At 42.6% G+C, this 1,153,433-nt stretch overlaps 10 protein-coding genes and 3 long non-coding RNA genes across 39 annotated transcripts; 4 read left to right on the top strand and 9 right to left on the bottom strand.

Annotated features, from left to right (window-relative positions):
- Positions 1–10,099: 10,099 nt before the first annotated feature.
- SPACA1 (sperm acrosome associated 1) lies at positions 10,100–38,426 on the top strand. The gene is made up of 7 exons (XM_039530601.1): positions 10,100–10,298; positions 15,783–15,839; positions 20,099–20,200; positions 20,601–20,707; positions 22,134–22,269; positions 37,638–37,758; positions 38,063–38,426. Exons 1-7 carry the CDS (start codon positions 10,142–10,144, stop codon positions 38,349–38,351), a joined length of 969 nt encoding a protein of 322 aa, XP_039386535.1. The 5' UTR covers positions 10,100–10,141; the 3' UTR covers positions 38,352–38,426.
- On the bottom strand, positions 25,215–95,111 carry CNR1 (cannabinoid receptor 1). Of its 11 annotated transcripts, XR_005596257.1 has the most exons (10): positions 81,406–81,757; positions 80,410–80,467; positions 73,163–74,546; positions 67,219–67,360; positions 31,316–31,450; positions 28,799–28,865; positions 27,363–27,504; positions 27,208–27,257; positions 25,840–25,956; positions 25,215–25,386 (listed from the first exon to the last, which is right to left on the bottom strand). XR_005596257.1 is itself a non-coding variant. In XM_039530600.1 (4 exons), the coding sequence occupies exons 3-4, from the start codon at positions 74,481–74,483 to the stop codon at positions 67,442–67,444; spliced, it is 1,398 nt and encodes a 465-aa protein (XP_039386534.1). In that variant the 5' UTR covers positions 74,484–74,546; positions 80,410–80,467; positions 81,406–81,757; the 3' UTR covers positions 67,429–67,441. The 11 variants fall into 11 exon arrangements, 8 of the variants coding, with proteins under 8 accessions (XP_039386534.1, XP_039386533.1, XP_039386530.1 ...); XR_005596256.1 differs by lacking the exons at positions 27,363–27,504; positions 28,799–28,865 and having other exon boundaries at positions 25,217–25,386; XR_005596258.1 differs by lacking the exons at positions 25,215–25,386; positions 25,840–25,956; positions 27,208–27,257; ... (1 more) ...; positions 28,799–28,865; positions 31,316–31,450 and adding an exon at positions 62,839–62,930.
- Positions 95,112–305,694: 210,583 nt separating this feature from the next.
- RNGTT (RNA guanylyltransferase and 5'-phosphatase) lies at positions 305,695–744,061 on the bottom strand. 4 transcript variants are annotated; one of them, XR_005595781.1, is made up of 19 exons: positions 743,779–744,061; positions 733,986–734,095; positions 714,537–714,640; positions 714,336–714,424; positions 703,191–703,266; positions 691,907–692,165; positions 673,221–673,330; positions 672,116–672,217; positions 607,217–607,352; positions 583,984–584,055; positions 549,238–549,402; positions 517,106–517,174; positions 460,147–460,247; positions 416,922–416,988; positions 367,816–367,939; positions 340,222–340,299; positions 329,211–329,326; positions 326,631–326,691; positions 305,695–305,824 (listed from the first exon to the last, which is right to left on the bottom strand). XR_005595781.1 is itself a non-coding variant. In XM_039528842.1 (17 exons), the coding sequence occupies exons 1-17, from the start codon at positions 743,840–743,842 to the stop codon at positions 335,951–335,953; spliced, it is 1,740 nt and encodes a 579-aa protein (XP_039384776.1). In that variant the 5' UTR covers positions 743,843–744,060; the 3' UTR covers positions 335,936–335,950. The 4 variants fall into 4 exon arrangements, 3 of the variants coding, with proteins under 3 accessions (XP_039384776.1, XP_039384775.1, XP_039384777.1); XM_039528842.1 differs by lacking the exons at positions 305,695–305,824; positions 326,631–326,691; positions 329,211–329,326 and adding an exon at positions 335,936–335,964 and having other exon boundaries at positions 743,779–744,060; XM_039528841.1 differs by lacking the exons at positions 305,695–305,824; positions 326,631–326,691; positions 329,211–329,326; positions 340,222–340,299 and adding an exon at positions 361,805–364,694 and having other exon boundaries at positions 743,779–744,052.
- LOC120400380 lies at positions 342,878–360,962 on the bottom strand. Its single transcript, XR_005595783.1, has 3 exons — positions 360,558–360,962; positions 356,514–356,611; positions 342,878–342,935 (listed from the first exon to the last, which is right to left on the bottom strand). It is a non-coding gene; the product is annotated as an uncharacterized LOC120400380 (long non-coding RNA).
- On the top strand, positions 361,091–364,799 carry LOC120400379. Its single transcript, XR_005595782.1, has 2 exons — positions 361,091–361,234; positions 364,494–364,799. It is a non-coding gene; the product is annotated as an uncharacterized LOC120400379 (long non-coding RNA).
- On the bottom strand, positions 455,698–457,557 carry LOC120400381. Its single transcript, XR_005595784.1, has 3 exons — positions 457,344–457,557; positions 456,064–456,152; positions 455,698–455,814 (listed from the first exon to the last, which is right to left on the bottom strand). It is a non-coding gene; the product is annotated as an uncharacterized LOC120400381 (long non-coding RNA).
- A 30,048-nt stretch (positions 744,062–774,109) lies between the features above and the next one.
- On the bottom strand, positions 774,110–775,588 carry LOC120400378 (BLOC-1-related complex subunit 6-like). Its single transcript, XM_039528846.1, has one exon. The coding sequence runs from the start codon at positions 775,549–775,551 to the stop codon at positions 774,979–774,981; it is 573 nt and encodes a 190-aa protein (XP_039384780.1). The 5' UTR covers positions 775,552–775,588; the 3' UTR covers positions 774,110–774,978.
- A 530-nt stretch (positions 775,589–776,118) lies between these two features.
- Positions 776,119–778,201, top strand: PNRC1 (proline rich nuclear receptor coactivator 1). The gene is made up of 2 exons (XM_039528844.1): positions 776,119–776,558; positions 777,109–778,201. Exons 1-2 carry the CDS (start codon positions 776,148–776,150, stop codon positions 777,541–777,543), a joined length of 846 nt encoding a protein of 281 aa, XP_039384778.1. The 5' UTR covers positions 776,119–776,147; the 3' UTR covers positions 777,544–778,201.
- A 5,485-nt stretch (positions 778,202–783,686) lies between these two features.
- Positions 783,687–813,631, top strand: PM20D2 (peptidase M20 domain containing 2). 4 transcript variants are annotated; one of them, XM_039529233.1, is made up of 7 exons: positions 783,687–784,700; positions 785,358–785,506; positions 791,188–791,330; positions 793,780–793,934; positions 804,596–804,766; positions 808,418–808,525; positions 808,881–808,972. In XM_039529233.1, the coding sequence occupies exons 1-6, from the start codon at positions 784,239–784,241 to the stop codon at positions 808,493–808,495; spliced, it is 1,158 nt and encodes a 385-aa protein (XP_039385167.1). In that variant the 5' UTR covers positions 783,687–784,238; the 3' UTR covers positions 808,496–808,525; positions 808,881–808,972. The 4 variants fall into 4 exon arrangements, with proteins under 4 accessions (XP_039385167.1, XP_039385166.1, XP_039385165.1 ...); XM_039529232.1 differs by lacking the exon at positions 808,881–808,972 and adding an exon at positions 813,257–813,392 and having other exon boundaries at positions 783,691–784,700; XM_039529231.1 differs by having other exon boundaries at positions 783,692–784,700; positions 804,596–804,731; positions 808,881–808,968.
- A 20,044-nt stretch (positions 813,632–833,675) lies between these two features.
- Positions 833,676–917,536, bottom strand: LOC120399976 (gamma-aminobutyric acid receptor subunit rho-1). Of its 4 annotated transcripts, XM_039528261.1 has the most exons (11): positions 917,415–917,536; positions 886,993–887,046; positions 880,830–880,936; positions 874,634–874,701; positions 866,921–867,144; positions 852,193–852,275; positions 847,396–847,536; positions 843,365–843,517; positions 837,472–837,668; positions 835,611–835,828; positions 833,676–834,358 (listed from the first exon to the last, which is right to left on the bottom strand). In XM_039528261.1, exons 1-11 carry the CDS (start codon positions 917,534–917,536, stop codon positions 834,334–834,336), a joined length of 1,392 nt encoding a protein of 463 aa, XP_039384195.1. In that variant the 3' UTR covers positions 833,676–834,333. The 4 variants fall into 4 exon arrangements, with proteins under 4 accessions (XP_039384195.1, XP_039384194.1, XP_039384198.1 ...); XM_039528260.1 differs by lacking the exon at positions 833,676–834,358 and having other exon boundaries at positions 835,453–835,828; XM_039528264.1 differs by lacking the exons at positions 833,676–834,358; positions 917,415–917,536 and adding an exon at positions 890,037–890,340 and having other exon boundaries at positions 835,453–835,828.
- A 38,108-nt stretch (positions 917,537–955,644) lies between these two features.
- LOC120401313 (gamma-aminobutyric acid receptor subunit rho-2) lies at positions 955,645–1,031,943 on the bottom strand. Of its 6 annotated transcripts, none has more exons than XM_039531116.1 (10): positions 1,030,335–1,031,943; positions 1,017,555–1,017,605; positions 997,491–997,597; positions 977,616–977,683; positions 972,437–972,660; positions 964,424–964,506; positions 962,507–962,647; positions 962,010–962,162; positions 960,358–960,554; positions 955,645–955,953 (listed from the first exon to the last, which is right to left on the bottom strand). In XM_039531116.1, the coding sequence occupies exons 3-10, from the start codon at positions 997,570–997,572 to the stop codon at positions 955,645–955,647; spliced, it is 1,257 nt and encodes a 418-aa protein (XP_039387050.1). In that variant the 5' UTR covers positions 997,573–997,597; positions 1,017,555–1,017,605; positions 1,030,335–1,031,943. The 6 variants fall into 6 exon arrangements, with proteins under 6 accessions (XP_039387050.1, XP_039387051.1, XP_039387054.1 ...); XM_039531117.1 differs by having other exon boundaries at positions 1,030,350–1,031,943; XM_039531120.1 differs by lacking the exon at positions 962,010–962,162.
- An 894-nt stretch (positions 1,031,944–1,032,837) lies between these two features.
- UBE2J1 (ubiquitin conjugating enzyme E2 J1) lies at positions 1,032,838–1,082,894 on the bottom strand. 2 transcript variants are annotated; one of them, XM_039531121.1, is made up of 8 exons: positions 1,082,751–1,082,894; positions 1,067,742–1,067,815; positions 1,063,738–1,063,869; positions 1,061,164–1,061,248; positions 1,057,570–1,057,675; positions 1,050,187–1,050,316; positions 1,046,258–1,046,392; positions 1,032,838–1,033,175 (listed from the first exon to the last, which is right to left on the bottom strand). In XM_039531121.1, the coding sequence occupies exons 1-8, from the start codon at positions 1,082,779–1,082,781 to the stop codon at positions 1,032,906–1,032,908; spliced, it is 963 nt and encodes a 320-aa protein (XP_039387055.1). In that variant the 5' UTR covers positions 1,082,782–1,082,894; the 3' UTR covers positions 1,032,838–1,032,905. The 2 variants fall into 2 exon arrangements, with proteins under 2 accessions (XP_039387055.1, XP_039387056.1); XM_039531122.1 differs by lacking the exon at positions 1,082,751–1,082,894 and adding an exon at positions 1,081,450–1,081,471.
- A 14,650-nt stretch (positions 1,082,895–1,097,544) lies between these two features.
- On the bottom strand, positions 1,097,545–1,132,440 carry RRAGD (Ras related GTP binding D). Of its 2 annotated transcripts, none has more exons than XM_039532711.1 (7): positions 1,132,069–1,132,440; positions 1,118,093–1,118,388; positions 1,117,396–1,117,595; positions 1,116,494–1,116,608; positions 1,110,601–1,110,743; positions 1,107,550–1,107,698; positions 1,097,545–1,099,161 (listed from the first exon to the last, which is right to left on the bottom strand). In XM_039532711.1, the coding sequence occupies exons 1-7, from the start codon at positions 1,132,199–1,132,201 to the stop codon at positions 1,099,010–1,099,012; spliced, it is 1,188 nt and encodes a 395-aa protein (XP_039388645.1). In that variant the 5' UTR covers positions 1,132,202–1,132,440; the 3' UTR covers positions 1,097,545–1,099,009. The 2 variants fall into 2 exon arrangements, with proteins under 2 accessions (XP_039388645.1, XP_039388646.1); XM_039532712.1 differs by having other exon boundaries at positions 1,118,093–1,118,194; positions 1,132,069–1,132,208.
- Positions 1,132,441–1,153,433: the final 20,993 nt, after the last annotated feature.

Genomic DNA, 1,153,433 nt, shown 5'->3' with positions numbered 1-1,153,433 from the left:
AGGATATAGAGAACGGGGAAATGGAAAGAGAGGACCCAGGCTGAGGCTGGAGTGCTGTGGTGGGTTGTGGGAAAGGATTGGAGGGCAAACAACAATTGATTATTGGGTGGGAGCTTGACCAGTGTTCTCAGTTAGCAAAGAGCAAGGCAACCTGACTAGCAGTCTGCCCTAGACGTCCGAGTGAGATATCTGCCCCGTTATGTGTCATGACTAGAAAACAACTAGTGGGGACTTAATGTCTGAACGGGAGGGGGGGGGGGGGGAAGTTAACAGGAACATCTGAGAGTAACAGTGATAAAAGAGATTAACAGCAAGTTAATTGTCTAGTGAAGTCTGTGAGGCTGGAGGCAGAGTTTCCTTGTGGATTCCCAAGGCTCTGAGGTTTTGCAGGCACATGTTCTTTGCTTTCTCCAAGGATTTTTAAACCCCTCTCCTCTGAGGGGAACATGTGGAGGAAAATCTGCAAGGTGGCACAGAGTTTCCTGGGCTGTCTGTTCAATTGACAGCTTTTCCACAGGAGGGTACAAAATGGTTGACAGTTTGTCCGCTCATGAGAAACAAAGACAAACAGTTTCAGCTGCTTCCCCTGTGATGGTAATCAGAGAGATAAGAACTTTATAGAGATCATGAAAACACCCACAATTACATTAAAAAGACATATTTTAATAAGGGATATAAATCCTATTTGGGGCAGAGACCATCTGTCATTATGTGTGTGCACAGTGCCTAGCACAAAGTGAACCTGCTCTTGATTTGGTCCTCCAGGCAACTACTGCAATGAAAATTAATACTAATAAAAAAAATATTAGCGAAGCACTAACTGACCGAGTTAGGAAAATACTTTCCCTATGTGTGGATTATTCCATACTTGTCCATTATGGGGATTCTAACAGCTTCTTCCAAAATATGTTGTATTAGCCACTGTCAGACAGGACTGAGCTAGACGGGTTACTCATCTGATCCACTTAGGCAATTTCTAGATTCTTAAGTCCACCTTCTTATGCTTTGTCTGAGTGGCTGGGCTTCAATCAGAGGGAAAGTAATTTATTCCACTTACACTCAATGGCCTAGTGTGTGAACTGTTCCCAGGATGTACATGAGCCTTCTGTGTAGCTTTGGGATGCAGGATCCTCTGGAATTAATTTCCTCACTGCCTTTTCACATTCTGAAGGCCTGCTGGTGTTCTGTGTAAATAGAGTCTCCCTACATGTTCAGTTTACCAGTATTGATGGTAACATTATCAGAGTCAAAAGGTCAGACACTATCATATCCAAGAGGACACCCAACACATGCACATTTCTTGAACTGATCTGTTTTTCAAGATACTCCAGATGTTGTTCTGCCACAGGATTTCTCCTTTAACAGTATTTTAATTGAATGGGCCTGTTCTATTACGTATCCCTCAGCTGCTTAATAGATCATTTTTAGAGATATGCAGTCAATAGATTCTTGTTCTTGAAAAATTTTTTTACAGGCAAAGCTTGCCAAAAGAGTCTTGAGAGCCCAGTTGTCGTGAACTGTTATTGTGATGGTGGCTCTAGTATGACAAAACAACTAGAAAGCAAAAACTAGTCCAGAGATACACTTCTAGCACTGCTGCAAACACGATTTAAAGCTAGCAGACTAGGCGTTAACAAGTCATTTTGAACAGCTAGTATGTGCATCTTATATGCAACCATACATGCCAGGAAAAAAATGTATTTTAAGCCCATAACAGTCATGAAATGATTGAAAATCTGTGTATTTCCCCTCACATTCTGTAAAACCTGGCATTTCCTTCATAGATAGGGCCTCGTTTTCATAGGTGGTGAGTACCCACAGTTCCAGCTGAAAACTGCAGCTGCTCAGCACCTTTGAAGGCACATGACCTTGCTCCCACCGAAGTTAGCAACAAAACTCCCATTGACTTTTAAGTGAGCAGGATTAGATTATGGGGACCAAATTCAGCCCTCACTTACACCCCTGCAACCCTGTTGAGGATAAAAAGGCTGCACAAATGTGAGAGCAGAATTTGGCTCTGAGTTTATGAAGACATGCAGGCAGTTTTACTCATGAGTTCTCTCAGTTATAAATCTCTCATTCCTTATATGAAATAATGATCAACCTATTGCTAAACACTCTTTCCAAAGCCTGTGTTCAATGTACTGATAAATTTAAAATATGAAAGTCAGTGGAATATATGAAAAAGTCTGAAAGTATATATAGATAGGCTGATATTTTTGGCCTTTTTTTTAAACTATTGTTTTTGTTTTTAAAAGGATCATTTCAGGAAGCTACAAGTAGCTAGTAAATAATGCAAACAGATGTCGATAATCAAATGGTTTATTTTTGATTTTGATAATGCATGACTTACTGAGTTAACTACACTTCCACCCATGGAAAAAAATCTCGCTTGAAGTCCACTATCTTTCTATTCCAAAAGCCACCAAAGCAGGAAGTGACTTCTCTGCACCAGCAGTGAAGAAGGAGCTGTGGAAGATCAAGGATGGCTACTCTAGTAAGTAGGGCCAGTTCCAGGGGCAGGCGAGCAGGGTGGTTACCCTGGGCACCAACTTCCAGGGGACGCCATATTACTGTGCTGCTTGGCTCCCCCCACCCTGCTCCACTGATTGTCTGTCATGGTTGTTTTGTTTATTTGTCTACTGGAAGTGGGCAGGGGCCACCGAAAACATATTCCTCTCTGGCCAGAAAAATGGCTGTGGCTGCTCCTGGTAATGATAGTTGAAAACAGGGAGGGGAGAAAAGCAGCAGCTAAGAAAAACTGTATCCATCTGTGGAAGGTCAAGCAGGTAGCTGTCAGACTAGAGCAGGAGAGAAGACAGCACCTGACTTTTTCACATCAGATGAGGTGCTACATGCTGGTTTTAGTCACATGAATGGGGCTTTATTATTTGAAAAGTTTCCCTGAGTTTTGTCTACAGTGCTGATTATTGCTGTTCAGAAATAATGCATTTGTATTTTTGGTTTTGTGATGTCTGGGGCAGGCTATGATATTTTGTTCACCATTAAAGAATCATTGCTTACCAACAGTTACTATATGGTGGCAGGAGATACCATGTTTTCTTCCTGTTCTCACTACAGGGAAATAACTGTAGTATCTCATATACCACAGTGTACCGACTTCTGATTTTTTAAAATGACAACCACCATACATAAGACAAAAAAATGCACTGCAGGTCTGAGTATGTTAGGTTTTGAATGTAAATTGCAGAAGGAACAGAACTGCTCTCCCATGAGAGGGAATCTGAGCAGAATCTCAGATACTTTTTTCAGAAATGCTGCCAACAGTGTGTTCATTAACTACTTATGGATCTGTAAAATAAGTAGAGCAATTTCCAGCTGAGAAAAGCTTAGCTCGCGTTTCTAGTGGCTTGGGAGAGATTTCCATTTAGCTCTCTTGCTAGAGCCTACTGACCTGTCTGAGTCTCAGCTGTGGTAACATATGTAAAGAGAGGAAGTCCAATGACCAGTGGCCAATTCTTGCTCCCATTGAAGTCAACTGAAAAATTCCCATTGACTTGGGGATGGAACTAGGACTGTGTCCTGGGGTGTTCTGTGGTCGCTCAATGCTTACAGAGCATGCAAGAGCTCTGCTTTATTCGGTGTCCAGTTTCAGCTGGCTGTGCATAACAACAAGAGCATCAGGCAGTGCCTTGCCCAGACTCTATGTCTGGGAAGCTCAGTCCTTAAAGGCACAGGCCGCGCCATCGCATCTTTCTTTCCTAGCCAAAACTTATTAACAATAACACTTAAAGAACCAACATTAATATAACATGCATTTACAAATACTTATAATCTAATAACTAAACTTACTAATAACATTCAGTTAGTCATTGAAGCGCCCTGTATGCTCATTTGGACCTGCAGTGCTCCGTTGGGACCTCAGAACTACTGCTGTCAGAAGGTGGCAAATCCACTTAAAAAGATAAGAATGGCCCTACTGGGTCAGACCAAAGGTCCATCTAGCCCAGTATCCTATCTTCCGACAGTGGCCAGTGCCAGGTGCCCCAGAGGGAATGAACACAACAGGTAATCAAGTGATCCATCCCCTGTCGCTCCTTCCCAGCTTCTGGCAAACAGAGGCTAGGGACACCATCCCTGCCCATCCTGACTGATAACCATTGATGGACCTATCCTTCATAAATTTATCTAGTGTTTTTTTTTTTTAACCCTGTTATGGTCTTGACCTTCACAACATCATCTGGCAAGGAGTTCCACAGGTTGACAGTGTGTTGTGTGAAGAAATACTTCCTTTTATTTGTTTTAAACCTGCTGCCTATTAATTTCATTTGGTGACCCTTAGTGTTATGAGCAGTAGTAAACAATGCTTCCTTATCTACTTTCTCTACACCAGTCATGATTTTATAGACCTCAATCATATCTCCCCTTAGCCATCTCTTTTCGAAGCTGAAAAGTCCCAGTCTTATTAATCTCTCCTCATTTGGCTTGTTCCATACCCCTAATCATTTTTGCTGCCCTTTTCTGCCCTTTTGCCTCATTTCTTCTGGTTGTTTTATGTCCTAGTGCTCTGTTGTCTCAATCTGCTGTAGTTGTTGCCTGTTTGAGACTCTTTGGGCAAAAAGGCAGGTCCTGTGCCCGGTATCGTCCTCCTTTTTGGGATTTGGAGAAGATGTCACCATAGTATGTATCTACCTAAGGTGAAAATCTCATATGACTGCAGGGCAACTTATCTCTTGTGACCCCACTGTTGATTGCGACCATTGTTTCCCAACGTAGAGACACTCATCATCATTTTCATGAAGTGGTGGCAGCTGCCAGGACCTCAAATCATATTGATTTTTGTTTTGCCTTATCTGTCTCTATACAGCTGCAAGTCCCCAGAGACTGACATCAGTTTCTATCAGTGCAGATGTTCTTGTTTTTCGTTTTCTGTCCAACAAAATTTCAGCAGGTAACAACCCCTGCTTCATTGATGTTATTCTGTAACTTAACTGTGCTAAATACAGATCAGTCTGACTCCACAGCTTTTTTCAGTAGGTGCTTTATTATTTTGATACTGTTTCCTACCAACTCATTGGATTGGGGATAATGGAGACTAGTGGTTACATGTCTAAACCTGTACTTCACTACAAAATGCTTAAACTCATGCCCACTAAACTGTGCCCCATTGACTGATACTACTATGTCAGGTATACCATATACTAGCAAAAACAGATTTGATAGGCACAATCACCTATTTAGATGTAGTATCTTCTAGTAGGAGTATCTCAGGAAAGTGAGAATAATAGTTTAGGACAAATACATAGTTTTTTCTAGCCAACATAAACAAATCTATGCCTGCTTTGCTCCAGAGGGCCAATTTTTCCTGTGCCAACAGCGTGATCTCTTTCACTTTACTGGGCCTGTATTTTTAGCATATGTAACAAGCCTTAACAGCTTCCTCTATGTTACTGTTCATTTGAGTCCAATATAAAATGGCTCTGTCCAGTTTTAACTGGCTGTGTGTAACAACAAGAGTTTCACAGCACCCACCCACACTCTGGGAAGCTCAGTTCTTAAAGGCACAGTCGCCAATACCACAGGTCCCACATGAGATATCCCACTAATTCTCTTAGTTTAAGTTTATTCTAGTGTTTGGTTCCCTGTTGATAGATACTGAGGGCCAAATTCAGATGTTGGAGTAAGTAGATACAACTACTCAGACTTCAGCAGAATTGCATATGCTTATCCCAGGTCTGATTATGATCTAATATCTTTGTACGTTACTTTTTTCACATTACTGTAAAGTACTGAAATTTATTTGAAATAACTTATTTTACAGGAGAAAGTACAACTATGTCAAAGACATGATGGCAGATTTCCAAACAATAATATTAATAATAAAAAAAATCTGCTCTGCTATTGATCCAAATGAATGTTGAAAACATTACTATGGCAACAATTCTTACTTCCTGGAAGAAGCATGGCATTATCTATGCATAGGAATTAAATAGGAAGAGGTGTTTTTCAATGTGTTTCCCCCTACCCACCCACTACAGATGTGCTGACCTTCTGACATCAGCTCCTGCTGCAGGAAGTTTCTATTAAATAAAACTTAGGGAATTATTCATTGGCTCATGCCCAGTGAATCAAGAAATACCATTTACCTCAAACACTCTGTCACAGAAGACAACATGGCATGGAATTCACATTTTCTGAAAGAATCAAGCATCTTTCTTGCATTTAAAGCCACCAAGTTTATCATTGTGAATAAAACAGGCATGTTGACAGGTCCATTTTAGTGTTGTGTGTGTTTTGGTTATGTGCAGTTACAAAGCTATGAAAACACCAATTATTAGCTAAAGAAACTCTGTGAAACATCCATGTTTGTTGTACTCTTTATGTGAATGAGTGAGGATTTATGGTAAAAATACAAATTGTTTTTGTTCCCTCCTCTAATAGTGGCAGTAAGACTAATAAAATAAGCAAGAAACTACTTTGCATTATGTGGCTAAATAGGTCTATCAAATACAGCCTGAACGCTAACCAAGAGCACTAAGGAAGATAGGGATATTTATAACACTTCACAAGCCTTTTTCTTCCTGAAGGTGTCAACTTTACCTGGGGTGCATCTCTCCCCCTCAAGACCCATGTGGGCACCTGTAAGGAAAATACAACTCTGATCACTTGGATAACTGCTGCTCCTCTGATCCTGGGGTGGTGGTGACTGCTATGGGCCTAGGAAGACTACTTTCCCTCTTCCTATAACTGGCTGGGGAGAGAGAAAGTATTAAGTGAGGAATGGTGCCAGTGATAAGAGCAGAGCCTGGAAGAAAGCTTCCAAACACCATTCCACTGCAGAAATGCTTTTGTTACTGTCCTGGTGCTGGGGGAGACGTGAGGAAGCAGTTGCAATCTCTTTCAAAGATGTTCATTTGCCAGCCCCTTTCCTGTTGGGGCAGCCCAGGGTACAACCAGCCATGAGAGCAGGTGTAGGTGTGGCAAACCCACTACTTGGCAATCCACTATGCTCCTCCATGGAGTCACTAGCAGAGTGAGTAAGGGGAGTGAGGAGAGCAGATTCTTGCACACTAATCTTACTTAGGAGGGACACCCTCTATTTTTGAGCAAAATATTTAGCTTTTTTCTTGGTCCCTTCAAAAAGCTTTCCTAGGTCTGTATATTTCATTGGAGTTATGTGGTCTTATTTTAATTCCATTATGTCCTCATTTATAACTTTCAAATGGTGTCCCATCTGGAAGAGATGAAAAATAAGGAGGATTAGGAAAAGTGAGAGACAGCATGGGGAATAGTTAGACACAAGTTTATGGAGAGGATAGACACTCAATATTTGTGGGGGTGCAGTGCTGAAATGGAATAGACTTCCATACTAAAGAATAATATTGACATAAAGCATGCTAACTAGCCACCCACTAGTTCTCTGCAGTTTACTTTGTGTCCATTTAAAAAAAACCAGTTTTTTGGTAAGATCTTAAAAACAGAGCTCCTGATTACTCTGTGTGGACATTAAAAATCCACTTATGTGAGAGCAGTGGTTTTCATTGCCACCATCTCAAAACTGTCATTTGTTCTGTGCACCAGTTGTTTTCTGTCCTCCACACCAGAGGTGCATTGCATTGGCGCTATATTGTAAAGTGCTTTGAAAGGATGAAACATAACATAAGAACATAAGAGTTTTAAATGACCTATTAATTCATCTAATTCTTGTATTATGTGAATAAGTAAATAACTTTTCCTTATCCACTTTCTCAACATCACTCATGATTTTATATACCTCTATCATGTCCCCTTAGTCTTCTCTTTTCCAATCTGAAGAGTCCTAGCCTCTTTAAAAGTTCCTCTGGGACCTTCTCTAAACCCTAAATCATTTTAGTTGCTCTTTTCTGAACCTTTTTAGTGCTAGAATATTTTTTTTTTGAGGAGAGACACATCTGTACACAGTATTGAGATGTGTGGCGTACCATGGGATTTATATAAGGGCAATATATATTTCTCTCTCTATTCTCTATCCCCCTTTTTTGATGATTCCTGTTTTTTTTTTTTTTTTTTGCACCGCTGCTGCACTGCGTGCTTGAGAGAGAAGACTCCACGATAACTCCAAGATCTTTTTTCCTGACTAGCTAAATTAGCCCCCCCCCCCATCATGTTGTAGGTGGGACTTGAAGCTATAGAATATATCCTTATCATTCTGACAATATAAACTTTGTTTGCAGAGTTGTTGTAGCTGTGTTGGTCCCAGTATATTAGAAAGACAAGGTGGATGAGGTAATATCTTTTATTGCGCCAACTTCTATAGGTGAGAGAGACCGCTTCTGAGCCACTCGGAGCTCTTCTTCAGGTCTGGGAAAAGTAGTCAGAGCGTCACAGCTAAATGTAAGGTGGAACAGATTGTTTAGCATAAGTAGTTAGCGCATGTTCTAAGGGACCACTCTACTCTTTCCCCACCTGAAAAAGAACTCTCTGTGGCTCGAAAGCTTCTCTCTCTCCTCAACAGAAGTTGGTCCAATAAAATATGTTACCTACCCGCTTTATCTCTCTGATACAAACTTTGAAAGTCTTATGCATTTGATGGAATAGGCAACGCCTCTCCACCCATCAAATCAAAATATTGCAGTGCTCTAAACTCCCCAGAGTGAAGTTCCTGTCCCCATCACTATAGTAAATGAGAGTCTACCATGTATTTTTAAAAAGTAATAGCTCTCTTCCTTCCTTCCTTCCCAGCCCATAGGATAAATAGCTTCATTAGTTCACAGGAATTTTGTTTGTTTGCTTGTTTATGTTTGTGCGTGTGAGCGAGTGGGTGTTTTGTGTATCCATATGTGTGGGAAGAAATTATTGGGGGAAAGCTAAATTGAAATAAGATTTGCATTTAATTCTGAAAGGGATGTGATCTCTGCTCATTCTTATCTCTTGGAAGAGTTAATACTATAGTCTTGGTCCAGCTTCTTTGAGAGTTCTATCTCCTGCATTCACAAGCCTCCTATTCTTTGAGTTTCATCATTCCAGTGGAACACACATGTCAATGGAGGTCCTGGTTCCAGACAAGGTTTTGAGCATCAGGACAGAGACTTTGAGCTGGACTCTATTCAGTGTAAAGACCAGAGCACATGTTCATTGTGGCCTGTGATGTTAAGCTGCGTTGGGTAGTAGTTAGCCAAAATCCCCGTTCTCCTCCAGAACTATTGTTTTGCACACCTGCTATCTATATAGCTGTCATCTTTCTACCCCAGATGTGGCTGCATTTCAGCAGAGCTGCATGTATGTAGCTTGTAAAGAGCTTTGGGATACTTTGGGTTGACAGGTGCTATCGAAAGCTAAGATACTATTGTAAGTGTTTCTATTAGGAACAGGCCTGAAGCAGAACACTGAATCCAAACTCCCTTCTGAAGTTTGGGGAAGTGCTCTATGGGTTCAATTCCATATACAGATTGTGTTACTTAGGCCTATCTGTAATGAGTGTCCTCAACATTCAGGCAGCACAAAGTTTGTGGTCCACATTTTCAGAAAGTAGGGCTTTGAGGTCCATGCACACAAATACAGGATTGATGCCATAGATGTACATACAAATTAGTATATTTAGACATCATGGGCCAGAGTCTGCTCTCATTTGGACTAATTTAAATCCCCAGTGACTTCAGAGAAAGTTAGTCTGAATTTGTAAGTCTGAGTAGACCCTGCCCCCTACTGTTAGGGTGGAACTGAGAAGGAGGGCTGCTCCAGGTGCTGTGACAGTCCGATGGCTGGCAGATCTGGGCGGCTGCCTGGGGAGAAGGGGCAGCAAAGGTGGCATTGCCTGGGTGCTGTGAGATGGAAAAGAGATGTCTGTGGGTGAGGTGCAATGGAAAGGAGGCAGAGAAGGAGGTTCTGGTGGGGGGTGCCCAGCCAGCAGGGAGGGGCAGAGAAGGCTGGGGATGTTTTTGGAGTGCCAGGTGGAAAACAAGGGACGGGGAGGGGAGTCTGGAAAGAGGGTTGGGGGCGGGGGGAAGTCTCCTGGCACCATCATGCAGAGGCAGGCGCGCGGAGCCCCCCGCCCCCAGCGCCTGGCTTGCCGGCAGCTCCGAACGCTGAGCCGGCCCTTTGTGACGCCTCAGGCGTTGCCGGGCTGCGGCGGCGGGTTCCACCGGGGCGGCTCGGCGCTGGGCTGCGGTCGCGGGGGCGGCCACTCGGGGCGCGGCGGAGGATGGGGCTGCGGGCGGCCGGGGACGCGGGGCGCCTCGCCCTGCGCCTGGGGCTACTCCTGAGCCTGCTGGCCCAGCAGCCCGTGAGCGCCAAGAACGACAGCGGCTCTGCCCTCGAGCAAGCTGTGGTGGAGCCGATAGTGCAGCTGTTAGAGCCGGGTGAGGGGAGGGGCTGGACCGACGCGTTCCTGCAGGGTGGGGTGGGCAGCAGCGGGGTGCCAGGCAGGGTCAGGGGGGTGTCAGCGGGGTGCTAGACAGGGTGAGGTGGGTGTCAGTGGGGTGGCAGGCAGGGTGAGGGGGTGTCAGTGGGCTGGCAGGGAGGGTGAGGGGTGGCTGTGGGGTGCTAGACAGGGTGAGGTGGGTGTCAGTGGGGTGGCAGGCAGGGTGAGGGGGTGGCTGTGGGGTACTAGACAGGGTGAGGTGGGTGTCAGCGGGGTGCCAGGCAGGGTGAGGGGGTGTCTGTGGGGTGCTAGGCAGGGTGAGGTGGGTGTCAGTGGGGTGCCAGGGTGGGTGATGGGGTCTGTGGGGTGCCAGGGTGGGTGAGGGGCTGTCTGTGGGATGGCAGGGAGGGTGATGGGGTCGCTAGGGTGAGGGGGTGCCATGCAGCAGGGATGGTTCCTGGGTGCTGAGGACAAGCAGGATTTCCCTGAGCACGCTAGGAGTGGGGAAGTGCAGAAAAGCTCCCTGGCCCCATTTACTTCCACCGGGAAGGAGCCTGGCTCTCCTGGTGCATGGAGAGTAGGTCATATCATATGCCAACAATGGGAAGATGTCCTGTTCATTCATGATTTATCAAGTCACAGAGTTTCTAAGGGGCCCTCCTAAAGGGGGAGCAAGGGAAATCCTAGATTTACTTGTGATTCTTGTAGCTGAACAGTGTGGGGTAAAGGAATGTGTTGGGTACATGTAAATTCCCTCACAGTCTGTTAAGTTCATTGAGTAATGAGACACCTAAGTTCACACCTAGTGTGTCATTAGGCACAAGGACAGCTACATAATGAATTGTATTCCTTCCTTCCATCTGAAAGTGGACTTTTCCTTTTACAGAATTTCATCTGTCTCCTTGTCTTATTTTTTCCTACCACATCATTTTTCATACTGTGTTTATCCCATTTCCCTGCTCAGATGTAACCACTCTCAGTGTCATTACAGAAATTGCCTATCAGGGATCATGAGAGATCAATGTAGCCAGCTGCTTTGACTGCAAAACCTGAGTTCCAGCAGTCCTGGAACTAGGAATGAGAGTGTTAAAGTTATCCCCTGGATGCTCAGGCCTCATGTATAGCGTAGTGGAAAATATTGCTAATAAACCACAATGAGAGTAAAACATGTAAAACACGAATGAGTGACTTTCTCTATTAGTTCACTTCACAGGCATGACTTGGAACAACCTCTATTGACATTCTCAAACAGGATTTTTAAGTGTTTATCAAAATGTACTATGTGCATCCTGTGATGTGACCTGTAATGAAAAAAGAATAATGGAAACAGTTTCTGCTCTGCATGGTTTTTACCAGGATTCCAGATGTAGAGAAGAACCTGAGATGTCTTTGCTTTGCTGGTACTAATTGCAGCCCTATGACTGGAATGTAAATGTATATTATTTTAGCATAGTCTCATCTCATTTTGTGTGAGATTTACATATATAACTCCTATTAATGCTAGTGGAAGTTATATACATAAATTTCTTTGCATAGGGATGATGCTATATCTTTTTATCAGTGTCTGATGCAAAATGAAAAAGGCATATATAAATGGACGGATCAATAGGGTTTTTTTTTCTGGAGAGATTTCTCAAATTTTAGATTGGTTTAAAAAATCTAGGGAGGAAATGCAAGAAAAAAAGAGGTGAGATTGCATCATAACAATGATATGTACAGTATTATATATCATTACGTCTGCTTCTGTTCCTCTTAAAGATTTTGTTATTTGTTTTTGTTTTTCTTTGCTTTTTTTTTCTTTTCAAATTCACTGACAGCAGGATTGAGTCCATTTTCAATTATTTCTGATTGGCATGCTAATTTAGAGTCAATCCATTTTCAGTGTCTAAATATGTTTAAAAGTTTAGTTGAAATAGTATTTGAAAATAAAAAAAATCCTTTTTTTGATTTAGGATTATTCATCTCTTATGAACAAATCACCATTGTAAGTTTAAAAACATAAGAATGACCATTTCAAGTCAGACCAAAGGTTCATCTAGCCCAGTATCCTGTCTTCAGACAGTGGCCAGTGCCAGATGCTTCAGAGGGAATGAACAAAACATGGCAATTTTGAGAGATCCATCCCCAGTTGTCCAGTCCAAGCTTCTGGCAATTGAAGGTTAGGGATGCCCAGTGCATGGGATAGCATCCCTGACCATTTTGACTAATAGCTATTGATGAACCCATCCTCCATGAACTTATCTAATTCTTTTTTGAACGCAGGTATACATTTGGCCTTCACAACAGACAATGGCAACAAGTTCCACAGGTTGACTGTGTGTTGTGTGAAGATGTACTTCCTATTTTTGTTTTGAACCTTCTGCTTATTCATTTCATCGAATGACCCCTACTTCCTGTGTTATATGTTATGTGAAGGGGTAAATAACACTTCGCTATTCACTTTTCCACGCCATTCATGATTTTACAGACCTCTATTATATCCCCCTTAGTCACCTCTTTTCTGGACCGAACAATCCAAGTTTTTTAAATTTCTCCTTGTATGGAAGCTGTTTCATCCCCCTAATCCTTTTCATTGCCCTTCTGTGTATCTTCTCTGATTCTAATATATCTTTTTTGAGATGGGGTGACCAGAACTGCATGCAGTATTCAAGGTGTGGGTGTATCATGGATTTCTGTAGTGGCATTCTGGTATTTTCTGTTTTATTATCTATCCCTTTCCTAATGGTTCCTAACATTCTGTTAGCTTTTTTGACTGCTGCTGCGCATTCAGCAGATGTTTTCAGAAAACTGTCCACTATGACTCCAAGATCTTTCTTGAATGGTAATGGCTAATTTAGACCCCATCATTTTGTATGTATAATTGGGATTTTTTTCTAATGTGAATTACTTTGCATTTATCAGCATTGAATTTTGTCTGCCATTTTCTTGCACGGTCACCTGGTTTAGTGAGATCCCTTTGTAAATCTTCGCAGTCATCTTTGGACTTAACTATCTTGAGTAATTTTGTATCCATTGCAAATTTTGCCACATTTCTGTTCATTGCCTTTTCCAGATAATTTATGAATATGTTGAATAGTACTGGTCCCAGGACAGATCCTTAGGGGACCCCACTGTTTACCTCTCTCTGTTGTGAAAACTGACCATTTATTTCTACCCTTTGTTTCCTATCTTTTAACCCGTTACTGAGCCAAGAGAGGGACCTTCCCTCTTATCCCATGACTGCTTAGCTTGCTTAAGTTTGCGACAAAAGAGTCATGATATGTTTTATAATGATGCTGCGACCTTCAGGTTGATAGCAAAAAAATGGGCTATACCTGGAACCAGCTAGAGCGAATGGCCCAGGATAGAAGACTATGGAGATCTGCTGTTGGCGGCCCATACCCCGGTTGGGGTGACGGGCATGAATGAATGAATGAATGACTGGATTGTGGGAAGCCTCCTGAGAGGATAGCATAGTTGGTATCTGTCTCATAGTTAGAGGAAGCTTGCTTGCTTTGGGTAGTAAGGTTGCTCACCTTTTGTTAGTAATCTTTGAATCTGTTCGGTCCCTGGCTGCTCTTAAATCAAGTAGTAGCAGTGGCCAAAACCCATTTTTTCATTTGTATCTGGATGTGAAATTGCAACCTCTCCTTTCAGATGTGACCACACCTTGCCACAGTTGCCAGATCTGGTCATTTCTAGATTGGATGACTGTAATATGTAGACTCTGGGGTAGACACCTTGGGTAAAAAACCTGCAGCTGGCCCCAGTCAGCTGACTCTAGCTCACACTGTGGGTGAGGGTGGAGGGGCCCAGAGCTTGGGCTCCAGCCTGAGCCTGAACATCTACAGAGCATTTTTAGCCCCACAGACTAAGCCCTGCAAGCCTGAGTGAGCTGACCTGGCCAGCCATGAGTGTGCTGTGAGGGTGCCGCGAGTCTTTTACCCCTTGTGGCAGTTCCCCAGCTAGTATAAATTGTCATTGCTGCATTGAAATCAATAGAACTTTGACAATGTACACCAGCGAAGGATCTGCCCTCCAGTTTTCCCAGTTCTCTAACATGTTTTATTTCTGTCCCTATGAATGAGAATAAACCATTTTATAATATGGGTTGATCACAGCCACATTTAAACATGTTTACATTTGTATTATAGATGGGATCTTGGAAATCTCCTCTCCCTTTCTATTATGCTGTGGTGGTTGAGATTAGCCAAAGCTCTTGAGCTAATCCCACAGATTTAAATGAGGTGTGGGGGAGGGAAGGCACTGAAGGCATGGTGTCTTAAGTTATGGGCTGTCTCTCTGTTTTCACATGATTTTGCATGAGGTGATACTGACAGAATCTATTTTTTTTTAAATTCCTCCCTTTCTGGTTTGAGAGAGTTAATAATAATGAACTAAATTGTGAAATTATTCTTTAAATATTGCTGTATATGTACTAAAAGGATGATCTAGTTAGCACTGCTTATATATATAGTGACAGTTAGGAATAGCACAAGTGTAGAATTATGAAGTTTCATGAATAATGTTGGAAAAGAGGTTGTAAGAGTTTGATAATAGTTTATGCCTACTACCACTGTAGTGTTAATCCCTTACTGTAAAGTAAGGAAGGCTATTTTATATTTGTGTATCACTGACTACTAGTGGAAAGGACCCACTCATTTTTCCACCACAGAAATGTTATGTAAAGTTTTAACAGCTTAAAAGAAGAGAAATATAAACTTGCATTACTGAATTAACATAACATTTTGTGTAGAAGAGATTCCAAAACAAAAAAATGAGGAATAGAAAAAGTAAACTTTGCATTTATGGTATTTATTATCATAACAACATATTTGGAGTAGGATAGACTGATTATGTAGACTTGCAAAAACAGCCATAATAAATCGTCTTTGTCCCTTTGCATTTTAGAAGATTAAAAAGACTTATTGCCTGTTTAATGAATTGTTTTCAAAGACACTGCATAAAGTTGTTTAATTCCTCTATTGGTCAGTTACTTTTTCTTAGCATCCTTATAAACATTCAACTTGTATTAATAAATCCATATTTGAATCCCAGATGGAGATGTGAACCTTTTACTTCTGCATAATTTGCAAAACTCATTTCCTAGCCTGAGAAGTACCAGAAAAATGGAAGAAGCCAAATCATAGTGGTTAAAACCACAATAGTTAATTAAAAGACTGTACCTGGTTGATTCATTGCTTGTGCTAGCTGTCTAAAGCTGACCTTAAAGTGTGATGGGGAAAAAAATCATGTGGGAAGGCTTGCAGTAAACTAATTTAACATAGAAGATTGATTTATAAGGAAAATGCATAATATTTTCTCAAAAATGAGATTAAGATTTAAATATTAGTTATTTGCACTTGGTTTTCCGAAAAGGCTAGGGAAGACTTCAAGATGTGAATTTCCTGGTAAATGGGTATTCCTCCCCGCCCCCCCCCCACCCCGCACACCCTCCAAGAAGGTGTCATATTAGAAATGTAACTTCAGACTTTGTGTTTAGGTTTGAATGCTACAGTATCCAAGGAAGTAGAATTTGGAATATGCACAGTGACGTGCGGTAAGTAGCAAAGCAGATGAATAAAGCATATTGTAATTTGTTTTGGGGAAAAAAGTGCTAACTGTAGCAATTTAGCAGGTGTAATTTGCTTGCTCTCCTTCACCTCTCATTGATTTCAATTTCCAATAACTATAATTAACAAAAACAATCAAGCTGATTGTCATTAGAAGTTTAGGTCAGATCTGTTGTTTTATTAATTTCACAGCCTGCAAGCTCCTATTTTAAACCAGTTCCCTACATTTATTGGCACATGAGCTGCCTTCACCAAAGTAACAATTTTCTCTATTTGTGAACATCTGTGAGATGTTCAGAAGATGAAAGATCTTCTGATGCATCTCACAGATGTCTTCCCACATACAGTATTGCCAACTCTATCAAAAAATTGCTCATCTGCAGTAGTCTATTCTATATTCCACATTTATATAATTTATAAACTGTATAATGGAAAGAAGAGGTATCCTGGAGAAAGATAGGATGAAAATTCAGCACACAGAATCTCAGAATTTTTGCTTCACCCATCTGGTGAAAACTGGATATATTGCAAAGAAGACATCTGTGGTATTAGGGTGGTAATAGGGGCCGGAATGGAGTGGCACTGCATTGCTTAGAAAGCACCCATTTAGCAGAAGATTCAGAAATAGTACTGAATTTGTTTTGAACAGACTCTGTCTCTCATAGTATCATAGTACCTGGAAACAAGAAGGGAGGAGGGGAACCACCAACTTTCAGATCAATTAGTCTATTCCCCAGCCAATATGGTATTATTTCATACATTACATTCTCTAGTATTTTTTTCCTGACTAGTTCTGAATGTCGCAAATGATGGGGCTTCCACTACTGCCCTTGGGAAACTATTCCACACGCTAATAAATCTTGATCTCAAAAAGTCTTTTTTTCTGACACTCAGTTTAATTATTCCCTTTCTTAATTTTGTCATTTACTGCTGGTTATACACCTCACTTCCCCTCATTATGAGCCACCCTAAATAATCTCATTTTCTTTCATGCTTGCACCCTTAAGATATTTAGAGACTCTTATCATGGCCCACCTCTTCAGTGGACCTCTCAGATGTCCCTCCATTTGAGGGACTTAACTCATTTTAGTCCCAAAGTTACCTGTGTTCCCAACAAATGTGATGTCCTTTCACTTTTATTGGTGTCAATTATTTAAATCTTAAATAAATAATCATCAGTTAGAGGTTGGATGAAGGATTATTTACACTAAAGGCCATTCCCCATCATTTTGAATTTGGATATTATTTTGTTTCCCTCATTTTGGGTCTCGGTCACTCATTAGATCCAATAGTTGGGTGTTGGCAGGTTGAAAGGTATTCCCTCCAGTCCATCCAGCCAAACTATATACATTTAACTTTCTTAATCTTTATTTATAAACCCATCCCTACATCCCTCAGTAATTTTGGTTGCTGTTTGAATTGCCTCCAGTTTCTCAATATCTTTCTGTTAATGTTGTGGCCAGAATTCAGTATTCTTGACGTGGTTATACCACGGCTTATAGAGAGATCATAAAACCTTATTTCTTCATAATAATGATGCTCGTTAATATTTTGGTCAATTCTGCATTAGTCTTTTTTGCTGCCGTGTCCCAATAAATTGATGTCTAATTTTTCTGTCTACTATTACCTCTAGGTCTCTTTCACCATTTGTATTTTCCTTCCCATTGATATTTACTTTTTGTATTATTTTTCCCAGCTGTATTATTAACTTGCATTTTTTTCAAGTTCCATGTTTCTAATCTTTCTAGTTTAACATGACCATGCTTCCATCTGAGTTAATTTGAATAATTCTTTAAAATAAGACTTCATTTGACAGAGTATTGCAGTAGATTAACTTCTGCAGAGTTGGCAGCTGCTAATAGGGAGGGGAAAGGGGAAACAAGTTTTCTGGGAATAGAAGACAAAACTGGTCAAAATGGAGAGGCAGGGGAGTACTGAAATGCCCTATAGGTCTCTGGATGGGGTTCCTTTAGTCAACTCTTTGACTTTGATAGCGTGCCACAGTTTTAATATTCAGATAGTTAAAACAGGCATGTTTTTTCCTACTAAACGTGACCACAGTTAGCTCAGCATCCGGATTTTTTCAGACCAGCCATTTTGATGTTCAAAGGTTTTCTGCTCACCCCCCTCTGTTTTCCCAGACACCAGACAACAAAAAGACCTAGTTCTAAAGTAAGAGGAATGTCTTTAATAAAAGTGTCAGTTCATTGTCATTTACACCTCTGTCTCTGCATCCTTGAGATGAGACATTCTCAGCAGTGGAGAATGATCCCTGTTTTGTGACAGCTTCAGTAAGTGTTGTTGTCTCCCTCTGTCACTTGAAGTATTGTTTCATGAGCTATATCTCATCTGTGAAATATTCTAATATCTATCAGTGTGTACCATACATATTTAAAAGAAGCAGATACATCACAACAAATTATTCTTCACATCAGTGGGGTTAATTCAGCATTCCAATCAATTTCCCATTTATCATACTGCAGGAGGGTTTTAACTCCCCTTTTCCCATGCCCCTGCAGTTTAGTAAACAACATGCTGCTAGAATAATGGCAATTTCTTCAGTGTTTACTGGGCCTAAACATACTATTCCCTCCACCCCCACACCCTATGTCATTTCAGTGAACTGTGTACACATTGTTTGGCAAAAATAAATATAGCATTTGTTTTGAATTTGTAATGGTTAAAATGAGGCAGTGTTCCCATTGAAATACTGATGTGTGAGAGTAAATAAATTTTATTTAATTGAATTTTATACAGACATTTCTCTTCACCGTCAATATTTATGATTGCCTACTTCCCCTCCTTATCTTCAGTAGGACCCTCCATGTATTAGGTGGAGTTATGAGGGTCAAAATGAGGAGGTTCGAATGGGATCCACTTCAGAGCCTGTCAGTGTTGTTCCTTAGCCTGACAATACTGGTTACTGTTAAGTGATTCAAGGCTCTCCTTCTTCTCAGAGGATCCTATCCTATGAGGTGCTTAGCACACTCAATCCCTGTTGACATCAGTGGGAATTAAAGGTGCCCAGTACAGTGCAGGGTCAGGGTCAGAGTGGGAAGGCTATCTGTACCATGCTCTCAGCACCAGCTGACTTGGGCACTGAAAGACCATGTTCATGAATACTGCTAGTCAGCTTTGATGTTTGATTTGCTGTTTTGTTTTTTAGCAGTATACAGTATATTTCTGTTTATCCAAAAGCCTATTATCCAAACCTTTGCATTATCTGACTCCCTTCCTTGTCCCCCAGCATGAGACACAGGAAATACATGCCCTCTATAGCATGTGGGGAGGGATAGCTCAGTGGTTTGAGCCTTGGCCTGCTAAACCCGGCATTGTGAGTTCAGTCCTTGAGGGGGCCACTTAGAGATCTGGGGCAAAAACTGGTCCTGCTAGTGAAGGCAGGGAGCTGGACTTGATGACCTTTCAAGGTCCCTTCCAGTTCTAGGAGATTGGTATATCTCCAATTATTACCTTTTTTATTATATATCTTATGCAAGGGACAAGAAAGAGGTTCAGTAATGTGGAGGTTCATATAATGGAGTGGAGAGCCCAGCCAGGACTATTAGGAGGTGTAGTAGGACTAACTCCTGTCTACAGAGGAGGCCACTCTGCTGGTGAATGGCTCCTGTGGCAGCACAGGGAGTCCTCTGCAACCCCACTGTCATGAGAGTGAGTGAGTAGGGCTGTGACAGCAGTGCTGCAGAGAGAGGTCCCTTTGCTGCTGCAGGCCCAGTGATACCCAATCCCTGCAGGCACAAGGTGTGAGATGGGTGGGTGGGGAACAGAGACCCCCAGCCAAGACTGCAAAGAGAAGGAGGACGAGCCCTCAGTCTCAGGGGAGGCCATCCTGCTACTGGTGCCTGAAAAGCTCTCTATTATCCAAGCAAAATCCGTGTCCCAAGTGCTGTTTGGATAATCTGGAGTATAAAGTTTAATTGTATTTTGAATTCTTCTAAAAGGAGTATATTAAGAATGACTTTTTAGGAATGTGACATGGTGACTCTGAGGATCTGTGTGCTTTACAGGACCTTAGGTGATGAAAGTGGGCAGAATTAAGTGTTGTCAGCCAAATCTTAAGTACAAATATGGGATAGCCTTGGCAGAAGCTCTGAGAGGATCTGTTTCTCCGGATGTATGGTAGATAAATTAGTTTAGCATCCAATATAAAGAGAGAGAAGGCAAAAAATGTTGGAAGAAAAAGAAGAAATGGAAACTAAAATATATTTTTAAATTTTTTTTTGCAAAGGTATTGGCATTCGAGAAGTTATATTAACCAACGGGTGCCCTGGAAGCGAAACAAAATGTATTGTTCGTGTAGAGGAATGCAGAGGACCAGTAGATTGTGGATGTAAGTAGAATACTATGATATAGGAATTTAGAGTGAATGTGTTTATTCAAGGGAAACATCTTTATTCTGTGTGAGTGTGGTGGAAGTGGAAGGAAATGATTGCATTCCATTCTCCAATTACCCTATTAGGCAATCTAATAACATTTCAAAACTCATTTTTGTACTGATGTGTGTTTGATTTTAAGTCACTGTAAAGTACATTTTTCTGCACTTATTTTCTATTTTGTAGATATGTATGTATTTCTAAATATTAAGCCAAACTGCACATGTTTTAAATGGTTTTAATTGAAAGAACAATTTCAAAATAACATTCCTTGATTAGCTAAATTATGAAATGTATGGTACATACAGAGGTATTTTAGACAGTTTTTGATGTATCTATTAAAATTTTCTTCCACAGGGGGTAAACCAATTTCTGAAAGCCTTGCAACTGTGAAGATCCCATGTATTTTTATACCTCCAGAGAATCGATTTACATATCTTTGGAAAATGTTAATTCCAGACCAGGTGAGCAACTGAACCTCACCTTCTGCAGGAGAATGATGTATTCAGTACTTTTACGAGCTGCTTCAACAATCTCATACAAACTCCTGGTTTAATTTTTTTCTTTGCTATCATAATACAAATGAGATCTTTCAGTTTTTCTTTGACAGTCAGATGGCACAAGAGCTTGTGTGCCCCACTACTTTGTAGAGCTCCAATTTTCCTTTATTTATTTAAAGTAAGCAATACATTCTGTAATGTATTTTAGAAAGTAACCTTTTTTGTTCTTACTTGAGTAAATAAATGCAAAGTAATGCACATTAGAAAACATAATCCCAACTATACATACAAATGATAGGGTCTAAATTAGCTGCTTCCACTCAACAAAGAGATCGTGGAGTCATTGTGGATAGTGCTCTGAAAACATCTGCTCAATGTGCAGCAGCAGTCAAAAAAGTGAACAGAATGTGTGGAACCATTAGGAAAAGGATAGATAATAAAACAGAAAATATCATAGTGCAAGTATAGAAATCCATGATTCGCCCACAGCTTGTATACTGCGTGCAGTTCTGGGAACCCATCTCAAAAAAAATATTAGAATCAGAGAAGGTACAGAGAAGGGCAACAGAAATTATTAAGGGTATGGAACCACTTCCATATGAGGAGAGATTAAAAAGACTGGGACTTCTCATCTTGGAAAAGAAATGACTAAGAGGGGGTATCATAGAGGTCAATACAATCTCAACTGTTGTGGAGAAAGTGGATAAGGAAGTGTTATTTATGCCTTCACATAACATGAGAACCAGGAGTCACCCAATGAAATTAATAGGCAGCAGATTTAAAACAAACAAAAGGAAGTACCTCTTCACATAGCGCACAGTCAACCTGTGGAACTCATTGCCAGGGGGTATTGTAAAGATTAGAACTGTAATGGGGGTCAAAAAAGAACTAGATAAGTTCACGAAGGATAGATGCTTCAATAGCTAATACCCATGATCATCAGGGATGCAACCCCATGCTCTGTGTCCCTAGCCTCTGATTGCCAGAAGCTGGGAGTGGAGGACGGGATGGATCACTTGATAATTGTCCTGTTCTGTTCATTGGCATTGGCCACTGTCAGAAGACAGGTTATTGGTCTAGATTGGACTATTAGCCTGACCCAGTATGGCCATTCTTATGTTCTTAGAACTTGGGTTGTCAACCTGGAGGATGTGAACAAGTGTCAGTGGGACATAACCACATTGCCCTACTCCTTTGGTGAACAGGAGAGGTGTCCTGCCTAGATGTGATGGGGTTTTGGATAATGAGGGAGGGGACCCTGGTAAGGAACTGATTGAAAAATGCTCGAATAGAATAACCAGCTTTCGATGTGACTTTGATGTAGAGCATTTCCCCCTTATAAAGCTTTTTGAAAAAAAATCCATTTTGTCTTTTTTTTTAATATGGATAGCAATCACTGATTCTTCCTAATGATTCGGCTATTTTGGAGGTACACAGGGATACCCATCCAGTAGCTTTCCAGTGTGACACGAAAGAAAATAATGAGATAGTTGCCTCTGTAAAATATACAGTATATACAACAGCTGGTAAGTCCATAGTCGCTTTTAAACCTTTTACAAGATATTGCTTGTGTTTAATGAGTAGCTATAAGCCTTCATGGTACTGTCCCTCACCTTAGAATCAGAACAAGTGTTCACATACTATAATGAGTGCCATAGAAATGCTTATCAATAAAAGATGAATAGAAAAGAAAACACGGCTATGGAAACTATGAGGTTTTGATGGTAGCAATAAGTAATTTCTTAAATTTATAGGCTAAAATAAATTATTTCTCTTTGCCTTTAAATTTATCACTAGGGCTTGGTCAATCTGCACAGATCTCAGGTGTCTTCTCTCACTGCTAGCAAAAAAGCAGGAAAGGCAACCAGTAAAATGGAAGCAGCTCTACTCCAGTTAGTGGCATCTTGTTCTCTGCTTCTCAGCTCCCTTGTTAAATTCCCCAGTGCAGTGCAGAAGTAGGAAGGCAATCTTTTGAATTTTAACACATTTAACTGCCATCTTGAATTTTATCATGCATGCTGGATTTAGAAAAGCTTAAAATTAAAAAGAAGATTTCATAAAATGGTTCAACTGCAACAGCTTTCTTCCCTCTTCTGCTGCAGGTAATTTGCTTGCATTGTCAGGAGAGACAGCAGTGGTCCCGTTTGCCTTTCAGATTCTGAGAGGCCTGCTGGAGACTCCAGCCTTCCCAATCAGTAGAAAAGAGAAGGAACCTTATGTGGACAGAGTCCCTGCCTGAAAAAGTATGGATTCAGATGGACCTAGAGCCAGAGAGGACCATTTTATTGAGGAGAATGAAAAGAGTCTGTTTTAAAAGTGTGCTGCCAGCAAGATTGAATTATCCAAATAAACACTGTAGAGGAGAGGGCATGGGACTGGAAACCTCTCAAAGTCCCTTATTTTTCTACTCCCCCATGGTTTCATGTCCATCTGAAGCGACATTTAATTCAGGAAGGAACTCTGCTCACATAGGTAAGGTCTCTTCTCTTTTCTTCTGCAGAGTGCCCAGGAATTTGTTTTTGCATTCTTAAATCCATCTGGCTCCTGCAAAACTTCCAGAGCTCTGGCTTTATCAGGTTATATTCTATCTATCAGTATTCAAACTCTGAAATCTGTTTGTAGGAAGGAGTGGTTTCCTTTGACCCTGATCAACAAGCATTTAATCATGTGTTTAGGTTTAAGCACTCAAGTAGTCCCATTGAATTGGAGTCATGCTTGAACTTAAACATGTGATTAAGTTGTTTACTGAATGAGGGCTAGGCTGAGGTCCATCCAGCAGAATGTCTCACAAGGATTACAAGAATCTATTCAGAAATTATTGGTTTGGCTATGCAATTATAAGACTCTCAGCAAAGCGTGGCTCCAAGATCTACCACCTCTGTTCCTTGGAAAAAAAGAATCAAGTTCCACTCTTCGGAAGACAATGGAAAAAGCCTGTATCATGCTCAGTGCCAAACTGGTTTCCTCTAGATCGATACAGACTGCCAGTGGATTTTCAGACGAGTGGCTTACTTCCCCTAACATGCATGCAGACCTAAAAAAACTGAAGGTGGAAGAGATCATCAGTAAAATAATTGATTGTGAGTTATACAGTTCTACAGAGACCTTTTTGTTGTGTGTCCAGATCTGCTGTCTGTTGGCTTTCTGAGATCCAGCAAGATCAGGATTTCTTCATGTATCTCTCCAGGGGGATCAGAACTTTTGAAAGGTCCCTTTGGCTGTTAAAAGCTGTAGAGATATGCCACAGGATTCCGTGTTTAAATGCAGACATTCTTAGCTCTTCTCTGATAGTTTACAGAGCTCTGTTGCTCAGACTCTGGAGAGGGGGAACGTTACTTCACATCTTAGAATGCTAGCCCTCCCACTTCAAAGTTGAAAACATATTTTGCAGAGAGTTTAGGCATTACTTTACCAGATCTCTTGAACAAGAAGGTATCTCTGCCTATTCCAGAAAATCTAAACCTTTCTCCTCAGAGTGGATTCTTCCCTTTGCCATCTGTTAATCTCCAGTGAGGTAGAGCCTTAAAAGCAAATTTTTGGAGGGGATGGGGAATGAGGAGGTACAAGGGGCAGAATTGGTCATTTTTAAGGCCAATTACAAGGCCAAACCCTTCTTTTCAGCATCCATATTTAACTATAAGGATTTCAGACCAGAATGGAATTGGCACTAGGGGAAGGATCTCAGGCTGATTTTGTCTAAATGGATCAGTTTTACTTAGGATCACAATGGGCCTTATTCGGTATCTCCTAGAGTTACTTTCTATGATTTCTCACTTTCCCTTCGAGGCATTTGAATCCATAGAATTGAAGTTTCTATGTAGTCTTCCTTGCTGTGATAATGGCCACCAGTAGGGTGATTTCAATACCTTCTAGATTGTTACTTTATGTGCTGTTCCACAGATATAGGGTTCTTTGCACCTTCCCTAGTTTTCTCCCCACAATGCTTTTGCCTTTTCACATCATTCCAGATATTTTCTTGCCCAGTTTTTGTCAGCAATGTAGGACTAGGAAAAGGAACATTTGGCATACCCTATATCTACGGAGCACTCTTAAGGCTTGCGTTGAAAACAGAACCCTTTAGAAAGCTGACTTTCTTTGGGCCTGAGCCAATTCCCATTAAAATCAATGGGTGTCCTTGGTTCCCATAAATTTTAGAGGGCACTGGATTGGGCCCTTTGTTCTTTTCAAGGGCCCCAAGCAGGGACTGCCATTGCAAAGTAGATCAGGAATCATACAGAATACCAGAAGTGCCTTGTGTGGCTAGGATCAGAGCACATTCTACCCAGGTCATCACCTTTTTTCAGGTAGAGGGAGGTGAAGCCTAAGAAGATGATCTGTGTCATGTGGCTTTCTGGTGATCTTTGCACACTTATCAGAAGCATTGCCAACTGAAGGGTCTGGTTTTGACCCACACAACTTTGTTCAGAGGGTACTCAGAGTGGCTTTTCCCTGAGAGGATCCAGATGTGTTCTTGGAGAGAAGTGAATAGGATCGTAATGGGTGTTTTCCAATTCCTTCCACTTCCTCTAGAGAAATGGAGAATGAGCTGCAAGGCTGGGGAAGGGGAGTGGAAATGCTTCAGCTTGGTTGGTTGGGTTTCCTGCTTGTTGCTGCCAGGGAAAGGAGAATCTTGTGCTGGTCAACTGTTATAAAAAAACAAAACAAACAGGTAAGAGGAAAACTTGTTTGTTCTGGCCTCACTCCCTCACTTCACTCTCTTTTCCCTCTGTTTGACTTGTATGCTTGTGTAATTTGAACATTACAGCCAAATTCTCAGTTAGTGTAAATAAGCATAGCTCTATTGGAAGAAATAGAACACTGATTTACACCAGCTGAGAATTTGGCCCCCTACAGGTATAAGAATTTTCTTGTTTAAAACATGCTGCATGATCTTTTCCACTTCAAATTTTAGGATATGTCTTAGGAAGGTGGAAGAAGTACTGTATACATTTTGCAAAAGTGCAGGAAGAGACCTGTAGGAGCTGTTCACACACATATTCCAAGTGTCTATGTGGAAGAACCTGATGTAATGTAAAGCTGCCTATAGAAAGCCTTCATTTGCACTTACTCAGCAGATTACCATAGTTCTCACTGACCTTCTATTGAACAATAATAATGCTTTTTCACAATGAGCTGTCATCACAAATGGGCTTTTCTCCTTTATTTTCAACACAGTTCCAGACGGATTGGTTCTGTTCTTCTTTTGTAGCATCCTGGGGAAAGAAAACAATTACTTGTTTTTCCTTCAGTAAACATTATTATGGCCATTGCAAGAAAAAACCCACCCATTAGTAGCTGAATTTTCCATATGTCCCTCTTATCAAATCACTACCAGGAGATACAGTAAAGCATTTTGTTCATACTCCTTCCTGTTATGTTGTTAAGTTGCTTTTGAAGACTCTAGTGCCATAAGGCAGTTTATTCATGTTTTCTAATTATAGTTCTGTAGGGAGGGAGGATTTTGCGGAGGAAGGGGTGAAGATAGAGAATGATTCTCCTCATGGTGCCATGTGAAGGGAGCCAGTCTGCCAAGATCCAGACTGTGCCCCTTGTTCCATCACCCTAGTGAGTGTGTTTATTGGCACCAGCAGTGGAGGAGGTGGAGGCAGCAGCTTGTCAGGCATCAGAAATGGCACATCACCCACGTGGACAGTAGGTTGTGCTGAGGCACTTCTGTAGACCATTTCTCATGAGTTCAGTTCACTTCCTATTCAGGCAGAGGCTGCCTCTTTCTAACAGACTACTCTAAAAAGGACATATTATGGGTTTTTTTTTGCATTATACAGTAATAAAATAGGGAATCCCAGTGACCATATTTGGAATTCCTGGTCTTTGTGTGTAGAGAGAGAGAAAGAGAGTCTGTTTCCACATCTGGACATGCACATGCATTTTTAATATGTGAAGAGTCTTGCAGATGATCCACAAGGGGAACAAAGATATGTGCACCAGTAGTACATACGTACAAAAAAGTCTGACTAGGGAGTAAAAAGTGCATTCCTATCTAATGCAACTTTCTCAAAACAAACAATATATACTTAGTAAGCTGGGTCTGAAATTAAGTGAAAATAATGCATATATGCTGCTGAAGTGTGTGAACAAATGGTCAAGCATTCTGTTTATAGAGAGAATACTCTTATCATCTTCACCTACAACATCATGCTCTAGTAACAGCTCCAACTCAATGAAATAATTTTGGGGAAAAAAGGTACAGTGGCAGTTCTTAGAATGATGTTCCTATGGGTGCTCCACTCGTAAGTGTGGCAGCCCCTCCTGCACCTAGGATCAGAGATCATCATCAGCAGTGCCTGTTGGACTTCACATGTCCCTCCCACACTGTGAGTGGGACATATATATAGCGCTGTGCAGTCGAACCGCCCGCAGTTTCATCTCTATCGCCTTTGGTCTGGGATGGAATCTACAGCAGAGCCTGCTTCTCCTATTTCCCTCACTAGATAGTGCCTCACCTGTTTTTAGTGTACTGTAGTTAGTATTTTCTTCTTCTCCTTTCTTCTATCTAAAAAAAAATAATTTTTTGTTTTAAGTTTACCTTCACAGTTATTTCATAGTTTAGGTTTCCATTTCCTCACTTCCCGCCCTTTCCAACTGGGAAGCTTTTTACCTTCACCTTTGTGCCCAAATCCCCTGGGTTTAAGAGGTGCTTTTCTTGTGAGGCCACCTTCTCAGTAATGGATGGACATCTGCCGTACATTCGCTGTTTGGAAGAGGGACACATCCCACAAAAGTGTTCCCACTGCCTTGGCCTGAAAGCCGGAGCCAGAAAGACCGGGACATTAGATTAAAACTTCTCCTCATGGAGAAATTGCTGCAACTGGCATCAGACCCGGTCCCAGACTTTTCCCCGGAGAGGCCCTCACTCTCTGCCAGGTTGTTTGCCGATACTCACTTCCATGTCCCTTGAAAAAAAAGTCTTTTGTTTTTCACTCAGATTAAAAGAAATGGGCTCCCTCCTCACACCTTGAGGCACATCCTCCCCGACAAGGTTTGTTGCCTCAACATTGTTTGGCAGGGGACACAATTCCAGGGCCCATCTGAGTACCTCTGGTACTGATGCAAAGAAATGGTCTAAAGACCCTAACTGAGCAGACCTACAGCCCTTGGCACTATTTCCCAGCTCAGGGGAACGAGACAGGCCGACTTCAGGAGCTATAGCACCAACAATAATGATGGCACTGGCATCCTTTTGGACACCGACAAGACAGTCAATACTGAGCAAGCCCTTGGCATCATTGAAATCATCTGCACTGGTCAAGGCACCAGCCAAGTCACCAGCATCGGCCAAATCATTGGTGCCATCTATGGACACTTAAAGGGTATACACTATTTCTTTGGCATTGAGTCACGCTGGCACTAATGATGCTTTTTCCCCCTCCACAAGACTTTATATACCCTAAAGACTTGCTGGTATCTGACACTCCTGAGTCTCCACTCCTTTGACCTCCCCCCACTTCCACCCTCCTCTCTGGATTCACAACACTTCTACCTTTCTCTGCCAAGGATGGCACTTCCCTTCCGCCGTGATGAGGAGGAGGAAGAGGAGGGCTCAATTGCTCCCTTGTCTACCAGGCAAATCACACCTGCTCATCCTCGCTATCCACAATTCACATCTAGTCCACAATCTTGGCATGGACCACTGTGGATGCAGCCACATGTTCCACTCCCTCCATACTGGCCATACTGGGACTCTTGGGCCATGTGCAAGCCACAGTTTGGGAACCCTCCTAAAAAGCAAAGCCTGAGACCTACAGCTCTCCCTTCACTATCGGTCTCTTGCCCTCTGGAGGTTGAAACCATGCTGGTACCAACTGAAGCGGAAGAACAGGAGGAGGCCACACCAACACTACATTTTTCCTTGTCCTCTCCTGACGAGGTTATTATGCCTCAACCTTCTACATCTGCCAACAACTTCAGAATTTTTTCAGCACTTATTCCACAGGATTGCAGACTCCCTGGAGATCCCTTTGGAGGAAGTCAAGCTTCAGCAGCATAAGCTGCTTGATATGCTTCACACATCCTCTTTCTCCAAGATCGCACTACCGATCAATGAGGTTCTTCTCCACCCTGTGAAGATGCTCTAGCAGACCCTGGCGTCCATTCCTCCCACCTGCAAACACACCAACAAAAAATATTATGTTCTGGTGAAGGATGTGGAATTTCTATTCTCACACCCCACCCCAAATTCTTTGGTGGTCAGTGCTGTGCAAGAGAAAGGCTGTCAATACCAATCCCATTCTAGTCATCCAGACAGGGATTGGAAACACCTAAACTTATTTGGACTCAAAGCATATTTGTCAACCATGCTCCAATTTTGATTCTCTATCTATGAAGCTCTCATGGCTAAATACAATTACCTAAACTATGCTAAGGAAGAGCAATTCCAGTCCTTAATATCGGAAGGACACCTTCTAACCCGTACAACCCTACAAGCCTCTTTAGACTCTGCAGACACTGCTGCCTAATCCATTGCGACTGCTGTGGTAATGAGGCATGCGTCATGGCTTCACCTCTCAAGTTTTCCTAAGGAGGTACAAACCACAGTAGAGGGCTTACCTTTTGAGGGACCAGAAACTATTCTCAGAATGCATGGAGGATTCTCTGCCCTCCCTTAAAGACTCCCGAGCTACCCTCTGACCTCTCGGCATTTATACAACACCACCAAAGAGGCGCTCGGAGAAATATCATCTCCCCCCGCAATCCCAACCACGCAGTACACCCCTCAACAGCACTATGACACCTAGCACCGAAGACAAAGGCCTCCTACTAAACATAGACAGCCCACTCCTCAAGGGGCTACCTGTTACACACCTCCACCGAAGCAACAATTGTGAAGCTGTGTTTGAGGCCCCAAGAAGCCTGGCCCTCTTACAGTCATTCCCACAATCTTCAATATTCCACCAGTTTGGCAATCAACTAACTCAGTTTTTCCCATCTTGGAAATTAATCACATCGGACAAGTTGGTTCTAGAGGTAATCAAGGAAGGATACTCCATCCCTTTTCTATCCATCCTGCCCCACCACCCCATATGCTATCCCTCTTCAGGGACCCTTCTCATGATTCCATTCTGTGGGGGGAAATAAATCATCTGCAACGGGGACCCATAGAACTGGTCCCTTCCCAGCACATGGGACAGGGTTTCTACCCGCACTATTTCCTGATCCAGAAGAAATCTGGCAGCTGGTGACCCATCCTAGACCTTCACAATCTAAACAAGTTCATCAAACTGCAATGCTTCAAGATGGTTACCCTATCCACTATTATCCTAGCACAGGAACAGAGGAACTAGTTCTTGGCCCTCGACCTCCAAGACGTATACTTTCATATTAATATTTCATATTCACAGCATCTTGGGTGTTCTCCAAGGTCCTTGCAGTAGTTGCTACTTACTTAAGGAAACAAGGAAACATCTTTCCATACTTGGATGATTATCTCCTCAACGCCTCATCCGAGACTGACATTCTCTGAGCTGTACACGTAACTGTTGGCCTTTTCATGAAGCTAGGCCTCCTTGTGAACTTAGAAAAGTCCACTTTAATGCTGGTGCAATAACTGGAATTCATTGGCTCACAGTTGGGGATGCCGCACAAGCCAGAGCCTTCCTACCACCTCACAGATTCTTGGCTACTGTAGATCTGGTATCCAACGGATGGGTCTGCCCCCAGATCTCTGCCAGAACCTGCCTGCAACTTCTAGGCTACATAGCAGTGGCAAATTTCAGGGTCAGGCACGCAAGACTCCATGTGTGATCTCTTCGGGCATGGCTCCATACAGTATATCTCCCCCACAAACACAACCTCCAGAAGTTCTTATCCATGCCGATGAGAGACAAGGACTCACTACTTTGGTGGACACTGCCTAACAACATCTGTGTCAGAGTTTCTTTTCTCCAGCCACCACCAACCATGATCCTAACAACTGATGCCTCCCTAACTGGTTGGGGAGCGCATCTCCACAATCACGCAGTGCAGGGCAGATGGTCATTAACCAATCTACCCTACACATCAATCTCCTAGAGTAGTCTGCTAGGCCTGATGATATTTCCTCCCTCTACTCAATCAGCGTACCATCAGAGTCATGATGGACAACCTCGCCTGCATGTATTACATCGACAGGCAGGGAAAAGCAAGGTCCCACTCTTTATGCTCAGATGCACTCAAATCGTAGAATTGGTGTATTCAACACAATATCACCATGTCAGCAGCGTACTTCCTTGGACACCAGAACACCACCGCAGATGCACTGAGCAGGAGATTCTCACATGATCATGAGTGGGAACGGGATATGTGAACACTTCAGCCCATCTTTAACTGATGGAGATACCCCACCATAGAGCTCTTTGCCATACAACACAACTCCCGCTGTCCTCAATTTTGTTCCAGAGTGGGTCTGGGACATGGATCTCTGGGAGACACATTCCTCATAACATTGGATGCACATCTCCTTTATGCCTTCCTTCCCTTTCCCCTCTTATTCTGAGTACTTTGCAAGATGTAGGAGGACCAAGCTCATGTCATACTTACAGCTCCAACAGGGCCACGATAGGTCTGGATACTTACCTCCTCCACATGATGATATACCAGTTGATTTCTCTCCATCCAACGTGCCTGTCACAGGACACATCCTCCATCCCAATCCAAAGATGCCCCATCTCAAAGCCTGGCTCCTCCATGGTTCCGGGATTTGGAAGTAACCTGTTCAGAGGCAGTCAAACAAATACTTTTAAATAGTAGGCAGGACACAACTTGTCACATATATGTTCACCAAAGGACTAGATTTTAATGCTGGTGAGCCTCCCACAAGTCGACACAGCACATGCTCCCCTACCACTTATCCTGGAATACATGCCAGACGTTAAACAATCAGATCTATCCACCAGCTCCATTTAGGTACACTTGGTGACAATCATTACTTTTCACTGCCACATAGATGGTCATTCTGTCTTCATACATCTGCTCACCAAACACCTCTGAAGGTCTCTATAACTTTTATCCCCACATAGGAAACCCGACCCCTGCCTGGGATCTTGTCCTTGTCCTACCTTCTCTGACTAGACCCCCATATGAACCAGTGTCAACCTATTCTTATGTGTATCTATCAATGAAAATGAACTTCCTTGTCACCATCACGTCTGCCTGACAAGTTGGTGAAATTACGGCCCTTATGGCATGTCCACCTGTGGCAGGGCGATGACTCACCGCTGTGGCGCCCCCTTCTGGTTGTCCAGGGAATTAGCTCTCCAGCCTCCAGAGCACCCTCTGCAGGCTGGTGTCTTGCCTGCCACTGGCCCCATGTTCTTCCCAGACCCCGGTGCCCTTTGCCCAGGGGTTCTGCCCATCACAGTATCCCCTCACTCTGGGTCTCCCCTCCCAGGGGAACTCCCAACCCCCTATCCCCACCTTGCCTCAGTGGCTACTGCCAGTCATCATCTAGCCCCCAGCTCCCAGGCAGCCAGGTCCTTCTCTCTCAAAAGGCTAGAGAGAGAGTGTGTCTTCAGCCTCTGGCCCTCAGCCCTCTTCTAGGGCCAGCCATCGCCTGATTGGGGTGTGGCCCCAGCTGTGGCTGCTTCTCCAATCAGCCCAGCTTTTTCCAGCCACAGCCGACTCCAGGGCTGCTTTAACCCCTTCAGGGCTGGAGCGGGGTGACCACCCCACTACACCACCATACACACTATTCTACAAGGAGGAAGTTACACTACGCTCACACCTGAGATTTCTACCTAAGGTTCCAATATCTATCCATCTCAACCAACCTATACAGCTTCCTTGCTTCTTCCCGAAGCCTCACAGTAATCAACAGGAGGCAGCTCTACACAGACTAGATGTGAGATGAGCTTTAGTGTTTTACTTGGACAGGACTAAACCTTTCTGAAAATCACCATGATTATTCCTCTCCACCACCAAAAGAGCAAGAGGCACAGCCATATCTAAGCAGCGCCTTTCAAAATGGATTTCGCAGTGTATGCCTTTATCTTATGAACTCCACAATAGACAACATCCTACCACAATCAGAGCACATTCCACACATTCATTATCCACCTCGATAGCCTTTCTCAATAATGTCCCCATTGCTGAAATTTGCAAAGCAGCTACATGGGCATCAACAAACACTTTTGCCCATCACTATGCTATTACGCACGATGCCACAGCAGACATTTTCTAGGGTATGCAGTCCTATCATCAACAGTAAATGTTGCTCTGAAGCCCTAGCCTTCCTATTAGGGGCCCTGCTTTCTAGTCACTTATAAGTGGAACACCCACAGGGACATCACTCCAAGAAGAAGAGAAGGTTACTTAACCTGTGCAGTAACTGAGGTTCTTCGAAATGTGTGTCCTTGTAGGTGCTCCATTACTTGCCCTCCTCCTCTCTGCTTTGGAGCCAAAAAAAATACGCTCCATGGCAGAGAAGGAAGTGGGGGTGGTCAGACCGCACAGCACTATAAATATGTCCTGCTCATAGCATGAGGGGCTGTGTATGCGCATGTGCGGTCCGACGGGCACTGCTGATGAAGCTCTCCGAACCCAGGCACAGGGAATACTGCCACGCCTACAAGTGGAGCACTCATAGGGACACACATCTTGAAGAACCTCAGTTACTATACAGGGTGAGTAACATTCTCAGTTGATGGGTTTTCTATGGCTAGAAGTTGGAGTGGAAGAGCAAGTGCCCCAGGGTTGATGTATGTAATTCATGTAATTATTTTAATCTATTTTTTAAAAAGAAGTGACTGAATAAATTACATCATTTAAAAGTGTATGGATAAAACTTTATATCACTGATATTTTCTGGAGGGAAAAACTAGCAGTGACAACATATTTTTGGGTGTACACTATTTAATTTTTAATATATTAAGAGGCAGACTGTGCTATTAATGCACAGATGCACTTGGTGGGCAGTCCAGAGAAGCATCGTACTACTAGGAGCTGAGAGAGGCATTGTTCAGGTACTCCCAGAGCTCCTTAGTGCACAGTGTGAGTACACCCTCATGCCACACCTCAACAGGGTGCAGAGTGCACTCCCCTTTGTGGCTGTCTAGCTCTGATAGTTGGTATGAAGGGAGGATTGCGCCTCATGGAACAATAGAAGGATGGTTCCTGTCCTTCCCTCTCCCTACATATCTGTGCAGAGGCAAGCCATGCATGGTCTGTCTCCTAGATACCAGATTCCTCCTTTTCAATGGAATGATGGTTACACTAGTCTAACTAAGGGCCTAATCCAAATCCCTTTGAGGTGAATGGAAAGACTCCCATGGACTTCAATGAACTTTAAATCAGAGAAGTGTTTGGCCCTGAGTAGTCAGTTACTCATAATATGTTGCTCTTTCATATTGCAAATAAAATTAATGTGTTGGTTAATTTGTATAGAATCTGATTTTTACAGAAATTCCTAAAATATCTTCCAAAATGTTTGTATTGGTTTGGGGCTACTCTGACTTGTGCACAACTCACTTTCTTATTTAATACAAACAAACAAAACAAGAAGTTTCACTTAAATTTACCACACATTCCTCTTTCAGTCCAGAAAAGCATGATCAAAGAATCAACAGCTACACTGAAAACATGTGGCTGTGTAAAGGTTGGAGACATATGAAATATAAATTGACAGGAGTGGAGCTATTTGACACTGTCAGCTTCTAAGATGTTTTACTAGAGTATTGCTATTAGAGCATTTTAAAGAATATTCTCCTATCTCTACTTTTAATAAACAAATTAATTTTTTTCAGAATGACTGGAATAAATATTACACTGGCTGAATCCGTGGATCAAAGACATACTGAGCCATATCCTGCACGGCTCATTCTGGCAAAACTCTCACTGATTGTAATGGAAGTTTTGTCTGAGTGATTAGTACAGAATCAAGCCAATTGTATTGCTTTAAAATACTTTTAAAGTGCTTTTTGTGATGCCTGAATCAGTATTTCCTCAGAGTAAAATGCTTGATTGGACATTCACTTTTCTCTCTGCTCTGCTTTTATTTTAATCATATGTGATAGCCTTGAAGGCATCTCTGCTTGTTATAAGGTTGTCTCATAGACTACTCTAGTTCTGGATTATATGGATCTGCCATATGAAGCAAAGGTGAATGGATCAATACTGGATGAACTATGAGATACTTCCTACTTCTCATTAGCAGACTCCCCTGTTGCAGCCTGCAAATAGAGATATCCTTAGAGCATCATAATCACTTATTACTAAGCAGTAAAATAAAAAATCTAAATTAATTAAATAGCAAAATTGAAGTTATTTTTAATTAATATCCCCCCCCATATCATTCTAAAATGTCACAGTCCAACATTTAAAATGAAACTGCCTAAAAGCAGTTAGTTACTTTAACCTTATCTGACAATTCCTATATGCAGAGCAGTTAGTTTTGGAATTTTCAACCAGTCTAGTGATCATACCTGTCAACCCTGTATCATGCAGAAAGACCATGGGGATTATAAGAATGATCTATGATTTAGGAATAATGAAATCATTACTGCCGTGCTGCAAGAAAATGGACTGGAGAGCCCATTAATACTCAAGTGATGCTATGGATTTCCTGCATCACTGTGGGAATTTTGCATAGCAGTAAATGTCAGGATCACACCCTGTGCTTTTAACATATATGTTGCCAGATAGAAATCAATCTGAAATTAAAATTCGCTTGTATATGTAATTTTTAATTACATATTGTAATTGTAATTTTTTCCACCCATGAGCGGAATGAATTTTGTTATGTGTACCAATATCAAGGTAATGTGCGGATGTGCGCCACTAGTAGAAAGAAAAAAATCTAGATATATATTTTTTAAAAGTTACCATAGGGATAATTACTCCAGCCAGAACAGGTTAGGCATTTTAGAACTCACTACTCAAAGAATTAAATTTAAGCATAAGAGAGAAATAAAAATTATGAAATGCATAGGCTAATCAAAAAAATAAAATAGCACTCTGAAAGAATAAAATTACAGAAAATATATGTGCATTGCAGGAAGTATCAAGTAACGAAAACAACAATAATACAAGTATGTGTTGGGAGGTGAGTGTGAAAGACTGTGTGTATGTGTGTGAGACAGAAAAAGTGTGTGTGTGTGTGTGTGTGTGTGAGAGAGAGAGAGAGACACACACACACACACGTGCGCATCTCTCCCCTCTGCAGTCCTGGCCGGGGAAGACACGCCTGCCAAAGTCCAGGCCAGAGCTGGGGCCAGGGAAGAGAGGCGCCTCTTCCGTCCCCGCCGCAGCCCCGGCCGGGGGAGAGAGGCATCTCTCTCCCCTTTGCTCTGCACACCCCAAGCTCCCCCAACCCCCCATCACCTCTCCCCACTGTGCTCACCCTCCACATTCTCTCCACTCACTTGTGTGCACACCTGTGTCGCTGCTGCGTGGCCCTTGATGGCCTCATGTGCGGCTGCGCAGGTGCACACCTGAGAGGAAATACAGTATATGTAGATTGTTGAATCTGGAGTGATCAGAGGCGGGTGTATTACATTTCAGGAACTTGGATTGTTATTGGACACTTGTCAACATTTCTGATTAGAGCTGACCGTGTTTGTCCACCAAACATTTTTCTTCACAGTGTGACAATTGAATCTCATAAATTAGATGGAAAAGACTTACTAGGTCATCTTGCATGTCTTCTACCAATGTTGGATTGTTCCTTATACACCTCTACCCTGTTATAATGCCACCTGATATAACACAAATTCAGATATAACGCGGTAAAGCAGTGCGCCGGGGTGGTGGGGCTGCATGCTCCAGCTGATCAAGTCAAGTTCGATATAACACGGTTTCACCTATAACGTGGTAAGATTTTTTGGCTCCCGAGGACAGCGTTATATTGAGGTAGAGGTGTAGTTTGTTCTCACGTGTTTTGTCTGGTATCATGTAAAATGTCTCAGGTAGTAGGGTTGCCAATACTTCCCTTAGAAGATTGTTCTGGAGTTTAACCAACTACATTGTTAAGAAATATTTTCTGATCCTAAGTTTTCCCTTGCTCAGTTTCATCCTATTACGTGTAGTTATACCTCTTTGGTCAACCCAAAACAATTCCTCTCCATGCTTCATGCTTCAAATACAATATAGTTAACATCCTCTGTTTTATGATTGTTTAATTATTATTATTATTATTTATTTGTATGCTCCTAGGAGCCCCAGCCATGGATCAAGGCTCATTGTACTAGGAATTGCACAAACACAGAACAAAGAGACAATCTATGCCCTGAAGAATTTACAATCTTAGCAAATGATTTAATTTATTTATTTTTAAATTTTTTAAATTTATACAATATACCTACCTTTACCTTAATCTATTCAAATTTTATAAAAACAAATTCTAAAAAGCAAAATATTACTATTTTACTAATTCTTTTCATAACACCAGCTTTTTTCCTAATCTAAGGTTTTAATAACTTTAATAATTTGTGCTGCTCCTAATTCCCTCCAATTTGTTACCATCTTTCTGATACTGATGTGTGTGAAACTATGTGCAGTCTGACTAGGGCTGTATAGAGAAGGACTACCATATATCTAATCGGCTTGTGATGGGATGCCTCTTTGGATACAGCTCATAATTGATTTGGGTTCTGATTTCCTTCCACCGTATTGCATTGCAAGCTCTAATGTAATTTGCTGTCCCTTACTACTCCTAGGCTTTTTAAAGTCATTATGTGTCTGGTTTTCCATTGCCTTGCATCTTCTATGCTCACACCTGTGCAAAGTGGGTGTAAAATACTACTATTCTGATTTGGACTCATTTTTTCACAGGTCTAACTGGTTACACAAGGTTTAAGGCAATGGAGAATCAGGCCCTATTTCTTTTCATTTATTTTCCTTCCATTTAACATCCTGTTCAACAAGATGTTTGAGCAATAATGATCAAGGTATTTCTTCTCTTTAGAATTGGAAACAAGAAGATTAAGGAGACCAAACACAGATATAGTTCTGGTGTTTGTCCTGATAACTGGAGTTATTGTTTGTGTTGGTGTGATCTTTGCATTAATCTTCATAATTCTTCACTGGTAGGTGGACAGCGTACAAATGTGATTTTTGTATTCTTTGATCAGAATATAGTACTATTAACTGCAAACCTGACACTCAGATGAGATAATTTAATTTTTCTACACTGGGATATTTATGTTGCTATTGGTCAGTATATCTGACAGTGTCTCTTTTTACTAGAGTAGCTTCAAAAGAAGTAATCTGCAAAGCAGTACCATAGATTATTGATGGGAAGGGACATGATATAGCACATTCTGTGTAAGGGAATGGGAATGTAAATCTACTTAAATTTACATTTTTGTTCAATTATTATTTCCATATCAGGGCAGCTGTAAAAGCATTCTGGGCATCAAAAGTTGGTAAAAGCTCCAAAGAAGAACAATCAAGCTCTCAAGGTTCAATGAGAACCATAGAAGAAGCACCAGGATCAGGATCTGTATTGGCATCGGGATCAAGATTAGCATCAGGATCCGCATTAGCGTCAGGATCAAGATTAGCGTCAGGATCTGGATTAGCCTCAGCAACAATGTCAGTACCAACACCATCACATATAGATACTACTGGACAAGAAGAGCAGTCTTTCCATGAATGGAACAATGAAGAAGAGAATTAGAAAGAAAAATAAGACTAGACTATATTAAAAGATTATCTAAAAAGAGATTATAATAAAGCATGTTTAAAATACTCACATTACTAGTTTTAAGATTTTTTTTAACATACATTGGGTATATAGAGCTGAACCTTAAAGATGGTGTGGTAAAAATACTAGGCCCTGCTGCCCTGCACCAAAGGGCCATGCTATTGACTCTGGCCGCTAGGCCACACTGTCCTGTATTGAACGGCAGCACTATTAACTTTAGCCACTAGGCCACGCTGCCCTGGCCACCAGGGCTATTAACTTTTTGCTGGTCCTTAGATCCCTAGGTGGCGAGTTCAGAGACGGACAAGTGGACACGTACCCCCGCAATCCTCCTTTTGGGCCAGGATGTGCACACACCACCACAGGGGCCCTTTAAAAATTTGTCCCCAAAATAATTAAAATAAATGTTATGACCAAATTCCTTGGATAAGTGAAATCTCTGAAAAGGGGCCCTAGGAAATAACAGTTTTGGTATTTTACATCATAGTGACTTAAAAAAAAAGACTCATTTCAGATACTCAAGAATGGACAAAATTGGTTCTCAATAAACAAACAGTATATTGTTTAAAAACAGAAGCACAAGAAGAGTATATACAGAACATAGCATTTACAAACTACTGGACAAATCTGCATATATGAGCTACATAGCCATATAGGTGCAGATCCAGGAAATTTATACTCAACTGGTGAAGAGCTTGTATGTTGTGAAAAATGGTGATCTTTGGGTTTTATTCTTCTTCCTTAATTTTTGGCATTCTAAAACCCACAATATCTGCCATCCCGAGAAAATTAAATGCAAAAGTCCAACATTAAATATGAAACAGTACCTAGCTGCTCCATACTTAGGGTTGCAACTCACTTTCTGTTACAACTCTAAAGTTATGAGATCACAAGCACTCAAAAGTCAGGAAACTTCAAAAGTTAAGGTTGCTCCGGCAAAGTTCCTACATTCTGACAGCCTGTATTATTTTATCATCTTCTTTACCCTGCTAGATGTAAACCTTAATGTATTACTCTTTCTATTAGTCCACATTATAAAATACACAGGATGTGCAACATAGCCTTTTAAATATAGCCATAGCAACCTTTTAATTTTTTTAATTTCCTTACTTTTGATCCCACAACCTGAACATTGCATTACTTTTTTTTCACTATGGCAGATAAGCTGAAGGATATCCAGAAATAAAGTATCAGAGGGGTAGCCGTGTTAGTCTGGATCTGTAAAAGCAGCAAAGAATCCTGTGGCACCTTATAGACTAACAGACGTTTTGGAGCATGAGCTTTCGTGGGTGAATACCCACTTCATGGGTGAATACTCACTTGCATCCGACGAAGTGGGTATTCACCCATGAAAGCTCATGCTCCAAAACATCTGTTAGTCTATAAGGTGCCACAGGATTCTTTGCTGTTTTTACAGAAATAAAGGTTTGTCTTACTCTTTTTTAAAGGAGAAAATAATGTTTAAAGGTCAAAAATCTGATCAAACTCTTATTTCTAAGTTAGAGATATTCTCCCTCTCTCTCTTTCTAAATATGTCTTACAATGTCTGTTGTGTTTGAGTAATTTAAATCGTGCTGATACCTTTTTGTTGTTATCTTTTGATAGCTGAATTAATTCAAAGCAGCAAAGCAAAGTTTTGCTTTCTGCAGGATGTATGCACAATATTTGCATTTCCTCCTGTTAGCCATATGTAATGGAAATATTAATGTTAAATTCACAATGGCCTCAAGTGAGGAAAGCATCTATATTCAGGACCGCTTAAGCATGTAAGTCCCACTGAAGTCAATATGGGATTTAAGCATATTGAGTTCTTCTATGGGTATAATTCCCAGCTTTAGGAGACACACTTGCACAAGCTCCCATTGAGTGACCACACTAAAAATAGAGAGTAGACACAGCAGGATGAGCACTGGGAGGGTCTAGCCAGCCCAAGGGCATTCCCATCCGAGTATATACTCAGGACAGCTAGTTCCTCCAACCGCTCATGCTGCTGTGGCTACCTTGTATTTTTAGCATGCTAGCTTGATGAAAGCCAGCGTGACTCATACCCCCAGTTTGAAGTGTAGACATGCTCTGGCAGGAGAAGCACAGAACTCAGCCTTCCTGATTCTGAGCTCGGGGAGGGGGGGCAGAGCAGCTCTCAGAGTAGTTTAGACAGATCTGGACCTGTCTAAGGGTATGTCTACACTGCAAATGAAGAAGTCATTGCAGAACAGGCAGGTGTACCCACTCTAGCTTTAATCTAGCTAGTTTGGGTAATAGCAGAGAAGATGTGGTGGCATGGACCCTAGCATGGGCAGCCAGCCAACTATATCCCCAGGGTTCCTTGTGGGTTTGTTTTGGGGTGGCCAGCCCAGGCTGAAACCTATTCCATCATGTCCTCACTGCCAGTCAGTCGCATGAGGTGGTCCTCAGAGGACAGCCCTAGCTGTCAACCTCAGCTTCTGCATTGGGTGAATTCTCCCCTGGCTGGATCCAGGGCTTTTAGAGCCCCTTTACAATGCTGTTACCCAGCATAAAGGGGCAGGAACAGGGGTGAGAATCTCACCTACATTTAAAGTTAAACATCTACTGAAGTTCTGTGAAGTGATTTCCTGAATGGGGGCCAAATTGTTTATGTCATCTTCATTATCTCATTTACCTTGCATTATCTAGATTTGATTAATCACCTTGCTATTTTTGTTTTAATCTGACAGGATTTAAAATCTTTTTCTTTTCTTTTCTTTTCTTTTCTTTTCTTTTCTTTTCTTTTCAAGGATGATCCTTTTGGAATTCATAACTCGTCTGTATACGATCCACCATCTGTCTCAGAAAATTTAGGATACATTTATATAGTTATTTAGGTCTTGATGTATGTTTCATTTATGTCTGATCTAATACTATATATGATGGAAATCAGTTTTTCTTTGACAGCTTTACTGGTCCTTGTTGGAAATGAATTTTTTATGTTGAATCACAAAGATTTTCATTATATTTTATCACTTTATTTAGTCAAACACATTTAACAAAACACTAGGCACTCAAAGCTATTTCTCTGGTATTATGCATAGTGGATAACTTAGCAGCATAAATAAAGGTCATTTTTTAACCAGATGCTCCATAAAATGAAATTAAAAAAACATGAGTTGAAAACAGATTTAGTTCTCTATGATTAGCAGTGATATTTTCAGCAGTGTTCTGAAGGTACAGGAGGCAAATAATTTGATTTGTATATCAGCTAAATGTTAAGTCAAATACAAAGTAGTTTATGCTGGCTATGCAATTATTTTTTTAGAAACAGTAGAAAGCTTGAGTTCTGCAATTTACTTATTTATTTAAAATATATGGACTATTTTTCAGTGGTACTGAGCACCCTCAGCTTCCGCTCACTTCATTATGAGCATCTCTTTAAATTAGGCCAATTCTGTGCACTTGTGTTTCACTACTAAGTTTCACATTAGATGTCTAGAAATAATTTTGAGTGAATAACTGGATCAGAGTGCACAGACTGTAAAATTCCTTATAGTAGTTCAGCATAACGCTACTTTAACAGGAGATTGTGTTTATGTGCTGTGAAAAGATAGCTGGAAAAAAGCATGCCTGCCTGAAACAATTAGAATCAAAATTCAACACATTTGTGAGATACTGATTGATTATTGGATATTCTTAAGCATTATGTGTTTTGTACTGTCTCTACCCTAAAGATGTGGAACAGACCACAGCTCAAACTAGGCAATCTAATGACCATTTTGAAGAGAGTTGGACTGTAACCAATGAATTCTTAAGGGTACATTGCAAACTTTTTGCAGGAGTGACAGTGTCTTATTACATATTTGCACAAAGGGGCCCCGATCCAGACTGGGGCTTCTGGATGTTAAATATTAACATCTGCTTACTGTACACAAGAAACATTTAAGCCCTTGAGCTAAAACTACCCTGTTCTATACATGGAAAGTTAACAATCTTACTATATACAGTACTATATACTGGCTGCTGTTTAGAGTGCCCAACACTTTCCATTGTAAGCCCCTGCTTTCAGATTCTTATAACATTGCTAAACTTTGACTGTTTGAGCTGAAATTTTCTATGCTGGCTGTCTGCCTTGGCTGAATTTTTGGGAAAAATGTTAGCCAAATGGTTCAACCATTTCCGAGAATGAAGCTAGGAGAATGCCCACATTAAAAAATTATTGAGATCTTTTTGTTGAACAGCTGTAGCACCCCCATGCTTTGGGTCAGGAACTTGAAAGTAGGGCAGGTATGGCCTTTGTGAAAAGGATGTGTCTTTTGCCATTCTGATGAAAATCCCACTCAAATAAAATCATAGTTCACACATGCTCAGTAGAGATTTACTAGAATTTAGCTAAAATCTCTGAAGATTCTGTCCTCACTGAACATGCTTGAACCTCTCACAAATCTTAGTGCTCATCAGAGTGTACATGCCCCATTCCCACAGAACAACTGATCATGGTCCATGCCCCCACTGCTCCAAGTGCTGCTGACCAGGCTATGCATGCACTTTCCCCTTGTAGCTCCTATGTGCCTGGACTGAACATCTGCCATCTCAACTGCAACTGAGCATGCTCCAGTCCAGTGCTCTGGGGGCTCAGAAAAATTAAGGCTGAAGTCTCTGGACTGGGATGGGGCCAGGCACTGGAACTGAGAGAACAGAGCCTGTCTCTTTACTGATCCCCCCTGCTGACACCCAGGCAGTGTGGAGGAGGAAGCTGCCTGATTCAAATGCAGAGGGAACAAAAGCCAGATGAGGAGGAGGGAAAGAAGTAGATTGGGATGAGGAGTCTGATGAAACTGGGACTGGTGGGGGTAAGAGGAGAGACACTGTGACAGGGAGTTGAAGTGAGAGAGACTGGGAATGGTTGATCAAGGAGACTGGGACTGGGAGCGGGAGAGTGGGACTGGCTGGGCAAGAAAACGGGGAGTTGTGGCGGGGAGGGCAGTCTGAGACTAGTTGTATGGGAAGGCTCAGAGTGGGAGCCATGGGGTGGCAGAGGAGGCTGGGAATGTGAGGGACAGGAGGCTGGGACAGGGAGCTGGGACAGAGAGGAAAGGCTGGGAGTGATTGAGCAAGGAGACTGGATGGTGGATGGTGGCGATGAGATCGGGATCTCTGAGGGAAATAGGGGGAGTGACTGGGAAGGGGGAGGATCATTGTGATTGGATGAGGAGCTGGAGGGAGGGGGAAGACTAGGATTGGCTGGGAAAGGAAAAGACTAGGCACAAGTAGGGGAGGAGAGCGAGATCTGACAAGGATCTGGAGTACAGGGGGCAAACTGTGACTGGCTGAGCAAAGAGACTGGGGCAAGGAGACGGAACGGATGAGGAGCCCAGAAAGGTAGAGTGGAAGCTGGGATGGGGTTGGGGAGAGACAAGGAGGCACATGATGGAATTGCTGTTTTTTCAGTTTAAAAACCTGTTAAAAACCTAGGAAGTTACATATAAAACCTATGTTAAAATACCTTATGAAGGCAGAAAAGCCAAGCATTCAAAAGTTAGGAAATGCCAGACTTAAAGTTAACTGTGCAACCTTATTTCCGCCTCGTGCATATGCGCTATGTCACACTGGCTTATGGATTAGTTTGGAAGACTAATGGAAGACAGTCCCTGCAGAAAAGGCAGCAAAGAAGAAAGTTTGAAGGCTCTTATGAGAGAGGTGGATAAAAAAGCAATCAAATGTGATATGATTGACAAAGCAGAGGAAGCAGGGCAATGGAATGGGGTACGCAAGCAAATAAGTGGAGAAGGGCTTAAAAGGTAAAGACTCAGAACAAAAATCCTGGTGCCATTTAAGTCAATGGAATTTTGCCATTAGCTGCAGTGGGGTTAGTATTTCACCCTAAAATCTTGAATATGATGTTATGGAGAGAATACACAGAGACACATTTACTGATAGACAAGTGTATACTTCCTTGTAAATACCTATAAAACAACCTTTTTTAAGTTTTAAAACCTGCAAACTTTTACAATTACAAAAAATAAGGTAAATCCCCTTGTCTCATGAAATGTTCATTAGGCAAGTTATGTAGTTCTTTCAAAATGCCATCAGTCTTCCTGGTCCAAGTGATCCTCGCAGCAGTTCTCCAGCCAGTGCAAGTCAAAATGTCAGCTCTCTTTGAATATTCGAAAGGCAAGTCATATATAATTAAATCTCTTGTTTTTATTTTTTCAGTGTTGATTTATTTGTGTGTGTTTTATTCAGGCTGCCTGTGTTTTGCACAGACAGCACTTACTAGTCTCAGGGGAAGACATTTTTGATTTCCACAGAAAGCATGAAAAGTCAAAGTTCATGAAGTGTAAAGCCCAAAGAGATTATTAGATCATCTAATCTGACCTCCTGTATACCATAGACCATTAAATTTCATCCAGGTACCCCTATCCTGAGCCTAATAACCCGTGGCTGGCTAAAGCATATCTTCCAAAAAGGCATCCAGTCTTAATATGAAAACATCAAAGAGAGGGAGAATCCACCATTTCCCTTGGTAGTTTGTTCCAATGGTTAATCACCCTCATGCAGGTGCAGCTCTGTGTTTTTTGCTGCCCCAAGCATGGCAGTCAGGCGGCCTTCGGCGGCACACCTGCAGGCGGTCCACTGGTCACACAGATTCGGCGGTGGTTCTGCAGGTGATCTGCCGGTCCTGCGCCTTTGTCGTACCCGCCACTGAATTACCGCCGAAGCCGCGGGACTGGCGGACCTCCCGCAGAAACGCTGCTGAAGGTCCAGAATAAGTGAGAGTGGCTTGGGTGCCATTACAACAGCTCTGTGCCACCCAGACATTTCCTCTTACTAATGGAATCCTTCATCAGCCAGTTATGCAGCCGTGGCGAGGCTGAGGGTATGTCTACACTATGAAATTAGGTTGATTTTATAGAAGTTGATTTTTAGAAATCGATTTTATACAGTTGATTGTGTATGTCCACACTAAGCGTATTAAGTCGGTGGAGTGCGTCCTCACTACCATGGCTAGCATCGACTTACAGAGCGGTGCACTGTGGGTAGCTATCCCACAGTTCCCGCAGTCTCCGCCACCCATTGGAATTCTGGGTCAAGCTCCCAATGCCTGATGGGGCAAAAACATTGTTGCGGGTGGTTTTGGGTACATGTTGTCAGTCGCCCCTCCCTCTGTGAAAGCAATGTCAGACAATCGTTTTGCACCAGATACCAGGGTGATTAGAAGAGCACAGCAAGGTTTGCTGCGCATCAGAGAGGCTTTGAAAACCAGTTTCATGACTGGCCAGGCTTCGGTGTGACAGTTGTGTGTGTTTCTCCTTGATGCAAAACCACCCCCTTTGTTGATTTTAATTCCTTGTAAGCCAACCACCTTCCCCCCTTCGAAATAAAGTAACTATTGTTTTGAAACCATGCATTCTTTCTTTATTAATTAAAAAAAATGAGATAATGGACAAGGTAGCCCAGGTGGGGTGAGGGAGGAAGGAAGGACAAGGCTACTTTGCTTATTGTAGCCACACTAAAAATCAAACTGTCTGAATGACCAGCCTACTGTTGCTTGGGCCATCCTCTAGAGTGGAGTGGCTGGGTGCCCAGAACCTCTCCTCCACCTCCCCTGCCCCCCACCCCCCACCGTGATCTTGGGCGTCTGGGTGAGGAGGCTATGGAACATGGGGAGGAGGGTAGGCAGTTATACAGTGGATGCAGCAGGGGTCTGTGCTCTTGTTGGCTTTCCTGCAGCTCCAACAGACGATTCATCATGTCCATTTGCTCCCCTATTAGCCTCAGCATCGCGTCCTGCCTCTGCTTTTTGCGCTTACTTAATTCTTTCCTGGCTTCTGCCACTGAATGCCTCCATGCATTAAGCTGTGCCCTATCAGTGTAGAAGGGCTGCATGAGCTCGGAAAACATGTCATCATGAGTGCGTTTTTTTCGCCTTCTAATCTGCAATAACCTCAGGGACGGAGATGATAGGGGGAGCATAGAAACATTCTATGCTCTATGATTCTGGGGGGACTGCATGGTCACCTGTGCTGCTGAGTTTGCCACGCTGCCCAAACAGGAAATGAAATTCAAAAGTTCCTGGGGCTTTTCCTGTGTACCTGGTTAGTGCATCAGAGTTCAAAGTGCTGTCCGGAGCGGTCACAATGGAGCACTCAGGGATAGCTCCCAGAGGCCAATACCGTCGATTTCCATCTGCACTACCCCAAATTCGATCCAGCAAAGTCGATTTTAGCTCTACTCCCCTCGCCGGGGAGGAGTACAGAAGTCAATTTTAAGAACCCTTTAGGTTGATGGAACAGGGTTGGTTGTGTGGACGCATTCATTTTTTAATCAACCTAACGCTGCTAAATTCGACCTAACCCCGTAGTGTAGACCAGGCCTGAGGCTGTCTGTCTGAGTGTGTGTTGTGTACGTGCATAATAGCAGTGCTAGCAAGGCTTATACACTAGACCAGTGGGTCCCAAACTGGGGTTCGTGAAATGTTACACGGGGTTCTTGGGAAAAAATTCCCTAATGGCAGACAGAGCTGTCCCTAGGGTCCCCGGACAGCTTGGGACCAGCAGCCCTGAGCCCCTGGACTTCCAAGAGCTAAGCAGATCAAAGCAAGCATCTCTATCACACTGACGAGATTTAAACTTCAAGACTCCTTATAAGAAATGGAAAGGGAAGTGGATATTTTTTGCTGTTTTTAAAATTAAATAGGCAGCTAGTATTGATTTTAAAATTATTATGAAGAACAAGTTTAAGCTTTGTTGTAACGTGCATTGTTTGCCTGGACTGCTCAAGACCTGAATGCTTGTGTAGGAGGAATGCTTTGAGTTGGCTTCTTAAATCCCTTCCTGCTGTTTCACATCTGATACTCCTTGATGAAACGTTGGAGCCTTGTCTTATAACAGGCTTATTCAAAGTAGTACAAGCTATGAAAGTGAGATCTAGGAAGAGTGTTGCCATTTTCATAATGTAATAAAAATACTATAATGATCAATAATAATAAATAGTGTGTAATAAGCATGTCATAAAAACAAATTTTATATTTCCAAGATTACTGCTTTTATAATTTATACTCAGGTAAAGGAGAAAATCCCTGGAAATATTCATTTTTCTGACAGGGTTCGCAAGACTCGACATTTTGGTGAAAGTGGTTCACAGGTTGTTAAAGTCTGGGAACCACTGCATTAGAGAGGCGCATGCTTTGGTAGGCCAAGTTCATTGCTCACACCAGAGACTCTACATTTCTTCATGGTTCCCTACAAACTCTGTGTGCCATCCTCCCATCCCGCTCTATTTTAGGGACACCTTGCACCCCTCCCAGTCTCCCTATAGCAGGGGCTCTGCATATGCCCAAATCCCTCCTTCATCACATGCCAGTGTCTATGTGTGTCCCCCTTCCCCATACCATTGTCCCCATCCTCCTTCTCCATGCGAGGGACTATGTGTGCCCCCTCATTCTTCCCTTCTACCAGTTCCCCCTTTCCCACCATGGTACATGATCTACAGGGATTCTAGTTTTCCAGGATAAACCCCCACCCCGCCCCCCAAAAAATTCTCTGATAAAAAAATCTGTGTTTTTCTGTGATTAAAATGAAACGCTGAACTTTAGTTTCCCCAGCCACAATATTTATATATCAGTTGAACATAATGTTTTATTGATATAGTTACAATTTTTAAGCAAGTTCTAAGCCTACCAGTTCCATCAATCATTATAATAATATAAAATTAATAGAACTGCAATTTGTATTTCTTATATCTACCAGACCCTTCTATGTCTGTATTCTACATTTTTAGAAAATTGTTTTTTTTTTAAATGCACAAAACCACACAGTAAACACAGATCCTATAAGCTGGAATATGTTTGCATATAATATTTAAGCATTAAACATTAAGAAATTAATAATCAAAGAGTGTGTATAACCAACAGACAGAAAAAGCCAGCTTTATATCAGTGGGAAGGGAAAAAGCCTTCATACGGTTTAGCAATAGAAGAACAGTCTGTGAGACACCAATAATGATATTCTAAGGACAGTATGCCACATGAATAAAAGATTCTTACATAAGGCTTAAGTAGATTTAGGATAAACCTTACAAAAGTGCCTGAGTGACTTGGGAGCCTGGAAACATATTTCAGCCTACCAGTTAGAATATATAATTGTGTGCACTGTGTGCATTTGCTACTAGTTATTACCACTGTATAGGCTGATTGCTGACCAGCAGGGATTTTAGTTTTCCATGATAAAAAAACTAAACATATATAGGTATTAGTAGAACACAATGCTTTATTGATATATTTACGTTGTAAAATACTAGAATGATCTAGTCACAATGCATTGTTTCTTTGCTGTTATCGATGGCCCTGCTGTTTCAGCCTCTTGTTTTCGTTTCTTGTCATTCAGCTTATGTTTAGCACTTTCCATGTGTCCTACAATTGTCTGCCTTCGAACATAACCTACAGCCTTGCTGTATACCATACAGAACAGCACATTACCATCAATGTGAAGTTTGTCCTTGCCAAACTCAGTGACACGGTCTTTAGGGGTGATTTTTAGTTTTCGGCATCTTTTCATAACTTTAATTACTCATGTCTGGAGGCTGAAGTGAAATTTGAGATGCATTAAAACACGAACCCCTATACGCCATTGAGTAACCTCTCTACGCTGGAAGCAGTTTATTGGAGAATGTTTCACTACGCCCATTTACAGCACATTCAAAAACCAATCACAAGAAGGGGAGTTTGCGCGCATTGAATAAATAACACTGGTACTTTCAGTAAAATGTAGTTCACAGTTAATGTGTGTTTTTATTTTTTCACAAAATGTAAAAACTAAAGATTCTCAGTAAAAACGCAAATTCTATGTTTTGCTGTGTGTTTCTGTGGCAAACAGATTTCTAGGATCTGTGGTGATCTGTGTGCCCCCTATTTCCCCTCCACTACATGCTCTGTGGGCTCTTCCAATTTCCCCCCATGTCTCCATTCCAAGGTCCCCCTTCCTCGCACCGAGTGTTCTATGTGCCCCCATCTCAGGGGCTCTATGTGCCCCCCATTTCCTCCTCCAATCTTTCTCCCCTCCAGTATGGGAGAGAAATTATTCAGAGTGTCAACATTTTTAAACAGTATTGGGAGACTGGGCAGGACTGGGATGGCGTATTATTAGGCTGGAAGATGCTGTCGACTGGTTCTTTGAGCTATAGAATTTCAGAGCTGAATAAAACCGATGTGTGAGCTAGCAAGATGCCGGGGACTCTGAGCGCCTCCCCCCCATTTCCCTCTTCTAGTTTTCTGAATTTTATCAAAATCAATAGAGTTCTGACCATTCATGCCTAAAACATTTCTTGACTTTTTGGAATTGATTGGATGCGGCGTTCAAAGTTATCACATTACAACAATAAATGCTGTTGAGTTGAGTGTTAGGCCTTGCAAGCTCAGCCAATGATGTTAAAATGAGCCTCTATGCAAGACCGTGTAGACTTTGTCCGTCTATGATTGTTTCTGCCACTCTGCCAGTCTGATTCACTCCTAGATATACTAGGTATGTGCAAGTGAAAACTTTCTGCCCCAGTAGGCGCTGCTGTGCCCTGGAGGACACTCACAAGGAAAGAGAATAAACACAGTGGTTGGTACCTCTGCCCCCCAGCTGGGAGAAGGTACCTGTAGACCATGGGCGAGGTTTCATAGCAGCCAGCTGGCAGAAACTCCCAAAGGAATTAACTGAATTAACACATTCTCCACCCCTCTTACTCATGCTTCCTCCACAGCCAGTGCCACCAACTGCTTTGGCTGGCTGTGTGCTCCTCTAGCAAAGGGAAAGGAGATGTGTTGTGTTGTCACTACCTCCCCACCCCCCAGTGCCTGGGCAGATTTTCTTCTACTGGGGATTCTTCACCCTTGGTAACAAGAGCCGGCAGCTGAGTATCTCAAGGGATAGTGTAGCCCCCTTCTTTGTATCTGAATAAGTAGTCAGATACGAACGTAGCTTTGTTTGTTTTGTGGTGTTCTGGGTGAAGAACTGTTTGAGAAAAAAATCTTCAGTTTCAGATTCTTTTCAGTGCAGGGTTAGTAGCGGCTGTGATAATTGCCTGCTATTCTGAGAACCTCCCATTTGTCATATTATCTCCATGTGACCACTTCCTACAACTGGAGCCCAATCCTGGACTCTTTGTGTACCCAAAGATCCCATGAAAGTCAATGGGTGCTCAGCAGTTGCAGGAGCATGTGTCAAGCTGTTAAATATTTCTGTACTTCACCTAGTTAATGCAGTGGGTAAAAGCCTAACAAGTGAATGGGACTTTTATCTGAGTAAGAACTAAGAGCTACAGGATCTGGCCTCTAAAAAGAAAAATATTGGCCAAATAGGTTCACACTGACCGCTATGATGTGATCTTATAATAAAGAGACCCTTGCATAGGGCCTATGCTTTTGTTCAATCAATGGGAGTTTTACCCTAACTAGGATCAAGATTAGACCTATATCATATACACACAGAGGAGGGGAGTGGGGTGTCAAGTTAAGGTCTACATGAACCATGACTCTGAAAGTCATGACTTCTTGGGGCTTAAGATATTAATATTAGTGCATCGTAGTTTCATTGCACTTAATATATAAAAATAAATATTTCTTTATGTGTCAGTCCACAGATGTACAGCTGCAAAAAGCTAGGTTTAAATAGTGCCCAAATAGTGACATGTCAGGAAATGTAAAGTTAACTTGATACTTAAACATTAATTCATGAATCTGACTATGTTTGTTATTCTTCACAAAAGTCAGGAAATAAGATGAGTGTTAGACTTAATTCTGAATATCCTGGCCCTGGCCGTGTGGTGTCTCAGAGATAACATTCTCTAAACATTGTGTCTTTAAAAATTTAATTTCCTTCTTATTTCCATGTTCCTGTTGCTTTGACTGTGAAGCTTCTGTTATGTGTATTCTCTTGCATCTCAGGCTGCTTGCTATTCAGTCTCTCTCTCACCTACGTTCTCTGTTATTTACACTATGCGTTTACAATTCTTCCTTTTTAACTTTTGTTTCCAGTGAAAGGTTTCAATTCCTACACATATGGCTAGCTTGAACCACGTGTTTGAAAGCAGAGAAGTGAGGATATACTAGGTACCCTTGAAAAATCTGGATTTTTCCTTATGCCCTTCCTTATTCCCAGCAGGGGCGGCTCTAGGATTTGAGCCACCCCAAGCACGGCGGCACGCCACGGGGGGGGGTGTTCTGGCGGTCGCCAGTCCTGCGGCTCCGGTGGACCTCCTGCAGGCACGCCTGTGGGAGGTCCACCGGAGCCGCGGGACCAGCGGACCTTCTGCAGGCACGCCTGCGGGAGGTCCACCGGAGCCGCCTGCCGCCCTCCCGCGGGACGCCGCCCCAAGCGCGCGCTTGGCGCACTGGGGTCTGGAGCCGGCCCTGATTCCCAGCTTCCTGAAGATTTCCACTTCCCCAACAGGACATATCAGCATACCTCTGGCAGGAGCATCTCTGATTCCTCTGTCTAATACACCCTGAAACAGAGAAGAGAAGCCCTCTGCACAGAAGCAACAATTAAGACCTCTTTGCACAGTGTCATTACCCTCTCAGACCAACATGATTACCAACCTTGCCAAGATTACCGCTGAGGTTTTCAGCTCCTACTTTATCAAAGACTCCAGTTTTGCTGTTCCCCCTTCCTATGCACAAGAGTTAGGCCCCAATCTTGTGATGAGTTGTGTGACTGGAGAACTGTGTCCACAAGCAGTCTCACTAACGTCAATGGGGCTCTGCACCGGAGCATGGTTTGCCCGCACAGAACTCTTTGCAGGATCAAGAACTTAGTCCTTAAATAGTTAACATGTGGTGTCATGGATGACAATGCTGTTGTTGTCCTTGGGAGTTTGGCTCACACAACATGACAGAATGATATTCACACCATAGTTGTTTATTAGGTTGCTTCCTTGAACACTTTTTCAATGTAATCTGCATTGTTCTTCATTATTGGAGTTTTTTATGTACAAGCCCTTTTTAGTCATGCAAATATGACATCACCCGCTCTCCTCACATGGTCTACATAATCATATTCCTTATAGAATCAAATAAAATTGCATTTTACAACAAAAGTGCTTCTATAAATTTTCAACCATGTTTACTCCCTTCTGCTGAAATCAAAACCAAAATAAGGTAAGTGACTCAGTCTGTGTTGAAATTATTTTCTAATAATGGGTAGATATTCTTGTTTATTATTATGTGCATATAATTCAGAGAGGGCAATTAACATCTTAATGAAATCTTTACATAGAATAATAGCGGTTTTTATGAAAATGGGATTGTGAGCTGATTTGTTGCTTCTAGCAAACAAAACATAATCAGATTCTGTTTAACAATGTACAAACCTATTAACATATGAAGAATGCACTCAGATAACGTTAGCATTATAACACAAGATAAGAACAAGCTTAACTCAGTCCTTTTTCTCATGATGTTGCAGCACAGATGAGACCAAACTCCGCTGTCATTTACACCACTACAGTCTCATTGGTGAGGTACTCGGCAGTTTATTTGCTGAGGGTTAGTGATTTGTCAACCTTTATTTGGTTTTAGTCCCCATAGGTTTTCACCCCTCAATCTTACTTGCAAGTTTAGATTAAAAGAAACCTGAAACTTAACAAGGAATTAAGGCCTTGTCTACATTGGGGATTTGGCTGGATTATAGCCATTGGTGACAGCGATCAATGTAGATGCACTAGCACCAAATCCCAGTTTAGGCAAACAAAGCTGATATTTGCATTGGTGGAGAAGTAAATTGCAATCATGCAAATCATAGCTGGTAATGCCAGTCTACCTATACGAGGGGTTAGCCCAGGGCACCTATGCTGATGGCTGGAATTGGGGCGGATCCCCACTGTAGACAAGACCTAGAATTGAAACCAAAGGTTGGAGTTCGCTTGGTTTCCAATCCCTTCCTAAGAACACATGGGGAGGGAACAAAAGGTTTGCTTGAAACTTGGCCAAGGTTCACTTGCATCAGACATAGGTCAACTGGAACATGGCCCACACTCACTCTAGATGTACAGGAGCTGCGGCAGTCCTTTGAGGGTGTGTCCACACTGCAATTAAGTATTTTGTCTTCCACACCATACTAAATGTTTACACATAAGACCAAATCCAGCCTACTCAGTGCAATGGTTTGAAAATAATACAGTGAGGTGATGCCACTGCCAAAAGAATTCTGCTAGCCAAGGTAGCATCCCACTGGATGGGCTGGCTGTGGCACAAAAAGATCACTTCACTACTTCTTTGAGCAGGAGTATTGTGCACACTCTTGGTCTACTGGCTAGTGTGCGCCATTGGTGGCTGTATAAGTGCTAGTTGGTTGGGGGATCTGGACTCACCCCAAGCTGCAGAAGAAAACTCCCATAGGGCTACTGTCAGCAGGATGCCATATTAGCTGGACTCACCTAGTGCACTTCTGCTGCTTGTGTGAAAAGAGAAATCTTCCTCTGCAACCTTTGTGCAGCATGGCAGGAACTGAGCCAATTTCTATATAAATGGGTCTATCATATCAGCAGTGTCTCTTTCTTTCCTCCCCCAATATCTTTTCCTCCAGCAACTTACAATTACAGTATTATTTCCATTACCATTAAATTTAATATAATCCATCAAGTAGTCCCAAAGGGGATATCTTTCACTTTGGATTTATCTGCTAATAGACACATGGTAGCAGATGATGGCTCTATTTTCAGTAAGATTATTAATTAAAAAAGCACTTTTATCACACAAGTCTGACAGTCTCCAAACATACATTTATATTTCCCAATTCCATTTGAACATCTTCACTGTAAATTACTGCCTTATGGTCCCAGTTTCTACAGGCTTTTGGTCTTCCAATAGAATCTATGAGAAAACAAATGGATAATTTGATACATTTCTTCTTACTGACTAGCTTCTGACTCATCACTGGATCCAACTGTCTTCTGAACATTTACATACCAATTCTTTTCAGCTTTATAGAAGTTAAAATGGAGGCTGGATCTAGGTCTACCCTCTGTTACATATTCCCAGCTCCCATTTAGTTGAATAGATTCATAAGTTTAAGGCCAGAAGGAACCATTAGATCATCTAGACTTACCTCCTAATGCCAGAGGCCATTAAGTTTTACCCAGTTACCCCTATGATAAGCCTAATAATTTTGATTAACATGAGCATGGCATCGAGAAATACATCCAGTCTTGATGTGAAGCCATCAAGAGACAGAATCTACCATTTCCTTTGGTATTTTGTTCCAATGGTTAACTCACATGCGCTGTTAAAAATATGTGCCTTATTTCTAATTAGAATTTGTCTGACTTCAGATTCCAGCCATTGGTGCTTGTTATGCTTTTCTCTGCTAGATTAAAGAGCCTTTAATACTCAGTATTTTCTCCCTGTGAACGTACACATGCTTTAATCAAGTCACCTCTCGGTCTTCTTTTTGATAAGCTAAACATATGGCACTCTTAAGGAGGCATTTTCTCCACCTTCCAAATCATGATTGTAGTTCTTTTCTGCATCATGACTGTAGTTCTTTTCTGCATCCTATCCAATGTTTTACCAATGGGGTTCACGTGCATGCATCTGAGGGCAAGAGTCAATGCTTTATTGTTACATATATGGGGAAGCCGAACCTTGCAAATACCTAATCTTGATTTTTTTAAAAAAATACCTCCCTCCACCTTATCTGTTTATTAACTAGCCCAAATATCAGAGAAACCAGTATGCTTTCTACCAGTGTGCTTCATAATACCATGCTACGGGCTCAGCAGCTGCAGGATGATGAACACTGGGGCCCAATCCGGCAAAGCACTTAAGTCCCCAGTGGGCCTCATGAACTTAAAGGGAAGCCTTGTCTTGCTGGAATGGGCCACAGTGCTCAGAACCTTGCAGAATCAAGGCCCTATCTGCTGTCATTGTCCCATACATAGATGTCCCATTGAAGTAAATGGTAGTTTTTCATAAAAAGCAATGCTAGGATACGTTCCCATGTTTGACAGAACATGGCAGAATGGAAACTACATATCTAAGTTGTGAAAAAAGTTGCAGCACACATTCTGCATGACATGATATGTTCCAGTCCTTTGATACTTTCTTTCAGAAGCTAACTTCTTAGTGACACAAAACATGACTTGATAGAAAGGCCAGCCTATGAGCTGTATGGCCTTATTGTGAGATGGTGTATGTTGATGCTCCATCATGGATCCACCACTGAGAAACTGTTCTTTCCATAGAAAGATAACTGTACTTCAAATAATGTTATTTACAGAAACAAGGTTGGAGAGGGAGCTGATGCAATAGAAAATCCAGACTGATATTTGAAAGGACGAATAATGCCTATTGCATGGCAAGTGCTTTCAGGGAATCATGCAGGAGCAAAATCTAAGGCACCCAGGTACACATCCTATAGCGACAGCACAGCTGCATTGGGATGCATTGATGATTTGACCACTTGCAGAACCAGAGGTTGGAAGCATCTTGTTCTACCAGTGGGCTGTGCAATATGTTGGCCCTGATCCAGAGTCTTCGACAGCTTTTGCTGGGGCAGCACATAAAGGGAATGAGACTCCAGGCAGGTTTGCCCTGTGCACACACCTACTGGTCATGCCCCTATATGTACACCCTCCCTCCATGGTGCCTTGTGGAGTTCTGTTCTGCCATGAACTCAATTGCCATTCCTTTGGCAACCAACCCAGGGAAAATGCATTGAATCTGCTGTTTGAGCTTCATGCACCCATATAAGCAGGCTCAGCACACACAACCCCCAAAACACAGTATATTAAATTAAAACTTTCAGTTCATCTCTCTGCGAGATTGGATGCTGCAATGTGCACTGCCAGGAAATGCATTCTGAGACACTTGGAAACTGAAGATGCTGCAAAATAAGGCAGCTCCTTTGCTAATTAGAGCACCATTTTAGCAATATGCACTGGCTACTGGTGAATTTACAGATTGAATTCTAGGGAGTGGTTTTAACCTTTAGGCCCCTTAGCGGTTTGGGACCCAGTTACCTGCCTCTCTCTGCATGTCATCCTACTGCTGCTGAACTCAGTTGAGATGTTGGTGCAGCAACACCCTCACTCCAAATGGTAGGAAGCTGCTGGAAAGAGGATCTCCATGAAAGCGCTCATCTCTAGAGGCTGATTCCCACTGAGGTTGCCAGAATCTGGATTTGTTAGCCTTCTGGTCATGCTACACGATCACTTCACCCAGAAATGTTGAGCAGAGAGAGGCAAGGTAAGGGAAGAGCTTTATTTACTGTTGAAACATTGAGTGGGGAGAGAGGGTCAATTACTTTTGCTGGAATTAGCAGTCTGTTATTTGTTTTAGTTGTTACACTATTTGAGAGGGTTAATTTTAATTGGTCAGCTTGCCTAGGGTACAGGATGGGCTCCTGTTAGTTGGAGCAATATATTTTCTACAGCTTGAAAGAATAATATAAACAAAGTCAGTGCATCAACTGCACTGTAGTATGCTCCCCAGTGCAAAGGGCCTGTAGAATATATACCCTTTAGGCCTTAATAGGCCCCAATTAAATCCCTTGATAAGGGCTTAGCTGGCGAATAGGGCCTTGGGTGGTCCCTCAGCTCAGGGTTGAATTTCACACTAATGGAATATAGACTGTGACATGGGTTGACTCACAATACAAAGGAGACCCTGGAACTTATAGGCAGTGCTGGTGTTTCTCAGAAGAGCAGTTTGGGGAAGTTTGTTTATTTTTGTGTGTGACTACTAACCTCTTTTAGCAGCACTGCCAGATGCTCACAGCAATATGCACAGCAAGGCCACACATACAGTGATCTGAGAGGAAGACTATATGGGACCCAGTCAACTTTGGTCATAGCAAATGTCAGAGATCCACAAATGAGCTAGTGGTGTCTCCTGCTCCTGGTCTCTGGTTTGGTTCTGAGCATAGTTTACAGCATCTTAAGTCAACAAAGAAGTCTCCTATTGACTTTAAGGGGCTTTGGAGTAGTCCGTTACCACGAATACTATCCATCTGGGCTTCCCCACCATTGCCATCGGATGGAGAGGACTTTTAAAGAATGCCCCATCTTAAGGATTTATGGGTTAGATCTGAACAGATTTGCCAGAAGTGCATCTACAGGAAGGAACCACTGACCACAGCTTACTTCACAAAGGCGTCTCCAGGAAAGCCAGCCTACTCCTCAACCGCCCACCCCAGATGTGCTATAAAATTCTGCTGCTACAAGCCAAGAACATGGCTCAACATTTGTCACTTGTTGTTATTTTTCCCTTCAGAGGAAAAGAGCGGTACTTAAATAGGATTACAGGCCAAGTTAAATCTGTGCAGGAAACACGTTTGTCATTGATGCAATTAAAATGTGACTGGGTGGGCTGAGCTAGCTCATGAGTCTGCTCGTGAACGTGGTGGAGTTGTTTTAATTCACAAGAGCTTCCCTGTCAGATTTATTTACCAAGTCTGGTAACCAGGGAACATGGATTTTGATACATGACTAGATATGGAAGAAACATGTATTCTTTTTTTTTAACTATATGTGCCCCGAGTGCCTCCAAACATTTGTTTTAAAATCAGAGTTTTTGAAGAGTGCTCATTTTTCCAATTCTCATATTATTGGAGATAGGGATTTTAATAGGATTTGAGAAGATAAGAATCACTGAGGGCTTTTGGTACCTAGGACCCTTTGATGGCTGCTGTTTGACCATGGTGCCTGCAGGAATTTGGTATTCCTCTGGCTTTGCTGCTCTGATATCCCTATTGGCCATGCCAGTTCCTCCTCGAAAACACATCCAGTTCTGTCTGCAGTATGTGAAACCAGACCCTGTAAATCCCCAGAACTCTTGAGTCAGCTGTGGCAGTTCCAAAAAGGAACTGCTGCAGCCAGTGCAAAGGAATCTGGAGGTATGTCTAAACTGCAGTTACCTGTGGTTGCCAGTGCAGGTAGAGAGACCCGCTAGCTCTGCTTGAGCTATCATACTAAATATAGCAGCGTGGCTGTTGCACCATGGTGGCAGCTTGGGTGATTAGTCCAAGCCCGCTTGTAGTCCTGGGTCTGGGCTTAGGTAGCTAGACCATGTGGCTACCTGTGTCACAATATCCACACTACTGTATGAAGTGCATTAGCTCAGGCTGAGCTAACACCAATGTGTCTGCCCATACTAGGAATCACACCTCCCAGCTGCAGTGGATCTGTGACGCAGAGGTGTTGTCTGGACACAGTTGAGCAGAACCAGGGATGCCCTTTAGTAGGGCAATGAGGGGAGCAGATAGGAAAGAACTCCAAACGCGGAGACAAAGCGCAGTTTGTGGATACCGTCACCCTAGTTAAGGTCTGGTACCGAACACAGAATGTGATCATATTAACTGACCTACTGCAACACTCATTTCAACAAAGCCCCTGGGAGTGCCCAGCTTCAGTTCTTCCTAGGGTCTTGCCATCCGTTCCCCATGGTAAGTATTTACTATTTAATCATCCTCTCATATTCTGCTTTCTGAAATAGAGATGTTTGTTTCCTTTTTGGGACAACGTCCCAACAGTAGGGAATATACCGGGACAGAAAGGGTATTTCCAGTGACTTGGACCTATAATTTCACAGTCAGCAGGAAGGCTAAAGTTTTACGCAGAGGCCAGCTCATTTGTAGTCTAAGATTAGATATCACAAGCAACTACATAAAAACCTCTTGTAATCAGCAAGATAGGGCAGATTGGGAATTAGTAAGAACAACATATGAGTCTGCACTGAATGTGAAAGCTGATTCTGCCCTTTCTTATTATAATCAGAGGTTTTATCATGCATGGAATAAATAAGGAGACACTGTTACTCTGGTTCACAGGGAGAAGAAACTATAGCAGTATTTTACATGTGGTTAAGAACAAACAAAGGCCCAGTCTTGCCAAGTGCCAAGACCCTCAATTCAAGTCATGCCCCACCATCTTGAAGGATAGAACCCAAAAGGATTTACTGTGTAATGCATGAAGCAATTTAGGCACCTAAACTCCAGAGTTTGGAGCCTAAGCAGAGGTGGAGGTAGCCGCCTGATCCAATGGGAGCACTATACTAAACTTGACAGTTATGGAAGGGATTTCCCCGCCCCCCCCCCAATTCCAGGCTATCAAAGCTCACACCCATACAATCATGACAGGAAGCTGCACACATGCACACCTAACAATGAAGTCTCAAAAAAAAAAACCCCACCAGTTTCATGATTTCTGTCAGTGCTGGATTAAAGAATTTGCACTATGGAAACTGGGTGCCCCCCCCCCCTTTCTTAAACTAGACAGAGAGAGCTCAAGCCTGTGGGGTTGCTGCCCTCCTTGGGAATGGGGATGGAGGTCACAGGCTCCAGGCCTGTGGAATTGCTGCCTTCTGCTTAGGGATTAGGGTATTTGCCCTACATGTGGACAGGGCCTTGCTCTCAGTCCTGCTTCTCCCTGAGCGTCAGGCCCAGCTGCCAGTGGCAGTGATATCCCTGACACCCAACCCTACTCCTACTTCTGGGCTCTTGGCCTGGTGGGTCACCTCAGGCCTGGCATGCTGATGACTGCAGTGGCAATGGTATGTTCTGGGCCTAGTCAGGATGGGCAAGTTGCTACCCATAATATCAATGGCAGGTATCAAACCTGAATGGCACCAGGGTGCAATGCCACTCACTCAGATTTGGGCTGTTTGCCCAGCCCCCAACTCCCATCATGACTGGTCTACTGTGGATAAATACTTCAATAGTAATTGGGCCAGAGAGTGAGAGAATGATTCTGCAGCCCAATGCTTGGGAGACCCTCCAGGTCTAGTCTAGTCCCCCTACTCCAACTACTCTTTCATTATTTATCCATGGTGGAACAGGTTCAACAGGAAAGGTCCACATCAGACTAGCCCATAGCTCAGTGTCTGGAGCACTCTACTAACAGGTGGAAGAGCCTTTTTCAAATCCTTTCCCCCCCATTCTGGCAGAGAGTGGGAGATTGAACCTGGGTTTCCCACCTCCCAGGCAAGTGCTCAGACTAAAAGTGATAAGGTGGGTGGCAGTAGCAGCACCACCTCCTCCTTTGGCTGTTTTTGCTGGCGCAAGGCAGGCATCTAACTCATTCCCACAAACAGCAGCTGAGGTGCCTAAGGCACTTGACTCCAGGCAGCAAAGTCCCATTTGTGGATCACAAGCAGCAATAGGCACCTCACTGCAGCCCAGACTTTGGCGCTATCTCTGTGAGAGGGGCAAGGCTCAGAACACACACCCTCACCTCAGCATCTCCCATTGGCTAGTTTAGGCCCACCTTGCATGCTGGATTTTGTGGACTGCAGTCTAAGGTGTGTCTCTATCCCCTTTCACTATACTAGGAGTTCTAATATAAAAGCTGTCATACTGTCAGACCATGGTTCTGCTTACCCAGTATCCTGTCTCTGACAGTGGCCCATACCAGAGCTTCAGGGAGAAGCTACAGAACAAAGTAGTTATGGAGTGATCCACCCATTTTCTGCTTCTGATAGTCAGACGTTTAGGGTCACCCTGAGCATGGGTCTTTGTGAATCACAGTGCTGTTCCTGTGATTGGATCTTTTCTAAAAGATGTGCTTTAGGAGTAGGGTGACCAGATGTCCTGATTTTATAGGGACAGTCCCGATTTTTGCGTCTTATATAGGCTCCGATTACCCCCCACCCCCTGTCCCGATTTTTCACATTTGCTGTCTGGTCACCCTACTTAGGAGTTATTTGGGGGCAGTTCTATGGCCAGTGCTAGACAGGAAGTCAGTCTAGATGATCATGTTGGCCCCTTTTAGCCTTAGAATCTGTGAATCCAGGTGCTGTGATGCTCAGCATTGGAACACCTAAGTCCCTTCATGGGTCCCACCCTTTGTGTTTTTGTTTGTTTGTTTTATAAAGAAGGCACCTATAGGGCTCTGTGGCAGTAACTTATTGCCCCAGCATCAAGTGCAGTCACTGCCTCCATTTCCCTCTTCTTACTAGGGCAATTTAGCCCTCCAGCTAAACTAAAAGATTCCTCCCCTTCCCAGGGGCCAGGAAAGTAAAAAAAAACATTGCAAATCTTCCCTCCTCAGTCCTCCTTTCATAGAAATCATAGAATCATAGAACTGGAAGGGACCTTGAGAGGTCACCTAGTCCAGTCCCCCGCACTCAAAGCAGGACTAAGTATTATCTTGACCATCCCTGACAGGTGTTTGTCCAACTTGCTCTTAAAAATCCCCAGTGATGGAGACTCCACCACCTCCCTAGGCAATTTATTCCAGTGCTTAACCACTCAGACAGTTAGGAAGTTTTCCCTAATGTCCAACCTAAACCTCCCTTGCTGCAATTTAAGCCCATTGCTTCTTGCCCTATCCTCAGAGGTTAAGAACAATTTTTCTCCCTCCTCCTTGTAAAAACCTTTTATGTACTTGAAAACTGTTATCATGCCCCCCCCCCTCAGTCTTCTCTTCTCCAGACTAAACAAACTCAGTTTTTTTCAATCTTTCCTCATAGGTCATGTTTTCTAGATCTTTAATCATTTTTGTTACTCTTCTCTGGACTTTCTCCAATTTGTCCACATCCTTCCTGAAATGTGGCACCCAGAACTGGACACAATACTCCAGTTGAGGCCTAATCTCTCCTTTGGTCCAGGACTCACAAGCCATCCTTTTGCACTGGGACTCTTCCACAGCCTTTTGGCAGAGACTCTCTTCAGGTCTCCTCTAGGCTCTGGCCCAACCCACCCCCCTTTCCTCAGCCTCTTGGTTATTTCTCTAGGACTCTTCCAAAACTCCCGTTGAGATACCCAACACCAGTTTCTCACTGTTCTCAGGGAAAGCTGCTTCTGGTAACTAACTTTCCCAGCATACCTTGCTGTGTCTACAGTTCTCTTAAGGCCAGCACATGCTTCTATTATTGTAGCCTCTGATTGTGGCCACTGTCATTACAGGGCTTGAATTAGGGCCTTCGATAGTTCAGAGGATGAGTTGCTACAGCATGAGCTAAAGACCTAGGCTTGCAAGGTATAAATGACCTAGCTCCTCTGTATATCAGACACAGAGAGACAGATAACACACATCAAGGGGTGGATTACATGAGCACTACACAGTCCTGAATGTATTTAACCTCACACCATGTCTGTGAGGTAGGGAAATATTATGATCCCCAGATTATAGATGGGGAACTGAGGCATAGAGAGGCTAAGTGACTTGCCAAATGGTGCACAGAAAGTCTATGGCAGATGACCCCAGGTCTCCTGAGTCCTCGGCTAGTGCCCTAACCACAGGAGAATCCGTCCCATCTTGAATGTGCCTTCCAAGCAGAGTCAACCGACCGATGTCCACTCATCTCTTTCGCTTTCATCATTCAACTCCCTCTCTCTTTCACCCCAGACTTTTCATGTCTTTTTTACCACCCCCCCCCCCTTACCGCTCCATCGCTCCTTGACTCCTCCTCACTAGGGTGGGGACATTGTCTTCTGGCCAGCCTGCCTCCATCTGCTCACTACTTACAGAGGTGGATTTTCTGACTAGATGTCTTCTTCCTGCAGTGGAACTCCTCCCAGAGTCAAAATGTCCCAGACTTCCTTTCCCAAAATTGGCAATGAAGGCAGACACTAATCCAGCCTATGTCTTGGCTGTGCTTAGCTGAGAGGCAGCATAGTTGAACTGGAATGCAAATCAGGAGAGCCAATTTATTTTTTTCCAGCTCTATTACCGACCTGCTGTTTAAACTTGTGCCAGTCATTTCACTTGCATTTCTTAAAATGTGTTTGTGTGGGGTCTAGCACAATCAGGTCTTTGGTGAGGTCTCCCCAGGGCATGATAATAATAATCCTTCTTTGAAAAAAATAGTCATCCTCTTTCCCAGAGTCCTTTCCCACTCCCTGGGTTGAATTCTGTCAGCATCTTTTGAAAGCACTAAAATAATGCAAAATAATATGAAAAGAGGAGGATGCAGATCATTGTAATGCTCATAGGCTGTGTTACTCAAGCTACATATTAAAATTCTGGTTAAAGCTTTAAAGATTTAGAGAAAATGCCTCTATTATTAGTTTTTGCCTGATCAAACTGGATTTGTAGCAGGTAGGTGTTACGTATATAATGTGACAATTATGGCATGTTAGATTATGTGCTATGAGCTCTGGAGGCAATGACTGCATTGTTTCTTGGACTGATGGTGAGGCATTTTATAGGATCAGATTGTCAGTTTTATTCTTTGAGAAGGTTTGGTCTGGAAGAAGTATTTGCTGAGTAGATAACCCTGTATGATTCTCTGTGTGCCTCTGTTATTAATAATACACCCTAATCCTCATTCTTTAAGATAGAAAGCAGGACACATCAGGGATGTTCACAGGCTCCATTTTGCTTTGCTTTTTTAATTGCTATCCTTCGCTAATGTACTGAGAGACCACTGGGATTTTTCTGGAATTACACTGTGGTCTATTATTATTATCAAAACAGTATTATACAGAAACTGTCTGCTATGTTTTATATCTTAACCCAAGGCTCTGTCCCTTTAATAACTTTGATTCTATATTAATTTGCTTCTTTTCAGACAGAATTCAGTATTAATTTAGTAAAATCCCAGTGTTTACTTAATCCTTTCAGTTTTTCTACTAAGTGCTTCCTGGACTTTCCTATAGAAGGAGAGCAACAGGTTGTACCTACTGGAGATTTAGTTTATCCCCCTGTGCTTAGCGCTCCCATAAAGGTCTCCTTTAACCCCACTAACTGGAGAATATTGTGGGGTTGTTGGAGGTGGGCCATTTATTTTATGCTGTTATTTGTATGGTTTTCTGTGCAAAATAATCCCTTTGCCCAGATTTCTGTAAATTAAAGACTGCACGAGGTTGAGACTTTTGTTGCTATTTGCATAGTAGAAAGCCTAAAAACAAAGTGGGCTAACCTAAAAATAAAAAAGGTTGCACAGAGGATGGACTGGCATTTCCTGATTTGACTACATATAATACGGTGTGTGAGTTAATGCGTCCTTCTCTATATGTGTCTGATTAGACTGAATTGATACTCACTAACCCTATTCTGCTATGCATTTTTAGATAAAATTATGATTTTAAGCCCTTGCTAGTGCTTAATAGTTTGGAATTGTTCCATGGCATGAAAGTCATGTATAGTCTTACTCCAGTAATGCGCCAAAGGCTCGGTGTGTGTAAATTGGCACAGTTCCATTGATTTCAGTGACGGTGTCCTGATTTACACCAGCTAAGGATCTGGGTCAATATCTTTTATTGACAATCTTTTTTTCCCTCCCTATAAAGGTATGCTGGAAATGTGGTCTTAGAATGTTGGTCAGACAAGCAAATACACATTCCTTTGTCTAGGGCAGGCTAGGCTTTATGTGCTGTTTGCCAAATTTGATTGCAGAGGATAATGAAAAGTACAAAGCCATCAAGCTAGCAAGTAGAAGAGATGCCCACTTAACGATGGGGAATAAAGTCTGCATATTCCCCCTTCCCCATGGAAGCCTTCCTGGCTCCTGAAACAGCAACAATGAACTAAGAGACATTGTAGTCAACCATCACCCAGGGGACAAAGGAGTACAGCACCCTTTGAAAAGTGGATCCTCTTGATATGGGAGGCAAGAGTACCTGGAAACTGACTATAGGTGCAAAAGCTGCTCAGACAAAGATTGTAACTTGCTGAAATTATGTTTTAGTTGCTAGGACGCACTTTGTTTTGTTTTACTCGGCCATACCCATCTCTTTCATTTTTACTTATTCTCACTTAAGTCTCTGTTCTTTGTTAATAAACATATTTGTGTTTTATTACAAAATCATTTCAGTGCTGCATATTAGACTGGTGAGCGAGTCCTGAGCTAATCCAACAGGCTGTAGTGCACACTGTCTCTTTGGAGGCAGCAAACGTCGTAACTTCTGTGAGTGTCCAGTGAGAGGGACTGGATACTGCAGAGTGAGGTCTCTTAGGAATTGGGGTTCACTGATTGTTGCCTGGAAGGCAAGGTTTGGTCTGGCAGAGTCCTGTTGAGTTTGCTGACAAGGCAGAGAAGTTGATGTGACAGGAAGCTGACACATAGCTTAGCAGCAGCAAAACTCACACTTGCCAAGGCCGAGAGGGGTAATACAGTGGCTCACAGTTCTGGGTATCCCAAGAGAAGCATCATGATAAAAGATAATGAATTTATTCCAGATTAAGGTGGGTAAAATCCCATTAAAGAACAACCACCTATTGCCACACCCAGCTCTGCTGTTTTAAGTAGGGACCGAATGTCTAGGAAGCAGTTCTGCAGAAAAGGACCTAGGGGTTACAGTGGACGAGAAGCTGGATATGAGTCAAAAGTGTGCCCTTGTTGCCAAGAAGGCTAACGGTATTTTGGGCTGTATAAGTAGGGGCATTGCCAGCAGATCGAGGGACATGATCATTTCCCTCTATTCAACATTGGTGAGGCGTCATCTGGAGTACTGTGTCCAGTTTTGGGCCCCACACTACAAGAAGGATGTGGAAAAATTGGAAAGAGTCCAGCAGAGGGCAACAAAAATGATTAGGGGGCTGAAGCACATGACCTCTGAGGAGAGGCTGAGGGAACTGGGATTGTTTAGTCTGCAGAAGAGAAGAATGAGGGGGGATTTGATAGCTGCTTTCAACTACCTGAAAGGGGGTTCCAAAGAGGATGGATCTAGACTGTTCTCAGTGGTACCTGATGACAGAACAAGGAGTAATGGTCTCAAGTTGCAGTGGGGGACATTTAGGTTGGATATTAGGAAAAACTTTTTCACTAGGAGAGTGGTGGAGCACTGGAATGGGTTACCTAGGGAGGTGGTGGAATCTCATTCCTTAGACATTATTACGGTTAGGCTTGACAAAGCCCTGGCTGGGATGATTTACTTGGGAACTGGTCCTGCTTTGAGCAGGGAGGTGGACTAGATGACCTCCTTAGGTCCCTTCCAACCCTGATATTCTATGATTCTAAGTAGACCTTTTATGTCTATTTCTGAAAGAGGTTGAGGTATGCTAGCAATGTGGAGGTGGAAAGGTATTCCAACATCTGAAGGGAAAAATCCATTTTTTTTTTACTGGGCCAAGTCTTATTTAATTATGCTGGGAAAGATATTTTTTGTTTCGGCACTTATCGTTCTTTCATTGGGTATCAAGACTTCAGCACTTAATATGGTCACATTCTGTGTTTTCACTGGAGATGAAAAATATGTATTATTGTGAGTGGGATGATGCTGTGACTTGTTAAAAAGAACATCAGAAGAATAGGAATGATGATGGGTTTGATGTTAACTTGAATGGCCCAAATGATGATGGTATATCTGACTGCGTAGTTCCTGAATAAGAACAGTTTGGAAATACAGTTGCTTGGGTATTTGCCATTATTTCCTCTTGTTTTGTTAAAAACAGACATCAATTTGCTTATGTAGTACTTTCAAGAGGAAATGTTGTTGATTTGTGGCAGTATGGCTAGTATTTACCAATGAAACATTATATGGCATGCTAACAAAATATGAGTATTTTCCTAGTTGTCTTGATAGTGAGAGTTTTTTCCTGAGATGCTCAGATTTTGATCTTAATTTTTCTTTGCTTTCATCTTGTCAATTATTTCTCAATGATTAATGATCTAATATTTTCTAAAATATAAATAATTTGTCAAAGCAACAACAAGAAGTCCCTGTCCTCTGCTCAGTCCAGGGGTGACCTCAATATGAAGATCTTAGTAGCCTTGGAAAGAGAAAGTTGCTCAACTTCCTTGGATCTAAGATATACCACCAGTTCCTATAGAGACCTAATCCTAAGGTTACTGAAGGCAATGGGATTCTTTGGATCAGATCTTTGTGGAATTATAAACAGAGATTAGATTAGATAAACAAGACTTTGAATTGTCTTGTCTGGTAATGAAAAGGATGTAAGCATAAATGGAAGTTTATTTATCACTATGGAACCCATTTATTTGGTCAAATAATATATCAGCTCCTACCATGAACTTTCCCAATGTGACTGATTTCCCCCTTACAGAAGACACTGGACCAGGAGATCAGGGTTCTACTCTTGGCTCTGTCGTTGTCTTGCTGGGTGACTTTGGACAAGTCACTTTAACGCTCTGTGCCTCATTTCCCCATCTGTAAAATAGGGATAATCATACTGACCACCTTTGTAAAAGTGCTTAGTACCAAGTACTATTAATGGCTTTGTATCAAACTTTAGTCAAGTTTCACTCTACTGTGGCTGCACTTCTTCATTAAGATGCTTGGGTCCCACTGGTACTTTGGGTATTCAGCTGAAAAAGTGGAAAACATCTGTGAATAAATCTAGTCTAAACAAGTGGGATAGCTTTCAAGTTCTCATTGTAACCTTATAAAATGGCAACAATTTTACTTAAATTCCATTGAGAATATTTCTTCATGTAGGTTCCTACCCTGCACATTCTTAAATAGTCTCAATGGAGATAATGGGTTTACTCACGGGAGTGAGGGTGTGGGAGACTAGGCCTGCTACAGTGTGAATACCATAGTTAGTGGGTTAGGTCACCCTGAATGGTGCAGAGAGACACAAATTGCGTTTTTCTTGTGACAGTCAGCAATATTTCTCTTGTGCCCTAAGAGGAATTTCACCCTCATCAGGTGTTAGGTCAGGAGTTTTAGTTTTTGCTGGAAGCACTATAAAAAGCCCCACTACTAGTGTGTGATTTAAGATATTTTTTATCAGCATGTCGTCTAAACGTCCTGTCTATACTTCTTCACTGATAAGCACTAGCCACTTTTTGGGCTGCACTAGCTCCTGTGAGCCCTGAGCAGCAAATAGGTTGTCACAGCCTTGTACCACTACACCCTCTCCTTTTATAGACTTTCCTCCTCTAATGCCCTTTGTACTAGTTAATAGTGGCCAAACCTGGGGACAGTCTAACCCATCATGTTGAACTCACTGCTCTTATTATTTTAATACCTACCAGTAACTAGTTCAGGGGTTTGTTTTTTGATGCACTTGGAAGATGAGACATATTTATTCCCCTCTTCTGACCTTTTATTTATCTTTATTGTATGGTAGTTTCTTTCTTAATATGATTACATCTTCATGCATACATAAGCTTCTGACAGAGGCAAAAAATTAAAACTAATAATAGTGCAGTATTTCATAACTTCCTTGTGCTGGAGCTTGGCTGGCACCTAAATACTTGTGTGTGTGTGTGTGTGGGGGGGGAATCCTTAAAATAAAATCGTTCTTTTCAGAAAAGAACAAACATTAGTAAGGCTGGAAATTCTAAGTCAAAGTTACACTCAAAAGAAAACATAGGAAAATTAATTTGAAAATACAAAGCCTTCATCTGATTTGCAACACACTTTTCAGAAAAAGTCTGCCTCAGGCATAAGATAATGCTGGTGAAATTTCAAAAGTTTTGTGTTGGTATCAAAGTTGATTTTCATCTTTAACCTCATCTTAACAAATTTTCTTGTCTAAGAAGTTCCTTAGATTTGAAATAACTCTTGGCAATGCTGCATCTGATTTCCCTCAAACTTTCCAGAAAAACTCCACTTTGAGAGAGCCTTCTGAATATTGGCATTCCAGGTTCCTTAGTTATGCGTTTGCAGTTCGAGGAAGGGAAAAGTTTGGCTATATAATGACATAAGGGATTCAGTCTTATCCATGTCATCACACCTTTGTCTCCATAACAAGAGTATATATATCTACCCTCAAAGAAACGCAAATACAATGAAGACCCATGAAGCTTGATAACTGTTGTATATAAACCAGTTGTTTACACATTTGACAAGGGAAAAGACCCCTTATAAATAAAATCTACAGCCCCAGATTGTGGGATGAAGTGGCATCTTCTGGAATATACTCAGTAACTTTGACTTTTGGAAAACAAACATAATGGAATACTGTCTCTTTGAATAAATAACAGTTTAATTACATTATAGAAATAAAATATGGCATGGTAGTAATACATTGGAAATGTTACAGAAATACTATTCTGCTATAGGTAGTTAAATGGTCGAAGCTACTGTTAATGACAATCTTACCAGTACTTGTGTACAAAATATCATACAGGTTGCTAACAGAAAGATATTGCAGCAGTTGCAAGGATGTTACCAGCTCAAACAAACATCTAACAATACAATATTCTTCTAAGAGGAAGTAATAATGTTAGATTTTACAGACAATAAAGAGTTATGTTCTCCACTTTGAAACATTGGAAATAAAAGCTCTGGTAATCCAATTTCTCTATGTCATATTGTCACAAAGAAAGACTTTCCTTTCTCTATGACATTGCATCCCAAGAGGCCCTGTAAACAATTTATTCATAGGTAGCTTTTCAGATGTCACAGCAACTTCAATAATTGTCCTATCCTAAAATTACAGACTTTTTAGGCCACTGCTTGTACAGATGACTTTATTATATACATTCAGCCCAATAACAGCAGGTAAAATGTTCTGCTTATCTTACAAAAGGCATCTTAACATTTTCATCAGAAGGCCAGTGCAAAAAAATGTTGACAGTGATTGCACAGCATCGAGGAGATACAATATTATACAAATATACAATTAGATTGTTGAGAATCTAACTTTGCACATGATGCATATGGTCTCTTTTATAGATATACAACACTTAAAGTTGATAAATACACTGAACTGTAACGACAGAGTTATTCCTTTTATGAGAGTGGGGGTGGTTGTGGAATGCTATTTAGGTTAGTTGTGCCATCACAAAAGGAAGGTGGGCAATTGCAAAATAGGATTACCTCAAGCAGAAGTTTAAGTACAGCTAATCTAGGAACAGGAACTGATTTTCTAATTAAATATAATTATTTACTTTACATTTTGTAGGGACTTTTTTGCCACCTCAGTTGAGAAATGATGTTAAGATGAAATATAATCCACAAACCTTTAAAAAAAACTCATATGTAAATGAAGATCTTGATATATGAATATTTCACAGGATGCGATTTCTTATATCAATAAGCACCAAGTTTAGTGCCAAGACAGCCCCATTGTCCCATGATTTATCACATAAAATTTAGAACTTGAATCCACAACAACAACAAAAAAAATCTATAAAATTTGCATTGAATTCACAAGAAAACAGTTTCAAAAAAATGGCTCTTAAAATATCTTTTCATTTGACACTGTGTTCTTTCCTCCCAGACTGCTGCATGAAAAACAATGTATATTTGGAAAGGAAAGAAAGCTCTTTCATGGTTAGATTTCACCAGCAGTACAGCAATACTCTGAGAAACCTCATCCTTAACTCATCCCATGGGCCTACTCTTACAAGGTACAGTCTACCTCCTTGTAGGGTTCTAGGCACCCTGCCCTCCCACCCAGATAAGCATGAGTGGCAGGAACTCAGTATCTGTCAGGAATTACTCAGAACCTTGCAGGACTGGGCTCTTACAAAGCACCGTGCTATGACCAGTCTTTAGGCAATGGACCTGAATCTTCACTGCTTTGTATCTTGTGGAGTCATTTACACCAGTGCACAGTAGCAGTAAAATGCAACTGCTCTGATTTAGACTCAGATAGCACAGATGTAAATGACTAAACATGGAGCTAGATCCTCAGCTCCAGTCAAGTTCTGCTCAGCACAGTACCCTAGATAAGGTGGGGAGCAAAGATGACAATATGACACTCCTTTGCTTCCCTCACAATCCTGGGGCTGTCTGGTGTTTGGTGGTACTGGCTGCTCTGACTTGTGAGCAGCTACCACAGCGCCCAAGAGGTCATTCTAGCAGCCACGGATCATCAGTGATCCAGCCATGCTTCCTTTCCCTAAGCCACTCCCCATAGAGCATGAACAGATGGTGTAGAGTTGGCTACACAAGCCTTATGCCACTGAGGGATTCCCCTGTCTTGGGGGAATCCTTGGGTAGCTAGTTGGCTAGCTTGGCTTTGTAGCTGCTTTAGCATAAAGCAGCCAGAGCAGGGGACAGAATATAACCTAATGTACCAGGCAGTGGAGAATAAGGCTCAATGGCTCTTATTTAGAACGAGATTTAGAGAATATCCATGTCAGGAAGGTGATTTAATTACATTCTTTACTAACAAAATCCAAGGTTTAAAAAAATTCCATTATAAAATGGAATTGCACCTTTGGATCTAAAAACTCTTTTTGCCTTAATTATGATGGTTTCAGGTTTCTATTACCATTGATACCCTGTTTTTACAGTGAGACATCTGATTTCAAGCAAATAAATTTAATACTCAAGACTTTTTTTTCCTCAAAAAAGTCCTTATCGCCAACATTCTCAATTTTTTTTAACACTGTAAATACTGGTTTTCTGTTGTCTATTTTTGTTCACGGCATATTTTGCCTCCTGCCCTTTCCTCCTGATTTAGTTTTACTTTAGAACAAGGCAAAAAACAAAGATTAGTTTCTCTAATACATGGATAAGTCTCTCAGTGTGGATCTACAAATATGTTCTGAATCTTACAATTAGTATGTTCATCACGTCAGCTGGAAGAACTCAATTTTAGGAACAGAATTCATGTGCAAAGAGTGCAACAGGAAATAGTTTACATTTGGTCACAGTTTCCTATCCTAGTAATACTACTGTGACCCATGTTTACTTAGTATACGTACACACACGCAAGAGCACACACACACACACGCACGCGCGAGAGCGCACACAGACACTTATTTATATACACGCTCAAACATAAAAAATGTCTAATTTCGACAATACTTGCTCCTTGTTTAGTGAAGACTGGAGTTTGGCATCTCAGGCTTTAAATCTGTTTAATCCTGGGATATAGGAATGCAGCACAGTTCAAGTATATATCAACGCCACAGTGATAACGTTATACACTGAATCTGACACATGCTGTTTTCAGAAGTCCAGTGCTAGCAGTTGCCAGTTAAAGAAGCCAGTATCCAGTACCTTTTCTTTTTACTGTTCATATTTACATAATGCCCACCAGAAAGGCATAGTCCGTAAGACAATAAATGTCCTTATGTATAAACGCAGTGGTATTTAAAAGTCTGAACCAGTGCATTCCTTTCTGTGCAGTGCTAGTCTATATTCCCTTGTTGCTGTTATTCTTGTACACAGATAAAAGTTAAAATTAATGGGGATTTCAAATGTCAAATAATTTTAGTGGAAGAAATACAATGCCTTTCCTCTAAATCCACAGAAGCGTACTAAACATGTAAAATTTCCAAAATAGCTCATAGGAGTTCTTCAAATACAGAAGGTATTTTCAATGGGGTTTACATAACACATATTTAACATTATTTCCACACAAGTTTACATTATCACTTGGTTTAGTTAGACAAATATCAGTAACAAGTAATAAAACAGTATACATTTCACAGGACACAACACATTTACAGAACCTCTAAAACTCAGTACTGCCGCTTTTTGGAAAGAAATGAAAACTTCTATGACTTATAGACATTTAATACATTTCACAATGGAATGAACATTATGATTACAAGGCTTTCTTATTTGATGACATGGCTTTATGATGTTTTAGTTTTCAATTAGGTTTCACAAGTTTTCAGATTCCCCTCCACTCCATCCCCAGTAACTTCTGAAGGAATTGTTGCTAGTTTGACATTTTCTATACGTTCTGCCAGAATTTTATACTTTATTATTCAATGAGCACTTTCTTTAATTGAAAACGTTTCTTTTTTAAAGCAGTTTGAATCCCTAATTGTTAAACTTGGAGGATTGGCTGATGGCAATGATTCTTAAAACAATCGTATAGCTTATTATTACAAACTTAAAAATGTTACAGGTGAGGGAACAAAAGCTTTAGGTCATGTATTTTTTGTTTGTTTTAAACTAACTTCTATTCTCACAATGTTGAGAGGGCTTTGATTTACAATGCCTCTGCAGTTGTGTCTGTGGAAACAGACATGGTCACTTTGGCGATCTTGACTGTGCTCTTAATACAGCTTTCAGCTGCCCTGTGAACATTACCTGCATTGTTAGCATGTTTGTGCTGGCAGTCAGACTCCATACTGTTATCAAGAGGCTGCGTAGTCCCTTCACAGGTTGGAAACATGCTCCGGAAAGCATGTCTCAAGTCCTTGCTTCTTAGAGCATAGATGATGGGATTCACTGTTGAATTCATCAAACAGAGCATGCTACAGAATGCAAAGACAGTCTTGATGAGCTTGTTCATTTTCCCAAAGACATCATACACCATAATTGCAAGTAGAGGGCCCCAGCATATGATTAAAACCACCAGAATAAGGACCAAGGTTTTGGCTAACCTGATGTCCATACGAGTTTGATCAGGTCTAGTAATATGTACTTTACCATCCTCTGTGGTATGAATTATTATGCTTTTTTGAGTGCCACGCTGAATCATTCTAACAGCATGACTATGAGCTTTCCACAATATGTACATATAGGCATACACAATAAACAGCAGGAGTACAGTGGTGACCCCAATCCAGAACATTAGATAGGTCTCATCAATGAGAGGGAAGATGTCTGAACAAACAGAATTGAGTTTTTTGCAGTTCCAGCCGAGCAGAGGAAGAACAGCTATTACAATAGCTATGGTCCACATCACACAGAATGCTACGACAGCCTTTGGTCTGGTAACAATTCTTTTGTAAGCTAGTGGCCTGTGTATAGATATGTACCTGTCTATTGCAGTAAGGAAAAGGCTGCCTACTGAGGCAGTGAATGAGGCTGTAACTCCACCCAACTTGAACAGAAACACATTAGGACTGTCTTTCCGATGGAAAACATGGAAATCAACAAAACTGTAGACGAAAATTACACTGCCCAGGAGGTCAGCCACTGCCAAGCTGCCAATGAAATGGTAGGAGGGCCTGCATCGGAGGCTTCGAGAGTGCAGGATAACACACAGCACTAGAAGGTTCTCCAGAACGGTGAAGGTGCCCAGGGTAAGGGACAGCACTGCAATGGCCAGCTGCTGGGTGGGGTTTAGAATCATAAAGCACTCCATATCCATGAAGTTCTCCCCACACTGTAGATTCTCCTCATTATCCTTGAAAGTGGATAGGGACTTGTTGTAAAAATCTGTAATATTGATCTGATCCGATGGAATGATACTTAATAGGGGATCATCTCCTGCAGTCATTTTTTCTTGGAATGGATCACCCCTGAAGGAAGATAATGGGAATTTCTGTGGATAGTATCCTAGTTTTGAGGCCATGTCACTTTTAATATCTTCGTACTGGATATCGTTGGAACCCATGTAAAGAAGATCTGTTGTAATTGTTCGGAAAGTTGTGTCTGCGAGGCCATCTAGGATTGACTTCATAACCCCAGTCTTGTATTATGTAGGATTCAAAGAGACTTGGGAAAAAATACATGTGAGGAAATCCTGGGAAGGGGGAAAAAGATCAAACAATTAAGATAAATGGGGAAATAAAGTTTACAAACAACTTAGCTCAGTCATGTCAAATAACATTTCATCTTTCCTTGTACTGAACTATAGGTCTAGACTTTGTCACCTGCTATAGTCAGAAGAGTTGATCAATTATTTAGAAGCAAAACATCTGAAATACATTAAATGGCTACCCACAAGAAAGAAGCTGGAAAATGGGGAAAGATATTGCATAGAAAATTGTTTTCATTTTTCATCAAAATTTTCTAAGCAGTTCCACCAGAAAGATATTACAATTACCCTAGAATTGAACTGAGTTGTCTGATTTCGAAGAACCTTGTGGAACAACATTTTCTGACTTTTTCCATTTAGAAACAATTGCCAGTGCAGAGATTACTTTAAATTGAACAATCATTGTTTGTATTTTGAAAGGTATTGAGGGTGTTGTAAATTTAACTGCAAGGAAAGAACAATGAAGGAGCCTATCAACAGAGATTGATATACAAACATAGGTTTCACTCTTCACCCTGTCCATATTACTGTATGTGTGTCAAGCTCTGTGTTGCAGTAATCTGAGCTACATATCAAAGGCCTAGTACCAGGGTACTGGATATATAATAATTATTGAAAATTAATTATTAAAAATTGTTTTATATGCATTTGGAGGATAATGAGCATCATTATTCTGTTAATTACTTCTGTTAAGTGCACCAGGGAAATTGGTATAGCAGAATGCAAAGGAAAAGTGGTGGTATTCTACTCAAGCTGTGCCCACAATCCCAGAATGTTTCTGATAAAATAAACAGTAGTGAAATAGTCAATATTGACATTTTAATTTGGATCAATAAAACTTCAGAGTTAACACCCCATAGAGATGAATAGGGGCAGTTCATTTTTGCCCTAAACCTACCAGGCCTGATTCTCACTTGCACTAAGGCCTCTTTACACTACTCTGATAGTATAAAAGGACCTTAAATATATACCTTAAAGCCACTTCATATTGCCAGAATGGTGTAAAAGGGTCACAGTGCAAGTGAGAAGGAGACCCATTGTTTTTGTTTATATTAAGCCTTAATCAGACATTCAGAAGGTTATATCAGCAACTATAAGTGCTAGAAAATTATTTTGTTTTGTTTTGTGTGTGTTAAAATGGAAGCTTAAACTCTGGAGAAACTGATGGGGTCACCAGCAAAATTACTGTATATACTTGTTCATAAGCCGAAATTTTTTAGTAAAAAAAGGAAGCACCAGAGAAGGGCATCGGCTTATGAACAGGCATAGTGAGGGAGAGGTGGGACACAACCCCTTCCCCCAAAAGAGGGAGCAAGGAGAGGCAGCACAGCCAGAAGGGAAGAGGTTGGGCCAGAGTCTCTCCGCTTCTGGCCACACGGCTCTCCCCCCAGCCTATGAAGCAGCTGCAGCTCCGGGGCTGGCACGCTGCAGCCGTGCCGCTTGGCCTCGCCCCCCAGAGTAGGCTGTGGCTGTGCCGCCCGGATGCTGGAGCACACGGTCCAGCCTGCTGGAACATGCTGTAGCTGCACCGCCCAGTCTGGCCTGCCGGAGCAGGTTGCGGCAGCGCTGCCCAGCCTGCCGGAGCAACTCCAGCCAGGCCAGAGACATCTTCCCCAGATAAGGTGGGAAGGGATGGGATGGGGAGAGTGTGGAGGTTCCGGGCTAGGGGTGAGGTCATGTGGGGGCTGTTCACAGGGGTTACTCCCTGACCCCCAGCTTCTCCCCCCCCCCCCAAATTTCCCCACCAGTTTTTGTCCCAGCCCATCAGGGTAAGCAGCTGGCACGCCAGGACACTTTGTTTACTTAGGTTTACCTCCGTGCCTGGGGACGCTCGAGGTAAACAAACATCTCCGCCCACCAGCGGCTTATTCTGATGGCCCGGGAGCCAAAGTTTGCTTACCCCTGAATTATAGGGTGAGTTTATGAACAGGTCACAAAATTTTTCCATTTTTACTTATCCATCTTGGGGGGCGGTCGGCTTAAACGAACCGGCTTATGAGCGAATATATACAGTACTAGTATTGCATACAACCACATACTGACTTCACCTGATCAGTTGGTATAGCTGGCTATAAATGTTAGAGAGCACACAAATCCAGAGAACCTGACTGCCTCAATCCTTGGAGTAAAGAGGGGAGTTCCACATTTATAAGAAAATATATCTGCTCAGTATTACTGAATATAAAAAAATATATAGTAAAAAATATTAGTTTCTTATCTTATGACAACAGAAACATTTCAAAATGGAGGTTACCATTGGTATTTCCAGAAAGAAGCAGAGATCATCTAGCTAGATACTGATACTGCACTTATGCTTTGGTATCTGAGCACCTAAGCTCTTGTCCAAAATCCACTGATGTCCATCAGAGGCTTTCCCACTGACTTCAATGCATTTTGGATAAAGCCCCTAAACAGCTAGCGTTAAAGGTAGGATATAAAGCTATACCTCAAGAGGACACTGCAACATCAATGTTGTAAAAATGGTGAAAAAGTATATGTAATAACCGGAGATTCTAATATGTAACAGAATGGCTGTGTGAGTTTTGTCATTGTGTATAGGGTTCATAACTGGGCAAAGCAACAAAATCTTCATTATAAAACAGATAGGCAGTCTTAAAATGGATTAGGTAATTTAATTCTTACTGTCTGAATAGTGATGAAAGACAACTTTCCTGAAGAACATATTGAAAATGAATTATAAAAAAAAAAATCTTACATTTAATGCACCTTTCATCCAGAAGGTACTTTAGAAATGTTTATAGTGGATTTTATAGATTGTATATATTATAACAATGATTTTTCTGTCAACTGACTTGTAACCAACTCTAAGGTGAATTGGGCAACTTTCTAACAGAACACAGCTTATAACAGTATGTGAAAAACACTTCATTAATTTCAAACTACAAAAAAAATCAATTAACTATACACATATAAAGATGATGGTAGTATTTAAATATTCAATTGTCTTAGAATTTACTTCTGCCATAGGAAAGACAGCTGTTTTAATCATTAAAGCTATAACTCAATGTCAAGAAGATTGTATTTGAGTCAAGACCGCAAATTGTTATGCAACTGAGTACATCTACTAGAAAGACAAATTATTGGGAAGGAGATACTTATTGTGACTCTAGCAGAAACTATGTATTTTCTCAGAATGAAGTACATGCCCTGGTTCAAATCCAACCTTTGTTTAAAATACAAATGAAACACATGAATTTGTGTGTGCGCATTTAAGGTTTTAGAAGGCGTATGTTACAATACCACTATGTATGCAGACACTAAGCTAACAAGAGGGTTAATGGAAGCATGAGAGGCAAATCCTACTCTGCATTTCGATGATGTTTTTCTGTATTTCTACATTTAGATTATTATAGTGATTTGCACCTTATTGTCTTTGCATAGGAGTTTTCTTTGAAAGTTCATTAGTAATATAGTTTAGGCTTTTGGGGATACAGCTGACATTAATTTTGTTTTTGTTTGCTGCTGGGAATATCATAATTGGAAATCTCTGGCAGTATGTGTGGATGCACCTATTAAAGTAGCAGTTGATTTTTATTAAAGTTGCAGTAAAACAGCCATTCAAGTGACACTGAACTGTATTTTATTGGGGTTTAGCTTGTTTTAATATAGGTAATATGTTGTCTCTGTATAAACTATAGCATGGATATATATTTAACCAATTAGCAAACTTCCTCACTTCCAGCTAGTGAAAACAGAAGTCAGAGTTTATGGCTGCAGAGTTAGCAGACGACTGTGGGCCAGATCCTCAGCTGGTATAAACCAGCATAGCTCCTCTAAAGTCAAAGGAGCTACATTGATTTATATCAGCTGAGAATCTGGGCCTATATTTCACAAAGGCAGGCCTTCATTCATGGACTCGCTTGGTAAGATGTGTATGTCAGTATTGTGAGATTTCAGCTCTCAAATGTTCCATCTAGAAACAGTTTAGCACTATTATTGTACAAATGGAGAGATTGGTGACGTGTGAAAGTGCCAATGGCAGCTGGATATCTTAGGGGACTGGAAATGAACTATTTAGCCATCCTCTTCTAAGCAATTGGTTTAAATCCAGCCCAGATCAATAGTGATCATCTGATAACAGAAATAAATGGGTGGGCTCCACTGCCATTTCCTAGTGAACAAGAGTCCACATCATGAAAATCACCAACACACTTCTCCCCTTGTTGGCAATAGTGTCCAAAATCTTTCATCCCAGGAGTGGTCCCTCCAGTATTGTGTGGAGACATATTAATACAGCCGTTAGGACCTTGCATTGCTACTGCCTATGCTGTCTGTACATGTTCTGAGGCTAGAGGACTTCAGTCTCCAAAGCTCTTAGTCTGGCACCTGAAATGAGCTCTGTAGGCTGGCTTTTAAAAATGGCTTAAAAAGAATGAAAAAATTGATTAAAGGTGAATTAGAGGCACTGCTGGTGCCAACCCTCAAAGTTTTAGTGCAATTACATAACTACATGAATTAGTTCACAGTAAATAGTGAATTCTAACTACAGACAAAAGTTAATAGATTAAAATCTCCAGCTAAAGAACAAGGTCAATAGTCTTCCCTTTTACCTTAACCTCCTCGCCACCAAAAAACAAACAAACAAAACAAATGCACGCTACTTTAGGCCATGTCACTTCTTCCACAGAAGAAGTTTTCCACAAGCCTGTGGCTTTTTGATTCCCACTACCACAGAAAATGTACAAAGCGTCATCCATTAGCTAGGAGTAGTTTTTAAAGACATGTTGGCCAGCTTGTCTGTCAATGACATTACTTGGTTTGACTTTGGTTTATCAATTATCCTTCCAGTTTGCATTATTAGGGCCCTGCAAGGTACTGACCACCCACACCTTCTACTGAGAGTTGTGGGCACTTGGCACTTTGTAGGAGTGAACCTTAAACAGCTGAATTAATTAAAGCCAACAGGGCAAATTCTGCCTCTGCTCCCCATTGCATAGTTATGTAAAGCCTCTTCAGCGTTACATAGATGTTACTAGAATCCAGAAGCTGTATGCAGTAGTGATCATGGAAAGGCTGTTTAAATTCATGTTTGGATTACAGGAGGATCAACTCTCTCCTAAATCTTGTGTAGGTCCCCCATGCAAAGCTCATTTACTCAGGGCACAAGAATACTACAATAATATGAATAACAATTCTCTATTTTTTTTTGCAGTAGGCAGGTTGTTACAAGTATTGCCATTATCTACAAAAGCTGAATTTTTCTTCAAGGCAAAATGATTGACAGAGCAATTTTAATAACCTAATAAAAATAAATAGTAAAATTCTTCCTAAAAAAAGTAATATGACAGTGCTGCTAAAAACTGCAGATATGCTGAGAACAAGAAGTCAAAACAAACAATACTAAAATAATACAATGATAATAATCATGATTCACTAATTTCCATTTTGTAAAATATTTGGATTTCCATTTTACACAGTTCTTCCATGAGATTTACAGATAAATAAGAACTAGTCAAAGGGCAGCTTGTATAGTTGAAATATATTTTTTTAAATGCACTGAAATATGTACCATATATAAAATCATATATTTGGATCGTAATCCTCTCCCCAAGTCTTCAGATGTTGCTCACCATCTTAGGTTGTAAACTCTTTGGGTTAGGAATTGTATCCTATGTTTTTGTACAGTGCCAAGCAGAACGGGATTACAACCCGGACTGGTCCCATGGATCCTGCCCCAGTAGAAATAATAATAATAACAATAATAATAATAATAGACCATCATGAATAAGTAATCAAAAATGTTAGATAAATAAGCTCTACTATAGTAAATGATAGCCTAAATGAATTAGAACAGGCTTATACAATTAACATTTAGTTTAATAATTACCTTATTATAAATGGTGGTGAACAGTACAGCTGCCTAGACCAGAACTAGGTTTCCAAGCCTTAAAAAAGCAAACACAGAACACGAGAAGTGAGACTGAGTCTCACTGAAGTGATGCAAAAAGCTTGTTGCAAAAGAATGTGAAAATGTTTTTTACATCTTGAATACTGTTTATTTAACTTTTTTGGATTTAAATAACATTTTAAGTGTACAGACACTAGCTACTCAGGAAAACTCCCATTGAATTCAGTGGAAATTTTGCCTGTGTGAGGACTTCAGAGGGAAGATCATTAAAGATAATAGTAAGTGCTTTCAACAAATAAGATAGTTTCTAGATATGGTGAGCCAAAAATCAGGCCTGACATAAGCAAGTGTGATGTTTATGGAAGTCACCGGACTAAATTCAGTTTTGATATAATTTAGGGATGCAGGTTTTATATTATCAGAGGGGTAGCCGTGTTAGTCTGGATCTGTAAAAGCAGCAAAGAATCCTGTGGCACCCTATAGACTAACAAACGTTTTAGAGCATGAGCTTTCGTGGGTGAATACCCACTTCGTCGGATGCAAGTATTCACCCACGAAAGCTCATGCTCTAAAACGTCTGTTAGTCTATAAGGTGCCACAGGATTCTTTGCAAGTTTTAAATTGGCTGTAAACTGGTCAGAAACCAGTGGTAAGTGATTATTATTTGTTTGTTTTATTATTGTAGTGCTCAGAGGCCCCATCAGGATCAGGGTCTTATTGTTCTGGGTGCTGTACCCTGGCACAAAGAGTTTACAATCTAAATTAAGAGAAGATACAACATGTTGGCATCACAAACAAGCAGAGAGAGTGGGTGAGGGAGGATGAGGGTAACAGCGATGGGAAGGTATGGTTACAGAGACTGGTTATGCAAAAAACACCTATCAGGCCTCCTTTATCTATATAATAAGATTCTAGGAATGTCACTCTGAAGCCTAGAATGTGCATAGAGTGTGAAGCAATGGAAACAACTCCAACCATGGCTGAGACATTTTTGTTCAGAATATCTCTAGGTTCAACCATCACAGGGATTCATGGTCTGCTACCATCCACTTTTTAAGTTCTCAGCCATTTTGACTATACGAATTACACCCAGGCGACAGCAAGGCAGGTATCTATGCCACACCAAGAAACCTAGACCATTGTGATATCAGAGGTAAGTCAACCCATCACTATCCTTAATCTACTGCCAATTTGCATGCAACACTTTCATTGGTTGTATGAGGCAGATGGTGGATTACTTGGCCCAACAATCACAGTTCTTCAAATCACCCACACAACACCACAAATAGCACACACACCCCCCCCACAGGCACACATAGCCCCTCATTTGCAACCTGCACAAATCAACACATATTCCAGAACTGACACCAGACTGTGTCACTCTGAAGTCTAGAATGTCTGTTGCGTCAGTGTCAGACGATGGAAACAGGTGGCTAAGAGCTCTTTTTGTTTAGAAATATCACCAGGTTCAGTCGTCACTGGTCCTGTGAGAACCAGACGGAATGTTGGAGTCCAAAGGTTCTGTGGCGGTTGGAATGTGACAGTTGATCAGAGAAGGTGGGAATAAGGGCTACCTGAGGTAACAAAGAGGTGGTCATGCCTCCAGCACAACTCTGTGCACAAACAGCAACATGGTTCACTACAACACAGTGCATGCAAACAAGAACCCCCAGTTTTGGCTCTTTTACTCATGGCTTTATGAATTATACCCATGTGACAGGATAGACCTTCAGCTGCTAGAATATATATTTTAAAAAAGGCACAAGCTCAACATTTTAAAATTTTTCACGTGTCATTGTTAAGCAGTTTTTTTAAAAAACAAAAAACTGTTTTGGGAGACAATAAAGCAACTGGCAGGACAGGGGAACGTTCAGATTAAGAGCAGCAGTTGGAGAAGATTGATCTGGATTCAGGATAAATTCGGTTAAGGTGATACCAACTCAGAATAGATTTGGAAAAGAATAACATAAGAAAACTGGTTTGATATAGTTTTTCATAATTAAATTCTGCAAACTAATTTCAACTAATGTGCACTTAATGATAGTAGCTGTGCCCATTCTGAGCCCAACTGAAGTCAACAGGGTGAATACATAGATACAAAGATCCACCTACACAGAGCCCATTGCAGGATCTGAGACTAAATATGCACCAACAAACATAACGAAACATCTATTGCCCAGGCTCACAGCAAAATTTTCAAATGCTCATAACTTTTAAAAATCAACCTCCAGGGATTTTTTCCAACCCAGGAAAAGCCTCCGTGCCTATGCCAGCTTCCAAACTTCAGCCATTTTAGCTTTAGCCCTGGATAAAAAAATAGTGTGGTTAGATTTTAAACTGGTAGCATATTCCTTTTCCACTCTCACTAAACTCCAGAACAACTGAAGGGAGATTGAGTTACTACAGAGAATTCTTTCCTGGGTGCTAGCTGGTGAGTCTTGCCCACATGCTCAGGGTTTAACTGATCGCCATATTTGAGGTCAGGAAGGATTTTTCCTCCAGGGCAGATTGGCAGAGGCCCTGGAGGTTCTTTGCTTTCCTCTGCAGCGTGGGGCACGGGTCACTTGCTGGAGGATTCTCTGCACCTTGAAGTCTTTAAACCACGATTTGAGGACTTCAATAACTCAGACATAGGTTAGGGGTTTGTTACAGGAGTGGGTGGGTGAGATTCTCTGGCCTGCATTGTGCAGGAGGTCAGACTAGATGATCATAATGGTCCCTTCTGACCTTAAATATGAGTCTTTGAGTCTAAATATTCTAGGGAGAAAAAAACCTTGTTTGGACAGTGATTAAAAATGGACATTTTCAGCCAAAAAGGTGGATATTTTGGAAGGGTTATGACCAAGCGAATACATGAGTTTATACTGGAAACTGTTCTGCAATCAGTGTAAGGGGTATGTGCTCTAATCTCACTGTTTTGGATACTCTCTTTCGTGCAGACTCAAGTGCAAAAAGCTTTGCAGAGTTAGTACATTGGTCAAGCAGGAATAAAAAGTGAAACCAAAGGAGGAGGGAAATAGCAGGGAAGAAAAACATAGGTTCTCTTCTGAGATTTGAAAATTGGTGGATGGTTGTTGGGGGTTGGCGCGGATGGGAAGATTTGGTGGGGGCAGAGTTATCGGATGGCTCTACCTAACAACAGGAGCTGCCCAGGAAAAGGCTCACATACCAATAGCTTTAAGATTCATACAGTCATAGAAATGTAGGGCTGGAAGGGACCTTGAGCAGTCTCCTAGTTCAGCCCCTGTGCTCTGAGGCAGGACCAAGTATACCTAGACCATCCCTAACCTACTCTTAAAACCTGCAAACCAGAGATTCCAAAAGCTCCCTTGGAAGCTTATTCCAGAACATAACTATCATTATAGTTAGAAAGTTTTTTCTAATATCTAACCCAGGGGTCAGCAACCTTTCAGAAGTGATGTGCCGAGTCTTCATTTATTCACTCTAATTTAAGGTTTCGTGTGCCAGTAATACATTTTAACGTTTTTAGAAGGTCTCTTTCTATAACTAAATTATTGTTGTCTGTAAAGTAAATAAGGTTAAGATGTTTAAGAAGCTTCACTTAAAATTAAATTAAAACGCAGAGCCCCCCAGACTGGTGGCCAGGACCTGGGCAGTGTGAGTGCTGCTGAAAATCAGCTTGTGTGCCGCCTTTGGCACGCATGCCATAGGTTGCCTACCCCTGATCTAACCTAAATCTTCCTTGCTGCAAATTAAGTCAATTACTTCTTGTACTACCTTCAGTGGACAGGGAGAACAATTGATCATGGTCCTCTTTATAACAGCCCTTAACCTATTTGAAGACTTGTTATCAGGTCTCCTCTCAGCCATCTTTTCTCAAGACTAAACATGCTCAGTTTTTTTTAAACCATTCTCACAGGTCAGGTTTTCTAAGCCTTTTATCATTTTCATTGCTCCCCTTTAGATTCTCCCCAGTTTGTCCACATCTTTTGTGAAGTGTAGTGCTCAGAACTGGACATGGTACTACAGTTGAAACTTCACCAATGTCGAGCAGACCAGGACAATTACCTCCCGTGTCTTACATACGATACTCCTATTAACATGATATTAGTCTTTCACAACTACATCACATATTCAAATTTGTGATCCACTATAACCTCCAGATCCTTTTTATCAGTTATTTTCCATTTTGTATTTGATTTTTCATTCCTAAGTGTAGTACTTTGCACTTGTCTTTATTGACTGTCATCTTGTTAATTTCAGAAAAGTTCTCATTTATATTAAAGTCATTTTGAATTTGAATCTGTCCTCCAAAGTGCTTGCAACCCCTCCCAGCTTGGTGTTATCCATAAATTTTAATAAGTACACCATCCACTCCATTATCCAAGTCATTAAATGAAAATGTAGAATGGTACCAGACTCAGGACAGACCCCTGCGGCACTTCAATAGATACATCAGAGTTTGACACTGAACCATTGATAACTACTCTTTGAATTCAGTCTTTCAACCAGTTATGCACCTACCTTAAAGTAATTTAATATAGACCACATTTCCCTAGTTTGCTTATGAGAATGCAATTTGGGACTGTGTCAAAAGCCGTATTAACTTTTTTAGAGAAGACTGACCTCAGCATTCTTGATGTCATCCATTATTAGTTCTCTTTTCCTACTAAGTAATCCTGTGTCCATCTCTGGCTCTTCTATAGAACCTCTTATTGCCTTCTGTATCCTGCCAGCTGTAATTTGTTTTGTGCCTTAGCCTTTCTGATTTTGTTCCTACATGCTTGAGCTATTCTTTTTTACTCATCCTTAGCCATTTGTCCATGTTTCCACTTCCTGTAGGATTCCCTTCTGATTTTCAGGTCAGTAAAATGCTTCTGATGGAGCCATAGTGATCTCTTACTATTTTTCCTATCTCTCTTTTGCATCAGGATAGTTGTGCCTTTAATACTGTCTTTCTGAGAAACAGACAGCTCTCCTGAACTTTTTGCTCTTAGATTTTTCTTCTCATGGGATCTTACCTGCCAGTTCTCTGAGTTTGTTAAAGTCTGCTCTTTTGAAGTACACTGTCCTTAATCTGCTGCTTTCACTTCTTCATTTCTGTAGAATCATGAAATCTGTCATTTCATAATCACTTACGTTCAAATGACCTTTTACCTTCACATTTACAACCAATTCCACCCTGTTAGCCAGAATCAAGTCTAAAATGGTTGTCCCCCTTCCTCTGCTTTCTGAAACAAGAAGCTGTCCCCAACATATTCCAAGAATTTAATGGACATTTTGTGTTTTGCTGTATTACTTCTGATGTCTGGGTAGTTAATGCCCCCATTACTACCAGGTCTTGTATTTTGGATATTTCTGGTATTTGTTCCAGAAATGCCTCATTCATCTCCTCCTCCTGATTTGGTGGTCTATAGTAGACTTCTACCATGGTGTTGCCCCTGTTTTTTCTCCTTTTATCTTTTCCCAGAGGCTTTCAACAGGTCTGAAAGACCTCTTCCCTTTTTTCCCTGCCTGTCTTTTCGGAACAAGCTATACACTTCCATACCAATATTCCAGTCATGAGATTTATTGCACAAGTCTTATTTAGCTTATGTACTAATACTTCTAGTTTTTCCTATTTATTCCCCATACTCCTTGCATTGTAGATTGTGTGAAGGGTGAGAAGAAGCTACTGCTAGGTAAAAAGAGGGGCAGAGAGATCTTTTCTCTTCCTGTTTCCTATGAGTTCGTTTGAAGCAAGTCCAAGGAGGGTTTTAAAGGCAAGGCGGGGGGGTTTTGACCTATATCCTAACAATTAATATAAAGCCATCTGAGCTGTTCTGGGATAGCCTGATGTGATGAAGCTTCTTTGTGTATGTGAGAAATTGGGCAGCAGCATACTGTATATATGCCAGAGTCCAGAGAGCTAGTACTTGGGGAAGCTATCAAGAACAACATTTCAATTAAAGGTGAATATTACTATGTTCTAATTGTATGGTGCCAACAGTGTGCTAGACATTTTGATTAAGGATTTAGCAGAGGTGGAGTTGAGACAGTAGCGTGCATAGGAAATATTGCTGAGGCGGTGATAAGCAGATTTACAGACACAGGAGCTGTGGGAGGAGAAGGAGAGTTCAGAAACAAGAATGATACCAAGGTTGTGGACAGTGGAGGCAAGTGGGAGATCTGGGTCAATAGGGAAGATATAACTCTATTTAGAGATGTTTCCCCTTTGCCAAAAGAAGCACTTCTGTCTTTGAGACATTTAGCTGAAGAAAGCTGAGAAGTCGGAAACTCCCTTTGTCTACTGAAGGCAGAGAAAGTTGAAAGAAAACTCATTGAAGGTGTTGAAGAATGCTGGTCATTTTTTGAATTTTTGATGTTTCGACAAAAATTTTCTCAGAAGATTTTTGCTGTTTTTTGACGAACTTGGCTGGTCAAAAAAATTCAGAAATTCAAAATTTCAGCAACGAAAAAATGATGAAAAAGTATTTTTTCTTGCGTTTTTCAACCAGCTATAATCCTGAAAGATGCAGCTGCTCTGCACTGTTGAGTGTCACTCGATGTAAAAGCTACAAGTTGGGACAAGATGACCACGAGGGAGAAAGTAGACAGAAAAGAGCTGAGGCAGAGCACGGAATTATGTGGGACAGCACAGAGAATGGCTTGGCACAGAAAGGGATGATCACCAAGTACAGAGAGAAAGAGCAGGTTGATTTGAAGGTGCAGAATCATGAAGAGGGAACCAGAGACTACTGGATAACATTGGAGGTGATCTATGAAAGGATGGAACGGTCCACAGTGTGAAGTTAAGGGAAACAATCAGGAAGGAAAAACCTTAATTAACAGAAAGGAAGAAATAATTAACTACTCAGAGGAGGGCTGTTTCCATGTCATAGCAAAATTCAAAATAAAAAAGGTCATGGATATTGCGGTGGTAGACCGGATTGAAGGGAGGGAGGAAAATTACTGTACTTTGCTGAAAAAGGTTAGAAACAGAATGGTAGGAAAAAGTCAAGCACTAAGGAGATTTTAAGAAACTGGAGCTGGGCCCATGACTCTTTCCCCCCCCCCATTTGAAAACAACAATACACAATTAAATAATACGGAAGTGGACAGCAGCAGATTTTAAGTAAAGTGCCAGATGCAAAGTAAATATTGACAGTGGTGGTTATGTAGGAACAACTATAGGAGAAGGACGTGTGTGATTGGGGAATAGTGGGGAGCAAAAGAACAGGTGGTTTCTTAACAGATTATTATTGCTAACTGGGAAGGAACAGAAAAGTGTTTGAGAAAATGGAAGCACTGAGGCTGAGAAGAAAGAGAAGCGTCTCAAATGTAACTACAGAATGATCAATGCAGGGGATATAATAAACAGAATGTGGAAAGGAAAGGGGTATACTGGTGATAACAAAAGGTCAGTGCAAAGAGGGTCAAAGGGGGAACCAACCATGCAATATTCATCTACTTTAGTTCTCAGGAGTCCACTTCTCTTGGAAATTATTGTTAGACCATCATATAGTGGAATGCTCAGAATTTACGATAGCAAGGTTTTTAGTTAATTTGATGTCTCACTCCAGAACTCTTTGTAAGATGTACTCCAGTTAAAAAATGGAAAACATTCTTTGGATTTTAGACCTCTATCGAGTTTTATAAAATTGAAATAAGATCAGATAACTCTTCATATTTGCATTCAGATTATAATATTCTGATATACTGCCCTTATATACACAAGAAACTTGTGAAATTATTTGCCAGAATATTAAACCACTACACCAGATTGCTTGGCAATGGTGCATGTCTTTGAAATATGCAGATGCTTTTCTTAACAGAGATAAGAATTATAGTAGATTCTGATATCCGTTATATCAGAACAAAAAGCAGAAATACATCCAACCAGTATAATATTTCATTTGCAGAAATAATTTTTTAAAAAGACAAAATTCATTTCTCAGTTTGAAAGTTTAAAATATAGTATTAAATCTCTTTGGAGAAATGCAAAGTCTTAAAAGTGTTGCAATGGTGTTTAGCATCAATAAATCCAAATTCCTGATGCTAAACCTTAGCAGACAAATTAAAGAATAATAAGTAAATGTATAATACATGGCAGAGCTACTATATGTGAAATATCTGTTGGACATTGTTTTAATATATCCCTTACACAGCCTTTGTGAGGGGAAAAGCAAAAATCTAAAGTCAGTCTATCCACTGAGATCCTGTCAATGTATTTATTTTAAAACTCCAAACCCATTTTACATAATTTTCCAAGCACAGATGCAGTCTGCACTGTTAGAGAGACAGAGGTGGCTAAAAATAAAGATTCCTGATTATAGCAAGCACATTCAGATATTCACAAAGAGAAAGAAAAAACAAAAACAAACAAACAAAAATGTTGAAAGGGTTTCCTAAAATGCAGGTGTGAAAATTACACCAGCTGGATCTGAAATAGATTTTATAGTATTCCCTAATCAACTGCTTCTGTTCATCACTTTTTAGTGGGTAAACATGATTTTCTCAGAAAGAATAAATACATGATTGCCAGAGATAAGGGTTATACTGGATCAGGCAAAATCTAATAAAATTTAGCCCTGATCTGTACAATTAGGACAAAGCCTTAAATCTGTATGTCTAGTTATGCTAACAGAGCAACATAAACCTAAATAAACTATATTGTATTAAATAGTATAGTTGAGGGTAAATAGGGGTAAATTGAATAGTAATTCAATAGTGAATTAGTTATTTTATCTGCAATATGAATCTGGCTAATTTGATCAGAAAAGCCTACAATGGGAGAAGGATTGGGCCCAAGGGTTGGATATTCATAAAGCCCTTGCATAATACACAAACATGACCAAATGTTGTCCAACCTCATGTTGCTAATTGAACTATTTTTATGTGCATCAAAGGCAACTTCAGAAGTTCTCTCAATAAGAAACTGTTTTATAAGTAATTCTAACCATTCCATAGACAGCTCCAACCTGGCTTCTGTGATCAGTTACAAACACACATTTCCAGTAAGGTAGAATTACTATTGTTGAGATATGGACTTCCACCCAGAACCTATCTGCACCTTTTACATCAGTACAGTGCCAGTCTATGAATAGAACAGAAGTAGCGAACAATATTAACAAGATAGAGGGTTCGACCCTACTAAATCCTAACATGTTTTAACTTTATATTAATAACATAATGCTATTGCTGCCTGTCCTTGCACATTTGCACGATTGCTTTTGAGTACAAGGGCCTGGCATGCATTTCTACTATCAATAGGAAAACAAGAGCAGCCTTGTTATGATTAAAAGGGTCTATTTCCCTCAGCTTTCTGTCTTCTGTGTCCATCTGCACAGCTGCTTTGAACTTGGCCAAATACCAGGTTTAGGGTCACTTGCAAGTACACATTTTAAATTAGCAGCAAACTGTACAAATTCTCTGGCATAGAAAGGAAAATATCCAAGTTTTCACGTAGATGATTGATAAATGATTTTGTATGACATTCATCATTTCAGATAGTCTGAACTATTTGGGAAGCTGCAGCAAAACATCTTTATAGACATGTACTGCTTCATGAGGAGAATCAGATAAAGCCAATATAATCATGCACAAAGAAATGAAAAGAAATCACTGAGGACAAAAATGAATTCTGCAGATACATAGAAACCTCTGACTGAATTGCCAGAGAAAGGTCACAAAGTTTGTATTTAAAAAATACATTAATCTCTTTCTAAATATACAAAACTAAACCTAACTTTTTCTATAAGAAATTTGTGAAATGAGTGACAGCGAGTGGATGAAAAAGACCTGTAGAGTCAGGAATGAAGAGAAATTTGTAAAATTCTCAGGTAGTATTCAGAGAATATAAAGATTGGTCTGGTTTTCCACTTGCTTTTGAATATTATCACACAGCTCTATTCAATAAGAGGAGAAAGCAACCGAGTACTCAGTCTCTAGAATATAAACCTTTCAGCACTGAAATTTTCAGTTCAATTATAGTTTACAAGCATTTTTCATCAAGTCTAACTTATAGTCAAAAGGATAAAAGAAGGAAATAATTAAAAAAACCAAAACTATTTCATTCTTAAAATTTCAATAGCCAAATTAGAAAATTGTGAACACTGAAACAGAAAGAGAGACTTACATTGGTTGAGACATGCCATCCTTTTAGTAAGGCATGAAAGCTCTTAATGGTGTCCTTTATGCAATTGAGCCAACATAATTAACTAAAGAACAACGGCTAAGATCAAAGGCTTCAACCAGCTTACTCTCTTACTAATAAAATCCTGATTCCATAGCATGATGTAAAGTATTTTTAATTTCATGTTTTTGAGATGTTACTGGTTAGCTGATGAGATAGATTATTTCCTATGCATTTTTCTTTACCTAGCCAACTTCCCTTCCCCCCTCACCCCCCTCAGCAAGTAATCCCTGCTACAATCCCCAGTATTATGTTTGTTTTTGTCAATTCCATTTTAAAATGTTTTTATTCAAATTGTTCTGCCTTTTATTCCAAAGAATAATATATAATAAAGCAATGAGGTACCTGTATTTGGTAGTGGCTACAAAATTAATTTCAGCCTGAAGCAAATAAAAAATTAAACAGTCATCTTTTTAAGCTATTTAAAGGTGTTTCATGCATTTCTTTTACAGTTAATTTAATAAACTCTTTCTGCATAATAAATACCTCCAACACAATCAATGAGCCTTTTTCTTTCTTGAGAAGAAACGGGAAAACCTATGGCAAGCAGTTATTAAGTGTAATCTGCAAAGAATAATTAACTGCTCTCAACTAATTGTTATCATTTTAACAGTTTGAGTACTCTAACATTATTAAATTCCAAAAACACCACTCTGGTCCTGCACCTAAGTTTGCTAGATGGGAATATTAGTATCACCACTATACAGAGAACAACATGTTCCTTTAGGAAATGGTGAACAATAAAACTGAAAATAAGGGATGCAAATAAAAAGGATAAAAATCCAACACCCTACATATAAGACTTAAAAAAAAACCCCTCTAAACAAATAATTATATATTAAAGCATAGAAATACCTAAAAAGAAGAATTTTTCAGCTCTAGTTCACTGTCATACATTTCCCTAACTCTTCTGAAATATACTACCTATCATCAAAGCTGTGTAACATGTTCATGTAATCTCCTTTCATACAGGAAGTAACACTCATCGTAATTTTAGGAAAATGGGAAAAGCTATAGATTTCATCTTCTAACACCATTTTACTAATCTTAAACCAAAGTATCACAGTGAAACCTTTTCTCCTATCAAAGACTTAATACATACCTCATCCAGGGGTCTCCCCAATGTAGATTAGCTGATATCTTTGAAACAAAATAATGTTTACAACAAACCCAGTTGGCTACTTGTAATTGTAAATCTGAAGGTTTATTATGATACACGCAAGAAGTTTAAAAACACCTGACTGGGTTTTTTTTCTTTTTTTCCCAGTTCTTAGGTTTAAAAAAATCCAACAATACTGAATATTCAAATGATATTCAATGCTCAAGGTTTAGTGACATCCTCGCTGAACATCTTTGCATACCCAATTACAAGTTGACTTTTATTTCAGTTAAAATCTCAATAGCAGAGGGTTATCTTTTTTTGGGGGGGGAAGAGGTGGAGGGAGAAGTATAGAAAAAAAATCAATAAGAATGTTATCCATTTTAAATTATCAGTGAGTTAGGATTAGAGAAGAAATCCTCAATGTCAGATAAAGTCCTGTGGGAACCTAAGAGGTTGATTTCTCTGAGAGCTTCAGAATTACAGAAGAATAGAGCTATATTAACCATAAGACCACAAGTCCTTAGCACCTATAGGGCTCCTTCTTGTCAGGAACTGGATTTGTCCTTTTTATTCAATACACATCTATTAAGGGAAGTAATGAAACTGAGACAAAATTTTCCATCCAGTAAATGTTGTTCTATAACAAACTGTCCTTACCAATCTTAGGTTAGACTGCTGAGATAGTGTGAAAAACAGAAAAATAAGACAGACAGCCATGAGGAAATTACTGAGCATCATTCAAAACAGACAAAAGACCATAATTAATATACATGTGTAAAGAAAATAAACTACAATACTCAGAAGACTTTTGGTAGCCTTTTAACAAGCATGTAGCTTTCAGTAACATATTCATTTTACCAACATGCTATTCATGTATGTACACACAGTAAAACAACCATTACATACATACAGAACACACAGATTCACAGTGTTACCATTTAAACCTCAAATTCATGAAAATACACTAAAAATAAGTAAAGGTCATTGTTTTTGTGTGCAGGGAGGACTGTCTCTAATAATTATTTAATTAAATGGCAATTTATTGGGACAGTCTCCTGCATTTTATTATTCCTGTTTTGTTCAAGGCACATAATTTGTTCTGCTAATAAGGGGCATTACTACTGTAATTTACAAGCCACTGCAAAGAAAGTTTATTGGTTTAACAGGTATTGTTTGAAGAGGGTTCTAATGCATTCCTCTACATTTGATGAGGAGAAATTTTTTTCAACAGGATGCGTGTGTCCCTTTGTAATATGATTGTAAACTCCTTGGGACACGGACTGCATCTTCCCCTGTATTCTGTACAGCACCAAGAATGTGCTTAACAAATAATCCATAGTATATTATTATACAGATGATTACATGTATTACTTAAGTGTGTTAGTAGGGGGTACACAGAGATAGAAAGAGAGAGAGGGTCAGCAAGCTATTTGTAATAGACACACACACAGGCAGCCACACGCAGAGGGTCAGCAAGCTATTTTGATACACACACACACGGTCAGAAAGCTATTCGTAATAGTCAGACAGATACCTGAGCCCTAAAATACTAGAGGAACTGACCAGCGACACTGGGAGGAACACAGCCTCTTGACCAGCACCGCAAAGAAGTTGATCTGGCATTGACCGTAGGGTAGTAGCCGGGATCTCTCCCCCCACACTGAGATGCGCTTCCAGGGCTGCCCTCCCAGACACACACTCGGGAGGGGACGGCTAGGTCCGTGCTGAGCGCCCCTTCCGCTCTTCCTTACCCTTCACATCGGCCCGGCTCGGCTCCTGCTCCGGGGCGCTGCTCCTTCTCGCCTGCCTCGTGCTCTTGCCAAGTGGCGCGGCGGCTCCTCCGCCGGACTGAGCCGCGCTCCCACGCTTACTACAGCCACCCGCCCACCCCCCAGCGGGGAGCACGCGGGCCGCCCCGCCCCGCCCCGGCCGGGCCGGGCCAGGGGCGCCGGGGAGAGGGGGGAGGCGGCGCTGGGAGCTGGGGAAGGACGGCAGGCAGGCTCAGGCAGCGCGCCGGGCGCTGCTCTCCATGTGCTGCTCCTGCCCCTGGCTGGGAGGAAGCCGCCCCCAGTCCTCCTCCTCCGCCGCTCCTGCAGCTGCTGCGCGCCCGGCCCCGGCTGAGTGTATGTGTCCGCGCCTCTCCTCCCAGCCTGGCTCCTCGCGCCCCCCTCTTTCTCTCGGGTCCCATTTATGAAGCTCCGTCCCCATCACGTGTTAATGTGCCTTTGTCCTGGCCCTGGCAGCGGCAGAGACACGGCAACAGTAACTAGCGGGGAAGGGGGCAAAGCACAGCAGCAAACTTCATTCACACGCCTGGGGAGGGAAGGATGGTCACCGCCCTGGGGAAGCGGGGCTGGAGGGGGGCGGCTGCTCCGGGCATTGGGGTGCTGGAAGGAAGAGGGTGACCGGGGAGTGCTCTGTGCAGGGGGGTGCCGGAGGAAAGATGAGGCTGTTCTGTGCATGAGGGTGCAGGGGGAGGAGGGCGAACGGGGGCTGCTCTGTGCATTGGGGTGCTGGGGAAGGGGGGACTGTTCTGTGCATGGGACAGGAGGGGGACCGGGGACTGTTATGTGCATCGGGGTGTTGGAGGAGAAGGTGGAAGGTGAGGCTGTTCTGTGCATTGGAGTGCTGGGGGAGGAGAGGGAGGGGGTCTGTTCTGTGCATTGGGGTGCTGGGAGGAGAGGGAGGGGGTTCTGTTCTGTGCATTGGGGTGCTGGGGGAGGAGAGGGAAGGGGGTCTGTTCTGTGCATTGGGGAGCTGGGTTCTGTGTATTGGGGTGCTGGGTGGAGAGGAGCTGTTCTGTGCATTGGGGTGCTGGGGAGGCGGGGCTGCTCTGTGCGCTGAGATGCTGGGAGGGCAAGGGGGAAGTTGCGCTGCTCTGGGTATGAAAGCGTTAGATGGGGGAGATGATTAAGATCTCCGTTTCCAAGGACAACCTTGTCCCCACTTCCCCTCTCCTGAAGGGACCGTGTCCTGGACAAGACTCCCTCCCTGCCCCGCTGCCTTCTGCTCCTTTCCAGCAACCTAGCAACGTCTCCCCTGCCTTTGCACACAGCCTTCCCCATTCATCCCGTTATGGGCTTTAAATTATTAATGATTATTATCATCATCGTCTTGCTGTTGTCTTTTGCGGAATGACAGCAGCTGGGGAGGGACAGAAGGGCATGGTCTGGACCCACTGCCAGGTGGGGGTGGGAATAACGCCTTTCCCAACCCCCAGGGGCAGCAGATCTCTCCTTCCCCACAGAGGAAGGGGAGAAGTGTTGCCCTGCAATGTTGCTGCTGCCCTTTCTGCCCCCGATCAGGCGGGGCATTGCCCGGCACGGCGGCACCCAGTGTAATTCACACACGCACAAGCTCACCGGCGGGCCACGTCTCCGCAAGCTGTTCTCGCTTGGTCCGAACCGGGACGGCATCCGCCAAAGCCAGGTCACCCAGCCCTCCTCCGCCTTCTGTTATGTGACTGCAAAACCCACCGAGGAAGCATCCTGCCGGGCGCAGGCTGCTGTACCAGCGGGGGGAATTTAGGGGACATGCTAATTAGCTGGTTACAATAACAGCAGCCCTCTGCTTGCTTCCCATATGCACAGATCAAACCCTGATTGGGCTTTACATTTATCATGGTTATGGCTTAAAACGCATTCACACACGAGGCTGATGAGCAAGAGCTGAATGGTTTTTTTTTAACTTTGTCTCTTGGGCTGCACTTGTTCAACAACCATGGCCACAAACCTATCTGCATATCAAGTCTGCAACCTCTCCCTGTCCATTGGGAAGGCACTTGTCACTGTAGTATCTAGGCTCCCAAACTCTGGCCTAATACATGTGACTCCCCTCCCAACCCAATCATTTCTGTAGGTCAGGGATTGCACCTTCAACGTTTGCACAGAAACCAGCCCAATAAATAATAAATTACAGTAATCAAATAATAATGTCAGCTACAATTAAGGGAATCCCTGATCTCTGAGCACTAAAATGTCAGCCAGGACTCAAAGACAGGAGACAAGCCTGAAAAGTTGGAATTTATTTTAAATACAATTAACTGAAAAACAAATCTATATCCCACCCCCAGTACCTATCTCTATAGTAGTAGAAAGATGTGATTGTTCCCACATGTATGAATACAAATAATATAATTTACATAGTATCTTAAAATATCAACTGGTCAATCCAAAGAACACACCCGTGAAGAAGGTATTATTCTCCTCATTTTTCAGCTAGAGAAACTGAGGCAGAGAGGATAACACATGAATCTTCAAAAGTGACTAGAGATTTGCAGGAATCTAAGTTTTTGGCTGCTAAACTTGAGACACTTCAAAGTGGCCTGATTTTCAGAAAGTGCTGAGTACCTGCCTTCCGAAAACCAGCCCTCTTTAATGTGCCTCAAGTTGGGCACTCTGAGGTTCTCCAAATCACTAGTCACTTTTGAAAATGTGTGTCTGTCCAAGACCACAGAGCAAGTCAGTATCAGAATCAGAACCAGGATTAGCATTTAAGACCTTCTGGCTCCCAGTCCCATGCAAAGCCTGCTAAACCATGACTTACTGCGTCTATTTCTTGTCCATGGGGCTACTTCTGATTATAACTAATAATTAAATTCACAAGAAAGAGGCATAGTATTTTAAAAGTAGCATCGTTACTCTAAAGGAAAAAAGAGGAGGGAGAGCTAACTCATTTGTGCCCAACAAGGGTTTCTGAGGAAAGACAGTCTATTTGCTTATTCTGAAATGCTGGTGTGTGGAAAGGAATCTTGTTTAACACCCCAGTAAATCAGAGCAGGTTCCTCTGTGGCTTTACATTTCAGAAATTACTAACTTGTCTTTCTACGGGAATTTAACATTTTTATTTGATTCCTTTTCTAAGAGATATTTGTGGTTTAGGGTTTTAATTTAAACTGGTTGGGTTATACTGACCTTCCAAAAGCATTGAGGGCCATATCTCATCTCCTAAGGTAAATCACATTCATTGGATGTTAATAGACAAGAACCAGCCCACAGAGAGAGTATAAGGGCATATGTTATGTCAACTGCTTATTCCTCCTTCATGTTCACAGCATGTTAAAGACCCCCAACCTGAACTAGGACTTACTCCAACTGCAGGGTAATTCTTCTTTCTGTCATTTCTAAACTCTACTAACAAGAGGGAATGTTTCAGTTTAGAAATATGCTCTCATTGGCCATGTCTACACTAGGAATTATTTTCTTAAAATCTCTCAATGTGGCTACCACCAGCTTAGTTCATTAGTGGTACCAATGGCAACAACCATATAGTAGAACAGACATTGGTAGCCAATGTTAAGCACCATGCTGCATAAACCAGTAGTTCTCAACCTTTTCCATACTGAGACCTCCCATTATCCTTTCCCAGGACCCCCTTCTCATTAGTAACATGGTGAAAGCTGGGTGGTTACGACGCCATGACACCTGCTCCCAGTAGAACACTTCTTGGTCCCAATTAGAGAACCCATGGTGTAGACCTTCTCTGAGTAAGGTTAGATGACAAAGTGCTTAAAATGGTGGATACCTAGAGCCTTGTCTTAGCTAGCACTTTCCTCATTGCCATCATTGGTGTTAAAACCAATAGTATCAATGGTGGGACATTTTAGAGAAAAAAACCTAGTGTAGACACAGACATGGAAGGGAGTGGCAGTTACTTCGTCCCTCCAGATGTTTACGATGCATTCTTGGGGATAGTATCTCTCTCACACACTTGTTCCTAGTCCTAACACTGGGTCTCCAACTGGAATTTTATACATTTCTTCATGAATCAGGCCAATCTGCCCCCCGCACAGCACTTCTTACCTCAGGTGAGAACAAGCAAGCTGAGACTAAATTCTTTGTACATCACAAAACTCCACCAATAGTTTCTCTCACAATCATCATTTTTTCACTGAAATGTGGTATCTCTGGCTCCAGTTGAAAACTAGATTCCACCCATTTCTTTATGAATTTTGCTATCCCAAAGGTCAAGTGTTTATCTATTTAGATTGATTAGATGCATCTACCTAGTACTCTAGATGCCGTATTTAATAAAAACATATACAAGAATTAGGTTAGGTAAATCAGTAGTCACAAAGGGAATCTCCATCATAAATAAAATTCTGTCCCTGCATACTCTGAAGGTCAGCAGATATGAGATCCATAAGACTAAGAGGAGGAAGGAGTTCCAAAAATTAGACCCCCTACTCTCAAAATTCCTTGGGCTATCCCTTGCCTCCTAAACCAGACAACTGTTAGCCTGAGCACTTTGGCCATAGCAAAACACAGGAAGAGAGGCACTTTTAAGGTAACTAGAATCTTTGGATAGTCTATATTTTCTCAGCAATTGATCAAACAGACAAGGATGGTCTTGTGGTCTAGACACAAGACTGGGACTGACGCTATCTGAATTTGGTTCTGGGATTTGCCTCAGACTTCGTGTCTGACCTTGGGGAAGAAGTTATAGACTTATTTTCAGAGGTGTTGAGAACCCAGAATTCTCGCTGACTTCAAAGGGAGCTCCACATACTCAGCATCGCTGACAATCAGGCCATTAACCAATCTGTACCTCAGTTCCCCATCTGTAAAATGAGGATAATAATGCTTCCTTTCTGACATCCTTTGTTTGTGTTGTCTACTTAAACTGTAAGCTCCTCAGCAATGGAACTGTCTCTTACTAATAGTTTGCATAGCATATAACACAATGGGACAATCTTGCATAGGGCCTCCAGGCACTAAAACATAATAACAATAAAAACTCAATCAGAACTGTTATTGTCCAGCAGTAGCTTTACTGCTATCAAGTGAATAACACCTCCCCCCCTCGAAAGGACAGAATACTTGCATGTGGATTGGTTATCCAGAAACTCCCCTGATTATCTATCTGCACAATTTATCCAAATGTTTTTGAAATATTTATGGTAAAATTTTGTAGTGGCCACAAAAAACTGGTAAATAAAGGATCGTTAAATTGAACACGTAATGCTATTTTCTCCTTTCCTTTAACTGCTACATTAATTTAATCCCTGCGAATGATGCTGCATTGACAGCTCTGACAACTGATAGTTACTAGCCACCTAATTGGTATAGGCACTGAAAGTTCCCCCACATCACCCCAACCCATCAATATGCCTCAGTCCTGATCTGTGGGTGAGATAGCAGTTTAGTCTGCATATCTAGTCCATTCTTGGCCTCTCAACTCAGATGGCCAATAAGGATGCTAATTATGCTGGTGATTTTTATAATGTGAATATATGTCTACTAGGGCAAGACTGAGACCGCCAACTCATTTCACATAGGAGAACAAACAGCTCTCGTATGTTAATGACTTTCTGTAACTACTGACCTGAACCAAATTAAAACCAGTGATGCCAGCATTAAAGCCTCTATCCCATCATTAACTAACCCCTGAAGCTATCCAGTCTCCCCAAATGTCATTCTCTCCAGTTTCTTCCTGCTTTGTCCTTTTAGATTGGAGTTGAGTAATGATGAACCAATTTAGCCACTGTTCTATGCAATTTAGGTTATGCACTCTGAAAATAAGAAGATGAGAGAGCCATGGATCACAGTTACCACAGAATATTTTAAGAAAAATCTTAATATATTCCTGACAGGAGTGTTAATAACCATACTGGATGGAATGTATTTGAGATTAATCTTCTGCTTTATTGATGTTTTGACTGTTCTGCTGTGGGTGGTACTTCAGGGTGCTAACAAGGTTCGTCTTTGGCTCTGAGGGAGGTGATATTGTGCCTTGTCACCTTCCTTTCCCCCATCTCCCACCAAAGGCTGCAGAAAAGAGAAGAGCTGGCAGAGTGGTGAGAGGTTGGGATGGAGGAACCCCCACTTTTAAATTCAAAAGTTTGCCAAGGTTTTGGGACTAGGAATAGCTTAATTGAAGTCTTTCTTTGTCACAGGCTTGCTGATGCTTAGGGAAGACCTCTTAGACATGTTCTTGTGGGGCTCAGTCCACACTCCCCTCCCTCTTCCTTTCTGATTCTCTCTCTGATGCTCAAGTCTCAGCTCAAACACACTGGAAAAAAATACTGTGTTCAGTATGAAATGGTGACATAGTGATCCCATTCTGAGCTTTACCTTCTGGTTTCAGCAGCTCTAATTGGCTCTGGGCTTTGAACCGTTTTGCATTGTCTGCTTGCTGAATGTGCCTTGATATAGACTCATCACAAGTCTAAGGCCAGTAGTCTCATAAGCTAAAGCTCACCATTTTGGAGTAGCTTGTTCTCCAAGGTTTGAATCTTTGAGCAGACTACTTCAGTTCTAGCTATGAGTTCATGAGCTGCTCCATTAATGATGCATGCAGCTTAGAGCACTTCATGCAGCATTTTTGTATGTTCCTCGGGAGCTAAAGGTTGGTTAAGACAAACAAGGTTTCTTTTCACTCAACCATCAGAAAATTAAAGCCCCTGAAAAGCTGCTCCAGGTGGAAAATGCTGGTTACCATAGAGGGGAGTGAGTGTGCTTTGTTATAGAGGAGGCGCCTCTTTGACCTTGGGGATGCTGCTTTTGAACCTTATTTTTACATTTTTCTAACACAAAGGAAATCACTGCCGCTCCTAAGTGATCTTTCAATACAGAGGAACACCCTCATTAGTTTTTTTCACCTCCTCACCTTCTCTCATTAAATCATACTCTTTACAGTCCTAGCTTGAGCAGCAGGGAACATTATGAGCTGACTGAAAAGCATCTTCCTTTGTTAACATATTTTTTCATCATTGAGCACCAGAACAGTAATGAGGCTGTAGATCATCTTTTCATCATAAATATGCACAGCAAAGTATAAAAAAAAGGAGCTTCCAAAAATAAATAAACAAAAACAACTGTGTAGTGAAGGGAAGAGATGGAAAAACAGGATGACAAAGCTTTTTCCTGATTCTATAAACCATGCATAGTGTACAGAAGCATCAAAGTCAGGAATGTCTCCAAATGACTGTGGGTGCTGTGAATGTTTCATTTGCCGGAAATAGGCACACGATCGTATCTCAAACTTCAGCACAACATACATAGAGATCAATCGTCAGTATGGGGGAAAAGGGCTAACACTGCTAAGGCAGCCCTAAAGTAGATTGGTTCTGTTACAGAAATATACAGATTTGTTTTCTCTCTTGATTTTTGTTCACGTGTTCTTTGTTCCTATTATACACAAAACCAACCCTCCGTGTCAATTTTTGAACAGGAACAATATACATCTGTCTTTGCCGCGTACATATGCAGTGCCAACCAAGGAAAACAGTTATGGTTTTGAAAGAGAATGACATATTCTCATCTCAAGCCACCTAATATAGCCGTTTAGAGAAGGGACCTTCTCTTCAGATGTGTCTGTACAGCACCTGGCACAATAAGCCCTTAGCTGTGATCGTGACCTCTGAGGGCTACTGTAATATCAATAGTAAACAAGAACAATAATTATTATAAAATAAAAAACATATTACTTAAGTGCTAAGCCAGTTTGCCCAGAGTAAGGAACAGTGCTTTGTTGTGCTGCCCTGGGAGCAGCGTGTGAGGGAGACTGTGACTCCTCAAGTGGAAATCTGCCTCCCAGTCTCCCTGCTGCTCTGGGGAGGAAGTAAACTGTGACAGGTCTATTCCCACTGCAACATGCCCTTCTTGGTGCACTGGCATAGCTATGCCGCTCTGTGTATTGGGTGGGTGGCATCAAGGCTCTGCCGAGTTCCCACCTCCATCCATCCCTTCCCACCAGAGGGGCAGTGAGGGTGAGGGCATAGTGGCTTTGCAGAAACTGCTTCCTCCTGCGTGCAATAGGTGGTGCTGTGCACTGGCAAAAAGGAGTAAGGAGCACCTGCTGCCCCCCCTCCCTGCCCCATTGCCTTGTACCAGCACACAGACTGGACCACAATCTGGCCCTAAAGCTTCACAGTTGGGATATTTCTCTTACGTCAGCTAATGCTTCTCTGACATAGCTGCCTTTATTACAATTACAGGAGTTTACTTCACAGGTATGGTCAAAGCAGGCTAATGATTCCAGACATACATAACCATTTTCTCTCTTACCACATCCTCTGAACCCCGCACAATTATTTAGTTAATTACAGTTCCACTAGCTTCTACATGAAGGGCAGCTCCCTTTAACATTGTGTATAAGTTTTCATTTAATAAAATGCTTTGGTTATGAAGTCACTTTCTTTGCTTGAGTATTTATTATTGCACCTGCTTTGAAATGGAAATTGAATTGCACCTGCAGGCTTGAAAATTCATCTAGCTTTATAGCAGCTGAAAGCATAGTAGGTGCTTTGCAAAAGTATGTTAAAAAAATCTGTGTCCCTGTCACAAAGAGCTTACAGTTTAAGGTTCCATTCCGAAATGAGATCCATGGGGACAGACCCATCTACCTTTGCAGAGCTCCATTAATTTCCGTGGGGTTCTGCACAGGCACTGGAATACGCCCAAACAGGCCAGATGACAGGATTGGGACCTAACATCAGAATTACTGTAACGAGAGAATGACAGACAATAAATGGGGAAGGAGTTAGGATAATAAGATCACAAAGTGACTGTTTTGGCATGTGATCTTGAGATCGTGTATTTAGATGCCATTGTAAAATATTAAGTTTTGCTAAGTTGCTTTGTTTGTTTGACAAATTCACTTCATTTAGGGGACATTGCAAAATATGTATTTGAAAATGGATGTTATTTTCAATTAAGAAAAAACAACAAGAAACAACAAGATTAAAGTCTCCATGGGAGAGCACAGTGCTCTCAAGGCTCCTCTATAAGAGGCTAAAAACAACTCTGAGAAGAAAATGTCAGATAAACTGCACCTGCATGCAGGGAGAGTTCTTAGAAATCAAAGGCACAGTACACAGGAAAACAAACAAACATCATCATCTCATGTTGCCTGTACCACAATATTTAGATTTAGCAGTTATATTATATTATATTAAAAGTCAATTGAGTTACACCATGGATGAAGATGGGCCAAAATGTTTTAGTAAACACTTTAAAATGTCTTTCCCCCCTAAATCTGCTGCACCTTAAGGTACTTTCTACTCCTACCTCCTGGCTCTAGTTCACAGGGTTACATAACCTTCTCACTCAATAGCAGTTTCAGCAGTGAAAGCAGTAGCCATCTTGGATACATGGAATGTTGGTTTAAATTTGCCTCAGTTTTTACTCTCTTTCCTCCCCACAGTCACTTTTAAAAGCCATTTTTGCCAAATCTCTTGCTGCAGCTGGAATCTGTGCAATGAGCATGTTCTATTGAACAATAAAATAAGGAAGCAGAAGGTTTTTATTTACTTCAGTTTTTGCTTTAATTTCCTTCCACAATTCTTGTTTCTACAGTATAGCTGAGAAACCTAAGAAGCTGCAGAAAAGCCCCTAAATATTCTGCAGCATCAGAATTACTCTGTATTAGACTTCCCTGTTTTGTAAGACCCTGTCTGAGGAAGTTGCTAGTTGGTTAATCCTTGTTAGGACTCAAAAGGATTGACCATTAGGGTATTTCATAGTATTAAGGTATTTCATGACCCAGTCTCAGCTAATTTGACCATATATGGCAACAGATGGGTAAAATAAAAGACTATACGAGGAGGTGTGGTGGAACCAAACTTCTATTGCCACAAATTTGGGGTGACTTCTCCAGTTACAAGTGGTGGAGACATGCATGAATGAGACAGGTCCTCCTGAACAAGTGACGAAATAAACACTTGCTAGAACTCCCACACTATTATAATTTCTGTATACACTTTAGAGGCCTAGCCTGCTTTCCAGGATCAGGTGAGTCTTCCACTGAACTCAACAAAGGGGCAATGAGCTTAACAGGAGTATTGCTCTAGTAATGAGTGCAGAACAGACCCTCTCAGATTTGAGTTTTGTCCTTTGTGAACCTCTGCATTACCACCCTCTTTTAAAATATTTATTACTGTGGAAACAATTATGACATTGGTATGGGCAAACTGAGTAACATCCACAAGTTCCATATAAAGGTAGAAAATTGCAACAGTAAAGAGTCTGACTATCCATTCTCAGGCTCTCTCTCTCTCATGTAAGATCAGGTCCTTTCTGTAAAGGGTGATATATGACAGAGCTGAGTCCTGGTAGAAATTTATGGCCATGCAGCTAAAGCATAGAACTAGGGTTAAAAATATAGAGTCAATCCTTATCTCTTGTATAAGCTCTGTGTATCTTAGTTTCCTCATCTGTAAAATATGGATAATCCTTCTCTCCTTCACCGAGGTGCTGCAAAGATAAATTAATTTATGTTTATAAAGTACTTTGAGGTCCGTGGGTGGAAACTGCCACAGAAGCACAAGGTATTGTTATTTATCGTTATTGTGGTTTCCTTTCTGTAAGCCTCTTTTGCACTGTGAGGAATCCTAGTCAAGGCCAAATTCATTAAGAGCATGTTCTTTTAATACACACTTTTTGTAAGTAAAAGTAACTGGAAAACAAAGGCTTTAATTTAAAATTTTCTACATTCATTATACTAGAATAAAGACCTTCTATATTAATCTTCAATATTTGTCTACAATATTCACTTCCTGCTCTGTTCATTTTAGCTGCAATGGAGAGACAGTATGAGGTTTAGGATTAAATAGGAAACTCTACCTGTAGTGGCTGTGGCAAAATCAACTGCAGTAATCTGAGTTGTGCCATACAGATAGGTATATCATTTGGAGTCAGTGCCTTATGCAGAGATATTTTCAGAAAAACACTACTCTCCTGTATTATTGTGGGTTGTAAACTCTGGAAAACCTGGCTCAGGCTGGAGGCAAGGAGGCATTATTTTTCTGTAATGTGACATTTTAAAATAAGATTCCTCTCCCTAACAGCTCCAACTTCAAACAATCTGCCCATTGAGTTGGCACAGTATAGGCTGAAGCAGATGAAAGTCTCTACCAATTTGAGGGTTGTAAATTATCCAAAGCCCTATTCTGAATATATGGGCACTTAACATAAAAAAATACATGCAAAAATATCATAAAGATTTTTTGACTACTACATTTTTCCCTTTCATGTGCATATTTCAATGGGAGGTGGTGAAATGGTACATTAGTACCAGCTCATGGGGTCATGATAGGATATGTCCACCAATGGCATTAGCCTTGATTCCTCTTCCTTCTCTTATTCCCCTAAATCTCTCTGATGCCCAGTATGCTTCAAATGATCTTGCAAAAGCTATCCATCATGTGTCCACCCTTGCTTCATTCAAAAAAATCCCCCAAGCTCTTGCAGAATGGCTTACAGAAATATTAGTTTGATTATTACATATTACTTGTATTGCACCTGACAGTCCCAGCCCTATTGCGCTAGGCACTGAATACATTTATCACAAAAGACAGGCCTCAGGCTGAAGAGTTTATAGTGTAAAATGAGAGGCAACAAGTGGATTAAATAGATGGGGGGGGGGAGGGGAGCACAAAGTAACAATGAGATGATTATTGCAAGCATGATAAGCAGCTGTCACAGCACAGCAGCTGCCTAACGTTTAGTTTTACACTTAGAAAGAAAAGTTGAGCCACATAGACAAGCATATGTCTGACTGGAGTAACTGCGTCATATTTCTGTAACTTGTGTCCTTCTTCCTCCCTTCTCACTTCCTGGTGGACATCATGCCCTCAGGGCTGTCTGTCATCTCCATCATTTATGGCTAGATCATGCCTTTAAGGGACTGGTCTGTGCAGGGCATATTGCAAAGCTGCATTGACATGAGGAGAGGAATCAAGCTCTGGGACACAAGCTCTTCCCAGGTTCCATGGTACACATCAGGAGGTTGCACTATTTTTGGGGATGATGCAGCCTGCTTCCCTCATGACAGCGGGCCAGCTCTCTGGGCCAATGTCAAGCTGGGACAGGGCCACAGTCCTGTTGCCTTAGAGTGCTGTATGCCCTATGCACCCCCCAAACTGCAATGGTGGCTGTGCTTTACAGGGGCTGCACTGCATAAAGATGGAGAGGAAGAGTCATTGCTGCCTTCCTCCCCACTTACCCAAAGGCCTGTCACAATCTGCCCCTTAGACTGTAATCTCCCCAAGGCAAGTACTTTCCTCTATGGGTATGTCTACACAGCAAAGAAAAGTCCCCAGCTGGCCCGTGCTAGCCTCACTGGGCTCGTGGGCTCAGGCTTCAGGGCTGTTTCATTGTCATGTAGACTTCCGGGCTTGGGCTGGAGCCCAAACTCTGGGACTCTCCAACCTCACAGGATTCTAGAGCCAGGGCTCCAGCCTGAGTCTAGAAGTTTACACAGCAATGAAACAGTCCTGTGGCCCGAGCCCCACCAGCCTAAATTGGCTGGCACAGGCCAGCTGCAGGTTTTTATTTGCTGTGTGGAAGTGTTTTCTGTGAAGTGCTTAGTACTCTTGGTTGGGGGTGAGACTGTAAAGTCCTTTGGGACTTGCTGAGAGGACAGAAACTAATTAAAAACAATTAACAAAATCATACAAAGCACTGGATTTGGTGCTATGGGGGGAATTCAACTACTCAGACTTCTGTAGGGACAATAATACAGCAGGGCACAAATTATCCAAAGAGTTCTTGGAATGCATTGGGGACAACTTTTTATTACATAAGGTAGAGAAAGCAGCTGGCGGGGCGGCTGATCTAGATTTGATTCTGACAAACAGGGAGGAGTTGGTTGAGAATTGGAAGCTGGAAGCAGCTTTCATGAAAGTGATTATTAAATGGTAGAGTTCATGATTCTAAGGAATGGTAGGAGGGATAATAGCAAAATAAAGACAACAGACTTCAAGAAGGCAGACTTTAGCAAACTCAGAGAACTGGCAGGTGAGATCCCATAGAAAGCAAGTTAAGTTAAAAGAGTTCAGGAGAGTGGGCAGTTTTTAAAGAAAGATTATTAAGGGCACAAAAGCAAACTATCACAATGCATAAGAAAGATAGGTAGTATGATAAGAGAGCACACTGGCTTTACTAGGAGATTTTAAATTATCAGAAACTCAAAAAAAAAGTGTCATACAAAAAGCAGAAACTAGGTCAAATGACTAAGGCTAAATATACATATATAAAAAAATAATACACGCATGTAGGAACAAAATTAGAAAGGCCCTGGCAAAAAATGAGATTAAACTAGCTAGGGGCATAAAAGGTAACAAGAAAACAGTTTACAAATGCATTAGAAGCAAGAAGAGGACCAAGGACAGGGTATGCCCATTACTGAATGAGGAAGAAAAGACAATAACAATAACAGAAAACACAGTAGTGGACAAAGTGTTGAATGCCTTTTTTGTTTCAGTTTTCACCAAAAAGGTTAGCAGTAATTGGACAACTAACGTAGTGAACATCAGTGTAAATGCAGTAGGAGCTGAAATAGGAAAAAACAAGTTAAGAATTACTTAGACAAGTGAGGTGTCTTCAAATTGACAGGGCCTGATGAAATACATTCTGGAATACTTAAGGAAGTGGCTGAAAAGATCTCGGAGCCATTAGTAGTCTTTGAGAACTTGCAGAGGATGGGAGAAATTCCAGAGGACTGGTAAAGGGCAAATACAGTGCCTATCTATAAAATGGGGAATAAGGACAACCCAGGAAATTATAAACCAGTCAGCATAACTTCAGTACCCAGAAAGATAATGGAGCAAATAATTAAACAATCAATTTGTAAGCACCTAGAAGATAATAAGGTTATAATAACAGTCAAAATAGAGTTGAGAAAGAACAAATCATGTCAAACCAATCTAATATCCTTCTTTGACTGAGTAACAACCCTTGTGGATTGGGGGAAGCAGTAGATGTGATATATCTCAACTTTAGTAAGGCTTTTAATACTGTCTCACATCTTCTTAGCATATGCACAATGTGCCTTATGTGGCACATGACCAGGATTCATCACTGAATTTGGTCTGCTGGTTGACATTAGCTTCCCCAGCTTGGGCCAGGTACTGATGAGGAGTGTGACATGAATGCTAATCAGTACCCCCCCCCCCCAACGATGAATCACATGGCCTTCTCATAAGCAAACTAGGGAAATACAGCCTAGACAAAATAACTATGAAGCGGGTGCACAACAGGTTGGAAAACTTGTGTGCAGAGAGTAGTTTTCAATTGTTCACAGTCAAGTTGGAAGGGCATATCAAATGGGGTCTCACAGGAATCTGTCATGGGTCTGTTCTATTGGATATATTCATAAATGGTTTAGATTGGGGCTGTCGATTAATCACAGTTAAGTCACGTGATTAACTAAAAAATTAATTGCAATTACAAAAATTAATTGCGATTAATCGCAGGTTTAATCGCACTGTTAAACAACAGAATACCAGCTGAAATGTATTAAATATTTCGGATGTTTATCTACATTTTCATATATATTGTAGTCTGTGTTGTAATTGAAATCAAAGTGTGTATTATTTTAGATTACAAATATTTGCAGTGTAAAAATGATAAAAGAAATAGTATTTTTCAACTCACCTCATATAAGTACTGTAGTGCAATCTCTTTGTTGTGAAAGTGCAACTTAAAAATGTAGATTTTTTTTGTTGCATAACTGCACTGAAACACAAAACAATGTAAAACTTCAGAGCCTACAAGTCCACTCAGTCCTACTTCTTGTTCAGCCAATCACTAAGACAAACAAGTTTGTTTACATTTACAGGAGATAATGCTGTCCTCTTCTTATTTACAAAGTCACCAGAAAGTGAGAACCGGCATTTGCATGGCACTTTTGTAGCCGGCATTGCAATGTCTTTATGTGCCAGATATGCTAAACATTCGTATGCCCCTTCATGCTTTGGCCACCATTCCAGAGGACATGCTTCCATGCTGATGATGCTCATTAAAAAGGAAAAGTGTTAATTACATTTGTAACTGAACTCCTTGGGGGAGAATTGTATGTCCCCTGCTCTGTTTTACCTGTGTTCTACCACACAATTGATGTTATAGCAGTCTCAGATGATAGCCCAGCACATGTTGTTCATTTTAAGAACACTTTCACTGCAGACTTGACAAAACACAAAGAAGGCCCCAATGTGAGATTTCTAAAGATAGCTACAGCACTCGACCCAAGGTTTAAGAATCTGAAGTGCCTTCCAAAATCTGAGAGGGACGAGTTATGGAGCATGCTTTCAGAAGTCTTAAAAGAGCAACACTCCGATGCAGAAATTACAGAACCCAAACCACCAAAAAAGAAAATCAACCTTCTGCTGGTGGCATCTGACTCAGATAATGAAAATGAACATGCGTTGGCCCGCACTGCTTTGGATTGTTATGGAGCAGAACCCATCATCCACATGGGCACATGTCCCCTGGAATGGTGGTTGAAGCATGAAGGGACATATTAATCTCTAGCACATCTGGCACGTAAATATCTTGTGATGCCGGCTACAACAGTGCCATGAGAATGCCTGTTCTCACTTTCAGGTGACACTGTAAACAAGAAGCGGGCAGCATTATTTCTTGCAAATGCAAACAAGTTTGTTTACCTGAGCAATTGGCTGAACGAGAAGTAGGACTGAGTGGACTTGCAGGCTCTAAAATTTTACATTGCTTTATTTTTTAATGCAGTTTTTTGTACATAATTCCACAGCTGTGAGTTCAACTTTCATGATAAGAAACTGCACTACAGTACTTATATTAGGTGAATTGAAAAACACTATTTCTTTTGATTTTTTACAGCGCAAATACTTGCAATAAAAATAAACTGAGCATTGTACACTTTGTATTCTGTGTTGTAATTAAAATCAATATATTTGAAAATGTAGAAAACATCCAAAAATATTTAAATAAATGGTATTCTATTATTGTTTAACAGTGTGATTAATCAAAATTATTTTTTTTAAGCGCTTGACAGCCCTAGTTTAGATAATGGCATAGAGAGTACACATATAAAGTTTGTGGATGATACCAAGCCTGGAGGAGTTGCAAATGCTTCAGAGGACAGAATTAGAATTCAAAATGGTCTTGATAAACTGGATAAATGGTCCAAAATAAATGGAATGAAATTAAATAAAATGTTAGGTGCTATACTTAGGAAGAAATAATTAATTGCACAAATACAAAATGGGAAATGAGTGCCTAGGGAGCAGGACAGCAGAAAAGGATCTGGGGGTTATAGCTGATGACAAACTAAATATGAGTCAACAATATAATATTGTTGCAAAAAGAGCAAACACCATTCTGGGATGTATTAGCAGAAGTGTTGTAAGGAAGACATGAGAAGTAATTCTGCCACTCTACTCCATGCTGATTAGGCCTCAACTGAAGTATTGTGTCCAGTGCTGGGCACCACACTTTTGGAAAGATGTGGACAATTTGGAGAAAGTCCAGAGGAGAGCAATAAAAATGATTAAAGGTCTAGAAAACATGACTGTCATAGGTTTCTCCCCCACTTGGAGCTGTTGGGTTCACAAGATGGGGACCTGCATGGACTCCCCTAAACTAAAATCCTAGTTTAGATCTGGTTCTCGCTGCCACCAGTCAGTTTAAAGTGTCTGACACACTGCCTGTCCCCCAAGCTTCCCCTGGGGAACCCAGATTCAAACCCCTTGAATCTCACCAGAGAGAGAGAAACAGCCAGTTCCCCTCCCCACCCCCTTCCCTCTCTCTAGCCTGCTCCGGAGAGAGAGATACCTTGATTCAAACTCCTTGAATCTCTACACACAGGGAAGCAGCCCACTTCCCCCTCCCTCTCTCCTAGCCACTCTGGAGAGAGACACACCGATTTAACTCTGTGAATCACCCTCAGGAGGGATTCGGTTCCACCACCTGTGTCTGGGTCTCTGGTAACACAGACGGGGTCCTGGTGGATGGCTCAGGAACAGGGATGGGAGTGGAAGCTTGTTTGGCCTGACTGCGGGTGACCACTCCCCCCCTCTTGGCCAGCTCCACATGGTTGGCCAAGTCTTCCCCCAGTAGCATGGGGATGGAATAATTGTTATAGACAGCAAAAGTCCACTTTGCTGACCAGTCCTTGTACTGGTCTTCAGGGATGCTGTACCCATGGCAGGTCCTTTTAAATTTTTTTAAGAAGGCCTCAGTGTCCTCACCTGCCATGTAGGTGGGAAATTTCTTGGGATGGGGAACAGTGCCTGGAGAAGGATTGTTAGGGTTGGCTGGAACATTTGGGTTAGCTCTTGCTAATCCCAGGGCCTGCTGGTGGGCCTCCCTCTGGAGCTCCAACGCCCTCCTGTGGTCAGCCTTTCTGGCTTGTTGCTTCTCCACGTCTTTCTTGTGGTTAGCTGTTTGACTGGTACTCATGTCTTTGTGCTTTCTGGTGCTGGCCACACCCATCTGCAGGCAGTGAATTTTCTGTGTGGCTTGCTGGTGTTGCTTTCTGGTGCTGGCCACACCCCTCTGCAGCCAGTGAACTGTTTCCCCCAATTCCTACCCCTTTCTATTCCCGGAGAGACTGAATAGAAAAGAAACAAAACTTTTCATTTGCAAATGGTGTTTGCTTGCTGGCTCACAAGAAACTAGAAAAACTGGTTTGTCCTGTTTCTAGCAACTTGCTAAGTACCTCACAGTGGGGGTCCTTCTAACAAAGCCTGTTAGAAAAACCTACACCTCCTTTTCCTCAAGCTGCCTGTCCAAGCAACCAGAAAGAAAAACTGCCTCCAACAAAGCCTGTTGGAAAACTCCTTCTAACAATACCTTGTTAGAAGCTGAATACTTCTACCCGCCCCCCTCTTCTCAGGCTGCCTCCCTGCTCTAGAGGGAAAGAATAGCTCTCAATGGCTTCTGGTCCTTAATACATCCCAACCGCTGCCTACCATGTCATAAGTTTCTCTCCCACTTGGAGCTGTTGGGTTCACAAGATGGGGACCTGCATGGACTCCCCTAAACTAAAATCCTAGTTTAGATCTGGTTCTCGCTGCCACCAGTCAGTTTAAAGTGTCTGACACACTGCCTGTCCCCCAAGCTTCCCCTGGGGAACCCAGATTCAAACCCCTTGAATCTCACCAGAGAGAGAGAAACAGCCAGTTCCCCTCCCCCCTTCCCTCTCTCTAGCCTGCTCCCGAGAGAGAGATACCTTGATTCAAACTCCTTGAATCTCTACACACAGGGAAGCAGCCCACTTCCCCCCTCCCTCTCTCCTAGCCACTCTGGAGAGATACACACCGATTTAACTCTGTGAATCACCCTCAGGAGGAACTCACTCTTCCCCCCTCCCCTTCCCTTGAATCTCCACAAGAGAAGGAATTAACCAAGTTTTAAAAAGAAAGGATTTTATTAAAGAAAGAAAAAAAAGTACACTCTTTCTGTATTACCAGGATGCAAAAATACAGGGTCTAACTTATAAAAACTGGAGAGACTTCCCCTCCCTCCTCCTCAGCATAATTAAAGTAACAGCAACAGAAATAAAGAATTTCTCCAGCAAACACACAATTGCAAATGTAGAAATCAAATTATAAGACTAATCCGCCTTTCTAATTAATACTCACTACTGGATAGTAGGAACTACTCCAGGAGAACTTGGAGACATGTCTGGCCTCTCTTAGATCCAAAGAGAGAACACAGAGCAAACAAGAAACACAGACAAAGGCTTCCCTCCACAGAGATTTGAAATTATCCTGTTCCTTGATTGGTCCTCTGGTCAGGTGTTTCTCAGGTTACTGAGCTTGTTAACCCTTTCCAGGTAAAAGAGACCGTAACCCTGATCTGTTTATTTATGACAATGACCTATTAGGAAAGATTTAAAAAAATAGTTTTGTTTAGTCTGAAGAAAAGAAGATTGAGGGGAAACATGGTGCGAGTTTTCAAGTCCATAAAAGTTTGTTATAAAGAGAGTGGTGATAAATTGTTTTCCTTATACACTGAGGATAGGACAAGAAGCAATGCGCTCAAATTGCAGGAAAAGAGTTTTAGGCTGGACTTTAGGAAAACCTTCCTAACTCTCAGGGTGGTTAAGCATTGGTACAAATTATCTAGGGAGGTTGTAGAATCTCCATCACTGAAGATTTTTAAGAACAGGTTAGCCAAACCCCTGTCAAGGATGGTCTAGATAATACTTGGTCCTGCCTCAGTGCAGGGGACTGGACTAGATGACCTATGAAGGTCCCTTCCTGTCCTACATTTCTATGATTCTATGATACTTTGGGGAGCAACAAGGAGAGCTGTGTGCATTAAGATGGAAAATTCGGGTGCATTAAACCCTTGAAACAATATACAATCCCACAGGATCGTCACACACAGTGACTGGAATACCTTACTCTTAACAATATATATTGGGTGGACAGACTCCAGCCTTTTTTATAGTCATATGTAGTGCATAAAAAAATATGGCACTGTATAATTCCTGTTTGAAGAAACAGCATACTGATAGCAATCTTTTGACAGAGATTCCATGCACTGCCAGCTATGTAACTAAAATTAGACACGGTGCAGTCAAAACCTCCTGGGCCATGATCAGGAAGTTATTGCACTCTGTGGAAAGTGCAAAGGTTACTGTTATGCTAAACATCATACTTACTATTGGAAATGTGCACGTATGAAATCACTTCTAAAACAGAAAATGCTCTGTGGTTTCCATACAGTGCCTTCTCCAAATATGAGACTTGTAGCATACAAGTGGATTTCTGAAAAAAGAAGAGAAATAGAAAATGAGAAGTTAGTAATGGTAGCATCACTCTATCAATACTATTAGTGGTCAGCCATGGGGTGGTGTCTTCTTAAGGCTGTTAGAGAAAACTCTTGCTCCAAACATAACCCAGCTTCAAAAATTTGTACCAAAGGAACACAGCAGGAAAGATGAGAGATTGATGGTGCTCCAGGACAGAGTTTAGATTATTTAGGTGAATTCAACTGTGCAGTTGTGTGGGTTTTTTTGGAAAGTGGCAATTTAACATTGATTTTCCAGTCTCCTGAATGTTTATGGGTTTTGATGAGACTACAGTGTTCTCTTTTTCTTTTGGTACAAAGTGACTGATGGATTTCTTCAATGCTGATTACAGGTTAATAAGGTTTTTGCCTGGGAATAATATATGTACAGCACATTCCATATTGAACAACAGCAATACATTATGTTCATTTGATGTATCACAAAGTGTGCACATAACACATGATCAATCACACAGGGACATGGGTAAATATGGTTTCTCAGTACCCATCACAACAGGAAATAATGAAGATTCCAGACTGCAAGAACATTAATGATTAGCAAATGTCAGCCACAATTTATTTGTATTAACTACTTTCAAATCAGAAATAAATGGATTTTTGATTTGCTAAATTAAACAAGACATGTAAAAGGAATAAAAGGAGAGGGAAGGATTTGAAAATTTGAATTGCATATTACAAAATCCAGGTACTTTACATAAGGGTTTACAACTTATCTTGAACTTTCTGGCAAGGGGAGACAAAAGGTCTTGAATTGGTTTTGAAGCATTTCTAGAGTTTGAAAATAATTTAAGAAGGATAAAGTTTCTCTCAAAAATTGTGTTATAAATGCACCCTCATATTTCAATATCAGAGGAGCCTTTAAAAATTACTTTCCCAAACCACCTTCATCATTATTATTATTTGGAGTTTAGGAGACAAAACAAAAAGCCACCCAGACTTCAAGCCAGACTTCAGCCAAGAAGCCGACCTTTTCCGTTTGAAGACCAAGCACTCAAAGCTTCCATGTTTTAGTAACTGGGCATTTGTTGAGGATGTTTGCTATCAAATGAAAGCAATTTATCTAACAAAGCACAGGGATTTTTTATTTTGCCCTCTGGTTATCTGGAATGGATGCATTCGTGAACACTATATTCTTTTATAGAGTGTAGGCCTTTTACTCTGAAGCACAGTCTCTTTGTATTCAGTTCAACGGCTTTTCCTTGGCTACTCTTTTCCATTCCTTTTGTGCATATTTAAAATCTTCCTTCCCATGGCTGGAGAAGATCCCAACACTGGTTTGTACTCACAGTGATCACTAATGGTGAGTACTCTTCCTGGACAAGACCCATCATTTGAGGCATTTATAACAAGGCTGGACAGAGCACTAGAGAATGTTCTGTAGGGAACAATTCTGTACCAGCAGAGGGATGAACTGGATGATCTAACAAATCTTTTCTATCTTTCTATGTTTATCATAGAATAATGCAAAAATAATGAATCAGATATCCAAAAACTTGCCAACAAATCATTTTGGCCAGCTAGAATGTGTACTGATGTTGCAACTTTGTGCATCTGAAAAAAATAAAAAGACAGTATTTTTTTCCAAAGGATATAACAAGCGTGAAATGGTGTTTGACAATCTGTGTATCCATCCATGAAAATTTGTGCTATCAGTTATACAAGAAACCAGGTATTTTCTGCATTGCTAGTTTTCCAGGATATCATCAAAGACTGTGAAGTGAACAATTTTAGTCACACATCCCTTCAGATCTTCATTTCATTCTCTTTATATAGAAGTTATTAGCATATCTCTAAACTCCTATTCTTTTTTCTTTTCACTCTCCTCTCCCCAAATTGTATTAAAGTGAGTGTTCAGTGTATTGCAGTATTCAAGCTTAATACTCCCCCAAACAGAAAAACAATCAACATGTATATATAGTATTTAGGAAATACCTGTTTGGCAGGCTTAAATAGCCTCTTTTAGCTTGACTGTCTTCAAACAGCATTTAAATTACAAATAATAAAAATACTGCCCATTCTGGTGGGAGCTATGCAGGGACAGTTAATGATGCTGTCTGTGCATACATGATCTAGACAGATACTTAGACCTACTGTACGGGCACAGTAGAAGGGTGACAGAAAGGCTCTGTCCAGAGCACAGTTTGGATCCTGATTCAGCAAAGCGCTTAAGTAGAGCAGACCTCAAATTCCATGAGGAAAAGTCTTTCCTTTGGAAAATGCTAGTTCATCAGTTTTGAAATGTCCTGTGTCAACAGTTGATTTCAATGAAATTTTGTTTAAAACAACAACAAAATCAAAACAAGGCATTTCAGTAAGGTTTTTATAGGAACAGAGAGTTTTGATTTTTTGTTTCAAAATGAGTTTTTATTTCAAAAGATATTTTATATTAATATTTTATGCCAATTAGAATACCAATTATTAAACCAATTACAAAAACCCCCAGCTAGAATACCAATTACCAATGAAAAAAACAAGTACCAATTAGCATACCAATTTAAATAGTAATTACCAACTACCATTTAGAATCACCCCAATGACCATTTACAATACCAATTACCAATTACAATACCAATGACCCAAGTAATTACAAGTTATGTTACCAATCAACAATTATTTTATATTATAATTTAAAAATCATTATTAAACCCTAATTTTAAACTTTAAAATAAAATAAAATTTAAAAAACATAACATTTAACAGTATATAAGAAAGCCAAAATAGAAGTGAAACATTTCAATTGACACAAAACTTTCCTTCCCTAACCCACATAAATTTAATTTCTTGGCATTTTGAAATTTCCCATCCCTTTGTTCCATTTCAGAATGAAAAAAGAAATCACTATTTGGAATTCCCCCCAGCTCTACACATAAGTAGTAAGGCCCAGATACACAAAGGCATTTAGGCTCTCAGCATCCACTGATTTCTATCTGGGCCTAAGTGATGAGTAGGGCTGGGTTTAAGCTCGTGTTTTGTGCTTGGTTAATTGGGGCCTTCAGACTCCAAAATGAAATTTTTTGTTCAGATTTAAGGTCAGAATCCGGCACATTTACAATTAAGTAGCGTCTTAGTGTATGAGGCATCATTGTCATGAGATTGAGCTAGTTGCCATATTTATATGGGCACACTCTAGAGCTTCTTAAATTGATAGATTATCATGTCACACAAAACTCATGCATAACTTACTTCCATAGTTATATTATACCATTAGGAAAGCAATTATGGAAAATATTTCTCATTATATATAATCTATGAGTTGTTATAGTCAAACCATTAAGCATAATACATTATTTATCATTACAGCTACATTAGAATTACATGTGTTGGACTTATCAAATCATATTAGATGCTATTAGTTTGTGTGTCATATACTTATTTCAGAGGTCCAAAGTGTTACAACTAATGTTTTCTTATGTGTCCGACTGTTCCCTTAGGATATTCAGGACAGCACCTGAGCTTTGTAAGGAACCTACTCTTAATTCAAATCCCAAGAGGTCCCTTAGCAGATGTTACTATGAATTATTAGAGATATGCATGGCATAATTTATGAAATTACAGAAAATCTGGCTTTTCAGAGTCCTGGATTTTAGTTTTCTAAACGTGCCTCTAAGGAATATAACTCGCTAAGAGGCTCAGCACAGAACTCACAAGCCAGCCAGAGTTGAGGCAAAAGTGGCTTTAAACTACAGTGATACTTTCCTGATTCTGGGCTGTTTGAGAGGCTGGAGAGGCCTCCAGAGTTATTCAGATATGCTTGGTGGGGAGAGGGGTTGGCGAAGTTATAGCTGCCTCTCCAGGCTGTCCTATTGACCATAGCACTGCCCAGAACCCCACAGCCTTGCATGCTGCAGCCCCTCTGTGACACACTGCTCCTGTCCCCAGCCTCACCCTCTATGTCAGGACTTGTAATGGGGTCCTCAGGAGGCATATGAGATTTTTAGGACCCCTTTGTGCTACCTGGTAAAAAGAGTCTGGAGCAGAATGAGGATCTCACCTTAAGTGTCTCAGCATTCAACAGCCTATCAGAGACATGTATTTGACAGGAGAAATATTTACTTGCAATAGCAATCAATGTGTGACACAATGAAAAGAACAATCACTATTCTGCGGCAGCTCCGGATTCCCAACAACTAACCCTAACATTTCCCAGACAAGATTTAAATGATCTTTGCCTGATTCCAGAAACTTGTATTCTTTTCTGTAATTTCTCCTCCAAATCATGTGGTTTAGTTCTAACTCTTGGGTTTGCTGAAGTGAAGCAGAACATTGATGATTCTGATGCTAGTGACATGCATAGTCAAGAAGAAAGGAAGCAATATTGCAGCTAAACAACTGACTAGTAATATGAACACCACTTGTCACAGACATTCTTTAATGCCAATCTATTTACAGGTTTTGATGGACAGGTCTGGGTTCTTCTGGAACCCGCCACCCACTCAGCAGGGTGCATCTTCTTTATTTTTCCCTATGAATTTATTTGGCGGTGCCTCCACCCACCTCGCTCCTTCCTGGCAGGGTCACCAGGGCAACTTGGGAGGAAAATTCTAACCACTGGGTAACCCCCACTTACTTGCCAGATAGTTGGAGACTCCCAAGAAATAACACAAATACATACAATAGATTCAACACCATAATTATATTAAACAGGAGACAAATATAACATAACAGGGTAAAACACTATTCTTAGGGTCACCAGTGCCCACACTGATAATACCCGTGACTTTCCCCAGTCACATGACCTGATGTAGCAAATGTAGATCAGTGTCCCATTGGTAAACGTACTTTGTTGGGACCGTTGATGATCTATGACCACGAGATCTTCTCTGCAGTGGTTTAGCAGTGGGGCTGACTGGGTTCAGTACAGCCCAAAGGACTCACAAGTGGGAGAAAGTGGTAAGTCACTCCACCGGTTTAATATGCAGGAGGTTAAATCCCCAAACCCTGACTCCCTGGCTTGAGGACACAGTTCAGTGAGTAGGGGGTCCCCAAAACAATTTCTCTGACTAACTAAAAGATGGTGCACTCACAAACTCCATGAATGATTCTCAGGTTCAGAGATGGCTTTGGACTCCTCCATCACTGCAGAGGGGCTGATCTCTGCTGGCAGTGATCCTCTTCAGGCAGGACTCAGGCTGCTTCTGGTCCCAGGATTTCCCCTCATCACAGAGGGGTGCAGGGCTCAAGGTGCAGATTACACAACTGTACTAAAATCCAAACGGTCATCTCCTAGCCCAGCATCCAGACATACTCACAGCAGGCAGCAGCCCTGGACTAGCGGCCAGAGCAGAGCTGACCATGTGGTGACTGGTCTCACCTAGGGAGCTGGAGGGCTAACTCAACCTGGCTAGGGAAGTTTCCCAGCAAAACTCTACAGACTGGGAGTCATCAGTGCAGAAGGAAAAGCCCAGCTAAGAGATCTTGCTTTCAGGATCCTAGGGGCCAGTTCTCAGGGGGAACCCTGCATGCAGGCCTGGGACTCACCAGCTCCCAACACAGCCAGTCCTGCCTGGCTCCAGACTATCTCAAAAAATAATGGCTTCTCCCCTTTCCTGAGCTCCCTGGGAAGAGCATCTCATTCCCTATTGGTTGCCAGGCAGACTCTGGGTCTTCCTTGGCTTCCCCTCTCTAGCAGGGGCAGTGTGCCTCTCCCTGAGCTACCAGCAGAGCCCCAGGAATCTAGGTAATCTCCTTTGGGGTTACACACCTTTTAAGACTCTCAAACCACTTCACAAACATTAATAAATTTAGCCTCATAACGCCACCCTGAAGCAGATGTAACCCCGACTTGAAGTTTGCCCAGCTGCTGGAACTCTGGACTGAGTCTCTGGGGGGTCTTACCCTATGGATTATAACAAGGACTACCAGAACCTTCTGACACCATTTCCCAGCATGCTTGGAGTCAAGTGTGGGGACAGAATGGACTAGAAACTCCTGCAGATGCCAATGGGGAGGCTTCTGCACTGGGTGATCTGGACAAGCAGTTTGCTCAGGCCCTCAATGGAAAGGGACAGCAGAGACAGGGATTAGTTTTAGTTTCAGTTTTGAGCTTTGAGTTTAGAGGATTTGAAAAAGAGAGAAGCAGACCAGCTCAGGGATTCTCTGATTAACTCCACTTCCCTCCCCACTAAGGGAGCCTTTGAACAGCTGTGGAATTTAGTACATGGGCCAGGCAGCTCCAGCCTTGCAGAGGCCAGTTTCCAGAATGGCAGAACTCCAAATTGACACAGATTACTGAGAGCCAGAGGGGCTCTGGACCAGGGAGCCAGGAGAGGATCCCACAACACCCAGGGGTGAAGACACTAAGAGGATCCTTTTGTTTGCTTGTGTAAACTGCCTAATGTTCATAATGCTGCAGCACTTGTCACCAGACTCATCCTCAGTGTAGCATCCAACCGGGAAGGTGTCAAGGTTTTATAGTCCTGCCAGCAATGGTAGCATTATTCATTTTCCCAAGGGACAGCACCTTTTGTGTCTCAGACACGGTGAGGAGTCAAGCTGGGTGGGGGCACCAGGCATCTACAAAAACAAACAGTACCCAACCCATTCGAGGAGAGGGGAGAAACCACTCCAGTAGCAAGCCACAGGGAGGAAGTTTGAGCCATGCTTCAGGGAAGGGGGCTATGTAGGCATTTTTCTTTTACAGAAAAGGAAACAACAGAACAAAGGAGAAATGTCTTGACCAGTGTCACACAACAAGTCTGTGGCAGACTCAGGAATAGAACTTAAGCCTTCCTGAGCCCCGTTCTCTTACCTAAAAAGGCATTTTCTTCTCCTGAAGGAAGAATCCTACTCAGAGTCTGATTGTGCTTTCCTTGAAGGTACTGGGGGTGTTGGGAATGCAAGGAAAGCAGGTAAGTCTGTCTGCATTTGATATTCAGAAAAAATGCAGATCATGGGAATGAAAAATCATGAGCCAAAAGCCGTATCAAAGCAAAAGTGTGGGTGAAAACATGACCATATTTGCTATGACTAGCAAAATGCATGGAGAGAAAAAGTCCACCCACCCTCTGATTCCTCACTGTGGAGTATTGTTCAAAAAGTAATGATTAGAACTGGTATTTTTGGTTAAAACCCAAGCTGAAATGGCTTTTGTTTTCAAAATTCACTTTTTTTGTGTGTTTTTGATTTTTAAAAAACCCCTCACTTTTTCTTGGAAAAATACCATTTTCCAAACAGCTCTTGTACAATAGATTGGGCCAAAATTTTTGCTGTGTCAAGTATACTTTCAGCACAGACATAGTTGAAGCAGAAACAAAATCAGTTGCAGCTTCCTTTCTCTCTGGTTGATTCTGTGCTGACCCTGATATTGATCAGAGTAATTTCAGTGCTGCTGTAATCTAAGACTGCTATCTGTGGCCCCAAAGGGGCAGTTCTTCATGTGGGCATAGCCAGACTGCAGTGTTCTCTGGCATTATGCTCGCCTCACCCATCAAAGTTCCCCTACTGAGGACTACATAGATAGTGATGTAGAAGCAGGCTATGGCTCTAGCTGAGCTGGGGATTCCCCCACATCAGGGGCGAAATGAGGAAGATCCTGTAGCTTTCCAGTTCCTTTAGCACTGGGACTGGCTTGAAGAGGTGGCACAAGAAAAAGAATCTGGCCCTCTGTGTAAAATAAGTTATGGTGTCTGCTAAATCAGTGAAAAATTGCCCTCTTAAATGAGAAGATCATCAGAAGGACAGATTTGGTGCCTAAGAACAGTACTATGTATCCATTCTTCATAGAAACACAAGTCTCCCGCCTTATTTTTAAACATCAAGTGTCAAATTAATCCATAGTGCAACATCTCTGACGTCAGTGGAGTTACAGTAGGGATGGACTTGGCCCTGACTGTTTACATTGCAAAGCAGATTGTTATATTGTACAATGTTTGGAATTAACAGGGCAGTTTTCTCCAGCTGTTGGAGCTGGCCCTGATGCTTCATTCGCTAATGCCTCTATCTTATGACAGGTTAGTAACTGCAGAGCAGAGTGAGCTAGCTCTAGAAAGCATGATTCTGCAGAGAGTTTTTGGCCTTCCATTTGTTTGGTTCCACCATCAGCTCTTCTAGATATATTGAGGGAATTATGGACTCTGTTATTATCATCAGACTCTTAATGGTTGGATCCATTCTGGTCTGTTTTCTTATTACCTCATCTATGCAAGACTGAAGTTCTGTTTAAGCTCCTTCTGAGCTCCACGCCCAAGAGTCTTTCCTTGTGCCTGTGCTTAATGTTCAGTTGTGTTAATTGCTTCCAGAGCAACACACATTGTTGGAGAACAACAGAGTCAAGTTTCTTCATTTTCAGAAAGAGCTGTGGGTTGTTTTTTTTATGGCCACACAGCATCTTTCTCTATATCTCTATACTGACAATAAATTCCCCGATTGGTTATCTGATTTGTAAACTCTTTAAACAAGTGAATGTGTTCCTGTTTGTAGAGGTCATACAGTGTAGGAAGTGTGTGACCTAAGTGTGGTTTACTAATGTCAACATTCATGATATCATCTCGGTAGCTTTGGAGATGTGTTATTTAATTCAATAACTTGACTAGAACGAATGAAACTAATGCTAGAACCCTATTAACCTACTGTGATTGAGCCATCTCCCTACTCCATCCCCAATAGAGCACACAGCCCCTAAGTTAGTGGTCAGACTCATCCCAGTCCTGGAGTTTGGCTAACTAAAAAAACCCCACCCCAAAACAAAAAAACACCACAATGTCCAGCCAACCGTAAACTCCTCCCTGAGCATGGCTGTCCTTCAAGTTTCCCTCCAGGTACCCCTAGTCCTACCTCTTCTCTGATAGCCCGCTCCACTGCACTTACTTTCAGGCAGGATTTAATGAGCTGAACTCCCAATAGCTTTATGAAGGGTTCTAACCTGTGCTAAGAAGATGCATTGTCAGAAAAGCCTTGCCACCCTATTACACAGACTTTATTTCATTTTTTCCCCACAATGCATTAGGTAAAAAAAGAAGATGCAAGAAGCCTGCAAGGCAAGAGCATTAGCAATCTGTACTCCATATGGAATAAATAACCAGTCAGAGTTTACATGTGACTCAAAGGCAATGTTTTAGATGGGGAGAACACATAGGGCCTAATCATGTGAAGTGCTGAGCCCTCCCTGGAAAATGGGGAGAGCTCTCAACTCACCTCCCAGGAAGCGCTCAGGGTCAGGTGCAGGGTGCCTGGTGGGGAGTGGTGAAATAAGGGGATTGGCATCTGAATCCAGTTCATGACACTTTACAGCTCCTCTACTTCAGCTGCCATCAGTGGGTGTTGACGGCACTCAGCACCTCACTCAAGGCACTTAGGATTTCACATTAGCATGCTGCTTCTCTCCTACATTTTGGCTTCGCCTTCCTGGCTGAAGGCCTTTTAGAACAACAAATGTCATTAATTGTACTAATTTCTTACAGGGACTGTGCCAAGGTCAACAGGCCGAAAGATTTCACACGTGTCCTACCCTGAAAAATATAAATTTGTGCTGGATCTGTTTTCAAATGTCCCTAATACAAAGGGGAAAAAAATACCACTTCCAAACTGAGGGCCGCAGTAGTCTTAAAATCCCAGCTGGGTGACCTGCTCACAACCAATTTTGCAGATGCGGGCATGCTGATGACAGAGTTTTGCATACCAGCTGTGCCCTCCCTTGCCTCTTTGTGTCCGCTCTGTTACTGCGAGTTGGCAGAGAATATAAACTGGGAAGAATTCTTCACTAGCACATTTCAGAGTGCAAGATACTCATCTCTTTCAAACCTCTGCTGGCTCACAAGAATGGAACCATTCAAGGAAAGAAGGGGGACAGTGCAGCATACAGGGCCATCACACGTGTGGTCTCGTCATGTGCCTACACATGATACCAACAAACTCAATAGTCCACAGTTGTTATTTTTCACCAAACCCATGAGTTGGGTTTTTAAGACCATTGCTTCCCTCAGTCTGGAAGTGGATAGTTTTTCTTCTATTTCTCAAGAACATATTAAAAAAAATATTTCTTAAGGAGCATAAAATTTTGATCCTGTCAGCCTTGAAAGTGTTCCTTTAACATATTTCCACCTACACATGCTGTCTACACATACAAATAAGTAAATATAGTAGTACACACATACACACAGTCACACAAACACCACGCTTTGCCTCGTAAGCAAAACACTGAACTATAAAGGATCAGAAGAAGGATGTATAATCTACTGAAGTCCTTATAATCAAGGCAGGAGATATCAACCTTCTTTTCTTTATCTTAATCCAAAAAATCTTGTCAGAGACTGTGCCCCTGTATTCACTCCTTTTCCCAAAAAACTGGATGGTTACATGGAAGAATGGACACATAACAAACATTGACTAGCTGTAAAGTGAAGAGAAATAAAACATTGCCTCGGGGAAAAATTGTTCCTGAAATTGTCGTAGATTGCCTGAAGGAAAAGATTGAGGACAAAATATACAATCAGAAGGAACTATTTTTATCCAAAGGCAATTTCATTTCCTGCTGTTGCCTACAAAGACAATCAAGGTTTGTTTTATTCTGTGTCATGGTAGTGCTCAAAGGGCCCAGTCAGACTGGGGGATGCATCGTGCAAGTACAAAATGTGCTAATTCTGTTGATTTTCTTTTTACATATACTACCTACTAGAACAGTCTTGAGAGATGAGAGCAAGTCCTGAGGTGCTATCGTTTGACAGGGATAGCCTTCAAGGAGGGAAAGAAGAGCTGTCTCTACCCACATGCATCCAACTCTATTCTCTCACTGCTCCCTCACTTTCGTAAAGAATCTTTGAGGCTGCAAATTCTTCTTAGGAAGGACATGGAGATTGGCCATCCATTCTAGCTGAAATATATAGTGGACTCAGAATGGATAGCTCTGCTATTCCTGCTGCCTCTGCTCTGTGGCCACATCTGGAGAACATGAGGGGAGCTGGAAACAACAAGAAAAGTTTTCTTAGCCAGTCATACTAGCTCTTTCTGTTGCCAGTTCTGGTCTTCTCACAAAGCTGTACTTTGGAGACCCTGAGAGCTGGTATTTCTTAGCAGCAGCTTCTTGCTCCTGGCACCTGCATTTTAGATACTGAGTCAAACGTTCACATTATATTGGCATGTTCAGTATCACTCTAAGGCTAATAAAAATTGTTTGCACATGTTTGTTTGTAAATGGACTGAGTTCCCATCTCTCCTCAACAACGCACACATTTTGAGTTAGTGTCCAAACCCCAAACTTTCTGTGGTTTGGCTTTATTGGTAACTCACACATAATAACATCCTCCATAAACTTGGCATCCCTAGAATTTTCCTTCATAATCTCATCTAACCTAGCGCCCTAGTTCCTCTTCCCTGGAGTGCCACACCTACCCTTATATTCCAAATAGAGTTAACAAGCCATACTTGTAAAAAAGAGTCAGTAGAACTTCAGCAGCTGAAGGCAAGGTTCTAGCACATGATGTCAGGATGGGTCAAGAGAACAGCCCTGCCACGCTGCTACTGGGTGTGTGCAAAACACACACAATTAGTAGAGTCCTTGAATTTTATCTTTAATGTGAGTGATTAAAAGTCAATTGTAACAACTTATTTTCTCCTTTTTTTCCTAACCAGAGGGAAATAGACCATGCACAACATAGGCAGAATGTCCTTCCACCATATAGACACATACCCACACACCATATGTCATAATACTAAATAGTGACTTAGTCTATGATGTAGACTGGTGTTATTAGGTAATAGAAAAATAATATTATAGTACAGACTTAGGGCTCATCTATACTTACAGCTAAATTGGCACTGCTGTGATGGATGGCAGAGCATTCTCCCATCAACGTCTGTACTCCACGTCCCCAAGAGGCGGAAGGTAAGTCGAAGGGAGAGCATCTCCCGTCAACACAGCATGGTGTAGACACCACTGTAAGTCAGCCTAAGGTATGTTGACTTCAGTTATGTAACTTACATAACTGAAGTAGCGTAACTTAGGTTGACTTACTGCTTTAGTGTAGACCAGCCCTTAGGGACTGCAAAACATAGTGCTGAGTTGTTAGCAGACATCTGCAATTGGTCTCAGATACCACTGTGGTGAGCTTGGTATAAATACCTAGATTTGGGGCTAGTCTACACTACAGGGGGAGGAGGGGAAATCAAGATAAGTTACACAACTTCAGCTATGGGAATAACATAGCTGAAGTCAATGTACTTAGATCTACTTATCATGGTGTCTTCACTGTGGTGTGATTCCCCTTGCGCTTCTTGTTGAGGTGGAGTACCGGAGTCGACGCTAGAGCAAACGGTGGTTGATTTTTTTGCATCTATACTAGACACGATAAATCAACTCCTGCTGGATCGATGGCTGCCCGTTGACCCGGCCAGTAGTGTAGACAAGCCCAGAGATACAGACATCATTAAATCAAACACGGAATTATTAGTATGTGCATGCGCACACATTAACTGGATTATTTGATATATGAGAGTACTCTTGTGAAATTTAATTTCTATTATGTTCTTGTTACTTGTCCATCTTATCTCATGGAATAAGTACTTAGTGCAATCTGTGGTGTGTCAATCAATACCTGAATGTTGCACTTTAACATTTTGTAACCGTCTCTTTTTTTAAAGGATCACTGCTGGTTTTGGTTGTAACTGAACCCAATATTTTGAAATCTTATTTATTGCTTTTATCCATTTGTATTGCAGAGGTGCCCAGAGGCCCCAGTCAGGATCAGAGCTCCATTGTGTATGGTTTTATGCAAACGGAATATAAATTAACATAAGAATGGCCATACTGGGTCAGACCAAAGGTCCATCCAGCCCAGTATCCTGTCTACCCACAGTGGCCAATGCCAGGTGCCCCAGGGGGAGTGAACCTAACAGGTAATGATCAAGTGATCTCTCTCCTGCCATCCATCTCCACCTTCTGACAAACAGAGGTTAGGGACACCATTCCTTACCCATCCTTCCTAATAGCCATTAATGGACTTAACCTCCATGAATGTATCGAATTCTCTTTTAAACTCTGTTATAGTCCTAGCCTTCACAACCTCCTCAGACAAGGAGTTCCACAGGTTGACTTTGCACTGTGTGAAGAACTTTCTTTTATTTGTTTTAAACCTGCTGCCCATTAATTTAATTTGGTGGTCCCTAGTTCTTATATTATGGAAAGAAGTAAATAACTTTTCCTTATTCACTTTCTCCACACCACTCATGATTTTATATACCTCTATCATATCTCCCCTTAGTCTCCTCTTTTCCAAGCTGAAAAGTCCTAACCTTTTTAATCTCTCCTCATATGGGACCCGTTCCAAACCCCTAATCATTTTAGTTGCCCTTCTCTGAACCTTTTCTAATGCCAGTATATCTTTTTTTGAGATAGGACACCACATCTGTACGCAGTATTCAAGATGTGGGCGTACCATTGATTTATATAAGGGCAATAAAATATTCTCCGTCTTATTCTCTATCCCTTTTTGAATGATTGCTAACATCCTGTTTGCTTTTTTGACTGCCACTGCACACTGCGTGGATGTCTTCAAAGAACTCTTTATGATGACTCCAAAAATCTCTTTCCTGATTTGTTGTAGCTAAATTAGCCCCCATCATATTGCATGTATAGTTAGGGTTATTTTTTCCAATGTGCATTACTTTACATTTATCTACATTAAATTTCATTTGCCATTTTGTTGCCCAATCACTTAGCTTTGTGAGATCTTTTTGAAGTTCTTCAGTCTGCTTTGGTCTTAACTATCTTGAGCAATTTAGTATCATCTGCAAACATTGCCACCTCACTATTTACCCCTTTCTCCAGATCATTTATGAATAAGTTGAATAGGATTTGTCCTAGAACTGACCCTTGGGGAACACCACTAGTTACCCCTCTCCATTCTGAAAATTTACCATTTATTCCTACCCTTTGTTCCCTGTCTTTTAACCAGTTCTCAGTCCATGAAAGGATCTTCCCTCTTATCCCATGACAACTTAATTTACATAAGAGCCTTTGGTGAGGGACCATGTCAAAGACTTTCTGGAAAGCTAAGTACACTATGTCCACTGGATCCCCCTTTTCCACATGTTTGTTGACCCCTTCAAAGAATTCTAATAGATTAGTAAGACATGATTTCCCTTTAAAGAAACCATGTTGACTTTTGCCCAACAATTTATGTTCTTCTATGTTTTTGACAATGTTATTCTTTACTATTGTTTCAACTAATTTGCCTGGTACTGATGTTAGACTTACCGGTCTGTAATTGCCGGGCTCATCTCTAGAGCCCTTTTAAAATATTGGCGTTACATTAGCTTACTTCCAGTCATTGGGTACAGAAGCTGATTTAAAGGACAGGTTACTGGTCCCAGTGACTTGTCATTGTTAAGTTTATCAATTAATTCCAAAACCTCCTCTAGTGACACTTCAATCTGTGACAATTCCTCAGATTTGTCATCTACAAAGGATGGCTCAGCTTTGGGAATCTCCCTAACATCCTCAGCCGTGAAGACTGAAGCAAAGTTTTCATTTAGTTTCTCCACAATGACTTTATCGTCTTTAAGTGCTCCTTTTGCATCTCGATCGTCCAGGGGCCCCACTGGTTGTTTAACAGGCTTCCTGCTTCTGATGTACTTAAAAAACATTTTGTTATTACCTTTTGAGTTTTTGGCTAGCTGTTCTTCAAACTTCTTTTTGGCTTTTCTTATTATATTTTTACACTTAATATGGCAGTGTTTATTCTCCTTTCTATTTACCTCATTAGGATTTGACTTCCACTTTTTAAAAGATGCCTTTTTTATCTCTCACTGCTTCTTGTACATGGTTGTTAAGCCATGGTGGCTCCTTTTTAGTTCTTTTACTGTTTTTTTTAATTTGGGGTATACCTTTAAGTTGGGCCTTTATGATGGTGTCTTTGGGCTTGGCTACACTTACAAGTTGCAGCGCTGGTGGAGGCTTTCCAGCGCTGCAACAACACCCCATCCACACTTGCAGGGCACAACCAGCGCTGCAACTCCCTGGTTGCAGCGCTGGCTGAAAACCCATCCCGGCAGGGGTATAAGGAGTGCAGCGCTGGTGATCCAGCGCTGCTCAGCAGGTGTGGACACTCACCAGCGCTTTACCTGTCCTCCAGGGAATAAGGAGTTATCCCAGAATTCCTGTTCAGCCACTCTGCACATCAGTTTGCACTCTACTGCTCTTGCCTCAGGTGACCCGCCCTTTAAATGCCCCGGGAAATTTAAAAATCTCCTTCCTGTTTGCTGCAGCCAGGTGTGGAGTGCAATCAGTTAATCAGTTACAGGTGACCATGCCTCCACGCGGCAAACGAGCCCCAGCATGGAGCACTGGTGAATTGCAGGACCTCATCAGTGTTTGGGGTGAGGAATCTGTTCAGGCACAGCTGCGCTCCGGCCGTAGGAATTACGATATCTTTGAGCAGATATCAAGGGCCATGCTGGATCGGGGCCATGATCGGGACGCACTACAATGCAGGGTGAAAGTTAAAGAGCTGCGGAGTGCCTATTACAAAGCCCGCGAGGGCAATCGCCGATCCGGAGCTGCCCCCACGACCTGCCGTTTTTACAGGGAGATGGACAATATACTTGGGGGTGACCCCACTGCCAATCCCAGGATAACGATGGACACTTCTGAGCAGGCTGGGGGACAGGAGGAGGAGGCGGAGGAGGTGGCGGGGGGGGAAAGGAAACCGCGAGTGAAGCTCCTGGGATGGGGGAAGAAACCGCAGATTCCCTGGAGGCATGCAGCCAGGAGCTCTTCTCAAGCCAGGAGGAAAGTACCCAATCGCAGCAGCCAGCAGTTGCAGAAGGACAAGCAGAGGAGCGGGTTACCGGTAAGCGGCTTTTATTTTCTGGGTGGAAATGTTTCTGGAGAGGAAGGGGGGTTATGGCTGCATGCATGCCAGCCTCTAAATGTGGAATAGCCCGTTGATGTGGTCTATCACGTCGCGGTAATCTGCTTCAGTTATCTCAGCAAAAGCTTCATCCAGAGCGTGGGCAATATGCCTGCGCAGGTTTATAGGCAGAGCCACTGTGTCCCTTGTCCCAGTGATGGTGACGCGTCCGCACCACTCTGCTGCCAGTGTTGGGGGTACCATTTCTGAACACAGGCACGCCGCATAGGGTCCCGGGCAGAATCCACATTGCTCTAAAAGAGCCCCCCGCTGTTCCCTAGTGACTCGCAGTAGGGAAACATCTTCCAGGATTAAGTCCTGTGAAAAATGTTGGGAGACTCTTTAGTGAAGAGATAGGGAGATAAGATCACCCCTGCATCTGCATCTTCACTCAACCCCTCTAGCACTCCAGATTACCCGAAGCAACCAGCCCCCCTCTATCACTCAAGCCCCACTTCTCCCTATATAAGTAAGCACTCCTCACTCACCATTTCGTGGCTTCTGTTGTGTTATGCGTGTGTGGAAAAGAATGCTGAAGTGAGAACTCCCTCAGTGTAACAATTCATGTCTGGAGATAGTGGATACAATGCTGCCCGTGTTAAATGTTGTCATTTATGTTTCTACAGTGACCTTGACTACTGGACTGCCCAGATGTTCAACATCACAGAGGCTTCAAAATTTGAGAAAAAATCCCCGAAAGAGCAAAGAGGACATGCTGAAAGCTGTTCTTAATCACTCTGCTCGAGAGAGTAAAGAATTGAAGGAGTGGCGAGAGAAAGAAAGCAAGTTCCGCCAGAGGGAAAGCAGGAACCGGCATAGAAATGCAGTGGCCAAGAGGAAAAGCACGGAGCGGCTGCTAAGCATCCTGGAGCGCCAAGCGGAGTCTATAGAGTCACTCGTTGCCATGCAAGCAGAGCACCACCGTGCTACTCCCCCACCCGCCCCGTCCTTTGTGCCTTGTGCCCCAATGCCAGCTCAAACCACCTTTCCCCAGCATCCAGGTTCTTACCACCACCAGCTGCCTCCAACACCTGTACGTTCCCCAACCAGCCCTGATACCTACCACCACCCTTACCCTCTGCACTCAACCCCCATCACCATGCAGTATATGCACCCTGAAGTGCAGGATTCATTAAACAGCACTCCAGACAGGGCATATACAAACTTGTGACTGTAGAGTTCACCAACCCACACCCCTGCCCTCTTGTGTTCATGAAATGTTGTGTGTCTGTCTGTCTGTCAAGGAAGTTTTTTTCTTTTCAATAAAACAATTCTTGGCTTTGAAAACAGTCTTTATTATAGCAGATAGTGAAAGATACCTTAGCCCAGTAAAGAAAGAGGCACTGCAAATCATATTATTATTATGGATAATAGAATAACAGTGTAAGCAGTGCAATTCACTCCCATGCAAGGCAGCAAACATTACTGTTGGCTTTCAGCCTCAAATTCTTCCCTCAAGGCATCCCTAATCCTTGTAGCCCTGTGCTGGGCCTCTCTATTAGCCCTGCTCTCTGGCTGTGCATATTCAGCCTCCAGGACTTGAACCTCGGTGGTCCATGCCTCACTGAATGTTTCACCCTTCCCTTCACAAATATTATGGAGGGTACAGCAAGCGCTTATAACCGCGGGGATGCTGCTTTCCCCCAAGTCTAGCTTCCCATACAAACATCTCCAGCGAGCTTTTAAACGCCCAAAAGCACACTCCACAGTCATTCTGCACCGGCTCAGCCTGTAGTTGAACCGGTCCTTGCTCCTGTCAAGCTTCCCTGTATAGGGTTTCATGAGCCAAGGCAGTAACGGGTACGCAGGGTCTCCAAGGATCACAGTGGGCATTTCAACATCCCCTACTGTGATCTTCCTGTCTGGGAAAAAAGTCCCTGCCTGCATCTTCCTGAACAGGCCACTGTTCCGAAAGATGCGTGCATCATGCACCTTTCCAGGCCAGCCTGTGTAAATGTCAATGAAACGCCCGCGGTGATCCACAAGCGCCTGGAGAACCATAGAGAAATACCCCTTACGATTAACGTACTCTGATGCCAGGTGGGGGGGGCCAGAATAGGAATATGCGTCCCATCTATCGCCCCTCCACAGTTAGGGAAACCCATTTGTGCAAAGCCATCCACAATGTCCTGCACGCTTCCCAGAGTCACGGTCTTTCTTAGCAGGATGCGATTAATTGCCTTGCAAACTTGCATCAAAACGATTCCCACGGTCGACTTTCCCACACCAAACTGGTTCCCGACCGACCGGTAGCTGTCTGGATTTGCCAGCTTCCAGATTGCAATAGCCACCCGCTTTTCCACCGTCCGGGCAGCTCTCAATCTTGTGTCCTTGCGCTGCAAAGTGGGGGCGAGCTCAGCACACAGTCCCATGAAAGTGGCTTTTCTCATACGAAAGTTCTGCAGCCACTGCTCGTCATCCCAGACTTCCATGACGATGTGATCCCACCACTCAGTGCTTGTTTCCCGAGCCCAAAAGCGGTGTTCAACGGTGCTGAGCATTTCTGTGAATGCCACAAGCACTTTGGTGTCACACGCGGCAGGAGAATCGATATCGATATCATCGTCAGACTCCTCACTGTCACTTTGGAGCTGAAGGAATAGCTCGACTGCCAAACGTGTTGTGCTGGCAACACTCATCAGCACAGTCCTCAGCAGCTCGGGCTCCATTTGCCACAGAAATCGCGATTCACACAGAGAGTAAAACAGAAAGACACTCACAATGGCGCCAAACGCTGCCGGAAAGAAAGAGTGAATGCTGGGATGTGAAGCGATGCACCACGGGGCGCTGGCAAACAGGAAGCGGAATGACCCGCACACTTCCTTCCCCTTCCCACAATACTCAGCGCCAAAATGGGACGAGGTGCTCTGTGGGATAGCTGCCCACAATGCACCTCTCAATACAGCGCTGGAAAGTGCTGCAAGTGTGGCCACACTGCAGCGCTGGTAGCTGTCAGTGTGGCCACACTCCAGCGCTGGCCCTACACAGCTGCATGACCAGCGCTGTAACTCCCAGCGCTGCAAATTGTAAGTGTAGCCAAGCCCTTTGAAAAGTGTCCATGCAGCTTGCAGGGATTTCACTCTAGTCACTGTACCTTTTAATTTCTGTTTAACTAACCTCCTCATTTTTGCATAGTTCCCCTTTCTGAAATGAAATGACATAGTGTTGGGCTGTTGAGGTGTTCTTCCCCCCACAGGAATGTTAAATGTTATTATATTATGGTCACTATTTCCAAGTGGTCCAGTTATAGTTACCTCTTGGACCAGATCCTGTGCTCCACTCAGGACTAAATTGAGAATTGCCTCTCCCCCTGTGGGTTCCTGTACCTGCTGCTCCAAGAAGCAGTCATTTAAAGTATCGAGAAATTTTCTCTCTGCATTTCGTCCTGAGGTGACATATACCCAGTCAATATGGGGATAATTGAAATCCTCCACTATTATTGAGTTCTTAATTTTGATAGCCTCTCTAATTTCCCTTAGCATTTCATCGTCACTATCACTGTCCTGGTCAGGTGATCGATAATAGATCCCTACTGTTATATTCTTATTAGAGCATGGAATTACTATCCATAGAGATTCTATGGAACATGTGGATTCATTTAAGATTTGTATTTAATTTGATTCTACATTTTCTTTCACATATAGTGCCACTCCCCCCGCACCCCCAAGACCTGTTCTGTCCTTCCGATATATTTTGTACCCTGGAATGACTGTGTCCCATTGATTGTCCTCACTCCACCAGGTTTCTGTGATGCCTATTATATCAATATCCTCCTTTAACACGAGGCACTCTAGTTCACCCATCTTATTATTTAGACTTCTAGCATTTGTGTACAAGCACTTTAAAAATGTCACTGTTTATTTGTCTGCCCTTTTCTGGTGTCAGATTCTTTTTTATGTGAATGTTTCTCGTCCGATCTGGCCCATACTTTATCCTCTTCCATCCTCTCCTCTAAATTCTAAAAATCATCCCATTTTCATGTGCAGAGGCATTCTAATAAATGTTTGGATAAAAAATACAATTGTATGAAATAGCCAGAAATAAACAGGTACTATGCATGCACAGAACTTAGGATTCCTAAGAAATCTGAAAATGCATATTAATTTCATAGTACAAGAGGTAGCTTATACAAAGAAGTACTTTTTAAAATAGAAAAACACTTCATCAGATAAAGGGACCACAATAGCTTGCTATCTCACTGTTTTGAAAGAATGTCGAAGGTCTGATTTAAACCCACAAAAGCAGGGAAATTCAAAGTTAAGACTTCCACTCTCTGAATGTGTGCAATACATCACATACTGATCTGTAAACTGCCACAATACCCAGACACAACTGGGTGAGTTAAAGTCAATGTGGAAGATTTAATTCTTTTTTTTTTCTGCCCTGTGTTTATGTCAGAATCTTAGGTCCAAATTTTCAAAAGCAGAATCAGCAGTTGCTGTTACAGAAACATGGGCAACAACCAAGCCTATTTTCCATTCAGAAATCAGGTATTTACCTATACAAATAGATAGTTAGGCATGCAATAGCTTTATTTGTACCTCATGGTTAGTTTGGACCAGCACAATAGGTAAATGTGCACTTTGTGTATGTACTATTTGTACATGCATTTGAAATTTTTCCCTTTAATGTTCCTTAATTTTTTAATGCTTTTGGTCCCCTTGCTCCTCCATTCTAACCACTTTGCCTATTTTATGAAATGTGTTCACTAAGGATGTGACTTTATAGCACAAAAAACTACAGCTCACTTTTCTTCATATTATTGCTCTTGTTCAATATTCCAGTATGATAGTGTTACATTTCAAAGTTTGATTTAATTACAGATTAGTTAAAAAAAAACATGCGAGTAAAGGCTTGATTCTACTCTTGTTTAAGTCCATTGCAATAATCCTAATGAAGCGGATTGATCATAAATCTTGAAATTAGATGATTTAATATTTGTTAATCATTTTACTTCTGGAACAGATCCAGTAGTTAATGATTCTGAACTTTGCATTAAAATATTAGCTGATTTAACAAGAATAAAATTAGAGCCATATACTTAGAATTTGGTAAGTTGGCCACTTCACAAATATTAAAAGAAAACTGTGTGTAAGTGACTGTCCAAATAGTACTACATTGACAATTCTCATGATTATAGCTGAGAAAAATTCAGAATTTCCATTCCACTGAATATTCCAATATTTTGACATTTGTTTTCACCCTGAAATGGAACAAAAGTTACAAAAACTATATCTTGGAAGTGTTGAAAACATTTTGTTTCAGCATTCCTAAGTCAAAGTGTTTCATTATGGTGTGCTGAACCATAGAGAAACATTTTGTTTTGAGTCATTAAACAACATCTCCCTTAGATGCCTGCAGTACCTCCCATGAAGAGTCACAGGGTTCAGACAGAGAGGAGATTGTGGTGCATCATTGGAGGTGTAGTCCATCCAAGGAGCTTGACACATAGAAAGGAATAGGGGCATAAAGCACCTGAACTACAACTCTCACTAGGCACTACAACACCTCAGGCAAACACAGTTCAATGGTGTACTGACACAAAACTAAATGTTTCAGTTCAGTTCAACAAACTGATGTTCAAACTGATGTCAAAGCAACCCCAAATTAAATATTTTGTTTCAATTTTCCCAATGCAATATCAAAAAGTGTCAGCAAAATAACAGTTTTCCTATGGAAAATTTCAATTTTGTGGAAACTGCATTTTTCATCTAAAGTCATTTCAACAGAAGATTCCTAACCAGCTCTATTCATGACATTATTGCAAGTCTTGTGATTTAAGGTAGGGTTTTAAAAACTCATTCTTGAGCTCTTGAAAAGGGATTTTCTCATGATTTTCGCACTAACTAAAAATGTCCACCCAATATTCTCCCATTGTTTCCAGTAAGATTGAAGCTAAGGATGGGAGTTGGATTGGAATGCAAAAGGTGAACAAAGATTAGAAAAAACCATACTGGAGACTGAACAGGTGCTACTCCCTTCCTCCTCCAAACGAAATCTCTGCATGCTATATAAGGTCAAATGTGACCCCACCCTTCCTAGGATTTGGCTTTTTCAGTAACTCAAGCTATATCAAAACGCACACCTTAACCTCCTTCCCCCTCTCTCCCCTAAGACTGGCTATTCCTAGGATTTCCGACAGGATCCTCATCAGTTAGACAATTGATTTTTCCTGTCCACATAGAAATATAGATTAAATAGTTACCTGGGTATAAGTATATACACGATAGATATATGGATGGATAGATAGAAGACATATGCTCGTGCACGCGCACCCACACAGATGCATATGTATATAGGGTGACATCCTGACGTCACTGAAGTCTATGGCAAAACTCCTATTGACTTTAGTGGAGACAGGTTTTATGTCTTTTTATGCAAGTATAAGTGAAACCTTTGTTAACAGTAGAGCTGCTCAGAAAATTTCTAATGGAATGTTTTTCCATTGGAAAATGCAAATTTGTGAAAAGCAAAATATTCTGGAGAAATAGGTCAATTTCTATGAAAAAAAAGAAGCATTTTGATAAGGTCAAAACATTCCATTTTGACATTTTCAGAATGGAATTGTAACAGGGTCTAGACACACCACCGCTGGCGCCTCCTGCTGGTTGCTCCGGGAATTAGCTCTTGTCAGCTGTGGAGTGCCCTCTCCATGTAGTGTCTTGCCGGTTGTCTGCTCTGCTGATTTGGGAACTGCCTTGCTCCCCGCTTGGCGGTGTATGCTTCAGGACACTACCCTCCAGCAGCACCCACTACTCCATTCTCACCCCCTTCTGGAGGGCAAAAGATCAGAACAAACACAATAATTTGATCAAAAAGAATTGTTTCCATTGACTGAAACACAATTTTTTTCTGGAATTATGTTTTGTGGGAAATTTTTGTTGTTCCATTTCAGAGCAGAAAAATGTCCAAAACTGCAGAATTTCTTGCAAAATGGAAAATCTGGTTCCTGCAGAGTGTTAGTTAACAGCCACCCCAGGAGCAGCAAAAACAAGTTATCTAGGTGATGGAGGTCTTGCAGGAAGTCTTAGGAACAGGCAAGATTGTAGATAGATGATGACTGACTTCAGTGGGACTACAGACATAAGCATCTTCGGACTGGAACTGTGTTTCATCTGTGTCTTATAAAATATTGAACATAACAAATAGTAATACACAGATATACATATAAGAGAAAAATTACTTGAAATGCTTTTTTAAAATTGGAAAAATAAATCTCTGCATTTCCTTTTTGATACACTAGCAAATGCGAGACTATCCAAAAAGTTTGCTGTATTTTAGAAAACTTTTGGATTTTTTTAAAAATGTCATTTACTGCTAAATGTACTGCATGACAGTTTGTAACAGGTTTGCATTTGTAGCCGACTGAAAGAACAGTATGCCGCGAACCCCTCATTTTCATTTTGATATCTACATTTTCCATTTAAAAGTATATGGAAGATATATAGTATTCATAACACAATGGTATTGTTTTATTTCATTTTCTAACATTTTCATGGTGAAAAAAAATCATTATTGTTAAGTCCTCGGTTTCCCATTTCAGACCAGACAATTTTATTGTCGAGCTGATAGTTATAGCATTATGTCTTTTGCAGAGATGTTGCAAAAATTGTCACATTGTAGATGAATTTCAGACTCACTAGCACCAGCATTGCAAGGCCGAGAATATACTGTAAGTGAGGCTATTATCTACCACAAAATCAATCCTTTTGTTGAGAAAGATTCAGATCTGAGACAACTAAAACCACGACTCATATGTGGAAATTAAATAGTCACTGAAGACTCCACAAAGAAGCAGCTCAAATTATACTCCCAATTCTCAGGTAGAAAATGGCAAATTATACTCCTGATTCACAAAGAGGAAAAAAATCAATCTGCAGGAAATGTGCAGATTTACATAGCAGAAATAGTGGAAATTCAGGGAGAACACTTTTCAACATAAAAAGGCAGGCAGAGGACAAGGATTTGCACCAGGCAGATAATGGAGGAAGGATTTTGCAGACTGAAAGCTGAGATAAAGGAAAATGGCATTTAGAAGGATGATGCAGGCCACCAGCACTTTGTCTACATGACAGGCTGAGAGCTATCTCTAAGAAAGCTGCAGTCAGAAGGGTGGTTTAAAAATTCTTTTATGTTTGATAATGGCATCCAAAGTGGACTGCCACCTTCAAAGCCACTTCTTTCTGTCCAGAATCATATTTGCCAGATGGCGTAAATGTTGGGCCATTTTCAGTTCTCATAGTAGTTGGTATGGGCAGATTCTGAAAGGTTCTCTTTATTAATATTAGTGCCTTTGAACTGTGATGTTCCGCTATAATATTTCAACCTGTTCATTCCATTTCTTTTCTGTTTACAGTGTCTAGGGAATAGATAAATGGACATGCAACTGAAACAAACACCACAAGCAGTCAGGCTGATACAGTCTCTTACTGTGCTTCAGGTAGGCAATAAGTCTTAAATATCTCATGCTTGTTCTTCTACAAAAGATGCTAACATGATCCCAATCCTGCAGGGTGAGAAGTGCCTCTCACAAGATGCTGAGTGTCCTCATCTCTCACCAACCTCCCACCTATCTCATCTACATGGCCCAAAACAGGAGATCAGAACATTCAAGTAGGCATGTCATTGAAGCTGCAAAAATAATAAATGAAAAAATCGCCTAAACATTTTGGGCCTAATCCCACCACCCTTATACACAGTGGGCCTGATCCAAAGCTCACCAGAGTCAAAGAAAGACTCCCATTGGTTAAGGTCTTTTGAGTATCACGGTAACGTAGACTCAATCCTGCAAGGGGGAGGGCACTGTGGCCTCATCCACAAAGTCTTTAGGCATGTGCTTAACTTTAAGCACATGCATAAGACTCACTGAAGACAATGGGAATAAGCACATATTACGTGCTTTGCTTAAGTGGGGCCAGAGGGATCAGCACCTCACAGAATTGGGCTTGACTGAGAAGTCCCATTGATCAGAATGGGACTACAATGTAATAAGTAGGACTGTTGATTAATTGCAGTTAACGCATGCGATTAACTAAAAAAAAGTAACTGCAATTAAAAAAAATAATCGTTATTAATCACACTGTTAAACAATAGAATACCAATTGAAATTTATTAAAAATTTTTGGATGTTTTTCTACATTTTCAAATATATTGATTTCTATTACAACACAGAATACAAAGTGTACAGTGCTCACTTTACATTATTTTTCATTATAAATATTTGCACTGTAAAAATGATAAACAAAAGAAACAGTATTTTTCAATTCACCTCATACAAGTACTGTAGTGCAATCTCTATTGTGAAAGTGTAACTTACAAATGTAGTTTTTTTGTTACATAACTGCACTCAAAAACAAAACAATGTAAAACTTTGGAGCCTACAAGTCCACTCAGTCCTATTTCTTGTTCAGCCAATGGCTAAGACAAACAAGTATGTTTACATTTACGGGAGATAATGCTGCCTGCTTCTTATTTACAGTGTCACCTGAAAGTGAGAACAGATGTTCACATGGCACTTTTGTAGCCGGCATTTCAAGGTATTTATGTGCCAGATATGCTAAACATTCGTATGCCCCTTCATGCTTCAGCCACCATTCCAGAGGACATGCTTCCATGCTGATGATGTTCACTAAAAAATAGTGCATTAATTAAATTTCTGACTGAACTCCTGACGGAGAATTGTATGTCCCCTGCTCAGTTTTACCCTCGTTCTACCAAATATTTCATGTTATAGCAGTCCCGGATGATGACCCAGCACATGTTTGATTTACAAACACTGCCACTGCAGATCTGACAAAATGCAAAGAAGTTACCAATGTGAGATTTCTAAAATTAGTTACAGCTCTCAACCCAAGGTTTAAGAATCTGAAGTGCCTTCCAAAATCTGAGAGGGACGAGGTGTGGAACATGCTTTCAGAAGTCTTAAAAGAGCAACACTCAGATGTGGACTTGTGGACTCTAAAGACTTAGTGGACTTGTAGGTGCTAAAGTTTTATATTTTTTTATTTTTGAACGCAGTTTTTTTTGTACATAATTTGACATTTGTAAGTTCAACTTTCATGATAAAGAGATTGCACTACAGTACTTATATTAGGTGAATTGAAAATACTATTTCTTTTGTTTTTACAGTGCAAATATTTGTAATAAAAATAAATATAAAGTGAGCACTGTACAATTTGTATTCCGTGTTTTAATTGAAATCAATATATTTGAAAATGTAGAAAACATCCAAAATATTTAAATAATTGGTTTTCTATTGCTTTTTAACAGTGTGATTTATTTTTTTAATTATGTGGCAGCCCTAGTAATAAGGTATACTAAACTTTAGGAAGGCTGATAGAATTGGCCATTTATCTTTTGTATAGATGGCTGAGTGTTAGTCCTCAAACATTCTTATAGGTTAGAATGTTCAGGGCTCGAAGCTAGTGTGTGAGTAAATACACCGTATATAAATTCAAAGAGCTTCCTCCATATAATCCAGATTGGAGATAACAGGGGAAATTGGAAGGGAATCACTCTTATTAACATACTTTCTCTTTTAAATTTTTTTTAAAAAACTAGACGATGTTCCCAATGATTGTACATAAAGTGGGGGGAAGGGGAGGGAGAGAGGAAGATGAAATGGAGCACACAGACAAACCTATGAAAAGTCTTTGATGGGGGCACATCAGGGTATGGGGAGGCAATTGCCCCTCTTGCCCCATAGCAAATGATGCCCCTGCATACTTCGGGGCTGTTGTAGAAAGCTATTCCTACTCCTATAGAGAAAACTCAGTGATGCAGGCCCAATACAGCACATTTTAAACTCAAAGATGCAGTATAGACATGGCCTGAGATACCAATAACAGTACCAAACCAAACCTATTGTCTTACCAAGTGAAACAGAACTGAGCCTTCATAAGGCTGATCACAGTTCTTCGGGATTCCAGACCTCAGCCACAAATTCAATATTCGCATCACTGTAAGGAAACTAAAAATACATTTCCAGGAAAATAATACATTCTTTCTAATCTGAGTCAAACCTAAAGTTAATCAGCTATAATTATCAAACATTATTTAATTAAAACTATCTGCTCACCATCTGGTTATTTGTATAAATTTGAGAATCTACTATTTCATATTAAATTCCTCCATTTAACAAATTATGTTAAACAATATATTTCTCCAGTATAATGATTATGTAATTAATCTTTGTTCAAATTATATTTCCTGCCATTTGACAGAAATATGATTTGTATAATAACAAGACAGTTGACCAACTAATTTTTTCTTCAGAATTGGCATCTTTAATCAAAGTCTATTTAGATTTAAAATTAATGTTAACAGCATCAATAAAAAAGTTACTTAGCAGAAGTAGCTTTAACAAGGAAGGATCTTTAACCACATTTAACAAGCTGACCATTAAAAGTATAATTTAAAAATCCATTTGAAATGTAAATATATATATATATATATATATATATATATATATATATATATATATATATATATATATATATATATATATATATATATATATATATATATATATATATTAATATATATATATATATATATATATTTATATATAATGACCAATGAAGAATAAAAATTAATGACTTGAAAAGAGAGCTAACTGTGTGCTTCTATGATTCAACTCATTCATCTCTCTCAACAGATATAGAGATCATCTATACAACAATGTAGAATTGATGCTAAAATAGTAAAAAAGGATACCATGAAAAGGGTATGAACAGGGACATCAATATTATGAATGAATAAATGAGAGTCATGACTTTTATAGTTGTTTCTCAAAAAAACACCTCTGGTTTTTGAGAGAATAGAGCTTTGTATTAAAACCACTGTACAAACTTGATTGTTTTTAGGAAAACAGTGTACACAGTAGGACTGCACAGCAGGTGATTAGAAGGAAGGGAATCAGGAGCAGTAGTTCTGGGACAGCAGAAGTGTTATGGTGTAGAAGATAAGACATCAGACTAGGGCTATGTCTACATTTGAGGTGCAAGATGTGATTTCCAGCTCGTGTAGACATACCCACACTAGCTCTGCTTGAGCTAGCATGCTAAAATAGCAGTATAGCCGGGACAGCATAGGCAGTTGGCTTGGGCTAGCCACCTCAGTATGTACGCAGAGGGCCCGGGTGGGTTAATACTCAGATAGCTAGTCTGAGCCGCCACCTGTGCTACCCCAGCTACACGGCTATTTTTAGCATGCTATCTCTGCTCTAGCTAGTGTGGGTACATCTACATCAGCTGGTAATCACACCTCTCAGCTCAGATATAGACATACCCAAAGAGTCAGGAGACCTTAGTTCTGTTCCCAGCTTGACTGCTGACCTGCTCTATGAACTTGGGTAAGTCACTTCAGCTCTTTTTGCCCTCCCATGCTTTGTCTATTGAGACTGTAAGCCCTTCCGGGCAGGGACTGTCTTCCAGTCTATGTTTGTACAGCACCTAGCACAATGTAGTGCTGATCTTAGTTATGGCCTCTCAGCACTATTGTAATGCTAACAAATAATAATAATGGAACATAAAGGACTAATCTCATTGTTCAAACTGGGTGCAAGAGAGTGGAAGGGCAGTACAGGACAAGAAGGCAAAGGGAAAGAAGTGGTGGATATGTGACATTCTAAAACTTCAAAAGGCATATTTTCAAAAACATATTCCATCCACAATTTTGTGTGCACAATTACTTGTGGATGCAAATAATAGAATTTAGCCATCTAAGGCCTGAATTTGCAGCTACAAAGGTCTTACCAGTGAATTATTACAGTGCACTAGCTCAGATTCCAGAGATAAACTGAAGACTGCATTAAACTTTCAAGAGACAAATCCATCATCAAGCAACAGCCTCCTTAAAGCAAAGTATTTATTTAGAACAAAAGCCTTTCAGAGAAAACAGGCATTAAAACAATAAAACAGACTATCATAGAATCATAGAAATGTAGGGTTAGAAGGGACCTTAAAGGGTCACCTAGGCCTCCCTCACACTGAAGCAGACTGCAGAATACCTAGACCATCCCTGACGGGTGTTGATCTAGCCTGTTCTTAAAAACCTACAATGATGGAGATTCCACAGCCTCCTTTGGAAGCCTATTCCAGAGCTTAACTATCATTGTAGTGAGAAAGTTCTTCCTAATATCTAATTGAAATCTCCCTTGTTGCAGATTAGGTCCATTACTTCTTGCTCTACCTTCAGTAGACATGGAGAACAATTGATCACCATCCTCTTTATAACAGCCCTTAACATATTGAAAGACAGTTATCAGGTCTCCCCTTAGTCATCTTTTCTCAAGACTAAACATGCTCAGTTCTTTTTAAACCTTTCCTCATAGGGCAAGTTTTCAAAACCTTTTATCATTCTTGTCACTCTCCTCTCAACTCACTCCAATTTGTCCACATCTTTTTTAAAGTTCAGCACCCAGAATGGGATAGTACTCCAGCTGAGGCCTCACCAGTCCTGTTAGAGCAGGACAATTATCTCCTATATCTTACATGCAATACTCCTGTTAATACACTCCCCCAATCTCCCTGATCACCTCCTCCAACTTCTGAAACAAGACATTTTCCAAATACATTTCAAGAACATATTGGAGATTTTGTGTTTTGCCACATTACTTTTCCAACAGTTGTCTGGGTAGTTAACATCCCCCATTACTAACAGGTCTTCTGTTTTGGATATTTCTCTTATTTTTTCTAGAAATGCCTCCTTCATCTCCTCCTCCTGATCTGGTGGTCCATAGTAAACCTGCCATCACCACTGTTTTTTCCCCTTTTACCTGTTCATAGAATCATAGATGATTAGGGTTTGAAGGGACCTCAGAAGGTCATCTAGTCCAACCCCCTGCTCAAAGCAGGATCAATCCCCAGGCAGATTTTTACCCCAGTTCCTTAAATGGCCCCCTCAAGGATTGAACTCACAACCCTCAGTTTAGCAGGCCAATGCTCAAACCACTGAGCTATCCCTCCCCCCCCTGAAAAATATACCAATCTCCTAGAACTGGAAGGGACCTTGAAAGGTCATTAAGCCCAGCCCCCTGCATTCACTAGCAGGACCAAGAACTGATTTTTGCCCCAGATTCCTAAGTGGCCCCCTCAAGGATTGAACTCAGAACTCTGGGCTTAGCAGGCCAATACTCAAACCACTGAGCTATCCCTCCCCCTTGTCTACCACTCACCTCTTCTGGACCTCAAAACAAGTGTATGTATTCTTGATGTACAATGCAATACTTCCTCCCTTTCTTCCCTGCCTGTCCTTCCTGAGCTAGCTATACCAATACCCCTCTCTACCAATATTCCAATAATAAGATTTGTCCCATCAAGTCACAGTTTAGCTTATGTACTAAGACTTCTAGTACTCCTTGCATTTGTGTATAGACATCTAAGAGTTTGAACAGATTCCCCCACTTTTTCTCCCCCTCTTGTTGTTCCTATGATCCTACTGTAATTTTCCATCCCCACCCCGCCGCACTGCCAACTTCTAGCCCTCTGTTAAAATCATAGATTAATACACAGCAGCTTCTCATCTGTCACAACTGGTGCTTTAGCTATTTGGCAATAAATTGGATCAGTGAAGGCACAAGATTCATTGCTAGAATCCTGTTAGACTATGTTATGCAGAGAACGTAAAAACCACTGAGGGACTGCATGTGTAATTGAAGGTGCAGAATAGTGGAATATGCCAAAGTGATAGATTTCCAGATTTATGCATATAATACACAATGGTAAATGGCTAGATTTAGTTAAATTAGGGATGATAATAATAGCAGTTTAATTTGGGGTCTGACTCAGATTTTGATTTCATAGCGGCAAGATGACAGCCTGCAGAAGGTGCTTGCAAATGCCTGATTCACAGGATGATGATCAATGGTGTGATGCCTGTGCTAGTCTCTGCCTAGCTAGTACTATGTGTTTATGATAGCATTATTATACGGTGTCTGCTGCTGGTCTAACTCCACCCCCTGAGATGTGAGCAAGAGGTGGTAGTTTCACTGGACAGAAGGAGTGAATAAGTGGATGGAGAAAGGAGCAGACTAATCTAATGGGTACAAAATGGCAACCTGCCATCTTTGTAAAATCCTCTTTTTCCTAAAACCACCCATTGCACAATTTTATATTGTCTATTTGGCTGCATAAATCCAGACACTGATTACTAAAGCTGAACCAGATGTGGAACATTTTTCTCCCCCACATATTAATTTGAATATGTAAACAATCTCTATTTGACCAGGCAGGCACCTACAGCTGGGCAGGGAGAGTAATCCCCTTTCACAGAAGAGTTCCAGATTTCAACATTGGGTTTCATTTCAATTTGGAATGAAAACCAAAAACTTTGCAATTCTCCATGAAATGGAATTACTGTTCTTCATAGCAGGGGCGGCTCTATGTTTTTTGCTGCCCCAAGCATGGCAGGCGGGCGGCTTTCAGAGGCGCGCCTGCAAGTGGTCCCTGGTCACACAGATTCGGCAGCGCACCTGCAGAAGGTCCGCCGGTGCCGCACCATCGGCGTCCCCACCACTGAATTGCCGCCGAAGCTGCGGGACCAGCAGTCCTCTCGCAGGCGCGCCACTGAAAGCCGCCTGCCTGCCGCCCTCACAGCGACCAGCAGGCCGCCCCCCGTGGCTTGCTGCCCCAGGTACGCGCTTGCTGCACTGGTGCCTGGAGCCGGCTCTGCTTCATAGAACTCTGTTAGGAGCCCTGGATCCAGAGCCATTCTCCTGGAGGGCTGTCCCAAAGCCAGGGAGCCTGGGAGCCCTGAGAACCCTGACTCTAAGGTAGCCTTGGGAGTCCAGGCTGCTCAGAAGTCACAAATCTGGGAGCCAGGACTTGCAGGACTTCCAGGCACCCACTGAGGAGCTGGGCAGATGGGCTGGAAGGAAACCAGGTAGTTTGAAACCCTGCCTGGTTTCTGGTAGAAATTTCGTCCAAATCAAACCATCTTGCAATATGTTTTGATTTTAATGAATCAGCAAATTCAGACAAAAAAAGTTACATCCCAATTTTTCTGACCAGCTTTACTTGCAGCCTTTTCATTCCTGCTCTCCCCACTCAAGTGTTCAAGCTTTCCCCCCTGCATATACTCTGAAAAGCAAATGCTGAAACAATTATTTGAATATTTGAGCTAAAACTGTCTTCAAGTGATATATCTGATTTTTTACAGGTTGTGCTGTACCGGTTAAGTACAACCAGGGATCAAAAATAATATTGTGTGAATTATGTAACTAACCCAAGTCCTGACCCTATAAGCACGTATGTGTGTTCTTAACTTTACTCGCAATAGACCTATTGGCTTAACTGCCTGCCCACCATAGTCAAGGTAACTTAGTACATACAGAGATGCTTGCAGGAGCGGGGATCAAAGTGTGAATGGCAACTTATAAAAATTCATTATGAACTGTTTATGAATGATCTATAGACCAGGAATTAAACACTGAGAAATCTGTAGGTAATTTTCAACAGCAAATACATTTGAAAGTTTTGCAAACAGAAAAAAAGGCAAAATTACTCAGATAAACTGATTCTGAATTATTAACTCAGTTCTAATAATTACTATCACTAAGAGAATAATTTATTCAAGGAATTAGTTTTTGTCCATGGAATATCCATGAGAACATTGTGATTTCCTTGGATCTATTATTCATGTGTATTCAACATATATCTTGTCTAATCTTTAATTCTCTGTATTGAAAGCAAATATTCAAAATTCAAGCTGCATTGCTTAGCGGTTATTGGTCAGATAAGTCATACAGTATTGTTCTTGATTCATGACAGGAACACTGCACTAGAACCTCTAGTATGAATGCTTGCATGTGCAAGTTTACATTTTGGTTTTCATGACTACACATGCATGTGACTTTGAAAACCACTGTCCTCAAACTTTTTTTCAACTGATCACTCAAACATTCATAGAAAATAAACATAAAAGGAATGTAAATATGCCTGAAGCAAATTCATTTATGAATGTAGGCCTTGATGCTGCAAAGATGACTTATGCATAGGCTTAACTTTAAACAATGTGGGCTACTTCCATTAAACACAGCGATTCATGCACTTAAAGTTAAGCCTGTGCATAAGTCTTTGTAAGATCCGCACCTTATATAACATTTGCTAACAACGTTTTGCATTATTTATCCAGCTGTAATAACTACTGCTTGGACTCTACTTCTGGAAGGACTGTGCCTATCCTGACTTTGGTTGTTTTATTTCCTTCAAAAGCCTTTAGCGATGTTGTGCAGAGAAATATTATCAGGCATGTTCCCCCTCTATAAATACAAACCAAAGAAAACAGTGACCATTCATAAGACATATATACTCTGCAGGGGAAAACATGTAAAGAAAGGAGACTCTAGATCAGTGGTTTTCAAACTTTTTTTCTGGTGACCCAGTTGAAGCAAATTGTAGAAGCATGTGACCCAACAGAGCTGGGGATGAGGGGTTTAGGGTGTGGGAGGGGCTCAGTGCTGGGGCAGAGGGTTAGAGTGCAGGGGTGAGGGCTGTGGGGTGGGGCTGGGAATGAAGAGTTCAGGATGTGGGAGGGGGCTCTGGGCTGGGGCAGGGGTTGGGGTGTGGGAGGGGGGCCAGGGCTCTGGGGTGGGGGTGCAGGCTCTGGGCTGGGGCAGGGAATTGGGGCACGGGATTGGGGTGAGGGCTTACCTCCAGTGGCTCCCAGTCAGTGGTGCAGCCGGGGTGCAGAGGCAGGCTTCCCGCCTGTCCTGGGTCTGTGGACCGCACTGTGCCCCGGAAGCAGCCAGCAGCAGGTCCGGCTCCTAGGCAGAGGCACGTAAGCAGCTCCACACAGCTCTTGCCTGCGGGCACATCCCCCACCACAGCTCCCATTGGCTGGGACCCCCCGCCTAGGAGCTGGACCTGCTGCTGGCCGCTTCCGGGGCACAGCGTGGTGTTGGAACAGATAGGGACTAGCCTGCCTTAGCCAGGCAGCCCTGCTGACAGGACTTTTAACGGCCCAGTCGGCGGTGCTGACCAGAGCTGCCACGACCCAGTGCCTTACATTCCACAACCCAGTACTAGGTTGCAATCCACAGTTTGAAAACCACTGCTCTAGATCAATTTTTAGGCAGGACAAGGGCAGACATTCATGAGTTTTGGTATTTGTCATATTAATATGGATTATATCACTGATAAAAGCTGAAGCTGAAGAAGAATTTATGTTTCAAAATAGTTTTAACACTTTTTCATAAATAGTTAAAATTTCTCAAGAGCTCCCAACAGGTCTTCACTAAATCTCGACCTTTTTAAATTATGATCCATAGATGGGAGAATATATTTAGGATTGTATAATTCCCCCAGTCCATGCAGAATTTATGTTTATGTCAATGGGAAGTTTGCCCAAAGATTAAGTGTATAATCTGGCCTTTATGTAGTAACTGAACTTTTAAGTATTACCATTATTTCAGTAGCTTATTGTCACATTCAGCATCATCCATTGGAAAATATTCTCACATTTAAGACCACTGTTGTTGCTGCCCTTAGTATCTCTTACTTCCCCATGCTCCTTTCTCTGTTTCTCTCCCTCTTCCCTGTCTCAAGATGACATTGCTGCATCAGTTTACACGCGGTTCAAAATTCAAAGGTTTTCTTCACAACCATGGGGGCTAGAAATCTACTTCTAGGCTTCTCAGCTTTGCCTCTTCAGAATCTGAATGTGTCATACGGGCCACATAAATCCCTCATGTGAACAGGGTCAAGTCCTTGGGCTGCACATTAAACACTCTGAGGTAAGATATGGGTTCTGAAGCTGAGGAGAAGACATTCTCAAATTTATGGCAAAAATCAGAATATAGCACATCTCTCAAATCAAATTCTAAGAACTAGTCTACACACTAGGAATATGTGAACCCATAATTTCCCACTGGTAGAACTTCACCTGTGATAACAAGCGAAGGAAGTTACAAGGTAGACAGGGCATAGATATGGAGAATTACATGTCTGAATTTTCTCCCGTGTACATATATCTTGAATTGATACTTTTCACCCACTGTGCTGAAGTTTTTATATTGCTATAACTAGTACTGTGTCTGTTAGTTTGACTTCTTATGACAGCTTCAAAAAAACCATCCCTTTTCCATACTTGTGAATAGCAGCGATGAGCCTAAGTCTGCTCTCTTACACCTGTGTAAACCAAGAGTCATTTCCAGTCTGTGTGCCAGATTATGGCTCTCCAGCAGCTTACAGGACCTGTAAAAAAGCTGGAACAGCTCCCTTGGGAATTCCCCCACTGCAGAGACATCACAGGGTTGGGATATGATGCTCTTTGGAGGATCTCCTCAAAGTCCCCAGTGTGAGATGGGGAGGGGGGAGTTTGGGTGAGAGGGATTGTATCAGGGGCAGGAAGGAGAATGGCTGAAGTGGTAAAACTGCCTCCAGCACTTCTCTGACTGATGCCAGGGGCAAAATTGGCCCAGGAAGCAGACCTAAATCTGGGAATTGTAAAGGTGCCTTAAAGCCACCTTTGTCCCCCTCTCCTGCATCTTCCTCTCCACCTGGTCTGTGCCTTCTGTGAGGGACCATGCAGAATCTGCTCCAGTGAAGTTAGGTGTAAAACCAGCATAAGCATGATCAGAATCAAGCCGTGTAGTTGTAAATGTTTATTTCTTGCCAAAAATTATAAAATGACCCTTCTATCTTAAAATCCCATCAAGATAACAACACATGGGCTGCAGAACTTTCTCTCATGAATGCAGGTTCCCAGGGTCATCATGAGTTCATACAGTTCCCTTTGCAGAAGCAGATGACTTTGAGATAAACCTGTCCCAAACACGTCAATGGCATTATATCATTTATGCACTGCAAAAAACAAAACAAAACAAAACAGAAAACCTTGCCAAATGAACCAGATGTCATCCTAACTAGATAATTATCTTCTGTGGCCTCGCTCTTGGGGTCCTGTAATGCCATCCAAAGAAGAGGAGCAAAAGAAAGTAGAACATTATGGTAAGCTACAGTATACAAATATTTCAGAGATCTTCTAGACATGGTGAATATTTTATTCCCATGCCAAAGGGGGTCGTAGGATCAAACACCAGGCTCTCTTTTTAAACATGGTAGTAGGTCTTTTGAACAATGAAAGGTGTATTAGTATAACTCTGGCCATAGCTCTGCAAGAATATGAACACAAAAGCTATCAGTCAGTGGCAATGGACTGTATAGACTTTTAGGATCAAAATTTTCCCTAGAGATACATGAATGCAGCACTACAGTTTTCAGTGGAAGCTGAGTTTACACGTATAAAGACAGTATTTGAGCCCTACGCTATGGAGAGGTTTTCCATCTCATAATTCACTAGACTAAAAATTAATTGCCTTATCCTTACTTTTAAGACACTATATAATCCAGCCCACAACTATATCTCTGATTCCATTTCTTCCTGCTCTTTATTCTTGATTTACTACTCCATTTTTTCCCTGCTCTCAAACTGTGCCCACGTGCCTTCATAGAACATAAGAACGGTCATACTGGGTCAGACCAAAGATCCATCTAGCCCAGCATACTGTCTTCCAACAGTGGCCAATGCCAGGTGCCCCAGAGGGAATGAACAGAACAGGTAATCATCAAGTGATCCATCCCCTGTTGCCCATTCCCAGCTTCTGACAAACAGAGGCTAGGGACACCATCCCTCCCCGTCCTGGCTAATAGCCATTGATGGACCTATACTCCATGAACTTATCTAGTTCTTTTTTTAACCCCGTTATATCTTGGCCTTCGCAACATCATGTTATATCATGCTACTCTTTTTTCTTGGAGCAGTCTTCCTCTCTCTCTCCTTCCTATTTCTCCTTCAATCTTTTCTTCTCCTCCTTTTGTTCCTGTCCTGATCTGTTGTCCTGGGTCTTTTCCATCTAAGATTATAAACTCTTGTAACAGGGAGTGTCCCTTACTATAGGTGCATAAAGCACTGTGTACATTTACAATGCTATATGATTATTACCTAAAATAATAAGAATAACTAAGGGCTGGACTGCAACTTTATAAGCTGCCCCAAGGAAGGAGACATGCATAGCTGCACCACCCCAGGTGCAGACCAGAGAACTAACTGTGACTTCAAGTCACAATCCCTCCTGTATTCCACCACTTTTCATGGAGTAACCTACTCACCTGGCCAGCTGCTCTTCATAGATTCATAGAGTTTAAGGCCAGAAGGGACAATTAGATCATCTACTCTGACCACCTGTAACTCACAGGCCATTAAATTCCACCCAGTTACCTGTGTATTGAGCTCAATAACTAGTGTTTGGCTAAAGCATACCTTACAGAAAAGCATCCAGTCTTGATATGAAGACATCAAGAGATAGAGCATCCACCACTTCTCTTGGTAATTTTTTCCAATGGTTAATCACCCTCATTATTTAAAAAAAATGATGCCTTATTTCTAATTTGGATTTGTCTGACTTCAGTTTCCAGCCATTAGTTCTTGTTCTGCCTTTCTCCTCTAGGTTAAGGAGCCTGTTAACATCCAGAATGTTCTCCCTGCCACTATGCTTATACACTCCAAGCAAGTCATCTCTCAATGGAAGAAGATTGAGCTGGTGAGCTACAGGGCAGAGCCAGGCTCCTCCCACTTCTCACCCACTTGTTCACTGGAAGGGGTGTCAAAATAGCCTGAGTTGCAGTCCAACAGAGGAGCAAGGGGGGGGTGACATGGGGGGGTTGCCATTCTGAGCAGCAGAGTGAGGGCTGTGACAATCGAGTCCTAAGCTCTTACTTTTCCAATAAATAAGAACAATTTTATAATGTTGGCCAAATAGGAGCACAGTCCGCCTACTCATGGCTTACATGAGCTTTAAGGCAGCTGACAGGTTCTCACTCATTCTTTGGGGAACAGCTGGCTGCATTACACCAGCCGTGCACCTTTTAACAGGTCCACAAAGCAGCATTTACAGCAGCATTCTGGTACATTTTCTGGCCAGCACAACGAATAACATCACAACCCTTCCTTCCAGCTACATCGTACCTTTTATCCAAAGGATCCTAACAAGTTTATAGAGCATTATATGTAGGATCACATCAACCATCACAGAAATGCTGTCAGCACTGGGGTGGAATTGCAGCAGCCATTCTGTGGCAGCGCTGCTACTCAACAGCTTTCCTGGGGGGAAGTAATAAATAATAACGCTTTGCATGTATCCTAAATTCTGAAAACTCTTTACAACAATCAATTAATTAATCCTGTCAAGGCCTCTGTGAGTTGGGAATTATTATAGATACACTGATGAGTAAACTGAGGGACCACAAGGTTAAATGATTTGCCCAAGCCACAGTCAGTGTCAGAACCAAGCCCTGTTTAATAGTTGGTTGCTGCAGCACCAGGCCACTGAAATGAAGAGGAAATGTAGACAGCAGCATTTAATTTATTTAAATGGATTTTTTCCAGAATACTGGGATTAGGACACCCCCTTCATGCAAACAGTGCGCAGGATATATTTATGCAATATCACTAGGAATCCTTGCCCCTCAGGAGGAACTCCAAAGAAGGGCAGGGATTCACAGTGGGTATGTCTATACTGCAATAAAACACCCGCCACTGGCCCATGCCAGCTGACTTGGGCTTGTGGTGCTTGGGCTAAGGGGATATTTAATTGTGGTGCAGACTTTAAGGCTTGGGCTGGAGCCTGAGCTCTGTGACACCTCTGTCCTGGGGTCCCAGAACATCTTGAAGGATGCTGATAAATTCAGAGAAGAGCTACAAGAATGATTTAAGGACTAGAAAACATGCCTCATAGTGATAAATAGAGCAAGCTCTTTGAGTCTATTTTAGCAAAGAGAATGCTAAGAGAGAATGATTACGGTCTATAAGTATCTACCTAGGGAACAAATATTTAATAATGGGCTCTTCAATCTAACAGAGAAAGCTATAACACGGTCCAGTGACTGGAAGTTGAAGCTAGACAAATTCAGACTGTAAATAAGGTATAAATTTTTAACTGTGAGAGCAATTAACCATTGGAACAATTTCCCCAGGCTCGTGGTGGATTCTCCATCACTGACACTTTTAAAATGAAGATTGGATGTTTTTCTAAAGCTCTGCTCCAGGAATTATTTGGGGGAATGTCTATGGCCTGTGTTATACAGGAGGTCAGGCTAGGTGATCACAATGGTACCTTCTGTCCTCAGAATCTATCAATCAGGAGATAACATCTGCTGAAAAATCTAGAAGAGAAACCAATTGCTGTAGGATGGCTACCTTAAAATCTGCTATTGTGTGGCCAGGAAGGTTGAAGTGTTCTCCTACAGGTTTTTGTATATTGCCATTCCTAATATCTGACTTGTGTCCATTTATCCTTTTATGCAGGGACTGTCCAGTTTGGCCAATGTACATAGTAGAGGGGCATTGCTGGCACATGATGGCGTATATTACATTGGTGGACGTGCAGGTGAATGAACTGGTGATGTAGCTGATCTGGTTAGGTCCTGTGATGGTGTTGCTGGTGTAGATATGTGGACAGAGTTGGCATCGAGGTTTGTTGCATGGATTGGTTCCTGAGTTAGAGTTGCTATGGTGCGGTGTGTGATTGCTGGTGAGAATATGCTTTAAGGTTGGCGGGTTGTCTGTGGGCAAGGACTGGCCTGCCTCCCAAGGTCTGTGAAAGCAAGGGATCATTGTCCAGGATGGGTTGTAGATCACTGATGATGCATTGAAGAGGTTTAAGCTGAGGACTGTAGGTGATGGCCAGTGGAGTTCTGTTGGTTTCTTTCTTGGGCTTGTCTTGCAGCAGGAGGCTTCTGGGTACACATCTGGCTCTGTTGATTTGATTCCTTATTTCCGCGTGCGGGTATTGCAGTTTTGGGAATGCTTGGTGAAGATCTTGTAGGTGTTGGTCTCTGTCTGAGGGGTTGGAGCAAATGTGGTTGTACCTCAGTGTTTGGCTGTAGATGAAACTGAGGGTCTTATGGAAAGCTGCACTTTGGCATTTGCTTTTCCTCTCATTTTTATGCTGCTTCAAGATGAGCCAGCTTCTGACACTCTGCCACATGACAATGGTAAAGAATCTAAGAAAGACCCAATTTCTTCTAATACTGAACAAGGAATTTGACTAAATAAAACAAGATTATTTCTAAAGCTACTGTGCCTCTCCATTTGTTTCACCCTAGAACCATATCCACCCCCTTCTGTCTGTTTCCTGTTACGGTTTTACAGAAATTTTACCTATATCCTTACAGCCTCAGCTGTACATCTCTAAAAAAAATGGAGTAAGAAAATCTGCAGAAACCCTGGATGGAGATGACAGTATTGCAGATGTTGTAGGCTCTTTCAGCTGCAGCAAACCTGCATGTGGCAGCTGCCATTTGCACACTCCTAGACAATAACATCTGGAAAGGCTTTGCAGCTAATGGCAAACTCATGCAGGAAAGAAACATACGAATACTATGAGTACAAACAGCATGTGTTAAATTCAAGATGTCAAATTGCCATATTTTAGCTTGCCTTTTGTTATTAAAAAAAAGCCAAGAAAGTAATCAAGATGAAGATAAAAAAAGACATTTTCTTCTGCATAATACCATACCAGATGTAGCTCTATGGGACCTTTCCTGAGTTATGCTTTTCCTTTTACAACTAACCCAATGGGACAGATGATAGTGTATTTACAAATGCCTGATCCATTCTGAATCAACTCCTAGAAATGGCATAAAGGTACAGTGTAAGATGGAAGTTGCCAAGTTTCTAAAATAAAAATTGTTTTAAAAAGTCACACACTATTGTAATATATCAGAAAAACTATAATCTTTCAGGCATATTTCATCATCCAAAGAATGAGAAAGAATTAAGGCAACTTGTAAGAAATAAAGAAAAGTAGACATTTATATCATCACTAAAGAAATACAGTTTCTATGTTCATTTTCTTTGGTTTTTGATATATACTTAGCTATATTACATTCTAGGAGCATCTAATTTCCATATAAAGTATAGCTACTTTCCATTTTACTATGTAGTGTTCAGGAGAGACTTTGATTTGTGTGCCCTAGGGTATATCAGAGAAATGCATAATTTTCTTTAAGTCCCTTCTGTCATGCACCATCAGTAAATTCTTGTACAGAATACAACATGGATGTTTAGTCAGCGAGCCTGCCATCCCACAAAAAGGCGTGGGTGGAAATAATAAATGTGTGGACCAAAAACAAAAAAAGAGAGAGAAATTCCATTAAGGAAGGTTATTGAATCAAAGATGTCCTAGTCTGTTATGGACTGTAATTTGAGGATAACAGCAGAATTGGGACCATGGTGGAGGTGGATGCTATCAGTGTTTTTAATCTCCAGCATTCTGCAACACTGATTGAGCATCAATTCAATTTATCATCAGCAATAATGTAAGTTGTTTTTTTTCCCACTTAGAAATGTGCTTTTTTGGGGTAGAACTTTCAGACCTGCTTTCTTTTTCCCCTGTGAAGACAAGCTTATGAAGTTCATTTATACAAAGAACATAAATCCTATCTCCCGGTGTTTTTCCTCTGTAAGCTAACATGAAATATGGTTTATAGCTAAGCTAATTCCCAGCATTTAATATGGGCTGATGAAAGTAGTTCATCACTCTCTCTCTTTCGCTCTCTCTCAATCTCTCTTTGTTTAGATCAGCAAAGTTACTTGTAGCACTGTCATTGCTGATGATATGACACATGATGTCTCACATATGCCATAACAATCGAGTGTCTTCACACTTTCCTTTGGGGATCCATAGTATTCGAAAACAAGAACTTTCCATTATAAAGGAAAATCTCTCACTTTCTTGTCATTATTTCTCTCCACAGATTTATTTCCTCCTGTTAATGACTCCCTTTTTTCAATTTGTGTCTCTCCCTGACAGATAATAGTCTTTTCCCTGTTCTCCTGTCTTAGCCAGACATTCAGCTTGTTTGCTGCTCGTTATTTGGACTCTGGCAGAATGTAGATACAAGAACTTTCTCGTAATCAGTTCAATAATTCCATTTCAAACTTAGTAGTACTGCTGCCACATATAATCCTGACAACTCATTATCCACCTACCAGGTCCTGCTTATTAGCAGTCCTGTGAACCGATCCTCCTTCCTTTTCCTTCTACTCTTTTATTGACGGTTTAACTCCCTGTGCTGAATCTTGCCCTCATTTGCACTTGTGCAACCGAATGAAATCAGCATAGTTGCAGAGTTGTAACTGCAGGTGGACTCTGCCCCCCACCCTCATGTCTGTATTTCAGTGGGGATGAGTAGCAGAGATGCCAAATCCTACATAATTCCCTGAGTGACATTTTTTCACAGCTTGAACGAATGAAGTGAGCAAGCTTGTTGTGATTCTGCTTGTGTAGTATAACACCTTCTATCTAAACCTTAAGATGCATCTGCCTACCTGTGAGGTTGGCAAGTGTTTTTACCTCTATGTTACAGATGGAAAAACTGACGCACGGAGTGGTGAAATGACTTGCCAAAGGTAACACAGTGAGTGAGGATGCCCAGAACTGTACATTAGTCAAAAGACCATCCTTCCGTTATTTGTACCTATAAAGCTAGATCCTCATCGGCAGCTGAACAGGGCTTGGCATATCTAAAGAGGGAGGTGTAAAGGTTCCCTTTGAGACTCTATGACTGGATGTTCACCCCATACAAGGCACAGTAGGTTAACTTAGGGCATTTAACCTTATAGACTTCACCTGAAGGAGAGCCAGGGATAATGGAAGTGTAATGGAAGATGATGGGAAGGAGCAGGCTGGGCTTGTATAAAGGGATGAAGCAGAGGACAGACGGGGGCTGCAGGAGAAATAGACTGCAGTCACTCCCTAAGAAAAGGAAGGTTTGTTTTGGGCGATCGCATCTGACAAGAAGTCAGAGAGGGAAAGTAGTTCTCAGTCACTCTCTGGGAGGAGGGAGTTTGGGCTGGTAAACCCAGAGGTGGGGGGGCAGATGATAGAGAAGGGAAATAGGAAGGAGTCCAGGGAAATAGTGACAGGGGCTGGATGCAAGCAAACCGTAGTTGCTAGATGTAGGGATTCTGGACTGGAATCCGGAGTTGTGGGCAAGCCTGGGTTCCCCTACCAGCTGCTGAGAAAGTGGCACAGGACCTGGTCTTGGACTGGAAGACTGTCTGGAATGGCATGTGGACAGCTGATCCAGTGGGACTCTGATAACTCAGAAGGGGAGGTCTATATAGTGACCTGGCTGGTGAGCTGAGTCACAAGAAGAGGAACACAGCAAGCCCTGGTAAACGAAGGGGGATTGTGAGCAATCATCAGAAGAGGGGTGTCGGGCCGGAATGGAGCTAGTCCCCAAATGTGGTCACAAGTACATGCCCCAATGACGAGTGAACCCCATTACAGGCTTCCTCTGTCCTGGGGCCAACCAGCTGTTTGGCTAGGCTGTGGTGTAAATTAAAGCAGACCTAGCGCTACTATATTTTACACTGGCTACCCACGGCCTCAAAGGGCTGTTCTGGTTGCCAGGAATCAGCAGGGCACAGGGACACCCTGGCCATGCCCCCTGAACCAGTGGCCAGGAGTGGGGAGGTTTAGACACCACTACAGCAATGCTACGGCATCTGCAGATTCTCCTATGCAGGAATAATTTCCAGGTGGCTTGTAGGGCAACTTTGTGCTGCTGGGACAGTGCAAAGGAGCCCCAGCACATGGGAGAATCTAGCCTTCACTGTTTTCTCTCTTCCCTTTCACTATCTTTCCCATCCTTTTTTTCCTCCTCTTTCTCACTATTCTCTCTCTTTGTCCACACAACCTCATCTTTTTCTTTGCCTCCCCACTCCCTATTTTCTTACAATGGTCCAGTCTCATTTCCTCATTTCTCTCCTTCATCCTTTCCCTCCACTGCATTTCTTTGATACCACTCTGCTCTTGTCTCTCTCCTCAAAATTAGTCCAGCCCAGACCTTGCATCTCCCAGCATTGCTCCCTCATCAGCTATTTTAAACTCTACCTGTCCTTCCCCAGATACAACCATGCCACTCACACCAAGGCAGCCCAATGCTTGGCTGAAATCAGCTCTCGGATGAAGAACAGCTGGCTGAGCTGAGCCCAAGCAAGACAAGGATTTTTAATAGAAAGGATTTTTAATGAATCTGTAAACTCAGGAGGTCATACTCTATGATTGGAGAATTGCTAATATAGATCCTATTTTTAAGAAAGGGAAAAAAGTGATCCAGGAAACTACAGGCCTGTTAGTTTGACCTCAATTGTATTCAAGGTCTTGGAACAAATTTTGAAAGAGAAAGTAGTTAAGGACATAGAGGTAAATGATAATCGGGATAAAATGCAACATGGTTTTACAAAAAGTAGATCACGCCAGAGCAACCTAATCTCCCTCTGCAATGTGAAAGATGTTAGATTATTACAATGGTCCCTTATGACCTTAAAGTCTACAAGTATGGTGATGGTGAAGGAAAGTATTTTGAAGTGTTTGCTGTCACGGTGTAGTCTTTGATGGCTGAAAGTTCAAATCTGCAATTGGTCAATTTAGTCCATAGTAGTAGTCTTGGTTTCCTTGAGGACACTGAGCTCTCACATTGCAAAAGCCGCAAGTAGTGCTTTTTACCATCTCTGGTTGGCTAGGAGACTCCATCCCATCCTGATAGAAGAAGACCTGGGCCTCAGGTATTCATGCCTCAGTCACCTCTTGGCTGAACTATAGCAATGAGATATTCTGGGGCCTGAAACCTTCAGCAATGGCAAAACTCCAATTAGTACAAAATGCTGCAGCGCATCTCCTCAGCCACACAGGCTATTGGGAGCACATCACACCTGTTCTCCACTCTCTACACTGGCTTCCCCTAGAATTTTGAACAAAGTTCAAGGTCTCAGACCTTTTCTTCAAAGCCCTCCATGGCTTGGGCCCAGGATACCAAAAAGACCATACAAAGGTCTGGGATGAAGACAGTGGTCAATAACTTGCCCCTCTGGCACAGTGGAATTCTCAACAAGAGTGAAGCTTGTCTGCAGCGGAGGCAGAACATTCTCATGAGGAGGCTGAAAGTGTGGCATGTTCTCCCCCAGGAACAAAGGGCCACCACAAACCTCACCACTCTCCAATCCAAGTGCAAGAAGCATTTCTTTAATATTGCTGCCTCTATCATGCACACAGCAACAGGTATTTTTATCAAGCACAAACACAACAAGACACCCAGACAAGACACTCCCCTGCACATGCTTCTCCCTCTGAGGAGAGGATAAGAGAACAAACACCACGTGACTGACGTGTATTACCGTTGGTTAATGCACTACTGGAAGGTTCTCAGATACTACAGTGAGCACTATAGAATAAAATAGGTTCTGTCCCTTTACTATATATGCATGCACACACATCCACTCGTGATCTTTATGAATGGTGACAGGAAGTGGAAGATTGGTAAATGGTCAAACACAGAACATAAGAACGGCCATACTGGGTCAGACCAAAGGATAATCTAGCCTAGTATCCTGTCTTCCGACAGTGGCCAATGCCAGGTGCTTCAGAGGGAATGAACAGAACAAGTAATCATCAAGAGATCCATTCCCTATCACCCATCCCCAGCTTCTGGCAAACAGAGGCTAGGGACACCATCCTTGTCCATCCTGGCTAATAGCTATGGATGGACCTATAGGCTTGGCCTTCACGACGTTCTTGGGCAAGGAGTTCCACAGGTTGACTATGTGTTGTGTGAAGAAATACTTCCTTTTGTTTGTTTTAAACCTGCTGCTCATTAATTTCATTTGGTGGCCCCTAGTTCTTGTGTTCTGAGAAGGAGTAAATAACACTTCCTTATTTAGTTTTTCCACACCAATCATGATTTTATAGACCTCTATCATATCCCCCCCTTAGTTGTCTCTCTTCCAAGATGAAAACCCCCAGTCTTATTAATCTCTCCTCATATGGCAGTCATTCCATACCCCTAATCATTTTTGTTGCCCTTTTCTGAACCTTTTTGTATTCCAATGTATCTTTACTGAGATGGGGTGACCACATTTGCATGCAGTATTCAATATGTGGGCATACCATGGATTTATATAGAGGCAATATGGTATTTTCTGTCTTATTATCTATCCATTTTTTAATGGTTCCCAACATTCTGTTTTTTGACTGCCACTGCACATTGAGTGGATGTTTTCAGAGAACTATCCACAATGACTCCAAGATCTTGAGCTGTAACAGCTAATTTAGACCCCATCATTTTATATGTACAGTTGAGATTATGTTTTCCAGTGTACATTACTTTGCATTTATTAACACTGAATTTCATCTGCCATTTTGTTGCCCAGTCACCCAGTCACCCAGTTTTGTGAGATCATTTTGTAGCTCTTTGCAATCTGCCTGGGATTTAACTATCTTGAGTAGTTTTGTATCATCTGCAAATTTTGCCACCTCACTCTTTCCAGATCATTTATGACTATGTTGAATAGGACTGTTCCCAGTACAAACCCCTGGGGAACACCAGTATTTACCTCTCCCCATTCTGGAAACTGACCATTTATTCCTACCCTTTGTTTCCTATTTTTTAACCAGTTACCAGTCCATGAGAGGAATTTCCCTCTTATCCCATGACAGCTTACTTTGCTTAAGAGCCTTTGGTGAGGAACCTTGTCAAAGGCTTTCTGAAAATCTAAGTGCACTATATCCACTGAATCCCCCTTGTCCACATTCTTGTTGACCCCGTCAAAGAATTCTAGTAGATTGGTGAGGCATGATTTCCCTTTACTAAAACCATGTTGACTCTTCCCCAACAAATTATGTTCATTTGTGTGTCTGACAAGTTTATTTTTACTATCGTTTCAATCAGTTTGCATGGTACTGAAGTCAGGCTTACCGGCCTGTAATTGCTGGGATCATCTCTGGAGCCCTTTTAAAAAATTGGCATCACATTAGCTATCCTCCAGTCATTTGGTACAGAGGCTGATTTAAATGATAGGTTACAAACTGCAGTTAGTAGTTCTGCAATTTCACATTTGAGTTCCTTCAGAACTCTTGGGTGAATACCATCTGGTCCTGCTGACTTATTACTGTTTAATTTATCAGTTTGTTCCAAAACCTCCTCTAATGACACCTCAATCTGCAACAGTTCCTCAGATTTGTCACCTAAAAAGAATGGCTCAGGTTTGGGAATCTCCCTCATCTCCTCAGCCATGAAGACCGATGCAAAGAATTCATTTTAGTTCTCTGCAATGGCCTTATCATCCTTGAGTGCTCCTTTAACATCTCAATCATTCAGTGGTCTCAACGGTTGGTTGGCAGGCTTCCTGCTTCTGATGTACTTAAAAAAATTGCTATTACTTTTTGAGTCTTTGGCTAGCTGTTCTTAAAATTCTTTTTTGGCCTTCCTAATTATTTTATACTTCATTTGCCAGAGTTTATGCTCCTTTCTATTTTCCTCAGTAGGATTTAATTTCCAATTTTTAAAGGATGCCTTTTTGTCTCTCACTGCTTCTTTTACTTTGTTGTTTAGCCATGGTGGCACTTTTTTGGTTCTCTTACTATGTTTTATAATTTGGCGTATACATTTAAATTGAGCTTGTATTGTGATGTCTTAAAAAAGTTTCCATGCAGCTTGCAGGGATTTCACTTTTGGAACTGTACCTTTTCATTTCTGTTTAACTAACTTTCTCATTTTTGTGCAATCCCCCTTTCTGAAATTAAATGCTGCAGTGTTGGGCTACTGTGGTGTTTTCCCCACCACAGAGAGGTTAAATTTAATTATACTATTGTCATTATTACCAAGTGGTCCAGCTATATTCACCTCTTGGACCAGATCCTGTGCTCCGCTTAGGACTAAATCAAGAATTGCCTCTCCTCTTGTGTGTTCCAGGAAGGGCCGGCTGCAGGGGTTTTGCCGCCCAAAGCAGCCAAAAAAAAAAAAAAAGCCACGATCGTGATTGCGATCTGCGGCAATTCGGCGGGAGATCCTTTGCTCCGACCGGGAATGAAGGACCCTCCGCCGAATTGCCGCCGAAAAGCTGGACCTGCCGCCCCTCTCCAGAGTGGCCACCCCAAGCACCTGCTTGCTAAGCTGGTGCCTGGAGTCGGCCCTGGTTCCAGAACTAGCTGCTCCAAGAAGCAGTCATTTATGGTGTCAAGAAACTTTATCTCTCTGCATCCCATCCTGAGGTGACATGTACCCAGTCAATATGGGGATAGCTGAAATCCCTCATTATTATTGAGTTTTTTATTTTTATAGCCTCTCTTGCATTTCACAGTCACTATCACCATTCTGGTCAGGTGGTCAATAATATATCCTTACTGCTATATTCTTATTATTAATATCCATAGAGATTCTATGGTACAGTTTGGTTCATTTAAGATTTTTACTTCATTTGATTCTTGCTTTCTTTCACATACAGTGTCACTCCCCCACCAGCACGACCTGTTCTGTCCTTCCCATATATTTTGTATATAATACCCTGGTATACTGTGTGCCATTGATTATCCTCATTCCACAAAGTTTCTGTGATGCCTATTATATCAATATCCTCATTTAATATGAGGCACTCTGGTTCACCCATCTAATTATTTAGTCTTCTATCATTTGTAAATAAGCATTTTAAAAACTTGTTACTTTTTAGCTGTCTGCCATTACATGATGTAATTGAATGGGACTCTTTTTCATTTGACTATTTCTCATCAGATCCTACCTGTATTTTATCATCGTCCATCCTCGCCTCCTTACTAGGACATAGAGAATCTCCATTAATAGATCCTCCCCTAAGGGATGTCTCTGTCCAAACCATATGATCCTCCACACCTATTGGCTTTCCCCCAGCCCTTAGTTTAAAAATTGCTCTATGACCTTTTTAATTTTAAGTGCCAGAAATCTGGTTCCATTTTGGTTTAGGTGGTGCCCATCCTTCCTGTATAGACTCACCCTTTCCTAAAATTTTCCCAGTTCCTAATCCATCTAAACCCCTCCTCCCTACACCATCGTCTCATCCACGCTTGAGACCCTGTTGTTCTGCCTGTCTAACTGGACCTGCACATGGAACTGGAAGAGAATGCTACCATGGAGGTCCTGGACTTCCATCGCTTACCTAGCAGCCTAAATTTGGCCTCCCAGACATCTCTCCTATCCTTCCCTATGTCATTGGTACCTACATGTACCACGACCACCAACTCCTCTCCAGCACTACACATACGTTTCTGTCTAGATGTTTCGAGAGATCCACAACCTTCGCACCAGGCAGGCAAGTCACCATGTGGTTCTCCTATGTTTCTAATGATTGAATTCCACATAACTATTATCTGTCCCTTCCTAGTACCTGGAGTTCCCTCCCCCACAGAGGTATCCTCAGTGAGAGAGGACACCACAATATCATCTGAAAGGAAGGTTGCAATTATGGGATCATTTCCCTCTGCTACAGTTGGATGCTCTCCTTCCCTGAGACTTTCATCCTCCTTAACAGCACAGAGGATGTCGGACCAGGGGTGGGACCACTCTACTGTGTCCCAGAAAATATCATCTGTATACCTCTCTGTCTCCCTTAGTTCCTCCAGTTCAGCCACTCTGGGCTCCTAAACCCATCCACGGTCTCTGAGGGCCATGAGTTGCTTGCACTGAATGAACACATATGCCACCTGCCCGTAGCTCAGGTAATCATACATGCTGCATTGGGTGCAATAAACTGGATAGCCCCCACTCTGTTTCTGGACTTCTGCCTGCATTGTCTTCTTATTCCTGCAGCTGGTTCCTTTGTTGATATTTTGTTTTTATCAGGGGATGTTTTGGGCTTTAAGTTTAAAGAATGTTAAGTATGTCTAGCCCCACCCCCCTCACACTCCCTCTGTTAACTCCCGTTAGCTGCTCCTGTTCACTAGCTCCTCTGGTTGCTTAGGAGTGGGCTTTTTAAAGCTCTTTTGTTCCTGAGTACCCCACCCCCTGGTTAAGGGTTGATGGGTGCTAAAGGGCTAAGGGATCAAAGCCTCGTTAAGAAGCTCTCAGCCTTGTCTAGCAGGCTGCTAGGCTCAGCACACGGTCCCCCAAACAAACAGACCACATGGTATATTTCAGTTAAGCAGCAAGCACACCACAACACAAACACACACACTACAGACAACAAACTTTTACCCCAAGGGTCACATAATTGCTCCTCCTTCACCTGGAAAACTCCCTCCCAAAACTACCCTGTTAGCCGCTCCTGTTTGCTAGCTCAAACAGCAGCTCCCCAAACCTCCCTGGCCAGAGCCCTGGTTCTGAGACAATTCAATTAAATGAGACATGAATGGACTCTTTGCAAATAACACGGTGCACATATACATAGTTAATGGTCATGGTGAATGGTGAGTGACAGCATGATATGAAATGCAGGTACGGGGGTTTAGTCTATGCACTTTACAGGTTCATGATATAGTATATTCTCTCAATGGGATAATGGAACATGTTCTTTGGTCAGAGTCCTGCCATTCAGGCCTTTAACTGAGCCAAACAAGCACCTGGACACAAACTTCACAACTAAGCAGAGACCAACACACACAGTTATTATGTGAATATGAAAAGAGAAAATTGAATGTGAAGTCTACTAGACAGGGAATCAGTCTGTGTCATATCTTTTTCTCTCAGTCAGGAAAGAACAAGGCTATTTCTAAATATGGAGACCATGTAAGTAGCCAGATATAATGTTCCTTGTCCAAAAGAGGACAAGAAAAGTTTCACAGACCTGATTTGCTCAGGTTGGCTCTGATGGGACTTAAACATGTACTTACAGTTAAGCATGTACTCGTGCATTTTGCTGAACCAGGGCTTTAGCTCAAGCTGTAATTTGGCATGCTTTTAACTCTGGAGGTCCCTAGTGATGATTGTTCTTACATAAGCTGTTTGAGACAGTAGTTGTCATTTAGTATATATTTGTCCAGAACTAAATAGCACAATAGGGCCCAACCTGGGCTATCACTTTCTTCAGCATCTCATGACCCCAAGGTGATGTGATCTGCCAGTTAGAAGCATGGCCAGATTCCCTGTTTTTCAGCATGGATGTCATGGTGTGACGTTATTGATATAAATGGGGACCATATAGAACATGGGTTGCAACCAAGGTCCTGTAGTGGCACCAAATCTTAGGTAAAGGGGGTCATATAAGGTGTCTAAGACCAGGTTATGGGTTGCTGGTTATGATTATGCTGTCTGTGTGCATGTATCACTTTTAGTTGAAGTTATGTATATTGGCTGTATACTGTCTGTATTTCAAGTTGGTGATGTGCTTCTGGGTGATATCCCAGACAAGCTGGTGTTAGCTCTGCTTAGCCTGCTTGATGGCCCATTAAGGACCATCAGCTACACAATTGACCCATGGAGAGAAGGCAGACACGCCTTGTGACTCAGCATGGTATGCAGAGACTTGTCCATGTGACTGCAGACTCCATTTTGCTGTGATTTTCCACAGTAGGAACAAAGAGGTTCTTACACCTGGAAAAGCCTATATAAGGCTGATGCATCATCTCCATCTTGTCTTCAATCCTACTTCTTACCTCTGGAGGGACTTTGCTACAAACTGAAGCTCTGAACAAAGGACTGAACGACCCATCCCAGTGGGGGATGTACTCCAGAGACTTGATTTGAACCTGCAGTTACTCCAGCACTGCTGCAAGCCTGAACTAAGAACTTTGCCATTACTGTATGTAATTGATTCCATTTAACCAATTCTACCTCTCATCTCTACCTTTTTCCCTTTGTAAATAAACTTTTAGATTTTAGATTCTAAAGGATTGGCAACAGCGTGATTTGTGGGTAAGATCTGATGTGTATATTGATCTGGGTCTGGGGCTTGGTCCTTTGGGATCGAGAGAACCTTTTTCTTTTATTGGGGTGTTGGTTTTCATAACCATTTATCCCCAGGACGAGTGCACTGGTGGTGATACTGGGAGACTGGAGTGTCTAAGGAAATTGCTTGTGTGACTTGTGGTTAGCCAGTGGGGTGAAACCAAAGTCCTTTTTGTCTGGCTGGTTTGGTTTGCCTTAGAGGTGGAAAAACCCCAGCCTAGGGCTGTGACTGCCCTGTTTGAGCAATTGGTCCTGAATTGGCACTCTCAGTTGGGTCCCGCCAGCACCGCATCGTCACACATGGTCTTCAGCACAAAGTAGACTAATCCTTTTTTGAATGCCAGTTGGGTAAAATCCACTAGGTTTCCCCAACTCCAGACACCCTGAGATATCCTACCCTGTTCAGAAAGTCAACACTGGGCCCCACCATTTGAACAACATTACTCTACTATGCCCCTCACTCCCAACCAGCATAACTCTAGAAAGTAAAGGCAAAATTTAACCCATCATTCCCAAGGTGCCACCGATATCTACAACTGAGCTCTGAATGATGCAAGGCATAAATACTTTCAGTGCAATTAGAATCAGTGCAGCACAAGAGTTAGCCTTACCTGAGGGTGTGGCACACAATATTTGTAGGTTTCAGTACAAGCAATAGGTGCCATATAGCTCTGCAAACAAATAGGCTTCAACTAATATGTTTTAATGAGAAAGAAATACTGCACAAAGAACTCTGACTCAGCAGAATTCACACAGTGAACCAGTGCCCTCAATTACTCTCACACTTCTCCAAAACAGGCTTTGCAGCAATTTGTCCATTTACAATGCAGCTACTTCTTATTGTGCATCAGTGCAACCAATAGTTAAACTGTTACAGTTTTTCACCATCCCCTTTATAGGGCACAGAATCTAATAGAGTATTGACAACCATTTTGCTCCAGAGGTGATATTTGCACTGCAACTCTTTGTTGAAGGTCCAGCCAATGAAGCGCGGCTTTAAATTACAGCTGAAGCAGAATAGGAACACCGCTGAATGAAGCTGTCCAGGATTCACACTGAATCATTAATGCATTCTCTGGCTGCCTGGGCTATGTTCCTACCTCAGGGAATGCCATCCACCTTTGGGATGCTAAATCATAATCACCTATATCAGCTCAATATGAGCTCTCATTTTATTTAAAGATTTGGATTTCTTTAAGGAAGGAAGAAAAGTCCAGCCATGCCCCTTCCAAGCTTTGCTTTGAAGTCAGGGATTGATGTATTTGTGGAAGGGCCAGGAGGAAGCTGGGGAAACCTCTCCCCCACATACACTGTGTTCTCTAGCTTTAAACATTCAATAATTTCCCAACCAAGGAATGCATTTGTCTCCTCCTGCCTATATTTTCTGAGCGTGGTTTTCATGATTACTGCTGAATATATTACAATGTATGCTATTTGCCCTGGTTCACAACTCCCAGACATTGTGTAGAGTAGTTTTCTTCTTAAGGATTTCATCAATAACTCTGAGGTTAGGAACCTGGCCCTCAATGTTCCCTGATAAATAGACTTGGACTGATCAGTAATCTGCAGGAAAGAGTGGGAGATTGATTAAAGACATAGATGACACAAAACCTGGGAGGGAGTAGATAATAATGTAGAGGCTATGGCAATGATCTGGATGAATCAGAAGAACTGTCAGAAGAGAAATGAAATGTAACAAATGCAGTGTAGTCTGCACCAGTCACAAAGGCACAGATATAAGTACAAAATGGGAAACCAGTGATTGGACAGCAGCAATACAAGAGGAGACCTTGGAATAATCACTGATGAAAAATTAAATGTAAGTGTTTAATGTAATGCCATAATTAAAAAGGCAAATGTAGTCCTGGGATGTATAAAAAGGAGAATCACATGGAAAATGCCATGACTATGATCAGCTGAAATGCTCAAGCCAGCAGTCTGAGATTAGTACATTGGAAAGACGAGGCCAGGGAGTTCCCTGTTGAAAAGCCTTGACTAAGCTCACTCCCCTCCTCGGTCCAAAAAAGCCTGAGTTTAACCTTCAAGGTATGCTGAAAAGTGAATGTTTATTCAGGCTGGGCAGAGAAGGGAGGGAGTTTGCTTTCTTTTCTGGTTCAGGTGAGAGTTTTGTCACTTTTTATTATGTTTGTATCATTTTTTAATCTATTTGCCTTGGGGAGAGTGCACTGAGGCTTTCATCTTGCAGGCTTCTGTGAGTAGTTACTGCATCAGCTGAGGAAGCTCTTAGAAGGAAGGCAATATGGAAGGTGAGCGTTCAGCTGTTGTAACCTGCACAGGTTGTGCCATGTTTGTCTTTCTTCCACAGGACAGAAGCGACTTTATCTGTACAAAGTGCAAGCTGGTCTCCATATTGGAAGAGAAGGTTCGAGGTCTGGAGAAACAAGTATTGACCCTGCGTTGCATAAGAGAAAATGAAGATTTCCTGGACAGACGTCAGGATATGCTTTTATGTTTTGAAGAATCGGAGCAGGCTGCGCAGAGGGGACAGAGGGACGGTGAAGAAATTTGGCAGCATGTTACCTCCAAAAGAAGAAAGAGGAGCGTCCATTTACCAGCAATGGAAATACAGGTGAGCAACCGTTTTCATGTTCTCTCCACAGGTGCTAATGCAGAGAGTGGACTAGATGATACATCTGAGGGAAGGGAGCAGAAGGAAAATCCACCGATTGGAAGGCATGAGATACACTGTCCTAGAGATGGGGGTTCCACGACCACCACCCCCAAGAGGAGGAGGTGGGTGGTGGTGGTTGGGGACTCCCTCCTCAGGGGGACTGAGTCATTGATCTGCCGCCCCAACCGAGAAAACTGAGTCTCTGCTGCTTGCTAGGAGCTAGGATTCATAATGTGACGGAGAGACTGCCAAGACTCATCAAGCCCTCGGATCGCTACCCCTTCCTGCTTCTCCACGTAGGCACCAATGATACTGCCAAGAATGACCTTGAGTGGATCACTGCAGACTACGTGTCTCTGGGAAGAAGGATAAAGGAGTTTGAGGCGCAAGTGGTGTTCTCGTCCATCCTCCCTGTGCAGGGAAAAGGCCTGGGTAGAGACCATTGAATTGTGGAAGTCAACGAATGGCTATGCAGGTGGTGTCAGAGAGAAGGCTTTGGATTCTTCGACCACGGGATGGTGTTCCAAGAAGGGCTCCACCTAACGAAGAGAGAGAAGAGCATCTTCGCAAGCAGGTTGGCTAACCTAGTGAGGAGAGCTTTAAACTAGGTTCACTGGGAGAAGAAGACCAAAGCCCTGAAGTAAGTGGGGAAATGGGATACCGGGAGGAAGCACGAGCAGGAGAGTGCAAGAGGGGAGGACTCCTGTCTCAGACTGAGAAAGCGGGATAATCAGCAAGTTATCTTAAGTGCCTATACACAAATGCAAGAAGCCTGGGAAACAAGCAGAGAGAACTGGAAGTCCTGTCACAGTCAAGGAACTATGATGTGACTGGAATAACAGAGACTTGGTGGGATAACTCACATGACTGGAGCACTGTCATGGGCAGATATAAACTGTTCAGGAAGGACAGGCAGGGCAGAAAAGGTGGGGGAGTTGCACTGTATGTAAGAGAGGAGTATGACCACTCAGAGCTCCAGTATGAAACTGCAGAAAAACCTGAGAGTCTCTGGATTAAGTTTAGAAGTGTGAGCAACAAGGGTGATGTCGTGGTAGGAGTCTGCTATAGACCACCAGATCAGGGGGATGAGGTGGACGAGGTTTTCTTCCAGCAACCAGCAGAAGTTACTAGATTGCAGACCCTGGTTCTCATGGGAGACTTTAATCACCCTGATATCTGCTGGGAGAGCAATACAGCAGTGCATAGACAATCCAGGAAGTTTTTGGAAAGTGTAGGGGACAATTTCCTGGTGAAAGTGCTGGAGGAACCAACTAGGGGCAGAGCTCTTCTTGACCTGCTGCTCACAAACCGGGAAGAATTAGTAGGGGAAGCAAAAGTGGATGGGAACCTGGGAGGCAGTGATCATATGATGGTCGAGTTCAGGATCCTGACACAAGGAAGAAAAGAGAGCAGCAGAATACACACCCTGGACTTCAGAAAAGCAGACCTTGACTCCCTCAGGGAACTGATGGGCAGGATCCCCTGGGAGAATAACATGAGGGGGAAAGGAGTCCAGGAGAGCTGGGTGTATTTTAAAGAATCTTTATTGAGGTTGCAGGAACAAACCATCCCGATGTGTAGAAAGAATAGTAAATATGGCAGGTGACCAGCTTGGCTTAACAGTGAAATCCTTGCTGATCTTAAACGCAAAAAAGAAGCTTACAAGAAGTGGAAGATTGGACAAATGACCAGGGAGGAGTATAAATATATTGCTCAGGCATGCAGGAGTGAAATCAGGAAGGCCAAATCACACTTGGAGTTGCAGCTAGCAAGAGATGTTAAGAGTAACAAGAAGGGTTTCTTCAGGTATGTTAGCAACAAGAAGAAAGTCAAGGGAAGTGTGGGCCCCTTACTGAACGAGGGAGGCAACCTAGTGACAGAGGATGTGGAAAAAGCTAATGTACTCAATGCTTTTTTTGCCTCTGTCTTCACGAAGAAGGTCAGCTTCCAGACTGCTGCACTGGGCAGCACAGTATGGGGAGGAGGTGACCAGCCTTCTGTGGAGAAAGAAGTGGTTTGGGACTATTTAGAAAAACTGGATGAGCACAAGTCCATGAGGCCGGATGCACTGCATCCGAGGGTGCTAAACGAGTTGGCGGATTTATTGCAGAGCCATTAGCTATTATCTTTGAAAACACATGGCGATTGGGGGAGGTCCCAGATGACTGGAAAAAGGCTAATGTAGTGCCCATCTTTAAAAAAGGGAAGGAGGAGGATCCGGGGAACTACAGGCCAGTCAGCCTCACCTCAGTTTCTGGAAAAATCACGGAGCAGGTCCTCAAGAAATCAATTCTGAAGCACTTAGAGGAGAGGAAAGTGATCAGGAACAGTCAGCATGGATTCACCAAGGGCAAGTCATGCCTTACTAACCTAATTGCCTTCTATGAGGAGATAACTGGATCTGTGGATGAGCACCTAGAGAGATTGGCATATAGATACATTGAAAAAGCTGTAACACAAATGGATGTAAGGAAAGGGTGGGGATATTTCCCCTTTACAAAGTCCCATAGCAGAAGAACTGCAGACATTTCTTGGCACTACTATGGTAAGTGTAACACTGGCAGTACACATTGTAGTCAATGGTTCATGGGTTGGTTTGAAGTCTAGGGTCAGACTCCATTGTGACTCCTCTGATTAAAATTACAGAAGTGGCATGCCAAGTACTTTTGAGTTTTCGATGTGGTGCACCAGGACTCAAAATCCAGGAACCACTACATTATAGAAAGCATAAAGAGAGGCTGGAGTGAGAACAGCTAAAATGATAAACCATCTGAGGCAAAGGACTTTGAAGAGAGATTCAAGGAATCAAAGCTGGGATTTCCAAAAGAGCCTAAGGGATTTTAAGCACCCAACTACCACAGTCATTTGGAGCTGGGTGCCACTGCCTAACTCCCTTAGGCTCCTTTGGAAAACCTAGCATAAATCTGTACAGCCTGCCACAACCAATGCTATGGGGGAAAAATATGATTCTGGCATATATGTGCACAAAAGATACTCCAAAGGGGGGTAGAAGTTGTTTTCTCTAGTTAGCAACAATAAAAATAACAGATTTAATATGAAACAAGAATGATTTGGTTCAAGCCAAATTAGAAGCAATATTTTTAATGGGAAATTTCATTGGGACAATTTAGAAAAGTATCGTTGGCATCAAAATCACTGGACATGTCCAAGTCATGGTTAGATAAAGAACTATGGAAATAGGTCTAGAAATATTGTAAATATCAGATTACTAGAAAACGCAGGGTGTATTCTGCTGTTACTAAAATCAATGGCAAAACTCTGTTAGCTTTCAATGTGTGGTGGATCAAGCCCTGCTGCTTGTCCCTTCCAGCTCTAACAATTGTAAGATACTCATGTACTCTCTTCCTGATGCTGTAAAAATGATTTAAGAATCTGAAGTCACACTCCTAACCCAAAGCCTAGATTACTGAGATTCTGGGAACAGTACTTTGACCATTGATCCTTCATCTGCAGAGTAGCGGTGGGTGAATTTATACACACCAGTAGAGAAAGGGCAGGAGTATCTTTAACTGTGCTCACCAATAGAGCCCTCTGGGATAATTCTGCCCATTCCATCCTCTCCTATTATGCTCATGTTGTCAGTGGACCATCCTCTGAAGAGGCTGACAGATGATATATGGGGAGGCAGACTGAAATGAATGGAAAAATAGTAGCTGGTTAGAAGATGATGAAATAGATAAGGGATGCAACATGACCATCTACCCAGCTTCCTAAATACCATATTGGCAGCAGTTACTTTAAAAGTCAATATCCTGCCTGTTTCCTCTTTCACCTGTCTTTGTCGTCTGCTTTTGCTTCAATTCTTTAAAGTCACTAAGTGAAGAAAACAGAATATGAGTTGTCTTACTTCAGGAAAAATATCCATGCTGTTAACTGCCTGGCTTAGCCTTTGATATAAGGAAATGTGATTATGTAACTACCACTACAGTAAAACTGGATACTGCTGGGCCCAGTGTCCATCTTAATGGCTCAGTAATTCATTTTGCCCCCAGCAATGGAGAGCGTGCTATAAAAAATCCTTATAACTAATAGATGGGAGGTCATAGGCTGCACTTACAGTTACTGGCAAACTGCAATGGCTGAAGCTGTCATCATAATAGTACTTATTGCTTCTAGCTGCATGACTCCCTACGTGCATCCTAATATTTCGGGGGAACAAGTCAAGCAAATGCTTTTGTCCATAAAGCAGATATGATTAATTATTAATATGGCACCAGAAGAGTGAGTAAATGGCACTTTGGACATTTACCAAATGACAGCTCCCTTGCCCAAAAGAGGTTCCTTTCTAAGTTTAGACATCACAGGACAGGTAGTCACAACAAACAATGGAGGAATTGGTGGAAAGGGAGGCAAAGGTTATGAAAATAAGTAATTAATTACTTTGGTTTGTCACAAATCTTATGCATCCTGCATTATATTGGGGCCAAGAGCTTCGGGGGATTTAAAAAAGGGTTAGACAAAATTGTTATGCTGGAAGATGGGCAGTTCCCAGGAAGTGTATCTTAGCACTATGGACAGTCAAACCTAATCGAAGTGAGTGGGCATAATAGTTGCCTTCTATTAGGGTTAAATGACGGAGCAGTTAAATGCTCCTTTGTTTCATGAATACAATGGATACAGCTGAAACAATGGAGACACCACCCAAATCATGACCAGCATAGCAAGGCTGGAGCAGGAGCTGAGTTATGTGGTCCAAGGATTTTCCCTTGGAGTCTGAATGCAAACCCAGAGACTGGGTATTATTTGGTGGAGCTGCATGAGAAGCAGTCAGAACAGAAAGCCAACAAGAAAGTAAACAGAAAGCCAGGAGACAACAAGTGAAGTGAATCATCACTTGGCCTTGAGAGAAAAACCAATGAGAGAGAGAGCGCTTTTGGGGCAGAGTTCTGGCTGGAAATAGGCTTGAAATTATAAGCAAGGAAACTGTTTCTTATTGTTTGATTCCTCTTGTGTTCAGGGAAATAGAACTTTTTGTACAGAATTGCATTCAAGAAATACCTGACTATCATCAGTTTCTCCTCCTGATGGAAACAATCCACAAGGCCCCAAATATAGGCTAACCTCTCAGGCTAACACTATAAATAATGAGAATATCCACATTTACATTAGATAGGATAAATTCATATTAGAAGGGACTTCTGGGGCATATGTTAACCACTAACTGATGGGGTTAAGGAACAAACTTCCCCAGTGAGTGGATTGTTCAATAATTGTTGACGGCAGGCTTTATTACATTTCTTATACTGTCCTCTGAAGCAGCTGGGACTGGCCACTACCAGAGATAGGATACCATACTAGATTATCTGGTCCACTAAGGCAGTTCCTATGTTGCTTGTATTTTCGTGGTTCCATATTTAGCAGTTTTTTAAACACAACTTTAGATTTTGTTTGTGGTTGATGATGAGCTAATGGTGAAGTGTTTTCCTTGCCTCTTTCTCAGTCCCCTTCTTTTTTTTGTAGGCTAGCTCGTAGGAGAAGTGGTAGATGAAGAAGGGTATATGTATGCTGATGGGAGAGAGAGAGCAGATGAGGTCGACTAGCTGTAACAAATCCAGGATTCACAGACAATAAACACAGACACAGTAATGAATTAAGTTTAAATACTTATATGCATGATTTATCCAGCTGGGAAGCTGAGGCTAGAACCCTGGTTCTGCAGCTACACAACAGAGTCCTCTGCCACTTGAACTAAAGAACAACACTTTTAAGTGATGCTAGTAGGAGACATTCTATCCTAGCGGTAGGCCAGCCACTAGAGGCCAGTATGACTGAGCATTCATCACTCTAGTTTGCAAGGGTAGGAAGGAGAAGCCTGGAGGAAAGGAATGAGAGAGGTTAAAAGAAAACCTGGAGGGAGTGGGGCAAACAATATGATCAGTAAAGTTATCGTCAAAAGGAGATGGGACAACAGTAAGCAATTAGTACAATAAGTTTATGGCAATCAATCAATATGCAGTATGGGAAATGGTGCTGCTCAGTACTGTAGGGATGATGGATACCGTATAAAAACCTAAACAGATATATAGGGAGAGTGTGACCCAGGGACCTCTTGGTGCCAACAGGCAGCGGGCACAGGGGATGCATAGGGTTTTACAAGGATCCCCTGGTCAGATATATACATAATAGCTCACCAAAGGGTGGCATGTAAGATCACTACTGGGAGCTAGGACCCCTCTGGCCATGATAATGTACGGATAGTATTTAAGAAGTTACATATCCACACTGAATATTATGTTATGGTCTTGGAGTTAAGGCAGGTGATGTACCTCAGAAATATTCCTTAGGCTAACGGTAGTAGACACCTATCTCCATGTCTAGTCATTTGTGTACTGTATGCCTCACAATGTACCCCTCTTCATATTGAGCCACAAGAATAAACAAACAGGAGGTGGGTGTCCTGTTTATGAATAAAGATAAAGGATTGTTCCAGTATTCCTGGGTGTGCAGAGTGACATACTGGGAAGGCAAGAGGACAGCCTGTTTGTCTCATGTAAAGCAGGTCACAGCCAGCCTGACTATAAAGCTCTGTCAGGGTTTTGGGTGAACAATATTTTGTTAGACATGAGAGTACCTTCTTACCACAGTCTAGGCTGTAGAACGCTTGTTTTGATTTTATTTGCTATGCAATCACCTGTTTCTGATGCTTCTAGTTGCTATTATTTGAATCTCTGTGCTTTGTTAAATAAACTTATACTTGATTTCACCATAAACAGATATCGAAATGCTGTGTGTTAAGTGGGGCAGTGCTCTGAGGTGGAACAGGTAAGCTGGGGTGTGCTGTTTCTTTGGAAGCAGCTACTCAGGGAATGATGCGAATGTCCAGCGGACCAGAGGCTGTACACTCCAGGGGGCTGCTTAGAGGGCTCAAGGGTGGGGGCGTGCCAGTTGCTAGCCTGTAGAGTAACAGTGGGACCTGTGAGGCCTAGAGAGGAGTGCTTGTGTTGCTCGTGGCTGGTGGAGTTGGGGAGCTTCCCCATGGCAGACACAAAGCTTCCCCATGCTAAAGGCAGGTGGTAGTGAGGTGCCTCACAACCCTAGGTGTCCCTTGGAAGCACCGCAGAGAGTCAGTCAAGGAAAGAATGAATGTGGCAGCCCTGGCAATGAGAAATATCACAGCATTAACTACCATGCACATATTTGTTGGGTCCAAGGCTGCTCCTCCACCCTGCTACTTCCCATTGCTGGCAAGCACATACCAACCCCCAAGGTGCAGCGCCCAAACCTTGCAAATGGAAGCTGAGGCCTCCATAAGACCTGAGGCAGGGGAGACCATGCAGCGGAGATATTGTGCCTCTTCTCAGGCAATTCCTGCCTTGTGTGCGCACATTTTTCCTCCCTCTCCCCTATGATTTCTGCTGATACATACAACGGTATATTCTGCTTTCATTAAGCACAAAGCAGTTTTATTTTTAAAAAGTGCTTCTTGTTTATGGTGAACTTGAATGAAATTGCATTAGATAAATGTTGATTTAATTGCCCTTTCAAGCAGTGAAAAGGTAAAATTGACTGGTTTTGCCTCACATATGCTGTATTAAAGAGCATCATTAAATCTGTACAATTTATGCAAGCAAATTTCACTGCTGGAACAGTGGGAGTTAGTTGACATAATGTAATGTCAAACTGTTTGATGAATTACAGTATCAAAAAAGGATACGTTTTTTGTGCCTTGCAAAAACTTCTCAACAAACATAACTGATCCAAGTGCATTGTTTGATCAAGCAATAACAGCACTTTAAGCTACATTTTATACTTTCTTCAAAACAAGCAGTCCGAAAAGAATTGCCTCTCTTGTTAAAAGGCATCTTTAAAAAAAATACTTTTTTTAGTTACAAAGTTGTCTGGTACCTGGATTTTTTCTTACTATGAACATTTAGCAACAAGATTTTAACTGATTAAAAGCCATCCCCTAAAGGTCAGAGATCATAGATTGCAGGATGTGTTGCTTTGATGTCCTGTGGACACATCCTGCACAATGGGCTCTGTGCCAGCTCTTCCTGTCCTCAACAAAAATAAAATGAGAGCATCTGTGGCTTGAACCAATACCTACTGAAGTCAACAGGAGGCTCTCCATTGACTTCAGTGGGCTTTGGATCAGGCCTCTAGCGGACAGAGGAGTGAGGGCCTAATCCTGCCAAGTAAATTGCAGCATGTACACCCACTGACTTCAATTAGTGCTGAGAGCACTCAGCACCTCATGCAGGCACCCAGCACCTTGCAGGAACAGCCTCTTTGCATATGAAGAGAGACTGAAAAGACTGAGACCATGCTCTTCAGAGAAGAGACACAAAAGAGGTGACATGATCAAAGCATACAGCATAGAAAACTGTAGACCTGGCAAGCCTATTTCCTCTCACAAAAGGAGTGAGAGTTGAAGGACAGTAAATTTTAAATTGATACCAGGAAATACCACTTCACATAACACCTAATTAGCCGATAAGATATTGAGGCCAAGCATTTAGCAGGCTTCAGAAAAGATTGGACATTTATAGAGGTAATAAATAATAATGATCCTATGTTTCTTCTTTTTAAAAACAAATATTAAACTAAGTGGCACAGACAATGGACTGAGTCATCTGCTTGACCTGCGTGCTACTAATGTAGATTGATGAAACCCCAAACCACGGAGTACATTTCTCCCATACTTTGGCTTTTCCTTTTCATAATAATAGGTACCTGGCAATTTTCCCTATTCATTTACAAAGCTTGAATACATCAGGATAATATAACACTCAATTGTAGCAATATTTTAACTGAACCTCATCGGCTTCAGGAAGTCAATGGGAATTTTGCTTAACTAAGCAAGGCAGAATTGGCATATTCTCTTATAAAATGTTTTTCTTATGTAAATTTCTTTCTCTTTCCTGTATTCCACCAACAGCTTCAGAAACAGTGGCCTAACGTTACATGAGTAAAAGCTGAGGCTAGAAATTCAGGAAAAGTTAACAGAATAACTAGACTGTGAAATGGAGCACTGGAGGAAGTAATAGACATCCCAAAACTGCAAATATTCATGACCAGGTTAGAGGAGACATTGGTGGGAATATCTAATAAGGAATTCTGCAAATGCTGAAGGTCAAAGTGGCTGACCACGGTGATCTTTTCTGTCTGATTCTACAACAATGCCTAATGATACACACCTTTTAAACAAGATGGGAAGAAAAGATCTTTTGAGTTTGCCTAGTAGGCAGACATTACTTCAGCTGAGGCAAACACTCTGTAAATGTAACCGACAAACACAGTTATCTCAGGTGCTGAGTTTTTTTGCCTTTTATATTTAATGAACATTTGTGGCATCCAAACTTTGTCCAACAGAAGGTCACTTGGGAACAGAAACCAGCAAGACCCAGCCTCCTTCATATTTAATAAGGATGAGAGTTCTGCAAAGACTACAATCCCAGCATGCGGTGCTCAGTTGATCCATGTGGTCTAGAACAGGCTCAATGGGCCATGTCTTTGTATTAATATTGCAGAACTCCATGATTGAGGCTGCACGTTGGCCTACATTGCTCCAAAAGTTGTTCTCCCGTGAACAGTTATTCTTAAAAACCTGTCTCTACAAAATTCTCGGTCTTCTTACATCTGAATGCTTTATAACCTCCATCCATGTGGCAAATGAAAGGTCATGTTATTTAAATTGTTTATAGTTACACATTTTTATCACAGTGCATTTCTTAAATGACTGTGGGTGTTAAACTCTGGAAAGGCTGGAATGTATTGCACTTAATTTGAGAATGTCAGAAGAAAATTAACAAATAGACGTTAAAAAAAAGGTTCATTCACAGGATAAGCTGAGAAACTCATTTGTTTTGCACATGACATACTACAGTTGTGAATGGCAAGCATTTAGGAATTTATAAGGCCTATCATGCCACTGAATTTTTTAACTGTTCAGAAATATTATGAATGCTTCATAAGTCAAGTGAATGCTAAAAGCTTGATGATGAAAAACAACTATTTTGGATCAGAGAGAAAGATACTCTTATGGGTTGGGTAAAACCTTATTTAAACTTGGTGCAGGAGGGAGGGCATAACCTCCATCCTTCATTTAAGACAGTTGTAAGAATCCATTAATCTCCTTTATGGAGCCAGGTAGCACAGACAATAGGAACTTCCATGCAAAACACAAACATCTATGTCACTGCTCACCACAAGCTGACGGAAAGATAGGAAGAATGGTAAGAGGCCAATGTGGCTCCATCAGGAGCAATGTAGTGACCAGAAAATCAAAAAGTAATCCTACAAAAACTGGAAACATGGATGAATTGGTAAGGATGAGTACAAAAGAACAGCACAAGCATGGAGGGACAAAATCTGAAAGGCTAAGGCACAAAAATGAGGCAATAAGAAGCAGTTCTTTAAATACATTAAGAGCGAGAGAAAGATGAAGGAAAGTGTAGGTCCTCTATGTAGCAGGGAAGGAGAGCTAATTGCTGATCAACAGGCTGAGGTGTGTAATGCCTATTTGTAGCAGGCTTCACACAAATAGGTTAATTCTGACCAGAGACTCAGTACAATTAGTGTTAACAACAAAAGGGAAGGAACACAAGCCAAAATAGGGAAATAATAGGTTAAAGAATATTTAGATAACTTGATGCATTCAAGTCAGCAGGGCCTGTTGAAGTTCAACCTAGGGTACTTAAGAAGTTAGCTGAAGCAATCTCAGAACTGTTAGCAATTATCTTCAAGAACTGATGGAGGATAGATGAGTCAAGAGGACTGGAGAAGGACAATCATAGTACCTCTCATTAAAAAGGGGAGGGGGAGGGAAAGGTCCTGGAAATAATAGACCAGTCAGCCTAACTTCAATACCTGGAAAGATACTGGAACAAATTATTAAACAAGCAGTCTGTAAGCACCTAGAGGATAATAGGATTATAAGGAATAGCCAGTATGGATCTGTCAAGAACAAATCATTCCAAACTAATCTAATTTCCTTCCTTGACAGGGTTACTTGCCTAGGGGGGAAGGGGGGAAGAAGTAGATGGGACATATCTTGATATCAGCAAGGCTTTTGACACAGTCTCACATGATGGTCTCATATGCAAACTATGGAAATGTGATGAAATTACTATGAGGTGGGTGCACAACTGGTTGAAAGACTCAAAGTGTAGTTATCAGTGGCACACAGTCAAGTTGGGAGGGTGTATCTAGTGCGGTCCTGCAAGACTCAGTCCTGGGTCTGGTACTATTCAATATTTTCAATAATGACTTGGATGGTGGAGTGGAGACTATTTTATAATATTTATGGAGGACATTCAGCAGCAAGCACTTTGAAGATTCAAAAGATAAAATTCAATAAGACAAATGCAAAGGTCATCACTTAGCAAGGAAAAAAATAAAATGCTCAACCCCAAAATGAGGAATAGCTGGCTAGGTGGTAGTACGGCTGAAAAGGATCTCATTGAATGCGATGCAGATGTGAAAGAGGCTAATATTCTGAGGTATATTATATTCTGAGGTATATTAACAGGAGTATCATATGTAAGATATGGAGGTAATTTTCCTGCTCTACTTGGCACTGGTGAGGTCTCAGGTGGAGTACCATAACCAATTCTGGGTGCCACACATTACGGAAGAGGTGGACAAATTGGAAACAGTCCAAAGAAGAGGAATACAAATTATAAAAAGTATAGAAAACTAGACCTATGAGGAAAGGTTAATAAAAAAAACCTGGGCATGGCTAGTCTTGAGAAAAGAAGACTGAGAGGGGACTTGATAAAACTTCTATTATGTTAAGGCTGTTATAAAGAGGAGGATGATCATTTGTTCTCCATGTTTACTCAAGGTAGGACAAGAAGTAACTTGTTTAATCTGCAGCTAAGGAGATTTAGGTTGGATATTAGGAAAAACTTTCTAACTATAAGGGTAGTTAAACTTTGGAATAGACTTCCAAGGGAAGATTGTGAAATCTCTAGGAGTACTTGTGGCACCCTTAGAGACTAACAGATTTATTGTAGCATAAGCTTTCGTGGGCTACAGCTCACTTCATTTTCCACTACATGCATCCGATGAAGTGAGCTGTAGCCCACAAAAGCGTATGCTACAATAAATTTGTTAGTCTCTAAGGTGCCACAAGTACTCCTGTTCTTTTTGCAGATACAGACTAACACAGCTACTACTCTGGTACCTGTGAAATCTCTATAATTGGAGAATTTTAAGAAGAGGTTGGACAAACACTTGTCACAGATGGTCTGGGTTTACTTGGTCCTGCCTCAGTGCAAGGGGCTGTACTTGATGACTTTCTTCCAGCCCTACATTTCTTTGATTCTATAGACACCACAGAAATGGAACCATGTGGGCAGAGGGATTTTGCTAGGTACTTTTTGACAGAGATATCTGTGTGTGAGAGAACAGCAGACAAAATACGAGAGAAGCATCAGGAAACCAAGGACAAACTCAGAATAAGCTCTGGGAACACAGCCTTTTGGGGGGGGGGGTTTGGACAAAAAAGTTGGAAATGAACTTTTTTGTTTGTTTTACTTGGATTTTAAATTGTTTTGCTTTGGTTTTTGGGCTAAATATTGTCTGGAAATGGGCTTGGAATCACAAGCAAGGAATCTGTCTCCTCTTGTTTATTCCTGCTCTGTTTAGAGAAATAGGACTTGAACGTTCTTTGCAAAAGAACGGGATTGCATCAAAGAAATACCTGACTCCAATATCAATTTCTCCTCCTAAGGGAAACAACCTACTTGACCCTGAATTTTAGTTAACCGCTTGGGTCAAAGAAGGGAAACAATACTACTAAATAGAACTTTGTCTGATTGTGATGAATGATCACTTCAGATTGGAATGACAAAACTGTGTGAGAAGTGTAAACTTTTGTATGACATCATGGGTAAAATTAAGTCCCTGTCAGAGAATTCCATGACACATGACTCTGTGAGGGAATCTGTTTCCACACATTTGTGCAGGGACTGAATTTTCAGGGCTGGAGAATCCACTACAACCGTTGGCTAGTGGTTCCAATTGTTAACTACCCTCACTGTTAAAAATGTGTACCGTACCTTATTTCCCATCTTAATTGTCTAGTTTCAACTTCGAGCCATTGGATCTTGTTATACCATTGTCTGCCAGACTGAAGAGCCTATTATCAAATTTTTGTTCCTCATAAAGGTACTTGTAGACTATGATCAAGTCACCTTTTAATTGTCTCTCTATTAAGCTAAATAGAATTACCTCCTTAAGCCTATCACTATAGGCCATGTTTACTGAGTAAACTTCTCTCCATTTTGACTAGTGACCACTGAGAATGAGTCTCATCTCATCTGTCAGCAGCCACTCCAGAACAGCAACTGACCTGCTTTGAATTTCAGTGCCAGAAAGACTGCAGTCTGGATAAACTTCTGTACTGCTTTGGGGTTTTATACTGAAACACTAGGTGGTAGTATTTTGATTTGTGTTTCAGTTATATTATTAATTTATATTTTAAGACCCACCTTTCTTTAGAGACCTCTTTGAGTCAGTCCTTTGAGTGAGTGCTACAGTTTCACTACTTTTTCATTCAAAATTTTCCCTATTTCATTGTCTCTCCGGAGTGGACTGGAAACCCAATCACCTTCAGTTTCAAGTCATACTTTCAAATCCATGATGTTCACATAGAGTCTTTAAAATTAGACAAAAGGCATTTGCCCACCTCTTGCAATTTGAAATGATAAGTAAGGGACTTTTCTGATCTTCACCTGCTATTCTGAGGCCTACTTATAGCCTCAATGGAATCCTTCTATTAAGAAATGTGGTTTATATTTCATAGTCATTCTCTGTTTGCCAATAGTTTGGAGCTATGAATATTTCTCTACTGTGTGGAACATGGTCTTTGCTGTATCAGCCACCAGTCACTGAAATTCACAAGAGTTCTAAATAACCCACGCTTGCTTTCATTCTTATTCCAGTAGGACGGGACATCAGATCATATATAAGGGTAAGTTCCTTTAAAATAATGCCAATCAAGATGAGATTGGAGTTTTAAAATTTCAGACCCCAGCTCTAATGATGCAACACATATATCCTTGGAGTGGGGAATGGAGGCAGCAGTAGAGAGCTTTTAAATTTCAGTGGCTGCAGTCTAAGAGCTGCAACAGTCATTTTCCTAATAGCAACAACAGCCCGCTCAGTCTTGGCCAGGACCTTGGGAGACCCAGTACGGTGAGAGTCAGCTGTGCTAGTTAGTTCCTTAGAGCCAGGGAGAATGACAGGGTCTATCTGTTTCTGGTAGCAGAACTGAGGCCATATGATTTAAATGCTCACCCTGATAGCCAGGGTGGGTTTTGGTGGGGCCAGGAACAGTGAAGACAAGGGGCAGTGGGGGAGAGAGATCTCAACAGAGAACAGCTGAAGCAGTGTGCCACCTGCCCCCTCTCTTTCTTCCCCCCACCCTTGCCTTCAACATTTGGAGGCTGTTTATTCTCTCTTCCCCCTTCCCACTTCCTCGTGCTACAGGGAGTGGAGAGGAGAGGGTCACATGCTGCTTCTAGGCCCTGGTTTGGGGGACCTGTTACCCCCTCTGCTGCTGTGGGGGTGGTGCTGGACTGTGAGATTGGCTCCTGTTTGGTGGTGGTGAAGCATGAGGGGAGTTGAGCCAACTTACTGTCTGGGTGAGGGAGCTGTTGCGGTGTCCCTCTTTCAGATCCACTCTTCCCTCTCAATCTAGCTGCTGGCTCTCTGGTGATGCTGGGATCTAGGCTGGCCACTAGTTCTGTGGCCTGGGGGGCGGGATTTTTCCCATATAGCAAAATGCCAAACCGCTCTGTGGGCTTTTTCACCTTCCATTCAGCATCCAGGAGGTTTGGATTTGGGGTTTGTTAAAATTGCTGCAACATGGGTAAGTCCCGGTGAAACTGGCGAGTTAGAAAGGGTCTGACTGAGGTTGTGTAAACCCATTGGGCTGCCTGGGTATTAGTCCTGGGCACTGCAATGCACAGTGAGATAGGTACACCTCTACCTGGCTCCCCTCAACTCATCTCTCCCCTATCTCCAGCATGAAGCAGGGGAGTGGGTTAGGACTGTAGCTTCCAGTCAGAGCCCCTTTGCAGGCTTGAGGTTGTAGAGGGAGCACGGCCTTCAGACCCACCTTCAGGTTTATATGGTGCCCACTATGAACTGCACTGGAATGACTCTGCCGGGTACATTGGAGTGGTTACCCCAGTTAGGTAATAATTTATAAATAAAGTTCCAACCTCCACATTTAGCCTTATTATAGAGACTGTGTCTCATTGTTTCCATGTCCATATCAAAATGCTGGCCAAACAATTATCCACAGTTTAATACCACTGAACTGTCAGTAAACTTCAGTAAAACAAAGTTGTGACTGGTAGAGTCATATTTTTAGGGTCCTCTGCAATTGCAGAGACCTTGTTATTATCCTTAGACTTCACGCATCACATTTGAATTCCTCCACAGAGGTTTAGTGTCTTTGCTCTCCCATTGCTTCATCATATTAGATTATAGAATTGGAACAATACATAACTGCTTGTTTATATATCCAGTAACATCTAGGCAATATATCATCCAGGAAAACTGTTTTTCCAGTGATGAATCACCATCTTCACACCATTATACTCTAACCCTCTACGACATTCATTATCACACCATTTTCAAATGCCAGGCTTGTGGATGTGGTAAATAAGAAGGATTAATATAATAGGAAATGTGGTAGTTAAGAGTCTAAGTACAGTTGTTTTTCATGTCTACATGCCAGTGCACATAAAACATATATCTGTGTGCATACATAAACACACAGGCTCCAATCTCTGGTCCAGCCAAGCTCTGTTCTCCCCCATCCAAGGGAGCATTATGTTGTCTACTGAAGTCAACCAGTGTGCTGGCCAGACCCTGCTCCGCAGAATGTCCCCTACATGGAAGAGGGCCAGGAGGAGGTGGAGAAGAACAGTCTGGGTCTACGCCAGCCAGTAATTCCCCCTCAACAGGTTAATGGTCCTTTTGCATTGCCATACGTGTGCAAAGGGAATTGAGCATGGGCCAAGATGTGGCCTAGTACACATAATGCATAAAAATATATTACGTGCAAAAGCCTCAGTCTGTGGTTAAGACAATACTAAGGAAGCAAGAAATTTTAACACATCAGGAAATGCAAATCATTTGATTCCAATAGCAATATTCACTCAGTGAATAGAGTAGGTTAGATAAATGTCTATCAGGGATGGTCTAGACAGTATTTGGTCCTGCCATGAAGGCAGGGGACTGGACTCAATGACTTCTCGAGGTCCCTTCCAGCCCTAGAATCTATGAATCTATGAATATCTATTTATCTGTTTTAGGGTTTTATACTGCCACTCATCACCATAGTGTCTGAAAATCAATAGTATGGAAAATCAGTGGCAATAGTAAAGTCCCTAGTGGACTGCCTGGAGACTCTGGCACTTCTCCCTTTCCTTTTGGGGTCAAAACACTGCTTGGGGAAGGGTTTTGTTTAAGTTTGTTAGTTTGTTTAGCGGGATATTGGTAGGGAGTTGGCAATAGTCGAGGGGGTTTGTATTGTGAGCATCATATATGGTGGGAAGTTTCTCTCAAAGTCCAAGGTTTTGCATTATTTTGTTAAGATGATCAGATTCTGGCTTTGCCTGACGTCCACCCTGGAAGATGTTCCTTAGCTAGACCCCCTTGACAGAGATACTTTGTCCCTAGCTCTAACTTGCTTTGTGATCTGCATTGTTTCAGAGGAGCCCAGCCATTATGGTGGTTCAGAGATCAAAATTCAGTCTTTGGTGTAGCTGGGGCTTGATCCATTAATTTATGTGCTCATAGTAGCCTAAGACATGAAGAAGGTGAGCCACTGCATTCTGTACCAGCTGGAGCCCATGCATCATCTTCACATTCAGATTCAGATCCAATGAGCTGCAGTTATCCACCCTGGAGCTGACAAATACATGGATTACTGTGGTCAGTTCATTGTCCAGGAGAAAAGGACAATTTTTCCTAACAAGCTGGAGGTGAAACAAGGCATTTTTGGAAACTGATGCTAGCTGATCATTCAAGCTTAGTAAGGCGTCAAACAGGAGTCCAAGGTTTGCACCACTTTGACAAATGGGGACTTCAGTGGTAGGTAGAGACAAACTGAGACAATGTTTTGTCCAGGTCTTTGAAGCATTTCCCTTTTCTGACCAGCATCACTTCTGTCTTGCCACAGTTCAGTTTAAACCAGCTGCTCTACTTCCAAGAGTTAATTTCTTGTAGGCATTCTGACATTTTAATAGTGTTGGTGGGTGCATTAGTTGGGAATGAGATATACAGCTGAGTACCATTGGCATACTGTTGGCAGGTAAGCCCATAATGTCTCACTACTTCTCCAAGTGGCCTCATGTAGATATTCATGAGAAGCAGAGAGACTATAGATCCTTGTGGGACCTCGTAGGTGAAGCCCCTTGGGGAGGATGAGCAGTTACCTATCACCACTCTCTGAGCATTGCTAGTTTCTTATTATGGTTTCAGAAAAATTCCCACTGACTTCACTGGGCATTTTGACTACCATAGAACTGCAGGATTAGACACAATGCATATTAAAGTAATATATTTTGTAGTAAAAAAAATGGGCCAAACCTGTAGCTGTCATGCATTGCTATCAGAACCTGAAATTTGTATTTTCTCATTCTTTTGTTTAAATTTGCAACTTGGCTGTATCAATTTTTTTCTCAAAACAGAAAAGAAAAATATGAATTTGCAGTGTTATAAATACGTTTTGCATAACTCCTTGGGCTAAAGCCATCCCTGCTGTGTCCTCATTGACTTAAATCGTATACATTTTGCCCCGTATATTTCAGCTGCAGCAGTCTATAGATATAATAACTCCAGGCAGCAGGATGATATGGCAAGAATGATGTGAGAAACTGATCCTTGATCTTTAATCCAGTTAAAATCCCTGTCTCATCCCCTACAAACTCAGAGCACGATCTGAGTACAGTACAGTAAAATGATGTACTTGGCATCTATCTTGGACCACGCAACAGAAGTAGAAGATGAATGAGTAAAACGGGAAATGGCTCATAGCTAATTTGCAAGGCATACAATGCTGCATGTTATGCCAGAATAACAAATGTGGCTGGCAGGTTGGCATGTGTCTTTGCAGTGACCTGAGTTATGTGAGAGCCGAGGGTTTTTTCCTCTGGGCTAATGGTGAGTGAGCAGCACACTGTGGCTGCGCTCCTTATGGAGCTGGAAGGCAGGTTCAGCAGGCCATTTCTACCATCCAGAGGCAGCCCGCACTGGGTGAAAGAAAGAACAGAGTGGATTTGAGACAGCAGACAAACTTTGCAAAGGCGCCCCAAAAGCAGCCAAGATGTTTTAAAAAATTTTATTCCTAATACCCACTATGATCCTCCATGACTCAAAACTTCATTACCTGGAACCACTGTTTGGAGGTAGCTTCATTCCCCAGCCTGGGCCACTTTTACCAAAGTGATGAAGACAAGATGCAAGCTTCTGAATGACTAAGGGCCCTGAACATTCTAAAGTGTCTGATTCTGCTTTCAGTCACATCAGCAAAAATCTGAAATAGCACACCGAAGTCAGGTGAGTTTGAAGCCAGTGTAAGTGAGATCAGAACTGGGCCCCAAGTTGTTAATAGTAAAACATCAGGGATATGAATGTGGATTGTTGGGTTGAATCCAAGATGCAAACAGGGATTGAGGAGAGCTGTGGTGTGCACATGACATCTCAATTCAGATCTGAGCAAGTTCCTTCCTGAGATTTTTCCCAACAGTCTTATTGGTTTAAAATAAGTCTAAAGGTTTGAGAATAGATAGTTTTAAAATGGCTTGATATTATTTGTACTCCTCTGGTGTCTAAAGGCCATAGCAGAAATCAGGGCCTCATTGTAATAGGTGCTGTAAAAACGTATAGTAAGAGACACTTGTTGGCCCAAAGAGTTGAGATAATCTAGACAGACAAAACAGCAAAGAGTCCTGTGGCACCTTATAGACTAACAGACGTTTTGCAGCATGAGCTTTCGTGGGTGAATACCCACTTCGTCGGATGCAAGTGGTGGAAATTTCCAGGGGCAGGTAAATATAAGCAAGCAAGAAGCAAGCTAGAGATAACAAGGTTAGATCAATCAGGGAGGATGAGGCCCTGTTCTAGCAGTTGAGGTGTGAAAACCAAGGGAGGAGAAACTGGTTCTGTAATTGGCAAGCCATTCACAGTCTTTGTTTAATCCTGAGCTGATGGTGTCAAATTTGCAAATCTGCTTTTACAGAACCAGACTAACACGGCTACCTCTCTGATACTAGACAGACAAAGTGTGTGAAGGGAAACAGAGGCACAGAATGGTGAAGTGATTTGCCCAAAAGTCACACAGCAGGTCAGTAGCCTCCTGAATCTCAATCCAGTGCTCTATCCTCTGGACCATACTTCCTGGCCATGTTAGAAATTAGTAAATCAGGGTAACAAATAAGATGCAACACAAATCAAGTTCTGACTCTGGCTGACAGTTCTAGTCATCTGCAGCAGCTCAGGGACTTGTTTTACATGGTTATAGGGAAAGGATGGATATGCCGAACAGCATCATGAGTTCTTTATTGTTCCCACTGAAACCAGCTGTCTGGGGTGGGCACACTTGCCATGCAGGGAAAAGAAACTGCTATTGCATAAAACTATTTTAATGGCACTAATATATTTTTTTTAATGTTTGAAAAAAGTCACTATTAAACCAGAATGATCAAATTAGTCTATTGTAACTTTAACCCACTATGAAACAGAATATAAAAAAGATAAAGGGACCAAAAGCCTTTCCTTGTGACACAAGGGAGTATGTATGAGAGAGACAAAGAGAGACAGCGTGAAAGAGAGAAGAGAAGAGGGGATAAAGATACTTGAAAAGCTTTTCCTCATGCCTTTTGTTTAAAAGGGAACTGCATGTTTGCATGTGGTTAATTTCTGTCTCTTTGGAGGGGCTTTAAAAGGATTTGTTATTTAAAGTCCCATTGTCAGTTTTTATTGGAAACGCTCTAATTTTGTTATGTGCCAGGATATCATTTGAAAACCCTTTCAACGCTCTTTTGCAAATGTCAATCAAGCTTTAGATTTCTTTCCAGCATCAAGGCCTTCTACAAATAGTCCCCTCCATGGAAGCACTCTGGGGCCAGGAATGAAAGTCTTTGATTCCTAGAAGCTGATACATGGACTGATGGGATAGAGACAGAAATGAGCCTGATGGCAACCTTGTTGCAAGAAGAGACTGTGAATTTTACCCTGGAAATTAGGTTGTACGAGGCAAACCCCTAACATCAAACCAGTTTTGCTTATGCCTTTTACTGCACTTGTTAATGAAGGTCTTATGAGGACAAATAGTTGCCAGCTCATCTTGAAAAAGCAAAGTCTGAGTCATTATAGGACTGGTGTGGACAGTTGCACAATCTTTACCAATATCAGGGTCACAGAACTGCAGCTGTTCTGCTATACAGGCAGAAAAATCTTCGGTGTCATTTTCTGGTGTTTAACCTCAAGTGTGAAATAGCTACTACACTCCAGGGACTGTCCCTTAGGGGTTATGCTGAATTCCTCTGTGATGCAGAGAAATTGAAGATTAATGTGTTGATAAAATTAGAGCAGTGCAGAGGGCAGAAATTCCATTTCATGAAGGATTTCAGGATTTCAGGATTTGTCTTTGTTCCAATTAGCAATTAAACCTGTACATTTTTAAATTCTCCACAACAAGGAAATCATTCTGGGTTGATGGAAACACTTTGTTTTGACAAAACTGTTTAGTTTCCATTTTGTTTTTTATTTTACATGACAATATAAAATACAAAATGAGCAAAAACAGATTTGAGACAGACATTTCAAAACACAAATTGAAATTCTTCATTTCGAAAATGCCAAAATGGGATGCTTTGACATTGTCAGAACTCTGTGTAACCCCCATGTGGAGGTTGCCAGCTCCTGGAACTCCACACTGAACTTGTAGGGGGCCCTACAACTATAATGGCCACCAGAGCCCTCCAATGTCATTTCCTAGGATGTTTAGGGATGGGAACAAAAGGAACTCGAACTCCCACCCCACCCCAGCAAGGGGACAGCCTAACTTTAAGCAGAGAAGGTTTACTTTCAGATTTTCATTTGGAAGCTGAGAAAGAAACAGCACGGTTCAGGGAGTCCCTGCCAAACTCCCACTCCCCCCTAAAGGAGTTTTGCACAGCTGAAAGATCGAGCTGCATAGATCAGGCAGTTCCAGCACTGCCGTGACCAGCATTCAGCCTAGAGACCCCCAATCTGGCAATGGCTACCAAGAGCCAGCCAAAACCCCAGGAGGATCTCAGACCAGGGACCCGTAAGCCTGGTTGGAGTCAGGAGAACACCCTCCCCCATAGAGGGTGAAGAGAAAGTAAAGGGACTTTTATTTAAGTCAGCCAATGCCAGAGTGCTATGACACTTCACTTGAAACCTCAACCTATCAAATATCTTGGGGAGTTGGGGGTTGGAGGGTTGTTGAGTGTTAAGAAGTGGAGAACTAGATTATTTATAAATGTATTAGTTAACCTTAACCCTTCACTTACCCAGAGCCTATTTTCCTGTTCCCTGAAAAGTCACCCCCTTTGTTACAGTATTATTTTAGTTGTGTCATGCCTTTGTTGGGAGTTATTTACTCTACTGTTCCTGTATACGGGGCTTTATGCCCCTTGTCAGCTAGTAATATTAATTTTCTCAAGGGACAGCACCCCTGTGTATATGGCACAGGAAGGATATGCCAGGGCTGGAGGCACCAGGCACCAGAAAAGAACCCAAGTCCCAACCCACATGAGAAGAAGGGAGAAGCCTTTCCAAATACTGGTGATAGCAAGCACCCCGGAGAGAGAAGGGAGGAGACTTAAGCCACAGCTCAGGGGAGGGGCCATATTCAAAATGAAATTTTGGAAAAATCAACATGATTTTGCAACGCATTTTGATATCAATGGCACTGCATTCTCCAATGGAAAATGGTTTCACTGAAGTTTTTCTGACCAGCTCTAGCTGATAGCTATTGATATGTAACTAATTAACATTAGTATTTTTCCTTGTTTTACAACCAAATTAATCAAATAATTACCCTTAATTATTTAATCTGAACAGGCTGCAATCTTCCAAGAAGGTCTTCAAGGCAATTGTTCCTGAGCTGCTGGATGCTGATGTCTGTGGTCTAGAGGCAAATACTCTAGAAGAGATAAAATTGATTACGGACAGATTCGCAGAGTCTGCAGAACAGTATGGGCTGACAATCAATCTGAAAAAGACAGAGGTCAGGGAAACCCTACATGAAAGCAAAACTCAACATCAGCAAGATACAGCTGAATGCTGTTCAGATGTCTGCTAGCTTGGTAATATGTCACTGAGTGATGTTACTATAGACAAGGAGCTGACAAGTCATATCAACAAAGCTAGTTCATCATTTGGCAGACTATCAGGCAGAGTCTGGCAGTGACATGGTATTAAGCTTCAAACCAAGTTAAAAGTCTATAAAGCAATTGTGAGTGTATGAGTGTGAGACCTGGACCTGCTACAGGCATCATGTTAAGCTTCTAGGTATGTTCCATTTACGACATCTGCATTCCATATTCTGTATCAAATGGCCTGATAAAGTTACCAATAATGCGATTCTGGAACGTAGGGGACTGAAGCCATACTTATTGCATCACAGTTATGCAGGGCTGGTCACATGTTGATGTTTGCCATACAGCAACTGCATTGGCATTCTCAAACTGAAAGTGGGCAACCACTCACAAGGCAGCCAGAAGAAACATTTCAAGGACACACTGAAGCATAATGTGAAACAGTGCAACATTGATGTTGACAGCTCAGAGGCATCAGCAACAGATAGATCCCGCTAGCAAGCAGTAGTCAATAATGGGGTCACCTTGTTTGAGATTAACTGTCCGATGGATCTTGAGGCACAGAGGATGAGTCATAAACAATGGCAGATGCAGCAGGCACAGACTGTAATCCCTTCCTCTGCACTGAGCCACCTATGCACTTCCTGCAGAAAGGACTGCCACTTCCACATCGGTCTTTTTAGCCACAACCGTATTCACAAGACATAAAACCATCATCACAAAGGACAACCACAACAATTTGATGTGTCTCAGAATCATCAGTGGGTAGCTGAATCAGGAACAGCTGCAGTCTGAAGCAGGGCTTGGCTAGCATGGAAACGGGGACAGGCTAGAGTAGGAGTAGGCCAAATCTGGAGAGGAAGCAGGAGCAAGGGTCAGCTGGAGCAGGAGTGGAGGCAGCCTGTCAGAACTACTAGGTAATATGAATTCCCCTCAGCCTGGTAGTGACATTGAGCAGACTGGAGACACTGCTTCCCATGTATGCCAGTGGTGTGTGATCTATGTATGCATTGCATGCCCAACTGGCTTTGTGTTGTCCAGTTGGGTCCAGTCTGGAAGACAAGTCCATCTGGCTAGAGATAACCCGTACCTGCTGATAGTGGGGGGGGGGGGGCAGAGTGAGGGAAGTGGCTTCAGCAAATGTTACTGAACGTGTTCAGTCTGTGTGAGCATGCTCAGTACAAGCCAAGCAGCAACTCGGGGTGGGGTGGGTGAACACATGACCCTGTGTGCCCTTCCATGTTGCCTGTACATCTGGCCCCTTAATGTGCATGAGGAACAAAATGATATCCTCCGCCCAGTGGGACCTTGCATGCGCCATACGTGTGAGGTCACACTGCATGGAGGACACCATTTTATAGAACAAAATGATGTCTCCTACACCACATCTCAGGATAAAAGAAAATCTAAACCAGAAATATGGACAGGGGAAGGGTTAGGCAACCAAACAAGAATATTCAGAGTTGGCTGCAGGCAGTGGTCTCAGTGTGAGGACCACTTTGATTTAATGTCTTCACTAATGACCTGCAAGAGGAAATAAGCAGCCCATGAATGACACGGATGATTCTAAATTGGGAGGAGGTGCAACCATAAATCAGGATACCGAAATAATACAAAATTACCTACTGAGATTAGTAACATTGACAGAAAAACAACAAAATGTGTTTCCACTTGGAAATATGCAAATATACCTAAGGAAAAATAATCCAAGTCCCATGTACTCAATGAGAAACTGCTAGTAGAAATTATTGAGAAAGACTTAATGGTAACAGTGGACTGCAAATTATATGGATGTGTAATACAATATAACTAAGAACGCTAATGCAATTTTAGGATATGGTCACTTTGACATGACTCAGAAGAGGCAAGTCTACCCACTATGTAGTTCCAGAACAAACATAGCTGGAATATTACATTCAGTTCTAGTCTGCTACAACAAACTGGAAAAAAGTTCTGAGAAGAGCAACAAAAATGATTAGGTATCTGGAGGGACTGATTTATAAGGGAAGCTTTAAAAAGCTCAATATATATATATAACAAAACTCATGGCAGTACATGCTACAGTGTGTTTATATACTTGAAAGGTGTAGACTCCAAGAAGGAAGAGGCATAATTTAGAGTGATACATGGAGGTATAACTACCAAGTAGGACAAATGGACCCATATTACAAATGTGAAAATGTAGGCTGAATATCAGGAAAAACTTTCAAGAGGTGTTTAGCTGTAGAACAGTCTCCCAAGGGAAATGGAGGGAGTCCAATCACTTATGATTTTTAAAACTTGACTGGGCAAAACACTAGAAAATGTACCAGAGGGAACAATACCACACTGGCAGAGAGATGGAATGGATGATCTAATAGGTCTTTTCCATCTCTAACCTCTATAATTCTGTGGTTTCTCAGTGTACAGCACTGTTACAAAAGGAGTTAAAAAAAATTGAAGGAAAAGTATTAGATGAGTAAAAGCCCACAGAAAACGGTGTTTTGACCTGTCTCTCTTTGTGTCGTAAAAAGGTTGCTTTCACTGCACTGTTTCCTATTAAGAGAGATTTTATCCCCACACCCTTAAAATTTGTCTAACTAGTTTACCTGTTTCCATTTATAAAAGCAGAAAATAGCCACTCAGGAGTAGTGGGGCTTCAGAGAAGGATGCAGCTCTCATGATTTTAAGCAGCACCAAACCGTGGGTCATTCAGAAGAAGAAAACCTTATTACTGGTTGTTGGAGTGGATTTCTTTTTAATAACAATAAAAAATCAGGAAAAGAAAAAGACAGGTGCATACGTATGTGCATATACTTATCGACTGTGCTCTCTTTTCGCATGCCCTGCTTCACTAATGACACAAGCCTCAACATCTGTTTGTCTACATATCCCATAAATATGTCTATGCTCCATATCGCTCCTTATAGGTGGAATACCTCCTCCTGAGCTGGGCTGCAAGTCCACACCCTTCTCTGCATTCAAGTACCTGTTGAAGACATACTTCTACTACGTTGTCTACAGAAGATTAACTAGTTGATACAAGGGCAGCTCTATCTTTACATAAAAATAAAAATATGGTAAAAGTAATACAATCATTCTGAATGATCAGATCGTGACCAATCATCCCCTGAGCACTTTACTTTTATGTTGTAACCATTTCCTCTGCTCTGTCTGTTTGCATTTTTAGTTTAAGTTCTTCAAGGCAGGGACTGTGCCTTCTTTTGTGTTTGTACAGTGCATAGCACATTATGAGGTCTCCTGGAAACAAATAATAATAACATGCATCTGATGAAGTGGGTATTCACCCACGAAAGCTTATGCTTCAATACATCTGTTAATCTTTAAGATGTCACGTGACTCTTTGTTGCCAATAACATAGTGTGTGTGTGTGTGTGTGTGTGAGAGGGCTGGCTCCAGCTTTTTTGCCACCCTAAGTGGTGAAGAAAACAAACAAACCAATTGAGCTGCCACCGAAGTGCCGCCAAAGATGAAGCGAGCGAGTGAAGGACCCGCCGCCGAAGACCGAACCAGAGCAATTGACCTGCCGCCGAAGTCTGAAGTGGAGCGACTGACCTGCCGCCGAAGTGCCGCCAAGACTGAAGTGGAGCAATTGAGTTGCCACCGCTGAAGTGCCGTCGCAGACCCAGACGTGCTGCCCCAACAATGGATGGACGTCCTGCCCCTTTGCTTCCTTCGCTGGTGCCTGGAGCCGGCCCTGGTGTGTGTGTGTGTGTGTACACACACATATGGTACGTCTGATTTTCAGAGAAGCAGAGCACTCACAGGTCCAACTGATTTCAGTGAGACTCGTAAGTGCTCAGCACTGCTGTAAATCGAGCACAGCCATTAAGATTTTCAACTCCCCTGCCCCCAGGGGATTTGGATGACTGATTCCAATTCATCTTTACTGCGAAATGGATGGCTAAACCCCTTAGAGGCTTTGACAGTCTCAGTCAACATATGCATACTGATGGCAGACAGACTGCTATGTTATCCAAGGGAACAGGAAAGCATCATTACTTTTAAAAGCTGTAATAGAAACAGATTTCACATGCAAACGTGTAATACAAGAAGCTAGCATTAACTTCCATCCCATCATGAACTGTCTGTCTTATGATTTTATATTGCTGCCAATCACCGTAGTATCTGAGTGTCCCTAGTGGTTTTCATGGAGTTTCTGGCATTTGTCCTTGTTTGGGAACAAAACTGTGGTTGGGGTAATAATAATTGGAGATATACCAACCTCCTAGAACTGGAAAGGACCTTGAAAGGTCATCAAGTCCAGCCCCCCCTGTCTTCACTAGCAGGACCAAATGCTGATTTTTGCCCCAGACCCCTAAGTGGCCCCCTCAAGGATTGAACTCACAACCCTGGGTTTAAGCAGGCCAATGCTCAAACCACTGAGCCATCTCTCCCCCCTTAGGACCTTCTATCTATTTTTAATTTTGATGTTTTGTATTATTTTATTTGTTGGCTGGAGGGAACAAGGAGTGGTTAGAAAGTTGGGAGTGGAGGGGTTTTTCATATTGTGAGCAACACTTAGGGTGGAAAGACTTCCTCAAAGAGGAAGGTTTTGCAACATTTCCTACCGAGGGTCAGGCTCACAACGCTATCATTCCAGGCTCCGATTTTAAACTACTGTATGTATTTATGACAGTGCCCAAGGGCTTATGTTGGGAGGGCCTTTCAATTAGACATAGATGAAAGTTCTTTACAAACTTTACTAACTGCATAGACTTCAGATATGCAAGAATAGCTTTGCCCATCATTGCAATTCAGCCAGCCCTGCCATGAGAGGCTGCAACTGTTTAACTGTGTACAGCTACACTTCACAGCAATGAATGCCATATCCAGTGGAAACTGATGGGGATAGATAGAATGTAGTTATTCAAGTTAGAACAATGGCCAGGATGCTTTGGCTAATGCCCTAAACCTATAGAAGTGCCTGGGAATATTTAACTCGTAGGAAACTGGCCAGTGCTTAAGGGGATGTCCTCTAAAGCATGGATAATTTCCAGGGCTGAATCAAAACTAACAAGGGATGCACTGTCAAAGAGCAGGAAACTTCTGTGGCTGCTGAGAGGAGGGTAAGGGCACCTGAGGTTGATTTGAGCCCTGATTTGCTCCACTTCTCCTTTGCCAGGGATCAATCCCTCTTGACCTGGCTAGCTCCTTTAGTGGACAGCTGCCTCCTGCAAATGCCAGCTCCTCACCCGAGTTCAGGAAACAGCAGGGGATGGTTGGCAAGCACCTGCAGCAGTATGCACAGGAAGGGATTTCCCAGAAGAGAGCAAGGTGGCCCTTGTGTTGCCTGTGGAAGAGCAGACAGCACATTGTGGGAAGAGTGACGCCCTTTAGATGTCAACAGTGGTGGTGAAGAAAGGACTAGAGAGGAAGGAAGGAAGGAGGAGGAAGGAACTGTACAATAGGGAATCGCTACTAGTGCTGGGGGACAAGGGTCCCAATTTACCTCAGAAATTTACTAAGAAAAAGTAAGATGTGTCTCATGGTCCATGTGGTGAATGACCATAAGGGGTCACCAGGACTTTGGTTGTATGTCTTATCTGAAATTTAGCACCCTCTAGCACCCAGTGCTCCTAAAAAACTGGGTCACTATTGACTCGGGGGGAAGAGAGACACCTACTGACTAAACAACACTACTTCCTGCAGCACCAAGGCTTTTCCCTCCAATGTGTCCCATCTAAATTCTGACTCAGCCCAACTCCGTTCAGCTTGTGAGATCGAACAGCTTCACAGTCTGAGGTAGCCAAAGTGTAGCTTTAAAAGTACGTAGACTGCTTTACATATCCATGTTGCTGATTTTGGTTTTTTTTAACTGTGCCACAACACACATTCAAAAATCAAAGCTTGAACATTTGGTGGGAATGTCATAATTCCTTAGCTCTTTTGATCCATGAAATGATGGTGATGCTCTACGTCAGTTTTGAGCGTGGCTTTGCTAATACAGTTTAAGAGTCTGCTCTTGGGCTCAGAGCTGTAGCCTCAGCTACAGTATAAATGGTGAAGTAAAGGACATGGTAGAAGAGAAAACAATGATAAAGCTGGAATTTTCAGCAACAAAAGAACTACAAAAGACCTTCACTATAGGTTAAGATATCATAGGGACATCTGATCTTTTTTTTTCTTTGTCTAGGAAAGCCAACACACACCCATATACCTATATAGATTAGTCAATGGGAAGTTAAAAATACATTCAAATTTCAATGGCCAGGAAGTTTTAAATATTTACATGCAACCACCTTTCCAATTCAACTGGAAAAGGAAATACACTGATGCCCACATGACCTTTAACATCCTCTTGTTTCCTCTAGTGAGTTGTTGGCCAGTGCACATAAGACTTCCATCCCATTAAGGGGCCATTTTGCAAACAAAACTATAAATCTGAATATACCCTAGTTCCAGGGCCACCCAGAGGATTCAGGGGGCCTGGGGCAAAGCAATTTTGGGGACTCCTTCCATAAAAAAAAAGTTGCAATATTATAGAATACTATATTCTCGTTGGGGCCCCTGTGGGGCCCAGGGCCTGGGGCAAATTGCCCCACTTGCTTCCCTCTCTGGGCGGCCCTGCCTAGTTCTGAATTCAAGAACGCTATGTTTGTGGTTAGTCTGGGTTGGAGTAAGACTCTAGTGTATAATTACCTAGCCCTGGAGTTTTTACTGCTCTTTCTTAACATACTCATTGTTCAACCCCCTTTTCATTTGCTGCTGATTGTTATTGTTCTGCAAAATATCCTGTAGTCAGATTTGTGCTGCTTGACTTTTGGATTCCTGAAATCCCTCCTGTAAAACACAAGAAAAAGAAATCTTGCAAGATCTGAAAGAACAAAAGTAACGAGCTGGTGATTCTGTATTCTGTATACAGTCCTATTGCTTTTATTGACTTCAAGGATATGTTCTCTTTCAGAGAGCAGGACTGTGGTCTTTAAATTAGGATTTCAAGGAACACTGCTCTTATAAATTAATAAAATGTATGAGTCATCGCAATGTTGTGTTTGAGCCAAGATGCAGCTATCAGCCTAGCATAACATTTCAGTATCCGTCCAAAATACAACATTAGCACACTAGTCCTGGGAGGTAAACCATCTGAAGGTTACAACAGGTGCTTCTGTTATAACAGGGGTGATTCTGGTGTTTTATTGATGCCCAGTATGTACAGTGTGTTAGCCTTAGAACAGAGAGAGAGAGAGAGAGCTATAGAACAAAGAGCTTTACAAAGAATATTGGAGTACAGCTGATCAAATACTGTTCAATTAATATAGTCAATGAAGTTCAGAATTTTTTCAAATCAATTATTTAATAACTAAAATCAAACTATTCATCCAGCTACAGAACTGGGCTTCTTGTCTACAAATATGTCTGCAGATAATTTATTCAATGATTTTTTCATGATATTGTTCAATCCCATTTTTTGACAAATATTTTATTTTTCATTCCAGGCCCAGCTTCCCTATGATTTCGTAGAGATTAGCACTATAGTCACTTGAGAGAGAGAGAGAGAGAGAACACTTTAACCTAGTCATTTGTATGCTCAGGAATAGGACTGACGTTTGAAACAATCTGGCGTTTTTGCAACACAATGAACCTGATTGGTAAGTCAAGAGTAAAGGAGGGAAATTAAGTGCGACTGCAGAACTTGATGAAAGATATACAAATATGGGTGCTGTTCACGAGTCGAGAATTACTGTGGGTGTCAATTAACCCCACAGATCACAGGGTTTATTAGGCTGAATTATTTATCCTGAAGATAAAACACTGGAAGAAAGAAAGAAAGATAATTAAACAGCACAGGCTTGCACAGATTTTAGGCAGCAAACCAAGTTTCCGAACAATTTAATTTATTAGGGGCCTAAATTGTACTAGATTATCAAATCAAGTGGAATAGTGGAAGGCAGTGCATTTTACGTTCAGTGCCTAGAATGTAATAAGTGTGTTATTTCATTCATGCCATGTCACAGCTTGAGTTATAAAGAGAAGGGTATGTTTCCTCTGAAGGATAATTTTCCATTTTTTATCCATTTTCAAAGGCTGTCAAACAGCTGTCATGAGCAAAATGTTGCCAGTTTATCACTGAAGCTTGAAACCTGTTAAATGTGAGCATAAAGTGGTGCACTACTTATAGACCCAATACAATGGGAGGAGGCTTAGCTGTTTGAAGTCTGTCTTTGTGGAGATTATAGCTGGGCAGAGAGGGACAACGAGAGAGTTTCTCTTGGGAGAAGACTGACAGATCTGTGTGTTTTCGTGAAATCAGGAGCACGTCTTACACGATGGGCATCAATTAAAAAACACAAGAATTTGGGGAAACTCCCCAAAGAGCATAAATCCTTCCCGAGAGGGGGGGGGGGGTTGGTGTTTTCAAGAGTTTCCATGAAAAATTCATGCAGTGGCTCCATTTGTACAAAAAAGTGTATAATAAATAAATAATCATATTAATCTCACTGCCTCATAAAACAATAGAATATCCATTTTGGCCACTTAGTTTGAAAAGCAGGTCCTGAGTCTGAACACGTGTGAAATTACATCATCCGGAATGAAAAGAAGACAAAAGGTTGCACTGTCTCACTAAAAGAAGCAGCTCACACAGTAGAATCGCTCACAATGTCTGGGAAGTAAGAGGCTGCCATACATATACAGCCAAGAAACTGTACAGAGATGAACACAAAGAGGCAGACGAAACACAGTATGAAAATGGGTGATAAGCAGAGGTTTGCAGCCATCAGGAAGGGGAGAAGAGGAGGCAGCTGCAAAGACAGGAGGCCGGAAAAAATAGACGAATTGGGCTGGAAATATATACAGTAATGATACCGACTGTGAAAGGATTACATGGAACTGCAATTAGCTAGCCATGCTCCACTGCTATTCACTTGTGCCTTTCCCCATTCCCCTCCCCCCTTTTCAAATATTTTCTGTGCAAGAAGAAAGCTAGCTTATTGGTGAAGAGTTATGTATATGGTGCTCAGGTTGAAACAATAGATGAGCTGGTATGGTCTGCTCTTCCCCTCTCCATCATGTGGTCAGACCCAGAGCCCCTTCCCCCAGGGCTGCAGACAGGCCATCCTCCACCATTCAGCTCCCCCCTTTTTTCAGTTGGGAAAACAAAATGGAGATACATGAATAAATGTAACATTTACTAACCTTCAGGGTCAGAATGTTTTTTCTTGTCTGTGGAATTTCTTTATTCCCTTTTTATCTCCTCCCCCTCTCTTTCCCTATATCCCCACACTTTACATGTCTTTTTTCTCCCCCATATTTATTTTCGCACCTCTTTGTTTCCTCTTCCCATCCCCTCTCTCAATTACCTTCCCGTCTCTGCCTGCCCCCCCAACGCCCCTCTCCGATCCCCTGCTAGCTGCTGCACAGCTCGCTTTCCTTACCTCATCTGCCTATCCCTGCCAACCAAGTCTCCTTCACTCTACTCTCTTGCCTCCTCTAGTGCTTTAGGGAAGGCTCCCTGTCATGGGCTTTGGAAGCCAGCCACCCTCCTCCTGAACTGCCCATATGCCAAGGTGGCATCCTGGGGACAGGCCCTTCCATCAGTCAGCCCCATTCCTTGCGGTCTGTGATCCAGCTCCCAGGCACATTGCATATAGGGCCTCTTTCTATCAGCCTGGTAGGTTGCTCTGTTACTGAAAGAGCTAGAACCTAATGGAAGAGCAGCAGTGCTCTCTAGGGAGGCAGATACAGACCATCAATGCCAGTATGTGGCTGCATGAGGGCACAGCTGGAAGTGCCAGTCTGACACACAACCTGTCCAGCGTGAGCTCTAAACTGCAGCCATATCAAAGCATGGTAGAAATATTCATTTTGAAAAAGCAATTAAAAATGAAGGGCTGATGGTTGTTGTTAGCAATATGACACATGTACACAGCGCTTTTCTGCGCCAGTCCTTTACAGGCTATCCCCGATGCACACTGGAATCACTTCACTGCTCCAATGCAGCTACATCTGGGGAGAAGATTGGCAGGCAGGAGCACAAGATGCTGCGTGACAGTGATGGGACTGTTTTACCCAAGGGCACTGGGGCAAGCAGTCACTTTTTATGTAAAATGCTTTGAGGTCTTCAAGTTCCATGTACAGGAGGCAGAACTGCAGTGCACAATTCAGCCCAGATTAGGAGAGTGAAACTCCCATGAATTTGGTCCCTCCTTGGTTTTGAAAGTCTTGTCCAAAAGACCCAAATACAGTAAACTTGATTTATCTATCTCAAAAGGATGAGTCACTCCTGCTAGGATGTGAACCCATCACTCCAGGGAGTCTAATTATCACAAATGTGTACTTAGACCACTAAGCCATTCCCTCCTGCTTTAAATCAACTCTAAAGGAGTCAGTTTTGATCCTAGATGGTTACACAGCACCTATGATAAAGGCAAAGTATTTAACAAAGTCTCTGTAAGTGCAGTGGCTCATTATTCATATTACAGAAGGTTTAAAAGAGTGGACAGTTAAGGAGGTGCACATTGTGTTGTAACAAAGATTACAGTAGCAGCACCGTGAATTGCTTCTCAGCTCCTGTCTCGATTTTCCTTCAGCTACACAAAAGAATAATGGAGCAAAAGGAGGTTAAACAAAATTGTACTTGTTCCAGGCATGTCTCATTCTCAACTGGATGTTTACTTGAAGGAGATTTCATTTCATATAGTTCTAACCCAGGTTAATGGATTACACAGCTGAAGGATCATGACTGTACTGAGATCATCCTGTTCTGTATCTACAGCACGCGTCCCTGAGCCGTGAGGCAGCCTCCCCCAATTTCAGTGTGCGTGTATGTGGTGCTGCCTATACGTGTGTGTGCGTGCACACAGAAAAGGGTGGGGATCCTTAGCTGTCCAGCTGCAGCATATAAGATGAAAGGTTTCTTTGAGAGAGATGGTGCCTGTGCAGCGCATTCTAATGACAGCAGAGAGGGTTTTTTCCACAGCATTTGGTAAACTTATGATGTGTCTGACATTTTTGCACAGTTCAGAAGACACTGTCTCTCATTTGGATTAGAGAAAGTGGAGGGGTAGCCCTAGCCTCATTATAACAAGGCTCCTGGTTGGGAGAAGGCATTTTTCACCCTGTAGAAAGGGTGAGCTGCAAAGAAATTGCATGCTGAATCTTTTCTCAGAGATACCATTGCAATTGATAGACAATACCCTGCCTTTATTTCTCTGGAAGAAAAGAGATTATTTCCCCCATTACCTGAAGGGGACGCAGGCCTCTTACTAACACACACCTCTTAAATGTTAATGGACTGGCCGTGTTTGCAATTTTCTGCTGGAAGGCTGGTTGGCAGGATACCGGCCTGCAGTCATTGAATCATTCCACTGAATCACAGCCATGTTGGCAGGAGCACATTCTGAGGAAGTTTGCAGTACTGTCAAACACCTGCTGTTGCCATTGAACGATATTATGCAAGATCCGAAATTCTATTTATTTAGACCCTCATTTGATTTTTTTTATCCTCTTAAGACACTGAAGCCTCAAGTGACAACAACAATAAAACCCGCTCCCAAGAGCATTATACAATACTTGGCCCAATGCCAATGAGCTTGTTCTTAGAGGATTGTAGCGAGGTGGTGGGATACCCCACGGCCCCGCCAAGGGACGGACCTCCCCTAACACCAACGTGGGCGGAGTCACTGGGTCCTGCGCCCGCCCCTCAGAGGTCACAGCGCAGACCCAGAAGTATAAAAGCTCACCGGCAGAGCTCAGTTGGGAACCAGCTGCCGGAGAGGCCAGATGTCTGCGACCGAGCTCCCTCTGGGGAGATAGAAGGCTGCGGCCGGCCTGAAGTCGCACCAGGCTGGCTGAGCCTACCCCTCGCTCATTACCCCGGGGAGGACTGGCCGAGCCTACCCCTTGCACGTTACCCCAGGGAGGACTGGCCGAGACTACCCCGCTCCAGCTACCCCGAGGAGGAGCCGAGCCTACCATCTGCTACTTACCCAGAGGAACCGATGGTGTTCGAGACCGCCGGCGACGCTACCACGACTCAGGTACCCTACGAGGGGGAGTGTGGAAGTAGCCCGGGGGCAGCCGACCCCAGTTGAGCTGCAACACTGCCAGAGCCTGCGTCCCCCCTACCACACACTCCTTGGGTGGCAGACTCCCCCTTTTCCCTGGCCGGGAGAGGCTAGGACCTCCTGATGTTGAACTGCTGACTCAGTCCCTGCGTAAAGGCCTGAGTCCTAGACTGGTTGTTTGCTGTCCCGCCCTGACCTAGGGCCTGGGCTATTGTTGAACTACTGACTCAGCCCCTGCCTGAGGGCCTGAGTTTCTGACTATTTGCTTGCTGCCCCGCCCTGACCTAGGGCCTGGGCTGCTAACTCACTGCTGACTCTGCCCCTGCCTAAGGGCCTGAGTCCTTGACTGTTTGGGTGCGGCCCGCCCTGACTTAGGGCCTGGGCTGCTCTAGAACTCTTGGCTCAGCCCCAGCTTAAAGGGCCTGAGCCCCTAACCGTGTGTTTGCAGTCCCCCACTAGTGCTGAGCCCCGACTGACAGTGAGCTAGAAGAGGCGGTGGGATACCCCACGGCCCCGCCGAGGGACGGATCTCAGCCGGACACTTCTACACGGATGAAATTCTGCTCTCCTTACTGTGCAAAGATGCCAAGGTGATAGGTGCCATAAAGTACCAAGACAGGCAAGTACTCATGCAAGCGGTGCTACTGAATTCTTAAGGTTACAGGTGCAAGTAAGGCAAGCAGCATTTGGCCAACAGACATTTCATTAATCCCTCTCACTTTTTCTTCTGAAAGTTTTTGTATGTACAAGCGTATGGGAAGATAGGAGAGGAAGCTACCAAATCCATAGAGAGAGGCTGTCACATATCCTGTGATGGACAGTTTTAATCCCTGGTCTGCTAGGACAGTGACTGTTTCACAATGAGCTATCTCATGGACTACCAAAATCAGAAGCCAACCCTATCTGCACCATAGCAGCAGAACATCCCAGCTTTCCAACAATGTATAGCAAGTTTATTCCATTCCTGACAGTTCATGAGATCCTATTAAAATTTATATTTAAATGTATATTTTTTTATGATTATGCTCAGTATGCTTATGTCTCCCATCCCCTAATACATTAAGTTCCACCCTGATTTTAGTGTTCATGATCTCAAAAACTGTTACAGCAAGAACAAATATTGTATACCTATTTAAGGTATTTATGTGGTCCCCCTTACCACAGTACCTGAGTGCCTCACAATCTTGAATGCATTCAACCACCCTTTTAAGGTAGGACAATGCTATTATCCCCATTTTACAAAAGGGGAACTGAGGCACTAAGTGATTTGCCCAAGGTCATAGTGGAAGTCTATGGGAGAGCAGGGAATCAAACCGGTGTCTCGCAAGCTAGCATACTAATCATTGGACTATCCATCACCTGCAAGCTTGCCGCCCCCTTTTTGTGGTGGTATAAAGCAAGGACTTTGAGAGAAATGGCTTTTAAAATTGAGTTGGAATTCAATGGGAAGCGAAGCAAGATGGTAAATCAGAATGAACTCGGAGTCACCCCAATTACTAAATTGTATTGTAAATGTTTTGTTATTGAAGATTAATTATGTAAAACTTTGCAGGAATTTCACACAACTGAAAGAAATGCTAATATTTGTACCTCAGCCATGATTCCTTATCTCAGCAACTTCTGAAAGACTTTTTGAGTCCCAAGCTGCTGGTTTCCTTGTTTCTATGACCACGAGTAGCTACAACTTTCCCAATTGGAGAAAATATTAGACTTAGAAAAATCAAAGATAATGACGCTTATTTAAAGCCATTGGGTCATTGACACTTTTCTTTGTTATGGAAAATGGAAGAAACCGAGAGGATTTGTGTGTGATGTCAGCATGGAATTCAAACGGCTGCTCAGTTTCTGCTGGGAGAGGGAACCAGCTGGAGAACAGGTATGAACTTTGCTGTAAGTTTTGAGAAGCTTTTGAAGTGTTATGTAATTATATTCAACACTTTCAAACCTATTGAAAAAAAGTACGTATTACACTAGGTGACACCTATGCTTTAAGGTTCATTCTTTCATGTCTTTCCAGGAGAGGGTTAGTAAAAATGCTTTCAGGAGAGTAAATGTTTCTATGCACTTGTCCCGGAATAATAATCAGTACAAAAATATTTGATCCCCTAAATCCCACCCGCATCATCACCCAAAAGTCCCAGCACCACCCACCAGGATTTCCTGCTGGCACTCAGGATCAGCACTTACCGTGAACGCATTTGGATGGTGGAGGAGTCATAGCTGTCTTTCTGCATGTCAGGTGGTTGTCTTTCTGTATACTGGAGGAGGGAAGGGAAACAGGCAGAAGTGGAAGCATTTTCATTGCAGGGAGAAGGAGAGCAGTTATGCACTAGAGAGGAGTTATGTCTGCCATGGCTTATTCCTGTAGCTTAGTATCCTGATCATGCCTCAGTAGTCTGCCCTTACAAAGTTATGATTAGTTGGCAACAGAAATAGTTGTATTGTATCCATGGACTATCAGAACTCCAGTGAGCTCAATGACCATAGTTCTCATGTTTACACCTGCCTCCCAGATGAAGCTTCACTGAGAGGAATGTCAATAAAAAGTGAAAAACTTTTAAAGGGTCTGGCTGGTTTGGGACCATTGGTAATGCTCCATGCTGCTGTGTTAGAAACCCAGGTTCAGTTCTTGTCATTAGTGTCTCACACTCTCTGAGCTGGCAGAGGCTTGGAAATATGGAATCCTCCCCAACAGATAATGTAGCTGCTATGGAAATCCTGCCACTTCAAATCATTGGTGAACAGATACAGGATAATACAGCATCTCAGTTTAAATCCTGGATTTAAAGCTGAGCTCCGCTCATTACCAATATTAGGAGCAATATGACATGCAAAGTTTGGATCTGGCACCAAATCAACTTTCCCCAAAGTCTGAGGGCAGTGGGTCAGGGAAATTGGCTCGGATTTAGGATTTCCCTTTTATACACATGTATTCCACAACCCCAGCATGCACTGGGAAATCCAATCCTTGCTGCAGAATTGTGCTCCAAAGCTAAGCTGTCAGTTAGAAATAATATTGTAGCCCTCCTGGTTCTGAAGATAGTCTTGAACACTTGAAATGAATGTAAACGGATGCAGCGTTCTCATCTTAAGACCAGCCCAAGTTGTGAGAGTTGGGAACAGCCTCGTACTCCTCATTGTGTTGTTCACTCTGAAACCAGAGAACCTATAAATGTCACTATTCACTAGAGATCAGTTTGGCAGAAAAATCCAGCTAATAGGTTGATTCCAGAATCCCAAACTGAGTCTCTCGGCTCCACAGGTGCCAAAAACACAGGTTGTATTCCCCCGCCCAACTCCTCCCAGGCAATCTGTATGATACAGTTATATGTTTTCAGTACTAAAATCTACACAAACTGAAAAATGAGAATATTTTTAAAAGTATTAAAATGTCAAATTTAACTTCCAAATAAACAACAGGGGTCACAGTACTGATTGTGTTTTCATTCTGTGTGTCATTCATTTAAAAACCCCAAATCTTCAATTGAAGCTGCCGAGGAATCTACATTCTGTCACAGAGCGCTGCTCAATCAAAGAACCCTGCTGCAATATTTCAGTCCAGCTTGCCAGTGAGTACACAAGGCTTGGTTCTAGAGATGGCCCTGACCTCTGACATTCAGATCCAGATCTCCCCTAAGTCAAAGCTTGTTCCAACCCAAGGCTGTGGTCTGGGTGCATCTCTAATCAGAACCTGCTTTAGTTTTCCCAGGGTCAGCTGCAATGCTTGGCATAGCCCTCCTGGATATTTAGATGACAACTAATGAAGATTTTTATTAGAGTTGAGTCTCGGCTGACTAGGAGGGGGAGAGCTGTTTAGCATCAGATGGGAGAGGCAGTTGCCTCTGGAATAATTTTCAGTGCAGAGCTAAGAGAAAGTTAGTGAGGACACTGTCAGTGTAGGTGCTAATAAGGCCTGCCTGGGGCACAGTGCACAGCTGCACTGGTGCATCCCTTTAAAGGTGACCTTGGCCATTAACATTAACATTTTAGCAGACATTTGACATATTCGATTGTTTTTGTATCGAAAGACACTGCTCTGGGAGATACTTATGCTCAAATCAATGTCTTCAATGCCACTGTCTTCTTGTCCTGCAGTCCCTTGATGTTTGATATTTAAGAAACACATACTACAGGAGCACAAGGTAATGCACTTTCTTATTTAAAGCATGTAATCAATCAGATCACTATGTGTATATACAAACTAATTCAAGGTACAGAGTGCTCACTGTGCAAATTAAAGTGTCTGCCAAAAAAAATAAAATAAAGGCCTTCAGAATAAATCTGAAAAGTACTTATTATTAAATGAATCAACCCGCCGACCATTACTATAATTCACTAGTGCCTTTTATGCTATTTATCATCTTCTGATGTGTAGAACTCACTACAGTTGCCCGCTGCATGGATATCAGCCAAGCTCCTGAGAAGTGCCTAGCACCTGCAATTGCTGTCAACTTCAGTACCTCTCAAGATCAGGACCACAGACAGAGAATATGAGATGGTGTGAGGTGCTATGAGGTTTCTATTGCCACTTGTTTGGGAATTCCTGTAGAACTGCTGCATGCTGCTATCTTATGGTGTATAATGGCTGATCAGGGCTGCAGTTCTCCCCAAATAAGTGGATATAAAATCTTTATAGCAACCCCTATGTGCAGATTTTGTTTATGCCAGACATTTGTCTTATTTTATTTGCTTTGGGACTTTTTAAAAAAAAAGTCTCGCTGTTTCCCCGCTTTGAAGTTCATCAGTTACCATGGAAATAGTGATGTCACTTGTATTGGTGTACAGTAATAATAGGAGAACACACTTACATTTATATAATGTTTTATTAAGCATAAGTGTTTACGTAATAGCTATGGCCACAGATTTGGTATAAATATTATCTTTACATATACATTGCATCTAGTAAACAATTCAACTACACATGGACAGAGGAAATGCAGTTGAGGAGTTTGTACTGTATGCTTCAGGTGCACATATTGTTACAAAGACATTTAACTTTTGCTGTCATGCTAAACATATTTTTATATACCTGCCATCACACTTTCTACCATACCAAGCTGGCTAGGAGACTAGATGACTTGGCCTCAGTAATCCACACTTTGTCACCACCCATCTGGACTGCAGAAACACAATACACCTGAGCATGAAGCCTTCGGTGGGTATGAAACTCTAACTAGTACAGAAGGCCACAGCAAGTCTCCTCAGCAACACAGACTATCAGGAGTATATCAGACCTGTCCTCTACTCTCTAAACTGGCTTCCCATAAAATATCTAGTGAAGTTCAAAGTCTCAGCCCTTATCTTCAACATGCTCCATGGTCTGAGACCAGGATACCTAAAACACTGCCTGAAGCTGAGATGAGGACTGTGATTGACAACTTTGTTCCTCTGGCACAATGGAACACTATGATAAGAGTAAAGCGCATCTGCGCAGGTGACAGAACCTTCTCATGGGCCAATCCAACACTGTGGAATGAACTGCACCAGGAACTCAGGACCAATCCAAACCTCACCGCCTTCTGCTCAAAGTGCAAGGTGCATTTCTTTGCCTTCTCTAATGTAAACACACACACACACAAATGTATAAACTACTAACTCAAAAACACTCCATCATATACACTTCTGTCCTCAGGGAGTGGATGATAAGATGACACATAGGTGCCGACTCTGTGGGTGCTCCGGGGCTGGAGCATCCATGGAAAAAAATGGTGGGTTCTGAGCACCCACCAGCAGCCCCACCAGAACTCTCTCTTCCCCCAGCGCCTCCTGCCTGCCAGCAACTCTGACGATCAGCACCTCCCCCTCCCTCCCAGCGCCTACTGCCTGCCACAGATCAGCTGTTTCACAGTGTCTGGAGGTTCTGGGGGGGGAGGAGCGAGGGCACAGCATGCAAGGGGGAGGGGCGGAGCAGGTGTGGGAAGAAGCAAGCAGGGGTGGAGCCTTAGAGGAAGGGGTGGAGTGGGGGCAGGCTGTGGGCAGAGCCGGGGAAAGCACCCCTGGAAGATTAGAAACTTGGCACCTATAACATGACAGATGTTAGTTATGGCACTTAATGCACTACTGGAAGGTGCTCAGATATTATGGTGATGAGCATGGCATAAGAACCTAGATATAAAATAGAATACCAAATTTCTTACCTGTGTTACTAATAATGCATTAACTTTGAAATAAATTTTAAAATCCCCATTTAGGTGATTTGTGTACTCTTTGCACCTCACTTAACTGAATGATGAAACTAGACTAGTCAGTTTCATTTTGTCTCTGGTACAGTTCACCCTACACCAGCACTGAAGTACTGAAATATTTGGGTTACAGTATTTCAGTATCTCCTCCAATCCCCAGTTCCACTCCACCAGCTATGCCAGCCATGACCTCCAATTTTTCAGCTTCTCACACAACCACTTTATGCTTTCTTCCGCACCACCCTCCTGAATGGCCACTAACCTCTCTTTCAAATCCGTCCTCAACACTTACGTCTGCCATGATGCCTACAAGAAATTATGGGAAAAATGGCTCAGGCAAATGGCAGTTGGGGATAGTTGACACATACACACACACACACACACCCCTATAATCTTGATTCAATATTGTATTCCTTGACACAACCCTTAGGGATGTGGTGTCTCTTTGCAAATTATAAGCTCCGAGGAGGAGGGTCAGTGCCTGCCTGTATGTATGGACAGTGCTCTGGGTGCTAGCATAATAAAACAATCAACCATAATACAAATAATCTAACACTAATAAACAAAAGTCCATTTTCACTGCATTTTTTTTAATGTTATCAAAAAGAATTTCTCTAAATATTAAGGACCAGTTTCTTGACCCCACTACAGCAAAGCAACCAGAAAGCCAACGAAGCCAGCTATCCAGAGAATACTACTTCTGGATGGCCTAGAGTTAGAATGCTATGCCTATTTCTCCCCTTTCCTCTTTCCCCTGATGAAGAGGGTATATCTGGGATTGAAGAGTTGTGGTTGGGAAGTGCCTACATCCACGATTGAGGCTTTAACCAGCACTGCAGAACCAGATTAGTGCTTGGCAATCCCAGGATCAGGGAGCCATGAAAGCAAGTGCACTAGTGTATGAAGGATGATCTAGAAAATAGAGCACTGGATTGAGATTCAGAGAACGCTGGTTAATTTCCTGTCTTAGCCACAGACTTCCTGTGTGACCTTGGGCACGTCACTTAATCTATCCTGTGCCTCAATTCCCCATTCCCCTCCCGATTTCACAGGGGTGTTGTAAGCAGAAAATTAATTTATGAGTGTGAGGTGCTCAGATGCAGTGATGGGGGCCGTATAAATACATAGACAGAACTACCCACCGCTGAAAGGTCATGCGTGTAGAAACAACCCAAAGATCTGATGTTAGGTTTCATAAAAGCTTTTTAGTGAAGGACCTACATTTTGGGTCTAAATAACTGTCGATAGGATTCATATTTTAGAAAAAAAAATCTTATGTTAAAAAATCCTACATGTAATGTTTGAAAAATGTGTCAATTTTCAAAATATTTGCATACATTATGACTGTTAAGTTTCTGGCTTATTCTTAAACACGGGATCTGTTAATTTGATTGCTTTTTGTCAATACACCTAGAGATGATGAATGGCAAGGTACTATTAGAGCGTGGTGAGGCCTGTGAAGTATTTTTCAACATAGTATGAATAAATACCTTTGATTTATTTGACAAGTACTTTCATTTGCATGGCACGCAACTCATATCTTAAAATAGCTTTTTTTATACACCTGAGCAATCAGGCTTCCTGCTGAGAACTAGGCAGAGAGTGAGGGGGCAGAATCCAACCCCACAGCCTGGTGCCAGGTCAGAGGATGGGACAGGTCTGGAACACTGCTATGGCCACTATTTTCCAGCCTGCAACACACTCTTATTGTTGATGCCAGACAAGACAATCTGTTAAAGTTTGCAGCTTGTGCCATAACTAGTATTCCCTGAAAGAGGCTATGGCTGGCCATGCCTCTGGTATTTCACCTTTGTCAACTAGTGCAGCCTCAATCTCTCAAAGTATCGGATCCACAGCCTGAGCTTCCCACTGTCAGGAACCAGACCAACTAGGAACAGCTGCTGGCCAGCTCTGACTAACTGTGCCGCTAGGCAACCAATGAGCCCAGCGGCACTTCCTTAGAACTCACCGAGTGTCCATAGTGGCTTCTGGTTTAGCAATCCTGCTTATAAGTCTGGCCCTCGCTGCAGATCAGTGGCTGCTCAAAGCATCCCATGCCCTCAGCCCCTTCCTGTTTCCTCAGACCATGTCAGCTATTTTTGGTGACCCGCACCACACCTGGATCATTGAAGCTATGCTACAAATGCTACAGCAAGGGCATCAGTTGGCACCCAATACAGAGCTGAATTCCCTTGCCTCTCCACGGACACTGAATGAATGAAATGAGGCCATGCAGCACCATCAGTTTCAGAGTAGGCTAAACAAGGATATAAAGCAGCATTTCTCAAACGGGGATCTGCGGACCCCTGGGGGTCTGCAAGGGCACTCCAGGGGGTTCGTGGGCCCTGCTGATCAACTCCTCCCCCTCCTTCCCTCTCCCCCTCCCAGCAGGGGCCCGGGGCTAAGGCAGGCTTCCTACCTGTCCTGGTTCCGCACGGCTCCCGGAAGCAGCTGCCAGCTCCCTGCAGCCCCTAGGCCCATGGGGGGTCAGGGAGGCTCTGCGCACTGCCCTGACCCGAGTGCCGTCTCCGCAGTTCCCATTGGCTGGGAACTGCAACCAATGGGAGCTGTGGGGGCGGTGCCTGAGATTGCAGGGGCAGTACGCGGAGCCTCACTGGCCACCTATGTGCCTAGGGGCTACAGGGACCTGGCAGACGCTTCCTGGGAGCCAAAGTAAGCGCCTCCGTGACTCCGCACCCCAACCCCCTACCCCAGCCCAGAGTCCCCTCCCACACCCAGACTCCCTCCCGGAGCCCACATCCTGCAATCCCCATCACACCCCAACCCCCTGCCCCAGCCCTAAGCCTGTTCCTGCACCTCAACCTCCTGCTCCAGCCTGGTGAATGTAAGTGAGGGTAAGGAAGAGCGAGCAACAGCGGGAAGGGCTTGGAGCAAGCGGAGGCAGGGCCTCTGAGATGGGGCATGGCCTCGTGAAGGTGCAGAGAAGGGGGTCCCTTAAAAATTAAGTCAAAATGGGGGTCCTCAGGGTGCTAAAGTTTGAGAACTGCTGATATAAAGGATGAACTGACATGTGTCGAGTCCCCGGCCCATCTCAATGACCTGATCACCCCATATATCAGAATTGACAACCACCTTGCTGAGCAGCGCCATGAACATGGTGCAGCCCCTTGAGCCCTGACAACACCCTCGCCTCCCACCCCTCAACAACATACCCTGCTCAAGGACCTGGAACCCATGAATGTCGACCAGGCCCACCCATGCCTGTCGGAGGCTGAGAACAACTGATGCTGAGCTTCGGGCCTGTGTTTGTAGTGTGGGGCAGTGGACAGTTCACCTTGAGATGCCCTGCAAAGATCAGACAAGCTTTGGGGTTCGGAAATGCTAAGCCCCAACCCCAGTAAGGGGGTCCAGGATGGGCCGATGTGTCTCTGTCAGGAACACAGAAACCACCCTTGATGCATCTCCACCTGCCATTGCAGCTCCTACTTCGAATGAGTCCAGTAGTTCACCTGGAGGCTCTGGTCAACCCGAGAGCCTTAGGTAACTTCATGGACCAGCATGTGGCTAACGCCCATAGGATCTCTGCCATGTGTAAGATTCCCTGGATCTGATGGAAACCTTGATGCATCGCTTCTGGCCTCAGGGCTGGTGACTCACCAGGCCACCCCCTTAGGGATCCGGTCCTTACCCTTCAGGGGCATGGGACACTCTTCAGTTCATGTTGATTCAGGCTTTCCACTCTCCAGTCATTCTGGGAACACCCTGGCTCAGTGCCCATGACCCCTGTATCCATTGACCAAAAAGGACACTTTTGCTTCCCGTGCTGCCAATGATTGTGGCTTCCCAAGAGAGAACTGCTATCTTCTGCCACATATGTCATCATTTGGGGAATCCCTGCTGTGAAGGAATGGGCGCATGGAAGTTGGGCACACCCCCAACTGTCTTGCCTGCCACTGCCAAAATACCTCACAAGTACCATAAATTTGCAGATGTATCTGACAAAGGAAATATGGACACCCTGTCCCCACACTGCAAATACACTTGCCCAATTGACCTTCAGCCAAGTATCAAAAGTTCCTTCAGCCACACATACACCCTTTCCAAACCAGAGCACCAGGTCTTTGTGGCTATGTGCAGGAATACCTGCAGAAAGAGTTTATCCAGTAGTCCACCTCTCCAGCAGCAGCCCCAATCTTTGTTAAAAGAAGGATGGCTCCCTGAGGCCCTGTTTTGACTACTGGACCCTCAATAAGGGGCTGGTTCAGAACTGTTACCCGCTTCCCCTCATTCACGAACTCCTAGACCGATTACACTCTACTCAAATTTTTACAAAGTTAGACCTCTGTGGGGCCTATAACCTCCAGATGCGAGAAGGAGATGAATAGAAAAACACCTTCACACCCAGTATGGACATTTTGATTATGTAGTTGTGCCATTCGGGCTATGGAATGCTCCCGTGACCTTCAAGCACTCTATCGATGATATTTCTAGGACATGCTGGATCAGTTCATTATTATTTATCTCTGTGACATTGGTATTTTTTCCGATGAGCAAGTAAAGCATGACCAGCACATACAGAGGGTCTTAGAAAGGTTTTGCCAATGCCACCTGTATGCCAAACCAGAGACATGCCTGTTTGACCAGGATACAGTAGCGGTTCTCAGCTACAGCATCTCTCCTGAAGGGCTGGCCATGGACCCACACAAGGGGACAACCATTATCAACTGGGTGGTATCCTGGGACACCCAGGGATTCCAATGCTTTTTGAGCTTTGCCAATTTGTGTAGATGGTTCATTAAGGGTTTCTCAGGGATGGTCACCCCAGCCACAGCCCTTCTGTGCAAGGAAGCCCATTTTTCTTGGTCCCCAAAGGCACAAGCAGCTTTTGAGTGCCTAACACAGAAATTCATCACAGGCCCCATTTTGGTTCACTCCAATCTGGGCTAGCCATTTATGGCAGAAGTGGATGCCTCAAACTTCATGCTGGGAGCAGTCCTCTCCCAAATGGCAGCCTCCGATGGTCAGCTTCACCCTTGCACTTTTTACCTATGCAAGTTCACCCCAGAGGAGCAAACCTATGACATCCTTGATAAAGAGTTACTGGCCATCCAAGCAGCCTCTCCGGGAGGGTACCAGATTCCTAATTCATGTCCTCACTGACCACAAAATTCTGGAATTCCTGAAGATGGCTTGGTACCTAAATCAGTGACAGGCCCATTGGTCCCACTTCTACACACGATTTGACTTTGTGGTGACCAACTGCCCTGCGACCAGGAATGGGAAGGAAGATGCCAAAAGGGGATTATTGCAAACTTAACCAAGAGACACCATTCAAGATCCTGAAATCACTGTCCATGACCTGCTTCCCAGTGATCCCTTTGCAGTTAAGATCCACCAAGCTCTAGACCAGGGGTGGCCAAACTACGGCCCGCGGGCCACATCCGGCCCGCGGGACTGTCCTGCCCGGCCCCCGAGCTCCTGACCCAGGAGGCTCACCCTTGGCCCCTCCCTTGCTATCCCCCATCCCCCGCAGCCTCAGCTCGCTCGCTCCGCCGCTGGCGCAATGCTCTGGGCAGCGGGGCTGCGAGCTCCTGGGGCAGCGAGCTGTGGAGCCCGGCCTGACCCAGTCTCTGTGCTGCACGGTGGCGGCGGCTGCGTGGCTGTAGCGCCGCCAGCCAGCGGTGCTCCAGGCAGTGTGGTAAGGGGGCAGGGGACAGGGGGGGTTGGATAGAGGGCAGAGGAGTTTGGGGTGGTGGTCAGAGGGTGGTCAGAGGGCGGGGGTGTGGATAGAGCAGAGGTGGGCAAATTACAGACCGCGAGCCACATCTGGCCTGCGGGGCCATCCTGCCCAGCCCCTGAGCTCCCACCTGGCCCCGGCCCCTCCCCGGCTGTCCTTCCTCCCCCGCAGCCTCAGCTTGCTGTGCTGGCAGCGCGGCATCCTGGCTGGCTCCGGGGCTGGGCGGCGCGGTGCAGGGGCAGATTTACAAGTGAACACAGGGTGCCCTGGCAAAGGCCCCCCAACAACAGGGGGACCCAGGGCCGGGCACTCGGGCAACTCAACACTGGCTGCACTGAAATCATATGCAGGCGGGCGGTGCAGATGGCGGGAGCGCAGGGAACGCAGGCGGAGGACTCAGGGGGAGCACTGGGAGGCCACGCAGCCGGCCAGAGAGAAGCGGCCCTTTGAAGGGGAAACCGCCGCTTCTCTCTGGCTGTGCGGCTGCCCCTGCTCCTGTTGAGTCCTCCGCCCATGTTTGCGGGGCCACATTCCGAAAGGGGCTGGGGGGGGAAGATGGATAAGGGGTAGGGTCCTGGAAGGGGGCGGTCTGGGGCAGGGGGTCCTGGAAGGGGTGGTCAGGGGGTGGATGGAGGGGGGTCGGTTGGGGACAAGGAGCAGAGGGGTTGGATGGATTTGGAGGTTCTTAGGGGGGCAGTCAGGGGGCAGGAAGTGGGAGGGGGTGGATAAGGGGTGGGGGGCAGGCTGTTTGGGAGGGGGCACAGTCTTCCCTACCTGGCCCTCCATACTGTTTTGCAACCCCAATGTGGCCCTTGGGCCAAAAAGTTTGCCCACCCCTGCTCTAGGCCATATCCCTCCCAGTCGGTGTTCGTGGGAACCTGAGGAACACATCCATGCCCTAGACCGCCTACATGTCTTCCACCAGGTCTACCCCGAGAAACCTGGCCCAAGGTCTTCTGGGAGGCCACTCTGAAAGCAGGGAGTGCTGTCAGGGACTTAACTGTACTGCTAGGCAACCAAAAACCTTGCTGTACAGCCTTAGAACTCACCGAGTGGCCACAGCCCCTGAGTGGCTGCTGGTTTAGCAGTCCTGTTTAAAAGTCTGGCCCCGACAGCAGATCAACGGCTGCTCAACGCATCCCATGCCCTCAGCTTGCTGACTCTAGTTCCTGTCCCTGCTCCTGCTTGCTCCAGTCCCCGCTCCCCTCTGGCTTCAGACTTCTGGCTTTGACCACCCAGCTCTGCCTCTCGCTTACAACTGTCTGGTTGACTCCCTGGTTCTGGCATTTCTTTCTCTCTCTCCAGTACTGATCCCTAGCTGCACCTCTGGCTCAGAACTCTGGTTCACCCCCTACCAGCTCTGTTATTTGGCTTCTGCCCCTCCGGTACTGCCCCTCTGCTCATTTCCTGGACTTCACCCACCCTGGACCCAGCTCTAACCAGTAGACCGAAATCTCGCTTTCGTCACTAAGGGTACGTCTACACTACGGGATTATTCCGAATTTACATAAACCGGTTTAGCAAAACAGATTATATAAAATCGATTGCGCGTGGCCACACTAAACACATTAAATCGGTGGTGTGCGTCCACGGTCCGAGGCTAGCGTCGATTTCTGGAGCGTTGCACTGTGGGTAGCTATCCCGTAGCTATCCCATAGTTCCCGCAGCCTCCCCCACCCGTTGGAATTTCCAGGTTGAGATCCCAGTGCCAGATGGGGCAAAAATCATTGTCGCGGGTGGTTCTGGGTACAGCCTCACCCCTCCCTCCCTGAAAGTAGCAGACAACCGTTTCGCGCCTTTTTTGCTTGGTGAACTGTGCAGACGCCATAGCACAGCAAGCATGGACCCTGCTCAGCTCAATACCGCAATCGTGGATGTTTTAAACACCTCACGCACTCTCGTGCAGTGTATGGTGAACCAGGACCTTCAAACCGAGGCGAGGAGTAGGCGGATACGGCAGCGCGGCGATGACACTGATGAGGATGTAGACACAGAATTCTCTCAAACCGCGGGCCCCTGCGCTTTGGAGATCCTGATGGTAATGGGGCAGATTCTATCCATTGAACGCCGATTTTGGGCCCGGGAAACAAGCACTGACTGGTGGGACCGCATTGTGTTGCAGGTGTGGGACGATTCCCAGTGGCTGCGAAACTTTCGCATGCGTAAGGGCACTTTCATGGAACTTTGTGACTTGCTTGCCCCTGCCCTGAAACGCCATAATACCAAGATGAGAGCAGCCCTCACAGTAGAGAAGCGAGTGGCGATAGCTTGCAACGCCAGACAGCTACCGGTCAGTCGGGAATCAATTTGGAGTTGGAAAATCTACTGTGGGGGCTGCTGTGATGCAAGTAGCCAAAGCAATCACTAAGCTGCTGCTACGAAAGGTTGTGACTCTGGGAAACGTGCAGGCCTTAGTGGATGGCTTTGCTGCACTGGGATTCCCTAACTGTGGGGGGGCGATAGATGGAACTCATATCCCTATCTTGGCACCAGAGTGCCAGGGCACCCAGTACATAAACCGGAAGGGGTATTTTTCAATGGTGCTGCAAGCACTGGTGGATCACAAGGGATGTTTCACAAACATCCACATGGGATGGCCAGGGAGGGTTCATGACACTCGCGTATTCAGAAGCACTACTCTGTTTAAACGGCTGCAGCAAGGGAATTACTTCCCAGACCAGAAAATAACAGTTGGGGATGTTGAAATGCCTGTCGTTATCCTGGGGGACCCAGCCTACCCCTTGATGCCATGGCTCATGAAGCCATACACAGGCAGCCTGGACAGTGGTCAGGATCTGTTCAATTACAGGCTGAGCAAGTGCAGAATGGTGGTGGAATGTGCATTTGGCCATTTAAAGGCGCGCTGGCGCACATTACTGACTCGCTCAGACCTCAGCCAAACCAATGTCCCCTATGTTATTGCTGCTTGCTGTATTCTCCACAATCTCTGTGAGAGTAAGGGGGAGACCTTTATGGTGGAGTGGGAGGCTGAGGCAAATCACCTGGCCGCTGATTACGCGCAGCCAGACACAGGGAGATTAGAAGAGCACAGCAGGAAGCGGTGCGCATCAGAGAAGCTTTGAAAACGAGCTTCATCAATGGCCAGGGTACAGTGTGACTGCTGTGTTTATTGATGAACACCCAACCCCCTTGATTGACTCATTCCCTGTAAGCAACTCACCCTCCCCCTTCGAGTACAGCTTACTTATGCAAATAAAGTCACTCATTTAAAAATCATGAATTCTTTATTAATTCATTTTAAAAAGAGGGAGAGAAGTAAGGGTGTGGTTTGGGAGGAGGATAGGAGGGATGGAGAAGGCCATTAAAAAAATTTCACAGTAACGACAGCCTTCTGGTTGGGCTGTCCACGGGGGTGGAGTGGGCGGGTGCACGGAGCCTCCCCCCACACGTTCTTACACGTCTGGGTGAGGAGGATGTGGAACATGGTGAGGGTTGAGGGTGGTTATACAGGGGCTGCAGCGGCACTCTGTGATCCTGCTACCGTTCCTGAAGCTCCACCAGACGCCGGAGCATGTCAGTTTGATCACGCAGCAGCCCCAGAGTTGCATCCCGCCACCGCTGATCTTCCTGCCGCCACCGCTGATTTTCCTGCCGGTCTTCCTGCCGCCACCTCTCATCTCGGGTGTCCCTCCTGTCCTCACGTTCACTGGCATCTTTCCTGTAATTTGATACCACATCCTTCCACTCATTCAGATGAGCTCTTTCATTGCGTGTAACTTCCATAATATCCGAGAACATTTCATCTCGCGTCTTCTTTTTCCTCTGCCTTATCTGTGCTAGCCTTTGGGATGGAGGAAGGAGGCTTGAAAAATTTGCAGCTGCATGAGGGAGAGAAATATTTAAAAAGATACATTTTACAGAACAATGGTTATACTCTTTCACAGAGAACAGCATTATTCACCTTACATAGCACATGTGATTTCCCTACAAGGTCGCATTTTTCATCTTAATACTGAGTGCCTGCAGCTCTGGAGTTACAGATCTCACAGACACAGGTCCGGGCATCAGAATTCAGCTTGCATGCGGCCATGGTAAGCCACTGTCTTTCGGCTTCTGTAGTGATTTATCCCTCCCCCCAATGCATGGCTAATACCATGCTAGCTCCCTGCTAATCAACACCCTTCCCACCCCCCCACCCACTGCGTGGCTGGTAGCTTGGGGAAGATCCCCGCTGACCAAACACAAAAAAGATCATCGGCATTTCACTCCTCCCCTCCCCCCTCTTGGCTACGTGCAGGAAAAGATATTTTTTAAGCTGCTGCAGTCCACGAACCCAGTAGGAAAATGGCCATCCTCCTTACTTAAATTCCTGGTTTTTAACCAGGTTATCCTGAACGATATCACTTTGCTGAGGATAACACAGCGAGATAAAGAACGGATGCTTCTTGAATGCCAGCAATCACCGGGACCATACGCTGCTATGCTTTGCCATGCAATGATACCTGATTACTTGCTACATGCATGGCGTGGTAATGTCCTACCATGGTGGGCGGAACAAGGCTGCCTTGCCCAGAAACCTTCTGCAAAGGCTTCTGGAGTACCTACAGGAGCGCTTCATCGAGATGTCCCTGGAGGATTTCCTCTCAATCCCCGGACATGTTAACAAACTTTTCGACGTAACTATACTGTCTGCGAATGCATCCCAAGTCCTCAGGGCAAATCAATCATTAAAAAACGCTTGCTTAAAAAACAATGTTTGCTATTTGCAAAGGTACACTCACCAGAGGTCCCTTCCATGGCGTCATTGTCTGGGATAGTTGCTTGGGAGGGCTGGGAGGAGGGTAATTCCGTCAGGGTGAGAAAAAGCTCCTGGCTGCTGGGGCTCACGGAGTGCTGTGTGCTCTCTGCTAGGTCGTCCTCCTCTTCTTCATCTTCATCTTCCCCGTCTGCATAATCCTCAGACATGGCAGAGATTACAACCCCCACCTCGGAATCCACGGTCAGGGGTGGGGTACTTGTGGCGCAGCCCCCTAAAATTGCATGCAGCTCAGCATAGAAGCGGCATGTTTTTCGACCTGCCCCGGACCTTCCGTTTGCTTCTTTGGTTTTCTGGTAGGCTTGTCTGAGCTCCCTAACTTTCACTCTGCACTGCACTGAGTCCCTGCTGTGGCCTTTATCCGTCATAGCCTTAGAAATTCTTTCAAAGACTTTTTCATTTTGTGTTTTGGAATGCAGTTCTGTTAGCACTGAATCCTCTCCCCATATAGCGATCAGATCCAGTACCTCCCATGCAGTCCATGCTGGGGCTCTTTTTCGATTCTCAGGAGACTGCATTGTTACCTGTGCAGATGAGCTGTGCGTGGTCACCTGTGCTGATGAGCTCTCCACGCTGGGGAAGCAGGAAATGAATTTCAAAAGTTCGCGGGGCTTTTCCTGTCTACCTGGCCAGTGCATCAGAGTTCAGAATGCTGTCCAGAGCGGTCACAGTGGTGCACTGTGGGATACCGCCCGGAGGCCAATACCGTCGATTTGTGGCCACACTAACCCTATTCCAATATGTTAATCCCGATATTAGCGCTACTCCTCTCGTTGGGGAGGAGTACAGAAACCGATTTAAAGAGCCATTAAAATCGATATAAGGTGCCTCCTAGTGTGGACGGGTGTGGCATTAAATCGGTTTTACGCTCCTAAAACCGGTTTAAACACCTAGTGTAGACCAGGCTTAAGCCTGACTGCCCACACCTTGGTCGGCAACACCCATAATGCTGCAGCCAACAGTCCAGCCTCAATTCTGACAGCTGCTCGTAAAAGCTCTCAGGCTTCAGGGCAGAAGTCCATTACTAACTGCCTTGTCTTAGGAAGAAACTTCCCAAAGGGACAGTTTATCCCAAGCTTTTCCATTACAGAGTTTCTTGCACCTTCCTCTGAATCATGGTCTGCTGTATGGCAATTCTGATGTTCCTATGAATGTATACAGCAGGTGGAGATGATATGACAGTTTCAGCTTCTGGTCCACGAGTTACAGAAGAAATCACATAATTCACAAGCAAAATTTAGGATTTTATCCTTAATTCAGTGTGAGAATAAAAGTAGTAGGTCACTACCACCCATTTCATATAGTGCTCATTCTGCAGTGTTTTTAAGGGCCAGATTATGGGCTAGGGTGTGCAGTCATACAGGGGCTTAAGAGGGAGTGGGAATCCTGTCTCTGCATCCCTATGCAGTCTCCCTGGACCTTGACTCTGTATGGTCAGCAGGCACTTGTGCACCCATTATTGTCCACACTCAAGCAGGTAGGCAAGGAGTGGGCAGAGCTCCCTTACCCAGAGTGGAGGTGGGGTTGTACGGGTGGAGGTGGGGTTATACTCTGCTGCTGGTAAAGGCCAGTAACAGATTTTTACACACAATGCAAGGAGGGAAAGGGAACGCATTGCCTTTCTGACCACAATTCTCACAATCCCCAATTCCCTTGTGCCTCTCCTGAACCACTCTTTACACAGGGCTGATTGGAAAACCACAATCTAGCCCTACGCGAATGTCCTTCTCATAATTTTTAACTAATTCCAACATGGAAATTCTGCAGCTAAAAAAGATATTCCTCTCACTGGGAGGGCAGCGAGTTACCAGGAAATCTTTCTAGGCTGGAATTTCATGGCCTGTGTTGTCAGATTGACTGCTAGAGGCATGGTTGAGTTTCAAGAGGCAGACATGCATGTGTGTGATGCCCTCAACAAAGAACACGTTTGACAATCAAAATGTTTTTGGTTTTGAGACAAAGAAAGAGCAGGCACTTCGGAAGGGTAATATTTTTGACAAGCATGCTGGGTCGTGAATGATGAGCTCGTGGGTTAGTGTACTGTAGTGCTCTGACTGCATAGAGAAGGGATTCATAGACTCTGTGGGTATGAATATATTTAGACCACAAATCTGGAAAATAACAGCACTTATCAAGTGAATTTATTTTCAACTACTATAGAACTGGAATATAAACAGATATATATGCATTTTTGCAGTATATTATCTATGGTGCTAGATGCTATGGTGATAGACAAAGACAGATAGCACGAGGACATTGTGTAGCGTGGTATAAAGTTTTACCAGCATGAATGCACCTGAATGAGTGCAGATGAAACCTATATATCACACCATTATGTACACTGTACAGGTACAATTCAGCAAAGCATTCAAGCAGGTGCCTAAGTCCATCCCTATTCAGCAAAGCACATAAGCACCTGCTTAACTTTAAGCATTGAAGTCAGTGGTACTTACGTGTATGCCTAAAGTAAAGGGGCAGGCTATTAACTCAGACTATATGCTACATATTTTACAAGAAAATTATTTTAGGAACATTTTAGAGAGTTTTAAAAAAATGTGTTGGGACCATTTTTTTAATTTCCCTCCACTTGTAAAACCAGATGCCTTCGTTACTAGAAGTCCATCTGTGCAGGGCTTAGAAGGGGAGAAAGATTAAACCCAGGTATCTAAAACCATTTGAAAGACGGCCAAAAATAGCTTTTCCACACATAAAAATGTCATGAATTTAAAGTCCAGTGTCTTGAGAGAATTAAGAGCTAGAAGCAAACCCTGGGTATCTCACTGGAAAGCTGTGAATCTCCCCTTTCCAATGGTATAAAGCTCTCATTTCTAACCTGAAGAATCATGAGTTATTGGATCCCAGAGATGATCCTGATGCACGACTGAACATCGCATACCCTGGGTCCTGCAGCAGGGTAATACTGGTATGTGGGGGGAACGGAGAGTCTACATTTGAACATAAACAAAAAATATTTTAATAGCACATAGGTTTTTCAAAATGGAAGCTCTTTTGAAGCTGTTCAGAGGATGTAATGTTGAAATAAGGCTTGGTCTACACTTGAAAATTATAGCCACATAGCTACATCAGTCAGGGGGTGAAAAAAACCACACCAGTGTAGCTATGCCGACATAACTCCCAGTGTAGACACAGCTATGTTGATGGAAGAGTGCTTCCAATGACATAGCTAATATCATGTGGGATAGGTTGATACACCAACAGAAACACCCCTTCTGTTGGTGTAGGCTGTGTCTAAATAACAGGGCTATGTTGGCATAGCTATGACAACATAGTCTTTGTAGTGTAGACGTATTCTAAGTCCCTTTGGGAGACAAATTTTGATGAAGAGGTCAAAAGAACATGGTCCTGCAATTGATCAGATGGGTATCACCATCATATATCTGAGTGTGTGCCTACATGCATACATACCTATGTATAAACATATGCCCAAATTTCCAATAATAAATGTCAGTGTACGTAATTTTTCTTGACATTTTTATATCCTTATTGTTAGCTCAGCTGAGCATTAAATAGCCCCATGAAAAGATATTGTTATACCACGAGCAGTAAAAGTTAGATATTACACTGTGAAGCTGCAGATGAGTCATTGCTGAAATCAGCAGCTATGCCAATAGCTTTGATTATAGATATATATGAATACATTTTGCTTTCTACTGACACCACTGGAAGGAAGAGTGTAGGACTTGCAGGGCCTTGAAAAAGGAGCTAGGAGAGGAGAGAAGGAAAAGACAGATCCCGGAAGAGGGATTTTAGAAAGGGATGAGGGAACGCAGAAGGGGAAATAAACAGTCTTCTCATTTCCTTCTTTATTTAGTGTGACTTTATAGTTGGATTCAGGATCAGTGTGTTCATTAGAAATGTCCTCACCAGCTTCTCCTTGAGGCCCCTTGGCAGGCTAACTGATTTGGACTTTGAAACTTGTCAGGGTAGTCTGACCCAGGGGGAAATTCCTTCCCAACTCCAACTATGGCAATTAGTTAGGCACCATCACAGTCAATTTAGTACCAGCAACCACTGCCTCTGGAGCTTACCAGCACCTCTACACAATGCCATGGCAACATTCACAGAAGTGCTGTCAGGATAGCAAAGAATGTCAGTGTGGTGACAATGGAAGAAATGAAGAGAGGGGTGATGACTAGGAGCCTGATCAGACTCCCAACTTACTCTAATGGGAACTGGAAACAGTCCTAAATTAAAGAAATTTTGCACCACTCTCAGCTTAGGACAAGAAGCTTCCTGCCTACAGTCCCACAAGAGCATCTGTATGAGCTTCAGCCACTGTAACGTCCATGATATTGGCACAGTAAGTCCAGCCACTGGATGAAATGAAGGGTTCTAATAGCCAGTTTCAGCTACTTCAATGTTGGCTTATCCATTCAGAGACACAACAGTCCAGAGAACTTGCAGGGCTAGAAACAAATGTTTGTGGACAAGAATTCCAAAAAACTCCATTTGTCTTCATTAACAAGGAAGGCGAGGCTAGAAATCTCAGCACTCTCTTGTGTACAGTGGTAATGCCCTTGTCTTAGTGTACCCCAGGCTTGCAATGAATGAGCACAGTATAAACACAGAGACAGATGGTGATTTGAGCCCCTTCCACATGCATTTTTGGAGCAGTACTGTTGTATTAATTTAGATGGACTATACGGACTCAAAGACTTAACAGTCTTAACATGACCACAGCACTGTCCAGTGACAACAGTACCTTCTGCCTTCTTAACGACCGGAGTTGCCATCTTGCCAGGTATAACAGGGTGGCTTGCCATGTGCCAGAGAACCTGGGGTTATGCCAGCGCTGATGACTAGATATAAACCCCGCGAGAGGATTCAGGTGATTGCAATATAAAAGTCAGCAGGAAGCTGCAGGGAAAGGTGTGGTTGAGAGAGTAGCTGAGACTGCCAGAGGCAGGAATCATAGAACCATAGGGTTAGAAGGGATCACAAGGGTCATCTAGAATAACCCTCTGCCAAGATGCAGGATTTGTTGGGTCTCAACCATCCAAGGCAGATGGCTATCCAGCCTCCTTTTGAAAACCTCCAGTAAAGGAGCTTCCACAACCTCCTTAGGCAGTCTGTTTCATTGTCCTACTGTTCTTACAGTTAGGAAGGACTCTCCCCCCTTAATCTCCTCTTTTCCAAACTAAACATACCCAATTCCTTCAGTTGTTCCTCATATGGCTTGCATCCCATCCCTTTGATCATCTTTGTAGCTTGTCTCTGGATCTTTTCCAGTTTCTCCACATCCTTTCTATACATTGGTGACCAAAATTGGACACAATACTCCAGCTGAGGAATGCCTGTTATCACTTTCAGGTGATGTAAATAAGAAGCGGGCAGCATAATCTCCCGTAAATATAAACAAACTTGTTTGTCTTAGTGATTGGCTGAACAAGAAGTAGGACTGAGTGAACTTGTAGGCTCTAAAGTTTTACATTGGTTTGTTTTTGAGTGCAGTTATGTAACAAAAAATATCTACATTTGTAAGTTGCACTTTCATGATAAAGAAATTGCATTATGGTATTTGTATGAGATGCATTGAAAAATACTATTTCTTTTGTTTATCACTTTTATAGGGCAAATATTTGGAATAAAAAATAATAATATGCATATGTGCTGGAACTATGGCTGTAGCATCCCCTGACTTGAAGTGATTTCCATTATTTATAGGCTTTACAATTTGGTTCAATGGCTCACAGCACCCCCACTATAAAAATTGTTCCAGCACGCCTTATAATACAAAGTGAGCACTATACACATTGTATTGTGTGTTGTAATTGAAATCAATAGATTTGAAAAATGTAGAAAAACATCAAAAATATTTAATAAATTTCAATTGGTATTCTATTGTTTAGCAGTGCGATTAAAACCATGATTAATCACAATTATTTTTTTAAATCGCAATTAATTTTTTTAGTTAATCGCATGAGTTAACTGCGATTAATCATCAGTCCTACTTCTTTTTTTGTAACGGCATCACATTGCTGATTCATGTTGAGATTGTGATCCACCACAACTCCCAGATCCCTATCAGCAGTGCTGCTGCCAAGCTAATTATCCCCCATTTTGTATTTGTGCATTTGGTTTTTCTTCCTTAAGTGTGGCACCTTACATTTGTCTTTGTTGAATTTCATTTTGTTGTCTATAACTCAGTTCTCCAATTTATCAAGATCCCTCAGAATTTTAGCTCTATCCTCTGAAGTGTTGGCAATCCCTCCCCCAGCTTTGCATCATCTGCAAACTTGATCAGTACGCTCTCTATTCCTACATCCAGATCATTAATAAAGGATCCAGAACACTGGATCCAGAACAGATCCCTGTGGAACCCCACTTGAGACCTCCCTCAAATCTGACATCATTCCATTAATAGTTACTCTTTGTTTGTGGTTAACTAATTATATATCCACCTAATAGCAGTCCTGCCAAGCTCGCATTTCTCCAGTTTACTTATCAGAATGTCATGTGGGACTGTGTCAAAAGCCTTGCTGAAGTCCAGGTATATTATATCCACTGTATTCTCCCTAGCCACCTAACCAGTTACCCTGTCAAAGAAGGAAATCAAACTGGTTTGGCATGATTTGTTCTTGGTAAATCCATGCTGGCAGCTAGTGATTATCCCTTCATTCTCCAGATATTTGCAAATTGTTTGTTTTATAATGGCTCTGTGCTTCCCAGATATTGAAGTTTAGGCTGACTGGTTTATAGTTCCCTGGCTCCCTCTTTTCCCCCCTTTTCAAGATGGGCACTACATTAGCCCTTTTCCAGTCTTCTGGGACCTCTCCTGTTGTCCATGTGTAGGGCCCTACCAAATTCACATTCCATTTTGGTCAATTTCACAGTCATAGGATTTTAAAAATCATAAATTTCATGATTTCAGTTATTTAAACCTGAAATTTCACAGTGTTGTAATTGTAGGGGTCCTGACTCCAAAAGTAGTTGTGTGTGGGGGGGGGTCACAAGGTTATTGTAGGGGGGGACGTGGTAGTGCTACCCATATTTCTGTGCTGCTGCTGGCAGAGGTGCTGCCTTAGAGCTAGGTGGCTAGAGAGCGGTGGCTGCTGGCCAGAAGTCCAGCTCTGAAGGCAGAACCACTGCCAACAGCAGTGCCGAAGTAAGGGTGGCATGGTATGGTATTGCCATCCTTAGTTCTGCGCTGCTGCTGGAGGGGTACTTCCTTCAGAGTTGGGTGCCCGGTCAACAGCCGCCCAGCTCTGAAGGCAGCACAGACGTAAGAATGGTAATACTGCAACTACCTAAAATAACCTTGAACCCCCCATAATCCCCTTTTGGGTCAGGACCCCCAGTTTGAGAAACGCTCATCTCCCCCATGAAATCTGGTCTTTTGTGTGATTTTACCCTATACCAGAGATGGGCAAACTACCACATCCGGCCCGCGAGACTCTCCTGCTCGGCCCCTGAGCTCCCGGCCAGGGAGTCTAATCCCTGGCCCCTTCCACGCTGTCCTCCCTCACCTGCAGCCATGCCGCCGCACAGGCAGTGCTCTGGCCCGCCACTCCCGCTGGGCAGCGTGGGGAGCACAACTGGCTCTGGCCAGGTGTTGTGGTTGAAAGCTCCTGCTGCTGGTAAGGGGGTGAGGAGCGGGGGCTCCTGGGAGGCAGTCAGGGAGGAGGGGACAGCTGGATGGGGCGGAGGTTCTGGGGGGTCAGTCAGAGGATGGGGAACAGGGAGGGTTGGGTGTGGGAATCCCAGAGGGGCTGTCAGGGGGCAGGGGTGTGGATAGGGGTCGGGGCAGTCAGGGGACAGGGAGCAAGGGGTGTTGGATGGGTTGGGAGTTCTGAGGGGGGCAGTCAGGGGGCGGGAAGTGGGAGGGGGCAGCTAGGGGGCGTGGATCAGGCTGTTTGGGGAGGCACAGCCTTCCCTACCCAGCCCTCCATACAGTTGCACAACCTCAATGTGGCCCTCGGGCCAAAAAGTTTGCCCATCCCTGCCCTATACTATACTGATTTCACGGGAGGGAGACCAGATTTCAAGGTCCGTGATGTGTTTTTCCTGGCTGTGAATTTGGTAGAACCCTATCCATGAGCTTGCAAATATTATTGCCAGTGGCTCCAAGATTTCTTCAGCTAATCCCTTCATTACCCTCAGGTGAAAGCATCCAGCACTGATGATTTGAATTCATTCAACCTGGTCAAAAAATCTCTGACATGTTCTTTACTGATATCGATCTGCATCCCTTCCCCTTTATTGTTTATGGTAACTTCTCTAGTCATCCAGTCACATGTTATTTTATGTGAGACAACTGAAGCAAAGTAGGCGTTGAGCAGCTCAGCTTTCCTATCACCTTTCTTTACCAGCTCACCTTCTCCAGTAGCAGCCTATTCACACCGTCCTTGATCTTTCTTTTTTGTCTGACATGTTTGAAGAACCTCTTCTTGTTGTCTCTAACATTCCTTGCCAGCTGTAACTCATTCTTTGCCTTGGCTTTCCTGATTTTGTCCCTACACACTCATGCTATCTCATGTATACTTCCCTGGTGACATGACTCTCCTTCCATTTCCTGTATGTATCCCTTTTGGGTTTTAGATAGCTAAAAAGCCTCTTGTGCAGCCACATTGGCCTCCTGTGGCTCTTCTTATCTTCCTTCTGCATCAGAAGGAAGATGTTGAGTCTCTAGTGTTACATCTTTTAGGAACTGCCAGCCCCTTCAACTCCTTTTTGTCCTAATTGGTAGGACCTTGCCTACTATTTCTCTGAGTCAGTTGAAATCCACCTTTCTGAAGTTCAGTGTCCTTGTTTTGCTGTTCTCATGCCTGGCAGTAAGCTGGGGAGTCTTAGGAAACTGCAGCTATGCCTGTAGACACTGCAGGGAGTAGTAATAAGACTCCTGCAGGACCCTGTGTCAGCGGAGGAAGGCACCAGCTGAGAAAGCCTACTGAGAAGGAAAACTCCAGGCAGCAGCTACTTGGAAGCAGATGGACAGACAGACCCTTAGGGCGGAGAGGCTGTGCCCAGCTGAAACTGGGATAAACACTTTGAAATTTGTGTTTGGTTTTGTTATTTCGGTCTACTGGCAGAGGGACACTGAATTGGGCTTGGAGGGCCAGTCTGTACCCAGAGGACTAAATAAATGGGACCCCTTGTGGGGATTGTTGAATTACCTGTGACTGAGAGATCTTCAAGAGCCCTGAAGAAGGGGAAACAAAGTAAGTGGTCACTGTCCTACAACAGGGTTTCCAGCATTACCGTGAGACATGGCTACTTCCTTTACAATTTGTACTCAAGAACCGTTCAGCCCCTGCTCTAGAGTCTCCTTTGACAAAAGCTAAGTGAATGGGCAGCAAGATGACAGATGACAAGAGCAAGGTAATGCCCGCTGAAAGAAATAATTTGAACTACTCATACAAGCTGCTGGATTCTAAATTACCTGTAAGTACACAGGAAAAGACCCAGACATCGCAGTGAAAATCTCTCCTGCATGTGCAGTTGCATCAAAAAAGCAATCCAAATGTTAGATTGTAAAGGCAGTGGGATAGAAAATCATACTGATAATATTACACGTTCTATTATATAAATGGATGGTGCACCCTTATCTGGAATGCTGTGTTCAGTTCAGGTCAACTCAGCTCTAAAAAGTTATAGCAAAAAAATAGACAGGGCCTGGGGAGAAACGACTAAAATAATGAAAAGAATGGAAAAACTATCATCTGAAGAGAGATTGAGAAGTAGGCTACGTCATGGTTACAGGACTAGCAGCACTTTTGACCCCTCTCTGCTCTCTGAGTGCACTCCCTTAAGGACCCTCTAGGTACTAGCCCCCTGAATCATCTTTACCTCTCTCAAGGTAGAACCCTGTAATTCTCTCATTTTCAGACAGGGACCTGGGCTCTGGTGCAACCTGTGGTTTAACCATGCTTACCCACAAGGCCCAACTGGGTTTGGTGTCTGCAAGTATTTCTTGCAGAAGTTTGTGACTAGTGGCTCATACTGGTGATTAGAGAGCCTTCTCGGAGCAGAGTGTCATTTAATCTTAAACATAGGCACAAAGCATAAGACAAAAAGAGAAAAAACTATAAAAGCGCTACGTGCGTGCCTGTCTTACCCTAAGCCCTGTGGTAATGGGCCAGGCAGGTTTTGCTTCTTCCACCCCTCCAGCAGTCTGTTTCTATGTTGGTCTTTCCCAGGAAACAGCCCTCTGACAACTGCCTGCTCCACCATCTCTCTAGAGAGTGATATTTTTTTTAACTGTGTGTAGTGTGCTTTAGATCTTTTGGTTCGTAACTGGCTGGAACCTGCAAGTAGCGTCATCCAAGTGAATAGCTCAGGCATTGTTGTCTCTTAGTGACTTCCACTGTGTATACCAGGAAGTTGCTTGCCTGGAGTCATGGTGTTGCCTTCCTACAAGTTTCCTAACAGCCAAGCTATTAAACTAAACCAACACATGCCTACAGCATACATTCCAATGAAGCCACACCGTAACTATTCCAACTGCTAGCTCACATGGGCCCTAGGATCTCTCCTGAGACCTGGGAGACCCAGCTTTGACTCCCTGCTCTCTCCAGGACTGCCTGGGTGACCCTGAGCAAGTCTCTTTGTGCCTCAATTCTTCATCAATGAAATGAGGATAACAATGCTTCCCTACATCACCGGGGTGCTGTGAGGACATTCATAACCGTGAGGAGCTCAGGTACTATGGTAATTGGGGCCATAGCGGTTGAAAAGATTTGTTGTTCAAGTGGGAGAAATGAAGGTGTATGACAAAGGTACATGAAACGATGAGTGGTATAGAGAAGGGAACCTGAGTACTCCACTTATTGCTGGTGGCAACTAGTGATTCCCATTTTGTAGGAAATTCTGACATTTTAAATTTGCTTTCAGTCCAATTTGGAACAAACAACTATTTTCTAAATTTCCCATGAAAGGGAATTTTTGAAATTTTTTGGTTTGGGATTTTTTTTTCAGAACTTTGAAACATTTTGGATTTTTGAAATATCTATTTTTTTTCACATTATTTCATGACACGTCAGTAGTAGTAGGGCATAATATGCTATAGAACTACTGACGTCATAATATGACAGTGTTTCAATTATTTTTATTTTATTTTAAAAATCATTAAGAACAGCTAGTATTTAATGCTGATTGAACAACTTACCTTCTTTTCTAGATCAAAGTGTCTCCTGTTTGTATTGTAATAAAACAAGATGACATGTTGATACATGTGATATGTATGATACATTAAAAAAATTCTACAGGAATTTTCATCAAAATTGGTATGATTTCACAAAAAAGTCAGATTAACCAAAACAGCATTTCGCAATGAAAAACAAGTTAGATGAAAATTTTCCAACCAGCTCTACTCTGAATTGCCTTCTTGCATTGAAAGGGAACAATTGTAAAATACATTAACACAACCCATAATTAGCCTATGGAACTCACTGCTATGAGCTGTCATTTAGGTCAAGAGTTCAGTAAAAGTAAAAAAATGTTCAGACATTTGTGTGGCTAATCAGAACAGACACATGCACCTCAGAGGATTTTTAAAGTTATCATTAATCATTTAGAAAGGGCATTAACCCTCATGATTAGGCTTGGCTGAATTCAATTTTTAATAATTCTGACAGATAAAATCAATGTTTATTTTTAAGCATTTTTTCTAATTTTATCCATTTAATCTTTCACAGTTTCAGGAAATTGGGGGTGGGGTCAGACAATAATTATTTCATGACAAAAGATGTTGAAATTCGAAGAGGTAAAGCTTTCTAACCATTAAAACACAAACTCTTAACATCATATGTCAACATTTCAGCCTTAAATCAAACTTTTATAAGCTCTCAAGCTTATTTTCTTATTTTGCCTACAAGTACATTATGATTATTAGCAATGGAAATATTTTTTTCATCGGTTTGTGTGAGTGCACAGTGAAATCAATCAGTGACTATAACAGCATTTAAAAGGGAACTTGATAAATTCATGGAGGTTAAGTCCATTAATAGCTATTAGCCGAGATGGGTAAGGAATGGTGTCCCTAGCCTTTGTTTGTCAGAGGGTGGTGATGGATGGCAGGAGAGAGATCACTTGATCATTACCTGTTAGGTTCACTCCCTCTGGGGTACCTGGCATTGGTCACTGTCGGAAGACAGGATACTGGGCTGGATGGACCTTTGGTCTGACCCAGTATGGCCATTCTTATGTTCTTATGTTCAATGTTTTTTGACACTTACCAGTAAAAATCGAATCCTTCCAAATCCTCTAATGATTCAGGACATCAACCAACTCCTAACTGATAGGAGTCAGGAGGAAGCTTCTCCTATAAGCAGGCTTTTCTATCATTGTTCACTAGGGGAGTTCTTGCACCTTGTGAAGAAGCCCTTGCTGGCCATTGTCATGGTCACTGCACTAGATGGACCGTCAATCTGAGCCAGCCAGGCAATTCCTATTAGCAGTTCAGAAGCACATGAGCTTTATAACAAATACACAGAAAGTATTTCTAACAGGAAATAATTGGGCCAGATGTTTGGCCTTGTTGAAGTCCCTTTGCACCCCCAGACCAAGCACAAAGGGAATTTAAACTTGTCTTATGTGGACAGTTGAGAATTCCTCCACTCTCGCAGAAGCCTCAGCTGGTGTAAAGCTAGCATAGCCCTCTCCATGCCAACCTCTCCGAACCACACCACCGTCAGGACTGTTCTGAAGGCCGGAGGGTAAAAAACCAGAGAGACTGTACTCCACCCATCCTAAGGGGTGTCATGGCTATGCGGGGGAGAGGGTGCAGAAGCACTGCAACTTGGAGCAACAGAAGGACCGGGAGCCAATTCAACCCTTAGCCAGTTCCAGGTTGGGAAGGTGGTGTATGGCCACCCTTTGCCACCCCACTGCTCGCATGTGCTGAGCATAATCTTGGTACAGCTGAGGATTGAGTCCATCTCTTCCTACAGAACCCAATGACCAAGTAATCAGTGCAGACCATAACATAGGGATGGCCAAACACGGGTGAATAGTTAACTGTGAAAGATCTAAGCCTGGGGTCGGCAACCTCTGGCACACGGCTCACCGTGTCAGCAGGTTCAGCTGATCGCAGCTCCCACTGCCCGCGGTTCGCCGTCCCAGGCCAATGGGGGCGGTGGGAAGTAGCGCAGGCTGAGGGATGTGCTGGCCGCGGCTTCCCGCCCCCCCCCCCCCATTGGCCTGGAGCGGCTAACTGCAGCCAGTGGGAGCCGCTATCGGCTGAACCTGCTGACATGGCAGATAAACAAACTGGCCCGGCCTGCCAGGGTGCTTACCCTGGCGAGCCGTGTGCCAGAGGTTGCCGATCCCTGATCTAAGCACAAAAATTAATAAGCAGTGTCTTAAAATCTCTCTGAATATGGAAATGTAAAACCCCCTAATCGCTCATTTTTTCTACACAGTCTGCTTTACAGAAATATCTTTTTGTTATACAAACACTTAGCGCAATACATACCCCTCCTTATCTTGCCATAATAAATTATCTTGTGGATGCGTCTCTAGAGTCATAGAGTTCAGGGCCAGAAGGGACCACCACTGGGCCCTGCCCCCTATCATCACAAACAAACCCATTATATAATTGCACTCACAAATTTGAACAACTCTCCCGTAAAACTAATTAAGTCGTTTCCCCCCACAACTCCTATTAGGAGACTGTTCCAGAACCTCATCCCTCTATTAGAAACCTTCTTCTAATTTCCAGCCTTAATTTGTTCATGGCCAGTTTATATCCATTTGTTCTTGTGAAGCCACTAACCGTACAGTTGCTATTAATGTTTACTCTCTTACTCTGTCCCTTTTATACACACACACACTGAAGCAGCTGATCCATCTTAGGCAAACTAAATTGTGCTTTGGACAGTGCTCTCCTCTCCCCCAGGGAACATTCCTCTTGTTAGTTGTGAAGTGTTTGCCACAATGCATCTGGTAATGACATTCTCCTTTGTTTTTTTCCCGGCTTGCAGCAAGACTTTTTACTCCATTCTCTGTAATAACTCAGATACAGGATTCTTGGTGCTACAGATTGTTAACCTCCTTACCAGACTCACCCTAGCTGGCAGAGGGACATACAAAATGTCCAGTGCACTCTGGGGACGGGGCCAGGGATTTACCTTCCAGGGTTGCAGGCTGTATTCCCCTTTAAGTTTCCACTGCAGACACCATAGAATCTCGGCTGCTGAAAAGATACTATGAATCACGGCTTCCCTCAGCTACCCTGCCATCTTTACCACCATAACCTCTTCCCCTAGTGGGCTTTCCAGTATCAAGCAAAAGTCAAAAGAAAATCTGTTCTCTACTCTGGATGTTCAGAAACACGGGAGAGCTCTCTAACTGAGTGACATCAGGTGGTAAAATAATTGGGGTAGCGGTACATAGGCTAACCATAAACATGCAGAATCAGGCAAACTGCTCATGCCTTTCACCTCCAAAGGATAAATCTCTACATGGGTTCAGCGAGTGGAAAGAACTGATAAACACCTGAGCTGGCCTCATGTATATTTCATCTAGTACACAAGAGTAATGAGCATACCCACAAGCCAGTACATTAACTTCTGTCACTGCATGACATTTCTGACATTTCTTTAAATATTACAGATTGTATTAGCATTTCCCTTCTCCCAGACTGGCCAGGGGCACAGTACAAGAGTTCAGAGCTATCTACTAAATCTACTCTACAAAGGGAACCTGCAGGATCCTCTCTTACTTTTACAGTTCAGTCTCCCTTTTGACAGGACAGCTTTGGAGTCCAGCATTCCACTGCTCAGCAAACTCTTGCATCATCACTCCTAAATCCCCATGAATTCTGGGGTTTTCCTTTCAGAGAACAAAGATACTTTCCGCAGGGAGGGGTGGGGTTCAACCACAGACACACTCTGGGAATAGAAATGAGATGTTTACCGGTATCAAAATTGGCGATATTCAGAGCAGTCCTCTCGAAACAGTAGGGCAGAAATACCTGTGTGGAACCTCTCTGGGGAATCATTCAGCTTTGGTGACTTCAAAGGCTGCAGCACTAGCACAAAAGGCTCCTGAATTCATCTACTTCAAACTATAACAGCGGTTCTCAAACTTCATAGCACCGTAACCCCCTTCTGACAACAAAAATTACTACATGAGCCCAGGAGCGGGGGACTGAAGCCTGAGCCTGCACGAGTCCCACTGCCCCAGGTGGGGAGGCCAAACCCCAAGGGCTTCAGCCCCAGGCAGGGGGGTCTGTAACCTGAGCCCTGCCATCCTGGGCTGAAGCTGAAGCCTGAACCCCGCCGACCAGAGCTGAAGCCCTTGGGCTTTGGATTCAGCCCTAGGCGGTGGGGCTTTGGCTTGAGCTTCAGCCTTGGGCCCCAGCAAATTTAACGCCAGCCCTGGTGACCCCATTAAAAGAGGGGCACGGCCCACTTTGGGGTCCCCACCCACAGTTTGAGAACCTCGGTGACTAATCTAATTTTTCTAACTAGATTTTTCTATCACAGTTCATCACCTAGTGCTGATAAGAATCCATATGGCAGGACTATCCTTTGCAGAGTAAGATTGATAAAATAGGTTAGACACACCAAAACCTGAGCATTATTAATTGTTATTATTTGTATTACATAGCACCTAGGAGTCCCAGGCATGGACCAGGACCCCATCGTGCTAGGCACTGTACAAACATAATAAAAAGTTGGTCCCTGCTCCAAAGAGCTTACAATCCAAGTATAAGAGAAGAGACAACAGACCGACACTGGCATACAAGACAATAATTAGACAATATTGATCAGCACAATAGGCTGTGGTCTCAGTAGGCTTTGATCGCTGAGCTTGGCTCTCAGTCCTTCAACCCTGTAATACTGGCAAGTCCTTAAGTTACCAACACCTGTATGGATGAAACTGCAGCTGGGCATGCATGTGGGATACGTGTGTGTGTGTGTGTGTGTGTGAATCATACACATGGGCTCACACAAGTGTGCACAACAGGCCACTGAGGGGAAACTGCATCTCTTTACACTAGAGGAGTTTGATTTCCCTGGGCAGCCACCTTTCTGTTGCTCACTCCATGTGGTTCAGCCAGACTCACACTTCACAGAGCTTGCCTGGATCCAAATCCCTGCTCCAGAGAAGAGATTTGAAGCTGGGTCTCCCACATCCTAGGTGAGTGCCCTAATCACTGAGCTATAGGAGTGGGAGGGTTCTTCTCCCTCAGTGTTGGGAATCTAGCCCTTTGTTTTCAAAATTTGTTTTTATTTAAAAAAAAGTTCAAAATGCCCCAAATTGAAATGAAATGTTTTGTTTCAAGTGAACAAAATGATTAGTGTAGACACCATGGCGCTGCGATTGGCCTCTAGGAGGTGTCCCAAAATACTTGTTCCGACCTTTCTGGTCATCAGTTTGAACTCTATCGCCCTGCCCTCAGGTGGCCAATGGAAATTCCTTTGGAAATTGGAACATCCCCTTCCTGTTTGCTCAGTGATGCATGCAGTGGTCTCAGCGCATCTCTCCAGGTGGCCATGCCTACTCCATGCATCAGGCGATCCCCCGCTTGGAGCAATGCCAAGCTGCTGGACCTCACTGGCATTTGGGAAGAGGAAGCTGTGCAGTCCCAGCTGTGCTCCAGCCATAGGAATTATGATACCTACAGACAGATTTCACGATGCATGACAGAAAGGGGCCATGACTGGGACACATTGCAGTGTAGGGGGGGAGGACACCATTGCTGCACACAGGTGAGCTGCATATGGGCCAGGGTGGAAGCCGCAGGTTTGGAGAAGACCCTCCCTTGAGTCCCTGCTCACCCTCAGCAGCGAGATACCTTCCATAATGATCCCCTCCTGTGGAAAGTGTGGGGACAGGAATGATTATCAGCCCCCCCCCTACAGTGCTGGCTCTCCCCAAGAGCCACGTGCCCAGTGTACAGCAGGGTCCAGGAAGAGTGATTTACCCTCCCCCTGTGGTCACTCACCATTTTGGGGGTCTTGTGGCTCATGTGTGCTTGCCTGGGGTCAGCCAGTTAGTGACAGATGTGTGAGTACTGGCTGTGTTGTAAAGCACTGAATCACTGTTGTCTGTGTTGCAAACAATACTGCTTCTGTAAAATGTTACATTTAAACTTCACAGAGAAGATCTTGGGAGCCCAGCCTCCCTCTTTGTTATCGGCAGCAGAACAGCTGCGCAGAATTAGAACGCAGCCAAGAAGAACTAAGGAGGACTTTCTGTGTGACGTTATTATGCATTCTGCCACCGAGAAACAGGAATTGAAGGAGTGGTGGGATAGTGAGAAGAAGGACCAAAAAGAGAACACGGCACGCCAGAATGAAGCCACGGAGCAACTCTTAAACATTATGGAGCATCAAGTGGATATGCTCCAGGTGATACTAGCTCTTCAAACCGAGCAGCTCCCCGCCCACGCTCCCCTACAGGCGCTGTCACAAAACTCTTTCCCATGTGCCCCCCAGATACCTCCAACACACTCTTATCAACCTTTTGGCTCCAGTCTCTACCCGCGGCATTCCACTCCTCCTTCCTCACAGTCCAGCACTGTGGACTCCCACTACCCACTGCACTCAACAACCATCCCTCTGCAGTTTAGCCCTGCTGAAGTGCAGGACCCACTGCATTATATTCCAAAGGAGAAGGTTGGATATGATCCCTGGACATATACAAACCTTTAGCCATCCCAGGACCCCTACTCCTCCTGGGACCTTCCTTTCCCCCATCCCTGCTGATGTATCTTTTCATTTGACTCTCTCCTCCGGTTGTTTGCTTTCAAACCAACACAATTCTTTTATTAAAAGACATTTTTAGTCTATTAATTGAAAGCAAAAAGAGCACTGCAAAGCAACATACAATTATGTTAACCCCCCTTATTGCATCAGTGGGGGGTTAACACACAACAGTGGTTTCCCTTTAGCGCTCTCTGAGTGGCGATGTAACTGCCGGTGCTGTAACTTTGCCAGTGTAGATGTGCCCTAAGTCAGTTTAACTACATCAGCCAGGGGTGTGAAAAATCCCTGGGCGATGATGTTAAGCCAGTCTATGTCCCCCGTATAGAAAGCTCTAGGTTGACAGAATTATTTTGCTGAGCTAGCTCAGGGAGGTAGATTACCTACGCAGACAGAGACCCCCTCCCATTGGCATAGGTAGCATCTACACTGAAGTGCTACATTGGCACAGCTGCAGTGGTGCAGCTGTGCCAGTGTAGCAGTTCAAGTGTAGACAAGACCTAAGTTACTTTTGAAAATGGGACTCGGGCTCCTAAATCATTTAGGCACTTTTGAAAATTGTATCCCTTGTCCTTTTGCTGGGATGAGTTGGGAGAGTTCTATTATTAATACCTGCCCAATATGACACGTGTATGGATTTAAAAAAAATGTTTGTACATGCACCTAGAGCATGGGAGTGGTGCACTTAATACAGGTTATTAATCATATGCAAACGTATTTAATATTACATCATATTATACAGACTAGGCAAGATTCCCACCTGGTATATGTGGGAGAAACTTCACCAGGTCAGAAAGTGGCTCATGGTTTCTGGAGGAAGTTCACACGCTCTGTGTTTTTTTTAATGTTTGCTTCAATGATCAATACTCTGCCCTGGAATTGGTCACAGAGACACTACATAAAGACTGATGAGGCTTAAGTGCTCAGCCCTTTGCCGCATGCTGTTGTTTCACCATCCATCCCTGCGTAATCACTGTCATTCTGCAGAGATTAGGTGTTGTAAAATGAGGACCATGTTTAAAGGCTTTTGTGCCTGCTTTTGTAACAATAAATGAGAATGACAAGGCTAGTGGTAGTAATGGTAGAGGCAGTAACAAAAATAGCATCCCCATTGTGGCTGCACTCTAATCTTTATAAATGCTGATCATCTTTTGTCTTCTTAAAGTCCAGAGGCTGCCATACTGTTTCAAACCTTTCTTCCCAGAAACTCCTTTAAAGTTGAGGCATGACTGAAAGCACACAACAGTGGCACTGAAATAGACCATGTAAGCCTGAGCGTGACAGACACCCCTGCCTGCTCTTGTGAAAACTGTTGTGCATCTATTTAATGAGGTAACTGATGACACATAGATATCACCTTTGCTCCTTCCCTACCTGGGGACTGAGAGGTAGAGCCTCAATTATGAGTCATCCTCAAAGAATTCCTGCCTCCGCTGTAGGAATTCATGCTCAGGTTTCCATATATTCACAGCCAATGGCCCTTGCTCTCTGAAAAGGGCAGGCTGAGTAACATGGCAGACATGGCTTAGTAAATCTTGGGAAGTGTTGCTTTTTAAAGTGAATCTAGGGGTTGTGAAAGGTGATGGGTTGGTAACTATGACGCCCACTATTTCTCCACCAAAGAGATACAGGCCAGACAGTGGCAGTAGTAGCTGCACTACCAGTCAGCCTTATGCCTGTTCTGGAAGCACCATGCCTATGGGAAGGCAGGCAGCTGAGTCTCCATGTCCAGTCTGTCCTTAAAGGCAAGGCATAAATTCTGCCAGCCTTAATAATTGCTTTGATTTTGTAGAACTGGACTGAGACCAAGAGAAAAGCTTAGTGAGATCAGCACACCCATCACATAGGAAAAGTGCTTGGGAACGGGAAACACGCTGCTATCAAAAAGGTACCTTTGATGGCATATTCACAAATGAACTGGAAGGTTCATTCCCTTTATAATCACAGCTGACTGAAAGAGCTCAGCTTCAACTTAAAAACAAAATATAAAGTTCCTCACCTATTCCTCAGACTATATACTCAAAACATTTGCTCCTAAAAGCTTCTGGGGACCTTGATGTAGCTGTGACACAGAGGCCCATTTGTGGTTCACTACTCTGTGTCCACAATTCATGTCAGCCCTGACATACTCACTACACCTCACACACTGGTGTCATGATATTTACTTAAAAGTTATCATGTAGAGTGTAACTGTAAAATTAATAACTCAGTGATCATTCTGGTGTGCCATATATACACGGTGTCTACTAAGGTTTCTGGATAGATGCTAGAATTATGACTTGAGTGTGTTTAAACCAGGCATGTCAGGGGGACCAGGTAAACAGGTCTGCCCTAGAGAAAGGAATGTGTTTGCTTCTCTAACCAGCCCAGTCATCAGGGAGAGACAATGAAGGTCCATTTACATATCAGGTAAATAAAGCCATCAAGCTAACAAGTGGAGGAGAAGACAGCATGGTGTCCATGCCCCAGTAGGAGAGAGACACTTGGACTTGGTTTTTCTTTTCAAATAATACATTGCAAAGGTTTACTGGTCTATAAAGAGGGGCTTGAACCTCAAGCAATAAGCAATTGAATCAACTGATTGTTTATCGTATTATAAAAGTGTATGGAGTAAAGTCTTTTCTGAAAGCTAATGACACACTCACTAGTGATTACTCATTATGAAATGCATGTATTAACACCATATAAGGAAATATGGCTATTTAATTATATTAAGCTTTAAAGTCTGTGGCCAAACATGGAAAAAACCCTTGCAGACAGGAGAGAAGGCAGCTATCAACCTGTCTCCAAGGAAATTAAGCAATAAGTGACTAAAAACAATGGAAGCCCTATTTACATAGAAATCAGCAAGGGGATGGAAAGCCAACAGGAAGGGAAGAACAGCACGATGCCATCTTGCCTCTTGAAATAAGGTCATTGAATTGTGGATGATATAAACAAAGAGAGAAGCCATCTTTGGCATCCATCACTAGACAGACCAGGAGCTGGAGCTCTTGCTAACTAAGAAAGATGGGTCCTTCAACCAAGAGGGGCGTTGAAGTCTCTGAGAACTGAATATAAGTGAGAAACCCACTTAGGCAAAGATCTTTCATCTGGGAATATCAGGGAAACTAACTTCTTGTACTTTAGTGGAAAGTCCTGACTGAGGGAATGTCAGCCATGGCTGGGAAGAAGGAAGATTGGTGAGAGAAACCATCTTGAACAAAGCCTGTACCTTGCTAGATTAAATTTTAGACTTTTAGATGCGTGTTTTTACTTTTATTAACTTGTAACCATCTCTACTTTTATTTCCTTATTTGCACCCCGAAGTGTGACAGCCAATGAAGCAACTCTGGGAGTTATATTTGGAGCATATTCAAAAAGAGAATTCTTGCATTTTCTTCTTCTCCTTGTTCATGTACCATCAGGATAAAAAGTATGCCTGAAATTCTAAATATAGTTGTATGCCGCATGCAGAGGGATGAACTCATCGATGATATATGTTACAGATTTATGATGCATAGCTCATTAGGGTTTTGCTATCTGATTCACCAAGGTTTCGATGGAGACAGATTGCTATATATGAAGAGAGGCAAAGAAAATCTGATCAACCTATTTAATGAAGTGACAGACCTTTGCATATACTATGGGACAAGGCAAGCTCATTTAAAATCAATGTGTGTGCAGCTGGTAACCATTGCCCTTATGCCACTGTTTGGCTTGATTGTATTTAGGGAGCTCTCATCATACAGTATCTATTTAATCAAAGAAAAGGAAACTCACACTTGTCCAGGAATTAGGGGCTTCATCACTAATCTAATGGGGGCTATTCTTGCGATTTCACTTTCATGCATGTTGGGGAAAAGAGAGCTCTTCGTTTTATCATCATTGACCATACAGATCACCCACTTTGCAGAATCCATGATGACTGCATTCTAGAGAGAGTATGTCCTCAGGGACTGTAATTATTCATCTTTCAGAGGACACAAGATCTATACTACACAATTGCTGCAGACAAGAATTAGTTTACAGGTTTATCTCATGAGTGAAAGTATAATCCATCTTCACTGGCATGATTTAGTAGGTGCAGCATAAGAAAGGAGATAAAGTGGGTCAAACCTGTTTCAGTTTACATTTATTTGTACACAAGTGTTCCTGTTACCCAAAAAGGTGCCACTCAATTCCTCACTGCAGTGAATACATTTTGGTGACCCACAGGAAATTGGTTTTCATAGACTGCAACATCCTATAGCAGATCTGAAAACATTTGGGAGGCACGTGTGCTGGGTTTGGTGTTACAGACTGTTCCTGAGAATGCATTGCCACTAATGATGATCTGGCCTAATTTCACACCTGTCATGTGATCCAGCAGCAGATCAAGGAACCCAAAGTCCCAATTACTACTGGAGACAACAGCCTATTGTGATGGGTTGGAGCCCTTGGGAAGCCACTTGATGTGCGGAGATACCACTGAGTCTACCTATTCTGCCAGCATGGGCCCCCTTCTTCAATGTGGAGAGAGGTGTGCACACTTCTTACTCCCCCTCCCCATTAGAAATTAAAGAAACTGGGATTAACAATAAACAAAACAAATTTTATTAACTATAAAAGGCAGATTTTAAGTGGTAAAAGGGGTATCAAACAGAATAAAGCAGATTACTAAGCAAATGAAATCAAACACACAAACTAAGCTAGTTTCACTAAAGAAATTGGTTACAAATAGTATTTCTCCCCCTAGATATTGTGGCAGGCAGTTTGCAAAGTTTCTGTGGTTCAGAGTTCCAGTTATATTCCTGTCTCAGTCTGGACTCCCCACTTGCCTTCCCTTTTGCAGTCTTTCTTCTTGGGCAGAAAGGCCATTTAGAGGAGGAGTCCTGTTTGCCTTCCTCCCCACCCTTAAATAGGATTTAAGGAGGAAATCCTTTGTTTCCCAAATTTGACACGCACCCCTTCCCTTACAGTGGAAAGTTACAAAAACGCCCCAGGGAATGTTTAGTATCAGGTGACAAGACCACCTGACTCTGTAGGATCACAGCGTCCATGAGTCAGTGGCAGTATGGAGCATCCACAGGAAGGCCAAGCTTTTCACAGTCCATTGTCCTCGCTGATGGGCCATCCGCCCTGCCTGGCTTTTCCACTGTTGTACCTGAAGTATTAGCACTGGGCATCACCCAAAGTAGCATAGCTGAAATACAGATACATAGTCAATATTCCTAACTTCAGATACAGAAACGATACAGGAATACAAATTGGATAATCACATTCAGTAAATCATAATCTTTCCAATGATATCTCACATGAGCCATCTTGCATAAAGTCTCTCTCAGTTATCTCAGATCATAAGCATATTTTCATAAAGAATATGGAATGACATGTCACACCTATTCTAAGAAGTTGGTGGCAATGCTAGCATGGGATTGGTTATGCTAATACCTGCACTAAGGAGCTGAACTAGGTCCAGTAAGAACTAGATCAGAGGTTCACTCATTTTTTCTTCAAGCAGACCATAACTTGAGAGAATCATGTTGATCATCTTCTCTCCTTACACTCATGCTCATATAGGCCACCTCCTCTTCTACCCAGGGGCGGCGAGTTATATGGGCCCGTGGGGCCCAGGCCCCACCAATAATCCAGGAGCTGGGCTCAGCCCCACCAATGTTTGGGCCCCAGGCCCTGTGCTGGGGGTCCCCCCGTTGCAACACCCGGTGCTCTCACTCACCGCAGCGGCAGCTCCCGGGAGGGGCCTCAGGAGCGACTGGACTCCCAGCCCATTGGCCGGGAGCCCCAGCCAATGGGAGCTGCCGGGGGCGGTGCCAGAGCTGCCTGGCCGCGCCTCCACAGCAGGGAGGGGGAGCGAGCCACAGGCAGCGGCTGAGCCCTGGGCAGCCATTGTGAGCAGCAGACAGACACAGATGGTGAGCTGTGGGCAGCCAGACACACACAGCCGGGGAGGGGGGTTGGTGGGGACAAACACACACAGCCAGGGGGTTGTGGGACAGACACACACCGGGGGGGGGGACAGACAGACAGACAGACAGCCTGTGAGCTGTAAGGGCAGCCAGACACACACACACACACAGCCGGGGGGGCGGGGGGGTTGGTGGGGACAAACAGACACAGCCAGGGGGTTGTGGGACAGACACACACCGGGGACAGACAGACAGAGCCTGTGAGCTGTGGGGCAGCCAGACACACACACACAGCCGGGGTTGGGGGGGACAAACAGACACAGCCAGGGGGTTGGGGGACAGACACACACAGCGGGGAGCAGACAGACAGACAGACACAGCCGGGGGGGGGGGTTGGTGGGGACAGACAGACACAGCCAGGGGGTTGGGGGTTGTGGGACAGACACACACAGTGGGGGGCAGACAGACAGACAGACACAGCCGGGGGTTGTGGGACAGACAGACACAAGGACACAGCCAGGGGGTTGTGGGACAGACAGACACAGCCAGGGGGTTGTGGGACAGACAGACAAAAGGACACAGCCGGGGGAGTTGTGGGGACAGACAGATGGAGCCGTGGGTGGGGAAAGGAGCAGCAATGGGCACCCCGGGGCTGGTATAAAATACACAGGATGGGGGGAGCTTCCTGAGGGGACTATAGCAACACCCCCCGCAGAGCAGACCCAGGTTGCAGCTGGCTCCGTCCATCACAGCCCTCTGCCCCACAGAGACCCACACAACCCTCTGCCCCCTCGAGAGACTCCCAATGACCCCTGTGCCCCTGTCACTCATCTCCAAAGAGCCCTCCCCTTTGTGCCAGCCCACTCCCCTCCCCCACTGCCTCCCCTCCTCCAAAGCTCCCTACAATCTCCCCCTTTGCCTTCCGCCCCCCAGCCCAGCCCATTCCATTGGCCGGGAGGCTCCCAGTCTAGTAGCTAGCAGGGCCCATGGGAGATGCACCTGAGGCAGGGTGCCTGCCTGCAGATGCAGACCTGCCTGGCTGTGCCTCCACAGCACAGGGAGGGGGAGCCACAGGTGAGCAAGCCCTGGTCATCATCATCATCACAGGCCCAGTAATTCTCTGGATATTTAATTTCACTGAGGCAAAATGTGTGCAATTTTATGGGTTGAATGATTGAATGACATAATACCCACCTGCCTGCATTGTCCGTCACTAAGTCCAGTAATTTTGTCAAGTGTTTGTTGCACAACATGGTGGTGCCTACCCCTACCTTGTGCTTCAGGGGGTGATGGGGTCAGGGCAGCCTGTTATAGAACTACCTGATTAGTAATTGGATATGTTGGCTGGCATCTTTTTTAGTAATTGGATATGTTTGCTCCCCCTGATGTTAGAACCTGGCTACACCACTGGGGAGGGGAGCTTCCTAGACCTGTGCAGCTGGGGCTTAGGTGAATTTTGTGATACTGTGCCCCTTCCCAGCTACCACCCTGCAGTCCCCACTCCTGCACCATGCTGGGCAAGGGGCAGCCCCATCCCCAGTGAGGCTATGGTGAGGGGTGGCAGCAGGGGAGGCCATACGTGATGGCAACCTCCCCCCTCGGTACCCACCATAGGGGAGCCAAGTGGGCTTTCTGGACCTGAGAGGGACCCCAGGAGCATGTGCAGTGAACTGTGGGGGAGAGGAGGGGTCCCTCCCCTGGAGCTTGCTGCTGCCAGGGAGGGTGGAGGGGAGTCCTCTTTGGCCCTAGCCCTGGGGCAGCTTGTCTGTACCCCAAGTTCCTTATCCCCAGCCCTGCCCCAGAGTCCTCACCTGACCGGAAAAACACGCAACTTAAATTTGGTGGTCAGTTTAGAGTATCATAGAATATCAGGGTTGGAAGGGGCCTCAGGAGGTCATAAGGTCCAACCTCATGCTCAAAGCAGGACCAATTCCCAACTAAATCATCCCAGCCAGAGCTTTGTCAAGCCGGGCCTTAAAAACCTCTAAGGAAGGAGAGTATCAGAGGGGTAGCCGTGTTAGTCTGGATCTGTAAAAGCAACAAAGAATCCTGTGGCACCTTATAGACTAACAGACGTTCTGCAGCATGAGCTTTCATGGGTGAATACCCACTTCTTCAGATGCAAGAAGTCTTGCATCTGAAGAAGTGGGTATTCACCCACGAAAGCTCATGCTGCAGAACGTCTGTTAGTCTATAAGGTGCCACAGGATTCTTTGTTGCTTTTAAGGAAGGAGATTCCACCACCTCCCTAGGTAACCCATTCCAGTGTTTCACCACCCTCCTAGTGAAAAAGTTTCTCTTAATATCCAACCTAAACCTCCCCCACTGCAACTTGAGATCATTACTCCTTGTTCTGTCCTCTGCTACCACTGAGAACAGTCTAGATCCATCCTCTTTGTAACCCCCTATCAGGTAGTTGAAAGCAGCTATCAAATCCTCCCTTATTCTTCTCTTCTGCAGACTAAACCATCCCAGTTCCCTCAGCCTCTCCTCAGAAGTGATGTGCTCCAGCCCCCTAATCATTTTTGTTGCCCTCCACTGGATTTTCCAATTTTTCCACATCCTTCTTGCAATGTGGGGCCCAAAACTGCACGTAGTACTCTAGATGAGGCCTCACCAATGTTGAATAGAGGAGAATGATCATGTCCCTCGATCTGCTGGCAATGCCCCTACTTATACAGCCCAAAATGATGTTAGCCTTCTTGACAAAGGCCAGAGGAGGGAGTGTTAGTGCCTGTGTGGACTTCTGAGAAGTGCATGGGGTGGAAGGAGATGCTGGGATGCTCTGGAACCACTCCTTCAAAGCCAGTCAGGACTCTGGGGGAGCCTCCTCTCTGAGCAGACTGTCTCCAGGGCAAGAAGCTTACACCTTCCTGGGTCTGACCTCAGAGCATTCAGCATGCCCTTCCACACCATGCACTTTCCGCAGTGAGTCCGCCCAGGCGGGGTCCTGGGGCAGCCAGAGGTCCCTGCACCCCAACTCGGCAGTCAGATGTGACTCTCAGCCAGACTGTAAAACAGAAGGTTTATTAGATGATGGGAACACAGTTTAAACAGAGCTTGTTGGTACAGAAAACAGAACCCCTCGGTCAGGTCCATCTTGCGGGGTGGGGAGCCCAGAACCAAGTTCTGAGTCTCTCCCCATTTCCCCAGGCAGCTCCAAACTGACACTCCCTCCTCTGGCCTCTGTGTCTCTTCCGGACAAGGAGGCCACCTGATCTCTTTGTCCCCAATACCTTCAGTTGGCATCTTGCAGGGGAAACTGAGGCACCCACACAGTATTCAGAGAAAATATTAAGAACATTCCCACTTCATCACAACAGGTACAACAAAATATAATACTGTATATTGAAGTAGGCAAGTGCTGCTTCTGACTTTCCACTTTTAATTGACCCTTGTAATCTTGTGGTGCTGACGCGTTGTAGCTTCATTTTATATTGGCTTACAGGGCGGGAGCGGGGGGGCACCACCATTTTGGGCCCCACCAAAAATTATACAAACCTGCCGCCTATGCTCCTACCCATAGTAATAGAACATGTATGTGGCAACTACAGCAATGGCTTACATAGAAAAATAATGTTAGGAAAGTTTAATGTAGTTGTGACATCTGTTGATGCAGTATAGCTGCTGACACCAAAGAGAAGAGCCAGCTCTGTGTCATCACAGCTCTCTGTGGAGGAGCAATGGTACAGGCATCACAGTTTGGGAACCTTCAAGCCAGGTGTTTCAGAAAATCAACCTGAGCTGAACACTTGTGTACTTAATAAAATACTGTGCCCTTTCTCCAACCTCCTTCCTTCATGAACACTTGTTTTAATAGTTTCATCCCAATATATTTCTAAATGTCATGTGTACTGCAAGTCCCTAAATTCCTTTGTGCACAGTGCATTTTTCTGCATTCTTCCCCCCTTCAGTAATCCCTGTTTTACCTCAAAGACAAACACAGCTTGTCATTTTCATCCTGAAGCACAACATTGTAGAATCATAGACTCAGAAATGTAAGGCTGGAACGGACCTTGAGAGATCAACTAGTCCAGCCCCTGTAATAAAGGTAATAATTGGAGATATACCAATCTCCTAGAACTGGAAGGGACCTTGAAAGGTCATTGAGTCCAGCCCCCTGCCTTCACTAGCAGGACCAATTTTTGCCCCAGATCCCTAAGTGGTCTCCTCAAGGATTGAACTCACAACCCTGTGTGACGGTGCGGTTCTGGCGGGACCCAACTGAGAGTGCCAAATCAGGACCAATTGCTCAAACAGGGCAGTCACAGCCCTAGGCTGGGGTTTTTCCACCTCTAAGGCAAACCAAACCAGCCAGACAAAGAGGACTTCGGTCTCACCCCACTGGCTAACCACAAGTCACACAAGCAATTTCCTTAGACACTCCAGTCTCCCAGTATCACCACCAGTGCACTCATCCTGGGGATGAATGGTAATGAAAACCAACACCCCAATAAAAGAAAAAGGTTCTCTCGATCCCAAAGGACCAAGCCCCAGACCCAGGTCAATATACACATCAGATCTTACCCACAAATCACGCTGTTGCCAATTCTTTAGAATCTAAAATCTAAAGGTTTATTTACAAAGGGAAAAAGGTAGAAATGAGAGGTAGAATTGGTTAAATGGAATCAATTACATACAGTAATGGCAAAGTTCTTAGTTCAGGCTTGCAGCAGTGCTGGAGTAAACTGCAGGTTCAAATTAAGTCTCTGGAACATCCCCCGCTGGGATGGGTCCTCAGTCCCTTGTGTAGAGCTTCAGTTTGTAGCAAAGTCCCTCCAGAGGTAAGAAGCAGGATTGAAGACAAGATGTAGATGATGCATCAGCCTTATATAGACTTTTCCAGGTGTAAGAATCTCTTTGTTCTCACTGTGGAAAATTACAGCAAAATGGAGTCTGCAGTCACATGGACAAGTCTCTGCATACTTTGCTGAGTCACAAGGCATGTCTGCCTTCTCTCCATGGGTCAATTGTGTAGCTGATGGTCCTTAATGGGCCATCAAGCCAGCTAGGCAGGGCTAACACCAGCTTGTCTGGGATATTTCCCAGAAGCAGAGCATAATACTAAATACAGACAGTACAGAGCCAATACTTATAACTTCAACTACAAAATGATACACAGACATACAGACAGCATAATCATAACCAGCAACCCAGAACCTGGTCTTAGACACCTTATATGACCCCCTTTACTTAAGATTTGGTGCCACTACAGGACCTTGGTTGCAACCCATGTTCTATATGGTCCCAATTTATATCAGTAACGTCACACCCCCAACGCAAAATTGATTCAGGAAGGGATGACAAAACATCGCTGACTGCATCCCAAGAGCCCCCTTTCCTTGGGTCTGTCTCACTACAGCTAGTGTTGGGCTAGAGGCCGTACCAGTGTATAACCGAAATGGTTTATCAAAGTCATGTTCAATAACATGAATGAATCTCTTTACAAACTCAAGGCATAACTTGATTAGCTTTTGCAGCATGGTTCCTGTATGTTTCATGTGATCTTGCCAAGAGCTAAAGAAAACAGCTACTTTATCCATACCAGCTTTGGCCAATGTTTTGAACCCAATTAACATTAAACCAATGTAGATATTGATGTTGTTCATAGTACAGGAATCTTGGCATTTAGCCATGAAAGCAATATGGTCGTGTGCCTCAGTTTCCCCTTTCATACAGCCCATCAGGTCTGGAATGTATTTTCCCCTGTGAAAAGTTCCAATGCTGTTTACAGGCATTAACTGTGAAACATCAGTATAGCAAGGCCCTTTAACATAAAGTGTGTTTTCATGTTTTCCTTTCAACATGTTCAAGGGATTTTCCAAAAGATTAGGTACATTGTACATTGTTACAGTTCTTGGCAATAGCAACACATTAGTTACAAAAATTAGCATTAGCAATAACAACAAATTCATTGCAAGTGTGCATTTACAATTATGTTTGTCATGCCACACCCTTGGCTCAATACCATTGGAGTTTGGGCATTTTAGGGTTAACCTGTGGCTTCCCTTTGCAAAATTCAGTTCTCTCTTTCCTCCTTGTCCTGCAGGATTAAACCCTGATTTCTCTTGCTTAACAGAATTCACTGGCTGATGGGGTGGGCCCTCTGTGCTAACAGCTATTAGAAAGTCTTTCTTCTCCCTGCCAGCCAAGTAATTCGCATTAACACAGACACTAGCTTTTAACTCTTTAGCTGCTATGGATTCCAAGGCTGGACTTCGTTTTACAGAGATACCACACAAATCCAAATAGTCCGAGGGTGAGAGCTGGCTTGCTCTACCCTGCCTCCTCAAGCATTCAGCCATAAAACTGTTCTGCTTTGAAACACCAGTAACTGAATCTGTCCTCAGACCCTGAAGCACAGACTGCTCACTCACAGAATCAGCATGGAGACAGTCCTGTCCCAACCCCATTGTCTTCCCAACAAGCTGGCCACACACAGCCTCGTGGTTATAGGGCTGTTCAACTTTGTTAACAGCTTCTACTCCACCTGAGACCTTTTCAAAGCTGCCCACACTGGATCTCTCAAAAGGAAAGTCAGTGGATCCATTCACAACAGAAAATTTCTGGCTGTTAGGAACAGAAACCTCCTTGATTAAATCACTTTTACACCCTTCAGTTGCAGTAAACTGCTTGCACAGGCTACCATGAGGATTCCTTTCCCCAGGAGCTTTTCTAAGCAGCAATTCACCCCTCTCAGAAATTCTGCCCTTCCCCTCTTCACCCAGGGCTTGCTCTAAAGGAACACTTCCCTGAGCCCCCAGAGACTTTTTCTGGGTCTTGCTTATACTGAGAATCACCTCTGGCCCATCAGGAAGATTCCTACACAATCCCCTTTCAGGCAAACCTATAGATTTTCTCAATAACAGGTTAGAAGCACTCTTCTTCCCTTGGCCATGAACAAGTTCAGGAATCTTTTCCTTCTTGCTACAAGTTGTCAAACTGTCAGTAGGTAACACAATTAAATCACCTTCATGCTCTCCTTGTGCCCTGGCTAGGGTATCACCCTGATCAGACAGAGTTGCTACACCCTTTTCCAACCACACGTTAGCAACAGGCAAACTACAAGCACCAGAATTGTCTGGTCTTTGGGATCTTGCTGAGACACTAACTGGATGCAACCTAGTCACAGTGCCATTCTCCCCAGCAGACACAAACTTAGGACCATTCCCTTCCTGGGCTTTAGCTGTATTTACAACCAACTCCGAGACAACTGAATCACCCTCAACCATCACAGGCTGAAAGGCACCTTCTGTCTGCTCCACAGACACAGAAGAGCCGGAGACACATTCTCCTTCACCAGACACACAGCTTGGGATTTCACGTCCCTTGTCCCAGCACACAGGGCTGTTCACAGACAACTGCTTGGAGACCGAGGTAGCTCCCTCCATAGGCACGTCAATACCCCTGACAGACACAGGCACATTCCCTTCACTGTCACATTTCTCCACACAGGACACAGGTAAGGGATAGGGACACTCCTCTTCCACTATCCCTGTCTTCCCAAACTGCTGACTAGACAAAGCCCTCAGCTCACAAGGCTGCCTAGGCCCCTCCAAACTTTCCCTACCAGGCACATTGCCACTCCCAACAGATAAGCTGCTGCTTTTTTCACTACACTGAGCTACTTTTAGCAAATCACAGTTACCCATTTTAGGTTCACTTCTACAAGTTGCACTAGCCACCAATCCATCACCTATCACAAATTTACCCTTTCCTTCCTCAGTTAGGGCTTTAACCTGACCATTTACTTTAATCTGCTCCTGAGAAACATTTTCCTCACCAATGAGATCTTTCTGCTCTTGATCTAACTCCAGATTCACTTCTGAGACATTAGACAGACATTCAGAAACTCCACTCACAGACACGCTGCTTTTTTTCATAGACAAACCTTTGGAGCAACCCACCTCAGGAAAATCATTGCTCACAATAGACACAGGTTTAAGATTATTCCTCTCCTGTGACTGGCTACCTGGACTGAACAAAGCTTTAACATTTTCCCCAATTAAAAGATCTTTAGGCAATAACTTCCTGACGCCAGCTATCACTTCATGCTGAGCCCCATTCCACTCAAGGTGGATTCTGGCTAAAGGCACACGGACAGTAAACTCACAGAGGATCACAACATTCACACCCTGATTTGGTAAATAATCTTCCTCTTTGACCAGATCTGCTTTAACAAGAGTGATGTTAGAAGCCATAGTTTGCCCTGAACAGCTTTTACCATTGACTTTTACACTCTATGAATTTTCCATTCCCACTCCCATACATAGCACTGGCACAATTTATGGGGCCACCCTCTACTGAACCCACAGTAACAGCATTGACATAAAAGGTGGCATTGTTGGAGTACATTTGGTTACCCCCAGACAACTGCTCAGAGTTATACAACAAACCAACATTGTTACAAACTGGACTTTCAAGAGGATACAGTCTCTGCTGTTCTTCCATTGCTTTTTTGACTTGGAGTTGGAGTCTAGCCGTCTCCTGTTGCATCTGTCGAGTTTTCTCCTCAGCAGCCAGCAACTCCAGACGCCTCTTACGAGCTTTTTCTTCTCTCTTAGCAACTTCTTTCTTTCTCTCATCAGCCTCTTTCTCCATTCGAATTTCTGCCAGTTCTTGCTCATAATCAAACTGCAGGCTGTCTCTCAAGGCTTGCAGTTTCCTTGCTTTTCCTGATGCTTTCTGTCTCATGGTCACTGACCTTTAACCAACCAAACTCTCAATCCCAAAGTTAAAATTTGGATAGCGTGGGGTTCTGACCCAAAGCTTAATTGACCTGGTTCTGTGGATCCAAGCACGACTACGCCACTGTGACGGAGCGATTCTGGCGGGACCCAACTGAGAGTGCCAAATCAGGACCCATTGCTTAAACTGGGCAGTCACAGCCCTAGGCTGGGGTTTTTCCACCTCTAAGGCAAACCAAACCAGCCAGACAAAAAGGACTTTGGTCTCACCCCACTGGCTAACCACAAGTCACACAAGCAATTTCCTTAGACACTCCAGTCTCCCAGCATCACCACCAGTGCACTCGTCCTGGGGATGAATGGTTATGAAAACCAACACCCCAATAAAAGAAAAAGGTTCTTGCGATCCCAAAAGACCAAGCCCAGACCCAGGTCAATATACACATCAGATCTTACCCACAAATCACGCTGTTGCCAATTCTTTAGAATCTAAAATCTAAAGGTTTATTTACAAAGGGAAAAAGGTAGAAATGAGAGGTAGAATTGGTTAAATGGAATCAATTACATACAGCAATGGCAAAGTTCTTAGTTCAGGCTTGCAGCAGTGCTGGAGTAAACTGCAGGTTCAAATTAAGTCTCTGGAACATCCCCCGCTGGGATGGGTCCTCAGTCCCTTGTGTAGAGCTTCAGTTTGTAGCAAAGTCCCTCCAGAGGTAAGAAGCAGGATTGAAGACAAGATGTAGATGATGCATCAGCCTTATATAGACTTTTCCAGGTGTAAGAATCTCTTTGTTCTCACTGTGGAAAATTACAGCAAAATGGAGTCTGCAGTCACATGGACAAGTCTCTGCATACTTTGCTGAGTCACAAGGCGTGTCTGCCTTCTCTCCATGGGTCAATTGTGTAGCTGATGGTCCTTAATGGGCCATCAAGCCAGCTAGGCAGGGCTAACACCAGCTTGTCTGGGATATTTCCCAGAAGCAGAGCATAATACAAAATACAGACAGTACAGAGCCAATACTTATAACTTCAACTACAAAATGATACACAGACATACAGACAGCATAATCATAACCAGCAACCCAGAACCTGGTCATAGACACCTTATATGACCCCCTTTACTTAAGATTTGGTGCCACTACAGGACCTTGGTTGCAACCCATGTTCTATATGGTCCCAATTTATATCAGTAACGTCACACCCTGGGTTTAGCAGGCCAATGCTTAAACCACTGAGCTATCCCTCCCCCCTGTGCTGAGGCAGGAGCAAGTAAACCATGACCAACCCTGACAGGTATTTTTCTAACCTGTTCTTAAAAACTTCCAGTGATGGGGATTCCACAACCTTCCTTGGAAGCTTATTCCAGTTTTTAATTATCCTTATAGTTAGAAAGTTTTTCTTAATATCTAACCTAATCTCCCTTGCTAAAGATTAAGCCCATTACTTCTTTCACCTTCAGTGGATGTGGAAAACAGCTGATCACAATAATCTTTACAACAGCCCTTAGCATAATTGAAAACTTATCAGGTCTCTTCTCAGTCTTCTTTTCTCAAAACTAAACATGCCCAGTTTTTTTTTAACCTTTCCTCATAGCTCAAGTTTTCTAAATTTTTTATCATTTTTGTCACTCTCCTCTGGACTCACTCCAATTTGGCCACATCTTTCCAAATGTGTGGCACCTAGAATTGGACACATCACTCCAGCTGAGGTCTCACCAATGCCGAGTAGAGTGGGACAATTAACTACCATGTTTTACATAGGACACTCCTGTTCATACACACTGGAATATTAGCCTTTTCTGCAACTGCATACCATTGTTGGCTTATGTTCAATTTGTTATCCAGTATAACCCCCAGATCCTTTTCAGCAGTACTGCCATCTAGACATTTTGTAGTTGTGCATTTGATTTTTCCTTCCTACCTGAAGTCCTTTGCTTGTCTTTATTTACAAGCATCTTCTTTCATCTTGTTGATTTCAGAACTATTTGTCAAGGTCATTTTGAACTCTAAAATCCTGTCCTCCAAAGTACTCACAATCCTTCCCAGGGTTGGTGTCAGCAAAGCATTAATAACTACTCTTTAAGTACAGTCTTTCAACCAGTTATTCATCCACCTTACAGTAATTTCAGCTAGACCACATTTCCCTAGTTTGCTTCTGAAAATGTCATGTCAGACTGTGTCAAAAGACTTATTAAAATCAAGATATATCACGTCTACTGCTCCCCCCACACACACTAGACCATCGACCCTGTCAAAGAAGGAAATTAGGTTGGTTTGCCATGATGTATTCTTAACGAATTCATACTCACTTACTTATAATCCCATTATCCTCTAGATGCTTACAAACGGATTAATAATTTGTCCCAGTATCTCTCCAGATATTGAAGTTAGGCTGACTGGTCTATAATTCCCTGGGTCCTCTTCGTTCCACTTTTCAAAGATAGGGAGTATGAGTATGTCTGCACTGGGGATTTAATGCAATGCTTTTTGATGCGTGTCTGGTAACTTGCGGTACACAAGTCACACCAATAGTGTGCCCATGGGACATCTGTTCTGTTTTCAATTCACATTGTGTGAACACAGTGGCAGTTTGCTGTAAACCGAGTGAGTAGCATTCTTGGGGGTTTCCCCTGTTTCTTTCTTCCTGGCTGAGCAGCGCACATCATGGGATTGTTTTTGTCGTCAACTGTGGGATGCAAAGTGGAAGCCAGGTGGGTTTCTATTAAAAAAAAAAACTAAACATGTTTCTGCCCCATGATTCCTTTCTAGGTGGGCTAATGCCAGTTTCAAATTGCTGTCTGCCAGTGTGGACCCAGAAATGCACCGTTTCACTATGGTAGCAAGCATGAATATGCAGCGGCTGCTCGGGCTGTATTACAGTATTGAAACCTGGATGCATTTGGCATTGGTCTTCACCCACTGTGCCACTGGGCAGATGATGTGGGTGTAGGAGAATATTTAATAGCAGCATCAGCAGATCTCCAGCAACAGGAGAACACTGCGAAATTGTTGCAGCATGACGAGGACACCGAGCTGTTGGAGCTAGAGGACTGGTTCCTGGATCAGCCATCCAGTGTGCAACATCATTTCTGCACCCAGCAAGCAAGCATGGAATGATGGGAGAGGATTATTCTGCAGATCTGGACAACCAGCAGTCCTGAGAGTATTTCAGGATGGGGAGAGCTACCTTTCTGGATATATGTGCAGAACTGATCCCAAAGCTTCAGTGACAGTGTACCAACATGCAGTGCCCAATGGCCATAGAGAAGCAGGTAGCCATTGCCATCTGGAAGCTGGCTCCCCAAAAATGTTACCGTCTGTAGTCAACCAGCTCAGCATTGGGAGATTAACTGTTGGGGCTACAGACATACAGGTCTGCAATGCCATGGATAAGATACTGTCTAGCTGAGTTATAAAGATGGATAATACTCAAGAGGGAGTGTCTTTGTCTGGCCTAGGGGATAGTGGAAAGTCCCGCCACTAACTGAGCTGGTCCATTGTCACGAGCATACATAAGTTAGTGTAGCTGTAACCATTGAGCCAGGGCATTAGCACCCTCCTTTGTCGGCAATAAACCTGACCAAGTGCCTTCGCTACGAGAAAAGTCTGTGGATTTATTGGGTGGTTCACTCAATGTCTGCTGTGGCAGCTGTCTGCGCAGAGCTCGGACAGCACATGGTAGAACACACGGGAGAACACACACAGAACCGAACAGCTGACGATAAGTACAAGTAATGAGGCATAAAAGTCAGAAATGGTTACAAGAAAAATAAAGATAAGACGTTTACGAATGCCTAACTTAACAAACTATATCAGATTCAAGCAAAGTTTCTCACCACATGCTTCCAGCAGTCTTACTAACCAAAGCCTGTAGGTCAGGACCCCTCCCCCAGAGTCCAGTGCTTGCTTCCTTTTTCTGTTCGGGTGCAGTGAATGCAATAAGAAGGGAGAGAGAAAGGGGTCCCTGGGGATGTTTGTCTCTCCTTTTTATAGTTTAAGTCCCTCTCTTGAAAGACATTTCCAGTCGGGCACTAGGAAACAAAGGGTCTATGTGAAAGGATGTTCCCTGCTGGCTTTTTCTCATTTGTTTGGGCTCTCTTTGTTTCCTTTCCTGCTTAATAGCTCTGTTTACTGCTTAAATGCAAATTAAGCAGAGCACACATTCCTTCCTTTAGGGCAGACCTGTTTGCCAACCTGTTTGGACAAGGCTGTGGGGTTTGGAACATGCATTATCATCATCATACAAGGAAATCTTATAACTTTATATACAATGTTGCAAACATATTTTATCAGACTGATACAGACCAGCAAATTGTGAGCTTTCAATTTATATCTTACAAGACATGCCTTGTACAAAAATTATTACAATAATGTGTAGGGTGTGAAGACGTGGGTATATTCTGTCACACTATGTGTCTATCATTTCTCCCCTGCCAGGGTACAGAATTTATAAATAGCAAGAGGTATTTCTCCGTGACACTCGAAGAAATGGTTGACCACCACGGGTTACCCTCGCAGGGTGGTCTGGAAGGGACTTCACTGACAGGATCTTTCAGAACTCAGTTCAACTTAAACTAACAAAGAAAGGACATTAACAGTATGGAGATTGGAGACCCTGACTATTCTGTGATGTCTTGGTTAATGAAGCCATACACAGGCTGCTTGGACAAAAGGAAGCAGGGGTCAGCAACATGTCCATTATAAAAATTTTGAGGTCAGTGGTAATTTTTCAAAAAATTGAAAGACTGAATGACATAACCACCCCCAATGTCTGTCACTAAGTACAGTAATTTTGTCAAGTGTCCGCCGTGCAATATGGTGGTGCTGACCCCTGGAAGGAATATTTGAACTATCACCTCAGTAGCTGCGGAATGATGGTCAAGTGTGCATTTGGCCACCTGACAGACAGATGGCGCTGCATATGGAATCACTTGAAAGCAGCAGAAAAAAGTCCCAACCATTATAGCTGTCTGCTGTGCACTGCACAATAATTGTGAGAATAAGGGGAAAGCCTTAATGATGGATGGGAGGCTGAGGTGCAGAGACTTGCTCAGTGGTTCAAGCAGTCAGCAAGTCATCCCACAGAGAATGCTAACACCCAGGGGAATATTGTCAGCAATCCTATTGTTCATATTTTGAATCTCATGCTTGAACATATGTAGCTGTCTGTTTAGCTCCTGATTCATGCAGCGGGAGGTTGAGGTAGACTGAGAGCAGTGCAGTATTGCTTAGGGGTAGTGGAAGTTGGACGTGGTCTATCTACTTTTGTAAAACCGTATGAATTATTTTAGCTTTCTTTAAAGGATTGTATGTGCTATATGCAGTGATGAGTCATAATGGCCAAAATAGATTTTAAATTGTTTTTATTGTGAACCAACACTAAGAAAGTTTTAATGGAACCCATGGATAAATAACAATATATTTTTTTATTTGAAAATATATTTACCAAAACAATCTACTAACTAAGCAACAACAAACAAAGTTTTACATATTCTGTGAAGTTATTTTCCAGGATGGTCCCTCCCACCCCTGACCAGAGAAGGGGCTTGCAAACTATACTGGAGGATGGGGTGGGCTATTCCCTATAATGTGTAAACCAAAATTGAGCGAAATTCCTCAGTTTTAAGTTCTGCTTTATCTCCCCTGTGGATATGGAGAATGTGAAAAGAAAAACAGACAGAGTCCTGCAATGTGTCTTACAGGGCATTTAAACCACAGCGGGGAACAGGACTGTTTGAGTGCTTGGTACAGTGCTCAGGTATATCTCATGTAAACTATGAACACGTCAGACTTCTTTTCCTGTAGTCACTGTCTCAATAAATGGTTACATTTTGCACAAATGATTAACTGTGCCACGGGGGGGGGAAGGGGGGGAGAATAGGATAGAGGCTGTGGCTGCACCATCCTGCCACCCACCAATTTGGGCTGATGATCAGGATTGTAGGGGGCAGCGTTTGTCAAGGAGGACAGATGAGGGAAGAGGAAAGGAACATAAGCAGATGTGCAAGTGCCCTCTGTGCCACAGTCCTGGAAACTGTTGATAGTTATGGCTTTACCATGAGACAGAATTGCCCAGATGGAGCAGCCACCATTTTGGAAACACGTATGGGGTGGGGTGGAGGAAACCACAAGAAACATGGATTGAGAGAGAAGAGGAGGAAGGGGCTGCATACTAAGAAGGGTTTCTAGCTCACATCAGTCTAAAATGGCTGTGGCTGTGAGGCACTTGGAATAGAAGCCAGAACAACAGTATAGCATAATAATAATAAACAATAAATGGGAAAGATTGTTACTTACATGCTGAAGTTGCCTTCAGGGGAGCTATCTCTTTGGTCCCAGCCTGGGTTTCTGGTTTGGGACCCAGGGTTGGATGATGAAGGGCAGGAATTGCGGTACTTTGCAGCAGGCCATGACTGTGGCTGGCTTTCTAGCTGACTGACATCAGGATCCTGGGTCCCAAAAATATCCTGGCTCTCAGGGGGGCGGCTCCTCTCTTGTTCATTCTCCAATGGGTCTAGCCAGTCATCCTTGGTGTAGGGGAGAGGAAGGCTAGCAGGCTCCACATGGTGTTCGGGACAGGTTTTATTATAATTGTGTAGGATTCTGTCCATTTCATCATAACATGGACAGGTCACATGTCCCCTGCCAGACTGTCTCCTTTTGTCCCTCTTTTCAATGTACTTACTCCTGAGCTACTTGCTCTTTACCCAGCACTGGTCAGCATCCTCTCGGACACCTGCTTGACAATGTCCACAAAAAGGTCCCTATTCCTGTGTCTGACCACAAGAACTTCCTGCACCAAAGCTTCTCCCCACAAGTCAATGAGATGCAGGATCTCAACATGGCTCCTGGCAGCTGCATGAGGCAGGCTGTGGGGCTTTCGGAGTGCTATCTCGCTTGTACTGCAAGAATGCTCACACACTCAGATCCAGGAGCAAATGGGCAAATTCTGGCTCCACACCAGCTTTTAAAGTGGGGAGAGGAAGTTCTGGAAACTTGACACCGGAGCAGAGTGGGCACACACACAAATGGACAGGTCTGCAAAGCACTGTGGTATAGCTGTTGGGAGCATGGGGAAAAGTGGTGTGCAGCAATTGTGTCCACATGAACAACAGACCACATTAATTCAATTTGCAGCAAACATAGTCCACTTGGCAAGAGGACTCCAGAGTTCACAGCAAATGCAGTGTTAGTGAGCAGTGATGGACTGTGCCATATGTACACAACCATTTTCAAACTCGATTAACTTGGTTTGATCCACTTTAAAAACCCCATGTAGACCAGACCTATGTTTGCCCTTCTCCAGTCCTTGGAGATCTCACCCATCCTCCATGAATCCTCGAAGATAATTGCTGACAGTTCCAAGATTGCTTCAGCTAGTTCCTTAATTACTGTAGGATGAATTTCATCAGGCTGTGCTGACTTGAATACATCTAACTTATCTAAATATCCAGTGTTTCTCAAACTGGGGGTCCTGACAAAAAAAAGGGAGCCACAAGACTATTGTAGGGGGGGTTGCAAGAGTGGTGGGTGCTGGCTGGGCATCCTGCTCCAAAGGCAGTGCCACCACCAGCAACAGTGTAGAAATAAGGGTGGCATGGTATTGTGGGGGGGGGGTCATCAAGCCTGACATATTTTCAAAGGGGGTCCCAGCAAAAAAAAGTTGGCGAACCCCTACCTGTTCTTTCCCTGTGTTACTCAACATCCTGAAAAACGCATATTTCTGGAATAAATCTTGCTAAACTCAACTGTCTGTGGTCATACAGTTCAGCTTTACCTGCTTAAAGGTGAATTCATATGCTTTCAAAAAAGCTACTGAAAGCCCTAGATTATTAACATGATTCCACACACAGAACTAAATGTTTTAATTAGATACATTAGAAATGCAAATAATAGAAAATCAGTTCCAGATGCACAAATACTACAGCACTTGGTGCATTATAAATTATCAGAATTAGACATGCTAGAGATACAGAAACTAACCTCTATAGATCTATACTCAGAGATCTGGGTTTCCCTTGTTGCACAGACTGACATCCTTGACTCTGAATGAAGCATAAGGAGTAAAGCTCTATACCCTGGTTTTGGTCTTTGACATCAAATCAACTCTAGCAAGTCTTTACAAATTAAAAACAACCAAAAATATCAAAATATCAATTTGAAATTACAAATAAGTACACTAAGTAGAGATGGGCATAAACCAAAATCCTAGATCCACCCATCATAAAGTTCTGGATGTCACATGTCTGGACTGAAATGTTGTAAATGGTTCCTAAATATAATGGGATAAATCAAAACACTGTATCTGAACACTGCTAAACTTTGTGGGATAAGGTCCAGATCCAAATTTTGTAGCTTGAGACTATCTTAAATTTGAAGCATATACACAATGACTTTATTAAAGAGAGACCAGAGTTTATTTCATTATGTATATGTGTGTATATATATATATATATATATATATATATATACACATACATACACACACACACACATATATATCAGGGCTGTCAATTAATTGCAGCTAACATGCGATTAACTCAAAAAAATCACGATTAATTAATCACACTTATAACAATAGAATACCAATTGAAATTCATTAAATATTTTTGGATGTTTTTCTACATTTTAAATATTGATTTCAATTACAACACAGAATACAAAGTGCACAGTGCTCACTTTATATTATTATTTTTTATTATAAATATATGCATTGTAAAAATGATAAACAAAAGAAATTGTATTTTTCAATTCACCTCACACAAGTACTGAAGTGCAATCTCTTTATCGTGAGAGCGTAAGTTACAAATGCAGATTTTTTTTGGTTACATAATTGCCCTCAAAAATAAAACAGTGTAAAACTTCAGAGGATACAAGTCCACTCAGTCCTACTTCTTATTCTGCCAATAGCTTAGACAAATAAGTTTGTTTACATTGATAGGAGATACTGCTGCCTGCTTCTTATTTACAGTGTCACCTGAAAGTGAGAACAGGTGTTCACATGGCACTTTTGTAGCTGGTGTTGCAAGGTATTTATGTGCCAGATGTGCTAAACATTTATATGCCCCTTCCATGGTTTGGCCACCATTCCAGAGGACATGCTTCCATGCTGATGATGCTCATTAAAACAATAATGCGTCAATTAAATTTGTGACTGTACTCCTTGCGGGGAGAATTGTATGTCTCCTGCTCTGTTTTACCCGTATTTTGCATATATTTCATGTTATAGCAGTCTCGGATGATAACCCAGCACATGTTCATTTTAAGAACACTTTCACAGCAGATTTGACAAAATGCAAAGACGGTACCGATGTGAGGTTTGTAAAAATAGCTCCAACACTCGACCCAAGGAGTGTGGAACATGCTTTTAGAAGTCTTAAAAGAGCAACAAGCTGATGTGGAAACTACAGAACCCAAACCATCAACATGGAAAATCAACCTTCTGCTGGTGGTATCTGCCTCAGATCATGAAAATGAACATGTATCAGTCTGCAGTGCTTTGGATCATTATCAAGCAGAACCCATCATCAGCATGTACTCATGTTCTCAGGAATGGTGGTTGAAGCATGAAGGGACATATGAATCTTTTGTGCATCTGGCACGTAAATATCTTGCGATGCCGGCTACAACAGTGCCATGCAAATGCCTGTTCTCACTTTCAGGTGACACTATAAACAAGCAAGAAGCAGGTAGCATTATCTCCTGCAAATTGTAACCAACCTTGTTTGTCTGAGTGATTGGCTGACCAAAAAGTAGGACTGAGTGGACTTGTAGGCTCCAAAGTTTTACAATCAATTTATACAGTTAAAAGTGAATTAAGTTTAGAATCTAACTTACTTTTCACCATTTAGGTTTTTTGTCCAATGTCTGTATTGCAGTCAGTGACACTGATTTCTTTATAGTCACTTTCACTTTCCCATTTACTAGCACAATGCTACAGAGCTTCAGCTGCAAAACACTGCAAAGAAATATTTACACATACAAAAAAAAATTAGAGCATTTTCAGTGAGTACCAGGCTTTGCAAGACTGAAAAAAAAAAATAAAAAAACCTAACTAATTTTTGGACCTCAACTACATGCACAATATCCTTTCAATGAGACAGGCCCCAAAAGAGTATTATTCATTTATTTTAAAAGCTTTTCAGTTCACCTTCATTTTCATGCAGTTATAGGATGGCAAATTGCAGCACAAATTGATTTGTCTAGACTCATACACTGCTATTTCCCTATATCTGCGGCCACATTACTGTAGTTTCCCACTGACATTCTTTGGCATTTTTCTGGTAACCTGCCCACTGTGCTTCATTCTCTTCCCTTTATTATTCCCTCCCTCCCATAAACACATCAATGGCTTCCTGGCAACAGAAGCATTTTACATACCATGGGGGCCTTCAAGAAAAGCTTATGAAGTGAGACCACAATTTACTTCTAGCCCTGGAGTCAGGAGTGGGAGAACGGTTATGCTCTTTATTTTTGGACCTTTCCAAGACCTACAGATATACCACCATGCCTTCTGGTACCTAGATGATGTTAGCTGTCAAAACCCCTAGAAGTCTGACACAGTCAAAACTCCCACTGAAGTTTGTGAAAGTTTTGCCCGAGTAATGACCTTGGGGTTTGGGCCACTGTGAATAATACACAATTTCACAAAATGACCGACACTACATGTAATACCCTGTCTATACCGCTGTCAGTGGGAATTATGAATCTATGGCCTGCATCTTAGGCCTGTGACTCTTACCTAGTTTTACATATTATGCTTTGCTTACATAGAGTAAACCAGTAACCGTACACAGTCAGTGCCTCTTAAGAAAAATACTGAACAGGGAGTGAGTGGTTTAGGAGGTGGCTAAAGGGCTAGAGAGCCTTTCACCACTGTGTTGCTGGCTCTAGTCCAGCCATGAGCAGATTTTGATAGCTATATGTATATAGACACAGTGTGTCTGAAGCATATTTCATGTTTCCAGTGAAGGAGTGTCCACATAACAAAAATTGGCACTAACTGGCTAGAGGCAGCAGCTAGAACAAGGAATTAACCAGCAGGAAGGAAACCGAACTATTCCCTAGAATGATCCCTCCAGTTCAGGACTAAGACAATGGTGGGACACTGAGAGAGCTTGTACTGTCACAGTCCATTTCTTTGGATTGAGGACTTTGGGGTGCAAGGCTGACAATCCATCAGCTTTCAGGAGTCCTGAATTCACACAAACATTTACCTTTAAAAAGGAAAGAATAAGATTGAACATCACCAGATAACAGATAAATGTATCTGTGACACACATCCATAAAGCCTTCTGACAACATACATTGTACCTGTGCCACAAGACGTATTGTGGTGCATGTGACCACTAGATAGGAATAATGTATCACATCCTGAGGGGCTCTCTCAGTCGACACTGGAGCAAAATTCCTGCTGATTTCAACAGGAACTTTGCCTGAGTATGAAATTCAGGATCTGGCTCATGCAGAAAAGCACTTATGGACCCTCATGACCATTCGCAATGCACAAAACCATCACAGCTCTCTTAGCTTTTCCATTATCATCAGTATTTATGTTGCAGTAGTACCCAGAAGCACCAATCAAAATCAGGACCCCATGGTGCTAGGCACTGCACAAATATAGGTTTCTTGCCCTCAGTAGTTTACAGTCTAATTTTAAAAAGGGACACTAAGTGAGTGTGATGAACTATAGGTGGGGACAAGGAGGGAGAACAAGGATAACTGCAATACAGAGGCACAGCTAAATAGAGCACCTATGTCCAGTGCATAATGGCATAGATTCAAACTCTTTGGGACAAGGATTATTTTTTTGTTCTGTGATTCTAAAGTGCTTAGCACAATGGGGTCCTGGTCCATGAGTGGGAATCCTAGGCACTGTGAAAAAACAAATAATAAATACAATAATAATAATAATGCCATTTAAAATGAGTATTAGCAATCCCTCTGCCTGTCCATTATCAGTTTATAATTACCAGTATAGCCATCACAAACTGAGAGCGCAAATAGGTCACTCTTACTAGGAGTGAGTAGACTGTATCTGGAGACCTCAAAATTCCAGAAGAGCCATACCTGTAGAATCATAATCTATCCCCCAAGCCACTCCGGCCACCATCTCCTCTGGGAATGGGCCACTGGAACATGAGCTTCCTTGGCCAGCTGCAGAGAAGTGACTGGCCTCAACCTTCCCCCTAGAACCCTGGGAATGGGCTCCTGGGCCTCTGCTGAACAAAAACTTTGCAGCATTCCGCAGCTTTGAATATGGCTGGTTCTCTCAAGATCCTATTGTTGTTATTTATTTATATTACCATAGCACTTAGGAGCCCAAGTCATAACCAGGTCCCCATTGTGCTAGGTGCAATGCAAACAAAGGACAAAAACGATGATTCCTGCCCCAAATCCTTCCTCAGCCATTGTCCCCAGCCCCAAGTCATCAGAACCAGAAACATAAATTGCAAAATAAGAAAACAAAACTAAATCACAATGACTTTGCTAGGCTGTGAGTTAAAGAAAGACAAAGCAACTGATGTGTAACCACTCTTGTGTAGCCTGACACCATTATCTATCAAGCTAATGCACTAGATCTATAAATACTTTCTGCTTCACAGGGTATTGAACTTGCTTTACCTGGCAGGCTGCTGGAGGAAATTATGAAGGGATGGGATCTCCCCTCTACATATCCTTGGAATGGCCCTGGGTATAGTGCTAGTCACAATCAGAATAAAACCACAGCCCCTAGAAATTAACTCCAAGGCTCTGTTGTACGTTAGCCTAAAGAAGAAAGGTTCTTCAAACAGATTAGGGGCTTGATCTCCCAGAGGAGCCATCCATTCAGGAAGCCATCACCATTTGTGTTAAAGCTCAGAGACATCCAGCATTGGAAAAAACAGCATGGAAAAAGAGGAGCGTACAGACAGCAGTGATCACCATCCTGCCACTACCCCAGGAGCCAAGGTTTCCCATTAGGAACATCTTGGTACTTAAAGAGAAAAATGCATTTACACTTCAAGGCTTCTGCTGGGTAACCATAGAGACATGTTAATGGAATAATCACACCAGCTATGTAGGGGCTTGTGCTAGTTTGTGCAAAGGGGCTTTGTGTGTTCCAGCCTCTCTGCCAATGTTAAAATAATTATTTGAAACATTGTTTAAGACTTGGGTGGGGGGGAAGCATTTCTGGGCACTTTTCATATCTAAAAATAGATTTCTTATTTCAAGTTAAACTTCTTCAAAGATGGCTTCCAGCAACAATCAATTTCTTTGACTCTTTACAAATCAGAAAATATTCTGGGCCAGATTTGCAACTAGTGCAAATCAGCATAGCTCTGTTGAAGTTAATAAAGGTAACAATTGGAGATATACCAATCTCCTAGAACAGGAAGTGACCTTGAAAGGTCATCAAAGTCCAGCCCCCTGCCTTCACTAGCAGGACCAATTTTTGCCCCAGATCCCTAAGTGGCCTCCTCAAGGATTGAACTCACAACACAGGGTTTAGCAGGCCAATGCTCAAACCACTGAGCTATCCCTCCCCCCATAATACAGGTGGGTTGATTTATAGCAGCTAAGGATGTGGCCTATTAATGCCAATGTATTATGGAACATGCAGCAATTTTGGAACACCACCGTGATCACAGCTTTTTCTCTCTGTGATTAGGGTGACCATATTTTCCCAAAGGAAAAACAGGACACTTCCGAGCTGGCCCGAGGCCGCCCCCCTCCCCCACGCAGGGTGGCCCAAGCCTTTCCTGCCTCCCACCAGCACAGGGTCAGCCTGAGGTTCTCCCCCTCCACACGTTCCTCTGCACCCTGCTAGGGGTCCCACCCCACTTTTTTGACAAAGCTGGGCATTTGCCCAGTTTGCTCTTGACAACTGATGATCAGTTGTCAAGAGCAAACAGGACAAATGCCCAGTTTTGTCAAATAAGGTTGGGACAGCCAGGATAGGGCCTAAAAAGGGACTGTCCTGGCCAAAACGGGACATATGGTCACCCTCCTATGTGATCCTAATGCATAAAGTAAGTAAACTAAGTCTCCCTCCCAACTAGGTTTAGTTCTCAGTTGGATGCAAAGTACATTGTAGTATGTACACGTGAGCTTGGAACAGGAGCAAACGTGAGCTTGGTGCAGGAGCAAAATCCTGATATAATTTTATTTACCAGAAGCCACAGCAACCTTTGCTGCATATTCATCAGCCAGTACAGGCTGAACAAAGTTTATTATAGTTTCTATATTTACAGGAACCAAACATCCATTATACTTTTCCTGATTGGCTCCTTTTATAATTCTGTCACACACATATCTCAGAATATTCTTAGTCCCTGCTGTTCTGTTAGCACAGGACACTTTAGCTGTCAATTTCTTTGCTTTTGTGTGTGTGTGTGTTGTCATGATATATGGAACTACAAGCCTTAAACAACAGGCATTTATTAGGGAGAATAGCTACAAACAAAACAAGTGGGCTTCCATGTTTGTGACAAGTGACCACACCTTTTCAGGAACTCCAAGCCAGAACAGAGACATCTAGAGGCCAAACAGCATAACTACAAGTACCTACTATTACAAGGGGTCTACCGCTGTAACGTGATTTCCTTTGTATGGATAGCATAAGAGGCAGTTCATGAGTTGTGCCGTGGACTCAGGCAAGGAGCACACATAAGCCCAAACGGCTTCAGCAAAGGTAAGTGCTATATAGATAATAGCAAGAGCTGGTCAAAATTTTTAATTGAAAATTATTTCCAATGGAAAATAGTTCTTTTTCTAAAATGAAAACTGTTGTGAAAAAATTTAATTTCTTTCAGAAAATTCCAGATTTTTCATCAAAAAACCAGAACATTTCCATAACAAAGTAAAAGTTTTGCTCTTTTGAAAATTTCCAACAAAAATACTTAACATTTTTTGATCAGTTCCAACTCTAGGCGCTAAGGGAATGTGCACACTGCTATTTTTAGCATGCTAGTTTCAGTCTCGCTAGCACTTATGTGTCTACCTGAGCTAAGATGCTCACTACCAGGTGCAGTGTAGACATATCCTTAGTGCCTAGTAGCACATCTTCCCTCCTTGAACATCAGAAATGTTATTAGCATTGAAAAGCCCCAACAAGAGCTAGTATATCAGAAGATGTTAAACAGCAGCTATTAAAGTTAGACATTTTTAAATCAGCAAGTCCAGATAACTTGCATCCAAGAGTTTTAAAAGAACTGGCTAAGGATTGCACTGGACCATTAAGGTGGATTTTCTATAAGTCTTGGAACACTGCAGAAGTTTCACAAGACTGGAAGAAAGCAAACATTGTGCCAATATTTAAAAAGGAGAAAGTGGATGACCCAGGTAATTATAGGCCTGTCAGTTTGCCCTTGATCCAGACAAGATAATGGAGTGGCTGACATAGGACTCAATAAAGGATTAAAGGAGGGCAATACAATTAATTAATAATAGTGGGGTCAGGCAGGGATTGGTTTTTGGCCCTGCACTATTTAACATATTGAAAGAAGAAAGAAAACATAAAATCCTCACTGATAAAGTTTGCAGATGACACAAAAATTGGAGGAGCAGTAAATAATGAAGAGGGCATGTCACACTGAAACAGAGTGATCTGGATCACTTGGTAAACAGGGCGCAAGCAAACAGTATACATTTTAATACAGCTCAATGTAAATGTATACATGCAGGAACTAAGAATGTAGGCCTTCTATCCTACAGGACAGGGCAATCTATCCTGGAAAGCAGTGACTGAAAAAGATTTGGGGATATGGGGTGGATAAACTGCTGATCACGAGGTCCCAATGAGAGACTGTAGCCAAACGGGCTAATGTTATTCTTGGACACAAGCTTGTAAGGACAAAATGAATTACACCCGGCAAAGGATATAAAAGCCAATAAGAAGAGGTTCTATAAATACATTAGGATCAAGAGAATGATGAAGGAAAGCATAAATCTGCTACTGAGCAGGACAAGAGAGCTAATGATGGATTAGATAAAAAAGGCTGAGGTGTTTAATACCTATTTTGTTTCAATTTTCACTAAAAAGTAGGGCTGTTGATTAATCACAGTTGACTAACGTGATTAACAAAAATATTAATTGTGATTAAAAAAATAATCATGATTAATCACAGTTTTAATCGCAGTGTTAAGCAATAGAATACCAATTGAAATTATTAAGTATTTGTGGATGTTTTTCTACTTTTTCAAATATGTTGATTTTAATTACAGCACAGAATACAAAGTGTATAATGCTCAGTTTATATTATAATTTTTATTACAAATATTTGCACATAAAATGATAAATAAAAGAAATGGTATTTTTCAACTCACCTCATACACGTACTGTAGTGCAATCTCTTTGTCGTGTAAGTGAAACTTACAAATGCAGAAATTTTTTGTTACATAACTACACTCAAAAACAAAACAATGTAAAACTTTAGAGCCTACAAGTCCACTCAGTCCTACTTCTTGTTCAGACAATCGCTAAGACAAACAAGTTTGTTTTCATTTATGGGAGATAATGCTGCCTGCTTCTTATTTACAATGTCACCTGACAGTGAGAACAAGTGGTCGCATGGCACTTTTGTACCCGGCATTGCAAGGTATACTGGATATGCTAAACATTCATATGCCCCTTCATGCTTTGGCCACCTTTCAAGAAGACATGCTTCTATGCTGACGATCCTCATTAAAAAAATAATGAATTAATTAAATTTGTGATTGAACTCCTCAGGGGGAGAACTGTGTATCTCCTGCCGTTTTACCCATATTCTGCCATATACTTCATTACAGCAGTCTCGGATGATGACCCAGCACATGTTGTTCATTTTAGGAACACTTTCGCGGCAGATTTGACAAAACGCAAAGAAGGTACCAATGTGAGATAAGATAGCTACAGCACTTGGCCCAAGATTTAAAAATTTGAAGTGCCTTCCAAAATCCGAGAGGGATGAGGTGTGGGGCATGCTTTCAGATGTCATAAAAGAGCAACACTCTGATGCGGAAACTACAGAACCCAAACCACCCAAAAGGAAAATCAACCTTCTGCTGGTGGCATCTGCCTCAGATGATGAAAATGAACATGTGTTGGTCTGCACTGCTCTGGATTGTTATCAAGCAGAACCCATCATCGGCATGGATGCATGTCCCCTGGAATGGTGGTCGAATCATGAAGGGACATATAACTCTTTACCACATCTGGCATGTAAATATCTTGAGATACCGGCTACAACAGTGCCATGTCAATGCCTGTTCTCAATTTCAGGTGACGTAAACAAGAATCTGGCAACACTATCTCCTGCAAATGCAAACAAATTTGTTTGTCTGAGCGATTGGCTGAACAAGAAGTAGGATTGAGTGGACTTATAGGCTCTAAAGTTTTGCATTGCTTAATTTTTGAATGCATGGGGTTTTTTGTACATAATTTTACGTTTGTAAGTTCAAGTTTCATGATAAAAAGATTATACTACAGTACTTGTATTAGGTGAATGGAAAAATACTATTTCTTTTGGTGTTTACAGTGCAAATATTTGTAATAAAAATAAATATAAAGTTTGCACGGTATGCTTTGTATTCTGTGTTGTAACTGAAATCAATATATTTGAAAATGTACAAAACATCTAAAAATATTAAAATAAATGGCATTCTATTATTAACAGCACAATTAATTGCAACCACTCACACACCTCCTCCCCTCCAGAGGCCAGCTGAGGCGCCCGCCGGCCCAGACACTCACACACACACACCAGAGCCCTGCTGTGGGTCCCCACCCCAGCCCAGGCACTCTCAGCCCAGGGATCCAGAGGGAGAAACAGCCTTATGCTGGGTCCCAGGCTTGCACAGAGTTTCCTGTGCACTGCTGCTTTCTTCCTTTAGCGTGCTGGGAACTGCAGTTGCTGGGAACCCTCCAGTTCTCTCCACCTCCCCCCAGCCATGTCTTCTATTTGCAAGCTGGGCTGTGTCGGGTCCAGCGGCCCCTAATGGTGACCGAAATCTCTGCAGCCCATTTCTTGGGGAAAAAGGGAAATTCTGCGTGCCTAACATTAATTTCTGCAAAATTCTGCATTGCGCGGTGGGCGCAGAATTCCCTCAGGAGTAATGTTTAGAATACCAAGGCCCAGGCACGTAAGCTTTCTCATCAACATGTCTCAGTCCCTCTAAAGCTTTCACCAGCACTGCCAACTGATGCCAAATGGCTCTTGAGTTGTCTCCTTCACACTGTTTGAGACACAGTGATAGGAGTGGAACTTTGTCCAGAGAGGTCTGAGGTATGGCATAGCCGAGCATGCTAGAGCTCTTGCAAAGAAAATTCACTGTATCCCCAGGTTGTCTCTTCCTAAGCAGGAAACATTTTTCACAAAACATAAAAGGTGACATAAAAGCCAAAGCAGTCAAAGGTCTTCTGGGTCTGACTCAGCACCATCACCAACACATGCTATGAGATCCATAAGGAAAATCTTAACAAGAACTTTTATTAAAGCAAGTCATAAACTTTATCTAAACTTGCATTCCAAAATTTGAAAAGATATGTCTTCTTGCTGGTGACTCCTGAAAGACACTACAAAAGGAGAACATGCACAGTGTGCACTGAACTCCCATGCTGGCAAACCTAGTGCAGTCTACAAATCACCATGGGAAGGACTGATGTTTGAGAAATGAGAGTATACTGAGTGCTAAATAAATGGAGTTTGTTAACATGACCTCGCAGTCTGAAAAAAAAAATCAGAACTGGTCACTTGTGTGTCCTTTACTACTAACAGCCAATGTCGATTCTCCTCTAGTTCAAGTGACAGGAACATGTGCTTTGGAGCAGGCAAATCTGAGCGCCATCTCTGCTGCTGTTGTGAAGTTCTGAATAACTACAGTGTGAAGCCTAGTGTCAACTGTGAAGCTGTAGCTGGCCAAGGATTTGTTACAACATCAAGATCTTTGCAAAGTGTGTTAAGGATAGAGTGAGGAGAGGATTAATTGGTTCAGAGGATTGGGAAAGAGATAATGTAAAGAGCTTGTTACCTCTTGACCAGTGGTTATAAGCCAGGCTAAACCAGCTGTGACTGGAAGTTGCCATTGCCTGATGGCTGTCTAGTCACTTATTTGTAATGAGCTGGTGATCACCACCCTTCTCCCGGAGGACAGTTGTCTGTATCAGAAACACCAGCACAAGTGACATTAATTCATTACTTGGCAGCCCTAATTGATAGGGATTGAAGGGTTGAATGATCTTGGAGGGAAAAATAACTTCTCACTGTTAGAGATGTTGTCTCTAGGTGTGACCAGTCATTGTGGGGAAGTGTACTGCACTGCCCATACCGTACCTATTCCATGGATATTAATTATAGCGAACTTCAATGGCTTCAGAGTGGTAAGTCTGATACTCTTCATAAATATTCACTGATATGAAAATGTAAGTGGAAAAACTTCCTTTTGTTGGTTTAAGTCATTCAAGTTACAGACACACATGTATCTTAGATCTGTAAGTACTTTGCTCTGGCTACTAGGAAAATAGAAATGAGTTGATAAGTTTTTCTATTGTGGAATAACAGGTAACGACATAAAAGATGAGTGATTTACAGGAAACTGTTTTTTCCCCTCTCTTTGTTGAGTTCTGCTCCTGTAATTCAACAGAGACCACCATTTCCTTTATAATCCCTCCCTCCAAGTGCTGGCATGTAGAGATGGGTAACTCATTTTGCTTAATTTTGAAACCTTTTGAACTTGGACGATTCCTGTCAGGGTTAACTGGCATGTTACTGGGTTTGCATTCTGTTTAGGAAAGAATGTGAAAAAAGAGGGAGTGAGAGAAATTGTCAATGGGTCAATGGTATGATATAACCTTTTCCAGAGGGTTTGGCTGGAGAGTCTTGCCCGCATGCTCGGGGTTCAGCTGACCGCCATATTTGGGGGGGGGGAAAATTTCCTCCCCCAGGAAGATTGGCAATGGCCCTGGGTTTTTTTCCTCTCCTCCATGGGGCAGGGGGGGGGGGGGGTGGCTGGAGTGGGTGGAGTGGATATGTGGCCTGCATCTTGCAGGAGGTCAGACTAGATGATCATAATGGTCCCTTCTGATCTTGAATTCTATGATTCTATGATTCTATGAAATTCAAAGGAAAAATAGGGTGAAAATGCAGCAACAGAGCAAGGATAGAGGGGAAAAGAAATATGGAGAAACTGAAAAGGGAAGAGAAAGAAGGAGAAAAAACTCTATAAAAAAACAAATAAGGAGCAGTACTATACCCTGCATAATGAGCACACTCTTGTGTCATCCTAGTTTCTGGGTGTTCTTCCATCCCTTAACAAAAGCACAGGCTGCCCCTTAGCTGGATTAAAAAAATACATATACTTATTTATTTATGTATTTATTTCAGTTTTCAAGAAATAAAATAAATTCAAACTAACTTAAAAGCACATGCACCACTCTTTTAAAACCATAGCTGCCTATATAAGACAAAGCCCCTAATATCAGTATGTCTGGTCACCCTACTCCAGCTACACAATACTTCCTCCAATATACCCAACCCTAGACCTCAGCTCCCCACCCCTTCCCCAAACATCCCGCAAAAGAGAGAGGCTCTCAGTTTCTAAGAGACTGAGCCAAAACCCAAAAGAATGGGCTTTGGATCACTAAGCTATTCACTTTTGTTTTCTAATGAAGCCAGAGGAAAGCACATGAAGATTAGAGAGAGCTGCACCTCTTTATGTGTAAAATGACTTCAAAGTTATGACTTAAACCAACAAAAGGGAGGGAAAACTCACAGTCCTCCCACTCCATCTATATCTATATATTAATTATACCACTTCTGAGAAAAACATAGGTCAATATTAGAGGGGGAACAGTTTGTGAAGTTTGAAAAGCCTGAAAAAACAGTTTGCAGGTTTCACCTGTTTCTACTGACTTCCTTTTAACAGAGTGACAGCATCTGGCATTACCTTATTCTAATTTTCTCGAGTTAAAATATAACAGTATTAACAATAAGTTTATCAGAGGAGCCAAATATATCTGTATCCCCAGTTTATCTATACCTTTCTATCTTGAACAATTTTCTACCTTAGCTGAGCACCATCTGGAAGATAAATTCTTGCAATGGAGCCTTTTCTGCTTAATCCCTTAATCTTCTCAACATCCTCAAACACCAGGACTTCTCTTTCAAACCCAGCTGGAAAGTAACATCTGTTTGAAAGCACTGCTGAAAGAGAGGAGCACCAGAGGGAAATCCCCCAAGGTCTGAGCTCACACTCTCAGTAATTTTCCCTCAGTGATTCTAGCTAAAGACAATGGCACTGGTAGGCCACAGGGTTGGAAGATTTCCTGATTCCACTTATATCACCCCTCCCTCCCTGTTATAAAACTAAACTGCTGCAAGTAGAAATGTTAAATGTCAACAAGCCCACAGGGCTGTATTAACTCCATGAGCCTGTCCAAACACCACACCCATAACCCTTTATTCCTGTATTGTAACAGTTTATTTTCACAGTTTAGCAGCTTTTTTCCAACCTCTCATACCAGCTCCCAATGCCACGGCTCTATCATGCATAGCTGGCACAAAGCTGCAGTGCCTCCTCTAGGCTGTCATAGATACAAACTGCATGTCAGCTGAGCAGCAACTTCTCAGGGTCCCCCGACTACCTGCCTGGCTGCCTCCAAATCCCCCAGCCCAAGATTCCTGGGTCCCTTGGTTAATATGGCCTGACAGATGATGTGAGGAAAAGTACATAGAGCTGATTAATGTTCAAAAAGAAAGAAGAATCAGGCTACATCTGTGCAGTCTAACAGAAAAACATTATTTCCCCTTGTTAATTAGAATTAGATGTGCTCTGTTTATTAATTAAATAACACAAAACTTTGTTAATGCAGCATTAAGGTTGCCCAGTGATAGCTTGTGCACTTCCAGAACATTGAGTTCAGCAAAACCCAGACGTCTGAAAACCAGGAAATACAGAGTTGACATAAATGCCCACACAATCTTAACTCTTTTCCTTTGGAGCTGGCAATAGCCACTGGGAATTATCTGCATGCACTCCAGCTGCATTCATTGTGTTAGGTGTAGCTGTATTGAATGGAGGAGGAATAAACTGGAAGAGTTGTGATTATGATATATGAAGATCTGGGGCTTAGTTTGCTTATGAGGCCTGAGATGCACTGAGCTGGACTCCTCACTCCCACTACCTACCCTCAGCTGGGACTCCAGCTCCTGATCCAGCCAGGCTTTTCCAGCCATGTCTCAGGGCCACCCAGTCTGCCCTTCCTCCAAACCAGGCCCTACTCCCACACACTCTGGCCAGTCCCCCCACCCCTTACTGGGGAGATGTGTATCTAAATTATTCATTTTCTAGATTTCAGAAATTTAAATTTGTTACCTTCATTTCCGCGCCCCCTCCCCCCGCTGATCCCAGATTATGTGTAGGGGCAGGGAGAGCTGCTCAGACACCCCAAGAGGAGCAGGGGCTCCCAGATCCTGGAATTTATATAAGGGGAGAATTCAGGCTGGCAGCCCTGACACCCAAGCCCCCAGCTTTCTCTGCTCCCCTTCATGTTCTCCAACCCCTCACATTTTCTCCCCTCCCACTAACTCCTCCCCCGTACCTGACTCTGCCAACTCCTCTTCCCTTCCCTACCACTCATTCCCATTTATCCCACTCCCCAGAATACTGCCCTCCCTCACTAAAGATCCAAACCACTCTTCACCTATTACCACCTACTCTTGCACCCTCCAAGCACCCTTCAGCTCCCAGTGAGCATTCACATCCATAATTTATTTTCTTTTCAAAAATAGTTTCAGCACCTCCTGAATATTCTGCTGGACTCAGAATTTCTCTTAAAAGAAGGAAAAAAACCCAACCCAAAAACTGTGACAGAGGCAGATGTCTCCCAAAAAATTACTATTCATGTTCAGATTTCTGCCCAGCGTGGGTTTATAACTTCAAAGCTGCAGGCTCAGAGAGGTGTTGAGTGGCTGATTCATCCCAAGTAGATGTTCTCAGCTGAAAAAGAATACACTATGGGGATGAATATAGCCTGAAACAATAGCTCTGAGAGGTAAAAACTGCTCCGTTCATGTCAATGGATGGCTCACTGAGGTGGGGGGGAGTGGGGGGTAGAGCTCAATCCCCCCAGTAAGGCAAACCCCTCCACCCAGAACATGGCTCCCATTGGGGAGGCAGGGAAGGGGTAAAAGCAACCCTAGATTGGCTGCCCCCTCCCAACCTGGTACACACACAAGGGGACAGGAAGTGGGGGTCAGACTCTCCCAGAGGGCAGGGACCCCCAGATCCCAGCTCAGATGGGGTGTAAAGAGGCTCAGACCCTCGGCTGCAGATCCTGGCACACGCACAGAAGGGAAGAATTAGGGGCTGACATGTCAGTATAGTGCACTGGGGTTTTGTCAGTGGTGAGGTGGGATATGAGTGCAGTCTGAAGACTGAGAGGGGACATGACAGTTTTCAAGTACATAAAAGGTCGTTACAAGGAGGAGGAAGAAAAATTGTTTTTCTTAACTGCTGAGGATAGGTCAAGAAGCAATGGACTTAAATTGAAGCAAGGGAGGTTTAGGTTGGACATCAGGAAAAAAATCCTGTCAGGGTGGTTAAGCGCTGGAATAAATTGACTAGGGAGGTTGTGGAATCTCCATCATTGGAGATTTTTAAGAGCGGGTTAGACAAACACCTGTCAGGAATGGTCTAGATAATCATAGAATATCAGGTTTTGAAGGGACCTCAGGAGGTCATCTAGTCCAACCCCCTGCTCAAAGCAGGACCAACCCCCAACTAAATCATCCCAGCCAGGGCTTTGTCGAGCCTGATCTTAAAAACCTCTAATGAAGGACATTCCATCATCTCCCTAGGTAACCCATTCCAGTGCTTCACCACCCACTTAGTGAAAAAGTTTTTCCTAATATCCAACCTAAACCTCTCCAACTGCAACTTGAGACCATTACTCCTTGTTCTGTCATCTGCTACCACTGAGAAGTAGAATACTTAGTTCTTCCATGAGGGCAGGGGATTGGACTAGATGACCTATTGAGGTCCCTTCCAGTCCTATGATTCTATGATTCATATATCTAATTTCGGGAGGAGTAGAGGGGGTTGCAAAAATACTTATATTACATTCCCCCAAAATAAAAACCACAGACAGAGTCAGGTTTTAGCAATATGCCATATAACTTTTTCTGCCCAAAGTGCAACTCAGACTGATTCTGGCTGGGTTAGGGTCAAAAGACCACTGCTCATCTCCTTGAGCTATCCAGCTGCTAGAACCATAGCATATTAGGGTTGGAAGGGACCTCAGGAGGTCATCTAGTCCAACTCCCTGCTCAAAGCAGGACCAATCCCCAAACAGATTTTTACCCCACTTCCCTAAATGGCCCCTTCAAGGATTGCACTCACAACTCTGGGCTTAGCAGACCAATGCTCAAACCACTGAGCTATGAAGAATAACATTTCTGCTAACGCCTTGCTCAGTATAATCAGTTAGGCATGCAAAGAGGTGCACAAGACTTGAGCTCACCTAATTGGAATAGCAAATGCTTTTTAAAATGTTTTCATTTGATTTCCCTCAAAGGGCTGGTGAGTGGCATGCACTCTGCTGGGGTAACTTTTGAGCACTGGACACTCTAGTGCAATAATCTGAGCCCTCATATGATCTCTCTCTCTGAGCAAAAAAAGGTTGCAAAACCTTTCAATTTTAAGAAAAACTTCATTTTTCCAGGCACTGTATCTCAGGAACCATTCAGTCAAACAGTCCCAAATTTGGTTCACTAACAGAACCCAATGCCACCATGAGGCATACTAAATTTCAAGGCGATCTGAGAAACATGTAGCTTTTAGAGCATTTAGAAGTGTCAAGCTTTCAACAGAAAGCTGGTATTCACCTTAACTGTAGCAGGGGTGTCGCCCTATTACAATATATATAATTAATATGCATATGAGTGTGTCCTAATCCCAAATCTCCCTTGTCTTGGATGACTGAAAGGGAAGTAAGCTTGACACGAGGAATCACAAATGTCACACATTCTGTTCTTGTCTATCTTTGAGCCCTGTCACTTGCTCTCTTGTTTAACCATTGTGGGACTCAAGGAATGCCACTATCTGCTCCTTGAGGGAGAAGCCACCAAAATCAATTTTGCATTGCTAGGCCAAGCTGTTTCTGAAATGATATCAGTAGTAAGGAAAACATTTTATCAAAAACAGAGACCCACGGGCAGAGGGGGTTAGAGCAGCCTAGCTCTACTGCTGGTGAGTGTGTGTAGAGTGGAATGGGAAGATGTGGGTGCTGGTGGCCACAACCAAGGTGTGTTTTTGGTAAACCGATTGCTAGTAGTGTTGCTCTTGCTGCTGTTTCTGGAGCTCTGGAGTTAGCTGCACCAGCGTAGCTTGCAGCATGCTGATTCAGCAGACATCCATGTTGCTCATAAAGAAAGACCAGAGGCCCAGTTTGGTGGCGAAGGCGCTCTGCCAGGTTTATTGTCAGCAAAGCACAGTACTAGCACTCTGTCCAATGGGTCACTAACACATGTATGCCCATGACAAGGTAGTGACTCACTCAACATAGTGTTGTCCCCTAGGTTCAAACAAAGCTGCCCTTCCTATGACTTCTCCTTTTATTAATTGATACAAAGTGATGTATTACACTCCATATGGTGTTACCACCCTTGTACCTTGTAGTCTGAACAAAACATCCTCATCCATTATCCCACCATCCCATCCTTATCTTTACAAGGGGTCTGTGTGTTCCTGTAGCATCTTCCTAGGAATTCGTTTACATAGTTACTTGAGAACTCTGTGTTCCTGTACCATCCTCTCAGGTGCAGAAGGTGCTCACTTGGTTAGCTGATACCTAGTGTTACTATTCTAACAAGGCCTACTTTGGTACACAGCCTGACTTCAGTTCATACTTTTAGTTCTGCCTAGGGCTCCAGCAAGGCCTACACTGGAACATTTGCCTGAAAAAGCTGGGAAACACTAAGGTATCCCAGTAGAGACAGGAAATGTAGCGGAGACCTGCATGTAAAGCATTGCTTTTCATCTACTTACAGCTCTACTTTGTTAGGAACTTCAGTAAAACAGCAGCTGAGCTGTAAGTACACATTTCTCTGGTTCTTGGTTCCCTTGATCAAGTTGTTTTCATTCCAAAATTCAAATCTTTGAGACTGTCAAACAACAACTGAAAACAACAAATCTTGGCAAATCTCTTCTCCCTGCCCCTAATGAAAATCCCCCACCAAGAAAGCTCAGTGTGGGGATTCTACAACAACATTATTATCAAGACCACTACTGATGCTTTCTCGTTAGCTAGTCAAATGCGTAGTGATGCTGCTGAGCAGGAAGCAGGGCATATCAGCAGCACTGTGGATGATTGACAGCAGCAAACAATGCATTCTTCTTTTGAACTTCTTAGGTACTGGGGCTCTGGCAATATTAGTATAACAAGACTGTGATTCTCCTATTGATCTGGAGGACAAAGACATGGTTAGGTTATCACCATGCATTTTTCTGTCAAGATTTCTAGCACACGGAAAAACAGGAGATTATTGAATCCAACGTCCAGCTGCATGCACATTTGTTTGGCTTGAATGCAGCTGGAGAGAGAAGCAAGTTTGTTTACCTTTGTTCATGCATAGCTAGAAAAGTGCTGATGATGCACTCCCACTCAAGGGCCTTGCAGACTTGAGGTGGGGAGAAACAGCACTTAGATGTAGTTTGCTCCCAGAGCTTTTAAAACAAACGCTCACCATGTTCCTGCAGTGGGACAAGCTGCTCATTCATTACTCGCCAGTAATTATTCAACAGGATGAACCCAGCAAGGGGCAGAGAGTTATAGGATGCAGGAATCTGAAGAAAACAAGTCACCCTTGACTCATCTGGGTTTAGATTTCTGTGGCCATAATGAGCAGATCAGAACACAACGGTGATTTTAAAGACTGCAGCTTTGCTGAGAAAGTATGATCATGTCCTTGTGTTTAACAAGTATTTACCACTCAATGCTACACAGGCAGCACATCTTGGCATAGCTATTAGGGGGAATCATTCACTCCTCAGGACAGTGCCTTACTGAAGCAGCTACAAGTCAGGTCAGATATGTCAAAGTTTTAGCTGCAGTCTCTGTAAGAAGGTCATTTTAGTTCTGTTTTGCCCTATTTTTTCTTGTCATTTTATGCTTTCTGGCTCTCTGGGATTACTCTGAAACGTTGTGGTTTCAAATGCATCATTGTAAGAAGGTCATTGTACTTCCGTTTCCTGCCTGACATTTCTCACTTCCCTGGTTTCTGGAATGCTGGCCTCCCCTCATGGCCTTTGTTTTGATCTCTGCAACACATGACACTACTTTGAAGAACTCACATCAGGAGCAAATGAATGTTCCTGTCACCTATGTCTGTGCAGAGAGACCAGCAGGAAGGAGTCAGTGATGTCTCTAAATACCTGACCTAGATGCGAAGGGTTTATGGTAGAGCCCCTGGGTCAGACCTTGAACTAATCTGACAATGAGCCTCCTGTGACCAGGCAGGCAAATTATGGGGTTAGTTTCAGTAGCGTCCATCTCCACAGAGTTCCAGAGAGTGCTGCAGTCACTTTCCCAAATAGATGATCTAGTAGACATGCTTGTCCATTGCTGTGCTCATTGTCTATGAGCTTGGTGTTCTCATGGACTGTCATCAATATATTTGCAAAAGGTGTGAGATTTGGCGGGAACCAGATCTTTATTCAAGCTATTCATTCTTTTCAAAATCAGAAACAGACAGAGAGCAAATGCAGTAAATCAGTTTAAATAAATTTTACAGAGTCGTAGGTTAGAACATTGCTATGTAGAAAGCCCAGGAGAGGACACTATGGGCTTGCCTATGCTTGAAATGCTACAGCAGCATAGCTGCACCGCTGTTGCACTCAGGGCTGCCCAGAGGGGGGGGGCAAGTGGGGCAATTTGCCCCAGGCCCCAGGTCCCGCAGGGGCCCTGCGAGCCGCTCCGGGTTTTCAGCGGCACTTTGGCGGCGGGGCCTTCACTCGCTCCGGGTCTTTGGCGGCGGGTCCTTCAGTGCAGCTGAAGACTCGGAGCGAGTGAAGGACCCGCCACTGAAGTGCTGCCGAAGCCTCGGAGTGCTGCCCAGTAAGTACAAGCGCCGCAAGCGGTGGGGGGAAAAAAAAGCCGCGATTGGCAGCACTTAGGTTGCTCTACCACCGCCGCTTCATTCTTTGGCGGCAAAGAATGAAAGAAAGAAGCAAAGGAAGCTTTTCTGTCCAAGCAGGAAGGAGCTGTCCTGAGATACACAGACACAAATGTTCAAGGTGAGCCTTCCGGCCCCAGTGAGGATGTGAGTGGTGAGGAGATGCTTGATCTTCCAGTTAGTCAGAGTGCAGGTGACTTGGCAGCTACTGCAGTATCCATATCTCCATCTCAAATGGATGTAACCAAGCACATTCCTGAAGAAAAGTGTAGATCAGAGAAGAGTGTGGTGGAGGCACAAGAAATAGCTGCTGCTGAGTTTTGTTCCTTAAGTCTACATGATCCAGGACTGTGGACCCACTTGAGCAGTAGCCTGAGGGACTTCCTTGTACTGCATGGGCCACAGCAAGTGAAAAACATCATGTTCCCCAAAGAAAATGAAAATAGAAGTTTCCATCCAACACATTACTGGCGTGAAATCCCCAGTGGTGACAAAGCGGCGAGGCCATGGCTTATGTACTCAAAAACCCAGAATGCTGCATACTGTTTTTGTTGCAAACTCTTCCAGTCTGATGCTCCAGCCACATTGGGTTCTACAGGAACAGAGGACTGGAAAAATCTGGTTAGAAATCTGGCATGCCATGAGAAGGCAGAAAATCACCAGAAAGCATTCCAGAGGTGGAAAGAGCTTGAGATGAGACTAAGGTTAAAGGCCACCATAGATGATCAGCATCAAGAGAAGATTGCATCAGAGTCAATTTACTGGCAAAATGTTCTGAAAAGGCTAATTGCTATTGTGAGAATGCTTGCTACCCAAAACATAGCACTGCGTGGCACTTCAGATCTGCTGTATGTGCCAAACAATGGAAACTTCCTTAAAATTGTGGAGCTGATGGCTGAGTTTGATGCTGTATTCCAGGAGCATCTACGAAGAGTCACCACCCAAGAAATGTACACACACCATTACCTTGGAAAAACAATTCAAAATGAGATCATACAGTTACTGGCAACAGAAGTCAAACAGAAGATTGTGGCAGATATGAAGTCAGCAAGATATTACTCTGTTATTCTGGACTGCACACCTGACATCAGCCATACGGAATAAATGACTTTAATGGTGCATTTTGTAACAACAACAGAACCTAGAGAAAATGTCCCTGCAATGATGACTGTCAGACGGCATTTTCTAGAATTTATTGACACTGATGATACTACAGGAGCTGATATGACAAATGTGTTTCTTAAAAAGGTGGAAGATATGGGAATTGTGATAGCTGACATGAGAGGTCAGGGCTACGATAATGGTGCCAACATGAGAGGAAAGAACAGAGGCGTGCAGACACAGATCCGTGCAGACACAGATCCGAGAGTTAAACCCTCGAGCTTTTTTTGTCCCATGCAGTTCTCATTCACTGAACTTGGTGGTCAGTGATGCAGCATCAGCTTCTAGTGAGGCTGCTGAATTTTTTAATGCAATTCAAAGCATCTATGTATTTTTCTCTGCATCAACTCATCAATGGCAAATTTTGAAGCAACATCTGAGAACATCCTCTCTGACACTGAAACCACTGAGTGCCACACAATGGGAAAGTCGAGTGGAGGCAATAAAGCCTATCAAACACCAAATTGGGTAGATGATGGAGGATAATGCTATGACAGGAACTGTTTGTGGGAGAACAGCAGCAGAGGGACATGGAATCACCAGAAACTTACATAACTTCAAATTTCTGTGTGGCTTAGTGTGGTGGCATGACATACTGTTTGAAATAAATGTTGTAAGCAAGAGACTCCAAGGTATTGACCTTGATATATCTGAAGCAATGGAACAACTGGACAAAGCAAAGTCATACCTACAGTATTACTGGTCAAATGATGGATTTCAAAACGTTCTGAAGAGTGCACAGAAGTTGGCAGAGGAACTTCACACTGAAGCCATTTTCCCACCCATTCAAGAATACAAGAGTCGCCGAAGAAAAAGACATTTTGATTATGAGACACGGGATAATCTCATAAGCGACCCCAAACAACAATTCAAAGTTGAATTCTTTAACCAGGTGCTAAATTGTGCAATACAGTCAGTTGAAGAATGTTTCATGCAGCTCAAGGAACACAGCAGTATATTTGGGATGTTGTCTGATATTCCAAAACTCCTCACTACACCTGAAGAAGACGTACACCAGCAATGCAGTGCACTAGAGACAGTGTTCACACATGATGACGTGCGTGATATCGATGAGAGTGATTTAGGTGATGAACTGAAAGTCCTTTCAAGATACATTTCAGCAGGATCAACTCCAAAGGCTGTTCTGGAATACATGTGCACAAATAAGATGACCACCCTCTTTCCAAATGCTTTTGTTGCTCTGCACATACTTCTAACACTTCCTGTAACAATTGCCAGTGGAGAACACAGCTTCTCCAAACTGAAGTTAATAAAAACACATCTACGCTCCACAATGACACAGGAGAGGCTGGTTGGCCTTGCAACCATCTCAATAGAGCATGAGTTGGCCCAGACTGTGGACCTTCAGGAAGCAGTTCAAATCTTTGCAACCAAAAAGGCACGGAAAGCACCACTTTGATTATTCAAACAGATAAAAATGCCAGCGTTTACTATGCAGACAAGAAAAGTTACATTTGCTGTTCAGGCGTTTGAAAGTTGTGTTACTTAACATTTTTGAACAAGGCATTTTAAGTTGTTAATTCTCCTTTATTGGGGGTAGGTAGCAGAGCAGTACCATGAGAGGAGTAGAACAGGAAGAAGGCAGAATTTAGACCTTTCAAAGATGTGGCCCAAGCGAGGGGGCATGGGGGCATCATTTGAGCTCCCCGCCTCAGGTGCCAAAATGTTGTGGGCTAGCCCTGGTCTTCATGCAGTAAAAGTTTTAAGATAACACACTCCAGCCAAGTGAGAAACACCACAAAGCCTGGGGATATTGCACCTACCCTGCCTCTGGAAGACCCCAATCCATGGAGGTCTAGGTGGGTGTCCCAAATGTCCCTTCAGGCCAGTGGTCTCCCTGACAGTCAGTAGAATTACAATTCCCAACAAATGCTACATGGCATTAAGGCAAACACACTGGCTCCGCTGAAGTTAATGGCAAACTCCTATTGACTTCAATAGGGCCAAGATCTAGCTCTAAATGATAAAGGCCGACATACATCCTTTAATAAAGGCCCCAAATGTTCAGAATACATCAAATGTCTACAGGACCCATGAGTACCAGGTCCAAGGATGCACAACGACTAAGCAATGTTAAAAAATAACAGATTCCAAGGCCAGAAGAGACCATTGTGAGCATCTAGTCTGACCTCCTGAATAGCACAGGCCACAGAAGTTCCTCAAAATAATTCCTGGGGCCTATTTTCTAGAAACACATCTAATCTTGATTTAAATGGCAAATAATAGAGAATCCACCACAAACGTTGGTATCTTGACAGAGATGTGCAGAACCAATGGGATAACTAAGGGCCATGGTATATTCTTCCTTTCTAAGCATCACACTGGGAAACATACTCATGTGTCAGCATTTCACTTCACTCAAACAAGGAGCAGCTAGGAACGGTCCCTTCCCTGCCTCCCCTCTCCCCCCATTAAGTGCAGATTCATCAACATCCAGCACTGGGAAAAACAGGGTCAAGGGTTAAAGCTCACCTTTATTCATCAGCTCACAGTGTGGCCTTGGTGGGGTTTTAGCAAAGGGCAGTTGACATTGTAATGAGCAACTATTCCCAGGGGATTCTAACATGATGAAATACCATAACATATACTTAGCCCAGAGCACGTTATTGTAAATACACATGCAAAACTGCAGGTTTATTCTTTTATCAATCTCTCACTAAAAATACACGGGGAACTTACTTCAGTGGGAGAGTCAACCCCTCTGGGTTAGCTGGTTTTTAAGGAGGCAATCATATTAATTTATTTGGAACCTCTTTTCTTCTTATGCAAAGGAAATAGACTAATTCTGGAGAGAAAAATATCAAAACACTCTCAAGAATAAAATTCACAAGTTTTGGTCTTTCACATGGACAATTACATTTTGATATTTGTGTGAAAATATTTTTAACACAACTAAGATATGAATATTTTAAAATAGTGAATGTACAGGTATAATGACCACTTTTCAGAACATCATATTTTCTAAAAGACCCAATTCTGGGGAAATTAAATTATTCTGATAAAACAATAGAGATCTACCTTTGTTACAACTTGTGCTCAGTTGTCATTGAGTCACCTGATTTTAATTCATTGCTATATACCAGGGGTGGCCAAGCTGTGGCTCTGGAGCCACATGCGGCTCTTCAGAAGTTACTATGCAGCTCCTTGTATAGGCACCAACTCCGGGGTTGGAGCTACAGGCACCAACTTTCCAATGTGTTGGGGGAGGGGGCTCACTGCTCAACCCCTGTCTCTGCCACAGGCCCTGCCCCCACTCCACCCCTTCCCACCCCCTCCCCTGAGCCTGCCATGCCCTCACTCCTCCCTCTCCCCCCTCCCCCCCAGAGCCTCCTGAACGTCACAAAACAGGTGATCTGGCGGTGTGGGGAGGGAGCGGGAGACGCTGATTGTTGGGGCTGCCAGTGGGCGGAAGGCGCTGGGAGCTAAGGGGGAGCTGATGGGGGGGCTGCTGACATATTACTGTGCATCTTTGGCAATGTACATTGGTAAATTCTGGCTCCTTCTCAGGCTCAGGTTGGCCACCCCTGCTATACAGTCACATCATATGGGGCAGAATCTAATTATATATATTATTCTAAGCTACTAAATGTATTTTTTTTAAATCAGCAGCACTGAGCAGCACAACTACTAAAGTCAGACTGAGCCTGTTTAAACTTGAGATGGGCCTAAACCTAAAACCTTATAATCAAACACCACACACATATAGAGCTTGGGAAAGTTTGCATCTGGAGCCCATATTCAATGTAATTCATAAAACAAAGCATGGAAATTCAGTCTCCACTCCATTGGTTCTGAGTGAGTAGAGAAGGCTTTGTGTAAAGCTCTACGAAACAGAGTTTCACAAGCAGGGCTGAGGACAGGAAATTACATCCACCCTGGACAAGGGGAGGGAAGTCATTTGCCATTTTAGGGTGAAATGCTGTGTTCAACAGAAGAAAATGGTAGCATTTCACTCTGGATAAAGGCACAAATGTTTAGGCAAAACCATGAGTTTTCACGCATGATTATTGGTGGAACTTAAACTGACTGGTTCACACTGGTCTAGTGTGAGAACAATGGCTGACATCTGCTTCCACCAGATACGGCATCTGATGAAGTGAGTTACAGATCAGGACTAAGAGCCCAGGGTCTCAGAAATGACTAGTGATTTTGAGTGCTCAACTTGAGACACTTTAAAGGGCCTGATTTTTCAGGAAGTTCTGAGCAGCAACCACCTGAAAATCAGGCTGTTTAAGGGTGTCTCAGATTGGGTACTCAAAATCAATGGACCCAAAGTCACTAGAAAATCCTGGCCTCCATTTACAGGACTTAAACCAAACTGTAATGTTACATTCAGAGGCTAGGTCCTGTAAACACAAGACAGACATGGAACAGCATGGGAGCATACACTCCAATACTCATGGCCCAATCCCCCTTTTGCCCACTTCCAGCATCGGCAGTGAACGTGGAGACATGCAATGGCCAGTGCACCACACTCGCTGCCCCTGCCCTGAGCAACAGCTACCAGGAGATGGGTGGCACCATTAAGTACAATCAAGTCAAGCCTCTGCTGAGATCCCTGGGCTGATGGCGATTCCAACATATCCTCAGCAACTCACAGCCTTCCTGCTATGTTGGGCCCCAGCTAACTGCAAGACTGGACTATATATTAAGGTGTAATTGTCCTGTTTCATTATAGAACACACAGTAAGCTTAGGGCAGAAAATGACTGATTTTGTAACTTGCCTAGACCAAGCAAGCACCAAGCTGCACTTGGTAAGCAAAATATTTAATAGATGCAATACAGTCTATATATGGTTAGTCCCATCATAGCCTCAGGCCTTTTACCTCTTTTGTCATTCTTCCTCTTGCTGAATCCTTTATGCACCCACAGGGACTTACAGGCCAATTCCCCATGGTGGAGCCACAGCAGCAGGGGCGGCTCTAGAGCCCAGCGGGGCAAGCAGCCGCCTGGGGCGGCCCTTTCCCAGGGGGGCGGCAGGCTGGGCCGGTGGACCTGCCGCAGTCATGCCTGCGAGGGGAGGTCACGACGGGACGGGAGGCAGGGACCTGCGCATGACGCCGACGGCCGGCTGTCCGGCTGCTGGGCTCGCTCCGCGCTCGGCTGGACGCGCGCAGGCATGGCCGCGCCGCGCAGCGGGCGGCCGCAGCAGGCCGGCCGCGCGCAGCGAGCGGCAGCGAGCTGCGCAGCGCGCCCCAGCGGCCGCCCTCCGCCCCGCGCTGCATGCAGGCTCCGCTGCCTCGGGCATCGCGCTTGCACAGCAGTCCCAGCGCTGCACTGTTGGAGTGTGCTGCTAACAACACATTGGGGTGAATGGCCACAGTGAGCTTTATGCTGTAGGGCTCATCGAGGCCTACTCCTCGGCATCAGCCTTAGTCTCTAATGAAGCGTATGTCATCTGTAAAATTCTCTGATTTCTTTAGGTTTGTCACAGGGTACTGTGAGTAGAGCTGGGCCCAGCTCCCCTGTCTCAGAGCAGGTAAACTCAATCCACCCAGTTAAAGGGGCGTGCGCTACACCTGGGTCTATAAAGGGCAGGAAATGAGGTGGAGAGAAAGAGAGAGATTGAAACAGGCTGTGCCTGGGGAAAGGAAGCCATAGTGGAGTAGAGCTAACTCCAGTGGTGGGTCCATGGAGCAAGGGACCAGCTGCCCAAGGAAACAGTCCCGGGAAGGGAAGGGAAGGGAGCAGAGTTAACTAAAACTGGGAAACTACCAGGATCAGAAGCACCAGAGATCCCGAAATCTGAGACAAAGGAGTGAATTAAAAGACTCACTTTGTTTGTTTACTTCCCTGTTTTAAGAAAATAAACCTCTTAAAGGAGACTGAGCATGGGTGATTGGAAGCTGAGGAGAAGCCCCAACTTCTGACAAGGTTCCTCTTACATTGTTTGGGCAAAGAACATCCCTCGCATATGAATACACTAATCTTTCTCCCTTTCGCTTTATAACAGCACTTATCTAGAACGTTGCCCCCTTCCCCCTCTTCTTTCCTCCTTTTCTTCCCTGCCATCCCCAAATCATTATAAAAACACATTAGCAACCAACCTTTTCCTCCTTTCACTCTTTTATCTGCTTAAATATCCTTGACTGCAAGTCACCTACAGAACATTCATCAATTTTTAATTCATTTAATCTCTTGGTAACAGTGTTCTTGTGAACTGAAGGGCCCTCGACAATGCTTCACAGAAGCCTTACTAGTCTCTTCTGTTGAATTCAGCGATAAGACTTCGTGAATATAATGGACTCTGCTCAAATTAATATTTGTTAACAGGACAAATCTATTCAAACAGGAATACATTTTTTCCTGCTGCAAACCAAAACATACATTGTGAGATGGAGCTTCTGACCACAAATCCAGCTACCGAACAAAATAAATCACTCATTATGCAGCATGCTCAAATGAACGAATTCCCCACCTCAGAGTTGTTCATAAAACAGACATGGAAAGGAGTCTTCAGAGTAAACATCTTGAATTTCTCTTCTGATCTTGCTTGCTTCTGGTTTCCAAAGGTTCAAAGTACATCCTCTGCATGAAATCTAAAGTAGATAATTAAGTTCTGCCTGCCTATCCACCCTTGCATTCCCAACTGGGTATGGTATTTCTCTTCACTTCCTATCCCTACTGAGAGGTAGTGTTACTATGCACAGTGTTTCATTCTCCAAGTGGCTGCCTTTCAATGGTGGGCAAAGTGATTCCTACATAGAGTTTGTGCGTTAATTGCATCTATTATTAATTGTTTATATTATGGTAGCACACAAAGGCCCCAAGATAATCAGGACACTGTTTGTGCTGGTTATTACACAAACAGTCCCTGTCTCCAACCATTTACAATCTAATTACATTAAATAAGATAAAATAGAAATAAAGGAGTTGTAATACCAACTCAGCTCTAACTAGAAACTGCCCATCTTAACTGAATCCAAACCTTCACAGTACTGGGAGCTGGGGGTTCTGGACTGCTGAGTTAGGCCTGAGCCATAACACTAAGATCCAGATCATAATTTCCCCAGATTTCAGGGTTTGGGTCTGAGAAGTTGACTCATGCCCATCTTTACTTAAAAGGATCCTGTGTTTAGTTCATCACTCCACTGAATTACACTATATAACTTCCTCCTTTTTACATGCAGGTTAGTGTAACGTGCAGACTCCTCTTCTGTCTTCCAAGCAGCACAAGGTGAAGGATACTATGCTACTAAGCAACCTGGAAAATGAGTACATTTTTCTCAGGTTCCCTGAGATCGTGCACTGAATATGTTTCTTCAATTATATAGCTAAAAAACATTGACTGGAAAATTGCGATTCAAAGCATTACTTGGAAGACCTGATCCCAAAGCCCTTAACATTGCCCCTTCTGTCATGCTGCAGCTCAGCCAGGCACATCACAAGAAACATTAGCTGATGGATAACACAATGGAAATTGCCATTAAGGCAGATACTTCCTAAACTGGATGAGCCCTTTTTACCTGAGATACCTTTTTACCTGTCCAAAACTGCTTCAGCATGGTTTGCCAGTGAACCTCCAGCTTTAATGCTTGCTATTAAAAATGTTATTTTCCATTCTTCTGGCAGTACAGAGTAGTGCTGATTAGTGCTGTGATATCTAGTCCCCTTTATTGTAACTGGTAATCCTTCCTTTTCATAGGTCGCTTTAGCCAGTAGTGTTAATACGTGGCTAATAGAATCAGGGTGCCTTTTTTCCCCCTGGGTCTTTTATCTGTTTTTGTCAGAATTTATGATAATCTTTCCTTTGATTCTTTTTTCTGAGGGGTTTCTTCCTGTTTTCGATTTTTTTCATGATTACTCTTAGTCTTCTCTTTTAGCACCTTGAATTCTCAGTGTACCTAATTGCTGTGCATTGAGAGTAAGTCCCTTGCTGCTTTCCACTCTGTTTTTTAAAGTGTACTTAGAAGTGTGTCTTTTAAAGAAGGAATTACCTATACCCACCTTTAGAATTCAGCAGCAAACAGTTTTCGAATCCTGTGACACTTTTAGAGATTTCAAAAGTGTTCCCATTCCACATCAGAATAAAACAGACCCTTTGAAGCAAGAAAGAGACCCCTGAATAGACAGGGTAAAGTCCAAGATCCAATAAATATTTATAGTGGCAAAGTGGAACAGTTCCAACAGGAAAGATTGAGAAAGATCCACCTCAGAACAGGCAATAGCGTGGTGGTGAAGGCCATCATTGACCCAGGTTCAGGTCCCTAGCCTTCCTAGGCAGGAAGGTGAAGGTGGGTCTTCTACATCCCATCTCAGTGCTTTTGCTCCCAGGCTATTGCCTATTCTGGAGCATCACTCTTCCTCTCTGACCAGAAATTCCATCCTGGAACTGAGAAACCTTTCCCAACAGAAGCTTTGTCAAAATTGGTACATTCCTACCAATATTTTGTTTTTTACAAATTGGCATTTTCTGACCAAAACAAAAAAACACCACCACATCCTGGAAAAAATATTCCCAACCCGCTCTACCCATCATCACACGCAATGACAAGCACTGATGGGTGTGCTTCTTATCCAATGGCGGTTTGGGGGCTGCACAGTTCTTTCAGCCTGAAGGTGGTGGCACATGAACATTCAGATGGTAAAAGGCATCCAAGGTGTCCTCCACAACCCATAAGATGTTATTCCTGGAGTGAAGGCCTTTTGTGGACTAGCCGCCTATTGCTATGTAAGGATGTGGGGTGTAAGCACAGACCAAAGCTCATCCTCCATTTTGTAGGGCAAGGTTCTAGACTTCAGTGACCACTCAGAACAAGCTGCAGGCTAGAGAGAACAGCAGGCTTGGTTTTATGCTACAAATTGCATAACCTTTAAATACAAATAATGTAGTCATTCAGTAAAAGCTCTTGTTGCTTGAATGCAAAAAATAACACACATCTAGCTCCCCCACTTTTCTGTTGTTGTTAGTGGTTTTTTTAAAAAAAGGGAAAAGAATCACCTTGGAACAATGCAGTCACCTAAAGGATGAGAACTGGTGAGGCATCTCCTGAGAAAACTAAAGCTAATATCTCTTCATCGTAGTCCTACCCTTTTCTCACACAGAGAAACTCCCATGGCAGTAGTGAGTGAAAGTGTTGACTATTCAGTATCTACATGAAGTGAATTTGGTGTTCTCAGTCTAGTTCCTGTGGGACAGGTGTCTGCATCATACAAAACACTCAGTGTTGGCACTTTCAGCAGACATACCAGTTATTGAAGGGGGCTATTGAAACTGAACTACCTTCACTACCCTAGAGATGATCCACACAGCTCAGGGTTAAGGCAATGTGAGGAAAGCTTGTGCTGCCATTGTCTGTTCTGAACCTGTTCTGTGAATAAATACAGGTCCTCAGACTCCACAGGTGTTAAGTTTGGCTCATTCCTTCTAAATGCACATTAACTTTAAAATGTGTGTACACTGTACATAAAAGCCGGGCCATACCTACAGGTCAGTCTACTACCCATAGATGGTATTTGATCCATCCAGATGTGTATCCCAATACTTGACTGACGTACAAATACAATGAACTCCAAGAAGCCCTCATTCAGAAGGCACTACTTAGACGCACGAAGGTAACATCACAACAGCAGACAATGAATATGGGCTGGGGCTGCCTTTGATGGTACTGCCCCTGAAAAGTCACTCTCTAAGAGTGACTTAATTAGATATTAAAAATTCCCCATATCCGTGGGGTTTGTTCAAGGTTTGAGTGACACTCATCTCTAATTATGTTAATTGTGCTGCTTTCTTTCAAATCCGTAGGCTTTTGTTTGCAAGGAACAAATAGAAAAAGGGATTAGTTACGTTTATTTGTTTTCCTAAGTCTTTACAGAGTAACTGTTATGTGTAATTAAGTAATTTGACTGTCCTTGACCAAACTGGCGGTAAATTACCAGTGTAGTGTAACACACCACTTGGACTGTCCAATTACACTATACAGAAAGATTATACAGATCCTGTATCTTTTTTGACAGGAGCAGTTGGAAACAATAGTCTTATGAAACTAAAGTACAATCTGCTTTGATTTATAGTGTATTTCTCTAGCAATACTGCTCAGCAGCCAATCTGTCTTTCCCACTGCAGCTGTACCTTGGGCTAGAGGCATTATGGATATTTTTATAACAACTTTAAATAACTGTGACCAATGTGATGTGTGAGACAATGGGCTATAACTTGTTATCCCTCTGCTAGTGTTTTGTTCCAACATCATGCTATATTTACCTGTACTGTGCTGGGCTTGCCATCTTTGATCCAGGTATTTGTTATTTAAATCATTCAAGTCCTTTTGGATCTAGTTCTGTTGGTTCCTCTCTAATTGCTGCCTCTCAGATAACTGATCCATATATATATTTAAATCTGCTTTCAATAGCATCACTGAAGGGAGAGTATGAGGAGTCTCTTATAACTGGTACTAAAAAAATTCCCTTCAGGAGCCAAGGAGGTGTCTGTGTTCCACCATTCATGCTCATGTAGAATGTGAGACTTCTAATACCATCCTGTCTCGGATAGATCCTCCATTCTGAGCTACACTTGTTTGTTTGTTTTACTTATCTTGAAGTTGCTTAATTGTGCTTAGGTGACCCTTAAGTATCCCCCCAGGGAATAAATGACCTTCCTAACAAATCGGCTATTTCCAAATGTGTACATCAATATGCCAACATTTACTAATCTTTGCTACTTATTCTGATAACTGTCCTTTACAGGAGGTCCTTTCTCCTCTTTATAGGTATGACTTTTTTTTTAAATAGCCATTCTAAATATGTCACATAAAATAGTCCCATAAATCATCCCATAGAGGGTCTGCAATTCTGTCCACAATTAATAGCTTATGACAGAAGAAAAATAAACTGCTGTCGGGGTTTACCAACAGGCCTGACAAACTGCCAATAGCCAGCCAAGGCGGTGTGTGAAAGGTGGTATCTGAGCTAGGTCATTAGGGTATCAAAGAGTTTTCCTTCCTCAAAGGGCCAGCTCTAAGAAGACAGAGAATTAAACCAATCCCACTGGGCCTTTGTCTTAAAAAAAACCATTGTGGAAAACTGGGGAGGGGAGGCGATGACACTAGAGGAATCCGCAGTGGCAGGAGGAGCAGGAACAGACCCCGGAGCAGACCACTTCATAGGCGGCAGGTTTGTATAATTTTTGGTGGGGCCCAAAATGGTGGTGCCCCCCCGCTCCCGCCCTGTAAGCCAATATAAAATGAAGCTACAACGCGTCAGCACCACAAGATTACAAGGGTCAATTAAAAGTGGAAAGTCAGAAGCAGCACTTACCTACTTCAATATACAGTATTATATTTTGTTGTACCTGTTGTGATGAAGTGGGAATGTTCTTAATATTTTCTCTGAATACTGTGTGGGTGCCTCAGTTTCCCCTGCAAGATGCCAACTGAAGGTGTTGGGGACAAAGAGATCAGGTGGCCTCCTTGTCCGGAAGAGACACAGAGGCCAGAGGAGGGAGTGTCAGTTTGGAGCTGCCTGGGGAAATGGGGAGAGACTCAGAACTTGGTTCTGGGCTCCCCACCCCTCAAGATGGACCTGACCGAGGGGTTCTGTTTTCTGTACCAACAAGCTCTGTTTAAACTGTGTTCCCATCATCTAATAAACCTTCTGTTTTACAGTCTGGCTGAGAGTCACATCTGACTGCCGAGTTGGGGTGCAGGGACCTCTGGCTGCCCCAGGACCCCGCCTGGGCGGACTCACTGCGGAAAGTGCATGGTGTGGAAGGGCATGCTGAATGCTCCGAGGTCAGACCCAGGAAGGTGTAAGCTTCTTGCCCTGGAGACAGTCTGCTCAGAGAGGAGGCTCCCCCAGAGTCCTGACTGGCTTTGAAGGAGTGGTTCCAGAGCATCCCAGCATCTCCTTCCACCCCATGCACTTCTCAGAAGTCCACACAGGCACTAACACTCCCTCCTCTGGCCTTTGTCAAGAAGGCTAACATCATTTTGGGCTGTATAAGTAGGGGCATTGCCAGCAGATCGAGGGACATGATCATTCTCCTCTATTCAACATTGGTGAGGCCTCATCTAGAGTACTACATGCAGTTTTGGGCCCCACATTGCAAGAAGGATGTGGAAAAATTGGAAAATCCAGTGGAGGGCAACAAAAATGATTAGGGGGCTGGAGCACATGACTTCTGAGGAGAGGCTGAGGGAACTGGGATGGTTTAGACTGCGGAAGAGAAGAATAAGGGAGGATTTGATAGCTGCTTTCAACTACCTGATAGGGGGTTACAAAGAGGATGGATCTAGACTGTTCTCAGTGGTAGCAGAGGACAGAACAAGGAGTAATGATCTCAAGTTGCAGTGGGGGAGGTTTAGGTTGGATATTAAGAGAAACTTTTTCACTCAGAGGGTGGTGAAACACTGGAATGGGTTACCTAGGGAGGTGGTGGAATCTCCTTCCTTAGAGGTTTTTAAGGCCCGGCTTGACAAAGCTCTGGCTGGGATGATTTAGTTGGGAATTGGTCCTGCTTTGAGCATGAGGTTGGACCTTATGACCTCCTGAGGCCCCTTCCAACCCTGAGATTCTATGATACTCTAAACTGACCACCAAATTTAAGTTGCGTGTTTTTCCGGTCAGGTGAGGACTCTGGGGCAGGGCTGGGGATAAGGAACTTGGGGTACAGACAAGCTGCCCCAGGGCTAGGGCCAAAGAGGACTCCCCTCCACCCTCCCTGGCAGCAACAAGCTCCAGGGGAGGGACCCCTCCTCTCCCCCGCAGTTCACTGAACATGCTCCTAGGGTCCCTCTCAGGTCCAGAAAGCCCACTTGGCTCCCCTATGGTGGGTACCGAGGAGGGAGGTTGCCATCACGTATGGCCTCCCCTGCTGCCACCCCTCACCATAGCCTCACTGGGGATGGGGCTGCCCCTTGCCCAGCATGGTGCAGGAGTGGGGACTGCCTGGTGGTAGCTGGGAAGGGGCACAGTATCACAAAATTCACCTAAGCCCCAGCTGCACAGGTCTAGGAAGCTCCCCTCCCCAGTGGTGTAGCCAGGTTCTAACATCAGGGGGAGCAAACATATCCAATTACTAAAAAAGATGCCAGCCAACATATCCAATTACTAATCAGGTAGTTCTATAACAGGCTGCCCTGACCCCATGACCCCCTGAAGCACAAGGTAGGGGTAGGCACCACCATGTTGTGCAACAAACACTTGACAAAATTACTGGACTTAGTGACGGACAATGCAGGCAGGTGGGTATTATGTCATTCAATCATTCAATCCATAAAATTGCACACATTTTGCCTCAGTGAAATTAAATATCCAGAGAATTACTGGGCCTGTGATGATGATGATGACCAGGGCTTGCTCACCTGTGGCTCCCCCTCCCTGTGCTGTGGAGGCACAGCCAGGCAGGTCTGCATCTGCAAGCAGGCACCCTGCCTCAGGTGCATCTCCCATGGGCCCTGCTAGCTACTAGACTGGGAGCCTCCCGGCCAATGGAATGGGCTGGGCTGGGGGGCAGAAGGCAAAGGGGGAGATTGTAGGGAGCTTTGGAGGAGGGGAGGCAGTGGGGGAGGGGAGTGGGCTGGCACAAAGGGGAGGGCTCTTTGGGGAGATGAGTGACAGGGGCACAGGGGTCATTGGGAGTCTCTTGAGGGGGCAGAGGGTTGTGTGGGTCTCTGTGGGGCAGGGGGCTGTGATGGGCGGAGCCAGCTGCAACCTGGGTCTGCTCTGCGGGGGGTGTTGCTATAGTCCCCTCAGGAAGCTCCCCCCATCCTGTGTATTTTATACCAGCCCCGGGGTGCCCATTGCTGCTCCTTTCCCCACCCACGGCTCCATCTGTCTGTCCCCACAACTCCCCCAGCTGTGTCCGTCTGTCTGTCCCCACAACCCCCCTGGCTGTGTCCTTGTGTCTGTCTGTCCCACAACCCCCTGGCTGTGTCCTTGTGTCTGTCTGTCCCACAACCCCCGGCTGTGTCTGGCTGGCTGGCTGCCCCCCACTGTGTGTGTCTGTCCCACAACCCCCAACCCCCTGGCTGTGTCTGTCTGTCCCCACCAACCCCCCCCCCCGGCTGTGTCTGTCTGTCTGTCTGCTCCCCGCTGTGTGTGTCTGTCCCCAACCCCAACCCCTGGCTGTGTCTGTTTGTCCCCACCAACCCCCCCCCCCGCGGCTGTGTGTGTGTGTCTGGCTGCCCCCACAGCTCACAGGCTCTGTCTGTCTGTCCCCCCCCCCCGGTGTGTGTCTGTCCCACAACCCCCTGGCTGTGTCTGTTTGTCCCCACCAACCCCCCCTCCCCGGCTGTGTGTGTCTGGCTGCCCCCACAGCTCACCGTCTGTGTCTGGCTGCTGCTCACAATGGCTGCCCAGGGCTCAGCCGCTGCCTGTGGCTCGCTCCCCCTCCCTGCTGTGGAGGCGCGGCCAGGCAGCTCCGGCACCGCCCCCGGCAGCTCCCATTGGCTGGGGCTCCCGGCCAATGGGCTGGGAGTCCAGTCGCTCCTGAGGCCCCTCCCGGGAGCTGCCGCGGCCGCTGTGGTGAGTGAGAGCGCCGGGTGTTGCAACGCGGGGACCCCCAGCACAGGGCCTGGGGCCCAAACATTGGTGGGGCTGAGCCCAGCTCCTGGATTATTGGTGGGGCCTGGGCCCCACGGGCCCATATAACTCGCCGCCCCTGGACCACTTGGCCAGATGGGCTGGGGTATGTCGTAGGGCCATATTCTGATAATTGGTTTGGGTGCATGCTCAGGGAATGGCCCAGAGAGGAAGTGGCTGCAGAGTCAAAATCAGAGCTACAGCCAAGTAAGAAGCCACCTTCACCTTTATTATTATGGGGGAAAATTCAGCATAAGTGGGTTCTGACAAATGCAGTTTTTGTTTTGGGGGATATTATGTGCTTTGGCAGTGGCTCTCAACCTATCCAGACAATTGTACCCCTTTCAGGAGTCTGATTTGTCTTGCGTATTCCAAGTCTCACTTAAAAACTACTTGCTTACAAAATCAGACATAAAAACACAAAAGTATCACAGTACACTATTACTGAAAAATTGCTGTTTCTCATTTGTACCATATAATTATAAATCAATTGCAATATAAATATTAGCAACAAAGAATCCTGTGGCACCTTATAGACTAACAGACGTTTTGCAGCATGAGCTTTCGTGGGTGAATACCCACTTCTTCAGATGCAAGGCTTGCATCTGAAGAAGTGGGTATTCACCCACGAAAGCTCATGCTGCAAAACGTCTGTTAGTCTATAAGGTGCCACAGGATTCTTTGTTGCTTTTACAGATCCAGACTAACACGGCTACCCCTCTGATACTTGAATATAAATATTGTACTTACATTTCAGTGTATAGTATATAGAGCAGTATAAACAAGTCATTGTCTGTATGAAGTTTTAGTTTGTACTGACTTCGCTACTGCTTTTTATGTAGCCTGTTGTAAAACTAAGCAAATATCTAGATGAGTTGATGTACCCCCTGGAAAATCTCTACATACCCCTAGTTGAGAACCACTGTGCTCTGGGATAGCCTTACCTTCAGCTGAGGGCAGAAACCATACCATTTCCCTGCACCTCCCCCCACGCTATGTATGATTCAACGTGGATTACAAGTGAAGGAGAAAAATGTTTAAACCTGCAAGTAATGATTTAGTCTGACTGTGTCTGAAGTGATTACTGAGGACAGTGGTGCATTGTCTTCTGGTGCTCTCCATTCACTGCGCACTGTCTGGATACAAAGGGAGAAGGCAGGTCTGTTTGCAAGCTTGTCTCCTAGTTCAGCATTGTTAATGTTCACCTGAATTTTTCTCCACTACCAGCTGGTGGTGCTTGAAAATGTTTTGTTCAGGAAAAAATCAAGACAGTCGGTGAAATTCCTGGGCAGGGCAAACTTCCCAGGGCTGCCCTTGAAGCTCATCATAGACCCATAGAAGATTAGGGTTAGAAGACACCTCAGGAAGTCATCTAGTCCAACCCCCTGCTCAAAGCAGGACCAACATCAACTAAATCATCCCAGCCAGGGCTTTGTCAAGCCAGGCCTTAAAAACCTCTAAGCATGGAGATTCCACCACCTCCCTAGGTAACCCATTCCAGTGCTTCACCACCCTCCTAGTGAAACAGTTTTTTCTAATATCCAACCTAAACCTCCCCCAATGCAACTTGAGATCATTGCTCTTTTTCTGTCATCTGGCACCACTGAGAACACTCGAGCTCCATCCTCTTTGGAACCCCCCTTCAGGTAGTTGAAGGCTGCTACCAAATCCCCCTGCACTCTACTCTTCTGCAGACTAAATAAGCTCGGTTCCCTCAGCCTCTCCTCATATGTCATGTGTTCCAGCCCCCTAATCATTTTCATTGCCCTCCGCTGGACTCTCTCCAATTTGTCCATACCCTTTCTGTAGGGGCGGGCCCAAAACTGGACCAGTACTGAATAGAGGATAATAGTCACTTCCCTCGATCTGCTGGCAACGCTCCTACTAATGCAGCCCAATATACCATCAGCCTTCTTGGCAACAAGGGCATACTATTGACTCATATCCAGCTTCTTGTCCACTGTAATCCCTAGGTGCTTTTCTGCAGAACTGCCACTTAACCAATCAGTCCCCAGCCTGTAGCAATGCATGGGATTCTTCCATCCCATGCATGTTAAACCTCATCAGATTTCGTTTGGCCCAATCCTCCAATTTTTTTAGGTCACTCTGGACCCTATCCCTACCCTCCAGTGCATCTACCTCCCCCACCCCCGACCCGCTTAGTGTCATCCACAAACTTGCTGAGGATGCAATCCATCCCATCATCCAGATCATTAGTGAAGACGTTGAACAAAACTGGTCCCAGGACTGACCCCTGGGGCACTCTGCTTGATACCAGCTGCGAACTAGACATTGAGCTGTTGATCACTACCCATTGAGCCCGATGATCGAGCCAGCTTTCTATCCACCTTATAGTCCATTCATCCAATCCACACTTTTTTAACTTGCTGGCAAGAATACTGTGGGAGACCGGATCAAAAGCTTTGCTAAAGTCAAGGTATATCATGTCCACCATTTACGCCATATCCTCAGAGCCAGTTATCTCATCATAGAAGGCAATCAGGTTGGTCAGGCATGACTTGCCCTTGGTGAATCCATGTTGACTGTTCCTGATCAACTTCTTCTCCTCCAAGTGCTTCAAAATGGATTCCTTGAGGATCCAGGATTTTTCCAGGGATTGAGGTAAAGCTGACCTGGATTCTCCTTCTTCCCTTTTTTAAAAATGGACACTATATTTGCCTTTTTCCAATCATCTGGGACCTCCCCCAATTGCCATGAGTTTTCAAATATAATCAGCCTTCTCCATCCATTAATAGGCTGCTCAATCAGCAGGTGACAAATTATCACCTTAGATAGATGGACTTCTACCCAGGTGTGGAAAAGTTGCTCCCTCCTCTAATCATGGAACACAAGCAGATTAATATTTTCCAAGGCTTCCCCAGACTGAAATAGCATTAACCAATACTGTAAGAGGCCCCTGCTCTGACGGCCATAACTCACACCCCAAGCAGGCCCAAAACATATTTTAAATGAGTTAAATCTGAAATATTTACTACAGTTTCTTTGAGGGCTGCCTAGCAGCAGCTTCTGAACAAATTAATGTATGGGGATGAAATAAAGGCATACCCAAGCAGATAAAAATATCAACCTGTGGCCTTGCCATCACGCATAATGTACAAGGAGAGATTATTTCTTTCTGTGGACAAAAAACAACATGTTCTTTCATTGCCTTAGCAACACCTTCTATCTCTGCTAGACTGAGGCAGCCACCTGGGCCCCTCGGGGAGAGGGCCCTGAACAAGTGTGGAAAAAGGAAAAGGTTCAGAGACGACCTGCTGCATGAAATGCACAGACTTTAGACATAGGTTGGACTAGCACCTCCAATATCAGGAAGAGGAGTGGGACAGTGTCACATTCTGGGGTGCAATCTGGACCAGTGAGGGGTTGTGGCACTGCCTGCCCTGTACCTGGGTGCCTTTAAATGCTCTGCTGCTGTAACTTCCTTGTCTGGATGCTCCCAGCCAGCACACAAGCACGCACTGAGTGTCTGTGTGATAAGCAGCTCTGGACCAGCAACTCCAGCAGCTTGGTTGTTACACCCGAGCCATGCACTGGTATCACCAGCTTTTTGGTTACACCTAATTTAAGAACATCGGAATGGCTGTACTGGGTCAGATCAAAGGTCCAGCCAGCCCAGTATCCTGTATACCAACAGTGGCCAATGCCAGGTGCCCCAGAGGGAATGAACCTAACAGGTAATGATCAAGTGATCTCTCTCCTGCCATTCATCTCCATCCTCTGACAAACAGAGGCTAGGGACACCATTCCTTACCCATCCTGCCTAATAGCCATTAATGGACTTTACCGCCATGAATTTATCTAGTTCTCTTTTAAACGCTGTTATAGTCCTAGCCTTCACAACCTCCTCAGGCAAGGAGTTCCACAGGTTGACTGTGCAGTGTGTGAAAAAGAACGTCCTTTTATTTGTTTTAAACCTGCTGCCCATTAATTTCATTTGGTGGCCCCTAGTTCTTGTATTATGGGAATAAGTAAATAACTTTTCTTTATTCACTTTCTCCACGTCACTCATGATTTTATATACCTCTATCATATCCCCACCCTTAGTCTCCTCTTTGCCAAACTGAAAAGTCCCAGCCTCTTTAATCTCTCCTCATATGGGACCCGTTCCAAACCCCTAATCATTTTAGTTGCCCTTCGCAGAACCTTTTCTAATGCCAGTATATCTTTTTTGAGATGAGGAGACCACATCTGTACACAGTATTCAACATGTGGGCGTACCATGAATTTATATAAGGGCAATAAATATTCTCCATCGTATTCTCTATCCCTTTTTTAATGATTCCTAACATCCTGTTTGCTTTTTTAACTGCCTCTGCACACTGCGTGGACATCTTCAGAGAACTATCCATGATGACTCCAAGATCTCTTTCCTGATCAGTTGTAGTTAAATTCACCCCCATCATATTGTATGGATAGTTGGGGTTATTTTTTCCAATGTGCATTACTTTACATTTATGCCATTTTGTTGCCCAATCACTTAGTTTTGTGAGATCTTTTTGAAGCTCTTCACAGTCTGCTTTGGTCTTAACTATCTTGAGCAGTTTAGTATCGTCTGCAAACTTTGCCACCTCACTGTTTACCCCTTTCTCCGGATCATTTATGAATACGTTGAATAGGATTGGTCCTAGGACTGACCCTTGGGGAACACCACTAGCTACCCCTCTCCATTCTGAAAATTTACCAGTTATTCCTACCCTTTGTTCCCTGTTTTTTAACCATTTTAACCTGGCAAGATGACTCCAACATCCCAGTGTCCTGAATACTCTCAAAACCGTGTGCTCTGTCCAGCCCTTTCCTGGACCATTCAGAGGAATAAGAAGGTTCATTAGCTCCTCAAAAGAGACAAAATGCACACCTTATCATTTTACCTGGAGTCACCTATCGGTTTAATTCAAATAGGGCACTGGGTCAGTTTAGATTAGGGCTATCAAACAATTTTAAAAATCGCAATTAATTGTGAGATTAAAAAAACAGTCATGATTAATCAGTTTTAATAGCATTGCAGCTATGTAAAAAAAAATTCTACATTTGTAAGCTGCACTTTCACGATAAATAGATTGCACTACAGTACTTGTATGCAGGGCCGGCTCCAGACCCCAGCGCGCCAAGCGCGCGCGTTGGGCGGCATGTTAAGGGGAGGGCGGCAGGCAGCTCCGGCGGACCTTCCGCAGTCATGCCTGCGGGAGGTCCAACGGAGCCGCGGGACGACCGGACCTCTCGCAGGCATGACTGCGGTCGGTTCGCTGGTCCCGCGGCTCGGGTGGACCTCCCGCAGGCACGCCGTAGGCAGGAAGCTCCACCGTAGGCGCGGGACCAGCAGCCCCTCTGCACACACGTCTGCGGGAGGTCCCGCGGAGGCGCGGGACTGGCGCCCGGCAGCGCGAGCGGTGCGGCGCGCCGCCCTGCTTGGGGTGGCGGAATTCGTAGAGCTGCCCCTGCTTGTATGAGGTGAATTGAAAAATACTATTTCTTTTGTTTTTCTTGTTTACACTGCAAATATTTGTAATAAAAATAATATAAAGCGAGCACTGTACACTTTGTATTCTGTGTTGTAATTGAAATCAATATATTTGAAAATGTAGAAAAACATCCTTTTCTCCCCCCACTCCACACACACAGGGAGAAGCAAAGCTGTTTCTCAGATTCCCCAGTAATTTTCCTTTTGCTCCTTTTGCACAGTGAAATAGTAAAAATTATTTAGACATGTATTTTACCACATTAAAATATGCATGTATTTTCATAACAAAAATCAAGTGTGTCAATTCCCCTTTACATTTTCCTTTGGAAGCTCTCTCTTTAGATGAGCGCTTATTAAATTGAACAACCAATCCCCCCCTAGTTTGCTCCCTCCTCTAAAATGAAACTTGAAAAAAATCCACTAAAGCAATGAAAGTTTATTATTTTTCTAAATGGTTCTTTAGTTTTTTACAACCTAATGGTCTCAGCATTCTGGATCTGGTGCTGTCCTCCTGGGTCCTTGGTTCCTGGCTGGTTCATTGGAAACACATGCTCTGATCTCTCATAACAGCTTTTATAACTGGATGCTTCCTGCTATCTCATGGCCACTGCCCTTTGCTTCACCGGATAGCTCTGACATCCCCTGGGATTGCTTGTCTGCTCCTCAGTCTGGCTCCAACTTTTCCTTTTATAACACTGGCACAGCTCTCTAAGCTCTGTAAAGACAGTGTGGTCAGCTGTGCCCTCTTGGCAGCCGTAGATCAACCCCATTTACGTGCTGGTCTCATGTGGGTTCATCTGTCCCTGACATCATTTAGTGATGCACCGCTCCAGAGTTCCTGACTGTACAATCTGATCTGCAGGTCTTGGCAATGACTCAGTCTTCTTAGGAAGTGGTTCCTGGAGGTTTCTATTTTCAATGCTTCCTCTGGATATTTTTGATTACTCCGCCTATCCAGGGATCTCTCTTGCACAGAAGAGTTTCACATGAGGTCATCACTGACTCAGGCTTTACTCCTTGCTGTTTTGCAGTTTCTAGCTACCCAAGATACTGCAAAGATGTTGGGGCACTATGTGTGTTCTCCCTCATTTAGTGAAGAGATGTGTCCAATGTGCTAGGCCTAGTGATCTGGCTAGGATCTGGCAGAGCTCCACCTGGAGCTGGATTATGGCTACATGTGGCCTGGAGTGATCAAAGTCAAAGCTGTTTGTGTATTTCTTTGGAGAAAGGATTACCTCATTCCCATCGTCATGGCAGCTTCCAGTTCTCTGACATGTGTGGGGCCTGCTGGAGCACAGACCTAGAATTCTATCTTCATCAGTCACTGCTTCTGATCACTTCCACTGCAAAGCGTCCAGGCTGGCAGAATGCTGTAAAGCCGCTTCTTCTCTCCTCCCAGATCTCTCCTCTTCAGCATCAACTGAGGACACATAAAATATCTTCTTCTGCCTGATTTGTTCTGGAAAATACCTGCCCGCTTGGTCAGCTCAGGTGCTGCAGGGATGAGGGCCATAAATACCTAGCTAGACAGACAGGCATGTTGAGTTATGTGCCTACTGACTGGGCCTCTCTCTCTTTCGTAATCAGTTCAGTCCTTGTGGCACTTTATCAGATATTATTCTCAGTTAGATTTTTTTAGTCTAATACTATTCTAATCTTCATTCATTACAGAAGCTGTATGCTTAGCACATCATGCACACTGGGGGTGCTGCAGTAGTTTAATCTGAGGAAAAGGAGCCCATTTTACTGATCGCTCACTACAGGGCAGGAATTAAATAGATTATAAATATCTCTTCATACAGAAAATGGATATGGGTCTTAGTCCCCAGCTACCCACACTTTTTTAAAACACATTGCAGCACCCAGAGGTGCTGGAACTAGGGCTGCTGCCGCCGCCCCTGACTTGAAGTGGTTTCCATCATACACAGGGTTTACAGTTTTGTTCAATGGCTCTCAGCACCCTCACTATACAGATTTTTCCAGCACACCATTTTGCATGGCACCAACAAAATACTCTAGACCTCTCTGGCTAAAATACCCTGTGCAGCCACCTCTTCTACAGTGGCAGTTAGGCAAGAACTGGCTTCCCTGAAATCTCCCTGACCTACTGACTTTGTCAAGTGTTTCCCTTAACAAATCCCTCTATAGCTTTCAGCCTTTTTCCCATAAGTGATACCAAATTAACTGGCTTGTAGTTTCCTGTGGGTCCATAGGCCTTTTGTTGTATTATTAGGCACACTCTGGGGTCCGCAAGGATGAGCGTGCTGCATTTATAAAGATGCCGGCTGAAGTTCATTTCAAGTCCCCGTTTTCTTTAGCATTCTTGACATGTGCTGTCAGTTGCATGTCAAAATGTTACTATTGACAAAGACACGACAAGAGGATCCAAGTCTCTCGGTATAGCCACATCTCACTTCATAATTACTCCAGCATCCTACAAAATCTACAAATGCTATGCTCATTTTTTTTTATTTTGCAGATTTAGGCCAAGATCTTTAAAGAATTTATTTTTGAAGTATGCAGCCAAAGAACTTTTAGGTGCTTAATTGTATATGCAAATAAAATTTTGATACGAGTAATTTAAATGCCCACTGCAGTTGCCAATCTGACTTTGTGTCCCAATCCACGACTGAGCAATCCAGTACAGACCTGTACATAAAAATATTAAATTACAAAAAACACTGACAATATTTTGAGCTCACCATTGCTTTCAGATGTTCCCTCTGTCATAATATTGGATCCACTGCACTTCTTTATAGAGCATGTATTTCCTAGAGAAAGCAGCAACAAACTGCAAACAAAACTAACAGGTTTTCTGCAGCAGTTTCAGCTCCACTCTTGTCTCTGTTTGTTACCAGAAACCACTCCCTTTCTGGAACTTTCAATATATCCCAGAGACCTCTAATGACTGAATACCATGGTTGCAACTTAAGGCTTGTCTACACTGCTTTGCAGTTTGGAGTACAGGGATGAGACCAGCAGAGCAGACCAAAGTGCTGTGCGGTAACAAATCTGTTAGTTCACATCCATAGCATCCACATGGGGGAGATACAGTGCAGCCCTCTGGTGCACATTGCTGTTTTCAGTCCCACAGTCTGAACTGCGGGGCAGTGTAGATGCAGCATTAAAGTCCTCACACTCTCCAATTCACAGGCACTCCCTTTCCCATTTGTACCCTCATTTGCACTTTGTTATACACAGCTCCCTTTCCCCTTCCTTCAGATAAAGGCCTCAGCAACCAAAAACTAGCAACTAGGAAACTAGCAACAAGCAAAGCCTATTTCACTGAATTTGAGCTCAAACTGCTAACTAATGTATTATTATTTATACACAGTAGAGTAGCACCAAGGAGCCCTAGTGATGGAGAAGGACCCCATTGTACCAGACTATAAAGTGGATAGAAAGCTGGCTAGATTGTCGGGCTCAACAGGTAGTGATCAATGGCTCATTGTCTAGTTGGCAGTCGATATCAAGCGGAGTGACCCATGGGATTAATTGCACCCTCAGCAAGTTCACAGATGACACTAAGCCAGGGGGAGAGGTAGATACGCTGGAGGGTAGAGATAGGGTCCAGAGTGACCTAAACAAATTGGAGGATTGGGCCAAAAGAAATCTGATGAGGTTCAACAAGGACAAGTGCAGAGTCCTGCACTTAGGAAGGAAGAATCCCAGGCACCGCTACAGGCTTGGGACCAACTGGCTAAGCAGCAGTTCTGCAAAAAAGAATCTTGGGATTACAGTGGATGAGAAGCTGGATATGAGTCAGCAGTGTGCCCCTGTTGCCAAGAAGGCCAACGGCATATTGGGCTGTATTATAGGAGCATTGCCAGCAGATCAAGGGAAGTGATTATTCCCCTCTATTCGGTACTGGTGAATCCACATCTGGAGTACTGCATCCAGTTTTGGTCCCCCACTACAGAAGGGATGTGGACAAATTGGAGAGAGTCCAGAGGAGGGTAACGAAAATGATCAGGGGGCTGGGGCACATGACTTATGAGGAGAGGCTGAGGGAACCGGGCTTATTTAGTCGGCAGAAGAGAAGAGTGAGGGGGGGATTTGATAGCAGCCTTCAACTACCTGAAGGGGGGTTCCAAAGAGGATGGAGCTAGGCTGTTCTCAGTGGTAGCAGATGACAGAACAGGGAGCAATGGTCTCAAGTTGTAGTGGGGGAGGTCTAGGTTGGATATTAGGAAACACTGTAACTAGGAGGGTGGTGAAGCCCTGGAATGGGTTACCTAGGGAGGTGGTGGAATCTCCTTCCTTAGAGGTGTTTAAGGCCTGGCTTGACAAAGCCCTGGCTAGGATGATTTAGTTGGGATTGGTCCTGCTTTGAGCAGGGGATTGGACTAGATGCCCTACTGAGGTCTCTTCCAACCCTAATCTTTTAGGATGCTGTAGGAACATAGAACAATACGGCGGTACCTGCTCCCAAAAGCTTATAAATAGGACCCTACCACATTCACAGTCTGGGAATTTTTGAAATTCCACTTCCTGTTTGCTTGGTATGGACAGCTTACAGCGCATCTTCCCAGCTGACCCTGGTGGCTCTATGCAGCAAACATTCTCCCGCTTGGAGCACACCTGAGTTGTTGGATCTGCTGGCACCATGGGGAGAGGAGGCTGTGCAGTCCCAGCTCTGCTTCAGCCATAGGAACTTTGATACCTACGGTCAGAATTCTCATGGCATGTTGGATAAGGGCTACGAACAGGACACGCAGTAGTGCTGTGTGAAGATAAAGGAGCTGAGGCAGCATACCAGAAGGTAAGGGAGTCAAACTGTCATTCTGGTGCTGCTCTGAAGACCTGTTGCTTTATAAGGAGCTGGACACCATCATCAGCGGTGACCCCACCTCCACCACCAAGAGTCCCATGGATACTTCGGTGGGGCTGGAGACAGTGGGCAACAGACTCAACCCTGAGGATGAAGTTGTGGACAAGAGGGTCAAATTGGAAGACAAGATGGGACAGGCAACAGGGTCGTCTGGTACCATGGTGAGCCAGGACCTCTTCTAGACACAAAAGGGTTCGGGATAGTCCAGCAGTCTGTCTTTGGCGCACATGTTGCAGGAGAGCAGAGCTCTGGTAAGTGATCTTTTTGAGTTTATGCTGCTCAGTTAATATGAGGTAGAACTTTCCTTTGCTTTGTTATATGCTAGAAGTGGGTGAAGGGATAGAAATGTACAAGACTAGCTGTGTTTGTGTCTGCTTCACATTCCCCTGGGCAGCTACACAGTGAGGCAGAATAATATGTTAATACACACCAAGATTTCATGGGAATCCTTCAGAGAGATCTCTAAGAAACCTTCCTGGAGGTACTCACCAATCCTCTGCCAAAGGTGCCTTGGCAGAGATGCTTTGTTTCTTCCCTCATTGTAGGAAACTTTCGTCAATTGGCAATCACTTGTACAGTGACCAAAGTGGCACACAGGAGAGCAGCATAGGGATCTGGTCTGAAGCCACACGCATGCAGGAGACGCACCCTTGCATCCTTACTTACCATCAGGAGTGAGATATCTGCTTCAATGACCCCCACCTGTGGAAAATGGCGGCAGAATTTACAATTTTGTCCATAGTCTCCTGCAGTGATCCCCTTAAAAAACTACCTAGACAGTTTGCCCCATCTTGAGCATCACTCCTGGGCCAAACTCACCATATTTAGGGTGTTCACTGAGCTGTGTCTTGCCAAGAGACAGTGAGAAACTGATTTGTATTTTAAAAAGAGGTGTATTTTACTATAATGATTCAATGCCGTGAGTGCACTAACAATCATGCTGTTTATTGTTTCTTGTGCTTCTGCAGATTATGACCTTCAGGGGAACCCCCTACACATCAGTGGAGCACCGCTACCAGATAAGAAACGTGAAGGAGCAAGGAGGACATGTTTCAAGAGGTGCTCCAATCCTCAGATGCTGCAAAACAAGAACACAGAGAGTATGAAGAAAGACTGTAAATGAAAATTATAAAATAGACAGGTAGAACAGGAAAGAGACCCAAGAACAAATTTTAATGGTCCAGAAGCGGATGATAAAAGCAATGGAGGAGCAAATGGAGATGCTGAAGTCCCTAATCAAGCTGCAGGCAAAATATATAAGTGTTCACCCTCTGCCCCCTGCAGCCGATATAGAACTGCTTGCCATGCCCTCCCAAACACCTTGCACACATTCCTTGCATCTTCCTGGCCCATCTCAGTACCCAGTTCACTCCACCCCTTCAGACAGCTTCCAAAATGACAGCTTGAGTTATACACAGCTTTGAGAGCCTACATCAGGACACTGCCCTTCACTGTTATCACCCTTCCTACCAGGGGCGGCTCTAGGCATTTTGCCACCCCAAGCATGGCAGGCAGGCTGCCTTCGGCGGCTTGCCTGCGGCGAGTCCGCTGGTCCAGCGGCTTCGGCGGACCTCCCTCAGACGTGCCTGTGGGAGGTTCTCCGAAGCCGCGGGACCAGCGGATCCTCCGCAGGCAAGCCGCCGAAGGCAGCCTGCCTGCCACCCTCGCGGCGACCAGCAGAGCGCCCCCAGTGGCTTGCTGCCCCAAGCACGTGCTTGGCGTGCTGGGGCCTGGAGCCGCCCCTGCTTCCTACCAAGCATTTTCGGTGTGTTGTTAATTCTTATTTAATAAAAACATACTCTCTGAAAGATAATCAATCTTTGTGTGTCTCCTACACATGGTGGTTACTGCTGGAATTAATACACAATGGCAATTAGAACATTTGCAGACTACAAATCATGGTCAGGAATCATCAAAATTTTCATGCAAGGCAGCAAGTTAAAGCAGGGCAGAGTGCTGTATAGAAAGACATATTACTGGTGCTCATTGTCAAAATGTTGCCTAAAGCCTCTCTGATTCGAATAGCTCTGGTATCTGGCTGCTTAAAATCAGCTGCCAGGTGATCCACCTCCACACTCCACCCCAGAGGAAACTTTTTGCCCTCAGCCTCACAAATATTATGCAGCACACAACAGGCTGCTATGACCATGGGAATATTTTCCTCGTGTAGGTCTAACCTGCCATAAAAGCAGTGCCAGTGAGCTTTTAATTTGCCAAATGCATATTCAACTGCCATTCTGAACCTGCTCAGCCTATTGTTGAAGCACTCCTGGATGTTGTCCAGGTTTCCTGTGTAAGGCTTCATGAGCCATGGGAGTAAGGGGTACACTGGGTCTCTCAGGATCACTATTGCCTTTCAACATCCCTCACTTGAATCTTCTGGTCTGGAAAGAAAGTCCCTGCTTGCAGCTTTCTGTATAGGCCAGTGTTCCTGAAAATGCGTCCGTCATGCACTTTCCCTGACCACCCTGCATTGATGTCAGTGAAATGCCCATGATGATCTACAAGCACCTCCAATACCATAGAGAAGTACCCCTTTCTGTTAATGTACTCCATCGCAAGATGGTCCGGGGCCAAATTTGGGATCTGCGTTTCATCTATTGTCCTGCTGCAGTTAGGGAATCCCATTGCCACAAAGTCATCCACTATTTCATGCACATTTCCAAGAGTCACAGTCCTCCATACCAGAATGTGATTAATGACCCTGCACACTTGTGTTAATGCAGCCCCAACGATGGACTTTCTCATTCCAAACTGATTAGTGACTGACCAGTAGCAGTCTGGAGTTGCCAGCTTCCACACAGCGATCACCATACGTTCCTTCACCGAGAGGGCAGCTCTCATTCTGGTGTTCCTGCGCTGCAGAGCTGGGGCAAGCTCAGCACACAGTTCCAGGAAGGTCAGATCCAAAAGTTTTGCAGCCACTGCTCTCCATCCCAGACCTGCATAATGATGTGATCCCACCACTCAGTGCTTGTTTCCCAAAAACAATAGCAACAGTCCACCATGTGCAGCTGCTCCGTGAATGCCAAAAGTAATCTGGTATTGTTTTTTTCCATGGAACACAGCAGGTCAGGCACCTCTGATTCCTGTTCAGATTGGGAGCTCATGATATACTGCATGAGTATCCGTGAGGTGCTCATAACACTAACCACAACAGTAGAGAGCAGTGCAGGATCCATTCTTTCAAACAAAGATGGTGGGCGCACAGTAAACAGGGGCCATTGAAAAATGGTGCAAAACGCTGTCGGAAAACCACGGAATGATGAGATGGAAAAAACTGCATCATGGGATGTTGAGCCCACACCCATGATGCACTGTGATTCATTCTTCCTTCCCACAGTGCCTAGCTGCAGAAGGTGGTGAGTACCACAGTGGGATAGCTACCCACAGTGCAATGCTCTCATTGTCAATGCTAAAGCACCAACCGTGCACATGCTCTGCTGACAGAAGGAGCATTGTGTGAACAGGACCGGCTCCAGGCACCAGTGCAGCAAGCAGGTGCTTGGGGCGGCAAAGGGGAAGGGGCAGCAAGTCGGGCTCTTCGGCGGCGGGTCTCTTGGTCCCTCTCGGAGAGAAGGACCTGCTGCCGAAGTGCTGCAGAAGAAGAAAGCGGCGCGATGGAGCTGCCGCCGATCACGATCGCAGCTTTTTTTTTTTCCCCTCGCCGCTTGGGGTGGCAAAAACTCTGGAGCCGGCCCTCTGTGTGAACATGCACAAATGATGTAATTATACCGGTTTCTGATCATCAGTGTAACTTGCGTCAACACAACTCTGGAGTGTAGACAAGGCCTTAATCATGTTGATCTTGAGCTGATAGCTAGACCATAAGGAGATGTTAGCAAGACAGGTCAAGATTTTATTTTGGACAGAAAGAGACAGATCTGGGGTAGAGAAGTAGATCTGTGATTGTCAGCATACAGAAGCTAGTTAGGGTGACCAGATAGCAAGTGAAAAATTGGGATGGGGGTGGGGGTAATAGGTGTCTATATAAGAAAAAGGCCCAAATATCAGGATTGTCCCTATGAAATCATAGGATCATAGAATCATAGGACTGGAAAGGATCTCGAGAGGTCATCTAGTCCAGTCCCCTGCACATCTGGTTACCCTAAAGCCAGTTGAGTTCATGTTTGCAGATGAAACTACCCAGAGATAAGGTATAAGTTTCTTACACTGCTGAGTCTCTCTTGTGAAGGCGAGTCACCTCCAGGAAAATACAATTACTTCTTTTAATAGGTTATTATGATTTTTTAAAAGAAATTTCCAGTTGGAAAAAATCTTTAAACCATATAATAGAAAAATGAAATTAGTTCATTTGTCACATGCTTTTAATGATTGTAGTTTAATTGCCCCTTTTACTAATAATCAGGGATATTTATGTTTCAGGGTTTTCAAACTAGCTAGCGACATAAAGGGTAACAAGAAAACATTCTACAAATACATTAGAAGGACAGGGTAGGTTCGTTACTCAATGATGGTGGAAAAACAATAACAGAAAATGTGGAAATGGCAGAGGTGCTTAATGACATCTTTGTTTCGGTTTTCACCACAAAGATTGGTAGTGATTGGACATCTAATATAGTGAATGTCAGTGAAAATGAGGTACAATCGGAGGCAAAAACAGGAAAAAGATAAGTTATAAATTACTTAGACAAGTTAGATGTCTTCAAGTCACCAGGGCCTGATGAAATGCATCTTAGAATACCCAAGGAGCTGACTGAGGAGATATCTGAGCCATTAGCGATTATCTTTGAAAAGTCATGGGAAACAGGAGAGATTTCAGAAGACTGAAAAAGGGCAAATATAGTGCCCATCTATAAAAAGGGAAATAAGGACAACCTGGGGAATTACAGACCAGTCAGCTTAACTTCTGTACCCAGAAAGATAATGGAGCAAATAATTAAGAACAAATCTTGTCAAACCAACCTGATAGCTTTTTTTGACAGGGTAACAAGCGTTGTGGATAAAGGGGAAGCGGTAGATGTGGTATAAAGCTTTTGATACCGTCTCACATGACGTTCTCATAAACTAGGGAAATGTAAAGTACTAGATGGAACTACTATAAGGTAGGTGCATAACTGGTTGGAAAATCATTCCCAGAGAGTAGTTATCAGTGGTTCACAGTCATGCTGGAATGGCATAACAAGTGAGGTTCCGCAGGGATCAGTTCTGGGTTCTGTTCTGTTCAGTATCTTCATCAATGGTTTAGATAATGGCATAGAGAGTGCACTTATAAAGTTTGTGGATGATACCAAGCTGGGAGGTTGCAAGTGCTTTGGAGGATAGGATTATAATTCAAAATGATCTGGACAAACTGGAGAAATGGTCTGAAGTAAATAGGACAAAATTCAATAAGGACAAACGCAAAGTACTCCACTTAAGAAGGAACAATCAGTTGAACACATAATGGGAAATGACTTTCTAGGAAGCAGTACTGCAGAAAGGGATCTGAGGGTCATAGTGGGCCACAAGCTAAATATGAGTCAACTGTGTAACACTGTTGAAAGAAAAGCAAACATCATTCTGGGATGTATTAGCAGGAGTGTTGTAAGCAAGACACAAGAAATAATTTTTCTGCTCTTCTCCGCACTGATTAGGCCTCAACTGGAGTAATGTCTAGTTCTTGGCGCCACATTTCAGGAAAATGTGAACAAACTGGAGAAAGTCCGAGAAGAGTAACAAAAATGATTAAAGGTCTAGAAAACATGATCTGTGAGGGAAAACTGAAAAAATTGGGTTTGTTTACTCTGGAAAAGAGAAGACTGAGTGGGGACATGATAACAGATTTCAAATACATAAAAGATTGTTACAAAGAGGAGGAAGAAAAATTGCTTTTCTTAACCTCTAAGGATAGGACAAGAAGCAATGGGCTTAAATTGCAGCAAGGGAGGTTTAGGTTGGACATTAGGGAAAACCTCCAAACTGTCAGGGTGGTTAAGCACTGGAATAGATTGCCTAGGGAGATTGTGGAATCTCCATCAGTGGAGATTTTTAAGAGCAGGTTAGACAAACACCTGTCAGGGATGATCTAGATAATATTTAGTCCTGCCATGAGTTCAGGGGACTGGACTAGATGACCTCTCGAGGCCCCTTCCAGTCTTATGATTCTCCCTCAAAAACCAACTCCTCCTCCTAGATCCTCCTGTGAGGTAATAAACAAGAATTGTGACATCACAGTTACTTCCATGGCAAGACCCCTACACCACAAATGTCAAACAGAAGCGTTGCATTATCTAAAAGAAGAAGCTGGATTTTGTAAGTGAATAACCCTGTTCTGATGCATTAATATTCAATAATAGCAAAATGAATATTGAAAATTACTACAACTAAATAGCTGCTTATCAATACTCGTTTCAAAGGAACACCCTATTTTGAAAGCATTTTGTTAAAAACATTTAGTGCACATACAAGTTGATGGATGGGCTTCACTGGTGACAGTTGTCCTTGATGGAGCCACAGAACAAGAACCTCATGGCTCTCAGCAGTGTAAGCTTTCCCACCCTTATGCATCAGCCATGTCCTGTAAAGATTACCTCTAGCCATCCAGTCGGTCTTGGTCATTTTGGCTACAGAAGTCATGTCAAGTTGCCAACTTGTAACTGTTGTGATGTTTGAATATCCTGAACAACCCTTATGGAATTAAGATAAACCTTAATTAATTAATTTACACCTTTATCAAATTAGGGTTAATACCTTTGGGGTGTATTGTATTAAAACTACAAGTGAGTGAGTGAGTGTGTGTGTCTATGTGTGTGTTATTGTGGCAACATATGTACTTTCTTTAGTAGGCAGGGAGGATATTAATGTACTTTCTCCATTACCAACCCTTTGAAGCCACCCCCTTTGGAGAGATATGCATACACTAGTTCAAATAGGATTTTTCAGAGACCAACAAAGAAAGGGTTTTCAAACTGGCTTACGGCCTTCTGCCTGATCCAGCAAATGAACAGGAACCCTGGTCCATGGTGGGCTCCAATCCTTATGGTAGGCTTGGAAGGACTGGCCCTACTGAGGTTCCATAAGACTGAATACTTGTTCTGAGCTGAAGCTGTGATGAACTGGTAATCAAAAGGAATCGCCTTAAGTGGGGGTTGAAAGACTGCTCCTGCCAGAACCCATGTTAGGGTTGGGGTTAATTCCTGTTGACTTACTAGCATGTGTGTAGGTTCTTCGATTGTTTTTAATGTTTTGTCTGTAATGCTTTTTACCTTCATAATAAAGTAGGTTTGCACAGGAAGTACTGTGTGGTAACTTGTATCTGTAGCAATTACACCTATTAACTCTCTCTAAAGAGAAAGCAAGCAGGTGTGCTTGAGCAACATGTCTGTGCTGAGAAATACACAGTGAAGGCAGGGAACTGTGCAGAAATGGAAATACCCTTGTCAGAAGGGCGAGAGATGCATGTCTCCATCCAAAAGAGGCAACATCTGGGAAGCAGGAAGCCTGAGAGTGGTTGACCTTGCTAGACCACTGAGGGGAAATCCAGGTGCAGTTGCCCTGAACTGTGACAGTTGAAATGTGGCCCTCTATTCAGTAGGAAATGGATTAAAGCTGACTTGCTGTTTTGAAGTGCTAACTTTACATTGCTCTCTCTGTCGAAAAATAGTATTAATAATTGTTCATGCCTCTTTCTCCTTGGAATAGCCTAGCATCAACCCTTCTCTCCATGATATGGTAATGGGTCGCAAACCTCATGAGACTCTCTTTAATTAAGGCAAGAGAGTTCACGGTTATAAATAAAACTGAAATGGGGGTGCAGGCTACAATGGGGAAAACTGCCCACAATTCCTGTTTGCAACGTAGCCAGTAGAAAGAGGGCCAAATTCAGAGAGAGCACTTTTTTTCACTGAAGAAAAAGTCACTGCAGCTACTTACTCCAAAATCTGAGTGGCTCATCAATTTAGTATACACACAAGCACAGTCCAACCACAGAGCATGTTCTGAGGACACTAGCATTGCTATGAAATAAAATAGAGCAAGACCATTCTGGGTACTATTATACAAATAAACATACCCAGCATCCCACTTGGCTTCAGGCTTCCCACCAGGTATAATCACCGTTTCTTAATAACCAAAACATTTTAGGGTGTTTGAGAACTTAAATGAACTGGGGGTGGGACAAAAGCAAAAAGTGCCCATTCTTCAAAAAGATTATATATCCTGCATGAGGATTGGAAGAACACCATGCTACTAAAAGATGCCTTGTCTGTGTGCCTTCACTGGCTTATGCAGTAAAACAAATTCATTCCAGTGATTGAGGCATACAATACATATTGAACATACAACCCGAGCCTTAGCCAAATGATGTGTCACTGAAGGTAAATGTCTGTGTGCGGATAGTAAACAGGCACCAAATGCTACCCAGAGCTTTCAGGGTTATGGTGGATAATATAGAGCTATTTTCCTCCTTTTGCACTAAAATGGTCGAATGGAATATTTGTTTTCTTTCTGAAAATGTTAAAAATCATTATCAAAAATTGGCTATTACATTTCCAGTGCCTAAAAGCCCCTATTTTCTTCTTAACGAGAAAAGAACTTTGAATGTATCCCATTTGCTGCTGTGCAAATGCATTTGACAGTTTGTCTAAATGCCAGCACAATTGCTTTAGCAGAGTTAATAAAGGTAATCTGAACAGCCTTATTTTTGTCCCTAATGTTCACCCCCAAAAGGAAATGTGTTTCTTACTAATAATAGTGTGTGTGACAGAAAATACTGAGTACATGTATCTGTTCCCATTCACTTGCCAAAAATGGATAATTCACATCAGAGCTTTTAAAAAAACAACAAAAATAACAAACAAATTAACTTCTTCCCTGCCAGAAGCAACGCCTACAAACGTGTAGTTTGAATCTAAATTCTGATAGCCACCAGGGAGTAAGTTAAACAGAGGGAATATAGCGCTCCTGTTTGTATTCCTGGGATTAGGATTACATAAAAAACTATTTTGTCTGTCACATTCTCTGTCAAGCCAACCATTAAGAGTACCTTGCCAGCATACACCATACCTATGGAAGAAACAGTTTATGGGCTCAGGACTGAATTTCTATCTATACAGACATCTATCCTTTTAAGCACTTTCTATAGAGCCCACCACAATACTGAGAACCTCAACCATTCAAAAATCATGTCGGACCCCAAAATCATGAGATTTTAAGCCAATCATGACATTTTAAAAAAATAATAGATGCTGGGTTCTTCTTTTTGGCTTTCTGATTTCTGAGCCTTTAGAATACACTCAGGTCACATTTTCAAGCTTCTCTGCAACTGTGAGGACTAGAAACTCACTTTGAAAAACAGTTCTCATGCAACTCTCTTGTTTCCAGTAGCTGGAACTTTAAGAAAAGACATCAAACATTTAGAGCTTTGATAAAATTGTGAGATTTGGCAAAACTGCCATTACACTAGCATCTAAGCATTAGGTCAGGGACCAGTTTAGCAAGTTACTGGAAATGAGTGCCATGGCTAATTCAAGGGAGTGAAAGAGCCACAGTGAGGTGGCTCAGGACACACAAACATGACCCTCAGTAATAATTAAGTTCTTCGAGTGCTTGCTCATATCGATTCCAATTAGGTGTGTGCGCACCACGTGCACGTTCGTCGAAAGATTTTTACCCTAGCAACACTCGGTGGGTCGGCTGGGTCGCCCCCTGGAGTGGCGCAGCTATAGCACCGAATACATACCCCTGCCGACCCAACGGCCCTTCAGTTCCTTCTTACTGCCCGTGTCGGTCGTTGTAACAGTGGGGCGCGGCTTAGCTAACCTCCACTTCCCTAGCTACTCGTAGTTCTCTCGTTAATTCTTGTGTATATAGTTCAGATTTATATAGTTGTAGTTAACTTTATTCGTTTGTAGTATAGTTAGTGTATATAGTTCAGAGGGATTCGGGGATTATCCCCTTCCTCGCACTCGGTGCCAGGGCCCATGCCCGGTTCACTGGGTTTCAAACTGTGCTCGGCCTGCTACAAGCCGATGCCAACAGGAGATCCCCACGACTCCTGTCTTAAGTGCCTCGGGGAATCTCACCTAACAGATAAGTGCCGCATTTGTAAGGCCTTTAAGCCGAGAACAAAAAAGGAGCAGGACTTTCGTCTCAAGCAGCTCCTGATGGAGAAAGCTCTTACTCCTCCGCCCTCGGCACCAACCGCTGGACAGTCTTCAAGAAGTGCTCCCTTGGCACTGGATTGCGCCAGTACTGCCAAGGCCTCTTGGCACCGGCCGTCGCCAGCACCGACGCCGATCCAGGTCCCGACGCCGCTCGCAGTCCTGGCACCGTTCTCCATTTCGGTACCGGTCGTACTCGCGGCACCGGTCAGCGTCCCGTTCGCCAGCCCGGTACACTCGGCACCGATCCAGCTCCCGGCGCCGCTCCAGGCACCGTGACTCTCGTAGCCACTCCCGATGTTGTGCCTCGAGATCTCGGTTGACCTCTCAGCACCGCTCCGGTCGCAGGTCCCGTTGTCGCTCCCGGTACCGGTATGCCTCCCGGTACCGATCCCCGGTGCCGCGTCGAGCGACGTCAGCTAGAGAGGGAGACTCTGCCCAGGGCTTTTCAGCTCCTCCATGGCCATCCAGACATGCATCAGTGTCGTCCCACACGGGCAGTTCATGCGCGCAGGACCGTGATTTGGATGTGCCCACCAGAGTCTTCCAGGAGCCCCAGGCCCAGGACCCTGGTCCCCATCAGTGGTCATTCTGGACACCTTGGGCGTACCACCAAGCCCAAGGCATACCTGTGATCCCATCTCACTCTGGCACCCAGTGCTCTGACGGAACAGAGGCGACAGTTAGCCATCCCCCTCCGACCGGTTCGGAGGAAGCCCTGGTTCAGCCACCGGACTCCCAGATCCCACCGGAACAGGAGGTCGTCCAGGAGCACAAGCCCACACAGGACCCGCTTGTCCCCAGCCTTTCTTCTTCCTCCTCCCCAGATGAGGCAATGGCAGGAACATCCTCCTCGGGCCCTCCTCCAATCGACTTAAGGGCCCATCAGGACCTCCTGAGATGGGTGGCACTCAATATGAACCTCCAAGTGGAGGAAGTCTCGGAGATAGAGGATCCGATCGTAGACATTCTGTCGGCTGACGCCCCCACTAGAGTGGCCCTATCATTCATTCGGACGATCCAGGCCAATGCGGATACCATCTGGCAGTCTCCAGCCACTATCCCGCCCGCGGGCAGGGGAGTCGAACGCCAGTACATGGTACCCTCCAGGGGGTACGAGTACCTATATGTACATCCTCCCCCCTGCTCCCTTGTCGTCCAGTCCGTCAATGAGAGGGAACGCCATGGCCAGCAGGCACCAGCCCCTAAATGGAAGGAGGCTAGGCGAATGGACTTACCGGGCCGTAAGGTGTACTCGGCAGGGGCCCTGCAACTCTGCGTAGCAAACCAGCAAGCCCTGCTTAGCCGCTACAATTACAACACCTGTGCGGTGGTGGGCAAATTTACGGAGTTGGTTCCTCAGGACTCCCGTCAAGAGTTTGCTGCCCTCCTAGAAGAAGGGAAGAAAGTGGCGAGAACTTCCCTCCAGGCCTCGTTGGATGCAGCTGACTCTGCTGCCGGAACTCTGGCCTCGGGTGTTGCCATGAGGCGCATTTCATGGCTCCAGGTGTCGGGCCTTCCCCCGGAGCTGCAGCATACTATACAGGACTTGCCCTTCAATGGCAAAGGCCTGTTCTCCGAAAAAACTGACCCTAGGCTGCAAAGCCTAAAGGACAGCAGGGTCACTATGCGCTCTCTCGGCATGCACACGCTGGTGACTCAGTGCCGGCCTTTCCGTTCCCAGCCTCACCGCCCTTACCCTGCGCCTAGACAAAGACAGGGCTTTGGCAGAAGGCGTGGCCAAGGCGGTCGTAGGAGTCAGTCAGGACCCCAAGGGGGCCAAAATCAGGGTCCCTCTAAACCACCAGCGGGGCCAAAGCCAAACTTTTGAAGGCACGCCCGAGGACAGCGTACCAGTTATTACCCAGGATCTGTTCCCTCCCTTTTACAACCGCCTCTCCTTTTTCCTCCCTGCATGGTCCCATCTAACCTCAGATCGTTGGGTCCTACCCACGGTGGAACTTGGGTACCGCCTCCATCCTCGTCCCTCTTTAGGGACCCCTCTCACGAGCAATTCCTCTTGCAAAAGGTGCAGACGCTCCTCGCCATCGGAGCTATAGAGGAGGTACCAAAGGACGAAAGGGGCAAGGGGTTCTACTCCCGCTACTTCCTAATCCCCAAGGTGAAGGGAGGTCTCAGACCCATCCTAGACCTGCGGGAACTCAACAAGTTCATGATAAAGCTGAAGTTCCGCATGGTATCCATGGGGACCATCATCCCATCCTTGGATCCCGGAGACTGGTATGCCGCCCTCGATATGAAGGGCGCGTATTTTCACGTCACCATTTATCCTCCACACAGAAGGTACCTCCAGTTTGTGGCCAACCGTCATCATTTCCAGTTTATGGTCCTTTTGTTTGGCCTCTCTACAGCCCCAAGAGTATTTGAAGTGCATGGCTGTAGTCGCCGCCTCCCTCTGCCGCCGCCGGATACACTTTTTTTCCGTATCTAGACGATTGGTTCATTCGGGGGACCTCCGAGGCCCAAGTTACCCGTCATGTGGGCATCGTCAAGGACCTATTCCTGCGTCTAGGCCTGATGATCAATATGGAGAAATCCACTCTGGTTCCCACACAGAGAATAGAATTCACTGGTGCCATCCTGGACTCCAGTCTCGCCACAGCCTGCTTACCTCAGCCTCTGTTTCAGGCGATGGTAACAATTTTATACAAGGTCTACGGAACTTCCCGACAACTTCGGCTCGCACTTGCATTGGTCTCCTGGGTCACATGGCTGCCTGCACGTTCGTGACCAAACGTGCCAGGCTACGCCTCCGTCCCCTCCAATCGTGGCTCACCTCGGTGTACCACCCGGGCAGACATAGCATAGACATGATCATCACGATCCCCCCGAGCATCCTAGGCTCACTCGACTGGTGGTTGATGCCCTCCCTGGTGTGTACAGGAATGCCGTTCCATCCGCCCCAGCCCTCGGTGTCCCTGACAATGGATGCGTCATCTCTCGGCTGGGGTGCTCACCTTGGTCAGCTTCGCACCCAAGGCCTTTGGTCAGCTCAAGAGCTGGCCTTGCACATCAATGTCCGAGAGCTGAGAGCAGTCCGCCTTGCGTGTCAGGTGTTTCAGCAGCACCTACAAGGCTGTTGTGTCTCAGGGTTCACAGACAACACAATGGCCATGTTTTACATAAACAAGCAGGGAGGAGCACGGTCTTCCCCTCTTTGTCAGGAAGCCATCCACCTCTGGGACTTCTGCATAGCCCAATCGATAGACCTGGTAGCATCCTTTCTCCCAGGTGTTCGGAACACCCTGGCGGATCGCCTCAACAGATCCTTCCTGTCTCACGAGTGGTCGATTCGTCCGGACGTTATCCATTCTGTTTTCCAGAAGTGGGGCTTTCCCCACATAGATCTCTTCGCTTCTCGCGAGAACAGGAAGTGCCAGACGTTCTGCTCATTCCAAGGCCTCTCCCCAGGCTCGATCTCGGACGCATTTCTGATGCCGTGGACGAGTCAACTGCTGTACACCTTTCCACCCTTCCCGCTGGTTCACAGGGTCCTGCTAAAACTCCTCAGGGACAGAGCGCACCTGATCATGATCGCTCCAGCATGGCCCAGGCAGCACTGGTACACCATGTTGCTAGACCTGTCAATAGCCAACCCGATTCCCCTGCCTCTTCAACCAGACCTTATAACGCAGGATCATGGCAGACTTCACCGCCCAGACCTGCATTCCCTGCACCTCACAGCATGGCTGCTGCGTGGTTAAACCGATCCGAGTTACGTTGCTCTGCCTCGGTACAACAGGTACTCCTGGGTAGTAGGAAACCTTCCACTTGGTTAACATATCTGGCCAAGTGGAAGCGTTTCTCCTGCTGGTGCGAAACGCACAATGTTACTGCCACCGAGGTCCCGATCCATTCCATCTTGGACTACCTCTGGTCTCTCAAACAGCAGGGCCTGGCGGTATCATCATTGAGGGTGCACTTGGCAGCCATCTCTACCTTCCACCCAGGGGAGAGTGGCCGCTCTGTATTCTCGCACCCTATGGTTTCTAGGTTCCTCAAGGGCTTGGAGCGCTTATACCCCCAAGTTCGCCGCCCCACCCAAACCTGGAATCTCAACCTGGTTCTAACCAGACTTATGACTGCCCCATTCGAGCCGTTGGCAACCTGCTTGCTGCTATACCTGTCCTGGAAGACAGCTTTCCTCGTAGCCATTACATCGGCCAGACGAGTCTCCGAGCTTCGGGCTCTCACAGTGGACCCACCGTATACTGTGTTTCACAAGGACAAGGTACAGTTGTGGCCACATCCGGCCTTCCTCCCTAAGGTGGTTTCAGCCTTTCATATCAACAAGGATATCTTCCTTCCGGTTTCTTTCCGAAGCCACACTCATCGCGAAGGGAGCAACAATTGCACTCCCTAGACGTCCGTAGGTCGCTCGCATTTTATATCAAGCGGACAAAGCCCTTTCGTAAAACGCCCCAACTCTTCGTTGCAGTGGCAGACCGAATGAAGGGCCCACCTGTCTCCTCCCAGAGGATTTCATCTTGGGTGACGTCGTGCGTCCGTACCTCCTATGACTTGGCCCATGTTCCATCGAGCCACCTCACTGCACATTCCACCAGGGCTCAGGCTTCTTCTGCTGCCTTCCTGGCCCACGTGCCCGTCCAGGAGATCTGTCGTGCAGCTACCTGGTCCTCGGTCCACTCCTTTGCCTCACATTATGCACTGGTCCAACAGACCAGAGATGATGTAGCCGTTGGCTCAGCAGTTTTGCATTCTGCAACATCTCACTCTGACCCCACCGCCTACGTAAGGCTTGGGAATCACCTAATTGGAATCGATATGAGCAAGCACTCAAAGAAGAAAAGACAGTTACTCACCTTTGTAACTGTTGTTCTTCGAGATGTGTTGCTCATATCCATTCCAAACCCGCCCTCCTTCCCCTCTGTCGGAGTAGCCGGCAAGAAGGAACTGAAGGGCCATTGGGTCGGCAGGGGTATATATTCGGTGCTATAGCGGCGCCACTCCAGGGGGCGACCCAGCTGACCCACCGAGTGTTGCTAGGGTAAAAATCTTCTGATGAATGTGCACGCGGCGCGCACACACCTAACTGGAATGGATATGAGCAACACATCTCGAAGAACAACAGTTACAAAGCTGAGTAACTGTCTTTTTTTTAATCACATTAGCATACAATTCTTATGGGAACATCCTACACTGAGAATTTAACAGAGAATGAGCAACCTGTTTAGAGAGATTTAAACCATCTATAGAATTCCATAGCAGAAAGAATTCTCAATTAATTCTATAGGTTGGTTTTAAAACACACCTTTAGGAGACAGCGCTTCCTAGCAATGTGTTTCTATAAGGAATACTCAAAAAGAATATAGAGTTTAATAGAGAACGATATCCCTGCTGTAAGATTTAAAAAACAACCTATGGAATTAATTGAGAATTCTTTCTTCTATAGAATTCTATAGCCATACTCTCAGGACAGACACCACAATGTTATGATTGGATCCAAATGATGCTAGATCCTATGTGCTTCTAAGCCCCTTGGGTCTGGGTAATGGCTGATCATTGTTCCTAATTCTGGGTCATTCAGGCACACTCCCAGATGCATAATTTGTGACTAACGCTCTTCTTAGGCAGTGGGACCCTGCATTCCTGCTGCCTGGACCCCAGAACCAATGCCACAGCTCTTACAAGAACATAGTTGCTTAGATGCTCCCCCAGAATCCACCTGGCTGTGGGAGTTCTGGTTTCCTAATTAAACCCTTGAGGGGCAATGTGACAGTAAAGCAAGGAATCCAGATTTTGCAGAAGAATCTAAAAACCTCAATTTTACTCTTAAAAAGCATAACATCTGTGGTGTAAGAACCTGCAGGGCTAGCACCTGGGCCCAGGAGGGCTCTGTGCTGCTGACTCTGCCACATTGCCTCTGGAGGCATAGGCTTGGCTCCTGTGGGAGGATCCTGTGTATCTGTGCTTGGCAGGAAGTACTGCCTAGCAGGACCTGAATGGCAGCCCTTTGCAGCCCACTGATTGGCTGGTCCCAGTACTTAAACCAGGAAGATGTCTGAGCAACAAGGCAGACCGCCTACCTGTCTCTGCTCCAGACCTTACTCACGAGTCACGATAGATCCTAGACTCCAGCTTCTGATCCTGGTTTGTTCTTCAATTGCTGTCTGCAACCTGGCAGTTGATCCTGATCCCCTGGTAACTTCCTTCCTGCCTGCCCCCTGCCTCTCTGTTTGACCTCTGGCCTGTCTCAGATTCTGACCTCCTGGTAACCTGACCCTGTATCCTGATACCTGAACCTAAGTCTGTCTTCTGGCCTATGTTGGACTCTGAGCCATAAATTACAGGTTTCTATTAGCAGGGAGCTGAACCAAAATCCCAGTTATTTGGGAGATTTCAGATCTAGAGTTGACCCTTTGTGGCTCAGCTCCATCTCTGGCTCCTGTGTTGATGCTGCTAAGTAGTCTAATGATTTTCAGCTCTCTGTGTAAGGACACAGAGTTCAGAGATACCTTCTTTCAGACTCAACCTTTGAAATAGATTCCCCCGCCCCCCACACACTAGAAACGAAATTAAAGCTCTGACTTTTTCAAATGCTGGGTTTTTTAGCCACTGTTTTTAATTTATCACCTTTTCAAAGACACACTGGCTATTTTTAGTTTCTTTTGAAGACACATGTGCTGTAACAAGTGAATGGCAAAGATCAATGGACAGAGTGCTGGTTTAAACCCAAATAGCTCCCACACAAACTAGGCCCCAGCATGACAACTTGCTATGTGTCATGTGTCTCCGTTTCAGTGAGCAACATTTTTCCTAAATCAGCATCACATAGTTGTGACATTGCACTCCATATGATTTTATGAAAATATGCTAATGAGTGTGAATATAATGTAACTGGAATATGCTTCATGCAAAATGTCTCTTGTAAGGTATCATTACAAAGCTTATAATCTACTGATTGTGGTCATCCTATCTGTATAAATGTATCACTCTTGTATCTGAAACTAGAAATATGAAATATAACTCTGAGGTCCTATTGTAATTATGCAAAATGTGGGCCATTAATGGTGGTTTGGAATCTTGATGGCTCCCATCAACTAGGACAATTGGTTGTAAATGGCTCTGTTTACTTGCAAGCCTTCCTGTGAGTCAGGTCAGGAAGAATGAAGGCTTGGGGGTCCCACAGGACATGTGACCACGTCACCTGATACTGGAATCCATCTTAAACCTGGGGCTTTTCCATTTAGGAGGAGGGGAGGGAACCCAGAGAGACAAAAGATTCCGGCCTTGTGCCAAAGCTATATAAGGGGGTGGAACAGAACAAAGGCGGTTCCAGTCATGAGAAATCCCCTAGTTACCACCTGAGCTGGAACTAACAAGCACTGTACCAGGGGAGAGGATTGGGCCCAGACTAGGAAGGAGTCCGGTCTGTGAAAGAAGTTTATTGGAGCATCTCTGAGGGTGAGATATTACCTGTAATCAGTTTCTTAATGTATTAGGCTTAGACTTGCGTGTTTTGTTTTATTTTGCTTGGTAACTTACTTTGTTCTGTCTGTTATTACTTGGAACCACTTACATCCTATTTTTTATACTTAATAAAATCACTTTTGCTTATTAATTAACCCAGAATAAGTAATACCTTGGGGAGCAAACAGCTGTGCGTATCTCTCTATCAATGTTATAGAGGGCGGACAATTTATGAGTTTACCCTGTATAAGCTTTATACAGAGTAAAATAGAGTCATTTGGGGTTTGGATCCCATTGGGAGTTGGGTGTCTGGGTGCTGGAGACAGGAGCACTTCTTAAGCTGTTTTCAGTTAAGTCTGAAGCTTTGGGGATCGTGGTTCAGACCTGGGTCTGTGCTGGAGCAGACTGGCATATGTGGCTCAAAAAGGCAGGGTTCTGGAGGCCCAAACTGGCAGAGAAAACGGGCTCAGAGGTAGTCTCAGCACATCAGGTGACAGTCCTAAGTGGGTGTCTGTGATCAAACCCATCACAATAGTCTCCTACTTCTTCCTTCCATGTTGGTAAGTGAGCCCTTTTCACACAGTGCCTATTTCTGACTCTCATATAAATCAGCTCCAAAGCTTGGGATATGCCAAAAATGGGTTATTCATATTCTGCTACACTCTTTTATGCAGTTCTGCTCTCATAAAATGGAACATGTGTCTGATGAGCTTATTTACATTCCAAATACATGGCTGGTAGAAATAGAGAGTAGGCAACATATAAAGTCAATAGCACCTGTCACAAATGTTGGTGTGGGTGGTCAGGCCTAGTTGTTGGAGGAGGAGTCAGCAGCCAGGAATAGAATTAGGAATCAGAGCCAGAGCCAGAAACCTGGAGTCACAGCCAAGTGTCAGGAAGTAAGCAGGGGGGTGGACTGGATCAGGGTAGGAGCAAGGCTAGTAACAAGGCAGGCACAGGAGTGACTGCAGCTGGAGGCGTAATAACTAGGGGCTCATCCATTTTGGATCTGGTTTAATCAACAGTGATGAATTAGTTGCGAATGTGAGGGTGGTCGGGAACCTGGGAGGAAGTGATCATGAACTGATAGAATTCAAGATCCTATGGAAAGGAAGACGTGAGAACAGCAAAACAAGGACACTGGACTTCAGAAAAGCAGATTTCAACAGCTCAGAGAAATAGTAGGCAAGGTCCCTTGGAAAGAAAAGGAGTCAAAGGGGGCTGGCAGTTCCTAAAAGATGCAATACTAGAGACTCAACATGGAGGTATTCTAACACAGAGGAAAGATAAGAAGAGCCACAGGAGGCTAATATGGCTGCACAAGGCATTTTTTAGTCATCTAAAACCCAAAAGGGATACATACAGGAAATGGAAGGATGGGCATGTCACCAGGGAAGTATACATGGGATAGCATGAGTGTGTAGGGACAAAATCAGGAAAGCCAAGGCAAAGAATGAGTTACAGCTGGCAAGGAATGTTAGAGACAACAAGAAGGAGTTCTTGAAACATGTCAGACAAAAAAGAAAGATCAAGGATGGTGTAAGTTGGCTGCTCAGTGGAGATGAGCTGGTAGTAGAAGATGATAGGAAAGCAGAGCTGCTCAATGCCTACTTGGCTTCAGTCCTCTCACAAAAAATAACATGTGACCGGATGACTAGAGAAGTGGGGAAGGGATGCAGATCAACATAAGTAAAGAACATGTCAGAGATCTTTTGACTAATCTGAATGAATTCAAATCAGTGGTGCTAGATGCTATTCACTCAAGGGTACTGAAGGAATTAGCTGAGGAAATCTCGAAGCCACTGGTAAGAATATTTACAAACTCATAGATGACAGGAGAGGTCCTGGGAGACTGGAGAAGGGCTAATGTAGTGCCCATCTTTAAAAAGGCAAAAAAGAAGGAGCTAGGGAACTATAAATCAGTCAGTCTGACTTTGATACCTGGGAAGCTACTAAAGCAATGCGTAAAACATTCAATTTGCAAATACCTGAAGGATGAATGGGTAACCAATAGTAGCCAGCATGGATTTACCCATAACAAATCATGCCAAACCAGCTTGGTTTCCTTCTTTGACAAGGTAACTGGTTAGGTGGATAGGCGGAATGCATTGGATATAATATACCTGGACTCAGCAAGGCTTGTGACGCAGTTGCCCATGACATTCTGATAAGCAAGCTGGAGAAATGTGGTCTTATGGAACTACCATTAAGTGGATAAATAATTGGTTAAACAACTGCAAACAAAGACTATTACTGGAATAATGTTGGATTGGAGGGAGGTCTCAAGTGGGGTTCCACAGGGATCTATCTGTTCTGGGTCCTGTGTTGTTTAACATCTTTATTAATTACCTGAATGTAGGAATAGAGCTCGCACTGATCAAGTTTGCAGATGACACAAAGCCGGGGGGGGGGGGGGGGAGGGAGTTGCCAATACTTTGGAGGATAGAGCTAAAATGCCAAGGGATCTTGATAAATTGGGGTCTGGAATCCAGCGTAGGCTAGCTGCAGGGCAAGCAGGGTACAGTCAGGCGAGACAGTCCATTTCCTGCTGTTGCTGGCAGGCAGGTTGTAGGAGGAAAGGATTGTCCCCTCCTGAGGCTTTTAAACAGGATGAGGGGAAAGACAGGCTGGTTCCTGAGCCTGGAAGTGATGCAGTCAGGCCAGGTGCAGGGCCAAGTGCTGTATTGGCCAGCTGTAGGCAGACCTTCTCTCTCCTCCACTCCCCAGCTGGTCTCTGCCACGCGGAGAAGAAGCAGGACTAATTATAGCCTTCCCAGGCATCCAGGGCTCTTCACATGGTCAGACCATTTCCTGTGCTGTCTGGCTGTCTCCTGCCATCTCATTAGCTGCTGGTGACTGCTGTCGTGTCCCCTCTTCCCACTGGTTGAGGGAAAAGGCTTACCAGGATGACGGGCTTGTGACCTCCCGCTTCCGTTCAGCTACTTGGGGAAGTCAACAGTGCAGGACTCTGCGTTTCGACCCCACTGGGGGCCCAAAACATGTGTCTCTTCTCTTGGGGCACTGCCCCCTTGCAAAGGGGGTGGAGGCTACACTGAAATTTTGTTAGTTTTTTTTTTAAGCAAAATTATGATTTTACCCCTTTTTTGCAATGACAAATGCCTAATTCATAATTGATTTTTCTCACCCTAAAATCAGTTAGCTACTTTGTCAGAAGCCTTTAGTGCTTGCAGATAATCCAGAATGATTTTTGTTAATATTTTATGTTGCTTTCTTCTATCCATGGCTAGCTAGGCGAGGGTGTCACATCCCAACTGGCCTGGGCTGAGCCTGAGCAGACACAGGGATAGCCTCAGCTCTCTGCATGACCAGGACTTGCTACAACAATAGAATGGTCATCAGCAAAAATGGAGACTAGAGCTAACTGGGAATTTTTCTGTTGGAAAATGCCATTTCTGCATAATTGAAACTTTCCATTTTTCCAATCAAATTCCATTTTCCATTGGGAAAATTACAATGACATATTTTGTTTCAGGTCAGCTGGACCTAAATCAGAATATTTTATTTCATTGAACTGACCCAAAATATTTCATTCTGAATCAGTTCAGTAAAACCTTAAACTGCATTTTCCTGTCTGCACGTTGCCTAACAGGAGTTGTAGTTCAGACCCCCTCTGAACGCTGCATTCATTCTGTGACATGTCATGTCGATTTCCCTTTGACCAAGCTCTGCATGGTGCACTATAGGAGATGCAGTCCAGTCAGGGAACCTGGCCTATAGGGGAGAGCAGGGGCATCAGGCTCCTGACCTACAGCTCCCATGAGGCAATGTGCCATCGTGGGAAAATGCAGTTTAATGGTCGAAATGAAGCATTTTGAATCAGTTCAACAAATTGAAACGAAACATTTTGATTTCAGGAATGGTAAAATGTTTCTTTTTAATTGAAAATGTCAAAATGACAAATTGCTCACCTCTATCTCATAGAAGCAGAAGTCAAAACAGCCTGGTTTCTGCTTAGCTTGCACTGGCTTTTATGCAAAAGGAAACTAACCCCCCAAAACATACATACACGCACGCACACACACACGCACGCACAGACACAGCACAGCCTGTTGAAAACTAGCCAGGTGGCAACCTTATGATGATGATCACAACATGCTACGAACAATCCCAGCAGGGTAGCTATTTCACAGAAGCCTGGAGTGCAGCATCAGCAGCTAGCTCAGTCTACTACAATTACTCTTACACAAAGGAGACTTAGGGTATTGTACAGTAACTTCCCAAACATCACAGTATTGCTATTGTAAAATAGTTGTATGGACCATCACTGTAAAAATACTGTCACACGTTTTTGCAAGGGTCATTACTTACCCCGTTTCCCTGATGTTTCACTTTTTTTAAATGACAGCCCTCAAGATTATTTCCTGTGTGTCTAATGCAAGAGAAGTCAGTGAGAATTTATCAAAACTGTAATTTCTAGTATTATGTTAATTAAATGTTAATCTTTCTGTGAATTATTAAATATGCTACAGCCAAAATATCAATAGATGACGCTTAACATGATATAACATTTCCAATATTCAGATCTAAGATAATTAAAGTTCAGAGCCTTGATTTATAGAGAAAGCTGTTAAGGTTTGCCAGAAAACTCCCCTTAGAATAACGTGACAGAATCTTAAGGATGCTGCTATTTTCAGCAGATACCAACGTTCGTCCCCTGTGTTCCACAGCAAGTGATATGCTGCCAGCGTTTTAACAAGGGCCACCCAAAAATTCCCCCTCCCTTAAACCTGTGATAATGCCAACGACTCAAGCCACATGTATTTGCAGAGAAGAGGGTGGGAGGGACTAAGGAATCTATTAATTTGTTTTCCTTTCCTATTTAGACAAAAATATTCGTTCGTAATCATGACAAATGAAAGAGGCAACAACTTATGTTGACAATGTTTAAATTTTGCTCCTGAAAAATACACCAAATGGATTGATACTATAGTACAGTGCTCTGTTTATAGCACTAAAAATGAGTGAGGGTTTAAAGAGCTTGAGGCAGTGCTAAGGAATAATTTCCCCTAGGGATATCTTTTGAAAATTCCCACTACCTCTCTCAGTCCATTTGAAAGGCAAAAGAAAATAATAAAGCTACTCAGAAGTATTTTTATGAGCCCCAGGGATGAGTCATGTCTGGCAGGGATGATTTAACAGGATGCAGAGAGGGGCTGACTCCAACAGAGGCAGGAAAATCGCCCCCAACCCTCCTTTCAGTTTGGTGGCTGAATCTGAACAAGTGCCCTCCCCCTCTAGCGTCTCTTCCAACATATGACTGAGAGATAGCATCCTCCTTTCTTCCATGTGGCGCAGTGAGACACATGGCCAAGCTTACTGGTATAAGGCACTCCGTGTATAAAAATAACATTGTCAAGAATTTCCAGCCACCTTGACAAGAGTCTGGTGGGCCATTTCTTTTACTTACAGAAAAAAGCAGCTCGTCAGATAACTGCCCTAACTTTTCCTTAGCGAGACAAGGTGGGCGAGGTAGCATCTTTTATTGGACCAACTTCTGTTGGTGAGAGAGACAAGCTTTCGAGCTACGCAGAAAGGTCAGTGGCCTTTCCTTGTCAGGAGTGAGAGCTTGGTAACAAATAAAGATAGCATCATCTCTAATCTCGCAAGTACCTTTCAATTCACTTACAGGTGGGAAAGTAAGTTTCCCCTCTATCTCGGTGGCAGATGATATAAACTCAGAATTACGCTTTCAGAGGTGTAGGTCATTTCCCTGATCTCTTTGGGCTAAAATCTGTAATTACTTGAGTATTGGTAGTCGAGAGATCTGACAACAAACTGTATTTCTTACATTCATTTATTCATTTCCTAACTGTTTTAATGGATGCCTTCAGCTGTTCTAAAGCTAAAAGGGGGAGAGAGGGTGCCTATAGATTAGAAGAGCTTTTACATTTCTAAGCCAATTTGCAACTTGCTTAGCATTAAAAAGAGGACGACGAGTCCAGTCCTACAAAGAGTCTGATGGCAGCAGACGAACTCTAAGTAGAACTGACAGGACTGGGAATACAGTGTGATGTCTTCACTGGCACACACAGAATTTTCAAATGATGCTATTAAATCTTTGCCTATAAATATTACATAATTATTAACGGCTGGTAATATAATTTTGAATATAGATTTCTGACAGATCCCCGAGAACATATCCATGCTAATTTTTCAATCAACAGGTAAGAGGAAAAATTACATAGTCCCCAGTTCTAGTTCTGTGTTAACGGATCCCAATTGACTAAATCCCATTTGACTGAAAATTTAGATCTACATGCATCAGACACATAGCCAGTGGGAATAGAGTGATGATGCTCCACTGCCACACCAGCATAAGAAAACACTGGTAAAAAAATTCATTTAGGAACTAACACAATGTTTAATATGTGAACAGGGAACCTCAGGGCCTTACACTATATAATTTTCAGACCAATTGTCACCCACTTGCCTGAGGGTTCTCCCCAGGGGCGGCTCTAGGCACCAGCAAACCAAGCTGTTGCCTAGGGCGGCCAAACCTAGGGGGCGGCAGGCTGGGCCGGTGGACCTGCCGCAGTCATGCCTGCGGGAGGTCCACCGGCGCGCGCGGACACGACCACCTGCCACAGGCCATGACTCGGAGGGCTCGGGCTCGCGCTGCGCGGCGACTGGGCGCCGACTGCGCATGCGGCAGCTCAGCCCGCGCCGCGGGACGCGCCCGCCGTCGCCGTGCCGGCCGCGGAGAGGTTTCTGTTCCCTCTGGTCCACGGTGGCCGCATGCTCCAGAACAACAGGGGGGGGAGCGGGGCGGGACCGCGGACCAAGGACCGCGCGCGCAGGGGCAGCTGCAGCCCTAGCCTAGCCAGCCTTGGTTCTCCCTCCATCACAGGAAGTGTTATTTCACCCAGGCCCTGACCTGTAAAGACTTACCCATCTCCTTAACTTTGTGCTTGTGAAAAGTCCTATGAAATATTGGTGTAAATCTTTTCAGAATTGGGGCCTTAGATTGCCAGGCTCCTCAGGGTAGAAACTGTGCCTTTGCTGATCTGTAAAGCACCATGCATAACTATAAATGCCACATGAATAAATAATAAAGCAAAGTGAGACATTAATAAAATATAATAATGGTCTTAAGCCTTAAGTATGGAATACTTACAACTCTCTCAGGTCCTGGCAGGGTCAGCATAGCTCTTGATCCTGGAAGCTAGCTAAATTAAGTTCCATGCAGTTTACCACATGTTGATGTTTCAGATTATAACTTTAAAAAACAAGGTTTGTTCTACTGTTCATGGACATTATAGCTCTCATGGCATATTTGATCAAAGTAGGGGTTTGCCTTGATGCCCTTGGCCAATTTTTTTCCTCCCTCTACTGCTGTGCCATGAGCACTAATTTCTTTCTATGCTCTTTCTATGCTCCACCATTTCAGTGGTGTATGTTTGAAGTTTGTCTATTGTTTGTGAACTACTTTGGGATCACTCAGAATGGAGGCACTATATAAATGTAAAATCTCGTTACTGTACCATAATGAGTCAGGAGAACTCAAATCTCTAGCATTTTTACTGTGTGCATGAAATATTTCCCTGGATGTTAAAAATAGCTTCTTCTGAATGCAGAATCCTCACCCTTATCCAGTGAGATATGAAGAAAATGGAAGCAAGCTCTGATTTCTAACTAATATTTGCAACTTTGCAGCAGCTCTGAAAAGTTACTTTTGCACTCATCTGAAAAATGACTGACTGGTTCATAGTAAACAGCATTCAATAATAAAAAGAAATGCTTAAATTAAAAAAATGATACCACCTCATCTCTTGACAGGAAGCTTATTAGAGGTTTTATTCACTCATAGCAGACAAATGTGAGAACTGGAGGGAACAGAGGCTGAGGACCAAGAATATTTTATTCATATTAACCAGACATCTCCCAGTGTGATGGATATAATACCCTGTCTGTGAAAAACTCCACAGGGACAACATGTAAGAGCTATCAAAAGTGAAGCAGAATTGACCCTGCTCTGTGGCACACTTAGGACTTAATAGGAACAGCTGGTCAGTGAAGTGTTTGCTAGAAATTTAACAAGCCTCAAACAGTGAGAGGTATTTGCCAGTAAATCAAAGGGGAGCACCTAGCTAAATGAGGTTTAATTTAAATTCATATATATAGGGCTGACAGATGAGAGCTTCATTGCTCTTTCACATTGCATTAGCACAAGCAAGCCTATGCCCAGATCAGTGTCAGCTCCAGGAAGATCTTTCTGACAGCACAGGCTTCTAGGGTTAAGCACACATATACTGTATGCACACACCCATCACATGGAGATGTGGGGTGAGGGAGGTGAGACAGAGCTCGGAGGCAATCTCTTCCTAACCGTACATTTCCAATCTGTATGAAAATGATGGAACTCATCATGGGCATGAACATTTTCAAATCTGCTATGTCCCATTACTGCAAATAACTTGGCCATATTTTCTACTGAAAGTGTAAACAACTATGACAGGAAATGCTATTTGGTACATGTCAATATCACTGATTGGTGCTGCAGTGGCTACCAAGGACACTGAGGAGCATGTCCAATGTTGTTATTTTTTTGCCCAAAGAACTAGAAAAAATATTTTATAAAACTCAGGATGAGACTTCTAAAAAAAATTGTGATTAAAAAAATTCAGCTTTGCTCATACAGCTATCCTCACAGTACCCTTGGACTATGCAAGCACTGTAAGGAGCAGAATATTATAAATAGAAATATCAGGACTATAGGGGAAAAGGAACATCCACGAAGTTTCATAACTATAGGTTTCAGGGAGGTGGAGAATACAGCATTTGACAAAGTTGCTGGATATTGCACCAGCCATTAATCTATTGTTGCTGCTTAGCAGAGTAGTTTCAGCAAGACAGCATTGGTATGACGTAGTTTCAAGATGTTCTCAGGCAAATCAGGTATATGATAGCCCAGAGGAACAGGAAACTCTCAAATCATCAGAGGCACTGAACAGCAAGTAAAGGTATAGCATGCACTTTCATCTCAGGATGTGAATGTATGATAATTGCACCCGTGAGTCATTCTGCTGTACCATGAATGATGCCAATTTATTTGTAGACACAGTCAGCTATAGTACCCATTTGGTTTCATAGAGAAATCTTTTGGTCAGATGTTTGTAGAAATCTGTGCTTGTAAATAGGCATTTATTAAGGAAGCTAGTTCTCCACAGACTTTGTGCTCCTCCAGAGGTCAGTTCAAGTCTTGCTACTGATAGATTTATATTTCATATTTGACAGTAGGTGATGTTTGCCTACAGACTGCACTGGCACTTTCTTCTATAATGTATAGCAGGGGAAAAAATTAAATTTGCTGCTCATGTGAACAAAGTTGCTACCCCTCTGCAAAAGGCCTCAGAGTACAACCAATGGAAATAATCTCTTTTCAGGCCATCAGGATAAAACCATCAGGCAGCCAAAATTGCAGAAACAAGAATAATAAGCATCATGTTGTAGCAAGAAATTGACAAAGTGATGGGGGTAGGGAGTGAAGGTCAGATCTTATAGTGATAGAGGCCTTATCAGTATCTAAATAACTGTGGGGCAGTCCCTGGTTAAAGAAGGCTGGGGCCCTGTGCACTATAGAAATTGAGAGGGCACTCACTTTCCATAAACTAGACAGCACATGTGATATACAAGACTACCACTGCCTTAGGCAAAACCTCAGTGTGCCCCCCACCCCCCACAGAAAAGAGGTTCTCAACTTGGGGTGGGGTAGCGAGTCTTCTGATGGTTCTATGGTTATAGTAGAAGGGCAGGGTGGGGAGGGGGGGAGGAGAGAGGGGCAAGTGCCAGATCACTGTCATTCACTCACGTGTAGGCATATGGGACACAATTTGAGCTTTCAGTTGCTATTTGCTGGTGGTGGAATATATTGAATTACAGTGCTGCACATCAATTACGTTTGTGTATTACTTCTGTTATATATTTCAGGTTACGTTAAGGGCATGCAGAGTGAATGACTAAGCACTTCTTTTTGGTGTGTAAACAAAACTAAATAAATGATAAATTAATACGTTTAAAGAAGAAGTTGGGTCACTGACAATTTGTCCCTCAAGCCCCAAGCCTCAGTTTCCCCATCTGTAAAATGGGGATAACAATACTTACTTACCTCTCAAAGGTGTTGTGATGCTTAATGTTTGTAAAGCATGAGAATTTCAAATGGAAGGCACACCAGGAGTGGAAAGTATTGTAGTACAGTGCAGAAAGGCAGGGAAGGAGGAAGATGAAATTGGGAATAGGTGAACTATTACAAACATATTGGTATATTGACATTTCTGGTCGTTTAAAAAAAGATGTGGTAGCTTAGTTCTGATGACTTTGACAACAGCAGTCCCACTTTGTGTAAGTCACAACCAGCCCTATTCCTTTCAGAAATCATCTGGTAGGAAAGTATCAGAATCAGAATATGTAAAAATGTGTAGGAGCATAACTAGCTTATTCGTGTTTTAATCCAAATTGGATCATATGTCTTATGTCAAAGCCATGCAAAGCAAGTAAAGTAAAAGTGGTAATTCTTGCACTCTGAATGTCTTTTTCCCCCATCTTATATTAAAAAGATTTCCTTCCCTGTACTAAGAATAAAAAAGGGAATGTATATTCAGAATAAGCCAGTTTCACCACATTTCTGCTATCAGTGGGGTTTTTTTAAAACCCAAAGGAGTACATACTCATCTGGTGTAAATTTTTATCACCCCATTGACGCTAATGGAACTATGACAATGTACACCAGTGGAGAACTGCCCCATATTGTTACCGTATTAAAGAAAAAAAGTCTTATGATTTCAGCTGGAAACTATTTTGAAAGGAGTTTCTTTTGAGGCCATAACCTGTTAGAACAGTTTTATTATCTAAGAAAACCAATCAGCTGGTTTTTCTTTGAGACTAAAACATGAGCAGAATAAAACACACCAATGTGTTTTTCAAAATAGGTACAGTGGTCAGCTTTACATATTTGCCAATAGCCTTAGATAATAATGAAACGTTACCCCAGCATCTGCAGTATTCTAAGTAGTCCCTGTAGGGAATAGGGAGGTTGAGGTAACTCTGTAAGTCCTGAGGCATTCCTAATGGGCTCAGGCAAACCTGGAAAACTGTAAAGAGAGGGCACTGTGCTGTGGGTTTAACTATAGCGATGCCATTGTGTCTAAAGAGGGGAATAGCACCTTGCTTTTCGCACAATCACCCTGTCACTCCCTGTGGAATCCTCCAGAGCAGCGGTTCTCAAACTTTAGTAACCCAAGGACCCCCATTTTGAGTCAAAATTTTGCCGCGGACCCGCAAGCTCCCTGTTCAGCCCCAGGCCCTGCCCCCACCCCACCCCCCAAGACCCCACCCCACCTCTTCCCCGCCTCCTCCCCTGAGTGTCCCCGTCCCCACTCCTTCCCCTCCCTCCCAGCTGCTCCCCGGTGTGCAGGAGGTGCTGGGAGAGAGGGGGAGGAGTTGGTCAGCGGGGCCCAGAGACCCCCTGGAGTACCCTCATGGACCCCAGTTTGAGAAACACTGCTCCAAAGTATTTGTAGTTACTCAGTTTAGCATAATGTCCAGTGCTTAGCGCTCTAGCCTAGGACTCGGGAGACCTAAAGTCAATTCCTGGCTCCGCCACAGACTTTCTGTGTGACCTTGGACAAGTCACTTTGACCTAGTCCACACTTAAAAATTAGATCAACATCTCTCAAGGCTGTGAAAAGTTTCTCGGCCCTGAGAGCCATGGTTAGGGCTACCTAACTCCCAGTGTAGATGCAGTTTGGTCAATGGTAGAATTCTTCCATCAATCTAGCTACCACCTCTCAGAGAGGCAGATTAACTACAGGGATGGCAAAAACCCTTCTGTTGATGTAGGAAGGGTCCATGCTATCCTGATGCTGTGCCACAATAGCAGCTGTAGTGTAAACCAGCCTGTAGTCTCTCTGTGCCTCAGGTCCCCTTATATAAAATGGGAATCACAGCACTTCCCTACCTCACCAGGATATTGCAAGGATAAATACATTTAAAAGATTGTGAAGCATTTTTAAATCTACTGATGAAAAAACGCTATATAAGAGCAGATATTATTATTATTCCTAGGGAGAAAAGGTAAAACTCAAACCCTTTGGTTTGTACAGTAAGGCACTTAGCACACTTTTGGGTTCTGTAGTAAATTAATAATAAAAATACTGAAGGGACAGAAAAATACTGGTGAAAATTCTATGTTCACTTTGGAAAAATCTTTCTAGACCTGTCTGAAGTAGTCAATTTGACAGAAGCAAGAATATGCACCCTTCATTTCGAGGCATGGAAGACCTGTTGGATTGAAACAAATCAATATTGCACAGCGCAGCTATCCAAATCATGTGCTCATTCTAGGGACAAAATATAAAACACGAAATCTGTCAAATACTAATACAAGATATAGTGTCACCCATAGTATCACTCATCTTCTGTTGGGAGACTGTCCTTTGCTTTTGCCAGGGCTGGGACTCAGTGATCTAATAGGATCCTTTTCATCTCTAATGACAATGGATCCTATAGTTACCAAAATGGCCTTTATTAGAAAGATGTCACCAGTTTTGAGACTGAACACAGGACCATAGAACAAAAAAGGAGACTTTATAAAATTGCTACTGTTGAAAGGAAGACATTTCTGAGCTGCCTTCCTATGTATTTATTTTTGTATACAGAATCAGTCATTTCATATGCTTGATAAAATCAAGGACAATTAAACTAAATGGAGCTTTAATTTCAGACTCAATTCATGCTTCTGCAACGGAGCATTCCCTCTTGCCATGTCTGAAATTTCAACTAGCTGCACAAGCCAAACTCAGACATCAAACAATATAAGAGTGAGTTTATTGCTTGTCAAAATGAACACCAGGGTAAAGTGCTGAATTATTCTGGGCTATCATTAGAGGAGAGGAGGCTAAATGAGATATGGATAAAATACCTGGATAAGTTTATGGTGACAAGTAGGAAAATAAATGTTTCAGTGGGCATGGGGGTTTGTACAGAAGATCAAATTGCAGTTACACTAATTGATGAAGACCTTGAATCCTGTACTAAATGCTAAGTGACTCCGAGGAGGTGCTGCACATTCTCAGCTGCCATTAAGTTCAATAGTTGTGCCCCCTCATCCCCAGGCTGTCTAACAGCACAGCTGTTAGCTGCATTAATCTCTCATTTGCAAACACACAACTTCATATATTTGTATCTGAATCTCTAACACAGCCACACTGAATGTGCCGTAAGTGGCAAATCCTTTTCTCTCCCCATTTCTGATAAGGTATGTGGTTTCTGCCCAGTTCAGGATACATTTCTTTTCCAGGATGAGTGGTGTTTTCCAGTGGAGCCACTAGACAATAGAGTGGTGGACTTTTTTTTTTTTTTTTTTTGCGTTCCATATTAACTCTCAGTTTGGCTTCTCTTCAGAAAGGTCCCCAGCTCGGATACCTTTGACGCAAGGCCTCGTCCAATTGTTAGTACTCCACAAAGTACTGGGTTTAGGTGGTTTTGATCTTGTGCTTACTCCAAAATCCCCAAAAGGCTGGTTGGAAGAACAAAGCCTTTCTGAATGAAGAGCCACGAGGATCCTTTGCAAGGGCAGGTTTTATTAATGACTTTCCCAAAGTTCCAGTATCTAGTTTCCAAAAATATCATTTTTAAGAACCATATCCTGGCAAAAGACAGTAAAGGAAAGCAAGTTTTAACCATGAAGTGTTTAGCACTGGGGTTTGGTGACACACTTAAAGCATAAAGCCATTAGAGTGAACAAACACAATTCACACTGCTTCTTCTAGAGGTTCTGGACAGATTAAACACTGAGGAAAAAGCCTTAACATTTCTGGAAAAGCTAAGAGGCAGTTGAGTCCAGTGAGCCTCAGTGAATCATTTAATTAGAGACCACACAGAGTCAGAAAAAGGATTTCAATTCTGTCAAAACCTTCTCTTATCACAGAAAGCCACATCAGATATTACATGGCTTAGAAAAATTAATAAATCAAACTCTTTATTAAGTCTTTCTACTTCTCATTTATGAGAAATATCTCCAGCTTACTCTCGTATGGCACAATAGTTGGCCTCTCAGTAGGTCATTATTCAAATCATCTTTATCCAATGAAGGTTATTTTACAGCAGGAGACGAGTTAAATGTTGTACTAGGGTTTTGTAGAGCAGCCTACACAGGAGCCCGGGTCCTAGCATTTGTCCTTAATGAAGGCATGTGCAAAGAACAAGGAAGTCTCCCTTTACCAGTGAATTCTTTGGAAGAAAAATATACTGAAGTGATTGTGATGCAGTTCAGACTGTTAGATCTGGCTGGAGCAAGCCCACCAACACTGCATTCAAAATGTCTGTTATCAGCAACCTTTTGAGCTATGAAACACAAGCCTGCGAAAGAGCAACCAAATGTCCTAGCTTGAACTTCTGGTTATCTAATGAAAAGAGGAATAGTGAAACTCAATAGATCAAAGGCTTTTAAGGAAGGTTTTTGGACTCAAAGCTGCCTCCTCGTGCAATACTGTGTGTGTGTGTGTGTGTGAGAGAGAGTGTGTGTGAGAGAGAGAGAGAGAGAGAGAACGAACAAAGATTGGTTTGGAGCTTCATTTTTATAATAGTTTAGGACTCACTTCTATCAGTATCTGATATTACAAAATTTGATCCACTCTGTAGGCATGACTGTTATTGCCTTGTTTACACAGAGTAGTCTCTTGACAGCAAATCTGAACCTTGAGAATCTTTTAATCTATTTATTTGGGTTTGAATTATTTGAATATTTGAATTATTGGCTTTTCAAGCGTGTCAAAGGACTGAATATGAATAAGGATTCAGTCAAGAAAACAGACTTGAAAAACAGAGGTAAAACCAGTGCTTGAACTATGGTGGAAAAGGTTTTTATTATGCTTTGTTTTATTTCTTTAAGAGTGGCAAAATTATTGAAGTGAAATTTATAACCTGGACATCATTGAGATTTTCAACCCAGTGAAGTTGTCAAAAATTTTAAATTATACAGTATGTGCAGACAAGGTTGAGAAATTACTTTCTGTCCAAAGATTTGTTTAAGAAACATCAAAGCAACTAAATTCAGTCACATTTATCTTAGTCCAGTATTCTCTTTAATTTTCAGCAAGTTCAAAGAATTAATATTATTGGGAAACATTCAAATAAAGCACACAGTAATCCTCCTAATTCTAGCACAAAATCTTCCTGCATCCCAGTTTGTTCAATATTTTATCTACACACTGGCCTTTTGGAATGAAGATGTGTGTACCTGGGAAGGTTAAGAGATTGGTAGCAAGAAAGATTTAGGTCTTGCAGAGTGGTTATAGAACTTGCGGTCCTCCACAGTTACCAGAGAGGACCAGGATGGGTTCCAGATGGGATCTTAATAAACATAGGAACTTCCTGGAGAAGGAGTTTTCTAGTTGCTGCTTAAAGCATAGTTCTTTGTGTTTGTCCTCACACCTTGTGGTGTCAGAAGAGAGTGAATCCCTCGCTAAAGGAGCAGGAAAGGGAAGTGGCCCCCACACTGGTGGAGTGGTGAGTGAGTGGGGAAAGTGGAAAATCAGGGAGGAGACCTGTGAAATCAGCAGCAGGAAGGAGGCAGATCCCTGTCTCAGTGCAGCAATACAGTCCATAGTGCAAATGGCTCTGCTAGACAAGTTTGATTTTGGTAACTCAAGTACCTGGCCTTGCTGGATCCAGAGATTTGAGTGATTCTGAATGGCTTCTGGTTTTACAGGGAAAGCAGAAGAATACTTGGTAAATGCCTTGATATTTGCCATGGGAGATGCTGCTGCCAACATCCTGAAAGCCCTACCCCTCACTGATGAGGAAAGAATACAACAAATTGAAGGAGGCTTTTAATGCTCATTTCACAGACAGAAAAAATATATATGAAATGACCAAATTTAATAGGAGGTGCCAGAAAGAAGGAGGAGAAACTCAAGTCAATATTTGCAGGGGATATGGAATTCCTCATATCTGATAATGGGGTCAGTTTACCTCTGAAACATTCCTAGCATTTGCACAGATCTCTGATTTTGAACTTCATACTAGCAAGTCCACATTACCCGAGAGCCACAGAGGGGCATGCCTTCTAAGGTATCAGGGGAAAGGTGATGATTTGCTGAAAGTCATTTCTCTATCCACTGTGATAGACCCAGGCCAGTTGGGTACAGCAGAATAGTAGAAGGCAGATATACTGGCCACTGGATTAACAGTTTTCTGTTCCCTGACTGACCAGAGCAGGGGCTGCTCCAGGCTAATGAGAACACCTGACTCTAATTAACCTGTAACGAGTCAGGTGAGGCCATTCAGTTAATGTGACCACCTGACTCTAATTAAGGCCCTGCTGATACTATAAAAAGGGCTCACTCGAGTCAGGCAGAGGAGAGCCAGGGGAGAGGAAGTGTGGCTGAAGGGCTGGTTACTGAAGACACCCTCAAACCATCGTTAAAGGAGCCCTAAGGTAAGGGTGAAGAAGGGAGAAGCAGGAGAGCTGTGGGGAAGTGGCCCAGGGAAATGTAGCAACTCTGGCAGTGAAAGGTTGGCTGCCAACAACTGCTACCATTAGGGTCCCTGGGCTGGAACCCGGAGTAGAGGGCGGGCCCGGGTTCCCCCCAACCCACCACTACAGGAACAGCTCCTGGAAGGGGAAGTCAGGTCCCTGTCAGGACAGGAGGCTGAACAGAGACTGTGGGAGTTCTCTCACCAACCTCCTTGCAGCCTATGCTGAAAAGGGCTCAGTAGACTGTAACCCTGGCCCTAGAGAGAGAAGGGCTACGTGGAGGGTCACAGTGAGCCACTGAGGCTAAGCATAAACCGCCTAGAAGCGCAGGACCCAAGGGAGCAAGGTCAGAGCTCTGCCACACCACATATGTATATCATTAATGCATACAAAGTTACGAGAATTGTGTTGTATGGTTGTCACTAAAACATGCTATAAAGTTGGGGAATCAGGCAGATATTAGCTCCACAGAGGCAACAGCAAGGAAAGTAACCAACACCCAGGTGGGGTGTCAAACAACCCATCAACAGCCATTGTCCAGCAAGGGAGCTACAATTCAGTGACTCACCTGCATGAGGCTGCACCAGGGGAATTGCTCAACCTTGCCTGGAGACTTAGCAATGTCCCCCAGACATGTCTGGACTTGTGCTTCCCAAGCACATGGGACTGAGGGTGTAAAACAGAATCCAGTGGCCACATGCTTGGCCTTTCTCCTTCAACTACCTATGCTCCAAGCAAAAAGGCCACTCTGAAGACTCCAACTGAGGGGACTGGCCCAGATTTCAAGGGTGAAATCTGTGTACTATGAACTGCAATATCCAGTGGGGTGAGAAAAACAGCTTAGTCTAGTTGTTGCCCAGTCTAATAGGGTTGAAAGTTTAGACTGCGTGCTTATATTTTATTTCTGTTAGTAACTAACTCTGACTTTTTGCCTATCACTTATAGTCACTTAGCATCTATCTTTTGTAGTCAAATTTGTTTTACTGTTTACCTTTACCAGAGAGATTGCCTGAAGCGTGTGGTAAATCTGCTCAGTTTTTGCAAAGGCTGGTGTATATCCACTTTCCATTGATGAAGTGGTGAACCAATTAATAAATCTGCATTGCTCGCCTTGAGCAGTGCAAGACGGTATATTCCTGAGGTGCAAGGCTGGGAGCAGGGTGGGGAGAGGGATTTGGCTGGTCCCTTTCTGTGTGTGACTCATGAATGGCTCTGGGAGCACTCATGCAATCTAGCTGGGTGTGGGGTCTCCACAGGCAGTTGTGCTGAGTGATAACAGCACCTGGAAGGGTTTGCTGCTGGTCACTAGCAAGGTATAGTGAGACACAGCCCAGGCTGGAAAGAGTTCAGCGGGCACAGCGGCCCCACAGTCCCGGGCTGTACCCCGGGGATCCCATCACACCGTATAAAATGCTCCTGACATACCAGACAACACCACTTGCGTCTGGAACATCTCCAGCAGAACTTCTGATGGGAAGATGGCTAAGGATGCTTTTAAGTGGCCTGAAAGAATTTCAAAAATGGAATGATCAAATAAAAATTTAGCAGCAACAAAACTTCAATGTTTGGCACAGAACACAAGTGCTACCTGAACTGAGACCAGGGAACAAAGTGTGGACCAAGTGCTCCCAGACATTTGGAACTTCACAGAAACTCCCATATCTCACATGGAAACTCCACCCCAACCCAACCCCCATTGCCCACCCTTCTCTCTCTTATTTCAGAACCAGCACCTCAGAATTTCTGTGTTGTGATCCCATGCCAGCCCAAACACATGCTTCTTGCAGTAGAAGCTCTGTAATAAAGTTATTTGAACAGCAGCAGGTGCCAGTGATTAGCCACTCCAATGTAACATTCCATTGTTTTACTGGAATGTAGCAGTGGAGAGTTTGGAGTGTATTTTAGTCAGAAGTGAATCTTTCAGCCAGTAAAATGGAGAAATTTTTAACCTGCCTTTTCGCAAGTAGCAGTAGGGTGACCAGATGTCCAATTTTATAGGGACAGTCCCGATATTTGGAGTTTTGTCTTATTTATTTATTTAGCGACTGCATAGTCATCTATGGTGATGGCATCTTCAGTGGCGTGATGCAGTTCTTCTAGGCCACCGCTGAACCTAGTCAGCAGGTGTATTACCGATGGTTTGTACCAAACTACAGCCAAATTGCCACCCCACTGACAGACCTGACCAGGAAAAAACCAAATGCAGTTCAGTGGACTGAGAAGTGTCAGAAAGCCTTTAACCAGCTTAAGGCAGCCTTTACATCTGACCCTGTACTGAGGGCCCCGGACTTCAACCAACCATTCGTTGTAACCATGGGTCTGAGTGTGGTGTGGGAGCACTTTTAATGCAGGAAGGACCAGATCAACAATTCCATCCTGTTGTGTTTCTCAGCAAAAAAATTTCTGAGAGGGAAAGCCACTGGTCAGTCTCAGAAAAAGAATGTTACACCACTGCGTATGCTCTGGAGAAGCTACGCTCATACATTTGGGGATGGCAGTTCCACCTGCAGACTGACCATGCTGCACTGAAGTGGCTTCACACAGTCAAAGAGACTAACAAAAAACTTCTTTGCTCTCCAATACTTTGATTTTAAAATACAACACATTTCAGGAGCCCCTAACAAAGTGGTTGATGCACTCTCCCGGGAAGATTTCCCAGAATCAGCCAGGTAAAAATGTCTCTGCATTCTAAGTCACTGTAGTCCTTGAAATGTAAAAAGTACTGTTTAGTTCGTCATGTAATTATTAGTAAAATTAGAGGTGCATGTATCTTATTAACTCTGGCCTGGTCTACACTAGGACTTTAATTCGAATTTAGCAGCGTTAATTCGAAATAACCGCTCAACCGTCCACACCAGGAAGCCATTTAATTCGAACTAGAGGGCTCTTTAGTTCGAATTTGGTACTCCACCCCGACAGGTGGAGTAACGCTAAATTCGACATGGCTAGCTCGAATTAGGCTAGGTGTGGATGCTAATCGAACTTAGTAGCTCCGGGAGCTATCCCACACTGCACCAGTCTGTTGACGCTCTGGACAGCAGTCCGAGCTTCGATGCTCTGACCAGCCACACAGGAAACGACCCGGGAAAATTTGAATTCCTTTTCCTGTCTGGGCACTTTGAATCTGACGTCCTGGTTGGACATCGGGGCGAGCTCCGCAGCACCTGCAACGATGCAGAGCTCTCCAGCAGAGGAGTCCGGGCAATCCAAGAATAGAAAGAGGTCCCCAGCATGGACTGACCGGGAAGTCATGGATCTGATCGCTGTGTGGGGCGAGGAGTCTGTGCTCTCGGAGCTGCGCTCCAACAAGCGGAATGCAAAGACCTTCGAGAAGGTCTCCAAAGCCATGATAGACAAAGGATACAGCCGGGATGCGATGCAGTGCCGCATGAAAGCCAAGGACCTGAGACAAGGTTACCAAAAAGTCAGAGCGGCAAAGCGGACGCTCGGGCACAGCCCCAGACATGCCGCTTCTACGAGGCACTGCATGCCATTCTCTGTGGGTCTGCCACCACTGCCCCACCAGTGACCGTGGACTCTGACGATGGCATAGTGTACCTGGACAGTTCCTCGGCGATGTTCGCTGATGGGGAAGATGAGGAAGGGTTTGTGGAGGACGGCGCAGGCGACAGCGAACACAATACCGCTTGCCCTGACAGGCAGGATCTCTTCATCACCCTCACAGAGATCCCCTACCAACCCTCCCCGCCCGTTAACCCGGACTCAGAATCAGGGGAAGGATCAGGCGGTAAGTGCTACAAACAGGGAAACATTTATTTTTTAAAAAACAGGTATATAAAAAATAGAAATACTATATAAAAATTTTAAACTCTCAAACTATACAAAAGTAGGTCCACACATATAGGAATAGAGCAATAATCCTCTTGGGACAGTTCAAAAAAGGTCTCAGAGAGCAGCTCGAAAAGCCTCCGCAGGAGGTTCCTGGGGAGAGGTGCCTTGTTGGGTGCTCCGTGGAAGCACACTCTTCCGCGCCAGGACATCCTAATGTACATAGGAACCATCGCCTCCACCAGCATTGCTGCATATGGTCCTGGTCTGTGCAGGGCTTCCCTTAGCATCCGCTCTCTCTGACTCCGAGTGACCCGCCTCAGGGTGATGTCGTTCTGGACAGGCTGCATCTAAGTAGGGCAATTAGTGTATTGTTACTACTGTTAATGGTTTTAAATTAGGTTGCATAACAACGACCCTCGCTTAACAGCCACGTGCTGGAGGCCACAGAGAACAAGCATACATTGATCTTTCCCGTGCACTGGCGGGAGGGGCTGGAAAAGGCTCAGCCTTTCTGCTTTACAGATTGCCTTTAGCAGGAGAGCACAGCTATCCACTAAATGATAAGCATTATCTACTTTAAGGCTTACCAGGACTGTCTGCAAGACGGATTCAGCTGTCTCTCCCCGCTTGTCCGCTCTCCTGTGCAATGGCGCCGCCAATGAGAGCATATTCCGAAATCTCGAACTTGTCCTGAGATCTCGTGGAACTTGGTGCCCTGTATGGTCTTGTTCAGAGAAACTGACTACACTGTGTTCACTGTTCGCAAACATGTATCTGTTCAAGGAAATCACTTACTGTTTCCCATCACACAGCTTCTGCTCTTTCCCGGACTGCCCCGGCATCCCCCTCGCAGAGGCTGGCTCAGATTAGGCGGCGAAAGAAAAAGACTCGGGACGAGATGTTCGCGGAACTGATGGCCTGCTCCAGAGCCGAGGCGGCCCAGCAGAGCCACTGGAGGGAGACCCTCTCTCAGCAGCAGCGCTCACACAGCGAACGGGAGGACAGGTGGCGGCAGGAAGACCAGCAGGCGACTCAAACGCTGCTTGGGCTAATGAGGGAGCAAACGGACACGCTCTGGCGCCTTGTTGATGTTCTGCAGGACCGCAGGCAGGAGGAGAGAGCCCCCCTGCACTGTATCTGCAACCACCCTCCAACGCCAAGAAGTCCTGTCCCCCCCTCACCTAAAATTACAAGACGGAGGGGCGGTAGGGGCCGTGAGAACTGTCACTGCACCACAGCTGAGCGCTAATGTACCACACACCTCTGACGCTATAACTGTGTAGAAGCGCTTCCCTTACAGGATCACCCAGTCCAAAATCCAAGTTTCATCACCCCACTATGTAGTAGATTAATAAAAGCTGTTTGCTGTTGTTCACTCTTTCCGTCACGTCTTTCGTGTCACAAGACTGTGTGTATGTGGGGGGGGGGCAGGGGATTTATAATTGCACGGGATAGCCTACATTAGCAGGGTACAGAGTATCGGGGGCAGGATCAACTGCAGGGCACACACAGACTGCAGTCAGTAGTCACCAGGGTCACTCTGTGTGGTGTATGCTGCCCCAGGTCATTCTGTGATGTGTACGCTTGTCCACGGTCCTAGCGCCTGCCACCCCCTAATGTTAAGGCATGCTGCCCTTACCATGCACTTCCACCGTAGGCGCGATCCTCTCCGCTGCCCTGAGCCCCAACAACAGCCCATCCACGGACAGATACTCACCCTTATCCCACACCCATCACCCCTTCCTACGCCCAAACCCACAGCCCAGAGCCTGCATCCAAATCCCTATCCAAAGACGGCCCCACTCGCCCCTTCCAGCAAACCCACCCCTACATGCACAACCACTTGAAACCGTCCCCCACCCCAGAGACCTATGTAGGAGCAGGAGGCTGTCCGTCCTGTATTGTACAAGCGGTCTGTACATCAGTGCACACCGTACCCAGCACAGTATGCGTCCATGTTTCAAACCCAGAACAGAAATGCAAAGTAAAAGAAAGATTTATTAACAATAACTGTTCCGTTTAATTTGTTTTAAAACGTGTTTGGGAAGTGGGGGAAACTTGGAGAACGGGGTATGTAACTGCAGATCTCACTCAACACATAGAGACACAGGCCCAGGATCAGCGTCTCTTAAAATCAAGTGGAGAGTCATAGGTTAGCCTGCTCTCTGAGGAAACTTGCTTTCAAAGCCTCCCGGATACACAGCGCTTCCCGCTGGGATATTCTTTCGGCACGGGTGTCTGGCTGAGCAAGTGTAAACAGCAGCCAGGCGATTTGCCTCAACCTCCCATCCGGCCAAAAAGATCTCGCCCTTGCTCTCACAGACATTGTGGAGCACACAGCAAGCAGCAATAACTACGGGGATATTCTTTTCGCTGATGTCCGAGCGAGTCAGTAAGCTCCGCCACCTCCCCTTAAGACGTCCAAAAGCACACTCCACCACCATTCTGCACTTGCTCAGCCAGTAGTTGAAGAGTTCCTTCTCACTGTCCAAGGCGCCTGTATAGGGCTTCATGAGCCAGGGCATTAGTGGGTAGGCTGGGTCCCCGAGGATCACTGTAGGCATCTGCACATCCCCAACCGTTGTTTTGTGGTCCGGGAAGAAAGTTCCTGCCTGGAGGCGTCTAAACAGACCAGAGTTCCTGAACACACGCGCGTCATGAACCTTGGCCCGCCCACCCGACGAAGATGTTGGTAAAACGTCCCCTATGGTCCACCAGTGCTTGCAGCACCATTGAAAAGTAGCCCTTTCGGTTAATATACTGGCTGGCCTGGTGGGCTTGTGCCAGGATAGGGATGTGAGTCCCATCTATAGCCCCACCGCAGTTTGGGAATCCCATCGCGGCGAAGCCATCTATGACGACCTGGACGTTTCCGAGAGTCACTACCTTTGAGAGCAGTTGCTCAACGATTGCGTGGGCTACTTGAATCACAGCAACCCCCACGGTAGATTTGCCCACGCCAAAGTGGTTCGCTACTGACCGGTAGCTGTCTGGCATGGCAAGTTTCCAGAGGGCTATGGCACCCTCAGGGCTGCTCGCATCCGGGTGTCCTGCCGCTTCAGGGCAGGGGCCAGCAAGTCACAGAGTTCAAGGAAAGTGCCCTTACGCATCCTGAAGTTTCGCAGCCACTGTGATTCATCCCAGACCTGCAGCACTATGCGGTCCCACCAGTCCGTGTTTGTTTCCCGGGCCCAGAATCGCCGTTCCACACCATGAACTTGACCCATTGCCACCATGATCTCCACTGCCCGGCGTACCCTGCTTTCTGAGAGGTCTGCGCCACTCTCCTCACCGCGCTGCCGGAGCCTCCTCGCCCGATTTCTCAGCAGCTGACTGTGGAAGAGGTGGACGATAAGGTGTGAGTTGACAACGGCCATAAGTGCAGCGATGATCGCAGCAGGCTCCATGATCGCAGTGCTGTGGCGTCCGCGCTGTCACTGACCAGAAAAGTGCGCGAACAGATTTCCCGCCGGCGCTTTCAGGGAGGGAGGGCGTGATTGACGGTTCGATGACGACAGTTACCCAAAACCACCCTCGACACATTTTTTCCCCCAGCAGGCATTGGGGGCTCTACCCAGCATTCCAATGGGCAGCGGGGACTGCGGGAACTGTGGGATAGCTTCCCACAGTGCACCGCTTCCAAAGTCGATGCCGGCCCTGTTAATGTGGATTCAGAAATTCGAATTAGTGTCCTTAGTGTGGATACACAAATTCGACTTCATAAGGTCGAATCCACAAATTCGACTTAAGTAGATTCGAAATAGTCTTGTAGTGTAGACAAGGCCTCAGTTTCCTAAACCTCCAGGAAGAAATCCCAGCCGGTGTGGACCCGACCTGAACCAGGCTGGCCAGCACCATCTGTGATTTGGGTGGGTGTGTGATAAATAAAGGGGAGGATAGCTCCCTTTGATGGACACCCAGCCAACAAGTTAGCTGTAAAATTCTTCTTGGTAGCTATTCTTTACTTGCTTTACCTGTAAAGGGTTAAAAAGTCCCCCAGGTAAAGAAAAAAAAGTGAGCACCTGACCAAAAGAGCCAATGGGAAGGTAGAACTTTTTAGAATTGGGAAGAAACTTTCCCTTTGTCTGTTGTTCTCTGGGCTGCAGGGACAGAGCAGCCATGCTATAAGCAGCTTAAGACAGGTATGATCATAAATCATCAGATCATGCCTAGAACTACTTATCTGAACTCCAAATGTGTAAGTAGATCAGAATGTTTAGCTAGACGTGATTAGGGTTATTTCTTTTATTTCTTATTGGCTTGTGGACTCCTCTGTGCTAACTTCCGATGCTTTTGGTTGCTTGTAACCTTTAAGCTGAACCCCTAAGAAAGCTATTTTGGGTGCTTGATTTTTGGAATTGCTCTTTTAAAATCTAGCAAAAGCCTAAGTTCCAAATGTATTTTATTTTTGTTTGTTTGTTTGTTTTTAATAAAATTTACCTTTTTTAAAGAACAGGATTGGATTTTTGGTGTCTGAAGAGGTTTGTGCATGTTTAATTAGCTGATAGCCACAGCTAATTGCCTTTGTTTTCTTTCTCAGCTTTTCCCCGGAGGGGGCGTGAAAAGGCTTGAGGGAGGAATTCCCAAGTGCTCCTTCCTGGGCTCAAAGGGGTTTTTTTTGCATTTGGGTGGTGGCAGCATTTACCAAGCCAAGGTCAGAGAAATGCTGTAACCTTGGGAGTTTAATACAAGACTGGAGTGGCCAGTATTAATTTTTAAAATCCTTGCAGGCTCCACTTCTGCACTTGGAGAGAGTTGGGATTCAGCCTTGACAGCAGGCATTCATTGATAATGTGCATCATCGTCTGTGTTGCGCTGCAGCTGCACAAAGGGCTGTCATAAAGGCCCCAGCGATACTGGTTGGCTGCACAGAGACCTTGCCCAGTCCAGAACTGTTCAACAGGGACCATTGGTGACGGGCCAGGTCAAAACCAGGTGAGAAAATTGTGGGGTCAGCGATGAGGGACTGGTTGGGGATGTAACAGATATCCATTTCTCTCACCAGAGTGTTTCCGCCCTAACATCTTGGTGTGGAGGATGAGACCATAATGGGCGACGTGGCAGCAAACATGCAGCTGGTGCTTTAAAAAGATCATTGTGCAGTGGCAGGCTTGAGTTGGTGCTTACTTTCTCCAGTAACTTGCCAGTGGCAACCTCTCATCTGATATGAGGAGCAGCAATATTGCTCAGAACTGGAAGTCAGGGGAGTGGAGTCGGACACAGGGTGCTGGAGAGGATACACATGGTGGCAAGTAACTGCGTATCCACCAGTTTGGTGTATGACGATCGACTCTAAACTGGTGCATAGTACTCCGCTACCGAATACGAGATGGCAAGAGCTGACGTCCTCAAAGTTGGAGCATGAGCACCCCATGATAAACCTGCCAGTTTACTAAGAAGATTAAGAACATAAGAAAGGCCGTACTGGGTCAGATCAAAGGTCCATCTAGCCCAGTATCTGTCTACCGACAGTGGCCAATGCCAGGTGCCCCTGAGGGAGTGAACCTAACAGGCAATGATCAAGTGATCTCTCTCCTGCCATCCATCTCCATCCTCTGACGAACAGAGGCTAGGGACACCATTCTTACCCATCCTGGCTAATAGCCATTTATGGACTTAGCCACCATGAATTTATCCAGTCCCCTTTTAAACATTGTTATAGTCCTAGCCTTCACAACCTCCTCAGGTAAGGAGTTCCACAAGTTGACTGTGCGCTGCGTGAAGAAGAACTTCCTTTTATTTGTTTTAAACCTGCTGCCTATTAATTTCATTTGGTGACCCCTAGTTCTTGTATTACGGGAATAAGTAAATAACTTTTCCTTATCCACTTTCTCAACATCACTCATGATTTTATATACCTCTATCATGTCCCCCCTTAGTCTTCTCTTTTCCAAAATGAAGAGTCCTAGCCTCTTTAATCTTTCCTCATATGGGACCCTCTCTAAACCCCTAATCATTTTAGTTGCTCTTTTCTGAACCTTTTCTAGTGCTAGAATATCTTTTTGAGGTGAGGAGACCACATCTGTACACAGTAGTCGAGATGTGGGCGTACCATGGATTTATATAAGGGCAATAATATATTCTCAGTCTTATTCTCTATCCCCTTTTTAATGATTCCTAACATCCTGTTTGCTTTTTGACAGCCTCTGCACACTGCGTGACATCTTTAGAGAACTATCCACGATAACTCCAAGATCTTTTGCCTGACTCATTGTAGCTAACTTAGCCCCCATCATGTTGTATGTATAGTTGGGGTTATTTTTTCCAATGTGCATTACTTTACATTTATCCACATTAAATTTCATTTGCCATTTTGTTGCCCAATCACTTAGTTTTGTGAGATCTTTTTGAAGTTCTTCACAATCTGCTTTGGTCTTAACTATCTTGAGTAGTTTAGTATCATCTGCAAACTTTGCCACCTCACTGTTTACCCCTTTCTCCAGATCATTTATGAATAAATTGAATAGGATTGGTCCCAGGACTGACCCTTGGGGAACACCACTAGTTACCCCTCTCCATTCTGAGAATTTACCATTAATTCCTACCCTTTGTTCCCTGTCCTTTAACCAGTTCTCAATCCATGAAAGGACCTTTCCTTTTATCCCATGACAGCTTAATTTACGTAAGAGCCTTTGGTGAGGGACCTTGTCAAAGGCTTTCTGGAAATCTAAGTACACTATGTCCACCGGATCCCCCTTGTCCACATGTTTGTTGACCCCTTCAAAGAACTCTAATAGATTAGTAAGACACGATTTCCCTTTACAGAAACCATGTTGATTGTTGCATGTCTTAACTTTAGCTGCTGTCTTCTTCAGGTGGGCCTGGTAACTCAGTGTGCGATCTAAGGTCACACCTAGATAGACTGGTTCTACTTCATGCTTCACCTTCTGACCATTCAGATAAACATTCAGTTCTCGGGTTGTGCTGGCATGATGAAGATGGAACAAACTGGAGACTGCTTTTATGACGCTTGGTTGGAGGCGCCAAGTCTTACAGTAGTCAGCTAACTTTATCGTGTCCCGATTTATGGTGGCATCAAGCTTGTGAAATGTCTGGGCATGGGTACCACAACAGATGTTGTCTGCATAAATGAACTTACATGACTCTGTTGTTGGCAGGTCATTGATGTAAAGGTTGAACAGGGTTGGAGAAAGCACCGAGCCCTGGGGTACCCCATTGCTCTGTCATCTCCAAGCACTTGTCTTCTCCCCCATATGGATTCTGAATGACCTATTGTGTAGGAACAGTTCAACAACACTTTTGACCCAAGGTAACAGGACCCTTGATACCTTCACAAGCAGGCCAGTGTGCTATACCGTATCACACGCCACTGTTAGGTCAATGAAAACAGCACCTGTTTTCAAGTTTCTCTGGAAGCCATTTTCAACAAATGTGGTCAGTGCGAGTACTTGGTCACATGTGATACGGCCTCGGCAAAAGCCTTGGTCAGGGCTCAAAATTCTCTCCACGTCAGGTAATAGGCACTGTAGGACCAAGCCCTCCAGTGCCTTGAAGCACACGGATAATAATGATATGGGACAATAGATTGATGCTTGACTTGGGTCTTTTCCTTGCTTTAGGAGGCCAATGACTTTTGCGGTGCACCATATCTTCAGTAGCCTGCCTTCACTGATGACCCTGGTGGAGAATTACACAAGCCAAAGCCGAGAACAGGGGCCAAGGTTTTTCAGGAATTCTGGAGATATGTTGTCATAGCCTGCAGCTGTTCCACACTTGATGCTACCCAGTGTCTGTTCCAGCTCTGTTACAATGAATGGTTTTGGACAGCTTCTGATCTAATGTACACGTTTAAACATACGCCATTCGTTCCTCACTTGTCTTCGCACTTGTTTCTCCAAAGGTGTCTGGCTACCTGGTTGGGTGTCACTGAGGGTTGGGAGAGTACAGGTGGCTGCTGCACTGCTCTAAGGCATCGGCGCAGACTACAACATATGCAGCTGGAGCGGGTTAAGCTCATCTTCTTGGTTGTCTCCTCCCATCTGGCTTGGCAAGCAGCGTCCAATGATACGATCAGATGGTCAGTGACATCTGAGTCACCAGTGCCTCATATTGCAAGCAAGACAGTGCTCTCCTCTTCAAGACAGGGGATGTAGACCAGGCTGCAACTGCGTGGGATGGCTCTTCAGGCTGCTTTGTAAATAGCACCACAGAGCAATAGTCTGTCTCATTTACCAAGGCATGCTGGGCTGGTATTGTCACCACACCCTTCTCCAGCACTTCCCGATATTTTTCCAGTTGGCCTTTCAGAAGTTCCACCACTTCTTTTTGGAACTCTTGACAACTTGGAGCTGTAGCCTGATATGGATCAATGATGGTCTGTGTTGGCTGTGTGGAAAATTATCCAAGACTTGGCATGTTGCTGGCTAAGGATGGCCATGAACTGAACTGACCAAGCATAAGTCAGGAGAGTAGTCATGATCCAATCTAGAAGAATGGAACATGCCTCGCTGCTTAGAATCATGGATAAGGGCAAGGTCATTTTGAGATGCCCAGTCTGCAAGTTGTTCATCATCTATGTCAACCTCCTTATACCCTCAGTCTGTGTGATGGCTGTTGAAATCTCTGACGTAGACAGTTGGGTGTCACAGGCTTGGTAGCATCTGTTGGTTCCAGCTGACGCTTGGAGGCTTGTAAACATTTGCCAGCCAGAAACTGCCAACCTGGATGGTGTTACAGAATTCAATAAACAGGTTGAAGCCGTCAATACTGTAATGCCCAGCTTCAGCAGTTGCTACATGTTCTTTTGCAAGCAAATGATGTCAATAGTATGTTGATGAGCAAGAATGCCGAGTAAATCACACTTGGCAACTGACAAACCCTCCACGTTGAATTGTAATGCGCATAGAGCTGGACCAATGACATAGAAGTCGCCGGGCTGCATGTTGGGGTTGTCGGTGACGATAATGCTGGGATTGGTTTAGCTGGTGCTCATGGAATTTGACTCACTGGTTGGATCATTAGCTTCCTTGACTGCTGTCAGGTACTGGTGGGTGGCGCGACGAGGACACTGATCCATTGCCTTATATAGGCACCTATTACTGTCCATCCCATCCCGATTTTTCACACTTGCTATCTGGCCACCCTAAGTAGCAGTGATAATGAAAATTCTTCACTATGTGAGAAGGGAAGTAATCATAGGTATGACCCCACTTGCTTAAAATTTGGGTTATTGTTTATTGAGGATCAACAGGGTGAATACAGGTCACAGTTTATCATCTGCAAGGAATTGTTAACTAACAAAAACCTAAAACCATCAAAATTACACAGGCATTTGGAGAGAAAACACCCAAGCTCTAAAGACAAGCCAATTGATGTTTTTCAATGAAAATCCAAAGATTTGGAAATGTCACAAAAAATTCTTAAATGTGGCTATACTGTCCAAGAGCAAGCATTGCATGCCTCTTACCTTTCTGCACTCTGCATTGCCAAACATAAACAAGCTCATCTAGTCGCTGAGGAGTTAATTTTACCTTCTGCTATTGACATATGCACTGAATTGTTGAGTCAGCTGCAAAAAAGTTAAAAACAGTCCTTCTTTCCAAGGATATAATGAGGAGAGGAATCTGTGCTATTTCAGAAGACATCCAATAGCAAACAACAGACCATCTTTCAGTAAGTGATTATTTGGCTTTCCAATTAGATGAATCTACAGATATAGCAAATCGTGCCATTTTGCTGGCTAATGTGAGGCATATATGGGATGGTGGGATTCAAGAACAATACCTATTTAGTGCAGACATGCCTACTTCTGCTGTTGATATATTTGGTGCACTGAATAATTATATGCAGTAGGTGACATTGAGCTGGACAAAGTGTGGTATTACAACTGATGGAGATGCTTCAATGACAGGGAAACATTTGGGACTTGTGCAAAGAATCCTTTTGAAAGCACCCATTGTACCATGGAACCACTGTTTCGTGCACAGGAAGGTGTTACCAGCTGAAGATGTGATACCTGAGCTTCACAAAACTCTTAAAGGTGTTGGGAAAATTGTAAATTATATCAAAAACAATGTCAAGAATTCCCAGTGCTTTCAGGTTTTTCTGTCAGGAAATGGGCAGTGTGTGTCCATCTGCTTTTCCATGCTGAGGTTCATTGGTTGTCCCATGGCAAAGTTTTGTCTCATGTATACAAACTGACAAATGAATTGGCAGCTTTTCTTGAAGGAAAAAAAGTCTCACCTGGCAGAACACTTCAGTAACGAGACATGATGTGCTCATGTTGCATTTCTTGTAGATATAGTCGAACAAATATTCAATTAGAATTATTTGAATCTGTTTTATTGGGCAGAGAGCACAATCACTTTAAGCAAACTGACAAAATTAATTGTTGTATGCAGTGTTGTTGTAGCTGTGTTGGTCCCAGGATACTAGAGAGACAAGGTGGGTGAGGTAATATCTTTTATTGGACCAACTTCTGTTGGTGAGAGAGACAAGCTTTCAAGCTTACATAGACCTGAAGGAGAGCTTAGTGTGCCTCAGAAGCTTGTCTCTCTCACCAACAGAAGTTGGTCCAATAAAAGATATCACCTCACCCATCTTATCTCACCCAGATTTAACATTATAGCCTTGACCTGATTTAGTCTTATCTAATTGCACTTCCATTTTGTGTGTGCTGTTGTTTGGGATGCTGCTGTATTTCTCTTTACTTACAATAGGAAGTAATTGTGCTCTCTCAGATGTTATAGTTTGTTGACTTTAATTTGGCAATCACTGAACATATAGTATTTACGTTAGTTGACTTGTTTTAATGAGGCATAGAATTATTGACTATAGTTGGGCAGGAAACTTTTCCCATCCTTCAACCATTGTCAAGATTTAAAAAAAAAATTCTGGCTCAAATTGGTATGAAAAGGCAAAATCTCAAAAACATTTGTGAACCAACCAACCAAGCAAAAAAACATTTTCAGTTCAGGCCAAGTGAAACATTTCATTTAGATTTTCACCTTTTTTCTCTTTTTAAAATCTAATTAAGCTAACACTTCAAAACCAAAAGTCATCTCAAATCAGAAAGCCAGAACTGTTCATTTTGAAAATGTCAGAACAAGATATTTTAACTGTTTCAAAACTTAAACTCTTTTTGAATCAGGAGACCTGTCAAATCCAAACCTGTTTTGTGAACAGTTTGTTTCAATGAATCAGCATTTTTTGAGAAAAAATATTCATAGAAAAATTTCCGACAAGCTCTACAATTGGCATTTGCCAATCTGCATTTTTTCATTTTAAATATGCATTAAAAAGTGATCAATAGAATCCTACACTCCAAAACATCCCAAAGTCTTTAAATGATATTGGGAATTATTATAATGTGTTCCATAATGATTGACCACATCACCAACAGTGGCACAAATGAGATAATGGTGAAGTGCTTTCACCTTGCTCTATCAATAGAAGTAGCCATACTTTGTAACACAACATACAAAAGTGAAAAGGTAGTGTGCACCAAGAATCAGCATTTTACAACAGATGTTTCTTCCACGTTGAGGATTTGTTAAATTATCTCCCTAGAAGTACAAGATAGATTTCTCCAGTACAGACAATGGAGGAAGTGAGAACTACTGGCCAAAAAGGTACGTTTTGTAGAAAATGGTTTGTAATAAAACTCAAAATGTGTTTTGTTTTCAAGTTTAACATTTAAAAAAAATTGAAGAAAAATTTGAAATGAAAATTCATTTGACTCAAAAAAATGGAAAAGTTTCATTTAGAAAACATCTAAATGAAATGTTTAGATTTTTTTCTGGAATCCCCCCTACCCCCTGACAAACAGAGCAAATTCTGCATTTTTTTTTTTTGGTTAAAAGGTTTCATACAAAATACTTTGCCAAGCTCTCCTTGCCATTTCATGTATCCATTAAGCATAGGGTGACCAGTTAGCAAGTGTGAAAAATCAGGACAGAGTGTGGGGGATAATAGGTGCCTATATCAGAAAAAGCCCTGAATATAAGGACTGTCCCTATAAAATCAGGACATCTGGTCACCCTAGTTAAGCACTATGCACAACTATAGTGTTGTATAACAATTGTGCATTTATCCCTGGCAGGGAAGCACTGATCTAGGGAACTGGGGTCAGATCTCTCTGGTCCAGCTAACAGCACTAAGTCCAGGACTAGAGGGGGCAGGAAGGTCAAAGGTGGCCATAAGGCAATTTTGCATTTCCCTAATCCTGGGGCTGCAGGGGAAGGGGCTAGTCCCTAACCTAATGTATGTTAGAGCTACCTTCCGGAGGCTGCAGCAGCACCCCAGCCATGGCCCCTTTCCCCCATACACACTTCTTTGCCAGGGTTCAGGAGGGTAGCAAAGGAGCCATTGCACAGCAGCCACAAACCAGAGGAGGATCCCTCACAGCAAAGAAAACTTCCAGTGCCTGGTTTGACCAGGGCTACAGGCTTCAGATTAATGAAGGTGATTTCTTGTTAAGTAATTTGGTAAAGGTGCACAGTACTTTTAATAAATGTGTTAGCATCTGAACGAGAAAAGCTGTATTTGTTTCTCTTTTTATATGAGTAAGAGGGCAGCCATCCAGTAATCTGATTGGCTGCCACAGTTTCCATTTGGTTGCAGAGGTAAAATACACATTTATGGGAACAACAACAAATGGTAAAATCTAGAACCCATACCTGGTCAGTAGTAATGTTACAAACTTGAATATTTGTTTTGTCACACATTATTTTTGCAGAACACTGGCAGACACCGCCACTCATGTGAATAAGTATTAACTACCTGCAAAATTATCATTGATTCCAAAGGATTGATTTTTCTACACAACAGTAACACATTAAATTTTTATTTTTTAAAAAAGAACAAACTGCTCAGCAGCAGAAAGTAAATTATTCCAGCAAGTTGAGCATTTTTAAGAGCAGAAGGCTATTTAGAGATGTGAATTCTCTGCAGTTTGATGCAGTCGATTTTTCCCTTTATTGTTTGAACTTTATCCTAAATGTCATGTTTTATATTTGAATGGTAATTTTATGTATCTCAAAACCTCATACAGTAAAGCAAAAACTTTATTAAAACAAGACCTTATAGCAGAGTATTTGTCTACACAACAAACAAAAGAATGTAATAAGCATTAAAAGACACACTAAAATAACACTGAGTGCCTAACAAACTTACAAAGGAAATTCAGAGCTAAGGTCACTGCTTTTATTCTAATCTCATTCTATTACGGTCAGATTCTGATCTTGTTTTCACTGAAGAAAACCCCTAGTAACTTCAGAGTTTAGTGAATTTATTCTGGATTTTCATGCGTATGGCTGGCATTCCATATGCACTGAAATACTATACATGGTGTTTGTGCCCAGTTACCATGAGCTTCTGCAATCAGAACAAAGGGTTGGAAATTCATGGGTTCAACAGAGCACTGCTTGGTGGGGAAGGTGGCTCCAATTCACCTTTCTGTCCCCATCTTAAACCAGAACCATCTTCTGGCTGGGGATCACTGGAGTGTAGTGCACTCAGCACATCTCATATGCTGGCAGAGCACTGGGAGTCAGTGGTGTAGAGCCTGCAACACCAACCTTAGGGTTTCCAGAGGATTCCCCAGCTGTCCCTTTGGTGCAACTTTCTGACTGTTTGGGCTTCCTGAGCTGCACAAAGCAGCTGGGAGGCCAAGGATCAGGCTCATAGTTTCAGTAGCGAGGTCCATAATGCATCACATTGCACATGTACTCACACAGCACTGTCTAAATTACAAAGTCCTTCTTCAGCACACACTCAGTTCAGAAATTTCTTTGTGTGGTGGTCCAATTCAGAGATTTGACCGAAGCTCATCTCTCATTATGACACCTTCGCTCACTGGGTAGTGAGGAGGAAATTCACTTCCCAGTGGTGCATGCACAGTTACACCACAGAGATTTCTGAGTTAATGCAAAGAATAATTGTGAGGAAAAGAGAAAGTTACTTACCTGTTAGTCTGCTTCTTTGAAGATCTGATCCCAAAGGATTCTTGCTCTTGGGCCCTGTGCTCCCTAATGAAGTGATACTAGTTCTCTATTACTTGACCCTACAAGGCAGGCACAGTGGGGAGCAGCATGTTAGAACCTTCCTTCAGACTGGTGGGTGCTCATCACCAATGGCCATATCCCACCAGAGCCCTAGGGGTCTTCCCCACCTTGCTCTCACCTTTTATTTCCTGGATCAACTTTCCTACTCAAAACATTCCTACTTATACTGCCTTCTCCACATTCCCTCCTACTGTTTGTTCCACTTACTTCTTTCACCTTGATTCAAATTAGATTGTAAGCTTGTTTAGAGTGGTGACCATATTTTCCTATGTGTTTACACTACTCCGAGTACAACCACTCTCTGACCCGACTGGAACTTAGCACCCTACCACAATGCTGCCACTACACTAAGGCTTTGAGTCAAGGGGAGCCACTGCTGCATAAAGACAAATGCTCCAGGCTGTTCCTTCATGAACCAAACTGAGAGAAAAAGAGGGCAGATTTTTTTTTTTTTTAAAGAGATGAATTTCAAGGCTTTTTCTCTGCTCTGAAGATTAGGAAGGTGGTTGCTCTGGAGACCCCGTCTGTGTAACTGTCAGGATGCAGAATAAAACTGGCAGTTTCCTGTGATAACCTGTTTTTGCCTTGTCTTCTAAACTGCAGTAACAGAGGGGGAAAAAGATCACTGTTCCAGTAGCAAACCTGTCTATGAAGGAGAACCACTACAGTTAGATAATTCCAAATGGCATAACACCATTGGATTCTGGCCATTCTTGAGATAGAGGCCACTAAAATCACTTCAGAATTCAATTGGGAGGGGGGAAAGCATGATAGCAGTTACAATTACATGATTTAAGATCAGAGATTTCATGACTGTTCACAGGACTAAAAACTAACGTTTTTCAAGCACTGTAAATAATTTCAATACTTGTTTATAGTTTGGGTGAGGGTGTGTGAGACACTGGACCCCCAAAATGTCACTGGTGTCTTGGTGCAGCCAGCATTTCTTTGGAGTGGGTCCAGGATCCTCATGCCAGATCCTCAGCTGGTGAAATCAAAGTAGCTCCACTGAAGTCAGTGTAGCTGTGACAAATTATACGAGCTAAGGTCTACCTGCTGATGCAAAACTTTCAATCCCTTAATGAACTGTGTACAAGTGAGAAAAACTTTGAGTGTTTTAATAAAAATGAAAATGTGTTTTTCCAATCTTCAGTATTTATAATTTATACAGATCTATTTCATGCAATAACCTTAATATAATCTCTCTTCACAGAATAGTTCTGTGCAGAACATTTAGTCAACGTTTAATTTATCAGAATATCATAGTTTAATGGCTTCTGAACTCAATTTGTCTGTCTTCTTCTGATTAAATATATGGGAAGATGTAGGGAGAAAATATTTCAGTTGAACTACATTCCTGCTATGAGAATTTGAGGAGGGAAAAAGCTTTTGATATCATAACATCCATTGCTTTCATGGTGAACAAACAGTTCATAGTTGGGTGGTGTTTTGTTTGTTTTTTTGCCATACTGTGAATGGAGGTTACTTACCTATAGTCATAGTTCTGTGCATTCACACTCATGGGATGCACCGGCAAGTACTGCTCAGATGGTGGAACCTTCTCACAGCAATGCTCATTGGTGTACTCATGCACCCCCACCCCTCACTTCTCCCCTCTGTGTTCCTGAACATTCTGAAGGTGAGGCGCCCTCTACTCCCTCAGTGCTTTCCACCATCTCCCCACAATCAAGATTCCATTAGGACTCTGAGTGTGAATAGGCAGAATCCATCTCTAAGAACTCTGGTTACAGGTAAGTAACCTTCATTTCTGCTGCATATTTCCAACAAGACAGTTTATCAAGAAGTAAATGGAAGGTGGGACTTGGAGTCCTAACTGAATAGGGATTGAAGTATTGCCCTGACAAATTAAGCATCCGATGTAGAAGCTAGGTCAAGGAAGTAATGTTTTGTAAATGTAAGTATAGAGCCCCAAATAGCAACCCGGCAGATGTCTGCAGTTGGAACAACAGGGCCTTCCAGACCAGGGCAGAATCTGCCAGGGTCCATCTCTGGAAAGGTGTGATGATCTGTAGGCACTATATTTTGAGGTGCATTCCTTCTTCTGATAATGGAACCTGGAGGTATATCTGTAACGTCTAGTATATTTTGATTCTTCTTTGGACTACAGATCTAACCTAGAGCCGATCTCGGGTGCAACACAGAAGTAAATGGGGAAACTACAGGACCTGCATACGCAAAACAGAAAAGCAAACAAATGTTACTGACCTCCTCCTTTTCCCTGGTGGGGACACTTAAGAAGGACTAGTAGCAGGAGCATTCCTTTTACTCTCTTAGGCAAGTAGACGCTGTTTGTCTCTTGCATATCTGGGTAACTGATCTGATTGTGAATCGATGTCATGCGATTTTGCTACCATAGTAAGGGTTGGTGCCATGCAAATAGTGGATAAAGAAACTACTGCCTACTCTAGAACAACTTTCAGATTCAATGCAATTTTCAGAACTGGAGGATAAGTTTTTAGGCAAGTTTTAGGCAAAATTTGCAAATGACACCAAGCTGGGTGTGGTTGCAAGCCCTTTGGCGGACAGGATGAGAATCCAAAATAATGATGACAAATTGGAGAATTGGTCTAAATTCAACACAATGAAATTTCAATAAAAGAGAAGTACAAAGTATTTCACTGAGGATGGAAAAATCAAAAGCACAACTACAAAATGGGGAATAACTGGCTAGGTGGTAGTACTGCTGAAAAGGATCTGGGGGTTATAGTGGAGCACAAACTGAATATACGTCAACAATGTGACACAGCTGCGAAAAAGGCTAATATTGTGATGGAGTGTATGAACTGGACTGTAATATGTATGACCCAGAATGTAACTGTCTCACTCTGCTTGGCACTGGTGAGGTCTGAGCTGGAGTACTGTGCCCAATTCTGGAAGCCACACTTTAGGAAAGATGCAAATTGGAGAGTCCATAGGAGAGCAACAAAAATGATAAAAGGTTTAGAAAACCTGATCCATGAAGAAAGGTTAAAAAACACGGCATGTTTAGTCTTGAGAAAAGAAGACTGAGTGGATCTGATAAACGGTTGTCAACTATGTTAAAGACTGTTATAAAGAAGATGGTATTCAATAGTTCTCTATGTCCGAAGGTATGACAAGAAATAATGGGCTTAATTTGCAGCAAGGGAGATATAGGTTTGATATTAGGAAAATCTTTCTAGCTCTAAGGGTAGTTAAGCTCTGGAATAGACTTCCAAGACAGGTTGTGGAATCCTCATCATCGGTGGTTTGTAAGAATAGGTTGGACAAGCACATGTCAGGGATGGTCTGTTTATTTGGCTGGACTTGATGACTTCTTGTGGTCCCTTCCAGCCCTACATTTCTATTAGTCTATGATTCACCTTAAGCCTGAACATTAGTCTTTGGTTTAGGATCTGATATTCTTGGATCCAGGTCATATGGATCTGAGGTATCTCCTGAATATGACTTGCCCTTGCAAGCAGGAGCCTTCTTGTCTTGCACAAACTTTCTCAGAACCAACGTAGATGGATCTGAAGGTTTCTCCCATGGTTTGGCTCTTCCCGCAGAGGCTGGTATCAACCAAATATCTGAGCACTATAGTATCAGATCCAATTATTTGGATACCGATTGCACCAAAGCACTGAAACTGATCCTGGGAAAGAGACCCCAGTATTATACATATTGCTCTTCTTTTTAGTCCCCAAGGTGCTAAAAAGAAGCAGACACTGGTATTTTCACCTGGAGTACAGATCTCTTATATGTATCGGATCCAAGACACTTCATAGCCAGAACTTCCTGCAGCAATAAGGCTTGCAGCTTGTTCTGGGGCTCCTTGAGCACGCTGAGGGTAAATGTGCTGCAGACAGACCACCATGAGGGAGAGCGACCCTCTCTGACACATGCCAAGTATCTACTATGGGCATCCTGATCCTGGGAAAATGGCCAGACAAGAGATGCACCTACCTTTTGAAGCCAGGTCTCTTAGGTTATGTCTACACTGCATTTTAAAAAACAGAGCAGCGAGTATAAGAGCCTGGGCTGGCACTACAGCACTAAAACCAGCAGTGTAGACACTGCGGCTTGGACTGGAGCTCGGACTCTGAAACCCGCTTCAGAGCCTGAGCGTGTACACAGCTGTTTTTAGTGCTGTGAGCTCAAGTCTGTAGACCGGGGCACTGAGACTCACTGCTGCGGGTTTTAAAATCAATCCGACACAGAACCAGTAGTGAGAATTGAAGACATATCTACTATCTATGCTAAGAGTAAAACCTTTTTTCCTTACATAAGTTTACCACTAAAACTAATAATGAAAACTACACTAAAAGTAAAACTATACTAAACAAAGGCACTAAATTGTTCTTGCGTGAAGGCTCCAGATCCAACTGGATTCAGAGAGGCTAAAATCTATCTGTTGCAGCATTTGGAAGGAACTGAGGCAGCAGAGGGTGCCACTCCCCCTTCTATGACTTCACCCCCAGAATGTTCAGGAAGGAAGAGGGAAGGAATAGCAGGGGTGCACAAGTGCTCTGACAAGCACTGCTATGAGCAGGTTCCACCTCTTGAGCTGCACCAGCTAGCACACCCCATGAGTTGGAATATGCATCCAAAGAAGTAGTGTCACAGAGAGAAATACTGTGAAGGTATCTGGAACACAAGACGACAAGGGTTAATTTGGGGAGCTTACCGGTATTTATTTTACTGGCTTAACACAATATAGGAAGATGGAACATATACTACTGCAAAACACTCAAAGCCCACGTAAAATTATTCAGTCTTTCGTGCATCCCCAAATATGTATTTCTTAGTATCCAGTGAGAATTTAACTGGAGAGGGGGAATACTGAATTTTGTTTGGTCTTTTTGTATAGTAGACGTTTAAATAAATAATTAACAATGTAATATATGTTAGCACATTATAAAAAGTTCTTCTGATTCACCAATTCTTCAGTTCCCTCTCAGGCAGTAGGAAGGGAAAACTCTGCTTTAAAAAAATATTTATCATAGCCAAGAGCTATATCACTTATTGGCTCTCTGGGAATGCTTATGCATAGGCTTTCTAGCCCAGAGTTGAACCTCTGACCTCTGCAAATCATGTAAAATTCTTCTGTTTGAATCTTGAGTATTGGTTGAGTACCCCGTTGCTGGCAATGGGATGGGTGGATATCATAAGCATAAATAATTAGACCACTAGCACAAGTAAATGAACGTCCATTCTTTTAAACCATTGACTTTATTAAAATACGTAATACATAGTTTGCAGAGGAACGTACTGACATTTTCTGAGAACTCCATTGAAAGCAAAACGTAACTGTACATGTACTATTTAACAAACAACAACTTAGAGGATGGGTTCATACTCTATATCCTAAGAGTAGACAGTTGAGTTTTTCCTCAGGTTTTTTGGCACAGGCTCTTCCTTGCCCCCTTGACTCCTATCTCAGAATATCTAGTAGCAGAGAGCAGGGTCTCATACGTCAAACAAACAAACAAACAGCTGGTCCAAGTGGAATTCCATTGTTTTCATCTGCTTCTTCACTCAACTCTTCCCTTCCCAGTATCTTTTATTGTTTTTTAAAAACTTTGTCCAGAAAACCTAAGATGATCAGCCTCTTTCAAAGGCTACAGAGCTGCAGTGCAGGAAGAACTTCAAGTCAAATCTGAGCAGAGATCTCCCAAACCATCAGATCATCTCTCAATGTCTTTACAATTCCTTCAGTATACCAATTTTAAAAATTGAGTGAAAAAAAAAAAGTAATGTCAAAATATGCAAAGGGCAACAGTGCATTCATGAACTGGGTGGAATGCACGTTGAGGGCAGGCTACAATGCACGAAAGAAAATGACAAATTATAAACTTTAAAATTCTGTTGAAATAAAGAGGTGGAGGGTGGGAAGGAGAAGAGAGAAAATAATCTGGATAAATATTTAAAACAAAAAGCTCTTTTCCCATATCTCATTCTCAGTTAAAAGGTTGCAATTACCATAGACATTTAAACAGCACTAGAGACAGTTGATAAAATATATGTCATGACTTAACTCAATGGTAGGGCTGTAAGTCTGGGGAAAAATATAACAAAAACTACATGGAAAAGAAATGGACTGTGTGTTTCCATGAAGGGTGAATTGAGGTTGCATAGGTTTCCACATGAAATGTATAAGGTTGTTTTGGGGAGATAATTTTCCAACCTTGCATAGGATGATATATCTGTTATAAAGATAATACATGGGAACTATGTATGATTGAAACATGAGCTTTGATGAACACACTTTTTCCTCAAGTTTTACTGCAGCAAAAAAAGCAACTTTTTAAACCTCTTCAATGCCCTAACACATATATGAAGTATCCCAGGAAAGAGACATTAGAATTACCATGTGAATGATACAGTGTATATTTATACACGTTGAAACAATTGGAGGAGCCCCCCCACAAAGCATAGCCCTAAAATTTCCATATAGAAAAAAATACTGCATGAGTTAACTTTATTTACAAACATTAAAACTCATTTAAATATAAACTATCTTGGATCATTTATTATATCAAATGAAATTATGTTAGTTAACCGGACTGTTGAATGAATGGATCACCCATATTTATATTTATACTTATTTATCAATAACTGTATAGCCAAACATCAGCTTATTAACTGTGCAGAAAACTTTTAAAACTGCATTTTTATAATTACTTTTGTTTCTAGTTAGTTCAAACTCAGAGCAATGCCTCCATATGTCCGTTAGAATGCAGCTTTTCCATCTTAATTGAGTGAACAACTTCCAATTGTACTGCAGCTAGGGCCATTAGGATATTTGTTTCATCATTGGGTATAACAGAAATAAAGTCAACAGATTAGAAAACTGTCACAGGACAGCTGATTGCTGCTTTGAAAATTAACACCTTGGTATTCAGCATGTTAATTTCCACCAATAAATGTCTTGCCTTTGATCTGCTTTTATCTAAAATCAGGAGGCCCTTTTCCTGTGACAGGTCTCTATTCCATTGGCATTACCTCCTCATCAGAGATGTTGTATGGCATTTCTTTTGCCATTTTGCACCTGGATCTAAGACAACATCATTAGTACTGGGTATTACTCTTGCATATCACAGTGAGGTGAACCTCTACATATTATTTATAATGGGATCACTGTGGAGAACTAAACCCTGTATTAGAAACTGCCTCAAAACAGAGACCTTAATACTAAGGATTTCATGTGTGTTCCTTATCTACAGATAAACTTAAAATGCAGAGCTAAAATTGACCCACCAGACATTAGGTGTGTGACTTCAAATAATGAAACAAAAACAAAACCAACCCCCCCACGACCACCCAGCACATTTCCTTTAGAAAGGATGCTATTTACAACAATAAAGATTCAGTTCTTTAATATTTTAACAAAAAACCCAGCTAATTTTAAAATTAGTAAACTTAATAAGTTTTTTTTAAACCAATACAGTGCACAAACAACATTGCTGTTTGTTCTTGAACATAAGTCTCAGAAATGTAGGAACACTAAGATAAATTATACTAAGCGTGACAAATCTGAACTAATTAAATAATAAGAAAGAAAAAGAAACACCACTATATTTGAAACACAGATTCTAAAAAGTACAGTGTTCCAATGTTTTCTCACAGTTCCAGATTGCTAACATTATAAATTAAAGGTGAAAGATATCCATGAATAAACAAGGCAGCTTTCCACTGATTCTATACTGTTCTTGTCTAAACCTTTGGATATTTCAATCTTCAAATCCCACAAAGTAAGGTTGAATTTGCCAGTTACAAAAAGAATGTCGGTTCATGATGTGGCATTTGAAAAAAATGCATCTAGATATTTACAGGATGCATAGAATGACTTTTTTGCAAATGTTTTTTAATCCACGCACATTTTCATTTCACCTTCTGCAGATTTGTAAACAACATGCTATTCATTCGGACTGTGGTCTTAGGTTATGGTGCGTGGTCTTTTGGGAGGAGGTGGGGGCATGAGTTCAGCGTCAGGATCCAGGTGATGTTTTTGCATCTGTCCTTGAGAAGCTGCTGTACACCTATCAATGAACTCAAACAACATTTCCTTTGTGACTGGATTTTGGATGCTGTTACATACAGCTGGGAACAAAGAACACATTTTGACGTTATTAAACTGATCGGCTGCATGCAACTTGAACAATTTGATCCTGTATTTGCAAAATAAATGACAGTATTTGGCACAAATGTTCAGCTTTGAACATATATTTTATAGAACTTTTGTGTTAGGGATGAAATTACTCTACTTTGCTCACACACAGCTGAGGACTACAGAGAATAAAGAACTGCTGTCCCAACAGGCACCAGTCTAGCCTTCTAGTCAAAAGAATAAATCTTTGTCAAAAAGTAAAATTAAATTCAATATAAATGTCAGGAATTAGCACATTACTTAGGCAAGTAGTAGCAACAAAGCTCTTGTGCAATGTGTCTTCTGGCTCTGAAGCTCTACCTAAGTCGTTACCGGTAGGAATACATGATTTTATCCATTTTGACAAACTTGGAACTGAAATGGCTGAGTCTTTGGATTTTTCATCAAATATCAAACCATTTAGACAATTTATAAAAAGGTTTGATTCTGAATTGAGTATCTTTTTATCATTTTGCCTATGCAACCTGGTCTCGTCTGATGAAATATGAGACTTAGGAAAAAAGGCTAGAAGCAAGATATATTGATTTAAGGTGGAATTCCATGACTAGCTGGGACAAAAATATAAGATAAGGGCTATAAAAGATTTTGAGAGATAGTATGAGGAAGAACATCTATACTACAGAGGCAGTTTCATGAGGAAGAATAATTGTTACTCTTTTGAGCCCCAACATCCATTAAATAAAATGAGTAAACTTATCTCCCTCAACTGATATAAAGTAAAATCATCTTCATGACTAGCTATGAAAAATATGGTTTCATGGGTCACTGAAGATATTCTTTTCATACCACTGTAATTCTGGAAGCATGCACAATCTGAATGTAACATTAATAAAACCCACCCTAATAGCAATGTCTTTATAATTAAAAACATTTTTGGTGTAAAGATGCTTTTAAAAATTTCTTCCGTATGCATCAGTTTTAGTCCATTTAAACACAGTATTATAATGAAAAGTAGCTAGCCTTGCTAAAAACAAACCAAAAATTACAAAAATAAGAAAGTTATCGCCCCAGCAAGCCTGTGCTGGTAAATTTGTATGACCATTTTTAAAGGCTGACCAGGACTAATGGGACAAAGGAAAAAAATCACTATTTTTAAAAAAAAACTTTTTTCAGCTGGAAAAGTCTAAAAAGAAAGAAGTTCAAAAAGGGAAAGAAGTAGCCCACAGACATTTTATTTTAGCTTTACTATTTCTTTCCAGCTTTTATCAAATGTGGAAAAAAGTGGGTCTCTCCTCCTCACCATAGACCTTTTCCAATGGGGAAAAGTTAAGAAAGGAGGAGGGGAGGGAACCTATCAAAACTCCAAAAACAACTTTTTTCAACAACTGAACCAAAAATGCATTTTTTCCTCACAGATTTTTTTATTTAATTGTAAAAAAATGATTTCCCATGAGAAGTTGCATTTTTTTTTACAAACCCCCCCCATTTATTTATTTGGTGAGAAAACTCTTTAGAAATTTTTTTCCAGCCAGCTCTAGCAAAGGGGAAGAAGAGGAAAGCTGTGCATGCTGGGAGTGGAGGAAGGAAGAGGAAAAGTTGCTGTGGCTTGGAAGTAGGGGAGGGGGCTGGGGCAGGCCAAAGGAAAAAAGGTTGCTGAAGCAACTAGGAGAAAATGCTGGTGTTGATGGGGAAAAACTTTAGGAGGTGGTACAGTGGTACCTCTTCTTTAGTGGCCCATCCCTCTTTCCCTTTTGGTGGTGCGAGGGCTGCAGGAGACGCACAAAGCTGCTATGGTGGTGGAGCTGTTTGAATTCTGAGGTGTCTCCCAAAAGGCACCAGCAGTCCTACTGTCACTTGATCAAATGGCTAATTTCAATTTGCTCATCCAAACAATTTAGTTTCACTAGATTATCAGAAATTTACATGGGTGGATTAATTTTAAAGAACAACTACCAATATACATATACCTCCTGGCAAGCTTAGTAGTTCTGAATACCATGTTTAAGATTATGATACCACCACAAAATGCCAGTTCAGTATGACTGTTGTTACTCATATTATTCCAACATATCTTTATTTAAACTCATTCATTCCACCTGAAAGAAAATTGCTCTTTTGCATTTTCGGAGGATTCTTTTTTTATTGTCTATAGGAGAATCTGAAGGCGTCACAATCCTATAAGGACAACTTTTTTTCATAGCTTTCATTTGCTTTACTCTCTATTGTTTGTAATACTATTTTAGGAGCTTGAAATTACATTTTCTCCTACTAATTTTGTCTTCCATCTGGCAAACAATGATCTTGAATAGAGCTGAAATTATCATGGCTTTTTTTGTTTAACAAATTCAACTTATGTAGCATGTTGACGTGCCAAAGTATCTTTCTTTGTGCATCAGCACAAGTCAACATAGCACTAGTGCTTGTTAGTTAACTGCGCTGTAGAGCTAAGGCAACATATTTTGGGGGTGGCCTCACTTAAATGCAGGCCTTTAGCATATATTTGACTAAATAAGGTCCCAATTCCGCGAAGAACTCACACACATTTATTTCACACACGACAGGGGAAATCATGGCCTCAGTGAAGTAACTGGTATGTCTATACTGCAGTTAAAAATCCATGGCTGCCCCGTGTCAGCTGACTTAGGCTCGTGGGGCTTGGGATAAGGTGCTGTTTACCTGCAGTGTAGATGTATATGCATAGGCTGGAGATTGAACTCTGGGACCCTCTCACCTCGTGAGATTCCAGATCCCGGGCTCTAGACTGAGCTCAAACATCTACACTGCAATTAAACATTCCCTTAACCGAGCCAGCTGGCACGTAACAAATGGGAGTGTAGCCTATTTCATTTCACCCAGTGAGTAAGTCCCATTAAAACCATTGGGATTACTCATTGTGTATAAAGTTTCAGCACATACATAAGTCTTTGCAAGATCAGGACCTAACGTTATACTGGAAAAACACAGACTGCTAAACTAGATATTGAGACTACAGACCATTTTCCCTCATTAAATTAGAACAATGTTAAGGCAGATGAAATTCTGGGACTAAATTTTCTGCCAGAGTCCATTTAACCAAGTTTACTGAAATGGTAAAAATGAAGTTATTCTACTCACCTAGGGCGGTGTTGTAAGCATTTGGAAAGCTTTTGTCTATTCTCTGCCTCATGAAGACCCAGCTGTTGTTCTCAAATTTGCACTCTATAATCTTATTGTCATACTGTTTCAGTTCTCTTGTCACCTGTTTTAAAAAAAAGTTCAAGATAAATGCATTTTATTTAATCAGTTTAAAGGCATTGTTCCTTCAGCTTGTGATAGATAATGGAAGGCCAAACATTGCCCTAAAATTCATCAGGAACAGTTCTTCATCCTACACCTAAAGTTAAGCTTAGCTGAATATCTTAACATCTCCAATGTACACATGCTCAGATACTTGACATTTTAAAAATACTTTTGAAATCTGTTGTCAATATATGGCAATTATGCTAAAACATCAGCTACTCTAGTAAAAAAAAAAAATAAATAAAAAAATCGACCAGTAGAAATGTCCCAAATGCAAATAGGTTTCCATGGGGATGAACTGCTTCCTGTATAAGTGCTACTGCCAGCCTAAGTGTATGAAATGCATTATCTGTGTTTCCATCAACCTTCTTAAAGGTCTCAAAGCCAAACATCAGGTTTCAATACCAGAATTAGCTTATAAAAATCATTCCACTCTTTAAATTTTTAGAGATTATTTTCTTTTAAAAATCAAGTAAATTCTAACTCCAAAAATTACATGGGTTTTTAAATCACACATGTTCTAAATAGCCTTCAGGCCTCTTTTCTCTATTCATTCATAGATTTGTCAGCAAGCAGCTGATATCGTGAGCTATTTGTCTTTCTATTAGCTGATGCTGAGTGATTTGGAGATTTTTAGTTCATGTGTACTATACTTCCTGTTTATTTTGGCTACTTCATCCTATGCATCTTAACCTATGATAAAATGCAAAATTCCCAAGTAACCATGGCAACTTGAGAACTTTAGCTAATGCTTTAGCAACTATTTCCCAATATACTTCAGTTTGTTCCAAAAAGCCTCTTTGTACGTATGAATCTGTATTTAACTGTTAGTTTTATGTTTAGCTCTGTTACAGATTTCAAATCAAATGCTAGTAAAGGTAATGTCACAACTGTGATGCAGTCTTTTATGCGTAATTACTTTTCCTTACACTAAAGAGGATTGGTTATTTCATCAGCAGAAATTTGCATTTCTACTGTCTATCCACTTACAGTACTGACACAGGAATTTACTACTGTTCAGGGATACAGACTTTGAAGAAGGCCAGGAAAGTCTTCAGAACAATTAGTTGGGTGTTCAGTGAATACTCTCAAACATATTTTGGACTAATTTCTAGATAAAGGCAATTAATCTGCCAATATGAGTCCCAAACCTTTGTGGATTACCCCTGCAAAATAGGACAAGTCTAACCTTCAAGTTGCTAAAAATGCAACCATCACATTTTGTTCAGCATTTATTTTGAACATTACTATTAATTTCAGGAAAGGGAGCTCTGGGATTTTACTTGTCATGTAAAAGTGACAGTATGAGACAATTTAGCTAACCTGCTTAATTTAGGCCAGTCAAGTCAAGAGACTTTAACATAAAAAAAGTCAGTTTTTTTCATCAGTTTTTTTTTATCATAAATTAATGTATTTGTTTTTTAAAAAGAAATAATCCTTCTGCTGACTACAGATATTTTTAAAAGCCGTTTAACCGCTACAATGCGCTTTGTGACCGTTGGCGGTCACGTGGCTTAGGGGAGACATTTCCTATCCTGTTTGCAAGATTAACTTATCCCCTAATTTGCCTGTCTTTCCCTTTTTAGCACATTTCCTTGTATGGTAACTTAGTTCACTATACATGTGTTAAAAGCTATATTCCAACCAGATGTTCACGTAACACAGACTCACTTAACAATTATGTTTCATTAGGTGTGTTCAGGAAAACACAACATCCTTTTCTAGTCCACTGTGGATGTTTAAATACAGGAAGAAACTTTTGGCTGTGTAATGATTTGGAAAGTATATTACTTTGACAATAGCTGCCAAGGGAAAAAAATATATACGGTATATGTCCTTTTTTCCTGATGAAGCAGGAAAATGCTGTTAGAAAAATCACCTGCTAGAGGCAGAGAGATATTCAACTCTAGCCAGTGACTTTCACTAACTAGCAATCTCAGTAAGCCTTTGTCATATAGTTTATCATTCTTCTAGTGTTCAGAGGCTCAGAATAGCAATAAATTATGTGGTTGCTCTATGTGACTGTGGCAATTAAGCAGTATTATTAACTCTCTGTATGCTTGCTTGGCCACTCATTAGCAATCTGGAAGATGGATCTTTCCAGAAAATGCAAACACCTGCCAATGCACTGAGCTAAATGCTTTTAGAAAACTGCTGATCATAGTCTTCACAAGTTATAGCAATTACCAAATAAAGAACATAGCAGTTACCATTCCCCAATTAAATGACCTTGGTCTTGTAAAAGCACCTGTCTTAATGTGTAGGCACATTTTCTTTTAGAAGCTGTTGAAGAGCTTATCAACAGTACAGAAAGTACTCTGAGCACAATATACACGTTCAGCATTAACAATGCTGAAAACACCGGTGTACCACAATCATTGTAGGCTTCTCAATATGTATGTGTTTGGAGAGGATTGAAAAGGTCACAGAACAATTCCTTAGTAATCACTGTAAACAAGCTTTCTTGCAAATATGTCACAGTTCAGGGCAACTGCACCTGTGTTTCCCCTCAGTTATCCAGCTCTCAGCTTCCAGCTCCCCAGCTGTTGCTTCTCTTGGGTGGGGAGACCTACCTCTCACTCCCTTTTGACCAGGGTATGTCCAGGCTGCAGTTCCCTGTCTTCACTGTGTATTTCCCAGCAAAGACAGTCTGCCTAAACAGATCTGCTTGCTTTTTCTTCAGAGACTGATAACAGAGTGATTTCTGCAGATATAAGGTACCTCAAAGTCCTCTCCAACCTATTTTATTCTTCAGGTACAAGCATTACAGAGTAAATATACTAAAAACAGTTTTGCATGCTAAGAAGCTTACCAGAGTTCACGCTAACATGGATTCTGGCAGGCCCAGTCCTCCCAACTGTACCTTAAGGATTGGGGCCCTCCCTGGACTAGGGGTCCTGTGCATTTAAATCCAGACTTTTCATCCCAAAACCCTTTCTTTGCGCCTCTGCCCCTGGGAATCCCAGTCTGACCTAGTGTATGTGTATTATCTCCAGGGAGAAGGCTTCAAAGGCAGATAACAAATGAAGTTCATTAGCCTCCGCACTGCCTACTAGAGAAGATACATAAAATGCCACAATACCACATACACAATTGCAATTCTAATACAAAATACTCCCAAAGACTGTTTTGGATATTGTCAATCTGCCACAATCATTACATGCATCACTCACAACCATTTCCTGAAGTGGTGATTAAAACTAAATGTGGTCTGGGAGCCACCAAAATGTAACTCATCCCTCACCAAAATGCCTTCTCCCTCACCAAGCTCTTTCCTAGCAGTTGGGAGTGAGAGATTAAACTTCCCTCCTAGTGAAAAACAGAATGACATATTGGACATCCTGCCTCAAAGAAGTCTCTCTCCATTCTCCCTTCTTGGCTTTGTGTTCCTCCATCCTTCCCCCACTCCCACCTCTACATATTGTAGAGGAAATCTGAGGGCAGGTCTACACTAAGGGCGGGGGTTGAACTAGGGTACGCAAGTTCAGCTACGTGAATAGCGTAGCTGAATTCGAAGTACCCTAGTTCGAACTACTCACCCGTCCAGACGCCGCGGAATCGAAGTCCGCGGCTCCAAGGTTGACTCCGCCACTGCCGTTTGCAGTGGTGGAGTACCGGAGTCGACCGCGGCGCTTCCGGAGTTCAAACTATAGCGTCCAGATTAGACGCGATAGTTCGAACTCCGAGAAGTCGAACTCACCGCGTCGACCCGGCTGGTAAGTGTAGACCAGCCCTGAGAAACTCATCATTCCACTTCTTGAAAGCGAGTTTTGGCAGTTGTTTCTTCTAGTTTGTGCTGGATGGGACAAGGCAGAAGATGTCTCAGCTATGAGAGGACTTGGGGTTGAGTGCTGAACAATTTGCTCAGCAGTGAGATTCACTGTATGAGCTGCTGGTTCTCTTACCCCAGTGATGACAAATCTGTGGAACCAGAACCAATTCTGACAATGCTTCCAAACCTGCTACAGCCATACGGGTCTGCCAGATTATGGGGCCACCACACCCATTCTAGTGCAACTTGATGCCAACAAAGTCCTTCGTGGGGGGGGGGGGAAGGGAGGGGAGATAATCAGTATGTTTCTCCCTCCATCCCAGCCCAAACTGGGACAGACTACATGCTCTCCTTCCCCACTGAACAGAAAACCCCCATCCACTATTTTTGTAACTGTCCCCACAATCACAAACCTCAATTTATACATATTTCATAGTCCATATTCCAGTGCAAAGTGAACTCACCTGGCACTATATATGGGTTGGGAATAGGTACGGGTATGGAGGACAGGTGATCACATACTGAATCTTGGTCCTGGCATATCAGTTCCCAATTGAATAGCTTTGCAGGGGACTCCAAATTTGTTTGAACTGGACCTGTTTGGAACCCAGTGCTCAGTGGCCTCAAATTTGGAAGTTTCCATCAAACTAAGGACTCCATGGAACCTTCCTTAATCAAATATTTGTTCCCTAGAATATCTTCAGACAGCTAATGGAAATTTGGATCCCACAATACCACATGAATCAGTGTCATGGAGTAAATAGATTCCTTTAAAGTTTAGCAAATTTAAGGTAATCCTATTAGCTCATATGGAATAAAAAAGCTTAACTTTTTCCTTTCGTTATGATGAAAAGCTTCCCCACTACCTGCACTATCTACTGTAGTCCTTTAACACAGAAGAGCGGTTCCCTTTACAAAAACAATAGCATCTAGCATTTATGTATTGCCTTTTGTGCAAATGGAACCTGAAGTAGGAAAGAAACTGAAATATCAACTACACATAATAATTACTTCTATCTACCACTGCAATGCAGCCATCTCTGAGGTGAAGTACACACAGCAACATTACACAGCAATTTAGGACGTGAAAAATAATGTATCCAACTGAAAATACAGAAGGCAAAACATTTAGGTAACCAGACAGTAATTATTTCTACTGCTCTGAACACTGCCACGTGTTCAGAGCAGTAGACTACAAATGGTCAAAATTTCTGTTTTACATTTCATTCAAAAGAGCACCTGTAGCCACGCAGGGCTTCTTGGTACCATGCTCGAGCACAGATTCAGTAATGAGTCAGGGATAATTTCACCTTACTGAATCACCACATCGTTCCCTACAATTGTTACATGGTGTCATCTAAATAGTAATCCAGCCCTGCTTAGTTTGTGAGATGAGGGGATCACTGCAAAGTTGCTATTGTATGTAATTTAGTTATTGAAAAATCATTGTTTATTTTATATTTTAAAGCAGTTAAGCAAATATTCAGACTTTTGATTAAAATGTAAAAGTTATGATTTTTTTTAAAATTACCAACATCTATTTTTTCCAGTTTTCTAATTTTTAGGGGTTTTTTTTGTAAAAAATGTAGATAAAATTTTACATCACAACAAGAAACACATGAGGTTACATACTTCATTGAGTTCTGTGTTCAATGCAATTATGACAAATCATTTTTTAGGAAAACAATCTACTTTAAGGAGACACTGAGGCTGCCAAGAAAACATTAAAAAAATTCTATTTAGAAATATTTTTTGTTCATATTTAGTCTTTGTACTTTTTCCCTCATTCTTTATTACCAAAAACATCTGCATGACTAAAGAACCATTGTTTTGTCTGCTGCTTATTCCTTGCCTTAAGTCATCATCTTATTTGTGATATCCCAGTAGAAATGACTGTGATGTTAGAGACAGAAGATTATGATTTCCACAGAGGAATAAGCAGGAGCAGCAGCTGAATTCTTAAGAAATAAAGTTTTTTTTAACATGTAATTTCTTTGTTTTATTTTTCTTATTCCATATTACTGACTATACAGGCAGAACAGTTAATAAATACAACGGTTTTTCAAGTTTTCCAAGAGGCATCTGCTTCTTTGTAAGAAAAAACATACACGATGTGAGTACTATTCTTTTCCTATGTAAATGAACAAATAGACACGTTAATAATATTCACTCACAGTTCATTAGCTGAACTGCAGAAAAAGCTGTCATATTTTGCCATATAGAGCTGGTCTTAGCACTTTTGGGTATGCCTGTGAAACAATCCCCTCCTCACTGCAAATATAAGAGATTCTTCTCCACCCAGATCACACTACTATGGACAAAGTGAGAAAGATAGCTCTTTAGCGTACGTCCAAAATTAACTGAATAACTCTCTGAAGGAGAGTGTGAGAACCTTCAGGTCGTCCCCAGACTCCTGCTTCAGGAGAAATGGAGCCCAGCAGCTAGTGCTGGGGTCAGGGCATTCTTGAAACATTTAACCAAGTTTTCAAGGGACAATTGTCCAAAGAATCTGAGAGATGTGAGCACCTCATTCACTGGAAGATTTTGGCTGTGTTCAGGCTTCGATGACAGCACAGGGGATGAGGTGGGAAATATGCAGACCAACTTTTGCCTTTACAGTTGGTGACCCCTTCAGTGAGGCAGGGCAGAACTAATGCAGCCTCAAATCCTGGTTTCTCCACCACTACCAAACTTGATGTGGTTGTACTACCCCATTTCGGTGAACTATATCATTCAGATAGTTGGAGGAATATGAAAAAGTATTATCATGCATTATTTCCTTTTAAGTAATTCATATGGAACATTTAAGCAACCTGACAAAGGACACAATGAGAGTCAGTGGCAGAGCCAGGATTGGAATCTTGGAGTCCCTTGCTCTACATCCTGTGCTTTGTCCTCTTGAATCTCCTGTCCCCTCATGCTATTGAACTACCCCTTCTTGTGGCCAGAGGTCATAAGGTTGCTTAAGCATAAGTTAGCTCAGCTGCAGGCAGCCAATTTGAAGAAAGCTTGCACTGGGCTTACTGCTCCCTTTAGCCACAAAATGATGGAGGGTCCTCCCCAAAATCAAAGAGACATGTGATGATTTTCAAAGACATCAAAGTCTAGATCTGGGCAGCTGCAGGGAGTAAGTAGCAGACAATGAATAACCTATGATATCCAGGAGATATCAAATATAAATATTCAACCCTAGCAACTGGTGTAAATTTAAATAAGGCAGGGGCACTTGTAGTAGCAGACTTTGTGGGTCCCAAAAGTCAGTTCTAATGTCATAGGTTATACACTATGATAAATATAAAATGTCTGTTTTCTCTGAAAGTATATAATTTAGATTGTAAATACCATTTTAAAGAATATAGTTTTTCAAGTGAAATACCAAAATATACATGAATATAAATAAGGTTTTTAAAATATACTCAAGCCTGTTCATACAATGAGCTTTTACTGCACCTAAAAGCGTCATAAACATTTCAGTTAATAAAAAAAATGAACCAGTTAAATAAAATATTACATATTTTCTGTTCACCAAACAAAGTTTCATAATATAATGAAATCGTATTTAAAATGCATGTTAAAAGGACCGTTTTCTCAAAAATAAAGATGTGCTAAATTGGTTACCACTGCTGTTATATTATTTTACTACAGTTACGAGAACTGATGGTGTGCAGTTTTAAGTAGCGTATTACACAATAAACAGCTGTCAGGTTGGGTAAAAGCAAGTGAAGTTGAAATGTTTATTCAATAGTGAAGCTGTTTAGTGATAATGACTACACATTATCTCTTGTTTATAGGAAATAAAATGAATGATCTGACGCCTTTAAAGGAACATTAACAGGTTAAAATAATATTTTACATACATTCTGAAAATCTTTTTTTACTATATACAGCATGGCCAACACCAAGAATTGAAAAATCCTGAGTCATGCCCCTCAAAATAATGCCCCTCTTCTTCACAACCATGAGGGCTAGAAACTTTTTTTTAATGAAAGTAGAGATTCTCACCTAATCACATTTCTCTAGGTGCTGGTGCTTTAAGAAAAACTTGTGAGACTTGCAATAAAAAACACAAGAACTGGAATCACTTAATATATGGTATTGTCCATTTCACCTTTATTTCCCATCTTCAAATATTGATTCAGCTTTCTGAGACTTAGGATGGGCTGGACACCACCTGTCTTTCAGACTACCAGGAAATAACTGGAATAAAATCCCTTCCCCTTCTTTTGGTTGGTGGCATAAACTTTGTGTTTCTTTGCCAGGAGGAAGTACATTTCCTGTAGCAATCTGGAGTTTTCTGTAAACCAGATCTTATAGTACCTTCTGAACAATCAGGATCTATGTGTCTAAGGTGACAAAAGACAAAGGGTTGTAAAATACCAAAGAGGTCCCAGTAAACTGCTGTTAATGGCAAAGCCAGCTAAATGATCCGGAACCTTTCAAAACCCCTTCTATTTCTGGTGCTTGCTGAAAGAGTGGTTAAGATCATTTGGTGTTGTTAAGGTTGAGCACACTATATGTAAGGTGACCTCCTTTGAAGCTAGTCATTAATGATAAAACTAGCTTGTGTGATGGAGCCTTTTCCTTCTCTGACCTGAATCACAGGTCCAAATGTACAGAATGTGGCCTTTGTCTCTATTTTCCTCAGCAAATAAGACTGCCCCAAAAAGTTCTCTGTAGTGCAAGGGAAGAGCTTTTCAGGGACCCCTAGTGGAAATCATACCTGCAGCCAATCAGACCTACAGGCATCTATGCCTCCAACAGTTTCACCTGCATCAGAGGCCACCAGAACCTGATGCTGGGCTAGGTCTATGTTCTCACAGACTAGCTTTTCAAATCATAGAATCATAGTATTCCAAGTATGGCTCATCTTCCCTGTAGCCATGGCCATCTCTGCCACGAAACTCTCACAGGACAGTAGAGGTCAGAGGCATCTTTGAGGGCATATTTTTTCTTGATCATTTTTAGACTCGGAAGTAGTTGCATCACAGGGTCTGCCACATCTTCACCAGCTGATTTAAACAGGATGTAACAAAAAGGTAACCCTAAAGACTGGAGTTCCTGGTCCAGGCAGCTCTCAATCATGGTCCTTGAAGATTCCTGGACTGGTTTCACCTCAAAAGCAGGTGTCCTGGACAACTTCTGTAAAAATGTAAAAATGCCACTGTGTAGCCATCACCTGGGTGTTCCTCCACTGTGGCATCAAAAGAGTTCTCTGATTATTCAGAGTTCAAAGAACGGTCCATATCACCCTGATCCTCAGCCTGCCCTGCTGCAAGTGGACAAAACTGATTGGAATGTTTGGAGGACAGTACTTACACCTGGCATGAGATTATGTGTAAAAGCTATGCTGTCAGGATATTTTACTCCTGGTAGGTCACCCAAAGTAGGCAGATCAAAGGAACCAGATGAAAAGCAGTCCACTGGTCCTCCAGGTTGGGGATTGAATGATAGGCCAACAACTTATTCTTGTCAAAAATTTAAGATTTAGAAATACAAAGTAGCCATTCCAGCAAACAGCATGCCAAATTAATTGGCAGAAATAACAAGTTTTGGAAAGCCAACAGGAAACCAAGATTCTGAGAAATTCTTTATTAAAAGTAAAACAAACTATGAAAGTGGGTTTCTAGAACATTAGAATAATGGCTACAACAACAAAAGCTGTGCAGGGATGAAAAAATGGATGAATATAATCTTAAAATCTTTGGAGTAAGCGAATGGTGATAGCCAAGAGCTAATAAAAAGATCGAAAAGTGAAAATAAGGTAATAAAATATTCAAGAAGGCAAGATGATTTTCACTCAGAGTACCATTAATTATGACTTCTAAAGCAGAAAAAAAATCACTCAGACTGGGTTACCAATTATCAGAAAATTGCTCCAAACTAGATATCAAACATGACAATTATACAATATTACGCAGACAACTACCACAATTAGATCAAAAATAAATTCTACAATTGGCTACAAACTCTGGCAATTCCCTGACAGATATCTCCATAATAATGGAGGGACTTTAATGACAAAGTTCAGGATGACAACAATGGAGGCAGAAAGCAATGCACAAATGGGTTTAGGTTCCCAAAATCGAAATGGTGAAAGACTGATAGAACTGTGCCTGGTAGCAGATTTCATAATTGGGCGAAACATTATTCCCACACAAAGATATCCAACAAGTAACTTAGAAATCCCCAGATGGAGTCACCAGGAACCAGACAGACCATCTATATACTGCAGCTATTCCAAACTGTACTGAAGAACAGATTTCACACTCTAAAAGACTTAGATCCACCACAAAAAGTCAACATGGACATGTTGTATGACAGAATCATAGATTCCTCATTAACTCTAGTTGGTATCCAGATAAGCACACCTAAAGTTTGGATAAGTGAGGATGTGTTAAACTGTGTGATAGAAAGGGAACAAGTCAAAGCAGACAGACTCCTCAAAAAACACCTCTAGAAGCAGCAGCAAAAAACTGTATAAAACAAAGGGGCATCAGACCTGGCACAGCTAATCCCCAAATCAGCCAGGAGGAGACGCCCTAGCAGTGACAATTTGGTGGAGAATGCAGGCAGGGCAGTCACCTCGATACAGAGGAGTGTGAGAAGCCATAGTAGTGATGTTCAGAAGGAAAGAGAATGCAGATGCTTAATGGAGAAGACCAATATACACTCTCAAGATGGACCTCAAGAGTTTTCACTTGTATTTATGGGAGATATAAAACAATCCATGAGGACCCAGGCACTACTTATGCAGGTCCTGCAGAATCAATAGAGGCAGTGGGAGGAACAATTATATCTGCAAGCATATTTAATGAAGCTGGCTGAACAGCAGCAATATTTGTTTAGGATCCTGTGAGAAGGAGGGAGCAGGGGCTGAAGAAGCTGGGAGCAGAAAAAAATGCTCCAGGGCCACTGGAATGGGTTACCTAGGAAGGTGGTGGAATCTCCTTCCTTAGAGGTTTTTAAGTCTTGCTTTGAGCAGGGGATTGGACTAGATGACCTCCTGAGGTCCCTCCCAACCCTGATATTCTATGATTTTATGAATGTTACGCCTGTGGGCAGAGGGGACATTTGAAAAGGGACTGCCCCTATGTACATCAGGACAAGAAAGCTTACTCTGAAGCAAAAAATCTAGGAAAGCCCAAACAAGTCCCACCTGCTGAAAAAAAAGTACTTGTTTTTTTCCTGTAGGAGATGGGGACTTGTGAAGGCGCACTGCCCTCACAAGACAAGGGAAACTAGCCATGAAAAAGGCAACAGGTAAAGAAAGAAATGGAAGGAAGAGCCAGAGGCCCATAGTGTGGGCACATAGGTTGTAGAGAAGGCCAAGAGTGCTGTGAAGATAGAGGATGAGGAGAAATTGGAGGGAACAAAGAGTCATCCAAAGATAAACTTAAAGGATTCGGGGACAAATACAGAGGGTAATCAGAATACAGTGGGAACTCAGACCCTGGGAGAGTCTGTGGAGCAAAGGCAAAAGCTACAAGGGAGGTTGGTGGCTGCTGAGCAAGCCTTGCAAATGGCTTCCCAAGAGTCAGAATTCCAGGAGGAAAGTTTAGAGACACCATGGAGGAGAAGGGTAGACTCCTTCTCATGGTGGGGGACCTGGAGCTGGAAAGGATTTCCTGTGGGCCCAGTTCCGATAACTCTCAGGGAAAAGGCATCATACCCCTCAGGGTTACAGGGTTGAGGGGGAGGATGTGTAATGGAGTCCTACCTCACACCCGGCCTGAGTAGAGAGAAAGGGCCAATGACTCCTATGATAGGCTGCACTTGGAGAACAGTCAGGGCTGATAAGCTTTTAATTTATGATGAAGCCCAGCTAGGCAAGGGCAGACTAAGCTGCTATAAAAACAGGAAGTAGAGAGCAAGAAGGGGGCTTCAGTGAGAAAGACTGCAGTCACTCTCTGTGCTTTAGAGAGGGAAAGGAGGAAACCCAGTTGGATAGTTGAAAACCTAGGGATGCAGGCCTTGAAGGAAGGGTTTTCCCAGAAAGTGGTGGAATAGGAAAAGGCTCAGGGAAATGGCAGCAAGATGGAATGTTGCAGACCCTGGCTGCTGATTAGAGGGTCCCTGAGTTGGAATCTGGAATAGTGGGTGGGCCCAAGTTCCCCTACCAGCCACTGGGGAAGTGGCACAGAGTGGGCAGTGGACCAGAAAACAGCCTGAGACAGTCATTGAATGGGAGTTGGACCCTTGGAATGGGGAAAACACATAGTTATCTAGCTGGAGGGCCAAGCCACGAAGAGGTAGCAACTGAGTCACAAAAAGAGACAGCACCCTGAGCTGCAGAGAGAGAGAGAGAGTGAGTGAGAGAGGCAGGCTGCAGCACAAACGAGAGACAGGAAAAGGATATCAGACTAGGCGGAGGTAATCCCAGAGCAGCCAGAAGGCAGCACCCTCATGGTGAGTGTACCCCAGGACACAAGATCAGACCTTAACAACAGGAAAAGAACAAAGAGTGATGAGCAGAGCACTTAAGAGGTGCTAAACAGATCAATACCACAAGAAACTTGACTTTTACAAAGACATTAAACACCCATAGCAGCACATTGTAACATTTCAAATGACAAAAAAATGAAATCCTGGGAAAGCTGAATATGAACTGCAAGTCCCCAGGAAAATGCTGGAAGCTGGTGATGATGAGACCATCACCACTGATAAAATCACTGAATTTTTTAATAAAGTATGGAACCAGGAAAACCCTCCAGAACAATGGTTGGTATAACTGCGTTGCTCCGGGGTGTGGGTTTTTCACACCTCTGAGTGATGCAGTTACACTGATCTAAGCTGATAGTATAGACCTGACCTAAGAGAAGAGCAGGCTGGATTTCAACTTGGAAGTTGATGAGTGAATAGACTTTCAGCCTAAGAGTAATCAGAATAGAGTAATGAATGGCAAAAACTATTCATCATAAACCGAATTGATTTTAAGAAAGCATTTGACAGCTTTCATTGCAATTCAATCTGCAACAACTTGAAGTATTATGGTATGCCAGAAAAAATAATTAACATAATCACAAGCCTTTATATCAAAGTACAGCTTGCACAATTAATGTAAATGCAGACTTGAGCAAATAGTTTAACCTAAATACTGGTTTCAAACAAGGATGTAGCTTCTCGCCTCTCATTTGCCAATGACTTCATTATGAGGAAAAGCATAAATAGATACATACAGGCAAAGCTCAAGCAAGCAAAGACTGAAAGATTGAAAGACCGCATCAAAAGCAAATTTTTGCAGAAGTATAGTAACACGAATGTGCCGTCTCCCTTGCTTTTAGTTCTTCCTTCCTCTCCCCCTCTCCTTTTCTGTGTATCACAGGCAGGGCTGACTGCACTGTCTATTATTAAGAATGCCTGACACTTCCCATCATAAAGACCCTGTTTTCAGTTGCTTACAACTTTCCTAAACTTCAACCATTTGGGATGTAATTTTCCATACTGGATGTCTACCTCAGGCTGAATGTTTTGGGAAAATTTCAGCCAAAACAGTTTTGCTGCTTCCAAGAAGGTATCTAGGGAAAAATATCTTTTGCCCATATTAAAAAATGTTGATGTCCTTTTCTTTGAGAAGATCCTTTGCTTTGGAGCAGGAATGTGAAATTTAGCAGGGGATTGCTTTTGTTCACAGATGTTCCTTTGCTGACCCTATGAAAATCTGCCCAAATTTGGCCAACTAAGAAGCCTTTGAAAATATCCAGTTTTCACATGCCCATTAGTGAATAGCTAGGGGGTTGCAGCTAAATTCCTCAGATTCCATCCACAGTGAACCTGAGCAGGGCAATAACAACCTGGGCTGCTATGGGTTAGGGCCAAGCACTGGAACTGAGAGCAGGAAGCAACCCCCTTGTGTGTATATTTAGCCCCCTTGTGTGTATATGATACAGTAATTACGTAATCACATACTATTTTTTCCCCACAGGATCCCGGCCTCAATCAGTGCACAGGATGGCCCTGCTATGAAAATAAGGCCTGGTCTACACTAGAAGGTTAAGTCAGCTTAACTATGTTGGTCAGGGATGGAAATATCCACACCCCTGAGTGGTGTTATTAAGTCGACCTATTCCCTCAGTGTAGACAGTGCTATGTCAACGGAAGAATTCTTTCATTGATCTAGGTACTGCCTCTCAGGGAGGCAGATTACATATGCCAGTGGGAGAACCCCTCTTGTCAGCACAGGCAATGTCTACACTGAAGTTCTGCAGTGCCACTGTAGCATTTTAAGTGTAGACATGCCCTCAATCAGGTATGTGTAATGAAAGACACTGTGGTGTGTAGAACCCCTGCCTCCTTTGTTGTAGATGGAAGGTGTGTGGTGAATGAAAAAGGGAATTGAAAGAAGAGAAAGGATGGTCACAGTCTCATGGCTGAGATAACTGAATGCTGCCCAGGGGAACGCAATTCTATTTCTACCTGTGCAACCAAGTTCCTATGTAATGCTAGTTAAGTCACTTAAGCCAAACTTTTCACAGAGGGTCACTAATTCTGTGTTCCTGACTTGAGACCCTAGGGTCTGATTTGCGCAAGAGTTAAGCACTCACAGCTGCAACTTCAGGCAATGGACACCGTGCTTTGAACATAAAAAGTGCTATGAAATGCTAAGTACTCTGAAAAATCCAGTCTCAGACATTTCAAATTGGGCACCCAGAATTAGTGCAAACTTCTGACCTTAATTTCTCAGTGCCTGGGATCCCCTTCTGTAAAATGGAGATAATACCACCCAGCCCACCCCCACCACACTGGGTGTTGTGAAAGTAAAATCATTAATGTTTGTGAAGCACTTGGATACTATAGTGATGAGTACCACAAAAAAGCACACGAGGAAATTAATAATTTTATCTTCAGAGTAGGTTGTAAACTGTGTTCAGTAAATAAAGCATGGAACCACACACCAAATAATGAGAAAACAAAATATTTAGTAGCCACTCATTAAGGGAGCACCGTTCATTCTGCATACTGAATGAAGCAGGGGTCCCATGGAAAAATAGTGTGTGGTCGTGTAATTAAACTGTATCAGAATGGACAAAGGGGCCGTACTGAGGTTCCACAGGCAACCTTAATTCTGGCCTTTCCTAGCTTTTGTGTATTTGATTTATCAACCTTAATAATGTTCCTTTAAAGTATTTTGTGTGTATGTAATATACATATATTTTCTTCTGTGTCCTATCCCAGAGCATCCTCTTCTCATCTTTCCTGTATCTCTGAGTTACTGATTTTTTATGATTCTGGTTTTATCTTCATTGCATTTCTCCCTTGCACATTTTGCAAAGGGCCTATGAGACTACACAATTATCTGACTCCTACTTATCTGCAGTAATACTACCTTTGCTGTATGTACACATAGAAGAGCATCCCTGTACCAGCGCTTGCAGCAGGATCTAGGTCACTCTCTGTGCAGTCTAAAGGAAAAAATGGCTTCCACAGGTCAACTAACCTTTTCCTTTACTGAATCAGGCTCCAATTCTGCAAACACTTATCCATGTAACTTTATGCATGCAAATAGTCCCATGGAAACTATTCCCTTGCATATGTGTTTTCAAGACTGGGGCATTAGACTCCATCTGTCCATCACTCAGCTGAATTCTAAAACCTTCCCTGAAATTATAGCACTCCTCCCGAAAAAAGTACAAATCAGTTCTCATAGGTGATCAAAAGAAGTTGAAATCAGAATCCAAAGTAGAGAATAATTATAAGGGAATCTTTTAAGATCCATCCTTTACTTATTAATATGCAGCTTTCAAATGCTAGCCATTTTGAACCATATTCTTTTTCTTCTGTTTAGCTCCTAAACAGCTAGTTTTACATGCTTAAAGGTTTTTTCTCTTCCCCTTTAAATCAAAATTCAACAATGAAAACAATTATGTTAATACTGCTAGGAAATTTGTTTGCTTTGTTAAATTGAGCTTCAAAAGCATTTCAATTGAACATACATTTGTGATTGCAAGTAATGCCTATTCTTATATCCATTTAAAATGTTTACTTTATTACAGCTTATTATAAATGTGCTGTCTAAAATGCTGCAGCATGACTGTTCAATTTCCAGACCATAATTTTATGATAATCATATGTAACATATTCATGTGTCAACCCTGCTGCCTAACAAAGCCCCAGACTGGTTTGTTAGCAGCTCTGCTTTCCACATGGCTCAAATTTCCCTGTCTCAGAACATTATTAAATAAAATTAAGAAAGATTTGATCATTTTAAGTTTATTTTATCTAATACACTGTGCTAGACTAGAAAGCAAAATATAATGTCAGAAGCTGAATTATGATATATTTACATTATTTGGTGTTGGCACCTAAGAAATATGTAAACTATTAAATAACATGTCATGCAAGTGCTATTAGGAAAGTGGAGGAAGGGAGAGAGATTTGTAAATGGCATTACGTTTTTTTAAATAGTATTGCTTGCATGCATCAGGGCTTTGGCACGCTCTCTCTTCTCTCTCATCCAAGACCAAAATTATATTTTTATGAGGTAAATTATCTTTTAATCTCATATATTTTAAAGTGTTTTGCCATTTTTGCCAATGGATACTTACAAAATGCCATTTTGTTTTTTCCTAAACATTTCAGAACTAGCTCTCACTTGCTGATGTGCTTGGTACAAAATATGAAAAGGTTTTTAAAAAAAGACACTTCTTTCACAGCAAAATTAAGATTTCATAATCTTATAAAAACAATTTTTCCTTAAATACGCCATGCCCATTCACTAGAAGGAATAGCATCAATGAAGGTTCCCAGGAACCTCAGATTTTAACCAGAGAGGGTTAACTCAGCGTTGTTAATTCTGGATTATATTTAGAGTCTTGCAATATTAGGTATTTGTCCTAAAGTTCCAGTTCTTGGAATTTTAGGATTACACTGGAACCTCAATTTTCATTAAAAAAAAAAAGTTTTTAGCCCTTGTGATTGTGGGTGACAGTTTGAAAATGTGAACCCTAAAGGCTCAATCAGAAGACAAATAAAAAGAAACCAGTCTTCGTTTATTTGATTTTTTCAGACCTAATCCTTGATTTTTAAGCACTTGGCCCTGGTTATGCTGCCAACTGAACCCTCCATTCTTTTAATTAAAGTAAATAATCTGAGTTTCAGGTTGCTGCTGGGACCACTTATGTGAGGGAGTTTGTAAATGCCATATTGAAACACAGAGCTAGGATTGCCAATTTTGGTTGGATGTATTCCTGGAGATTTCATCACATGACATAATCTTTAATGAAAGATTAATCTTTAATTCCTGGATACTCCAGGCCAAACCTGGCAGATTGGCAACCCTACAAAGAGCAAAACCTAAAAAACAAACAAAAGTGCTCCCTGTGGCCATCATATTAGAACAAAATGTGGATGTGAAAAAAATCTCTGGATGGCATATTAGGGTCACTCTGCAATTTTTATTGCATTTGTCAACATTCTGGAAATTCTGAGTGCTTGTCTACACATTAACTGCTGTAGCTGTGCCTCTGTAACGCTTCAGTGAAGACCCTACCTACACTAACAGGAGGGGTTCTCCTGTCAGTGGAGGTACTCCACCTCCCCGAGAAGGGGTAGCTAGGTTGACCGGAGAATTCTCCAACTGACCTAGCACTGTCTACATCGGGAGTTAGGTCAGTTAACTGTGTTTCCCCTACAGAGATGCTTCCCAGTTGTTGCCGGGTGGGGTGGGGGAATAAAATGGCTAAGTAATCCTTGTGCCATCATATTCTGGGTTTCTTTAGGTTCCGAAGAGAACCTTGGTGTAACTTAGCCTTAGGGGGAATGCCTAAGTTACAGCCATCTGTCCCTGGATGACTACAGGCAGCGGTGCTGCTAAGAATCTCCGCAGTGCTATGTGCTACTGCAGCCTCGCTTCTGAAACACCCTCCTGCCCCAACCCCACCCATTTTCTACACAGCAATGTAAGCCAGGTCTTGAGCCTGGGTTCAAGCCTAATTCACCTTGCATCCACACACCAATTGTGCTAACCTAGGGCCCAGGACCCTGCAGGACTGGAGGGTCCAAATTCGTGTTAAGCAGAGACGTAGGGTCCAACCCTATTGCTTTTTTGTGTGCACATGGCCCCAGCTTAACTCGGATCCCAGAAGTCCTCCGGATGTATGCCAGAGTTCCCTGGGCAACTTCCTTAGTCCTCCCTATGCCAACAATCTGTGGTGAAGTCTATTACACTCTATTGCAAACAGAAGCCACACTTCTCTTTTCAAATGCCAGCAGCTCAGGTCAGTGTTTACCCATTGTCTGCTGACCACTGGTCTGCAAGCACACTCAGAGAGCATGCAGGATTTTCAAAGGAGACTGATCAGAAGAAGCTTTCTGCAAAGAGAGCTGCTTTTTGGTCAGAAGAGTAAGCCAGATTTTGGTGAATCTGTGGTGTGAGACCAATAAAACTTTGGACTTCAGCAAAAGCACAAGGAATGATCATGCGTACCAGCAGATAGCTAAAAAGCTGGCAGCTCTGCTCAGCATGGCAGGAGGAAGACTAACCCCCAACATCTTGGCCGCTCCCCCTCCCTGCAGAGCAGACACTTGGTCTCTGCTCTCTGGCCCCTCTCCCCACCCTCCCAGGGGCTGCATGTGCAGAGGCGCCAGGGTTGCATGCAGTGTGAAGGTGGTGAGTGGAAGCCAGGCCCAAAACTTCCCTGTCTGTCGGGAGTGGCAGGGGCAGGGATAAAGCCCTGGGGATGCACTTCCCTGTTCCGCAGCTGCTAGCAGCCAGGCTGGGGTGTGTGTTTGTTTTTCGTCTAAAACCTACATTTTATGGCAAACTTCAAAACAGACAAAAATAAATTAAACAAACAAACAAAAACACCCCATTTTAAAAATTAAGGATGGCAAAGTTTCATTTTAATAGTTTGACAGCCCTGGAGACTGATGTCCTAATTATCCTCAGAACAGGTGCACATGGGCATTTTCCTGCCAGCGTGACAGCCTAGAAGTGGAGAGCCCAATTCTCAGATTAGATGGTAGTTCTCTAACTGCAGTCATTCTACTGAGACAGCCACCAAAGGAGCTACTTATGCGGTTTATGTATCATGTGCTCCTTATGGGCACCTGAGTCCCACAAACAGCACCATCACAGTTAGGAAACGGGGAGAGTGGGGAAAGGCAGTAGAGTTTTCCCATAGTGCAACACATTCATAGGACTAGAGTGTTGACACTGAGGAGAAGGGCCAGGGGGAAGAGCTAGGCACTCTGAGATACAGTTACTTTGACTTGTGTCTGTGCACTGCAGTGTGGACGTTAGAGTTGTAGGTTTGAGCACAGATCAGAAAATCCTTAACCTAGGGTTAAACTGCAGTGTAGATACTCAAGTCCAGGGTTCACTGACACAGGTCACCTGACTCGAGTCCCACTAACCTTAGGCTTACAATGCGGTGAAGACATACCCTTAGAGTCCTTTCAAATCAGTCTGGCCTTTTCTTTGGCAATAAAAGGTATGAAAAGCAGTGGTCAGAATCTTACCCAATGCTCTAAGTATCCGACATGCCACCCTATGAGTCTATTAATTGAAAATCCCTTCGTCTACTTTTAATTTCAGTTAGTAAAGCTAAAAACCTAATCAAGAGGAAAGAACACCTCTCTCCAAAGATATGGGATATTATTACAGTATTTTGACTGTGAAGTCAATGATTGAAAACATTTATATCTCAGCTCAACAGCAATTCAGTGAATTTAGTAACACAAAAGAGACGTCTCAGCAGATAGTCTATATCTGCAGTTTCTTCTCAGTAAATGTGAAAGTGTCTATAGTTCTTGGTGGTAAGGAGTGGGATGCCTAAACAAAGCTTTTAATGATACTGCTGCATTTTCTGATCTTTCCTTTTCAAATATTTTTACACTATTTTATCCAAAGATGTAACATGCTATTTGCTATACAATACATCTTTTCTTTTCAGAGAGAAGCTGAAGCGGCATTTTGCAAACTTCAATTTGTTGAAATGTAATAATACCACTGAGCTCTTCACTCTCACTTTTATTTAGTACCAGAAAGATGAAACTGTAGTAGTTTTGCTGTTGTCAAACAAAAACTAAATAAATAACCTCACTGTCAGCTATTAAAAACCAAGACATCTAAGGTGTATAATTTTCTCTCCATATCATTAGCATGTGGTTCTGGAAATAATATGAGTAAATGCATGGTTTAATATTAAAGTCAGAAACAACTTGAAGAATGAAACTAGGGTGAGGCCTAAGAGACCTTATCTCTATGAAAAATGGTGTATGGTGGGTCTGCCATTGGGCTTGATTTTCTCCCACTTTATATGCTAATGTGATGGCACATAAAAATGATGATTTCACAGAAAGATGTTGAAAAGAATAAGTGGCTGATGGTTTCAATGGGGGACTCATCAGATCTGTTAATAACATTCAGATTCCACAATGGAGAGGGTTCTCTAATTGGAGGAAATACCTGCACTAACCCCTTTCCAAATCTAGACATTGTGGAATATGAAAATACATTGTGGTTTTGAACTTTTGTTGAACTAATAAAGAATCCAGACAATTTTAATGGAAGCTGGTAGTCCAACATGAAGGGGATGTCTGTTAGAAAGGGGAAAACATTATGCTGTTTTGTCCAAATGGTGAACCTTTTCCATTTGGCAAAAGTACATCTTAGAGTTTTTTCTACTATTAAATACAGTATTTTGGACATCCCTGGAGCAAGGCTGCTCTGTCATTTTAGTAACAAGCATCCGAGCTGTAAGGTGCAGAGATGGTCAGTGTGAGTAAAGAGTCTTCTCTTTGTACTGGGAAATCAAATCAGGGAGTAGAGGCAATGACATTGGAGTCTGAACCCAAATCTTACCAGATGTGGGAACTGAAATTGCCTGGACCAACCTGATGAAATTAGAATAAAAGCTGCAGCATTATGCTTGAGTTTTCTTAGTGTTTGCAGTATTAAAGGAATGGGTGGATGTTGCATATTTTGTTCCTCTCCATGGCAAACAGTTCTGTAATCTTGTAACTAAATTTTTGGAAAATCTGCTGAATAACTAACTGATCTCAAGAAGTATCAGAGGAGTAGCCGTGTTAGTCTGGATCTGTAAAAAGCGACGAAGAGTCCTGTGGCACCTTATAGACTAACAGAAGTATTGGAGCATAAGCTTTCATGGGTGAATACCCACTTTGTCAGATGCGTTTGACGAAGTGGGTATTCACCCACAAAAGCTTATGCTCCAATACTTCTGTTAGTCTATAAGGTGCCACTTGATCTCTATGAAACATTTGTGGTCAGAGGAAAAATGTCTGCTTAGTTGATCTGCAAGAATGTTCATCAGTCCTGATAGATGAATTGCACAGCTAGATAATTGATGGTCAATGCATCACTCCCAAAGCTGGATCACTTCCTGATAAAGGGGAGATGATCTGGCTCCTCCCTATTTCCTTAATATAAAATATAGTACCAGTGTTTTCTGTAATCACCTGCAGGGAGGGGATACTAGGATGAGTGTGTCCCTCTGTGATCCCTTTGCCTTGCATAATGAGCCTGAGCTCCAGTATGTTTAGCGGGTGAGAAACAGATTACAGAGAGGGATGGAACCCTATGCTCTGGGTGTCCCTAAACTTCTGACTGCCAGAAGCTGGGACTGGATATCAGGGGATGGATTACTCAATAACTACTTGTTCTGTTCATTTTCTCAGAAACATCTGGCACTGGTCACTTTTGGAAGATAGGATACTGGGTTAGATGGCCCATTGGTCTGACCCAGTATGGCCATTCTTATGAGTACTGAACTGAGGAAAATGAATAGCCCTCTTGCATTGGAGGAGTCAATTTAACAGAAGTCCCCAGTGTATCTGTACCTGAATCCCTCAGAAATAATAATGACCCGTTAGTGGATCCCAGTACTGATGCAGGAATTCTAATCCAGTTGAGAGAGTAATGGAGACTCGGAGAAATCTGAGATTGTAAAATCCCCTGGAGCCGTAAATGTCGGTGCTGATGTATCAGTACCAAAGGACTACCAGTACTGAAGGAAACAACTCACAAGGCTTCAGTGCAGACTGATTCTGTGCCAAGACCCTTAGAGGCAATACCTAGCCTTGGTATAGTCAATAGCAGGGAGCTGCTCTTTCTTTGGTACCGACTCGTGTGTACTGGCCTGCTTCAGGATGCCAGTGGGATCATGTTTATACCTTGAACTATACTTAAAAGCAACTTTTTAAGGAGATTTGAATGTCTTCTTCTTAGAGGGTCACTGAGAATATGATATCTCCTGATGTTTCCCTGAGGAACGATGAGGAGTCCTACCTCTGTTCAATGTTTTCGGAGCCGGAATGTCTACCGAAGGAGTTGAAGAGGCAGATAGACAAGGCACAGAAGTTGCCAGTGCACTTTTAGAGGAGGAAGACTGTTCCAAAGCAGACAGATCTGGAGCAGATAGATCCAAGGTGAGTCTCACAGATTTGCCTAACAGGAACAGCATCAAGTGTCTCACACTTTTTGAGTTTGTTCTGAAAATGACAAGAAAATTCAGCATTTGCTCAAAATATGCCCCTTAACTAAACAAAAACATTACTTTAGCATGGCACTGATTTAAAAAAAATGGCTGTGTTGCATGAGGGACAGTATTTGAAACCAGGAATTTTCTGTTCAACTATAAATATTGAAGACCCAGTACTGACAAAGCAGAAATGTATACACAAAAAATGAAATGTATACCCAAATGAGACCTATCCCTAAAAAATAATCCTAACTATTCACAAGATTTGTAACAGAGAATAGTAGGGAAAAACTAGACAGAGTAAGGACGCTGCTAATTATTCCATCTCTCAGCCAAGTCTCTGGTTAGAAGGAACTGTGAATCAATTGGTCCTGCTACAACCTTTTATGCCCTTGGAGGTGAGGGCCGTGAGGGCAGCTAGGCCACAGGTATGGGCCAACAAGCACATCAATAGTGGAATACATACATACAATCCTTCAAGGAGGAACTTTAATTTAAGCTTTTGCTAACTTAAGTACTTAACTTTGAAACCATAACATTCTTTTAACAGTTTTTTTAAATCGAATTCCTAATTAAAAAAACCCAACTGAACAATAAGAAACTCCATCATGGGGAGACACACTGATGCCCAGTTTGGGTCATCAGCATGTTTCCAACTATTGGATCCACAGCACAGACCTATACCAGTTGAACAAACAAAGTAAATGGTAGCAGTAGTAGGCTGTTATCCTCTATGTGGTCCAGTTACTAGATAGTGATGAGATACACTTTTTACCAGTGGTTTTCACACCTATTTGTTGACAGCAGAGAAATGCAGAGTCTAAGGAATCCTGGGTTCAATCCCAGGTACTGAAGGGGAGTGTACTCTACTGCTTATATACCTGCTGCTCCTGTATCTCAAACTTGTCTATACTTCTCTGCTCCTATCACCACCGCATACCTGGTTTCTGTCCCCCCAATTCCTGCCTACCCTTCCCCTCTGCTCCTCTCTGTGCTCTGGCTCTTGAACACCTCTTCTCACCCCTCTCTCTCACCCCTCTGCATTCCTGTGTTGCTGCTGCTCTTCCTCTTTTCTTCCTGGGCATCAGCTTTGAGAAAACAAGAGAAAGTCCCCCTACACTCACTTCTGTACTCTGCACTATAGCGACTCCCAACTGCTGGGAGGAGCAAGAGCAGGGAAAGTCCTGCTCAGCACTGATTTGCTTCCTCCATGAGAGCTGCAAATTCTCATCTGGATTCCTGGAGTTACAACTCCTTACATTTCGACATGGAGTCTCAGGTACCTGCTCAGGAGTATCTGGCTTGCCATCCTGAGCTGGAGGCCATCTGCTGAATAGACCTTTCTATTCAAAAGGTCTACTTTTTTGGTGGCCTGGGCCTTGGGGTTGACACTTGTAGTCCTCATCATTCCCACTCATTTGCTGCTAATACAACCAAAGAGTCTGGTGGTGGATGCATGTATAGGAATTCATAGCCCTTAGCCAGGAAAAAGTATTTCCTTTCAGTTTTCTTTGCCGTTGGCTGAAGGGATGCTGGGGTCTGCCACAACACCTTGATGGGGTCCATAATGGCCTCATTCAGGGGCAATGCCACTCTTGAAGGGCCCATTGCCATTAGAATGTTCACCAAGGCATGGGAGGACTCCCTGATCTCCTCTACCTGGATCCCTAGGTTTTAAGCCACTCTTTTGAGGAGCCCCTGATGTACTTTATAATCATCCTGAGAGGGCGCTATATCTGTTCCCGTGACAGCCTCATCAAGAGAAGATGAGAAGGAAGCACTATTCTTCATCCTCGGCACCGGATGGTGCAGGCTTTTGGTATTCAGCAGTAGTGGAGCCTGGGTCCTGCTCTGAGTAGAGCAATGGAAATGCTCTGGACTCAGAAGCCTTGGAGTATGACCTTCTGGGTTTCAGACCTTGCATCAGTGGAAAAGCACAGGGGTTCCAGAATGGCCTTTGTACTGGCATCTGCCACTGTCCAAGGACCACGCCGTGGGTGGGATGCCTTGGCTTGGATCCATAGCAATAAAGTGCCAACTGCAGTGACGGTGCTGGCTTTTGTGGGGGACATATGACTCTGCCTCTGAGTACGTCTCTGAAAACTCGCTTTCTGGAGATCAAGGAGGAGCGGTGCTGAGAGGGTGAAGACTAGGGATGGGCCATCATGGCCAATTTCCTCTTTGAAGACACCTGGGATCTCAGTGCCACGGAACTCCTTCCTGCCGGTGTCACAGCTGTCAGCTCCCAAGTATGTTTCTCACCGTGGCAAATGCCTTTTGCATTGACGGTACTGCCAGGGCAGTGGAACTCTGGTGGCTCTCCTGTAGTGGTGAGTCCACTGGTGCTGGACTCAATAGTACCTGCTCCGGGGCCCGAGTCATTGGTGCTGCACAGGGAGATGGAGTTACGGAGTGGTCCAATGCGAGTTGCACTCTACTAGTGTCTCCCTGACCTCAGGGTTGGGGACTGACCCTCGCCAGTTTTTTTGTGTTTATCTTGGCACCAGTGATGGCGAGTGGTGCCGAGGTTGTCTCACAGAAGTGCTTTTCTTCAGCACCAAGGATGGTGGATATGCCGAGGCTCTCGAGAAGTGGAAGAAGAGTCTTTTCTTGGTGTTGGTGATGCAGAATGGTGCTGAGCATCACAAAGAGAAGCTGGGGCACTCCTTACTGAGGCTGAAGTGCTCGGTGCCAAGCCCAAGTGACCTGGCTCCGAGGGAGGTCTTCGGCGTTGTCTCCACGAAGATAAATTTTCCTAGAGACCTATTGTCTCTATCCTTTTTGGTGCAGGGCCTGAAGTCTTTCCAGATCTTACAATGCTCCTCCACATGAGCTTCCCACAGGCGCTTAAGGCAGGTGGAATGGGGGTCAGTCACAGGAACAGGTTTGTGGCATGAGGCACAAGGCTTAAAACCTGGAGATGGAGGCATGCCCCAGTACCGGGCAGAGACTAACCCTGCTGAGTGGGGTTCCACTAACCTATCTATCTAATAACAGAACTATTAAGAACAAGAGATAAGTGTATACAATGAATTGAAAAAGTCCACTGAGAGAGTTCTTGCAGAATGCAAGGACGAGGTAGTTCCAGTGACTGTCATGGGTGGTAAGAAGGAACTGAAGGGGTTGCAGATTGGCAAGACCCTTTATACCGGCATTATGAGCGTGCAACTCCAGGGGTCACCAGAGCCAACCTGACGGATACCACTGAGAGAAAACTTTCTGGCAATGGTGCTTGGGGCAAGCACACACCTATATGGAATGGACATGAGCAAGCACTTGAATAAGAACATAACAGTCCCTCCCAAGCTGACAGTAATGTTGTTAACTGTTTCCTTGCAATTTTGCAACATCTTACATTTAAAATATTTGTAATCACATTGTTTACGTATGTATTAGGAACAAGAAAGGTTTCAAACAAAATTTACTGGACACCACATTTACCAACTTGCTTCCAACCAAAGAATTTACCTGTGGCTCTATCATTTTCTCAGTCAGCTTTCTGAACTTCAACATGTTGATTTACAAGTAATTTATTCTAAAGATATTATGGTCAGTATTTTCCAAATGCTACAAGTTTAAACTCATTTATTTCATTTGTGCAACTTAGTCTCAAAATAGCTTCTGACTCCTTAGACCATTGTTCTCAATCACATGGGTTGCCTGCGGCCCATTCAGCACAAAGCTGTGGCCCGTGTGACATTCTCCGGGCCATACAGGTAGCATGTATATTGTGTAGATATGGCTCACATAACACATAGAGAACTGTATATGCAACCCATAATGGTAAATAAGCTGAGAATCACTGCTGTATACTGTTTAAATTTAGATTTAAATTTATTTTGAATTTAAGCTCTTCAGGGCAGGGACTCTCTCTTATTCTGTTTCTACAACAGGGCCCTGATCTTGATTGGGATGCCTAGGAGCTAGGCCAATACAAAGAATAAACAACAAATGGTAAAAAAACAGTTCTGCAAAACTTCACCCAAGATCCCCTTCATTATTTCAATAGAATGGAATAAGTAACATTCCTTATACTCTATTCTCACTTTTAAAAATGCCTCTTTTCTATTAAATGTTTTTGATCCTTCCTTTCTTCCTTGAGCAGCATTTACTTAACTACCTTTATTGTCCTAACTTCTCTCCAAATTGTCTGCTGTGCCAACTATATGTATGGCCTAATTTAGACCAATTTAGAAAACAAAGAATTGATTTAAGTAAATGAAAAATGAAAAAAAAAGTAAATGAAAAGTGATTACATAAAAATATAAAGCTTTCCTTTGGAAACACCCATGAAAAAAAGTCAAATATAAGAGTTGACTCCACTGTGAAGGCGATATCCATAATTAGTTCCCTACATACCCCATCTTGTGAGAAGTTTGAACATATTTATCATATTGTTTGAATAGCCTATTTTATTTAACATAGAGGAAAGTACAAATAAAATGCAAATGTATTGATGGAAATTAAGCATAATTATTCCTGCACTAATGAGGAAAATACTCCCAGCTCACCTCAGCCATGTATACACTATCACCCCACAAATAATCTTTCGATAGCAGCATCAATTGTCAATTATTTTAGCCACAAAACATCAACCAATTGGAGCACATTATCTATAAACACAGAAAAAGTACATTTCGAAATAAGATCCAGAATGCAAACAGAACAACACGACATAAGCTATAGTGTGGGGACTAGAACCCAGGTCTGTGGGGTGGCTGACACTTCCGTGCCACTACCCGGAAGCTGTGATAGGGACATGTTTATTGTCATATAAACCCTGTAGAGATAAGCATCAAAGGAAGTACCACCTCGGAAGGCCAGACTGACAGCTTCCTTCATGGTCCCTAATTTGTTTAGATACCCTATTGGAGCCCAAGAGGAGTTCCAGGAAGTGTCCATGCAACAAAGTGGACTCCCTTGCCAGTCATAGTGACAGACCCGTCTCTCTGTGTGCTGTTGTACTTCTGAACTGGCTCTGACTCCTGATTCATGACCCCAGCTCTGAACTTTGAAGCTGTTCCTGGCCTCTGACCGCTACTGCTCCAACCATTAGGCCTGACCACCCAAGCCCCAGTCATGACATACAGAAACAACTGATTAAGCCAAAGGAGTATGAAGAGCCTCACCAATGGGGCAAATCATTCTCCATTCATGAGATATTTTATAAAATAGAAAGCAAGAAGTTTCTTGTGCCACCCAAATTCAGATCAGATACACAAGGAAGCCACTTCAAAACAAGTGAAGAGCCTGGAGAAGAAGAATGTGACGTAGATGAGCAGAACAATAAAGGATTAGTCTTGCACAAAAACAAAACATGCTTGAAAGTAGTAAAACAAGATGAACTGATTGTTCAGTCAAGGCAAGCATGAAAGGTCAATGTAATGGTGATGATATGAACACCTGGTATATCTCTGTTTGTTTATAGAGAAAGGAATGGGGATTTCCTCTTATTACCAGTACGTCTCTCAGCAACTCTTACTATGTGATAAGCAACAATTCTGTGATCATTCATGACATAAGTTTTATCCTTCAATTTTGCCTTCTTTATTGAATGCTTTTCCTACACGATGTATTACTCCTGGGGGAATTCTGCGCTACCGTGTGCACATATAATTAATGAGCTGCGAATATTTTTAATTTTTTGTGCAGAAAAAAACTTCTGCTGAAACGTTGCTGCAGTTCCACCATTTTTGCCCATCAGAGGGTGCTGTGGCACAAGAACAGCAGCAGCTCCCAGCAGAAAATAACTTCTGCGGTTCCGCCTTTGCCCACCAGAGGACACTGTGGTCAGGCCAGGCCAGGCCAGGCGACAGGCTATGGGGAGACAGACAGCATGGAGTGCTGGGAGTCAGACAGGGGCTCATAAGGGCTAGTCGGGGAGGACAGAGTGGGGCAGGGGCTGAATGGGAGTGGAGGGCCACAGGGGGACCAGGTGGGGGAGGGAGGTGCAGGACCACATGGTGATGGGGGATGGTGTACAGCGCTACATAGGGACAGGGGACTGGCTGTGTGGGGGCACAGAGCCACATGGGGATGGTGAAGGGGATACGGAGCCACATGGGGATGGCAGGAATGGGTGCCTGAGTGGAGGTGGAGGGACACATGTGACAGGGGGTGCAAGGACACATGGGGATGGGGCAGATGTGCCCGACTGAATGAGAGGCTAGGGGTCAGCCAAGGTCTGCATAGGGAAAGCTCCCTAAAAATCCCTCCCACCCCTCAAAAAAACCTGTTCCATACTTTTCCCGCCCATACCCAACAACCCTCCAAGTTCACACCCAGGTTCCTTCCCAGCAATTTACTTCTCTCTCCCTCAGCAACTCTGTTACCCCTGACTCTCCCAAGCTTTTGCACTACTTCTGAGGGGTGTGGGAAAAACAGTTCTGTATTGTAGTTTAAATGAAAAATTACTCAGAGTTTTGTATTAATATGCCTAGGAAAGAATCTATTTGTCAAAAAACATTTCCTGAACCTTTTTTTGTTGTCTGTATTGTTATAGACATATTTGTTGAGAGGTACACCTCTACCCCATTATAATGCCACCCAACATAACATGAATTTGGATATAACGCAGTAAAGCAGCGCTCCGGGCGGGGTGGGAGGCGGGGTGTGCACTCCGGCGGATCAAAGCAAGTTCAATATAACGTGGTAAGATTTTTTGGCTCCCGAGGACGGCGTTATATTGAGGTAGAGGCGTATTTTGAAATAAATGACCAAAAATAATTGAAACTGGCACGATTACATTGTGTTGTTTTCACATATAAAATATGCGGAATTTTGCAGAATTAAAAAAATATTGTGTGCAGAATTTTAAATTTTTCATGTTAGTTGTTTTGCTCATCTGTTGATACATATTATGAGATTTTTTTTTTCTGCTTCAGTTTTATTATATGGCCAAAGAACTATGTTAGATGAGCCGATTGATCTTTGTTTTGTATTAATACTACGTTATTTCTTACAATCAGAAGCTTATTCATAGATTCTAGGGCTGGAAGGGACCTCGAGAGGTCACTGAGTCCAGTTCCCTGCCTGCATGGCAGGATCAAATACTGTCTAGACCATCCCTGATAGACATTTATCTAACCTACTCTTAAATATTTCCAGAGATGGAGATTCCACAACCTCCCTAGGCAGTTTATTCCAGTGTTTAACCACCATGACAGTTAGGAACTTTTTCCTAATATCCAACCTAAACCTCCCTTGCTGCAGTTTAAGCCCATTGCTTCTTGTTCTATCCTTAGAGGCTAAGACGAACAAGTTTTCTCCCTTCTCCTTATGACACTCTTTTAGATACCCAAAAACTGCTATCATGTCCCCTCTCAGTCTTCTCTTTTCCAAACTAAACAAACCCAATTCTTTCAGCCTTCCTTCACAGGTCATGTTCTCAAGACCTTTAATCATTCTTGTTGCTCTTCTCTGGACCCTCTCCAATTTCTCCACATCTTTCTTGAAATGCGGTGCCCAGATCTGGACATAATACTCCAGTTGAGGCCTAACCAGTGCAGAGTAGAGAGGAAGAATGACTTCTCATGTCTTGCTCACAACACACCTGTTAAAGCATTCCAGAATCGTGTTTGCTTTTTTTGCGACAGCATCACACTATTGACTCATATTTAGCTTGTGGTCCACTATAACCCCTAGATCCCTTTCTGCCATACTCCTTCCTAGACAGTCTCTTCCCATTCTGTATGTGTGAAACTGATTGTTCCTTCCTAAGTGGAGCATTTGCATTTGTCTTTATTAAACTTCATCCAGTTTACTTCAGACCATTTCTCCAATTTGTCCAGATCATTTTGAATTATGACCCTATCCTCCAAAGCAGTTGCAATCCCTCCCAGTTTGGTATCATCTGCAAACTTAATAAGCATACTTTCTATGCCAATATCTAAGTAATTGATGAAGATATTGAACAGAACCGGTCCCAAAACAGACCCCTGCGGAACCCAATTTGTTATACCTTTCCAGCAGGATTGGGAACCATTAATAACTACTCTCTGAATACAGTCATCCAGCCAGTTATGCATCCACCTTATAGTAGCCCCATCTAAGTTGTATTTGCCTAGTTTATTGATAAGAATATAATGCAAGACCATATCAAATGCCTTACTAAAGTCTAGGCATACCACATCCACAGCATCTCCCTTATCCACAAGACTCATTATCCTATCAAAGAAAGCTATCGGATTGGTTTGACATGATTTATTCTTTACAAATCCATGCTGGCTATTCCCTATCACCTTACCACCTTATCACCTGTGGCTCCTAGTAGCTGTAGCATGCGCAGCAGCCACACCCCGGGCAACAGCTTCAACAGGCTGGCTAAACCAGGTTGAGGGTAGCCGTCGGGCATAGACCTTCGGTGAGATAGGGCCTTGTCTATCCCGAGCATGTGAAGACAGACTCCGGCGGATTGAGCGGATGAGACCTTTTGGAATAGGACCAATGGTCATGAAGGCGGTTTCTGCAAGAGACGTGGTACGCTAAGAGCACGGCAAGATGCAAAAGATGCCCTGGTCAACCACTGCGCCCAGCCCATCTCCAACCATCTCGACTTTTGTCCTGCCATTGGAGCAAGATGGAATCTGAGAAGAGAGAGTGAGGCTGACTATGCGCACCTCTCCCTCACTTTAATCCAATTCACACGCAAGTCTTGACATCCCTCCAATTCCCGTAAACTTTAAAGTCCTGTGGTGATGGGCGAGCAACAAAGCAGCAGGTGTGGATACACTGGGAGCTGTAGCCGCGGACCTGCACACAGGCGGCTCAGGTCTAATGGTCGTCTTCTTGCTGACCGAAGCAACAGCTGGATTCGGCGTCTACCTGAGTGACTGAGCAGCCCTCTTTAGGACTGCACTGCTCACCTCTGTAATAAGAGGAAGGGGCTAGAAAAGGTACCCTAAACATTGTTTGCTTCATAGACCCCTGGCCAGCTTACCGCGGCTGGAGGGGATCCCATCTTATGCGGTCGAATAACAAAATTTCAAACAACAAAATGCAAGGTGACACCACTCATTATTGGTACATGGAATGTACGCACACTTCAAGACAACCCCTCAGCAGATCGACCAGAAAGAAGAACAGTTCTGGTCGCCAGAGAGCTTGCAAGATTTAACATCGATATTGCGGCCCTGTGTGAAACTCGTCTAGCCAATGAAGGTCAGCTCACAGAAACAGGAGGTGGTTACACATTCTTCTGGTGTGGACGTAGCAGTGACGAACGTCGTGAATCTGGAGTTGGCTTTGCGGTTAAGAATCATCTTGTCCGCAAACTTGCCAGTCTTCCCAAGGGCATGAACGATCGACTCATGACACTGCATCTTCCACTACCGAGAGGAAAGCGAGTTATACTAATCAGCGCTTACGCACCCACAATGACGAATCCGGATGAAGTAAAGGACAAGTTTTATATCAGAGGGGTAGCCGTGTTAGTCTGGTTCTGTAGAAGCAGCAAAGAATCCTGTGGCACCTTATAGACTAACAGACGTTTTGCAGCATGAGCTTTCGTGGGTGAATACCCACTTCGTCGGATGCAAGTACTGGCCACTTTGCTGCTTCGACAAGTTTTATGAAGATCTCGATGCCCTACTTTCATCCGTGAAGCGCACCGACAGGCTGATTCTACTTGGCGATTTTAACGCGAGAGTAGGATCCGATCACTCTGCCTGGGATGGCATCATTGGAAAAAATGGAATCGGCAAATGCAACAGCAATGGCCTACTACTATTGAAGACATGTGCGGCTCATGATCTGATAATCACCAATACCATCTTCCGCCTGCCCACTCGCAAAAAGACGTCCTGGATGCACCCACGTTCCAAGCACTGGCATCTCATTGATTATGTCATCGTGCAGAGGAAAGACAGACAGGATGTAAGGGTGACTAAGGCCATGCCGAGTGCTGACTGTTGGACTGATCATAGACTTATCATCTCTAAATTAAGCCTTCACATCAAGCCAAAGAGACGTCCGCAGGGAAATAAAGCTGTGATGAAAAAGATCAACGTCAGTAAACTGAGGAACCCCAACACAGCAGCTTCACTAGTAGAAGATCTCGACAACCAACTCTCAGAGCTGCAATTAGAGGAAAACGTTGAGAGGAACTGGGAACGCTTCCGAAATATTGTGCACTTTTCTGCACTAAAGGTTCTTGGACCCTCACACAGGAAACAGCAGGACTGGTTTGATGAAAACGACGAAGAGATCAAGGCTTTACTTGCTGAAAAGCACTGCCTTCACCGTGCTCATCCCAACGACCCGTCGTCAACAGCTAAGAAAAATGCCTTCAACAACATTCGCAGGACCGTACAGAGCAAGCTTCGTAAGATGCAGGACTCCTGGTTGAGTGCCAAAGCAGATGAAATCCAGAAGTTTGCTGATAGAAACGATGCCAAACGGTTCTACGAAGCCCTTAGATCCTTGTATGGACCTCGGCCTTCAGGGAGTTCCCCTCTACTGGACTTAGATGGTGCAACTCTCATTACTGAGAAGACTCTGATTCTACAGCGTTGGGCTGAGCATTTCCAATCCGTACTGAACCGCCCATCTTCCATCAATAATGAGGCGATTGACAGAATGCCCCAGGCGGATATTAATTACAGCCTGGACGTTTCACCATCAGAGACTGAAACCCTACAGGCCATCAGTCAGCTGTCTAGTGGCAAGGCCTCAGGATCTGATGTGATTCCAGCGGAAATCTATAAGGATGGTGGTGCAATGCTTGTTGACAAACTCACTCAGCTGCTCCAGTCCTTCTGGAATCAAGGGTCCATTCCTCAGGAATTGAAAGATGCGTCCATCCTACACGTCTACAAGAGGAAAGGAAATTGAAAAGTCTGTGATAATCATAGAGGAATATCACTGCTTTCTGGCGCAGGTAAGATCCTTGCACGAGTGTTGCTGAATCGCCTGATTGACCACCTGGAACAGGGTTTACTACCCGAGACACAGTGCGGCTTCCGCAAAGAGCGTGGCACTGTGGACATGATCTTCGCAGTACGGCAGCTCCAAGAGAAGTGTCAAGAGCAGAATCGTGAACTGTATACCATCTTCGTGGATCTTACCAAGGCTTTTGACACTGTCAGTCGCGAAGGTCTGTGGCGCATCATGTCGAAGTTTGGGTGCCCTGACAGATTCATCCTGATGGTACGTCAGTTCCACGACGGCATGACGGCTCGTGTTCTGGATGACGGAGAAGCTTCAGAGGCCTTTCCCGTCACAAATGGCGTCAAGCAGGGGTGTGTTTTGGCACCGACCCTGTTCAGCATAATGTTTTCAGCTATGCTGTCAGACCCCTTTCAGAACAGTTCCTTGGGAATCAGCCTGAGATACAAGACTGATGGGAAACTGTTCAACCTGCGAAGACTCCAGGCTGTCACCAAAACAAAGGAGACTGTACTAAGAGACCTTCTTTTTGCTGACGATTGTGCCCTGAATGCTGGATCAGAGCAGGAAATGCAAGCTAGCATGGATAAATTCACAGCAGCATGCGATAACTTCGGCCTCCTCATCAACATAAAGAAAACCGAAGTGATGCACCAGCCAGTTCCGAAAGCCCAACACCAAGAGCCCACCATCATAGTGAAGGGACAAAAGCTGCAAGCAGTGGACCAATTTACATACCTTGGCAGCACCCTTTCTCGTGCAGTGACAATTGACATCGAGGTCAATTGCAGAATCGCTAAGGCAAGTTCTGCATTTGGCAGACTGTTGACCAACATGTGGGACCGCCGTGGAATAAGCCTTGCTACAAAGCTTAAAGTCTACCGAGCAGTAGTGCTAACTACCCTAATGTATGCCAGTGAGACTTGGACTGTATACAGGAGGCACGCTAGGCAACTGAACCACTTCCACATGACTTGCCTCCGCAGACTTCTGAGGATCCGGTGGCAGGATAAGGTCCCAGATACAGAAGTCCTCTCCAGAGCAGGCCTGCCGTCAGTTTACACTCTGCTTATGAAAGCCCAGACACACTGGGCAGGCCATGTTGTAAGGATGCCAGACCACCGCATCCCCAAACAGCTCTTTTATGGTGAGCTGTCTCAAGGAAAGTGATTGCACGGGGGACAAAAGAAGCGATACAAAGACACGCTGAAAGCCTCTCTTAAGTCCCTGGATATTGACATCACCTCCTGGGAAACTCTGGCACAAGACCGATCGACATGGCGTACGCTGATCCACCAAGGCTGCCAGACATCTGAAGCCAGAAGGATAACTATAGCACAAGAGAAGCGAGCACTCCGTAAAGCCAGAGCTGTAAATGTTGTAACAGTGGTGCCCACACATGTCTGCCCGACATGTGGCAGAACATTTCGTGCCCGTATTGGCCTTATCAGCCACCTGCGGATGCACTGTGGACAGCTCACAACCTGCTAGATGTCAAGGTCTTCTTAGAAAACGATGGACGAACATACCATACCACCTTCCAAGTATTTGCAGACGATTTCCTTAATTACTTGCTCCATTATCTTCCCTGGCACAGAAGTTAATATAACTTGTCTGTAGTTTCCTGGGTTGTTTTTATTTCCCTTTTTATAGGTGGGCACTATATTTGCCCTTTTCCAGTCTTCTGGAATCTCTCTTGTCTACCATTATTTTTCAAAGATAATAGCTAGAGGCTCAGATACCTCCTCTATTAGCTCCTTGAGTATTCTAGGATGCATTTCATCAGGCCCTGGTGACTTGCAGGCATCTAACTTTTCTAATTGATTTTTAACTTGTTCTTTTTTTATTTTATCTTCCAAATCTACCCCCTTCCTATTAGCATTCACTGTTAGGCATTCCTTCAGACTTCTTGGTGAAGTCCAAAACAAAGAAATCACTGAGCATCTCTGCCATTTCCAAGTTTCCTGTTACTGTTTCTCCCTCCTCACTGAGCAGTGGGCCAACCCTGTCCTTGGTCTTCCTCTTGCTTCTAATATATTAATAAAAAGTCTCTTGTTTCACTTTATTCCTGTAGCTAGTTTGAGCTCATTTTGTACTTAACTCTTCGCTATTTACGCAAGCTTTGTATATGTGTTTATGTCATCTTAAACCTAATGAATTTTTTAAAAAGCTACAGGGAATACAATTTAGACATCATTGCCTGAGATTCCAGCTTTCTGAAATGGAAGCCGAATCCACAGGTGATCAATATATGTCTGAAATGAGATGTTTGACGGTAATATTTAGTAAGGAGCCAATTCAATAGGGAAAACGAATTAATTTTGGACGAGGGAACACTGGGAAAGATCTGCAGGTAATTATTGCCACAAAAATGTATTATTTGTATGATTATTTGCATTGCAGCAGCGCCCAAAGACTACATTATGTAAAGAGCTACCAGTGTGAAACAAGATGCAATCAGTGTGACAAACAGGAGAAAAGGGACAAAGGAGAACAACATGGTAACAAAAATAAGCTCATGCTGTAACATAAATTGGCTATGGCACAATTTGTAGGCTTGAAATATCTTAATTTTAAAAAATTACGTACACATATCAGCTATCCCCAACTGCTGAATTGTAGGTTGATTCATTTCTCACAGGTACTACAGCAGAAGTAGGTCAACAAAGTGGGATTGAAAGAGGAGAGGAAAATGGCTTCATGGATTAATCCAGGGAGCTTCCAAATAAGGGCCCTGGGTCAGCATCACTTCTAAAAACGGGACAAAAAGTCTCCTAATATCTATTGTATACGCTAACTGATTTTGTTCCTATAATTTTCTCCCATTTCCCTATGTTGTACAATTCTATCTTCTGATATTCCCTTACTGACAGCATTGTCTACATTTTTAATTTATTTAATTCACTCCCTTGCTAAGACTTCTTCCTCGTCCATTATTCTCCTTACATCATCCCGTTACTCTTGAGTTTTGCTACTAACCCAATCATCCTGCAACTTAAACGTCTGTTCCTCCTCCTCTGCTACCATTCCTTCTAAAACCAATGTTGAGTCATCTACAAACATCTCATATTCAGTGATATTCCTGAAAACACCAACTTGTTTCAGTTCCAGCTATGCTCAGAAAACACACACTTAGCTCAAGCCACAAGATACTTTATTTACAATACATATCACTAGGAAATCATACCACCCTATGAGAGAATAAAAATAACTATAAATAATTATTTTTAAAAGACCCTTTATTCTTTCTTTGGTGGAGAATAACTGCATATTGTGTGAAAGAGGACAATATTACCTTTAAAAAGGGAACAAAATGGTCCCATGGAATTATAGATTAGTCAGCCTTCCTTTGATACCTGGAAAGATACTGGAACAAATGATTAAATCAATTTGTAAGAACCTAGAGGATAATAGGATGATAAGTAATAGCCAATATGGATTGTCAAGAAAAAAATCAGGCCAAACCAACGTAATCTCCTTCTTTGACAAGGTTGCTTGCTCATTGGATGGCAGGAAGGAAAAGACATGATATATCTTGAGTTTGTAAGGCTTCTGACACAGTTCCACACAACATTCTCATAAGTAAACTAGGGAAATGTAGTCTTAATGAAATTATTATAGGGTGGATGCAAAACTGGCTGAAGGACTGTACTCAAAAGAGTAGTTATCAATGGTTTGCTGTCAAACTGGGGGGACCTATCTAGCAGGGTCTCTCAAGGGCCTGTCCTGGGTCTGGTACTATACAATATTTTCATTAATGACTTGGATAATGGACTGGAGAAACACTTATAAAATCTGTGAAAGATACTGAGCTAGAGAGGTTGCTAGCACTCTGGAGGACAGGATTAGAATTCAAACTGATCTTGACAAATTGGAGAACTGATCTGAAATCAACAAGATGAAATTCAATAAATACAAGTGCAAAATACTTCACTTAGGAAGGAAAAATCAATTTGCAACTACAAAGTAGGGAATAAATGGTTAGGCAGTAGTACTGCAGAAAAGGATCAGGGGTTTTAGTGGATCACAAATTGAATATGAGCCATCAATGTGATGTAGTTGTGAAAAAGGCTAATATAATTTTGGGGTGTATTAAAAGGAGTATCATATGTAAGATATCGGAGGTAATTGTCCCACTTTGCTCAGCACTGGTGAGGCCTCAGCTGGAGTACTGGGTCCAATTCTGGGTGCCATCCTTTAGGGAAGATGTGGACAAATTGGACAGAGTCTAGAGGAGAGCAACAAAAATGACAGAAGTTTAGAAAACATGACATATGAGGAAAGGTTAAAAAAACTGGGCATGTTTAATCTTGAGAAAAGAAAACAGAGAGGACCTGATAACAGTCTTCAAAGATGTTAAGGACTGTTATAAAGAGGAGTGTGATCAATTATTCTCTATGTCCACTGAAGGTAGGACAAGAAGTGATGGCCTTAATCTGCAGCAAGGGAGATTTAGGTTAGACATGAGGAAAAAACTTTATAAAGGCAGTTAAGGTCAAGAACAGGTTTCCACGGGAGGTTGTGGCATATCATTATTGGAAGTTTTTAAGAACAGGGTGGACAAACACTTCTCAGGGATGGTCTAGGTTTCCTTGGTCCTATCTCAGAGCAGGGAGCTGGACTAGGTGACCTCTTGATGTCCTTTCCAGTCCTACAATTCAACAATACTATGATTATCTCTGTAAGGAATAATGATTCCATACCTTTATGACAATATTTTATCTTGTCAATGTTTTTGACAATATATGAAAGAGGCATTTACTTACAAAGATAAAGAATAGAGACATTTACTGCAAAAGAAAAATAAAAGACCTTAGAACAGAGGTGCTGAATGTCTTATCTTCTGAAACAGCAGCAGCAAAGGAAAAATGCAGATGGGAAAACTGAATGACACACTATATACCCACTTTGTTGAGGAAATCAATTAACTTCTGTTTATCTTATACTATTGCAGCTTCAATAACATGGGAAAAACAACTACACATTTTCCAAATAAATGGAACATATGGAAGTTTTTTTAATATATAATAAAAAAAATAAAGTTGTACTGCATAGTGATGATTCTTACACTCTAAATACACCTCTACCTCGGTATAACGCTGTCCTTGGGAGCCAAAAAATCTTACTGTGTTATAGGTGAAACCGCGTTATATCGAACTTGCTTTGATCCGCCAGAGTGCACAGCCCTGCCCCCCCCCTCCGGAGCGCTGCTTTACCGCGTTATATCAGAATTCGCGTTATATCAGGTCGCGTTATATCGGGGTAGAGGTGTATGTCCTTCTGTCAACAAGCACTTGTTCCTCAAAGTCTATGACTATTTTGACAGAAATGATGTATTCTCATACTAATTTTTTATTACTAAGATGCATCTGTATTCCCAGACTGAGAAAACAGGAGAGTTTGAGGTATGAAGAATTGCAATCTGTCCATTTTACAATATTCATTTAAATATGTCAAGATTTTATCTTCAAATAGTTAAAATAGGAAAAAATATAAAATTGAAATAAGAATAAAAATATTCTACAGTTAATCAGATTTTATTTTAACCTTTCCAAAAGGCTTATTTTATCCTGTGTTTAGCAAGAACACATTTGGATGGATTTTTTTAAAACTACTAGCAATCGAAACAATAAAAGCTAGCCAATTAAAAAAAAAAAGAGTCCAAAACCTAGAAGCAGTTATTTTATCTTACTGGCAGAGACTACAGCAATCTGCAGATGTAGTCTTCCTAAATCTGTGGAATTTTATGAACACCACATGCGCTAAAAATGCTAATTTTTTCTGATTTGTAGGCATTATTGTAAGCATATCGGAACACTGTGAATTCATAAATGAGGTTCTATTACTATCGTTACTTATCTTAAGTATGGTGTATGTGATAATGTACCAGTTAATGGTGGAATCTTGTGCTATTCCAGATTTTAGAAAATGTTCATACAGTTTTGTTCTCATTCTGTATCTATACAGTGCATAGCATAACTGGGCCCCAGTGTAAGTTGGGACCTTTAGACTTCATTGTAATATAAATAATACACAATATTTTACTGCAGTAGCACCTAGAGGCCCCAAATAGGCACTGTATAAATACACACGAAGTGATGGTCCTTTGACCTGAAGAGCTTACAATGTAATTAGAGAGAAGCATGTGTAAAAGGAGAGAAAGAAGGACAAGGGCTACAAAACCGAATCATGTGGTTGTATAAGTAGTTATTGTTCTTTAAAGTGGTTATTTGTTTTTTAAATCTTAATTAAAAAAAAATTACCACATAACTTAACCGATCAATGGTTGGGGGTTTTCTAGTTAGCAACTGAAAATGCTTTACAATTACATTTCTATAAGTTCAGTGAATTTCTGTCTTTTGGACAACATGTTGAAGTGTATGACAGGTTATATGCCAGTAACTGTACTACTTTGACTGGACTGTCAGTATGAATCCACACTATCTGGGTGAGCATACCCTGGGGCATCCAATCAGAACACCTTAAAAAGTAGTGACTTTGGGGGGCTGTGTGACTACTGACATTCAGTTTTAAGATTACAATCCAACCTCAGCCATCCCTTAAGTCTCTTCAGTTTACTCAGGATATGTAACATCTAGCATATGTAGCCTCTGAAGTGTCGATCTGCCTGATCCCCCTGAATATTTCAAGTTACTGTTACCTGTGACTTCAAGCTGTAGTATAGTGTGGTCAGTACACTGTTTTTAACCAAACCTAAAACAATAAACTAAACCTTTTGCATCAGAGTAAAAGTGGAGTTTTCATATTTTCATCTTAAATTACAGGAACTGGAATAGAATACACATTTTTCTGAGGACAGAATGGATCCTTTGTAGAGATTATGCTTTTATCCAGCAATTATACCTGTTTGGCTAGAGATGAATACCTTGACATCTGAAGTGACTTGCCTGGCACTTAGCAAAGACCCTGGGGCCACAGAAAGTCCAATCGGAAGAACTCTGTCCATTCAGAATCTTATCATTTAAGTAATGCTGGCAATGGGCTTGATGTTGTACAAGACCCAAAATGAGACAATCTCTGTATAAGGCGGCTTCCGTTGCTCATTCTGGGAGTGTGTACAAGGATGAGTTGAGTTCCTGGAACTTAACTGTTGACTCTCCTCTGGTATACAGGTTAGCAGGGGCTGTGATTACAGAGCAGATCTGGAGCCTTCAAATCTTTCCAGCTCGTCAGTCCCTTCTGAAAGTGTTTGGATGAAGTTTGGCGTGACCCAAAGATCTTTTGCTGGTCCAGGCTGCCATCATTCGGAAAAATATTCACTCTGCCCTCTGGTTTTATAGCTCCAAGATGTTGAACTTGTGGTAAGATTTATATACTGTTGACTACTTAATATTAAGAGCTTTGTCGTTCTGATGGTCAAATTCCTGATAAATACAGTCAGCCTCAGAAAGGGACGAAGAGAAAGCTCTCACTGGATCATCTATAGGAGACAATCTGTCTAATCACTTCCATCAACATCACTTTGTAGAAAAGTCTTCTTTGCAACAGGTGTGAAGCACTTGTGGAAGTCCAGCTAATAGAGATGCATGGCCAGACACTGATGCAGGTGGAGAAAGAGCCATAAGCTGTCCAGAGACTCTACCAGCAGATCTTCTAAAAGATGGTGCTAGTTCTGAGGAATTCATGGTCCAATAATTGTATCCCTGAAAATGAACCTACCTAATCTATTTTATATATATTCTTATACCTCCCTCATCACCGTAGTATCTGAGGTCTTATCTACACTGGCACTTTACAGTGCTGAAACTTTCTCACTCAGGGGTGTAAAAAACCCCAACCCCCTGAGCTCTGCAAGTTTCAGTGCTGTAAAGTGGCAGTGTAGACAGTGCACCAGCCGCGCTCCCAGTGCTGGTAGCTATTCCCCTCGTGGAGGTGGTATTTTTACAGCGGTGGGAGAGCTAGCACAGCCACAAACAACACAGCCAAGTTAAAGTGATGCCGCGGCAGCGCTTTAATGTTGCTAGTGAAGACATGTCCCGAGTGTCTTCCAGTAGTATAGTAAGTGGCATGGGAACAATTTTGTTCTCTGACTTAGTCTCCACATGGGGAGAATTGTGTGTGCAGTGAAGTGTTTTGTTTTAGTAGGGTTTTTGTTGTTGTTGTTGGGGGGGGGGTTAATATTAATTTTAGTTTTAATATGTAAAGATGGCTATGTATATACACTTCTATCCCAATATAACACAGCCCTCAGGAGCCAAAATATCTTACCGCATTATAGGTGAAACCGCGTTATATTGAACTTACTTTGGCCTCAAGCATTTCCATTATTAATAGTCAGCAAACATGCCTGGCCCTGCCCCTTATCCGACCCCCACCTACTTCCCGCCCTGACTGACTCCTCAGAACCCTATACCCATCCAACCTCCCTGCTCCTTGTCCCCTGACTACCCTCTCCAGAGACCCTCTACCCCTAACCACCCCTCCCAAGACCCCACCCCTTAAGCCCCCCTGCTCCTTGTCCCCTGACCACTCCCTCCAGAGACCCCTCCATCCCTAATCACCCCCAGGACTCCCACACCCTATCCAACGCCCCCGTTCACCATCCCCTAACTGCCCCGCCCCCAGAACCACCGAACCATCCAACCCCTCCGGTCTCTGCCCCCTGAGACTCTCTGCCCCTATATCCTTGGCCCCAGCCCAGCACCCTTAACATGTTGCTGAGAGCAGCATGTTGGAGCCAGACACGCTAACGCGCTGATCTGCTGGAGCACTACTTTACCGCGTTATATGCGAATTCGTGTTATATCAGGTCACATTATATCGGGGTAGAGGTGTATATTAGAGAAGGCAGATTGAAGAAGTGCATCTTCCGGTGTGGAAGGAGGTGAGATTTGCGATGATCCTTAGTTCCTGTGGAAGTTCATTCCGCAGCCTTGTGCCACCCTTAAGAAAGCCCTGTTTTCTGCAAACTAACTTCACCCCATCATAAGAACATAAGAATGGCCATACTGGATCAGACCAAAGGTCCATCTAGCCCAATATCCTGTCAAGTGCCCCAGAGGGAATGAACAGAACAGGTAATTATCAAGTGATCCATTCCCTGTCGCTCATTCCCAGCTTCTGCCTTGTTCTATGAAAATGAACTGCTCCATTTTGATCAAAGTAGTATTTATTATGCAACTTCTTAATAACTACTCTTAAAATAAATAATCTTGTTTTAAAATAGCAGTAATTAATCTTCATTCAAATGGTAATTTAATGTGTTAAGAGCCCAAAGTGAAACTGGTCATTAACTGAATAGTGAAGACTGCCAAAAGATTCATTATTGCTTAATAATGGAGAACGTACTGAATGATTTGTTTTAATCCCAGAACCTACTGGGGATTGAACTGCAAAAACTTTCAATCCTAAAAAAAGTGTTTTGTGATCTTATTTTCTTAAAACATTATAAAGATATCTTGTGCAAACATGTATTGTATTTCAAAATTCATTTTAACTGAAAACTATGAGACTTTTACTTTAAAAGGAAAATGTATCTGGAAATGTATCATGAAGAATACTTATTCCATAAGCATTACTCAGGGCAGTTCATAAAATTACTACTGCATATGCTGGTGTATTCAATGTAATTACTCCTTACTGGAACAAAATTTCTATGGTAATAGCATTGTTTAAGATTACTAACAATATTATAATATAAAGGGAGTCTGGAAAACTCAAATGGTAATTATAAATGACTTAATTAAATTATTTTATCTAGTTGATCATGATATCCAGTTACAGAAGCCTTCTTAGTTTCATCTAGTTTGTGAGACTTTAAGAGATATTTAATGGACAAATCACAAATACTTAACAAAGAAAGCTGCAAGTCACTGAGTTCACTCAAGGCTCAATTCATAGCCTTTTCACTTTCCTAGACGTTAACAGCATAAGCTGTTACTATTTAGACAGTATATATAGATATAGATATATACACACATACGTATACACACACACTAAATATATCTAAAAGCAAAAATGTTTTATAACCCCTTTGAACAGACGCTAGAGTTATATGTTAGACTGAAATAATATAATTTAAAAACAACTAAAATGCCATTGAGTACTAACCTTAAATGAAGCCCATTACCTCAATATAACCTTAAAAAAAGCAGTGCTTTGAAAAATAAATGGGAATTTTCATTACAATTGTTAATTTGATTTCCAAAATTTTCAGTTCACTTATTCCCCTCCCTCAATTAAATGACAGGCCATGCCAACCCTCTGCACTAACTATCAAACATTCCTCACATGCTTGCTTAATATAACAATAATAGATATTAGCACTATCTTCGTTCAGTTTGTCTGCTGTTAGGTTCTACAACATAACTTCCTCAAGATCAAGAAATTCACTAAACAGATGAGCACAAGAATAAAAACTGCAAACCATTAAAATTACTTGCTCCAGATGAAGATGGAATGCACCAAACTACTAAAGGTATGGAAATCAAATTTATGCATAAAAATTTCTATTGAGTTCTCCAGATCAACCAACAACCCTGAAAAGAAAGAAACTATATAGAATTAAGCTACATTAAAAAATAAATTAACACTGGATAATAGCCTTAAGAACTCTATAACTAAATGCTATGCTCAGAGAGGCAAAGCATGAAGCCTGTAATGTCTCAGAAATCTCATGGGAGACCAAACCACTAGAAGGAAAAACTGCAGAGAGTTTCTCCTTGTTCCAGACAGGGGAGCCCTTCACGTCCTTCTGTGATGCTTCTGATCTACTTGCTACCAGATTTGATAGATTTAGAAGACTCAAGGAGGGTATGCTTTAAGTTCCTTCTATATAATGAATTCCAACAGGAAGTAGAAGCCAGAAATTGAATTCTATATACAAGATAAGGATCTAATATCTATAGATCATGACTTCCTTTCAATGGATGCATAGGTGCTGGAACTAAGGCTGCTGGGGTGGCACCTCCGGCTTGAAGTGGTTTCCATCATATATAGGGTTTACAGTTTGCTTCAACAGCTCTCAGCATTCCCATTATACAAATTGTTCCAGCACCACTAAATGGATGTCAGACTAGAGATAGGAAGGGGAATCTCTTGATTAAGATAAAAAAGGATAAGTCATTCAGACCAAAGAAGGGAACCATCTTATGAGTCACTTGTATTAATGAAAGAAAGATAGCTGAGGACATCACCACAAAGAAAATCTTGAGGACACAAAGAATCCCAGAGCTATGAATAGGGTAATCACAATCTTCAGAGGATCAAGTTAAGGCTCCAAGAGAGAAAGATGCTCTTTGTTAGGCCTTGATGTAGAAAGCAGTCCTTAGAAAATCAATAACAAGGTAAAAGGATCCTAAAGGACTTTATCTCTAATAAAAGAACACAAAGAATTTTATGAGCACATTCTGATTTCTCTTTTCTTGGAATAAGTTATGTAAAGCGGCAAGGCATGTTTGTAACAAACCACGTGTTGGGTTTTTCAAATTACTGAGGGCCATTGTCAGGTATAAGATAACATACACTTTTCCTTACTTTTCTTTTTATACTTTTTCTTCCTTGAACTGTGTAATTTGATAAGTGGCAGGGATGCAGGTCACAATCTACACCTTCTCAGAGAGAGTCATGCTTCAAAATGAATAAGTGGGACACTGGTCATGGGTGTCACAGGGAAGCATTTTAGTTTTTGTTGGGGAAACTGGAAGAAAAGAGGGAACTTTCTCCACTGGCTGTTAAAGATCTAGAAACCAAACAGGTTCAATAAAAGATATTTCCTCTCCCACCTTCTCCAATATCCTGGGACGATACAGCTACACCACCACTGAAACAAGCATCTTTACAGATAAAGAATAATTGGGGGTGGAGGAGAGGCTTTTGTTAACTCAAAAGGTAAATAAATCTAGATAGGTTAATTCTTTCATTTCTTGAAAAGCAGACATGATTTCTGGAAAAAGATAAACGGTTATCTGCTAGGGCAGGTCTATACTACGGGGCTAAGTTGACCTAAGTTACACAACTCCAGCTGCATTAATAATGTAGCTGGAGTCGATGTACCTTAGGTCGACTTATTGCAGTGTCTACACCGTGCTGGGTCGATGGAAGAAACTGTCCTGTTGCCTTACCTTAAGCTTCTCATTCTGGTAGAGTACCGGAGTCAATGGGAGAGTGCTCAGCGGTCGATTTACTGGGTCTTCACTACACTCGCTAAATCGACCCCGGTGGATCGATCGCCCCATGTCAATCGCCCAATAAGTGGAGACAAGCCCCTAGAGTACTTCCAAACTACAGTAATTGGGATGGAAACACCTGGAATACATGGTACTGTTCAAATTTCTTCCTGAAGTTGCTTTATTTTCTCTCAGAATTTGTGCTCTCTTCATGAATTTATAAGATACAGTACATTGTAGTATATGCAGAGGTATCCTTTGAAATTCAATATTGTATTTTAGTGTGATCACAGAACAAAGTAAAGTAAAAAAAATACTAATATTTACCCTTGTCTTGGCGACCTGGAAACAATTTTATAATGAACTTAAAAAAGTAGTGACTTGGGACAACAAAGTTTGATTTGGGAGCAGCAGACAGCTCCTCCTTTCTTTAAATGCTGATATAATGAGTAGTTGATAAATATAGCTGAAAGATTTTAAGTAATCCATCATAATGATATTTCTTTACATCAGGTTGTGTACCCACCTGCTGCAAACATACACATTTCACTATAACAGTCTATGAATACCAAGTAAGATAAGGAAGAATGCAATAGCCAACATATTCCAGCTTGTAAGGTAGCTGACATACTGTAGTAGGAAGACAGCTTGAGACATAAGCCCTTGTATTAGAGGCCTGATATGAGGCAGTACCTGCTTACAGAATTTGGCAAGAATAGGGCTGATATTGCAGAAATATACATTTTTAAGAAGTGCTAGTTACAGAGTGCTTACACAAGCACATTTCGATATTAAGTGGTACCAGATCATCCCAATATTAAGGATGGTACAAAAAAATATTTTCCAAGGATAAGAGGAACACATTGACCCCTTTTAAAAGATAAGGTTATGATGACAGTTCGTAATAGAGATGTTTTAATCGAACCAACACGTACAAGATGATGGGTGATAACTAGTGACGTCAGAGGGCAGTAACTAACTATGTGAAAGGGGCAGTACTAACTTGTTTGTATCAGGGAATAAAGAGGTATCTCAGAGAGAGTATCTTTGGCCAGCTTAGGGAGCAGTGGAAAGTTCCACCACTGAATGAGCTGCGTCCATTGTCACGAGCATACACATCTTAGTATCCTTATAGAGTCTGACAGGTGCTATTACCGTGCTTTGTCGACAATAAACCTGGCCGGCTGCCTTCACTGAAAACCGAGTCTGTGGATTTATTGGACAGTTAATTGAGGTCTGCTATCTCCACAGAGCTGTGGCAGCACACTGAATGAACACACACGCAGCCAACATCTGACAACACATACAAAAGATGGCAAGGTTCCATTATTTACATTTAATATGGCAGAAGATGAGGCCTTTTCAGTAAAAAAATCTTCCACATACTTTATTTCCCATTTTAATTTGTTAAAGAAACTATGAAACCAACAAAATACCACAGAGACACAGCAGCCTGTGAGGGAAATGTGGACTACTATAAGGCAGGTGCACAATTGGTTAAAGACCTTACTCAAAGAGTAGTTATCAATGGTTCGCAGACAAAGGCTACGTCTACACTACCCGCCGTATCGGCGGGTAGCGATCGATTTTTTCATCGATATATCGCATCGCGTCTCATCGATACGCCGATCATATCGATCCCGACTCGCCTCGACGAACTCCACCGCCGCCCGAGCGTGGGCGGGCGGCGGGGGGAGAGGAGAGCCCCGACATCGATCCCGCGGAGGGAGTAAGTTATCGATATTATCGATATACTTTACGTTAGCCGCGCTATTCACGAGCTGAAGCTGAATATGATCTTTTTTTTTCCCAAACTGAGAAGGGCATATCTAATAGGGTCCTGCAGGGGTCAATCTTAGGTCTGGTATTATTCAATAATTTCATTAATAATTTGGATAATGGAGTGGAACGTATGCAGATGACACCAACCTGGGATAAATTGCAAGCACTTTGGAGGACAGAATTAGAATTCATAATGACCTTGACAAATTACAGAATTGGTCTGAAGTCAACAAAATTAAATTCAGTACATACAAGTGCAAAGTACCTCACTTAGGAAGAAAAAAAATCAAATGCAAAACTACCAAATGGGGAATAACTGGGTAGGTGGTAGTACTGCTGAAAAGGATCTGGGGATTATAGTGTATGGCAAATTGAACATGAATCAACAATGTGATGCAGTTGCAAAATAGGCAAATATCATTCTGGGGTGCCTTAACAGGAGTGTCAAATGTAAGACACGGGAGGTAACTGTCCTGCTCTATTCAGCACTGGTGAGGCCTCAGCTGGAGTAATGCATCCAATTCTGGGTGCCACACTCTGGGAAAGATTTGGACAAACTGTAGAGAGTCCATCAACAAAAATGATAAAAGGTTTAGAGAATCTGACTTACTAGGAAAGGTTTAAAAAACTGGGTATGGTTAGTCTTGAGAAAAGAAAACCGAGGGGAGACCTGATAACAGTCTTCAAATACATTAAGGGATGTTATAAAGAGGATGGCGATCAATCGTTCTTCATGTCCACTGAAGGCAGGACAAGAAGTAATGGGTTTAATCTGTAGCAAGGGAGATTTAGGTGAGATATTAGGAAAATCTTTCTAACTATAAGGATAGTTAAAGACTGGAATAGGCTTCCAAGGGAGGTTGTGGAATCAACATCGCTGGAGTTTTTAAGAACAGATTAAACATCTGCCAGGGATGATATAGGCTTACTTGGTCCTTCCACAGAACAGGGGGCTGGACTAGGTGACCTCTCGATTTTATGATTCTATAACTATACACATTCTGTCTCTGACTTAAACAGGAATTTTACCTGCACAAAGATTGCAGGATCAGGCTTTAAGAATCAAATCATAACTAAACATTGACCATTACTATGTATTACTAACGTGAAAAAAGTCTTTCAGTTGTCTGACTTAAGGAACAAGCCCAAATATTTTGCCTAAATTGTCTTGCTTTTGTATGTTTCAATCAGACATTTTACACGGCTTTAACATAGCACTTGGTAGTTTGACTGGAGAATGGTTTATAAATATGTTTAACTAAACTGCATCATATTTTAATTAGACATTTTGCTTGACACTATTTACATTAAATATAGAATGCTTGTGAATAGCAATGACACTTTTGGTGCTGACAGGATCAAAGGCAATTTTCCATTTGGAATAATGAAATAATTCTTTATTCTTAAGGGGCACAGCAATGATTCTCTGGCAAACAGCAATTAGAAGCAGTAAAACTATAGTTTAGCTGATAAATATGATCATTAAGTCATAAAAGACTTTTCAGAAACTGTACAATCCATTACAATAAAGTGTAATAATGGGGTGGAAATAATCTGTGGTTTCCATTGTAATGTCCTCCATGTCAAAAATAACTTGAAAGAGTAAGAAGTTCAAAAGGTGGTTTTGTTTTGAAATGTCACTGACAAGTAACCTAAAAAAAATGAACATGTTGTTTCTGGCAATTAACCCAGAATCAAAAGTAATCAAAACATGATGCAAGAAAACACTGAACTTCTCTGACAGCTAAACATATAAATGTCTTTGGAAATAACCCCAGAAAACAAACAAAAACAAAAACACAAAAACAAGGAAATAATATTATTTTTTCATTTATTTTTCTTGAAATTATATTGATTCCTTCAAAAGTATTTTGAAATATCAAGACTATAATCATACAAGTATTTAATAACTTCCAAGTAAACCAAAAGTCGTACCTTAATTTGTGCAAAAGGTCTGTCAAAACTTCCAACATAAAGAAGACCAACATTCTGGGTAAGTAATCTAAAAAAAGAAAACATCATTTAAGACATTGTTTGTAACTAAACACGTCACTGTAACCATCTTTATTGTCATACTGCAGAACTGCTACTGAAAATGAGATAAAATAGAAGTTAACAGTTTGCAGGATAAATTAAAGAGAAAGGACACACATTAAAGATAGAGCACCATAACTTGTGAATTGGTAATTTATATTCCTTCTGTAAGAAGTGCTCCAATAAAGTCATTCCACAATACCTTTGGTGCCCAGCTACATGCAAGAGTGGCAGGGCATACATCATTTCCATGTGGTATGGCTCTTTAGAGTAATAGAATCAACAAAATTGCAACTTTAAAACAACAAAGACAAACAGATTCACCATTCAAAGCAGCAAGTCTAATAGATTTAAAATAGTATCAGACATGCAACTGTAACATTATATAAAGTGATATAACTGAAATGAACCAAAGTGACTTATCACAATGCAATCACAGAAAATCTGAAAGAATCTCTGCTGTCATATAATGGCTTAACAAATAATTAACATACCATACATCGCTCAAAACCATTTCAAGAGATTCTGTTTAAAATTTTAAGCCACCATATATCACCAAAAGTTTAGCTAAAAATAGGGAAAAGTGGTTCCAAAAAGTTTGTGTACCCCTGAAAACAAAATTATTTTGATTCCTGATGCAAGGACAGATGCTACACAGGACCACAAGAGGCCAATGTTACTAAGAAGTTCTGGAGCGCCGAGTGCCAGGCGGTGCAATTCCCTAAAATACAAGTGTACAGATGCCTTCAAAGAAAAGCAGACAGCTGAAGGCAATGGAGTACTGTACCATTCACACTACTGGGTCATATTCAGTTGTGAAAAATCAAGTTTGGAATGTAGGTCTCCAACATGCTGGTCAAAAGGTTCCAAGGAGAGAGAGGCACATTTAGTAAATATTTAACCATTTCTAACATTAAAATAAAAGCATCGGGGGCTTGTCAGCAGAGTGGTTAAGTAGTGGTGCCTGAAGGATTAGTAGTAAGCAAAAAAAGGAAATATTTCCCATGATAAGGGTTCAAGGGATATCACTATGTTTTGGAAGAGCTACACAAAACAGCAGCAAAGTGTGTTTCAAAGGAATTTCAAAAAGATACTATTTCAGCACTTGTCATTTCAGAATAAGATACACATATAAGCTGTTTTAATAAAGGCTACAGAAAAGGGAAAAAATGTTTTATAAAGTTATAGGAAGTAGTTGTGTCTATGTTACACTGCTATTTTCTCCACACCAGAAATGCAGAACCATTGCAGATGTGAGTCTTTATGATTCTTTCAATTGGTATTAGTGAATGTCTACAGAAGCTCATGATTGACCTTTCCAAAGAAACATGCAATACAACCAAGTGTAGTAAAAGGCTTGTTGGAATAAACTGCAGTTTAACAGTACTATCTACATATTTTATTTTACTAATACTAGTTTGTTCCAACATCTGTAAAACATGGTGCACGCACTTGCCTTATTTATTGAGACTGATGACACAGAATTACAAGGTTATTATCACTCCGTCAATATTAACTACTTTGCTTGAAAAGTGTTTAATTCCTTATCAGCTTTTTATCTATATTCTCATACTGCCTTAATTCAGAATCAATTGCCATGAGATGAAAAAAAAATCAACAATCACCTCTTTGTTTAATCTTGTAAATAATAAGCTTTTGTCTAGGGAATGGTATACTGCCTCTGTAGATATCTTAGAAGCATTTGATTTAGTGGATTAATATGGCTAAAGGAACATAACTTTAGTGCTAACTAACTAAAAAAAGAATTAAGTCACGTCCCAAAAATTTAGTCTCCAATTTTGTTCAATTGTATTACATGTAAACTAAATGACTATTATATTGGCTTCAAGATCTTATTTCTCCTTTTGATTTTTTTTTAAATTCCCTTGTGTCTTTCCTTTGTCAACTACATGCATCTAAGATATGATGAAACAGAAACATTCTGTAGTTAAACTTCTTAAATCAATTCAATACGGTATACACATTAATATTCTACAAGAGTCGCTCCTGGGTTCTAGAAGAATGTGTTAGGAAAAGGAAAGTTTCTTTTAATTCTTCCTTCCTGGGAAGGTGCAAGGGAGTAGGTTCTGTCATGGGGCTTACATGACATGAGACAACCTAAAGATTCCAATAAGGCTATGAGTGAATGTTGCATGGAAAAGAGCCTGGGGGCCAGTGAGGAGGGTACTGAGACATATGCCTCTGTAACACCTATATGACTGGGGTACTTAGGAAGCCTGCATTTCAACCTATAAGGCTCAAATGAGGCAGCCTTTGTGGAACTTATAGGGAACCCCTCAACCCTCTGTTGGGAATCAGACAAGGACAACGAATATTTCTTGTTCAAAGAGGGACTACCCTAAAAATGATGCTTGAATACACCACAGCAAAAGTCTCAGCCACTACTGAAGAGGCTCTCCGTATCACAGCAGTGGTGGTATTCTTCTCTATGGTGGGCATATTCAGTACCATGGAAAGCAGCAAATATTTCTGGCTTCTCTGTCACACGACGCTCTCCCAGTATCACAGACGACCTTGGTACAGAGAAAGCCTGTGTCATAAACCTTGGTGTCGGGAATAAGCTGTACCTAGGTGAATGGTGCCACAGTGAACAGGAACAAAGTGGTCAGCATTGAGGTGAGTGGTACCATAAGGACTGGACCAAAGGGACTGGTGTTGGAGGGATTGGTGCTGAAGTAGAGATTGGTACTGTGGACTCTGTATCTAAGGCAAGACATCTTGACTCCCAAGATGGTGCTGAGGTGTGGTATCATGCTCCCTCAAAACTCTAGTGATACAAAATTCAGGTCATAAAGTCCTCATAGAATAAGACTAGGGAATAGTGACGTCATTTGAGCTGCCTACCTGTGGAGATTTGTGCTTCCCAGCAGATCTATACTCCTTTTTCTCTTTGTATATAACATTTTTACCTGAGTCCACAATTGTAGCAGTCTTTTTACAAGTCAGAGATTGGGAGTTAACTTGGACACTTCCGGGCTTGAATGGAGGTGGTCTGAAGGGAGGCGGAGAAACATCTCATTTGGATTGGGGATGGGCCACATTGAGTGGTCTAATGATAATAGTATAAGGCAGGCTTCTTTCACTGATTAAGTCCTTTTGAAAAAGGACTTATAAATAGAGCACTTCCCAGGGTGATGACCCTTCCTGGGCAGAAAAGGCATCTAGTGTGGCCATCATTAAGAAGGACAGTCACCTCACAGGAAAGGCAGTTCTTAAATCCTGGAGATTTAGAATTGGACATGACTATGCCATGGTGCTGGGGAAAATCTTCCCTTCAAAAATAAAAACAAAATAGCTCAACTATCAAAGAATTGCCAATGGACAAGCCCAATGACACTACACTTAACTAACACTACTTATATACAAACATCTACATTAACAGTTAGAAAAAAGTACGTTGAGATGCGGACACTGCTGGGCTCTGTGACGCAGACACTGCTAGTTAGAAGAAACTGAGGGGCAGCTGGGCATGCTCTACCCTTTATGCCCTCGATACAGGGTATAAGTGCAGCTCCAATGGACACTGCTTCCCAAAAGATTCTGATTGTAAGCATATAGTGACATGCACTCCAGAGTGAAATATATATGGCCAATTATAAAATTAGAAATTGATTTTCAGAAACCACATTGAGCTCACCATCATTTTTTAACAAGTAGAGCCTAATTCTGTCAACATGTATGCATACACTTAATTTTACTACCATGAGTAATCCCTACTAATGGTAGCAAAAAGTTAAGCACATCCATAAGTGTTTGCAGGATTGAGTCTAAACTGAGCAAAATCTGGTATATAACCAGTTGAGAATAAATATGTGACACACTGATGAAATTTTAGAAGAATCACTTTCTGACCATAAGCACATTTTAAATGTCAAGTAACTACAAAATAGGGATTAGTATTCATTATAGTCTAAATCTTCGTAGACTTTACTTTTTTGTTGTTGTAAGAACACACAAAGAACTGCAATATTTTTATGTTGTCGAATACTTTTTTCAAAAAAGTTTTAAAAACTGCTCCCTGAAGTTTACATCACATTTTAGCCAGAGGCTACATTTTATACAAAGCAAATCCTGAATAAAAGGAATTTGTAATGAAAATGCTGAAGCACTTAAAAACAGACGATGACAACAGCAATATACTCATACACTCAGTAGGAACAGTTCCAAATAATATGTGAAGATTTTTTCAACCACATCCTTCAAGATAAAAAACAGGAACCTTTAAATTACATCATACAAATAAACTATTTTATATTTGTAATTATTATTTTACAAGGACACAAACACAACCCATATAAAGCATCATGGCCCAGCAGAAATACCATCATACCTGATGGGAGGCTTCTAATAAGCTCTTAAACATTGGACATATCTGGATATACCTATAGTTGGTGTTCTGGTAAGTAAAATTGTGTATTGTGTTGCAGAATCTTAACCATGAAAAAAAGAGACTTTTACTGAAAGTGCCTCCTCGATCAAAACTTTTGTATCACTACTGTGACACTATAATTAACTTTTATTTTAATAAACTGTTCTCCAGCCATGTACTCTCAAGAAATAATATAGGTAGACTATCAGAAAACAATACAAATGGCATATTGCAAAGATTAATATTAGGGTCAAAACATTTTATTCTATATACTGCAGTTGACTTATTGTGCAGTGAAGGCAAATCTAACATGGTACCTACATTGAGACCAATATTGTACAAGATATTATAACATTTAAAGGGTTAAGAAAGGATCAACTATAAATGCTGAAACACACAAGGGGTATCAGTGGACAAATAAGCTCATGTATTTTAAATATATGTAAGGTGAGGAAATAATATATATTTAAAGCTCATAGTTCGTTGAGCACAGTGCAGAAGGACTTAGGAGTAGGTTGAACAAAAACTATCAGTTCAATGTATGCAGCAGTTAAGATAGTAAACAGAATACTAACAGATGGATAAGCAGGGGGATTCACTTATAAGATGGAGGAAATCATTGTAGCACTCTATAATGTACTTATCAAACTATATTTTTGATTATTGCATTCTTGTGATATAAAATTCTACTCATGCTATCATACAAAAGATGGGTGAATATAATAAGCTATTCCTGTATAATCCTCATGGTAGTCTGTAAACTAGACCGGTACATTTTCTTAATAGTTACAAGGCTGGACTATGTTGCAGTTTGAGAACACACTGAAAAGACTACTGTATAAATAGAAAAGATGGTAAGGAGAGTTAAATTATACAGTAAAGATGGAAAAATTGGGAATATATTAACTGAAGAAAAGAAGGCTAAGGAAGGATATGATTAATGTTTTCAAGATGCAAAAGGGATAGTGAGAATAAACATAAGCAGAATCTTTGAAATAATGTCAACCAAAGGAGAATTTAGGCAAAACATTTTCATACAGAGGTTACTCAACTTGCAGAATGCCCTGAGACAAAGCCAGCAGTGGAAGTAACTAGTGTAATTCTATTAAAAAATATTCCATAGGAAAGAATAGCTGCTGGGTAAGCTCCCTCAGACTTCCAAGCTCACAATGTTCCTGCAATGTATATTATTGTAGTTATATTAACCACAATATTGTTTTAATTCAAACACACACAACTCAGGAAAACAATGTTATGTTTTAATTGTCCTTCATTTGCATGGTATTTAAAGTCTGCCGTACAACTACATCAATCTCAATATTAACTCACAATCTGTCAGTGACTACCGATAATAGGGATCTAGAAAGTAACTGATCCCTGAAAGGACACACTTCCATTGAATAATAAGTGTACTGCACTTTGTGCTGCTATGTGTAACTATAAGAAACCACAATACAAATGAAAATTGGAAAGTCAGAAATTGTAAAAAATGATATTTTTCCCATTTGGGTTTGAGGTGAAATGAAATAAAAATAGTTACATAAAATCAAGGTTTTTTTTCAGAATTAGGAAAGTCTAATTACCACTGGTTTCGAGTACGATAGTTTCTGGCTGTTAATTTTTATGTAGAGCTTCCCTAAGGGCAGAAAGGTTTTTAAGAGGAACATCTTTGTACCTTATAAATTAAAACCATCCTAGATGTTTTCAAAAACGTTACATGCTGCATTTAGACTCATGTTAGACCCTTATCAAGTGTTGGAAATATTTTTATATGTAAAGCCTTTACCACATAGAAAAGCACTGAAACTATCATTTTTATTTACATCATATTTACATGTAACTGAACCATAAAGAGTAAAGAGGACAAGAACCCATTAAGTAATTGTGCTCAAACCTCTACCAATGGAGAACTGTTCCTTATGGTATGTTGAGTGATTTGTCCATTCAAGTTATAAAATATTCAAACAATGGAGCTTCTACCTTTGCCTTTGGGAGATTACCCAGTCTAACATCTCTCAGACATTTTTCTGATAATCAATATCAATTTTCCTTTGCTCATTTTCATCCCTTTGTAAGGATGATCTTGTTAATACACAGGGCTGGGAGTCAGAAGATATAGGGACTATTCTCAGTTCTTCCATGAAATTTCTTGTACGACATAAGACAAGTGCAACAATTTCTCCATTTGTAAAACACTCATGATAAAACTTACCTATATCATGGGAGATGTCATGAGACAACACATTAATGTATGTAAAGCACAAAAGAGGCGAGGCTATGCTTGAAACAAGAAGCTATTCTTGATTTAGTTTTAAGTCAGGAGTTAACATAAGAATTAATAGTAGTTGAGCCACTAAGTAATAGTAACCACAGTATAATGAGGTTCAACATCCTACAAGGATGTAAGATACCAAAAACTGACACAGTGGTATTAAAAACTTTAGAAAGGGAGATTTCAATAAAATAAGAAGGTCAAAAAGGCTCTCCAGTCAAAAGTAAAGAAAGTAAAATCCTCAGAAGTAGCATGGATGTTACATAAGAAAAACAACCAACTCTCAGAAGGAGTACATGCCATGAATAAAAAGGGAACTAGGAAGGCAAGAAGCAAACAAATATGGCTACGTGGATATTCAAGCCAAAGAGACATTTTTAAAAATTGGAAATCTAACTCTAGTGAGAACAATCAACAGGAGCATAACTTATTAAAGGCAATAAATAAGAGGCCTGTGTAAGCTCAAAGACTTCGCTCTCTCACCAACAGAAGCTGGTGCAATAAAAGATATTACTTCACCCACCTTGTCTCTCTAAAGGTTAGTCATGTCCAGAGATGATCATGGGGAACTTCAGTCAGACTTAACCCTAGCTAGGTGAATGGGCAACTTGATGGCAGATGAAGTTTTCTGTTATAATTGCAAAGTAATGCACATTGGAGGGAAAATGTCTAAGTTACTCATACAATTTACAAAATTATAAATTAAATATCAACCCAGGAAAGGAACATAAGGAATTGTGGATAGTTCAGTGAAGCTGTCTCTGATCAATATGCAGCTGCAGTAATAAAACAGAAAGATGTCAGGTTGTATAAGGAATAGGGTGGAGAACAATATAGAAAGTTATAATGCAATTATATTAATCAATGGGATGTAATCATCTGGAATACTGTGTACAGTACTGATCACTCCCTATCAAATAAAGGATATAGTGGAATTATATGGGGTTCAGAGAAGGATGACAAGAAATATTAGGGGCCTGGAAAGACACTCATTGAAAGAGATGAAAAAGAGTGGGATTTGTTAAGAAGGGACACGATAAAAGGATATAAAATTACACACAAACACTACATTAAAAGAACATTATTAAGGCTGCAAAGTCAATTCAGAATTAGATAGATATAGGAAGGGTTATAGTTAGTTTAATGTGGTTAAGAAAATATATGTACTTTACAGTTTGTGTATAATGCAGGTCCTTTTAGCAAATGTAATAAGGCCTTGAAAATAAAAGTTAGAAAAAAATGTAACTGGAAAGATAAATTGTAAACACGGTGAGCTTAAAATGTGGCTGATAAGAAAAGAGAAGCCTCTAATTATCAGGAATGGTCCTAACTACTTTGAACAATACAGCAGAGTTGTATGTGTTAAACTAGCAGTGACCCCTGACATACCAATGTTATCTTTGAGAAGCAGGCCCAATTGCCATATCTTCTTTTAGCCAGGGCAGGGGAACAGGTTAATCCCAAACCAGCCAAAACCTGGTTTTAGCTAAGATAGTAACAATCAATATGGCATCACTTTGTTTGTTGTACTGTCTAAAAGAACCATGCTTGTTAGGGATTTATTTAAAGAGGGATTGGACACTTAAACAGATAACAAAAATATCCAAATATTAACAGTTAGTGCTTAAATAAAAATATTGGAAGGGATACAAAACCTTGTACTTCAAGGTTTAAACCAATCTCTTCAGTATTTAGGACTGAATGGCAGGATGGTAAATCATAAGGGGCAAATTATCCACACTGCCCACTATAGGGTTTCTTCCAGCTTTCTCTGAAATTCGGCAATTTCTACATTCCAGTTCCTATTTGTTTGCTCTTTATCCCCTCAGCTCATTCAGTTATACTGCTCTTTTATTAAGCCCTTCACATTTTCTGACATCATTCTGGTAATGGGACACCCAGAACTGTATGTTGTACTCTCAGGGTAGGTTTACACTTACCTTCCGGGTCGACGCGGTGAGTTCGACTTCTCGGAGTTCGAACTATCGCGTCTGATCTAGACGCGATAGTTCAAACTCCGGAAGCGCTGCGGTCGACTCCGGTACTCCACCACTGCAAACGGCGGTGGCGGAGTCGACGGGGGAGCCGCGGAGTTCGACCCCGCCACGTCTGGATGGGTGAGTAGGTCGAACTAGGGTACTTTGAATTCAGCTACGCTATTCACGTAGCTGAATTTGCGTACCCTAGTTCGACCCCCCCTTCTTAGTGTAGACCAGGCCTCAGAGGCATTCTCCCCAGTGTCTTATAGCAAGGTCCACTATACATCTTTGCAACTCTACATTTCAGCCAAATCTCGATGGAATTTCATTGGTACAAAGAAAAGGCACTTGTGTAACCTAAAAGGATTCTTCCTGCCAAATATTCATTATACATCTTCAGTGGAAAGTTGCAATGGCTTTTTGCTGTATCATCATATCAGGTAATAAATCAGTATAGTTATCTGTAGTTTTGGTTTCTCTAAATGCTCTACTGCTCCATCAGGCAGTTCTCCGCAATTTCATGAGAGTCTGACCACTTTCACCCCCGCCCAGTGCTGCCTGCTCTCCTCTTCCTGATTTTTGTGGCATCCCAATATTATATTTTGCATTAAACTAGAAATCAGAAAGATGCATAACATGCATGGTAAAACACTCAGAACTGTATGCAGTTGAACATTAAAGGAATAATGTAATTAAGTATTTTATATTAGAAATACTTTATATAAATTAATAATTATTAACATTGGTTATTCAAACATTTTCTTAATGATTCTCCTTATATCATGTTTCCGCATTAACCAGAGTGTCTTGTTGAAGAATTCAGAGCAAGCATCTTGAAAAAATATTATAGGCACTGTTTGTAACCCATAAGAATCAGCCAGATTTGGACTAAATTTTTACACATGCTTGTGTACAAAAGTGCATCTATATGTTAGTATGCATCTAAGCTAGACACACAAATGTTGAAAGAGTGTATAAACCTTTACCTGCATGTTTATTTTGGAGAGCTCACATTTCTGATATCTGCAAAAGTGCATTCAAATTTCAAAATGTGGACCCTTAGAACCACAAAAAGAAAAAGAAAACCTTCCATCTCATCTTCATTTCAGTTCTAAAACCCCATTTTGAATTTTTATAGCAATTTCACATAGAACTAGTAGTAAATCAGGTCAGGAAGTATCTTAGAATATTCCTTTTTAATTTGCTGTACTAAATATATTAGCCTAGATTCTTTCTGTGTTGAGATCTGCTCAACTTGTGCTTGTGGGAAATGGGGCTGAAGGGTGCCTTCAAAGAGTCAGTTTGTGGCTCCCTGATTCTCTGAACACACATGCTTCAGCTTCAACATACATTACAGCAGCTATGGAGGGTTCCTCTAACTTATTCTCTAACTGACAAGGGGCTATAAATCAGATGGGGATTGCTGGAGTCACTGTGCACTTACCACATGCCCTACCCTCCAGAAACCCAGGACTAAGCTACACCTTCAAAAGACCCAACCCCCAAACCGAAGAAATTCTCAGCTAGCCAGATCCAATTGCTTTCTGGTCCATTTGCATTCCCAGAGCTGTGTAAAGAGGCCAGAATTCATAAGAGAATCAGGATTGTGCCTCAGAGCAAGGGGATAGACTAGATGATGTCTTGAAGTCCCTTCAGCCCTATATTTCTATGATCATTATCATCTGTAGCCAAAATGTGTATAGTATACTCAAACATGCTAAAAAGACATGAAGATTGCTAATTTAAAAGTATTCAGGAACAAAATCCAATCCACTCTTCTAATCTTATGTTCAAGAACAAAATGATCAAACAAAAATAGGACTTGCTTCCAATATAAATCAGTCTATACAGAGATCACATTCTTAGTATGGGTAAAAGTTGCAAAAAACCAAAGTAAATAAAACAGATCAAAGCATTCAAAATTTAAATGGCACTATACATAGCTAATTTACAGTGAAGCTAAATATGGATCAAAAGCTTGATCAATATAAAGGAATGAAAAAGTATAGTACTGAGCTATTTCTACAAAAATCTTTCTGTCAGTACCTCTAGTCTCTCTCCCTCTCTTTCAATGCCAGTTTTATGGGTTTTATTTATACTAAAACCATTTAGCGTCAGACACTTTAAAAAGTCAAAGAACCTGGGCCTTGGGCAATAAGCAACTTGCAAAAACATCACTTGTTAACTTTTCCCTATAAACCATTCGCAAAAAAGATTTAATTGTTCATGAAAATTGCTATTATTACAGGGAGAAAACATCTTTCAATTTCCTGAATTGAATTATGCATTTTTATTACGTAGGGCACAGGTTAAAAAACAGCAATTATGATGACTTCATCTGACTAAAAAATTAGGAATTTCCAGACCCTGTCTACCAACTAATGATTTAACTGGCATCAGGATGACCTGCTTTTTCCTTTTACCTGTTTCTGAGATGATTTGTATAACTGAAATTATTAAGTTATCAGTTATCAAAATGAACCATAAAACAGTTTTCTTTTTGCAGTGTATCCTCAAGACATCATTTGTATTGCAAGGTATTTGTTTTGCATGCCATTTTGTACTGTGATGTTACATTTGCCAAAAAAAAAAACCTGCTAAAAATTAGTCAATATGATTGTTCAATATATTTTGATTTTTAAATTATAAGACCCCCTTGACAGTACTATTAATGATTTGCATAATCAACCTTTTTAGCATACAGTTCACTCTAATTAATTTAAGACATTACAGAACAAAACCCGTTACACCCTTTATTTTAAACATCAGAGGCCTAATTCAGCCCTGGTTTAAAAGGGTGTAAATTCCAATTACTTCAGCTGACTTCCATGCACTTTAACCAGGCACTCTGAACATAGCAACTTTCTGACAACAGTGATCAACTTGACTGCAAAACTGAACTTTTGAGACTCTTTGGCCCCAATCCTGAAAACTTGGATATGTATAAATTTGGGGGAGGGGAGAAAAGGGGAGAAGAGATATAGTCTACTACTGCTACCTGTTCCTCTATTGGCTCAACTTGCAGAGGTCTATGCTATGGATTTAAAGGTTCCAACACCCCGATGAAACATATGGGGTACCATATGGTTCCATATGATAGAATTTCATTTCCTAACTTTTGAGTGGTTAATTTTGGAACCATACAATTTCTTTAATTTCTCTCTCTATGTATGTGTGTGTGTATGTATGTGTGTGAACAATATGGTCAATTTACCAATTGCTGTGATTTTTTCTGACTAGCATGTTTGAAGTTTATCACCTAATATTGCTTTAAGTTTTTACACTCAATGGGGGAGGTACAGCTCAGTGGTTTGCGCATTGTCCTGCTGGGCCCAGGGTTGAGAGTTCAATCCTTGAGGGGGCCACTTAGGGATCTGGGGCAAAATCAGTACTTGGTCCTGCTAGTAAAGGCAGGGGGCTGGACTTGGTGACCTTTCAGGGTCCCTTCCAGTTCTATGAGATAGGTATATCTCCATATTAAAAAAAATATATATATATATAGAGAGAGAGAGAGAGGAGAATTCTGTGTGTGATAGAAATAGAGTGCAGTATTGTTAGATAAAGACAAAGAATTATCACTAGATCTACATTATGGGTATTTACTTGAATTAATAACAAGTCTATCAGATGGCACCAATCTATATTAATAAAGCAAAATCAAATTTTAATTGTTCAGATAGAGAAGTACCTTATCTTTTTGAAAATTAAATAAGCTACTCCTTTTTTTGAACCTGAAAGCTACTTTCATTGGTATCTTTTGTTACTATGGCTAAGAAAATTTATTATCAGACAGTAAATTGTAATTTTATTAAAGCATAAATCACTCAAGCTAAATTAAACTGATCTAGATTAGATGAAGATAAAATTTAATTATATTTGACATTTGAGAGATAAAAGGAAGGATAGGAAAAGGAATTAGTTTCCCTAGTCCCAGAGTCCAGATCGAACAGGCTGGAGTCAGTCCTAGGGTCTGGAGGCAGGTACAGGGCTGGAGTGGGTTAGAACAGGGCACAAACAAAGCTGAAACAAGCTAGAACAAGGCCCAGGAGAGGCAGAGGCAAGAGCAGGAATCAGACCAAGGACCATCTGGAAGCATATCGAGTCTAACACTGCAAAGCAGCAGAAGGGTTCCTGGCTGAATAGCACTGGCGCAAAGATTAACTTGCAGCTGTGGTGGAGTCAGTGAAACACTTGTGCCTGGGGGTCATTTGATGCAGACCCTGACCAGGGATAGGCTGCTATAGCATGCCTGAGGGCTGAGTCACTGCAGACTCTGCTTATGGGATGAATCAGCACAGCTGAGTTGCTGTAGCAGGCCCGAGTGTTGAGTCACTGCTGGCTATGTTGGAGCGGTGAGTCATGGCAGCTTAGGGAGCAGCGCTGGTCTGGCTGCAAGTTTGCCTCACGGTCCCCCTCAGACAAGCAGGCATAAGCTATACCTACAGGCAGTCAACTGCAGGACTGGCCTTAATTTTAGCTCTCAAGAGGGTAGGCTGTTCAGATGACTTCTCCAAACATTTTCTATAGTACAATCTACAACTGAATGTTACAAAGACAGAGAACTAATTAATGAAATATGAAAAAGAACTTTAAAGCACTGTAGTAGTAAGAAAAATGATCATTAACATCCTTTTTAAATATTCCTGTTACATAAAAAAAGAAAGAAATTGTACCAGTTCACTTAAGTACCCTATTTCAGTGATTTTACTAAGGTATGAGTACCCCGAGGGTAAGAACATAAGAAAGGCCGTACCGGGTCAGACCAAAGGTCCATCTAGCCCAGTATCTGTCTACCGACAGTGGCCAATGCCAGGTGCCCCAGAGGGAGTGAACCTAACAGGCAATGATCAAGCGATCTCTCTCCTGCCATCCATCTCCATCCTCTGACGAACAGAGGCTAGGGACACCATACTTACCCATCCTGGCTAATAGCCATTTATGGACTTAGCCACCATGAATTTATCCAGTCCCCTTTTAAACATTGTTATAGTCCTAGCCTTCACAACCTCCTCAGGTAAGGAGTTCCACAAGTTGACTGTGCGCTGTGTGAAGAAGAACTTCCTTTTATTTGTTTTAAACCTGCTGCCTATTAATTTCATTTGGTGACCCCTAGTTCTTGTATTATGGGAATAAGTAAATAACTTTTCCTTATCCACTTTCTCAACATCACTCATGATTTTATATACCTCTATCATGTCCCCCCTTAGTCTTCTCTTTTCCAAGCTGAAAAGTCCTAGCCTCTTTAATCTTTCCTCGTATGGGACCCTCTCTAAATCCCTAATCATTTTAGTTGCCCTTTTCTGAACCTTTTCTAGTGCTAGAATATCTTTTTTGAGGTGAGGAGACCACATCTGTACACAGTATTCGAGATGTGGGCGTACCATGGATTTATATAAGGGCAATAATATATTCTCAGTCTTATTCTCTATCCCCTTTTTAATGATTCCTAACATCCTGTTTGCTTTTTTGACCGCCTCTGCACACTGCGTGGACATCTTCAGAGAACTATCCACGATGACGCCAAGATCTTTTTCTTGACTCGTTGTAGCTAAATTAGCCCCCATCATGTTGTATGTATAGTTGGGGTTATTTTTTCCAATGTGCATTACTTTACATTAATCCACATTAAATTTCATTTGCCATTTTGTTGCCCAATAACTTAGTTTTGTGAGATCTTTTTGAAGTTCTTCACAATCTGCTTTGGTCTTAACTATCTTGAGCAGTTTAGTATCATCTGCAAACTTTGCCACCTCACTGTTTACTCCTTTCTCCAGATCCCTTGGGGAACACCACTAGTTACCCCTCTCCATTCTGAAAATTTACCATTAATTCCTACCCTTTGTTCCCTGTCCTTTAACCAGTTCTCAATCCATGAAAGGACCTTCCCTTTTATCCCAGGACAGCTTAATTTACGTAAGAGCCTTTGGTGAGGGACCTTGTCAAAGGCTTTCTGGAAATCTAAGTACACTATGTCCACCGGATCCCCCTTGTCCACATGTTTGTTGACCCCTTCAAAGAATTCTAATAGATTAGTAAGACACGATTTCCCTTTACAGAAACCATGTTGACTATTGCTCGAGAGTTTATGTTTTTCTATGTGTCTGACAATTTTATTCTTTACTATTGTTTCAACTAATTTGCCCGGTACCGATGTTAGACTTACCGGTCTGTAATTGCCGGGATCACCCTTAGAGCCTTTTTTAAATATTGGCGTTACATTAGCTAACTTCCAGTCATTGGGTACTGAAGCCGATTTAAAGGACAGGTTACAAACCTTAGTTAATAGTTCCGCAACTTCACATTTGAGTTCTTTCAGAACTCTTGGGTGAATGCCATCTGGTCCCGGTGACTTGTTAATGTTGAGTTTATCAATTAATTCCAAAACCTCCTCTAGTGACACTTCAATCTGTGACAGTTCCTCAGATTTGTCACCTACAAAAGCCAGCTCAGGTTTGGGAATCTCCCTAACATCCTCAGCCGTGAAGACTGAAGCAAAGAATCCATTTAGTTTCTCCGCAATGACTTTATCGTCTTTAAGCGCTCCTTTTGTATTTTGATCATCAAGGGGCCCCACTGGTTGTTTAGCAGGCTTCCTGCTTCTGATGTACTTAAAAAACTTTGGAGTTTTTGGCTAGCCGTTCTTCAAACTCCTCTTTGGCTTTTCTTATTACACTCTTGCACTTAAGTTGGCAGTGTTTGTGCTCCTTTCTATTTGCCTCACTAGGATTTGACTTCCACTTCTTAAAGGAAGTCTTTTTATCTCTCACTGCTTCTTTTACATGGTTGTTAAGCCACGGTGGCTCTTTTTTAGTTCTTTTACTGTTTTTCTTAATTTGGGGTATACATTGAAGTTGGGCCTCTATTATGGTGTCTTTAAAAAGGGCCCACGCAACTTGCAGGGAACTTTAGTCACTGTACCTTCTAACTTTTGTCTAACTAACCCCCTCATTTTTGTATAGTTCCCCCTTTTGAAATTAAATGCCACAGTGTTGGGCAGTTGAGGTGTTCTTCCCACCACAGGGATGTTGAATGCTATTGTATTATGGTCACTATTTCCAAGCGGTCCTGCTATAGTTACCTCTTGGACCCGCTCCTGCGCTCCACTCAGGATTAAATCTAGAGTTGCCTCTCCCCTTGTGGGTTCCCGTACCAGCTGCTCCATGAAGCAGTCATTTAAAGTATCGAGAAATTTTATCTCTGCATTTCGTCCTGAAGTGAAATGTTCCCAGTCAATATGGGGATAATTGAAATCCCCCACTATTATTGGGTTCTTAATTTTGATAGCCTCTCTAATTTCCCTTAGCATTTCATCATCACTATTACTGTCCTGGTCAGGTGGTCGATAATAGATCCCTAATGTTATATTTTTACTAGAGCATGAAATTTCTATCCATAGAGACTCTATGGAACATGTGGATTCGCTTAAGAGTTTTACTTCATTTGAATCTACACTTTCTTTCACATATAGTGCCACTCCTCCCGCTGCACGACCTGTTCTGTCCTTCCGATATATTTTGTACCCCGGAATGATTGTGTCCCATTGATTGCTCTCAGTCCACCAGGTTTCTGTGATGCCTATTATATCTATATCCTCCTTTATCACAAGGCACTCTAGTTCACCCATCTTATTATTTAGACTTCTGGCATTTGTGTACAAGCACTTTAAAAACTTGTCCCTGTTTATTAGCCTGCCTTTTTCGGATGTGCCAGATTCTTTTTTATGTGACTGTTTATCATCTGATCTGGCCCTTACATTATACTTTTCAGTCCTCTGCTCCTGAGTATAACCTGGAGATTCTCTATCATCAGACTCTCCCCTAAGAGAAGTCTGTGTCCGATCCACATGCTCCTCTGCAGCAGTCGGCTTTCCCCCATCTCCTAGTTTAAAAACTGCTCTACAACCTTTTTAATGTTTAGTGCCAGCAGTCTGGTTCCACTTTGGTTTAGGTGGAGCCCATCTCTCCTGTATAGGCTCCTCCCATCCCAGAAGTTTCCCCAGTACACAGAGGTCTTTCAGGGGGTACATCAACTCATCTAGATATTTGCCTCTTTTTACAAAAGGCAACATAAAAAGCACTGATGAAGTCAATAAAAGCTAAAATTTCATACAATTATTTGTTTTATACTGCTCTATGTACTATATGCTGACATGCAAGTACCATATTTACATTCAAATTGATTTATTTTATAATTATGTGGTAAAAATGAGAAAGTAAGCAATTTTTCAGTATTAGTGTACTGAGATACTTTTGTATTTTTATGTCTGATTTTATAAGCAAGTCGTTTTTAAGTGAGGTGAAACTTGGGGGTACACAAGACAAATCAGACTCCCGAAAGGGGTACAGTAGTTTGGAAAGGTTGAGAGCCACTGCCCTAAATGGAGGAAAACATCTGCATATCCTGACATCATATCCGTTCTAAACACTGAAATTCATCTGAAATACCCAGATATGGTATGTCATTTGACCCTTATCCACTCTATCTTATTGAAATCCAAATTAAGGACAATGGGAATTCTAGTGTAGTGATTATTATGCATAAATTTAAGTATAAGCTTCTCCATCACTAGGGTGTGTGGGCATTTCTACCATTTGTGAATGTACAGAGAACACTATCACCTTAAATAAAGAAGTCACAAATATTACTACTGGTATTGTGCTTGAGCAAAGTCTATTATGGTTACGAAAGAGATTCTCCCCTTCTTAAAGCAAGAGAATACTGTAGGACAGTGGTTCCCAAATTTGTTCCGTCACTTGTGCAGGGAAAGCCCCTGGTGGGCCGGGCCAGTTTGTTTACCTGGCGTGTCTGCACGTTGGGCCAATCGCAGCTCCCAGTGGCCGCGGTTTGCTGCTCCAGGCCAATGGAAGCTGCTGGAAGTGGTGTGGGCCGAGGGACGTACTGGCCGCCGCTTCCAGCAGCTCCCATTGGTCTGGAGCAGCAAACCGTGGCCACTGGGAGACGCGATTGGCTGAACCTGCGGATGCAGCAGGTAAACAAACCGGCCCGGCCCACCAGGGGCTTTCCCTGCACAAGCGACGGAATAAGTTTGGGAGCCACTGCTGTAGGAGATCACTTTAATGGATAACTAATTTACCATCTGGATCATCTGTATGGCTCTCCTGCAAGATCTGATGCTCTAACCTACAAAATACATCTTTGTGCCCTGTCTGTTTGAATGTCAGTTTTTAAAAGCATTTCATACTTCTTGATAAGGCTAGTACTGAAAATCACAAGGATTTGAGACTATTGTTCTAATGTTCCCTAGGAAAATTTAGTGCTTTGTTAAAAAGATCTGCATTAGAATAATTCTTATTACAGAGATTCTTTTAAAGAAGCAAACTATGTGAATTGATACTCTCTAATGCTACTAAAAAACTAAAAAACAATGAGGAGTCTGGTGGCACTTTAAAGACTAACAGATTTATTTGGGCATAAGTTTTCGTGGGTAAAAAACTCCACTTCTTCAGATGCACAGAGTGAAAATTACAGAAACAGGCATAAATATATATTGGCACATGAAGAGAAGAGAGTTACCTTACAAGCGGAGAACCAGTGCTTAAGTCCAATTAGGCCAGGGTGGATGTAATCCACTCCCAACAATTGATGAGGACGTGTCAATACCAAGAGAGGGAAAATTGCCTTTGTAGTGAGACAGAATTGTAGCTAAGCAGTTTCTCTTTGAAGTCTGTTTTAGAAGTTTTTTTTTGTTGCTATTACTTTTAAATTTGTTATTGAGTGTCTAGGGAGACTGAAGTGTTCTCCTACTTACTTTTGTATGTTACCATTCCTGATATCTGATTTGTGTCCATTTATCCTTTTATGTAGAGATTGTCCAGTTTGGCCAATGTACAAGGCAGAGGGGCATTGCTGGCACATGATGGCATACATCACATTAGCAGATGTGCAGGTGAATGAGCCTTTGATGGTGTGGCTGGTGTGCTTGGATCCTATGATGGTATCGCTAGAGTAGATATGGGGACAGAGAAGGCAACGGGGTTTGTTACAGGGATTGGTTCCTGGGTTAGTGTTTCTGTGGTATGGTGTGTAGTTGCTGGTGAGTATTTGCTTCAGGTTGTGGGGGCTGTCTGTAAGCGAGGATTGGCCTGCCTTCCAATGCCTGTGAGAATGGGGGATTGTTTTCCAGGATAGGTTATAGATTGTTGATGATGTGCTGGAGAGGTTTTAGCTGGGGGCTGTATGTGATGGCCAGTGGTGTTCTGTTATTTTCCTTGTAGGGCCTGTCCTGTAGTAGGTGATTTCTGGATACCCGTCTCGCTCTGTCAATCTGTTTCCTCACTTCCCCAGGTGGGTATTGTAGTTTTAAGAATGCTTGATAGAGATCTTGTCTCTGTCTGAGCGATTGGAGCAAATGTGGTTGTATCTTAGGGCATGGCTGTAGACAATGGATTGTGTGGCGTGTTCTGGATGGAAGCTGGAGGCATGTTGGTAAGTATAGTGGTCAGTAGGTTTCCGGTATAGGGTGGTGTTTATGTGACCATCACTTATTTGCACTGTAGTGTCCAGGAAGTGGATCTCTTATGTGGACTGGTCCAGGCTGAGGTTGATGGTGAGGTGGAAATTACTGAAACCCAGGTGGAATTCTTCAAGGGCCTCCTTCCCGTGGGTCCATATGATGAAGATGTCATCAGTGTAGCGTAAGTAGAGGAGGAGTGCTAGGGGACAAGAGCTGAGGAAGTGTTGTTCTAAGTCAGCCATAAAAATGTTGGCATACTGTGGGGCCATGCGGGTACCCACAGCAGTGCCACTGACTTGAAGGTATAAGTTGTACCCAAATCTGAAATGGTTGCGGGTGTGAGGGAAAATTTAGCAGGCCTTAAACTTTAGTCAAGGCCTGAGTTTGGTCAAGCTTGCTTACAGGCCTTGAACTAAAATCCTGCTTATTTCTGTGTACAAGGGGCAGAAGGAGTCAGAGTGGAAAAAATCCCCAAACAGAACAATTTGTAATAGCCCAAGCTTAGGAAATATATAACCACAATAGCACTGTTAGAAAAGTCAAACCACAAACAAACCAGACTGTGAATAACAATAACAGGAAAAGCCAAATAAGAAGAGTGATTGTTCTTTTTGCTTTTGACCTATATTAATTTTGCAGTGTATTCCAAATAAGGTAATTAATATGGAAGTATGTGTAATCTGTCTGTGGTTTTAAGCTTTAAAAAGCTTGTGTGTTCCTGAACTCGGGGGGGGGGGGAGGGGGGGACAGCTCCGCTAGCTGTCACCCCCTGCATGCTTGTAATCAATAAAGGTGCCTCAGGCTTGTTCTGATCCAAACACGACGCGTGGATCAATTTTTCCACATCATGGGTGAAGACAAAGTCACAAAGCTCAGCCACCAAGTGTGCCGTGGCCTCATCTGGGATACTGTTCCTGACAGCTTGTAGTCCATCCTCATGTGGAATATTGGTGTAAAGAGCTTCTACATCCATGGTGGTCAGGATGGTGTTTTCAGGAAGACCACCAATGCATTGTAGTTTCCTCAGGAAGTCAGTGGTGTCTTGAAGATAGCTAGGAATGCTGGTAGCGTAGGGTCTGAGGAGAGAGTCCAAATAGCCAGATAACCCTGCTGTAAGAGTGCCTGAGATGATGGGGTGTCCAGGATTTCCAAGTTTATGGATCTTGGGTAGCAGATAGAATACCCCTGGTTGGGGCTCTAGGTATGTGTATGTGTAGATTTGTTCCCATGCCGTAGCAGGGAATTTCTTGAGCAGATTGGGTAGTTTCTTTTGGTACTCCTCAGTGGGATTGGAGGATAGTGGCCTGTAGAATATGGTGTTGGAGAGTTGTCTGGCAACCTCCTGTTCATAATCTGACCTGTTCATGATGACTACAGCGCCTCCTTTGTCAGCCCTTCTGATTATGTCAGAGTTGTTTCTGAGGCTGTGAATGGCATTGCGTTCTGTACAGTTGAGGTTATGGGGCAAGTGATGCTGTTTGTTCACAACTTCAGCCTGTGCACTCAGTAACTGAACTTCATGGTAAGAGCATAACTAATCCTGGTGTCTAATGTGATCTTGCTGCTGGCTTTCTGGAGACTTGAATATATAGCCTTCTGCGGCTTTGCTCCCTACTTTACCAGCAATAAAGACAATATTTCATATAATTTATATGAATGGTACATAAGTTATTCCAATAAATTTCTGCATTTTCTGTTGACTTGTTAGCTCAACCATTTTTCTTATATTTCCAGTTAATGTGTTTTTAAAGGGCACTCTATTTTACACAAATAACTAGAATTAAAAGATAGAGAATGGCTCAAGTAAAATAGAATACAAAAATCCTCCCAGAATTCATACAGATATTCTGGTTGTGGTTATATGGCTTTCTGGAACAAGTCTTGAAGTTGAAATTTATATTCTTTTATAATACTTCATTATTTTCTCAAACACGTCTCACAGATGCCTCAGTGGCACATTTGCTCACAACCTCCATCTAATGCGTATGTCTATACAGCAAAAGCTGTGCACAGACTAGCCTACCTGAACTAGCTTAAAGCCAGACAGTGCAAGTAACAAATATCAGTGGAAAGAAAACAGTGCAAGTAGCATAAGCCCAGCATGGATCCTAGACATGTACTTGGCTCATTAGCTTGTACTGAAGCCCATGATTCACTTTCACTGCTGTTATTCATGCTAGATGGATTCAAAATAGCTTGGGTAGGTTAGCCCAAGCACAGGTTTTGCTGTGTAGACATACCTTATGCAATAGTGTTATGCTCTAAAGGGCACCCATATAATAAAGTCTCCCTAGATTGTTTTAGAACAATGCAGGGATTTTGATATAATTTGGAGTCTGTGTGTCAAATACTTTCCCTGGTTGCTCCACTTAAGACACAACCATAGCCACATGGTATGCAGTGCCCTACTTTGGTGATATGTGCCTCCTAAAAATATGAGATCATAAATCCTGAAATACAATGCAGAAAAAAACCCCTCTTACATTACACACTATTTGAAAAGCAAAAATATGAGATAATGAAAGAAAACTGAATTATACATAAATAGATTCCCTTTAGCTTGTGTTATAAGACAGGTGTAATTATTGTAGCAAGAAAGAAAATTATTAAATATAAGGAAGTTCAATCTCAAAACCATCCAACTATATTGACATCACCTTTGAATCTTTTCTCAAGAACTGTCTAAGAAATGCATGCTCAAGTCTGTGCGAGAACACGGTATTCGTGTATCCCCTCTTGTAACTCCTTTTAATTCCCTGGGCCCTCAAATCACTCCTCTTGGAGGACTGAGATTAAGGTAGACTGAGTCCCTTGCCAGTCATTCCAACAGATTCATTTACAATTCATCCCATTTAGTTAGATAAAGTAGTTAAATATTAGTCATCAGTATTTGAAGATGCTCAAAATGAGGTGCAAAGTGAAGAAGAGACTCATTCAAAGTCACATAGTAAGTCAGTGGGCAGGAGAAATCAATAATGGACCCAGATCCCAATTTCAAGCCCTCTGCTGTACCCAACAGATGACACTTCCTCCCTTATAATTACACAAAAACTACTCAATATTTTAAAGTCTCTTTTGATTTTTCATACTTACAATGAAAGCTTTTTTCTCATCAGGCATTAAAGGACGGCACTGCAGATAATTTTAACATCATAATAGAACCTAAATATAATTCATACACATTCAATTTGAGGATCTTTTGAACAACACCTATCACACGATTGCTTGGGGAAAATAGCTTATTTGATAAGCTTGATGTATAACAAGCTTTTCACACCCTTTGGGGAACATGAACTAGCCCATTTCATTAGAACACTGACAAAGTTACAACAAACTTCCTATTGCAAGCTTCCACAGATTGCAGGAAATCCAACAACAAGCATACACACAGAATACCTTTAACCTTTCATGAGCACTAGAGCCGCCACTGCGGGGGGGAAAAAACTTGTGTGTTCTGTAGCATCACAAATTTAAGAAAACAAAAACCTCCAGATATATGTACTGCACTGAGCAGGCTGTCTGGATCAGTGTACAATGAGAATCCTAGCTTTAATAAAATTCTGAAGGATAGCACCACATCATAGTTTATTTCTTTATTGGTTAAATGTCTTATCACTTTTTCTGGCAATGAGCCACTGGTGGAAAACATTGCATCATTAAATTATACAGCAAATAGAGTACAGATGCAAGACCAATAAGGCATCTGGCAAAAACAACATTGCTATGTAAAGAGAATCCTTAAGCATGGTATGTGGGGAAGGAGAACAAGAAGGAAGAGGACAAGTGTGATTGAATAAGACAGGCATGAAAATGTGCATCTTCTGGAACTAAGAACATACAGGAAACAGGAAAATCTGATTTAAAAATGGAAATATGTAGGGATTGTTTTTTAATAATAAAAAGGCTAGTGAAAGAAGGTTTGGGCGTCCATATGTGAAAACAAAGGGAAATTACATTCTAAAACAAAATATTCTGTTTTCCAACTTGTAAGAGTAAACAGGTTTATTTTATTTTATTTTTAATCTGAAAACAGCATGACACACTTTGCAGGCTCTAGGAGTATATCATCAATAGGAAGGGCTACTCTCCTAGGAGCAGATGGCTGCAGGGTATCCACTAACTTGTGGGTGTTCTCCTGCAGAAACTCCACCTGAATGCCCACGGAAGCAGCCATGCACCACACAGGGTCCCGATAGGCCTTGAAATCCTCAGGTATTGAAAGAGAGGAAGACGCAGGCACTGTTGAATCACCCAGGGATGAAAAAGAGGCAGTTATCTGAGCTAAGGCTTGCACCTGCTCCTGGACTGGTGGATCTGGAAGGGTCAGCTCCATAGGCTCTGCATGGGGAAGGCTCACTGATATCTGAATCTCAGGTTGATCTGGGGTCTCCACCACCAATCTGCCAGTGAGCTGAGAAGTGCGACCTCTGTGACCAAGGAGAGCCCAATAGATTTAAAGGAGGCCACTGGGCATAAGGATAGGGCATTGGTGGTCAGTAAGCCCCTGGCCAGGGGCCCCCATCTCCATTGTGAGACAAGTGCCAATCCTGGTGTCCATGGTGCTCCATAAATGGTCCCCAATGTGGGTTGAGCAAGGAGATCGGGAGGTGGAAATCACTCACCTTGACACTGAGGATCCTCAGGCTTCCGTGAATAAAGGTGGAACCAGTACTAACGGGTGAGTAATTGGTCTGATTTATCCGTTGCCGAAAATGAAGGAGGAACTTGCATTGATGGTGGAAACCATACTGCTGGCACCAAACACACCTCCGTTGTTGCTGGTTCTGGGAGTGGCGTCAACAGTGCCGAAGTAGAGGATGGTAAGAGCTGCCACACTAACATTGGCAGTGCCAAATGCAACAGTGCCAAAGAGTTTCCCAGTGCCAAGGAGTCCCTTGCACTGAGCTGGTACCGGACCTGCTTCCACAGATTGTGGAAGGGGAACATCTGGGTGTGGTGCTGACAGGCTCTAAGCAGCTCGTCCAGCCAATGGGGCCATAAACAACATAGAACTGTCAAAGTCCTGTACCAAGGGAGAGGTCAGGACAGAAAGGCAGAAGAGGGCCATAGCCACCTGGTATGCTACTGGCATGGAAACAGCCAGAGCTGGCATTGCCCTCATCTGTATCAGACTCAATGGATGCCCCAGGGCCGGAACCGGAGTTGACAAATCACACATCGCTCCTTGATGTGGGCCTTGTTCCCCCACATGACAGACAATGTTTAAAGCCCGGTGAGGGGAATACTTAAGTAAATGCAACTAACACTAAATCTAACTAACACTAAAGGTTCTACTAACTATATGCAGAAAGAAAAAGACACTAAAAATAGTGATATATTATGAATTTAAGAACCACACAGAGCTCTGACTCCAAGCATGGATGGTAAGAAGGAACTGGGAGAGGGGGTAAAGGCGGCAAAGCCTCATTTAGTCAGGGGAGGGGCTATGGCCACAACGCATGAACACCACCCCTCTACAGGTGCTGCTTGGCAAAATTCTCTGGCTCCAGTACACTGGGAACACGCGCACCTGGTCGAATACCCAGCTGCATCTACTTAAAGAAGAATCAAAGCCCAAGTTATGTAACCCCCCCACCTATCCCCTCCAACCAAAAAAAGAGTGATCCTAAGTAAGGCTCCAATTTAGTCATGGGTATTTTTAGTTAAAGTCATGGACAGGTCACAAGCAAAAATCCATGGTCTGTGACCTGTCCATGACCTTTAATATAAATACCCCTGACCAAATCTTAGCTGGGGTGACTTTGAAGGCCCCCCATGGGGCCGCTGCTCTGGGGAGCCCCTGGGGTCAGCCCCACTGGCCGCTGCTCAGGCGGTCCCTGGGGAAGCCGGGGGCCGCCAAGCAGAGGCTGGTGCGGCTGTCCCCAAGGCTGCTGCTCCAGCCGCCCCGGGACCGCTACTTGAGTGGTTCCCGGGGCCAGCTACCAGGGGGGACTCAGCAGCGTTTGGTGCGGCTGGCTGTGGAACTGCTACAGCAGTGGCTTGGAGGGTCGCCCTAGCGGCTGGTGCTCCAGCAATGGCTGGAACAGTTGACTGCAGGGCCACCTGCCCTGGTGTTAGCTACACTGACCATTGCAGAACTCATGGAGGTCGCAGAAAGGTGACCTTCGCAACAGATACGCAGCCTTAATCCTAAATCCTTAATGTAACTGATCTTTAAGAAAAGTCATTGATAGCTAAATCTTGCACATAATGCCTGGCAAGACCCAAGTCCCTGAAAATGCTGACAATTTTACAAAACTGAAATAATGCACTATACAATTTTTTAAATTAATCTCCACAAGTGGAAATTCTTGTAAAAAACAGAATGCTTTGTTTCTACAGTGAAGGTATTTAGTATATTAGGTATACTCTGAGGAAAGAAAGATAAACATTTAAAAATTAAGTAGGGTATTTTTCACATTTGAATACCACAAAATAAAATTTAAAAGTACAATGTTAAAAATGCATGTTAAAATTAGGGCACCATACTGTTGTCACAGTTTCAGGGTAATTGCATCTGTATTTCCCACTCTGTGGTCCCTTGAGGGAATCCACTTAAGGTTTCTGGCTCCCAGCCATTGCTTCTTCTGAGCAGAAACCCACATCTCACTCCCTTCTGACCAGCGATTTTAAGGTTGCACAGCTCCCTCATCTACACTGTGATATCTCCAGCAAGACAGTCTGCCTAAAAAGCCAGTTCCTTTGCTTTTCTTTCTCTCTGAGGGCTAGGTGTTGCCAGCAATTACAAGTTACCACAACACTCCTAAGTAAACACATTTATTGTTAAAGTAAAAACATTATAGAAAAAGCTGGACCATTAATGTTGATTTTCAATAAGTCCTGGAGCACTGAGGAAGTTCTAGAAGACTGGAGGAACGCTAATGTTGTGCTAATTTTTAAAAAGGATAAACGGGATGACCTGGATAATTACAGGCAGGGGCGGCTCTAGCCATTTCGCCGCCCCAAGCACGGCGGCACGCCGCGGGGGGCGCTCTGCCGGTCGCCGGTCCTGCGGCTCCGGTGGACCTCCCGCAGACGTGCCTGTGGATGCTCCACCGAATCCGTGGGATCAGCGGACCCTGCGCAGGCACGCCTGCGTGAGGTCCACCGGAGCTGCCTGCCGCCCTCCAGGCGACCGGCAGAGCGCCCCCCGTGGCATGCCGCCCCAAGCACGTGCTTGGCATGCTGGGGCCTGGAGCCGCCCCTGATTACAGGCCTGTCAGCCTTACACCAATTCCAGGCAAGATAATGGAGCAGCTGATACGGGACTCAATTAATAAAGAACTAAAGGAGAATAATCTTATTAATACAAATCAATATGGGTTTATGGAAAATAGATCCTGTCAAACTAACTTGATATCTTTTTTTTTTATGAGGTTACAATTTTGGTTGATAAAAGGTAATAGTGTTGACATAATATACTTAAAATTCTGTCAGGCAATTGACTTGGTATCACATGACATTTTGATTAAAAAAACTAGGAAGATATAATGTGTGCCAGGCTAATTTTATATGAATTAAAAACTGACAGGTCTCAAAATGTAACTGTAATCCAAAAATCACTGTCAAGTGGATAGTTCTTGGCCCTATCCTATTTAACAGTTTTATTCATTACCTGAAAGAAAACATAAGGTCATCACAGATAATATTTGCAAATGACACAAAAAATGGGGGATTGGTAAATAACGAAGAGGACAGATCACTGATTCAGAGCAATCTGGATTGTTTGGTAAGATGGATGCAAGCAAACAATATGTTGTTTAATATGTGTAAATGTATACATCTAAGACCAAAGAGTGTAGGCCACACTTACAGGATGGCGGAGCTCTATCATGGGAAGCTATAACTCTGAAAAAGATTTGGGAGTCATGGTGGATAACCAGCTGAACATGAGCTCCCACTGTGACCAAAGAGCAAACGCGATCCTGGGATGCGTACACAAGGGAATCTCAAAGAGGAGTAGAGAAGTTATTTTACCCTGTATTTGGCACTTGTGCACATGCAGCTGGAATGCTGCATCCATTTACAGTGCCCACAATTCAAGAAGAATGTTGTTAAATTGGAGAGGGTTCAGAGAAGAGCCACAAGAATGATTTAGAAAATATGCCTTATAGTGATAAACTCAAAGAGCTCAATCTATTTAGCTTAACTAAGAGAAGGTTAAGGGATGACTTGATTACAGTCTGTAAGCATCTGCATGGTGAACAAATATTTAATAATGGGCTCTTCAATCTAGCACAGAAAGGTATAATAAGATCCAATGGCCAGAAATTGAAGCTAGACAAATTCAGAAAGAAAAGAAGGCATACATTTTTGACGGTAAGGGTAATTAACTGTTGGAACAACTTACCAAAAGGCCTGGTGGAGTCTCTATCACTGAATTTTTAAATCAAGATTGGATGTTTTTCTAAAAGATACACTCTAGGAATTATTTTGGGGAAGTCCTATGTCTTGTGTTATACAGATGATCAGACTAGATGATCACAATGGTTCCTTCTGGCCTTGGAGTCTATGAGACCATGAAAGCATATAAAAACAATAAAAGAACCACATATGCTAAGCAGCTTACCAGAGGTCACCTCGAACTTCAATATAGGGCTCTGGCAGGTGTCAGTCCTTCAGACCCCACAACTGGGTTTACCCAGTGGTCACAAGTTCATATCAATCTTTAGATCAGGATCCAGAACAAAGGGCTAGAGTGAGTTTAAGCTCAGCTATTTATCCAAAAGTCCTTTCTTTGTCTGTTGGTCTCTGGAAAATCCAGAATGAACCAGAATATGCAAGCTTCCTCTGGAGGTGGTACCTCTCTGGAAGTGTCACTCTCTGAGTGATTTGCCTTAATCATCCCCTACCGTTTTCACTTCTTGGAGGAGATGTGGCAACCTTCCCCACTTGGAGCGTATACAATCCCTGGCCCACAATGATATATAAACCATTCATACACTTAATACGATATGGTAAGAAGTTGCCTCATTTGTCACAACAACTATATTTGTTCCTACCTCTGGATCAGTCCCAATGCTTATATTGGTAACCAAAACTTGAGTAATGTAGCATAAGAATGCACGTATAGAATTTTACAAATTCCTTAAAACAATTTCAGAAGAATATCATTTGGTAGATTTCCATTGCAATCCTGTCCTTATTAGGTTGTTTTTTATCTAAGGGGGTCAATATCTCAAGGAAAAAAGGACAACTAGGATGGTCCTTTCTTCCCTGAGGAGAATCTGATTCCTGTCACTGAACTCAAATAATTCATCATGCGAAGGCGTGAGTCTGATTCTCTCTTGCCACAAAATCCAGGACTGTTTCTAATGTCTTTGAGGATTTAAGGTAAACATACTGCCAGTTAAACTGAAAAAGATGATTCTTCAGCAAATCTCCACAAGTTTAAACACAATTTGGAACATATTAGTTATATGCATATCATATAGATGATATTGCAACAGCAGAAATACAATCAATCCAGAGCAGATTCATTTATTTCTTGATATGGTACGCTGATTCTCTAGAATTTAAGAATTCAGTCAGCCATGGGAAGCTGGGCTTCTGTTCTTCCAAAACAATTTAAGTGCATTTAGTGGTATCAAAGCAAACTGAATGGTACTCCTCAAGTTATGACTCACTGTCATGAACTATTTTATCTTTAAATATATTTATAACTTAGTACTTTTATCTCTACTTATATGATTTGTGGGTCCGGCTTTATCAGAAAATTGAATGATGGAACGTTTGGAACAAAACAAAGATGAGGAATACAAAATATTTGTGAATATCTTCTCTTTAGTGTCTCTGTCTGTCTAAATTTTTCCCTGTGACAAAATTAACTCTCTCCCCCAGTTTTACACTTTTTTCAGACACATGAGCATATGCAAGGAGGTCAACTGAGGTTTTATAAGTATACATATTCTTTTAACTTTAAAAGACATCAAAGAATGTTCTGTACTCCTAAAATAAAGATCAGGAGTACAAAATATTTATGATCTGTCATGAATGTACATTTAAAAAGCACCAGTTTGTAATAAGAAAATATTTTAAAAGTAAAAATATTTATTAGCTAACACAAAAAAGGAAATGTATGAATTTGTAAAACTAAGTGGTAATCAGGAAAACTAAAATAGGAAAAACATTTGGAAATTTAAGATGTTATTTATTTATGGCATATTCACAAAAATATTCCTTGTCTGAATAGGACTAAATTGATGAGAGATGAGTATTAGTTATCCCACAACTTTTTAGAATGGTATGGAAAAAATGAGCTGATACTTCAGGGCATTTTTATAAATTACAAAGGCTAACTTATACTAATGCAAAAGAATATGACCATAAGCATCAGCTGCAACTCAGCTTCAATAACTCAGAGTAGCCCATATGTCCCTCAGGACTTCAGGGAAAAAAAGGACAAGCATTTTCTTTATTTAAATTAGTCTGTGCCTTTATTATGTATTTTGCAAGCCTCTGGAGCATGCAGCCAGGACCAGTGTCAGTCTCCTCATTATATTAAATACAAGCTGTTTTTAATTGGCACCTTGTAGTCTTCTATAACCAAATGGATTGAACCAAAATTTGAAAATACAACTGAAGGCTAATTAGGTAGCCTGAGAAATATCCAGATATCGCAAAACTGTGAGGGGAGAACAAATAAAAATCAAGATTAAAATGTACTATTTTTAAAATGTCTAAAAATTTTAAAATGTCTAAAAAGCATCCAGATAAGCTTTGTAAAATATGTGTCTAATATTAGTTCAGATAGTATCCTATCAGTATGTAAATACAGCTGTTTGCTTCACTTGTTTATATGAATTATGCATAGCAGGAAGGTATAAAATATATTAAAATGCACAGATAAAAATTAGAACATAACTAGCTTGTGACATTAACATGAAAGCACAACAGAGAAAATCAACATTGTAAAGCTTTATAAATTAGAATTTTCTTTATACTCCATACAACTGCACACACTCATTCAAACTAGATCTGTTGTTTGAGGCCCTAACAAACTTAAATGTAAATTCATTCATGACAGATCCACAGAAGGGAAAACATTCATAACTTAAACTTTAGTAAGGCATTTGATACGGTATCGTATGATATTCTTATCAATAAACTAGGCAAATACAACTTAGATGGGGCTACTATAAGGTGTGTGCATAACTGGCTGGATAACCATACTCAGAGAAAAACAGGAGTACTTGTGGCACCTTAAAGACTAACAAATTTATTTTAGCATGAGCTTTCGTGAGCTGCAGCTCACTTCTTCGGATGCATAGAATGGAACACACAGACAGGGGATATTTATACATACAGAGAACATGAAAAGTTCTCTGTATGTATAAATATCCCCTGTCTGTGTGTTCCATTCTATGCATCCGAAGAAGTGAGCTGCAGCTCACGAAAGCTCATGCTAAAATAAATTTGTTAGTCTTTAAGGTGCCACAAGTACTCCTGTTTTTTTTGCGGATACAGACTAACACGGCTGCTACTCTGAAACATACTCAGAGAGTAGTTATTAATGGTCCCCAATCCTGCAGGGGTCTGTTTTGGGACCGGCTCTGTTCAATATCTTCATCAACGACTTAGATATTGGCATAGAAAGTATGCTTATTAAGTTTGCAGATGATACCAAACTGGGAGGGATTGCAACTGCTTTGGAGGATAGGGTCATAATTCAAAATGATCTGGACAAATTGGAGAAATGGTCTGAGGTAAACAGGATGAAGTTTAATAAAAACAAATGCAAAGTTCTCCACTTAGGAAGGAACAATCAATTTCACACATACAGAATGGGAAGAGACTGTCTAGGAAGGAGTATGGCAGAAAGGGATCTAGGGGTTATAGTGGACCACAAGCTAAATATGAGTCAATAGTGTGATGCTGTTGCAAAAAAAGCAAACACGATTCTGAAATGCATTAACAGGTGTGTTGTGAGCAAGACATGAGAAGTCATTCTTCCGCTCTACTCTGCGCTGGTTAGGCCTCAACTGGAGTATTGTGTCCAGTTCTGGGCACCGCATTTCAAGAAAGATGTGGAGAAATTGGAGAGGGTTCAGAGAAGAGCAACAAGAATGATTAAAGGTCTTGAGAACATGACCTGTGAAGGAAGGCTGAAAGAATTGGGTTTGTTTAGTTTGGAAAAGAGAAGACTGAGAGGGGACATGATAGCAGTTATTGGATATCTAAAAGAGTGTCATAAGGAAAAGGGAGAAAACTTGTTCGTCTTAGCTTCTAAGGATAGAACAAGAAGCAATGGGCTTAAACTGCAGCAAGGGAGGTTTAGGTTGGATATTAGGAAAAAGTTCCTAACTGTCATGGTGGTTAAACACTGGAATAAACTGCCTAGGGAGGTTGTGGAATCTCCATCTCTGGAAATATTTAAGAGTAGGTTAGATAAATGTCTATCAGGGATGGTCTAGACAGTATTTGGTTGTGCCATGAGGGCAGGGACTGGACGCGATGACCTCTCGAGGTCCCTTCCAGCCCTACAATCTATGAATCTATAAATGTGAAACATGTCTCCTTCCTGGTAACAGAAGTAGATCGGATCACTATTACCATCTTCTAATTAATACCCACATGGAGAGGGCTATGATAATATGGGCTAAATCCAGCTTCCAGGCTGTGAGGGTTGGACACCACTCAAGGTACATACAGGCTAATTCTGTGGGCAAACAATTAGTATACAGAGCCTCTGAAATCAACTCGGCACATTTTGATTAGAAAGGCTGCAGTGATGGTATTCACTTGACCCATTTTGTGGATTCTAGAAGAAATCACCACCTATTAATTTCAATAGGTAGGCTAAAAGCAAATGATTTCTCACATTTCCAGCCTTGTCTTATATTAATCCATGTTGAACCTCATATTCATAGGTTTTATACTATGTAACTTCCCTGTTCCTTGATTAATATTAATCTTATAAGATTTTGGGGGTAAGGACGACATTGTAACTATTCTCAGTAGATAGTTAAATGCACGTGTAAGGCCTGGTCTACACTACAGGCCTTGGTCAATGTAGGGAGGTTATGCCGACCTAATTGTGTAGGTGACTACACTACATCGTTCCTCCTACTGCTTTAACTCGCACACTATGCTGACCTAATAAATCCACCTTGGCAAGAGGCATAGCACTTAGGCTGATGTACTTAGGGTGATACAGTGTCAGTATAGATACTGCATTGCTAATGTTGACTTTAGGGGACTCCAGGTAGTGTCCTACAATGCCCCATTGTGGCCACTCTGGTCACCTTTTAAAAAAAATTCTGCTGTCTGGCAGCCAGGTACACCGAAACTCACCTCTCCCCTTTTAAAACCCCAGGAATTTTTTGAAATTCCATTTCATATTTGCTTGGCGTGGAGAGCTAACGTAGCAGCTGACCATGCAGGCTCCATGCAGCAAAAGTGCTCCTGCCTGGAGTACATCAGAGATAGTGGATCTCCTGGGTCTATGGGGAGAGGAGGCTGTGCCAAGTAAAGCTCTGACACAGCTGTAGGAACTTTGACATCTATGGCCCGATGGCTTGGGGCATGGCAGAGAAGGGCTAAGACAGGGACATGCAGCAGTGCTGCATGAAAATCAAGGAACCGCGGCAGGCATACCAGAAGGAAAGGGCATGTTGTGTTCGTATCGCTCAGTGCAATACTGAAGAGCACTGCAGGTTCCACGCTTCTCACAAAGATGGAGGATGTGCAAACTAGCGGGGCTTTGGAAAAGTAGCATGAAATATAATAGGTTGCCCATGGAATGACGGAATGGAGAAAACTGCATCATGGAACGCTGAACCCATGTTCCCAGCCACCCCGTGCAACTTGTTTGCACTCATGAGACATTGCAACCCCTTCCCAAAACTCCTGGCACTAGATGGTGGTGAGTTGCACAGTGGGATAGCTACCCATAGTGCATTGCTCTCTGCATCCATGCAAACGCTGCTACTGTGGATGCACATCAGCAACACAAGGAGTGTAGTGTGGACATGCAACAGCAGTTTAATTACAGTGGCTGCTGTATGTTGACATCACTTAAGTCAATTTAATTTTGTAGTGTAGACAAGGTCTAAGCCTTTGAAAGACTCGGGTCCAAGCAATTAAACTAAAGAATTTGAGGTAAGAACAAGAATCACAGTCTATCATATTAAACACTTATACCAACATATTTAAATACTGAATTTAAATATTTTAAAATGTAGCAGTGGGTGAATATTGTGAAAATGAAATAAAGTGGTGAGAAAGATGGGGAAGGTTTTTATTCAAATAAAATCTTGCTTCTTTCTCCTCCCTTCAATGCTCCTTCCCATTAACTTCAAAGATGACATTTAAACCTGTCTTAGCTTCTTCTAGCAGCAGTTAAGTCTGTTGAAAGAGTTAGAACAGCTTGAAGTTCTAAACAAAGGTTTCTTTTCGGACACTTAACATTTTAGCTGTTCAGCAATTCCCAAATGTGAATATTCCTGCTTCCTTCTACCAGGTGATTTGAGATGATATATGTTCTGCAGTGATCTGTGATATTTATTTAATAGTTACCTTTATTTTGAACTTATCTTCACATATTACCCTATCCTATCGTGACCTGTGTTGCTTTAATTGACTTCAAGATGGCTTCATATATACCGCCTACCAAAAAATTATTTAACAGTGATATTTGTCTATGAACTAATAAAAAAGAAAACAAACCGATCCAGACTTGATTAAAAAAAAATCACAGCATGTTACACTCCACCTTATGGTTACACACATATATAAGGCCAAAGGCAAGAGACTGAAAAAATGCTCCTTATTACATTCACACCCCCAAAGAGATCAATGAAATGCAGAAGTAAATGCAGACCATTCTCTTAACAAGAGTTCATTTTCAAACAAAACGATTTCAGTTTGGCATGTTGAAGCTGCTACTAAATTTGATGCATTTGTAATGAACGTAGGTTTAATACTACAAGATGTCATTTCCTCATTTAAAAGGTTAGACAATTAAGAATGCATACAGAAGACTAAATAGCTGCTGAGTGGAATTTTTCATAGGCAGTGTAGTATCTCTGTTCAGTAGGAAGAAATGGTTCCTCTAGTGGGCTTTTCTGCTGTTTAATATACACTTTATTTTAATGGCCAGTTTAAGCTGAATAGAAGTTGAATGATTTAGATACTTTGATTTACACCTTGTCAGAAAGTAGGGTATTTTCCTCCCCGAGTAAATTTTGACAAAACCAAAAAATACATGTTCATTGAAATTTTCCACGGAAAATTTTTTTTGGCAGAAAATTGTGCATTTAAAACAAATAATTTTCATTTTGAAACGCCATTATAGTACATAATGGGATTAGTAGGTCAGGTGCATCATTTTCCTGGGTTTCATGGTTTGACTACATCTCCCAAGGCACACCACAGTTTCCTTTCTTGCTGAGCCACCATGGTGAATTTTCAGAGTCCCTGACCATCGTGCCCTGTGATTGATGCAGTCTGGTTGAAGAACCCAGCCCACAGAAGAGAATGGAGATGTGAGACACCTGAACTACAATTCTCACGGAGGCAACAAATCAAAATTTTCCACAGAAAGTAGACACTTGTGAAAAATGTGTTTGGTCAAAACCACAAAAACAAGTCAATGGAAAAATTTTCAACTAGCTCTACTCTGAGTTCTTTGTTTCTGTAATAAAAGGCAAAGACTTCCAATTTCCTGAAATGTGGTATACTTGAGTAATATTTCACCTTAAATCCAAGCTACATAACCTGTGGAATATCTTTTAGAAAAGGGGGTTTAGAACGAAATGTATCTAACAAGATAGAGTAATTCATAAGAAATGGGTTAATTTTAGAGACATGATATTTGGGATCCTGCTTCATGACCTCGTCTGGAGAGAAGCAGGGGAAAGCACAAATTTTTCCTTAACAGAACAACTAGGTCTTAGGTAGCTGACACTGCAGCAAGCGGAAAGTCCACCTTAAGAGAGGTGGGTCAAGAGGGAACTCAGCCCTCATGGTTTGAAGGAAGCAGGGCCTATAGAACATGTAAGAATAGATTTAAATTCCACTTTGCAAGCATACAGATAATTTTAGGATAATGTGAAGCAAAGCTTTTAAAAATCTGGAGAAATGAGTAGCTAAAGTAGAATAATTATCTGACAGATGGAGATTGCCCAAGGCTGTCACTTGCACGCATAAAACACTGAGACTGAGTTTTTTTTTTTTTTTTTTTAGAAATTCCAAAAGCATGCAGAATATTAACTGTGGAAGGTATAACATTATGTTCAGTATAAATGCTGTCCAGATTTAAAAGTGGATTTTTTTTAACTGAACTGAAGTGTCAGAGTGATTCTAAGTATCCAGATACAAGCAATACAGACCATATAGTGACAATACCACGAGGCAGAGTCTTGTGACGTCCAGACAAACACTGACCTGAGTGTGTTGTAACCCTCATCCTTCATTATGCCAATGATGGCAGCCTTTGTTGCACATTTCTATCACAAGAAACTTTGTGCCTTTTGCCATACTGTCCCTCATACACATAATGCACCCCCCAAATCAGTTTGCACAGCCAACACCATGGCCTCGTTCAACCCCCTTTTTAAGAGCTACTTCTGTGATGCCTATGGTAAACTCCTTAATAAGTCTAAGCAAATGGCTTGTTAGGGATCAATTTACACTTCTTTTTCATTTACTAGAAAACAAAACGTGGACATTTACACTTAGCAAATATATGCAAATGTGTGTTCCTATCACTGTCACCCTCCCCTCCACTGAGTTCTACACCCACTTTTTGCATCTTGTCCTTGTTTGTACTGTAGCACAGGGACTACTTTTTATTTTATGTTCGTAGGGCACCCAGGACAATGGGACCCCGATCTTGACTGGGATATCTGGGTGCTAATATAATACAAATTATAATCCTGTGGAATTAAATATTGTTATGACTTGTATACTGCTCAGACACTAAAATGATAAGTGTGGTATAAGAACCTGTGCAGAACAGAACACAATACCAGGAATGGAAAGGTTCTGTCTTTGAAGACTTGACAACCTAAACTGACAGTTCATAAACAAAGTAAAGAGGAAGGAGGGGACACAAAAAACCTGCACAGTGTATTTTGTTAATTTAACAGTTTTTGTGTTATAATTTTTCCAGTCACTGGTTGGTTAATATTTATCAGCTTGGGAAGGCAAGGAAGGACTAGTATTCACAGACAAATGTGTAGGATTTATAGGGCAACTCATTACTGAAATAAGGAGACTACTATTTATATGATATGACAAATCATGGTCTTCATGCCCATTCTGTGGCAATTAAAATTACTTGAGCTTTTTCCCGAGAAATGTTCCAGATTACTCTAGCTGTAAAGGAACAGTAAATCACATCATCTAACATTACATCCAACCAAAGGGAAAAATGGCTTGCTTATATTTATTGTGTCTGTGCCTAGCTCTCTATGGCTCAAAGAGAATAATTTCATAATATTTGTTGGTAGCAAAAAAGTCCAGGATTTGATTATAGCAAGTGGATTGTGTCCTGAAACATATTTCACTTCAACTCCCAGTCTCCTGCCTTGTATTACTGACATTTGACCCTTTGTTTCAATTTTTCTGAATGTATGTGGCCAACATGGTTACACTGTCTTCTGCCTCTTGCACTCCCAACACACACACAAGGCTGCTCCCTACTCCCTGATACCTAAGAATGTTTTTGTAAAATTATACCTTATAATTTATTTCTCCCTTAGAAGATGGGTAAAATTCCTTCGAACCTTTCCTATATGTCTAAGTTCCGCGCAAAATTGATGTTCTTCTGTGATTTGAAATGGTATCAATGGTTTGACAAATCTGATTGTCCCACTTGTTTGGATGCTTCCAATCAGAGCCAATCAGACCAAACATTTGTCTGTTATTTGCTTTTAATACACTTTGTTCAGAAAGCCACCAGGAAAACTGCACAAAGGGAGACTAACAGATAAATGACTTAAGAGTTTTGAGATTCAGTTCTTGTATGCCACTACTATGTATCTGGCAGTTTGTGGACACGGAAAAAGTAATGCCTGAGGATTCTTCAAACACTTCAATATTTGTTTAATTTTTCCAGAAATGTTCTTAAAATCTGGCTCTTTGGGATAAGTTACCTTAGACTTTTAAAGCATTTCTCCATTTGTGATAAATCAAAGATGCTGCGGAGCAGCAAGTGAATATCTTCTTTCTGCTAATGTGCTTTGATTAACAGATCACTCAGCAATGAAATAGATATGTATGTTCATGTTCCTGAAGTTTTACTGCTATTAGGATCAATATAGTTTAGGCAAAACACAAGAAACCACTCAAAGGCTGAAGAGCCTGCAGTTATGAGACTACAACCTAGAAAAAATCTGAAAGGATTTCGAAGTACTGGCAAGTGAAGTTAGCCTTTTTTAAATGTATGGAATAGGAGATCTCCAGTTTGAATGTCTTGTTTTTGTCAGATGCTGGCTTTCCACCAAAACTTATTTTCATTCAGCTGATTATTAAATACAACTAAAACTGGGCTGGGACTTTAGGATCAAGCATCTGTGTAACATCAAAACAAAAAAACTATAAAATCTGCCTTTTACTGGGATGGAGCAATGCCTGTAATTTACAGCAACTTGCTGTAGTAACAACATTTTACTTTTATAGAGACTTTTATCCTGATGATGCTTTACAAATTATGGGCTTGATCCTGCTCCTTTTTAATTCAATGGCAAAATTCCCACTGACTTCAATGGGAAAAGGACTGAACAGATAAAAAGAATCATTCAACCATCCATCACTGAATACAGCTATGTCTGGAGTGGAACACAGCAGCTACTTAATAGAGAACACCAACACCTCAGAACAATTTAGAGAAGGAAACCACAGGAGGAATTTTTGGTAGGTAGAAAATAATTATACAAATGGAAATTTGATAGTCACCACAGACAACCCCCCCTTTTTTGTATGAAAATTACCACAAGATTATTACAAGTAATTACGATCTCAGTTACATATTCCATCTAAAAAACAATGGGTCCAACAGCACCGTGTCCCGTAATCCCATGCTAAGGGCACTAGATAAGTACTGCTTCAGTGAAAAGCCTGATAGTGGCTGAATCACCAACACGCAGTGCTTAATTTGTAATTAAACAAGTGCTGGGACTCAAGCAATTTTTTAATTTTCATAACTGACATGGCAAGCCCAGAGGTGCGGGGGCTATGAACTGCCAAGTCTAGAGCTGCCGGGACTCAGCCCTGGTGAGCCTTGGCACAAATTGAGCACTGCCAACACCATTTCCTAAAGCAACTTGAGTATTCTTATAATTTGACCTGCACCAACACTGCTTAGGTTGTGAGCACTGAGAAGATGACATCCTGAGGTGGTAGGAATCTAGGTATTTGCCCATATTTAAAGTAAAAGTTAAAGTAGAATGGAGGACTTGCTAATTGTGAGCAGTAACCTTTGCTTACTATTTCAGAATCCATTTATTCAGCTCTCCACGGAGAGGAGAAAGGATTCTCAAGTGTTTATTTGAGATAAATGTGGGTTTGTCTCACCATTTGTCATTGACAGATCAATATAGGGACATAAATTCTGATTCCATAAACATCACTGCTTAATTGTATTGTAAAATAACGGATGAATTTCAGGGCAGCTCTCTAATCACTTCTGTATTGCTCATCTGTCAAGTCTCCGTCCAGTATATAGTATTTTTGACCTAAGGGAAAAAAACCACTTTCCTTAACAGGTTGACAGTTATATCAATGCCTGCTTTTTCAAAAAGCCTAGCTTGGGAATGAACCAAAAGGAAGCCCAATGCCATAATTTTAGAATTGCTAGCAGCAACGCATTCAGTTTAATGAAACAGATTTTCTAGTTATATTAGAACTCAATCTAACAGGTTCATAGCCATTTTATTATAGCAGTGCTCAGAGTCCTGAAACTCCTTTTTAAAGCATAAACTTACACATGGTTCTTTTTGATACTCCTGCAGCATCTAAAAAATCCTTATATTTCTGTTACTCCTTTCAAACAACTTTACATCACCTAGCCATGCTGGAAGAAAGACAAGAGGTAATGGATGTGGTTTAATTAGGCTGAAGCTTTATTCATTTAAAATGTCTGGAAATACTCAGCAACAAATTGTACAATGCATGTCATCAGTATTTCCTTGTTTCCACCTGTTTGGGGGGCTGGCTTCAGCTCTCCTCCTTTCTAATCTGTTCCCAGCCAGGCAACTGCTAGGATCCCACCAATTTCCCCTACGAGGGTTAAGGGCGCTTGAAGAGGGAGGGAGATTGACTCCCTGCTGTACAAGACATTAGGCACCCTGAATCCTGCTTCCTCAGTTTCTTTAAGGGATGTTTTCCTTTACATCCCCTTCAAGTCCATTTTATCTGTATCCCTTCTGTAATGAGTACCCACACTGGAATCTGCCACATTTTTTATTTACTAAGTTGCAAAATTTTAACCTAAAATTTAATAAAATAACCCTGCCACCCCATTGAGTCTTTGACCAACTGTGGGGAAGATGATAAAGCCCACTACACTTCAGCCAATCTGGCAGTGAGGGAAAAATTCCTTCTCAGCCCCCAAGAAAAATTGGTGACTAGCAAAATGTCCACAGTGGATCATGAAGAAACCCAATTTTACTCTGATTCCATGATGGGTATTGCCAGCCTGATCCTTGTGAGAGGGCTTCTCTGGACCTGCCCGAAGTATAAATAATGCCCTCTCCACCCCCTTCTTCCGTTCACCTGGAATGGCAGTGCCCCCCCCCTCACACACACACACCTGGTCTGGCCACTTCCTGTTCCTCCTTGCCTCATCCAGATAAACCTTCCCCCCTCTGCCATCAACTGCAGATGGAGCCCTTATAAGAGGAACAAGCCCTTTTCTTCCAGCCAGCTAGATAAATGACCCACCTTACACAGTTCCTGGGAGTACATTGTTAAGGTTTTGCCAAACAATAAACTGAATGATTAAATTAACAACTGCCAATTAATCGCACCATATTACTTATACATTATTTGTGATTAACTGGTCAGAGGCTATGATTTTATAGATCACTATTCAACCTAAATATTTCCTTAAAAATTACAATAAATAATATTTTACTCAGTACTTCAATACATTTCTTTTGTCAGGTCCCTGTGAGTTTAGTTATGTTAAAAACTTAATTAAAATGTTAACTTTTAACAACAGTTAGGTTGCTGGTGTGTGGAGACCACAGCCTGTCATGCTGACCAATATTGTTTCATTGTTTCCTTGTGCTCTTCTGTTCATCTCTCTGTCAGTCTGTTCTCTTATTTATACTTGCCGAAACTCAGATTGTAAGCTATTTTGGCCAGGGACTGACTTTTTGTTCTGTATAGCACCTAAGCACAATGAGGTCCTGGCCCACAAATGAGGTTCCTAGACACTATAATACACAAATGATCTAATAGCTGAAAGCCTGTGCTGTCACACACGTCTGACAGTTGGATCAAACAATCCATTTTCTATGCACACAGCACCTTATGTTCACACTCCTCCTTCATGCAGCCAATGAAACTGCTGCATGCAAATTAGCTGTAGAGAAACGATGGTGATTGGTTGAGTTGCCTTTGATCTCACAATAGTCTAGAATTCTTTGCACAGGTGTAATCTGCAAAGTCAATATGCCTGTGAATTAAAAATTGAATAACAGGACACAAATCTAAGTGATTCAAATGATATTCTGAACAAAAAGAGCCAACTTGTAGCTGTTTTGCTTGCTTCACACTGACTCTATGTACATTCTATGCCCCAGAGTGACATGTAGAGTGATAATCCTGGATCCTTTTTACATATATAATAATAATACTACATGTGATGTAGTACAGCACACACTGAAAATATGTAGTGTCTATATGCTGATAATCAAGAAACCCAGGTAAAAATATGTAGGTTTGTAATCTAAGTTGTTCATTTACCCCTGTTGCATTTGATATTTAGAGCTTAATTTTCAGAAGGGGCTGCCTAAACTGGCTATTCAACACCTGCTTATTCAGGGAATATGGGCACCAAGATATACAAAGTAGGCTTGGAAGGATTAGATTTTTATCAGTAAATGTAGGTAAACATCAATTTAACCCTACACATGCAAACTGACAAAAATATTTCCACTGGTAACTGAAATTTATAGACATACAAAGTAAATAAATGATGCTTGAGAATTTATGAGAGTTTGATTTAAGGATATTTATTTTATATATTTCTACATGCAAGGTTGACAATTTGTGTTTTAATGGTTCTACAGCTTTAACTTCTTGAATCTCAGCATCTATTGTCAGCAATTGTGAATATTTAAATAGATAAAAACTGAAAAAAAATGTTTAAAAATAACTGATATTATCTGTTAAAATTATAAATAAATACAACTCCAATTCCATCAAGCCTGCATACAAGTAACCATGTGCACACAAATTTAGAAGTCACTTCTGCATTTTGGACACCAAACATAATGTAGCTGGAATATAATAAATGTTTTCAGTGTTTGAAAGTAGGACTTCCCTATGAGAACAGACTAACGATTTATCTAGTCAAGTATCCTACCTCCAACAGATTCTAGGTGAGTTTCTAGAAATTGCTCTTGTTTATAACATTTTACTTTTCTAATCTAATAGTAACAAATCTACCAAATTGAATAAATTATAATCAGCATCTTTTCTTTGCTTATTATTTCTGTGTGAAATCAGCATCATCTTATCAAATGCATACTCCACTTAAAATGAAATGAGAGAACTTTTTTTGTTTAGACATCATGGCTCATTACTGTAACATTTTCAAGCTTCAGCAGAAATCACAAAAACTGCCCTGCAATTAAATACCTTGTTTGGCTAATATAGCTTAATTTTTATTATGGAAAATCATCCGGTTAAGCAGTTATAATGTGATTTCTATCGATATCCTTTTTTAAGAAAGCAAAGATGATAATGTGTTTTTTGTTTTAAACTGGAAACACCTGCCTCTCAAAAGCTAAACTTAAAAACAAACATCCTAATATATTCCCTAGCAGTAACAGGTATTTTTTGGCTTTGTGCCAAATCCACAAGTGAGTACTTCTGTATATTTTCAAATAATTCTCTGTGTCCTTAGGATGAGACACACTCACAATCTATCACAATCTCTATATATTAATAAGACCTGCAAGTATTTTACAGAGTTAGATGTGCTATTATTACCATTATTCAATTCTGTTCACTGGAATAATGAGCAATATATAAATTAACTGAAAAACTACTTTCTTCATAGTTACTAGAGGCATGAAGAAAAAAGCTAAAAGTAAGTATATCAAACTGTCAGCAGGAATGAAACCCAGATATTAAAATATTAAACAACCTGAAAATCAATTAACTTGATTTTAAACAAAACCTCTTCCATGGAAAACATAACTTAATGACTTAAACCCCAGTACAATCACACATGGGAACTGCCATTGCTTAATACATTTATGCAATTTACAAGCAGCAGATGCACCAGACAGAGAAATATGTAGAAGTGATGTAATCTAAAGACCATTTAAATGTCTTGGGCTATGAAACCTTATCTTCCTTGATGGGGTTTTGGTGGATATTAAAGAATAACTAATAAGTCAAAGAGCTACATTAAAGCTAGGTCTTGACTAAATCTTCATTGTTATATCATTTTGTGCAATTGTGGATAGATAATAATTTAACATACAGCAAATTTAATTTTTAAAAGCACAAGAGATGCTGTTGAATTTAATGTGTCTTCTTTAACAATAATGAATTAGGGAAATTCAGTTATACGACTGACCAGATCTACATTATATACATCTGCGGTACAGCGTCTTGGTACAGTACCAACAAGTCAAAGAAACAACTGGCTAGGCTTCTAATGGACAAATGCTACAGAAAGTGAAGTAGGGTGTGTGTGTGGGAGAAGGGGAGGTAAACCTAGAAAAGATCAAGTAATAATACCAGAGAAATGTTTGCTGCTAAGGACCATTCAAGTGGATATTTTAGGTTATCTTTAAAAAGGGTAAGGAAGGGAAGAGATTACATACCCTTCTCCACCAATTCTTGTTATCTTTAGACGAAAATCAACAGAATTCAGACTGGGTGGCTTCCATTTCAAAATATCATCACATCGACCAGGCTTGTATTTCTAAAGCAAATTAAAGAGCAGTTTAATTATGCTTTATTAGGCTTTTTAAAGTTAAAATTCAGCATTTTCTACTTTATCGACTGTTTACTTCTAGGGTAGCTGTAGTTAAGTATATTCTTTTAGCTGAAGTATTTAGCAAAATGTATGACAAAATACAATAGTTATATGCAACAAATAGAGTATTCACCATTTTATTTACATCTGATTCGCTATCCCACTGTATTCAAACAATTGCACAGGACAAAGAACGGAGAAAGAAAATATAAATTAACATATTTGTCATGTCTTTCTGGCTAATAAAAAGATAACATTCTCCTACAAAGGTGTTTTCACGTGGAAACTCAAACTGAGATGAAACAGCATAAGAAGAATCTAAAATGTTGACATTCTCTCTCTCTCTCTCTATATATATATCTATATAAACATCTTTTTTGCACCCTCAAATTTTTCAGACAATTTTAAGACCAGTGATTCTGTTAGCTATACTGCTTTTTGTGTTTGGTTATGGGTTGTTTTTTTCTTTAAACACAATGTGAACAAGTCATGCTAAGTTACCGTATTTTTTTCCTCAGATGGATCCAATTAGAAACATTTTTCTACCAATTGAAGACTGTGCTGTGTAAAGATTAAAGAAAACCATGACAGCTACATTTGTATGCTGCTTTTCTATCCAGGAACAATAAGCTCAGATGAGTTGCCTAAGAGATAGAGTACCTGCTTGACTGAACTGTAAGATGCAACTTACAGGGTAGAATGAAAAGTATACTATGTTAAGTATTTAGGGATATGATAGAATTCACCAGTTCACTGTATTTTAAAATAAAGCCAGGCAGTGGGTTGGGGGTGAGAGTGTGTGGGGAGAACTACCTTACTGTCATAAACAGATAGTTAAGGGTTAAAGTCTCTTTTACCTGTAAAGGGTTAACAAGCTCAGTAACCTGATGAACACCTGACCAGAGGTCAGATAATTTCAGATCTCTGTGGAAGGAAGTCTTTGTCTGTGTTCTTTCTTTGATTTGCCGTTCTCTCTTTGGATTTAAGAGAGGCCAGACATATTCTTCAAGTTCTCCAAGGTTTCCTGAAGTATTTTCTTCTATTCAGTATAGTGAGTATTAGAAGGCGGTTTAGTCTTATAATTGATTTCTACATTTGCAATTGTGTATTTGCTGAAGAAATATCTTTATTTCTGTTTGCTGTTACTTTGATTATTCTGAGGAAGGAGGAGGGGGTGGGGGGGAACAGCCTCTCCAGGCTTCTAAGTTAGACCCTGTATTTTTTCATCCTGGTAATACAGAGATAGTGTACTTTTTTCTTTCTTTTAATAAAATCTTTTCTTTTTAGAACTTGATTGATTTCTTCCCTTGTTTGCATTTTCAGGGGAAGGGGAAGGGGGAAAAGTGAATCCCTCTTTGTTGTGATTCAAGGAGTTTGAATCTGTGGTGATCTCTCCCAACGGCTAGGGGAGGGGGGAAGAAGGTGGGAGGGGAATAGATTATTTCCCTTTGTGTTGAGATTCAAGGAGTTTGAATCTGTGTTCCCCAGGGAAAGTTTGGGGGAACAGGGAGTGTGTGAGACACTAAAAACTTGGCTGGTGGCAGCGTTTACCAGATCTAAACTAGGATTTAGTTTAGAGGAGTCCATGCAGGTCCCCATCTTGTGAACGCTAAAGTTCAAAGTGGGGAATAAACCTATGACACTTACCTACTACTATATGATGTTATTTGCACTTATACTAGGACTCATCTATGTGATTTACCTGTAAGAGACCCATGGCATTTAGTCAGAAGTTCCTGTCTGTATTTAGCATTTCTATTTCTTTATAATGTAAAAGAAGCAATCTTCTCTTATATCATCAGAGATAAAACTAATAACCCTCATTAAGGCTATGTTTTAGTCATGGGTATTTTTAGTAAAAGTCATGGACAGCTCACGGGCAGTAAACAAAAATTCACAGCCTGTGACATGTCCGTGACTTTTACTATATATCCCTAACTAAAACTTGGGCGGGGGTCCGCAGCTGCTCTGGGGGGGGGGGAAGTACGGGGGCACTGTGGGTGCTCAGGGTGGTCCAGGACCTCCACTGGCACTGGTGGGAGAGGGCGGCAGTGCATGGCCCAAGACCCCTGCTGGTGTTGAGGGGGGAGAGGCAGGCAGTGGCGCATGGCCTGGGACCCTTGCTGGAGGGGGAAGATGGGGGGGCTGGCAGGCTCCCTACCCGGCTCTGACCGATATCTCTCTGCAGCTCCTAGGGGGAGGGGCGGCCAGGAGGGCTCTGCACGCTGCTCCTGTGACAAGCGCCGGCTCCGCAATTCCCATGGGCTGGGAATCACAGCCAATGGGAGCTGTAGGGGGTGGCGCCTGCAGCTGCGGGCAACACATGGAGCCGCCTGGCCCCTCTGCCTAGGAACTGCAGTGACATGCCAGTGGGAGCCGGGGAGCCACCCCAAGTAAGCACCGCCCCGCCCCGCAACCCCTGACACAGCCCTGAGCCCCCTCCCACATCCCAACTGCTGCTGCTGCTGCTAGACATGGGGCTGCTCGAGCCGGGCAGCCCCTGAACCAGCCACATCAGCCACTGCAGATGTCATGGAAAGTCACAGAATCAGTGACTTCCATGATCTCTGTGACAGACATGAAGCCTTAACCATCATTATGATTCATTAAGTTCATTGGTCTTCCAAACCAAATAAACATGCCTCCACTCTCTTCCTCCTAGATCTATCATTTCAGTGGAATTAATAAGATATGACTGCACTGTAACATTGAAGTGCTTTTCCTTGCTCTGCTTGATATGTATACTATTGTGAGCTATCCTGGGCAAGTTGACTATCTGCACACCCTTCTGCAAAGGACAATGTTGGTGATATAAAAAAAAAGTCACAAGCCATAAAATATTAATCTCCTCTCCTTCTTAGAGTCAGGGCAGGCTCTAGGCACCAGCAAAACAAGCAGGTGCTTGGGGCGGCACATTTCCAGGGGGCGTCATTTTGGCCATCTTTTTTTTTTTTTTTAAACTCACTTCCTCTCTTCTCAGAACCCTGCAGAAGTGGAACCATGGAGCAGCTGGGGATCCAGCATGGGAGCTGAGAACCCAGGGGACCCTGGGAGCTGTAGTCCCTTGCCTAGCTCCCTGCCTATAGAGCCAGCCCTGGAGCAGGGAAAGAACTACATTTCCCAGTAATCCCTTGGCAGCTATCAACAGGAAAGGGAGGGTAGGGAGTGAGGTAGCTGATCCATGCTGCGAGTCGAAAGGGGTGGCACTGTGAATGGGGAACAAGTGTGCCCAAGGAGTAGAAGGCTTTGCCCCAGCTGTCCCCTTCAGAGGACTTCCCCAGACTGCATTAGGGATACTGGTGTGACCTCACCTTGCAGCCACAAAGGAATTGGGTGGACTAAATGGACAGTGCACCTCTCTATCTGAAGCCTAGCAAGGGAGGTACGTGGATCCCACTAGAATTTAAAATGAAAAGGGAGGGAGGGGAGGCTCTGGATATGAAGGCAGGCAGTGGCGCATGGCCTGGGACCCTTGCTGGAGGGGGAAGATGGGGGGGCTGGCAGGCTCCCTACCCGGCTCTGACCGATATCTCTCTGCAGCTCCTAGGGGGAGGGAACAATGAATGAAAATGAAAAGGGGACTTCGGCAGCTTTAGATTCAATACCAGGCATGTAGGAGGATTTCCACTTCTGAGCCATGGAAGAAGAAATTGACTTTTCCTTTCCAGATTTAGCTAATATTCAGAAAGGGAATCTAGCACCTGCCTTCCAGATTTGAACATCTCAAAATTCAGGAGTGCTCAAGCTCAATTTGGGCAGCTGTTACTTCATTTCTCCCAAATCAAATATACTGATCCACTGTAACTTGCTGTAGAAAAAGTAGGATAAGAAATGAAAAAGCAAGAAATGCTTCCCAGTGGTTTTTAGGACTGGAATTGTTATTTTCAACAGCTATTGCCCCCCCCCCTTTTTTTTTAGGTTGCCTATCCCTGACATAGACTTACTTATCTTAACCGAATAGGACAAAACATTATTCAGAGTAAGGTCTTTAACCTTTCCAGACTGCATTACTTCACTTCATATTTAAAAAAAAATCCGTTAATTATTTATTAAATTAATCTATCCTGAAAATATTTTTTATCAAAATGTGTTGATAGAAAATTGAAATAAATAGATAAAGTCCTGCACATCGTCTTATTCAAAGTAGAGTTACTCTCCACAGTGGTTCTCAAAATGTATTGACGATGACAAAACATTTATTTTTTTTATTATATTTTTTTTTGGTGAGGGAATGCCATTAAATAGGGATGATTTTTTACTATTAAATATATATTCCTGCAAGACATGACTGAGTTTAATAAATGCAACTGTATTATTTATTGTTGTCTCTTTGGATTCTAATTTGGCTATGGCCAAATAGTATTCTAGTTATTCAGTATTTGACCAAGTATGAGTTCTTTGATATACGCCAATTTGTGCCAGACTTCTCCATAGTTTGTTTGTGAAATCATAAGTCATGGACTGCTCTTATCACAGTTACTGAGAAACAGCAAGCAGAGGAAGGAAGCAAAAGTTGTTGGAGCAGCAGCTGCCTTTCCTTTGCCGAAATGAACAGAAGGTTCTGCCATTCCATCTACTGCTCTGTCCTTCCAACGTGACTGAAGTTCCCTAACTATCCTACCATACTGTATCATCTGTCAAGACATGTAGAAAGCTGAAACCTTCGTCTACGGATCTACTAGTGTAACAATACTTAAAATATAGTAGATTGCAAGTGGTAAATTATTTGCAGAGCAAGATTATTGGAGTACACATAATGATGGGTTTATTAAGAACATAAGAACGGCCATACTGGGTCAGACCAAAGGTCCATGTAGCCCAGCATCCTGTCTTCCGACAGTGGCCAATGCCAGTAGCCCCAGAGGGAATGAACAGAACAGGTAATCATCAAGGGATCCATCCCCTGTCGTCCATTCCCATCTTCTGGCAAACAGAGGCAAGGGACACCATCCCTACCCATCCTTGCTAATAGCCATTGATGAACCTATCCTCCACGAATTTATCTAGTTCTTTTTTTAACCCTGTTATGGTCTTGGCCTTCACAACATCCTCTGGCAAAGAGTTCCACAGGTTGACTGTGCATTGTGTGAAAAAATTCTTCCTTTTGTTTTAAACCTGCTGCCTATTAATTTAATTTGGTCGCCCCTAGGTTCTTGTGTTATGAGAAGGAATAAATAACATTTCCTTATTTACTTTCTCCACACCAGTCATGATTTTATAGACCTCTATCATATCTCCCCTTAATCGTCTCTTTTCCAAGCTAAAAAGTCCCAGTCTTATTAATCTCTTCTCATATGGCAGCCGTTCCATACCCCTAATCATTTTTGTTGCACTTTTCTAACCTTTTCCAGTTCCAATATATATTTTTTGAGATGGGGCGACCACATCTGCATGCAGTATTCAAGTTGTGGGTGTACTGTACTATGGATTTTTATAGAGGCAATATGATATTTTCTGTCTTATTATCTATCCCTTTCTTAATTATTCCCAACATTCTGTTAGCTTTGACTATCGCTGCATACTGAGTGGATGTTTTCGGAGAACTATCCACAATGACTCCAAGATCTCTTTCTTGAGTGGTAACAGCTAATTTAGACTCCATCATTTTATATGTATAGTTGGGATTATGTTTTCCAGTGTGCATTACTTTGCATTTATCAACACCGAATTTCATCTGCCATTTTGTTGCCCAGTCACCCAGTTTGTGAGATCCTTTTGTAGCTCTTTGCAGTCTGCTTGGGACTTAACTATCTTGAGTAGTTTTGTATCATCTGCAAATTTTGCCAACTCACTCTTCACTGCTTTTTCCAGATCATTTATGAATATGTTGAATAGGACTGGTCCCAGTACAGACCCCAGGGTCACCACTATTTACCTCTCTCCATTCTGAAAACTGATCATTTATTCCTACCCTTCGTTTCCTATCTTTTAGCCAGTTACTAATCCATGAGAGAACCTTCCCTTCTTCTCCCATGACTGCTTACTTTGCTTAAGAGCCTTTGGGTGAGGGACTTTGTCAAAGGCTTTCTGAAACTCTAAGTACACTATATCCATTGGATCCCCCTTGTCCACATGCTTGTTGACTCCCTCAAAGAATTCTAGTAGATTGGTGAGGCATGATTTCCCTTTACAAAAAACGTGTTGACTCTTCCCCAACAAATTATGTTCATCATCTCTCACCTTTTTTTTTTTGCCCTTTAGACAGAGACAGATAATGGGACTGAGATGTAAAGTATCCTAAAGTCAAGATCCAAAGATCAGGACTTCTATGCCAAATCCTGAACAGAGAAATCCAAAGGCTTCAGAGGGCTCTAAGCAGGTACAAAAGCCTCTTCCAGGTTGAGGACTTTTTAAGCTCATGATCCTATTAACTTCTCACCTGGATGGTGAAGGCTACACAGGCCAAACTCCCCTTTGGGAAATGACATTTCCCAGACACTAGAAAGACTATGCCAGCTTGTTTGATGTAGGGCATTGTATTCTTGAAAAAAAGATGCATTTACACGGTGCTTGCCACCTCAGATCCATCACATCATGGATGTAAAACAAGCTCTTAATATAAATAAAAATTAAAATTGCATTAAATTACCAAACCCAATGTAAAATCAACAAGAGTACTTGTGGCATCTTAGAGACTAACACATTTATTTGTTGGTCTCTATGGTGCCACAAGAACTCCTGTTCTTTTTGCAGATACAGACTAACACGGCTGCTACTTTGAAAAATGTAAAATCAGTTGTGCAGAAGAAAAGAGAAAGAAGAAATATTCCAAGGCAATGGATGAAAAGAAAAAGCTGAGGAGAATTTTTTACACACACACACACACACACACACACACACACACACACACACACACACACACCTAACTTACTAGAGGCAATGGGCTTTTTCTTGAAGATGGAGTTATTCTTTCTGCCTTTGCTACTAGGAACCAGCAGGAACTTAACAGCCTTGGGTCATACATTTGTGGCAACGGTAAAAAATTCAAAATTATTGCTGACATGCACCGTGCTTGCTGAGGACAACGCAAATTCCATAAGCAGATCCAAGAGAACATGCCCTAGAAGCAATGGCAGTACAACCACACTAGTACAGGTCCTTACCAAAAAGAGAAAATTTATAACTTCACAACAGTTCTGTTAACACTAAGGAACTGCTAAAAGTTCCAAGTGATCCACCAACATTTCTCTAAACATTTTGAAAGGGGCAAATAGCAGTCAGACCTTGAAGCTCATTGCTCTTAAGAACAAGTTGCACTGTTCTCAATAGTGAAAATGTTGATGTGAAGGACTCAAACTCTCAGGAATCTAGCTTAAAATGAAATCTCAGCATGGCAAAAACACATTAATAATCCTTGAGAAGGGGTTCATTTCCTTATTGAATGATCACATACATACTAAACAGTACTGAGCCCATGTCAATCTGAACACTAAGTACTGAATCAAAATACTGTTTAAATATTAGTTAGAAGTAATCAAGGATTTAGCACGTGAAGCATGTAAAAGACTCACATTAGAGCAATCATAGCACATTGCAGAGCTGTTCTGCCTACAATTATAAATTGTTCTAGGAAATACATTCATAGTTTTAAAGAAAAATTTGAACCAATTTGTTTAAGACTAAACTACTCACTGAAATTGTAAGTTTATAGTGAATATGACAAATTTACCCTGAGCAGAAAACAGTTATAAATGCATAGCACCACCTTTTCAAGTATATTAATCTACACACCTTCTGAAAGTAGATATTAATGCTTCAATATGAAGCCTATTAATTCACTCCAACCACAGAAATCAGAACTGTTGAATTTTGCTCCCAGAAAAGTATATTGGCAATCCAAAAGCCATTTAAATTGTTAAGTAATTCTCAGGAAAAAAATTTTTTATCTGTTGATGCTAATGCTAAGTTCCATATCTACATAATTAGAAAGAAGTCCAGCACATCTGTTTTGGAGGAGCACATAATATCCAAGGTTCATCCATCACCAGGCTTCACAACAGTCCTGGGTTTTGCAGCACTGTCCTGCTTTGGTTTCCAAAACCTTCTGTCCCAATTAAAGCAGCTAACCCCGCCCCCCAGCAGGGGGTTTGGCGGGGCAGGCCAAATTTCAGTGAGCGGTCCTGCAACTTGGAGCATGGAGTCCCAGTGCTACTCACTCTAATTTGACCCGGCTACCCCCACACCAGGGAAACCGAACAAATCTGAGTGGTGTTGTGACCTCGTGCACCAATGGCCAGGTTGCAACACCAAAAGTGGGGAGCTGAGCCCAGCAAGCTCTGTAGGTGAGGAGTACCAGCAGAGGACGCTGCAGGTCGAGCGCAGGGTGGGCTCACTCGGCAACTCCTCTCTTCCCCATAAGCAGCACCCAATCCCTCACTCCTGAGGGCCTCCCACCTCGTGAAGGGGCAGCACTCCCTCTTCCCCAGGGGCAGCACCTATCCTGCTTTAACCACTCAAAATGTTGGAAGATATGCATCACACCAACGAGAAGTTTCCAGAGATCCTGACATCATGGACAATGACCACTGGAGCATACCATGGTTGAGATTATGTTTATCTAAAACCTCTCTTTTGGGAACTTGTGCTTTCGATGGCCATACTGTAAACCTGAAATGAATTAGATCTTCATGGAGGGTGTGGAGAGGTACTGGTGACAGATATTGCAACCGCATGCAGTATCTTTGTGGGGACATGTTGTATTAAGATTAAGCATGGTTATGTATCATTGTGGGCCAGGGGTTGTATGCAGCTCCAGGGAGGGAGGGTTGCTTTTAGCTCCTTCAGGAACGAAAAACAGCAGAGGGTGATTAAGCTGAATTACTCAGGCTGTAACCCCATACTCCAGGGGCCAGGTTGCAGAGAGATACCAACCCCTGGGGAGGCTTGCATATACTAGTTCAAACTGGGTTTTCCAGAGACCAATAGGGAAAAATAGGGCTTTTGACATAAAAGATTGCATTTAAACTGATTTGGGACCTTCTTTCTGATTCAGCAAATGGACAGGACCTTATGTCCACAGAAGGCCCCAGCTCTTGCAGAAGGGTTGGAAAGTCTTTGGCCTACAAAGGTCCCCGTAAGACTGATGGGTGACTTCTGGTAAGCTTTTAGCAGGTGTATAGAAACTTTTATTGTTTTTATATTTTCTTTCTGTAATACTTTTATCTTAACAATAAAAGTGGTCACCTAGAAATGGCTGTGTGGTAACTCGTAACTGTGGGCAATATGTCATTCATAGCCCTTGGAGAGAAATCAAAGCCCAGGTGTTGGCCTTTTGGCAGACTGGTTTGCTGAAGATATCATAGTGTAAGGCAGGGAACTGTGTCACCTTAAACCCCCACCCCGTCACAAGATCTGAGACCTGTTTGGGCATTCCTGACCTGGAGCGAGGGGGATTTAGGTGTAGTTACCCTGAAATGGTGACAGTGCTTTCTCCCAGTCTTCAGACAGCTGTGTGCAGTGCTGATTTCCTACTAAAATATAGAGCATCTAAAGGGATAAATTAACTGATGCCAGATGCTAATGGTCCCAAGGTTAAAAAAAGAATGTCTATGATCAGAGCATGCAGGCTTTCCTTTAGTCATATCCCCTACATCATCAGTACTAAGGGCAAAATGGGTCAGGAGCCTCTATTTCTGATATCACTTTCACCAGAGTGGTAGGCCTGGACTGTGGCCATCCTTATACTCTATGCCACAAGCATAAACCAGACATTGATAGCACAGGTTGATAACATTACTCAATAGTATGCATAAGAATTAAATCATTATCACCTTTTTGCCATTATTACAATTTTGAGGCTATGTAACAATATAAATATCTTGTTGCCTTCATCCCTTCTACAATGCACCTCAGAAAATCATTCAAATTTTTGCATAGTGAAGAAGCATCATTATGTTTAAAAGTGTTGTTCCATAAAGGAACTGTATTAAGTCCAGGCTCAGTTTATTCAAAAGATGTTTCTCTCCTCTAATAGTTTGCATCATTCATCTGGGTAGACAATAAGATATAAGGGTTTTCATTAATTGTTCACCCCCTATTTTCTTAGTCTTGCATATTAGCTTACATTTAGGATCTTGGACATCATTCTTTAAGACCTAAATAATCAAAATAGTCACAGCAATTGTCTTTAAGATCTGACGTGACAAACATAAGGGCAACTTCGAGTGAGCTAAAATGAGAAAGATTGTTAGTAGTATAAGCAGACTTTGTGAAGAAGTGACATCAGAGGTTCAGAACATACAAGAGAAGAGTCCATTTTTAACTTAGTCATATATTCATAGATTTTTAAGGCCAAAAGGGACCTTATGTTCATCTAGAGCTCACCTCCTGCCCAGAGGTGCTGGAACTAGGAGTGCGGGGGGGGTGCTGCCATATCCTGTGGCTTGAAGTAGTTCCATTACACATAGGGTTTACAGTTTGGTTCAATGGCTCTCAGCACCCCCACTGTAAAAATTGTTCCAGCACCCCTGCTCCTGCCCGATCTCCTGCTTTACACAGGCTATAGAACCTTACACAGTAATTTCTACATCAAGCCTGTAACTTCTGCTTGAACTATATCTTTTAGAGAGAGATCCATTTTTTGTTTAAAGACTTCAAGTGATGAAGAATCCACCACATCCCTACGTAACTTGTTACAACTGTTAATTACCCTCACTCTCTTAAAAATGTGTATGTTATTTCCTGTCCGAATTTGTCTAGCTTCAGCTTCCAGCCACTGGATCTTGTTTATGCCTTTGTCAGTTAGATTAAAAACACCTCTACTATCAGAAATCTTCCATCTAGGAACTTACAGACCAAAATCAAGTCACCTGTTAATCTTCCTTTTGGTAAGCAGATTCAGCTTCTTTAGTCTCTCATTGTAAGGCAGATTTTCCAGATCTCAAATCATTCTTGTAGCTCTTTTCTGAGCCCTTTCCTACTTGTCAACATCCTTTTAAAAATGGATCCCCAGAACTAGACAGTATTTCTGTAATGGTCTCATTAATGATGTATACAGAGATAATACCATTTCCCTACTCAACTAATATTCCTCTGATTATGCATCCAAGGATCATATTCACCCTCTTAACTACCATTACACTGGAAGCTCAAGTGCAGTTGGTCATCTACTACTATTCAAGTCCTTTTCAGAGTCAGAGTCAAATGGAATCTTAAACCAATGAAGCCAATAGAAAGGAGCATAAACTATATGGCAGGTGAAATCTAAACTGGAAATTTGTAAAGAGGGAACAAAGAGTCAAAGACAAAAACAAATACAAAAAAGACTAAGTATAACAGAAGCAAGAAGTCTAGTCAGCTAGGCAACTAGGCAGTAAAGGGAGCAATTAAGGAGAATAAGGGTGTTACAAAGAAGCTAAATTAATCCTTTGTATTAGTCAGCACCACTGAGGATTTTGGGAGGATACATACCACAGACCTAGTCTTATCAGATAGTAAAGATGAGACACTATTAAAGATTGAGCTGTCAGAAGAGATGATGCAGGAACAAAAAGAGCAACAAGTCATCAGCATTGGTTATTATGTGTGATACAGGATATCTGTTATGTATTATATATGATATATATTCAAGGATTTCATAGGAGCTACAGAATGAAGTGGCTGAATTCTGAAGAAAAATATGTAATCTCATTAAAATCAGATCTTCTATCGAATATTTGCAGAATTGCAAACGTGCCAATTTAAAAGGAAGTGTTGAGTGATCTGTGCAATTATAGACCAGTGAATCTTATTTTATCATTTCAACCAGTTTTCTAGATGCTAATTAAAAACAGAACTATATGAAATCTAAATGAACATGAACGCTTCCTAGATAAAAGTCATGTTTCTCCAATCTACCTTTAGCAAAAGGTCCTCATATGAGGCTATTAGGGCCAAAATTTTCAACCTTGGATGTCTTGAGCAAGACTCCTAAATTCACATTTTTACTACCTGCACCTGCCACTAATCTCCATAGGATTTGTGGGTGCCAAGGATCAGATCACTTATATTTGGGTAATTAAATATGGATTAAGGAGCCTAGTTTCAGGAACCTGGCTTTGAAAATGTTGGCCTACATAGTCAGAGGATGAGATTTAAATACCTGCATGAATTAGAAGCTAGCAAAAAACAAAAAAAAAAACAAAAAAAAGCAGTAAATTATCAATTTTTCACATGGCAAAGTTAACAGTGTAGGCAGGGCCATGTTGTTTAATATATTCATTAATAGTCAGGAAAAGGGAAGGACAGTGAGGTGACAAAATTTCTAGATTAAACAAAATTATTAGGTTAATCCACACTGGAAAGACCCGAAGGAACTTCAGAGGCACCGATGAACCACAATGACATGAATTTAGTGTTGACAAATGCAAGGTAATGAACATTGGAAGGAATATATTTGACTACTAACACACATTGCTGGGTTGCAAATTAACTGTGACCACTCAGGTTGAAGGCTTGCATGCTCAATTTGCAGAAGTGGGCAAAAAAGTGATTGGGATTGATTTATTAATCAGGAAGTCGGGTCAAATATACTGTGGATGATTTCCCTTTCATTTACACACACTTATTCAAAAAATGATGAACAAGAGAAGGGGGTATTTACATCCCTGACTATTTTATACCAAGCTAACTTTAAAAGTGGGGAGTATTTCTACAGCTGCCTCTGGGATTTCCACAATTGCAATGGTCATGGGAAATACCAGACTCTTCAACATCTGATTATAGTACATAGCAGTTTAGACAAAATGACTGGGTTGCCGTAGTCCAAAGTATTCTACAGAAGTTAATTTATTTTACTTATTGTTTCAAGATAAGTTTAGTTCCAAACCAACTAAGATTCAGTGAAAACCAATTCCAAGGGCTGTATTTTGAAAGTAAACACGCTAAGATAAGTTGATCCTAGAAATCAATTATCTCTCTTTTTATCTGCACGGAAACCCACCAAGATATGATTTATAAGTACTACTGGGAACAATCAGATTGGAAGACAAACAGCTTGGTAAACAGCACTTTCAAAAAACTGTTCATTGTGAATGCTGAAAATAGGGGAAAAGGGCAGTGTCACAGAGTGGCATTGGCCCTTTAAGAGGGTACAGGACCAGTGCACTTGTGACTTGGTCAGCTGACCCCAGCTGAGCTTTAAAAGAGGATACCTGGGCTTAGAGAGAGGGAGACCTGGTGAGAGGGCGCCTGGGTGAGTCAGGCTGATAACTAGTCAGCAAAGGGGCCAGAGTCCCCTGGGAGAGGAGGTGGAAAGAATCTGAGAGCTAAAGTGGGGGGAGGGGAACCTTTGGAACTGTAGCTCAAGGAACTGTGTTTTTGTTGATTTGACCTAAGTTTGGACAATAGAACTGCACGAAAGAGACTGTGGATGTGGCAGAGAGTCTGTAGCAAGCTGGGGAGAAGCCCTACCTTGTTACAGGAAGAAACTAGGCACTCTGTGGAACATAAACAGGACACAAAGGGTATCTCTACACTGCAATAAAACACTGGTGGCTGGCCTAACTCAGCTGACTTGGGCTCATGGCATTCAGGCTGCAGGGTTATAAAATTGTTGGGACCGTGGGCTCCAGCCTGAGCCCCAAACATCTACCCTGCAATTTTATAACCCTACAGTCTAAGCCCTGCATGCCCAAGTCAGCTGACACAGGACAGCCGCCGGTGTTTTATTGCAGCATAAGCATACCCATAATGCCTGACACTTTTGTATACATCTCTAGGGGCTTCATCCAAAGCCAATTGAAATTAAGTTAAAGACTTAACTGGGCTTTAGATCAGACTGTTAATCACAGCACTACTGATATCTAACTGATCACTTTGTAATGACTCATGAATAGCTGGACTACAAAAGGCACAATTTAAAAACCCACAAAATTCTGTTATGTCAAAAATAAGGAAAATAATAAATTTTGCTTTTAATGCTGCAGTATCTAAGCTACAGATTCAAACTTCACAAACAAGCTAAGAGCTGCAGTCATCACTAGACTCTGGCTTTCTGTCTGGTTCAATACATCTATAATGAAATTGAGAGATCTGTTGATGTGCGCAGAAAGCATTTGATCCATCTTTCATACAGTTGTTAACAAAGTCCTTGTGTTCTACAATTATCTCATAGGAAACAAGCCTGTAGCTTAAAACTTTTGAAGGTTAAGAAGATGTAAAAAATTAGTTTTTTGGCTATGCCAAAGTCATCTTACGTTCACAACTAAGCCAAAATATGCACAATGATAAGATCTTGATAAGAATTTTTATAAGAAAGTCTTGATAAGAAAATAAAAATAAAATTCTTGATAGAATTCTTGATAATTCTGTGTTACTTGATAATGAATAGTTGATGTATTTGATAGTAAATTAATTTCCTGTGCCTTTATATGAGTACATTTTGATGCTGCTAAATTTCCAAGGTTTCTATTCTTTTCCTCTCCTTGGTGTTTTAGTGGACTTATTGACAAAGTTTTTATTGACTTGTTTTGAATATTCAGTAATGATGAGAGTGTTAAAAATGTGACTCTTAATTGAAGGTACACAATTGCATCTTACAAAAGGACAAAAAAGTATAATGAAAGTCCAATTGTATGGGCGAGCACAACATTGTCTCAACCTGTAGGTGCATGCTGTCGACTAGCTTTGTGTTGATTATTTCTTTTTAACATTTTAAATACAGACACAGAACCAATAAGAATTTACCACTGTGACATATTGACTTTGGTGTGGTAATGCAAATTTAATGGTTGCTGCCTTTTGTCACTAGAGAGCTAATGCTATATTGAGATGCTATGGGGAAATGACATTTTGTAAGCAATAACACTTACCTACAAGAAGATATAAAACTAGCTTTATGGTAACATTCGATCAATAGAATACTGCATTTTACGTCTGATGAAAAAGATAGGTTTCAAGACTACCCAAGTTATATTTTGAAATACAGCATAGTTCTCTACTAAACAGAAAGGAAAAGATGATTATAGCCAAAAACAGTTTCTGAAATATTAAGCTACATAGTCAGATCAGACTGAGTGACACGCACAAATATGCTACTAATATTTGCTCATTTAAATAATGTTAGATTATATTTCATACTTGGGATTTTAACATTTGCATGCAAATTAGGTTTAGAAAGTTAACCTATTTGTAGAAATTACTCTATTAATATTTTAAAAGGTAGAGCTCAATTGTCTTTTTCCAATAATTCTACTATGAATTTGAAGTCAATGCAATATTTATATTGGACTTCACTTCTGTAATTTTGGTCTTAAATGTCTTCTACTTCTGTACCTTAATTTAGTTTTATACCTCAGGCCTCATTAAACATCTCATCTCATAACCATACTAATAGCTTTCCTTAATATTCCACTGAGCAAAGAGGAAAATGTGACAAACATTTCTTCAAAACTAACTTCATTTAAATATTAATCCCATTAATATTTGATAAATGGTCAGTTCACAACTGAGACCCACATTTACAGCATTCAGAACCTATTAGCTACTAACTTATTCACTGTTCATTTTCTTTTGGCACATCATTTTAGTCAGGAGAAATCAGTTTTTGTTACCTTGATTTGCATTCTTTCCCTTCATCCTCCCAATCACTGTACTCCTAAAAACTGTGGCACTTGATCATAAGCAAAGAGGCTGAAATCAATGGCTACAAGCTGTTGCCTAAGATGAATGACCCAGAATGGACTCTGATGCTCCTGGACCTAGACACTGGATTTTCCAATTACACTGCCGTAAATCAGGAGTTACTACTAAAGCCAAAATAGTTATAGCAGTGTAAGACTGGCAATATGAAAATGTGTCTTGCCCTGATAGTATGACTAGTCACTTTCAGCTGAAGGAACTGGAGTTCCATGGTTGCTGCTTAACATAGTTCTATATTACTATTGATTTTGTAGTGTTGTTATTCTTCACCATCTAGAACTCATTACCTCTTTACATCTGTACTATATAAATCTTACAAAAAAAGCTAATGCAATAATAGCCCATAAAAATACCTACGTTTGTCTTATATGGATTTTTTGTTTTATTCTGTTTATTTCATTTTTATCTCTTATTTGAACTGAGATGAACCTCAGTGCAAAAACAGAACAAGATGTAACCCAGCTATCTATGTGAACCCAGAATAATGTTTTGTTCATTTCCCTAGATGAAACTTCCTTTAAACTAGATTTTACAATTCCAGAATAGGTTAAAGTTGAAATTGATGGGTTCAAAGAGATTGATCTTCACTCTCCCGAATTTTTGTCTCTCTCTAGAAACATGGACATAAAATTAATAATTGAACACACTGCAATAGAGAAAAACAAAACAAAATTTAAATTGTCCAAAAACTAGCCCATTAGAAACAAAATGACTGCACTGATTGTGCAGCAATTAACCCTCCTTCACATATGCCAGTCTCACACACTTTTCCCTCAAACAATTAGGGCTTGTCTACACTACCACTTAAACTGAGGCAAGTTACATTGCTATGGGTGTGAAAAGCTACCCCCTGAGCGATGTAATTTACATAGATTTAACGCAATGTCTACACCATGCTGTGTCAGTGGGAGAGGGTCTCCCACCGACACAACTTCTGCAGCTCGTTCAGGTGGAGTAATTATGCTGACAGGAGAGCTCTCCCGTCGGCATAGTGCGTCTTCACCAGACACACTACAGTGGTAGAGCTGCCTCAGTGAAGCTATGCTGGTGTAGAGCAGCAGTACAGACTAGACCTTAGATAGTTTGAAAATGACAGAATTAACTTTTTAATCCCTGCAGGACTGAGTGTAGCCATTGCTAGCTGTGAAGATAAAAGCAGGAATTTCCCATCTCTCAAACTTTGCTCTAGGGGTCCAAACCTGAGAGACAACGAGCACCTAAAATTCCCATTTAAGTAAATGGGAATTGAGGTAACTCAGAACTACTCAGGATGAGGCCCTAGAGCTTTGCAGTTATGAAGATGATAAACATTCAGCAAAATAAAATGACTATGAATGACAAATGCTAGATGCAATTGTGTGAATGCACAAGCATGCACACACAGAGAGAAGTTAATTCAAGACACTGAAAGGTTCCACTACAGTCTGAACTTGTTTACCATCACCTACAGATAGGAAATCTCCTCAAGAGGCTTATTTTATGGTCAAAACTTATCAAATAAAATTAGCTTTCTTCCTCCAGGAAAAAATTCCCTGTAATTTAAAGGGACACTCTCTAGATAAGTATTCAGTGGGAAAAAAATTGGTGAAATTGTCTAGAACTATGCCAAGATGGCTAATATGTGCAATGGCTCTGTTTCTGAGCAATCACCATTTCCGTGTGCATATTGGTGATAGAACAAGTGCTTGGAGGCACCATAAGAACAGCCTCCCACAAGGATCAGTATCATCTCCAACGTTATTCAACTTAGATTTGGAATACAATACCACGGGTCTTGCAAGTTTGTTTATGCAGACAACATATGCCTCGGCACCCGGTCACACTCCTTTGACATACTTGAGAGTGTGCTGAATGCAGGTCTGGCAGCTATGGCCGATTACTGTCATCAGTGGTGCCTGACACCAAGTGGAAGTAAGACTGTATAGAGTGTCTTCCACTTCATGCACAAACAGGCAGAGAGCTGAACATAGTTCTCAATGATCAGCGAATAAAGCATTATTCACAGCCAGTCTGTCTAAGCATCATGTTGGACAAAACTCTCACATATCATGCTCATCTTACAAAGACAGCAGCTACGGTCAAAATGTGTAACAACCTGCTCAGACAACTAGGCGGAATGACACGGGGAGCCAATGCCCAAATGTTATGCACTTCACTATTGGTATTCTGTCATTCAGCGGCGGAATACTGAGCAATAGTATGGTTTTGCTAGTCTCACACAATCATGATCGATGTGCAACTTAATTCCACCATGTGTATTATTTTAGGCGCACTTAAATTTACTCCTCTACCATGATTACGGGTTCTCTGCAATATTGCTCCGCCCAGTGTTCACAGAGAGGAACCGTAGGAAAGCTTGTGAGTAAATAGTGTGATATGCCACATCTACTGATAATTAAAAACTTGTTTAATCCACCATGTGGTCATCTGCCCTTACATTGCCCATTGTGGATAAATTTACCATTTAAGGGATTTACAGTAGAGGAGGCATGGTGAGCTTCATGGTCCGCAGAGAAAGTGAAATTATCTTGCCTCAGACCCCACTCAATGTCAACCCAGGGTTACTCCAAAGGCAATGGAGCATTCTGAACTGGTTTTGTACTGGACATGGAATTTGTGTTGCAGAGGAATTTCGGTGGTGTTTTAGAGATAGTCCACTATGCCAATCACAGAAGATTAGGGTTGGAAGAGACCTCAGGAGGTCATCTAGTCCAATCCCCTGCTCAAAGCAGGACCAATACCAACTAAATCATCCCAGCCAGGGCTTTGTCAAGCCAGGTCTTAAAAACCACTACGGATGGAGAATCCACCTCCTCCCTAGGTAACCCATTCCAGTGCTTCACCACCCTCCTAGTAACATAGTTTTTCCTAATATCCAACCTAGACCTCCTCCACTGCAACTTGAGATCATTGCTTCTTGTTCTGTCATCTGCCACCACTGAGATCAGCCTATCTTCATCCTCTTTGGAACCCCCTTTCAGGTAGTTATCAAATGCTATCAAATGTCCCCTCACTCTTCTCTTCTGCAGACTAAATAAGTCCAGTTCCTTCAGCTTCTCCTCACAAGTCATGTGCCCCAGCCCCCTAATAATTTTCGTTGCCCTCCACTGACTCTCTTCCAATTTGTCAACATCCTTTCTGTAGTGAGGGGCCCAAAACTGGACACAATACTCCAGATGTGGCCTCACCAGTGCCAAATAGAGGGGAATAATCACTTCCCTCGATCTGCTGGCAATGCTCCTACTAATGCAGCCCAATATGCTGTTAGCCTTCTTGGCAACAAGGGCACAGAGTTGACTTGTATCCAGCTTCTCATCCATTGTAATCTCCAGGTCCTTTTCTGCAGAACTGCTGCTTAGCCAGTCAGTCTCCAGCCAGCAGCAATGCATGGGAGTCTTCTGTCCTGAGTGTAGGACTCTGCACTTGTCCTTCTTGAACCTCAGCAGATTTCTTTTGGCCCAATTCCCCAAATTGTGTAGGTCACTCTGGACCCTATCCCTACCCTCCAGCATATCTACCTCTCCCCTCAGCTTAGTGTCATCCACGAAGTTGCTGAGAGTTCAATCCATCCCATCATCCAGATCATTAATGAAGATATTGAACAAAACCGGCCCCACGGCTGAACCCCTGGGGCACTCCGCTTAATACCACCTGCCAACTAGACATCAAGCCATTGATCACTACCTGTAGAGCCCGACAATCTAGCCAGCTTTCTATCCACCTTATAGTCCATTCATGCAATCCATACTTTTTAAACTTGCTGGCAAGAATACTGTGGGAGAGCATATCAAAAGCTTTGCTAAAGTCAAGGTATATCATGTCCACCATTTACCCCATATCCTCAGAGCCAGTTATCTCATCATAGAAGGTAATCAGGTTGGTCAGGCATGACTTGCCCTTGGTGAATCCATGTTGACAGTCCCTGATCACCTTCCTCTCCTCCAAAGTGCTTCAAAAATAGATTCTTGAGGACCTGCTCCATGATTTTTCCAGGGACTGAGGTGAGGCTGACTAGTTTGTAGTTTCCTGGATTCTCCTTCCCTTTTTTCAAGATGTGCACTATGTTTGCCTTTGTACAATCATCCGGGACCTCCCCTGATCACCAGGAGTTTTCAAACATAATGGTCAATCGCTTTGCAATTACATCAGCCAACTCTCTGAGCACCCTCGGATGCATTAAATTTGGCCCCATGGACATGTGCATGTCCAGCTTTTCTAAAGAGTCCTTAACTTGTTCTTTCACCAGTGAGGGCTGCTCACCTCCTCTCTATACTGTGCTGCCCAGTGCAGCAAGCAGTCTGGGAGCTGACCTTGTCTGTGAAGACCGAGCAAAAAAAGCACTGAATACTTCAGCTTTTTCTACACCATCTGTCACTAGGTTGCCTCCCCCATTCAATAAGGGTCCTACACTTTCCCTGATCATCTTGTTGCTAACATACCTCTAGAAACCCTTCTTGTTACCCTTCACATCTCTTGCTATCTGCAACTCCTATTGTGCTTTGGCCTTCCTTATTACACTCCTGCATGCTCGAACAATACTTTTATACTCCTCCCTAGTCATCCGTCCAAGTTGCCATTTCTTGTAAGCTTCCTTTTTGTGTTTAAGCTCACCAAAGATTTCTCTGTTAAGCCACGCTGGTCGCTTGCCATATTTGCTATTCTTTCTGCACACTGGGATGGTTTGTTCCTGCACGCTCAATAAGGTTTCTTTAAAATACAGCCAGCTCTCCCAGACTCCTTTCCCCCTTATATTAGCCTCCCATATACTAAACTGAAGAGCTACATAAAATATCTTCTTGCCAGAAAGTGAATGAAGATGTCTAAATCACCATATTCCTCACCTGCAGTTTGGGTCAAAAAAAGATGGCACATTATGACTATGCATAGTCTAGAGAGAATTAAACAAAACAAAAAAATTCAAGACAGATATTCTATACCCAGAATTCAAGAGATCCTAGATAACTTAGGTTGAAACTTATAGTTCTCTGCCTTTGATCAAGTTAGACCTTATCATCGAGTTTATAAGTGAAGGAAGTACACACCTAATGGCATTCATTACACCCTGAGGATTATAGGAATGGGTTTGCCTTTCTTTTGGACTCACTAATAATGCCTCTGTAGCACACCAGTGCTGCACGGAAGACTGCCTGGAAAATCTGAGAGGTGAAATATTCATACCCTACTTTGATGACGTGCTTGTCTACAGCAAAAAATATAGGAACCATACAGAAAATGTAAGGAAAGTTCTCAAAAGTCAGCAGAAGAGAGGCATCAAACTGCAACCAAATAAATGTGATCTGTTCAAGAAAGAGGTGGGCTATTGTGGAAGGATGATGTCAGCTGAGAGATATAATGTGGACTGAAAAGACATAGCTGCTGTACAGGCTTTGAAAGAAAGGACTCCTTTCATGGTGACGGAAGTAAAAAAATTGGTTGGGTTCCTTAGCTATTACAGAGGAATTATAAATGATTTTTAGGGGGGCAAAATCACTATACAATCGCCATTCCAATCATAAAAAATGTCAAGGGAACAGGACCATTAGCTGCCCAGCACAGAACTACATCAAAGAGTTTTAGAACAACTGATTCATGCTCTGTCCAATCCTCCAATCATGGCCTACCCAGATTTTCAGAAACCATTCACCTTCCATACTGATGCCTCAGTGAAGGCCTGGGGGCCGTCCTGTACCAGCACCAAGAAAATCTCCAGGTCATTTCCTATGGATCCAGAACTCTAACATCTGCAGAGAACTACCACCACTTACATCAGGGGTGGGCAAACTATGGTCCCCGGGCCAGATCCAGGATTGCCACTCCTGTGATGTCACGGTCCTGTGGCCTGCAGGCACTGTCCCCAGGTAAATGGGAGCTTCGGGGGAGGTACCTGCAGGCGAGGGCAGCGCGTGCAGAGCCATCTGTCACCCCCTCCCCCAGGGGCTGCAGGGACATGGTGCCAGCCGCTTCTGGGAGCGGTGTGGGGCCAGGGCAGGCAGGGAGCCTGCCTTAGCCCCGTTGTATGCCACTGCCACCCTGGAGCTGCTCAAGGTAAGCAGCACTGGTCTGGAGCCCAAGCCCTTCCTGCACCCCATACCCCAACCCCCTGTCCTGAGCCTCCTGCCGCACCCCTCCTGCACGCCAACCCCCTCTCCTGAGCCCCCAACCCCCTGCCCTGAGCCCCTGCCCACACTGCACACCCCTCCCTGCACCCCAACCGCCTGCCCTGAGCCTCATACATCCCGCACCCCTTCTGCACCCCAACCCCTTGCCCTGAGTCCCTTCCTGCACACTGCACCCCCTCCCATACCCCGCACTCCCTTTCGCACCCCAACCCTCTACCCCAGCCCTATATTCATGGCCCTGCATGCAATTTCCCCACCCAGATGTAGTCCTCAGGCCAAAAAGTTTGCCCACCCCTGACTTACATCCTGGGAAATTGAAGTTTTTAGCTCTGAAGTGAGCTAGAACAGCAAGGTTTAGAGACTACTTCCTCTGTGCACCTTTATGTACAGTCTATAGAGACAATAACCCACTAATGTACTTGATGATATTGGCTAAACTAAATGCTTCTAGTCATAGATGGGTTTCAGAGCTCTCGGGTTTCAACTTCACCATACAATACCATCCTGGGAAAGTTAACACTGATGCCAACTATTTATCCAGGGAACCTTTCATACATGAAAGAAGGTACAGAAGAATATGACCCTGAGAGCATTTCAGCAATTTTTCAACCTGTGAAAGCCCAAAATTAGGGTCATGTGCAGCAGATTTCAGCAATTATGGCAAACCTATATATTCTACAATCAAATGAATACAACATATTGAATACCCAGTGGAAAAATATATCCTGATGAGCAAAAATCCTCTCAAGCAAGTGATTCTGTAATTCAAAGAATTATAGAGCTAAAGAAAAGAAACCACAATTGCGTCTGAAGGAAAGCAAAGGGGAATCCAATGAAGATCAACAGTTTCTATTTGAGCGGACAAAGCTTCATATTGATTCAAATGGTATTTTGAGTTGCAAGACAACCTGAAGAACCCAATTTGTGCTGCCAAGGCAATACAGGGAACTAGCATATAAATAGTTGCATGAAGAAATGGCTCACTTGGGAAAAGAATGAGTTGTAAACCCAGCAAGAGAAAGGTTTTTCTGGCCTAAGATGCAACAGGACACTGAACATTATATCACAAGTAAATGTGTGGAAAAAAAAGTTGAATATACTTTGCAGAGCACCTATGCCAAGTGACATCTCTACAGCCCCTTTAGATATAATTTTCATTGATTACCTTCATTTGGCTCTGAGTAAAGGAGGGTCTGTATACATCCTGGTGACTGTGCATAATTTCACAAAACTAGCTAAAGCATACTCTACAACAAATAAGTTTGGTAAAGCAACTGCTGAGAAAATCTTCAATGACTTTGCAATGAAATTTGGATTTCCTCCAAAGACATACCATGACCAAGGAAAGGAATTTGAGAACTAGTTGTTTAAAGAAAACCCTGCAAGAATACAAAGTTATCCAAAATTCTAAACCAGCTCCTTACCATCCTCAAGCGAATCTAGCTGAGTGTTTTAACTGAACTTTACTCACCATGCTCAGGACTCTAGATGAAGACAAGAAATCAATCTGAAAGGAGTCTCTGAACAAAGTGGTGCATGCCTATAGCTGCACAGTTAGTGCAGCAACAGGTTTCTCACCCTTTTCCCTTTTGAATGGGAGAACCCAAAGCAACAGGTTTCTCACCCTTTTCCCTTTTGAATGGGAGAACCCAAAGCTACCTATTGACTTATTTGGTCTGAGGTCAGATCAAGAAAGTGACAACTATCAGGTATATGCTGAGCACTGGAAGAGGCAGATGAAAGAAGTTTACGAGACTGTACAAAATATATTCTGAAATCAGTTACTAGAGGGAAGGAATATTATGAACGAAAAGTGCTAGGACTGGAGCTTCAGCCTGACAACCGTGTATTGGTGAGGAATCTGTTGGAGAAGGTTAGGTCAGGAAAACTTCAAGCATTTTGGGAGCATCAGGTTCATATAGTCACAAAGAGAAAAGAAGAAGACAGCCCAGCCCCATGTATGAGGTTAAAGCAGAAAATGGAGTAGGATCATTCGTTGTAAACAGCTAATGCCCTGTGACTGCATTATTTCTGAACAGCAAAATCAAGAGCCATCCAACAATAAAGGTGCTTCCAAAGTAAAGGGAATGTCTCTGCAGAAAAAAAATGATGGAATCACAGAATGTTCTGGAGAACTCAATAGTTCAGAAAGGGAGGATTTGGAAACTGATTTTCCTGGATGTGATAGCTGACAGATTTCTTCACCAAACAGTTACTGAACGAACAAGAGGTGATGCCATTTTAGAATTGGTATTGGTGAGTAGTGAACTGATTGTAGTGGACAACCTTAGTTTGAGTGACCATGAGCTAATGCAATTTAAACTAAATGGAAGGATAAACAATAAAGATCTGCAAGTAGGGTCCTTGATTTCAAAAGGGCAAATTTAAAAAAATTAAGAGAATTAGTTAGGGAAGTGGACTGGATTGAAGAACTCAAGGTTTTCAATGTGGAGGAGGCTTGAAATTACTTTAAGTCAAAGTGCAGAAACTATCTGAAATCTGCATCCCAAGCAAGGGAAAAAAAATCATAGGGAAGGGTGGCAGACCCAACTGGATGAGCAAGCATCTAAAACAGGTTAATGAGAGGAGAAAGCTTACAAGGAATGGAAGATGGGATGGATCAGCAACGAAAGGTATCAGCTGGAGGTCAGAAAGTGTAGAGGAAAAGTGAGAAATGCCAAAAGCCAAGCAGAGTTGGACCTTGCAAAGGAAATTAAAACCAATAGTATCCAATAGCCACATAAATAAAAAGAAAACAAGGAAAGATAATAATCTAGGCATAGCCCAACACCTAAACAAATACTTTGTCTCAGTTTTTAGTAAGGGTAATGAGAATCTTGGAGGTAATGGCAGGGTGGCTAATGGAAATGAGGATATGGAAGTAGAAATTACCAAATCCGAAGTGGAAGTCAAATTCAAATTGCTTAATGTGACCAAATCGCAGGGCGCAGATAATCATTATCCTAGGATATTAAAGGAACTGACACATGAAACTGCAAGCCCAATAGGATTTTTAATTAATGCATAAACTTGGGGGTCATACTCTCTGACTGGAGAATTGCTAATATAGTACCTGCTTTTAAGAAAGGGGGGAAAGTGATCCAGGAAACTACAGGCCTGTTAGTTTGACCTCAGTTGTATGCAAGGTCTTGGAATAAAGTTTGAAAGAGAAAGTAGTTAAGAACACAGGTAAAGAGTAATTGGGATAAAACACAACATAGTTTTACAAAAGGTAGATTATGCCAGACCAATCTGATCTCTTTCTTTGAGCTAATAACTGCTTTTTTTAGACAAAGGAAATGCAGTAGATCAAATCTACCTGGATTTCAATAAGGCATTTGGTACAGTTCCACATGAGAAATTATTAGTTAAATTGAAGAAGATGGGGATTATATGAGAATTGAAAGGTGGATAAGGAACTGGTTTACAGGGGAGATTACAATGGGTCATAATGAAAGGTGAACTGTCAAGATGGAGGGAGGTTACTAGTGGAGTTCCTCAAGGATCAGTCTTGGGGCCAAGTTTATTTAACATTTTTATTAATGATATTGGCACAAAATGTGGATGTGCGCTAATAAAATTTGCAAATGGCACCATGTTGGGAGGTATTGCCAATACAGAGCAGGACCAGAATATCGTACAAGAAGACCTGGATGACCTTGAAAAAAAATGGTTACTTACCTTTGTAACTGTTGTTCTTCGAGATGTGTTGCTCATATCCATTCCAGTTAGGTGTGTGCGTGCCGTGTGCACGTTCATCAGAAGATTTTTACCCTAGCAACCCCAGTGGGTCAGCTGAGCGCCCCCTGGAGTGGCGCCATAACGGCACCGCATATATACCTCAGCCGACCCACCTGACCCTCAGTTCCTTCTTGCCGGCTACTCCGACAGTGGGGAAGGAGGGTGGGTGTGGAATGGATATGAGCAATACATCTCGAAGAACAACAGTTACAAAGGTAAGTAACCGTTTTTTCTTCTTCGAGTGATTGCTCATATCCATTCCAGTTAGGTGATTCCCAAGCCTTACCTAGGCGGAGGGGTCGGAGTGAGACGTGGCGGAATGCAGGACCGCAGAGCCAAAGGCTGCATCATCTCTCGACTGTTGGACCAGAGTATAGTGAGAGGCGAAAGTATGAACCGACGACCAGGTCGCCGCTTGGCATATTTCTTGTATTGGGATATGTGCCAGAAAGGCAGTGGAGGACGCCTGGGCCCTGGTAGAGTGGGCGGTGAGATGGCCCAAAAGGACATTAGCCAAGTTATAACAGGTGCATATGCACTCTGTGAGCCATGAGGAGATCCGCTGCGATGAGACAGGAAGACCTCGCATTCAGTCAGCAATTGCCACAAACAGTTGAGAGGATTTACGGAATGGTCTTGTCCGATCAACATAGAAAGCCAACGCCCTACGAACATCAAGGGAGTGAAGTCGTTGCTCCCGCAAGGATGCGTGAGGTTTTGGAAAGAAGACCGGAAGGAAGATGTCTTGGTTATTGTGGAACGCGGACACTACCTTTGGGAGGAACGCTGGATGTGGACGTAGCTGCACCTTGTCCTTATGAAAAACGGTGTATGGTGGGTCCACCGTGAGCGCTCGGAGCTCAGAGACCCGTCTGGCTGACGTGATAGCTACCAGAAAGACCGTCTTCCAGGACAGGTACAGCAAGGAGCAGGTGGCCAACGGCTCAAAGGGTGGGGACATGAGCCTGTTGAGGACCAGATTGAGGTCCCAGGTAGGAGTCGGATGACGCACCTGGGGGTAGAGACGGTCAAGGCCCTTTCTGAATCGGGTAGTCAACGGATGAGAGAAAAGCGTATATCCTCCCTCACCGGGGTGGAAAGCGGAGATGGCCGCTAAGTGCACCTTTAGAGAGGACAGTGCAAGGCCTTGCTGTTTCAGCGACCAGAGATAGTCAAGGACCATCGGGAGCGGAAGCTCCGAAGGAATAGCATTGCGCGCTTGAGCCCAGCAAGCGAAGCACTTCCACTTGGCCAGGTAGGTAGAGGGAGTGGAAGGCTTTTTGCTGCTCAATAAAACATGCTGCACGGGAGCAGAGCAGCACAATTCCGACTGGTCTAGCCACGCAGGAGCCATGCTGTGAGGTGGAGGGCCATCAGGTCTGGATGACGGAGAGTGCCGTGATCTTGGGTTATAAGATCCAGGTGAAGCGGCAGAGGAATTGGGCTGGCTACCGACAGAGGGAGCAGCGTGGTGAACCAGTGTTGCCTGGGCCACGCTGGCGCGATTAAAATGAGACGTGCTTTGTCCCGTCGGAGCTTCAGCAGGACTCTGTGGATGAGGGGGAACGGGGGAAAGGCGTAGAACAGATGACGAGTCCATGGAAGGAGAAACGCGTCTGACAGAGAGTCCGGTGACAGGCCTTGAAAGGAGCAAAACTCTTGGCATTTGCGGTTTGATCGGGATGCAAACAGGTCTATCTGGGGAAATCCCCACTGTTGGAAAATGGCATGAGCGATGTCCGCTCTCAGCGACCACTCGTGGCAGAGAAAGGATCTGCTCAGGCGATCCGCGACGATGTTCTCGACGCCGGGAAGGAACAACGCCACCAGATGTATCGAGTGGGCTATGCAGAATTCCCACAGTAGCATCACCTCGTGGCAGAGGGGGGAAGAGCTGGTCCCGCCCTGCTTGTTGATATAGTACATGGCCGTTGTGTTGTCCGTAAAGACTGAGACACAACGGCCGCGGAGGCGAGTTTGGAACGTCTGGCATGCCAGGCGCACTGCACGTAGCTCCCTGACGTTGATGTGCAGGTTCAACTCCTGCACCGACCAAAGGCCCTGAGTACGAAGATCGCCGAGATGAGCTCCCCATCCGAGGGACGAGGCGTCCGTCATCAGGGAAAGGGAAGGTTGAGGAGGATAGAATGGGACCCCTGCACATACGTGTGATGGGGTCAGCCACCAGTCCATTGAAGGACGCTCGTTGGAATGGTGAGCAGGGTATCCAGAGGGTCCCTGTGCGGACGGTATAGCGAGTTGAGCCACAACTGGAGGGGGCGGAGGCGGAGCCTGGCATACGGAGTTACGTGCGTGCAAGCTGCCATGTGACCGAGGAGGCGGAGACAAGTGCGGGCCGAGGTCATACGAGAGGTCTGAAGGGCGCGAATTAGCTGTGTAAGGGCCTGGAATCGTAGCTGAGGAAGGTAGGCTCTGGCTAGAGAAGAGTCCAGGGTTGCGCCAATAAAGTCCAACCTCTGAGTGGGTACTAAGGTGGACTTCTCTACGTTGAGAACCAGGCCCAGACGCGTGAATAAATCTTTGATCACTGCCACATGTTGCTGGACTGTGGCCTGCGAGTCCCCCCGATAAGCCAGTCGTCTAGGTAGGGAAAAACGCAGATGCCGCGCCGATGGAGGGGGGCGGTGACAATGGCCATGCACTTCGTAAACACCCTTGGGGCCATGGAGAGGCCGAAGGGGAGGACCGCAAACTGGAAGTGAAGGTGAGTGATTGTAAATCGGAGGAAACGTCTGTGTGGTGGAAAGATGGCGATATGAAAATAAGCGTCCTTCATATCGAGGGCGGCATACCAGTCTCCCGGATCCAATGTAGGAATAATGGTCCCCAGGGATACCATGCGGAACTTCAATTTCAGCATGTATTTGTTGAGGTCTCGCAGGTCGAGGATGGGCCAGAGGCCCCCTTTGGACTTGGGGATCAAAAAATAACGGGAATAAAACCCTTTGCTCCTTTCCCTCTCTGGAACCTTCTCTATTGCTCCGATAGCGAGGAGCGAGTGCACCTCTTGCAAGAGGAGTTGCTCGTGAGAGGGGTCCCTGAGGAGGGACCGGGAAGGAGGGTGGGAAGGTGGGGGTGAAACGAATTGGAGTTGGTAACCACGTTCCACAGTGCGTAGGACCCAGGCATCGGTGGTCAGCCGGGCCCACGCTGGGAGGAAATGGGAAAGACGGTTGGAAAAAGGCAGGGAGGGATCTGGAGAAAGATCTGGTATGTCGTCCCCGGGTGCATCTTCAAAAGGACTGTTTAGGCCCCGCTGGTTTGGAAGGGGCCCGCCCTTGGGACGGTTGGTGGCCAGGTTGCCGTCTACATCCCCCTCGACCCCGTCGCCAACCAGAGTCCTGCCTGTAGCGAGGCATATAGTAAGGCCGGTTAAGCTGGGGGCGGAACGGACGCCTCTGGGTCGCAGGGGTATGCATCCCCAAAGTACGGATAATGACCCTATTGTCCTTTAAGTTCTGGAGTCTGGAGTCCGTCTTTTCGGAGAACAGAGCCTTGGAGTCAAAAGGAAGGTCCTGAATGGTGTACTGTACTTCAGGAGGAAGCGTCGAACTCTGGAGCCAAGAGATCCGGTGCATGGTAACGCCCGAGGCTATAGTACGCGCCCCCGAGTCAGCTGCGTCCAAGGAGGCTTGTAATGAAGTGCGCGCTACCTTTTTACCTTCCTCTACGAAGGCCGCGAACTCCTGTCGTGAGTCCTGAGGTAGGAGTTCTTTGTACTTTTCTACCTCAGCCCATGTGTCATGGCCGTAACGGCTCAACAAGGCCTGCTGGTTAGCCACTCGGATCTGCAGGGCACCAGCAGAGTAGACCTTGCGACCAAGCAAGTCCATATGCCTGGCTTCCTTCGATTTAGGAGCCGGGCCTTGCTGGCCGTGGCGCTCTTTATCGTTGACAGATTGGACCACCAACGACGAGGGGCTAGGATGGACATACAAATACTCATATCCCTTGGAAAGGACCATATACTTGCGTTCCACCCCCCTGGCTGTGGGCGCAATAGAGGACGGAGTCTGCCATAAACTATCAGCAATCGCCTGGATAGTCTTAATGAAAGGGAGGGCTATGCGGGTTGGGGCGTCCGCTGACAAAATGGTCACTATCGGATCATCCACTTCCGATACCTCCTCAGCCTGTAGGTCCATTCGCAAGGCCACCCTGCGAAGAAGCTCCTGGTGTGCCCGTAAGTCAATTGGAGGGGGACCTGCAGACGACGACCCCGCCACCGCCTCATCCGGGGAGGAGGAAGAAGACGACACCCCGGGAATGATGGCATCCCGCTCAGCGTCTGGGACCTGGGAAGGTTCTTGTTCCAGAGGTTCCTGAGCAGGCTGATTACCTTCCTCTACGAATGATGGTACCTCAGTGTCAACTGGGGGGCAGCTTATCGTAGCCTCTGGGATGCGTGGCTCGTGTGGTACGGTGCACGTGGTAGGCACAGGAGCGCCTTGGGCTTGATGGTAGGCCCAAGGGGTCCAATAACCCCAGTGATGAGGGTCCTGGTCCGCATAGTGGGACTGCTGGAAGACTCCCGAAGGGACCTGAGGGTCATGGTCGTCGACGTAATAGCTGTCGGCATGTGAAGAGGCCGACGCGTGCCTGGAGGGCCAGGGAGGAGCGGATAACCCCTGTGCCGAAGTGCCAACTGATCGCGTTTCCTGCCTCTGTGGCGACCGGTGCTGGGAGGCATCCCAACAGCGAGAGCGGGAGCGAGAACGGGACCTCTGACCGGCGTGGTGCCGGGAGGTCGACCGAGACCTCCACGTTCTGTGCCGAGAGCGGCTTCGTGAGTAGCGGCGGCCGTAGCGGTACCGCGATCCGGAACAGTGCCGGGAGCGACGAGTCTGAGAACGGGAGAATGACCGGTGCTGCGAGTCTGACCGGTGCCGCGTAGTTGAGCGGTGCCGGGACTGCGAGCGGCGTTGCGAACGGCGTCTGGAGTGAGATCGGCGTCGGGACCGTGAGCGCTCGTGAGACCAGGAGCGGGATCGGTGCCGGCCGGACTCGGTGCCGGCAGGTGGTTTGAGCATTGACGGCTTGCCCAAGGAACGGGGTGCCCGCACCGGCAGAGCCGGGGGCGGAGGCACAGCCGGGTCCATCAAAGCAATAAGGTCCCATGCCGCTGCGAAGGTCTCCGGAGTCGACGGCAGTGGAATCTCTACCGCGGCTGGAGCCGGGGAGGCCACAGGTGCCGGAGTCGACGGCCTCAGAGGGGCCGGAGTCGACGGTGCCGGCAGAAGCGTCTGTGCCGGAGCAGCCGGTGCCACGGCAGGTTTCGGTGCCGGACGGGGCGCACTGTGGTGCCTCGGAGCAGGCGGTGCCGAAGAGGCAGCGGCCTTCCCTTTCTTCGCCTTTGGCGAGAGAGAGTGTCCCTGGGCGGATTTCGGTGCCGATGGCGCTCTTGGTTGCTGCACAGAAGAGTGGCCTGGCGCCGTGGCGGCACTGCGAGAGTCTGGAGGGATGGCGGGCGGTGCCGCAGCCGGAGGGGTTAAGGCTGCCTCCATGAGGAGTTGTTTGAGCCTAATGTCTCTCTCCCTCTTCATGCGAGGCTTGAAAGCCTTGCAAATTGGGCACTTAGAAGACAAGTGCGACTCTCCCAGGCACTTTAAACAGGAGCTATGTGGATCCCCTGTAGGCATAGGCGTGCGGCAGGCCGAACACGGCTTGAAACCTGGGGATCCTGGCATGCGCTCCGGTCCCGGGTGCGGGTGGGGGCTAATCCCTGAACCCGCTAACTATCAAACACTAAACTGATGAAAAACTACTAAAAACAAGAAAACCTAAGACTAAGATATCAACTATGTACAATTTTTACAGAGAAGAACTATGAGGAAGCTAGGGAAGCGGAGGTCAGGCAAGCTGCACTCCACTGTTCCAACGACCAACACGGGCGGTAAGAAGGAACTGAGGGTCGGGTGGGTCGGCTGAGGTATATATGCGGTGCCGTTATGGCGCCACTCCAGGGGGCGCTCAGCCGACCCACTGGGGTTGCTAGGGTAAAAATCTTCCGACGAACGTGCACGCAGCGTGCACACACCTAACTGGAATGGATATGAGCAATCACTCGAAGAAGAACTGGAGTAACAGAAATGGGATGAAATTTAATAGTGCAAAGTGGAAGGTCATGCGCTTAGGGACTAACAAGAATTTTTGCTATAAATTGGGGCCCTATCAATTGGAAGTGAAAGAGGAGGAGAAAAACCTGGGTGTGTTGGTTGATCAGTAGATGACTATGAGTAAGGCTGCATGTCTGTCAGAGAGGCCACGGATTCTGTGACTTCTGCAGCAGCTGCTGCTGGGGCAGTCTCAGGCCACCACGCGTGAGCAGCAGCAGTTTGGGTGTGGGAGGGGGCTCAGGGCTACAGGTTGGGGTGCGGGGCGGCGCTTAACTCCTTAGGGAGCGGTGTGTGGGGGGGCCTTCCTGGAAGAGGCTGGTATGTCCCTGCAGGTCCTAGGTGGAGGGGTCGGGGGCTCTGTGTACTGCCTCTACCTGCAGGCACCACCCCCACAGCTCCCACTGGCTGCAGTTCCCGGCCAATGGGAGCTGCAGAGCTGGCGCTAGTGGCAGGGGCAGCACACAGAACCCCCCTGGCCTTCCCTCACCCTAGGACCTGCAGGGACATGCTGGGAGCTGCACAGAGTCAGGTAGGGAAACTGCCAGCCCCACCAATCCTCCCGCCCAGGAGCCGAGGCACCCCAGTCCAAGTTTTAGTCAAGGGCATATAGTACAAGTCATGGACAGGTCACGGACCATGAATTTTTGTCCACGACTTTTACTAAAAATACCCATGACTAAAATGTAGCCTTAACTAAGAGCTGCCAATGTGATGTGGCTGTGAGAAAGGCTAATGCAACCCTAGGATGCATCAGGCAAAGTATTTCTTGTAGCGACAGGGAAGTGTTAATACCATTATACAAGGCACTGGTCAGATCTCATTGGGAATACTGCGGGCAGTTCTGATCTCCCATGTTTAAGAAAGATGAATTCAAGCTAGAATCAGTGCAGAGAAAGGCTACTAGTTGGGTGATCAGAGGAATGGAAAACCTGCCTTACAAGAGGAGACTCAAGGAGCTTGGCTTGTTTAGCCTAACCAAAAGAAGGCTGAAGGAAAATATTATTGCTCTCTATAAATACATTAGTGGGATAAATACCAGGTAGGGAAAGGCATTATTTAAGTGTCAGTGCTGACACAAAAACAAATAAATATAAATGGCCATTAACAAGTTTAGGCTTGAAATTAGATAAAGGTTTCTAAGTGTCAGAGGAGTGAAGTTCTAAAACAGTCTTTGAAGGGGAGCAATGGGGGCAAAAAGCCTATCTGTCTTCAAGACTGAGCTTGATAAGTTTAGGGAGGGGATGGTATAATGAGACTGCCTACAATGGCATGTAGCCGATCTGCAACTGCCAGGAGTAAATATTCCCAAGGGACAGTGATGGGACACTAGATGGGGAGGGCTCTGAGTAACCATAGAGAATTCAGGTGTCTGGCTTGTGGGTCTTGCCAAAATGATCAGACTCCAACTGACTGCCATATTTGGGGTCAAGAAGGAATTCTCCCCCATGTCATATCAGCAGAGACCCTAGGAGGTTTTTGCCTTCCTCTGCAGCAAGGGGCCTGGGTCACTTGCAGGTTTAAACTAGACTGAATGATGCATTCTCTGTAACTTGAAGTCTTTAAATCATGATTTGAGGACTTCAGTAACTCAGCCAGAGGTAATGGGTCTATTACAGGAGTGGGTGGGTGAGATTCTGTGGCCTGCAGTGTGCAGGTGGTCAGGGTAGAGGATGGTTCCTTCTCACCTTAAAGTCTATGAACTAGTTTCATCAGTTGACTCGGTTTACCATACTGTTCGTACAAGACAAAATATTCTGCATGAGTAACAAAGACACAAAGAATCCTGAAGCAAGAGAGTTCATTACAAGCTCCAGCCATGCACTGCCATCTCCAGAGGCTTACAGACCAACCCCCAGATTTCTCCCTCGTCTGTAGGAAGCTCTGTAAACTGCCCCCCGCCCCACTCGTGCTTCCTGTACCCAATGCTCCTCAGCTACAGGGGGAGGGATCACTGTATGGGGAGCTGCTCTCCCATCCACCCAACTCCCATGCATCCAGACCCCCTCATACCCAGACCCTCCAGCTGAGCCTCACCCCCACCGCAACCAGAACTGCCCCTGAGAAGCTCCACTCCCCCTGAACCTGGACCACCCCAACAAGCCACCACACCCCAATCCCCACCCTATCGAGCCCCAACCAGTTGCACCTGGATCCCCACCCCACTGAGCCCCACTCCTCCAGCATCTGAACCCCTCCCCCCACTGAGCTCTCCACACCCAGACCCCCCTGCTGAGCTCTATCCCCCCACACCCAGATCTCCCCCCACCGAGCCCCAACCACCTTCACCTGGACCTCCCTGCAGAGACCCATTATCATTGCACCCAGAACCCCACAACAAACCCCTGTGCATCCAGATTCCCCCCCACATATCAGATCCTCCACGGAGCTGCCCGCACCCAGATTGCTCCACAAAGAACCCTCTCAACCCACAGCTGGATCCCCACACACTAAGCCCTCTACACTTGGATCCGGCCTTGCTTAGCCTGCCTGCCCACACCTGGTGCACCTGGCACAGAGGGGTAGAGCCCTGGGGTGTTTCTGGGACAGGCCCAGTCGTTGAGCTGTGTCAGGGTTGGGGTGCAGCTCCATCGCTGAATCTGTGTCCTGGGGTGGGAAGCTGCATAGTGATCTCCCACCTCTGTGCAGCCAGTGGCCTGTGCTCTCCAATACCATGCTGGAGTCTCCACATTTATTTGACAAATAAATTTTGCTGCATTTTAAAATACTGTCCACAGAATTTTTATTTTTTGGGGCGCAATATGCCTTCAGCAGTAAGAACTATATGCAATACAGTATTTGTTGAATATTGGGATATTTATTTAACCAAGTGAGAATGTGAGGTTCCTAAAACAGATGTTTTAGAAATACATTTATATTATTTATATTTAGTAATATTTTTGACTATTTGCTTATTGTACATATTTTTGTTCATAGTGATATAAATTATATGAGAGAAATGAGAGCTGCCTCTTTAAGAATAGGATGGGGCATGGTGAGAGAGGTACTGCAGGGACCAGAGTGTACAGTGTGTGTGCTGCTGCAACAAGTGGAGGCTGTAGATGTGCACACAGGCAGTCTCTGACTGCAAAAAGAAATCCTAAAGAAAGATTTGAATCCCCCCAATAAACAAAGCTCTCTCTAAAAAGCTGAGTGTTGTGACTGAGGGTGTAAACATATGCAATGGACTATACCTTTAAGCTAATTGGAACACACGGAGAAAGTGCTCAAGTACAGACCAAGAAATTACAGCATGCTGGTCTCAGGTGCAAGTTATTTTTTCTCTTTAATTCCAAGACCGAAAAGCCCCTAAAGCTGAATGGATTTGCATGAAAGATGATGCTCAGCATCGCCAGCAGGATCTTTTCTACACGTTGCCAAATGTATGTTAGACGAAATTGTTCTTAAGGGTTAGTTTATTATATTTTACAGGGCTATAAGCCTGCCTGAACTAAATATTTATGAGCCAAACTTAAAATACAGAATCTTGCTGTATTTTAAACACGGAACAAAAATATCCTTTCAAGGTACATATTTTAATGTATAATTATAAAATGAGTTTTAATTGCATTAATTCACTAGCAAGTATCTAGATTAAAATTGTAAAAAGCTATACTTAATTTACTTAATTTCACAAAAATAAACCTGTTTTTACCAGGCGAAAGGTTAACAGTTTTCTCGGGGGGTGGGGGGGGAGAGGAAGCACTAGATGGGGGAAGGTTAACAATGTATGTTTTCCACTCAGATTATTTGTAAGTAACGATGTGATGCATTTAGAAAGATATGACAATGTGAAAAAATTTCCCCTACAATGAATATTTGAGAAAATGTATTATGGCTGCAAGTGCTATAGCTCTAGTGCCGGCTACAAGATATAATTCAATTAACTAAAAAAAGAGGAAGAGAGCCTGCTATAGGCCACCAGAAAGTAAGTGTCCTACAAAGGAGCAATATAAGGCTCGTGGGGAGAAGAAAGGTTACACTGGTGGGTAAGGTTATGGTTGTTAGGTGTCCGGTTTTCGACCGGAGTGCCCAGTCGAAAAGGGACCCTGGTGGCTCTGGTCAGCACTGCTGACCGGGCCATTAAAAGTTCAGTCTGCAGAGCTAAGGCAGGCTCCCTGCCTGCTGTAGCTCCGTGCGGCTCCCGGAAGCAGCAGCATGCCCCCTTTTTTAGCTCCTACGTGTAGGGGCAGCCACAGGATTTCGCATACTGCCCCCACCGCAAGTGCCAGCTCCGCAGCTCCCATTGGCTGGGAACCATGGCCAGTGTGGGTGGTGCCTGCAGACGGGTTAGTGCGCAGAGCCACCTGGCCGCGCCTACATGCAGGAGCCGGAGCGGACACATGCCACTGCTTCCGGGAGCTGCCTGAGGTAAGCGCTGCCCATAGCCTGTACCCCTGCCCCTCTCCTGTGCCCCATCCCCCTGCCCCCCCTCCTTCCCTCTGAACCCTTCGGTTCCAACCTGGAGCACCCTCCTGCATCCCAAACCCCTCATCCCCAGCCCGGAGCCCGCACCCCCAGCCGGAGCCTGCCCCCCCCATACACCCCAACTCCTACCTGAGTCCCCTTCCACACTCCAAATCCCTGTCGCAGTCCTGATCCCCCTCCTGCCCTCTGAACCCCTCAGCCCCAGCCCGGAGCCCCCTCCTGCACCCCAAAACCCATGCCAGAGCCCACACTCCCAGCAGAAGCCCTGTCCCCGCCCCCCATAGTGCAATCCCCTGCCCCAGCCTGCACCCCCTCCCACACCCCAACCCGGTGAAAATGAGCAAGTGAGTGAGGGTAGGGGAAGTGAGTGACAGAGGGAGGGGTGATGGAGTGAATGTGGCGGGGCCTCGGGGGCAGGGAGGGGCAGAAACAAAGCCTCAGAGGAGGGGCAGGGCGTGGAGGAGGGGTAATGGTGTTCAGTTTTGTGCAAGTAGAAAGTTGGCAACCCTAGGTAAGGTGTTAAGCACCTGACTAGTTTCCAGTGGAACTTCAAATACTTGCTGTTTGTTGTAAATCAGAACAAGCCTATAGGTCTGAGCAAGCCCCAATAATCAGATTGGGGTTCTAGCTACTGAACACTGCAGCAAAGGTCCTGACCAGCATCAGCTACTTCCTGAAGGAGGCTTTGGCAGTGTAGCCCTCCAGTGGACTATAGTGGCATCAATGCCCCAGCTACTCTCCCAGAACCTGGACTGGCACAGTCTTCCTGACAGGCCTCCCACACATGGTGACCTAGTTAATGCTGTCACATGCTCTGGTTTGGGCATCAAACTATTCCCCATTTGGCTGTTCCCCCTAATAACACCACCACACATGGGCCAGGCCAATGCCCCACCTAGATATCAAGTGGTGTAAACTGTATGGCTCAGCACTGGGTTGAGAACATAGCTCTGCCAGCATCAGTGCTATCCAGGAAAAAAAAAAAACAGCATAGTAAAAGCAGCAACTTCGTACCCGTTTCTTTCTTTTAGTGTCATTTCCCCCTCTTTTATCCCTCTATTCACTACAGTTTTTTGAGATACATTTCACATTTGCATTTTGTACATCTGCCTGGTGTTTTTATAACTAACCTTTTGCTTCCAAAAGCAGAATGTCTCGCATGGTCCCCAAAAGCAGCCAATCTAGAACTGACCTGCCAAAGACAAATTTGCACTAGCTCCTTACTATTTAGGTGCTCCCTGAAAACACCTTACTTTCAGATGCTTAAGTCTGGCCAGGTGCCTTTTGACCCATGTGAAAATCCAATTCGGGTACCTACACTTTTGGCCAAACCACAACCCCTAGAAATTAGACTCATTGAAGGAGAGAGGGCCCTGCATATACCTAGGACCTCCCTTTGAAAATCTCATATGATTTCTTCTGACCATTTATGTGTCCCATTAGGTGCCTGTCTGGCCACTTACAAACCTAGTAGGTTTTGAATATTTTGGTGTATTTACAAGTGACATATATTATAATGAAATAAAGACACTGTCAATTTACCATAACCATTAGATTGTTACTGTATCTCACTGCTGACAAAAATGCTGTTGATCCATGAAAGAGGTACCCCCGCCCCCGGCTTCTGGTTACGTGAACCCCATTGAAGGAAATCATTGCATAAGACTACTTCCTAATCGTTACATTATGTTTTTGTCCTAAGATATTTCATACCAGTGAATAAATCTGATATAGCTCTATTTGGAAGAATGGGTGGTAATGTGCACTTCAGAAATGGCAATCTCACCTTCCCTTCCAAAAGGCGTATCCATGCAGCTGTTATGTCGTTGTGTAGGGAAGGTCATGAAGCTTAATGCTGACCTCAATTTTGGGTCTACCAAATAGGAATCCTCTTTGTCAAATTAAAATATTTGCTCTCTCTTATCTGAGGAACCCAGGTATTTGCACCATATGGTCTCTGAGCCCAGCCCATCAGCACCTACTGTTGATTAGCAGTATTGATAAGGGCACCACACCGGGGAAATGCAATGTAAACTTGCTCTTTCCAAAAGTATAGTCTTGTAGCTGATTACCAGGGGCTTCTAACTCTAAAGTAGCAAAAGCTATCCAAATAACAGTCTTAAGTTCTGTGGATGGTGCTTGCTCTCCTTGCCTTTCTGGATCCTACTTGTGTGTGTTTCCATCTCAACTTCAATGAGAGATCTTAGAAGAGGGATTTAAAAGGCCTACCCTGTAACAGTACTATGCTGGAAATGGACCTAAGATTTTGGGGGAAAAGTAGTAAAGAAAAACTGTGGGTAAGCAGAAATGTCCCTCGATTAGTTACAGAGGTTGAGTTACCTGGATACCGAAAGCTAAATCTACCTGGGGCAGGCAGCGTATGCCCTCCACCCGGTGTACTCAATCCACCCCAGAAGAGGTAAGAGAGCCCTATAAAGAAACATAAGAAAGAGCTCACTTTGGTGTACAACAATCTCTTCTCCTGTCTGGTCTGTAAAACTGCTTAGTGAAAGGGAAGAAAAAACACATTCTTCCCCATTTTACGCCAATTCTCAGTGAGAGTTACTGCAGTACTACTTTCATGAGTTTAAGCACTGAAAGAGGAAAGGAAGAAGTAAATCTCCCCCTTGGTGGCCCGTGGAAAAATACTGTGGGATGAGGAAAAAATGTCTGTACAAGAGGAACCCCTTTGTAACTGACACATTCACCTGGTACCATGGTGAGTGTCAGGAACTGGCACCATGTGATGGTCTGTCTGAGGGAGATAGAGGAGCAAATATCCATCCACCTAAATGCAGCAAAGAGTTGCTGATACATCTCTGGCCCAGTAAAATTAAACCAGTAGGGTCTGAGACAGCTTGAGGTGAAAGCAGAGAAGCTGAGTTTGCAATGGGGTCTTCAAAATCTGGTTGTATTGCTCCTGAGCTCTGCCAAATTATTTCCTTGTCTTCTACTTCCCCATCCCCTCTCTTCAGGGGGAAGAACCAGGAATGTTTGGAGCCGGGGAGGGACTGGAGAATTCTGCGACTGTTCCTCATTTCTAGGAAACAAGAAATAAAGACTAATGGGGATGGGTGGAGCAGATCCACAGGGATGACAGAAAAGTCTTTATTTCTGTTTACTGCTAAGTGGGACAACAATAATAGGTGAAGAATGAAGTGTACAATATGCGCTATATAAAGAAGAGCTATTATAAATACATTTGAGACTGCAATTAAAAAAAATTCAGTATAGAAGAGTTGCAAACACTGCTGGGAGACTGTCACCATATTTGTTGCAATTATTATTGTTCATTGGGGAAAAAAATTGTTAGTAGAACAAAATGTTAACTTTATGGACACTAAAAATATCACAGCTCAAAAAACAACATTATATATTTTTCAGTTCTAAGAAAACTAAGATTTTGTAGTTTTACCTTCTGGTCATCAACTAATTCTTTAACAATAATTTGCCTGATATTCTGGTTTAAAGTCTATCCACTCCCCAAAATACCACTTAATAGAAAGCAGTTTCACAGGTATAATGCTAGTTAGCGACAGAGCTGGTGGTAATTCTTTTTAGTACAAGTTAAAGTCAGTTGAAGGGGTTTTTTAATTAACAAAAATATGAGAAAAGCACATTTATCGACTTAAAGCCAAGCTTGAAAATCTAATCCAATTAAAAAAATGCATAATAAACAACTTGCCTTCCGGATGCCAAAAGTTTAAAAGCATCTATTTTTTGGCATATCAACAATAACATCCTGAGAAATTAATGTATTTTTGTAATGAGAAACCAGCACACACAAACACAGTTTAGGAAGAAGTGGAATGACACCCACCAAATCTGACAGAGGACAAAACCCTACTTCAGTTGAAGGCCTATCAAAATATGCGAGCAAATGTCATGGAAACAGAAGCTCTCTCCATGGTAACATCATTTCTGGTACAGCAGCTAACCACTCTAATTCCTAACATGCTCCAAGATGAAATATTAGCTTAATTCCAGTTCTCATTTTACAGTCTATCTGTAACATTCAGTATATCTAACTGCTGTAAAGATTTAATAAAAACATTAATATTTAATAAGTATGCAACATTAAAACCAAAGCTTAGTGTAAGGTAAGGGCAAACAGATTAACTGTAGCAATACAAAATTGAGCAAAACTACCTTAGAGAAAAACAAGAGCCTGATGGAAACAAAATTATATCACAACTGTGTGCCATTAAATCCTCCAACTTCAGTGCAACAATGGCTAGATGTGTTTTACTGTCCTGTACTGCAAACAGAGTAGGTGATCTGGTGTATACAATGCACAATTATAGTTAACCAAAATCCTGCAATTTGACTTTGTACGGAATCCAGGATTGTACATTTTTATCCACCACTTAAGGCAACCAACATTCTTAAATGGCAGGTTTCTTGGCATTCAGTACTATATGAATGAAAACTGTTAGTAGAATTCCTGCTGCTTTCTCTAGAGTTATTACACAGGAACAGTAAATGGGTCATTTTAAAGAGTGGCTGTTCTAATTCTCCCCGGAAAAAAGCCAGTTATTTTTCTTCTGAAAAAATTATGGAAGGTTTTATAAAATGAAACACTTGATCTGATTCACTTCATACACATTTATTCATCAAACATAAATGGACAGTTTTTCCAAAATGAAAGGTTTGCAAATTCTATTAGTAAAACCCAACAACATAATACCAGCTAGGCCCATAACACTTTTGTATCTGACCTAGAACACAGATACATTTTAACCATCTAAATTTTGGCTAAACCAAAACCATCTAAATTTTGGCTAAATTAATCCAAATGTGCTGAAAAAAATTACTCAACTGATGTTAAGTGAACATCTTTTAAAATTCTGAATTCCATTGCCCTCATCTTCTGTGATTTTACTTCCACTGTTTTCAAGCATTTAAATGTTAGGAGACAGGAACAAATTCAGGATATTTTCATCGTAATTCTTCTGCTCTGGGCTCACCCAATGACCACCGTATTTGGTTGTGTGGGCTAAATAATAAATAGGTTTCATAACTTCTTTGAATTTTTTTTTATTTTATTCATGTATGATTCCAGTTCATTGTTATTAATTTTATCAAGTCAGGTTTCCGTTTAGACAGCAGCAGTTTGTAATCTGACAGGCCTCTCAGACACCTATTTTAATTGCTTTGGTAAATTTAGCAGCTCTCTGTAGTGTCCCTTCTGTAAAATGCATGCTTTATTTTAGTTGCTTGATACAAATGTAGACACAAAATTTTCTTGGGCGTTCCATTGAGCATCATGGGGAAACTATGGCATCAATCTACATTTTTCAGTCAACCCTACCATCAGTATGGTGGAATTTTTGTGCTTCCACAATAAGTTTTAGCACTATGTTAGCTGTTACATCCTTATCAAGATAGATGTTCAGCATAGTCTTTAAGCCATCTGTCAGGAATCTGGGATGATTTCACGTATGAATTTCTCATCTTTTTCCTTTTTTATTGATTGCTTGAGCAAATAAATACTTCACTGTCATTTTTCTCTGCATTGTTGAACAGCATCTTCAGCAAATTGGACAATTTCATTTCAGACAGAATCAGTAGCATTAAGCAGAAAACATTTCTCTTTATGAATACTTGCAGTGATAATTGGGTCAGTTTTTATGCTTGAACAACTATTTTTCATTAACATCAACTTTGATTCTTCTAGTTCTTTCTTTGACTGCTTCACCTGCGCATCAAGTCAATTAGCTAGAGGAATATATTCAGGGCAAATGCTTTAATCATTTTTTAAATTGCTCAATATTTGCTCTACTGAAAGACAAAGGTGTTGACATAAAAACAGGTTGCAACTTTCTTATTAAGTTCAAGTCTTAGACCTTAAATTGTGTTTGTGGAATAAACACCAACTGATCTTTCCCATTTTTCGGGTGTCAAGGGCTCACTGAAAGCTACAGAATGATGTTGGAAACCTGCTGCTGGCCTGGAACAGGGAATAACATTATTGTGGCTATATTTTGTTGAAATAAGAACAAATAATTAATGTTCTAATCTACCTAATTCTACAAAGAGTTTATTTCAATGAACACCTTGAACAACTTTAAACATATTGTGTGAGAAATCCTCACAATGGTGTTTGGTAATTACTTAAATCAAAAAAACAAAAACAAAACCCACAACAGTCACCTGTTTGCAGTATTGATCAACAGCTTTTTCACATACTTTACCAGTTGGTTGTCTCTCACTCATTCCAAGTGAACTCAACGCTGAAGACTGAAGAATGCAAAGTAAGCTAGCCAGCTATATACAGAACCATATAATCAGATGTTCTGCCTTACTATAGTTGCTAGCTGTTCAAAAAGTACTAAACACACTCAATTGTTGGTAGAGGGAGTGATCCTCTGAAAAACATCCAGACTTCACAACCCTGTTCTTACTCATTTGCATCTAGTATGAAGTCTGTTTACGATGTACTGCTGATATGCTGGATTGCTACATAAAGTACAGCTGCAAAATGAAGATCAATTTACATATTAACATTCTGATAGAAACTGTTAGTTTTAATCAACAGCTAAGTGAAAAATAGCTATATTAGTTTATATCAATAGCTAAGCAAAAAAATAGTTTTATGAAAGATATTTGTGTGAACTTCGAAGTCTCAAGAAACTAATTTAGTACTAGGAATCTATTAGCCCTACTACTGAAATACAAACAGGAGAAGACAGACTCTTCTTACAGATATTTTCCCAAATCATTCAATTTGAGTGGCGAAGGAGAGATTAATGATTCAGGATGCACTCAGTTTATTTTAGTTATTCCATTGTAACATGGGGATAGGGGAGAGCTGATGTACATTTCTCAGTTTGATTCCAAGGGCTCTTCCTCTTATCCACCCCGTCCCCCACCCTGAGAAAGCTCTGTGCAGGATCCTGGATAGGTAGGGGCAGAGCCATGGATGCACCTGATCATTTCATTAATAGTATGCATATGTGAAGGGCTGGGTGTGGATCCACCTCACTATGAAGATCCAAAAGTTTGGACATGTCATTCAGTGAAGAATCCCACTAATTCAAAGTAGCTATAAACTTGCTTTGTTCAGCAATGGAATATATGTATGTTTACTCTACATATTTTCCAACATATACATAGAATAGCACAGTATGGGAATGCTGCATTACACACAGATCATTGTCTTAAGCATAGGCATATTTGCTAAAGCTAAAGCCTGTTTTGGTGTTCTCAGCTGAAAACCATGCCTTCAGCACCCATATCTGACACACATGGTCACTCGTCTGTTGGCTGCCAATATGAAAAATCATGCACAACTATCACGATGGAATTAAACCTACTCAACAAGCTCCTTGGAGTTTCACACTAAGACACGGGTACTACATAACCAAATGAAATTAGTAGACTGCATGGAACTCAAGTCTCGTTTTTTTTTTTTTTAAAAAGCAAGCCTCTAGTATCCAAATTCAACAAATGACTCCTTACATTTGTTGACATTTACAGTGGGGACAGGCATAACTACCGTACTTCGTAAAATATCTCAGATGAAATATACCCAGACTGCCCCATTAAGGTAAATGGAAAACCTTTAGGATGACTATTGCTGATATATGTAGAAAATACATACATAATGCCTATCAGCAATCCTATGTCAGACAATGATTACAGGGGATTTCTAAACTGCACATCAGAGTTCTAGACCAAATTTGGATATTTGCCATGAGTAGGTGGCAAACAAGCAAAGGGAATTCAATCCCCTACAAATGATGAAGAACTTTAGATAGTGTACACCAGGGGTCTCAAACATGGGGGGGCTCTTGCGTGTGGCCAACCAAGCTCCCCGATCCCCCACACCCCTCTGCCTACCCGCAGGATTGTCCCCTGTGGTGCTGCGAGCCCTGCGCTGCTCTCTGAAACAGCTGGCAGCATGTCCCTTCGATCCGGGGGGGGAGGAGGGGGAGGAGGCAGAGGGCTCCTGCATTGCCTCCTTCCAGGCACCGCCCCCGCAGCTCCCATTGGCTGAGAACAGGGAATCGCGGCCAATGGGACCTTCATGGGAGGTACCTGGAGGAGCAGCAAGAGCAGCAGACGCATGGAACCCTGAGCCCTTCCCCCTCCCCCAGGGGCTGCAGGGACACAGTTCCAGCTGCTTCCTGGAATGGAGCGGCGCGGGGCCGGGGGCCAGGGCAGGCAGGCGGGGAGTTTGCCCTGCCCCCGGTGCGCACCGCTGCCACCCCGGAGCCACTCTAGGTAAGAGGCGCTGGGCTGGAGCTCGCACCCCGCACCCCTCCTGCACCCCAACTCCCTGCCTTGAGCCCCCTGCCGCACCCCGCACGCCTCCTGCACTCCCTGCCCTGAGCCATCTGCAGCACCCTGCACCCCTCACCCTCTTGCACCCCACACACCAACTCCCTGCCCTGAGCCCCCTGCTGCACCCTGCGCACCTCAACTCCCTGCCCTGAGCCCCCTGCCGCATCCTTCACCCCTCCTGCACTCCAACTCCTTGCCCCGAGCCCCCTGCTGCATCTCATATCCCTCCTGCACTCCCTGCCCTGAGCCACTCTGCACCCCGACCCTGTGCCGCACCCCTCACCCTCTTGCACCCCACACACCAACTCCCTGCCCTGAGCCCCCTGCTGCATCTCACATCCCTCCTGCACTCCCTGCCCTGAGCCACCCTGCACCCCGACCCTGTGCCGCACCCCTCACTATATTGCACCCCACACACCAACTCCCTGCCCTGAGACCCCTGCCACACCCTGCACACCTCCTGCACCTCAACTCCCTGCCCTGAGCCCCTGTCACATCCTGCACCCTTGCTGCACCCCCTGGGGCAGCGTTGGGGTGGGGACTTTGAGAAAGGGGTTGGAATGGGGCAGGGAAGGGGTGGGAAGAGGCGGGGCCAAATGGAAGGGGTAGAGTGGGGGCGGGGCCAGAGGCGTGAGGGGTGTGTGTCAGTGATGCGGCCCTCGGGTCAATGCACTAGTCCTCATGTGGCCCTCGTGGTCATTTGAGTTTGAGACCCCTGGTGTACACCATAAGTGAAGAAGAGACCATAGCTAGGAGAACTGGCACATTCATTAAGAACTGAATAGCAGTGACATCTATGCAGGCAGATGAAGGGAATCAGGTTAAACAAGAAGTTCAAGTTGGGTAAATAGCACATACATTTGCACTTCAAAATATAACTGTAGCAGGAATGGTAGCAGAAAATGAATCTGAAGAAAATGTAGGCAGGGAGAACCTAAATAAAAGTGATGTGATTTTCTGAGATGCTGCGCATCCTCTGCTACTACTTAAGTCAAAGGGTGTTACACTTGTTCACCACACCTGAACAATTAAACTACTTTTATTTTCCATGATTAACTACGGAATCTGATCCCTATCTTTTGGTGTCCAAAACGTACCTTGATTAAAAAATAAAACCAAAACCTAAAGAGATATGATAAAATAAGATGGCCAAGACAATCCTAAAGTTCCATCCAAGTCATGGAAAAATTCCTTAAGATATGCTGTGCCTTATTAAAATAAATTTTTGAATATCCATAAAGTATATAATGAGATTGTGTAGTTGAGATACAATTAGCAATTTGAGAGAAGAATTGCCAGGAACCCTGCTATGGAAATTGAGAACAACAACGGATAGCCATTCATGGCCAGATAATGCTGCTGTAAAGGTCAGTGCCATTTCAGCAAATTGACAGTAGGTTCTTCATTAAAGGGCAGCCCACAGCAACGTGAAAGATACATGCTGGCATAGCAGCGGCCGTTTTGACCAGTAATGGATTTAGTCACAAATGTTCTTCATGTGGGGGAAATCCCAACTAACCAGCTAGATGTTCAGCATAAGTAATGAAACAAAAAAGGTTTTAATAGCACAAGTCAATACAGATTTGTGGGGCAATGCTCTCCTCCTTTCAAGAATCATTTCTGCTTGTGAAGTCCATAAGAAGCCAGCTGGAAATAATAACGGATAGGTTCAGGGACTAGTAGAGAATTACAAAACTTAAACAGAAAACATATTTGTATAGGAAAATAATGTATATAAAACTTTAAATATTTGATAGTCCCTTTCAGTGAAGGGACTCTGTCTACTCTATGTCTGTACACCACCTGGCACGATGAGTGCTACTGTAATAGAAGAAATAATAATGAAAAAAAAAACATCACTCATTAGAGTAGACTGATAGCTTAGTTTCAGACTTACAGGATTTAAATTACTGGCAAATGTTTTCCAACTATCAGAGCAGTTTTCAAAGACATATTGGGCCAAACATTGAAACCAGCAATGAGATCGTATGAAGTGGTTGAAGTGAACTTGGCCCTGTTTAATGACACAAAACATGACCTTTTGAAGCCAGTTCATGCAATGGTAACCGTTAGTGATTTGGGGTCAAATTTGTATAAAGAAAGATGGTGATAATCTGGTCACTGTAACGGAAGTAGTTCAAACAATTAATAGGCAATTAAGTATTCCAAGTTACCAGTGAGATTTTCAACATTGGAGTGGATGGGTTTAATACAAAAACCACATGTAATGCTAACTGGGAATGAAAATATAACTATTTATTCCTTTTCTTTCAAGTGATTTTGTTTCTTGTTGGTGCTGCATATAGAGAAAAGTTATGAGGCTGAGAGGATTCAGTGACACTTTGAGAGCTTATTTTAGACAATGAAGCCAGTCTACTATATAAAATGGTGTGTTTATCTTAGAGGAACAGGGGGCATGGTTTTTTCTGGGGGGGATAGGAGTTTATGCCTCATTCAAACTAAGAGTACACAAAGGTGTCAAATTGGAATCAGCATGAGCCACTGTAAAAATATCAGAGGACTCAAGAGGTGAAACCAGGCATTTGAAAGAATAAAGATACTGATGCAAACCTCTCATGAGTGCCTCAGTGCAAGAAGAAGTGTATCAGATGCCTTGTAAACCTTCATTATTTGTGGCCAACAAACTTTCTTTTGGGGAGCTTTTAGAATAAAATAATTCTGCTACCCCTTTCTCAAGAAGGGCAAAATAATGGTGGCTAGGCAGCTGGTAAATCAGTTTTGAAGAGCTTGCTTCCATGAAGATTAGGTGTTCTTAGACAGACTACAGAGGCCCAGTGAAGTTTATGATTTACAAGGCAGATAGCAGAAGTAATTTTACTGATGAGTGGGCACAGGTCACAGAACTGATCCTGACATCTAAAGATAAGAAGCTATTTTTGAGATTTCAGTTTGACTAAACAATTAAAAACACAGAATGGCAAACTGGAAATGTTCCACAATGAGGGTACAAAATTATAAATCATTTTGCAGTCACCCTATAGAACAAATTATTCTAAAAATTCAAAAGTTATATGATGGATGTTAAGAAACCACAAACAACATATTAGGCTTTTACCCACAAACTACAGGGCAAATTTGTTCAGGATCTGGGCCACAAACATGGGGAGACATACCTTGTCTCAGAAGCTGTTTGCTGGTCAGTTTCACTCCCTTTAAGCAGCACTCAGCTTCAGTCCCTGCTCTGCCAACCTATTCCATGCAGAGGGATCAAAGCTGATCAGTGCGAGTTGACCCAGCAGTTTGGTCCTGCATCAGCAGTACTTCAATGTGACAGAAAATGGAGAAGGGAAAGGGAGGCAGGATTACAGAAGAATGACAGGAAAGGAAGGGGAAATTTAAAAGAATGGAGAAAACACAAACAAAGATGGGCAGTGGAAAAAAGGAAAAAGAAAGCAAAGGGGGAAGAGAAAGAATTGTAAAGGAACAAAACAGAAAAAAGAGAAAAAAAAATGGTATTTTGTGTCGCACCGTGCAGCTGTTAGAGGATAACTGGTATGGGAGAAAATGGGCAAGAGTCACTATGAAACCGCCTACAAAAAGTTTTCAGTTGTATACTGGTCAAGAACCTCCATTGCTCTCCACACATTATTTGTGAAAATGTACAGTATGTATGTCTGGAGACTTTACTCATTGACCCTCTGTAGAATCATAGTTATGTATGACTGGAAGGGGGTTCAGTTGGTTATCCAGTCCCCTGAACTGAGGCAGAACTAATTATTATCTGCACCATCTGTGAGAGCTGTTTGTCTAAACTGTTCTTAAAAACCGCCAGTGACGGAGATTCCACAGCCTCTATAAGTAATTTGTTCCAGTTCTTCACTACCTTACAGTTAAAAAGTTTTTCCTAATGTCTAACCTAAATCTCCCTTGCTGCAACTTATGCCTATTACTTCTTTTTTCAGTCTTTCCTCATAGGTCATATTTTCTAGACCTTAAAGCACTTAGCATACTACAGGCACTACCAGAAATAAATTATTATAATTAAGAAGATCACTGAATTTGTTGTGAATAATATTTTAAAGGATAGTGTGATCAAATGGATTAATTAATGTATACAAGCAGGATTCAAGTTTGGTATGCCAGCCCTTTTTTCCTGCTTTGTACATCAGTATCACGAGTGCATAGATTTTAAGGCCAGATGGGACCACTGTGAACATCTAGTCTGACTTCCTGAATAACACAAGTCACAGAACTTTCAAGAAATAATTTCTGTTTGAATTAGAGCCTATCTTTTAGAAAAACATCCTAGCTTGATTTAAAAATTGTCATTTATAGAAAATCCAACACAACCCTTGGTAAGCTGCTCCTGTCACTGAATCTTGCTATACTTTTGTCTGCTAGATCGAGGCATCCATTACAACATATTAGCTTCCCATGTAGGTACTTACAAATTAGGATCAAGTCATCCCTTAACTTTCTCTTTGTTAAGCTAAATAGATTGAGCTCATTCATTCTATTCCTAAAAGGTATGTTTTCCAATCCTTTAATCGTTCTCATGGCTCTTCTCTGAACCCTCTCCAATTTATCAGCATCAACATCCTGGGGATAGCTCAGTGCTTTGAGCATTGGCCTGCTAAACCCAGGGTTGTGAGTTCAATCCTTGAAGGAGCCACTTAGGGATCTGGGGCAAAATCAGTACTTGGTCCTGCTAGTGAAGGCAGGGGGCTGGACTCAATGATTTTTTGGGGTCCCTTCCACCTCTATGAGATAGGTATAACAGGACTGCATTCTTCTCTACACTCATAGCCTGCAGGGATCCAAGGTGACTGGCTCTGCAGCTGTACAGGGAACCCTCTGACCTCTGCTGCCACACCCTGCTCATTAAATTTCCATGACACCTAGACTGTGGAGGGCTCTGACACCTGACCCATGAAAACACAAGGTCCTGGGAAAGCAGGAAGGGCAGGGCGGGTGCTGCATTTGCACTGACTGTTACCCATGGATATTCTGTTTGTCGATTTCAATGTGTCAGCTGAAATTGACGTTTACCAACACCTATCGATTTAAAATCATATCCTGCCAAGCCTACCAATGCAGAGGTAAAATAACCTCTCTATTCCTGCTCAAGATTCCCCTTTTTACATATCCAAGGATCACATTTTGGCCACAAGATTGCACTGAGAGCTCAATTCCCAGGATAAGCTCCCCCATTGTGTAAGGATGGCCAACTTTCTTTGTTCCTCAGTGTATATACTACATTTGACTACATTAACATGCATAGTGTTTGCTAGCGCCCAGCTTTCCAAGTGATTCAGATCACTCTGCATCAGTTACCCATCCCTCTTTATTATTTGCCACTACCAATTTTTTTGGCATCTGCAAACTTTATCAGTGATGACTTTTTTTTTTTTTCAGGTCATTGATAAAAATATTAAATAGTGTAGGGGCAGGAACTCCACCCTGCAGGACCCCACTAGGAATACACCTGTTCAATGACGACTCCACATTTACAATTATGTTTTTAGACCTGTCAGTTAGCCAGTTTTTAATCTGTTTAATGTATGCCATGTTATTCTAGTTTTTTAAGCAGAATGTCCAGTGGTAACACATCCAGTGCCTCACCGAAGTCTAAAATCATAGAATCATAGGGTTAGAAGGCACTGCAAGGGTCATCTAGTCTGACTCCCTCCCAAGATGCAGGATTTGTTGGGTCTAAACCAGTGGAGGGCTTCCCGCAGCTCCCATTGGCCAGGAACGACGAACCGTGGCCACTGGGAGCTGCAGGCAGCCATGCCCGCAGACGGTCGATGTAAACAAACTGTCTCGCCGCCCGCCAGCGGATTACCCTGACAGGCCGTGTTTAGCCCGCAGGCCGCAGGTTGCCCACCACTGGTCTAAACCATCCAAGACAGATGGTTATCCAGCTTCCTTTTGAAAATCTCTAGCGAAGAAGCTTCCACAACCTCCCTAGGCAGTCCATTACATTTCCTACTGTTTTTAGAGTTAGGCAGTTTTTCCTGAGATTTACTCTAAATCTGATATGCTGTAGTTTGAATTTATTGTCTCTTGTCCTGCCCACTGTGGCAAGAGAAAACAACTTTTGTTCATCTTTTTTATGGCAGCCTTTCAAGTATTTGAAGACTGCTATCACGTCCCACCCTTAATCTCCTCTTCTCCAAATTAAACATATCCAGTTCTTTCAGTCTTTGCTCATATGGCTTGCATTCCATCCCTTTGATCATCTTTGTTGCTTGCCTCTAGATCCTCTCCAGTTTCTCTATATCCTTCCTATACATTGATGACCAACATTGGACACAGTACTCCTGCTGAGGCCTAACAAGCACCAAGTAGAGTGGTACTATCATCTCCTGTGATTTGCATGCTATGCCTTTGTTAATGCAACCTAAAACTGCATTTGCTTTTTTTGCAGCAGCATCACATTGCTGACTCATGTTGAGGTTATGTTCCACCACAACTCCCAGATCCTTCTCTGCAGTCTAAGAAGATTACATCAACACTATTACTTTTATCTACCAAGTGTAGTGTGATCTGGTTTTCAAACAGAAGGAGAAAAGAGCAAAGTTGAGTTTTCAGTTAATACTTGGGAACTTAGAGAGAAGCGAAGAAAGCACAGAAAGAAAACAGACCTCATTATACATAATAGGTACACTAAAGCTGGTCAGAAAAATTCCAACAATTTTTTTTTCCATCAGAATTTTCCAATTCATTGAAATCAAACCATTCAGGCAGACTGCCTAGGGCCGGGTCTCTATGGCTTCCAAGGTGTTTCGCTTTGGGACAGCTTGGAGGGCTTCCCCAGAGCTGGGACACCATTCTCTTTCATAGAGAATTTCAAATGTTTTGGTTTCCATTCTGAATCAGAATTAAACCAATTTTTTAAATATCAAACTCCTTCACAAAACAGAATACCTTTCTCCACCCACCTCTATTCTCAACATCAGCGTTTCCTGAAGCTAGTAGTAGTATCTACACATGCATGAGACTACCTCCCTAGTATTTAATAAAGAACACAGAGCACAAGAACAAATGCATTAAATAAAAATAACTCTTCCCCAAATTAACAAAAATTCAACACTGCAACTTTGGCAAAAAATAATTATCCCAGAATGAATCCCAGAATTATTCCAGGAGCTAGCAAAACAGGGAAGTTTGAAAGGGAGATCTCCTGATGAAGAAGGAGTGAGCACTAATTCTTGAAGTGAGCTGCGAACTTGTTTGTCTCCTCCCCCGACACACACACCTCCCCCTGTGGCTTACTTAAAGTTTACAATGTGATCTGTTAGGGTTTATGTGTTTGGGGACAATGTGGGAGTGGGGGCCAGAGGTCTGCTAGCTGCTAGCTGAGTGGGCACTAGCAAGGCTCTAGCCTCTTGTCGTTTGATGACCTTTGTGGTCATTCTTCCTGTGTGATAATGGAGTGGGGGGTAGGACTTACCTAAGAGAGAAGGGCTTAAAAGTCAGACACTAAGCAACCAGGGACAGCAATCAGAGGAGTTTGAGAGAGAGTTTCTAGGAGGGAGAGAGAATAAAATCGGCATGGTTCAGTATGGCTTCATCACTAATGCTAGCACTGCTCCTGGCTACTCCACCTGCACCAGTGTCCAGACAGAGAACCTAACCACAGATGCCTCTACTCAGGTCCTGGTGTGGATTTGAAGAGACTGTGGCCTCTGGTTCCCCATCACAGAAAGCCAGGCCTTCCAATGTGAAGGGTGCCTACTGGTGGAATCTCTCAGGAAGCAGGTGGGAGAGCTAGAGAAGTGGGTGCCTATAGAGGACTGCATGTAGCACCACCTGGGGGGAGGACACAGCTCCTTCACAGGGAGGAAACTGGCTGGTGGTTATTTCTGGCAGCACACAGTGCTCCTCCCCTGCTCCCAACCCACCTTCAGTAAAATTTTTAAATAGTATACTGGGCTGGCAATGAGGGATGAGGAATCTCCCCCCACAGGTGGAAGAGAGAAGACATGAATCCTCCAAGGCTGGGAGATTCAGGGCCACCACTCCCAAGAGAAAAAGAAGGGTGGTGGTGGTCCGTGACTCCTTCTAAGGGGGGTGGAAGCATCAATCTGCTGGCCTGACCTGGCATCTGGGGAGGATGAGGCGCATCTGGCCTTCTGACTACTACCCCATGTTGTTCATCCATTTGGGCACTAATGATACTGCAAGGTATGGCCCTGAGCAGCTCAGAAGTGACTACAGGGCTCTGAGAGTGAGGGTGAAGGAGTTGAGGGTGAAGGTGGTGTTCTCATCAATCCTTCTGGTGAAAGGCAGGGGCCCAACAGAGACAGACACAACGTAGAGGTGAATGCATGACTGCACTCATGGTGTCACTAAGACGACTTTGGCTTCCCTCAATGGGAATGCTGTTCCGAGAAGAAGGACTGCTGAGCAGAGATGGGTTCCCCCTATCAAGGAAGTGGAAGAGTATCTTTGGTACAGACTGGCAACTTAGTGAGGCAGACTTTAAAATTAGGTTCAACGAGGGCAGGTGTCATAAACAGATAGTTAAGGGTTAAAGTCTCTTTTACCTGTAAAGGGTTAACAAGCTCAGTAACCTGATGAACACCTGACCAGAGGACCAATCAAGGGACAGGATAATTTCAAATCCCTGTGGAGGGAAGGCTTTGTCTGTGTTCTTTGTTTGAGTTGTGTGCTCTCTTTGGATCTAAGAGAGGCCAGACATGTCTCCAAGTTCTCCTGGAGTATTTCCTACTATCCAGTATAGTGAGTATTAGTAAAAAAAGGCAGATTAGTCTTTTGAGTTGCTTTCTATATTTGCAATTGTGTGTTTGCTGGAAGAATTCTTTATTTCTGTTGCTGTTACTGATTATTCTGAGGAGGAGGGAGGGGGAAGTCTCTCCAGTTTTTATAAGTTAGACCCTGTATTTTTGCATCCTGGTAATACAGAGAGAGTGTACTTTTTTTTCTTTCTTTAATAAAATCTTTTCTTTTTAGAACTTGATTGATTTCTTCCCTTGTTTGGATTTTCAGGGGAAGGGGAGGGGGAAAAGTGAATCCCTCTTTGGTTGATTCAAGGAGTTTGAATCAGGTATCTCTCCTAAGCACTAGGAGAGGGGAGGAGGGAAATGGTTTGTTTCCCTTTGTGTTGAGATTCAGGTTTGAATCTGTGTTCCCCAGGGAAAGTTTTGGGGGAACAGGGAGTGTGTCAGACACTTAAAACTTGACTGGTGGCAGCGAGAACCAGATCTAAACTAATTAGTTTAGAGGAGTCCAGGCAGGTCCCCATCTTGTGAACGCTAAAGTTCAAAGTGGGGAATAAACCTATGACAGCAGGAGACAAAAGCCCACAGGTAAGTCAAAACATGGAGACCTGGGGGAAGGGTTGGAATCTGTGGGGGAACAGCAGCAATCACAGCAAATAATCAACCACTCAATTTGTAAGCACCTAACAGAAAATGAAGTGATAACAGTCAACATGGATTTGTCCAGAACAAATCATGTCAAACCAATCTAATATCCTCCTTTGACAAGAAAGGGGAAAGCAATAGATGTGATACAGCTCGACTTTAGTAAAACTTTTGATACTGTCTAGAAATACTTAGTCCTGTCTCAGTGCAGGGGACTGGACTAGATGACCTATCAAGGTCCCTTCCAGTCCTACATTTCTGATTCTATAATTAGACAGGGATTTAGCACAATAAGACGCAGGGTGCAAGTGTAATCTAAAAAATATTACAGCAGAATACAGAGTTTTATATAATTATATTAAATTTGTTGAAAATGCCTCTTCTAATCCCTCCATCTATCCAGGGGCTCCACCTCTCCCTGGCTTTTTTTGCCCCCACTCTGACATTCTCTTCAAACCTGTTCTATCTCCTATTCCCCTTCCCCCACAATAATTATAATCTGGGCTTCCCCATTCTTCCAAAGCTATTCCTTAACTCCGCCTGCTTCTTCAACTACCTCCCCATCTCTCTGCTCCCCTTCATCTCCAAACTCCAAACTCATTGAATATCACATTTACAAACTGCAAGTTCCTTTTTTCCAGCTACACCTTGGATCCTCTCCAATATGGTTTCTAGCATCGTCAGTTGATTGAAACTACTCTCATTAAGGTTTCTAATGATCTCTCTCTCTCTGACTAAATCTCAGGGCCTCTCCTCCATCTACCAAGATGCCTGCCTTTTCCGCCACCATTCACCTGTCTATCTTAGACTGAAAATGGCAAGGACTGTATCTTCCTCTGTATTTGGAAAACATCTAAAACATTGTTGGAGCTAATGCAAACTTAAGAATAAAAAGATAAGAAAATTCAAGTTAATATTCTCAAGGTGTCTTCAGTGCACTCTGTTGCTTTTAAACATTGCTGCTATGCAATAAAGTCTCCCACTCATCTAAAACATCTGTAATACATAAGAACAGAGGATTAGCAACCTCAAATAACAATTCCTGGGCTTTCAGTTTAAGTAAGCCTATTTTCTTTTTGTTGTCTAATATTCCTACATTCATAATATTTCCTTTTGAAAGAATACTTTGGTTCATCCTTTAAATTATCTCAACTCAAGCTACAAAATACACTGAGAAAATTACACATTGTTCAATCTAAAAATAAGCGATTAACAATAGTTGAACAAAACTAAGTTTAATAAATCCTGAAACAATATATACTGAAATGTGGTCAATAATTGCGCTATGAAAGTCTCACCAATATTTTAAAATAAAAAGTAATGAGGAGCATTTTATACATTCCATGAAGCTTTTATTCAGTTACAAACTTCCCTATATGCTAAATCAGAAGGCACAAATTCTAAAAATATACCAACGTTTTAGGTACTTATTTCCTGCAACAAAATGAAAGACTAGGGATACTCTCCTAGACAATTCTACTACCGCTAGAAAAGGCTGTGATAAATAAAGTAATGTAACCTGAGTTACATGAATTCTTCAATTCAATACAAAGCGTTTGGAACCTTTTTTTCCCATCAGTTTACATTTTAATAATATTCTGTGGTGTTATCACGTTCATATTCTGTTTTTGGTTTTTTTTAAACTTACAACTCTGCCACAGAGAAACAAAAAAGGCCAAGCCAGTCACTTGTTTGTGTTTAGCTGCTGCAGAACCAGCAGAGAAGAGCACAGGTTAGTCCTATTCCTAGAGCTGGGCTGACATCACCAAAACTAATGCTTACAAGTAAGGAAGTAAGATAAAGAGAGCTCTTTGCTTTGTGGGTGGGTGGAAGGACACTGTTTACCAAAATGGAAAGAGATCATATCAGGAAATTATGTTATTTAATTGCTTTCGAAAGACATTTATTTTAATAGTTAAGAAAGCACACTAGCATTTCAGCAAACCATTTCTATGAACTTGCATTGTATACCATTACTTCCCTTTTCCTCATCTCTTCCAGTCTGAGCACTAGCCGTTTGTATTGTTTTGCTTGTTGGTAAGGACAGTCCTGACAGATCCATCTGTATTTCTCTCAGGAAGCTTTTTGATGCACCCAATCTTTACTCTCAGTTCTTAGAGAGGATTCACACATATATCATATTATTCAAGTTATTTAAAAAGTCAATTTTCAGGGTTAGAATGGACCTCATGAGGTCATCTAGTCCAACACCCGGCTCAAAGCAGGACCAATCCCCAACTAAATCAGTGTAGCAACACTTAAAATTTCCCTGAGGAAGCCAACTACATTGAGTACTCAGCCTTTGTTCTTAAGTAACTGATACAGAAAGATCTCACGCTTTTTTGTACTGATACAGAAAGATCTCACACTTTATGGCCTAGTTTGCACAAGTGACAAATAGTAGCAGCTGTGTAAAGTCCCTGAACACCAACTTGTACTTAATCTGGTCTATTATCACTGTGGTTCCAGCGCTTGGTCACAGACTAATGCTTCAACAATCCACAGGCTCCATAAAAACAGGAACGGAATGAGGGGGAACTGCTTACCTATTTATTATTTTGGTCTTTGTACTGCACACGTGAACTGGCACATAGCAACCTCCTCCTCTGACTAAACTCCTGTTAATGGTTCCAAAGACACACAGAACACAGCATACAGACTCCAATCAGTTCTGTAATGGCAATTTTATTAAGAACCAGGAGAAACAGAAATAACAGTGCATCTACGGCAGTGCCTAATTTATAATGAAAGAGGTGCCAGGGCTCAAGCAATTTTTTTTTTTTTTACTTTCTTAAATGACACAATAAGCTCAGAGGTGCTAGGGATATGAACTACCAATCCTAGAGATGCTGGTGATCAGCCCTGGAAAGCCCTGATAAATTAAGCACTCTTTGACAGTAATTCCACCAAAGCTCATGCTCCAAAACGTCTTTTAGTCTATAAGGTGCCACAGAACTCTTTGCTGCTTTCACCAAAGCAAAGACTTATTGATGGTGAAAAATGTTCATTAGTAGCAGATGGTGAAATTTTTTTCATTAGCACAAGTGAAGGAATATAACTGGAAGTTTTCAATCCTATATTTTAAATGTATTAAGATAATAACATTAAGTTCCATTACAACTTACACCTGTAGGCTGAAAAATCAATCCATCCACTTCATGACTGACTTCCCTGGCAAAACTTCCTTCAAGAAGCTGTAAAACAAAAACAAAACAAAAATAATATTTCCAATATAGAGGAAAGTGTTTAATTTGAAAGATTCCACATTGATACAAGTTCCATAGTATTTCAGTAACCTCTTTTTTAAATAAATAGAATATCATTTAAAGCATGGATTCAGAATCTGGGAAACATGAAAAATACAAAGAAAAAACAGATCTGGTGGAATTAAATTAACATATTTACAAATAATACACAGACAAAAGTAGCAGGGATACCTCAAGATACAGTACCAGTTTGAGAAAAACATTAGGGTTAGAAAAAGGATGTTTGGAAAACCTGATGATTCTATACACTTCAGAAAAGTACTGGTAACACAAAGGCTGTTCAAGGATGGGACAAGATACCGTATATACTCGATCATAAGCCGGTTCCTTTATAAGCCGACCCCCTCCAAGATGGATAAGTAAAAATAGAAAATTTTTATAACCCGTTCATAAGCCGACTCTATAATTCAGGGGTCAGCAAACTTTGGCTTTTGGGCCATCAGGATAAGCCGCTGGTGAGCCGAGATGGTTTGTTTACCTCAAGCGTCTGCAGGCACAGAGGTAAACCTAAGTAAACAAAGTGTCCCGGCACGCCAGCTGCTTACCCTGATGGGCCGGGTCAGCAACTGGTGGGGAAATTTTTTAGTGGGAAGAAGCTGGGAGTCAGAGGAGTAACCCCTGTGACCACCCCCCACATGAGCCCACCGCTAGCCCGGGACCCCCACACTCTCCCCATTCCATCCCTTCCCACCTTATCTGGGGAGGGCCAGGGGAGGATGTCTCTGACCTGGCTGGAGCTGTTCCGGCAGACCGGGGGCGCGGCCGCAGCTTGCTCCAGCGGGCCGGACCGGGCGGCATGGCCGCAGCATGTTCCAGTGGGCTGGGCCGGGTGGCACGGCCGCAGTGTGCTCTGGCGGCATGGCCACAGCCTGCTCTGGGGGGTGGGGCGGAGCGGCACAGCTGTAGCCTGCCAGCCCCAGAGCTGCAGCTGCTTCGGAGGCTCGGGGGAGAGCCGTGTGGCCAGAAGCGGAGAGACTCTGGCCCCGCCTCTTCCCTTCTCGCTCTGCTGGCTGTGCGGCCTCTCCTTGCTCCCTCTGTTGGAAGGAGGTGCTGTGTCCCACCTCTCCCTCTCTATACCCGTTCAAAAGCCAACCCCCTTCTCTGGGGCGTCCCTTTTTTACTAATAAAATTCGGCTTCTGAACAAGTATATATGGTAGGTTTCTACCAAAATGCAATTAATAAAGTTGCTATTTTAAACATATGAAATACTACATTTTTTTAAGATTACATTATATTTGAAACTAAAAGAAAATTTCCAGTGATTATATACAAAGTTTTTGTAAAGCAGAATCCTTAACATGCATAACCCAGTAAAAACGACTGCACTAATTAAAGTCACTATCTGAATGAAAGTGCTGTTATATATCACGCAGATTCTGACTTCTGTTGAGGTGAACATCAAGATTTATCTACCTGAGAGAAATATTTACCAAACCAACCAAAGGGGTAAGTATTTATGTTAAGTGACCACATATCTCAATGTGTAACTAAATATGAAGTCTCTGGGAACAATGACTTCATGGAAGCTGTGAGTGACCAGAAATTGTGAAAATCATGCCAGTTATATAGGTACCTAATTTAATTTATCATTTATAATATTGGCTTCTCTACAATCATCTAAAGTTGTGCGCTTCCTTGGCAATGTTTGAAAAATCAATTAACAGATCAGTCGATTACCTCAAGATCAAATAAAACAGCAAAAACCGATATATAAAACAGCAAAATGTAACTAGCTTTAGAAAATTTTGGCCCAATAGTGCCTCTCTCGGAATGATCTCATTTAAATGACAGGGACTACTCAGTAACTAAGCTACTACTTAGGGTGAATTAGTGTATCAGAATCCAGCCTTGAGTAAGGAATTAATTTAAAAAGCATGAAAAGGTACCAGACAAAGATTTGTGTCTAACTGTAGTTATAATGGTACACAGCAGTGTAGCTCAACACACCATAAATAATCAAAATGCTAGTGTCCCACCTGAGAAAAAAAAATACTTCAATTTGTGGCTGACAACTGCATGTGATAATTACATGTGATTATTTACTCTTTTTTGGCCAGACATATAAATTTTATTTTAAAACACAAATATGGTAATTGAAGCATTTATGTTCCTTCTATAAAGAACAAAATATGAGAAACATCGTTCATTATTGCTTTCATTATTCAGTTTTTAGAAATAATTTTATTTAAAACATTTTAAAACAATTCTCAGATGTGATTAAAAAAACTTAATTTTCAGTATAGCACTGGATGCTGAGTTGAAAATGATCCATAGAGTTGTTAATTTTCAGTAATGTAGCATCCACATTTAGAATATGAAGTCCTAGCACATATTCAGATAATCGTATAGTTCAAGTGTCTGAAATTTGCAACTGAAACTCATGATCAGCAGCTATTAAAATGATTGAGAATTTTTTTAATCTTCAGAGCTTGATGATCACATGAATACTCCAGTATTTAGGGAAAAAAACAACTTTAAAAATCTGGAATAGTTACTAGATATTTGTTCAAAATTAAAAATAATCGTTCATGCATTTCAAAGTAAAATGTAGTGAGTCACTGCTAATCTTTGCTCTAGCTGACCAATGTAATACATTGGAGATCATGTTAAAAAAAAAAAACCTTGCTAAAGTATTTTTCTGCACTGCTGACTCTTTGAGGTTATGCATGAAATATTTAATCGGGATTGTTTTTCCTGTTGCTGTCTGCTCCGGACCTGATCTTTGTATAAATTCAATTAAAAAAAAAAGTTAGGATAACAAAGTGTTACAACTGAGTTTAAAAAAAACAGCAAAATCAGAAAACCCAAATTTTATCATATTAAGAAAGTGTTTAATGCTTTCTTTTACTCAAATAATTTGAAAAAGCACTGCTTCTCTAAAATTATCAATCCCGTTGGATTAGCTCCCTTAGGTCCTTGGCTGCCCAATTTGATCAGGAAGAAACTCTTGTAGACTTGAACTTAGACTCTCCTCCACTTTTGAGGCATCTAAAGTTGCACTTTGCATGTACATATACTGCACCCTATTCACATGTTCAAATGTCAGTCCCTTTCTGGACAGAACTGTTGGAGGATCTGCCTTGGGACCATCAGCGGTTTGCTGAGCACAAAAATTGGCAGGGGCTACAGGAGCACACGTAGTAATGGAAACTACTTATTTTCTAAAAATGGATTAGATTTCAAGTATCCCTTTACTTTTTTTCATTTGACAGCGCTGTGTATATAGTTAATTACACTTCTCAGTATACTACACCCAATGATTTCCACACTCCTGCATTAAGCCCTACTGACTAACCCCACATGATGATAAGAGTGCTTAGAATGGCCCTCTCTTAAGAGAAGCTTTTCTTATGTGCAAACATAAATAGGCTTGTCTTTCTGACATCTTCTCATGGATGTCCAACCATCAGCTTCAACACCACATGGGCAAAACAGAGCTCTTGATCTTTCCTCAATCTCTCAGTCACCATGGACATCACTATCCCCACATCAGTCAGGCCCATAACCTGGCCCTTAGTTTTTCAGCCCTTTTTCTAGATCACCATATCCAGGACATACCAACATCTGGACTTTCCTCTTTATCTATATAGTTAAAACAATCACTCAGGTGGTCTTCATCTCAAGTCTCAATTACTGCAAACTCCTCCTCTCTGTCCTTGACAAATCCCACCTTGTCCCATTTATACCCATTCAAAATGCTGCTACAGAGATAATTTCCTAACTCATCACTTCAACCATAGCACCCCTCTCTTTGCATCTGTCAACTATTTCCCCCTTCTCCACCGCATCAAACAACTTGTCCTCAACTTCGAAGGCCCTTCATGGCCTAACCCCACCTTACCTATCATGTGCTACCTATCATGTGCTCCTGCCTCTGCTCTGCAAATGACGCTAGACTTCATCACCCAATATCAAATTTTAAAACTAGCACCTTTACATCTTCTATCGTGCCATCCCTTATGCATGGGAGGAGGTCCCTGTAAACATCCACAATGTGACCTCATTGTCCTCCTTCAAATCCATCCTTAAAACTTTCCTTTGTCTTGATGCCCAGGCCTCACTTTATATGGAGTATAAAGACCACCCGAATCCCTACTTGGCGCTTAACTTTCAAAATGTGGAATCTGAACTTCCTTGGTTTTGCTGAATGAGATCATGGGGCTTTCATGAAAGTGTATTGTGAAATCTCTACCTTAACTGAAGGGGCAAGGATGTTGAATCTTCAATAAAGATATGCTGTCTCTCAAGTGTTCATTAGGCACTGAATTTAAATAGGGGTCAAAAACCAGGAACAAATCTGTTAACAATTGATGACAATCCCTCATTACTCTTATGATGTCGTAATTTCTCAAATTTTACAGTTGTCAGAATCGTTAAGTATAATATTCCCAATACAAAAGACAAGCAGAGAGAAAGAGAGACAGAGACCTATGAGACCATTAATACCACATCAAGAAGCAAAAAAGGATTTCCCCCCTCCCTTGCAAAGGTCACAGAAATAACTTCTCCCCTTCTTACTATACCTGTTAGTTTTTCTGTCACTTGGTCAATCAGTAGAGACCTATAAATAATGGACACTTGTCCTGCGAGTTGTGGAAGCAGCTGACTGGTTAGGGAGTTATTTAATCTTTTAGTCCAATATGGGAAGCTAAATTGTGAAGCAAAAAGAGCAACAGGCCGGCTTTCTTGCCTATTATTACCATGATAGAAAATGCCTTACAGTTTATTCTGATTAACCAAACCACAGAAAAACTAACAGGTAAGAGGATAAAGGTTTATTAAGTAAAGTAGTCTTAGTGGGGCTGGATTACAAGGGTTTTGCCATGAGGCTATTATGTTATGCTGTGTGTGCTTGTATATTGCAGAATATGAAAAATGTCTAAAACATTTGCTTCTATGTTTTAAGAAGATTCTCAAAGATTTGGCATGAACAAAAAAGGGCTGCTTGAATTATGAGTAAACATATTAAATACTTTTTCACTATCAAAATTTTAATATGTTTTTAGTTGTACAAACTTCTAATTGTATATACGCAAGACTCATCTTTAAATAAGCCTCCTATCTTCCTGTTTAATTTACCAAACATGTTAACATTTCTAATGAACTTGAACAGTATAATCTATTTAATCGGCACCATGATAAATGGCACACCTGCTTAACTGGGATGACTGCCAGGGAACAAATAAAATGCAATGCATTTCAATGATGCTTTATACAAAAAAGATAAATGATGCACACAACCCAGTTTTGCTGGTACGCTCTTCTTAGTAGTTCACAGGTGAAAATTCATACCAGTAAAGCCCTTGACTCACTTCAGGTAGTTTCCTGCTCTACACTGAACACTAAAAGAGGACATATTTCCTCCATATGGTTTACTATTTTAATCATTTTCTATTATTCTTATTTTAAAAAGCAATTCATGAATGAAAATAATTGTTCCAGCTAATATGCAAATCCTGGCTTTTGATTTGCTGAAAACAACTGTTTAAAATGTGTGAATCATGTGCAGACTTGGCAGAATTTGATTTTAATTTTTTTATAATCTCAAGGGATCAATGTTTATTTAAGCATTTTTTTATTTATTGATTTATATTTTCACTTACTGTTGCAGGAAATTATTGGAGCGGGTCAGACAATTATTTAATGACAGACAATGAGATTCAAATAGTGAAAGCTTTATAAACCTTTAGAACAAAATTTTCAACATCACATGTAAAAATATACAAAGTAAGTATCCTTAAACCAACAAATCATACCTCTTTTTTCTATTCATTGACTAGTCCATTTGAAACAACGCTAATTCAAATGGTTAAATCACTGCACTTGGCCAAAAAGTCTTACTTTGCCTATCTGTAAATTTTGATGATCATCAATGGAAACATTTTTTCATCAGTTTGTGTGCGCGCAGTGAAATTGACGTTTACCAACAAAAAAAAATCATTCCAAGCATAGTCATGTGACAAGAAGACTTCTGTTTAAAAAAAGATTTCTCTTAAAAATATTGTTATCTGGAGCAATTTATTATTTTATTTATTATATTATTTAATCGGTTGGTAAATGTAAATGTTATGGCCTGATTTTGATGAAACTCTCTCTCAGCCAGTGGGACAGTGTTTCCTGAATAGCGAGAAGATAAATGATCAGCTTCCTGGGCCCCTATTTCTTCTTTGGAATTAAAAACAAAACAAAACAAAAAAAAACCTATTTGACAACAATGACAGCCAGGGAGAGAGGCGCACATCCTCTTTATTCTCCTAGAGGATGTTTTGGTGTCTAAAGCATTCCAATCGACACAATTTCTAATCAATGGTTTGGTAGCTCTGAGGCAAGGCACCCAACTCTTACAGATTTTCAGAGGTAATTTCATATGAGAGAGATATACAGAAGTTTGAAACTTCCAGTCCATGCTCAGACAAATTCCTCTCCTGTCTCTTCCTTGCACACTTTAAAAATATATTATGAAACTGTAGATTTCTACAAGAAATCTGCTGGATATGAAATATTTATTAATTTATTTGTACTAAGTAGTGATTTTCTATAAAATAATTTAACTGAAGCACCATAACCAAGATGTTATGAGTAATGTGTTAAATTGCATTATGTAACCATCTCTCTTAACTACTTAGCTATTTTGCTTAAAGTTTTGATGCAAAGCATCAGAAAATAATTGTTTTCCAGCAAATACCAATGATTGCTATGTATTAAACTCAAAGAGTTTATCATATGGAAAATTTCATTTTGCATTTCATTATATGAGACAAATATGCATCTGTGATTTTCCCAATCAATTTCAAAACTGCTGTAGGCTAACTTAATTCAGTTTAAACCCAAACTCTCATCAATTCTTCATGTATCAACCCTTAGGTATTATACCAAAGCCAAGTTCAAATTGCTCATCTATTTTTTTTCTTCATAATGAAACTTGTGGAGGAAAAGACTGTTTGTTCAAAAGTATTAGAGATAAAGCTATTACCTCACCTACACCTTGTCTCATGCAAATAAGTAACATTTTCATTAGCTATATCAGTTGCATATTGTTTGTGAGGCCTTAGGCTGTGAGAACATTATAAATGTTAACTGTATGCAATCAAAAACAATACACATTAATGAAAACATTTCAGAAATTATCAGATACTATGATGATGGGCACCCTAGAAATATCTTAGACAGCCTAGATTCCCAGGTTAAAAAAAAAAATAGCCGTAACTCTGAATTTCCTGGGTATCTAGTGTTTGGTTGGGGGATAATTACAACATCCTTGTAATATTTTGACCCTTAATTTATTAATACAAAGTCTCAACAGTTTGTTGGCTGGGAATTTCTTTGACTTTTACAAAAATATTAAATTTCATTCATTAAAAAAACTAATTAATAAAACTGAAGAGAATGCTATTGAACAATATTTCTAATTATCTGAAGTCATGTAGCATCAACTTTAAATCATTTTTTAATCTTAACTTTTAATAGCTATTTGCCAGTACACAGTGCTTAATTTGTACCAGGGCTTTCCAGGGCTGAGCCCTGGCACCTCTAGGTTTAGCAATTCAGAACCCCAGCACCTCTGGGCTTGATGCATCATTTATGAAAGTAAAAAAAATTGTTTGAGCTCCATTACCTCTTTCATTACAAATTAAGCATTGCCAGTAAACCACAGCAGCTCAAAGTAGCCAGTGTCCCAGCCAGCTAAACTGGGTTTAGGGGTGATCAGATCAACAGCACAGTACAAAGCAACCAAGTTGCATTTAATTTGCAGCTGTCTTACTGGTTTAGAGGAGTGTGTTACATGAAATGAGGAACTGAACTCTTCTGGCTCCTCCATTCCAGTTTATCTGCTTTTTAAGGACACCCTTATGTGCCTTCCCCTCACAGTACACAGTGGAGCCAAGGCAGAGCCAAGGCAGTGCCAAGGGAAGGCTTTTATGAACTGATGCCCACTCTAGCATGTAACCAAAGAACCTTTAGAAGGCAGTGACACCTGAGCCAAGTAATCTATCAATAAGACACACGTTTAGCCTCCCTCAGACCACTTACTCATTACAATCAATAGAATTGTTGCAAGCAAATTATCTTAGAAGAAAATTTAGTTGAGTTATAGCTTATATAAAATCATATAAACTTAATATTAAGGAGTTATCTGAGTTATTGACCTGACCAGGTCTGCAACCTATATAATTAGAACAATTAAATACAAGTCATTAATCATTAGCTTTATTACCACCTAATTTCTTCAAATATAGCCCAGGCTATATTTTAAGCTATAAGTTTGAAGAGTCAGTGTTATTCCATTATTTTAAATAATTTGAAACAAAGAAATAATGACAGCTGATACATTTCTTAAATGATCTAGGGTCTGATTTTAACTAACAGATTTACTTGTAAATTTTCTCAAAAAATTCGTTCTGTGCTCAAAGAGAAAGTACTGTAAGTTTGGAGAGGATACAGTGTATTAAATGAAAAAAAATGAAATATGGTTCTGCAATCAATGCCTTTATAATATTATTTATATTGACACAAACACTTTTACCACTAGAAATATTACTTTTTAGTTATCTTAGCTCTGTTACAGAGAATTTCTTTCACCATGGGTAACAGATTACTAAAACTCCTCCTTTATCTAAATGTTTTAAAACTTTTTTTAAAGACTTTTTTGCTAAAACCTTGAAAAATTCTGATGGAAGGCATTCTAACAAAATAGATTAAAACAACAAGCACCTTTTACTATTATTATATGTCAGCATGCTTGGTGCTACACAGAAACAGAGGAAGATACAGTCCCAGCCTCAAATAGGACATCAGTACTATGTAAAAAGAATATATTTACACCTGCATCTAGTGGTGTACACTGAAACATTAAAAATTCATAATTTAGTTTATTTGAAGTAAATTTAAATATAGTTACAAGATAAGAAAATTAATCTTCATTAGATCCTAACTGTTCAACAAAGATCAGTCCTGCAGTCTTTAATGCTCCCTAATATTCTTTTTTAAGTGTCTTCTTTGTGAATTAACTTTTAGCCAGTTTTTAAGAACATTTATTTTCTATAATGTTTATAGTCTTTAACACAAGCCTAATAGGTTTGGTATACGCTCTAATAAAAGACTGCCAGCATTTACAGCTTTAGATCTGTAAATGATGCCTCTCAATCCAATTTCATATTTTCTCAAGCATATCATAGTTTGCAATGAGACATGCACAGATTACTAGCACTTAGTACTACTTATATTAAAAGGAAGCTAGTAATCCTCTCTGTCTCTGCAATTCCTTCCTCTCCCCCCACTCCACCCATGCCTCCCATCACCCTCCAATAAAGAGATAGACCTTGATCACATCCCTGCAAAACATCTGCAGTGTGAGTGTTTTGTTTGTTGTATTCCAGGGCCTATATCGCTGACTTGATCTCCTCTCCCTGCCTCCATCACACTTCCTTTCTACCAACGACAATGGCGTCAATACTCATTTCATCACCTTTTCATCTCCACGCCTTCCTGCAAACTTCCCCTTATTTTACAAACCTCAATATAAAATTGACTTACTCCCAAGTATTTGCACCTAAAAATCCATGTTGATGTTTTATACCCAAAGCAGGAGACGCAGATCCTTTAACATTTATTGTGTTTTAACAGCATGCAATAATACTGATGAATGCATTTGAATTAATTTAAAATATTTTGGGTATTAAGATGAACATTTTTCATCAGCCAGTAAGATATAAAGTGGTTTTTCACCTCTGATTTCTGCACAAAGAAAGATCTTTAAATAAAGGAACTTTGTGTTATACTCCAATTACAGGTCTGTACAGTGGATTTCTTACTTGTGTGGGCATATCTCCTGGAATCTGATTTGGATAAACAAAGTTTGAATGCTTATATGAATCTTTTTGTCTAGAAATCTGACTGGAGATTTCATGAGAATAGGCTTCTTGTGAGATTTCTGTTTTTTCCTTGTTATGGCTAGGGCAAAAATATTTTGAGAATAACCTACTGTGTGCTATTTAGGAAGCCCTAATTTTAGGTTACATCAAGAACTCCAGTGGTGAATTAATTGTATTTTATTTTAAATTAATCAAACTCTTTAGCACTTCAAAAAAGTGTGGTTCGTGTCTGCTTTGACCTTAGGTCAGTTACTTTATCATCAAAGCCAACTTGCACATGACTAATTTGTCTTTCCCCACCTCACTCAGACTAACTTTTTACAAACTTAGGTCCATAAAAAGTGATTGGAAACCCTGGGGCTGTTGTCACCCACCCCCTCATTGTTTTGAGCTCCAGCTTTCCAACTTTATTTCCTGAAAGAGCAGACAGGAAGAAGACACAGCCTGGAGCTGGTGGGGGACAAACATCTTCTGAGGCTATGTACTAGGACGATGCTTGAGAATGTCATTAATTGCATACCGAGTCCCGCTCCCACAGCATTAGCCATCTTCACCAGATCAGGCAATAAGAATTGACATCCAAAAAGCTAACTGAGGATTCAGCTCACTTGGCAACTCTATAAAACACAGAGGAAACCTAATACAATAGGGACAAACATTGAATATGTTAAAAAAGAAATATGGGGCTAGGAAAAGGGATGTTGAGACAAAGCAACTCTTACCTTTGATTCATTTATAAGTTTCATATTTATTGGGAATGTCTCTTAAAATTGAAAGAATGGGGTCAAATTTTCAAAAATGCTTAAGTGACTTAGAGCCCAATGTCCCATTTTCAAATGTGGCTTGAGACTCATTGAATGTCACTGGGACTAAGAAACTTTTCATAATGGGACATAGGTGCTTTTGAAAATTTTACCTAGGCTTCCAAGTAAAAATTGAGAGGAAATATGCATGCCCTTGAAAAAAACTAAACATGTGAAGGGCTGCCTGATATTTTAAGAAATTAAGTAAAATCACCTTGATCAATTACATAAAGATTTTGGCAAAAGGTGTATCAAAGCAATGAATACTAGATTTAAATAATGTCACAGGTAGGACATACTTAAAGGAGTAACAAAAAAAGAGAAGGCTCATGCACCACAATGATGTAGGGCAGTGGTCCCCAACGCGGTGCCCGCGGGCACCAAAGGCATCTTAATGCGCCCGCGTCCTGGACCCCGGGACAGCACCCGCCAAAATGACGCCTCTCGATGACGACGCTTGTCGCCAACAAGTGACGTCATTGAGAGGCGTCGCTCCCGAATTTCGGCGGGGACGCCTCTCGATGACGCCGCTTGCCGTCAACAAGTGATGCCATCGAGAGGCGTCGCTCCTGAATTTCGGCGGGGACGCCTCTCAATGATGTCGCTTATCGACGGCAAGCGGCATCATCGAGAGGCATCCACGCCGAAATTGGGCGGCATTTCGGTGGGTGCTCCACCGCCGCAGTGGTCCTTCGTCTGGCACCTGCCAGACAAAAAGATTGGGGACCATTGTTGTAGGGGAAGCCATGGGGTGTTACACAGAGCACGGTGGAACTGAATGATGGATCTCTTATCTTGTTGGTCTATGCTGGCTCCAGCCCCAGAGCAAGTTACAGCTGCCCAGCATCTGCTCTAACTTATGCCACCTCAGGCAGGGTTTCTCAAACAGGGGTTGCCGCTTCTGTAGGAAAAGCCCCTGGTGGGCCAGCCGGTGTGTTTACATTTTATTAGGAACTCAGATTTTCAGGCATGAAATGCCAATGAAATAAAATATTATTTTATTAAGTAATAATGAGACTAGATTCACAAAAACAAACATCTTATATTAAATTTAATATTTTTTCCATGAATATAATGAGCAGAAATGTCATTTGAGTCACATTGCACTTTCTGGGCTTTTATGGTCATCAGTGATGCTCTGAAATGTGGGCCAGGCAAAGAGAAGAAAACTGTTATAGTAACTGTAGCAATTAAATTAAATGAAAAATTTAACTTCCTAATAATAAATTCTCTAAAGAAGTTTTAAACAGCTTGTGGAAAAACAAATAGTCCAAGATAAGTGTTTTATTTTCAGTGAAACACTCCATAACAATTTACTGTGATTTAACTGCCTAGGATACTCAAACCATCAACAGATTTATATTTTATTATGTACTCTAAAAGAAGCCTCATGTTCCCTGGCTGAAAAATGAATAGAAAAGCCATACTGGAAGAAAGCTGAGTTCTTGTAAATTCTACACTAGATTTTCATGCAAAGTCCAAATATATAATCCTTCATGTAACCACCCACTCTGGATAACACAGATTCTGGATGTACTGACAAAAGTTGGAAAAACTGATTTGTCTAGATATACCATTGTGCACTCTAATTTGTAACATAGTGCTAAGCAAGAAGAATAAAGACAAAAGCTTCATAAACTCATCCAGTTATAAAATACTATTTAATAATATTAACTTACTACTCCTTTTCTGAAGTGGGATCTGTTGCAGCAGATGAAATAACATGACAAATTATGGCGAAATCATAGGCAACTGACTAGGGGAGAGTAAAATCTTGAATTGTCTTGGTGAAATAAAAAAAAAAATTCAACTATATTCCACACAAAAAGCTACTCAGATTACATCCTGATCTACCCGTAAATTAACAATCATACTAAAAGGCTACAAATAACCCCTTTGCCAAGTTAATCATACAGAACATTTTGGCATAAGACATTAAAAACATCCAATTACTGCAGTAGATTTGTTTCCTATAAGAATGAAAGTAGATAATGGCAGCAGTGTGATACTGATGCTCACTAATATGATCAGGAGACTAATTAATATCCATGAATCACTTGTAGCATTCAAAACTTGATTAATGTCAGGTCAAGATTAACATGCAATAGGTTTTATTAGTAATTCTCCGCTATCCCACAGCTTGTCAGTTTTTTTAAGTAAGTGCCATCTGTTACACATGGGAATAGCCAACAGTCAAAACAAAAACATTGTTGATACAACTGGTCACTCAAATATGTTTTGAAAGTTCCACAGGACAATTACACCGATAATGCTAAACATACTAGAGTAGTATCTAGAAAATCACATTCCACATGATGATTTTGTATGAACTATATAAGTAGCATCCAATGATTACTATAAAAAAAGGCAGGTTTCAGAGTAGCAGCCGTGTTAGTCTGTATCCGCAAAAAAAACAGGAGTACTTGTGGCACCTTAAAGACTAACAAATTTATTTAAGCATGAGCTTTCGTGAGCTACAGCTCACTTCTTCGGATGCATAGAATGGAACACACAGACAGGGGATATTTATACATACAGAGAACATGAAAAGGTGGAAGTATGCATACCAACAGGCAGAGTCTAATCAATTGAGATGAGCTATCATTAGCAGGAGGAAAAAAACTTTTTGAAGTGATAATTAAGATGGCCCATAGAAGATGTGAGGAGAACTTAACATAGGGAAATAGATTCAATTGGTGTAATGACCCAACCATTCCCAGTCTTTGTTTAACCCACAGTTAATAGTATCTAGTTAGCATATTAATTCAAATTCAGCAGTTTCTCTTTGGAGTCTGTTTTTGAAGTTTTTTTGTTGCAAAATTGCCACCTTCAAGTCTGTCACTGAGTGGTTAGAGAGGTTGAAGTGTTCTCCCACTGGTTTTTGAATGTTATGATTCCTGATGTCAGATTTGTGTCCATTTATTCTTTTGCGTAGAGACTGTCTGGTCTGGCCAATGTACATGGCAGAGGGGCATTGCTGGCACATGATGGCATATATCACGTTGGTAGATGTGCAGGTGTATGAGCCCCTGATGGCGTGTCTGATGTGATTAGGTCCTATGATGGTGTCACTTGAATGGATATGTGGACAGAGCTGGCATCGGGCTTTGTTGCAAGGATAGGTTCCTGGGTTAGTGTTTATGTTGTATGGTGTGCGGTTGCTGGTGAGTATTTGCTTCAGGTTGGGAGGCTGTCTATAAGCGAGGACTGGCTTGTCTCCCAAGATCTGTGAGAGTGAGGGATCATCTCTAAGGATAGGTTGTAAATCTTTGATGATGCGCTGGAGAGGTTTTAGTTGGGGGCTGTAGGTGATGGCTAGTGGTGTTCTGTTATTTTCTTTTTTAGGCCTGTCCTGTAGTAGGTGGCTTCTGGGTACTCTTCTGGCTCTGTCAATCTGTCTGTGTGTTCCATTCTATGCATCCGAAGAAGTGAGCTGTAGCTCACGAAAGCTCATGCTTAAATAAATTTGTTAGTCTTTAAGGTGCCACAAGTACTCCTGTTTTTTAATAAAAAAAAGAGTGTTTACTTTGTAACATTTGACAGCACTTCATGTAAAGTCAGTTTTGTTGATCAGCTGCACTTCTCTCACATGCTAGCATGAGGACATCACTTCCATGTACTGTGCTGAGGGGAGTTACATACACATTTCTACAGGCCCTTGAAAGCCTGTTCTATGAATAATAGTAAAAGCAAAGCTGACAGTGAAGTGGCAACAGATAAGTGTGTGGCCAGAGAGAAAGAAGAGAGGAGAAGATGTGGGATTCAAAACATTTGGTGGTATACCATCAGTCTGGGATATATACCTTGCATTCTGGCAGTCTGATTTGAGATTAGCACTCTTAAGATGTGTTCCATACCAGGCAGTGTGACAGTGAATACACACCTATCAGTCTCAGTGAGGTTTTAATTCATCACATAACATGGTTACACCCAGCTCATAACATTATTTAAAAAGCAAAAAAGTACAGATATAATTCTTTTTTTAAATCAATCTCTCTCTCATATGCTGTTGTCAGAGCTCCATGTCCAGGATAGCCTCTGTATCAAGGGAGACTAGTCATTGTAAATCACCCTCCAGATGTCAGGAGTGTTGTCCATCACATGAGTTATTGTCAGCAATGTTGCCCTACAGGTCACAGCATGAGGAGGAAACCATACCAAACTGGTACAAAATTGCAACAATTCTAGACAAGCCAGAAAGTAACCTGTTGAACCTGGTCTAGGATTTACAATCAAGTGGACAAGAAGGCGGATGTAGCAATAGACTCCTGAATTTACTTAATGTATTATACTCTTTTTCCCACTGATGCTTCCACTCTGTAAGACCACAGGTTTCAGCTCCCTGTTGGTACTGATCACCCGAGAGTTGGTAAAAAGCCAGTAGCACTCTTGTCCAAGAGTGTGAGAGCTGCCCTAGCAAAGGGGCGTAGAGAAATCACACTTGGTCGGCAGGAGTGGGAATCCTCCCCTGAATATGAGCAAACCTGTGAGATGGCACTGGCTTGCTGTTCTCTGTCTGAGAATGAGGCATCAGTCAACTGGTGATATAATAGTTGGTTTTATTTGTCACAGGTTTCAGAGTAGCAGCCGTGTTAGCCTGTATCCACAAAAAGAACAGGAGTACTTGTGGCACCTTAGAGCTATGTGCACTAGCACATACAGACTGCAGATTGGTGTACAATCTGAATTATATAAGTGACCAGATTCGGTTCCATGTTGACAAGCGGAGTGTGGTGGCTGCATTCCCAGAGTGCAGAGCAGCATTTAGCTGGAATAAAAACAGGGCCAATACAAAGGTATGAAGAACTGAAGGGTCTGCTTCCCTGGAGGTTCCCAATAGTTTCATACCAAGATGGTACTAGAAGAGATTTTTCTTTTCAGATGAGACTGGTGAAGTTTTTCTCCCAAGTATGTGACAACTGCTTGAAATGGCCACAGCCATCCTTGGACACAAATTGAGTTGAATTGATTGGCAAAGTGATTGTTTAGATGGAAAGTAGTTGCCACTGTGTTGGTTTCATTTAGAATTGGTCTCCATTGCTGGAAATAAGTGGTCAAAGTATCCATGTTTTGGCTGAGATTCCCTTCAATCCTCTGGAAGTCATTTCCAGTGTCAGCAATACAGATGTCATCAGCATACACATATGTTTTAAATATTAAAAGCTTAAAAAACCCTCTTCCCACCCAAAAGGAAATAACTCAATGTGATGGAATCCTTCAGGCAACGAGGATAAGAGGCAAGGAAGAGGTAAGGGAGGCCAACTTTTAAGTATCAAGTTGTGGGAAAGTTTCAGTTTTTAAAAAGAATTATTTTCATTTCAGATTTTGGAATTCTTTTTACTGATTTAGTAATACTTAGAAAATACTATCTCAGCCAGTCTCATTTTGTTTTGTTTTTTCTACTATTTGTATAGGGCCATTTTAGAGAAACAATATCACACTCGGATGAGTGTCATGCTGAGCTATCACTAGTTGGCAGGTTCTGGGGGAACAAATCAAGAAGTCACATGCCTAGTATATCCAAAACAATATCCCAGAATAACACACAGAGTGTGTGTTAATTCTTAATTTGACAGCACATCTGCATTACTGAATTCAAGATAGCAATTAGGCATTCCTCGCTGTCAATCTCTTCTCAAATACACAATTGAGAAATTGACATCAATTACCTAGGATATTTTCAAATGCTTCTCTTAAATAAGAGAAAAGAGGCATCTTCAAGAAAGTTGAGCTCGTGTTGAAAGAAGTTGTCAAAAGGGGGAAAATAGGGGTTCCATAAAGATATGAAGGAGCCATCCAAAGAGAGAAAATCTTCAGATTTTTAAAATACACTCTAATTGATCAGATAATTATGGTTTGTATTTTATTAATTTCTATGCAGAAAATAGACTCAACACAAGCGAATCTGTATATAACAATTCAAATTGGCATAAAATGGATATTTTACCATGCAGAATCTTAATAATTCACTTCACAGTAATATTGAGTCAAATCAAGATAATATATTCCACTGGGCATAAATTCAGCGAATACTTTAATATAAACATTTAGATTTAAACATTATACACTGTGTGCTCAAAAAACTCCCAGATTCATTAGCTATCCAATAGTGCTTAAAGGCTCAATGTTTGTGACTTAACTGAATTAAAACTGGCTGCTCTAGTCCATAACAGTGAAATACTGAAGCAAGGTTGTTATTGTTCAACTTGCAAAAAAAATTATCACAATTTTACAATACTTTCTGTACAGCACATTAGCGAGAAGATGGGTGCGGTAATAAGCTTTACTGGAACTTCTGTTAGCGAGAGAGACAAGCTTTCAAGCTTACAGAAACTTGAAGAAGAGCTCTGTATAAGCTCGAAACCTTGTCTCTCACCAACAGAAGTTGGTCCAATAAAAGACATTACATCACCACCTTGTCTCTCTAATATACTAGGATCAACACAGCTACAATACTGCATTGTACAGTAAATGACAAAAGAGAAAAGCTGCAGTTCTGATGCACTATAATGCTATATCACTATTATAATGAGGTGTTTTAACTTAACTACCTCCACCACTGTTTTCTTTTTACATTTGTCCAAATAAACCAACTAAATCTGTGTCTCTTGAAAGTCACTCCTGTAGGGGAGAGCTGATGCCTTCCCTGTGGAGTTCTATTGCCAAGAGGCTGTTTGGAAAGTGGCAGACTGTAAAGTGGTACAACAGAAAGTATTAAACAGTTGCCCCTGAATTAATTAGTAAAGTGACCCAGTTAGCCACCACAGCTGAGTCCTCTAATTCTACTTCAAAAGACCTTAAATATATCAAGACAATCACCCATACTGGGATGCCAACTGGTTCTTCAGAGTAAACAAAAAATTGTGCATTGTTAAGATACCGCAAAAAAAAAAAAAAAAGATAAATGTGAGGAGAAATTAATGGCACAAGCCTACACTTGATTGCCTACATATAAACATATTAATTTTTTCCATAGTGCAAGTAATCCTGCTGAAACAAATAGCTAAAGAGTACGTTTAGAAAAGTTTCAACAGACTACAAGGTCTACTAATACCGAATACAGACTGCTATAGTGTTTAATAGTGTATATGAAAAGGTATCATATTTCATCTAAATGAATCTATTTTCCTACTAGTTACATTGCTTATTTCATTATCAAGGAAGTCAGATATTTAATTATATATTCCATATCTGATTATTCTATATTATTTTTATTTCATCACTATCAATATCTGTAACATGGGGTCACTGATTCTGAATATAATCCTTAATAAAGATATGTAAATCTGCTTCTTTCAACTGATGCTATCGGGCAATTTCCCAGAAATGGATGATTTAAAACACTTTGTATGCAATTAATATGTAGAATAAGCTATTCTTCAATGTAGCCAAAAAGCAATGAAAATATTTTCCCTTTTTCTTAATCATCATTCCTTTATACTGAAGTATGATACTTGATTCAGTTTAACATAAAAAAACTATAATGCTGAAAAATAAACATCCTATTTCTGTTTCATTAACACTGGGAAATGTGTATGGCCAAATTCTTGTTTATAATCTGGCCATTTGTGTTGCCTTAGCAATGCAAAGAGGATGAAATTTGACTGTACTGTAGCTGACTAGAGAATTTTCCTGGCCAAGGGGAACTCTGTTGGTGTAAAGCTGGAAGAACTAGCTCCTGAGCCAGTGCTCCCATTTAAGAGGCATACTGGGAGTGAGAAGAGAGTGTAGTGGAGCTCAGCTATGCAAAAGTGATCCTTAGACAATGTAAATTAGAGCAGCCACTGGGAACCATAACTTGCTCTGAGGCTGGAGCCAGCAAAGACCAACCCACAAGATCAGGGATCCATCACGGACGCTCTGAGTACCCCCACCCGCCCCTGCTTCCACACCCACCCCTGAGCTGCTGCACACTTTTTGGACAGGCATAATCTGGCCCACAAACTGCTTTATGACCCAGATTTTTTGTAACTGCACACACAAAAATAGGCAGTCAGACATCTCACTGGCCACACAGATGTGCAATTAATTGTGGAAGTAAATGACTGCCTGATGAACTGCATCTATGTAATTAAGGAATCTGGCCAGGCCTGTGGGTTTTATTTAATAGCAGGCTTTTTTTTTTGTTTGTCTTTCTTTTTTTCTTTCACTTTTGACACACTTTCTCCAGGCAATTCTGGCTTAGTCACGACTAAATAAAAGACTAAATAGTTTGGCAAAATTTTTATTCTTTAGTTTTCAGGGGGGTTTTGTTTTTGTTTTTGTTTTTTTAATTGGAGAGAAGAAGTGTAGTCCCAATAGTATTCTCCCCCCCCCCCATACACACACAATATTTCAGGGGTACAGGGAGAGGAAAGCTGTAGGGTACCACTATAAGGACATTTAAATCTTTGGAAAATATTCTATTAGCAACAATTCTTATCCAGTATAATACAAATTTCAGTATGATTTCTCCATGACCTGTCAGCTGGTCTGTAGCTTTGAAATTAAACTAAAACATCACATCACTTAACACAACAGAAAGCACCAAGAGCATGTGAACAAAGGACACAGTCAGATCTTATTCTTCTCAGCTCCTGTTTTTCTGCTTGCTTGACAAGACTTGGGAGCACTACTTCTCTTCAATTTAAAAAAAAAAAAAGACAACAAAAACTGAAAACTACAGGATGAAAATATGGCCAAACTATTTAATCTTTTATTTAGTTGTGACTAAGCGAGAATTGGCTGGAGAAAGTATATCAAAAGTAAAAGTTCTAGACCCTGGAAGCTTTAAGAAATGCAAGTCAAGACTTCCTTTTCCAAAGTGAGGATCTGCAGATTGTAAATTCACTGAGAATTTACAATGAGCTCCCTCCCAGCCCAAATTCATCCTCACAGGAAAGTTTTCTATGTGACGGGCTGTATGAATTCTTATTATGGTGTTACTGTCCTAGTTATTATTTATGGGGAACACACAGAGACTATTCTACAGCATCTACATGAAAAGTGCTCTCATTTACTAGCGTTTATCAAATGGCAAAACCTTGTAAAAATAAATTTGAAACAATATATACCAGTTTACCAGACATGATCATAGCTGTAGCTGTAAAAGGTTGGTGTTCTCGTACTTTCACCTAGTGTAAAAGGGGTGTCGCTTCAGACCCCCAAATGATCCTACCTGTTTTGTTGGTAATGCTCTGCGTGTTAATATTGATACACCAGATCAGCTGTCATCATAAATCTCCTTGAAATCAGTGCTCCAATCCCCTATTCTGCCTCTCACAGGAAGAAGTATTCCAAACAGACAGGCTATTGAAAGAGTACCCAGTAGCAGAAGAGTACTTCTTGGAAGGCACCATGTTTACTATTCAGTTGCAAAGTGCCCTAATAAAGTTAGGTTTTTTCCCAATTCTCAGGGAGAAGATATGGGACAAAGTGAAGGAGGAAGTAAACAGAAAGGAGACGGACAACAAGCAGGACAGTAGATGAGAGACAGTTAAAAAAAAAAGAAGACAACAGAGAGGAGGAAACAGGATAGAAGATGGCAAACAGGACAGAAAACTTGAAAGAGAACAGACTGGATGGGGTGGAGGGAGAAGTAGTGTAGGAGAGAGACAGAAGAGCTGCTACCAATTCTGGTGTCAGCAAAAGGAAGGACTGATATGTGAAGTGATTCAGCCATTCCTTAAGGTATGGAAAATAAAAACAAAATAAAAAATAAAACAAAAAGGAAGGATGTCTCTTTGGGGGAAAAAAAATGCATCCAGATAGCATCAGTTTTGTCTCTGCCTAAATATGGAACTCAAAACCTCTGGCAAATCTACACAGCTTCTTCTCTTGACATCTCTTTTTCACATTTCTCCCCATTTAATTTTGAATCTGTTGTAATGCTACTGTCTCTCCGTTATACCTTCCCAGGGTTTTGCTGATGGACCATTTGGTTTCCTAAGTAGCCTTCGACCCTCCACTCACTCAGACTCTTCTTATTTACCTCAATATATGGCCCAGAGCTAATTCATTTTAAAAAGTGATCACACTGCTGTTGTGTACAACAAAATAATACAACAAACATGGTATTTCTTAAGTATGATAAAAGCAGCTTCTGTATGAGAAAAAACAGCAAGTGTCCAAATATTAAATAAACTAGGAAATAATACAAAAGCTTTGAAAGAACAATATACTTTGGGAGGGAGGGCTGTATATTTCCCTCAATACTCAAAAAAAGTACCAAACTATTTCATCTTGTAGCAGAGTAGATTCACTCTTATTCTGACCCCTCCAGGACTAGCTGTCATTTTTAAATCAGATAATATTCTCAGAATTGACAAGTCACTGGTATACCGTATGATGGTATTTGGAAAAGGTTGTGCAGTTGACTTTTGGTTATCATTTAACCTTACAAGACCCATTGTTTCATTGGAAGTGATCTGCAACAATTCTCAGTGGGACCATGGGCTGCAAGAAGATAATCCATCTCCCACTTTTGCTAGACAGCATATTCATTAGACTACAACCTTTGGTGACATCATCATGGCTGTGACTGGCCATAGGACATTTCCCAAAGCAGTTAGTGGTTGGCTTATGTTATGAAGAAGGGATGTAAGCCCTCATGCTTATATTTTATATTACTTGCATATTTGCACACTCTACCTAGCATAATAATGTCCTTATTATCCATATAAAAGGATCATTCTGTTTTAAAATTCTGCTAAAAGATAGGTCTGAGTAATCTTTTTAACCTAAGGAACTCATTGTTAATTATAAATTGCGTAAAAAACTTGTCCATTTTATCAGTCTTAAATTTGTTGCCTTTCAATGTCATTGAACGTTTTCGAAATAAGATACTAAACCAAAAAAAAATAATAATTTTAAAATGAGGGACTTAAATTCAGAGCTGTTATTGAATTTGATGCCATCCCTCAGGTTTTCCACTTCGAGCTACATTAGTAGTGGGAAAAATTAACTGAGTATTTGAGTGAATTAGAAACCAAATGTCAATATACCATGTTCTCATCCTTTGTATGTGACTTGATAGTGAATGATCATAAGAATTAAATTTTGTTCTTGAAAAAACAAGCAAGCTTTAACTCATACTATTCCAGCAGTCAAGTCTTGGGCAATGAATAACTCAAGTGGACCAAAAGCAAAGGGTTCAAAGTGTACTTAAAACTGTCAAAGCCTGCCAGCCTACCTCCTCATCATTCCACAGACAGTTCCCACCTCTCCTAAAGAGAATCAAAGGCCATCTTACTTAATCACATACTCCTCTTTAACACTGATACTTACAGCCAATGAGGAAAGAGACAAAATACCAAGTGACTAAAGTGACCTATCATTCAGTTGTAATAATGAACAGTAAAGAATAAAGTATACATTGTTCACAAATAACCCACAGATAAAATTTGTTTCTGTACAGTGTTTGAATAAGCCAAACAGTAAAAAGGCCAAACTAAAACTGTTCACAAAGAATAGTTTGACTGTGTTCCTAGCGGACAGTGACAGAAAGGATTATATATAACAGCATTTTGTTTGATCATAAAAGCCGATTACTGATACTATGTGCTGCATCAAAACAAAACTTAAGTTCAGCAAGGTTAGTATACACCGAACTGAACCTTTCTTTGTTTCCTATCCCTGGCATCATATCTAAGAGTCTCTTGTGAAATGAACTACGGCTCTGCAAGAAAATTTCACTCTCCTCCTGAAATAATAATGTTCATGGCAATATTATAACATGCAGTCCATGTTTCTGACGTCTCAAGCAAATAATTAAGTGACTTCTTGAGACAAAACTTCAGGTACTACATTTATACTAATGGTTATAATTTAAAGAAAGCATGTTCATGTCACAGCCAATTAATTTTCAGATTAAGGGAGACTAAACCACACACACTAACTGCAATGCTAAATCCCTAAACCCAAAATGAACTCTAAACCCTATTTTATAATTCAATTAATTAGATAACAACAGTAAAAATATATTTTCTGTTTTAGGTAACAAATTATTGCCTTTAAAATGTTAGAAATGCAGTACATTCCCAAACCTATGAAAATATTCACCATTCCTCTTTACTTTAATTAAACAATTCAGACCATGTATTCCTTTCCTAGTTTACAACTGAGATTCCTGTTTGTTCTGAATACTTGTTCCTGCAATTTACTTGAACTAATCAATACATAATGACCTATTAAGTTGATTATTTAAAAAAAATAAATCAGGGAATGGGTTTGAATCTGAACAAAATTGTAAACGTTTGAATCTATAATTCAGAAAGGAACGCAAAGTAAGGCTTTGGGAGAATGAAGGCATATTTTCAGTATTAATGTTCAGTTATATGAAATATGGTGATAGCCATATCCTAGAAGCACATTTAAAACAATATTAAACTGATCGTTTTAGTCTAAAGGAAAAGTAAGACGTAAGGTGTAGTTCCAAACTGGACAACTATGAGGTGCTTTTCATCCTTATCTGTCCAGATACTGGAAAAATAATGCATCGCCTCTTGTGCTTTCGCAAACATGGGATAGGAGGGGTGACAGCACATTATAGCCTGTGGAATAAATTAGCAATTACCCAACATTACCCCTCTAAGTACTCTGAGGGGCAAAAAAGCAAAACTACTGGAGGGGCCAATGTATCAACTCATGATCTCACAAACAAGTGAAAGGGTAATAAAATTAACGTGGACACTTTCTGATACTGGACTAGGTCAGGCATTCAAAAGAATCATCACTATAGTCTGGGTTCCAAACATTGGTCTGAAACCAGAATGACAGGGAATCAGGAAATTCTGAAGGAGATCCCTAGATAAACACCTCTTCCAAAAGAAAAACACATCTTACTGTATTTACTTTAAAACAGGAGTTCTCAAACTGGAGGTCAGGATGCCTCAGGGGGTTGTGAGGTTATTACATGGAGAGTCACGAGCTGCCAGCCTCCACTCCAAACCCTGCTTTGCCTCCAGCATTTATCATAGTGTTAAATATATAAAAAAGTATATTTAATTCATTGGGGGGGTCACACTCAGAGGCTTGCTATGTGAAAGGGGTCATCAGTACAAAAGTTTGAGAACCACTGCCTTAAAACAATTATTTTAGCCTAAAATATACAGACTTGTCAGATGACTCACAGCTAAAGTAGAAGTGGCTACTTCAAACTAATCTACACATCACCATGGAATAAATTTCTATTCTTTCATAGTCATTAATCGGTCTAACTGAAAATTTAGAAAATATTAACAGTTTTGCACTAGTCTATGAGAAGTACTGCCTTCATCATTCACCTACTTCTCTGCTGACTGCTTACTTTCTTATGCATCCATTTGTTCTGGATTAAGGTAACCACTAAAGTGGAATTTAACAGATATTTTCATTGCAACTGTCTTAACTTGTTGAGCTCCTTAGTATTTTTTAATTAGATCTGTAATTTTAAATAGGTGAACAGTAAGATTTAAGAGGACAACTATGAAGTCTCATATTTAGTATTTCTGAAGAGCTCAGCTTCTGTTTGAATTTGCCCTACCCATTCTTCTAAGAAGTGAATGTCTCACAATATGGTATGTGCTTGTAAAGAGAGAGAGGAACATACCTCAAGTGCATTGTCTAAGTCATGAGACTACTCATTTGATAACCTCGACCCTTTGCAGATGGAACTTGCTATGCAGAACAATCAGTTACTGGGTTCTAAGATTTTTCTTCCTGCCCAGCTATGCTGGGGAATGCAAAGACACGGGGATATTAGTATAAACTTCCCAGATAGTTGTTTTAACCCACTGGGAATTGATAGACCCAGGGCCGGCTCCAGATCCCAGCGTGCCAAGCGCGCGCTTGGGGCGGCGTGCCGCGGGAGGGCAGCAGGCGGCTCCGCTGGACCTCCCGCAGGCATGCCTGTTCCCGTGTTCCCGTGGCTTCAGTGGAGCATCCACAGGCATGCCTGCGGGAGATCCACCGGAGCCACGGGACCAGCGGACCCTCTGCAGGCACGTCTGCGGGAGGTCCACCGGAGCCGCGGGACCGGCGACCGCCAGAGCGCCCCCCGCGGCATGCCGCCCTGCTTGGGTCAGCGAAATTCCTAGAGCCGCCCCTGGATAGACCTGGAAACCTTGACTGTTCTCTTTATAGCCATGTACCACAAAAAAGAACAGACTTTCTAAAAAGAGTCCATTTTGTCCAACTAACAACAACAACTTGGGCACTATCTTAGGAGAGGAAGGTTAAGGACAAAATGAGGTGAGACAAATTTATTGATTAATGTGGAAGAACAAGGGGACCTTGAGAAGGAACTCAAGTGAACTCCCAAATACTACTTGTCAGAAAAAAAATGGTGGAAAGGTTCCTTACAAGTCACTTAAGATAACCTTTCTTGTTGGAATTAAGAGGCAGATAATATAGGGAATTTTTCCCTAGAGGGCCCCGAATATGCATCTTGGGACACAACAACTCAAAGGAAAAGGCATCTGGATTCCCTCCTGATGCCTAATGTCTCTCACGCACAGCTGTCACATCAAGAGGTCTGTTGATAGATAAATCATATCCACACTTCTCTCTACTGCCAGTTGACAAGAGAAGATTGAGAAAATGTTCGAGTATATCATTTTGCCTACTTCATTTCAAACACTGAGAAAACATTCAAACTATATGTAGTATAAGGTGACCAGACAGCAAGTGTGAAAAATTGGGATGGCAGTGGAGGGTAATAGGAGCCTATATAAGAAAAATACCCCAAAATCAGGACTGTCCCTATAAAATCGGGACATCTGGTCACCCTAATGTAGCAATACAAATAAGGTTTCATGTTTCAATGAATATGAAGATTTATTATTTGTTTGATTACCTTCAAGATATGCTGCAAACCTTTTACCTGTTGGGATTGATAGAGCAGAGCTGAGTGTTTCTAGATACTGGGAGGTTTCCAGTTTGCCATGCCATTTTAGTATCTAACTGTATTGTATAATTTTATACCTGCACCTAGAAGTGTCAATAGAGGCATAAGTGGCAAAGACTGACAAGCGAAGTAGTAATTACCACTCATAACAATAATTCTTTACATTCACTTAAAAATCAGTGTCTGCTTAACAGTATATACTGATTCCATTTTAAAACGTGCCAATATTGCCTTAGATAACAAAATATTTGTACCTCAGTATTTGCAATATTACCTATCCTTACTATACGAGATACCTATAGTACTGCAAGAACTAATGCAAGGGTTCTTTACTTAAAGCAACTGACAACTTTTTTAAGGATTGTCTATTGGCTTTCTGGTTTCCCCAGGAAGAGGATAGACAATGAACACATCAGCTGAGAAACTGACACAGAATGGCCATTTTAAGTGACAGTGTATAGGAATATAGTACCTGTGTAAAATTAATAGCTACAAGCCCACATAATATGGATATTTTGAATCCAAGTGTAGGGAGAGAGATTTTCTTAAAGCAGTAAAATAGAATGACATTCTCTATGCAGCCACAGACCACCCCCCCCACAAAAAAAACCAACTGAAGCGGTAATTTTCACTTTCAATCATATGGTAGTTATGTTTATAGCACTTGATGTTTGGGTTCAGAATATTTTTAAATCTGACAACATTTTTAAAACAGACCTTTATAAAGTGCTGGTAAAGCAGATAGGATGATAGTACTGTTATGGAACTATGTTAATCCCAAAGTGCATTGCAATTTTGTATTTAGGCTGATCTGGTACTGTGTAACCAGAGTTATACTGAAGTACCTGTCTATATCTAAAACATCAGAAAAAAATTAAGGAAGGATCAAGTAGCAGACAGAAAGGGGGGCACAATTACTTGGTCCCTTGGACAGACCAGAAGTACCACTCCCCTAGAGTCACACAAGGCAAGAACTTGACCAACTACCTCTTCAAGGGCATGCCCAGACTCCAAGGGGGCAATAAGACGCCCCCAAGAGTAGAGCTTCCCTACAGCCCTGTGACACCAGCACAAATACCGGTAATTTATTTTCATTACTGATTAGTTAATGGGATGGGGTTGTGTGCAGTGATAAAAGGATGACTGCTGAGAGAGGTAAAAAACTTTCCCTTTTTTTCCTTAAACAAAATCTTTTAAAAATATGATAATGTGCAATAGAACTTACATGGGCATAGCTCTCTTAGTCCTTACATTTTAAAGCCAACTTGATATAATATATACATTAATAGATAGTGGGAAAAATTCATAATATTTTAAAAACATTCTGTAAATACAATAGGGAAAAATGCTCTTCAGATAGTTCTGCGTCTGCCCCATATAGTTGCTGACTGCCTTGCTTCATGAAAATGATACAAGACTATCCATTCAAAAAGTCGTTATTTTACCAAACCCAGTGGCAAAGGCAAGAATAGAAAATATTCAGCAAGCAGTATGTCAGAATCGGTTCTGAGTTTCTAAAACAAGTTAAGATTTAGTACTTCATGCCACTAATATATAATTTTTCCTCCTAATCTTTTCACAAAATATTCTGATGATGAGAAAATTTAACACACAAAAAAAGTAGTGCCAACCTCAGGCACAAAAACAGAATATCAAAGCTTTATTAGTAACAGTAGCTTTATATCAACAATATACTTGACACTTTGCAGATGGTAATAATACATATTCTGTCTAGAAAAACTTATAGTCCAACTATACAACCTATATACATTTGGAAGGGGACCAGATGGAACAAAAAGTAGTGTTATTTAAATTCAAAAACTTTAGATCCAAACAGTGCAAATATTCATATTCAGGGATTGTGAAAGATAGCCATACAAACAGTTAACAGGAGGAGTATAGACCACTGGAGAGATTTTATTTAAACGATCAAGAAAATAAGCAATCAAACATGAGTGTAGCTTCCTGTCTTTTCGGGTGATAACTATAAAAAGGTGTTCCACATATCTGCTTCAGATCCCTACAGATCAGTTCTGATAGTCATCTATTGGCAACTATTTCTAAACTGTATCAACTTTGACAGAGCTACAATACTAAAACCACACTTTGCTAAATTCTGAGCTTTGACTCCTGTCAGCAACTAGCTCTTAAGGGATAAGCTGTCAACAGTTAACAACGATATATAAAGCAAGCAACTTACCCATTTTAACGTTGCATATAATTTTTTAAATTTTATAAAAATCATTCAGCATCAGCATAGATTAATACTGCTGTTTAATTGGTCTACCAATAGAGACCAAATTTAAACTCTCTTTAGTCCATTATAGTACCCGTAAGAGATCACTAAATATTTACTAACGAATCATCAGCCTTTTCGTTATCTCCTAAAAATGGGTATAAATTGCTAAATTCCCCATAAGACCAAAGTCTTTATAAGGAAAACTATTACAACATACAAATTCCCTTACAGAATTAATAACTAACAGCATGTTAATATAAAACTACTTCCATGATTAACACTTAACTCTTACTCCTCCTTAATTTAAATATATGCTAAGACACCTCTGGCTTCTCTCATTTAAACTGTTTTATACATTAGTTTCTTCTTGAAAGACAAAACTGATATTTTCATTAGTCTTTACTGTCTGCCTTTGTTTATGCTTGTGCACTGTTAGCTAAAAGAAAATATTTGAAATAAAACCCTTTTTAATATTTATTTCATAGTACTGTCTGACTATTAGTATGTGATAGCTTTGCAAGTGGAATTTGAGATTTTTTTTTAGGGCAGCTGGACCCTCCTCACCTCCAGCAAGTTTATGTCACATAATTTCTTTCTTCTTGACCCTCTTTTCTGTGGTGCTGATCCACATGTGTGCCACAGACACAGAGACTGTAGTCTGTCATTAGGACCCTGCAGTCTGGGATTCTCAGAGCTGTTCCTGAACTGTCTTTGTCCCGCTGATACAGAGAATGGAGCATTTTACAGGGCATTTGTACTATTTTGGATCTGTTTTTGAGAGTGATTTCTGTGACAGAAGAAAATCTCTAGAGTTCCTGCATGTATAACCTCAATCATTGACTTACGTTTATGTATCAGAGGGGTAGCCATGTTAGCCTGAATCCACAAAAACAACAAGGAGTTGGGTGGCACCTTAAAGATTAACAGATTTATTGGGGCATAAGCTTTCATGGGTAAAAACCCACTTCTTCAGATCCATGCATGACTGAGCCAAGGTGACAACCACATTGGAGAGATACCAGGGCTGGGTCCAAAGCTGGCTGTAAAGAACTCTCCATGAGGAGAATTTTCAGTCTGAGTTCATGGTCCTTTTGGGCCTGGGTAGTCAAGCTGATGCAGTGGGTGCACTTCTGTGCGATGTGGCCCTCACCGAGGGAGTGGATGCACCACGAGTGACCATCATTCACAGAAAAGGCCTCCTGACAAGAGAGGCACCTCTTGAACCCGGGGGATCCCAGCATACTTCTAAGGGGGAGAGCTTCCAATTGCGGAGGGTGGGAAACAGAGAAGCATAAGGCAACAGGGAGGGAAGAGTAACTAAAAGTTGTTTTTTTTAGGGGGAGAAAATTAATGGAAATGGCTAATCAATCCTAATGCAGGTAAGTTAATGAGAGTATTTCTAAAGGTTAAGGAGGAAGAAGGGCTCTGATCCAGATTCTGTCCCAGACCAAAGGTGGTTGAGAAGGAACTGAAGGCGGTTGGACCGCACAGTGCTATTTATAGATGCTGCCCACAGTGCAAGACGGCGAGGAGCACGTGTGGCCCAACGGACAATGCTACCAATCTCCGATCCCAGGCGCAGGCGGCTCTGCTGCACCTACAGTGGAGCATCCATAGAGACACTACTCAAATAAGTTATGTTACCCATTTTCATACATGTGGAGGAACGCAAGACATTCCTTTTGAGGAAAGGATTAGATATTAGTTTTTAAAAGGGTATCTTAATTTACCCTGGCAGTGACTCTCCCTGATGAAACCAGATTCAGCTGCTGAGGGCAACATATTTCAAGTAAGAGTCGCATGTTGCACAGTGTCTGATTAATCTCATCCCTGGCGAGACCCCACCAGATCACCTGCATTCCAGGCCTGTTACCTTCACAAATCAATAGTCCAGTAGCAGAAAAGAGCTGGGGAAGAGCTCTCCCACTGTGGACCCTTACAGAATCCTAGGCATGTAGGGCTGGAAGAGACCTTGAGAGGTCATTTTGTCCAGCCTCCTGCACTGAGGAAGGACTTGCTTGTTGATGGAACATTTTTGGAGCTTCAGATTTGCATACTTGCCTGTTCCATCATGCTAGCTGGGGACAGGGTGACTAAAATAAGGAGTGCTGCGAGGGCTCTTGAAGGGGGAAGCAACATCTTTAGCTAGAGAAAGTGAAAAGAAAGCCATTTTGGCAACAAGTTGGTCCCAAAATTCTATGAGTCCCCAAACATCCCCAAAACAGGAAAACACGTGACTTTTTTCTGAAGATGAACATTTGTTTCATTGATTTTTTGGAATTCTGCTTCTCTGCAGAAAAACTGACTAGACTATTTTAATCAATCAAACTAAGCCAAATGGAAACAGTAGAAGTGCATATAAGCTGAAAAGTTAGATTGATTTTTAAAATGTTCTATTTTAATAATCTATGGTGATATTAGTAGAACAGGTAAATATGTTTGCTGAAAAATATGACTTCTCGCCTAGAAATATTTTTTCCTATTCAAACTATGGTCAAAAACAACTGACCAATAGAAGTTTAGAATGTGTGTATGATTGCATAGCACCTTGAGCTCTGGAAAAATTTTTTTCATAATTTGAATAAATATATTAAAATGTGTTTTAAAGACAGTTCAGTTTCCTTATGAATTTTTAAATCAAGTTAAATCTTCTGGGATCTCAGTACATTTCCAGTAACTATAAATTATACACAATGTAATTCTTCCAGATAATCTTTTCTTTGCCTCAGATTTTTTTAAATCTCAAGCACAATTACTATATATTTCAGTCAAGAACTACTTTTTCCCTGTGAAAATTTTATTTTGAATTCAAAAATCTCTATACAATGTTATCTAATTAGTTACTTAAAATATTTTCCTGATTGGCAGTCCAAAATAACTTAATATACCTAAAGAAACAGTGGTCACCCTTATGCTACACTAAATTCACAAGGCTCAATCAGAGATAAAGTCTCTCTGGATCAGTGATCTCAGACCTCAGTGGTTCAGGAGCCAAAGTAGCAATCAACATTACATGAAAAAGCCACAGTAGAGTGAATTTGTTTCATTTACTATAGTACTATATATTCATATTTAAACAGTATGACATGGGAAATATTTAGTGCGTGTGTGTAATTATTCTCACAGGAAAATAACTTACCAAGTATTAGTATTTTATCAACTACAATTGGTTAATGACATAGTAAAAGCATCCTGGATTGGTTAATAATTAAATCACAGAGTGTTTTAATATTATGTGCTGCAAAGAACTGCAGGAGACACATAAAAGAACCACTTTTGGCTCGGGAGCCTCAGTCTGAGTACCACTGCTCTGGATGGAAACTTTCCCAGGATCTGTGCTCTCTATTAATTTATCACTCTGCTTGAAGACCATATTCTAACAATTCTCTCTCTTTCATCAGCCACTCTGTTAGCCAGAAGGTTCTGCAATTTCTGCCTACTCCCCGGCAAGCCCATTCCCTGCCTCAAACTCAAGGCAATAATAAAAACACATGGAAGCAGGTGATTCAATGCTCAACCATTACATTCAGCTGTGAGTATTTTGCAGAGGGCTACATATGACTAATTGCTATGGTAGGGATGAGTACAAATGAGCAGCTAGCTTTAGGAGAAATAAGGGTCACATGCTAACCAACATGGAAGAATTTAAAATAGTTGTACAGAAGGAAATCATCTTTCTACACTGCACAATGAGAATTAGGAATTCTAACATTTGTAAATAAACAGCTAAATAAGGTAACAGAAAATCAAGGAACATATTAAAAAAAAAGGTAACAGGTTCCTGTCTTCGAATCCCAAGCATTGATTCTTCAGGATCTGAAGGAGGACTCTATGTAGCTCGAAAGCTTTTCTCATTCACCAACAGAAGTTCATCCAATAAATGATACTACCATTCACATCTTGTCTCTCCTAATATCCTGGAAGCAGCACAACTACAACAGTTCAGCATTGTCAGATAAAACTGAAGTTTGTGTAAAAGTAAAGAATGGTTTTGTAAATGGAGAAAATGGTACTCCAGAAGGAATAGATAGATTAAAGCCACAAGCCATATTCAGAGTGACCCTAATTCCTAAATCCTAGCCAAGGAGCGTTGAATACTCTCTTAGCAATTGACATTGCTATAGCTAGAGTAACAGAGGGAAAACCCAGATTCAGAACTAAACTACTGTCTTTAGCACCACAACATTAATAAACCTAAATTCAATAAATTTACCTTTCTTGCAGCGTGGATGTCAAAAAATGGTTTGTTTCGAACACTGAATGGTTCCTGTGCTTTGTCAATAAGACCATTCTTCATCTTTTCATGCCGTGGAAATATTATCTCTTTTTCTATACATGCTAGTCGAATGTTAAAATCACATTCTCCAACTGGCTGTCCCTGCCAAGTTAGACAAAAAATAATATAAAAAACCTAAATGTTTATCAAATTATGATTAGACTGAAGTTTGCCTTACAAAATATTTATAAATAAAATATTTACAAATATACAGATTCACTGAATATCATCAAAACATAACAAAATATACATATTCCTGTCAAATTTTCCAGCTTGCAAATATTTCTCTAGGGCTGAAGAGGTCTGATGCCCTATTTATCCAATGATAGCTTTTTTTTTTTTTAAATGCCCTGCTAAACTTGTGTGTTCAACTAAGAGAGCAAGTAATCTAAAATTGATGATTTTATAATTATAGAATTGTGTAAGATATCCATAACAGTATTTTAATATAGTGCTGTTTTACTATTATTTAGTCCACTTTGTTCATAATTTTTAATGACAACTAGCTGCCAATATAACTTGCAAAGCTTGCAAATATAACTCAAACTCTTGCTTCATGTGTATTACAAATACCTTTTGTACCAAGAATTAGAGATTAGCATTTTTGTTATAGAAAATGAAGTTAAACACAGTTGTAGATTAGAAAATCTGCAAAAAACAAAAACAAAAAAACCAAAACTAGTATTACATAAAGACAGCAAAAACTAGTAGAATAGATTATTGCTCAGTCATAAAAGGTACTAAAGTTCTCGTTTAATTCTCAGGTGTTAAACTGTGACCTTTCAAGAGCATAGCTGTGGGATATAATTTTAGGAACTGACACTCAAAAAAGCTACCACTCCATTGTTCATTCAAGCCAATCTGTGTGGAGCATACATGAAAACACATCTACATAATGACTGACCTTGTCCACTCAGAGGAAATTTAATGGTTAACTAAACACTGACACAGATTTATTTTCTATTTACAATGTGGGAAAGTACAGGGCATCACCACCTTGATCTTTGCAACAAGTTACGGAAGAAAAGACCTGATTCTCAATGAGTCTTTTCTGGTTACATATTTTGAAGTTGAAAAGTTGAAGTTCACTACCCCATTATTCTGCTACTTTTCCTAAAACCACTTCCCTGCTCACTCATCTCTTATAAGAACTTCAAAAAAATAGGTCTAATATTTTAAATCTTTTATCCTGAACATAATAGGAAATTGTGTTTACACCATTATTTTACAGTTAATTCATTTAAAAGAGTTTTACTGTAGTGGCATAAATTGATTTGAAGCCATTAGTAGCTAGCAATTTCAATTCTTTTAACTGATTCCATATGAAATCTTCTAATCACCTTATTCTCTCTGCCTTAAAGAATCTTTTCCCTTCTCACATCTACTCTGAAGTAATTATCTCCCACAGTTCTGACACTCAAATTTTTATTTCAAAGCTAGTTACAGTATATTACCACTGGTTTCCTTGTGTAAAGGTCAAAGCTAGGCTGATGTAAGAGTCTGTGGTTCAGAAATCATAGGAAATAGCTTGGAAATAATTCATCAACCACCCAAGTAAAAAAACTGGGATGGGTTTCACTCTTTCAAAGCATCCACTTTTAGAAAGGAACAGAAATTTAGCATAATTCTGAATTTAAATCAAGGATATATTGAATTCAAGTAGTGTTAGGAGGGCTTTTCTTTGTTATTAGCAGTTTACCATGATTAGCAAGTGTTGCTAAAGAATGAAATACAAAGCACTAGAAAGAAATAAAAGACAGACTTGTCCCAGACTGATCTTAAGTCTCCAAATGATAATACCCAATTTAAAAAAGAAGACCCCAGCTTTTAGCAAAAAATAGTAAGAGGTAACATAGGCTGTAATAAATAACTTGGAAGAAAAACTAAAAATTTGAGATTGTTTAAATTCCCTCCTGCTGTGAGAGAGAGATTTTTAAACTGCTTTCAAAAAACATATAAATGTGTTTTAGAATCCACTCTGGACATTTAACACTTGACATGTCTTATTAGACATGTATCAGATTTTTTTTTTATACCTATAAATATCTGAGTACCTGAACTGACTTCAGGATTTTGCAAGTTCTGATAATTTGTGAAGGGAGGTTGCTATTGGTTCAGTGCTGCTTGATGATATGGCATTTTAGCTGTGTTTTATGTGTTAATTAAAAAGGTTTTAAATTTTGGTGCAGACACTACACACGTTTTGTTCCATGAAACAAATGTTTGTTGTGATAGTGTATTTTAGTCTTAAACACAACTAGCATGAAACATTTGTGTCTATCTACACTAGCATTGGCAATTGTGTTAGCCTGGGTTAATTAATGTGTATTAAACCATGAGTAAAAATTCAAGCTGAGACATGCCCCCAGAGAGAAAAGAAGTCTGCTGAATTAACACCTCTTCCTATCTAAGCTTTACAAACATGGTGTAACTATGTATAATTGTACTGAGAGATCACAACACAAGGTGCTATGGTTGTAATCCATAGTATTTTTGTTAACACTGTTTTGTTTTTAACACAAGGAGAAAAAATTAACTAACCCAGTTCTTCAGGTAGGAAGTGGGGAGGCTGAAAGTCACTCTCCATCAAGCCAAACAGCAGATGAATGACTGACACATGATGGATTTAAATGGAAGACTGTAACTTTATTAATTATACCTCAGAAAGGAACATTATACTTCCTCTCCCCCCCCCGCCCCCTTCTCACATGAGCCATTTACTGGTTCCAGTGAGGGTTACAGGGCTTCAATCAGAAACCAAACAGTAACTCAGAGTAGACCATCCCCAATCTACCCCAGGGACTCAGCTCTGTTGTGAAAGCTCTCTCCTTCCCTCGCACACGTAAAAGGGGGTGTGATGACAGAGGCCACCAGGTGATGGGAAGCAGAGAGTGCATCAGTCTACGAAGATGTCAGGCTCTTCCCTGCTTACAAGTGCTAAGTCCAACTGCAAAATGCCATATCTCATTTACCTCTGGGAGCTGGCCCTTTTAGCCTTTACCCACTCTGGACACCAGATAAGGGAGACACTAGCAACTAATATGGCTACACCCCACACCCACCATGCCTGGTACCCATCTCCTGCCTGACCCAACTCCTGGTCAAGGAGCCAAACGCCAGACCCAGCATTTGACAGATGTACTCCATGATACCTAAAATAGATCAGGACCAGATAGTATCAGATATGCCTGTGTTATCACAATCCACTCCAAACTCCATAATTATCCTGGCTACCTCATGGCTCACATTTTTTCACATCCTGTCAACATGGGCTGGCTCAGTGGCCCCATCCACCAAATTCATCTTGTGAACATCTCAAACCAAACCAACTGAGCGCAAGGCCAAAACTGCAGAATCAGCTCCACATCCCTCTGTATCCTAATCCTTAAATTTAATCCAGTGCAGTCCCCAAAAATCATTTTTTGCCCTGGTGAATAAGCAGGACATCAGGTAAGTACAGCTCAGCCATCACTGCATGCAGCAGGGATATGAGCTGGTCCCAGCCAATATCATCGAAGACAAGTGGCATCAGCATTGAAGCTCAGTTGTGATACACTTTCTGACATGGCTACCTGCTTGTGGGTTCAATGCACAACAAAATGCCCCCAGATACAAACATCAACCCTCCCTCCCAATAACTCCATCTCAAGCAGGGATTGTATTCTGATGCACCCTGTGTCCATCAGCTGAGCTTTCCTCTCTGGTGCATGGAACCTGTTCCTCACCTTGGAACCCTGAACCACAACTTGGTATAAGAGGTGCTCTGGCAATTGTAGGTGGCCAGAGACTGCTTGGGCAGTAGGATCTGTGTACCCATCTGCCAGCCTGTGAGTATAAAATAGATATACTGCTCCATCTAAGAAGTGGGACTCCCATGAGAACTTGGGTGGGTCTCATTTTCTATCCCAGCCACCCAGTCCCCATCACCCCTTCTATAAGGCCCTGTTCCCCATGCCACAGACGCAGCAGTTCCTCCTCTCTCCCCCTTAAATGGAGCCATCTGGCTCTGACTTCTGCCACCCACCCCTGGCTGCACCACCTCTGCCACCCTGTCTACAGGGGCTGTGGAGGCAACACAGGTCCCTACAGGGTGGCTATGTTCCACCTAGTAGTGTGCCCCATTCCTCCCTAATGGGGACACAATTACACAACCAACCAGAACAGCAGGGAAGATGGGGAAGAAACTTTCAGACATGGAAGCTCCCTGTATCCTTGCCCCACTACTGGAGCAAGCTGCCACTATTGCTGCTAGGGAAGGGGGGGGGGATCAGTCCCAGCCCAAGACCTAAGCCCATGTGGAGAAGATGACCCCTCTGAATCAAAGTTCCCCAGAATCTAAAATCCTTCCAACCCTTTGTTACTACTTGCCCAACATGTGCTGGCTCTTTTCCCACGCCTCCTCCAGTGTTGTCCAATGTTTTCTTACTCCAGATACGGCTAAACAGGAACTGCTTCTTTGCAGCTAACTGGAGAGTAAAAGGCTTTTGAAAAACTCAGGCTAGCTTAAATTAGCTGCCAGGTGCCCCTCCCTTACCTATCAACTGGCCCAATCCCCCTTGCCCAGCCAATGGCTAAGCAGAGGACCAAAGGAGGGGAGTGTGGGGGCAGGGAAAAATCCCCTTCTGCCATGCATTTTGGACTTCTCTCCTTCCCTGCTGTCCAGTCACAGATTGTCCTCTGCTAAAGATGATGAAAGGGTATTTTGTCATGTCTGAGCCTATAGTTTAAATAGCGCAAACTAAATCCAAACAAAGCAAATTTTATAGATATGTTAAATCAAAATGTATGTCCCATCGGTCCACTTTGAATCTTCTGGATGGGAAATGATGCAAAAAATTGTTTTAATTAAATGTAGGATTTCAGGACGTGTAGACAGCAGACAAAAGATAAACAGTCACGGTAAAGGAGGAAAAAAATTCACTAGCCCAATAGGGATTCTTCAGGTAGGATGTGGGAAGGCTGAAAATTGCTGTTTATTTTGTCATGCCTGAGCCTACGTTGTCCAACTATACCATAGACATTTTCTTATGGATAAATGTGCAGATGGAAAAAGTATGGTATTTGAATTATAAATCCCCCAAGCACTGTGTTTTTAATGGAAACGCTATCACAGTGCTGCCAGGCTCTACTTCAATAAAGCACTCTAAGTCTGTGTATCCAGTTGATATTTAGTTTGGTCTGGGATGGACTAAGAATCTCTCTCTCTTTTTTTTTTTTTTTAATTTGGCCTGGAAATAAACTGCCAGCAGAACATATTCCTTTTTATTCCCAAAATCAGTACCTTAAATAATATGAATAATTCAGTACATACTATATACACCCACACAAAATATGCATATAAGTACTGCACATGCCTTGATTTACTGAACCATAACAGAACATATGCCACAACTGCCTTAACAACTTTAATGATTCTAGAACAAGACTGTGATATAAACATAGGCTAAAATGTCAGCCTGTGGTAACATCATCACCGACAATTCAAAGCACACACAGCTGACATCTGCATTTCCAAAGAGAAATCCCATCATGTCTCTCCATTTTCAGAGGGCCCTGCAGCCTAATACCTTGAATTCTATACTAATGGACTAGTATATATTTCTCTTGACAGTGGAATTATGATTGTGGATATAAATTTTAAATCTTTATTTATTTAAGATAGCTTCATGAATATATGTATTTAAATAAAGTTAATTAATGTGAGGATGTCTTTTGCCCCCTAAATAAGGTCTATAACATTTCAACAACTTGGCAGTTGAATGATGCATCTTAATTTCTGTATTTTTCTTTTACAAGAATGGAAAGTAAAATATTTATGGAAATGAATAATGCTGTAAAACTTAGAACATTAAGGTTTTTCATTTCTAAAAATGAGACAAATGGCAAGACTGCCATTAGAATTTGACAACACATTTTAAGATGAACATTTTCTAACCTTTAGCACTGAATCACTCAACACAGAGACAAGCTAACGGCAAAAAGCCTAAAGCGTTTAAAATGTTTTATATACTTTATCTGTGGTACCAGGAAGCTACAGAACATGAGATACTGTTGCTCGAGATAAGAACTCAAACTAATGTGGCATGAGAATGTATTGAATATTTATACAGTGTGCATTCATATCACAGAATACTGCTGTGAATTCTCCCACCTTCAGAAACAGTTTGGGGGGCTCAAAACAAAACCCCCTGTATAGAAGCATATTACAAATATTTATACTCAAGAAGTAAGTTCAGCAATAACTTTCATTTTAAAAGCAATTAACATTCAAAATGACTCCAAATATATAAATTTGGTGTTTTACAAATTGGATGTGTTGAACTCATTCTGTGGAATGGACAAAATTCCATTTTTAATTATCTTAAAACAATGTATTTTCCAGCAAACTACCCCAGGCCTCCCACTGATGTCAGTAGCAGGCTTGCACAAACATCAAAGGTAGAATGAGCCTTTTACATATAAAATAACCAGCCACAGGCACTAAAATGTAGTTATCAGACTATTTGTAAAGTAAAATACTAAATATAAGGCTGACAGCATCTGGACCTTCCTTATCACTATTTATTTGCTAAGCCCATTAATAGTTCCGTACTGCATCACATGGTATGGACATATCCTCACCTACGACTACAGCCATTTTGGTCATTCGTTTCTCTTTCTTTCCCTATCCTCCTTTCAATGTTTCTCCTTCTTTCTTCATTGCCCTCATCACAGCAACTCTCAATGAAATGGTTAATGTTGCCATTAGGCTATGGAGCTATTAACCCTAATTAGATGAATGAGAGCTGGGGAGTTCCTGCCTCTCGTTACTTTCAGGCTGTTTGCAGACTCTGGAAGATGCTGCATCAGTTCATCTTCAGTTCATTTACAGCATGTCACAGGCACTTATTTTTTAATAAAAAGCATCAACTCTGCAGAACCTGTACATCATGAAGGCCACATAAACATGTCAACGAGATGCGGGGTTTGATATCATTCATCTAGAAACTAATTCATCAAGACCAAATAATGGAACAAAACAGCTCCACATTATAAATTACCTTTTATATGCCTACCTTCCAAATTCAGTTAAGAGATCTTAATTTACACAATTACCATTGGTTTGTGAGAACCACCTTAGCAATGGAGCAGCCCATATTTCACAAATTAATTAGGATAGACCAAAAAAAAAAATAGGGTCTACTTGTAACAAATATTTTTCTTAAGGAATTATTTTTAAAACAAATTATAACATACTGAGCTTTTTGGGGTAAAGTTTGTATCATCTGTGTATTTGAATAGTACTTAGCATATTGTGGCAGCTACTGGTTTATAAATAATAATAATATAATAAGTCAATGACAACACATTCTTTTTCAAAAGAAAGCTGTTTGAGTTTTGCTCACTTTTCTTTTTTTCTGATTTATGTCCTTTGTTAAGAGGGAAACATTGTAAAGCTCACCCCTCATCCCCCACCAGTCCTACACCAGATTATAGGGGTTGCCCCTCTGCGCGCACACACACACACACACCCACCAAGAGAAGCATCTGCAGCTGTTCAGAGTCTCTGGGAATGGAGCAGGAGAGACCATGAGGCCCTGCTCTCACCTTAGCAAACACTATGCTGACATTTGTAGACACTTCTGATCTAGACACTTGAGATCGCTGAGTGCAACTTCTGATTAGCGAGATTCATCACGAGAGAATTAAAAAAATAAAATAAAAAAAAGAAGTATTCTAACATCTAGTCCAAGATATGGGAACAGAGAACAAGGAGGCAGAATGTGGGGAAAGTGAAGACTGTATGAGAGGATAGGGCTGGATTAAGGGCAGACAGAGAGGGAGCAGATAAAGGAAAAGAAGGAAAGGAAAAAAAAGTACTGTATAACTTGATCATTAGCCCGTTCGTTTATAAGCCGACCTCCCAAGATAGTTAGGTAAAAATAGCAAAAACTGTATGACCCTTTCATAAGCCGACCCTATATTTCGAGGTCGGTACTGTGAGGGGCTACGGTGGCTTCTTGGAGTCAGCGACCTCCGGTGCCGTCTGTCCCAGTCCCTGCAGTGCATGCTTTGATCTCAAGGCCTGCACTCCCTCAATGTGGAGCGGTGACTGGAATCCCTGCTGCTCGGCACCTAGCCAGACAATCTGGTGGGAGTCAACGAGGACTGGCACGGGCTGCGAGCGAGGCGGTCACTCTGCAGAGAACAGCGTTGGGAACCTTCCCTCGACCGTGAACAGTATCGCCTGGGTAGTGACTGTGGCGGTCCGAGCACCGGCTTTCCTCTGGACCAGGGAGCCAAAGGGGTTGGTGCAGCCGGTACCAGGAGAGACATTACGTCTCGAGCTGCCTGCAGGACCTCCGGTATGTGGCCACTGGCGTCCGGGGAGGCCGGCTCGGAGTGGGCTCGGCTACTCTGCTCAACTTGAGTCGGAGGCTGTGAGATCGAGGGGGATTGAGAGCTGCCCAATGTGGGTCTAGTCTTGCCCCCAGTCTTGCCCTGGTGCCTTGACGGAGAAGATCTCTTCTTCATCTTCTTAGAGTGTTCTGTGGATGGGGAGTAGCGCTGGCTGGTGGAGGATACTGCTGGGTTGCCACGCACCAATGCCGCGGTGCTCGGTGCCGACTTGGAGCGGCATAGTGGTGTCGGGGGCAGGGCTGACTCCATCAATATGGCTTGGAGGTGTATGTCCCTCTCCTTCTTGGTCCAAGGCTTAAATGATCTGCAAATCTTGCATCTGTCGCTGAAGTGGGTTTCCACAAGACAGCGTAAACAGCTAGTGTGCAGATCACTTACAGGCATAGGTGGTTTACAAGTGTTGCACGACTTAAAGCCCAGGGCATGCCCTGACCCTGGCACACTTCTCTACTCTATAACTAACCTTTTATTTTTTTTCTACAGGTACTATCTACAAACAAAACAGCAAACCAAACAGGGAAAGCTACGGCAGAGAGCTGGAGAACAGCAGTTCCAAAGCACCTTCACTGGCGGCAAGAAGGAACTGAGAGTGGGGGGAGGCGCAGCACCAGGTCTGAGGGGTCACTAGGGGCGCTCCCCTACAGGTACTGCTAGGAGAAACTTCCAGCACCGGTGCACATGGTGAGCGTGCACACCTATTGTGGAATGTACATGAGCAATCATTTGAAAAAGAACAATCCACACCCCTGAAGAATGTAGTTATGCTAACCTAACTCCCAGTGTCAACAGTGCTAGATAGATGGAAGAATTCTTCCGTCGATCTAGTTACCGCCTCTCAGGGAGGTGATTAAATACAACTACAGTCAGGAGCACTGGAACCTGTGTAGAAGTGGGGGAGCCAACAGGGCCGTAACTCTTCCCCCCAAGGCACTGCCCCATGGTCAGGCCAGAAGCCAGAGCCGGGACATGGAAAGAGCCACCCAGGGAGTCCAGGACACTGTGGGGAGCCCTGGGCCCTCCACTGGCTCTGGGCGGAGAACGTAAGAATATAAGAATGGCCCTACTGGGTCAGATCAAAAGGTCCATTTAGCCCAATATCCTGCCTGCCTATAGTGGCCAGTGCCAGGTGCCCCAGAGGCAATGAACAGAAGAGGTAATCATCCAGTGATCCATTCTCTGTCGCTCATTCCCAGCTTCTGGCAAACAGAGGCTAGGGACACCATTCCTGCCCATCCTGGCTAATAGCCATTGATGGACCTATCCTCCATGAATTTATCTTGTTCTTTTTTTAACCCTATTACGGTCTTGACCTTCACAACATCCTCTGGCAAGGAGTTCTACAAGTTGACTGTGTGTTGTGTGAAGAAATACTTCCTTTTATTTGTTTTAAACCTGCTGCTTATTAATTTCATTTAGTGACCCCTAGTTCTTGTGTTATGAGAAGGAGTAAACAACACTTCCTTATCTACTTTCTCAACACCAGTCATGATTTTATAGACCTCAATCATATCTCTCCTTAGCTGTCTCTTTTCCAAGCTGAAAAGTCCCAGTCTTATTAATCTTTCCTCATGCGGGAGCCATTCCATACCCCTAATCATTTTTGTTGCCCTTTTCTGAACCTTTTCCAATATCCTTTTTGAGATGGAGCGACCACATCTGCACTCAGTATTCAAGATGTGAGAATACCAGGGGTTTATATAGAAGAACATGATATTTTCTGTCCTATTATCTATCCCTTTCTTAATTACTCCCAGCATTCTATTCGCTTTTTTGACTGCTGCTGCACATTGAGTGGATGTTTTCAGAGAACTATCCAAATGACTCCATAGAATATCAGGGTTGGAAGGGACCTCAGGAGGTCATCTAGTCCAACCCCCTGCTCAAAGCAGGATCAATCCCCAGGTAGATTTTTGCCCCAGATTCCTAAGTGGCCCCCTCAAGGACTGAACTCACAACCCTGGGTTTAGTAGGCCAATGCTCAAACCACTAAGCTATCCCTCCCCTAAGAGCACTTTCTTGAGTGGTAACAGCTAATTTAGACCCCATCATTTTATATGACTAGCTGGGATTATACTTTCCAGTGTACATTACTTTGCATTTATCAACAGGGCCGGCTCCAGACCCCAGTGCGCCAAGCACGCGCTTGGGGCGGCATTTTGCCGGCAGGGCGGCAGACGGCTCCGGCGGACCTTCCGCAGTCATGCCTGCAGGAGGTCCACCGGAGCCGCGGGACCAGCGCACCCTCCGCAGGCACGTCTGCAAGAGGTCCCCCGGAGCCGTGGGACCGGCGACCAGCAGCGCGCCCCCTGCGGCGTGCTGCCCTGCTTGGGGCGGCCAAATTCCTAGAGCCGCCCCTGTTTATCAACATTAAATTTCATCTGCCATTGTGTTGCTCATCACCTGGTTTTGAGAGATCCTTTTCTAGCTCTTCACAGTCTGCCTGGGTCTTAACTATCTTTAGTAATTTTTTATCATCTGCAAATTTTCCCAACACACTGTTTACCCCTTTTCCCAGATCATTTATGAATATGTTGAATAGGATTGCTCCCAGAACAGACCCCTGGGGGACACCACTATTTAACTCTCTCCATTCTGAAAACTGACCATTAATATTTACCCTTTTTTTCCTATCTTTTAACCAGTTACCAATCCATGAGAGCACCTTCCCTCTTATCCCGTAGCAGCTTGCTTTGCATAAGAGCCTTTGGAGCCTGAGCATTTCACAGTCACTATCACCATCCTGGTCAGGTGTTCAATAATATATCCCTACCATTATATTCTTATTATTAGAGCATGGAATTTCTATCCATAGAGATTCTATGGTACAGTTTGATTCATTTACGATTTTTACTTCATTTGATTCTATACTTTCTTTCACATATTATGCCACTCCCCCACCAGCACGACCTGTTCTGTCCTTCTGAAATATTGTATACCTTGGTATTACTGTATCCCGTTGATTATCCTCATTCCACCACATTTCTGTGATGCTGTCATAAACAGATAGTTAAGGGTTAATGCCTCTTTTACCTGCAAAGGGTTAAGAAGTTCACCTAGCCTAGCTGACACCTGACCAGAGGAACCAATGGGGGAACAAGAAGTTTCAAAAGGAAGGAGGGAAGTTTCCTTTGTTTAGAGTCAGTTTCAGTTTCAGCTGGAGTGGAAAAGATCAAGGAACCAGCCTCTTATCAGAGTAGTAAGTTTTAGAAAGGAATAAATAGGTTTATGTTTATTTTCTTTTGTAACTTGTCTTTGTGCAATTAGGGGAATAATCAAAGTTGGGTATTCTTGTGTGTACTAAGGTTTCTGCCTAGGGGAACATCCTGTGTTTTAAATCTGTTGTCTGTGATATCAGCTTGTATGCTGTCTCCCAGAAGTTTTTTTCTTTTACCTTTCTTTTCTTTAATTAAAAGCCTTCTTTTTAAGAACCTGATCGATTTTTTCCCTGTTTTTTAGATCCAAGGAAATTGGATCTGGACTCACCAGGGAATTGGTGGAGGAGTCTCTCAAGGCTACCCAGGGAGGGGAAGGTTTGTGGGGGGGAGACAGAGTCTCCCAGATGACTCAGACATCTGGATGGTAGCAGCAAAACCAGATCTAAGCTGGTAATTAAGCTTAGAAGTGTTCATGCGGGTCCCCACATCTGTACCCTAAAGTCCAGAGTGGGGGTGAAACCTATGACAGATGCCTATTATATTAATATCCTAATTTAATACAAGGCACTCTAATTCACCCATTTCATTATTTTGACTTCTAACATTGGTATATAAGCATTTTAAAAACCTGTCTCCTTTTAGCTGTCTACCATTACTCGATGTATTTATTTTATTTTATTTTATTGTTTCTGATCAGACCCTGCCTGTATTTTATCATTTTCCATCCTCTCGTACTCACTATGACATAGAGACAGGGCCGGCTCCAGGCACCAACTTATCAAGCAGGTGCTTGGGGCAGCCACTCAGGAGCAGGGCGGCACTTTTAAGTATTCGGCAGCAATTCGGCAGAGGGTCCCTCACTCCCGCTCGGAGCGAAGGACCTCCTGCTGAATTGCCGCAGATCGCGATTGCGGCTTTTTTTTTTTTTTTTGGCTGCTTGGGGCAGCAAAACCCCTGGAGCCAGACCTGCGTAGAGATTCTCTATTAATAGATCCTCCCCGAAGCGATGTCCAAACCATATGATCCTCCGCACCTGTCAGCTTTCCCGCAACCCTTAGTTTAAAAAATTGCTCTATGACCTTTTTAATATTAAGTGCCAGCAATCTGGTTCCATTTTGGTTTAGGTGGAGCCCATCTTTCCTGTATAGGCTCCCCCTTTCCCAACAGTTTCCCCAGTTCCTAATAAATCAAAACCTCTCCTCCCTACACCATCGTCTCATCCATGCATTGAGACTCTGCAGTTCTGCCTAACTGGCCCTGCACGTGTAACTGGGAGTATCTCAGAGAATGCTACGATGGAGGTTCTGGATTTCAATCTCTTACCTAATAGCCTAAATTTGGCCTCCAGGACCTCTCTCCTATTCTTCCCTGTGTCATTGGTACCTACATGTACCACAACCCCTGCCTCCTTCCCACCTCTACACATAAATCTATCAAGATGTCTCGAGAGATCCGCAACCTTCGCACCAGGCAGGCAAGTCACCATGCGGTTCTCCTGGTCATCACAAACCCAGCTATGTTTCTAATGATCGATTCGCCCATTACTAATACCTGTCTCTTTCTAATAGCTGGAGTTCCCTCCCCCAGAGAGGTATCCTCTCACACTGAGGATACATCATCATCATCTGGAGGCGCTAGGGTGCCTGAAAGCAGGTCCTGGCCCATGTTCTGGGCTCGCGCCGTCAAGGGCAGGAGGAGGGCCCGGGCTCCCCACAGCAGCCTGGGTTCCCTGAGTGGCTCTTACCACAGTCCGGCTCTGGCTTCCCGCTTGACCAGGGTTGGGGCCTCAGGGAAAAGGAGGAGCAGAGGCTGAGGCTCGTGGCGAACGGGGGCTAAGGCCCTCCTCAGCCCCCTACTGGGAAGAGGCTGGAGTCTCTAACAGGGGCTGCGCCTCGTGGAGGGGGAGCTAATCACCTTATCAACTCCTCCACTGCAAAGCTCTGCGGCTGCCTGAAGCTACTACACCCATGTTAAAAAAATAGGTGAGTATGGCCCTTCCACTTTTAAAGGTGGGGGGGGGGAGCATGGCCCCCCTGGCCCAATGCCCCGATTACAGTGCTGCAGCACTTCAATGTAGACACTCCTACAGCAACAGGAAAGAATTCTTCCGTCAATCTAGCACTGTGTACACTGAGAGTTAGGTGAACATAGCTACATCTTTTCAGTGGTGTGGATGTTGCTACAAAAGGGAACATCAGCCATTAAAAACTACATGTTTTCATCTTGCCTTCTTACAACCTTCAAAATGTAGCCATCACTAACATAAATAATCCAACCAATTAGCAAGGTAAATAATCTCTATTTAAAATTTACCAACCCTCAAAATAGTTGTTTTCTAGTGATTTTTAACATTCATGTCATCTTTCCTTTGGGATAATAAATATAATAGCACAATAGAAGATGGCTGTTTTATTAATTCCTTCATTATGCCAGTGTACCATGTGTGCTTTAAGAAGAATAATTCAACATATACTCCTGGGAGGATTCTGCGTGACTGCATGTCCACATAAAATACCCCCACCCCCTGCAGAATTCCTGTGTTTCCCTGCAGAAACATAGGGAAGCAAAGGGAAACCACACAGGGGAGGAGGAATGACAATGTTTTTTTGGGGGGACTGCCTCCCTCCAAACAGAGGTGAGGCACAGGGGGCTATGTGCCACTGCCCTCCCACCCCCCCATTTCTGCAAGCACAGGGCTACTTGTAGAAGGAGGCTGCTTCTCGGCTCTGCTGACTCTGCAGCTGAATGCCCCCTCCTAAGGTCCTAGTGCCAGTAATGCTCCCCTTCTGTGTGCTGTGAGCCTTCCTGTTGTCTGTGCAACAGTGAGTGCCTGAGGTGGGGGGAATGAGGAAAGGGCGTGAGGGGGTGGGGGAGAAGAGACAGTGGAGAAGGAAGTGGGGGTGGAATAGGGCGGGGGGGAATGTGGGAGTGAGATGGAGAAGAAAAGGGAATAGGAGAATCGGGGGAAGCAGGAACCCAGCACGTGGCATCCCCTCGACAGCAGCTGGGCACCCCCATTAAGCAGGCCCATCGAACCCCCACCTGACAAACCCTACCTCCCCTCACATAGTGACCCCTCCAATGAGCCCCCCCCACACACTGAGACCTATACCCCCCCAATCCCCAACCAGCTTCACCTGTACCCCCACGCCATCAAGCCCCACTCTCCCAGCACCCAGACCCCTTTGCCAAGCCCCATCTTCCCACACCCAGTCCCCCCTTGATGAGCCCCAACCACCTTCATCTGGATCCCCTGCAGAGTCTCATTGCTCCTGCACCTGGAACCCCACAATGAGCCACTCAGCACCCAGATCCCCCACTGAGCTGCCTGCACCCAGACTGCTTCACACAGAAATCTCCCACCCCACATCCGGATCCCTCCACACTTGGATCCTGCAGGGCTGAGCCTGCCCACTCACACCTGGTGCACCTGGCAAAGAGGGGCAGGGCCCTGGGGTGTTTCTGGGACAGGTCCAGCCCTTGCACTGTGTCAGAGTCTCACTGCTGAGTCCCTGTACTGGGGGAAGTGGGAGCTTCATGATGATCTCCCACCTCAATGCAGCCAGTGGCCTGCCATGCTTGAGACACATTTATTTATTAACAAATAAAATTTGCAAAATTTTAAAATGTTGTGGCATAATTTTTAATGTTTTAGTGCAGAATTTTAAATATGTTGGCTGTACTTGATCTGTACTTGATCTACTATACTCTGTTTCTAAAATATTGTTGTGCTTTATGTGCAACAAAAGCAAAGCAGGGTTTGCACATGTTATTCAGTGTCAATAACATCTCAGTTTTCAAACAAAATGTAACATCTGAATCTCTTCATTTTGCAGTAGCATTAAACAGCTCAACAAGTAGGAAAACAGGATGACAGTATGTGTGCTGTATTTTGGACATACTGAAAACTATCTTTAAATGTGATTTTTTTTCCTGATATCTCCTTTACATTCTATGAATACTCTGTTTCCCTGTAGTTCTTACAAACAGGACATAATTTAAAGGAGATATTTTTTCTCATTTTATATTTAAAATCTGTTTTTCAGCACTGACTGTTGACCCAATTAAAATTGTAATTTGGTACAGATCAGAAAGGTAATTACATTTGCTCTTATGAGTTAAAAGAAAATAATTCACTTTCCTCCCAAACTAAGTATCTTTAGTACAGAATAAGATTACACCTGAACAATCTGTACATCCAGGATAACTTCAGAAAGCTCATGAATATTTTAAAAGATAATCAACTGTGTTTATCTGACTAAATTAAAAGTTGCTGAAATGTCTAACAGAATTGTGACATATCGACTAATAAGCAGCTGTGTCACCACTGCCCTGCAACCTTGGGTGCCTTACAATGCCTTGCTGAAGTATCTCCCACCTGGGCTGCTCACAAATAGCCTTCCAGCATGCAAGTCAGACCCTGACTGTCTGTGTGCAACTGCAGCCTGCCAGCCACACTTAGGTTACATTCTGACTCTTGCCAGCCTTGATTATACTGCAAGATGACCCACACACCCCCTCTTAGATTTTCCTGCAGAAATGTATGTCCAGTACTGCCTAGCCCAGGGGTTCTCAAACTGGGGTCGGGACCCCTCAGGGGGCTGCTGTACAGACGGAGGAGACCCTGTGTGGAAGGGCTGGGGGCGGTACAGCTGCGCCGGAAGAGCTGCTGGCAGCCCCACATTCTGCTCCTCCTGTGTCTTTCCATTAAGCCGTACCAGCTATAAATATCTTGTTGGTACGGCGTACTGGACCATACTGCCCTATTGCATTTCTGAGTGAATGCAATAAGAAGGGAGAGAGAAAGGGGTCCCTTTGAATGTTTGTCTCTCCTTTTTATAGCTTCAGTCCCTCTCTTGAAAAACATTTCCAGCTGGACACTAGGAGACAGTCTATGTGGTAGGATGTTCCCTGCTCACTTTTTCTCACCTGTTTGAGCTTTCTTTGTTTCCCTTCCTGGTTGATGTCTGTTTACTGCTTAAATGCAAATTAAGCAGAGCACACATTCCTTTGTTTAGGACAGACCTGTTTACCAACTTCTATTTGGGCAGGGCTATGGGATTTGGAATGTGTCAATAACACCATACAAGGGTATTCTATAACTTCACATATAATGTTGCCACATAAATTTTACAAGGACAATGACCAGCAAATTGTGAGTTTTCAAATGGTACCTCACCAGGCATACTTTGTACAAAGAGTATTACAATAGCATGTAGGAATAATTATGCAAGTGACTTGAAACTATTTACACCCACAATTTAACCTATTTTAAAATTCTCATAAATTACCTGAAGAGCAGTTAGAACAACAATCATTAATACCTTAACTTAATTACACATTAATTTCTTCAAATATACCGTATGCATAATATTTCAGTAAGTTGTATTTATAAGGAAAGTTTGAAGAGTTAAGGTTGTTTAGATGCCTTACCTGCGTATTTATTACTTGAACATGTTTCAATTTCTTTTAAAAGTATTTTTACATCTGAAATTTCTGGGTTTATAATGCTTGCTTTAAGGATAATTACCATGCCACTGTGGGTTTTTTTTTTTAAACCTTTGAATTACCGCTATATAGATTTAATCTTAAATCCAGCTCAATTAATTTTTTGATCTGGTAAATAAGCATGCTGCTAGACAGACATTTTCCCTTTTTTTTTTTTTTAAACTAACAGATTCATTCTTTTATAACAGAAATCTTATAAAGCTTGTTTTACAACTTAGAGATCAAATTAATATATATACAAATGCACAATTATAAATTGGCCTATGGAAGTCTCTAAAGCTGTGTGACACCTACTACCACTCACTTTCCTCAACTCTAGGATATTGAACACATATTGAGCTTGATGCTTTTCTACTTTTCATTTTCCTTGTCAGTCTGACAGTCGATAGCATCAGTTAAAATCTTACAGTATCTCATGCTTAGGTCTAAAACTTCTGTTTTTCTTACATTAAGATGTGTCTGTTTATTAGCTGCCCTATCAAAACTCTACACAATAGTAAGCTTTTCTCCTTTTCCCTCCTGTTTCCTTATTTTAATATCTTAATTTTAAGTTTCATTTTGACCATCATTGAAGGGTTTTCTTCCTTACTTTCTATTCAAAGAAAATTCTCAACTATTAGGTCATTTTCATTTAAAGGTCTTCAACAAACTCACTTCCATCAAGTCACACAGTTCTAAGTCTTCCCAGGTTTACTGAAGTAGGAAAAAATCAGTTTTGAGGGAATCTGGGTGTGTGTTAGTTTTTGTACGTCAATCATATGTATTATATGGCTTGTACAGCTTAAGAGTATTGGGTGCATGCATTCTAAATAAATCATATGTATCATATATAAATAAATGCTTCCCCAAATGCCCACCTGATCATCTGACTCCAAGTTCTCTTCCCCTTAATGTGTCCCTCTCACTTCTTCTGTCTCCAGATCTCTGTATGCCCTTTCTTCATCCCCATTTTGGGGTATCCATTCTCTCCCCCATAAACTCCACCTGGCTCTCTTATCTGAAGTTTTGCCCACTTCACAAACCTGTCCCTTTCCCCCATCCTTAGTGGGAAGGCACTAACACATACTGCACTATTTTTCCATTTACTCAAGATTAAGTTGCTGCACCAGATCAAATAATTAGTCCCTGATCTCTGCTGCTATCGTCCAACATTCTGCACTGTAAAGCGGGAGAACTGGCAGCTATGGTGACCCTAGCAGCAGCAGCTAAGAGTCTTTGGGATTGAGCTGCTAGAGCACTCTTGGTGCTATAATAAAAGAAATAACTTTAACTGTCAGATATGGCCCATATACAGTGAATGGGAGAGGCAAATACAGCTTTTCAGAACAGCATCAGTAAGATATTATCACCATTGACTGGTAATTGCCCACATGGATACACAAACTGCCTCCATTCTCAAATATCTGGGCAAGAGAGAAGTTACATAAATGGAGAAAAACTAAATTTGATTTGAAAATAGGATTATTTTTTCTAAGGCCTGGTCTACACTAGGAGTTTATGTCGAATTTAGCAGCGTTAATTCGACTTAACCGTGCACCCGTCCACACCAGGAAGCTAATTAGTTCAACCTAGAGGGCTCTTTAGTTCGAATTCTGTACTCCTCCCCGACGAGGGGAGTAGCGCTAAATTCGACATGGCTATGTCGAATTAGGCTATGTGTGGACGGAAATCGACCTTAGTAGCTCCGGGAGCTATCCCACAGTGCACCACTCTGTTGACGCTCTGGACAGCAGTCCGAGCTCGGATGCTCTGACCAGCCACACAGGAAAAGCCCTGGGAAAATTTGAATTCCTTTTCCTGTCTGGCCAGTTTGAATCTCATTTCCTGTTTGGACATCGTGGCGAGCTCAGCAGCACTGGCAGCGATGCAGAGCTCTCCAGCAGAGGAGTCCATGCAATCTCAGAATAGAAAAAGGGCCCCAGCATGGACCGACCAGGAAGTCTTGGATCTGATCGCTGTGTGGGGCGATGAGTCTGTGCTTTCGGAGCTGCGCTCCAAAAAACGGAATGCAAAGACCTACGAGAAGGTCTCCAAAGCCATGGCACTGAGAGGATACAGCCGGGATACAACGCAGTGCCGCATGAAAATCAAGGAGCTGAGACAAGGCTACCAAAAAATCAAAGCGGCAAACGGACGCTCCGGATCCCAGCCCCGCCGCTTCTACGAGGCACTGCATGCCATTCTTGGTGGGTCTGCCACCACTGCCCCACCAGTGACCGTGGACTTTGATGATAGGATAGTGTCGACAGGCAGTTCCTCGGCGATGTTCGCGGATGGGGAAGATGAGAAAGGGTTTGTGGAGGACAAGGCAGGCGACAGCGCTTACAATGCTGATTTCCCCGACAGCCAGGATCTCTTCATCACCCTCACAGAGATCCCCTACCAACCCTCCCCGGCCGTTGACCCGGACTCTGAATCAGGGGAAGGATCAGTCGGTAAGTGCTATAAACATGTAGACATTTATTTTTTAAAGAACAGGAATATAAACTATGTGAAAAGAAGGTCAATACATATGGGGATAGAACAGAAATCCTCTTGGGAGATTTCCACGAAGCTCTCCTGGAGGTAATCGAAAAGCCTACGCATGAGGTTCCTGGGGAGAGCTGCCTTACTGGGTGCTCCGTGGTAGCACACTCTTCCATGCCAGGCTATCATCAGGTACTCTGGGAGCATTGCCTCCACGAGTATGGCAGCATAGGCCCCTGGTTTGTGCTGACTTTCATGCAGCATGCGCTCTCTATCTCTCTCAGTGACCCTCCTCAGGGTGATCTCGCTCAGCGACTCCTGCATCTAATTAGGGGAATTAGCGTAATGTTAGTATTGGGAATGCTTCACTTTTCCTTTGCATAACAATAAGCGTCAGTTTACAGCCACGTGGTGGAGGCTGCAGAGGGGCAGCATACAGGGATCTTTCGCGGGGACAGCCGTGAGGGGGTGGAACAGGGGCAGAGTTTATGCTTTCCGGATTGCCTGCAGCAGGAGGGCACTGCTATACATTAAGTTTTAAGCAGCCTAAAGTCTACGGCTTACCATGCCTGGCTGCTACACGGATTCTGCTGTCCTGCCCCGCTTGTCTGATCTCCAGTGCAAGACCCCAGGCAATGAAAGCGAAGGCCGAAAATTCGAACTAGTCCTGAGTGCGCATGAGATAGGTGCTGTGCATGGTCTTGTTCCCAGAGACAGACTACACTGTGTTCATTGTTCGCAAAAATGTATCTTTGCAAGGAATTCACTCCCTTTTTCCCATCACACAGCTTCGACTATCTCCAGACCTGCCCCAGCATCCCCCTCACAGAGGCTGGCGCAGATTAGGCGTCGAAAGAAAAAGACATGGGACGAGATGTTCGCTGAACTTATGGGCTGCTCCCGAGCCGAGGCGGCCCAGCAGAGCCAGTGGAGGGAGAACCTCTCTCAGTACCAGCGCTCACACAGCGAACGGGAAGAGAGGTGGCGTGAGGAAGACAAGCAGGCAACTCAAACGCTGCTTGGACTAATGAGGGAGCAAACGGACACGCACCGGCGCCATGTGGATGTTCTGCAGGACCGCAGGCAGGAGGACAGAGCCCCCCTGCAGTGTATCTGCAACCGCCCTCCCCCACCACAAAGTCCCATACCCCACTCACCCAAAATAACAAAAAGGAGGGGCGCCAGGGGCCGTGAAAACTGTCACCGCACCCCAGCAGAGAGCTCAATTACCCAAAAGCTCTCATTCCCTAAATTTTTAGAAGTCCTTCCCTTGCTGACTCACCTAAGCCCCAATCCCAGTTTCATCCCCCAACTGTCTAGTTGATTATTAAAAGTACTTTGCTGTTAATTACTGTTTCCATCATGTTTTTGTACAGAAGACTGTGTTGGAAGGGGGGGGAGGGGGTTGGTAATTGCATAGGACAGTCACCTTTACCAGGGTACAGACACGGGGACAGGATCAGCAGCAGGTCACACACACAGTGCAGTCAGTAGGCACCCTGGTCGGTATGGGAGGTGGTTTCCATGTTCTGTGTGGGTTGGGGGGGTACGTGACTTTGTAGCGGGGGAGGGCGGTTACAGATCTTATGCAGTGGTCCTTGTCCTGGACCACAGAGCCACGCAGCAGGGGAATCTGTAACCGTCCTCCCCCGCCACAAGGTCACATAGCCCCCGCACGCAGAGTCCCAAAAAGGAGGGATGGTAGGCTCCGTTGAAACAACCAGTCTGGCACTGCAGACCGCTCTAGGAGCAGGAGCCTGTCATTCCTCGAGTTTAGAGGCGGTCTTTACATCACTGCACACCCTACCCAGCACAGTCTGCATCCCAGTTTCAACCCTTTAACGCAAAGTCATTAATAAAGAAACGTTTGTTAAGTAACAATGGAACATGTATTTTATTTTTACACGTGTGTTGGAAGGGGGGAAACGGGGTGAACGGGGTATGTAACTGCAGAGGATAGTCAACAGTAACTGGGTAAAGAAACAGGGGCAGGTTCAGCTTCTCTGTAAAGAAACTGAATAGTCACAGGTCACGCTGCTCGCTGAGGAACCTAGGTTTCAAAGCCTCCCGGATTCACAGCGCTTCCCGCTGGGCTCTTCTAATCACACGGGTGTCTGGCTGAGCGTAATCAGCAGCCAGGCGATTTGCCTCAACCTCCCATCCCGCCATAAAGGTCTCCCCCTTGCTCTCACAGAGATTGTGGAGCACACAGCAAGCTGCAATAACAATGGGGATATTGGTTTCGCTGAGATCCGAGCGAGTCAGTAAGCTCCTCCATCTCCCCTTGAGACGCCCGAAAGCACACTCCACCACCATTCTGCACTTGTTCAGCCGGTAGTTGAAGAGTTCTTTGTCACTGTCCAGGGCGCCTGTATAGGGCTTCATGGGCCAGGGCATTAGCGGGTAGGCTGGGTCCCCGAGGATCACTGTAAGCATCTCCACATCCCCAACAGTTATTTTGTGGTCCGGGAAGAAACTACCTTCCTGCAGGCGTCTAAACAGACCAGAGTTCCTAAAAACACGCGCGTCATGAACCTTGCCCGGCCACCCGACGTTGATGTTGGTAAAGCGTCCCCTATGGTCCACCAGTGCTTGCAGCACCATTGAAAAGTAGCCCTTTCTGTTAATATACTGGCTGGCCTGGTGTGCCGGTCCCAGGATAGGGATGTGAGTTCCATCTATAGCCCCACCGCAGTTTGGGAATCCCATCGTGGCGAAGCCATCTATGACGACCTGGACGTTTCCCAGGGTCACTACCTTTGAGAGCAGTAGCTCAACGATTGCGTGGGCTACTTGCATCACAGCAACCCCCACGGTAGATTTGTCCACGCCAAAGTGGTTCGCTACTGACCGGTAGCTGTCTGGCGTTGCAAGTTTCCAGAGGGCTATGGCCACTCGCTTCTGCACAGTCAGGGCTGCTCGCATCCGGGTGTCCTTGCGCTTCAGGGCAGGGGACAGCAAGTCACACAGTTCAAGGAAAGTGCCCTTACGCATGCGAAAGTTTCGCAGCCACTGTGATTCATCCCAGACCTGCAGCACTATGCGGTCCCACCAGTCTGTGCTTGTTTCCCGGGCCGAGAATCGCCATTCCACAGCATGAACATGACCCATTGCCACCATGATCTCCATGGCGCGGGATTCCGTGCTTTGTGACAGGTCTGTGCCACTCTGACACTTCATGTCGTCACCGTGCTGCCGGAGCCTCCTCGCCCGATTTCTCAGCAGCTGACTGTGGAAGAGGTGGACGATAAGGTGCGAGAAGTTGACAACGGCCATAAGTGCAGCGATGATCGCAGCGGGCTCCATGCTCGCAGTGCTGTGGCGTCCGCGCTGTCACTGACCAGAAAAGTGCACGAACAGATTTCCCGCCGGCGCTTTCAGGGAGGGAGGGTGGGAGTGACGGTTGAATGATGACAGTTACCCAAAACCACCCTCGACACATTTTTTCCCCCAGCAGGCATTGGGGGCTCGCCCCAGAATTCCAATGGGCAGCGGGGACTGCGGGAACTGTGGGATAGCTGCCCACAGTGCACCGCTTCCAATGTCGACGCTTGCCCCGTTAGTGTGGACTCACAAAGTCGAATTAGTGTCTTTAGTGTGGATACACAAATTCGACTTTGTAAGGTCGATTCCACAAATTCGAGTTAAGTTGAATCGAATTACTCTTGTAGTGTAGACATACCCTAAGGTGTTACTAGCAACAAAGCCATTTCTAAAGATATAATTTTTAAACTGATAGTGTGTGTCTACAAAAACTAACAGCTTCAGAATTAAACCTAGGAACAAGCTTTTTGGCATCCAAGTGCAACTGCAAACATAATGGACTTTGGCTCACAAGTGCTTGGATTTCTGAACTGTGCCCCCAGTATTTTCACATTGCAGTTCTAAGATAAGACTAACTAATAGACTAACAAATGAGAGAGAGCTTGTACTGTGAACTTAACATCATTTTAAAATGAGGCTTATAATGGAGAATAATACACAGTAACATTTTATGCAGACTTAAAAACAAAAATTCTTCAAGCATGAACTCCTGCTAAGGGTGATGGCTATGGACAGGATTTCTGACCAACACAGCATGTGTTTAGAAGAGATAAACTTTACTGAATAGCAACCACCACATCTTTATCCATATTAGCAACTTGAAGAGAAATTTGTCTTAAATATCCTATTTTACATACAGATTTAAGAATACTCAAATAAAATTCTCTCTGCTATATAAACATTACATATGCAAGCATTTTCCTTTCAAGAGCTAATTCTATTCTTACCATTCCAATCTGCTCTCATGAAAACTTGGCTATGATTTAAAAATTTTAAAGGCTAGAGGGTGAAAAAGGAAAAGGAAAGTAGTATTCACTTTCAGCTTCTTTTATAAGACTGTATTAATTAGATCCCAAAGTACAACAGCTATACTTTTTGTTGCACAAGTAAGGAAAAGAAGTTGTTTTTTTTTTACCGTACAGTAACTGCAGTTCTTTGATACATGTTGTCCACATCTATTCCACTTCTGGGGTACATCATCTCATGCACATAAGATTGGATTCTTTTGGCCAGCAATGTCTTTGGGGCCATGCCTGTGCCTTGGATGCCCTTACGTCACACCCGCCCCACCCCCATCACCACCAAGAGGTATAAGGGCAGCACAAACCCAACTGTCCCTCAGTTCCTTCACTAACACATAATCCAGATAGTATGGGACTCTGTAGAAGTGGGAAAGGAGGGCAGATCATTGAATACTTGTGGACAAAACATCTTGAGAACCAGAGTTACTGTAGAGTAAGTAACCATTCTTCCTTCTCTGAGTGACTGTCCACACAGAGTCCACTTTTGGTAATGAGCAAGTAGTGTCTTCATGGTCAGGAAGTGGGCGCTAGAAGTCCTATTTAAATAATGATTTCAGGGCACCTCTGCCAAAGCAGATGTCAGATCCTGAAGCCTCAATTCAGGCTGTATGAAAGTGTGGGCTGATCCCCATGTAGCTGCCCTGTAAATTTCTGAAATTAGTATGCGTCTCAGAGAAGCCACAGAACATGCCAAAAGCATGGTAGAGTGGGCTTTAACCTGCAAGGGTGGATCTACTCCAGTTAACTCAGAGTCTGATCTAATATAATTAGATAGCCATTTAGACAGTCTTTGGGTGAATATTGCCTGATCTTTCAACCTGTCTGCAATGATACAACCAGCCCGAGGGATCTACTGAATTGTTCTGTCAAGGTAATATGAAAGAGACCTAACCATATCAAGGTTGTGCAATTTCCCTTAGTTGGTTGGAATGAGATTTTGGAAAGAAAACCGGCAGCTGAATCACCTGATTCAGATGAAAATCTGAAACAATCTTTGGTACAAAATTTAACGTGTTACCTAATGGTCACTTTTTTTTTTGAAACACCAAATAAGGTTGACCAGACATGAAGACCTGAATTTCCACCACTCTCTGTGTTGATGTTATAACTACTAAAAAGCCAATTTTCATAAATAGATGGTATACAGAATAAATTGCTAGGGGCTCAGGAGGAGGTCCCATTAACCATAATAAGATTATATTTATGTCTCAGGGAGGAGGGAACTCCTGGACTGCAGGAAAAGGCCCTTGAGGAATATAGCAACTGGGAAGATATGGTGGGGAAAATATGGTGTGACCCTGGACAGGAGGAGGATGAGCTGATATTGCTGCTAAATGTGCTTTTATGGAGCTGGTACATAGCCCTGTAGGCTATAGTCCAGAATAGCAGGAATCAGGACTTCTAAGGGAGACATTGTGCTGCCCAAATAGATAATCTCTTCTATTTGTCTGCAGAGATCAGTCTAGTAGAGTCCTTTCTGGTAAGCATCAATATATTCTGGACTTCAGCTGAACAGCTTCTTTCCATGGTAGTAAGCCAGGCAGCATCCACACTGTCAGAAACAATGAGGCTAGATCCAGATATTGAATCTGACCTTCATTCTTGGAGATCACATCAGGTAAGACAGGTAATTAGCAGGAGTTCATGCAGGAGTATCACAGCAATTTAATGTGAATAAGAAACAGATATAAAGTACACTTATTTGTCACAATATAAATACATTACACTTTGCTAATTTTAAAGCAGTGTCTTTTCTTCCTTCACAATCCCATCCCATTTGTTTCTGTTTTAATCTGCCACTTTCCTTTTTTGTCTTTTGCCATTCCTATATGCCCATATACTTCCCCTCTTATTCTTAAGCTCCTCCACCTCCACTTTCCTTCTGTGTTCCCGTCATTCCTATCTCATTTCCCTATCCCTGGGCCACAGTCATCTGAAGAGCTGATTTCAGCCTGAACAGGCTGCCATGATGAGTTGAAAAAAAAAATCCTTATTGCTCCCTCAAGTCACCAGCTGGTACTTTGTTCTTTTTATGTATATCAGTTGCACATGGAGCAATGGCTCATACTTCCATTCCCAATTGACTGATTGCTGGCACACAGTTGCTACTATTAAGTAAATCACCTCAAAACAACATTCCAGTTCAATCGGTAACTTTTCAAAATGGCAGTTAGTTAAATTGTCAATTTGAGTGAAGTAATGCTTAATTTGTGCCAGCAGCTGCCAGTGCTGAGCCTCAGCACCTCTAGGCTTGGCCCCAGCACTTCTGGGCTTGCCATGTCAGTTATGAAAGTAAAAAAATTGCTTTAGCCCCGGCACCAAATTGCTTGAGCCCTGGCACCTCTTTCATTACAAATTAAGCACTAGAGTGAAGCTAAGAACTGATAAAAGTTTGTTTTGTTCTGCTTTTCCCAGGTTTGCACTTTGAACAACAGATGGCTTTAAGAATAAATACAATATAACAGTTACAGTCGCTACAGGAGATCTGCTGAAACTTCTTGATTGTTCATAAACAGAGTAATAATTCTGGTTTTCAGTGACCCTGGAGACAAGGGAGCCACAGACTTCAAGAGATACTGTGTGTGCTGCATTCAGCCTGCAGATGTCAGTCACCAATATTATATGTTCCCTTATTATATGTTCAAAAACTTGTTACCCAGAGTTATGGTTGTGCTGGATAAGCAAGAAATTAAGTTTATCAAAACATTTTTTGCATTTCAAATAAAGGAAGTATTATCTGTAGTTAGTGAACTGAACTGATTGTATTGAAGTGATTGTTTCTGATCATCACGTTCTTCAAGTTTTTAGAACTAGAAGATTTCATCCTCTTACACCTAGTTCTTATTCATAGATTAAAAAAGTAATACAAGCTTTCCTGCTTTTTTAACTCCCAACTGGTTTCTTTGTTTAACAAACCAATTAAATAAATTAAAATGAAGAAAATATTCTCTCTATACCTGCAGAAGAATGTAAGACTGTCAAAAGCCAGTTTTGCACTTAAACAAATTCAGGTTCTAGATGCCTAGCCAGTGACTTCCACTAATGCATTGGTACGACTTTCTTTAAAACTTGGCAGCAAAAAGGTACTGCTTGAATTTAATTTAATTTAATTTAATATATTACAGTAAATTAACAACCACGGTCACAAATTTAAATTTAATTTTCAATGGGTTAAAATTTTTAAAAATTCAACCTTTATTTTATTTAAATTAAAAAAATTTACATAAAAATCCTTTTTTTTTTTATAAAAAATGTAATCAATTTTTTTTTCATCATGTTTCAGAGCTTTGAGTGTAGCTGAACTCAACATTCTGAAAGGGCACAAGACACTAAAGGGCTGTTAAAATTTTGGGCATTTAATTTCCTTGTTTTTATAAAAATACCTTTCTGCATCCCTATGTACCACAGCCCAGCTCTCCACATGGGTGCCTGTTCCATTTCCAAATACGAGCTCAGTGTCATGTACAGTGTCATGCACCAAACGTGCCCATTCCCAGCTCCTCATTGTATATTTGTGCCATGCACTAAGCATGCCTGTTCTCAGTTCCCCCACACCACCTTAGCATTGTGTGTCAGTGCCATAAAATGAACATGCTCGTTGACAACTCCCCATCCCAATCTCAGCGTTATGGGAGCATGTTTTGAAGGAGGAACAGAAATGGGGGATATGGATGTGGGGAAGTTTAGGGGGCAGACCTAAGACCCTGCCCACATCCCCCATTGCAGTTCTGCTCCCTTCTTTTCTTCCCCACACTCTCCTGCACTGCTCTGACCTCCCATTTTTCCCCCTAGAAGCAGCAACAAGGGGGAATGGTGAATCTGGAGCCCCTTCTCTTGCTGCTGGAGGCAGCATGAGGAAGGTGGAGAGTTCTGGGTTCCTTCCTCTCATCAGTGAACAGTGGAGGAAGGGGAGCCCTGGAGACCCTTCCCTTTCCCTGGTGAAGCTGTGGCTGATCCACTGGGAGGAACTGGGGGAAGGTGACACACAGGTGGTTCCATTTAATTCCTCTCCAAGAATGTCATCAATGGAGAAGGAGCCCAACTTTTCACCCCACATTGTTCTGCTCTGTTAGCACTTCTGAGCTCCCAGAAAGCAAAAGGTCCCTTTAAGGACAAACCCTTATTCATGCAGCAATTATAGAAAAATTACTACTTTGGAATCCCCGTTCTTCATCAAATCTTTAATCATCAAACTGGGTTTTCAAAAACATGGTGTTTGGATGCTCATGTACATTAATAAGGGTTATTATCTAAGTTGTGCCAAAGCAATTGACCTAAGGAACAAAGGTTGGCAAACAGCCACTGCTGCCACTGCTACCTTCCCAAGCCCCACCTCACACCACCTCTTCAACTGACTGCTCCAACACACACACATACCAATGCTGCACCAAAAAAAGTTATAAGAATCGAAAATGTTATGAGCAGTTCAAGTTAGGGGGCTGTGTATCAGGAACTCCTTGACCAAGTGATGCAGCAACTTTTTTTCACACTCAGTTCCATTGTTCAGAAACTGAACAAAGAATGTAAGCATGATTACATCAGGCTATCTTCCCTCTCTTCAATTAATGACAACTGCCTTGACAATATTTCAGAAGTAAAATTAAAGTCTGCATGTGAATTTTAGAGCACCTTAAAATATCTCAGAACAACACACAATTCAGACAGAGAACAAGGAAGATGTGCAAGACATATTCAACTGCTACCGGTTAGGGCACAAACTTGCAGTGCGTGGGTGTTGCTCAGATTCAATGATCCCAGCATTTCACCTTGAACCACCCAACTTTGTGATAACAGACCACATGGAAAATCTCAAGCCGTTAACAAGAATCCTAGTCTTGCTTCACTTACATATTACACACAAATACATCAGTTTAGCTTGTGCCGACCTGGATTTAAAAACTTTACCTTCAGTAACTTTTGCAATCTTGATTTCCCAACAGGACAGTGGGGGCTGTGCACTAACTGAAATAAATCCCAAGCAGCTGAGATCAATTTGAGGAGTAGAAAAACAGTTTGAGCCCCACATGTGCACAAACAAAAAAGTAACAAGCAGGTGATTTTGTAAACAATTGATTTTGAGTAGCTGTATTTTGTTCTAACCCAAATTTGGAACACCACCCCTATACCGCACTTGCAAGAGGCAACAATTTTCAGACAATCCAAGCAAGCACTTGTATTTTAGAGCACTTATAATATTCACCTTTTAAGGAGAAAGCAATACACAACCTTAACTATAGCTGACCTGGTACTCCACTATAATATGTAACCAAGATCCTCCCACCTAACCTGTATTCCATAAAGAGAGGATTTACCATGTCTCTTTTGATTTTATAGTTACTCCACACCATACATCTCAGTGATAAAATTATACTGATCACTTCTTGCCAAGCCAAACATTCTAGCTTGCCCATTTTTGTAATTAAAACTTCTAGAATTAGCATAAAGGCAGCTGTGCTTTTTAATCTCTACAGTATGGCCACTGCTAATAGCCTCTTTCAGCTGAAGTCCTGCTTGTGCTCATACTGATAACACATTGTCTTATTTGTCCTTGACACTGAAAGTGCAATACTTCATAATGAATGCTTCCCTGATTCTCAGTGCATCCAAAGAAACTGACAGCATTTACAGTGCAACTCAAGTGCAGTTCAGTATCTGCTGCCTTTCCCCACAACTTAACCCCTTACAAAAACCCACTCATTTTCATGCTCAGTAATTTGGTTCCTTCATGTTTAATCAGAGCCCATCACCTCAACAAAGCTTCACTTGTTAAAACTGTGTGAATATACCAGAACAGAGGCAGAAGAGAGGAACAAACAAACGAAAAAGGAAGGCGAGACCAGACAGGGAAAAGTGACCATAAAGGAGGGAATGGGAAAGGAAGAAACAGTAGTAGTGAGTGACAGACAGAGCATAAAATAAGAGAGGGCAAACACTAGACAGAGTGAAGGAGAATAAACACGGAAAGTAGGGAAAAACAATAGAAAATGGGTGAGAGATAGACAAAGTGAAGGACAGAACATAGACAGGGCAGAGAACATAAGATATAGCATTACAAGAAAAAGTTTTTAGAGAAGAGAACACAAAGGTCATAATATTACAAAAACAATTTTTGCTCTTTTTCAAATGTTTTCAAAACTTAGAATATTTTACAACTTTCAGAAAACTAACACATCGCTGAGGATGCTAAGAATTACATTCTACAAGTTATATTGACTAAAACATTGATTATAAACAATTAAAATTCAATTCCAAATTTGTGGGAGAATGTTAAACACTCTTGCTTTTAAAAGCAGAATCTGTCAAAATGACCCCTCCGAGATTTGTTGTTCTAAAACAAACCCTGTTTATACTGTACAGGGCTTGATTCTGCCACTCTTATTCACAATGAGTAGGGCCTAGCTCCATGAGAGTAGAGTTCCTTAGTGAGAAAATAATTTTAAGTGTGTCAGAATCAACCCATAGTTTGCACTAAAACACTTCAAAATGCACAACATGTTACCATTTGAATTGTCTAAAATATTTAATATTTTCTCCCACAGATCAACTTTGACAGGGTTCCAAAAGACATTTCAGAACCGAAAGCACTAGTAAGAATAATAGGAAGCATGATGGCCATTTCAGGAAAAAATGGCTACTCACCTTTCGTAACTGTTATTCTTCTTCATGCCCATTCCTATCAGGTGTATGTGTGCGTGCGCACAGCAACCAGAAGATTTATCACCTAGCAGTTGGGTTGGTCCAGGTGCCCCCTGGAGCGGTGCCAACATGGTGCCCAATATAGAGCCCTACCAACCCGCCGCCTCCTCAGTTCCTTCTTGCCGGCTACTCCAAAAGAGGAGTAGGTGGGTGGGTATCGGAATGGACATGAACAACACATCTTGAAGAACAGTTATGAGAAGGTGAGTAACTGTTTTTTTTGTTCTTCGAGTGTTTGTTCATGTCAATTCCAATCAGGTGACTCCCAAGCCTAAGTTCAGGAGATGGGGTCAGAGTTGTCCACTGGCTGGACCGCTGCTCTACCGAAGGCCGCATAATCTCTGGCCTGCTGGGTAATCGCATAATGCGCGGTGAAAGTATGCATGGCGGACCACTCTGCATATTTCCTGGGTCAGAACTTGCACCAGGAATGCTGTTGAATAAGCCTGCGCCCTAGTGGAGTGCGTTGTGAGCAGGGGCAGGCACCTCTGGCAGGTTATAGCGTTCACAGATGCAGAACATGATCCATGAGGAAATTCATTGGGAGGAAACTGGAAGATCTTTCAGCCTGTCTGCCACAGCCTCAAACAGTTGAATGGACTTCCTAAACAATTTTGTTCTTTCAATGTAAAAGGCTAGCACTCTGCAGACATCCAATGAATGAAGCCTCTGCTCCCTGCCGCTCGAGTGCAGCTTAGGATAGAACACTGGAAGGAAGATGTCCTGGTTGATGTGAAACTGGGAGACAACCTTTGGAAGGAAAGCTGGATGTGGCCTGAGCTGAATCTTGTCCTTACAGAACACAGTTTAAGGAGGCCCTGATGTTAGGGCCTGGAGCTCAGACACTCTCCTGGCTGAGGTTATCAATACCAGAAACACCACCTTGTATGACAGGTAGAGCAGGGAACAAATTGCCAGCGGTTCGAAGGGCAGACCCACCAATTTGGAAAGGACCCGATTGAGGTCCCAGTTTGGGGCTGGTTGTCGGACATGCGGATATAGCCTGTTAAGACCTTTCAGGAAACGGCTGATCATAGGGTTGGCAAACACCAACTGGCCCTCTGCACCTGGACGGACGGCAGAGATGACGGCTAAGTGATGACATGGACAGTCCCTGCTGCTTGAGATGAAGAAGGTAGTCCAATATGAGTGGCATAGAGGCAAGCGTCGGGGACAGATGTTGCTGCGCTGACCAGACTGAGAATCTCTTCCACTTGGCAAGGTAGGTAGTCCTGGTGGAGGGTTTCCTTCTGCCAAGGAGGACTTGTCTAACTGGGTCTGAGCAGGAGAGCTCCATGGGGTTCATCTATGGAGATTCCAGGCCATGAGGTGCAATGACTCCAGGTTCGGGTGCTGGAGATGGCTGTGATCCTGAGTTATTAAGTCCGTGAGGTGTGGCAAGGTGACTGGGGCTTCCACGGACTTTCCAGGAGAGATGTGTACCAATGTTGGCGAAGCCAGGCTGGAGCTAACAATATCACTGAAACCCCTTCCTTCTGTATCTTGAGGAGTACCTTGTGAACGAGAAGGATGGGCTCGAACGTATAGAGAAGACGGCCTCCCCATGGGAGAAAGAAGGCATCCATGATGAAGCCCGGCCTGTGATTGAGGAAGGAGCATAACTGCTGGCACTTCCTGTTGCGTCCTGTGGTGAACAGGTCCATCTGGGGAAAGCTTCACCCCAGGCATAGGGACCACTCATGGCTATGAAAAGACCTGCTGATACAGTCCGCCAACTCGTTCTGTATTCCCAGGAAGTACAATGCTTGCAGGCGTATCGAGTGAGCTACATAAAAGTCCCACAGCATGAGGGCTTCCTGGCACAGGGCAGAGGAGAATGCATCCCTCTTTGTTGATATAGAATATCGCTATGGTGTTCTCTCTATATACAGACTGCCAAATGCGCTTGTCATGACAAAAACAAGGGGAAGTTCCAGTTAACCGTCACTGGCAGTAAAAAGGAAATGAGGGCGTGGCAGGTAGGTAGGGCCTTATACTGAGCGTCATGATGGCACCACTGCAGGGGGTGCCCGGACAGATCTGATGGATACTACTAGGGAAAAAATCTTTTGGCTGCCGTGCACGCATGCGCGCACACACTTGATTGGAATTGACATGAACAAGCATTCGGAGAAGAATAGCTAATATAGGCATAAAACTTCTCAGTACCCCTATAAATTGAAACTAAAAGACAGGGTTGTCGGGGGGAGTTGTTTGTTTTTTACAGTATTCATGCACATCAACCCAATCAAAACCTTCCTTTGTTTCAGTAGGACTGACCACTTATACAACAAGTAATGCAATGATCCCCACACTGCCATTCATTCATTCTCTCAACACAGATGGGAAAACGTTTCTATACAAGACAAAACTTAATTTTGCTTCAATATTGCCACTTTATGCCATCCAGATATGTACAGATCACCTCAACCACTACAACCTCAATTGTATGTGTATGGGGGGGCGGGGTTTTTGAAACATTTTGTCAAGGACAACTCTTCAAATTAATTGGGGGTCTGAGGGCCAGAGCCCAGCCAATTGATAGTTCTATGTAAATTATAGTGATTTTAAGGTTATTTTTCTTAGATCATGAGAGAAAAAGAAAAAAAATTACTAAAACAACACACAAGAACCTTTAGTGTCTTTCAAACCTCTAGTTTATTGGCAAACTCCCTTTGAAAGCTGCTCTCTCTTCACCCACATTGTTTCTTCCCAGCTGACTCTGCAGTTGCTCCCATAGCTCTCCACAATGGCTTACCCATTTTCCCCTCCTTCCTCCTTACGCCTCCTCCCCTATACTCAACAGCTCCTTTTTCTGGTCCCTGGGACTGATTTCTGCCCCTGTCTGGCCTCGGCACATCTGAGCTTATGAGAAACAGCTGCAGGGTACAGAACTGAGAAGCAGCTGCCTAAATCTAAAAAGAATATGAAGAAGGGGTCACTGAGCAGCCAAGAAGGTTCAGTGTGTTTCAAAAAACAGCTATACTACTGCTGCTTAACCCCCTTCCCACTCTCTGTTTCACGACCTGGGCAAGGATCCACTACCACAGCACCAACCCAGCCCACCTACTGTCAGCCCAGATGACAGAGTAGCCCAGACCAGCAGTAGCCCAGACCAACAATACTGTAGAGGCAAATGTAGTGCCCTAGTATGGCCTCTGCAGACTCTCAGGCTACATGTAGACAGGGATAAAAAAAACTGCAGCTGGCCCAGGTAAGCAGGTTTATGCTCTGGAGCTGAAAAAAAATCATTGTGTAGATGCTTGGGCTCGGGCCAGAGCCTGTTTTCTGAGATGTTGCAAGAGTGGAGGGTCCCAGAGCTTGGGTTTCAGCCTGAACCCAAACGTCTAGTTTTAGCCCCACAGTCCAAGCCCCACAAGCCTAAATCAATTAACCCAGGCCAGCCACTGGTCTTTTAGCCCTTTGTAGATGTACCCTTATAAGTGAAAACAGTACCAGGACATTAGTTGGGACTGTTTGATCCCAGCCAAATCAGGACTATTGATAGAGCTTTCAATTCAGCTATGTGATTTCCTCGTCATTGTTAATATAAGCCTGAAAGGATGTTTTCTCTTTAACCCATGTGTAACTATCCCAATCAAATTAAGAGAGAATCAGAAAGTAACATGTACACTAAATATTTTTGCCATCTCTTGAGCTTGCAAAAACAAAATTATTCAGTATTTAAATGGTCCCAACTAAGCTGTAAATATATTGTTTACCTATAGACAGATCTGCAGAGGAATAATGCTAAGTTATTACCACCATGGCCAAACCAAGTTCATATCTGCTGTAGAAAGAAGCAGTTTCTGAAAAGTATTTTGCAGAGGTTTTCAAACAACACAATCTTCTCTCATATAGTCTTTGTAACCGATCAAGTCTCTATTGACCAAGCAAGTAGCATTACTGAGGTTGCTTTCAACAGTGCTTTGCTTGATTCAGGATACTTTCCATCTCACTTCTCCTGTACTGCTGTCAGCTGGATTGCACATTGCCCAACCACTTTGGGCATCAAAGTGTGCTTTCTGGCTCTTAACAATGCAAACATAATTTGTCTTAATTTTAGTCAATAACTACTAATCAAAAAGTAGTAATTTTAAAAAGGTACTTACATTGAATTTAATAATGTCATATATCAAGTACCGAGGAACGACTTGTCCATTTACTTTGTCAACGATCATTTCCTTAAAAGAAAAAAAGATAACACTCCCTTAATATCTGCAATTCAAGAATAATATAAAAGTCTCACAATATGCAGTACATCTATAGAACTGTAGCAATGCTAACCACTACTGCTACAAGGCTCCATCCAAAGTTCTATTACCAAGCATATTTTTACAGGAGTTTACAAGTGTTATAAAAATATTCTTCACGTTTGAAGTGTGCCATATAAAGTTCTCAACAAAACCAAGGCAAATCAGTGTTAAGACACTGTTCTGAGCTGGAACTGTTGTGCTTCAGTGTTTCATCGGTCTCAAAATGTGTTAGCTTAAAAGTATGTGATCCTATTGAAAATCATTTTGGAAAATTGTGAAATTGTAATCCTAAATCACTTAGGCACATCTGAAAAATCTCACGTACAGTGTATAAGCACAGTGGCCATTAAAGACTGAACTTTTTTATTTTGGGAGGGGCTTGGTTTGCTCAGATCAGATGATTTAACAATACTTTAACATTTTTCTGACTATACAGACAGCAGAGTGGACTTAAAAATGTTACTTATGTATTAGTTACTATCCCTCACTAACCAATAAGGCTCCTTTAAATGAAGTATTCCACATGGTGTTTAAATCACATGAATTAAGGCAGAGCTTTATGCTTCTGTAGCACATTTCATATGACTACCAGTCCAAATTAACATTTGCAGCTAATTAGACCAGAGTCAAAAATACATACATCTCCACACTAAATTAAGCAACCCTCTATATTTTTTTCTCACTTCCCCATCTTAGAATTATTTTGATGTCCATCTCTTAGGGCTAGTCTACACTTACCTGCCGGGTCGACGTGGTGAGTTCGACTTCTCGGAGTTCGAACTATCGCGTCTAATCTGGACGCGATAGTTCGAACTCCCCGTGCGCTCCGGTCGACTCCGGTACTCCACCACTGCAAACAGCGGTGGCGGAGTCGACCTTGGAGCCGCGGACTTCGATCCCGCGGTGTCTGGACGGGTAAGTAATTCGAACTAGGGTACTTTGAGTTCAGCTACGCTATTCACGTAGCTGAACTTGTGTACCCTAGTTCGACCCCCGCCCTTAGTGTAGACCTGCCCTTACTGTTGTCCCCTTCTTGAGGACACATGGCTAAAGCTGTGAGCTTGTCATGGAGGTCACAGATTCCGTGACTTCCTGTGATTTCTGCATGGCTGGTGCACCTGGCCCGGGAGGTGCCTCAGCAGCTCAGGCAGTCCTGGACCAGTCGCACCGGCCACTCCTGGGGCAGTCATGGGCCACCGCGCCTCTTCCCCTCAACCTCTGCAGCAGCAGGAGTTTGAGCATGGGAGGGGGCAGAGATTGGGGCCCGGGATAGGGTGAGGATTCTGGGTGGCGCTTACCTTGGGGGGGGGGCCCCCTGGAAGTGCCAACATCCCCCTCCTTCAGCTCCTAGGTGGAGGCGTGGCCAGGCAGCTCTGCACACTGCATTCGCCCCGAGCACTAGCTCTGTAGCTCCCATTGGCCGGGAACTTATTGAGGACAAGGACACAGAGAAGGCAAACCTATCAGGTAGCCAGGAGCATTTTGCAACCCAGCTAAGCCTGACCCAGATGAGCCTAGAGACAGAAACCACTGAGGGAGGGGAAGGGAGATCAGATGGGGGGGTTTTTTTGTTTTTATTTTTCTTTTTCTTTTTAAAGGCATTAATACACCTAACTTTCTTCACAGGCCCCAAAACTTCACACACACTGTTCTCTCTCCTCCCCTCTCTCAGAATGGTGGTCAAACTGTCAGGCAGGGAACAGACCAATTCCTTTTGAAAGTATCAAGTTTATTGTAAGAATACACAGTGCAAAACATAACAGAAACAATTTAGATAATGCTTTCCCAGCCAGAAGGCCGAGAAGCGCAAGTCAAAAACATTCCCAAATGCATGCTTTTGGCAAGCAGGCAGAAAGAAATTCTAGCAACGTAATAATGCAAATATAAATCTGTGCATTGCAAACAGAAAAAGAAATACACTGAAACAGATACCTAAGCATTCAAATAAAAAGAATCCATGTAAGCAACTGAACAACTGAGCATTCTTACTACAGGATTTTTATGAATAAAAACTACAGAATAAATATGTGCTTTGGTTTTCCAGTCCGAGAATCCAAGTCCAAAACAAATTAATTCTGCATTGTGCTTTGATTCAGGAATAAAAAGAGGTAGAAATGGTATGTTGCTGGCTTGGTAGGCTTGACTTTTTACTGGCTCCCAGAAGTAAGCAGCAACAACAAACCTTCTCCACTTGCAGTTTCTGATTTATTTTGGCCCGGACATCCCTTTTCTCCTCTGGAGCAATTTCAAGCAAACATTCTTTCATTTTTGCCTGTACATTTCTGGGAAGAGCAGCCTGGTTTCTCCCACACTTATGCAACAAGCTCCAGTGACATCACCTCTGTGAAGACACTGGCAGCATTCGGGCCTAGGCAACATTGAGCTGCCTTTCAGTGACGAATGCGGGAATTTTCTGTAATATTTTTATCAATGCTGTGCATAGCAGTGACTCATTTGGCTTAAAAATGCTATCCAGAGGGTACAGAAGTGTTCAATTAATGCTCCTGGGGCAATGCAAGAGAAATGAGATGTTTGTATCACTTGTCTGCAGTGACACGAACGGGTCAGTAAGCACTGGGTGGAACCAAACCATCAATGGAGGATCTGGAAAGACAATAGGAGCCCCAGTGACTGCACAACTGACTTTTCACAATGGGAGGCTCTGGCAAGAAGAACACGTGAACTCAGCATGACTTTGCAGCAGGACGATGATGGATTGAGAGGTACCAGGAGGCTGTGATAAGAAATGGGCTCACAGAGTCACAGAAATTCTCACCTGGGGGGCACAGGCAAAAGGACAGAGAGCGGATAAGCCAAAATGAATTTGACAGCACCTTGGCTGGGTGGCACCCTGGTTGTAGCTAGTCTTAACTTGGTCTTAGGTTAGCATAGAGAAGAAAAAGTTAAGGACTTCCCAGTGCTGTATTTCAGTTGACTAAGAAACCCTACTCTGTTCTGAAAAGGCTGCCTGGAATCACTACAAATACTGATTGAAGTGCATGGATTCTTGAAAGGAGTAAAAGTCTCTGAACAGGAGTCTCCTTCAGTCACACTGCTGGGCAGAGCTCACAGTGAGAAACAGGAGGGCTGGAGCTCAGTCTCTGAGGCTATGTCGCCTACTCTTATAGAAATGTGAGACCATTTGGGGGTCTGGCAGACTACAGGCATTCCCAAGAGACTATCTACAGGCCAGAGCATAGCACAGATCTTGTAAATCCATAACACCTTCTCGGGGCCTTTAGCGCACCACAAGACACCAGCCAGAATTATCACTGCCTGTAATAAATTTGTACGGCCATATACTCACCACACTGGGAGCTGCTGAACAGTCCTGAAGCAAATGGCAGTCAGTCTGATCACTTCATATTTTTATGAAGATCTTTCTGGTAACATTTTAGGGTGTTGTAATACCTATCTTTTCCTGTCTGCTAACCCTTTAACTCTAGCAATGTCTGTCTGGTTGTTTATCAGCAGCCTTGGCTGGGTTATGCCTCCATACCTGCTGAAAGACTACCCTTAATATGGGAGTGCGGGGGGAGAGATAAAAGAACAAAAGAAAACACATTCTCTGATCTGCTCAAGATCTCTGAGGGCAGGGCACACAAAACTAGGGAGTGTAGGGAGCTCTTGCTTGAGGAAAGGCAGAAGGATTGAGAGATACATAAGGAAGTGCACCAAGACAACATGCAGCTCCTCCAACTCAGATGTTCCAAAGCACTACCAAGGAAAATACCCAAAAACTTGCACCCCAGCAGCCATTCACTTCATGGACAATTCTTTCTTCCTAGGTTGTACACACACACCCAAAGCCCCCTAAAGTATCAGCACAGCCTGCCATAGTATGCCTTTCACTGAATCCCACTGGAAAATAAGAACGGCTGTGACTACACCTATACTGAGCTGTGATTCCTCCCAGGGCAAGCAGAATCTTGCACTTTTTTAGTCGTTTTAAATCTTTTTAGAAGTATTTATATTGTTTATTACTGCTCAAGTTTTATTTTGTGAAAATTGTGATTTATTGACTATTTTTCAAAAGACACGTGAACTACTCAAATCAGTACCCTCTCACTAGATTCATAAAATGTTAACAATGCACTTAAAATTAATAGACGTGACAACTACAATTTATTCACAAATCAATAACCTTGTAATAAGTAAATGTGTAATTAACTGCAAAATAAAACAAAAGCAGCACACTGACTATTGCACACTGGCAAAGTATGCCCCTAAGGCCTCCATCAGATGTACAGCATCTCGACAAGCTCTGGTATTTATTCTTGTGTCAGGCTGCTCAGAATCAGTTTTTCCACTTCCCCCCTCCACCCTACTGGTAACACTTCCCCCTTGGCTTTGCATATAGTTCATAAAGCACAACATGTAGCAATAACAAAAAGAATATTTGGCTCACTAAGATCTGGCCTAGACATGAGATATCTCCAGCATCCCTTTAATCTGCCAACTGCACACTCCATGGTCATTTTGCACCTGTTTAGCTGATAATTACATCTTTTCTTGTTTCTGTTCAAGGTGCCCAGTATATGACTTCATGAGCCACGGAAGCAAAGCGTAGGCTGAGGCCCAGAGAATCACATTTACTATTGCAACCCCACCAATATAAATGTGCTAGTATGAGAAAAACATACCTGCATGCAGCTTTTCAAAAAATCCTGTATTCTTAAAGATGTGAGCATCATACACTTCCACCCAATGATCATGTCACTGAAACATCCCTAGTGATCAGCCAATACTTACATAAATATGGAAATGTACCTCTTTCTGTATATGTACGCAGAAGCAAGGTTGGGAAGGGGAGGATAGCAGAATCAGGATATGCAGCTATCATCCTATCACAGTTTGGCAAGACACCTGCATCAAATATCTCTATTATTTCCTGCATATTGTCAAGAGTCACAAACCTGGGCAGCAAGACACACTTAATGGTGTTACACACCTGGATGACAACCATCACCACTGGAAAAACTTTCCTACACCTAACTGATTGCCCACTGATTTATAACAATAAGGAATTACAAGCTTCTACAGCACCATAACCATCCATTTCTAGAGCTGGGCAAAGTGTTTCAAATAGTTTATTCTCCAAACAATGCAATTTCAGATCAAACAAAACTATTCATGAATTCATGCTGAGCTCACCAAATAGTTTCAACTGAACCAAAAAAGCCAAAATGAAATGTTTTGTTTCAACCTCAAAAAACTTATTTAGACTTTCTGACATTTTGACAAAAGCAACAAAAGTACGACTATATTCACAAAAAAGCAAGAGGAAGATAAAGTGGTGGTGCTGCTGGTGCCCAATAACTATCCACTGTCATTTGTAATTGCAATCCATAGTTATTCATTAATAATGGATAATAATTGAGCGAGAGATAGCAAGAATGACTCTACAACTTGGTGGCTATGACGAAGTCCCATACCAGAATATCCCATAGCCCAGTGGCTAGGATACTCTCCTGCAATGTGAGAGGATCAAGTTTAAATCCCTTCTTCTCATCAGGCAGAAAGGAGAACTGAACTTGGGTCACCCACACCCTAAGTGAGTGCCCTACCCATTGGGCTAAAGCTCATAAGGGGAGGCACCATCACCACCAACTCCTCCTCGTTTTCTTTACATAGTCTTTTCTTTTAACAAAATGCCTGAAAGTCTAAACAAATTTATTTGGGTCAAAACAAAAAGAAAAATTAAGTTTCAATTAAAAAAAATTCAACTTTTTAATTAGCCAAAAGATTTAAAAAAAATGTGGCTTCCGTTTCAACCAGAAATTAGGTATTTTTGTTTTTTTTCAAAATAGCCAGCAAAACAAAACATCTGTTATTTGCCCAGCTCTACCTTTTGGTGTGCGCGCTTTGGAGGCTTTTGCAAGCTTGGCTCACAACTTCAGCAACATCCCCTTCTGCATCCCAAAGTTCTGCAGCCTTTGTTGATCATTCCAGATTTGCATAAGGATCCAATCCCACTACCCAGTGCTTACTTCACGGGCCAAAAATGCTACTCTACTATGCACAGCTGGTCACTGAATGCATGCAGCACCTAGCCAGTTCCATTCTTTGTCCACATCATCCACTCTTCCTCATTATTTTCATTTTCACTGCTGCACAACCAGTTGCTGTGGTAATTGAGGTGCTGCAAATACAGAAAAATCAGACCCATCTGTAAAACAGAAACAAGAATTCCACTGACCTGTTCAGCACCCATGAATTTGACAGCAAAACAGAGAAGGGATTGAAAACCAGTGTGAGGAAGAGCAGATTATGGGATATAATGGAGGGAACTGTGTGAATTTAAAAAAAAAAGTGCAAAAAGACCATGGGATGGAAGGAATTATGGAGAAATGATCTCAAACTTCCATAATTCCATTAAAGGAGAGCTATTACCCTGCAATGTACTGCAAAAAAGAAAGTCCCACAAAGCAGCTTGCCGAATAGTGAGGTGGGAGAACAGGGATACCTGCTCACAGTGCTGTACATCTTTTGCCCATACAGGCTCTTGCCATAAGGACACATTGCATCAGCAAAGGCCAAGTGCTTTATCAAAACTATAATGTCTTCGGCTGAATGCTGGCATGAATTCTACTGGTCAAACAGTCTACTGTAAATGTGACCTCTATCATGTTTCCAACCTCCTGTCCCTCCCCGATACATTCTGACACACCACCTGACAGTTCCTTCTCAATTCAGATTGTTCCCATGCTATACATGACTTTCCTCCCACATACTAAAGATGATCCTTCCCATGAATTGTCGTTCAGCATTACTTTCTCTACCCCTCCCTGCGTGCCATCTGCCACCTTACTTGTCTACCACCACCCTTTAAACCTACTATTCTATTTAATACCTTTTCCCAGATATGACTTTTGAAAAAAAATAAACAAATGTGTGGGTACACAGACCCTTTTGAAAAAGAGAGAAATATAGAATGTCTAACTACTGTAGCCTCATTAATTTTTTAAAAATTAGAGGCATCAAAGCAACTCATCACTGCTACATATTGCAGGCTAAGAGCACGGATCATGTACCAGGATACTTACCTCTAGGAAAAATAAGCTTGTGAAGATGAAGATTACCATTTCCTGATTTACAACAGTATATGATATAGTACTAAACTTTAACCTCTCAATCTGCTTAACGCTTGATATTTTTAATATTTTAAAATAAACTTGACATGTTTGCCTGCATAACTATCCAAATTGCTGTGATTATGGTTATCAGATATGTCCTGTGTGTATTTATTTCAAATTTATTTACTTTTCTGACAAAAGTATTTTGACAGGTTCCCCGGGGTGCAGCCTGGGACTGTGGGACCACTGTGCCCCCTTAACTCTCCAGCCTTGGCTCTCTCTCTCAGTTCTTTGCTAGTGACAAGCAGCAAACCTCTCCAGGTGCTGTTATCACTCAGCACAACAGCATGTGGAGCTCCACACCCAGCTAGAATACATGAATGCTCCCAGAGCCACTCATGAATCACACAGGGAAAGGCACCAACCAAATCCCCGCAGCACCCAGCATTCGACCTCAGAAATATACTGTCTTGCACTGCTTAAGATTAATTTATTAATTGATTCACCACTTCATCAATGAAAAGTGGATAGACACCAGCTTTTGCAAACCTGAGCAGATTTACCACACGCTTCAGGCAAACTCACTGGTAAAGATAAACAGTTAAAGAAGTTTATTGACTACAAAAGATAGATTTTAAGTGATTATAAGTGATAGGCAAAAACTCACAGTGGTTACCAAAATAAAATAAAATATAAGCACGCAGTCTAAACTATCAACCCTATTAGACTGGGTGACATCTAGATTATGTAGGTTTTTTCACCCCACTGGATATTGCAGCCCTTAATATACAGGTTTGTCCCTTAAACCTGGCCCAGTCTCCTCTGTTGGAGTCTTCAGTCTTCTGAGTGTCTTTGTTGCTTGCAGCATAGGTGGACACAGGAGTAAGGCCAAGCATGTGGCCACTGTGTTCTGTTTTATACCCTTTGTCCCATGTCCTTGGAGAACACAAGTTTAGGCATGTCTGGTGGGCATTGCTGAATCCCCAGGCAAGGTTGAGCAATTCCCCTGGTGTGGCCTTGTGCAAGTGAGTCATTGCATTGTAACTCCTCTGCTGGACAATGGCTGCTCATATCTATTTAGCACCCACCTGGGTGTTGGTTACCTCGCTTGTCATTGTCTCTAGAGAGCTAGTATCTGGGTGCCTCCCAAGCCCACGGCATATTTTAATGACAACCATACAACACATTCACATAACTTCATATGCATTAATGATATACATATTTAGATAGAAAAATGACTTTCAGCAGATCATAACCTTTCCCCTGATACCTCATACGGCCTACTTTATATGCAATATTACAATTATATATAAATGAGGAATATGTGGGTTAGAGGATGCTCCCCCAACGTATAGAATGCCCCAAATATATTACTTTTTACTCTTCTGAGCTTTTTAGACAATATAGCTATTAGAAAGCAAAATGGATTTAATTCTGAAACATAAATCAATACAATTGCTTATTAAGTTCTGACTGCAGAATCTTCCTTGAAAATATGCAAGCCAAAAAGAACACAGATTGAGTCAGATCTCAAGCTGAGTTTGCAGCATTTACTGTTAGAAAAACCTTTTACTTGTAAACAAATCACATTTTAACAGGAAGTCATTAGGACTCAAAACATGCAGCCCCACAAGGTCAGTTTTACCAAGCAACTTTTCAGATAACAAACAAAAATACAAATTTAAAAATAAACATTAGTTTGACGACTGTGTAAAACACAAAGTTATATACACAAAGTATCAAAGCATGTAGATTAAAAGCAGAGAAAGTGTGGCTTAAATCCAAGTTTGCTTTCTAGGATATGTGTTCTTTGCCACTTTTCATTAATTGTTACTTCAATTCTACAAACCACAAGGTTAACCTGAGAGCAAGTTCCAATGGTTGGCTCATTTGATGTAAACTGGTGAGATTATGCCACATCATTAATCTCTTTTTCCCCTAATCTTCCAGGGTTGCAGAGCATAACTTGGTAATATGTTACAAAAGCAGTAGCACTGTGAGCTAACACCTGGAACAGTGCCAAGAGAGCACTGCTAGAGTGAGGGACCAGTGGTATCTTGAAAATCATTTAAGCTAAAAAATAATCCTATATTTCACTGCAAATCTGAGAATCTTATTTTACCAGTAGCATGCAGCATACATTTCTAGTTCAAATAGACTGTGTGAAATCAGACCTTAAAATCACTATTTTTTCTATCTATCTTTCTCCTCTTCCTTCCCTCCCTCAAGCATCTTTCCCATCTACCCAATTAATTTCAGTGTAATTTTTACTGCAGCCCTATGTCAAGAATCAAAAGAGCAAAAAAAAGATCAATGCTCTATACAGAGCCAGCCTTCGTAAACTCAAAAAAACCCCAGAAGCTATAAATGCTCCTCATCTGACAAGACCCTAGAAATGCAAGAGAGAATCTTTCTGCTTTAATTTCTCAATACAGAATGGTTCCTTAACCTGCCGCTCTTCAAGATGCTGTGGTCAGTATGAATTCCAATCTATGGCTTCACATGCACCCAATATACACACAGATTTTTTTTTTAATAGTAACACTCGTTGGGGCTGTGAACATGCCCTGTGCCTCCTTTTATTCCTGTCAGAAGGCATAGCATCCATGCCTCCCACTCAGTTTCCTCATAATTGAAGCCCACAGTAGCTGAGGATGCCAAAAGAGGGATGGAGGATGGGTTGTGGGGTCCACAGTGAGTACCGCATCTCAGAGAACCACAGCTTCTGAAGAGTAAGTAGCCATTCTTTCTTTATATCTCAGGATACATCTTACACTACAGCCAGGATCGATGCTCTGAGATCGATCCACCAGTCTAGTGAAGACCCGCCAAATCAACAGAAGATCGCTCTCCAGTCGACCCCTGTCCTCTACCCCCGACGAGAAGAGTAAGGTAAGTCAACAGAAGAGTTTCTCCTGTCGACCCCCCTGCGGTGCAGACCTTGCAGTAACTCAACCTAAGGTACGCCAACTCCAGCTAATTCATTCACGTAGGTGCAGTTGCCTGGTGTAGGTCGACTTACCGTGGTAGTATAGACATAGCCTCAGTGTGAATCCCACTGTTATTGGCAAGCAGGATCCTCTTCAGGATGGTGGGGATGAGGCATTTCAGCTGCATCAGCTGAACAGTGATTGACTGGCTTCCAACACTTGACATCTGACCTAGCTGCTAAATCCAAGGCACAGTGTTTGACAAAAATCAGTGGGTTACTGCACATTGCCGTCTTGAAAATCTCTAACACTGGGACTGAAGCAGGAGGAAAAAGTCTATCACTGTTGGAATTAGTTGATGTTTGCTGGTAGAGGTACACCAGCCATTTGGTAACACAAAGAGATGCATAGTGGTATCCATTTATATTCTTTGAGATTAGATAGATTCACATTTTGAACATCCCGCTATAGCCAGATGTGTTCACAGTCTGAATGGTTTAATCCTGTCAATATAATAATGCAGAGTTCTAGATGCATCCCATGCATGTAATTTCTTTTCTCCCAGTACCAAGTATGGGGTTCTTCTCTCTCTACACCTTTCAATGACTTAGATTTTTCTGTAACACTGACTACCAATTATCCCAGGTTTCAAAGAGTAACAGTGCTCAAAATTTTTCAGGGACATCTGATAATGCTTCTCCACCTGTTTGGATGTGAGCTGAATAGTAGCTGGAGTTTGCCAGAGACATTTGGCTGGCTCAAGAATGACCTCATTGATGGGGAGCAATCTTGACAGGAGCTGATATAGTCCGGATGTCAAGGAGTTTATGAGCGCTCCCCTATATAACCATCATTTCTATACCAAGGGCCTCCACAGTGTGCCTGAGCAGATCTTGGAAGGCCTTAAAATTGTCAGCTGCCAGGGCAGAAGCTGGTTCAAATGCCCCATCAAGTGAAAATAACTCTTTTGGTGGAGATTAGAGTTGCTGCTGTTCTGGCCTCTGACTCCAGTGTTAGTGTACTAAGTAGTGATGCCACAAGGGAACCTGATCTCCTCTTTCTGAATGTGCAAGAAGGAGACCTGCTACAATACAGAGGGACCAATGGTCCCCACTAGTGCCAGTATGGCCAGAGTGGTATGGGTACTGGCCAGGTTGCAGCTGATCAGCCCATTGTCACTCACACCTGTGCAGGATTCGTGCACTGTGAGGTAGGCCTCTTCTATCAGCTCTGAGGTCACTTCCAAAGGTAGCAGAGAAGTATCCCTGCTGGACATGAAAGAGAATACATAGTCTGGCCACAATGACATGGTATTCCTTGAATGGTGGTGCCAAGGAGCAATGTCTTGGTTCCAGTCTCAGCATTATACAAGTATCAATGTTCCCAGAAGGAATCCCGATGGTTCTTTGTGGGTATACCTTGGGCCTCTATTGGTGTCTGTGCTAGTACTGTCACCAGCAGTATCAGCTCACTTAATCTCGCTCTTTTGGCAAAGGACTTGGATGCCTCTTCCCCCCCTCTATTGGGTGGTGCCTCTGTTTGGAGTCATGTCTGGTCTCCGCTTGGCTTTGGCCATATGTTGGGGCACCATGACTTTGCCTATGCTGAGGGAGCAAGGTTGGTGCTGGTGCTAAGATGGTAAGAGTAAGCTGTTTCAATAGCCCCAGTACCAGAGTATTCCGTACCTATGTGACTGGTGCCAATTTCAACCAAGTTTTCTTTCCCTACCTTCCTCTCAGTGGACCCTCAGAGTATAGTATCTCTCAGCGGGGCACTTGCTAACACCACAGGGTTCCTTTAGAGGTGAATATCTCCTTCTAGGTCTGAGATAACATGCATAGGTTGCTTGAACGGGAGTATTAGCCACATGTCCCTCAACTTATGAACCTCAGATGAGGAAGATTTATGCACCAAATACTTATCAGGGATGCAACTATCCCTGAAAGAAAAACAGACATCAGTTATGCCCAATGGCCAGAGGGCTGAGCGTTGCAAGTTGGACAAGAATTAAACCCTGGGGGTTTAGAGTCCACCACAGCAGCTGACACTAAGCCCCTCTCCCCACTATAGAGGGGTACGCTGTAGATTTTTTTTGGGGGGGGGGGGGGAAGAAGAGCAGACATCCAAATAAAAGTTAATGATGTAAAAGAGATGAAGAAAAATTTCTGCTAAATAAATAAAATATAAATGGATGAATAAATAGTTTAGAAATTGAGCTTAAAGAGAGTAGCAGGTTGTACACTCACCTGGTTCCATCTCCTGGCCAGAGGTGCCAAGAGGGAACAGAGTGAGGGTCGCGGTTACAGCACAGTCATTCATAGTGGCAATTCATAGTCATTCATAATGACTATGGGAAACAGAGAAAACGATTCTATAGCCCAGTTAGGGCATCCGCCTAAGATGTGGGAGCCCAAGTTCAAGTCCTTGCTGCAATGACTTTATTTATAAAAAGTGGAACAGCTCCAACAGAAGAGACTCTCAAAGACTCATACCACAGTATTCCATAGTCCAGTAGTAAGGATAAGATGTGGGAAACAAATTTTCTAATTATTTTTCCTCATTAGGTACAAGGAGAAATTGAAGTAGGGTCTCCTATATCCTGTATGAGTTCCCTAACCAATGCAATAAAAGTTATAAGGAAGGTCTCCTCCACTTTCACCTTTCCTTATCCCCATCTATTTTGTGAATCTAGTCGTCCGTTGCTTTTGTCAAAATGCCCAAAATCAAAACAAAAATTTTTGAGATGACAAATAAAATGTTTCATTTTGAGCCAACTCAAAATTTTGACTTTTTGATTTGACAAAATTTTGTTTTCACTTCAACCTGAAACAAATTTTTTTTTGCTTGGTTTTCAGTTTTTTGGAATTGCCAGTGAATTAAAAATCCATTATTCACTCTGCTCTACTCATGAGGTCACACTGCCTTCATGCCATCACATAGGAGCACAAGGGGGCATATGCATGTGCAGCTCCAATAGACACTGAATTCAAAAAATAATTTGACCTTGTATATGTGGTGCTCATGTGCACCTATAGTGGGATCCATACTAACACATACAGTACTATACAAGAAAAAAGACTTGAAACTTATTTTGCTTCTTAATGATAGCCTTGAAAATGTAAATCAAGACAAATCTGATCCCTATGGTTAAAACTTATCACTGATTTTTCTAAAGAATCACTAGTTACTCACGGCTCTCCTCATGGACCATGGGCTAGCCTTTTGAAATCAAGAGAAAACACAATGAAAGGTCCATTGATTTTTAGGAAGATACAAATAAGATTCTAGCTGCCAGGAGCAGTGCCAGCCAGGCTACAGCTGATGGCTCAAGGCCTTCTATAAGTTCATTACCAGTTAGATGCGTGCAGCTAACCCGGCTGGGTCAGCAGCATGAGATGCAGTTTACTCTAATGCACCAAACAATGGCCAGAACTAACTAAAGGAATAATCCCACACCTCTGACAATGACTCTCTGCATGGCCTTAAATACATCATTCAAAATTTTCAAACTTGAGCTCCTAAAGTTAGGCACCTAAATACAGAAATGCTTAGTATCTCTGAAAATCAGGCCACTCTTATTTAGATGCCTAACTTCATATACCCATGTTTGAAAATACTGGCTTTAGCCTTTCTGTGCCTCAGTTTCCACATCTTTAAAATGAGGACAATACTTCTCTCATAGGGTAATTGTGATAGGTGTTTAATATTTGTGAAGCTCTACAGGTGTTCTTACACTCATCAAAATGCACAGAGAATCCCAGTTGATTTGAGCAACTGTCCCCGGCAAAAGAATTCTAAGAAATTCATTACAAAATGTTATCATGATGGAATATGACTGAAGCATCAAGTTAGCTAGCATGAAGCTGAGCACAAATGACTGGTCAATACAGACCAAGGCAAACTGTGTAATAACTCACATCAGATAATAATGATTAAGCTCTCAGCCAAGATGATTTACTGAATCACTGTACTGCCTCTATAAGCTGTATTTGGGAAAAATAAAACCACAAGCACTCTCTCATATTGGAGATCTAATGTACGAAACTACTCATAGCTCTTCGAAGCCTAGAATACTATTGATGAAGAATCAGATAACTAATCTACTAGGATAGTCTCCAAAATCTGGCGGAATTTCTGCAAGGTAGAAATGAAGGGCACTTATTTTAAAATTTTCTATTCTTTTTTACCCACTTTTAAAATAATATCTAGTATTGCAAGACATAACACAAAGAGGGTCAAACATCAATTGAAGTAGAATGCTAGAAATGTTAATAGCATATTTAAGACTCCTCTCTAATCACAAAGTTACTAAACTCACTATTCCAGTTTGCTTTCCACCTCCTTTATTAGCAGGATGCATTTTCTTTTAAATTCAGAATGAAAATTTGTTTATAACTAATCTTTTATATGTTTTTCCTAGTCCATTTCTCTCTCTCTCCCTATTTTGTCAATCTACCCTTTCTCTTTTCTTTCCTTCTGGCATGTTATATCTGTTCACAACTATTTCAATAGAATGTCAAACAACTTCCTCTTCTTTCAAACTCTGTTGTTAAATTCATGTATTAAAAAATCAGTACCATTTGGACCACCTCTTTCTACATCTCCACTGTCCTGAGTAGAATGTCTACATCAAGACCAATGAGTAAGATTTTTTTAATTTTGCAATTACAGAGTTAACTTCAACAGTCCTTCAGCACTAATTAGCAACAATCTGTTAAAACAAGACTTACATCTCAGGGATTAAAAAAAACAACTGAATATATTCCAGTGTTAAGAACAGTAGTGGGAAAAAATCCATCTAGCACCAGCATTAAATAACAAACCACCTACTAGACTGAACTATTGTGATGCTTAAATATGAAATAGAAATTCCATTTTCAAACACACACAAAATAATTTATCTGAATGTGCAATAAATTCCATAAGCAGCTTTCATTACCCTTCATTGATCATACTCATTTAAAAATTTGAATTATGAAAAAGGATTTATGATATGGAAAGTTTTAATTCGATCTCATGGTGCTTCAGCCAACCAAGCCTTTTTAAATTTCATTCCATTTTGCTTTTCACTTTATGAAAAAAATTGAAAAAGGATCCTGTTTTATGAATAATTTTATACCAATAAACTAGCTATTAAAATGTATTACAATACAAATAGTTTTGCAAAAGTACAAAACATGTAAAGTCATAATCCAGGATGTCGTAAAACAACATGCAGAGCCTGAAATAAACAGTGATTGATTGGGAGTTCCTTCCAACGTAGCTTATTGTTGGGAAAGGACTTCCCTTAACCCTCCTTCCTATTTACCACAAACTTGGGAACTATTAGTCTCATCCTGAAGCACCAGACCAGGGCACCATAAACACCACCAGCCCCAAACATGAATGAATATCAATGCATAGAAGTCCTTCCCCACCAGTCCACACCTTTGAACTGAAAGCCAAGCTCCCCCCATGTCCAGCAGCTCCTAATTGTCAGCTCTTGTGAAATGCACAAAGAGGAGAGATTCCCCACATCCTCCCAAATACACCAATTCTAACTGGCACTTTCAATTACTTCCTTGAAAAGATTATTACCACAACATACTAATAGCAAACAGCTTAGATGGCATCCCCTACCCCAGAATGTTCAGTGTACTCTTATATACCCAAGACTGAACAGCCTGTGACAAAATACTCCTAGCCAGTCATGATGAATGTCTGTGTTTCTAATGGTTTCCTGTCAAAGTTCCTAGGAAAACTCTGCAATTCCTGGTTTCAGAGTAACAGCCGTGTTAGTCTGTATCCACAAAAAGAACAGGAGTACTTGTGGCACCTTAGAGACTAACAAATTTATTTCAGCATGAGCTTTCGTGAGCTACAGCTCACTTCTTCGGATGCATAGAATGGAACACACAGACACTCAACACATCAAAGGCTGCAAGAGAACCCAGTGGCATCACATCATAATAGTAAAACCACCCATAAAATGTGAGGACCAACTGGAAAAAAATCATCCAGGTGTACAAGAAGCAGCTTACATGCCAATTTGATGTTACATTTCGTCAGGGGAGCCCTGAGTCAGAAGAGAACTCCAATTCTATTGCATGTTCAAAGGATTAGTTACTGATATAACAGTCCTTCAAGAAAATAAGATGATAGGAACACGGTAGGAATTGCCATACCAGGCCAGTCCAATGATCCATCTAGCACAGAATCCTGCTTCTAATACGGAGTTCTAAAAAAACTTCCAGTTATTTTGTTCTCTACAAATTTTTGCTCACTATTTACCCCCTTTCCAAGATATTAATACATAAAACCACTATCCTAGTATAGAATAAGGTCATACCACCATCCATCTTTTGTAATGTTGACAACATACTATTTAGACTTATTATGGGGTTTGTCAAAAGCTTTTTGAAAGTCCAAATATATTTTTGCACCAGTTCATCATCTAATTTTCAACACAAAGAATTCTAGAAATTTGGAGAGACCCAATTTCCTTTAAAAGAAGCCGTGCTGGTTTTACTTTATCATATCATGGTCATCTTATTGTTTTATATTTTTTGAAACTGTCATTTCAACAAGTTTATCTGATATGGAAATAAGGCTTACTTCAGAAATTCACAGATTACACCCAGGCACTTTTAACAAAGATACAGTAGAACCTCAAAGATATGGGGGGAGGGATAGCTCAGTGGTTTGAGCATTGGCCTGCTAAACCCAGGGTTGTGAGTTCAATCCTTGAGGGGGCCACTTAGGGATCTGGGGCAAAAATTGGTCCTGCTAGTGAAGGCAGGGGGCTGGACTTGATGACCTTTCAAGGTCCCTTCCAGTTCTAGGAGATTGGTATATCTCCAATTATTACCTAGCACCAGAGTTACAGACTGACCGGTCAACCAGACACCATCTGAACCTGTAAGTAACCAATCAAGCAACAGAAGAGATTTTAATAAAAATAAAGCAAGTACTGTACTGTGCCTGTATTGCATCTTAAAAGGTAGGCACATCTGGGCTGCCTCCCCCCGCCTCGCCCTCCCCCTACTCACAGGGCAGCCACTTATAGCAAGACACTGGACCTGCCAGGCAAAGGCAGCAGAGCAGGAGCAACGCTGGGGTCTGCACAGCTTTCACCCCACCCATTGCCAGAAGGGGAGTGCTGTTGTTACCCCCACTCACCCGGGCAGGAGGGGGCCACACTGTTTTTAACCCATTCTCTCCTCCCAGGAGGGGGACCTATCTCTCTCTCTCTCTCTCTCACACACACACACACACACACAAGCTTTCAAACTCAGTTGCTCCGCTGCTGCTAAATCCTGGCCTGGAGTGTCAACTGCTGGATCTGGATCCCAAACTGCACTTTGTTCAGAGTTACGGACAACCTCCATTCCCGCCGTGTCCATAACTCAGGTTCTACTGGCTCTAAAACATTACCCTCCAGTCCTCTGGTTAGTAAGGTCACAGCTACACTACAGAGTTTACAGCGGCGCAGCTTCTAAGCTCTCTACTGTAGCCACTCTAAGCAGACAGGAGAGAGCTGTCCCAATGGCTTAACTACTCCAGCCCCCATGAGTGGCAGAAGCTATGTTGGCAGGAGAAGCTCTTCTGCCGACATAGCGCTGTCCACACCAGCCCTTATGTTGTTGTAACTTATGTCAGTTGGGGTAATTTATTCACTCTCCTGAGCAACATAAGTTATGCCAACAAACTATAGTGTAGACATAGCCTATGTGATTTTAATGAGGATTATAAATATATGTTAGCAGCTCAGGATCCTCATTTTGAAACTACTTTAAGAACTCTTGGATGTATGCCATTCAGTCTTGTTGCCATTTAATTTATGACTTTTTTCCAGTGCTTCCTCTTTTATTCACTGAAAAAGGTATGTATTTCTCCAAAATCCTCTAAATTAGACCTGATGCAAAGAAATCACTTGGTTTCTTTGCAGTGTTCTTATCATCATCCTTCATTTTAGTCCCTGATAAATGAGCACATGAAGATTCACAGACAGACTTCCAGCATCTGATAGATTTAAGAATTTCCTCACCCTCATCATTTGACCTGGTTCAATTCTTCCATTCACCAAAAATTCCCTGGACTTGGTTTTCAACAAGAACATCTCTCTCAATAACTGAAGTTCCCCTCTCCAACCACCACCTGATTTCTTTCAGCATTGCCCATCAACACCCTCCCACATGCTATCATTCAGCATCTCTGACTTGCAGTTCATCAGCATGGACAACTTCTTGTCTTCCCTGGCCGCCCTTCCATTGATAGTTTTTTACTCTCTCCATGTTTCATATCCTACACTCAACTGTTTTGTACCTCTAAATACCATTGCAAGGTCCACCCTTCCAATGCCAGCCCTGGCTCATCTTCAACATCCGCTTCCCCTATTCCTGTTCTTGCACTGCAGTGTCTCTGGCAGATATCTTGTGGTCAGGCTGACTTCCTCCATTACATATTTGTTCTACTGTCCTCCTTCAGTTCTGCTGTCTCTCTAGCTAAACAAGTCTGCTCCAACTTAACTGAATCCTAAGACCACAATTTCAGCCACCTTTTCACCACCTTAGACTCATTCCTCAAAACCTTTTTCTTCTGTCCACAATTCACACTCTGCACTGGACCTTGTGGATTTTTCCGGAACAAAATTGACAGAATATAACATGACTCCTTCTCCTCCTTCAATTCTCCTTCTCCCTGTCACAGACCCAGACATTTATCATTTGCTCTTCCCTCCTCAAATCCCTCTGCCTGTCCCAGTGACCCCATCCGATCTCCTGAGCTCCCTGGGGCTAGACAATAAAAGTATGCTTTATATTTGCCCAGCTTAAAAAACAAAATGGGGTGGTGGCTGGACCCCACTTTCTACTCCAACCACCACCCCATCTCCATTCTCCCTTTTATCTCCAAGCTCATTGAATGCACTATCTACAATCACTGTAGAGTTCCTCTCCTCCAGTTCCATCCTAGACCCTCTCCAATCAGGCTTCCATGCCTTACACTCAACTGAAATAGCTCTCACCAAAGTCTCTAACAACCTTATTTTAGGCAAAGTTCAGAACCAGTACTTCATCCTCAGCTTCCTTCAAAACTGTCAACCATGCTCCTCTTCTTGAAATCTTATCTACCCATGCCTCTTCCCTCCTACTAATTCTCTTCCTCCTTCAGCGTGTCCTTTGGCACGTCTCATCCCCCATCCAACTTTTTGTAGAGGCACCACAGGACTGTGTCCTTGTCCCCCTTCTCTTCTCCCTTTATAACTTATGTCTGGCTACTCATCTGGAAACACAAATGCAACTACCATTTCTATGCTGATAACTTACAGATCTACCTTTACTTTAACCTGTCTCCTCCTGTCCAAACAAAAGTCTGCAACTGCCTCTCCAACATCTCCTCATGGATGTTTAGCTGTCAGCTCAAGCATGGCTAAAACAGAACTCTTAATCTTCCCCTCCAAATCGTCTCTGCTACCTCTTTTTTCTATCACTGAACATTACCACCCTCCTGCCTATCACTCAGACCTGTAAACTAGGCATCATCTTTGTGATGAAGTGGGTTTTTCCCCCTTGTTATGTTGCATGCGAGTCTTACTGTCCTGCATTAATACTGTGTGCCTCAGTTTCCCTGTGTCCTGTACCAATGCCTCTGTAGTGGGAATAAGAGTGTGTGACTTTTGCTGAGACCCTTGGGGGCAGATGAGGCTGCCCAGCTGCCTGCACGTAAGCTATGGCTGATGCCCTTCATAACGTGAGAAGCAGGAGGGGGAACGTGATCAGGTAACATTTTGCCTGGGAAGCAAGACAAAGCCCAGGGGAGTAGCAATGGGCATTTCAAAGGCCAGGCAATGGGGTCCAGCTCAATCTGCTGTGGGGGACTTGAAGAGGGGGGAGTTTAGGGCATCTGGCCCAGGGTTCCCCCAAGATGAATGTGGCTGAAAGTCACTAATTTCTGTGCTAGCAAGTTCTGATCTACGCTGTGTACCTGTCAACTAATAAACCTTCCATTTTACATTCTGGCGGAGTCACAGCTGATTGCAGAGTTGGGGTGTAGGGCCCTTTGGCTTCCCCAGGAGCCCTGCTCAGGTGGACTTGCTGCAGGAAGCACATGGTGAATGCGGGTGCTGAATGCTCTGAGGTCAGACCCCAAAAGGCCAAAGCCGTGTAGGCTGCTTGCCCTGGCAACAGTGTGCCATGCTACCTCTCACAGTTGGGAGGTGCTCTCTGTAAACATCCACAAAACCAATCATATGCCACCTTCATACTCTCCTTAAAGTTCTCCTTTTCTACGATACCTACAAAAAAATTGACAACAGTTATGCTGCTGGTGTGCTGAGACCACTGCCTAACATGCTGACCAATACTGTCTCATTGTCTCCTTGTACTTGCTCATCTGTCTTTATCCATTTGTCAACTCTTGTTTTATACTTATACTCTTTGGGGCAGGTATAGGCTTTTTGTTCTGTGTCCGTACAATGCCTACCACAGTAGAGTTCCTGGCCCATGACTAGCACCTAGGAGGCTATACAGTAATACAAACAACATCAGAGAGTCTATGCATCCCCGTAACTACACATTAAATTGTATGAGACACTTATATTTTAATAAGACAAGACATTGTTTAGTTTACTTTACACATACAAGGTATTCATAGGTCCTGAAAGCAGATAACCAATTTGTCTGTAGCTCTCCGATATTTATTGAGGTATCAGGGTTTCATGCTGCATAACAGCCATGGGTAACAATAACAACAGTTCTATATATAGGAAAGTGAAGCCATCCACAAATTCACCCCTCTACATCTTCATTTTGGTAGCATTCTCATTGGCATAGCTGTGTGAAAACATGCCTGATGGCTAGGAAAGTCACTGTACCATTAAGCTCTTTCAGGGCCCATAAGCTGCAGCCAATCTTTGTCCACTGCCATTCACCCACTGCCCACAGAGTCATTGTGGTCACCATTTTGCTGGAGTCTCTGCTGCTGCACTGGAGCCACTTACTCAGGCTGACCATTATCAGTGTAATTCAGATTTCTTTTGGTGGCATGCCGAGGAAGTTTTTAAGACAAAATCTGACACTTGGGTAAGTGACAGGAGACCCACCATTGCTGCAAACCCAACTGTGAGATCCCTGAGGAGAGCATGAGGTAACTCTGGAATTCTGAGTTTAGGGTTACTACCTCTGTGGATAAGGACAGAAAGGTAGGAGGGCTAGCCCATTAAATGGGAGAAAGTAAGGAATGCAGAGTAATATAACCACTTCTGGTTCCCTACTCAGCCATTTGTCTTAGGGCTTGTCTACACTGGCAATTAACAGCGCTGCAACTTTCTCACGGAGGGGTGTGAAAAAACACCCCCCTGAGCGCAGCAAGCTGCAGCGCTATAAAGCACCAGTGTAAACAGTGCCCCAGCGCTGGGAGCTATGCCCCTCATTAAGGTGTGGTTTTTTTTTTAAGAACGCTGGGAGAGAGCTGCACCACAATCACACTAGACACGTTAATGCTCTGCCAGAAGCGCTTTAATGTTGCCAGTGTAGACTAGCCCTTAGAAAGATACTCAGCATGTCACCAGAAAAACTGTCTGAAATATGCTGACAATACACAACCTTACTGAGTGGCTACAGAAAAGCTGCAGAGACTTCAACAATATGGCAACCATAATCACTATGTGAGTTATGGATGAGTGGCAGTGGACAAAGACTTGTTGCAGTTTGTGAGCCTTGAGAGAGATTTACTTCTCTTAAGCGTCCGGGGAAATGAGTGGAAGGAAAAAAAGAGCAGTAATATGGCCTATCAGGGGACCTAATTACCTCCAGTGATTTATAGATTCCTTGGCTGCAGCAGTTCTCATCTTTACAAAGGTACACGACACTCCTGCAACGCTCCTCAGCTGTGTACTTCTGTTTTCCTGGTGCTCTGGGCTTTCTGCTGCTGCAAGTGGGTGCAGGAGCTTTGTCTCTGTAGTTAGTTGCCTGCTTCTCTGCCTCCCACTGCTGCTCAAAGGGCACAGAGCTCCTTTAAACAGCCCACTCTTAAGATGACAGCTTGGTTTGTGACCTTCTTTAGGCATAGTAGCTCATTAAGGAGAGGAAAGAGAATGATTCCTAAATGTGGCAAGCCCAAGGGGTGGTACAGACCACAACAGGAGGGAGCACAAGCTCCAGGAGGCAGAGGAAATGGGAATAGCAGTGGTGGCAGCAGCAGGGTCTTCTTTTCAAGAAAAATCCAGGGGTCAAAAGGCAGGACCTCCTGCCTTTGGTCACTCTGATAGCTGTAAGAGAAGACCCATCAGGAAGGCTTCACTTACCTAGTCACCATCCAGGTGACAGCCAATGGTGTCACTATCATTCCCCTCCCCTTGAGCAGATTCCAACCCTCCCATGACCTGCTAGCCAATGCAGCCATTTTCTCCCCAAAAAGAGCAGTTGCTCTCTCCTCTCAACAGCTCTGGAAAGCAATATTCGGTTTAAAAAGCTGGGCTGAATTACTTAACAATTACGGGTATTTTATAAACTCAAATTCCAGATAATCTGCCAGTTTAAAATATTGCCAAACTATCAAGCCCATTTAAGTTTATGTAAATTTTCAGCACTGCTTGAAGTTTTTAGTCAGAGATAAATAGATAAACTTTAACATAGAGGGTGAAAACAGCACATAAACCACAAGACAATAATTAAAATCAGCTGAAAAATGAAGGTGGGAGAACAAACAACAAACGTCTCCTTTCAACTCGAGTTCATTTAAAGGTTAGCAAATGAGTCTTGAAAAAGATGTAGAAGATAATTCAATTCACTTGCAATGTTTCCAACATCGAAGGAGACAAGTGTAAAGATTCATGTCATGTTTTATTCCTTTTTGCTTTCTTCCTCCTCTTTTTCAGAGGCTGCCAATCAACATCTTGATTTCAGCCCCTGCTGAGCAGTCAGCATTGCTACTCTATGGCTGGACTGGTAACAAATGATGAATGGAAAATGTGATCATCACTCTCTATTAGGTACTGAACACATTACTCTTGTAATTCTAACATTCACTATCCCCAGGACTGCAAATCTGGCTTAGTTGCTGAACACAGAAAAATAGCATTGTAATAAACATTATGCACCTTACCCCATCCAACAGAGTATTTGTTAAATGTGTGCGAAGATCTTTACGAAAGGGAAACTCCAGGTTAGATACATGAAACACTGAGTTATCTCTGTCAATCATATAAACTTCATTCTTGCCATCAATCATCATCATATACCTGCAACGAAAACATTAAAGATGACATTATACTTCGAACTATAGCCTCTAAATGTATAACAAATATTTTAATTGTAACTGCCTTATTAGTTTAATCAAATGTACTCAACAGAATGAAGCTATGAAAATGGATTAAAATGGGAAGTTTTATAGGTAAGCATATAGTGATCATTATTTTAGAAAAGTGCCTTTTTAAACCTAAAATAACTACAGACAGAGATATTTCAATACCTAACATTTAGCTTATATAGGTTAAAGTCATAAATATGCAATTTTAATCTATAAAGAATAGATATTAAAACACAACAGAGGTTTGAGGCCTATAACTATGATTCCTTAACTTAGAGGGACATATAAAAATCCTCTTTTAGCAACTGTTCCTTCAGTCTATATTCCAGTTACTTTCACAGCAAGCCATATGGAAAAACCTTATCCATATAAAAACCTTTTGCGATTTCAACCATCCACATCAAATTAACGTTTAAAATAAAAGTTTTAAAGAGATTCAAAATGAGCTTTCATATTTGGAAAATTTTCAACTCTACTGAACTTAGACACCTTCATGAAACCTCAATATTTTTCATAATTCAAGATTCCTGTTTCTTGAGGGACAAGTCATCTTCCAGTAGCCTTTTCTAAAAGTCACTGGCTCTAGTAAACAGCTGCAAGCCACACTCAGAGGACCTCTGCTGTCAGAAGGACAAAGCAAGTAATAAGCATCCCCCCAAGAACCCTTTTCCCAGACAGTTTAAGATAACACAGAAGCAGTCCCTTCCAAAGATTCTACCCCAAAGTCTTGCAGGGGAACCGCACAGCTTCATATGCAGTTTATGTAAATATTTTCTTTCAATATTTTGAATACAAGAAACTATTACAGTTTAGCATAACTAGCATTCTGTGCTCAAGAGGCCACAGTTTGGGTGGGCTGTTTCAGGTCTGTACTGAGTTGCATTGGCACAGAGCTGTGTGAGGAAATGCTTTAATTTGTATCAAGAGCTATACAGAGCACTGACACTTTTGTTTCTTTATACATATGAAAGCTGCTGCACATGCCCACCTCATGCTGTGAGCACTCGTTTCATAAATTAAATTTCACAATACAAATATACAGTGTAAAGGACTGCTCTTCCCATCTCAACATACACAAATATTCACCAGCTAATAAGAGGATTAAAAAACAGACCCTCCAGTCCTCAGTCCACTCACTCACCATTACTGGAGGATAAAGATGGGATTTGCAGAATGTCAAGAAAACAAATTCTGACAACAGCAGACCAAGTTAGAGGCGCAAGTTCCAAAACAGAGAATCTCTCTCAGAGTGTGTCTGGTCAGCATCTCCCCACTTCTCAAAACAAGAAAGCTCCAGTTTGAGCACCTCCACTAATTGCAGCTTCAACAGTATGGTACACAGAAGTAGCATCTCAGGTAATCAGATTCCAAACCATTTACAGGTTTATAGGTTAACTCCACTACTGAATTCTAGAAACTTTTTGGAAGCTAATGCAGGCCCTGGAGCACTGACTAAAGGGCATTCTGTGCTAGCTTCACTTTCCAAATGGCTTCAAGGAGTAGCCCCTTGTAAAGGGCATTACAGTAAACTAATACTTAGTCAACAGAAGCCAAATCCAACATGGCTGAGTGTAGAAATGGATGTCATCAGAGTACCGAATACTCCAAAACCACAGTCCATGTGTCTCCTCCTCCACCCATTTTGTGGTCTAATTATATGTTGTGCAGGACTGATGATAATACTAGCCTCTTTAAGAACCACTGGTATCCTTTCCCATCCTCACTCTTGATAGGAAACACTGAAAATTTCAACCAACAATGGACTTACCCAATAGCCTTCACCAACCAGTAAGTACCAGAGTCCAACTCTCAGATTTAGCACAAAGCCAGAACCCTACTGTGTGATGTTACTAAGACATATTCCAAATTTGGGGAAGCAGCCACAAACCAGTTCCTCAGAGACAAAAGGCAAACTGACACAATGAAATCAAATGGATCATCACCTAGTTAAGCGGCTAGTCTTTGCAGGAAAAAGGGTGTGGGCAAGAAATTTACATCTTGGCAAAGAAACAGCTGGAAATTCTCATCCTCACACACTTCCTGTATCCTGAACCCCCACTGGAGATGATTCTCAAAGAGGAAAAGGTATAAGAATGGGGAACAGATGCACCAAGATATTCTTCCCTTCCTCACTACCCACAGCAGCCACAACACCTGAGGAACAAAAACAGCTTTGGACTGAGGGAAGAATCCTGTCTGAAAAGAATTCAGCCAGTAAGACTGCTGAAGAAGCAAGTAGTGAGAGACTTTTGATCTGAATTAATTCAGTTAAATTAGGTCTTTGGTGTGTTTTACCTTTTATTTCTTTGTAACCAGTTCTGACTTTTATGCCTCATTACTTGTAATCAGTTAAAATCTTGTTGTAGTTAATAAACTTGTTTTATTCTTTTATCTAAACCAGTGTGCTTGTATTGAAGTGTTTGGGAAACTCCATTTGAGTTAACAGGATTTGTGCATATCATTTTCTATTAATAAAATGATGGACTTTATATGAGCTTGTGTTGTCCAATAGAGGGCTGGGTAGTACAAGACGCACATTTCTAGAGGAAAATCTGGGACTGGGAATTTGTTGCAGTGTTGCTCTGTAGTGTAATTCAAAAGTGGCTGGCTATAGCACTCATATAGTATAACTAGGAATAATTTACATGCTGGATGCTGTGTGAGAGCAGACCAGGAATGATTGCTGTCATAGTGAAGCAGCATAAATGGCACCCCAAGATGGAGAACTGAGGGGAGACAGCTGTTCAACAGTCCAGATTGTACCCTGGGTAATGTCACAGTGTCCCATAGGACGCATTCAGATTGCTCAAAATCTAAACTCTAATTTTTAAAAAGTTTCTTGGCCTTAAGATTGAAAGGGAAAAAACCAGCACACACACACACACACACACACACACACACCTCTTAATGTGATACGAGTGTAAACTGACGCAATATCTGCCTGAATCTGAATACAGCCTCAAACATTGACTCAAAGGTGTGAGCTACCCTGTTACCAAATAATTTAACTGAAGTGTCAACTCTAAAGCCCACTGGTGATGTTTCAGTGTCAACATTTAATTACTAATCATTTTAGTGGACAGAATGAGGGAAAGGTTAGAAGCACAGCACACAGATTAGAAGCTGACTGCTTCTTGGAGCTGCTTGTTCTGGAACCCACAAGGGGAGACGTAATTCTTGATTTAGTCCTAAATAGAGCACAGGACATGGTCCGAGAGATGAGTACAGCTGAACCACACATTAATAGTGACCATAATGTAATTAAATTTAACATGGGGGGAGGAGGGAGGGAGAATGCCAAAGAAACCCACCACAGCAGCATTTAACTTCAAAACAAAAATGAAGAAGCTAGTTAAACAAAAACTGAAAGGAACAGACACAGAGGAGAAATGCCTGTACCCTGCATGGAGACTATTTAAAAATATCATAAAGAGGCTCCAACTAAATGTATTCCCACCCATCCACCCCCATTTATGAAAACGAGTAAGAGGACCAAAAAATGCAACCATGGCTAAACAGCAGAGTAAAAGAGTAAGTTAGAAGTAAAAAGGCATTCTTTTAAAAATGGAAGACAAATCCTACTGAAGTAAATAGAAAGGAGCATAAAGTCTGGCAAGTCAAAGTATGAAGTATAATAAAGGAAAGCCAAGGAAGAATCTGAAGAGCAATGAGCTAAGGACACAAAAACTAACAGCATTTTTTGCCAGTACATCAAAAGCAGGAATGGGACCACTGGATGACTGAGGTGCTAAAGGAGCACTAAAGGAAGACAAAGCCATGATGGAGAAACTAAATTAATTCTTTGCATCTGTCTACACTGCAGATATGGGGGAGATCCTCACATCCAAGCCATTCTTTTTAGGTGACAAATCTGAGGAACCCTGAGGTGTCAACAGAGGTGGTTTTGGAACAAATTGATAAGTTAAACAGTAATAAGTCCCCAGGACCCGATGGCATTCACCCAAAAGTTCTAAAGCAATTCAAATATGAAATTATAGAACTACTAACTGTGATATGCAACCTATCACTTAAATCAGCCTCTGTACCAGATGACTGGAGGATAGCTAAAGTAATGACTTTTTTTTTAAAAAAGCTCTAGAAGCAAAGCTGGCAATTACAACCAGCAGCCTAACTTAAGTATGAAGCAAACCAGTTCAAACTATAGTAAATGTCCGACACAAACACTATGCATTGGGGAAGTGTCAACATGACTATTGTAAAGGGATTTCATGCCTCACCAACCTATTAGAATTTTGCGGGAGAGTGAACAAGCATGTGGACAACGGTGATTCAATGGATATAGTGTACCTGGATTTTCAGAAAGCCTTTGACAAGGTCTCTCACCAAAGGCTCTTAAGCAAAGTAAGCTGTCATGGGATAAGAGGGAAAGTCCTCTCACAGATCAGTAGCCGGTTAAAAGATAAGAAACAAAGGGTAGGAATAAACTACCAGTTTTCATAATGGAGAGAGGTAAATAGCAGCGTCCCCCAAGAATCTGTACTGGGACTTGTGCTGTTCAATCTGGAAAAGAGGGTGAACAGCGAAGCAGCAAAGTCTGCAGTCAATACAAAATTACCCACAAAAGTTAAATCCAAAACTGACTGCAAACAGTTACAAAGAGATCACACTAAACAAAACAAAATGGCAGATGAACTTCAATGCTGATAAATGCAAAGTAAATGCACATTGGAAAAAATAATTCCAACCACACACATGAAATGATGGGGTCTAAATTAGCTGCTACCACTCAAGAAAGAAACCTTGGAGTCATCGTGGATAGTTCTCTGAAAACATCTACTCACTGTGCAGCGGAGGTCAAGAACGCTAACAAAACATTAGCATAATAATAATAAATAATAATAATAGTGGGAATTAATATTCATATAATGTTAGAAACTGTTAGGAAAAGGCTAAATAATAAAACAGAAAATATCATAATGCCACTATATAAAGCTATGGTAAGCCCACACGTTGAATGCTGTGGACAGTTCCAGTTGCCCCATCTGAAAAAAGAAATATTAGAATTGGAAAAGGTACAGACAAGCGCAACAAAAATGATTAGGGTTATGGAACAGCTTCCCTATGAGGAGAGACTAAAAAGATTACTAGGATTATTCAAGCTTAGAAAATAGATGATTATGGGGAGGGTATAATAGAGGTCTATACAGTTATAACTGGTATAGAGAAAAAGTGTTATTTACACCTTCACACAACACAAGAACCAGATGTCAGCAATGAAATTAATAGTCAGTAGACTTACAACAAACATAAGGAAGTACTTCACACAATGCATAGTCAGCCTGTGGAACTCATTACCATGGGACGTTGCGAAGGAGAAAAGTCTAACTGGGTTAAAAAAAATTAGGTAAGTTCATGGAAGACAGTTCAATCAATAGCTATTAGCCAAGATGGCCAGGGACTCAATGCAATGCTCTGGGTGTCCCTAAACCTTCACTTGCCAAAAGCAGAGACTGGACAACAAAAGAATGGATCAGTCGAAGTTGCCCTGTTATGTTCATTCCCTCTTCATCTGGCACTGACCATTGTCAGAAGATACAATACTGAGCTAGATGCACCATTGGTCTGACCCTGTATGGCCATTCTTATAATCTTTGTGCAAACATCATATTCAGATCAGTAAGTTCTGTTGTAGATTAAGGGTAGTATATCTAGTCCTCAATTTATACTCCAACCCACTGACAACAATTAAAAATGGAATCCAGCCATCTCTACCAAATGAGTTTAATACATCCTGCTAAAGAGTTAATGGCCATTGTTACATAGAACAGTGACTAGCATAATTTTGAAAAAAAAAAAAAAAAAGCATGGTTACAAATAAATTAAGGTTCAGAGTATTTCAAAGTTCAGGTAGTACACAAAAACTACATTGCACTTTGTTTACAAAAGTATTACTTTAAAAAAAAGGTTAGAATATCTGGAAATGAATAATTAAGTGATCTCGCCAATTCTCCATTGCCATATAAACCATCTTTAATCATCATCACCCTACCCAACTTGCAATGCCTGCCCAAACTTAACCTTTGCCCCTTACTCTTGTTCCGTAATGGTATATGTTCTTGGCTGTATACTGTTCAGTTCATACATTTATTAAATGTGTAGCAATTATTTTAAAAGGCATACAAGTCCTAGCAAACATCAAGCTATTTCAAGAATTCTACAAATTCTTTCTTTAAGAGTGAAATGTGATGAAGCAGTAGGGAATCTACATATGAATGATGTGCCTGCTAATATCACCTTGATCGATCGGTCCATCAGCCCTCACAGAGAGAGCGCCGATCACAACATGTCATTCGTGTTGTTCTAGCCAGTCCTTCGGCCACCTGTTGGCCAGGCTGTCAGTGGCACCGGACACCCGATCGGCATAGTGCACCACACCCCAGAACCCCTGAGCGATCCACCAGCCTCAGCCTTCCAAGTAGCCGTGATTACAGGCATGCGCCACTGCACCCAGCGTCTGATAATAGGAAATGCATTAATTATATAATAGTGTACATTTACAGAAACCAAAAGTTACATTGCAATGTAAAGTCTGGAGAGCAGAGCCTTTCTCCAATAGCTATTATGAAGCCTACAGAGCTCCCCTCCCACCGACCTTAATAAGTCCATAGAAGAAGTGGGTATGGGGAAAAAGTGAAAAGGAAATGGAGGGGAAAAGAAAGACTTTTATTCACATTGAAAGTTTTCAGTGGTTAGACAGGAAAAAAGATCTCATCAGCCAACAGCATGACTTTAAATACCTAAAGAATGGGCAATTCCCACTAACAACAGGTTTATATAGAATCATAGAATATCAGGGTTGGCAGGGACCTCAGGAGGTCATCTAGTCCAACCACTTGCTCAAAGCAGAACCAATCCCCAACTAAATCATCCCACCCAGGGATTTGTCAAGCCAGGCCTTAAAAACCTCTAAGGAAGGAGATTCCACCACCTCCCTCCAGTGCTTCACCACCCTCTTAGTGAAAAAGTTTTTCCTAATATCCAACTTACACCTCCCCCACTGCAACTTGAGACCATTACTCCTTGTTCTGTCATCTGCTACCACTGAGAACAGTCTAGATCTATCCTCTTTGGAACCCCCTTTCAGGTAGTTGAAAGCCACTATCAAATCCCCCCACATTCTTCTCTTCTGCAGACTAAACAATCCCAGTTCCCTCAGCCTCTCCTTGTAAGTCATGTGCTTCAGCCTCCTAATCATTTTTTTGCCCTCTGCTAGATTCTTTAAAATTTTTCCACATCCTTCTTGTAGTGTGGGGCCCCAAACTGGACACACTACCCCAGATGAGGCCTCACCAATGTCGAATAGAGGGGAATGATCACATCCCTCCATCTGCTGGCAATGCACCTACCTATACAGCCCAAAATGTCATTAGCGTTCTTGGCAACAAGGGCACACTGTTCATATCCAGCTTCTCATCCACTGTAACCCCTAGGTCCTTCTCTGCAGAACTGCTGCCTAGCCATTCGGTCTCTAGTCTGTAGCAGTGCATGGGATTCTTCTGCACTTGTCCTTGTTGAACCCCATCAGATTTCTTTTGGCCCAATCCTCTAATTTGTCTAGGTTCCCCTGTATCCTACCCCATCCTCCAGCACATCTACCACTCCTCCCAGTTTAGTGTCATCTGCAAACTTGCTGAGGGTGCAGTCAACGTCATCCTCCAGATCATTAATGAAGATATTGAACAAAACCAGCCCCAGAACCGACCCTTGGGACACTCCGCTTGATGCCCGCTGCCAACTAGACATGGAGCCATTGATCACTACCTGTTGAGCCTGACGATCTAGCCAGCTTTCTATCCACCTTATAGTCCATTCATCCAGCCCGTACTTCTTTAACTTGCTGGCAAGAATACTGTGGGAAACCATATCAAAAGCTTTGCTAAAGTCAAGGAATAACATGTCCACTGCTTTCCCCTCATCCACAGACCCAGTTATCTCGTCATAGAAGTCAGGCCTGACTTGCCCTTGGTGAACCCAGGCTGACTGTTCCTGATCACTTTCCTCTCCTCTAAGTGCTTCAGAATTGATTCCTTGAGGACCCGCTCCATGATTTTTCCAGGGACTGAGGTGAGGCTTACTGGCCTGTAGTTCCCCGGATCCTCCTCCTTCCCTTTTTTAAAGATGGGCACTACAGTAGCCTTTTTCCAATCATATATATGAATTGGAAAAAGGCTAATATAATATAATATATATAGCGAGGCGCTTGCTTCAAGTTTAGCTATGAAGTGGCTACTGCCATTCCAACATAGAAATGACACTAATATTGAATTAAACCATTATATACTGGGAATGCCATCCTGGGAATCTCTTCCTATTTTTCCAGTGTCACAGTTTGATAAACTGCTGGCAGCAATGTTAGTTGGGAGAACAATTACACACAGATGGAGACAGACAGAGGCATGCTGGTTTATGGTCAGGTCCTCCTTATAAGGATAGCTTGCTTTTTCTATTCTATTCTATATGGCAGGGATGGGCAACTGGCAACCTGGGGACTGCATCTGCCCTGCCAGATGACTTTATTTGGACCACCAACCACAGGAGAAGAGGAGGCAGCTCTGCCAGCTCTGGCTGTGCCAGTGTGGAGTAGAGGATGGCAAAAGGGGGTGAAAGGTGGCTCTTCCCAATGCCCAGAGGAAGAGAGGCTGCTCCCTTGCATCTGCTCGAGTAAGGGAGGGAAGCACCAGCTCCTGGTTGCAGAAGGCTCGCTCCAGGGCAGCGCTGGCAGACAGCACCCAGATGTTGCTGAACAGAGGTAGTGTGTCCCTGGCTGCAAGGACCAGGATAGGGGTGGTGTCGGGAGGGGATGGGATCATCTGCCTTCCTAGAAATTGTGGAGCTGAACATGGGCAGGCAGGCAGGTGTATGTGAAACTGTATACATGGTGGTGTTGGTGCAGGACTTGCTGCTCTGGCACATGTTCTCTTAGCAGCAGCTGGGTGAGCTTTGCCAGACAGTAAGTGCAACTTCTTTACCACAAAAGCCCACCAAAGAGTTTTAGTGGATTTTCTGGCCCTCTACCACCTTACAATTGCCCATCCCTAGTATATAGGTTCTTATACTGCGATCATCGGAATATCTGAGCACTTTCCAGTACAGCACTAAGCAATGTGACTGAAATCTGTCACGTGTTTGTTTTCCCATTCCAAGGGTACAAGTGTGTGCACAATATCTATTTTCCTTTTTTATATATATAAATACACACAAACACATTGTTATAGGTTCATATTAGAGAAGGCAAGGTCAGAGAAATGTGAGGTTTGTGATGGTCTTTAGTTCTTGGGAAAATTCATTTCACAGTCTTGGAATACAACTCCATCTCTCACATAGATGAGCTATACTCTTAATATACAATTCCACTGTGCCAAAGGAATGAAGTCATCAACCACAGTCTTCACCCCAGAGGGTTATGGGACCTTTAAGATATCCAGAACCAAGGTGATGGAGACTGTTGACGATAAGACCTTGAACTTTATTTGAAATTCTACGAAAAGCCAGTGTGGAGAGTGAAAGACAGGCATGATGTGCTCATAGTAGACTGTGTTGCTGAGGAGAGGCACTGCAGTGTTTTGTATTAGTTTGAGCTTCCAAAATACTGACTGTTGTGTGCCCAGTTATATCACATTGCTATCATCCAACAGACAGGTGACAGAGGCATGCATGACCGAAGCCAGGTCATCATCTGCCAAGACAGGATGGAATCTCCTAGACAACCAGAAAGAATAGAAAACATTACTGGCAGATGCTGCTATGTGACAGCTTAGCATCAGTGATGAATCCAGGAGCACTTCTAAGCTATGGACTGAATTGGCCAATTGTGGATGTGTGCCTTCAACAAAAGATGATTGCACTGTGACTGCACTCTTCAAAATGCTTTCTTCTACTCACCAGCAGAATCCTCTGTCTTGCTTGGATTCAGCATCAGCCAGCTGTTGTTCTGCATCCATGAACTGATCTCCTCCAAGCACTGTGCCATTTTAGTAGTAGTGGTTTGGTCATATGTTGTGAATAGGTAGAGCTGTGTCTCATCTGCATATTGCTGGCACTTGAGTTTATGTTGTCTGAACAGTTCATCTAGTGCAGTGTTTCCCAAACTGGGGTTTGTGAACCCCTGGGGGTTCACGAAATGTTACAGGGGGTCCAAGGGGAAAAATCCCTAATGGCAGACAGAGCTGTCCCTAGGGACCCTGGGCAGCACGGGGCCAGCAGCCCTGAGCCCCTGGACTTCCAACAGCTAAGCAGATCAATCACATGGAGGAGATTTAAACTTCAAGACTTCTTATAAGAAATGGAAAGGGAAGTGGATATTTTTTGCTATTTTTTAAGTTAAAGAGGCAGCTAGATTTGCTTTTTAAATTATTATGAAGAACAAGTTTAAGCTTTGTTGTAACATGCTTTGTTTGCCTGGACTGCTCAAGACCTGAATGCTTGTGTGGAAGGAACTCTGAGTTGGCTTCTTAAATATCTTCATGCTGTTTCACATCTGATACTCTTTGATGAAACATAGGAGCCTTGTCTTATAACAGGCTTATTCAAAGTGATACAAGCTACGAAAGTGAGATCTTGGAAGTGTTGCTGTTTCATAATGTAATAAAAATACTGTAATGATAAATAATTAATAATAAATAGTGTGTAATAAGCATGTAATAAAAACAAATTTTATATTTCCAAGATCACTGCTTTTATAATTTATACTCAGGTAAAGAGCCTTATGTGGTACCAAAAGAAGATTGTATAAAACTTTTGGAAAAAAAAATCAGTTAAAATCTTTGTTTCCAAGAATCATCTGCAGTAACTTCAGGGTCTGATGGCAGTATGCTTTCATCAGAATCTGTTAATTAAATGTCAGAAGGAACTGTATCATCAATAACTCCATCACCATTCTTACTGAATCTTTTAACCATTAAAAATAAAATGTGTAGAACTTTATTTAAGATTGATGTAAATTGTTCAACAGCAATGCTGAAAATTTCCCTTTCATGAACAACCTGTGTGTTTCAGAGTTGGCTAGAGGTCTTCAAACTACCTCCACACTTTGCTAAACAACATTTTGGTAAAATATTTTTAAACTTGTTGAAGACTAAGGACAACTGGAGAACTGGTGATATGACAGCAGAAGTACCAATACAATGAAAATAAGCAGCTGAGAGGGCAAGAAACTTTTAATCACACTGCTTAAAATTCTTTTTTGTTTCATGTGATTAACACATGTCATGCAAACACCTTCCAAACAGTTGTCAAAAGATCTTTGTTGAAGATTCACTAATCCTGACTCTTCCATAAGCAGCTTCTCAAGTTCTGTGGTCCTAAGGAGACCTCAAGCAAAAACAAATGACAAGATTTCCTGTTCTTGCTATTTTTAAAGTTTCTCTTTTAAAAACTATGAAAATATTTTTCCTGGCCTTCCCTATACAGGGCATAGAAACAAAAAAGAAAGGCACAAATTGAAGTTTTCTAGATTCTGAAGGTCAGTTTTCAAAATCCTTCAGTGTGTTTCAGAAAAATTAAATTCAGGGGCATTAAAAATGAAATACCTCACACCATAGCCTTCTGCTTGTCAGAACACTTGCACCTTTTGATCAAACATTTTGAAAAAGTTGCCAAATCATAAACATGACAAAAATAATATCCTATCTAGCGGGGAGGGATAGCTCAGTGGTTTCAGCATTGGCCTGCTAAACAACCCAGGGTTGTGAGTTCAATCCTTGAGGGGGCCATTTAGGGATCTGGGGCAAAATCAGTACTTGGTCCTACTAGTGAAGGCAAGGGACTGGACTCGATGACCTTTCAAGGTCCCCTCCAGTTCTATGAGATAGGTATATCTCCATATATTACATATCAACCATCACTTGACAGATTCACTTTGCTATTTAGTCAAAAGCAATTATGTAATTAAAACTGTTACAAAATTCTTCATATTCTATTTAAAAAAGCAAGTAGGATAAGAACCACTTGCTCTGCTTATTCTGCATGACAGTGGTCAAATCTGTTATAAAAATTATCTTGTGAGTTGAAAACAGTAGCAGAGATTTTGGCTGTTCTGAATTCTTATTTGTTTACCTTTTCAACTTTAACTGATCTGTCATTCAGAATCTATGGATGCACACATATCAGTCTTACATTTAAAACAGGCAAGGGAGAAAACTGTTTACTGCAACTCGCTATTGTCTATTCATGACACACAAGTATGATTCCCCAAAAGGGACTGCAGTGCTATCCAGAGACCATCCTCATAGAAGCCAAATGGGGTAGCTATTAATACCCTATAGCAAATGAAAATTCAATGTTTAGTTTTCAAATCCACTCTCTTAAAAATAATGCTGCAAAATAAATTCTGATGCACACACTACAACACAAATAACAGACCCCTATCATCATCATCCACACCCAAGTAATTTCTTATTGAAATCCTTCTTTGACATGAACAGTCTAAGAACTATCACCTATTTTATTCTACATCCTTTTGAATTTTTATCATAATGTTAGAGGAAAACAATTATCAAATTCACAGACTGGACAAAGATTTCGCATGGATCTCTGACAGTTACTGCCAGATGCTTTGTTCTGTTTTTATTATACAGTAGAACCTCAGAGTTACAAATACCAGAGTTACAATCTGACCAGTCAACTACACACCTCAGTTGGAACTGGAAGTACACAATCAGGAAGCAGAGATCAAAAATACCCAAATACTGTACAGTAGTGTGTTAAATGTAAACTACTACAAAAATAAAGGGAAAGTTTAAAAAAAGATTTGATAAGGTAAGGAAACTATTTCTGTGCATGACTGCGGAGGGTCCGCTGGTCCCGCGGCTCCGGTGGACCTCCCGCAAGCATGCCTGCGGTTGCTCCACCGGAGCCGCGAGACCAGCGGACCCTCCACAGGCACGTCTGCAAGAGGTCCCCCGCAGCCGCGGGACCGGCGACCGCCAGCGCGCCCCCCGCGGCGTACCGCCGTGCTTGGGGCGGCCAAATTCCTAGAGCCGCCCCTGCTTGTTTCATATAAATTACGATGTTTAAAAGCAACATTTTTGACAGGACTCAACAATTTCATACATATGTTCTCTTGATGTTTCAATAAAGAAAAGCAGAGCAACCATTTTTATCATGTTTTCCATTCTTATACTATCATATACAAAAATTATGAGCCTTTCCCCCTAAAATTATCAAGTATTGTGCACTAAGTAGGAACATGTATATTAAAAACAAATTATGAAGCAAGATGACAACTCAGTAAGGAATTAAATTATAACTTGCTTTCTGTTCCTGTGCCCTTGCCTACTCTTCCCCCCAAACTTCTTCCATAACTACTTCTTTCATACAGTGATATACAGCCAGAGGACAATCTGAGGAAAATCTGAGATAAACAGGACAAAGAATATTTGAAATATGAAAAATGTGTTTTAAAAAAAAGATTTTCCACTTTTCCATTTTATGATGTTTTTAGGATAATCATTTCAACAACAGCTTTTTCTAAAACCTCCAGATTTGGTGTATACATCTATCCTGAATGTTAACTAGTGTCTTTGGAAAGCTGGGCGATTAAAATACTTTAATTTTCAACAAATCCACAGGCTCCTTAACAGAGTTGACAAAAACTCACCAGTAACAGAGAAACTGCAAGGGCCAGAAAGTCAGTACACCCAAAACCATATCTAATCCTGCTGAATTTAGAAGTTACTCAGGCCGCTCCAACTTTAGGGGTTTCACAGTTCCTAGTTTTCTTTTTGCCTTAAGAATGTAAGAATAATTGCAGACAAAACCTTAGGCTTCCCTGTTGCATATATTTCATTATAGTAATATGGTTTTGTATTATATAACCTGCACCCACCATCCTCCAGCTTATCTAAAAAGGAGGATTTTTAAGATCAGTTTTAAAGGAGCTGTTGTCAAAATATGTTAGCACATGGAAAAACTGATCTTTCACCTGGATGACTGGCCCTCTGTCCAGTACCGAAAGGAAGAACAAGACACACAACCCATAACGGAAAGGTCAGCAGGAAACAGTCTAGTGCAGTTTCCCCCAAACTATGGATCATGACCTCCAATCCAAGGATGTCTTGTGATGTTGAGCCAGCCAGGACAAGGGATAAGGAGCAAAGTAGGGGAGACACGGGATCTGGAGTGAGCATGGAGCAAAAAAATGAGCAATCAATTTGCAAATACCTAGAAGATAATAAGGTGATAAGAAACAGTCAGCATAAATTTGTCAAGAACAAATGTCAAACCAATCTAATAACTTTCTTTGACAAGGTAATAAGCCTTGTGGATAGTGGGGGAAGCGGTAGATGTGGTATCTCTTGACTTTAATAAGGCTTTTGAAACGATCTCACATGACCTTCTCATAAACAAACTAGGGAAATACAACCTAGATGGAGCTACGAGACAGGTGCATAACTGGTGGGAAAATCGTTCCCATAAAGTAGTTATCAGTTGTTCACAGTCAAGCTGGACGAGCATATCCAGTGGGGTCCTGCAGGGATCAGTTCTGGGTCCAGTTCTGTTCAGTATCTTCGTCAATGATTCACAAAATGGCATAGAGAGTGCACTTATAAAGTTTACAGACAATAACAAGCTGGGAGGGGATGCAAGCGCTTTGAAGGATAGGATTAAAATTCAAAATGACTTGAACTAACTGGAGAAATGGTGTGAAGTGAATAGGGTGAAATTCAATAAGGACAAAAGCAAAAGTACTCCAATCAGTTGCACACATACAAAATTGGAAATGTCTGCCTCAGAAAGAGTACTGTGGAAAGGCATCTGGGGGTCAGAGTGGATCACAAGCTACATATGAGTCAACTATGTAACACTGTTGCAAAAAAAGCAAACATCATTCTGGGATGTATTAGCAGGAGTGTTGTAAGCAAAACACAAGAAGCAATTCTTCTTCTCTACTCCACACAGATTAGGCCTCAACTGGAGTATTGTGCCCAGTTCTGGGCGCCACATTTCAGAAAAGATGCGGACAAATTGGAGAAAGTCCAGAGAAGAACTATAAAAATGATTTAAGGTCTAGAAAACATGACCTGTGAGAGAACGTTGGGTTTTGTTAAATGTTGGATTTGGGTCATTCCAGCTACACCTCTACCTCGATATAACACTGTCCTCAGGAGCCAAAAAATCTTACCACGTTATAGGTGAAACCGTGTTATATCAAACTTGCTTTGATCCACCGGAGTGCGCAGCCCCCCCCCCCTCCCCCCCGGAGCACTGCTTTACCGCGTTATATCCAAATTCCTGTTATATCGGGTCGCGTTATATCGGGGTAGAGGTGTACTATTCATATTAGAATTGAAAGTTTATGTATAGTGCATACAAATGTGTTCAGATAATAGGAGCCAAGGACATGTAAGCCTAATTGATGGAAGCCAGACTCCCATAAAAACCTTCTCCATCAGAAGCTACAGATTTCTGTCAGATTTTATCTTATAAAAGAGAAGGATTAGTACCCAGACGACAGATATTTGGTCAGTAACTGCATTGCTACACCTTCCCCCTCATATATCCTGTTCTCAACACAAAACCCCATTAATAGTTAAAAACAAGGAAATTAATATAAAAAAATAAGTTGTGAAACAGTTAGGGTTGCTGTGCGTGCACACAAACTATACCTCACAAACCCACAAGAACTAGCACAAGGAATATTAAGCCACCTAACAGTATACATTTATTCCGTCACCAAAAAGCACACACTTTACCATTACTAAAACTACCATACACCACAGATCATACCCTGCAACCTTAACTCTGCCCCCATATAGAGGTTAGCCTTTCATAACCTTTTAAAAGCTTCTGCAAACAATTTGTTTTAACCAAATTACACACTCCCAACATAACCACCCACTACATCAAACATCACAACTACTATTGTTGGGGGGGGGGGGAGAATCTGGTAAAGGAGGATGTGCAGAAGGGTGAAAAGGAGGCAGAGTAAAGGGTGCAGTGTATATTATGTTGCAGCCATTGGGCCTACAAATTTACCCTAATTGTGAGCTCAACTGTAAAAAGTGAATGAACGCCTATCTATAGCAAAGGTTGATGGGAAAAGATGCAACAGGGAAACAGACTGAATTAGTCCAGACAAAAAGGCCTGCTGATACAACTCAAGGACTGTGTTAAGATCATCTTGGTAAACAAGGAAGGTGTGGGACTGAAAAAAATCAATGGACCAAAGTGGTGTGTTGGAAATTAGGCCTAATTGGTGAATAAAATAATGAGGAGATGGACTATTCCACTCATCATTCCTTTTGGGGATTCTTAAAAAGAAAAGACTTCTGAGGGAAAATTAGCAGACGCAGCAGCTGCCTAACAAAAACTGCTGGCTAGAAAACAGGCGAACAGGAAAAGAGAGCTGCACCATCATAGCTGCTATACTCATCATGTCCTAGGAGCCGGGGATTATTTTGATACCAGTTACAATTATTTTGGAATGATACTCAATTATTACAATTATTTAGAATGTTGAGTAATTCCTTTAAACTACAATACAGAACCTTATCTCCCGCCCACCTCAGAAGCAGTGCAAAGGCTTGCGCTTACTAAGAAAAAATCAAATGCACAAATACAAAATGAGGAATAACTGGGTAGGCTGTAGTATTGGTGAAAACATCTGGGGGTTATAGAGGATTTTGAGTCAACCATATGATGCAGTTGCAAAAAAGCCAATATAATTCTGGGGTGTATTAACAGAATATGTATGTCAGACACAGGAGGTAAATTGTTCTGCTCTACTCTGCACCGGTGAGGCTTCAGCTGGAGTAGCACATCTAGTTTTGGGCACCACATTTTAAGAAAGATGTATACAAACTAGCAAGAGTCCAGATGAAAGCAACACAAATAATAAAAGGTTTAGAAAATGAGGAAGGGTTAGAAGAAACCACGCAAGTTTAGTCTTGAGAAAAGAAGACACAGGGGACCTGATGATCTTCAAATATATTCAGAGCTGTTATAAAGAGTATGGCAATCAATTGTTCTCCATGTCCACTGAAGGTAGGACAAAAAGCAATTGGCTTAATCTGCAACAAGGGAGATTTAGATTAGATATTAGAAAAAAGTGTTTGAATTATAAGGACAGTTAAGCACTGGAATAGGCTACCAAGGGAGGCTGTGGAACCCGCATCATAGGAGGCTTTTAAGAAGGTGCTGGACAAACACCTATGAGGTCTGATCTAGGTATAGGTTGTCCTGCCTAAGCATGGGGGGCTGGACTAGATGACCTCTTGAAGTCCCTTTAAATCCTACATTCCTATGATTCTATGAAAGGACCCCAGTTCCATTATGAGCTCAAGATGAGTTAACAGGATTGGTAATGGGAAGCTAAATACATTCAGTACTCAGTCACTGAGATATAAACAAGGACCCCAGGACATTAACTTTACAGTCACTTTCACTGTAAAAGTCTACTTCAATTTCCCTGCACCTTAATTACCCCATCTGTAAAACAGATCAATTTTCACCAGAACTCTTAAAGGAACTTTTTAAATATTAATACAGTATTGTGTGTGAAAGTGTATTTTTATTCTTTGTACTCTCAGTGGATAAATAATTTTCCCATAAACATTAAAAAAGATTGTCTGAATATTAAAAGTTTCAAAAATTCTCAAAACTTTAAAACTGATTTTATTCACCAAACTTGGGTAAGTTCCTGAATACTTTTTTTTTTCAATTACAGTTTTCATTTCCTCTATAATTTAACCACTCATTTCACTAACCAACAGAGTAGACCACTTTGACAATAGTAGAGATGTAGTTTTAGTGGTCTACAAATCACCATTCCCTCTAAAGTAGTTGATATTCTGTATTACTCTGACACCTCTGACAGTTTTATTATACTCTGACTTTTCAGACATTGTCTGGGTATATGCATATGGACCTCTCTGCAGCCCTGTAAAGACTATAAGAACAAATAAAACCAGTGCTGTTTTCTCTTTCTTGACTCCCCTTGTAAATCAGAGCATTTATCACTGATACAATGTACCATTCATTGTCTTAACAACCTCTCCAACAGCAACTATCAAGACCTTATTTAATGCCCATAATTAGTTTCAAAAGACCTTTTCATTCAACAAGACTTTCTAACTAGTTGAACCATTTTTTAAAACTTGTTTATGGATTCTGTTGTTTTCAATGAACTTCAATAGAATGAAAAAATGCATGCACAATAACCTTGTTAACCTAAATATAGCCACCTAAATACATGATAGAGATAAATTAAGATTTAATCTTCAATTTACTATGAGATCACAGCTGGTCCGCTATATAATCAATGCAACAGTCCTTTTCCACAATAGTAATTAAACAGACATATTATTTAATTTTAAACTAAAAAAAATCCACTTACCAATTTTCCTGCCAAATGTGTCTAACCAGCCCCTAATCTCTGAATATTAAATGTGTGTTTAATAACAGAGTGGAAATACAAATCTGTAAATGCTGACAACTCAATGACACTTAACGTCTTTTCTACCTGTATTTTTAGAGGTTTTAGATTTATTTATTATAGAGGCAACTACTGCAAACACTATAGTTAAAGCAGAAGCGCTCATGCAGCCTTAACCTCCTGTTTCAGTTACTTGTAATTTAGAAATTTTTACCTTTCATATTTACCTGAAAGTGATTTTTTTAAGCATTTGGAAAAAGGATCAGCTATTTGAGTACAAGGATACTGAATACTCATTTTTTCCATTATTAAAAATCATATGACTGTTTCAACACTATATTTAACAAAATATAACAAAACAAAAATATAACAAAAATTTAACAAAACAGTGACAAGTTTTTAAAGTGCATGTACACAAATGCTAGCAGTCTAAATAATAAGATGGGTGAACTAGAGTGCCTCATGATAAAGGAGGATATTGATGTAATAGGCATCACAGAAACCTGGTGGACTGAGAGCAATCAATGAGACACAATCATTCCGGGGTACAAAATATATTGGAAGGACAGAACAGGTCGTGCGGGGAGGTGGCACTATAAGTGAAAGAAAATGTAGAATCAAATGAAGTAAAAATTTTAAGTGAATCCACATGTTCCATAGAATCTCTATGGATAGAAATGTCATGCTCTAGTAAGAATATAACATTAGGGATCTATTATCGACCACCTGACCAGGACAGTGATAGCGATGATGATGAAATGCTAAGGGAAATTAGAGAGGCTATCAAAATTAAGAACTCAATAATAGTGGGGGATTTCAATTATCCCCATATTGACTGGGAACATTTCACTTCAGGACGAAATGCAGAGAAAAAATTTCTTGATACTTTAAATGACTGCTTCATGGAGCAGCTGGTACGGGAACCCACAAGGGGATAGGCAACTCTAGATTTAATCCTGAGTGGAGCGCAGGAGCTAGTCCAAAAGGTAACTATAACAGGACCGCTTGGAAATAGTGACCATAATACAATAGCATTCAACATCCCTGTGGTGGGAAGAACACCTCAACTGCCCAACACTGTGGCATTTAATTTCAAAAGGGGGAACTATGCAAAAATGAGGGGGTTAGTTAAACAAAAGTTAAAAGGTACAGCGACTAAAGTGAAATCCCTGCAAGCTGCATGGGCCCTTTTTAAAGACTCCATAATAGAGGCCCAACTTCAATGTATACCCCAAATTAAAAAACACAGTAAAAAAAAACCAAAAAAGAGCCGCCGTGGCTTAACAACCATGTAAAAAAAGCAGTGAGAGATAAAAATACATCCTTTAAAAAGTGGAAGTCAAATCCTAGTGAGGCAAATAGAAAGGAGCATAAACACTGCCAAATTAAGTGCAAGAGTGTAATAAGAAAAACCAAAGAGGAGTTCGAAGAACGGCTAGCCAAAAACTCCAAAGGTAATAACAAAATGTTTTTTAAATACATCAGAAGCAGGAAGCCTGCTAAACAACCAGTGGGGCCCCTTGATGATCGAGATACAAAAGGAGTGCTTAAAGACGATAAAGTCATTGAGGAGAAACTAAATGGATCCTTTGCTTCAGTCTTCATGGCTGAGGATGTTAGGGAGATTCCCAAACCTGAGCCGGCTTTTGTAGGTGACAAATCTGAGGAACTGTCACAGATTGAAGTGTCATTAGAGGAGGTCTTGGAATTAATTGATAAACTCAACATAAACAAGTCACTTGGACCAGATGGCATTCACCCAAGAGTTCTGAAAGAACTCAAATGTGAAGTTGTGGAACTATTAACTAAGGTTTGTAACCTGTCCTTTAAATCGGCTTCTGTACCCAATGACTGGGAGATAGCTAATGTAACGCCAATATTTAAAAAGGGCTCTAGCGGTGATCTCGGCAATTACAGACTGGCAAGTCTAACGTCGGTACCAGGCAAATTAGTCAAAACAACAGTTAAGAATACAATTGTCAGACACAGAGAAAAACAAACTGTTGAGCAATAGTCAATATGGTTTCTGTAAAGGGAACTCGTGTCTTACTAATCTATTAGAGTTCTTTGAAGGGGTCAACAAACATGTGGAAAAGGGGGATCCAGTGGATGTAGTGTACTTAGATTTCCAGAAAGCCTTTAACAAGGTCCCTCACCAAAGGCTCTTATGTAAATTAAGCTGTCATGGGATAAAAAGGAAGGTCCTTTCATGGACTGAGAACTGGTTAAAAGACAGGGAACAAAGGGTAGGAATTAATGGTAAATTCTCAGAATGGAGAGGGGTAACTAGTGGTGTTCCCCAAGGGTTAGTCCTCGGACCAATCCTATTCAACTTATTCATAAATGATCTGGAGAAAGGGATAAACAGTGAAGTAGCAAAGTTTGCAGACGATACTAAACTGCTCAAGATAGTTAAGACCAAAGCAGATTGTGAAGAACTTCAAAAAGATCTCACAAAACTAAGTGATTGGGCAACAAAATGGCAAATAAATTTAAATGTGCATAAATGTAAAGTAATGCACACTGGAAAAAATAACCCCAACTATAATATGATGGGGGCTAATTTAGCTACGAGTCAGGAAAAAGATCTTGGAGTCAGCGTGGATAGTTCTTTGAAGATGTCCACGCAGTGTGCAGAGACGGTCAAAAAAGCAAACAGGATGTTAGGAATCATTAAAAAGGGGATAGAGAATAAGACTGAGAATATATTATTGCCCTTATATACATCAATGGTACGCCCACATCTCGAATACTGCGTACAGATGTGGTCTCCTCATCTCAAAAAAGATATACTGGCACTAGAAAAGGTTCAGAAAAGGGCAACTAAAATGATTAGGGGTTTGGAGAGGGTCCCATATGAGGCAAGATTAAAGAAGCTAGGACTCTTAAGCTTGGAAAAGAGGAGAGTTAGGGGTGATATGATAGAGGTATATAAAACCATGAGTGATATGGAGAAAGTGGATAAGGAAAAGTTATTTACTTATTCTCATAATACAAGAACTAGGGGTCACCAAATGAAATTAATAGGCAGCAGGTTTAAAACAAATAAAAGGAAGTTCTTCTTCACACAGCACACAGTCAACTTGTGGAACTCCTTACCTGAGAAGGTTGTGAAGTCTAGGACTATAACAGCGTTCAAAAAGGGAACTGGATAAATTCATGGTGGATAAGTCTATAAATGGCTATTAGCCAGGATGGGTAAGGAATGGTGTCCCTAGCCTCTGTTTGTCAGAGGATGGAGATGGATGGCAGGAGAGAGATCACTTGATCATTGCCTGTTAGGTTCACTCCCTCTGGGACACCTGGCATTGGCCACTGTCGGTAGACAAATACTGGGCTAGATGGACCTTTGATCTGACCCGGTACGGCCGTTCTTACGTTCTTATAAAATCAGAGGTAGAAAGTTGCAATTTGGCATAGAAAAAGCCCTCTTTGAGAAGAAAGTCCATTGAGAATTGGTTTTGATTTTACTCAACTACGTACTTTTGGGGGGAAAAAAGTCACATGTATAGTACAACTCATATCTTTTTAACAAGATTTAGAGCGAAGTGTGTGGCTATCTTAGCTGTATACAGAAAAATTGATTAACTATACATAGAGTAAGGTGGAATCCACAGGAAGAATGGTGAAAGTGAACAATGCAAAGGCTACTTCTTTACCATGGGTAAAGTAGGCCATACTCATAATGCACAGAAAATCTTTATTCTGTTTTTCCCCCTTTTGACAAAACAAACTGAGAACATTCAAGCACTGTATGCTAAAAACATTAATATTTGCATGGTAAGCAGTCGTCAACCAGGAAACGGCAACATTACAGTTATACATACAATCATGACTCTGTTGCCTTATCTTCACACATTATTATGCAGGAGTCAGTCACAGATCCATAGTTAAAGCCAAGTTTTGCACTTAAAGCAGGGATTCCAACACTTCCCTATGTATGAATTAAACATTTTATTAAAGCTAATGGTAAAAAAAAATTATGTAATACATAGGTTGAGAAAAGAATGTCTGTACATCTGGGTATAGTGTTTAGATTATCCACAAATACAGAGTTTGTTTTTAAAAAAGTCATATGATACACATTGTACATAATCAGAAATAACCCAGATTTAGGTGAATAAATTTAAGAATACAGTTTAGATATTAGCATCCAAGTATTTGGGTATCACTCATGAGAAGTTGTATAGAAATTTGGTTGTGGAAAGCAAAATAAATCAATGAGTGAAGATTGCCCCTCAGTAATTGAGAATTAGGGTAGGTTGTCCACTTAGGAAATACAATCTATAAGTTACTTCCTTACTCCGCTTCTCATCAGCACTCCAGCTCATCCCTCCTGGTATTGTCGATGTCCGGTGATATATTCTATGTAGATGTTCCTCGACCATCTGATGCCATCTGACACCATGAGTTGCTGCATCAACCGAGCATAGCATTGACCTATTCTGCATTCTTGCAACACTTGCTCATTACTGGGGTCCCATGCACCCAAGGCTCTGACGATCAGCGCGTGTCTCTGAACCTGGTAACCCTTAGCTCTCAAGGTGTCAGCCAGGGGGGCGTATTTCTCCACCTTTCCAGCACGGGCATCGTGGAAGGCCGGGGTCCTGTTCTTGAAGGGCAATGTGACATCCACCATGATGATGATCTTCCAGTCCTCATTGGTGATGACGATGTCCGGTCACAGTTGGCTGTCGGTTCCGGGGATGGTAATCTTGGATGGTGTTGTCTCGAGGCTGCGAGGCTCTGGAACAGGGCTTGCAGCTATACAGGACATGGGGTAGTGTCTCGTTGGCATAGCCGCACTTCCTACATCGTTTGTCCAGATTCCCGTGGCGGATGGCTCCATTCAGTAGTATGCAGTTGAGCCAGGCTCTTTGGATGAACCTCCAGTCGGCAAATCAGGTGACGCTGTCCCTGGGGAGGATGTGGTTGCTGGCGTCCCACTTACACGTCACCTTGAACACCTTGCCCTGGTCTGGCTTCCGCTTCAGGTTTTCCACACACTGGCAGCAGATGGCATCCTTCAGGGTTCTCTCCAGTATGGTTCTAGCTTTCAGAGTGAGGACTGTATGACCCGAATTCTTCACCTGTGGCACCAGGACTCTCAGCTCATGGCGTTCCTCTCACCATGTCCAGTGGCAACTGATATGCTTCTCTAGTCATCGCATTGCATTGCGGGCATGAGTCCAGAGCGAACCAAGTCTTACCCATCTCTTCCAAATTCTCCTTCCAGCAAGCCACTCAGGTAATACACCATATCCCTTCCAAACTTGCAGCACTTATCTAAGTATAAAGGGATACCACTCCTCTTTATTCTCTGACCTCTCCTTTTCCCACTCATTCCATTAAACTCATCCTCTCCTTATCTCTTCTCCGCCCCAAAAAACACCTCACACCATGGATCTAACAAGATGTGCTTCTGCCAGCTTCATCATCTGCTTTTATGTTATATCCCTTCTCCCACTTCGTCTCTTTTTGTCTTTTTTTAATGCAAGGTACTGTGTCTTCCTATGGCTGTACAGCACATCTTGGATGCTACATCAATATAAATAGTACTAGGATAACATTGTATATTTTGTATATGAATGATTTCCACCGGATAATGACCAGAACAAGTATTTTTCTACATATTTTCTTGGTTTTTCTTGAGATTAAGGAAAAACTAAATCTGAAGAAGGAAAGTAACTTGGATTTTGTTATATTTTCTCAAATTAGAAGTTTCTTGTATGGGCAACAATTCAAATCCAAGAACACAAAGTGAATCAGGTGGATCTGTCAATCTGTCTAATAAGCTGCTTTCTAAAAACAAAAATACTGAAAACAAATATATTTCCTAAAATATTTTAATGTAAATATTTAGTCACAATAAAGGAACACAAAGATACAAAATAAACCTTATAACTTTGTTTTAATAACTGAAAATTAGGGCTCATAAAATCCAGTATCACAGAATACTAAACAAAGATGGAAGAGACCTATTAAGGCATTGATCACCAACCCATCAATCGCGATTGACTGGTCGATCCTAGGGAGTCTCCAAGTCCATTGCGATCTCCGGTGGGGTATCGGGGCTGCCGCTAAGACAGGCTCCCTGTCTGCCATGGCCCCACGTGGCTCCTGGAAACAGCCAGCACACCCCCGCAGCCCTGAGGGGGAGGGTGTGGGTCTCCACGCACTGCTCATGCCTGCAAGCACTGCCCTCGCAGCTCCCCTTGGCCAGGAACGGTAAAATGTAGCCAATGGGAGCTTTGGGGGTGGTACCTGCAGAGAGAGGCAGCGTGCAGAGCCACGTGCTCTCCAACCCCCGGTCCCAGGGGCTGCAGAGGCACATTGGCCCCTTCCGGGACCAGCATGGGATGGCCACACCCCAACCCCCAGCCATGAGCCCCCTCCCAGAGCCAGCACCCCATATCCTCCTGCATGCCAAACCCCCTCGTGCAAGCCAAGCCCCAGCCCCAGCCCTGACCCCCCTGCCAGATCCAGCACCCCACATCCCCTCCGCCCCAGCCCAGAGCCCCCTCCTGCACCCATACACCCTCCCAGAGCATGCACTCCCCACCCACTCCTGGGCCCCAATCCCCTGCCCCAGGCTCAGCTCAAAGCATCCTCTCACACTGCAAACCCCTTAGTCTCAGCCCAGAACCCACAACCCTCCCAAACCCCAACCCTCTTCCCCAGCATGGTGAAAGTGAGTGAGGGTTGGGGAGAGCGAGCAACGAAGAGAGGGAGGATGGAGTGTCCGTGGCAGGGCTTTGGGGAAGGGGCAGGGCAGATCCTTGGTTGCCCTTAAATTCAAAAAGTAATCTTGGGCATAAAAAGGTTAGAGACCACTGTATTAAAGGTAACTGATTCATATCCTTGCCAATGTAAGATTGTTCCATTACAAATTTAAGTAGTCAGTCAAGTCTAGTCTTAAAATGTTCAAACTTCAACTATTTCCTTTTGGAAATAATTTCAGTGTCTAGTAGATCTTACTGACAGCCATCTTAAATTTCCCCTTTCTTCTAGTCTTATCCCTGATATAGTCTCTCATCTTTCCTCCAGATTATAAACTTATTTTCACATTTCTGATAAAAGCTAGACACATTTAACTGCGAATTTTTCCTTTTAGACTCAATTCCTCCGGTCTTAACTTTTATTCTCTCTTTACAATTATTGTCTTTGAAAATAAACATGAAGTTCCTACTCAACATCAAGGCTTTCCAAAAGTACAAAGAAAAGTAATGCAGCTTATATGAGACAGTAAATGAGCTGGTAGATTTGAGAGGAAAGTTCTCCTGCCTATACCTACACTTCTTAAAAAAAAATTGAAATACAGTATGAAGATTTCACTCATTTATCCAAACATCAAAAATCATTATGCTAAAGAGTAGATAGATAGATATAAGGTTATGGATTTATATAATTTCTAACACAAATGAGCAATAACTGCTCCCACCAGTGAAAACTGAATAGAAGATGGAACTAACCTCCAGTGGCAAAAGCAGACCAAATGCTTCCAAGTAATTCTTAGAGAGCGACAATCTCATCCCTGATTTCAGGTAACGTAAGAACATAAGAAAGGCCGTACTGGGTCAGACCAAAGGTCCATCTAGCCCAGTATCTGTCTACCAACAGTGGCCAATGCCAGGTGCCCCAGAGGGAGTGAATCTAACAGGCAATGATCAAGTGATCTCTCTCCTGCCATCCATCTCCATCCTCTGACGAACAGAGGCTAGGGACACCATTCTTACCCATTCTGGCTAATAGCCATTTATGGACTTAGCCACCATGAATTTATCCAGTCCCCTTTTAAACATTGTTATAGTCCTAGCCTTCACAACCTCCTCAGGTAAGGAGTTCCACAAGTTGACTGTGCGCTGCCTGAAGAAGAACTTCCTTTTATTTGTTTTAAACCTGCTGCCTATTAATTTCATTTGGTGACCCCTAGTTCTTGTATTATGGGAATAAGTAAATAACTTTTCCTTATCCACTTTCTCAACATCACTCATGATTTTATATACCTCTATCATGTCCCTGCTTAGTCTTCTCTTTTCCAAGCTGAAGAGTCCTAGCCTCTTTAATCTTTCCTCACGTGGGACCCTCTCTAAACCCCTAATCATTTTAGTTGCCCTTTTCTGAACCTTTTCTAGTGCTAGAATCTCTTTTTTGAGGTGAGGAGACCACATCTGTACACAGTATTCGAGATGTGGGCGTACCATGGATTTATATAAGGGCAATAATATATTCTCAGTCTTATTCTCTATCCCCTTTTTAATGATTCCTAACATCCTGTTTGCTTTTTTGACCGCCTCTGCACACTGCTTGGACATCTTCAGAGAACTATCCACGATGACTCCAAGATCTTTTTCCTGACTCGTTGTAGCTAAATTAGTCCCCATCATGTTGTATGTATAGTTGGGGTTATTTTTTCCAATGTGCATTACTTTACATTTATGCACATTAAATTTCATTTGCCATTTTGTTGCCCAATCACTTAGTTTTGTGAGATCTTTTTGAAGTTCTTCACAATCTGCTTTGGTCTTAACTATCTCGAGAAGTTTAGTATCATCTGCAAACTTGGCCACCTCACTGTTTACCCCTTTCTCCAGATCATTTATGAATAAATTGAATAGGATTGGTCCCAGGACTGACCCTTGGGGAACACCACTAGTTACCCCTCTCCATTCTGAGAATTTACCATTAATTCCTACCCTTTGTTCCCTGTCCTTTAACCAGTTCTCAATCCATGAAAGGACCTTCCCTTTTATCCCAGGACAGCTTAATTTACGTAAGAGCCTTTGGTGAGGGACCTTGTCAAAGGCTTTCTGGAAATCCAAGTACACTATGTCCACCGGATCCCGCTTGTCCACATGTTTGTTGACCCCTTCAAAGAATTCTAATAGATTATTAAGACACGATTTCCCTTTACAGAAACCATGTTGACTATTGCTCAAGAGTTTATGTTTTTCTATGTGTCTCACAATTTTATTCTTTACTATTGTTTCAACTAATTTGCCCGGTACCGATGTTAGACTTACCGGTCTGTAATTGCCAGGATCACCTCTAGAGCCCTTTTTAAATATTGGCGTTACATTAGCTAACTTCCAGTCATTGGGTACCGAAGCCGATTTAAAGGACAGGTTACAAACCTTAGTTAATAGTTCCGCAACTTCACATTTGAGTTCTTTCAGAACTCTTGGGTGAATGCCATCTGGTCCCGGTGACTTGTCTAATCACAAACTTAACAAGTCATAACTACTGAGATGAGTTAACCTCTAAATCAAATATCACAATAAGGATCTACACAACTGTCTACTAAGGACTTGTCTACACAGGAATACCTATTCCACTTTCAATTAACACCAATCATATTCTGAAATACCTTACTTGCAGACATGACAATATTTACCTGGAAACATCACTGTTTTTAAGAAAACTCACTAAAGTTCACAACTTTGGAGACATACAGATATGCCAATAATTATCTCAATACTCCTCTGAAAATCTGAAAACTGTAGGTTACTATTTAAATCTTGCCCAGAGACAGAGAGAGAACATAAAAGTCTAAATTAAGCAATAAGAGATGGTAGTCATAAACATAAGGAGATGGAAAAGGAAAGCAGGTCAAGGTTATATTAATAAGATTGCAAACTAACTTAAATTAGTCATATACATGTCTTAATGGTTCCCATTCCCTCCCCCATCTCCCCCAATATACATGCCTTATATCAGTTTGGTTCCCTCTCTTTTGGCATTACTCAAATAGTAAGTTTTTAGGAAGGATTTCAGAGGCAGAACTGGAAAACTAGCATGCAGGTTTAGAAAGAGCATTCCCTTAGGATAATCTCATTTTCTGAGCCTGGGAGACAAAGGATAGTGGTGTTGTAAGGTGGAACAAAGAACACAGGTAGTGTGGATGATTTTGAAGGAAAGATTAGGAGCTCAATTTTAGCTATATGTATCTTGAGATAACAGCAAGTCACTTTTATAGAATACTAAGACGACATGTAAATACAGGATTCTGCCTACAGTTTAGGATACTTTTAGAGCTGAGCATTTTGAAGGAATACCCCTACTCCCTTTATATTCACTTGATACTGGAATGCTGACAAGTCCCATTCATTTATGGGAGAGGCTTTTGGAAATTGGTGATGGTTAAGAACAATAAAACTTAGTAAAAACTTTGGAAAAGCATGTACTGACACCTTAATGTCAGTGAGGGAAACTTCCAAAGCTAACATTACTCATTCCAGGGGTTTATGACAAAGGCAGGCTTGTGGGACAGGAAGAAAGGTAATCAGGAACAGAAAGTGGTTTTGGGGAGCAAACCCAGATTTTGTGCCTCTATTCAGGGCCCAACACTGGAACTCATAGTTGTGCAGTGCAATGGAGCTGTCCTCTCCCCAAAGCATTCAGAGAAGGGTGGGAACTGTAATCTCAATGATGCTGAGGTTTGTAGGCCAGCCTTGCTGCCAAATCCTTTTATAAGTTTTACATATATAGGAACTATTACACTATCAATTACATAAAATTATCTCTGAAAGGAATGAAGTAGCTGTTAAAAAATGCATGTTTACACCACCCAACAATTTAGATCAGGATGTGAGGAAGAATGCCATAACTGAATTCACACTGCAGAAAAAAAATATATAGGCAGAATGTAATCACTCAGATTAGAATTTAGCGAAGGTTAACACATGCGCTCTTGAAAAAAAAGTCACAGAATCTTTAATGACAAGTAGTCAAAACCTAAAGGTGACTGTTGTTTTATATAAAAGTAATCCACTAGACTTAATACTTATTCATTGATAGTAACTTCAGTCTTTATTAGATATATAGTTAACAGAGCTTCCTTCCACTGTCAGTTCCCATATCCTGAAGATTCTATTCATTCTCTTAAAGTCACAGAAATACCACATCTCCTTTCTTTATTCACATATCTGTATTTGTCAATAAACAGCTTTCTAGAAGTCTTAACAGGTCTCCTTTTGATGCAATGACCATCTAACTTCTATTTTGCTGTATTATTGAAGCTGTTCTTTATTACTTAGAGGAATGATGTCATTTTCAAATTTCTTGCTGCTCTTGTTACTGCACTGTATCATTGCTTCTTTCAGCTGAGTCTGGTCTAGCAGGTAACAATTGTCTATACACTCCGCTTTGATCTATACACTTGACCATTATTAGTCATGACATCATAACATTGAGGTGCTACCTCTTTTGTTACAGTGGCCTTCTGAGATCAATTTCTACCATTATAGGATATGTACTCTATCATTCAGTTTCAAATATGGTAGTTTATGCATTTACATTCATAGATTCAGATTCATAGACTTTAGGACTGGAAGGGACCTCGAGAGGTCATCGAGTCCAGTCCCCATTCTTCTATGCCTAAATGTCCCTCATGTTTGCATTTCAATATCTCTACTGTTAACTCTACAGGAATTACTAATCTATTAGCTTTAACGAGAATTCCTTCAATTACTGATAGGTCTTGAATAAATTATATGGCTTCAGTATCTTTTTTTATATATCTTTTTTCAATAGCTATAATAACCCTTTGTAAAATTCTCAACCTGTCTAGTTGCTTATACAATTTCTTCCCATACTCCTGATATAGGAAACAATTAAGTACATCTACATGTACCCCATCATCATCATCTTCAATTACACTGGATACAACGTAAGTTCTAGAATAGTGGTTCTCAAACTTTTGTACTGGTGACCCCTTTTCACATAGCAAGACTGAATGCGAACCCCCCTTATAAATTAAAAACAATTTTTTAATATATTTGACACCATTATAAATGCTGGATGCAAAGCAGGGTTTGGGGTGGAGGCTGACAGCTCGTGACCCCCCGTGTAATAACCTTGCAACCCCCTGAGGGGTCCCAACCCCCAGTTTGAGAACCCCTGTTCTAGAAAGAGTATCAGCAACAATTAAGATTTACCTGGCTGATTTCTAATTTTAAATCATATAAATACAATTGAAAAAACAATCTTTGTAACCAAGGCAATATGTCAATCATAATCCTTTCTGAAAGATTAACTAATGGTTTATGATTTGTTTCTGCCAATACAGATCTACCATTTATAATTATGTGAACATTTTTGCATGAAGAAAACAAATGCCAAAACCTCTTTCTATTTGAGCATACTGACATTCCGTTTTTGACATAGCTCTAGATGCATAAGCAACTGGTTTCCAGAGATCACCATAATTCTATAGTAGAACCGCTCCTAGGCCTTGTTTGGGTGCATCTGAAGAAAATTTTGTAAATCTGTTACTATCTAATAGTTTTAATACTGTAGCCATTTTTATTAGTTGCTTAAGCTGCTTCAATTCTTATTGATGTTCACAGTTCCATTACCACGGATTATTTTTACAAAGGGATCAAAAAATTATACTGAAGCCATATAATGTATTCAAGACTTATCAGTAGTTAAAGGAATTTTGTTTAAAAGTAGTAGAGTAGTAATTCCTTTAGGGTTAGCAGCACGGATGTTGAAACACTTACGGGGGACATTTAGGCACAGAAAAATGTAAATGTTGAGCAAGAGAGAGTCTGTATGAGTGAAAAATGAACCAAAACACACAAGATCATGTAAAAGAATGTGACGTGTGTCAAAAATATAGAAATGCTCAGTGTAAATAACCGATGACATTTATTCAAGACAATTTAACACCTTGGTCTAAAGCAGGTTTATTGATGTTCACAGTTCCATTTCCACGGATTATTTTTACAAAGGGATTAATCGCATAAGTCTTTGTATTAAGAGTTTGCATGTATTACTTAAGCAATATGAAAGTTATTGAGGCTACTTACAAGGTAAAATTGTTTGTAAAGGCTTTGTCTTTATTCTATATGATAGCTAACAACCTTTAATTTATAACAAGCATACTTTTGCTTTGCCCCCGCGCCCCCGTCAGATCCTTCCAAGTAAATTGAAAGATTGTAGGGCTCTTTCAATCCCTAGTCCTACTCAGTTCAGTATCACTGTTGGCAATCACAATACAATTTACAGAGACTTACATTCTAAAGCCATTGATCTGAGATAGACTGCAAGTTTCTATGCAATAATCTCAAGACTTTATACAGTATAAATTTATGGATAGTGGAGGGAGGTTTTTTCCAATTATTGATGAGCTATTTCAGACTTGCTTTCAGTTGGACCACTTTATTGTGTGCCTTAAAGAAATTAAAGGTCAGGAATATACACTACAGTTAAAAAGAAGGTATTACAAGGCAATAAGTAGGCATGACAGCTATTTTACAGTTCACACATTTTCCTGTTTTACAATATGGAATAAAATAGCTAGTTAGCCTGACAATTGGAAAGGGCAGTTTAAAGAAATTAGTGAAACATTTTTATGCTTCGGGGAGCTCACTATATTTTTACTAGACTACACTCATTTAATTACGTTAACTGTAATCATTTGAATATAAAGCCCTAAATTAGAAACGATGGCCCAGCTTTTTAAAGGAATTTTGGCATTGCTGCACTCAGCATTGCAATGCATAACTGATTTAGGAGCCTAAGTCTCACATTCAAAAGGGATTTATGCACTTAGGAGCCTAAATCCCAATGACTGTCAATGGGATTATGGCTCTTAAGTGCCTAAAACCCTTTTGTAAATGAGATCTAAATCCCTTTAAAATTTGGGACAGTATCCGCAAGATACCATCTTATTAATATGTTAAAGGCAAAAAACATACGGTCCTCCATCCCCTCATCAGGCTTCCCAGTGTTGCTAATTCCCCAGCTGGTTTCTTATGAATAAAAACATCTTACTACAAGCCTAGTTTTGGAGGATAATTTAAGGTCAAATAAGGAAGTACTTCTTCACAGAACACACAGTGAACCTATGGAATTCATTGCCAAGAAATGTTGTGAAGGCTATAACTGGAGTTCAAAAAAGAATTACCGTAGATAATTTCATGAAGAACAGGGCCATCAATGGCTATTAGCTAAGACTGTCAGGGATGAAACCCCATATTCTGGGTGTCCTTATGCCTCTGACTGCCAGATGCTGGGACTGGACAACAGGGGATGTATCATGTGATAATTGACCTATTCTGTTCAGTCCCTCTGAAGCATCTGGCACTGGCCACTGTCAGAAGACAGGATATTAGGGTAGATAAACCATTGGTCTGACCCAATATGGCCATTCTTATGTTTTTATGTCAAACTATGTCATTTTTCTTTAAACTAAAGTGTGGTATTCAAATTTCAAGATCAACTGCATGAAAGATTTTCAGCCTGGCAGAATTTCAATTGCCATATCATTACAAAAAACTTAACAGCAAAAGAGGTTGATTAATCATCAATGGAAGACAGATAGTAGACATAACTGTGAGACTTTCATGCCGTCATTGCTGTCACAGGCTGTGGAAACAGGTCTCAGCTGAGCAAGACACCAGCCCAGGAGGTGTGGCATGGGTTAGAAGAGAGAAGCAAGGGATTGGGGAAAACTGCATGCGCCAGATCCACCCTGTACACTCACTGCAAATGTGTTCTCATGCATCCTGAAAGTACATTCTCTATTCCCGTGACACCTAATTGCAGCATATATAAAGGGCTGCAGGCTTGGGCGACAGCCCACCAGCTGTATTGTAGCTTCTTGTCTACTAAAGAGAGACACAGCCAGCTGCAACAGCAGTCTGTCCCCACAGAGCCAACAATAAATGCACCTGCTTGTCCAAGCAGCACGCAGCCTCCAGGTAAGAAAAGTAACAGAAAGTTACCAGGAAAGATGGAATGAAAGAAAATAAGTAAAACATGACAGGGAATGGGGAGAGACAGAAAAGGACAGGAAAGAACAAAAATTGACAAACATTTGTCAGAACATGATGTGGCAGCTATCCATCACTTGCGGGGAGGAACTTCAAAACTGTTAACTTTGTTAATATTACTCAAACTCTGGCAACTTAGCAGCCTTGGAATTTATATTTAGCTTCCCCTGTCCCACCCCACCCCCTACTTTGGAACATCTAACTACATTATTTTCTTATTGATTTAAGGAGGCCCACTCCCCATCCTTGCAATAGCTCCCAAAGCAAAGAAAGAGCAAGAATGGTGTTCTTTAGGTACATTAATGATAGAAACTCCAACAGCATCTAGAGCCTTAATAGAAGAAAGTCTTCCACTGACCTGCAATCCTCACTGTTACAGCATTATTACTAAGTATATGTATTGGGGTAGTACCCAAAAGCTTTCATTAGAATCTAGGCCCCACTGTGTTGGATTCTGTGCAAGCACATAGTACGCTGCCTGGGATGGGGACCTATTAATTTGAAACAAGACAAGTGAATGTACAGAGATTAGGGGAGAGTGGAGAGGCAATACTAAGGCTGCAGTTAATTACATTGGGTAACTGTATGTACAAATGGATGAGTCTGACTCAGAACTTTTTTAAAGAATATAATTAATATCAGGTATCCCTAATTGCTACCTAATCTAGCCAATATCAGTAAACTGATTTCTTGTGAACATCCCAGCAAAAGCAGGATTTATGAGGAATTTGAAGGAAGTGATAATTGGCCATGTAGATTAGTTCCACTGGCAGATAAGGTATCTGAAACCGCACAAGCACAAGCTACACTACACAAGCTATGCAACTGTAATACACAAGCTATGTCTAAACTTTCCTTGGAAACTATGCTTTCAGCCATTTCAGGTCCTGAGGCAAGAGTCAACATTTTTACTTGCAAACTGGACATTGCTACTAACAAGATACTTATATTATTTTCAACTGAGTTATTAGAGAGAAGGAAAAATAAGTTATAGCTTTGGCATCAAAACAGCAGAGTTCCAAAACATTCACCAGAGCTTTAAATAAAATAATTTTTTAACAGGGCTTGAAACTCTGGAAGATTTCAGCAAGGCATCAAACATTTATATATGGGTATTTGTTTGCTTTATGGAGGGGCAAGTTAGCTGCAAATCTAACTGTGCTGTTAAACACTGGAAGATTTTCACCCTCCTCTATAGATATCAAATACTTTTAGAATTCCCAGGAAAGGTAAGCCTGGATCTCTTGATAAATTTCTTTCATCCTCTGGCACTGAGAATGCATTCACATTCTCCTTCAACTAGACACATGAAATGAAGATTAGGGAAGGATATTTTGTTTGACTGAGGTATCTGGGAATATACATTTTTCCCCTAAGGCCAACTCAAACTAGGCAAGATATTCTGAGTTTGAAGCCTTAGGTTTTTCCAATTCGGTCCTCTATCTTGGCTAATCAGTATTTAATTCTGACAGGACCTCTTTTCTGAACTCAGATTAAAAATCAAGTAATTTGGAAAATGCTGTTGAATTTGTTGATCACATTTCTGAAGGGCCTAAATTCAGCTCAATATTTGTCTAAGACATTTAGGGTGAAATCCTGGTTTCACTGAAGTCAGTGAGACTTTTACCATTGACTTCAAAAGGGCCAGGATTTCATCCTTAGTGTATACATGATCCATATTCAAGATTATTTATTTCTGCTCTCTCCGAAGGTTATTAAAGACTATTATTATTACCACTACTGAGGTGCCTGTCACTGCTCCCTAGTTGAGATTGAGGTCTATTTTGCACTTAAAGCAAGGATTCAAAATTCTTATGTACAAAAAATACAGCATATTCTCCCCAAATTTTCAGCACTTTTTGAGTACAGAATGAATGTTGAGAATTTATAAGTGAATAATGAATTACAAGTAATTTTAACATAGGTCCTTTAAGAAATTTAGCATCTGTGTCAGTCTCTTTGTCCCAAATGATTTAACAATGGAATAAAACTGACTCTAAACTTTCCATCTTGTTAAAGTTAACTGAAATCATATGCATAGGCTGTATTCAAACAAGCTAGCTTAATGAAGCTAAATTATTGGAATAAAACAATTGTTATTCTACTCTACATATGTTCTATACTGCATTTATCAGCATAGCACCTGACTTCCTTCCAGTAGTGCATTAAGTAATGTGTTAACATCTGCTATGTGTTGTTTGGTGTCTCGTCCTTTCCCCAGAGAGAGAAGTGTATGCAGTAGAGTCTTGTTTTGGCAGGGTATTTTTAAATTTACACATTTTGCAATGTATTTATGTTAGAGAATGTGAGGTCTAAGACATGCACTTTGAGGAGAAAATTTGAAGTTTGTGATGGTCCTTAGTTCTTGAGGAAGTTCCTTCCAGGGATTCAGAAGATCCCAATAAAGATGCATCTCCTGTATAGATGAGCTTTACTTTTATCACAGAGATAATGTGCTAGAAGAGCGAAGTCACTGACCACAGTTTTCATCCCCGAATTAAGTGGTCTTTTAGATTTCTTGGGCCCAGGCCATGGAGCACCTTGAAGAAGAGGCCTGAAACCTTGAGCTTTGTTTGAAATTCTGAGGGAAGCCAGTGTACAGAGCAGAGGATACGTTTGTTGCGCTCATGATAGTCTGTGCTGTATTTGTCTATTGGTTGAAGTTTTCTAAGCACTGAAGGCTTCATGCCTGAATATATCACATTGCTATAGTTCAGCCAAGAATTGATGAAGACATGAATAACTGAGGCCCAGTCATCGTCCACTAAGATGAGATGGAGGATCCTAGCCAACCAGACAAGACAAAGCATTATTGGAGAATGGTGCTATGTAACAGCTTAGCATCAAAGAGGAATTCAGCAGTACGCCTATAGACTGAATCAGTGTGGATATGTGCCTTAAACCAAAAGAAAAAGCCCCGTGGCTGCAAACTCTTCAAAATGCTTTCTTCTCACCACTAGCATCACCTCTGTCTTGGTCAGGTTCAGCACCAGTCATCCATTGTTTTTTCATGAGCTGATCTTGTCCAAGCATTGGGCCATCTTGGCGTGGTGGTCATATGTTGTGAGGAATAGGTAGAGCTGTGTGTTATATGCATATTGTTGGCACTTGAGTCCATATCACCTAACCAGTCCACTACGTGGTTTCATGTAGATGTTGAAAAGGACAAGAGAGAGAATTGAACCTGGGAGGATTCCATAAGCAAGCCGTCTGATGGTGGAAATGCAATTTCCCATCACTACTCATTGAGTGTATCCCTCCAGGAAGGACTCAAACCATTTCAGGGCATTATACTGGACCTCTACTACCTCTCAGGCAAAAGAGCAGTATCTCATGGTCAACCGTATCGAATGTTGCAGAGAGTTGCAGGAGGAAGAGAACCTTCTATCCGTTGACAGGAAATCAGCCATCAATACCACTAAAGCACTTTCCCATTCCATGACCTGGCCTGAATCCAGATTGTGCTGGATCTAGAATACTAGCTTCACTTGATGAACTTGTAGTTGGCCTTTGGGTAACTTCTCTATGAGCTTGCTCAGGAATGGGAGGTTTGACACTGAGCAGTAGTTGACCAGAACCAATGTATCCAGGTTAAATTTCTTCAGTCCTGATTGGGCTATCGCATATTTGAAGGAGGAAGGGAAAATTCTCTCTCTGAATGAAGTTTTGGCTGTTTCAGTCAGGCATAGCACCAGTTGCTCATGACTCTCTTTCACAACCCAGGAAGGGCAAGTTGCTCTGCCTATATAGGCTACAGACAGGGTCAAGAGAGCAAACCAGGTAATTTTACAGTGGTACTATTGTGTTGTTGGAGCCAACAACCAATCACTACCTTTCCTCTACAGCAAGTTTGCATGCAACAGTTCTATTGGTTGTAAAGTGTCAAGGATATGAAAATGACTGAACACATACCAATACATGCTGGTAGATTAAATGGAATAACTATCACTTCTCTTCAAAGGTTTCAAGGCTGCATGATAGCCTGGGCAATAGAGTTTGAAAGGCTCAAAATGGTGCTGCCCCACAACGAGGCATAAGCAATGAGGCAATGCTGGGGAAACTCTGAAAAAGACGTGAACTCAGGGATTGGGCTCCCCCACACCACTGTTTTCTCATAGCACTGGTCTCACTAACACAACCCTCTAAACCAGTAAATTAACTATGAATTAAGGACACTTCAGAAGCTTTGTGTTGCTCTAGCAATGCAATGCAACTATACACCTAGTTTAATACAGCACACTCTGGCATACCACTGAACATACTTCCCCCACTCATAGTGTCACTATATGGTGTCTTTGAAAGTAATTTTTATCTAACATCTGGAACTTCAATCTATGTCTACAGAGCAAAGAAAAACAACACAGCAGGCCCATGCCAGGGACTCGGGCTCAAGAGGCTTGGACCAGGGGGGTTTCTTTGCTGTGTAGACTTAGCCTAAAATGCCTTAAACATAATTGTATGGCTACTGCATAGTATCACTAGAGGGCAAAGTTTAGATTTGCACTTCCTGGCTCTCTTTTACTTGTAACCTTAACTCCAAATTTTCAGGGTTTGTAAACTCTGATCCAGGAATAATTATAACATTCTAGCAACCTTTTTCAAACTTTACATTACTGACACAAACTCTCTGCCTTAAATTCCTCCTAACAGTTTTTTGTCTAAGAGTTTATATTAAACAATAGCACTCAATAGATTACTATAAGCTCTCTGGGGCATGGACCACCTTTTTGTGATTTGTTTGTACAGTGCCAAGCACAACAGGGTCCTGGCCAATGACTAGGGCTTCTAGGCAATAGCTCAGGAGGGATAGCTCAGTGGTTTGAGCATTGGCTTGCTAAACCTAGGGTTGTGAGTTCAATCCTTGAGGGGGCCACTTAGGGATCTGGGACAAAATCAGCACTTGGTCCTGCTAGTGAAGGCAAGGGGGCTGGACTCAATGACCTTTCAGGGTCCCTTCCAGTTCTATGAGATAGGTAGATCTCCATATATTGTATTATATTAGCATAATACTGACCATATACTTAGGTAAACAGACTTCCTGCCCTGAAGATCTTACAACCTAATTGAAGATAATTTTAACAAACAATACATGGGCAGGGGGATAATGAAAACATTAATAAGTTCAGGCAGCTACATCAGAATCACTTAAATATCTGTGGATGTGTTGGTTTTAAAAGTACTGTTTTAAAAATCTCCAGTGTAAACCGCTATTCTCGGTAACCTCTTAACATTTGCCCTCCATCCAAAAACATGTTGCTAAGTTTGTTGCCTGTTTTATATTTTCTTTTATTTTTGTAATTTATGTATTTTATTTTGCTTCCTTGTTTTATAGATTATAGTAACAGCTCCTTTATTAGTGTTGTTAGTTCCTTTTTTAACTAAAAGTTACCCCACAACTTCCTACATTGATGTGTCTCCTCCCTCTATAGTATCTGCCCACACTGGGGCTAAGAGGCCTGTACAGCACCAAGACTATTCCTACTCTGCTGCTGCAGTTCAGGGCTGGTATCAGGCACCAGATGGCAGAAAAGTCAAGTTATAAACTATGGAGCATACAGAGTATGATGTAAGTGTGGTCAGGTGCCACGTAGGCTTGCCCATTACTTAGCCCCCAGTCAGCAACCCCCTTTCCCACAGCTCATCAAGTCAGTTTTCCAATGCCACAAAACAAATCAGAGTTCAGAAATCCTGATCTGGGACCTGATTCAGTAAAGGAACTGTCCCAGTACTGTTTAGAGGTTGAGGTGACAGCTGGTGATACATGCCCCAAAGCCCTGACAAGCAGGCAAAGCTCAGTTTTTGTCTCCTTCCACTTACACTTACTGCAGTTGGTAGTGGCCGGTACTCTGGTGTGTCTTTTTAGAGGATGCTGAGGCCTTCATAAAGGGACACTACCTCAGGGAAAATTTCTGGAGATTTAGAATGCTAATTTCTGAGTAAGGCTCTGGACGAAGACAAAGGAAAACTATACCACTTTTAATCACTCCAGCAATAGGCTAAAAACACTGTCAATCTGAATATAATTTGCTATTTGCACATACAAACAGCCATGCGCACACACAAATATCTGCTCGTCACATGCAATCAAATAACCTACTTGTAAAGTCTACTATGCAATTGCATATCAGACTTAAAACAAGACCCTTGAAGTGTAGTCCTACTCTGAAAAGTGACTCTTAAGTTGACATTTTTTTTTTATTTTCTCTCAATGACTTCTGATTGAATGATTATTTTCCCCCCAATTGCCAACTCTGAAAACTGAAATAAATTCTGATTGGCTCAGGCACCACTACAAGTAGAGGTTGCAGATGAAAATTAGCTAACTGACAATGATAATGACTCAGAATAGAATCCAACTCTCTTCTAGAACCATATTGGCTCTTTTGTTTACGGGAATAGTAAAAAGCTTGATTTTATCACTATCTTAAGCAGATAGAATACATACAGGAAACATATTGGTTGAGTAAGAACAACATTTTATATCTACTTTTCAGAGTAGAATTAACAGGATAGGGTCACTTGTTACAATGGGTAAACTATTACAAGGCGGTTTTGAAAACCAGTTTACAGTTTTCTACAAAGAGTTCCTAACATGAAGAGTAAAAAATTATGCAACTTTTCAGCAAGATGACAACAATGAACCCAGAAATAAAAATACAAACTACTTTCAAAAACTATTCAGAATATATTCATAGTAAAAAGTATCTTATCTTTTAAACTTCTGAAAAGAACAAAAGGGGATGTGCCTTTCTTAGTAGTTAAAACTATAAAATGTTTCTACCTTTCAAAAATTTGTGGGATAAGACCTTTTTTCTTTTTAATATTATCATCGATAATATACATGATGATATAAAATCTTTCCTATTAAACTTTTCAGATGGTTCTAAGAGTAGTGGGGTAGTAAATAATGAAGAAAACAGGTCTCTGTTAGAGTGATCTGAATCACCAGATTAAATGGTCATAGTCTAAAAATATGTGTTTTAACACAGCCAAATACAAGGTAATATATATGGAAACAAATAACACACGTTATTCCAATAGGATGGGACACTTGGTATTGAAAAGCAGTGACTAAGGGCATGTCCACACTACAAACTTTTGCTGATGCAAGTTACATCAGCATAAAGCCACCACAGTTAGTATACTGCTTGTGAACATGCATACTTGGCTCCTTGCACCAACACTGTGCATAGACACCAGGAATGCTTGTTTCGATTCCCAGTGAAGTGCTTCATGGCTAGGTAACCCAGTGTGCAACCTGCCATTGTCCAGCACACTCTTTCAGGGAGTTTTGGCAATGTATTGTGGGGCAGAAACAAGTTGCACGGGGATGACAGGAACTCTCTTTGTTGTACTGCTACCTCTTCTAGAAGTAAATTAATGAAAAGTGTATAGCTATGTCCCGCTAAGTTGGGGGCACCAACACTAATGGGAAATAAATGTATACACTTACCTGAAGTTACTTCCCCTGCATTGGGCTCGACTACCGGGACTGACTGGATTGCAAGGGAGCCCCAAAAGTGGTCCTAGCTCATGGCATAACTGGATCCCCATGTCCCCAATCCTCCTCCTCACTGTTCACAGTAGGACCCTGTGACTTGGGCTCCTAAGAGGTACCCATAGTGGTGTGTGGGATGGTGTAGGGTCTCCACCAAGTATGGCATTAGGCTCTTTGTAAAGGCAGCAGATCTGCAGCTTACCTGTTATCCAATCTGGCCTACTGTTATGCCTGATCCAACTGCTTCACTTTCATTCTGGTCTCTCCTGCATCCTGTGGCCATACATACTGGATAGAGTCCAAGGGAGGGCCCCAAAAACGATCCAGGGGCTGGAAAACTAACCTTATGATGTGAGTCATAAGGAGTTCAAATTATTCAGTTAACTGAAGAGCAGGTTGAAAGTGGCTTGATCACTCCTAAATACTTACACATGGAAAAGTTATCTGATAGAGTGGGGCCTTTCTATCTTGTGATACAGACATAACAAGATCCAATGAGAGGAAATTGAAATTAGACAAATTCAACCTTGAAATAAGATTAAATTTCCTAGCAGTGAGGGGAATTAAACATTGGAATAGATTACCAGGGCCGGTGGGCAGACTCACCATCACTTGAAATCATTAAAATGAGATTAAAAGACGAGTTTTCAAAGGATATGATTTAATCCATCTTCTAGAAGGAAATGTTACAGTCAGGGAGGCGGGGGAGCCTGAATGGTCCCTCTGGGCTTTGGAATCTGAGAGTCTATTTATTCCCCCTGTTCATCTCATTTCTTGGTGGGCCGGTGGGAGAACAGAATTTTCCTCATTGCCCTCACTATGTTAACAACACTTGCAGCTCTGCATTAAGACCGTGACTATGATCAAATCTCATGCTTCCCAGCTTCAGCTGGTCATCTGTAGGGGGTCCTGCCTATTCAAAAAATAAATAAATAAATATCGTTCCACGAGTAGAATTTTGAAAAGCTGATGTAACAGTGGATACAAAACTACTACAACTCATATGCCCAGTTTTTTTTTAAATTAGAATTTCTCTAATGAGAGAAACAAGCAGATAAATACTTTATTTTAAACGTTGAAGAATTTTTGCATTTGGGAATAAACAGAAGTAATGCTAGCATATTTAAACAAAACACCACCACATATTACAACCCATCAAATACAAAACTCTAGGCACAAAAACAAACTGATTACAAGCAACTTCATACTACAGAAAATTCCTAATCCAAACATCGTAGAAAGTTTTCTACTCAAACAAAACTCATCTTTGTTAGAGACACAATTATCCAAAAATCTAGAAACAAGCATTTCCCATGATTAGATAAAGAAAGAAATCCAATAAAGAGAGGCCCTCAAAACAACTAGAGCAGACGGTTACGCTATCAATTTTTGTAAACTATGTAACACGACATGCAACGTACGCCTGAACCCTCAAAAATGCCACAAACCTTAAATGATGGTACAATCATATTCCTAAAGATAGTGAACAATGTCCACCCTATAGGCAAATCTCATTAATGGAATTAGAAGAGCCAATAGCTAAGAGTGTAAAAATAAACAAGAGATTCTTTAAGTATATTAGAAATAGGAAGCCTCCAAAAGAATCCGTGAAATTAAATGGAGCAATTAAAACAGTTAAGGACATTGCTCAGAAACAGTCATTTCTTCATAGCAGTCTTCATCACACAGACTGTTGCAGAGAAACCTACCCTAGACCTACTCTTTTCTGGTAATAAAGATTAAGTACTAGCACAGATTTAAGTGTCAGAACAAACTGATAATTTAAAAAGCTGTAAGTCATCATACTCCAAGCTTATAATGTAAGAGTTACTAGTAAGTAGCATCTTTTTCCCAGAATTGCCTCTGCAGAGCTACACTTGTGTGAGATTAACTAGCAGTACATCCCTAAAAAGGTAGGCTAAGGAGAAAAAATGACTAAATAAAAGACTGCTCTGCCAAGCAAAGCCTGACTAAGATGCTAAATACAGAAAACAGTGCTGCATAAATGTATATAGAGCTCCAAGAGGATCTGTTACAATTTTCCGTAACACAAACATTCTCCAATCATGCCAAAGAAACACCTTTTAACATCAAATCTATAAGTACAGGAACCTCAGTCAATTAACAGAATACCTGTATGTAGAATCTAGTCCATTTGGGAAGTATCTGGACAGAAATCACTTTACTCCATGATGTAGAGGACTTTCTAAAAGATTGTCCGATCTACAGTAACTTAATACTGTCTTTGCATCAAGTCTAGGTTTCTCAGATAATGAAAGCATCTTAGGAAAACTGGCAGATCTGGTTCAGATTAAATTTTGCAATCACCTTGGTCAACACATTTAAAATTATACTGTCTTCATAAAGCATTGTGAAAGTCATTGGCAGATGGTAGCCAAAAATTACTGTCAAATGTACCCCTGGCAGCAGTAGCAAGACAGTTTATTTTTTTAGATGAAACAATTATTTTGGAATTTTAGGATCACTTACCTCAAAAGCTAAATACCAAGTATTCAAGGTTGATAAAGCAAGTCTCCAGTTCGGAGAACAACATTTCCTCATGGACATGTTCCAGGAGTAACAAAGCATCCTGTACTACTATAGATTACTATACATCAGTGTAAGAAGTTAGAATGATCCATACTGCCTCACTGAAGAAAGCAAAAAACTGGTTAGAGAATATACTCATTGATTCTCGAACAGATCTGGAAACTCAGGCACAACCAGCGGAAGCTACAGTGAAAAGACCCTTACAGTACGATTACCAACAACAATAATCCCGTGCTGGAGCACTTGCCAGAAAGCCTGTATTCTCTCTCACTCTTGAGCAAAAAAATGGGAGCAAAACATTTGATGTCAGGTTGCAGATGAAGGTCATGGAAGACACAATCTTGTGTCTAATTTTCTTCCCTTAAGACAGAGCACTGCAGCACATATTTCTACTCTTATCAAAAGTGCCATTAGCTTTTTAATTACATGAAGTCATCAGAACTTGGTTTTATCAGAGGAAAGAGATCATCTCCACCAACACACTGTACTCTAGGAAACAGCTTCATTTCTGAAACAAAGAAAAAAGCACCTACTGACTGAAAAAATACAATATATCTTCATAACTTGGCTAATAATAATTGATGCAATTAGGCTTATTTTTGTGATCAAACCGACACCTGGAAGAGTGCTGAAGCCAAGTGGAATTATTCAAATTCTGCATTTGTGTTATGTATCACAAAAATCTGACCTCTATATCATGTAAAAGCTATTTAATGCCATCCTCCTTTCAAAGTTAGATAGAGACAGATACTAAGCGAGTCTTCAAACTTTATTTGGCCACAAAAGAACACTGGAGAAAAATGTCCATTTTCTCGCAGCTGGAGCCACCAAACAGACAAATTCTATGAAACAACAATGCCCAGATCTCTAATGATCTATCTCATAAGAAAAAAGGTGAGATCACAGAAAAAGCACTCATGGTGGATTAACTATCTGATTGTAAACTGAGGAAACTGAGCAAAATAAGTTACATTTCTTAATTTATCTACAAGCAAAACCATTACCTTTCCTGCCCATGAACATATCCTTTCCATACTTTCCCCCTTCCACCACCCAATAGATATACACAAATAAAATCATAATAGAAATCTGTTACGATGCTGTAATATCCATTCACTCTCCTGTAATCAAACAGCCAATAGAAGGTAGCCTATTAAAGATTTTGTATAACCCAGAGAACCACAATTACAAGTACAGACAAGCTGCTAGAAAATTAAAAGCCTGAGCAGTTAAAAATTTAGAATGAATTTGTTAAAAAGCAAAAATTTCAAGTCTATAAGTGACATGATGTGATCCTTCATTCACATGTGCAAAAAAGTGCTACATTAGCACTACCTCAGACCTATAGTATCTATAGCTTAATTTTATACTTGAGGGAAACTCAAGCATTATAGTATATAATGCTTCTTTACAACAACTTTAAAAAAAATCAAATAAAATTCTTCTTTTCAGCCTTGTAATCAGAGTCAGCACCATCATTATAAAACAACAGATTCTTTAGAATCAAGCCAGTGGCTGATCTCCTTGTGGATTCCAACCAGTCCATTTGTTAAGCTATTTGACATATAAGCCCAAGGTAAGAATTATGTTAGCTGGGTTTTTATTAAGTTAATTTATATTATATTCTTGTAAGAGAATGGGACATTATAGAAAGAACTAGGTAACAACCCACTTTTTTCCAATCAGAATTCCATGAAGCTGTAGCATTCCATCAGCTATGTATGTCTTAAAGTCAATCGTTAGCCATTCTTCCCCCACAGTGATCTCAGTATACGGTTGCTCAGATAAATCAGACACGTTCATCCTCCATGGTACTTTACATAGTCATTGTAATTTTTACTTAGGATATTTAATTTAAAAAATCTATTTTACAGGGATAAACATGGCTTCATATTCTTTCAAATCCAATAATCTTTTATCACAGCCAGCACTTACTTTCTTTTTTGAAAATGGTTTCCTTATAGTAACTAAAAAGATAGTGTTAAATTACATATATGATTTTAATAGAAACTGCATGTATATGGATATGAAATATAAAAAGGTACTCATACAAATGTAAATAAAGTAATTCAAACTCCTTAATACTTTGAATTTTGGATCAATTCATGTGCATTAACATGATAAAATGTAGATAGCCTTGTTTTTGTTTGCACTATTTTAAATTATTCAATATACATTTGAAACCTTTTTAATATTCTTCTTGGTAGGAGATTTTTTTTCCCCAAGACTGGTGTCTCATTACCTTATCCACACTATTCCTGTCTGAACATTCAGCTCCACTCATTAGAACTAACATCTGCTACAAACGTTATTAATGAGATACGTATCAAGGGATACAGGCAAGCCACAAACCACCTGGGCTAATCACACTTTTCAGTACAAAAGTCGATAGCGGCAGCAAATATAGAACCTGCCTTAACATATTGTAATAATTATCTTATTCATACAGCAACTGCTATTTCCAAAATCCAACCCTTCAAAATTAGGTACATTTGTAAAACCATATGTATATCTTCTAGCTACTGCTAACATACAATGTATACCCTTTATTAACAGAGCCACAGGGCATAATTTTTGTAATGGAAAATTTTCAATTAGCCTTTTAGATTTATATGTCTCATGAATGTATTAGCATAAAAATATTTTCAGGATACCAGAGGCTTAGTAATAACTGCTTCAATAAATATATAATATAGGATTCATATTATACAGTTTTAGAACATTTTTAAACTTTAAAGATTCACTAAAAATGTAATGCAACAAACTTTAAAAGTATATTTATGTTTTTCCCCCTAATTGCATGATTTACATGTAGTTATTTTAAATGTACATGTTAAAATTACAAAGGAAATATTTCCAAAAGAAAAACATTACTTAAGTGAACTTCAAAGCTTTTGGTTTGATGTTTTAATGTCATTTGCCAGACCTTGTCTATACTTGGGATTCAGCAATCAGTAGCCAGCAACCAGTCCAAGCCCCAAGAAAAGACAAAGAAAGTCACAATTTGCATCACCTGACCTCAGCACACCTTGAAAGCTGGGAAACCCAAAGGCTCTTTGTTTTTGGTTTCTATTGTGTTTAAAACCTCCTGGGAATATAACATTGTTTATTACAAAAAAAAATATTTTAAAATGGGTGAAAATCAGTGCAAAAAAATTTACTTGACAGTTTTCTGTGAAAATATCAGAGTTAATATGGAGGCACAGTAGGACGGGGGGTAAAAGAAGCAAAAAATAGAGAGAAGGGTATTAAAAGTAGAAGCAGCTTAATCTCCTTCTAGAATAGGGTGCTGGTTCCAGGGAGTTCCAGCACTGTTTGGTTTTTTAAAAAGGACTCAAGCACAGATGTACACATATGCATACGTATACAAGCAAGTGTATCTTCCACTACATTGCCTTACTTTAACAGACGCCTTACAATTAGTTTGTTTAATTATTAATAAACATCTAACAGAGTATTGGATTTTCTTAACACAATTAGAATTTTCATGTACTTCAGCAGTCCAAAATTTGGGTGAGAAAAAAAAATGAATAGTAGCTTTTGTAAAACCACAGAATTATTCAGTAAAAATCAGTAAGAACAGAAAATAAAGGATGCTATTAAACTCAGTCAGTGAAAACAATCACAACTTTCCATGTCAATATTTGGATTCTGTACAGATGCACAGGTACACAGATACACAGGTTGCTTGCCACATATGATTGAAAAAGGGCTAATCCTAAATAAAAAGATATCTCCAGATTCCAGAAGAAAAAGTCACCATTTAAGGAAGTAGCTAGTAATGTATTTTAACAATATTTTAAATAATTAACATAAAAATGACCACACTGGGTCAAACCAATGGTCCATCTAGCCCAGTATCCCATCTTTGACAGTGGCAAGTGTCAGATGCTTCAGAGAGACTGAATCTATCAACACAATTTCAAATCATCTATCCCTTGTGGTCCAGGCTCCGCTTCTGACAGTTGGAGTTTTAGGGACACCATTGAGCACGCGGTCACATCCGTGACCACCATCCTGGCTAATAGCCATTGATATCTTCAAGAACTTTTCTAGTTCTTTTTTTAATCTAGTTATAGTTTTGGCCTTCACAACATCCCGTGGCAAAGTGTTTCACAGATTGACTGTGCGTTGTGTGAAGTACTTCTTTTTTTGTTTGTTTGTTTTTAACCTGTTGTCTAATAATTTCATTTGGTGATTCCTGGTTCTTTTGTTATGTGAAGGGGCAAACACTTCCTTATTCACTTTACCCACACCATTCGCACTTTTATAGACCTCTATCATATCTTCCCTTAGTTGTCTCTTTTCTAAATCCCAGTCTTTTTAATCTCTCCTCAAATGGATGCTGATCCATAACTCTAATCATCTTCATTGCCCTTCTCTGCACCTTTTGCAATTCTAATTTATCTTTTTTGAGATGGGCTGACCAGCACTGTATGCAGGATTCAATGTGTAAGCATACCATGGGTTTATATGGGGGCATTATGATATTTTCTGTTTTATTATCTCTCTTTCCTAATGGTTACTAACAACTAACAGCTTTTTCACTTGCACCCTATTTAGGTGACAAAACTGAGGAACTGTCCCACTGAAGTGTCAACAGAGATGGTTTGGGAACAAATTGATAAATGAAATAATAAAAGTCACCAGGACCACATGGTATTCACCTAAGAGTTCTCAAGGAACTCAAATATGAAAATGTAGAACTACTAAACAGTGGTATGCAACCTATCACTTAGATCAGCAGATATACCAGCTGACTGGAGGATAACTAATGTGATGTCAACCAACCCAGATTTTGTAAAGGCATTTCATGTCTCACCAATCTATCAGAATTTTCTGAGTGGGTCAGCAACAAAGGTGATCCAGGAGGTATAGTATTTCTGGTTTTTCAGAAAGCCTTTGACAAGTTCCCTCACCAAAGGCTCTTAAGCAAATTAAGCAATCATGGCATAAGGTCCTCTCATGGATCAGTAACTGGTTAAATGACAGGAAACAAAAAAAGAGTAAAACTCAATGGTCAGTTCTCAGAATGGAGAAAGGTCAATAGAGTCCCTCCAGGGACCTATACTGGTACCAGTACTATTCATAAATCATCCAGAAAACGGGACAAGCAGTGAGGTGGCAAAGTTTGCAGCTGATACAAAATTACTCAAGGGAGTTATGTCCAAAGCCGACTCTAAAGAGTTACAAAGGAATCTCACAAACCTGGATGACAGGGCAACAAAATGGCAGATGAAAGTCAATGTTGATAACTGCAAAGTAATGCATATTGGAAAACATAATCCCTACTATATATAGAGAGAGAGAGAGAGAGATATGCATACACACCATGATGGGGTCTAAATTAGCTATTGCCACTCAAAACAGAGACCTTAGAGTTATTATGGATAGTTCTCTGAAAACATCCACTCAATGTGCAGTGCCAGTCAAGAAAGCTAATAGAATGTTAGGAACTGTTAGGAAAGGGATAGATAATAAAACAGAAAATATCATAATGCCCCTATACAAAGCCATGGACTACCCAAACCTTGAATACTGCAGGAAGTTCTGGTTGCCCTTTCTCAGAAAATATATATTTTAATTGGAAAAGGTACAGAGAAGGGCAACAAAAATGATTAAGGGTATGGAACAGCTTCTATATGAGGACAGATTAAAAAGACTGGGACTCTTCAGCTTGGACAAGAGATGACTGGGATGGGGAGGGGGATATGATAGAGGTCTATAAAATCATAAATGGTGTGGAGAAACTGAAAGTGTTATTTACCCCTTCACATAACACAAGAACAAGGGGGTCACCCAATGAAATTGATAGATATCAGGCTTAAAACAAACAAAGGGAAGTACTTCTTCATGCAATGCACAGTCAACCTGTGGAACTCATTGCAAGAGGATGTTGTGAAGGCCAAAACTATGACAGAATTAAAAAAAAATTAGATAATGGCAATCAATAGCTGTAAGCCAAGATGGTCAGAGATGCAACCCCATGTTTTGGGTGTCCCTAAGCCTCTCACTGCCAGATGCTGGGACTGGACAACAGGGGATGGATTACTTGATAATTGCCCTGTTCTGTTCACTCCCTTTGAAGTATCTGGCATTGGTCATGATCAGAAGACAAAATACAAAATAGATGAACCATTGGTCTGACCAAGTACGGCTATTCTTATGTATGAAGAATCTAAACAGATTCCTGGGCCACTTAGTGACATCACAAACACCATAAATATGACAAAGGAGCCCTAATGTTAAACTACTAGTTTCTCTTTTGACTCAAATTTTTCCTACTAGCTGAATTTTCTCATTTTACCTCATATTTGGATTTATTTTGTGTTTTAAGTCAGTTTTTGAGTTGGGCATATGGGAGAGAAGATGTCCCTCATAATAATTAGATATAAAAATACTAACCCATTTAAAGAAATTTTAACATGCCACGGACTTAATCCTGAATGAGGAGTACTACACCTTTATGCTGTTAAATAAGATACTTAGAAAACAAATCTCTCTACAGCAGCTGAAAATTATGTTGTTAATTTCAAGCACAGAAACATTGTAACGGCATGGCACCCATCTCTCACAATCACCCCTTCTGCTCGCCTGTGTCTGCAGTCTTTAAATAGTCTGGCATCAGGCCATACCCCCAAGGCTTCCTCCCTGGAGGTAGTAGTTTCACCTTCTTGATGTATTCTGGTCCCAGCTCTCCAGCCGGGCCACTAAGTAGTTCAGTTCATCTTCTGGGGGTTTATCACTGTCCAATTGTATACTGTTTCCCTAGTGGCCTATGGGAGGACCCTAAGAATAGAAGTCATGCGCCGCCATGTTCCCTAGGCCACTTCCCCGCAGCCCCAGCCTTCACCAAAGCTCCACCCTTACCTCAGGGCTCTTCTTTGTTCAGGCCCAGCATCCACCCAGGATCTCATTCTCACTCCCACAGTTCCTGCCAGCACTGAGCTGTCTGTGGTGCTGCAGTTCCCTTTGGCCACCCAGGAGCACTGTCTGAACTCCTCTGGCGCCAGCAAGTAACTGTAGGTCTCTGGCTCTGCAGCTCCTTTTTATATGGCCCTCCTGGGGCCTGACTGGCGGCTCGCTGCAGCCTCTTTCATCAGCTGCTCCCTGTAGCCTTTCCCTGATAGGCTATCTACTGCGCGGCCTCTCTAGGCCGCTCGGAGGATTTAGTTCCACTGCCCCTTTCCTGGGACAGGTGTGGCAGGGGTCTTCTAGGCCTATTCCACCCTGACACAAACATGGATAGGGTTTTGTTTTTGTGCTTGAACCCACACTGAATGCAGATCTCCAGACAAGTAAGTATTTCAATATGCAGGTCACTAGAGAGAGGGGGAAAAAATAAATCTGCATTTCTGGAGATCTATACACAGCAAGGTACAAATTCTGAACTTCCAACTTCAGTGGGACTATTTATTTATTTAGGATTTAAATGGCTAGGGATGCTTATACCCAGTCCCCCCAATTCACACGCTTAAATGCTTTGCTGAATTGAGGGCTTTGATATTACAGCAATAGATATAGCACAAATTAGATAGATAAGTAGGATTTTGCTTAAGTGTTCAAAACAGATCATCAAACATGCCCCTGGAAAGAAAGGACAAATTCCAACTCCCAGATTTCAAATCCTCTCCTACTGACCAATGCCCATTCCTGCCCTACACAGGCTCACAACTTGCTGCCTTCCTATTGAAGCCATTCATTCCATGGAGAGGTTTCCAGTGTTAGTTTCATTATTTTCCTGCTTCCACTGAAGTCTCTTTGGTGACCCTACTGTAATTCTCAGTAGATAAAGCCCAAGTGCTTCCCTCTCCCCAACTAAAGGCATGCTGTGTTAATGACAGACATCACAGATCTCTCACTTTTGAAATACCTTCAGGTAATATACAGGTGCCACTCATACATGTATCCTGAGAACATCCCTCCATGTTAACAGGTCACACAGACTTCTGTCCCACGATTTCCCTGCTCAGAGACACAAAACTCAACTACTGACAAAACCTTAACTGAGTACATATGACAAGCTCCCCAACTGCTCCAGTTTCTCTGCTCACAACTCACATCCTGTCTATATGACTGCACGCTATCTTCAGTTAAAACCACCAAAAGTAGTTGTATTTAAAAGGCTTGTAGTAAAGCGCTTTTGTTACATTATTCCTCAATATTGCACATAATTACTGCTCATTTTATTTCTGGGGTTATGTTAATTTGAGAAGAGGGGAAAAAGTGATAGTTGATAGTCAAACAATAAGCACAACTATTCATAAAGCAAATAAAAAATACTTGTGCTATTGTACAGATAACCCCATGATACAAGCAGCACTTTTAAAAAAAATTCAGAAGGGTGAGAACTCAACTCCAGCTGAAATCTATGGCAATTGCAGACATCTTTGAAAAAAAAATCAGGTCCTCAGTGAAATTAATGACTGTCACATAGACTATCACAGTTGATATTTAAATCAGTACATAAGGTAGACCAACAAAAAGATGCTCCAGTATCTGAGCCTCCCTGAGAGGCAACTGTGAGAACCCCAGTTAAAGGAATAATATGCAACTATTTAACACTGATTAAATATAAGAAGTTTGACTAAGCTGGATGAGTATTTTTTTAAATCTCTCTTTTATAAGCTCAACCAGCCAGAAATAAGCCACAAAAATGTCCTTGCAGTATTTTTAGAGGTAAAAAGACTTCCTCCTGAAAAAGAAAGAAAGCCATATAAAATAAAATGTGAGCTAAATAAAACTGTAGTAGATAAACCTGAAAAGTGTTCTATAGCTAAAATGATGTTAAAAGTGGCGTCAAGGGTACAGATGATAGCTGTGATGGACAACATCCAAGCTAAAGTGGTGAGTAAAGAGCTTTTTATCCCATTTGAAGTCTTAATATTTACTTTCAGAGCCTTCAGAGAAAAGAAACTATGGTTATAAACAAAAAATGTATAATAATTCATGGAAATTTGTCTAATGGCATACAAAGTTAGAATGCTAAAATGGCTTGCAAGAAAACTGAAATAGTTTATAAATTCAAGCTTTAATTTTTCACATGAATATAAAATATACAGTACAGAAATAGTTTTCATATTGAAAATAAAAAATAGAAATAAATTAGAAAGAACAGTCAGTCTCAGAGCACAACAAAAATTGTTAATTTTATGACATCCCACTGTTCGTTCTAATCATGCCAAACTATACCTGCTAAGGCAGGGGTGGGCAAACTTTTTGGCCTGAGGGCCACATCTGGGAATAGAAATTGTATGGCAGGCCATATATGCTCACAAATTGGGATTGTCGTGCGGGAGGGAATGAGGGCTCTGGTTGGGGCTGCAGGTGCCAGAGTGGGGCCAGAAATGAGAAGTTCAGGGTGTGGGAGGGGGCTCTGGGCTGGGGCAAGGAGTGTGGGAGGTGAGGGCTCTGGCTGGGGGTATGGGCTCTGGATGAGAAGTCTGAGTGTAGGAGGGTGCTCCAGCTGGGACCGAGGGGTTTGGAGGGCAGGGGGTTGGGGCATGGGGAGAGGCCCAGGGGTGCAGGCTCCAGGTGGCGCTTACCTCAAGCGGCTCCCGGAAGCAGCGGCATGTCCCTTCTCTGGCTCCTGCAGCTCCCATTGGCTGCGGTTCCCAGGCAATGGGAGCTATGGAGATGGTGCTTGGGGTGGGGGCAGCATGCAGAGTGAAGCCCCGTGGCTGCCCCTATGCATAGGAGCCAGAGAGGGGCCATACTGCTGCTTCTGGGAGCTGCATGGAGCGGCCTCCGACCCTGTTCCCCAGCTGGAGGGCCGAAGCAGGGCAAGCCTCAGACCTCACTCCCCAGAGGGAGCTCGAGGACCGTATTAAAATGGCCTGTGGGCCGTAGTTTGCCCACCCCTATGCTAAGGCCTCAGGTTTTGTACACAATATTCTCCAATGAGTGCATGCACAAGACTCGTTACAGCTGACAAGCAAAAGAAAAAAAACTTTTCCAGTGAATTACATTTTCTATATGTAATCCCTTTTACACAACATATGCATCTCTGGTGTTCAAGCAATAAATATAAGTTTAAGAAACCACATTAACCTGTTTAATCTCCCAAATTTATCATCTTTAGGGCTTGCGTACATGGTGGAGTAATGTACACTATGGAGGAATGATTTCTAAGGCAGATTAATGTGTTGCTCATTAATTGGTCTGAGTAGACCCTGCTGGTGCAAGTGAAAAAGCTCCCTAGTGCGCTATAACATAGTGCTGTTTCAGACTAGAAATCACACCCCCGTAGTGTGCACTGCTGCTCTATATAGACAAGCTACATAGTATGTCCAGGCAGAATCCCTAGAGGATGGAGACATACACAAAAGATTTCAGAGACCAATAGTTCTCTCTCTTCAAAAGAGAAAGGCGCTTTGGACACAAACTTAGTTGTTTGAAGATTTTAAGAGACTTTGGAAAACCAGACTACACTTGCTGTTGATTTAATGAACACCTAAATTTAATTTCATTCTCTTTCTGGATGCTGAATGGGATTTGCCTTCCTTTCAGGAACATAAGTTATTGGATGGTCAGTTTCAGCAATGTCAATACACAACAAGAATGTTACTTTAACTCTTCAATGTTTCATAAGCAGCATGATTTGTGTTCTCATATAGCACCTTCTCTAACTGAAACTATAAGTATACACCTCACTTGTACAACTGTACATCCTTTTAGCTCATATTAGGGTTGTCAACTTTCTAATTCCACAAATCCAAACACCGTTGTCCTGTCGCTGCCTGCCCCTTCCCCAAGGCCCCGCCTCCCACTCACTCCAGCCCCCCTCCCTCCATCGCTCGCTCTCCTCCATCCTCACTCACTTTCACTGGCCTGGGACAGAGGTTGAGGTGTGGGAGGAGGTGAGAGCTCCAGCTGGGGGTGCAGGCCCTGGGATGGGGCCAGAAATGAGGGGTTCCGGGTTGGGACAGGGGTATGAGAGGGGGTGAGAGCTCCGGCGAGGGGTGCAGGCTCAAGGGTGGGGCTGGGGATGATGGGTTTGGTGTGTAGATGACAACTCCGGGCTGGACCAAGGGGTTTGGAGTACGGAAACAGGCTCAGGGCTGGGGCAGGGGATTGGGCTGTAGGCTCTGCATTGGGGCCAGGGATGAGGGGTTTGGGGTCCAGGAGGGGGCTCAGGGCTGGAGATTGGGGTACAAGAAGGGGTGCAGGCTCCAGGAGAGTGTTTGGGTGTGGAAAGAGACTGAGGGCTGGGGTAGGGGTTGAGGTACAGGAGGAGGTTCCGACCTTGGGCAAGGAATTTGGGGTGCAGGGTCTGGGAGGGAGTTAGGGAGCAGGAGAGGGTTCCAACCTGGGGCAGGGAGTTCAACATGTGGGCTCCAGCCGGGCAGGGCTTACCTCAGGCATCAGCAGCGCTAAGGGCAGGCTCCTTACCTGCCCAGGCTCCACGCTGCTCCCGGAAGTGGCCGGCATGTCTGGCCCCTAAGCGGAGGCACAGCCCAGGAGGCTCTGCATGGTGTCCGCACCCTCAGGTGATGCTCTGCAGCTCCCATTGGCCACGGTTCCCGGCCAATGGGAACTATGAAGCCAGCGCTTGAGGCAGGGACAGCATGTGGAGCTTCCCTGGCCACCGCTGTGCCTAGGGGCCGCAGGGACATGCCAGCCACTTCCAGGAGCCGTGTGGAGCCGGGGCAGGCAAAGAGCCTGCCTTAGCACCACTGACCGGACTTATAACAGCCTGGTCAGCTATGCTGAGCAGAACCGCCAGGGTCCCTTTTCAACCGGGCATTCCACTCAAAAACCAGATGCCTGGCAACCCTATCTCATATATGTATGCAAATATTCAACTTTCTTTTTAACTTTCCAATAAATTTACTAACAAACATTAGCATATATTTACACACATACTTACACAGCAATGTAGTATGCCTTTTCTTACTATGCCAACAAACATTTTACTTTTTCTAATTAAATTAAAATGTAAGATGTATTTTGAAATAAAGTGCAGTATTTAAATTCTCCTTGTGCTGAGAGATTGACTGTGATGTAACAAGTCAATATCAATTATCACAGTAGTACCCACAACAAAGAGGAATATTGTGATTTGAACCCTATGGTTAGCAATAGTAAACAACATTTTCATTAACACCTGTGGATTCTTGAACTCTGCTTTGAAACAAGAAATACTGAAGAAAAATGAGAGATTAAGATATAGTACTTCAACTACTAAAATGAACAAAACTGTTGATAGTTTGAAAATTCTAAAAACTTAAGAAAATGGTCACCATTTCCCCAAAGGTACTGAACAGTTGGAATAAAAATCCAAAATTATAATTCCGAGGAAATGAAACTGACTTTGGAAGTCTGAATGAGAACAAATTAGACTGTGAAGAAGACAAGGAATCTCCTTGCAAGAGAACCAAACAGAATAGCAGAGAATCTAAAACTTGTCTTGATTTGGATGTAATAAATGCTGACAGAGTAAAACTAAACTTTCCAGTTATCCCAACAATATGGATAGGAAATAGACGGGTATCTCTGCCCGTGTATTTTAATTGTAAAAACATTGTTTGTCTTTTTAAGAAAAATATGTAGGCGGCCCGTGTCTGACTTTTCTTTCTCTACAAGATTGAAAGCAATGAATTGGAAACTTTGAAGAAGATCCAAATCACAATCTCAGCTATCTGGTCACCATAGGAGTCTACCCTAGAGAATAAAGCATGCAAGATGTAGCATTTGTAATAAAAGAAAGAGGTTTGATCTTCTACAAAGCTCAGATTCACACAGATATTGGGAAGATGATGCCTAGTTCTGGTGATCATAAAAAGTTATCCAATTTTGATTGTACAGTAGAACTTCCATTACGAGCACCTCACAATGGCAGTTGTTCGGAATTCAGAAATATTTGTAACTCAACAAAACATTATGGTTGTTCTTTCCAATTTAAAACTGAACACTGACTTAATACAGCTTTGAAACAATTATGCAGAAGGAAAATGCTGCTTTTAACAATCTTAATTTAAATGAAACAAGCACAGAAACGGTTTCCTTACCTTGTAAAAAAAAGTTCAAACTTTCCCTTTTTTCCGCAGTTTTCATTTAACACAGTACTGTACTGTATTTTTTGGTGCCTGCTGCTACCTAACTGTATACATCCAATTCCAAATGAGTTTTGTGGTTGACTGGTCAGTTCGTAACTCTGGTGTTCATAACTCTGAGGTTCTACTGTACTTCTTAAAACATTTACAACTACCAACTGAGTTTATGTTAGTAACAGCATTCATTAAATCAGTTTATTCCTTCAAACTTTTCTTCAAGCTGTTAAGTACTCTTGACAAATGCTAGAGTTTGAATAATTAAGAAATTAAGAAAGTGTTGAAGTAGTTATCAAAACAGTAAACAATTTCATTTATATTTAAAATATAATTGAAGTTGAAATCCTACGAAAACAATCCCTACTTCTTTTATTTAAACAATAAAACAAGATTATTTTACTCCACCTAGCTCTATGTAAGATAAATTAATTTTAAAAATATGAAGTATTGGGAAATAATCTGATCATCTTGGATTATGCCAAGGTACTTTGTTATTCTAGTATGTCTTCCTTATGAAAATTCCATGTATACAATGCTATAGACCTTTACAAATTTAGAGGGCATCACACAATGCAACTGCACTAGAATACGAATCATTTTATTTTTATTTATTATACATAACATGAATATAAATAATCAGTGGGAACCACTGAGATAGAAGAAACCTCTAAAACATCTTTTCCATCCTCCTGTAAATCCAGAATAGTACCCTGTAGCACTTGATTTTCTGTGGATTTGTGAAGTCCTAATAATATCTGATTTACTTTGCCATTTACCATCTCCCCCAAATTGTTTTCTTTTGGAGAGGGGAAAAGGGGTTGGGTGCTCTTTGTATGCTCATCACCACAGGAACTAACTGCCTTACAAAAAATGTAACTATATATATAACTAGGGCTGTCAAGCGATTAAAAAAATTATTCATGATTAACTAGAATACCATTTATTTAAATATTTTTGGATGTTTTCTACATTTTTAAATACATTGATTTCAATTACAACATAGAATACAAAGTGTACAGTGCTCACTTTATATTTATTTTTAATTACAAATATTTGCACTGTAAATAACAAAAGAAAAGAAATCATATTTTTCAATTCACCTAAAACAAGTACTGTAGTGAAATCTCTTTATTGTGAAAGTTGAACTTACAAATGCAGAATTATGTACCAAAAAATACATTAAGAAATTAAACAATATAAAATTTTAGAGCCTGCAAGTCCACTCAGTCCTACTTCAGCCAATTGCTCAGACAAGCAAGTTTGGTTACAAAATGCCTACTTCTTATTTACAATGTCACCTGAAAGTGAGAACAGACACTCACAGTGCACTGTTGTAGCCAGCGTTGCAAGATATTTACATTCCAGATGCGCTAAAGATTCATATGTACCTTCATGCTTCAACCACCATTCCAGAGGACATGCGTCCATGCTGATGACAGGCTCTGCTCAATAACGATCCAAAGCAGAGAGAACCGACGCATGTTCATTTTCATCCTCACAGTCAGATGCCACCAGCAGAAGGCTGATTTTCTTTTTTGGTGGTTCAGGTTCTGTAGTTTCCACATGTCAGTATTGCTCTTTTAAGGCTTCTGAAAGCATGCTCCACACCGTGTCCCACTCAGATTCTGGATGGCCTTCAGATTCTTAACCCTTGGGTCGAGCGCTGTAGCTATCTTTAGAAATTTCACGTTGAAATCTTCTTTGCGTTTTGTCAAATCTGCTGTGAAAGTGTTCTTAAAATGAACAAGTACATAAAAGGTTGTTACAAGAAGGAGGGAGAAAAATTGTTCTTCTTAATCACTGAAGATAAGACAAGAAGCAATGGTCTTAAATTGCAGCAAGGGAGGTTTAGGTTGCACATCAGGAAAACCTTCATAACTGTCAGAGTGGTTAAGCACTGGAATACATTGCCTAGGGAGGTTGTGGAATCCCATCATCGGAGATTTTTAAGAGCAGGTTATACAAATATCTGTCAAGGATGGCCTAGATCAGGGGTCGGCAACCTTTCAGAAGTGGTGTGCCGAGTCTTCATTTATTCACTCTGATTTAAGGTTTCGCGTGCCAGTAATACTTTTTAACATTTTTAGGTCTCTTTCTATAAGTCTATAATATAGAACTAAACTATTGTATGTAAAGTAAATAAGATTTTTAAAATGTTTAAGACGCTTCATTTAAAATTAAATTAAAAATGCAGAGCCCCCCGGATCAGTGGCCAGGACCCGGGCAGTATGAGTGCCACTGAAAATCAGTTCGCGTGCCATAGGGTGCCTACCCCTGGTCTAGATAATACTTAGTCCTGCCATGAGTGCAGAGGACTGGACTAGTTGACCTCTCGAGATCCCTTCCAGTTCTATGATTCTATGTGCTAGGTCATCATCTGACACTGCTGTAACATGAAATATATGGCACAATGTAGGTAAAACAGAGCAGGAGACATACAATTCTCCCTCACTGAGTTCAGTCACAAATTTAATTAACACATTTTTTTAACTAGTGTCATCAGCATGGAAGCATGTCCTCTAAAATAGTGGCCGAAGCATGAAGGGGCATATGAATGTTTAGCATATCTGGCACGTAAATACCTTGCAACGCCAGCTACAAAAGTGCCATGCAAATTCCTGTTCTCATTTTCAGGCGACACTGTAAATAACAAGCAGGCAGTAGTATCTCCCGTAAATGTAAAAAAACGTATTTGTCTTAGCAATTGGCTGAACAAGAAGTAGGACTGAGTAGACTTGTAGGCTCTAAAGTTTTACATAACAGCACTCAAAAACAAAACAATGTAACAAACAAAAAAAACCTACATTTGTAAGTTACACTTTCATGATAAAGAGGTTGTACTATAGTACTTGTATGAGGTGAACTGAAAAATACTATTTCTTTTGTTTATTGTTTTTACAGTGCAAATATTTGTAATAAAAATATAAAGTGAGCACTGTACACTTTGTATTCTATGTTGAAATAGAAATCAATATATTTGAAAATGTAGAAAAACATCCACAAATATTTAATAAATTTCAATTGGTATTCTATTGTTTAACAGTGCGATTAATCATGATTCATTTTTTTGAGTTAACTGCATCAGTTAACTGCAATTAATTGACAGCTCTATTTATAACCTCTCTTTTTGTATTAATTCTCTATCCTCACTGGTATTTGCATCATCTGCACATTCCTTGGAATAGCGACCATGCCCCATTATTATGTTTATATGGCAATCAGTTCACTGTTAGAGCTCGAATGTATGTCCTCTGCAAACGCAGTATCCTGTAACTTTGAACTTAAACAGCTGATCCAGGAACTTTTCCATTCTTTCAAAACTTCTAGAACTAAAGGGAGTTAGCAATTTCTTCTTTATTTTTCATTTCTTATATTCTTCTTACCCATAGTATTTTGCTGCTACTCCTCTTCCTTACTCAGATACCTCAGTTGTGTACATATTTTTGACACTGCCAACTCCTGCAACCTTAAATGGATCCCATTTGTGCATATCATGCACAGCAGTGGCAAGTTCAACACCAAATGCTTTATAAATGTTTCTTCCCCAAAGCATAACGTCTTTCCCCAAGTCTTTGCCAACTACCAAGGCAGGGAAAAATCTCACCTCTGTGAGATCTCCGGCTTGTATAGCCCTTCCTGCCAGTCTTCCCTGTCTCTTCCTGCCTCTCAACTGTGTCAGCTGATGACTCAACTGAATCACTCAGCTAATTAGTCAATCATTTAGTATTTAAACTATTAGCTTGTCAATTTACCCCATGTGGGGACCCTTATAAAGTAAACAAAGTAGTGAGTCAGCCTTAGGCTAGTCACACACTGTCACAATGTGTTGTGATCATCTTGCCCAGCATCACATAGGAAGTCTGTGGCAGAGTCAGGAAGAGAACTCCGCTCTCCTGGAACTCAGTCCAATAACTTACACAGAAGAGAATGCCCTCTCCTCTCCTTACAATCCTCTGCCTCACTCACTGTCCATCTTCTGCAGTGATTGAGGTAGGAATGCTACAGACCTGACAAAGAGCTCTGTGTAAACTCAAAAGCTTGTCTCTTTCACCAGCAGAACTTGGTCCAATAGAAGATATTAGTTCACCCACTTTCTGTCTCTAATATCCTGGGACCGACACGGCTACAACAACACTGCATATAACAAATAGTATGTGATGATGCAATTAAACACTATCATAATGCATAATGTTCTTTTATTACATTTTTTGTGATTTCCCAGGGTTTTTAAAAGCAAACTGAAACTAATGTACAATGGGGCCCCAGTCTAGTTGGCCTCTCGACACTTACTGCTATATAAATGCCAAATAATAAAGATTACAGGAGCAATAAATCATTACTCAAGGTATAAACAGATCACTAGCTAAAGTCACGAAGAAATTTTCTCCCAGTGCACACACAGGTACATTATGGGAGTTTCTTCTTATCTGATAGCTATTAATTGCAGCAACATTCCCCCATTTTAGAGACAGGGAATCTATTTCAAACCAGAATTAACTTCAAATGTGACCACTGTATAGCTTCAGCACTGGTCACCACATCAGTTTCACTGATCTGATATTTTACTTGCTGATTGATTAATTTGTTGTATTCCTACATTTTACTTGTAACATTTCCACTTCTTGAACACTCCCAACAAAATACAGGAAATAGCTAGTACATAAGAGCATAAGAACAGCCGTACCGGGTCAGACCAAAGGTCCATCTAGCCCAGTATCTGTCTACCGACAGTGGCCAATGCCAGGTGTTCCAGAGGGAGTGAACTTAACAGGCAATGATCAAGTGACCTATCTCCTGCCATCCATCTCCATCCTCTGACAAACAGAGGCTAGGGACACCATTCTTACCCATCCTGGCTAATAGCCATTTATGGACTTAGCCACCATGAATTTATCCAGTTCTCTTTTAAACATTGTTATAGTCCTAGCCTTCACAACCTCCTCAGGTAAGGAGTTCCACAAGTTGACTGTGCGCTGCCTGAAGAAGAACTTCCTTTTATTTGTTTTAAACCTGCTGCCTATTCATTTGGTGACCCCTAGTTCTTGTATTATGGCACTAAATAAGTAAATAACTTTTCCTTATCCACTTTCTCAACATCACTCATGATTTTATATACCTCTATCATATCCCCCCCTTAGTCTTCTCTTTTCCAAGCAGAAGAGTCCTAGCCTCTTTAATCTTTCCTCACGTGGGACCCTCTCCAAACCCCTAACCATTTTAGTTGCCCTTTTTTGAACATTTTCTAGTGCTAGAATATCTTTTTTGAGGTGAGGAGACCACATCTGTACACAGTATTCGAGATATGGGCGTACCATGGATTTATATAAGGGCAATAATATATTCACAGTATTATTCTCTATCCCCTTTTTAATGATTCCTAACATCCTGTTTGCTTTTTTGACCGCTTCTGCACACTGCTTGGACATCTTCAGAGAACTATCCACGATGACTCCAAGATCTTTTTCCTGACTCGTTGTAGCTAAATTAGCCCCCATCATATTGTATGTATAGTTGGGGTTATTTTTTCCAATGTGCATTACTTTACATTTATCCACATTAAATTTCATTTGCCATTTTGTTGCCCAATCACTTAGTTTTGTGAGATCTTTTTGAAGTTCTTCACAATCTGCTTTGGTCTTAACTATCTTGAGTAGTTTAGTATCATCTGCAAACTTTGCCACCTCACTGTTTACCCCTTTCTCCAGATCATTTATGAATAAATTGAATAGGATTGGTCCCAGGACTGACCCTTGGGGAACACCACTAGTTACCCCTCTCCATTCTGAAAATGTACCATTAATTCCTACCCTTTGTTCCCTGTCCTTTAACCAATTCTCAATCCATGAAAGGACCTTCCCTTTTATCCCAGGACAGCTTAACTTACGTAAGAGCCTTTGGTGAGGGATCTTATCAAAGGCTTTCTGGAAATCCAAGTACACTATGTCCACCGGATCCCCCTTGTCCACATGTTTGTTGACCCCTTCAAAGAACTCTAATAGATTAGTAAGACACGAGTTCCCTTTACAGAAACCATGTTGACTATTGCTCAACAGTTTATGTTTTTCTATGTGTCTGACAATTTTATTCTTAACTATTGTTTCAACTAATTTGCCCGGTACCGACGTTAGACTTACCGGTCTGTAATTGCCGGGATCACCTCTAGAGCCCTTTTTAAATATTGGCGTTACATTAGCTAACTTCCAGTCATTGGGTACAGAAGCTGATTAAAGGACAGGTTACAAACTTTAGTTAATAGTTCCGCAACTTCACATTTGAGTTCTTTCAGAACTCTTGGGTGAATGCCATCTGGTCCCAGTGACTTGTTAATGTTGAGTTTATCAGTTAATTCCAAAACCTCCTCTAGTGACACTTCAATCTGTGACAGTTCCTCAGATTTGTCACCTACAAAAGCTGGCTCAGGTTTGGGAATCTCCCTAACATCCTCAGCCATGAAGACTGAAGCAAAGAATCCATTTAGTTTCTCCGCAATGACTATCGTCTTTAAGCGCTTTGTACTTCGATCATCAATGAGCACCACTGGATGTTCAGCAGGCTTCCTGCTTCTGATGTACTTAAAAAACATTTTATTACCACCTTTGGAGTTTTTGGCTAGCTGTTCTTCAAACTCCTCTTTGGCTTTTCTTATTACACTCTTGCACTTAAGTTGGCAGTGTTTGTGCTCCTTTCTATTTGCCTCACTAGGATTTGACTTCCACTTTTTAAAGGAAGTCTTTTTATCTCTCACTGCTTCTTTTACATGGTTGTTAAGCCACGGTGGCTCTTTTTTAGTTCTTTTACTGTGTTTCTTAATTTGGGGTATACAATAAAGTTGGGCCTCTATTATGGTGTCTTTAAAAAGGGCCCATGCAGCTTGCAGGGATTTCACTTTAGTCACTGTACCTTTTAACTTTTGTTTAACTAGTGTTTAAGAAGGTTTGTTCACCACATGTATATATTAGCTTGGGGAAAGTAAAATTTAAACTCCAGCTTATCCTGCACCACTCTATACTTAAAATTTAGATCAAACTAGCTATGGGCTGTGGAAGAATTCTTCCATTGACCTAACTACCATTGCTTGGGTATGTGAATTACCTACATCAACAGAAATACCCCATCCATCCATATAGAAAATGTCTATATTACTGTGCTATAACAGTACAGCTGCAGAATGGCTGCTGTAGTGCCCATAGTCTAGACATGCCCTCTATGGTCTGCATTGATTTGTAATACCAGACACAGAATAGCTTTACTTTGCTCACTATATATTATTGATGAGTTGTCTAGAAATGGCAGCTGCAAGCATTTTCAATGCATGATGCTAGCTAGTTTCTCTACTGATTCTGTAACCACTTCTATTGAACTGCTCTTATAACTTTCTTCCTAAAGAGTAGTGAATTAAAATGGATATCCCTATACAACTTCTAACAGCAGAAGGGGGAGAGGAGGTATTTTCTCTCTTTATCCAGTGGTAGATCAACTGTCAAAAATACATTCTACACATACAAGTCTTGCACACAAATGCAGACTGAAAAATTTATTTCTGCACCTCTACTAAAAGAATGTCAACACTGCAATACATGTAACAGAAGTTACTGTTGAATCAGAAGGATGCTGACTAGTCATAGAATTACAATTCTAACACAGGACTACAGTACAAATACCTTTGAAGAATTATGAAATTTCAATCATTAGTAGGATGCATTGTCAATAGAAAAAAGTAAATAAAATTTTCAAATGTCAACTGAAGAACAGATTAAAATTTAAAGATTGATCTGTGTACCATAAAGTATAACTTTTTTCTTACCAAGCTGAGTTCCTTTAAGCCTCTTATTGTATATTATCTTAGGCCTGGTCTACACTAGGAAATTAGTTCAGTATAACTATGTCGCTGAGGGATTTGAAAAATCCACACCCCTGAACGACATAGTTAAAACAATCTAACCCCTGATGTAGAAAGCACTCGGTCAATGGGAGATGCTCTCCCATCACTGTAGGTAAAGCCTTCACTGAAGTGCTACAGGTGCACCATTGCAGTGTTTTAAGTGTAGACAACTCCTATTATAAGGCACTTATCATCATGGTATCCAAGCCCAGCTGGCTACCAATAGGCAAAACTCAGGGAGGACAAAAATTAAAGCAAAAATATTAAATAAAATACACTTAAAGGAACATTCAGTCTATAGAAAAGCATCTCAGATGAAAGAGGCTTGACATCAAGTTTCGGCATAACTTATGTACAATACCAAACTATATTAGAACTTCAATTTTTTAGAGCTTTTTGTTTCTTTAACAAAATAAAACATGTCTCTCCATTGTACAAGGCAGAAATTCACACTCCAAAGAGCATACAGACTGCTAATCTAAACAATTTGCTTTATGTATCAGGGTGAATTATGTAGATTTTTAGATATGAAAACTTACCGAGTGCCATCTGCTTTCCAGCTTACTTTGTAGGGCTTCTGCTCTAAAAGTTTAATATTTTGTTTGTCCATGGAAACAGGCTGTGCTCCAGGGAATCTAGACCTAAAAGAAGCAGGATTTCTATTAATATTCTACAATGAGTATCCATACAAGGTAATGTATTTCTCCAATCAATCTTGCATGAGACACAGTTAACACTACCTTTTCTACAAGGTTAACTTTCAGCTGGAACATCTTGCATAAGACGTTTTTTCTTACAAGAGCCACCCTAATCTAGACGTGATAAATCGACTCCCGAGCGCTCTTCGGTAGACTCCTGTACTCCAGCGCCGCGAGAGGCACAGGCAGAGTCGACGGGGGAGTGGCAGCAGTCAACTCAGTGCAGTGTAGACACCACGGTAAGTCGATTTAAGTACGTCGACTTCAGCTACATTATTCACGTAGCTCAAGTTGAGTAACTTAGATCGACATCCCCCCGCCCCCAGTGTAGACCAGGGCTAAGTGGTACTGTGAATATTCCATGAGCCTTCACTTCTGGAAACTGACATTCAAATTCTGGATTACATCTAGAAATGGTACTAAACCAGTGTTCACATCAATGCTAGACACAAATTCAAACCAGCAATGACTGCATTAGAAAGGCCAAGAAACAGAAAAACTAGGGTTCTGCACATCAGAACAGAGGTGTATTGATAGTTGTATAAGTAAACTTGCAATTTTTTGCCTGGTTCAAACCAGTGTTATTTAGTTTAATGTGCACTAAAACTCACCCAAAACTTTAGAAATAATGATTAGACCAGACTACTGCATTTGGTATTTGTGTAGCAATGGCTAATACGAACATAATTTATGATCTGACCCTGGATATATGATTCTAGAATCTTGTTTCTTAAATTATAATAGCTGATCATTCTCTTTTCTTTTCTTTGTAGGCCAATATAGCTTTACTGTTGAATATTTCTGGTTACTCAAAAAAAAAAAAAAAAAAAGGAACAGTCCATCTGAATAAATAGCTACCTGCTTGACTTTTCACAAAATTAAGAATATAATATTGAATTTTTGGACTATTCAAAGAAAAGTTAAAATTAAATGATTTTTCCCATACCCTTCCCATCCACAGAATTGCTGACATTTTTGCTGTATTTCTCTTAACTTTGGTTGAGTTGTCACTTGGGTTACACGTTTAACTGTCACTCCTTCCAAGAAAATTGCACCCTTAAAAAAAAATACAAAATGCAATTAGCATTTAAGATATATCACAAAAGAAATTCAGAAAACAGATGCTTTCATATACACACACACACACTTCTAGACTGACTAAGATTTAAGTCATCAATATTTAAGGTTGCATAACTAAGGTCAATCTACCCTGATAGTGTAGACTGAGTCACGCTACTCCAGCTACGGCTTAGGTTGACTTATCACGGTGTCTACACCGCACTACGTCAACAGGAGACACTCTCCCATCAACTTACCTTAGTCCTCTCATTCCAGTGGAGTATCAGAGTCGACCAGAGAGCGCTCTGTGGTCAATTTAGCAGGTCTTTAATAGACCCACTAAATCAACTCTCGCTATATCAATCACAGCAGCATCATTCCCCACTAAGTGTAGACATGGCCTCAGTTTCCATTACAGGTCTTATTTGACCCTACTTCTAAAATACACCAAAATAGTCATAATGGCCTCAAAATTGGTAGGTTAGGCCTGTGGTCAAGGTAGAGTTCTTCTAGAAAAACTGAAATCAGATAAGGTGCTTATTAAGTAAAATTTAAGCTATTACACAGTTATAAGGTTTTTTGTTTGGTTGGTTTTTTGCCACTTTATAGCAAAAGCCCAGAAAAAAGAAGACAAATTAAATCTACCTTACTGCTCCTCCAGCAGAGATTTAGTGCCCAGGAATAAAAAGGCAGTTAATTAAGTCAAATTAACTAAGTTATTAATATGTATTGTAGTCCACAGAGATAGCTTTTTGCATTTTATTTTACTTAGCAGTAAACACAAAGAAACTACAGGCCTGTATCTCTTAAAAAAGGCATCAGCTTAAGCAGTTAGCATAAGGTTTTGAGGCCTGTGAACTTTGGCATAGAATAAATGGCCCAACAGTTACCCTGAGTTTTGGGCAACTGGGAATAATGTGCCTAAGGGAGGAGTTGTACAAAATGATACCAGGTAACTGCAGAAACACTGAACTGATACTAGTTTAAAATATTTTAGGATAAAATGTAGGCAAATGCTTAACTTCAAACTTTTCTTGGCAACAAATTGATGTATATGGTAATAATCTAAAATCATTAATATACTAACCAATAGGATAAAAGCACTAACTTTATGGTGGACAAGACAGGTTGGTCCTTTCAATGAATATTCATGATAACCTCTAGGCCCTATAATAAGCCAGAATGCCATGTAAGAAGGGTCGGTTGATCTTAATCTGGATCTGGACCATCTGACTTGTTAGGCATGCCAGGGAAAGGGCTGGACCTTTGCCTCTTACCATCAGATCCCCAAGAAGGGGTGCGAGTATGTGAGCATATGCAAGGAATGGGGTACAAGAGATAAAAATATAACAGTAATGCAAAGTTAATGTTAAGGGGTTTGCAGCTTTTCTGTCTTTACTAACTATGTTAATAAAAGTGATTAAAGCTTTGCTTTACCCTCACTGCAAGTGTCTTTGTTGGGCACACCAGGGTTCCCAATCAGATACTGAACTTGATAACCCTGATTCTGTTGTGCCTGATTCTGGGACTAGACCCCTACAATCCCTCAACTCTTCAAATCAGTACTAATTGGAATTCAATAATAATCAATGGCCACAAAAAAAAATCAAGAACAGTATTTAATAAAGTCACTGGGGAACATCAGTTTCAGTGATCACAGTCAGAACATTTAAGGACTGTTGGAGACCTGAATTTTCATTTTAAAAACATGAAATGCAGCAGATAAAACATTATAACCTTAACATTCTCCATTCAAATCCCTCTGAAAAGCACTGCTTGAGCCAAACCTATGCAGAGAAGAGCCATGACAGCGATTAAAGGATTAGAAAACAAACTCAAAGAGCTCAATATTCTTAGGGTTACCATATGCCTGGGTTTTCCCGGACAACACTTTTTTTTGTCCTCCTATCTCAGATTTTTGAAATATGAACAAATGTCTGTGATTTTTCCTTGCTCATTCTTTTTCCAATATTGATTCTGCTAGAACTACAATTCCGAACATGCCTTATAAGCAGAGTTCATGTTTACCGGTTTGCCACCCTTACTTATGGCTGCTGCTGACAGCGGCGCTGCCTTCAGAACTGGGCAGCTGGAGAGCAGCAGCTGCTAGCTAGCCACCCAGCTCTAAAAGCAGCACAGGAGTAAGGGTGGCATGGTATTGACTGTTGAGTCACTGAAAGGGATCCTGTTTGTGCAGTACAACTTCAGGAATAGATCTTGTAATGACTTTCATGGTTACTTGATGAGCAATCAACCACTACTGAGAAAGATACACTCTACAGAGAAATACGCAAGGGCACAACAGGAAGAAGCACTGTAGGAAAGGTTTATTTACATTTGATTTACATTTATTTTTGAGGCCATTACACTTATTTATAAAATGCTAGATATTCAAGGTACAAAAGAAAGTGTACAGTAGAAAACTGTACCCTCCTTGACTCTCTACCTCAGGGGAACAACCTGCACCCCCCATATTCAGCCTCATAATATGATTATGTGGTATCCAATGCAAAATTTGTCATGTTGGGTGTCTTCAGAAGGCTCATGATGCACTGAGCATTGTTGTTATAATAATGTTATAGGTTGTAATTTCATGTATATAGTTATAAGGCTGAAAATGTGTCCTCATAGCTTAAAATAAGCCCAGGCCAAACTCTCCAGGAGCAGAGGGGCAGTTCACATCTCATCAGGGCATGTATGGGACAAACCCAGCCCAGCCTCACAGGAACAAAGGATACTGGCCTAGGCAGCAAGAAAGGATCTGTTAGGGCTTGGCTACACTTGCAGATGTAGAGCGCTGAGAGTTAAAACAGCCTTAGGAGACCGCAGTAGGGAAAATGCTGCCATGTGTTTAGGCTGTCAGCTGAAAGCGCACTAGTGTGGCCACATTAGCAGCTCTTGCAACACCACAAGGAGCAGTGCATTGTGGCAGCTATCCCAGTGTGCAAGTGGCTGCAACGTGCTTCTCAAATGGGGGGAGGGGGGAGTGTAACAGGGAGTGTGTTGTGTGTATGGGGGGGAAGACAGTGTGTTTTGGGGGGCTGAGAGTGTGTCAGCATGCTGTCTTGTAAGTTCAGACAGCAGCAGACACCCCCCCCCACACACACACACACACACCACAGCAGCATTCCACACTAATGGTTTGCTTTGTCTTGGAGCAGATAAGCACACCGGCTGTCTGAAACAGAGCTTTGAAAGGGGATATCCGCATGCCTGCAGCCGATTTCAAAACAATGAGAAAAGTGGCCACTTGATTTCAGGGGATTATGCAATGTTTCCGGAGGCCAATCACAGCACAGTAATGCACTCTACGTGCCTTGCTAGTGTGGACACCTCAGGAGTTAGGGTGCCCGGGGATGCTTTAATGTGCTCTAACTTGCAAGTGTAGCCAAGCCTTTAGACTCTCGAATGAGTCACTCCCCTTCCCTTGGTCAGTTTTGGAATACGATGAGGTAATGCTCACCTGATTCTGAAATGGGGGGGCACAGCCAAGAGGGAAGAAAGACTATGATAAAAGGGGAGAGACATTTGCCATGCGCTCTCTCTTCCACCTCCATCTATAGACACCACCACCAAGCAACTGAAGCGCTGATCAAAGGGGGGAGCCTGGCTAAAGGGCAACCAGCCAACCTATGGTGAGAGGCATTTAAGTTTGTAGGCATTGAAAGTGTTAAGATCAGCTTAGAATGCATTTTGCTTTTATTTCATTTGACCAAATCTGACTTCTTGTGTTTTGACTTATAATCACTTAAAATCTATCTTTTCTAGGAATTAAATTTGTTTGTTTATTCTACCTGAAGCAGAAGCATGTCAGAGACTCTCCTTGGGATAACAAACCTAGTACATATCAATTTCTTTGTTAAATTGACAAACTCGTATAAGCTTTCAGCGTCCAGTGGGCATAATTGGACACTGCGAGATGGAGGTTCCTAGGGTTGTCTGGGACTGGAGATATTGGCTAGTATCATTCGGTTGCACAATCCAAGCAGCAGTTGGCCAAAAGTGCTCACTCACGTAGCTGGGAGCAGCTTATGCGCTAGAGGCTGTGTGTGAACAGCCAGAGAGTGGGGGTTCTCACAGGAGAGCAGGGTAAGGCTGGCTCCCAGAGTCAAGGATTGGAGTGACCTAGCAGATCACCAGTCCAGATAACACCAGGGGAATCTCACACCTCCCCTCCCCCTCTCCCACCTCTCCCTACCCCCAGCAGAGTCCTCTGTGAACTTGAAATATGGTAACCCTAAATATACTAAGATTAACAAAGAAAAAGTTAAGGGGTGAGTTGATTAGTGTCTATAAGTATCTACATGGGGAATAAATATTTCATATTAGGCTCTTCAATCCAGCAGACAAAGGTATAACATGATCCAATGAATGGAAGTGGAAGCTAGACAAATTCAGACCGGAAATAAGGTATACATTTTTAATGGTGAGAGTAATTAACCATTGCAACAATTTAGCGAAGGTCATGGTGAAGTCTCCAATCACTGACGTTTTAAAATCAGGATTAGAGTTTTTTTCCTAGAAGATACGCTCTAGGAATTATTTGGGGGGAATTCTATGGCTTATGTTATACAGGAAGTCAGACTAAGTGACAACAATGGTCTCTTCTGGCCTTGGAGTCTATGAATCTATTAATTCTAAACCACATACATAGTAATTCCGTTACAAGAAAAATAATCGCCTCACCTGGGAATTTTAATCTTTAGGTCATCTGGCAGGTTACCTCTGACCTGTTATTTAACTTCAGTTCTAAGATTTTTTGAAGGAGGGCCCATGATTTCAGCAGCACCAGAAAACTGATGATGTCAACAACTGCAATCTCTAAACTATTTTGCCTTTAAAGAGTGTTTCCACAGCAGAAAAAACCTCAGTCACCTCATCAGAAATTAAAGATCACACTGACTATTCACTAGTCTCGTGTGTGACCACAATGTTGTTGCCAGACTGACGAGAGTCCAACTTGACAGCACTCACATTTCCAGGTGAACTTAGTAAGAGCTAATGATGCTTAGAACCAATGAAAACCACACTTAGATTCCTCCAGTAGTTAGAGCAGAATACATTTCTACCTCTCCTTATATTCAAAATGTACCAAACAAGCTGCTGACTATATTATATAGTATAGTGGCTTATGTTTACAATTATACTTTGAAGTACACAAAGCACCCAATTCTGCATGCACTAGCTAAGAGGGGTGGCCTGTTAATTTAGTGGCAATGCACTGCATTGCTACACCAAACATCAGAGTTTGCAATCAGAGAACGGTTCCTCACTCCCTTCATGGTGGGAATTGAAAGCATGGAAGCTGGAGCAAACTCACTCCTGAGAATGTGCAAGAAGTATCTTATGGTTCACCTAGGACTCCCTCTGAGTAATGCTCAGATAAAAATTAACTAACTCTGAAAGAAGCCAAGTGGGGAGGGATAGCTCAGTGGTTTGAGCATTAGCCTGCTAAACCCAGGGTTGAGAGTTCAATCCTTGCAGAGGCCACTTAGGAATCTGGGGCAAAATCAGTACTTGGCCCTGCTAGTGAAGGCAGGGGGCTGGACTAAATGACCCTTCAGGGACCTTTCCAGCTCTATGAGATAGGTATATCTCCCTTTATTACCAGATCCAGTCATCTTTGGTTGGGAGAATTTTCTCCACAATAGGAGTTTGAGAACACTATAAAAAGTTGATTTGTTACCTGCATACTTGTATTAAAAAAACAGGCATAATTTTTCTTCTAATCTAAACCTAATACATAAAGTTGTACTGAGCATTACAGTAAGTCTAAGAAAGATATCATCAAAAGGATATTGAAAAGAAACCTACAGAGTGCATTATAAATTATTTTAGTCTTTAAAACAAGCCTGATGCTCAGGGGAATAAAACAAAAATTGCATTTCAACAGAACAAAACCAGAAATCTTTGTGATTAAACACTCCCAGTCCCTATTTCAATACAATAACCCAAACCTACACCAAGCATAGTGTCAACAAATGTTTCCAACACATTCTCGATTGAATTGGGCAGCAAAGAACTTGGTTAGAATATTGATAAACTCAAGATATTATTGGCTTGGCTGTAGACTTTGGCATAGATGGATGGGATCATTTTCAATTCTCATTCTTATACAAGAGATCTAGAGAATTAGGCTGCTTCACTTCGATGTCTTCATTGTTTGTTGCTCCATAGGCTTTTGTTCTGTCACTCTGCCTACTCACTTACTTTAAGGGCACTGGATAAAAGAGTGAGGTAGTTCTGGGCTGCAGTGCTATATCAGTACATGAATGGCTCAGTAAAGGAAGCAAGCAGCTGCCTAGATGCACTGTCTGTGAATTTTCAGTGTCTGGCTAAGAGAATGGTTTGGAATAGGGAAAGATGGTCATGGTTTACTCCTGATAAGGGAGATTATGCAGTGTAGTGAAGCAACCAGAGAATATGATAGTATTCCCCACTACTAAGACAGTGCTATCCATTTTTTGCCCAACAGGTGAGATTTCCAAAAGGCAGAAATGGGAGTTAGGCTGTGGCTACACTTAGCGCTTCAAAGCGCTGCCGCGGTAGCGCTTTGAAGCACTAAGTGTAGTCAAAGCGCCAGCGCTGGGAGAGAGCTCTCCCAGCGCTGTCCATACTCCACCTCCCTGTGGGGAATAATGGACAGCGCTGGGAGCCGCGTTCCCAGCGCTGGGGCTTTGACCACACTGGCGCTTTGCAGCGCCGCAATTTGCAGCGCTGGAGAGGGTGTGTTTTCACACCCTGCTGCAGCGCTGCAAATTTGTAAGTGTAGCCAAGCCCTGAGGTGCTTAACTGCCATCTGTGTCATTTGAAAATCTCTCCAGAAATTTTCAGTGAAGGGATACTTTCAAATCCTCAATTTTATTTATTTGGACTTGCAGGTGGCAGAGTGCTTAGTACAATTGTTTTCTCTCAAAACTGCAATCTGCTGTAAGGCTACTACTCAACAATTTGTATCACAAGTTTGCACAGTTTATACAGGTTACAATCCTCCATATGTTGGGAAGGGAAAATTATTTTTTTAGAAAAGTAAACTACCTCAATGAAATTCAAGGTTACATAAAAGTCAGCTTTGTGAAACTGAAAATATGCATCCTAGTCTCCTACTTGCACTGTTTGAAGGCTGGTTTTGTTTGGATTCTTTTGTTAATTGATGTATTATTTTGAGACTTTCTCATCCTGACCTGAAACAATGAGCTCTCTTGCGAAGACATTATATATTACATATGTTTATGGTGCACTAAAAGTGTGAGGGATGGAAACCAAGCAAGAAAAATATCAAGTAAATTCTGAACTATGGAGCTTTGAAAAGACATTTTAACAATAATTCTTAAAAAAAATAAGTTCAATACCTCATCAGTTAAGCGCTGATTTGTACTTTAACAGTATTTACTATATTTATAAAACTTCAAGAGTGGGTTTATCTCATTCTCATAGGTTTTGTGAGATGCCTAAAAAATGAATTTTGTGAACAGAATATAAATTAATTCTTCTTTTAAAGGAACTTTGGCTTGTAAAAGTAGTTAACTATACATTAAATAAAGGAATCCTAAGGGAAGCAGGGTTTGAAATAGGCAATGATATTTTTTCATGTTCAAAAAACCAATTTGTTTTAAAGAGTGTGATCTTAACTAATACTGAATGTAAATTGTAAAAAAAAAAAAATTAGAAGAAAAGCAATTATATACAGCGTATACTCAGCCTAACCCACAATTCAATTAAAAAAAATATGGCTATTAAAAAAATATTCTGACAATTATAATTGAGCAAACATGTGGTCTGAGGGACACAGAATTCTTTAATACCAAAAAAACCTCAAAAAGTAATTTTCTCCTAATACAATATTACTGTTAACATTTCAATCAACCTGGATAGTGAAACCAGATATTTCACAGTATGTTTGCTTTCTGACTTTGTGCTACAAACTCAGAGGAATGTTTAAATTTAAAAAAAGTTTCCATTAATTTTAGAAACTTTTATTGTTACATTTTAAATAAAATTTGGAGTTCAGTCTAAAATTACATGATTGATGAATTTACTGTTTTAATTTTTTTTTAAGCTTTAAAATTGTTGAAACATCCCATATCACCATTTTTTAAACAAATATTTTTCTTTTTCAGTTTGAAAAACTTTTTGTTGGAAATTAAGGTTAATTTATCGTGAAATATAAGAACAGTGAAAAATCAAAACTAAAAGTTTCAGTTGACCTGATCCCAACATTTTCAGTTTTTTGGTTAGTTAAAATTTGAAATTTCAGCTTTTAATCACAATTTGGGATGGAGAAATTTTTCAAAATGACAAAAATTCTCATGAGACAAGATATGTGTTTCCTGCCCAGCTCTAATCAGAAGTTTCCACTTCTCACCTACCGTTCCTAACAAAATGTGACAGTCACGTGCTCTACACTTTCAGGGATTGTTCCAAATAGGCAGATGATCCATTTCTGGCAAATCTTAACCTTGTTCCATGAAACAGTCTTTCCATTGTCTCAGCAATTTCTCTGCCCAACAGCTATCTTCGCAAAGCTAGAATGGTTGACTTTATTTTTGATAAAATAAATACTTGGAATGGAAGTAACTGGACATGAGTTTGATAATGACTTTTCAAGCAAAAAGCCTCTGGGGAAACATCCAATAGCTGAATGAGTGATTGGAATAAATCCACAAGAGCAATGATCTGTGGCCAAAAATACATGGTAGAATCATTTCCTCCTCCCAGCAGTGTTATCAGATTGCTTTTATTGTCTTCAGAATCCCCCATACAAGATTCCAGAACTTTCTTCAAGTCTTTGTGCTTATATGTAACCTGAATAAGTATATGCACAAAAAAAAACATGTATGCACTGATCTTCTGTGCATACACATTTTTTTTTTTTTTGTGCATATACTTATTCGGGTTACATATAATCACAAAAACTTGAAGAAAGTCCTGGAATCTTGCATGGGGGATTCCACACATCTTCCGTGCATACTTAGCCTTTTGCCATGTTTTCCGCAGCCAATAGACCCTTCAAAGAGTACCGTTGTGGACAATGCAAAGGTTGTGCATCACTACTCTGTTCCAAGGCAAAAAAGGGAAGGAAAGTAAAGCAAGCAGAAGAAAGCACCAGAGCAACATGAAAACAGGAGAGACAATCATTCCAAAAAAAAAAAATCCTCACACATGCACACCCCACTGAAGGAGACATAATAAAAAGTTATTGAACTGAGTTACTGGAATTTAGAGCTAATGTGCTCTTTGATGGCTTAACAGACAATAAAAAAATTAATCCTTGCTAACTTAAATTGAGAGAGAGATTTTAGCAGTTTCCGGTACACCCCAGACATTTCCTTGACACGTTGATGCGCATATAACACAACTTTCCTTAAATCCTGGAGCAGTGGTTCTCAACCCACAGGCCACTTGTAGCCCAATCAGCACACAGCTGATGCCCATGTGACATCCTCAGGGTCATACAGGTAGTACATACATTGTGTGCATGAGGCCCACAACACAGAGAGCTGCATATGCAGCCCACAATGGTAAACAGGTTGAGAACCACTGTTCTGGAGAAACCATTAACTCCAATCATAGAATCATAGACTTTAAGATCAGAAGGGACCCTTATGATCATCTAGTCTGACTTCCTGCACAACACAGGCTACAGAATCTCACCCATCCACTCCTGTATCAAACCCCTAACCTATGTCTGAGTTACTCAAGTCCTCAAATTGTGGTTTAAAGACTTTGAGGTGCAGAGAATCCTCCAGCAAGTGACCCGTGCCCCACGCTGCACAGGAAGGCAAAAAAACCCCAGGCCTCTGCCAATCTTCTCTGGCGGAAAATTCCTTCCTGACCCCAAATATGGTGATCTTTAACTATTAGCGGTAAATATGCCCAGTGGCCTGTGATGGGATGTCAGATGGAGTAGGATCTGAATTACTGCAGAGAATTCTTTCCTGGGTGTCTGGCTGGTGAGTCTTGTCCACATGCTCAGGGTTTAGCTGATCATAGAATCAGTTCCTTATCCACCTTTCAATTTTCATACTGATCCCCATCTTTTCCAATTTAGCTAATAATTCCCCATATGGAACCATATCAAATGCCTCACTGAAATCGAGGTAAATTAGATCCACTATTTCCTTTGTCTAAAAGATGTTACCTTCTCAAAAAAGGAGATCAGGTTGGTTTGGCATAATCTACCTTTTGTAAAACCATGTTGTATATTGTCCCACTTATCATTGACCTCAATGTCCTTAACTACTTTTTCCTTCAAAAATTTTTCCAAGACCTTGCATACTACTGATGTCAAGCTAACAGGCCTGTAGTTACCCAGATCACTGTTTTTTTTTTTCCCTTTCTTAAAGATAGGAACTATGTTAGCAATTCTCCAGTCATACAGTACAACCCCTGAGTTTACAGATTCATTAAAAATTCTTGCTAATGGGCTTGCAATTTCATGTGCCAGTTCCTTTAACATTCTTGGATGAATATTATCTGTCTCCCCCCCAATTCAGTCCCATTAAGCTGTTCGAGTTTGGCTTCTGCCTCGGATGTGGTAATATCTACCTCCATATCCTCATTACCATTTGTCATTCCACCATTATTCCTAAGCTCCTCATTAAAGACTAAGGCCAAATATTTGTTTAGCTATTGGGCCATGCCTAGATTATCCTTAACCTTCACTTCATCCTCAATGTTTAGTGGTCCCACTTCTTCTTTCTTTGTTTTCTTCTTATTTATATGGCTATAGAACCTTTTACTATTGGTTTTAATGCCTTTTGCAAGATCCAACTCTACATGGCTTTTGGCCTTCCTCACTTTTCCCTACATGTTCTGACCTCAATAAGGTAGCTTTCCTTGCTGATCCCTCCCATCTTCCATTGCTTGTAGGCTGTTTTTTCTTAATCACCTCTCTGAGATGCTTGCTCATCCAGCTTGGTCTACAACACCTGCCTATGATTTTTTTCCCTTTTCTTGGGATGCAGGCTTCTGATAGTTTCTGCAACTTTGACTTGAAGTAATTCCAGGCCTCCTCCACCTTTAGATAATAAAATAATAATTGGAGATATACCAATCTCCTAGAACTGGAAGGGACCTTGAAAGGTCATCGAGTCCAGCCCCCTGCCTTCACTAGCAGGACTAATTTTTGCCCCAGATCTGTAAGTGGCCCCCTCAAGGATTGAACTCACAACCCTGGGTTTAGCAGACCAATGCTCAAACCACTGAGCTATCCCTCCCACTTATTAGATCCACAAGTCCTTCAGTCCAATCCACTTCCCTAACTAATTTCCTTAATTTTTTTAAGTTGGGTTTTTGATTTCAAAAGGGCTTAGTCACAGATCTATTTTTGTTTATCCTTCCATTTAGTTTGAACTGAATTAGCTCATGATTGCTCGAACCAAGGTAGTCCTCTACAACCATTTCTTCTATGAGGTCCTCACTACTCACCAAAACCAAATCTAAAATGTCATCCCCTCTTGTTGGTTCAGCAACTACTTGGTGAAGAAATCCATCAGCTATCGCATCCAGGAAAATCTGAGCCCTATTATTATTATTACTAGCACTTATCCTCCAGTCTATATCTGGGAAGTTAACGTCTCCCATGATCACACAATTCCCATTAGTATTTACTTCATTAAAAACATTAGAGATCTCTATCCATATCCAAATCAAATCCCGGTGGTTTATAGCACACCCTAAGTGCTATCCCAGGGGAGGCTCTAGTAGCTTTCTTCCCCAATGTGATTTTTGCCCAGATAGACTCTGTCTTATCCATTCCATCACTTATTTCTTTACAGTCTACCTCATCAGTGATATACAACGCTACTCGACCACCTTCGCCTTTATCTGTGTCTTTCCTAAACAGCACATACCCTTCAATACCTGTACTCCAGTCATGACTACTATTCCACCATGTTTCTGTTATCCCTATAATATCTAGTTTCACTTCCTGCACCAGTAACTCTAGTTCCTCCATTTTGTTACCTAGGCTCCTCACATTGGCGTACAAACATCTTAATTTTTGCTCTTTGGCTTCGCTCACATTCTTTACCTGATTAGGCACAGACATTCTACCGCCAGTATCACCTATTAGACTGGTATCTACACTACCCTTCCTCATATGTCCAGTCTCCTACCCAGAGCTGTATCCTCTCTTACTTCGTTTTCTTCCCTCTCAATGTTAAAATCCGGCGTAGAGATTACCTGGACATCTCCCAACCATCTTCCCCAAATTCCTAGTTTAAAGCTCTCTTAATCAGTTGTGCCAGCCTCCATCCTAGAAATCTATTTCCCTCCTTACTCAGGTGAAGTCCATCCTGAGAGAACAGTCCTCTGCCCATGAATGCCTCCCAGTGGCCACACATCTCAGAGCCCTCTTTATAGCACCACTATCTGAGCCATCTGTTGATCATCATAATCTTGTCACACCTTTGTTGCCCTTCTCTAGGAACAGGCAGAATCCCACTGAAGATCACCTGAGCCTCCATTTCCTTAAAAGTCCTCCCCAGCCTGGCATTGTCTCCCTTGATACATTCCAGCGAGAATCTAGCCATATCATTTGTTCTCACATGAAGGACAATCAGCGGATTCTTTCACGCTCCCATTAGGATCCTCTTCAGCTTCAGGTCCACATCCTGTATCTTAGCACCCGGCAGACAGAACACTCTTCTGTTCTCTGGATAAGCTCTGGTTACAGGCCTGTCTATTCTTCTCAGTAAGGAGTCCCCAGTCACATAGACCTGCCTTTTCCTGATGATGGTGTGATTCTCCAGTCTATCCCCTGTTCCCTCTGGCTGCAAGTCCTCTCAATTCCTATTCTCCCTTGCAATCCTCTGCAACCTAACCTATCCTCCTGGGGCTCATATTTGGTGTTATCTCCATTGACTCTTCCCCTCTTCCTACAGGACTAGCTGCTCTTCTCTTCTTCCTTGCCCTCTCACCTTCAGTGACCATCTGCTGTGCCCCTTGTTCATTTTCCAACTCCGCAAACCTGTTCCTGAGCTCTATTTCTCCTTCACTAGCCCGTCTTTTCCTCTTCCTGGTTCTCTTAGTCACATGCTTCCACTGTCCACTTTCCTCATCCAGCAGTCTCCCCTTAGAGTTCTTTGGTTCTGCTTCCATCTGCAAGTCTGAGCTTTTCTCTTCAGCCTCCTTGTGTCTTTGCTCCATCATCTGCTCAAACCCCCTTCTAAACTAAACCAGAGTTTCTACCTGCATCTCCAGTCCTCAGATCTTTTCTTCCATCAGCTCTATCAGGCGGCACTTCATACACATGAAACTCTTCATGTACCCCCTCCAGGATCATGTACATGCCGCAGCTTCCACATCCAGTCATCTTCATTGTGTCTTCCACAGCTTGGGTCACTACCACTGCTGCCTCTGTATCTGTCATAGCCCTTCCACCTAAATCCTGTTAGTCCGAGAAACACAAACCAAACCAAAACACCACCACCCACAGCAAAAAAAAAAAAAAAAAAAAAAAAAAAAAACCAACTAGCACCAAAACACTGCCAGAACACCACACAATCCCTTCACTAGACTGTCTATTCCTCTGCCTGCCTCTCTTAGTCTTCCCCCCAAACTCCCCTTGCAAACTCCCACTCAAACTCCCCTGTTTACAGCTCTGTTTGCTGGCTCCTGTGCCGTTGCCTTGGTTGGCTACCTTGTTAGGACGCCTAGTCAGAGAAGCTCCACTCCCTAATCAGGGCTCAGCTTCTCTCCCAGCACCCTGCCCCTACCAGCCTCTACACATACAAATACAAATAGCTACAAATACCTTCTCCTCCAACAGAACACTCACACTCCCCTGTTTACAGTTCTGTTTGCTGGCTCCTGTGCCACTGCAGCTGTCCATGCCACTGGCTGGCTACCTTGATAGGACCCCTAGTTACGGCTCAGGATTCCACCTTGGAAGAATCCTGTGTCATCTGCCATATCCTATGACGTTTCTTTTGCATCATGTGTCCCCAACATAAAATGCAATAATAAAGGATCTGGGTGGCTTATGAAAAAAGTAATTTTCTGTTCTAGAACTGCTCATGAAGCAGACCATGCTTCAGCTAAACTTTATAAGTGTGAAGGGACACAGTTTATTCTGCCAAACATACAGTCATAGATGCAGGTGCCTACAATAAAATTTTAGGAAAAGGCCATTCAACCAATTATACTCACCTTTTTAATCTTTAGGTATACCATGTAGTATGTCCCATTGCATTGTACATGTGAGCATTAAGATCAGCTGCAGTATGCCTATGTAGTTTGAGAATTCACTTATGAGGCTTCTATTTGACTTAACACTCAATTTGATGTAACAAACTCATCAGACTGTAAAAATGGTTTGGGAGTATAATTTTTGTACTATTTACAAAATACCCAACAGTGCTTCTTGCTGAAATCAACACTGAGGATGGAGTGGAGGTTAAACATAATCTAGGCATGGCCCAATATCTAAATAAATACTTTGCCTCGGTCTTTAATAAGGCTAATGAGGAGCTTAGGGATAATGGAAGGATGACAATTGGGAATGAGGATATGAAGGTAGATATTACCACATCCGAGGTAGAAGCCAAACTCAAACAGCTTAATGGGACTAAATCGGAGGGCCCAGATAATCTTCATCCAAGAATATTAAAGGAACTGGCACATGAAATTGCAAGCCCATTAGCAAGAATTTTTAATGAATCAGTAAACTCGGGGGTTGTACTGTACGACTGGAGAATTGCTAACATAGTTCCTATTTTTAAGAAAGGAAAAAAAAGTGATCCGAGTAACTATAGGCCTGTTAGTTTGACATCTGTAGTATGTAAGGTCTTGGAAAAAATTTTGAAGGAGAGGGTAGTTAAGGACATTGAGGTCAATGGTAATTGGGACAAAATACAACATGGTTTCACAAAAGGTAGATCGTGCCAAACCAACCTGATCTCCTTCTTTGAGAAAGTAACAGATTTTTTAGACAAAGGAAATGCAGTGGATCTAATTTACCTCGATTTCAGTAAGGCATTTGACACGGTTCCACATGGGGAATTATTAGTTAACTTGGAAAAGATGGGGATAAATATGAAAACTGAAAGGTGGATAAGGAACTGGTTAAAGGGGAGACTACAACGGGTCATACTGAAAGGTAAACTGTCAGGCTGGAAGGAGGTTACTAGTGGAGTTCCTCAGGGATCAGTTTTGGGACCAATTTTATTTAACCTTTTTATTACTGGCCTTGGCACAAAAAGCGGGAATGTGCTAATAAAGTTTGCGGATGACACAAAGCTGGGAGGTATTGCTAACACAGAGAAGGACCGGGATATCAAACAGGAAGATCTGGATGTCCTTGTAAACTGGAGTAATAGTAATAGAATGAAATTTAATAGTGAAAAGTGCAAGGTCATGCATTTAGGGATTAATAACAAGAATTTTAGTTATAAATTGGGGACGCATCAGTTGGAAGTAACAGAGGAGGAGAAGGACCTCAGAGTATTGGTTGATCACAGGATGATTATGAGCTGCCAATGTGATATGGCCGTAAAAAATGCTAATGCGGTTTTAGGATGCATCAGGCGAGGTATTTCCAGCAAAGATAAGGAGGTGTTAGTACCGTTATACAAGGCACTGCTGAGACCTCATCTGGAATACTGTGTGCAGTTCTGGTCTCCCATGTTTAAGAAGGATGAATTCAAACTGGAACAGGTTCAGAGACGGGCTACTAGGATGATCCGAGGAATGGAAAACCTGTCTTATGAAAGGAGACTGAAAGAGCTTGGCTTGTTTAGCCTAACCAAAAGAAGGTTGAGGGGGGATATGATTGCTCTTTATAAATATATCAGAGGGATTAATATTAGGGAGGGAGAGGAATTATTTAAGCTTAGTAACAATGTGGACACAAGAACAAATGGATATAAACTGGACACTAGGAAGTTTAGACTTGAAATTAGACAAAGGTTTTTAACCATTAGAGGAGTGAAGTTCTGGAACAGCCTTCCAAGGGGAGTAGTGGGGGCAAAAGACATATCTGGCTTTAAGACTAAGCTTGATAAATTTATGGAGGGGATGGTATGATGGGATAGCCTAATTTTGGCAATTAATTTGGCAATTGATCTTTGATTATCAGCAGGTAAGTATGCCCAGTGGTCTGTGATGGGATGTTAGATGGGTTGGGATCTGAGTTACTACAGAGAATTCTTTCCTGGGTGCTGGCTGGTGAGTCTTGCCCACATGCTCAGGGTTTAACTGATCGCCATATTTGGGGTCGGGAAGGAATTTTCCTCCAGGGCAGATTGGTAGAGGCCCTGGAGGTTTTTCGCCTTCCTCTGCAGCATGGGGCACGGGTCACTTTCTGGAGGATTCTCTGCAGCTTGAGGTCTTCAAATCGCAATTTGGGGACTTCGATAACTCAGACATAGGCTAGGGGTTTGTTACAGAAGTGGATGGGTGGGATTCTGTGGCCTGCATTGTGCAGGAGGTCAGAGTAGATGATCATAATGGTCCCTTCTGACCTTAAAGTCTATGAGTCTATGAAATCAGATTTCAAATGTCTGTCACTGACGCTTCTGCAATGCTCTGTCATGTTTCTGTGACTGCTCAACTGCTGAAGTGCGGCACCCACTGAGTCAAAACCTACTTCTTCAGTTTTTCCTATAACATCACAGAGACTACCAGCAGCAAACAGGCTTCCTGTAACTGAATAGGTGATGTGAAAGGAGACCATGCATAGTATTACATTCTAAGTTGCATCTGGGTTTTTCCAGTTATGTCTTATGCTTTGGCATAACTCCCTGCTCAAACATGGTACATTGTAGAATTTTTACATCATGGCATGAGACATTAATTGCAACTCTATTTTTAACATTAGCACCTTATATAATGCCCAAAATGAAGAAAAAATATAAGCAAAAGGTATTTACCTGATAATCACTCTTTTTTGGCCCCCTATCTACAAGTCACCCATAAATAGATTGAATCCTTCTCTGATCAGCTACGGGAAAAGTCCAATCAATCAACCAAGCATCATGGGATAGAATTCCTGGGCTCTTCCTCTTCATGCCAAAGTGAGTGCATCCCAAGCTGTAAAACTGAATTATACGAATATGCATATTAACCAAATGATTCTTCCCTCTGAAATTCTCTAAGTCTTAATTGTGTTTTAGTTATTAATATGCTTATTTGTATAATTTAGCATTTCCAGCTCTGAAAGGAGGAAAAGTCAGAGTATCTTCTATCATGATCTTTGTTCAACAGATCAGATTAGTCCTATATTTGAGTGAGAAAGGATGCCATTTGACTGTGGTGACAGAAACCTAGTCTTCACACCCTTTTTGATAACTTGAAGGGAGGGTAGAAAATAATCTTGCCATTGCAGCCTGAAGAGAGAAAATTCTCTTGTACATCTCTCAATGGAAGGCTAGTCGAGAACATGGACTATTTCTCTTAAAACACTTTGAACATTACCGTAATTTTTAGTGTTTAAGCTATTCTGCTATGCCAGTTGATAGACTACGTTTAAGTTTGTGACAGTGCAACTTTGCTGCTTTGGATCAGATTCTATATTCTTTTCAAGCTAAGCTAGCTCCTTCCCCTCCCTAACTCTGCATCCCAATGCACAGCTATAATACTTCTATTAGTAATATGAAGAGTAATAATGCACTTGAGACACATTTCATGTGAGAATTTAATTGTTTACAAACACCCAAACCTCCTCAGCACCTCAGTGAGATAAGTGAGGTATCATTATGCAGATAAAATTGTACACAACTATGTGGCCAGCAATTTTTTCCATTCAGTTATGGAAACATGTCTTATAAAAAGCTGAAGTTCACTTCATTCACTGAGAATGAAGCCCTTAGTCTTTAACACAACAAAACCATATTTCTTCTACTTTAAGTACGAGGGTTATTTTCTATATCATGTTATTTACAGATATAATAAGTAGTATATTAATAATTATGTATGCCTATCTCACAGATCTGAACTAGTCACAGTAATTGATCAAACATATATAACTATAATTACTGTAACTGCTTTAGTCTACTTAGACAATTTCTCACAGCTTTTAAATTTAATTATTTTTTTTCCAGTTCACATTACTGTTTGCCAAAAATTCTCAGAACCTCTACACGGAATGTATGTGAAAATTAAACACTAATTCAAAAACAAAGTTTCAATTTCAACTGCATGGCTGGATTGAAAAGATAAATTAAAGTTATATACACCTATCAGCAAGGCTTGGCTTGCACCTCTGGAAGACTTTAGTTACAGATTAAAAGGAATGTATTAGTCTCCACCTAGTCTCAACAAAGCATTTGTTCACATCAGGAAACTCATCAAGCAATCTTGTTACAATTTAATATGACTGACAATCTCTGCGCAGGAAACAACCAGTATTGGAATAGCAGACGTGTTGAAAGTTAAGATCAAAAGCATTATACAAAGAATTAAGAAATCTTACTTTCCACCAACTCATGTTATGCCTGGCTCTAAACAGTGCTATCCATTCCTCACTTACAAGAGCTGGTATTTGTGACACACATTATGCAACATTTAGTGAATAAGAGTTCACCAAATTCAGTTTATAAAGTAAAATGTTAAGCTTTTGGACAACATTACCAGTTTTAGGTGTTCTTTTCTCCTTTTGCCAAAAGAGGAACTTGAAGACCCAGGTTCTGATTCTTGACCTCCTGTTTTAACATCCTCCTCCTCCTCCTCCTCCTCTTCATCGTCTTCATCAAAGCACCATTCAGGTAGCTCAGGTGGTGGTGGTGCATCATCTACATCTCCATAACGACGGAATAGTTCTTTTAAATAGTCCCCTTTATAGATACCTGGTGGTCTGGCTTGGGCAAAAGTAGCCACTGCTGCTTCAATACTGGAAAACAGAAATTGAGAGTTGTGCATTTCTGGATGTTAAAAAGACATGTCTAATAAATTAATGTTCTGTGTGACTTTCAGTTTCCCCTAAAAATTCAAAAAAATAAATCACTTCATTGTCAAGAATTCAGAAACTCTTGAGATACTTATTTATCTTGTACAGTAACTGGAGTTCTTCAAGATGTGTGTCCCTATGGGTACTCCATTTCAGGATCTGTGCATGCCCATGCATTCTTGATTGGAGAGTTTCAGCAACACCTGCATCCTAGAGATCCTTGTACTCCAGTGCAAGGATATTGGGGAAGGGGTGGGAGGATGGACACCCCCCCCACTGCTCAGGTCCTTCTCAGCCATGAAATCTAGTGAAAAGATTGGAAAGCAGAGGGGAAGGAGGATGGGTAGTGGAGAACCCATAGGGACACACATCTTGAAGAACTCCAGTTACTGTACAAGGTACATAACTTCTTATTTGAGTAGCATCCCGACAGGTTCTCCCCTTCAGCAGATTTTTTAGTAGTACCTCAATTATGAAGAAGAGTGCCAAGGAGACAGGTTCACTACAAACCATAGAACAGCATCACCGAAAGCCACGTCAGCTCTGGAAGCAGACATGAGTACTGGGAAAGCATGTGCCTCAAAGGTCAGGTGGCTGACCTGCAGATGTCTGAGATAGGTATGTTTTTCAGTAGCGCCACAGAGGTAGATTGAGCCCTGGTGGAATGAGCCATCATCATAGGAAGGGGACGAACTCCCGAGGCTTCATAATAGATTAAGGTGCATCTTGCAACCCATCTGGACAGCCTCCAGGTGGAGATCAGATGTCTTTCTCTTAGTTCTGTGACAGAGATGGAGAGCCTAGGAGAAGCCCTAAAAGGCTGCGCCCTGTCAAGATAGAAAGCAAGAGCTCTTCTTACATCCAGTGTTTGTAGTCTCATTTCTTCACTCAGAGAGCAAAGCTTGGAGTAAAACGCCAGCAGGTGAATCTCCTGATGAATGTGGAACTCTGAAGAAACTTTACAGAGGAAGTGCAGGTGTGGATCTAGTGTCATCTTGTCATGATCGAACGCTGTGTACAGTTGGTCAGCCATCAGGGTGCTCCTAGCTCCCCTACCTTCCTGGCTGAAATAAGGAACGCGGTCCTGAGGCACAAATTAAGGAAGGGACAAGTTCCCATAGATTCAAATGGAGGCTTCTTCAGTACATTAAGGACTAAATTGTGTAGGTTCTTTCACAGGAGGAAAAAGATTGAGTAGTCCCTTAATAAACCTCACAGTGGTTGGGTGCATGAAGGCTGAAAATCCCTCAATAGGGGGATGAACTTTAACTGAGCTCAGCAATAATCCTGTGGTTTTTAAATTTAGCAGGTAACTGAGAATGTGCGTCAGGCAAGACTCAAGAGGAGGTATAGATCGATGGCTGCCCCAAAATTGAAAACTTTTCCCCGTCTGTAGGTAGGTTTTCCACTATTGAGCAGTACCTCCAGAGAGCAATCTTCTTCTATACCAATAAGCCATCTAGGAGCAATGCCTTCAGGTAAAACCCCAAGAGACTGGGGTAGGTTTTGGATGAGATTTTCAGTCAGGGAGAAATGGAGAGGCAATTGCTCAGACATGCAAACTAACTCAGGGAACCATGTCTCCCTCAGCTACAACAGTGCTATGAAGATAGCTAATTTCTTCTGTTTCAATCTGTTCAGGACTTTGAGCAAATGGTGTAGTGGTATAAGCATATAGCAATACACAGGGCCACGGGATAACTAAGGCATCTCCCATTGAGTTGCAGCAGTGCCCTGCCCTCAAATAACATTGTCTGCACTTTGCAGTGGATAGTGTCACTAAGAAATCTATCTCCAGAATACCCCAGGTAGGACACATTCTTCTGAATACTGCATTGTTCAGTTCCCACTTGTGGAAAGGGCAGAAATGCCTGCTGAGGGAGTCTGTCACTGTGATCTGCAGTCCTGGGTGATAAATCACTGAGAACAGTATGTGGAGTGCTATGCACCAATTCCATAGTTTTACTGACTCGGCATATAAGGATTGGGATCTTACTCCTCCTTGCCAACTGATATAATAAAAAGTAGTGCTAACAAGTTTAACAAACCACTCTGAGCTCTAATATGTTGATGTGAATGATTGCCTCCTGTGGGTCCATTTGGCTTGAGCTGTGAAGTGCTGAAAGTGCACACCCCAGCCTAGCAGGGAGGTGTCAGTGGTGATGATCTTTGTGGGAGAAGGCTACGAGAATGGAAAATCCACACAAGCCTTTTGTGGATCTTTCCACTAATTACAGAATTGAGGGCCCTTTGAGGTACAGACACTCACTTGGTCTGTGCTTGTTAGGGGTGTAAGCAATTCTTGTCCAGGCTTGATGACTGCAGGACTGTAGTCTTCCTAAAGGTGTCACAAACATACCAGCATCCATGTGGCCCAGGAGTTGCAGGCAAGCCCTTGCTGTGGTTTGCAAGCTCTGTTGTATTGTTGAAATGAATCTGGACATTGTGGCAAACCTGTTATGGTCAAGTATGTTCTGGCAGTGGTAGAGTCCAGAGTGGCCCTACTGAAGTCTATGTGTTGTGCAGGTGTGAGTGTAGACTTTTCTGAATTGAGGCAGCAGCCCAGGGAGCAGAACAGGGATAGAGCCTTCCTGGTTGCTGTCTACACCTTGAGAAATGAGCGACCTTTCAGGAGCCATTGTCCAGGTATGGAAAGATAATTATTCCCATCTGCTGGAAATGGGCTGCGATGGCCAAGACGACTTTGGTAAAGACCCTTGGGGCAGTTGAGAGGCCAAAGGGTAAGAAGCAATATTGGTAGTGGTCCCTGCCAGCCACAAAACATAGGAAACATCTGTGGATAGGGTACATGGATATATGAAAATAAGCAACATGAAGACTGAGGAAGACAAATCAATCACCCAGATCCAGGGAAAGAATTATTGCTGCTATGATTACCATTCTGAAGAGTTGAGAGTGGATGAAGGTGTTCAAAGTCCTGAGTCTAGCAACAATGTCCACCTGACCCACCCCACCAGTTTTTTTTTCTTGAGGACCGGGGAAGTACCAGGAAAGAACACTTTCCCAATGAAGTCCAGTGGAACAGGCTTTACCACCATTAGGGTTACAAAAGATTGCACCTACTGTCTCAAGAGACCCTCATGAGAACGGCCTCTGAAGAGGGATAGGGAGGAGAGTGGCGGTGGGGTGGCTGGACTAGATGGGATAGCCTGTAGAAATCACATCCAGGATCCATCTGTCCATGGTGATGAACTCCCTAAGAAGGTAGAAATGAGACACAATCCTCATAAAAGTAGAGAGGGGATTGCTGCAGTGTAGGATCGAGAGAGGGAGATTGTTCGCAGCCTTCAACCAATGGGGCAAAATGGTCATTTGAGGATGTCACTGACTGGAAAGGCACTGGAAAGGATGGCCCTTTGTTAGTGAATCTGGGCTCCCACCTGGGAGGTTCAGCCAATCTCATGGGCTAGTAATGAACTGGACAAGAGCATTGAGCCATCTGCAATCTAATATATTTTCTTTGTCACAGGTATATAGGATGCCCAGAGATCCTTGTCTAGGAGTTTTTAAAAGAATGAAGGGACCCATCTGTGGTACCATTGAACAACTTGTGTCCCTCGAAGGAGAGCTCCTTGACTGTGTTTTGTACCTCCCAGGGGAGGCCAGAGGGCTGCAGCCAAGAAGCTCAGTGCACGACTATTGCCATGGAGATGGAACGTGAGGCTGCACTGAGCAAGGCCCGAAGAGAGAGTTTTGTGATTGTCTTACTTCCTTTATGAGGGCTTGAAATTTTCCCTCTGTGGCAGGTGTTCTATAAAAAAAAGGAAAACTTTAAATAATACGTAAAAATCGTGCTAAGCCCTGATGGCAAGATAACCAGCTACTATGAACTGCAAAGCAGCTGGGAAGTAGCTTTTGAGGCCCAGAAGGTCCAGCTGTTTCAGCTCATCAGCTGATGTTGAGCGGGACTCGATGTTGCGATTCATTAACTGCCTCAACAACCAGGGAGTTGGGTGAAAAGTGGGAGAAAATAATGGTAAAATATAAATGAAAATTACTAAGAAGATATCAAACAAACAATAAGAAATAAGCAGCAAGTCACATGGCTAGCTAGAGCAGAGATGGCAACGTTCTGTGTTAAGCTGCAGGCAGTTGAGAAGGAACTAGAGTGGTGGCATGTCTACTCCCTCCCCCCAATATGCTGTTGCACTGGGGTATGAGAATATCTAGGGCACAGGAGATGATCTGAGGACACTGTTGACAAAAATCTCTAATCAAGAGTGCCTGGGTGCAAGCACATCTTGAAAGAATAGGCAGCGGTTTGAAAACAGACATAAGGAAGTAGTTCTTCACATGGTCAACCTGGGGAACTTATTGCCAGCAATGTTAAAGGCCAAAAGTATAACTAGGTTAAAAAAAGAATTAGATAAATTCATGAAGTATATGGCCATCAATGGTATTAGCAAAGATAAGGGACACAACCCCATGCTCAGGATGTCCCTAAACTTCTGACTGCCAGAAGCTGGGACTGGATGACAGGGGATGGATCATTCAACAATTGCCATGTTTTGTTCATTCCCTCCGAAACATCTGGCCCTGGCCACTATCGGAAGACACAACATTGGGCTAGATGGACCACAGGTCTGACCCAGAATGGCCATTCTCATGTTCTCAAGTGGAGCACACATAGGGACACCACTTGAAGATTTACTCAATCCATTACCATTTGAAACATGGTGTTAAGAGCATCTTGGTAACTGCTGGTCCTTGTGCAAGAGCCTGCATTATTATATAAGTTTTTCTCATGGACTCTCAGGGATAGATATGCTTAAGGTACTTTTTGGCCCCTTCCAGTGGCTAATAGCTCCCTTTTGGACTCCTAGTTATAGGATTCATGTTCACAGCTATTACAGAAAAGGGAGGGGGAAAATGCACATAATTATGGGGGTCAATGAGGAGGAGTCCCGAACAAAAGCTGAATACACTGATAAGCAAACAGAATTAATTTTTATAAATGGTTAAAGAATGTCTCATTTCTCAAAATAGATTTTTCCATTTCTCTGGGAAGAAGCACCCAAGTCCTTAGAACCAGCCTTTAGTAGTTCCTCTTTGGAGCCACAACAGAACAGTCCATTCCTGTTCAGCAAAAAGCTTAAGCACAATCTTAAATGTAGACATGCTTAACTGCTTTGATGAACTGGAGGCTAGGTCCACAAAATAAAGAAGAGTTCCTAATCCAGACAGGCCATAACAATGTTATTCACCTTACTTAATGGAAAGCACTCATACTATAGTGATGAGCACAGAATAAGAACCTACATAGAATAGAATAAGACCAGTTCAACAATGAAGGCATTACTTCATTTAAGCCTTTTTGTCAGACTTCTCTGACATCTTGGCCTGGGACAGAGGGAGCTGCTACAGGCTCTGGAGCAAAGAACGCTACCCTGCCAAGAATAAATACCCTAATGAGGCAAAGAGACAAAGAAAACACTGAGAAAACATAAAAGGAGGAAAAATAGATTCAGAAGGAAGAGGTTAAGAAGTTTTTCTGTGCTACACAGTCTGGGAAGGTAGGTTGTCTGAAAAGTGTCTTCTGAACAGGGGCGGCTCTAGGCACCAGCGGGCCAAGCGCCCGCTTGGGGCGGCATCCTGGGGAGGGCGTCATTTGGCTCCGGTGGAGCTCCCGCCGGCATGCCTGCGGCAGGTCCACCGGAGCCCGGGACGAGCGGACCTGCCGCAGGCATGACTGCGGTGGGTCCCGTCTTCCCGCGGCTCCGGTGGAGCTCCCGCAGGCATGACTGCGGCAGGTCCGCTCGTCCCGGGCTCCGGTGGACCTGCCGCAGGCATGCCGGCGGGAGCTCAACCGGAGCCGCGGGAAGACGGGACCCGCGGCGGGACTGGGGAAGGGCGGCGCAGCGCTCCGCGCTGCTTGGGGCAGCCTACTTTGTAGAGCCGCCCCTGCTTCTGAAGCTGCCAGGAGACAGAACAAACTAGAGGTTTCTCAGAAAAGGTGGAAGCAAGCCCTTCCCTAGAGCTGGTAAGTTTAGTTCTGTCTTCAGTAGAAGAGGAAAAATCATTATCTGGAATAGCAAGCCTGGATGGTGGCCAGAAGCTGGCACAATGGGCAAAAGAGAAGAACCTAGATAGTTAAGTTAGAGAGAAAAAGAATGTGAAAAAGATCTCAAAACTCATTTTGTTCTTTTTACAAGACAAATTAGAATTATCTTGGTAATGTCTCTAAATTGCTTAACAAATCCTTTAATTAATGCCCCAGAGACAAGAGGCAACTTGGGAGAAGGAGGGAAAAGGGAAGAGAGATGGGCCCACATTCCAAATGCTTAAGAATTCCAATCATCCTCTAGAACAGTGGTTCCCAAACTTTAACAACCTGTGAACCCCTTTCACTAAAATGTCAAGTCTAGTGAACCCCCTCCTAAAAATGAATATTTCCAGGGATTTTCTCCCTTACCTCGGCATAAATTATAAAAGCAGTGATATTGGGAATATAAAATTTGCTTTTATGATATGCTTATTACACACTATAAATTATTTATCATTACAGTATTTTTATTATATTATGAAAATGGCAACACTCTTCCGAGATCTCACTTTTGTAGCTTGTTTCCCTTTTGATTAAGCCTGTTATAAGACAAGGCTCCTATCAGAGGCGCGCCCCACGCACTCTGTGGTTTGGGGGGGTACCACCAGAAAAGGGGGGGCTTGTGGGGGCTGCCAGGAAAAAAGGGGAAGGGATCCACGGGGGGCACGCCGAAGTGGGGGCGGCATGTGACTCTCGTCAACCCCCTTGTACTGGTGCCTCTGGCTCCTATGCTTCATCAAGGAGTATCAGATATGAAACAACATGAAGGTATTTAAGAAGCCAACTCAAAGAGTTCCTTCTACACAAGCATTCAGGTCTTGAGCAGTCCAGGCAAACAATGCATGTTGCAATAAAACTTAAACTTGTTCTTCATAATAATTTAAAAACACTATGAAGCCTATTTAATTTTAAAAACAGCAAAAATTATCCACCTCCCTTTCTATTTCATATAAGGAGTCTTGAAGTTTAAATCTCTTCAGTGTGATAGATATGCTTGCTTTGATCTGCTTAGCTCTTGGAAGTCCCCAAGGCTCTGGGCTGCTGGCCCCGTGATCCCTATGGACAGCTCTGTCCAACATTAGGGATCCCCCCCACCCCTCAAGAGCCCCCTGTAACATTTTGTGAACCCACTGTAACATTTCATGAACCACTGCTCTAGAAAAGTTGGGAACCACTGCTCTAGAAAAGTTTGTCCTTGATGCACTACAAGCAGCTGATTCTCTTGTAAATACGTAGTAATAAGAATAGATAGTAACAAAACCTGATATAACAGCTCAGATTTCAGGTACAGAAGACCAGCCTGGTAGGAAAGATAGTTTACATACTCCAGAAATGAAACTGTCTTGGAGAAAAGTGAGTTGCAAAAAGAGCCTCACGTAAGGTTTCCAATGACTAGCTCGAGGGCTGTCAGTCTGGATGACCTTTCCTTAAACTAGCTGTATAACACATCTCAGCATTCACAGTGCATCTGCTGCTATCCTACATCATGTGCTTAAGAGGTAAATACGGATGGATTTTCAACAGGGAAAACCTCATTGTTTCATCAGTGAATAGCAATGCCGCTTTACTTGAAATGACAATGCAGCAAACAATTTTTCTTAATATGGTGCACACACTTACTGTAATTGTAAATTTAAGGCAATTATTTTAATGTTGCTGTTTTTTGTTTGTAGCTGTATTTTATCTGCTACGTTTGAGAACATTGGTCCTGTTTCACAAAAGCTGACCAAGATGAACAAGTTTAATTAACACGATTAACTATTTGCCAAAACAAAACAACCAAAAAAAAAAACAACAACAACAACCCACCAAGGCTTGGTCAATCAATTTAAGGCTTTTCATACAGAAGCAAGAAAGTATTAAGTAAGGCTGAATAGGAGGTACTATTTCAAATAGAGATTCTGAGTTAAGTCTATCTGTTTCCAGGGGAAAAAACAAAATAAAGACCTACTGTGGTTCAAGTTATTACATGCTGACTTTTTAAAGCATTTAGAGGAATTGAAAGTACCCAACCTATCAGGCATAGGACTCACTAGCACTCTATTAGTAAGATGTTCAGCTTTATATCCACTTCCCAGGTTCAGCTGAGCTTCTAGATTCCTTGGCCCATTGGTGCTCAAAGGCCCCATGATAATGCATTTTCTCTCACTGCGTGTCTACCGTACCAGGAAAAATTGATTCTTCCCTCAAAGGCAGCCATCTTGTCCATATCCCAGCCTCAAGATAAGCTTTATGCTCAGTCATAAAACAAACAAACAAAACAGCAGCATGGATCCATCCATTTTCCATCCAATGCTGGAAATGGTTCTTCAAATAGAATAGCGGAAAGGGAGATATTGCCAAGATCCTAGGGTTTGTCTACACTTGAAATACTATAACAACATAGCTGCGGCGCTTCAGTGTAGATACTACCTATGCCAACTGGAGGGGTTCTCCTGTCAGTATACATAATCCACGTCCCTGAGAGGTTGTAGCTAGGTCAACGGAAGAACTCTTCCATCAACACCTGTGAGTCGGCTTAACTATGACACTCATGACTACAACATAGCTGGGTCGACCTCACTTTTTAGTGTAGACCAGACTCTAGAGACACAGGCTTTGCATCAGGACTAGCTGGATAGGAGAAAATCTTGTGTTTAAATTAGGGCTGTTGATTAATTGCAGTTAACTCATGCAATTAACTCAAAAAAATTAATCACAATTAATCGCAGTTTAAATCGCACTGTTAAACAATAGAATACCAATTTAAATTTATTAAATATTTTGGATGTTTTTCTACATTTTCATATAGTATTCTGTGTTGTAATTGAAATCTAAGTGTACACTATTTTTATTACAAATAGTTGCACTGTAAAAATGATAAAAATTGTATTTCTCACTTCACTTCATACAAGTACTGTACTGCCATCTCTTTGTCGTGAAAGTGCATCTTACAAATATAGATTTTTTTTGTTACACACCTGCACTTAAAAACAAAACAATGTAAAACTTCAGAGCCTACAAGTGCACTCAGTCCTACTTCTTGTTCAGCCAATCATTCAGACAAACAAGTTTGTTTACATTTGCAGAAGATAATGCTGCCCACTTCTTGTTTACAGTGTCACCTGAATGTGAGAATAAGCATTCTCATAGCACTGTTGTAGCCGGCATCACAAGATATTTACATGCCAGATATGCTAAATATTCGTAGGCCCCTTCATGCTTCGGCCACCATTCCAGAGGATATGCTTCCATGCTGATGACACTCATTAAAAAAAAATAATGTGTTAATTAAATTTGTGACTGAACTCCTTGGAGGAGAATTGTACATCCCCTGTTCTGTTTTACCCACATTCTGCCATATATTTCATGTTATAGCAGACTTGGATGATGACCCAGCACGTTATTCATTTTAAGAACACGTTCATTGCACATTTAACAAAACGCAAAGGAAGTGCCAGTGTGAGATTTCTAAAGATAGCTACAGCACTCAACCCAAAGTTTAAAAATCTGAAGTGCCTTCCGAAATCTGAGAGGGACGAAGTGTAGAGCATGCTTTCAGAAGTCTTAAAAGAGCAACACTCTGATGCAGAAACTACAGAACCCTAACCACCAAAAAAGAAAATCAACCTACTGCTGGTGGCATCTGATTCAGAGGATGAAAATGAACATGCATCAGGCTGCACTGCTTAGCGCATCTGGCACGTAAATATCTTGTGATGCCAGCTACAACAGTGCTATGAGAATGCCTATTCTCACATTCAGGTGACACTGTAAACAAGAAGCAGGCAACATTATCTTCTGCAAATGTAAACAAACTTGTTTGTCTGAATGATTGGCTGAACAAGAAGTAGGACTGAGTGCACTTGTAGGCTCTGAAGTTTTAAACTTATTTTTGAATGCAGTTTTTTTGGTACATAATTCTACATTTGTAAGTTCAACTTTCATGATAAACAGACTGCACTACAGTACTTGTATTAGGTGAATTGGAAAATACTATTTCTTTTGTTTTTATTGTGCAAATACTTGTAATAAAAATAAATAAATAAAAACTGAGCACTGTATTGTTTAATCGTGTGATTAATGTTTTTAATCGCTTGACGGCCCTAGTTTAAATTATATCATTGAATAAAAGCCAACTTCTAACATGGCAAGACTTTTAGACATTTTTCCTGAAGTAATGATATTTAAAGTGGAACGCCACTGGGCGGAGTGGGGGGGAGGCGGCGGGAAAGGTTCATTTCTCCCACCCTTATTTCAAAATATGCATCCTGATTATGGAAAATTCTCAAAAGGTAGGTTACACCACCAATACAGTTGTTGTTGGAAAAATCCTGTAACAAATGCGGTGTTTTGGGTTTCCTTTCAGATGTATGCATACATGTCACTTTCCTGCTACTTTGACTATCTAATGCCATTCTTTTGAATATGCCAAGAACAAAAGATCTAAAATAATGCTATCAATCAAAAGCATACACATCAGTCTATTTCAATACTTTGCAGAGGAAAGAGAGAAAGCAACCTATATCCATACTCATGAAAACTTAAAACACAGCTGGTAGGGCTAATTGTTGGTCTACAGACTTGACAATATAGCTGAAAGCTTAACTGAAATAGAGAGTCAACTGTCAAGAGAGTTTGACAAGAATAATATTAATGTATGTCACCTACTCAAAACTAAGACCTTGCAGTTACCATCATCTATTGAAAATACAGACATGCTTAGTGCACTGTGTTAGATATGAAGGGGGAAAAAAATCATCACTCCTAGAATCAATAGTGAAAAAATATATTCATTTAAAGATAAAACTCTTAGAACAATCGGACCACCAATGGAGCAATGACAATTGTGAAACACATTGGAGAAAACACTACCAATTATATCCCTTCCCCGTACCCAAAATTAATTACATTTGCAAAATTACCTCCAATCCAACTTCTCAACCAAAAAGGCACAGATAAGAAAACCAGTTCGATTGAACCCATGTGTACAATGAACACCTGGAAAACAAAACAACACCATGTATGGAGACAAATCATTTTAAAAATGAACATGCAGCTGTTTTTATTACAAACAATGCCAACAAGTGATATTTTTGGCTCATTCCATTTAAATTACCACCATTAAGGAGATGCACCCATTCTAACTGAGGAAACCCAGATCCTCTAGAGACTATGTATAAAGCCCGAACGATATTTAAATTCTGTGTGCTAATTCCTATCAGTAATTTTCTGAATCTTCAATTTGTCACAATACAAAACCTTAGCAGTACTATTTTTTATTAGTGTTGAAATATGATTAATATCAGAAAGTACCTGATCGCTTTCTGATCAGCATTTGTAGGAGTCATAAAAGACAATATCAGAGGGTTAGCCGTGTTAGTCTGGATCTGTAAAAGCAGCCAAAAGTCCTGTGGCATCTCATAGACTAACAGTCTATAAGGTGCCACAGGACTCTTGGCTGCTTTTATAAAAGACAGTGTAATCAATGCAGTGATTGTGAATTTAGAGAAATAATTTGGGGTTAGAATCATATCATATTGTTAAGCATAAAAATCATGTCAAAGTTACCCTGCTTTAAACTTAAAAATTACATCCCTAGATCCTCTCAGTTCTATTTCAAAATGGCTATTAACATGTTAGTGGTTATTTAATTTTAATTTTGAAAGAAATCCCTAAAAAAACAAATCCATTCAATAAAGACATTCACTTTGAACTACTTGTCTTTTCAGTTTAAACAGAAACCAATGTTTAAATTTAATTGTTTTTTCAGCCTTTAGTTTATTGAATATTTCTCAGGGAGGAGGGAGAGCAAAAAAGCAATTGCTTCTAATTTTCCCTTTTTCCTATGTTACCAGCTCCATCTAGTGGTTTAGATAAATCAAATTGGAAGGAAAGACCATCTCTTGCTGTTATAATAGTTCTGTCAAGAAAGGGGACTTTAATATCTTGCTCAAAATTTGTTTTGCATTTTTTTTTATTTATTAAAGTGACAGGGTCACAACATTAATTTATTAGTCCCATGCCACTTATTCTGGTTATTTTTATTCTGCATGTTCCAGTAAAGCAGAAAAAAATTCATCCAAGTTAATAGTATTTAGATCAATTTCCATATTTCTCAACCATATTCAGAGAAGTTAAAGTATCAGTAGAGTTTTTCTTTGGGGTCTATATGATCAGATTATGATCAGTTGTTTTTTTCTTCTATAATACAAGCAAAGTGAATGGTAAATTCCAAAATATGGGATTAAAAAATATACACAGTTTTCAAGTGTGTACTTTACCTCCTCCCTCCACACCAAAAGCAAAATTGTTACTAATGGTCAGAAAAGGGGAATAACTTGAGCCGATCCCCTCATTACAGACACGTATCAAACCAGGTCAGAGACCTTTCTTCCTCAACCTAATTGAAAGATACATTTTCTTCATACATAGGAAATTAAGGATATTAAGAATGTGTTCTCTGAAAAACAGAAACGTCCCAATAATTAACAGACAGATACAAGTGAGGCTTTCTTCCTGTCTGTTTTACTAACCCTTGCTTATCTCATAACTTGCTTCAGACCACAATGGATTTCAGTTCTTGTAATCACATTTTTCTCTCTCCAGAGCAGCCTACTAAGGCAAGGTCTTTACACTATATTTCCTCGGTGGTAGCAGGATTACTCCAGACTTGCAACACTGTGTTCCAAAAAATCAAGTTTCCAATCCATCTTTATCTAATTTAGCTAGGAAGTTTCACACAACTTGCCATTGAAACTAGCACTTTGTATTCCTGATCTATTGAGGCTGAAAGTTGAATTTTCTTGACTTACACTCAGTTTGTTGCAATGGGGTATGCAGTGACTACTGGCATCAATAAGTCAAAGTCAAAGATCTTATGATTTTTTTCATCCATATGGCAATAGTAGAAGCATGTTGGCAATGAAAGCAAGGCGTTGGGATTTGAGGTCATGCAGCTTTCCCAGCCATCACTGTTCCTGTACTTTTCTATGTACATACAACCTCCCATCTCCCAGTTTCTCCGGTGTTTCCTTAGAAGGACCTGATTCCCAGGCTTCAAGACACTTACATAGAATATTATGAATTCTCAAAATTTGATTTTTACACCTAAAAACTCAACCATAGTTTACTTAAAAATTAACACTAAGAAGGAGGAAAAAACAGTAATCCTAAGAATGGAATGGAACTGAGTAAAGAAATATGAGTGTGTTAGGAAAAGTTTCGGATCAGCAACATATGTTTGAATCATGTGATGACCAGCAAAGTATGCTGGCAGCATGAAATCGTCTTCCAAGGGAAGCAGTGCAGGCCCATTGCTCAAGTACACCAAACTAAACTCAAGAATCTAGAGTCGGAAACAAGTATGCAGTTGAAGGAGTTGACCTAATGGGTCTTTTCTGTCTCTGATTTCTACTACTATTAGAAGTTAAGTTCAGAAATGGCAGATTTTTCTATCTACTTTATATTTGAAAAATTAAACATTACCTGATCATATAGGAGGGACAGAACTTTTGCTTCTTTTCTGAAGACCAGATTAAACCTCATTATCAATCTTATCACCCTCATGTGATGAAACTTATTCAACTATGATGGGAGTCCTATGCCAATCATTTACTGCTCAATCCAACAGGAATAGAACTGCCCTGACCAGAGCTTTATTGGTTTCCTCTTTTTGACATTTGAAACTACTTCATGTTTCTCATGTAAAAATTTACATTAAAGAATTATGCGTTTGTCTCATTCAAATCCTTTCTTTTCTGCTGTGATTAGAATAGCTCTCTTCGTCTTCCCCAACTAAACACATTTGACTACTTTGATGTTTCATTCTTCTCATACAGTATATTTTGCACTGCTTCTTAATAGACTAGTGAATAGAAACAAAAGATATTTGAACTTCCCTCCTCAAACATGACTACCTCAGTATACAGGCATTCATTCCTCTGTCCATTTCTAGAACAGTGATCTGTCTAGAATTTTAGAGGACACCATCTGTCTAGAATTTTAGAGAAGGAACCTCTTTCTTTTACCCTCTAAAGATGAAATTAGAACAGAAGACATCGAGGACACTGCTAATTAAATCTCTTACGAGGAAGAAGATATCTCAGACCAGAATAACTAAGCTAAGGAGATGAAAACAAACGCCATCTTAACAAATAACTCCAATTTCACGTCTTGGTTCACACAGCAGAAATGAAAGGTGTAGTGTAATCTGTAGGTACGTCTACACTACGGGATTATTCCGATTTTACATATACAGGTTTAGCAAAACAGATTGTATAAAATCGAGTGCGCGCGGCCACACTAAACACATTAAATCGGTGGTGTGCGTCCACGGTCCGAGGCTAGCGTCGATTTCTGGAGCGTTGCACTGTGGGTAGCTATCCCGTAGCTATCCCATAGTTCCCGCAGCCTCCCCCGCCCCTTGGCATTTCCGGGTTGAGATCCCAGTGCCTGATAGGGCAAAAATCATTGTCGCGGGTGGTTCTGGGTACAGCCTCACCCCTCCCTCCCTGAAAGCAGCACACAACCATTTTGCGCTTTTGCTTGGTGAACCGTGCAGACGCCATAACACAGCAAGCATGGACCCTGCTCAGCTCAATACCGCAATCGTGGATGTTTTAAACACCTCGCGCACTCTCGTGCAGTATATGGTGAACCAGGACCTTCAAACCAAGGCGAGGAGGAGGCAGATACGGCAGCGCGGCGATCACAGTGATGAGGACGTAGACACAGAATTCTCTCAAACCGCGGGCCCCGGAGCGTTGCAGATCCTGATGGTAATGGGGCAGATTCTATCCATTGAACGCCGATTTTGGGCCCGGGAAACAAGCACTGACTGGTGGGACCGCATTGTGTTGCAGGTGTGGGACGATTCCCAGTGGCTGCGAAACTTTCGCATGCGTAAGGGCACTTTCATGGAACTTTGTGACTTGCTTGCCCCTGCCCTGAAACGCCATAATACCAAGATGAGAGCAGCCCTCACAGTAGAGAAGCGAGTGGCGATAGCCCTGTGGAAGCTTGCAACGCCAGACAGCTACCGGTCAGTCGGGAATCAATTTGGAGTTGGAAATTCTACTGTGGGGGCTGCTGTGATGCAAGTAGCCAAAGCAATCACTGAGCTGCTGCTACGAAAAGTTGTGACTCTGGGAAACGTGCAGGCCATAGTGGATGGCTTTGCTGCACTGGGATTCCCTAACTGTGGGGGGCGATAGATGGAACCCATATCCCTATCTTGGCACCGGAGTGCCAGGGCTCCCAGTACGTAAACCGGAAGGGGTACTTTTCAATGGTGCTGCAAGCACTGGTGGATCACAAGGGACGTTTCACCAACATCCACGTGGGATGGCCAGGGAGGGTTCATGACGCTCGCGTATTCAGAAGCACTACTCTGTTTAAACGGCTGCAGCAAGGGAATTACTTCCCAGACCAGAAATTAACAGTTGGGGATGTTGAAATGCCTGTCGTTATCCTGGGGGACCCAGCGTACCCCTTGGTGTCATGGCTCATGAAGCCATACACAGGCAGCCTGGACAGTGGTCAGGATCTGTTCAATTACAGGCTGAGCAAGTGCAGAATGGTGGTGGAATGTGCATTTGGCCGTTTAAAGGCGCGCTGGCGCACATTACTGACTCGCTCAGACCTCAGCCAAACCAATGTCCCCTATGTTATTGCTGCTTGCTGTATTCTCCACAATCTCTGTGAGAGTAAGGGTGAGACCTTTATGGCGGGGTGGGAGGCTGAGGCAAATCACCTGGCCGCTGATTACGCGCAGCCAGACACCAGGGAGATTAGAAGAGCACACCAGGAAGCGGTGCGCATCAGAGAAGCTTTGAAAACGAGCTTCATCAATGGCCAGGGTACAGTGTGACTGCTGTGTTTGTTGATGAAAATCAAGGGGGGTGGGTGGACTCATTCCCTGTAAGCAACTCACCCTCCCCCTTCGAGTACAGCTTACTTATGCAAATAAAGGCACTATATTTTAAAAATCATGATTTATTTATTAATTCATTATAAAAAGAGGGAGAGAAGTAAGGGTGTGGTTTGGGAGGAGGATAGGAGGGATGGAGAAGGGCAGTAAAAAAATTTCACATTAATGACAGCCTTCTGGTTGGGCTGTCCACGGGGGTGGAGTGGGCGGGTGCACGGAGCCTCCCCCCACGCGTTCTTACACGTCTGGGTGAGGAGGATGTGGAACATGGTGAGGGTTGAGGGTGGTTATACAGGGGCTGCAGGGGCACTCTGTGATCCTGCTGCCATTCCTGAAGCTCCACCAGACGCCGGAGCATGTCAGTTTGATCACGCAGCAGCCCCAGAGTTGCATCCCGCCACCGCTGATCTTCCTGCCGCCACCTCTGATTTTCCTGCCGGTCTTCCTGCCGCCACCTCTCATCTCGGGTGTCTCTCCTATCCTCACGTTCACTGGCATCTTTCCTGTAATTTGATACCACATCCTTCCACTCATTCAGATGAGCTCTTTCCTTGCGTGTAACTTCCATAATATCCGAGAACATTTCATCTCGCGTCTTCTTTTATCTCCGCCTTATCTGGGCTAGCCTTTGGGATGGAGAAGGGAGGCTTGAAAATTTTGCAGCTGCATGAGGGAGAGAAGTATTTAAAAAGATACATTTTACAGAACAATGGTTATACTCTTTCACAGTCAACAGCACTATTCACCTTACATAGCACATGTGATTTCCCTACAAGGTCGCATTTTTCATCTTAATACTGAGTGCCTGCAGCTCTGGGGTTACAGATCTCACAGACACAGGTCCGGGCATCAGAATTCAGCTTGCATGCGGCCATGGTAAGCCACTGTATTTCGGCTTCTGCAGTGATTTACCCCTCCCCCCAACGCATGGCTAATACCATGCTAGCTCCCTGCTAATCAACACCCTTCCCCCCCCCCCGCACTGCCTGTCTGGTAGCTTGGGGAAGATCCCCGCTGACCAAACACGAAAAAGATCATCGGCATTTCACTCCTCCCCTCCCCCTGCTTGGCTACGTGCAGGAAAGGATTTTTTTTTGAGCTGCTGCAGTCCACGAACCCAGTAGGAAAATGGCCATCCCCCTTACTTAAATTCCTGATTTTCAACCGGTTACCCTGAACGATATCACTTTGCTGAGGATAACACAGCGAGATAAAGAACAGATGCTTCTTGAATGCCAGCAATCACCGGGACCATACACAGCTATGCTTTGCCATGCAATGATACCTGATTACTTGCTACATGCATAGCGTGGTAAAGTGTCCTACCATGGTGGACGGAACAAGGCTGACTTGCCCAGAAACCTTCTGCAAAGGCTTCTGGAGTACCTCCAGGAGCGCTTCATCGAGATGTCCCTGGAGGATTTCCGCTCAATCCCCAGACATGTTAACAAACTTTTCTAATTAACTATACTGTCAGCGAATGCATCCCAAGTCCTCAGGGCAAATCAATCATTAAAAAACGCTTGCTTAAAAAACAATCTTTGATATTTGCAAAGGTACACTCACCAGAGGTCCCTTACATGGCTTCATTGTCTGGGGTAGTGGGTTGGGAGGGTAATTCCATCAGGGTGAGAAAAAGCTCCTGGCTGTTGGGGCTCATGGAGTGCTGTGTGCTCTCTGCAAGGTCGTCCTCCTCACCTTCTTCATCGTCATCTTCCCCGTCCGCATAATCCTCAGCCATGGCAGAGATTACAACCCCCACCTTGGAATCCACGGACAGGGGTGGGGTACTTGTGGCTCAGCCCCCTAAAATTGCATGCAGCTGAGCGTAGAAGCGGCATGTTTTTGGCCCTGCCCCGGACCTTCCGTTTGCTTCTTTGGTTTTCTGGTAGGCTTGTCTGAGCTCCTTGACTTTCACTCTGCACTGCAGTGAGTCCCTGGTGTGGCCTTTATCCGTCATAGACCTTGCAATTCTTTCAAAAAGATGAAATGAAAAAGTATTTGAACGCAGTTCTGTTAGCACTGAATCCTCTCCCCAGATAGCGATCAGATCCAGTACCTCCCGTGCAGTCCATGCTGGGGCTCTTTTTCGATTCTCAGGAGACTGCATTGTTACCTGTGCAGATGAGCTGTGCGTGGTCACCTGTGCTGATGAGCTCTCCACGCTGGGGAAGCAGGAAATGAATTTCAAAAGTTCGCAGGGCTTTTCCTGTTTATCTGGCCAGTGCATCAGAGTTCAGAATGCTGTCCAGAGCGGTCACAGTGGTGCACTGTGGGATACCACCCGGAGGCCAATACCGTTGATTTGCGGCCACACTAACCCTATTCCGATATGTTAATCCCAATATTAGCGCTACTCCTCTCGTCAGGGAGGAGTACAGAAACCGATTTAAAGAGCTATTAAAATCGATATAAGGGGCCTCTTAGTGTGGACGGATGTGCCGTTAAATCGGTTTAATGCTCCTAAAACCGGTTTAAACGCGTAGTGTAGACCAGGCCTGTATTCCCTATAACCAACTGTCAGAAGTTAATGGCCCAACACTGCAAATGATATTTAAAGTTAAAATACTAGAAAAACAAGTTTTCTATTTCAAGCTCTTCATAATGCTATCTGTATGCCATGTAAACTGCTGACCCAGAAAACTAATTAATTGCATTAAGATGCTATTGATGGCTACGTCAACTTATTCCAATTGATAAGTAACATATGTGAGAACAAATTCCATATATGATTTAAGAAAATGTTATTTAAAATTCCCATTGAACACGTAAAGAAGACTGAGAAAAAACAAAAACATTCTATTCCACAGAAATAAGTGTTCACGCAATTTCAAGAGTTAATTTTGAATATTAGTCGAATTTGCCTCCAATCCAGTGGTTCTCAACCTTTTCCCTATCATGAGTCCACATTACAACAGAAAAGTTTGAAACCCTCCCTCCCATTCATCTAAAGAGAGGGAGGGCAATGATCCTTAGGCTGAGAACCACATATTCTAAACCAATCATTCAAAATTTGATAAAAATGCAAAATGAACTTGTTGCGGGGTAGGTACACCCCGTCACAGGGTGTCAGGTCATGTGTGGTCAAAAGGACAGAGACGATACTGCAGCCGGGTAGGTCCTTTGCTGAGGACCCTTACTATAAAATGTGGTAGTACTGCCTAGTGACTGGAGTCAATAATGTCACCCCTCTCCACAGGGCAGCGTGGCCAACTGGCTGGAGTCAATAATGTAGCCTTTTACAGGCAGGGGAGCGAGACCCAATGGCTGGAGTAAATAAAGCGGCCCTTCCACTCAGGGCAACATGGCTTAATGGCTGGAGTCAATAACACAGACCTTCTACTCAGGGCAGCATGGCCTAAAGGCTAGTCAATGAAGGTGCCCACTTCTGGGGTGCTGTGTGGCCTATTGGTTCGCTGGGGAAGTGGGGTGCCATCTAGAGGTGTGAGACCCAGCCCAGAGCCCTGTTGGTGGTGGGGGTACCCACCACCAAGTCAGCAGGGATCTTCCTGAAGCATGCTGACTGGTTCCCTGGTTCACTCACCAGAGAAAAGTCTAAGTCCCCTGGGCTGCTTCCTACCCTTTCTCCCTCAGTGATGCTCCAAAGTCCCCCCGCGTCTCTGGGGTCCTCAAGTGATGTAGTTTCTGTCGACACGGACTCTTCTCCGGGCTCATCAGGTAGCCTGGAGTCCGTTTGGAGCTCTGCATGCCATGGGCCTGCAGCAGCTCCCTGGAGAGAGCCTGCAGTCTTCCCCTTCAGCAGCTGCTTCCTTTTATATTCTGCCTCCAAGCTGAACATACCCAGCAGAGTTGGAGGGGCGGGGCTTCCTCAGCCTACAAAGCACAGTTAACCCTTTGGGAGCTGGTGCAGGATAGGTGCACCTCATCACAGAACTCTTCAGTGAATAAGTCTGTTTGTGATCTTTAGGGCTGGTCTACATACCATTTTTATACTAACACACACACACACACACACACACACACACACAATGCCAATATAAGCATTTTATACCAGTCTAGATGCATCCACACTAGGGAGTTGTACTGCTTTAACTATATCAGTTTCTAAACCAATATGTAGTTATATCAGTTTCAAAAACTGTTTGTAGACAATTATGTGTTTTAAAAAAAAATGCATGTCTTAAACCAGTATTCTCTATGTAAAATATATAGAAAAACCCTGAAGTGTGATTCTCATCTAAGAATGAATTATGTATAAATAGCATCTTCTTAATTCAACAGATTTGCTCCCTGTGATTATTCAGAATTATATCTGCTAAACAGTGACAAAAAATAACGTTTTATTGCTTTTACTCCTGTTAGCATGACAGTCAACACAACCAGGAGAAAGTACTGAATACATTTCTTCAAATTCATCAATTCAGTTGTTTACTACATACCTATCAGTTACTCCTATACAAACCTACTGAAAGCAAACTAAATAGTTTCACAAGCACTGAGAGCTTAATCTTTATTATGGATGACACATGAGAAAAAATAACCTAGCTTGACTCTTGGATCCCAGGTTTAGTTTTCAGGGCTGGCAGTTATAAGAACACTTACTTGTAATATTTTTACCTTTCAAAGCATAGAATTATATTAATGTTTAAACATAATGGTATTCGGAAAAGGATGCACTTAGTCTCTTATATCTAATCTGATTGTTATATTTAAAGTAAAATTAAGAGTCTTTCATTAATTAATTTTGGATATTTTTGCTTTTGATAAAAATCAAAGTTCTGAAAATACTCATTTTGAGGCTGTATATGCCAAAGAAGTGTAACACAATCAAATTTCCATTAACATTCCCCAATATACTACTGAGGGAACTCAACTGCTGAAGTTGGAACCTTAACGAATACTAAGCACAGGATCTTTATAAATCCAACATTACCACAAGGAGATCAGCCTCTTTTGGTTATCAAATGTCACACAAGTTGTGGTCAAGCCGAGCAGTGCTTGCCCAAGAAACACTCACTTTTATCAGAAGGCGTTAGGTAAAACATCTGCCCCGTAAAACGTCTGTCCCGTATGAGTATATGTAGCGATGGGGCAGGACCTCCCGCCAAGACGGACAGGAAGGAATGACTTTTCACCCTCTGGTGGGCAGAGCCAGACAAGTCACACCCACCCTGTCAGAAGCATTGGGGCGGGACAGAAAGTTTAAAAGGTGGGCCCTGCAGCTCAGTTGTGGAAGAGCCAGAGAAGGAAGCAGACATGTCTAGCCCGCTGCTGAGCCCTGCACCCGAGTTGGAGCTCTGTCAGGACTTAGAGAAGGGGCTGACTGACCAGTACCTGGAGGAGCTACTGGGACTGCTAATGGCCGTGTACCCCAGGGAGATGGAGGAATCCCAGGAGACAGAGGTCCACTCCAAAGGGGTAGTAGCCTACCCACATTAGGCCAAGAGGCCTGCATTTAGCCAGAATGACCAGGGATGCAAAACCATCCCCTGAAGTGTCCCTAGCCTGTGTTTGCCAGAACCTGGGAATGGGCAATGGGATGGGTCACTTGATGATTACTTGTTCTGTTCATTCCCTCTGAAAGCAGCTGGCACTGGCCACTGTCAAAAGACAGAATATGAGGCTAGATGGACCACTGGTCTGACCCAGTATGGCCATTCTTACGTTTGTCCGCTATATGCCTGAGCCAGGAGGCCAGGTGAAAGACAGCTTACTGCTCTGCCCTGCCCAGAGGGCCAGAGCCTCTTCAAACTGCTTATTGCTCTGCCCTGCCCAGAAAGCTATAACCTCTGAGACTGCGAATTCCCCACTGAGCCTTGCCTTTATAGACACACAGTAATGAGGGGCGTGGCCTCCCTCCAAGACTGATGGGAAGGGACAGCCACAGACCCCTACATTATACAACTGTTTAGCTGCCATTGTCTGCATAAAGCAACCAACTCTATTATAACTGGTGCATAAAGTAACATGAGATTGATTTTGAGAAAGACAAAAGCTTGTTTATAGGGTCATCTCCATCAAGCAATCCTTACTAGTGGCACAAACATTGCACTGAGGAAATCCACTTGCTTAGATCCTTCTTGGAATCAGAGAAAGTAGTAATGCTTGATAATGGAAGACAAGATAGTGGAGAGGCAAAAATGGTGCAAAAAAGGGTAAAAAAAAAAAAGAGACGTACCTATAAGCTCTGAAGGATTCTTATCACTAAAATGTTCACATAGGCGGATAAATGCTTCTGTGTTCTCAGGTGTAGGGCACTCACCATGCCTGGTAAACATTGAAAAACAAAGGTTAGAATAAAAACAACAGAAAGGGGAATGAATTCAGTAGAGACTTTTTACTTAAATATCAAATATTTATTTGGGTACAATCAACTTACCCTTTACACTGAAGTTTTATATATTTGATCCCTTCTTTTTCTATATCATTCCTATCATAGAATCTAGTGGTGTTCGTCAAGTCCACCAATAAACCCATTTTAACCTAAAAGAATAAAAGCAGAGTAATTATGTTATATTTAATTGCTCCAAATATGAACAGCTCACCAATAACAACCAAAATAAACTGACAGCATACTAAAGGTGATAATGCCTTTATATATATATATACATATATATATATATACACACACACACACAGTGCATGTTCATAAGCAATATGTAATATTTGGTTCCACTACCACCACAATTTTTCCTCCTTCAAAGCTTCAATGTTTCATTTTTCAACTAGCCACAAATGCCAAACTTCCCAAACCCCAAAACAACCTGCTTAAAGTGAAGAAAAAATATCTGGTGAGGAAAGAGTATGCAATCTGAATTTAAATAAAGAAAGAGTGGTTAAATGGATTCAGATATTTTTAAACTATTATGAACTCAAGCTGTAATTAAATCAACACAGTTTTAGAACCCTGCAGCCTGAGCCCTGCAAGTCCAAGTAGGCTGACATGGCCTAGCCAAGTGTATTTCATTGCACGGTAGACATACCCCTAGACTTTTAAGGCCAGAAGAGACCATCAGAGTCATCTAGCCTGACTTCCTGCACATTGCAGGCCACAAAACCTCACCAAACACTCCTGTAGAGGGCCCATAACCTCTAAGTCCTAAAATTTCAATTTAAAGACTTCAAGTTACAGAGAATCCACCATTTACTCTAGTTCAAACCACTAAACGACCCATGCCCCATGCAGGGTCTCTGCTAATCTGAGCTGGTGGAAAATTCCTTTCCAACCTCGAATATGGTAATCAGTTAGACTCTGAGCATGTGGGCAAGACCCACACGCCAGACACCTGGGAAAGAATTGTCTGTAGTAACTCAGAGTGCTCCCCATCTAGTGTCTCTGGCAGTTGGAGATATTTGCTAATAGCAGTCACAGATGGGTCATATGACATTGTAGGTGACTTCACCATACCATTCCCTCAATAAACTTATCAAGCTAAGTCTTGAAACAAATTAGATTTTCAGCCTCAGCTACTTCCCTTGGAAGGCTATTCCAGAATTCCACTCCTCTGATGGTTAGAAACCTTCATCTAATCACAAGCCTAAACTTCTTGATGGCCAGTTTATATTCATTTGTTCTTGTATCAGCACTGGTCCTTAACTTAAATAACTCCTCTCCCTTCCTAGTGTTTATCCATCTCATGTATTGTCATAGAAATGTAGGGCTGCAAAGGACTTCAAGAGTCATTCTAGTTCACCCCACACACTGAGGCACATTAAAGTATACTTAGACCATCCCTGGCAGATGTTTGTCTAACCCAGAGGTTCTCAAACTGTGGGTTGGGACCCCAAATGGAGTCACGACCCCATTTTAAGAGGGCGAAGCCCGAGCCCCACTGCCTGGGGCCAAAGTCCGAGGGTTTCAGCCCTGGGCAGGGCTCAGGTTACAGGCCTCAGTCTGGGGCTGAAGCCCTTGGCTTCAACTTTGGCCCCATCCACCCAGTGCTGTGGGGCTCGGGCTTTGAGCCCCTCCACCCAGGGCGGCAGGTCTCGGGTAGGCTCAGGCTTCATTCCCTCCTCTTGGAGTCATGTAATAATTTTTGTTGTTGGAACGGGGTCCCGGTGCAATGAAGTTTGAGAACCCCTTGTGTGAACTGTTTTTAAAAATCTCCAGTGAGGGGATTCCACCACCACCCTAGGTAACCTGTTCCAATGAGTATATAGTTAGAGGTTTTTTCCCTAATATCTAACCCAAATCTCCCTTGTTGCAAACTAACCAACTGCTTCTTGTCCTACTTTCAGTAAACATGGAGAACAACTGATCACCATTCTCTTTAAAACAACCTTTACCATTACCATATTTAAAAACTTATCAGGTCCCCTTTTCAGCCTGCTCTTCTCTAGACTAAACATGCACAATTGTTTCAACTTTCCCACATGGGTCACGTTTTCTAAACCTCTTACTTTTGTTACTCTCATCTGGACTCTCTCCAGTTTGTCTATAACATTAAACTGTGACATTCAAAACTGGACACAATACTCCAGCTAAGACCTCACCATTTCTGAAAAGAACGGGACAGTTACTTCCCACATCTTACATATGACACTTTTGTTAATATATCCCAGAATGACATTAGCCTTTCTCGCAGCAGCACTGACAATATTCCTCAGAAGATGATCCAGGTGCTTTTTCATGGCTTTGAAACCCTCCAGTTCATCAACTGGGACAAACTGTCAAAGAAAATTATGCCTTTACCTACCATGTATGGCTCTCTCAGATTAATTGCATTCTACAAAAACAAGAGGATTTCAAGGTGTGCCAGTACGACAAAAAAAAAAAATTATCAGCTACTGATGTGCTTTAAAATCAAAATCAGTAGACCTAATCTCATTCGATAATTAGAAATGTAACAAAAAAAAATACTTTCAAGTATATACCAGTAGCTCACTTAAACATTAAAGATAGTATATTTTTTAACCATAATACGCTTGTAAGAGGATGGTGATAGTATGTCATTGTGATATTAGTAAAACACTATTATGTATTCAGAAACATACAGGAGTTCTGATTAATAAAAATATCTATATAAAAAGGTAATAGGCTTCTATTTACATTTAAGGCTAATGGGCCATCAATTATTTAACTTTGGATATAGCAAAGTTATAAATTAAATGCATTAGCTTTTCTAGATTGTTTGGAAGCAATCTTCAGCTGTGATTGGAGAATTACCCTTGGGGAAAATTCTGCACCAAAAAACATTAAAAATTTTGCAAAATTCTGCATATTTTCTGGTCAAAATAACACTATGTAATCACGCCAGTCTCAATTATTTTGGTCATTTATTTTAAAATAACTGTCAGCAACTATGTCTATAATAATACAGACAACAAAAATTCCCCAGGGAGTAGAGTGTTACAGAAACCCCTCCAACAACCCAGCTCTTGTTTCTCCGCCCACTCCTCCCCATAGCCCAGCCAGGGAGCCAGACACCCACACCCTCTTCTCCCAGAGCCCAGCCACAGGGCACCCCCGCAGCTCAGACACTCGTACCTCCTCCCATCTAAAAGCCCAACTGCAGGACAACCCCCAGCCCAGACACCCACACCCCTTTCTGGGCCTTGACTACACTAAGAAAAAAAAGTTATTTAAAAGAACATTAGCTAACACATTTTAATTAAATTCTGTTTAAAAATACATTAGGCTCCTGGTGCAGAGTTTATGCACTTTTCAACATATTAGCTCATCATAGTCAATCCTAAGACTGCAGAGATGACCTTTAAAAATGTGAACCAAATATAAACTACATGTCATCTACCCTAGTCCACAGGCAACCTAAATAATAGATTTGAGAAGTGTGAACTGTACTAAGTTATCACATCTGAAGTGTGATGACAAATTAAATGTGAACATTAACTACCTCAATGGTCATCATTTTAGTAGGAACATAAATGAGGAGGTTTGGAGATGGGTGGTACCTATTTATATTCCAGATATGGTTGCACATGCACCAGAGTCAGAAGATTTTCATAGCATTGTCCATTTAACCAACATATGCGTCATGAGATGCCTCGTGTCTCAGACGAGGTTATATTAGGTCATGCAAGTCGATGCCTTTTCACTCACCCTCTTACTGCTGAGTGTACCAGTCCACAGCAGAGAGCACAGAGGGTAGCACAAACACGGACCACACATCTTGAAGAACCTCCAGTTTCAGGTAAGTAACCTCTTCAAGTGATGGTCCTATATGTATTCCAAACGTGGGTAAATATTGAGAAGTTGTCAGTGGAGATGGGTACGAGGCATCACAGCCTGTAGTACGGCATCACAAGAGGTATCAGAGCCTGTAGTACAGCATGGCCTACTGCAGCATCCTCCACCACCCCTCAGGCAATGGCATAATGGGCTGTGAAAGTATGTATTGAACACCACGTCACCACCCAGCACGTGGCCTGTCAGGAGACGCCCACTAAGGAAGTGGATGGGGCTGCCAATGCCCACCTCAAGTGTGCTGTAATTCCATTGGGCGGTGGGTGTTGGACAGCGTATAGCATTCTCGGATGCAGCCAGAGACCCATTTTGAGATTTGTTGGGAGGAGAGGACTTGGAGCAGTCAGCAATGGCAACAAACAGTCTGGCAGAGGCACGAAAGGAGTGAGCTCTGTGCAGGTAGAATGCCAGCATGCGGCAGATGTCAAGGGAGCGAAGAGTCCTGTTTGCAGGGGTGGCATGTGGCTTATGATGGAAGACCGGCAGGTGACTAGATTGGTTGAGGTGGAACTCTGATACCCCCTTCAGGAGGAACTTGGGATGCAGTCATAAGGAAACTTAACCTTCTGAAATAGAGTGTAAGGAGGGGTCAGCCATCATGGCCGCCAGTTCACTGATCCTCCTGGCCAAAGTGATAGCCATGAGGAAGGTTACCTTCATGGAGCGATATGAGGGGGAACATGTTGCCAGGAGGTTCAAAGGTCATCTGGTGAAGATGCAGAGGACAAGGTTGAGGTCCCACAGTTCCAGCGGAAAGCTGTTGAGAAGGCCTTTCATGAAGTGGATGGTGGTGGGGTGAGTAAACACCAAGTGTCCATCCATGAGGGGAAGGAAGGCACTAGCTGAGGGCAAGGCCTGACATTTTGATTTCTAAGAAGTAATTCAGGACGACAGGAATGGATATTGCATCCAGTGGATGATGACAGCATTGAGTCCAGGATATGAAATGTTCCCATTTTGCTGCGTAGAAGGTGCGTGTGGAGGCCCTCCTGCTTTGGGTACGGATGAACTGAACTGGTGTAGAGCATGCTTTGTCTACACATGAATTCCATCCAAAAAAAATAAAAATAAAAAATCAGGTTGTGAGGGGGAAAAGGCCCGGATTGGAATGGTGGACCCTGCCACAGTCCTGGGTGAGGAAGTCTCGGAGCGTGCAGAGGTGGAGTGCTGTGTGGATGGAGAGCCTGTCGGGGCCAGAATGGGGCTATGAGTATGACAGTAGCCTGAACTCTGCAGATCTTGCGATGGACTTGTGGAATGAGGGGAATGGGAGGGAAGGAATAGTGGAGGTTGTCCCTCCAGGGTAGGAGAAGAGTATTACCATGGGAGTCATGGCCCGTAGCGCCTCTGGAACAGTAGAGGGAAATGGGCAGTTGGTGTACGTGGCAAAAAGATCCCAGCGAGGGGTGCCCCATGTACAGAGGATGGAGCAGAGAGTGGGGTCATGCCGCTCCCACTTGTGGTTGAGGTATAGGGTCTTGCTGAGCACATCGGCCAAGGAGTTGTGTGCTCCCGGGAAGTATGCTGCTTGGAGTGTGATGTGGTGGTAGATGCACCAATTCCATAGGTGGACAGACTTGGAACAGAGGGACAGGAACTTGGTACTACCTTGTTTGTTGATGTATGTCACTGCTGCAATATTGTCTGAGAGGAGATGAACATGTTGCAAGTGAAGTAGAGGCTGCTACATGTGGCAGGCTAAGTGAACCACCCGCAGCTCCAGGACACTGATATGCATTCTGACCTCTAGCAGCATCCAAATGCCTTGGGTGCTATGATGATTTAGGTGAACACCCCAACTGGCAAGGGAGGCATCTGGGGTCATGGTGGCAGTCATGACCAGGACAGCAAAGGGAGTGCCAATCAGCACCTTGGAAGAGTCTGTCCACCAGGTGAGGGAGGCCAGAACCGACTGCGGGATGAGCACTTTGGCATCCAGGTGATTATTGTGGGGTCTGAAGACCATCAGGAACTACAGGTGGAGGCACTGCATATGTAAACAAGCATGCGGTGTTACAGAGGTGCAGACGGCCATGTGCCCAATGAGGCAAAGGCAACAATGAGCTATGGTGTGAGGGCTGCAGTGTAAGTCTGTAATTAGAGCTGTCAAGGTTGCAAATCTGTCTGCAGGGAAGAAGGCTCATGATGCCAAGAAATCAAGACAAGTCCCCATGAAGGTGATTCTCTGTATCGGTATGAGCACCAATTTCTCCTCGATTCACAGACGCCAAGAGCTATGAGAGAGTGGAGAGCAAGGATGGTAGAAGTAAGCTCATCATGTGACAGTGCAACTAAAAGCCAGTCATCCAGGTAGGGTCACACCAAGTAGCTTAGATGACGCATCTGTGCGGCCATGACTGCAAAGACTTTTGTGAAGACCTGTGAGGTCATCACGATGCCAAAGGGGAGAACTCTGAATGGGTAGTGGTTGCTGCCCACACAGAAGCAGAGAAATTTTCAATAGGCCAGGTGATTGACAATGTGAAAGTATGAGTCTTTCACATTGAGAGCTGCAAACCAGGCCTCCTTGGGGAAGAAGGGAATAATAAATGATAGTGTCACCATACAGAACTTAGATTTTCTGATGAAGGTATTGAGGAGGCAGACATCAAGGATAAGGTGGCACCCTCCATCCTTTTTCAGGATCAGAAAGTAGGGGGAGTAAAATTCTCTGCCCAGGAAAGAGCAGGGAACCAGCTCTATGTCACCCTTCACTAGAAAGGTGTCTGCTTCTTCTTGTTGTAATAAGTATTGACGGGAAGGATCCCCGGTAGGCATCCAAGTGGGGCCCCTTGTGTGGGGAGAGGCAAGTCAAGGAATTCAATAGAGTAACCAAGGTGCACAATCTCCAGTACTCAGTTAGTAGTGATCTTGCCCCAGTTGGAGACAAAGAGGGCAAGACGGGCCCCACAGATGACCAGAGGAACGGGATTGGTGATGGGGAGCATTTGCAGCACTCGACTTCCAAGTCAAAAGTGAGCCTGGGGCTGTTGGTGAGTGTGACATTGTGTACCTCAAAGTAGCACTCTGGAATCCCCATATTCACCACTGTCATATGATTGATACGTTTTGTACAACATATGCCTTGTGAGGTACTATTTTAAAAGTCTTGATCTGTTGAACTTTAATATCCTGTTGAATTGTATGTACTATCATTGTATGTCAAGTTATGAAATATTCCTCCATGTGTAACTGAAATATATTGTGAGGTTGGAAAATGCCTACAGCCAGCCTTTCAGTTGCAAAGGAGCAGCTATCACTGGCCAAACAGGTGTTGATGGCTCATCAATAAGAATCCACTCTACCAGAGGCTCCTTAGTGAGGGCATATATGCGATGGAAACTGCCTGACCAATGGGGACTGACTGGCACCCACATCAGGGCAAGGAACTTTCTAGCAGCTGGAAGAAAGTATAAAAGAGGGACAGTGACATCATCACTTGGTCTCATATACACACACACACCCCCAAAAAATCTGGAAAATCATCAGGAAGACACAGATTTTGAACTGGGGTGATTGGTCCCAGGTTGGAAGGGAACTCAGCCTGTGTAATAGGAACTGTGAGCTGCCTGTAACATCTATTCGGGTGACAGAGACTGACTCAAATCTTGCTTAGTCTGTTAAAGTTAGAGTTTAGACTGTGTTTCTATTTTTATTTCTTAGGTGACCAATTTTGATCGCTATGCCTGCTACTTAGAATCATTTAAAATCTATCTTTAAAACAGATTTATTAACTGCAGAGATGTTATCTAAAACAGTGTGTTTTCGGTTGAAGTGCCTGGGCAATCTCAGCTCAGGTTACCAAGGGCTGCTGCACGTCCACTATCCCTTTTGTTGGAGTGGCTAACTAATTAATGAGCTTGCACTGTCCAAGGGAGTCTTGAGCAGTGTAAGACACTATACACTGGGGTGCAAGGTTGGGGTGATTGGCTGGTGCCTCTCTCTCTCTCAGATTCACAAGTGGCTCAGGGAGCATTCATGCATTTTAGCTGGGTGTGGGGCTCCACATGCTGATGACTGAGTAACCATAGTATCTGGGAGGGGTTTTTCTGCTTGTCACTGACATAGCTTTGTGAGAGACAGCCCAGGCTGGAGAGTTACGGGGGCACAGTCGTCCCACAGTTCCAGGTTATACACCGGGGATTCCATCAGTGTGTCAGGGTAGAGGAGGTGGCTGCAGCTGGGGCCACGGGCTGGAGACACTATAAGAAGTGCTGCCTCCATGGGGGTTCTTTCTGCCAGTGATAGTAGGGAGGATAGGTTACGTACTGCCAAGGACAGAAGGGTTTCTGCTGCTGTTTGTGATGGGATGCTGGGGTGTAGATCCCAAGGGACCGGAGTGTTACCCTTGAGTCCTTCAGGGAGTGGAAGGACTCACCCATTTTGGCTAAGAAGAGCTTGTCCTCACCGAAGGGTAGGTCCTATACGGAGGTCTTTATCTCCCACAAAAAGCCGGAGGACTGCAGCAAGAGTTGCATTGCATGACTATGCCCATGGCAAGGGAACAGGATGAAATATCCGTGGCAACCACTACTACTTCAAGGCCTACCTTGGCCACCAGGCTGCCTTCCTCTATGAGGGCGTGGAAGTGCTGTCTCTTGTCCTGCAGCACATCGTCCAGGAATTCTGCTAGCTTGGCATAGCTGTTGAAATCATACTTTGCCAGCAGAGCCTGGTAGTTCACAATGCAAAACTGCTGAGAAATAGACCTTTTTGTCCAAAAGGTCTAGGCACTTGGCTGCCCACTCCGGAGGAGTGTTGGTGGGCGGGTTCTGCTGCCACATGCACCACAATGGAACTGGAGGGTGGGTAGGAAAAGAAGAAATCTGCCCCCTTAGCTGGGACAACATACCTGCAATTCTGCCTGTTTTGGCATAGGGGCACAGGAAGCCGCTGTGTGCCAGACTGCTCTCGCAGGTTGGAGGAAAGCAGTGTTGATGGGGCAGCAATGCATATGATGCTCCCTGGGGTTGAAGGATGTTCAGCAGTTAGCAGTGCTGGTCATGCACCTCCTCCAAGGGTATGCCTAGGTCTGTGGCAGCCCTGTGCAGTAGGTCCTGATACTGCTTATGGTCATCAGGAGGCAAGAGGGTATAAGGGCATCATCCGGAGAAGACAAAGCGGCCATAGAGACTGGAGGAACTGGTAGTACCAGCTCTGCCTCTGTTTCTTCCTCAGAGCCCAATGGCTCCGGTGCGAGGTCCAGGGCAGAAGGGAATGATGCTTGAGAAAGTTGGCTGAGCCACTGATATGAATCCCAGTGTGGCCAGGGCTTGGGGAATATGGCAGGTGCTGGGTCATATGCTAGCGGGTGAGATGTCTGGACACAGGAGTCGAAGCTTCTCCTCGAGGTGGAGGAGAATGTCGGTTCTGGCTCAGAGAACCCATCAGAGTCCAATGAAGCCTCCAGGAGCAGTGGAGTCGTCGGTACGGACATCCATGACACACTACCTGGAATTGCCCCTCCTGGAGCAGGAGCAGTTCATCCACCAAAATTGGGTGGCTCGTGCATGGCGAGCAGCGGAGAAGGGGGATAGAGCAGTTCAAGATGTGGGCTCACAGAATCGTGGGGTCCAGCGAATTTCTCTGTGAGAACCGAGGAGCGTGGTAGTGTCTGCAGTGCCAAGTGAACCGATAGGCATGGAGACACTCGCAGCAAGTGCCCCGGAAAGCGTTCCAGGTGGGCGGCCACTACAGTGGTCTGTGGTACTGCCAGGTCCTCCTCCTTCTTCATCTTACCCTTGGAGCAAAGAAGCTTAGGCAGTGGTGCGGCAGGGTCCATGCACGAGTTTTTGCCCAGTCTGGCTCGGAGACGGAATGTTTTCGGCTCTCATTCTTGGGCTTGTCCTGCACCATCAATACCACCGTATCCAGGGCATGGGATGTGCTAAGCGGAGCACTCACTAGCAGTGAAGGGCGCTGCACCAATGGTTCTGCCAGTCCCACATTAGAGTGTGAATGTGGCCGGAGAGCCGCCTCCATAAGGACCTTGCAGAGGCAAAGTTGTCACGCTTCCCAGGTCCGCAATGGGAAGAACACACAGATCTTGCAGTGGGCAGCGAGATGAGTCTCCCCAAGACAGTAGATACAACACTGGTGCTCATCGCTCACTGAGAACAAGCGAGGACACAAAGCCCAGTTTTTGAACCCTGGAATGCAGGACATAGTCCCTGGGGAGCCCAACCAGGGCGACGAATACTAACTAATACTACACAAAACTATTTACAGCTAACTATAGAAGAAAAAAACAAAGAACTACTATATACAAACAGACTAAAATGCTCTCATAGTTGAACTATGATTGCAGAGGAACAGGGATTCTAATTCCGACAATGTGGCAGTTAAGAGGGAATTGAAAAGGCGTCGACCCACATGACCTAATATAACCGCAACTGAGACACGAAGAGATACACATGCGGGACAATGGACACTGCTAAGAAAATCTTCCCACTCCAGCAATGGCGTGCATGCGCGCACACACGTTTGGAATATAAATAGGGACCACCACTCAAAGAAAAATGAACTTCTCTCTCATTGTTGGATGCAGTGAGGCAAACAGATTTTGTCACGTGTTGAAGCAGTGGAGGAACAAGAAATTCAAGCCAACCACCAAAATCTGAAGGTTCCACTGTACCTCTACCCAAAACAAAGGGAACAAGGAGACGCATTCCCATCTCAGGACAAAAAGGTTTCAACTGACACTTAAGTGACAAAATCCAGACTTGGCTCCCACTTCTTCCTGGAAACAAGAAGCCTCAAAAGTCACTTTCAAAATTTCAAAAACTTCCCATGATCCCCCAAATGACTTCTACAATGCAGTTAAGAGTTTTCAATACAAAAATCTGTAGCCAACATAAAAAGGAATTTAATCAAAATATATAAGCACAAATAATACTTTTTATGGATAATTTTCTCCTCATGTTTCACTCACTTCAAAAAAAAATCACTTTTTTAATTTTGTTTGAATTTGACCAAGAAATTTTAGTTTGTTCACTGGAATATTGCTGCAGACTGTAGAGCCACATTGCCACCAAGTACTTGGGGGCTTTGCTCCTAATTTGCACAGCAGAAGAACGAGCATAAAGTCTGCTTGGGAGAAGACCCCAGAAGTCTAGGGCTTCTGACCGACTAGTCTCTCTCACTGTCTGTGTACCTCTTTAAGCATACAGAAGTGGAGCTCTTTGGTCCCTCCGATCACCCCTTGATCTTCATGCACTTCAAGCAGCAGTGGATCAAAAGGGTGCCTGTCATAATTTAGGTCTGATATGCTACAGGATACAGGGCCTTGTCTATATCACCTGAAAACTAGATTATCACCCTTCCAATCACATTGTAATTTAATTAGGGTATGGGTAATAAACAATATCAGATATCTATTTTACATTTCAGTATCTCACAATTTAACAGGGCTAGAAAAACAAGTACTACAGGAGTAAGAAAAACTGTTTCAGTTCCTGCTGAAGCATTGGTTGCAGTACACACGCACATATAATACCCTTGCTCTGACTGACTGGGCTGAAATAGAATTGTATGAAATAGATTCTGAAATGTGTTTTTGTAGCTCAGCTGCTCTGGCCTGCTGTGGAAATGAGTGTCCATAAGATGTCAGTGCTCCAGAGAGAATCACCAGAGTGATACTATCTTGGTCACTGTCCCAAATGTTTGTCCCCAAAGTGGCTCTAGATTTGAGTCTATTTTTGCCAGGGTGGATTTGATTTAAATCAAATTGATTTAAATCATGATTTCAATCACTAGTCAGGAAGACTCGATTTAATCATGGATTTCTACATAAAAGTGCATTCCTGTTGGTTATTATAATCTTAATACATATTCTTCACAACTCAGAGATAGATATAGGTTTCATTTTTAGAAGGTACATACTATGTTTTTTAAGTGATTTATTTTGAAAACTTTTCAGATTAGTTTTACAGCTATATTAATTTACCCAAGGTAATTGAAGCAGATATTTATGAAGTCACTGGGAGATGAACTCTCTCCAATTCAACAAATTAATCATTAATAATTGGAATATTTTCTTGCCATGTTGTATTAGGAGACGACCATCACCAGACAGACATTTAAATTGTTTTATTTAACTAAAACATCATTATGCATTCTGGATTTTTTTCTTCAACAGCAAACACAATATTTTAACAAAACAAGCAAATGAATTTTTGAATTTAGTTAAACATTGAAGTTTTTTAAAATCAGGTTTATTTTTGTTAAAATTGTTTTTAACTTAAATAGTTAAATGAAATTTAAAAAAAAAAAAAATTGACTATGTCAGCCAGGTCAACATAAGAAATTTAAAATATTGGCTTCTGCAGCTAACTCAGTCATCTTCGCCTTCATTTTCCTGTTTGTTCATAATCTGGAAAAGAAAAACAAGCTTTCCTGCTTTTTCAGGTCCCAAACGATTTCTCAATTTGGAATGAATTAGTCCAAAGGAAGAAAATATTCTTTCTACACTGGCAGAAGAAGCTACTGCTGTTAAAAGTGAGATTATCACTTCCACAGTCTCTGAATCCAAGTGCTTAAGTGACTTCCACCAATTCACTGGTTTGACTTTCTTTAAATCATCATCAGCAAACACATATTTCTTAAATGGTTCACCCTTAGCTCTAAAGTTTATTATAGTTGGCATTATGGAGGGATGATTTCTGCAAGTCCATGTCATAGCCAACTTCTCTTCTTCAGCAGGTAAGGTTTGACCTTGGTACCGGGTATTGAGAATATTTGCAAGAAAACTAGCAATAAAACAGCTATTTCCCTGCATTTTGGTCAAGGCTACAGAAATAGGTTTCAGGGTACTCAGCATGTGTTCAACATTTCTCTTAAGCCTAATGCTGAGAACTTTGGCTGTGACACTGCCATCTATTTTTTCACAATTTTGTTCACAAACTGTCATCAGATTAGGCCAGTTCTTGATATAGTGCTCAAAACAGTCCACCACTGAGTTCCATCACACGTCTTGTGGGAGAGTTAGCTTGGTTCCTCCCACTTTTTTCAGAGCAGCTGCTGCAAAGTGGTTGTTATGGAAGTATTTTTCAATTTCAACATTAACCTTATTTCTGGAACACTGAAGTCTTTGGCTAGGAGGTACATCAAATGAGCACTGCAACCATATGTTATTAGCTTGGGACTCTCTCATAAATTTATTTTCATCTTGGATACATTTGCAGCATTGTCCGACCAAGCTGCATACTAGACATTTTAATTTTTGTTCACAGTTTGTTATAGCTTTTACTGCTACTTCTTGTAAGTATTCTGCTGTGTGCACATTTCCTGATGCATCATTTCTGTAAGAAAGACATTCCCTTCTTCTGTTGTCAAACAAGCACATACAACAGGATCACTGTGGACTTTGCTCCACCCATCAAGACTCAGGTTAACAATTTTACCCTCTAGACCTTTTTCACACTGCTCAATTTCTCTTTCAGATACTTTATCCAGCAATTTCCCTGCGACATCTGCTGTGTTGGGTGGACTGTATCCTGGTCTTAATGACTGAACCACGCTAATGAAGTGCGGTTCTTCAATCGTAAGGAAAGGAGAGTTTGTTGCATAAACAAACTGGGCAATTTTTTTCATCAATTTCCTCTTTTTGTAATCTGCTGGTTCTTATCACAAACTTATCTATGGTTGTTTCTGGATGAGGGAGATTTTTTTTTCTTTTTGCTACAGGTTATATACTGTGGCTATGTGACATACATGATGTGACTGAAACACCATCATTGGCAGATAACTCTGAAACTATACAAAATGATGGTGATCTTGAAGGTGGATAGTCTTCAGAATCCTGTATGTTGAGGATGGATTCTCCTAAACAAAATAAGTCAATGTGGTTATTTAATAATTATTACCATACTGCTCATTTAGTATTACTCATTGTATTCACTGACACTCGGTATACTTTAAACGTGAAATTGTAAAAGGAAGATCTGCCTATTTCAGCTATTGATTTTTTAATCACAACTGCATCTAAAATGATAGTACCATAGAGTCACAACTATATTTTTTGCTCAAACATGAGAATTCAAGAGTAGTCCAGAAGGAAGACAGGCAGGCCTTAAGAAAAAAAAGTATGAAATAAAAAAAAGTTTAACAGCCTGAAGATCCAGCATGTTCAGACATGTTCCTTTCATCATCTTTAACACAGCTTCCTCCTGAGAAGGAACACTTCTCATGATGTTGTTTCATTCAGACAACCAGGCCTTGCATTTCTTTGTTGCACTGTTTGCATTTTGCACACATGCCTGTGTTACCCACAGGTAAAGGATCTTCATTAAAATATTTCCAAATTGGGTCTGTTTTACGGCCTGCTGCCATTATAGGTTTTCCCTTCTAGGGAGAAAATGGTATGGGGGATCTCAAATCAATAAAGGCTACACTCAGAAAGACCTCAAGACTTCTGGCATGTGCTGCTCAAACAGTTTCACTTTTGTTTCTACTGCCTGTCCCTCCCTTCTCATATTTATTTCCAGACTACTTCTCCTTGTCCAGATCTATTCCGCCCCCAACAATCTTCTATTCATTGGACTTTTTGAAACTTTACACTTTTAGAGAAAGATAAGGGATTGACTATGTATACAAATTTGCAGAGAGAAAATAGGGTTGAGGTCTCATCTCTATATATTTCTCACCTCTATATATTATTTATTTAAAATCATTTTTGCTGTTAACAAGCATGTTATCTCTGGAGACACAAATCCACAGTTTGAGAACTACAAAACTAAGCATCTCTGATGGTATCTTCTAGACTGAGCACTAAGTCCCGTTGGGTAGATAGAAAGATTAACCTAAATATTATATACAGAAGCCTCTGGAACCCCATAAGATTGGATCCCTAATCCGTGAACTATTGGAACTCATTTACAAAACTTTTCTTAAAAATTACATTAATATATTGTCTCATACTAGAAAATTAGAATTTATAATTCCTATTCCATGATGAGATAGCTTTCAGCTATAATGTATCTTAATTAAAACGATCTTTAGACTGGTTTTTTCCTCAAAAAGCATTTTATCAAAAAAGTCTGGAATTTTTTTATTTAAATTAATTTATTTGATTTTTTTTTTAAACATTGCTTTTTATCCACCCTGATTTTTGCAAGGCCCTCCTGGCTACAGCCATCAGGATAATATTAAAAGTACAGCTATTTTCCGGCAGGCAATTAAGTATTTTGTAATTGACATTTCATCAAATCATAGCATCTTCAATCAATCATGCCTAGCTTACCTTCTATGATGCAACTTACAGATGGAAGAGTAACATTAGCTTGAGCAAATTCTGGGATGTAAACCAGGAATGTCCACAAAGGGTAGTTCTGACAATAAATTATTGACACAGAGCTGCAGCATGAGACTCACATACATCACAACTCATGCATATTAGTCACCCAAAGCTTTTATTATGTTAGCTCTATCATCTCAGACCACTATACGGATGCGATCTTTGGAAACCTGTCATTTATTAAACATGCCCAGTAAGGCCTTAAATTGTGGTTTCTGCATGTATATTGTCAAAAGCCTCTCAATGCAGCAAAGAACTGTTCTTGTGGATGTTCCTGTCTATTCCAAGTGTCACTGAAAAAAGACTATGTAGTACTGGAACACAGTAGTTGCCATACCGTTATCAGACCACTGTTCCACCTAGTCCAACATCCAGCCGGTCAGTAACCAGTAGCATGTGTTTCAGAGGAGAGGACAAGAAACCACGCAGTCAGCTATTACAGAATAATCTGCCCATATGGAAAGGTGTTTTTTTAAGTCTTAGTCATTTAGAGGTTGTCTTAATTATTTTTGGAATCACTATCACCAAACATCTCCAGTAATCTAATAGCATTTCACGGTTTTAAAAATCAGAATCATAACGTTCTGCTAAAATTTCCCATACGTATTAGAGAGAAGTGTGGAGAGGTGGTGATAACCAGGCTCCAGTAATCTGATCAGCTGCTGAAAGTACAAATACTCAACAAATTAAAGTAAGCTGGTTAACAACTGTCTATGGAAAATTCTCTTTGCCACTAGATAATCCATTTTCCAGCTGCATACTCATCCATTATTGTGTTTATTGCTAAATTGCTGTTCTTGAGATATGATGATCTCAAGTAATCTTCTGCCTATTAAATATACTGGCAAGTTTCAGAGTGCCAATATCCACATACTTTCAAATGGCAGATGTTTAGTTAGTAGAAGCAACATTGTGGCTCTGAACAATTAAAAGTGTTTGTTGGATTAATTACACAGACAGAACTTTGCTTATCACTTGTGAACTAAACAGTCAAAACTATGGCCCTCATGCCAATAACTGTATGATTAGCTGATTCTGACTGTTTGATTTCTTACAAATAGAACAGAATCACAACAGCTTCAGTGACAACTGATTCAGGCACAAGTTGAACACAAAATGGGCGGACTCAACACACTCTCACTTTAAGTTCTTAAATTTGTGACCAGGAGCATTAGAAAGCTTTAAAAAGCTAGCAAAATAATTCCATTTTGTGCAACACACAAGTGAGGACCGCATCTACTGTGCATTTCATTTTCCTTTATACTCTTACATGTTGTACGGGCAAAAACAACAAAAAAAACACAAAACAGAAATTTGGAAAACATTCAAAATCTGCAAAATTCTACAGTTCATGACAAGCCTTTACAAAACAAGACTCTTGGAACCTATATTTCAGGTGTACTTGCAAATGGGGTTGCCTTTGGAACCATATGGCTACATCTACCAGGTGTGGCAAATGGCCAACACTGCTCTGGCAGATCCCACGCTTTTTCTTGATGTGGTGGGTCAGGTGGTCTGTTGCCCCTCTTCTTGTGTGTTGTTGGCTCCACTAGTGCCCTGGTGGGGGAGAGAGAGGGGAGCGGGGAAGGGACCCAGGTCTGCTCTCCTACTCCGGATCCCAGCCCCTTCAGTTTCGTGGGCTGCTTACCCTCTCTCCCCTTGGGTCGGGTTTCTCTCAGTCCTCTGTGCCGGGGGAGTCCCTCTGCTCTGCTTGGATAGGGTTTCCCTTCCCCTGGTACTCTGGCCCTCTGGCTAACAGCAATACTCCTCTACACTCTGGTCAGCTCTCCTTCCCTCTCCCTGACTGACTGAAGCAGGGAGTTTTTATTAGGTCTTGGGCAGGGCCTTAATTGGCTCCAGGTGCTCCAATTACCCTGTAGTAACCTTTCCCTAGTCCACAGGGTATAAGGCCTGGATCATCCTACGGCTTATATACTTCCCATCTACCACTCTCCTGCTGTTCTCTGGCCCTGCTGTATCACATAGTATACAACCATCTAACAAGCATACTTAGAAATATTCTACTCCCCTGGCACATGGGAGACTGGTTGTTACAAATACATATGCTGAGCTGCTATTGGAAAGGTATAAACCACTTTGCTTCACAACAACCTTTGACAAATTCTCTGTGTAGCAATGAAACCAAGGAATTCTGTACTCATCCTCTGAAATGGAATTAAGTAATCATACTATAGTTTGAAAGAAAGATTTACTTATTCATTAGAAATCCTTGTTTCTGTAGTCAATATAGTTCAGTATTGTTTCTGACCCCAATAAGACCATTTATTAAATAAGCCTCAGCACCCATGACATAAGTGTTATTAGTCTTTAAAATTGGAATAAACAGACTGAGATTTATATATTTTGTTCAAAGTGATGCATAAAGTCTGCAACAAAGCTGGAAACAGAGCCCAAATAATCTTATTCCCAGTTCTGTGCCTTACCCACAAGACCAAATGAAATAAGTGACAAGGATGAAGAAGCAGAGAGAATTCCAAACTTCAAATCTCCTTTCAACTTTCCCCTCCCAAAATAATCTTTCAGGGGGTTGGTTGTTTTTTTTTTGTTTGTTTGTTGTTTTTTTTAACTTCTTTATGATGATCAAGAGCATTTTTTTTAAAAATACTTTGCAGGTCACTTGTAAGCATTGCAAGAGCAACGTTCAACTTTGGAGAATGAGTGGGCAGAGAAGCCTATATTAGGAAGACAAAAATCTACATAGATAAGGTTCACAAGCAGACAGGCAGACTTTGGAAGCAATAGTAAGAGAAGAGTTCTGGTTTTTTAATTGCCTGGATCTCCAAACAAGCTTGCTCCTAAATTGCCACTGTTTAACCATAACTGGCATACACATAGATGTATTGGATTTTCTTCTCTCCATCCCCCCACAAAAAGGGCTGTAGGAGAGTTCAGTTGAACTGGCAAGTTTCTTTTCCTATTTTACAAGTCCATAATTCCAGATTTACTTGGCCTAGCTCCCCCTAGGAATGTCCACAGAGTTGCACCAGTTTAACTAGAAGTGTGATTTAAGATCTATTTAATTTAACAGGTGCAAAAGGCTGCATAGACACATAAATGAACATAAATCTGTTTGTAATCTTCTTAAGCTAAATTAATATAAATATATCCCTCAAACTGAAATAAATGTCTATGTAGGGTTTTGCGCTGGCTTAACAAAATTGTTTATAACTGGATTCAAGTTAAATCGGTGCAACTTCTGTGTTTAGACAAGGCCTAATTTAAAAAAGTGGGGTTTTTTTTTTTTTAAATATCAATGTTGCTAACTTAATTTCTTTTAAAAACACACCTTTTACCCTATAGCCTAATAAAGCACATACTCAGTGGTACACCCAAACACATTGGGTTGGTTATAAAGAACGTATCACAAACTCTTGATGGAGCATGGAGTTACCCTGCCAGAAGGAAGTAAGGCGTATTATTTTCACTTTTAAGCTGAATTGCATGTTTTTTGCATAGTTTGAATGCTATTCTACAAAACTTTTGAAATAAATGTTTTAAACAACACTTGGCAAAAAAAACACACTACATAGAAAAAACAGCCTTTCCCTTACGATCTAAGCTATAGGTTTGTTCCATGCTCAAGCTAGATTCCATGGTTGGGGTAAAAATATAATGCACACTGGGGCATCACACACAGCAGAAACTGATATGTCTGGAAGTCAGGACCTACTACACAAGAAGTCTATCATTTATGTCCTAAACGCCTCTTACCCTTGCTTTTAAGGTCATTCAGCACAAAGGGAAACACTTAAACTTTATAATTACACCTCTACCCCGATACAACGCGACCCGATATAACACGAATTTGGATATAATGCGGTAAAGCAGTGCTCGGGGCGCGCCTCCGGTGGATCAAAGCAAGTTCGAAATAATGAGGTTTCACTGATAACGCGGTAAGATTTCTTGGCTCCCGAGGACAGTGTTATATTGGGGTAGAGATGTATGTACGTGCATATTATCTGTAATACTGTTAACATTTACATTGGCTGCAGCTTGACAATGATATTAGCATCTCATTGAGATGGGGGTGACGATAGCAAGAAAAAATTAGTCCACACTTCTCTTGATGCAATTCTTTAGCTGCAGAATTTTGAGCAATGCTGGATTATGAGGGCAACTACCATTTTATTATTAAAACTAATGCTTTTTTTATGAAAGCTAGGATCCTATAGAGAAAGAGAAAAAACGTGGGGGAAAATTACAGTATTTGTGATTTTTTTTCCTACCAATAGTCCAGCAGAAACCCTCTATTACATTTTCTTCAGCATGCATATATATATATATTTTATATATATAAAATGTTAACTTACCTTCAGACTCTTTAAATAGTTGGACAGCATACTGGGATGGAAGCGATTCTCTTCAGCAACCTGTTCATCGTATCTTGGTCCTAACATTGTCTTCAAAGGCAAAAACTTCCCTATAGAACAAAATAAAAATTTATCGTATGTATATATACACATACATATACACACAAGTTATTTTAAAGCTATATGAAGAACAGCTTCACAGAGGCTCAGCAATAACCTAACTGATTTAATTAAAAACAAGTTCAGGGAAATTTGGCCTGTTGCTCCTACGTCATGATGGAGGGATGGCCTGGCCTAACCTGAGTGGCACTGCAACACCCTGCATTAGGTCGCAATACCTGGAGTAAAAAGACAGGCTCAGCAGCACAGGACAGGAACCACCAGTGTGGGGAAAGTGCAGAGATGGCTCACTCTCCAACCTCCCCTTCCCCACTGGGGTGTCTACTCTGCATGGGGCCAGGAGAAGCGTATGTTTTCCTAGGGCCCAGAGATGGGTTAATCAAACCTGGATCTGGCATCCCATCTAGGACCTTCATGGGATCAACTGGTGGATTGGGACCCACAGTTTGGGAAACATTGGATTAGAGGAACTAAAAAATTATTTAAACCATTATTTATATTTTTGGATGTTTTCCACATTTTCAAATGTAATTGAAATCAATTACAACACAGAATATAAAGTGTTCAGTGCTCTTTTATATTTATTTTTATTACAAATACTTGCACTGTAAGAAACAAAATAATATTTTTCAATTCACCTCATAGAAGTACTGTAATGCAATTTCTATCATGAAAGTTGAACTTACAAATGCAACAAAGAATCCTGTGGCACCTTATAGACTAACAGACGTTTTGCAGCATGAGCTTTCGTGGGTGAATTCCCACTTCTTCGGATGCAAGAAGTGGGTATTCACCCACGAAAGCTCATGCTGCAAAACGTCTGTTAGTCTATAAGGTGCCACAGGATTCTTTGTTGCTTTTACAGATCCAGACTAACACGGCTACCCCTCTGAACTTACAAATGTAGAATTACGTAAAAAAAATTACTGCACTCAAAAATAAAACAATGTAAAATTGTCCACTCAGTCCTATTTCTTGTTCAGCCAATAGCTCAGACAAACAAGTTTATTTCCATTTATGGGCAATAATGCCGCCCGCTTCTTGTTTACAATGTCACCTGACAGTGAGAACAGGTGTTCACATGGCATTGTTGTGGCTGGCATCGCAAGATATTTACATGCCAGATGCATTAAAGATTCATATGTCCCTTCGTGCTTCAACCACTCTTCCAGAGGACGTGTCCAAGCTGATGACGGCTTCTGCTTGATAATATCTTGCGACACCAGCCACAACAGTGCCATGTGAACACCAAAAAAAATTTTGAAGAACAGCTAGCCAAAGACTCAAAAAGTAATAGCAAAAAAAAAAGTTTAAGTACATCGGAAGCGGAAGCCTGCTAAACAACCAGTGAGGCCACTGGACGATCAAGATGCTAAAGGACCACTCAAGGACGATGAGGCCATTGTGGAGAAATTAAATGAATTCTTTGCATCCGTTTTTACAGTTGAGGATGTGAAGGAGCTTCCCAAACCTGAGCCATTCTTTTTAGGTGACACATCTGAGGAACTGTCTCAGATAGAGGTGTCATTAGAGGAGGTTTTGGAACAAATTGATAAACTAAACAGTAATAAGTCACCAGGACCAGATGGTATTCACCCAAGAGTTCTGAAGGAACTCAAATGTGAAATTGCAGGACTACTAACTGTAGCCTTTAACCCATTATTTAAATCAGCTTCTGTACCAAATGACTGGAGGATAGCTAATGTGATGCCAATTTTTAAAAAGGGCTCCAGAGGTGATCCTGGCAATTACACGCGGGTACGCCTGACTTCAGCACTGGGCAAACTGGTTGAAACTATAGTAAAGAACAAAATTGTCAAACACATACCGGTAGATGAACATAATTTGTTGGGGAAGAGTCAACATGGTTTTTGTAAAGGGAAATCATGCCGAACCAATCTACTAGAATTCTTTGAGGGGGTCAACACGCATGTGGACAAGGGGGATTCAGTGGATATAGTGTATTTAGATTCCTGGAAAGCCTTCAACAAGGTTTCTCAACAAAGGCTCTTAGGCAAAGTCAGCAATCATGAGATAACAGGGAAGGTCCTCTCATGAATTGGTAACTGGTTAAAAGATAGGAAAGAAAGGGTAGGAATAAATGGTCAGTTTTCAGAATGGAGAGAGGTAAATAGCAGTGTCCCCCAGGGGCCTGTACTGGGCCCAGTCCTATTCAACATATTCATAAATGATCTGGAAAAAGGGGTAAACAGCAAGGTGGCAAAATTTGCAGATGATACAAAAATACTCAAGATAGTTAAGTCCCAGGCAGACTGCAAAGAGCTATAAAAGGATCTCTCAAAACTGGGTGACTGGGCAACAAAATGGCAGATGAAATTCAATACTAAAAATGCAAAGTAATGCACACTGGAAAACATAATCCCAACTATACAGTCATTGTGGATAGTTCTCTGAAAACGTCCACTCATGGTGTACCGGCAGTCAAAAAAGCCAGCAGAACATTGGGAATCATTAAGAAAGGGATAGGTAATAAGACAAAAAAAATCATAATGCCTCAACATAAATCCATAGGGGTGTCCACATCTTGAATACTGAGTGCAGATGTGGTCGCCTCATCTCAAAAAAGATATATTGGAATTGGAAATGGTTCAGAAAAAGGCAACAAAAATTATTAGGGGTATGGGGCATCTGCCATATGAGGAAAGATTAATAATACTGGAACTTTTCAGCTTGGAAAAAAGACAACTAAAGGGGGATATGATAGAGGTCTATAAAATAATGACTGGTGCAGAGAAACTAAATAAGGAAGTGTTATTTACTCCTTCTCATAACACAAGAACTAGGGGCCATCAAATGAAATTAAAAGGCAGCAGGTTTAAAACAAATAAAAGGAAGTATTTTTTCACACAACACAGTCAACCTGCAGAACTCCTTGCCAGAAGATGTTGTGAAGGCCAAGATTATAACAGGGTTTAAAAAAAGAACTAGATAAATTCACGGAGGATAGGTTCATCAATGGCTACTAGCCAGGATGGGCAGGGATGATGTCCCAAGCCTGTTTACCAGAAGCTGGGAATGGGCGACAGGGGATGGATCACTTGAGGATTACCGGTTCTGTTCATTCCCGTTGGGGCACCTGGCATTGACCACTGTCGGAAGGCAGGATACGGAGCTAGATGGGCCTTTGGTTTGACCCAGTATGGCTGTTCTTATGTTCCTCTAACAATCCAAAGCAGTGCAGAGCGATGCATGTTCATTTTCATCATCTGAGTCAGATGCCAACAGCAGAAGGCTGATTTTCTTTTTTAGTGGTTCAAGTTCTGTGGTTTCTGCACCAAAGTGTTGCTCTTTTAAGACTTCTGAAAGCATGCTCCACACCTCGTCCCTCAGATTTTGGAAGGCACTTCAAATGCTTACACCTTTGGTCAAGTGCTGTAGCTATCTCTAGAAATCACACATTGGTACCTTCTTTGCGTTTTGTCAAATCTGCAGTGAACGTATTCTTAAAATGAACATCATCCAAGACTGCTATAACATGAAATATATGGCAGAGTGGGGGTAAAATAGGGCAGGAGACATACAATTCTCCCCCACGGAGTTCAATCACAAATTTAATTACTGCATCATTTTTTAAACAAGCATCATCATCATGGAAGCATGTCCTCTGGAATGGTGGCTGAAGCATAAGGAGCATATGAATGTTTAGCATATCTGGCACGTAAATACCTTGCAATGCCAGCTATAAAACTGCCATGCGAACGCTTGTTCTCACTTTCAGGTGACATCGTAAATAAGAAGCATACAGAATTATCTCCCGCAAATGTAAACAAACTTGTTTGTCTTAGTAATTGGCTGAACAAGAAGTAGGACTGAGTAGACTTGTAGGCTCAAAAGTTTTACACTGTTTAGTTTTTGAAAGCAGTTATGTAGCCAAAAAATCTGCACTTTCATGATAAAAAGATTGCACTACAGTACTCGTATGAGGTGAATTGAAAAATACTATTTCTTTTGTTTATCATTTTTAGAGTGCAAATATTTCTAAGCGAAAATAATAATACAAAGTGAGTACAGTACACTTTGTATTCTGTGTTGTAATTGAAATCAATATATTTGAAAATACAAAAAAATAATTTTCAACTGATATTCTGTTTAACAGTGCAATTAAAACTGTGATTAATCACAATTAATTTTTTTAATCACAATTACTTTATCTAGTTAATCGTATTAATCGACAGCCCTAAAAGTAACATTTAAATTCAGCATGGCCACAACAAGAAAATAGGAATTAAAAATGTCAGTTTGTAAGCCTGACCATGTAAACATCAGTTCTGATGGTTTCTAAGTGTGAAGTGTTCCAAAGACAGCCTTAAAAGAGCCAGACAGTGTCAGAAACATCCATTTACTGTCAGCCCTTTTCATTATAACTGTTCCACAGTAACAGAGGTCTCCCTATCAGCATCATGGAACAGCAACGTTCTGTACAAAATACAGTGCTTACCTGTGGCTCTGGGACTTTGAGAGCTTATTTTAGAAGAACTGTCAAGTCTTGACCTTATTAAAGAAAGGTCTGTTCTCAGCTATTATTGCCTGGAGGCTCAGCTTTTTAATTTATGAGCCTTTATTGTTCGCACAACACATCAGAGTGGCTTTGTAACAGCCTTCATAAGAGTTCTCTATCATCTCTTTTCTAAGTTTCAATAAATTTTAGGCATTTCATATAAGATTCTGCACTTGTAGTATTTGCTGAATTATGAGTAAATATGAATAGCAGTATTAAATTTCAATTTGCAAGTATAAAAAAATTTCAAAAATATATGAGTCCCAATTCACACTTAAGAATTTCTATTCCTATTTAAGAAACTATTGAATTCAAAAAAGCATTTTTCAAAGTACCAAATACATTAAAATTAAATGCAGTAACTCCTCACTTAATGTTGTAGTTATATTCCTGAAAAATATGACTTTAAGCAAAACGATGTTAAGCTAATCCAATTTCCCCATAAGAATTAATGTAAAGGGGGGGGTTTAGGTTCCAGAGAAATTTCTCTCCAGACAAAAGAATATATATATATATATATATATATATATATACACACACACACACACACACACACACACACACAGTACAAGTTTTGAACAATTTAATACTGTACACAGCCATGATGATTGTGAAGCTTGGTTGAGGTGGTGAAGTTAGAGGGTGGGATATCTCCCAGGGAATGCCTTGCTGCTAAATGATGAACTAGCACTCAGCTGAGCCCTCAAGAGTTAACACGTTGTCAATGTAGCCTCACACACTACAAGGCAGCACAAAAGGAGGAAGGGGTGACAGCATGGCAGACAGAGGCACACAACCTGCATGAGAGAGAGAGAGATAGTGTAGTGGGGCAACTGCCCCACTCCAGGAGAATGGGTTAAAAACAGCCAGGCTAGGCTGTTTGGAGAAGCAGCCACAGGTGAGGCCAGGCCCCAATCAGGCCACAGCTGGCCTTATAAAAGGGCTGTGAGCCAGGAACTGGAAGTCTCTCTCTCCAGCGTTGGAGGGAGAAGGACCTGGGAGCTCAGGGTACGGGGAACGGAATGGAGCAGGGCTGGGAAAAGGCAAGAGGAGCTGGGGAACTCCAGCCTGGTAAATCCCCAGGCTGCGGGCCTTGCTAAAAGGCCAAAACAGGTACTGGGGTTGCAGAGGCTGCAGCCCGGGCTTAGGCAGAGACAGCTGGTCTGAACCCCTTGCCAATGATGAATGACCATTACAGACTGCAGTCTACCCCAGTGAGCAGGGGCTAGATGATGACTGGCAGTAGCCACTGAGGAAAGGTGGGTTTAGGGGGTTGGGAGTGGAGAGCTGATGGGGGGCTGCCAGTCCAACCTGGTTCCAAGCCTCCACCAACTAGCTCCAACGGGCTGCTCTTTCTGCAAGCAGTGGACAAAGTAGGCAGCTGCCAAACAACGTTATAAGGGAGCTTTAAACTTTAAATGAGCATGTTCCCTCATTGATCAGCAACAAAACAAAGTTAACCGGGATGACTTTAAGTGAGGAGTTACTGTATAAAAATACATATTCTCATGGTCTTCATTTCTAGATACTGACAATCATGTACTCCGCTTGGTCTGGGGGCCAACCAACGGGGTATGGACAACGTGGAAGCAGCTTGTAAGGTCTCCCGTGCTCCAACCAGTACTCTACTCCCCAAATCAGCCCTGCCCACAGCAGCACAAGGGTTCTCTTGTTTTCCCATCTCCCCCCCAGCATCACAGGTCCTCCCAACTTCCCCCTGTGCTCCACTCTTCAACTCAGCCAGGGCTCCTTCATCTTCCCCCATGCTGTCCTGTGACCTCCCCACTTCCCACAATGCCTAAGGGTGGCCTACAACCCTTCCCCCAATGCCCAAGACCAGTGAAAACTGCAAATATTCTAGTCCAGAGGTCGGCAACCTACAGCACACGTGCCAAAAGTGGCATGCAAGCCGATTTTTGATGGCATGCGGTGCAGGCTGAGCCGCTCAACCCGCCGCCACTCTGGGATTTCTGCTGCTGGCCCCTTGCCAGCGGGGTCCTGCCGCCAGTCCCACTCAGCACCCACTGCTGGCCTGGGTGAAGGAACCCCAGGCTGGCAGCGGGCTGAGACCCTGGCTGGCAGGAGCCAGTGGTGAAAACTCCAGAGCAGCAGCGGGCTGAGCCACTCAGTCGCTGCTCTGGGGTTCCAGCTACTGGCCCTTTGCCAGCCGGGGTCCCTGCCGCCACAGCCCCACTCACCTTGCTTCCAGCTGGAGTTCCAGCGCAGGCCCCCTGCCAGATAGGGTCCAGGCCTTCGGCCCTGCTCAGCCCTACCAGCCGCCAGCTCCACTCACCTCAGCTGCCCATCTGGGGTTCCAGCCACTGACCTCCTGCCAGCCAGGCTCTACAGCCTTGCTCAGCCTGCTTTCCAGCCTGGAGTCCCAGCAGGCCACCCTGGGCTCTGCTCCTGGCCGTCGATCAGTGCTCTGCAGCCTCCCCACTGTGGCCCACTGTCCCCAGCCTGGGACAGTGAGGGTTGCACACAAAGCAAGAGGGGATGCAGCTCAGCATCCCCATCTTAAAATTGCTTATATCAGACCACACTGCGTTTAATCTTGTGCCTGCCTTCTATCACCATTTTTTCCCCACCGAGAGTTGAAGGGAACATTTGACAAAACGGCAGCTCCTAAGAAAGTGAAGCTAGATGTCCGATCATTTCAGCCTGCTTGGACAGACGCATTTGGATTTATTGAAAAGGACTGTGCTATTTGTGTTTGTCGCACATCAAGTGTTCGACGACATTTTGAAACGAAGCACGAGAAAACCTTTCTTGATGAAGCAGACAAAACTGAATCAATCAAAAAGACAGTAGCAGCCTATGAGAAGCAAAGCAGTGTTTTTAAAAGCTTAAGTAAAAATCAAGCTACAGAAGGAAGTTACAAGATTGCACAGTGCATTGCAAAAAATGGAAAGCCATTTACAGATGGGGAATACATAAAGTTTTTCTCAGCAGTTCAGAGATTTTGTTCAATGATTTGCCAAATAAAGATACAATCATATCTAGAATAAAAGGACTGCCCATCTCTGCCAGAACAGTTAAGAGATCCATAAGTGAAGTGGCAGAAAACATTAAGGAAAAGCAGACGACGGCATTGAAAGATACAGCAGTGTTTAGTGTTGCAGTTGATGAGATCATGGATATAAACAACGTTCCACGTTTGGCAGTTGTTGCAAGGTATTGTGCTTCCGATGAAATCCAAGAGGAACTTTGTTGCCTAAAACTCCTGCATGGCACAACAAAGGGGGAAGATATACTGGAAAGTTTTGTAAACCATTTTGAAGAATGAGGAGCTGACATCAGAAAAATATTGCGTGTGACAACAGATGGTGCTCCTGCCATGGTCAGAAAACAGAAGGGATTTGTAAAGTTACTTGAAGATCAAATTGGCTGTCAGAAAACCTAACAGGGAGGTGATATTATTTTACATCTGCCTAATGTGAGATTTCTGAAGCATCTGTGATGGCCACTGTCAGAGACTAGATGACTATATTTCTAACTAGGTGTTCTGCCTCCACAGACCTTCCAAACAGAAAAGACTTTAGTCCTGAACTCAAATTAACTGCTACTAATCCACTGCACAGTGTCTATTGTACACTTTGTTTTAATCCCCTATCCTGTAGAGATCTCAATGTTCCTGTACATCAGTGGTTCTCAACATGCAGCCCAAGCAGCACACAGCTGTGGCCCTTGTGACATATCCTCAGTGCCATACAGGCATTATATATATTGTACAGATGCAGCCTACATTATACATGGAGAGCTGTATAGTGGCCCACAAAGGTAAATAGGTTGAGAACCACTGCTGTATATAGCACATCCCCAAGTAAGAGAACCAGATCTGATCTGATCCAAAGATTTCACTCACTGCTTCTGCTAGATCAATAGAGAAGTACAATGTGTAGAAATGCAACAAACAATCCATTTTTTTAATCCCACGCTGAACATAAACCTGATAAGTAAAGAAAAAATCCTTGAAAAGACCTTCAAAAAAGGCAATTGACTAAAACAAAGAGAGGGCTTGAGACTTACAAAAGTAAGCATGATGGAAGGAAGGAAGGAAACATGACCCTAACTCAGCAAAATTATGTACGTGGCTAATTTTAATGAAATGAGCAGCCCCTACTACTCACAGATATAAAGTTAAGCATAAATTTAAGTACAATGCTGAATTAGAACCTAGAAAAGGAAGCCGGTCTGTCTGTAAGAAGTAGAAGGGAAAACATTACTTCTCTTTCCCCTTTTCAGTCCCTTAGCTTATTTCTTTGTGTTATGGTACAGACGTAGGGGGGAGCGCATAGGAGGAGGGGGTAAAGGGAATTAGCTGCTTACGAAAAAAGAGTAGGGAATTGACTAGGGTAGAGCGGTTGAGTAAACTCTTAGCTCCAGGGCTGGATGCAGCCCATTGCATTCAGTCTATCATTTACAGCAGTGGAAACTGCTTCAGGGATCTGCACATACAGTCAGCTGCAAAGAGAAACCGACCCCAGTCAGTTTCGCCACTCAGCGCCCCGTTAAAAGTTTCTGAACTACTTTTCAAAGAACGGGAGGGCGACTGGTCAGGTCAGTTTCCGTTTAGCTCTTTGCTGCTGGAAACAGAAACTGACAAGGATCTCAGAAAGTTAGTGCGTTTCCCTTTAGAGCAGCTCCATCTGATCCAGGACGACATTTTTATTGGCGGATACAAGAGCGAAAAGCGACAACTGTTTTGCAGGTAGGAGGATTTCTGAGAGACGCGGGAGTGAACGTTGGCCAGTTCCTCCCCCCCCCCCCCCCCCCAGCCCTTTGTGGGAAGGAGGCAGGTGTGCTGTGCTGGGGGGCAGGGCGCAGTTCTCGGGGAGGATGAGAGAGCTGGGGCATAAAACGGGATCGAAAAGTGAAAAGGTAGCGAGACGCCACTTAGAAAGGAGGGAGGGGGCCGAGAGGCGCCTAGTCCGAGGGCTCCCCTGGAAAGGGGTGGTGCCTGCGACGCCCCACGCCCAGCCCCGGGGAGCCCGCTCCGACCCGGCTCGCAGATGGGGTCGGTCGGGGCTATGACTCCGGACACCACCACCCGCACCGGGGCCAGAGACCCGTCACCCCGCCCGGCACGGCGGCCCCTCCCCCGCACACCCGTCCGAAGAGGCGCCCCGCGCCGAGCACCCCGGCCCCGCTCACCTGCCACCGGCTGCCCCCTCCTGGGGCAGCGCAGCCAGCGCGGCGGGATCTTGTTGTAGGACATGGCGGCGCTGCCTGACAGAGCTCGCGCGGGCCGGGCGGCTGCGGACGCGGCTCCTTCCCACTCAGCGGCTCCAGCAGCCCCTTCCCCGCGGCAGCTTCATTCAGATCCAACTCCACAGCAACCGCCGCTGCCCACAATGCACCGCGGCAGGCACGCCACTTCCGCTTCCGGGGCCGCTCGGCTGGGAGCGAGCCGCGGCGGGGCGTTGCTTGTTTAGCGGCAGCGCCTCTCGGCTCGCTCCTCCGGCGGTCGGTCCCGGGGTGGCGCTTCGGTGCCGCGATGGGGCCTGGGTCTGGCAGGGAAACGCGCCTCCTTGGTACAGCCCCGCCAGCTGCGGGAGGGGGAGAAGGAGCCGCGCCCGCCTCCTGCCCACGCTTAGCTTGTAACGGCTTCAGGGCAGGGACTCCCTTGCTGGTGTGTGTTTGTACAGCACCTAGCACAGGGCAGCCTGGGCTGTGCCTGGGGCTCGTAGGGGCTACTACTGTACCAGGAAATAATAGCACAATCCTGCTAGCCTGGAGGGAAAAAAACTAGGGTGACCAGCTAGCAAGTGTGAAAAATCGGGACACAGTTATTTGGGGGGAGGGGTAACTGGTCAGCCTAGAAAAAACAGACACACACACGCTGTCATAATCTGTGACTTGGTCCTTACATCAGATTCACATGTGTGGAGCCTTGTGTCCACACAGAATCCCGTTGAAGTCTGGGGGGGCTCCACATGAGCAAAAGCAAGATTTGAGTCTATCATTATTTAATATCTGTATTACCATAGCACCTAGGAGCTTCGTCATGGATCTGAACCCTGTTGTGCTAGGTGCTGAACAAACATAAAATAAAAATACAGTCTCTGTCCCAAAGAGTTTACAACCTAAGTATAAAACAAGAGACAACATGGATACAGGCAGACAAACAGTGAGAGTACAAGTGAACAATGAGACAATAATGGTCAGCATAGGCAATAGTCTCTACACACCAACAAAGCCTAAGAATCATGGCAAAGGAGAGTTTTGAGGAGGGATTTGAAGGTGGAGGAGATAGCTTTGCAGATAGTTATGGGGAGCGTGTCCCCATGTGGGGCAGCATGGGAGAAAGCACAAAGATGGTTGAAAATGTAACAAATGGGCAGTAGTGGTTGGCATAATTGGTCAGTTGGAGGCAAGCTTTGTACAGCTTGATAGGAAATGAGAGATGATAGATAGATTGGGGATTGACTGTGAAGGTACTTGAAAGTGAATACAAGCATTGTATGTTTGACATGAGAGAAAGAAGAAGGAGCCAGTGGAAGGATTCAAAGAGAGAGGTAACAAGATAAAAGCAATGAGCTAAGACAGTGAATACAAGCAGTTTATGTTTGATGTGAGAGAGAAGGAGGTGCCTGGGGAAGCAGTCAAAAAAAGGAGTGACAATGTCAAAGCAACGAGCTAAGAAAGTGATCTTTGCACCAGCATTCTGAATGGATATGCCCAGGGCAAGACTGCGTTTTTCAAGGCCAAAGAGAACAATGTTGTAGTAGCTGATATATGAAATGATGAAAGCTTGAATGAGAATTTTAGCTGTACAAATGGATAAGAAAGGCCGCATCTTAGATGTTCTGAAGAAAGAATTGGCAAGATTTATGTATAAAATGAAGAACTGTAGAGAGGTCCAAATTGCAGATGACACCCTGTATCAATATTTGTCTGGAGAAAAGGAAATGAGCAGTTTCAATAAGAACAGTTGTCAAAATTACTAGATTACAGTTTTGTTAGTTTATTTTCTGATTATTAATATTCTAAGACTATTGGCTAGCCACCAACATACTTATCCTTGTTAAACTTAATGCACTGTTGCCACATCCAACTATTCATTTATTTTCTGAAACTTTTCATCAGATATGCACTATATTCTATACCGGGGTGGGCAAACTTTTTGGCCCAAGGGCCACATCGGGGTTGCAAAACTATATGGAGGGCCGGGTAGGGAAGGCTGTGCCTCCCCAAACAGCCGGTCCCACCCCCATCCACCCCCTCCTACTTCCCTCCCCTGACTGACCCCCTCAGAATCCCTGACCCATCCAACCCCACCCTGCTCCTTGTCTCCTGACTACCCCCCTCCAGAGACCCCTGCCCCCAACCGCCCCCCCTGGAACTCCCCCCAACCACCCCCTTCTCCCTGTCCCCCATCCCCACCCCCTGACAGGCCCTCTGGGACTCCCACACCTATCCAACCACCCCCTGCTCCCTGTCCTGTGACTGCCCTCCCCAGAACCCCCGATCCATCCAGCCCTCCCCCCTGTCCCCTGACTTCCCTGACCTGTATCCACACCCCCACCCTCTGACAGGCCCCCTGGGACTCACATGCCTATCCAACCCTCCCTGACCGCCCCCCTCCGAACCTCCACCCCATCCAACTGCCCCCTGCTCCCTGTCCCCTGACTGCCCCCCAGAACCCCTCACCTGCTTACCATGCTGGAGCCAACCACGCCACCGCGCTGCCTGGCAGGAGCAGTGGATCAGAGCACTGGCAGTGCAGTGGGCTGAGGCTGCTAGGAAGGGGGACAGCAGGAGATGGGCTGGGGGCTAGCCTCCCCAGCCGGGAGCTCAGGGGCAAGGCAGGACGGTCCCGTGGGCCGGATGTGGCCTGTGGGCTGTAGTTTGCCCACCTCTATTCTATACAGAAACTAAGCTCCCATTTGTTCCTTAGCTGAACATGCAACAATCAGACACTAGATGGTGCCAAGAGACCATCTGGAAAAGACAAAATGAAATCTGAGTGCAGGAAATTGTAATCAAGATTAGAAAGAGTCTGAGAACCAAAGAATAATCACAAAGGGCACAATTCTGATTTCATCAGGATTCTTCACAGAGTACGATGAGCAAGGGTGACAGAATTAGGCCCAAAGTGATATACACAGCTGCAAAATAGTATAATAATACAAATAGATTATGGACTCTTTGTACCTGGAACTGTGATGACACTCTGACATCTCCATGCTGCTACATATAATTATAAAATTATTTAAAAAACAAAGTTTATGACTAAAGAATGCAGAAATACTTTCATGCCAAAAAAGCATGGCTGAGCTGGGAGAAGACAGAAAAATTGTTATTTGTTATATTATGATAAAATCTAAGCCCTGTTCAGGATCAGGACCCACTGTGGGAACTGATTACTCCCACCTCTTCTGATTCAGAGATACCAGTAATTGACACTTTATAAATCCTTATATAGAATTTGATAAATTCCAGATAGTCATCCATTTTTGCTCAAATTAATTATTACATTTATTTAATGTTTGGGATTGGGGCCTCATTGTACTAGGCACTGGGTGCACATATATTGAAAAAACAGTGGCTGCCCCAAAGAGCTTTTAATCCAGGGGTTCTCAAACTGGGGGTCGGGACCCCTCAGGGGTCGTGAGTTCATTATATGGGGGTTGCGATCTGTCAGCCTCCACCGCAAACCCTGCTTTGCTCTAGCATTTATAATGGTGTTAAATATATAAAAATGTGTTTTTAATTTATAAGGGGGGGTTGTACTCAGAGGCTTGCTAGTTGAAAGGGGTCACCAGTACAAAACTTTAAGAACCACTGTTTTAATCAGTACATTAATGCTATGGACTCCATCACCTCAGCTACACGTCAATCCATTTATTCACCACTCTATGAAATATCATCTCCTTAAATCAGAGGTCCCCAAACTGTGGGGTGCACCCACCTAGGGGGCATGGAGAAACATTTGGTGGGGCAGGGCCTGGGCCAGCCCCCATGGGGGGCAGGAAGGGATCGCCACCCAGCCCCGTTCTGCCCTCAGCTCCGCTCCAGCCCCAGCTCCCAGCTAAATTCAGAGCCCCTGCAACACAATCCAGTGTGCAGGTGGCAGAGTCTGCCTCGGTGTGCCGACGCTGGTCCTGGCAGAAACCAGGAGAGACCTCCTGGATTACAAGCAGGGGAATTGGGTAGATCCCCGGGTGCTTGGTCGGCGCATGGGGCTCTCTACCTCTCAGACCCCCCTGTTCATGCTCCAGAAGGTGGGGGCAGCCTTATCACCCACTCAATCCTCACCTCTGGCTCTCCGGACCTTTTCATCAGGCCCCCGCCCTGCAAGCCCCCCCGCCCCCTCTTTTCCACAACCCGAGCCGGCTGCACACACTGCAGCCGTTTCGCTTCCGAACCATGCCTAGGGAACGACTCTACACATTCGTGCTCCACACATTTCACTTCCTCACCCTCGTGTTCCACCCTAATACCAAGTGGTAGGACCTTTTACTACCTGTGGAGGGTGAGGAAGCCCAGTGGGCCAGCCTCCTAGAATTTGGGGGAAGGGATAGCTCAGTGGTTTGAGCATTGGCCTGCTAAACCCAGGGTTGTGAGTTCAAACCTTGAGGGGGCCACTTAAGGAATCTGGGGCAAAAATTGGTCCTGCTAGTGAAGGCAGAGGGCTGGACTCAATAACTTTTCAAGGTCCCTTCCAGTTCTAGGAGATTGGTATATCTCCAATTATTTAAAAAAAAAAATCTCCATTCCCAGTCCTGCCTCAGCCATGGCTCCATTCATAGCCCAAGACTCACCCTTGGCCCCCTTACCCCTGTCAGTAGCCTCCACACACACTCCAGCGGGGGGGGGGGCACAGACAGAGGTAAGGGGGAGTGCAACTGTGAAAAGTTTGGGGAACACTGCCTTAAATGCATCTTACATATGTTCTCTCTTCTCTTATCTAGATTATCTAGGCATGTGTTTCACCCATAGCTGTGGTATCTAGTCACCAATTTAAACCTGATCAGCTAGTTCCTATCTGGCCAGTAACCTGAAATAATTAAAAATATAAAATAACTATTAATATATTTATTTTAAAATACTAACCTTAGCTAGCTGAAGTACTTCAGTTTTGTTGCCACTTATAGACAACAAATCAGAACTAGGAGTTTTGCCTGAATTAAGAGAAAAAGCTCTTTTCTATAGTAGCACAGGTCAGCAAGCCTGTTACTCTTCTATTTCAGTCCAGCATCTTTTGTGTATGTCTGTGATGAAATACAGAAATTTGGATTCTTATTTCTATCCTAATATTGAAATAAGAGCCTCACTCAGAATGGTGTTTGAAAGAGACGTTTCCATCTTTCCTGTGGGACTGTTTTGAGAGCTGAAAGCAATGCAGGCCAAGGAAAGTTAATAAATAACTATTTTTTCACTAATGCAGAGAATTGGTATATTATTACAAACAACCCAAATTAATCCACCTCTTCAATAAAAATTTGGCAAATATAGAAAAGAAAAAACAAAAAGATTAACCACTAATCTGAGACTACAACAGGACTTTTATCACCTAGGTTATTACATAAACTAAGTGGCTTCTGATTTGTACAAACATTCACACAGGAGCATTCTTCCACTGTGCATCCCAAGTCATTTCCTAAGAAGTGTTGTGGAAAATTGACCACACAGTTGATTTTGGATCAGACAGCCTGAGGCTCCTTTATTTTATACGAGCATATATGCAAGGAGAGTCAGCATGGCCCCATGCAAGGCGGCAAGCTGCTCTGCCTTCCGTAAATTTCTAGCCATAGCCTATAAAGGTTAAAACCACAGACAAATTACACACACGTACATTAATTACCTTATTTGGAATATATTGCAAAATTAATATAGGACAAAAGCAAAAACAAGCATCTCACCCACTAGGCCCCCCCTGTTACTCACTGTCTGTTGTTTTGTGGTCAGCGACCTTTCTAACACAACTGTTGTGGTTATATATTTCATAAGCCTGGCTATTGCAAATTATGCTACTTGAGGACTTTATCACTCTGCCCCCTCATGCCCTTTATACACACAAAGCCATTGTTCCATTTTGGGAACTTTCCACTTTGACTCCTTTTACCTCTTGACAGACAGAAGCAACTTTCCATCACTCTTTCACCACTCTGTCCCCCTCCTCTCTGCCCCTCATACACAGAGACAAGATGAACCAAAGTTCAACACAGCCTAGAAACAAGCTTATCCAAAGTTTAGGCCTAAAAGCCTGGCCAAAGTTGTAAGCCCACCATATTTTCCCTCACAGAAGAAAAGCCATTAGCTAACCTTAAACTTAAATAGTATAGACTAGAAAATACTTTCCTTTGATTTACTGGCTGGCTGACTTAATTTGTTACGATTTGATTGTGGTGGATTGACTTTGTAGATTATGTAGATATAATTTTACTGCAACTAGGTGGTTGCTATGTTGTAATTGTCAGGTTGACTGGAGATCTTTGTATAGATTTTTTTAATATTATTTAAATCTAAATAAATATTGTAACTTGTTAGACTAGTCATATTGTACCCCAATAACACTTGCATTGCAATCAGGAGCGGCTCCAGGCCCCAGCACACCAAGCGCGTGCTTGGGGCGGCAAGCCGCAGGGGGGCGCTCTGCTGGTCGCTGCAAGGGCGGCAGGCAGGCTGCCTTCGGCAGCTTGCCTGCGGAGGGTCCGCTGGTCCCGCGGCTTCAGAGGACCTCCCGCAGGCACAGCTGCGGGAGGTCCGCTGAAACCACGGGGCCAAGCGCGTGCTTGGGGCGGCAAGCCGCAGGGGGGCGCTCTGCTGGTCGCTGCAAGGGCGGCAGGCAGGCTGCCTTCGGCAGCTTGCCTGCGGAGGGTCCGCTGGTCCCGCGGCTTCAGAGGACCTCCCGCAGGCACAGCTGCGGGAGGTCCGCTGAAACCACGGGGCCAGCAGACCCTCCACAGGCAAGCCACCAAAGGCAGCCTGCCTGCCGTGCTTGGGGTGGCAAAATGCCTAGAGCCGCCCCTGATTGCAATGGTGTTGGAAGGGAAAATCATTGAAATTAAAATATATTTTGAAGATTTAGAATAAGATTTTTTTAAATGGGTACATACATTTCAGCTCCTAAATCCATCTTTAGGCACCAAATTAATGGCCTGATTTTCAAAAAAGATGAACACCCATTAGCTCCCATAAAAATAAGAAAGAACTGGTGGGTGCTCAGTATTTTTGAAAATCATGACACTTGTTTGGGTGCCAAAAAATGGACTTGGAAACTAACTTAAGCAGCCTAGCATCTGAAACAAATTATAATTTTCCCAAACCAGCAACTGGAAGAAAAATATTTTCAGGGGGAAGTTATTTTATTTTTTTTATTTATGCAAAATTAAGAGGAGGTGCCTATCCAAAGTTCTTGGCATCCCTGGCACAAGTTCCAAAAATAAAAATAAAATTACAGTGCTCTCCTGATTTAAGGCTACTCCCCAACAAATTACTCTGCAACAAATAAGAAAAATCTTTAGGACAGGGTTCTCAAACTGGGGATCGGGACCCCCCACGGGGTCGGGAGGTTATTATGTGGGGGTTCACAAGCTGTCAGCCTCCACCCCTAGCCCCGTTTTGCCTCCAGCATTTATAATGGTATTAAATATATAAAAAAGTGTTTTTAATTTATAAGGGGAGGTCGCACTCAGAGGCTTGTTATGTGAAATGGATCACCAGTGCAAAAGTCTGAGAACCACTACTTTAGAACTTTAGGGGGCACCATAGCCCCACATATACGTTACTTAATTTTACGCCTGGGGACGAGAACAACTCCTCATCTTCTTTGTGTCCAAAACAAACAGGAAGCAGTCCAAAAATAAAGCAATAACAACTCTTGGACTTGTTCCCTGATGCAAGATTGTCATATACTTCTGCACAGAGATTCAAAGACAGGAAATCATGATCATTTAGTGGAGCAAAAGAAATTACCCCAGTCAAACTGGGTTCTGTAAACTCCAAGGAGCTATACAAATAGGAGAGTAAGGGAAGGAATATAACAACTCACCTCTGAGTCTTTATTCAACTCTTGACTAATTGTTCAAGCTTATGCTCTGGGAAAATGACAATTTCAACTCAAGTCTCTAATGGATGATGACACTGTTAATTCAAACTCTATAATAAAACCCAGCATAGAAGAGATGCCACAATCAGTTAATGGTAGTATTACTTTAATTCAGAATTCCCTGGAACAGTTGAGTACTATTAGGATATCCCCTTCCTAGGCACCTATCATTATTGCCTTGCAAGCCATAACCCCTCACATAGTATGAACCCCAAAAATTGTATCCCACCCCTTCATAACATAACTAGCCCTCCTGACAAAGATAGTGAACAAAAGCAGTAGATGCGATCATCAAAGAAATAAGTAACAGAAATAAGAAATAAGTTCACTTGATGGCCAGACAGCAACGGTTCTATTTTCATGTGCCTTGAGGTCACAAACTTCTCAAAGCTTAATGACAATCAAAAGATAGACAAGAAAGTTATTTTTGTTCTGCTAGCCAATAAAAACAAGACCACAATATTGACATAGGGAAATATTTGAGACCCTTACTTCTGGTACTCATTTGAAAGTTACTAATCTAAGTAGGGCTGGTAATTTTAACACCACCTTCTTAAACATAAGATATATACAATATCTTTTAGATTTTTAAATAAGGGCACTAATCCCACAATGGGCTCCCCAGCCCAAGACACTGGCATCTGACTGTCTTGCTGTGTGTGAGGCATACTAGAATTCCACCCATCCTTTATAGGAGTCCATATTTAGAAATCACTACTAGAGTTCCCTCAAGGCCTGAGGTGACTGAGATATTCTGCCTTTGTAATTGAGGTCTCTCAAAAGAAAGGTATGTGGCCACTGAAGCACCTCTGGCAACTCTTTCTAGGGCCTGTAGGAGAGTGTCAACAACACCCTGTGGACATTGTCTTCAAAGCTACCTGACAGTCAGCACAGACTCTCAGATCTTCTTTCCCAAAACAAAATTCTGCTTCTACTGGGGCCAATAATTAATTCCAGATCAGAGCAATCTTGCCTGCAGTGTAGTTTATACACATCAGAGCTTGAAATACTTCCACAGCAAGTGAAGGCAACATGGATTAACTTGTCTGCCTACACCCAAAACAGTTTAATTGATCTTAGCTTCCCGAATGCTGTAGTAGATGTGAAGAAACCATCTTGGCTTCTTGCACAGCTATGACATAAGACATCCAAAACTTTGCTATAGTCAGTTACACTGTAAAAGACTTCCACCACCAGCACTCTAGCTGTCTTCTTTCTACTTCATCTGTCCAAGGCTATCTGTATACCATGGGAATCTCTAAGGATAAAGTTTAGGGGCCATATTATCAATAGTTGGAGGAGATAATTCTATTTTTATGGTTTATTTCAGTATCACCCCAAATGAGCTAAACACTGTACACACATTTAGGAAGACAGTCCATCCCTCAAAGAGTTTACAATCTAAAAGAACAAGAAAATTATTACAAATGGGGGAAAGAAATACAACATAACAAGCAAAGTGGTTAGGGTGATGATAGCCACATGTCTTTTTAGTTAGCTGTTTTTTATATATTTGATTATGTATTTATATTATTCATACAAAAGAAACTACATTAAAAGAAAATAATATGCATTGTAAAGTTAAGCTCTTTAAAGTTACATAATGCCAGAATAAGGCTGGCCTTGCAAGCTTAGTTTTGCCGTCATTCTGTACATATTAATTATGACATAGTCTTTAATTACAGGATCACATACTATTTTCTTCACAGGATCCTTGCCTCATTGAGTGTACAGGATGGACAAATGGGACTATAACTGTAAGTTACCTCCCTCTAACAACACATGCCATTTTCCATGTTCCCCATGCAACTCCAGCTCTACACTCTTATACTATGTCTGCATAGAATCGTAGGACTGGAAAGGACCTTAAGAGGTCATCTAGTGTAGTCCCTTACACTCAAGACAGGACTAAGTATTGTCTAGACTATCCCTACAGGTGTTTGTCTAACCTGCTCTTTAAAATCTCCAATGACGGAGATTCCACAACCTCCCTAGGCAATTTATTCCAGTGCTTAACTACCCTGCAAGTTAGAAAGTTTTTCCTAATGTCCAACCTAAACCATCCTTGTTGCAATTTAAAACCATTGATTCTTGTCCAATCCTCAGGAGATAACAAGAACAATTTTTCTCCCTCCTCCTTTTAATAATATTTTATATACTTGAAAACTGTTATATCATGTCCACCCTCAGTGTTCTCTTCCCCAGACTAAACAAAACCAATTTTTTCAGCCTTCCCTGGTAGGTCATGTTTTCTGCACCTTTAATCATGTATGTTGCTCTTCTCTGGACCTTCTCCAATTTGTCGACATCTTTCCTGAAATGGACACAATACTCCAGTTGATGCCTAATTGGCATGGAGTAGAGCGGAATAATTACTTCTTGTGTCTTGCTTACAACACTCCTGCTAACAGTGCAGATATAGAGTTAGTGGGGCCCTGTGCGCAGCTTCATTTTCGGGGGGGAGCCCCCTGAGGACCCAGCCAAGAAAAAGAACATTCTCTCCTATCTCTCCCCTTCCCCGCCCATTTTTCATTCTTTTTTTCCTCCTCCTACATTATAAGTAATGGGAAGTAATTGAAAATAAAGTGAGGTACCTTGATTGGGGCAGGGGGTTTAAGTGCAGCAGGGGGTGTGGGGTGCGGGCTCTGGGAGGAAGTTTGGGTGTGGGGTGCAGGCTCTGGGCTGGGGCAGGAGGTTGGGGTGCAGGAGAGGGGCAAGGGGGTAAGGCTTACCTTGGGCAGCGTGGATCCCAAAGCGGCACACACACCCCTTCGGCAGCAGCTCCAAGGGGGGGAGAGAGCGGGGGGGGGGGGGGATCTGCAGGAGATAATTCTATTTTTATGGTTTATTTCAGTATCTGCTGCCTGCAGGTACTGCCCCCGCAGCTCCCATTGGCCACAGTTCCCAGCCAATGGGAGCTGCGGAGACAGCACCTGGGCAGGAGCAGTGCATGAAGACACCACCACCTCAGGAGCCACAGCGACATGCCGGCCGGGAGCAGCGCAGAGGGAGAGAGGAAGGGAGGCAGAGCATGCAGGGAGCTGCTTTAGCCCTGCTGCACTGCTGCTGGCACATCTCTGCATGCCCCTTGTGGGGAGGAGAGGGCAGAGGGTCTCCATGCGCTGCCTGGGCCGGCATGCAGAGACATGTCAGCATCTGGCTGTTTCCGGGAGCGGTGTGGGGCCACCAGCCATGGTATGCAGGCAACCTGCCTGTCTGAGCCCTGCTGTGCTGCAGGCTGGGACTCGGGAGCAGGTTATCAGATATTTGTCCTGCATTTTGGCCCCCCCCAATCACTGGGGGCCCCGTGCCACTGCACGGTTTGTTTCACGGTAAATCTGCTCCTGCCAGCGAATACATCCCAGAATAATGTTTGCTTTTTTTGCAACTATGTTACACTGTTGACTCAGATTTAGATAATGAGCCACTATGACCCCCCAGATCCCTTTCTGCAGTACTCCTTCCTCACAGTCATTTCCCATTTTGTATGTGTGCAACTGATTGTGCCTTCCTAAGTGGTGTACTTTGCATTTGTCTTTATTGAATTTCACCCTATTTACTTCAGACCATTTCTCCAGTTTGTCCAGATCATTTTGAATTTTAATCCTATCTTCCAAAGCACTTTGCAACCCCTCCGAGCTTGGTATCGTCCACAGACTTTATAAGTGTGCTCTCTATGCCATTATCTAAATTATTGATGAAGATGATGAACAGAACCGGACCCAGAACTGATCTCTGCAGGACCCAATTTGATATACTTTTCCAGCTTGACTGTGAACCATTAATAACTTACTCTCTGGGAATGGTTTTACAACCAGTTATGCACCCACCTTATAGTAGCTCCATCTAGGTTGTATTTCCCTAGTTTGTTTATGAGAAGGTCACGTGAGAGAGTATGAAAAGCAGTACTAAAGTCAAGATATAGCACATACACCACTTCCCCCCATCCACAAGGCATGTTACCCTCTCAAAGAAAGCTGTTAGGTTGGTTTATTGTTTTGTCTTAATTCCTTTTGTGAAATCTTCAGCTCCCAGGGGGTCAGGCGGGAACATACTCAGCCTCAGCCTTTGCCACCATGGACGCGCTGCTCTTTTTAGGTGCTAGCTCAAGCTGGGAATTGCATGTCCCAGGCATACCCTTATATATATATATTCCCAAGGACCCTCATGCTCTGTGCACACCATTGATCCAGGGAGTTAGCAGCAAGTTGCCATACATCATCCTAAATAATAAGCCTCAGTGCAGACTGAGGTATTGCAATCTCCCTGAGGGATTTCTTAGAGAAGGGATCAGAGTATTTTAAACATGTAAATCTGATTTAGGGTTTTCCTAGCACTGGTCTTCTTCATCCTCCCCACTACCCTTAGACGGTATCTTAGGGAAGATACAGCATTGTGATCTGCCCTAAGGACCTCTTAGAGTGGTGATCAAAAGGGAGAAAGTTAAGGGTTTGTGGGATTGTGGGGTAGGAGGCCTGACCCTAACTGTGCATTTACTTTCATTGAATTTTATGGTTCTCTAATTTTTGTACATTGGTTGAGAGTATTTCCTGGTTCTCAGAGGTTTCTGGTTTTGGCTGCCAAGTTTCATGCTCTGAGAGAGTACAAGGCACTCTTTAGTTAAGTAATCTTAACTCCCCTTCAATAACATGGTCACTGTTGGTTGGTTGGTTTGTGTTAGTGAATAATTCCTTATCTGCCTCCAACCTGCAGAAATTCCTTGATACGGCTCCTGAACAAGCTCTTTCTTCATCTCTGTAATGGCTGACGTCTTTTCCAGGGCTGCGGGGGGAGGGGGGCGCGGAAGTGGGGCAATTTGCCCCAGGCCCTGCAGGGGCCCCCACAAGAGTTTTTTGGGGTCCCTGGAGCGGGGTCCTTCGCTCGCTCCGTGGGCCCCGGAAAACTCTCGTGGAGCCCGGGTCCCCGGAGCTTCTTCTGCTCCCGGTCTTCGCCGGCAGGGGGTCCTTCTGCTCCAGGTCTGAAGAATCCCCCGCCACCGAATTACCGCCAAAGCAGAACCCGCCGCCAAAGTGCAGCCTGGTCTTCGGCGGTAACTTGGTGGCAGGGGGCCCTTCCGTTCCAGGACCCACCGCCGAAGTGCCCCAAAGACCCGGCTGCGCTTCAGCGGTAATTCGGGGGCGAGGGGCCCCCGCCGCGGGTCTTTGGGGCACTTCGGCGGCGGGTCCCGGAGTGGAAGGACCCCCCACCGCCAAATTACCGCCAAAGTGGGGGCCCCCCCACCGCCGAAGACCCCAGGGCCCCAGAATCCTCTGGGTGGCCCTGGTCTTTTCTACCCATTCGGAATTGTATCCACTAAAATGAACTTAATATTTTACTGTTGTGTGTAATATGGATCTGTAAGGGTTGATTTGTAATAGTTACTTTGTGTCAGGGACTCTATGGGTCTGGTCAAAAGACCACTGAAGTTAACTGAATCACGTCTTATATGTATTACTTTAAAGAGGAATAAGAAAAACATGCTGAGTGTTTATGCATAACATTAAAAGGTCACACTTAGGAGAAATTCAGTATTTTATTAAATACAGATTAGTATTCAAATAAACAACGGAACAGGGAAAGAAGGAATATCAGAATTAGGGATGTAAAATTTAACCGGTTAACCGCTAAACTTGATGCTTATCAGTTTCAGTTCTGCTGCAGCCCCGCATGCCCGAGGTCCCAGCTGCCACTCCACGCACCTGGAGACCCGGCTGCCACCACACACACCCCTGCACTGGGGTTCTGGCTGCCAGCCCTGTGCCCAGGGTCCTGGCTGCCAGCCCCACCAGAGGGATTTCGCTGTCAGCCCCGTTATCGGGGTCTCAGCTGCCGACCCCACGGCTGGAATCCCGGCTGCCAGCCCCACTGCCGGGACTCTGCTTCCGTCCCTGCACCCAGGGACACCAGCAGCAGTGGGGATCCCCGTGCCTGGGGATCCCCTGCATGGGGTGGTAGCGGCCATCCCCAGCACAAGGCCAGCAGTGGAGTCCCAGCTGTGGGGCTGGCAGCCGGGACCCCGGCAGCTGGACTGGCAGCCAGGACACCGGCAGCAGCGGGGATCCCCAGTCGGGGGGCGGCATTGTGGATCCGCAGCGTGGAGCAGCAGCGGAATCCCGCATAAAATATGGGGGTGCTGCAATGCTAGTTAACAGCTTGTTACAGCAAAGAGAAATTCTGTCTCTCAGAATGATCAGTTAACAAGGGATAGCGCAGGGGTTAGTTTAGTTATATTTATCATCTATTTAACTTTTGTTTGTGGTTTTCACTTTGTTTTCTATACTATATCAAATCAACTTTGGCTTAATTTAACCACAAATAGATGTGGTGACTTCACTTACTACACTACTTAAGTCAACTTATGTTAGGTCTACTTACAGGAATGGCAATAATTACTGCGCACTACCCTCCTTCTGTCGGTGGTGTGCATCCTCACCAGGAGCGCTTCTACCAACTGAAAAGGGACAGTATGGGGGGCTGAGAGTCAGGGCTCTGAGCACTGCACACCTCCACATTGGGAGCCCAGATGTCCCTTCTCCTCTCCCCCGGGCTCTTGGCTCCCTGCTCCCAGCCAGGAGTGGAGGGCAGCACCCTGCTTCTCTGCTCCCTGAGCAGGGAGCCTCCAGGTAGCAGTATGGAACCGTGAAATCGACAAGATAGCCAACAGCCAATGTAAGTAATGCAGTGTCTACACAGACACTGCGTCACCCTAATTACACCGACATAAGCCCTATGACTCTAGTGGAGGTAGAGTTATTATGTCGGTGTATTAGGGCACTTACATCGGCAGGACAAGACTGTGGTGTGTACGCTGACATAATTAGGTGAACATAAGCTGTTTTAGGTTGACCTAACTCTGTAGTAAACACCAGGCCTTAGTCACCTCAGAGAAAAGGAAAGTAACTTCTAAACTTACGAGCGATAGTAGTAGCAGTGAGCATTTGGTCAAAGGGCTGCCATCCCCTCCCCACACAGTACTGCCAGTTAACTGGCATAGGCCAGTATGAGTAAAGGGAGAGACTAACAAACTGAGACATGCCTAGCCAGACTATACTCTCACTAGCTTTTCTACATAGTCTTAGATCCATTTATTGTCTCCCTTGCAGATTCCCTGGCCCTCTCCTGCCCCGAATACAGCCACCCCTGCAGTGATTCCCTGGTATGTTCCCAGACCTGCAGATATCCCACAACAAGCATTCTGCTTTCAAGAGATAGTACCTAGTTTTGGCCAAAGTTGAACTAATTTAAAAATAAAGTTACTATTTGAGATGACTGGTACAAAGGCTTTTCAACATCATGTACTTGAAAAGCATCTCCTTTTATTGATGTACTTTCCTCAGAGACATTGCAAAAATACCAATAGAACAATACTTTGAAAAATATCACACTGTATAAGCAGCTCTGATAGGAATAGAACAAAGGTTCTGTTGTAGTGCTCCACAACAAAACAAATAAGGAAAGAAAAGGTAAGTGACACAAAAAAATTCTCACTAATTGAAAGAAGTGGAGTAGAGATATTATGATCAGACTTTTCATATGTTTGTTTCAACTGGGTGCTCTTTACATAGAACAGAGAGTTAATAGCTAAAGATATGCAAACTAAGCATGCATAGTGACTAGTCATTCCAGTAAACACATATTGCATAATGGTATGACTGGATTTCCTGACTAAGTATGTCCAGCCCCTAAAACGTTTGCGTCCTACTTCGGGAATTTCCAAAGTGTTATGCAAATTGGTGCCAGCAGCATATCCATGTTATGTGGTTTCACTTACAAACACATACGGAAATAAACTGAGTTTTATCCCAGTTCCTGTTTTGTCTCTCCTGACAATGAAAGCTGGCAGCACAGCGTAACTAACTTAATTATTTGTAAGAGAGTCTGTTTCTCCCAACCTTAAACTTAGGTCGTAAATAAGTGAGGCCAAAAATAGTGTATGCTTGGTTTCACAAAGGCAAACATTTATCTGCTGATAAATGAATGTTGCAATCAAGAATTTCCAAAACACTACGTAAATGCCAGTAGTCATCAACAAATTATGCAATTTCACTTCTGGTTTGTATTAATACATACAGGAAATATACTCCATAGCTTTTACTTCACATAGTGACCTGCTCAGTCATCTTGATCAATTTAAGGTTCAAATATAGTATTTTTATGTACATACGTATATGACAATGAAAATATGCTTCACCAAAATGCCACAGAGCCTGGCTTTTGTTTGGAGTGGAAATCTTTAGAATGTTTGACAGGTACTAAAAATATTTAATAAAATGATTTTACATTTTTATTATGACACATTGGTTAATCATGATTTTTTCCATTTGAATTATAGCTGTACAACACAATACAAATAATGCAGGTGATTTTTTTTCCTTACAAAGTCTCTTAAAACACAAGTTTCTGTCATGCTGGATAAACTAAAAGGCTCTTTTAGTGTAATTTTGAACATGATCTAAACAGAATTCTCGAAGTCTGGATATTATATAGTTACCACTTATGCAACATATCCACAGCTTGTTATGCTCCTGTCTGTTTTAGGACATGGCTGTCTTACAATTCAAACCATTATAGGGCCCCTATTGCAACCTAGTTTTATTCTGTAGTGTAAATTAACTATATTACCAAGCCATTCTAAAGTCTTGGATAGTCCAAAGTTTTAGCACTGTTCAATCATATGGTCAAGATCTTACCTACACTATAGGCTGGAATCAGATTATAACCAGGTCCCCTGACATGGTTCTATTTAAAGAGCACATGGGCCCTCAGTGACACAGATGTATAGTGGGTCAGAGGCTGAATTACTATCTGAAGGTAATTTCCCATACAGCCTTTTATGCAGAACATTGCACTTTTGTGTTGCAACATGCAACACTGCTGAATATATGCAACTGGGGCTGAAGGAGGGGACACCTTCCTCTGAACCAAGCTGTTGACCCTGCTAAAGGCAGGATATAAGATTTGGTAGACTAATGGCCTGATCTGGTTTGTCAAATCCTACATTCTTAAGTTTTGAAACATTCCTTTTATTACCATATTACTTTGTCCACTCTGACAGACCATGTGTAGCCTAAAGCTGACTCACCACTGTGTTCACTTTGTAGGTGTCCCCACACAGGCCAAATTGGTGAGATAATTGATTAAGTACTAGGTTATTAACCAGTTAACAAGGTGTTCCAGCTCTTCAGCTGAGGACACTTAAAAAAGAGGCAGAAAGAAGAAGGAAGAAAGAGGTAGAGAAACCCAGGATCTCAGGAAGGTGACCTCAGACCACTCTTTCCGTGTGCCTAGAGACAAGTTAAAAAAGCATTATGTGGGAAGACAAGGAGTGGTATAGCACATTGTAAATAAAGCCCATGGTGGTGAACTAGGGTGACCAGATGTCCTGATATTAGGGGCTTTTTCTTATATATGCAACTATCCCCGCACCCTGAAAAAAATAGGGTCCTGATTTTTCACACTCTTAGGTCACCCTGTGATGAACCAATGCAGGAGTGTGTGAGCAGTGTTTGTGGAGAGGAATCCAGGGTGAGTGAGGCCTGCCCTTTGACTTTCATGTTCCATATTTATTAAAATTTATAAATACAGCCATATAGCCTCCAATGGAATCATTTAGAGCTATATGTGTGTAGGGGGACAGAACTGAGTTTTATGTCATCAGTCTTGTCTCAACCCTTTTTCTCTTTTCATGATTCTAACAACAACAGACAACTTTCCATTTAGAAAGCCAAAGATAGCACTGCACACAGGAGGATAACCACACTGAATTTTCTTCTGGGGAGTCAAGCATATTTCACAGATATTGCATCACCTGCCCCTATCATATGAGGCATCAGAAGTGGTGCTCATGAACATAGTCCTCAGGAAAAAATCTAGGCAGCTAGATTAATTTTCTTGTCTCCTTATAAAAGGTTTTAATTTATGATAGCGCTCAGAACTTCAATAGCATTATTTTCTTAAACAGCTTAGAACGTAAGAATGGCCATACTTGGTCAGAGAAATGATCCATCTAGCCCTGTCTCTGACAGTGGCCAGTGCCAAATGTTTTTCATTGGGAGTGAACAGAACAGGGCAGTTTATTGAGTGATCCGTCCCCTATCATCTAGTCCCAGCTTCCAGCAGTCAGAAGTTTGGGGACACCAAGGCCATGGAATTACATCCATGCCCATCTTGGCTAATAGCCATTGATGAACCTATCTTTCAGAAACGTATTGAGTTCTTTTTTGACCCCATTTATAATTTTAGCATGGTCATAGTTTGGGGGAATGCAGGGGGAGCATTCCCCCCACCAAACAGAGGGAGGTGTTACAAGTGGTCAAGTGACACTTCCCTCCCTCTCACCAATTTCTGCAAGTGGGGAGCTACCCTGCAGGGCTTGCTCTGCTCCGCCTGTGGGGGGAGAGAGGGACTTTGTCCTTTCCACATTGCACCTCCTCCTCCCCCTACCCCCTAGGGTGACCAGATCATGTCCCGATTTTATAGGGACAGTCCCAATATTTGAGGCTTTTTCTTATATAGAAGCCTATTACCCCCCCCCCAACCCCTGTCCCGATTTTTCACTCTTGCTGTCTGGTCACCCTACTACCCCTGCACATTTCAGCTCATGGAACATGGGGTGGGACAGAGCAGCTGTTCTCCTGTGCTCTGAGTCACTGCCTAGGCAGCTTGCTGCCACTTCCTGGTCCTAGTGCCTGCCTGTTTCCTGTACAACAGTGAGTGTGGGGGGCAGGGCAAGAAGGGCAGGGGGGCTGGGGGAAAGGGGGTGGGAGTAAGAGACAATGGGATAGGGCAGGGGGAAGAGAAGGGGATGGGATGGGGCCAGGGACAGTGGGGAGGGGAAGGGAGTGGGGATGGGGAAAAGAAGGGGACAGGGAATGAGTAGGGAGAAGCAGGAGCTGGGCATGTGGCATCCCCTTGACAGCAGCAGCAGCAGCCCCAGCAGCAGGGGCGGCTCTAGACACCAGCGCGCCAAGCAGGCGCGCTGGGCGCCGTCCTCCCTGGGGGGCATTTTGTCTCGGTCTGGAGCTCCCAGCATGCTGCGGGAGGTCGAGGAGCCGGAGCGGACCTGCGCGCGCAGGCATGACGGCGGGCCGTCCGGTCTTCCGCGGCTCCGGAGCTCTCCCGCGGGCGCGGCGCGGCGTCGGCGCGCCCCCGCTCGGGGGCTCCGGCCGGGCAGCGCGGCAGGCAAGCCAACCGAAGCCGGGCCGAGAGGAGAACCCCGGAGGCGCGGCGGCGCGCGGCGCGCGCGCCAGGGCGGGGCCGATTCGAGCCGCCGAGCCTGCCCAGCAGGCAGGCGGCTGCAGCAGCACTAGAGCAGCAACATCACTGCAGCAGCTGGTGCCAGAGTAGTGGCCAGCAGCAGCTGGGGCTCCCCCATTAAGCCGGCCTGTCTCCCCCAGCACCAGGCGGGGGAGAAAGCCAGTGAGCCAAGGGAATTGCCTTCAGCAAGCACGTGTGTGTGTATGTGCACATGCACACTTTGCCTGCCCCAATATAGCAGTCAGACTATGCCTATGAGTTTTGGCCTTCACAACATCTCCAGGCAACAAATTTCACAGGTTGACTGTGCATTCTGTGAAATGCTTCCTTATGTTTGTTTTAAACCTGCAGCCTATTAATTCATTGGGTGATCCCTGGTTCTTGTGTTATGTGAAGGGGTAAATAACACTTCCTTATTCACTTTCCTTCTCCAATTCTTATATAAAGAGAGAGAGAGAGAGATGGGGTGATCAGAACTGCATGCAGTATTCAAGGGGTGGGTATACCATGGATTTATAGAGTAGCATTATGATATTTTCTGTCTTATTAGATATCTCTTTCCTAATGGTTGCTAACATTGTTAGCTTCTTTGAGTGCCACTGCACACTGAGCGGATGTTTTCAGAGAACTATCCACAATGACTCTATGATCTCTTGCTTGAGTGGTAACAAATTAATTTATAGCCCATCATTTTGTATGTATAGTTTGAATTCTGTTTTCCAATGTGCCTTACTTTGTATTTATCAATATTGAGCATCATCTGCCGCTTTCTTGACCAGTCACCAGTTTTGTGAGATCCCTTTGCAGTTAACTTTGGACTTAACTGTCTTGAGTACTTTTGTATTGTCTTCAAACTTTGCTACATCACAGTTTACCCCTTTTTCAAGACCATTTATTAATATGTTGAACAGCGCTGGTCGCAGCACAGATCTTTGGGGGACCCTGCTATTTACCTCTCTCCACTGTGAAAACTGACCAATTTATTCCTATCCTTTGTTTCATATCTTTTAACTGGTTACTAATCCATGAGAGGACCTTCCCTCATATCCCATGACAGATTACTTTCCTTAAGAGTCTTTGGTGAGGAACCTTATCAAAGGCTTTCTAAAATTCCAGATATACTATATCCATGGGATCACGCTTTCCACATTTTTATTGACCCTCTCAAAGAATTCTAACAGACTGGTGAAGCATGATTTCCCTTTACAAAAGCCATGTTGACTTTCCCCCAGTATATTGTGTTCATCTATGTGTCTGATAATTCTGTTCTTTGTTATAGTTTCAACCAATTTGCCTGATACTGAAGTTAGGCTTTACTGACCTGTAATTGCCAAGATCACCACTGGAACCTTTTTTAAAACTAGGTATTACATTGGTTATCTGCTACTCATCTGATAGAGAGGCTGATTTGAGTGATAAGACCAACATAAAGAATTCATTTAGCTTCTCCGCAATGGCCATGTCTTCTTTGAGTGCTCTTTTAGCACCTCAATCGTGTAGTGGCCCCACGGCTTGTTTGGCAGGCTTCCTGCTTCTGATGTACTTAAAAAAAATTGCTGTTTAGTTTTTGTCTTTTGTTGGTGCTCTTCAAATTCTTTTTGGCCTGCCTAATTATACTATTATTTGACTTGCCAGAGTTTATGTTCCTTTCTATTTTCCCCAGTAGGTTTTGACTTCCACTTTTTAAAAGATGTCTTTTGGTCACTAACTGCCTCTTTTACTCTATTGTTTAGCCATGGTTTAGCATTTTTTGGCCCTATTACTGTTTTTTTTATTTGGGGCGTATATTTAGTTTGAGCATCTTGTGATGTTCTTCAAAAGCTTCCATGCAGGCTGCAGGCATTTCACACTTGTGTCTGTTCCTTTAAATTTCCATTTAACCAGCCTTCTCATTTTCATTTAGTTCCTTTTTTGGAAGTAAAATGCTACTGTGGTGGGCTTCTTTGGAATTCCTCCCAAGGGATGTTAAATTTAATTACATTATGGTCATATTACCAACTGTTTCAGCTATATATCTTGAACCAGATGCTGTGCATCCTATAAGACTAAATCATGAATTGCATCTCCATTAGTGGGTTCCAGGTCTAGCTGCCCAAGAAGCAGTCATTAACGGTATCTAGAAATTTAATTTCTACATCCCGGCCTGAGGTGACATGTTCCCAATCAATAGCGAGATAGTTGAAGTCCCCCATTATTTTGGGGGTTTCTGTTTTTGTTGCCTCTCTAATCTGAGCATTTCAAAGTCACCATCACCGTCCTGGTCAGGTAGTTGGTATGATGCTGGCAGATCATGTGCTGGCAGACCCATTAGCCTCAATTGAACACTAGCCAATACATATTTGGAAACCCAGTCTGGCTCACCTGTATGTTAGTATTGTAAGCTTATAAGAATGTATTTAGATTTTATGAAATGCTTGTAAAACACTGCATGTACTAATCTCACTTATAACATCTGCACCCCATGTTATAAGGTGATATTAAGTGTTTGTATTGTAATCCTCTGTAATTGTGTCATATGAACTCATTCCACCACCATGGGCTCTGGGAGGAAGGGGATGAAAACCCCTACAAGAAGAAAGTATCTTTATGCTCCTTGGACTTTGGGAGGGCATGATTTCCAAGCATATATTATAATAGCTGTGTGGCTTAATCAGAGAGAAGGGACTAGGCAGGGGGTAAAAGACAAGATCAGAGAGACAGACCTACACTGTACAGGGACATGGAGGCAGAAGCAAAGAGCTTGAAGTTGGGGAACAAGGTAAGCGGAAGCGAATGATGGCACTTGAAGAGGGTCTGAATATAAGCCTGAATAGTGAGCAAGGGAGGCCACCTTCTTGTCAGCAATTTGGTCAAATTGAAGGGCTAAAGTGAGTGTCTGGGAGACAAAGAAGAGTAGGTTGCAGTAATCGTGTTGAGCAATAATTGGGGCCTAGACAAGGGTTTTGGTAGTAGGTATGAACTAATAGATTTGAAATAATACAAAAGAGGGAATCCTGTAGATTTAAAATTGCTGTCTATCAGGCACAAAGAACAGGACAACACAGGAAGTAAAAATAATTTAGCAGCAGTTTAAAAAAAAGGGGGGGGGAAGAGAACAATACATATCATTCGTTACAATCTCTGTACAGAAAGAGCTACTGGAAAATGAAAAATTCCAGCAAGAACTAGGCAGAGAAAACCCCTACTCTCCTTCCAGCTGAGGCAGTCTAAAAGGAAAGTCCCTGTCTGAAAATGAGTAAGTAAAGAGCTCAGCTGTCATAAAGGAAAGAGGAACAAAGTCAATGAGTACTTTGACTTCAGCGGTTTTTATTTTCAAGTGATGTTAGCCAATAAAACTTGTTGTTGCTGTTTGGTTAGATTGTGAAAGTTTGTTGCTCATGTTTTATTAAAAATGCCAAGGTTTGCTGGGGGGAAAAAAACTACATGCCCAAAAGACCTAGCAAATTTCACAGAAAGATCTGTGATTTTGTTTTTGTTTTTTAAAAAAACATCAGGAATTTCCCATTTGGTAAATTTTCTAATGTCTACCAAATATTACCAATAATAAAATGTGAACAAACACTATATAGTCAGGATTATTAAAGAGTGACAAAACTAAAGATAATTCCAGTGATATTTTGTTTTCTACTTTCTTTATGTATAGCTATTTATTTCCATACATAGTTTCATAGAGTTTAAGGCTGGAAGAGACCAGTAGATCATTTAGTCCAGTGATTCTGATGCTTCAGGTGATTTTTTGTTTTGTTTTACTTCAGATATACTGATGTTTTATTTATTAAAGTATTTGGGACCAACTAAGAGTCAATGATTTTGTATCATTAACAAAATTCCCCTTAGAGGAATGAGACAGAACAAGTTGCATCTTCATCAGAAAAAAAGAAAATTTCACTATTCAAACCTGAAATAAACAAACCCATTAAAAACAGAGTTATGGTGGCAATCAGAACATCTGTCTAGGACATACTGAATCACAGCTCCTGAAAAGTAAGGAAAGTTCTACAAGTTCCAACCATTCCTTTGTTTAGGATTGTGTCAGTGGTCAAGGGACATCTACATAGAACACATCACTGGACACTGGTAATACTAGAAGGGATGAGCTAGAGTGCTGATAAAAAGTGCAGTCAGTAAAGTAACAAATATTTTCCTCATGGATTCAAGTATCAGAGGGGTAGCCGTGTTAGTCTGTATCCACAAAAACAACTAGGAGTCTGGTGGCACCTTAAAGACTAACAGATTTATTTGGGCATAAGCTTTTGTGGGTAAAAAACCCACTTCTTCAGATGTAAAGTGGTATTGACACTCTCTTGGTATGGACACCTCCTCATCAATTATTGTGAGTGGACCACAGCCACCCTGACTAAATTGTCCTTCAACATTGGTTCTCCACTTGTAAGGTAACTCCCTTCTCTTCATGTGCCAACATATATTTATGCCTGTTTCTGTAATTTCCACATCTGAAGAAGTGGGTTTTTTACCCATGAAAGCTTATGCCCAGATAAATCTGCTGGTCTTTAAGGTGCCACCGGACTTCTCGTTTTCCTCATGGATTGTATTTTCTAAATGGACAGTCAACCTAATTCTCAATTACTGAGGGACAATCTCCACTCATTGATATATTTTGCTTTCCGCAACCAAATCTCTGTACAACTTTTCATGAGTGATGTACTCGAGTATTCGGATTCTAATATCTAAACTGTATTGTTAAATCTATTCACCTAAATTTGGGTTATTGCTGATTATGTATCATATGACTTTTTAAAAACTAACTTTGTATTTGTGGATAATCTAAGCACTATACCCAGGTTTACAGACACTCTTTTCCCAACCTATGTATTTTATATATATTAGCTTTAATAATATATTAGCTTTAATAAAAAAATATTAATCTTTTCTTTTGAACTTGTGAACTTTATTCTGGCACAAGTTCATTTAGGGAAATTGGCATAGACCAAGATAAATAAATTGTAAGGTTGACTGACTTAGCTTGGTTGATGAAATAGAACAAAATATGCACACAACCTTTAAAGCCCTTTCAGTCAGCAATATCTTAAAGAACCAAATATATAATTTTCATCATCTATAAAGATTACATACCACAAAACTATTTAAAAGAACACTGCCTTCAAAGTCAAGGCCTCAGACATTAGGAAATACCAAAATTAAGATTGCTTGTACAGTGTTCATTCAGCCCCTTTGTGCATATGATTCATGATACAATCTTTAATTACAGTATCACATACTCTTTCCACAGGACCTTTGCCTCATTCAATGGAAGAACATTATGTACAATTGAAGCATGAACTGAAGACCTTATAATAAAAAAAAAAACCTCTTCCAAAACAGGCCTATAAAAATATTTGCATAGATTAAAAAATTACAAACAGATTTCCCCTCTAATGGCAATGGAAAAACAGTTGATATTTACTTTTTCTTCATGCTCATCATTTGGCATCACTGTCAAAAATTACTGCCTGAGGCCCTACTCCTGTACTTGACTCTGCAATAAAGATAATGGGTCTCTGTGCAGGTGCAGAGCCTATCCCTGCAGAAACAAATTGTAGGATTAGGGCCCAAATTAATATACAAGCCTATTTTACCAAAAACACAAAAAGCACCATTTTAAAAGTGCAAATGTTTGTGTTCACATTAGTGATACTTTACTAACAACTGGTCACTTTCAAATTATTTAAAAAGTGCCATACAAGAAGCTATTTAAGTCTATTGATTTAACCATTTTAAATAGAAAGTTAGAACTAAAAAAAAACTTGACTGCAATTGAATTACTATTTAAAGCCAGTACTAGGCTAACACATTTTTTTTTTTAAAAAAGGCCTGTAACTTGTGCTATAGGTGGAAGGATGTGGGTGACTGCACAGATCAACCTGCAGGATCAAGGCCTTTAATGCATGTTTCAACTGTACATCATGTTTAGTAAGATTGAACTATATATAGGACCAAAGTGATATTAGTGGGCGTAACTTGAGAGCATGGTGGATATGTTATCTTTCTCCATCAAGGGGGCTCACCCACCTTTAGATAAATCATTTCATGATTTAGGTGACACTTTTCAATCCCTGATTGCTCCTGGGTTCTCAGATGCTACTGGGAGCAAAAAATCTGTTGCATGTGCACCTGTAAAGGCTATTGTGATAATGTCTCTTTGATGTAAAGCTTGCTGCAGTTATCCATGCATTTTTAACCCTGGTTGGCTCACTGAAATATGCTCTATGACAAGTTAGTTCCTGAGTAGGCTTCAAGTCTATAGCCTGAGCAGAATTCAACTAATCTTAAAGCTCAGTGGGCATCTATATGGGTACACCTCATTTTCTGTATACAAATAATTGAGAATACATATACAGTTTAGACAAAAAAAAAAGGAGTACTTGTGGCACCTTAAAGACTAACAAATGTATTTGAGTATAAGCTTTCGTGGGCTACAGCCCACTTCATTGGATGCACAGAATGGAACATATAGTAAGGACACACACACACACACACACCCATGAAAAGGTGGGAGTTGCCCTACCAACTCTAAGATGCTAATTAGTTAAGATCATCAATTATCAGCAGGAGAAAAAACAATCAAGATGACCCATTTCAGACAGTTTGACAAGGTGTGAGGATACTTAACATGGGGAAATAGATTCAATGTGTGCAACAGCTCAGCCATTCCCAGTCTCTATTCAAGCCTAAATTGATGGTATCTAGTTTGCATATTAATTCAAGTTCAGTAGTTTCTCGTTGGAGACTGTTTTTGAAGCTTTTCTGTTGCAAAATTGCCACCTTTAAATCTGTTACTGAATGGCCAGAGAGGTTGAAGTGTTCTCCTACTGGTTTTTGAATGATTCCTGATGTCAGATTTGTGTCCATTTATTCTTTTGCGTAGAGACTGTCCGATTTGGCCAATATACATGGCAGAGGGGCATTGCTGGCACATGATGGCATATATCACATTGGTAGATGTGCAGGTGAACGAGCCCCTGATGGCATGGCTGATGTGATTACGTCCTATGATGGTGTCACTTGAATAGATATGTGGACGGAGTTGGCATCAGGCTTTGTTGCAAGGATAGGTTCCTGGGTTAGTGTTTTTGTTCTGTGGTGTGTGGTTACTGGTGAGTATTTGATTCAGGTTGGGGGGCTGTCTGTAAGCGAGGACAGGTCTGTCTCCCAAGATCTATGAGAGTAAGGGATCATCTTTCAGGATAGGTTGTAGATCTCTGATGATGTGCTGGAGAGGTTTTAGTTGGGGGCTGAAGGTGGCAGCTAGTTGCGTTCTGTTATTTTCTATGTTGGGCCTGTCCTGTAGTAGGTGACTTCTGGGTACTCTTTTGGCTCTGTTAATCTGTTTTTTCACTTCAGCAGCTGGGTACTGTAGTTTTAAGAATGCTTGATAGAGATCTTATAGGTGCTTGTCTCTGTCTGAGGAATTGGAGCAAATGTGGTTGTATCTTAGAGCTTGGCTGTAGACAATGGATCCTGTGGTGTGTCCTGGATGGAAGCATGTAGGTAAGTATAGCAGTCAGTAGGTTTCTAGTATAGGGTGGTATTTATGTGACCATCGCTTAAAATAACCAATGTAATACCAATTTTTTAAAAAGGTTCCAATGGTAATCTGCTACTCATCTGATAGAGAGGCTGATTTGAGTGATAAGACCAACATAAAGAATTCATTTAGCTTCTCCGCAATGGCCATGTCTTCTTTGAGTGCTCTTTTAGCACCTCAATCATGTAGTGGATTCCAGCGGTTGTTTGGCAGGCTACCTGCTTCTGATGTACTTAAAAAAAATTGCTATTTAGTTTTTGTTGGTTGCTTTTCAAATTCTTTTTGGCCTGTCTAATTATACTATTACTTGACTTGCCAGAGTTTATGTTCCTTTCTATTTTCCCCAGTAGGTTTTGACTTCCACTTTTTAAAAGATGTCTTTTGGTCACTAACTGCCTCTTTTACTCTATTTTTTAGCCATGGTGGAATTTTTGGCCCTATTACTGTTTGTTTTAAGTGATGGTCATAAACCAGTAGAACACCTCAACCTCTCTGGTCACTCAGTAACAGACTTAAAAGTGGCAATCTTGCAACAGAAAAGCTTCAGAAACAGACTCCTGAACTTGAATTAACATGCAAACTAGATACCATCAATTTAGGCTTGAATAGAGACTGGGAATGGCTGAGCTATTACACACATTGACAAGAAGGTGCGAGGATACTTAATATGGGGAAAATAGATTCAAACTGTCTGAAATGGGTCATCTTAATTATCACTACAAAAGTTTTTTTTTCCTCCTGATGATAATCGCTCATCTTAATTAATCAGCTTTTTAGAGTCGGTTGGGCAACTCAGACTAACACAGCTGCTACTCTGAAACCATACAGTTATCTAATCAGCAAAACCCTTCAGCAAATAATTTTGTATTTGTCATGTATTTCTATTCCTCATATAATAAAAAAATATATTTTCCAGACAAGATTAGGGAATCAGTAGTTTATGCACAAACACCCAATAGTGTAAACAGGCTTGGCAGGATTCAATTTAAACAACTGGTTTCTGTAAATGTTGGTTTCGTAGGACACAAATTGACAGGGGAAAAAAAAAAATCCACCCATTACAGTCAGTAAGTTCAGCCTCCCCATTCATCTAGCACCTGCAGGGATCAGGCATTACCTGTGGTTATGCAGGGAACCCTGTGCAGCCGCTATCATGGCTGCACTCCCTCACAGTGGGAGTTGTACCTGGGCAGGAGCCATTCAGTAGGAGGGTGGACGCTCCCGTAACTGGGTGGTTCATTGTCCTCCTCACAGCTCTGGCCAGGGGTCTCTGTGCCACCAGATCTCGGTGTCTCCCCTGCACCTTGTACCCAGGTATCTTGGGCCCCTTGGCCTCCCAGAGAGCTCTCTGAAGCCCACTGTCAATAGTGGGAGTCCATTTGCTGTCAGAGTTGCCCTAACCCTGAACCTCCCTTAATTTCCCCAAAAATGTAAAAATTAAAAATAGTTTAAAAAAATAGAAAACACCCTGAAAATAAATAAAAATAAAATTCTGCCAAGCTTACCCTGTAAACTAGCTATGTGATGCCAATTACACATGCACAATGAAAAAACAAATATGGACAAATTCCATTTACATGAACCTTTTAATTCAATACTTGCTGTTATCCTAGTCTTGGTTAGATCCCCTGATGTGAAACACATACTCAATACCTCTCAACTTTCCAATCCTCCCCCTTTTTTTCTCCCTAGGGGATTTTATGTTCACAAAACATTTTAAATAAATGTAGTTGTACTGTATAAAAACACATGCATGAAACATTTTATTTATGCAGTAGGCACTTCGATAAATCCATTGCTCAGGAGTACTGAATGAGTATTGAACTTTCACCTGTCAAATTTCTGCCCTTAGACCTGTGCAAACCCAATGAGTGTTACCAGAGGGCAGAATCTGGCCTTGCATGTTCTGTTTTAAATAACTGTGAGAAATATGTAGGAACTTTGAACTGAACTGTCTAGAAACAGACTTTACATAAAATAGTTTTAAAGTTCAAGGCATCCTTGTTTACCCATCTAGGAAATGTACTTATTTAATATCTGAAATGTGCGCTGCATACAGATGGCAGCAAGTTAGCTCAGTGGCACCAGAGAGGTGATTAGAGCAGGACACAAGTCTATGCCAGGAATCTGCACTTAAGTAGATTTTATCATTCACCTTTTCATTTAGCAATTAAGCAAATTAGGGCCTATGTTGAAAAAGCGGAAAAGGATTGGTGATGGACAGGATAGAAATGTAGCTTGCTATTAAGAATGTTAACCACTACCACTGCTTTATATCTCAGCAATAAACATTCCAGCATCTCCCACTCTAAAGAGATTTTTTTAAATTTAAGTTATGACTCATATTGCAAAAAGTAACAAAGACTTTTTGGTGTGTTAAAGCACATTCCATTGCATGTGTGAGAAGGCAGATGAGGTAGTGGTGGTAAACCAAAGCTGCTCTGCCTGTCTGGGCTGCAGAAATACTGAAGACATTTGCATCTCATTTCTCCACATCAAGAAACAGAGCAGCCCCAAAGCAGCATCAGAGATGGGACCTGCTAAGACAGCAGAAAAAGAACAGTTATCCTTTAGCGTTCTCCTGTCTGCCTTCAGACTGCAGTCCCTATGCTTACGAGCGCTATGCTTTTACTGCTTTTATCTGCAATGAGCTTTTTCTTAAAAATTCACACTGCTGTTGAAGCATCAGCACAACTCTGCCAATGCTAGCACTAGCATAGACCACTTGCCACTATATTACTTCTGTGTTGTATATACTTGGTCTAGACAGGCCTAGACCACACTGTGATAAAAACACCAACAGCCAGTCGATACTAATGCTCCTGCCATTGTTATCAAAGATGAAGCTTCACAGGTGCTACAGTAACAGTGAGAGAATTCAAGGGGAAAAGGTGCAAACAAGACTGCTGTCTCTCTAAGTAGGAACAAACTGGTTCTTGTAGCCATATATTGTGTTTTGAGTGGCAGTGAAGTAGAATGCAGGAATAGAACTCTGCATGGATACAAAATTTGTATCTGCATCCAATCCACAAAAAATGGTCTGTGGGTATCTGCAGATTTACAGGCTCCACTCATGAACATGCAGCTTGTTTCTAATCTCACCTGTAAGTAACACCCATTGTAATGAAAGACAATGAAAAAAAACAAACCAAAAAAAAAGAGAGACCCTTTTACATTCATACAGCACTGTTTGTCCTGACATATTCAAGAAACTATAAAGGAATTGATTTGCCTATCAAAAAAGTGCTGCCATCTGTGGAATGCAATCCAGCATTAATTCTGTGTTATTGAAAGTGCACCAATTGTTAGGAAGAGAAGCAAAGAATTATTTTCTCTACTGAAAGTAAAGTTCAGGTGAGAAGAATTTGGTGAGATTAGCCCTGCTTCATATGAAAAGTGCAATGAAAGCTTTAATAGCCACATGCAGACTAGAACAGTAACTCCTATTAAGATCAGGAGTATGCTGGGGCACTGGTTCATCACTGTCTTGATGACAAGAGTACAAGAGAAAGTTACAGTGGTCTGATATTCAGGATTTACTACATTCCAAGGAACCAGTGAGAGATTTTAAATCCAATTATTTGCTTAACTACAAAAGCAGGCAAAAAAATTCCATTTTCCAATAATACAGCACTAGTATTTTAATGAGATAATACTAATTAAAACCAATTATTTGATTACCACTTCCCTGAATTTAGTGGCTGTCATAACTGTTAAAACTAAAACCTGTTTTCCATACCATCTTAACACAGCTGCAAATCTTAGCTTCTACATGAGAACGAGTTATTTTTCAACTCTAGTAGTGCATAAAATATCAGATGTGCGAACTATCACATAACTGAAGTGGAGAAAGCATGGCCTAATTTAAAACAGGAATGCCACCTAGTTTATTTTAAAAGGTAAATGATTTACATAACTGAATTTTAAGCTGTTATGCTTCTGAACAGTTCTGCAAAAACAAAGAATTAGTATATCCTGACTACCATGGTTCCCTCAACCAAAAGAGGTCTTAGAGACTCTGAGCCCCATTCTACAACTGTTTCCATGCAGAAGATGGTCGCAAATGGCCTGAAAACATTAAAGAAAATAGATCGTAGCACCTATGGTAAGAGTTGTCAGGAGACTAGCACTCAAAATACCTCAGTCTTTACTGAGAGTGGAAATCACAGGAGGAGAAAAATAGCAAATATCTTTATTTAAGTTTAGTAGAACTATTCACTGGTATTTCAGAAAAAAAACATTCAACAAAAATAGCAGTGGAAGAAGCCACCCCCCAGCTCGGAGATCAAGGCAGATAAGCATAAAGTGCTTTCGAGGAGAGTCAAACTTTCCCCGTGTATCAATCCTGGGCCTGTGATCAGCTCCTGAGCTGCTGCACGCCGAGGTGCGGTGTGTGCGAAGGAGCAGCACCTGCTGGAGATGGCTTGTTGGATGAGGCACGTGGTGTTTGAGCAACGTGGGTCATGGGCTGAGGGGTTACGGCCGCCCCCGGGTGCTATTTGCAGAGCCCCTCGAGCCGCTCCAACGTGCCCTTCATGTCACGGATACGCCTGGCTAAGGCCGGCACGGGCTGGATGGCCAGGTCCAGCTCCTCGCACCGCGCCACCAGTGTGTACATGGCTCGGATGCTGGTGTCTACGGTCTCGCCCAGGCTCTCCACGCCGTCGCGGTAGGTCTGGATGCAGCCCACGCTCAGGGCGGTCAGGGCCTGCAGGCCGCAGTGCACGCTGCGCAGCAGCTCATCCACCTGCGCGGCCACCTGCCCGGCCAAGGCCACCAGGTCCCGCAGCGCCGCGAGGTCAACGGGGGGGATGGGGCTGGCGGCGGGCGCGCTGAGCTGGATCTTCCGCTGCAGGTTGCTGGCTACGAAGTGGGTGAGGAGGCCCTCGCGGCGCACGCTGCCCTCCAGCTCCAGCGCGCTGGCGATAGTGGCCCTACGACCCCCCGGCTGCCGCGCTCTCGCGCCGCGCTCCAGGCTCAGCGCCTCCAGGCTCCGCTCGGCCCCGAGCTGCTCCTGCTGCCCGGGCCCCTCTGCTTCCGCGGCAGGACCGCAGCGCCCCTCCGACATAACCGTCGCCGTCCCGGTTCCTCCCCCCGGCGCCCGCTAGAACCTGTAACGAGAAGGCGAGCGGTTCCGCAATGTTCATGCCTCTCTTGATTGGCTATGGAGTAGGGAAGGGGCGGGATCTATTCTGTTTGTGCCCTGTCCGATTGGCAGATGCTACCCAAAGAAGACGTGACTCTTTCGGCTTATCGGTTTCCGGATTGGCCTGTTTTGAGGGCAAGGGGGCGAGCCACGTTGTGTTTGTCTCTCTTCTGATTGGAGACGATATGAAGAGGGCGCGTCCTGCAAGTGTTTGTGTCTTTCCGGATTGGCGAGGGCGGTCCTATTATGGCTTCAGTCTCTTCGGATTGGTCATTGCCAGAGAGAGGCGTGTCAGTGGCTGTGCTGATTGGCGCGGCGGCGGAAGTGGGCGTGTGGCTCTCGAGTAACAACACTGGGGCGCTGCTGGCCGTTCCTCTCACTCCCCCGCCATGTTCTCCTAGCAGCGGATCTGGGATTTCACCACCATCGAAGCCTACAAAGTCCCCGCGGACGCTGTGCGGCCACTTCCCAGCGCCCTCTCTTCTCCCCCGCGCAGCTGCGAACACCCGACTCCCGCCATGGTCACCACCACGGCGCCGCCGCCCTTCCTAGCCCGGCTCTCGGCAGGCACCGAGGACGCCCGGCGGCTGCCCCCCAGCCTCTTCCAACGCCTCATGCGGGGGGGCAACAACTGCGAGAACCAGCCCAGCTGCTGCCTGGCGGGGTCGGGGGGTAGCGCGCGGCCGGCGCTGAAGCGAGTGAGGCGGAGAAAGGGAAAGATCCGGCCCAGCCCTTCGGGGCTGCTACCGAGCCGCTACCAGCAGTACCAACAACACCGCGCTGGCCTGGGCAGGAGGGCCCCGCTGGGAGCCCCCGGCCCGGGAGACGTTCCCACGCTCCCAGTACCAGCCGTTCCCACCGCCCCGGCCGAGGAGCCCCCCGCATCGGCCCCCCCGAGACCGGCGCCCAGCAAGCCGCTGAGGAAGGAGGTATGGGGCGGGTGCGGGCTGGAGCCCCGGGGAGCGGTTCCCATTCTCCCCGTTTCGGGCGGTGGGGGGAGGGGAAGTTTCCGTTACGCTCGCGCTCTCTCGGGGCAGGGAAGAGGTGCCGCTCGCGCTGATTGGCTCTGGGAATCCACCAATGCGGTTGGCGGCTGCGCCCAGCAACAGCCGGATTTAGCCTAGTGGCCGCGCGCCCGGGGGTGACGTGTGCGGAGTGCAGCGCCCCATGGAGGCGCCCGGCTGCCACGATCACTGCAGCCGCGCCCCCGCCCGGATGGGGAGGGGAGCGCCCGGCTCCTGCGCTGGACGGGGTCCGGGCCGGAGCTCTCGGCTGGGGGGCGGGCGAATCCCGCCAGAAGCGCGCTGGGCTCCCGGGGACTCATTCACCCCGTCCAGCTCGTGGAGTGACAGACAACAGTAGGGCCATGGGGGGACATCGCTTCCCCTGGCTGAGCGAGCGGGGGACGTTCCTCTGCCGCCCAGCACCTGGCTGCTGCTCTGTCCTGCATTATTTGAATGTCTGCCTTTGTCTCCGCAGTTCTTGAAGAACAAGTCTGAGAAGGCTCCCGCTCCCCACTGCCAGCCTGTTCACAGCCTACACCTGGGTGAACAGCCCAAGAGTAACAAGCAGAAAAGCAAATGTAACGTGCCGCTCACAAAGATCGCATCTGTGAAAACAAATGAAAGTAACTTTTGGCAACTTTCCGTGTCGCCTGAGATAATTGAAAAGCAAGAGAAAAAGCCGCTTAATAACACTGAGAACTTCAGAAACATGAAATCAAAGAAACCTGGTTCTCCAACTGAAGTGAACCAAAAAGAAAGTTATGCTGGGGCAAAGTTTAGTGACCCGCCATCTCCCAGTGTCCTTCCAAAGCCTCCCAGTCACTGGGTGGGATGCACTATTGAATATTCTGACCAAAATAAGGAGCTGATGGCAGTCCATTTAAAAACTCTCCTAAAAGTTCAAGCATAACTCGAGATTTATGGGTAGTTACAAAGAGGACTCCATCCAGGAAATTGAAACTTGCCTTGTTGCAACATGAAATATAAAAGGACTGTCAAGTCTTATAATCGCAAACTTTTGTACTCTATTTTTTATGGCTGTGTAAATAATGTACATCATGTAATATGTGTATATTCTTGTTCATACTTTGAGAGGTACATTTTAGTTTTGTTATGAAAGGATGTATTTTGCACTGCCCAAATGGTAGATGTTTTGTATATAAAATATGGACAGCTTTAAATGTATGCTTGACACTTGGAAAGACTTGACTAATTTGCACAAGGTAATGACATTTTGAATGGAGAAAGCAGCTCATTAATCTCAAGGTTCAGACTCAACTGTGAACGGCTTAATGCACTACTGAAAAGTTTTGCAATATGTGGCACAATCCATTGTAAACATGGAATTTTCATCCAGATGTGAATTGTTGATCTCTGCTCTGGAAATAATATCTGGAATTCTTGTACATTCCTTTGTTACCAAGCTAATTTTTGAATTTGAGTAAAGAATCTAACCCATCAATCTGAGCACTGCTTACTTCCTGAAAAGGAGGAGCAGAGCTTTTTTGCCATAAATACAATTGGTTACTAAAAAAAAATAAAATAAAAATAATTTGGCCTCCCCTTAAGCATGTCTGTCTCTTGTGTGAATGTATTATATACCTAGAGGTTTTTTAGCTTTCATTATTTTTGAAATAACATTTCAAGCTCTAACAGCCCTTGTGCCAGATATTTACTTATTTATGCAAAATGAAACCTTAGTCAATAGTCACAACAGCAATTGTTTTGAAGGATGTTTTAAAACTTCATTTTAGTTAAGTTTGCGAATTATAACTGTATCAATAGTGCAGCACCCAAATCAAGGTTGTTACTATCTACGTAGTAAGAACAGTCATTAAAATTAGTTTGAATTAAAGAGCACTGATGTGAGGACAGTGTGGCACTAAGAATGGTTTGTAGGTGACTGCTATCTCAAGCCAGGTAAGGAAGAGAATGGAATATCTGAAAGTCCTTTTAGGATGGAAAATTTAATTTGTCCCAGTTTGTAGGCACTTCTGAAAATTTTACCCACTGGTTATTCCTGTCATCTGGTGCCTTGAATATACTAAAACAGTTGGAGATGTAGGGGTCTGAAAAAGCTCTACTGAAGGAAGTTGCAGTCTCAATGGTATTACTATGCTTCCAGAAAAACTCTGCATAAGCTGGACTACATGAGGAAGCTCTGATGATATAGTTATACAGGCAAAGCATTTGTAGTGTAGACAAGGCCTTCAAGATTGGTGAACAGTATCAGGCCATTGAGGAAAGTTCATGATTCATATCTCTAGAGGCTTGTTGCAGGGCAAGTGTGCCTCATCCCTGGTGGGGTGGGGTAATTACTTCCTTGTGGTTGCATCCTTATGCCCACCCCTTGTCTTGGGGTAGTGTGGCCTAGTGCTAAAAGTCAATATGGCTGCTCTCAAGATTGTGTGGCCTAATGGCTAGAGTCAGGGTGACAGCCCCTTCTCACAATGTGGCTCTCCCATTTGACTGGGGTGTATCACCTAGTAGTCAGAGTCAGTGTGGCTGCCTGGCTCAGCAAGGTGGTATGACCTAGTGGCAAGAGTCAGTAGGACCACCCTCTCTCAGGGCTGTATGGCCATTCAGTAAGGTTGCCCTCTCTCAGGGCTGCCCTAGTGGCCAGAGTCAGTATAACTGCCCCTTCCGTGAGATCGTGTGGCCTAAGTCAATAAAACTGCCCCTTCTGTGGGACTGTGTGGCCTGTGAGGGGAGTGGGCTGCCACCTTAGTGTGGGTGGCATGTGGGTATGGGTACCTGGGCCCTCCCTGCCCCCGCCCTCCCGTTTCACTCCACCTGGCTACACCACTGCACTGCAGTTAGAGAGTGGAGCCAGGAGGTAAATAACAGTATGTTGGTGGTGTGTGGGTGGTGCATAGGAAAGTGTTTTGTGACAGTGGCTGCAGGGGAGCGTGGGCGGGGAGCTGTTTGGTTTGAAGAGCTAGTATCTCCTGGAGCCTGTCAACTTGGCGGTCCATAACATTTAAGAGCTGCTTCTTTCTGGTGTACCACCTTCTCCTTTTGGTCCCTCTTCTTGCTGTCCTGTCACTCCTTCAATTCCTTTTTCTCAGTGGGGGAGTGCATCATAACATCATGGAGAAAGTCCTCCTTAGTTCTTCTTGGCCACTTTCTAATTCTGTGCAGCCATTCAACTGCTGATAACAAAAGGAGGCTTGGCTCCCGAGGTCATCTCTGTGAAGTTTAAATGTAACATGTTACAGAAGCAGTATTGTTTGCAACACAGACAACACTGAATCAGTGCTTTACAACACAGCCAGTACTCTCACACCTGTCACTAACTGGCTGACCCCAGGCAAGCACACATGAGCCATAAGACCCCCAAAATGGTGAGTACTACAGGGGCAGGGTAAATCACTCTTTCCAAATGCTGCTGTACTGGGCACATGGCTCTGGGAGAGAGCCAGCACTAAAGAAGGGGCCTGATAATCATTCCTGTCCCCACGCTTTCCACAGGCTATGATTATTCTGGAAGATATCTCGCTGCTGAGGGTGAGCAGGGAGTCAAGGGAGGGTCTTCTCCAAGCCTGCAGCTCCTGACCTGGCCCCTATGCAGTTCGCCTGTGTGCAGCAATCGTTTTCCCTCACCACCACCCATGATGGTGAAGTGGTGCGGGAAAGTTACCATTAATGGGGCAAGAAACAAAGCAGCTCTGCCAAGGAACCTGTGGCAGCAGATTACCCAGTATCTCCATGAGAGTTTTCTGGAGATCTGAGGGAGATTCCTGTGAAGTGAGGGAGTCAATCAACAGCCTGTTCCACTGCTCAGACTAGGCATGCGGTGGGAGACAAGCCTGCTTTCTGCAATCCTCCTGCCCTCAACAACTTGCTTCAGCAATTCCCATAATCAGATTCACCTCCCAGGGGCCTCCTCTGGGGTAGAAAAGAGCTCCTGACTGCATGCATCTCTGGCCTCCGAGTCATCCTCTGCCTCTGGGTCCCCCTCCCCCTCTTCGTCCAAGATTTCCTCCTCCTCTTGGCTCAGTCCACTCTCAACTGGCACGCGAGCCAACAAAGTATTCACAGGGGCCTTTGCAGTGGAGGTGGGGTCACCACCAAGTATTGCGTCCAGCTCTTTGTAGAATTGGCAGTTCTTGGGCGCAGCACTGGAGCAGCGGTTTGCCTTCCATGCGTTGTGGTAGGCATTCCGCAGCTTCTTCACTTTTCCCCTACACTGCAATGTGTCCCGGTCATGGCCCCTTTCTGACATGCATTGTGAAATCTGTCTGTAGGTATCATAATTCCTATGGCTAGAGCGCAGCTGGGACTGCACAGTCTCTTCTCTTCAAATGCTGATGAGGTACAGCAGCTCAGCATTGCTCCAAGTGGAGGATTGCCCGGTGCGTGAAGCAGGCATGGCCACTTGGAGAGATGTGCTGAGACCACTGCACACATCCAGGGCCAGCCTTAGGCATACACAGTATATGCAGCTGTGTAAGGCACCATGAAAGTTGGGGCACCAAATTGCCCCAAATTTCATGGTGTCCTAGGCAGCTGTGTGCTGCATACGCAGCAGTACCAGCCCTGGTCACCAGCCCTATCCCTTGGCTGGCAACCCCTGCAAGGGGCAGAGCCGTCCCTAGAGGGTGTGGGGCCCCGGACAACTCCTTCCGCACTGCCTCTTACCCTTCTCCCCTGCTCTGCCTCCAGCCTGCCCCCATTCCACCTATTTCCCCCAGCAACTCCCACACTCACCAGCAGCGGTGGGAAGTGGAGCAACCTGGCCCCAGCCGACTCTACTCTGCCAGCTCCCAGCCATGGCGCTCCACTTCTCGTCACCAGTAACTGCAGGGAAAGGATCGCCCTTTATTTATTTATTGTAAAATAAATAAAGAAGTTGCTATTTATTGTAACGAAACTATTTTAATTGAACAATTGTTACTTCTGTTGTTAGTGCCAATCTTGGTGACACCTACCTTTAAGGATTCTTACGGATTTGTATTATATGGCCCTATTTTGCACACATGGGAAGTTTCTTCATGAATTTTTGCATAATTTGGTGCAGGCTGATTCTCCATAAGAAAGTTGTGATGGTCTATAATCCTAACACAACTAACTGCTACACCAAATATCCACATGGAGGAGGAAATTTTGATAAAAGTTCGCATGCAGAAGGGCCAGTAAAATGATTTAATAGATTTTCAGGCAATAAGGGACCATCGTTCATGTAGTCTGACCTCTGGAATATCACAGGCCATAGAATTTCATCCAGTTACCCCAGTATTAAGCTAGGTAATAATGTGTGGGTTAACTAAAGCACATCTTCCAGAATGGCATCTAGTCTTGATCTGAAGACATTAGAATAATAGAAATGTAGAACTGGAAGGGACCTTGAAAGGTCATCAAGTTCAGGCCTCTGCCTTCACTGCAGGACCAAGTACTGTCCCTCCCAGATCCCTAAATGGCCCCTTGAAGGATAGAACTCTCAGCCTTGGGTTTAGCAGGCCAATGCTATCCCTCCCCTCCATTAGGAGATGGAGAAGCCATTATTTTCCTTGTTAGTTTATTCCAATGGGTAGTCACACTCACTGTTAAAAAAAATTCTGCCTAATTTCTAATTTGAATGTGTCTAATTTCCAGCTACTGGTTCTTGTTATTTTTTTCTCCACTAGATTAAAGAGCCCTTTAGTACTGTTTTGATAATTGGGCCTACAAATTTACCCTAATTTTGAGGTCAATTGTGAGAAATGAGTGAAAGTTTATAAAATGTCAGAATAACCTATAAAAAAAGGTGCAAAAGGGAGACAGACTGAATTAATCCAAATGTAAAGGCCTAGTGATGTAATTCAAAGACTGTGTTAATATTATGTATGGTAAACAAGTATGGAATTGGAACTCAATAGACCAAAATTAGTATGTCAGAAATTAGGTGTAATTTGTGAACAAAATAATGAGGGGATGGGCTATTCTGCCCACAACTCCCTTTTGTGATCTTAAAAGAAAAGCCTTTACAGGGAAAATCAAGCAGAAGAAGCAGCTGTCTGCCAACAACCAGTGCAACAAGCTTTATCATGGCTGCCATTCCCACCATCTCCTGGGATCCTGGCATCTAATGGAACGCTGTTGGGCTTTAATTGTTCTGATCCTGAGAGATGTGTGCTAGCCAAGGGACAGTGAGAAAGAGGTGTGTGTAACTTTTCTGATCCATGGCTGTGAGTGCGCTCCCAGTACTATCACTGTTCATTGTTTCTTTGGTTTATGCAGATGTGTCCTTGAGGAATCACTCCTCCACACCGGACCATCAGATAAGGCTCCGACCCAGGAAGAGTAAGGAGGATATGTTCTGCAAAGTGCTGCTGTCAACAAATGCAACACTTAACGAAACGAGAGCATGCAGGGAGACAATCAATGGAAGACTCAGGCTCGATAGCCAGGAAAAGACGCAGGGGCATGAGCAATGATAAAGCTCCTGGAGGGCAGACAGAGATGTTGAAGTCCCTCATTACCCTGAAATCTGAGCGCATCTGTGCCTGACTCCCACTACCTCCAGCCACTACAGAACTCCAGTCTATGACCTTCCCAAACTCTCCCACTGCATTCCTTGCATGTTCGCAGTCCCTCACAGTATCCTGTGCACTCCACACCTAGGAACTGGTTTCCCAACGAAAGCTGGAGTTACGCCTAGCTGTGAGAGCCCTAACCTCGAGACTGTTTGAAAGAATTGGGAACTTAGTGTAAAGAAGATAAGACCAAGAGGGGCATATGATAACGGTCTCCAAATATATAAAAGGTTGTTATATATGTGGTGTGTGTGAGGTCATGTTGGTGAGGTGGAGTGGTGCAGTCTGCATTATGAGGTCGCCCTCATACCAGACAAAACCATGTCTGGTTTTATCTCTGTGCCAGCCAGGGAACAAAGGTTGGACTAGCAGAATGGTGGGGTTTAAAACCAGACAAAAGGACAGCCTGGACCATTGTGAGTTTGTGACCATCCAGGCTGACCTCCTTGGAACTCAGGTCACAGAGCCTCCCCAGACTCAGTATATATTGAGATATACCAACTCATAAAATTGGAAGGGACCCTGAAAGGTCATTAAGTCCAGCCCCCTGCTTTCACTAGCAGGACTAAGTACTGATTTTGCCCCAGATCCCTAAGCGGCCCCCCTCAAGGGCTGAATTGACAACCCTGGGTTTAGCAGTCCAATGTGCAAACCACTGAGCTAGCCCTCCCCCCTACAAATTTGGTAATACCCACTGAGCATCTTATCAGGCCATTGCATCAGGGAGGGCACTCCATCACCCACCCTTAGGTGCCAGAGAGCTTCCCCTCCCATCCCCCAACTCAGTACCCCACCGCACTGCCCTGGGTATTGCGGTCAGAGAGAGAAAGCCGCGGGGAAGCCCCGCCCTTTGCCTCTCCTCGTTGTGTTATTGGACCGTGCACCTGTCACTCAGGCTATCTAGTCACTGCAGCCCCCAGCATGGGGCGGTACGTTTCCCAGCAAGCCCCGCGGGCTGGTCCGCTGGCAGAAGCGGGTATTTGCGAGGCGGCGCGGGGCGCTGCGCTCAGACAGAGCCATTGGCGCGGAGCGCGCGCCTGGTGATGCTCAGGGCCTCGTTTCCGAGCCGCTCACCTCTTGCGGCGGCTTCATGGAGCCGCTGGAGCCGGCGCGGAGCGGCGCTGCCGCCGCCGTGTCCCCGGCAGCGCTGGGGACGCTGAAGCAGCGGGCGGCTGAGTGCATCGAGCTGAGCGCCGGGCGGCTGAGCGCCCTGAGCCGGGAGATCTGGAGCCGCCCCGAGCTGGCCTACGAAGAGCACCAGGCGCACGGCGCCCTGACCCGCTTCTTCTCCTGCGCCGAGCTGCCGGGGGCCGCCTGGGCCGTGCAGCCGCACTACAAGCTGGACACGGCCTTCCGGGCCGAGTGGGGCCCCGCCGCCCCGGCCCCGGCCCCGCGGCCGCTGCACGTGGGCTTCCTGTGCGAGTACGATGCGCTGCCCGGGATCGGACACGCCTGCGGCCATAACCTCATCGCCGAGGTGGGGGCGGCCGCGGCCCTGGGCGTGAAGGGCGCCCTGGAGAGTCTGCCCCAGCCGCTCCCGGCCGCGGTGAAGGTGAGACCCGGCGAGGGAGGGGGGCGATCCGTCGCTGGAGGCGGAACCTGCCCGGGGATGAGGGGAGCTGGCCCGATGTGGTCCCCATCCCGTTGCTGCCCAATACATGCTCTCATGTCCCAGGCTGAGCTCTCTCCCCGGCCATCAGGAAGCCTGGGTCTCCAGCATGTCTGCTCAGTATTTAACCTAAGCACTTTCCCTAGCCCATCCCTGCGGGGTTTATTTTTCTGCCAGTCGGGTTTTTAGAGAGACAAGGTGGGTCAGGTAATGTCTTTTATTGGACTGGCTTCTGTGGGCGAAGGAGACACTGGGAGGTCTTAAAATGTGTTTATGTAACTGCAGCCTTGTTCTCACCAGCCTTTGTTATACTGCAAGGTGTGGCTGTTTGCGAGCAGTCAGGGTTGGAGGCTACAGCGGTAGGGCATTGCAAAGCACCCCAGGTTACAGGGTAGGGATGACCGAGGCCCCCTCCCCCTCCACTGGTCTGTGTAAACATGAAATTTTGTCTCTCTCACCAATGGAAGTTGGTCTAATAGAAGATATTACCTCATCCACCATGTCTCCGTAACATCCTGGGACCAACATGTACAACACCACTGTGCACAACAAAATCAGGTTGTTGACAATTTTACTGACCCCTATAACCTTCTCTTTTAGATCACAGTGCTGGGAACTCCTGCAGAAGAAGGTGGAGGTGGCAAAATAGATCTCATAGCAGCTGGTGCTTTTGATGATCTGGATGTTGTTTTTATGGCCCATCCAGCACAAAGTGATGCAGCTTATTTACCCGATATGGCTGAGCATGAGTAAGTAAGACACTTTGAAAGACACTTGATTGATTGCTTTCTGTACATCAGAACCTTTTCAGCAAAGAGAGACCTGCCTTTAAAGTGGTTAAACTTGGAGTCTGGTAATCACTGGTATTCCTCATGTATAATATATAGCCAGTTCATGAGCAAGTTGATGTACTCAGTACTGAGCACTGAAACCCAGTTATTGTATTCTCCTAAAATGTAATGTTCAGGCCTGCATCTGTTATGTTTACAGGCGAGTCTCATCTTAACGCTGGGGTTACATTCTGCTGTCAGCGCGTAAAGCGAAAAACGCGTATAGTCAAAATTACATTGAGTGTAAAGGAGGGCAGAATCGCCCGCACTACAGGAACAGTATTTAAATTGTTTTTTTGTTTTTTGCCGAACGTGCAAAGCTGAATTTGTGCATGTTAAATGCGTGTAAGATGACTTGCCTGTATTGTTGCAAGAATTTTAGTGTTAATATCTAGTCAGGGTAGCAAGTGATATTTCATTGATAAAACTTAGATATGTCATGCTTATGTTAAGGAAGCCAACACAAATCCTGGCTTTCTGCAATTCAGCTAGTTAGAAGTAATGCATTGTTATATAGCATATTCTGTTTCTGGGAAAATATTTGTCCATGTTGGTGCCACAAAATTCTACTCCTGAGTTGTCTTTCTCAGACAATTGCTATATTTTATTGCTCAACGGTGCAGTCTTTTTGTGCAAGCTGTATATTTTTCAATTCCCTGAAGTTCTTTATTCTCCCTTGGACTGATTCTGTTAATGTTCCAAAGCAAATATTTGTGTGCATCTTAAAGCCTTCTAAAGTAAATATTTTCCAATTAAATTTTACTTAAAGTAGGATTATTTCCGTCCACAGTGATAGATACAATAGTGTTCAAACTAAAGCACTGTCAGCCTTAACTGGAACAGGGAAAACATTCAAACTCTTGACTTGGAGATGACTTTGCTTTCTATTGTAAAGCAGAATGAAAGCTAGTTGGTAAACAACCTTGTCACTAATCTCAAGAGTGTGAAATGCTTTTTCTTGAAGAATCCATGTATCATGGCTTTTTATATACGGATAATATCCAAGGATTCAAGAGCCAGCTGTAATTTTTTTTCTCCATTTACTCTGTTGGTAGCCAACCAGTTTGTCCCACTGCTGCTTCAAATTAATCTTGAAGATTTGTTTAATAAAAGTTCAGAGGTTATGGCAGTTATGTAATTCACCAGAAATAATCTGTCCTTTTCACAAGTAAATTTACTTACGTTATATATGAGTACATAGCTTCCAGGTTTCATAACAAAGTAATGAAAATGTGTGATTTCAAGTTCACATTAACTTGGCAGTGCCTGCCTCTGGGTTAGTGTCTCTGAAAAGATGTTGTTTTCTCTCTCAAGCAGATGATTTAACTAGTCTTCAGCCTCTGAGGTTTTTTTTTTTTTTTTTTTCTCCTTCATCTGTGTCTCTGGGACTGATTGCAACCTGCCCTTCTGATCTCAAGGAAACCCCCCGCCCCCCCCAGAGTAAAATAGAGTAGCCTGTGCTCAAGATTTTGCAGTCTGTATTTTCTCAAACTTATTTAATCTACAAACATTTAAGGCTTATTTGATCCTAGATGGTAGTGAGTAGTATGTTTCTGCAAATGTTAACTGCTTCCTATACCTAAAACTTCATTAATGTGAATGTATAACTTATACATATTATGGTTTCTTTTGACAGACTTCCATTTAATAGACTCCTGATTCCTGTCCACTCTCCTCCTTAATCACCTCATTCTTAGTTTTGCATTGTTGAACAAAAGATCTGCTTCTTCCTTCTGAAGTGAGCTGTCTAGTGCTGGGGGGTTCTCAAACTGTCACAGCGTGGATAACTGTCAGATTCTTGTGAAAAATCTCTTCTAGGCAAGGTTGTATGACAGTCCTGTGGCAACAACAGAATCTGCATGGAAAAGTAATGTTGGGAAAGTCTATACTGTTGCTCTTAACTTCCTCTCCCCTTCCACTTTTCCACTGGGTAGAAACCAGGAGGAGAGCAAGCACTGTGAAACATGGCCTGCTCCCTGTGTACCATCACTAAGGCCTTGTCTACACTGGCAATTAACAGCGCTGCAACTTTCTCGCTCAGGGATGTGAAGAAACACCCCCCTAGCACAGCAAATTGCAGCGCTGTAAAGCCCCAATATAAACAGTGCCCCAGTACCATGCCCCTTGTTGAGGTGTGTGTGTTTTTTTTTTTTTTTTTAAAGTGCTGGGAGAGCTCTCTCCCAGTGCTGTGGCAGCACTTTAGCGTTGCGAGTGTAGACTAGCCCTAAGTCCTCCTGTGGACCAGTTTTGGGACCTTTGAACTAGGAGTTAGTGCATAAGATTTCGACGTCTGTCCGGGCTCTATTCCCAGCTATCCATTGCAAAAGTCACATCTATACTCATTCACTTCAGTTCATGTATTTGGAAAATGGTGATAGGATTGTTGAGGTTTAATGTTTGCCTTGGATGAAAGGCTGTCAGTAAGTTTGAATGATTGAGTAAATGTTTTTGTTAAAAGGTTCTTTAGGAAGCTGATAGGTTGTTGAACTAAATAATCTCTTTTCCCCCAGAATGCTTATAGTATGGATTGGCTTCATTTTTGAAGTTCAGGTTGCACAGTTTTGCAGCCTTGCAAAAAGTTCTGTTTTATTCAGTTAAAATTACTGGGTACTTTTGTGCTAGGCTTCTGCATTTCTAAAGGCTAGGGTATATTTTGAGGTATTGGAGTCAGGAGAGAGGGAGGAAGAAGGAATGTATTTTTGGGGCTTGTAGAAGTGCAGGTTTTATTTTAAGACGCTATAGGTGCATTCACCTCCATATTTGAGGCTTCTTTTCTGCCATCACTAGCCCCAAGGAGCTTCAGAGCTAACTTACATTTCGGCTAATGTCTTCTGGCCACGGGTTATAATTTTTTGCTTACACTTGAATTAAGTTATACAAGCTGTTTCTGAGATGGAAGAAAAAAGTATGTGATAATCACCTTTAAAGACTGTTTTGTGTCTTTGCCATGTCTTATTTCAAATGGGTTGTCCTGGAAACTTCAAATGAAGTACATCCAAAAACCTTGGTGAGATTTAGTTCATACTCCATTTCTAAGTTGGAGGAAAAAAAAATACTCAAGAAGGTGTTTGTGGGGTTGTTTTTTTGGTAACTTGGAACCTCAGAATGGGGTGATCTGGCTCCAGTGGATTTGGGACATGCATGACTGGTGAGAACATCAGCTTTTTAGTTTAAAAATACAAAAAACCCAAAACAAACTTCTTCCCTTTTGTGGATATGCAACCCCCTTCTCAAACTACCCCATGAACTGTTTTCTCTTGCCTAATACCAGCTATTGGCTGGCAGCCAGAGTTCTTAACCCACTCCTGGTATCTTCTCTGCCCCTTTCCCTCCACTTCCAATCTTGTAGCTCTATTTCCAGTACGTTCCTTCAATTATTCTCAAGTTGGTTCCCACCATATCTCTAGGAAAAATGGTCTTTCCTTTCTCTGGTACCTGAGCCAAACTTCCACTTCTCTAAGGCAATAAAGTTGCATGGCATTGGGGGGGTTACTGGATAATGAGAGCTCTAAAAACTTACTTCATGCCACATTTATGTCGCTAGGAAGAGGCCAGGAAGCTCTCCAGACTCTGTGCCCTTGGGTGAGAGGTTTAGGTCAGAAGCACCCGGGCCGGATGTATCTTGTAACTGACTTCAAGTAATCGTTCCATCCATTACTTCAGTAGGCTTCCATTCTGTACCAGGTTCCATAGATTCTTGCTCCAAGTTTCACATTTGCTTCCTTGAGCATTCTATTAAAACAAATCTGTTGCAAATGTTTAGGATTAGTATAAATTTAATCTTAACTTAATTTCCAAGTATGAAAGGCTGCAGTTGATGCACCCAAATGAATTTTGCTGGGTAGTGATAATCTGATCACTAAAGGACAAAGTTAATTAACTTGAATGCCTTATCTATGACTTTCTATATTGCCAAACCAGGAACTGGTGCCGTACTCATCAATAAAACATATTTTGTTAGTGATCATTAGAATACCTTACTCTGAAGTATACAGTGGTTATATTGTTTTTAATCACCTTTGTGACTATAATTCAGCGCGTGCTCTACAGATAAAATGATCTTCAGCATGCGATGTGCCACCAATTAAAAAGTGTCATTAAACAGTGAACTTCTCTTGTTGTTATAAACCTCTTAGGCCCAGATAATGGAACTATAGGAAGCACACATAAACAACAAAGGGGTACTAGCAAAGCATCATACTGTCATACCTGTGCATGTAGTGCAGATTATAAAACCAATAATCTGGTGCACATGTTTAATGCTGCATGTGTTCAGTGTTTCATCTGCAAGTAATATCGTCTCCAAATTTGAGACTTCAGACATCAAGATTTTAATGAAAACAGATGTAAAAGGGAAAATAAGCTGCTAACAGTTCAGTCGCTTTACAAATTCTATCCCATGGACAAGTGTTTTCTTTATCTTCACCCTTTAACTTTGAATGTCCTGAATGTCTAACTATCATGTTTTTTTCTTAATTTACAGAGGTGGGTTTGTTTTTGTTTTTGTTTGGGGTCTGGGGATGCATTTAATTTAAAGCTTAAATAGTCTTAAGGAGTTTGTTTTCAAAACATGAGTTCTTGTTAAGGGAAAAATGTTGATACTGATTGCAGGTAGGCATGAACTTAAAGATATGGATTTGATACTGTCAATATGGAACTTCAGAGTAAATTATGCAATTTGTACAATGCATCTAATTGCTGTCTGTGTTGGCAACTAGGACCTGGACCTCTTTGGCTATGTCTACATTGCAGTTGGTGTGATTGCAGCGCAAGTAGGCATACCTGTGTTAGCTTTAATCTAGCTAGAAAGTCTAAAAATAGTAGTGATGATGCAGTTGCAAGGGCTTCCCTGCTATTTTTAGCTATGCTAGCTAGATTAAAGGTACAATCACACCTTCGACTGCAGTATAGACATGTTAATCCTGTTGAAATCTACCTTAACTGTGTGTAGAAAATTTCTATCTTTCTGAATTTCCAACATCTATCCTCTTCCTCTAACTGCATATTCTTATAAATCTCATATAGAAGAGGGGAAGCAGAAAAATCGCGATAGACTTCCTTTTAACCGTTTTTTTTACGTTGTTTCATCCTGCTTCAAATCTATTTTCTTCTCTGGCTTGTCTTACCTCGGCCCTAGAGACGCTACCAATTTCTGAGGAGGAGGTAAAAGAGGCTTTATGCTAGCCCATACCATGGCTTCTATAAGTGGTTAGGTGCATAGTAGGACTCTTGCTGGCAAGAAGTGGATGGCAATAATTTATATAGCAGGATATTGCTATTTTTACTGCAAAGAATCTGTTCTTAATCATTTTAAATGTATATAGTGCATTGTCTATTTTGTTTTCAACTTTGGAGTGTTGGCAGAGTTTGGGGAGGGAAAGGACAATCTTAATTTCTAAATCTTTTTCAGGATCTATGCTTTGGTGGTTAAAGGTGGTTTAGCTTCCCAAAGTTTAAGGCCTGATAAATCACAGCTTAATCTTATGCTTCAAAAACATTGATATAAAATTTTAATCATTGTTGGGTGAATCCAAAGGGACTTTGATTTTAGTTTTTGAAAGTGGACAAAAAACAAATAAGTCATGGCTTTTATTTCCTAGTGTGACTGTGAAATACTATGGAAAAGCTTCTCATGCGGCTGCTTATCCTTGGGAAGGAGTAAATGCATTAGACGCTGCTGTTCTTGCATACAACAATATATCAGTTTTAAGACAGCAAATGAAACCAACCTGGAGAGTTCATGGTGAGAGAGCTTCATTCAATCTTATGTCCACCAAGTAAGACTTCTGGCTGTTTGGATACTGACTCTGAAAAAAAAATCTTAAATATTGCATTGTTACATTTAACTAGAAAAGTAATTTGAAATAATTAAATTTTTCATCCAAATACCTTTCTAAGGGAACTTCTATGGTACCATCAACGTTTAAGTATAAACTGTTGAATGCAGACCAATAGGAGGGCAGTATGGCCTCAAGTCATAAGCATTCTTCCTCCACATTTACAGAAATGAGACATATATATTAATGCAGATTTAATATTTACATAAACTGAATGTAGCACTTCATAATTGCCAAACTTGTCTAAGAATCAAGACGCTAATGACGAAGATGCTGTATTGGTATAACTATAGCCATACAACTGTTTTGTAAACTGGAAACAACATTTTTAGGGAAACTTGACCAGCTGGAACAAGATGTAACATAAGCAATAAAAGCTTCCCTTGACAGATTCAAGGATCTTGTCACTGAGTTGAGGGAACAGCTAATAACCTTCCAAGGAACCTGAGCTTGTAAAATTAATGTCCTAACCTATCCTCTAGTATTAAAATATATTTTAGGAGTCTGATTGATTAATGTCAAACTGAAGTATATCTTGAGACCTCCCTTCAGCAATACTTTGAAAGTTTAAATTTTTGGTGGGGAGGGGAGAAGATGAGGGGAGGGAGAGAGTAAGACCAGGATTCCAGGCAGGCTTATTTTTCTTCCTCAAATGTCGCTAGCTTGCCAAAAGTACTAGGAAAATCAGTATTCTGTTCTTTAACTCTCTTTCCAGTTTTGTTAATGTGTTACAGCACATCTTTAAACACTTTTCTCCTTACTTTTCTTTGGAAAAGTACATATTGTAGTGTGCACTTTGCACAAATCCACTTGACTGCCCATTTGGCAGTTCTTTGTTTGTCCAAAGTAACTTCTGGCATCCATCCATTATTCTTATCTCAAAGCCTCTGCAACCATTGGGTGCCGTGCTCTCCTCTTCTACCTTACTTTATGTAGCATATGATTGCCATATCTTTCAGGACTTTTACATTCTGAATCAGTATTGCTGTGTATTGAGACTACAGGATCTTGTTCCACATTTGCCTCCTGATAGCCCTACCCTGCCAGTGCAAGTGACAGTAAGCAATTGGTAGTGCTCACAATATTCTGAACAGCCCTTGAATTCAAGCATACTAACATAAGGTGATTTCTTGGCTTTGGTTAGTCTTAATCATGCCAATTATATTAATTGGCATGTATGGTATGGGAACACTAGCAACATGTCTCTTCTCACTGAAGTTATGATGATAAAAGATAGCTAGCTATTGTGGAGAGAAGAAATCTAATGTGTTGCTGAGTAAGGTGTAGAACACATAACAAGAAATAACTTTATTCAGTAGCTGGCTTTTCTTGTACCCATATCTGGACATGATGGAATGGTATCCATTTGTTTGAAGGAACATTTTCTGTTCAAACTTGGCTCCAAAATTAGGCTGTGTAAGAAAGTAAGATTTTACAAAATTTAAGATCAATGGAAATGTTTCCAAAGAATGGCAAGAGTCAGTGAGGATACTAGCGAGCTTGCTTTCCCCTTTGTTGCAGCAAATGCCAATTACTTTGCAATGAAGAATTCAAACTTAATGTCAGTGTGCTAAAACAGGAGAATCTGAAGTTGGCCAGAAGCCAACTGATCCTTTTCTTCATTGTCCAAACTAGCAAAGCAAAATAGGAACACATGGCATAAATGGTAAACTAAACTTTCAAAAACACCTTGTTTTTTAATCCAAGGAGGCCTTTGTAACATAGGGTAAGGACACTATTTTTAAAAATAACTTAACACTCCCAGAATGGCTGTAACCATGAGGAATGTGAAAATCAAGACATATGTCTTGTGTAACTTAAACTCTGGAGAATTACTTGGCTATATTTAAACTAAGTGCTTACATATGATCTGTGAACTTCTGTCACATATTCATTTGTTTAATTTCTCTTGTCCCAGCGTTGGCAAGATTGTTTCACAGTTTAGAATGTTTGCAGTGAATAGCAGGGGAGAACGGTAAAGGCTACTTTTGCCTTTTTGTGTGTGTATGAACTCAAGGTGAATAATTGAGTTGTCTCCAAAAGAATGCAGTGATACCAACCTTAGTCTGTATACATGATATGTTGTGAAAGCTTCTCTCTCTCCAACAGAAGATGGTCCAATAAAAGATTTTACCTCATCCACCTTTCTAGTGAGCTGACTGCGAGGGGAAGTAATTGGGTCCAGATACAAAGTTTTAAATGGTGCATTCTCTGTACTTAGTGCTCAGCTGATGCCTTATCGCTAATACTTTTGTTTTATGTGTTCAGCTAGAAATGAAGAGCTTCATAAGGCAGAATATGTAATTTTGCTTGATCCTGTGCAGCATTCAATAACTGGGCTCTTCTGTTCTGTAGGCATAATAAAAAATGGTGGCGTGAAACCTAATATCATCCCTTCTTACACTGAGCTAGAGTTTTACTTGCGTGCCCCTTCACAGAAGGACCTCACCATTCTGACAGAGAGAGCTGAAAATTGCTTCAAATCTGCAGCTGTGGCCACAGAATGCAAAGTAAGAATTTTAGAGCTAATTCATTTATTTGTATAATTTTGAAGTTAGGCTAAAATAGGAGCCTAAGTCTTCATTTACATGATTTGTATGGCACTTACCTTTTTTAAAGGAATCTACAATTTAGATCTCTAAGTACTAATCCACTACTCTATGTGCTGAAAAAGATTTTGTTGGTGAGGAGAAACATTTCGTTGCTACAGTTCTAAATATCATAGGTTTTCAACTGAAGCTTTCCCCAGTCTTATGCCATAAGTAAAAATGTTTTAAATAGTATGCTCAGGTTAAAAAAATAAAATAAAATTGTATTGGTCTTGACCAAGTCAGGTCATCTTGCAATTTATCTCTAATTTCTGAGACTGTAGTTAAAGTGTAGCTAATGACTGTCTGCCATATTGCTGTGACAGAAATGGGTGTGTTCATCTGTTAGTAAAACTGTTGTAAAGGGGCTAACTAATTTGTAGCCTCAGTACATAGTGAGTTAGTGAGGACCAAGTTAAAGTTCATGGAAGGCCCTTTCTGAGTTATTGGGTGTAGTGCTCTGCTCTGTTCAATGTTGATATCAATTGGCTGTGTGCGTGTGCTCCCTCTATGTGCTGTCCCAGCTCTGCGCAGATAGCTGACACAGCGGACCCTGAGAGAACCCCCAATCACCACAGACTCTAGTAAGGTACGAAGGCACTTCGGCCAGGTTTATTGTCAAACAAAGCATAATAATAGTTCCCTCTAGACTTTACTCTACAGGACATACTACGAATATGTGCCTCCTGGCAATGGACTCAGCTCAGTCGGTGGTGGGACTTTCCACTGCCCCCTAGGCTGGACAAAGAGATCCACTCGGGGTGCATTCTTATACACAGGTACAAACAAGTTACACATCACTCCTGACGTATTGAGGTGCAACCCCTCTACGTAGTAAGGTGCTGCCTCTCACCTTGTACATGTTGGTTCGAACAAAACAACTCTATCCATCATATTACCCTTTTGGTCCTGTCATTGGGATGGGTCAGCTTGTTCCTTGTTATCTGTGTGGAGTGTACAAGTATGCGAATGTTCTGATATCTAGTGTCCAGTACCTTTTTAGGTATGTCTCATTTTGCAGCATCAGCCCTTTCCTTGCCAGCTTCTGTGAGCAGGGGCTGCCTCTGGCTCACAGCTTAACTTTGCTTTGTTAGCAAAGTCTTCACCATTACTTTAGTTCAGGCCTCAGACCTCATACTGGGCCTCTGATAAGGGTTTATGTTTCAGGGCCTCATCTTACCACAAAAGTCATCTCTTTGACTTTCTTGCCTTTCTTTTCCAAACCACATGGGTTCTAGGTGAAGCTAGATTGCCTACTGTGGATGTTAAAAAGGGCTGTTATAATCTGGACAGAATTAGGCGTGAGAGAAATCATATTGAGTCTTTAGTGATCTATCTAATGACTTGCAGCCCAGCTTGCTAGTTACAGTAGAACCTCAGAGTTACAAACGCCTCAGGAATGGAGTCTGTTCGTAACTCTGAAATGTTCATAACTGAACAAAACGTTATAGTTCTTTCAGAAGTTACGACTGAACATTGACTTAATACCGCTTTGAAACTTTACTATGCAGAAGAAAAATGCTGCTTTCCCTTTAATTTTTTAGTAGTTTACATTTAACACAGCACTGTTTTATTTATGTATGTATTTATGTATTTTATTTATTTATTCAGACAGACCTACCTACCTATCTCAACCTTTTCCGTTTGCGAACAGCTAAACATTTTTTTGAATGGAGGTGCAGACCCCTTTGGTTATCTGAGACTGAGTCTGTGGACCCCAAGCGGTTCACAGACCACAGGTTGAGAACCATTGTCCCAAGGGACACTAGACAGCCTGGGCAATTTTGCTAGCCAAAGACCGTTTCCATTTTGGTAACGCCCTCCCTGCTGTTCTGATATGTAAAGACGCTTCTGATTCGAAAGCTCAGGAAACGCAGATGGTCAACAGCTGCAAACTATTAATTTCCTAATCATGTCTTAACTTACAAATCCGAGCAGAACAGTTGGTTTTTAGGTCAGTGTAAAGCAGGGGTATCTGACAAACGCTGTCTAATTGCCTGGCTTCTTGCCCATAAAGTATGTGCTTGGTATTGGGTGTGGCAGAAGAACCTGAATACATTCCGACTTTTGCAGACTGAGGTTTGAGTGAAATCATCACAGCATTCTTCACCGCTCTCCTGGCAGCTGCGGCAGGAGAACGCTCCTACTAGAGGCCATCAGACTGCTTTCAAGAGAGGGTTGCAGGTCAGGGTTTAAGCTCCTGAGCTAGCTTCCACTGAAGTTGCCAGGAATCTTTTTTCCTGGATTATTAGAGGAGCTAGATCAAGCCCAAAGGTGCCAGTCCAGCAAAGCCCATTCCTAAGTGCTTGCTGAATCAGGATGATTTGCTGAACTGGAGCTGAGTGAGTTGAGTTAATGTGTTTTTATAAAGACCATTCAATGTTTAGTTTAGAGCTGTTGACCCTGTGTTTCCTGAGCTTAAAAGGGTATTGGGTTAGTTGATTTATGCACAAGAATGTTTTAATGAGGCGGTTAGAATAGAAAGGTACACAGATCAGGTAACTGGGTAAACTGAGTCTGCAAAGTTACAGAACGGAATAAATCATTGACACCAAGAAAGTGGAGAAGACACATGGGAAGAACACAGCTGAGACAAGAGATTTCAAAAAGTCTCCCAGTCCATAGGAAAGGTAGACACTGGCGGCTTTAGCGGCAGGGTTGGGAACAACTGAAGTTTTCAACACCCAGAGTGTGGGATGCAGTTTGGAATTGTGAGATGAGATGTGTTTCTTCGGTGTTTATCAGAAAAACAACATTAATGTTTGAATGGCCATCTGGTTTCAGAGTGAAAGCAACACTTAAGGGCAGTTCATACCTCTCAGAGCTATTCTCTAAGGGCTTGTCTACACTGACAAGTTTTGTCCCCCAAAACTGCCTTTTGGCAACAAAACAGCAATAGCATACACAGTGCAAGGTCACTTTTTTCAGAGAAAAGCCTAGATTTGGCAACAAAAAACTTCCACTCCTGCGAGAGACTCTTGTCTTTTCCACTCCATTTATTATTGACAAACAGCCAGTGTAGACACCACAGTTGTGTGTTTTTTTTTCTTTCTTTTTTCGATTTGATTGGCCTCCAGAAAGTATCCCACAATTCCCATGCTGCCGCTCTGGTCAGCGGTTTGCACTCTGCTGCCCTGCATCCAACCTGCCCCTCCCCCTTGCAAGCCCCGGGATTTCTGAATCTCATTTCCTGTTTGTTGGCTTCCCAGAGGAGCTTCCCAGGTGAGTATGGCTGGCTATCGCACCAAACACACTCCCGCTTGGACCGCCGCTGAGATGTTGGATCTGATCAGTATATGGGGAGAGGCGTCTGTTCAGTCGCAGCTGTGAGCGACCTGTAGGAATCGGGACACATATGGGCAAATTTCTTGGGGCTTGATCATAGCCCTTTTTTGCACCGGACAAGCAGCAGTGCAGAGCGAAGATAAAGGAGCTGAGGCAGGCGTACCATAAGGCGCAGGAGGCGAGCCATCACTCCGGTGGTGCACCTAAGACCTGCCACTTCTATAAGGAGCTGAATGCTGTCCTCGGTGGTGACCCCACCTCCATCGCTGATTGCCCCGTGGATACTTTGCAGGCAGCAGAAAGGGGGGTAACCCGGAGGCTGAAATTGTGGATGAAAAAGTCGAGCTAGAAGAGGATGTGGTGCGACCAGCGGGGTTGCCTGGTGAGGCAGGCAGCCAGGAACTTTTCTCCACTCCAAAAGTGCTCAACGGGGAGAAGAAAGCAGATGAGTGGGTAAGTTGCTGTGGCTTGTGTAGGGAATCGAAAAGTGGGAGGCAGGTAGTATTTTCTGTGAGCTTGGATGTTGCCTTGTGTAGCTAACCTGCATGGCCAAGCAGGGTGTTGATGGACATCAAGACCTGTAGGGAATCCTCCAGAGAGAGGCTCTGGAAAGTTTCCAAGAGGTACTTGTTAATCCTCTGCCACAGATTCCAAGGGATTGCAGCCTTGTTAGTTCCCTCATTGTAGGAAACTGTACCATGCCATTTAGCAATCACTGGAGCTGGGACCAAAGTGGCACATAGCTGAGCTGTCTATAGACCGGGGTGAAAGCCGCAAGCATTCAGAAGCTGAACCCTGGTTTCCCTGGTCACCCTCAGCAGTGTTACTGAGATGTCAGCCAGCAGGCTGGCTGCCTGTGAAAAGTTGTGGGATAATTTTAGAAAGATCCCTGCTAAGGTGCCTTGCAAGCCATGACCTTTTTGTCCGTATGCACAGCTGCCTTCCCCCACTCCTGAAACTCACCATGATTGAGGTGCTCGTGGAGCTGTGTGCCTGCCTAGAGTCTCAGAGAGAAAGTGATTTCTACTAGCAAAATACCCTTTTTACTAAAATGTTTCAATCATTTGCTGGAATCATCCTCTTCTGTTCAGCACAGACCTTGAACACACCATGCACCCCCGTGGACTGGCTGCAGCAGATAAGGAATAAAACTTAGGAGCAGCAAAGAAGACCTGTGAACAGCGTGATGAGAGACAGACCAGGGAACAGAAAGTGTGCTGGGAAGCCGAGAGGCAGGACAGAAAAGAGTGCTGCTTTTGCTAGGCAAGTGACAGAGCGGATGATAAAAGCTATGGAGGATCAGACAGAGATGCTAAAGTCTCTGATCAGCTGCAGACTGAGCAGATCAGAGTTCGAGCGCCACTGCAGCAGATGCACAATTCTTTGCCAACTCCGCCCCCCTCTGTGCCCACACATTCCTTTTCACTTCACAGCACTCCTAAGTTTCCCCATCACTCCACCCCCTCTCACAGCTTGTACAATGATAGCTGGAGCTACACACGGTTGTGAGGTTTTACCCTTTTTAACAATAAAAGGCTAAGGTATTTAATGGTACAGCATTTTTATTTTGTGATCTACAAAAGCATATAACAATTCACTCTTGGGAACAGGTTCATAAAGCATTGTGTTGCACATATCTTGGGCCCCAAAATTGTACACGGATGCAACAGGGAAGCAACTCCAAAGCAGACGTGTTACTGCCCCTCATTGTCAAAGTGGTTCCTTAAAGCCTCTCTCATGTTAATAGCAGACCTCTGGGCTCCTCTGACAGCCCTAGCATCTGGCTGTTCAAACTGTGCAGACAAGTGCCCTGCCTCAGTGCTCCACACCTGAGCAAATATTTCACCCTTAGATTCACACAGATTATGCAAAGTGTAGCACGCGGCTATGACCATGGGACTATTATCCTTGGTAACGTCTAGCCTGCCATTTAAACACCTCCAGCAAGCGTTCAAACGGCCAAAGGCACATTCGACTACCATGTGGCACCTGCTCAGCCTCTTAAAACGCGCCTTGCTGCTGTCCAAGTACCCTGTGTGCGGTTTCATCCGCCAGGTCTGTAAGGGGTAAACTGGGTCTCCCAGGATTACTATGGGCATTTTCACATTCCCTCACTGTGAACTTGTGGTCTGGAAAGAAAGTCCCTGCCTGCAGCTTTCTGAACAGGCCACTGTTCCTGAAGATGCATGCATCATGCACCTTTCCAGACTACCCTGCATTGATGTCCGTGAAACACCCCTGGTGATCAACAATCGCCTGCAACACCATGGAGAAGTATCCCTTCTTATTGATGGATTCAGAGGCAAGGTGGTCTGGCACTAAAATTGGAATGTTTGGGCCAGAAACCTATCTCTGCAAAGGTATCCACTATTTCATGCACATTTCCTAGAGTCGCAGTCCTTCGCAGCAGGATGCGATTTATTACTCTGCACACTTGGAGTAATACAGCCCCAAGAGTGGACTTTCCTACTCCAAATGGATTTGCGACTGACCAGTCGCAGTCTGGATTCGCCAGCTCCACACACCGATTGCAACGCATTTCTCTACCGGAAGGGCAGTTCTCGATCTGGTGTTCTGGCGTGGCAGGTCGGGGGCCAGCTCAGCACATAGCTCCATGAAGGTTGCTTTACGCATCCTGAAGTTCTGTACCCACTGGTCGTCATCCCACACCTGCATGACAATGCGATCCCACCAATCATTGCTTGTTTCCCTAGCCCAAAAGCGACAGTCTACCGTATGTAGTTGCTCTGTGAATGCACAAAACACTGATACATTGCTGCTGTCCATATCACACTCCGGCGCCTGCAATTCATCCTCTGCTAACTTTGGAAATAACTCTGAGTAACTGTGCTGCCATGCGCGATGTCCTTACGACAACTAACAGCGCATTAGAGAGAAGGGCAGGATCCATCCTCTCTCACCGCGGATGCTGGTGCGCACTACAAGAATGACAGTTGGAAAAACTGCACGAAAGGAAGCCAGAGACCTTTGGAGGGGTGGGACACAAAGCGGTGCATGACGGTACATTTTGCACATCCCAGGATGTGCCATGCTCTGTTTCCGCATTCCCACAACACCTAGCGACAGATGGTTGCCAGGCACTGTGGGATACATACCCACAGTCTTGCTCTCATTGTCGACAGAGGTGCCCCAGATGTGGACATAATCTGTCGACAGAGGGAGCAAGTGTAGACACACTGTGGTGACTTTGCTTTTTTTTTTTTTCCTTTTCTTTTCTCCTTGGCGACATTAGTTTCATCGAAAAAGCTTGACAGTGTAGACAAGCCCAGACTGGCTGCAAAATCTGCATGAAGCTGCTGCATTGGTTTTACACTTGGTTCATGTCTGTAATGTTTACCCAAAAACTTCCAGGCTAGAAAAGCAATTGGTTTTTTTTTTAAACAAAAGCTTATATTCTGGAGCACCATTTGGCAGCAAAGGGTAGGATTCTGTAGTAGATTTACATACCACACAACTCCAGTCAGTGCCTAGCAAATAAAAATCTGCAATATAGAGCTATAGCTAATTGGCAAATAAAGATGATGGATTAAGTGGAATTTTTCTCTCTAAACAGAGGGTCAAAAAGAAATATTTACCAAATATAAAGTTGCACTAATAGTCAAAAACTATATTGATAGAGGGCTGCTTTTAGTTGAAGACCTTGAATTCATTATATTGAAGACTGTATTAAAAAAGCCTCTACTTGCAATTAAAAATGTAGACAAAGGGGGAAAAAATAGTACTGTACCATGTCACATCTTGTCTCGGATGGCCAGGGTACATTGGGAAAAATTTCACCATAAAGTTGACAAGAACCTCCTTAGGATCTTAAAACACAACATCTTCATCAGTTTTATTTCAGATGTCTGAGAACACTTACAAATCTCTTCACACACTGCATCTGTGCACGCTGTGGAGTAAATTACTTTTGATTCCTTAAAAGTCAGGACCTGATGGGTGCCTAACATCTGGGAATTGAGCCTGTAGAGTGCTAAGTACTTGGCTGGATTGAGAACACTCCTCAACTTTAATCACGTGAGCAGTGCTATTGACATAAATGGGAGACTAGCCCCACTCAAGTAAACAAGAAACCCTCGGTGAATAAAATTAAACGTGCTTTAGTGCTTCACTGGATCGGCAACATAGTGCTCAGTACCTGGCTGGACTGAGCCTCGGCAGAGTAATTGCAATTCCCATTTGATTTCAATGGATCAGGATTAGGCCCATTGTGCTGCTCCTTCTCTCATTGAATTCAAGGGGAACAGAGTGCCTGCAGTTAAAATGATTGTGTTTAGCATTTCTTAATGTTGCTATCACAGTGGGGCTCTATCATACCCTCTGTTCTGAATCAGAATTTCCCACTGAGGGTGGGACAATATGGCCCAGCGATAACAGCCCCTACACAGAAGATACTGATGTACAATTAAACTTCATACAAATAGAAAATGTAACCAGCCTGTTCTACAGGGCCCAGAGGAGGCGTAAGGATGAAACAATCCCTCCAAAGACTAGTTTGTCCACTGAGTGGTAAATTTTGCTATCAGAGCTGTAGGATTGTTTTGGGTAGGGAGAGGCTGTTAGCAAGCATGTAATTGGGGAAAATTCTGTGGTTCACCATAGTCCCAGCACCCAGTCTGCTCGCAGCTACACCCAGACGAATCCTTCAGGAATTTGTGTGGGTTTAACGAATGGCAGAATTTGGTCTTTTACAGCGTTTTAAAGCACGTTGTGTTTTGTCCACATATGGGCTAGAAGCTTAACCCAAAAGGAATGACTTGGCCAATGAAAAGGTACCACTAAATGGACAAACTTCAGCAAAGTTGATTCAGGGGCACCCATCTGCTTTTATGTGGGATCACTGACATGAAGCTGTTGAGAGTAAGATATGGAGCAAGGAGGCTGATGGCTGGGTCCACAACCTTTAATCTTGAAACGTCCCAGTACACACACTAGCCCTGCCTCATGCTGTGTGAGTTGAGGGGACTCCCTGAAGGACAGTGTACTTCAAAAAACTCCAGGAGTTAGATACAAAAGTATTTGGCTTCCATGAAGCTGGATACAGGGCAGGATCACCTGTTCATCTCAGACCCTGGGGGCTGATATTTGAATAGAAGATAGCTTTTTCCTGCTTCAAGGTGATTCCTAAGGGCTTGTCTACACTGGCAATTAACAGTGCTGCAAGTTTCTCGCTCAGGGCTTGGCTACACTTACAAATTTGCAGCGCTGCAGCAGGGTGTGAAAACACACCCTCTCCAGCGCTGCAAAGCGCCAGTGTGGTCAAAGCCCCAGCGCTGGGAGCGCGGCTCCCAGCGCTGTCCGTTATTCCCCACAGGGAGGTGGAGTACGGACAGCGCTGGGAGAGCTCTCTCCCAGCGCTGGCGCTTTGACTACACTTAGCGCTTCTGCCGCGGCAGTGCTTTGAAGCACTTAAGTGTAGCCACAGCCTTAGGGTGTGAAAAAACACCCCCCTGAGCACAGCAAGTTGCAGCGCTGTAAAGCGCCAGTGTAAACAGTGCCCCAGCGCTGGCGTTGAGGTGGGTTTTTTTTAAGAGCGCCACAACCACAGAAAGCACATTAAAGTGCTACACTTTAGTATTGCCAGTGTAAACTAGCCCTAAGTAATCCACAGGCATAATGATTTGGAATCATCGTCTGAAATGGCACGGCTGGGGAGCTGGTGATGGCAGGAAGGGATGTCAGCACACAACATAATCTGCATATGCAAAGCCTGCAAAGTGACTGCTGCATTTTATAGCCTGCAGATTAGGACAGCCTGAAATCATGTGGCACTCCTGCTTCTGAGATGTGGCAGACCACAGAGGCTAGCCCATAGCTGACAAGTCACAGCCAAGAAGCAGTGCCTTTCACTCAAGCTGAAATGTATGGAATGCAATGTTGCAATCAAGCTCCTCTACTTTTTTTCAGTAGCATCACCTCTTGCAAACAGTAACCACAATTTTACACATGGCTCAATGCAGCAGATACCTGATGTTGATCTTGCTTGCAAATTCATTTTTGAAAATCATAGTCTAAACTGATGAGGAAGTGGTTTGGATTATCTGTTCTATTTCAGGCATTCTAGCAGGAACAGAATTGCAGGTCAATACCTGTGTCTTGTTAATTTGGGGTTGGGCTGGGTGCCATCTTTAAATTTAAATGCAAGGAAAAATGCATGCCCATGTTTTATCTAAAGTCCCTTCCTTTTCATCTGGCTTGTTTATACTTTGGCTGGTGACCCTTTGTCTTGGTCTTCTCCAAGGTATCCATGGTGGTCTGCAGAGTGCTTGTGGTATCTGTCAGACATGGCATGCAGCTCGTTGTAAAACCAGCAGGTCTGTAGCTCAGCACCAGATCAATTGTTGTCTGCCCTGATCCTGTGGTTTGCCTGACACAGTTCCTTCACTTCCTGCTGCTGCTGATCCCTGTCATACCCTTTGCCTGCATCCCCTATGCAGTCTTTTCTTAGATGTTCACCTTTGTACATCTGTTTTGTAGCTGTGCTTGCACAGTCTCTTCGCTTTCCAGAGGCCCAGGAGATCCAATATCTCTTGTTGGCTCCATGCAATAGAGGAGCAGACATGATCAGTTGTGTGCAGCTGCCCAACAAAGGAGAACTGCTAGGTGTGCTCACAATGCTGGGCAATCGGGAAAAGGCATTTAAAAAATAATGGGTATTTTTGAGGAAGTATGTGGTTTCCAATCTCTGTGACCCTTTAGCAATGGAATTCACCATTATGACCACAGTGGTCACTGATGCAGGGAATGGGGCATTGTGTCAGGGTCGACGCAGATCAATCAGTGTCTACTCTCATGCTGTGTCAACCTCAGTAAGTTGACCATAAGTCATCACTTTTTGGGGTGGGGAGTGTGGTGGTTTTACTGTTGCTGTAATGGGGCCCTTATTTTGGCCAAAGACCAATTTGAGTATAGATACATACAGAAATAGGTCAACGTAGGGTGACTTGTGTTGTAGCGTAGACCGGGCCTTGATAACTTCTGTTTTCTAAAGATGCTTTCCATCAGGATTCTTGCTTCTGGAACTTGGCTTCCTAGTATGAAAATGTCAGAATTCCCACAACTTTTTTTTTTTTTTTTTTGGTACAAGCAGTAATTGACTAAATGCTGACAGTCAAAGGCTCACTCCTTTTGGAAAAAAATGATGCTCTTAAACTTTGCTCTCAATATCCATAGGCTATAAATTGTAAATGAAGTGTTGATCTGTTTAAAAATGTGACATATTTGCTTAAACTTAGCCTTGTATTGGTATGGAAATGTAATCATTCTCTTTTCTTGGTGAGGTGGAAATCAAAGGTGGAAGGCATGACTACTACAATGTGCTTCGGAACAAGAGCCTGGAGAATTCTTTAATAGAGAATGGAAAAGAGCTTGGAATGGAATTCCTTGCAGATGAGTCTTGTTTGAATGGTCCATCAGGTAACCGTGGAACTTGTTTTTATCTCATTTTTGAGGTGAGATCTCTCAAAGGTTGCTTTGACTATTAGCTGACTTAAAATGTCAGAACTTGATCAGGATTTCTTATTAGCTGCCTATATTCCAAGTGAAAATGGGGGGAGGAGGGGAAATAAAGTGAAGATAACGTTGATCAGTAAGGAAGGCAAATGAGTAAATCACACTCTTCAAAAGGACTATGTTAACCCATACTTTCATGTTGATTACTGCAAATTTGTTGGTATAGGTGAAACCCCAAGTTCTAAAGATGAAAGGCAAAGTATTGCTTTTTTCTAAAAATCCTAAATTAGACCACAAAATCCCCAAAAGACATTTCTATCACTGACATCCAAAGTGTGTAGAATTTAGTGAGTGAAATGCTGGGGAGATTCTCACTGCAGAGTCTTGGCCTTCCATCACAAAACAGGTGGAGTGCCCACAGCTGTTAAATTCTCTTGGTCCATAAAGGCAATAGTAGCAAGAAAGAGCATGAATTCCCTACTAGCAGTGTTCAAACACCCCTCCTGATCTTGACAATTGCCTTCAGAACCTTCCAGCTTTGACCATGGTCCCCTGCGAAAGCTGCCCCCTCTAGCTACTCTTGCTCTAGCTTTTCTTCATTCCATCTAGCATTAATGGCATTGGATATCTTTTACTGTTTTCCTCCTGGCCTTCATTCAGATTGGTGGGTCTTCACAACTTTGTGTTGCTCTTTCCTTTGTCATGGTGAGAAATGGAAGAAACCCAGGAACTCTGACTTAGGAACTGGCCTCTGGAGACCTTGAAACTCAAGTTTCTCTATGGCCTGGCCTTTATTTTGTGTATTGAGTGTTTGTCACTATTTATAAGGTCTCTACTTCTTTTAAGGTAAGAGGTTTAATGGCTTAAAGGTTGAATGTGGATTCAATATATTATTTTAGGATATCTGTTCTCACAGTTGACAGAGAAGGAAGACAGCTCAGTTGCTTCTGCAGTGTCTGTACAGCAGAGAAGTCAAACGTGCAAATCTGCTTGCAGGTATTGCCCTAGGAGATTAAGCATTTTGAAGAATTTACTAAAATCCCTCAAATTGCGCACTCCAATACTACGCTTATCTGGCACAGGACTAGCCTTGAGTGAAGGAGAAACCCCTAAGTGTGAACCTGATCTGGCTTTGACTTGGTGCCATTATTGCTTTCAGTGCTGTGACCAGATTCCCCTTACACCCTGTGGTGTAGCTTCACTACAATATCTTTTTTTATTCCTTCAAGACAAACAGCTTCATGTGCATGAGACCCTAACAGTTGAGATGATAGCATACTTTGGCTTGTCAGAATGAAGCAGAGCCTTCACAAAGACACTGAAGCAGGTTGTGAGGAAGCCAGCAGTTCTCAAAAACATCACTGTTAAAAGCTAGGACTCCATAGTGAAGCTTCTTGAAATCTTTGGATTTTCCCTCCTCCATTCATGTTTGTGAGAGATGTAGATGATGATTTTTGGGTTCTGTTATATGCTCAGTGATCGGACCAAAGTTTCAGTATCCACTTCAAGGCACACTTCTGCCCCTTTAGTAGTTGGACCTCTTGGTGCACTTCTCTGTTGAAGTAGGCACAGCACCATGGCCACAAAGGCTTCATCTCCACAATGGAGACTGCCACAAGCCAGCGTTAATATTTCCTGGATCAAATTTGACTACCTAGGCAGCAACTAGAAAGGTCAAGCCACTTGTGTGACAGCAATCTGATTAGCTGGTGGCAGAGACCTGTTGCTTGGATGCATGGTGATCAGAAGACTTCTGATAGAAATAGTATATCTCTATAGAGGAACACAAGATGGTGAAAAGAAGGGAAAAATCTGACATTACCCAGTTTTTGAAAAAGTTGTCTGACAGCATGATTTGAGTTGATAATGGTGTCTCAACATCTGGCTACCTTAGGCTCATCACAAGTAATTTCTTTCTAAGTCAGTAGTGAGATGATCGTCAGAAGATGGGTAGCCATTTACCTCTTTGCCAGCAACAGCAAGAAAGATGCCTATAGTTCTACTCCAAAGGAGGTATGCATAGGAAATCTCTTATGGATCACTTCTGATGTGCTGGGGCAAAAAGTACTAGGATGTCTCTGATAATTTCACGTATTCTTCTAATCAAAAAAATAAAACAAGACCGGCTCAGATTCTCTTAATCTGATTTGAATTTGGCAATATGAGCGCACAGAACTCCTGGAGCCTCCGTTTTGTCTTCCCAGGTCTCTTAACTGTTGACTAAGAAGATGGTCTTACAATCTGTGCCTTAAATACATCTGATACGTGCTATGCCAAAACTGGGGTTTATTCAGACCACGCTACTAAAGTGGTAAAGGTTCATTGTTTGGGCAAGAGATGATGTTTCTGTTCTGCTTTCATTTTGTCTATTGTGGACTACTTGCTCCACCTAAAGTCTTATGCTTTCTGTTCTCAATGTATGAGATGAAGATTCTCAAGTCTCTTTATTGGCAATCTCTCTATCTCCTTCCAAAGGAAAGTTGTAGTCTTCAAGACTTAGTGGTGGATTGACTGAAGGAACTAGTAATGCCTTCCTTCCAGTCAAAGACCTTGTCTTGACATGGATCTGTCGGTGCTTGATAGAGGTATTTTTTTAAGTCTGAGAGAACCCTTTATTTAATCTATCCTCAAAGATAAATTTTCTAATTCCAGTCACAGTTGTGAGAAGATTGAGCAGTGCATTCTAATAGGAATTCCTCTTGCACAGATTCTTCCCAAAACCTCATTCTCACCAATGGGAAAACTAGACTCTGTATATGGATAGGACATGTCATTCAGCAAGTAGGAAACACTTTGTAATTCTCTTGAATGATCAGTATAAAGGGAATCCCATTTCCAATCAGCACCAGTCTAAATGGCACATGCTGTGCATTGAGATACTATGCTTACCTCAAGATGTTATAACTCCCTTGACCAGGAGGGTGAGATCTCACTGATGTCATGTTTACAATGGGAACATTAGACACATCTACAGGACTGCTATGTGGCATCTTTACAAAACATTAATCTCTTGATTTGGCATCTAGAAGTGACCTTACTTTCCAAGGGCTCTTCTGCAATCCTTGTTTCGCTAGAATTCCTCAGCCCTACTTTGAGTTGTACAGTTTGCTTAGACTCCCACAAATGAGAATAGATAGAAGCCACAGAAATTGCTGCTTACTGTGGTATCAAGTTCTTCAAGAATGTTGCTTTTGTATATTCACACTTGAGGGATGTCACCAGCCTGGTGCTGCTGAGCTTTGGAAGCCTTCTAGAAAACAGTAACTAGTGGATCTCCGCAAGTGCCTGATTGTGGGCACAGATCCTTGGGCACAGTGGTTATAGAAGGTTTGTGCATCTCCAGTCATCTCAAATCCTGCCATTAACCCCAAGGAGGAACGGATCGCTATAAAACTCTCTACCTACTGATCTGTGTTGTAAGGAGGCACTGTATCTGAGTGAACTTGTTCCATGTGCACTGCTGTTAAATAGAAGTGCAAAATCAAGTAAGTATCGACTCTTTGTTAGTACCATGACCAGATATGATGTTCTAGACAGTGATACTGTACTTTTACTACAGTTCAGGTGTGCATCCCAGATGTTTTTATTTGTCTTAAAAGCTGTACATTATAATATTTATTCATTGAGCAAGCTTGTTTGTCTCTTCCTAGGTTCCACTGACTTTGGGAATGTTACATATGTGGTTCCTGGGATTCATCCCTATTTTTACATTGGCTCAGATGCATTGAACCACACCGAGCCATACACTACAGCTTCAGGTAATTGCTTTTGAAGTGAACAGAGCTCTAATTTATATGTGTTCTTTGAAACTTTAAATATAGAAGAATATCCACTAACACTTTATGGTTAAAGCCACGTTCAATAAAGTACTAGTCCTAAAGTGTGCCTCATGCAGTTTTGAAGAATGTCATCCTATTTTACTTATCTCCCCTATAAAAGGTTGCCTTTAAATGTTGCATTATAGGATGGAAATTGAACAGCTGTTAATTAGCTTGCTAGAAATATTCTTGCAATTGTTTGAGACTAAAGTACTCCAATATAAATAATGGTTTAGAGGATGTATATAAAACATTGGTTTTGATCCGTTAGTATTTACTATAAATTAACCAACAGTAATCCACCAAAATACAAACACTTGGCAGAGCTGGAGATGCAGAAGATGAAGTGCTTGTCATGTTGAGCTCTGGTTTTGGATCCTGCTATGGTAAGCCTGTAAAGTTTTAGGTGCTCAGGTATTAGTGATCACATAATAAGTACGTAGATAGCAATGGTATTTATTCAGTAAATATTTCAAGAATTGACTGTATGCTCTAAAAAAAACAACAAATTGAGGAACAACTGTATAGCAATCAAAATGGTAACTTTTAAAGGCTGAAACAGCCATAGAAACTAAAATTGGCTGGAGAATACTTGTCATATTTTTCAAATTGAATGATGGTGGGTGTCCCATATTTAAGGTTGAAGCTAGCTTCCTGTTAGAAGCCTGACTTCCTCCTTCAAGTTTGTGCCCCACAGTTATTCAGAAAGAAATCTGATCTTCCTGAAATTGTGCATGTTGCATCTTAATTTTTTGGGAAGTTTAGTTGAAAATCAGGAAAGGAATTTTTAAGTTATCGTGGTCTGAAAACATACCCAAGGTTAACTTTTTTGAAAACTTCAATTTAAAGAGTATCTCTGATATGGCTTAGTCTAGAAACTCTCTTTTTTGATTGGGTTCCCTGAGATGCCTTTCAGTATTTTTGAGAGGGTTAATGCACAATGCTTTGTATGTTAAGGAATTTTTGTCCTAGCTTAAAATGTCTTCATCTTTCTGTTGCTGTCTGGGTTTTTTTAAACCAGGCTGGAAGCTCTGGTTTTTGACTCACTATATGTTAGCAGCTTTGCCGCCTAGCCATGCCAGTCATTTGTCAAACCATAACTTACACTTCCTCGAGTGCTGGTTCCTATGTGTATTCCACACGTGGGCATGTGTGCATACCCCAAGACCAGGAAAATCTTGCAAACAGCCTCCGTTGGTCCGCACCTTTGCCCTAGTTCTCCTCTTGCTCTGCGCCAAGAATATAAGGGGAAGTGTGGACCAACTGCCTCTCAGTTCCTTCTTCCTCCTGCATGGCCTGAGTCAGAATCCTCCAGTGTCCAAAGGTATTTTTGCATCAAGTTTGTCTTCATCTTTGTAAATATAATTGAATATAGTTCATTAGTGATTTTCTTAGTTTTTTTTTTTGTATAGTTAGTGTAGCTTATTTTACTCACCCCAATGACCTTATTTTGTCTCCCCTTTCAGGAGTAGGACTCTGCCAGGAATTTTGGGATTTGAAAACTTTCCTGTCCCATTCAGTGATGACCACCAATGCTCCCTTTACTGCCTTGGAGAGGCACATATTTCTGCCAAGTGCAGTATGTGTTGCTTGGTCCCACCCTGAGGGGAGAGTAGAGTTCTGACTGAGGAAGTACCTCATGGAGGGGGGAGGTAGGGGACATGAGACCCCAGTCAGATCTGGGCCAGGGAGACTGCCTTCTCTGCATCATCTGGAGACCTCAAGCAGTGCCCCTGTTTCAGGCTTCACACGGGTTTAAAAACAGGTCCCCCTCTAATCCAGTGTCCAGGAGAAGGGGTGTGTGGTTTTTTTACTTCTTCCAAGTAGGGTGAGTCTTTTGTTTGCAGGTCCCAAGAACTTTAATCGGCCTAGGCCTTCCGACTATGAAGGGAAAGCACACAAGAGCAAAGCCAGTGCTGACTGCAATCTCTAATAAGTCAAAGGACCATCAACTACCAATACCAATGAAGAGCTCCAGACAGGACCCTCTCTCCACAGCAGTACCCAGGCAGTTCCAAAAGGACACACTGGATCTGTAATGGCACTGAATCTGGTGGAACGACAACCGGGACTCCTTGTACTACAGGAAGAACTGTGATATATGCTACCACAAAAGGTATCTTAGTCTTCCTAGTCCTCCAATATCCTCTTCTTTCAAGCCTGGTTCTTCTGAATGACATTTATCCCAGAAGAGGATGCGCCTGAAGAAGTCATTCCCCTATTTCATCCGCAGGCTGGAATTTACTCCCACAGATACTGGCAGTACCATCATTGGGGCTAGATATGGTCTTCTCGTTGGCTGAATCCGATGCCTAAGACGAACATAACTTAGGGAGGTTAGCACAGACAGGGCTTCCAAGAGAACGTGGGTACCCAATGCCCTAGGGTCCACCCCAACCAACCTTTGACCCTTCAGATTGGCCCTATTGGGAACCCTGGGACCCTTATGCACAATACCCGAGATCCATATGCTCTACCAGAGACTCTCATCATTCCTTCCTTTTGGATGACAGCGGCCAGCTCCTCAGGACAAGTGGAAGAGGAAGATTATGAATTAGATCCACCGTGCAGTACCCCCACGTATATCATCTTCCTCACCAGATGAGACAATTGCCCCATCTTCAGCACCCCCTCAACCCCCCTGCCCTGTGACCATAGGCAATAACAAGGACTATTGTAAAGGGTGGCAGCAGAGCTTCAAATTCTATTAAGGAAGTTCAAGATACTCAACCCAAGCTCTTGAGCATTCTGCAGCCCACCAGACCCAGTTGGGTAGCACTCTCAGCAAATGCCATCATGGAACCAGTTGGAGTGATATGGCATGCACCCACAATGTGTACCTCTATTCCTAAAATGGCTAAGAAGCACTACTTTGTGTCTGCAAAAGGAGCAGAAATCTTTAACTCACCCTGACCCCAGACTCTCTAGTAATACAAGCAGCTATGGAAAGATTAAGGGAGCAACACCCCAGGGCTACTCCTTCCAATAAGGGAGCTAAACATCTTAACCTTCTGTGGAGGAAGGTATTGACATCCACCAGCCTCCTATTCAGAATTTCTAACTACTAGACCCTATTAGCGAAATATGATTTTATGAACTATTCAGTTACTAGATTTCAAAGATGAAACTCCCTAGGACAGGGCTCAATTCCCCAGCCCTTTGTTGAGGAAGGTAGACGTGTCTGAAACCTCGCATTCTGCAGTGGGTGCAGCCGATACCACATCAAAATCTATGATGACTGCAATAGTAATGCAGTGGGAGTCCTGGCTCCACTTTTTGGGGTTCCCCAGGGAGGTTCAAAACAGCACAGAGGACTTGTCCTTTGAAACCAATCTCTTCAGTGAGAAAACAGATGTGTCTTTACACTTATTTAAAAAAAAAAAAAACAACCCACACACTCCAGGTCAACCTTCTCTTCCCTGGGCACCTGTACTCCAGCTCTGAAGAGGAATCACTGCAAACAATCATATATGCCAAGGGCTTTACCACAGCCTTTCTACCACCAATGACAGTACAAACCACCCTGCAAGTGACAAAAAGGTTCAGAAGCCAAGATAGGCAGGAAACAAGGAAATAAAACTCCAAAACACTTAAGGCAGAGTTAAGATTAAATTACATCATTTATCTGTATGCATTCCACCAGGGCCCCTTCAAGCTTGTTATAAAAATGGAGTGGCAAAGAGGAGGGTGGAGCTGGTGGTGTGTGCAGCTGGATGTGCAGGGCTGGGAATGTGGGGGCAGAGCACTTTACTATATTTACTGTTAGATGTAGCTGTACTGAATGGTGGAGGGATTAGCTGGAGCAGGTTGGCACAGCTGTCACTGTGATATGCAGAATAGTGCATGTGTACCTTGAGGGATCGACTATGCCTCATTTAGTGCTGAGTTCTCTAGGCTGTGCTAATAACGGTGACCAACAGCGGTTTTGTCATGGGGATTGTCAACATGGGGGGTTTGGCATATGTGACTCTGGGGCTTAGTGAAAGTAGTGTGTCAGAAGCAGTCCTCCGGGCAAGGGTGAAGGAGTGGTAACGTTTGTCACCCAAGCTAAAACTGAGTTTTGCCTTAGCCAAAATGTCCTACAGTTGTCATGTGTTCTGGTTCCAACCCATTCTGGATAGAGTGAGTGTGTGTGTGTGTTGGGATGTCACTTGAGGACAGCAGAGTTAAAGCTGCATTGCAGTGGTGGTACGTACTGTAAATTTTTATTTTCTGCTTTTCAGGTTTAAGGTTTGCCACTTCACATTCTAGAAGAGTGGAAGGCACCACTGGGCAGCCTTACCTCCTTTAATGAAGTGTTTGGGCATTTATTTTTAAAGCTATGTTCTCTCTGCTTTATTGTAGAGCTTATCATAAACCCGCTCCAGTCCCTTCTGCCTAGCTTCCTGTTACAGGTTTAGAAAAAAATACACATACTGACAGGATTATATGGCACTGGGAAATACACGGGATCCCTCAGTTGTTCATTTCCAGGCATTTTTACATTTGTATTTTTCTACAAATAGGACTTTCTGTAAAACAAGTAATATTGGTTTTAGTTAGATGTCACCAAGACTTAGAACAACCTTTTAAGTCTATTTCCAATAATAATTTATTTGAATGCCCTGCTGTTATACAGATTTTCAGTGACTAGATTTTTAACCTGAAGTGGTGTTTTTTGTTTTACCACAGGGTCTCAAGAAGCACAGTTCTACACTCTACGTGCAGCAAAAGCTTTGGCAATGACTGCACTAGATGTTATCTTCAAGCCAGATCTGTTGGAAAAAGTCAGAGAAGACTTCAGACAAACGACTCTAAAAGAGAGAGGCCACTTAAATGTAACAGAACAAGGCAAAGAATCTGGCACAGCGGCAGCGTGTGCAACACGTTAACAAAACTAAAACCTAAATACTTCCACGTTAACGGAATAAATGTTCTACTTGAATTCTAAAAGAGGCAGGACAGGTTTCTTAGCAGGAGGAAGGTTGACTTGATTTTTTTTTTTAAAGGGATGTTGGGAAACCAAATTGTCTTATTACTTTCAAAAAAAATTTCCTCTTAAAATAACCATGTAGTTGTAATTTTGCATGCTATAAAATGATACATGCTTTTTTAATCTATTTGGATGGTTGATCCACAGTGACAGACAATTGGTTGAATGCTTTTGCAGAGTCAGTCTACAGCTACAACATCCACATTTCAGGGTAAGATGGCAGAACCATATAGAAAAGCTTGCCTATCAAAAACATACCTAAATACTGTTATGGTAAATCTTTTGTGGGGAAGGACTGGAGGAGCCATGTGTTGAAATCTGTACAAGATGTAGAACAACCCCATCCCCTAGCTAAAGTACAAACTTTCAGGGGAAAGTAACATAACAGAGAGGGTAAATCTGTACACTTCAGCCAAAATAGGGTGCCTAAAATAAAATTCTAAATACTTATGTAGGTGCCTAAATTGGTAGCCTTATTTTTCCGTGGTGCTGAGCTTCTAGAATCTCCCATGGAACTTAATTGGAACCGCATGCTTCCAAAAATCAGGGCTTGCTCATAGGAGTTCAACTTAGGTCTTGTCTGCAGGAGAAAGCTGCACCTGTTTAAAGGTGTCCATTTTTTTTTAAAAAAAAAAAGCCAATTCAGTTAAACTAGTATAAAAGACTTCATAGACACTCCTTATATTTTGGTTTAACTTAAGTTTAATAATCTGTTTAAGCTAAACCAAAACAAGTGTCCACACACACTTTTGCTTAAGTTGGTTTAAAAACAGCTTAAATTAAAACCAGTGCAATTTTCTCAAACCCAGCATCAAATCTATTTTTTTTAATTTGTATTTATGTATTTTAATTCTTAGGCCTGGTGCTTTGTCATACAGAAATAGTCTCCTCAGCTCTCATTCCTGTCAATTTCCAAATCATGTGTTGAAAGACTAGAATTCAACACTAACATACACAGCTGTTCTTTGCTTGGTTAAAATGGAATGTAATTAGTATTCTTTCAGATACATGTCTGACATTGAGATTTTTTTTCCTAATGTTGATGGGCAATGGAGTAAATTTATATACATCTACTCTTATATTTCCCCATGTACTTAGTTTCTCTGGTAAATCATAGAACAGTGTTTGTTCAGGACTTTCTGGAAAACATTATACAAAGTTAAATCACAGAACTTTTGTATTCAAAATGCTGCATGTAAGTGTTGATAATACCAACTGGAAGCTAAGTCCCATACAGTTGCATAGCAAATGAACATTTTCATAATCATTTTGTTTAAAAGTTACTTAGATAATAAATCTACCATTTTTTCTTCCTAGAGAAACTTCAATACCTCTGCTGATGTTACACCAGGGATTGGCAACCTTTGGCACGCGGCCTGCCAGGGTAAGCACCCTGGTGGGCTGGGCCAGTTTGTTTACCTGCCGCGTCTGCGGGTTCGGCCGATCGCGGCCAGTGGAAGCCACAGTTCGCCGCTCCAGGCCAATGGGGGCTGCGGGAAGTGGGCTGAGGGCTGAGGGATGTGCCCACCAGGGGGCTTACCCTGGCAGGCTGTGTGCCAAAGGCTGCTGATCCCTGTGTTCCATTCTCTGGTTCAGAGCACATGCATTCTTTTCCCTTTGATCTTTCAGAAATTACATTTTAGGCTACACTATAAAATAGGGGGCCCTGGATTTCTTCAGAGCTTTATAAATATTGTAGTATCTCAGTATTTATCCAACACTTCAGTCACTGTCATCAATAGTCCATGGATCCTTTTAGCTAACAGTATTTGTCTTTGGGTTAATAGGAGACTGATTCTTCATCTTATAGCCAATTAAGATCTTGCCTATATCCAAAGTTTGACCGGTTTTGGATCAGCAGATAAAAATATTGGTTTCCTTGAAGTTCTTCAAGAATCTGTAGGCCCCACTGTGTACAAACCCTCATCTCACAGCATTCCCTTTGTTCTGACTGAGAGAATCCCAACCCAAACCAGCTAAAAGCTAAACATAAATGTCTATATTGTCTGTAGCCTTTAGAAATGACAATGCTGCTCTCCCACTTGGTCCATAAAATGCACCCTGCTGGGACCATATGATGTTCTAACTAGAGGTTTCCTTAATGAATAAAACTGAAACCACTCTCCTGTTTCAAAATTGTTTAAAGTATTGGGGAGGCAGCCCTGACAGCAGATTTATCTTGTGGTCTTGCGCTGATCAACTGGAAAGGCCAAAGGTACAAGGGGCAAAATATTATAAATCTAGGACTTCCTTGAACCTTTGGCCTTTCCAGTTGATCAGCACAAGACCAGAGGAAAAATTTTCATGCTTTATTGGCCTTCATGGGTGGTTTTGGTTGTAAGTTGTCACGGAGGTATATGTGAAAGAGAGTGGGTGGAGGTAATATCTTTTATTCGACCAACTTTTGTTGAGAGAGACAAGCTTTTGAGCTTACACAGAGCTCTTCTTCAGGTCTGGGAGAGCTCTTGGTATGCTTGAAAGCTTGACTCTCTCACCAATAGAAGTTGGTACAGTAAAAGATATTACCTCACTGACCTTGTGTCTCTAAGGGTATGTCTATGCTACGGGATTATTCCGATTTTACAGAAACCGTTTTTTGGAAACAGATTGTATAAAGTAGAGTGCACGCGGCCACACTAAGCACGTTAATTCAGCAGTGTGCGTCCATGTACCAAGGCTAGCGTCGATTTCTGGAGCATTGCACTGTGGGTAGTCAAGTATCAGAGGGGTAGCCGTGTTAGTCTGGATCTGTAAAAGCAGCAAAGAGTCTTGTGGCATCTTATAGACTAATAGACGTTTTGGAGCATGAGCTTTTGTGGGTGAATACCGACGAAGTGGGTATTCACCCACGAAAGCTCATGCTCCAAAACGTCTGTTAGTCTATAAGGTGCTACAAGACTCTTAGCTACCCACAGTGCAAGCAGCAATCCCATAGTTCCCACAGTCTCCCCCGCCCATTGGAATTCTGGGTTGAGATCCCAATGCATGATGGGGCAAAAACAGTGTCGCAGGTGATTCTGGGTAAATGTCGTCACTCAATCCTCCCTCTGTGAAAGCAATGGCAGACAATCATTTTGCGCTCTTTTCTCTGTATTGCCCGGGCAGACGCCATAGCATGGCAACCATGGAGTCCGTTCAGCCTTTTTTTACCAACTGAAGCACAGTTCTAGTTCTTACAGGGATTTATCTGTTCTACCTTCTCTACAGTAGGTTGGGTTCAAACAAGTGCTGGTACCCTTTGCAGTTCTAAGCCTTTTTTGTTCTGCAGAGCTGTCAACGCTACTTGAACCTGTAACTTGACTTCATTTGTCTAATTTAGTGTGATGTGTAAGGAATTAGTTTTCTTTCAGCATTTAGTTCACACAGATTATGATCATTTCTTACTTGTGTGCATCCTATTTTCTGCAGCAATAATAAACCAATTTTGAAAGAATTAATGGACTTCAGGGCAAGTTAAGTGTAGGCCTGTTTATTAATCTGTGCACACTTTATCCTGACATGATGCTAATGCACAAATGTAGCAATAACACTTACTTCTAAGCCGTCTGCAGAAATTATTCTGAGAACTTTACATCTGAGCCCCAACATTGCAATACTACGTTTTGATGTTTCCTGGCATTTTGCATTATGATATAGCATCCGTATTGGATGACAATGTTTAATTGACATAACATTGCAAACCTTACAAGGCCATTTCAAGATGTGATGATGTGAGTTTGTAGCTCTAACTCCAGTGCAATATCTTCTTTCCTTTCCCCTCTCCTGGCAGTTCCTTTAGAAGTGGCGTGGGTGAGGAATATTTCTCCTTCCCCCTATTCATACTGCTTTTCTACACACCTGTTTCTCCTCTATTTGGGATGTGTGGGGCAAGGAGAATTGTGTTCAGTTATACAATGTGAAAGTTAATTATAGGCCAATGCCTAAATTTTTGGAAAATTTTACCTGCCAGGTGGGTGCTCTAAGCTACAGAGTTAATTCTCTTGCTGCCCCAATGAGTGTGCCACTGTGGATAAATATTTAAATACTCATTGGGCCAGCCAGAGAATGACTCTAGCCTGGGGCTAGACCCAGGGTCCAGTCCCCCTGGTCCAATCACTCTTTATTATACATAGCAGAACGGCTTCAACAGGAGAGACTGAAGGAGCCCCCTCCCTTCACCCATCAGACTATCCCATAACTCAGTGGTTAGAGTACACTCCTGAGAAGTGGGAAACCATTGTTCAAATCCTCTTTTCTCCATTAAGTATGCGTGGAGAGGAATTGAATCTGGGTTTCCCATATCCCAGGTGAGTGCAGTAGGTGAAAAGTTATAAGGTGGGCTCCTCCTCTTCCAGTTACTTTTGTGTGGAATGAGGCAGGTGCCTAAGTCATTCCTACAAGAAATGACTTAGACACCTAAGCCATCTAACTCCAAAAGAAGGGTTCTTTTTCATGTATCACTCAGAGATAGGCAGGCTCAACACACAACCCTCTCTTTGGCATTTTCCATTGGCTAGCATAAGTGGCTCCCCACCTAGCCTGCTGACTTTTGTGGGTTGCATTCTAAAGCGCCTCTCCCCATTCATTGAATAGGAGTTTTGGCATTAACTCAGGCTTTGTGGATTTCAATGTTCTTGTGATTTTTCTAGGCACCTCAAAGTGAGGTATTGCAATGCTCAGAGTCACAGCATCTAAGTCCCTTTGTGGATCTGGGCCTAAGTGACCTGGGAGCACAAGTCCAATTGACTTTCAATTACCTGTGCTCCTGAATCACATTGGCATTTTTGAAAACTCCATGTGGTGTCTCTTTCTAGCTTTTTATTGCTATAACTGCTTCCTCTTTCCCCCAGTTCTCTGTTTACACTTTATTCAAAGTACCCTCAGTTTTGAAAAATACTGGAGCATCTTTGGCATAAATATTCAATTGTACCAATTATTCAAAATGCATTACTAGCTGTAATTATTTACTTGAAGTTGAATAAATGTGACACAAGTGCAGCATATTTATATTAAGGTTACAGGATCCACATAAAACTGTTGTGATGAATTTATACCTCTTCATGTCTAATAACCTGCAGTGCTCTGATAAATATCCATCCTAGAACTTGAGCAAAAGATGTGCCTAGAAAGCAAAAGCAGCCTATGAAACACCTCTATAGAGAATTCCTCAAAAACAGCTTCATGAAAGGAGGAAGAGAGAACTTGTATGTTACAAAACAGGTACTTCAGCTGGTTATAAGGGTAGAGTATCCTTTCATCAGAGCTTATTGTATATCAGGTATGCTCTTTACTTGTGTTTTCTAGTAAATCATTGCTGTTCTGCTATCACTGTTGCTTTTGATTGTGCAATAAGCTTTTAGTGAGGTGCAGTGTATTCAGTACACGTTAAATCTTAAGTAAAAATAAATTAAGTGGCTATGGTGGTTTGAGTACTTATTGTTTTGGTTTAATAACTCAGAATAAAAAACAAAGGTGGCAGATGAATGTTATTTAAAATAGTCTTGTACTGTTGTTCTCCTACTGGCCAAGTCCGTTGGAATACTTGAGTGGCTAGGTGCTAATGTGCATTTGCTGACTGAGTTTTGGAAGGTAACTGATGTACACCTCCGTTCTGTAACAAATATTTTGTGTGGGGGGGATAGAGAAAAGGACAAACCACATCTATTTTAAGCAAACACTTGCAATGTATGCCTAGCAGCACTTTGTGCCACCATGTGCAATACAGGTTTTCATTATGATATCTCTTGCTTTTTGAACTAGGGTCATGCTTTATCTTTAGATATGATCCAGATAAATCATATGTTTGGCCTGTGGACTGGCTCTGGCCTTCTAGGCCCTCTTTCAGGTCGTCATTCTTCAGTGATCCATAGCTGCCTGCGCTGCAGATAGCTCAACAGGGCTCAATTTCTCTCCATTCTCTCACCTTGCAAGTGAGCTATGGGATATTCTGATGTGGGGCTCTCTCATTCTCTCCTGATGAAGCTGTTCCACTGAGGATAAATAGTCATTGGGGCAGGGGGACTGGACTGGGTGTCACTTCCCAGATGGGTGCCCTAACCACCAGGATACAGAGTCATTCTCTCTCTGGTCCTGTGACTTTTAGGGCTTGTCTACATTACTGGCTGGATCGACGGGCAGCAATCGATCCAGCGGGGGTCGATTTATTGCATCTAGTCTAGATGCGATAAATTGACTGAGCACTCTCCCATGGACTCCGGTGCTCCACCAGGGTGAGAGGTGCAGGCGCAGTTGACGGGGGGAGTGTCAGCTATCGACTTACCGCGGTAAGTAGATCTAAGTACATTGACTTCAGCTACATTATTTACATAGCTGAAGTTGCGTAACTTAGATGGATTTCCCCCTTCCCTCCCCCTCCATGTAGATGAGGCCTTAAGTATTTCTACACTGTGGATAGACAGCCCAGACTTAGGCATCTGTATGCAAGAGAGGCTTAAGAGGATCCATCCCTCTTGTCAGTATCTCCCAATGACTCTTAGGCAGCTCCCCACCTAGCGTTTTAACTTTTGTGAATCATGTTCTAAGGTACCTCTCTCTCCCTATTCATTGTATAGGGATGTCTGTGCCAAACTCAGGCTTTGTGGCTTATATTGGTGGTGGTGTGATTTTTTAGGCACCTAAAAGTTAGGTGATACAACACTCAGCATCACAATACCTAAGACCTTTTGTAGATCTGGGCCTCTGCCTAGAATAGAGGCTCATGAGGCCTCAGTTTCCCACACAGCTTCACTATCATGGGATGACGAGAGAAATCCTTTCCCGGGTTCAAAATACTCCTGGGGTACTGAGTAAAGCCCCATGAGAAGGTATTAGGTCTCTCCTGAAGCACTCAAATGGCTGCTAGACAGCCTGGGGGAGCAGGCAGGCATTCCCACAAACAGGATATTTGCCCCCCCACCTGTCCTTGGTTGAGTGATCCTTAGAATAAACAGTTTGCTACCTCACTGCATATAAAATGCCTGGGGAAGTACCATATTCATCAACCTTCTCTCCCTGCCCACACCAAAAAAACATTGAACCCTGCATGAATCATTGTCTTCCTCCTCAAACAAAATAATGTAGAGTTTCCTCTGAGTACTTCATAAGACCTGGCGATGTTAAACTAAGATTTTATATAAAAACAAAGATACTCCATACGTTTGAGAACCTAAGGTTGGTGTAGTAGTAGCTCCACCCTGAAACAGTCACACTTTCTGAAGGCAACTTCCTTCCGAAAGATTCCAGAGACCATAGGAGTGAGGACACACTACACAGCACTTTCAAATCCTTGACTGTAGCAATTTAGAAGACAAGTATTCCTGATTTAGTAAGGAAAGCCTATTTGGTGGCAAACAAGTGGCTTGTCTAAGGATACAATCCTTACTGTTAGTGTGAGAGATTGTGGGTTCGCTGTCTGATCAAAATTTGGCAGTGGTGCATAAAATATTCTTCCTTGACAATTTTCCTGTGTCTGTGTGATTTGTGACAGAAGCAGTGTCTACAAGAAGACATTGCTACACCTATTTATAGCAATAAACCATACCAAACATCTAACCTGTAGATCCAGATTTACAAATGAAAGGCTTTCTAAGGAAACGTTTAAAGAAATTAATATCTGAGAATGCAGAGAGGCCTCCTTCCTAACTATCAAATCCAGTATAGCAATCCTTGCTACTTACACAAAAGACCGTTTCCCCTAGCAGAAGGAAAAATCTGGAAGAGAGGTTCCCAAAGAAGATTTCAATACCTTTTCTTCCTAAATGAATTAAAATCTCACCATGACAATAGACAAGTGAGCATTTATGTGGAACAGCTAACAATTCCTGCACAACACTTCCCTTTGACTTACCCCTAGTCATCACAGCAAGGCTCAGATTGCAAGCTATGCATTCACTGACAACATCCTAATCTGGGTCTTGCCCAGAGAAACAGATCAACTCATCACTTGACACCTGTTGGAAAGAATGTATACCTGCCAGTTGTTGAACGTTAAACACTCTATGCAGAGACCTGTTCTTCCCAGGGTTCAAAATAGGCATGGTTCTAGTCATATCTGTACTACTGTAGTAAAGGTTTTAAAAGACCCCATACTGCATTTTATCAGTTGTTTCCCAGCAGTGGCCAGCCATAACCAATTATCTCCATCAGCTAGGATTGCTGGTGCCAGACACTGGTATCATCCCCCTTAGTAAGATTTTACAAAACAGGTCTTCAGACATTCCTTGTGAGGACATGGAACGCTGCCACTACTGGGCACAATGCAAAATTGGGTGGCATTCTCATCTCGTGTCTGAAGGTAGGGAGTAGATAAGTACAAACATGCTAAATGCCAAACCCATTTTCACTCTAGACCTTGCATAGTCATTCTGGAAGCAAGCCTTGCAGGCTGGGGAGCATACCACGAAGATTTATGGTCCCTTACATAGGGAAAAAGGAAATATCTAGTTCTCTCAAGATCACACCTGTGTTGTACATATTTCCAAAATTGGAGTTCACATCCTTTTAGTTCACTTCAGTAGCTCTATGAGTGGTATGCCTGGGGGTGGAGAGGAAAATAGGAGCGGCTTAGCAGGTTTTCCAGCTGAAAGGGGAGTGATTTTGTGACTCTGTGTGAGTTGTTTATTGTATGATTGCTTGCTAGCCGTGTGCCTGCTTGATTGAAATTTATAGTGTGGTCTGTTTTGGGGACTGTGTCCTGAGCCTACTGGCCTGCTAGGCAAGGCTGAGAACTCCCTACTGAGGCACTAGTCTGCCATCCTATGATCCCTAATCCCTTTAAGATGCTTTGACGAGGGGACAGGGCTAACTCAGAGAACAGGGGTTTAAAAAACCAGTTCCTAAGCAACCCCCCACCCCCAAAGAACAAACAAAACCCTGCAAGTGTAAAAATAATGGAGACAGAAATCCAGCAGCAGAGTGGGACTGAATGCAGCATGTACAATTACCTGCCTTGTGAGCAGATGGGGTAGGTGTGCATTCGGTGCAAGCAGCTCATGGCCCTCAGAGACCTCAAACTGAGGATACCCCTCTAGAGGAGAGGGGGGAAGAGTGAGTTCCTCCTAAGGGTAATTTACAAAGTTAAATCGGTGTGTTTCTCTCCAGAGTGGCTAGGAGAGAGGGAGGGGGGAAGTGGGCTGCTTCCCTGTGTGTAGATTCAAGGAGTTTGAATCAAGGTCTCTCTCTCTCCGGAGCAGGCTGAAAAAAGGAAAGGGGGGGGGGGGAACTGGCTGTTTCTCTCTCTCTGGTGAGATTCAAGGGGTTTAAATCTGGGTTCCTCAGGGGAAGCTTGGGGGACAGGCAGTGTGTCAGACACTTTAACCTGACTGGTGGCAGCGAGAACCAGATCTAAACTAGAATTTTAGTTTAGAGGGAAACTAAGGCAGGTCCCCACATTGAAACCCAACAGCTCCAAGTGGGGGTGAGACCTATGACATGGTGGGCAGCGGTGAGGGATTTTTCTGAACCAGACAGCCATTGCTATTCTCTTCTCCTAAAGCAGGACTGCAGGTTAGGAGGGAGAGATACCCCGAAGGCAAACAGACACAGGTTTTCTAACTGGTATTGTTGGAAGGAATCTTCAGCGGTTAGCTGGAGGGAATTAAGTTTTCCAGCAGACTTTGTTAAAAGCAAGTTTCTTTCTGGTTGCTTGGACAGGCAGCTTAAAAAAAAAAGTTTTAAAGCAGTTTTCAGGTTTAAAAAAAATCTTCAGCAAGTTTGGCTGAAAAAAATTAGTTTTTCTAACCAGGCTTTTGTTACAAAAAACAGCCTGTTAAAAGGGTACTTAGCAATTGCAAAAAAAAGTTGCAAAACCGGTTTTCTACCTTCTTAAAAGCCAAAAGGGGAAAATTGTGTTTTTTTTTTTTTTTAAACAAATTTTCAGCTGGGTTTAGCTAAAAAAAATAAGGTTTTCTAACGGGCTGTGTTTAAAAAAAAAACTTTTTTTTTCTTTTCTTTTTTCTCCTTTTTTCTTTCTGTCTGCTTAAAAACAGCTAAAAAAAAAAAGGTGTAAGTTTTCTAAAAGGCTTGTTAAAAAGAACCCCCACTGTAAGGTACTTAGCAAGTGCTAAAAACAGGACAAACCAGTTTTTTTTTGTTGGTCTTTTCAGTATATCAGCAAACAGCGGCTACACAAATGCAAATACAAAGTTTTTGTTTCTTTCTATTCAGTCTCTCCAAAAATAAAAAGGGGTAAAAATTGGGGTAAACAGTTCACTAACTGCAAAGGGGTGTGGCCAGCACCAAAAAGCACAAAAACATAAAAAAGCAACAAGCCAAAAAGGCTAACCACAAAAAAAAGCTAAAAAAACAAAAAGCTAACCACAAAGCCAAAAAGGCAGCCAAAAAGGCTAAGCACAAAAACCAAATAAAGTTAAAAAACAAAAACCTAAAATTAGCAAAAGCTAACCCACATGTTCCAGTCAACCCTAACAATCCTTCTCCAGGCACAGTTCCCTATCCCAAAAAATTTCCCACCTACATGGCAGGTAAAAACACTAAGGCCTTCTTAAAAAATTTAAAAAAAACCTGCCATGGGTACAGCATCCCTGAAGACCAGTACAAGAACTGGTCAGAAAAGTGAACTTTTGCTGTCTATGACAATTATTCCATCCCCCTGCTACTGGGGAAAAACTTGGCCAACCATGTGCAGCTGGCCAAGAGGGGGGGAGTGGTCACCCACCCAGGCCAAACAAGCAGGCACTCCCATCCCTGTTCCTAAGCCATCCACCAGGGCCCTGTCTGTGTTACCCAAGACCCAGACCAAGGTGGTGAAACCGAATCCCATGCCAACAACTACAGCAGCCATAGTACATCCAGTCCCAGGACCGGAACTATGTCCGGTCAAATGAATAAAAAGTGTTCTTCAATGTCAAATACCTTGTTGTTTACATACTTAGTAGTATATGTAATAGTGCATGTGTTTTGTTAATCTGTTTATTTTAAAGTTCTAAAAAAATCACCACCAGTAGTTCCCACTGTTGGCAATTTGGGGGGCGTGTCATAAACAGTTAGTTAAGGGTTAAGGTTTTTGTCTACCTGTAAAGGGTTAACAAGCAGTACCTGGGGACACCTGACCAGAGGACCAATCAGAGACAAGATTTTTTCAAATCTCTGTGGAGGGAAGCCTTTGTCTGTGTTCTTTGTTAAAAAGCTCTCTTTGGATCTAAGAGAGGTCAGTCATGTCTCCAAGTTCTCCTGGAGTAGTTTCTACTATTTAATAGTGAGTATTAATTAGAAAGGCGGATTAGTCTTTTGAGTTGCTTTCTATATTTGCAATTGTGTGTTTGCTAAAGGAAATTCTTTATTCCTGTTTGCTGTTACTTTGCTTTCACTGAGAAAGAAAGGGGGAGGGGGGATTCTCTCCAGAGATTGATAAGTTTAGACCCTGTATTGTTCCATCTTGGTTACAGAGACAGTGACTTTTTTTTTATTCTTTAATAAAATCTTTTCTTTTTAAAATTTGGTTAATTCCTTCTCTTGTGAAAATTCAAGGGGAGGGGAGGGGGGAAGAGTGAGTTCCTCCTAAGGGTAATTCACAAAGTTAAATCGGTGTGTCTCTCTCCAGAGTGGCTAGGAGAGAGGGAGGGGGGAAGTGGGCTGCTTCCCTGCGTGTAGATTCAAGGAGTTTGAATCAAGGTATCTCTCTCTCCGGAGCAGGCTGAAAAAAGGAAAGGGGCGGGGAAACTGGCTGTTTCTCTCTCTCTGGTGAGATTCAAGGGGTTTAAATCTGGGTTCCCCAGGGGAAGCTTGGGGGACAGGCAGTGTGTCAGACACTGTAACCTGACTGATGGCAGCAAAAACCAAATCTAAACTAGAATTTTAGTTTAGAGGGAAACTAAGGCAGGTCCCCACATTGAAACCCAACAGCTCCAAGTGGGGGTAAGACCTATGACAGGTGCTCAGCACATTTTTACATGAAAACTAGTGCTTAGTCTGAGATTACTGAGCATCCTTGACTCCCATTAAAACCAATGAATGGGAGGATATTTAGCATGTTGCAGCATTGAGCATCTGGTAAATCATCAGGAAGTTGGGCTGAAATCGCTTCTCGGCCTGGTGGCTGAGGGGTGAAAACATTATCTAATGTTCTTCTAAACAATGGGAATGAGGATTAAGACACTGTGATGGGGCGCCACTCACCACATTGGTGACTCCTGAGGATATCTCAGTTCTAGAGTTTGTCCACTTGTCCAATGGTGACAGCAGTCAACCGTCCAGTCACTTTCCCAGTGGCTACAGCACCTTTCTCACCCTCACTTCAGGGCCTCAGCCTGCCAGTCCTAGCAAGCAGCCAGCCAAGAGCTCCCTCTCCCTTCTCTGTTCCTGACCAGCACTGCTGTGTCTAGGGTGCTAACTTTCCTCCACCAGCAAGGCAGCCAGGCTGCTCTCCTTGAGCTCCAGGGAGTAACTGACCGGGCTCTGCCCTGCAGCTCTTTTTATATGGCCCTGATTGGCCATTCCTTGCAGCTTCTCTCTAATTGGCTGCTTCCTGTGCAGCTTCCCTAGGGCTCTATTAACCATTTCCCTGCCCGTGTGGGGCAGACACCCTATCACAAACACCTAGACAATCTAGGATGGAAGCTTAATACATCTTCTCACTTATAATTTCAGTCCAGTCTTCTTATTACAGTCCTAGCTCTGATGTCCTAAGCCCTTTCAAACCACTAGGGTCAATAGGAATTAAGGGCATTCAGCACTGGTAGGATTAGGTCCTTGAGGAGAAAAGATACTATTGTGGAAGCCAATTAATAATTGACAAGGATTTGAAGAGATCTTAATGAATGTTAGTTAGTTAGCATGAGTTAGGCTAGCTGTGACCCTAATGATGTGAGATTTGTAGAAGCAAGATAATGTAAGACAGAGTGAACTGTGTGAAAGTTATTACGACCTTGCAATATGCAGTCTTGCTTTTTTCTAGTAGTGAGACAAATAAGATAGCAAAGAGGCTTATGTATAAACAAATGCAAATTTTTTTTTATTGTCTCCATGATTGCTAGAAATTGTCTGTAACAAAAGTATAAAGGCTTGATGTAATTGTTTACCAGTTGAGAGACCTGTCCGGGACTGGGGTGACCCTGTGTCCTATGGCACTCTCTCCCTCCATTGTAATTACTGGAGAAATAATAAAGTATTTGATTTTGCTGCACCCAAACAAAAAGCGAGAACTAAGTTTTTCTCCGACAATTTGGGGGCTCGTCCGGGATGGCAACGCCCACGGACCCACAGACGCTACTACGGATCATTCCCCTTCGAACCCCATGGCGCCACATGAGAGGTATGAGACCTTTTGAAATCTCTATTGGGGTATCGGAGGAGGACTGTCCGTGAGGACGTCTGTCTCTGTTGGGCTCACGCCATCTGAACTTATTGACTGTGCAGCAGGATCAAATGCAAAGTGGTATTGGGGAGAGGCCCCAATAAGGTTAGTTTATAGCAGTACTGGGAACTGCTGAGTTGGCCAAGGTAAATGCATAGGTAAATGCATAAGGTAATGCATAGGTAAATGCATTAGAATGCACCGGTGCTGAGGGGTTTTTACCGCCTCAAGAGGGGTTGTCATACCGCTTCATGGTATTGGTCCGGACCAGGTAAAGATGCATCGTGGTTAAAAAAAAAATAAAAAAAAATTAAAAGATAAAAAGGTTAAAAAAGGGTTAAAAAAAAAGGAAGAAAAGAGGCGTTGGTGTGTGTGTGTGTGTGTGTGTACACCAGTGTGAGTGATCGTTATCGGAAGACGCCCAGAGTACCCTGTGAAGCGGAAGCTAATGATCAGGACTGCTCTAACGCAAGCCCGGTAACTAGTGGATCTTTAGGAGATCCGACCCACGGTGGGCTGACTCAGCCTGGCATAGTCCGGCGAGGAAGCTGCCTGGGTCTAGGAGTGTGTGAACCCATCTTCCCTCCCCTTTCCCTTCTGTGTGGGCTACTGACAATCTGTTCGTCTCACTGGATGCAATTAGAGTAAGTGGCGCCGTCTCCCAGAGGATTTTATTTTATTTCAGCTCTTTGCTGAAGGGAGGTGTAAGAGAGTCGTAGTCTTCCTTGTGAGTCTCTCCTGTGTGAGTACCCTGTAGGGAGAGATCCTTAGATTCTGATCCGCTAGCGCGGACAGGGCACCCCCTCAGTTTGTGTGATTGGAACATGGGGGAGGGACAGTCTAAACTTCCCACCTTACCCCCTAAGGGTACCCCAGCATATTACATGTACGTACATTATGGTCCTAAAACCTGCAGGTATTTAGAGAATTGGAATCTTCAGACGCGTGAAAATCCATCTAAATAATGCCCATTAGAAGGTACCTTCAATCTAGATAAGATCATATATCTCAGAGGAGCTTTTAATCACCAAAGAAAAGCCTCTGACACAGTGTGAGCAATTTGTCTAGGAACGGGTTAATTTGAAATTCGGCTTCGCCCAGAGATAAAGGAGAAGTTGTTTTGTGTTCAAGGTCAAGAATCAGTGCGGACTATGCTAAGTGCAAAGAAAAACTGCTTTCAGCCCCAGCTGCTTGTGGAAAATAGAGACAGAGGCAAACCAAAGGCAGTACAAGTTACAGAATTGGAATTATATTTGCAAAGCTTAACTTTCCAGTGAGACATGTGTGAGTATTAAAGTGGCTTAAGGCTTGGGGCATTCATATTTTTCGTGTGTGAGGTGGGAGCATTCCCAACACTTTCCATTGTTGTTTTATTATTTTTAATGAAGCTTTAAGATTTGATTATATGCTCTGTCAGTCTGATCACCTGACATGAGGGATAAATTAGTAACAGGAATTTGTCACAGTTTGGTGAGCAATTATGTATGGGGGAGCCCTGCAGAATTTCCACCATCTATCTGTTTTACCCTTGTTATTTTATGTTTGCTTTGTTTGGTATTGTTGGTGTTATATGATAAGGATTGCATGATTATAGGTGAGCCCTAATAGAATAAGGAAACACTATTTAGTTTTGGTTCTGTTCTGTTTAACCGGTTACTGTTGTTTTTCTGCTCTGTTCATTTGGGCGTTGGGTGTGTGAGCGGAACTGAACTTCTCGTTCGTAATTCCTCAGAGTGGAAGCCATGTGTGCGATGAAGCTCTGAGGTTGTATTGAGATCTTTCTGTTCCGCCCCCTGTAACGGACAATGTAATAGAAGTAGAAAAATCTGGCTTAGACTGTAATTCTCTCTGCTTTCTGTGTAATTTTCTTTTCTGTTTAAGTGTCAGCATACAAATGGGTGGGTCTCTGGGTAGACCCCCTAAAGTGGTTTGGATTATGTGTTAAGTAAATGGCCTTTACCCAATGGCCATGTATTTTTGCCCAGGTAGCAACCCTTACTAGGGAGGACTCGGGTAGTCTTGTGAGTAGAAATGTTTTGGGGTATAGACCAGAAGGGTGGGGGCTAGTTGAGAAACTCACCATCCTAGCTAAACTGGTAGAGGAGCGAATTAGTGCCCCTGGAAGGGACGGTTCCGCGAGAAAAAGCAGAATCGGGCCCAGGCAGGCAGGCAACAGACAAAGAGATTGGAAAACAGGTTGGAAACTTTTGAGGGTGTAGTGGAAAGAAGGAGTAAGTGAATATAAGCATGAGGATTTCAAATACTCAGGAGGATATTGGGAATGGTGATTTGAGTTGATGAAAGTGACTGTTGGGAGACAAGCAAGTGATTTTTAAGGAAAGTGAAAAGTTGACTCTAGTTGCTGGAGGGAACAGCAGTTGGGCTTTGTAAAGATGCTAAAGAAAAGTTTTTGGTGTCTTTGAAATGTTTGTGGATAAATTCAGGCAAAGAAATTATTAGATTGCAATCGTTTGGCTATGAACAATTTTGTTAAATCAGTTGAAGAATGTATACAGTGCTATGTAATGAAAATTTTATTAGGCTCTAAAGGCACTATAAGTGGTGCTGTTTTCTTTCAGTGTTTAAAAGCAGGAGTTAAAAGTCAAAAAAAAAGCAAGCCAGAAAGCATCTGTGTTAATGCAAATTAACTAACTGATAAGGTAGAGGCCGCTGAACCAGGGCTGTCTAAGAAACACATACGAGAAAATATGGGGTAATTCCTCTGTTTTGCCTAGAATCAACAAGAGTATTTGTATATTTTAAGTATTTAACTGCCCAGAAGGGGTGGACCTCTGTTTTTGTCTTTCAGATAATCAAAGAAAACTAATGCCAGCTGCACAGCATTCAACGTACCATGATTTACTGGCACAGTCACAAAATTATGTTGTGTGTTCTATGTTCTGTCTTGTGGTGTTTGTCTCGTGGCCAGAATTGTTGTGTTTAATATTTTCATGAGATGGTCTGATTTGAACTCAAGCAGAAGTGTTGGATTGAAATGCAGATACTTGTTTTGTTCAACTTAGAATACAAAGTGTTTGGTTACATCAGACAAATGTGATATACTAAAGTCTAATACATTTTCTTAAGTACGAGAAGGAAACTACATTGGCCGAATCTTTTAATTGAGAATTGTTGTTAAAATTTGCATACTGACAGTCTTTGGAAGCAAGGACATGAAAAGTTAACCCACTCCCCATATTGTACAAGGGATCCTTCTGGCTACCTCAGACTTTTAGCCAGAGGGCTGGGGATGGTGGAACGCTATTGGACTAGAGTAGTGCCTGATCGGTTTCAAAATTTGCTTTCATTGTTACCAGAGGTTCGAAGAATCTCTGAATTGCAAGGGCAAATTCATATGCTTCAGAATATATATATCATGCTGAACAGAATGCCTTTCATACAGCTTATAGAGTGTCTACTTTATGTACTAAGTATGATGTATTGTGCTTTGTGACCAAAACTGTACAACAACCCCATTATTTTATTCCTATGGGAATGATATTGTTTGTAGTGTTGTTAGTTAGTTTAGGATTATGTTGTTGTTGTTGTAAAAGACATAATGATAGTAATAATACCTTTCATGTTCATGCTAATCATGCATTGTCATTACATCCCATGAAAACCCCTAAGGTTGACATATCTGCTGTAGAATCTGAAATCCATGGTTTAATGCAAATTGAGATTTGAAATATTTGTTGTACTAGAAGTACAAAAGGGGGGAGTGTGGAAGCCAATTAATAATTGACAAGGATTTGAAGAGATCTTAATGAATGTTAGTTAGTTAGCATGAGTTAGGCTAGCTGTGACCCTAATGACGTGAGATTTGTAGAAGCAAGATAATGTAAGACAGAGTGAACTGTGTGAAAGTTATTACGACCTTGCAATATGCAGTCTTGCTTTTTTCTAGTAGTGAGACAAATAAGATAGCAAAGAGGCTTATGTATAAACAAATGCAAATGTTTTTTTTTACTGTCTCCATGATTGCTAGAAATTGTCTGTAACAAAAGTATAAAGGCTTGATGTAATTGTTTACCAGTTGAGAGACCTGTCCGGGACTGGGGTGACCCTGTGTCCTATGATACTCTCTCCCTCCATTGTAATTATTGGAGAAATAATAAAGTATTTGATTTTGCTGCACCCAAACAAAAAGCGAGAACTAAGTTTTTCTCCGACACTATGCATATTAATAAATTCATGGAGATACAGTTTTAGAATTTTGGGGAGAAAACACACAATGCTGGACATATGCAAAGTTTTATTATGAGTTTGAGTTTTCCTAGAAATAAATTAAAAAACAAACAACTAGTAGCCATTATGAAAATGAATGATCTTATGCAAAAATGTACACTGGAAGGTTGAAAACCAAAAAGCAACTTTTTCTTCTTTATGATTATTAGTCTTAAAATCAAGCACTGGCTTTATATAACATACCCTGTTCTCATGGAAGAAATATATTTATATACAATACAAACCAAAAAGGCACTAGAGCTGAAAATATAACCATATAAATTAAAATAGCAATGTAAATTCAGATTTGCGATTTGGACAATTTAATTGGAAAGATCCATGATGGGTGAGATCTTCAAAGGCACAAAAGGTAGTTAGGCATCCTATGAAAATCAGTGTGAGTTGGGTACCTAACTCATTTGTATCCTTGAAAGCCTCCCTCATTATTATGTGGTCAGAGGTCAAAGAATTTGTATATTACTATTTGGTGAGCTATTAAACCATTTAAGTAATGGTTCAACAAACAAACCAGTTATAGGTTATGTGTTTAAATAATTAACAAAGCAAATATTTGAATTCTTTAGTGTAAGGTTTTGCAATCCTGCTTACAAAATGTCAACATTGTAACAATGGAAACAATTGTTCTTGATAACACTGAAGGGCTGAGAACCTTACTGTGCAAGTAATAACCTTGAAATCTATGGGACTCTTCATGGAGTAAGATACTACAGTATTCCGGTCCTTAGCTTTTCAATTGTTCTCTCAAATGTAACATTTTTCCCTATATTCAGTTCAAACTATGTCCTTGTAAGAAAGTAATTTCTTTATTATCTGGCAAAGCGCTTAAGAGTTAATAAGACAGCAAAATAATATATGTATGTGTATAATCTGATGTAGAATTTAAACAAAAATCACTGCTGACATACCAGATTTGTATCTGTTAGTGACTTTAACATTATACGATTTCTTTTCCTTATACTTGGATGCTGTGGCTCCATATACCAATGGAGTAGTGCTCCATTTATATTTTTTCAGTTCACAATTTCCTGAAACAGCAAAAATTGTGAACATTTTACAATAGTTATTTAATTTGCATATAAAAATAAACAAGTAACATTGTTCAAACAGTTTCTGTGTCTATAACTAATATAGTGCATAGAAGGTCAAAACCAATCAGGCCAAAACAGATTTCATTAAGGAAAAGGTCCATTGGTCATATAGCGATAGCACAGCTACAATACAATCCTGATAGTGGCTACAAGTGCAAAAGACAGGAATGTTTTACAGAGTATGAAACAACATTTTTCCTGCACACACATAAACCTTTTCTTTTATAATTGTGGTTGGTTTATGTTTCAAGTCCTATTACCCATCCACATTTGCTTATCTACCTACATTTTAAAAGATAACAAATAACCAATTAACTGTAAGAAACCTTGAGTTATCATTTTTGTAAGGGCCACAAGTTTGATTGGGGGAAGGAAAAAAAATTGGAGTCAAATATTATTATTTACCGAAGCTATTTAACAGACATAACTTTTTCTGCCTGAACATGCTGGTCATAGACTCACATACATGTAGGGCTAGAAGGGAGCTTGAGAGGTCATCTTGTCCAGCCTGTCTGCCCCCCTCTCCCCTGGCAGGAACAAGTATATCTAGACCAACCCTGACAGATATTTGGCAACTTTTTCTTACAACTTCTAAAGACAGGGACTCCACCACCACCTCCTTGGAAGTACTGGAATACTTAACTATTCTTATAGTTAGAAAAATTTTCCCTAATATCTAACCTAAATCTCCCTTGCTGTACATTAAACCTTTTACTTCTTGTGCTATTTTCAGTGGACATGGAGAGCAGTTGATCACTGTCCTCTTTATAACACTCCTTAACATATTTGAAGACTGTTTTAAGTTTCCTCTTCAATCTTCTTTTCTCAAGACTAAACATGCCCAGTTCTTTTAACATTTCCTCACAAGTAGGGTTTTCTAAGCCTTTTCTCATTTTTATTGCTCTCCTCTGGGCATTCTCCAATTTGTCCACAAGTTTCATAAAGTGTGGGGCCCAGAATTGGACAGAAGACTCCAGCTGAGGTCTCACCAGTGCCAAGTAGAGTGGGACTGTTAACTCTCATGTCTCACATACTCTCCAGAATGATGATATCCTTTTTTGCAACTGCATCACATTGTTGGCTTATGTTAAGTTCACTACAACTCCCAGATCCTTTTTTAACAGGACTATTGCCTAGCCAGCCATTCCCCATTTTGTATTTGTACATTTAATTTTTTCTTTCCTAAGTGTAGTACTGTGCACTTGTCTTTATTTTATCTTGTTGATTTCAGATCAATTCTCCAAGATCTGTTTGAATTCTAATCCTGTCGTCCAAACTGCTTGCAACCCCTTCCAGTTTAGTGTCTAGTCCATTATCAATGTAATTCATGAAAATGTTGAATAGTACCAGACCCTGGACAGACCCCTCAGGGATCTCACTAGATATGTCCTCCTAGCTTGACAATAAACAATTGACAACTACCCTTGAGTATAGTCTTTCAACTAGTTATACACTCATCGCATAGTAGTTTCATCTACATCCCTAGTTTGCTTATGGGAATAATGTGGGACTGTGTCAAAAGCCTTACTAAAATCAGGATACATTGCATCCACTGCTTCTCCTTTTCCATTAGGCCAGTAACCCAGTGAAAGACGGTAATTAGGTTGATTTGACATGTTTTGTTCATGTGTTGCAGAAACTCTGTCACGTGAATACCATACTTAACTGAATTTGGGGGTGATCTAACTAGATGCTGAGTGCCCTCAATTCCCCTTATCGAGTGCTTCTCCAATCCTGTCCTGTGGGGTGGTGAGCACCTTCAGTGTGCATCACAGGAGGAATTTGGATACTATGGAATAGGTAGTATGAAAACCCAGCTAGCTAGAGATGCTCAGTATCTCGCTGGATTTGGCCTTTTATGATGGAAACGCCTTTGCAGGTAAGTTTCAGAGCATTAGTCTTAGTAACTTAGACAGTGGCCCAGATATAAAATCCTTATGATTGCTCTGTTGTTTTTCCATTTGAGACTCATCCTTTTCTGCTTGCAGAAATAACAGACTATTCTCACTGAAATCATTGCTAAGGGGAATTTATACAGTGGCTGAGTTTGGCCCAGGTGTAACATTTTTCTTGGTATTTAGAATGCATGCTACTTACCAGGAATGGCAGGATATTGCAGTGCAAATCTCTGAGGGAAACTGTTCTTTTATCATTCTCTTTGTACGTCTGTTTCTCTGAAAAAGGAGGGTTTGTCACAATTTTTCTTTAATTGGCAGAAGGGCTTGTTCCCTCCTATGGTGAATTCATTGGCAAAACTCCCAAGGTATGTCTATACTGCGATAAAAAACCTGTGGGACCAAGTCTCAGGGCCCGGGTCAGCTGACTTGGGCTCAGGCAGCGGGGCTATAAAATTGCAGCATAATTGTTTGGGCTCAAGCTGGAGCCCTAGGCTCTGAGACCCTCCCCTTGTGGGGTCTCAGCGCCCGGGCTCCAGCCCAAGCCTTAACATCTACACTGCAATTTATAGCCCCGCAGCCTGAGCCCTGTGAGCCTGAGTCAGCTGACCCAGGCCTGGTGCAGCCACGCCTGTTGTCTCTTATTGCTCTGTAGATCTACCCAGGTCCACTGAAAGCCTCCTGTACTTTTTTTTTTAAAGAGTATTTTGTTCGTGTTGAAAAAAAATCTCATTTCAGTTAGGAAGGTACATATTTGCTTAGTAAATATATACTGTTGGTTACACTTAAAACAGGTTAATTCAAAGCAGCTTGAAAGCATTTCATTTCAGGAATGAACAAGAGGGGGCACGGGTGCTGTACAAGACCTTAGTATGTGTCTCTTTCAGTTACTCCAACACAGCGCTAACCAAACATGCATTAACCAGGGGACTAAAGCTTTAAACATCAGTACATTTTCCAGTGCTTGTAATACCTCTCCTGCACACATAAGTACATGTGTAACCTTCCTCCTGTGAATATTGCCATTGAACTCAATGGAACTGCTTAAGTCAGGAAACTTATGCACATGCTTAAGTATTTGCAGGATCAGGACATTAGTCTAGGAAAGGTTTCTGAGGCATAAAATGAGTGATGTACCCTATATGAGCAGTTGATGATTATTCTTGCCATCTATTAAAACCAATTAGAGTGGCCCACGAGGCACAAGAAGGAACATAGTACAGCTTAAAATTAGTATAAAAAGTTATGCAATGGATCCTAGTTCTTAGTTCAAAGCTGAAGTGTGTATAAAGATGTTTTACAACAGATGGATTTTATATAATCAATGTATCAAAATTCTGATCAGTCAAGTAGCATTAAAATTAAGTTTCCTCCATTTTCTGTTTATTAGCATGATAAATGTTAATTTTAAACAGTAACACAGTGTGACATGCGGAAACTGACTAGAGAAATAACTGATATTTATGAAAAAATGGACCAGTATATCAAATTAAATAAAATGTATGAGCCTGGGAATATTATTCTGGAATACTTGTCAATGGCATGGGTGTCGATGCGCATGCTGACATATCTCTGGCTTTTCCTCCTGCTTGAACTCCTTTCAGAACCAAGTGTCAGCTGCATCATCATTCTGTCTTGTTTATCTCCATTCTCAGACACATAGTGTCCCAGTTCATTCACATCTCCATCGCTGTAGCTGCCGTCCATCATCATGGGCCGGGGCTGAGGTAGTCCGCAAGTACAAGGAAGCTGTGAATAAGGTTGAGTGTAGTTATATGAGATAGGTATTTGGAGCTATCTGGACCTGATGCTCCTCCTCTCTCTTACATAGGCAGAGGGAGCAAATCCTGGTGGAAACCAGGCTGCTGGGGGACAGAGGAAGAGAGAGCAGTAGCAATGGAGTTGGGCAACAGCTCCCTCTGTAGCATGCCCTCATGGGGGCCTTTTCTTTCCTTGGTGCAGATGCTGCAAGGAGTGTGAACGAGGGAATCATGCTGTCAGGGGTGAGGGAAAGCTAAAGGAGTACTGCTGGGGGCCAGCTCCCTGCAGGGGTGTCCCTGGATCCAACTGGATGGAGCCCATTTTACCTTTGTAGCCCCTGATCACCGGGCTTCACATTGTATAATTTGTAGTATTTACCATCTTTCATACTTTTATATGACAACAAAGGATGGGATTTTATTTGTCAGGTTACTATAAAAATTGTGAAGGCTTGTCCATGCTGGAAGAGCGTGGTAAGTTCTAGGACCCATCATAGGAAGATAGGCTCTTCTGCTGAATCAGCCATATATCATGTGTTACAACTAGGGCTGTGCATGAACCGCAATTTCTGTTTCTCAGGAAATTCTATTTTGAAATTTGCTTCCATTCTGAATTTCCCACAAAACAAACTTTTTGTGTCATTTCACCTATTCCTTTTTTAAATGTTATACTTTATAATAATATAAGTTTCTACAAGACAAGTTGTTGCAAAACAAAAAATGGAGACACTTCATTCTGATAAGATTGAAGCCTTATTGAAATACTTTGGTTAGTTTTTTTCTAAGCAAAATTTTTTCGAAATCAACATGTTGCCACAGAATTTTTCATTTTGATGAATTGGCATTTTCCAACAGAACAATGTTTCACTGGAATATTTTCAGCCAGCTCTAGTTAGAATCCTGTGTAAAGCTGCAGAGATTCCTAGCATGAGAAAGCAAAGCTGATAGCTCCTGTTAGCTCCACTCCAGGTTATAAAGAGGGCTGGAGTCTCTCCTTGAAGCAGAGAGAACTATGGGGAAGGAGAGAAGGAACTTTCAGGAAGAAAACCTTAGGAAAAACGAAGCTCAAGAGGAAAGCATAGATGCAGGATTTTGTTGTTGTTAAACGTAACAGCAAAGGCAAAGGGATAAATTTGAATCACTGCAGTCTAGACTGTTCTGGAGAAGGGTGGGAACTCCACTTCTTTACAATTACAAATATTCCTGAGAGGATGCCCATTTTTAATGGCACATTGTAAACAGAGCCTAAGATGTGTTTGAATCTTCCTTGTTATTTGAACACCCACTCCATTCACGATACTATTTCTATCTGGTGCTATTTGCAAGTTAGTCTCTAAAGAGAAAGCATTTAAAAGAAAAGATACCAACAATTCACTTTACAATATGAATAGGGATTTTATCCAGTCGACTTTACATGCTGAAGAAACTTCAGTGGGATAGGGTTCCAGATGACATTAACTAATCTTTAAACTGTCTAACAAGGAACACTGTACTGATACTTTTTGTATACGCTCTATTCTTCCAAGGAAGCTTAGATTTTTCACATTGTTGCTGCAGACTTTTGAAGCACGATCAGCCCGTTCAAACACCTATTTCAATTACATACAACAGCACTGGACATAGTAAACTTACTTTGTCTCGCAGTTTCCTCTCCTTCCGCTCTTGCACCGTTGTCAGGTAGTTCACTGCCGCATATTCCAACACTGAGAGAAAGACGAACACAAAACTGACCCAGAGGTAAATGTCCACAGCTTTGATGTAGGAAACTCGAGGCATGGAGGCGTTTACACCAGTAATGATTGTAGACATGGTCAGTACCGTAGTTATTCCTGGGAACACACCATCATCCATTAGACATAAACAGTGAAGACCATTCAAACTGTGTTCTTTACAGCAAACATGAGGCCCTATTTCTGAAGTTCTAATTTATCCTTAAAATGTCGTTTTTCAGTTTCAGAGGTGGCTTAGTGGGATCCAGAAATCCCTGATTTCTAACCCTGATTCTCATACTAAGGGGTTGTCTTCAGCACAAAGTTAACTTTGTGTTCTTACTCGAGTGCTGACCCTAACCTGGACTTCCATCCACACAACAACCTCTCGTCCAGATGTTGGGGTGCTTTACATGGGAGGCAGTTAATGGGAATAAAGGCTAACAGTTGACTGCTGCCAACACTCAAGCTTCTAACATGAGCACTCTGCAGTGTGGATGCAGGCTAAGCAACTCGGGCACTGTTAATTTTCCAGTGCCTTTCCACAATTCCCCCTAGCCTGGGTTTTTGTGCCATCTGCCTACTCCCTGCTTCTGCATTGGGAGTCACCTACCAGCTCATATACATTGGTATACATTTGACCCTCATATTGCACATGGCTTGCTATACCTGCAGCATTTCTATTGTGCTTCTACAGCATGTGAACAGAAGAGCTGGTGCCAGGGAGATCATATTCCCACCATCCTGCCTGCTGACCAGAGAGTGACACCAGGGTTTTGGTGGATCTCTGGTGTGAGGACAGCAAAAGCCATGATTTTGGGGGCAGGACACAAAATCTACAGTTCTATGATGTCATCTCCAAAAGGCTAGCTGAGGAAGGGATCTATCAAAAAGGACCTCAGTGTCAAGAGAAAATTAAATCCCTCAAAAATGAGTAGCAGAAGACCAAATGTCATAGTACTCAGCTCAGCAACTCCCCAAGAATGTGCCAGAAGTGAGCTCCCTTGGAGGCAGAGAGGTTAAGGGACAGAGTCTGATAAGAACATAAGAGAGGCCGTACTGGGTCAGACCAAAGGTCCATCTAGCCCAGTATCTGTCTACTGATAGCTTTATTTAGTATCTGATAGCTTTATTTAGGTTGAGTAGTACGTTATTCTGTGAGAAATCCCACTGATTCTAGCAGGATGTCTCATGGATGAAGGTACTACTCAACATGCCAGAGCATGAGAATCTGGCTATAATTAAGTTGCCTCCTGCTATTGTTTGCCATTTGTAAAATAGGGATAATCCTATATACCTCCCTCACCGGCAGGGCTGTTAGCAGGATTAATTACTTAATGTTAGTAAACGGCTTTGAAAATGAAAAGCTCTACATAAGCACTATGTTTTTACTTTCTATTGCTGTAACTCTCAACTAGATTTCTAAGCTTTTGATATCACTGCCTTGATATAAATGTCAACCATTTTGTAATAAAAACATGAATACATATGTTCCATTCATATCTGTTCTATGTCTATACATATTCTCTCCATTAAGCAGGTTAATTTGCAATAAATATGGCACTGATCCTGGTTCAAGTTGAAATCAATGGGAGTGGGATTGGACTCAAAGTTTGTGAGAAATGCTAATAATGATTAATTAAGGATAAGGTATTTAGAACATAAATTTTAAAGGAAGGGATGTGTCTAAAATCCCAATCTTATAAAGTAAGCCTAGGGGTCTGCCTGCATGTAGTTCATGTAGAACTGAGCTAAATCCAATAGACTTCTTTGAAAATATCACCTAATATTTTAATTCCAACGATAGTTAATTTTACTGTAAAGAAAAATGTTGTAAGATTGAACAGAGAATTGCTGATGCTGGTTTTCACCTCTTTTTCTGCTAGAATTTGTAAAGTGATTTGAGACCTATGGATGGAAAATGCTCTGTACTTGCTATGTATTATAATTAGGGCTGTCGATTAATCGCAGTAAACTAAAAAAATTAATTGCGATTAAAAAAATGAATCACGATTAATTGCACTTTTAAACAATAGAATACCAATTGAAATTTATTAAATATTTTAGGATTTTTTTCTACATTTTCAAATATATCGATTTCAATTAGAACACAGAATACAAAGTGTACTGTACTCACTTTGTATTATTTTCACTTACAAATATTTGCACTGTAAAAATAATACAGAAATAGTATTTTTCAATTCACCTCATACAAATACTGTAGTGCAATCTCTTTATAATGAAAATGCAACTTACAAATGTAGTTTTTTTTGTTACATAAGTGCATTAAAAAACAAAACATTGTAAAACTTTAGAGCCTACAAGTCCACTCAGACCTATTTCTTGTTCAGCCAATCACTAAGAGAAACAAGTTTGTTTACACTTTTGGCAGATAATGCTGCCCACTTCTTAATTACTATGTCACCTGAAAGGGAGAACAGGCATTCACATGGTACTGTTGTAAGTGGCTGTGACGTTCCCCTGGTGTTATTTGTATCGGTGATCGGCTAGGTCACTCCAATCCTTGACTGTGGGAGCCAGCCTCACCCTGCTCTGCTGTGAGAACCCCCACTCCTGGGCTGTTCACGCACAGCCTCTGGCATGTAAGCTGTTTGGATTGCGCAACCGAATGACACTAGCCAATATCTCCAGTCCCAGACACAATCCTAGGAACCTCCGTCTTGCATTGTCCAGTTATGCCCACTGGACGCTGAATGCTTATATGAGTTCATCAATTTAACAAAGAAATTGATATGTACCAGGCTTGTTATCCCAAGGGGAGCCTCTGACACTCTTCAAACCAAATGCACTGCTTCAGGTAGAATAAACAAACAAATTTATTAACTACAAAAGACAGATTTTAAGTGATTGTAAGTCAATTCATAACAAGTTGGATTTGGTCAAATGAAATGAAAGCAAAACATATTCTAAGCTGATCTTAACACTTTCAATGTCCTTACAAATGTAGATGCTTCTCACGACAGGCTGGCTGGCTGCTCTTCAGCCAGGTTCTCTCCTTTGATCAGCGCTTCAGTCACATCTGTAGATGTAGGTGGAAGAGAGAGGAAGAGCATGACAAATGTCTCTCCCTTTTATCATGTCCTTTCTTCCCTCTTGGCTTTGCCCCCCTCACCTTCAGAGTCAAGTGAGCATTACCTCATCACAGTTCCAAACTGATCAAAGGAAGGGGGGTGACTCCTTTGAGAGTCCAACAGATTCTTTTGTTGCTGCCTAGGCCAGTGTCCTTTGTTCCTGTGAGGCTGGGCTGGGGTTGTCCCATACATGCCCTGATGAACTGCCCCTCTGTTTTTGGAGAGTTTTGTCTGGGCTTGTTTTAAGCCATGAGGACACATTTTCAGCCTCATAACTATATACATGAAATTACAACCTATAGCATTACTATAACAACAATGCTCAGTGCATCATGAGCCTTCCAAAGACATCCGACATAACAAACTTTGCATTGGATACCACACAATCATATTATAAGGATGAACATGTGTGTGCTGGGGGTATTCCCCTGAGAGACAGAGTGTCACACTAATGTCACAAGGTATTTACGTGTCAGATGCGCTAAACATTCATATGCCTCTTCATGCTTCGGCCATCATTCCAGCGGACATGCTTCCATGCTGATAACGCTTGTTAAAAAAATAATGCATTAATTAAATTTGTGCCTGAACTCCTTGAGGGAGAATTGTATGTCTCCTGCTCTGTTTTACCCTCATTCTGCCATAGATTTCATGTTATAGCAGTCTCGGATGATGATCCAGCACATGTTTGTTTTAAGAACACTTTCACTGCATATTTGACAAAATGCAAACAAGATACCAAAGTGAAATTTCTACAGATAGCTACAGCACAGGGCCAAGATTTAAGAATCTGAAGTGCCTTTCAAAATCAGAGGGATGAGATGTGGAGCATGCTTTCAGAAATCTTAAAAGAGCAACACTCTGGTGCAGAAACAACAGAACCCAAACCACCAAAGAAGAAAAACAACCTTCTGCTGGTGGCATCTGACTCAGATGATGAAAATGAACATGCATTGGTCTGCACTACTTTGGATTGTTAGCGAGTAGAACCTGTCATCAGCATGGACGCATGTCCTCTGGAATGGTGGTTGAAGCATTAAGGGACATATGAATCTTTAGTGGATCTGGCATGTAAATATCTTGTGATGCTGGCTACAAAAGTGCCATGCAAACAACTGTTTTCATTTTCAGATGACATTGTAAACAAGAATCAGGCAGCATTATCTTCATAGAATCATAGAAGATTAGGGTTGGAAGAGACCTCAGGAGGTCATCTAGTCTAACCCCCTGCTCAAAGCAGGACCAACACCAACTAAATCATCCCAGCCAGGGCTTTGTCAAGCCAGGCCTTAAAAACCTCTAAGGATGGAGATTCCACCACCTCCCTAGGTAACCCATTCCAGTGCTTCACCACCCAATCTAGACCTCCCTCACTGCAGCTTGAGACCATTGCTCCTTGTTCTGTTATCTGCCACCACTGAGAACAGCCAAGCTCCATCCTCTTTGGAATCCCCCTTCAGGTAATTGAAGGCTGCTATCAAATCCCCCCTCACTCTTCTCTTTTGCAGACTAAATAAGCCCAGTTTCCTCAGCCTCTCCTCATAAGTCATGTGCCCCAGATGCTTAATCATTTTCGTTGCCCTCCATTGGACTGTCTCCAATCTGTTCACATTCTTTCTGTAGTGGTGGGCCCAAAACTGGATGCAATAATTGAGATGTGGCCTCACCAGTGCTGAATAGAGGGGAATAATCACTTCCCTCGATCTGCTGGCAATGCTCCTACTAATGCTGTCCAATATGCCATAAGCCTTCTTGGCAACAAAGGCACACTGTTGACTCATATCCAGCTTCTCATCCACTGTAATCCCCAGGTCCTTTTCTGCAGAACTGCCACTTAGCCATTCGGTCCCCAGCCTGTAGCAGTGCATGGGATTCTTCCATCCTAAGTCCACCTTCCATCCTATTATCCACCTTATAGTCCATTCACCCAATCCATACTAGACAGTATCAAAAACTTTGCTAAAGTCAAGGTACATTTATCTTCTGCAAATGTAAACAAACTTGTTTTTCTGAGCAATTGGCTGAACAAGAAGTAGGACTGATTGGACGTGTAAGCTCTAAAATTTTACATTGTTTTATTTTTGAATGCAGGGGATTTTTTTGTACGTAATTCTACATTTGTAAGTTCCACTTTCATGATAAAGAGATTGCACTACAGTACTTGTATTAAGTGAATTGAAAAATACTATTTCTTTTGTTTTTTACAGTGCAAATATTTGTAATAAAAATAAATATAAAGTGAGCACTGTAATCTTTGTATTCTATGTTGTAATTGAAATCAAGATATTTGAAAATGTAGAAAACATCCAGAATATTTAAATAAACGATATTCTAGTGTTAAACAGCACAATTAATCACAATTAATTTTTTAATCGCTTGACCGCCCTAATTATAATTATATAATAACAGAATGATCAAATTAATGCTGTGTTTGTTCTTCACTGTGTTTTTGGTGTGCATCTGTCATTTGTCATACTGACTAATACAGTTAAAGTGTTGTTAGGGTAATAAAGAAGAGATGAATGGGGTCAGCCTATCCTAACCTACACATGTAAGTGTGAGCAAGTGCAGTAGATTAATTCAGTAGCTGAATTCTAAACTACGTGGCAATGTGGTCTGGCATATATCAGAGGCTGGGGATTGATGCTGATGAGATTGTCTCAATAAGTAGGTCTTTGCTAGTGTATGGTCACTCAGGTGTGCTAATTACAAGATTATTTTTACCTAAAGGGACCCTGGCAGGTACAGCTCTGCGATCAATCCAGAAAGACACCCAGGACAGCATGACCATCAAAGTGGCAGGGAAATAGGTTTGCAGCAAGAAGAAGAAGATGTGGCGGCGTAAAGTGAAGTTAATGTACAGGCGATTGTACCACCCTGTACCACAGAGAAAAGGAAAAAAGGATAACTAACACCAAAGGAAAACCATCCACAAATACAATATAGGACATTCTGAGATAATTTCAACATCCACAGTGGAACATACTATACTTTCTTATTAGAAAAATATTAGAAGTGACCACTACAGGTTCATCTCCATTTAAAAGCAGAGTGGATCTTAATCAAACCATTCATATTCTTGAAGTCTCATCACCTCACAGGACTGGACCTTTAGAGCAAACATCACACCTGTTTTTGAAAGCCCCCTGGGCAAGGAATTCCTGTTGCAGTCAGTTCTGATTGGAATAATGGGAGTTCCATGCAGAGAGGGCTTATAGGATCAGGACCTTTATTGTATATATAATTCTAACAAATGCACCAGATAACTATGTGGATATAAATTTAAAATTGCCAATTAGCTTTGCATCTGCAAATCTTCCCACACTTCAGTCAAGGACATTCCCAATTACTGTGAGGTCCAGCTGTAATGCAACATGCTTCCATACAGGGATTATTATTCTTTATATAGCACACAAATGTACCATTACACAGCACTGCACAAAGGGAGAAGTGTGATCGTGGCAGGGTGTACCAGGCCCTGCGGTCCTACCACACCTTATCCCAGGAAAGGGAGCAGAAGAGGTGAATCCTCAAGGCTGCCTAGAGAGGCTGCAGGGAGCAGCAAATCAGAGACCACAAGCCTCATATAAAAAGGAGCTTCTGGACTGAGCAGTTCAGTTGCTGGCTGGAGCCAGAGGACCAAAGAGGGTGCTCCTGTCTGGCTGCAAGAGCTGGAGGGCTGGACAGATCAGTGCTGTCTGGAGCCAGGCTCCAAGGATGGTGCTCCTGGCTAGGTGCAGGAATTGCAGTACCTGGACACAGCAGCTGCTGGCAGGGACCAGGGAGCAAGGAAGGTGCTCCTGGCTGGTTGCATGGACTCAAGAAAAACTTCAGCCCTGAGATAAGGATGAAGGTACTGGGGCCGTGGGGAAGTGGCCCAGGAAAATGCAGCAATTAATAAAGGGATGCGGCAGGCAACTGCTACTTATAGAGTCCCTGGGTCAGGACCTGGAGTACTGGGCGGGCCTGGGTCCCCCACACCAGCCACTAGGGAAGTGGCTTATGAAGAATCTCCAGGGAGGAAGCCCTGGGGGCACTTCTCCATACCAGAGCAGGGACAATTTGAGAGAGAGCCCAGAAGGCATGAGCGACAGTTTGAAGGCTAACCCAGGAGGGGCCATAACCAAGGTACTGCTATAGGCCTTGTTGGACTGATAGAGGATTGGACCCAGGGACAGGACTGCAGGCTGACACCAGCAGAGGGCACTGTGATAAGCTCTGTTGGACTGATTGAGGCTCAAGCCCTGATTGAGGGCTACAAAGACTGTACTGAGGGCACTAAGGTAGGCCCTATTGGATCACATACCCTGGAAGGGGTCTGTTTTGTGTGTTTGTTTCACATGGAAGCAGAGTCAGGATGAGCTCTACCCTGACATCTGGTGGTGAATTGTGGTGAGTTGTGGAAAAGAACTTCAGGGGCTGATCTTGTTTGCATAGGCACACCCACCCCACCTAGCATGAGCCCACAGCAGCCCAAATGGTCACTTTGGCTGCTGTGGGATCCCCAGTTTCTCTGTTATTGGGGCAGGAAGAATAAACTGTTGTTACCCTGATTATGTGAATCAAGGACAATGAAACTGTTTTATGACAGAGGGACTCGCCATCAACTAAGTAGCAGTTGCTAGACAAAGGACATGGGTTCCAAAACCCACTGAATTGAGAGAGGCTAGGGGCAGGTATTTGTACCTGATGGTATGGGCCCCTTTGGAGGGCTTGAAATACCCATTGCACTTCCTTCTCTCTCTACTGTGGAATATCAGAGCTAATTTTAATTCTATTACAGGCTGCTGAGCTGAATTCACTTTGGGCCAGTGGTGTACCAGCACTGAGGCTCCTCTACTACAAACTGAAGTCAGTAAAGAGCTAAAATTACTAAGAGCTGAAATCACTGAGTGCTGTGCGGGGGGGCTGAAGATATGTTGTTGAGCAGCTAGCAGAGCAGTTTGCGAGCAGAGCAGTTTGCGGGATGACTGGAGTGGGTCACAGGACAGCTGGTGGAGCGGAGTGGCTGGCAGAGTGGCTCGTGGTGAAGGCTGCAGCAGAACCCCATGGAGAGGTGGGGCAGTCGGCCTCGGACCATGTAAGGTGCCTCTTAACACCGCTGTGCCCGCCCCGCCCCAGGCTGGGAGGTAAAACTCTGCAGATAAACTTTTGAACTCTGGAGCTGCACTGACCAGGGACAGAGACTTTTGGGTTGTTGGACTTATGGGTGAGTTTTGGGTTGCTGGACTCAAGAGACTTTTGGGGTGTTGGACTTTTGGGACTTCGGGTGATTTTTTGGGTTGCTGGACTTAAGACCCTGAGGGGAAAAGGATACTGCCAAACTTACTTGGGGAGTGGGTCTTTTGCTCATGGTTTGTATTATGAATCCTGTTTGTTGTGTTTCCCCAACATAATGCTGCATTGTTTCCCTTCTTTATTAAAAGGATTTTGCTACACTCAGACTCTGTGCTTGCGAGAGGGGAAGTATTGCCTCTTAGAGGCGCCAGGGGGGTGGTATGTAATTGTCCCAGTTCACTGGGTGGGGGCTTGAGCCAGTTTTGCATTGTGTTATTGAAACAGAACCCCTAGATACTGAACCCAGCCCTGGTTGCTGCCAATTCAGACGGGCAGAAGGATTACACACACATGGACTGTGTGTGACTCGGACGGATGGCTGAGCCACTGGAAACCTGCCAGAGAAGTTAACTGCCAGGTGCAGCTAGAGAGAGAGTGCAGGCATACACACACACACGATAATAGAAGCTCATGTGAGGTGAGTGGGTCCCATCACAAGTGGTACCAGAGTGGGATCCTTTTGGCCCGACCCCTGAAAACAAGGGGTACTACAATGGAAGAGGTGATCCGCCTGCTAGTGGCAGGATGGCAGCAGCAGGTAGCCACTATGCTGCAGATGCAGCAGACCCAGGCCCTGCTGATGCAGCTGTTGGAGAACCAACAGAACACTCAGTTTGCAGCACAACATCGATGGCAAGAGACCCACTCTAGACAGCAGGAGTGGATACAGAGATGCTTGAGCTGCATCACACCTAGTTGGTTTACCAGGCTGGAGGCCTGAAGCCCAACCGCAGAGATGTTATGGGCATTTAAGAAGGGGCTTGCCCTGGGATGAATGAGGGAGGAAGGGCAAGGCTTAACTGCCTTGACTGTGGAGAGATGGGCCACATAAAAAGGTTTTGCTGCAAGAGGAAAGGAAGGGACCCCAAGGATTAGCCAGATGAGAAGAGCATGTCTGGTGGTACAAATCCCTATTGCTAAGGGCACCAGAGCTGACACCAGAAACAGTGAAGGCTATCACAGCTCAACAGATCCACCCCGTGAAGAGTGTAGGATACAGAAGGGAACCACTCAGGTCACTGAGGCAGAGCCTGCTGGTCTCCGATTGGCTGTTCCCTGCAGCCTCTTTAGGCAGCCTGCAGAACTCACCTCTTCTGCTCCCTTTCCTGGGGCAGGGTGTTGTAGGACCATGGGCCTGGTACACCCCGTCACAGTGATGAACAAATAATTAAGTCCAAGTTTGCAATTCCGCATGAACTTTGCCTATGCTTCAGCCCTTGTAGGAAAGGGAATGTCTTGGACCATTTGCTACTGAGTCCTTTGTGGCCAATTCAAGGGCAATTTTTATGGGCCCCAGAGGAAGCCACATACCAGTCCATCTCTTAAGGCAGAGGTAAAGTTGATCTCATCTGATTGGGGAGGGAGGGGAGAAAGCAAAAATCCATCATAATTTCACAACTTCAGCAAAATTCACTTACCTGTACTGCTGTAAAAGGCAAGCTTTGTGGTGGTGTGAAACTCCTGTATAAGGAACTGGGATAGCGATATCCTCTCATCTGTTTTTAGGGAATCATTCCCATTCTTCCAGTACAGCATTAGATCATCTTCAGTGTAGGCATCTAGGAAAATAGGAGTAAATCTTTGGTGCAGTGCAATTATACCAAATAGTATCAACTTTACAGTTCAGAATGTGTCAATAAGTCTGCAAAGGTAAGTATAAAAGCTTTAGTGGAAACAGCAAATTTTCTGCCAGTTTGGTCCAGTATTAGTGATGGTCATGGATGATTGTGGATGTGATTATGGTTAGGGCTACAATTTAGTCATGGGTATTGTAGTGAGGCGGCCTGGCTCCCAGCCGCACCTGAGAGGGACGAGCCAGAACAGCCGCCTCAGTGGGCGGAGCCACCGCCACCTGTCCCTGCCCCCCGGAAGTCAAGGGGTGGAACAGGAAGTATAAAGGCCCGGGCCCAGCGCTCAGTTGCCGCCCGAGAGGACAGACGCTACTGACCAAGCTCCTGTTAGACCGAGCCTTCCCCGAGCCCGGTACCCTGAGGAGGACTGGCCGAGCCTTCCCTGAGCCCGGTACCCTGAGGAGGACTGGCCGAGCCTTCTCCGAGCCCGGTACCCCGAGGAGCTGCCTGAGCATCCCCTCGCTCCGTGTCCTGAGGAGCAGCCTGACCGAGCCAGCGCTCAGCACCCCGAGGAGCCCATGGTGTGGGACCCGGCGGAGGACGCTAGAGATGAGCAGGTACCAATGGAGGGGGAGAGTGGAAGTAGCCCGGGGGTAGCCAACCCCAGTCTGGCTACAGCAGACTTCGAGCCAATGTTGGTGTGTTGCGGTCAGGACCCCACCGACACAGCAGCAGACTAACTGCCGCTGTTAGGGCCCCGGGCTGGGACACAGTGGAGTGGGTGGGCCTGTGTCCCCCCTGCCACCCCACTCATGGGTGGCAGTCTCCCCCTTTCACCCACGATCAGGCATAGAAGCCTGGACTTACTGTTGTTTGCTCAGCTCCTGCCTGAGGACCTGAGCCCCTAGACTGCTGTGTGTCTGCTCAGCTCCTGCTTGAGGACCTGAGCCCTAAAGTACTGACTTTGTTTGCTCAGCCCTGCCTGAGGGCCTGAGCCTCTGAACTATTGCTTGTTGCCCGCCCTGCCCTAGGGCTTGGGCTTAAGAGACTGTTTGTTTGCTCGGCCCCTGCCTGGGGGTCTGGCCTACAAACTCCTGTTTGTTGCCCTGCCCTGACCTAGGGCTGGGCCGTAACTACTGCTGGTTTTGCTCAGCCCTGCCTGAGGGCCTGAGCCCAGGTACTACTATTTATTGTCCCGCCCTGACCTAGGGCTCGGACTCTGGAGACTGAACTGCTTACTAGCCTCGCGTAGTGAGGCGGCCTGGCTCCCAGCCGCACCTGAGAGGGCCGAGCCCCCACACCGGACTCCTACACGTATTTTTAGTAAAAAGCATGGAGAGGTCATGGGCACTAAACAAAAATTCATGGCCGGTGACCTGTCCATGACTTATACCAGGGGTTGGCAACCTGCGGCACGCAAGCTGATTTTTAATGGCACGCTGCTACCTGCCGCCTGCCGGGGTCCCGGTCCCACTCAGCCCCCTGCCCACCGCTCTCTCCTGCAGGGGCAGGAGGCAGAAGTATGGTCCTGCCAGCAGCCAAACTCCCCCCTCCCCTGCTTCCTCCCCCAGTGTGCTGCCTTCCTGCACCTCCTCCTTTCCTTCCCTGCGCCGATCTGCTGATCACCCTTGTGAGGGGGAGCAGAGCCGCAGCATGCTCCAGAGAGGAGGCAGAGAAGAGGTGGGGACAGACAGGGCCCTGGGGAAAGGGGTGGAATTGGGCATATTCCCTCCAGCCCCCTGCCGTGAGTGGCTCATGGCAGGGGGCTGGGAGCACCCCCACAAGCCAAGCACCCCAGCCCTCTGCCCTGACCTCTGAACCCCTCCCACAGCCCTCTGCCCTGACCCCTGCACCCAGGGGCGGCTCTACAAATCACGCTGCCCCAAGCAGCGCGGAGCGCTGCGCCGCCCTTCCCCAGTCCCGCGGCGGGTCCCCTCTTCCCGCGGCTCCGGCATCCTGGGGAGGCCGGCATGCCTGCGGCAGGTCCACCGGAGCCCGGGACGAGCGGACCTGCGGAGCTCAACCGAGGAAGACGGTACCGCCGCAGGCATGACTGCGGCAGGTCCGCTCGTCCGGACCTGCCGCAGGCATGCGAGCTCCACGGAGCCAAATGACGCCCTCCCAGGATGCCCGCTGGGGCCTAGAGCCGCCCCTGCCTGCACCCCCCCACAAACCCAACCCTCTGCCCTGACTGCTGCACTCCCCCACAGCCCTCTGCCCTGACCCCTGCACCCCCCACAACCCCAGCCCTGACTTCTGCACCCCCACACATACCCACCACCCCACCCTATGCCCTGACTCTTGCACCCCCCACATCCTCACCCCCCACCCTGAGCACTAAACGGGAGCTCCTGCACCCCCCCCCACATTCTCACCTGCACCTCTGGTCTGGGGTCCCAGCCGCCAGCCCTGCTCAGCCTGCTGCCGGTCTGGGGTCCTGGCAGCCGGCCCCTTGCCAGCCGGGGTCCCGCAGGCCCTGCTCAGCCTGCTGCCGAACTAGGTGAACGGAACCCCAGGCCGGCAGCGGGCTGAGTGGACCAGCGGCGTAAGATCAGCATTTTAATTTAATTTTAAATTAAGCTGCTTAAAGATTTTGAAAACCTTGTTTACGTACAACAATAGTTTAGTTATATAATATAGACTTATAGAGAGAGACCTTCTAAAAAACGTTAAAATGTATTACCAGCACGCGAAACCTTAAGTTAAAGTGAATAAGTGAAGACTCAGCACACTACTTCAGAAAGGTTGCTGACCCCTGACTTATACTATAAATACCCCTGACTGAATCTTGGGGGGTGTTACTGGGGGAGGCGAGGGGGAATCTGGGAAGAGGGGTAGCCAGGGTCCACTGCTGTGAGGGGGGGCGTGTCCTGGGGGGTTGCTGCTGGTGGGGCAGGGCCAGCAGCACCAGCTGCTGGGGGCTGCCGGAGCAGCAGCTGCTCCAGCCACCCGGGGACTGCTGCTCAGGCAATCCCTGGGCCCAGCTGCACCAGCTGCTGCTCAGGTGGTCCCCGGGGCCAGCTGCCCAGGGCTGCTGGAGCCGCAGCTGGTGCGGCTGGCCCCCGGGCCGTTCCAGCACTGGTTGGTGTGGCTGGCTGCTGGGCAGGGCCGGCTCCAGGGGTTTTGCCGCCCCAAGCAGCCAAAAAAAAAAAAAAGCCGCGATCGCAATCTGTGGCAATTCAGTGTGAGGTCCTTTGCTCTGAGTGGGAGTGAGGGACCCTGCGCTGAATTGCCGCCAAATACCTGAACCTGCCGCCCCAGTCCGGAGTGGCCGTCCCAAGCACCTGCTTGCTAAGCTAGTGCCTGGAGCCGGCCCTGCTGCTAGGCCACCTGGCAGCCCTTCGGTCAGCCACACTGGCCACCACAAAAGTCACGGAGGTCGCGGATAGTCACGGAATCTGTGACTTCCACAACCTCCATGACAAACACAGAGCCCTAATTATGATAAAGGATCATTCTAGTTATTGTTATGAGTTGGTTTAAGCCTTGTTATGAGTTGAGTTAAAACCTTGTTGAAACTGCCGTGTAAATGGTTGGAAGAAACACTTAAGGCCTAATAGGGTCTGACCACACTCTAGCAACAGGGGGGCAGAGGGTTCCCTCCTGTTCTGACCAGGTGGGTGAGTGAGTCTGTGGGTGTGAGAAAGTCTAGCTGAGGGGGTAGACAAGAAACTGAGACAGAGCAAGACAGGCAGAGCAAGAAAGCCAAGCTGGAGTATTCAAACATGATGTGACCCTAGAGGATCCCTAGAAAGAGCTTTTGGGTTTAGGGTTGGCTAAAGAGGCTTGGGGCTGGAAACAAAGATGTTATTCCCTTGTTTTGGTTCCTCCTGTGTTCAGAGGAGCAGGACTTTGTATACATCTTGTAAATAAACAAGACTGCATCAAATAAAATACCAGTCTCCATCCATTTCTATTCTCAACTGGAACATCCTCAAGGCCCCAAAATTTGACTAGTTGCTTGGGTGAAAAAAGTGGTAACACTATAGTTTGATTTCAAGATGCCTTAGCCCTGCATCTTGCAGAGAGTTATGGTGACTGCTGTGGGGCATAATAATCACCTCTTTCCTTGTGTTCCAGTTAGATTTAGTTGTCTAGTCTTGGGTTTTATACCAGGGTTAGTTATTCCCAGAAAAAGACAAACAAACAAAACCCCATCCTAACCCCCAAAACAACTGTTAAAGCAGCATTAAGAGTGTAAATGCTTCTTAACAATGCAAGGGGGGAAATATGTCAATAGAATATAGTTGTTTAAAAATATATATGTATGAAAGCCAGGACATTCAAAGTTAGGTCAGATTTAGAAAAAAGGAGCTCCATGGGGATGCTAGTTTGGATGTATCTTTCGTTTATACTCTGGATAAATTCGTGACGCATATTAGGTACATTCATTTATTTGTTGAGTCGTACAGTGCAGTGAGATTATCACAGGTAAACCACACCTACTATTATTGTAACTGAAAGAGAGTGGAGAAAAAGCTTTCCCAGTTATTTTCAGTTTGTGGACTTTGGTCGGACTTGCAGGCTGCTCTGCACTTTTGAAAAACAGGCCATTTACTTAGGCATCTTACATAAATTTAGGAGCCTAATTTTAGGCTCCCATTTTTGAAAATATTGGCCTACATATGTATCCTGTTTACTTACAACTTTCAATTTCCAGTGAACACGTCTGTGTGTCCAGGGGGAAGCGACTGAAATCCATGTTGCACATTGCAGTTACTGTGACCCTAGAAATGAAAAATGCATGTTTAAAAACGTTGTTCTCTTTATGACTGAAAAATGGTAAAGGAAAAACAAATAAAACTGCAAGTTAGTTTTGTATCAAATAAAATATAGTCCCTACATTTTCAAATAAACCCACATATTACCAGGGGTTGAATTAAAAGGGAAAAAAATAATGCTATTAGCCCAACTTCTGCCCACTTGAAATGCCAAGTCTCTCTTTTCAGAGAATGCCAGCTTTGTCATCTGCTTTCCAGTTGTAAAGAATAGTTTATTGATATTCAGATAACCATCAATGCATTGGCAGTCCAACATGTCATTGTTCAGGGCAACTGCACTTGTATTTCCCCCTCATGGTACAGCTAGTAACTCACTCAAGGCTTCGGCTTCTCAGTCATCATCTCTCTTGGGTGGAGACCCATGTCTCTCTGCCTCCTGACCAGGGTATTTCAAGGCTACGCAGGTCCCTTCCTACACTGTGAATTCTGCAGCAAGTCAGCATGGCCTAAGCAGGCCTGCTTTGCTTTCTCCTCAGTGGCTAAAAACAGCATCATTGCCCACGGTTATAAGTTAACATGCAGCCCTTTCTAAGCAAGCATATTTATTCTTAAGGTGAAAGAATTACAGAGAAACATTTAAAACAATACCAGAACCTACACACATGCTAATAAATTTACCAGAGTTCACCCCAACTCCAATGAGGGCTCTGGTAGAATTCTGTCCTTCAAACTACACCAAGGGATTTGTCTATGGTCATAAGTTCATAACAGCTTTAGCTCAGAACAAGAACCCACAACCATAGGTTGGCCTTTCTTTTTTACAGCTGGGGATTTTGATAGAGATTGTGAACAGGTAGTCAGTCAGACAATGGTTTTCTACTCAGGACATAGCTTCAAACGGTTGGGTCTGGAGGTGGGAATTTGCATTTACCTCCCCCCAAGTATTTCTTAGGAAACCCACTATACTGTGCCTGTCTCAAAAGTTCCTTCTTGTCTGGCACAATAGTCCTTTGAAGCTCATAACACTTCCCCAGGGTTTACACTGGCCACGTCTCCCTGCTGGAGAAGTTACAGACAATCCCACAATAATATATAAATTTTGCATTTTTAATACAACAGACTCCAAAGCTATTTAAATGTAATTCAGTAGGATCTCCCATAGATACTGCAGGAAATGGCCATGTCTGTCACACTATGCAGTGGTGTAACAGGGCCCTGGTGCAAGAATAGGTTGGGCGGGGCCCTTTTCCAATTCTGAAATCTGTCTCCCTCCAGTTCCCATCACAGCCCCAGTCCAGCCCCACTGCCTCCCCAGCTCCTGTCCAATTCTCCCATAGCCCCAGTCCAGCCCTCTCATCCCCCAGCTCCCTCCTAGCTACCCTCCAGACTGTTTTCTCCTTTCCAGTTCTGATCCACTCCTCCCAGCTCTCCTTCAAACCTTCCTTCAGCCTCCAGTCCAGCCCTCAGCTCCCCAGCCTTAATCCAATCTCCCCTCCAGGCTCTTTTAGCTCCCCTTCTTCCCCGCGTCCTGGTCTACCCTCCCCTCCCAACCTCATTTTAGGTTCTCACAAACCTTCGCCCAGCTCCTCCCCTTGATCTCCAACCTTGCCTGCACCCATCCCCCCAGTCCTGATCCAGGCTCCCTGAATTCCGCTCCACCCCATTCTCCCACCTCAACAGCACCGATCCAGCCCCCAGCTCCACCCAGTTCTGTTCCAACTCCCCTCCCTGCAGCTTTGATCAAGCTACCCCAGCTGTCCCTCTCTCCTGCTCCATGAAAAATGGTTGATGCTTTTCCTTGCATTCTGTCTCTACGGGGGCTGTGTCTTCTGTCTCCAGGGACCCCACGTGCCCCCATGCATCCCCCAGTACTGCAATCTCACCATGCTTTCTCCATGCATCCTTGCTAATTGCTCACGCCAGGGTCACCCCTGCTGGAGGGATCCCCCCATCCCAGCTTACCCCCTTTTGCCCCAGCAGGCCCTGCTCTTCCCCAGAAGCCCCTCTGGTTGGATCTCAATAATCTCATGGGCCCTGGGCTGCACCACTTGCACCACTGTAGTTATACCACTGGTGTTACTGATGAAGTACATCAGTATTCTGTGAAATGTTATCAATGTTATCACAGTCTAACTAGCTATCATTTATATCATCCACTAGGGGGCACAGGTAATACCTCTAGTCCTACTAAGGGCTTGTCTACACTACAGGACTATTTCGAATCTACTTAAGTCGAATTTGTGGATTCGACCTTAATAAGTCGAATTTGTGTATCTATACTCCAAATTCGAACTTCTGAGTCCACATTCACGGGGCCAGCTTCGACTTTGGAAGCGGTGCACTGTGGGAAGCTATCCCACAGTTCCCGCACTCCCCGCTGCCCATTGGAATTGTGGGATTTCCCCCCAATGCATGCTGGGGGGAAAAATGTGTCGTCATTGAACCGTCAATCCCGCCCTCCCTCTCTTCCTTGAAAGCGCCGGCGGGAAATCTGTTCGCGCCCTTCTCTGGTCGGTTACAGCGCGGACGCCACAGCACTGCGAGCATGGAGCCCGCTGCGATCATCGCTGCACTTATGGCCGTTGTCAACTCCTCGCACGTTATCGTCCACCTCTTCCACAGTCAGATGCTGAGAAACCGGGCGAGGAGGCTCCGGCAGCACGGTGAGGAGAGTGGCGCAGACCTCTCAGAAAGCAGGGTACGCCGGGCAGTGGAGATCATGGTGGCAATGGGTCAAGTTCATGGTGTGGAACAGCGATTCTGGGCCGGGAAACAAGCACAGACTGGTGGGACCGCATAGTGCTGCAGGTCTGGGATGACACAGAGTGGCTGCGAAACTTCAGGATGCGTGGGACACTTTCCTTGAACTGTGTGACTTGCTGTCCCCTGCCCTGAAGCGCCAGGACACAAGGATGCGAGCAGCCCTGACTGTGCAGAAGCGAGTGGCCATAGCCCTCTGGAAACTTGCCACGCCAGACAGCTACCGGTCAGTAGCGAACCACTTTGGCGTGGGCAAATCTACCGTGGGGATTGCTGTCATTCAAGTAGCCCACGCAATCGTTGAGCAACTGCTCTCAAAGGTAGTGACTGTCGGAAATGTCCAGGTCATCATAGATGGCTTCGCGCGATGGGATTCCCAAACTGCGGTGGGGCTATAGATGGGACTCACATCCCTATCCTGGCACCAGCCCACCAGGCCAGCGAGTACATTAACCGAAAGGGCTACTTTTCAATGGTGCTGCAAGCTGTGGTGGACCATAGGGGACGTTTACCAACATCAACGTCGGGTGGGCGGGCAAGGTTCATGGCCAGCGTGTATTCAGGAACTCTGGTCTGTTTAGACGCCTCCAGGCAGGCACTTTCTTCCCGGACCACAAAATAACGGTTGGGGATGTGCAGATGCCTACAGTGATCCTCGGGGACCCGGCCTACCCGCTAATGCCCTGGCTCATGAAGCCCTATACAGGCGCCTTGGACACTGAAAAGGAACTCTTCAACTACCGGCTGAGCAAGTGCAGAATGGTGGTGGAGTGTGCTTGGACGTCTCAAGGGAGATGGCGGACCTTACTGACTCGCTCGGACATCAGCGAAAGAATATCCCGTAGTTATTGCTGCTTGCTGTGTGCTCCACAATCTCTGTGAGAGCAAGGGCGAGACCTTTTGGCCGCTTGGGAGGTTGAGGCAAATCGCCTGGCTGCTGTTTATGATCAGCCAGACACCCGTGCTGAGAGAATATCCCAGCGGGAAGCGATATGCATCAGGAGGCTTTGAAAGCGAGTTTCCTCGCAGAGCAGGGTAACCTGTGACTGTCCACTTGATTTTAAGAGCCTGATCATAAACCAAGTTTTCCCCACTTCCCAAGGACGTTTTAAAACTAAGGACATGTTTTAGTAATTAATAATAAATCTTTCGTTGACTTTGCATTTCTGTTTCTTCGTTGAAACATGGAAGCATTCTGTGCTGGTTAAGGTGTGCACTGATGGGTGGGTTTGCAGGAAGGGGCGAGGGGTGCCGTCCTTGGATAGGGGTTACCATGACGGCTGTGGGTTTGGGCGTTGGAAGGGGTGAGGGTGTGGGGAAGGGTGAGTATCTGCCCCTGGATGAGGTCTCTTTTTGGGGCTCGGGGCACCGGGAGGATCGTGACTACGGTCCAAATGCATGTGAAGGAAGCCTGCCTTTACATTCGGGGATGTCAGGCACCAGGACCCTACACATCAAGGAAAGACCTGGGGCAGCATACACCACACAGACTGTCCCTGGTGCCTAGTGACTGCAGTCTGTGTGTGCCCTGCAGTTGACCCTGCCCCCAAGTCTGTACCCTGGTAATGTGGGCTATGCACTGTAATTAAAAATCCCCCCCCCCCCACAAAGTCTTCTGACACGAGAAACGTGACGGAAACAGAGAGTAACAGCAAACCGCTTTTAATAATGTTATACACAGTGGGGGGTTGAAACTTGGATTTGGGACTGGGTGATCCTGTAAGGGAAGAACTTCTACAAATTTACAGCGCGAGAGGTGTCTTGTACATTAGCGCTCTGCTGCGGTGCAGTGACAGTTCTCACGGCCCCTACCGCCCCTCCTTCTTGTCACTTTGGGTGAGGGGGGGACAGGACTTCTTGGCGTTGGAGGGCGGTTGCAGATGCACTGCAGGGGGGCTCTCTCCTCCTGCCTGTGGTCTTGCAGAACATCTACAAGGCGCCGGAGCGTGTCCGTTTGCTCCCTCATTAGACCAAGCAGCGTTTGAGTCGCCTGCTGGTCTTCCTGCCGCCACCTATCCTCCCGTTCCAGGTGTGTACGATGCTGCTGACACAGGCTCTCCTCGACTGTCTCTGCTCTGCCGCCTCGCTCTGGAGCTGGCCATCAGTTCCTGGAACATGTCGTCCCTTGTCTTTTTCTTTGGCGTCTAATCTGAGCCAGCCTCTGCAGGGGATGGCGGGCAGTCCGTGAAGGAGCGAAGCTGTGTGATGCGAAAAGTAGGTGATTTCCTTGAACAAATACATGTTTGCCAACAGTAAACACAGTCTAGTCATTTTCAGTTAAGAAGACCAAACAGGAACCAAGTCTCAGGAGATCTCGGAACTAGTCCGAGATTTGAATACGCTCTCATTGGCGCGATTGCACTGGATAGCGCACAAGCGAGGAGAGACAGCTGCATCCCTCTTGCACAAAGTCCTGGTAAGCCTTACAGTACAGACTGCTTATCAGATAGTGCTTAGCTGTGCTCTCCTGCTGGAGGCAATGTGCAAAGCAGAAAAGATGAGCGTTATGCGGCATCTCCGCCAGTGACCGAAAGACCCTGTATGCTTTTCCTCTGAGGCCTGCAACACGTGGCTGTTAAGCGAGGGTCATTCTTATGCAAAGTAAAACTCTGTTAAGCGAGGGTCATTCTTATGCAAAGTAAAACTCTGTTAGCGAGGGTCATTCTTATGCAAAGTAAAAGTCTACCATGCACAATAGTAACAGTACACTAATTCCACTAATTAGATGCAGCACTTCCACAACGACATCACCCTGAGGCGTGTCAGGCGCACACAGAGAGAGCGGATGTTAATAGAAGCCCTGCACAGACCAGGACCCTACGCTGCCATGCTCGTGAGGCGATGGTCCCCCTCTACCTGAGGATGGCATGGCGCGGAAGAGTGTGCTTCAACGGAGCACCCAATAAAGCACCTCTCCCAAGAAACCTCTTGCTGAGGCTTTTCCAGCTGCTCTCTGAGAGCTTTTTGAAATATCCCCAGAGGACTATTGCTCCATTGCTGTTTGTGTAGACCTGCTGTTTGTTTAGTTTCATATTTAAAAATGTTTATATAGTATTTCTATTTTTATATAAATCCCTGTTTCTTAAAAAATAAATGTTTCCCTGTTTGTAGCACTTACCGCCTGATCCTTCCCTGATTCCGAGTCCTGGTTAACGGCGGGACGGTTGGTAGGGGATCTCTGTGAGGGTGATGAAGAGATCCTGGCTGTCAGGGAAAGCGGGAGTGGGTTCGATGTCACCTGCGCCGTCCTCTAAAGACCCTTCCTCATCTTCCCCATCGGCGAACAGGGAGGGGGAACTGTCCCGGTACACTATTCCGTCCTCGGAGTCCACCGTCACTGGTGGGGCACTGGTGGCAGACCCACCTAGAATGGCATGCAGTGCCTCGTAGAAGCGGCATGTCTGGGGCTGGGCTCGGGCGTCCGCTTGCCGCTCTGACTTTTGATACCCTTGTCTTAGGTCCTTCACTTTCACGCGGCACTGCATCGCATCCCGGCTGTATCCTTTGTCTTTCATGGCTTTAGAGACCTTCTCGAAGGTCTTCGTTCGCTTGTTGGAGCGCAGCTCCGAGAGCACAGACTCTCGCCCACACAGCGATCAGATCCTGGACTTCCCGGTCACTCCATGCTGGGGACCTCTTTCTATTCTGGGATTGCCCGGACTCCTCTGCTGGAGAGCTCTGCATCGTTGCAGGTGCTGCGGAGCTCGCCCCGATGTGCAACCAGAACGTCAGATTCAAACCGCCCAGACAGGAAAATGAATTCAAATTTTCGCGGGTCATTTCCTGTGTGGCTGGCCAGAGAATCCAAGCTCGGAATGCTGTCCAGAGCGTCAACAGAGTGGTGAACTGTGGGATAGCTCCCGGAGCTGCTAAGTTCGATTAGCATCCACACCAAGCCTAATTCGAGCTAGCAAGTGCGAATTTAGCGTTACTCCACCTGCCGGGGTGGAGTACCAAATTCGAACTAAAGAGCCCTCTAGTTCGAATTAAATGGCTTCCTGGTGTGGACGGTTGAGCGGTTAGTTCGAATTAACGCTGATAAATTCGAATTAAAGTCCTAGTGTAGACCAGGCCTAAGTTTCTTTGAAAAGAAAATACATTGAAATGCTCCACCTTATAAATCAAAAGCTCTGGTCTTGCTAAGAACAACTCATTATTTTATTTCTTAACAGTCTAGTTTTGTGTTTTTGTACAAGAAGCATCTGGTAATTATAAACCCAACTGATATAAACACTGGCGGTGGGAAAATAAATGGAAACAATTTTATAGATTATAGTGAGAGAACAATCTATGAACCATAACAAGTTTAAGACAGTCAACTATTATTAATATCTAGTCACATTGTATTTCCATTGATGTCACTCTCATTTGTATTTGTTACTCTTAGAAAGCAAGTGTTGTGCTCAGATTTCTTATTTAGCTTGTGGTGCTGTCTAAAACATGACAGGTGCTTTCCATACACAGTTGAAGACACAGTTCTGGCCCCAAAGAGTGAAGATTCTTACAAAGTCAAAATTTGGTGAATATACAAGCAAAGTGATCAGGGTAATGCTAGGCAGTCAGCTTAACACTTACATGGTTGTTTATTGTATTTAAAAACAAATTCCCCTCACTTGCCCCTCAACTCAGCCCTCTTGTCCTTCTCCCCATCTAGTCCTGCTCAAAGTGCAAACTCAATGCAACCTTACCTATGGAGTTGCTTAGTCACCTCCATAATAATGGACCAAATCCAAACACTACGAAATCTGGGAAAGTTCTGATTGAACTGAGGTCTGGATTTAAAACCACCTAATTTGGGAGTGTGTGGATCTGGGATTTTGTTTTGACGCAGTATAGAGATAAGATGATCAGATCCAGAGAATTCAGAACCTGAGTTTGAATATGCGGTATAAATTCAGACTAATCGCTAAACAAAATATTTTACAGTGCTTTAAATTTTAATAGTATTAAATTCCTTTCTTCAGTGTTTATAAAGTGCCCAGCATGTTGTCGGTGCTACTTGAAACAATAATAATAATACATTTTACTATTTAGTTTGCCATTTAAAAGGTGTAATACTATTTTTGTGTAGGGTGGTTACAACTAAACCTTGTGAATTTATGTGTGGTGAGATTGAAGTGTCTCAAATATTCTTAAACTCAGATTCTGTACTCCTTAGCCAGCCAAACCTCTCATTGACATGGGACTTTTTCTCAAGTGTCTATGCCAGGTATTACTAAGTGATACAGAAACACAACATGTTCTTTACATCCTATTCTTGCCTGCTCTGGCAAGTGGAGAAACATTTTTGACAGTAGGGGAGCTTTCAAATTTTCATCAGTTTTCAAATGATGTTTTCTGCCAAAGGCATTGAAAAAAATATTAATAATCAATTACACATGTATCTAGTACATTTTGGCATGTCTGAAAAATCCCAGTCAAACTCTAGCACTCACCACAATACAAACTGCATTACTGAGGGTGGATATTGATTTACCAATGGCTGCCAATGTAAGCATTGTAATTTTTAGTCTCTTTGGGTTTCTCAGGACTTTTGGCATTTCCTTTGTTAGTTTAACATCCATAGTTAGACCAGCTGGATAACCTGGCGTGACAGAATGCACACCTGTATTCACACTCTACATACTACTGTAATAATCTTTGTACAAAATATAGCTTGTGAGGTATCATTTGAAAACCAATAGCTCACTGGTCAATAATATCATGTTGAAACCTATGTAGAAACATTATGTGTAAAGTTACAAAATCCCACTGTATGATGTTAAAGGCACATGTTCAAACTGACATAACCCCGATACGGTCAAACTGGTCAGGCAGGTCTGTCTTAAACAAATGGGTGTGTGTTTATCTCAATTTGCATATAAGCAGTAAACAGAATCCTCAGAGAGTGAGAAGAGGAAGAAAGAAAACTAAGAAAATCTGCATTAGAGCATACACAGGTGAAAAGAAACAGCATGAAGTCTCCTTCTGACAACAGATTCCATGTCTCCTTGCTCTCAGCTGGAAAGAACTTTATCTAGGGGTCACTCTCAGGAAAACGTATTTCAAAGGGTGACTGCATTATACGAGTGAGGGACAAAACAACCCCAAGTTATCTCTCCCTATCCACCTCTCTTTTCCACCTAAGAAGATAAAATAAACAGTCTATAGACTTTGGAAAGCAGATCCTAGCCTAAGAGTTTGGTCAGCAATGTACTGAAAACATGTAGTAAGAACTTCATCTTGAACCAAGTCTAGTTTGTTAAGTTTAGGAAGCATCGTGTCTTTATATTTCTTGTAACCATTTTTGACTTTAATGGCTCATAGCTTGTGAGCACAAGTAATCTCTTTGGGGTTAAGTTAACTTGTTTTGTCTTTAATCAAAGTTTAACCAGTGTTGTGAATTGTTTGGGTAACTCCATTTAAGGTGGCAAGCTGTTGAGTACTGATCACCTTAGAGGAGCAATGTCCAGGAGAGGGCTGGAAAGTGCAAAACACATGTTTTGGGGAGGAAATCTGGGCCTCGGAGAGTGTTGAGTTCACCCTGCAAATAGCAGTGGTGCAAGTACAGTGGTACAGTCCGGTACACCATAGCAGTAAGATATTTATAGCTGGTACGGCATACCGGAAAGACAGACGAGGAGCCCGCCCCTAGTCCCACCCCCAGCCCTTACACGGAGCTGCATCTCCTTTGTCTGTACAGCAGCCCCCTCAGAGAACAGGGCTGGGGGGTGGGGGCGGTACAGTCGCCAGAGGAGCTGCTGGTGTTCTGCTCCTTTCCCCACTGGGAACCGCAGTGGGGAAAGGAGCACAATGCTGATAGCTCTTCTGGTGTGGCTGTACTGCCCCCAGCCCCGCCGTCCAGTGGGGCTGCTGTAAAGATGGAGGAGACACAGCTCTGTGGAAGGGCAAGGGGCAGGGCTGGGGGTTCTGCTCCTTTCCCTGATGTGGTTCCTGGGAGAGGCCTCAGCCAGAGGGCTCTCCTGTGAACTGCAGTGGGCAAAGGAGCAGAACATGGGGCCGCCAGGCAACCCCACATTCTTCTACTCCTTTTGCCGCTGCGGTTCCGGAGAGCCTTGATCTCCCAGGAACCACAGTGGGGAAAGGACCAGAACGTGGGGCCACTCAGCGGCCCCATGCCGGCAGCTCCTCCAGCGGGGCTGTACCGCTCCAAGCCCTGCCCCCATCTCTTCCATGCAGCTGTGTCTCCTGTGTCCTCCTGCCTGGGATCTGTACAGCAGAAGTCTCCAGCGCAGCAGGAGGAGGACAGAGCCCCCCCCCCACAAGGTAACATGGGGAGAGCACGGGGGCCCAGGCTGGGGTGGTGTGGGGAGGAGTCACATGGTGGGGTCATGTGAGGGAGGTCATGTGTCCCCCGTTTGTGTCCCTCCCATGAGTGCAGCGTACCGGCAAGAAATGATTTGTACTTGCACCACTGGCAAATAGTAACCAAGGCTGGTGAAAGCCAGAGTGTGGCTGGTGTGTTGCTGACAGGCTGCTGAGGCCAGAGTTGCTGGACCAGGGCTGTGGCTACACACAGATTCTCAGGATGAGACCTGCATGCTGGCAGGCTGATTGTGAGCAACCCAAGTTGGAAGCTAGAAGAGAGAAACATTGAGGCACCCAAGGTTGCATAGCAGGGGTAACAGAGACCCTCACTGGTCTGGACTGCACCCCAGAATGTCAAACCTGTCATGGTTTAAATTACATCTGTCATCATGCTACTTCATGGCAGTCTCATAGAACTAGTATTTGTAAGATTCTGCTTCTTTTTAATGTAATGTCCTTCAGAGAGATATAATTTGCACTTGCATAGCTATACAGATGATACTCACCTATTCACATTATTCTTACTTCAGAGTATCCTACAGCAATTTTATCTCTGACCAGTTCTTTATAGGTCATTTGGCAATATCTGTCCCATAACATCCTGAAGCTGAAGCCAGGAAAGACAGAAGTACTGATTATTGGCTCTGTCAGAGATTGCTGAATGCTACTCATTCGCTTGATTATCTCACTGATTCTATCTCAATGTACAAAAAATAAAATAAAATAAATCAGGAGTTATATCTGTAACACTGCACCCCATATTCTTCAGAGTGATATGATTATGGCATAATTATGATGCATTTTGTACAAAATGGGTCATGTGAGGTGTCATTGGAAAAGTTATGATTTGCTGAATATGAGTATCCTATCTGTATGCATGTATCAGTTTTGTATCTAAAGCTAGGAATATTGACTATGTATCTGTATTTCAAATGTGCTTACTCTGGGTGACACCCACATTTAGCCTTTCTGGTACAACAATGAAGAAGCCAGACAGTGCTGATGACACATCAGTAAAGACAATGGACTCTGGAAGAACATAACCTTCCTGTGAATGTTCCAGACAGACAAAAGTAGTGGTTGCTATGACTCAGCAAGGTATGCCAGGGCATGTGACCAGGCCACATGACTCTGGACTCCATCTTGGGTTGTCCACGTTTTTCCACAAACTGAGTTTGGGACTAAGAGTGCCCGCCATATGCGAAAGCTATGTAAGGCAGAGAATGACATCATCTGTTGTTCTTCACTCCCCACACAAGAGCACTCCTGGAAACACCTGAGGAACTAAACTAAACTGGAGGAAATGCTGGACCTAGGCTAAAGGGATTTCTGGTCCGTGTATGAAAAACCTGGGGATTCCAAGCTGCAAAACAAGTGTAACTTGTGCCATAAGAATCTGCAACCTGCATGTATCATCAGTCAGGGTGAGAGATTATTAATTCAAATCCTATCTTTCGAGTATGTTAAGCTTAGTTTCCGTTTACTAGGTAATCTGCTTTTGTAGTTAATCTATCTTTTGTGGTTAATAATTTTATTTTATGTTTTAATCTAAACCAGTATGTTTGGAGTGAAGTGCTTGGGAATCTTAGTTCAGGGGGCTGTTGCATTTCCTTTTCACATTGAGGGAAGGCCGAACTCTATGAGCTTATGCTATACAGTTTCCTGTGCAGCACAAAATCATATAATTTTGTTTATATTCTAGAGTGGGGGTTTGTGACTGGGGAGATAGTGATTATCTTGGTTGTAGCCTCTCTATTGTTGGTTCATGCAGTGGCTGGTCAGAGAGCCTGCATGTAACTGCAGCTGGGTGTGTCCCTGCCTATGTGAATGCTGGTGGAAGTGTAGGACCAGGAGCGGGTCTGCAGCTTGTCACAGCAGCACAGTGTGAGAAGGAGCCCAGACTGGTGATTCAGAGGGCTCAGCAGTACCCCAGTTCCAGTTGGCACTCCAGGGGGAACCCTCACAATACTATCCTCAGATTTACTGATGGTCAGGTATCTTAGGTCCATTATTCAGACTTCTGTTTCATGTAGGAAATTTTTTCAGGCTGTGATTATTGCTGGGAAAAAGAGATTTTGAACTACCAATCTTTGTCTTTTCAAGGCTAGATTATCATAATTATTTTCAGGAATTTTTATTCACATTCTATTCTATTCTGATGCAATTATTATTAATGTCTAAGTAAGTGTCATATTTGTTTGCTCCAACTATAATCTTAAATTAGTGGGAGCCAGGCCCTTTTGTACCTATATACCCTGGTTACAGAGTTCATGGCCTAGTGATCAGATGCGTGGCCAGCAGATGGCTGAAGGACTGGATAGAACAACATGAATGACATGTGATTGGCACTCTCTCTGTGAGGGCTGATGGACCAATTGATCAAGATGACATTATATAATGTGCAAGATAGTTAAGTTCAAAGCTGACTGTGAAGAGTTACTAAGGGATCTCACAAAACTGGGTGACTGGGCAAGAAAATGGCAGGTGAAATTCAATGTTGATAAATGCAGAGTAATGCACGTTGGAAAACATAATTCCAACTATACATACAAAATGATGGGGTCTAAATTAGCCGTTACCACTCAAGAAAGAGATTTTGAAGTCATTGTGGATTGTTCTCTGAAAACATTTGCTCAGTGTGCAGTGGCAGTCAAGAAAGCTAACAGAATGTTAAGAGCCATTAGGAAAAGGATAGATAATAAGACACAAAATATTTTAATGACATTATTATGCAGGTTTGCTCACCCTATCTCAGAAAAACTATATATTAGAATTGGAAAAAGTACAGAGAAGGGCAACAAAAACAATTAAGGATATGGAACAGCTTCTACATGAGGAGAGATTAAAAAGACTGGGACAGTTTAGTCTGGAAAAGAAGTGACTAAGGGGTGTATGATATAGGACTATAAGACTGCGAATGGTGTGGAGAAAAAGTGTTATTTACACCTTCACGTAACACAAAAAACAGGTGTCACCCAATTAGGGCCGGCTCCAGGCACCAGCATTCCAAGCTGGTGCTTGGGGTGGCAATCTGCAAGGGGCGGCAGTCCCTGTTGTTTTGGTCCCAAGCAGCGCACCGAATTGCCGCCCCGGACGGCGGGGGCAGTCCGTGTGCCCTTAGGGCGGCAGGCTCGTTTCCGCGGTGGTGGCAATTCCACGGCAGCTTCTATGTTTAGCTGTCCGGGGCGGCTTCAGCTAAACATAGAAGCTGCCGCCGAATTGCTGCCACTGCGGAAACGCGCCTGCCACCCTAAGGGCACATGGACTGTCCCTGCCGCCCGCGGCGGCAGTTCAGCGCCCTGCTTGGGGCGGCAAAAACTGTAGAGCCGGCCCTGCACCCAATGAAACTAATAGGCAACAGGTTTAAAACAAACATAAGGAAGTACTACTTCACACATTGCACAGTCTGCCTGTGGAACTCATTGCCAGGGGATGCTGTAAAGGCCAAAAGTATAACTGGGCTAAAAAAATAATTAGATAAGCTCATGGAGGGTAGGATAGTCAGGAATGCAACCCTATGGTCTGGACGTCCCTAAACCTCTGACTGCCAGAAGCTGGGACTGGATGACAGGAGACAGATCACATGAGAAACTGCCCTGTTTTGTTCATTTCCTGTGAAGATCTGGCACCAGCCACTGTCAGAAGACAAGGTACTGGGCTATACTGACCATTGGTCTGACCCAGTATGGCTGTTCTTAAACTAACACAATCAACTGTTCTGGGGAAGTTCCTATATTGAATTCTATGAGCCAAATCCTGCTCCCCACCATCCATAGGCGTGGGAGGGCCAAAAAGGCCCCAGAACTGGTAGAGTTCCAAGGGGTGCAGGGGTTCTCAACCTTTTTTCTTTCTGAGGTCCCCCCAACATGCTATTAAAAACTCCACGGCCCATGTGTGCCACAACAACTGTTTTTCTGCATATAAAAGCCAGGACCAGCATTAGGGGATAACAAGCAGAGCAATTGCCCGGGGCACCGCAAAGCTAAGTTGCTCAGGCTTTGGCATCAGACCTGGGTGGCAGGGCCCGGGGCCCCAGGCTTCATCCCCATGCGGTGGGTCTCTGGCTTTCTGCTCTGAGCCCCAGCAAGTCTGCCAGCCCTGCTTGGTGGACCTCCTGAAACCTGGTCATGCCCCCGCCCCCTCCAGGGGGCCTTCGACCCCTGATTGAGAGCCACTGCAATAGGGGAGATTGGCTGCTGGAGGGGCTGTAGAGAGAGGCAGCTCTCAATAGACTGCATGCACAGGGGAGACAGGTTGTGGTGTGACGGCACTGATTGGGGGGAAGGGCAATAAGTGGTGAACACCTAAGGCCACCAAGTCAGTGGCAATAGTGTTGTGAACAGAGTTCAAATCCTGACTCTCAGTCCTGTTTTTACATTACTAAACCACTCTGCCTCTCCATACACATTAATGCTTTATGAGATTATAATGGATATATTTTTAAATGCTTTATTATGATGTTCAGTGGTTTATCGGTTGATTTGTGTGTGTGTGTGTAAGCTTTACACAATAAAATACAGGAATCAATTTAATCCCTTTCACTCTCATTTCACTAATAACTAACATTGTGACTGCAACTTTACCTGAGGCTATAAAGTACCTTCCCATCTGGCTGGACCCGTAGCATGACGTTGTCAGTGGTGGTGTCATGGATAAAGGAACGCTTGGAATGTACAAAGAACATGTCAGGAACCCAAATTTTTTTCACTAGCCTGCCATCAAATGTCATGCTTTGGTTGTTGGTGCTTGGGAAGGACAGTCTTTCATCTTTCCAGTAGTGTCTCAGATAAAGGGTCATGGTGAAGTCCTGAAAGTAACCAACAAAAGAAATAGGTATCACATTATGATTTATTCTTTGTGAGGAACATTTCACTACATTTAGCACCAACAGTATATAAATATATACAACCTAATTTAAATGGGAATAATTATAGAATCATAGACATGTAGGGCTGGAAGGGACCGTGAGAGGTTATCTAGGCCAGCCCCTGCACTGAGACCATCCCTGACAGGTGTTTGTCTAACCCAGGGGTGGGCAACCTATGGCATGCGAGCCGATTTTTAATGGCACGATGCTGCCTGCTGGGACTCCAGCGTGCCATTAAAAATCCTGCTCAGCCCAGCCCGCTCTTCTCCGCCCTCTGCTCCCCCTCGCAGGGGCAGGGGCCAGAAGCTTGGTCCTGCTGGCTCCCCTGCCTCTTCCCATAGTGTACTGGGTTCCTGCCCCTCCTCCGCCTCTCTGTCCCTCCCTCCCTGCTGGCCGATCAGCTGATGGCCCTTGCGAGGGAGGGGGGTCGGGGAGGAGTGGAGTCAGCGTGCTCACTGCTCTCAGCAGAGGCACAGAAGAAGCAGGGACAGGGCCTTGGGGAAGGAGGGAATGAAATAGGGGCATATCCCCTCCAGCCCCCTGCCCTGACCCCCCCTGCACACACCCCAGCCCTCTGCCCTGACCCCCCCCCCACAGCCCTCTGCTTGACTCCTTCACCCCACCCCATGACCCCAGCCCTGACTCTGGCACCCACACACATATGCAGCCCCTCCTTCCCTGATACCTGCACCCCCCTCACATGCCCCCAGCCCTCTGCCCTGACTCCTGCACCCCCCCCCACACCTAGCCCCCCAACAACCCATGCATCCCCCACACCCTGACTCTTGCACCCCTGACATCCCCACTCCCACCCTTAGCACCAAATGGGAGCTCCTGCACCCCCCTGCCACATTCCCACCTGCACCTCTCAAACCAAATGGGAGCTGCCCCAGGTAAGCGCTCCACACCCAAACCTCCTACCACAACCCTGAGCCCCTCCCTCATTCCAGCTCCTGGCCAGACCCTACACCCCCAGCCCTGGGCTCAGTGCACTCCCACCCTCAGCTCAGTGCAGAGAGAGGAAGAGAATGGGCTAAAACCAGGGAGAAAGTAGGTACCCACTGTATGTGGGCAGGGCTGGGACCCCAGACTGACAGCGGGCTGAGTGGGGCTGGCAGCTGGGATCCTGGCTGGCAGGAGCCAGTGGATGGAACCCCTGAGTGGCAGTGGGCTGAGCTGCCCAGCCTGCTATAATAACTAATAATAATTGGAGATATACCTGTCTCCTAGAACTGGAAGGGACCTTGAAAGGTCATTGAGTCCAGCCCCCTGCCTTCACTAGCAGGACCAAGTGCTGATTTTTGCCCCAGGTCCCTAAGTGGTCCCCTCAAGGGTTGAACTCACAACCTTGGGTTTAACAGGCCAATGCTCAAACCACTGAGCTATTCCCCCCCCTGCTGCTGGTCTGGGGTTCTGGCTGCCTGACCCTTGCCAGCCGGGGTCCCGGCCACAGGTCCCGCTCATCCCATTGCCACTCTAGGTGAATAGAACCCGAGACCAGCAGCGGGCTGAGCAGGCTGGCAGCGTAAGATCAACATTTTAATTTAATTTTAAATGAAGCTTCTTAAACATTTTGAAAACCTTGTTTATTTTACAATACAACACTAGTTTAGTTATATAATATATAGACTTATAGAGAGAGACCTTCTAAAAACATTAAAATGTATTACTGGCACGTGAAACTTTAAATTAAAATGAATAAATGAAGATTTGGCACACCACTTCTGAAAGGTTGCCAAGTCCTGGTCTAACCTGTTCTTAAAAGCCTCCAAGGATGGGGAGTGCACAACCTCCCTTGGAAGCCTATTCCAATATTTAACTAACCTAATAGTTAGACGAGTTTTTCCCAACATCTAACCTAAATCTCCCTTGCTTCAGATAAATCCATTACATCTTATTCTGCGATCAGTGGATATGGAGACCAGTTGATCACCCTCCTCTTTATTAACACTCCTTAGTATATTTGAAGTGTTATCAAGTTTCTCCCTCAGTCTTTTTTTCTCATGACTAAACATGCCCTATTTTTTAACTTTTCTTCATAGGGCAGATTTTCTAAATCTTTTTTCATTTTTGTTGCCCTCCTCGGGACTTTCTCCAATTTGTCTACATCTTTCTTAAAATGTGATGCCCAGATCTGGACACAGTAGTCCAGCTGTGTTTATTTTCAGGAATTCCTTTCTCCTTTATGAACTACAAGTTCAGCACCCAAGCCTGCCCCACTGAAGTCACTTGCTCTCCTTTTACTCCTGAAGACTGATTAACTGTGGTCCATTTTTCATTAGAGCGAGGGGACTTACATAGTTTAGAAACCAAAGACTCTCCAAATGGAAAATCCATTTATAAAATATATACTCTTATACTTACACAGTGTTTCTCAGTGTGTAGGGTAGCCCTCTAGAGGGTAGACACACTAATCCACTGATGGAAGGTGAAGGCAGTGGGGTGGAGAAAGCTACATGACTCTAGATCCTCCCTCTTCCCACCTCGCATTTCTGTGGCTGATAAGAAAAAGAAGCAGGTGGCTCCTAGAAACCACCCACCTTCCATTCTTACTCTTGCAATGGCTTTTCATGCATCCAGCCAGTGGAGTAGCTCCCATGCACAGGACTGCAGTCTGAGCCATCAGCCTGTGCTGAGAATAAACTGGGAGAGGGCAGTGAAATGTGGGAGCCTTTTCTAAATTTCATCAAGAGACGGGCAAATCTAAAAACAAAAGGCTGTGCAAAGAGAATGTGCAGTCTGATGCAGAGCCCTGTGCAGGCAGGCTGCAGATGGGATCCTATGCATGAGGAAGATTGTCACTGTCTTTTTGAAACGTGCAAAGCAGAAACCCTCCAAAACATGACTTAGCTGCAAGATGAGAGAACATTCATGTGTGTAAAACATTGTAGAGTCCACAATTTTAGGGCCTCCAATTATTTTGTTGGACATATTTCCTCACTTTCATTTTAAGATTAAAAAAATATATAGGAGGACAGACCCTGAGCTAGTGTAAGTTGCCAACACTGATTTGCCCCAGATGAGGAACTGGCCAAAATTGTGGAATTTGTTGGTCTTCTGTTTTTTTGTAACATTTCTACTTCTCTAGACTTAAAAGACTACAACCTAGTGTGGGAAGTGTTTCTATTAGGGCTGTCAAGCAATTGAAAAAAAATTAATCGCGATTAATTGCGCAGTTAAACAGTAATAGATACCATTTACTTAAATATTTTTGGATGTTTTGTACATTTTCAGATATATTGATTTCAATTACAACACAGAATACAAAGTGTACAGTGCTCACTTTATATTTATGTTTGATTACAACTATTTGTGCTGTAAAAAACAAAAGAAATAGTATTTTTCAATTCACCTCATACAAGTACTGTAGTGCAGTCTCTTTATAATGAAAGTTGAACTTAAAATATAGAATTATGTACAAAAATAACTGCATTAAAAAAATAAAACAATGTAAAACAGCCACCATTGCTGAGGACATGTGTACATGCTGATGACAGGTTCTGCTCGATAACAATCCAAAGCAATGCAGACCGACGCATGTTAACTTTCATCATCTGAGTCAGATGCCCCCAGCAGAAGATTGATTTTCTCTTTTGGTGGTTCGGGTTCTGTAGTTTCCACATCAGAGTATTGCTCTTTTAAGACTTCTGAAAGCATGTTCCACATCTCATTCCTCTCAGATTTTGGAAGGCACTTCAGATTCTTAAGTCTTGGGTTGAGTGCTGTAGCTATCTCTAGAAATCTCACACTGGTACCTTCTTTGCGTTTTGTCAAATCTGCAGCGAAAGTGTTCTTAAAACGAACAACATGTGCTGGGTCATCATTCGAGGCTGGTATAACCAGAAATATATGGCAGACTGCGGGTAAAACAGAGCAGAAGACATACGATGCACCCCCAAGGACTTCAGTCAAAATTTAATTAACACATTATTTTTTTAACAAACGTTATCAGCATGGAAGCATGTCCTCTGGAATGGTGGCCGAAGCATGAAGGGGCATACGAATGTTTAGCATATCTGGCATGTAAATACTTTGCAATGCTGGCTACAAAAGTGCCATGCGAACACCTGTTCTCACTTTCAGATGACATTGTAAATAAGAAGCCGGCAGCATTATCGCCTGTAAATGTAACAAACTTGTTTGTCTTAGGGACTGGCTGAATAAGAAGTAGGACTGAGTGGATTTGTAGGCTCTAAAGTTTTACAATGTTTTGTTTTTGAGTGCAGTTACGTAACAAAAAAAAATCTACATTTGTAAGTTACACTTTCACAATAAAGAGATTGTATTACGGTATTTGTATGAGGTGAATTGAAAAATACTGTTTCTTTTGTTTATCATTTTTACAGTGCAAATATTTGTAAGAAAAATAATAATATAAAGTGAGCACTGTGCACTTTGTATTCTGTGTTGTAATTTAATCAATATTTTTGAAAATGTAGAAAAACATCCAAAATATTTAATACATTTCAGTTGTTTTCTATTTTATTTGTTGCATTATGTGTTACCTTTTCAAAAGATGGAACTTCTGCTAGATCTGAGATGTGTTCCATCTTTTCTGGTTCAGTTATATCCTTCACAACCTTGAGCCCACAAGTGCTTATATTGTGTTTAATTTTTAGCAAGTGAGCAGCCTCACTGACTTCCACCGGACTACTCAGTTACCTAAAGTTAGGCATGTGCATAAAGGTTTTCAGGATCAGGGTTTTACTGTGAAACCAAATATGTTGCAGGGTGGCTGGCCCCTTTAGATGGCAGGTCCAGAACCCCTGTGCTAGAAGAGCTGTCCCAGTTTGGCCAATTAAAAGGGAAGGGCACCACCTGGGTCTGTATAGAGCCAGGCAGTCAGTAAGGAATGGATGGTGGCTGAAGAGGATAATGGTGGTTGAGGTCTGGGTCCCCCAGAAGAAGCTGTCAGAGTCCCCTGGGAGGGGAGGCCGTGGGAACCTGCTGAGGAGAAAGCCCTGTTAACCAAACACAGAAGAATCCTGCAGTAGCACCTGAGGCGGGTGGAACTGAAAGATGCAAAAGGGAAAATCCCCTGGGAGCTATGGCCTAGGATGGCACTGTTTTTATGCTTTGCTTATGTTTGCAAAATAAAAGTGTGCCTGAAAAGCGACTCTGGATGTGGCAGTAGGTCCTTTGTGGGTTAAGAACAAGCCAGCACTATTTTATGAGGCAATATATAGTACCCTATTGTATTGTGGGAAACTCTGTTGGCTTGTGGACATCTGATAAAAGTGAATTGACAGCTGAGACACATAGTCAAAAAAGCTGGATTTTTTTTAATTGTTTGGATTTTATCCCAGAATTGTTGGGTTCTTTTGTAACATCAAAACCTGTTTTTAATCGGTTTTATTTTAGTAACTCCAATAGAGCTTATTAATTATTTCTTATGCTATTAAGTTAAACTGAGGACCACTATAGCTTATGAAATGTTTTACACACAATACTTCAATTTGACATTCCTGTCCCTCATAACCCTGTAGCTCTTCCTTCATCTTTTGGTCCATTCTCATCTAAGAAGCTATAGTTTAGGTATTTTTCCTATATATGCTTTAAGAAAATGGATCTAAGAAAACATTTTTTCTTTGACCCTTAATAAGGCTCAGATCTCATTTTAGCAATAATGTATTAAAAGATGTTCATTTTTCAGACAGGAGCTAATTCCCCAAGTTTTTTGCATAAATGGATACATTTGTAGATGCTGCAAAATATCATGTATTAATTGTTATGGAGTGATGCTCTGCAGTTATGGATGCAACTGAGCTTCTAAGTTTTATTACAGCCTGATTTTGACTGACACCCTCCCCCTGCCCCAAACCCTCCCAAATGAAACAAACTCACAACAAAGCCAAATTAGTCTCCAAATCAGGGCCCAATGTAGGGTATTTTCCTGCACAATTTGAAGTGAATTGGACAAAGCTTCTGAATTGTGACATCCTAAAGCATTTCAAAATGTCTTCTTTTTTTTGCCACTTTATAGTAAAAAAAAAAATCTGAATTCAGGAGAGAAATAAAACTTAATTTATTTGTTTTCCATGGCATAAATCTAGTGCAAACTCAAATTGATGTCTAATTATAAAACAATGTTCTTGCAATGTTGTGGTTTTATATATATATATATATATATATGTAACATGAATGTAACATGATCAGGGGTGAAAGTAAACTGGTTCGGGCCGATACAGCTTACGGTAAAAAGTTGCTGCCAGTACCAGGCCATACCCAGCTGACTTTAAAGTGCTGCCCCTTTTGCGCCCCTCCAGCCACCAATGGGGGGGGGGCGCAAAAGGAGCAGCTGCCTTGGGGCCGGTGATTTAAAAGGATGCCCTGGGCCCTTTAAATCGCTGCTGGAGCCCCAGCTGGCGTGGGCCAAGCAACATGGAAGGGCTGGCTGGGGAGATGTTCACTCCCAGCCCCGTCCCTTCCAGGGGCCGGAGCCTGCCCCTGTACCGGTAAGTCTTTGGCTTTACTTTCACCCCTGACCATGATGTTGTCTACTGTGGTGTCATGGGACCACATACAATGCATATAGACCATGTCAGGGACTCTGATGTTATACATTAGTCTGTCATCAAATGTCATACTGCGGATATTGATGTTTAGAAAGGACAGTCTTTCCATCTTACTAGAGAACCAATGAATTTGGGGGGAGGGCAGTGTCAGGAGAAGTGGCAGCATTGCCAATCCCAAGCATTCAAAAATTAAGTCAGACCCTCAAAAACCCTGAGATTTGCTTCAAAAACCATGAGATAGATGTGTGAGATAAGGTGGGTGAGGTAATATCTTCTACTGGACCAATTTTGTAAAGCTTTAAAATGTGCAGAATTAAATTAACTCCCTGTGGGAAGTGGGTAGGAATTCAAAGGTACAGAGACTAGAGTAAAATTAAACCCTATGCAGCCAGACAGCACAGGTCCTGTGTGTCACTTACCTCCTAGTTAAGGTTTATTTTAAATGATTAAGAGGCACCAAAATGGGGCACAGGTCTCCTGTTGACCCTCGGCTTAGGTGAATTTCACCTCCACAGAAGGCAGATTCTAGATAAGCTGCATCTTCACACATGCTCTTTCTATTCAGATCCCTTTCCTAATGGATGACCTACCTCATGTGGTAGCATTGAAATTGCAGGTGTTTCAGTTCTCGCTACAGTTCCACCTCGTGCTGTGCTATAAAGCTGACATACTTATGGTTTCTGTTAGCAGTTTCTAATCACCAACCTCCATCACTTATTAAGAAGCACTTTCACACAGCAACCAAAATCCTTGGTTTTGTGGGAGCACAGTATTGTTCTCGAGAATAACAAATGTTCTACAGAAAAGAGCATATAATCTTAGCAGTCATTCCTTCTTCTTCTGTTCTGCCTGACATTACAGTGGTGGAACAGTAGTTTGAGATCATTTACCTAAGTTGTCAGACAGACACTTACCATATCCACCTCTGAAATACTATCCAGACTCTCAACTTGTACATCTACTCCCACAGGAATTGCAGGGCCTGCAAAAAAAGAAAAGAATTAAAAAAAATAACCCTGGAGGCTAAAATGCACTCAAAAGGATAGAGGAAAATGTCTGTTTTCTCTGGAATAGAAATCACAGTAAACCACTGTAAGAGACTGGAATTCATACCAAAATGCTCATTATAACAGTATTTAGACTGATCCATTACTCAGTCATCCACTAGCAGATTACTTTAGATTAGTGACTCCTTAAAACAATCATTAATATTTTATATTGCAACAGAGCAGTTTACAATTTATTTAAAATATGCAAAAACCAACCAACCAATTCCCCCCCCACCCCCGGAAAAAAACCCAATATGACAAAAATCAATCAATCAAACAAAAAGACACCACAACCATAAGTAATTCTAAAATACATGCCACCTGGTAAGGTCTATCCCATGTACTACACAGGAGAAAATTCAATATGATAGGATGATTTTCGGTAAATGCATGATAATATTTATATATTTGAAAAATGGAACTAGTCCACTAACCTTTACTAAACACACATGCATATTGTTCCATAATTGTCCACAATGGGGTTTCTGAAGCATCTGATACTGAGCACTGTTAGAGACGGAACATAGGACTAGATGGAACCTTGGTTAGATTAGTATGGTAATTCCTATGAGGTTTCCCCCACCCACAATGAACTATAGTATTTTTTAGTTTAAACATTTGGATATGTTAACTGTGTACAGTGTATAGGCCCTTTGAACAGCAAAAAGCCTCAGGTTTGCAAACATCATTTAATTGCTGATGTATTGCAAACTATAAGATACAGAACACAGAGCCAGATCTTTGACCCCCACTAAAGCCAGGTCTATACTTAAAAAGCTAGGTCTGCCCAGCTACATTGCTCAGAGGTGTGAAAAATCCACATTCCTGAGGGTACGTCTACACTACCCGCCGGATTGGTGGGTAGTGATCAATCTATCGGGGATTGATTTATCGCATCTAGTGTAGACGCAATAAAATCGATCCCTGATCGCTCTGCCGTCGACTCCGGAACTCCACCATGGCAAGAGGTGAAAGCAGAGTTGATGGGACAGTGGCAGCGGTCAACTCACCGCCATCCTCACGGCCAGGTAAATTGACCTAAGATACGCCAACTTCAGCTACGCTATTCGCGTAGCTGAAGTTGTGTATCTTAGGTCGACCCCCCCTCCAGTGTAGACCTAGCTTGAGTAATGTTGTTAAGCCAGCCTAACCCCCAGAATTCTTCCATTTCCCTAGCTACCAGCTCTCAGGGAAGTGGATTAACTACAGTGATGGGATAAGAACCTGTCACTGTAACGAGTGTCTACACTGAAGTGCTACAATGGTGCAGCTGCAGCTATGCTGCTGTAGTGGTTAAAGTGTAGAACAGTGGTTCTCAAACTTCTTTTTTTGAGGACAACTTGAAAATTGCTGAGAGTCTCAGCAGACCACTTACTGATCTTCCCAAATGTTGTTTGTACCATTAGCTAACTATTGTAAAGCGCTTTGGATAAAAGCGCTATATAAAAAAACTCTTAATAATTAATGGTTTTTTGTTCTACAAATAAAAGCAAACAACTCATATTTTAATATCAGTAGTCTTACCTTTCTAATGCCATGGATGTGCCCTCTCTCTCCCGCCACAGCAGCCCCCGAGCTGGGGCTGGGAAGGAGTTGGGGAGGGGAGTCTCTTCCACCACAGCGGCCACAGAGCTGAGGCTGGGAAGGAGGGGGGTCTCTCCCCGGCAGCCGCAGCCCTGGAGCTGGGGAAAGTCGCTTCTTTCTCTGGCCACCACAGCCCTGCACATCCTAAATTCCCCCCACCCCCTCTTCTCACCCCACTGTCCCCCTCCCACCAACCCCCTATTCCCCCCAAGGCCACCACCTCACCTTACATGTGCATCTTCTCAAGGGTGCAGGCACCTAATTAGTGGAACCATGCCTGTGCAGCTCCACTAATTAGATGGGTGGCCCTTCATTCTCTTGTGTGCTGCTGCCCAGGCATGCACCTTAGAGGGAACTATCCGCGGACCACCTGAATAGAGCTCGCGGACCACTGGTGGTCCACGGACCATAGTTTGAGAACCTCTGATGTAGAAGACATATCTTAAGTCTGCTTTGAATCATTCCTCTCCTATTCCTGCTTTATTGAGAAGCGCTGGTGTTGCTTGGAGCCTGACTGTGGAAAGACAGGGGTCAAGACTGCGCGATCTCCATTCGTGTATGGATGTCACCTCCTCCAAACCATCTGACAAGAGTCTGCCATACTTTAGGAGCCCATCAGGAGCTGAGATTCAGTCCTGTGACACTCACTAGGAAACTGAGTGCATTTAAAAGTCAAGCAGTAAAAACTGACCTACTGCAAGATGCTGCTTCTTTTTCTTAACTGCCAATGAAAGTCAGAAGCTAGACTCTTACTTTCCATCACTCTCTCAAAAATGTTACCTATTTCACCCTCTCAGAATCTTCTGTTGCTATCAGATAATTCTATGGCATGATTAGAAGATGAAGGATGGTTGAGAAGGTGAAGCCCAGGAGTGGAAGTGATGAAATTTGTTCCCCTACCTCATCACTGCTAGTTCAAAATGACGATGGTCTCTACCCTCCTCACAGGTATGTTGGGGGACTTTGGGCTTGATCCAAAGCCCATTAAAGTCAGTGGAAAGACTCTCAATGACTTTACTGGGTTTTAGACCAGGCCTTTGAACATTAATGTTTATAAAGCAGTTGAGCTACTCAAATGGCAAATGCTACAGTAATGCAAAATATTATTATTATAATGTATCCCTATTATTGTGTAAACATCACCTTCTTTTTTGTATCTATTTCACTCATTGCCCTAGCACAGAGGTGGGCAAACTATGGCCTGTGGGCCACATTCGGCCCGTGGGACCCTCCTGCCTGGCCCCTGAGCTCTTGGCTTGGGAGGCTAGCCCCAGGCCCCTCCCCTGCTGTTCCCCCTCCCCCACAGCCTCAGCTCACTGCGCAGCCAGCGCAATGCTCTGGGCGGTGGGGCTGCAAGCTCTTGCCGAGCAGCGCAGCTGTAGAGCCACAGCCTGACCTGTTGCTCTGTGCTGCGCGGTGGCGTGGCTGGCTCCAGTCGGGTGGCGTGGCTGCCTGTCATGGTGCTCTGGGCAGCACAGCTGTAGAGCCGCCAGCCACCGGTGATCCAGGCAGTGTGATAAGGGGGCAGGGAGCAGGGGGGTTGGATAGAGGGCAGGGGAGTTCGGGGTGGTGGTCAGGGGGCAGGGGTGTGGATAGGGGTCAGGGTGGTCAGAGGGTGGTAACAGGGGGGTTGAATGGGGGCAGGGGTCCCGGGGGGCAATCAGGAAGGAGAGGGAGAGTTGGATGGAGTACTGGGGGCAGTCAGGGAGAAGGGGTGGTTGGATGGGGCAGGGATCCCGGGGGGGCATTCAGGGGGTGAGAGGCCAGGGGGGGTCAGATAGGGATTGGGGGCTGGGCTGCTCGGGGAGGCACAGCCTCCCCTAACCGGCCCACCATACAATTTCAGAAACCTGATGTGGCCCTCATGCCAAAATGTTTGCCCGCCCCTGCCCTAGCACTTGGTGTTCTCTTTTAGTCCAGAGCATAGTCCTCTCCAGAAAGCAGAGTTAATTTATCATGAGACAATTAAATGTCTGGGTAGTACTGAATTATGTTTTATTAACTTCCCACACAAATGCTGTGGAACCTTTCCTGTTACATTATGTCTCGGCTCCATAATCAAATTGTAACTGACAGAAAATTATTTGTAATCTCACCCAGTGGTTAATACTATGTTGACGATAGTGCTGTTTCATAATGTAATTAATACTGTATGAATTATGAACTAGACAATAAATTAGACAGTTAATCTGTGAAGGAAAAACTAATTATCTCTTTACAACTTGTCCCTGACCTGCAAAGGAAAAGCTGCTTCTTTCAAACAGTGAAAAACAAACTGCATTGCCAGACTTTGCAGTGTTGTAGCAGCCATGTGGGTGCCAGGATCTGAGCAAGACAAGGTGACTCAGGTAATACCTTTTATTGGGCCAATTTCTGTCATTTCTTCTGAAGGATTTTAGGGCAGCAGAAGGCTATATTTGGACCATTATCCCACTGGATAACAGAGCTGGCCCTGAGGCAAAACCAGGACAGTGCTATGCAGCTGTGCAGCAGCCCTTCATTGGTTGAGACCCCCCTTCAAACCAAAACCACATCCCTGCTTCCCTTCCATGCTCCCAGAAGCCTGTCCCATACCCTCCTCTTGCCCAGCTACCGCAATTAGCTGCCTGTCTCCCTCCCAACCCTTCTTCATGTCCCACTCCAGCCCAGGCTGTCCTGTGTGCGTGGTGATCCTTTAATCAGTGTGTAAAAGAGGCTGGGGGTATTTGTATATGTGTGAGCCAGTGGATAGATGTGAGGTGACTGGGTGAACTTGTTATGGCACTAGAGCAACAGCCGCTAGCTGCATGCATGGGACACTGCTGAAAATGCCCGGTTGACACTTATGCCCTTAACCACTGTCCATTCCCAATCCTTTGTGGTCACTTATACCCTTTTTTGAAAGGCAATGAGTGCCCACAGGCCTCCCCTTAAGATCCTTTTAGCTGCTGATGCTTAGGACAATGCTACCCTTAAAGATTGCCACTTATTCAAAGAGTAAATACATGTAGTACTGACCGTTGGAACTGCTTCAACATACCAAATATTTATGGCCCTTGATAAACTGAAAATGGCATCCTTCAGGTACAAGAGAAAACCAGGCAGAGTTTTATCCGGCAATATAGCTGCACGCACAACTCCTGCGCCAGTCAATGGGAGTTCCACAGGCAGGAGGCCTGGGTAAAATGAATCCTCCATGAAGATGGTAAGAAACGGTTAAGCTGTTTCTCTTTGTGGATCTAGTTGATTGTGCGCTCTTTAGGCCCTAATCATGCAGTCAGAACCAAGTGAGTGGACCCCCTGCACCCATGTGGCGCTCCACTGACTTCAATGGGGCTCTGTGCAGTGCACATCTGCCCACGTGCAGGGGGATGGTGTGCTTATTCTGTATGTTTGAAGGGGTTATTTATTTATTTTTTTAATTTATTTGTGCTACGTGCTGCCAGCCCTGGAGAGCATTCTGTTAATACACAGAATAGGTATTGTCTGGGTAGTGGCAAATTTAGGGATGGGCTACCTCTACGAGTGAGTGGATTTTTCCATATGTCATTACTTGCCTTCTCATCTCAGACTGCTAACGGACATGCCAGCTGGTACCAAACACTTCTGGTTTTTAGATGTCTAGCATTTAATAAGGATGTGTTAAATGCACACACAGACTCTTCTATAGATTTACTGCTTTACTTCCTCTTCCTCCTCCAGACTTTGACCAGCCACTGTATAACTTTGGCAATTACAGTACAAGATATTTATTATAATAAATAATGGCAATATTAATGGACTGTCCTGAAACTGCAGCCATTTTAAAATGAACTGAACATACTGGTATTGTGTATATCAAGCATTTGGTAATAAACGCTTCTCCTATCAGAATGTTTAATGGTATCCTGGATTTGAATGACCATCTGTCAGCCAGGAAGGGTAGATAAATTACAACATTCTTTAATCCAGCGGGTCATAAGAAAGCACATTCTCCTTAATCCTTTGCTCTAAAAGCTTGGTTTGCTGTCGCATATGACTGCAAGACTGTGAGCAAAACATTAACACAAAGTAGTCTAAATATTCTCTTAGTTTATAATAAGAGACAAGGTCAGCAAGTATTGTACATTAGTTGATTACACACAAACATTGTCATAGTGAGATATAACCTTAGAAATAAATGTTAACTGAACCTGGATCTATTTTTACCAGTCAAAGGTTCAGCTCAATACGAGGAGTTTAAAATCCATAAATGATGCCTCTATCTACAGTCTCATGGTTTTGCTGAAAGTTATTTGGTGATCCTAGGAGGAAGACCATGTTGTTGTAAGCCCCCTCAGACAGGAGAATGTGCTGTGCTGTAAATTCAGAACAGAAACAAGGATGGTCTTTCCCAACGAACAGTTCTTTCCAATCTCTCTCTTGTCAATCCACTCACCAGTGAGACACTGTTCTGTACAGTATTTCTTACAGAAAAGATACTCCAAAAAATAGGAATCAGATGCATGGGTTTTCATACCTCCAAAACCTGGTCTCATGCTGAAATCATGGTCATCTATTCTCAGAAGTTGTTCTGACTTGGTTAGCGGTGATTTGGTGATGTCAGGGCTTCGTTTTAGTATTGGGCTATGTGGAAAAGATATACAGCATTATTAGAATTAACTGTGTTTAAGAGACATGCAATTGTTTGACGCTAATCCTTCAACTAGAGACCAGTCTTGTTCATCTACCAATTAAACTATAGCCCTGTGTTCATATCTGATGTGTGATAGCATGTCATTTAAAAAGAACTCTTGGATTTTACATGGTGAGACAGGGTATTCTGAATGGTTCTCATTCTAATACTGGCTGAGGCAAAATATTCATTTCAAACTCTTGTTTCTGTATAAAGATTATCTGTGTTTGTAATATATTTTAGATACAAAAATTCAAATGTTTGTTTACACTAGATGCTATTAGAAGTGAATAAAAGAATAAGCATTTTGGGGGAGGAGGGCAGCATTTCTGACGTAAATTTATGGTAGGACATGAGGATAGGAATTAGGGAAACAATATCTCAAATAAAAGCCTACTGGCTGCAGCCCAGGAACAAAATGGAGATGGACTGGGAACCCAGCCAGGAGGCAAGTTGACTTGCAGCTTGGAATAAAACGATTAATTCCTGCCCCAGATTTCTAAAGAGAACAGAGAGTGCTAGAGATAGGAATATATGAGGTCATACCAGAAGTGTATACAGTTGCACATATCTTGTAGTCAATACTTTGCTTTGGGTGTGTGCCAAGTTTGCCTCTGAAAACAGAGTAAAGTGTTTCAGTCTAAAGACAGATTTCAAGTTCAGCATCTCTCTGATGTAGTTATACTTAATGTGGGAGTCAGAGCTGGCTATAGAGTAGGTGGCTCTCTTTTATGGGCTAGGCTGCTTGAGGAACCCAAGAAAAAGAAGGATTCAGGAAGGTTTTCTGTTTCCGATCAAAAAATATACTGGATGTCAACAGCTTTATTAAGCTAAATAGATTGAGCTTCTTTAGCCTCTCACTGTAAGGTAGGCTTTCCAGACCTCAGACCATTCTTGTAGCTCTTTTCTGAACCCTTTCCAGTTTGTCAACATCCTTTTTGAATTGTTCATACCAGAACAGAATATAAAATTCCAGTAATGGTCTCTCTAATGACATATACACTGGTAATACCACCACCTTACTTCTACTCAATATTCCTCTGCTTATACATGGAAGGATTGCATGGACTTGTTCTCTTAGCCCCAAACTCATCTTCAGTCGGTTATTCACCATGATCCCTACATCCTTTTCTGTGTTACTGTCCCCCAGCCTGTATAATCTACATTCTTTGTTCATAGATGTATAGACTTGTATTTAACTATATTAAACACATGTTCAAGTACATACAGTTTACCATACAATCCAGAACATTCTGTAGACCTGACCTGTCATTTATAGAACTGGCTCAACAACAGTTTTTGTGTTGGTTGACAATTGAAAAAACAATTGTTTCAGGTTGAATGACAATATTTTGACCCCAGAACAACACATTTCCATTTTAAGCATTCTTCAAATGAAATGAAAGGACATTTAGAAACAAAGTTGCTTGGAATAGAAAAAAACCCAATGTTTTGATTTTGGGGGAATTTTTGAAGGTTTTTTTCCCCCAAACAAAACAATTTGACAAAAATCAGCACAAATTTGCAAAAATGTTTTAGTGCTGCCAAATCTGTATTTTTCCCTGAAAAAAGTTTGTTAAAAAATGTCACTAAGCTCTATTCATCTACCACTATGCCAATTTGTGTCATCCACGCACTTTTGAGCTATGATTTTATGTTTTGTTTTAGATCAGTAATAAGAGATATTGAATAGCGCAGGGCTGAGAACAGATTCCTGCAGGACTGGGAATACGTCCATGGGATATTAATTCCCCATTTACAATGAACTTTTGAGATCTATTAATTAACCACTTTTAAAACTATTTAATATGGACTACATTGCTTCTTGAATTGTGCTAGATTTTAAATCAGAAAGTCACATGGAACTAAGTAAAATGCCTTCTAGAAGTCTATGATGTCAATACAGTTACCTTTGTCAAGCAAAGTTGTAATATCATCAATAAACGATTTGAAGTTGATTTGATGTATATTATATATTATTTCATTTCTGCTTAATCAGGATGTCTTAACTGTGGAAGCCTTCTTTTATGATTGTTGAATTGTAGGCTGTGGGCATCTGGAGACGTTCTCAACTCCCAATTTTCACTCACACCTTTTTGTTTAAATGTTTCCTCCCATCAATTTTGCTCATAATTGTTTCAGCCTTGGTAAATTGTGCCTTTTAGAGTGCCAAGTGGCTTTACATATTACTTGTCAGCATTATATTGCACATAACAAATGTAATTAAGTTGTGATCACTTATCTAGGCACCCACTAAATCGTCACACAGAGGATCCACAGCTATTTTAGAAAGCTAATGATGGATATGCTTTGTACTTTGAACTATCCCATCTCCTGCTGGGTTCTCACGTTTCCTTTGGGGCAAGGGAAAAATACAATAGAAAGAGAAAGGGGGATAACCCCCCTCAACCCCAAATATCAAACCCCAACCTTTTTGGATTTTTGAAACAGAAACAAAAACATTTTCTAGCTGAAACATCAGAACAAAAACAGAACAAATGTTTTCAATTTTTTTTATCAAAATATCAAACCTTCAAACAAAGCAATAGTTTGTGAGAATTTTAGGTTCATTCAAAATGACTTTCCATTGAAAAAATGTTGACAAACAGTTTGACTAATCCAATGTGATTTGCTGCTTTCTTCTTCCCTTTTGGAGCACTGGAAGAGGAAAATGGTCCCCAAAATCTACAGCAGACACTCCTCAGGGTAAGTAAGGTAGAACCCCTACCTTGTTCTGATTTGGTGGAGGGACAGCCTCCCCTATCTATGCTGCAATGAACTGATGCAGAGTAAGGCACCGAGACTCAGTTTTCCCTCCTCACTTTCTGATGTACTGGCCTCCACTGAGCAGCCCTGAGTTTTGTGGATATCTAAATCTGGCTCTGCTTAATACCCATGCTAAGGAGATTGCCTTAATGATCAGAAGGACAGAACTGAAGAGAGGGAAATGAGTGACATTTCCTGATGCCAAGTTTGCCAACTGCTGCATTAGTGGCTAGGACTGACATTGCACAGTACTTCTGTTACAGAGACTGCTGCTGTGAGCTCTGTATAGGTTAGGCTGATGTGGAAGATTATAACTGACACACAGACACTGTATTTTTCAGCCACATATATTCTGTGCACATATACTGCAGCACCAGAGAGCACAGTTGTAGACCCCAGAGGAGAATGCTAGTATGTGGGTGGGGGGATGGGGGGGTGAGTGCACTGGATTTCTAAAAGACGCCTTGGAAGACAATTTGTTTCCCGAACTCACTGTCCTCCTCTGGGATTCATGTGGTTCTGTTCAAGGTACAGCTTCTCCCCTGTTCTCTTGACAATGCTCCCTTTTCCTGATTAGCTAGGGCTATACCGCAGCCATTATAAAAAGCTAGTGCCACCTACTGAATCTGTACATGTCACTGATCTCAGTCATATATTTGTAATGGTCCTGATCAAGGAGAGAAGCTTTCCATAAGGGACAGAAAAGTCAGCACGAGGCAAAACTCAAAGAGTGTACTGGCATCTGAACTGCTACAGACTCCCCTGGGGTTCGAGGAGTGGGATTCCTAGCTAGACATAAGGGACGGTTGGACATCTTTTATATTCATTGACTTTAAGGTCAGAAAGGACTTTATGATCATCCATCTCCTGCATAATACAGGCCATAGATTTTACTGACTAATTTCTGCATAAAGCCCAATAACAGGTGCTCCAGTTCAACTACCTATTTTAGAAATACATCACTATTGATTTAAAGATGTTCAGTGGGGCAGAATCCACTGCAGGCCTAGATAAGTTGTTCCAATGGCTCACTACCCTCACTGTTCCAAATGGAAATACCAGGTCGTTTTTAATTTGTCTAGCTTCAGCTTCCTGCCATAGGACCTTTTTGATGCCTTTGTGTGCTGGATTAAAGATCCTTCTACTATCAGAAGTCGTCTTCTGTAGATACTATTCTGTCACTAGAAGGGATGGGAACCCCCCAGCTGCTAGGGTGAGTAGAGGGTGTGGAATTTCCCCAGCATCTCAGTGAAGGGCAAGATGGACAGATGTGTTTGTAACACACTGATGGTGATTGTTATGCATCTTTCTGTACCTGGGTCACAGAGGATGTGAGTTTATTACATCCTCCCATTACAGAAGCTGGCTCTTTAGCTTGAGCTGTAGAGGTTAATGCATTCAGCTCTGGAGGTCCCTAGTCAATCCCTAGTGTGCTTGCCAAGATGGCACATGACACATAAGCAGCCACATGTCCAGGATTGAACAGGAGACCTCTTGAACAAAAAGCACAGGTCTTTCCAGCTTAAGCTAGAGAGCCAGGTTCTGTAATGGGAGGATGTAATAGGCTAACATCCTCTGTGGCTCAGGTACAGAAAGATGCATTCCAGTCCCTGGAAAAATCATGGAGCAGGTCCTCGAGGAAACCATTCTGAAGCACTTAGAGGAGAGGAAGGTGATTGGGAACAGTCAACATGGATTCACCAAGGGCAAGTTATGCCTGACCAACCTGATTGCCTTCTATGATGAGATAACTGGTTCTGTGGATATTGGGAAAGCAGTGGATGTGATATATCTTGACTTTAGCAGAGCTTTTGATATGATCTCCCACAGTATTCTTGCCAGCAAGTTAAAAAAGTATGGACTGGATGAATGGACTATAAGGTGGATAGAAAGCTGGCTAGATTGTGGGGTTAAACGGGTAGTGATCAACAGCTTGATGTCTAGTTGGCAGCCGGTATCAAGTGAGTACCCCAGGGGTCAGTCCTGGGGCTGGTTTTGTTCAACATCTTTATTAATGATGTGGATGATGGGATGGATTGCACCCTCAGCAAGTTTGCAGATGACACTAAGATGGGGGGAGAGGTAGATATACTGGATGGTAGGGATAGGATCCAGAGTGACCTAGACAAATTGGAGGATTGGGCCAAAAGAAATCTGATGAGGTTCAACAAGGACAAGTGCAGAGTCCTGCACTTAGGATGAAAGAATCCCATGCACTGCTACAGGATGGGGACTGACTGGCTAAGCAGCAGTTCTGCAGAAAAGGACCTGGGGATTACAGTGGATGAGAAGCTGTATATGAGTCAGCAGTGTGCCTTGTTGCCAAGAAGGCTAACGGAATATTGGGCTGCATTAGTAGGAGCATTGCCAGCAGATCGAGGAAAGTGATTATTCAGCACTGGTGAGGCCACATGTGGAGTACTGCGTCCAGTTTTGGGCTCCCCACTACAGAAAGGATGTGAACAAATTGGAGAAAGTCCAGAGGAGGGCAACAAAAATGATCAGGGGGCTGGGGCACATTACTTACGAGGAGAGGCTGAGGGAACTTGGCTTGTTTAGTCTGCAGAAGAGAAGAGTGAGGGGGGATTTGATAGCTGCCTTCAACTACCTGAATGGGGATTCCAAAGAGGATGAAAGTCAACTGTTCTCAGTGGTGGCAGATGACAGAACAAGGAGCAATAGTCTCAAGTTGCAGTAGGGGAGGTCTAGGTTGGATATTAGGAAACACTGTTTCACTAGGAGAGTGGTGAAGCACTGGAATGGGTTACCTAGGGAGGTGGTGGAATCTCCATCCTTAGAGGTTTTTAAGGCCCAGCTTGACAAAGCCTTGGCTCGGATGATTTAGTTGGTGTTGGTCCTGCTTTGAGCAGGGGGTTGGACTAGATGACTTCCTGGGGAGTCTTCTAATGCTAATCTTCTATGATTCTATGATTCTGTAGATGGAGGCTGTAACAGACTCATCTTCAGTGGATTAGGCACAAAGGAGGATACCACCACCTCCTGACCAGTGCGTTACCTGCCCTAGAAGCAGAGAGAACAGACTAACACCTCACCACTCTGAGCATCAAACCAGAACTTACCATTGGAGTTCCCATGTTCATTTGCTACCTGGGATTTTTTTCTTAAATCTGACCCTTTCAGATGGGGAGGAAGGCATTGTGATTTTGCTGCTGACAGCCAATAATATAAAGAGCTAGCAAGATGTAATGGCTACCGGGATGATATGTTTTTAGTAGCATACCTGCCTTGCTTGTGTGTTTCTCCATGTGTTTCCCGTCTCTGTCTTTGCGGTTGACTGTAAGAAAAGGACAGAGACAAGGAAGAATTTAAACATTTAGCATATCACAAAAAGCTTGTCACATTATAAATCTAACCTTTGAGTAATGCCAGGAAAAAAGGTGGTGTTGGAGGTGGTAGTGGCAAGGGGTAGGTGGGAACTACAGCACCTATGTGTCCTTGCTTTGCCCACCTTTACAAAGCGTGTAAATGTTTCCACCTGCATTTTTTTAATCCATCCTTCTGGTCGCCTCTTGAGTACCAACATAGCCGTAGGAGATGAGGACCTGCAGAGTACTCCTAAACTACTGTAAGTCAGGGGCGGCTCTAGGCACCAGCAAAGCAAGCAGCTGCTTGGGGCAGCCCATTTGCAGGGGCGGCAGCTGGCAGGGATCCAGCCTGGGAGCTGAGAACCAACAGGGAGCTGTAGTTCCTTGGTTGGCTCCCTGCCTATAGAGCCAGCCCTGTAGCAGGGAAAGAACTACATTTCACAGAATTCTCTTGGCCGCTATCAACAGGAAAGGGAGGGGGAGGAAGCATGGTAGCTGAAACCTCATGCTGCAGCTTGCTATGAATGGAGAGCTCACTGCTAGAGCGGGGCAGCACTGTGAATGGGGAACAAGTGTGCCCAAGGAGTAGAAGGCTTTGGCCCAGATATCCCCTTCAGAAGACATCCCCAGACTGGATTAGGGATACTGGTGTGACCTCACCTTGCAGCCCCCAAAGAAGGAATTGGGTGGACTAAATGGACAGTGCCCCTGTCTATCTGAAGTCTAGCAAGGGAGGTATGTGGATCCCACTAGAATTTAAAATGAAAAGTAAGGAAGAGGAGGCTCTGGACCTGGGCAGCTTTAGATACAGTACCAGGCACTTAGGAAGATTTCCACTTCTGAGCCATGGAAGCAGAAATTGACTTTTCCTTTCCAGATTTAGCTAATATTCAGAAAGGGAATCTAGCACCTGCCTTCCAGGTTTGAACACCTCAAAATTCAGGAGTGCTCAAGCTCAATTTGGGCAGCTGTTACTTCATTTCTCCCAAATCAAATATACTGATCCACTGTAATTTGCTGTAGAAAAAGTAGGATAAAATTGAGCAAGAAATGCTTCCCAGTGGTTTTTAGGACTGGAATTGCTATTTTCAACAGCCATTGCTTTTTAGTTTTATTTGTTTAAAAGGAAGACAGTGATATTGCATTTGCAAATTCCCCATAGAAACAAAGAGCGGAACAAAAGAATAATAAAGGCACCTCAACTTTTCCTCATTTATGGAGGACAGTCTTATAACCTGCATCCAGATATCCTCCAATCACACAAGCTGAAAATTGTTCCACTTTACTGCAGTTCTGTAACCATATGGGAACCAATCCTGTCTGTGTTCTATGCACATCCAAAATTCCTGCTGAATGACCTGCCATGGGAGCGAGTTACCAGTGACCCAGGGCTGCGGCAGAAGGAGGGTGCAGGTGGGGGTGGGGGAGAGCCCAGGGCTGGAGTGGCAGGGGGTGCGGGTGGAGGGGCAGAACCCAGGGCTGGGGCGGCAGGGGTGTGTGGGTGGGGGCACTGGTGGGGCGTAGGGAGCCCAGGGCGGGGTGGCAGGGGTGTGGGTGGGGAGAGCCTAGGGCTGGGGTGGGGTGTGTGCCTGGAGGAGAGCCCAGGGCTGGGGTGGCAGGAGGTGCGGGTGGGGGGAGAGCCTAGGGCTGGGATGGCACGGGGGTGCGGGTTGGGGGGGGACAGCCCAGACCTGGGGCGGCAGGGGGTGCAGGTGTGGGGGAGCCCAGGGCTGGGCAGTAGGGGTTGTGGGGGGGAAACCCAGGGCTGGGGTGGGGGCAGCCAAATTTTTTTTTGCTTGGCGTGGCAAAAAACCTAGAGCCGGCCCTGCTGTCAGTATTGCTTCAAGGTTGCTTGACAGAGGGTTGAGACAGGATAGATCACATTCTTTACACAGGGTCCAAGACTGTCCTTTGTAATCATTTACTTGGTTTCATTGGCTCTGCAAGAAGAAATCTATAATAATTTCTGGACCTATGTTTACTATAGGGCAGTATGGTCCTTTCTGCTTTAATTAGAAGCATGGTCAGCCTTTGGCTATAGGGAGGTTATTGCTCCTGGCCAGTGATTGTCTATGAATAATGCAGTACTCAGAGGTTATATGATTTCAGGGTAACTTATTTAAAACCCTGATTTTTTCTTGGGAGAGGATGGCAGAGTTTGCCTTAATTTGGTGTAATGGGTCTTTGTCCTCTACCCAGCTTTCTCTCTTGCTGCACCTTTGGATGCCACAGTACTGGGCTGGATTTTGTCATCCTGTACAGGAAAACACCTAACGGAGGAGAAATAAGAGATTTCTGTGCAATCGCCAAAGCATTCAGTACTAGGTATTCAAAAGAGGGTGGCAGGACATACAGCAGCCATTCAGTTTTATTCAGATAAAAAATTAGTCTTGGAAGAATGCAGGCAGCGTAAAGTGAATTATAAAAATACTGCAACCTACTAGGGTAAACTTGTTCAGCCACTCCTGACAAATGAGAATTGCATTTCATTTGCACCTAGTTCAGAAACTCTGCAAAGCTACCTAGCAGCCAATTTTAGTTACACATCCTCTCAGCTCATAGTGGCATGCTCCTTACAAGGATGACATTTTTATATCTAAAATGTCCCATTTTTGTTGTGCTACTCTGTAAGGTACATAGATGAAACAGCAGGTATGTATGACAAAGATATTTGTGTTTAGAAGAAACCCCAATCCCTATAAAGCCCAACCTGCTTTCTGGTTGTTACTTAAGGGTCTGATCTTGTAAATACACATGAAACATTCCCACTGATGTCAGTGGAACTCAGATTACTCAAGTATACCTCATTTTGAGGGCCACCATCCATTTTAGTCCCCAAATTCCACATAATTTCCTGCTCACTGTTATTGTTGAAAATTATTTACATTAGAAATAAAGAACCAAGGTTACAGAAAGAAAGTTACACCAAAGGAATTAATCCCACAGTATGTTACATTACCTGCATGAATATGCTTTTCGTATTCCTCATTTTGGGTCTCTGTCCCACATTATGTACCACGTTGAGCAGGCTCAGATGCAGACATCCTGTCTGAGTAAAAGTTTTCAGGACTTGGCCCAAGATTAATACATATCACATTAGTGGATGATAATGGAAATACTCTCCTACTCCCAAAGCCTGACATTTAAAAAAAAAATCGTCTTTTCTTGCTGCTCTGTCTCCTTGAATCTCTGCATTGGTTCCTGCTGTTCTTCCATAGCAAGCACAAGCTCTTTTCCGTTTCACCAACCCTGTCTATATTTATGCCTTTCTCTCCTCTTTCACCCTCCTTTGCTCCCCATGTCTTCACAAGCTGGCAGTCCCAAATCCAAAGCCTTTGTCCTGGCAGCCATACCAGGTTACAACACTACTTTTTTCTATTTCCAAGCTTCTGAAGAATTTCCTCACTTCCCTTTAGAGGCCTGATAGTTTTTGGGCCAAATTCATAAGTGATCTATCAAGTGATGTAAGTTACATGTTGGTAAATGTGTTAGAGGAGTCTTAGCCTAAGGGAGACTTAGGCTGTAATTTACATTTTGAGGTGCCAGAAGTCACAAAAAGGAGGAAACTAAAGACTCAGATGGCCTAATGTAACTTTTGCATTGGGTGATTAGCCTGAAACACTCTTGTCTTACAGACCACAGTGTGTGAGTTACTTTGTTAGACTCCATTACACTCAGTGGGCCAACATAAGAATTGATGTGTAAAGTGGTGTAAGTTACACCTTGATAGGCTGGTGTGAGTCAACAGGATTTCCAGCTGGACATGTTCGGTACACACTGACGGGGCTGGGTAACAGGATGGTAGCCCATGAGCTAGTGAGCCTGGGGCTAAGCTAGCCCTGATTACAAGATGAGTCTCACCTGAGGGGAATCAGGTGCTCTCAAAGATAGCAGGCAGCTGCAGGCATGTGTCCAGCTGAGACACAGTCTGGAAGTATGGCTAGAGGGCTAAGCTCCAGCCAGATGGCTGGGGCTAGCTGCTTCGTGTGGCTGTTTAGTCACACAATGTTCTCTTTCTGTCCACTTGCCAAGATCCTAAGGTGTTTCTTGAACTTAACATGGACAGAAAGTGCTCCGTGTGGTACTTCAGATATGTGATCTTCTAAACAGACCACATGGTGTGTGCAGGTCCTCTGGTATTCCCTGCAGGGGCCCTAAAGTTTCCACTCCACATCTCAGTGGTGCTTCTGGCGAAGGCCTGACTGAGACAAATGGTGACCAAGAAGATTTTGGAATTATGTCAGACCAAATTTTCATTAGGTGAAGATGCGCCTAGTTATGCTCCTTTCGCTTAAAAAGAATTAAGCTTCTCTCAGAGTCCTTGGGTTTCTAAGACCCTGGCATCAGAACTCTGGAGATATTGGTTAGGTTTTTTATGTTTAAAGCTTTATTAGAGTCATAGCATTTAAGGTCAGATGGGACCACCGGATCATCTAGTCTGACATCCTGTATGTCAGGAAGGGGATGTAACCTGAGACTATACTAATTTGCTTTGTTTTCCCTTAAGCCCTCAAAAGAGGGTTGGTCTTTGCTTAACATTAGCCTCCTGTGGAGTTTGATCCTGACATTGCGTAGAGAAAAATAAAGTCAACCCATTTTTAGCGTAATGCATCCTTACAGAATTTGTTACCTTTAAGGCTGCTAAGCTATTACTTGTCTATCACTATAGATAATATTGTTACTAAATCAAAGCATGGCTACCCTGCAGTGCCATCTGGAGGTGTTAAGAGAAGTGTATTAGAACCAGGCTCTCAAAGCCTTCATGGTGGGTGTTACTTCCAGGCAGACATGACATATTTAATATTGTTCTTCCAGCCAGGAGTTTAGAATTAAGTGTCTATTTGGAGAGTTAACAGAATTAGAAAGACACTCCTACTTAGACTTGTACAGTATCCTTCCCTCCAACTCAGAAAAGATCTATTCTGACCAGAGCAGGCTCTCTGACCCTTGCTAATATCCTATCAAGCCCACTGTGGTAGCTCAGCAGATGTGGCTGTCTCTGCTGAGCCAGCTGCTCTCTTCAAATCTTAAGCATTTCAGGGATTCCCTGGAGTCAAAGACACAATGAATTCTGGGGAACCTGACATGTAGATGCTCTGGTGTACATAACATTTGACAATTTCATTCTTCTTTGCAGGTTATGCAGTACCATGCTTTGAAAGAAGATCTTCTAAATTAGCATACTTGGTGGGACAAAACAAGCAACCAGGCCTTTAAGCACATAAATCCAGGCTTCATGAACAACAAAACAATGCATTACTTTAGCAGCTTCATTTGGTAATCCCTCCTTTTGTTTCTGCCAGTGCAGGTACGGTTTATGTAAGTGTACTTACATGCTAACCAAGGCAATACATTATCAAAATAGATAGGGTATGTTACATACTGTCTTTACATTAGCTTCAAAAAAGCATTGGAAAATAGCAAACAGCAAGTCTGGACTGGCTTGAGTTTCTTATGGCACACTATATCTGATTAGAACTGCGTGGGAAATGAGAACTTTTCTGAGAGAATTATCAGGAAAAATCTCCATTCAAGAATTTCCCCTCAGAAATGCTTGCTTGTGGTGAAAGTTTAAAAAAAAATGTGGAAACATCTACTTTCCATCCCTCCACTTTCATGCTGTTTTCCAACTTTTTCTAGCTGGAGAACAACCAAGCCCCCCTCACTGTTTAAAAATTTTCAACCGCAAAAATCAGTTTTATTTTGTATCACTTGCTCTCAAAGTAAGAGTTACTTACTATCAACATTTTAATGTTAAATGTTGATAATGTTCATTTGAGAGAATCTTCCCCTTTTTAAATCATCTTTGTAACTGAGTGTTAACACAGCATAAACTTAATTTAAAAATTAAGTAACACATAATGAGTAACAATTTCCCCCCTTTTTCGAGAGGGGGGAAGTGGAACGGAAAGAATGTGGGCATTTCCCCACAGTTTCAAAATGAGAAGTGTTTTCTTTCTTTTTTTTTTAAACCAACCTTCCTTCCTATCCCACCCCAAAAAAATCCTAATTTCAAAGTTTTTTAAAAACCGAAGAAACTTATTTCAGTGAAAATCTTCGGCCGTCTCTCCTATGGCATTTGTCTACTGAATGTAGAGACATTCAAATCCTTCAGTTCTTCCTTGAGAATTACTGTCAAAACTCCCATTGTAATAGTGGTAGTATTGTCCCATTGGCCAAGTAGTAACCCACATTCAGAGCCTTACAGAATGGGTTTCCATTTGGATGAGAAATTGACAGCACTAAATCTGGGTATGTACAATATACACATATTCTGTTTCCCTGAACAGCAGTAGGATCAAAACTGCCCACACACAATTATTTCCAAGTTCTTGGATTGGGCACCTCCTACCTTATCCAAAGAAGCAGCTCCCTTGCTAGTATTTCTCTCCAGGGACCCAGATGTACAGCAAAATGCAGGTTATCCCTGTTAACTGCCCACCCTCAGCTCCTAAGCTTGAAACTCGTGAAACCCTGTTAACTCCACACTCTTCTGGGCCACATAGTTTTCTTTGATGGCTCTAGGAGTGACACTCAGACCTCTCTTTGAAGCTGCTTTTACAGCACAAAGCAACGTCTGTTGAGCACTTAATGCACCTATTTATGCAAAGGTGGTCAGTGGGATCTCTGAAGCAAAGGTTCTCTACTGGTAGGCCACTAACACCTGGTTCATAACATTTTCCCACTTTGAGATCTGTGGAAGAAAGGCACTAAGTACTTTTCAAAGGTAAATGCCCACTGGGTTGTCTTCCCTTATTTCCTCCATTTTACAGAGAAGTTAAATTATTTGCAGCATCATGCAAAAAGTCAGTGGCACAGCCAAGAATAAGACCCAGGTGTTCCAACTTGCAGCATATCCACTATGTTGGCATAGTTGATTAAGTGTCCAGTAACTTGGATTACAGCAGGGGTGGCCAACCTGTGGCTCCAGAGCTGCATGCAGCTCTTCAGAAGTTAATATGCGGCTCCTTGCATAGGTGCTGACTCTGGAGCTGGAGCTACAGGTGCCAACTTTCCACTGCTCAACCCCAGGCCCTGCCCCTACTCCACCCCTTACCCCAAGACTCCTGTCCCCTCCCCTGAGCCTGCTGCACCCTTGCTCTTCCCCCCTCCATCCCAGAGCCTCCTGTACACTGCAAAACAGTTGATTGTGGTGGGCAGGAGGCACGGGGAGGTGCTGATCAGCAGGGCTACTGGTGGGCAGGAGGCGCTGGGAGCTGGGGGGGAGCTGATGGGAGGCTGTTGACATATTACTGTGGCTCTTTGGCAATGTACATTGGTAAATTCTGGTTCCTTCTCAGTCTCAGGTTGGCCACCCCTGGTTTACAGGATTTGGCCCAAGGGAAATACTGTAGTGTGAAGTGAAAATCCCAAACTACTAGTGTGTTGGGGTAGAGTGTTATAATTCCTATCCTCACTCAATCTCTCACTGATGATCTGAACAAGGTAGGTTAGTGAGGTGGAACTAGACAATGAAACTTGCAACAAACAATTTGACAGATTTAGCCTCTGCTTGTTACAAAGTGACTTTTTAAAAACTCTGGCCTGATCAGACAGTTCTCTGCAAGTACTGGCAACCAATGTTTACTGAGCTATTTTTGGTGGGGCAGTTATGTCACATGGGATTTTTCCTGTTCCCTGATGGAATAATTTCATGAACATTTCTGCCATTAATAGTTGTATGTGTAGATTTAAAATTCTCTTAATCAGTACTGCCAAATGCAACGTCAGAGTTCTTTTCCTGCTAAGACTAGCACACATATTCATGGAACACAAGCACAAGAGGTGAACATAAGAAAAGACTCATTCTTTTAAGTTGGTAATTCATAGTGTTCTACCACATTACCTGTATACATCACTTTCTAAAGTGGGTAAATCTCATCCCTATTTACATAGGGGAAAACTAGGGCACAGAGGGGTCAGTAACTTACCCCAGGTCTTTCAAACAGTGGTAGATCATCTGATTTCTGATGGCCTGTCCGCTCTGCCTCTCAATATTCACTGAAACCCGGTTTTGCAGTATATTTCTCTCTCCCCCACGAGGACGTTGCTTTATGGGTTCCTCCCCCACTCCAGCAGCTACTGAGGCAACTATGTCAGCTCCACTTCTTCCAATTTGGACCCTGCTTTAATGAGTGTCCCTTAGCAGACAGCCTGCACTGCAGTTCTTCTCTTCACAGCACATTATGCATCTCCCTCCCCAGCAGCTACAATCCTAACGCTAAGGCTATGGCTACACTTGCAGATGTAGAGCGCTGGGAGTTAAACCAGCCCTCAGAGAGCACAGCAGGGAAAGCGCTGAAGTGTGTTTACACTGTCAGCTGCAAGCACAGTGGCATGGCCACATTAGCAGCTCTTGCAATGCGAACAGGGGCTGCTAACAGGGAGTTTCGCAAGGGAGTTCTCCAGGTGAAGGAGCAGCAAATACAGCACCCTTGGGGTAAGTGGCTGTCTGTAGTGTGTGTGTTTGGGGGTTACTTGCTGTGTGCTGAGCTTGTGTTTGTCTGTCTGTCTGTTTGGTTGTTTGAAGGACTGTGTGCCGTGGCTGGCAGTTGGAAGCTGTGAGCTTCAAAGTAAGGTTTGAAAGCTAGAAGCCTCTGTTAATTGGCTGAGCCTTAGCTCCACCCACTGACTATCCAGAAGGCCAGGGCTTTATAAAGCAGTGTGCAAACGACCAGGGAGCTTTGCGACCAGGGACTGCTAACAGGGAGTTTTGCAAGGGAGTTGGGAAGGGGGCAAGGTTCACTTGCTGTTCTTTAAAACCTGTAAACTAAACTACATTCAAAATTTCTTGATTTTAAACAAAACTCTTTCATTAACTAGGTAGCTGCAGGAGACAATGCAGGCAGAAGCCCAGTAGCAGAGAGGGGGCTATCCAGTTTATTGGGCTGAGTGCAGCATGTATGATTACCTGCCCTGTGGGCAGGTGACGTATGTGTGCATTTGGTGCAAGGAGCTCCTGGCCCTCAGAGACCGTGTACAGACTTTGGAGGCCAGGGTGGCGGAACTGGAGGAGCTAAGGGAGGCAGAGAGGTATGTTGATGAGGCTTTCCAGGACACTGTAGAATTGTCCCACCTCCAGTAAGACAGCCCCTGCACTGTTAAGGAGGATGAAAGGCCCAGGGAAGCAGAGCAGTCAATGGGAGCAGAGGGTAACCTTCCCATAGTTGGGACCCTCCTTCCAGGTGGTATTAGGGTATCTTCTCACACTGAGGTTACTTCTCTGAGGGAGGGAACTCCAGTCACTAGGAAAAGGCAGGTGTTAGTTATAGGAGATTCGATCATTAGAAACACAGATAGCTGGGTTTGTGATGACTGGGAGAACCGTATGGTGCCTTGCCTGCCTGGTGCGAAGGTTGCGGATCTCTCGAGGCATCTGGATAAACTTATGTGTAGTGCTGGGGAGGAGCCAGTGGTTGTGGTACATGTAGGTACCAATGACATAGGGAAGGGTAGGAGAGATGTCCTGGAGGCCAAATTTAGGCTGCTAGGGAAGAGACTGAAATCCAGGACCTCTATGGTGGCATTCTCAGAAATGGTCCCAGTTCCAAGCGCAGGGCCAGGTAGACAGGCAGAGCTTCAGAGTCTCAATGTGTGAATGAGACGATGGTATAGAGAGGAGGGGTTTAGATTCATTAGGAACTGGGGAAACTTTTGGGATGGAGGGAGCCTATACAGGAAAGATGGGCTCCATCTAAACCAAAGTGGAACCAGACTGTTGGCATTTAACATTAAAAAGGTTGCAGAGCAGTTTTTAAACTAGGAGATGGGGGCGGGGGGAAGCCGACTACTGCAGAGGAGCACGTGGATCGGACAGACTTCTCTTAGGCCTGGTCTATACTAGGAGTTTATGTCGAATTTAGCAGCGTTAATTCGACTTAACCGTGCACCCGTCCACACCAGGAAGCTAATTAGTTCGACCTAGAGGGCTCTTTAGTTCGAATTCTGTACTCCTCCCCGATGAGGGGAGTAGCGCTAAATTCAACATGGCTATGTCGAATTAGCCTATGTGTGGACGGAAATTGACCTTAGTAGCTCCGGGAGCTATCCCACAGTGCACCACTCTGTTGACGCTCTGGACAGCAGTCCGAGCTTGGATGTTCTGACCAGCCACACAGGAAATGCCCAGGGAAAATTTGACATGCTCCGGCGCCTTGTGGATGTTCTGCAGGACCGCAGGCAGGAGGACAGAGCCCCCCTGCACTGTATCTGCAACCGCCCTCCCCCGCCACAAAGTCCCAAACCCCCCTCACCCAAAGTAACAAGAAGGAGGGGCGACAGGGGCCGTGAAAACTGTCACTGCACCCCTGCAGAGTGCACAAATACAAGAAGGCTCTCATTCCCTAAATGTTGAGAAGTCCTTCCCTTCCTGGCTCACCGAAGCCCCAATCCCAGTTTCATCCCCTAACTGTGTAGTTGATTATTAAAAGTAGTTTGCTGTTAATTACTATTTCCGTCAAGTTTTTCTACAGAAGACTGTCTGTGAAGGGGGGGGAAGGGGGTTGTTAATTGCATAGGACAGTCACCTTTACCAGGGTACAGACACGGGGGCAGGATCAACAGCAGGTCACACACACAGTGCAGTCAGTAGGCACCCTGGTCGGTCTGGGAGGTGTTTTCCATGTTCTGTGGGGGGGGGGGTACGTGACTTTGTGGCATGGGAGGGCGGTTACAGAACTTATGCAGCGGTCCTTGTCCCGGACCACAGAGCCACGCAGCAGGGGAATCTGTAACCGTCCTCCCCCGCCACAAGGTCACATAGCCCCCACACACAGAGTCCCGAAAAGGAGGGATGGCAGGCTCCGTTGAAACAACCAGTCCGGCACTGCAGACCGCTCTAGGAACAGGAGCCTGTCATTCCTCGAGTGTAGAAGCGGTGTTAACATCACTGCACACCCTACCCACCACAGTCTGCGTCCCTGTTTCAACCCTTTAACGCGAATTCATTAATAAAGAAAACGTTGTTAATTAACAATGTTCCATTAACTTTATTTTTAAACGTGTGTTGGAAGGGGGGAAATGTGGTGAATGGGGTATGTAACCGCAGAAGAAAGTCAACAGTAACTGAAGCAGGGGCAGGTTCAGCTTCTCTGTAAAGAAACTGAACAGTCACTGGTTACCCTGCTCCCTGAGGAACCTAGCTTTCAAAGCCTCCCGGATGCACAGCGCTTCCCGCTGGGCTCTTCTAATTGCACGGCTGTCTGGCTGAGTGTAATCAGCAGCCAGGCGATTTGCCTCAACCTCCCATCCCGCCATAAAGGTCTCCCCCTTGCTCTCACAGAGATTGTGGAGCACACAGTAAGCTGCAATAACAATGGGGATATTGGTTTCGCTGAGATCCGAGCGAGTCAGTAAGCTCCTCCATCTCCCCTTGAGACGTCCGAAAGCACGTTGAATTATGACAGTTACCCAAGACCACCCTCGACACATTTTCCCCCCCAGCATGCATTGTGGGGAAATCCCAGAATTCAAATGGGCAGCGGGGACTGTGGGATAGCTTCCCACAGTGCACCACTTCCAATGTCGACGCTTGCCCCGTTAGTGTGGACTCACAAAGTCGAATTAGTGTCCTTAGTGTGGACACACAAATTCGACTTTGTAAAGTCGATTCCACAAATTCGAATTAAGTTAAATCGAACTAATCTGGTAGTGTAGACATACCCTTAGAGGAAAGTCTATTGATAGAGATTCTCTAGGTTATAGTCAGGAGCAGAGGATGGAAGAGGATAATGTAAGGGCCAGATCAGATGATAAACATTCACATAAAAAAGAATTGGACACATCAGAAAAGGGCAGACAAATAAAGAGTGACAAGCTTTTAAAGTGCTTGTACACAAATGCTAGAAGTCTAAATAATAACATGGGTGAACTAGAGTGCCTCGTGATAAAGGAGGATATTGATATAATAGGCACCACAGAAACCTGGTGGACTGAGGACGATCAATGGGACACAATCATTCCGGGGTACAAAATATATCGGAAGGACATAATAGGTCGGGCAGGGGTGGGAGTGGCACTATATGTGAAAGAAAATGTAGACTCAAATGAAGTAAAAACCTTATGTGAATCCACATGTTCCATAGAATCTCTATGGATAGTAATTTCATGCTCTAATAAGAATATAACATTAGGGATCTATTATTGACCACCTGACCAGGATAGTATAGTGGTGATGAAATGCTAAGGGAAATTAGAGAGGCTATCAAAATTAAGAACACGACTACCCCTCTAATAATAGAGGGGGATTTCAATTATCCCCATATTGACTGGGAATGTGTCACCTCAGGATGAAATGTAGAGGCAAAATTTCTCGATATTTTAAATGACTGCTTCTTGGAGCAGCTGGTATGGGAACACACAAGGGGAGAGGCAACTCTCGATTTAGTCCTGAGTGAAGCACAGGAGCTGGTCCAAGAGGTAACTATAACAGGACCGCTTGGAAATAGTGACCATAATATAATAACATTTAACATCCCTGTGGTGGGAAGAACATCTCAACAACCCAACACTGTGGCATTTAATTTCAAAAAGGGGAACTATGCAAAAATGAGGGGATTAGTTAAACAGAAATTAAAAGGTACAGTGACTAATGTGAAATCCCTGCAAGCTGCCTGGGCGCTTTTTAAAGACACCATAATAGAGGCCCAACTTAAATGTATACCCCAAATTAAGAAACACAGTAAAAGAACTAAAAAAGAGCCACCGTGGCTTAACAACCATGTAAAAGAAGCAGTGAGAGATAAAAAGGCATCTTTTAAAAAGTGGAAGTCAAATCCTAGTGAGGAAAATGGAAAGGAGCATAAACTCTGGCAAATGACGTGCAAAAATATAATTAGGAAGGCCAAAAAAGAATTTGAAGAACAGCTAGCCAAAGACTCAAAAGGTAATAACAAAATGTTTTTAAGTACATCAAAGCAGGAAGCCTGCTAAACAACCAGTGGGGCCCCTGGATGATCGAGATACAAAAGGAGCATTTAAAGACAATAAAGTCATTGAGGAGAAACTAAATGGATTCTTTGCTTCAGTCTTCATGGCTGAGGATGTTAGGGAGATTCCCAAACCCGAGCCGGCTTTTGTAGGTGATAAATCTGAGGAACTGTCACAGATTGAAGTGTCACTAGAGGAGGTTTTGGAATTAATTGATAAACTTAACATTAACAAGTCACTTGGACCAGATGGCATTCACCCAAGAGTTCTGAAAGAATTCAAATGTGAAGTTGCGGAACTATCAACTGTGGTTTGTAATTTGTTCTTTAAATCAGCTTCGGTACCCAATGACTGGAAGATAGCTAATGTAATGCCAATATTTAAAAAGGGCTCCAGAGGTGATCCTGGCAATTACAGACTGGCGAGTCTAACGTCAATACCAGGTAAATTAGTTGAAACAATAGTAAAGAACAAAATTGTCAGACACCTAGAAGAACATAAATTGTTGGGCAAAAGTCAACATGGTTTCTGTAAAGGGAAATCATGTCTTACTAATCTATTAGAGTTCTTTGAAGGGGTCAACAAACATGTGGACAAGGGGGAATCCAGTGGACATAGTATACTTAGATTTCCAGAAAGCCTTTGATAAGGTCCCTCACCAAAGGCTCTTACGTAAATTAAGTTGTCATAGGATAAAAGGGAAGGGCCTTTCATGGACTGAGAACTGGTTAAAAGACAGGGAACAAAGGGTAGGAATTAATGGTAAATTCTCAGAATGGAGAGGGATAACTAGTGGTGTTCCCCAAGGGTCAGTCCTCAGACCAATCCTATTCAACTTATTCATAAATGATCTGGAGAAAGGGGTAAACAGTGAGGTGGCAAAGTTTGCAGATGATACTAAATTGCTCAAGATAGTTAAGACCAAAGCAGATTGTGAAGAACTTCAAAAAGATCTCACAAAACTAAGTGATTGGGCAACAAAATGGCAAATGAAATTTAATGTGTATAAATCTAAAATAATGGACATTGGAAAAAAATAATCCTAGCTATACATACAATATGATGGGGGCTGATTTAGCTACAATGAATCAGGAAAAAGATCTTGGAGTCATCGTGGATAGTTCTCTGAAGACATCCACTCAGTGTGCAGAGGCGGGCAAAAAAAGCAAACTGGATGTTAGTAATCATTAAAAAGGGGATAGAGAACAAGACGGAGAATATATTATTGCCCTTATATAAATCGATGGTACACCCACATCTCGAATACTGCGTACAGATGTGGTCTCCTCATCTCAAAAAAGATATAGTGACACTAGAAAAGGTTCAGAGAATGGCAACTAAAATGATTAGGGGTTTGGAACGGGTCCCATATCAGGAGAGATTAAAGAGGCTAGGACTTTTGAGCTTAGAAAAGAGGTGACTAAGGGGGGATATGATAGAGGTATATAAAATCATGAGTGATATGGAGAAAGTAGATAAGGAAAAGTTATTTACTTATTCCCATAATACAAGAACTAGGAGTCACCAAATGAAATTAATGGGCAGCAGGTTTAAAACAAATACAAGGAAGTTCTTCTTCACGCAGCGCACAGTCAACTTGTGGAACTCCTTGCCTGAGGAGGTTGTGAAGGCTAGGACTATAACGGCGTTTAAAAGAGAACTGGATAAATTCATGGTGGTTAAGTCCATAAATGGCTATTAGCCAGGATGGTTAAGGAATGGTGTCCCTAGCCTCTGTTAGTCAGAGGGTGGAGATGGATGTCAGGAGAGAGATCACTTGATCATTACCTGTTAGGTTCACTCCCTCTGGGGCACCTGGAATTGGCCACTGTTGGTAGACAGGATACTGGGCTAGATGGACCTTTGGTCTGACCCAGTATGGCCGTTCTTATGTTCTTAGGAAATAATTAAATATACTTACAATGTATGCGCCTCTTGGTGGAGACCAAATTATACTTGTCTATAAAGTGCCTGTAAGAAGGCCAGAACACCCAGAATACCCTCCTTTGGCAGGTCACGGTACAACTTGTGCAGCTGCCTCAGTTTCCCTCTCTCTGAGCTCCCAGAAATAGTCTAAAGCATCTTCCAAATATAAATACAACCCTTGTGGGGTTCATTTATTACAAAAGTTCCATGCACATAAAAGAGTCCCACAACCATAGTCCAGAATTCCTCAGCATAGTCCAAACAGTGCATGCAACCTACAACCCTGCTGTCCCTCACAATGTCTCATCTCTCTAGTACAGCCCCAGCACCCCTCATCATGCTCCAGCTCTGATTATTTGTCCACTTTTGAATGGGAAAGTATCTCTAATCATTCTTTATGGGACAAACCCTGACCCCATTTGGGAAGCTGAACCATCCTGCAAAGGAGACCAGTTTACTGGGAGTTGTGAAGAGAGTGAGCACTCCTGTGCAGTGTGGAGCTCAGTCCAGCAGTGCCATCTTGTGTGCCAGGAAGGGCAGAGTATCCTGTGGTTTGGGACCTCTTACACTTCCCTCCCCACTTCCTGGAGAGATTATGTCAAGGATATACCTGCTAATCTCCCTGGCAACTTGTGCTGGCACAGGTTTGAAGACTTGCACCTTAGTTTCTAGTTATTTGGTATGAATGATGATGCACCTAAACCCAAATCTTGGTTCCTAATAGCAAGGATGGTCCAGTGGTCAGAGTGTTGACTTTGGCAACAACGGTTCAATTCTCTCCACCACAGACTTTTTGGCCAAATCACCTAGGTTGGGTATACAGTTGGGAGGCCTTTCCAATATACTAGTGTAGATGTAGGAAGTGTAGTGTAAAGCCCTAGTGTAGACACCATTACACCAACAAAGGCCTTTTGCCAGTATATCATTTGGGGAACTGATACAAACTGTATACATAACTCCTTTGCTGGTAAAGCAGCATCTATACCAGGAGGATTTGCTGGTGTAGCATAGGCTTGGCTTTTGAGGAGAAGGGAGGGGTCCATAGTGCCAAAGGCAGCCAAAAGACTGAGGAAAGGGAGTAGAGGAAAGAGGTGCCTAAATAAATAATGGCTGAATACTTTGCATATTCAGTCATTAAAATATGTATTATTCTTTGAGGAGAGCCTCCTTATCCAGAAATAGGTGAAGATCTAAAAACTCCTTAAAGTCCCTCATCACACAGATTTAATTTGCTTGGAAAGCTCATAACTGTCTAAAGATAGGGTGAGGGGCCTAGTTCTTTGTCTAATCTCTAATCTGTCCCTCTCTGGTTATCTCAGCATCAGTTAATGACTTTGGTGGGCAATGGCATGCCCAGGGCAGAAGCCAGACTGCAGGAGATCAAGGAGGGAGCTGAAGAGGGAGTATGAGTTGACATCAGTCTCCAGGAGCTTGGAGCTAAATGGGAAGTGGGATCTGGGGGAGCAATTGGAGAGAGATATAGAGCTGAAGGGTGGATTACTGCAGGATAGAGGTAAAAAAAAAGAGTGCTTGAACATGGAGGAAAAAGCCAGTGAATGGAGAGAGGCCAATAATAAGGGAAAGGGAGAGGGAGAGGCCACTAGGTAGGGCTGGAGGGAATGAGGTTGAGGGGAGACGTCAAAGGTTTTGAAGTGGATAGAAGACAGGAGATGTTAGAGTCAGAGACTATGGTAAAGAATGGGGAAAAGAGGGAGGAGTTATGAGGACAGGATGACAGTGAGCTCTTGTGAGTCTCCATTTGATGTGTCAATAAACTGTCCAAACTAGTGGGAGAAGGGGAGTTGGTGCTGGAGCGGGAGATGGTGCAGCAAGTTTGAGCAGAGATTCAAAGTGGACTATCGTTGCTTGGGAATGGAGGAGGGAAAGCAGAGTAAGATGGTTTAACAAGGGGGAAAGCATACAGTTGCTGAAGGAAGAAAGGGCAAATGTTCAGCGTAGGAAACTGGCAGTCATGGGACCACAAGCCATTATACCCCTTAGTTTTATCCACTCACACACAGACTGAAACAGAAGATACAATATAAAAAATATTACTCTTTGAAGATGTGGCATAAAACCTCATTGATTTGCATTTATGAGCATGGGTACTGCAAATTTCTGAATTGTAAACAAACTCTTAAAGCAAGGAGAACGTAACACAAAATGTACCGGTACTTTATCTAGATATTTGGCAAACAGTTTAGTTGTCATTACTTCTGGTCATACTTTGTAATCTGTAGTATGAAGTCTTAATATTTCACCTCAGTACACTGGTCTATTAAATCTCTGCTGCAAAGTGAGGGGAGAGAGAGCCCTTTTCTGCATACAAATGATGTGTGAGGATCAGTGGGATGAGCTGAAAAGGTTCTACTGTATTACTTGAAGTGATCCAGAAAATTCTATATGAAATCCTCCTGCCATCCCCATATTATCTGAATATGGAGCAATCTTGAGAGACAGTACAATGCCAGTTCTGAAGATGGAAAGGATTGAGGGACCACCAGGAACATACTGTTGGGATCTATTCTAGGCAAAATGAGTGGTAGGAAGGGCCAGAAGGCACAAAGGCAGGACTGAACAAAGTATACAAAAGAAATAGACAGGAGAGAAGCAAAATAAATTAGAGCAGGGGGACTGAGATGAGGTGGAGGCAGGACTGGATTAAGGCATAGGCTATATAGCCCCTTTGTGATCCCAACTCCTGGAGTCATGTGATTGACTATGTCAAAAGGAAGTAGCTCAAGGTGAATGAGACCATTATTCTTTTAGTGAGAGGAGTTTCAGTGAAGTGAGCAAAAGATAGATTATAAGGGGTTAAATTGAAAAATGGAGGAGAAAAAATTCAAGGGGGTATGAACGGTTAATTTGCTTGATGAGTTTAAAATTAAAGAGATGGAGGGCAATGGGATGTTAGGGGTTTTTTAGAAGAGAGATGACACTGAGTCCAATGTTGGACAATGCAACATATGACAGATGACCTTGGAATTTCTGGGATGGATTGATTGAAATAAAAATGTCAAGTAACTTGAGTTAGTTATATTATGATAGCACTGGAAATGCAAAGAAGTACTTTGGGGGGAAAAAAGCCAGATAAAGCCTTTTTACACTTTATATGGGCAGCTAAAAAAATCAACAATTAAACAAATTGTTTCATGACTAAAGAACTGGAAATATCTACATTTCTCATTTTAAAATATCAACATTTATACTAACACTCAATTTACCAGTGATAACAGATCTATCAGGATGTAATCTGCATCTCATGGTCAGCATTGTGTCCAAAGCTTCATGGCATCTCTTAGATTGGAAAGAGTGAAGAAAGACTAGTTTGGTATTTGACTACCCAAGGGCAATATGCTGAATGATGAGATAAGGTGGGGCATCAGTAAGTCTATGGACAATCTCTGCTATGTACATCGGCCAAACTGGACAGTCCCTACGGAAAAGGATAAATGGACACAAGTCAGATATTAGGAATGGCAATATACAAAAACCTGCAGGAGAACACTTCAACCTCCCTGGACACACAATAGCAGATTTAAAGGTAGCCATCCTGCAGCAAAAAAACTTCAGGACCAGACTTCAAAGAGAAACTGCTGAACTTCAGTTCATTTGTAAATTTGACACCATCACCTCAGGATTAAACAAAGACTGTGAATGGCTTGCCAACTACAGAACCAGTTTCTCCTCTCTTGGTGTTCACACCTCAACTGCTAGAAGAGGGCCTCATCCTCCCTGACTGAACTAACCTCGTTATCTCCAGACTGATTTTTGCCTGCATATTTACCTGCCTCTGGAAATTTCCACTACATGCGTCTGACGAAGTGGGTATTCTCCCACAAAAGCTCATGCTCCAATACTTAGTCAATAGTGAGAAGTGTAAGGTTATGCATTTAATATGTCTGTTAGTCTATAAGGTGCCACAGGACTCTTTGCTGCTTTTACAGATCCAGACTAACACGGCTACCCCTCTGATACTTTTAAATGTGTTGGTGAGCATCTCCCCTTAAAAACCACGAAAGGGAAGCGTTAAGAAGACACGATGTGATAATGTAAGTAAAGACAGGCTGGTAAACCAGTTTTGCCCACTTTGGAACACACTCAATCATTATGGCTTGTAGAGTTTAACTAGAACTCAAACACTGAGGTTTTTATCCCCCTTATAAGAGGCTAAAAATCAGACAGGAACAAATATCTGATGGGGTGAAAAATGAAGAGAGAAATTAGAATGAGAAACAAATACAAGGAGAGTAGGGAAAATATAATGAAAGAATACAATATATACACAGTATACAAGTGCCAACTTAACTTTGGAAATTCTTCTTTTTCCCTAAACAAAGCATAGGCTTTCCTATAGTTTGAGAAACATATTTGTTTTTAAATCGAATCATCCTTGGAGGGGGAAAACCCTGGATTTAAATTACAGTAATAAAAGGTTTGCTGCCTTGAACTAATTTTGGTGAATCAAAAATAGTCTGAGAGGTGTGTTTATCTCTAATTCCATGCAGAGTGAGATGCATTCTGTCCTGATAAAAGTGAGTAGCTGAATGAAGAGTACGATAGGTAGGCTGCTGTCTGTATGAAAGCTTAAAAATTAGGGCTGCCAATTAATCGCAGTTAACTCACGTGATTGACTCCGAAATAATTGCAAATAATTGCTGTTTTAATCATACTGTTAAACAATAGAATACCAATTGAAATTTATTAAATATTTTGGATGTTTTTCTACATTTTCATATATATTGTAGTCTGTGTTGTAACTGAAATCAATGTACATTATTTTGATTACAAATATTTGCACTGTAAAAATGATAAAAGAAATAGTATTTTTCAATTCATCTCATACAAGTACCATACTGCAATCTTTGTCATGAAAGTGCAATTTACAAATGTAGATTTTTTGTTACATAATTGCACTAAAAAACAAAAACAATGTAAAACTTCAGAGCCTACAAGTCCACTCAGTCCTACTTCTTGTTCAGCCAACTGCTAAGAGAAACACGTTTGTTTACATTTACAGAGGATAATACTGCTATCTTCTTATTTACAGTGTCACCAGAAAGTGAGAACTGGCATTTGCATGGCACTTTTGTAGCTAGCATTGTAAGGTATTTACGTGCCAGATATGCTCAACATTTGTATGCCCCCTCATGCTTCGGCCACCATTCCAAAGGACATGCTTCCATGCTCATTTAAAAAAAAAGCGTTAATTAAATTTGTGACTGATCTCCTTGGGGTAGAATTTTATGTACCCTGCTTGGTTTTACCCACATTCTGCCATATATTTTATGTTGTAGCAGTCTCGGATGATGACCCACCACATGTTGTTCATTTTAAGAACACTTTAACTGCAGATTTGACAAAACACTAAGAAGGTACCAATGTGAGATTTCTAAAAACAGCTATAGCACTCGACCCAAGGTTTAAGAATCTGAAGTGCCTTCCAAAATCTGAGAGGCTGAGGTGTGGAACATGCTTTCAGAAGTCTTAAAAGAGCAACACTCTGATGCAGAAACTACAGAACCCAAACCACCAAAAAAGAAAATCAACCTTCTGCTGGTGGCATCTGACTCAGATAATGAAAATGAACATGCATCAGTCTGCACTGCTTTGGATTGTTATCGAGCAGAATCTGTCATCAATATGGAAGCATGTCCCCTGGAAGGTAGTTGAAGCATGAAGGGACATATGAATCTTTAGTGAATCTGGCATGTAAATATCTTGGAACGCTGACTACAACAGTGACATGAAAATGCCTGTTCTCACTTTCAGGTGACATTATAAACAAGAAGCGGGCAGCATTATTTCCTGCAAATATAAACAAACTTGTTTGTCTGAGTGATTGACTGAACAAGAAGTAGGACTGAGTTGACTTGCAGGCTTTAAAAGTTTATATTGTTTTATTTTTAATCCAGTTTTTTTATACATAATTCTATGTTTGTAAGTTGAATTTTCATGATAAAGAGATTGCATTACAGTACTTTTATTAGGTGAATTGAAAAATACTATTTCTTTTGTTTTTATACAGTGCAAATATTTGTAATAAAAAATAAATAAAAAGTTAGCACTGTACTCTTTGTATACTGTGTTGTAATTGAAATCAATATATTTGAAAATGTAGAAAACATCCAAAAATATTCAAATAAATGATATTCTATTATAGTCTAATCGCACAACACCCTATTAAAAATGTAAGATGAAAGCTAGACTGCTCAATACCAAATGATATAATCAAGGACTTTAAAAGCTTGATAAGGCAATTACTGGAGGAGCAAGAGACAAGCATTTTGTACATATTAGTATTCATTTACAGATCTAATAGTAAAATGGGCACTTTTATTCATAGTAGGTGAATTACACGATCTTCTATGCTACCACCATATATTCCTCCCTGACTTGTGTACTCCTTTAGGTAAAGAGGGGTGTTTGAAGATTTCTAAAACTACTAGTAAAAAGTATTTGTTGTGGCATTGTAACATTATACTAAGGTATGACATTTCAGCACAATGTCATGATGCAACATCATCAGATCTTACCACAATATCACAATGGTGATTCAAACTTTTGTTCTGCTTAAGCTGTCCCTGGCTTCAAGTACAAAACATGTATAAATGATGTATGTGCACCTTGGAATGAGTTGTTATAAATATAGAATAGCTTTTTGCATTCCTTTGTTTTCACTCTCTTCATCCATTTGTATTGCACATATTTATAGCTTATTGCTTCACAATGTAACCAAAGCTAAATATGTATGGAAACTATAACCTTCATAACATACAGCACTGTTTTGTAAAAAAAAGACAATGTAGAGACTCTCTTCAAAATTTCCCATTTTTTTAAAAATTCAAAACTTCACTGAAATTTCAAAATGCATTTGGCATTAAAACATTCCATTTGTGTTCTATGCTGTTGGATGCAGAAATGATTATTTTACACCCCAATCTGCCCTCTTTAATTTGATAAATATAAATGAAAAATTAAAGAGGAGGCACTGTGTTTCCAGGGGGTAATATTGAGGTGCAGAGCATTTCTTCTCTAGGTCACCAACCCATCTCCAGTTCAGGTTGGTAATGACTTAAAATTATCATCCAACAGCTGGCTAATAGCCTGTATGGTACAAGCAGGTGGTCACTGTCCTAGTTCTTGATGGAGAGTGTAGCATTCCCCTCTCGTGTTATCTGGACTGGTGATCTGCTAGGTCACTCAAATCCTTGACTCTGGGAGCCAGCCCTACTCTGCTCTGCTGTGAGAACCCCCACTCCCGGGCTGTTCACACACAGCCTTTGGCATGTAAGCTGCTCCTTGGATTGTGCAACCGAATGACACTAGCCAATACCTCCGGTCCCAGACACAACCCTAGGAACCTCCATCCAGTTATGCCCACTGGACGCTGCAAGCTTATATGAGTTCGTCAATTTAACAAAGAAATTGTTATGTACCATGCTTGTTATCCCAAGGGGAGTCTCTGATGCACTTCAAACCAAATGCACTGCTTCAGGTAGAATAAACAAACAAATATATTAATTGTGAAAGATAGATTTTAAGTGATTGTAAGTCAAATTGGAACAAGTTGGATTTGGTCAAATGAAATGAAAGCAAAACATATTCTAAGCTGATCTTAACACTTTCAATGTCCTTACAAACGTAGATGCTTCTCTCGACAGGCTGGCTGGTTGCCCTTCAGCCAGGTTCTCCCCTTTGATCAGCACTTCAGTCACATCTGTAGATGTAGGTGGAAGAGAGAGGAAGAGCATGACAAATGTCTCTCCCTTTTAGCATGTCCTTTCTTCCCTCTTGGCTTTGCCCCCCCCCTTCAGAGTCAGGTGAGCATTACCTCATCACAGTTCCAAACTGATCAAAGGAAAGGGGGTGACTCCTTCGAGAGTCCAACAGATCCTTTCTTGCTGCCTAGGCCAGTGTCCTTTGTTCCTGTGAGGCTGGGCTAGGTTTGTCCCATACATGCCCTGATGAGATGTGAACTGCCCCTCTGCTCCTGGAGAGTTTTTGCCTAGGCTTATTTTAAGCCATGAAGACACATTTTCAGCCTCATAACTATATACATGAAATTACAACCTATAACATTACTATAACAACAATGCTCAGTGCATCATGCTCCTTCTGAAGACACCCAACATGACAAACTTTGCATTGGATACCCCACACAATCATTTTATAAGGATGAACATGTGGTTGCTGGGTGTTCCCCGGAGGTACAGAGCATCACAGAGAGGTATAAACATCTCAAAACACAGTTTAAAATTATCCTAATTGGCAGTCTAGGTAGCCAGGCTGAACACTGAATGAGAACACCAATGACTGAATGAACTCCCCTGTGATCAGGTGTTCACTCCCTACAACTCCTGAGCAGGTTAATATGAGCCAGAAGGAGCCAATTAATCATATATGCTGCACCTGGAGGGCAGCCAGGGACTGATAAAGCCTAATTCAAAAATGAAGCCCAGGTGGGGAAGGAGTTGGGTTAGAATTATCAAGATAAGAAGTGAAGTCAGCAGGAGACTGCTGGGAAGGGGCCTGCAGTTGTGCTGGGGAGCAGAATATTCCTGGGACCCTGACCTGGGATAGGCAAGGGGCTAAGAGGGATGAAGTAGCCATGAGAAGTAGAGGAAGCTCTGGTGGCAAACCCAGAGATAGAGCAGGGGATAGAGAAGTGGAATAGGAAGGAGTTGGGGAAATAGCAACAGGGAGTGAGACTGAGTGCAGACCTGGGTTGCTAGTCGTAAGGCCCCTGGGCTGGGACCTGGAGTTGCAGATGGGCTGGGGTTCTCCTGCCAGCCACTGGGAAATGGCACCTGACTTAGAAGTGGAATGGAAGACTGCTTGAGGTGGCCCCTGGATAGTTTGTCCAATGGGACTTTGATATCCTGGATAGTATGCTGTGACCTGGCTGGTGGGGCACATCACAAAGAGGGAGCACTTTGGGTTGTGAAGAGAGAGAAAGCACAGGGTGAGCAACCAATGACACTTGCTCTGTGGGGCAAAAGCTAATCCCTAGACCTAGCCACAAAGAGGTGAATGTGCAGTGAGTGGAGCCCTTTATGTACCCTTTCACCTCTGGAGCTGGTTCCACAGACCCAAGCTGGCAGAGCAGTGCTAAGAAGCTTGTGCTGCTGCTACCCATGTGGTACCAGTTTAGTGAATAGAATGCTGAAGTCTTCAGGACTGGCAGCCTCTTACATGCATTAACATTCCATCTTAGCTTAGCTGGAGCGGCTCTAGGTAAACGTTGCGGGAGAGCAGGTGGGGGGGGCTGCGAGGCGCTTGCGGGATGCAGAAAATAACCTTGTGGGCTGTGTGTTTGAGACCTTTGTTCTAGCCATATTTTTCCTCTGCTTTTCCCGTTTGCATGTTTAGCAAATGTTGCTTTATGTAACTGAGTCCTAAATTAAAAGGAAAAACAAGAAAAGAGAAGGGAACTATGATGGGATGTAAACCTCACAGTGATACTGAGTGGGTTAACAGGAGCCTGGGAGCTCAGTTACCATGTCTGCTGGCACCTGAAAAGGTGTTCAGTATGTCAATTATCAGGTCCACTGGAAAGCAATGAGGTATCCTTAAGGTGAGAGGAGAGGGGAAAAAAGAGGGAGTTTTTTCCTGTTTTCTGAGAATGGTCTGATAAAAGTCAGGAATGAGGAGAATTGGGAAAAGATACAGGAGGGGAGTTGCCCCCATTTTGAGATCTGCCAGAGGAGTTAAGACTCCTGGGAGGCAGCCATGGGGTTTTGGGGCTCAGCTGAGGAACCGAGAATCAGAGAAGACTTATGAGGGATTAAAGCTCAAGCCTAGGAAAGGTGGGAGTGGTTTAAATTTGAATTTCTGGCTTGGGATTTGTTGGCTAACTCCAGGGAGGAATTGTGAGAGTCATGGGCCACTCCTGAGACCTTGGAGTCTGAGGGTGTGACCAGGGTCCCCAGGGGCACACTGAGGTTGCTCAATTAGGGCAAACTGCAAAGAACAGGGCAGACAATCCCCAAAGCTGGTAGTTATTCCAATACTTAAATCCACCCAGCTAGTAACAGAACAGCTTCCACAGAAGCCAAAACACAGTTCCCTTAAAAGCAACCCAGCATTTGGGCTCCCTCCCAGACAGCCAAATCAAATATGAAAGTTCTACCAATCCCAAAGGATAGGACACATTATTTCTCAGGTTAATAAGTATTTCAGATTTTACCCAAATACAGGCTTACAGCCAATTCCTATTAACTAAACTAAATTTTATTACAAAAAAGGAGAGAGAGAGAGAGTGTGTATGTGTATTTGTTAAAAGATAATTCTACATAGAGACATGAGTACAGTTCTGGGATCAATTTCATAGAAGAGATGGTGAGCTTAGGAGTTGCACAGAGTTCATAGAATTAGTCCATAGGTTTAGTCCAACGTCCAACACCAGGGTGATCCAAATGGTTTATGGTGCAAGCACATATTTCAGTTGTTATAACTGCTCTCCATTGAAGGAAATGTGGGACAACTTGCACCACAGTAGCAGAAATAGAGTTCCTATGTGGAGAATATAATAAGCTGAAATAATATGGATAGGTCATGCAATGAGATGGTGAAGAGGCAAGTGTTGTAGATACTCTCTCCCACCCCCTTTTTAAAAAGACAGTATGCCTATGTTTAACAAAACCTATCTAGTAGGCTGGCACATGTCTGAAAGATGACAGTAACAATGGCTTCAGGATTTTAGTGTTAAAAGATATTTTACCTAATGGTCAGCTGGGTTCAGAGAGCCTACGCTTCTTTTCATATGCTCATCTTCACCAGTAATAATTCTGCAGGTCTAATTAGGCCATCAACACCACCTGTGTAGTTCTAGAGTCCTTCAGATTATCTCCTCAGTGACACTTGTACGGGCTGCTGGCCTTCAAAGGGTTTCAACAGGTGTAACTGACTGGAACTTAGTAAACCATTCTGTTTGATACTCAAATTCTCTGCTTCCTCTCTTAGCAGCATTGGCTCACCAGAAGACCATGCTTTTATCCAATCCTATATTAAACTAACTAAAGGTTTATTAACTAGAAAAACAAAATAAGTTTACAAGTTTAAAGTAGGCAAACATATACACACAAAAATGCATCAGTCTTGGGTTTCAAAAAGCACTAGAAGCTGCTGTATATATGTCCTTTAGGGGTAACCCATGTTAAGAAGCTTGGGGATCCCTTGCTTATGTTTAGAAATATTGCCCTCTCCAGATAGGGAACAATTAACAAAGTCTTTTGTCCACCGATATTCCACAATTGTTCATTTGATGGATATGGGCCGCCTTTTGTTGGACAGGAGATAACGCATCTTGTCGTAAACTAGTACTTCACACTTGGTAATGCTTCTCTCCTGACTGGGTTTCCAGTTGCATAGCAAACATTTTTATAGTTTCAAAGCAAGTAGTTACCCTATAACATGGGATACTGATATTATAAGCGAGATAAATGCAGGCAGCAACTCACAAGCATTGCATAAAGTCTAAACACATTCTTAACATCTATTTTACCAGTAGTAACAAAGGTGAGCCAGAACGGCTTCCAGCTATGCATTGGTCAGTGTTCAGAGAGGCCTAGGGGTCTTGGTGTGAGCTGGCACCTGGTCTGCTGCTATAACACCGCCTCATTATGTAGGTTCTGTACTGTTTTTCATTTCAGTTCTTACTTTACAATATCCTGTCTAGTCTCAAAGTCTTAGACCAGGGGTGGGCAACCTATGGCACACATGCCAAAGACGGCACACGAGCTGATTTTTAATGGCACGCTACTGCCTGCTAGGGTCCCGCTCAGCCCGCTTTTGCCAGTGGATGAAACCCCAGACCGGCAGCGGGCTGAGCAGCTTGGCCTGCTGTTGGTCTGGGCTGCCAGCCCCGCTCAGCCTGCTGCCAGCCTGGGGTTCTGGCTGCTGGCCCCTTGCCAGCTGAGGTCCCAGCCACCGGCCCCGCTCAGCCTGCTGCCAGCCTGGGGTTCTGGCTGCAGGCCCCGCTCAGCCAGCTGCCGGCCTAGGTAAACAGAACCCCAGGCCGGGAGTGGGCTGAACAGGCCGGCGGCTTAAGATCAGCATTTTAATTTAATTTTAAATGAAGCTTCTTAAACATTTTGAAAACCTTGTTGAAAGGGTTCAAATAAGCCCTAGAAGAATGATTAGACGTCTGGAAAACATTCCTTGTAGCAAGAGACTAAAGAAGCTCAGTCTACATAGTTTAGCTGAGAAAAGGTTAAGAGGTGACTTGATTACAGTCTACAAGTACTCTGCAAGTACCTAGCTGGGGAAGAGAGATCTGACTGTAGAGAATCTTTAATCAGAAAAAGGCATAACAAGATCTAATGGTTGCCTAGCTTCTGTTTCCAAATTTGAACTAGAAATAAGATGCAATTCTTTTTAAAAGTGAGAATAATTAACCACTGCAACAACTTCCCTAGGACTGTGGCGGGTTCTCCATCACTTTAAGTCTTTAAATCAAGCCTGGATGTATTTCTAAAAGAGATAAAGAGTCTTGTAGCACCTTATGGACTAACAGACATAATGAAGCATGAGCTTTTGTGGGTGAATATCCACTTCGTCGGATGCACATCGGATGCATCTCTAAAAGAGATGCTACAGCTCACACAGAAGTTTATGGGCTTGAAGTGGAAATTACTGTGTGAGGATTTATAGCCTGTCTTATACCAGAGGTCAAACCAGATGATAATTGTCACCTCTAGCCTTAAAATCTACAAACCTCTGAGAGATTTTGGGCCAGGGCCAGATTGATCATTGCTGCAAAGCTATCTGAAACCTTCCTTACTTGGCCAGTGGAGGATCACTTCAAAGTAAGGATTGTCAAGTGAAGTAGCATTGCTCTATGGGGTACTCACTTCCCCCGTCCTTGTGACTGGTAGAGGGGGCATGGATGGTGTGTTCCTATACCCTGGTGATCCTTGGCTGCTGGAACTGCCCCTTCCAGCCTTCAGGCTATTCCAAATTGCCCCAGGAGGATCAGCCCTACAGAGTGATCCAGGATCACAAAAGTTGCTTAAGGTGGTCTCCCAAGGTGTGCTGAGTGGAGTGTTGCTGGACTGCAGCTTGGGATCTGGCCCTGTGTGATTGGGCCCTCACATAGATCGGCTTGATTGGCCTAACATCCTGCTTTGCTGAACAGCCCCATCACTCCGGTTGGGGTTTTCCTACTTATTAAGTGATTCTGTTGGAACTATCTTAATATCCTATTTCATCCTGTGGATAAAGTTATTTATACTTTTTTCTGCTTACTAGCCCTCTCCATTACTATTACATTCCTACATTCTGTCTCATCATGTTTCTCCCTTTTTTGTAAAAATAGAGAGATACTTAAAGGCACTTAACTATTGCAACACTCCCAGATGCTGCTTCTGTATATTAAACAAATTGACATACAGTTGTGTCTATAGATCAGAACAGGGAACTATGCATGTGCTCCTTGAGAGCTTTCCACATAGCAACAGCCACAGAGAGCAATTTCCTAATTCCCCCACGTCTTTGACACCTTAGGTCAGAACAGGCAGCGCACAGGAGAGAAGAGTGCCAGGCACCTTTCCCCTCCACCTCCATTTTGTACCACTAGGGAAGGACTGGGCACAGCTCCAGGCCTCACACTTCTCTAATTGCATGGACTGCTCGAGGCTATTGCTTCTAGCAGAGCTGGTGTTAGGGGGTAGTAAGCAGGGCAAATGCTCAGGGCCCCACGCCACAGGGGACCTCAGGCGTTGCAGAAATCCAACCTGTGAGCAGCTCAGGGAGGCGGGATGGGGGGGCGACTCCTTAGGTTCTGCCCTGGGCCACAACAAGTCTAATGCCAGCCTGGCCACTAGCAGAGGTAACCATCCCAAATTGTGTATGGAGGAGGTGGGGCCCAGGGTGTGCTCTCCTCCACAGCAGCCAGCAGCAGTGTCACCTCAGTTGGATTCTCAGTGCTTCAGAGGGCCTGGTGGGATAATGAAACCACACAAGGCACAAAGAACCATCTGTTTATTTTCAAGTGCTACCTGAATATGTCCTTCTTCCTTTGGCATGTGCCTCTTAATGTCTCCCCTCACTAGGATTTATTGTTTCCCTTAACAGTATTTTTCATGAAGTGCTTGGGGATATCTCTCTAATAAAGATGCTAATTACAGCTGCATTATGGGCGTACACAGGTTTGTACAAGTTGTACACTGTATTTTTTTCAACCTGTTAAAGCTGCCAGTTTACACCTTGCCATCTACTTTGCTAGGGTCAACAGGATGGTAGAACATCGCTGCCATTTTTGTGAACTTGAATGAAACCAACAAAGGGTGGCATTGGTTTAATATCTCTTGCAATGACCATTTGGGTCTGTTTGTGAACAGGGGCCACTGCAGCCATCTTCCCAGTTTTATTTCTGGATATGTGGCATCACCATTGAACCCATTTCATACTTTACAAGATGGATCTTGGATTCACAGATATTAACACTGGAATAGTTCTGTAATAGGGTAGTCTGGCCCATTTTCAAGAAAGCAGAGAAGGGGAGTATTTGAAGACAGACAGGAACCATACTTCATTCTCTGATGATTTTCCCCCAACACGGAAGTTTATAGAAATGGCTTGAATTCTTCCTGCCTGACACTACTGCATCTCTATTATTACTTCATCTCCCTTAAAACTACTTTTTCTCATGTTAATTAAGATAGCATTGGTGACAATTCATAGTTGCTAATGAGCAAAAACAATGATTGCAGTGAAGGGAAAATCTTAGTTTGTGTTGGAAAGCTTCAGCAGACATCATTTTAAACACTGACTTCTTAGAAGGCATAAGCTGGTGATACCCTCCATACAAGTGCACAGAATTTTTTTTCTCCAGCAATATCCCCTTGTGTTGGTCTACTTGCATGTACAGGTCATGTTATGTAATTATTCTTACTAGACCTCAACATTTTTTACAAAACAGAACATGAGTACTCCAAAACGCAACATGAAACTGCTCTAATATCAGGAAAATTTCCCTCCAGTCAAACTCCTAAATGACTGCATATGGCAGCACTGGAAAAAAATTAGCATGTAGCCCTTTTGGAAACAACTGGGCAATTGATCTGCAGGTTATTCAACGTCCTTTCTTGTTCACAGGCATAACTGATTGTATCCTTGCAGTCTGCAGAAATGTTGGAACTAATAAAACTTTTGTATCCACTCTTGTAAATACCCCAGCATTCTACTGCAATAAACAATCAACTCCTCCTTTCCTTCCCCAAAGCAGCTATAATCAAGAACAAGCAAACCAGATTGTTGCCACATTAAACCAGATTGTTGATACTAGTGGTTTTGGATGTAAAAAATGTAAAATTACTAGTCATTGGAGGAAAAAGAAAAAGCTAAGCACAATATTTGTTGGTCAGATAACCCTGAATACACTGCAATACGAACTTCAGAGGTCTGCATTAGGAATGATATAGTTATCTGCAATGTTGCATTTGCCCAAATTGTATATATCTGAATTTACAAGGAGACTCACCTGCCCTTCTTATATACCTCATGTATTTCTTTTCCTTGCCGGTGAGCTCTGCATTCAGTAGACAAAACCCATCCCCACAACAGCAAGAAGATGCTAAACTGCATTTTATGGACAGTCAACATGATACTTTGGGGTCCTATATCCAGAAATAGTCCATACAAGAAGAAAACCAAAATGTAGATTCTGTTTCTCTTTTTAAGACATTATCAGTCCCTTCGTTATTGGAAGGATGTTTACTCATACAAAAAATCATCCTGCAGTATTTAATCTGGATAGTGGGGAAAGCAATTTCCACTAAACCTATAAATCCCTCTACGTCAGATGGTAGGGATTTTCGAACAGTGTAGCATTCACGTATTCCTACAGAACGATTTTTTTTTGTTCAAACAGGCTATTGTATAAATTGGTTTAAAACAAAGTCTTTCAGGTATTTTGGAAAATGGCATATTTCTGGTGAACCAGGGTATTCTAGCTGATCAAAGATTTCTTTAATTGCTGATTTAAGTGTACCTGTTAATGCCTAATACGATAGTCTTTATTAAACACCTATTTGTATCTGCTTCCAGTAGCTAATCATCATAATTTCTATCTAGCTTTTAAGGAAAATATTTGATCTTATTTTCCCTGGTTTTGCTTCATGCTTGCAGTGTGTGGTGATGCCGTTGTTGATGCGCTTACGGAACCTGTGTCGCGCACTTCACTGCCAAGCTGTTTGGACATACACAGGATCTATGGAAAATATCTAGTTAGGGAGGTGAAGATGAGCATAGGGTGAGTCATTTGTCCTCTCTGCAGTTGGATATTTATAAGAGATCATTATACATGGTTGATTGTCACTTGCAGACTAGAGAATGACAGGGTGAAGAGAGCAACAGAGGATTTCAAAGGACTAGAGGAAAAAAATGTTCTACATCTTTAGCAAGTAAAGAAATTGTCTCTGATGTTAATTAAAATTAGAAATAGCTGTTGCTTCCATTTCTGCACTTCCTGCCAACATCTTGATCCTTCTCTTTGAAGCACTATAATGGCTCCCCATTATCAACAGCTTCAAGTTTAAACCCCTGGTTTCATGACCCTATGCAGCTCTGCGTCGATCCACACCTTATCTCTTATCACTTGCTACTATCCCTTGCATTCTACCACTGATGCCAAATTTACCCTAGTCCTCCATTTCTTCCACAGCTGTCACCAATACTTTTTCTTTACATGCCCGCTATGCATACAATTCCCACCCTATACCAGGACAACTAGTCACCACCTTCTCTTCAGGCTGATTCCTCTTAAAGACACTGGGGCATATTCTTGCCTGGTATAAATTGTCATAGCTCCATTGACTTAAATTGTCATAGCTCTATTGAACTCCTCAGTTGGTATACAGAGTTTATGGCTAGAAGGGACCATTAGATCATCTAGTCTGACCTGTATGTCACAGGCCACAAGAGAGACATGGGGGGCATGTATGCTATGAGTGGAGAATTGTAAATATAGTACCTGTATATAAGAAAGGTGAAAAAAGTGATCTGGGAAACTACAGGCCTGTTAGTTTGACCTCAATTGTATGCAAGGTATTAAAACAAATTTTGAAAGAGTAATTAAAGACAAAGAGGTAAACGGGATAAAATACAACATGATTTTACAAAAGGTAGATCATGCCAGATCAACCAGATTTATTTTTTTTAACAAGATAACTGATTTTCTAGATAAAGTAAATGCAGTATATCTAATCTACCTGGATTTCAATAAAACATTTGATACAGTTCCAGATAGGAAATTAGTTAAATTGGAGAAGATGAGGATTAATATAAGAATTGAAAGGTGGGTAAGGAATTGATTAAAAGGGAGACTACAATGGGTCATGCTGAAAGGTGAACTGTCAGGAGGGAGGGAGCTTACTAGTGTAGTTCAAGGATAAGTCTTGGGACAAATCTTATTTAACATTTTCATTAATCACGCTGGCACAAAAAGTGGGAGTGTGCTAATAAAATTTGCGGAGGACCCAAAGTTGGCAGGTATTGCCAACACAGTGGAGGACCAGAATATCATGCAAAAATAGCTGGATGACCTTTGGAACAATTTACCAAGGGTCATGGATTTTCTATAACAAACACTTTTAAAATCAAGATTGGATGTTTTCCTAAAAGGTATGTTGTAGCGATTATTTTGGGGGAAGTTCTATGGACTGAGTTATAGAGGAGGGCAGACTAGATTATCACAATGGTCCCTTTTGGCCTTGAAATCCATGGAATCTATTTTGAAGTCTGTTCTATATTTTCCCAAGGAGATTGTGGTAATCTATGGTGGTTCTCTTTGGTCATCTCTGGCTCCAAGGTGTCCAATCTGTGTCTTTTGGATCCTCTTCTTGAAAATCAGTAGCTACCATATGTTTAGACCATCTGACTGCTGCATAATGTCCTCTTTTTAGACACTTCCTGCATGTGGTGTCCCTTGCTGGACAAAGCAGTTTGCTGTGAGGTGGCTTGCCACACCATGGGCATTCTTTCATGCTCTTGTTGTATTCCGTTTCTCTTACTCCATGTTAGTATAGCTGCTCTGGATCCTTTTGTGCCTGTACTGGTTTGGGTGTGTATTGCTTCTGCATCCTGAGGCATCTTCCCATGTCTCTGTGGCCTGCTCCTTAGTTATTCCTGAGGAGAGTCTGTTGCTTTATGTATTGGCTTTGGAGGACTATGTTCTTGGCTGCTTCTAGTGTGAGGTTAGGATCATTCTGAAACCTTTCTGATAGCTGGCTGTCCCTCTGCTCTGCAACAAGCCTGTCTCTGATTAAGTTCTTTATTCATCTCCTTATAGCCACAGTGTTGGATTAGGTTGTACTGGACTGTTATGAAGTCGTTTGCTGATTCATGCTTCTCTTGTTTGCATAAGTGAAATTGTGCCAGCTCAAGAAATTGTATTGAAGCATGGCATGAAATGTGTATTTAGTTGTTTAACTGCATTGCTCTGTTTCATTTGAGCAGCTGTGAGGCTTCTGGAAAGTATAATGTCCTCTGCTGCAGGTACCATTGTATGGAGCAGGGTATTAACTTGTTTCTCTTCTGATTGCTCATCCAAGCTGAAAGATTGATAGAACCTCAGGAATCTGCTTACCCTGAGGGTGTTGGAAATCAAATTCTGCTTGGGTGGTATTTGGAAAAAGGCTGGGTCAGACATAACCATCTGGAGAGACCCAGCAGACCATGGCTAGGATGGATGCAAGCCTGACTGACTCTATTTCCTGTTACACACTCTTGTCTCTTAGCAGTGTACACCCTAGTGGCAGCTCTAAACATTCACAACTAATATCACATCAAGTATGTATGTAACTGTCTGGGAAGTTCTCTGTTTGTCCACATTGAATGTAACCAGGTCATAGTCTTTGGTCCCAAGGAACCACCAGTTTCCAATCCACTGATTAATTTATCTTTAGCCATCATAATGAGATCAAAAATACTTACCTCATGTGCTCATCCTGTGATTTGCCTTGGCTTTCTGTAATTGTTAGACAGGCCCTGGTAGGTTTCAAAGCCCCTAATGGCATAGGCCTTGGCTGCCTTACAGGGTTCCTCCTTTAATCTCATCATGATAGTTAGCTGTGCTCATATGTCAGCCACTTTTTAGATACCCCACCATCAAGACTTAGGTGGGGAGTAGGTGATTGTGTCTTTGCTATGATGGGCACCAGGGAATAGGAGCAAATGTGCTGCAGCATTCTGAACAAGCTGCAAGTGATAGAGAAGCCCTGGTATCAGCCCCACCAAGAGGGAATACAATAATAATTGAATCTCATAGTCATGAGGGCATGTGCGGCTGTTGTAAAGTTGTCACTGAATAAATAAGGGTGTAGACTATGTAAATTGTGCCACATCTAACAAAAGGTTTTCCCTGGAAAGAGAGTGGTTGAAAGTGATGCAAAGATTATTAACCTGACTTGCTCTTCCTGAGCAAATCACCTCAATTTGGCACATGAAGGAAAAGTGAGTCATAACCTCTGCTTTACCAGGGCTCAGGATGAGGTAGCTGATGATAATATCACTCAAACATTACTCCAGGGCAGACATGGAGCACACAGGATCCATGGGGCTAGAGATGTAGAGGTGTATCATTGACATACAGAAGAAACTTGATGAGTCTGATCCTTGCTAGTGTAAACGTGTCCTCCTATGAATAATGAGACCATCCACAGCTACCTTGGATAAGATGATAAAATACAGGGGATATAAACTTCCATGCTCCAGGGCATATGCAAACCTCTGATGGGGGTTAGGAAGAAGCTTTCCCTATGGGCAATCTATTCCGTAACTCAAGTATCAGAGGGGTAGCCGTGTTAGTCTGGATCTGTAAAAGCAGCAAAGAGTCCCATGGCACCTTATAGACTAACAGACGTATTGGAGCATGAGCTTTCGTGGGTGAATACCCACTTCGTCGGATAGCTCATGCTCCAATACGTCTGTTAGTTTATAAGGTGCAACAGGACTCTTTATTGCTATTCCATAATTGTCTGTTATGAGGATTATTGCAGGTGGTACTGGCCATGGTCAGATAGGAGTATTATTATTAGGGGTGCTAGGCACTATACCAACACAAAGTCAAAGACCATCCCTGGCCCAAGGAGCTTATAACCTAAATAGAAAAGACACACAAAAGTCAGGGTAGAAGGGGAAAGTGAGGCACAGAGAGGCAAAGTGACTTGCCTAAGGTTACACGGTAAGTCAGCAACAGAGCCAGGAATAGAATCTAGGTCTCCTGAGTCTCAGCCCAGTATTCTTTCCACTAGATTATACTGTGTTAGATGAACCCTGCACAGATCTAGTATTGCAATTCCTATTTTCCTATCTTGTCTGACAGGAACATCACAATAATCAATTGCAGAAATCAACAAAGGAGCAAATCAGTCTAAATTACTCAGACTTTCCTCTGCCTGAGAGCTTAGCTGGATATTTCTTCAATGTCTCTGACTAAGGAAAAATAACATCACGTAGTCTCACTCATAGCTCTTCTGTATGTCTACATAAAATCCTTGCACAGAAGGTGATCAGGTCAAGGTCCCAGCCATCACTTCTCCAGATTGTTCCACAGTTTCAGCTCCCAGTGACCACCATTCAACCCTCGTAGCCTCCAACCACAAGAAATCAGAGAACCACAAGGAGGTAGGAAATCAGCAAGCCTGTAACTGAAAACAGTTTTTGGTGAGCTGGCTGCATCTTTGGTTAGAAGAGGAGATCAGCTATGCCCCAGGATCAACACGGTAATAAAAAGCCATAGATTTGGGACCATTTAAATGCCCATGGAAGCTAATGGCAAAACTGTTATGTTTGCATAGGGCTTAGCACAATAGGGCTCTGGTTTCCAGGCACTACAGTCTTCAATATACATTAATAATAAATCTCCAATGAATACGTCGGGAGTAGGATTGAGCCCTAAAATATTATGTGCTCTTTAATCATCCCAAACCAGCATCAACTGACTTCTGAGTGCTCAGGGCTTCCAGAGTCTGGGTAGAAAATTTGCTGTTTAAGATGAAGAAATAAGGTTTATCTTAGATCATAATTTTCTTAAAACAAGGAGCAAAGCAGGCCTTTGAGAAGTAAAACAAGGATGGAGGGGAGAGGGAAAGGCATTTGAAAATTAAGATGAAGAGGTCACCATTTTTTTTAAAAAAAGGAATAAATCTCTTGGCTTTAAACATTTATTCTATCAAAATTACTAGCAGGCTGAGGGTTAATTTTGCCTGGTTTCCATAAGTGAGATTTTTGCATGATGCTGGAGATTAAAACAGACAGCATTTTTTATTCAGTGGATAGAAGGCCCTGTGGGTATTGAAGAGACCTGAGTGAATAATTTTCAGTGAACAAGATACTTAACACATTTATCCTCTTGTACAGCTTATGGAATGGCTGTGAACAGACTGATTTCCTCATATGGATTTATCATTCAAATTTGATCAATGAATATCTTCCTTGGTTTACTCTAGGGATTGATTGCAAATACTGTACATTTGATTTGTTGCTTAGTTGTGCCTGGTCAGATTATAGCATGGAGTTGTTTGTTATCTCATAAGATGAGCCTTTGTAAATACTGAATTTTTTTGCATTATTTACCCAGCTCTAGTCCTGAACTAAACTTGCCAGCTGTATTCCAACAACTTGAACAGTTTGAGCCCTAGAGGTAATATAAGCAATAATATGGGTACATATAATTGTACATATCTAACACCATTCATCCAAAAATCTCAAAACATTTTACAAATATTTAATTACATATCACAATATCCCTGAGTTTGGTAACTATTATGTCTGTTCCATGGATGCGGGGTGGAGGTGGGGAAGAGCTACAAAGACATTAAATGATTTGCCCAGGGCCACATAGAAAGTCAGTGGCAGAGCCAGGAATAAAATCCATGAGTCATGTAATAGCTGTCCATCAAATCCACCTTTGAAATTCTGAGTCCCACAACCTAAAAGACGTATCTTGGTTTCAGGACTGAAATGGTCCTTCTGTGCATACGCTTTTGTGCTATAAAAAATTGTAAGATTACTGAGCACCACATTTGTGTTAGAACCAGTCTATCTCCAAAATGATAGCACAGCTGGAACAAAAAGTGTGTTTTGCCTTAAGGCACCTTTATTCTGAATCCTGTAACCACAACCTTGTCTGAAATAGAGGTAAGGTCAGGATAAAAGTCATGTCAGCAACTAGGTACTGTACCAAACCAAAACCAGTTGCATTGTCCTAGATGGGAAAGCAGGTGGTCCATATAAGGCTGTTCACCACAATGATGTTTCTACCCACAGTTATGAACCTTCCAGGATTTTGGCCTTCTCCTGTGTGATTAAATCATCTGATGGTTCACAAACCTCATGGTGGTGAAGATGTTGCAGTGTTATGCAGAGTGCATCTCTAATGCCCCGAGGATCACATCTGGGCAAAGGGAAGAACACACTGCAGTGAAGTGCATGACACTAGATTTCAGTTGGCTGACATGGAGGAGCTGGTACTGTTATTTTAGGCACAGGAACTATCACAATATCTAGATTGTACCAGTCACTCTTAAAAAAGCCCATTAATGGAGATATTTTTAATGGGTGTCACCCCTTGGAATATTAGAGCTCGTTATGCAAACCTTAATGGGCATGTCACTCCATCTGCATGTGACTTTGACTAGAACTGTGAGAATTATAATGATCTTTCTGTTCACTGGCAGTTCTGAAAAACTGAAGAAAAAAGTAACCTCAATTATGGTCTTTTTTTAGGTTAAAGCCTTAAATAAAATTTGAATGAAATTTTGACAGGAAATGCTATTTCAAATCAAAAAGTTAAAACATTTCATTTAAGCATTTTAAAAATGAAATGTTTCAGTTTTTAAAACTTTTGGGTTTCTGACCAAAACAATTTAGTAAATTCAACATGAATTTGAACAGCTAATTGTTATAGCTGGAGGAACAGCAAGTGGACCTAACTAATTGAAATTATGTTGTTGGAAGACTTATTATTGGCTCTCTCAAGTTCTGCTTCTTTATGAAGCAGCACTGTGCAGGTGGGTTGCAGACTGTCAGGAGTGTGCCTGTATGTTTTAGTCTACCCCTTGAATGCATTATTTTTTTTTTAAATTAGACATACTGAAGGATTATGGTCCATCTATCACCCTTTGATCCCTGTACTTGTCAACTTTGGGGAATTGTTCTGCTGCATTCGCTTTGTGGTGGTATTCTCTCTATCTGTCCTGTACCGGGGGGTGAGGGGTAGGTGGGGGAGGAGATGAGGCTATACAAGTACCTTGAATAAATAGTTCACAGTTGTTGATGATACAAAACATTCACCAATGAAGGATTTAGCCCAGATATCTCATGATATTTTGGAACATATAGCAACTAGTGAAGTTCACTGTTGGCCTCCATCATGGCACAGTTGTTGTTTTGGACAGCCACAACTTTGTCCTTTGTATTTGAAATAGACTTTTCCATGGATGTTAGGGGCCAGAAAGTTGGGAAAAATATAGCTGCCATGTTTGTACTGAGGAGATTATTTTAAATGCAGGGTAAAAGGGAAAGAAGAAAATATTTCCTTAGAAGGTACAAAGAAGGAAATACTCATATCCCAGTGGCAGGTTTTGTAATTAGATCTGCTGTCTTCATGTGTTGCAAAGATCAGCAGATGTGCAGAGAGAGGGGGAGAGGTGGGAATCTCCCTGTGACAGGGTTGGGGAAAACCCTGTTCAGTGCGAGGCCAGTGCATCCCATCACACACCTAACCCCTGTCTATATATTAGTCCTTCTTCGCAGGGGAGTGCAGCCCAATGGCCAGAGTCAATAAGTTGGCCCCAGCTGGCAGGATGGTAAGGCCCATGGGCTATCGTCAGTAAGTTTGCCCTAATGAGGCTGGGCAATGCGGCCCAATGGCCAGCATTAATAGATTCACCCCTCTTAGTAGGATAGTAAGGCCTAGTAACCCCAGTCAGTACCTTTACCCCAAGAGGACAGGGCAGTAATGCCTAGCAGCCAGAGTCCATAGATTCACCCTTCTCGGCAGGGCAATGAGGCCTAATGGCTAGGGTCAATGTATTCACCCCTACTAGCTGGGCAGTGCAGCCCAATGGCCAAAGTCAATATGTTCACCCCTCTTAGCAGGGCAGTAAGGCCTAGTAGCCACAATCAGTCCATTCATCCCAGGAAGACAGGGCAGTAAGGCCTAGCAGCCAGAGTCCATAGATTTACCCTTCCTGGCAGGGCAGTGAGGCCTAGTGGCCAAAGTCAGTCCAGAAGGGGGCCACCACACACAAGGAAGAGGGCGATGGCCCTTGTGGGGGGGCGGGTCCAGGCCCTCCCTCTCCACTGGACCCCAGCCCAGGGCCTGGTAGTGCCAGGGGCATGTGCCACTGAGTCAGCAGGGGGATTCCAACTGAAACACGCTGACTCACAACTCCAGTTCACCAACTGGGCCACTATCTAATTTCCCTGGGCTGCTTCCTAGCATAGTTCCCATGGCCACAGTCTGGGCATCTCTGCTGTCTCCGGGTTCCCCAGTCTGTGTTGTCCCCTGTGACTCCTGACACAGCAGGGTCTCTCAGTAAGTACCTAAGCATCTGCTTGGGTTACAGCAGTGGTCCCCAACCTTTTCCGTGGGGCAGGCGCCGGATGACTAGCTGCCGAGGACTGTGGCTGCCGGACAAGCAGCCACTGAAATGCCGCCGTGAAGCGGCAACATCAAGAGGCATCGCCGCCGAAATGCCGCTGTGAAGGAGCATCATCGAGAGGTGTCGCCACCGAAATGCTGCTGAAATTCGGCGGGATTTTGGCGGTAGCGCTTCTTGATGTTGCCACTTCTTGGCAGCATTTCAGCAGCTGCCTGTCCAGTGGCCAGTAGGTGGGTGCACATGGATGCCCCGGCGGGCGCCATGGTGCCCGTGGGCACCACGTTGGGGACCTCTGGGTTACAACATCTTGGGCTTTGGCTGATCCTTGGCTGGAGCCAATGGAGCACATCCTTCCTCCCCAGGAGTCAGCCCCAACTGAGCTGAGCTGCTACCTTTTATACCAGTGCACATGGAACATGCCCGGTAGAGTAAAGGGGGCATGGCTATCTCAACCCACAGCCCATTAACCCTTCCCCGTCCAGTGAGAGGCGAGTGCGCCCCGTCACACTCCCTAACAGGAGGATGTCACTTTGAAATACTAAGGACAAATCCTGAGCTGGCATACATCTGCATCAGTGTTGGAGCTATACCAATTAACACCAGCTGGCCCTAAGTAACTGTGTGATATCTATTATTGTCATCCTTCCCCCTCAATCTTGTCTCTTTGTGCCCCCCACTTGTTGTGTCATATCAAATCAGGCTTGCATGCTTTTCTAAGCAAAGGTTGGGTCTTTATTTGCTTTGTGAGTGCCTAGGGCATTTGGGGGCACTTAAGAAATCACTAATAATAACAAATAAAATATTTATGAAATCTGGTAGAGCAACAACCTCAAATCAGAGGGGAAAAAAGTGCCAAAACATCTTTGATCCAAGCCTGCTTATCAAAGAATAAAAATAAAATATTTAGTTTTTGTTAGTGTTCTTTACTCCGTGTCTTCTTTATCTGTTGCACGGTTCCCTTTCTTCGTCGCAGTTCTTTCATGCAGACCAAATTCCATGTTTGAAGTTTTCCAAATTATGAATGTGCTGTTTTGTAGAATTGCTTCCTTTTGTCTCTGATCATTCTGCAGTGTTATTTGCATTCTGTTTGCTGGATTATCCTGTGTGGCAGGATATTTGACCTCTTGTATTGAGGTTTTGCTGCTAAAATTGGAATAAGCTTTTATAATGATGCTTAACATTTTTAAAAGAGATTTTAAAATGTTGAAATATGTATGATTTTGGTGGTTTTTACAGACTATCAGAGATATGTTGTTTGGTATTAGTGACATATAGTGTGTGTGTCAGGGGGGAGGAAGGGTTCAACATATGTTTTATGATGGGGCCCCAGGATGTCCCTAGGGTGTTGTGTGCACAGGGCTTTATTTACCACTGATGTGGAAAATCTCTTCTTTAACAGATAGCCCCTTTTAGTGCCGGACTCTCCAACACACCTGGGAATCTAAGGCACTCAAAATGGACTGAAACAATACTCTGTACATTCTGGACATGGACTAGATCTGCTCTGATTTCCTGGTTTCTGTTCCTTACTTATGCTATCCTGCTAATGCCACTTCTCCTCTGTGACTGGCAATGGACACATCTCGTACCTAGAATTTTCCATTATGGAGCACTGCAGGATTCCCCTTCTCTTCTTGGTCTCATCCTTTTTGGCTACCTCCTTTCTGAATTCAGCCAATAATATGTAGACAATACCTAGAGCTTATCTCTCTTCCTGTTTCAGTCCTTTTGGGCTACTTCAGTATTATTAGCTACTAGATTTGCCATATCCTTCCACACAAAGTATCTAAAACTGGTATCCTTATTGGAAAAGCAAAAAAAGAAACAAAATAAAAAACCCTCACTCAGAACTCTACTTCTCTCTCATATAGTAGGCATTCCACATGGCCCTGAACTCTGTGCCCTCCCAGATCTATATATGTGATTACAATGAACATCACCTGCAACAGACTTCCAAATTCTGCTTGCCGTTATACTGCTGTAAACCCAAAGTGACTTCACTAGCATGAATTTATTCTGCCCTCCAGATTTAAACTGATAAACTGAAGGGCAGATTTTAGCCCACTATCTCAACCAATATTCTTATACTGGATGCAGCCTGGATTAACCTTCATCTCTTCTTACTTTGACTGCTGTAATTCCCTTCTTTGTCTCCCTAAATCTCAACTTGCAAAACATTCATTTGCCTTGCGTGTTATTGGTTTTTTTTAATATTAGCTTGTCTTTATAAAATGTTATGGGCCTGATCCTCAGAAGGTGTAAATCAGTATATGCTAGTTTATATCAGTTGAGGATCTGGGTCCATGTTTTTAGTATTGTCTTTTTATTCTTTGTCTGAGATACCAGAAGCTATATGGGAAGTTATAAGACTAATACTTTATTAATAGTGTTGTGCTGACTGGGATTTAACATAAAGGAATAACATGTTGCTAACAAATTCTCTTAAGGTAGACTGGAGACTGCAGGTGTGAGGGGATCAACAGGTAACTTTTTGAAGCACTGGAATTACTGAATTTTCCAAATGAGCACGTATAGTAAGTGATCAACAATACACCAGCGCATCCCACTTGCCTCAGTCAGATCAAGACAGAAGGTAACACTTCTCACCCTTAACACAATTTTGTGACATTAATTCAGTAAAAATTTGGAGGACAAAGTGCCACCTACTGAATTACCAACCCATTCTGTGCAACACCCCATGCTTTTCTTTAAGGGTCTACAATTCAAGTGCTGCCCCTGCTTAATTCATGATCTCCGGCAAGATGTTTATACATGGATGCAGGTGTTCATTTGAGGTTTAATTTTGTGCAATTTCTGTACATTAAAATAGATGAACACATGTTTTCTACAGTATCTATCCTTTGGTATGTTTACTATGATCATAATTCACTCCCAGGATGGCTTCCCCATCAGGCATCGGAGATTCCAGATTTGCCATGTTCAACTCCACTTTCTGAACTCCACCTGCAAATCACTGTCTCTTTATCGCTAATGGTCAGACATCCATGAATATTGGCTAATGGCTAACACCATTGAAGCAACATATTCTTTATGTTAAGAAATATCGTGTAAAGAAAAACTGCTAGTTCACTATTTTTAAATAATTGAGTTAATTTTAGTACATGATCATGTACTGTTATTCAGTGCTTAAGAATTGTGGTTTATATTCCATTGATAACTTAGTAATTGTTTAAAAGGTAAAGATTGTAAAACATCTAGAGGAGAAAAAGAAAAGATGGAACCATGTGAGTCTGTGATAGACTGGACACGTTTTCTATAAAATAAAATGTAGGAGGCATTTTGGGGGAAAAGTAGGCAAACATGTTACCTTTCATAATTTGAATGTGCTGAATCTGAAAAAAAAAATTCACCAAATTGAATTTTGAATATTTCACCGTCTAAATTGTAATTCAAATCTGAAGTCAATTTGAAAAATTAGTAAATTTCTATGATTTTTATTCCACCTCCTGCATTATAGGCAGTAATGATGTGCTGTAGTTGCACAGAGGAAAACATCAAAGCCCTTGTCTTTTTCAGTGGATCACAGAATTTGGTATGGGCACTTCCCTTGTTTGGCGTCATGAGCTATTTCTGAACAAATGTATTCAATTGCTCCTGGCCAAATATTTCTGCATTCAGCAGAGCTTCCTGAATTGCTTCTATAGCCAAATCCTTTCTTGCAATGTTTTGCAGTCTGTTGGAAGCTGACTCACTAGTGAATAATTTGAATCTATGAAGTGTCATTAACACTTTGTTTTCATCAACAAGATCATGCTAGTGTGGATTCGCTGCAAATCATTTGGTCATAAAGTCCAACACTGAACATTTTTCTGGTGTTTGGCTGTAGATTGGTACCTATAATTCCTTCTCTTTTACTAGTGACATTGAGTCAGTCTTGGGAGTAGGCTGGATCTACCTGATAGACCAGTGGTGGGCAAACTATGGCCCGGGGGCCACATCTGGCCCTCCAGACGTTTTAATCCAGCCCTCGAGCTCCCACTAGGAAGCAGGGTCCGGGGCTTGCCACACTCTGGCACTCCAGCTGGGGAGTGGAGTCGGGGTCTTGCTCCACTCTACATGGCTCCTGGAAACAGTGGCATGTCTTCCCTCCGGCTCCTATGTGTAGGGGCAGCCAGAGGGCTCCACATGCTGCCCTCACCCCAAGTGCTGCCCCTGCAGCTCTCATTGGCTGGGAACCACAAACAATAGGAGCTGCAGGGCTGGTGCCTGTGGACAGGGGCCAGGGCAGCACGCAGAGATGCCTGGCTGCACCTCCACGTAGGAGCCAGAGTGGAAACATGCCACTGTTTCTGGGAGCTGCTTGAGGTAAGTGGCACCCAGAGCCTGCCCCCCTGAACTGCTCCTCTGCCTCAACCCCCTGCCCCAGCTCTGATCCCCTTCCTGCCCTCCAAACCCCTTGGTCCCAGCCTGGAGCACCCTCCTGCACCCCAAACCCCTCATCGCTAGCTCCACCCCAGAGCCTGGACCCCCAGCCAGAGCCCTCCTGCCCTCCAACCCCCAATTTCATGAGCATTCATGGCCTGGCATACAATTTCCATACCCAGATGTGGCCCTCAGGCCAAAAAATTTGCCACCCATGTGATAGACGCTGTGGTTGGAACCTTTCACAACTGAGTCGTCCATGTTGCTTAGCACAAACGATGACATCTGGTCATAGAAACTTGCTGATGACAATGTGCACTAGGTTACTGTAGTCTTCTGCAGCATCAGATTTTGCAAAATCTAATTTTTTTTCTTTTAGTTTTTTGTCATGTTTCTGTAGATAGCCCTGAAGCTGTGGTAATGACAGTTGCCACAATACCTGTAGAGTGATTATGTGAGCATGAGTGGCTTTTGCACAATTTTTACCAGCAATTACATGCTCTATTGTTTGTCTACCTAAAATTCCAGTCCATGCACTCAACAGTCCAGAATCCTGACTATGGTGCCCCAGCGCTTTTAGGAAGTTCATTGTTATGTGTAGACCTCCTAAGCATGGAATCTAGGTTTTTATATTCTAGTACAGTCCATTTTTGCTTTCTCAAAGCAGGGAAGAGTGCTTGATCAACTGTCAAGACTACATGTTTCTGTTAAAGATAATGTGTGACTTGTGCAAATCTTTGTACAACAGTATTCAGTACATCAATTCATGAGCTGGGGACTGAATGATAGACATGAAGCTGTATGTTGTTAGTGGAGAGTTATTGTTGCTGTGCTTTTGATTAAAACTTGTCCATCCAGATTTTGGATTTTCAAATTCATGTTTGAGGGAAAATGCCATATCCTGTGTTTGTGCTTTCAGAGCTGACTGGCAATCATTTATGTGTCCATTAAACCACTATACCAGGACATCTTCATTGAATTTTGGTTCTGCTGTACCTTCTGTGATATTAGCAGAAAAGATGGTGTTCATTGCATCTGGAACATTCAGAGTAACATGATTTGTTGGCTCAATGTCCTGCAGTATCAGATCAAATGCGGGTCTTCTGCCAGGTGGTATACTATGTGGTATGAAAAGTGTTTTGCTCATCAAGTGTACTCTCATTTTATATCAGCATTAGCTGCAGTGAAATCTGTAAATCTTCCTTTAACCAAGTTTGATGGGATCACTGTTCCATCCCCATTCATTGTCATCAGTATGCTCTTGGCCAGTGCTGTGTCAACTCGAAGTATGCTCTTGTAGATGATCATGCCCAGCACTGTGAAACACCTAGACACATTTTTTTGATCTTGTGGTTTGTTGAAGGGTGCTTCCAAGCCCAACACGTTTGGGTATCCACTTCTTACCTCCACTTACACTGTAGATGAAATCTTGTGCAATACTTAACATCATGGACCGTTTATATGATCCCTGGTTCTCATCTTCACATGATGCTTCAACATATTCTTTAGTGTCTTTTCTGTCTTTTTCCTTCTCTTTCTTCTCCTCCTCCTCCTCCTCACTATCTTCAAATTCCCTGACTTCAGGAATAGACTGGTTATCCAAGAGGAGTTGCAAAAACATGTATACACTCTTTGGCACACAGGCAGTGCCTCTTCCTCACTGATGTTTAGCCCAGGATTAGCAAGCTTATCTGAGAATAATTTCAGTGCTAAATTGAGAGAAAATCATCTTCTAGCTCTGTCTTGTAAACTGGAATGGTTGATACATTTTCTTTTCCTGCACTGTTAAACAATTTAGAGGGAGATATGTGATGGAATTTGACAGGCACTGAGCAGATTGGTCAGGTAAGATAATGAACTCATAAGCACCATCAAGACATAGAATGCTTTTCTCTGAAAGTTGTCATATGACTTACAAATGAACATGGGACCTCTCTGCCAGAAAAATGAGAGAAAACAGTAATGAGTCCATACCTGTGAGAGTTCCAAAATGTGGCCTTTTTCTGCGCGATGTTTTAACTCATTACTAAGCCCAATCATTGCCAAGTCTGTACCACAATGAGTGGTTTCATACTTAGTTTTTGTTACTTTTCTCAATAGATGCTTAGGGTGGTATTTCCCTTCTGAGGCTATAAGGTCACCTACACCATCCAATCATACACTGAACTCATGTTCCAACTCTGCTGCGGCAAGTATTTGTTTGTTTCTTCTGTAACAAGATTCAAAATAAAGTTTTTTGTTTGGAACGTCCCACCAGGGGGGAATCTTACTCTGAGGCACTGTAAAGCTTTTGGTGATTGTAATACAAGATTGGGGTTGCAGCTCACTTTTGCTTGTTGATGAAGTCTTCCAATTTTACTTTTATCTATGTACATTGCATAACAGGTTTGCTGGTTTTTGTTTTGTTGTTGTTTGGTTTGGTGTTTTTTTTTTTGTGTGGCCAAAGTAACAATTGCCCGCAATCCAATTGAAGAGCTCTTAGAATTCTGTCAGTTGCATCACTGTTTTGGTAGTCCCTGAGTTTGTCTTGTATTTGTTGCCTCTTCTATTGTAGCCAATCCCTGTTTACTTGTTGGCATTGTTCAAAAGATACTGTTGAGGCAATATTCAGATTCAAGACTGCCTCAAGGTTTCATCTATGGACTACTTGATGCTATAAATATAATTAACAACTACCACATGAATATTGAATGAATAAATAAATAAATTACCATTATGTAGCTTGTGCTGTGACATAGGTATCCAAATCAATACCCAACTCACTTACACTATAAGCAAAAGTCAGATTTAGGTTAGGTTAGTGGGTAGTGCTAATAATAACTTATATTTTTGAAAGAGAACCTACGAAAATAAGTGATGTGATATACTATGTTGTGTGATATTTTGTGTAATGCATAGCAGTGCATTTAATGTCTTCACATATCAAAAATACCTGAAAAGTATTTAGTTTACTTAATCTTAAACATCATCCTTACTGCAAAGCCAACAAAATTCTAGTGCATGCCATTGCATGACCAGAGGAAGCAGAGAGTATGCTCTTCAATAGAAACAGCTTCCTGCATTTTCTGATAGGAAATTAGGAACATATTCCATATTTAGTACTTATCCTTTATTTTCTATTTGTTTTTTTAAGTTACATATGGTTGCCATTTTCGTTTTTGTTTTTATTCGCCTTCAAGTTCAAAATTCATCTTGGTAAAAAAACATTTTCAGATTCAGCACATTCAAAATGTGGAAGAAAACAGTTTACCCACTTTTCCCTAGAAATGCTTTTTGCTTCATTAATACAAACTTATCTGGCAATTTGGCCTACTCTATAATGAAGTAAGACAGCTACATACATTCCACACTAACTAAGCCACACAGTGAAGCACGTTCATGCATGCAATGCCTGTACCACAAACTGGAAAGCCCAAGTTCAACACCCTGGTGAAAATCTGGCAGGAAACTGTCATGTAACATTGCTCATGCAATGTCTTAGTGGTGAGGATTGAATTTATTTTTAATCATTATGCTTTTGGGTAGTTGTGGACTATTGTCTAGTGGCTAGAGCAGCAGTGACCTGGAGTCGGGGATTCTGGGTTCTTTTCCTATTTCTGCCACAGACTTTCAGTAATGCCTTCCATATTTTATGATAGTGGAAGTGCAAGAATCTTTGTTTTTATTTTAAAACCATTTAATTATTATGCAAATGATTGAAGGTGTGAATTGAGTTTAGGCTTTCCTGTGTTTGGTTAGATGCGCTGACCCTTTTCTGGTAAAGAAAGTTTGCAAGAGCTAGGAGAGAGAATTGTTTTAAGATGGGCAGTAGTGCTAGTCAGGGTGAAACCAGGCAGTGGAAAACTTGGCTATTTTTTTTTTCTTTTGGCAGCTGGGTCATGAGAGAGACTCCCAGAGCATCAGCAGAACAGATTAAGGCCAATACGAACTGTCCCACTACCAGCCTCCAAGAGGAATAGCAATAATGGGCTGTTCATTCCTTGGGGCCAATATCAGGTAGTGATTTAAACTTCATGTGGATTTAAGAGAATCTGTTAATATACTCTCCATCCTGGCCTACACCTCTATTCCCCATCCTTCCTTCTTCCCCTGTAATGTACAGTCCTTATATGTGTGATGTTGTCTTCTAGTGGGTGGCCCAAAGAGTAATGAGACCTAATATTACTGACTACTGCAGACTGATTTTTAGCTCAACTCATAGATATATGCGCTTAGGAACTTTAGGACCCAGAGTTCTAGTCTTGGCTTCCCAGATGTGTGTTACTTACAGTAATTGTATCCATTATCTGCAGCTCATGGACGTCTTTAGAACTCTCGTGGCTCCTGCCAAGGCTCCCTTTGTATCCTTCTTACACTCTTGTCTCTGTAGCTGCTTCTCTCTTCCAATTCTCTTGGGCCATACCATCCTCCTCTCCTTCTTCAGATCCCCTATGAAAGCACACTGCTTTCCAGAACCCTTTCAGGAATGGCTGCTGCAAGACATCTCCGTCCCTTCAAGCTGTAGTCTCTATGACTGAACCGCGGTTTGCCTTAAATGGATTGTGAGCTCTTTGCTCACAGGTGACAGGGACAGAGGGCTAGATCCACAGCTGGTGTCAACTGGCTGGTGACTTCAATGGAGCTTTGCTGCTCTATAGCTGCTGAAGATTTGGCCCCATCTGTTTGTATAAGTATTTGAAAACGCTCATAGATGGCAAATATTATTATACCTCTGTACAAGGCTGAGCACAGTGCTGGCATTCAAGAAATAATACTACAATCAGCACACATTCCTACTGTCTTCAACTGTCTCCTCATTGAAACCTGCCAGAACCGGGGAGCTTTTATTTTTAATCTGCTCTGATGCTTTTAAGCTACTTGTCTGTAAGAAATGAAGATATTTTTAGCCTTGCAGCTTTTTCCTTTTTCATGGCCTGGATTTTTAGCACCTTGTAGCACTCTCCTTTGGCAAAATGCAGCCAGGGCACAGCTGTCTCAGTGGAGCCATACAGACATTCTTAATGAAGTATCAAATTAAGGTTCCTCCTTTGCTGCTTGAGCTTCCATTCCTGGGTTAAACTGAAAAAGGGCTCTCGTTCTGCGATAGCCAGGAGTCGCTAAACACCTGTCCATGAGGTGGGACCGATGGACTCTCTTATTCTCAGGCAGGAATTTATTATGCTGAGTTTGGGGGAGAAAGCAAAAGCTATTAAGGAGAGACCCAGGTATCTTTAGTCAAAAGATCAAAGTTAAAGCTCCAACTCTTTGCCGTTACAACCCCAAGATCCTAGGCAAGGCCTGGGTCATAGGGAATAAAGCAAAGCTGGCAGATCATGACTGGAGTCAGTGATAGCTCAAAAGAAATAATCCCTATTATTATTTATTATTGCTAGCTGATAAAGCACTGCTTCCTGAAGTGATGATTCAGCAGAGGACAGGCAGCTCAGCAATGACAAGAGAAGCCTTCAGCTGTCATAAACAGGGATTATATTAAAAAAATGAAAGCTCAGAAAGGAGAATCCAAGTGCCAGATGTTGACAAGAGGGATTGCTGCCTTGGGATTGTAATATGGAAGATGAGCTGAGCTAGAGAACGGCCAGCCTTCATAACCCACATGATTTCATCAGCTTGTCCTTTTTTCCCTTCCAAACCAGGTCAAGCTCAGCTGTATGAATCTGAATGCATCTCACTGTAATGATCAGACTGCACTCACTAAGACCGTTCAAAAGAGCTTTGCTGTATTAGAGAAAGATGGCCACAGAGGGCTTGGAATCATCAGTAATTAAGGGCAGAAAAGTTCTGTGAGATCGTCAGGGACCCATTAGGAGAATGGCCGCAAGAAGAAGCAGACTTTATGCTGGCTGCTCTCCAGACCAAACACTGCATTAAGACAGAGAGGAAAACTGAGCATATTATGCTTCACAAAAACATTAATAGAACGGTGTCACTTAAAACAGTCTAGGAACTCAGAAAATTCATAGGTATAGACCTCAATATTGATAAAAAAATTGTTATTAAAACTATTATAATGTATTATTAAAACTTTAGATTATTACAAGATTGCCTTTATTGAATTTAAGGAGATGCTTGCAAGTATTTTCATAGATGCTTGGAGAATGGTAGCTCACATGCTTATGTTTTTGGTTTCTTACTTTAATGAAATGTTCAAGCTAATTAAGGAAATTCCTGAGTAATCTCTGCTTTCTGTCAACGAATGATAAGCGTCAAAAGTGTCAAAGAGGATGAGCCCTCCTTAGCCATAAAGCCATGTTTTGGTGTGTTTATGCTGACTCTGAAGTGTAATTTCCATTTTGCTTTAACTTCCTATATTTTATTTTATATTGTGTTTTGAAAGTTGTACATAAATGTTGTGATTTGTGACTTGCAGAAAATATTTAATAGGAGTCTTTAATTGTAAATATGCTATGAATGGCAGACTGTAAATCAAGGAACCAAATCGAGGTCAAAAGTCAAACAACCAACAAGAGTGTCTTAAAGAAGAGAACAACTCCCCCTTGTACACGTCACCAATTTGGTATAGACAAGATCTTTATCGCAAGAAAACTTCTTAGGATACTAATGTTTTAGAAAGAAACCTGGTTGTGTAAAAGAGTGTGAAGCTGTTCTTTATTCAAAATAGTCAAAAGAGGAGTGATGTTAGGATAATTAAAATGGGCCCCCTTCCTCTTTGCAAAGAGAAAATTTAGTTTGAAATCCACACAAAGAAGTCCAGAAATATTCCTATTGAAACAGATTTTTTTATCAATACTCTAAATATTCATTCTTTAAACTTTAAGGAAATTTTAGTTGGGCAATTACATGTCTTACAGAAGATATTGGTTAATTCTACTTCATTTTTTCTCAGAAAGGTGGAACCCTTTTTGTCCCTCAAATTCTTAACATGGGATAAGCTTCCTTTGAGATAATTGTTTGGAAATGTCTTATATCGAGATGCAAGTCCTTCATGTAATAATGGCCTGATACCATTATGTAAATAGTGAGCTGTTTTATTACAAATCAGGAGTGAAATTTGATTCTATAATTCATTACTAATATAAAGAGTCATGTGAGGATACAAATATTTATACGAATTGGGGATTAATTAGTTCTGTGGCAGTTCTTAAGCAACTCATTACCAAACTCAGGAAGACAAGAACCTCTCCAAGATCATTAAGAAGAAAAGGCAATACCTTCTTTAATGATAATTTAAGTTTAAAAAGATAATTTGAGAGAGGAAAGATTTTTATATTGGAAATAGCGTTTGGACTCATTTGGAAGAGAATTTCAATTCATACTAAACTTGAGGGAACTAAAAGTGGTTCATCATGAAACTGATAAATTGGAGCTTCATCTTGCACCCTGGGGAACAGTCAGCTGTTTTTAGGCATATCCGTAAAGGACTTCTGTAAAGATCTGTTCTAGCGCCTCTCCTTTTCAACCTGTATACTTATGGTCTATCAATAACTATGGCCAATAAGTATGTATATGTGGATGACATCTGTCTTGCTGATGTGGGTAATGATCTACATGATAGCAAAGGGTCCCTCAGCCAGGACAGGAATGCTCTGGCCACTGACCTTCATCAGAAGAAACTTGCCTTAAGTGAGTCTAAGACTGTGGCCACCATTTTCCATCTGATCAATTGCCAGGCCACTCAACCCCTCACAGTCTGTGCTGAGGATTGCCCACTCCCTTAGCAGCCAGTTGTCACTTACTTAGGAGTCAAACTGGACTGTAGTCTAACATACTGGTCCTATCTAGAATGCAAAGAAAAAGATCACCTCCTGAACTGCCTTGATCCAGAGGCCTGAAGGACCCTCCTGGGGAGCAAAGGCAAGTGTTTTATGAACCTCAGTCCTGGTGCTGGTATTTGCTCCAGTGGAATAATGTGCAGCAGTTTGGGGAAAAATTGGGTATACACACCTCTTTGATTCAGCGCTAAACAGAGCTACCCACATTGCTGCTGATTGCCTTAGCCATACATTAACATCCAATTTATATGTGTTGGCTCATATAGCGCCTCCAAAATTTTGATGAGATGCCATCGCCCTTAAAACTGCATGGAGGCCTATGACGGATTAAAACAATCTGCTGCGCACAAGGCTGACAATGGTTCCAATAGGTGCAAATAAGCAGTGCACGCTCCCTCTGAGAAGAGCTACCCACCTCCAGAAGCAAATACCTACACCTCCCATCCCTGTTGACTTGCCACCAATGACTTCATGACATCCTTTTGCAGTAGCTGTTCAGGCACTCTTGGCTGTGCTACTGGCCCAGTGCCAGTCTCGGATGAACAACAGTATATCAGGGCCAACAGCTGTGTCTTCACAGTATGGCAGCAACTTTGGGATACAGAGACAGTCATGCTGATGGATTTCAGAACCCTAACTTAGATCCACGTTTGCACCCTGGGACTCAGATCTGGACTAGGCTTAACAGGCTGCTGACTGGAACTGCCAGAGTGACTGTCACAACACAGAAATTTGGATTAGTCCAATCTTCACAGTCCTTACCTGAGGAGGTTGTGAAGGCTAGGACTATAACAGTGTTTAAAAGAGAACTAGATAAATTCATGGAGGTTAAGTCCATAAATGTCTAATAGCCAGGATGGGTAAGGAATGGTGTCCCTAGACTCTGTTTGTCAGAGGATGGAGATGGATGGCAGGAGAGAGATCACCTATGTTCTTATGTTTGTACGCATTGCCATACTCTTCTTTGAATACATGTGGGGCTAGTTCAGATCTGTCAGAAGTCAATTGGAGTTTTTCAAATGACTTCAATGGGACCAGGTCTGGCCCCATTTTATACTGTACTCTGAAACAGATGAGACCCAAATGAGGGACAGGGGGAGGACAGAGTCCAAAATTAAAGGGAACAGTGAAATTATTCATGCAAAATGAAGTGGGATTCCTTCCTTTAGCATAAATGACACTCTCTGGATTCTGTCTGCTTCAGGGTAAATAATCAACACAACCATGAAAAGGAGACACCTCCATTGATGTGAGAAGAGGAGACGGCGGGTCTGACGTAAGGGAGATGGCTCTCAAAATACACAGTTGGTATTAACTGACACCTTGTTGGCAGTCTCAGCAGAGGGCAAGGAATGGAAGTGCTGTGCAGGTCTGAGGGGAGGCGCAGTGTTGGGAAAGCTTTCTTGCTGCTGTCCATCATTTTCCTGTTATGTGGATAAACAGAAGCTTTGAGTTTCAGGAGAGTCAGGCCAGCAGCTTTCACTAGTGCTAAAATCATTTTTTAAACTGTAAAAAATAAAATTAAATAACATTTAAAAATATTCTATAAAAGACATTTTTGAGGAATTTTCCACAGTAAAATCATACACAGGTGCGGCTCTATGTTTTTTGCAGCCCCAAGCAAGGCAGGCAGGCGGCTTTCGGCGGCGCACCTGCGGGTGGTCCACTGGTCACGCGGATTCGGAGGCATGCCTGCGGGAGGTCCGCCAGTGCTCTGCCACCAAATTACCTCTGAAGCCGCAGGACTGGTGGATCTCCCGCAGGCGCGCCGCCGAATGCCGCCTGCCTGCCGCCCTCACAGAGACTGGCAGGCCTCCACCTGTGGCTTGCCGCTCCAGGCATGTGCTTGCTGCGCTGGTGCCTGGAGCCGCCCCGATCATACATAAATGTAAAAACAACGAGGCGTCCTTGTTAGTCTTGTTAATTTGTTAGTCGCTAAGGTGCCACAAGGACTCCTCGTTGTTTTTGCTGATACAGATTAACATGGCTACCACTCTGATGCATAAATGTATTATTTGATTCATTTTCTTTAGACAAAAGGGTTATGTCAAATAGAGACTTGAAAATTAGATCTGGTTTGGGGGCAAAATCTTTCATCTTCCCTCTCCCGCATGACCTATTTGTTACTGTTGTGGTGTTTCGTGAACACTCATTGTTTTAAGGCGCTTGAAACCGATCTGATTTATTCTGTGTCCAGTTCCAACTGGCTGTACGCAACAGCAAGAGCTTCCTGGGACCCTGCCTAGACATTGTCTGGAAAGCAGAGCCCTTAAAGTCACTGCTCCCAACTCCACAACTTTAGGATTGCATTAAATGCTGAGCTGCTGGCAACTTTTTTTTTTTTAAAGGAAAAGAATTATTTATTTCAGGGGAAAATCCCAGTACCTAAAGAACGTAGTTGTCCAGTTGAAGTGGGGCAGTGGCTTGACACTCAGTAGCCAAGATGCCTGGGGAGTAAAGTGCTGTGACCTGAGCTTGCTGATTGTAGCACAACAACATGACTTCTGCCCAGAGGCAGGAAAAGTCTCTTCACGAAATTCAGCCCTGGATGGGTGAGAATGTGATTGGCCTAGTCTCACGCTGAATAGGTGAGGTGTCATATGTCTGCGGAAAGTACATGGCCTTCGAGACAAAGTATATGAAAATTAAGAGGTATCAAAGATCAAACTTGAGCATTGTTTCTGACAAGAAATGAGTTGACTTTCCATTATCAAATATGGCAATCACTGCATTTTTAGACGATTATATAGAGAGTAGATTGTAGGAAATAGAATGACATGACTTTGAGCATTTGTTGTTTTTCTTTAAATGCACAAATAGTTCTTTGCTTCCAGCTTTTAACTGTCTTGATTCACAGATTTATACCCTGGCTACATACTGTACTCATGATGTGGATATAAGCTCCTCTACTGCCATCTGCCTCTTAAACTCCTTCCCAAAAAACGGCATGTGTAGCCCAGACTATGCTTTAGATTCAGCTGTTTCTTGTGGCTGAGATTTGGTGTGTTTGTGTTTTCAACTTTGTGAGAGAGAATGCTAACCCACCAAGACATTCTGCCCCGCGTAGGTGTGGGGGGGAGGGGAAGGGATGATACGATCCCTGTTGAGTATTAGTACTCCATACCTCCCAAGACAAGAATTTCCCAGGTAGCAGAAAGGTGTAGTTCTACTAGGGAAGTGGATGGGACAGGTAGGACGGGGCCATGCTAGATAAGGGGCCAGGAGTGGATCTCAAGAGGGCTTGCTGAGATATGGACGCTGTGGGTCCCACTTCACGGAGGAGCAGAATACGAGGTCAGGAAGCATCACTATAGCTACTCTGCAGCCTGGGGAAAGAGGGGTGATTCCTGCCCCCTTCCTTATAGGCAGTGGTGGATCAGCCGCTTGGCTAATGGGCCCCCTGATAATTGGGGGCCCCCTGGAAAAATGGGTGCACCCTGACCCACTCCGCCTGCCTGGTGCTCCTGCTGGGGAGCAGGGTCAGGACGCAGGGGTTTGCCCCGCTCCACCCACACGGCGCACCTGCCGGGGAGCAGAGGAAGCCCCCACACCCTGACCCCGGTGGGTAAGAACATCCAGCTGGAAGTTTTGTTTTTCGGGACGCATTGGCCAGGTCTTGCGTCTACTCCAGATAGTCAGAGAGGAGGCAGGGCCAGTAACTCTAGGAGGAGAGGTTGTGCCCAGCTTAAAGTGGGGTGACAGATATTTTTGTTTAGTTTTTTTTTAAACTTTGTGTTGATTAAAAAAAACTCTAAAAAGGGCTGTGATTGGGCAAGAGAGACTATGTGGTGTTCTTAAGAGGCCCTGAAGAATAGGAAAGAGGCAGGGCAGTGTGGAGCAACCGCTGGCACGTGGCGGTACTCAGGTGGCAGCTGGCCTTGCTGCAAACCTCTTTACATTTACTATAAGCATAAAAAATGAATCAATAACACTAGTAACCCACTATAACTTTGTGTTTTGAGAGGTTGACAGAATGCCTGACCTTGAAGGGTAAGGTTACGTAGGGAGTGGCAAACTGTGATTTTCTTTCCTTTAAATGGTAATGAAATTTCAAACTCATAACTTCCCATCCCGGAAATGGCGAGAGGAATGTGGCCCACACAGCTGAGAAATGTTGGTTTAGACTACATGGACTAGGGTCTGTATTCTTCCACTGGCAATTGATCACCCCCAGCTAAAACTCCAACATCCCAGAGTATTTAGCATCTAGTTTTAAAATGGGAGCAGAAAGTTGCCCCTTTCATCAACAAGTACATCCATCACAGAGTGTGCTCGTCTCCTTCAGTAGCTTTGGGAATCATTCACCAATCAGCTCCCCAAGCCAACAATGCATGTGAGAACAGCTTGTAACGAGGCATGATGACTACAACCCTTTTGCTAATATCAGTACACTGAACCCTCTTTCTTGCATAATAGTCATGGGAGTGGATGACCAGCTGGGGAAGCCACCTGGTTTACACATTCTTAAAGCTTCTGGTAGCACTGACAGTCTTTCCTTTTATGGACTGGCACTTTTAGGGGATTTTCCCTTGGGCATTGGTAGATCAGATATCAACCACATGCCATTACTGTTCACATTGGCTATTTTAAGTTTAGTCTAGTTGTTTCAGATTGCAACTAGTCATGCTGTTTATCAGCAGCATAATCTCTTTCAACAACATCTTCCCCTCACAGCATTATCATCTGAGACGTCTATTGTAACATTGTGCTTGCCTCAGAGAGAGAAACAACATTCATGTATCATGAGAACAGGGCCGGCTCCAGGCACCAGCTGAGCAAGCGCCTGCTTGGGGCAGCAGATTCCAAGGGGCGGCGAGAACGCCGCCTTTTTTTTTTCTTTTTCTTTTTGGTTCCCCGCTCTGGCTGCCCTGTAGAGGGTGGCAGCGAGGAGGAGGGGAGCGCCCTGCAGCAAACTCGGCAGGGCAGCCCGCGTCCTTCCTTCCCAGCCAACCGGAGCAGCGCAGAGCCCTCCCGGCAGGCGGCGCAGCAGGAGGGGCCACGTGGCGAGACCCTCTTCTCTCTCTCCCCCGCTCCCTCCCCCTCCCCCGCTAGACCAGGCAGCACAGGGAGTCCCCCTGCACCCTGGCTCCAGCCACCCGGCAGGTGGGTTTTTTTTTTTTCTGCTTTGCTGCTCCGGCCGCCCTGCATTTTTTTTCCCCTTGTTTTGTCGCTCCGGCCGCTCCGCAGGTTTTTTTTGTTTGTTTGTTTTCTGCTTTGCCGCTCTGGCTGCCCCACAGGTGTTTTTTTTTTTTTGCTTCGCTGCTCCGGCCCCCACCCAAATTTTTTTTTTTTTTTTTTTTGCCGCTTGGGGCAGCAAAAAAGCCAGAGCCGGCACTGATGAGACTGATGATGACAAACTAAATCAAAGCACCTTAAATAGTTTCCATTGTCAGACATCTACCAAGGAAAATATTGGGCCGACTTCTCTCCTGCTCTGAGATCTGATTGGTATGGGAGCATTTGGGGGGGAGCCATCAGGAAGCTGGCTTTGCTCTCTATGCTGCCTCAGGCTGTGAAGTAATAGCAGCCTAAGGGCTGCTCTAATTGATTGGTGTTATATGCCTGCTGTGAACAGGCCGAGTCGAGCTGTGCTCTGCCCTGCTCCCATCTCACTGGGGGCATTTGGTATAAGAGCTGGCGCTGCAATGCTTTTCAGCAGCAGAACGAGGTTGCTGGGGCTGAGCAGGGCTTTGCACATCCCCAGAATACAGGTAGGCTTAAAGATGGCTTTCCTCTCTTCTTGCCTTTGCTTCTGTCCCAACTGCAGGAATGGAGTAACTGAGAACCAGGCCCTATGTGTTCTGTGGTCACCACGTGACTTGTATAGACTGGCCCTTTTAAGTTATCCATTTCTGTGCTGTGCTATATTGTATAAAATGCAAAAACAGCTTCTCTTTCCAATATTAGAATCACTATTTTATGTTTCCTTTACAGAGTCACAGGCAAACCTACTTGTAGTCTTCAATTTCTATTGATGTTTGAGTGGGATGTAATTTCAGATCACTTCTGGTTTTGGCCTAAGCCTCAGGCTTTTGGCGGGGGGGGGGGGGGGACGCCAGTTCTCAAACTCTCAGGACTGTTTTCAGACTCATAGGGTGCTTCGTGGTTCTGTGGTTGGTGGATCTGCAAATGTGCATCTGTGAATGCAGCACTAAAACAGATTGGAGGAGAACTAGAGAACAGGATGTTGTCCAGAGGTGCCCAAAGGACCCAACTCCCACTGACACTTGAATTCCCTTAAAGGCAGTGACACTATTTTCTTACATAAAATATGTGATCATAAATAATTGTTTTTGAAGTGGCCGGGTAAAATCCATCTGTGATTGATTGGGGGTGGTCATGCAACAGGAACATTTCTGGGTTTTCATTTGTCTATTGTAGGCAGGCATGTTGCCAATGGACTGTGGGCCAGAAATCAGTGGAACTGTGCTGATTTACACCAGCTGAGGATGTGGCCCCCTACAGCTGAGACGTCTGGAGAACAATTGCAGAAAGCTCCTTCCTTAGAGGTTTTTAAGGTCAGGCTTGACAAAGCCCTGGCTGGGATGATTTGAGCAGGGGGGTTGGACTAGATGACCTCCTGAGGTCCCCTCCAACCCTGATATTCTATGATTCTAGTCTATGATTCTAGTCTATGAAAAATATTGTTTTCCTAAACAGTTTTGATCTCTTGCTTTTTGCAATCTGTTTTCTTGTGTGTAACAAAAGTTAAGGGCCAGACTAAGGCCCTTGCCTTGCTTGAGTGCACAAGAAGCCACACCATTGTGTCTTTGCTCGGTGGCTTGAGCTTGCTGGCAGCACTAGCCTCCCCAGAAAGGGAGTGCACACCACACCCGTAGAAAGGGCAGTAGAACTGATGCTCCCAGGTGCACTGCCCAATAATCCAAGTAGAAGTCTTGGTGAGTCGGATACAATTCCTCCTGGGTCTCCCACTGCAGTAGAAGCCCCTGTGCATCCCTCCAATACGGGGCTATGCCTTACAGGTGCAAGCCTTTTAAGGAACTCAGAGTGGGTATTTTCTGTATGTGGTCTATATATAATTCTCTATACCATTGACTACCCCTAGTAGCTTGGAGTGAAGCTGACAATACATACAGGAGAACTCTATCTATAATTTAACATATTGTACTATTTAGGAAACAAATCTGATGCTCCTGGAACTGATTTAGGCTGGTTGAATTGTAACTTGAAAAACTGGTAGATTTGGAGGGTTTTTTTCCTTGTGGAACAAAGCCGGATTTAAAGGTTTGCCATGGGTGGATGATCGCAACCTTTGAGCCACAGCCAAAAGCATTACATTACATAAAGAGTTTTTTCTTCATTAGGAATTAATCTGTATTAACCAACTGTCATCTGTTGGTAATGACAGTTTATTAACATGCTGCCCTCACTGAATTTGGGCCATTTTGCTTATTTATTATATTACACACAGTAAGAAAATGCACATATAGGTCTACACAGATATACATAGGGCCTGATTTTCAGCCCCGAAGTCCATCACGCACCACTGCACAAGCATGCATTCCCCCAGCTGCATGTCTGCAGGGTATATGCCTGCCCAGCTAGAGCTGGCTTCGCTACTGTCTAGCTGTGTGTGTCGGGCAAATGACCATGTTCTCTGCACTAGGAGAAGGGTTTCCTTGAGTGAAGGCACTAGGCACCATTCTAGGTAAAACCACAACCCATGCCCCTGAGAAGAAAAGGGAGAAGGATGCAGCCATATGTAAGGGCTGCATTACATTTCTCATTAGGGTCTTGACCAAAATGTGCTGGGACTTGTAATGTCAGAATGCACCAAAGAGTTTAAATTTAAAAAAGTGGATTATAGGAGTAGTTGAGTTCCAAACTTCAGTCAGAACAATAACGTTTAATTAAGTATTGGTAAAACAACAACCCACAAGTGGACAAATACCAGTGCCAGATCATTCTCCCTAGGTCTGTGTACAGAGTAGGCTCAGATACCTTCTGCTCTGCACAGGATGGAAGAGAATGAGGGAGAAGAAATGTAAGGGATTAGCATGGGAAATGGCAAGCTATTGAGTAGGATTGCTACCTACAGTGGTGGATTAGCCACTGGGCCAGTGGGGCCCATGTCTGGGGCCCTCACCAATTGTCGGGCTCCTGGAAAAATGGGCACCCCTGTGCCCTGATCCACTCTGCCTTGCCCTGTGCCCTGACCCTGCTCCCTGGCAGGAGCACTGGGTGGGGTGGGGAAAGCCCTTGTGCCCTGACCTCATTTCCCCAGCAAGAACTCTGGGGGGACTGCAGGCAGAAGGGGTGGGAAGGGACCCCCACTTGCTCTGGCCCAGGGCCCCACAAACCTCTAATCCACCTGTGGCTACCTACCTGCCTGCTCCTGGACCAAACAATTCACATTTTTACCCTGTAGAAAAGCCTGCTTTCAGTGATTAACCAACTGAGTTGTTAAACTCTCAGTGATGCCAGTTCCCAAGCCTTGTTAGCATCTGCATAGGATACAACAAGAAGCCCATGTCTCTCAGCTGTAATGGCCAGCTCAGGGCCAGGTAAATCTTAGCCTTGGAAAGCTTGTAAAGTGAACAGTTTTGTTGAGACACTGTCTATGCTGCGCCTATTCCATGTGTTAGTAATTTCTGTGAAGGCCGTATAGGGGTGGGGGAGAGAAATAACATCCACAGAATATGTTCCACCGTTTGTATTTATTCATTAATTTCAGGAAAGGCATCATGGAGCTTTGCAGTTATAAGGATATTTCAGTTAAAAATTTGAGCTACACATTCTTCATTTCTACTGTTGTTAGAACAAAGTTGTGAAGGTGAGAGCACCTCAAATCCAAAGCGAACTGCAAAGAATTACAAAGGGATCTCACAAATCTGGGTAACAGCAGGGCCGGTGCAAGGATGTTTCGCGCCCTAGGCAAAACTTCCACCTTGTGCCCCCCCCCCCCCCCGAGCCCCCGCCCTGAGGCACCTCCCCCATGGCAGCTGGTGACCAAACAGAAAATGAAATTCAAAAGTTCCCAGGGCTTTTCCTGCCCATCTGGCTAGTGCATTGGAGTTGAGAGTGTTGTTCAGAGCGGTCACAAGGGAGCATCCTGGGATAGCTCCCGGAGGCCAATAACGTTGCATTGCATCCACAATACCTTTAACCCGGGTTTGCGATCTCAATTTAAGCGCTACTCCACGTGCCAAGGAGCAGTACAGAAATCGAATGAAAGAGCCCTTTAAATCGGAAAAAACCCGTTTGGTCATGTGGATGGAATCTTTTTTTTTTTTTTAAATAACTTGGCTAATTCCGAACTAACAGGCTAGTGTAGACCAGGCCTAACACGCTCTCCCTCCCTCACCCCCTACGATGGGCTGGGGAGGAGGTTCCAAAGTAACACAGCATAGTCTTTTTTTTTTTAAATCTCATGTTTTTTTGGTGGCAGGGGAACGACTCATGGGTTTTGCTTTCTTTAGGTTGGCAATATTGCATGGGCGATGACACTGGGACTGTGTCACAGGGTAAGTTGGGCTTGTAAGGGGTTAAGGCCCCGTGCTCTGTTCTGTTCTATATAGGTTCTTATATTGCACTAGCGCTGTAGTATCTCAGCACCTTCCAGTAGTGCATTAAATGACATGACTAACATCTGTCACATGTGGGTTGTTCTTTCTGTCATCCATGCCCCAGGGAGAGAATTGTGTGTGTAATGTAGTGTAGGGTTTTGTTTCAAGAGGCTTCATTGTTGTTGGTATTCTCTGTACCTCTACTTCTACTACTGCCGCAGAATGGTGCTAGGAGGCACTATGCTGCTGAAGCTGCCATCTTTCGACTGAGGCAGCACATCCAGATGCTGACTTATCATGGGCATTAAACAAATCCTATAGCATCTTTCCCACAAGTTGGATGCGGCTGAACAGAGTCCTACCATGATGAGGCAGAAGTTTGAAGTCCTTGAATTTAGCATCTAGATGTCATGATAATTGGTGCATGACTCTGGGATTATTTTATGTGTATGTTTATGGCACTGTGTTCATCTAACTCAGGTGAATTACCATCTCTTTTGCTGCATTTAAATGTGAACACTTAATGGGGCCCATTATAAGATTGTTCTGGACTTTTGCATCTTTTATTGAGAATAGAATCCTTGGTTTTAAGATCCCCCTCCCTCCTATCTTTGGGCAAAATGTGTAACAAATCTGCAATCTGTTTGAACATCGATTGAGGCATCCATGACAGTTCCTCCGATTTAGTGTCATCCAAATGATGACTGCCCCACTTTGTGAAAAATGGCAGTTGTTACGAGAATGTGACCGAGACCTGAAGGGTTTTGTAGCTACAAATGCCCACCGTTCCTAAGGAGTGTACCCTAGCAATATACAGCTTAATAGAGAGGGTCTAATATTTCCTGAATGAAATGAGCTTGGACCACACTAACAGATCCAGATAAACTGGAAAGAGCTTGCAGGCTGGAGAGTTTTACTGCTTCAATGTTATGTCCCAGTTCCCAAAATGTATTTGTTAAAGTAATTTCGAACTGTCATAACAATTAACTTCTCTTTTCATTTTTCTGAAATGAACATTCCCCCTAAGCTAAACATGCAATTCTCTTCTGGAAATCTGTGTGACAAGTAGAGCAGTAAAATCTATTTTTATATCATTTCTATGCATTTTCCGTAGACTAAGTTCCTAGGCCCTTTTGCTAGGCTAATTTTGTTGGTTCCAAGTGCACATATCAACACTATAAGAGACCTAGGAGACGCATGGTAGAAATGCAGTTTGGAAAACTGGCAACGACAGATCTTGCATATTTTCACAAGAGAGTGAAATTTTAAAAATTGGGCCTCAGCTCGTCACAAAGGGCTTTACATTATGCTGTAAGTGGTAATACTTAGCTATGCCAGGCCTGGAGCAGTCAGCTGATGGGGGGCGCTGGGGGGGGGCATAATCTGTGCCAGACCTTCATGAGTTATGTCTCCTCTGCACCTGCTGAGCTCTCCAGGCCCCTCTGAACCTACACTCTGCCCCTAGCACACAGACTGGCCATCGAGCTAGCCCACACTGCACAATACAAGGGATCTTCCATCCCCTTAGTCCCTTGCACAGAGGGCAAGTTACAATCCATAGCTGGGGTCATTTAATGGCTATGTCCTCTGATTACAGTACTCCTGTACTGCTCCCTGCTTCTTCTGTTTATCACTTACGTAGTGCTGCAAGAAAAAGATGGTGAAGAAACAGAGCTGGCTGTAGTGGTGTTTCCTTATACAGATGCATTGTTCTCTCTTTGCTTTCCTCCTCCCTCATCCCCACTGTTCTTGCTTTGTCTGAAATTTTAATCCCTTTACCCATGGAAGTACTGCATTAATGTCCTTTAATTTAAAAAAAAATGGGGGGGGGAATTAATCAGCTTAGCATGAGACTGGATTATGTTTTAATTTTAATAGTGCTAACGTCTTTAGGTACATTTTGCAGCCTCTTAATTTTTCAGTCAGACTGTCTGAATGTAACTTTTTTATTGTGTCAACCGGACAAAGCATTGTCCTTATGCACTAGGTCTAGGATATGTGCATTTTCATGCAGTCATATTGTCTTCATTAGGCACAATGGCTAAGATGAGGCAGCTGGGTGCTGAGAGCAGATTTATCTTTCCATTAGTAATTAAGGTGGAGATTTAGTCAAAAGCACAAAGGGGCACTAGGCATCCAACTGGGAACTGGGGCCTAGCTGCCATGTGTGCCTTTGAATAGCGGCCCATAAATACAGAGTAATTGTTAGCATTTTCTTCAGCTGTGGGCTGTAGTGTCTCCAGAGTTCTGTGTAGCTTGCAATTATAATCATGATTAATGGCTTAATTTTACATGGGAGCCTTGAATGCTTATAATCTGCTGGAAGATGCCCTTTTACCTGAATTTCTTCAATAGCTAAAGACTGTTTTATATTTAAAACCAATTACAAATGGGGCATGTAGTCTTTTTTTTTTTCCCCCTTTGGCACTACTGAAAGATGGGCATTATCTCTTATTTATCAGAGCTTGCAGGTAAAATGAAAATAATGTTAAAACTTCATAAAATATCTCATGAAACAGAGTGGGATGATTATTTCAGCCTGTCCCACCCACTTGTGGTTTTATCACGAAGTTTGAATATAGGAATTAACTGGGTCATACCAATTGTCCATTTAGTCTGGTATCTGTCATCCACACTGATCAATACCAGCTGCTGCAGAGTAAAGTGCAAGAAAATCCATAATGGACAATTATGGAATAAGCTGCCCACAGGGGAATGTTTCTTAACCCTTAGGCAGTACAGTAAAAGCTTTTCATCAATCTGACAGTGTGTGTATATGTTCTTTTGAGTCTAATATTTGGTAGTTTATATATACAGTATATAACTACTAAATATATATATATATATATATATTTGTCTAACATATGTACATGTCCCAACTACCATCTTTGCCTTTGTTATAAGGGTATCATTGTCTGTATATATATATATATATATTTTTTTTTCTTGATTAAAAGTTCATTATTTGGTTAAAGAAAAAGTATAGGTTTGATACTATGAGGGCAGGATGGAGTGGAATAAGGTTTCCTTTTTCTTTTCTTGGGCCAAGAGTTTCAGAAATGGGTGCCTAAAGTCAGTGGGACTTATGCAGCTAAATCCCTTAGATACTTCTGAAAATATAACCCTTAAGTAGGCACTTAAATAACTGGCCTAATTGTAAAAGGTGCCAAAGGCAGCAGATGCTCAGCACCCTTAAAAATCAGACTGTTTATTTAGGTGTCTAACTATGGACTTGAGTTTAAGTATAGACACCCATTTCTAAAAATTTTGGCCATAGGTTCTTGCAGACAGAGGTTTAAATGACACTATCATCCCTCTGGTCAGTGAAATCTTTTACCCAAGAGAAATGGATGGTCAACTGTATTATTAATTTCACCCCTCCTTTTTAGGATTTGCTCTTGCGCCCTGTCCTGTTCATTTCCTCCTTGTTGGCAGGCAAATACAACACAGTTATTACAAATGTGTGCGAATCACTGATGGCTTGTTCTTTATTTGCATCTAGTGGTTAATATAATAATAAAAAATCTCAAACAAGAACACAGCAGTGTTCAAATTAACTTTCCCTAATGGTCAAACTCTCTCCTCAGCAATTATCTGAGCTGCATAGTTGCAGTGGCTAGAAACAAATGTAGATATGTCACAGCAGGCACATATCTCCATTACACATGTATGCATACATACTAAATAAGCTAAACTTAGCCTCCTCAGAGGAAGTTTATTAGGTAGCATATAAGTAAGAGAATGTCAGTGCAGAAGAATGTAGCATCTGAATAACTGTTTCCTACCACCAGGTAAATTCTGAGGTGAAGATGAGACATTTAATAAAAATAAATGGCAAAGTAAAATCAAGATATATATTTTTTACAGCAGCAGACATTATCCAGTGACAGAATTCACTTAAATACCTTGGGAAAAATTTATCCTTGGTGTAACTCCACTGAAATCAATGGCATTGCACCAATAATAAAAGTGGCCCATTATTTCTGTACCCCCAAATGGCTCATGTAGATGAAATCATTTTGTCTGATGGAAATTGGTGTTCAATTTGCCATTATTGATCAATTGCACTCTGAGAACAGATCTGTAGTGTGCATTAATAATAATACCTCACCCTTTCATAGGGCCTCCCAGCCAAAGATCTTAAGGTGCTTCACGAATATTAATTAATTAAACGTCTCATCACCATTCTGTGAGGTAGGTATTATTATTCCCCATTTGACAGATGGGGAAACTGAGGCACAGAGAGGCTAAATGAAGTGCCCATAGTTACACAAGAATCTTGTAGCTATGTTTGGAATAAAATCCAGGTCCCTTGCTTACCATTTCTCTGATTTAATCACAAAACTTTCCTTCCTCCTCATCTTACATCAGTCAAGAAGAACTGATCCATGAAAGCATTTTAAAATATAAAACTGGTTTCTGATTGGCTAAAATTTTATTTTAAAATGCTAATACTCAGAAATGCATTTGATTAAATAAGGAATTACACCTCTATTAAGACTCTGTGGAATATTTCTATAGTTCTTCTTGCATAATAATGGTGGTTGGTTTTCATCTCGAACTGCTATTGTGAAATGTATTCGTTAAATCAGTGGAACACCACCCTGATCTGTAGCATAAGAAAGAGGTGGCAGGCTGGGATATAGGAATATCCCTTTCTTAGGGATATATTTCCTCCTTTATGACAACAGAAATCTCTCATTAGTTACATACACATGCAATGAAGGGGGAATATATTTCTTAGTTTGTTTCCTTAATCACTTTCATTTAGACTAACTCTAACATTGAAATGTGTTGCAATTTAAGCAACAATAATTGAGGCACAGGATAAATTCTAGGGATTGATGATAGGCTAGGAAGAGTTTACTCCAGCCAATCACTAAATCCCTGCAGAAAAGTCAAAACTGCTATTGTAAACTGAAAATAGAAAAGCCCAATAAGTATTTGGGATTTTTTTCTTTAAGTGGGATTGCTGTTTTATTTAGTATGTGTAGGGTATTGCAAGAGACTTAATGCTCTGTATATTATCTGTACTATTTACATCCTTTCTGTCGACATTCTAGTCAGCTGTATAGTTTAATGATATTGTTGAATGATCTTCCAACTTCAGCACAGAATCATCTGGGTTCAGGTCTGACCACCCTGGTATGCATCAACTTGGCACCCAGATGCTCTGATTAACGACATCACTTCCACAGCTCAGCATGCTTGGGCATTTTCCTTAAGAAATGAGGAAAGATTAAATGTGACCTGTTGCAATTTTGTACAAAATTCTGTATCTTCCTGTCAGCATTACTAGCAAAGGAAGAGGAGACAACACTGTGTGAAGCATGGAATGCCATTTACAGAAACATGCTACTGTTCTCTTGAGCAGCTACTAAAGAATAATTTAGACTTTTATGCCAGTTACCAGAGTCCAGCTCATGAAGTATGACAGTGCTACTTATGGCCACATTTATCTTTAAAATGGAGGTGCACCTATAGAGACAACGAGTTCCTGCATGCAACTTCCCTCTTGATCCAAAAGGCCTAAACAGTAGGGCAAGTAGAGAGTATAGCTGCTCTGTTGGAGAGAGAGAGCACTGCATGCTGGGAAGTATTTTCTCTGTGGGATGTACTTTTCTGTTAGAAATCAAGGCAGCCCTTGAGTTCCTGGAGAGGTGCCAGGCCTCCCCCTGCACTGTTCTCTGCTTTGAGCTATGAATAGGGCCCTACCAAATTCATGGTCAATTTTGGTCAATTTCACAGTCATAGGATTTTAAAAATCATAAATTTCATGATTTCAGCTACTTAAATCTGAAATTTCATGGTGTTGTAATTGTAGGGGTCCTGACCCAAAAAGGTGTGTGTCGGGGGTGGGGAGTGTTGCAAGGTTATTGGAGGGGGGTGTGTGGTACTGCTACCTTTACTTCTGTGCTGCTGCTGCTGACAGCGGCGCTGCCTTCAGAGTTGGGCACCTGGAGAGTGGCAGCTGCTGGCTGGGAGCCTAGCTCTGAAGGCAGAGCTGCTGCCAGCCGCAGCACAGAAGGAAGGATGGCATGGTATGGTATTGCCACCCTTACTTCTGTGCTGCTGCCTGCACAGCTGGGCCTTCAGTCAGCAGCTGTCACTCTCCAGCCACCCAGCTCTGGAGGCAGCAGCATAGAAGTAAGGGTGGCATGTTATGGTATTGCCACCCTTTCTTCTGCACTGCTACTGGTGGGGCACTGCCTTCAGAGCTGGGCACCTGGCCAACAGCCACTGCTTTCCGGCCGCCCAGCTCTGAAGGCAGCGCAGCAGTAAGAGTGGCAATAGTATGACTCCCCCCTAAAATAACTCTGCAAACCCCCTGCAACTCCCTTTTGGGTCAGGACCCCAATTTGAGAAACTCTGGTCTCCCTGTGAAATCTGTATAGTATAGGGTAGAAGCAAACAAAAGACAAGATTTCATGGAGAGAGACAAGATTTCTTGGTCCGTGACACGTTTTACATGGCCGTGGGTTTGGTAGGGCCCTAGCTATGAAGAGAGGAAGCAAAAAGAGCTAGCTGCTCCTGGATAAACTCCCCATTCCTATACACTAATCAAAGGCTCCAGTTGGTTACCTTCCACCTCCGTTACAGTGGAAATCACTCATCATCCATTTATCGTACACCAAGACCAGTTTGTAAGGAGTGAACAGGCTTATTTAAACTTCCAAGTTGTCATTATAAACGAGCTCCAGAGCTCATGCTGCCCAAGTTCAGGGGGTTTCTTCGCTTTACTTTACCATTTCTCCTAATTTTTAATTCAAAACAACGAATTGCCTAGACTTGGTAGAGTGAATTCTGCACCCATGGGAGGTTTGTGTAAGGACTGCAGAATTTTGCCTGATGGCTTGATGAAAGTGTATCCTAAAAAGATGCCATTTGTTTATAAGCAAAGGAAAAAGAAAAACAATGGTCTAAAGTGAGCTCTGTTTTCACGTAGCGCTTTCAATGCAGAGTTATTAAGGAGCCTAACTGTTGTCTATTTCAGGCACCTCAGCACAGCCATAGGAACTCACACTTTAATCCAGCAGTGGTGGCTGGGTGATTCTTTTGTGGTAGTTGCCCTGCCCTAGATTTCCAAAGGCATTTTGGAACCTAACTCCTCTTGAAAACAGTGGGAATTGGCACCTAACTCCCTTTGAGGATCTGGGCCCCAGTGCACATCAGGCACTATCAGCATTGTCCAGTATATATATATATATACTGTATATATACAGTAGCTGTTGGGCAAACCAAGAGAGCAGAGGGCAGATGGGGGTTAGGCATACAGAGTAATTGACACCCCAAATTCTCTGGGAAGCCTTTGGATGAATGTGCCTGTTGCAGGATATATCCAGTGCTTTATGCTCCACACGTACAATAGGAGAATTGGTTTTCTAGCTTAACAGCCAAACTGATTTTTTTTTAAAAAAAAAAACACCCACTTAGTCCTGTAAAGGGCTTCTGCCTCAGTATTTCTAGCAAAAGACAGACCAGTATATCAAGTTAAAAAATATATAGGTGCCTGGGAATATTATTCTTGAGTATTTATCAATCGCATGAGTGTTCTGGATGATGCGCAAGCCAACATGGCCTTTCAGCCCTCTCTTTCTCGATGAATTAGATTCATTGCTCATGGCCAAATGAACCACCATCTTGTCTTGTTTTTCTTCCTCAATCACTATCTGGCTTCTTGTGTATCCTGCCAGGCTGTTGGCATCAGATTCACTGTAGGATCCATCCAGCATCATGGTTTTTGTATTAGGTATTCCACATGTACATGGAAACTGAGAACAGAAACAAACAAGCAAACAATAGTCAAACACTGAACAAAAATACTAGAGGCAAAGACGATACGTTTTTTATGGACAGCTTGTAAAAACTGGAGCTGCACGTTATAGTTCAACTGTGATATGTTTCTCTATTAAAGCTTAAGTTTTCTGAAATGAAAAGTTGCTGACTAGCCATACTGGTTACAACTTTATATTGTGTCCGGCTTTGTTTCTGAAATCCTATGTGGAAATTAGGGATGGGAAATTGGTTTGATTGAAATTAAACCTGACCAGAAGTTTTTCCCAGTTAATTCAATTCCCTCTGGCTGCTTTTGCATTCCTTTTCATGTTCAATTTCTATGGATAAGAGACAGTAATGTTTGTGGAAACAGCATTTTAAGCAAAGATGAGAAAAATATTGACAGAAAGTAAGTTTTGATGTCCTAAATGTAAGTATTCCCTCTGGAAACCTGATTCTAAAGCTTACACATATCCAGCCAGAGAACAGGAAAAATATCTGGGGTGAAATTCATCCCACTTGTCTAATCAAAACAGCTAGTGCATCTGGAATTCTAAATAGCAAATACTCATAAGCACACTGCTCATGAACTGACCAAGAATAATTTGGCAAATAATTGTGGACAACAAATCAAACTGCTCACAGACAATTCATATACTGGAAAAAGAGACTATTGTCTCTGTTCCAGTTGTAGCAAAATGATGTGGCTGTGCAATGCACATGGGTTCAAGTACTGTCACAAGAACTGTGGTATTCTTCAGACCTAGGCTACAACACAGTTGTTCTAAATAGTTTGTTCCCATCAGTGATGGGATTTTTTTAGAACTCTGTTTGACTACAACCCAATTTAAACTGTGTTTATAACACATTTTATACTTAACTTGAAGGCAAGTGTAAGTACAGGTGGAACCCATGATCTTTTAAATGTAATTTTATTTTTGTCTCTCTTTAAGCAGCCATTATATTCCTTAATATCAAACTCCCTCTTCCCCCGCCATGTTATAGGGGAGGATTAAATCAGGATTCTTAGCATCAGGCCCCTCAGTTGACCAATCCAGAAACAATAGTAAGCACCAGGTTGCTACAGGCCAATTGCTGCAGGACCCAAGAGGAAGAGAAATACTGTTGATCCAGGTAACTGTTAGCCCCTAGGTCAGATTATGATTTGGCTTGAGAGAAGGTCACAGACAGTGACTAGGAGCTGAATGACTCTGATTTGTTTAATAGGTGTTGTAGACACTGCCAGGTGTCTAGGAAGATAGTGGGAGGAGAAAGCAAGCCCAAAGTTTAGATGGTTCTGGTCCCAACATAGTCTTAATCCATCCCTGAGGTATTCCCATGTACACATGTGCACACACAAATACAGAGAAGAGATGTGCTGAATGACTTCAGGCCACCATACTGCCACAGTCCATTTCTGGGGAGTGCAAAAATCCAAATTTGGATTCCCCTGGGACTTTCACAGCTGAATGGCATTGGCTAACGAGGTCAACATTTATTCCAGTGAGAGACAATAGTCTCTTGTGTCTCTTGAAGAGCCCTCATTCCACTTGGACACTAAGCCACACTTCCCTATAATCCCATTAGAGATAACAAACATAATTTCCTTGACCATCCTTAATGATTATTATTGCCTTGTATCTGAGGGTAAAAAAAAAAACTTTTGATGTGTATAATCAGCCTTTTCAGCCTGCTTCCTTTATTGCATAATGCTACAGTTCAGTGCAGGGATATCGACAATTGAAAGAAAATTTGTGACATAAATGATAAATTGTGCCATCACTGAACTGTCCTCTTTTTACCATGGTGACAGATAATGAAAAAACTAATGATATTTTACTTCCCATAAAAATGACCTTCTCTGGGTCAGTAGAATTTAGCAAGGCTGAATTATTAATTATTATTTGCTAAGCACTGATGATGGGGTCAGAGTTTAAGACAGGACAGAAAGAGTCTATGCTCTGCGGATCTTATAGTCTAATAGAGAGGCACAGATACAACAAGATGCATTGAAATACCCACAGGAGTTGGCAGGCTTAAGTGAAGCTGTGTGTGTGTGATAGTTTTCCTGAATTCATTCTCTTCTCCTCTAAACAATGTTGGGAGGGAAAAACCATTAGACATGAATAAGCATTTGTCATGGAAACAGGGCCGGCTCCAGACCCCAGTGCGCCAAGCGCGCGCTTGGGGCGGCATGCCGCGGAAGGGTGGCAGGCGGCTCCGGTGGACCTCCTACAGGCATGCCTGCGGAGGGTCCGCTGGTCCCGCGGCTTCCGTGGAGCATCCTGAGGCGTGCCTGCGGAGGGTCCGTTGGTCCCGCGGCTTCCGTGGAGCATCCTCAGGCATGCCTGCGGGAGGTCCACCGGAGCCGCGGGACCAGCGGACTCTCTGCAGGCACGTCTGCAGGAGGTCCACCGGCGCCACGGGACCGGCGACCGCCAGAGCACCCCCCGGGGCATGCCGCACCTGCATGGAAACAATGAGAATATAGGGGGGATTTGAAAGAGGGAGGAGCCTTGGAATGGCATGTTAGGATTTGGAGGTTATTCTATACATAGAGTATAAAATGGGAGGAGGCACAAAGTGATGATGTTTAAACTTGATATAGAGGGAACTGGTGGAGGGATTCAAAAGTAACATCATTGTCCAATCATCAGGCAAGCAAGATAACTTTTGCAGCTGCATTTTGGACAGACTGAAGATGTATCAGAGAGAGGATTGCCTCAGTAATCAAGGTGGGAGATAACCAGGGCACAGACAAAAAGAAAGATCGTATTTTTTAAATGGGAAGGAAGAAGTGGCATGATTTAGGGAGAGGAGGGAGTCAAAAATGACCCAGAGGTTCAAAGCTTCAATCATTGTTCAGAAGGATGGTGATTTGGTGAATGGCAATGGCGAAGGAAAGGAGGTTTAGGGGGCCAAATAAAAAGTTCAATTTCAGCAATGTTTTGTGTGATCTGGCAGTGAACTGTCCAAGGTATGTTGCAGAAACACTAAGATATGCAGGCCTGGACATCAGGAAACATGGCAGGCTGAAAGGCAGATTTGTGAATTATCAGCGTAGAGATGATAGTGGAAGTTGTATGAGTGGATGAAGCCATGCGGTGACAAGATGTAGAAGGAGAAGAGAAGCGCACCACAATTAGAGTCCTGTGGAATTCCTGTAAAGAGCAAGAGAGCCACCCAAGAAAGTATAGGTTCTCAAAAGCCAAGGGTGGACAGGATATTAAGGAGGAAGCAATGTATTGTTGGGTACAGAGAGGTATCAGATAGACTGTAGTACTGAAGGTTGCAGAGGGCTTATGGAGAAGAAGAATGGAGCAGAATACATTAGACTTGGCCAAGAAGAGATCATGAGAGGCCTTGGTGACAGCAGTTTCAATGGAGAGGATGGAAACCAGATTGGAATGAATCCGAGACTGAGGTAAAAGAGAGAAAAGGCAGTAGTTGTGAGCAGCTTCTTCAATGACCTTAGCAGTGTCAGGGAGGTGGAATGGTAAATGGAGAGACAGTTGAGGGATACTATTAGCATAATAGTAATGCGTAACTAGGAAATGATGGAATCAAAGGGACAGCTGGAGGGATGGAAAATAGAGAGTAAGTGGGACCTCAGACTGCATAACTGGGCCAAAGGAGGAAAGCTTATTGATGGCCAATGGACTGTGGCAGAATAGCATGAGGTGAAAGAGGCTCATGACAGATCTTGAAGATTCAGGACTGAGGAACAGACTGACTAGAGAAGAGAGAGATAATATTTACACACAAACTCCTTGGGATACCAACCATGGGAAAGGAAGTACAGAAAAGGTATTCATCCATTAAATGGGCTTTCAGTGAAACAGGTACATTTTTTAAAAAAGATTCTTTTAAATTACCCAACAGCATGAGTGAAAACCATAAAAATGATCCAGTTAGCACCATGGCCTTTCATGGCACATTAAAAGAATAAATATAAAGATTGTTTGTTGCTCAAGTGTGTTTTGTGCCAAGGAACAATTCTACTATTACCTTTATTGAACCCAATTTTTTAAATGTACCAGATTGTGAGTTAGAAGTCTTTAATTCACTCAGAATAATTCATTAGCTGTAACTTTAAAAATAAATTGTGGTGATCACAGGGAAATATCAGTCTGGATTTCCCCTTTCTTACCCTCCACGTATGGTCTTTGCCAAAGTCCCAGGTTGCAAACATCCCCAATTCTGATCTTTGTTTTGTTCTCTCTTCCTTTTGTACAATAATCAAAAGAGACCAACTCCTGTTTTTGTGGTGTCAGCATTTCCGTGTCAGCTTCAGCATTGTAGACGCATTAATCACACACCATGAATGTCAGAGTTTTCCCATTCCTTGTCCCAAAACATCCAATATAAAGCACGTCACATGTAAAAAGATTGTCTCTCACCTTCTCTCGCAACTTCCTTTCCTTCCGTTCTTGCACCGTTGTCAGGTAATTCACTGCTGCGTATTCCAACACTGAGAGAAAGACGAACACAAAACTGACCCAGAGATAAATGTCCACAGCTTTGATGTAGGAAACTCGAGGCATGGAGGCGTTTACACCAGTGATGATTGTTGACATGGTCAGTACCGTAGTTATCCCTGGAAAAAATCCCCACAAAAATGTACTTCATATGCCAGATATAGTTCAGAAGGCATCTACTATTAATTAGTTTTGTCTCAAAATACAGTACTGTCCTCAGCACCACTCATAGCCTGTAGAAATGATGTATTGGGTCATCTTGTCTAGCTGCCTCACAATGCAGGATTTTTCCTTACACCGCGTTCTTGAGCATTTTTAAATGCGATGGAGCAGCCACCACTTCCCTTGTGATTCTCTTTAACTCTCTAGTGTTTAATTAGGAAGTGATGCTTCAGCCTTAACCTACAGGGGCCGCTCATTAGATTGAGGAAGTTGTTCAGCCTAGAATGCCATTTAGTCATTTTTTTCCTGCTTTAGCTATCATCCAGGGTGCCAGTGGTGATAAGGACTCTTGGTTCACTGAGAGCACCAATTTGTTTTACACAGTTCACCAAACAGCAGTCAACGACCAATGACTTTTGGTCACTGCTGAAGTGGACTTGACTCGAATCATTGTCTCAAAAGCTGAAACCCATTTATGTTAAATCCTGTGTGTGTGTGTGTGTGTGTGTGTGTGAGCGTGCACACGTGTGTGTGTGTAAATGTCTTGCATGACATGATGTGACAGAAAAGCCCTCATGTGCTCACCTTAGCTAAGGTGATTGAAAAGTTCTTAATGGCATACACTGTATCCATAGTATAAATTTTTCAGTTAAGCAGGTACTCTGTGGTGATAAAAGTAAAATAATTTCCCTAATTTTCACCAGTTTGCAATAGCCACTTAACAATGGAGTGCCAGAGCCAAAGAGCATTTGTGTGACTTTAATCAGGTCATTCCAAACTAGCGAAGTTCTTTCACTTGAGCAGACTCTGTTGGTTTTTTCAGATGCTTGTTATAGTGCGTATCTCTATGAGTATCGCAAACTATGGGACTAACATACTATTTTTACTCTGTATTTATAGGAAGTCATATGCACTCATATTCAGAGAGATACACTAGACTTTTTATTACATCTCTGTCTCTTTCTGACCTAGGCATTAATAACTGAGCACATCTGTTTCTTTTTTTGTTTTTTAAACAAAAGAAATTCCAACAGTTCTGAATTAGACAAAACTCTAATTTATTTTAATGCCCATTTCAGGATTGTTTGGTTGGGCCTATCATTAGAAATCTTGATTCACTAGTTCACAAACACTGGAATCTCTTTTCTCTGCTTCCTTCTCTTTTTAAAATGCAGTTCCATCTTCTGCCCTGATTTAAATACAGACCAAGAAGATTTATCAATCATGAAGAAGCAATTCGACAATGAAGAACATAAGACAAAGTACTGACCTTAGAGTACTTTAACTATCAGATAAAATACATATGTATTTTCCTAGCATATTTAACAAGTGAAACAGAGAATTCCCCCTCCCCCTACTTCTCCAAATGTAAAGGTTTTTTCACATTCATGGTTGATGTTAATTGCCCTCACCTAATGACACTCTAGCAGGTACAGCTCTGCGATCAATCCAGAAGGACACCCACGATAGCATGACCATTAGAGTGGCAGGGAAATAGGTTTGGAGCAAGAAGAAGAAGATGTGGCGGTGTAAAGTGAAATTTATGTACAGTCTATTGTACCATCCTGTTGGGAGGGGAAAAAAGTGTCATGAAGAGCATTTTAATGACACATACAGAGCTGCTACATCTTTCAGCAAATCATATTTACTGCATAAGAGTAGACAACCTATCATTGTGAATATATACGGGGGGGAGGGGAAATTCTATATTCTTTGCATCATTCACAGGACATAGACTGGAATGAGCTATAATCCCAAAGATGACAAGGGCAAAGGGAAAGAGACTATTACTCAAGTACTTCTTATAGAAATTTCATTTAAATTTCACCTGGCAAATGTTTGGCACTGAACTATAAATATATGGCAATGACTCAAAAGAATAATAAAACCATTTTAAGAAGAATGATACCAGTGCTACTGTAGAAAGCGAGTCTGGAAGTAGTATGAAACTTTTGTATCAAAAACTGAGACAAGGAAATCTTTTCATCGGTTTTCAGGGATTCATTCCCATTTTTCCAGTAAAGCATCAGATCTTCATCAGTATAAGCATCTGCAGAAAAGAAGAAAAGAAAAAAAGGCACAATGTGACTTGGCTTTAGGATATTTCACGTAAACAGTCAGTATAAATAGTAACTATGTGTGGATAAGGAACATATTAGTGAGATTCACAGATTATTCTAAGGCCCCAGTCCTGCATTGTGATCTGCTTGGTGCAGAGGTCCATGTTTCATGGAGTCTGGTGCATGATCAGGCTCTCAATTGGGGAATATCATAAATACTAGTGAGGACAGATTAATAATGCAAAGGGTACTAGAAAGGTTGGAAGTATTGGTGGAAAATAACATTGAATTCTGTTCGGAAAAAACGCAGATGAATTTATCTGCAGAAAATAACCTGAAACACAGATACATCTTTGGAATGCAGTAATGCCAAATAAATAGAGTTTTTAATGGACAGTAGATTAAATAAGGCTCTTGCCATACAATGTAATGTAGCAGCACAAAAAGTCAAACTAAAGACATCACATCATATTCCAGGTCTGCCTTTATACAGCACTGGAGTATAACTAGAATGGTACATTTCTGATCACCACACTACCAGAAAAATGTAGACAAACTGGTGGAGATTCAGAGATGAACACCAGAATTGATTAAGGGGCTGGAAAGATGGGTTTATGAGGAAAGATTATAGCAAGTAATTACGGTTAATCTGGCCAAATTTAGGGGGAAAGTGAGAGACAGCCATCTAAAGTGTTATTTGAAAGATGTAACTGAAGGTGAGAGGTATCACTGTAGGTAACAAGTATTTGAAGGGTATAAACACAACACAGAGGAATTATTTTGTGTGCTATGTGAGGAGGAGGAAATTTAGCAAAGGAAAATAATGAGGGAGGAAAAGGAGGAAATTTAGCAAAGGAAAATTTAGGCTAAATATCTAGAGAAACATCAGAACAATTAGGGAATTGGTCTTGGAAGACTGAAGAATAGTCTCCCAAGGATAACAGTGGAAACACTGTTGTTTAAGACATTTAGGACTGGATTTACAAAAACATTTAGGCCAGAGTTTCTCAAACGGGTCGCCGCGATCGGCCAGACCTGCGGATGGGGCAGGTACACACAGGCCCAGCCCACCAGGGGCTTTCCCTACACAAGCGGCACCCCCTGTTTGAGAAACTCTGGCCTAAATCCTTTTGTAAATCCAGCCCTAAATGTCTTAAACAACAGTGTTTCCACTGCTATCCTTGGGAGACCTTTGAGTCCCATTAAGTTGAACGGAATTACCCAAGTTGAACTCAGTGGGACTGCTCATGTACTTTAGTACTTGCAGGATCAGGCCTATTGTTTGTAAAGCACGTTAGAGTCTTTGGGGATGAAAGGTACATAAATTGAGAAGAGTAGCAATTATTATCTGTGCTCCATGATGGCTTCAAACATCATCTCCTAAACAGAGCCAACCAACACAGCAGAAATTCTGAGTTTTCCCTCCAAGCCAATGTGTTGTAATAGTCACCACCCCATGGAGTAGGACCCTAGTTTGACTTTTGTTGTTTTTAATTTGTGTCATTTACTACAAACTCCATCTCTCTCTCTCTCTCTCTCACACACACACACACACACACACACACACACTCAATCCCTTCCTCCCTCCACAAATAAGAACCCGATCCAAAGCCCATTGACTCAGTGGGAAAAATGCTCATTGACTTCAACAGGCTTTGACTCAGGCTCTAAAATATTATTTGTCTTTATTCTGAAGTATGTATAACCAACCAATGTGTACAGTCAGCTAAGGGGGACTTGCAGCTAAGAACGTCTATACAACTTACAGCTTTCCAGCTCCAGAGAACACGTCTGTGAGTCCAGGGGAAATCGACTGAAGTCCATGTTGCACATTGCGGTCACTGTGATCCTAGAAATCCAAAGAGGAAAGGTCACTTCCTAAAAGAGACACTATATTCTGGAGAAGGTAGAGGAAATGTGTCACAGGGCACAGACAATATAAATTTTAAATAGATAAAAATCATTTCTGAGCTTTAAGAACAGAAACTGTGCATAATGTGTTAACATAAAAGAACTAAGGCCTGGTCTACACTAGGAGTTTATGTCGAATTTAGCAGCGTTAATTCGACTAAACCGTGCACCCGTCCACACCAGTAAGCTAATTAGTTCGACCTAGAGGGCTCTTTAGTTCGAATTCTGTACTCCTCCCCGACAAGGGGAGTAGTGCCAAATTCGACATGGCTCTGTCGAATTAGGCTAGGTGTGGACGGAAATCGACCTTAGTAGCTCCGGGAGCTATCCCACAGTGCACCACTCTGTTGACGCTCTGGACAGCCGTCCGAGCTTGGATGTTCTGACCAGCCACACAGAAAAAGCCCCGGGAAAATTTGAATTCCTTTTCCTGTCTGGCCAGTTTGAATCTCATTTCCTGGTTGGACATCGGGGCGAGCTCAGCAGCACCGGCAACGATGCAGAGCTCTCCAGCAGAGGAGTCTATGCAATCTCTGAATAGAAAGAGGGCCCCAGCATGGACTGACCAGGAAGTCTTGGATCTGATCGCTGTGTGGGGCGAGGAGTCTGTGCTTTCAGAGCTGCGCTCCAAAAAACGGAATGCAAAGACCTATGAGAAGGTCTCCAAAGCCATGAGAGACAGAGGATACAGCCGGGTGCAACGCAGTGCCGTGTGAAAATCAAGGACCTGAGACAAGGCTACCAGAAGACCAAAGCGGCAAATGGACGCTCCGGAGCCCAGCCCCAGACATGCCGCTTCTACGAGGCACTGCATGCCATTCTCGGTGGGTCTGCCACAACTGCCCCACCAGTGACCGTGGACTCCGACGATGGGATAGTGTCGACGGCCAGTTCCTCGGCGATGTTCGCAGACGGGGAAGATGAGGAAGGGTTTGTGGAGGACGAGGCAGGCGACAGCGCTTACAACACTGGTTTCCCCGAGAACCAGGATCTCTTCATCACCCTCACGGAGATCCCCTACCAACCCTCCCCAGCAGTTACCCCGGACCCTGAAGGATCAGTCGGTAAGTGCTTTAAACATGTAAACTTTTATTATTAATGTAACAGGAATCTGAACTATGTGAAAAGGAGGTCTATATATATGGGGATAGAACAGAAATCCTCCTGGGAGATCTCCACGAAGCTCTCCTGGAGGTAATCAAAAAGCCTCCGCAGGAGGTTCCTGGGGAGTGCTGCCTTATTGGGTGCTCCGTGGTAGAACACTTTTCCGCGCCAGGCTTTCATGAGGTATTCTGGGAGCATTGCCTCCACGAGCATGGCAGCATAGGCCCCTGGTTTGTGCTGGCTTTCACGCAGCATGCGCTCTCTATCTCCTTCAGTGACCCTCCTCAGGGTGATCTCGCTCGGTGACTCCTGCATCTAATTAGGGGAATTACTGTAATGTTACGCCTGGTCCAAAGTATTTTTAAAAAATCTATAGACAGACGGCGTAGCAGAGACTCAGCACGCTGCTGCGTGACAAGCGTAACGGAAAGCCAAAGAATCAAATGGACGCTCATGGAGGGAGGGAGGGGGGACTGAGGATGCAAGCTATCCCACAGTTCCTGCAGTCTCCGAAAAGCATTTGCATTCTTGTCTGAGCTCCCAATACCTGTACGGTCAAACACATTGTCCGCGGTGGTTCAGGGCATAGCTCGTCAATGTACCCCCACCCCCCACCCCCAGAAGGAAAAGGAAAAAAAATCGTCTCTTGACTCTTTTAAATGTCACCCTATGTGTACTGAATGCTGCTGGTAGACGCGATGCTGCGGCACTGTACTGTAGCAGCCTCCCCCCACCGCCTCATGGGTGGCTGACAGTACAATATGACTGGTATCCATCCTCATCATCAGCCTTGTGGCAGATGGTGTAGTGCAGTAGGACTGCTATCCATCCTCGTCATCAGCCCATAAGTAGACGGCCTGCTAACCGTCTTCATCATAGCAACAGGGGGCTGAGCTCCATCAGCCCCCGCCCTTCATGTGTAAAGAAAAGATTCTGTACTGTCTGGACTATCATAGCAGCAGGATGCTGGTCTCCTCTCCCCCACACTGCTTAATGTCCTGTCTGGACTATCATAGCAGCTGGAGGCTGCCTTCCCCTCATTTCATTTCACTAACAAGTCACTGTTTCTTATTGCTGCATTCTTTATTACTTCAGCACACAAATGGGGGGACACTACAACGGTAGCCCAGGAAGGCTGGGGGAGGAGGGAAGCAACAGGTGGGGTTGTTGCAGGGGCCAGTAGTTGAAGAGTTCCTTGTCAGTGTCCAAGGCGCCTGTATAGGACTTCATGAGGCAGGGCATTAGCGGGTAGGCTGGGTCCCCGAGGATCACTATAGGCATCTGCACATCCCCAACAGTTATTTTGTGGTCCGGGAAGAAACTACCTTCCTGCAGGCGTCTAAACAGACCAGAGTTCCTGAAAACACGCACGTCATGAACCTTGCCCGGCCACCCGACGTTGATGTTGGTCCACCAGTGCTTGCAGCACCATTGAAAAGAAGCCCGATTTCTCAGCAGTTGACTGTGGAAGAGGTGGACGATAAGGTGCAAGGAGTTGACAACGGCCATAACTGCAGCGGGCTCCATGCTCGCAGTGCTGTGGCGTCCGCGCTGTCACTGACCAGAAAAGTGCGCGAACAGATTGCCCGCCGGCGCTTTCAGGGAGGGAGGGCAGGAGTGATGGTTCAATGATGACAGTTACCCAAAACCACCCTCGACACATTTTTTCCCCCAGCAGGCATTGGGGGCTCTATCCAGCATTCCAATGGACAGCAGGGACTGCGGGAACTGTGGGATAGCTGCCCACAGTGCACCGTTTCCAATATCGACGCTTGCCCCGTTAGTGTGGACTCACAAAGTCGAATTAGTGTCCTTAGTGTGGATACACACATTCGACTTCGTAAGGTCGATTCCACAAATTCGACGTAAGTTGAATCGAACTACTCTTGTAGTGTAGACATACCCTAAGAAACTTCCTAATCAGTACAGAGGCCCTGCCCTTCAGACATAGACATGGTTGGATGTGCACAGGCCATGTGAAGGGTTATACCTCATCTGTATGCTCATGATTTCCATGGTTGGTGTGGAGCAGTTTGGCTCCTAGTCCACTTAGAGTAGCTTCCAGGGACTGTTGTAATAGGTTGGGGCCTCTGAACACTACTGCAACTCAAACAGCAAACAATAATGATATTTTTAGTGTATTTGAGTGTGTTTTATTGAATCTCTGCCTTATATTAAATTGGTTTCTTCTAAAAAAAAATATTTCACTGGGTTCCAGAGTATAATGCTTCCTTTACGTCCAGCAAGGTTCAAGCTTCCTGTTCTTTCCTTATTTTGCCTTCACTCCACCTCAGTCACTACAACAGACCCACCTGAGTTCCACATGCATAAATCAGCAACAATAGCATGAAAGGCCCCTCGATCTATTTACTATTAGGGGAAAGCTGCTTTTCTTAGTGCTGGATCAATCTTGTTTAAACTGTGAGGGCTGATTATTATTGGTGGAGTGGGGGGCAGCTATTTTTCCAGTAGTAAGATTTGCCTCTGTTAAATTCACATCTGACCTCGGGATCTGAAACAATCCCGGCTTGAGTTTATAAATCTGAATCTAATCAGCCCTAATGTTACTTTACCAGGGAACCAGGAGGTTTTTACTCATGGACTGATTTGAAGTGAGGCTCTAGATTCAGTAGGGACAGTCCAGATGTGAGTCATTACTTTAAAGTTTATAGTCCTGTTTATGCTGACTCTGACTGCTTCCCTGGTTCATTTCAGATGTTGACGAAGAACCTTTCTGCTGATCAAGGGACTATGGGCCAAATTCTGCCTTGACCTACACACCAATAACCCTAATGAAGTTACTGGAGTTGTATTGTTTATAAACCAGAGCAGAACTTAGCGAAAGCAGATTTTTGGAGCTCAGACAGTGCTGCTATCATGGTAACAATTTCTCATAGTTCTCTACAGTGTTGTCCATCATAGTTAAATACTGTATAACTTTGTGTCATGACAATATGACATTTTCCTTCCTAATACATGTAGTTATTAACAATTCATTAGTCAGAGAACACAGAAACTCAACCTGTCAATTAATGTGCAGTATACACCAAATGGTCTTGAACTTATATGTCCCTAATGTGATTTTGTGAACCCTGCTTATATGCATACTGCCAAAAGACCACAAGGAGAGTATATTCATACTGCCAAGGTGCACGTTTACTTGGTCTTAACCTTGTGATGATATTGTGAAGCAAATTAAAACAATGTGCCCCGTTTTTTTTATCTGCTGTATGTTGAAATTGATGAGCAATAAGTCTTAAGAAAAATAATTATTTTATTAAAACAAATGTGCATTGCACGTCATTCCCTTATCCTGGGCTACTCTCTCTCTCACTTAGGTACTTATATGGCCCCCCGTTGCCGAGCATCTGAGCAGCTCATGAGCTTTATTGTATTTGTCTTCCCCAACACCCTTGTGAGGTAGGGAAGTGCTATTATGCTCATTTTACAGATCAGGAATAGAGAAACTAAGGGCCAGATTCACAAAAGTACTTGGGAGCCTAAACCAGACTTAAGTGCCTAACTCCCATTTTTAAGGTTCACTACAATCCACAAAACTCCTTCCTGGATGCCACCTAACCCTGTAGGTGCTTAAATTCACTCAGTGCCTAAAGTTTCATTATAAAAATTCCCCAGTTTCTGTCTCTGGGCATGCACATTGCTGCTTCACTCTAGCTACCCAGATGCCTATCTCCCCTCTAAGCCCTAGAGCGATCCACAAACCAGGGGAAGGTAGGTGGAGGAGTACCTAACCCATCCATAGGGACTGATTCAGTAGGTCTGCTCTGAAGCTGCTTGCTGGATTGGGTCCCATTCAAAATCCTCATAGTAGTGAGAATGGTGAGATTACAAGCTTGGTTGATGAAGTTAATAATGTGGGTGTAATATACACCGGACCCTCACAAGAACGCACGTCTATATAAAGCAAATTCGCATATAATGCGGTTGCAGCCATGGATCCCAAATTTAATTACTTTAATTGCAATTCCTCTAGTGAGGGTCTGGTGTATTTAGACTTCTGTAAGGCCTTTGACTTGATACCACATGACATCTTGATTAAAAAACTAGAATGATATAAAATTAAAATGGCACACATAAAGCGGATTAAAAACTGACTAATTGATAGGTCTCAAAATCTAACTATAAACAGCATAATCGAGCATGTTTGTTTCCAGGCAGGTCCTGTAGAACCATTCTGGGCTCTATGCTATTTAACATTTATATCAATGACCTAGAAGAAAACTTAAAATCATCGTTGATAAAGTTTGCAGACAATGCAAAAACTGAGTGACTGGTAAATGATAATGAGGACAGGACACTGATTCAGAACAATCTGGATCACTTGGTAAATTGGGAGCAAGCAAACAATATGCATTTTAATATGGATAAATATAAACATATGTATCTAGAAACAAAGAATATAGGCCATAGTCACACAATGGGAGACTCTATCATGGGACGCAGTGACTCTGAAAAAGATTTAGTGGTATGGCAGATAAACAGCTGAACGTGATTTCCCAGTGTGACTCTATGGCCCAAGAGCTAATGTGATCCTGGGGATGATTCATGAACAGGGGAATCTTGAGTAGGAGGAGAGAGCTTATTTTACCTCTGTATTGGCTACTGGTATGACCACTGCTGGAATATTGTGTTCAGTTTTGGCGCCCACAATTCAAGAAGGATGATAATAAATTAGAGATGGCTCATAGAAGAGCCATGAGAATGATTAAAGCATTAGAAAAGATACTCTGTAGTGATAAATTCAAGGAGCTCAATCTATTTATCTTAACGAAGAGAAGGTTAAAGGTTGACTTGATTACAGTCCATAAATATCTACATGGGGGGAAAATATTTAGTAATGAGCTCTTCCATCCAGCAGAAAAAGGTCTAACACTATCCTATGGCTGCAAGTGGAAGCTAGACAATTTCAGACTAGAAATAAGGTTACATTATTAACCCTGAGAGTAATTAACCATTAGAATAATTTACTACGGTTGTGGCGGATTCTCCATCAATGACATTTTTAAAATCAAGATTGGATGTTTTTCTAAAAGCTCTGCTCTAGGAATTATTTGGGGAAAGTTCTATGGCCTGTGTTACACAGGAGGTCAGACTAGATGATCACAACGGTACCTTCTGGAATCTATGAATCTGTAAATTTGGTGGTGCTTTTTGTTAACCAGGATACACTGTATCTATATACATTTATTTAAGCTATGATATTGCTTAACTTACATTTATTCAGATTCTTAACTTTTACATTTTTTGTGTTAGAAAATGGTCAACGGTGCAGTTCTTGTATATTAGATGATGATTCATTTTTATGTGTGATTTGTGTCAAGCTCTTTGGATGGAAATTCAAATTAAATTTTAAATGCCTCAAACTAGCATTTTCAATTTTTTTTATTTGTTAAATAAAACGACCTTAACTATCCTGGATCCATAAGAAAAATACAGTAAGTTTACTAAAACATGTTTTGCATTTAAAAACAACTGATTTATTAAACAAAGGAAGTATTACCTGTAGTTAGTGAATTGAACTGATTGTTTCTGGTCATCAAGTCTGGCAAGATTTTAGAACTAGTAGATCTCATTCTTTCCCATCTAGTTTTTATTAATAGATTTGAAGAGGCAAAACAAGCTTTCCTGTTTTTTCAATTTCCATTGTTTTTTTAACTTTGAATTAGCTAGTCAGTGAACTAAACTAGTTGAATAAACTGAAATGAAAAAAAATATTCTCCCTGCAACTGCAGAAAAGGCTACTTGCTGTCAAAAGTTGGATTAGCACTTCAACAAATTCTGGTTTCAGGTGCTTCACCAGTGCCTTCCAACAGGTGAAGTGGGTTGACTTTCTTTAAACCTTGCCAGCAAATATATACTGCTTAATATTATTATTTTTATTTAATTTAAATTATTTCAATAGATTATTTTAACTTTCGGCCTTAACATAAATTGTCCTAATTTTGAATTTAATTTTAAATAGGTGTATTTTTTTAAAAAACAAACCTGTATTTAATTTACATTAAAAAAATTCCATTTAAATCAAAATCCAATTTAAATTTAAAAAATCCAATTTTTAATTTAAAAAAACCACCGGGATTATTATCGACCCTGGTCTAAAGGAACTCTGAAAAGCCCTGCAGCCCTTGGGTTCTCCTATCTATCTGGGTCGCATTTTCCAACACATACTTCTTATCTTATCCATCTGGAGGAACCAAAGTCCTTGATGCACTACAGTACTGGGGTGTTGCCTCAGAATTCTTTCAGCCAGTAATCTGCCTGAGAATCAGCTACTAAGGTACATCTTTTAGCAGCCACTTCAGCCTCAATTAGCTTTGGTTAAAGCTTGGTAGTGATGTGTAACTTATCCCAGAAAACAAAGAGAATGGCTGTATTTCTAGCAAATATGAAGCAAAAATTGACAGTTTTGGATGTCACCATCTGGTGTACTGCAGAGCCTAATTTAAAGCACATATTGACTGAAGGACAAACACTCCTGATGCACTAAGCTATTCTCTGACCATTGAGGGTTAGGAGGCTACTTTCCTTGGGAGCAGATCATCCTATAATCTCTTACTATGTGGATTCTTGCATCTTCTTCTGAAACACGGTACTGATCAGTGTTGGAAATAGGACATTGGACCAGATAGATCACTTACTTGATCCTGTATGGCAATTCCTATCTTCAGCAAATCTGACTCAGAACAGAGTTGGGCAAACAATAAATGGCTGTTCACAGACAGTGAGTTAGATTGTGTGGTTACCTCATACTATATAGCACATGACCATCTGGGAACACTCGCAACATGATGTTGTCAGTGGTTGTGTCATGAATGAATGATCTTTTGGAGTGCACAAAGAAGACATCTGGAACCCAAATCTTCTTCACCAGCCTGCCATCAAAGGTCATGCTCTTGTTAGTGATGCTAGGAAATGAGAGGCGTTCATCCTTCCAGTAGTGCCTTAAGTACAGTGTCATAGTAAAGTCCTGCACCAGAAAAAAAGAGAACCATGAAAGAATGCATCACAATGATGCCTTCCAAACATTAGCAAGGGAATCATCTATTGTTATACTAATATGTCTCAAACAGATTGAATCTCTTCTCTGCTAAACATGGTTTTCTTCCTCAGACTAATTCCACAGAACAGTTTCCCGTAGACGTGAAGCATTCTGGGAAAGTTCCACAGCCCATACGTTTTTGTATGCTACATTACAAACACCCTAACAGAGTAACATGCAGATATCAATGCATTCCCGCCAAGTACTACAGGATGGTAACACAATGCTAATACAATTTGTAGCAGGTATTCCTTAGAAGCTACTAGTCTATAGAAGCAGCAAAGAATCCTGTGGCACCTTATAGACTAACAGAAGTTTTGCAGCATGAGCTTTCGTGGGTGAATACCCACTTCTTCGGATGCAAGCAGTGGAAATTTCCAGGGACAGGTGTGTATATATAAGCAAGCAAGAAGCAAGCTAGAGATAACGAGGTTAGATCAATCAGGGAGGATGGGGCCCTGTTCCAGCAGCTGAGGTGTGAAAGCCAAGGGAGGAGAAACTGGTTCTGTAATTGGCAAGCCATTCACAGTCTTTGTTTAGTCCTAAGCTGATGGTGTTAAATTTGCAGATGAATTGGAGCTCAGTAGTTTCTCTTTGAAGTCTGGTCCTAAAGTTTCTTTGTTGTAAGATGGCCACCTTAACATCTGCTATTGTGTGGCCAGGGAGGTTGAAGTGTTCTCCTACAGGTTTTTGTATATTGCCATTCCTAATGTCTGATTTGTGTCCATTTATCCTTTTCCTTAGAGACTGTCCAGTTTGGCCGATGTACATAGCAGAGGGGCATTGCTGGCATATGATGGCATATATTACATTGGTGGACGTGCAGGTGAATGAACCGGTGATGGTGTGGCTGATCTGGTTAGGTCCTGTGATGGTGTTGCTGGTGTAGATATGTGGGCAGAGTTGGCATCGAGGTTTGTTGCATGGGTTGGTTCCTGAGCTAGAGTTACTATGGTGTGGTGTGCAGTTGTTGGTGAGAATATGCTTCAGGTTGGCAGGTTGTCTGTGGGCGAGGACTGGCCTGCCACCCAAGGCCTGTGAAAGTGTGGGATCATTGTCCAGGATGGGTTGTAGATCCCTGATGATGCGTTGGAGGGGTTTGAGCTGGGGACTGTATGTATGTGATGGCCAGGACTCACCCTGTGTCTCCCCCTCCCAGAGCAGGGTCCCCACTCCCAGTCCTTGGTGGGGGGGGTGAGATACAAAGTTTGGGGACCACTGACCTAGGTCCTTGCCCCTCAGAAAGCTGTGAATTCTGCTCCCAGGACTCAGGTGGAGTCCTGGCCATCACATACATACAGTCCCCAGCTCAAACCCCTCCAACGCATCATCAGGGATCTACAACCCATCCTGGACAATGATCCCACACTTTCACAGGCCTTGGGTGGCAGGCCAGTCCTCGCCCACAGACAACCTGCCAACCTGAAGCATATTCTCACCAGCAACTGCACACCGCACCATAGTAACTCTAGTTCAGGAACCAACCCATGCAACAAACCTCGATGCCAACTCTGCCCACATATCTACACCAGCAACACCATCACAGGACCTAACCAGATCAGCCACACCATCACCGGTTCATTCACCTGCACGTCCACCAATGTAATATATGCCATCATATGCCAGCAATGCCCCTCTGCTATGTACATCGGCCAAACTGGACAGTCTCTAAGGAAAAGGATAAATGGACACAAATCAGACATTAGGAATGGCAATATACAAAAACCTGTAGGAGAACACTTCAACCTCCCTGGCCACACAATAGCAGATGTTAAGGTGGCCATCTTACAACAAAGAAACTTTAGGACCAGACTTCAAAGAGAAACTGCTGAGCTCCAATTCATCTGCAAATTTAACACCATCAGCTTAGGACTAAACAAAGACTGTGAATGGCTTGCCAATTACAGAACCAGTTTCTCCTCCCTTGGCTTTCACACCTCAGCTGCTGGAACAGGGCCCCATCCTCCCTGATTGATCTAACCTCGTTATCTCTAGCTTGCTTCTTGCTTGCTTATGTATACACACCTGTCCCTGGAAATTTCCACTGCTTGCATCCGAAGAAGTGGGTATTCACCCACGAAAGCTCATGCTGCAAAACTTCTGTTAGTCTATAAGGTGCCACAGGATTCTTTGCTGCTTCTACAGAACCAGACTAACACGGCTACCCCTCTGATATTAGTCTATAGGACACATTGAAATTCAACCTTCAAAAGAAAATACATATCACTATATCAGTACAGGCTTTTTGAATTCTAACAGCATAATGTTAGTTAAAGGATAATCATATACCCAGTCTGCTTGAAAAAACAAAATCTTGTTCAAATTAGCTAAGGTATGAGTCTGAACACTGAGAAATATATCCTAGAGAAAGAATCAATTATTACCATACTGGAAAACACCTGCAGCAGCATGAAGAAAAACGTCTGTTTCTGCCATTGGTCCCAACCTGGCAGCTGCATCTTCTTAAACTAAATAACCCCTTCATGCTTAGAGATTAAAATGTAATTATTTTTTATAGTCCCCATTAAGCAATTTGCTACAGAAGTAGTTTCAAAAGCCCTGCCTGCCTGGTCTGGAGTAAGAGCAGCACACACAGTTTTTTTTCCCCAATGGTGCAGTAGTAGTTAAAAAAAACTTACTAAGAGCATGTTTGAAAGGACTCATTTTTACACACACAATGTTGAGATGGTCAGGTCACTGGCTGATGTCATCTTAGTCCCTTTTCCCACAAAGCAGTCAGATTACCATAGACGCAGTAGTAGCTAACAGTTGATGGATTAAAGGTACCTGATTTAACGGACCAATATCTAATCTGGTTGAGCAATCCATATGGTCGCATGGCACTACTACAGCCAGTCTAATCGATTGCAGTGTCTTACACACTAGCTGGGAGGAAAGAAGTGCCGTCTGTAATGGTCAGTTGGTTATCTGCAGTTGGTTATCTTTCCCAGATTTAAAAGGGTGGGCTACCAGGATAGCATGCTAAGAAAGGTTCTTATTAAAAGGCTAAACCCATGCTGGCCAGGAGCCCTATTCTCCTGCAACAGGATACAAGGATACAATTTCAGTGGGAATAACTCATATCCTCTGGTCGAGGAACAAAGCCCCAGGCAGTCAGAGAGATGTAGCTAGGAAAAAGGGAGCAGAATTCACAGCTTTCTGAGGGGCAAGGACCTAGGTCAGTGGTCCCCAAACTTTGTATCTCACCCCCCCCACCAAGGACTGGGAGTGGGGACCCTGCTCTGGGAGGGGGAGACACAGGGTGAGGGGGGACACAGCTGGGGCCAGGACCGGGGCTGGAAGCAGAGTCTAGGCCAGGGGCTAAGGCCAGCAGCTGAGGCCAGGGCCAGGAGCGGAGCTGGGTGCTGCTTCCTCCCTGGCCCAGGCCCCAGCCATGCCCCCCTGAATGTTTCTCTGCACCCCTCCTAGGGGGGGCACGCCCCACAGTTTGTGGACCTCTCATCTAGGTGAAAGTCTGAGGTTTCCTGGCTAAAGACTAGCGTGTTATTTAATGAGCTACCTACGGCATAGTTTTGCTATATTATCTTGAAATATCAGAGAGCTGGTTCCTCTGCACTGGTTGCTTTCTGTGGGTTTTCCACCACATCGTCACCCATATCCCATAGAAAATCCCTGCTTTCGATATCAATGCTCATAAGCCAAGTTCTTATAATGAGGATCGAACTGCGGCTTGATAAAAACCAATCAATCTTTCAGTTCTTATTGCTGGAGGAAATTATAAATTGTTTTGTATCAGATAGGAAACGAAGCAAGCTGTCCTCAGCAGTATGTTTAACACTGTAACTACAACCTAAATGGAAAAATTCTAGCTTTAGGTGTGATCCTCAGTTTTTCAAAAGGGAAAATGGCTTGTTTTCTCATTTTGTGATATGCCCCCTTATACAGCAAAGCCAGAACGATGGTGGCACAAAAGGACTACAGGACAGTAATATTAACAGTTTGTATTAAAGATACAAAATACTGTGGAGTTTAGATGTTAAGCTAAAACCCTGTCCTTAGCCCTGCAGATTATGCCTAGATTCCACACTCCAGGATACATAAGAGGAACAGAGAGGAACATTTCATTTCTTTTTCTCTCTAGTCTTTTTGCTCCATCTTTCTCCCGCACATGGAAGCTAAAGCAGGAGACTCAGAGGATAGCTCTCTCACATACACCTTTTACAGCCAGTAACACTTATTAGTTGATATTTGGATCCACATTTCTTTCCTTTTTAAAAAACACAATAAGAATATATTACAACTGAATTTAGTGCTGTTCCTAAGCTCTGGAGTGACAGCACTGGTAACTGAAATCTCGTTATCCATCACAAATTCAGCATAGATAGAGGCAGAGTCCATTCTGAATTGGACGGACTGCCTTTAGAGATGAGACGGTAGGAAGCAGCTTGTTTTGATTTATGATACTAATTAGTTCTTCTAATGTTCTTCACAGATCCATACATTTAAGAATAGATTTTCTGGTTCCATAATAAATTTAAAAATAAGTAAGGCTTTCATGATCCTCACAAGAGTTATTATAGCTACCTGAACCCAAGTGACATGAATTCCACTATGCGGTACAACGAAATGAGCACAGCAGGCAATTGTTCATATTCCTGACTCCTGCATATCAACCAAGATCATGCTCATTTTCTTTTTAAGGTCTTTGTTCCCTTGCAATTTTAATCATCTTTATCTCAAGTCCTCATGATGACTCTGAACAGTGTCTATCTTTATTAAGACTTTAGTTCTGATTATGGGCCTTTCAAAATTGCTAAAAGTTGTTTTTACTGCATTTGCCTGCATCTGACAGATAAACCAAAACCCAGATATGGGATTTATCTCGACTAGAAATAATCAAGGCTTAAAAGAGTGTTACATACCATATCGACCTCAGAAATACTGTCCAAGCTTTCAACCTGTACATCCACCCCAACAGGAATGGCAGGACCTGTGGTAGAATGAGAGTTAGACATTTAAATACTATCCCTTTATATCATCTGACTTTAGTTACCTTTATAAAATAGGAGTACTTGTGGCACCTTAAAGACTAGCAAATTTATTTTAGCATGAGCTTTCGTGAGCTACAGCTCACTTCTTCGGATGCATAGAATGGAACACACAGACAGGAGATATTTATACATACAGAGAACATGAAAAGGTGGAAGTATGCATAACAACAGGAAAAGTCTAATCAATTGAGATGAGCTATCATCAGCAGGAGGAAAAAAAACTTTTTGAAGTGATAATTAAGATGGCCAATAGAAGGTGTGAGGAGAACTTAACATAGGGAAATAGATTCAATTAGTGTAATGACCCAACCATTCCCAGTCTCTGTTTAGGCCAGTGTTAATTGTATCTAATTTGCATATTAATTCGAGTTCAGCAGTTTCTCTTTGGAGTCTGTTTTTGAAGTTTTTTTGTTGCAAAATTGCCACCTTCAAGTCTGTCACTGAGTGGTTAGAGAGGTTGAAGTGTTCTCCCACTGGTTTTTGAATGTTATGATTCCTGATGTCAGATTTGTGTCCATTTATTCTTTTGCGTAGAGACTGTCCGGTTTGGCCAATGTACATGGCAGAGGGGCATTGCTGGCACATGATGGCATATATCACGTTGGTAGATGTGCAGGTGTACGAGCCCCTGATGGCGTGGCTGATGTGATTAGGTCCTATGATGGTGTCACTTGAATGGATATGTGGACAGAGCTGGCATCGGGCTTTGTTGCAAGGATAGGTTCCTGGGTTAGTGTTTATGTTGTATGGTGTGCGGTTGCTGGTGAGTAGTGTTCAATACATTGTTGGGCTGATGTTGTAATTTCTTGTATCTGTGGTTCCTTGATCAGACATCCAGAATAATAATCCCAATATCTTTTTTCCCCTTTGCATGTCTCCAGCACTGACTCTACTTGTGTATGGCTCATCCATAGCAGGGGTGAAGCATTTTGGAAAGGTTCCTAATGCAGAGCCAGCCCATTATAAATCTTAGTTCTTTATAAAGAAATCCCGATGAAGATACAGGAAAATAAGAGGAAGAAACCACAATCCTTGAGATTTCACTTTGCTGATAACAAAAGGAATGAAAAAAACAAACAAACCTCACGATGTGACAAGCTCCGTTCATCTTGTGTGAATTTTTGAGAGCTCTGTCATTTTCTGGTCTCAAATTGCCATGTGTTTCTTTGATTATTAAACAATAGTCACTTTAAAAAGTTTTCATAGTCATTCCAAAATGAACAGCCAGATAATCCACAAAGGATAAATAAGCATGAAATCATTCTACAATAAAAGCAAACTCCCTTGCTACTAGAAACGATACCATTTCCACAGTGGACAATTACTCTCATAGGGCCAAATCCTGCTCATCTTACTCATATTCCATTTTACACCCTATTTTTTTAATAGATTTTTCTTTCTTCTCTTCTCTCATTCCTTTGTCCATCGTGGATAATCTCTCCTCTCCCTCCTTTTTCCAGTCTCTCCTAAACTGAATTTGAACTCAAAGAAGTTCAATCTGAATCAAACTTTCAGTATTCAAGTGTGCTTGAAGTTAGGTAAAAAGTGCTCACCTGTCCCTAATCTGAAGTCGCTATCATTATGCAGTTGTTTTATTTGTGCTTTAAAGAATTTGATGTTGTTACAAAGCCATAAGCTGCTCCAGGCAAGGACCATGACACCTCCGTGTTTATATAGTACCTAGCTCAATGGGGGCGGGGGGGGGGGTCCTGATCCTGATCTGTAAGTGCTACTTTTATATCAATATTAAATAATAATATAATGACATCATCATGAAAACTAATTCCAATAGCAAGCACTTTAAATAACATACATTTACCAAGACAGCTAGAAAACCTCCATTCTGAGAGGTTCTGCAATAGGGCTTCTAGCTTACAAGGTATCATCTACCCTACTGCCATTTCTGCTGTAGCACATGGCCTCCAACATCTGTTTGGGGGCAGGGGTTGGATAAAACATTATACCCATTTCTGCTGTAGAAAAGGAGAGTTCACACACAGCAGCAGGTGCTTCAGTAGGATAAGTCAGCACAGTATCAGCAGGGCATGAATCCAGGCTGATTACCATGATTGGGCCACCTGCACTGATATTGCCAGTTCTTTGACATAGACCACTGTGGGACAATACAGTGCAAGGGCAGGGTTAAAGAAGCACTCCAAGTGACATAGCTCACCTGTTCCATTAATATTGCTGCAGCCTGCTGCAGTCTTCTGCATTCATGCAGTTTTTCAGTAGCCGTGCTGATCTGGAGAAGTATAGCAACAGTCTGAGAAATATTAGCCTGACTGAGTTACTGAATGTGCTAAGAAGGATTCCACCTTGGGACAAAAACACACGAGGTGGAATTTCAGGTATGTATTTTGGGCTTGATCCAGAAAGGTGCTGAGCAGTCTGACCACAACCAGCAACATACTTCAACATGTGCTTACCTCTAAGCATTCGAGTGGGTCCATTGAAGCAGAAGGTACTTGCCCTTCAAAGAGGGTACTTTGCCCTGCCTACTGTGTTGAAGGATTGCAGACAGATCCATGTAGTTGTGGATCCACTAGCCACACATGCCACTCACTCCCCCTCCCCACAGCTTGCCTTCCTCAAACACATTTCATGATGCCATAGAGGAGCACCTACATATGACAGGTGCATGGGGTCAGGAATGCACTGCACAAGCTCCCCACAGAATCCCAGCTTGCAACTATACTGGTTTTCATAGAATCATAGAACTGGAAGGGATCTTGAGAAGTCATCTAGTCCAGTCCCCTGCATGTATGGCAGGACTAAGTATTATCTAGACCATCCCTGACAGGTGTTTGTCTAATCTGCTCTTAAATATCTCCAAAGATGGAGATTCCACAGCCTCCCTAGGTAACTTGTTTCAGTGCTTAACTACCCTGACAGTTAGGAAGTTTTTCCTAATGTCCAACCTAAACCACCCTTGCTGCAATTTAAGCCCATTGCTTTTTGTCCTGTCCTCAGAGGTTAACGAGAACACTTTTTCTCTCTCCTCCTTGTAACGCTTTTTGTACTTGAAAATTGTTATGTCCTACCCTCAGTCTCCTCTTCTCCAGACTAAACAAATCCAATTTTTTCAATCTTTCCTCATAGTCATGTTTTCTAGACCTTTAATCATTTTTGTTTTCTTTGCTGGATTTTCTCCAATTTGTCCACATCTTTCCTGAAATGTGGTGCCCAGAACTGGACACAATATTCCAGTTGAGGCCTAATCAGGGCGGAGTAGAGCAGAAGAATTGTTTCTCATGTCTTGCCTACAACACTCCTGCTAATACATCCCAGAATGATGTTTGCATCTAGGTTGCATTTCCATAGTTGGTTTATGAGAAGGTCATGCAAGACAGTATCAAAAGCCTTACTAAACTGCTTCCCCCCACTCCACAAGGCTTGTTACCCTGTCAAAGAAAGCTGTCAGGTTGGTTTGACACCATTTGGTCTTGACAAATCCATGGTGACTGTTACTTATCACCACCTACTTTTGTTGTCTTATGGGCCCTAGTGATGGGGCAAGGGAGGATTTGGGTTTTATGAAGAGGGAGTCATTAAAGGTGGAAGGGCCCGGCGCAAATTTATTCATACTTGAAGGTTTAAATGTGTGTACAAATGAATAGAAACAATGTAAGTGCCTAATGTCATTGGAATTAAGCAACTATGCAAGCCCAGTTCAGTGAGAGTATCGTGGTGAGGAGCCAAGAAGTCCTGTGAGCCCCAGTTCCCAAGCTCCCAGTCTCCTTAGCTCACCTGACAAGCTGTCACAGAGCCAGGAAGCCTGGGAAGGGGGGACAGGAAACTTTTAAAATTCTGTTTTGGTTCTTCCAACATGACATTTTTTGAAAATGTCCCTCCCATGGGAAATTTTGCAGATCTGGTTTTTGACTCTGATTTGCAATTAATTTCTCTTTTTTTCTGAATGAGAAATTTTCCACAGGAGGGAAATTCCAGTTCCTGCACAGCTGTAGTGGCAGCACTGCTCAGGCAAGCTCATCAGCCTCTTAGTTAGTGAGAAAATATCTTTGATGAAATCTCTGCATATGTGATTTCCCTGTATTGGAAACAGAGACAGTGACTGTGCAACTCAAGCATTTATTTTTGTTTCAGAATCACCCCAGAATTCAAAATGTACTTAGATGGAGTATAACTTTAATAGTTGACAAATCCCTGTCTAGCACAACAGGTGGTGAGTAGCTCATTTCCTTTGAAAACAAATGGGAAAAACCTCCCAGATTATAAATCTGCCTACATTAGACATTAAAAGAAGACAGACGTGAGAAGATTGGAGAACAGACTATTCACTAGGTCAGTTACTCCAAAGCTATGGTCTGTAGATACTTGGTGGTCCATGCAGAGCTGGCTCTCCTTGTTTCCAGCTGTTGCATTTTACTGAAGACAGATAGGAACACACAAAATTATTTCTTAATATTACTTTCCCAATTGAGAGATTTCTTTAGTGGCTACTGGGATGTTAAGGTGAATGGGAGGTGAGGCAGCCCACAAAATCTAAAGTGAGAGTGGAGTTGTTCACACTATGAGTGCACATACACTGGGAAAACCTGTACATGTTTTTCTGCCCCAGTGTAGGTGCACTGGTGGTAGTGACAGTGGAAGCTGTAGAATAAATGAGTGGCAGGTAATATTTCCATTGTTGCTACCATTGATGGGGCTGAAAAATGAATTTTCCTAATGTAGACAAGGCTTGAGAAATTGTTTAAGAACCCTTTCTCTAGGTCTACCTGTTTAATTAGTGTGGGCATTGTTCACCACTGGAAAAAAACAGGACTAGCCGGCGAGTATTGAATCAAATAAGTGCATGCCAGCTAAGATGATCCCTACAGCTGCTGCTGATCCAACTGTAGCATTTGCCCACACACCAACCACTATGTTTACTGTGGGCTGGGAAGGAATTCATTAGTGGGAGCAAACGTGGCACAATCACACCATTTTCTTTTCAGATCTATTTTCACTGTTTTCCTTTTTTAAGCTCTACTTCTTGTCATGTATTTTCCTTTGGTTTCCTTCACACTCTTCGAGGTGCTGCTGCTGACTGCTTAAGGCTGTTAAATTAATAGTTCACTACATGCGATAGGAACATGTGTCCACTAGAAACTAGTCAGTCTCATTAACCATCAACTCATTTCTCATATACTGCCACAGTGACATTTTGTAAAGTTCTATTTTTGGTAAACTGTAATGGAGACTTAATTTTTTTTTAAGTGCAAATACTTTATAAATCAGCAGGTTTTAGTATTTTACTGTTTATTCAGCCTCTTCAATTGACTAGCTGTGGAGTCTAATAAGGTGAAATCAGTCAATTAATTTGTATCATACATGTGGCATTTTAATATGTTGATTTCCCATTTGACGTTTGTTTATACTGGGTTAAACCTTGGACACATCCACACCTTATTCAACTCTGTGATTATTTAGACTATCAAGTGACCTAAAATTATTAGCCATGTTATTATCAAAAAATGTTGACTATTAAGACAAATAACATCTTTATAACATTGTAAAGGAATGTTCCTTCTCAGTTAATTCCAGATCTCTTTCATAAAGTAGACGTTCAAGTAGTTAACAACACATATTTCTATTTATAACAAGGTCATTTTTGACTTGCAATAAAATCAGTGGGGTAGAAACACAATTGTGGTATTAGCCATTATATAACATTAACGTTCATTAATATCTCTTCTTTGCTCAAACATGTAGGGATGCTATACTGTGGGCCATGGTATGAACAAATAATAATAGTCTTTTTTTTAATTCCCTTGATGTCGTTGGATAGATAGCATGCATTCACTATAACAATATTCATTTAGTCGACCCTGTGATATGTCTCTCCAGCCTGTTTGTTAGAAAAGATCGCTGCTCTGAGTATGACAGTAAGGAAGTCTCTTAAATTAATTCATTTTCTTATACACAGCTTTATGCTGAACCTTATGTGAGCAGAATAACTAAGTGCCATAGGGATTTAGACCTGACACAGAAGCAGGCACAATAATATTACATTCGATGACATAGCAGAAGAGGGGATTATAATATATTAAACTGTTGGTGTCTGACTTTCAGAAAGCCTTAATCCAGACAGCAGTGAAATGACTTAAATTAAATATCTCAAGGATCAAGTTATTTTATGATCATGCAAATATATTTGGTTGTTGATACATCCATCCCTCAAGGTCTTTGTATATTCAGGGTTATATTGTGACAAAGCTGCTTCCTTCACTGGGATCGTGCAGCCCCAGGATTCCCTGGAGGCATTGTAGACAACTCAGCCAGAAAGACTCCAGGGACACAGAGCAGGCATGACGACAACTGTCCCAATGTCCAACTCCCACATGCTCAGCTTTGTTGGTTACTGTGGAAGGGGGCAGGACCATATCCCCAAACCCTTTGAAATGTCTAGGGCCAACAGCATCATTAGATTGTCCTTAGGGCAGAGGTGCAATATGGCTTTTGCTGTGGAAAGCACTTATTATTTATTGTTACTAAATACAGCCGCACAGTAGATTCCATACTCTGCATACAAAGCTATGATGATTTAAATCAAATCACATCCAAAGTCTGTTTACTGCTGCAGTTCCTAGGTGTGCCTGAATACAGAATCAAAAAGGAACAGCAGCTAGGAGGAAAGGGAACGTAAATTCACATTTACCCCCCTCCCTCTACACCTCCCTTGAAAATGAAATGATAGTGCTGCATTCTAATGTTGTATCATCTTTTTTACTTTTGTGCATCCAGGGCTCAGTTTTGCACTGAGATAAATGGCGGTTATCATAGTGCAAGGGCAACCCCTAACAGTTCAATCTGTCGTGTTTTTGATACATTACAAACCCCAAAATAAAGACATCTCCTCTCTGGGTGTTCAGTGTAAAGATGGCCACATTCGGGAGTCAGGAGGAGGGGAGGACTGAGATTGGTTTTATCATATTCTTACACTGATGACGCTCTTTTTGCTTCCTCCCATCCCCCCCGACCCCATAGTTAAGTAAGAGCAAGATCCTGAGGTAACGATAAAAGAGTGAATGGAATAGATAGAGAGGGAGAAGAAGAAAAATAATTAAACCTGCAAGCCCAAATTCTGAGGCCCTTATCTCAAATAATACTGAGGGAAAGTCTGAGTAAAATTGACTTCAATTACTTCTATTGACTTAAGTAGAAATGTTTACTCTGCTTTTCTCAGGCAGATTCCTACCGAAGTCAATGGCAATTATCATTGTTTTTCTTCTTTTCTCTCTCTTCAGCACGTGGTGGAACTGAGGTTATGAGAAGATGAAGGAGATGGGAGCCTGCAGGAAAGCACAAGCATAGGGAGTGAGTGAACCGAGGTGATGCATAAGGGGAGTGAAGATACAGATAAGGGGAAGCTGGAGGTGGGGTAGCAAAGAGGTGAAGAACAGTACAGAAATGCAGATGGCATGGTTAGTTTGATTTAGCAGCAGGGAACTAGTAAAATTAATCAAATGGGTATGAATTCCCATATAGCCTGCACTCCAATTTATAAGAGAGAAACAGGAATTATTATTAGTTAATTGTATTATCATAGCCCCTAGAAGCCCTTATCATGGACCCAGACCTCATTGTGCTAAGTACTGTACAAACAGAGCAAAGGATAGTCCCTGCCCCCAAAGAGCCTACAATCTAAGTATAAAACAAAAGACAGATGGATACAGACAGTCAGATGGGAAAGCACCAGGAAACAATGAGACATCACTGTTCATCAAGACAGGTGGTGTTCTCAGCACACCAGTGGCCTAACCTTTGTCAAGTGTTTTGTAGGCATCATGGCCAAGGAGAGTTTTAAGGGTTGGATTTGAGGGAGGATAATGAGGTAGCTTTGTAAATGTTTATGGGGAGCTCCTCCCAAACATGAATGGAGCTTGGGAGAAAGCATGAAAGTGCTTTCTGAAAATTTAACAAGTGAGTGATGGAAGAAGGCATCATGGGCTGATTGGAGGTCGGAGTTGCCACCTCAGTAACAAATCAGAGATGATAGGTAGATTGGGAATAGGCCATAAGGGGCCTTGAAAGTGAAGGCAAGTAGTTTATGTCTGATGTGACAGAGAAGGGGGAGCCAGTGGAGGGATTCAGTGGGGTGGGGTTGATATGGTCGAAGTGGTGGGCTAGGAAATAATTTTTGCAGCAGGATTCTGAATGAAGACAAGTGGGGCAAGATTGTGTTTGTCAAGGCCAGAGAGAAGGATGTTGCTGTAATTGAAATGCGAGATACCACCACCCTGGACGAGAGTTTTAGCTGTGTAGATGGATGTATCTTAGAGATGTTACACAGAAAGAATCAGCAAGATTTAGACACAGACCTGTCTCTAGATCCTTGCATCCAGGCTGAGTCAAAGACCATGCCCAGGTTACAGGCTTAAGTGACAGGCAAGACTGTGGTGCTGTCCACACATTTATTTTTCATATACTTTGTAATTTTCATTTAAATTCCCTGTCTCTCCACATCACTATGTAAATCAATACGCTACAGCGATTGTATGGGTAAAAATTACACAATATTTGTGCTCTGGAAAATGAAGTCTCACTGTACAATACTATGAAATTTTAACAATAGATGTATATTTATTACCTATGTATACACACATGCCAGGCAAACATTTCTTTGATTAGTCTGAACACATTATCATCATGTTTATAAATTGGGAAACCAACGCACAGAGAGATTAGATGATTTGTCCAAGACCACAGAAAGTCTGAGGCAGAGCTCGGAAAACAATTCATTGCATTTCTTGATTAAAAGCTCTCTATATAAAGGGATCTCATTAACAGGAAAATAAGAACAAACATCCTGCAAAACGCACTGATTTCTTCAGCAGAGGGGATTGTTTATTCAGGCAATTATGTTAGCGATCGTTGGCTTACAACACTCAATCCTCTGGTCTCTGTGTTATGAACAAGCACGTGATACTGCTCAACTCTTCTCACTAAATTCCAGAGTGTGACAAGTGTGCAACAATCTAGAGCCACTTCCTTTGGACGAATCTACCCATTTCCCTGCCTGATCACAGAATCAGCATATTTCTGATTATCGTGGCAACATAATATGCAAAAAGTATATGTTGTATTCTTGTCCAGTTCTTTGCCATTATTTCTTCCCTATTTCAGGGCTTGAAAAAAACTCAGACAAAATGGATATGCACATCACTTTATAGTAGAGTAGTGAGAGTCTAAGAAACTGCATAGCAAAGCTGCCAAACCCCATACACTAGTTTGGAAATCAAATCTGGTTGTTACATTAACTGTGTGCCTTGAATTACCCACATAGATTTATGTTACTTAATAACCAGTTCTCACAGTCCTTCCATAGTAGATGACACTCCAGTACATAAAGCCATGTGAACTCCCCACAGGCTGATTTTAACCAAATCCCAATTTTCTTTATGCTGGTTTACATGTGCCAAAAATTCAAGAATTCTGCATGTGAAGCTGTAAGGCAAAACTAACATATAGCAACACCTCAAGACTTTCTGACTGTAAGATTTTTGCTTATGGCTCTTCAAAATTTAGATCAATGTACATTTTTCACACTTGGTGAAGAATTGCATATTAATTACTTACAATATTTAAAGCAAAACAGAAATCCAGCAACAAATACTCTCTTCAAACTGCAACAAACCCTGGGTATTCTTAAAGGTCAGTGTGGCTACAGAACATACTGTTGAATTAAACAGCTGTTGATCAGTCATAGAAAGATGTCAAGAGATTTTTGGTCTCACTAATCCTTGTGATCATTAGGAAACTGCTACATTTTTAATCCTGTCTCTCTGCAAACTAAACTGTTCAACCACCAGGGCTCCAGATGCTTAGCCAAATTCCCCACCGACTGCCTCTAATGAGGAGCAAACAAAGAAAATCTCTCTATTGAAAGGGAGCTGGAGGAGGTGCAGCGCTGGGCGAGGATGAGCCCTCTTTCCCACCTCCCCCTCCCCCTCTAATGGGATCAGTGGTAATGCAAGGAAGGAAGAGGGCTTGTTCTGTTGTTATTGTATAACGTGATCTTCATTTAATACAAGAGCACTAGATTATTCAAACATATCAACTACACCTGTAGCTTAATACTGTCAATACCTAGGGCAGGTCTACACTAGAAGCGCTACACTGGCTGCGCCACTGTAGCACATCTGGTGAGGATGCTCTATGCTGATGGGACAGCGCTCTCCCATCGGCATAATTACTCCATCTCCAAGAGAGGCAGAAGCTATGTCGGTGGGAGAGCGTCTCCTGCTGACATAGCACTGGGGTGGACAGCGCTTAGGTCACTGTAACTTGTGTCACTGGGGGGGGGTGTGTGTCTTTTTCACATCCCTGAGCGATGCAAGATAGATCGACCTAAGCAGTAGTGTAGACCTGCCCCAAGATGTCTATATCTCTGGACAAAATTTTCAAACTTGGGTGCATAATCCACATTCAGGCACCTAACTCATCTGGGGCCATGTTGACATAGATGTTCTTAGCACAACTGGGCACTGAGCCCAATTGGGGTCCATGGGCACTATTGCAATACAAATAGTAGCAACCAGGAAGTACCCTGATTTTCAGAGGTGTTGGGCACCTTTCGTTCTCATCAGGGCCGGCTCCAGGCACCAGCCCAGCAAGCAGGTGCTTGGGGCGGCCAAGGGGAAGGGGCGGCACGTCGGGCTCTTTGGCAGCAATTTGGCGGCGGGTCCCTCACTCCCTGTCGGAGGGAAGAACCAGCTGCCGAATTGCCGCCGAAGACTGGAGCGGCGGCAGTAGAGCTGATCACGGCTTTTTTTTTTTTTTGCGCTGCTTGGGGCAGCAAAAATCTTGGAGCTGGCCCTGATTCTCATAGAAGTAAATGGGAACAATCATTTATGTGAGCCTGCTCTTGTGAATAAATTTATTCATGTGCTCAAGTGTTTGCAGGATTGAGACTTGAGGCTTAAGGAGAGGCTTGGGGTCTTAGCATGCAAACACTTAATGTGCTAAACTTACCGCGTAGTCTCACTAACATCAGTGGGGCTACTCAAGTGACTAAAGTTTAGCATGTGCACAAGTGATTGCAGAATCAGGGCTTTAAGTTTGCATGTCTGCTCCTCTGTGTTGCTGTGTTTAAGGAATTTGTTTGGGGCTGGTTGTAGCATGCTTATGATGCACTGTGAGCCACTGGGCTTTTTGAACAATTGAAACATTTGTAAACAGGCAGCTTAAAGAGCCTGGAGTGTCTTAGTGCTACTTTAATAGCCCTCTAATTCATCTTAAAACCAATTTTTCTTGACGCTACCCCTGAAACAATGGACGTGCTCATTTTTTTTAATGCTGCATCTCTGCTGAAACACAAGGGTTTGTAAGAGACCATGAGATTCTCCTCGGTAGACACTTGCTTTGCACCTTCAGAGATCTGGGTTCAACTTCTGAGTTAGGTCAGAATTGAAAAACAAGCGTTGATTTCATCCCAGATTGTGTACATCACAAAACCACGTCACAGTTCTGACAACATGCAGTTGCTGTTAAACCAGGTCCAGGATGGTAATAGCGGGAATAGCTGCAGCCCCAGATTAATTTCAGCTGGCAAAGCTCTGTGGAGAAATGTATACAGCACTGTACTGTGCCTGGCTCACGAGCGCTAAATTCCCTACATTTTATTTTTAAAATGTTGATTGAATTTTGGAGCTCTGGAAAGATGCCAGATTAACAATCCTGGAGACTGAATTCTGGGGTTGGGAGCAGACCCTCAGCTGGTGTCAATTGTTATAGCTCCAGCTATAAGCCAACAGATCTATCTATGTTAGGTATGATATGGCCCACGTTACTGTAATATCTGAGCACCCCAAAAGTGCTTAGGTGCCCAACTCCTATGGAAATCAATGGCAGTTAGGCACTAAGGGCACAGCTCCACTGTGATAGAAGCATGGCTGCTGCTGGCCCAGATCAGCTGACTCGTGCTGGTGGGGGTCAGGCTGCAGAGCTAAAATTGCATTGTAAGTGTTTGGGCCTGGGCTCTGAGGCCTGTGAGTGGGGACGGTCTCAGAGCTCGGGCTCCAGCCTTGGATTCATTCACAGAGCAGGGAAAGCAAGATGCCTCCAAGAGGCAATTTAATGAATCTGTTTCTAAAAACTCCAAACTAACTCCCTCCATTTATTTCAGTTTCACACTGCTGGTCCTGCTTTATGAAATGCTTCCTACACATTGGGGGGGGGGGCGGGGGAGTGCTCAAAATTTGTAATTAATTTAAACAAAAATCAGCTTTTGCATCAAAATGTGTGAAATTTACCAGGTTTCAATGTGAAAACTGACATTTCACACACACACAAAACGTTGCCTAAAGAGAAATTTTGGGGCCACAAAATGGCCTTCACCAAAACTGTATTTTTTTCATGAAAAGTATTTATTGTTTTCACACAGCTCCAATTCAAGAGTAATCATTAATGTACAGCAGTAAAAATAACTGAGATTCACCTTCCAGCCTCTGCATGTGTTTACTGCAATTTAGGGTTTCAACATCCCCCGTCTCCAAGCTGATCAGTGTAATGCTAAAGACTGTGGTATATGCAGGGGCGCTCTAGGGCCAGCGCGCCAGCGCGCCGCGCTCGGCGGGGCATCCTGGGGAGGCGGCTGGTGGGTGGAGCTCCTCTGCCGCTGCGGCAGCGGCAGCGGGCCCGAGCCCGGACCCGGACGGTCGGGCCTGCCGCCGTCGGCGCGGTCCGCCCTGGCTGAGCTCCGCGGAGCTCGCCCGCGGCAGGTCCGCGCGGTCCGCCGTCCCCGGCTCCGGACATGCCGCCAGGCATGCCCGCGGGGGAGCCACGGCCCCCGCCTCCCCCCCCAGGATGCCCGCGGAGCGAGGGGGAGGGGCCGGGGACGGGGGCGGAGCGCGCGGGCGCGCTCGCGCTGCTTGGGCTGCTGGCAGCCAGAGGGTATATGGCAACTGAATCAGATTTAAAACACACCACTGTATCTTCTCTGACTGCTGAATATATAGGCCCTGATACAGGAAGCTACTTAAGCACGTGCCTGACTTAAAGCACAGGAGCACTGACTTCAATGGGACTACTCACAGGCTTAAAGCGAGGCCCATACTTCAGTAACTGCTGAATGGGAACCAGGCAGACTTCCAGGTGTCATGCTGGAGCTATCCTTGGAGCAGGCCAAGACTTATAGTAGGATAGCTCAGAACACAGCATTTGACATTTGTATCACAGGTTTTTTAAGAGCAAAATGGGCCTGAACCACAAAGTTCTTATCTGGGTCTGAACATACCCAAAATCCGGGGACATTCAGATCTGGGTTTTTGCTTCAGTTTCTTATCCCAATGGAGTCCAACTACTAAATACAGATTCAAATAGGAACCTCATCACAAATGGCCTAAGTGGTATGCAACCTGAATAATGAATGGAACTCATTGAAGAGTAGGTAAAAAAAAAATATGGAGCACCTCATTGTAGGTGAATCTGAAAGAAGCGAGGGAAAATTCAGATACTTATTCCCAGGGCATTGGGCTGTGATCCAAGGAATGGTTTGCCACTTGGGAAGGAAAACTCTGGAGGACAGAAAGACATTTTCAGATTAGTCTCGAGCTCCTTTCCTATGGGTCTCACTCACATCCTGGGACATTTTGTTGTATAAAACACCCTCTCTGGGATGCAGTTTAGAAGACAAAAGGTTCAGGCCAGTTCTCTGAATAGAAGAGTTTTGTGCTGGGTACTCATGTGATATAAGCTACTGTGATTTTTTTTATGGGTATAATCCTACTGAACGCCTTAGAAGATAGGAAGGAGTGGGCTGCATTGAAGTTGTCTGAAGTCAGTATTTGCAATCTGCTGTTCTGCCAGCTCCACGATGAAGATTTTGTCATTTCCCTTTAATTTCAGACTCTGCCACAGAGTTCAAAAGCTCAGAGTTCTGTCAGTTTCTTTTGATATCAGTCTCCTTCTCTTCATCTGCCTTTCAATTGTTAAAATGAGATAGCAGCAGTGGACTGTGAGGACAAAAATTCCACGTGTGACTAAAATGAGCTTGATACATCTTTTCTGACATGCATTTTGTAAGTTCAGTCTCATTCTGAGGCCAAAATAGTGGCTATGCAAATAAGATCAATCCCAGGTTCAGAGAGGAGTGAGAAGGAGTTGTAACACTTGATTATTATTTATACTGTGGAAGTAGCTAAAGGCCTCCACAAAGGTAGGAGCCTTATTGTACTAGGTGCTGTACAAACATAGCTAGAGACAGAGCCTGATCTAAAGAGCTCACAGACTAAAAAGACACAAATGGAAGGCACTCAGGGCAATTGTTCAAATCATGATAGAAAAAAAAAATCTGGGAGGCCACAGTATAAAATCCGATGTGTCTGAGCTGCAGCCCAGCCTTTGGTGATTCTGTAAACCCCATAAACTCCTATTTATTTTTTGTTGGGTAAACAGCGTCCTTCCATAGTCTGTGCCTCAAGAAACGTAAGCTGACTCCCCACTAGTACTTGAGCTTCAGTGGCACTTGAACTTCGGCCTCCGCCCCTCCCCCGACAGATCAGCTAGCTCTGTCATAAAGCCACAGTTCCCTCGAGCTAGAGATGTGTGTGTGCAGGTGGGAGTTGGGTTAGAGTTAACACTCAAGTTATACCTTGAGCTAACAATGCTGTGGCAACATATGCTCTTAGTCTCTGGGTTTGGTCTCGAGAGGCATGAAAGACAAACAAAACTGTGGGTGCTCAGCACATGGGAGCTTAGCTCTAAAACAGATGCAATCAATTAAGTTCGGACACAGGCTACATTCAGTAGGTTGAGTATCACTGTATCGAGGGGAAGGGAAGGGCGATTGTTTGTGTGTTTTCCCATTTTACTGCTGGATTATCATTGCAGAAGTGAGTTTTACCCTAACCTTTGACACTAACCCTATGTGAGCCATTTATGCCTTCACTCACTCAACTGTCCTTAGGTGCTGATAAAAGTATTATTCAACAAGCACAGCAAGATCTAGCTGACATTCTATATGGGTAAGTATAATATGAAGCTTTAGGTTGTTTCTCAGCAAAGGAGGTACAGCTATTTTGAGTATCAACAAAAGCTGCTTATTCACAGGCTCCCTGTAAAATATGAAACATCATAGATGAAATGCTTAAAATGGGTGTTTAAAGAAGAGAGCACAACTAAAACATTTACATAATCTTTAAATATTAATATTTGTAAATAATACCTGAACATCTGCTGGCTTGAGCAAGGTCACTGGCATGGAGATAACTCCAAAAGGGTCAGAACAAATGCAATCTATTTTAGGACGGGAGGAGCCTGCACAGAACATTAGTAACACAACAATCTTTGTCATTATCACTTTACCCAATAGCTGTCACTAATGGGTTGACATCAGGCAAGACTTAACTATGACAGTTGGGCTGTTAATAACACAGCTTACATAATGTCTGCTCTAGCACTTTACAATGGTAACTTCTCTTGGATACTTCACCTTCCTTCTAATAGTCTTCCCCAGTCTCTCCTCACAGAACTCTGACTCATTTTTCTCAGGTTTTACAAACATGCTACATGATACATGATTTCACTACAATCTAATACTACTGCCTAGGTCCCCTGTGAAATTCCCTGTGGATTTTTGCGGAGATGACAGTCATTTTCATTTGGAACATAAAGTTACAGGCCTGATTCACAGTATGTGACTCTGCTTTTTTACCTGATCCTTTTTACACTAAAGCTCCTTTACAACACTCTGGGAGTGTAAAGGGGCACAGATTACAGTTGCACCCATCTTTAAGGCCCCTTTACACTCCCTGAGCCAGGGCCGGCTCTAGACCCCAGCGCGCCAAGCGTGCGCTTGGGGCGGCGTCCAGCGGGAGGGTGGCAGGTGGCCCCGGTGGACCTCCCGCAGACGTGCCTGTGGAGGGTCCGCTGGTCCCGCGGCTTTGGTGGAGCCTCCACAGGCATGCCTGCGGGAGGTCCACCGGAGCCGCGGGACCAGCGGATCCTCCGCAGGCACGTCTGCAGGAGGTGCACCGGAGCCGCGGGACCGGCAACTGCCAGAGCCCCCCCCCCGCGGTGCGCCGCCCTGCTTGGGGCAGCGGAAATCCTAGAGCCGCCCCTGCCCTGAGCAGTACAAAAGGGCCTTAGATTATATGAGAATCAGGCCCCATTGACTTCAGTTTTATACCGGTATAACTCCGCTCGAGTAATGCAGTGGTGAATGAGGCCCTATGATTTTATTATGTATAACATTACATACAAAGTATCAGAGGGGTAGTCGTGTTAATCTGGATCTGTAAAAAGCAACAAAGAGTCCTGTGGCACCTTATAGACTAACAGATGTATTGGCGCATGAGCTTTCATGGGAGAATACATCATGTGTCTGATGAAGTGGGTATTCATCCACGAAAGCTTATGCTCCAATACGTCTGTTAATCTATAAGGTGCCACAGGACTCTCTGTTGCTTATTACATACAAAATATATCCAGTTAATTTACTCTATTTTTTTCCTAATCTTTTTCTATATGATTTATTTTAGCACTAGAAATATACACAACAAGATTTTTTTGATACCACAGGAACCTAAAAGATCCAGCTCCTGCCACAAAGTTGTCTGGTTGCATTTGATTTGTGTACATAGCCTACAGTCTAATATAATTAAGCTGTTGCCAAGGTTAGTTCTTAGTCATACACAGTTAAATCCTGTTCAGCTGCACCCATTTGCTGACACCCATTGTCAGCCTTGGGCAACTTTGCTAGTTCAAAGAAGGCCTTTGTGAGATGTCATTGTTTTCAGCAGAAATTACAGAAACATGGTCTCCCCACCCATTCCCCACCTCCCGCCAAGATGCTTTCAAAATCTCATCTCTGAAGCTGAAAGTGCAATTTTCTGAAATGTCTTCAAATGCAACTTCCAATAGTCTGCTCAGTAAATTGATGAACATTGGGTTGAAGTAACTGATTTTGCAAAGACTGCTTCAGGTTTTTAGGATTTTGCAGGATCCTAAAGATTGTATTTTTTTTAAATACTCTGTTAAAATGGGCAAAATATTTAAAATACATTGTATTAAAGTTACAAGAATGACAATGGAAACATGCCTTTATTTATTTGGGTGTGAAACATACAAAGAGACACCTCTTTCAGGCTCTGGGCGCACAGATAAAATATTAAAAATACAATAAAAGACAGAAGAAAATACAATAGAACACTAGCAGCAGGTCCCATAAAACCTAAAACTTCAGCACAACAAAATCTTGTCCTTCAGCCTCCCCAAGAACCTTTCACACCAAATGCATAGCAGTACCGCCAGAAAGAACATCCCCGAGAGATTACTTGATTCAGGCTATTTCAGACCAAGTGAGGAAAATGCATCCCAAAGTAGAGGGCCTGCCTCAGGAGAATACCCCACCAGCCGCTCCCTCTCGTATAAAACAAGGACATTCCAAGCCAAGCCCTACTCTTCATCACACTTGTAGCAGTATCATGAGAGCGCGAGCCAGTGCCATACTGTCTACTTCAAAAAGCATGAGGCTAGCTTGAAAATCCTAAGATTTTTAACAATAAAAGATGCTTAATTCTTTTTTATTTGCATTCCAGTATCTGAGCCCTTAGGGTGCACTTGGATCATGTGCTTTTCTTTGCTACCACAGTGACTAGAAGCTTACTGCTTTTTTCCCCATGAAAGCAGAGATTCTCATGTAAACACATGATTCCAGAAGTTGGGGCTTTAAGTAAAACAGCAAATGTCATGAGACTCGCAATAAAATCATGAGAGCTGGCAACACTCAACTAGGCAGGTCTCAGTCAATGTAAATGTAGGACTTTTTAGGTCAAAATCAACACTTTCAACTCCATTAGGAAACCTCTAGGCAGCCAGTCAGTTCCAGAAATCCAGGTCATGTGCTCACAGTGACATATTCCACTTAACCAATGGGCTGCTGCGTTCTGTACTCATTTCAGGTTCTGAACCGAGTTACAATACAGCATCTTCTTACACAACAGATTTGCTGGCTGAGTGTATCCTGAACTATTACTTGTAAACTGAGTAAATTTGATCTGGAATAATTGGGAGATAAACATGGATCCTACAGTGCCATTTTGCATTCTGTTTTGGGAATACAACCATACTTAACGCATTTTTGTCTACTTTCTTTTGGACTTTTAAATAACATTTTAATATAATGGTGAATAATATGGCTAAGATTGCCAACCACTGCAGTCGTAGCAAGATAGGAATATAGATTACAGGCAGCACAGCCTTTCAGATTGTGTGGTCTAACGTGAGCATGTGGTAAATACACGTCTGTGCTGGAGTTCTTTACCCTTGTTTCCTTTGGTAATAATATGCCATGTTGTGTAAGGAATGCCTGGCCCCTTCCTCCTAAATTATCAGTACAGTGTGTTAAAGGCAGTTCACACAGCCATGAGTGTCTGAACTTGCCCTCCTCACTCCTGGGAGGGTCGTTAGCAGCACAACCCCCAAGTGGTTTAGTTTTCCAGTTTTAGCATTTTACTTCTGCTCTTTCATTTTCATCAACAGGGGGATCCACCCAACCCAAACCTTTCAGCACCAAAACACAGCCCTCTACTGCTTGAGCTAAAGGAGAACTCCTGTAGCTATAGATAAGTAATAGGCTTGTTATAATCACTGAAGCCAGTCATCAGAGGAGATACATCATTGCGTGCATGCAGCCAGTGTTTAACACCACTGCTTCCTCCTTGGAAGCAGGAGAAAAACAGATAACTGGAAAAGTTGCTGTTCCAGAAGCAGTTACAGGAGAACTTCTATAGCTAAAAACCTTTACCTCTTGACCTCCCTCTTTTAAGGACCCGGCATAAGGAGGCGGAGGACTGATGCTGACTTACAGGGCTAGGGACTCAGTCTGAGCAGTGGAGCAGGACAAAATACCAGAACATTCCTAGTTTTTAGGGACAGGTGGTCACCTTAGCCTGGGAGCCGCTTGAAAGAGGACAGGATAGGCTTTCCAGAACCCAGTTGTCTGTTAGGAAGACTGAGGGGGCATCTTTGATCTGCTGGCTCCTGATACGTGGTGGCAGGAACTAGCTCTCTGCCCTCTGCAACAGCTTCTCCCCTCACCTGCTCTTCTTTTTCCCACATAGCTTTTCTGGGCTAGAGCCAGCTACTGGGAGGATTATGTCAGGACTGACATTGCCACTGCTGCCATGACCTACCTCTGGAGTAGTGAGCAGGGATCATCCTTTAGAATCAAGAGGGTGGCTCCTAAGCAAATTCCTGTGGTTGATGGGTGGGAAAAAGATGGAAAGGTGTTGTGGCCTGGTTCCTTCTCCTTCTATGCTGTTGTACAAGGTTATGAGAAATCAGGTTTACAACTTGACAAAACTATTCTGGTTCTTCTGTGAGCATGCAGAGTGACCTGGCTGATGATTTATCTGCTTAATTATTTTATGATTTAATCATGTCAACTCAGAAGCTCATCATTAGCCTTCTTCACAACTAGAAATAAACATCCAACTAATAACTGTAGTTGTTCTTCCCTTCAAGAGACAATTCTCAAGCAGAGTGAAATATCATTTAAGAAAAGGTCTAGATCCACGCTCTTGGAAGCACTACTCAGCTAAAGGAGAGCTTAGCTATAGAAAGGAGTCTGTCTGTTCTCCTGGGATACTGGAGGCCAAAATCTGCTACAGTTACCTTGGAGTATCCACTGAAGGTACTGGGATTCTTTCCACCTTACACAGAGGTAGGAGAGAACAATATGGCTCAGAGATATTTTACCAAAACAAATGAACTGAAAAATAGACAGAACAATATTCCTACCTCCAAAAGCTGGCCTCATGGTGAAATCGTGGTCATCGACTCTCAGAAGCTGATCTGTTTTTCCTTTCCGAGTTTTGGTCATGTCATGATTCTTCTTATAGATGTGGCTGTAAAAGATGAACAACATGCCTGTCTATCACTCCAGATCTGTAATCATTGTACCCAAAGTGACTCTAAAAAGATGACACCTTAGTGGATGAGAGTTATTTTGTCTCACTGGTTTTCATGCAATGTTAAGGAGTCGCAATATGCATGGTAGTTTTGTCTGAGCAGCTCCCCGCTGCCGGAATTACCATGAGAGCAGCAGGACTTCTGGGCATGGTGGTGGGGAAGGCAGCATGGAGGAGACAGGGATGCCCTACTGCAGCTACTAGCATGGAATTACTATGCACACAGTCCACAGCCATATTTTTAATGTCCATTTCTAAGTCTAACAAGGTTCTCTCAGCTGCCAGTCCTGCAAATTCAGGATGGTCTCTGAGAATCAGGCTGTGCTCTTTCTACTTCAGATATCATTACTGTCAAAAGGATTCTAGAATGAGAGTGTAGCAGGTAATTTTGCTGAGGATGCTCAAGGTAGGCTAGGAAGCACCTGCTTTTCTTCTGCTACATTGTTTCTTTTGTGCCGACTATAGTAAAAATAGGGTTTGATCTAAAAACTAAACTGATGTGACTTGGACTTCAAACAGGTCTGCCCACTATCGAGGTGGGTGAGGTAATATCTTTTAATGGATCAACTTCTGTTGGTAAAAGAGACAAGCTTTCGAGCTACATCTGACCTGAAGAAGAGCTCTGTGTAACTTAAAAGCTGGTCTTTCTCACCAAGTTGGTTCAATAGAAGATATTATTATTTCAACTAATATACCCCTGGCTAATATCCTGGAACCGACATGGCTACAACACCACTTCATACAGTATCAAGGTGACATTATTGTAGATTCACTTTTGTTTGACTATATTTATGCACTGTCATATGATGCTCTCAGTCCACTGCACCAATGGGAGCTGTGCGTGTGGATTGGGGGAAGCTAGTTTCCCATAAACCTTAGTACTTGATAACCAAGTAGTAATAAAATCACTCCATTCCCTCCAGGGTATTAGTATTGCATTGTTCTCTCTCTACCTGAAGTCTACCTTAATTCTTAGTCCTCCATTGCCCCATATAACAAGTGAGAAAATGAATTCATTTTTCATTCAGATATAATGGAATATACCACAAACTAGAACCACAGTAAGGAGATAGCAACAAGCCCCTGAATAAAGGGCTAAAAAAAGAAAAAAACCAACCAGCATACACTGGGAATTCAATTATAGTCCTGTCAGCTAACTGTCCCATGCACCTCTAAGAGAAAATCCGATTCTGCAATCACAACAGTTCCACATCAATATAGGAGGAAGGATTAGAATAATTAAGATCTCTGAATCCCTTTGCCCTGAAAGTGAGATCTTATAAGAGCTAAATACTGCTGCAATTAATGACCAGAGAGTTACTAAGAAAATAAAAGGGGTGAAGTAGGACAGTTAAATCCATTTGTTTGGGGGGTCATTAGCTGGTAGAGGCAGAACTTGAGTGGAGGAATTAGAACTCTATGTTGGCAATAGTGAATGCAAGAAAAAAAGACACCAAATGAGGATGAGAATTTCCAACAAAAACAGACCTTAAAAATAAACACATGAATAATCCACTGAAATCAGTAAGGATCAGGTCTATGGGTAGAAGTGTTTCTCAGCATCTGTGTTAAATACTGGTGTTATCTGTTTGCATATAAAGTTAATTAGGGCATGATGATGAACAGGTGGAAACACTGGCCAATAGTCTGTGCTCAGTTACAGATGTGCGCAACTCCATGGGTGTTAACTGAGTTGCACTCTTATTAAAATCAGCTATGCTACTAGAGGGTACCAAGTGTTGCACCTATTTTGAAAAAGGCTGTAGGGCTGATCTAGGGAATTATAAGCCTTACTTCATTGGGGGTATATTAGTTGAAATAATAATTATAAACAGAACTATTAAACAGTTAGATGAACATGATATGATAGAGCCAACCCAGCATGGCTTCTGTAAAAGAAAAGGGTGCATCTCTCTAATATGTTAACGTTCTTTAAGTCAACAAAATAGCAAATTAAAGAGAACAGCTAATAAAATTGATTTGGGTTTTCAAAAAGCCTTTGATAAAGTCTCTCACCAAAGGGGTGTATTAAGGAAATTAAATAATCATGGGGTGAGGTGTAAAATACTGTTATGGATTGGAAACTAGCTAAGAGGCAGAAACAAAGTAGGAATAAATGGTGGGTTTTTACCGTGATGAAAGGCCAGCAATAGGGTGGCCCAAGATCTGTACCAGGACCAGTGTTGTACAACACCTTTATTAATTACTTGTAGAAAAGGTGAACAGAGAGGTGGCAAAATTTGTAGTTGACTTGAAATTATTAAAATTACTCACGATTAAAGAATTTGGTGAGGAACTTCAGGACAACCAAACAAAGTGGGTAGCACAGTGGCACATGGAAACTGGTTTTAGGCAAGCGGCAGACAGCGTTAATTTGGTTAATTTAATGTACTCCTCTCTTGAGTACTGTACAAATCTTGGGCTTTTTCAGTGCCTCTGTAGATGATGGAATTTGCTACTTTGCTATTGAAAAAGTCCCCAATAAGAAGTAGTGCTTGTGCTGGATGTGCTTCTATATTCTCAGATGCTTTTTGAACCATATATTCACAGAGGAATTTTACAAGTGACTGCTTGTTGGATGCCATGTTTAGAAACCTCTTCCATGGAGGCACAGGGCATCCACCAATCACCTAGTATTTCTTGCATGCAACCATAGATCCTGTCCAGCACTGTCTTTTTGCGGTATATGAATCAGTGGTACAGCCTCACTAGGGATATTGTGTTAATTGCACAAAAAGGGGACAGCAAAATCAGAGATGGACAGCAAGAATGATTAAGGGCATGGAAAAACTCTCATATCATGCAAGATTGTGAAAGGAGGTAGAGAAGAGGAAACATGATAAAAGTATACAAAAAATAAATGCTTTAGAGAAAGTAGATCGGGAACACTTAGCCTCATAACACAAAGACAAAGTACCATTGAGGCTAAGAGCTTAACAAGATTCATTTATATGAACAAGAAGAATAACCAGAGTTCTAACAAACAGGAGTTTTGATAGGAATATAAAGCCAAACAGTAACTGGTAGGGGTTAGAAGGAAACTTTCCCTGGAGGAAGGTTACTTCATAACTGCCTACTTTAGGGTTTATTGAACTTTCCTCTGTGTCAGCCACTGTTGGAGACAAGATACTTGACTAGATGGACCCCAGTTCTGATCCAGTAAGGCAATTCCTATGATCCTCAGGTACTGCACACTGGGAGGAAGAATCGTAACTATTCGTACGCAGTACTAACTCTGATTAACTTTAACCACTCAGGAGAAAGACCTGAGCATCATTGTAGAGCTGCTCGATGAAAACCTTCTACTCAAAAGATGTGAGTAATCAAAGAAATAACCAAAAAAGCAAACAAAATGTTAGTTTTGTATAAGAATGTTATGAACAATACTGACAATATTATAATGCCGCCATATAAGTCAATGATACACCTTCACCAGAATATTTAATTCTGGACACTCCAGCTCACACAGATAAAGCAGAAATAGATGGGTCCAGAGATACACAACCAAAATGATTAGAGGCATAGAAAGACTCCCAACATGAGGACAGATTGAAAAACTGACACCATTTACCTTAGTGAGGAGTTGAGACAGAAGGGACATTGCAGAGTTATAGAAAACAAACAAAGAATACTAGAGAAAATAAGCTGGGTGCTCTCTATTTACATTTCTCAAAATACTTAAAACAAGGGAGTACTGAATGATATTAAAAGACAACAAATTTAAAACTGACAAAAGGATTTTTAAAAACCCCACAAACACAGCACCCTTGGAACTCAGATGCAAAAATTTTAGGGCCAGAAGGGACTGTTGTGATTATATTGTCAGATTGCCTGCATTATGCAGACGATAGGATTTCACCAAGTCGTTCCTGCATCAAGCCCGTAACTTCTGGTTGAGGAATAAATCCAGCGTTTGCTCATAATTGTTCTTGGCTTTTGGAAGTGGCCCTTTTAAAGTGCCAAATTTTATTTTTATTTTTATTTTTATTTTATATATATATATATATATATAACTAGTCAGAATTATATTCTCATTGGCACAAGATAGCACTGAGACCAAGAGCTTAGCAGGATTAAAACCAAAAAAACTAAAACAAGGAAAAAATTTAAAAAAAAGATTTGACATTTATATAGATAATAAGAACTTTCCAGGGCTACATTGGATGAGATCTAAAAAAATTTGAAACATAAGCCCTCAAGCTCCAGGGCATAAGCCAATCGCTGATAGGGTAAAAAAAATTTCTTTATAGGCAGAATAGTTCATAACTGTCTATTATTGGTTTTCTTGCACCTTCTTCTACAGCATCTCATGCTGACCACTGTCATGACAGGATACCGGTCTAAATGGACTATTGATCTGATGCAGTATAGCAGTGCCTATTACCTATTTCTTAACAGGGCCACCCGGGGGGGGGGGGCAATTGGGGCAATTTGCCCCAGGCCCCGCAGGGACCCCCACGAGAGTTTTTCAGGGCCCCTGGAGCAGGGTCCTTCACTCGCTCCGGGAGCCCCGGAAAAACTCTCACGGGGCCTGGGCCCCCGGAGCTTCTTCCGCTCCAGGTCTTAGTCAGCAATTCGGTGGCGGGTCCCAGGGCGGAAGGACCCCCCGCCACTGAAGTGCCCTGAAGACATGCGGCGGGGGGTCCTTCCGCCCCGGGACCCGCTGCCGAAGTGCCGGGTCTTTGGTGGAAATTCGGCGGCAGGGGGTCCTTCTGCTCCGGGACCCACCGCTGAAGTGCCCTGAAGACCCGCGGTGGGGGGTCCTTCTGCCCCTGGACCTGACGCAGGAATGCCTGGGCTTCGACAGTAATTCTGCAGCGGGGGGCCCCCCGCTGCCAAAGACCCCCAGGCCTCCTGAATCCTCTGGGCAGCCCTGTTTCTTAATATGATTTTAGTTTAACATGCTCAGTGAATACCTTCCTGGTCTCCAGTACAGTTTCTGAAAACCGCGAAATAAAGGCCCATTACCTTTCCAGACTAGGTACAGAAAGCTGGAGAGGACACCACACTTGGTAAATCCAATACAAAAGAAATACTAAGAGCTTGTCTTCACTCCTGGAGTAAGTTGAACTAAATTACGCTACTCCAGCTACGTGAATAACGTAGCTTAGGTCAACTTACCCCGGTGTCTTCACTGCGCTGCATCGGTGAGAGACGCTCTCCCATTGACTTACCTTCATCTTCCCAGGGAGCTGGAGTACAAGGGTCAACCAGAGAGGGCTCTGCCATCGATTTAGCAGATCTTCACTAGACCCACTAAATCAACTCCTGCTCCATAGATTGCAGCAGCGTCAATCTCCCAGTAGTGTAGACCCGCAGCCCTAAGATCAGTATCTCCTGGTTTTCTATATAACAAAGTGCACCACAGCTACAGATGTACAGCGGAAGCTAAATGCAAAATGGAGCAGAATGTACTAAAAAAAGTACATGGTTATCTGTCATAACTACGAACTATCTTGGATTGGCATTCAAAATTTAATCTCTCCTTCACACATAGTAAAGTCAGCTGAGCATTCCCTGTTGAGGGAATCTCTGGGCAGCTTTAAGCTGGCTCTAATAAACCCCTCAGAGTTCCCCAGTCTAGGCGATATGTTGGGGGTGTTGCTGAAGTGCCACTGAGGATTCTCTAATTAATGTGAGTGACCAATTCAATCCCCTGCTGTCTCTAGGATCCCAGAGGACAGCCAGCCATCTTTGTCCCTACCTTCAGGTGTGACGAGTACTGCTGCAGTCCACCTGAGAATTCAGCCCCTAAGTGATGGGAGCAATTTTATTTTTAGAATATGTGGAAAACTGTATCAATTCCCCAGTAGCTAACAGAAACAAATCCAAAGGCAGTTCATGGGCATTGACATTCACCAGTGTAAATAAAAGTGTATTCCACACTGCTCACTATCACATGTTCTAGATATCCTGGATTAGCTGGTGTCTGTGACCCTTAGCTTTAATTTTTGCAAGATTTTTTAATGAATCTTTAGGTGGGAAGAGGATGTGTGCTAATATTTTGTTATCAATGTTGTTGCTCAAGTTTTTAGTATGCTTTGCAGATAAAGTAGAATATGGTTTGTTCCTGATATTGTATAATACCCATTGTGATGTCTTGCTTAGGACACCCAGAACTGTGAGTCCCTATGTTTCTGCTCTGCCTCAGCATGAGTGAACTTTGCTGCTGCTAAGCTCTGTGTCAGTTCAAACCCGGGCCGCCTAGAGGATTCCAGGGGCCTGGGGTCTTCGGCGGCCGGGGGGGGGGTCCTTCCATTCCGGGACCCACCGCCGAAGTGCCCCTAAGACCTGCAACGGGGACTCCCCACCGCCGAATTACTGCTGAAGCGGGACCTGCCGCCGAAGTGCAGCCGGGTCTTCGGGGCACTTCGGCAGCGGGTCCCAGAACAGAAGGCCCCCCCCGGCCACTGAATTACCGCCGAAGACCCGGCTGCACTTCGGCGGCGGGTCCCGCTTCAGCGGTAATTCAGCGATGGGGGGTCCTTCTGCCCTGGAGCGGAAGGACCCCCCGCCGCCGAAGACCGGGAGCAGAAGCAGCTCCGGGGCCCCCGGAGCGAGTGAAGGACCCCACTCCAGGGGCCCCGAAAAACTCTCCTGGGGGCCCCTGCGGGGCCCGGGGCCTGGGGCAAATTGCCCCACTTGCTCCCCCCACCCGGGCAGCCCTGGTTCAAACCTTGCCTTGAAGGTAACAATCAGTAAACTCCAGTTCTCAAGTTTCCTAGGGACATCTCCCTGCAGAGTTCAGTCCCTCTCACTGGGCACTCACGGAAGTTATGAAGTTAGCTGCCTCCAAAGAGGTGGCACACATTAGCCTGTTAGGTTAGCTGAAGACTCACACTCCACTTCAATTCACAGCACTGGGATGATTTTGTAATAAAACAAGAATAAGTTTATTAACAAAGAACAGAAATTTAAGAGGTACACAGCAAGAGAAAACAGACTGGTATGGTTACAAACAAAACTTTCTTGGAACAAAACTTCATCTTAACAAGTTACGATTTTTGCTTAAGCAGTTTTCTTACTTATATCAAGTTACCAGCATCCTCTCCCTTCAGGCGGGGGGATCCAGCTTTCACAGGCTCACAATTCTCTATGTCTCCTAAGTGATGGATGACAAAAGGCTTCTACTAATGTTTCCCAAAACTCATTGTTTTGTCCCCAGAGTCAGGATGACCTCCTGCTGGTCTGACCTTCCTGTTGATTTCCCGCCACCCAACTGATCTGTATGTAAATGAGGTTTCTGTTTCTTTTGATTCCAAAATGCACTGGAGACACAGATAGCTGCCTTCCCTTCTATCTGGGAGAAAACCTGTTTCCCCCTTTGTTTGGTCACAGACTTTAAAGCATAATCTTAGTATCTATAATTCTTCATATAGTGTTCATACATACATTTCACAATGATATTAATCACCAGCTTTCATAAAAGACCTTATTCAATATCCTTTTATAGTACAGTAATATTGTATACAATCAGTTGACTCAATTGCTTATTCTTTGGGGTTTACACCCCTTGTTCTTCCTGGTCCCTAATCGTCACACCGATCATGCAAACTATCAGTAAATCAAACCTCATTTACTGTGGTCCTGACCCTGCATTCCTTATCCACCCAACACCCATCAGACGCTAAACCAACAGCAAAACCAATGACAATTATAGTATTAAATAAAGTTCACACAAGGATGCTTCGTCTGCAGAGAAACTGTCTTTTGGTATGGGTGTTACACCAGGCAATGAAGTTCACATTCTACTTTCATGCTTTAGGAATGATTTTGCATATCCCAGTCTTGGCTTCACTTCATTCTCTGCCACATATGAGTTATGAGGTTATCTTTGGCTTGTGAGAGCAAACAGTATATTGAACACTGTCCATCATTATGATGAAATCAATGGGAGCTGCATCTGCATATGTGAGAGTAGAACTGGGCCAGTATGTTTGAGTGCAAGGATACAGCACAGTGGCTACACTCAGCCTTCAGGACTAGAAATGCCTTTTGGCAACTGATCACAGCAGAGAGCCACAGAACTAAATGTGTGCTTGGAGCTTTACAGGTTCTTCTGGAGGAAAGATCCCAGCCCTGGAAAACTTACAATCTATACAGACAATTATACAGACAAAGGATGGTAGGAAGGAATAGGGCTTAGACATTACTGACTGCCACTGACTTGTGTGACATTGGGCAAGCCATTTCACCTCCCAGTTTACAATGATACGACCCAAATGGGGGAATGATGGTATAAATATCATTCAGAACTTGGTTCCTTTGATGCCACTGCCATTCACAAGTACTAGTCTGTGCTCTCAACACATACTATGAAAAGTGCTGAGAGATCTAGGGATACAAAGTTCTGTACAATGGTAAATTATATTATCGAAAATATAAGCATTTGTGCAAAAGAAATAGTCACTATGTTAATCACACCAGATGAATAAATGTTATGATCTGAACTGTACTTAGATTCAAGGAGGCCCTGGAGGTTTTTCACCTTCCTCTGCAGCATGGAGCATGAGTCACTTACTGGAGGATTCTCTGAAGCTTGAGGTCTTCAAACCACAATTTGAGGACTTCAATAACTCAGACACAGGTTAGGGGTTTGTTATAGAAGTGGATGGGTGAGATTGTGTGGCCTGCATTGTGCAGGAGGTCAGAATAGATGATCATAATGGTCCCTTCTGACCTTAAAGTCTATGAGTCTATGAGGAATCGACCATTCAAACTGTGGTTCTGTTGACATCACTGCCAACTGCATGTGTCTGTGTCTCTCTGTCCATTGGGTTTTTTTGTTTTTAAATTGCTATTTTCTCCAGGGGCAATGCTGTTTTGTAGTTGTAAGATGTTTTGTGATACACCATCTACATGCCCTTGACCTTGTTCAACCCAAACGAGAGCCACATGCAAATAGAGCACATGCTGAGGCTTGTGTTGCAGCATGCTGATAGTTCGTGGTTTGTAGCCCCCCGATTTCCTTCAGTATCTACTGTACTATACTGATACCAAGCAGTAGTTAATACTTCAGTATCTAATGCACATTACTAATATTGGGTACTGTAACTAATTCTTCATGGCTATTACCATGGTAAAATGAACCTCGAGGTTGATTAAACATAATTAAGGTGTACAATACTCACAATATTTTAACTTTTTAAATTAATCATTGCCTTTAGTAATCTTCTTTCCCATACACTAACTTTATTACTCTTCTGAGCAATTTGCTTTAAATGAGAATTTGGAAAGTAATTTACTCTAGAAAAATGTACCACCAACAATAATCTAATTTTCACTTGAAGCTGGCCATGCATTTCAAGCTAAGAACATCAGTTTAGAAAGCCTTCCCAGCAATGTAAACAAATAGGCAAGGATATTCAAAACTCACTAGTGGTTTTATTCACCTCACTTTTTGGCTGCCCAGCCCCGAGCACATACTCGGGGCTTTCTGAAAATCAGGCCCCTTTTAGATGTTTCAAGTTGGGTACCCAAAATCCGTGGGCACTTCTGAAAATCTTGGCCAATTCTTTTCAGCTAACAAAAGTTCAAACCAAACTCTGTTTCCATAGTGCTTTGTTTACATTAATATCATATTCAGCATTTGGAAAAAAGAGAGTATCCATCCTTTTCCAACTGTGGCTGTTGAAGACTGTAATTGAGGGGTGAAAAGGAAAGCACAGTTAGAGAGGTAAACATACAGAATGTCACTGAATCACAGTATTCCAGATGCAGAAATAGACACATAGGATTAAATTTCAGTGGATAGTTATATTGATCTTAGTATCTATATAACTATCCACAGAAATTTAATCCTATGTGTCTATTTCTGCATCTGGAACACTGTGATTCAGTGACATTACTAAGAAGATTACTGTTTTAGTGGCAGGGGCCACTAAAACAATGGCCTCTGCCCTATAATCACATATGCCTGTATTTTTACCCATCTATGTAGTCCCCTGGACTTCAAGAGCTCTACTTAATGTGCAAAAAGCAGGGCATCAAGCAACTAAAAAAATTAATCATGATTAATCATGTGATTTAAAAAATTAATCGTGATTAATCACACTGAAACAATAATAGAATACCATTTATTTAAATAACATAAGAACATAAGAAAGGCCGTACCGGGTCAGACCAAAGGTCCATCTAGCCCAGTATCTGTCTACCGACAGTGGCCAATGCCAGGTGCCCCTGAGGGAGTGAACCTAACAGGCAACGATCAAGTGATCTCTCTCCTGCCATCCATCTCCATCCTCTGACGAACAGAGGCTAGGGACACCATTCTTACCCATCCTGGCTAATAGCCATTTATGGACTTAGCCACCATGAATTTATCCAGTCCCCTTTTAAACATTGTTATAGTCCTAGCCTTCACAACCTCCTCAGGTAAGGAGTTCCACAAGTTGACTGTGCGCTGCGTGAAGAAGAACTTCCTTTTATTTGTTTTAAACCTGCTGCCTATTAATTTCATTTGGTGACCCCTAGTTCTTGTATTATGGGAATAAGTAAATAACTTTTCCTTATCCACTTTCTCAACATCACTCATGATTTTATACACCTCTATCATGTCCCTCCTTAGTCTTCTCTTTTCAAAACTGAAGCGTCCTAGCCTCTTTAATCTTTCCTCATATGGGACCCTCTCTAAACCCCTAATCATTTTAGTTGCTCTTTTCTGAACCTTTTCTAGTGCTAGAATATCTTTTTTGAGGTGAGGAGACCACATCTGTACACAGTATTCGAGATGTGGGCGTACCATGGATTTATATGAGGGCAATAATATATTCTCAGTCTTATTCTCTATCCCCTTTTTAATGATTCCTAACATCCTGTTTGCTTTTTTGACCGCCTCTGCACACTGCGTGGACATCTTCAGAGAACTATCCACGATAACTCCAAGATCTTTTTCCTGACTCGTTGTAGCTAAATTAGCCCCCATCATGTTTTATGTATAGTTGGGGTTATTTTTTCCAATGTGCATTACTTTACATTTATCCACATTAAATTTCATTTGCCATTTTGTTGCCCAATCACTTAGTTTTGTGAGATCTTTTTGAAGTTCTTCACAATCTGCTTTGGTCTTAACTATCTTGAGTAGTTTAGTATCATCTGCAAACTTTGCCACCTCACTGTTTACCCCTTTCTCCAGATCATTTATGAATAAATTGAATAGGATTGGTCCTAGGACTGACCCTTGGGGAACACCACTAGTTACCCCTCTCCATTCTGAGAATTTACCATTAATTCCTACCCTTTGTTCCCTGTTCTTTAACCAGTTCTCAATCCATGAAAGGACCTTTCCTTTTATCCCATGACAGCTTAATTTACTTAAGAGCCTTTGGTGAGGGACCTTGTCAAAGGCTTTCTGGAAATCTAAGTACACTATGTCCACCGGATCCCCCTTGTCCACATGTTTGTTGACCCCTTCAAAGAACTCTAATAGATTAGTAAGACACGATTTCCCTTTACAGAAACCATGTTGACTATTGCTCAAGAGTTTATGTTTTTCTATGTGTCTGACAATTTTATTCTTTACTATTGTTTCAACTAATTTGCCCGGTACCAACGTTAGACTTACCGGTCTGTAATTGCTGGGATCACCCCTAGAGCCCTTTTTAAATACTGGCCTTACATTAGCTAACTTCCAGTCATTGGGTACCGAAGCCGATTTAAAGGACAGGTTACAAACCTTAGTTAATATTTCCGCAACTTCACATTTGAGTTCTTTCAGAACTCTTGGGTGAATGCCATCTGGTCCCGGTGACTTGTTAATGTTGAGTTTATCAATTAATTCCAAAACCTCCTCTAGTGATACTTCAATCTGTGACAGTTCCTCAGATTTGTCACCTACAAAAGCCAGCTCAGGTTTGGGAATCTCCCTAACATCCTCAGCCGTGAAGACTGAAGCAAAGAATCCATTTAGTTTCTCTGCAATGACTTTATCATCTTTAAGCGCTCCTTTTGTATTTTCATCGTCAAGGGGCCCCACTGGTTGTTTAGCAGGCTTCCTGCTTCTGATGTAATTTTTGGATGTTTTCTACATTTTCAAATATATTGATTTAAATTACAACACAGAATACAAAAAGTGTACAGTGCTCACTTTATATTTGCACTGTAAAAAACAAAAGAAATAGTATTTTTCAATTCACCTAATACAAGTACTGTAGTGCAATCTCTTTACCATGAATGTTGAACTTACAAAAATAACTGCATTCAACAATAAAATGATGTGAAACTTTAGAGCCTACAAGTCCACTCAGTCCTACTTCAGCCAAATCGCTCAGAAAAACAAGTTTGGTTACAATTTGCAGGAGATAATGCCGCCCATTTCTTGTTTACAATGTCACCTGAAAGTGAGAACAGGCGTTCGCATGGCACTGTTGTAGCGGGCGTTGCACGATATTTACATGCCAGATGCGCTAAACATTCATATGTCCCTTCACGCTTCAACCACCATTCCAGAGGACATGCATCCATAAAGATGATGGGTTCTGCTCGATAATGATCCAAAGCAGAGTGGACCAACATGTTCATTTTGATCATCATGAGTCAGATGCCACCAGCAGAAGCTTGACTTTCTTTTTTGGTGGTTCGGGTTCTGTAGTTTCCGCATCTGAGTGTTGCTTTTTAAGACTTCTGAAAGCATGCTCCACACCTCATCCCTCTCAGATTTTGGAGGGCACTTCAGATTCTTAAACCTGGGTTGAGTGCTGTAGCTATTTTTAGAAATCACACATTGGTACCTTCTTTCGTTTTGTCAAATCTGCCGTAAAGTGTTCTTAAAATGAATACGTGCTGGGTCTTCATCCGAGACTGCTATAACATGAAATATATGACATGAATGCAGGTAAAACACAGAGCAGGAGACATACAATTCTCCCCCAAGGAGTTCAGTCACAAATTTAACACGTTTTTTTAACGAGCATCAGCAGCATGGAAGCATATCCTCTGGAATGGTGGCCTAAGCATGAAGGGGCATACGAATGTTTAGCATATCTGGCATGTAAATACTCTGCAACACTGGCTACAAAAGTGCCAAGTGAATGCTTGTTCTCACTTTTAGGAGACATTTGTAACTAAGAAGCAGGCAGCATTATCTCCCGTAAATGTAAACAGACTTGTTTTTCTGAGTGATTGGCTGAACAAGAAGTATGACTGAGTGGACTTGTAGGCTCTAAAGTTTTATACTGTTGGGTTTTTTTTAAGTGCAGTTATGTAACCAAAAAAAAATCTACATTTGTAAGTTACACTTTCACAATAGAGAAATTGGACTACCGGACTTGTATGAGGTGAATTGAAAAATATTTCTTTTCTCATTTTTACAGTGCAAATATTTTTAATAAAAATAATAATATAAAGTGAGCACTGTACACTTAGTTTTCTGTGTTGTAATAGAAATCAATATATTTGAAAATGTAGAAAAACATCCAAAAAATATTTAATACATTTAATTGGTATTCTATTGTTTAACAATGCAATTAATCACAATTCTTTTAATCACAATTAATTTTTTTTAGTTAATTGCGTGAGTTAACTGCTATTAATCGACAGCCCTAGTATTAAGTTATTTCCTGTGTACTTGCAAGACAGGTCAAATTTAAATGATCAATGACTTATCTAAGAGAACCTTCAAGGAACAGATGTCAAATTTGGCAGGAAAAAAAAAACACACATACTGTGTGCTGGGAAGTGGGTGGGTGTAAGCCTGCCCACAGCTAAAAGCTCCTCCCCCAGCCTGGGGAGGAGCTACTGAGCCCAGAACTCAACTAAGTTCAGGGGACAACAAAGGAAAAAACAGGAGCAGGCATGGGGGTCAAAGGGTCAAAACTAGGGAACCTGAAGAGGACACCGAGCAGAGAACTCCAGACAGCTCCTTAAAGGCATCCAAGGAGCCAGCAGATGCTGCCCACAGGAAATCTGCCTGGATGCGTGAGCAGAAAAAGGAACAAAAACAGGCCCTACAGTCACAGAGCCCCCCCATCAGCCAACCTCCTCTTCCTGGTGTTATAAATAGCCACCTAGGCCAGGAGGAGGTGCACAAGGAGGTCCCTTGACTTTGTGGGGCCACGAATAGGGTGTGCATAAATAAACGGGTGCAGGGAAAGTGCAGCCAGAACCTCAATAAGAGGTTCTGGAGGAGCCGGAAGAGAGGCTGCAACCTGGCGCACTGAAGATACACATGCGCCAGGGTCTCCCTCACACCACAGAAAGGGCAGGTTTCGGGGATAGGGGTGAACCGTGCCAGGTACACGCCCGTGCTCATGGCTCCATGTAGTAGCCGTCAGCTAATATCTCCGGCGGGCAACCACACCAGAGTAGAATACAAGCTGGCCTACTGGGGCTCTCCACCCTCCAGAGCTGGTAATAGGTCCCGCCACTTGATGTCCGGGTAGGACACAAGGGTGGGGAAATGAAGCGTGTGGAGCACAAGCATGTACAGTTGTTCTCTCAGGGCGGTTCGGAAACAAACCGGTTGCAGAGCATGCAGCTGGCTTGGGGTATGAGGAGGAGGGAGGCGCGGGGGCTAATGGGGCAGGATGGAAAGATCTGGAGGGCCTGGGGCGAGGAGTGGGTGGGGAGTTCCCTCTTGCAGGACCTGCTCGAGGTAGACCCAAGAAGAAGGCAGTAAGGTGGCCTCAACCTCCCAAAGTACGTGCTGGGGTGTCCAAAGAGTGAAGAGCTCCATGTGCCAACCTAGTGCTAGGGGATCCACCCAGTCCTCCTGGTCGTAGTCCAGGACGTCTCCAATCCTGGTGACTTCTGCCAGGACCAATCTCTGGTGCACCAAGGGAGACTCTGCCACCTGCACATGAAACTGGAGATTGTGTAGCAGGGGCTCTGCAAGGAGATCTATCCCCTCAGTGGCCAACACAGACCTGGTCGCTGAGACCAGTGTCCAGGTCCAGAGGAGGTCCTGGTAGAAGACTGGCAGCTCAGAGAAGTCTTGCAGAAGACCTCTCGGATGGAGACAGAAGAGCTGCCAGTCAGACTGGAGCCCTTGGAGGCAGCAGAGGAAGGCATGCGCCAGCGTGCTCCATGCCGGGCTACCTGCACTATAAAGGAGTCTCTGGAAGGCCTGGAGGTGGAAGACATGGACCTGAGTGCACTAGCACTTCAGGCCCTTTGCCCCCTCCTCCATAGGGTCCCCCCTTCCTCCAGGGGGTATAGAAGGCAGGTATATCAGCCCCAGGATAAGCAGGTCCCTTTTCCCCTGGTAATTGAACAGGGGTTTCTCCAGGTTAATTAGGACACATGGGGCCAATCAAGGACCTGCCAGAACCTGTTAAAAGCCTCCCCTCCAGTCAGATAGGCGTGCACAATAGGACCTGTGGGGAGCAGGTGTGCTACTGGAGAGCCGGACAGTGCAGATACTGACAAATGCCAGAAGGAACATCTCACAGGTGAAAAGCAGGGGAAAACCTGCCCAACTAGGCGTACAGCCCTTCTGGGCCCTAGAGGTTTGGGGGAAGAGACCCCACCAGAGGAGAGAGATTGAACTGGGTGTCTGGCCTGCTGCCACTACACCCGGAGGAGCTACCAGAGACTAAGAGGCTCTCCTCCCCTGTCAGGAAGGCTGAGAGGAACCCCTGCTCTGACAAGGTGAAGACAGTAAACCCAGGGGTGTGGGGAAATTCCACGGGAGAGAGGAATTCCCCAGCCCGCCGCTAAGAGGAAGCATGGAATCCACCAAGCCAGAGAAGGAGCTTTGCCACACCATACAGAATACACCACACTGATCCTTGGTGTAACTCTGGTGACTTCAACAAATGTTTTGACACATTTAGTGTTCTGTTTCTGAGAAAACCGGAGAAATCTCAAATCTTTATTATGTTAGCAGTTCTAGGCCAGTTTTAGTTATGAGCCCCTGGTTTTGCCTTTGCTGAAAGTCATAAGGATTATGATATATTCTCCCTTTGACCCACTCATCACATGTTCATTTTACATAAAAACATTGATAAATAACAACTCAGTAAACTTCAAACAATCAAATGGGTGGTTTTGATTCCTTTCTTACTGAAGAAATACCACAATTTTCTTCTCAGTCTAGCAGTGTTCTGGGCTTCTTATGCATCCTTGTGAAAAATCACCAAGCATAGACGTTGCAAAATCTAAGTGGCCTAGAATGTCTGTGTAACTATGTAATTGCAAATAACTTCGGAAATTACACACAAAAACTATGTTAAAGGAACGTTATTAATTACATGATAAACTACTTTCCCACAAGACCCCTCCCTCATTCAGTGCACAGAATAGACCTGATATGGGGAGTAATCAGGGATGTGTAGTGAAGGAAACTCGTTTCATTTGTTGCAGAAGGTGGGAGGTGTGTAGTGAATGAGGCAAGGAATTACCAGGACAGAAAGCCTGGTCTCGTTGTGAAGGCAGCTGAATGCTGCCCTGGGGAACTGGATTATATCTCTGCCTCTCCCACAGGGTTCCTGTATGATGCGGAGCAAGTCACTGAGGGTATGTCTACACTACCCACCAGATTGGCGGGTAGGGATCGATCTATCGGGGAATCGATGTATCGTGTCTCATCTAGACGCAATAAATCCATCCCCGAACACACTCCCTGTCAACTCCAGAACTCCACCAGGGCGAGAGGAGGAAGCAGAGTTGATGGGGGAGCAGCGCAAGAACGCAAAGTAAGTCAATCTAAGATATGTCGACTTCAGCTATGCTATTTGGATACTTTTGATTTTACTCTCTGTGCCTCAGTTTCTTATCTGTAAAATGGGGATATCATCACCCCCTCTGACACTCATCACCCCCTCATCTCACAGGGATCTTGTGAAGATAAATTCAATAACGTTTGTGAAACACTCAGATACTATAGTGATGAGCACCATATAAAAGCCCATGAGGAAATTATTAATTTTGTCTTCAGAGCAGGGTCTGAATAGAATAAAATAAATAAGACCTAATGCCACACGTTGAACAATGATGGAAAATATTGATCCCTGTCCATTCTGTGAACTGAATGAGGCAGAGGCCTTGTGAAAAAAAATAGCCTGTAATCATGTAATTAAAGACTGTATCATAATGCATACTCACAAGGGAGCTTAATTAAAGTTGCACAGGAAACCTTAATTCATAGGGTTACCAGATAGCAACTGTGAAAAACCGGGATGGGGTTGGGGGATAATAGGCGCCTATATAAGAAAAAGTCCCCCAAAAAAGGGACTGTCCCTTTAAAAATGGGGCGGATGGTCACCCTATTAATTCAGGAATTTTCCAGATTTTGAGTGCTTGACTTTGCAACTCTAATAATATTGGTTTAATATTCTTTTAAAATAGCTGTGTTTTGTGTTGTGTAATTAAAATGATAGAAGAAGCTATGTACATAGAACAAAGGACAAGGAGCCAAAGTGCCCAGCTTCTATTCTTGGCTTTGCCACTGCTCTGTTGTTTTGCTTTAGCCAAATCACTTAATCGCTTTGTGTCTCAGTTTACCCATCTTTAATATTCATTATTCTGGGAACTGAGGGGGTCACTTAATATTAAACAAAGTTCTTTGAGATCCTTGAATATAACGCTCTAAAAAGTGATCAAACAACAAATTATGGAGCAAAAAGATTTTTGGGTTAATAGAGCCAAAATCAAAGGTCTTTGAAGACATGTAAAGACTCCTATTAACGTACCTGGCTTTTTAGTATGCACATATACTACACTGACCGGCACCTTATCGAAAATGGAAAATGGAAAACTTTTATATATAGGCTCCAATAGTTGAAAATATTTTTTCTTGCCTAACGTATTTATAGAAAAAGAAGCAAGAGAAATACAAAGCAGAATGCATGAAGCAGTTACAAAAATAAAAAAAAAAATAAAAGACCCATTTATTTTTGTTTCTCTCTATAAGGAATGGCAATCTGACATTGAAATTGGGTTTCATTTGACTGCAGGCAAAAAAGTCCAGCACCATGCAATTTTCAGCACAGGTTTGGTTTTAACACAAGACAGCCAGAGTTTTGCAGTACAAAATAATCAGGAATGTTTAAGTTACTGTTACTATTTAACTCTGTATAAAATGTTTTTAACAGTGAGCACTACAGAAATGACTATAAATAAAAAGAAAGGTGATTCTCATTTTCAGGTTTCTAAATACACTGCATTTTACATACATTTAAATGAATGCATTAAGAAAGTTTATATGGATAAATCACAAGGACATAGTGGTCTATGCTAAGTAGTTTAGAAATATAGTTTTGGTGGTTATTTAACATCTGTGGAGAAAGACATAAAAACTGTTCCTTATACTTTTGAAATATAATGATTTATCCTTTCATTGGCTAACACATTGTTTGTTAGTTATACATCATTAATTCACAGTAAATCGAGTAATATCTATTGTCCTCTACAGTGCATAATCCATGTATTTAAGAAAAAAGTTTGACTATTTCTTGAATTCTCTACTATTACGACTTTGCAAAAGTCAATGGGGTAGGTAATAGTTTATTTTAATAAATGTCAAGAATAATTTGTGAAGAGAGAAACCTTCCAATAACAACTTATTAACCAAGAGAGTGGCAGTACTTTTGAAAAGAGAGATGTTCAGACTGTAAAAATGTGTATTAGCAGTTTATGCTGCTTTGTAACTTTTCAAAGTAGAGTTTAACCATATAGGAAAGAATCCCACACAAGTACTAATGATGAATCATTAGATTTCGCAAACAAAATATTCTGAAAGAAAGCCAAGCATGCTTCAGATTTACATTCAGTAAGGACCAGATTCTTTTGAAGTCAGTGGCAAAGCATTCCTTTTGATGTAAATGGTTTAGCATCAGGCCCCAGATATCTAAATTAGAGAATAAATTTTATGTCACTAAAAACATGTGCTTGCATATTCTGCATTAAATACCAATAGAAATATTAGACAATACTAGCCTCTCTGCTTCTGCTTCTTTCATAATACATTTTCTGCAAAATGTCTACTGAATCTCAGCACTTTCTGTAAATAAAAAGTTATGTTCACAGTGCCATATTAAACAATACAAAATGAATAAAAAGATGACTATTTACAGTCAGAGTGATTCCATTTAATAAGATGGATTAACCCAACTTTATTTTCAAGCTCTTAACCTAGCAAACAATCTTATAAGATATAATTGTCACTGGATGACATAACTCTATACAAAAAAGGATAATATACTCTGGACTGCTTGGCAGGTTTGGAAGCTTATCTTTTCTAATGTAAACCTCTCCTCACCCCCAGTCTCAGTAATATTAAATCTAACAAACTTCACTAAGACCTTTAACTCTTTGGTGCACACTTGCCTTATTAATACTATAAAAAAAGTTATATTAAAGTTCCCACATAATTTTCCAAAATGTATCTGCAGAATAACTTTACAAAACTGATACAGTATATACTCCTATGCAGTAAGAATACCATGTACACTAACTAAAACCCCACAAGTTGTCAGGAGAAAATGAAATGCATTTTCAGGTGGATTTGCATAATAGAGATGTTTAAATAAACAACCACAGGAAAATAGAAGGCACTTTGAAAGATTCATTTAAAATCAAGCCTTATGTTATTGCTGGGAGGATATTTAAAACTGAATGGGCTGAACCCTTGTTCTACATCTACCTTCAATTCTTACTGTATCTACAGTATTGTGTGTGCATGTCTGAGACTGTGTTCACTAAAATACAATCAATGGCCAGATTACCAATGACAGCTGCTAGAAATATGACCAATTACAGTTAAGTCTGAAGATAGCAGTAAAGATTGTATAAGGTTATTCAGAAGCTAGAAGCATAGAAGCTAGACACATATACAATTAAAATAGGCAAATTTCATGTACACATCTAACTGAACTGACTGTATATATCTATACAGTATTAATTTCACTAGTGTATATGTAGTGAGAGCAAGAGAGTTATATATTTGAATGTTCCTTACCTTGCCTTCTGCACCTCCAGCTGACCTGTCCACCTCCTCCTCCTGTGCTTTCTGCTCCCCACAAGAAGGACAAAGCAAAAGAGTAATAAAATGAGTTTTGCAAAATAAGGCATTTTGTGGGAAATAGCGATGAGACACTCTACACTCCAATAACCTCCTGCAGTACAAATCCACCCTAGTTCAAACATTGAATCAGCTATAATTCCAGGGTCCTGTGTTTGTCAGAGTGATCATCGTTAAAAATACTGCTTTTCTGATTTAATAATTTAAACTGGCTTTTGGGGGCTTCTCACTTGAAGCTCATCCTTCATCACTGCGTAGTGATTGGCCATTACTCAAGAAGTTGTTTCTCCTGGCAGACAACATTTCCACTCGGTCCTAAAGCAGATATTTGCCAAAAGTCATTATATAAAAAGACTGCAATTCCACATGCCAGCTTTTTGTTCAAGCCTCTAATCTCAGAACTGTACTATCCTTCTGTCAGACTGTATAAAACCATGCTCTCTCTTTTCATTAGGGATCCCAGATTTATCACTATAATATGCATTTTTAACATGGTGCTGCCAATATGTTTTGTGTTTAAGATCAGTACACTTTGCATTGCTGTACATATTTTAGTATAGTTTTAGGGAATTTTATTTTTTTCTAGATCAGTTAACAGTTAGTCAGCTGTGTAGTATAATTTGTACCAGATATTTTTGTGATATCAATTTTTTTTTAAAAGCCCATAACTCTTCCAAAAGAAAATTGTTTCCCCCATAGGTTAACAGCATTAAGGTGGTTATTTATTTTGAATATTAGGATTTCTTTAATAATTACATTTTTAAAAATTAAAATTAAATAAAATAGTTTGATTTTAGTACACTCAGTAACTAAATCTTCTACGGTTCCAATCCTGCAAATATGAAAGTATGCAAGAAACTTCGTCCATGTGAGAAGTCACTACTCATGTGAGTAGTGGGTTGCGGGACTGAGACCTTAATCTGTTAAAAAATTTTGAGATTAGCATGAAAAGACATTACAGCAGCTGCTTTTTATCACAAGGAAGAGGATGTTTTCAGGCATCATTCTCAAGTTTATTTACTAAACAGTAAAGACAGGAGAATTCAATATTACACCTTGTCTTGACAGATGAAAAGGAAAGGATCACAGAACTAAAAATTAATAGTAATTTAGGCACAAGTGATCATGATTTGATAACATTTATAATGTACCAAGAGAATAAAACCCAGACCAGCGTGGTGGGTGGGTGCGTTGAGTGTGTGTTGTATTATAGACCTGTGTATTAAAAATATCAACCTGGTTTAGTGGGGAAATGAAGGCAACCATAAAAAATATGTATATAACAAAAGGAAGAAAGGAAAAGTTGGTAGTAATAAATATAAATGAGAAACTAGGAATTATAGAAAATTGATAAGGGATGCAAAGGGACAAGGAGAAATGTATAGCCAGCAGAGTTTGGGTGGTGGTGGGGGGTTGTTTGTTTTTGCTTTTGTTTTAAGTATATTAGGGGGAACAAATCCTAACAATTATATTGGACCATTACTAGATGGAAATGACAGAATTGTCAATAATAATGCAGAAAAGGTAGAAGTGTTCAATAAATATCTCTGTCCTGTATTTGGGGAAAAACAGATGATGTAATCATATTTTATGGTAACACTCTTTCCATTCCACTAATGTCTCAGGAGGATGTTAAACAGTAGCTATTAATGTTAAATATTTTTAAATGAAGAATTCCAGATAATTTGCAACCACATTTTTTTTTTAAAAGAGCTGACTAAGGAGCAAGATAATTCTGGGCAAAATAATGGAATAGCTGATTCAGGACTCAATTAAGAAAGGAGGGTAATATAATTAATGCCAATAAATATGGATTTATGGAAAGTAAATACTGTCAAACTATCTTTCTTGATGAGATTACAAATTTGATTGATAAAGGTAATAGTGTTGATGTAATATATCTACACTTCTGTAAGGTGTTTGATTTGATACCACATGACATTTTGATTAACAAACTAGAATGATATAAAATTAGCACAGCACACATTAAATGAATTAAAAGCTGGCTAACTGACAAGTCTCAAAAAAAAAAGTAAACAGGAATGATCTTTGAATAGGTGTGTTTCCAGTCAGATTCCGCAGAGATCGGATTTCTTCATACACTATTGAACATTTTTATTAATGACCTAAAAGAAAACAAAATTATCACGAATACAGTTTGCTGATGACACAAAAATTGGGGGAGTGATACATAATGAAGAGGACAGGTCATTGATACAGAGTGATCCAGATCATTTGGTAAACTAGGCGCAAGCAAAAAGTGTGGTGGGTGCATGTAAATGCATACATCTAGGACCAAAGAATGGGGACTCTGTCTTGAGAAGCAGTGACTCTGAAAAAGATTTGGGGGTTCTGGGGGCTAGTCAGCCAAACATGAGTTCCCAGTGTGATGCCGTGGACAAAAGGCCTAATGCAATCCTTGGAGACATAAACAAGGGAATCTAGAGGAGTAGAGAGGTTGTTTTACTCGTATTTAGCACTGATGCAACTACTGCTGGAATACCGTGTTCAGTTCTGGTGTCCACAGTTTAAGAAGGATGTTGATAAACTGGAGAGGGTACAGAAAAGATCCACAAGAATGATTAAAGGATTAGAAAACATGTCTTATAGTGATAGACTCAAAGAGCTCTATTTATTTAGCTTAATAAAGAGAGGTTAAAGGGAGCCTTGATTACAGTTTATAAGCATCTACCTGGGGAACAAATATTTATTAATGGTTGTCACTTTGCCTGATATGGGTCACAGCTGAGAATGCCAAATCCAGGACAGATTGTAAGAAACAGGGCAGACACACCCCAGAACTGGTGGTTTATTCTATCATAAGATTTCACCAAACCAGTAACAAAGGTGAACTCTTATATCACTGCCCTAGTTCACAGAGAGCCAAACAACAGTCCCCTAGGCATTCCAGCCCCCAATCACCAACCAGACAACTGGACTTGGTGATGAAAGGTTCTTAAAACCAAAATTCACCACACGTTCGGTTCTTCTAATCCCAAAGGATCAGACATTCACCCCAGGTCAACATGTACTTTCAGGATCTCACCAAATACCACGTTGCACCCAATCTTTAGTAAACTAACTAAAGATTTATAAGAAAAGAAAAGAAGTTATTAAATGGTTTAAGGAATCATATACATTACAATAGATTTCAGAGTCTATAGGTCAGGAAAACACCAGTGATGGTAATTCTGCTACCTTGCAATATGTCTCTCTGGATCACCCAAAAAGATTGGGGGTCATCAGTCCTTCGTTAAAGCTTCTTTCTTGTTAGAAAATCACAGTCCAGTGAAATGATGCAGGATTGAAGACAAAGAGCATTGTCCCAGTCTGCAATTTATACCCACAGCACATGTGCATGAAAAGTTACTGCCACAAACAGTAGTCCTGGGTCACATGTGTCTTGCTGAGTCATAAGACATTCATTGCCTACATGTGCCGAAGAAGAGACCTTGGGAGGGGTCCCTGGAAGAGCTGATTGTCCTTAATGGGCCATCAAGCAGGCTGGCTAGCCTTCGTGTAAATCTGTCTTGGAGGTGTTATCCAGAAACACAACAGGTTTGATACACGAACCTAGAGCAAAGTTTCATAACTTCATATACAATGATGACATGCATATAAACAGGATAATCATACATAGCAGACTATAACTTTTCCGATGATACATGACACGACATATTGTATAAGATTTATCACAACTGTGCATCAGTGGTTTAGTGTAAACATGGTCACCTTCCTTTATTCAGCATCACACCCCCAATGCAAAATTGATGTAGAAAAGGGTGTCCCAGACACTGCTGGGTGCATCTTAGGAGTTCCCCACTCTCAACAATGCATCTGCCACTACATTTCCTCTGCCTTTAATATAAATTATGTTAATTTCATATTCCTGTAAGGTTGCACTCCAACAAACACCCCTGGAATTGGTTCCCTTAGCTCCATGCAGCCATATGAGAGGTGCATGGTTGCTTAATATGTTGAACCGTCTGTTGTACAAATAGGGTTTAAATTGCTTAACAGGCCCACACAATTGCATAACATTCCTTTTCAATAGTTGCATAATTTTGTTCACTGGTGTCAGTTTCTTGCTTACGCATTAATTGGGGTGTCTCCTTCTTGCATTAGCACTGCTCCAAATCCAATATTGCAGGCATTAGTGTATAGCAGAAATGGTGTCTCAAAATCAGGGCTGGCTAAGACAGGTTCTTTAGATAAGGCTTCTTTTATGTTCTGGAAGTCCTTTTCCCAGGCCTCTGTCCACACTACTTTGTCAGGCTTCCCTTTCTTTATAAGGTCTGTTATGGGAGCAACAATATCAGTGAACCCCTTTAAAAATAATAAAGGATTGGACCTGCTTCTTTGTTGTAGGCGCAGGCCAGCTTTTAATAGGCTCAGGGCAAACCAGCCCACTGTGCACCGTGTCCCTTTGATGCTTGCATTTAGAAACTTTGTCAGGTTAGCCTCTCTAAGCCTATGTAACACCATTCCCACTTGGTTTATGTGATCTTGCCAAGAGCTGCTGAAAATGGCTAATTAGATCAGCGGTCTCCAAACTTTTTTGATCGCACACCCCTATTAGTAAAAAAATTTTGAGCACGCACCCCCAATATACGTATATTTATGTATAAATTATATACATGTACTACTACACTAATATATTATGTACATTATAAAACATACAAAAATAGAAATTAAAAAAGGATGAGATAAAGATGAAATAAACAATATTTTTAAAAAAATATTGTATTTTATTAACGGTACAAAAAACCTTTCTGCTCTCACAAACAAAATTATTATTATTTTTTTAGTGAGAGCAATGTGATTGAATATGCGTCATTATTTCTGAAAACCTTGGTTTAACACTTTGTGATACAGTGATTTGACGGTCTGGATTAGGGTTAGGGTGCAGGAGGGGGCTCAGGGTGGGATGCGGGGTCGAGGAAGGAGTTAGGGTGCGGGAGGGTGCTCAGAGTGGGGGTGCAGGGTCGAGGAAGGAGTTAGGGTGCAGGAGGGTGCTCAGGGTCAGGGTGCGGGAGGAGGCTCAGGGCTGGGGCAGGCAGGAGGTGCAGAGCACTTACCTGGGGCAGCTCCTGTTTGGTGCAGGGGGTGTGCAGGTGGCTCTGTACAGTGCGGCACTGCCCCCATGTCCATGATTCTGGGAGTTGCCCTCCACCCCGGGGCAGGGCAACCTGGAACACAGGGGTATTAGGGGATGCAGGGCCCTGGGCTAAGGGGGCTCCGGCCTGCAGTTCTAAAGCCCCTTTCAGAATGTGGCCCTGCGAGCACGGGCCGGAGGACTCAGGAGGAGCAGGGGCAGCCACACAGCCACCAGCTGAAGAGAAGCAACCACTTCTCTCCAGCCGGCTTTGAAGGGGAAAGTGCCACTTCTTTCTGGCCGCTGGCTGCGCGGCTGCCCCTGCTCCTCCATGGGCCGGAGGACTCAGGGCCGCTTTCTGAAAGGGGCCCCCTTAGCCCAGGGCCCTGCAGCCCCTAAAGCCCCTGCGTTCTGGGTGGCCCTGCCTGCAGGGGAGGGGGGCAGCTTCCCCGCTCGCTCGTTCCCTCTCTCTTCCGGCCGCCCTTCCCCCGCCCCCAGCAGTGCTCCTCCTGCCACACCCCCAATGGATCATCTTGCACACCCCACTTTGGAGACCACTGAGCTAGATCATCCACGTAAGCCCTTACGAAAGTTTCCAATCCCTGCAGGACTTCATTTATAAACCTCATGAATGTGGCTCCTGAATCCTGCAATCCAAATAGTGAGACCTTGAACTCAGATAGACCAGATTCCACTATGAAAGCAGATTTTTCTTGGGCATCAGCATCTAAAGGAATTTGCCAGTAACCTCGAATTAAATTCAGTGTGCTCATGAATTTCACTCCCCCCAGTATACCTAGCAGATCCTCTATTCTGTGTGTGGAGGTAAGGGTCAGGTTGAGCGATAGCATTCAGATTCCTGTAATCCACACAAAACCTCAGGTTTTGTCCTTTTGGGGCACCATCACAATAAGGGAGGCCCAGGGGCTTTTGGGCCTAGTAGCTACTCCCATTGCTAACATGCTTTCAGCCTCTTCCTGAACCTGTTTCTGCATTTCTCCCTTGGCCCAACGTGCCCTGCCAGGAGCTGGGTGGAGATCTGTGGTTTGAACAGAGTGCATTATCTTGTCAGTTAACCCAGGCCAATTTCAGAATGTCTGCCTCTGATGCTTTGACAGAGCTAACAATCTTCTTTTGAGCTGTAGCTAAACCCTCCCCCAACTTAACGTTTTCAAGCTGTGTCTCCTCTTTGCTTTCTGAAACCATATCAGTTAAAGGGACAAAGTGTCATCAGCACAGCAAATCAAATTCACAACTACTTCCCTTTCAGAGTAAGCCTTCAATCTATTGACATGCACTGTTTACCCAACTCCTCTGCCATGGGGTTCCCTCACATTATAAGTAACCTCACTAACTCTTTCCATTACCTCACAGGGTCCATTCCAAATATCTTGCATTTTATTTTCTCTCACAGGATCTGGCATAAGCACCATATCTCCAACTTCCAATCCTGTTTCCTTAGTATGCCTATCATACCAAGCTTTCTGAGCTTTCTGGCTTTTCTTAAGATTCTGCTGAACCAACTTCATCATGCCTTGCAAACTCTCTTTACATTGAGACACATACTCCACCACTAGCAGCTCTGTCTCCTCAGTATTGCCTTCCCAAGAAACACGAATCAGATCTAGCGGTTCCCTGACCTGCCTTCTATACAGTAGATCAAAGGGAGCACACCCTACAGATTCTTGGGGTACACTCCTGTACGCATACTGTAAATACGGACGACGTCCCAGTCATTCTGGCACCTAGTCACATACATTTTCAGCATATGCTTCAGTATTCCTGTTAGAGGACTTTCCCTCAACACTCCCACTTCCCTGGTTCTTATCATGCAGACAGCAAAAAGCAAAACACCAGAAGTCCGAAGCGCAGACAGTGCGATGTTTATTGAGGTTAGTTTCCAAGCAAGCATATTTCAAAGCCCTTCACACCAGTTGGACTTATCTCTATATGCCGGTAGAGTCTGTTCCCCAGTGTTCCGTTCCCAGCTCTGATGCAGCAGAGAATTTACCCCGTGTCCCCCCTTCCCAGCTTTGAGGCCGCAGAGCCTTGCCTGTGTCCCTGTTCCCACCCACCTTAGCAAACATTATTCCAATTCCCCTTCTGCCCACTTCCTGTTTGACCCCAGTTTATATAGTAATATTTTCAGCTATACCTTAACCAATCATTTTACTGAAATCTGTCTAACCAATCCTAACATATTGTAACATAATTCTCTAACCAATTATAGCACACTACCCTACTTAACTTACACCTAGCAAAATTAATTATACAGCAGACAAACAATTAGAGAACCAGACAGATTAACAAGAGAAAAGTGGGGGCCATAAAAATAAAACAATACAGAAATGAGGATTTCACAACCACAACCATTGACAAGTGATTTCTTGCCAGATGGGATGCTATCACTTAAGATGGGTTTCTTTATCTGGTGGTGATGGGCATTATCAGGACAGGACCCTCTTCCTAACAGCCCAATACCACTTTATTTCAATATGACTGGTTTGGAATGTGATAATGTGACCTTATGCTTCCCAGCTTATGGCTGCCCCTGCTGCTTAGCCAAAGGCTTTAGCCTAAGAACAAGTCTTCAACTATCTAAGGGCCTTCAAGTGAGAGAAGGCCCTTACACAGGCGGACCGTGATTTTGATTCTTTGTTTTATACCTCTATAACTAGCTAAGTGATAAAAATACACCTAAATTCTTGACGTATAGGCCTTTACAGGCAGGCCTGAATAACTATATTCTAACAGTTCCATTGAGTCTTTCTAGCAGACCATTGGTCTCTAGGTGGTAAGTAGCAGCTTTTAGGTGCTTTACTGCACACATCTCTCACAACAGCTTAAAAATAACAGACATAAAATTAGTACCATGGTTTGACAAAATTTCTCTGGGAAAACCCACTCTGCTAAAAATAGTAAGCAATGCTACGGCCACAGTCTCTGCCTCAATATTAGATGCCTCAAGGTATCTGGTAGCAAAATCTACCAAGACAAGAATATATCTTTCCATTCCTGAAAGGTTTAGGGAGTGGTCCCACAATATCCTCAGACACTTTGGCAAATGTCTCCCTGATAATTAGTAATGGGCTGCAGAGGCACCTTACTAAGCCCCTTTAACTCTTTACACTTCTGACTCAAATCACAGCTTCTGCAATAATCCCTCACTATTTAAAAAAGGTGATGCCAGTAGAAATTTTGCTTTAATCTGTCCAGGTTCTTTCCATGCCCAGGTGCCCTGCAAATGGACCATCATGAGCTAACTTTAGCAAGTCACCTCTATATCCCTCAGGTACCACAAACTGTTTGCAAATCCTACCATGAGGATGTTTTTTCCCTGTAGGGGATTTTTTATACAACAAACCAAATTGCATGAAAAATCTGCTTCTCCCTACCCCAGCTGGGGCTTGATTCTGAGCATCAGCTCTGGCCTTCTCTCACAAAACATCATTTTGCTGAGCCATAATAAACTCCTTCTGTATTTCATTCAAGTTTAGAGCCACCTCTGACACACAAGACAAATTCTCAACTGGCATAAACAGAGACATTCTCTAGCTCAGTGGTCACCAACCGATCACAATGCTAGAGGATCTCCCAGTTCATCACGATCCCCAGTGGTGCAGCGTGACTGCCCCATGGCAGACTCCCTATCCTGGCCCCACGCCACTCCTGGAAGCAGCCAGCCAAGTTGGCATAGGGGTCTCCCTCTGCACACTGTTCCTGTCTGCAAGCACCGCCCCCAAAGCTCCCATTGGCTGGGAAAGCTACAGGGGGGGTGCTTGCTGAGAAGGGCAGCACGCAGAGCCACATGCCCCTCTCCCCCTCCCAGGGGCTGCAGGGCCACGTTGGCCCCTTCTGGTAGCAGTGTGAGGCCAGGGTAGGCAGAGAGCCTGCCTTAGCCTTGCTGCGCCCGCACCTCAACCCCCAGCCGAGCCCCCTCCCGAGCCAGCATCCTATACCCCAGAGCCAGCACCCTGTACCCCCTCCTGCACCCCAATACTGTGTCCTAGCCCGGAGCCCCCTCCTGCATCCCAACCCCCTGCTCAGCCTCAGCCCAGAGCCCCCTCCCACACTGCGAACCCCTCAGCCCCAGCCCAAACCCCAACCAGCTACCCCAGCCCTGTGAAAGTGAGTGAAGGTGGGGGAGCGCCACGGGCGGCTGCAGGCACCAGCGAAGGAAGCAGGTGCTTGGGGCGGCCGATGGAAAGGGGTGGCACGTCTGGGTCTTCAGTGACAATTCAGCGGTGGGTCTCTAATGAAGTGGCGTGATTGAGCTGCCGCCGAAGTGCCACTGATTGGCTTTATTTTATTTTTATTTTTATTTTTTTGCTTCACCCGTTGGGGCGGCAAAAACACTGGAGCTGGCCCTGGAGAGAGCGAGCGACCGGGGGGGAGGGCTTTGGTGAAGGGGCAGGGCAGATCCTGGGTTGCCCTTAGATTCAAAAAGTGATTTTGAGCGTAAAAAGGTTGGAGACCACTGCTCTAGCCTGTTCATAATTTCCCTCACTGACATCATGCAGGGAACCTGCATCAGAGCCATACTTTTCCTGTGACCTGGTCATGATATTAACCTGATTAAACATAATTGAAATATCATTACCAATCAAGACATCAGCAGGTAATATAATACCAACCACCCTATCACCTTCAAAAATTTTCCATTCAAGGAGATACTGGCCAAAAGCGCTTTTACAGAAAGCGCAGAGAAAGCCAATATGTTCACACTCTTATCTGGCAACAAATCTCCCTCTCAGACCGATTCCCTTTTACCTAAAGTAATATCAGAGGCTGAAATCTCACCATCAAGTACACACAATTCCATTGACCTTTGCATTCTTTATGAATTCCTCACTACCCCTCCACATCTCAGTCCTGATATAATTTGTGAGGTTGGATGCTTTCCTCTTCCACCACCTATTCTGGAATTAAAGTGGTAGCTTTAACACCTGCAAGGTTAGGATTTGTACTCGAGGTGGCAATGCTAGAGCTTATCTGAGTAGCATTTGTAAACAAAGTGACAGCATTAGAATTTATTGTAGTGTTTGTTGGTGCAGGTTGTGGAATGTTTTTAAGCTTTGGGCCATTTGATTTTATATGGCATGGGGTCCCAGATTAATGGTTTCCCCTTCAGGTGAGAGGATTTATGTTCTGGGCTCCCATGAGCTTTTCTAATAAAGTTGGGGTTAGATTTACTGGAGTGTACAGGGATTACCTTTCTCCTGGGGTTTCCACCCTTCACAAGCTCTGTTTTCTATAAATTCATCAGTGATATCTGCTGTCTGTAAGACTGAGGCTATGTCTATATCACAGACCTTACAGCAGCACAACTGTACTGCTGCAGCTGTGCTGCTATAAGGTCTCCCCGTAAAAGCAGTATGCTGATGGGAGACTCCCATAGGCATAATTAAACCACACCCCCCAATGAGCAGCAGTAGCCATGTTGGCAGGAGAGTGTCTCCCACTGATATAGCACTGTCCACACTGGCATTTTTGTCAGTGAAACTTGTGTCAGTCAGGGGTGTGTTTTTTTCCACACTGTTGACCGACAAAAGTTTTACTGACAGAAGTGCTAGTGTAGACATAGTCTGAATCAGGCTGTCTATTGCATATTGCAGCTCTGATTTCTTCAAGAGCCATTTTAGCAATCTTTCCAGAGTAATTATATCTAGCAGTTTATCAAAGTCACCATAAGCTTTTTCCCCCTTAACCCACTTTTTAACGTAAATCAAGAAATGTATGAGTACAATCTACATAAGTAACATTACCAGAAATTCTTAGATTTCTAAATTTTAGCCTATAAGACTCAATGGTAATCTTAAACTATTCAATATAATTTCTCTAAACTTTACATAAATCAAAAGCCTCCTCTACCCCTAATTCATTAGATACCTCTCTGGCCTTCCCAGTCTGTTTGTTTATCAGGCATCCACTGGTCTTCATGAATTTTGTCAATATCAAAGGTGATGCTCAAAGGTGGATAAAATACTTCAATACATTCAGAGTCTTTATGAATTGGGCAGACTTTATGTCAGTCTCTGTTATTCAGAGAAGATGGAATTTCAGGCTGTGGCTGCTGTTCCTTCTGCCTGTCTAGGACTCAGAGCTGCAGTTCATGAGCATCTTTCTCAGTCTCCAGCTGTTCCATTCACATTCTGTGAGCTTCCTTTTCAATTTCAGTCTCTGCTCAGTGTCTCTGATACACTCTCTCGTCTGCATCCTCACCCTTCTCCTTCATTCTAAATTCTGGCATTTTTTCTTAATGCTTTTACTGTTGCCAGTGTTTGCATTCTTTTGTTCCTATTCTGAGAAAATTGGTCATCTCCTGATCTGAGATGTTCCCTGTAAGGTCCATTTTCTTATCTTCACATAATTTACGTTCTTTTGTGTTCATAAAAATTTTTGTGAAGATAATGGACCTTACATTGTGTTCATAGCTTCATAGGGTCATGACTCACTCATGGTCACTAAACTTTAACCCTTAAAACTCTCAATATTAAATTTAAGTCTTAGATAGGGTGGGGTTCTGAGCCAAAGCCCAATTGACCTGTGATGATGTGTATCCTGCCCAAGATTTCGCCAAGTGTCACTTTGCCTGGTATGGGTCACAGCTGAGAATGCCAAATTCAGGACAGACTGTAAGAAACAGGGCAGAAACACCCCAAAACTGGTGGTTTATTCTATCATAAGATTTCACCAAACCAGTAACAAAAGTGAACTCTTGTATCACTGCCCTAGTTCACAGAGAGCCAAATAATAGACCCCTAGGCATTCCAGCCCCAATCACCAACCAGACAACTGGACTTGGCGATGAAAGGTTCTTAACACCAAAATTCACCACACGTTAGGTTCTTCCAATCCCAAAGGATCAGACACTCACCCCCAGGTCAACATGTACTTTCAGGATCTCATCAAATACCATGCTGCAGCCAATCTTTAGTAAACTAATTAAAGATTTATTTTAAAAAAAGAAAAGAAGGGAGTTATTAAATGGTTTAAGGAATCATATACATTACAATTGATTTCCATGTCTGTAGAGGTCAGGGTAACAGTAGCAATGGTAATTCTGCTAACTTGCAATATGTCTCTCTGGATCACCCAAAAAGATTGGGGGTCATCAGTCCTTTGTTCAAAGCTCACTTCTTGTTAGAAAAATCACAGTCCAGAGAAATGGAGAAGGACTGAAGACAAAGAGTGTTGTCCGAGTGTACAATTTACACTCACAGCACATGTGAATGGAAAGTTACTGGCACAAATATGGAGTCCTGGGTCACATGTTCCTTGCTGAGTCATGAGACATTCATTGCCTATATGTGCCTGAAGAAAGAGACCGTGGGAGGGGTCCCTGGAAGAGCTAATTGTCCTTAATGGGCCATCAAGCAGGCTGGCTAGCCTTGGTGTAAATCTGTCTTGGGGCATGGAGGGGTTTACTCAGAAACACAACAGGTTTCAAATACAAATACAGAGCAAAGTTTCATAACTTCATATACAATGATGATACACGCAATAAACAGGACAATCATACGTAGCAGACTATAACTTTTCCGATACGTTACACAACATACTTTGTATAATATTTATCACAATTGTGTAACAGTGGTGATACATCAGTGATGATACATTACCATAAACATGGTCACCTTTCTTTTATACAGCATCACAATGGGCTCTTCAAACTAGCAGAGAAAGGTCTAATGCTAGCCAGTGTCTGGAAGTTGAAGCTTGAGAAATTCAACTGGAAATAAAACAAGTTTTAAATAGTAAGAGTAAGTAACTATTGGAACAACTTACCAAGGATTGTGGTGGCATCTCCATCACTGACAATTTTTAAATGAAGATGGATGTTTTTTCTAAAAGATATGCTCAAGGAATTATTTTGGGATGTTCTATGGCCTGTTATATAGGTCAGACCAGATAATCTCAATGGTTCCTTCTGGAATTGGAATCTATGAAAAGAAAAAAAAAAGAGCGCAATCCTGCCCCTATCTTTGGGTACAGAAGGCTTTGTGCAGCAGCCTTACTTAGGTTCTGCTGCAAAAGGGCAAGAGCAGAATTTGGCTGATGGATGTATCCCTGAGAATTTGGTAGGTTTGAAGGTGGGTATCAGGGCCTGTTCTGCAAGGTGACAGCAAATCTCTCAGAGGAACAATCAGGAAGAAACTCTGCAAGGGTATCCTACTGATGGTTTTTTCTTCAGAGCCCTCTCGTAAGGGAAAGGATGATCTGGGCCCAGGCTTGCAAATGTGAACAACAAGCGCATTTAAACAATGCACCAACTAGGAAAAAACTTTTTATTTCAGGAATACGTGGTCTATAGATTTTAAATATATTCCTACCAAAATTAATATACTTATTGCAGAAAAATACTTTTACTCATTTCACCACAGGAAACCAGACTGTCCTCCTTCCAGACTTGAAGACAATGCAAGATTTAAGTAACTGCTGATCTATCTAGACAGGCTGTATACTTTTATTGTAAATGTTTAATTAAACTAAGATGCTTTGATGTATATACATCCTGTTTGTATGTATAGCAGAGGAGCACTAATTCGCAATAACCACTGGGAATCCATTTCTGAATTTTGCAAGTTAGCAAATGAATAAATTAAACACACACACACACACACCAAGACACTACATAAAAGATGTAATCTGTCCATTAATTTTCACAAGTGTAAAATTGTACTTATTTATAATGCTTAGGAGTACATTAGCATGTAGTATATTTTGTAATGTTAATATGAGAGCTGACTACAGCACTCTTATCTTTGCTAAGAAATAGGGTGGGACAGTCTGGCTTTACTGAGAACTATCATAGTTGCCACTAGTAAAGTGAAAATTACTGAGGTTCTTTTGGGTCTTAAATGAGCAATGGTAGATTGCCTTGATTATCAATACAGTAAGATAATGGGAAAATATTACCCCATTGAACTTGTTCTTTATGGCTAAATGAATTCAAGATTAGCCCAGAGGGCTCCTATCTAGGGTTGCCAACTGTGGTTGGACATATTCCTGGAGGTGTCATCACATGACAATCTTTAACTGAAGATTAATCTTTAATTCCTGGAGACTCCAGGACCATCCTGGAGGATTGGTAACCCTTCCCCTATCTGAAGTGCCAGCACCTACAATGAATAAATGGTGATATACACATGAATGCTGTAATTGTAATATGCTGGAAAGGTATTTATAAACTTTTCTTGAAGTATTGCAATGAGGTGCAAGAAAAAAAAATTGTGTAAATGAGGCTTGAATTGCGATAATTCATTAGAGCCAAGGGTTTCATGAAAGCTTCCCTCAAGCTTGTCCATGCATAGCAGAGTTTCAGCACGAAAATATTTAGATTTTTTTTAAGCAAATAACAGCACATATGAAACATTCAATGTAATGCATTATGTATATTTCTGGAATAATTAAAAGACAATAGCTCTGGGTAAATAATTATATTACATATTTATAACTATTGCAATAATAGACGTTTTATATAATCTTCAAATTTAAAAAAGCAAGATATACAATTGAGAGTATTAGAAGACGACATTCAAATCTTGCAAAAGATTATCCAATCTAACTTTAAAAAAAATTAAAAACAAAAAAATAAAGCAAACAATTTTCTGGCCCCTTTTTTCACAGAGAGCACAGTCTCAGAACCAACATTTCATGCATTTTTCTAGAATTGTCTTGTTGTAAATAAGTGGTTACAAAATATTATCCCCTTCTGAATTGAGAGCACACGCAACGCAACACATAGACACTGCGTTTCATTTTTAAAAGTCCTTCCCCCAACGTAAATTTTTATACTCACTCAAATATGGGTGACTATCTGCACCCATGTTCCACAGAGAAAAAGTGTTGAAAACCCCTCTCTTTTTTAACTGCCTCCTTTTATCAGTAAATAAGATATACACAAATGATACTTTCTTTCCCCCACCCTTTACATATTATGCTCATATTCAACCAAATTGTTTCCCCAAGTATCTAGTGGGTATTCATGGATCATTAACAGTTGTTAGTATTCACAGAAATGTCAACATTTGTCATCCTTACTAAGCAATGTACCTAAAGGTATATTAACATTTGTAAGGACTTAAAAGAGTAAATAAAAAAGTAATCTTCTGTAAACAGTTCTCATGTCATACCCAATACAGAATATTTAATGAAGCATTCAAGTCACTGCTCTTAAGACAGAGACAATTTTATAACTCAAATACATAGTCATTGGCCAGATATACCCGTCGGAATATAAGCGCTGCCAATGCTAAAGTCAGAAGGACAATCAGAACAGTTGATCCAGTGTGGCTTGTGTGGACTCTTGGTTGCTGCACCTGATTAAAGTTAGTTGAAGATGGCACTCTTCTCTGACTCTGCTGCTGGGCACGGCGCTGGCGAGGGCTCATGGAGGTATTATTAGATATAGGCTGAGTATGCTCTTGATTAGGTGGTGTGGAGTTATTCTGAATTTCAGACTAAAAAGAAAAAAGTGAATATTGTTTTTAAACCAGGACAGTCTGTGCATCAGCAATGTACATACCTCTACATTTAAGAACAAAGCCTACTCTTCCGATGTAATGTTGATCTGAAAGTTAGCCACAGGTGAAAGCCTCTTTATAGTATAGTTTCAACCAACTTCTGTTATAGAGCACTGTTCCAAACCCTATGGCTCTCTAGCCAAACATTCAGAATACACACCCTTCTACACACCTCCCAACCTTGTTCTCCCAACCACTGTCATCCCAACTACATGAGGTGCAGACAATCACCACTCCTGCCTATCACATACTACTGCTCCCCTTGTTTGTCTCTGGATATCGTAATAAGGCATTAATGTAGAAATTATCTGCATTAAACTATGTTCATCAACAATTTGCCTGTCAACTTAGGACCTTGCCTCAGGAAGTATGTACCACAGGACCTAACTACATAGTTCAATTCCTTGCTATGTTGCTACAAACACACACTTTTTTAATGCAGTTTCTGGACTTTTGCTCATTCCCTTGCTGCACTGAAGGAGCACAGAGGTATTTGTCATTTAGATAATTTGATTCCCCATGAAATTCCAAGCCACTGTGTGTAAGAAGCACTGTTCTACCGTTTTCAAAACTTGAGTCTAAAAAGCTGTCTCTACTCCATGGTTTTGTGTTTTCTTTGTCATAATTGCTACCTCACATTTTGGGTCCCTGTATCTCAACAACGTTTTCAAGTGAAATATTTTAAACAGTTAAATAAAATATTTTATCCTTAAACTAGTCCTTAGCATCTAGGTACTTAAGCACAAACAGTTTACACTGCACAAATGGAAAACACTGCAAATCATATTGGAACCGGTGTTAAAGGATGAAATTGGCCATAAAGAAAGTTATAAAAATAGTATACAAAGCTGAGCAAAATTAGGAATTTCCATGTCATGGGAAACCCCAAAATTTGTTTTCAGCCCAAAAAATCACGAAAAACCCTAAAATATTTGATTTTGGTTTACTGAACTAAACCAAAATGCTTTGTTTGACTGAGTTCAAATTTGAAAATTTTATTAAAGTTAATGTTTAAAATTAAATAGACAAGTTAAGAGGGAAGGTACTATACATCTGGGGTCAGGCTTGAGTTATGAGGGATTGCAGGTATCGGTTGCAAGGATGAAGAGATACATACATATCACATAACCAGCATAGACCCAGATTGAGGTGCGGGGAGTTTACACTCTAATTTTCCCCATAGTGACGTGTTGTCTTTTGAGAGTTGTAATTTGGGAGCTTGATCTCTCCTGGCTGGACGATGTCTTCCATAATGCACCCAGTCTTGTGACTCCCATTATGCACCCAGTCTTGTGACTCCCATTATGCACCATGCAGCTCGGTCACAGGGAAATCCACACTGCATTATGAAACACATGGTCCTCCAGGTATCCTAGCCAACAGCACAGAATGGAGATCTGAACTACAACTCCCACAAGGAGACTTCAGTGTGCAATAAAAACTAATGATGGACAAAAGAAACACTGTCGTGTATTGAAAAGAAATCCTAATGTCCATGAGATATGTTGTACCCTCCTACATAATAGGACAAAGGATTCTGGAACTCCAGAGATTCACCTTGAAGTTTCCTTTACATGATATTTCCAGCAGGGGTCTAAACAGATAGAGAACTTCAAATCCACACAGTCCTGGCCAGCTCTGCTACCATCCTCATGTATCCTAGAGTGCCCTCACAGCCATGCTGACCTTTCCCCATTATACGAGTATGGCTTCTTCAACAGCAGAAATGATTTCCACTGCAGCCACACAGCAGTAAGGACCTATTCGGGCATGCACTGAGCCTACAGGAATGTTTCTAAGGAAGACCTAGGACCACTCTTTAGGCAAGGGCAAATTATGCACAGATCCCTTTGATTTGTAAGGTCTGTCCTGGGTGGCAGGTGGTGCTAGGGCCAAAGAAAATTAGATTTAGAGACTTTTAGATTTTGAAACTTTAGAAAAACTTTAGATCCACAGAAACAACTACATCCACCACAGCTGGCATCTGATAACGGGATCCGTTTATTAAAGATACAAAACTGAACTGAAATTAAGTACTCTAAGAGTCCCCTGAGTGGAAACAATGGTTGTGAGCCATGAAATTATCAGCATTGCTTCTTGGTTCCTTGTTACATCAACAACTCTCTGCTGTCATTATTTCCAGATTAAAAGACAATCACTGTCCCCCCCATCCTAGGTCTCAGCCAGGAAGATGCTTGATAGCAAACTGGAGCCAAACTGGGGTTTGGCAGGGTGCAGCCAAAAGGAGGGGAAAGAGGGTGGCAATTTGGCTGCTCTGGGACCTTCCTTCCCTGCTGCGGATGGCCAGGTAACGGCTGGCTGACCGGACACTGAGCCCTGCCAGGGTGGCAGCCAGGACCTTGACCCAGAGCTTGCTTTGCCTCCAGCATTTATAATGGTGTTAAATATATTTTAAAAAGTGTTTTTAATGTATAAGGGAGAGGGGGGCCACTCAGAGGCTTGCTGTGTGAAAGGGGTCACCAGTACAAAAGTCTGAGAACCCCTGTACTAGCGCGAGCCTTGCTACCACAAGTTTGTATAACTGGCTTGGGAGGCTCACTCCTAGATGCAGTGTAGACATCCCTCAGGGATCTGACTGAGGAGAGACAGATACCCAACAGCAGGGTGAGAGTTGTGGCATAGCTATTTGCTGGTGCCCCTTGGGCAAATACCAGTTACAGGCTCAAAGGGGCTGGCTCCCAAAGGTAAACATAAGACTTGGGAGATACTGGTGGATCTTCCTATCCTGGAGGAAGGAGGGGGAAACCTTGAGTCTTCTCAGACTGAGATACTGGTGAGAGGATTCAGAGGTGATCTGAAACCTAGGTTTTAGTTAATCTGAAGAGGCCCAATATGAGTTATTTGACATAAAAGCTATTTTTTAACAGTGCACTGCACCCATATAAAGTGTTTTAACACTGACCTCCCCGCCGTTAAAGTTAATAACGTCACAGCTTTTCACTTCAAAATCCATCCCTGCAGCTATGCTTCATTCTCTTGCAAATCTTGATCAACAGATATACCATGTGTGACGTTATTGACATGAACTGTGACTGTATAGATCACTGTGGCAACCAAGGTCCTATAGTTGCACCAAATCTTGTGCAAAGGAGGTCAAGTAAGGTGTCTATGGAAAGGTTGTAATTTGCTGGTCATGATTATGCTGTCTGTATGTGTGTATTGGCTATGTACTTGTATCTCGATGTATTTGATTCTAAGTAGCATCAGTGAAGCATTTGGTCAGCTTCTTGAGAATGGGCACTTATTCAGAATAGTCCTATCCAGTCAAACACTTAACTGACAATGAACTTTGGGAGACACCAATCCAAATCTGAGCCTTCCTGGGAACATTCAAACTAATATGTAAACAATTGTGTCAGCCTGCAAAAAGCTGAATCATTCATTGACATGTGACATGCCCAGGTGGCTACAAATGCCATCTTTGTTGCTGTGATTTTGTACAGAAAAACAAAGGGGTTTCCACCCACAAGAGAGAGAATATACAAGGCCCTGGAAGCCTCTCCATTTTGTCTTCAGCTGGCTCAAAAGATGGCCTCTCCACCCCAAAGAGATGCCTGAAAGAAACTGGGACAAAGGACTGCAATGATGGGGTTAAGAGTGATTGCTGGACCCAGGCCAAAAACCACAACATTGGTCTGAACAGGACTGGGTCCAGACTAGGAAGGAGTATAGTCTGTGAAAGAAGCTTATTGGAACATCTCTGAGGGTGAGATTTACCTGTATTCAGTTTCCTACTGCATTAGGCTTAGACTTGCGTGTTTTGTTTTATTTTGCTTGGTAACTTACTTTGCTCTGTTATTTCTTGGAACCACTTAAATCCTACTTTTTATACTTAATAAAATCACTTTTGCTTATTAATTAACCCAGAGTATGTAATGAATACCTAGGGGAGCAAACAGCTGTGCATCTCTCTCCATCAATATTATAGAGAGCAGACGATTTATGAGTTCACCCTGTATAAGATTTATACAGAGTAAAACGGATTTATTTGGGGTTTGGATCCCATTGAGAGCTGGGTGTCTGGGTGCTAGAGACAGGAGCACTTACTAAGCCGTTTTCAGTTATGTCTGTAGCTTTGGGGGTGTGGGTCAGACCCTGGGTCTGTGTTGCAGAGATCAGTATATCTGGCTCAACAAGACAGGGTTCTGAAGGCAGAGAAAACAGGTTCAGAAGTAGTCTCAGCACATCAGGTGGCAGTCCCAAGGGGGTCTCTGTGACCGAACCCGTCACACCATGTTTTAATTTTTTTTTTAGCATCCACCCGTCATCTATAATTTAGCAGATCAACTGCATCTTGTCAATTGCAGTCCTGTAGCGAAGTGGTTCCTTCACAGTGGCAGCAGCCCTGTGCAATCAAAAGCTTTTAAAAATAAAGACACGAAGACAAAAGAATGGTTCCTTTAACCAGGAGGCAGTGATACAACCACTGAGATCCATTCTACAATTACGCCATTCTCCGCTTAGCTGATTATTTAAGCATGGCGCTATATACAAAAAGGTTCATAGTTACTGTCTAGATATGAACTTTTAAAATTTGCAGATGTTTATGATTTGTGGAATCTTTAAATATCTAGTATCACATCTATCCCATTGTTTATTTAAAGAAATAGCATATTAAAAAAAAATCCAATTTACTGTTACTAGAGTGAAGCCAGAATGTTGTCCTCTACCCTCATACACAGTATTGATGTAGCACTTAAAGAGTATTCCAGTTTTTAATGTAACAATATTAATAGATGAACAATAAGCCTGCTCATATAAACAAACCTGTACTGTAAAGATATAACTTATGACGAGTTTTGTATAACTAACTCAATGGTTTGCCCTCAACTGGAATACTTGTGGTAACCTTATCTCAAAAAAAGACACAGCAGAAATAAAAGGAACTTAGGAATGGGTGACAAATTATTAGAGGCATGGACAAACTCCTGTATGAATAAAGAATGGAACGTCAGACTGTATAGTTTAGAGAGAAGACAAATAATAGGAGAAATGACAAATTAATATAGAATAATGTATGATACAGAAAAGATAAGATGGATGGATGTTGCTATTAATTATCTTCTATACTACATGAACAAGGCAACCTTAAATGAAACAGGAAGGGAATCCTTTTAAACACAATAAAAGGAAACAATTTTTGCACAATGCACTTGTGGAACTCATTGCCACAAGACCAATGAGAACATTCACAGTTCATTAGCTATTATAAGAAACTAAGGATCAATATACACCTCTACCCCAATATAACGCGACCTGATATAACATGAATTTGGATATAACGCGGTAAAGCAGCGCTCGGGGGTGGGGGGAGAAGGGCTGTGCACTCCGGCAGATCAAAGCAAGTTCGATATAACACGGTTTCACCTATAACACAATAAGATTTTTTGGTTCCTGAGTACAGCATTATATCAGGATACAGGTGTAAATCCTTATGCTTCAGGGCATATGCCAAGCACCAATTAATGTAGCTTATGAAGAAGTGTCCCCATAGGTAGGTTTCCTCTATAACTAACCACTAAAGGGTTTCTTGAACCTTTCTTTGATACTGGCCACAGTCAGAGACAGGATACTGGACTAGACGGACATAGTGCTGTGGCTATTACTGTATCCAGTCCCGTCTGAATACTTTAATGATTGCAAAGAGAATATGCCAGTATTTTGCACTGAGGCAGGCACAAATTGTAACTTGTAAATCTGTGCACTGAAATGGCCCATTTGCAGATTTTTTTTGTGTCATTTTTACACTGCCTAATTGACTTCCTCAGGAGTTATGTTAAATGGATGCCAAATTCAAGAATCACTGTTATTTTGAGCAGTATGTTATTAGTTAAAAAAACCTTTCTACAGCAAATGTATGCTCTGCATGCATTGAACAAAAAAGCAACCCTATACTTAAGAGAAATTAAAAATTATCTTGACTATTCAAGAGACAAAATGAGGCACGTAATTGAATCTAAAACAGAGAAGACTGATGTATTGGAAGAGCCAGAAGAAGCAGTAACTGGGTTTTTAATTTTTTATTAAAAAGTACCCTCATTTCTGTGGAATGTATCTTTAGGATGGATTTGAATAGGGAGGCTTCTTGGAAAATTGGGTTTGAGAATGCATTCAGCACATCGGATGAGAGTGGAAGATGGAACTTAGACAGGAATGGAAGATCATGATATATGTAGCATCAAGGTGAGCAACTGACCCAGTTGAGAGGTTGGGAGAGGAACAAAACAACATACGACATTAGACATGCATATAGCCTAAAAGGCAAGAACAAGGAGTTTTGATCTCATGCAGGAAATCAGACAAACACACAGAAAACCATTACAATATATAATCAAGATTTTTTGGAGGAGTAAAAAAAAAAAAAGTACTATGCAAACTTTAAATTAAATTAATTAGTACTATGGGAAATGCAGTAGCATTACTGTTATAACACCCCCTCACCATTATTAAAATAGAAATTGCCACTATGAGCTAACAGGCTTGAAGACTGAAAAAGAAACACTGAAAGTGAACAAATGCAGATCTATGAAACCATGTACCTCACTGATAACTGTGGGCAGTATTCCATCCAAAGCCAACAGAATGGAAACAATGCTCAGCTGATGGCATGAGAAATGCACCACTTCCTCTCCACAGGGAGGAAGGGCCACTGATGGTGCAGAAGAGGGAGAGGGTGTGCTCTCAAAACTGTGCAGAGCCAGAGGACCTTTCAGAAAACCCTGTGGGGATCCTGATAAAGTGGCAACTGCTTCACATACTGTCCTGGACACCTTCCTCCTAACAGTATTATTGTCTTCATTGTGCTGACACCAGTTCAACAAACAATACCCCCTCTCTCCTTCCAAGTGGAGCAGGATTAAAGTCATTGAGCAAAAGTTATTGCTGAAAGTAACAAAATTAACTTCAAAGAGGAAGTCTGCTGGAAACGGTTTGGTTTTCTTAAAACTCCTCACCTCTTCCTCTCCCTTTACAACTGGACATATTTCCCACATTTCTGCAGAGCACAACAACAATTTGTTCAGAGACTGGCTACTACTGGCAAGAGGATGAGAATGCTGCACAGGCAACGCTCCCCCGTTTCTACTTTCAGCATGATTACTATTTTGTTCCTCTGTGCTGTGGCCAGGAGTTTATATATCATCAACCTCAATTGTGCCTCCTGCCCAGAATGCCAATTACATGGCCCACAACGGCAGTTAAGGGCCGCTTTAGTACCTTTACCAATTACTGAAGTCCCTGTCGAGAGGATACCCATGGACTTGATAGGCCCACTGGAGAAGTTGGACAGAGGCCAGACTGTCCTCGCTGTTCTGGACTATGCCACCTGATACCCAGAAGCTGTCCCCCTACGAAACGAAATGTCCAATATGGTAGCAAAGAATTTGATTCAAATCTTCTCTAGGGTAGCTAAAAAGATCTTGATGGATTAAGGAACCCCCTTCATGTCAAAGTTGATGAAGGACATACAGGCCGTATACCATCCATCAACTGATGGCCTTGTTGAACGCTTTAATAGGACACTGAAGAACATGATACGGAACGTGGTGAGCCGGGACAGAAAACATTTGATTAACTTACTACCTTACCTGATGTTTGCAATAAAGGAAGGTCCCCAGACTTCCACTGGGTTTTCCCTCTGGCATACTGGAAATTGCCAAGGAGGAGTGGGAAGAACAGCCTAACCAGGGGAGGAACATTATTGCTCATGTGATGCAGATGTGGGACCGAAAAGTCCAAGTCACCCCCACAGTGTGGGGACACCTGGAAAGAGCACAAGAGGCTCAAAAGACCTATTATAAATCGCCAAGCGAAGGTTCGCAAATTCCAGATAGGAGATCAGGTAATGGTGCTAGTGCCCACAGCTGAAAGCAAAGTCCTGGACAGATGTCAGGGCCCATATGAAGTAATAGAAGCCAGCAGGGAGATTGACTATAAGATTTAACAGATTCTACCATGTCAAGCTATTGAAGCCCTGGCAAGACACAGAAGCTTATGTGTCGCCCTAGAGACACCACCAGAATATCCCCATAATTGACCCTGAACAAGGGGCAGAAGTTATCAAAATGACTGAATGAAACCACAATGGGTTCTCTGAGAAGCCAGGAAAAACCACAGAAGTTCATCATCACAGATCCCAGAATAAAGGTGAAGGTTAAACCATACCGGATCCCAGAGGCAAAAAGAGAAGAGATCTGTACCGAAGTTAAGAGGATGTCGGATCTAGGAGTCATTGAGGAGTACCATAGTCAGTGGTCCAGTGCAATCGTTCTGGTAGTTAATCGAGATGGCACTACGAAATACTGGAATGACTTTGGAAAATTAAACAAGGTGTCCCGGTTTGATGCCGACGCCTTACCTCAAATAGGTGAGCTAACTGACCGACTGGGGAAAGCACAATTCTTGTCCACCCTTCAACCTGACCAAAGGGTATTCGTAAATTCCTCTGGCAAGGGAAGCCAAAAAGGCTGCTTTTTCGACACCAGAAGGATTGTACCAACACACAGTCCTCCCTTTTGGATTGCACAGGGCTCCTGCAACCTTACAGCAGCTCATCAATAAGCTGTTACATCCACATGCCAAGTAAGCCGCCACTTACTTGGATGATGTGGTCATACATAGCCCAGACTAGGGGATGCACCTAGAAAAGGTGGAAGCAGTACTAGATACCTTGAGGAAAGTGGGTCTCACTGTGAATCCCGCCAAGTGTGCTATAGGTCTAGTGGAAGCCAAATACCTTGGGTACATTGTGGGGAGAGGCACAGTGAAACCCCAACTAAACAAGCTAGAGGCAATACAAAGTTGGCCTCGACTGATTGGGAAGAAACAGGTCAGAGCATTTCTGGGGATTGTTGAGTACTACAGGCAATTCATTTCCCACTTTGATACCAGAGCATACCCATTGATGGACCTCATAAAAGCCTGGGCCCAGACATAATGAAATGGGCCTGCGTGTCTGAAGAAGCTTTTGCAGATCTGAGGACAGCCCTCTGCAGTAATCCAGTGCTAGTAGCCTCAGTCTTTGAGGAGTTTACTAGAAATGGATGCTCTGAGGTAAGGATGGGAGCCGTACTTTCTCAAATGGTAGGGAAGGAAGAACACCCAGTCCTATTCCTCAGTAGGAAACTCTTTCCCAGAGAACAGAAATATGCCGTAGTAGAGAAAGAATGCCTGGCAGTAAAATGGAACTGAATTTCATTGGGTTACCTCACCTTCCTAGTAGCAGATCAAGGCCCATTTTTACTATCTTTGCTCAGGGTAGGCTTTTATTAGCTTCAGCTTGAGTTTACCCTAAGAAAGAATAAGAGCAGGTCCTGTAATACAACCCTTCACATTTCACATCTCATTTTCCCTCTGTTCAGCTTTGAGGACTCCTCACTCTCCAGTGACTGAAATGGACAGTCTATTAAACTGGTTCCTACTCCCAAATGGTGGCGGCTCAGAAACATGGGCAGCTTTTGAAACATATGCTCACTGAAGCAATACGAGCAGAGAGATGGACAATCTGATCCCTTAAAATATTAATCTACTTTTGACAGCAGTCCATCACATGCAATAAATAAATGTTTATGTAAGTTTAAAGCTTTAATCATTTCATATTTGTCAACTGCTCTGAAAAAAACTGCATGCAGTAGAACTGATAATCTACTGAAGAAAACAGTATTATTAGAAATGGGAATCATTAAATTCTTATTATTTAAAAAGGCTTCTTTTCCAATTGAAACACTAAGATGCCTGTGATTATTTCTGTTGACTCCAGTGAATTAGTTTTAATTAATTCAATACTCTTGAGAGCCAGGATCTGTGGTAAAAAGAATATAATCAAATGGCTTATTCTGAACCTGAACAATCTGGAAGAAATCCTTATTGTGGAAAAATGCATGCTATTAGCATGCTTGTATTTCCACATAGCTCGAAAGTGCACTGCAAGATGCAACAGATGGTCTGACGTGATTTGACGTGTTTTTTGGGTTTTTTTAACCAATTTGCAGCCCATCATTGCTAAAAAAAACCACCACAGCTTATCTGAGATTTGTCGACAATTTATCAGTGAATTTAGATTGCATTTGAAGCAGTCACAACAGCAGCTGCCCTGGCCCAATACCAGGCCTTAGGCACTTCCAGAATGGCTGGGTTATATAAACACTATCCCTGGCAGTATTAATATGCAAATGTCATAATAAACTGCACAATTTATTTAAAATGGTAAGAATTAATATTTTCATTTACTTAGCCACATTTATTGCAGAGATTATAAAAACAGGAACATAATCTTATTTAATTAAAAGAAAATCTGCAAATCACAACAAACATACTTTTTTGCCTCTTGTGCATAAGAATATCACACTCTGGTGTAAGAGACTGGGACAGTATGTAGAAGGATAAAGTTCTTGAAACCTTCTTAATAAACTACAGTAGTATTCAGATACACAAATGTTTGTGTATCTTTAACCAACACGATACAGTTACTGAATGATGCAACACTAGAAGAAAATAAATTGATTATTTATAATATGCAATTAATGGAAGAAATGGAAAAAGAGAAAGGTTACTCTTGTGGTTAAGGCACAGAACTGGGAGTCAGGACATCTGGGTTTTAATCCCAGTTCTGCCACAAACTGCTGGGCAAATCTAGGCAGGTCACTTAGGTCTAATTTTCAGAAATGGCCTCTACAGACTCCCTCACTTTGTGGTATCTACTTCAAGTATTAGCCCTCTCATGGTCCTCTTTACTCTTAAATCTCTATAGTTGGGAAGTACTGTTTCACTTTTCTTGCCCTATGTGAAGTTATCACAAGGAGCATCCTTTGGCATTTTTAAATTAAATGCACAAGTAACTAAGGGCTAAATCCTCTTCAATAACCAGCCTGAGTAAACATTCTGTGTGTTGGGAAGCAGAATCTTTCTTAACAGATTGTGCTCCGCAGTCGCTACTGCAGCCCAAGGAATGCCATAACCTCTGTAGCAGCTGCATACATATCTCAGTGTATGGTGGATCTGTACAGTTCTGGATTCATCAGACCAGCATTCATCAGTACAAAATCAACTATATGATGGGAGTCCCCACAAAAAGTATGGTGATTCCCAGGAGGTGCAGACTGTGTAGAGACTTCCTGCAGCCTGCCTCCCTCCCACTGGTTCCATTGCATTCAGGGCCTTCCAGGTAGTGATTGAAGTGACAGGTAAATTCTAGACTAGACACTAGCAGCAACATTTTTGATGGGGTGGCGGTATGTGTGCATGCACACAAGAGCAAGTGTGCTTAATAACAAAGATATAGGAAGAGATTGTAGTATTTGAGGTTTGTTTATTATTAGGATGCAGGTGAGGAATTTGGCTGTTGAGATGGTCAATAAAGGGTAAATGTTATAGAAGTGAAATGATTTTATTATGGCCTGGAGGAGGAAAGCAAAGGAAAGGGCAAAGTCAAAGATGATCTCCAAGTGATGGACTTCAGGTACAGGGAGGGTGGTGCTGTTATCAACCAATACAGAAAATGGAATTAGTGGAGGTACTTGGGGAGAAAAGGTTCAGAGCTCTATTTTGACTATGTTGATTTTGAGATTATGTCAAGTCATCTAGATGAGTGAAGCCCCAATCAGGGCTTCTCTATATACAAGTAAGAAGACACAGTCCCTGCCTCAAAATCTTACTCAACAGTCAGAGTTGATAATTAAATCCATGTAACTGGATGAAGTTGCCCAAGGATGGGGTGCACAGGGAAAAGAAGAGGGAGCCTAAGAACAGAGCCCAAAGGAAACCAGCAGAGAGGGAATGAAGGGGAAACTGTCCATCATAGAATCATAGAATATCAGGGTTGGAAGGGATCTCAAGAGGTCATCTAGTCCTAACCCCTGCTCAAAGCAGGACCAATCCCCAGACAGATTTTTACCCCAGATCCCTAAATGGCCCCCTCAAGGATTGAACTCACAACCCTAATAATAAAAGAGCAGCTAAAGAGGTAGAAGACCTATGAAAGGACAGTGCCACAGAAGCTCAGAAAAGACAGGATATCAAGGAAGGGAAAGTGACTAGCCACACCAAGGGAAGCAGAAAAGACAAGGTTGAAGTATTAATCTTGAGACTTAGCTTAGGGATGACTTAGATGCAGAGGATAACAGTCAGTTTAGAGTAGATAGACTTGGCATTCAGTATAAGGTCAGTAAATTATTACAGCTCTTACAGACAGCCCACTCCATGGCCTTGTCTAGACTAGCATTTAAGATTACATAACACATGCTAACTAACACCTTTTAAGAGTCTTCTATCAATAAGACACAGTTGTCTTTAATGCACTAAAAGAATCAAACTAAAGGCTAGGTTATCCTGATAAGTGCTAACATTACATCTTAAATCCTAGTCTAGACAAAGCCAATTAATTTGGAAATAAAGCAAAAGAAGGAGAAAGACTAGCGGCTGGAAAGATAATAAAGCCACCCTTGACCCTACCTAAGGACTGGGGAGATGAGATCTTGTTTGTACACAGAAGGAGGGAAAGAGATGGACTGTGACCAAGGGAAGGTAATAGTTGGATGTGGATGAGCTCACAAGGTGGACAGATGGAGAGTCTGGAGGAGGACAGTAAGCGAGATTTCAACATCAGTGCTAATTTTACTTGTTAGTATAATTAGTCTAATTACTAATTGGTAACTCGGTGTCATTTTTTTTTTTAACAATGGCATGTGCCCTCTCCACATAATTTCTACTTTGGTATACATAGTCTATTTTGTTAACTGCTCTTCGGTCAAAGTATTGATTTCAAGAGTTTTTTAAATGTGTAAAGAAAAAGTTTTTTTCCTGATCATCATATAAATATAAGGAAATTCACATGTCTATCTTCTTATATATTCTTACACAACTAAGTATTCCACAATATTAAAGAATGTCTCATATCAGCTAAATAATTCTCTAGACATGTCTATACATTGCTTGGTTTTCTGATTTTGGCCTCCATTTGCAAATCCACTCACATTTAATAAAATTTATCAAACACATCATACCATTGTACTGGTGGTTGGATTCTGGAATGCTCTACTTATACCATCCTGTTGTGACTCAGGTAAGGTGGCAGAGTGGTTCAATTCCGATGTGTTTGGGGATTCAGTGATAGACTTTCTGGATGAATTGATTTCCGCCTAAAGAGAATACATTTGTACATTTCAGTTGAGAGATCAAATTAGTTATAATATACTATAATGTGGTTTATTTGATCTATTATGGAGCATCTGTTTCAACATTTACAGTATATGAGATTTACTGAATCCTTATCAATAGACATGCAAATTGTGTTTAAGCTATATACAATGTTTCTGGAATTTGTTGAGGTGTTGCAATTCTGAATAATTTTCTGAATAATAAAAAACCTGCAGACACATTTCTGATTTTTAGTTTTACTTGCTTGTATATAATGGTGGACGTTAACATCCAAAAGGGGTATAAGATAAGGAACAAAACTGGGAGCATCCTTCAGAGGAGAAAAAAAAGCTACCTCAAATAAATGCCAAACATTTTGTAAAAGTTATATTTCTTACATAGTCTCACTAACTTTGACAACACTTTGGGGAATCCTTATGAAAGCACTGATTGTCTGAGAGTATTTTTTCTAATGTATTACATATATAAAGGCTTTCCTTTAACATTAGGCCTTCATGCTTTCTACTGCCACATTTTTTTCTTGAAAAAGCTGAACTGGACCAAAGCAGAAGTCAACACTCTACGTCTTGTTTCTCTACCACAACCAACCATGATGGAACCAACAGCAAACAGCTGGCTATTCAAACTATAAAAGCACAAAAAAATGTCTTTAGGGGGCTCATATCTGGAATGGAAATTCTTCAGGGATGTTATCCTAGCTTAGAGGAACCCCAAACAATACCTCATTTCATAAAGACATAAGAAATATTACATCTCAACATCTTAAGAATATTAAACTGTTTATTTAATATTAGAATCCAATATCTTGTGAGGTGTTGAATGCTTTACAACCTAATTGATACTAATGGGAACGAGAAGCATTCAGCACATTACAGGCTTAGGCCCTTAATTTTGAGTGCAAAAGGGATAAGAGAAGGTCAAAACATTAACTGTTTCTTAGCATCTCTAAAATGTCTAACATTGAGAAGTGCTAAATGTTTAACAGTGTTCTCACTTTGAAGATTCAAGAGAAAGTGACACATCTTAATGGTGACTTGTAATGGGGTCATAGCAGAGGGGAAAAAGTAGCATTGTTCTCCTGAACTGAACACTTAACCAATGGCACACAACTATGAGTAAAAACAGCTGGTCTGAATCAATTTAACTCACAGCATGCAGTGTAGATAAAGTGCTTTGGTAGAGACGTGCAATGCTACACTTCCCACACCCTGAGTCCGAATCTCAAGCTAGTGAATTTGCTTTCTCCAATTTTATTAAATACATATGTTTTAATGAAAATATAAGTAGTAGTATTAAAAAGTAGAAGCAAGGGATTAGGAACCAATAAGTTGTGTAAATAACAAGAGCTTATCTCCTGACATTTTAATGTCACTGTTTTCTCTTCTATGCTCTTGGTTCCCTTGTGTTGGTCATGCCTTGCTGTTCTGTCTGATACACCTAACATTTCAGGTGATCTAGAAATTGTTCCTATTATTTTTAAAATTGAAATGAATCTTTAGATCAATTCACTGATTGCCTGATCAGTGTATTCTATTCCCTTCACATTTAGATAGGCTGGCTTTTTGTAACTCAGTTATATCAAATATACTACTTGTTCAAATGTAGGTCAACACAACAATAGCATGTTATACTGTGCACTACACAAAAACATAGCTTGGACATAGGACTTTACAGAAGACTGAAGCTTTTCCTGAGAAGCGTATAGCAACAGTTCTTTCTTATTCCAAATGCTAACATGGAATACATCCATTATTAGAAATTCCAATGGTTCTTACACCCCTCAATGGTAATTCCCACAATTATTGTGTGTGTACCAAAAGAGCAGTCTGTATTAGACAAATGTTAATAAGAAAACCTGACCTGGTGCTGTGAGCCTATCAAGTCAGAAAACTGGAAGTCAGAAGGTATGCCATGGCTTTGGGAAAATCACTTAAAGGCAATAGGCATAGTAGAAAAAACTGGAACTGTGCGCTTTTTTGCTTCTGATGTGTGAATGCAATCTGAAAGGGTTTGGGGAGGCTTGTGCTATACATTAGAAATTCAGGTGTTGCTAACCCATTTTTTTTTTCTAGAAGTGTATAGACCCCTAGTTCTGTAGTAGGTTTATGATGACCTAGAAAGGAAGAATAGTCCGGTGGCTGGGCTGCTACCCTGGAACTCAGGAGACCTGGGTTCAATTCCCTTCTCTACCCTATGTGACTTTGAACAAGTCACTTAGTATCTCTGTGCATCAGTCTACCATCTGTAAAATGAGGATAATAGTACTTCCCTGTGGTGCGTGGATAAATAAGTACATAAAGAGTGCTAGACACAAATACCCTGATGACTGGTGCCATGTAAGTCTGATAGGTAGGTAGATATCTTTAAAAATGTGAACCTTCATTGAGTGGGGAAGAGATTTTATTTAGGCTATGTGGTGGATTTGTTTGCTTGCTTGTTAGATTCCCGTTCAACTCAACGCCCTGAGAAAAACACTTCTAAAATAGTTTTGTTAAAAGATTGTACTCCCATAACTTTTCAATTAAGAGCTCTGAAAAATATGGATTGTGAGCCAAGATCACCAGAGAATCTGTTAAATCAAAAAAGAGCAGACTTGACATTTCTAATATTTCTACTGTTAAAAACTAGTAGTATTTAACAAGAAGAACAAAAACAGACATCCCACACACTTTTCAGGATTTATACATCAGAAAGAACCAAAAAGGGCACGGTTCACTATTTTACCTTTTGCAAGTCACTTAACTCTCTGTGCCTGTATTTCTCCTCCTTACTCCACCTTTGTAAAGTGTTTTGAGATCACCATATGAAAAATATGATTACGAACAGAATCAGGCCTGATCCATATTTGGAAGGGTGACTACTAAGAAACATATAAGTGCTGCAAAAATTGGTATTGCTTGTTCAGTAGGTGGCAATATTCACTTTGATTCTAGACCAAACCAATATCGTAGCCCAGTGCTAGGGGCAACTGTACTACTGGAGATACAGGGTGAAATTCTGATCACGCTGAAGTCAATGGGTAGTCTTTTGTATAAGATGCAACACTGAGGTACATGTTTCACTACAGTTAAGAAAGCCCTGCTGCCTCCATGTACAGCAGAGTCTTGCTCAGTGGTTCACTTTGTTAAGTTTGGTGAAAACCATATTGTGCATGCTACTTTCTAAGGATCATACTTGGCTAAACAAAAACCTGATTTCACTGGACCACTCAAAAGGCACTTCCTGCTAAGAGCCCTATCCACACTAGACTCCAATTTTCTACATTCAGTCTCTTCAGCTGTGCAGCTTGTGGAGAAAAAAGTTAGCAATTTTTTTTTACATAATGAAAAGAGCATATGTTTGACTCTCTTAATATACAAAAATATCATCAGAACTGTGTTTGTCTAAACTTCTCAAAAGTATTTATGTTTGGGAAAACACTAAACTAAGCTTGGAAAATTTCATCAAGCTATTAGTAACTGAAAACAGGGAGTTAGAATGGACATGTTTAGGCAACCTTTACTATCACCTTTGTTACCACTGTCACTGAACCATAGTCGGTGCTTGTTTGGACAACACATCAGTTTGCATCTCCCCAGAAACCAACCGTGGGAAGTGTCTGTTTTCCCACAGCCTACACTGAAATCAAGTCTCCTGCACAGCAGTACAATACAGTGCTGTTGTGTTACAATGTAAGCATTTTCTCAATGTTTTTGTTTCCTCATAGCAATACCACACTTGCAGTTTCCTCAAATTAAGCGAACAAAGAAAGAAAAATTACAAATAGTCAGTCTACCTTGAAGCTAATTTGTCTGGCAAGTTCCTTGGCCTCTTCGTCAGCCTGGCTTGAAGCACTTCCTGATGTTAATGGTAACAGACTTATCTTCATTGCTGAGCCACATATCTCACAGCAGAAATCCTGTGACCTGATAAATAAAATAGTTTTAAATGGACATTTTCTTGTTTTAAACAATGTTCTTCATGAAAAATAAGAAATACTAACAAGACAACCTACCAAAGCACTTGAGGTGCCAGAATTAGCATAAACAGTTAAAAAATAAAGTATGCTATCAATCTGTAGCAACGATCATTGGCTGCAGTGTTGAAAAATCTGCGCTTGGAATTCTATATACTCCTTCCTAGAGTTAATTTATGGAAAATATTTACTCCCAGTTTTTATAATATTTCTGTGACCTCTTATTATATTAAAGATATTACCAACATTATTAATGGCTGTTTTATCTCTGTAATAAATTAATTATCAGAACCAGCAAAACATATAATGCAAAAAGCCATGGTATTGCAACAACAGAGAAACTTTATACCCAGTAAATCCAAACTTAAGGTTCCTATCGCAGCGTTGACTCTATTACATTACACATGTATGTTATGATGGGGTCTTTCATTATGTGATGCTAATAGTAGACTTTCAATGACAGGCTTCTGCATGCGCGCGCACACACAAACACACACAAAATCCCCAAAATAGCCCTCATTTAGGTATAACCAAGATTTTGGTTTTTAAATTAACCCTTTGCATCCTCCCAGTTAGACCAAAAATATTGACTGCTGTTCTTTGAGTATGGTTTTTCAACCAGTAGCGCATCCACTTTATAATTACTTTGTTTAGACTGTTTCCCTAGTTTCCTTATGAAAATGTAATGTGGGACTGTATCAAAAACTTTACTAAAATCAGAACATGTCTCAGGTCTACAGCTTCCCCCTATGCACTAGGGGCCAATAACCCTGTCAAAGAAGGCAATTAGGTTGGTCTGGCATGATTTTTTTCTTGACAAATCCATGTTGGCTATTCTTATTACACTATTATCCTCTAGGTGCTTACAAATTGTTTAATAATTTACTCTTAGACTTTCAGGCCAGCAGGACTCTTTGCTGCTTTTACAGATACAGACTAACACAGCTATCCCTCTGATACTGGGATTCATTGTAAGACAACAATATGATGCAACTGAGAAAAATCATTCTGGGATGTATTAACAAGAGTGTTGTATGCAAGACACAAGAGAGAACTGTTCAACTCTACTCTACTCAACACTGGTGAGTACTCCAGCTGGCGCTGTCTCTAGTTCTAGGTGTCACACTTTATGAAAAATGTGAACAAATTGGACAGAGTCCAGATGAGAGCAACAAAAATGATAAACGTTTAGAAAACCTGACCCATGAGGAAAGATGAAAAAAACTGGGCATGTTTAGTCTTGAGAAAAGATGACTTGGGGGATGGTGAGCCTGATAACAGTTTTCACATATATTAAAGGCTGTTATATAACAGATAGTGATCAATTGTTCTCTATGTCCACAGAAGGTAGGACAAGTAGTAATGGGCTTAATCTGTAACACGGGAAATTTAGGTTAGATATTAAGAAAAACTTTTAACTACAAGTATAGTTAAGTACCATAACAGGTTACCAAGAGAAGCTGTGGAACACCCCACATTGGAGGATTTTAACAACAGGTTAGAAAACACTTGTCAGTAATGGTCTAGCTATACTCCATCCTGCCTCAGTGCCGGAGGATGGACTAGATGACCGCTTAATGTCATTTGCAGATCTACATTTCTATGATTCTATCATACTATAGACAGCGGATAGGCAACCTACGGCACGTGTGCCAAAGGTGGCACACAAACTGATTTTCATTGGCACTCACACTGCCCGCGTCCTGGCCACCGGTCTGGGGGCCTTTGCATTTTAATTTAATTTTAAATGAAGCTTCTTAAACATTTTAAAAACCTTACTTTACATACAACAATAATTTAGTTATATATTATAGACTTATAGAAAGACCTTCTAAAAATGTTAAAATGTATGACTGGCACACGAAACCTTAAATTAGAGTGAATAAATGAAGACTCGGCACATCACTTCTGAAAGGTTGCCGACAGTGTCTGTTATACACGTCTCTCTCCCTCCGCCCCCCACCACAGCCACCCACGCCCACAGGTATGTTCTTGGTACTTATCCTCTTGTATCTTATATTAACTCCAGCCATCTCTTTTCCCTATCCTGCAATTTAACCTGTGGTCTAATCTAAACTATGACCGTAAAGAATGAATAACGGACGATTCCATACTTTGTCCACATGATGCTGACAGAAATATAACACTATCAAAATCAGGTATGTTCTTTGACGAACATTCCTGGACTTATACAATGTGCAGGCAAAATATGACACGCTCTACAATGAGTCCCAAATAAAGCATTTGGAGTAAATGCTGGTGCAGATCATTGTGGATAACATACTTTTCTAAATGCTCTTTCCTCAGAAGGCAAGACAACAGCAAAAGACATTCTTATTTCTGGAGTACAAGTACTTTGCAAAAGAAGATTGTACAAACTTCTGGTTCTTAATGGGGCTAAAGAGGTGCAAAAACCTTCTGGCCAGCAAGAGCAATTAAAATCACTGGGCTCTCATAGAATCTAAAGATGGAAAAGGTCAGCTAATTTCATATTCCTACCAATGCAGACCATCAGGGGGAAAAGAGGCATAAAGCAGAGAAACTTAGTATTTGTAGTCTGGTGGCACCCACAATATGCTAGACACAGTACACACCTAAAAAAGCTACAATCTAAGGAGAAAAGCAACACATGAAGGGAGGAAAAGAGGAATATAAACAAAGTGCAAGTATACTATCTCCAACTACCTAATTACCTAATCATAATTAACTGGCTAATTTATTGCAGACATCATTGCAGAACTGGGTCTTGAGGAAGGACTTAATGGAGAATGTAGTGACTTTTTAAATCAGATGAAGTAATGTGTTCTGTGTGTAGAGGATGCTATGATAGAAGGAGCAAAGTCAAGGCTCCTTGAAAAATAAACATAGGGGTGTGATACCAAGGCCCACTGGGGGTTCACTACTCTGTATCGGCAATTCCTATCAGGCCTGACATATTCATTACACCTCACACTCTGCTGTCGTCATCTGTATCTAGAAGGAGTTATGTAAGAGATCAATGGAAAATGAGTAACTCACTGATCATTAATATTCTAGCATGATGTATGTATGGGGTGTGCACAAAGTTATGGATACATGCTAGAATTAGGTTTTAAAATTTGTTTGACAAGCAATACATAATCCCACTCTGCCCTAGACAAAGGAATGTGTAATTGTCTGACCAGCCTCATTATCAGACAGAGATAATGAAGGCATATTTACATAAAAGGCAAACAAAGCCATCAACCTAGTGAGTGGATGAGATAGCCTCTGAACTATAAAAACAGGGGACCGAACTTCAAATGATAAGTAATATAATCAACTGATTGTATGCAATATTATTAAAAGTAAGATTATGTCAGGGAGGTCACCGAAGTCACAGATTCCATGACTTCCAGAGACCTCTGTGACACTTTCTACTTCAGCCCCAGGGCAGTGGGGCTGGAGCCGTTAGCCAGAGGCGGCCCTAGAGCCCTGAGCCACCGCAGGCAGTAAGGAGCTGCTGCAGCTCTTAGCTGCTGTAGGCAGTGGAGGGACCCGGAGCTCCAAGCTGCCAGCTTCGCAGATCACAGCCACTACAGGCGACCAGGGGCGGAGCACTGAGCCACCACTGGCAGCGGGGGGACCCCGGGCAGCAGGGGACCCCACAGCTCCCTGCCACCGGCCCCGCAGCTCCGACAGGGAGCCCAGAGCTGTCAGCCACAGTGGTGGCAGGTGCTGGACCCCGTCCCCGATTTCACCTCCTGCAGCCAGGTTTAGGCTCTCATCCCCCAGTTTGTCTCAATTATTTTTAGTAAAAGTCAGGGACAGGTCACAGGTTTCTGTGAATTTTTGTTTATGGCCCCATGACCTGTCCCTGACTTTTACTAAAAATAACCATGACAAAATCTTAACCTTAAATATTACTGTATTATAAAAAAGTGTATCAAGCAAGGTCTTTTATGAAAACTAATGACATGCTGGTGATTAATATCACTGTGAAATGTATGTATTAACATTATAGTAGGAAACATGGATACTCACTAATATTATGGTTTAAAGTCTGACTAAAGGAAGAGAAACAGGTTTTCTCCCACACACAGGAGGGAAGGCTATCTACCTGTCTCCAATAAAATTAAGCAAGGTGTGACCAAAATCAATGGAAGCCCCATTTACATACGACTCAGCAATGGGATAGGAAGTCCACAGGAAAGGAATAACAGCATAAGGCCATCCTGAGTCGGGGATGAAACAGTGAGTTTGGGAAGACATAAGGAGAGAGAAGATGCCATCTTGGCATCCATCACTGGACAGACATAAGAGGCCACAGCTCTTGCAAGCTGAGAAAGAAGGGTCATTCAGCCAAGGTGGCTGAAATCTCTGGGTGCTGAATATAGGTGAAAAACCTGCTTAGGCAAAGATCTTTCACCTAAGATGACAAGAGAAACCAGCACCTTGTACTTCTGTGGAAGGTCCTGACTGAGAAAAAGACAGTCATGGCAGGAAAGAAAAAACGGTAAGAAATCCACCCTGAACCAAGGCAATAGTTTATTGAGTTAAGTCTTAGCCACTAGAGAGTATTTTACTATCATTTGCTTGTAACCATTTTGTCTTTATCCCTTGTACTTGAACTCACTTCGAACCTCTCTTTTTGTTAATAAACTTGTTTTACTTTTAATCTAAACCAAGCCAGTGCTGTGTTTGAATTGAAGTGACCTTTAACCCCAGTTAAGGCAACAAGTTGCTGTGCTTTTTTGTCTCTTTAAAGAACCAGAGGACCATATTACTCTGAATGTTCCAGGAGAGCTGCCCATTTCAGGGCTGATGGTTTTGGGGAAATTTGGGACTGGGAGGGTGTTGGGGGTCACCCTGCAAGTAGAAACATAGGCTGGTGGAGACCAAGGTGGGGCTGTTGTGTTGTAGGCAGACTGCTGAGGTCAGAGTGCTGAACCAGGGCTGCATGCTTGTCTGCTGGCAGTTGGTGCCTGAGCTGTGAGCCACAGCAGCAGAGCATTTAAGGCACCCAGGGCTACAGAGCAGGCAGTGACATTGCACCCCAGAGACAGGGTGTGTGCGGAATCCAGGCTGGCATCACTGACAGAGTAGGGAGCAATGTGGTAAGAGAAAAGACAGATAAATAGAGTTGTTAAGGGTCTTGAAGGTGAGAAAAGGAATCTTGAATCTGATGTGGTAGTAATGAGGAAGACTGTTAAAGGATTCAAAAAGATTGAGGGCAATATGATCAGAGGAATAGACAAGGAAGATCATCTAAGCAGCTATGTTTAGAATGGTCTGAAGAGAGGCAACGTGGGTATTTCTTTAATGCAACAGAGTATCAGATGCCACAACATTCAACATCCTTGTTGAAATAAAAGGTAAACAGATCCAGACTGTCCCCCACACATCAACTGGCTGAACACTTTACTAACTGTGCTCCCAAATCTATATGATGGATTATCTGATGGATGATCCAGTCATAGTGAGGTTGACATAGCTTCTCAAGCAAGTTGCTTTGATTGATGACCGATGTTAGAATCACGGACTCAGAGTCACAAGAGGACCTGCAGTTCCTGGGTGCCTTATTTTGACAAGCTAACCTTTAGAATTCTCCATTCTTATTAATCTTGTATTTGTTGACATGCTGTCTTCGAAATGAAGCTGAGCTTTCCACACTGCCTTCGTGTCAAGGCAGTGATATACTGACCCACTTTACTCCTTCACTACCTTCTTGCCGCCAAGATGGACTCTCAAAACTATTAGCAAGTGGAATTTGTTGTGATCCCTGTGCACCTCAGGTGTGTTAAGGTAATAAATCTCTAAGCACCAGCCTTTTGTCCAATGCTGAGTCCTTACTTCAAAAACTACTCTACTGAATCAATCCTTTGGAATGGGCAGGCAGATGTGGTGTAATCTAAGATATTTCACATTGTTCATTCAACCACACTGCCCAAAGTGTTGTCACATCTGAACTCATAACATTAATGAAAGTCTTATTTAAGAGTAAGGCTGCAACACTGAGGAAGCCAAATACCAAAAGACCACGGTCTACTTTCTTTAAGGACTTTCATTAAATGAATTTCTGGTCAGAAATACTGCTCTGCATATCCTGTAAATTCATCCATAGAGCTCTAGCCATGTAAGATATCAAACACCTACATATAAGCTATTGTTAAGCACTTTGCAAATACATCTAAAGCATCTCTTTTTGCTAATACCTTTCTTAGAGATTACATTTTCCTTCAGAAGGAAGTCCTAAAGAGCACTAACAGATCAGCCTTCAATTGGGCCACACAACTCCAGACTTTGCGCACTTAGCATCTTTCTGAACAATAGCTGAAACATTTTTTTTCAATGCTAGGTAGAACACATACATTGTCTTCACCCCTTCTAGAAATGGAAATTCACATCAACCTTCAATTACGACGTTTGGTCTTTTGGCTGGATATGCCCCACTAAATCTTCTGAATGGCAAGGCATGGAAGAGAATAAGGGGTTGTTGTTTAAGAGACACTGCTGCTAAGGAGAAAACTTGTCATCAACAAATTTATATTACTACCTGCTTCTAAGAGCTATATTTATTATTCAAGTCCTACTATGACACATAAAGATAGTAACTCCGCAGAACCATTTCACCTTTGAGGTAATAAGACAATTAAGATTTTCCCTTAATTGGAACTGGAATTTCAAAAAAGGTCCAGTTAAGAAGCTCTAAGGGTGAGCAAGGGATCTTGTTTTGATATGCAAAATGAAGATCCATTGATCCACTTCCTTAATTCTGCAATTAGAACTCTGAGACCAGTCACTGGTCCTGAAAACTCTCACTTTCATTTTACTTCTCTTTTTATTAGGACGAAATCAGTTTGGCAAAACATTCTGTTGGGCTGAAGTGACAAATGTACAGATGGCATTAGCACTCCTACCATTTTCTCATAGATGTTACATGATAAAGTGTGCAGAAAGAAAGTCTTTACAGACATAAAAAATTTAAAGGGAATTGATGTTGAAGGCAAAACAAACTTGGGCAAAGAAACAAGACCAGAATGTAGTCACATTGATACAAGCATACTGTTTGCATTGAAGAAATAAATTAATAATAATCTCGATATATAGTTGCTTATTTCCAATTGACTGACAATCCTAGAAGTGATTATCCAGATCAGAGGAAAGGGAATCCTCTTTCCTTCAGATCTCCAACAATTTTTAATATAAAAATCATAGATGTTAAAAAAAAAAAATAAGACTTACTTCTTGGCAAGTGCTCTTCTTTCCTCAGGTGTGTAGTCTAGGGATCCTATGGCTCCCTCTCCTTTGGTTGGCATAAAACCAATAATGGCTAGTAAAGCTGTTCTTACTGAAATTGGAAAAAAAATAAAGATTCAAATTAAGTTTTTCCCAGAATTGTTACTTAATTGAGTTTAGACTTTGTGGAGAAAAAAAAAAAAGTAATGAGTTTCGCCTATAAAGATTCTATTCTGTCTGAAGAGAATTTCTTGTAATCACACCAAAACCAATAAAAATAGTGTACAAAAAATAGGGAGAACACAAGAAAAATACCTTTTCTTTTATGGCAAGGAATCACAGATGGAAGGAATATGTAACGGGAGATGGTGAAATGATGGCTGATGGAAGGGGGCAGAGGATAAAGACTGAAAAGGAAGGCTAAGACCCATAGAAATAATGGATCAAAATGAACAGCTGAGTTCAAAACAAGGAGGGAGGAAACAGGGTGGAAAAGGACCATAATAAGGAGATTAAATTGGCATGGCCTACGTACAGTTATTTGCTAAATTTGGGCCTTAGATTGTCAGCACACCGGGACAAGGACTAGTTTTTCTGTGTGTCTGCAATGAACATAACATACCTGTCATGTGTACATGTTTCTTCTTTTGATTTATTACAATTGTTTATTATATATAATAAAACAATGCCTATATGAAAATTTAAGGCACCATAACAGTAATTAAATAAATAGGCAATCACAGAAGTGTTACCCAGTTGGATAATACCTAAGAAAATTAACATACAAACCCACAGATAATAAATACCACAGCAGCATATATACTGCCCACAAAAGCCCTCAACAATTGCCGAAAAAAGTTTAAAAGCTATTAAGCAGAGACTGAAAAATTGTTCTGCTAATAAAACCCCTGAGATTCTGCAGCCTCAAAATGTTCATAGCTGTAATTCTGCTTCAGCAGAACATGCTGATTCATGCACAATTCTATGAGCCCTGGTTTTCCACAGTACTCTGGTCATAGAATTTAATCCTTTCAGTATATTTAAGTGTGCAATTTATAGCCAGGGTAGGGACAAATGATTGTTTTTATGCCATATTGTTAAACAGTGACAGATGGGGCGGAGGGGGACATAAAAAGATGGGGCCTTCTGCAATGCATCCTGCTGCATGATTCCTCCTCTTCCCACTTCAGGGAAAGGTAAAAGTAGTATATTGCAGTGAGACTTACAAAAAGCAAAAACTATTCAGTCATTTTAAACTTAGGGTCTTGGAGCCTCCCCTCTCCTTATAGCGTTCATTTAGTACAGAGTGCCATGTCAGAATTACAAACCATGTTACTCAGTTGACCACACACTACTCGTAGAATCATAGAAGATATGGGTTGGAAGAGACCTCAGGAGGTCATCTAGTCGAACCCCCTGCTCAAAGCAGGACCAATCCCAACTAAATAGTCCCAGACAGGGCGTTGTCAAGCCGAGCCTTAAAAACCTCTAAGGATGGAGATTCCACCACCTACCTAGGTAACCCATTCCAGTGCTTCACCACCCTCCTAGTGACATAGTTTTTCCTAATATCCAACCTAGATTGTTTTCATTCTGAATCAGCTTGAATAGCAAAGTGACCAGACTAGGAAGTAAAATAGGATTCAAAGCATTTTTCATAACTATAAATTTAAAACAATACTCAAAATGTTTTATATACACAGTCTTGTAAAATTCTACTTGCTTGTTTACACAGGGCAAATAAATATCAATAGTTCACCATACTTCTCTTGATCTCCCAGCCCCTTGAGCCCATCTGTATTCCATTGTCTCTTCCAAGTCCTCCCTATAGCTCCCTCTCACACCAATTCACATCCCTTCACTGATCTCAAACATACCACTTTACCTTTCCCCTTCCTGGGTACCCCATCTTTTTCCTCCCTTGAGATCAGCCCCCTTTACTCTCTCCCTATGAGACTTCTTCTCCTATGGTGCTTCTTGTTTTCCCACTCTTCTCACAAGACTGAGGAAGGGTGCTGCTGAGGGTGGGTGGGAGGCCAGGTTCCACCTTCCAGTATGCCGCAGTTGCTGCTCAGGTTGAGGGGAGACAGCCTTCCTACTTCTGTCTGCTTTGGCTCAGCAGAGGAACCATTTAATCTGCAGAACTCAAGGCAGCCTAGTGACAGTGGTAGCCATAGTCCTTGCATCCACCAAAAAAAAAAAAAAAAATGGGACTTATGATCATGGGCTACACAGGTCCCAACAGCTAGTTCCAGACAACTGTGGTGGAAACTGTGACTAACCCCTGTTGTTTATGGAAAATTATGGTGACATATTTCAACCCTAGTGATTAATTTATACCAAGGCAAGCTCTACAAATTCAGGGGCTATTTTTCCTATTCTGATTAAAAATGGAGATTAATATGGACATGTATGTGGGTCCAAAAACGGAGTTGGGGCATAGCTTTGGATTTTTCAGACCCTAAAGGCCAGCCCTGCTAACCTGAATAGAAAGTGGCATGAATGGTTAAATTAGATTGAAACAGGAGAGAAAGTGCTCACAGCACCAGCCAAGACTTCTACTTACCCTTTACCTTACCCCTGGAGAAACATACAATTAGTTGGCATTCAGCAAATAAGGTATTGTCTTGGAATTTATTTTTTTTAGTCCTGTGATCAACAGATACCGTAATAAGATATTGATTCCATTGTCAATTCAACTAAGATTTGTTTACAAAGAAACTAAGTGACCTTAATAGAAATGAATTAAATTCAAAGTTTAGTTATCAACTTATCCAGGAAAAAAGACAACACTAAAACCATGTGCCTCTTCCCTCCATTCTACTTATTTCTTTATAAGGGACAGAAGCTCATGCTCCAATATGTCTGTTAGTCTATAAGGTGCTACAGGACTCTTTGAAGCTGAAACAATGTTATTTCCAGTGTCTCCTTAAGATCAGGAGAGTAAGTAAAAGAAGTTCTTCTGCATGTCATCAGAGATTGGCCCATATATCAAGCAATGTGCTTAAATGATTTGCTGATGAGCACAGTATACAACTGAGATAAGATAATGGATAATTTCACAAAGAATATAAGAACATAAGAACGGCCGTACCGGGTCAGACCAAAGGTCCATCTAGCCCAGTATCCTGTCTACCGACAGTGGCCAATGCCAGGTGACCCAGAGGAAGTGAACCTAACAGGCAATGATCAAGTGATCTCTCTCCTGCCATCCATCTCCATCCTCTGACAAACAGAGGCTAGGGACACCATTCCTTACCCGTCCTGGCTAATAGCCATTTATGGACTTAACCACCATGAATTTATCCAGTTCTCTTTTAAATGCTGTTATAGTCCTAGCCTTCACAACCTCCTCAGGTAAGGAGTTCCACAAGTTGACTGTGCGCTGTGTGAAGAAGAACTTCCTTTTATTTGTTTTAAACCTGCTGCCTATTAATTTCATTTGGTGACCCCCTAGTTCTTGTATTATGGGAATAAGTAAATAACTTTTCCTTATCCACTTTCTCCACATATAATTTTAATATAATTCTGAAAACTAGTTTTGTTGGTGTTCAATGTTTTGCTGAAGAAGAATTACATTGAATGTTAAGTAATACTCACTACTCCATGAAGGTTGCCACGTTTCAGGGTGATGTCCTGAGATGCTTAAACAAATTTTCTTCCCTACTTCAAACCTGCCATTGGCCTTCAGGGAAGGGAGTTGGGGAAGAAAAATGAAAAAAAAAAAAAAAAAAGACATTCTTGAACCCAAATATTCCTTGTTAAACTAGCTTCTACCAAAAAAAACTAAGCGGTAAAAATCTTTTCAAGTAAATCTGTTTGCAAACATCATATAACAACTGAACAAAGGACACCAATATAAAGCTAGATTAGATTTGTTGAAGCCACCCTTGCTGCTGTCTGCACAAAGCACTAAGACAATCTCTCATTTCTATCATAAGATATCTTTTAAACATAACAAATAGCAGAAATCCTCCAAAAGTGAGTTCTGTATTCCACTTTTAAGATCTGCAACATTTCATATGACAAATGAGAATAATTTCAATGATTTAAAAGCCAAGAATACTATAGACAATTTACTGGAATAATGGGTGATCATAATCAATTTTTTGAATCATATAAAATAATTTAGAAGTTAAGGCCACCATGATGCTGTCATGTTTTTGCCAAAACATATTTTAAGTGTTGCAAAAGGTGAAAGGTTAACTCTTGTTATATATACAAGCAGAGCTGGTAGCACCACCTATAGTTAAGGTTGCCTGATACTTTCAATCATAAGACCCTGTTTTCAGTTGCTTATGACTTAGCCAAACATTTGCCAAATCCATGTTGGGTATTCACATGAGGCTGATTTGGAGGGGAAAGTTTCAGCTAAAAAGGTTTTTTAAACAAACGGTTCAGCAGTTTCCAAGAATGAGATTAGGAAAAAATACATTGTTTTGCCTGTTAAATTTTTTTTTTTTAACAAATCTTCAGTTCAGAAACTCTAGCACCTCTCTGCTTTGGAGGGACTTAAAATTTGACACCAGGAAAGTGCTTTTTGCCATCCCAGTGAAAATTATCCAAATGTGACCAATTTATAACCCTTTGAAAAATCTCAGTTTGTACATGCTTACTAGAGGCTTGACAGAGTGTGGCAGATAAATTTTCTGATGATTCCAACTGCACTGGGCATGCTGCAGCCCAGGGTTCCAAGGGCTCAGCAGGATCTTCCCTGCAATTACTCCTCCCTGCTGCTGGGGTTCGCTGTGGTACAGGGCACAGGACTGAGAGCAGTGAAACTGTCCTTCCTGCACTATGCTCCCTGTCTGAGACACAGCCAGTGTAAAGGATGAGCAGCAAATTGGAATGCAGAGTAGGTAAAGAGATTGCAGGAGCCAGAAGGTAGAGGAGAGCAGAGGAAGAGGGAAGGACCCAGTGAGTGGGGATGACTAGAAGCAGAGGCTGAAAGGGCAGGAACCAGGGGTGTACAGGAACAGAGGAGGACAGGAACAAGCTGAGGGCATAGGAACAGAAGGGTCCATAACCACTGTAGCAAGCTCCCCTTCTGAACCTGGAACTGAACTCAGGAATCCTAGCATCTAATATTCCTCTGCTGTCAACAAACAGCTGTGAAACCTACTAGAAAAGCATGTGTCTCATCCCCTTCTAGTAGCTGGTCCACACAGAGGATAACAGCCTACTACTACTACTACTACCAGTTACTCCATTAACTCAAGTGGTAGAGATTTGTACTGTAGATCTAAAAGTCCAAAACCCTGCAGACGACCCACTGTAGTGCTTTCAGTGGTCAAAGCACTAAGTTCAGTTCATCCAACAGTGGTTTTTCCATAATGTATGTAATCTTGCATAAATAGTCTTCAAATTTTTCATTTAGTCTCATTTACAGGTATACAAGTGGATAAACAAAACAAAAAGCCACAATTCTGCACTTTTCTCTAAGTAAACTCTCTCTCATATTGCCCAAAATGATTTGTTAATGTCTTTTAAGGTTACTCTAGTTAAAATAGCAGCAAAGAGTCCTGTGGCACCTTATAGACTAACAGACATTTTGGAGCATGAGCTTTCGTGGGTGAATAACCACTTCGTCGGACACATGTAGTGGAAATTTCCAGGGGCAGGTATAAATATGCAGGCAAGAAGCAGGCTAGAGATAACGAGGTTAGTTCAATCAGGGAGGATGAGGCCCTCTTCTAGCAGCTGAGGTGTGAAAACCAAGGGAGGAGAAACTGGTTTTGTAGTTGGCTAGCCATTCACAGTCTTTGTTTAATCCTGAGCTGGTGGTGTCAAATTTGCAGAGGAACTGAAGCTCAGCAGTTTCTCTTTGAAATCTGGTCCTGAAGTTTTTTTGCTGCAGGATGGCCACCTTAAGATCTGCTATTGTGTGGCCAGGGAGGTTGAAGTGTTCTCCTACAGGTTTTTGTATATTGCCATTCCTAATATCTGATCTGTGTCCATTTATCCTTTTCTGTAGAGACTGTCCTGCCCCTGGAAATTTCCACTACATGCATCCGACGAAGTGGGTATTCACCCATGAAAGCTCATGCTCCAAAACGTCTGTTAGTCTATAAGGTGCCACAGGACTCTTTGCTGCTTTTACAGATCCAGACTAACACGGCTACCCCTCTAGTTGAAATGACCATATAAAAAAGGATGACTGCTAAATACTCTTACTGTTAACAGAATGATGCTTGGGGGTTTCATGGGATACTCTGGTGGTAGTACTATTCGTCCATGATAAATTCCTCCATCAAAATCCGAATCTGGAGGGCCTCTAACAGTAAAATGCCATTCAAAAAGATTATCCTAAAAAACAAAAAAAACAAGCGCACATAAGTCAGAGAGAACAGGACAAAAACAGATAATCATTACTTTATTAAAATAAGCATTAACTGTAGCTCTGTAGAATAGCAAAAATTCAAAATTCAAAATCAGAAGAAAGCTAAATGAGGATAACTACTATAAGACAGTGCAGCATTGCAGAGGCTACAGTTAAGGAGCACTGAAAAAAGTAGCAGCAGGTTGGCAAAAGCGGGAGGTTGAGTCAGATTCCATGTATGACTTACTTTTTATTGTGCTTTCTAGAGGTGCAATTTTTGGTTGTTTGATATTGGTAAATTTCAACAGAGCTCTCAGCTCACAGCACAAGATCACAGTCATTTTTTCACCTAATGAGCCTGAACTGTGGGTTCTTCATAAACCGTGAAAGTATTCATGATTTGTGGCACAAGCTCCTTTAGAGCCTCTAATTCTTCCAGAGCCTCTAATTTATGCAGATTGGCAGAGATTAACCTCTGCAACACATTAAAACTATTATCATTCCCTTTTCTAAAAAATGAAATGTAATCCTCAGCATATTCAAGATGATAAAGAGGTGCTCTGAACCAGCTTCCATCTGATTATTGCAGGGGTTGGTAGGATGCAAGGACTTTTCCCTTTTTCAATTAGAAACATACAAAACTGTGCTTTCATTGCAGGGCAGGCAGTGAAAGCCTGTTTTATAGCCACAACAAATGCATTTACATCCACAAATCGCCAACAAGGTTAAGCAAATGCACCATGCACATCAGGTGTACTGCATTTAAAAATAAAGGTTTCAAACCTCAATCCCAAGCTTTCATCATGTAGGTGGCATTATCTGTCACGCAATCAAATGGTATTATGAATTTCTCAACAGTTTCCCTTATTGTCTAGCTTACTGTTTTAAATTAACTGCTTCCAAAACCTCATAACTCAACAAAATACTTTCAGCTTTTTTTGTTCACATGGAGCTGAAGTAGCTTTGTTGTCATTGCTTGTTGGGCCAAGGATGGCGAGAATATTGAGTACATATATGTCTTCAGCATCAATAGCTTCATCTGCTACCACACTGATTCCTTCAAAGCCATGCAATTTTTCTTTTAATTCTTGAATGTATGCAGTTTTGGGATATTAGTCCCAAGATATTAGAGAGATACGGTGAGAGAGGTAGTATCTTTTACTGGACTAACTTCTCTCGTCTTTCTCACCAACAGAAGTTATCTTTTATTGGACTAACTTCTATTGGTGAGAGAGACGAGAGAAGTTAGTCCAGTAAAAGATACTACCTCAGCCACCTTGTCTCTCCAATTATTGAATGTCATAATCAAAATTCTTGGGTAAGTAAAACTTCCTAAACTGGTCTGCACTAGGTATAACTCCAATGTGTGTTCCAGATTGCATTCTAAAAACCCCTCTGAATTTTGAATTGTCAAGGGTATGCAAGAGGCAGAAAAGGCTTCTGTTATTGTGAAAGCTTCATATCTCCTGTAAAGCTGCTCTTCGATCAGTAAACAGCTGTTTTCTGACGTTTCAGATTTCTGTTTTCCTCCACTTGTAATGCCTCTTGTTGGTACTTATGTGTTGCACTTTCTAGATTCTTGTCACAGCTAGTGTTTCTAGTAAAATCAACATGTATGCTGCACTACATACAAAATAACTTTCCTTTGTTTTCATTAAATGTTTGAGAATATAGCTGTGCTCGTTGCTTAGCACTTTGCCAATTTTTACTCATATTTTGTTGCTGTTGTTGTTATCCGCTATTTACCGTTATTCAGAGGTTTGCATTTTAACTTTTTCACTTCCGCTGACACCGTGAAAAAGTCATGATTGCTTCTTGTTAATTAAGACATGCTCACCGTTTTCACAGTTGAGTTGAAATCAACAGCAAAATTCACAGGTTCTGGTAACAGTGGTGACCAACACTGTGACAAAGTCATATCCCTACTTATGACTAATGCGGAGTGCTGGATCACAGCTCTATCTATGTTTGGCCACCTACTTATCACTCTTGAAAGGACAGAATAGTACTATCAACATTTATTCAGGTTCTGCTTCTCACTGTTCTCTCCCCAGGAGAGAGAGACTGTCCTAACAAGCAATCAGCACATTCATACAAAACTACCAGCAAATAACATCCTGAAACAGGCCTTCTTATTCTTACTATTACAAAAATCCAGGTGCTGTTTATCCCTAAACTTGGTTTAAAATACTGGAATTAAAATAAAACAGAAATAAGTAAAAACATAAAAGTTGATATTTTACCAAAATCACTATTCAGGAGAAAAACTGCAAGTAAAAACAAAAGCTAACCAATAACAATAATCTGTATTTTATAGCACCCAAAAGCATGTTAAGTGCGCTAAGTATGCGAAGTGCACTAAGCTTTTTTGCAAAAATTCCATCAAATGGCAAAGTCCCAACATTTAGGGCTTCTGTTTTTTAAGGTTTGCTTTTAGAAATTTTTGAGTTGTATATAGATGTCCAAAAATTGGGGGTTTTCAGGGCTCTCTCTCTCTGTATATATTGTAATGAGTAATCTGTTTGTAACATTCCCTAGTGCACTTTAATGTAATACTGTTTCAAACAGCACTATCTTAAAGCACACTAGGGAACCTTTAGTGTATACCAGCAAAGTCTACATGAACAAATTAATGTACACCGTGACCAACTTCTGACAACAAAATTTATGACACAACCCCAGCAGAGGTGACCGAAGCCTGAGCCTAATCAAGCTCTGCCACCCCAGGTCGAGGGGGGGGGGGGGAAAGGGCGGCTATCAAAGCCAAAGCCCGAGCCCCACTGGCCTGGGCAGGGGGACCAAAGCCAAAGCCCAAGGGCTTCAGCCCCAGGCAGGGGGCCTGTAACTTGAGCCCCACCAACCTGGGCGGAAGCCCTCGGGCTTTGGCTTTGACCCAGGTCGGTGGGGCTCAGACTTTGGCCCTGGGCCCCAGCCAGCCCTGGAGACCCCATTAACATGGGGTCGCGACTCACTTTGCGGTCCCAACCCACAGTTTGAGAACTGCTGCTTTAGTACACTTTAAAAATCACACCCCCAAAGTCTGCATTACTGCTCCATGTAGACAAACCTATAGATACAGATAACCATTTCTGGTGTTTATTGGATAAACATCCATCTTTTATTTTATTTTTATTTTTTAATTGGGGTTTTTTCCATTTACAGCCTAACATCAGAAACTCCACAATACTGTAACATAAATCATTAGGATTTTTTTTTTAAAGTTTCATTCTTGTCAGCACTAGAATTTTACCTTTCCTCAAATTTTTGACTGTTTATAAAATTTGCAGGACTGAGACTGCAGCATAGATAGCATCTTTAGGGTAAGATTATTATTATTTTTTTTTTAAATAAAAAGGTGAGATCCTGCAACTGCACCCTTCTGCTCATACTGAACCAGTAACTTCAATGGGCTCCTATGTATGCACAGGGCTGCACACATGTCAATCCAATTACAGGATCTAGCCTTGAACTTTCTGCTGGGGTAACTTCATAACATAACATGAATTTCTTTTTGGATGCATACCCACTTCACATTTAAATTATGATGTTATGCAATCCCCAGGGGAAAAACATATTGCAACAATGTGACATGACTACTTAGCTATAATCTTAACTTTTATTATGTACTTTTTAACCGATGAGTCAAGTCCGTGACGTGTCATTAGATTTAAACTGTTCCTGATAGTTTTCAAGGAAAAAAATAAAAATCTGACCATTTTAATAAGGTGTATTAATCTCTAAAACCAAAATTAAATATTATGTATAGACTTAAAGCAATGTAACCAGGCAGAAAAATAATATTAGGTATTATACAGCAGTCACAAACTAGCAGCTACAGTGAACATATACAGAAACTAACCTCCAAGGGCTGTGCATGGTAATGATCTGTAGGATCCTTCAATTCGGCTGCTTCCTTCATTAAACGTTTGACAGCTGAAAAAGGAAATTTGGTATATCAATATGAAAAGCTCCCTTAAAAAATAAAAAATGTAAAATATACAGAAGATTTTGTTAGCATTATCTTGAAGGAGTCACTTCATCTAACAAAGCAGCTTATATGGTCCAGCACACCATGTTTCTCTCACCTGACTTCCTTCTCCTCCAAGATGCACATGACAAATTACTCAGCTATGACTCATTAAATCCTTTATCCTAAGAGCACTAAGTTCTGAGAAAAATTATATTTAGTTGTTTCGCAGTTTCCCAAATAACGTATCTGAACATTATGAGTAAAACGTACGTGATTTATTAATTCAGCCCTTACATTAAAGCTATGGGGTGGAAATATAAAAAAAACATTTACTAGGATTTCACAATTGCTTTCAATAAATACAGATGAACAAGACATACTTATCATTACATTTTATCACAAGAAGAACTACCACTAAGTCGGCGTAGCTTACGTTGCTCCGAGGTGTGAAAAAATCACCCCGAGTAATGTAAGTTACATTGACTTAAAGCACTGTCTACACCAGGCTATGTCAACGGGAGACACTCTTCTGCTGCCGTAGCTTCCACCTCTCGTTGAGGTGGGGTAATTATATCAATGGGAGACCACTCTCCCATCAACATAGTTCATCTTCATCAGACGTGCTGTATCAACACAGCTGACTTGATATATGCCAATATAGCACACTAGTGAAGACAAGCCCTAAAAAACTTTACACCTTGACTGCTAACAGTCAGGAAAGCTACACAACTATTATCTTTAACATTTCAAACAAAATCATTGAGAGATTTCTACGAGAGGACTGAACACTGGAAAGTACATGGACACACACATCATACACTTTACATTTTGCCATTTGAAATCATACATACATGGAGCTCGAAACATTTACCCTACCTTGAGAACTAAGCCTACCAGTAAGGATGAAAAATACTTGTGCCACCATTCCCACACTAAGGCCTCAGTTCAGGAAAGTATTTAAACCCGTGTTTAACTTCAGGCACATGAACAGTCCCACTGAAGTCAACGGGGACTACTTATGTGCTTACAGTTAGGTACATGCTTAAGTACTTTCTGTATTGAGGTCCAACGCCACGCCACGCCACACCTCACCAATGCCACACCTCCTGCAATTTAAAGGAATGGAACAGTTGGATGCTGTATTTATTTGTAAAATATTGTGAATCAACATAATATTTTTAAGATGTAACTTAATATTAGAGCTTATCAAATAGCAAAAAAAAAAGTTGAATAAATTCTACCAGTATTCATCTAATATAACCGCCAAAAAGTACTTAGCTATCTGTAGTACTAGTCAAATACCACAAAAGTATCAAATGAAATTCTACAAATGCCAGTGACAGTCACTGAATAATATAGTTGTCAAGTACTATTTGACTAGCCCTATTTACTATGACTCTCTTGCTTCTGTTTTTTCCTTCCTGTCTTTACTCCACTCCATTTCCCTATCCACCCCTCAAAACAAATAATGGTGCATCTTTTTTTGAGTTATTTTTCAGTATATTTCCATTTTTCCTTCTTTCTTCCCTCCACCCTCTCATCTCTTTCTATTATTACAAAAATGTTTTCTACTTCCTCCCATATAAGCAACAAAGAATCCTGTGGCACCTTATAGACTAACAGACGTTTTGCAGCATGAGCTTTCGTGGGTGAATACCCACTTCTTCGGATGCAAGTGGTGGAAATTTCCAGGGGCAGGTTTATATATGCAAGCAAGAAGCAAGCTAGAGATAACGAGGTTAGTTCAATCAGGGAGGATGAGGCCCTGTTCTAGCAGTTGAGGTGTGAAAACCAAGGGAGGAGAAGTTTCTCATCCCTTGCAACATCAAGAAAACTGCGAGAGGGATGGAGTACTGGAGACCACCTCCACACATAGCATCCAGAAAGTTGGCAGAAGTATAAAATCCAGTGGGAGGTCCACCCTTGTAGTAACCATGATCATAGGTGCCAACTCCGTGAGTGCTACGGGCTGGAGCACCCATGGGGGAAAAAAAGGGCGCTCAGTACTCACCAGCCATAGCTGATTGGCAGTGCTGCTGATCTGCTGTTTGGCATCTCGGGGAGGGGATTGGGGGGAGGGCAAAGAACAGCAAGCTATGGGTGGAGGCCTTGGGAGTCTGGGGGCGGAACGAGGGCAGGCGGCTTGGGGGGGCTGGTGGTGGAGCGAGGGCAGGGGCCTTAGTGGCTGGGGATGGAATGAGGGCGGGAAGAGGTGGAGCAAGGGCGGAGCTTCAGGATGGAACACCCCCAGCGAAAAATAAGTCATTGCCTGTGACCATGAGGCTGAGGATGGAAGGGGAAACACAGAAAGCTTCCTTCTCTTTCATTCCAGTAGTCAGAGAGGGTTGGGTGGGTGTTGGGCTTCACACATATCAAACACTTACTACTATGAGAGTGATATGAAAGATAGCTACTGTGCATGGTCCAGGGACAGCACCTTATAGAAATCCCAGCACGCTTACCTTTCCAAGCAACTGGGAAGGAGTGGAGGGTATCTCTTCACCTGGCCTGATTAGCAGTCACCCCCCCCGCCCCCCAGTTTTTCATACATCTGTGTCTATTAAGTTTGGTCTTCTGTCTACTAGATATTTGGTTAACTTTCCACTGTTGAGTGTGTAGCTATGAGTGAGAGTGTACGAGAGGGGAGAGAACATTGATGGGATTACTGGCAAAAGAGAAAGTGTTGAGGGGAGAGAAGAAAGGAGTTACAGAAAACATATGGGAGGAAGTATCAGAGGGGTAGCCGTGTTAGTCTGGATCTGTAAAAGCAACAAAGAATCCTGTGGCACCTTATAGACTAACAGACGTTTTGCAGCATGAGCTTTCGTGGGTGAATACCCACTTCTTCGGATGCAAGTGGTGGAAATTTCCAGGGGCAGGTTTATATATGCAAGCAAGAAGCAAGCTAGAGATAACGAGGTTAGTTCAATCAGGGAGGATGAGGCCCTGTTCTAGCAGTTGAGGTGTGAAAACCAAGGGAGGAGAAACTTGGATTTTATACTTCTGCCAACTTTCTGGATGCTATGTGTGGAGGTGGTCTCCAGTACTCCATCCCTCTCGCAGTTTTCTTGATGTTGCAAGGGATGAGTGGTTGTGCATGCTACTCTAATCTTCCCGCAGACTTCCATAGTGAATAGCACCAGGGGTCTGACGCTTTTGTTGTCGCTTGTTAAAACTATAAGCAATAGCATGATATTGACCTGGTTCCTTTTAGTTTCACATCTCCTCAAATGGAAATGAAAACCAAGGTGGATAAAAATCAATGATTAAAAAAAAATTAAAAATCAATTTTTTTTTTGATAAAATGCTTTTTTAGGAAAAAACCTATCTAAAGATAATTTTAATTAAGATACATTATAGCTCAAAGATCTCATCATGGAATAGGGATTATAAATTCTAATTCTATAGTATGAGACAATATATTCATGTAATGTTTAAGAAAAGTTTTGTAAATGAGTTCCAATAGCATGGATTAGGGACCTAATTTTATGGGGTTCCAGTGTCTTCTGAATAGATTATTTAGGTTAATCTTTCTATCTACCCAATGGGACTCAGTGTTCAGTCTAGAAGATACCATCAGAGATGCTTAGTATTGCAGTTCTCAAACTGTGGATTTGTCTCTCCAGAGATAACATGCTCGTTAACAGCAAAAATGTTTTTAAATAAATAGAGAGAGAAAGAAAAAGTGAGAAATAACAGACCTCAACCCTACTGTCCCTCTGCAAATTTGTGTACACAGAGTCAATTCCTTACCTCTTTCTAAAAGTGCAAAGTTTCAAAACGTTCAATGAATAGAAGATTGTTGGGTGCAGAATATAGGGTGACCAGGCAGCAAGTGTGAAAAATCGGGACAGAGGGTGGGGGGAATAGGAGCCTATATAAGAAAAAGACCCAAAAATCAGGACTGTCCCTATAAAATCGGGATATCTGGTCACCCTAGCAGAATAGATCTGGACAAGGAGAAGAAGAAGTCTGGAGATAAATGTGAGAAGGAAGGGACAGGCAGTAGAAACAAAAGTGAAACTGTTTGAGCAGCATATTCCAGAAGTCTTGAGGTCTTTCTTTGTGTAGCCTTCACTGATTTGAGATCTACCATCGCATTCTCTCACTAGAAGGGAAAACTTATGATGGCAGCAAGCTGTAAAAGAGACCCAGTTTGGGAATAAGAACCATTCAAGAAATATATGTTTGCTGATGTTTTAAAGGTGGTCACACCAGTGAACTGGTGGAAGTCACTTAAGCACTTGGATTCAGAGACTGCTGAAGAGATAATCTCACTTTTAACAGCAGTAGCTTCTTCTGCCGGTGTAGGAAGAATATTTTTTTCCTTTGGACTAATTCATTCCAAATTGAGAAATCTTTTGGGACCTGAAAAAGCAGGAAAGCTTGTTTTTCTTTTCCAGATTAAGAACAAACAGGAAAACGAAGGTGAAGATGACTGAGTTAGCTGCAGAAGCCAATATTTTAAGCTTCTCATGTTGACCTGGATGACACAGTCGATTTTATTTTTGTTTATTTTTTTAAATATTTCATTTAACTATTTTAGTTAAAAACAATTTTAACAAAAACAAACCTGATTTTAAAAAACTTCAATGTTTAACTAAATTAAAAAATTCATATGCTTGTTTTGTTACAATATTATATGTTTGCTGTTGAAGAAAAAAATCCAGAATAAATAACATTGTTGTTTTAGTTAAATAAAACAATGTAAACCTCTGTCTCGTGATGTTCTCCTAATACCACATGGCAAGAAAATCCTCCAAATATTAATGATAAACCTGTTGAATTGGAGATAGTTCACCCCCCAATGACTTCATAAATATCTGCTTCAATTACCTTTGGTAAATGAAATAACCAAACAATCAATCATTCACTTTCTGATATAGCTGTAAAACTAATTTGAAAAGTTTTCAAAATAAATCCCTTTAAAAACATATAGTATGTACCTTCTAAAAATGAAACCTACATGTATCTCTGAGTTGTGAAGAATATGTATTACGGTTATAATAACCAACAAGAATGCACTTTTATGTAGAAATCCATGATTAAAGAGTCTTCCTGACTAGTGATTTAAATCAATTTGATTTAAATCAAATCCATCCTGGTGAAAACTAACATGATTTGGTCATTTTTCTCTCTCACACAGCTTGGAAAAGTTCTGAGTAGATGGAGAAACACTGGAGCAATCAGTCTACAGACTTAGGAAGACAGCACTGTAACAGTTTAATCTCAGTTCACACTTAGAAGGTTATTTTCACAAACATAAGTGCTAGAAACAGTGAAGGATGGCCGGGTGGCTAAAGTACTGTCTTGGTAATTCAGAAGATCTGGATTTAATTTCTAGAATTCCTCTGTGATTTTAGGCAAGTCACAATCTCTTGGTGGCTCAGCTCCCCATAACAATGCTTCCCCTCTGCTACCCTTTGTCTGTCATGTCTATTTAGACTGTGCGCTCTTCAGGTCAGGAACTCCCTCTATATGTTTGTACTGTCCATATCACAATGGGACCTTGATCTTAGTGGATGCTTCTAGTCACTGATAAAATACAAATAATTAATAATAATGCTTAAGAAAAAGAAAGGTTAGATTCTGCATAAGCTGATGGTACTTGTCCTGGAAAATTTCCTACTCACCCTGGATGAATAATCTTTCAAATCCTGTGATGCAGGATATAATGCTACTTGTGAAACAATCTCATTTTGTAATTCTCAAATTATTTAATTTTAAAAATCTCCCTCCTCTAGAAATAGCTGAAATGCCACATTTATTCTGTAAAAGCAGCAAAGAATCCTGTCGCACCTTATAGACTAACAGACGTTTTGCAGCATGAGCTTTCGTGGGTGAATACCCACTTCGTCGGATGCAAGTAGTGGAAATTTCTAGGGGCAGGTATATATATGCAAGCAAGAAGCAAGCTAGAGATATTGAAAAAAAATACTTGCATCCGACGAAGTGGGTATTCACCCACGAAAGCTCATGCTGCAAAACGTCTGTTAGTCTATAAGGTGCCACAGGATTCTTTGCTGCTTTTACAGATCCAGACTAACACGGCTACCCCTCTGATACTTGACATTTATTCTGCACATCGAATACCAACATTCTCCAAAGTCCATGCCCATCTCTAAAGTAGGAAACACTCATATTGAGCTTCATCTTTTCCCTCCAGAAACATTTGTGCCAAATTATTAAGTCATGGAAACCTGGCCTGAAGAATCACATGCAATAAAGAGACACCTAGTGCAGGCACCTGGTCAGCTTTTCATACCTTCTCAGTTTCAGCATGCAGGTTCATCAGTCCCAGCCACTAGAGGGAGGGTTCTGCATAACATGCTCATTACTGACACATCTCTCCTGAAAGCATCATCAGATCTGGATGCTTCAACCAGGCAATAGCGCTTCACAATGGCATGAAGTCAACCCCAAGTTGCTGCTCTACATGTTTCTGAGATGGGTATGGTGCTCCTGGAAGCCGCAGATGCAGCCTGAGCCTTAGAGGAGCCCTAATCTGAGATCTAAACTGGCTAGCACATAACTGTGCCTAATGCACTGGCACTTTAACCTGTCTGCAAACACTAGAGTCTTGAGATGCTAAATAAATAGATTTATTTATTTAGCATCTCTCAAGACTATATATACATACACACACACACACACACAGTATGATAGCAGTCTAAGGATATCCTGTGTAATCTAGCCTCCCACTGACAGATACTGGAACAGGCACAGAGAAAGGCTACTAGGATGATCCGAGGAATGGAAAACCTGTCTTATGAAGGGAGACTCAAAGAGATTGGCTTGTTTAGCCTAACCAAAAGGCAGCTGAGGGGAGATATGATTGCTCTCTATAAATACATCTCTACCTCGATACAATGCTGTCCTCGGGAGCCAAAAAATCTTACCGCGTTATAGGTGAAACCGTGTTATATCAAACTTGCTTTGATCCACCAGAGTGCGCAGCCCCGCCCCTCCGGAGCACTGCTTTACCACGTTATATCCAAAATCGTGTTATATCAGGGCGCATTATATCGGGGTAGAGGTGTATATCAGAGGGATAAATACCAGGGAAGGAGAGGAATTATTTAAGCTCAGTATTAATTTGGACACAAGAACAAATGGATATAAACTGGCCATCTGGAAGTTTAGACTTGAAATTAGATGAAGGTTTCTAACCATCAGAGGAGTGAGGTTCTGGAACAGCCTTCCAAGGGTAGCAGTAGGGGCAAAAGACATATCTGGCTTCAAAACTAAGCTCGATAAGTTTATGGAGGGGATGGTATGATGGGATAGTCAAAGATCAATTAACTGCCAAAATTAGGCTATTAGCAGTAAATATGCCCAATGGCCAGTAATGGGATGTTAGATGGGGCGGGATCCGAGTTACTACAGAGAATTCTTTCCTGGTGTCTGGGTGGTGAGTCTTGCCCACATGCTCAGGGTTTAGCTGATTGCCATATTTGGGGTCAGGAAGGAATTTTCCGCCAGGGCAGATTGACAGAGGCCCTGAGGTTTTTTCGCCTTCCTCTGCACCATGGGGCACGGGTCACTTGCTGGAGGATTCTCTGCACCTTGAAGTCTTTAAACCATGATTTGAGGACTTCAATGGCTCAGACATAGGTTAGGGGTTTGTTGCAGGAGTGGGTGGGTGAGATTCTGTAGCCTGCATTGTGCAGGAGGTCAGACTAGATGATCATAATGGTCCATTCTGACCTTAAAGTCTAAGACTCTAAAGACCTCAGAGAAAAGAATGCTATAGACTGAACCACCAACACCACATTCTGCAGCAACCTGAGATATCCTTGAAGGTCTTTCCATTCAAGTATTAAGTATTTGCTTTCTAAGAAAACAAGTAACTTCCTGGTAAATCTATTCCTATTTTAAATATATATATATATATACATACACATATATATATATATACACACACACACACACACACACACTGACAACTGCACAAACTTTAGAAATCCAGGAATAAGTTACAGTTGCATCTGTGTACAGCACACGTTACAATAGGGCCTTTCATAACATGAACATACACAATGATAAATTCTGACGTTTTAAAGCAAAGAATTATTACTTAAGCAAACACAAAACATCACAAAAATGCTTGAAGTGAAAATCTTTTCTCAAACTCTCCTCTCGCAGGCTTTCAATGTTTTAAACTGGGGGCCAACACCCTTACAATAGTTAAAAAGAATTAAAAGTAGTAGTCACTTCAGAATGGTTTGTCCAAACCATAGTGACACTAACAGGTTAGCAGCTCGTCATTTTCCCCATTATAGTAGATAGCCATCGGTTTTAAGTTGTAAGGGAAAATCCTAACTAATGTATGTGACTATCAGTGAATTATTTATAGCACTTCTGTTTTTCAAGGTATATTAATTTCATTTTTAGCATTTTTCAGTTTTATGCAGATATTCAAAAATAGGGGGTTTTCAGGGCTTACATTATTCATTACAGTATGGGCACCTAGAGTGTGAGCTACGCTGACATATACCCGCAGAACAACTTTGGTGTACTTTTAAAATGTTTGCCACAATTTTATTTGCATAGTTTTGTTTATAATTCACTTTATATAATGTTATGTATTATGGATATCACCACCAGCGTCATACCCAAAGTAAAGCAGGTGTCTGTCTATGACAGTCTTGTCTATGGTATCAGTTTTTTGGGGTTGTTTTGTTTTGTTTTGCTGAATGTAAGAAGGAGAGTACACATGCCAAGACGAGTCCACCGTTCATAAATACAGCATTTTATACCTTCTTCTGATCACCTGTTCTTGCTAGTACAGCAAAGGAAAGCCAGGGCATTGCCCACTCACTATGCCCTATTCCAACTCCCTTTGGAAAAGCCAGTGTTGCTTCAGCTATGGGTTGTAATATTCTAATCTAGAATCACAGAATCATAAGGCTGGACGGGATCTTGAGCAGTCATCTAGTCCAGTCCCCTGTGCTGAGGCAGGACCAAGTAAACCTAGTCTGTCCCTGAGAGGTGTTTGTCCAACTTGTTCTCAAAAACCTCCAATGATCGGGATTCCACAATCTCCCTTGGAAGCCTATTCCAGAGCTTAACTACCCTTACAGTCAGAAGTTTTTCCTAATATCTAAACAAAAATTCCTTGCTGCAGATTAAGTGCACTACTTCTTGTCCTATCTTCAATGAAGATTGAGACAAATTGATCATCATCCTCTCTATACCAGCCCTTGACACGTGAAGACTATCGGGTTGTCCTCAGTCTTCTTTTCTTAGAACTAAACACATCCAGTTATTTTTTAACCTTTCCTAATAGGGCAGGTTTTCTAAACCTTTTATCATGTTTGTTGTTCTCCGCTGGACTCTCTTCAATTTGTCCCTATCTTTCTTGAAGTGTGGCACCCAGAACTGGACATAGTACTCCACCTGAGGCCTCACCATGCTGAGCAGAGCGGGACAATTATCTCCTGTGTCTTACATTTGACACTCCTGTAAATACACCTCTACCCCGATACAACGCGGTCCTCGGAAGACAAAAAAAAAATCTCACCGCGTTATAGGTGAGACTGCATTATATCAAACTTGCTTCGCCCCCCACCCGTTCCTTGTTCCCTGACCGCCCCCTCCAGAGGACCCCCCCTCCCTAATCACCCCCTACCTAACCTCCCTGTCCCCTGACTGCTCCGACCTCTATCCACCTCCCCCACCCCCTGACAGGCACTCACCGGCAGTGGCGGGAAGCAGAGCAGTGTGGCCCCAGCCTACTCCACTCCATCAGCTCCCAGACGCAATGCTCCATTTCCCGCCATCAGTGAGTGCAGGGAGGTTGGGGAAAGGACGCCCTCCTGGACTCACCGGCGGCGGGAAGCGGAGCGAAGCGGCCCCAGCCCGCTCCACTCTGCCAGCTCCCAGCGCTCCGCTTCCTGCTGCCGCTGAGTGCGGGGAGGTTGGGGGAAGGACATCCCTCCCGTACTCACCTGCGGAAGGAGGCAGAGCGCTGCGGCTGGGAGCTGGCGGAGTGAAGCAGGCTGGGGCCCGACTGTTCTGCTTCTGCCGCTGCTGGTGATTGCAGGGGGGGTCCCTTCCCCCAAATCCCCTCCCCCGAGCAACACGGCTGGGGCCAGGGCAAGGGAAGCAGAGCGGGCTGCTCCCGACCCCCCGCTAATCCTCCGGGCCACTCTGGGACTGCGGGGTCCCCAAAAGTGCCCTCCCACAGCTCCTGCCCCCCAGACCACCCCTGAGACCCTCTGCCCCTTATCAAACCCCTCGGCCCGGCCTGGTCCGGCACCCTTAACATGCTGCTCAGAGCAGCGTGTCAGAGCTTTACCGTGTTATATGCGAACCCGCATTATATCGGGGTAGAGGTGTATATTCCAAACTAGATGGACATCTACAGGCAGTATACTGGTGGATGGCAACAGTTATAGGTCATCAGAAAGGCTGCTACATTTTTCATCCAAAAGCATGATCTATTGTTTTTAGGACCTCTTCTAATCATAAGTGTTACTTTTAAACAGCTGGTGGTGAGCAAGCAAAAAACTGTGGTACTCTAGCTGTGGTACTCTTTTTTATTTTAAAAGTTTTGCCCTAACTGACAATTTTCTTGTTTTCTAATGTTTGTGTTTATATAAATTCACAGGTCTTAAGTTTTGTCCCTCTCACTGATTCATATTTGCAGCCTTAACTTCATCTTAAAGTTTATCCGTGAATTCTTCCACACCTCGATTGTCCCCTCTGGTTATGTACCACAAACAGAGCATCTCCCAGTCACTTCTTCTCAGCTTATGCGCAATGTGCCTCATGTGCCACGTGACCAGGATTTGGCCTGCTAGTTGGATCATTAGCTTTCCTAGCCTGGGCCAGGTACTGACAGGGAGCACAATGGGAACAGTGATCCATGCCTCGCTCCTAGTCACTAATAAGGTAGGAGAAGGGAGTTCTGTATTTACAACATTGTCTCTGTTCCCCTCCACCATCTAGAAGAATATGAATACTCTTCCAGGGCAATTTTGTGTGGAGTAAGAGGAGGAGAAGCAGCTAACCAGCTTCTCTCCAGAATATCATCCCTACTGACTTGGCAGATTTCCGCACAGATATCCAATGCCAGCTGGGTTTCACCCATCACTGTTACAGAACAGCCATGGAGTACTTAGCCAATGGCAGTACAGAAAGAGGCACACTATACAGAATGCCATTTGCTACAAAATATATTCCTAATTCTAGTATTCTTCCCTAGTTACACTTACTAAAAGCATTCACATCACTTCATCCACATCACATCATACCCAGGGTTGAGAGTTAAATCCTTGAGGGGGCCATTTGAGGATTGAGTTGGGGATTGGTCCTGCTTTGAGCAGGTAGTTGGACTAGATGACCTCCTGAGGTCCCTTCCAACCCTGATATTCTGTGATTCTGTGACTGTTTTTAATCAAACTAACAGGGCTAGGAACAAAAGTGTAGCTGGAAATTCTGGCTTAAAGTAATTTTATCCTTAGTGGGTGTCAAGACATCACTTCTCAATAGAAGAAACATTCTGATTTATTTTAAAAAACACCTTAGTTTTAACCTTTTTAAATATTCAAATAATTAGTCTTTTGTTCCAACTGGTAAATAAAACCCTGGGGTTTTCCCCATAAAACTTAAATCTTGCTTTTATATAACAGTTTTCAGTCATAGCTCTCAAGGTGCTTTTACAAAGGAAAGTAAGTATCATTGTCTCTGTTTTAATTTTGCAAATGAGTGAAAGTGAGGCATAGAAGAGTATAGTGATTTGCACAAGGTCACACATAAGGTCAGTACCAGAGTGAGAAACTCCACTATAACACACTGTCTTCCATCTAAGATGCCACATATTTTAGAAAGCAGATATCTAAAACTACATTATAGTAACATATGATATGTTTTTCCCATCTATAATATGGGGATAATGATACTGACCTCCTTCGTAAAGCTAAATTTAATTATTAGATTATTACTAGCATGAATTTGGAATGATCTAGACATCTTACTCATGAGCAATGCAGTCATCACAAACACAGGCCAATATAAACTTCGCCCTACACTACCTCATCATTGGCTGGCTTGTGAGGCCTTACATTCAACTTGACAGCTTCTCTGTATTTGTCTATCTATACACAACGTAATAACTTTTTAATGCTGTATCTGATCATTTCCAAAATTTCAAGGAACATTCCACGCATCAATGGCCAGAACCCTATTGATTTTGGGGACATCAAAAGATGGGCAACAAATGGAGCCACTGGCATCTGTTTATGCCAACCATTAACATCTTACAGAATAATAGTCCTGCTCATCCATCCAACAGAGTTTAATATGTTGACACCCTAAAGAAAACTAATTGCTCTCTCTGCTGGGAGACTGGGGATGGATTCTCAGCAAACAAGAGTAACCAGAGAGAGAGAGAGAACTTCCTTCCTTCCTCCCTCCCATTTTGCCTTCTGTTTGGGGTGAGATGGCACCATCCAATCTGGAGGGAAGAAAAGTACACTCTCTCTCTCTCTCGCTAAAAAAAATTTAAAAAAGAGTGAAAGAGAGGAAGGGGAGAGGGAGACACACACAGAGAGACAGGGTGTAAAGTGGTGGTTCTCAACAGCCGTTCACAGAAGTCTTCCAGGGGGTACACAGGCGCTGACTTCCCCTCTTTCCCATGGGTGCTCAACCTCCCCCTCTGCGCCCGGCCCCACCCCCATTCCAACCCCTTCCCCAAAGTCCCTGCCCCAACTCCGCCCCCTCTCTTCACCTATTCCAACTCCTTCCCCAAATCCCCGCCTTAGCCCAACTCCTCCCCTGAGCATGCCACGTTCCTGCTCCTCACCCCCTCCCACGCCTGGAGCATGCTAATGCCACCAAACAGCTATTTGGCGGTGGCCGGGCAGGCAACGCTGGGAGGTAGGTGGAGGAGCAGGGACGCGGCGCACTAAGGGGGGAGGAAGTGAGGCCGGGGGGAAATTGGCTGCCTGTCGGTGCAGAGCACCCACTAATTCTTCCCCCGGGTGCTCCAGCCCCAGAGCACCCATGGAGTCAGTGCCTATGAGGGGATACATCAACTCATATAGATATTTGCCTAGCACCAGCAACGTCAGTAGAAACTAAAATTTCATATAGATGACTTGTTTATACTGTTCTTAGTGTTACCAACTTTCTAATTACTCAAAACAGAACACCCCTGCTCAGCCTCTTCCCTGAGGCCCTGCCATGCCCCTTTTCTGAGGCTCCAGCTCTCCTCCCTCCATTGCTCGCTCTCCCCCACCCTCACTCACTTTCACTGGGCTGGGGCAGAGGTGCAGGATGGGGTGAGGGCTCCAGCTGGGGCAGGGGGTTGGGAGGGGGTGCGGACCCCAGGGTGGGTCTAGGGATGAGGGGTTTGGGGTGCAGGAGGGGGCTCAGGGCTGGGGCCAAGGGGTTTGGAGTGCGGGTGAGGGCTCCAACTGGAGGTGTGGGCTCCAGGGATGAGGAGTTTGGGGTGCAGAAGGGGGCTCAGAGCTGGGGTTTAGGGTGTGGGAGAGGGTTTGGGGTGTAGAATCCAGGTGGGAGTTTGGGTGTAGGAGGGTGTTCGGACCTGTTGCAGTGGATTGGGTGTGGGCTCCAGCCAGGTGGCGCTTACCTCAGGTGGCTCCCTGGCAGTGGCGCAGTGGGGCTAAGGCAGGCTCCGCACTGCTCCCAGAAGCGGCCAGCATGCCTGGTCCCTAGGCAAGTGCAGCCAGATGGCTCTGCATGGTGGGTGCTGCCCCCACAGCTCCCATTGTCCACGGTTCCCAGCCAATGGGAGCTGGGGAGCCAATGCTCGGGGCATGGCCAGCACACACAGCCTCCCTAGTCCCTGCGGCTAGGGGCCACAGGGACATGTCACCACTTCCGGGAGCTGCGCTGAGCTAGGGCAGGCAGGAAGCCTGCCTTAGCCCCGCTGCGCCCCGATCAGCAGTGCTGACCAGCGCTGACAGGGTCCCCTTTCAACTGGGCATTCTGGGAGAAAACCAGACACCTGGCAACCCAGACTACTCTAAATATTATACACTGAAATCTACATACAATATTTATATTGCAATTTATTTTATAGTTATATGGTAAAAATGAGAAAGTGCGTAATTTTTCAGGAATAGTGAGCTGTGACACTTCTGTATTTTATATGTCTGATTTTGTAAGCAAGTAATTTTTAATTGAGGTGAAACCTGGGGGCACGCAAGACAAATCAAACTCCTGCAAGGGGTCCAGTAGTCTGGAAAGGTTGAGAGCCACTGGTGTAAAGAATGGGGGATCCTGATGAGGACGAGTTTGGGAAAACAGAGCCCCTGGCCTGGTGGGGAGAATGAGGACCCCGGTGCGAAGGGAACAGGGAGGAGAATGGGGGACCCTGCAGTGCGGGGAGGAGGGAAGGGAGCCCTGGCACAGTGGGGAGAATGGGGGGAACCCCTGGCGAAGGGGATGGGGGGACGCAGGTGGGCAAAGTGGGGTGCCTGGTATGCGAAGGTGGCGAGCACACAGAGGCTGTGGCATGGGGGGAAAGTGAACGCGCAGAGCCCCTGCCACTGGAAAGAAGGGCGACCTGGGAATGAGATTCAGCCATTTCCCCGCCCCCGGGAAGGGGCTCGCTGCTGCCAGCCCAAGCCAGCGTCTCCCCCGGGGCCGAGAGCGCAGCGGGCAGGGCGATGCAGACCCCGCCGCCCTGGTGCCAAGGGAGCTCCGAGGCTCCCGCTCCGGCCTATCAGCGCCTCCGGGCCGGACTTCCGGCCCGCTCCTCCCGCTGCCCAACCCGGGGCCGCCGAGGCCTCGAGGGAGGCCGCCAGCCGCTGCCCCAGCGCACGGCGGGCAGGGAGCCGGCTGCCGCCTCCCGCCCAGGCAGACGGACCCGGAGGAGGTTGCTGGGTCCCGCTGCCCCCGCCCCACGCCGGCCCCTCGCTCGCTCACCCGGGCTCTTCAGGTTGTAGCGGGACTCCATGGCGCGGACGGCGGCTCCCTGCGACCGGCCCGGCGGCGGCCGCTCCCCGCTGTGCAACGGCGGGGGCGGGGACTCGCGCGTCGGCTGCTGACTCGGCTCCGGCAGCGACAGGAAACTGCCCTGACGTGGCAGCGGCCGCTCTGTGACTCCGGCAGGGAGGGCCCTGCCCGCCCGACACCGCCCCTTCTCCCCCGTACCGCCCCCGGCGCCGGCATTGCTGCCGGCGCTGCCTCTGTCCTCCAGCCCCTCCTCGAGCCCCTTCTGATAGCGCCCCCACCGCCAGTACCTCCCCGAGACTGCCCCATCCCTGTTTTCTGCCCCTTAGCCCCGATACCCTCTTCCCTGATACGCATCTCTTATCCTCAGTCCCTTATCCCTGATACAGCCCCCCCCAATCCCCAATCTCCCTCCCGGTACCACTCCCATCCCCGATTCTGTCCCTCCAATCCAGCTTTCATTCCCCCAATCCCCTTCCTGATACCACCCTGATGGGCTAGGGTGACCAGACAGCAAGTGTGAAAAATCAGGACAGGGGATGGGGGGGTAATAGGAGCCTATATAAGAAAAAGACCCAAAAATCAGGACTGTCCTATAAAATTGAGACATCTGGTCACCTACCTGATCGCCTCCTAATGCTGCCCCCTCCCAGATAGCCTTATTGATACTACCCCATCTCAAATACCCCTACTAATATTGGCCCCATCCCTGATACCACCACTCCCAATAAAGTCCCCCATGCCTGGCCCTCATCTTGATATCTCCCACATCCCTGATCCCCTTCCTGATACCATCCCTATTCCTGATACCTCTGCTAATACTGCCCCCTTGCCTGTTACCACCCCCAGCACTGATTCCCCTTCTCCCTCAAAAATACAACCTCTCATCCCCGATGCCTCTCCTGATATTGCCCCTACTCTGATACACTCCCTGCACCCCTACTGATACTGGCCACAATCTGCCAATACAGCCCCTCCATTGCTGACACAACCTCACCGCTAATGTTGCCCCCATTCCTAATATCACTCCTAATACCTCCCTCACCCTAATACAGCCCCACTGCCAATGACACCTCTATCCTGATACAGCCCGCACTGCTGACATTGCCCCATACCTGATCCCTTCTGATCTCCAATACCCACCCCCAATACCACCCTGATCACCCCACCATCAGTAGTGCCTCCATCCCCAGTATCCCTCCCAATACCATCTTATTGCCCATATTGCCCTCTCCCTGATACCCCCATCATACCTCTCTCACCCTGATACATCCCACTGCTGATTCTTTCCCTATAGTTCTCCCAGTACTTTCCCTCCCTTGTTACATCCCCATCACTTATACCCTTCTCAGTACCATCTTGCATAACACCTTCATCCCACATACCCTTCCCAATACCTCCCTTGCGCTGATGCACCCTTACCTGGGATACTGACCTAATTACTTATATTGAAAGCTCTTTGGGAGAGGAACTGTCTTTTGTTTTGTGTTTATACCGCGCCTAGGACAATGGGTCCTGGTCCATGACTGAGACACCTAGGCCCTATGATAATGCAAATAAATAATAAAAAAATAGGCACCTACATTTATAAAAGTAGCCTGATTTTCAGCACTACTGAATTCCTATTGACCTCAGTGGAAGCTATGGGCTAGCAGCATCTCTGAATCAACCCCCTTTTACTGACGTGCCTAATTTTAGTCACCTAAGTTGAAAATGTTGGTCTTGGCATCAGGTTTATCATTTATGTTATTGTTCCCTATTTCTTGTCCCTACCTCCATATCTTTTCCTTCCCATCTCACCTTTCTCATATCGTATGTCCCTCTGTAAACCATCAGCAGTGAAAACCAGTTGCAAGCAGAAAGGTTGAACACTGCAATGGTTACACACACCTGTACATTTTTGCCTACTTAATTACCTTTTAGTTTCAATTCCAAAAGTTACTCTTCACTTTCTACTCCTAAAATTGTTGCATAGCGTTGTTGGCATAGCATGACAACTTAAGAGTTAGCTGCATTTCGGTAGCAGACAAGTGATCTTTATATATACAGGGCAAAATTCTGGGTGCAGTAGTTGGAGGAACAGGGCATATATAACCTTGCCTCTCACCATGACTCACCCTTACAGTGGGAGGGCAGGATTCAAATACAGAACACAGAAGTGCATTAGGCTGAGAGATTAGCTACTACATCAGCTGGTGCACAAAAGGACCCACTGTTGTGTAGGTAATGTCCAAGAACACATGGCCCCATCTTGGGTGCATAATCATCACAGAAACATAGAAGTGTAGGACTGGAAGGGACCTCAATAGGTCATCTAGTCCAGTCTCCTGCATTCAAGGCAGGATTAAGTAATAACTAGACCATTCCTGACAGGTGTTTGTCTAACCTGTTCTTTAAAAACTCCAATGACAGAGATTCCACAACCTCCCTACGCAAGTTGTTCCAGAGCTTAACTACTGTGACAGGAAGTTTTTCCTAAGTTCCAACCTAAACCTCCCTTGCTGCAATTTAACCCCATTGCTTCTTGTCCTATCCTCAGAAGTTACGGAGAACAATTTTTCACCCTTCTCTTTGTAACAACGTGTATGTACTTGAAAACTGTTATCATGTCCCCTCTTAGTCTTCTCTTCTCCCTACTAAACAAACCCAGTTTTTTCAATCATTCCTCATGGGTCATGTTTTCTAGAACTCTAATCATTTTTGTTGCTAACCTCTGGACTTTCTACAATTTATCCACATCTCTTTTGAAATGTGGCACCCAGAATGGAACACATTACTCCCGTTAAAGCCTCATCAGTGCTAAATAGTGAAAGAATTATTTTTCATGTCTTTCTTACAGCACTCCTGCTGATACATCCCAGAATGATGTTCGCTTTTTTTTTGAAACAGTGTGACACTGTTCACTCATATTTAGCTTTTGATCCGCTATACCCCCCCAATCCCTTTCCACAGGACTCCTTCCTAGTCATTTCCCATTTTGTAGGTGTGCAATTGATGTTCCTTCCTAAGTGAAGTACTTTGCATTTGTCCTAATTGAATTTAATCCTGTTGATTTCAGACCATTTCTCCAGTTTGTCTAGATCATTTTGAATTTTAAACCTATCCTCCAAAGTACTTGCAACCCCTCCAGCTTGATAATCTTCCACAAACTTTATAAGTATACTTTCTATACCATTATCTAAATCATTTATCAAGATATTGAACAGAACCAGACCCAGGAGTGATCCCTGTGGGACCCCACTAGATATGCCCTTCCAGCTTGACTGTGAACTCCTGATAACTTCTCTCTGGGTATGGTCTTTCAACCAGTTATGCACCTACCTTATAGTAGCTCCATCTACAGTATATTTCCCTAGTTTGTTTATGAGAAGGTCATGCAAGACTGTATCAAAAGCCTTACTAAAGTCAAGATATAGCACATCAACCACTTTCCTCCATCCACAAGGCTTGTTACCCTGTCAAAGAAAGCTATTAGATTTGTTTGATATGATTTGTTCTTGACAAATCCATGTTGACTGTTACTTGTCACTTTATTATCTTCTAGGTGTTTGAAAAATTGATTGCTTAACTATTTTCTCCATCTTTCAGGGTACTGAAGTTAAACTGGCTGATCTGTAATTCCCTGGGTTGTCCTTATTCCTCCTTTTATAGATTGGCACTATATTTGCCATCTTTCAGTCCTCTGAAATATCTCCAATCTCTCTCATCAGCAGTTTAGGGGGTCTTACATCTTCAGATGGTATGTTGCAGTCACTAGGAATGGTGCATGTGAATTTGTCCCACTTGTTTTTAAAGGATCAGTAAGAAGTGGCACAGCACACAAACTTGCCCATCCTTCCTCACTTGGCTACCCTGAGTCATCTTGCCACGTACTAGTCGAATGGCTCTGGGACTCACTACAGGGCCAGACCCTTTCACTCTTCACTATAATAAGGGCAGTTCTTTGCCCAAAATCTGTAAAGAAATTTAGAATCCTCCTGGCTGAAGGGCATTTTAAATAAAGGCATCATCAGGTGAATACTTGTGTAGTTCAAATAGAGTAATATTTAGATGAGTTGACTGTTGTCTCTGTTTGGGTTATGGTAATTGTGCTTGACAGCGGTTACAGCATCACTTAATATAGCTCACAAAGGAAGCACCTGCACTTAATATGAACAATTCGTTTCTAGCTAGAAGAAGAAATACACAGTCATCATAACTACATCAGACTAAATATTACAGAAACAATCCAAATACAGTTTTAATTTTTAAAAAGTAGGAATCCATTGTAGTTTTTTCCATTCAATTAAATTACATCTTTGCCAGTTTGGGAACATGGGTTACCGTACTAGGTTTAACTGCATATCTTGATTACCTTTAGATACATGTAGGAAGCTAGGTTTTAACTCCACTACTCTCCATGCTACCTGCTGGCTTGTAATAGCCTCCCACTGAAGGACCGTGTGTACCATGGCTGCAAGCACCCCTTCACTAATTTCCATAGGCAATATTGCCAACCTCAAAAGTCAGGGCCCCCAATACCATGATTTTTTTTTTAATTACATTTTTAGAGTGGGGGAGGGGGATTATTTGCCTTCTGTTTCCAAGCCTTCATCATGCACCATTGCAAGCTTCTCTGCAACCCGGAGGTCTAGAAACTTTGTTTTTTAAATGAAAAGTGAGATTCTCATATAATCACTTGACTGAGCTGGGGCTTTAAGTAAAAACATCAAATATCATGAGACTTGCAGTAAGGCCACAAATGTTGGCAACACTGCATTGGACCTTGATCTAACTAGGCTATTTCCCATGCTGAAAAACTGAAAGTGCTCAGCTGTAGCAGGCAGAAACTAAAATGTACCTGTATTTACATTGCTACAGCAAACAAATATTTCCTTCTATATGCAGTCACCAGAGAAAGAAACAAGATTTGACACAAGATAGTGACCTCCTTCAGGACACTTAGGATAACTACTATTGCTGACCCCAAATATTAAAAAAAAAAATCATGAATCAGGCCTCAGAAAAAGAGATTAATCACATTTTTACTTTTTACACAATCAGCTCACAAACACATGGTTTCTGATACTGGTAAAGGAAAACGGTATGGTTAATGCATATTTTGTATCTAGATTTGATACATTTTTCTGTGCTCTTGTGGATATTAGTGAATTAAACTAACTGATGTGAAATTGAATCACTGTTCATTTTCTCCTGCAGGTCAAGTAATTATGTGAGAATGGCTAATAAAAACATTCCTTCCATTTCCCGGCCTCTCTGCTCCCAGCAGCTGGGGACAAGAAGGGCAAGCTCTAGGGTTTTTGCCGCCCCAAGCAACAACAACAACAACAAAAGCTGAGATCTGCGGCACTTCAGCGGCAGCTCTACCACCGCCGCCTCAGTCTTCGGTGGCAATTCGGTGGCAGGTCCTTTGCTCCAAGATGGACTGACTGAAGGACCCGCCGCCAAATTGCCACGGAAGAGCCGCACATGCCGCCCTTCTCCATTGGCCACCCCAAGCAACTGCTTGCTGGGCTGGTGCCTGGAGCCAGCCCTGGGGACAAGGGCTGATCCAGCTCAACACAGGGCCCAGGTTTTCATACAGCAGGGATTTGGTCTGTTCAAGAGGAATTGCAATATAACATCTTGTTAACTAAAGCCTATATAAATAACTGCATTTTTATATACTTTGACCTTTTAAATGCACATGCAAATAATTTCTTCAGAGGGAGTTTTATGAGATCTCAGAAATCTGTGGAAACATATAATGGTTTCTTTTAAAAAGTAGTATCCCCCACTGACACCAAGGACCACATTTAAAACACATAGCTTTATTGATTTACAATTTATAGCCTTTCAACGCAGGCATTTGGCTGAAAGAATTTAAATAACCAAAATAAACTTTTTAAAAACTAATATATTAATGTATATAGTTTTTATAACATGTCCCCATTATAAAACTGAACAGCTATCTCTTATTTTGAACACATATTGATAGATTATTATATTGTGCTCATTACATACTGGGTCAGATCAATGGTCCATTTAGCCCAGCATCCTGTCTTCCAACCATGGCCAGTGCCAGATGCTTCAAAGGGAATGAACAGAACAGGGCAGTTTCAATTAATTCATCCTCTGTCATCCACTCCCAGCATCTGGAAGTCAGGGGCTTAGGGACACCCAGAGCACAGGGTTGCATCTTTGACCATCTTGGCTAAAAGCCATTGATGAACCTATCCTCCATTAAGTTATCTAATTCTTTTTTGAACCCAGTTAATAGTTTTGGCCTTCACAACATCTTCTAGCAACAGGATCCACAGATTGACTGTGTGTTGTGTAAAGAATTACTTCCTTATGTTTGTTTTAATCCTGCTGTTTATTAATTTCATTGGATGACTCCTGGTTCTTGTGTTATGTGAAGGGGTAAATAACACTTCCTTATTCACTTTCTTTATGCTACTCATGATTTTATAGACCTCTATCTTATCCCCCTTAGTCCTCTTTTCAAAGCTGAATAGTCCCAGTCTTTTTAATCTCTTCTCATATGGAAGCTGTTTTATTCCCTTCATCATTTTTGTTGCCCTTCTCTGTACCTTTTCCATTTCTAATATGTCTTTTTTGAGATGGGGTGACCAGAACTGCATGCAGTATTCAAGGTGTGATCATACAATGGATTTATATAGTGGCATTATGATATTTTCTGTTTTATTATTTATCCCTTTCCTAATGGTTCCTAACATACTGTTAGCTTTTTTAACTGCCGCTGCACACTAAGTGCATTTTCAGAAAACTGTCTATGGTGACTACAAGATCTCTTTCTTGCGTGGTAACAGCTAATTTAGATCCCATCATTTGGTATGTGTAGATGGGATTATGTTTTCCAATGTGCATTACTTTACATTTATCAACAGGGCCAGCTCCAGGCACCAGCTAAGGAAGCAGGTGCTTGGGGTGGCTAATACAAAGGGGCGGTACTCCATCCACTACTGGGGCGGCACATCCGGGTCTTCAGTGGGAATTCGGCGGCGGGTCCCTTAGCCCCTCTCTTCTTTGAGCTGCCGCCAAAGTGCCGCCGAAGAGGAAGAGAGGGAGTGAAGGACTCGCCGCCGAACTGCCACCAAAGAATGAAGAGGTGCGATTGACTTTTTTTTTCTTCCGCCGCTTGGGGTGGCAGAAAACCTGGAGCCGGCCCTGTTTATCAGCATTTAATTTCATTTGCCATTTTGTTGCCTTCTCACCCAGTTTTGTGAGATCCTTTTGATCCTATTTTCACTCTACTTTGGACTTAATTATCTTGAGTAATGTTGTATCATCTGTAAACTTTGCTACCTGTTTACCTTTGTTTCCAGATCATTTATGAATGTGTTGAACAGCACTCATCCCAGCACAGATCCCTGGGGGACCCCACTATTAACCTCTCTCCCTTATGAAAACTGACCATTTATTCCTTCCCTTTGTTTCCTGTCTTTTAACCAGTTACTGATCCGCAAGGGGACCTTCCCTCTTATCCCATGACAGCTTAGTTTGCTTAATAGATTTTGGTGAGGGATCTTGTCAAAGACTTTCTGAAAGTCCAAATACACTGTATCCACTGGATCACTCTTGTCCACATGGTTGTTGACCTCCTCGAAGAATTCTAATAGATTGGTGAGGCATGATTTCCCTTTACAAAAGCTATGTTGACTCTTCCCCAACAAATCGTGTTCATCTATATGTCTGATAATTCTGTTCTTTACTATAGTTTCAACCAGTTTTCCTGGTACTGAAGTTAAGTTTACTGGCTTGTAATTGCCAGGATCATCTATGGAGCCTATTCAAAAAATTGGCATCACATTAGTTACCCTCTAGTCATTTGGTACAGTGGCTGATTTAAGTGATAGGTTACATACCACAGTTTCATATTTGAGTTCCTTCAGAACTCTTGGGTGAATAATATCTGGTCTGGTGACTTACTACTGTTTATGAATTTGTTCCAAACTTCCTCTATTGACAACTCAATGTGAGACAGTTCCTCATATTTGTCACCTAAAAAGAATGGCTCAGATGTGGGAATCTACTTCACATTCTCTGCAGTGAAGACCGATGCAAAGAATTCATTTAGCTTCTCCATAATGGCCTTGTCTTTCTTGAGTGCTCCTTTAGCACCTCAAACGTCCAGGGGCCCCTCTGATTGGTTGGCAGGCTTCCTGCTTCTGAGGTACTTAAACATTTTTTTATGTTAGTTTTTGAGAGTTTGGTTATTTGCTCTTCAAATTCTTTTTTGGCCTTCCTAATTATACTTTTACACTTGACTTGCCAGCGTTTATGTGCCTTTCTATTTTGCTCAGTAGGATTTGGCTTCTAATTTTTAAAGGATGCTTTTTGCCTTTAACCACTTCTTTTACTCTATTGTTTAGCCACAGTGACATTTTTTTGGTCCTCTTTCTGTTTTTTTTTAATTTGGGGTATATTTAATTTGGGCCTTTATTATGGTGTTTTTAAAAGTTTGATGCAACTTGCAGACATTTCACTCCTGTGACTGTTATAACTGACAAACTAGTAGTCTTAGCTTTTGAAGTCCTCTCTATGAAGTTAGACCTGGTACATTTGCTTCAATAGTAACTATACAGATACACAGCACCTTCTTTCCAGAGGAAAGATTACTGTGTTTCCACTGAGTTTAATTCTAAAACTACGGTGTCACAAAACCAAGAGCTTTGCCAAATCATTTTGTAATTAGTGGTACCGCATAAATGAAACAAAGAACTAAGGAACAAGCTTTGTTTGTTTTGGTTGGCTGAAGCAGAACTTTGTCTTGAGTAGTTTAGAGTAGTCTTCATTGTCTGAAGTCTACATTAAGAAAAAATGTTTTTTGTTTGCAAAGAGGGAGGAATTATATCAAATTAAAATATTGTTTTCTCTTTTCACCATATTTTTAAATCAGTTTGAATTATAAAAAGGATTGAAGCTAAGCGTAAGAACTTTTAGGATAAATATCAGAAAAAAGTTTTCTACTAGTGAGGTTTATGAAACTGTAAAACAGTTTCTCAAATATTAGCAGTGGAAGACATTTTATTTTCAATTTAGAACTAGACTGAACACAGCAAGAGAGAATATAATATAAGGAACATTGATCAGAACAGATAAGATAACCTGATAGAAATTAGGGATGTAAAAGACCTATGTCAGATTTATATCTCCCATAGAGCAACAACATGGAAGGAGAAAAAAATCTACCAAGCTCCAACTAAATGCCTTGTGTTAAGCTGTGGTGTACCATCTTGTGGGGTTCCTTTTAAAAAATGTTCTTATTTATTTTGATAGCATGGAAACATCCACCACCGATACCTACAACACACATTGGGGGGACAAGGCTGTAGCCAGAGAATTAACTGAATAGTGGTTCAAAAGTACAGAAGGCGCTTACGAAGGCCTGTGTTAGGACCTGCATACTGCTGACTGGGTGGCTGCATTTGGGTGCTCTTGCTTTCAAGTCTCTCAGTGTTCTAGTTTTCGCATCTTCCGGATATGGAAATAATAGCGAATGTTTCTGGTATGTATCCAGAGCACTGCAGATAGCAGAAATAAGAGTTTCATAGCCAGAACTGATTTTGGTTAATAATATTATTGGATCTAATAACTGCTTTGCAAGGAGAAATTGCTAGGTGTAATTGTTGGCCCTCCTATTCCTTCCCCATTTCCATCCAGGTTATACTGCAGTTGTTAATTTATAGTGATCCAGGGCCTATATTAAGCTATTGAAGATGCTGTAGTCACCTTCCCTTATGTAAAGACTTCTCAGTTTTCCTTAGCTTTAAACTTATACTCATAGGCTTTCCTCAGTGAGGGAAAGATATGGCATTATGATACTACAGTATAGAATCATAGGACTGGAAGGGATCTTGAGAGGTCATCTAGTCAAGTCCCCTGAACTCATGGCAGGACTAAGTATTATCTAGACCATCCCTGACAGGTGTCTAATCTGCTTTCAAAAATCTCCAATGATGGAGATTCCACCACCTCCCTAGGCAATTTATTCCAGTGCTTAAACACCCTGACAGTTAGGAAGTTTTTCCTAATGTCCAACCTAAACCTCCCTTGCTGCAATTTAAGTCCATTGCTTTTTGTCCTATCCTCAGAGGTTAAGAAAAACATTTTTTCTTCCTCCTCCTTGTAACAACCTTTTATGTACTTGAAAACTGTTTTCATGTCCCCTCTGAGTCTTCGCTTTTCCAGACTAAACAAACCCAATTTTTCATTGGTCATGTTTTCTAGATCTTTAATCTTTTTTGTTGCTCTTCTCTGGACTTTCTCCAATTTGTCCACATCTTTCCTGAAATGTGGCACCCAGAACTGGACACAATACTCCAGTTGAGGCCTAACCCGCTTGGAGTAGAGCGGAAGATTTACTTCTCGTGTCTTGCTTACAACACTGCTGCTAATACATCCCAGAATGATGTTCACTTTTTTTGCAACAGCGTTACACTGTTGACTCATATTTAGCTTGTGGTCCATTATGACCTCCAGATCCCTTTCTGCAGTACTCCATTCTAGGCAGTCATTCCCCATTTTGTATATGTGCAACCGATTGTTCCTTCTTAAGTGGAATACTTTGCATTTGTCCATATTGAATTTCATCCTATCGACTTCAGACCATTTCTCCAGTTTGTCCAGATCATTTTGAATTATAATCATATCTTCCAAAGCACTTGCAACCTCTCCCAGCTTGGTTTCGTCTATAAACTTTATAAGTGTACTCTCTATGCCATTATCTAAATCATTGATGAAGATAGTGAACAGAACTGGATCCAGAAATGATCCCTGCGGGACTGCACTCATTATGCCTTTCCAGTATGACTGTGAACCACTGATAACTACTCTCTGGGAACAGTTTTCTAACTTTCACCCAAGAAGATTAGCCAGAACTACAGCTGTAGGCTTGCCATTGTTCAGTCCTTCAGTTTAGCAATATCATCTCCAGAATAGTCACTTATGTTAGACTGTGAACCTCTTACACATGAATCGTCCTATTGACTCTAATGGGACTACCTGTGTGAATATTGCTCAGTGTGCGCAGTCTGGCCCTTAATTCTCCAAGTTGAACAAGATATTTTCAAACTCACTTACTGTGACAGGAAACAAGCAATTTACTATCTCTTTATAGCGCTAGCTAGCAATTGAGAAGTTGTTTAAAATCTCCTAACAAATTTAATACAATTGTAATGAATACTATTAAAAGATCTTGAAAAGAAAAGGATCCAAGAAATGTCTCTCAGAAAATACTTTGTGAAAAGTTTGAGCCTAATCTGACAAGGTATTATGGGACAAGGTGGGTGAGATAATATCTTTTATTTGACCAACTTCTGTTGATGAGAGACTCAAGCTTACACAGAGCTCTTCTGTAGGTCTGGGAAATGTATTTGTGTTGCCAGACCTGTAAAAGAGCTGTGTCTAAGCTCAAAAGCTTGTCTCTTTTACCAACAGAAATTGGTCCACTAAAAGATATTACCTCACCCACCTTGTCTCTCTGATAGCTTGGGACCGACATGGTTACAACACTGCATAAGGCATTATAGAAACTTGGGGGCGGAGGGGGGGCGGAAGGGAGTCTGCACATTTTCAAGCTTACTAACAATTTTTTAGTTGTGTAGTATCTCAGAAATGACTTGCCTTATAAACCACAAAACCATTTTTAAGCACTTTCAAAGTAAATCCACTATTTCAATAAATTAAGGAATTAGTAAAGTTAAATAATCCTATATAGGTCACCCACCTTGTCCCATAATCATCATTCATTCATTCATGCCCGTCCCCCCAACCGGGGTATGGGCCGCCAACCACAGATCTCCAGAGTCTTCTATCCTGGGCCATTCGCTCTAGCTGGTTCCAGGTATAGCCCATTTTTTTGCTATCAACCTGAAGGTCGCGTCGCCAGGTATTTCTTGGGCGGCCTCTTTTCCGTTTGCCTTGGGGGTTCTGCAACCTGCGCCGTCTTTCCTGACTCGTACATGGTCCTCACGTTCCATGTGCCGATGGTAATCCTCCTGGTTGTAAGAAGGGTGATCGGCTTAGTGGCTTCCTCGCGGCTTTCACCACCCAGCGTCATGCGTCTTCGAGTTGAAGACCCTTCTTTTTCCAGGCTAAAAGTCTCTGTTAACTCTATTGTTGGCGTTTCTGTAGCAAGCTGATTTTTACGGGGTGGAGTTGCTAGCCCCACGCCCAACCCTCCTCCTTTACCCTGACTTGGGACAGGCAGATGGCCCCAAAGGACCTCTCTGGTGGAGTTTGTCCCATAATACCTTGTCAGATTAGGCTCAAACTTTTCACAAAGTATTTTCACCTCACCAGTGTGAAGCTTCAGGCCCCAGGATACAAGTCACGATTTTAATATTTTCCAGAAACTATTTTGTGCCATCACAAAAAAAAGTCAACTCTTGAGCCAACTCTGACTGAAGCTATTCTGGGAGATTTTTTTTTCTACATGACGTAATGTCCTTAATTGTACTGTATCTATTAAAATCTCCCATATTGCTTTCAATAGTCACCAGGAGATCGATGCCAATTCCAGACGACTCCCGGCTAATCCAGGAAGGTTGGCAACTCTGCTCTTGAGTGACTATGGCCATGGCTACACTTGCAAATTTGCAGCGCTGCAGCAGGGTGTGAAAACACACTCTCTCCAGCGCTGCAAATTGCGGCGCTGCAAAGCGCCAGTGTGGTCAAAGCCCCAGCGCTGGAAGCGCGGCTCCCAGCGCTGTACGTTATTCCCCACAGGGAGGTGGAGTACGGACAGCGCTGGGAGAGCTCTCTCCCAGCGCTGGCACTTTGACTACACTTAGCGCTTCAAAGCGCTGCCGCGGCAGCGCTTTGAAGTGCAAGTGTAGCCATAGCCTATGTTTTCAATTACATATCACTAAAGCACCTTCTTGCTGAACACACATCTTCCATAATGCACTTTGCACCTGTAATCACAGCATTATAGAAAGGTATTCTATACTGTAATCTTAAAAAATCTTCCCGGTCCCAAAAAGACGGGACAGATTTTAACTTCTTAAAAGAAATCACGGTGCTATTAGTTGCATTTATGTACTCTGGGCTTCTGCTTACTGCATTAGTTATATAGCCCTACTCCACAAAATCAAGTTGATGGAAATTTGTATGTTAATACTGACCAACTCCTGCAGCTAGAAGCAAAAAAAAATATAAAGGACATTCAAGGTATTTATTTTAAAGGGGCACTGCCTGTTCAAATACAGCCCTAAATTTAGGTTGTGCAAAAGCTTGTTTTTACAATATGTAAAATGACCATGAAATTTAAAGAAACAGAATGGAAACCCCATGTTCATAAAAAAATAAATTAATTAATTAAATAAATCTCCCTTATGCTTCACTGCTCAAACAGTTCAGACTCCTGGTAGCACATGAGTACCTAACAGGATTTTTTTTAGTAACTGACTAATCAAAAGTGAAAGATGAATCATCATCCAAGCTGAGGAATGCAAAAAGTGAACAACAAAAGTAGTTTTATTTTAACATTCTTTCAGTTCTTTCAGCTTTAATAATCCAACATATTACTTGTAACATAGGTAAGATTATTTGATTTTTACCTTGATTTTATCCACTTGGAAGTTTTGTATGATAGCTGCAAGAGTCATCCTGGTGACACTATAATACGCAACATAATGTAAAATGTAAGGCTTAACTAAATTGACAGTGTCTCCACATGCACATACAAATATGATACTGTGATTGCATCTTTAGTGGAAAAATGTGCATGCTTACATAAGGAAACCAGATATCTTAATTAATCTCTTCAGTCCTGGTTCCCACAGCAGCAACTCTATGGCAGGAAAAAACCCAGTAGCATTCTTTGAAGCGTCTGGTCCAATACATGGGCAGTACTGGAGATGTTCCTTGCCCCACATAATCAGATACATCTGAGAGAAGTGAAGTGGTGAAGACTGATACTCCTGACACATCATTGCAACAAAAGAGGGAGACAAATATGCACACACAGTGGCCCAAATCCACCCCTGTGGAAGTGCTATGGAGGGGAGAATACAGGGGAGCACTCACTGACATAACTATTAACCCCCAAAGAAGATATTACTGGTTAGGCTGGGGGCAGCTGTCTCCAACACCACCACAAAACCCCCCAGCTAGTGTCAGAGAGGTAACACTGGGAGGAGCTCACTCTCCCTGGTATTTTTGGAGCCCTCTCCCCTCTTAAACCAGTGCCAATAATGTAGTCCCAGGTAAAGAGTTTACCCACTTCTCATTTGGGGAATCTGAAGTTTAATATAGGAGCTTCCCATTTTTTTTTAACTAATATACCACAGTGTACCACTGCAGCCCCTATTCCTCACACTGATGTCTCTCCCCTCCACAACTTTTGGGTAATAGAAGTACTCTCCATCTCTCCCAAACACTTAGATAGCTCTCAGAACCATATGTTTGGCATATGTTTCATAATATTGATCAGATACACTAGAAAGGATCCATTTGTTGATTAAATTCATATTGTAAAATACTCCATTTCTGTCCAATAAACTCAGACCAAAGGAACCAATGAAGGCTAAAGGATAAACAGAAAAATCATGTACGTTAGGCAGCAATGAAGGGTTAAAAGCCAATAGTTTTTCCTTAGACTAATATTCACTTAGACATATTGCATTCTTATCTTCCATCTCAGCTAGCACTCTACTACCATGATGTTGGGCACAGTAACAAAAGCTAAAGAATTGCATAAGACATTCCAAGATGGTCTTATAACAGAGTATAGCAAGTCTCTCAATGACTATGTTTGCTGTTGGTAAAAACTCTCTATTTCTGTCATATGCCAAAAAATACTGGTGGTTTTAGTCCACAATTAAAGGTGCAGCATTACAATTTGTTTTAACTGGATGTGTACTTTTTTAAAAAGGAAACTTTCAAAAATGCTTCTCCCTTATCTTTTCTGGCTACAAGGTTATTCAGTGAACTCTTGCAGCTGTTCTAGAGCCATGTGCACATAAGCCCTATGTAGGAAGCATGGGTACAGGAGCTGCTCTCCCCTGTGTGCTCTTGCATTTGGCAGAGCTCTTCTTTAAGCTACAACTATAAAATGAATACAGAATTGAGAAGGCATGTTTTACTTCTCCCTGCCCTCCTTTCTGGGGTGGGTAGTGCCGTAATTGCTGCAAGGACAGATCTGCCACTGTGATCAGTGTTAAAACAGAAAGTAGCTACATCTATGTAGATTAGAATAAAAGAGACCAGTCCTTCAGTCCTTATTTAAGAACTCCCACTGAAATCAAAGGGAGATTTGACCCAAGTAAAGCAAGTAGAACTGGGCCCCAGCATGAGCAACTTTAGGATTTTCCTCTAATGCTTTAATATACCTGAAACTTTATATTATAGTGGTATGGCAGAAATGAAATACCAACTTTTTCTTCCTCCAATTGTAGAGGCTCAGACTCTCAAACTAAGCATATAAATAAAATCCTTCAGTTACATACCCTGTTCCTGAAATGTTATAAAAGCACCAATGCAACATAAAGCAGTATTACAAAATAATATCTGTATAGAAAGTTATTTTAGAGATATATGTTGAGGTAAATTATAATAAAAAGCCCAACTGAGAGGGCATTACCAGTGTTATGGAGAAGTTTGGGTAGAGTTTAGCCAAAGGCCTGTTTTACAAAAGCTAATTTTTTACCTACCAGTTGGTAAAGCTCTTATTGCTATCATACTTCAAAATAAGAATTCTTCAACTTACAAATTGAAAAAAAATATATGAAGTTGGATTTGTTTGAATGTTATGTATTCTGTCATAAATTTTAAAAAAGTCATTGTATCAAGTTTTCTTGATTGTTTAGTAAACAATTTGATTGTAGCATGTATATAAACTACATGTTATACTTTACCATGCATGAAAATCAGCTTAAAAAACTAAGTTTATCAAAGTTTAACTCCACGAGGAGAACATGAAAAAAGTGCAAATTATGTACCCAACATTTCTGTCACAGCTGATTTTTCTTAATATGGCCTGGAAAAAAGTTTACAACATATATTAAGAGAATTCTTACAAGAACATATATTCACCTCAATGTTTATATACAATATTTTGCTCAAAGTGCTCACTGTATATGAAAAAATTGACTGGATAAAAATGTTTAAACAGTGCCTTTTTGAGGGTTGGGAGGAAAATCCATGTAATACACCAGTCCCATTTCTCTTCCCCTTCAGTCAGTGCAACAAGAGCCTTGCTGACAATAATGCCATTAGAACTTCAGCTACAGTGGTGCTCTAGGTGTGCCATTAGGGGTGGCTCTTTTATTTTTTTGCATCTGACTCTGATGTTTTCTAGATCTCACTACTTTCATTCTCACTTCAAATACTTCATGTATAGCCTTGCGAAAACAATGGAAGTTGTAGTCTATTAGTCCTAGAAAAAGAGAGAGACAAAAAGGAAAAAAGAATTTTAAATCTTAAAATCTTTATACAATATTAAAATACAATATCAAATTAACTTATTTTCCATATTTTATTTACTAATGACTCACTTAACTGGGTCAATCTTATGGACAATGATTTTTCATTTACTTCAAAAGCACATTAAAACTGAATTATTTACAGTGTGGTATCTCATGATTCTGTACTAGATTCCCATGTTATTTAATATATTTATTAATGATCTGAAAAGCAGAAGCAGTGGAGAGAGACAAGGTAGCAAAATTTGCACGTGACAGAGTTATTTAACTTGGCCCTGGTGTACACCTAAAAATTAGATCGACCTAGCCACATCACTCAGAGCTGGAAAAAGTTTTGTGCCGTTTGCAATGTACTTAAGTTGATCTAACCCCCCACTGTAAATGCAGCTAGGTCAACAGAAGAATTCTCAGAGAGTAAATCAACTACACTGATGGAAAAAACCCTTCCATCGGTATAGGAAGCTCGTACATTGCATGGCTATAGCTACAGTCCCATAGTTGTGTCACTGGAGCCTGGACATACCTTTAGTCAAGACCAGGTAGAACTAAGAGGTACTTTAGGGAGACCTAAACAAGGCAGGTGAACAGGCAACACGACGGCAAATGAAATTCAATGTCTATAAATACCAAGTAATGTATATTGGAGGGAAAAAATGTAAAACTATTCATACACCGAACAGGGTTCTAAATTAACTGTATCAGCTCACAGGTGGGCCCTGGGCATCACTGCAGACACCTTAGTGAAGACTTCTGATCAGTGTACAAATATGTTAAAAAAAAGTGAACAAGACATTAGGTTGTATAAAGAATGGGATGGTTAATCTTATAATACTTTTTATATTAATCAATGTTGCAGTATCATCTGGAATACTGTGTGCAGTACTGGTCATCCAATCTCAAAAAGGGTGTTGCTGAACTAGAGGAGGTTCAGAGAAGAGTGGGAAAAACATTATAAAGAGCCTGGAAAGACTCTTATGAAGAGAGATTGAAAAGAATGGGATTGTTAGAAAGGAGATGAATAAGAGGGGACATGATAAAATACACCTCTACCCCGATATAACATGGTCCTCGGGAGCCGAAAAATCTCATAGTGTTATAGGTGTGACCGTGTTATATCGGGGTAAGGAGAGGAACCGCTCCCCGCCGCAGCTCACCTCCGCTCTGCCTCCGCCTCCTTCCTGAGCTGTTTGGCCCGGCAAGCCTGGAAGGGGAAGGAGAAGCGGAGCAGAGGCGGTGCGCTCAGGGGAGGAGGTGGAGATGAGCTAGAGCGGGGAATGGTTCCTCTGTGCCCCCCGTTACTTGCTGCAGCCCTCCCCAATCAGCTGTTTGGCGTGGAAGCCTAGGAGGGAGGAGAAGCGGAGCTGAGTGGCGCACTCATGGGAGAAGGAGGTGGTGGTGGAGCAGAGGTGAGCTGGGGAGGGGAGCGGTTCCTCTGCACCCCCCCATTACTTGCTACGGCTCCCCTGCCCCAGCTCACCTCTGCCTCCGCCTCCTCCTACGAGCATGCTGCAGCTCTGCTTCTCCTCCCTCCCAGGCTTGCCGCGCCAAACAGCTGATTGGCGCGGCAAGCCTGGGAGGGAGGAGAAGCGGAGCTGCAGCGCGCTCATGGGAGGAGGTGGAGCGGAAGTGAGCTGGGGCAGGGGGCCCCGGGGAGGGCCGCAGCAAGTAACAGGCGGGCACAGAGGAACCGCTTGCGGTAACACAAATTCAGATGTAACGAGGTAAAGCAGCCCCGTCTCCTAGAGCGCTGCTTACCGCAGTATATCCGAATTCGCGTTATATAGGACCACATTATATCGGGGTAGAGGTGTATATAAAATAATGAATAATCTAGCACCAAGGCTGTTAAGCATTGTTTGTTCACAGCATGCTTTGTTTTCTAAAGCGTAGTCTTTTCAATAAGTACTCCAAAATTACACTCCTTGCACACTATAATGCAGTATAGTTAAAGAAAAATTCACTATAAAAGACGGTTACTCACCTTTGTAACTGTTGTTCTTCGAGATGTGTTGCTCATATCCATTCCAATTAGGTGTGCGCGCGCCGCGTGCACGTTCATCGGAAGATTTTTACCCTAGCAACACTCGGTGGGTCGGCTGGGTCGCCCCCTGGAGTGGCGCCGCTAGAGCGCTGAATATATACCCCTGCCGACCCAACGGCCCTTCAATTCCTTCTTTCCGGCTACTCCAACAGAGGGGAAGGAGGGCGGGTTTGGAATGGATATGAGCAACACATCTCGAAGAACAACAGTTACAAAGGTGAGTAACCATCTTTTCTTCTTGGAGTGATTGCTCATATCGATTCCAATTAGGTGATTCCCAAGCCTTACCTAGGCGGTGGGGTCGGAATGAGATGTTGCAGAATGCAAAACTGCTGAGCCAAAGGCTGCATCATCTCTGGACTGTTGGACCAGTGCATAATGGCAGGCAAAGGTGTGGACCGAGGACCAGGTAGCTGCACAACAGATCTCCTGGACGGGCACGTGGGCCAGGAAGGCAGCAGAAGAAGCCTGAGCCCTGGTAGAATGTGCAGTGAGGTGGCTCGATGGAACATGGGCCAAGTCATAGCAGGTGCGGATGCACGACATCACCCAAGATTAAATCCTCTGGGAGGAGACAGGTAGGCCCTTGATTCGGTCTGCCACTGTGACGAAGAGTTGGGGAGTCTTACGAAAGGGCTTTGTCCGCTCGATATAAAATGCGAGCGCCCTATGGACATCTAGGGAGTGCAATTGTTGTTCCCTTCGCGATGAGTGTGGCTTCGGAAAGAAGACCGGAAGGAAGATATCCTGGTTGATATGAAAGGCCGACACCACCCTAGGGAGGAAGGCCAGATGTGGTCGCAACTGCACCTTGTCCTTGTGAAACACAGTATACGGTGGGTCCACCGTGAGAGCCCGAAGCTCGGAGACTCGTCTGGCCGATGTAATGGCTAAGAGGAAAACTGTCTTCCAGGACAGGTATAGCAGCGAGCAGGTTGCCAGCGGCTCGAATGGGGCAGTCATAAGTCTGGTTAGAACCAGGTTGAGGTCCCAGGTTTGGGTGGGGTGGTGAACTTGGGGGTATAAGCGCTCCAAGCCCTTGAGGAACCTAGAAACCATAGGGTGCGAGAATATGGAGCGGCCACTATCCCCTGGGTGGAAGGTAGAGATGGCTGCCAAGTGTAATACATGGCCGTTGTGTTGTCTGTGAACACTGAGACACAATGGCCCTGTAGGTGCTGCTGAAACGCCTGGCACGCAAGGCGGACTGCTCTCAGCTCTCGGACATTGATGTGCAAGGCCAGCTCTTGAGCTGATCAAAGGCCCTGATTGCGAAACTGACCAAGGTGAGCACCCCAGCTGAGAGATGAGGCGTCCCTCGTCAGGGACACCGAGGGGTGAGGTGGATGGAACGGCATCCCTGCACACACCAGGGAGGGCGTCGACCACCAGTCGAGGGAGCCTAGGATGCTCGGGGGGATCGTGATGATCATGTCTATGCTGTCTCTGCTCGGGTGGTATACCGAGGTCAGCCACGACTGGAGTGGACGGAGGCAAAGCCTGACATGTTTGGTTACGAACGTGCAGGCAGCCATGTGACCCAGGAGACCTAAGCAAGTGCGAGCCAAAGTTGTCGGGAAGTTCCGGAGACCTTGTATAATTGTTAGCATCGTCTGAAACCGAGGCTGAGGTAAGCAGGCTCTGGCGAGACTGGAGTCCAGGATGGCCCCAATGAATTCTATTCTCAGTGTGGGAATCAGAGTGGATGTCTCTATATTGATCATCAGGCCTAGACGCAGGAATAGGTCTTGACGATGCCCACATGACGGGTAACTTGGGCCTCGGAGGTCCCTTGAATGAGCCAATCGTCTAGATACGGAAAAACGTGTATCCGACGGTGGCAGAGGGAGGCGGCGATTACAGCCATGAACTTTGTGAATACTCTTGGGGCTGTAGAGAGGCCAAACGGAAGGACCGTAAACTGGAAATGTTTACGGTTGGCCACAAACCGGAGGTACCGTCTGCGTGGAGGACAAATGGCGACATGAAAATACGCATCCTTCATATCGGGGGCAGCATACCAGTCTCCGGGATCCAAGGATGGGATGATGGTCCCCAGGGATACCATGCGAAACTTCAGCTTTATCATGAACTTGTTGAGTTCCCACAGTTCTAGGATAGGTCTGAGACCTCCCTTCGCCTTGGAGATTAGGAAATAGCAGGAGTAGAATCCCTTGCCCCTTTTGTCCTTTGGTACCTCCTCTATAGCTCCGATGGCGAGGAGCGTCCGCACCTCTTGCAAGAGGAATTGCTCGTGAGAGGGGTCCCTAAAGAGGGACGAGGGTAGGACCCAACGATCTGAGGTTAGATGGGACCACGCAGGGAGGAAAAAGGAGAGGCGGTTGTAAAAGGGAGGGAACAGATCCTGTGTAATAACTGGTACGCCGTCCTCGGGCGTGCCTTCAAAAGTTTGGCTTTGGCCCTGCTGGTGGTTTAGAGGGACCCTGATTTTGGCCCCCTTGGGGCCCTGACTGACGCCTACGACCGCCTCGGCCACGCCTTCTGCCAAAGCCCTGTCTTTGTCTAGGCACAGGGTAAGGGCGGTGAGGCTGGGAACGGAAAGGCCGGCACTGAGTCACCAGCGTGTGCATGCCGAGAGAGCGTATAGTGACCCTGCTGTCCTTTAGGCTTTGCAGCCTAGGGTCAGTTTTTTCGGAGAACAGGCCTTTGCCATCGAAGGGCAAGTCCTGTATAGTATGCTGCAGCTCCGGAGGAAGGCCCGACACCTGGAGGCATGAAATGCGCCTCATGGCAACACCCGAGGCCAGAGTCCCGGCAGCGGAGTCAGCTGCATCCAACGAGGCCTGGAGGGAAGTTCTCGCCACTTTCTTCCCTTCTTCCAGGAGGGCAGCAAACTCTTGATGGGAGTCCTGAGGAACCAACTCCGTAAATTTGCCCACCGCTGCCCAGGTGTTGTAATTGTAGCGGCTAAGCAGGGCTTGCTGGTTTGCTACGCGGAGTTGCAGGACCCCTGCCGAGTACACCTTACGGCCTGGTAAGTCCATTTGCCTAGCCTCCTTCCATTTAGGGGCTGGTGCCTGCTGGCCATGGCGTTCCCTCTCATTGACGGACTGGACGACAAGGGAGCAGAGGGGAGGATGTACATATAGGTACTCGTACCCCCTGGAGGGCACCATGTACTTGCGTTCGACTCCCCTGGCCGCAGGCGGGATAGAGGCTGGAGACTGCCAGATGGTATCCGCAGTGGCTTGGATCGTCCGAATGAACGGTAGGGCCACTCTAGTGGGGGCGTCAGCCAAAAGAATGTCTACGACCGGATCCTCTATCTCCGAGACTTCCTCCACTTGGAGGTTCATATTGAGTGCCACCCGTCTCAGGAGGTCCTGATGGGCCCTCAAGTCAATTGGAGGAGGGCCCGAGGAGGATGTTCCTGCCACCGCATGATCTGGGGAGGAGGAAGAAGAAAGGCCAGGGACAAGCGGGTCCTGCGTGGGCTCGTGCTCCTGGACGACCTCCTGTTCCAGTGGGATCTGGGAGTCCGGTGGCTGAACCAGGGCTTCCTCCGTACTGGTCGGAGGGGGACGGCTAACTGTCGCCTCTGGCACCCGGTGCTCTGACGGAACAGAGCGAGATGGGATCCCAGGTACGCCTTGGGCCTGGTGGTACGCCCAAGGTGTCCAGAATGACCACTGATGGGGGCCAGGGTCCTGGGCCTGGGGCTCCTGGAAGACTCTGGTGGGCACATCCGAATCACGGTCCTGCGCATATGAACTACCCGCGTGGGACAACACTGATGCATGTCTGGATGGCCATGGAGGAGCTGAAAAGCCCTGGGCAGAGTCTCCCTCTCTAGGTGACGTCGCTCGACGTGGCACCAGGGATCGGTACCGGGAGGCATACCAGTACCGGGAGCGAGATCGGGACCTGCGACTGGAGCGGTGCCGGGAGGTCGACCGAGATCTCGAGGCACGATGTCGGGAGTGGCTATGAGAGTCACGGTGCCTGGAGCGGTGCCGGGAGCTGGATCGGTGCCGAGTGTACCGGGCCGGTGAACGGGACGCTGACCGGTGCCGCGAGTACGACCGGTACCGAAATGGAGAATGGTGCCGGGACTGCGAGCGGCGTCGGGACCTGGATCGGCGACGGGACCAAGAACGTCTGCGGGACCGCGATCATGAACGGTGCCGCTCTGCGGTGCCGATGAAGGGTGGTGTGATCAAGGCAGGCTTGCCAATTGACTGTATAACCTGCACTGGCGGTGCCAGGGGTTAAGGCAGCGCAGACTCCGTCATTGCAATCAACTCCCTCGCCGTGGAAAATGTCTCCGGCATGGAGGGAATAGTGAGCTCAACCATGGCTCACGCCAGGGAGCTTTCGGGCACCGGACTCGACGGCTCTTGCGTGGCTGGAATCAACGGTGCCGATGTTGTCGGTGCCATGGCAGGTATCGGTTCCGGGCGGTCCGACTTAGTAGAGCGCTCGGGCTGCGGAGCAGGCGGCGCGGACGCAGCAGGAGTCTTGTGCCTCTTCGCCGTCGGGGAGAGGGATCGGTGCCGAGTGGACGTCAGTGCCGGCGACGGCCGGTGCCGAGAGGCATTGGCGGTACCGGTGTGATCCGGTGCTGAGGGAGCACTTCTTGAAGACTGTCCAGCGCTCGGTGCCGAGGGCGGAGGAGTAAGAGCTGCCTCCATCAGGAGCTGCCTGAGACGAAAGTACCGCTCCTTTTTTGTTCTCGGCTTAAAGGCCTTACAAATGTGGCACTTATCTGTTAGGTGAGATTCCCCGAGGCACTTAAGACAGGAGTCGGTTTGAAACCCAGTGAACCGGACATAGGCCCCGGGTGCGGGGAAGGGGATAATCCCCGAACCCCTCTGAACTATATACACTAACTATACTATAAATGAATAAAGTTAACTACAACTATATAAATCTGAACTATATACACAAGAATTAACGAGAGAACTACGAGTAGCTAGGGAAGTGGAGGTCAGCTAAGCCGTGCTCCACTGTTCCAACGACCGACACGGGCGGTAAGAAGGAACTGAAGGGCCGTTGGGTCGGCAGGGGTATATATTCGGCGCTCTAGCAGCGCCACTCCAGGGGGCAACCCAGCCGACCCACCGAGTGTTGCTAGGGTAAAAATCTTCCGACAAACATGCACGTGGCGCGCACACACCTAATTGGAATCGATATGAGCAAGCACTCGAAGAAGAATAAAAGGATATAATGGAAGAGGTCTTAACACAGTAGTGCTAGCACAGCAAAATTTGGGTGAAGCCTGACAGACTCGCTTTGCAGTTCTTCACAATTGCATGACTATTAGTGTTAGCACAATGTATAATATTAAAAATATAAGAGCTAATTCTAGCTTCAGTGCTAAGGAAATATCCCAATTTGACAACACCAAAGATACTAGAGCTATATATTCACCCCAACACCAATCAATCGTTCTATATTGATAAGATACCCACTATGACTGGAATTCCGTAAAATAAGACAAACAAGTCCTCTAATCAATTCACTGAACAGGGATAGCACCAGTATTGCTGATTACTACATACTGACCTGCTTACGTACATTCATCTTGAGAGGGAAGAGGTGCATTCTAGGGCTAAGATAATAGTTCATTCTCCACAGCTCAGTTTATAAGACTGTCAAGTATGGTTATTAGAACCAACAATGCTCGTGGGTTGGGAGACACACAGACACCTCTCCACTAGGAATCTGACCAAGACCAACAGCTCAAGAGACACTGGCCAATGAACAGCTGGACAGTGAACTAGAGTTGTTAATACTCACCTTGGCAAGAGTCAGAGTGGTTACTCACAAGCTTTGTACGTGATATACAAAACCTGAAAACTGCCTGGTTTCCAAACATGCAGTTTAAAAAAAAAAATCTCAAAGAGGCAAAAACAAATCTTTTCTTATTGAAAAGTAAGGACTCAAATGATTTTCTCTTGGGTTCTGTGGATAGGATATTACAATTACATATTCTTATATCAATAAGTGCAATGCAAAGTTAGCAAAAATGTGCTGAAACAATTATTATTTGTGTATTAGTATAAATGGAAGTCTTATTGCTTTTGACATTTAATTGTATGGCTTTCTTTCATACAGGAAAGTTGTTCATATATTTATCATTTCATCTTATCTGGGTGGCAACACAAACACCTCATAATTTTAGGCACAATGATATGAAAGCCATATCAAAATACGTTTTTATTTTATATTTGTGATACCACTAGAAGTCGTAACATCCTCTAGGGACAACCCCACAGTTACTCATTAGTTCGTGAATATGAAGTAAAAAAATCAATTACTACAAAAAAATTAAAAATACCTTTTCTCTCAAAGCTTTCTTCTCTTACAAAGCAAACAAGAGCAAGGAATTTTGTCACCTCCTTTAGATAAAGGACAGTTGTATTGTTCAGTTTTATGATTGCTGTTGATTCTTTGTCATAAGGTGTTCCCGCGCCATCTTCTTTGAGCCTAAATGGCAAAATTAAAAATAACATGTAGTTAGTCATTGGACAAATTTAAATTATTTGGCTATATAGAACCTTCCATCTAAATATCTCAAAATGTGCTTATGAAAAATTCAGCTCCCTAGCTTAGCATAGATTAAAGGACTTGTTTAAAGTCACACAGGAAGTCTGTGAGAGCTGGGAACAGAACCCAGATATCCTGACTGTCACATACCAGAAGTAAACCACACTTCTTTCCTGTCTGTTATAGACCAATCTACCACAAACTTGTTTGCATTTTTATTAATTTGCAAACAAGATAAAGACTGTGAAACAATTACTCTGTTCTGGCCTGATAATTCTGAGTATAGAAACTTGATTTGGGCAGTGGCAGCTGACTGATAGTTCAGGTCAATGCATTAAATTCCCCACAACGCTCCTACTTATGCAACAGTATACCAAGAAGAGAGACTTCTTCCTGACTCAAGCTGATAATCAGCAAATACCTGTGATAAACTTTGTAATATGATCCCAGTAGTGTAAATGCACATAGCAATTTTATTACTCTAAATGGGTAATGTGCCCCAGTCTCATGAACTATTCGCATCAATATCTTGGGGCAGCAAGTTCAAGATTCCACATTCTGTGGATATGCATTTCCTTTTATTCCTCTTACATTTGTCTTCAATTTATTATATGGTCTTGTATTTGGGGAAAGGTCAAATGGGTATCAGAGCAGCTTCTCTGCAGTTTAATGTCTCTATCATTTACTCTTCTCTCTCTCTGCAAGCTAAAATAATCCTAATCAATTAAAAAATATCTGTATACCCAAGTCTTACTTTATGTCTCTAAACTACACTATATCTCAGTAAGATGACAAATAGAGATTTTTAACTGGTCACAAATGCTAAACAGTTATTTAAAGAGCGCATGGGACAGTCACAGTTTGTGCACACATATATAAGGTACCATGTCCACTAATGGTGCACAACAAGTAATAAATTAGATGTGTTTATTTTTGATGTACACAGCAGCAGCCTTTTCCTTAAAATATAATGTCACAGAAACTGATCCCTAATTATTGTATGTATCTGCAAGGCACGAGCTTTTGTAAGATTAGTGAAGCATCTGAACTCGTGCAATCTGTAATAAAATATAAACTTTAAGAACATTCTACAATTTTTCTCCCTTTTAAAAAATCTAATGTGTACTGTACCTCAGCCAAAACTATGCTTTGTACATTTAACAGAGCTGTAAAACTTTAAGAGCCAGGCAAATGATTCAAATGCTACCTTTTTTAGAAAGAGCTTTGCCCACTTGTTATCGTTAAAGACCTATTGTAGTGTTTGCAGGTACCAAAGACCACCACACATTCTCTATTGAGTATTTTATGGATTAACCTTTAGAGGGCTGTGTTCCAGGATGCACTATTTCTATATCACTATGAGCCTGACTTCAGTGGGAACAGTGGATGTTCCACACATCTCAGGATCAAGCTGTAACAGGTACCTTAGAAGATTTACAGTTACAGCAGTGAAGTGTATGATTGCTAATGGAAGGGGATGGGAAAATGAAACTCAAGACAGCTGGTAACAAGAGTATGGGGAGGAAGGAGGCAAGGAGTATCATTTGGTGGCAAACTAAACAAACATAGTAATGGGAGCTGCGTTTTTAAAACAAAATGGCAAACATTTGTGTGTGAAATTCAACACTGAGATTCACAAAAGAATGTCATTTTAAAAGGATGGTCCCCTCCACTCCCTATTTCTATGTTAATGGCTATTATTAGGGCCCTATCAAATTCATGGCTGTGAAAAACGCATCACGGACCACGGAATCTTGTCTCCTCTATGAAATCTGCCAGGGAAGGGCAGAGTTGGGGGCACCCCAGACAGGGCTCCTACCATGCACCAGGCTCCAGCTGCTAGTCCTGGCAGGCCTAGGGAGGGACAAGACTTCCTCTTCTCCTGCAGAGGCCACTCCCGGGGCCGATCAGACGCATCGCCATGAACCTTCCCTGGCTGCAGGAAGCTCTGCGCCCTCACCCTGCTTCCTGCCCCCATTGCTCCCCAATCACAGAGGGAGGGGTCACTGTACAGGGAGCCAGAACCAAGGGAGCAAGGGGGCCATGCCCCCCACTTTTAACATGGGTATAGTTTGGGGGGCAGGGGTGGCCCCCAGCTACACCCATGTTAATAATGGGGGACATGGCCCCCCAGCCTTCCTGGTACTGCAAAGGTTCCGGAACCTTGTCCCCAGCACTGCCCCTCCCCAGCACCCGACGGTTAAAGGGCCCCTGGGTTGGCAGGTGTGTGTGGGGGAAATACCCACAGCACCCTCTGACCATGAGGCCAAAGGCGGTCACCCACCCGTAAGGCCAGCCCTTTCTCCCCCCAAAAACTGATGACCCCACACAGACCAAGCAACTCTCATGTCTGTGCTGCCCGCTGCTCTCCGGCTGCCCAGATCTGAAGGCAGCACCTCCGTCAGCAGCAGCGCAGAAGTAAGGGTGGCAACACCACAACCTCCCTACAATAGCCTTGAGACCTCCCCACAACCCTCTTTTGGGCTAGGACCCCATGGTTTTAACACTATGACATTTCAGATGTAAATATCGGAAACCATGACATGGATGATTTTTAAAATCCTATGACCATGAAATTGACCAAAATGGACCGTGAATTAGGTAAGGCCATAGCTATTATCATAGCATATTTAGAGTCTCCATGAGATTACATGTATTTGAGATACCTTAGGTGATTTCCCATTCACTTCGACATACAGTACAGTGTTACCTGTAAATTTGCAATGTTTCGAAGTCATTCCAATCTGTAGGACATTTAGTTTTTAGTTACCGTATAATATATTCTAGCCTAATAATGTGGCTAAAGAAGATTAACAAGCATGATTAACAACAATCTACTTACCCATAGATACAAGAAATATCGATAACAACATCTATCATATCACAGCAGAGCTCATAAGTTTGCATATCCACTGGAGTACTGTCCGTTGCAATATAAATTTTACTGACTACATCAAACAGAAATGCTTTCTCAATCCCAGAATTCTATAAACAAAGAAAAATATTATTTAATATTTAATATTATTTAATATTTAAAATAGTCTTTAAAGGTATATGTAAAAGTCCATTTATGCTGCCTAATATGGGTCTGAACTGGTGCTACAGCAATTCCATAATTCCATCAGAAGCCTTGAAAACCTCTGATGAACAGTTTTTGTAGTTGAGACAAACTCAGTTAAATTTCACTCGGTACTGTTTTCTTTCAAAAGAACTATTTAATAAACATTTATAGATTAAAGTGACCTTCCTGCCACCTTTCTCCCATTTCCAGGAATTAAGGGATTTCAGCCCAGGGTATTGTTCAGCACAATAGCCCATAACATTTTGGGCAGCTTAATTTTAAAGGACCTCTAATTCATCCATCAGCACAAAGGGAACTAATCCTGGGAACTCCCATCAGTAATAATAGGTGTCATGGGCTTGAATTTCTTTTATTTCAATGGGAAAACATACACCATAGATTGTTCTTAATAACACTCTCTAGTAATCAATTATTGAAATTTACAAACTATACGCTCTGGATCTCTTACAATTCCTCAAAACCCAAGAACAAAAATATAATATTTGATTGTCATAGATGACCGAAATGGCATCTGTACGATTTAAAAATAAAAAAAAAAAATAAAAAAGGATTCATTTTCACACAAAAATTCCTCATGTACTTCAGCAGATGTCAAAATTCATTTAAAAATTCAGGTTTTACAAAAACACAAGATTTTAATTTCAATGAAAATTATTATTTAATTCCCCTATTATTTTAGTCTCCTGCCGTGTTTGAAACTTAAATATTGTAAACATGAGTTGAATATGAAACTGAATAGTAAAGTTCTATAAACAAGAATGAAAATGACTAATCTATTTTGTATTTTCAAGTGTGAGAAATACAGAATAAAGAAAAATCATATAGATATATGTAAAATAGATTTTTAAAATCTTCAGAGTTTTATAATCTAAGAGGGCATAATCAACATAGTTAAGAAAATCTGACTTTTAGAAACATGCTTTTTCATATATCAGTATACCTATAGTGGAGAAAGGAGAGGGTGGATGAGAGAATTCAGAAGGAAAGAAGAAATTGCTCAGATAAAATTAGTGACAGGAAAAAAAAAAAGAAAAGGGTACAGAGAGAGAGAGAGAGAAAGAAGTCTGAAAATATGAAAAGAGAAGGATCAATATCATTATATATTGTTACTTAGGTAAGGTATAATAAAAAGTCAATACCCTAAAATATTCCAGTAATAATAATAGGAAGTGCATAGAATATCAGCATTATGTTACTTTTTAGGAAAGTGTGGGAAGAATGATTGAAATATCATTGTCTCAGTCTTGCCCTTATTGTAAACACTGCCAATACTCTAACAGACTTAGATGGGATTGTGCCTAATGTACCGTTTTGCTTTTGAGAAAGTGAATCAAGTTTGTTTTACCTCAAAAAAAAAAAATCAGCACTGAAGTTTCAGGGATGTGCACTTGTGATTGTAGTTTGGGCCCACTTCTAAATAAGGTATCTCTTATTGTTTTCAGAGTACACAAAACACTTCACAGACAAGAACATGCAACATAAAAATAGTTTCTAAATATATCCAAAAATGTAAACACAAATTAAAAGTAAACATATTGAACAAATTTGAGAGAGAGATAATACATAAGTAGGAAAAAGAAATGGAAGGAAGAGGTAATATCCAGCTGCACTGGATTTAAAAGGGGTGAAGCTAGGGTGAATCAATTTAAACTAAGGTGATTGAAACGACCAGTTTAAATCTATTGTAGTGAAGCTTAATTTAAAAATCAATTTTAGCCTTTTTTATCTTTAAAGTTTCTTTAAAAAAACTTCACTTTCATCAGCAGGTGTCAGAGCCAACAACATGTAACTGTTTGATGTATTTTGAAGTGAAATATTCCCTATCCACCAAGCTAAATCTTTGGCTTGGTAACATGTACATCTCTTTATGCAGACATCTGGTTTAACAAAATTAATTCTTGTAAAAATGGAGAATATTTACTTTTAATTTTCATAGATATCAGATAACATTTTGAAAAGTGCCTAAGTGGCGTAGGGGCCTAAATCCCATTGACTACCAATGAGATGTAGCCTCCCAGGTGCCTAGGGGTATATTTACACAGGAAAGAAAAACCTGAGGCTGGCTCGTGCCAGCCAACTCAGGTTTGCAAACTTCATGGGACTTGGGCTGCGGAGCTGTTTCATTGCTGTGTAGACATCTGTGCTCAGGCTGGAGCCCTCAGGCTCTGGGATTCTCCTACCTTGCAGAGTTCTACAGCCCAGGCTCCACCTTGAGCCCAGATGTCCACACAACAGTGAATCAGCTCCACGCAGCCCAAGCACTGCGAGCACGAGTTGGCTGGTACAGGACAGTCATGGGAGTATAGCTGTGCTGCACACATACCCTACGTCACTTTTGGAGATTGGATTTAGGCGCTTGATAATTTTACTCATCTTATTCATCAGTATATAGTACATATATGTAGTATATGTAAGTTAGGTTGTGAGAATGAAACAAAACCACTGAACTTGGCATGTTAGAAATTAATGCTTTATGTTTATGATTTTACATTCAACAAAGTATTTAGTGCTCTGCTTGAAAGTTAAAAAGACATTGCCAGTACATTCCTGTCACATGAAGGATTATGCTATTTAAAACACTGATATTGTTGTTACTTCCTCCCAAGTATTCAGAATGCCATACAACAGATCAAAAGCAAATACCTGCTCCCACTCCTTGTTCCACTGAATGGAAATTTGCCATTGACTTCAATGGCAGCAGACAAAGGATCTAAGCATTCACAAGTAATTTGGGACACAATCTTTAAAAAGTGTTCATTACTTAGATTGTAGTAAAATCTAAAACATGCTAAGTGTTTTCCATAAAGGAAAGACATACTCCATGCTCAAAAATGCCTACCAAGCACTATGCCCGGTAATAGTCCCATTGTCTTCAATGGGGCTACTCACATGGATTATGTCCAGTAGTGAGTGTTTGCAGTAACTGCCCCTTAGAATGCTCTGGGACTGAGATTTTCCCAAGAGATTTCAATATAGCTGAGTAATTCATAATGAATAATTTCTCATTCATTTAGCCTCTTTCTGCTTGCTGAATATCTGCAAGCAAAAAATGAAAAACAAAACAAACAAATAACCATTTCCTCAGTAATCAAATATGTCTGGTACATTTATTTACTCTATGGATTGATTAAAGATATTCAATAGCTGAAATTCAAGCTGTGTTGCTTAATTTTGATGGGATAGCTAAGATGTATGATATTTATCTAATCAAGGAACAGAAACAAAGTGTGTGTCTATCCTCAAAGTGAAGGGGGTCAGGATTTGTCCCTAAATATATATGGAGTTTTAAGGAATATCGAAGTCATTCCACAGTCAGGCCTGTAACATGTTTTCATCCAGCTGTATTTAGGATTTTTATTCAATAAGCTATCTAGTGTACAGGACACATACTGATTTCTAGTATTTTGCATTTTTTTGTTACATATTGATCCATTCCAACATATTAAACTGATTTTGATCTGAACCTTTTAGATTGGATTTACAACAATCTATTTCAGTTTTTCAAGAGAGTGTCAGATTTAAACAACAACAAAATCCAATATGAACAACAAAAGCAAGCTTTACTTTTATTTTAATTCAACGGTTATTGATTTTTATCTCTCCTGGACCAAACAAATTCTATATCCTAGGGGACATTGATTAAAAATAAACAAAAACCAATCACCTGCTAAAAACAAAACCAAACAACAAACATCCCTATGACTGAGGCTCAAAAGGAAGGATTTGTATGTAGCAAAGGCCTACACAGTTAAGGACCAACAGTGCAAGTTTATTTTGGCTGCCTGTAAAGAGGTAGGTAGACCATAAAGACTACAGGACAGGCATATTATGATCATGATTGCAAATATGTTACTGCATTCTGAAAGAGTTCCCAGTGACAGGAAACTCTGCAACAACTGCTCCACCCCCAGAATCATTACAACAATAGATCACTATTGCTGTTGGAAGGTCTTAATGGGATAAATGAAAACATAACCTGTGCATATTGCTCAACTGAAAAAAACCACCCTTCATCTCCAACACATGGCTTCCTATGGAAAAAGCCTGATCAAAACTGGTATAAAGATTCTTAATCTTATTTATCATTTCTGACGTGAAGGAAGAACAAGCCTCTTAATATTGTTATCTGATTACCTCTACCCAGGAGTAAGAATTTGATTTTCCCAACACTGAAGATAAGACAGTTCTGAGCCATCACACTGACAGTGTTGTTCATATGTTGCAGAGCTTACTAGGTGCATAGGGCAAGAGATAGGCAGTTGTATGTCACTGATTTACTGATTATATTTACCCTGTGTTTACGAGTTGGACAAACCTCCTTGGCAAGATATACCCTGCGCAACATGGGAGATACAGTACAGATCCTTCAAGGACACCATTTTTCAAGGACTTGACAAAGAACTGTTTATCACTACCAACTGATTCCTGCATTCTAGACATGACTGAAAACACCTACAGGGCACCACCAGAACATCCCTCAGTCACTGAAGAAACTGCCTATGGTCAATCATCTCAAGAGGGGCAGAATGGTTCAGCACAAACCCTCTGCTAGTTCCAAAATGCGCAGCTGATCCCAATATAAGATTATTTATGACCCTGAGTCTTAGCGACTGGCATGTTGTCAACACCAATGAAGGCTGTCACCCAAATGGGAACCTATCCAGGATACTGCTATATGGCTATCTGTTTTAAATTTTGTATAATGCTCAGCATGGTATTTTAGTACTGTTGTTCAAGTGCCTTTGGAACTGAACAACCACCACCTTTTCAATTACTTTCTATAATAATGGGAGATTGGGAATGGGTGTTAACTGACAAGCAGTCCAGTATCTCTGGCCGCAGTTTCACTAGTTCACTTAACTTCTCTGTCTCAGTTTTCTCACCCCACTCTGTCAAATTGTAAAGTCTTACCCACCCTACTAGTCTGCTGGAAGATCAGTTAATTATCATTTATTTATTCTCAAAGTTATGGACTAAGATAGAACAAGTTCCAAACGCTGGAAGTTGAAGCTACACAAATTCAGATGAGACGTAAGACACAAATTTAACAGCAAATTTAACTAACTGTTGGAACAACTTACCAAGGACTGTGGTGGATTCACCATCACTGGCAATTTTTAAATCAAGACTGGATGTTTTTCTACAAAATATACACTGGTTCTAATAGGAATTAATCCAGGGAAGACCTCTGGCCTGTGTTATGCAGTAGGTGAGACTAGATGATCACAATGATCCCTTCTGGCCTTATAATTTATGAAAATGTCAAGTGATATTTAAAACCAAACAAACAGAAGCCATACCACACAGATCTAGGTCACATTCAAACCAATGTCTAAACAGATGAGGGATGACTGTCAGCTCACTCTATGCGCGATCTAACCTTGAAAAATAATTTGATGATCTCAAAATATTTTCAGCTTAGAAAAAAATGCAGCTACACTGTTCTGTACATCTTGCAATGATTTGGGCCCAAATCCGACATGAGGTAGAAACCCTAAATTCCAGCTGACTTCACTTTAAACTGAGCGTGCACAGCATCTCTCAAAAAGGCACTTAGCAGTTTTTAGGATTCACTTGTTACAGAATAAATCACAAGTTTTCTTGTATTCAATCAGTTCTATGCAAAAATCTAGAAAGTACACAAAATACTTACTGAGATAAAGATGTTAAGGAGGTTTTCCAGTGTTGGGAGCTGTGGAATTAGTTTCTGTACCACTTTGCTAAAGGCTTCAAATATAGAATGATCATATATACTTGTCAGATAAAAGCTGGAAAAAATGTCACCATATTTTCCTTTTAGCCATATAAAAGGAACATTCTGAATCTGTCATAATGAGCATGTAAAATATTTTGAAACACAAAGTACTTGAAGTTATGCATTTTTCCCTTGTGATCAGAAGTTGCATAATGTTTCTAAAACACAGTTCTTCAACAAACTGAAGTCAATAATTAAAACAATTACATATATTTTCAGGGCTATATTTAACATGACAGTACACAATATGAATACATGAAACCATAGATACTGCAAAGCTATTCTATATATGGAATTTAATGATCTAGTTCCCACTTCAATATCCTCTGGAAAGCATTTTCTGTATACCGGGAGAGCAATACTACATAGCTTTTATGTATTGCTTTACATCTTGAAAATAGTAGGGATGAAATTAAAAATGAAAAGGTGCCATCAAAGTGATTAGCTACTCTATGAATTAGCATGTTTGTGAAGCACTATATCATTATGATGGCATTTTTTATTTCACAAGTCCCAAGAACCACATTGAAGTTTCTACTGTCCTGTAGCGCCCAGTTTGTTGAAGTGCATTATTTCCAATTTTCTAAAATAATCTGCTCTTTCTACAGACTGAATAATTTAGTCAAAGGCATTATCTTTTCCCTTAATAGTCATATCTAATAAATTCTTGTTGCCTGCTACGTCAATAAATTAGAAAGTGATAAACTGTCTATCAGATAGGCTGCTCTGGTTCTGGCTTTAGCATTAATAATGGCTTTTATCCTTTTCCAGAAGACTCTGTGCACAGTTGCTTCTCTCACCTGAGGTGAATTTTCTCCAATCCAGCATCTGCAAGGTCATCATTTGTCCTCTGGTGAATGTCTCTTTGGGTTTCAATCTTATGATCATCAGACAAGCCATCCACTTTATGAATAAAGATTTCAAAGTTGATGTCTGGATTCACTTTATAAGCTCTGGTCACAGTGAGATGCAACCTAGCCAAGGCCTCCATATAATCATCCTAATAATGGAAAAAATAAAACCCACAACCTTATGACAAACAGTTACGAGAAAAAAGCTACATTTTATAAGACACTTGCAGACACTTCTACAGTTCAAAATTCCTTTGTTTTAAACTTCTGTGATCATAAAGTCCTATACCTGCACAAAAGCCCAATTGCCATCACTAGCAAGTCCATGCAAGGAACCAGAGACTTTAAAGCAGACTAGTTATTTCTGCATTTAAAATAAAAACTAAAACTAGGTTTTGAACCTTTATTTGAAAAAAAGAGGTTAAAAAATCACCAACTCTGTCAACTTAATTGTAATTGGTGGTTATAGTCTTCAAAAGCACCTAAGTCCCATTAAAAGTCAATAGGACTTAGGCTCTAAGTCCCTTACGTGCTTTTGAAAATTTGACTGTCTCTGTGTTTGCATTCCATTTGCCTATAAATGGAGGAGAAAAATGACTAAGACAAACAGGTGGCCTGAATACCACCCTTATAACTTTCTCTTTACCTGAGAATCTATAACAAATATCAGTGCTCCAGTGCCTCTGAAAATCATCTCATAGTCAAACGTAGGGTCAAAGAAGTCAATTTGCCCAGGAAAGTCCCATATCTGAAAGTTAACAAAGGAGCTGTTGGAAACATCTTCTCTGCAGATCTTGTTAGTGCTCTCCAAGAAAAGGGTTTCATTTGGAGACATTTTGTGAAAGACAACTTTCTGAATGGAAGACTTCCCACTTCTTCTCAGTCCCATAAGTAGGATTCTTGGCTTAACTTCAGTACTGAAGGGGTCACTGAAATCCAGAACTGAATAAACCACACAATAAGAAGAATGATACACTCCAGCAGGGATAAATTACAGCAGTTGTATTTATATTAAATACTATATTATATGCACTTTAGATTTACTTACATTTTGCAGTGATAATTACACTACTTTATTTTACGTGCATTTACATCTGCATCTAGACTACAACTGCCAATCTCAGAAAGTGGAAAGAAAGATATTTAAATTAAAATTTCTTCCCCCTCCTAAACTACTGTTTGAGAACCTACTGCTTCTCATCTGAAAAAAAGATGAAGAGTGCTCAGGGCAAGATACCTGAGTATAGAGCTATTAGGTGGCATCAAACACACATGTCCACACAAAAACAAACACTTCATGCCTCCCACGACCTAAAAACATCTAGGTCTAATCTCCATTATAATCAGATACATATTTTTGCAGCTGTGTTTTTGTGGAGCAATAGAAATAACCAGCATCCAGTTGGGAAATGTACACTCTTAAGGACCATCACTCCCTGCTGTCACTTCACTATTATCTTACTGCTCACTGATGCCCGCCATGTAGCCAGGATGCTCAGCAGCCCTAGAATGAGAATTTGGTACATTACTATTGTATTACACTGTAATTGGCATCAGAACAGAGTTAATAGACCAGACCTATCAGTGCTGACAATTTTGGACCTCATATTGCAAATCATCATGTGCAGAACTCCCACTGAAGAAATCACAGTTCTGTATGCTGTGCATTTGCAAGATTGATGCTTCAATGAACATTTTTAAATGATGTACAGTAGGGCATGAGAGGGAATCATATGTGTGTTGCCAGTCCCCAGCAGGGACTTATTTTTCCACGGTATAAATTGATAACATGCTTTGCAGTGACTGGGATGACAAAAAGAGGGTTTTAAAACGTACCTCTTTGTTAATATAATGGCAGAAGCATAATCGCTTTTCATTTCTCCCCAGCTTGAAGCCTTACAGCCACAGCAAGAACACCATTTTTTTACAGTAAGTCTGCAACCTGGCAACCTTTCAGACTCTCACTCTACCTGCATCAGCTGCTTTGGAGTTCAGGACCTTAAGAATAGATACTCCTTTTGGCCTTGACACTGCAACCCCACAACTCTGTTCAAATTATTTTTGCTAAGATACTCTACCTGGCTTGTCACTCTAACTACGTTACTCCCCCCTTTGAGTCCCTCCATTGGCTCTCCCTCCTCCACTGCAACAAATACTTTACAAACTTTTCCTTGATTTTTTATGGCCTTTCTTAATTTAGATCTACCTAATTAACTGTTCTATTATGAGGTAAACCCCTACCTCTGCTCTGCCAAGGATGCCAGTCTTCATCACCTGCTTATCTGCTTCCCTTCACACTTTCTCTTATGCTTACCTATACACAAGGGAAAGATTCCTTTTCAAAATCCATATGGCTACCTCCTTATTCTCCTTCAGATCTTTCCTAAAAAGGCACCTCTACGACAATGCCTACAATGCTTCAGTAGGTAGCAGGTTGCTATTACTGCTGATTAGCTGTGTGAACAGTTCAAAGGTGTAATAACATGATGAAACATGCTTCTGTTACTGTTACCTCATCCACCCATCCCGACTGCTTATTTTACACACCTGTTATACCATGTTTTTAGATAATAAACTGTTTTGGGGCACGTGCCTCTTTTCACTCAGACTTAATACACACTGTGATCTATCACCTCAGGTATATGTGCATGAGGCGGCGATCAGAGAGCCTCTCACAAACTGTAAAAGAATCAGAGATAATAAAATTATCAGGTAGTTTTTGGCATGGAAGAGTTATTGTCCATAGCTCTAGCCTAAAAGTCTTCATTCTTATAACACCTGCCACTGCAGCTCAAACTAAAAAACAAACCAAGATAGTTTTCTATTGCACTCTCATTTTATGACTCAGTCTTTCCATCCACAATTGTGATGCACAGTAACTATCAAAAAAATGTTAGAAGCATCTTTCTTTTTGGACTAATGCTTTGTTTTAAACAATTTGCTTCTTTCTTATTTGGTTTTATTTTTTAAAAAAAACTGACAGTATTCTCTCACATGTAATCCAGCTTTGAAAACTTGCATATGATGTATGTATCTGTGCATAGGTGCAGGCATGTTATCTGTTAATAGCCATAGCATTCAAAAACACCACCAGAGACAGATTGTCACAGTACTGATGTAGGTAGAAAAAAGATGATCCCGTTAGTAATGCAAAGAGAGAGGGATTACCAGGCTACAGTTTAGCCTCCATTTATGTCATTTTGATTCAAGAGGGATAATTTTGTGGATCTTGACACAGACTCAGAAAGCACCTGCCTAGTGATCTTCCTTGCATTTCTATGCAAAAGAATTAAGAACAGCATCAACAATGTGATTCTAATATCACTGTCCTTTTATTGTCTAATTGAACTTGAAATACTTTTAAAATGTTTTTTAAAATAATCTAAATTTCTCTTTATCCAATAGCAAGGATTATTGTTGGTTATCCAGACAGTTACTGGCTTTATCCAGTTTGTGGGAGGAGGAGGTGTGGAGGAGAGTATATTTAGTATTAGGGTAGTACTTTTTGTTGCTGACTCAGTTTGCTAGAGTTACATACCATCCTATGCAGGACTGTAACCCTCTAAAGAAAATACATGCCATAGGTGCTTCAGGAGGTGAAGGTGGCAGCAGTCTTCCTTCTAGGTCAGTACTGAACCAAAGCCTCAGCACAGCGTTGAGGCTCATTGGGCTGTTGGAAGTTCCATCTCCAACAGAAGAGATGTTACTGTGTGCTATTGGACAGCTTGTATTAAACTCCAGATGTGGTTGCTTTTCATCAGAGGTGAAATTTAGAGGAATAAACTATTCCAGCATAAGGGACATAATTTAACTTTTTCAGTAAATTACGCAGGTAACCAAAATGGTTAAATTGATAAAAATCTTTAGATGAGGCTTACGAGTTTTTAAAATGTTTTGAGACCTTAGGCTGAAATGTGGTACTGGATATAATTACGAAGTACTTTCATACACTTCTGCAACATTTCATCTGTACCATAAAGCACATACAGGAAAGAGACACATGAACACAGCATACATGAAGGATCAAGATAGCAGCAGCCAGTGGTCTGCCTCAGAGAACAAATGTTGCAGCAGACTAACAATGCTGACAACAACTAAACACCTTAACCAGAAAAGACCAGGAACTCTCACATCCATCATGAAAGACATATTGTTAGTTCACTGTTGGCGTAGTGTACAGATACAGTAACTCCTCCCTTAAAGTCGTCCTGGTTAACGTTGTTTCATTGTTACGTTGCTGATCAATTAGAGAACATGCTCATTTAAAGTTGTGTAATGCTCCCTTATAACGTTGTTTGGCAGCCGCCTGCTTTGTCCACTGCTTGCAGAAAGAGCAGCCCATTGCAGCTAGCTGGTGCGGGCTTGGAACCAGGGTGGACTGGCAGCCCCACTATCAGCTCCCCACTCCCCTAAGTTCCCTGTGCGGCAGCCGCCCAGCAGGCTATCAATTGCCGGCAGTTCTGCTGTCCCTCCTCCCACTGCCACGTGCTGCTCCTGCCCTCTGCTTTGGAGCTGCTCCTAGGAGCTTCCTGCTTGCTATGTGGGAGGGGGGGGGGGAAGAGGGGGACTAATATCAGGGTGTCCCCTTCCCCCCTGCTTCTGGCCCCCCTCTTACCCCAACTCCATAGAGCAGGGGTGGGACACAACAGGGCTCAGGACAGAGGGAGCTTGCTAGCAGCAGCTGCTGTCTCAACTTGCGGATCTACTTAAAAAGGCAATGTATTTAGAGTGGGATCAGCGTACTTAAAGGGGCAATGCGCATCTCTCTCTCTCACACACATAGGGTGTGTGTCTCTGTCTGCCATGCTGTCTCCCCTCCCTCCATTTGTGCTGCCTTGTAGAGTGTGAAGCTACATTAACAACAATGTGTTAACCCTTGAGGGCTCAGTCGAGTGCTTGTGCATCATTTAGCGGTAAGGCATTCCCTGGAAAATATCCCATCCTCTGACTTCACCATCTCAACCAAGCTTCACAATCATCATTGCTGTGTACAGTATTAAATTGTTTGTTTAAAACTTATACTGTGTATATATAAAATGTGACTTTAAGCTAAACGATGTTAAGCGAATCCAATTTCCCCATTAGAAGTAATGTAAATGGGGGGGTTAGGTTCCAGGGAAATTTTTTTCACCAGACAAAAGACTATATTATATATTGTATATATTATACATTGTATATATTGTATATGTTATATATTGTTTGTTTAAAACTTATATTGTGTATATATATATATATACACAGTACAAGTTTTAAACAAACTATATATATATATATACACAGTATTCGTTATATATATATATATATACACACACAGTATAAGTTTTAAACAAACAAACAATATATAATATATACAATATATAATACAGTCTTTTGTCTGGTGAAAAAAAATTCCCTGGAACCTACATTACATTAATTCTTATGGGGAAACTGGATTCGCTTAACATCGTTTCTCCTAAAGTAGCATTTTTCAGGAACATAACTACAACGTTAAGCGAGGAGTTACTGTATATTATAGCAGCAAAGAGAGATTTTCTTCACGTATTGTGTGTGTAACAATCACTGGTCTTCCTTCACTCCTGTGGAAACATCTTTTGGATCAAAAACCAAAAAATGATACTTTTTAGACAAATGACCAACCTTCATGAAAAGGTACCAAAATTCAAAATGAATGACTTCAGGAATGGCAAATGAAGGATTTGATCCTGCAAGTTCTTGACTGCTGATGAGGACAATATATTTTCCTTCAACAGAAACAGTTATTGGGGAAGGGAGACCTGCAAGATATCTGACAATGAAAGGAGGTTTATGAGATCTTGTTTCAGAAAAGATGTCCTGGACTGTATGAACCTGAGATCCAGTCACAGTATTGATTCCCCAATAAACATTTTAGAACTAATGACCTGTCATAATTTATAATTGACTTAATTCAGGGAAGCACTCTAAGTGAATCTGGTAAGGAAAATTATCTCAGTGACTGGCATACTTGAATGTCATCTTCTGATCACCAAGCATTTAGTATGTAATCAGAGATGGGACTGAATCCAAAACTCTGGATCCAGAGTCAAACTCTCAGGATCTGAAATTCAAACTCAGTTCCAATTTCTAAAGAAAAATTAATGAGCTGAACTAACTCCCCCAAACTCAACCATCTCCCAGCTTTGGAAGGTTTGAAATCCAGAAAGAAATGTTGTAGCTCACGCCCATCTCTATAAAGCACTGTACGTGATAGTTATGTATGACATGATAAAAGATTCTAGGGTAGTCATCTAATGTACCCTTATTGCTACAGAAGTGTATGTATTCAAAGTGAAATACTATTAAAGTTAAATAAGTACAGGCACCTCTTGATGACTAATGTTATATAAATTGACGTTTTGTTTGCAAGACGGAAAAATTCATGCCAGTACAGGGAGACTTACACAAGAACCTAAGAGGGGCTGAAGTAGTATAGATTCTCTGCACTGGAGTGAATTTCGCCTATAAAGTGTAAGCAATGTGTTGTCATCGAGCCTATATGTTCTTCCAAAAATTGGGTATGTTAGTTGAAGTACACATGCTTGGGATGTGCACATCAGGCATGTAAAAAAATGTAGTACATACCCTGTTATGTGTCTTGTGTTAATTACTCAAGTGTTATTCCAGGGGAACTAATATCTTGTCTGTATTGGTACAGAGCATCACATTGGCACCACCTACTGGCTCAAGAGCAGCTGGACTAGGCAGCCACTGATTGAGACATAGTGTTATCAGAATGGTTGAGGTTAAGTGCAAATGATGCTGTAACTCCTGGATCCCATGATTTTTAGATAATTTTAAAAGGCCTGTAATTGTACCACCTTGTACTATGAACCCATTAGATACCACAAGTTAAACAGTGTCCGGTTGGATAATACATGGATGAAAGCCCTCCAAGTAAAACATAGTTGCTGCAGAAAGTGGTGTTGGCAATTCAGAGTGGAGGGAGAAGGGAGGGACCCCATTCTTCTTCATGAATAACAAACCACTGCCCTAGCATGGTATTGTGATAATTCCATTGCTGGAGGTATGGTCTTGTGGACAAAACAAACCAAAGTTCTGGGACTTCATAGTTTGTTTTTTCCTAGAAAAGAAAAAAAAAGGTGTTTGAAAGTTTCCCACTGCTCCAAAATGTACAGTACAGTCGCATCAATGTGTATGTGCATGTGTTTATATAGGGTATGCCTACTCTGCAATTAGATATCTGCAGCTGGCCCAGGCCCCATGACTCAGGCTCGCAGGGCTGGGGACTAAGGGGCTGTTTAATTGTGGTGAAGACATTCAGGCTTGGGCTGCAGCCCAAGCTCTGAGACCCTCCCACATCGCAGTGGCCCAGAGCCCAGCTCCAGTTCAAGCCTGAACATCTACACTGCAGTTAAACAGCCCACAAGCCACCTGACACAGGCCAGTGTGGGTTTTTTAATTACGGTGTAGTTATACCTCTATCGGGAAATTTGCTAACTGTCTTGGCCAACTCAAGATCATAAGTGAAAATCTGTTTGATGATTTATTTAATAAAAAACACTTTGAATGAAAGACTGTCTTTTGCGTTCCTTCTAGTCTGTGCTTTTTTGCATGTTTCAAAGAATAAAAAAAAATTATATTGTCCAAAACCAGTTATTCTTAATTACCTGAATTTTTAAATGAATTGTCATATTAGGTAAACTTTGCCAAATTGCTACACTTTTTCTGGAATCCTAATTTAAAGACTGCTTAATGTTAAAACTATACTTAAAAACAATTGATGTGAATTCTATTGCTTTAGGACTGAAAATTATCTTTCTTATTTTTCAAGTTTCAGAGATGGAGACAGATAAATTATATTTTCAGACCTATGACGAGATGGCAGAATTGCTAGAGCATTTTCCTTTGAGAAGATTGGAAATTTCCTTATATGTAGAGGAATGGGAAGATACATTGTCCGCCCACATTCTTTTATTGCATGCATGACAAGGCCCTCCCCAGCTTGCCACAGAAATGCCTTTAGATACGTCACTACAACTTTCCAGACTAGGTTCTGAATTGTAGTTATAATATGACAAACACTAATCTACACATTTCACTTACTCTGGAAGTGGGAAAAAATCTATTCTTCCCTTTACAGAATAAAATTAGTATAATTATTGATATTTCTTACTTAAAAGGCTAACATTTATAAAATTGAGGTTTACACATAGCACAAATCCTAAAGATGTCAACAGTTTCCACTGGAGGGCAGCATGATCCTTTATCTTAATTTTTATCTGCAACCATGAAAATCCAGATTGCAGAAGTCATGCTAGTTAAATTATGTGCCCTTTGGAAGTATTCACAAATCAAGTTTTGTGCAAAACAACCTATCCAGAAGCACTTTCCTATACAGTGGAGATGCCTTTAAGCCATGACAGACTTCAGATATCAACAGCAGTTTTGCGCATATTTATACAGTGCCACTGGCATACACACTGCATTACAAAGAAAAAGCAAGACAAAAGCCTTGCTCAGAGAGTTTATAATCATTGAGAGCAATATGTAGTCTTTACTGTGTTCTACTAGTGAGGGTCATACATAGCATACACCATATTAGCTTCCTCACATTACTGGAGATGCTAACTGGTAAGTTTCTTTCAAATAGTCCTCTTTTACGGTACGTCCATACTTACCGCCGGGTCGACGGGTAGCGTTCAACTTCTCGGAGTTCGAACTATCGCGTCTAATCTAGACGCGATAGTTTGAACTCCGAACGCGTTCCCGTCGACTCCGGAACTCCACCACCGCGAACGGTGGTGGCGGAGTCGACGGGGGAGCCGCAGACTTCGATCCCGCGGCGTCTGGACAGGTAAGAAGTTCGAACTAAGGTAGTTCGACTTCAGCTACGCTATTCGCGTAGCTGAAGTCGCGTACCTTAGTTCGACCCCCCACCCTAGTGTAGATCAGGCCTTAGTCTCTATCCTGTGTCCCACCCCAATAGTGGGAGACAATTACAATATATCCCTTGCGTATTTCACAGTAGCCAGCATTGCAAGATATTTACGTGCCAGATGCACTAAAGATTCATATGTCCCTTCATGCTTCAACCATCATTCCAGAGGATATGTGTCCTGTCCATACTGATGATGGGTTCTGCTTGATAACGACCAAGAGCAGTGCAGCAGGCCAATGCATGTTCATTTTCATCATCTGAGTCAGATATCAGCAACAGAAGGTTGATTTTCTTTTCTTGGTGATTCGGGTTCTGTAGTTTCCTCATTGGAGTATTGCTCTTTAAGACTTGTGAAAGAATGCTCCACACCCGGTCCCTCTCAGATTTTGGAAGGCACTTCAGATTCTTAAATCTTGGGTCAAATGCTGTAGCTATCTTTAGAAATCTCACATTGGTACCTTCTTTACGTTTTGTCAAATCTGCAGTGAAAATGTTCTTAAAATGAACAACATGTGCTGGGTCATCACCCGAGACTACTATAACATGAAATATACGGCAGAATGCGGGTAAAACACAGAGCAGGAGACATACAATTCTCCTCCAAGGAGTTCAATCACAAATTTGATTAACGCATTTTTTTTTTTAAACAAGTATCATCAGCATGGAAGCATGTCCTCTAGAATGGTGGCCAAAGCATGAAGGGGCATATGAATGTTTGGCATATCTGGCATGCAAATACATTGCAATACCGGCTACAAAAGTGCCATGTGAACATCTGTTCTCACTTTCAGGTGACACTGTAAATAAGAAGCAGGCAGCATTAACTCCTGTAAATGTAAACAAACTTGTTTCTCCTAGTGATTGGCTGAACAAGAAGTAGCACTGAGTGGACTTGAAGACTCTAAAGTTTTACATTGTTTTGTTTTTGAGTGCAGTTATGTAACAAAAAAAATCTACTTTTGTAAGTTGATCTTTCACAATAAAGAGATTGCAATACAGTACTTGTATGAGGTAAACCGAAAAATACTATTTCTTTTATCATTTTTACAGTGTAAATATTTGTAATAAAAATAATATAAAGTGAGCACAGTACACTTTGTATTCTGTGTTGTAACTGAAATCAAAGTATTCGAAAATGTAGAAAAACATCAAAAATATTTAATAAATTTCAATTGGTACTCTATTGTTTAACAGTGTGACTAAAACTGTGATTAACTGTGATTAATTTTTTTAATTATGGTTACTTTTTTGAGTTAATCACATGAATTAACTGTGATTAATCGACAACCCTAGTTCATACATACTAGAAGTGGGGGTGGGGGAGGGATGATGTTCTTGTGGCTAAAGAACTGAGAATCAGAAGATCTGGGTTCTGTTCGGCCACAGACCCACCAGATCTGGCATTCTACCCCTGTATAACTTTGGGCCAGTCATGTAGGTGCTTTGTAGTACGGTTTCCCAACTGTAAATGAGAAGATTTTTTATTACATACATCTCAAGTGGGTTGTGAGGCTTTACAAAATTAAGTGCTTTGAGGTCTTTGAATGGAAGAACAAAGAATGATTATATGTGGAAAGCTGGAAGATTGCTGTGTTTTATGCACTAACGTTTTCCAGCGTTCAGCCAAAAGGCAAGTAACTACTAGTCTTGGGAGGTGATCCACAGTACGTTCAGAAACTCCCTGTGCACATACAATCATAACCCCTATGTGGATATGGTGGGGTACAGCAACAAAGCAAACTAATAACTTTTGGAAAAAGTTATCTGCCATATATTGATCTTCCTCCACTCCTCTTTCATGGAAAGGAGGGATCTGTGACTCTGATCTTTGCAGAGTTTGCTCCCTGGGTCCTGGAGAATGGTACGGGTAAGCCAAGTAAGCCAAGGGGAAGAGAAAGAAATCTTTCCCTCCAGCCCAATGGAAGTTAAGTAAAGGAGATAACACAGCTCCAGGCTCCCTCTATAGAGATTATGCCCTCTGCATGCCTCAGAAGCAACAGGCAGGCCAGATCCACTGGATTTCCAAGAGAGCTGTTGGTGGCCAGAGCCTGCATGGAGGCATAGAGTCTCTATGAATTGCCCTACCCACCTGTGGATTCCAGAGAGCCATCCGGTTTAGAAGAGGGTCTCATGGTTCATTCAAGGGAAAAAGGGTACCCTGAAGGAACAACAGAGGATCAATTCCATAAGGAGATCCTCATGGAGATTTCCTCCCTCAGTGCTTTTGCCTCCTTCAGATGTTTCTGGGACACAGCTGTTTTCATCAGTTAAATATAATATTACTATGCTACTACGAAAAAAAATGTTTTCTAGAGGGTTTTTTTTTTTTTAAACTGCTGCAGTGACAGCCAAGGTCTACTGAGAAATAATCACCATTCTCTTCTCAGTAAGGTCTTTTGGATTACTTGTCTACAACAAATCTTAAACTACCCAAATTTGGTTATTTAAAAATAAACAGGCTATTGATTAGAAAACAAAAAAATTATAACTAATTTATATCGATCTTTGCAGACACCTTTCCTAACAAAAGTGTTCATATATGACGTGTTGGGAAAAAGATGTGGCTAGACAAATTACTCCAGAGGAATTAGGTTTGATTTGTCGAAGAGGACCAGCAACCTCCATCTGTAGCACAACAAAAGAAAATTTCTTTAAGATACTGTTTCAATGGTACTTCACACCAGTCAGGTTAAAAACAGAGAGAGACTATATGAAGATAAATGTTGAGAAACTGTGGTGAAAGATGAGATTGTATGCAGGACATGTCCAGTCATTAGAGAGCATTGGGATGCAATCTGTAGCCACATATCACAAACTATTGGCTATTTATTATCAAATGATACTTTGGTAATCATCCTGGGACTTTCTAGTGAAATGGTCACACAAAAGAAATAAAGAATTAATCTCTCATCTGCTAGTAGCTGCTAGGTTATTGGTAGCATCTCATTGTAAAAAGAAAAATAGTTCAAATATGGAGGAATGCTTCAAAAAATATGGAAGACTGTGGTTATGGAAAAATTAACACACAAATTATGTGCCCAGCAAAACAGACAGAGGACAGATAGATACTTAGCTGTTTGGCTGCATTTTATTCAATATTCAGACATAGTACATTCACCTGCAAAAACACCAGTACACCTGTCCAATTTTTTTGAATATTGATATTTGATAGACATACCTGGTCTGTTAAATGTGTATACAGAGATTTCACTCAATATAATAAAAATCACTAGAAATGACATGTGTTATAATGATGTTCATTCTGTAATATGGTAATACCCTGTTAAACAGAAAGATTGGATGAATATAGTCCTGTATAATATCTCTTTAAACGAAAGCTAACTGTTGTAATGAATTGTTTTGTTTCTGATATTTACATGGCAAGGATTTGTAAACTTGTTAAAACTTCCTAAATAAATAAGTAGTTTGAAAAAATAATCACACTAACACAGAAAATCCCTTATGCAGATTTTTTAAGTAGTTTTAAAAGCAACAATACCTATTACACCATATCAGTTTGTATATCAATGAATATTTGGCTTTGTATTATGTACTTAAAATGCAACCCCCTGAAATATTCAATATTCTCCAAGCACCTTTTGTAAAATGTAACAGTGTTTCAAGGGAAAAACAGTGCACATTCTAAGTGAAAGCAACAGGCCTGGCCTACCTATTTTGTAATGTATTTCCCAACAAGCATTTGTTTTGTAGCATCATTGTTGCCTCCCCATGCACTGATGGATAAAGCAAATGGCAATGCAGGCACCCACGGCAACACATATATGTATACGGTCACACATACATTTAAGCAGAGCCTGGAAATCTGGGGACTGACATTCACAGCTGCTGAGCAGCCTTGGACACAGAGTTCTTTGCTTGCTGCTGCCTTTTATAACCTGACATCTGTCCTCCACGCCTCTTGGCGCTTTAAAGAAACATCACCAGGCCATGTCCATTCATATTATACATGGAAAACTTTCACAGAAGAAGACATGGTAAGTACTAGATGGAGATGTTTTTCTGTTTGAAAGTCTCCTGTTCCCATTCCCCAACATATAACCAGTGCTGCTCTCCTCCCCACATCAGAACACTGAGTCCCCATGTCCTTCCATCCATTCCTGTTCATACTTCCTAATATATCCCTATTCCTCATACATTCCCTTCACCATACAGCTACCTTGTTCTCCCTTCCTGCCTCCTATCCCATAACACAGCCAACTTTGACATGATCACACTTGCTTACTCTCCCTCCCCGCACAATACAGTGATCACTGCCCTACCTCCCTACTCAGTATCCCTTACACTCCGAAAACAGACCCTATCCCCATCCTATACCCCCCATCACCAAATCCTGTTCCATCCCATACCCACACAGCCAACCCCTTCCTTTATCTCATCCTCAGGGCCAGCCCCTCGCCCTGTTCCCAAAGAGCCAGCCTCTTCTCCCACCCCCACCACTCAGCCTCTGCCTTGCCCCATCCCCACATTGCCTTCCCCTCCCCACAGAGCCAGTCCAGTCCCAGCCCCAGCCCCCTCTCCAGTCAGTCCATACCTTTATCCTATCCCCCCATTCAGAGCCAGCTCCTCCCCATTCCCAGAAAACCAGCCCTTGCCCTGCCCTATTCCCTGTTTCCCTACACCCAGACCCAGTCCCCCATTGCCATAGTGCCTTCCCTGCACCCTACCGAGAGAGCCAGTCAACCCCAGCCCCTGCCCCCCATAGCCAGCCCATCTTGCCCCATCCCACCATACCCACGGTGCCAGTGCCTTCCCACCGTACTCAACCAGCCCCTGCCTTGCCCCATCCCCCACACCCACAGTGCCAGCCTCCTTCCCTTCCCACACAGCCAGCTCCTGCCTTGCCCCATCCCCCAGTGCCAGCCCCTTCCCACCCCACACAGCCAGCCCCTGCCTTACCCCATCCCCCACACCCACAGTGCCAGCCTCCTTCCCACCCCACACAGCCAGCTCCTGCCTCGCCCCATCCCCAGTGCCAGCCCCTTCCCACCCCACACAGTCAGCTCCTGCCTTGCCCCATCCCCCACAGTGCCAGCCTCCTTCCCACCCCACTCAGCCAGCCCCTGCCTTACCCCACCCCCCACACCCACAGTGCCAGCCCCTTCCCACCCCACACAACCAGCTCCTGCCTTGCTCCATCCCCCCACACCCACAGTGACAGCCTCCTTCCCACCCCACACAGCCAGCTCCTGCCTTGCTCCATCCCCCCACACCCACGGTGCCAGCACCTTTCCACCCCACACAGCCAGTTCCTGCTTTGCCCCATCCCCCACAGTGCCAGCCTCCTTCCCACCCCACACAGCCAGCCCTTGCCTTACCCCATCCCCCCACACCCACGGTGCCAGCCCCTTTCCACCCCACACAGCCAGCTCCTGCCTTGCCCCATCCCCCAGTGCCAGCCCCTTCCCACCCCACACAGCCAGCCCCTGCCTTACCCCATCCCTCAGTGCCAGCCCCTTCCCACCCCACACAGCCAGCCCCTGCCTTACCCCAACCTCCCCCACCCACCGTGCCAGCCCCTTCCCACCCCACACAGCCAGCTCCTGCTTTGCCCCATCCCCCAGTGCCAGCCCCTTCCCACCCCACACAACCAGCTCCTGCCCCCACACCCAGCACCGGGTCCGCTCTCGGCCCCGCAGGCATGGCGCGGTGGCGGCGCTGCCCCCCTGGCACGACGGGGCACTCACACGCTTCGTCGGCGCCGGTCTCCGGGTCTCCATCCGAGAAGGACTCGGCCCTATCCCCGTAGTCCGCGAGCCCAACAAGCTCATCTTCCTCCTCCTCCTCCTCCTCCTGCGGCTTCCTCGGCACCTGGCTCATCGCGGCTGTCGCGGGAGGTTCCGATTCGGACCCTTCCCCGCGGGTCTTGGGCCGGGCGGTGCTTGGACCGGAGCAGCCAGCCAGAGCCCCGCGTCCTCCCAGAGGAGCGAGCGAGAGAGACTGCGTGACCCGAGTCACCTGACACAGCCGGGCGGTCACTCACTCACACAGGCACCGCCGCCACGCTCTGCACACGCAAGGCAGGGGCGTGCACCCTGCCCCGGCACACGGCTCCGCCAGGACAGTGCCACACAGCCTCCCCCTGTCACTCACAGACAGGCACTGCCACTCCGAGCTGTGCCCCAGGCAGTCACACCCACAGCCTCCCCCTGTCACTCACAGACAGGCACTGCCACACCGAGCTGTGCCCCAGGCAGTCACACCCACAGCCTCCCCCTGTCACTCACAGACAGGCACTGCCACACCGAGCTGTGCCCCAGGCAGTCACACCCACAGCCTCCCCCTGTCACTCACAGACAGGCACTGCCACTGAGCTGTGCCCCAGGCAGTCACACCCACAGCCTCCCCCTGTCACTCACAGACAGACACTGCCACACCGAGCTGTGCCCCAGGCAGTCACACCCACAGCCTCCCCCTGTCACTCACAGACAGGCACTGCCACACCGAGCTGTGCCCCCGGCAGTCACACCCACAGCCTCCCCCTGTCACTCACAGACAGGCACTGCCACACCGAGCTGTGCCCCAGGCAGTCACACCCACAGCCTCCCCCTGTCACTCACAGACAGGCACTGCCACACCGAGCTGTGCCCCAGGCAGTCACACCCACAGCCTCCCCCTGTCACTCACAGACAGGCACTGCCACCTGAGCTGTGCCCCAGGCAGTCACACCCACAGCCTCCCCTGTCACTCACAGACAGACACTGCCACTGAGCTGTGCCCCAGGCAGTCACACCCACAGCCTCCCCCTGTCACTCACAGACAGGCACTGCCACACCGAGCTGTGCCCCAGGCAGTCACACCCACAGCCTCCCCCTGTCACTCACAGACAGGCACTGCCACACCGAGCTGTGCCCCAGGCAGTCACACCCACAGCCTCCCCCTGTCACTCACAGACAGGCACTGCCACACCGAGCTGTGCCCCAGGCAGTCACACCCACAGCCTCCCCCTGTCACTCACAGACAGGCACTGCCACTCTGAGCTGTGCCCCAGACAGTCACACCCACAGCCTCCCCCTGTCACTCACAGACAGGCACTGCCACACCGAGCTGTGCCCCAGGCAGTCACACCCACAGCCTCCCCCTGTCACTCACAGACAGGCACTGCCACACCGAGCTGTGCCCCAGGCAGTCACACCCACAGCCTCCCCCTGTCACTCACAGACAGGCACTGCCACACCGAGCTGTGCCCCAGGCAGTCACACCCACAGCCTCCCCCTGTCACTCACAGACAGGCACTGCCACACCGAGCTGTGCCCCAGGCAGTCACACCCACAGCCTCCCCCTGTCACTCACAGACAGGCACTGCCACTCCGAGCTGTGCCCCAGGCAGTCACACCCACAGCCTCCCCCTGTCACTCACAGACAGGCACTGCCACACCGAGCTGTGCCCCAGGCAGTCACACCCACAGCCTCCCCCTGTCACTCACAGACAGGCACTGCCACACCGAGCTGTGCCCCAGGCAGTCACACCCACAGCCTCCCCCTGTCACTCACAGACAGGCACTGCCACACCGAGCTGTGCCCCAGGCAGTCACACCCACAGCCTCCCCCTGTCACTCACAGACAGGCACTGCCACCGAGCTGTGCCCCAGGCAGTCACACCCACAGCCTCCCCCTGTCACTCACAGACAGGCACTGCCACTCCGAGCTGTGCCCCAGGCAGTCACACCCACAGCCTCCCCCTGTCACTCACAGACAGGCACTGCCACTCCGAGCTGTGCCCCAGGCAGTCACACCCACAGCCTCCCCCTGTCACTCACAGACAGGCACTGCCACACCGAGCTGTGCCCCAGGCAGTCACACCCACAGCCTCCCCCTGTCACTCACAGACAGGCACTGCCACTCTGAGCTGTGCCCCAGACAGTCACACCCACAGCCTCCCCCTGTCACTCACAGACAGGCACTGCCACACTGAGCTGTGCCCCAGGCTGCATCCAATTTGATGCCCCAAATTTCCTAGTGCCCTACGCAGCTGCGTAGTTTGCATATGGATAAGGACAGCCCTGACGAGCACTGCCACACTGTGCACAGCACGCTGTTCCGCTGTTTCCGCAGGCCAGTCACACCCACAGTTTATCCCGTCATTTACAGACAGGCACTGTCACACTGTGCATGCAGAGCCGTGCCCCAGGCCAGCCACCCATCCAGCATACCCCACCAGGGGCGGCTCTACCTTTTTGACCGCCCCAAGCAGTCATGCGCGGGAGGCGCCCGGAGCCGCGGGAGCAGCGGACCTCCCGCGGGCATGACTGCAGAGGGTCCGCTCGTCGCACGGCTCGGCTGGACCTCCTGCAGCTGCGGACGGTTCGCAGGTCCGGTGGCTCCGCTTGCGGGAGGTCCAGCCGAGCCGCGGGACGAGCGCCCCCTCCGCAGTCATGCCTGCGGCAGGTCCGGTCCTCCCGGGGCTCCGGTGGACCTCCCGCAGGCATGACTGCGGCAGGTCCGCCGGCCCAATCTGCCGTCCCCCCGGGAAAGGACCGCCCCACGTGCGTGCTTGCCGCGCTGGAGTCTGGAGCCGGCCCTGTACCCCACATTGTTCCCACATACTCATTGCCATACTGTGCACACTGTCATGCACTATGTCATTTACAGATGGGCTCTTAGACCCATACACTTTGGCATTCACACATATGCAGGAATACATACAGGCCCTGGTATGTTGTATACTCACAGTTATAGATTGTACTTACAGAGAAGGATATCTATTATAACAGATACACAACACACACACACAAAATTATTGATGTACACACAAGTGGAAGCTAGTTTTCACATATTTTAAAAAATCTACATGTACTAATTCACACATGCACACCAATGCATATTCAGAGGTTCACCCATTTATACACATGGGCACTCAAACATGAAGGCACAGACATAATTAGTGGTACCATAGTGCCATAGCAGCATAGGGGAAAATCTCCCACCTAGAGCCTCACCTCAGGACCACCCCTGCCTTTCCTATAGGTCCTCATCTGGGCTAAATGTCCAGTATCTAGATCTGGGACTGGAGAATCTAGGTGTACACCTTTCATCAGCAGCAGGGTGAACAGTGAGGGCTCAAATGAGCAGAAGAATCCTAATATGGTGCCTGGCAGACAGGGCCAGCTCTAGGCACCAGCACTCCAAGCATGTGCTTGGGGCGGCACTTTCCAAGGGACGGCACTCCGGCTCCTTTTTTTGTTTGTTTTTTTGCTTGGGGCGCAAAAAGCTGGAAGCCCGGGGGAGGAGGCGGGGCTGGGGATTTGGGGAAGGGGTTGGAATGGGGCAGGGAAGGGGCGGAGTTGGGGCGGGGGTGAGAAGGCACGGGAAAATTTTTTTGCTTGGGGCGGCAAAAAACTTGGAGTTGGCCCTGCTGGCAGAGGATCCTCTTTAGACAACGGCAGGAGCCACATAGCCAAATTAGCAGGCACTGCGGGGCAGATGCAGCACCCTTCAGCCTTCGAGCCTTGGCTCTCCTCTGGGTAAAGTTTGCGGTATTCCAGAGCGTGCATCCTGCTACTATGCACCACAGGTTGCACATTAAACTATTCTGTGTGGACAATCTACTGGTGCCAACAGTTTCCACCCTCCCATCATCATTCATCAAACCCTTACAAAAAGACTCATGATGTGAGTTTCCTGCTAGGCCTGAGAAGCTAAAAGCTGGTAGTCAACAATCTCCACATGAGCAGTCTAGGTGTGATGATTGCATGATTCTCGCTCGGTGATGGAAACAGAGGTCCCACTTAGGCAACCAGGCCCAGCCTGCCTAAATCCAAGGAGGCCCCTATAAAAGTTGGGGGTAAAAAAGGCTTGCCTCTCACGGATTCCTGGCTGGTTTCCCACAATCATCAGGATCTCCATTTTAAGTGAGAGAAATGTTTTTTAAAATGGACAGAAACTGACAATTGGATGCTGGATCGTTCTCACACTACTTAGCTCAATGGAAAACTGAGCCCGTAGAAGAACTCCAATTGTATAAAAAGAGGTGTACAGGTATCAAATAGATATTGCTGCCTTATCTGAGACTAGACTAAATTACAGTGGTACACTTACAGAAAAAGAATACACTTTCTATTGGTCAGGCTACAAGGCAGATCAAAACATCAGCCTACACAGGGTAGGTTTTGCAATAGCAAACTCCATCGCTAATAAACTACCACAGCAACCTATGTCAATATCTGAGCTCCTAATGACATTGCAGATACTATTGTCCTACAACAACTTTCTGACAATAACAAGCCCCTACGCCCCAACACTACTTGCTCCTAAAGAAATGAAGACTCAGTTGTACAGCCAGTTGAGTGACACTCAACATACCCAATAATGACAAAATTTAATTACTGAGTGACTTCAGTTGGAGATGACTACACCACTTGGAACAGAGTCATGGGGAAATTTGGACGTGGGTCTTTAAATACAAATGGAGAAAGACTCTTAATTTGGCGTGTGTGTGTGTGTGTGAGAGAGAGAGAGAGAGAGAGAGAGAGAGAGAGAGAGAGAGAGAGAGAGAGAGAGAGAGAGCAAAAAAATACACAGATGCAGACAGAGAAAGCAGAAAGGAAGCCCGATTGATATCCAAAGAAGGAGTTGTAGCGTGACCCTGAGAAAAAGCTGAGAGAGAGAGTTTGAAAGAGACTTGGAACTGTGAATAAAGAAACTGTCTCCTGATGTTTGATTTATTCTTTGTTCAAGGAAACAGACATTCTTGGTACATAAACAGCACTGCATCAAAGAAATACCTGATTCCAACATTGATTTCTCTCTCTAATTAAAAAAAACATGCAACCCACCCCCAAAATCAGCTGACTGCTTAGGCCAAAAGGGGTAACAATAACTTTTAACACACAAACAGTCCCATTCAAGTCAATGGAGTTTAAGAGAGCTCTCATGCTTAACGTTATGCACATATGTAAATTTGTAAGATTGAGACAAGCCTAATTCTGCTCATGTTGAACTCAGTGACAAAACTCCCATTGATTCCAGTGGATGCTAGCAGGCCAAAAGGACCTACTTCTGTGAGATGTTAATTTCATCCACACTTATGATCCAGGACTGCCAAAATATGGGCCTGATCCTGCAAACACTGACACAAGTGCTTAACTTCTAGTGATGTATGAATAGTTCTAGTTCCATTAAGTTGGCACCTAAAAGTACTGAATTTTATACATTAATGAGTAAGATATAATTCCCATCAAAAAAGCAGGATTGGGGCCTTAGTGAACAGGCAAATACAAATAACAAGAAAATGTTCTTTATTTTGACAGTTGTAATTTAATTATGATACTGCACTTCAGAGAAGGCTGTAATATATTTTATAAAATTACAAAGTCTTACTAACGCAAGTCTTTACAATATAAACCTCTGTTGTGAAATCTTTCCTGAACAATGGGGAGAAACAGACATTTTTGGGGTGAACTATGTAGTGTGCATATAAGCAAGGTATCTATTTTGTTGTAAACCATTTTAGTTATATTGGAATTATATATACACAGAATTATATGTAAAATAAATCAAAGAAAGAAACCAACTATCACAAAAATTTGTTTTTAATGTTTGTCTTACTTCAGTGTTTTAATGCATATAAGTTCTGATCTTGAAACGCATTTAAGTCATGTGAGTAGTCCCATTAAAGTTGATGGACCATGCATATGCTTAAATGTCTGCAGGATCATGCACTGTATATAGAACAGTTTCCCTTTCTGTTTGCCAAGCAATCTCCCCCATTCTTTTCATATCCATTTATTTTATTCAGCCTTCTAATGCCAATCCCTTCTGATACTTGTGTCTGAAACTTATTTGTTTATGTTGCTTATATCTAATTAAAATGGGACGGGGACCTTGTCTTCTTACCTGTTTGTAAAGTACTATTTATATGTATAAATATAGAATACATGTACAATACTACTTCAGTGAGTCAAAGGGACACCTGAGACATTTGAATAACTGGAGTTTTGATAATTGAGGGAGCAGGCTCAGTAAGCTTTGAAGTCTGCTATCCCTGACCCTCAGAGTCAAAGACAGCTGTGCTAGCTCACTGTATTAAATAAAGAAAACCTGGTGTCTGTGGCTGTGTCTACACTATGAAATTAGGTCGAATTTATAGAAGTCAGTTCTTTAGAAATTGTTTTTATACAGTAAACTGTGTGTGTCCCCACACAAAATGCTCTAAGTTCATTAAGTCAGCGGACTGCGTCCACAGTACCGAGGCTAGCGTCAACTTCCAGAACGTTGCACTGTGGGTAGGTGTGAGTAGCTACCCCGCAGTTCCCGCAGTCTCCGCTGCCCATTGGGATTCTGGGTTGAGATCCCAAGGCCTGGTGGGGCAAAAACAGTGTCACGGGTGGTTCTGGGTAAATATCATCAGGCCCCCCTCTCTCTCCCTCCCTCCCTCCGTGAAAGCAACGGCAGACAATCGTTTCGCGCCTTTTTTCCTGGGTTACCTGTGCAGATGCCATACCACAGCAAGCATGGAGCCCGCACGGCTGACCGTCACTGTAAGTTTCATGGGTGCTGGCAGACGTGGGACTGCACTGCTACACAGCAGCAGCTCATTGCTTTTTGGCAGCAGATGGTGCATTATGACTGGTAGCCATCCTCGTCATATTCCTGGGTGCTCTTTTAACCGACCTCAGTGAGGGGCGCCTGAGCAACTGGTAGACGTGGGACTACATTGCTACACAGCAGCAGCTCCTGGCCTTTCGGCAGCAGACGGTGCATTACAATTGGTAGCCATCATGGTCGTATTCTTGGGTGCTCTTTTAACCAACCTCGGTGAGGTCAGTCACGAGCGCCTGGGCAGACTCCTTCTGCTGAGCACCTGGGAGATGACAATGTTAGCAGTCATAATGCAGCATCTTCGGCCGAGCACCCAGGAGCTGACAATGGCTAGCAGTCAAACTGCACTGTCTGCTGCCTTCCTAAAGATGTAAAAGATAGGTGAAGTGGATCAAAACAAGAAATAGACCCAATTTGTTTTGTATTCATTTGCTTCTTCCCGCCGTCCGTGAAATCAACGGCCTGCTAAACCCAGGGTTTTGAGTTCGATCCTTGAGGGGACCATTCTGTGTGACAGTTGTTTGTGTTTCTCTTTGATGCAATGCCAGCCCCTTTGTGGACTGTAATTCCCTGTAAGTCATGTCGTCAGTCGCCCCTCCCTCCGTCAGAGCAATCTTTTTTTCGTGCCTTTTTTCAGCCCAGATGCCATAGCACTGGGATCATGGAGCTCGCTGAGATCACTGCGGCAATTATGTGCACTGTAAACACCATGCGCAGTACCCTGGAGTATATGCAGAACCAGAACCTGCCAAAGCAAAACCAGGCAAGGAGGCGATGGCAGCGCGTTGACGAGACTGATGAGGACACAGACATGGACATAGACTTCTTGCAAAATACAGGCCCCGGCAATGTGCACATCATGGTGTTAATGGGGCAGGTTCATGCTGTGGAATGCCAATTCTGGGCCTGGGAAACAAGCACAGACTGGTGGGACCGCATAGTGTTGCCGGTCTGGGATGATTTCCAGTGGCTGTGAAACTTTCGCATGCGTAAGGACACTTTCATGGAACTTTGTGACTTGCTTTCCCCTGCCCTGAAGTGCCAGAATACCAAGATGAGAGCAGCACTCACAGTTGAGAAGCAAGTGGTGATAGCCCTGTGGAAGCTTGCAACACCAGACAGCTACCGGTCAGTCAGGCATCAATTTGGAGTTGGCAAATCTACTGTGGGGGCTGCTGTGATCCAAGTAGCCCACACAATAAAAGATCTGCTGATATCAAGGGTAGTGACTGTGGGAAATGTGCAGGTCATAGTGGATGGCTTTGCTGCAATGGGATTCCCTAACTGTGGTGGGGCGATAGACGGAACCCATATCCCTATCTTGGCACCGGAGCACCAAGCCAGTGAGTACATAAACCAAAAGGGGTACTTTTCAATGCTGCTGCAAGCACTGGTGGATCACAAGGGACGTTTCACCAACATCAACGTGGGATGACCGGGAAAGGTACATGACACTCGCGTCTTCAGGAACTCTGGTCTGTTTCAAAAGCTGCAGGAAGGGACTTTCTTCCCAGACCAGAAAATAACCGTTGGGGATGTTCAAATGCCTATAGTTATCCTTGGGGACCCAGCCCACCCCTTAATGCCACACACAGGCAGCCTGGACAGTAGTCAGGAGCTATTCAACTATAGGCTGAGCAAGCGCAGAATGGTGGTAGAATGTGCATTTGGACGTTTAAAAGCACACTGGCGCAGTTTACTGGCTTGGATAGACCTCAGCGAAACCAATATTCCCATTGTTATTACTGCTTGCTGTGCACTCCACAATATCTGTGCGAGTAAGGGGGAGACCTTTATGGCGTGGTGGAAGGTTGAGGCAAATCGCCTGGGTGCTCATTACACGCAGCCAGACACCAGGGCATTTAGAAGAGCACAGCAGAACGCACTGTGCATCAGAGAAGATTTTAAAACCAGTTTCATGACTGGCCAGGCTACGGTGTGAAAGTTCTGTTTGTTTCTCCTTGATGAACACCCCCCCTCCCCTTGGTTCACTCTACTTTCCTGTAAGCTAAACACCCTCCCATTCCCCCTTCGATCACCACTTGCAGAGGCAATAATGTCATTGTTGCTTCACATTCATGCATTCTTTATTAATTCATCACACAAATAGGGGGATAACTGCCAAGGTAGCCCGGGAGGGGTGGGGGCGGAGGGAAACGCAGGGTGGGGTGGGGGAGGAGGGAAGGACAAGGCCACACCGCACTTTAAAACTTAAACTTAAAAGCTTTAAAGCTTATTGAAGGTCAGCCTTCTGTTGCTTGGGCAATCCTCTGGGGTGGAGTGGCTGGGTGGCCGGAGGCCCCCCCCTCGCGTTCTTGGGCATCTGGGTGAGGAGGGTATGGAACTTGGGGAGGAGGGCAGTTGGCTACACAGGGGCTGTAGCGGCGGTCTGTGCTCCTGCTGCCTTTCCTGCAGCTCAACCATATGTTGGAGCATATCAGTTTGATGCTCCAGCAGTCGGAGTATCGACTCTTGCCTTCTGTCAGCAAGCTTACGCCACCTATCCTCTTCAGCCCTCCACCTCTCCTAGCGTTCCTGTTGTGCTTTCCTGCACTCTGACATCATCTGCCTCCACTCATTCTGGTGTGCTCTGTCAGTCTGGGAGGACAGCAGTAGCTCTGAGAACATCTCATGCCGAGTGCATTTGTTTCGCCTTCTAATATTCACTAGCTTCTGTGAAGGAGAAACACTTGCAGTTGCTGGGGGAAAAGGGAGATTGGTGGTGAAAAAGACACATTTTAGAGAACAATAGGATCACTCTTTCCCGTTAAACCTTGCTGTTCACATTACACAGCACATGTGCTTTCGTTCAAGGTAGCATTTTGCCTCTTATATTGAGGGCCTGCTGGTGTGGTGTGAGAGATCACTCACGCAGGGCCAGGCAACAGAATTTGGCTTGCAGGCAGACATGGTAAGCCACAGTCTTTTGGCTTCTTTTACCTTCATAACATGTGGGAATGGTTTCAAACAGCAGCACCCCCATTTCCCATACCAAGCGGCCGTTGGGTTGGCCATTTAAAATGGGTTTGCAATTTAAAAGGAGAGGCTGCAGTTTGCTGGTTAGTGTGCAGCACAAACCCAAATAACTCCCCCCACCCCACGCTATTCTCTGGGATGATCACTTCACCCCTCCCCACACTGCTTGGCTAACAGCGGGGAACATTTCTGTTCAGCCACAGCCAAACAGCAGAGCAGGAATGGGCACCTCTGAATGTCCCCTTAATAAAAGCACCCTATTTCAACCTGGTGACCATGAATTATATCACTCTCCTGAGGATAACACTAGAGAGAGAGAAGGAATGGATGTTGTCGGAATGCCAGCAAATACCGGGATTTCTGCTCCATCCCCATACACGTTAACAGACTTCTGCAGTAGCTGTACTGGCCGCGAATGCCAGGGCAGATTAATCATTAAACACGCTTGCTTTTAAACCATGTGTAATATTTACAAAACTACTCTCACCAGAGGTCCCTTCTCCACCTACAGGGTCCATGAGCATGCCTTGGGTTGGTTCGGGGGGTACTGGCTCCAGGTCCAGGGTGAGAAACATATCTTGGCTGTTGGGGAAACTGGTTTCTTCGCTTCCTTGTTGTGAGCTATCTTCCTCATCCCCAAAACTTGCTTCCTTGTTGCGTGATTCTCTATTGACGGAGTCAAAGCACAGGGTTGGGGTAGTGGTGGCTGCACCCCCTAGCATGGTATGCAGCTCAGCGTAGAAGCGGCATGTCTACGGCTCTGCCCGGACCTTTCATTTGCCTCTCTAGTTTTGTGGTAGGCTTGCCTTAGCTCCTTAATTTTCATGCGGCACTGCTGTGTGTCCCTGTTATGGCCTCTGTCCTTCATGCCTGTAGCAGGGTGGACTCCCTGCTTTTTAAGGGGTTTAAAAGTGGCCTAGCAGGGCTTGAGAGCCGCTGCTCCAAAAAGCTGGGCTGATTGAGGAAGTGGCTGCAGCTGGGGGCCACGCCCCAAACTGAGAAGCAGGGCCTTATAAGAAGGCAGGGAAGCCAGAAGCCAGACAGTCTCTCTCTGGCAATAGAGAGAGATGGGCCTGGCTGCTTAGGGCTTGAGACTAGATACCTGAGTGCAGCAGGGCTGGGGAAGGCTGAGGAGCCGGGGAGCTCCAGCCTAAAAAGCCCCAGGCTCCGGCCTAGCAGTGGGCCAACAGGTACTGTGGGTTGCAGAGGGCAACCTAGGGGTAGGCCAAGGCAGCAGGTCCAAACCCAACTTTGCCGGTGATGAGTAGGCTGATACTGCCGCCCGCCCCAGAGCGTGGGGCTAGACAATGACTGGCAGTAGCCAAATACTGAGGCAAGGTAGGGATAGAGGGTGGGGGGTTCCCTGAGAGAGAAAGGGAGACCCAGAGAGAGAAAGGGGTTGCTGCTAGGGGGCAGCACCCCATGTAGAAGGGCACCGGGTCCAGGGAGGGACACGGGGGGCCTATGAACAGGTGGATCACCGGCCTGCAGAGGGTGCTCCAGGGCTGGACTGAGCTAAATTCGCAGAGCAACCAGCAGGAGGTGCCGCAGGGGTGAGTCGACCTGTTTACAATGCCCTTTGAGACTTTTTCTAATGTTTTGGCATTTTGTTTACTGCAACGGAGTTCAACTAGCATGGATTTGTCTCCCCATATGGCAAGCAGATCCCATACCTCCCATTCGGTCCATGCTGGAGCTCTTTTGCGATCCTGGGACTCCATCATGGTTACCTGTGCTGATGAGATCTGCACCTTGCCACGCTGGCCAAATAGGAAATGAAATTCAAAAGTTCGCGGGCCTTTTCCTGTCTACCTGGCTAGTGCATCTGAGTTGAGAGCGCTGTCCAGAGTGGTCACAATGGAGCACTCTGGGATAGCTCCCGGAGGCCAATACTGTTGAATTGCATCCATGCTACCCCAAATTCAACCAGGCAAAGCCGATTTCAGCGCTAATCCCCTTGTCGGAGGTGGAGTAAAGAAATCGATTTAAAGAGCCCTTTAAGTCGAAAAAAGGGCTTCGTCGTGTGGGATCCAGGCTTAAATTGAAGTAACGCTGCTAAATTCGACTTAAAATCGTAGTGTAGACCAGGCCTCTGAATCTATAGCTTTGCTCCTTCATATCTTTTAGGAACTTGTAGAACTAAGTTGCAAAACAGCTTCAGTTAAGAAGAATCTCTTGAACTGCGGGATTAGAACTTCAGCCAAACCTCAGGGATCATATTCAACCCTTAGATAACAGAATTTAGGTTAATCAGAATTTGGCTAATCAAGGCCTGACTGTATTTATAGATTATAATATATATTATCATTGTATATATTCAGGGGTAGGGTTAAGTATGCAACTTCAAATTGCATATCATAGATTTGAATTGGGCTGTCTGTGCCTGATTTAGACTGGAAGTTCCAGGGACATGATGACTACATCATTTTCCACTTATTGTATCCAGATACTATGGCAATGGATGATATAGTAATAGCTAAGGCCCGGATCCTGCAAAGAGTTGAGCTTAACATTGCACATGTGAGTAGTTCTACTGATTTTAAGAATGTGTATAACTGTTTGCAGGATTGGAGACAAAGATACCAAACACACCCAATAAATAATTATCAGAAGGTGCTATGTGACTAGCAATATTATTATGGAACAGAAGTGAAGTAAAGGTAAGATGCATCTACATCAGTGATTATACACATGTCCATGTGCATGGTTGTGCCATAACCACACTGTTGTCCACACCATAATTCCAGAAGCACTTGTTTGAAGCCAAGTAAAGGGCAAGTAAGCTAGCGCACCTGAAGGATGTGGGTAAATACATGCCTCAGGTGTGGCACGGCCCCATATCCATGGCAGTTTGCAGTGTGGAGGGGGGGTAAAGGACATATTCCAGATCTTGAGTTTCAGTAGTTCTTCAGTCCCACAATGCAATGATCCTTTTTCTTCCTGACCATTAACAATCTATAAAGGTCCTTGTGCCCCCATTTCCATCAGTAGTCATGAGCTGTGCTGACCACTTCAGAACAGCTTTCCACTGCACTCTTTTGATCAGTACAGGTGAACATGCAGGTGAGCCTGCTCTGAGACTGGCTGCCTAGCTCACCGACCACACCGGGGTGCTGATCAGTGTGTGATCAGTGTACACGACATCCTCCATTAGTTCAATCAGAGCAACAGGAACATATACCTGTACTGGAAATTTTCATGGAGGTTGGAGCAGGTGGGCATTGAGCCAATGCTGGCCCAGTGCTGGGAACAGATCAAGCAGCTAAAGCTCCCATACAGAAGGGCAAAAGACTCAAACTGTCAGTTTGGGAGGGTTCATCATACATGCCCCTTCTACAACTAGCTGGACTGGTGACTGTCAAGGGCTCCCAGTACAGAGCATGAAATGCGTCATGACCCCTTTTTCAATCCCACCGCTGGGTTCATTGTCCAACAGGATGCTGAGGATAGCCAGGCCGAGGATGCAGCAGGGACTGCAGAGGATGCCCCAGAAGACCCAGATGACAAGGAGCACATGATTTGGCACCTTTACCTGGAGAAGTCATTTGAGGATGCCCCCTCTGACAAACCCTAGGAGGACCCTGAGCTGAGGCATGAATCAGAACCCAAGGCTGGCCGTTGCAATGGACTCCCACACTCCCCACCAAGATCCCCTTTTGCTCTGGTTACTGGTCTAATGGATGGGAGGAAGCAGGAGACATAGCATATCTTCCTTTTAGTAAAGGCTTTTGACACCATCCCACATGACAGTCTCATAAGCAAACTAGGGAAATGTGGTCTAGATAAAATTACTATAAGATGGGTGCACAACTGGTTGAAAGACCATATTCAAAGAGTAGGTCTCAATGGTTTGCTGTCAAACTGGAAGGGTGTATCTAGTGGGGGTACTTGTTATATCCTTGGGGGCAGCCGGTTTAGGAAGAAATCACTTGAGGCCAGACAGCAGACAGCTAACAAAACTACCATTTTATTTACAGACACAGAGCTCACCCAACCGGCCGAAACCGGCTGGGCTATCCCCTAATAATCTAACTCAGTTGCCATAGGAACAAAAACCATGACAACCAAATACACAACAGTACTGGTCAATATTTTCATTAATGACTTGGATAATGAAGTGGAGAGTATGCTTATAAAATTTTCAGAGTGACACCAGGCTGGGAGGGGTTTCAAGCACTTTGGAGGACAGGATTAGAATATGCATTTGGTAGAAGCTATGTCTGAAAAACAGATTATTAATGAACAATCATTGTGCCTGTGTTGGTGTATTTCTTGGCCAGCAGTCAATGTGTGTTGGTCCTAGGGCCGCATGGACTGGGGGAAGGGAGGGATCAGGTTTAGAAAGGTCCTGGTTGGGGATGGGACAGCAGTAGAAAAATAGTTGTGTCTCTAAAGTTAGTAACAGTTATCTTTTGTCCCTTGGAAGATTACAGTTTCAGTGCTTCTACTCCATCACCCCTTATCTTACTGTCACCTTACATATGGTAGCTCATAGGAGCCGACTTACTGAGTTGCTGGGAGGGTACTCGACTCCTGCTCTGCTCCAGACCCTGCCCCCACTCCACCCCTTCCACCAAGCCACTACCCCCACCCTGTCTCTTCCCACCCCAGCTCCACCCAGGCCCTGCCCCCACTGCACCCCTTCCTCCAAGCCCCTACCCCCACCCCACCTCTTTCTGCCCCTGCCTCACCTTTTTCTGCCTCCTCCTTACCACCTCTTCTGCCCTGCTTCTCTCAATCTCCCCCAGCACCTCCTGCACGCTGCGGAACAGCTGATCTGCGGCGGGCGGGAAGGGGGAACAGCTGATTGGCAGGGCCACTGGTGGCCAGGAGGCACTGAGCAGAGAGGAGGAGGTGCTGATCTGCGGGGCTGCCAGTGGGTACTGGGTTTTTTTCCAGCCCTGGAGCACCCATTTTGTTGGCACCTATGTGGGAGCTGCACGGAACAGGGGTGGGATGGGATGGAGATGGGGGTGGAGGTGGTGTGGTTGTTAGATCTTGGAAGGGAACAGTGTGGTTGTCTGAGGAAAAGTTAGTCACAACAATCCTTTCTTCCATGTAAGATTACAAAATGTTTGCCATCCCTAGTGCCTGGCCTCTCCCCACACTGAGCCATGCTGCACAAGCTGGGGAAAATGCGGGTGGTGGGAGAATTATCTGATCTGGCAGTTGGATAAGTTCAGTGCAGCGTCCCTTTGCAGTAGAGAGGCAAGGGTCTTGTGGTACTAATCTGAAACTTCAGAGAACCAAATAAAGTTGTGGGGTGTCTTTCTTTCTCTGTCCATTTCACCATTGTTAGGCAGGCACAGGGGAAGGATTTTCTGGTGATGCTGGGGAGAGGAGGGTGGTGTTTCTGTGGTTTGCATCTCCCTTTGCATGGGAACTCTGTACACTAGCTGAGAATATAGTTAATTTCCAGCTGAATGACTTCCCAATCCTGTAAGCATATTTCAGCAAATTTCTGATGTAGTAGAAACTCCGAGTCTTGAGGTTCAATGGCAGTGCAAATCTGCTTGGTCCACATTCAGAGCTGACCAAATCCTTCCATTCAGCAATATGTAGGGGTGATCATTAGCAGAAACATCTCTCTGGCATAGATTGCCAGATCTCCTTCACAGGACTGGAAAGCCACCTCTCTTTTCCATTCTGGTACCTTTGAAAACAGCTATGTTCTCCAGATGTTGCCCAGCCTTTAAAGAAGAGATTGCAAACTGGTAATATAGCCCCTGGAAGGAACTGCCAACCCCCCCCCCCGACCTCCTTGAGACACTATGAAAACTTTACATTTGAAAAACATAAGTACGTTTATCTCACCATTATTTGCCTCTGCTCCTTCCTCATGGGCTGCAAAAGTTGTCAGACTTTCCTTGATTCTCAAACAGTCACATTCCTGGAATGCTGACAAGTAACACTTGTAACCTTCTACAGCATAGTTATGTTATGTCGGGGGATTACTCAGTTACTTCTAAAGGAAAAGAAAATATGCTATGCTTCTCTTTGAATCAGCAGGTACTTTGGCTCCCGAGAGGAAAACCTTTCTGCCAGGAGGGCAGAAGCAGCACCCCACACACAGTGGAGGCAGATGGAGAAGGATGCTGGAAGACCTGCTCATAGGGATAGAGAAGAGGAACTACACCTGTACCCCGATATAATGCAACCTGATATAACATGAATTCGGATGTAACGTGGTAAAGCAGCGCTCCGGGGGGGGGGAGGGCTGCACAAGTTCGATATAACGCGGTTTCACCTATAATGCAGTATGATTTTTTTGGCTCCCGATGACAGCATTATATTGGGGTAGAGGTGTAGTAGCAGTCTTAGTTCCTCAAGGCATGGGAGCATTGGGCTCTTCAGCAGGAATAGACACTGAAGAACCAATTAACAGTGCAGGAGCCACACCATAAGGAACAGGACGATGCCCACAAGGAACAGGAACATTCCCTAATGAAGAGGCTCATAGAACTGGTAGCCAAATGAATTCAGGGTCTGTCTGCTTCTGAGGCCACTGCACCTGTCTGTAAACTATCACCTCCTCTTCCTTCTCCTGCTGCCACACAGGATGCTGCTGAGCATAAAGTATGTAGCCCCATATGTACATGCCAATGTTCCATCATATGCTTTTCCAGCAGCTGTACAGGGTGTAAAGATGTCCCTCAGCACAGTTATATATCATCTTCTGTCTCCTTGCTGTGCCAAGATGGCACATCTGGCATCCCTTATTTCCCTTGCCCGCTGGGGACCAAGACCAGTGTGCACAGTTTGTAAACCAGACTTGTTCTGAGCCCACTCAAAACAGAAGCATTTCTCTTTACTCTCACAAATGTTATGGAATGTGGAGCATGCAATGATTATACAAACCAGCGTTGTCCACATTGGCATCCAGACGGGATAGGAAGCACCAAAAAGATTTCAGCATGCTCCATGACTATTTTGCAGCTACTGTGTTTGTAGTCTCTCTTTCCAGGGTAAATGATGTTGGGTATAATTTAATGAGCCAAGGCAGGAATGGGTATTGCACTGTCCCCAAAAATAACAATTGGTACAGACACACTGTAGAGAACCATATCCTTTCTGTGGAATAAAGTCCCTTCTTCAAGTACAATCTTGATCTCTTCAACATCTTGGCATCATGAACCTTTCCAGAGTTTACCCAATTAATATTCATGAATCTGCCTCTAAATCTGTCCACTAAACCTTGCAGAACAAGCAAATAGTAATCTTTTCGGTTCACATACTCACTTGCCCTTTTTTGTGAACAAAGTATTGGGATGTGTGTGACATTGATGGCCCCAGAAAAGTTCAGAAACCTCATCTTCTCAAATCCAGCTATTATTTCTTCAACTTTGATTATTGCAACAACCATAAGTAGATCACAGTGCTAACTACCTCACAAACCTGCACCACAGTGCTGACAGTGGATTTTCCAATCCCCAAGTGGTTTGCAATTGACATTTACCTGTTTGGTATTGCCAGCTTCCAAAGGGCAGTAGCAACCCGCTCCTGCACAGTTATGTCTTCCCTGAATCAAATGTCCTGTCACTGGGAGTTTGGCACAAGCTCCTCACATAGCTCCAGGACGATCTCTTTCCTCATTTGGAAGTTCTGAAGCCACTGCTGATCACCCCAGGTTTCCAACTCTCTGTGATCCCATGACCCCATACTGGTTCTCTTATATCATAGAATCACAGAATCATAGAATATCAGGGTTGGAAGGGACCTCAGGAGGTCATCTAGTCCAACCCTCTGCTCAAATCAGGACCAATTCCCAACTAAATCATCCCAGCCAGGGCTTTGTCAAGCCTGACCTTAAAAACCTCTAAGGAAGGAGATTCTACCACCTCTCTAGGTAACCCATTCCAGTGCTTCATCATCCTCCCAGTGAAAAGGTTTTTCCTAATATCCAACCTAAACCTCCCCCCACTGCAACTTGAGACCATTGCTCCTTGTTCTGTCATCTGGCAGCACTGAGAACAGTCTAGATCCATCCTCTTTAGAACTCCCTTTCAGGTAGTTGAAAGCAGCTATCAAATCCCCCCTCATTCTTCTCTTCTGCAGACTAAACAATCCCAGTTCTCTCAGCCTCTCCTCATAAGTCATGTTCTCTAGCCCCCTAATCATTTTTGTTGCCCTCTGCTGGACTCTTTCTAATTTTTCCACATCCTTCTTGTAGTGTGGGGCCCAAAACTGGACACACTACTCCAGATGAGGCCTCACCAATGTCAAATAGAGGGGAATGATCACGTCCCTTGATCTGCTGGCAATGCCCCTACTTATACAGCCCATAATGCCGTTAGCCTTCTTGGCAACAAGGGCACACTGTGGACTCATATCCAGTTTCTCGTCCACTGTAACCCCTAGGTCCTTTTCTGCAGAACTGCTTCCTAGCCATTCAGTCCCTAGTCTGTAACAGTGCATGGGATTCTTCCATCCTAAGTGCAGGACTTTGCACTTGTCCTTGTTGAAGCTCATCAGGTTTCTTTTGGCCCAATCCTCTAATTTGTCTAGGTCCCTCTGTATCCTATCCCTACCGTCCAGCATATCTACCACTCCTCCCAGTTTAGTGTCATCTGCAAAGTTGCTGAGAGTGCAGTCCACGCCATCCTCCAGATCATTAATGAAGATATTGAACAAAACCGGCCCCATGACGGACCCTTGGGGCACTCCGCTTGATACCGGCTGCCAACTAGACATGGAGCCATTGATCACTACCCCTTGAGCCCGACGATCTAGACAGCTTTCTATCCACCTTATAGTCCATTCATCCAGCCCATACTTCTTTAACTTGCCGGCAGGAATACTGTGGGAGACTGTAGCAAAAGCTTTGCTAAAGTCAAGGAATAACACATCCACTGCTTTCCCCTCATCCACAGACCCAGTTATCTCCTCATATAAGGCAATTAGGTTAGTCAGGCATGACTTGCCATTGGTGACTTCATGCTGACTGTTCCTGATCATTTTCCTCTCCTCTAAGTGCTTCAGAATTGATTCCTTGAGGACCTGCTCCATGATTTTTCCAGGGACTGAGGTGAGGCTGACTGGCCTGTAGTTCCCCGGATCCTCCTTCTTCCCTTTTTTAAAGATGGGCACTACATTAGACTCATAGACTTTAAGGTCAGAAGGGACCATTATGATCATCTAGTCTGACCGCCTGCATTGTGCAGGCCACAGAATCTCACCCACCCACTCCTGTAACAAACCCCTAACCTATGTCTGAGTTATTGAAGTCCTCAAATTGTGGTTTGAAGACCTCAAGCTGCAGAGAATCCTCCAGCAAGTGACTCATGCCCCATGCTGCAGAGGAAGGTGAAAAACCTCCAGGGCCTCTGCCAATCTGCCCTGGAGGAAAATTCCTTCCCGACCCCAAATGGCGATCAGTTAAACCCTGAGCATGTGGGCAAGACTCACCAGCCAGCACCCAGGAAAGAATTCTCTGTAGTAACTCAGATCCCATCCCATCACAGACCACTGGGCATACTTACCTGCTGATAATCAAAGATCAATTGCCAAATTAATTGCCAAAATTAGGCTATCCCATCATACCGTCCCCTCCATAAACTTATCAAGCTTAGTCTTGAAGCCAGATATGTCTTTTGCCCCCACTACTCCCCTTGGAAGGCTGTTCCAGAACTTCACTCCTCTAATGGTTAGAAACCTTTGTATAATTTCAAGTCTAAACTTCCTAGTGTCCAGTTTATATCCATTTGTTCTTGTGTTCACATTGGTACTAAGCTTAAATAATTCCTTTCCCTCTCTAATATTTATCCCTCTGATATATTTATAAAGAGCAATCATATCCCCCCTCAACCTTCTTTTGGTTAGGCTAAACAAGCCAAGCTCTTTGAGTCTCCTTTCATATGACAGGTTTTCCATTCCTCGGATCATCCTAGTAGCTCTTCTCTGTACCTGTTCCAATTTGAATTCATCCTTCTTAAACATGTGAGATCATAACTGCACACAGTATTCCAGATGAGGTCTCACCAGTGCCTTGTATAATGGTACTAACATCTCCTTATCTCTACTGGAAATACCTCGCCTAATGCATCCCAAGACCACATTAGCTTTTTTCATGGCCATATCACATTGGCGGCTCATAGTCATCCTGTGATCAACCAATACTCCGAGGTCCTTCTCCTCCTCTGTTACTTCCAACTGATGCTTCCCCAGCTTATAACAAAAATTCTTGTTATTAATCCCTAAATGCATGACCTTGCACTATTCACTATTACATTTCATCCTATTACTATTACTCCAGTTTACAAGTTCATCCAGATCTTCCTGTATGATATCCCGGTCCTTCTCTGTGTTAGCAATACCTCCCAGTTTTGTGTCATTCGCAAACTTTATTAGCACAGTCCCACTTTTTGTGCCAAGGTCAGTAATAAAAAGATTAAATAAGATTGGTCCCAAAACTGATCCCTGAGGAACTCCACTAGTAACCTCCTTCCAGCCTGACAGTTCACCTTTCAGTATGACCAGTTGTAGTCTCCCCTTTAACCAGTTCCTTATCCACCTTTCAGTTTTCATATTGATCCCCATCTTTTCCAATTTAACTAATAATTCCCCATGTGGAACCATATCAAATGCCTTACTGAAATTGAGGTAAATTAGATCCACTGCATTTCCTTTGTCTAAAAAATCTGTTACCTTCTCAAAGGAGGAGCTCAGGTTGGTTTGGCATGATCTACCTTTTGTAAAACCATGTTGTATTTTGTCCCAATTACTGGTTGACCTTAATGTCCTTAACTACTTTCTCCTTCAAAAATTTTTCCAAGACCTTACATACTACAGATGTCATCCAGGACCTCCCCCAATTGTCATCAGTTTTCAAAGATAATGGCCAATGGCTCTGCAATCTCATCCGCCAACTCCTTTAGCACCCTCGGATGCAGTGCATCCGGCCCCATGGACTTGTGCTCGTCCAGTTTTTCTAAATAGTCCCGAACCACTTGTTTCTCCACAGAGGGCTGGTCATCTCCTCCCCATATTGTGCTGCCCAGTGCAGCAGTCTGGGAGCTGACCTTGTCTGTGAAGACAGAGGCAAAAAAAGCATTGAGTACATTAGCTTTTTCCACATCCTCTGTCACTAGGTTGCCTCCCTCATTCAGTAAGGGGCCCACACTTTCCTTGACTTTCTTGTTGTTGTTAAGAGTAACAAGAAGGGTTTCTTCAGGTATGTTAGCATCTCTTGCTAGCTGCAACTCCAAGTGTGATTTGGGCTTCCTGATTTCACTCCTGCATGCCTGAGCAATATTTTTATACTCCTCCCTGGTCATTTGTCCAATCTTCCACTTCTTGAAAGCACATCTGTTAGTCTATAAGGTGCCACAGGATTCTTTGCTGCTTCTAAAGGATTTCACTGTTAAACCTAGCTGGTCGCCTGCCATATTTACTATTCTTTCTACGCATCGGGATGTTTTTTTCCTACAACCTCAATAAGGATTCTTTAAAATACAGCCAGCTCTCTTGGACTCCTTTCCCCCTCATGTTATTCTCCCAGGGGATCCTGCCCATCAGTTCCCTGAGGGAGTCAAAGTCT

The sequence above is a fragment of the Mauremys reevesii genome, linkage group 3 (genome assembly GCF_016161935.1).
Source record: "Mauremys reevesii isolate NIE-2019 linkage group 3, ASM1616193v1, whole genome shotgun sequence".
Taxonomy (NCBI): domain Eukaryota; kingdom Metazoa; phylum Chordata; order Testudines; family Geoemydidae; genus Mauremys; species Mauremys reevesii.
Note: the sequence above shows the minus strand (reverse complement) of the source record. Positions and strands in the feature narration are given on the sequence as shown.

Excerpts from the sequence above, each read along its gene's own strand:
- SPACA1 (XM_039530601.1), top strand. The coding sequence starts at position 10,142 with ATGGGGCTGCGGGCGGCCGGGGACGCGGGGCGCCTCGCCCTGCGCCTG. Across the intron at positions 15,840-20,098 it reads AATATGCACAGTGACGTGCG|GTATTGGCATTCGAGAAGTT; the intron begins GTAAGTAGCAAA and ends TTTTTTGCAAAG. Across the intron at positions 22,270-37,637 it reads TACAGTATATACAACAGCTG|AATTGGAAACAAGAAGATTA; the intron begins GTAAGTCCATAG and ends TCTTCTCTTTAG.
- CNR1 (XM_039530598.1), bottom strand. The coding sequence starts at position 74,483 with ATGAAGTCAATCCTAGATGGCCTCGCAGACACAACTTTCCGAACAATT.
- RNGTT (XM_039528841.1), bottom strand. The coding sequence starts at position 743,842 with ATGTCCTACAACAAGATCCCGCCGCGCTGGCTGCGCTGCCCCAGGAGG. Across the intron at positions 673,331-691,906 it reads GAAAAGAACACCTAAAACTG|GGTGCAATTTTCTTGGAAGG; the intron begins GTAATGTTGTCC and ends TTTTTTTTTAAG. Across the intron at positions 367,940-416,921 it reads GACCTTTTGCACAAATTAAG|GTGACAAGAGAACTGAAACA; the intron begins GTACGACTTTTG and ends TTTTTAAAACAG.
- LOC120400378 (XM_039528846.1), bottom strand. The coding sequence starts at position 775,551 with ATGTCGGAGGGGCGCTGCGGTCCTGCCGCGGAAGCAGAGGGGCCCGGG.
- PNRC1 (XM_039528844.1), top strand. The coding sequence starts at position 776,148 with ATGGTCACCACCACGGCGCCGCCGCCCTTCCTAGCCCGGCTCTCGGCA. Across the intron at positions 776,559-777,108 it reads GCAAGCCGCTGAGGAAGGAG|TTCTTGAAGAACAAGTCTGA; the intron begins GTATGGGGCGGG and ends TTGTCTCCGCAG.
- PM20D2 (XM_039529229.1), top strand. The coding sequence starts at position 784,239 with ATGGAGCCGCTGGAGCCGGCGCGGAGCGGCGCTGCCGCCGCCGTGTCC. Across the intron at positions 784,701-785,357 it reads CGCTCCCGGCCGCGGTGAAG|ATCACAGTGCTGGGAACTCC; the intron begins GTGAGACCCGGC and ends CTTCTCTTTTAG. Across the intron at positions 791,331-793,779 it reads ACCAACCTGGAGAGTTCATG|GCATAATAAAAAATGGTGGC; the intron begins GTGAGAGAGCTT and ends TCTGTTCTGTAG.
- LOC120399976 (XM_039528260.1), bottom strand. The coding sequence starts at position 917,536 with ATGTTGACTGTCCATAAAATGCAGTTTAGCATCTTCTTGCTGTTGTGG. Across the intron at positions 887,047-917,414 it reads GAGGTATATAAGAAGGGCAG|TCAACCGCAAAGACAGAGAC; the intron begins GTGAGTCTCCTT and ends CTTTTCTTACAG. Across the intron at positions 843,518-847,395 it reads TGCCTTTTACAGCAGTACAG|GGTGGTACAATCGCCTGTAC; the intron begins GTAAGTGAATTT and ends TCTGTGGTACAG.
- LOC120401313 (XM_039531115.1), bottom strand. The coding sequence starts at position 1,017,742 with ATGTTTGAACTAGGGTGGATTTGTACTGCAGGAGGTTATTGGAGTGTA. Across the intron at positions 997,598-1,017,554 it reads CTGGAGGTGCAGAAGGCAAG|CCACATCTATAAGAAGAATC; the intron begins GTAAGGAACATT and ends CATCTTTTACAG. Across the intron at positions 962,163-962,506 it reads CGCTTTCTACAGTAGCACTG|GATGGTACAATAGACTGTAC; the intron begins GTATCATTCTTC and ends CCCTCCCAACAG.
- UBE2J1 (XM_039531121.1), bottom strand. The coding sequence starts at position 1,082,781 with ATGGAGTCCCGCTACAACCTGAAGAGCCCGG. Across the intron at positions 1,067,816-1,082,750 it reads CTACAACCTGAAGAGCCCGG|CTGTCAAACGTTTAATGAAG; the intron begins GTGAGCGAGCGA and ends TTCCTTTTTCAG. Across the intron at positions 1,057,676-1,061,163 it reads GTGGCAACCTTCATGGAGTA|TAAGAACAGCTTTACTAGCC; the intron begins GTGAGTATTACT and ends TTCCAATTTCAG.
- RRAGD (XM_039532711.1), bottom strand. The coding sequence starts at position 1,132,201 with ATGAGCCAGGTGCCGAGGAAGCCGCAGGAGGAGGAGGAGGAGGAGGAA. Across the intron at positions 1,118,389-1,132,068 it reads GACCGGCGCCGACGAAGCGT|TTCTGGATTTCAGTGACCCC; the intron begins GTGAGTGCCCCG and ends TGGTTTATTCAG. Across the intron at positions 1,099,162-1,107,549 it reads AGAAAGCTTTGAGAGAAAAG|GACTAATAGACTACAACTTC; the intron begins GTATTTTTAATT and ends CTCTTTTTCTAG.